This window comes from Anser brachyrhynchus, assembly GCF_964034855.1.
Source record: "Anser brachyrhynchus genome assembly, chromosome: 20".
NCBI classification, from domain to species: domain Eukaryota; kingdom Metazoa; phylum Chordata; class Aves; order Anseriformes; family Anatidae; genus Anser; species Anser brachyrhynchus.
This window is the reverse complement of record NC_137713.1, coordinates 5,014,819-5,970,119: the sequence shown is the minus strand read 5'-3', so window position 1 is coordinate 5,970,119 and position 955,301 is coordinate 5,014,819. Positions and strand designations below refer to the sequence as shown.

At 54.3% G+C, this 955,301-nt stretch overlaps 51 protein-coding genes and 6 long non-coding RNA genes across 171 annotated transcripts; 26 read left to right on the top strand and 31 right to left on the bottom strand.

Annotated features, from left to right (window-relative positions):
- Window positions 1–9,453: 9,453 nt before the first annotated feature.
- On the top strand, window positions 9,454–22,057 carry LOC308180729 (uncharacterized protein). Of its 3 annotated transcripts, none has more exons than XM_080562848.1 (4): window positions 9,454–11,687; window positions 18,069–18,209; window positions 18,634–18,756; window positions 21,171–22,057. In XM_080562848.1, the coding sequence occupies exons 2-4, from the start codon at window positions 18,079–18,081 to the stop codon at window positions 21,916–21,918; spliced, it is 1,002 nt and encodes a 333-aa protein (XP_080418974.1). In that variant the 5' UTR covers window positions 9,454–11,687; window positions 18,069–18,078; the 3' UTR covers window positions 21,919–22,057. The 3 variants fall into 3 exon arrangements, with proteins under 3 accessions (XP_080418974.1, XP_080418972.1, XP_080418973.1); XM_080562846.1 differs by lacking the exon at window positions 9,454–11,687 and adding an exon at window positions 16,828–17,182; XM_080562847.1 differs by lacking the exons at window positions 9,454–11,687; window positions 18,634–18,756 and adding an exon at window positions 17,011–17,182.
- Window positions 22,058–22,223: 166 nt separating this feature from the next.
- RTN4RL1 (reticulon 4 receptor like 1) lies at window positions 22,224–53,769 on the bottom strand. 5 transcript variants are annotated; one of them, XM_080562841.1, is made up of 2 exons: window positions 53,262–53,769; window positions 22,224–24,214 (listed from the first exon to the last, which is right to left on the bottom strand). In XM_080562841.1, exon 2 carries the CDS (start codon window positions 24,120–24,122, stop codon window positions 22,863–22,865), a length of 1,260 nt encoding a protein of 419 aa, XP_080418967.1. In that variant the 5' UTR covers window positions 24,123–24,214; window positions 53,262–53,769; the 3' UTR covers window positions 22,224–22,862. The 5 variants fall into 5 exon arrangements, with proteins under 5 accessions (XP_080418967.1, XP_080418966.1, XP_080418964.1 ...); XM_080562840.1 differs by lacking the exon at window positions 53,262–53,769 and adding an exon at window positions 51,120–51,721; XM_080562838.1 differs by lacking the exon at window positions 53,262–53,769 and adding an exon at window positions 28,027–28,448.
- On the top strand, window positions 30,650–46,882 carry LOC308180738. Its single transcript, XR_013941171.1, has 2 exons — window positions 30,650–31,749; window positions 31,977–46,882. It is a non-coding gene; the product is annotated as an uncharacterized lncRNA (long non-coding RNA).
- DPH1 (diphthamide biosynthesis 1) lies at window positions 52,664–70,257 on the top strand. The gene is made up of 12 exons (XM_080562845.1): window positions 52,664–52,760; window positions 53,777–53,929; window positions 56,448–56,511; window positions 62,980–63,101; window positions 64,464–64,618; window positions 65,178–65,299; window positions 66,473–66,541; window positions 67,256–67,412; window positions 68,164–68,264; window positions 68,629–68,707; window positions 68,800–68,925; window positions 69,078–70,257. The coding sequence occupies exons 1-12, from the start codon at window positions 52,706–52,708 to the stop codon at window positions 69,189–69,191; spliced, it is 1,317 nt and encodes a 438-aa protein (XP_080418971.1). The 5' UTR covers window positions 52,664–52,705; the 3' UTR covers window positions 69,192–70,257.
- On the top strand, window positions 69,100–70,257 carry OVCA2 (OVCA2 serine hydrolase domain containing). Its single transcript, XM_080562850.1, has one exon. It carries the CDS (start codon window positions 69,243–69,245, stop codon window positions 70,212–70,214), a length of 972 nt encoding a protein of 323 aa, XP_080418976.1. The 5' UTR covers window positions 69,100–69,242; the 3' UTR covers window positions 70,215–70,257.
- A 4,339-nt stretch (window positions 70,258–74,596) lies between these two features.
- On the top strand, window positions 74,597–87,696 carry HIC1 (HIC ZBTB transcriptional repressor 1). 2 transcript variants are annotated; one of them, XM_080562817.1, is made up of 2 exons: window positions 74,597–74,618; window positions 83,978–87,696. In XM_080562817.1, exon 2 carries the CDS (start codon window positions 83,998–84,000, stop codon window positions 85,921–85,923), a length of 1,926 nt encoding a protein of 641 aa, XP_080418943.1. In that variant the 5' UTR covers window positions 74,597–74,618; window positions 83,978–83,997; the 3' UTR covers window positions 85,924–87,696. The 2 variants fall into 2 exon arrangements, with proteins under 2 accessions (XP_080418943.1, XP_080418942.1); XM_080562816.1 differs by lacking the exon at window positions 74,597–74,618 and adding an exon at window positions 82,801–83,055.
- A 330-nt stretch (window positions 87,697–88,026) lies between these two features.
- SMG6 (SMG6 nonsense mediated mRNA decay factor) lies at window positions 88,027–197,358 on the bottom strand. Of its 4 annotated transcripts, none has more exons than XM_080562805.1 (19): window positions 197,205–197,357; window positions 194,801–196,568; window positions 192,766–192,958; window positions 191,963–192,073; window positions 191,078–191,184; window positions 189,860–189,938; window positions 188,418–188,528; window positions 187,588–187,800; window positions 172,384–172,445; window positions 168,760–168,905; window positions 145,328–145,444; window positions 144,642–144,810; window positions 135,617–135,818; window positions 105,856–106,032; window positions 102,714–102,863; window positions 95,741–95,894; window positions 92,433–92,644; window positions 92,070–92,151; window positions 88,027–90,251 (listed from the first exon to the last, which is right to left on the bottom strand). In XM_080562805.1, the coding sequence occupies exons 1-19, from the start codon at window positions 197,299–197,301 to the stop codon at window positions 90,121–90,123; spliced, it is 4,281 nt and encodes a 1,426-aa protein (XP_080418931.1). In that variant the 5' UTR covers window positions 197,302–197,357; the 3' UTR covers window positions 88,027–90,120. The 4 variants fall into 4 exon arrangements, with proteins under 4 accessions (XP_080418931.1, XP_080418932.1, XP_080418933.1 ...); XM_080562806.1 differs by having other exon boundaries at window positions 102,714–102,860; XM_080562807.1 differs by lacking the exon at window positions 197,205–197,357.
- Window positions 127,238–142,107, top strand: LOC308180743 (uncharacterized protein; the record flags this gene model as incomplete). Its single annotated transcript, XM_080562864.1, has 3 exons — window positions 127,238–127,293; window positions 127,947–131,055; window positions 137,369–142,107. The coding sequence occupies 2 exons, from the start codon at window positions 127,238–127,240 to the stop codon at window positions 128,893–128,895; spliced, it is 1,005 nt and encodes a 334-aa protein (XP_080418990.1). The 3' UTR covers window positions 128,896–131,055; window positions 137,369–142,107.
- Window positions 197,359–197,702: 344 nt separating the features above from the next.
- Window positions 197,703–199,364, top strand: SRR (serine racemase; the record flags this gene model as incomplete). Its single annotated transcript, XM_080563328.1, is given in 6 exon segments — window positions 197,703–197,750; window positions 198,123–198,163; window positions 198,165–198,274; window positions 198,277–198,317; window positions 198,319–198,327; window positions 198,604–199,364. Coding segments are annotated over 6 exon segments (417 nt in total). The 3' UTR covers window positions 198,772–199,364.
- TSR1 (TSR1 ribosome maturation factor) lies at window positions 199,257–207,717 on the bottom strand. Of its 2 annotated transcripts, none has more exons than XM_080562811.1 (15): window positions 206,217–207,717; window positions 205,548–205,651; window positions 204,714–204,930; window positions 204,500–204,634; window positions 203,553–203,980; window positions 203,048–203,207; window positions 202,641–202,795; window positions 202,182–202,384; window positions 201,484–201,646; window positions 201,135–201,245; window positions 200,863–200,995; window positions 200,354–200,470; window positions 199,920–200,060; window positions 199,722–199,796; window positions 199,257–199,628 (listed from the first exon to the last, which is right to left on the bottom strand). In XM_080562811.1, exons 1-15 carry the CDS (start codon window positions 206,389–206,391, stop codon window positions 199,450–199,452), a joined length of 2,496 nt encoding a protein of 831 aa, XP_080418937.1. In that variant the 5' UTR covers window positions 206,392–207,717; the 3' UTR covers window positions 199,257–199,449. The 2 variants fall into 2 exon arrangements, with proteins under 2 accessions (XP_080418937.1, XP_080418938.1); XM_080562812.1 differs by having other exon boundaries at window positions 205,748–206,357.
- A 143-nt stretch (window positions 207,718–207,860) lies between these two features.
- POLDIP2 (DNA polymerase delta interacting protein 2) lies at window positions 207,861–216,573 on the bottom strand. The gene is made up of 11 exons (XM_080562849.1): window positions 216,342–216,573; window positions 215,250–215,331; window positions 214,468–214,565; window positions 213,500–213,596; window positions 212,932–213,007; window positions 212,184–212,291; window positions 211,812–211,948; window positions 210,781–210,807; window positions 210,470–210,595; window positions 209,932–210,011; window positions 207,861–208,334 (listed from the first exon to the last, which is right to left on the bottom strand). The coding sequence occupies exons 1-11, from the start codon at window positions 216,539–216,541 to the stop codon at window positions 208,220–208,222; spliced, it is 1,146 nt and encodes a 381-aa protein (XP_080418975.1). The 5' UTR covers window positions 216,542–216,573; the 3' UTR covers window positions 207,861–208,219.
- A 72-nt stretch (window positions 216,574–216,645) lies between these two features.
- Window positions 216,646–219,166, top strand: VMA12 (vacuolar ATPase assembly factor VMA12). 4 transcript variants are annotated; one of them, XR_013941168.1, is made up of 7 exons: window positions 216,646–216,859; window positions 216,957–217,030; window positions 217,110–217,199; window positions 218,006–218,090; window positions 218,167–218,209; window positions 218,536–218,648; window positions 218,771–219,166. XR_013941168.1 is itself a non-coding variant. In XM_080562854.1 (6 exons), the coding sequence occupies exons 1-6, from the start codon at window positions 216,688–216,690 to the stop codon at window positions 218,864–218,866; spliced, it is 588 nt and encodes a 195-aa protein (XP_080418980.1). In that variant the 5' UTR covers window positions 216,651–216,687; the 3' UTR covers window positions 218,867–219,166. The 4 variants fall into 4 exon arrangements, 3 of the variants coding, with proteins under 3 accessions (XP_080418980.1, XP_080418979.1, XP_080418978.1); XM_080562854.1 differs by lacking the exon at window positions 218,006–218,090 and having other exon boundaries at window positions 216,651–216,859; XM_080562853.1 differs by lacking the exon at window positions 218,006–218,090 and having other exon boundaries at window positions 216,651–216,859; window positions 218,167–218,356.
- A 147-nt stretch (window positions 219,167–219,313) lies between these two features.
- On the bottom strand, window positions 219,314–221,323 carry SEBOX (SEBOX homeobox; the record flags this gene model as incomplete). Its single annotated transcript, XM_080562851.1, is given in 3 exon segments — window positions 219,314–220,510; window positions 220,594–220,761; window positions 220,763–221,323. Coding segments are annotated over 3 exon segments (963 nt in total). The 3' UTR covers window positions 219,314–220,276.
- Window positions 221,324–221,365: 42 nt separating this feature from the next.
- Window positions 221,366–225,500, top strand: KIF12 (kinesin family member 12; the record flags this gene model as incomplete). The annotated part of the gene is given in 17 exon segments (XM_080562813.1): window positions 221,366–221,479; window positions 221,482–221,570; window positions 221,875–221,940; window positions 222,079–222,157; window positions 222,236–222,357; window positions 222,513–222,588; window positions 222,686–222,820; window positions 222,907–223,042; window positions 223,126–223,217; window positions 223,401–223,536; window positions 223,618–223,736; window positions 223,875–223,979; window positions 224,055–224,344; window positions 224,554–224,874; window positions 224,947–225,050; window positions 225,145–225,363; window positions 225,366–225,500. Coding segments are annotated over 17 exon segments (2,295 nt in total). The 3' UTR covers window positions 225,458–225,500.
- A 149-nt stretch (window positions 225,501–225,649) lies between these two features.
- Window positions 225,650–230,056, bottom strand: VTN (vitronectin). 2 transcript variants are annotated; one of them, XM_080562843.1, is made up of 9 exons: window positions 229,804–230,056; window positions 228,464–228,613; window positions 228,085–228,204; window positions 227,480–227,812; window positions 227,260–227,399; window positions 226,990–227,146; window positions 226,758–226,907; window positions 226,002–226,274; window positions 225,650–225,837 (listed from the first exon to the last, which is right to left on the bottom strand). In XM_080562843.1, the coding sequence occupies exons 2-9, from the start codon at window positions 228,522–228,524 to the stop codon at window positions 225,719–225,721; spliced, it is 1,353 nt and encodes a 450-aa protein (XP_080418969.1). In that variant the 5' UTR covers window positions 228,525–228,613; window positions 229,804–230,056; the 3' UTR covers window positions 225,650–225,718. The 2 variants fall into 2 exon arrangements, with proteins under 2 accessions (XP_080418969.1, XP_080418970.1); XM_080562844.1 differs by lacking the exon at window positions 229,804–230,056 and having other exon boundaries at window positions 228,464–228,623.
- Window positions 230,057–230,086: 30 nt separating this feature from the next.
- SARM1 (sterile alpha and TIR motif containing 1) lies at window positions 230,087–239,160 on the top strand. 2 transcript variants are annotated; one of them, XM_080562814.1, is made up of 10 exons: window positions 230,087–230,752; window positions 230,874–231,124; window positions 232,934–233,552; window positions 233,712–233,924; window positions 234,245–234,336; window positions 234,816–235,051; window positions 235,158–235,251; window positions 235,645–235,834; window positions 235,914–236,035; window positions 236,526–239,160. In XM_080562814.1, the coding sequence occupies exons 1-10, from the start codon at window positions 230,504–230,506 to the stop codon at window positions 236,653–236,655; spliced, it is 2,196 nt and encodes a 731-aa protein (XP_080418940.1). In that variant the 5' UTR covers window positions 230,087–230,503; the 3' UTR covers window positions 236,656–239,160. The 2 variants fall into 2 exon arrangements, with proteins under 2 accessions (XP_080418940.1, XP_080418941.1); XM_080562815.1 differs by having other exon boundaries at window positions 230,541–231,124.
- A 993-nt stretch (window positions 239,161–240,153) lies between these two features.
- Window positions 240,154–244,990, bottom strand: SLC46A1 (solute carrier family 46 member 1). The gene is given in 6 exon segments (XM_080562828.1): window positions 240,154–241,099; window positions 241,101–241,149; window positions 241,712–241,868; window positions 242,808–242,891; window positions 243,300–244,152; window positions 244,267–244,990. Coding segments are annotated over 6 exon segments (1,806 nt in total). The 5' UTR covers window positions 244,813–244,990; the 3' UTR covers window positions 240,154–240,982.
- Window positions 244,991–245,552: 562 nt separating this feature from the next.
- On the top strand, window positions 245,553–259,586 carry SLC13A2 (solute carrier family 13 member 2). The gene is made up of 12 exons (XM_080562829.1): window positions 245,553–247,175; window positions 250,296–250,424; window positions 250,756–250,892; window positions 251,987–252,237; window positions 253,192–253,372; window positions 253,605–253,727; window positions 254,674–254,895; window positions 255,208–255,305; window positions 255,909–256,030; window positions 256,699–256,860; window positions 257,893–258,030; window positions 258,627–259,586. The coding sequence occupies exons 1-12, from the start codon at window positions 247,074–247,076 to the stop codon at window positions 258,753–258,755; spliced, it is 1,794 nt and encodes a 597-aa protein (XP_080418955.1). The 5' UTR covers window positions 245,553–247,073; the 3' UTR covers window positions 258,756–259,586.
- A 15,083-nt stretch (window positions 259,587–274,669) lies between these two features.
- On the top strand, window positions 274,670–316,719 carry FOXN1 (forkhead box N1). 3 transcript variants are annotated; one of them, XM_080562819.1, is made up of 9 exons: window positions 274,670–274,785; window positions 295,278–295,426; window positions 297,287–297,790; window positions 299,728–299,838; window positions 305,758–305,885; window positions 306,692–306,788; window positions 312,670–312,877; window positions 313,417–313,944; window positions 315,741–316,719. In XM_080562819.1, the coding sequence occupies exons 2-9, from the start codon at window positions 295,304–295,306 to the stop codon at window positions 316,007–316,009; spliced, it is 1,968 nt and encodes a 655-aa protein (XP_080418945.1). In that variant the 5' UTR covers window positions 274,670–274,785; window positions 295,278–295,303; the 3' UTR covers window positions 316,010–316,719. The 3 variants fall into 3 exon arrangements, with proteins under 3 accessions (XP_080418945.1, XP_080418946.1, XP_080418944.1); XM_080562820.1 differs by lacking the exon at window positions 274,670–274,785 and adding an exon at window positions 274,840–275,035 and having other exon boundaries at window positions 299,731–299,838; XM_080562818.1 differs by lacking the exon at window positions 274,670–274,785 and adding an exon at window positions 274,840–275,035.
- LOC308180737 lies at window positions 304,801–318,448 on the bottom strand. Its single transcript, XR_013941170.1, has 2 exons — window positions 318,169–318,448; window positions 304,801–305,099 (listed from the first exon to the last, which is right to left on the bottom strand). It is a non-coding gene; the product is annotated as an uncharacterized lncRNA (long non-coding RNA).
- A 7,244-nt stretch (window positions 318,449–325,692) lies between these two features.
- On the bottom strand, window positions 325,693–347,463 carry UNC119 (unc-119 lipid binding chaperone; the record flags this gene model as incomplete). 2 transcript variants are annotated; one of them, XM_080562856.1, is made up of 5 exons in its annotated part: window positions 325,693–331,507; window positions 332,259–332,431; window positions 334,075–334,177; window positions 336,282–336,395; window positions 347,319–347,463. In XM_080562856.1, 5 exons carry the CDS (start codon window positions 347,455–347,457, stop codon window positions 331,395–331,397), a joined length of 642 nt encoding a protein of 213 aa, XP_080418982.1. In that variant the 3' UTR covers window positions 325,693–331,394. The 2 variants fall into 2 exon arrangements, with proteins under 2 accessions (XP_080418982.1, XP_080418981.1); XM_080562855.1 differs by having other exon boundaries at window positions 334,075–334,213; window positions 347,319–347,457.
- A 528-nt stretch (window positions 347,464–347,991) lies between these two features.
- Window positions 347,992–352,545, bottom strand: PIGS (phosphatidylinositol glycan anchor biosynthesis class S). The gene is made up of 12 exons (XM_080563376.1): window positions 352,429–352,545; window positions 352,194–352,333; window positions 351,679–351,790; window positions 351,478–351,567; window positions 351,141–351,232; window positions 350,609–350,807; window positions 350,115–350,257; window positions 349,899–350,013; window positions 349,515–349,660; window positions 349,316–349,416; window positions 348,787–348,997; window positions 347,992–348,605 (listed from the first exon to the last, which is right to left on the bottom strand). Exons 1-12 carry the CDS (start codon window positions 352,463–352,465, stop codon window positions 348,330–348,332), a joined length of 1,662 nt encoding a protein of 553 aa, XP_080419502.1. The 5' UTR covers window positions 352,466–352,545; the 3' UTR covers window positions 347,992–348,329.
- Window positions 352,546–353,303: 758 nt separating this feature from the next.
- On the bottom strand, window positions 353,304–357,341 carry ALDOC (aldolase, fructose-bisphosphate C). The gene is made up of 9 exons (XM_080563206.1): window positions 357,164–357,341; window positions 356,260–356,382; window positions 355,951–356,162; window positions 355,806–355,860; window positions 355,573–355,733; window positions 354,845–354,928; window positions 354,590–354,764; window positions 354,299–354,498; window positions 353,304–353,758 (listed from the first exon to the last, which is right to left on the bottom strand). The coding sequence occupies exons 2-9, from the start codon at window positions 356,369–356,371 to the stop codon at window positions 353,663–353,665; spliced, it is 1,095 nt and encodes a 364-aa protein (XP_080419332.1). The 5' UTR covers window positions 356,372–356,382; window positions 357,164–357,341; the 3' UTR covers window positions 353,304–353,662.
- A 1,361-nt stretch (window positions 357,342–358,702) lies between these two features.
- Window positions 358,703–366,534, bottom strand: SPAG5 (sperm associated antigen 5). The gene is made up of 24 exons (XM_080563198.1): window positions 366,279–366,534; window positions 365,888–365,977; window positions 364,339–365,663; window positions 364,058–364,250; window positions 363,686–363,805; window positions 363,484–363,576; window positions 363,070–363,204; window positions 362,747–362,866; window positions 362,509–362,601; window positions 362,262–362,396; window positions 362,031–362,124; window positions 361,854–361,947; window positions 361,690–361,771; window positions 361,212–361,345; window positions 360,782–360,947; window positions 360,573–360,696; window positions 360,395–360,478; window positions 360,172–360,295; window positions 359,857–359,968; window positions 359,555–359,635; window positions 359,334–359,477; window positions 359,159–359,233; window positions 358,961–359,041; window positions 358,703–358,884 (listed from the first exon to the last, which is right to left on the bottom strand). The coding sequence occupies exons 1-24, from the start codon at window positions 366,300–366,302 to the stop codon at window positions 358,771–358,773; spliced, it is 3,837 nt and encodes a 1,278-aa protein (XP_080419324.1). The 5' UTR covers window positions 366,303–366,534; the 3' UTR covers window positions 358,703–358,770.
- Window positions 366,535–366,675: 141 nt separating this feature from the next.
- RSKR (ribosomal protein S6 kinase related) lies at window positions 366,676–370,166 on the bottom strand. 7 transcript variants are annotated; one of them, XM_080563199.1, is made up of 12 exons: window positions 370,046–370,166; window positions 369,753–369,944; window positions 369,069–369,152; window positions 368,913–368,981; window positions 368,718–368,787; window positions 367,948–368,055; window positions 367,785–367,825; window positions 367,659–367,686; window positions 367,465–367,554; window positions 367,307–367,419; window positions 367,122–367,232; window positions 366,676–367,049 (listed from the first exon to the last, which is right to left on the bottom strand). In XM_080563199.1, exons 1-12 carry the CDS (start codon window positions 370,094–370,096, stop codon window positions 366,816–366,818), a joined length of 1,191 nt encoding a protein of 396 aa, XP_080419325.1. In that variant the 5' UTR covers window positions 370,097–370,166; the 3' UTR covers window positions 366,676–366,815. The 7 variants fall into 7 exon arrangements, with proteins under 7 accessions (XP_080419325.1, XP_080419326.1, XP_080419329.1 ...); XM_080563200.1 differs by having other exon boundaries at window positions 367,307–367,395; XM_080563203.1 differs by lacking the exon at window positions 367,122–367,232.
- A 468-nt stretch (window positions 370,167–370,634) lies between these two features.
- On the bottom strand, window positions 370,635–384,248 carry BLTP2 (bridge-like lipid transfer protein family member 2). The gene is made up of 39 exons (XM_080563048.1): window positions 384,054–384,248; window positions 382,918–383,047; window positions 382,603–382,649; window positions 382,233–382,395; window positions 382,034–382,152; window positions 381,604–381,664; window positions 381,326–381,506; window positions 381,086–381,209; window positions 380,602–380,726; window positions 380,448–380,515; window positions 380,204–380,352; window positions 379,884–380,002; window positions 379,477–379,640; window positions 379,081–379,345; window positions 378,747–378,952; window positions 377,529–378,624; window positions 377,093–377,284; window positions 376,797–376,999; window positions 376,599–376,717; window positions 376,305–376,525; window positions 375,983–376,173; window positions 375,798–375,897; window positions 375,521–375,723; window positions 375,068–375,362; window positions 374,772–374,929; window positions 374,452–374,658; window positions 374,264–374,363; window positions 373,897–374,079; window positions 373,478–373,599; window positions 373,243–373,398; window positions 373,038–373,159; window positions 372,772–372,952; window positions 372,611–372,697; window positions 372,408–372,518; window positions 372,192–372,327; window positions 371,823–371,947; window positions 371,515–371,616; window positions 371,293–371,427; window positions 370,635–371,208 (listed from the first exon to the last, which is right to left on the bottom strand). Exons 1-39 carry the CDS (start codon window positions 384,155–384,157, stop codon window positions 371,026–371,028), a joined length of 6,753 nt encoding a protein of 2,250 aa, XP_080419174.1. The 5' UTR covers window positions 384,158–384,248; the 3' UTR covers window positions 370,635–371,025.
- A 1,514-nt stretch (window positions 384,249–385,762) lies between these two features.
- SDF2 (stromal cell derived factor 2) lies at window positions 385,763–387,586 on the bottom strand. The gene is given in 5 exon segments (XM_080563060.1): window positions 385,763–386,254; window positions 386,923–387,119; window positions 387,231–387,480; window positions 387,483–387,542; window positions 387,545–387,586. Coding segments are annotated over 5 exon segments (822 nt in total). The 5' UTR covers window positions 387,572–387,586; the 3' UTR covers window positions 385,763–385,966.
- SUPT6H (SPT6 homolog, histone chaperone and transcription elongation factor) lies at window positions 387,482–416,149 on the top strand. Of its 2 annotated transcripts, XM_080563050.1 has the most exons (38): window positions 387,535–387,618; window positions 391,760–391,906; window positions 392,909–393,042; window positions 393,521–393,679; window positions 393,866–393,936; window positions 394,323–394,518; window positions 395,221–395,305; window positions 395,693–395,966; window positions 397,244–397,345; window positions 397,828–397,944; window positions 398,489–398,578; window positions 398,927–399,069; window positions 399,335–399,486; window positions 400,008–400,106; window positions 400,269–400,398; window positions 400,504–400,654; window positions 401,056–401,210; window positions 401,797–401,992; window positions 402,332–402,471; window positions 402,550–402,667; window positions 403,309–403,385; window positions 403,577–403,712; window positions 404,106–404,243; window positions 404,595–404,762; window positions 405,292–405,419; window positions 406,506–406,713; window positions 407,192–407,339; window positions 407,600–407,742; window positions 408,517–408,657; window positions 409,744–409,939; window positions 410,074–410,312; window positions 410,569–410,682; window positions 411,212–411,336; window positions 411,586–411,698; window positions 412,097–412,174; window positions 412,261–412,427; window positions 413,759–413,946; window positions 414,135–416,149. In XM_080563050.1, exons 3-38 carry the CDS (start codon window positions 392,934–392,936, stop codon window positions 414,319–414,321), a joined length of 5,181 nt encoding a protein of 1,726 aa, XP_080419176.1. In that variant the 5' UTR covers window positions 387,535–387,618; window positions 391,760–391,906; window positions 392,909–392,933; the 3' UTR covers window positions 414,322–416,149. The 2 variants fall into 2 exon arrangements, with proteins under 2 accessions (XP_080419175.1, XP_080419176.1); XM_080563049.1 differs by lacking the exon at window positions 391,760–391,906 and having other exon boundaries at window positions 387,482–387,618.
- Window positions 416,150–417,395: 1,246 nt separating this feature from the next.
- On the bottom strand, window positions 417,396–419,134 carry PROCA1 (protein interacting with cyclin A1). 2 transcript variants are annotated; one of them, XM_080563059.1, is made up of 5 exons: window positions 419,044–419,134; window positions 418,874–419,001; window positions 418,206–418,338; window positions 417,977–418,111; window positions 417,396–417,896 (listed from the first exon to the last, which is right to left on the bottom strand). In XM_080563059.1, the coding sequence occupies exons 1-5, from the start codon at window positions 419,097–419,099 to the stop codon at window positions 417,470–417,472; spliced, it is 879 nt and encodes a 292-aa protein (XP_080419185.1). In that variant the 5' UTR covers window positions 419,100–419,134; the 3' UTR covers window positions 417,396–417,469. The 2 variants fall into 2 exon arrangements, with proteins under 2 accessions (XP_080419185.1, XP_080419184.1); XM_080563058.1 differs by having other exon boundaries at window positions 419,041–419,102.
- Window positions 419,135–419,162: 28 nt separating this feature from the next.
- LOC308180823 (adenine phosphoribosyltransferase-like) lies at window positions 419,163–421,677 on the top strand (the record flags this gene model as incomplete). 7 transcript variants are annotated; one of them, XM_080563054.1, is made up of 6 exons in its annotated part: window positions 419,163–420,384; window positions 420,532–420,689; window positions 420,804–420,897; window positions 420,976–421,097; window positions 421,212–421,307; window positions 421,382–421,677. In XM_080563054.1, the coding sequence occupies 5 exons, from the start codon at window positions 420,567–420,569 to the stop codon at window positions 421,661–421,663; spliced, it is 717 nt and encodes a 238-aa protein (XP_080419180.1). In that variant the 3' UTR covers window positions 421,664–421,677. The 7 variants fall into 7 exon arrangements, with proteins under 7 accessions (XP_080419180.1, XP_080419178.1, XP_080419179.1 ...); XM_080563052.1 differs by lacking the exon at window positions 420,532–420,689 and having other exon boundaries at window positions 419,163–419,804; XM_080563053.1 differs by having other exon boundaries at window positions 419,165–420,689.
- RAB34 (RAB34, member RAS oncogene family) lies at window positions 421,631–424,697 on the bottom strand. Of its 2 annotated transcripts, none has more exons than XM_080563061.1 (11): window positions 424,559–424,697; window positions 423,646–423,772; window positions 423,462–423,553; window positions 423,054–423,119; window positions 422,844–422,945; window positions 422,692–422,756; window positions 422,561–422,612; window positions 422,347–422,428; window positions 422,171–422,261; window positions 421,974–422,081; window positions 421,631–421,901 (listed from the first exon to the last, which is right to left on the bottom strand). In XM_080563061.1, exons 2-11 carry the CDS (start codon window positions 423,697–423,699, stop codon window positions 421,834–421,836), a joined length of 780 nt encoding a protein of 259 aa, XP_080419187.1. In that variant the 5' UTR covers window positions 423,700–423,772; window positions 424,559–424,697; the 3' UTR covers window positions 421,631–421,833. The 2 variants fall into 2 exon arrangements, with proteins under 2 accessions (XP_080419187.1, XP_080419188.1); XM_080563062.1 differs by lacking the exon at window positions 424,559–424,697 and adding an exon at window positions 424,415–424,434 and having other exon boundaries at window positions 423,646–423,771.
- Window positions 424,698–424,860: 163 nt separating this feature from the next.
- On the top strand, window positions 424,861–427,212 carry RPL23A (ribosomal protein L23a). The gene is made up of 5 exons (XM_080563064.1): window positions 424,861–424,995; window positions 425,346–425,526; window positions 425,816–425,992; window positions 426,399–426,468; window positions 427,150–427,212. Exons 1-5 carry the CDS (start codon window positions 424,971–424,973, stop codon window positions 427,162–427,164), a joined length of 468 nt encoding a protein of 155 aa, XP_080419190.1. The 5' UTR covers window positions 424,861–424,970; the 3' UTR covers window positions 427,165–427,212.
- Window positions 427,213–430,539: 3,327 nt separating this feature from the next.
- Window positions 430,540–432,657, bottom strand: TLCD1 (TLC domain containing 1). Its single transcript, XM_080563063.1, has 4 exons — window positions 432,392–432,657; window positions 432,048–432,130; window positions 431,666–431,748; window positions 430,540–431,252 (listed from the first exon to the last, which is right to left on the bottom strand). Exons 1-4 carry the CDS (start codon window positions 432,586–432,588, stop codon window positions 430,866–430,868), a joined length of 750 nt encoding a protein of 249 aa, XP_080419189.1. The 5' UTR covers window positions 432,589–432,657; the 3' UTR covers window positions 430,540–430,865.
- Window positions 432,658–434,675: 2,018 nt separating this feature from the next.
- On the top strand, window positions 434,676–445,913 carry NEK8 (NIMA related kinase 8). Its single transcript, XM_080563046.1, has 15 exons — window positions 434,676–434,820; window positions 435,164–435,369; window positions 436,408–436,640; window positions 437,367–437,498; window positions 437,688–437,896; window positions 438,270–438,349; window positions 438,807–438,988; window positions 439,197–439,347; window positions 440,399–440,475; window positions 441,661–441,778; window positions 442,077–442,227; window positions 442,442–442,605; window positions 442,824–442,982; window positions 443,149–443,307; window positions 444,741–445,913. Exons 1-15 carry the CDS (start codon window positions 434,774–434,776, stop codon window positions 444,767–444,769), a joined length of 2,097 nt encoding a protein of 698 aa, XP_080419172.1. The 5' UTR covers window positions 434,676–434,773; the 3' UTR covers window positions 444,770–445,913.
- A 139-nt stretch (window positions 445,914–446,052) lies between these two features.
- On the top strand, window positions 446,053–454,350 carry TRAF4 (TNF receptor associated factor 4). The gene is made up of 7 exons (XM_080563047.1): window positions 446,053–449,487; window positions 451,533–451,584; window positions 451,913–452,017; window positions 452,102–452,263; window positions 452,479–452,640; window positions 452,716–452,871; window positions 453,255–454,350. The coding sequence occupies exons 1-7, from the start codon at window positions 449,345–449,347 to the stop codon at window positions 453,885–453,887; spliced, it is 1,413 nt and encodes a 470-aa protein (XP_080419173.1). The 5' UTR covers window positions 446,053–449,344; the 3' UTR covers window positions 453,888–454,350.
- Window positions 454,351–456,301: 1,951 nt separating this feature from the next.
- Window positions 456,302–459,222, top strand: LOC308180739. Its single transcript, XR_013941172.1, has 2 exons — window positions 456,302–457,537; window positions 458,560–459,222. It is a non-coding gene; the product is annotated as an uncharacterized lncRNA (long non-coding RNA).
- Window positions 458,592–495,218, bottom strand: FAM222B (family with sequence similarity 222 member B). Of its 7 annotated transcripts, none has more exons than XR_013941165.1 (4): window positions 495,070–495,218; window positions 469,250–469,377; window positions 459,450–464,017; window positions 458,592–458,722 (listed from the first exon to the last, which is right to left on the bottom strand). XR_013941165.1 is itself a non-coding variant. In XM_080562832.1 (4 exons), exons 3-4 carry the CDS (start codon window positions 469,329–469,331, stop codon window positions 462,432–462,434), a joined length of 1,668 nt encoding a protein of 555 aa, XP_080418958.1. In that variant the 5' UTR covers window positions 469,332–469,377; window positions 470,419–472,568; window positions 473,061–477,714; the 3' UTR covers window positions 458,592–462,431. The 7 variants fall into 7 exon arrangements, 6 of the variants coding, with proteins under 6 accessions (XP_080418958.1, XP_080418956.1, XP_080418959.1 ...); XM_080562832.1 differs by lacking the exon at window positions 495,070–495,218 and adding exons at window positions 470,419–472,568; window positions 473,061–477,714 and having other exon boundaries at window positions 458,592–464,017; XM_080562830.1 differs by having other exon boundaries at window positions 458,592–464,017.
- Window positions 478,672–485,770, top strand: LOC308180736. Its single transcript, XR_013941169.1, has 2 exons — window positions 478,672–478,806; window positions 478,901–485,770. It is a non-coding gene; the product is annotated as an uncharacterized lncRNA (long non-coding RNA).
- Window positions 495,219–495,413: 195 nt separating the features above from the next.
- ERAL1 (Era like 12S mitochondrial rRNA chaperone 1) lies at window positions 495,414–501,872 on the bottom strand. 2 transcript variants are annotated; one of them, XM_080562836.1, is made up of 11 exons: window positions 501,725–501,872; window positions 501,243–501,395; window positions 501,035–501,162; window positions 500,866–500,943; window positions 500,648–500,694; window positions 500,229–500,290; window positions 499,662–499,774; window positions 498,874–499,263; window positions 498,242–498,391; window positions 497,902–497,982; window positions 495,414–497,597 (listed from the first exon to the last, which is right to left on the bottom strand). In XM_080562836.1, exons 1-11 carry the CDS (start codon window positions 501,801–501,803, stop codon window positions 497,475–497,477), a joined length of 1,404 nt encoding a protein of 467 aa, XP_080418962.1. In that variant the 5' UTR covers window positions 501,804–501,872; the 3' UTR covers window positions 495,414–497,474. The 2 variants fall into 2 exon arrangements, with proteins under 2 accessions (XP_080418962.1, XP_080418963.1); XM_080562837.1 differs by having other exon boundaries at window positions 495,414–495,625.
- A 3,783-nt stretch (window positions 501,873–505,655) lies between these two features.
- FLOT2 (flotillin 2) lies at window positions 505,656–528,750 on the bottom strand. 7 transcript variants are annotated; one of them, XM_080562822.1, is made up of 14 exons: window positions 528,593–528,750; window positions 528,394–528,512; window positions 527,335–527,458; window positions 526,919–527,230; window positions 518,231–518,312; window positions 515,849–515,939; window positions 509,966–510,089; window positions 509,401–509,519; window positions 508,914–509,027; window positions 508,700–508,819; window positions 508,067–508,281; window positions 507,699–507,882; window positions 507,419–507,568; window positions 505,656–507,233 (listed from the first exon to the last, which is right to left on the bottom strand). In XM_080562822.1, the coding sequence occupies exons 1-14, from the start codon at window positions 528,717–528,719 to the stop codon at window positions 507,195–507,197; spliced, it is 1,920 nt and encodes a 639-aa protein (XP_080418948.1). In that variant the 5' UTR covers window positions 528,720–528,750; the 3' UTR covers window positions 505,656–507,194. The 7 variants fall into 7 exon arrangements, with proteins under 7 accessions (XP_080418948.1, XP_080418947.1, XP_080418953.1 ...); XM_080562821.1 differs by lacking the exon at window positions 515,849–515,939 and adding an exon at window positions 514,015–514,105; XM_080562827.1 differs by lacking the exons at window positions 526,919–527,230; window positions 527,335–527,458; window positions 528,394–528,512; window positions 528,593–528,750 and adding exons at window positions 514,015–514,105; window positions 524,795–524,944 and having other exon boundaries at window positions 515,871–515,939.
- A 347-nt stretch (window positions 528,751–529,097) lies between these two features.
- On the bottom strand, window positions 529,098–560,473 carry PHF12 (PHD finger protein 12). Of its 2 annotated transcripts, XM_080562809.1 has the most exons (15): window positions 559,955–560,473; window positions 559,389–559,570; window positions 545,594–545,666; window positions 543,667–544,054; window positions 543,010–543,130; window positions 541,714–541,846; window positions 540,853–541,017; window positions 540,022–540,183; window positions 538,136–538,952; window positions 536,042–536,164; window positions 534,517–534,660; window positions 532,842–532,940; window positions 532,247–532,329; window positions 530,528–530,666; window positions 529,098–530,262 (listed from the first exon to the last, which is right to left on the bottom strand). In XM_080562809.1, exons 1-15 carry the CDS (start codon window positions 560,018–560,020, stop codon window positions 529,928–529,930), a joined length of 3,030 nt encoding a protein of 1,009 aa, XP_080418935.1. In that variant the 5' UTR covers window positions 560,021–560,473; the 3' UTR covers window positions 529,098–529,927. The 2 variants fall into 2 exon arrangements, with proteins under 2 accessions (XP_080418935.1, XP_080418936.1); XM_080562810.1 differs by lacking the exon at window positions 536,042–536,164.
- Window positions 560,474–561,184: 711 nt separating this feature from the next.
- Window positions 561,185–575,437, bottom strand: SEZ6 (seizure related 6 homolog). Of its 3 annotated transcripts, XM_080562867.1 has the most exons (18): window positions 575,330–575,437; window positions 567,637–568,200; window positions 567,432–567,565; window positions 566,582–566,774; window positions 566,094–566,279; window positions 565,838–566,006; window positions 565,214–565,380; window positions 564,932–565,126; window positions 564,480–564,618; window positions 564,193–564,389; window positions 563,930–564,124; window positions 563,653–563,844; window positions 563,378–563,575; window positions 563,242–563,280; window positions 562,997–563,117; window positions 562,786–562,888; window positions 561,915–561,981; window positions 561,185–561,254 (listed from the first exon to the last, which is right to left on the bottom strand). In XM_080562867.1, exons 1-17 carry the CDS (start codon window positions 575,391–575,393, stop codon window positions 561,952–561,954), a joined length of 2,886 nt encoding a protein of 961 aa, XP_080418993.1. In that variant the 5' UTR covers window positions 575,394–575,437; the 3' UTR covers window positions 561,185–561,254; window positions 561,915–561,951. The 3 variants fall into 3 exon arrangements, with proteins under 3 accessions (XP_080418993.1, XP_080418991.1, XP_080418992.1); XM_080562865.1 differs by lacking the exon at window positions 561,185–561,254 and having other exon boundaries at window positions 561,815–561,997; XM_080562866.1 differs by lacking the exon at window positions 561,185–561,254 and having other exon boundaries at window positions 561,824–561,981.
- A 3,253-nt stretch (window positions 575,438–578,690) lies between these two features.
- PIPOX (pipecolic acid and sarcosine oxidase) lies at window positions 578,691–582,104 on the top strand. 13 transcript variants are annotated; one of them, XR_013941234.1, is made up of 9 exons: window positions 578,707–578,963; window positions 579,525–579,673; window positions 579,898–580,099; window positions 580,187–580,369; window positions 580,434–580,586; window positions 580,657–580,815; window positions 580,933–581,008; window positions 581,084–581,750; window positions 581,936–582,104. XR_013941234.1 is itself a non-coding variant. In XM_080563321.1 (8 exons), the coding sequence occupies exons 1-8, from the start codon at window positions 578,838–578,840 to the stop codon at window positions 581,212–581,214; spliced, it is 1,179 nt and encodes a 392-aa protein (XP_080419447.1). In that variant the 5' UTR covers window positions 578,700–578,837; the 3' UTR covers window positions 581,215–582,104. The 13 variants fall into 13 exon arrangements, 2 of the variants coding, with proteins under 2 accessions (XP_080419446.1, XP_080419447.1); XR_013941235.1 differs by having other exon boundaries at window positions 581,906–582,104; XR_013941236.1 differs by having other exon boundaries at window positions 581,084–581,780.
- A 598-nt stretch (window positions 582,105–582,702) lies between these two features.
- On the bottom strand, window positions 582,703–615,401 carry MYO18A (myosin XVIIIA; the record flags this gene model as incomplete). Of its 24 annotated transcripts, none has more annotated exons than XM_080563277.1 (49): window positions 582,703–583,409; window positions 586,455–586,577; window positions 588,118–588,162; window positions 588,821–588,960; window positions 589,062–589,247; window positions 590,042–590,179; window positions 590,353–590,436; window positions 590,511–590,627; window positions 590,835–590,948; window positions 591,042–591,188; window positions 591,268–591,372; window positions 591,691–591,801; window positions 592,129–592,329; window positions 592,406–592,529; window positions 593,561–593,715; window positions 593,810–593,937; window positions 594,033–594,144; window positions 594,224–594,343; window positions 594,433–594,522; window positions 595,390–595,533; window positions 596,004–596,132; window positions 596,434–596,499; window positions 596,584–596,693; window positions 597,564–597,804; window positions 597,944–598,130; window positions 598,211–598,370; window positions 598,459–598,600; window positions 599,426–599,512; window positions 599,995–600,187; window positions 600,281–600,371; window positions 600,453–600,626; window positions 601,151–601,162; window positions 602,166–602,186; window positions 602,544–602,688; window positions 602,886–602,949; window positions 603,031–603,131; window positions 603,638–603,780; window positions 603,933–604,143; window positions 604,258–604,434; window positions 604,510–604,619; window positions 604,690–604,777; window positions 605,258–605,314; window positions 606,039–606,179; window positions 606,578–606,655; window positions 606,893–606,958; window positions 607,188–607,856; window positions 608,564–608,622; window positions 609,502–609,567; window positions 610,268–610,904. In XM_080563277.1, the coding sequence occupies 48 exons, from the start codon at window positions 609,536–609,538 to the stop codon at window positions 583,271–583,273; spliced, it is 6,282 nt and encodes a 2,093-aa protein (XP_080419403.1). In that variant the 3' UTR covers window positions 582,703–583,270. The 24 variants fall into 24 exon arrangements, with proteins under 24 accessions (XP_080419403.1, XP_080419404.1, XP_080419409.1 ...); XM_080563278.1 differs by having other exon boundaries at window positions 606,893–606,955; XM_080563283.1 differs by having other exon boundaries at window positions 606,144–606,179; window positions 610,268–610,901.
- Window positions 615,402–616,246: 845 nt separating this feature from the next.
- LOC308180898 lies at window positions 616,247–618,303 on the top strand. The gene is made up of 2 exons (XR_013941238.1): window positions 616,247–616,444; window positions 617,692–618,303. It is a non-coding gene; the product is annotated as an uncharacterized lncRNA (long non-coding RNA).
- A 1,941-nt stretch (window positions 618,304–620,244) lies between these two features.
- Window positions 620,245–636,173, top strand: CRYBA1 (crystallin beta A1). 2 transcript variants are annotated; one of them, XM_080563323.1, is made up of 6 exons: window positions 620,245–623,782; window positions 624,430–624,494; window positions 625,355–625,473; window positions 627,140–627,281; window positions 627,936–628,078; window positions 628,234–636,173. In XM_080563323.1, exons 1-6 carry the CDS (start codon window positions 623,752–623,754, stop codon window positions 628,379–628,381), a joined length of 648 nt encoding a protein of 215 aa, XP_080419449.1. In that variant the 5' UTR covers window positions 620,245–623,751; the 3' UTR covers window positions 628,382–636,173. The 2 variants fall into 2 exon arrangements, with proteins under 2 accessions (XP_080419449.1, XP_080419448.1); XM_080563322.1 differs by lacking the exons at window positions 627,936–628,078; window positions 628,234–636,173 and having other exon boundaries at window positions 620,245–620,687; window positions 623,593–623,782; window positions 627,140–627,923.
- On the bottom strand, window positions 628,884–671,449 carry NUFIP2 (nuclear FMR1 interacting protein 2). Of its 11 annotated transcripts, XM_080563313.1 has the most exons (7): window positions 671,013–671,448; window positions 670,795–670,886; window positions 669,631–669,799; window positions 649,365–661,880; window positions 645,079–646,785; window positions 638,545–638,577; window positions 628,884–637,947 (listed from the first exon to the last, which is right to left on the bottom strand). In XM_080563313.1, the coding sequence occupies exons 4-7, from the start codon at window positions 649,528–649,530 to the stop codon at window positions 637,895–637,897; spliced, it is 1,959 nt and encodes a 652-aa protein (XP_080419439.1). In that variant the 5' UTR covers window positions 649,531–661,880; window positions 669,631–669,799; window positions 670,795–670,886; window positions 671,013–671,448; the 3' UTR covers window positions 628,884–637,894. The 11 variants fall into 11 exon arrangements, with proteins under 11 accessions (XP_080419439.1, XP_080419435.1, XP_080419436.1 ...); XM_080563309.1 differs by having other exon boundaries at window positions 628,884–637,599; window positions 637,893–637,947; window positions 669,631–671,449; XM_080563310.1 differs by having other exon boundaries at window positions 628,884–637,300; window positions 637,893–637,947; window positions 669,631–671,449.
- Window positions 671,450–671,710: 261 nt separating this feature from the next.
- On the top strand, window positions 671,711–744,538 carry TAOK1 (TAO kinase 1). 5 transcript variants are annotated; one of them, XM_080563301.1, is made up of 21 exons: window positions 679,865–680,003; window positions 680,262–680,405; window positions 701,469–701,695; window positions 705,821–705,892; window positions 708,834–708,935; window positions 710,591–710,636; window positions 711,532–711,628; window positions 712,399–712,512; window positions 713,324–713,415; window positions 715,948–716,041; window positions 717,456–717,537; window positions 719,538–719,705; window positions 720,595–720,798; window positions 722,031–722,165; window positions 722,747–722,983; window positions 723,755–723,883; window positions 725,380–725,583; window positions 726,054–726,293; window positions 729,931–730,143; window positions 731,220–731,402; window positions 735,247–744,538. In XM_080563301.1, exons 3-21 carry the CDS (start codon window positions 701,564–701,566, stop codon window positions 735,706–735,708), a joined length of 3,006 nt encoding a protein of 1,001 aa, XP_080419427.1. In that variant the 5' UTR covers window positions 679,865–680,003; window positions 680,262–680,405; window positions 701,469–701,563; the 3' UTR covers window positions 735,709–744,538. The 5 variants fall into 5 exon arrangements, with proteins under 5 accessions (XP_080419425.1, XP_080419429.1, XP_080419427.1 ...); XM_080563299.1 differs by lacking the exons at window positions 679,865–680,003; window positions 680,262–680,405 and adding an exon at window positions 671,711–672,295; XM_080563303.1 differs by lacking the exons at window positions 679,865–680,003; window positions 680,262–680,405 and adding an exon at window positions 672,864–672,882.
- ABHD15 (abhydrolase domain containing 15) lies at window positions 735,898–746,998 on the bottom strand. Its single transcript, XM_080563319.1, has 2 exons — window positions 746,044–746,998; window positions 735,898–745,075 (listed from the first exon to the last, which is right to left on the bottom strand). Exons 1-2 carry the CDS (start codon window positions 746,883–746,885, stop codon window positions 744,598–744,600), a joined length of 1,320 nt encoding a protein of 439 aa, XP_080419445.1. The 5' UTR covers window positions 746,886–746,998; the 3' UTR covers window positions 735,898–744,597.
- A 146-nt stretch (window positions 746,999–747,144) lies between these two features.
- Window positions 747,145–755,920, bottom strand: GIT1 (GIT ArfGAP 1). 4 transcript variants are annotated; one of them, XM_080563304.1, is made up of 21 exons: window positions 755,640–755,920; window positions 752,679–752,812; window positions 752,481–752,593; window positions 752,290–752,395; window positions 752,119–752,205; window positions 751,854–751,984; window positions 751,667–751,761; window positions 751,526–751,568; window positions 751,257–751,283; window positions 750,929–750,977; window positions 750,770–750,842; window positions 749,996–750,093; window positions 749,658–749,897; window positions 749,408–749,560; window positions 749,085–749,312; window positions 748,883–748,936; window positions 748,540–748,626; window positions 748,372–748,445; window positions 748,094–748,276; window positions 747,952–748,015; window positions 747,145–747,876 (listed from the first exon to the last, which is right to left on the bottom strand). In XM_080563304.1, the coding sequence occupies exons 1-21, from the start codon at window positions 755,689–755,691 to the stop codon at window positions 747,664–747,666; spliced, it is 2,304 nt and encodes a 767-aa protein (XP_080419430.1). In that variant the 5' UTR covers window positions 755,692–755,920; the 3' UTR covers window positions 747,145–747,663. The 4 variants fall into 4 exon arrangements, with proteins under 4 accessions (XP_080419430.1, XP_080419432.1, XP_080419431.1 ...); XM_080563306.1 differs by lacking the exon at window positions 748,883–748,936; XM_080563305.1 differs by lacking the exon at window positions 751,257–751,283.
- A 4,021-nt stretch (window positions 755,921–759,941) lies between these two features.
- Window positions 759,942–767,805, top strand: ANKRD13B (ankyrin repeat domain 13B). Of its 6 annotated transcripts, none has more exons than XM_080563262.1 (16): window positions 760,242–760,332; window positions 760,750–760,823; window positions 763,626–763,761; window positions 763,901–764,025; window positions 764,113–764,158; window positions 764,314–764,499; window positions 764,575–764,764; window positions 765,091–765,157; window positions 765,246–765,327; window positions 765,412–765,476; window positions 765,567–765,697; window positions 765,805–765,962; window positions 766,094–766,246; window positions 766,337–766,497; window positions 767,283–767,363; window positions 767,505–767,805. In XM_080563262.1, exons 1-16 carry the CDS (start codon window positions 760,257–760,259, stop codon window positions 767,730–767,732), a joined length of 1,959 nt encoding a protein of 652 aa, XP_080419388.1. In that variant the 5' UTR covers window positions 760,242–760,256; the 3' UTR covers window positions 767,733–767,805. The 6 variants fall into 6 exon arrangements, with proteins under 6 accessions (XP_080419387.1, XP_080419391.1, XP_080419392.1 ...); XM_080563263.1 differs by having other exon boundaries at window positions 767,283–767,359; window positions 767,505–767,802; XM_080563264.1 differs by having other exon boundaries at window positions 764,356–764,499; window positions 767,283–767,359; window positions 767,505–767,801.
- A 1,316-nt stretch (window positions 767,806–769,121) lies between these two features.
- On the bottom strand, window positions 769,122–775,285 carry CORO6 (coronin 6). Of its 4 annotated transcripts, XM_080563270.1 has the most exons (12): window positions 775,058–775,256; window positions 772,850–773,049; window positions 772,115–772,237; window positions 771,536–771,665; window positions 771,253–771,434; window positions 770,976–771,095; window positions 770,614–770,733; window positions 770,162–770,266; window positions 769,933–770,078; window positions 769,789–769,846; window positions 769,471–769,695; window positions 769,122–769,311 (listed from the first exon to the last, which is right to left on the bottom strand). In XM_080563270.1, exons 2-12 carry the CDS (start codon window positions 773,045–773,047, stop codon window positions 769,189–769,191), a joined length of 1,530 nt encoding a protein of 509 aa, XP_080419396.1. In that variant the 5' UTR covers window positions 773,048–773,049; window positions 775,058–775,256; the 3' UTR covers window positions 769,122–769,188. The 4 variants fall into 4 exon arrangements, with proteins under 4 accessions (XP_080419396.1, XP_080419394.1, XP_080419393.1 ...); XM_080563268.1 differs by lacking the exon at window positions 770,976–771,095 and having other exon boundaries at window positions 775,058–775,285; XM_080563267.1 differs by lacking the exon at window positions 770,614–770,733 and having other exon boundaries at window positions 775,058–775,249.
- Window positions 775,286–776,477: 1,192 nt separating this feature from the next.
- On the bottom strand, window positions 776,478–869,266 carry SSH2 (slingshot protein phosphatase 2). Of its 2 annotated transcripts, XM_080563255.1 has the most exons (15): window positions 869,049–869,266; window positions 836,419–836,462; window positions 810,366–810,469; window positions 805,715–805,779; window positions 801,467–801,588; window positions 799,040–799,108; window positions 798,199–798,264; window positions 796,816–797,010; window positions 794,881–794,974; window positions 794,629–794,757; window positions 792,047–792,093; window positions 790,682–790,828; window positions 788,705–788,905; window positions 783,597–784,440; window positions 776,478–782,345 (listed from the first exon to the last, which is right to left on the bottom strand). In XM_080563255.1, exons 1-15 carry the CDS (start codon window positions 869,109–869,111, stop codon window positions 780,393–780,395), a joined length of 4,143 nt encoding a protein of 1,380 aa, XP_080419381.1. In that variant the 5' UTR covers window positions 869,112–869,266; the 3' UTR covers window positions 776,478–780,392. The 2 variants fall into 2 exon arrangements, with proteins under 2 accessions (XP_080419381.1, XP_080419382.1); XM_080563256.1 differs by lacking the exons at window positions 836,419–836,462; window positions 869,049–869,266 and adding an exon at window positions 824,796–824,999.
- On the bottom strand, window positions 815,842–824,789 carry LOC308180890. Its single transcript, XR_013941226.1, has 2 exons — window positions 823,736–824,789; window positions 815,842–823,345 (listed from the first exon to the last, which is right to left on the bottom strand). It is a non-coding gene; the product is annotated as an uncharacterized lncRNA (long non-coding RNA).
- Window positions 869,267–869,339: 73 nt separating the features above from the next.
- Window positions 869,340–917,604, top strand: EFCAB5 (EF-hand calcium binding domain 5). The gene is given in 29 exon segments (XM_080563254.1): window positions 869,340–869,948; window positions 873,790–873,865; window positions 873,944–874,139; window positions 877,171–877,746; window positions 880,819–880,975; window positions 881,593–881,656; window positions 883,504–883,574; window positions 886,924–887,079; window positions 891,011–891,110; window positions 891,763–892,060; window positions 892,062–892,183; window positions 892,186–892,315; window positions 892,317–892,359; window positions 892,362–892,623; window positions 893,813–893,881; window positions 894,023–894,115; window positions 894,541–894,755; window positions 896,018–896,174; window positions 899,487–899,776; window positions 900,645–900,817; window positions 901,549–901,777; window positions 902,535–902,687; window positions 903,952–904,055; window positions 904,866–905,119; window positions 905,937–906,163; window positions 906,791–906,887; window positions 908,196–909,246; window positions 910,011–910,098; window positions 911,261–917,604. Coding segments are annotated over 24 exon segments (4,173 nt in total). The 5' UTR covers window positions 869,340–869,948; window positions 873,790–873,865; window positions 873,944–874,139; window positions 877,171–877,180; the 3' UTR covers window positions 908,339–909,246; window positions 910,011–910,098; window positions 911,261–917,604.
- NSRP1 (nuclear speckle splicing regulatory protein 1) lies at window positions 909,227–924,355 on the top strand (the record flags this gene model as incomplete). The annotated part of the gene is made up of 7 exons (XM_080563327.1): window positions 909,227–909,246; window positions 910,011–910,098; window positions 917,617–917,673; window positions 919,328–919,459; window positions 920,409–920,616; window positions 921,257–921,365; window positions 923,317–924,355. 7 exons carry the CDS (start codon window positions 909,227–909,229, stop codon window positions 924,353–924,355), a joined length of 1,653 nt encoding a protein of 550 aa, XP_080419453.1.
- A 3,126-nt stretch (window positions 924,356–927,481) lies between these two features.
- Window positions 927,482–949,929, bottom strand: SLC6A4 (solute carrier family 6 member 4). 3 transcript variants are annotated; one of them, XM_080563259.1, is made up of 15 exons: window positions 949,630–949,927; window positions 943,183–943,299; window positions 941,732–942,344; window positions 940,906–941,040; window positions 939,917–940,136; window positions 939,352–939,490; window positions 938,842–938,976; window positions 936,845–936,948; window positions 935,989–936,116; window positions 935,786–935,898; window positions 934,887–935,018; window positions 933,661–933,760; window positions 933,190–933,290; window positions 930,661–930,828; window positions 927,482–929,913 (listed from the first exon to the last, which is right to left on the bottom strand). In XM_080563259.1, exons 3-15 carry the CDS (start codon window positions 942,192–942,194, stop codon window positions 929,839–929,841), a joined length of 2,013 nt encoding a protein of 670 aa, XP_080419385.1. In that variant the 5' UTR covers window positions 942,195–942,344; window positions 943,183–943,299; window positions 949,630–949,927; the 3' UTR covers window positions 927,482–929,838. The 3 variants fall into 3 exon arrangements, with proteins under 3 accessions (XP_080419385.1, XP_080419384.1, XP_080419386.1); XM_080563258.1 differs by lacking the exon at window positions 943,183–943,299; XM_080563260.1 differs by lacking the exons at window positions 927,482–929,913; window positions 930,661–930,828; window positions 943,183–943,299 and adding an exon at window positions 930,838–932,622 and having other exon boundaries at window positions 949,630–949,929.
- Between the last annotated feature and the right edge of the window lie 5,372 nt (window positions 949,930–955,301).

Sequence of the window (955,301 nt, the reverse complement as noted above, 5' to 3'; positions counted from 1 at the left end):
AGAGGCCCAGAGACCTTGTCTCGGTTTTCGAGTCTGTTTCTCGTGTTTACATTTTTACGTTTCATTCATACACATCTAAAAAAAAAAAAAAGGTGGTTTGAATCACCAGATGGATCTTCCGTGAGGACTGTTATGCATTTTTCTGTTTATTTTATTTGAATAGTTAGGTGTCTGTGTTTGGGGATGGGGTGTTGTTTGTTTTTAGATTTTTTTTTTCCTGTTTATAGTGCATTGATTTGTTGTTAAATTCAGCCTCTCTGCCATGCCAAAAGCGTGCCTATGGGAGTGTTCCCAGGCTGCTCATAGTACTTCCCTTTTCCCATCCTTGTATATTACTGTTCTTGTGAGTTATTTAAAATAAACTGGATACTTCCAAAGGCATTTTTTTTTTTAAATTCGATGCAAGCTCCTTGCCCTTTAAAGGGACCTATGGGTAGTATTTTAATACAGCTTAAAAAAAATCCTCCTGAATTCTTCCTATTGCCTGATGTTTGGTGCCACAGTGTTCATCTTGGGTGAGCCCGGGGAAAGTCCTTGCTGCTCCGGTACCTTTCAGAAGGATGCTGTTGGCCTGGGATGGTCCTGGTTCGGAAGAGGGCACCAAGAAGGCTGCACTTCAGTACACGACGGGCTGCGGATGTTCCGGGGGGGGTTCTTTGCTCAGAGCTTGCCCTCAGCAAGTTGGCTGAGCAGACCTCGGCTGCCGTGCAGTTCTTGTCTGATCTAGAAAGGACGGACGCGAACATTTGTCATGTCCACTCTGACATCACTGTTGGGCAATTAAGAGAAAGAAATCTAATTTTTTTGGCCATCACTTTCGCTCTTGGAATTCCCTCATGGCTTATCGTACAAAAGGCTGAAAAATAAGAGTAATAATCCGATTTTTGTCCGTTCCCGGTGTTTTATGTTTTCCATTAGAGCCTTGCTGGTATGCTGCACTGACTTTTTGAACTGCAGGATCAAAAAATACTCCTCCCTTTTTTTTGGTGAAGACTGTCTCTGAGAAGGATAAATATTATTGATTGAGGTATTTAATACACTAATGAAACCCACAATTATTGACTATGTAATTAATATACTGTCTAAAAGTAAAGTTTGACAGCGCATATAGAAAAGCTATATTGACTTGCACTTCTTTGGCAATGTGCCTTGCAGGTTTTTATTTATAGAAATTGAAACACGTTCTTCTTCAAGTAATGATTCAATCCCACTTTCTGCTTGCCACAAGCTAGAAGGCTGCTGTTCTTCTTGCTGACTGTAAGGCTTTCATTTATCTGTGGGGAACTAAAATGTTCAGCGTTTAGCTTTTCTGCCTATTGTATTAGGTTTCGGCGCTAAGCCGTGGCGTTAATGTGCGCGGTGCTCTTTCTCACAGCTGGGAAACCAGACTTTTTCCCTTTATTTCCCTTTATTTTTGCAAGTAAAATTACAGGAGGAGCTCCTGACTTGCTAACGGTAGGGAGAGAAGAAAGCGTGGGAAACCCAAGGGCCATCTCAGAGGGTTTTGGGTAACCCATTTGTTTTTAAAGCATCCCTTTGTGAGAAGGGGTGTGCTTGGGGAGCACATATCCTGGTTTAGGCTGCAGGTGATGCCTGGTTTTGTCCTGGGTGGCCCTTCAGGGTTGCAGCAGCAAGGTCTCATCTCCTCTCCGTCCTGCATGGGCACTGCATGCTCCTGTCCCATCCCACTGCATCCTTATCCTCGTGGCCGCCCTCCTCCTGGAGCCTCGGCGCGTCTCCTGCCTCCTGTGCCGTTTAAGTTGCCATAAACCATGTATAAATTGCCAGGAAGCTGGAGATACGTTCATAAACGGCCTGAAGTTGTTCGTGTGCCCTGCGAAATGTTAAACTTCTTAGCGCCAGGTGAAGTTATTTACATCGAACTCAGAAGCCGATAATGAAGGTTTTTTTAGATTTCAAGTGATTTAAAAAAAACTTCCAAATCCCAAGCGTATCAGCTATCTGGTAATTGGAGCTTGTGCTGTCATTAAAAATGACAGCTTTCTCCAATAACATTCTTAGTGCTTGTAAAATGCAGCTAACATAACCTATATTTAACTTGTATTAGCTAGAATTTCCTTCCCATGCTTGCTTACTTTCAGACCTTTGGTGTGCATACCAAGGTCCTTCATGAGCCATGTATTATTTTACCACCTTGGAAGAGTGGAAAGCTTTTAACCAGGGCTGGACAGCCCGGTGGCTCTTTGGTGGCTTCCCCCATAGAAGTCTTCTCCCAGCCAGCCAGGAATCAGAAGCCCTTCTCCTGGTAGAAATGAACCTCGAGCAATAAAATATGCTGCAAGAAAGCCCCGCTTCCCTTTCTGCTAAAGGTTAGAGCCTTGGAGCTCCTGCTCCTTAACCCTGCTGAACAAACAAAGCCCTTTTTTTTCCTCTGCGGTCAGTTAAAAAACATTTGCATGTGGAATCGCCGAGGCGCTGTCCCGTAATTGAGATGCTGGGTGGCAATCTGCTCCCCTCCTCCGCCTGGAAGTGTTCCACGCAGAACCCTCTAATTAAACAGAAAATGGTTTGTCATGTGTAACTGCCTCTTCTGAATGTAACAAACTCATTTCAAGAGATGCCAACACCGTCTTTATAGCTGGTTTAATAATCTTCTCTTGAATCAGAGAGGGCTCTAACCTCGTATTTCACTTCGCCAGCTGTTTATTTCTCCGCATTTTTTCTTCCCCCCTTACGCTGGGAATGTGTAGACGACTTTTGTCTTTTTTCTTTCTTTCTTTTTTTTTTTTTTTTTCCCCCGGTGTGGAAATCCTCATTAGAGTAACGGAGCTGAAGCCTGCGAAATAGTCTGCTCGGGCTGCTTCTCGCAGGCGCTGCTATTTGCAGTGGGAGCACGTGCTGGCTCTTAGCGCCGAGCCCTGTCAATCAGCAGCCTGTCGCACCAGGAGGGAGCTTGGAGAGCCCCGCTGCCAGCCCCGTTTGCTCGGGAACGAAGGTGTTTAGGCAGTTTACAAAGCTCCCATCTATTCTGCAGACAGATGTGCGTGCCACGGCCGCCCTCTGCACATGCCTATAATAGAAGCCATTAGCTTCCCCGTTAGCCGAGCGCCGCAGCGAGTCGCGGAGCTGCAGCGCGTTCCTAATGCATGAAGTGTGGTCTGGGCAGGACACAAATAGTGTCGCGGATTACCAGGTAAAATTGGCTTTTACCTCCCCCCCCATCCTTCTCAGACAGTTTCCTGCCAAACTTCAGCTTTTAAGTCGGTGCTCAAAGAAATTCTCCCCGCGTAAAGGGCCTCTCGCTGCCTTTTAAATTGGCTAATGTTTGGCAGAAAATCCGAGGAGCTGGTGCTGTTATTTAGTGCCTTCATTTCTTGCTGCCTCAAGACTTCATCTGGTATTCTGGGCTTCTGTTTATTCAGGGCCTGCTGGAGTAGCAGTTGTGTCCGCATCTCTCCTGCCCGTATTTCGGGTCCATGGGGCTTGCGGTGGACACTCCCTGCATGGGACGGGTCTATAGCAGGCTTGTTCCTTGGTTAAAACCCATCCCAGTGCAATCCTTGTGTAGTGGCTGCCTGCGTGGTGGAAGACCAGGAGCGGTGTTCCTCCAGCCAGGAATGCTGTTAGCATCCAGCTGGGATGTGAAAATCACTCCTAGGCTTGTATCGCTAAATATTGCCAGCCTGATGCCACCATCTTCAAAAAGGGAAGGAACAGCAAGCTGACTCCTGTCAGTTTGTTACAGCGTATTTATAACTCAAATGCTAATTCCTGCTCTTGACTCATAATAGCTTCTGAATTCTGAATCTTTAAATTCCGGATCTCATGTTTTGAGGTTAATCCATTCAGATAGATCGGGAAGTAGAATTTATAATTTGGAGAAGTAGTGTCAGTCCTCCTTTGCTTCAGCCCGTCATTTCACGTCGGCAGTGGGTCCCACCAGCCCGCCAGTGCTTGACCCCTCTTTATAGACCAGTCAGAACCAACGCGTTCATTTTATCTGACTTGATAGTGCACTTTCCTTCAAACTCTTCTTACCTTGGCCTGTAAGCTTAAGAGTCGCGCTGACTGCCTGTCAGCATACTCGCCCGGCTCTGATTTAACTCATTCAGCTTATTGTGAGCCTTAACCTATTTTCCGCGCTGCCTGCAAGTGTACCACTTCTGTAAAGAGATTAATAAGACCCCCAAAAAAATAAAAATGTATCTTCATTTTCCGATTTCTCCCAAGAAGCACTACGGGCTGGTGGGGTTTGAAGGCAGGAGCGGTGTTAATATATCACCTGTCGGCGGGCACAGCCTTTCAGAGCAGTCCCCGAGCCAGCCCCTGCGTGTCCCGGTGCTCGCGCTGGTGACAAAGCTCCAGGAGCTGCCTTCACCTTGTATGAAGATTTGCTTGACTTGCTCTCATTATGCTTTAGTCCTGTACCAGGCTGTGTGGAGAGCGTGCTCATTACTAAGCGAGACTGAAGAAAAAAAAAGTAACCTGTATCTTGATTAGTACTCTGCCTTTTAATTACCATGGTTGGAAACAATTGCAAAATTATGAAGCGATGGCTGTAAATTTCTCTTTTGAAACTTTAATGCTTCATTTCCTAACTTCTTCCCCGGTTAACTGCTAAAAGATCACAGCGTTTTAATGATGCCTGCTAGTGTCGCTTCCTCCGACTAATGAGGTGTCAGTGGCGTTAGGGACAGGGCCGGGTCCTGAGCAGCAGCCCGTGCCTGTGCCCTGCCTCCGTGTCTGCAGGCGGCTGGAGGAGGTTCGGTGCCCGAGCCAAGGGCCGTGGTGCTCCTCCTGCCCCTGGTGTCCTCCTGGAGGGCTGCTGCTCAAATTCAGCTTTAGACTCCTCATCCAGACCTGCTTGACTATGGTGCTGGGGGCTTCATCCCGCAGAAGTCACCGTGTGCCAGCTGTGCGGCTGCGCCCAGAAATCCCCATTCCAGGAGCTCCGTGCTGTGCGCTTTTTAAGCAGGCTGGTGGCAAACACCTTGCGAGGCACATTCGTTATCCCAGCTTCGCTTAATGCATAAGGCTTGGTGGGGAGGAAGCGGATCCTCTCACCGATTTGTGTTTCTTCAGCTAATCCACCTCCCCGGCTTGGCACGGCTCGCTTTCAGTTGCAATATTGCGTGTCTCAGAGCAGCACTACACACAAGTTTTAATTGCACTACAGAAGTGACTTGCTGCCAATAGTTCATTAGACTTCATGAATGCTCAAACTGAAGAACGGTCTCTCTGGATTAGCATCATCTTCCAAGACACCCTTCTTGTTGGAGCGCTGTCAGATGAATTGATAAAAGAATATTTCTGGATTGAGCAAAAAAATTACTGGCGGGGAGATGGAGCAGTCCTGAGGTTTCCAGACAAATGAGCAAAACCCGGGGAAAGCGGTAATTCTGCATTCAGGACGTCACAGGCATGACAGTAGCTTGGAAAGCCTAGATTAAAAAGGAGCTATTTTTCTGCTGGAAATAGGAGGACGGGATTTGGTGCCAGTCAGGAGCAAAGCCTACCTGATTCAGGCAGGAAGCTCAGTTCACCGAAGCAGTTTCTCCGGGAGGCGGAGTGCAGCGGCGGTGCGGAATCGATAGCCAGCACCCGGCGACGGTGGCAGAAGCATTTCAAACATGCCCGGGATAATTAACTCGGAATTACCAGATGCATATTTTCAAGACTTAAACGGGACTTAGCAAAGGGTTTCGTGCAGCTACGTGTCTGGGCACAGAGTTCTCAGCGGCCCCGGTGTGCAGGGCAGGGCCCTCGGTGCTGCTGCGAGGGCTGGAGGTGATCCAGCGGTGCAGCCACTGGAATAACCTCTGGAAATAGGGTTTAGGCTGTAAACCTCGTCTTCAGCTGGCTCGTAAGTGCTGCTCGTCCTGGGAGATAAGTCATTCCACGCCTGTCCTTAAAAATGACTGGCTCAGCTATTGTCTGCATAAAATCACCTTTGTTTATAGTGCATTCCGTAATGGATCAAGCGGCAGAGTAAAATTTAAATAAGTAATTATTGTGCAGGAGGCACACGCTAAATGGAACAATTTCCCTGGCTGCGGTGCCCTTTTGGCTGCACTCTGAGCACAAGATAACTCCCTGGGGTCTCTCTGTAATCAGGTGGGTTCAAACAGGCAGGTTTTGGCAGCTCGCACACCTTTGCTCTTTGAGCACTGTTGCCGTTCCAGATCTGCCTAAGCAAGCTAAAATATCGGCTAAATTATTAACTCAAAAATAAATAGGTAAGAAGAAGAAAGAGAGAAAGGAAAGAAACAAGCCATGGGCTTAGGTGTTCGTTTTGTTTTTAACTCAGAAAGGCAAGAACTCCAGAAACTGGGCTTGGGTTTTGGTCACAGTAAGTCAGCGCAAGCATTTGGACCTGCTGTCCCTCCCCCCAGAAATGGACTTTCTGAGAGCCATTGGCACTTCTTCCGGAGCCAGCAGGTGGAGCTTTAAGAATAGCATCCCTTACCAGCCCCATTTGTGCTGGAGCCCACCGAGTGGGAGCTATCTGTGCTGAAATTCTGATTGAATAAAAATTGTTCATTATGCACAGTGTCTGGTTCAGTACACAGAGGCAGCCCCCAGGCGCAGACCCCAAGTAGCTGCTTTCTCTTTCCCCAGATTAAAACATATGAACTGCTTTGATGTAATCTTATAACAAAGCCTAATGGAAATTTTATATCCTCTGAAGTTGACTGTCATTTCTCATTGCCCTGCTTCCTCTGTCCTATTAATACTCCAGTCCAGAGAGCCATAGCCGAACTTGTGCTCTTTTCGCTCTCAAACACGGTACGCTTCCCCTTCCATGTTTAAGTTTTTATTTACGTTTAAATACCGTTATATTACATTACAGTATGTTTAATCCCTTGGTTTTTTTTTTCTATAGCTATTTATCATTTTAATGGAATGCTGCAGAATATTACATTGTACAATGTGTTTAAATTGATAAATTGTATTAGAAAAAAATATTGGATAGTATTTTTAATGGTAAGTGGGGCTTTAGTAGATATATTTTCTCATTAGTAGACTAACTGCACACAGACGGCATGAGGCTGGAATGTTAAGGATTTTGGGATAAGCAATATTTATGACTTATTTGACTAATTAAGGCATAATTTTATCACAAAGTTTTTCCCAGACTTTGCTGAGCAGGATGAAGGAGGAAAACTTGCCCAAGTGCAGTTACTCTACAACATCAGTTGCCATAACAACTTCATGCAATACTATATTTTTACTTGAAATTCCTTTTAAGACTCAGTTGCTGTAATAATTTGTTTCAGCTGCTAAAAGGCATGTTTCTCTTTGTGGTGGTTTCAAGGCTCTCATTACAGTAACAAAAAAGTGGCTGTGTTAATATAGACTCTTTTCATTTCAACATATGCAAAAGTTCAATAGACTCCAAAAATAGAATTAAAGGGTGGAGGTGATGAATCTGCTATAAAATCTCTTCCAGTCTTTAGGAAAGAGGAATGGGCTTAGCCGGTGAAGGTGAACTTTATTAACAGCCTTAAGGAGAGATGCTGCTACTGCTCTGTACCCACAATTATTGCACCCGACGGCAAGCTAGGAAAAGCAGCTTCACATTGTATGTCCTGCTGCCTGGCGCCAGCCTGAACCGTGTAATCCAAAAGGGGGGTGAAGGATGTTTCTGCCCCCCGAGAGGGTTGGGGTCAGCCGGCCGCCGTGCCCCCGGTGCTGCTGCTGCTGCTTGGCCAGCGGCTGGCACTGCGTTGGCTCCTCCTGATGTACCTGCTGCTTTAATTCATTAAATAGTCACCTCACACCGACTGTATATTGTCTACTTCTGGCCACAGGCGTACCAGAAGTGTAAAAACAATTTTCAGGCAGCCTGGAATGTAGTCTGATTTCTGATTCCGATGTTAATTCAGCGGAAGGCAAGGAGTGCATGATAAGAAAGGTGCTCGGTTTTGCTTTTAACCCTTTCCCCCGGCTTTTGTGAGTGCTGCTGTCTCCCAGGAACAAGCCGTGCTGTAGCTGCCCTGCCCGTTGAGCCATTCCTGCTCTGTTCTGAGTCCCCCATCTGGCTTTTGGCATCTTGCAGTCGAGGCAGCAGCTCCTCAAACAAGTTCTTGTTCTAGTTCAGCATATGGACCCTGTTTCTACTGGTGCCAGGCAAATAACAAAGTTTTAATCTGTTTGGTTAATTGAGGCAGCCAAAATAGGGCTTCTTTTTCACGGTCGCCAGGCTCCTGGGGTCTGTGGAGCACGATGAGATCTCCTGGTCCTGTACCCAGGCGGTCCTTAACCTGGGGACAAAGCGGAGAGAAGAGGGGACCCGCTGTCTCCAGGTTTGACTGGGGGTCCGAGCTGGTGGCCTAATTTTTGGCACTGCCCACGTGGGTCATGGCTGTTCTGAAAAAGCCCTGGGGGAGCAGGTCCTACCTGGCTTTGGGGTGATGAGCACCTCTCTCCATCCAGCACGGAGCCCGTGCATGTGATTCCTCGAATCAGGGCATGCCGGAGCCCACACGGACCTCTGCTCCTTTGCTGCAGTGGGGAAAAGACATCACACCTCTTAAAATCCTTGTAGGTCCCACCACCCGGTCACTCGGAAGTTATTCTGAGCTCTGGTGTGTCATTTTACAGAATTAAGGTGTCCAGTTGGATCCCAGTCTCCTGACAACATTTCTGATTCTCTGCTTGCTCCTGCATTCCTCCCCCCTCTCCCTTTTCCGATCCCGGTTCTTTATGCTGAATTACGAGGGTTAAACCAGTGGCATTTTGCTTCTGTTCCCTCTGACCAGTTCCGCCCGTGACCCTTGGATTTTTAATAACAGCAGAGATGATGGTCATTTAATGCAGCCCCCTGCCTGCAGCGTAATCTTCATCAAGGTTTTCCTGTAGCCTCCCTCAGGCAGCTTATCTTGTTGCTTAATTGTCTTTATGCTTCCTCACAGCTTCCTATTTTAACCGTATTTCCCTCAAACTGCAGCCGCGTTTTGGTCCTGGCTCAGGAGTGACTGCCTTCCAGCTCGGTGTCTGTCAGCCCTGGCTGTGAAATTTGGGCTGGGCAAATTATTTTGGGTGAGTAGAGATGATAGAAAAGGGCATGTCTCACCACGAAAGATGAATCATTCTTTTGCCTTTTACTCCTTGTTGTAGTAACATTACTCCTGAGGAATTTTTTTGCTATTTATGTGATTGTCACATGCGATTCCATCAGAATTACAAAGGAATTCAGCACGAATTAGTGGCCACTTAACGCTGCAGAAGGCTGCGATGTAAATGTACTCCATGATCTCATCTACAACTCAGTCCTTAGCGGATGCTTCAAGGTAGATTTTTTTTTTTTCCTAAAGTGGCCATAAATTGCAACCAGTCATTGGACTCCTTCCAGTCCTACAGCAATTACTGGGCCAGTTCAGCTGAAGGGTTTGATCAGGTGTTTTACTAGCAGGATTTTATTTCGCTAAATGAACATCTCCTAAAGAACCGGGAATGTAATATTTACACGTTAAAGTGCTGCTGTAATGGCACTGCATTTAACTTCACTAGGAGACCAGGAATCCCGTGGTAAAATGCCTGATAACTGCTGCATTTACCAGGGGAATGAATTTATAGCGGTTGAATTCCTCCAGCAGAACAAAGGGCTGCATTATGAAAGCACCCTCGTCACTCTGACAAAGGTTGGAGCCAGTCTTGATTCTTCCTCCGGCAGAGGAAGGCGTTGCTTTGCGTCGCAGTGGTTGTTGCATTGCCCGGCTGCTGGAAATATTTTGGGTAACGGGGTGGGATGTTGTCCTTCTGTCTTGCCCACCGCGGGCTGCATGTGACTTGGTCTAGCTTGGGAAATCCGGGAGAGGTTCTCCAAGGGAAGAGGTTGATGCAGGTGGGACTGAAATCACCCAGTGCAGCTCCTGTGCCACGGCTGCATGCCCAGATCTGCCCTCATGCCACCCGTCCCCGTGCCCAGATCTCGGGACAGCGCTGTGCCACCTCTGCTGCTCACTCGTATTAGGCACCTCCGTATAAATAACCCGGGGTTAGCCATGCAGCTCCTCTCTCCCTCTATTTTCTTCCGCCGGTATTAATAGTAGCTAATTATTGCTTTTACTATTAGGTCATGTGTTGTAAATACACTAAATGCAGAACGCATCCCGCGCTTGCCGGCTCGTGTGTTAATGCCTATATTCTGCCTCGTAACATCCAGCCTAATTGGCTGCTGGCGCTGCACTGCCTGACACGCCGCTTTTTGGGATAATTGCTCCCAAAGTCTCAGCATTTCAATGCGGTCGGTATTACACGATCTAGCTAAAAATCGTTCCAGACAAACCCAACCTCAGCCCCAGCCCAGCTGGGGCGGTGTCAGAGCTTCCAGGCAGGAGCAGGGGGCTCTGTGCAGCCTCTCCCCCCGCGGCTCGGTGGGTTGGGGTTTTGGGGTGCCCCCGCTGCCATCGGCGCGCTGCCTGCGTCCGTGGGTGGCAGCGGGATGAGTCCCTGCCAGCCCGGTCACCAGTGAAGAATCTTTTTAATTATCCAAGTGGTGGTAAATGCCTGCTCTTATTGGTATGTGCATAAGCTGTAACTTTGCTAATTCTCATCTTTAATCTCTTTGGGCACAGCTGGATGCCTGCGCTCCTCAGCGCTGCCTTTCTCCAGCGCCTGGAGGACGCGGGCTCCCTGCCCTGTGTGCCAGTGTGGATGCACAGTCCCCCAGCAAAAGGGCTTCAGGCTTCTACCCCAAAAGCACTTGCGGGTTGTTTGTGAGCATAATGTCACGCCAGCCTCATGGGATACGTGTGCCCTGTTCGGTTTTCAGCCGCGCAGCGCTGCAAGCCTCCCAGGTGCGACGTTAGTGCTGATTTTGTCTTTTTCTCCACTTCCCATCTGGGAGCTGGAGCAGAGCAGAGCCTGGCTTTGCCATTCGCAAGGAGACTGTCTCCTTTACCCCGTGTGCTGATAGCTCCGGAAGAATCACTCGTGTTCCTCGAGGGACCCCCTTCCCCTCTCAGGCCAGTAGTAGTGCTCCTTTGTGGAGGGAGAGCCCGATGCCCTCAGTTCATCAGCAAGCAGCTGCGGTACCCAGGACGTGCACGCTCGGCTGTGCTGCTGCAGAACAGCGAATCCTCCCTTTCACACTCTTGAGCAGAGCAGAACATATGTGCTGTTACCTCTTAATTCTTCTGTGGAGCATTAGGACTAATAAAACCTTCCAGGGCGTCTGATGGCAGAAGCAGCTGACGTTGCGTGCTAAGGAAACAAAGGCTGGTTGCAAAAAAATAAAAACGACATCCCCAGCACCTACTTCTTCCAGTAACGGTGAAAAAAATGTGTGACCCCCTCCCATGGCAGGTGACATGAGTTGCTTGGCTAATTGCATGGGGCCTGCATACCTGGGTGGTAAGGAGGGACTGGAGCACCGGCATACCCTTTAAATAAGAGAACATTTAAACGTCATTGCTTTCATGTTTGCCTCCTCGCTTCTAATTACTGAAGGCAGCTGACTTTAAAGCATAGGCCATTTCCTCCTCTTCCTGCAGCGGGGTCATAACAGCTTGTTTATAGACTACCGGGCTGGTTTGCTGCAACAGATTGTGACTTTAAATAGAAGGTTGCTAAGAGTGAGGTAAGGGCGGTGAGAGCATCGGGCTCGCTCAAAACAAGTCGCCTGGTATTTGGGGAGATGGGAGCGGCCAACAAAAGAGCATCAAGGGAGCGGCGAGGGAAGAGCAGTTGTCTCCAGCAGTTGCCATAAGACGAGTGCGAAGGTAGGTATGTCCTTTAACGAAGTGTGATGGTGCCAGCTGTGTCCTGGGGAAACCTCTCCCTGTTTTTTTTCCTGGAAGATCTCACGAGACGGCAACGTTACTAGTTATTTGTTCATCCTCAGCAAAATGCCAATAGCTCCTGTTTGGCGTTGGGCTGAATATCAAAAAAGTTGATTCATTGACTTAAAAACAAAACAAAACCTACACTGGACAAATGCTAGAAAACATGTGTTGGTAAAGAGGTGGACTGAGTGATGAACATATTTTCTATCTCTTGTATCTCTGACTCATACGGCCCTAGCTTAGTGCAGATTTTATTATCTTATCAAACAATTAATTACCTACATCCTTTAATTTCATATATATACAGTTGGAGATTGTTGTTTTTGTCTTCAAGTGCCTCTTATCCTCCCCAGTAGACCGTTGCTGCTAAATAGAAGGGATTATTTTCTTGGTGGCCATGCCAGATTTATTTATACTGCTAAGCCTGCTCTAGGAATTGGGGTGAAAAAGACTACCAGACTATCAAATTCAGCTTACCCCCTCGGATTTAGTCCCTGGCAAGGCTTCTGCTGAAGTCTTGGAAGGAAAAAATTCATTAGATGAACCTTAGCATGATTTTTTCCGTGGCTTTGATTTTAATCAAAGTGCAGGCTGGAAATTGTTTTATCATTAGGATCTGTTGACTGAATGTCAATGTGAGGCGGTTACCCCCGCCCGCCCCGACTCGTGTACAGACGCATCCTGTGTGCTTAGGTAAATCCCAGGCTGGGAGTGTGGAACAGCAAAAAGGGCAGAAATTAGCCTCTAAGGCTTGCAAATGCACTGCAGGCTGATGCCTTTCTGCATTTCAAGGACCTAAGTTCAATTGCAGCACTGTTGTTCTGCCTGTCCATAATGGGCTAGCTAATCAATTAAAACGGTCCCTTCTTAAACCGTTGCAGGAGGGAAGCGTGGTGCAGAAAAACTGCCCGCAAGGTCCGCAGGCTGCGGGTTAAACACCGCAGCTTTTTATCCCCAGATCTGCTGAATCAAGCCGGTGTGTTTTACCCAGGTTGCTGGGAGCACAAAGAGGAGAGACGCTGGTGGAGCTCTTTAGTAGGTTACCGAGCGGTGTTTGTGCATACGGCGCCGGAGCTCGTTCCCTCCGAAGACCAATTTACACAAGCCCCAGTGACTGCGGCGAGCCTTTAACTCCCAAACCTCGGGGCTGCAGCTCAGCATCCTTGCAGAAGATGCTGCTGGGACCGCAGGGAGCGCCGGAGGAGGGCTGGCCGCGCACCGGCCCCGCTGCACGGAGGAAGGAGCCTGCCGGTGTCGGAGCCGGCGTGCCTGCGCTTTCTGTAACGCTCGCTGATTAAATCCACCGCGGGTGTACGCGTTTGAATTTTAAAGAGCCTCGCTTTCCAGGTCAGCGCAGCGACTAGCTCAGCCCCAACTTCCTTGTGAATGGGAAATAAAAAGGGAGCGGGAGGCTTTGCGTGTTCGAGGCCGACAGGGTCTTGTGCCTGTGCATCCTCGGGGCGAGCTAGCGGCCACGCGGGCAAACCCCTTCCCGGCGACGCAGGGCCAAAACCCACTGCATGGCAGGCAGAGATTTTCGTTGCTAGCTGGAAGGAGTGGGTCAGCACGCCCTGCTGCCGGGACCAGTATAAACCAAGAGCAATCAGGCTGGAATTGGTGGGGACAGAGGTGTCAGGGGTGGCGTAGGAGCGAGGCGATGCCAGATCCCGATGGCACGATGCCTGCGCGCTGCATCCTGCCTGCAGACCAGCTCTTCGCGCAGCAGAGGAAAGTAGGTCAGCACCAGGTTCCCCGCCTGCCGGCACAGGCGCTGGATTACACGCCCGCATCCCGCAGCGGGAGCGGCTCTGGTGTTTTTCCTCTGGGAAGGCGCACGGAGAAGCAATTCGGCGCGGCGTGGTGCTGGCTGGGGGCCATGCTGCGTTGGCTGCTGCCGCCCCGGTGCTCAGGGGGCTCGGAGCCCTGTCTGCCCCTAAATATCATGGGGGATGCTGCCCCACGCAGCAGGGCGGTGTTTTGGGAGGGTTCCCGGCATGCTCTCGGCCCCTGCCCATCCCCTGAAGGTCCGATCCCGTGCATCTCCGCGCCTCACCACGGCCGTGAAGCTCCAGTTCTACTCGAATGATTACCCGACACGTTAATTGGGACTCCCGCTATGATTAAAAAGAAATTTCAGATTAAGCCCGCCATGCTGTGTAGCTCGGGAAGAAAACATCTCTTTATAAACACAGCAGGAATGCGGGGACTCCATTATTATTGTTTTTTCTAACTTTGAAGAAACCGGCTCTCACCGCCGCTTTGACCACAAGGAGACAAGTGCGGCAGTCACTCGGCTACGGTCGAAGCTAAACGGAAGGGATGCTAGCGGGGAGATAAAATTGCAGGGTGTTTTTCCTTCTTTTTTTTTTTTTTTTTTCTTAAATCCATTATGATTATCACATTATCTCTGCGGACCTCAGATCCTGTCCGCGTGGGTCTCTGCAGACTCAGGCAGAGCTTGGAGGAACCCGCAGGCTGCGGGAGCCACGCGGATGGGCGAGCGTGGTCACGAGCATCCCTGGGGACCGTCCTCATGTCAGTGTCACTCAGGTTTTGGGCCTGAACTGCTGTTTTGATGGGGACGGCGCCGACTGCCAGGTGAAGCGTTGCAAGGCCTCATACACTTTAAAACTATTTGCTCTATTTATTTTCGACGTGGAAGGCTGTAACGGAGCTCACAGTCAAAATCTAACCCTCCTCCACAAAACGCTGCCTTCGGCCGGGGAATATCCTCTACGAAACCACTTATTCCTTCACGCATGAATCTTTTTGCTTTCTTAGATGAATCTTTCTGCACGCAGGGTTTTAGGAGGGACCTGCCACAGACCCCAGGCAGCTGAGCTCGCTGTGAGCCGGGGGCACAGGGAACCTCCTGCATCATGGTGGGAGCTCAGAACCCAGAGCAAGAAACGCGGTGGGTCTGCAGGATCCTTGCCCTGCATTTACTCCGTGCTGGACTTGCTGAATCGCCAGGCAAGGGCAGCGCTGGATTATCCCCCGCGCCCCCTTCTTCCTTATAAACTCCCCTTCTGGTGTTCCAGCCGAAGCAGCATGAGGCGAGTAAAGTCTGCTGCTCAAATGAGAGTGGATAAGCTCAGTTTACTTGCATTTATTCATGACTTCACCACTCCACTGGGGCCTGCAAAATCAGAGCCAAAAGGAACTGCAGCGAAAATTGGCCTACATGTGACGGCTTTAAATAATCTGCCCTTTTGCTCTAGTTCTGTGTTGAGATGTGCTGGAAGCCTGAGGAGCTGGGAGCTGGCGTGGTGTAGGAGCTGCGTTTTGTTTTCTTGCTCCGGTGTTTGAAGCTGCCTTTGGTCTCCTGCACACGGAGGAACTCGGGGAAAGTTACGCAGCTGGGGAAACAAAAATCTATTTAAGAATTCCCGTGTTTAGTGCACGGCTTGAAATTATGGGAATCAGCACAGATAGTGGATTAGCTCTTAATTCCACAGACGTGAAAAATAAGGAAGAAAGCAAACAGAAATAAACTGGCTAGCGCACGTTCCCGATGTTGACACCCAGGACCAGGGTGGTGTGCCGGGCTAGAAAACACTCACTAGGAAGCCGGCAGGAGGACACTTTGCATTAAAAACTGTCTTCTTGTTTGTGCTCGCGTTGTGCAAACAGATGCAACTCCCAGGGGACCCCAGGGATGCCTGCACCAGCCGGAGGGGCCGCGCGAGCCATCGGGGAGCCGGGTGCTGCCGGGCTGAGCGAGGCTTCGCTTCGGCACCCGTGCAGAAACGGGAGCGGATCTGTCTGCAAACCAGGTCACCGCTGCTCGTGCGTGTGTTCTCTTGGGCCTCCTTGAATCACATCATGATTCCTCTTCCCCCCCCAGCTCCCAGCAGCTGGGATTACTTTTCACGTGCTGTGCTCACATAATTGTATCTAATAATTTCTCAACTGCCTTTCCTTCATTCTTGAGTCACGTATGACCGCCTTTTCTTTTTTTTTTTTCTTTTTCCCCTTTATGTGGCTACACAACCCCACCCCAGCCTGCACGAGTGCTCTCCTGCCTGCTTCTCCTGCGCTGTTGCCTCCTGTCTCACTTTTCCACCTTGGTTAGATCCACAGAGGAGGACGGACCCGCAGAGGAGGAGATGCTTTAAAGCAGGGCTGCTGCCCGCGCTTACTATCAGGAGAAAAAAAAAAAACACACAAAACCACCAAAAATCTTGGGGGTTGCTGCAGCCCTGAGCATGCTGGTGGTGCTCGTGGTGCCCCCAAAGGGGCATTTCCCAATTTCACTCTGCAAAAACCCCGTTGCAGCCACGCGATGAACCTGGCGGTCCGGGTGCCACCGCGCCAGCTCGTCGGGTCAGGCTGTTAGCCTCCCGTGGTATATTTAGTTCAGGTTTAGCAGGGGCTCTGCGTGCTTGTGTTCTCCTGTCTCCTTCGCGTTCGACGTGCTAAGTAGATGCAGGAAGGAGCCGAGAAGTCTGCCCGCTGCCGCGAGGACGCAGGAGCGGTGGCAGCCCGCGCTGCGTAGCGATGGGGCTGGGGTTTTTGGTTGCTTGGTCCTCGGGATCCTTTGGCAGCCTACGCACTGAAAGTGTCACTCTGCTTTTCCTTTTTTATTACTATTACGTGTTTTTTTAGAATGAGGTTAATGCATGAGTTAAAAACAACACAGACAGAAAGGGCAGTTATGAGACAGTCGATCTGGAAGCGCTTCCTTAGAGAAGAACAGTGAGAAGCCAAAAACCACGACCCCTGGTAGCTCAGCTGTAGGGTGCGCAGAGGGAGCAACCAGGAAAACTTTTTCCAGGGAGAGCAATCTGCACACAGTATTGAGAAGCCAGGTCTGAGTCTGTGGGAGAAAAAATACCACGAAGTCATGCTGGCAGGCGCGGAGCAGAGGCGTGTGCGGTACCGGTGGAGGTGCGGTGCCCAGCCCTGTGCCTCGGGCATCACAAGGGCTTGCAGATTTGCACAAACAAATCCGTCTCTGGGGATGGCCGTCCTGGCTGGGCGTGGGATCCGCTCCTCTGGAAAATGAAGCATGCAGACCTGAAAATGGAAATCTTTCCGGGTGAGACAGCAAACAGCTGAGAGAGTTTTGTTCTTTGGTAACGGCCTCGGAAACCTGCAGTCTGTCATATGAACAGCTTCATATTTTACTAGAAGAGTGTTTTTCTTTTGACCCCGTGTGGCAGAGCAGCCACAGAAGGCAGGAGGGGAGCTTCCACTCATTTAAATCCTGTTTTGCTTTTTCTCCCTCTGCTAATTTTTTGCCTCCTGGGCAGGACGGGGTGAGCGGCTGCAGCCAGGCAGATGCTGGGCGCGGGCATCCTCCAGCACCACGCTGCCTTCTGCCTCCTCCCAGGGACGAATTTCCCCCTCCAAATGAGATTCGTCAGTTTAAACCCACGATTCCGCTTCGTTCTTCAAATGGAAAACACAGAAGTCAAAGCCTTTGGCAGGTACTGCTGTGCTGGATAGGGCTTTGCAAGCAGGAGACCGCAAACAAGCGGAGAGAAGAGATGGAAAAGAGAAAGGAAATTCTGAGTAATTTTAGGAAGTCTTTCACCAAGCGGATGGCAAACAATGCGTGCCTGACCCTCTGCCTGTCTGCGGTACGAGGGCTCTGACAGCCAGCTTCCTGAGAGTGCAGTAAGCTGTTCATAAATCAAAAGCACCGAGACTATCAAATTTGTTTATTACTCGGGGTTGTGCCGCTCTGCTCAAGTTGAGTAGCTGTTTTGTTTCCTTTCTTCTAGCTGCGTTCCCGAAAAAGATTTGTTGGAACATAGCTGCACAGATCCCTTTATCCTTTTATTTTATTTTTATATTTTTTTTTTCCCCCAGAAGATACAGAGAGCGCCCTGGTAGAGCTGGTGGTGTTAATGTTCTGCAGCAGGAGTGAAATAGCCTGGAGATGTGCAGTGCGACATCAGGGGCGTGTGCCCTAAATAGGAGGGTTAACCAGGGCTTATTCAGAAGGAAGGCAGTAATTGCAGCTTGTGTGAAGCAGTAATATTCTTTTGTGCATTATTTACCCAGGAACATCTGCTAATACATATACATTCTATGGTGCATGTAAACAACCTGCGCGGGAAGAGGATTAGGAGATTTATAAAAAATTAGAAGCAAGTTAAAAGGGCAATTAGAAGAGCAGAAAGAGATATTGAGCAGTGAATTAGAGAGGATATTTTAACACACAATCAGAGCTTCCCGAGACGTATCCAGAGCAGAGAGAAGGTAAAAGAGAAAATTGGTCAATTACGACATGATAGCAGGGAATTGGTGACATGGGAGAAGGTAATGGCTGATTTGTTAAACAGTTATTTTGATTCTGTTTTCACAAAGGAGGAAGAGGATGGAGGGCAGCTCCGGAAAGGACTCGGGCTGTGCAGATGAGGCAGGGAACAAGCCAAGGAGCCTGCAGAGAAACAAAGGCACATTTGCAGAGCGGCTGGGCGTAGGTAGAATTTCACCCCTGTTCACAAGGTGGGGGAAAAAATGGATTTTACTGGTGCTGAGCTGGGTGGCGAGGGGCTGGTGGTGCGGAGCTGGCTTTGGTCCTCTGGCCTGTAGTGATAACCGGCTGCTTTTGAGCAGAGGCCAGGGACCAAGGTGGTCCTGGAGATGAAAGGTCCTTCTGCCTTTGGAGGCTGTTCCTCCAGGAGAGGGGAGGATGGAGAATATTGACAGACAGACAGACAGACGGGAACACAGAGGGGTGCTGCTTGTGGCGCATCTTTTACATGGCTATGGAGGTGGTTGGGCTCTCCAGTGGCGCTAGCGTGACACCTCCCCAAAACCACAGTTATCTGTGTCTTTTTTTTCTTGTTTGTTGTTCTTCATTCCCATCCCATACCCCCAACACGACAAGCAACACAAGCACATCTCTAATCACCGCTCCCATCCGCAGCCTGGTGTCAGCGATCTCATGTTTCACCAGGGCGAAAAGCAGACGGGAGCTCGGGTACGGATGGGCAGGAGACGAGGGCTGGCAGAGAGGAATTGTGTCAGGCTACGAGACCTCAAGGAGACAGTAAGCTATGGAAAAGGGAAATATTCCTGGTTGTGCAATAGAAAACATGATCTTGGGAACTGTTCGTGGGGCTGGGCTTGAAACTGAGACAGGCAAAGCACGATGGAAAGCATCGGCAAAGGGAGAGCCTAGGGGAGGCTGCACCTGATGGACCACAGAAATTGTTACATTGGCTTGAAAGAAATGTGAAGTGATGCTTTTTTTCTGCACTGCCCCTCTGAAAGGGGGAGTGGGTCTCAGAGCTACTTTCTGGGGCAAAGGAAGCAAATTGGGAATGGTGACGTGGGGGCACACGGTAAGGTGTTGTCTGGGCAGCGGTGGAGAAGGTACCAGAAGCTGCAGAGGTGTGATGTCAGCTTAGCCTGGGGCGCCAAACATTTATTCTCAGCATCCGAGAGGTGCTTGGTTTTCATCCTGCCTGGGAGGACAAGAGACGCAGTGTCATGTGCTTTGTGTTTTCAAAGCATGTAGGAAAAGCTCTGTATTAGCAATTACAGGATGAAACTGTGGAAAAGTGGTACAATGGATAGAAAATTGGCTCTGACTCAGGAAACGGGATTCTGCAGCCGTGAGCGAGTTTCCAGAGGCACAGTGTGGGGTCTCTTCTGGGTTCTCTTTCATTTAATTTTTTTTTTTTTTTATGGAAAGGATTTGCATGAACAGCCCAAAGTTAGAGCGTTAAAGCTCACCGACACAGCCAAATAGAAAAGGGGAAGCAGGCACGCTGGGAGGGCCTCATCTTATCCCCAGCACAGCGAACAGAAAGGGAAGCAGTGCCTGACCACAGCTCAACGAGCAGCCTGTCTGCCTGGACCCAGGGAGGGGAATCACTGCCTGGCCAAAGGTGTGCTTGCCTTGGGAATCCCTTCTTTCCCTCTCACAACGAAGGGCTATGTCCAGGGCAGCACGGAGGGAGCTACAAGCAAGGAGGGTTTGGGTTTGTGCCCGAGGAGAAGCGCATCCATCCGCCTCCAGCCCAGCTCTGGCTCTGTGGTTATCCCCATGTCCGAAGGGATGCACGCTTTGGGGTTGCGGGAGCGCTGCTTGGGAGAAAAAGGGATTTCTGCCAGCCTCGGAGCAACGTGCAAAATGCATGAAGACATGCTGTATGAAAGGATCGTGAGGCACGCACGAGAGCCAAGTGGGGCTGTGGTGGAGCCGCACCACGTGGATGGGAAGGTAGCTGTTGAGGCTAAGTGTCAGAGCATGCCATAAAAATTTAGTTTATCCTCAAAGAGCTGCGGTTGTCGAGGAAGAATGGGTGCAGGGAGGGGTGGCGGCAAAGGGAAGGCAGGAGGAACATCAGAAACCTGTAGTCTGTGTCAAGTGACACCTCCTATTTAGCAGTGTATCACGTCTCCCTTCTGGTTTTTAAACAGTAGCCTTTATTGCTAGGAGTTAGAGTGCTTGATTGACAAGGCTTGTAATACACCGTGGAGTTGCCTTTATTTTTCCTACATGTTAAAGGAAAAGATACTAAAAATACAATTATGGTTTTGAGCCAGGCGTAGTCTGTTCTAATATAATTCATCTCAAAGACTATCCATCGTGCCTGCTGCACCCAAATCATTTATAAAACATTAGCATCTCCTGTGCTGACATTTCACTCCTATATTACAGGAGTTATACAGAGACTTAAAAAAAAATTAATAAAGTGCTTCTCCTCTTCATTCTCCCTCTGAGAGCTTTGATTTCCAGAGTATGAAACGAAATAACCAACATAACAACATTCTCCACTTCTAAGGGACAGTGCCAGACTCATTCAGTTGCTATTGGTTATAGAGAGTAGGACGTGAGGGAGCTATTTCGGATCACGGATTATTTGTTCTGGCTGCATTGGACATCCCTTTAGTGGAGGTTTAGAGCCCTGTAGACGGAGAAGTTTGGATAGGAGTTGGAACAGAGAGGGCTTGATGAAGTAACCTCTCCCTTCCTCCTCCCTGAGTCCCTCGTGCTGTTCCCCAGGACCCGTATTCCCACCCGGAGCATCCCACCCGGCCCGGCCCCGCTCGAGGGGTGCTGTGCGAGGAGAGGGGCAGCGACACCGCTCCTCCCCAAGCACCGAGCTGCTCCTAATGAAGGACGGCAGGGAAATTTCCTCTTTTGCTTGGGAGATCCCTCTGCATTTCCAGATCCCCCCAGGAGAGCTGGTGCAGTGTAAATGCCCTCTCCCCACTTGGGATCATTTTAGGGGCGCAGGGAGGGTGGTGTGGGCTTAACCATGCGGCACCCACACTGTAAAATGGGACTCGTGCCTGGAGCCACTGGGAGTTGCATGCTGGAAAAGTGCCCCCCTCCCCAGCTGGGATACCATAACGAAATGAAAAGCAGCCTTTTCTTGTCCAAGATCACTTTTATTTCCCTTGTTTCGTTAACCTCAGTGTCTGTTTTGTCTTGCATATCCACGCTGACAGGGAATTAACACCGACTGCAGAATTCAGGCAGCACCCACGGGCTGCGCTGGGTGCCGCCAGCAGCTCTGCCATGGCCACAAAGCAGACCAGCGAGCGCATCCCAACCACCGAGCGCATCCCGACCACCGAGCGCATCCCGACCACTGAGCGCATCCCGAACACCGAGCGCATCCCGAACACCGAGAACATCCCAACCTGGCATCGGCTGCGGGGCTTAACTCAGGACAAGAGGAATGCGCAGCCCTTCTTCCCATCCTTCAGCTGGCCACGACCCCTTCCCATGGCTTTCTTGGGCCTTTCTCTTTCCCACTGCGGACCAGAAATGCTGGGCACCGTGCTTCTCGCAGGTCCCGCGCTCGCTGCGCTTTCCCGCTTCTCTTGGCTCTCCCCATGGCATGACCCACTCCTTTTAAGAAAAAAAAACCCTGCTCCTGACACTGTCAGGGCCACCTGCAGCCCACAAACCTGCTGCCCGAGTGAAAACCTTAGGCCAGCTATAAAGGTCCTCACACGACCAACACCGCTGGAAGCCCCCAGCCCCTCACCGCCCCGGGGCTCGCAGCACTTTCCCAAGGCAGAGCTCTGTGGCTGTGTGCATTGGGACCGGGCGCTGCTAATCCACCTCCCTCTCCCCCCCTCTTACAAATTAGGACGTAAGGGTGAGCTTTGGCTCTCTGTATATGGACTTTGTTGCATTGCATACTACCCCCCCAGACCCCTCCCAGAGTTTAGTGCTCTAAATTGCTAAGAACATTGGTCCCCCGCGCGCACTGAGGCTGCCGGATGGCTTTCAGCATCTGTAGGCACTGCTGCCGTTTGTGGTCTTGAGAAAAGGATATACTGTTCTGCTATAAATTCAACAATACAATCCTTAGTTCTGAAGATATAGTTTCCATATAGTTTATAAACATTATAAGACATACATATGGATAATTGAGGGGAAGGGGGCCTGTGCATTTGTTGGGTTTGCTTTTCAGATGTGTGAACACGGTTACAAAAAACGCACCTCCTTGCAGGTACTTCATTTCTTTAAGTTTGTTTTCTTTGTGTGTGTGTTTTGTTTTTTTTTTTAATTATTCCACCTCTAACCAGTCTTTCCTTTGGTAGTTGGCTACTCCAAGCCCAGCAGGCAAGCCCTGTTCTGCTGTAATGCCTGAGATATTCAGGGTTTTGAGATTGTCTTCTAAGAGATTTCCAGCCAACTTTCGCCTGTGGGTTTGGAGCCAAAAGGGCTAAAACGTGGGAGAACCAATGTCCTTATTACATGAGAATAAGTGTCCTTGCACTCACTTTCAGAGAAACAGTGTAGGCTTAATTGGTGATCGTTTTTTACAGCAATTATGTTCCTTGCGGTAATTGGCGGGGTCACTCGGCGCACTCTCAAATTAACAGGATTTCACAAGTTTCCAGTTGTCCGGCTGACGTCGCCGGCAGGCTGGCCGCCGTCCCCGTTATCCGGTTGTGTAAGGTTGGCTTTTTTCTCCCGGTGCAGGGCTCGGCTGTTGGTGACACCGCGCGACAACGCCTTTCAACCCGCTCCTGCCGCCCGCGCCCGCTGCCGCCCGCGCCCGCAGGCCGCCGGCCTTCCCTCGGCGGGGCCCCAATTCTCCACGTCCAAAAAAAGAAGAAGAAAAGAAACTCTGGTCCGTTGTAGGTGGGTGGCAGTGCAGATCCGCTCCTCCGCAGCCGGGCTCAGCGCATGACGGCCGCTAGCAGCAGCACAAAAACCAGGCGCGAGGCCTCGAGGCCTGCGCTGCCGGCCGCCTGCTGCACCCCGCTGGGGGCGCGGATGGGCGTCCGCCGGGTGCACTTACCCTTGCGTCTCGGGGGGCCCGTGGGCATCACGCCGAAGCTGAATTTGTGCTGATAGTCGGGCACGTAGTCGTGGACCTCGTGCTCGCTTTTCCGCGGCCCCAGCGACACCGGCTTAAGGGTTCGGTTGCGGCTTTTGTGGCTGGTGCAGTTCTTGCCGGGGCGGCGTGAGCCCGGCCGGGGCGCGGGCTGGCTGCTGTGCAAACCCTTCTCGGCCCCTCGCTCGCTGCCCTTCTCCTTGGAGGAGTGGTGGGGGTGGTGGGCTTTGGAGGCTCCTCTGTCTGTTGCCGAGAAAGTGTGTGTTTTGATCTGGTGGAGCGACTCCGAGCCCGAACAGTTCCTAAAGTCTTCGGCCCTCAGCACCTTTAGGTCCTTGCCGTGCATCCGCTCGGGGGACTCGCAGATGACGCTGGAGCTGGAGCCCCTGAAGCGGTGCAGCCACTCCCAGAGCGAGCGGGCCTTGCAGTCGCAGCTCCAGGGGTTCCCGTTCAGCCTGAGGAACTCCAGGGCTCCCAGGTGGGCCAGGCAGTCCCCCTGCAGCTCCGAGAGGCTGTTGTTGAAGAGGAACAGGGTGGTCAGTCGCCGGAGGTCGTGGAAAGCCCGCCTGTGAACCCACTGCAGCTGATTCTGATGGATGAGCAGCCTATCCAGGTTTATTAGTCCCCTGAACGTGTTCTGATGGAGGCTCCAGAGCTTGTTTCCATGGAGAAAAAGATGGCTGAGGTTAACCAAGTCAACAAAAATATCGTCCTGAAGGAACTCGATGTGGTTGTCTTGCAAGTAAAGGTACTGCAGGTTGTGGAGGCCGCCGAATATCCCGCTGGGGAGGGAGCTGAGCCCGCACTTGTACAGATACAAGGCGTGGAGTTTCACCAGCCCTTGGAAAGTGTCCGCCGCTAAAGCCCTTAGGTAGCGGTTGTCCCCCAGGTCCAGCTCCTCAAGGTTGACGAACCCCTCGAAGGTGTTGGGGTCAATGAAGGTGATGTTGTTGGAGTAGATCCAGAGGGTGACCATGGAGGGGCTGAAGTGGCCCCGCAGCAGCAAGGTGATCTGGTTGTTCTGCAGGAAGATCCTCTCGCTGTCCTCGGGGATGCCCTCGGGGATGGTGACGAAGTTGTGGGCCTGGCAGCTGACGGTCATGGGCGAGGGGTAGCAGACGCAGTCGGTGGGGCAGCCCGCGGTCCCGTGGACCTTCAGCCCCAGCAGCACCAGCAGCAGCTCCGCGAGGGCCCCTGTTCGGAGAGAGGGGAGAGCGGCGTCAGGGGGAGCATCCCTCCTGCCGAAAACCGCGCCCGATTCACGCCGCTCGCGACTGAGCCGCAGAAACGGCTGCGACCGCGATGAGTGGGCTCACCGCACGCGGTGCTTTTTTGGACGGGATCTACGGAGAGCGTCCTCCCTCCTCGCGCCGCCTGCCTGAGTCACGCGCTGCCGGCCGAGCCGGGCAGATGACGCTTTCTCGGGGGAATCGTCGCTGGCAATGCACGCAGCGCAGCCCGTGGCTGCAGGCAGGCGGGGCAGCCGGGGGAAGCGCAGCTGTGCGGAGCGCAAGGGTGCGAAAGCAAGCAGGGACGTGCGGGAGATGCAAACCCACAGAGGTGTGCTCCTCTAATCCTTTTCTCGAATAACCCATGCTTCTGGCACACAGCTGTTGTAATCCCCAGCGAATCACCCCCAAATACATCCGTGCCGTGCACCTGCACGGCGCGCCCCAACCCTCCTGCGGGAGAGGGGCTGCTCTCCGTGCCCTCCCGTAGCCACAGCCGTGCCCCTCGTGGCCCGTTTGGCACCGGCTTGTGCCTCAACCAAGGGGTGATTCGCAGGAGATGTGCTGTCGGCAGCCGGTGGGAAAGGCTGAGCAGAGAGCTCGGTTAGAAGCGGGTGCTCAGACATATTTTAAATAGGTGTCCTGTGGCAAAGCAGATTGCATCTCCTAATGCTACATACAGGATGTGCCCGCGACCAGGGCGTGCTCGCTGCGGAGCACGAGAAGCAAGCAAGGCAGTAATCATCCCCTCCCTCGGCTCTGCTCGGAGCACCGGCTTCGCCGCCCAGTTCCCGGCGCGCTCCCACTCCTCGCACCATGCCTGCTTTCAGGCTATTCCTTCTGCGCGGAGTGGCTTTTCAGACTCGTTGCACCAGCCTGTCATTTCTCATTCAGATTTCCTCCTAGATCTGCTTTTCCTCTTACACACAAAATTTGCTCATGTCTAATGAATTCTGCCTCTGGACTTCACGGGAGAAAGGAGTAAAATGAGAGCGGCGTACAGCTGCCAGTGCCATCCTACCCCAGAGTCCCTGCACTGCGATTTGCTTGTAATAATCTGAAAAACAAGAGTGGAAGTGGAGTTCACCTCTAATTACTCCATGTCGTTACCACCAGATCGGCTGTGGTGCTGGACCCCTTGGGCTTTTACCGTCCCTCTTTTCAAGCGCCTACAGCTGAGTACGAGTGGGAGGCAAAAAGCCTCACTGGTTTTTTATTAACGTTGTTTGAAATATAACTCTCTCGTTGGTGTTGCCTTTTGCCTGGTACGGAGATCTATTACTGGGTAGCTAATAGCAGGTGACCAGTCCATCTGGGTCCATTCTTTCAATGCAAATCTGTCACGTTTTTAGATAAACTGGGTTATTCAGGCTCTCATAAATTACCGCGGAGAGACAGTCGCCTCTGACCATACTGCCGTATTTTATTTTTTTTTTTTCTAAAAAATAGCATTGCCAGCCAAAGTGTTGGACCAAGCCTGTGCTGGGATGGGGATGGGGGCTTCCTGCAGGCTCTGCCCTGCAGCAACGAAGTGCCGGCTGCGGGAGGGATGGCTCATCCCTGCGCCGCTGCCAGAACAGGGCTGGAGCCAGGAGCGCTTAATTCGCGAAAACTCCTACGGCTGTGTAGGGAAAGGAACATTCTCCAAGTCACCGCCGTGCCGTTTTGGCTTCGCTGGCGTGCGTTCGCGATGAGAAAAGGGCCGTGCTGGTGGCTCGGGCCAGATCCTCACGGGGTGCCGGCTGCGGCTGCCCCGCGCTCCCCGCCGAGCAGGAGCCCTCGCCGCAGCTCCCGGCATGCAGCCTCGGGAACAGCAGCCCCCCGGGGATGTTCTGATTACCCGATCCCCAGATAACAATCATTAAGATAAAGCTACAGTCGCAGATAGGTGCAGAAACACTTTCTGCTGTCTATTTTTTTTTTCTTTTTACCCACGGATGTGCTTTGCTGAGGTGGGACAGCTTTATATTCCCCGCTTCACCTCGGTGACACCGAACTACAAAGACTGGTGTAGCTCTTATGTTTATTAGTAAAATCCTGCCAGGCACAAGCACGGTGACGATCTCCCACATGCAGAGTCTGTTATTGCAAATACCAAATCACAAGGGTCTGAATCAATAAACCATCTCCCAGCTATGAGCAGCAGGTTGGAAGATTACATATTGCTTCCAAACGCCGGTTTTATGCGCTGTTCCGTGACACGATAGTTGCCAGGCTAACAGGATTACCGGCAGGAGGAGGAGCCGGGCAGGGATCGCATAGCATCCCAAATTTCACGTCTAGGCGGTGATGACAGGCGGCTGTTAGTGATGCATGGCGATGGACCAAAGTGGCCAGGGTGTAAAACGCCGTTGAAAAGGAGCGTGGAGCTTCTCAGCGCCCGACGGCTCCGGAGGAGAAGGTCAGGGGAAGCTGAGCCCATCTCTTTCATTATCCGGTGATCCTGAGTTAATGGCTGAAGTTCCTCTGGAAAAGGAGCCGACTCCTGCTGTCGGTGGTGGCAGTGGGATGGTCGTTTCGGGTGTGCTGCTGGCTCTGCTCTTCCCAAGAGTATGATGGTGGGGAGAAAAGGCAGGGGTTTCTTTCTGCCTACACACTGCGTCTCGGGGATAAAGAGAATGTAGAAACAGGAAAAGGAAGGATGCTTAGAAAAAGTCATCATTAGGTGAGCAAAGAAAGGAAAGAGGAAACCTCCTTGGTGGATGTGCTCAGGGCACGTGGTCTCATCAAGGATGAGCCTCTCCCAGCCCATAAAATCTGCTGATTGTCTCCTGCCATGAGAAGCTGCTCCGAGATGGCCGGGTTTTGGTCAAAGTTTAGATTTGGGGACGAGACCCCTAGAACCAAAGAGCTGAGCTGGCCCCAGGAGGGCAATGGCCAAGGTGGCTGGGGGTACCTCGGTCTCTGTAGCCACCGTCAATGGGACCATCCCCATGGGGACGATGCCCCTGTCCTCTTTGTGCTTTGCTCCCCCAGAGTCCAATCCCGGCCGACTCACCACGCTCGCTATTGCTGGTGCAAACCTCCTGACTGCATCTTGTAAAGGTTGCGAGGCAAGTGGAGGGGCACCGGCAGGCGCGTCGGCGCTCACCGGGGAGGGAGAGCTTCAAAAGCGGCACGGAAAAATCCTGCAGAAACCTGCCAGCCAAGTGAATAGAAGCAAAGCCCTGCTGACACGGATAAAACCAGCACGGGTGTGTTTATCTCCTAGCGCTCTCCCACTGCCACGCGCTGTGTCACCCGGCTCGCGGTGTCCTTCTGCATCCTCCTGCTCCTGGCTGAGGCTTTAGTGATGGGAATGAATTCATCGAGCTGTCCAAACCATTTCCCATGCAGCATCTCTCTAATTGGGCATTAATTAGGCATTAGTTAATGAATGCTTGAAATAATTTATCTTTGGATGTGTCCAGTTTGCAGTCTTACTTTTAACAGCATTATACTCATTATTAGATTAACATCATTATAAATGTTCTCCATTACCTGCTTGTTTCCATTGTCTTAGCCTTATTACTGAGAGTGAAAATCACTCCTCCCGAATGCATTATTGATGAGTAAGGACTTTCTATATGCAGCGCGGGATTAATTGTTATACAGCGTAATGCATTTAGCGTGAAGCCTCAATTTGTGCAAGAGCTGAAACGGCCAGAAGAATGCAGACGCCCGGAGACAGCGCGCTCGTCCAGACGCAGCAAACCTCCCCGTGCCGCCCAGCCCTGCCCACCTTCCTCCCCACACCGGTGCCAGCGCAGGAGGAGAGGAGAAAGGCTGGGTTGGTACCTGGGATCACGGGGGCAGCTTCCAGTGGCTGCAGCACATCCCTCATCACCACGGGGATGCTGGCCGCGGCTCGGCGCCGCGTACAGCCTGTCCCCACCGCACCGCAGGGCTGTACCTGTGCCGGGCGTTTTCTTGCATTGTAAGTGTTTTAATGCTTTGCCGTGTCTCACAGGGCTGTAGCGGTTTATTTAGAGACGCAATGCTGTGTATTTTCATTAGGAGTCCTCAGCTAGGACCTAGGAGAAGAAGGGATGCTCCGGCCCCAGCGGGGTCACCGGCGCGCATGGAGCCCCCGAGGCGCAGCCCTCGCCCGCTGGCTTTGTTCGCTGCTTTTCTCAGCACCGTGGTCTCGCCTCTCCACCCTGGCAAGTTATGTGGGTCACGGCCCGCCTGGTTCTCCGGCAGGATCTGGTCTCTGGGATGGAGCAGGTTGCTTCTCTCTCAAATCTCTCCTAAAACGCCATCTGCTTGGGGAGCCCTATCTTAGCTCCTGTCTACATGCGACTTGTCCGACTGCTCGCTGTGTCCATTACCAGTTCTGCTCAGGCTGTTAGATTTATAAGCTCTTTAGAGCAAAGCCCTCGTCTTCTGGCTGCTGATTTATGGATCTTTACTGCCATAAAACACTATGTATAGCTGCTACATAATATAAATAATAATACTTAACCAGAGCAAGCTACAAGTGGGGACAAAGCATCTGGCTTCTGCTCGCAGTCTGTGTTATCAAAAAGGCAGGAGCCTGCTCATCACTCACACTCTTCTGAGGCCAAATTCGCACCTGGTGCAACACTGCCCTTAGCTATCAACCAGCTACAGAGAGAGATCTTCCTGCCCCATTCACACCCCGTACCTATCAAAGGAGCCTTTCTAAATCAGCCCCGAGTGAACTCAGGCACACAGACACAGCCGCGACCCCACGGGAAAATACGCTTTGAAACTTGGGAATGAACTTGGAATGGGATGTTCACGCCACGACAGAGAGAAACTGTTGTTTTAGGGAGGAAAAGGAGCCTCGAATGGTCACAATTTCATATGCCAGCTGAAGGACGATGAAAGGCAAGGCCTGAGCAGAGACAGCCACTGGGTGCAAGCCAAGAGCTCAACTTCAGATCTGGGACGGTTTGACAAAGCAGTGTCAGACCCGTGGTTAGGAGCTGCCTTTTTTTTTTTTTTTCCCTCTCTCCCCCTGCTCCCGTTGCGGCACAGAGGCTAAAATAAACAAGCCTGCCCTGACTGTCACGAAGGCCAAATTCCCCAGTGAGCAGCAGTTTGCTTTCAGCTTCTGTGCAAAGCCTTCTTGGTGCTCGCCTCGCGCCCCACACCGCTGGGGCATCCTCGGAGCCCCCGCTCCCTGCAGCACCAGCCGCCGGACACGGCACGAGAGCTGCCTCTCGAGCTGCAACCACCCATCCACCTTCATCACTTTTTTTTATTTTATTTTTTTTCCAAACGGTGTCATAAATAACTGACAGATCCCAGCTGTTTGGAGTTATGGTTTCTGATGGAGTGACAGCTGCTCCCAATCCCCCAGTCATCACCCCGGCAGTTCTGGAACATTTCAGCAACATAAAAATCATTGGAGATAATTTCGGTTTTGCATAATTTGGTTAGGCAAGCTGTGATTTAATGGCAATTATGACCTCCGAGGCAGAAGATGAGCTTGGAGGCTACTGGCTTCACACGACTTTAGCTGGGGGTGCGGCGTCAGGGATATTCCAGCGAGAAGGCACGGCGAGAAGAAACCCTCCCGCAGCAGCTGGAAACTGCGTCCTTGTGCTGGCGAGTGGAGAGGCTGTTCCCAGGGGAAGACTCATGCAAGAAAATTTGGAGGGAATATTGCTAGGGAAAGCTTCGGGAAGGGGCTGCTGCCAGAAGATGCTTTCGGAGGCATCTTTTAAAGCAAAACCAGGGAAAGGCTTTAGTCTGGGGATGCTGCAGCCCTTACACACTCGCTGTAACACCAGTACTTACTGGGCTAGTGGGTGCAAACCTCTGTTAGCCACCCCGACCCCCACTGACAGGGTTCCTCTCGTCCTGTGCTGTGTTCCCTCCCATCCCTGGTGCTTTTTGGCCACCTCGGAGCCCAGTGGTTTTCATTTCTCCAGCAGTGGCCGAGCACAGCAAAGCCTTCATCAGCCTGGCTGCGTTGGGTGGGCGGTGGAGGATGGAGAAGCGTGCTCAGGAGCAATGAGAACATCACGGTGCTTCTGGCCAGGGGGTTCAGGAGGAGAAAGGTGTTGCCTAAGAGCAGAAGCGTTGTCTGGAGCTGAGGAGGTCCAGCTATCGCCACCTCCATCACTGCTGTCAGCCAGCCTGGAGTGTGCTGCGAGCCGAAGCTCAGGGCAGAGCTGGGGGCAGAGGCACCCGAAAATCAAGTCCTTTAGGACGTCGCAGATTTGTTGTACATTTGCTGACCCGGTATCTGGAGCTATTCCCCTTCCTCCACCAAAGTCAAGGCCAAGGTCACCTGGAAGTTTCTGGATCATGGTCATTAACTCCTATTGCAGTTTGAAACCAGACCATAAATTTCATAGTGTAATAATGTAAAAATCAATAACTCTGTTTGAAACAATAGCTTTGTCTTCCATTTCAGCCGGGGCTGATCCCTCCCTGCGGACCGCGTCCCTCTGAATCACGCAGACAAAGAGAGGGACGAGGGTGGCGGGGCGGCTGCTCGCCCGCCAGGTGTGCGGCCCCTGGGCTGCTGCAGATTCAATTAGTTCATTTATCCCTCTCTCGCAGTTAAACCCGAGGATGATTTAAAAGGGAAAAAAAAAAAAAAAAGAAGCTGGTTGCTGAGAAGGGAGCCTTTTATGCTCAGTCTCTTTGACATCCTGTCCGACGCGGCGTCCCTTAGGCTTTCTGTGCCTGCAGAAGAGCTGTACCAGCCAGGGATGCTTGAGCTCGCGCTGCTCTGCTCCCCCTGCCATCCACCATGGGCAGCGGAGCCAAACCAAGGCTCCCGGCAGGGGCTGCAGGAGCTCAAAAAAAAAAAACCAAATGTCCGCTCTTTTCCAGCTCCCGCTTTCCGGGCGAGGGAGGTCTGGCTTCGTTTGCTTTCTTATTTTCTGTTGTTTGCTGTAGCACCAACTCGAAATATACATCGAGAGGCAGGATTGTCTTTCACGTGTTGGTGGATGTGTGATCCTCAAAAACAAATTAGCACCGATTCACTTCTATATAGAGTGCAGCCATCAGGGAATCGCTCCTGAATTCACAGCGAAGGAAAGCAATAATGCTTCCAGCACGCTAATCCTCTCCGAGAGCAGCCCCTGAACTCTCTCCCAGTGCTGGAGGCACCGCTGGAAATTACAATTGCAGTGAAAAATAATAAATAAATACAGAAATTGGCAGGGTTTGTGCAGGTCCAGAGGATTTGTACCCTAATATGGAAGTCCCTGTTTAATTAGCACTCCTCTTGGCGGCTGCATCTCCGCCCCGCTCTGCTCGGGCTGAAGGAAAGGGGGAAGAGCAGAAGCCAGCGGTGGGAGCGGCTGTGGGATTGGAAGCTCGGATCTAAAAACTTGTTTAATTTAAATGCTCACTTCAGGACGGATCTGTGCAGAAGCAGAGGGAATGTAGAGCGTGTTTTCCCCGTGTAATCCGCCCTACTTAACCCCACTTTGCCGTGCTGCTCCCGCTGCAGCAATGCCCCCCGAGCACCGGGAGTGGATTCGGTTCGAGGCTCGGGTGCTACCACCGACCTGGTGTCTCGGCACGGAGGTAAAACCACCACGTTTGTGGGAGGGAGGGTGATTGAAATCCTACTGCTGGAGATCTTTTTGTGCTCCCGTGCCTTGTCCCATCGGGTACGAAGGTCCTGCTTGGATCTTCCCGCTGATGCATGGGAGGGAAGCGGCATCCTTGGGTTTGTGGATGGGTGACAGAGCCGCTGGGTCCTGCTGTGCTTGGAGATGTCACTACAAACCATGATACTTCTGCTCCTCCAGGCCTGAACAGCACAGAGGATGCCACGAGCATCCTGCAGGTACGGCTCCTGCAGGATCTTCGGCCCTGGTGCTGCCACCCCGACACCCTGCAGGATCGGGCCACGGCGGCAGCGCCGGCAGCCAAGAGCCAGGACGGGAATTGGCAGAGGCCAGGGAGCTCTTCAGGTCCTTGAGAAGGGACTGATAATTCCAATTGCCCCCAAGGAGAGAGAAATAGAAGAGGATGACTTAAGCTTAGTGGATTGTCTGAGGCTCTCAGGGGATCATCAGATGCTTCCACTCCCTTTTTGTCCTGAGGTGACAAGTTTCTTTCCCATTCACAGAAATGCAAAATAGTTCATTCACAGGCATAATAAGGACGGTATCCTTTGTAAAACAGCGGCTACCAAGATCTCTGAGGTGCTTTACAGTGAAACAATTGCAGATGAAATGACAAAAACCACCCAAGATTAGCACGAGCCAGCTCAGTATCAAACGCCGAACAAACTAATGCGTGGAGAAAGCAGATTCACCCGCTCCTTCCCCTTGCCAGCAGCTGGCTAGGACCCGCGAAGGCTTTCCTTAGGACTGGAAACGCAGCCAGAAGAGAGCAAACATGAGATCTAGGAGCAAAGCGACAGCTGCCCCGCTTCCAGGCCCTCTCTCTGCTGCCCACTGCCTGCTCCCCATCCCCGGCAGCGGGGCCTTGGGGATGTGCTGGATTTTCTGCAGGGCAGAGCCTCACCTGGATGTCACCAAATGGAGGCACAAAGAGGAGAACAGCCCTTCTGCGGGGTTTTTATGCTGGCATAGCTAATAGGGCGAGCTTCGTCCCTACAAACGCGTGATCCCGACCTCAGCCGCGTCCTGTGCCACCGAGCTCCGCGAGCCAATTACGCACCGCATCGCGGCCACTGCCTTTCATCCCTTTTCAGTCTTTTCTGCATTTCACATTTACTGCGTGTCCTTGCGTTTTGTGGAGAAGAGGGCAAATTGGAGCCCGCGATGCGCCTTCTTCCCCATTCAGCAGCACATAATCCTGCCTGCAGCAGGGGGGAAGGAGACTGGCAGGCGGGCATCAAAGCGGCCAGCTCTGTCACATTTTCTTCCCACAAAAATAAAGCCATTGCGTCATTTGGAGCTGGCCAGCCTCAGGTCTCTCTCTCCCAACCCCTAAAGGGGCGCAACAGCTCCATTCCTGGGCCTTTGGTCCCCCCCACCTCGGGGCGAGGTGCGTGACACCGAAGCCGTCCCCAGGGGAGGTGCGTGGCGGCGCGGGCTGTACGAGACCCCTCCTGCTTCGCGCTCAACTTTTTACCAGCACACAGAAAGCTCGCGAAAAGCAGAGCGATAAAAGCACGGCGGTGTGAATAGCCCCACTGCGCCTCTGCCCAGCATCCGGGCCGGATCCCGGCCTCGCCGCTCCCCCAGCACACGTCACCCCGGGAGCAGGCTCGTTGGAGGTGCTGAGCACTCCCAGCACCACGTGAACGCCCGCTATTGCTGCATTAAAAGCTTCATAAAAATAACTTGTTAACGGGATGCGTCGCCATCGCCGGCGGCTGGTGAGATCGCTGCCGATCTCTGCTCCTTGAACGCAGCAAGGCCGAGCAATTACGGGGTGGGGGCTGCAAGGTCTCGGCGGTCTAATTTCTATTAATTAGAGCCCGCGTGCCATCCTGTCACCGCGGGGAGGAGGGACTGGGGTGACAGTCGGTCCTTGTAGCAGCTGGGAGAGAAACCGCAGCCGCTGAAGGCTGCTGAGAGGTGGCGCATGCTTTGGGGCTGGGTCAGGGAACCGAACGGGGTGGGCGATTTGGGGGCTTTGAAACCAAAGTCCCCTAACGTGCACCGGGGAGCGCTGGCTCTGGTGATTTTGTACCGCCTTAGGACCAAATGGAAAAGCCAAGCTGATGGCTCAGTGTCCCCTGAGCCTGGCGGGGCTCCCGGTGGATGCAGACCAGGACCCTGCTGGCCAGGCAGCGGCGGCTGCTGTGGCTCGGGGGCCCCGCACGCCCCGCACGTGACTTCAGCCCCTTCCCTTCGAGCTAATCAGAGCCTGTTCCTCGGTAAGCCATTACAAATCCCGTTACGATCCCTTCTTTGCTAGGTAATAACGGTTACTGCGAGACATATGGAGAGCTGGGAGCGGCGCAAAGCCATCCGCGGCGGCACGCGTCCGCGCTAGCAATAGGGCATCGTGTGCAAGTCGGGCGTCGGAGCCTCTGCAATCCGTTTCCCCAAAGAGCAGGTGGATGTATCGGGGATGTAATGAAAAAAACCCGCAGCTGCAGCCCAAGAAGGAAGCGGCGGGGAGCGGTGAACATGTGCGTTGGCACGCGTGCACCGTGGTGCCGGTGATACCGGAGCCTCTCCAGGAGCAGCTGTGCCTGCTGGAGACGGGCAGGCTGAGGCAGACAGCCTAAAGCTCGCATTAGGAAGACCGCTGGGGAGAAATATCTCCGTCTGGAGACAAGGGGGCACGGCCGGGCGGTGAGAGCGTGCACCGTGTCTGTGCCGGGGAAGCGGCTGGGGCTGGGTGGGGGTGCTGTGGGTGCAGGGATGCCCGGTTTTCGGAGGTGCTGAGTCAGCAGAAGTGGCAGCGGTGGGGATGCAGGGTGGCCTCGTGTGCTGCTTCGTGTCTGCTTGCAGCGTAATGAAAGGGACATTTCCCTTCCGACAGCTTCCGGAAGCAATCCTGCTCCCCATGAGATGAGCAAACATCCCTTCCTCCCCCTCCCAGTTTGCCAGCATCCTCCTGGGACTGGGCAGGGGGGGAGGCTCAGCCTTCGGGAAATCAGCACTGCTCACTGATGCTCAGCCGCAGCTTTCCTAAAATACACAGCCCTGCCCCCAAGGAGCCTCGCTGCGCTCCCAGGGCTGTCGGGGAGGGCTCAAGGGCTGCAGCCACGCCAGTGCCACCGTCACACCTGGCTGAGGGCTGGCGGTGCTGAGCCTTTCCCAGCGCCACGGGGAGGAATCTGAGGCAGCAAGCGGCACGCCGGGATGCAGCAAGCCTTTTACCCTCAGCTTCCTCCCGTCGTGTTGCTTAAATACACATTTCGCAAAGTTAAAACAAATTGCAAGCAGCAGAAATAGTTTTGTGCTCTTCAAAAAAAAAAAAAGAATAAAAAAAGAAACAGGAAAAAAAAAGGAAAGAAAGGGAAGATCTTGGCACGAGGATAAAGGAAGGCGACTGAGATGCTCATTAAAACTGAGGGGCTCCAATTCCCCGTCCAAGTGGCCACATCTTCTCCAGAGGCTCCCGGAAGCTTTGAAATGCCTTGTCAGGCACAGCCTTTCATCCTACCTGATTCCAGCTAAATTCATGGACCCAGACATTTTCGCTGGAAACGGGAAAGAGGGAGCACCTCCATTCTGACTCCTCACTTCCCATCTGATCGCTGTTGATACAATTTATTCCTGTGACAGCATCTGCTGCTTTCATGCTCTTTTGTTCTGAAGTACAACTCGTCTTTGTTAGTCCCATTTTCGGGCCTTTCATCAGTCGAGGCACAACATAAAAGGCGTTTAAACACCCCTGCTCAGAAGGCAGGCAGGGGGAGCGGGGACCGACAGGTCCCCCTGCCCGGCCCTGCCACGCTGCCCCCACCTCCCGCTGAAATATTCGCAATATTTCACAGCAATGCTATGAAATTCAAGTTTTCCAGGTGCAGCGTTGCGTAGAGCCCTTGGTCTGCATCTCCACCACGAGCTGCTCCCCAAAAACCCTCCCTGTGTGAGCATGGAGAGAGTGGCATTCCCCTGCAAGCAGCACCAGGGGCTGCAGGGTTTGGCCCTGTGATGCTCCCAGCTTGGTACTTGGCTGAGCGCCCTCCTGGCCTGCCCACCCCCCTGCTCCTGCTTCGATTCCCCTGCGATATTTTCCCCTCTGCTAAGTGCTGAGCTCCCGTTCGCCTCGTCCCAGTGAATTTACAAAGAAATTGCTGCAAAATTTTCTCGTGCTGTCGCTCTCCCGGCGAGGGCGCGGAGCAGCCGCTTCTCTGCCAGGTGCCGTGCGGATTGCTGCCGCACGAGATGCCTCTGCCAGCTGCCCAGCACCTCTCCTCCTTCCTTCCATCCCTCCCTTCCTGCACACCTTGCGTGCTCACCAACCTCATCCCCCAGCTCCCAGGAAAGCGATGTCAGCCGCTTTTTTCGGCTTTTATCGGGGTAACCTTTTGGGTTTCATTTAGCGCCTTGCTCTTCCCAGTGAACCTCCTCGTTGCGAGCTCTTTGCAAATTGCGACTTTTAACTCGTCGCTGGTGAGCAAACGTGGAGAACAAACGTGCAGGATGGGGTCCCTCTGCTCCCCAACACATCCCGACTGAAACGAAGGCACAGGGCAACGATGGGTAGCACTGGCTGCAACAAGCACCAAACCCATCGTCGCCCCTATGGCCCTGATGCTGCTCCGAGGTCTCTCCAAGAGCTGAAAACGCTGAATTCCTGCTCTAGGATAAAAAACACCGTGCTCCCGCAGACCCTTCGGAGGGAGCAGAACAGCCAGGCAGGATCCGGGCATCGCCCGAGCGCCCGGGCACAAATCAGCGCATCGCGAGGTGGGGAGAAGGCGAGCGATCCCGACGGCTATCCGAGCGCGCTGCCTGCCTGCTCCTGATTAAATTATGGTGCTCAAGTTCACCATCTGAGCCTCGCGCAGCACGGACCGCAACCGGCAGAGAGGCGGATTACAGCCCCGTAATTCAATCACGGGGCACAGCCGATGTCGCAGGCGGCAAGAAGAGCTGTCGCTATCAATACCGAGCCCTCGGCAGCCTGCCCTGTCGGCTCCTGCCCGGCGATGAACGGAGACAGCTTCATGGGGACTGGGTTTCCTAAAACACCGCCGAACGGCCGTGTGGCTCCGTTAAGGCGTCGGGATGGGATGAAGTTGGTGTTTGCGTGAGGGTTTGGGGCTGGTGCGGCTGTGGTGCCGTGGGGAGCGGGGCAGGGGGGCAGCGAAAACCTGTAGGGATGGGTGGGAAGGGAAGGGGAAGGGGAATTGGAAGGGGAAGGGGAACGGGAAGGGGAAGGGGAAGGGGAAGGGGAAGGGGAAGGGGTGATGCTCCTGGCCCTTGCGCTTTGCTGCTGGAGCGAGAGAGGGAGCAGGCGCCCCATTGTCTCCCAGCCCAGTTTTCCCAGCACAAAGAGAAAATGGACCAGGAAGCTACAATTTAAGAAGAACCCAAGCTGGTTTTACATAAGTCCGAGAAGCAAGGAAGAAGGAGATGGAGTGCCGCTTCCCAACTGACACTGTGAACCAGCGAGCGTGACTAAAACTTGGGGAGGGTTTGCATAATGGGGACGCACTTTTCTGCTCTGCCAAGGTGTTCAGGTACCATGGTGATGCGCGCAGCATAAAAACTTTGACAGACACTCAGGGAGATAAGTGTGGAGGGACACAATCAACTGAGAAAGAAGAGAGACGAGAAATGGGAAGGCACTTGCTGTGCGTGAAAGCATTTACAAGGTCAACAATTAAGCGTGCGCCGCTGCGAGGTTTGGGCTGGGGAAGCGAGGGTGGCCCAGGAGCTGCTGGGGATGCCAGCGGGGATGGGAGCAAGCGTGAGGCTTCAGCTCCAGCCCCGTGGGCTGGGTTAGGTCCCGAGCCCAGCACCAGATCCAGCAGCAGCAGCTCAGGGCAGTGTGGCTGTGCTGGTTTCTGACTCCCCGGCAGTAAATTTGGTGGTGCCAAAGAACAGCGTGCGGAAACGCCGCGATGCAATAAAGTCACCAAGCTTTCACCCAGAGCTGGGCTTTGCAGTGTGGCCTCTTCGGGCAGCCTCACATCTGGAGGCCTTTGCTGCCCGACTGGGGGCTCTTACGGAGCAGCCTTGCGAGGAGCTGGCTGGCCGGGGCTCGCCGCTTTGCCCTTCTCCATCCCTCGCCCCACTGCCGCTGCTCCGAGGGGCCGGGGCTCCTCGCAGACCCGCAGGCGCCCGGGGGCTTCGGCTCCTTCTTGCGGTTCCAGCCTTGAACCCGCCCGACTCGGCGAGTCCTGCTGCGGGTTTCTGAGAAAGAAAGAGATGCTGATTCCTTGAGAAACGAGGAGGCGAAATCCAATTGTGCACTATAGCGCATCTGCGGCTGCCATTAACCTGTCTGTGTACTTCTGCGGCTGTCCATTTCTCTCCGCTGACAGCCGGGACTGCCCCGAGCGCGCTCTGCCCGGACCGTAAAGGGATTTGTTTCTCCGCGCTGCAGTGGCACAGCGCAGAGCTGACAAACTGTGCCGCAGGCGCTTCCCCGGTGCTCTGCCCTGCTTCCGAAGCGGAGCGCGAGCTCATCGCCCGCCCGGCCAGCCGGATAGCCACGGCGTGGCTCAGCGCAGCAGGACGAAGCTCCCACCGCCCCGCTGCCTTCTGGCCCCAAAGCATCCCCAAAACCCAAAACACGAGGCCAGAAAAGAAAATGCTATCAGGGTTTGGGGGCGTCGTGGAGGCAGACACCCAAAGGAGAGGCTGGCTCCTTGGTAGGAGGCTCATGGTGCTGTGTCCATCAGCGGGGCAGAGGCAAGAGCTGATGGAGAGCAGAGCCGGCAACTCATTTTGGGGCTTGGAGAGCTCGCCCGAAGGCAGCACTTGCTGTGGACAGCACGAGAGGGCTGGGGCTGAGGGATCTGCCCCGGTTCTGGGGAGGCAGCATCACAGGGAGGCAGCAGCCGGAGCATCCCCGAGCACACAGAGCATCCCTGTGCTCCCTCCTGGCTCCCCCAGGGGATTAAAAGGAGCTGATGCGACGGGGCAAGGGAGGAAGAGAGAGGGAAGGTGGGGAGCGGGGGGACGCGCAGCCGGTCGCATCGTCTCCCTGCATTCCAGCTTCATTTGCGGATTTATTAAATCGAGAGCCAATTTCAACATCATTTCTTTCAAGCAGCTCCACCTCGCAGGTGTGTGGAATTTATTTGAGATAAAGAAAACCATTACAGAGAGACAGCAATCTTCAAAGACCACCTCAGAGACCTCAGAGAAATAAAAACACTAGCCCGTGCAAATGCGCAATTAAGTTTCAAAATACTTGTGCTCCATGAAAAGCTCCGTCCCTGCAGAGAACAGGCCTTTAAGGCAATTTTCCCAAACCCTATTCAGCATTCACTCAAAAACGCCTTTTAAAAACAACGTGTGATTTTCCCTCTCTGCCTCGTTCCTCCTCCCCCTCGGCTCGCGCTCAGCCAGGTACGAGCGAGGCGGCCCCGCTCTGCGACGCGGTCGCTCTCCGTTTGGAGATGATGGAGAGCACTTGCAGGGCAGCACTGGACCCTGGCAGGGCTCAATTTGGGGCCGGGCTGCTCCATTTGGGAATTATCCGCACCCGAACTGGGGCTGGCAACCCGGGTATTTGGTATTTTGGGGGAGAAAGGTGCTGTGCCTGGGGACTGCTCGCCTCCCGGTCCCAGCTGTTGGAGCCTCGCATCCCTTATTCCCGGGTCACTCTCTGCTGGGTGGTTAATTAAAAATGCGTAATTAACCTGTGGAACGCACCGCCACGAGGTATCAGCGAGGCCAGGAGCTTAGCGGGATTCGGGGGAGGATTATATGTTTAAATGGATAATGAGAGCATCTGCCGCGACGTTAGTGGGGATAAGGCAGATTTAGGGCTCGCAGCCTGCTGTGCTGGGGTGCCGGCCCCAAGCTCCAACGGCTGAGGGTGCAGGAGGGGACCCACGGAGCCAACTCGAGGGGAAAAGCCTCTGGTCCCCCCTGAACGTGACAAAGGGACGAATGTGCCCGTGCATGCCCGCTTTCTGGAAGGCAAGGAGATTTCGGGTGCATTTCCCCATGGAGGACGGGTCCGTGCTTTTGTCTTTTGTGAGGGCTGGATGCGGTGGCGATGCCCACCGTGCCATCAGCCCTCCCTTGAACCCGGGGGCCGGTTGTGTCCCTAGAGCTGTCCCCGATTTTGGAGGACACCCCGTAACCTCCCTGAGTGCTCCCAGCTGCTCCTTGAGATCCAAGAGAGAGCGTCCAGCACATGCAGCACTGTCTTGCAAGCAGAGCCCTGCTTGTGCACACGAAGAGCTTCATCACCCCAAGGTTGTGGCACGCGAGCACAGACCAAGAACGGGATCAAGCCTTGGCAGAGCTGCTGGTGCGGCGTTTGCCCAGCTCTAGGCTGCGCTGCCCATGCACGGGGCTGTTGCTGGAGGTCTCCACTGCTGAAATACGGACTCGCATCCACCCGATTTGGGCTGGGACGCTGGATCTGCTCCCCTTGGGTGTTACACTCACGGTAACTGGATGTGGTGTGCTCCTGTTCGCCCTCTGGGCACCACAGGCACCCTCCCTCCTCGCCCCGCTCTGTAACATGTGGCACAGACCGAGCTGCCTCCAAGAGCGCCTTTAAGCCCTCGCAGACAAGCCAGCGACTGCAGAACAAGCTCAGTGCTGATGGCGGAGTTATTAAATCCCCGTCCGCAATCCCCTCCGGATCCCAACCGCTGCTCTTTTGCACGGCGTTAGCATTAACCAAGGCTTGTGCAGCGCGTGGCACCTCGGGGTGCAGGAGCACCCACGTCTGGGATGCCCAAGGGACATCCTCAGCCCTGCACCCAGCAGGACGGGGCACTGCCAGCTCCAGCTTTGCACCGGCCAGGAGCAAGGATGCTCCCGCTGCCGCTTCGCTGCGTTTTGGATGGCACCGCATCCACAGGACGACTCGAGGCATTTCGGGTGCTCGTCCCCCTCCCCAAGGGCTCGCGCTGCCCCCCGGGACGAGGCGGCCGCAGCGCGGCGTGCTCAGCCTGCCGAGCGCGGCGGGGCTGCGGGGCCGGGGTTAATCTCGTTGTCACACCTTCCCTCCTCTCGCTAACTCGGCGCGCTTTGACCCGCTGTGAAATTGTGGCCAACAGCACTGAATATTTTAAGAGCAGCAATGCAGTCATGGCCGCGCGCGGCGGAGCAGCAAAGCAGGCCGGGAGCTGGGCTGGGCCCCCCGCCTCCCCCCTTCCACCGCCAACCCATTAGCACAGTTCAGGGAAACCTAAAAAATTCAAAAGACACTGAAATATGCAGCATTTTTGCTCTCTCTGGAAAATGACGCGCTTCGCTTCCCAGATGCTCCGGAGCAGGCGGCTGTAAATAAGCGGCTTTATGGCACGGGGGGTGTTGCCGGTGGGGCTGGGGGAGAAGATTTATGTCCCGTTCCCCATCCTGCCCCTATGCTGCCAACGGGATCCTGCCACCGGAGCACCAACAGACCTGTGCCCACCGGTCCCCTTCTCATCAGCATGTTACGGAGGTGCTGGTGGCATTAAGGGACTTTGCCACCTGCTGTCGTGGCTCCGCTGGCTGCTTTCTGTCCCCTCTCCCCCCCGGGACATCCCCGGTGTCCCCTTGTTGTCTCCATCCTCCCCGTGCAGCCAGCGGGGGCGTGGGCGCTGCAGGACCTGGTGCAAACGCCTGGCCTCAGCACTTCTGGTATCTGGGGCGCCACAGAGCAGCAGCGGCGAGGAATTAAAAAATAATAATAACAAGATGTATTTGCATAAACCTCCGGAAAGAGGAGCTGGAGCCAGCCCTGCCCTGACGAAGGGAGACCACAGGTAGCATAGGGGGCGAAGGGAGGAAGAGGAGGAAGAGGAGACCTCGGCGTGCTGTTGGGACCCTGTGCCAAGGGAGAGCGGGCGCACGGCCTCCAGCCCCATGGAGGAGTGACATTGGGACACTTTTGCATTCCGGTCTTAAGAGGGCAGATTAATCGCCATGTGCTGGATCTGTCACACGCGGGGATATATATTCTTCTCGGAATTTACAAGTAGTTCTGTCTGAGAAATAAACAACCTCAGATAAAAATTACATTGTCACCGTGCAGGTGTGATGGATGTCATGGACAAGCCCTCGGTGTGTCGGCGCAGGGAGCTGCCGGCCCCAGGACGGCCGGGAGATGCTGATGGGGCCCAGGGGACTTGGCAGGGAGCACGTCATCGCCCAAAATCACATCAGCCCTGGCTGCTGCGTGGTGCCAAGGGAGCCAGTCCTTGGCACCGAGCCCGTATCCACCTCATCCTGGTCCCAAAGGCCAGGGGAAGGTGTCACAGCCACCCAAGCCGCTCCCAAGAGGGGAAGATGCCCAAACCCTGGGGAAAAGTGATGCTGGTGATGGGCGGCCACGAGGAGCACCCAGAGACCAGCACCGGAAAGGGTGCCCCCTCTTTCTGGGCTCCGTTTTGAGCCCCAGCTCCTCGCCATCATGTCCCTGGAGCCCCCTGGCATGGCCGCGCGCGGCACAGAGCGGGGCAGGCGTCCCCAGCAGCCCCGGGACCTGGTCACAGGGAGGATGAATGCGATTTACACCGGGCCCCTTTCTGATTTCGCCTCTCCTTCACCTTTATCTGCTTCCCGCGGCTGCCTTTGCTTTGGCGAGGCTTGTCGCGGTATCACCGAGCGCATCTCCTGCCTGGGTCACCGCCGCTCCCTGCGCAGGGCTGAACGTTCACTTCTTTGTAGCTTAAATCGAAAGTTGTTTAAATCTGAAAGCGGCAGCAAAGCCACCAGCAGGGATCCTCAGCCATCGCAGCCCGAGGAGCCAGGACCCAAAACTGGCTGGGGACAGCAGGGTCCCCGCGTGGCCACCGCCTCGTCCAGGCTGGGAGCCGCTGCCGCGACTGCCTGCGGTCTGGTAATAAACACGGAGCAGCTGGTGGAGCCTCTGCCGAGCCGGTTCTCGGGATTTATCCACATTGCTCTGCCTTATCAGCCATGCTTTTCACAAGCACTTAAATTCAGGAGGAAAAGGAAAAAGTGAAATCAGATAGAAATGCAGGTCTGTTTGCTGTTTTCTCCAATGAAATGGTTCTGGGTAAACAGCAGACGCCTTTGATGAAATCCCAGCAGGCTTAAACAATAAAGCTGGTTACAAACTCAATCTGGCGCAGATATCAGATCTGAAATTGTTTCAAAAAACATGTCAACATTTTCTAATGCTGCTGCAAAACTTCCTCGGCACCTTGCCACAAGCCCACAACTGTGACGCAGGGTCCGTGCCACCGGCCTGTCCCCAGCCCCTGTCGTCCCCCCCCTAGGTTCCTCTGCTCCCCTTCGCCTGCCCTGGGAGCCCCGGCGGGGAGGAGATGCTGAGCATCACCTCGGAGAGATGATGAGGTCCCCAGGGGAGCGGGGAGCACCTGCCAGCCTGTTTTCCACCTCTGGCCGCTTTGAAATCCAATCAGGGTCCCCAAGCCAGGCGTCTCTGGGGACGATGCTCCTCGTCCAGGAGGACGAGCCTGGCGAGCTGGGCTCCTCGCCGCAGCACCCCGGCTCCATCACCAAGCACGGTTGCCTTTTCCACGGGAAAAACAAACAAAAAACCAATTTGCACAGTGAAGGGGAGGGCAGACAAATGCTCCTCGCGGGGGCTTTGCCTCCAGCGAGGCACGTTTGCGCCCCTGCGGGACCGGAGCCCCAGCTGGAGCAGGTGTGGGCTGTGCCAGGCAGCCCAAGCCCCCGCCCCGCACGTTAATAATCCGAACAGGTCCCCGCTCCGCCGCGCACGGCCGGGCTTCGAAACCACTTAAGGATTCAGCGGGGGAGCGCAGAGCCGTGAGCGTGGCGGGGAGCAGGAGAGGAGCGAAGGGACGAAGGATGGAGCCGCGCCGTGGCGCAGATTTGGGGGTGCCCAGCCAGGGACGCGCGGTGCACGGCCGGGAACTGCCGCTCCTTCTCCCCGCGGCTCCAGATTTGTGGCCCAGGAGCAAGGGGAGCATGGTCCTGGGTGTAAATCACACACTGCGCCTGCCCCCGGCAGCAGCTCGGCAGGAGCCCGTTAGCAAATGTCCCTCAATTGGCTTTGGCACCAGAGCGGCAGCGGGTGCGTGAGCGGAGAGCGCAGAGGGACGAGGCACATCGGTCACTGCTGGGGTCCCTGGGGGTGTCAGGGGACATGGGGCACTGGGGGATCCAGGTGAGGGGTATGGGGCTGCGGAGGTGGGTCTGTGCCCGTCCCAAAGGGCTGCTTCCCCTCCTCTGAGGTTTCAGGGCTCAGGGGATGGACAGGAGCACGGGGGTGAGCCTGGAGCAACCCAAAGGGTGGCGTTGGGCAGCTGAGCGGGACGTCTCTAGGACAGGATGGGATGGGATGGGATGGTTTGGGATGGGCAGAGCATTGCTGCCTGGGGGCACGCACCCACGGGGCAGGCAGCAGTGAGGGTGAGGATGATGAAGAGGAGGCAGCACGCCCGCTCACCCCACCGACACCACAGCACTTCAGCACCATTTAGGAAGCCGGTGCCAGCTCTGGGGGTGCTCGCAGTCCCCCCAGCTCCGTGCCCCCATCCCCAAGGAGCTGCTCCCTGTGTGCTGGCACAGCCGCCAGCTTCCAGCACCAACCCCAGCCCCGTCCTGCACCCCCAAAGAAGCCCCCATCCCACGGCCAATGCCCAGCACCACTCATGCCACGCAGGGCAGGAGGGCGAGGGATGGGCAGCGGAGCCTTCCTCGCTCCGGGGAGCCCGAGAGGACAAACGGGAGAGGAAAAGCAGGGCAAGAGGAGGGCGAGCTGGGGCGGGGGGCGCAGGGGGGGCGAGCCCCGGCTCCGGTGCAGCGTGGGCGGAGGAGGTGGAGGCCTGACCCCTCCGCCGAGGTTGCCTTCGCCATCGATCCCTGCTGCACTCAGGCTCATTACGGCCGGGGAGCTGCTGCGAGCGGCTGGCGGAGGAGACAGACGAGAGGGGGGGGGGGGGGGGGAGAGCGCTCTCCGTGGCTCCCTGGATCGTATTAAATATTTACTTTGTTTTGTTTTGTTTTTTTCCCAGCTATATTGATCAGAGATGGGGAAGGGGGGTGCGCTCAGATGCTGGGAGGGGAAGAGCAGAGGCAATGGCTGGGCTGCTAGACGGGGACGGACCCTGCGGGCGCGCCGCACCCACGGGTGCCATTCCCCATCGCCACCCAAAGCACCCCCAAGCACCCCCAGCTTGGTTCGAGGCCACCACCAGCACCAGGAGGGGCTGCAGTGGGGCAGCTCCCCCCCCCCCCAGCACACCCCAGCCCCATCCCAAGGAGGGGATGCTCGGCTCCATGGGGGTGCCCCCCTTGGACCGGGCCCCCCGCAACCAGGCCGGGTCCAGCGGCCGTGCAGCCAGCGCTGTTTCTATTTCGAGAGGAGCTCTGCTGGAAAAGGAACAAAAGCGGAGGGGAAGCTATAAATAGCCTCCTCCTTCACACCAGCTCGCCTCCTCCGCCCCGCGCCCGCAGCAGCCTTCGGGGCCGCAGCTCCGGGATGGCACCGGGGGGGTCCCCGCAGCCCCCGGCCCCCGCATGCCGGGAGGCGCAACGCGCCCGGCCTCGTGCAAACATCCCCTGGATAAAAAAAAGAGAGAGAGAGAGAAAAAAAAAAGGAATCCCGAGGGAATAAAGCGTCGGGGAAGATGTGCCGCCGAAGCAGAATCGGCTCGAACCTGGCTTTGCCCAAGTTGCCCGGCTCAGCACCGCTCCCCGCCCGGGCTCTGCACCCACGGCCACCCTGCGGGGCCGCATCCAGGCTCCTCTCGCCCCAGCCCTCCCGCGCCCTGGATGCTGCAGCTGGGAGCAGGGGAAAGCGGAGCCGGCTCGGGCAGACCTACTTTCAAGGCTTTAATCCTTTTTGCTTAAAGGATCTTTCTTTTTTTTTTTTTTTTCCCCTTTCTTTCTTTCTTTTTTTTTTTTTCCTCTCCCCGCTCGGCAAAGATGCGGTCTGATCAGAGGAGAGACGCAGGGAGCTGACAAGCTGCGGAGTACGGAGAAAAAGGAGAAAGAAATACATATTTATTACCCTCAATTATTAAAAAATAGATAGCAGCAGATCTTAGGCCCTGGCAGAGGCACTGCGGAGTCATTTGTGCGAGGACTATTTTGTTTTTTAAATTCCATTGAAATTATAATACGCCGGGCTTGTTAGCAAAAACACCCCGGCGCATCCCCGCCGAGGGGGAAGCGCCCCGGCCCCTCTCCCGGCTCCAGGCAGAGGGGCTGCGCGGGGCCGTATCCAGCACCCTGCTGGCTGCTGGATTTGGAAGCAGGGCGGCTCCGGGGGCAGGAGCCAGCAGAGAGGAGCTGGTGGCAGCGGCTGGGCCAGGTGTGGGGATGCTGATGGCATTTGCCTCCCTCTGGCTTTGCACCGAGGGTCACAGCGGGATCTGTCCCCGTGCCAGCGCATCCCCCAGCCGTGCCATGGATTTGCAGCTGGCTGCACGAAGGTCTCGCGGATGAGAGCTCATCTGGGCCACGGTGGGCTCCCTGCAGAGCCAAAAAGCACCGGGGATGGGATGGGAAAAGGGGTTTGCACCCCTCGGCCAGTGCCAGCCAGCGGGAAGCAGCTTGGGGGAGCGAAGCAGTGGGGGGCAGCCCCGGTGCAAAGGCAGCTGGAAATAAAAGCGGCTCCCAAGTGCGGCACGGGGCTGGCGGAGCCGCGCTGGCACCTCCCCTCCGCTTGCAGGGCTGCCTCCGTACGGAGTGCTGACAGCTCAGCAGCCAAACTCGCTCCTGCCTCTCCTCCCTGGTAAACAACCGCGGCAGAGAGCGGGATCCGGCCACCCATGGGTGTTCCCTGCCAGCCTCCCCGTGCACAGCAGCAGTGCCGGGAGCTGGGTGCACGGGGAGCATCCTCGACGTCCTCCGGCTCTGCGCCCACCCCGTGGCACCACCGGGATGGGAGCGACTCGAGCCCGTTGTGCCCTGGGCTCTCCGGGGCCAAAATCCACCACCATCCCATGCAGCCAGCCACGAGCAGAGGAGGAACACAAGCTGCTTTTGGCCCTTGGAGGCTCTGGGATGGCCACAGCCCTAGTGGGATGCATCACAAAACGCCGCTCACCAAAGCCAGGCTGGCTCCGAAACGCTCTGCCGCTGCGGGGAGGGAAGCAGCAGCCGGGCACGTGTGCTATTAAAAAGGAAAAGGAGCTTTCTGCACCAAATGGAGCTTTTTCGGCTTAAGAACCCCACAATCCTAATCTGAGCAAAGAAGATTCCCCCCCTGTATCTGCCTGGCCTGCATCTGCCCCCGGCAGCGCCGCCGCAGGCGCCGGATCGGCGCACGGCACGTGCCAAAGCCCTCGGCTCCGGAAGAGAAAGGGCGGCTGCTCGGGAGGGCAGAGCGATGCCGGGCGCGGGCGTTCCTCCGTCAGCGCCGAGCCTCCATCATTTGTCATCAGCAAAAATAATATTCCTAAAAGTGTCCCCTCTGATTGCAGGGCGGCAGGCGCAGGGCTGCGGGTTTCCATGGAGATGCCGTTAAGCGGGGATGGTACGGGGGATAGTCGCCGCCTGAATTTGGGAAATCGGACCCGGCGTCGGCAGCAGGAGCGGGGACGGCACCAGGGGTGCTGCTGGCGGAGGGACGTCCCCTCTGTCCCCTCCCTTGGGCTCCTCGGGCTGCGTCCCCCAAAGCAGCAGGGGAGGAGCAGCCGTCCTCCGAGGATGCTCCGGCGTCCCAGCGGTGCCCCCATCCCTCGCGCCCGCAGCTCTCCCCCACCGCCCCCCAACTTGTTGCCTCTGCTCCTAAATTAGATGCCAGCCTCCTCGGGTGGGGGCCAGGGGAGGCGCTGGGGTGGCACCTCGTGTGTCCCACCTCGCCACCGCGCCGGGACGGAAAGCGATCGTGACAATCGCTCCGCTGCCGGCGCCTCGCCAGCCCGCTGCCGCCTGCTGCTCCGCCAAAGCACTTTTAAAGACATAATCTGCAGTTAATAACCACAGTTTGCACCGAGCGCCGCTAAGCCCCGCGATCGCGCTTCGCAAACAAAGCCCGCGTTTTGGGCTGCGTGGCGGCGGCTCCTCGAGCCTCCTTCGGGCAGACAGGGGGCGCGGGAGCCGGCGGCATCACCCGTGGGTGCTCCGAGCACGGGGACGCGCGGTGGTGGCCTCGTGGCTCTGTTTAGTTCTTGGGGTTTGCTCCTGGAGGACGCCTGGCTGCAGCGATGCCCTGGCCACATCCAGCCACCGCGTGCCCAGGTCCCTGCGCTTCCCTGCCTGGTTTTCACCTCCAGATGGGGCTTTGCCTCGTGCTGCCAGAACCCGTGAGCAGCAGCCCCGTTCCCTGCCCGGCCCCGGGGTGACCACGTCCTGCTCCCGTCCCCACCCCGCAAACCGCGGGGCCACAGCCCCGAGCGCACCGCGGGGTCATGCCGCCAGCTCCAGCTCCCGCCAGGTGCCTTGGGGAGAGGCGGGTGTGAAATCACACCCCAAAATGCCTATTTTTACATCGCCTCGCCAGGTTCGCTGCTGTTTCTAGGGCAGCACTTTCGAGGCCACCTGGAGCGTTACCCGCGGCCTCGGGCACCCCGGGAGCGGGCGTGGGGACGCAGGGACGTGGCAGATGGGGCCACGGGGACCCTGCGGGGCTCCATCAGAACAGGTCGCCGAGCACCCCGGGCTCTTTTGCCACCCAGGCAGGTCTCGAGCAGCCACGAGCATCGCAGCAGTGCCCGGCTTCGCCCTCCCGAGCCCCCCTGGCCCCCCCCATCCTCACCGCAGGGACAGGCAGGGCCGCGTCCTGAGCGCTTCCCCCGGCCGCCCCCCGCTCCGCCGGGCACAGAGAGCTTGTGGCTTCCTCCCAGCTCTTTATGAAATTAAACTTTTATGAGCAGAAAGGTTTCTGGGCTCTCAGCTCCTCGGCGCAGGAACCGCAGCCCAGCCTGCGCCGTGCCCGGCCCCGCAGGGCGGCTGCTCCTGGGCAAAGCCTCCCTGTGCCTGGGGGTGGGGAGGGGGAAAAAAATATCTCCTTCGCCCCCGCTCCTCGCCAGGGTCTCAGGGGTGGGAGCTGCTGCAGGAAGGCACCGCACAGCCCTGCCCCGTGCCCCCCCAGCCCCTTCCCTCCCACCCAGGGGAGGTTTTTCCGCCGTGGAGCAGCAGCAGCCCAGCAGGACGGGAGCTGAAGGGCCCCAGCCCCGGGGCTGAGACGCGGCTGTCCGTGACCTTGGTGTCATCCTTGGCCTGGAAATCTCCTTCTCCTGCATCTCCCACGGGGCGCTCCTGGCCGTTGCCACCCCTGGCAGGACGCTGGGGCGCAGCTCCGTCCCCGCCGCCACCCTGGCTCGCGCTGGTGCTGCATCCCACGCTCCCACCCCCAGACACCCGCGAGGTCCCGGTGCCAAAACTCACCCCAAAGCCCACTGGCGGCGATGCCGGGGCGGTGTTTTGCACTGTGCCATGCCCAGCACCTCCAGGACGGAGCTCACGTGGGGCAGGAAGCCCAAAATACCCCCGGGTGTCGCAGCCCTGCCCTGGCCGTGCTCCATCAGCGCCTCTGCAAAGCGCACACGGGCACCGGGGCAGCTCGGTGCACACCAGGGCATCCTGCTGGGCCACACCGGAGGGTCCCCGAGCGTCCCCAAAAGGCAGGAGGTGGCAGAGGGGGTGTCACCCCATGAGCAGACACACAGACCTGCTTCCCCCAGGGATGTCACCCGCACAGGGCTCCCGCAGCCCCCAGCTGTGCCACGTCCCCAACCCCTAAGACAAACCCCGGTCCCCAGGAGCAGGATGAGGGTGGCAGGGGCAGCGCCACCTGCTCAGACACCACAAAACCAGACACCTCCGAGCCCCAGCGAGGGGTCTGGCCCCGGCCCCGTGCCCAAATCCCCCACGTGCCCACGCTCCCGAGCAGCTGCCGTCCCCCTGTCCCCATGGCGTCCCCTTCCTTGGCGTGAATGGGGGGGCCCGGGACCCCCACCCAGAGCCCACCAGCCATAGCGGGCAGGGAAGGGAGAGCCTCTCGGCGGGATGGAGGCCTTCCTCTAACTGCCTGTTGAATTATTCAGGACTGGCATTAACTTATAAATGAGTGTGTTTGACTGATTTTGTGGTTGATGTACAGATAAATTCTAATGAAAGACAGCTACAAGATTTTAAATTATTAATTAGACTGCCACTTAACAAAGCCTATTTGGCACTCTATTTCCTTGCTTAACAAGACAAAAACTTTAAGAATAGGGTTTGGATCAGCCCAGAGGCTCTTCATTTGCATTTTGTTTTTCTAGCTCCAGAAATGAAAGCCGTAGATCTTGACCTTAACAGGCTACCCCTGGTGGGATGAAACCTTCCAGCAGCCCCGCCGCCAGCCTGCGCAGGGCTCGGCTCCACCTCGGGCTCCTGCTCCGCGGCCCCAAAACCACAGCTGCTGCTTCGCCTCCCCCCCCCGGTGCTCCGAGCGGGATGCTCGGGGCGGGGGGGGCTCGGGGGGGCTCTCCTCGCCCGCCCCGCTTGGGTTTAGGAGCCGAACAAAGCCAGAGCCGGAGAGGAGAGCCTTCGAGCGCGAGGCCCCGCAGCCGCAAGGTGACATTACCCCAGCAGGGAAAGGGCTCCCCGGGGGGGGGCAGCGAGGGCTGAGCCCCTCCTGGGGTCGGTGCCTTTGGGTACCGGGGGGGGGGGGGCTGCGGGGAGCTCGCACCCCGTGCCACCGCGCCGGAGCCTTGCTGGATATATGGCAGTGCCACGGGGTGGGCCCGGTGCTGTGCCCTCCCCGGGGTGCAGGACGGTGACCGGGGGGTCCTGGGGGGGGGGGGGGTCCCGCCGTACGGCAGCGCTGCCCCCCCCCCCCAACCTCCCCGGGGCTGGCCCAAGCACGGCGGTGCTGGAGAAGCGGGGTCCCCCCGACCCCCCCGGAGGGTCGGCATCTCCCCGCGTATGATGTCAAAAAGCTCCCCTATGATGTCCCGAGTGGTTGCCATGGCAATGGCGTGATGTCACAAATCTCCTCGGGGGGGGGGGGCACAAGAGAACGCGCCCCAACTTCCCCGCCGAGCCCCCGGTGCCCCCACCGAGCCCGGTGTTCCCCTCCCGAGGAACGGAGCCGGGCTTACACCGGACACCGACCCCCCCGGGACACCCCCCCCTCCCCACTCAGCGCTCCGGTCCCCGCCGTGCGCCCCCCCCCTCCCCTCTTCCCCGGTGCATCCCCGCTGTCCCCGGTCCCCCCCCGCGCTCCCGGTGCCCGCCGTAGCCCGGTGCCTGCGGGACCCGCCGCGCTCCCGGTGCCAGCTGCGTGCGCCCCCCCGGTTCCCCGCGCTCCCTCCGGTGCCGCTCCCCGGGGACCCGGGGGGTGCCGGTAGCACGGCGGCAGCGGCGAGTAGCGGGGGGGGGGGGGGGGCGGGGGGGGGTTCGCCCGGCGGCGCGGCCCCAACTTCGTCGAGGAGGCAAACTTCGGGAACGGCCCCGGTGCCCCCGGTGCCCTCCCGGTGCGGCGCTCACCTTGGCGGAGCATCTTGGTGCCGGTGCGGGGCGCGGTCTCCCGGCGCGGCGGTAACGGCGGCGGCGCTCAGAGCCGCGGGCACGGCGACGGCGAGCGGCGGCGGCGGTGGCAGCAGCAGCGGCGGCGGCGGCGGCTGCACCGGGAGCGCGGAGCCGGGGCCCGGGCGAACGGCCCCCGGGGGGGCATGGCGGGGCGAGCCGAGCCGCAGCGGCCCCGGGAGCACCGGGAACACCGGGAGCACCGAGTCCCGGTGCCGGTCCACCGGGAACCCCCGGCCGCGCCTCTGCCCGCCGCGCGTCCCGCCGCCGGTTTTTAGGGGGGGAGCCGCCCCCTCGGGGCTGGGGCCGCCGCCGCCCCCCACCCCCTCGGGCCGAGCCTATAAAGGGGAGCCCGGTGCCGGTGCCGCGGTGCCTGCAGCGGCGGAGCAGGGCTGGGCAGGGCGGGGCGGGGCAGCGACGGGGCGGGCCGGGCTGGGCCGGGCCGGGCTGGGCTGGGCTGGGCGAGCCTGGCCGGGGCCCCCCCTTCCTCCTCCTCCTCCTCCGCCGCCGCCTCTCCCGCCTCCCGTGGACAGTTCGTGAAAGTGCCGCTGCTCCCGGTCCCCGCGCCGCCCCCCCGGTGCCCCCCCCCCCCCCCCCCCCCCCGAGGGCAGAGCCCTCCGTCCCATCGGGTCCCCGCTGTCACCCCCCCGCCCCGTCGCGCTCGCCGCCGGGTGTCACATCGTGTCCCCGCTGTCCCCAAAGCACCCGCCGGGGCCCCGCTGTCCCCAGCCGCCCCATCCTACCCCCCCTCCGACGGGGCCCCCCGCCCCTTAGCGTCGCCCCTCCGCCCTAACAGAGTGCCCGGTATCCCCGCGGGGTCGCTGCCACCCCACCGGGAGCTCCGCTGTCCCCGCTGCCCCCCCCCCCCCCTCCCCCCGGGTCCCCGCTGTCCCCTCCGCCCCGTCCGTGCCGCTCCACCGGGTCCTTCCCCGGTCTTTGCCCCTCCCGGAGCCCTGCCGGCCCCCCGGTCCCCCCCCCACCCCATCGGGGTCCCGATACCGCACGGGGGTCCCGCTGCCCCCGCCGTGCCCCCCGGAGGTCCCCGCTGCCCCTCGGGGCTCCCTCCAGCCCCGTAGCAGCCCCCGTTATCCCACCGGGGACGCTGCTGTCCCCGCTGCCCCTCGGGGGTCGCTGTCACCCCCCCCCCCCCCGTCCCCCTGCCACCCCCGGGACCCCCCGCCCCCTCTCATCCCACGTCTCGCAGCGGGGAGGGACCCCCAGGGCCGTCCCCACGGCCACCCCCCTCCGCGATCCCACAACGGTACCGGGAGCGGGCACCCGGTAGCCCGGGGGCTCAGCCCCAACACCCCCGGAGGAGTTGGGGTAGGGGGCGTGGGGGGGGGGGGGCACAAACCCTTCGGCGTGGTTCCCGGCACGGGCTCGGGGCCGCCGGGCCCCCTTTTTGTCCCGTCCCGTCCCGCCCCGTCGGGGCCCGGCCGTGCGCTCCGCCGGGCTCGATGCGGCGGCCGGCGGCTGCTCTGGCCTGGCCGCGCCGCCCGCTCGGGGCTCGGCTGCCGCCGCCTGCCGCCGCCGCCTGCCCCCGCGCCATGGCGGCCCCGGGGAGCCTCCGGTGCGCGGCCACGAGGCCCGCGGCTGCCGCAGGTGGGACGGGGCCGGACGGGGCCGGACGGGGCCGGACGGGACGGGGGGGACCGGGCACAACCGGGACGGTACCGGCAGCCTCTGCCGGGCCCGGTTACCGGGCGCAGAGCCGGTGCACCGGGGGGGATACCGGGTTGGGGTTGTGCTCTGCCAAAACGGGTCGGAACCGCGGAGCCGCGACGGTTCTGGGCCTCACCTCCCGGTGCCCGGGGGGGGACCGAGCTCAACCGGGACGGTACCGGCAGCCTCTACCGGGCCCGGTTACCGGCCCTCAGAGCCGGTGCTCCGGGGGATACCGGCTTGGGATCGTGCTCTGCGAAAACGGCTCGGAACCGCGGCCCGGTTCAGCCTCCCGGGGCCGCTTCCCCGCCGCACCGTGAGACCGCCCGGCTCCGTACCGGCACACCGGGGCTCATCCCCCGGTCCCCCCCCTCCCCCCGGTATTTTGGGGTATTTTGGGTGCCGGTGGCGGGAGCACACCCCCCCCACACACACACACACCCCTCCCGGGGGCCGTCCCGGCTGTGCCGTGGGCCGTGCGGAGGGGTCGGTGGCTCACGGTGCCGGTGCCGGGTGACGCTCGCCGGGGCTGGCGGCGGTGAATAATCCCGTGCTGTCACTCCCCCGCCGCGCTCTGACTCCGCCGAGCTGCGGGGGCGGCGGCTGCTGCCGGTACCGGCGGGGGGGGGGGGGGGTAGGGGGTGGAAAAAGGGGTGCGGGGGGGGGCTCCCCACAACGGGACGGGTCCGGTTCGGTCGCCGTCGGGTGGCCGGTACCGGGCAGGGGAACCCCCGGTTTGTTTTGGGGTCACGTCAAGGCACGGCGTGGTGCTTTGGGGGCGTAAAACGTGCCCCCCGCCCTAAAACAATTAATATCGTTGACCTGAGCTGAAATCTGGCCGCTAACGGGGGCTCGGACCCAGCCCCGGGGGTGTCACGGGGCAGCCCGGTGCCCCCCCGGGACGTGGTGTCCCCACCCCGGCCACCCCCCGTTGCATGCCCCGTTCCCTCCCGCAGGCCGAGCCGCGGCGCGGCGGGCGGCGACGCAGGTCCCCGAGGAGCTGCTGAGCGACCCCGAGCTGCGGGAGGCGGCGGGGGCCCTGCCTGCGAACTACAACTTCGAGATCCCCAAAACCGTCTGGAGGATCCGGCAGGCGGGGGCCAAGAAGGGTGAGCGGGGATGGGATGGGATGGGACGGGATGGATGGGATGGGACGGGATGGGATGGATGGAAAGGGATGGGTTGGGACGGGATGGGATGGATGGGACAGGTTGGGACAGGACAGGACGGATGAAACGGGATGGGATGGGACAGGATGGTTGGGATGGGATGGAACAGGACGGAACAGGATGGTTGGGATGGGATGGAACAGGACAGGATGGATGGGATGGGATGGGTGGGGTGGGTTGGGACAGGACAGGATGGATGAGATGGGACGGGATGGGACAGGACAGGATGGGTGGGATGGGACAGGATGGGACAGGGCAGGATGGGTGGGATGGGACGGGATGGGATAGACGTGATGGGACAGGACGGGATGGATGAGATGGTTTGGGACAGAACAGGATGGATGAGATGAGATGGGATGGGATGGATGGGACAGGATGGGTTGGGATGGATGGGACCAAGTTGGGATGGGATGGGATGGAACAGGACAGGATGGACAGGATGGGGTGGGACAGGACAGGAGAGGACACCCGCTGGGGACCCACGGTGCTGGGGCAGCCCCCGTGCGCGGGTGCCTCCTGGAGCCGCCCGTGCCCCGGTGCCGGGTTAATAGACCTGTATCGCCGGGCTGGAATCGCATCGAACAGGACAGGTGGAGCTGCGCGGAGCTGTCAGCTCCGCAGACGCGGCTGGGCCGCCGGCCAGCTCTGCGATGCTCTCCCTGCGCCTCCCTGGCACGGCGCTGAGCCCCAGCCTCATCCTCGCTCCCGGATCCCGGGGGGCGGCCGTGGCCCGCGGTGGGTGGGGAGGCTCCGTGGTGGCCCCCGAAGGGGTGCTGGGGGTCCTCCCTCACCCGGTGCCACCTGCATCCCTGATTTTTCAAGCCCCGCGTCCTCTCGGGAGCCTCGCCAGCTGCCACCGAGCTGCTGGGCATCACGGGGGGACACCGCACCCCCGTGTCCCTCGTGGCACGGTGGCCGCGGGCACGTCGCCGTCCCCGCGGCTCCCGGTACGGGGCAGGGCTGCCCGGCCTCGTTGCCACAGCTCCCGCGGCTCCCGCTGCCGCGTTTTGCTGCTTGTTGGCACCTCCTAATTAAATGTAAATATGCGGTTGGGATTTAGTCCGCGGAGCTGGGAGCGGAGCCCATCAGCCAGCCAGCCATGCTGGGATTTTCAAAAGCCGCCTGTGCCGAGCCCAGCCGGGGCCGCGTTGCTGGGGGAACGCGGGGTTGGTGCCAGCCCTGCCCGACGCAGGGCTGGGAGCCACCGTGTCACCCCCTTGTCACCCCCTTGTCACCCCCTTGTCCCCGGCGGGGGCGAAGCTGGTTGAGGAGCTGGGAGCATCCCGGGGTGTGGGGAGGGGAGGGGGGGCTCTGGCCCCGTGGTGGGCTTGTGCCCGGCTGTGGCACCCCAGCAGCATCGCCGTCCCCCGTTCCCACTGTTTTCGGACCTCCAGCACTGCTCCGTAAGGCTCTGCCCTCCAAAAGCTGGTGGTAGTGCGGTGGAGGCAGCCCCAGATGGTCCCAGGTGGGCTGGGGATAGCGGGGGCACCGGGTGCCTGCGCAGCCTCGGACTGGCAGAGCCCCCCCGGAGCTTTCCCAGTGCCCCACAGGTTGGAGCCGGGGTGAGATTAGCCCGATTTGGGGGCAGGGCTTTAAATAGCTCCGTGTTTGCCACCGGGTTTTGGCTCGGCAGCCTGGGGATCTCCGTCGGAAAGGGATTTGCAGAGGCCGTGTGGGTAAATATTGCTGGGATATTAGCCGGATCGGGAGGTGAAACGACGAGGGGATTAATAGGGCCGGGCACCGAAGCGAGAGGCTGAGTTCCTGGCCGGCTTCGCGGCCCCGCGCGAGGCAGAGGGATTGTTCCGAGCCGCGAGGAGAGAACAAAACGGGAAACATCGCCCTGCTATGAATAAACGCGTGCTACGCACAAAGCTGCCTGCGTCGCCGGCCACCCTCTCAAAACGGGGAGCGAGGCAGCGAGGGGAGGTGTGGAGAAGGGCCGCGAGGACGATCAAAGGTTTCGAAGAGCTTCTGTACAATGGGAGATGAAACAGATTTAGATCCTTTAGCTGGAAGAGAGCCGACCGAAGGGGGACATGAGAGAGGGCTGTGGAGTTGTGAGTGGTGCGGGGAGGCTGAATAGGGGATGATTATTCCCTCTTCCTTGCAGCAGGAGAGCCAGGGGCGCACGTTTACATTATTAGGAGCAGGTTTAAAATAAACAGAAGAAAGTACCTTTCCCCGTGCAGCACATAATTAAAACCTCGAGCTCGTTACTGCGGGAAGCCGGGCAGAGCAGAAGTGTCAGCGGGTTCAGAAAGGGACGAGATGCGCTCGCTCAGGATGGGCGCGGGCAGGCAGAGCCAGCACCACGGCCGGGGCCTCGGGGATCTGTGCCACGCCGCCGCTTTCCGCCGTCCTTTTGCCCAATTTCTGTCGGTTTGGGGGAAGCCCAAAGGGGTCGGATCCTGCTCGGGAGCACCGGGGTAACCGCGGGTGTTTGTTTCTCTTGCAGTGGCCCTACAGATGCCGGAGGGGCTCCTCATGTTCGCCTGCACCATCGCAGACATCATCGAGCGGTAAGACCCAGCTGCGCGCCCCGGGGAGGGCGCCGGGGCTCCCACCTCCGCCGCAGCCTCCCGGCACTTTGGGGACGGGGACGGCACGGCCACGCCGCCCTCCCAGCGCCCGCACGGTCCCTTCTGGATTCACACGTCCCCGCCGTCTGCTTGCGGAGCCGCAGGGTGGCGGTGACCTCTGCGGTGCGAGCACGGCCGGGTGCCCTCGCGGGGATGTCCCCTGGATGTGGGTGGCAGGGACCTGTCCCTGTCCCCCGGCAGCTCGGCTCCCTGCGGTGCCGCTGAAGAGGTGACAGCCCAGAGGCCGTGTCCCTACAGGAGGTGACCGCAGGCAGCTCTCGGCCCCAGCCCTCCTGATTTTTTTTTTCCCCTCGGTGGAAGCAGGAGGTGGGAACGAAGGGGGACCGAGGAGCTCGGCGCTGTGGCGGTGGGTTCAGGCACCCGGCAGAAATCGCCCGAAATCTTGTCACCCATCCGGTCCCACCCCTCACCCTGCTGTGGCTGTCCCCCCAAGCCCCTCGCTTTGTCACGGGACATGTCCCAGCTTTGTCACCGTGTCCCCGGGGCGGGGGGGGGGAGCTGCCGCAGCCCCGCGTTAGGGCTGGGCGAGGGAGCAGCGGGAGGGTGGGAGCGGGCAGGAGGCGAGCGTGGGGCGCGGGGGACGGGATGGGCGTGGGGTGCGGGGGGGTGGCTGCGGGGGACCGAAGGGACGCGGGGGGGGCGGGCGGCACCGCGTGGGCCTGTCCCTTTAAGCGGCGCTGCCTCCTCTCCGGCTTTGGCACCCAGCCGCTTTCATGTCTCCGGCTTCAAAGGCGGCGGATTAAGGGGCTCTTTCATCTGAGTGAGACCTTAAGCCCCGCTTCCCGGGGTGCAGCATCCCCAAGGGCCTCGCCTTCGCTGCCGGGGGTGGTCGGATCCTGCCCTTGCTGCTGCCCTGGGGACGCCGCAGCGCCCGGTCCCGTGCTGGGGACGCCGGGTGACAGCCGTCCTCCGGCTCGGGGACACGAGGCCGCGAGGACGCGGGGTCAGGAGCGAGCCCAGCCATGTCCCCGCGCTCCTGGGACCGGGTTAAATTGCTGCGGGTGAGGCGTGGGCCGGCGGGTGGCCTCGTTAGAGCCTGCCTCCGCCCGCTGTTAATATTCATCGCGGGCATTAATGTGGAATCACGGCTGGCCGCTGCGCCCACCGGCCCCTCTCGTTGCCCAGGAGCCGCGTGGCTACGACGTGACGGGAATCGGTGCAGCTCCGGCCGCGGCCGTGGCGAGGCTGGGGACGGGATCTGGGTGCTGCTGGCCCCGGGTGGCATCTAGCATAGCATGGGGACAGCGGTGCCTGTCCCACAGCGCTCCTGCTCAGCCGGAGCCATGCCTGCTGCCGCTCCCCTAATATTTCTCCCGGCTGCTGGAGCTGCTTTTGGCAAAATACACAAATATCTGGGGAGGGATGAGAGCAAGGACAAGTGGGGACAAGGGCAGGGGGCTGTGGGTTGGGGTCCCCAGCCCGTGCCCACCCTGCGCACCCCAGCATCGCGCTGCCTCTCGCCGGGCGCTTGGCTGAAGCCGGAGCCTCGCCGAAAGGCTTCGGGTGCTTAGCGTGGTGCCTTTGAAATAAGGACGCTGACAGCATCGACCGGCGTGAGGCCCCGTTAATTAGCGTTAATAGGGTTGGCGTTACCTCTGAGCGGGATGGGGGGGGGCCGCGGGGTCGGTCGCCAGCCCTCGGCGGGGCGGGGGTCTTGCTGCCGCCCGCGGGCCGCTGAGCTGGCGGGGCCGCGGGCTGCCGGAGCCGCATCACGACGCTCCGGCGGCGACTTCCAAATTGGCTCCGTTTCTGGCAGCTGATGTAATTCGGCGGAGGGGAGCTCGTGCCGGGGGGGTGGGGGGGGGAACGACACACGTGGGGGGCGGCAGGACGGGGGGAGATGCGCGTGGGGAGAGCCTGGACAGCAGCTCGGGAGTTGGGGGCAGCCCCCAGCCCACCATGCCGGGGAGGTGGCAGCAGCGGTGCGCCCCGCGCCGAGGGCTTAGGATTGATGGGGGGGGGTCTGCGGGAGTGGACCCCTTCTCCCCCCGCCCCCCCACCCCCGCCGGGGCTGGAGCAGGCGGATCAGCTGGGCTCTCAGCTGGGCTTTTGATTCCTTGTTAATAAAGTCAGCTGTCAGGTTCCGCAGCTGCTAATCCCTCTGTCTCCCCACCCGGCGGCAGGGCGAGCGGCTCCTGCTAATCGGGGGTGGCGCGGGGCCGGGCGAGCGCTGTTGGCACGGTTCTGACCCCCCCCCACCTCCCTTGCCCTGGGGCCGCATCCTGGCCGGGGTGCCCGGAGCAGCTGGCAGCGCTGGCACGGCTTGAAAGGCCCCGCTGCAGCCGGCGGCAGAGATAGCGAGGACGGAGGAGCCCCTGGGTGCCGCACGTGCCGTCCCCTCCTGGTGGGTGCCAGCATGGGGGCACCGGGTGCCCCGGCCAGGCGGCTCTGCGACGTGGCGCTGAGCGGCGTGACGAAGCCGGTGGCATCGCCAGAAAGCCCCGAAGGAGCCTCTGGGGGTGTCAGCGCGGCGCAGGATCCAGCCTCGGCCGCCCTCTCGTTGCCCTCTCCTCTCTCCCTTCGTCCTTTCAGCAGAAGCGGCGCGGTGCACGGGGGGGATTTAATCACCGTCATTAAGTGCACAGCGGCATCATTAGGGAGAATGGAGTTCTCACTTGAGCGGAGACGTTTAAAGCCTCGCCTGGGCCGTAGGGAGGACGGGGCAGGGGCTGTGCACGGGGCTGCCACCTCCTTGGGGCCAGGCCGTGCCAAAGTCACCCCACCGTGGTGCCCGTCCCGTGTCCCCGTGTCCCCGGGGAGCTGGCACCGAGGGGCGGCCCCATGGCACGGCCACAGGGAAGCTGCCACGGAGGGGACAGGCACCAACGGGGCGCAGGAAACCACGGTGGCCGTGCCACCACCCTGCTCTGGGACCTTGCTTTGTCTCGTTTGGGGTTTTCCCAGCCTCCAGGCCAGCAAAACATGGGGCTGGGGTGCACCTCGGGACGCAGGCTGCCTGGTAGGGCAGGGACCGGCCACGTCCCCAAGTGGGACGGGACCAGGACGGGGACCTGGCCGTCGGGGACCCCGGGGACGCGCACGCCTCGCTGGCCTGACCCACTTGCGGGCGCTCGGCGGGGCCGCGCGCGGGCGGTAATTGCCCAGCTGCAGCGGTGCTCTTCCAGAGCCGTTTGCAGTAAAATTGCAAACTCATTATTTTAATTATGTGCAGCCTTCCCGCGCTAATGAAGTTGGGAGCCTGATAATGCGGCTCGGTGATGGGCTTCTCCGCTAATTAAACGCGTTGTTCCGGGCCGGGGCTGCGCTCCGTGCCCCGGGACGGCGGAGGGCTGAGATGGGAGCCCGCAGGCACGGAGCAGCTCGCTCCGTGTCCCCATCCCCAGCGGGACGCGGGCACCCATGGGTGCTGCAGCGTCTCTATAAGCCCCGAAATGCCAGGACGGGGGGCTCCCAGCCTGGTCCCCTCCATCTCTTTTTCCACCGAGGGCTGCTGGAGCACGGCCGGCGGCCGGGTGAGATGGATGCGCCGTGGCCGGGTCCCCTCCGCCGCGGCGAGGGAGCAGATTGATGGGCTGCGGGTCAGCGCGGCATCGCTCACGCGGTGTCAGGGGGCACCGCGCTGCCGCCGGCAGCAAACGCCCTCATTTATCTGCCGGGGGGCCGGGAGCCAGCAGGCAGCGGGAGGGGATGCTGGGGACCGGCTGCCCCGTGCTGGGGGCTGCTGGGCCCGCGGGCAGGAAAGTTTTGCTGGTAAAAGTGAGGCAGGGTGAAGCCAGGGCTGCTGGCGCCTGGCTGGAGGAGGGGACGGGGTCCCCACGCTTGTCCCTGGGTTGTTGTCACCTCCGTCCTGTGCCAGCCACGGGAGAGCGGGGTCAGGGGGCCGGGCGCGCTCCCATCGCCGCCACGGGGCCGGGACCCGAGCCCGGGCGCGCATCCTGACAGTGCTGAGCGTGGCACTTTATAAATGGGATTTCGGGCGCCATCTGTTTAAAAGAGGAGATAATGAATTAGGGGAGATGAGAAAAATGCTAAGGCCGGGCTGTTTTTCAGAATGAACGGGGTTTGCGGGACGTAAAAGATGAATAACCTCCCCTAGTCTTCAATATTCATGAGCTCCCAGCTGGAGCGAGCGGCTCGGCGCCGGCTGGGGACAGCCCTGTCACCGCGTCCTGACACGCCACCGGGACCCCACGACGGGCGGCGGGGACACGAGGCACCCACGAGGACGCTGCCGCAGCCGCTCGGGTCCGGACCGGTGGGCGAGCGGCTCGCCGGCCCCCGTGGCAGGCAGGTGGCTGCTAATTGACGTTTCCTTCCTCTGTAGTTTGATGAAAGGCTCCGGTGACACCGAACTGATTAAAACATCAAGGGGAGGCCCCCGCGCTCGCCTTTGATTTGTCTCGGGAGATTGCAGCCGCTCCGCTCGAGCGTCCAGCCCAGCCGGCGCGGGTCACCCCGGCGCGTGCTGGCCCCGTGTCCCCCCCAGCACCGCGGTGCTCCCTGCACCCATCCCACCACCCCAGCATCATCCTGCGGTGTCCTGGGTCCATCCCAGGTCCCCGTCCCCTCTCCGAGCTCCTGGAGCATGACAGCTCCCTGCATCGCGTGGGGCTCAGCACCCTCGCCGAGGAGCCACGTGCCGAGCCCAGCGCACCGGGCAGGGGCACCGGGCGCCTCCGCCAGGCTCTGCCCCCTCCCTCCGCTGTTGCTATTTCACTTTCTCGCTCTTCACCCCCAGGGACTTTCTCTGGGGTTCGGGCCAATTTGCATACATTTTAATCTATAAAAAATTAAGCGGCGCTGGCTGCCGCTCTGAGTCAGACCTCCCCGTCCTGAATCTTAAGGAGCTGAATAATTTTCCACTTTTGCTGAGATGTGTGGAGTCTGATTCACGTACGTCTCATCACCTCTCATTAGAGAAGGGGGCTGGGGGCTCGGGGCGGGGTGGGGGGTGGGAGAGCTTTCTCGATGCTTCGCCGGCAGCCCCCAGCCCCGTGGCACCGCCGTAGGGGCAGTGCAGCCATCGTCCTCCCATCCAGGCCGTGCTGGCGGCGAGGGACCGCGGGATTTTGGGTGCTGGCGGGCTCAGGTCCATCCTCCCGCTGTCCCCAGCCCCTGGGGTGCTGGAGGGAGAGCTGGCGGTGCCTGATTCTTGCAGGATTTGAGGGGTGGCAGTGGCTCCGTCCCCTTGGCGGGGATGCTCTCGCTGCCCTGTCCCCCTCCCCGGGGCGCTGACGACGGGCCGGAGCTGTTAATATCCAGCACGCTCCGCCATTTCCCCACCTTCTGCCATCTGCCCAGATCTGCCCACCATTTCTATTCTTGCCGCCGACGTAACGCTCCCTGCCTGGCGCTCGGGGAGGAGCGCGCGCAGGACCCTGGCCCCCAGCCAGCACCCGCAGGGGGGTGACGCTGCGCAGGGGCCCCCACCTCTGCCGGCCCCGAGCCCCGCAGCGGTGGCACCGAGCCCCTGCCGGCACCGGGGTCGCCCTCGTAAGAAGCCACCGAGCAGGAGCCGGGGGTGCCCAGGCCCGAGATACGGCCCGGCCATCGGTGTAAATAAGGAATTAGCATCGGGTTTAAGCGGCCCCTCCAGGCGCGGGGCTTTGTCACTGCGATACCTGCTTTCATAATTAAACCACCACGGCGGCTCCCCGGGAACGCGGCCAAGCTAATAATCCCCTGAAATGGTGCCATAAACTACCCACAAAGGTGGCTCCTTTAAATCACGCGCGAGCCCCGGCTTTATCTCTCGGCACGCGGGTGCCCGGGTGGCTGGGGCGGCGATGCCAGGCACGGGTGACGGGTGACGGTGCCAGCTCGCTCCGTGCCACCCCTCTCCAAGTGCCACCTAAGCACCAGCTGCTCCCCGAGCGCACCTGGCACCCGTCTTTTCCGAGCTGGCACCCACTGGAGATGCAGCCGGGCACGGGATGGGGTGGACCAGCTCGGGCATGGGGTGACGGTGGCTCTGCCAGCCCGCTGCCACCTCTCCCGTGGTGCTGGCACGGCTCGGGGTGCCGGGGTGGCTGCCTGCCCGTCCCGGTGGCTCTGGTCCCCGGAGCGATGACACTGCGCCGCGCCGGGTCTCCCCCTGCTCCTTTCCCTCTCGCTGCATTAGGAAGCTGGCAGCGTCTTATTTGATGAGCGGATAATCCGCTGAATTGCAAACAGCTTTACCCAATTGAAGAGGCGGATTACCGCTCTCCAGTTTAATCATGTTGACATCTCGGAGAGTAGCCAATGCTCGTCCTCGGCGGCGCACGGCGAGGGGCTCCACGGCAGCGCGGGGTCCCCCGGTTGCGCCGCGTGCCCGCGGGGACCAAACCGGGCTGGGGACGGGGACCCTGGCACAGGGAGGGGAGGACGTGGGACGTGCCAGTGCCATCAGGATGCCACCCTCACCGCCGTCGTGCCTCCCCGCAGGTTCACGGAGGCGGAGGCGGTGGTGATGGGCGACGTGACCTACGGCGCGTGCTGCGTGGACGACTACACGGCGCGGGCCCTGGGCGCTGACTTCTTGGTGCACTACGGTCACAGCTGCCTGAGTAGGTGACGTTCGGCCCTGGGGAGCGTGGTGGCTGCGCCCGGTTGTGGTCGAGGCAGTGGGGACAGTGGAGGCTGCGCCACCGCCGGTGCCATCGCGCCTGGCTGAAAGCACGTGCCCACGCCGAGCTGGTGCCCGGCCACGCTCAACGCCAGGCTTGGAGACTCAGCCCGGGGCTCGGATCCCTCTCCAAAGGGATTTCTGTCCTCCGGCCTCCACTGCCTGCGTTGGCCGGGGCCGGGCTGGCTGGGTCGCTGCCCGCCGGCAGGATTTTGGGAGCGGCACGGCGTGCGGAGCCTCTTCCCTCCCGCCGTGCCGCAGCGCCCGGCTCCATCCTGCTTGGCTGCAGCGGTGCCCAAATCGCAGCCCCGTGCCCTGGGCTCGCCCAGGAGCCTCCGATGGGGCCAGGGCCGGGGAAGGGGTCGGGGAAGGGGCCGGGGAAGGCGCCTTCGCGGGTGCAGCGCTGGCTGGAAGGGGAAGGGAGGAGGAGGAGGCTGCGTGCTCCCCAGGCGGACGGTACTCTGGATCCAGTTGCCATGGAAACTGCGCTGCTGTCCCAGATGCTGCTAACTTTGAAGTCCACCCAGGATGGAATCAGCCCAAAAATAACAATAAGACACTCCGGGTTTTAAGGTGGATCGGCGGAATTGCCGTGCCGAGCGGCGGGCTCGGCTCCGCCGCCGCGCTGCCGGCACCTCGCGGCCCTCCCGAGGGCAGGCAGGGGAAGGGGGACGTTTTATGGGGCTGCGCGAAGGGTTTGAAGGATGGCTCCGGGCTCCCTGTGAAATACTGACTTCCCGGTTGAGAGCTGTGTCCCGAAAGCCACGTCGGCGTGAGGGTTTGCGGTGATAAATATCTGCTCTAGGTGCTTTACCACCACTGTAACGGGGAATGTAAAAGGCCCGGTTTTCAGCCCGCTGTTAGTGAATCAACCACGCCAAGGGGCCCCTGTCGGGCTGCCCACGATGCTCTCGGTGCAGCCATCCCCGAGGGAGCCCCGTGGGTCTTTGTGGGGACACATCCGGGTGGCACGGAGCCGCCTTCCCCGTCCCCCCGGGCCCCCGCGGGAGGGAGTAATTTGCACTTAATTGTGATCAGGTGAAGAGCACCCAAATGGGAAGTGAGCGCGGAGCTGCGGATCGATGCGGACTCTGTGTACTTTAATTATTCACTTAATCGCGGTGACACAGGCTTCTTAGCACCGGGGGTAATTAGATTTGTGTTCATTGATCCCCCTGGGCTGCCGTTATCCGGAGAGAAACGAGCGGGTGCTCCCCCAGCCCGGGGTGCCAGCGGTGCAGGGGGCTGGGGAGCCCACCCGGCCCGTCCTCACCGCCCCCCCCCCCCTTCCATCTCTTTCCAGTTCCCATCGACGCCACGCAGGGGCTGAAGATGCTCTACGTGTTCGTGGACATCAAGATCGACACGTCCCATTTCCTCGAGACCCTTCGCTTCAACTTCGCCCCGGGCGCCTCCCTGGCCCTCGTCAGCACCATCCAGTTCGTGTCGGCCGTGCAGGTGAGCTGTGGCTCCGAGCAGCCGCCGTAGCGTTGATCGAGTACTTTATAATAACTCTGATCAATGTTTCATGGCGGCACCCCCTCCCCGGCTCCCCCGGGAGCTGCTCTGTAAATGTCAGGGCAGGCGGTGGAGCACTTGGCATTTTGATGCAGTGCCGGCAGCGGCGGGGGAAGCTCCGGCAGCTCCGTCTGCCTGCTCCTCGGCTGGGCAGGGCGGGCGGAGACGAATGAGCCTCTTGAGCCATGTCTATCCAAACACGGGGCTGTTGAAGCGTTAAGCGTTTTCCCTCGGCTTCTAATTGATATGTTGGCCGAGCCCGGCCGAGCATCTCTGCTCCGCGGGGCCGATACCCTCTCTGAGCTGACCGGCTCCCCTCCGCCGCTGCCGTGTGCCCAAGAACTATTGGCACAGCCCTTGGGGCTGGCACGCTGCTGCTGTTGGGGTTGGGGTGCCCCCAGGGTCCCCAGAAACGTGAGGACCACCAGCCTTGGACACAGTGTGAATTTGGGGTCCATCACCCAGCTCGTCCCCGCTCGCTGACCCCGTGTCTCCGCAGGCGGCCGCGCAGGAGCTGCGCCCGCAGTACCGGGTGTGTGTGCCCCAGTGCAAGCCGCTGTCCCCCGGGGAGATCCTGGGCTGCACCTCGCCCCGGCTGGCGCAGGACACGGATGCCATCGTGTGAGTACCCCGGGTCCCCGAGGATGCCGTCGCGTGAGTACCCGCGGTCCCCGAGGACCCTGCAGCGCTCGCAGCGGGGCAGAGCTCCAGGAGCCGCGCACAGCACCCCCGTGTCCCCATCCCCAATCCCGTCCCCATCCCCACACCTTCCCCAAACCCAGGGGTGCTTTCCCCAGGCTCAGCACTTTTGGGGAGAGCTTGGCCTGGGGCGCTCGTGGGCTGGGCTGGGCCCCTCCGGCTCTCCGTGCGCTGCTCCGAGCGGCGTCTGCTCGTAGCGCGGCCGAAATAATTGAGTCGTATATCAGAATAGATAATAGATGGAAGGGCGGGCGGATAATTGGAAAAGACAAATGGCCGGGGCCCAACATCACAGCAACATTAATTTTATTTAAGGACAGCAAATTAGAGGGAGCACTTCGCTTCCTATCACCTAATTATTTTAGGTAATGGAAATGCTTAATGTACTGTGAATACAGCGCGCCGCGGAATAAATAAATACAAGGACCCCACCCTTGGGGGGAGCCCGGCTGCGGGGGGCGAACCCCATCTCACCCACTGGGTGCAGGGCTCTGGCTTCGCCCCGTGCGGGGACCTGGGGACGAGGCAATGCCTTTCTGCTGTCCCCAAGGTCACCACGAGCGGGCTGGGACCTGCTTTGGCATCGCAGGGCGTGAGCGGGTCCGTCCTGCTGCGGTGGAGCTGCGCCACGGTACCTGCTGCCCGCCCAGGTGCTCGTGGCCGGCGTACCCGCGTCCTCCCCGCGTTTATTATTTTCTTCTTTAGCCCGTCTCTGGGGCTAACTTTTGCAGACAAATTAGCTTTGATCTTCCAAAATGTCATTCTCCAATTAAGGGCAAAATCTAGTCAAGTTTTACGTCTGAATTCATTTTCCGAGCCCTCACTCCATTAGGGCAGCTGAATGAAAGGCTTTGAAATGTAATTGCTGACTTGAAATCCGATTAGAAATGGAAGCAGCAACGTCTATAACCAGCCGGAGAGACGGAGCAGCTCCCGGGCGCTGCTTCTGCTGCTCCGTGCCGGCGTGGGCGCCCCTTTTCGCCCCGCGAGCGGCTCTCCCTGCCCGCCCAGCACCTCCGCACCCCACGGGCTGGGGAATTGCTGGCCTGGTGCTGTCGTCCCCCACCTCCTGCAGCTCTCCCTCCTCTCCTGCAGGTATTTGGGTGACGGCCGCTTCCACCTGGAGTCCATCATGATCGCCAACCCGGGGATACCCGCGTACAGGTAGGGGCACCCCCAGCCTCCATCCCCCTCTGGCAGGGGCACCCCGATCCCCCCAGCACCCAGGGGTGGGCGAGAGGTGGGTGCTGTCCCCGTCGCCCACCCCGGAGACATGGGGCAGAGGAGGTGAGGGGCAGAGGGGAGCCACGCTGGGTGAGATGAACGCCAGCCATTTACTCCGGCTGAATATAAACATTTTGACAAGTACCTGTGAAAGCTCTTTGAGGTGCAGCCATTAAACTCCCCGGCTGCTGCAGGCAGAGGCCATAAAGCGTGATGATGAGGCTGCTGAAAGCAGATGAAATATCAAGAGCGAAAGGCTGGGCCCATTTGGTGAAATCTGAATTTCTTAGTAGGTCGTTTGTTACTAACGGGAGACGCGCGTCAGGTTTATGGCGCTGGGGAAGCTGCCGAAACCCGAGTGGGATTTGATTAAAATTCTCCTCGTCAAACAAAGCAACAAATCAAAGATATCTTCATAATTGATGAGCCAGGTTGGGGGGGGAGCCGAGCGGGGAGCAGAGCCCGGACCGGGTGCTGGGGGCTGCGACGGGAGCGTGGTCCCGGCCCCGTTGTGCCCCTCGTCCCCGTGCTGCGCCCTGACGAGCCAGCCGGGCCCTGCATTGCTTCGGCAGCTAATTAGCGCTAATTAGGAGGGGCAGCGGGGCTGCACGTGAGCCCGTCCAGTTGAGGGCTGAGCGCGGGTGTGCTCCGCAGGTACGATCCCTACAGCAAGGTCTTCTCGCAGGAGCACTACGCCCACGAGCGCATGCGCAGCGCCCGGCAGGACGCCATCCGCACCGCCGCCCGCGCCCGCTGCTGGGGGCTCATCCTGGGCACCCTGGGGCGCCAGGGCTCCCCCCGCATCCTGCAGGTACCCGCGGGGTCCCCTCATCGCCACGCAGGCTCCGTGGGGACACACGGGCACGGTCGGGGCAGGGGAGGGACCGGCTCGACCTCCCTCGCTGCCATCGATCCACCCCGAAGCCGCGCGGGCAGGGCAATTAGCAGCAGACGAGGGAGGCTGACCGAGGGCTCATTAAACGCTCCCCTCGCCGGGGAGAGCTGGCCAGCCGCGGAGACCCCCCTGGATGAGCGGCTTGGCAATTAATTCCCTGGTTTGCTTTTAATTGGATGAACTCCTGAGCGGGTTCACTTGTCCGTGCGGCCCGGCCGGGCGAGGAGAACAAAACCAAAAAGTCGAAGTGTGGGGGGGGTCCTCCGTACAGGCAGGGGGTGGGTTGGGGAAGGCAAAGTGCCCACGGTGGGCAGGGGGCACGGGCAATGGGGCGACGGATGGCGGCTCCGGAGGGTACGGCCGGCATCGCATCCTCCCGCAGCCTTTGGCCCTGCGGCAGGCGGGCGTCCCGGGGCCGGCAGCCGCTAACGAGAACAGATTGTTGTCATTGAGCGGTAATTACTTCATTAGGCTGAGGCACGCGCTGGGGAGAGCCGCGCGGGAGCGAGATGGAGCCGCGGCCCCGTCACACGCAGCCGGGTCCCATGGGGCAGAGCTTTGGGGCTTGTCTGGTTTTCCCGACGCGCTGGGGATTTGGGGTCGTACGAGGCTCTCCTGACCCTTTAAACCTCCCCACCCCCCGGTGCCTTTTTTCCCCCTCCTGCAGCACCTGGAGTCGCGTCTGCGTGCCCTGGGCCGGCCCTTCGTGCGGGTGCTGCTGTCCGAGATCTTCCCCAGCAAGCTGCAGCTCTTCCCCGGCGTGGACGCGTGAGTGCTGCCGGCCTCGGGGGGCCCCCAGCCCGGCCGTGCCCTGTTCCCCTGGGAAGCCCCAAAGCCGCCTTGGTCTTAATTTAGCTCCTGGCCCTTGTTTGCTGTCCCAGAGGGTTCCTCTTGTTGGTGCCCCCAAACCCTGTGGCGTCTCTTGGCCATGGGGCAAGAGGATGTAGGGGAGCAGCTCCCTGCGGTGGGTGTGTGGTAGGAAGCCTGTGAGCTGCCTGCAGCCCCCCTGGGGACCTCGCTCCCGACATGTCCCTGTCCCTCACAGGGTGCTGGGGCTGTGGGGGCTCTATCTTGGATTATTCTCCCCAAAATGTCACTTTTCTCCATCACCTGCCGCGTCCTTGCCCTGCAGGTGGGTGCAGATAGCCTGTCCCCGGCTCTCCATCGACTGGGGGGAAGCCTTCAGCAAGCCGCTGCTGACGCCCTACGAGGTGAGCGACCCCCAGCCCATTTTTTAGGGGGCAGACACCCCCTTCCCCACCCCCCCCACCACCACCACGCTCAGCCCCGTGTCCCCTCGCAGGCGGCGGTGGCACTTGGGGACATCGAGTGGCAGCCGACGTACCCCATGGACTTCTACGCCAGCCAGTCCCTGGGGCCGTGGACGGCGAACCACAGCACCCCGCAGCCCCCCGGCCGGCCGCCCAAGGTGGGCACCCCGCGGGTGGCGGCGTCCCCGCCGTGTCCCCCGGCCGTGGGTGGGTGGCAGGACGGAGGGGACAACGCTGTGCCGCAGGCGCCACCCTGTGGCTTCATCCCTCGTGAGCCCCTCCTCATCCTCACCCCCTTTCTCTCCCACAGGCGAAGCCCCCCACGCCCCTCGTCCCCGGGGATGGCGCCGAGGGGACGCACGGCCCCACCGACCCCGCTGACACTTGTGGGGACGTGGCGGGGGCGCAGCCCTGCAGCGACTGAGCACCAGCGGGGCTGCACCGGCTTGTGGGGAGCATCCCCGGTAGCAGCCCCATGAGGGGCAGGGAAGGGGCTGAGCACGGCCCTCGTCCCCACGGGGCGGCTCCGTGCAGCCCCCGTCGGGGCCGCCCCGTCCATGCCCCCCCCCGCCGCCATTTTGTCTCCCCGGCCTCCCTCCGCCAGGGGGCGCCCGAGGCGGGAGGAGGGGGGCGGGGCTCAGCCCGTAGTCCCGCCCCCTCCGCTTTTAACGCCGCCCAATCAGCTCGCCGCTTTTCGGCGGGAAGCGCGGAGCGGCCGGAAGCTCCCCGTCCCTCTTCCGGCGGGCGGGCGGGCGCCATGTTGGAAGAGCGGCCGCTGCGGCTGCTGGCGCTGCACGGGTACCGGCAGAGCGAGCGCCGCTTCCGCCAGCGCACCGGGGCGCTGCGCAAAGCCCTGAGGGGCCGCGCCGAGCTCGTGGCCTTCGACGCCCCTCACCTCGTGCCAGGCGGCGAGGAAGACGGCGCCGACGACGGCGACGACCCCCCCCGCGGCTGGTGGTTCTCCAGGCCCGGCGCCTTTGAGGCGCGGGAGGCGGCCGAGGAGCCGGCGGGGCTCGACGAGGCGCTGGCGGCCGTGGCGGAGGCGCTGGCGGAGCGCGGGCCTTTCGACGGGCTGCTGGGCTTCAGTCAGGGCGCGGCGCTGGCCGCCATGGTGTGCGCCTTGAGGGCCCGGGGCGACCCCCGCTTCCCCGTGGCCTTCGCCATCCTGGTGGCCGGCTTCGCCAGCCGCGCCCCGGCCCACGGGCACTTCTACCGGGAGCCCATCGCCCTGCCCACGCTGCACGTGGTGGGCGAGGCCGATGCCGTCATCGCCGCCCCCCTCAGCTTGGAGCTGGCGCAGAGCTTCGTGGAGCCCGTCGTCGTCACCCACCCCGGCGGGCACTTCGTCCCCGTGGGTGCGCCGCAGAAGAAAGCCTACCTGGACTTCTTGGAGCGCTTCCGCGCGGGGCGGGGGCAGGCAGAGCCGCCAGGGGCTGGAGCTGTTTGATAACGGCGTCTGTAATAAACGGGGCTCCAGCCGGGTGCATGCAGCTCGCTGTATTTCCCTGCGCTCCAGGGGGGCCGGAGAGGTCCTCACGACCTCCCTGTGCTAATACCGCAAAGGAGCACAGTGTCAACTCTTCGTTACCTCCCTCTTTTGTCGCTCTCTTGGGTACACGGGTATGACAGCACGGAGGTTGTGGACAGGAGGGTGCCCTGGTTGTGTACTGGGGGCTCTCAGAGACAGGAACAGCCGTTCCAAAAACCAGTCTCAGCTCAGCCGAAGGAAATGAATGGTTGCAGAGCACACGGCTCTTGCGGCTTTATATTCCAAACGTTTGTGTTCTTAATATCCCGTGCAAAAGCTATTAAAGCAGCCTTCCAGGTGGTCTGGGTCTAGGAGAAGCTCCTCTCTCTGGCAGTGCCAGGGCTGGTAACCGTTTTCCTTTTAAGAATTAAAGTTCAGTGCTGGTTCAGCCGGTGTGAATTAAGAGCTCTGTTGTATCTTCTGCTATGCAGAATGCCTCGGACGAGAAAAAAACCGCGCCGTTGCTGCATCTCTGGCTTTGCTGTTTTCCAGAAGCACGCAGAAATCTGCTGTTATTGTTGCTCTAATTGTAGGCGTCCTGCTTGGCTGCCGCACCGCTTCAGCGCCGGGGTGAGCCGCTCTGAGCCCGCAGCCCAGCGGCGTTTCTGCAGCGTCGCGCCCAGGGCCGTGCCCGCAGCAGGGCCTCGCTGATGGCTCCTTTCCTCCGTGCTGCGCTGCAACCTGCTCGGCAAAGAGAGGCAGCTGATGGAACGGGTTCGTTTGCCCTCGGGGCTGCCGGGTGGGGGCTGGTCTCCCCTTTTTTTTGCAGGATGGTGGGGCACAGCAGAGCGGGTGCGGTGCTGAGGCGATCCCGCAGCGGGCACCGAGCGCTGGGAGGTGACGGTGTGGGCACAGCGGTGCCGGCTGGGGCAGGAAGGGCCCGCTTGGGTCCGTGGGCTCCTTGCGCTCCCCGGGGCTGGCCGTGGGGAGCGGATCAGTCGACAGAAGCGCTTCCAGCGCTCACCCAGCCGCGAACAGACCTGGGAACCGCCGCGGGTTAAAGCCAACCGAGCAAAACCGAGCAGCTTTTAATTCGTGTGAGGTTTGCCCTCTGGTTTGCTGCCGCTTCGTATGGCAGAGACAGCGGCAGGAGGACGTGGCTGTGTTCCCCCTGCGGCCCAGACCCGGGCTTGCGCTGCCCCAGAGATCTGAAGGGCACGGGGGGGCTCCATGGCTGCCTCGTGGAGCAGTGCAGGGGTATGGGGTGCCCGTCACCCCTTGTCCGCTGCGTCAGGGCTCGTTTGGGGCAGGAGGTTTGCAGCTTTTGGCCCTTGGGGACAGAAGCAGCAGACAGATGGCTGCTGGGAGAGGCAGATGCACGCCTGCTGCCCTCCCGGCCCCTTCCCGAACGGTCGAAGCAGCGCTCGCAGAGCGGCGAGGCCTTTGTCCCCCCGGACCCGATCCGCCACGGAAGGACGGCAGCAGCCAGCGCTCGGCCGGCCCCGGCCGTGAGCCGCTTTAATTAGCGCAGAGCCGCAGCTCGCCGGGGCGGCACGGCACGGAGGAGGCACTGCAGCGGTCTCCTGCTCGCCTCCGATGCGCTGCCCGGCCTGCAGCCCGCACTGCGGCCCCGCAGCCGCTCGCCCAGCGCCTCCCCCGTGGCGCCCGCCCCCGCGGACTGCCCGCAGGAGGCACCGCGCAGCGGCTCGCCGCCGGTTTGGGGGGGGCCGGGGAAGGACCCGAGGGTGCGCGGTGAGTGGGCAGAATGGGTCCCGCGGGGACGCCGAGGGGGGGGGGGGGGGGGTTGGAGAGGGATGGGGGAGGCTTTTTGGGGATGCTCGGGTGCTGCAGCGCCTGCGCCCTGCTCCCGGGGACTGACGAGTATCGTTCTGCCAGGTGTCGGCCGCCGCCGAAGCTCGGAGCAAACAATAAACCCGGATAACCCCGACCCGCCTGCGTGAGGTGCGCGTGACCGGCGCGGGAGGGACCCTCGGCACCTGCCCGCCACGGCAGGAGGGAAGCGGCTCCTGCGGGCGTCCCCGCGGGCGGCAGCCACGCTCCCGGCCGCCCCGCGCCAGGCGGGTGGGTGACGTTTTTCCTCCACGCGGCTCAGCCCCCCCCCAGCCCCCTGCCACGCACCTTGTGCGCCTCGCTGTTGCTCCTGTGCCTGCCCGGGTGCCGCGAGGGGAAGGAGACAAACAGAGAGCTGCGAGCCTGGGGCGGGGGCGCAGAGCTCTTCCCCACCCCATCCTCCCTTCCCCTCTGTAGGGGCACGAAGAGTTGTTTTTTCCCCCAAAACTGCGTGTGGCGCTTGCGAAGGGCGCCGGGGGGCGGGTGATGACAGCACCCTGGGGCACGAGGGAGCGCTGGGGACAACCGGTGCCGTTACCCAGTGGCACGGGGGGCTCGGCAGGGGGACGTTTTCCCCCTTCTGTCCCCTCAAGGAGCTTCCAGGGCCCCCCGCTGCCCCCGCCAGCCCCCGGGGCAGGTGCCCCGCAGCCCCCTCACACATCGCAGCTCCCCCCCCGGGACCCCCCGCCGCCCGGGCGGGATGCAGAGGGGGTGGGAAGAGCCCCCCCCGTCCCATCCCTCCCCGCCTCACCCGCAGAAGCTTCCAGTTGTGGCTGAGTCACTCCCGCCGTGGCTCCTTCCCTCCTTGTTTTCGATGGAAGTTTTCCATGGAAACCCACGCTGGGCCGGGCCGCGGGCTGGGATCAACACGGCTGAATCACAAAGCGCGTTTCGCCAGGCGCTGTCAGATGGTAACAACAGCGTGTGCCGCGCGCGGGCGGCGAGGGGACGGCCGCCGCACTGCCGCTGGGGGGGCAGCGGCACCCCCTCACCCCCTGCGTCCCCCCCACCCCGCCGCCACCCACCCGGCAGCAGGTCACGGGCACGGCCGTCGGCCCGAAACCTTTTTTCTTTTTGGGGGCCGCGCGCTCTCCGCTCATCAATCCCGCCTGGGTACAGCCCGGCGGGGATCCCACCTGCGGCACGGAGGCAGAAAAATCCCAAATCCTCAGCCGTGGGCTCCCTGGGGGCAGCCTTACCCTGTCCACGCCGTGCCCCGGGATGCTCCAAACCACACCGCGGGGGTTGCGTTTCCGCGGTGCCCGCGAGCACCGGCCCGATGTGCGGACAGCGAGCGGCAGCTCGGCCTCCTGGCCGTGCCACCGGCCTCCTCGCCGTGCCACCGGCCTCCTCACCGTGCCACTGGCCTCCTCGCCGTGCCACCGGCCTCCCGGCCGTACCGGGGAGCAGCACGGGAGCCGGGCGGGCTCCAGCCCTCGGAACTGGGCCCGGCCGCTTGGAACCGCGCTGGGGGCCGGCGTCACAAATGGGTGATATTTTTCACGTGCTCTGGAAGAAAAACTTGAGTCCGAGGGGTGAGCGGGGGCGCTCGGCCTTTGGAACAGCAGCAGCGTGTGGCCCCCAGCCTCCGAGGGGCCCCCAGCCTCCGAGGGGCCGCGGTCCCCGTCCCCGGGACGCTGCCCCTCGCCTGGGGACGCGCTGGGGGGGCTTGGGGCCCCGAATTCCGCGGGGCCGTGGACGTGGCGGCGGTGCCCTCGCCACCACGCTCTGCGCCCCGGGCACAGTCACGGAGGGTTTTCCCGGCGGCAAGGGGAGGTTTTGGGCACGCGTGGCACCCCGCTGCGGGAGCTGTGGGTTCCAGGCTGGGGGGGGGGGGGCGCCGAATCCCCCCCCCCCCCCCCAAAATCCCATTCTGGGTGGCAGCGCTGGGTCCCCACCTCGCCCCTTGGGGGTTTTCGGTGGGACTCCCTTGGGGGCCCTCAGCCTGCAGGGCCCTCGTATGGCGGGGCTGTGTCCCCGATCCCACCCCGCACCCACCTGCGGGGGCCCGGCACCTCTCTGCGGGTTGCTGCCCCCCGCTGCCCCCCCTCCCGGGAGCCCCCCCAGCCGCCCCCCCCGGGCTTTGCCCAGCCGGTACCGGCTGCCTCCGGCTGCCCAGGGCCCGGTGCCCGGTGCCGGGGCGGGCCGGGCCGCTCTGACTGCGCCGCTCAGGAATCTCCTGGCCCCGGGAGGGGGGGGGGAAATTGTGCAACCTGTGCCCGCCCCCCCCGGCCCCCCCCCCCCCCCCCCCGGCCGCCTCCCGCCCCGTCGGGCCGCGCTCAGTCCCCGCCGCGCCGGCCCCGAGCCGGGCCGCGCTCCGCTCCCGGGGACCCCCCCCACAACTCCGGGACCCCCCCCCCCCACCTCCAGGACCCCCCCACAACTCCGGGACACCCCCCCCCGGGACCCCCCCTCCATCTCCTTTCCCCCCCCCGGCTCCGGCTCCCGGTGCCGTCGGGGAGACGGTGGATGGCGTGGGGGGGGGGGGGGGACCCGAGCTCCCCGTGGGAGCGGCGGCGGCCGGACGGGCAGGTGAGGGGGAAGGGGGTTGGGGGGGAGGAGGGGGGGGGATTTTTTTGGGGGGGGGGGTCTCCGCTGTTCCCGGTGCCCAGGAGGAGCCGCTCCGCGCCCGCCCCCCCGAACAGTAAGAGTTGATGTGCGGCGAGCTGCACCCTGCATGTGAGCTCCTACTGCCGCGGGGGGCGGGCCGTACCCGACGGGACCCCCCCCCCCCCGCACCCCCCCACCACAGCCCCGACGGGACCCCCGAGCCCCGGGAGGTTGGGAGGGGGGGGTGGGGGTGGTATGGGGTGGGGGGGGGGGGGGGGGTTGGGGTTTGGGGGGGGGCCGCTGCTGCCGCGCTGCGAGTGCGCCGGGCCCGGCGACCATGGCTGTAGACTGTTACCCCCCCAGCAGCACAGTAACAATCTAAAGCCACGGTCGCCCGAGCGACGTCGGGGGGCGTCGTGGGGTCGGGGGGGGGGTTATGGGGTCGGGGGGGGGGTTATGGGATATGGGATTGGGGGGGGGGGTTCAGCCGGAGCCTTGGAGACGGCGACGAGGCGGCCCCGCCACCGCAGCGAGCGCGCGAGGGGGGGGGGGGAGTGAGGGGGGGGGGGGGGCTCTGGGGGTGCGGAGGAAAAAAGTGTGTGTGTGTGGGGGGGGGGGGGTCCTCGGTAGCATCCTTCCCCGCCCCCCCTTCCCTCCCCCTTCCCCAAATTCCCCCAGCCCTCCCGCCGGCCCCCACGCGTGTCCGCCCCGCCGTAGGGACGGCGCCACCCCTACCTGGGCTGCAGCGGGGGGGGGGCGTCCGCCTTGGGGGGGGGGGGGCTCGGTGTCTGCGGGGAGCGGGGGGGGGGAAAGAGAAAGCGGGGGGTCAAGCGGCCTCCTCCCGGCCGGTACCCCCCCCCCCCCCAGAAAACAAAAACAACCACCACCAAACCGCCCTTCCCCATCCCTCGGCGGCGCGGAGCTCCCCGGGCCGCCCCGACGGCTCAGCACTCGGGACAGCTCCCGGCCCCCCCCTACCCCAGCCCCAAAAAACCCACCCCGGGGGGGTAGGGGGGCTTCTCCGGCCGTTTCCCCCCCCCCTTCCCAGTGCCCCGACGGAGGCCGGCGGCGGCGGCGGTGCCGAGGGTCATGCTTCAGTAGCCATGACTGTAGACTGTTACTGGCCCGGCCGTACGCAGCAGTAAGCAGTCTAGAGCCAAGGTGCCGACGCGCTGACTTCGGGCTTTCCTCGACGGCGGCTCCGCGCTCCTCCGACGGCCGGGGTGAAAGCGACCGAGCTGCTGGGGGGGGGCGGGAGCCGACCCCGGGGTGGGGGGGGGACGGGGGACAAGGTGGTGGTGGTGGGGGGGGGTTGGAAGGGGCTGCGGCGCCCCGCTGGAGGGGTTCGGCGGGGGGGCCCCGTCGGGGCGGGATGCGGAGAGAGGGAGGAGGAGGAGGAGGAGGGGGCGGTAAAAAGGAGGGGGGGGCACCCGCAGCACGCGGCGGGGGGGGAGGACGCGCGCACACACACACACACACACGCACGCAGGCACTGCAAAGCTGGACGGGGATGGGGGGGGGGAATGGGGGGGTTAAAGGGGGGGGGGAGAAAGAAGCGGCCGGGCCCCCCCCCGTGCGCCCCCCCGGGGCGGCTCCGCGCACAGCGCCCGCCCCCGCGCCCCGCCCCCGCCGCACGTGGGGCTGCGCCAGGCGGCCCCGCGCTCCCCCCCCCCCCCGCCCGCCGCAGAGCCCCCCCCCCCAGCACCGGACACCCCCCCCCGGACCCTGACACCCCCCCCTCACGACCCCCATCCCTCTCCCCCGCACCCCCCGACGGGCAGGTGCAGCTCCCCGCGCCCCCCCCCTTTCCCTCCGCTTCCCCCCCCCCAACACTCCGAGCTCGGTCCCTGCTTACCTGGGGGGGGGGGGCCCGGCCCTGCCGGTTCCTTACCTCGCCCCCCCCCCTCCTCCCGGAGCATCCCGGCCCGGGTGCCGGTTCCCCGGCGGGGCCCGGTGCCGGTGGCGGTGCTGCGCTGTCCGCAGCGCGCGGGGCTTTTATAGGGTCGGGCTCGTAGTAACGGGGATCTCGGCTCATTCATAGAAAAGCAGCAACCTACACAATGACGTGAGCGCTACGTCAGCGAGGAAATTTAGGGAACGGGAAGACGCTACTATTTATATCGGCCCGGGGGGGGGGGGGGCAGCGGCCCGCAGGTGGGTTGGGGGGGGGGGGGGCTTGGGTCCTATCGGGACCCCCCCCCCAACCCTTCATCCCCGGTTCCCCCCTAGGGTGGCAGCCCCCAGCCCCAGCATCCTTCCTCCTGCGGCCCTTGGGGGGGGGGCCTTGCACCTCTCCGGGGGGGGGTCCGGCACCCTGGTGGGTGTCACCCCCCCCCCCCCCCATCCCCGACCCACCTCCCGGACCCCCCCCGAATGGTGTGTCCCCCCCCCCAGCCCTGCTGCTGGCAACGTGTGGGGCTGCCATTTTGGGGTAAAGGGGGTGCACGAGGCCCCAGGGGTGCCCAGCACCCCCGGAGCAGCCTTGGGGGGGGGTCTGCGGGGGGGGTGGGTGCCCCCAGCCCACCCAAAATAACCCCCTGGCAGCACCCGTCCCACCGTCCTGGCTGCCCCCACCGCGAGCCCCTGCAGGCCTTGGGGGGGCCGTGAGCACCCATGGGTGCCAGCCCCGTGCCCTGCAGGAGGTTGGGGCAGCACAAAGTGAGTGTATTTTTTTTGGGGGGGGGACGTTTAGAGATTCCTCCGCCCCCCCAGCAGCTGCCCTATTGCAGCACGCTGTTACCCTGACCCCCCCCCCCCTCATTCTCCAGCCTTGCAGGGAGCACGGCGCACGTTCCCCCTGGGGCTGAGCACCCCAAAACCATTTTTATTTTTCTGGGGGGGCACGATCGGGCAGGCCGGGGCTTCACATCCCCAATTCCACCCCCCCCATCCTAAACTCCATCCCCCCTGCTTCCCCCAGGCTGAGCCTCCAGCCGGGTGGGACACCGTGGTGGGGCGGTTGGGGGGGGGGGGGGGGCTTTTCCCCGGTGGCTCCCCAGGATGAACCCCCCCGCCCCCCCCCCATCTTGTCCCCCCCCCCCGATTGCTGCCGGAGCCTTCTGACCTCACTGTGCTCCGGCGGAGCATCACAGCGGTCGCCACGGCAACAGCGGCGTTGTCATTGACAGCAGCAGCAGCCGCTGCGCAGGGCCGCGCGCTGCCACGACCCCCCCCCCCAAAAAAAATAAAATAAAATTTAAAAAAATATATATAAAAAAAAAAAACCTCCCCCTCCGCTTACACCCCCAAAACGGACCCCCCCCATCCCGCTCCCTCCCCCCCTCCGCAATCCCTTCAGATGCTCGCCCCCCCCTAAAAAAAAAAAACCTCTTCGCCCTCTCTCCCGTAAAAATTAGGGACCCCCCCCCAAATTACGGCCCCCCCCCTAAATTACGGACCCCCCCCCCAGTGTGTGTGTCCCCGCCTCCCCCCCCCCCTTTTTTTTTTTTAATCCCCCCCCCCCCACCCGCAGTCGGGGAATGGGAGCAGCGGCTCCGCCCGCCCCGTCGGGGCTCTCCGGTTTGGAGGCGCCGCTGCCGCAGCGCTCCCCGCCGCAGCCGTGACTCAGCCCCGGGATTAGTCAGCACCGGGGCCGGCCCACCGGCAACCGGCTGCGCAGCGCCTCCCCCGGAGCACCGCCGCCCCCTCCGGGACTGGGGGGGGGACGCATTTTGCCCCCCCTTTCCCCACACCCGCTCCTTCCCACGGTCCCCGACGCGCACGCAGTGCGCGTCGGGGGACCGTGGGAAGGAGCGGGGTGTGGGATGAAGTCGTGTGTCCCCCCACCCCAAAATGTCCCCGAGGGGGGGTGGTGGTGACGGGGGGGGGGGGGGGGACATCCCGGAGCGCGGCCCGTTGCTGCCATCTCGTGGGCTTTGCAGGCTCTGTTCCCTTTCCCTCCCCCCCCCCCCCCCCATATAACCACCGCGGTCCCGTCGGGGGAGCTCCCTTGGATAGGGGCGCCCGGGGGGGGGGGGGGGGGGGGGGTCCCGCGGTGCGCAGCGCGTGGGTCACGCGTGGGGAGCTGGGGGGGGGGGGGGTGACCCCAAGGTGCGGCATCCTGGTGGAAAAAGGGGGGGGGGGGTAGCACAAGAAGGGGTCCTCACCATCTTGAGCATCGCCCTACAAGGTGTTCCTACTGCCCCATGGAGCATCGCCCCAAAGGGAAGGAATCCCATCACCCCGCTGAGCATCACCCCACAGGGAAGGGGGTCCCATCTCCCTGCCAAGCATCACCCCACAACGTGTCCTATTACCCCATGGAGCATCACCCAAAGGGAAGGGGTCCTATCACCCCGCTGAGCATCACCCCAAAAAGAAGGGGTCCCTTCACCCCACTGAGCATCACCCCACGATGTGTTCTACTGCCCCTCAGAGCATCACCCAAAAGGGTCCCATCACCCACTGAGCATCACCCCAAAAAGAAGGGGATCCTATCACTCCGCTGAACATCACCCCACAATGTGTCCTGCTGCCCTCACAGAGCATTGCCCCAAAGGGGAAGGGGGGTCCCATCACCCACTTGAGCATCATCCCACAATGTGTCCTACTGCTCCACGGAGCGTCACCTCAAATGGACGGGGTCCCATCACCCTGCTCGGGCATCACCCCACAACGTATCCTGCTGCTCCACAGAGCATCACCCCAAAGGGAAGGGGTCCCAGCACCCCGACAAGCATCACCCCAAAGGGAAAGGGTCCCATCGCTCACTTGAGCATCCCACAACATATCCTGCTGCCCCACAGAGCGTCGCCCCGAAGGGAAGGGGGTCCCATCACCCTGCTGAGCATCACCCCACAACGTATCCTGCTGCTCCACAGAGCATCACCCCCAAAGGGAAGGGGGTCCCAGCACCCTGCCAAGCATCACCCCACAGCGAAGGGCTCCTGAGGGTCACCCTGCAGGGCCAGGATCCCACCGCCCCATTTCACAGCACCCCACAAGGAAGGGATCCCCCTGAGCCACAAAACATCGCCTTGCAGGGATGGGGCCCCTTGTTTAGCCGAGCATCACCCCAGAAAAAAGGGGTCCCATCACCCCAACAAGCACCAACCCCCCCCCCAGAAAGGGGTCCCTCTCCCACCCCAGCACCACCCCGCAATTAGGGTGCTGTGTCTCTCTCTGCCCTTCCTGCCCCCAAAATAAAGATCCTGTGGTTTTGGGGGACACCGGGCACATCGGGAGCACCTGGCGGGGCTCAGCTCGGGCACGAGGCAGCCCCAACCCCACGACTCCCCCAGCCGGGAGCCGCTCAGCACCGCCACGAGTTTCATGGCCCGGCGATGCTGGGGGGCGACGCTCAGCCCCCCGCGAGGGCCAGGGCCACGCAGGGGCCACGCGGGGGGCTGCCGTGCCCCCCCACCCCCGGCACCGCCGGGAAAATGAAGTGCGAGCTGCCAGCGGGGGCTCCAGGCTCCTGGCGGTGCCGGATGCGGCCCGGCTGGCCAACGCGCCGTAATCGAACACATGTGTGTGGGCTTCGGGGAGAGGCTGCGCTGGGAAACAGGGCCCTGCGGAGACCGGGGGGCTGTATCCTGTCCAAAAGCCCAGGTCCCACATGAAGCCAGGCATGCGAGCGCGATCCAAACCACAGCTGGATTTGAACCGAATCTCCCAAGCATCTGGGCTAATTTGCTGCGCCGTGATTGATCGTGGGGAGGGGGGCACGGGCGGGAGACGCTCCAGCGCAGACCTCCCAACAGAGCCAATGACTTAACCAGAGCTGTTTCCAATCTGCGCAGCACATTGAGGCGAAAATGCCCCTTTCCTGCGCGCTCCTGGGCGCCCGCGCTGCCTCCTCCCGCAGCCGCTTGCGCAGGATGCGACCGGGGCAGGGGCTTGCCCTGAGCTCCCCAGCCCACCGGGGCTGAGCTCCATCCCCGGGGCTGAGCTCCGTCCCCGGCGCCAGGACCCCCTCAGGGTGGCAGGATGGGACGAGAAGGGTCCTTCGGTGCCCCCCACCGCCCGCCCCAGCCCCTGCCCTCCCCGGGTGACGGGTGAAGAGGTGCAGAGGGTGGAGGGGTTGCAGGTTCCGCGCTCCCTGCCCCGAGTTGCTGCCCCGGGGGCTCAGCATCACTCAGCAGGTAGCTGGGGCAGCCCTGGGTCCCGGCCGGCCCCGGGGAGGGAGCTGTCTGGGAGCCGCTGGCTGCCGTGATTTATGCAGCGCAGCCCCGTAAATTACCCGGACGGAGCCCGCGGGAGCCATCGCTCACAGCGACGTCCAGAGCTCCCTGCCAGAACCTGAAACACTTCCAGCCGTTAATTGAACAGGAGAAAAAAAAATAAAAAAAAAAAGGAAGAAAAAAAAAAAAAAAAGGAGGGAAATTAGTGCCCGGGGAGCTGAGATTAAACCACGGCTCTGCGCCGAGGCTCGCCTTCGTCCCGCTCCCAGGATCCTGATGGGCCCGTGGGTGTGAGCCCAGGATGGGGGCTGGGGACAGGACGGGGAGGGATTTGGGGTGCTGTCCCCTCACCTGGGACGTGCCCCCTGCAGGGTCCCCTCGGGCAGGGCAGCAGCCGTGCCGCCGTGCCCAGGTGCTGGGGTGGTGGCCCCAGCCTGTTTGGGACATCCCGGCTCTGCGGGTGCCCGTGGCCGAGCTCCCGGTGGCGCTGAGCCCCGAGGGCATTTTTGGGGAGCAGCCACACGCGTGGCAGTGCCCATCCCGCCAGCCACAGCACGCCGCAAGCACCCAATTCCAGCTGGGGACGGCGCCAAGGCCACCACTGCGGGTCCCCAGCGCCGGCTCCTGCTCCCCAAGGGCCCAGGGGTGGGTGATGGGGTGAGACCCCCCCCCAAAATCGGGGGGGGGGGGGGTGGCCGATGCTGGGGGCACCCTGCCCTGGCGGTGGGGTGCCAGCAGCCACCCTGGAGGTGCTGTGGAAGCCACGGCCCCGGGCTTGCGCAAGCGGCTGCGGCCGTGAGAAAGGAGAAGCGAAAGAGCGAAGCGAGAGGCAGCGCCTGCGGTCGGGGGCAGCCGGGCTGCGCCCCCCCCGGCCCAGCAGATATTTCGGTGCGGAAGGGGGGGGGGGGGTGACACACGAGGTGAGGGTGTTGCCCCCCCCCCTTCCCGCACCACCGCAGCTCCCCGGCCCACCCCAAGCCGCCACCGCTGCTGCCGCACATCTGGGCGCCAGGGCTGTGCCCCCCCCACTTCGTGCTTCCCCCCCCCCCCCCCCCCCCACCAGCGGCAAATCAGGGCCGGCTGAGCCCCCCCCCCCCCCCCCCCAGCACCCCCCCTCCCCGACGGCTCTTCCTTGCGGGGCACCCTTAAAAAGGCGGAGGCGGCGAGGGGGGGGGGGGGTCACGTCGAGGTATCCCACCGGGGGCCACCCTTCCTTCCAAGGCAGCACCGGAGGTAGCGGGGGGGACACCGGGGGAGCACCCCCCCCCCCCCCGCTTTAATAAAAAAAAAAACCCCACCACCCTCCGACCTCCTCCCCAAAACCCAGCCCCGCCGCCACCACGGGACGCCCCGTCGGGGCGGCCGCGCACCTGCACGGGGAGGAGCCGCGGGTGTTCCCCCCCCCCCCCCCCACCTCCGCGTCCCCTCCTTCCCCTCCCGGCCCCCCCCCCTTCCCGGTCCCCCCGCCCCCCCCCCGGCCCCTTCCGAGCCCCGACGGGGGGGGTTGGGGGGGGGGGGGCGGAGCGCGGCGGGCGCCGCTAGATGGCGCCCCACGAACGGAGCCGGGCCGCGGGCAGGGAGGCGGCGGCGGCGGCGGGGGAGCCGCGGGGTAGGTGCCGTCGGGGCGCTGCGGCCGCGCCGTCGGGGCTCACCTGGTGATGGGAGGGGAAAAGGGGAGCCCGGGAGAGGACCCAGCGAGGGTTAACGGGGGTCGGGAGCACCCCCCCCCCCCCGGGGGGGGGGGTTCACCTCGGTGGGTCCGGGCAAAGCGTGTGTGTGTGTGTGTGTGTGTGTCCCCTCCCTTTGCGCCCCCGAGGAGCGGGAGCCCCGAAGGGGCGGCGGGAGCGGGCGGGAGGCGGCGCCGCCGTTCCTCTCGCTCCCGCCGGGGCGGAGGGGAAAAGAGGGCTCGGAGAAAGGAGGAGGAGGAGGAGGAGAAGAAGGAGGAGGAGGAGGAGGGAGGGGGGGGGGGGGCCCGGCTCTGGCGTGCCCCGCCCGGGGAGGGGAGGAGGAAACCTCCCGCCGTCCCTTTAACAGCCAGCGGCGCTGCGCGGAGTTCAGGCCGGGGTCAGGGGGAGTTCGCAGCCCGGGTTTCACCTCCGAGCTGGCGGCGCCGGGAGCCCCGAGGAGCCGCCGCCGCCGCCGCCGCCCGCTCCGAGGGGCGCACGGGCGGCCGGGAGCGCCGGGCATGGAGCGGCGGCGGCGGGCGGAGGGCAGCGCCCGGCGGCGCCCCCCCCGGGGCTGAGCCATGAGAGTCCACCGAGACCTCGGCTGGTTGGCGGAGGCCACCGGACGCCCAGGTAAAAAAAAAACAAAAAAAAAAAAAAGGCGAACGGCCCCGCTCGGCGGCACCCACCGCGGCGGGGAGAGGAGGGGAGGGGGGGGGGGGGACCGGCACCGGAGGGGAGGCGGGGAGGGGAGGTCCCCTTCTCCCCCCCCCTCACCCTGCATCCCCCCCCCCCCCGCCCCGCGCCCCCCTCTCCTCTCTCCCCGGCCGTCCCCCCGCTCACCTCGGGGCGGGGGGGGGTGGGGGGGGGAAGGAAACGGGGGCGGGGGGCGCCGGGGGCACGGCCGGCCGCCTCCCGGGACCGGGGCGCATAAGAGCCGGGGAGGCGCCGCGGGGAGCCGGGGCAGCGGCGCGGCGCAGGTAACGGCGAGAGGCGGCCCCGGGGGGGCGGCCGGGCCCCGCTCCGCTTCTCCCCGCTGCTCGGGGGCTCCGGGACGGCCCCGTTTTACCCCCCCCCCCGCCCTCACACCTCCCTCCGTACCCCCCGTCCAGCTCCCCCGGTGGGGCCGGCAGGTGGGAGCGGGGAGCCGGGGCGCTGCCGGGGGCGGCGGGGCCGGGGCGCGGCGCGGTGCTGGAAGCTGCCGCGGGTGATGTCACTTTCTCCAAAATGCCTCCGGGGGTTTTAACCCCCCTTCCCCGCCCCCCCGGCCGGCGAGAAGCGAGCCCCGATATAAGCGGTGGCACGGGCGAGGCGGCGCGCAGAGCGCCCGGGACGCGGCGGCGAGAGAGGGGCCGGGGCTGGGGCTGGGGCTGGGGCCGGGGCCGAGCCCCCCCGACCCCCGAGGTGGTGGCCGAGCCCCCCCCCCCTCCACCTCCACGCGTGGGCTGAGCCCCCCGACGTGCTGGCTGAGCTCCCCCCCAAGCCGTGGGCCGTACGCCCGGGCGGGGGCGCGCGGGGCTGGCGGCGGAGAGCTGACGGGGGCCGTGTGTTGCAGGGCGGCGGGCGAGGAGCGCGATGCTGGACGCCATGGAGGTGCCGAGCCACTCGCGGCAGCTGCTGCTGCAGCTGAACACGCAGCGCACCAAGGGCTTCCTGTGCGACGTGATCATCGTGGTGCAGAACGCGCTCTTCCGCGCGCACAAGAACATCCTGGCGGCCAGCAGCGCCTACCTCAAGTCGCTGGTGGTGCACGACAACCTGCTCAACCTGGACCATGAGATGGTGAGCCCCGGCATCTTCCGCCTCATCCTCGACTTCATCTACACCGGCCGCCTGGCCGAGTGCGAGCCGGGCGGCGAGCAGAGCCTGGGCGCCGTGCTGGCCGCCGCCAGCTACCTCCAGATCCCCGGCCTGGTGGCGCTTTGCAAGAAGAAGCTGAAGCGCAGCGGCAAGTACTGCCACCTGCGCGGGGGCTATGCGCCCTACAAGCTGGGCCGGGGGCTGCGCGCCGCCACGCCGGTCATCCAGGCCTGCTACTCGGGGACGCCGCGGCCCGTGGACCTGCCGCCCGTGGAGCCGGCGGCGCCGCTCAACACGCAGTGCGGGGAGCTCTACGCCTCAGCCTCGCAGGGCACCCCCCTGCACCCCCACGGGCTGTGCCCGCCCGAGCGCCACTGCTCGCCGCCCTGCGGCCTCGACCTCTCCAAGAAGAGCCCCACCGGCCCCTCCGCCCAGCTCCTGCCCACCGACCGCCTGCTGCCCGGCGAGCCCCGCGAGCCCTCGCTGCCCCCGCGGCACGACAGCCCCCCGGTCAGCGCCGGCCTCCTGGCCGGCCACCCCGCCTCCTACAAGGACTCCCCGCCGGGCGGAGAGCCGGGGGGGCACCCCCACGCCTCCGACCCCTTCCGCAGCACGCCGCCCTGCGCCGAGCCCCCCCTGCCCCGCGGCGACGGGCGCGAGCTGATGTACCGCTGGATGAAGCACGAGCCCCTGGGCCCCTACCTGGACGAGGGGGAGGCGGAGAAGGAGCTGGAGCGGGAGGAAAAGGCCGAGTCGCCGCCCGCGGCGCCGCAGCCCCGGTACCCCAGCGTGGAGAGCAACGACCTGGAGCCCGATAACAGCACGAGCGAGGACACGGGCAGCAGCGAGGGGCCCTCGCCCGGCGACGCGCTGGACCGCTACTGCAACCACCTGGGCTACGAGCCGGAGAGCCTGGGCGACAACCTGTACGTCTGCATCCCCTGCGGCAAGGGCTTCCCCAGCTCCGAGCAGCTCAACGCCCACGTGGAGGCCCACAACGAAGAGGAGCTGTATCACAAAGCGGCGGCGGAGCAGGCCGTGCCCTTCCTGGACAAGGGTGGCCCGGGGCTGGGCGACATCCTGCGGCCCTACCGCTGCTCGTCCTGCGACAAGTCCTACAAGGACCCGGCCACGCTGCGGCAGCACGAGAAGACGCACTGGCTGACGCGGCCGTACCCCTGCACCATCTGTGGCAAGAAGTTCACGCAGCGCGGCACCATGACCCGCCACATGCGCAGCCACCTCGGCCTCAAGCCCTTCGCCTGTGACGCCTGCGGGATGCGCTTCACGCGCCAGTACCGCCTGACCGAGCACATGCGCATCCACTCGGGCGAGAAGCCCTACGAGTGCCAGGTGTGCGGCGGGAAGTTCGCGCAGCAGCGCAACCTCATCAGCCACATGAAGATGCACGCGGCCGGCCCCGATGGCAAAGCCAAGCTGGACTTCCCCGACAGCGTCTATGCCATGGCCCGGCTCACCGCCGACCAGCTGGGGCTCAAGCAGGAGAAGGCGGCCGAGCTGCTCTCCCACACCTCGCACTTCCTCAGCGACCCCAAGGCCATGGAGAGCCTCTACCCGTTGGCCAAGTTCACGGCCGAGCACCTGGGGCTGAGCCAGGACAAGGCGGCCGAGGTGCTGGCGCAGGCTCCGCACCTCCACGCCGATGCCGCCCGGACCATAGAGCGCTACTCGCCCCCCTAGCGCCCGCCGGGGGCCACACCGGCCCGGCCGGGGGGCCCGTGGGGCTCCTCGTGCCCCTGCCTCCCCGCGCGGAGCTGGGGGGCGGAGGTGGCGGGTGCTCGGCCCCCGGCGCTGCCGCCGGCCCCGGAGAACTCGCTCGTAGCAGAAGGTCCCATGAGAGCTGCCCCGGGCCGGCTGGATGGCGTGTCCTGCGAAGAGCGCCGGGCGCCCCAGCTCGCCTGGGAGCAGCCGATAATTCAGGGACTGCCCTCGTGGCTCGGCCGCCCCCTCGCCGCCGCCGGGCCCCGCGGCGGCTCCCGGGACTGGGGCGGGAGGCGAAGCACAAGCTGTGACGCCGGGCTGAGCCTCGAGGCTTTGGAGGACATGAGCCCGCTCCTTACCTCGCGGCCATCCCCGTCTCTGCCCCCACGGGGTGAGGGGGGACGCCCTCGGCAGCCCCCCGCATCGCCCCGGCCCCGCGGCGGGACCCGCCCGAGCTCGGTTTTGCTGCGACGGGACCCGGACTGTGCCGCCTCGACCGCCGCGGGCCCGTGAGTAGTTCATCCATCGCAGCCGGAGCGATGCCTCCGAGCTGCCGGCGGCCTCCGGGAGCGGCGAGCAAGGCGGGGAGGTGCACGCCGGCCTCCCCCCGGGAGCTCGGGGACGGACTGACGGAGGGGCCCGAAGGGTTTCGCGGGGTGGGAGGGAAGGCGGCCGGGTCCGTGCCGTGGCCGTGGCCGGGCGATGCTCTTCGATCCGGAGCGGCACTGACCTCCTGGCCCCGACCCCGCGGCTCGGCGGGCACCCCGCGTTTTCGGGAGGTGGGGCAGGGCCTGTCACAGACTGAGCCCCTGCGCCCTGCCCCAGCAGGCGCCTCGCCATCAGGGATGCCCGGGGCCCCGTGGGGCTGCGGGACCCGCGGGGGCAGCCGGGGAGCCGCCGTCCTGGGGGGGCTTCGCCCTCGGGCCGAGCCCGGCGGCCGCTCACCTCTTTTTGCCAAAGATCCCCGTTCCCAGCGCAGCTGGGTCGGGTCGGGTTTGGGGGGGAGCCCGGGCCAGGAGTTTATGACAAAGACAAAGCGCTCGGGTTTGTCAGCTACGCGGACGTGGGCAGCGGAGGCGCGGGGCCGCGGGAAGGGGCAGGGGGGGCCGGGAGCTGCATGGGGAGAGCCGAGCGTGGCCCCGGGGAGGGAGGCGTGGAGCTGCCCCGGGCTGGGCTGCACTGACAGGGGGTCGAACCCCCACGGGGCACCCCTGCTGCCCCAGCACCCCTCTTGTGCCTTCCGTTTGGTGCCCCTCCTCCGAGTCCGGACCCCCCCCTACCCCTGGCCCGGGCCACGACCCCTCTGCCTGGGGCTAATGTGAAGCTTCTCCCCCCCCCCCCCCCCCGCGCCCCCTCCTCTCCTTTGCACACGAGGCCCCGGGGCAGTGACCGGCCCCAGCCTCGCAGCCACTGTGCCTTAGCCTGCGCTGGCTGCTCCTGCCCGTGGCGCACCCCTCGCACCCCCCCAGGCCTCTGTTCCCAGCTGGGGACGGGCAGGGGGAGCCTGGTCGGGTCCCTGCCGGGCTGCCCGGGTCCCCCTGGGGCTCGCCAGCACCAGGCTGGAGCTGCCGTGGGGCGCCCGTGCCCCGTTCAGGGGCCAAGCACCGGCAGCAGCTGCACCCGAAGCACAGCTGGAAGCGCCCAGCGGGGCCGCCGGCCGGGTCTGTATCACGTCCGATTTGTACACGGGCTCCTCGCCCTTTTTTCTATAGTCGAAACGGAACGAGCAATAAAGTGACATTAACACGCGAAGCCTCGCGTCCTTCTCTGCCGCGTGGGGCTGGGCTGGGGAGCCGGGACGTGCCCGCGGAGCTGCCCCCCAGCCGGGAGGCGCGGGCTAAGCTGGGGCGGCTGGCGCGGAGCCGCGGCGCTGCGGGAGGGAGGCGAGGGGCTCTGCCGCACGCCTGGTGTGCCCGGAGCCCCCTCGGTTCACGGGGGTGGCCACAGGACAGGACAGGACAGGACAGACGGCCACCACCGTCCTTGCGAGCAGGGACACGTCCCGCTGCCGTCCCCTCCCCGGTGCCCCCCGCCGTCACCCCTGCCCCAAATCTCTGCCGCAACGCGAATGAGACACGAGGCTGCACGGACAAGTGTTTAATACTAAAACTGATTAAAACCAACTTCACAAAATCACCCAAACGCGGCCGCCTCCCCGAGAAACGGGCTCCCCACGGGGAGCGGGGTGGCAGCCCGGCACGGCTGGCCCCCGGCACGCTCGGGCTCTGCTCGCCGTCGCGCTGGCCTCTCCGCGCAGCGTCCCAGGGCACGGGGTGGGCGTCCAGCGGGGCTGCGCGTCCCTCCGAGCTGCTCCTACCTAGGACTGGCCTCGCAGAGTGAAACACTGTTAGAAAAAAAAAACCCTTTCAAACACACTCGGCTTTGAGGAGAAGGCGAAGTCTGCGCGTTGCGCGCCCCAGCACAGCGCTGAGCGCAGGTGTGGGCTGGCCCCACGGCAGAGCCGTCGCCCACGTACATCGAGCGGGGCCGTGGTGCTCGTGTCCGCTGCTGCCCACAAGCACTCCGTGTGCCCTCCTGCAGGCACGAGCGTCTGCGCTGCTCAGGGACCCCGAAGTCCTGCGCAGGATCTGTGCCTGAGCCGAGCCCAGCCTTTGGCAGCTGCTGCCGTGAGCGGCGCATTCGTATGGTACAGGTAACGGAGCACAAATCCTGCTCGCCCGCGGTGCTGCCCCACCAGGACCACGCGCTGCCGAGGCTCTGACCCCCCTTTGGTCCTCGCCACGGGGCCAGGCAGCCGGCACGGGGTGACAGCGGGCTTCCTGCTCGAACGTGCTCTACACCAGGTCCGAGCCACCCACGCAGGAAAGGAAAATGTCGGGCTCGGTCCTGCTGCTTCCTCTGCCACCTTTGACGCTTCCCTCCCACGGCCGTGGTGGCCCTGGGGGGTCAGTCCCACCCTCCGCTGATGGGACCGGGGCTTGACGGAGCCTCAGGGGTGCCAGTTCATGGGAAAACGTTCCCCCGTGGCTTCCGTGTCTGCAGCGCCACGGTGGTGGTGACAACGTGGCTCCGAGGGGGCTCGGCAGCACCCCGATCCACCTGGTGCAATTCGGACCTGCAGGTGCAGAGCCCTGTGACAAGGTGTCCGTGTCCCTCCGGGGCTCGGGGTGACCTGAGAGGGGACCCCACAGGTGGCCTTGGGACCAGGCACTGCCCAGGCTCTTGGGATGGGACCTGCCATGGGACCCGCCACGCAGCCCGTCCTGGGGTCCTCAGGGACTCGGGGGGGTTCGTTGGGCTCGCGCTGAGTCTTAGGCTGAAAATGTGTCTGCAGGGAGCGGTGCGGGGACACGGGGCTCAGGGGAGGGACAGGTAATGGTGGGGTGGGAGGGGAGCAGAACAGAAAGCAGCCGGGGGGGGGATCGGAGGTGTTCAAAGCCCTCCTCCCCGCAAAGCAGGCAGGGCACACACCTGAAACAAACCTACAGGGACGGCTGAAAGCAACTCAAGAAGCAAACCCTTCACCAGAAAGAGGACGAGCACCTCTGCAGGCAGCGTCCCCCTCCGCGGGGTGGGGACAGGGGACCCGGTGCTGCCGGGGACATGCAGGACAAAGAGGTTGGGGCAGGGACGATGGCGAGAGCGGGGCAGCCGGCAGGGGGGGGACCTGCCCTTGAAGTCCGCGGCACCCCCCGAAGGGCGCAGGCAGGCCCGTGGCACCCCGCGGAGCCTCGCTCGTGGGGCTGAGCGAGACCGAGCGATCCCAAAGTCTGCGCCGTCGTGTCCCCCGGTCGCTGCCCTCCAGACCCGAAGAGACACCGACCCACGACTCGAGCTCTCTGCAACCAAGCAAACCAAAGCAAAAGGCTGGCGATCCGGCACGGGCTAACCCCAAGCTTCCCTCGGACGGCAGCAGGGCCCTCCGGCTCTGCTCCAGCACTGCCCGAAAGGCCGGCGGGCAGGACCCTCAGCGTCCCAGCCTCCGCGTGAACCATCCACGGCCGTGACCTTCCCAGCTCGCCTGCCCCCGGGGCGGGGGGGGGCCCTTCGCAGCACGGCCATTCCGGGGTGGGTTGAAGACGTGGCGTTTATTGTTCGTTGTGGGCTGGAAGGCGGCGGTGGCGTGTGGTGGTGAGGGCTGCCTCCGGAGCCGGGCTCCCAGCGCAGCACGCTGCGTTACTCACTCAGGGGGCTCTGGACCCCCCCTCGGCCCCCTCAGCCCTCCTGGGCCCACTTGAGGAAGGTGGGGATGTCCCGCACCGGCACGTTGCGGGTCAGCGCTTTGACTCGCAGGTTCCGATCGTCCGTCAGCAGAACCACTTCGCGGAGCAAACGGATGGGATCGTCTGCGGGGGGGGGGAAAAAGAGAGCGGGGTGAAGCCCGGACCCAATCCTCCCCAGCTTGCACCCACCCCGCGCCACGCTGCCCCCACGCCGCGCCAAAACGGGGCCTGAGCTCCCCAAAAAGCACAGCCGCCCGGCACCCCGGCGGTGCTCCCGGCTCCCCGCCGCCTGCCAAGGCTTCCTGGCATGGCTCAGAGACAGCATTTCATCTCCAAGGCCGCCTTCTCCCCCCTGCTCTGGCTCGGGGCTGATTTGTGGGCTGTGCCCCCAGCCCGCTCCGTGCGGCTGCCCGCGGCGGGGAACGGGAGGTGACCAGGAAGACGGGCTGCGACCCTGGCTCCAGCAGGAAGCTGGTGCTGTTATTCTGGCGATCTCATTACGAGATCTAAACCGAACCCTGATTTTTTCGAGGCGCTTTTCGGAGTAGCCACCGACACCGAGGACGTTTCTGGCGGAGGCTCAGACAGGCAGAAAGAGCTGAAGCCTGAGAAATAACTGGAAGGATCTTGCCCCCAGATGGATGAGCTGCCCCGCACGCAACGCGCCGGGCTGGGGATGTGGGAGCTCCGCTTACGTGTGTGCGAAGCAGGGGAAGCATATGGGGTATGTGTAAGCAGCTGGGTCCTGTGACCAGAGTACTGTTCCTATGAGCACAGGAAACACAGTGCCTCCGAGCCAGGACTGGAATGGAAAAAACAGAGTTTATGGGAGCCCAACATGGGCCCAGATTGGCTGTGCCGGGAGCGGCAGGCCGAGGGGAAGGGAAGGTTCGGGCTGCGACCACGGTGTCGGGGCCGAGGATGGCGGGGAGGTGGTGGGAGGAAGGGGCGTGTGGGCTGGCCGCGGGGAGCAGGGGCTCGGGCGGCCGCGCGGGAGGGCAGGGCTGGAGCCGAGGGCTGCTGAAAGCAGGATTGGGGAGGTTTTGTGCGGACACTTTAAGAAATGTGTAACAATAAACATCCTCTGCTCCGAGCTGGTGACGCGCCTCCTTGTTACAAACCAGAGGCTGTCAGCTTGTCAGGCCCCATTCGCCATAATCCACATGATTTCAAAATTCAGCATCATTTGCACATAAACATTTGGTGACGGTTTCTCTGTGAATCTGACAAGTTAAGCTGCTAAGAATTCGCACTGACAAATGCGGGTTGATTTCTTGGGCAGCTGCTGATCTAATTCCCATCCCCACCGCCCTGGCAGCAGCCCTGGGGCCGTCTGGTCCCAGCACACGCTGCCGATGCCAAGTGGGCGCCAGGAGGAAAACGGCTCGGGCCAGGAGGCACCGGGGCTCGCAGGGAGGAGCCCTCGCCTGCCTCCTGCAGCAGCCCTGCCTCGTGTCCGCCTCGTGTCCCCCTCGCAGCCTCACGGCCCGGGGACCACGCCGCTGGGCACGCCGCCAGTGCGGCACGGGGTGGCAGGAGGTGGCCCTGCACGGGGGCCGCGTCTGCTCTCCTCGCTCTGGGAGAAGGAGGAGAAAGCAAAAGGCGCCTGACAAGTGGTTTAACAGGCCTGATGCACGCTCCGGGGGACTAATGGCTGTGCTGGCCCACTGTAAGCGCTGCCGGCACCGTGAAATGGGCTCTGGGGGTGTTTGGAGGGGGCTCCTCACAGGCTGGGGAGTCCCAGGAGGGGTACCCAGAGGTGGGCGTTTGGAAGTGCAGCAGGAGGGCCGCAGCCTGGGGCCGGGCAGAGGCAGGAGGTGACACCTTGGTGCTGAAAGAGGCAAAAATGCAGGAGGGGTCAGCTCCCGGGGCCACCAGAGAGAAACAAGGAAACTGTGGGCTGCAGCAGAGAGGGACAAAGGGGCTGTGAGGATGTCCTACCTTTGTTAGAGGGCATGAAGTCCTTGGCCTTGTCGTTGCAATAGTGGAGGCAGCAGGACAGAATCAGGTCATCGTTGTTCCCCTGGAAGAAAAGGGCAACGTTACCCCTAGCAGAAAAAAACCTGCAGCCCCGGCACCCTCATTTCCACACCGCCCTGGAGATGGTGTCGCAGGGCTGCTCCGAGCCCTGACACAGCCTGCAAAGGGACAGGGCTGCCCTCTGGCTGCTCAGAGCACGCTAACCCCGGGGACGGGGTCCCTGGTCCCCCCCCGAGGGGGAGGATAACCCTCCAGAGCCCTGCAGCGTGCGCTGGCAGCACTGCCTTGGTGTCCCCATCCCCCTGGGGCCGCGACGCCCCTCACCTGCTGCCCGGTGGTGTCCTCGCTGCGGAAGGAGATGGACTCGAGCTCGTTGCCCCGGCTGGTCAGAGCCCTCAGGCAGTTGTCCCGGCTCTCAAACCTCTCCTCCAGGAACTCGATGGACTTCCTGGCTCTCTCCTGCACTTGGCGGGCATAGCCTGCGGCCCGGTGCTCCATCTCCGGGCCCTTGGCCAGGCCATCCAGCTCGTTTATCACTTCAAACAGGAAGAGGAGGTACAGTTACTAAGGGACAAGGTGCTCTCGTGACCCGCTGCTGAAGCACGCCACTTGCCAAGGCCTCGGGGCCGGGGCACTGGGAGCTGGCTCAGGAAATCTGGGTTCAGCTGCCGCAGCGTCCCCATGCTCCTGGGCTTGGCTGCGGCTCTGGAAAAGCTTTGCTGCCTTCCACCTCCACACATCACCTGCCTCGGCCCCGAGGAGCGCAGGGACCTCTGTGCCCCCCACCCGCTGCTCCCCACCGCCGCGGCGACTGACGGCACCTCCACGCCTGTCTGGGGGTGTCAGGAAATTCCCCGTGCCCCCAGGGGGACCCTGAGCACGGTGCCACCGTGCCTCCTGCCCCGCGGCACGCCGCCTGGCTCCGTGCCTCCTCCTGGCTCCCCTTTCAGGCTCAGAAAGCTGCTGCCCCCCCCTGCAGCACGCGTGAGCGGGGTCACACGTGGGAGCAGGCGGCTCCCACTCAGTCCCTGCTTCCCTGACGAGTCCTGGCCCTATTTTCACACCTGAAGCTGCCGTCCCGGGCCGCTCGCAGGGGAGCCGCTCCCTTCAACGCCTCCCCCATCTGGGTCTGACACAGGGCTCGCACATCTGTCCCGACACATGCTGCCGAAGACGAGCCTGGGATCAGGCAGCTTCCCAACCCCGTTCGGCTTAACCGGAGCCTGCCGAGTCCTGGAGCCTCCTGTCCCGCTGCCAAGCAGCAGGAACACCAGCCTCCCCGGCCCCCCGAGCCCAGCAGAGCCCCGGGGGGACACCGGCAGAGCTCCGGGAGGAAGGCACCCTCCGGAGCTGGGGTTGCTGGAAAGGCTGCCCCATCGCCCGGCGAGCGCACGTGTGTGAGCAGGATGCGGCCGGGCGCGAGGCCGTGCACACAGCGGCGTGTCCAGATGCGCGCACCAGCATCCTCGCACGCGTTCGTGCACGGGGCTGCGTGTGCGCGAGGCCGGGCGCGAGAGAGCTGGTGTGCACGTGTGCGCGAGGGAGCCTCTGTGTGCACAGTGTGTGTGTTTTAGCCATGGCTTCATTTCTGAAGATTGTTTCCGAGCTTGGAGCCAAGTCCTGAGTTCAAGTGGGAACTATGCATTCCTTGGGGGTTCGGGGAGAGAGCTCGGGGTCTGAGGCCTCTCCCCAGTGCTGTGAATCACTGCCCGGGGAGCCTGCGTGATCGCTCTGTTCCATGGTGAGACTGGCACTCACTGTCTGGGTATTCAAATTAAAGCTGCATGGAGCTGCTCCGCTCCTCGCTCTCGGCCGGCTCCTCTTGCTACTGCTTGCAGCGACCTGGTGCTGCCATTTCCACACAATGCACGGCTGGGTTAGGGGTGGGGGGAGCTGTGCAAGAACGGAACATCAAACAGGAAAAGCTGGTATTCCCTCCCGAAATCTGCCTTCCTGCTTCCAAGCTAAACAGGCTTCAAAGGGGAGGCTTGTTTGTGCTTCTGCACCAGGCCTGGCTTCTCCATGGCGGGGTCAGCCTCAAGGAGCACGGAGCAGGTTAAAGAGCAAGAGAAACAAACCGAACGCAAAGCTGCACGCTTAACCCCTTGCTGCACCCCCAGGAAGAGACGGTGCTGAGGGCGAGGGCACGGTTCGGGTCTGGAGGCCAGCGGTGGGACGTGGCACCACGGCCTCTGCCCCCAGTGGCCGCGGGTCCCTGGCTTACCCTAAGCCAGGCTGGGCCGGCCCAGTCCTCACTTTGCAGCTCCAGGGCGGCAGCACCTCGGGCAGGGAGGGCAACGGGGGCTTTCAGCCCTCCCGCAGCCCCTGCTCGCCGCCCGGGGTTCGGCTGAACAAGCCTCACGTGAAGCAGGCGGGAGCACCGGGGAGGCAGGGCCAGGGCTCCGGGGAAGGTGCCAGCATTCCCAGGTGTTAGCACGCTCCGCAGCCCCGGGGGCTGCACGGGATCCGCCGGGGTGGCTGCCTTCCTTCCCTGCAAAACGCCCTGGCACCGCCGTGCCAAGCCACGGAGCCCCTTGACAGCCCCGCTGCCCCCCGCCCAGGGGTCCCGTCCCCAGCCCCAGGAGTCCTTCCCGAGCCAGACCCCGCGGGAAGGGCGGCCGTTCGGTGCTGGCTGTAGGGCAGGCAGGGCTAGGAGGCCAGGAGGAGGCCCCATAAAGGCTCGGAGGGCAGGGGATCAGCAGGGCCGCCTGCCTGCCGGAGCTGCCCACGGGGCAGCGCTGACACCCGGCCCCCCGGGGCTGGGGCTGGGCTGGGGGCTGCGTGTGGGCTGTGCGAGGCTCAGCCCCGCTCCTGCCCCAGCCTCTCCTTCTGCTCCGGCCTCTCCCGTCCCCGAGCTCTCCTTCTGTCCCCGAGCTCCCCTAAAGGCCAGGCTGGCACCGGGGCGCAGCTGGCCGCGGCGCGGCACTGGCCGGAGGAACGCTACCTCGAGCCCAGAGAGCGATCAAACAATCAGAGCAAAGGCATCTCACCAAATCCTCCCGCCACCCTGGGAGACCACCCAGCAGCACAGCCGTTATCTGCCAGGGTGAGTGTTTACCAATAACGGGAACCAGCTTGCTGTTTTACTGCGAGCTTTATAAGGATAAAAAGAAGGGCTGGGCTTGAGCAGCTCTGAGACGCTGGGACACAGGCCGGCCATTTGCTCGGGCTGCCTAAGCCCCAGCTCAGCTGGGATAAGCTATCTGCTTTGATTGTTTAACAATTCCTCCTCCTTGCTCCTTCCAAAACTCCTTCCAAATCCCGTTTAACACCCACATGCCTCTCCCAGCCCCTGGCACCCCTCAACGCACCACGGGGAGCGGAGCCTGGGGAGGGCTGTGGGCAGCAAGCTGGCAGGCAGGGAGCGGCGTGGCACGGGGCGAAGGAGCGCCGGCTGCTGCTGGGATGAGACACAGCTCCAGCAAGCAAATATAAAAGCAGGCAAAAGCAAAGGGCTCGTGCCCAGGCCCCTCACCGACGGCGAGCGCTCGGCTGAGCGCGGCACGAGCCGCCCGGCTGCGGACCACACAGGCTCTGCGGGCACGTGGGGCAGCACAGAGGGAGCTGGCACGGGGGAAAAGCCCTTCCCGGGGGAGAGGGAAGCCCACCCGCCTCGCGCTGGCCGTGCTCACCGATCAGGGGCACCACCAGGATGAATTTCCTGCAGTCCAGCAGCGTCGTCAAGCTGCCGAGGTGGTCGATGAAGCCGTTGGTGTCCGGCACCAGGAAGACGGGTCTGATCTCCAGCTCCATCTGCCTCATTTGACTCTGGTCTTTCAGCACAGCCTGGAGGAGAGGGACAGATGATGAGTAAGAAGGACGTCAGCCCCGTGAGCCACGGCCACCGAGAGCAGAAGACACGCCTGGCTGGCACACGTGCCTCCCACAGCAAGGGTGTTGTGCGCAGGAGGCTGTGTCCGTGCCTCCCGCACACCTCAAGCGCTCCTGCACACGAGTGGGATGGTGAAAGCCACCCCCAGAGCACCCTCCTAGGAAAAGAGCCCTGTCCAGGCACCGGGGCAGGCTGGCTGGACCAGGAATTGTCCCATTTGTAGGACTGGCAGCGGGCAGGGTTATCTGCAACGATGCCAAGAGCCCTGCCTCGACAGTAAGGGAGGCTGGAGGAAGGGGGTGTTTGTACTCCAGATGGAAACAGCTCAAGGTGACGATCGCCAGCGACAACAAACTAATTTGGGACGCGCAAGCCGTGCCAGCAGCATCCTAACACAAGGACCCTGAGCAGGAAAGGTCTGCGGGGAGCATCTCGCTCTGTCCCACCAGGTCCCGCACGTGCTGCGCCTTTTCTGACAACATCCAGCTGGGAAACCAGGTGGGGTCCAGCCCTGAAAACCCGCAGAGCTGTCCTTGACGGAGCCCCACACGCACTCCAGAGACCAGAGGTGCTCACACACGTGGGGAGGGTCTGGTGGGTCTTACCAGCAACCCTCCGGGACTGGACCCGGACCTTTGGATGAGGCCATTTGCCAGGACGGGACCGAAAAGCTCACGTATTCCTCTTGACGCTATCGAAGCACTTGGGCTCTTTAGTAAGTCATGGGCTTAAAAAACTCAGGATGCTATTCTAGTGCTTCCTCCGCTTAAAAATAGCTTCCCTGGACTCGCTGATGTTTGCTGCCTCTAATAGGAACCGCTCACCCATGGAGCACAGCAGCACTGCTGGGGAACAGAACCACCAGGCGAAGCCTTGCGAGACCGGGCTTGCAACCACATGGAGCGCCCCGGGGCTAGGAGGGGAAGCCCAGCCTTACCCAGCCCCTTGTGCTGACCCCGCTGTGCCCAGCGTTACGGGGTTTGGGGTCCGAACCCTCCCGCAGCCATGCCAAAGCCCCAGGGGCACCCTGGAACGAGGAGCTGCAGGGGCCAGCAGCGGCCATGGAAATAAGCGGGATTTAATCCGTTTCCAAGTGCTGTCATCTGGCTTTAAATCAAGATGTCTTGATGCTGCCACCTCCCACAAGTCGAGGCAGCAACCAGAACCTTCCCCACGTGCCTCACGCCCTCCTGGCCACTGCTCCCATCGGCCAGAAAGGCGAAAAGCGAGCAGGGGGCACCGGGGGGCGGCTGGCTCCACGTGCTGGGTGCTGGCTCTGCACGTGCTCTGCCTTTGCCAACCTTGGGCTGGGGAAACGGCGAGGCAGGGAGGTGTTTGCACGCCTGGGTGCCACGGGAGGACGTATGGAGAGGGGACAATGTGACAGCAGCCACGGCACGGGGCTGCCCCCGCATCCTCGCAGCAAGGAGGGTGTCAGGTGGGTTTCTGCCCAACATTAGGGAGCGCAGAGACGAAATGTTTGGCCCTGGGCAGCACCGAGCCCTACTCCATGGGGACGGAGAAGGGCCCTGCTGGCCGACCCACAGCAGCACGTCCCTCGTCAACCACTGAGTTCAACCAGGAAGGCTCCGCAAAGCCACGCGTCCCAGCAGCCGGCCTGCCACGGGCAACGACGACCCAAAAAAGCAAGGGGGGGGACCCTGCGTGCACCCCGACGCAGACCCCAGCCCCACGCAGGCGGCCGGGGGAGCGCGGCCCCGCACGCACGGAGCGGGAAGCTCACCTACCCGGCCGGCCGGGGCCACGCAGGTGACAGCGGCGCCGGGTCCCTCGTGGGTGGCATCTGCCCCGGCGGCTCTCGCGGGCCGTACCCGGCCGATTCCTGGCAGCTGCAAGCGATGCCTGTGCCGGCCGTCACGTCCCATTCCGCTCCCCGGGCCGCCCGGTGAGAGAAGGACACAGGATGCGCCGGGAGTGAAAGAGCGAGGTCGGCGGGGAGCGTGCCAAGTCCCCTCGCACAGCTCCGGGCCGCTCGGGGAGCCAGAGGGAAACTCGCCTTTGCAGGGTTCAGAGGCCGGCAGCGAGATTTATTTTTGTTTGTGTGAGTAAAAGGCTGCAGAAGCCTCTGGCCAAGGGGCTTGGGGGGGGGGGAGGAGAGGAGTGGCCTGTGATTCATACAGGCTCCGGCTGGCCTCGAGCCAGAGATGAAAGGGAGCCCATGTGCAGGACGGGGAGCGAGCGCCGCGTTAACCCTTCCGCTGGCCCGCGGGCACGGCCGCTGCCCCACGGCGAGGGCGAGGGGGCGCGGGGACGGGGTGGGGATGCCCGCATCCGGGCCGGGCTCTGCGCCGCGAGCCGACGGTGCCCATCGACGACACCGGTCCCGTCGTGCCTCGTTGTCCCCCGTGGTAGAAGGGGAGGGTGGCCCGAGTGGCTCGGTGGGTGGTGGGGTCTGGGAGACCCTCGGGGGTTGAGCTGGTGCAGCCTCACCCCAGTGCAAGCACTTTAGGACAGGCAGATTTTAGCTTTATCGGGGCTGAACGCACTCCCTGGCTCCGTGGCAAAGGGACCCTGCGGGGCTGGAGCCCGGCAGGGGACCCCTGGGGCCAGCAGCTCGCTGCTCTTCTCGGGGCTAGCCACTTTTCCTTCTCCTGGCCACCGCAGCCCCCAAATCCGCACCCACCCGCAGCCCCGATCCCGGCCACGGCTCCCTGGTCAGGGGCTTCTCCCAGGAGCTCGGCAGGAGCCGGAGGCAGCTCCCGCAGCTGCCCCAGCTGGTGGCAGCACTGAGATCAGACACTCCTGCGCGCACAGTCCCAAATTCCCAGCTCATCCATCAGCTGGGATCACCTGGGGGATTCCCCGGAAGCCGCTGCCTGGCCGGAGGGATCCCACTTTGGGAAGGGGACAGGTCTTTACGAGGGTCGAGCCGCCAGGCTGCATTTTCTGCTGATGGCACAGCAGACAGATGTCCGCCAGGAGCGCAGCGGTGGGTTCCTGCAGCCCGGCAGAGAAAAGCCAGGAGCCGGAGCCCCGCAGAGCTGCGTGCCCTGCCACCTCCGGGACGGGTCACCGGCGGTGACGCCGCCCTGCCGGGACGGATGGGCTGTCACCATCCTGCTGCCACCCCTTCTGCCCTGACCCTCCGAGAGCCGCCCTCCATCCGCGGGGCACCCCGGTGCCGCTGCCCGCTCCGTCCCCGCACGCTCGGCAACGCGCGCGCGCGGGGTTGGGAGGCGCGTTTTCCAGGGCTGAGAACAATGCCTCCCTCGCCTCTGCTCGAGGGTTTCCTCCTTCCAAGGTTCGTCCGCAGCGTCTTCCTCAGGAGTAAACGTGCCCCGTGCCTGGTAGCAAGCCGGGGCCGCCGCCGTGGCGGAGCCGCCGTGGGTGGGTGTGCGCCTTCCGCAGCCGGCAGGCACCCGCTCCCAGGCAGGTGCGTGTCAGCGCGTGTGCACCCGCGGCATTGTTCCTGCGCCCAGACGAGAGCGTGAATGGGATGCGGCTATATTTAGCCAGTTACTCACACTACCGCCACAAAGGAGCGGCTGCATCTTAAGGGGGCGGCCGTTCCGTGGGCTCAGAAGGGACAGGAGCGCGGCTATTTTGGGAAGACATGTCATAATTGGCCGCCCGGCCGAGCTGCTTCTGTAATGCTGAGCGAAACAATAGCAGCATCCAGAGGAAGAGCCTGTTATGTTTCAGGTGGGATGTTTTCAACCGCTCAGGAAACTCGGCCGCTCCCAGCGCGCGGCGGCGGCACAAAGGACAGGGGGCTCCGAACAGCGCGCACCGAGGGCCGGGCCAAGCGGCGGGGGCGGCCGGGGGCACGGGGCACGGCCCTGCCACCTCCCCGCTCCACCTGCCTGCCCCGAAAATATTCGGGTAGCACTCAGGGAGGTGGCTGGCCCTTCGGCTCGCTGCCGTCACCTGCCCGTGACACGGGGCTCCGTGCCAGCATGGGTGAGGGTAAGGGCAGGATGGAGGCGGCGGAGCCAGGGAGCAGCAGCCACCCCGCAAGCCATGGTCGGGCAGCAAAGGGCTGCCCCTCGCCACCAGGATGCAGCAGACTGCGACCTAAACCCGCTCTGCCCTACCTGGCCCTGCTCAGCGTGATGGTTTTGGGGTCCCGGCTTGTGCAGGGGAACCGAGCCCTCCTGCTCTCCCTGCAGCTGGTGCCAGCAGGGCAACCCCCATTCACTATTTCCTCTGCCTGGACCTGCGCTTCCCCCCCAGCCTGAGCAACAGCCCTGTGCACACCCAAGCCAGGGCAGTGAAGGAAGCACAACGAAGCCCAAATCGCCCTCGAGGCTGGTGTAAGCGTGACCGCAGCGATGGTTGTGGTTGGGAGCTGCAGCACGGAGGAGCGGGGCTGTCCTGCCAGCCGGTGCAGCGCAGGGATCCCGGGACAGGCGTGGAGCGGGTGAGCTCCACCGGCAGCACAGCTGGGCACCGAGAGGCGGGGAGCACGGCGGAGGAAGGAAGGTAGAGCACGAGAACTGCCGGGAGAAGGCAGGGGTTTAGCTGTGAGCAGCACGGCTCTGCGGGGCTCGGGCGAGGCCACGACACCAGGCTCCCCTTGGGCACGTCAAACCCTGCCACGGGACGGGAGCAGGGGAAGCTCATGGATGGGAACGTTGGAACTGAGAAAGAAAACGGTGGCCAAGGGACGAAGGCTTTACCCTGAACCCTGGGTCACTGCCCGTGCTGTCACAGACTGCAAGAGGCAGCCGAGGTGCCCAAGCTTTCCAGGCCCACGTGCCCAGAAGGGCGCAGGCACGGCCACGGGGACGTGCCTGGAGAGCTGAGGCTCTCGGCCCTGCTAGAACAGGAGCTGCAGCTGCTCAGCTCCAGCAAGTACGTGGGGCTGCGCTCGTCCCCGGGGTCACGGGCGGGGGGCTTGGAGAGCAGCCGACGCGTGAACTCGGGAGAGGAGCGGTGAACTGGAGAAACGGGATGAAACCAGAAGGCAGGAGGTCCCAGGACGCACAATATCCCTTGGGAAGACCAGGGACCCGCAGGTCAAGGCAGGGAAATTCGGGGTGGGGGGTTGAGGTGCTGAGCTGGCTGCGGGGTCGGTACCGGGGCCGGCACGCACATGTTCAGCTCCGGGCTGTTCCCAGCCAGCCGGGATGACTTTAGCGAAGCCCCGAGGACTTCTCCTCCGCCCCGCGCGCTCGGGCTCCAAGTGCACCTCAGCTCTCAGCTGTGCAGCCCCCGGAGCTGCCCACACCCTCATTCTGACCTCTCTCCGCCTGCGAGCGCCGGCCCCAGCCCGGCTCAGGAGGAAGGGAGGAGCAGGCCAGGCAGCGAGCCCCCGACGCGCCAGGCAGCCCCCACGCTCCCCGCAGAAGGGGCAGCGGCCGTCCCGGGGGGGCCTTGCCGCAGCTGGGCCGGTGGCCGGGGCTGGGATGTGCGCGGCGCTGCCCTCCCCGAACACCCCGAACACGTGCGGTTCCTCTTGGCCGTGCCTGGACGCGGCGGTGGGAAGCGGGGAATTGACTTACACCTCCCGCTTAACAAGCCGGGGGAGGCCGGGAGGCTTCGGGCAGCTTTTAATTTACAGCCCGTCTCTCCCATCTCGCGCTCGGCTTTCTTCCTCCTCGCATTAAAAGGGAGCCGGGTACCTGCCAACAACGCGGGGACTGCCCTGCGGGCCCCTCCTCCCTCCCGGCGCGATTTCAGACCCTTCGCCTCGACGCGAATTTCTCGAAATTCGAACGAAAAAAAAAAAATGAAAAAGAAAAAGAAAAAGAAAAAGGTTGGGGTGGGTTTGGAAAAGTGAAGCGCAGTGGTTCTGGGCCCGGCGCCAGCAGCCGGAGGGTACACATGTGCGCGCTCTCCCAGTAGGGCCTTCAGCAGCCCTGTTTTACAACCACCTCGGCACACACTGCAGAGTTCACGCATATGGCCAGACAGATGTGTCTGGCTTACGTTCAAGGCTGGAAAATGAAGAATTATGGAAGTGAAGGGCCCTGGGCATTAGAGAGGGCGGAGGTGAGGGGGAGGGGAGCCAGGGAGAATTTTTTCCTCTGCTGAGAAATCCTCATCTGGGCGGCGAGGCTGGAGGAAGAGGGGCTGCGAGCGAGCGAGGAGCCAAGAGCCATGCATGTGAGCTCGCTCTTAAAGCTACAGCAAGCACCGCCAGGCAGCTGCGACCAGTGCGACCAGTTTAATCCGCCGGTTCCCACTGGGAAAAGCGCTGGGAATAGGTCAGGGCCGGGACGGGATCACCTGTGTCCCGTCTGTTTGTCCCCATAACGATGGCAACGCTTCGCTCTGGCCCGGCAGCTGTCCCGCGGGCTGTTTGTCCTGCTGCTGGCTCCCACGTGGGCTCGGCCGTCCACGTCCCACCCTCTCCCTGTGCCCCGCTGCACGGGGCAGCTGCCTTCCGGCACAGCCCCGATGCCACCAAAGCTCTGTCCCAGCCCGGGGACAGCTCGCTGCCCGGCGCGTGCTGCGTCACAGCCACCGGCTCTCCCCCAGGGAGCGCGAGCGGCTCGGTGGAGGAGCGGTGTCCAGCCCCTCGAGGGCTCCCGGAGGCCCCAGCACGTGGCTGTGGAAGGGCAGATCTTACCCTGGGTGGCTCGGCAACGCCAGCTCAGCCCCGTCCTCTGAAGGCAGAGCTGCCTGCGGCTGGGTTTCACGCACAGGGCACCTGCAGCCCAGAAGCTCACGGTGCCGTGAGACATCCCAGGAAGGCACTCTTCCCCGAGCACTGGCACAGTGAGACAGGATCGGCCCCCGCGCAGCAGCAAAGCAGCTCCTCAGCCAGCCCGACGGATCGGGGGCTGCAGCTGCACATCCCAGCCTACCTGAATCTTGTCCTGCCGACGCTGCTGCTCAGCTACTTTCCTGGCCAGCGCCTGCTTCTTGGCTCTGAGCTCCTTGATGTCCAGCTCTCCTCCGCTGCCTTCAGCCTCTGAGTCATCCTCAAATGCCTCAATCCTCACATCATCTTCCTTCTTCCAGGAAACGCAGAAAGACAAAAACAGGCGAGATGTCACTGTCAGGGATGCTGGTGGCGAGGGACTGCTGCTTCCCCCCCCTCCCAGGAGACAGATCCCTGCCCAGCGTGGCTCATCCCCACTTGCTGGTGGGGGACTGCTGCCAAACATTTCAAAGAAACAACCCAAATAAATAAATCGTGAACATGCAGGGGGGTGACAAGGTGAGACACAGCGGAGTGGGGCAGGGATGCCAGCCACAAGGCAGGGCGGGGGCAGCCCTGGGTAAAGCTCTGGGCTGAAATCAAACCGTGCCGAGCCTTGGAAAACTCTTCCCACGGCCCCGGGTGAGTCACTGATGCTTTACAGGCTTCAGTTCTGCAAAACGGGGAGCGTGGCATTTCCCTGCCTCTCTGCTCTGCCGGGCTGTGGAGGCTGCACGTCCCTCCAGAGAAGGCTGTCTGTGCCCACCTGCACCGCGGGCTGCGCGCCGCTGCCCAAAACCTGCCGCCTCATCGCAGGCTACGCATGCACGGCGATCATCTCGGCAGGAAACTCGGAGCACGGGAGACCAAAGAGCCCCTGCCCATCCCCTGGTGTGATCTCAGAACAGGCCAGAGAAATTCCTGCACCCACCCCGAAACTCCCTGGAGCCCGAGCAGATGTTTCAGAGACAGTCCTGGCTTTAAACCCCCGCGTGACGGAGAACCCACTGCGTCTCGGGGTCAGTCGTCGCCACGGTTAATTACTTCCTCCGTTAACGTTTGCATCCTACTCCTCGGTCCGCCTTTGTCGGGCTGCCTCTGGCCAGGAGCCTCGGCTGTGCCGACCCGAGGGGTCGCAGGGTCTGCAGCCTCCTGCCTGTGTGGGCACGTCGAGACCTCGGTGCGCCCTCGCCCTGCCCTGGGCACGCTGCTGTCCCCGCCAGGAGGTCTCCAGAGCTTCCCAGTTTGCCTGCGCTGCTTCAACTGGGGACCCCAGAATGGGCCGTGCTGGGGATCAGCCACGACCCAGCTCCCTCCCAGCCTTGCTGTTCCCCCAAAAAAGGTCCCTGCCTGCACCTCCCTGCCTGTTCCCCACCGCAGGGCCCATCAGCACACACGTGCTGCCCATGAGCCCAGCTCTGCTGCTCACCCGGGCAGCCCCCTCGGGCCCCCAAGCCCCCTTTTTCCCCCGTGCAGCCCCCGTGAGCCTTCCCAAACCCTGCAGTACCAATTTTCCCTGCCCTGCACAAAAATCAATGGGGCTGGGAGGAGCTCCCAGGGCAGCTCTGAGCCCAGAGGGTCTGCAGGGGAAGGACCCTGCCCCGAACGATCCCTCGAAATGCCGAGAGCACCGCGGCACGGGGCAGCAGGACCTGCAGCGCCCCAGGGACGGGGCAGGAGTGCACGGCCTTCATTTAAACAATCCCAGCACTGCCCGGTTGCATTCTCAATCGTTTCACCCGGAGCCACGCAGCCACCTGGCCGCAGAACCAAGCGCTCCTCTCTGCTTGTGACTTCTGAGCCCTGGGAAGGAGGAAGGCAGAGCCCCCGGGCTCACTTCCCTCTCCGGGACAGCCTGGACCACAGAGGACGGGGGATGCTGCGAGAGGGACGGAGCCGTGCCGAGGCCTCGGGAACAGATCCGCTGCGGTGTTTGGGGTCAGGCTCTGCTTGCCCAGGCTCAGGGCTGGCCGCGCTGGCAAGCTGGGAGCCGCCTTGCACCGCGGCCCCGAGGAGGAAGCTCCGGGGTTACGCAAGGAGCACACACGGAGCTTCCCACAGCCGGGTGAGAGGCAGCCCCCCTCCTCCCCGTGGTTACACAGCAGGAATCGGGGGGCCCGAGCCTAAAACGAGAGCGTTCCAGAGAGCAGCACCGTCCTGTCGTGACATGGGTTGGGACCTGAAGATCCCAACATATCACACGGTTAGTGGTGTCAGCCCGAAACCCTCCCCACGACCTCCAGAAGAGGACGGGGGGCTGGGTCTCCCACCTTGCAGAGATGTCTCTTGCCACCCAGGGTGCTGCTTTGACCCCTAGGCAAAAAATAAAAAAACCAACAACCTAAAATCCATCCTGTGCCCAGCCGGAGCCATCCACAGGGACACAGGGAGATGAGGAGGGTGCTGAGCACACTCCTGCTGGGAGCTCCCCCGGCTGCCAGTCCCGGGGGGGGACGCACGGCACGGACCACGGGGATTCAGGGTTGGACCCAATGATCTGGGGCTTGGACCCGATGATCTCTCGAGGTCCCTTCCAACCCCTACAACTCTGCGTTTCTGTGACCACCCAGCGCCGGCAGGGGCGATTCCTCCCCCCCCCCCGCGGCGCCGTGCGGAGGGCGGGGGCGCGGGGAGCCGGGTGGCTCTGCCCCCTCTCCGCTGTTTCCCCGGCCTTTCAAAGTGCGAGATGAAACAGAAAAGCAAAGAGTCAACCTGCAGAGCGGCTGGCAGAGCCCTTAAACACACACACGGAGCCTGGAGCGAAGCGAGGCCTACAGGAACAAGCAAGGGCAGAAAAACAAGAGGCGAATTCCTTAATCACATCAGGATGTGAGAGGCAGGGGAGGGACGGGGCGCCAATGTCAGCTCTTCCTGTACGTGTGCTGGAGGCTGGAGCTCAGGCCTCTGCCACGGCCAGCTCCACGGCTATAAACCCGATCCTGAGGCTGAACCCTGACACCCCCTCGCCCACCACCCTCCCCCCCGGTCCCCGTGCTGCACGGTATTAAACCTCCCCCTGTGTCCGTCCCCGTCTCCCCCCCCCCGAATTAAAAAGCAGCATCTGGAACTCATAGCGCCGTGCGAGATAGAGGCACGTGGGTTGGGCTGGCAGGAAAGGGCACGAGCAAAGCACACTCAGGAGACCGGGGCCGTGCACTATTTGCTCCCCCCCCCCCCCGGCTCCCCCCATAAAACGCACACGCAGCCCCGGCAGCTATAAATAGCGGGAGCTGCAGGGCAGGCAGAGGCTGGGCCCCACAGGGGTGATTCTTCCTTCACCGAGGCGCGCTCTTCCCGCACGGTACCTGATCTTCCAGTTGTTTTCCCTCTTGGCTTCCCATTTCCTTTCCCATGGCGTCTGGGACGGGTGCCACTGACACATATTTTCCACCCTTGAATGCCAGCAAAGGCTCTTCTTGTCCACAAAGGGCTTCCAGGAAATACTTCAGAACTGTGACCCTCTTGCAGTCGGCTGCAATAACCTACGGGGTGAGGGCGAGGGGGTTGGGGAGAGGGAAAGGAAAACAAAGTCAGTGCAAAGGGGAGGCGGGCGGGAGGGAGACGTTCGGGGCTGCAGGGCCCAGCGGCACGCAGGCGGCACCGCGGGGACGTGCGGGGTTCCCCTCTGGCTTTCAAACGGGGATGGAAGGGATTTACCCAGGCCTCCGGCTCAGCGTCCCCAGGGAAAACGAGGCCGGTGAGCTCGAGGTCAGCAGGCCCTGCGCCCGTCGGGTGCTGCCCTGCCCTCTGCATGCGACCTGGAGCCGTGCGTCCGGCTGCTGGGGGGGCACCGGCCCCTGCCCGGCCCCGTTGGGACGGGGAAAGTCCTGGTGCAGCGTGAGGGCTGAGCGATGTGGCTGCTCCGGGCTGTTCGGTGTCGGCTCTGTCGCCAGAATCCCCCCCCGACCCCGAAAGCAGAGGGGCTGGGAGGGATGCAGGTGCGAGTGCAGGCGGCTGGGGGCACGTCACCAAGGCCAGACCCCCATCCCCAGCTCCAGCCCGACCCCGTCCCGCGGGGCCGGTCCCGTGGACCAACTGGGGAGCCCTTGTCAGGGAGGCTGGGATGGATCTGGCCAGAAGGAAACTCAATAGCCCAGGTAATTATCCCTTTATGAGGCTCTCAAATGGAGTTTCCAGAGCGCGGGAGCCCGGTGCCTCCGTGGCCCCTGTCCTGCAGGGCCCCTGCCTGCGCCCCCGGCGGGATCCCGATGGCCGCGGGGCTCCGCACCTGCAGCTTTCCCCTCTGGTGCTTCCCTCCGAGCGGTGTCAGTGACGGGGAGAAGCAGCAACGACACAGAGAAAGCCAGCAAACGGGGGGCTAAAAGCACTACCCGCTCCGGAGACCGAGCCCACGTTCGTGCCCGAGTTCCTCCTGCCCCCCAAACCGCTCCGGTTCCGCTCTGCCCACCCGCGGCAGAGCTCTGAGACCTCACCCCAAAAGGTCCCCGCTGCCTCCTGGGCCGGGAGGGCCAGGACACGGCACGAGGGTGCTCTGCCCCGCGCACACACTGGGTGCTGGCAGCACGGGGCATGGACGGGGGACACGGATGGGGACACGGACGGGGACACGGATGGGGCCGGGTGGCAGTGAGCAGGGGGCTGGCAGCGGCACCCGGCGCGGCCCCGCTGCACCAGGCTGCCGTGAGAGGAAACTTCTGCTCTTCCACAATGCTGCCAGTTTCCTCTCTGCGGGCTAATTTTAACCGCCGTGTCGCTGCAGTGCGTGTCAAAAACCTGACCCTGCTCTGACCTGCAACCTCCCACCCCGGCTACCGCCCGCTCGAGGCACCCTTACGTGAGGGCAGCCGGAGCCGGCGCCGCCTGAGGGTGCCCCCCTCGGGCCCTGAGCACCCCCAAACCTCGCTGATTTGTGGGGGGGAAGGAGAAGCCCCTTCCTCCCGTTGGGAGGCAGGTGCTGCTGCCGAGGGGTGTAGACGCAGGGTGATTGCAGTGCAGGCATATCTCAGAGAGCGAGGGACCCGTAACCGCTGACTCTGCTCCTAAAAAGGGTGCCCTGTAGGATGGAGAGGGGCAAAGAGCAAAGGACGAGGTGATGCGGGCTCAGCAGCCCTGGGAATGGGGCTGGACGTCCCTTCTGGATGGGCCCTTTGATGCTTGGGACGTCCAGCCTGGAGCAAGCCCGGCAAGCGGCCCAGAAGGAACGTTCCCATCCTCCTGGCTCTCCTTTAGGAACGATTCCGCGAAGGGGAAAAGTCAGAAGGAAAGAGAACGAGAGCGGAGTGGGAATGGCTGCCATGGGAAACATCCCCCTGCGAGAGCTGCCGGCCGCAGCGACCCGGGGGAAGTGGTGGAAACCTCCCGGCCTGCTTCACCCGCAGCTCGACGGGCTAACGCCGCCGGGTCCGCGCACAGCGCCCGGCCTGACTCACCCGAGGCAGCTCAGCCCTGGGATTTTCCAGCCCCGGTACGTGCAGTTCCCTTGTGCCCGGGCTGCTGCACGAGCCCTGGAAGCGGGGCAGCCCTCGGGCACCGCGGGCACCGCCGCGGGGACCTGCACGTGGCAGCAGCGGGGCCGCGAGCGGTCCGTGCCCGACAGCAGCAGCAGCAGGGAAGGGGGTGCAGGAGAGGCTGGCTAGGTGGGGAGGAGACGGGCACCCCGTCCTGACACCATCCCCGAGGGATTTCTCCAGAAATAAAAGCAATTGCGTCTGGTTTAGGGCCCAGGAGGTTTTCCCGTAGCACCTACGCCTGCAGGGCCGGGTGCTGACACCGCTGCCCCGCAGCCGTCTCCGCACAGCACAGGCTGAAATCTCGGCTGTCAGAGCCTCCTGGACGGGGAGCCATCAAGAGGATTGCAGAAAAGCCCCCGTCACCCACGGCTGGCTCCGGGGACGAGGGCAGGTGGGTTCGTTTCTTCCTCCCCTGCAAAAGAAAGGACCGGGAAACTCCCGACTGCCTGCCAAGCCGGCGCAGCCCCGCGCTTAAACTCAGCTCATCTGCTGCGGAGAAAAGAGCCCAACCGAAGGCCCATGACATAATGCCACAGTAACTTGTCTCATGAACACATTTTTCCAGCCCACATGAATGAAAAACAGGGAACGAGCTCTGCACATCCCCGTCACGTGCAGCCCGGGGCCTGCGCCCTGCGTGCCTAGGCCGTGCCAGAGGCGTTCCCGGAGCCAGGCTGCCCGCGGCGCGGGGCTGCCCGGCCCCGAGGTGCTGGGAAACAAGTGACCCGTGCCTGGCACCCGGCTCTCAAGAGTGGCAGATCGGAGCCTCGCGTGACACGCGGCAAGCCGCAAGTCAGAAACTTCCCGTTTCGGGGTGGAAACGCGAGTGCCCGCAGCAGCGGCAGCATGCCCGGGGCCGCGGGGACGGCTGCAGAGGCGCCGGTGGCTCACGGGGCCGCTCCTCGCTACCAGCCTGGAGAGGAGAGCAGCAGAGCTGCTGGGGCTCCAGGAGCCGCGCCTGCCCTCCCAAAAGGCAAGGTCGAGTATGAAACCAAATCGTGCCGATGCGTTGGGTGATGCAGCCGCGGACACCCCGGCGTGGCGGGGGAACGGAGCTGCCCCGCGCGCCCTTCCCCCTGCGAGCGTGCAGCGAGACAGCAGGAACCGAAAGCCTGGCTTCGAGTCGTCGCCGGGTATTAAAATAGGCCTGACACGCACGCAGCCGCTCACAAAGGAAAACTGAAACTGAGAATTGCTGAAGTGGTCTGGTGCCCTCGTATGTGACCCGGGCTCAGTTCCCCTGCGGTGCGAGCGACCCAGGCAGCGATCGCGGAGCCCCCGGCTGCCGCGCTGCCTCGCGGGGACGCGTGGGACCTCGCGGGGTGGCTCGGGCTGCAGCAGCCCCGCTTGCGAGCCTTGATCTCATCGGGCCGGGCCCAGAGATGAGAGGTTTCTAATCTGCCCCTAGATCAGACCCGCTAACCACCAGCTCAGCGCCAGCCACCCGCAGAGGGCTGGTGGCTGCGAGGGCACGCCGAGGAGGAGGCTCGTTAGCGCTGCGACTGCCAAGTCCTAGGTCGTACATTAACATCCTAACCATTGCCTGGGACACAGCGGGACACACATTAACACACCCTAACTGCCTGCGAAGACCCACTGGGCTGCACATGAGCTGCACCAGCTGTCGTGTTTTCAGCGCCGCTTTGCGGTTCCGGCGCTATCGGGACGCGCTCGCTGCCGCTTGCGGACCTTGGCGAGGCCGGGACCAGTGTCCCCGGGAGGGCACGGGGCCTCCCCCCGGCTCGGGGGCTGATCTCCTCTATTTTTTTCCCCTATAGGTAAACCACGCTGAAGGGAAAGCCTGCCCCAAGGGCTGCGTGATGCTGTTTAACTAGATGAAGGCAGAGCTGGTGCTGACGCACGGGGTGGCGTGGAGGAGACGCAGCGCGTGTCCTGCTGGGATTCGAGGGGAGGGAAGGGACCCGGTCCCAGCACCGTGCCCAGGGGACGAAAGCACCTGGGGCCGGCAGGGTGACACTGCCACAAACCAGCCCTGCTCTCACTCCAGGTCAGAGGCACGTCGGGGGCTGCCCCGCCACCCCCAGCGCCCGCAGCGGGCGGCCCCGCGGCTCAGCACCTCCCTGCAGCCAGGCGAATCGCTGTCACACCCACGGCCGCCTTCAATCAGCTTTTACAACTTGTTAATTTTACGCAGCGTCCTAAAGAGCAAATAACTGCGAGGCAGGAATGCAGGCTCCTTCGGCTGCTCCGAGGAGCCTGCGGCGGCCGAGCCAGCTGGCCTGGGGAGCCGCGCTCAGCCGGGGGACCCGCCACCTCCAGGAGGGACTGACTCGGTCCACGGAGGGCTGCCCCCGTCCCGCATGCTCTGAGGCATGAGGCACGCCGGCAGCTCTGCTCGGGGAAACTTTGGACTCAAACACACCGGAGGAAGCGGCGCTGGAGAAGGGTTTTTGCTCGGAGGCCGCGCTGCCACCCCCGGCTCGGCACTGCTGTGTGCGAGGGGGAGACACGAGCACGTCCCCACAGCTGGAGTCAGGAGGGGAAAGGGACACGAGGAGCCTGAGTCACAGCACAGAGAGATCCCATCCCGGATTCCGAGCTGGGAATGGGACAGGGCCGGGAGTCAGAGCCAAGCTCAAGCACGACCCAGCGTGGGGATAACGCTGCTTTTTTGCCACATTGCCTTAAACGCGGCTTGGTGGGAGTGAGGCAGCCGCTCTGTGCTTAAACCAAGTGAGCCCCGAACAACCTAAACCACGCAGTGTCTGCACGAGCCAGGTGAAACACCTGCGGTGCCGCTGCTGAACCGCCCCGAGGCCGGGGCTAAATGCTTCCCAACACCCTGAGCCTCCTTCTCCCCCTGAGCCTCCTCCTCCCGTCCCCCGGGAGGCAGCTCGGAGGTGCAGAGGGCAGCAGAGCGAGCTGCAGGAGCTCAAAGGGAAGAGCTGGGTTTGCTGTCATCCCTCCTGGGTTCACAGCTCGCCGTCCCATGCAAAAACTGGGCTGGGTTTAACCCTGGCTTATCCTGGCCCCGCATCTCTGGGCTTGTTCCACTGCCAGGACGTGGCCGAGGAGTCCCTCGCCCTGCCCAGCCCCAGATTCAGGCCACCTGGGTAGGACCAAAGCATCTGCCACGGCTGGGCAGAAGCGCTCACAGCTGGTTCACAACCCTGGTTTCTGCAGCTGAGGGCTGACTTCAGCCACAGCTTCTCTCAGAGACACTTCTGACGTTGCCTAACCCCGCAAGCAGGCTCGGAGGACGCAGCTCCCATGTGCACACCTCGGTGCACGACCTGGGAGCACAGCCACGGCGCTGCCATCCCGCCCCAGCACAGCAGTGAGGCGCTTTGGAAGGTGCCCGGGGAGGATGGAGGAGCTCGGAGGTACTTTTCTGGCTGCTCCTTCCCATCACCGTCGCTGGAGAAGCACTTTCTGCAAAGCAGTGGCTCCTCAAAGAGAAAGCACAGACCACAGCCTGGCCGAATCTCCCTCCCAGCAGCCCTGCCTTGCAGAGCACAGCTCCATCCACTGCGCTCTCCACTGGAGCGCGGTCTCAGGGGAGTCAAGGGAGCAGCTGTGCTCTCAGCCTGGTGAACGCTTCCATCTTTCCAGCCCTGGAAAGCAGCATGGAAAAGGAGCCAAGTGCCCATCATGAGGGTTTGCTGGGCTAAGACCGGCCTTGCTTGTGCCAGGCAGCGATGCAGAGAAGAAGCATGGACGACACAAAGGTGCAAAGCTGGGGAGAAGATAGATCTGGGCTGAGGTATCCAATTTTTGGTGCCAGAGATCAGTTATGGCCAAAGCAGCCCACATAGATTGCTACCATGTCCTCAAACTGCAGCCACATGCTGGTACTTGGCAGCTCTAGGAGATGAAGGAGATAAAGACGACCCACCAGAGACATGGGGAAGCTGTGGGTGCATCTGGGGATTGCAGCCTGCTCTCGACAAGCAGAGGAGGGGAGCCCTGCACGGCTGTGCCAAGCCAGCAGCGCTCCCCAGAGCTGCCCGTCTGCCAAGGGGCTAGCTCTCCCCCTGACTGGCACCTGGTGGTTGTTGGGCAGGAACACAGATTGAATCTGTACTCATCTAGGCCAGAAGAAAGATCAAACTCCAACCAGGACACCCGCACTGCCACAGGTCCCGCTCTGCGCCCCTCAAACCCTTCGTGCGGCGGCACAGCCTGGCACTGCCCTACAGCTCCTCTCCCACCTCCTCTCCAATCTTCCCTCCTTGGTCCCGCCTTGCCACGGGGTTGGGGAAAGCTGTGCACCCCAAAACACACCTGAAGGTACTGCAGGACCTCGCCACCAGCAGTTCCTGCCGGAAAAGTCAGCACCAAAGCAGCTGCTCTGGCTGGAAAGCCACCGTCCAGCCCCGTGCTCCCGTGCCCGGGGTGACCGGAGCGCTGGCAGGGACGGCCGCCGGCACCGGCTGCTGCCCTGAAGCGTGAGGAGCTTCCCAGCTCCTCAGAGGAAAGTTTCTGATGGCTTCCAAACCCAGCTTTTGGCTTTGCCTGACATTTGGAAAGACTCGCCCTGATGTTTTATTCACCTGTTAACGCGCTGAGGAATCGTTTTGTCCGCTCCTCTCTCCAGCTCCTCTCCAGGGAGCAGCGGCGCTCGCGGCACGGGGGATGGCTCCAGGCTGCATCTGACAGCCTGCACCTGGGTGGTGGGCACGCTGAGGGCCACCCCGCCGGCCCGTTCCCACTGGGTGGTGGCAAACTGAGAGAGGAGAACGACTTCAGCATGGGGGAAACGTCCCTGGGAAGACGATGGGGGTACAGGAGGTCTCCGGAGTGATGCAGGGTTTTGTCCGGTTGGCGAGCGTGGCTCCTGGCTGGGATCTCCTTGTGCTCCAGCAGCACAGCGAGGGCTGCGAGCTTCCCTGCATCGCGGGACGCTGCCTCTGGTAGCAGGCTGCAGGGATTTCCATGGCAGAAAGCACTCCTGCAACCTGCAGCCAAGCTGCCCCTGCAGGCCGCCGCTCAGCGCTGGGAAAACAACTTCCCCCAGCTGTGGATCACCTGGGGCATTTTTGCCCTCCTTGAGCACAGGACCACACATTTCAGCTGCCAGGCAGGAGAGCAAGGGACTGAAAAATCCCAGCTTTCAAGCAGGCCTGTGAAAGAGGCGGACGAGTCCAGGAGAAACTGCAAGTGACAGCCAGGGACTCCCTGTTACAGCCAGCACCCCCAGCCCCCAGCACATCCCCCGGCTTCCCAGGGGAAAAGGAGAAAAATTCAAGCAGAGCGATGCCAAGACAAGTCTGAGAGAGCCCACTCTGCTCCTCCCTTGCAGATCCTACAGAAAACACTAATCGGGGAGGCCAAGCCCCTGCAAATCTGCCCCCAAACCATGGTCTCAGACTAGGGAAGGAGGAAGGCGAGACCCATATCCTCGCTGGAGCCAACGTGGCACCAACATCGGCGCTCTCAGGGCAGGGGCTGCTCTCCCTGCTGCAAGAGCCTCCGATCTTTTCCTTTTCAGGGACTGGGGGAATTTATTTCCTCTGCCATTTCGGAGGATGCCTGCCTTGCCAGAGATTGTTTTGCAGAGTTAAGAAAGATAAGAAAGTGGTTAGCAGGCTCTTCGGTGGAGGAAGGGAGGATTGCTTAGTAAGGGAAAGGGGACTGCTCCGCTCCGCGCAGCTGCGCGCTGCCCTTCCTCTGCAGGCTGCGGTCCGTCCCCTCGCCTCTGCCCCTGGTGCTTCCTGGGTACCTCTGCCCGTGGGGCCACGCTGGGACCAGAAGAGCTGCCCCTCACCAGAACCTGAATCCAGCTCTCCTGCCATTTGGGAAACGAGGCTGATGAACACTCAGACCAACATCGAGACCGCACACCTCAACGGCGCTCTCCGAGAGCCCTTCTCCAGGGTACGTGGAAAAACACGTCGTGCACGGCTGAGCGAGGGGAGCTGCTGAAACCTCCCCGCTTCAGAAGGCACCTCCCGAGCCCGGAGGATGCCCTGACATCCCTGCCCCGCAACTGGGATGTCCCGGCACGGGGAGATGCAGCACAGCCCCCCCCAGAGCCCGCAGCCGCCCTCGCTCCTCTCTGCGCGGACGGAGGCGTCGTGCGCCGAGGCGGGACGGAGCAGGCGGTGCGCTCTCGCCGGTACCACGAGCTCTTTCGCAAGGACTTCCCCACGGAGATGACTGCCCCGTGATTTGACCCGCAACTCAGTGATTCCTGTCCCACGGGACAGGACCCCCGTGGCCGGGGGGTAGGAGAGGAGGTGGGAAGTGGGGCGGTGGAAGGGTTACAACAGAGCTCAGGAGCAGGGGCTGTTGTGCAACGAGAGCAAAAAAAAACCACGCCAAGAGACAAACCCTTCCATCGCCCACCTTCCCCATCTGGGCCTCCCACCTCTCACCCCTCCAATGTGCCTACGGGCAGCGAGGAAAACATCCCATTAGCCCGTGTCCCCCAGGGCACAGTGGGTTTCTCCCCAGGGCGGTGCGAAAGCCCCGCACGAACCTGCCGTCTGACCTCGGCGGCGTGAAGGAGAGGCGAGGTGAGAGCTGGAATATTCTGCCTCGTCCTGGCAGAGCTGGCCGGGAAGCCGTTTCTGTGAGTTTACACAGCTTATACGTTCTCCATGCAGTTCCTGGACGCCTTCCACTGCAGATGAGAGTTTTATGTCGAATTTTAAGTTTGACCACAAATATTTAAACTTCCTTGGACCACAAATGCTCTATCTTCTTTGTGGTTTCGTTGGCACCAAAGGAGTATTTACAGATCCCTATATGTCTGTCTGTCATTTAAATATCTCGTGGAGGTGCCAAAGGCTTCAGAAGTGGAGGGGCTCCTCGGGCAGACCCCACAATTCGCCCTCCCTGGCCCCTGGTGCTCGGCACAGGCACGGAGAGGTGCGGAGGCCGAGGGCCCGGGCTGAGCCGTCGCCTGCTTGCACTCCGTTCCCTTTGCTTTTCAGAGAATGTCATCCGAGATCCCACTGCAACTTCCACTGCTCCTTGCCCCGGCTGATATTTGAACCGGGATGAAAGCCTTTGGAATTTTCTCCTCTTCTTTTAGGAAACTCGGGATTTCGGAGCCTGCGGGAGGCCGTTTTAACGAGAACCGCTAAAACCCCCTCGAGCTGCCCAGCTCCCACCTGGCTGCTGCTCGCTGCCTCTCCGCCGGGGTTTTCACTTCCTCAAACGCGAGCAATTCTCAGAGGGTCACGATCCGGACCTGCTGAACTGGGATCCCGCTCTAGGGAAACTGGTCAGAGTGGTTAAGTCTCCGCGGCTGGACGGTGCCGAATAGAGGAAAGGCCGTTCAGCCAAACGCAACCAAAGAAGCACCACGGAGGTCCCTCCCAAGCACCCTGCACCAGGGGAACTCAGCGCTGCCTTTTTTGTGCTGGATGAGGGCGCAGAGGGCTGAAGATGCCCGAGCTCGGAGCCAGGCATGTGGCAGAGCTGGGGGTGAAACAGCCCCGAATCCGCGTTAACGTGCGCACACCGACTTGACCCAGGTCCCCGCGTTACTCCACCAGGTTGCGTGTGTTTCATTTCCTTCAGACTTTTCACGTCTAGGACGCAAATTGGACGCTTGCCTCGCTAATTCTAGGGGAACGTCTGAACGCCTAGCAGCGCGGTACGCGCTGCTCCTGCGAGGCTGCTTGTATCCCCCAGGGGACCCAAGCCGCCACAGCGCTCGGGGGGCTCTCCCCAGCCGTCACACACGTCCTGCCATCCTCCTCTGGGAGCTGCAGGGCAATCGTGTGCCTGGGGCACGTTGGAGGAATCAGCTACCTGAGTCCGAGCAGCGGGACGGGGATGGGAAAGCTCCTCTCCACGAGCCAGGAGCCAGGCGGGACGCTGCCCGCTCCAGGCTGCGCCGCTCGCGTCGCCGTCCCCAGGCACCGCTGGGGAGCTCGGGGCACTCCGGCTCCCCCTGAACAAGAAGCGGCTTTGCCAACTGCAAGAAAAGCGACTTTTTGTTGAAATAACGAGCAGGGGAAAGCCACGGGAAGGGGCAGCTTGCAGGGCCGGGGGCAGGCCGGCGCGCTGCCGCCCGCAGGGAGGAGCTCCTCCGACTGTCGGCTGCTCGGCCGGGCTGCAGCCGAATTCCCTTGAAAAGAGAGAGGGTGGGGAGACGGGAGGCGACGCAGTGACACCAGCACAATGCCACCGCAGCTCGGTCGGCTGCGACACCGCAGCCCCAGCGATGCCGGCAGTGCTGGCACTTCCACCCGCCACAAGAACCGCACTGGCAGCGTGCTCCCAGCGGGCCCGGGCAGGGCGGGGAGCGGCTCGCACCGCTGCCAGCAGCCACTTCAGGGAGGGACAGACGCCTCGGTGTTTCGCTTTACGGAGAAATGCTGCCACTTAGGGGACTCCCGGTGACGTTAGGAGGAGCCGGGTGACCGAGCACCCGCGTCCTCTTTGCCGAGGGGCTGCTCCAAGAGAGCCCACCAGAGGTAACTCCACGCGCGGAGCCGAGCTCCGGCCCTCGTGGATCCTGCGCTACCTCTAAGGACGAGCAGCGAGCCCAGCGCCGCTTCTTATAGCGAACGCTCGGCTCTTTTGGCACGTGATTCGTGGCCGAGGCTCCCGGGCACTCGCTTCCAGCCGGCTGCAAACACACCTAGGGAAGGGAGCGAGGGGTTGGGATCGCGGCTGCGGGAGGGGAACCGTTCGCTGCGTCTTTGTTTTCTCCAGAGCTCCTCCTCCCGGGACTGGGATGCTGAGCGCAGAGCAGGGCCCCTGCCCTGAAACGGAGGAGCTGAACCAGAACAATAGGGTGGGGACTCTGGATGGGCCCCGACGAGTGGGGTGGGCTGGAGCGGGGGCACCGATCCATTCTTTTGACTTCATTCACACTTACAGCTGCGCTAGAGACATTTCCTGAAAGCACAGTAGGAAGAGAGGGGTATTCGCTCACTCCACCCTCCATCTAACGCTGTCCTCGCGATCCAGCCGTGCACAGAGAGCCAATTTTGGCCTTTGGCAGAGCTGCAGGCCAGACATTACAAGCACTGGTGTGAACAGAGCAGGTCCCCACCCGATGAGCAGCGCACAGACTTGGAGAGGAGACGAGGGGTGCTGCTCGGCCAGAAACAAATAACGCAGGGAAACGCCGAGCGCTCCAGCGTGTCCGAGGTAGCCCTAAAGCTCGCGAGGAGGTGTCGGCAGCGGGACCGGAGCGGTCGGCTTCGGGACAAGGAGAGGTGCAGCAGAGGAACAAGGCAGAGCTCCTGCTGCGGGGGCAGCCCTGGGAGCAGCGGGACGCGTGCCACGAGGCTCCCCGCGCGGGACGGCAGCGAGCGAGCCCCGCGCTCCGCGATCCCGCGTGTGGAGCCTGAAAAACAACTTTTTTTTTTTTTTTTTTTTTCTAAAAACCAAAAAGCAGCCGCCCTCCTCCTTCAGATCTGGAGTTACTCAGCCTGGCTCACAGCGGGGCTCTCCTGGCTCTGCCGCAGAGCCGGGACTGCGCGGGAGGCACCGCGCACCTGGAGCCGCGACACCTCCCCGCGTGCCCGCCACGTGAGCTTATGGCAGCCGAGGTAACTATTTGCAGCTCCACGCCTCAAACTCCAACCATTTTTGGTGAATCCCCGAAATAAGAATAATAAAAAAAAAAATATTGGAGGCTATATATTTTTTTTTTTAAATGGGAAAAGTATTTCTTTCATTCTCCCATAACACAAACCCAGCAAACACGAAAAACATGAACCCAAACCAAAGCTCAGACATCACATCTGGGGAGAGACCAAGCATGGAAAATTTTAATCCAAAGGTTAATGTTTGGGAAGCTCCGAGTGTGTGAAAAGAGGGGTTAGATGGGTGCTGCTCCGCGACTCGAACAGTTGTTGCCGCCAAGTGGCGGCTTTCAAACGGTGCCTGCCTGCCCCAGCCCGGGCTCTCGGGGTCGCAAGCTAAAATAGAAAACAACTGAAATCATCGCAAGCAAACAAACAGCGAGTCACATCAGATGCTGGAAAAGCCAAGCGAGGAGGGAGCCAGCAGCACGGAAAGCGGCTGGGGCTCCGCGGCTGGGAACAGGCCCCCGACCTGCCCCGGTGGCTCACACCAAGCCGCGGGGCAGCGGCGTGCCTCTCCTCCCTCCTCCCTTCCCGAGCTCTCCCGCACCACGTCCCCAGCTTCAAGCTGACGAAATGCTTGGCTGTCACCAGCCCTGTGCCACCCCGGCCCCGTGTGTCGCCTCCGTCTCCTCCGCTCACCCTCCCGGGGCTGTCGCATCTCGGGGATTTTTCCCCCCAGCAGCCTGAGCCCTCGCCTTGTCACCCACAACCACCAGCTCCTGTCCAAGCGCGGGGTGCCCTGCTCTTCGTCCACACCCTGCCACCACCGGTGGCTTCTCTGCCACCCCGGGGCATTGTCCCTGCCACCGTCCCGGTCACTTCTGCTGAGCCCCTTGAGCTGCTGGGCTCCCACAGCCCTGCTCTCGCCCGCGGATCTGCCCTCCGCCTCGTCGCCTCGTGCCCTCGTTTTCACCACTTCCTGCCTTCAAAATGCCTTTGTCTTCATCTGCTGCGTTCCACTATGCCCTTTCCAGGCTGCTCCTTCCCACCACCAGAAGCCTCTCCCCCCCGGCTATTACAGAACAGCACCCTGAGCGCCTTTGTTCGGGACGGGGCCCTGCCTGTAGGATCGCCGCGTCCGCTTGCGGGGCCGTATCAGCGCACACAATAGCTTAAAAGCTCCGCGAGTTTCAGCGCCGAGTCCTCCCACACTTAACTAAACACGAAGAGAAGGGACCACATGTCTGCGAGCGCGGCCTCGTCAGGTGGGTGCCGGCTCCCCGGGGGTGGGAAGGGAAGGGAAGGCACGGCACTGCCGGCGTGAGAGCATCCGGCAGAGCAGCGCCGCTCGCTGCGCCCTATTGACAGCATCCACAGGGAGGTTTCCTGGGATCAGCCGGGGCAGAGCTGCTCCCCGAGAGGCTACGGAGAGCCACAGCTCTCCTGCCCGTGGGCTCTTCTCTGCAGCACGTATTTGGCAGGAGAAGAGCTGTGCTCCTTCTCCCGTTGTGTGCCCAGCACCCATTTTTTGCCGCACCCAGCCCCAGTGCATGAGCCCAGCCAGGGCAGCAAGCTGGAGGCTCTCCTGGAACCGTGGGGACGAGCTCCGTGCTGAGCTCCTCCTTGAGCTGAGGCAGAGCGGTGCATCAACAGAGAGAGGTCTGCCCCTGCCAGCATGCCTGGTCACTACAGCTGGCAGCCACCGGCACCTCCTGTAGGTCTCCAGACCTCCAGGCTCGGTCCCGGACAGGCGCTCCTTGCAGCCGCACGAAGGTTTGATTTTCGGTACGATGCTGACGGAGACGTGACAAAAAGGACCGTGTCCTGCTGCAGAGGGAGCAGGGCGACGTGTCCCAGAGCTGGGTGGTGGCGCTGAGCGGAGGCGTGATAAGGGAGGCTCTGGAGGGATGGCGGGGTTTGGCTGCAGTGATGCTAAGAGCGAGAGCTGCTCACGGCGTCAGGCTGCTGGGGCTGCTGGGGAGCACGGCCGGAGGAGGGGAGAGGGAGAACAGGGAGTTGTTAGCAAATAATCTTGGCAAAAGGTGGGAAAAAAACAGAAAATAGCGCAGGAAAATGTAAGTGCTCATTTAACAAACCATTGGATAACCCAGCGCCAGCTCAGTCTGTGTGCGTGCAGAAGCCCTGACACAGGACCCAAGAACCCAGCACCTCTCCTGCAACGCCACGGTAACTCCTCTGCCTGTGAGAAGAGACCTAAACCTGCTCGTTTCTACAGAGATAAAATGGAGAGGAGACAAGAGAAGCGAGGCTGAAAGAAGCTCTCGGGATCGCTGCAGACACCGCACGTTTCTCTACGTTTGCCCAGAAAAATGGCCCTGAGAAGACACCGAAGCACCTCTGCTCGGGTGCGGAGGGGCTCTGGCGGCAGGGCTGATGGCAGCGATGACACCAAAAGGCCCCGAGGGGCCGGGGAAGCGTGGCAGGGTTCCCCTGCGAAGGCAGGGGAGGTGCGGGATGAGAAATGTGAGCAGAATTGGCTGGCAAAGGCAGGGCTCAGCCTGGGCTCCCCCCAGGCTCCCGCTCGCCGCGGCGTGTGCGAGCACGCTGAGCGCAGCCCCAGCGAAGGACAGGCAGCCTGCTCCAGCTGCCCACGGACCACAGCTCCGCGCTCCTCAGCCCTCCAGCCAAGGGGGGAAAAATGTAATCAGAGCAACAATTTCTATTAGCGAGAATATAAAGCCTTGGAACCTCTGGGCTGTCTCTTGACAACTAATTAATTACCAGGTAGCATCCCCTTGAAGCTGCCAGCGCAGCGCGCGCAAGTTCCAGCACGATTTCGGGAGAGCGATGAACTTTGCAACAAACCCGAGAATTTTACTTCATCTCCCGCCACCATCTGAGATCCTGGGGGAACGGGAAGGGGTGGCAGGAGGCAAGCTCCCGGAGCCATCTGGGATCATCATTAACTCGTTCGCTCGTGGCCTCCGCAACAAAATGCCGACCGCGCTGCGAGCCGCGGCTTCGAGGCAGATGGGAGCTGCTCTCGGTCACGGTTCCCCGGGTGCTCGTCTGCCCGTTTCTGCTCCAGGTTGCCCACCTCCTGGCAGCCTGCCCCCCAGGGCTCCTTGCTCTGGCTGTCAGGGCAGCCAGCCTTTGAGTCGATACGAAGAGCAGCGAGCGGATTTCAAACGGCTTTAGGTGACGTGTTCTTCACTGACAGCTACAAGAAGGGTTTGAGCGGAGAAGTACGTGAACAAAGCCGAGAAAAGAAAGAGAGGGGCAAAAGGACAGGGACGGAGCAGCTGCTGCTGACAAAACTCTTACAGGAAACCACAGAAAAACCCCGCAGGGGCAGAAGGTGCCACATCTGAACCCAAGGCACCGAGAGCCCTGGGCTCGAGCTCAGGGACGGCGGCGGCGCGGCGCCACGCAGGGCTGGTGCCTCGCCTCCGTGTGAGCCCCGCTTCTCCCTGTCCTCGCCCCTGCACCCCCTGCAGCTCCCCAGCTGGGCCGGCACAGCACGGTGTGTGAGCATTATATGCACACCGCTGGAGGGACGCGGTCTCCCTGCTTCAGGGAACCAAACTGCCATAAGCCTCGTCCCTCCTCCCCTCCCTGAGCTCGGGACTACGGGCTCAAAACTTCAGACTCTGGCCTCAAAACTCAAAACCGTGGGTCGCTCCCAGCCGGAGGACGCAGGGGGCAGAGGCTCCCCAGGCTGCAGGGGTCACAGCAGCGGACGCCTCTAACCACCGCCGTGCGCCACGCCGTGCCCGCACACCTCACACCAAACAAGATAACATCAAGCGGGCGGGCAGCGAGACGAGGGCCTGTGACCTGCTGGAGGCTGCTGACACCCGGCAGGAGACGACGAAATCAAACGCGAGCCCTGGGGCAGCACCACGAGGTCTGAGAAAGGGGACGAGGCATGAAGCAGTGACGTCTGGGGACAGTCATCCTAAGGAAGTTACGATTTCTCTGGAGACACGAGGAGAGGGAGCTGCTGTTCAGCTTGGCACGCGCTCACCCCGTAGCCCTCGGAGGGGCCACGTCTGTGTGGGACGCGAGGAACCACCAGCAGCACCTGAGCAGCACGTGGGGACGGGGCCGTGTCGCAGGGCTGCCTTCAGGAGGCATTTTTCAAGAGAAAACCCTTCTGCCACCCTGTTCAAGACACCTGCAGGAGCCAGGCTGTGGGTGGGTGGCCGAATCCTGCCCTTGGGGCCGGAGCCCCCCGTGGGATCCTTCCTTAGGCACCAGGACAGCCACAGGTCGTCTCGCTCAGGTGCACACGTTTTAGGCTGAGCCAAAACATTTCTTTTCCTTTTTTTTTTTTTTTTCAGCCTTACTTGATGTAAGTCCAAAAAAACTGAGATGACATCAAAGAGCCCGGTGAGCAGATCCCCTCCAGAAACACGGGGGGACTTCACCTCCCCGGTACAAACGCGGTTCCCCCGCAGACTTCCTGGGAACAGCTGAAGCAGCCCCGCACTTCAAAACCCAGCCCGCACATCACAGGGCTGGGGAGGAGCTCGCTTCTGGCCCAGGTTTGTTGAAAACCAACCTTTTCAAAGGCCAGGCAGGATCGCACACAGAAACGGTCCCGGCCCCGGGGGAACAGAATGATCTTTGTCCCCGGGAGAGGGGCTGCAAAGCGATGGAGGGCAGGAGCTGTCCGGGAGGGCACGCGGCGCCAGGAGGAGGAGAGGGGGAAGGTTCGGGTGATGGAGAGCTTCACCCCTCCTGGAAGTGGCCAGCCTCTTGTTTCCCGTGAGTCACGAAGAGGAAAAGCCCTTCAGGATTTCAGCCAGCGATGGAGGAGCTTGTCTTCTTCCGAGAGGTGGCAGCTGCCAGTTGTGTCCCCGCTGTGGTCCCCAGCGCGGGTCTGCCACCGGCTGGGGCGCGAGGGCAGCTCCCGAGGGACGGAGGGGACCCCCCACGAGCGACCGCTCAGGGGATGCGCTGCTCCCTGCAAAAACCGGGGCCGGCGTGCCGTGACGAGAGGGAAACGTGGGGAGAGGGAGGGTTAAGGAGCGATTAGGCCGGGGCACACTCCGGGAGATACACAATGTTAAGTATGAGGGCAAAGGAAATGAAAGCTGGAAACTCAAACACAGTCAAGAATCCAACCCCAGCCTGGGCAGGAAGTTTACACTCTGCTTCTAAATATACATGTTTTTAAATCAACAAGCCTTCGGGTTCCTCCGCCGCATCGCTGCGCAGGAGAACTAGCGGGATGAAGGCGGTGCCAAGCCCTGCCTAGCGAGGTTTGCCACGACAGGGTGACAAGGTGGGACCCCCGGCACGGCCCGGCACCGTGGCAGGGGCTGCCCGGCCCCGAGGGACCCTCCGGCGATCCCCCAGCACCGTGCCTGGGACCACGAGGAGGAAAGGAAGTGATAACCTGCGAGCACGAGTCGGCCGCGGTGCCTCTTTCCTTCCTGCTCTCCGGCCACCGCGTTCAGGCTCAGCAGTCGGATAGTCACATATTTTTTTAATTTGATATAATTATCTCCTCGAAATTACTGTACACAGCCTCTTGGGATCTAAAGCAATTAAGTGAAGATAAATTTCTTTCATGGAGCAAGCTGTCAAAGGATGAAGCAATTTCATTCCCCATTTGAAGTGGAAGCTTTGGGTCATGCATGGTTTATTTGAAACAATGCCATCACCTAAAGCTGCTGATCTTATCTGTCTCCCTCTGTCTCTCCATTTCAAACTGCTGAAGATGTGCAGCGTGGCACTGCCTGAAGTGATGACATCTGGCGGCAGGCCAGCTGCAGAAACGAGCTGCTCCTCCCCGAGCCCGAGTGCAAGAGGCCAAGCATTCCTATTAAAAAGGGGGAAACCGAGGTGAAAGCTGGGGAGAGCTGCAAAGCGGGACTCCTGCCCGAGGGAACGCGAGACCCCGCGGGCTGCAGCAGGGGAGAGGTGCCCGCGGGAAGGGGCGGCGCTGCCCGAGGATGGCCGGGAGCAGGTAGAGCATCTTGGAGGGGTGACAGCCCACCGGGCTTCCTCTTCGGCGTCGGGGTATCCCGCGGTTACCTAAAAGCAGGCACCGAGGGTTTTAGGTAAATAAGGAACGATTCAGTTTGTGCGAGGAGAGGTTCGTGCACTGGCAGGACAGAAATTATATCCCTGCAGCACACACACGCGCTAAGTCTCTCCGAAGTTCCAGCAAATTCTCTCCTCTCCTCACATTTCACCAGCCCAAGACGTTTTGTTCTGGACAAAAAAACACATAAAACAACTCATCTAAATAAGCCGTTCCCCCAAGCGGTGGGTTTTCATCCTGAAAAGGATGACCAGAGATGGTGTGGAGCTCAGCGTGGCCACCGTGAGGGCTCTGCTGCCTGCACAGACGGAGCACTGCGGATGCTCAGGTCCTGCCATGGGAGGAAGGATGTCCAAACCCCACGGGACACACGCATCCGCCAGGCCAAGCTTTGCATCCTTAAGTAGCCTAGAGGTGCCACCCTGACAGATGAACTACTTTCCCCTACTGGGGACAAAAAGGCCATCACAAAAATGGAACATCACAAAAAATGGAACGAAAGAAGGACATCACAAAAAATGGAGCGAATGGATCCCGAAGTCCACCCAGATCCCTCCTGCAGCCTCCAGAAATGCTGGCCCAGGAGGGACAGTTCCCCGGGCAGAGGTCAGCAGCACGCCGTGACCTCTGGCACCTTCTTCTTTCAGCATTTCCACCTCGCTGCCCACTTCCCTGTTCAACAACCGCTCCGTCCGCACGCCTGCGACGGCACAACGACCCAACGCATCCGCACGGAGATTCGCTCCCGTTCCAACACAGCCAAACCCACCCACACAACCCCTTCCTACACGGATTTCCCCCTCGATCTCACACGACCAGGCCTCCTGCACACTCAGCAGGTGCTACAGCCTGCACCACGCCACCCAAAACGCGCCGCGTCCGTCCCTGCAAGGTGTGATCCCGAGCATCACGCGAGGGCAGCACGGGGAAGGCGGCGAGGATGCTCGTGCCTAAGAGCCTGCAGCTGCGGCTGTGAAAACAAGCAACTTCTGAGCGAAGCAGCTAAGTGCCAATCCCTTTTTTTGGCCATGAGGACGGGTGCTGAACTGAAAAACATTGCTGGGACTAAAGGGAGCTACCGAGATGCGTTGGCAGTGGGTGCGAGCTCGGGAAGCATCTGGATGAGTTATGAGAGGAAGCCCAAGTTCCAGCAGGGACTTCAGCACCCAAAGCGTGGCACGTCCCCGGCGGCTGGTAGCTCAGTTGCAGAAAGGAACGTCGTCACTGCTTGGGGAAGCTCTGCTTGGTGCTCACCTCAAGTGAAACCTCACCCGTGGGCCGGAGCCGAGGTGAAGCGGCAAACTCCTTCTTCTTCGATTCATAGCCATAAATCTTGTTCCTTCAACAACAGCGAGTGCTGTCACAAGCACTGCATCATCTATGCTTAAGATAAATACAAACCAAAACTAACTAAAAACTAAAACCAAACCAAAACTAACTAAAACAAAATGTAACTCCAGCTCAGAAGCTGAGCAGACCAGGCACACGCAATAATTTCAACAAAATAACTAGAAATATATATCGTTGTCTCTATTCACATATAAACTTACCAAATATTTGTTACTTGGCAGATAAAACACTTCGTGTGAAATGCTAGTATGCAAAATGTTAGGGCAAATTTTCTTAATTTCAAAAAATTACGGGCTTCACCTTATTTTAAAGAAATTAAAGGCAAATGCGCTATGGGTATAAAATGATTAAATTATCTGGATTAAATATCCAGCGTTTTTAGTATCCCCCCCCCCACACAGTTAGACCAGCAGCACGCACTTACTAATGTACGGTTGGGAAGAATGGAAGTGCTTCCCCGCGACCCTTCGCTCAGCGCCCCCCTGTCACCCTAGGGGACACGGGTGGCCTGGGGCTGAGGCGCTGGCCCGAAGTTCTGGGTACCGGGGGCTTGTTCCCATCCTGCAGCTAAGGCTTCCTGTGGGACCCGGGTCAGTCCCCCGGCCTCGCGTACCTCTGTTGCCAATCTCTGAGAAGGAAATTGCTTTTCCTTATGGCACAACGCGTTGCGGGGATACGTTCATTAATGTCTGGGAAGCTCCTCGGCCTCAATGACAGCATGGAAAGAAAGCGATAAATGGGAGCGCGGCGACGTCTTCTCCTTCTGGCCGGGGACGGGGCACCACGACGACACCGCGGGGCTGCGGATCCAGCGCGTGGGGGCGTCGGGCTCGCTCGCCATCCTCGCCCAGGCCCGGCCCAGCACCGCGCCACGGCTCCGGCAACTGCAAAAACAACGCGAGGTCCGGCCGCGCGCGGAGCGGTGGCGGGCAGGCTGCGAGCTCAATGACAGAGGTCACCTTCCGTCTCCCGTAGAGACAGAGTAGATCCCCATCTGGTATTTGGGCTGACCGCTCCCTGCATTCCACCCAGTCGGCTGCTCTGGCACGTTTCCCAGGATGCGGATCTTTCTTATTCAGGATAACAATGAGGGGTTATTAATTGGGCCTTTTTTCAGGTTTCCTGAGGTCCTTCCAATGGCCGCGCTGGTGGATACCGCAGCCGTCCTCTTCTTCGTAGGGGAGGTTTTCAGCGTTCCTCTTGGAGAAGACAAAGCAGAAGCAGTGCCACGACACAGGGCCCCCCCCACGAAGCTATGGCACGGGCAGAGCTGAACAATCGTGCTGAGGACTGAGTTTCGTGACCGAGCGCCATGTCAGAGCGGTCCACCAGGCAAAGCACGAGGCAAAAAGGCAACCCCGAGTCCCAGGGCCCTCCGGCACGACCAGAAGTACCAGAAGCACCACATTAAGCCTTGCAGCACCGCAAAGATTGCCTGAGGCGAGGCCACGCTTCATGCCCGGGGAACGGCTTGGCCAGCCGGAGCAGCCTTTCCATTTCCTCAGGGTTTCTCCGGGTAGCAATAAGAGATGGCTCATTGGGAGGAGATCCAGCATTAATGGTGTTTTAATGAGGCCTTTCAATATGCTTACAGACTAATCAGCAAATTCCAAGAGGTCTCAGCTCTAATATGTCATTCTGAGTGCACTACAGGCGCGGTGAGTACCTCTTTTATGGCCGTAGCCACGTGTTGTCTGAGCCCGAAGTCCTGCCAAGCCGTGGCAGGCTCCGTGCCGTCAGGGTGCCCGAAGCGGGGCCAACCTGCCTCAGCACCCGAAGGAACCGAAGGCTGCACGTGGCGTGCGCCCAGCTGGGGCCTCGCGGGCCGGCTCCTGCCAGGAGGTGCCGCCGAGCAGACGCGGTGTCCTGACCCTCTCTTCCCACGTCACTCGGCCACCTCCGTCTGATGCCAGCTCCGGGAACACGTGGTCGGCGAGCTCCTTGAATAGGACATTTCCCGTTTCCCAAGAGCCCACGCCGAACTTCTGGAGGCAGCTCTTAGGACAAAAGGGCCGAACACAAAGAAGTTTTCCATCTCATTACATAAACCTGGCCTGAGGATGACTAAAGCGAGGATGTGCAACAACAAATGTCATCTGATCCGCACGGAAAGATCCAACGCCGACTGAAACCAGCCCTGGGACGAGCCTGATTTATTCTGTCAGCCTGTGCCTTGAACTGCTGATCGCATCGTGCTTCCAGAAAACGCTTTGAAAAAGCCTTTTGCTGACACCGGAGCCAAGCTGTGCGGCCCTGGCAGGGGAAGCACACATGTTGGTACACATGCACGGCTCACACCCAGCCCGCCTGCCTCCCTCCGAGCTCAAAAGCCCCGTGCACGAGGAGCCCGGAGGAGAGGCAGGGCTGGGACTCAGGCTGGGGAAAGGCAGGGATGGAAACACCGTGTGCCACTTGGGCAAACTCCCCGTGGCTTCCCCACACGCCGAGGTATTGCCGGCTCCCTCCGGCGAGAGAAAAGGCGTCTCAGGGGCAGGAAAGGTTGTTTCCAGCAGCTGCCGGTTCTTTCCTTCCCGCTCACCCTGCGAGAGACGGGGCTGCCTGGAAGGCAGCACCTCGTACTTCCCTCTGTGCCCTGTCCAGACCACAAAGCCACTCTCACGCTCGCTAACGGAGACGTTCAGAGAACGTGCCTAGCTGGGTCTTAACACCCTCGGCAGGTGGCTCCTCACCTCGTGGTGAGACTGCAGTTCTCACACTACGGCTCTGGGGGGGGGGGGGGCAAAACAGCAGGAGGGCTCCGGGTCTGCAGAGGGGGCTGGATCAGACGTACCGGTAGGCATCCTGCCCGCCTTGTGTGCTACGGGACCTGTTAATGCTCAGCTCGGGCATTTAATGTCTTCAGCCCCGTTTCCCCAGCCCGGTGCCCAGCAGGCAGCAGTTGTCCTCAGCCTGAGCAGTCTCCACGCCCGGGACGAGAGGCGGCGAAAAGCCCCAGAGACCGCAGTGCACAGGATACAGAGCGGATTAAAATCTGGTCAACAGAGGTCTTAAAATGTCAGCGTAAACACGAGGGCAGTCCTGGCGGGGCCCACGGGGAAGCTCGCTTGGGCTTAACAATAGGCTCGGTGACCTGGACAAAGAAAAACTCTGCTGATAAAGCTGCAGATTAGCCACTGGCTCCCGCTCTCCCCATCTTCGAAGGGCACAATTCACCGACACAGAATACTCAGGCTGCTCGGTCACCTGGCAAGCACCAGGTTTAACACAGCCAAAACCCAACGTGATGCCTCCAGGAGCAGAGGCTGCGGGCTGCAGGTGGGAGCCACACACCGAGGCTGGGCAGCTACAGCTTCGGGGCACCGTGAGAAAGGCTCACGGGACCCCCAACGCGCCCGCAGGTCTCTCGCTGCACCTATTTGCCTTACGGAAGGAGAACGAGAGCAAGGGGGCTTGGGACACGTCCTCGTACGGGGTCAGGGCAGCAGCAGAAGGTGCCCAACCTACGGCACCGTTCGATTAGTGGAAACCGAAACGAAACAACCTCAGAGCGGAAACGACGCACGCGTCCGAGAGCGACTGAAACCAGCTCCTGCGGCAGCTCGATGGGTTCTCGGCCTCCCGAAACCGAGGCCTGGTGCTTTCTGCAAGAGCTGCTCCTGTTCCCTCGGCCAGTTCCCCGTGGTCGCCCGAGGGAGAAGAGGCAGAGATGCTCGGCCAGCAGCTGGGGGCTCTGGGGGCTCTCCTGCTGCCAGCTGGCACCCGGGGCTCTCCGGCGCTGGCTTCCCCGCTCCCAGGGCCGCCGCACGCCACCGTGGGGCTTTCTCTTTGAATTCGGGCTTTCTGACCTGCCCGTTCTCCCCAGGAGCTCCTCGGCGTTCAAAGCACCTCGCTGACAGACAGGCAGGTGTGCCGGTGACAGCGGCCACCTCCCCGAAGCCGGCAGGGGGAGAGCGGCCCCCCAGCCGCAGCCCCAGGCAGGGCACGGGGGAGTACTGCGAGCCCAGCTGCGACATTTCCTTTCACCTCTACCTGTACAGCTGTTTCCTACAGGGCTGCAGCCCTCGAGTGAGATGCGTGAGGCTTCTGTAGGTGCTTGGGAACAAGACGGAACAGAAAACCGCTTCACACCTGGCCCCGAAATTACAGCACGCTGGAGCGGGGCCAGCATCAGCTGGCAGAGTACCAGTTGCAATGGACATCAATTACGGGGCCTGTCATCCTCAGACTGCAGGCTTTGCTTTTTGCAATCTGCATCGCTCCCTAAGCCTTCAGCAGCACCAGCGCTGGAGTTTTCCAGATGGGATCATTTCCCTCAGATTCCACTCGCTAGATTTATTGCAGCCTTGTTTTTTGTTGTTTTTTTGTTTTTTTTTTAACCCCCCCCCCCCCCCCTTTAAGAGCCTGAACTATTATTCCACATTGCACATTTCTCCAGGGCTGTATTCAGTGTCCTCGCGCTTGTTTGCAGCGCGTTCCCTTCACCTTCAGCTGGGGAAAGACAGCTTTAAAAAACAGGCTCAAAACTCTTGCTGCTTAAAGAGCGATCAGCAAGCGAGCCCCAGCGCCAAGTGACCGGATCGTGCCCTGCAGATGCAGCAGCAGTCACCGGGGCAGCACTTTTCTATAAAGGCACGTTTAAAAAACCAATCACCAGCACAACAGGCACCGAAACACCCTCCACTGCCACCCCGGCTCGGTGACACGGACGCTGCTCGGCATCCTCAAGGATGCGGCTCCAGGAAATGCCAGGGATGGACGAGGAGTTCAAGCAGGTGACATTCCTGGCGGCACCGAACCCGGCCTCTCCTCCATCACCCCTTCCAACGCGGCCCCTAATTTAGCCTAATTGCCCTTTACAATCCAAAGGCAGCACGCGCGCAAGGGAAAGCGGAGGCCGGGATGGAGCTCAGATACCGCTCGCGGTGTGAATGTCGCTGACCGTGCTGCCTCGGGGCTGCTCGCCTGGGAGCCGAGGCAGGCAGGAGTGGAAGGAGCTGTTCAAGGATGACTCCTCCTCGGATTCTCCTGCTCGGGGCTCCGGTCTCTGCTCACGGTTTCCCTTTTCCTCTCTGGACCAAGCTCCGGGCTGGAAGCTGTCGCTCTCATGGGCTGAGCGCGTTCTCCTGCCAGCTGGAGGGGAGATGCTCGGAGGCTATGGAATGGGAATATGGAAAGGATGCCGAGCAAACAGCCACATTTGCTCGCTGGGGTTTTCTCTCAGCTTATGAGGAGTTTGTGCTCCGAGTCCTGGTCTTGCTGCCTCTCCTCTTGCCTTGCAGAAAGCCCTCCAAAAACCGTCGCAGAGCAGCCACTCTGACATGCATTGCATCCCTGGCATCCCAGGAGGCGCTCAGCCTCGGAAAGGACAAACCTCCCGGTTTTCAGAGGCAGGACAGAGCCCAGCCGCCCCGATAGCTGCTCGCTCTGGACTTTTAAACCTGGGGCTCCCTTTCCAAGAAGCCTCAGACGTTACTACACATTGCCAAGAGATATCTTAAAGTCTTAAGAAGACTGAAATACTGTAAATAAGTAAGTGAGTAACAAGACAGGGCTAATTTTAGGCCAAGCCTACTAGGAGAGGATCCTAAACAGCTAACTCAAAGGCTGTTAGCTCACCAAACGGTGGGGGAACTGGAGCGAAGGCAAAACGTGGACCATCCACCTGGGCTGGAGGGAACAGGGGAAAGAGATTTGTGTTTTCCGAGGAGAGGAAAGCTTGGCTTTGGGGCCATCTGCACCGACGGGTGAGTAGTGCAAAGAGCAGGAGGCAAGAACTCGTGCAACAAGAACCACACCACGCGTGGAAAGCTGACCGGCTCGCCCTGGAGCTGCCCAGGACCCAGCGCCCAGGGCTGATACAGCACGATACCGCCCGCTTTTTTTCAGAGCCTCCCAATCCAGGGCTCAGGGCTTTGGTTTGCCCGCTGAGACGAGGCAGGGCTCGGGCTAGCAGGGCGGTGAGTGTCTGAGACAGCCCACTCCACACACAAGCGTGCACACGAGGGGGAAAAAAAAAAAAAAAGGGCCTTTCTGTTTCAGAGGAGGGAACCACAGTGACTAGCCCTATAAGCATATGTATTAATCATGCACCGTCTGGTTTTAATCCACACACTGCTGATCCTGCGTCTCACTGTATTGTTATCAGGGGAAGGAGTATTTCTCCTCAATCTTATTCACCAGCCAAAAGCCTGAAAATGCAAAAAACACATTTGTGAAGTGCCTTCCCAAGGACCCTGGGCCCCGGACCTGGTGAGCTGGGGCTGCTGCCTTTTTATTGGCGTTTAAAAACCTTTTATTAACGTGTGTCAGGGCTGGGGGAGGAGAGAGAGGCTCGGATTTCAGGACCCCCCATGCAGAGAGGTTTATTGTGGGAAGGGACATTAACACTTTCTCCTCCGTGTCTCCCTGGCTGGCACACGTGGCAGTGCGTGCCCTGCAGGGTGCGGGGGTGCCTGTGGGCCGGGCAGGTCTCAGGTGGGGATGCCAAGCCCAGGTGGAGCTTGCAGGGATGCACACAAGGAGCACTGACAACAAGGACGAGGACCTCCCTGCTCTGCAGCCCTCTTCCAGCCTCGCCACCAGCTCCACGGGGCAGGATGCTCGTGAGACACCAGCAGGAGAGCTGAGGAAAGCAGGACGTGCCCCAGCTCCCCAGGAACGTGCCAGTTAGGGCAGAAAAACAGACCCCCGCGCATCTCAGATGCACCACCACCAGGATTTGCTTTAACCTCGACGCAACCCGAGTGTTTTCCATTAAGAGCCCCCTTCAGCAGCACCACGCACCGCCTGGTCAACCCCCAGTCGTCACCTTCCCTCTCCCTGCAGCCTCACTCAGCCCCGCCGCCGCTCCCTGCTCTCACCCCGGGTCCGACGCTGGCTGAGCCGGAGGTCTTTTACCCCGGGCTCCCATCCCTGGCAGCGTTTCCTTCGGCTGCGAGGGCTGCAGACGGTCTGACAGCCCAGGCACCAGGCTGCATAGTTTGCCGTTGACTGGTACGTTCGGTGGTGTTCCATCACACAAGCTGCAGTGGCTATCTGCCCAACATACGCCCAGGAAAACATCACCAAGTTATGTTCACCCCGGAGCCAGCTTTTGTTGGTTACAGCTTCAATGACAGTGCAGGAGACGATGGGAAGCTCGAAGCATCACACTGGCTCCAGCAGGAATCCTGACACACAGCTTCATGGCAACGAACGGAGTCAGAACATTTTCACTCAAAATAAGAGCCAGGCCAAACGCTCAGAAACTTGCTGAGAAACTCTGGCTGAATTCTGCACTCCATCTGCTAAATGGGTCACGGAAAACAAAAAGAAGGGGGAAGCGCAGTGTTTGTCCTTTAGAGCTCACAAAACAACCATCCTCTTGGTGGAGCCAATAACCCAACACCATTTTAAGCCCAATGCACTCCAGCTTTGCCTTTAAACAGATTCCCTTCCCCTGAATTTTTCCAAAATCCATTAAGAAACTATAGTTTAAAAGCACGGGGTAACCATTTGGAGCATCAGCACGCAAGGTGAGATATTACCCTTGCTGCAGAGAGTGGACGGGCTCTTCTCAGCCATGCAAGTGATAGGAACGGCATCACAGCGAGCTTCCCAGAGCCACCCTGGTGTACCGAAATCCTCCCCCCAGCTCACGAGAAATTCACAGGGTGTGGTACAAAGAGCAGTGCATAGTCTGTGTGCCTCCAGCAAAGACCTGCCGTGAACATAGGGTTGAAAACTGAGCCAAGCCTGAGACTGGGCGCAGAAGAATAACTTGCTGAACAGCAGGGAAAAATCAATATGGAAAAGAGAGCTCTTGCTGCACAGAAACGCCAGTTCTCACCTCTTGCAGCCCGGTCAGCCAGCAGCCAACAAGGAGCACACAAGTGGGAAGGTTCCTGCAACACGACTGGATGTGGTGTGTGCCGGACGGAGCTGTGCCACCGCAGTGCCTGCTCGCCCCGTGCCACCGTGCTCAGCACGGACACAGCGTCCCTCCGCCGCCAGCAGCACAGGTGCCTCTGCTGGGGAGTCAGATTTGTTGGGCTCTGCGCACCGAAAGGAGAGCAGGGAGCGGAATGGGGGACTAGGGACTGCACTTAAGGATCCTCTGGTTGAGCTGAATTGGGGTTTTCTTTGTAGGAAAAGTGTATGTTGCTCACAGTCACCCGTGAAAGGCGTACTGGTTCACGCCCCAGCCATACCTTCCCGATTCGTTCTGCGCTGCCTTCCACAGCACGCCACTTCTGCACTGGCAAATAATTCACTTCGCTAACACGGCAGAAAGAGAAGATTTGTGGAGCACGGCCGTCATCTGACTGTAATCACCCAGCTGCTGCCACTCCGGGCCCTTCCTGCGGTATTACTGAATCACACAGAACGGGGCAGGGAGGTCCGGAGAGGTCACTTTGTCTCCTTTTCCAAGGCAGTTCGCTCCACCCAAGCTGTACCTAAGAGAGCCGCCCAGCCTGCTTTTAAAAGTCTCTTAATGCTGAAGAGATTCTGCAGAACCACTAAGGAGCCCGCTTTCGAGTGCTTAACTACCCTCAGGTATGAAGCCTTTCCTCGAGCCTAATCTTAATCTATTTTGCTGCAATTTATGCCCATTCCTTCCTACGTTTTTCAGCATGGAGCTGGAGGACAGCTTGTTCTCCTCCTCCTCTCCACGACAGCTTTTTCTGTAGCTGCAAGCTGCCTGCGTTTTCCCCGAATTTCCTCTAGCCTAAAACGCCCCAGCTCTTCCAGTTCCTTCTTGGAAGTCGAGCATCTGAGTTCTCTCTCCCACCGCTCCCCCTTCGTCCCCTCTGATGCCCCTTTGCAGAGTGACTACGCACAGCTGCTGGTCACCAGCCGGATTCCCAGTAAAAACAGTCAGTACTGGACCGAGAAAGGCCCCCACCGAACCTGCCGCTTCTGCTCAGCACGTCCTGGTGGTGCTGGTGGCCTCCTCTCCGCCCGGGTGTGATGTGCGTGGCGCTCAGGCAGCGACCGGCACACAGCGCCACGCACCGAGCGCGCAGAGGGGCTCCAGGACTCGCACAAACAGGAGCTGACACCCCGGCGTGCTGGGTGGGATCGCCGCTCCAAGGTCAGCTACGTTCAAACCAAACACGACCCGCTGGGGAGGCGAAAAAAAAAAAAAAAAGAGCGTAGGGGGGGCACGGACGGGACATCCAAGCCTGGCTCCTTCTCTCTGGGATGTGCGGAGGGAAGGCAGGGCTGAGCTGGCACCAGCACACCCGATAACCCTGCAGGGTGGCTGCTGCTGCGCTGCCACGGACAGCAGCTCGCAGCGGTGCTGCTGCACGGCGTCTGCGTTCAGCACTAGGGTCACAGCGAGCCAAGAGGGTGACAAAGCAGCTCTGCAGCCCAGGTGCGGCTGTAGGACAAAGGTGCTTCCCCTCTTTCTCGCACGTGAGCGCAAGTGCCTGGCAGGGCAGGTAGATGGCACTCCGAATAAACCGGTGTGTGGTTAGAGGAGTCAGGCCGCAGGGAATAACGGCCCCCCTCTGGCATGTTTAGGGCACCAGCCCACATTACGGGGCACCAGCCCACATTACAGGGCACCGGGACCACGTTATGGGGCACCAGACCAGGCTCAGTGCTGGGGAAGGGGTCCCTGCGCGGGGAGCTGGGAAAGGGACCGTCCCCAGCAGAACCCCTCCACGGCCAGCAGCACACACCTGGCAAACGTGCGTGCCTGGGGCACGTTTGTCTATTTTAACCCCTTCAAACAGAGCCTTGAAAATCCTTTTTTTACGCACAGACTCCCTGGACTAAAGTGCTTCCCTGAACTGGGAGAGCTTCCAGCTGTACTGGGTCCCCCCTGCCCTGCCCCGGGCAGCGCTGTGAGCAGGGGCAGGGCGGACAGAGAAGCGAAAGAGAAATCCGCACCTCCCGGGTCCCCGTGTGACAAAGGTCCCCAACTTCTCACAGTCATTTCAGGAAAACGCCAAGAAGAAGTGGCACAGGGGAAGGCGCCGCTGCCCCCGTCACACGCAGGCTCTCCGCGGAGCCCGGTCCCCGCAGCTCCACTTCTCCTCCTGGCGCAGCGCCTGCCCCGCTCAGCACCACTGGTGCTGCTGCGGTTCTGCCTCCGAGCAGGAAACCGTGGAGAGCCGCTCTCATCCTGCCGTGCCTCCGAGGGCGTGCAAAACAAATGCCATTGTGCCTCCTCCATCCCCCCATCAGGTTCAGGCACGTTATCCGAAGGCAGCCCCCGGGTCCCTTCTGGCCAGGTGGTGGCAGGGAGCAGACCCAAAACCCCACATCAACAAGGGAACTGATTTCATTATTCTAAAAACAAACAGCCCAAGGAAAGTTCAGGCTAGAATGGGCTCCTAGAGCAAAGAAAGGAAAATAGAGAGCGGGGCAGTGGGGAATGCTTCATATTCCTAAAAGCCTTTTGTACGTTAACACATGGTGTCTGCTTCTCTCTAGTCACCTATTTATCACTCTCCTCTTTAGAGAAGGAAAAAAGTCCTGGCTGCCTTCCTAAGGCAGAGTTTTGTGGCCGGGGGGAGGGGGAGGGTGCTTTAAGCATGATGCAAACCATTTGGAGTGCACCGAGAGCACTGCCAACACAAGCTGCACTATTTAAACAAGTGAGGAAATGATCGTATATACAACATGCCAGCGAGCACACACACACCAGAGGAAGTCGAGAGGGGTTTTCATGACACAGAGCTGGATGTCAGCGGCTGAAAGGTCGATATTTTCCCTTAACACCCTTCTCAATGACTTAATCGTGTTCCGTTTGCACAGAAAACTTCCCAAGAATAAAAGTCTGGAGGAATCGAGGGGGGATGTTTGGCCTACTGCTGACCTTGTCCGAGGTCCTCTCCACGTAGCAGGGCTCCTGGGGGGCGACCAGCAGGGGAACGAAGCCCGAGAGCAGCCGATCCTCTTCCAGGCTGAGCAGGGCAAGGTCGTCATCTGGGTCCTTGTACAGGGGCACCTCCGACTGATTCACCGTGGTCAGTACGTTGCAGAAGTCAGCCAGCGTCGCCCACACATCTACTGAGACCCTGGGAGAACGAGGAGAGACGTGAGCAATTCGGGGCTGGAATGCGTTGGGAGTTGCCTGCAACGCTGCAGCGAATACCAGAGAGGTGAGATGAGGCAACGCACGCCACCCCGCGCCCCGCGCCGCTGCCGACGTGCCCCGCGGGGAGGGCTCCGGACACAGCTGCACTGGCACCGAACCCGGGAGGGCTTTTAACCCTCACCGCCAGCCAGCCGGAGCCGACCCCGAGCCTCCCAGCTCCCCGGATGGGGAACGGCTCCGGGCAGGATCCGGCCCCGGCCCGCCGCCCTGCCCGGCTCTGCCCGCCGCGGGGCCAGCACGCGCACCCGCGGGGAGCCCCTGCCAGCCCCGGCAGGAACCCGGCTCGTTCCAGATGGGAGAAACGCTGCTCGTTGCTCAATCTCCAGGCAGGCTGGGAAGAGAGGACCTGTTTCCTGCGCTGCTGCGGGGGTGAAGGCAGCGCCCAGGGGGCTGCAGCCCAGCCCAGGCACCCTCTCCTTCGCCCGGCTCTACCTGTTGCCATCGTGTGCCGCAGCCACGCGCTGAAGCACAGGCATTTTTTAGCTGAATCTCAGTCTCGTGGGGCTAGCCCCTGTTTTACTTCTGGCCACGGCTTCGGCACTGGTGGGTGACCTGCACAGCCGCCTCCAGCACCTCACCTGCCTCGGTGGCACCCACGTGCAGGGAGAGGGGCACCAGCACGAGGCCACGGGCAGCCCTGGAGCGCTCTGTGCACATCCCCATCACACATCCCCATGTCTGTGCACATCCCCATGGCACAGCCCCGTGTCTGTGCACATCCCCATCACACATCCCCATGTCTGTGCACATCCCCATGGCACAGCCCCGTGTCTGTGCACATCCCCAGAGCACATCCCCGTGTCTGTGCACATCCCCACGGCACATCCCCGTGTCTGTGCACATCCCCATCACACATCCCCGGGTCTGTGCACATCCCCATGGCACATCCCCGTGTCTGTGCACATCCCCATCACACATCCCCGGGTCTGTGCACGTCCCCAGGGCACAACCCCATGTCTGTGCACATCCCCATGGCACAGCCCCGTGTCTGTGCACATCCCCATGGCACATCCCCATGCCTGTGCACATCCCCATCACACATGCCCGTAACACAGACAACGAGCACATCCCAGGATGGCCCCGAGCACAGAAGAATCATGCAACAAGCACAGGGCACTGCAGCCAGCCGGGCTGCCTCCTACCACACCGCTCACTCCTACTTTTAAAACCACTTATGTAGGGTTTTTTTAGCCTATAAACTGGAAAGAAAGCAGGGAAGAGAGGAAACAGGCTGATCTGCTCCTGGTGTCCGCGAGGAGCTGCCCCTTTGCCCCACGGCTCTGGAGCACGGCGGAGCAGCCAGCAGCACCCGGGGGTGCAGCAGTGACCAGGGCGGCCCGAGGCAGCCGCGGGCTGGAGAGAGGCCCCCTGCTCTTTGAACTGCTCCAGGTGGACAGAGTCTGCGCTCGGTTATTTACGGGAATCAATGTACCAGGAAAGCGCACTGAAATGAAACATCTTGTTTTCAAGAGCGTCCTGGGAGCCAGGCAGAACGAGCGGCCATTAATCAAAGCCCGGCACGTAATCAGCACACATGTAACGCAGAGTCGCCCACGTCCCGAAGCCAGCCCCGGCCAGCACGCTGCAGAGGAGAAGAGGTCCTTCAAAGCCCTCTGCGCACAGACACCGGGAGCTGGGTTCATTCACAAAGCTCCATCGCTTGGCTCAGCCAGGTCTGGCTGTCAGAAATGTTTAAATATGGAAAAAAATAAACAGTTGCAACACGTTTTTTTTTTTTCTTTTTTTCTTTTTTTTTTTTTTTCGGAGGGATCTGTCCGAGGCCCTTTGTGATGTAATGGGAAACGCTGCGTTTGTGCTACCAGCTGGAAAATAAACAGAGCTGCGAGGGTTAAAAGGAACTGAACTTTCCACGACCCCTATCTGCAAAAGAAGAAAATAATAAGAGGAATGATCCACTGCCCCACAGCTCTGATAGTTTATCCTCCGGCCCGGGCTGCAGAGACAAGCACCGGATGCGATAGGGCTGCTCTGGGCCACCTCCAAGGCGAGCTCTGCCCAGGGGAGATGCGCAGGGGCAAGGAGGCTCAGCCGTCCCTCGGCGCCCTGCTGGCAGCGGGGCCGTGCAGCCTGAGCCCGGTCACATCGCGCCAAAGGGGCCCCGAAGGAGCCGCCGAGGCTTCGGGCAGCGCTGGGAGGGAGGGATGGGGAGGAAGGAGCGGCGCCGGGGACGGGCAGCGGTGCTGGGGATGCTCCCAGGTGGCTAAGGGAGCCAGGTGCACGGGGCCGGGATGGAGGAGAAAGGAAAGGAATGAGTTGAAGGAACGGGGGCTGCAGGCAGGGATGGGGAGAAGCAGCGAGGGAGGGAGGCTGAGGGCGGCAGCAGGATGCGGGGCAGGGCAGGGACCCAGAACTGGGCACGCTTCGGGGCCAGGGGTGGTGGCAGGGTGAAGGAACGGCACAAGTAAGGCTCAGGGAGCCCTCTCCTGCCACGGGGCTCGGCACCGGCCACGTGAGCTGCCGCTGCCAGCCCGCAGCCCCCTCGGGCGGCCCCAGCCCCCTGAGCGTGAGAGCGGTCCCTGTCACTTTATCCTCTTCATCCCCGGCTCCCTGCAGCCCCGCGGTGCCTCGCCACATCTGTCATTTGCACTGGACGTGTTAGGTTTCCACCCTGGGCTTCCTTCAGTCAAACCGCAGGCTGCGTGCGCCGGCTCCTCGGGTAGCGAGTTCCTGCTGCTGCCAGCCCCGAGCAGCTCGGCCGCAGCGCTCGGGGGCCGGGCAGCACCCTGGCACGTGCAGCGTCCCGCAGAGCCTTCAAAGAGCCAACATCGCAGGAGGCGTTGGCCTTTCTGCTCTGGTTTTCTCCTATGATTTGGAAGTAACAGAGAGAGCGGGTCCAACAATTTTCTACCTTCCCTTTTGGAGCGGTTCCCCCTCCGCAGCGCACCTCCCGGCACCGCCACGACCACCTCCTGGCTGCCACCCACCGGCGAGGGCTCCCGGTGGGTCTCCTGCTCCTGCTGCAGGTCACCCAGCCCCGGGCAGCCCGGCCAGGAGCCTTTTCCCTGCTGCCCCTTCCTAGGACACCGCGGCCACGGCCAGGCACTTCTGGCTTATGTCACCCAGCCGAACCCCCGCAGGCCCAGCTGCCTGGAAGGGCTCCGTCTGCGCGGTGCCACGGCCTCGGCGTCCCTCCATGGAGGGAGGTGCCGAATTTCTGACACCGAGCCCAGGCACGCAGCTCCCAGGTACACGGCCGGGGCTCCCAGAGCTTTTAACCGAGGAAGCGAGAAGGGGGTGAGCGCGAGGTCTTTCCTCCGAACGGGGGGTTCGCTCGCTTCCCCGCGGACACATTTCCATTTGCTTATTCCACCAGGAGGGGGAAAAAAAAATAAGAGTTAATTTCTTTTTTATTGCCTCAGGATTCCAGGTTTAATGTAGCTGTCAGTGCGAGCGCAGCCCAGCTGCAGGCCGACAGGACGCAGCCCGAGGACGAGGGGAGCCGCACAAGTGCGCGGCCGAGCGCAGGGGACGCAGGGTGGCCGCGCTGACACGGCGTGGGGACAGCTCCCGCCTGGGATAACGGGGGGCATTTGGGGCTGTGGGACACGCACGGAGGTGGGGAGGAGCGGAGGGCGCTGGGGAGATGCACACGGGGGCACGGAGCGAGCCCGGATCCCTGGTGGCCGGGGCTGGTGCTGCGCAGCCCGCGCGCGAGCCACCATCTTCGCTGGGGGAGCGGGCCGCCTGGTGATTAATATCAAGTACAATGACCCCATGTTACAAGCCTGCGGGGGCCTGTGGAGGTGGCCATTTCCTGTGTAATACCAGCTTGTTTAAACACTAACATTCAAAACTCCACAGCTGCAGAACAAACCCGGAAAGAGCGGAGCGAAAGAAGCCCTGCATTGTGTTCCCGAGCCGCCGAGAGCCACGCTGCCGCGCAGATGGCAAACGACTTGGGCTGGCGCGCTCCCGGCGCTCCGCGAGGAGCCAGCCCCAGCGCCGTGCACGGTGCTCTGCGTCCCGCTCCCAGGTTTCCTCTTTCCCACCCCTCTGGCCCGGCCCAGGGGAAGCCGGAGGAAAAGCAGCTCCGCTGGGAAGGACAAAAGGGGGTTCGGGGCGGGAGCTCGTCCCAAAAGCGGTCACCACCCGTGCCCCGCACTTGGATGCGGGGACAGCTTTTGTGGGTGGAGATGGGGCAGGGTCTGAGCCCCTCTGCCCCACGGTGCCAATGATTTCGCCCCTCTCTGCCCTACACGCGGTCCCTTTGGTCACTCGGGTGCCCCACAAACCCATCCCTGCCCCAGGAAGCTGCCCGCAGAGCCGCAGGGACTCTCTCCTCGCCCTCAGGCACGCCGCCTCCCCCCAGCCAGCCTCTGCTTCAAGGCAGAGCCCTTCTCCGAGGAGCCTTTTGGCTCCTACTTCACTCGACTTCACCTTCGTTCTCGGCCAGGTTTACACTACCGAGACACCTCCGAATCCTTGCTTTGATGTCTTGATAGGGAAACTCTGGTGGCCAGCATTACTAACAAGGCTCAAGTCTGCGAAAGGGATTTTCCATTTCGTCTCCCGCAAACTCCAGCAAGCTCTTGGCACCCCCGCCTCCAGCTCTGTCCATCTCCCCCAGTGGGAGCTGCCATCTCGGTGACACTTTTGCACAAGACCGATGTGATGAGAGAGATCTGGCAGATCTCTCCGGGAAGGTAAGCTCTAGAATGTGCTCCGAGCTTTTGGATTTAATTTCGTACTCGGTTTAAATTAACCATTTTTAAATGCTTGCAGACAGGCTCCACAAACCGAGAGGCCCTTCGCTCCAGCGTGGAAGGAGTGCGGATTCTCCGGGGCCGGCCTCGTGGCAGGTTATCTGCCGAGCCACTGGCTTCCCCATCGATTCCTGCCTTTCGTTTAGTTCCAACAGGTTCACTACAGCAACAAAACAGAGCCAGGAGCAGCTCTGCTCTTTGGTGCCCAGCCTTTGCCTGTCTCAGCTCCTCAGCCGCACGTCTCAAGAGGACAGGGATTCACAGCAGCCTCCTTGGAGGCTCACTTTTCACCCCGGCTGCTGCTCATCTCTGTGCCTTAGGAAACGCACTGCTCCCCGCTCCTCCAGACTCCTTTATTTCACCTCCCACCCCTGCACGGCACGCACGGGGCCAGCAGGTCTGCAAGATGCACGCTGATGCACTGCTGCACCAACGGCTCCTGTTCGGACCCCGGTGCGATGCTTGCTGTGTAAGCGTGCTCCAAGGGAAACGCTTTTTAAGACACTGAACCGACAGCTGCGTGCAGCCAGAGGAGCTGGGAGACCTGCAAGCAGCCTGCTCCAGACAAACAACCCCAAAACACAGGGCCCTGCTGCTCCGAGGCAGAGATGTCCACGCTCGGGTTTAGCTCCTGATCCTGAAAACCCAGAGAGAAGAGCACCACGGAAAACCCGCCGAGCCTCTCCTCTCCGAAAGAGGCAGAGGAGGAAGGAAGCACTCTGCCTCCCAACCGCACTCAGTAGCCCAAGACCTCTCCGTGGCCTTGTAGCCTAAACCCATTTCCCCATTTCCCAGGGCATCCCCTGAGCCCCAGCCATTATCCGGGTGGGGCCGAGAGCAGGATCCACGTGCCGGGGCAGGGAGAGCGGGTTGGGGAGAGGTGCAGCTTCTCCCAGCTCGGGAGGGGATGCCTGCCCGGCGCTGGGCCCACTCCCACCTCCCTGCCAAGGCAAGGACCCCAAAACAAAGCCTCCCCGAGCACCCTTTCCTGCCTCGCAAAGCCCACTCCCACGTGGCTCAGCACCACGTTCCGGCGGCGCTCACCCCTCGCACCTTCCCCTCCGTCTCTGTCCAACGGGGAAAGCAGCGAACGGAGGAATTCGGTGCGCCTTTTTTTTTTTTTATTGTAAGGACTCAAATCCAGCAGTGTGATAAATGCATCCGAGCTACAATTAGGAAGATATATAGCATCAGAATGCGAAGGTCTGGGCAGCGTGGTGAAACGCGGGCTCTCCAGAGCCCCAGCTATGTTTCCCATTATGTAACCCTGGTCATGGGCAGACAGCCAGACTCCAAATGAAAAAGAGACTCTGGCTTGGCACCGTTTCTATTTTCCTATCCTCATTCGGGGTCAGCGCAGTGTCATACAGCTGCAGAGAAAGCTCCGGGGATTAAACCTGGGAAAGACTCCAAGACCAGGACCCGGGTTCAAGTACCAGCTGAAAGCAATAAACCAACTGCCACAGCTGGGCTGAGTTTAGGCGTTCTCAAAGTCCCCCAGCTCTCCCGCTTACCGAGAACCGGCGATCACGAACATGGCGAGCGCAGCACGAGCGGAGGCCTCGGGATGTTGAGCCCCAGCAGCCCGGGCCCTGGCGGAGGCTTGACAAGCTGCCCCGCTGGCCCCGAGCCCAGGCCGTCATTCTGGCAGCGCCGCTGGCCCCGGACGAGCTGCACTTTGATGCAAGCTCTGGGCCAGGCCTTTTGCTCCTGGTGGGCTGCCAGGTGGGTACGGGGCCTGTTTTTTTCCAGAAGCTTTAGCACATTCGTGGCATCCTTGCAGGGTGCTTCTGTGCTTAAGTGGTGCTTTTTTTTTTTTAAACTGTCCCTTTTCTGCGCCCACGTCACCCTGAGGGGCACCGAAAGCTGCGGCAGCAGAGCTCTGGGAGGTTTCAGTGCCTCCCACCAGCTTCTCCCTTGGCACTGGTGCAGGAACGGACCTGGGTGGCGCAGCCCCCTCCTGGGAGGCAGGAACACGTGTACAGTAACACAGGCCCCTTACTCACAGCTCTGCAGCTTGGCTTCTGTGCTTGCTCCTTGCGTGCTCGCCCTGCCCACGAGCCTTGGCTTCCTCCAGCAGGCCTGCTGCTCTGCCCTCCGTTTTACTTCTGAACTTTCTGAAGCTGTTCCTATCTGAACCCTTCAGCTTGGCGGCTCCACCTGGTTACTGAGCGGCCCCAGGCCAGGCAGCAGGCGTGTGGCAAGAGAGACCCGAAATACTGAGTGCTCCCCTGCTCCTTTCCTACCTCCAGGGAAAGCACAGCAAGCCCCAGGTCACACCCAAGGGCTGGTTCCCTGCTGTTCCCCACCACCTGCACCTCCAGGGAAGCTCAGCTACTGCTGTCCTGCTGTCCCAGCCCCCCAGCACCTGGGAACACAACGCTGGGCCAGCACAAAAGGCCTGGGTGAAAGAGCAGCAGGTCTCCTCGCCATGGGCAGGGCACGCTGCTGGTAAGCCCAAGGGCCAGGGTGCAAGGAGCTGGGAGCCAACCCCTGGAAGGCTGCCCTGCCCTAAAAGTAAGGGACCGGAGGGGCTGCTCAGCCACCCTACACGCAAGATGCGGGAGCAGCTGGGCCTCCGCGACGATACAAAGACCCTGGGCAAGCCAGCACCTTGCGGAGCAGAGCCCCCAGCCCATGCCCACCGCTCCCCACGTCGACGCGCCGCGGGGGAGGCCGTGCCCGAAGCCTCCTCCCGCCTCGACGGGCGAGCGGGAGCCTGCACCTGCTCCAGCAGCCCGGGGGGACGCAGCCTCGCGCCCCACCGCCGAGGCCCTCGCCCGCAGCCCGCGGCGGGGGGGGGAGGCAGCCGGTCCCTGGAAGGCGCCGAGCGCTGGCTGCGCGAGCCCGATCAGAAATTCCATCTCGAGGCTGCCCGTCGCCAAGGGCTCGGCGGCTCCCTGCGCAGGCAGCGCGAGGGGAAGGGGGGGATTGGTGCCGAGAGGCGCACGTGACGGATCCCAGTTTGAGTTCCTGCCCAAAGATGGGCAGCAGTTCACATGAGCAGGCAGCGGTCCCACACCGAGCAGCCGACAAACAGAAAACAGACTCCATCTCCACAAAATGAGGCCCAGAACTTCCTGTGTGAGATTTCCATTTCCTCAGCCAAATGAAAAAGAACTGGAGTAGAGGCAATAAACTCGGAGAGCAGGACTGGACCTGACGCACGGAGCGGGGACCCATTAATGGTTAAGCCACTTTGCTGGATTACTCTTAATGCGCCTTCCCATCACCCTGGGTTCTGGCTCCTTTGGATTAACAATAAGACGTGATTTCAGGCTCTGGATCCGGAGTACCGGAGGCAGATGGAAAATCCTGCGGGAAAGCAGCTACGGAGCATGCTCAGACACAGTTTCGCATACTCCATACTTGGCCCCTTCGCTCGGTTTTCTGTCCAAAAATATGCAAATTGCCTAGTCCGCATTATGGACTAATGGGCTGGAATCGGCCAGTTTAGAAAATTAACTCTTTTTTGTGTGGCAGGGGGTAGAGCCGAGCCGTTTCTGAAGCAGAAGGGAGGTGAGTTTTGGAGCTCTGGGACAGGTAAGCTGCTCCAGGCCAGCCCAGCCTCACCGAGGTTTGCCTGTTTCAGCCAGGAAAAAGGCAGTAAAACGCTCGTGCTACAAACGGCCTCCCCTCTTCCCACAGGGGACGGGCTAGCAGGGCGCCTAACGGGGACGTATCCCAACCAGAGCACGCAGCCTAAGCGCCAGGTAAAAATCTCGGCCATCTCCTAGCACCCAGAAGCAAAGGACACCTGCCAGACCCCCTCATCGCCACCTCGCCCCCCAACACTCTCAGCGTCCAGAGCTGGACGCCTGTCCTCACCGAGGGAGTCACTGTGTCACCAAAGGTGACAAGCCCCCACCAGGCACCCCTGCACACCGAGCCTCTCCTGGGAGGGAGCCGTGCTCGTGTCGGTGTCACGTCTGGAAGCAAGCGTGAGCGAGGGGAAAAGGGGGCGCAAGGGGCTCAGGGGGGAAGCAGACACCACGAGACAGAGCAGAGGATGCACGTACTGTTTGGGGAGCTCCAGAGAGGTGGGAGGAGGATTCCAGGTGTCCGGGTGGCCAAGCATCCAGTCCGACCAGACCTTCACGCTGGGGAGCAGCTCCTTCAGGTCCTGGGGCAAGGCAGAGACCTTGATGTCATCCTCCTCATCCTCCTGCTCCACCTCCTGTGGCTGGACTGCAAACACAAGATGTGAGAGCTGAGGCAGCTTGCTGCAGCCAGGAGCCAGACTCAGGCAGTCTCTCCATCACAGATAGGAACAGGGAATGAACAACACATCCCAGCATCCCTGAAGGTGCAAGGGAACAGCGAGGGCGAAGACAGAGCTGTTCTCCCTGCGTGGACTGGCCTAGGGGGCGAGCTGGGACGCCTGCAATGTCTTTTACTGAAGGCAGCAGGGTGTCAGTGTGATGGTAACAGAGGTGTGGGATCACCTGAGATCCTGAGATCCCAGTTTGGGGCATTTCCCTATAGCTGGCAGAAAGCATACCCTGTGTCTGTCCCTTTCTTCCAAAGGTTTCTGCCTGCACACCCGGTGTGTCTTCCTGCTGGTAATCCAGCCCTAAGCAGGGCAGAGATTGGGATGCTGAGGGAGAAACCCAGAGCCCCAGCAGAGAGGAAGGAGCGTACAAGAAGCAGGGAACGAGGTCCCAAACCCCACCAGGCTGCCTCAGGGCCTGCCACAGCCCCTTACCTTGCGCCCACTCCCGCAGCAGGTCGGTGCAGCGCCTCACCAGGAGGGAGAACATGGAGAGCCCCAGGGCCGTGGCCTGTTCCTGGATGACAGAGCGGCAGTCCTCGGAGAGGCACTCTGCGGGACAGAGAGAGAGCTCAGACACCCCTCCCCGCTTCACCTTCACCGCCACATAGTACAGGATGAGCAGCTCCTCCGCTCACACCTTCCTTGGTCCCGACTGCTCCACGTACAGGGGAAAAAACGTGGTTATTGGGGCAGCTCTGGCAAAGAGGCTCGGGTCGCACTGCCCACGTCGTGCCCCGAGGTGCCGAGGGCTACCAGCACAGAAGCTGCTGCTCGGAGCCGAGGCCTTCCCCTGAACCAGGAGGATATATTTAAGTGTTAAGAGGGTAATTAGCTGCCTGTTTGATCTCCCTCCCTGCTGGAGCTGTAACCTCAGCAGCTGAGGAGGGGGCTCCTCCCATCAGTTCAGCAGTCACACAACAGCTTGTCAAGAGAGCTTAATTGAAGCTGTTACTCAAGGAGATGCCACACGACCACAGCTCCTCCAAACAGAGCCGCCTCGGAGTGAGAGCAAATCCCCTCGGCACATCTACACCCAGCCAGAAACCACTTCTGAGGCTGCTGCGAGCGGCGGGGCGCTGGCTCGAGGGAGCTGCCTGGAGCTGGGCGTGGGTCGCGTTTAGCGAGGCCCGGAGCACCGCCGGCGTGCCAGGCTGCCCACGCCGGGCCAGAAGGGAGATTTTTGAGCCTCGCGGGCAGCCCCTGCCCTCCGAATCCTCTCTGCCCCCGCTTCGCATCCTCTCCCGAGATGCGGGGGAGCTGCTGGGACGCGCTGCGGGGAGGAGCGGAGCTGCAGTGCAGGGGGACGGGAGGCACCCGCGCTGCCCGAGGGCCTCCTGCCAACCCCTGCTGCTTGCTCGGTGCAGGCTGCAGCACCTTGCTGGCTCGCATGTCACCCGCTGCCAGCTCATGTCACCCGCTGCTGGCTTTGTCACCCACTGCCGGCTCCGTCACCCGCTGCCGACCAGGGTTCCCACCTCTCACCCTGCAGGCAGGGCCGCTACAAGCCAAGGAAGCTTTTCAAGGTTTTCGTACAGCAACCACAATCGTGCAGGGTTGTATGTCGACTGCAAACCGGTGCCCGTGCAAGCAAAGTCCCAGAGCTGGGACGGGGAGAAAGCCCCCAGCAGAGCCCGGCTCCCAGGCACCGCCGCCGCCGAGATGAGCACCAGCGGCGCACAGGTAACAGGGTTCAGGACTCTGAGAGAAGGACAGGAGGATTAAAGCACGAAGGGCAGGAGGATTAAAGCACGGCACCAACCCCGTGCCAGCTGGCGCTAGCAAAACGCCTGAGGCCCGGAGAACAAACACGGGGTTTTAAGTGTAAATTATTTCAGAGCAGTGGGGTGGGGAGGGTTAAAAACCACTAGAAAAAGAAAAAGCACCTAGAAAACACAGGTAAAAAGGGGAGGATCAGCTGCAGACTTCATTTGGCCGGCTCTCAGAGCAGGCAGCGAGCTCAGCACCTGGCAGGGAGACCACCAAGGGTGGCACCGGGAGCCCCCGGCAGCCCAACGAGGGTGCTGTGCTCCTCGGGCCGGGGCTGAGCCGGTGCCGCTGAGCGCCGGTAGGAAGTGCCGTGCTGCGGGGCTGTCAGCTTTTGGAGGAAACATAAAACTGGAGATGTGACCACTCTGGGACAGTAAATCTCTTTCATGAAGCCTTTCCCACAATTAAGAGTGTTAGTCCCAGCGCTCTGGCCACGGTCCAGCTCAAGAAATTGCAGTCGCCTTCCCCGCGCTCCCTCCTCCCGTCACGGTGATGCCGGACTCTCCGCTTCTTCGCCAGGCACGGGGCAAGACCACGGCCACCGCGCTGCCGCCTGAGCGCCGCCAGGTCCCCAGGGCACAGCGTGGGTGCTGTGCTGCCAGGAAAGGCCCAGGCATTTCGGCAGGCAGCGCCCCGGGGACTGCGGGCACCGTGCTCCGGGTGACTCGCCGTCCCCCCCAAAGTGCCCTCCAGCTCAGCCACCTTGTCATCCCATCCCTAAATCAAACAGCTCTGCTGGTCCTGGAAGTTCACTCCCCGGCCAGGCTTGCGAGGCTCATTTCACGGAGGCTCGTGCAGCCCAGGAGCCTCCCCGAGTCCTCGCAGGGCAGGGAAAGGCCCAGGTGAGAGCACGGCGGGTGCTGCTCACCCCCTCCGGACGCGCACCAGCGCTGCAGCTCCCAGCCCTGCCAGCAAAGGCTCCGAAGAGCTTAATTCTAGGACAAAAGAGGAGAGCCCCATAAATCAGGAGACACTTTCTGTGCCTTTTCACCACTTGTCTCGGGAGGCAGGGAGTCGCAGCGCGCGCTGAGCCGGGAGCCGGGAGCGAGGGCTCCCGACCGTGCGACAAGGGGGCTGGGGGGGGCGGCAGACCCCAAACACCCCCGGCTGCCCGTGCAACAGAAATCGCTCAGGGTGAGGGGATGAGCAGAGGGCAGAGCACTCGTGAAACAGTTTGGTTTTTTTGCTGAATGGGGTGTGGGAGCGATGGCTCCCTGCTTTGGAGCCCGGAAAGCATCGTTACCTCTGAGCTGGTCTGTGCTGCTCGTAAAGCACGATGCATTAGGACGTCAACTTGATGAAATGAGATGTTCTCGGAGGCTTTTGTGGTGCTGAGGTGACTCCTGTCCCTGCAGCCGAACAGCACCAGCACAGCCCGGGGGCATCAGCTGCCAGAGAACCAAGTGTAGGCACAGAGATCCTGACTGCTCCGGGCAGGGCACAGCCTGTGACTGCCGGATCTGCTTCCCCAGTTGCCCCAGGATGGTGGCAATGAGGCTGTGCCGTGCCACCAGCAGCCCCAGCAGTGACCCCGTGCAGGAAATCACCGAGCACAGCACCAGGAGTCTCAGCAGGGGCCAATTCCCCCTCCACCTTCCCCCCTGCAGCCAGGCGAACGCTCCCGTTCGGCATCCAACAGCCCCTGCCACCAGGTCACGCCGAGATTAGAAAAACACCCGTGGCCACGCTGCAGTCCCAGCAGGGAGCTGAGCTCCCAAACCCCACCTCCTAGGAGCCTTCTCGAGCTGGACCCGGTTCTCCATCACCTGCAGCACTACGTCAGCTGTGCCAGCAAAACCCTGAAGCACGTGCAAGGCGAGAAGGGAGCAGGCAGCGTTTTAGAGCAGGACCGTCACTGAACACTCGGCAGCCCGAAGCAGCAGCCTGGTATATCTGCGTTATCGCACGCTTCCCAGGCTGAATTTATAAAGATCTGTTTTCTTGCACCAGAAAAATAAGTTACAGCCCTGCAGCCTGCTGCACGTCCACCACGGACGGGAGGGCTCCAGGTGCTGGACGGGGCAGCGGGACCTGAGCTCTGACAGCCGCGCAGGCGGGGTTTCTAGCAGCCTGCCTGACACCAGCCACTCGTAAGACCCTTTTTTTTTTTCCACTTGGCTCAAACTCTAACTATCGGAGCTGAAGTTTCCATGCTGGGTGCCTGTCTCAGCCTGAATTCGTCCGGAAATCTTTAGCCCAAACGGTTGGGCTACTTGTGAGAACGAGGCTAGGAAACAAGATAGTGGCTTACCCCTGCTAGAAAAAAAAAAACGCTTACAACCTTTTCCTTGAGCTCATCTAGCAACTGCAAATCCTGGAAAGGGGATCTGCGATTTTGCTGCAGAATAACCTTTTTAACAGAGAGTTTTCCTGTCCTACTAGAAATCTGTCCACACTTGGCCGGGCTATAAACATCTGAAACACAGCAGTTTTTCCATATTCAATAGGAATTAATTTCGGCAGCTAAAACCTTCTAAGATTTCACCTCCCCGAGCATGCTCCATCTTCCTACTTCGCTTACATCCAACCACCCTCACACCTGACCTGCGTTACGCGCAGCAGAGCAGCTGCCCTGCTCCTGTCCAGCACAGGGGGACCTCCGAAAAACCATCCTCGTACTGCTGATGGCTGTGAGCTGGGGATTCCTCTAAGAAGGACACAGCTCCTCTAAGCGACACCCAGGCTGTCTGCTCTGAAGCAGAGCCCAGGAGCGAGAGGAAGGAGAGGGGACGGGACAGAAAAACTGGGAGCTGATGAGCATCAGGCTGCAAGCACGGAGAAGAAAACGACGGGGAAAAGGGCCAGGCTGTTTTTTTCTGAAGATCGCCAAAACCCCCTGAGCTGCAGAAGAGTCCTCCTGTTCCTCTGCACGTAGGAAAGACGTTTTGTTTTTCTCCAGCTGGGTACCGGTCTGCACGAAGAGCGGTGTTTTGCTACCAGGAGGCAGTTTCCTTTGCAGGGAGCCCGCAGAGCAGAGCAGATGAGGCAGCGCAGCTGCGGCAGCGCCCTCTGCGAGCGCCTACCTGGGCTCTTGGCTCTCGGCTGCGAGCTTTGCTCCGGCTCAGCCGGCAGCAGGATCCGACCCAGGCTCTCTGCAGCCATAAATCTACCTGCTTCGCAGGGGGAAGGGTGCGGGGAGAGGGGGGAGAGAGGCAGAGAGAGCGGGGATTTTTGTAACGGGGAGAAATTTGCGTTTCTCTGAGAACATTATATTCATGGAAAACATAAACCAACTGTCGTCAAAGTCGTCTGAGCTCAGGAAATGGAGCGGCCGGGAGAAGGCTGCCATGTGGCCGGATGTTATGTATTTCTAATTAGTGCTATACATCTTTCAGCAGCGAGTGTCCTTTTGCTGGGAAACACAACGCGCTGCCCTTGTTATTGTAACTGTCAGAGAGTGCTTAAACAGATAATCTCCAGGAAAAGTGATAAACACATCCCCTCTCCCACTAGGGTGTACAAAACAGCAGTGCCAAACCTCTATTAGGGCAACGCGACCAGCCGCAGGAAATGGGAATGGGAAAAGCGCAGGCGATGCGAGGGGCAGCCGCGGCCGAGGAAGGGGATTTGCAGGAGGAAGCTTCTCACAGCCACTCGAGTGCCATGTGCAGAAGGAAATCCTGCGGGGGACGATCAGGGCAGAGCGAGCGCGCACCGCGTGGCCCCGGCCGCAGGGGCGCTCGCGGGGACGGGGCAGGAGGGCTGGAGGCGAGGGCTCCCGGCTGCTCCGCTCCGAGCACGCTGCAGGTAGCGGCGGAGGAAAGCCCCGGCGGCCCCGGAGCTCCCAGGCGGGCAGCAGAGGCAGACACGCTCCCGTCTGCAACCCGGCTAGCACAGAGCGCGAGGAGCGCTGAATCCTTCGCCGTTACACCGAGACCGGCCAACGAGCGCTAGCAGAGTCTCGAAGGAGAACAGATCTCTTTGATTCGGACAATCAGATCCAGCCAAGGGTCAGGAGGACACCAGCGAGACGTTTTCCACGCTGCCCTCCCCGTCCTGCCTAATCTGAGCTGCTGCTCGGGGCCGAGAAGCCTGGAGCAGCGCCGGGCGCAGGCACGGCTGGCAGCAGGGACGCACTCTGAACCCCCAGCTGAACCCACCTGCCCCGGGGACGCTCTAAAGGACCCCACGCGAAGGCAATCGAGCAGCCGAACGGCTCTCCAGACAGTCCTGAGGACGGCGCAACGGGCTGGCTGGGGGGACGCAGGAGGTGGAGGAGCCCGGCGAGCGCGGGGCCGCGGGCGAGCCGTGCCCGAAGCCCGCTGCGTGATGTGTCAGCGGCTCGGCGGCACAGACGGCTGATTCACCAGCCGGCTGCTGCCCTGCGGGGAAGAAGGGAGGCCGGTCAGCGCCGAGCTGACACCACCTGAAGGCGATTTGTTTGCTCTCTTATCGCTCAGCCACGCGGGAGAGTTTTCCCCGTGAGTCACCCTCCGCCAGACGCGGCGCTGGCAGGGCTCCGGGGCTGCCCAGCGGGACGGGGCCGTCTGCAGGAAGCGGGCAAGGACAGCGGTGGAAGGGGAATACAGAAACCAGCAGAACCGCGGGGAGGGATGCTCACGGCTGCAGGGCATTTCCCTGACGCCCCCTCGCCGAGGTCCTGTGAGTCACGGGCACTCCCAGCTCTCTGCTGGGAACGGCGAGTCACACGCGCACTCGTCTGCCCCCAAAAGAGCCTGGGAAGCCAGATGCACTCACCCAGCCCTGGCTAGTGCCACGCAAAGATGCTGGGAACGCCGGGCGGTTTTGCTGGGAAGACGCTCCCCAGCTCTGGATCCGCAGGTGGCAGTCGGGACAGCCAGCCCCAGCCCTGCAGCCAAGCTGCACGCCACCACCTGCACGCAGAGGGCCGAAACCCTCCCAGAGCGACCTTCAGCTTGCAGTCACAACCTGCAAGCCCCCAAATCCATCTCCCCGCGCCGACTTCTCCCCGCAGAGAGGCAGGAAGGCCCCGGGGGGGGGGGGGGGTCTCAGCCACAGCACCCAGACCCGCACGGCACAGGGGTGCTCCCCCGGCAGCCGGAGCCGCCCAGGAGCCCGCGGCTCCCTCTGCTCCGCGCCGAAACCCCAGCTCGTCCAGGGGAGGGAGGCCTACGAGGTGAGGAATGCTGGGGGCCTGGGGAGGATGGAGCAGCTCTCCCTGTGGAAGCCATTAGATATTCAACACTTCATTTGTTTCCAGCCGGCCTGGACTGCAGCGCTGGGCTCGAGGACGGGAGGCTCTTCTCTGACGTAACCAGGAAGCAGCTGCAAAATTAAGGAATCCCTCATGACATCATAAAAAGGGTCGATGGTTTACAGGGGAAGGTATAAAAATTAATGACATATTCCCAACCCGAAGCAGCAAGCCTGCCCGAGAGCCGCAGAGGAAGCCGTGCTGCCCCTGGCACAAAGGGGCTGCCCCGGGCGGCGCGCTGCTGCCGGCCCCCTCCGGCTCACCCCGCAGCCCCGACCGTCCCCGAGCCCCGGAGCCACGCTCGGGGATGGAGCCTGGGGTGTGATAACCACCTGAGGACGTGCTCCCGACCCCCGAAGAGCAGGGCTGTAGGCTCAGCAAGGGAATGGTTTTAGAGGCAGGCTGTCTCGCGTGCGCAGGGCGGCTCAGGAGTCGCTGACAAAGAACGTTGGTTTGAAATGACTCAGGGAGAGGTGGTTATTTGTTTCCACGGGGAAAGCAGGCACATGCGCCGCGTGTGTGCCCCTAAAAAAAACACATTTCTGCAGCTCTGGAGGACCAAGTGGTCCTGCAAGCCCGGGCAGCAGCACGTGGTCCCGCTCCACTGCACAGCCCAGGCTAGGGCAGAGAGAGTGACATTAGCCTTGAGGACAAGCACAGAGCCATTTCCACTTGAAAAGGGAAAAGGATAGTGGTTTAAAATTAACCGCGGCCTTTTCCAGGAAATATCAGTGGAAAGAAGCAGCCATTTTTAGAACTGTTATTCTCAGAAATTTCCTGAAAAGACCCATCAGTCAAAACACCGACTGAAGCCATTTCCACTTGCGCCGAGCCGCACTTCGCAGCTCCCTGCGCTCGGGGGGCCTGACCCCGGCGGCGGGGCCGGGAGCCTGGTCTGCACCCTGCGGCCCCGGCGAGGCTGCAGGATTCGCTTTTGGACACGCACCACGGCATGCAGTGGCACAAACACCCCTGCTAACCGGGGCTGGTGGCGGATCCGTGCTCATGACAGCTTTTGTTAGCTAGGTCCACTCCAAGACGTGCCATTCCCGTGCAGCCAGCTGGGGCTGAAGACACCCACAGCCTCACCCGACTGGCAAAGCCTGGGGAATCACCAGGAAAACGATTGTTTTCCAGCATCGCCTTCAGCAGGGCCGCTCCGAACGGGCGAGCTGACACCAAGACTTAGGGAACGCTCGCCCCGAGGCTCTGCGCAATCCCCGGAGCTGCTGGTCCTGCCTGCCAGCAACCAGCAGCAGGGGTTTGACCCGTCTGGCAGCTAAAAGGCTGCCACGTCCAAATGTACACGGCTCCTGGCTAGCTCCTAAGAAAGCGTGCCCCGCCGAGCTGGCAAGCCAGCTCCTCAGCACGTATATATATAGCTCTGGGCCAGCCCGGCACCAGCTGGCTCTTGCTGCAGAGGGAATATTGCTATAGGATGCACAAGCACAGTGGGGCTGGAGTGGTTTCCAAGGGTAAAGAGCCCGAAGACGAGCAGGGCACGGTACGTGTACAGGACATCCGGACGGAACAGGGCACAAGGCAGGGGTACGCCAAAAGAAGAAAAAACGAGGATGACGGAAACATAAAGAGGCGCACTGCAGCGGGGCAGGATGATGCAAAATGAAAAACATAAATAAAAAAATACCCTGTCCTCAGCCTGCGTGGTCCTCAGGTCCTTCACCCCTTCCCGAACGAGGGAACTCGTGGCCAGCGAGGGAAGCAGGGTGCCCGGCACGCGTGCTGCCCCGGGAGCCCGGCTCGGCGCACGCAGCAGGCACGGCAAGCTGCTACTAGCATCCCACCCAGGAGCTGCGCGCGCCCAGCCATAATTGTGTCAGATGTTATTTACAACGGGGGAGGAGGTGTGAACAGGGCTTCCCGAGAGATTTACTCCAGCCCCGAGTGCAGTTTCACCAGGACAATCGCAGCGAACGCCAGGCAGCCTTTCCGCCCCCCCCGGGTGCTGGAGGTGGGCACGGCTTTTTGGCAGCCGAGGCGAGCAGACAGCCTGCAACTTGCCTTCTCCGGGGCGAGCCTTCGTGAGCGCCTCGTGCCTGGAGCAAAAGCTAAGGAGAGAAAAGTGCCTGCAGACAGGAGCGTTCGCAGCAAGCCGCCTTTGCTGGGGCAGGAGCGGCAAAGCGAGGAGCTTCCGTTTCGACACATTCACTCGCTGCTCTTCTTTTTACAGCTTCCTGCGGGACCCGGGCTCCAGGGTGTCACTTTGCGAAGCAAATGCCAAACGTAAAGCAAAACCCGTGCCTCCTCCATCCCTCCGGGGAGGCAGCAAACCCCAGACCCCTCATCCCATGCCTCCTGCCCTCCTGCAGCAGGACCCCAGCCCGTGCCAGCGCCTGCTCAGCCCCCCCGGCTGGTGACAGTCCCGTGCCGGCACCCCCAGCGCTGCCGCGCTCCTACGAGAGGGGCAGAGCCCTGAGGCCGTGCCTACAGTGAAGCTTACCTAACACTTTCCATTGTAAGACCCTGTTTTTAGTTCCTAACAACTTTGCCAAACTTTAACCATTTAGGCTGCGGTCCCCCATGCCAAAAGCTTTCTTCGAGCTAAATTTATTGGGAAAATTTCATCTAAAAAGGTTCAGCCATTTGCCAGAATGAGGTTAGGGAAAATATATTGTTCTTCTCAAGTTAAAAATTCTTCGACCATTTCAGTGAAATCCCCAGCACCTTCACACTTCGGAGCAGGAACCAGAAGTTTGGCAGGGGACGGCTGCGGGCTTTGGGCGTGCCTTCTGCCACCTCACTCCACCCTTACTTTGCCAAGGGGTGAAAATCGGAGTGTTAGCAGACAGCTCGCACGTGCCAGCTGAGGCAGCGGCCGGTTAATCCGCTGGGACGGCCAACAGGAGGGGAAACCAACGGAGGGAAGACAAAGGAGAGGGAGCAACAGACCGAAAAAGGGTGCTGAAGCAGCAGGAGCGAGACGATGCTGTAGCAGCGGGGCCGTACCCTGCTCTCCAGGACGCCAGCCCCAAACCAACACCCAGACGTAATGCCCTGATGGGGCAGACTCTGCCGTGGTCAATCCAGATTTCGGCGCCCAGCGAGGATCCCAGATGAGGTCAGCCTGGTTCCACGGGGGAGCTCGCTTTTCTGAAGATGATGGGAATTGCATACAAATTACACGCAAAAAAAAAAACCCAAAAACGTTAAACGAACACAAAATGGAGCATTCAGAGGTCAGGAATACGAGACCCAGAGCTGTTCTTGCAACTTCAAGTCAACCCCATCGCACTTACACACTATAAGGTAGCCCTAACGACGTATCATTTTCTTCGGCTTCAAGGTGCCATTTTCAGCTGTCACAAAATGAACGTCCCCCAGAGAAGCCCTTCCTCACGTGCTGAAACACGCGTGTCATCAGTAAGGCTGGGGACTGCAGGGAACAGCCGTGTTTTGGGGACGAAGGTGGCTCAACCAGCTTCTGCCTTCGCCTCGGTCCTGCTCTTCCAGAGGGATCCGGAACCACTTTAACCACGCTCAGCTGATGTGGCTGGGATCTGACCGTCCCTCGCTTGCTGCCTGGCCCCGGTGACACAGAGGGGATCACATTTGCAGACAACGGGCAAACGCAGCCACAACTGCAGCTAATTAGTGCTCTGCTTTGAAAATGAATGACTGCAGCCCAGGAAGGACCATGTATTTAAGGTACCTCCACCTCCTCTGTCTCGAGGTGAGCATCCCAAACCTAGAAAACCCGTTAGTTCCCTAATACCTCAGCTACCCTCTGTGCGGTTTAGAGATATCACGCCGAAAGGCATCCAAAAGGGAGATGCTTTGAGACAGAAGCCAGTGAGCTTCTGCGATCCAGTTATTGGGCCCGAAGTGTCCAGCCCTCCCTATGCTTCATGCAGCACTGAGGATAGCGATAACACTTCATCAGCGACTGCTCTAGAAAACTCCCATGGGCAGGAAAAGGAATTTTACAAGCGAAAGGACCAAAGTAAAACAGAGCATGGGATCTTTTTGCCGCGTTATCATCCCCTCTATCACAGGAGCCCTTATCTGCATCACGGCACGCCACAAGCGAGTGAAGTGCTGCAGGATGCGAGCGCTGAGGCTCGCCCTGCTCGGAGGAGCCCCCTCGCAATGGTGCGCACACGGCCACGGCCAGTCCCTGGTGGTGAACGGGGGCCACGTGCTCCTCCTGTGGAAATCTGGAAAAAAAAAAATCAGCCCAGAGCAGTGCCACGCAAAGGAAGGTTCTCAGGTGTCGAGTGAGCAATTCCCTACTGGAAGGGCTGAAACCACAGGCACAAACCCACAGCACACAGGGAAACTGTTCCAGGAAGTCTAACATCCGAGCCCCAGTATTAGAAAATATGATCTCAGCGCTCCGACGACGCGCACGCGGCCGGAGCCTCAGGTCCCCAACCACCGCGCCGACTGCAGCGCGCGCGCACGGACTATTGAGCCCCCTGCCACCGGGCTCAGCCTGGAGCAACTAAAAAGCGCTAACCTTCTACGGTCGCTAACGAGCGTAAGACGTAACGGTTTGATGCCAAATTCCTCTTTTTTCCCGTGACTTGAGATGGGATTGGCATGACCGTGAAGCTCCCCGCAGCTACCGTTGCTGCGGCGCTCCCGACGCCGCCGTCTGCGGGGAGAAGCAGCCCCGAGCTCGCCGGGCTCTGCCCCGGGCACCCCGGCACCCCCCCCGAGTTCCCGGGCCAGCGCCGCTCCGTTTCCTGCAGAGATTTGAAAACCTGTTGCAGTTCCAAAGCGAGCTTCGATTTCACTGTGACCAGCAGCTCGGAGACTCGTAGTTACTATACAGCCGAATAAAATATTTTTTCATAAATTTAACGCCAGCATGTCTGTGTTTGGAAACTTTGAAAATCCATGTTGTATGGTTTACTGCACTGGAAAAGGTGCCAACAGAGTTTCAAAGGAAGGGAAGTGTATAACTGTTTCCTTTCAAATGCATTTTCCAATGGGATCCATTGAGGGAAAAGGCTGGAACTAACTAAAACATTATTAAAAACTGTTATGAAAAGAGACAGAGAGATGGAAAAAGATAGACAAAAAGTCCAATACACAGCCGAGAGGGAGGGAGGGAGACAGGCAGCGAGAAAGGGGATATGGGCAGAAAGACACTTTGGGTGGGGAAAACGGGGCGAGACGGGGAGTTTTATCTGGCAGTCACCGTTCGTGGTTTCATATTGTTGCAGATCAATTGATCGGGACTTCAAGTGCTGCTGGCCCAGTGGCACAAGGCGAACCACAGAGTTGGCTGCAGGCGCAGCGCTCGCGAACTGCTGACCTTCAGTTTTAAAACCAAAAATATTCTTCGGGAAACAGTCACACCGGGTTCCAGGCCGGGCTGCCAAGCGCAAACAAGCACTACTAACCTGAAGCAACGCCCCGAGCCCTTACCCCGAGCAACAACCAGGACTAGTAACCTGAAGTAACTCCCGGCTCCGGTTCCACCGGCGTTAACCCAGCGTGACATGTGCGCAGGGGCTCGGCTCGGCCGCCCGCACTGAGTGGAGCGGTTCGCTCGCCAATCGCTGACACACGCCGCCGCGAGGAGATGCAGGCATCGTCCCAGACACGCCGCCGACGGGCAGCCCCCGCTCCGCACCGACCCGCTGGCCGCGCTCGAGCCGCTCCGACAAAACCCAGAAATACCCAGACGATCGGGGCCATGCGGCGCCGTCAGCCCGGGTCCCAAACCTCCACCCGAGGTCCAGGCGCAGCCCTGGGTTTGCTGCCCTAAAAGTTAAGGGGGGACCGAAAGGGGCTGGAAATGCACCTTCGGTGGAAGACCCGGTGCCCCCCCGACATCGGGAGGGGGCCGGATCCCTGCGGCCCTGCCAGGCTTCAAAGAGCCAGGCTGGGGCGGGCAGAGCTGGGCGCGAGCCTGCAGAGCTCCAGGCCCGCGGTGCTGTGGGGTGCAGTAACCGTGGGCTGTAGCGCACATGTCGAGGGATGAGGGGAAAAAAATAAACAGACAGACAAAAGAATGAGGACGCTCTGCCAATTCCAATTGTGCAGCTTTTCTTTTAAATGCTTATCAAGCTGAGAAAGAGCAGAGTTCTTGGAAAACAAGGTTTCCTTTCTTCCGATGCCAGTGTCAAACACCCTCAAGGACGGGTACAGCACAGGCGCTCGCTGCCTGCCGCCCTCCCGCAGCCGCCGTCCCGTCCCGTCCCGTCCCGTCCCAGCTGCCCCTGGAAGGGCTCGCGAGCAACGGCCCCGGCGTTTCTGGTAAAAAGATCGCTGTGCTTTTTTTTTTTTTTTTTTTTTTTTTATGAATCTCCAATCTGGCTGGGTTCAAATTATGGCCAATTACCCACCGACACTTCTCGCTAATAAAATAAATTTTTACGGGCCCTAATTACTGCTTTCGCTGAACTGCTCTACAGGAAGCCGGAGCGCTGCGGCTCTCCAGACGGCAGCAGACGGCGAAGCGAGGCACCCGCGAGCGGAGCAGCGAGTGACTCAGAGGAGACGAGAGCTGGAAGGGGGGAGAGCTCGCGCCTGGCCGGAGCTGCACCGGTCCCCAGCGCCCTGCACACAGGGCCCGTTGCGGTGTCCCCCCCGCCCCGAGGCACGGCACCCCGCTACCTGTGACGCAAGGCAGGCCTCGGGGCCGGCACCGTGGGCGCGAACCGGCGGTGAAACTGTATTTGGAAAGGGGATGACATTGTTATTTGGAAACGGGATGAAATTGTTATTTGGAAACGGCTGCACGGGTCGCGTGTGGCAGGGAGCCGTGGCTCCGGGCTGCGCCTCCCCGCGGGGCTGCGTGCCCGGGGGGACCGGCCCCCGCAGCGGGGGGACCCCGAGCAGGGAGGGAGGGAAGGCACCACCCCAGCTCGGCTCCCACCTTCGGCTCTCTGTTACAGCTACGGTTAATTGAAAGAGACAGAAGCCTAGGCCAAACCAGCAGAAATGTACAAAATTCCTCTGCAAAACGTGAAGCGTCCGGGCTCCAAGAGCCCGCTCCCAGCTCCGCGCGCGCTCCCGCTCGCCAGCGCGGCGCGGCCCCGGAGGACTTCCTGAGAATGAAAAACGAGCAGGAACCCCGGAGGTGACTGCAACCCGCAGCCCGGCCCTCCCGGCTCGAGAGCTCGCCGGCGAGCCCCGCCGCTCGGCGAGGCGGCACGGACAGTGGGGCCGCTGCCACCGGGGCCGGGGAACGGCCGGGACGCAGCGGGAGAAGCGCCGGGGCGCAGCGCGCTGCAGCCCCCGCGGCCCCGGGCTGCTGGAGTCTTTCAAAGCAGGGCTGCCACGCAGGTATCCGGGCTCGGCCGGGGAACCGCGGCTCTGCTAGATTGATTAATTTTTTTCTTTCTTAAGCGGGATTACTTTAATTTTCGAGGCCTAATGGAGTCCAGCTGCGACGGGGAGGCGAGGCTGCAGTAGTACAAAGGCAGGCCTCTCCACGCTGGTGCAAACTTGTACAACGGTCGCCGCGCACACGCACGCGCACGCACACACAAAGACCTATAAAAAGGATGCACTGCAGCGGGATATTTTTAGTCCTGACAATACAGCACTAAAAATACGACTTTGCTAATACATCACTACAGAACTATTCCCAGTGTCCATTCAGGAACGGTTTTAAAACATTTATTTTTGTTTCCTTTTGCAATGGTCAGAGAGGAGGGAGAAAATAGAAACTCATTGATAAGAGGAAACGAGAGAGACATGAAAAATTGAAAACTACCTAAAAGCTCATGGAGAGGTTTATTTTATTAGTTCTTAATAAATATCTTGCAGATTTCCTCAGGAAATACACCAGATCACATGTAAAATAGTTTGGTACTGATGTCAACTGTGTCAGCATATGAAATCTATTAGGGTGAAGCCACAGCAGGGTGATCAGCGTGCTGAAAAACTGCACGGCACTGAGGCGAGGGGGGGCGGGGGGAATCTCACGGCCCTTCCAAATTCTTCGAGAGGTAAAAAAGTCAGCCAAGACGCAGAGAGAGAGAAAAAAAGATCCCACATCCTGCTTTGCGCTGCCAGCAATGTGAAGTGCCCAGAGATTAATTCTATGTCTGGCCTGGAAATGTGACTTTAAAGCATGGAGGGAGCGGGGAGGAGGAGGAGGAGGAGGAGGAGAGAGGAACGAGAAGGCCAGGCTAACGGGGACTGGCACCGTGCCACCGACCCCCCCCTCCTCCCCTTCCCCTCCCCGAGCCATGTTTCAACGTAGACAGCAGTAAACCCCAGCAGACAGCAGCTCCGCGCGCGCTGCCAGGGCCTCGCACCAGCTGCAGCGCGTCTCGCGCTCCGCGCGCAGCCCCGGTGCAGATGGGCCCGCGAGCGGCGCTTCCGCCGCGCCTGCCTTGAAAGCCACCAGCACATGTGGCGGCGCTGCGCCGCTGCTCCCCGAGGCGGGCCGGGCACGCCGGGGGCCCCGCTGCCGGCACCGAGCGTGAGGTCTCGGCAGCCCCTCGGCTCCCCGGGCCTCGCTCCGAAGGGTTGGTGCTGTTCCCAACGCGCCTTTGGCAGCCGGCGCCTCCTCTCCGGGGCCGTGCCGTTAGCCGGAGAGCAGGCGCGGCTTACGCAAGCTTCCCCGCGCTGGGGTCCGGCGGAGAAGCGCCAAGAGTTCACGGAGGCTGGGTCAGGAGCTTGGGCGGGGGCTGCACGCCGCCGGGGGTATGGAACGAGGGACCCTAGCACGTGCTGGGGACCCGTGCCAACCGCAGGACGCGTGCCAAGGGCAGGACGGATGGCTACGTGCGCCCTCGGCACGCCGCCTGCCAGCCGGCCCCATGGCCACGTTACCACACGCCGCACCCATGGGTGCCAAACACGGCCCTTTGCTACCTGAAGCACCTCACTTCAGTGCTGTCACCCGCCTGGGGATAAACGTGCCCCACGGGCACACGCGGTCAAGAGCGGGCACTAATTGGGGGAAAATCAAAGGTCTCCGTACATGAGCCTGAGTGGGGATCACCTTCTGGCCTCAGACACACGTATAAGTAGAAACGCAGCCACGGTTGTGCTCGCTACCGACCTCGGCATTAAGGCAAGAAGAGATCCCAGCGAGCCCCTGGGGGTGCTCGCTCCCAGCCGAAGCCCACCCGGTGCCGGTACCCGCTTTGCCGAGGGGCTGTGCCCGCAGGCAGGTGGGGAGGCCAGAGCTGGCACCGACCCCGGAGGGAGAGGCTGGAGAGGAGCCCGCGGCCCCCGCTGGGCGGCCCCGGGGAGGGAGATGAACCTCACCGAGCTGGCAGGTTGCAGCTAAACCCGCGCAGGGCACGGGCACGGGGCAGGCAGCCCTCCTTGCCTACACCTGGCAGGCTATAAAACAGCCCCACAAGCTCAATCAAGAGTTTTACAACTTCACAAAGCACCATAATTAGCCTAATTATCCGACGTTCTCTCGGAGAATTAAATAGAAATACAGTAATTGACTCGGCGTTGCTTAGAAGCGCGAGGAAATCAAAGGCGCAGCGCACATTAAAGAGGCAGAAACATCTCTTTAAAAGTGAGAGGATTTCCTGTCACGGTACGAACATCTGAAGCCTCCCCAAGCCGCTGCACCTGGGGTGACCCCGCTCCCGCTCCCTCGCACCCCTCTCGCCGCACACACCAAAGCAGAGGCGAGGCAGAGCCCCAGGACAGCTGCGTCAGGCACCTCCCTTCTCGCCTCGCAGCAGGAGGACGGACGGACACTGCGTGCCAGCACTCCATTTCCTGCCTCTCCTTTCATACGGCGACGCTGCTTCTTCCCGCTTGCCGAAAAACAGGGGTTGGGTTTCGGCCCAGGCAGAGCGAGCCCGCGCCTCGGTGGCACCGCAGCGTGCGAGCCCCTCGGAGCCGAGCCCACGGGGCAGCGGCCCTGCTCCGACTTGCCGTCGGGCGGCAGGAGCTTGGCTGGGAAGCAGACTCGGGCTTTGTGCTTACGAATCGTTTCCCTCCCTCTGTTGCCCTGAAACGAGAGCCCGGTGTCGCCCTGCCGTTTGGTGGAACCGCTTCGGGGGCGGGCAGGCCGGGCACAAGCCCCCCCCCGGTGCGTCCAGCTGACGCCGCTCCCCGGGGACTTGCGCCGCGCTCGGGCTGGAGGGCAGGACTGGAGAGTCTGACACACGGGCGGGCGCTCGGTTTCGCTGGAAACCTTCCCCTTCCCTGCCACAAAAGCCTCGCTCGATCTCTTGCCTCCGAAGCCGACGGCGAGATTGCAGAAACCTGAACTGCAAGTGGAAATTCCCTGCCGCGCGCTGCGCAGCGCAGCTCCTGCTGGCACTGGTGGCAGGGGGAAAAAACGTCACGTGGGCTCTGCACACACGGCTCGCTGAGGAGTCTTGCATCAGAGGGCAGAAGCCAGCAGCCAGGAAAATAACTCCAATTACGGTAAATAAATCCCCAAATATGTGACAATTTGCCTTTTAAACAGGAAACAGAGGGGAATAAGCAAAGGAAGACTTTGGTCTAAACATTGCTGCCACCAGCCTCAAGAGCCCAAGAGCGAGGCTCTGAAGACACGTCTGGGCCAAAAGCGTTTTACCTGGGCTTTTCTGATGTGTTTCAAAGGCTGAGACAGCTTCCTTCCCCCAAAGGAAAGGCGCCTGCAGTTCCCGGCAGCTGTGCCAACCTCCAGCTCTCCAAGCACTCGGAGGAGCAGCCCTGGAGGGACAGCTACCACCCTCCGGACACGTGCGTGACCCTCGCAGGGCTCCGTGTGAGCGACAGCCCGGCGCGGCACAGGAAACGTGCGCTGCGCGGTCACGCACACCCGCACCACGTCAGCGCTGCTCTCCCGCTCACGTGGCGGAGCCTGGGCACGGCCAGGAACAGCCGTGGGCAGCTGATGGAGTGTAAAAGCCCTGTGCGCACACGCAGAGAGCTCTCCGTACCTGCGTGCTCTCGAGAGCCTCCACGGGAGCACAGGGGAGGCCGACGGAGACCAGGCCCAGGCGCTCCTCCTCCGGGTTTCCTCCTCCCCTGCTTCCACGCTCGGACCTGAGGCAAACGAGAAGAGCAGCGCCACGAAGGGAGGGGAAGGACGAATTTAACGACCGGTTCCTCCAGGCTTAAAGGCCTTGGGAAGCATTATGTCTCAACAACACCTCGCTAAAGCCAGAGCCAGGCACTCTCGCAGGGAAACGGCATGCCGGGGCTGCCAGGTGCACGCTCGTCATCTCGGGACAGACGCTTCAGCCCGCGCTTGCCGCACGACGACCCCTCAGAAAGCCAATTAGAAAACCCCCTTGCACCGAGGGGGCCGCGTTCCCATTACAAAACCCAGGCCCCAGGCAGGCGGAGGGCCCTCGGGCTCCCAACGGCACCCGCAGCGGCAGCTCAGCCCCCCAAGACGCAGCCCCCAGCAGTCCCCCCCCTCCGTGCCGTGCCCCGAACTGCCGCAGCCCACGGAGCTGTCAGCTCCACGGGGCCGGCCGCCCTCCGGTGAAGCGCACGTTTGCCACGCGAGGAGGCAAACTATGAGAAAATGACTCAGTTCTGCTCCCCAGACAGGGGAAGATCAAGTTGCTGCTTCTGCTATCTACAGCCTGAGGTTTATTACGCTTTGTTTTGTGCCTAATTTTAAAACTCCACCAAACCAAGGCAGCCGTCCACAGCACTGCTTTATTTTTAAACGCACTCAGATGCGCTGGACTCCCTTGTGATCGACTCCCAGCACCTTCTGCCTGCTCCAACATGCACGATGTGGTTAGAGCCTCAAGAGAGGCCATTGAGATGTGGCTGCAGCAGCAGAGCGCTGCAGGCTTCCGCCGAGCCTTTTTCTGACGCTGCAGTGAGCTCTGAGCAAAGCTGGGCTCCAGCCATCGGAAACCAAACCAGGACCATGAGGATGGTCAGAGACGAGGCCCGGTTCTGCCGCCGAGGGCAGACACCGCCAGCTTCTGCAGCGTCTCCGGGGATATTTTAAGGGTTTACGCTTTAGCTCGTAAGGCCGAGCAGCTGCGGTCAGCAAAGCGAAACGTGCTCCGCTCCGTGCGCGGCGGCAGGACAGCAGTGGAGCAGCCGCTTGTAAGAAGCACGGGCTGAATTTGGGGGGGTCCTTCGGGGTCGGTGCGTCCCCTGCAGCCAGGCTGGGGTGCTGAACATACGTGGCAGGAGCAGGAAGGGAACCCTGCGCCTGCTAGAAGCTGCAGTTGACGCCCGCCGACCTGGGGATCCTTTTCACGTCTACCAAAAAGACTCGGGCAAGATCAACGTCAGGTTTTCGGCCAAGGAGGGCTGCGCACGGCACCGAACCCTTGCAAAAACTATAGTTAGTGGACGCTCAAACACGTAACGACGGCTCTGCGTTAGGCAGGCAGCGTTTCTGTTCCGCGGGGCCTGTGCGGTGCCGACCTACTCGACACTGCTGCGATGACACCGCAATGAAGCCGTACCGGGGAGCAGCGCACAATCCTCCCTTCCTTCACCAGCCTTTAGAGCTCCCCCGGCCAACCTCGCCTCGGACAGCACAGCAGACCTTGTCCTCCCGCAGAGGCAGCCCCAGCAGGGCTGCAAGCGAAGCCCAACCCGACCCCGGCCGCCTCCACAAACCCTCCTCGCGCCCCCCCCGTGCGCCCCGGCAGCAGGAGTGCCGCCCCAGCCGCAGCTTTCCGTGGCCAGCCTTCGCCGAAACAGCCCCGCTTTGGGCAGCAAGGCCGGCTGCCTGCTCGCTCCTCGGCCAGAACCTCGCCGTGCCTCCGCGCCCCGACTCTGCTCGGCCCCGGGGGACGCGACTTCACTCCCGGCATGTGCTGAGGATGCACATATGGCGTTGTTCCCCCCCCCCCCCCCCGCCCCCCGCCTCTTCCACCTAAGCCCGACCTCCCTAACAAACTCCACGCAGCGCAACGCGACGGGCCCGAGAGTGCCAGAAGGCATCCAGGTGCTGCAGCCTGATGCTTCGCACCCGCGGCCAGGCAAATTTGCCGGGATTTCCGGGAAGTGTCTCTAGGGTGCCCCGCGCTGCGCCCCCACTTTGGTGCGCGCTCGTCAGGAATGCGGGCCCGTCGGGGGCGAGGGGGGGGGTGGAGAGGGGAAGTTATTCTGGTGGTGGCCTATGAATAACATCCAGTGATTTATAGGAAGTATAATCCAATAATACAGTAAAATAAAACAGTGTGTCTGAGATGGGTTTGATTCCAGGAATTATAAAACAAATTATTAAAGAGAGAGAGAAAGAAAAAAAAAAAGAAAAAAAAAAAAGCCTCAGAGAGGCCAGATCGGAGTAAATTGGGCACAGATGGGCTGGGAGGGGGTTTCTCCCTCTCCCCTCACCGAGATGCCCCTGCCGCAAGCACGGCTTCAATTAGTCCTTTCAGAAACCAGAGTTTTATTTCCCCAAATTACAGAATTAAAAAAAAATTAAAATTCTCGGAGTGTTTGTGGTCGGGATAAAGGGATCCAAAGCTTCTCTGCAACTTGATTGTGCAGATGGCTACCAAACTGTTAAAAGGGCCACCCCGTGAAGGGCCCGCCCCAGCTGCAGCCCAGGATAGCCCCAAAACCTCAGGAGTCACCGACCTCCCCCGACAGAGCGCTCTAGCGACCGCACGGCCCTGCCACGCGGAGCACCCACGTCTCTCTGCCTCCTTCCCGTGGCTGGGCATCCTCGCCGCCCAGGGTCAAGGTCCCCAGGCTGCTTTTTCGCACCTCCACCGCTCCTGCCACGAGCGGAGGCAGAGCTTGCCGCGCGTCCCCGCGGACAACGGGGCGGTCGGGCTCACCGGGAGGAACGCGCGGCTCGGTGCCGCACCGCGGGGGGAACGCTTCATGTGGGAAGTCTTCGGCTTCCTCTGTCAGAGAAAACAACAGCCCCGAGCCATCTCCCGGGGTCTTCCCAGCGCTGCCTGGCTGCTCACAGGCAGCCGCGACCGGCTCCAGCGCGCCCGGCTCTGCTCCGGTGGGATGAACGCGGCTCCGGCGCTCACGGAGCCGGCACCTGCATGGGAGGAGGCCGTGAAATGCCACGCGCTGGTCACAGCTGGGTGCGGCTGGCTCTGAAAAGGGTTGAAACACCCCGCTGCGCCCCAACAAGTCAGCCCGTCGGATGAGCAACGGGACATCTTGCAAAGGCAGATTTAGGGAAAGGGTAGCCGCAAGCAACGAGGAGCACGGAGACGTTATTGCAGACACAGTGATGTAGGAAACCAACGCCAGGGCAAAGGAAAATGAGTAAAAGGCAAAGAGCAGATAGAAACCGCTGCCCACAAGTCTCCAAGCTCCTGTGCTGCCTGCTGCTCCACTGAAAAATTGGGACAGGCCGAGCATAATGCGCAGAGAGAACGGGGGAAGCTGATACCAAGAAAGGGGCCGGGTAGGTGTGAGGCATTAAGTCCAAGGAAAAAGAAAAGTGTTTGCTTAAGTGTTTGATTGTTAATGCTTCCTTTTTTTCAATTCCCAAACCAGTGCTCAGAAATGTGTGTCAACTGGCAGGACGTTAAATCACGCCAAAATTCCCCACGCCACGAGCGCCTTGCCCACCCCACCACCCCACGGCTGCTCGCGGCACCCCCGGATCCCAGCACGAGGAACTCATCAGAAAACAGACACGGGGCAAGCCTGCGAGTTTCTCAGGAGCAGCAGCTGTGGCTCCAGAGACCTGGAAATACATGGGAGGAGAGGGAGGGGAGCACATACCCCACGAGATATCTACCCCCGGACAGCAGGGAAAAAAGAGGCTCTCAGACAGACCTCCCTCGCTGGCCCCAAACCCCCAGGATCTCCTCCTGCTACCGCGAGCTCGCAGCTGAAGGTCAGACAGGCACATGCGCTGGGAAGGCCACAGCCACGCTCCGGTCCCAGATTCGCGGGAGGATTTCGGTAGGAGGGGATCTCTGGAGGTCGCTCGGTCCAACTGCAGAGCTCGATCCAGCTCCGCAGAGCTCGGGCGGCCGAGCCCTGAGTGCAGCGAGCGCTGCTCGCGGCTCCCCACCGAGGCTCCCCGGCAGCCGGGACGCAGGCAGGGCAGGGGAGCGCTGCCCCGCGCCCTCCACACGCTGGGGTCGGCCCCCTCGCGCCCGCTGCCGCTGCTGCCCGTGCGGCTGCAGCCCGGCGAGGTGACTCGTGTGCTGGGAAACGGGAGCCCGCACCTTCCCGACAGCCGTGCCTGCTGCCTGCTCCGCTCGGACCCCTGCCCGCAGCAACCCACGCACCGGGGCAGGAGCCAACGCCCTTCCCTCTCCCCCTGTGCTGGGCACTCGGTAATAATTCAGCAAACTTTCCTGCTCGCCTTTTAAACTCCAGGCTCTTTGCTTTCTGCTTTTTTTTTTTTTTCCCTCTTCCGCACCCAGCTCCCAGCACTTCTCAGTATCACGGCGTCGGCACCGAGCCCGAGCTGGGCTCTGCCAGCACTCAGCGCACGAGCGCTCGGAGACCACCAGAGCATTTGCGCTGACAACAGAATTTGCTTTGCCAACAATATTCTTAGCAATGTTTTAGGGTCACCAGAGCAAGGAGCCCTCGGGGAAATCCTTTAAGGGCACGAAGCCTCAGCTGGCAGCCGCCGTGCCATCGGACCTGCAGGCATTTCATGACCACCACCACCTGCTCCGCGCGCGGTCTGCAGGTCCCCAGCAGGAACGAGTTTTGCTTTTCTCTCGAGATCAGAAAGCTGGGAGCAGCTGGCAACTACTCACCCGGGAGGCAGGAAACTCCGAGAATACTTATTTTTCACATGAGATAAAAAGTGCTCCCTTTCTGTCACTCACTCACTCACATCCATGGCTCGGCTGCGGATGGAAGAGCCGAGCCCAGTGGTCTGAGAGCTGGGATCGCTTCCAGCTCTGCCACGGGGGCTTGCTGCACGGCCCAGACAGATTTCTTCCTCTCCTTACCACCCGCTTCTGTCTGCAGCACAGACACGGCTATTAATATACCTACCGGGGGGCTGCGCGGAGGCATTGCTCATAATCGTAAAGCACTTTGCAGCTCAAACATAAACACGCCGTTGCCGGTTGGCACACGGCAGGAAGGAGGGCAAGTCCTCGTACGAGGGCTGCCGGCTCACCCAGGGCTTCCCCCGCCTGAGGAAGGTTCCTGCGAGGCGGGCCGGGCACCCAGCACGGGGATCTGCACGTCCCAGCCCTCCTGCTGCTGCCAGCTCGCTCCATGCGCTGACCTCAGCCCCCGGCCAGCGGTCTGACAAGTGGCCAAGTGGCTCACGAGGGAGAAACCTTCCAGCAGCAGCTCCTTGGGGCTCCGCCGCATCGCCCACGCGCCGGCTTTGACTGAAGGCCATCAGCTGGAGGCTTCCACCTTTGGGATCCAGCCCCTAAGCCGCTGGTGTGCCCGACGCTGCCTCCTCCCAGCCGGGGAGCGCGGCCCCAGCCCTGCTCCCAAACGCGTGGCGCGGGCTGAGCCAGGCACCGGCTGCCGGGCAGGGACGGACACATCCCCTGGAGGCACAATTCCAAGCCCAGTGGAAGGGCTTCTGCTTTGGTGGCATCACAGCACAAACCCAACAACAGCAGGGACCACGCAGAGCCCCCTGGGCGATACTGGACGTGCTTCGTCCTCCGGGTGCCTTACCGTGGGGCGCAGCCTCCAGCCCAGCAGCTCCCATCGCACGGCTCTGCTGCCCGCCTGGATGGACGCAGTGGCAGGCAGCGCCGCTCTCCCAACAGCCAAAACCTCCCAGATCCTCCCAGCCCTCTGGGTGCCAGCGTGGGCACTGAGCAGGGCCCAAGCTAACTGCGGGGAAGGCAGAGCCGAAAAACGGAGCCCTCCGTCTGTGCCTGCTGACTCAGGCTCCAGGGAGGCGCAGCGCCTCCTCACCGCACCGTGTTACACACCTCACCGAGGCCCTTCTGTACAGGCCAGGGCTCTTTCGCTGTCCCTGCACACGCCGACACCCTCAGGCATCCACTCTGCTTCCCCATCAGATGCGTAATTCCCCCCCCACCCTCATCCAGGAGCAGCCTGACCCTACAAAGAGCGGCCGCTCCCCAGGCCCGGGCTCCCTTCGAGCAGCACGTGGTACCTTTGGGCTGGGAGTTGTACACCGCAAACATGTTGATTGCCACGAGCTGGAGCATGCGGGTGCTTCCGATGGGAGGAGGGCTGTGCTGCAGCAGGACCTGGAACTCCCTCAGGACCTCTTCGGCCACCGCAGGGAACGTCTCCATCCTGCAGGGAGAGAGAGAGGCTGGAGAACGCAGGCTATGCCCCGGGGCCGGTGGCACAGCTCCCTTCGTGCCACCTTTCCCCGAGGAACGGGGACCCCTCCAGCTGTCGGGGGGCTGCCTCCCGTCCCAGAGCCGCGGGGAATCACCGCCTCGCAGCGAAGGTGCAGGCGGTGCGAGGGAGACAGCCGAAGCCTTCCTCGGAGAGGGCAGCGAGGGATTGCTCTGTAACTGACAGGCAGCATTCCTTTGGCAGGAAAACGCGGCCTTTATGAGTCATTTCTGACCAACCATTTTTTTCTACTGACTTCTACCAAGCCGGGAGGGGTGCCAAGAGGCTCACTTGGACCAGGAGCAGCCCATGGGACAGAAACCTAGGCTGCAGCGAGCTGCACACACTGGTGCCACATTGCGGATGTGGCAGCTCCAGTGCCTTGAGCTCTGGCCAGAGCACGCTTCCTCCAGTGCCTGTCCCGCTCGCTCGGGACAGGACCCCACAAGAGCCCCAAGCTCCACGCTCCCAGCACGGTGACCGGAGTCCTTAAATCCTCACCGCTCGGAGCCCTGCTTCGCCCAGGGGACAGCAATTTGCAGATGAACACCCAGCCCCGGCTGGCTGCTGCTAACGCCAGTGCCGCAGCTGGGCCCCGCAGCGCTGCGAGCGCTCCTCGGGACACGGCAGTGCCACGGCCGGGGACGGGGTGAGCTTTCAGCGCCGCTCACAAGCGCCCGTGGAAACGTGACACGTTTATCCTGCTCTTCATCTGGCGTCGCCGAGGGAATCGGCTGAGGTTACACAGCAGAGCTGATGGATCCCCAGCAATCCCCCAGATGAACTGGGGTCAAAAACCAAACCGGTTGCAAAGAAGAGCACAGGCGGGCCGCAAAAATCACTGCCACGTGGCTGCCCACAACAGCCCTCCCCCGAGACCTCACCTGGTATCCCACAAAGGCATCTTTATCATCGAGAAGCTGCCAAAGGCTTTGTAAATTAGTGGGGGAGGGAAAAAAAAAAAAAAAGGCTCTCCCATCCCGTTGCCTCTGCTGAGCTTGCTCCAGACCCGCCAGGAACGAACGCTGCTCTGGCAGCAAGTGCCCGCTCCAGCGATCGGCAACACTGAACTCGGGTGCCCCAAAACGGGAGGGAGGGAGCCCAAACCTGCGGCGGGTAAGGCGTCTGGAGCCAGGGCAGGCAACCTCAGGGGCCTCCATAGCAATTTCCTCTGTCTTTCCCCCGAGAGATGCAGATCTTGTGATATCAGCACGCTACAGGCTGGATTAGCGAGCCGCTTCTGGTAAGCCACATGGGCAATTCTGCTGGGCTTCCCCAACAGACTTTCAGGACAGTAATAGGCTCTATTTTTAAAGACAGAAATGGCTTTCTTCTTAACCATATTTCACAGCTGCCTTTCGACAGCCGGTTCTACGTGGCAGCAGGGGTACCCTCTCCCCTGGCACCGTGTGCTGGAGCGGTTCAAGGCCCCCGTGACATCCCCACGAACACGGGTTGTAACGAACTCGTGCTCTGGAGCTGGGCAGGACGGAGCGGCTCCGCCAGCACAGAAGTGCTGCTCCCCCTCGAAGAGGCAACTTCCCTGGGCTTGGGGCGCAGCCAGGCAATTAGAGCAAACCGATCGCTTCGGAAAACTTCCTAATTTTGAGAAATCTCAGCCCCCAGCCAGCACGGCCAGCAACATCCTCCTAGAGCGGACGGGACACCAGGGCCGGAGGAGCCCTTTGCAGGACGGGTTGTTAGCGAGGAGATGAAGGTTAGCGCCACGGAATAACAACCAGAAGAAGTTGTGAGGGCTTCCTCAGCCCCGCCAGCTGTGCTCCGATACCGCCGCACATCTGGAGCGGCACGCGGTAACCCCACTGAGCTCAGAACCGGCAGGTCAAGAACAGAGCGGAAGCTTTTAATAAACTGCTTACCTGTGGTTTTAGGAGCAAAAGAGCCCGATCACTACATCAGCAGCTCTTCCCTACTTTTTACGGATAACTGACTATAGATCCTGCCCAGAGAGGACTCAGCTAGTCCTCACCTTTTACCTATATCGAGCACGGAAGCTATTTAGCAGGGCTGGACGATTTCTCTTCCTGTGTCATGGTATTACTTTCTAGTTCCCTTCTAAGTACTTGAGGGGATATTCTGCCATTAAACATCCTTGGGTTTTCTAAATGACTGTCCTGGGAAGCAACCGCCTCAAAAGCTGCATCTTAATTTCACAAAAGTCTCGGGAGCCAAATGTGCAAGCAATCACTGCAACATCCCCACTAATCCCCCTGCTGGCACGCATTCAGCCCGGAGCTCGGCCGCGAGCGTGGCCCGGCGGAGCCGAGCACCAGCAGCTCCCTGGACGCTCTGCCCTGCAGCACAGACGCGCTGCGATCCCCAAACCTTTCACGGGCTCTCGCAGCTTTCCTCCCGATTTCCCGCGGGCGGGAGGAGGACAACGAGTGCTGCCTCCTCGCTGCAGGCCGGCCTGCTGCCCCCAGGCAGGCAACGAGGGCTGTGCGATTCAGGGAGAGATCCACAGCCAGTGGATCGCTCTCCCCGTCTCCCTCGGCCACTTGGCTCTCCAGCGGGTTGTCCAGCGCTGCCCCCGCTTCGTTGCTTTATGAAGGGTGCAAAGTCAAGGACGTGCCCCCCTGAGGAGCCGTCCCAGGGAGCGCACCGTGTGGAACAAGTGCCACGGCTTTAGGGTGCGCGACGGGGTTGGGGCTGGCGTCCTGCACCCTCTGCTTCCCCTCTCCCAGGAGGGAAGGGGACAGGGCCCCCTCCGACACCTGACTCCGCCTGCGGAGCGGGGACAGCTCCGTGGAAGCCTGCGGGCTGAGCTCTGCTCGCCGGGTCAGAAGGATGTCCCCCGGGCTGGGCCCGCAGCCCAGGCCTGGATCAGGCTCGCTTTGCTTCAAGGAGAGCTCTCAATTATTCGAAACCAGCTTACGACAGGCGCGGCCAAGGGGGCACTTCGTGTAAACCCCTTCCCACAGCTCTCAGCTGCGAGGCTTCCCCCGAAATGGCAGCGAGGAGACGAAGGGCGAAGCCGGTCCCGATGTGCTGCGGACCCTCCTGCACCCTCCTGCCCCCAGAGCCCCCTGCCCGCCAGCTGAGGGTGGCGGCAGTGGGAAACGAGAGGGAAACTCCCGAGATTAACGGGGAGGGAGCACGGTTTGGGGCCAGGAGAGGGAGAAAACAGCCTCCGGTCCCGCCCGTGAGCGGATCCGCTGGCTGAGCTCAGCCTCTGCCAGAGGGTCCTGGTGCACCAGCAGGATCAGGCCTTGAGGTGGGGGAAGAAAAAGCCCCAACAATAACCAGCGTGGACCGGAGGGCGGGTAAGGAGAATAGGAACCAGGAGGCTAGGCCTGCAAGAATTCACACCCTGTGCCCTCAGCTCCAAACACAGCTTAGTTGCTAACAATATTAAATTCCAAAAAGACTTGTAATGTAGGAAAATAAAATAAACATCCTGCACACTTACCCAATCCTGGTAAACAGCTTCCCATGGGCATGGAGAAAACTGAGGATGAACCTTTTGTTCAGCTGCATGGGAAAAAAAAAAAGAGAGAGAGAGAGAGGAGAAAACAATTAAACTCTCTCCGATTTCCTGTGAATTAAGAATGTCCCCAGTGACAGAAGAACCTGGCCTGGATACTGGGGGTGGCACTGGAGATGGGAACCAAATGGACATGCCCGAACTCTTACAAACATCATGCATGCAGGCGAGGGCAAGTGCCAAACAGCTGGATGCGGAGCGGGGAGAGGGCGGTGGAGACACAGCACCCTCTGCCGGGACCTGGGTGCTCGCAGCAGCCCGGCTGGGCTCAGCGCCGCCAGCCCCAGGCACGGCGCAGCTCCGCGCCCTCGCCGGGACCCAGCAGCTTCTGCGAAGGGTGTCCCAGGGCACGGCGCTGCCAGCCGGTGGGGGAAAGAAACAGAAATACGGAAGCGACGCGGTCGGTGCTCAGGTTGGCACAGAGCTGAGGGCAGCCCCCGGTCGGGGCACGGAGGGAAATGCTCACAAAGCTCAGCAGCAGAGCCCGGAGCGCTTCTCTGTGCCGTGCCGGGGCAGCTTTCGGAAGCGAGGGGTTTTGGGGTGATGCTGTGCCCTTGCATTTAGCCCCAGCCTTAGGCAAAGGCAGAGAGGGAGCCTGAGTTTGGATTTATCAGAAAAGCCCCTGCAGCACCGAGCCTGGGGCAGGGCTCATTAGTTCTCTTGTGAGCAGGTGGAGCAGCGTGGAGCTGAGTGGATGCAGGGAAAAGTCCAAAGCACGTGGCATAAAGGCAGCTTCCTGCCCCACTCGGGTCCGATAACACCAAAATCTAACCGAAATAAATGCTTTCCGCCACTCGAAGCCACCTCTGCTAGCTCAGCAGCACTCTGGGCTTTCCCCATCCTTATCTGAACAGCTCTGAAGAAGGCTGGGGGTGGTACAAAGTCACTTTGCTCGGCCCTGGAGGTGGCTGTGTCGCCCTAGGGATGGCCTGGCCTCTCTCTTACCTTCTCCGCCACGAGAAGCTTCCAGCTAGCACCCACCCGCCTGCACGGCCTCACTGCCGTGACAAAAGCCAGGCTCCGAGCCCTGCTGACCGGCAGCGGCCCGGGTCCAAATGCTGCAGCTCCGCTCCCATTCGTGCCAGGATTTGTCACCCTGAACCCCTCTGCTTCCACTTGAGGGGGAATCAGGAGCGCGGAGAGAGGAGCAGGACAGCAGGAAGGGCTTCGGCAGTGCCAGCCACGTGCCGGGACGCTGCCGAGGCTCCAGCAGGCGGCACGGGCTGCCCTTGCCCTGGAGCTCCTCCTGCCTGGGGTGCGGAGCTGCCCAGCTCACGCCGTTACCCACGCGAGCCGCTCCGCGCGGCGCGACTGCTCGCCCCGGTGTAATGAACCCGCGCTGCGCTCCCCGAGGACCCGTGCGGGAGGAGGATGCCCCGCTGCAGAGCCGCTCCTGGGCCATGTGCGAGTTTCAACATAAAGCCTGCCTCATAAAACAAGCCAGACCAATTAAACTGGCCCCCGCAGCAAGGGGTTCTTGCTTGCTCGCTATTTTACTGCTGCCCTAAAGAGCCCTTTCCGCTGGAACCTGACTTTATTTGCCACCATTTTATTAACTCTGCAGATGAAAACCCAAAGAGGCCGGGGAACAGTGGGACGGCAGAGCAAAGCCCTCGCTCGCTTTGCCGGCCAGGTTTGGACGGCTGCTTCTCCACCACCCTCTTTAAGACACCAAGGCAGCTCAGAGCTCGAAACCGTTAACGTTTTCCTTCGGGCGACGCCCCGTGGAGGTGGAAAGCTGGTTCGTGACCGGCTCCGCGGCTCCAGCTGCTATCAGGCACCCCGAGAGCTGCAGCCAGCTCCCAGCCCCGAGCTCAGGTGCAGGAGCCCGGCGGTGAGCAGCGCTCTCCCCCTGCTCTCTTGCAGGCTGCAGGAGCTGCAAGAGGGGCACCGTCAGCTCCGTGCTCCTCGGTGAGGGGATGTGGGAAAGAGACGCTGCCTCCACCAACACCCAGGGCCCCGGCCTGACCCGGGAAAGCCCACGGCAAGGCTGACGGGCAGGTGGCATGCAGGGGAAATAAGAAACAAGGGCAGCAGTTCACCTCCAAGGCCCACGTTCAGCCCACAGCCTCGGGAGCGCTCACCCTGCAATCCCTGCAGCCCTTTACTGGCAGCGGGGGAGTACCAAAACTCCCCACCCTGAATGGAAAGTGACGCCCACGGAGGGACACGCACAGAGGCACCCGGCTCCGGGAGGGCTGGGCAGGACCCGGCTGCACCCAAACCTTCTCGGAGGGAGCTCCAAGCTCGGCTTTTTCACCTGCAATGCCGAGCACTAAGCGGTCACGCAGCACAGGACCCGGTGCTGGGACGTACACTGGTGCATGTAGCGTTTATTTTTTAGGAGGAAGCAGGATACCTGCCTCTGGGAAAGAAGCAGGTTTCGTGCCTCCTGCCAACTTTAGCATGAACCCAGCAAGCCCGGGCCGAGCCCTGTGCGCCCCGGCACCGTGGCATCGTGAGCAGGCACCTTTCGTGCTTCTTTCATCCCTTTTTTCTCTCACAGCCTCGAGGTTTTGATGAGCTCATCGCTTAACTTTGGACCTTTCATCTCCGAGTTCACGCGAGGGCCACGGGCTGCTTTGACTGGGCTTTTTCTCCGAATGACTCGTCCTGGAGTGACTCACCTGCCCCTCAGCCTCCGGGAGCCGAGCGCCGCTTCTCACGGCGAGAGGGAAACGGCGACTTCCACTCAGCGGCGCGGGGCAGGGAGGAGGAAGTCCCGCCGCCCGCCGTTCTGCATTTGGCGGAGAGAAACGCTTCCCCGAAGCCCTGCTGCCACGCTCCTGACCCCGGTACTGGAAGGGGAGACCCGCAACGACCGCCTGGCTTCATCTGAGCTCGGCCCCGTCCAAAAGGCTTCCCAAGAACGGTCCCCGTGTGGATGCCAGGGGAACACAGAGCTCCCCGTGGGCAGCTTTGTTCCCTGGGCCGGGGAAACAAACCTGGCTAGTCCCCGCTGGGCGCTTGGGAAGAGCCCACCAGACCAAGCAAAGCTTACACAACACGAAACGATGTCAGAAAACGGACTCTGTCCCTTCCAGCCGAAGGGCGGGCATCACCGATATGGAAGTTATGAGCATATAGCGAAGGCATTAGTTATAAAAACAAACCAGCTGTCAAGAAGAAGAAGGGGTCCCTGCACACAGTAGTGCCTGAAGCTGAAAACAGCTGTTTCGGCTGTCATGAGTCAGCATGTGCAGACAGACTAAATCCACCTGGGAAGAGGCAACCTCACCAGAGGAAGCAACCCGCTGCTGCTCGGGGAGCATTCACACGCCGCAGCGCCAACCGAACTGGATTTGTTGCCATGGACGAAATCAACAGTGACTAACAAACCGCTCGCCGAGCGGCTCGGAGCACAGACAGCAACGGCCCTGGAACAGGCAAGCTCGAATCCCGGGGAGGCCACGGGGAGTACGTCCTGACAGCACGCAGACCAGAGGCGGTCGGGCAGCTCAAGGAGAGGTTTGGTCGCGGCTCGAGCCAGGGAAGAAGAAAAGCGAGAGCCGACCTCGAGAGACTCCGCGCCGAGCGAAACGGGTCGAAAATGTGTCTCCCACCCCAGTGCAGAAACACAGGAAATGCCAGCGGGGTGCACAGGAAAAGGAGCGCCACGGAGCTGAGCTCCCGTGCTTGAACCCGGCACGGACCCGCTTGGCTCCCCGCGGGGAGCGCGCCGAGCTTTGGCACCTGAGCATCGGTCCCAGCTGCGAAGGAGGCACCAAATAAGGGAAGGATTCTGGAGCCGCGACTCCTGGGGAAAAAACCGTTTCAAGTTAAAAATTGTTACTTCAGGTTTGGAAGTAAATTTCAGGATCTGGTCTTTATCAAGCGAGGCAAACTTTCTTCAACATCAGCAAAGCATCTGCGGAGCAGAAAGCGGTGTCAGAGTCAAAATAGGCTGCAAAAGACAAGTCCATTAATCAAGAGACCAGATGCAGAAGTGCCTGTAACAAACGCGCTGTCTCCACTGGAGTGGAAGGGACTGGAGCACAGCGGGGCGTTCTCCTAAGTCTCGGGGTATCCTCAGTGACAAGGGGTTGGGATACAGACCACAGAGCCACGCAGTTCGGCTCCAAAACACGTACCACACTCGTCCCAAATATTTTCGGGGTTTCTTGGGCAGCCAGGCTTTTCCAGGCACAGCTTCCTAGCTGGGAATGGTGTGAAATAACATCCAGGCACCCAAACCATGCCATATTGTCTCTCCCAGCTCAGGGGCTGGATACGCCACGTTACATACGAAGATTATTTCCCTCTCCCCCTTCCCTGCTACACGCCGACCCAGCCCAAGGGCAGCAGCGGGGCCGTTATCTCCCCCGGAGGCGGCCCTACAAGGAGCCCGAGCCTTTCCCCACGCCGTGCCTAACCTGCACGGTTCTGGCGGAGCTCTCTGGGGCTCCATCTCACTGAATCAGCACCCAGCACGGAGAGCGAGCTTCCCAGACAGCCCAGGATGCTGCAGCGGGCTTCACTGGCAAGGCACCAGGAGGTTTTCACTGCTGCAGGTGCAATTATAACAGCGTGCCGGTGGAAAGCGCGTTGTGCAAACGGCTGTCTACATAAAGGGGCTATCAGGGATGGCTGGCTTCTTTTGCCGGATTTACGAGATAGCTACAGAGCTGTGGGCAAATTCCAGCTGGGCTAATTAGCATAATAATTCCTCTTTGTGCACTACCTGCAGCCACGAATGGATACAGAGCTGCCTTTGCTGCTCCTCGCCACGTGTTCCAGTGCAGGTTTCTGTTCAGCAGTTGCAATGCCCTGCCCTGAACTAGGTTCATTTTTGTAGCGACAGAAGCAATTCCAGGGAGAATCCCCATACTTAACGCGAGACACTGCACGAATGTAAAATCCAATTTACTACGGCATGGAAAAAAGAGGGAATCCTGATGTCTCGTGGCCTCGAGGCTAAAGAAATTCATTTACAGGTAAAGAAAACTTGATGCACTCCTACAGCTTCCTGATCTTGTGGACTGCAGCAACTCCAGGACACATCTCATGGCTGTAAAAGTCACAAGTCAGCATCCCGGCAAGACAAAGAGAGGCATTTGGGAAGCCCTTCATCAAAAGCAGGTGAAATGAGAAACATAAGCAAGAAAAGCGCGCACTTCAGTAATGTAAAATCAAGCAGCGGTGACTTCACCGGCTCTGAAATAAATATCTGGCCTATGCGGACGTTTAACGTGATTTAGTAATGAAGCTATTAGCAGGACTTTCAGTTTAAGGAAAACGGGTCAAATGGAATATTTACACGCATGCGATTTCCTCTTCAGCCACACTTGTAACCTAAGCTGCTTGTAAAGCATTTAAATTAGTAATATGCAGCATTCCTGAAAAAATATTAGACTAAACACCCTACATCAAAATTAAATAAAACCTGATTGAGTTAACATCTTAAAAAGCAGCGGTCTTCAGGGAACCCTCACTGAACCGGGTGGAAGGAGATTGGTGGAGCCTCACTGGCAGCGTTTTTATCGACAAACTGAAAGTAAATTCGATCGTCCGCCCGCCTGAGACACAAAAGGAACGATAAGCAAGGATGGCTGCAGCGCATTCCCACAAGGTTATTACAATCATTTCACAATCTGAGATTTTCCGACATCAAATGCCACGTTACGCATCTGGGGTCATGGAAAGTATGCCTCCAGGAAACTGAGCCCGAGGCAGCTTCTCCATTAAGGCTCGAGGGACTGCAGAGGCTAACCTCCCGGTGCAGCGCCGGCAGAAGGGATAGGGTGCTCAGACGAGCAGACAGCAGGCACCGGGCAGCACATTTCCATCTATACACGGCGCTGGCGAGACCGACGCTGAAATACCGCACCCAGTTCTAGCGCCCTGATTTTAGAAAAAAAGATGCTGAAAAAACTGGAAAAGGTCCAAAAGCCAGCCGTAAAAGTGATTTCAAAGGCTAGAAATAACGCCTTGCAGTGAAAAACAGCTCGATCTGCTTAGCGTATCAAAAAAGCCTGGGAGGTGATTTGGTTGCTTCGTGCAAAGGACCTCCACAGCACTTAAAGGCTCTTTGCACGAGCAGAAAAGCAAAGCAGAAGAACAAACCAGAAACATTCGCTCTGGAAACAAGGTACAAATGTTTCAGAACCAGCTCAATTACCACTGGAACAAACTCCCCAGGAAGAGGGTGGATTCTCGTGGCTGGATGTCTTTCTGGAAGTTTTGCTTTAGCCAAACACAAGTTATTTGGCTTCACGCAGGAGTAGCAGGGTGAAATTTAAGGACCTGTGATATACAGGAGATCAGACTAAATGATCTAATGGTCCCTGCTGGCCATAAACTCCATGAATCTATGCAAACACGCCAAAGAGGGTCCTCAGCTGAGATATCAAGTTCACTTTCAACACTAAATGTTTCACAAGTTGGCTCCGGTGCTGCAGGTCATTTAGGATACAAGCTCAGCTCTTGAAGGCTGCATCTGGTTAAGCACTGAGAGATGACCCGGGCAGGGCCGTGCTTCGTCCAGCAGGTAAGGGGCAGGCTGCATGCTGAAGCCCCAGCAAAAAGCAGCTTATGCTCAAACACGCACAGCGTGCCAGGAGAAACCAGCATCTGCGATAAAAACGTGACACCGAGGGACGCGTGCTGAGCCCTGTTTGTAAGAGATCTTCCCTTAACGTAGCTCGGGGTGTCGTCAGCCTTCTCCGCTATTCCAGAGCAGATCATCTGTGGGGTCAAGCACGAAGGAGGGAGACGACAGGAGAAATTCAGAAAGGTGAGGACAGGAGAGATCTAACCCAAAAAGGCTTAGGAAGGAATGAGGCCGGCAGAGGAGACGTTTGGACAACAGGCTGAGCGGAGGCCGAGCCTTCCAGAAGGCTGACAGCATTATCACAGGCTGCTCTTCGCACTCCTGCTCTCCCAAGCTGCGTCCACCGGCGGGGCAGAGGGCAGCGAGAGGCGGCCAGCGCTCCGCGCGGCTCCCACCGCTGCAGCTGGCTGCCCACGCGCGGGCAGGGCGCTGCCTGGGGAGCTCTTCCGGAGCCTTCGCTCCTACCTGGGTGGTTTCACCCGGGGCACGAAGGCATCTTCGTCTCCGCCGTGCGCCACGCAGCACTGAGGTCTGCTGGGGAGGAAGAGCAGAGCCAAGGACAGAGGAAATGACACAGATTCCAGCAGGTTCCACTCCCTGATCCTCCGGAAGGAAGTTTCTTTCCTAATACCCACCTCCACAGTGGATACGAAGCCTGGCTGGAAGTGGCTCATTCAACAGTGGAAAGAAATAAATATTCCCCGTGGCAGAAATAAAGGGTTTTGGCTGCGGAATACGAGGTGCCATCCCAAAAAGCGTTCAACAGACGGCAGAAAAGGTGGGAGCGGGCCAACTGCAGACAGAGATCAAGGTTAGACCAACAACAAACAACAAAAAAAAAAGCTCAAGAGCAATCACCGTCTGACAGGCTTCGCCCTGCTCTGGGAAATTTCCCAGTCCTGCTGTTAGACGCTTTACTTCCTCTACCAGCGCTGCCAATTCCTGCAGTATTCTCATCTGAAGCGCAAACCCTCCCCTCCCGACAGCGCTCCGCAGCGCCGGGCCCATCGGACCCGCTGCCACGAGCGAGGCCTCACGTGCGGCAGCGGGAGGGGTTTGGTTACACACAAATCCCCGGCTGATCAGCACCAGCAGGAGAGGAAATGAGGAAAAGAGCGAGCGACAGGGGAAGGCGGTTTCTGGATGATTGTACTTGGGTTTAGAGCATGCGAGGCTTGTTGGAACTCGCAGCCTTGCCCCCACCCCGTCCGCAGCCTCTCCGGGAGCGCTGGGATGTAGCGGAGCCCCTCGCACAGGCACGAGGCCCTTGATGTCCTCGTAGCGCTCCCACCTCCGATCCACCAGCACACATTAGCACCAGATGCTCGTTAGCGGAAGGAGACCGATGTCGGTGCTTCTCCCCTTCAAGTAACGTTAGGCCCTGCCTTGTTCTTCGCAGTTAAATAAAACCGCCAACACGGTCTAAAAATAAAATTAAGAAAAATTAAAAAAAAAAAAATAAATTAAAAGTCAACACCAACTTCTGGAAACTCTTACCGAGAGCTTAAGCCTTCGCTTTCTGGGTAGTGACAAAAGGTCAAGCTGTGCTGGAAAGCAACATGTGGGTTCTACACGCCATGCGTGCACGCGCTGCCTCAGCCAGCAGGCTCCCTGAGCTGTACCGAGCTTGGGGAGGCCTCAGCAGAGCGGTGCTGAGCGTCCACGGGGGATCACGAGCCCCAGCAGCGTGCTACAGCGTTTCTGGGCGGATTGCTAGTGCCTGAACTGCAGCTGAGGATTCTTACCGCTGTTTTGAAGTTAAAAAAAAATAAAAAAGAACAGTTTTTTAGAAGTTCAGCGCGAGCAGGGAGGGTGCACAACTGGCAGCAGGCACAAAAGGCAGCGCTAGCTGCATGGCTGAATGTCACGTCTCAAGCCCAGAGAGGCTAGGAGTGTGGTTTTGGTGTTTAACCAGCTTCAACTGCAGCCTGGCACTCTTTTACTTCCTCCGCAGAGGAGGCTTCTCACTGCTGGGGGAAAGAAACCAACCTTACCGCGCGAAACCAAACGGCTAGAGTAAAAATAAAGCCCCGAGGTGGTTTGGTGACCGAGGTCAGATCAGGAGGCGGAGGGTTTGCAGCCTGGGGAAAGCACTCAGAAATACTCACGCTGCCAACCGAGAAAGAGATTACAGAAAAGGAGGCAGGGCAGAGAATTAACGCGAGTCCAGCAGCAAAGAGCCTGAGAAGCCTCTTTCGCACGCTACCAGCTCCCCCGTGCTCAAAACAGTTTGTAAACCGTTTCCTAAACACAAAGGGAAAAAAAAACCCAGACCCAGTCCTGACCTCCATGAATGAGTAACCAAACCAAACTGCTTCCTGCGAGCTTGCGGGGGTGAGGGCAGGAGGCTGCCCGGGCAGGGCAGAGGGAACTCCACGTTTCTCCCTCTCAAGCACCGCTCTGGGCCCGAAAATTAAGGACTCGACAACTCACGCTGCTTTTGCACGTGGGTGGTGGGCAAAGGAGAGGAATGAGGAGGGGCAGCCTTCAGCTGGCTGCCAGCGCTCGCTGTTCTGGCCCCAAAGAGCCTCCCTCTCCTTTTTGTGCCACGGGGGAGGCTCAGCAGAGGGCCGCAGCACGGCAGAGGTACGAGAGCAGAGCGGCAGGCTGGAGGGGAAGCACTGCCTTCCCCTGACGGCCAGGGCAGGCCGCACCGCGCCAGCCCACAGAGAGGATCGCTCGCGTCAAATACTAGAGAGCACCTAAGCGTGGAGGAGACAAACTTCCTCACTTAACAGCAGCCGCCTTCCTGCGGCAAGGCGCCGACGGCAGCCTGCCCCAAGGCCCTCTGCAAGACCTCGTGTCGCTCCTCTGCGCCGGGAGAGGCCGAGGGGGCACTCCCTCGCTTCCCGTGTCCCCCCCCACTTTGGGGACGCACCTACGCCACCGCTCGGGCTCGGCTCAGATGTGGGACAGGCGTGAGAAGCGGCTTCGGCGGGCAGCCCGGCCGCTGGGCATCTCCAGGCACTGCCGGGCTCGTGGCCTCCGTCCCCTCCGCCCTCTGCACGGGAGCACAACGTTGGGTGTAAAATAAAAGCAGGCAAGAGTTAGCACAGGGCTGGGAGCTCCCAGGGCATCAGCAGCAGCCTGAAGGGTGACCCTGCGCGGGAGCAGCAGCGAGGGGAAGGCAGGCAGCGGGTGGCGAGTGCAGAGCCTGCTCCACGGCACCGCCAGGCTTTCGGGCTGCCCAGCTAAAGCAGGAGCACGAACCCCTGGCTGCTCGGACTTGTCTTCCACCCCAGAGGCTCCTAAAATGGCCCTCTGTGAGCGCTCTGCCCACCTGACGCCACGGGCCGCACGCGGAGCCCTGTGCTCCTGCCAGCAGGGATTATTCTTAAGAGCCTACATGGAAAGAGAAAGGAGCAGGCACCATCCTTCACTGTCCCGAGGAGCGCCGCCCGGCAGCGAGGACACAGGCTGCCACCAGCAGACCCGGGGACGGGTGCCTCGGACCAGCGAGCTTCCCGAGAGGCCTCGTGTCCACGTGTACGCGTGGCAGAGCAGCTGCTGTTACAGCACGGCATCAACTCCGCTTTTACCTGTCACTAATTCCTAGTTGGGCGTAACGAAGAAGAGCTACGAGGTGAGAAAAGAGCTGGCAGGGAAGGGTAAATAAACAAACAGGGGTGTTTCTGCGGGTATCTGCCCAGGAAAAGCCGGGCCACGCTCACAGATGCTTGGATCACACCACAACGGCCTCTCGGCAAGCCAAAAGCTCCCAGGGACTGCGGGTATTGGCAGCAGGGAACCCCAGCTCCAAACCCAGGTCCCTGCCACCACCTCGTGTGCCTGGCCCAAGCAGAGGCCAGGCTGATGGGGCAAAACGGCCAAAACCCCCCCGCCAAAACCCCCTAACGGCCTAACAGGAGCTCTGATCCCGCTGCCGCCCTAGAAGCGCTCCCCTCCAGATGCAGAACCCCGAGGAAAAATCGCACAGCCTGAAGCCAGCCGGGAGAAGGAGCCAGCCCAGAGACACCCGAGCGGCTCCTGCCGAAGAGGAACAAGTACACAGAGCAGAAACAACAAACACGGCCAAGGAAAAACGGATGTGAAACATGCAGGAGCTGACCAGGACAGTGACCCTTTTCCCAGCCGAGGACGCACACCCGCCATCAAGGCAGAGGCTCAGGGAGCCCCCAGGACCCCCCAGTGCTCCTGGAGGCACAAGTGCTCCCCAAAATGCCTTCTCCTGTCTTGGACCACGATCCAGCTGCAGAGCTGAAAGCGGACACAGCATCACGGTCCTCAGACACGACGAGCAATGACAGAAATAAAACCGAGCAGGAGAGAAGGACTGAGAAAGACAGAAGGTGAGAATCCTTGCAAACGTCTCATCTCAGAAATAAAATAAAAACAAAAAAGAATCACAGGCAAAGCTATCATGAAGCTAACTCCAACCAGGCACTGCCAGACGGGTTCCCAGTTGGCTGAATCCAGACCTAGAGGGGAAAAAAGCAGCAGGACAAATCCCACAACCTCCCCTGCTGCGAGGAGACAGCGCCTTCATCGGGCCGGAGAGGACCAGAGGACCACCCCCCTGCATGCTTAACACTCGTCTCAATTTCTAGAGCTTGGTGGGTGGAAGGTGATGGTGGGGTCCAGAAGAAACCGGCACCACTCCCCTGAGAGAAAATAAACACACCCCAGGACACGCACTGCTGACAGCTCCACGCACTGCTGCTGTCTCCTGGCACCTGCACCCACCAGCGAGCTCCCACAGAACGGCACGGCATGCAACCACGAGGAAATACAGGAGTAAGGTACGGCGTCCGGCCTGCCGAGAGAACTTTGTTCCCCCCTTTTTTTGGTAGAGCTCCTGGTGAAACTCAATGCCCATCTGTGGAAACCCCGATGTCCGCGTTCCCTGCTGCTGAGAGGAAAGCCTGGGTAAGGACATGGAGGTTAAAACCCGCTCCGAACTTCTGAACTTCAGCAGATCTCTCAGCTTTCCTAGGGGCTTTTTGGGTGGCCCTCCTTTTGGGGTGGCCAAACTCGCGCTGGCTCTACAAGACTGACCTCTCGCTAAGAGTCTAGGAGGCTTAATTCGTTAATGATTCTGAAGCATTCAGACATCTGGAGAGAACTATTATTCAATTACTGTTGTGCCAAGGGAAAACCTCTCTTCCCTAATCCTAGCTGCAGCTATGGAGTAATCTCTGTCGGTGCATGCACACTGCGTGCTAACATAAGGAAGTATCTGCTGCAGAGCGCAGGCAGCAGGCAACTGCAACTGTGGGAACCTTAACTCAGCATTTCCTGACAGGGGTGATTAAAATCTCAAACGTAGTGTAATATTAACACTTTCTCAGGAGACTGACGGCACGTTTGCCCTGTTTACTCTACCAATTCACAGTCTGCGTGGCAAGCTGCAGCCGGTCCTATCAGACCTGAGATCAATACAGACCCAAGGCAAACGAAACCCATGGCAGCGAAGAAATAGGACTTGGCTCTCCAGCTCGCTTCGCTCTATCCAGCTTTTGTTTTTGTTTTTAAAAAAGGGAATACGGCCGCTCATTGGCTCAGTCTCCTTTTTGCTTTTCTCGTAGGAATCCTACACAAAGTGACCTTACGTTGTCGGGTAAGCGGGGCATCGGGGCAGCCCGGATTCTCGTGTCGCTGCACACCTAAGAAGCAAACAACAAACAGGAGACCACAGAGAACGGCCAGAAGGAAAGATTCACAGAACGAAACTCCAGAAGGCTGCAGGCATAACGGACAAAAGCCTAAGCACAAAAAGGACGGGCTTCGACCCAAACGCTTCTTCTGCTGGCTTTGAAACCTCCCCGTGCCCTCCGTGCCAGCAGCGCCGAACCCGGTTACTGAGAAAGGGGCCAAACGAAGCTGCACGGCCCTTGGTGCGGGCACGTGGCACACGCTTCCAGTTCTGCCTCTTCCTAGAAGAAGATGACGTAGCAAAGAGAGGAAGAAGCAGCTGCGCCAAGCCTCTACCTTAAACACACGGTGCCAAGGCAAGCTGCCAGCACCGCACGCTGCCTTTGCCACAGCAATGGCTGCAGCACGAGCTGCCCTTGTGCAGCCCCGCCATCACGCTTCGCTAACTCCACTCGGCTAGCTTCTGACCCTGAAATAAAGTAACGGGGTTTGGGTCTTTGTATAGGGCCACAGAAGGGGGAGGAAAACAAAAAAGCAGCAGGCAGGCATGCACTGAGCAGGCTCTGCTCGCCGAGAGGGCAGCAGGCACAGCAGGAGGTGCTGGGAGGGAAGCGTTCAGCATCTCCCTGCCCAGCTTGCCACCACGCAGCACCGCTACTTAACTGCCTGCACAGCAAAGGAGGCAGCCAGCGAGGATGCAAAACATCCCAAACCCGTTTCACATTATCTACGAAACTGCCAGGCTCCTTTAGCTCGGGCTGGGTTTGGAGCAACGGCCTGTTTGAAGGGCACAAGGAGCCTGCTCCCACCCCCTGCCTGTATGTGCCCAGAGCTGTTAGGGTCTACGTTTGTGTTGTCCCTGCTCCTGAAAGCTCAACACTTTCCCATTTTGAGCCAAAAAATTACCCTCTCTGGGCCAGAAATAGCAAACGGCTGCCGCAAACGCTGCTGTCCGAGGAGCTACCTGCGGAGCACAACTGTCAGCAGGAACGGAAAACCAGCCCCAGCCTTCCCCAGGGCTCACGCTGGCGAGGAAGGCACCGGGAGGCAGTGACACAGTTTCAGGCTCATTTCTCTGAAATGACACGTAAGCACTGGCACACTTCCCCTGGGAGCAGAGCTGTTCCCTTCCGCCCCAGCCCGCGCGGGGAGCGGGCCTGCTGCGATGTGGGGCAGAGGTGCTGCCAGGATGAGGGCTGCTGCCTGCCTCTGGCCCAGGCAGGGCCCTTCCGAGGCCAAACAGTGCCACACAGTGGCAACACGCAGACTCCTCAGCTCCTCTCCAGTCCCCCGAAAGCACCGCCGAGGTGAGGAGGAGGGTAGGAGGCTCCAAGGATTGGAGAAGCGCAGAGCTTCCTCCCAAAGAGCTGCTGTTTTCGTCCGGCCCCCAGCTTCGCAGCATGGGAACTTTGGGAGCGGACACAGATTGCAGATTTCTGCTTCACCTGCTTGTTTTTAATCCACATCGGTTTGTTGACAACGGTTGTGGCGTGGCTCCGTAAGCAGTTGTGCCAGCAAAAGAGGAGCAGAGCAGTGCACTGCAGCCCAAATATTAAAATCTTGGCTGCCAGAGCCAGCAGTGCCCAAATCGGTGCCCTCAGCTCTCCCTGCCCTTCTGCCTTTGGGGTTCTGGCTGTGCAGCCTCTCGGTGTTAGTGGGAGCAGCTTTCCGCAAGCCAACATTTCAAACAGCCGGAGAGACCAAGACTAATAATGGTAGTCATCAGACACAGCCTGTACAGGCGTTGCCAGTGGCCTGCGCTTCAGGCAGTGCAGCCCCCACTGAACAGAGCGAGGGCAAGCTCCAGCAAACGCCGCCGCACTACGAACACTGCAAACATCACGGCCCCCCGCTTCGCTAGCGGTTACACCACCCCACATGGGAGCACTGCAAAAAGAGAAACTCCCAGTGCCTCAAAAACACTCACAGCATCTTACGTCGAAGCACATCCATCAATGATTTATGGAGATGCTACAGCCTGGCACGTTCCTTTCGATGATGCTGAGGAAGCAAAGGTCTCCAGAAGAGAAGGCGAGGAGAGGGAAAACAACTGAGGGCAGTAACATCCAAAAAATGCAGCAGCAGTGTGCCAGAGCTTATCTTTCACAGTTCTAAGGCTTCACCCCAGTTCCACCCAGCTGAAGTCACAAACCAGTTATAAAAGCGCCATCAGAGCTGAGAAGCCCTGGGCCCCACAGTATGCAGAGGAGGCCTTCCCAGCCCTGCCCAGCTCCCATCCTGAACAGCCATTTTAGGACAGGCAGCCCAGAGCTCCCTGGCAAGTCCTCCTGCAGGCCACATGTGCCAAAGCGATGCAAGGATTCCTAGGGGATGAGCTCCCAACCATCACTGCCTTTGCCTGCATTCCTGGGCCCAACAAACAGAGTTCACCCGGGCTCCTTCTGCAAGGTACACAGCTCGAACAGCCCGGTGTGAGATACCAGTAGTCCATTTTTTAATCCTTACAAGAGATTTTTCCTCAGCAGAACGAGTAATGCAAACGCAACACCTACACTGGAAATTGAAAGCACGGTTTTCGCGTTTGTCCCAGCGCCAGGTGATCGGGAGTTTGCGCTGGGACACACGGCACTTCCAGAACAAGCCCTGGAGCTTCCAGGGTCACCGTTAACCCCGGTCCTCAGCATCTGACCTCATTTCCCACCGGCAACCTCACCCAAACCAGAGCCTGCCGCAGAGGCATTTCGCTGCATCTTCTGTTCGTGCCTCTCCTATTCCGTATCAGCCCCACCAGCACGTGCTGCCAAGAAAGGGATGGTAACAACATGCTTTAAACATGAGAGGCACGAGGTCACCAGCTCCTCAGCCTGACCCAAGGCACAGCTCCCATAGGGGAAGCCAAAACACTGGAAAATTTAGCAACAGGAAAGCAAAACAGATCCAGTGTCATTCCACTGCATTCCAAACACATGACACCAAAGCCAACAGCCGCCTCCTGCAGTACTCACGTCGCTGGGGCTGAGGTTCCCAAGACCGTTGTCCTGCTCAGAATCCCTGCCGGACTCGTGGCCCTGGGAGGAGCGGGGGTGGGAGGGATGGATCCAGATCTCCAGCCGCGTGGCGTCGTCCCCAACTTGTCGCAACGTGGACTTCTTGCCCTTCCCCCGGCGGCTGGGGCTCAGCTCCAGCACCTGATGCTTCTTGTGCTCCATCTGCTCCGCCTGCGAGGACGGGACAGGCTCAGGTCATCCAGGGATCAAGGGTCAGGGAAAATATAGTTCATTTACATGGAGAAAGTGGCTTTTGCGCCAGCTTCAAAACGACAGTGACTCACTGACAGGTTCAGAATTTGGTTTCTGACACTACAGGATGGCACAGGTGAGAGGATTTTCAATCTGACTGCACCGGGACAAGAGAAGCTGTGTCCGGTCCTAGCAGCGCTCGGCAGCCAACTCGCTGCATTTTTGATTTGGGGCACAAAGGGACTGCAGCCTCTGCTGCCCACCTCGGTGGGATGAGGCAATAACCCAGCTGCATGCTGAGGCTGTGCTGCAAAACACAGCAACCTCCAGCCCTCGCTGAGCTGGGCTGTTTTACAGTCGGTGACCCAGAAATAAGAGATTCAGCTGACTACACAGACCCAAAAGCAGTCTGCAGACAGGCAGCATCATTCTCTCCCTCTCTCTCTTTTGACTCCCAGTATGGAATTTCTTAGAAGAAGACTGGTGGCGACTCCAAGCCCCAAAGCCACCAGCACCCTTCTCTCCAGACCTCAGCTCTCCAGCTGAGAGCCAGCTCAGGCAGCCGCCGCATCCCGCAGCTCAGCCCCCAAGCTCACCTTGCGTTTTGTCTCTTCGAACAGGCTCATGAGGCTCTCCTTGGCTGTGAGGATGGGGTTGCTGGCAGCCAGGCTGCGCATGTAATAGTAGACAGCATCCAGCTTTCTCCTCTGCAAAAACACAACCAGACCCAGAGCTAGCGCTCATCCTGGGGGGTTCGAGGCCAAGCCCCCACAGAATTCCCCCTCCATATTCAATACCCTTTCCCTCTCCCTCAATACTGCCTGGGACAGACGTTCACGCAGCAAGAGCAGCCCTACAGACGAGCAGGACCTTGACTTCTGCATCCCCGTTCACAGCCACCTACGGGAGCCAGCCCCAGGCTCAAGCACTTTGCTGGGGTCAGGGAGCGCAGGTGCCGCAGCAGCCTGCAGGCTCACCCCCACCAGCCCTGAGGCTGCCGCAGAAGCCGTTAACCCAGAGGCTCACACAAAAAAATCTCTCGGCAGACATCACGGCAAAGGGCAGCAGTACAAGCGCTGAATTTCTGACAGTTCGGGAAATAACTCTCTGCAACATTGCTGTGAATATGGAAATGACTCCACGCGGGTTTTACAAGAGCAGAGGCCCAGGAATACTGGAGGGGTTGCCAGACTCCTGGCAGGGGCGCAGAAGGATGCCCTCCGCACCTCAGCCTGTCCCTGGGCTAATCCCTCCACACGCAAGCAACCTCTCAGCATCTTTCCTCCCACAGGCCAGCACAGGGAACACTGAGAAAGCACCCTCCAAGTCTTTATACTACCAAGACCCGCAGCTATTTAGGGTTTTGCCTGCGTGCTGCTGGCCTTACAAACCACCCCAGCATGGCAGGACACTTTGCTGCTCCAAGCCCCGCACTGGGAGTCAGAAAGGTCATTCCCAGCCCCGAGGGAAGTGCGTTTCTAAACCCTGCAGTTTTGAACTGGTGTTTTAAACCAGCACCTTTCCGCGTTGTAAACGGGCAGATCCCCACCAGTCCCTCTGCCCCATTATCTGCTGCAAAGCTTCCTTGCAACAAGCCTTCCTGCATGGCTGGAGTAGCCAGCAAAACTGAAAGCTAAGGAAGTCGCGTGTGGATGTTGCATAGACTGGTGCTCACTGGCTCACTGAAGACGTGGCAAGCAGGAACAGGATCCTCACAACAGCATGGTCCTGAGCACAAGAATCTCATGCAAAACCTTAAAACGCAACCCACTTTCAAAACGTGAACTCCCAACAGCCTACAGAGCAGTCCCCAGAATGCTAACAGACTTCAACAGCAGTGCGTATCTAACCAAGCTGCCTGAAGCCACAACAGCTGGGATCCACAGAGCACGCCCTGCCACCAGCTTTTTCCTTTCTTTAAAAAAAAACAGCTGGAAGCACTGCCTTAAACAACGTCCTCCTCCACCAGATGGAAACCCCTAACCTTCCCTGAGGCTCTTCCTGTGCTTGCTGCACCCTCGCACGACCAGCACCTTACCGTGTATATGGCCAGGAGTGCCAGCTGGTTGTACGGGCGGCCGTTCTTGGGAGCGATTTGCTGAGCCTTCAGGTACCAGCTGAGAAATAGAAGAAACAGAGAAAAAGTTAGGTTGCCTTCCTCGCTGCTAAGGGCACAGAATTCCCTCCGAAGCACTGGCGGCCCTGCAGGGAACAGGCCCTTTGCACAAGTGCCCTCTGCCTGCGTGAGCGTGCACAGCCAGCAAGCCTGTACCCGGCCTGGAGAGCCAGAGCCAGGGCACAGGACAAGAGGGCGAGGCAGACAGCGGGAGAAAGAAATGTCCTTGGCTCAGCCTGCAGACAAGTATTTAGCCAGATCCAGCGAGCGCTGTCCCCAGTGCAGCCTCAGGCACAGAGAACGGGCTATTAGGAAAACACTTCTCTCTCCATCCCCTTTTCAGCCTTTTTGGCAGCTGGAACCAAACCTTCCTGGTTGCTTAGCTCATTTCCAATATTTTCAAGATATTTAATCATCCCAGAACAAGAGACATCAGTTCAGTGACAGCCCATTCCTCCAACCTCTCTATTCTCCCTCAATCGTGTTATCCAGTTTATAACACGCCACACCGATCTGGCACTCTGTTCAGACACATCACAAACGTAGAACGTTCCTCCCGGCCCCTGAGATACCAGCACACTCCATGATGCCCGCAGGTTCAAACCAGGCAACTTTCCCAGCCCTGTTCTGCAAACCACTACAAGTTTCAGGGCTCCATGCCCCATGACAGGCTCACTTGCCCACCATCAGCCTTTGTTCCAGAAAAATAAATAATAAAAATTAAAAAAATCAGAAAAAATGACAGTATACCAGGCAAAGCAAGAGTGTCAGGAAGCAACAAGCGCCAGTAACTCCTGATGCAGTCGGAGCATACGGACACATACACGGGAACCTCCCCTAGCTGAAAAGCTAGCAGAAAACACGACAGTCATTCTGCCAGCCTCAGCAGCGTAAACCCTCCCTGTCGCGGGATCAGCACGGGACAACTTCCACCCAGGTGGCTGGAGGAAGACAGATCTGCGGGTTGCTGTCTGGGGTAGCGAAGCAGGCTAGGCTACACCTTTCAGCTTCACAGGACCGCAACACAACGAGGAGTCATAAAAAGAGGCTAGAGGCAAGTTAAAGCACGAAATGAGATGCGGCCCTTGTAACCAGATAGAGGAAGAGCTTTCCCCAGCCCTGGGGTGGGGAACACAATACCTGCGTGCCTTTCCGTAGTTGGCTGTATCGTTTGCTTGTTCTCGGTATCGGCAGATGTCCCCTTGGCAAATCATACACCTCTGAGCACTGATCAGCGCGTATTTCACCTGGAAGGAAGAATTCGGGACGTTACGTGGGAGCTGCGCGCCCCAGCTCACCTTAAATCCCAGTGAACATGCAGGGACTGTAGGAGGAGGTCACTGCCAAACCGAAGGTCTCACAGAAGGGCCACAGAATTAAATGACGAGGCTCCAGGGCACTGCTTCAGCATTTGCGACGGCAACCCAATCCCCAAACAGCTACTCCCTTACATCAACGTCCTAGTTCTCGCCCAGAGGAGGTGGGTTTCGGAATCCGTGGCTCATTCAGTCCATGACCAATTTGAGGAGGACAAACTGGTTAACACAAACACATCTCTGGGAACGGAGCTGGACTAAAATATCCTCTTCCAGCTGTCCCTCACACCTGCACTCACAGCTCAGGGCAATCACTGTCAAGTGTCAGAGAGACAGCACAACTGTTCGCTCCCCTTGTTCGTTATTCTGAATTCCACATACAGGAATAAGAGATGTTAAAGAGCTAAGGCAAAGCCAGGGCACCTTTGGACACTTCCTTCCCTTGATTAGCCCTGGTCACAGAACCGATTTTAAAAAGGGAAAAAAAAAGAAAGAAATAAAAGAGAGTTCCTTCTTTGCAAAGGATGCCAAGAAATGTTAATGCACTGGAGTTGGTTCAACAAGTTCTCTAACAGCTGAGGTTCCCTGCAAACACACTGACATCTATTCAGATTGCAGCTGCCTACCTCTTGGCACGGGCAGCACGCTGAGCTCAGCCCACTGCGTGCAGCTCACAGGGTGAGAAGGCTCCAGGAGGAAGCCAACCTACCATTTTCCGCAGGGGCTTACTGCGGATGGCCATCCCGTCCATGTAGTCCTCCAGCTTGAACTGGTACGACACCTGCAGCTTCTGGAGCAAGCCGTCGAAAAACAAAGTGCCCTGCAAAACACACACGTACCTGGATGTTACAAACCTTCCAGGCAAGGCAAAGTCACCACACCGTCCCTTACCACGGGCAAAAAAGGTTCCTCTCCCTGAGGTTTGGGCCGTTTCTCTTCAGAAAGTAACGATGAGGCCACACAACCTCCAGCCTCAGAGGTTTTTAGGACTGGACGGGACAAAGTCAGGGCTGACCTGACTTAGTGCTAGCCACAGTCCTGCTCTGAGCAGGAGGCTGGACTGAAGCCCTCCAGCAGCCCCTCCCTACCAACATAATTCTATAAAACACGTCCTCTCGGATCTGTCAGCCTGCCTTCTACAACGAGTACACTAAGCTGCCCAGTCCAACAGAACGGCCCGTAAGCAAATTTGATAAAGAGGGCCCAAACGCCTCCATGAACGCCTCTGCTTATTTCCACGTAAGGATGTTTATTTCATTTTAGCTTGAACTAATTTCTAATTAAAACAGAACCCACCGAAACAAGCCTGGTTTAAATTACAACAAACATCCGCCTGGACCCAGGGCTGCTGTACTAAATCACCATCCATCTGAGCGTTCTCCCTGCATGGCCTAAGGCACACAGAGAGGTAAGCAGGACCAGGAAGGCTCGTTGTCCAGCTGCACCACCCCAAACACCACCCAATCCCACCCAAAGGTTTCGTGGAGTTTGGGGTTGTTTCTCTCTTCTTACCTCGTCTAGAAGCTGGAGAAGTTTGATCCGAATTTCCTGCGCGTTTTCCCCCAGAGGGTCCTTGAGAAGCTGCCGGAATTTCTCGATCACCTGGTAGAAGGCGTTCTTCCACAGCAGCTGGTCCACGTTCTGCGCGTCCGAGAACTCGATGTCCATCAGGATGCACCGCTCGTACAGCTGCAGCATCTCCAGCCTAGGGTGAAACACAGTCGGTGGTGCGCACAGCCGCCCAGCTGAGCTGCAGGGAACATGTGCTGAGCCATCCGATGCTTTTTGCCTAGCGAGAACGAGGCATCAGCACTTCACCCAGCTCGCAAGCTACGGCAACTGATGCTTCCACACGTTCTAGAGAGAGACGGGAGCTGTTGCAACCACCCTTCTGGCTCCAAGCAGGGCAAATCTGAAAGGACCAGCTCCCTTCTGTGCCTGCCAAAGAGCTAGGAGACCCTGCGACAACTCTGCCACTGGGAAGAGCAAGCCACAACTGCCTCCTGATACAACACGACCAGGCCCTGCTCCTTCTGAGCACAGCCCAGCCCCTACGGGCCAGGAACAAGCGCGCACAGAACCAAAGAGCAGGAGATGCCCTGCCGTTACAGCGATCCGTACCTCCCTTCCATCCACACAAAATACACCGTGGAAACAGAGACCCTATTCCCTCAAAAACGAGCACAGGAAGTTACACCTGAAGGAAATAAGCCTCAGGGTAACAGAAAGCTCATTCCCCTCACCAGCTACCCTCAGCCCAGCCCAGCCCCCGGAGCAGAATTCCTCCTCTCAACTTAATAAAATAGCGACAGGCCAGAAGCAGCTCCACACTATCTGGGGGAAGCTCCCAGCGAAGCAGATCCAAACTTTCCTCCAACACCCCCAGGGACGGTGACTCCACCACCTCCCCGGGCAACCCGTCCCAACGCCTGACGGCTTCTTCCAAGAGGAATTCTTTCCTCATTTCCAACCTGAACCTCCCCTGGCGCAACTCGAGGCCGTTCCCTCTGGTCCTAAATAAGCCCCAGGGATTAAGAAGCCCCTGAAGCCAAGCGCCGAAGTAGCCCCACAGCCGGGCTGACAGCAGGCACCGGGACATGGGCAGGGGGTGCACTGGAACAGACGGGGAAGGGGCCATCTGTCCCGGTGCTCCCAGGGCAGGACAGGAGCGCTGGCCACAGCAGCACTGCACGGCCTGTCCTCGCCCTCCAGGTAACAGCTCCGGGCGCCCTGAACGCCCTGACCCGAAACCTCCAGCGCTGTGTTAATGCAGACACATCGCACCCTGAGGTCTGCGCTGTGAGGCCGCAGATCACAGAGCAAGCCCTGAAACGAGCTTACCTGCCGGACGTGCTGCCAGCTGGCTCTGAAAGTAAGCCCCAGAGAAGCCCCAGAGACACAGAGGTCACAGGCGAACGTGGAAGATGCCAAGCAGAACCTTGCTACAGCCACGTAAACTACCCTCCAGGGCGCCAGTGTCACTTCCCTGTTGCTAGCTGGCCTCGCCAGGCCACCCCTGCTGGAACACTGCACGGCGCGGGGCTGAACGGTGTCAAGAACAAAACCGCCCTGCACTCGGAAAGCGCTGCCACTGCTACGCGGGCATCCAGGCGGCACCCCGAGAGCTCGAGCCAACAGCCGCTGCGCTGAAGCCCACGATGCAAATCAGCCGACAGCCGAGGACAGGTGAGAAAGGAGAAGTACACCAGCAAACGCTGACAGCACTGGAACCAAGAGAGACCAGCTCCAGCAGGGGAAGAAGAACCCGAGAGCTGCAGGGGGCGCGTGCCCTGCAATACACACGCAGCATTCCACAACCGCGAGAAGCCACGGCTTAGCTCCCAGCCTGGGCAAACGAGATCTTCGCCCACACTTTTCCTCCTCATACCAAACACCACTAGCACGTGATGAACAGCCCCAGCACCTCAGAAGCCTGCGAGCTACTGCCCCAGTCTCCCAGACATCAAAATCTCCTTCTACCAGGTCCTCCGGGAGCCCCCGTGCTCTGGATAACCGTGCTGGTAGCAGAAAAGACCCTGCCACTAACCTCAGCTGGGCCATCTTCTCCAGCCCCTCCGGGCTGATGCGGTCTCTGGAAAGCAGATTGCTGAGCTGCTGCTCCTGGTTCCCAGCCTCGCGCAGGAGCTTGCTGAGCTCCTGCTGCTGCATGCTCCGCATCTGCTGCTCCATCTCAGGACTCAGAGGGGCCGGGGGGAGCGGGCCGCACACGTACTGCCCCGCCTGGCCGGGGTACCCCGGGTAGTAGGCTCCTGGGTACACCCCGTTGCTCGGACCCACGGGATACTGCAGGGAGTAGCCGCCGTACGGATACTGCGGGCCTTGCGCGGCGGCCCGGGGGTAGTAGTAGGGGTTGTCGGAGTTCTGGAACTTGTAGTAGGACGTCTGGGCCTGGCGGGCTTCCCCCCAGGAGGTGGGGCTCACTTCGTCGTCCGTGTCTAGGAAGTGGAGCTGAGCGCTCTGGCTCTTCAGGGCGGGTTTTTGGTCCGGGTTGTTGGGGTCCCACAGCCTGCGAGCGGTGCCGCCTCGGCCCCGGCTTCGCGAGCTTTTGGTCCCGGCGCCGGCGAGCAGCAGCCGGGGCCCGGGGTGGCCGGGTTCGGGGGAGCCCGCAGTGCTGGCAGAGAGGTCCGTGTTGGCGGGCAGGAAGAGGATCCCGCGGCCCCTCCCCTGGGGCTCTCTGCTCTGGCTCCTCGCCTCAGAAGCCTCTGAGTCATTGCAAGCGGCAAACGCCTTCGGGGGCTTTTTTTTATCCGCGTCTGCCAGGCTGATATCCCTGCTCATGGTCCTGCTGTCAAACGTGACTCGGAAGGACCCCTTCACCTCCCGGCCGTTGCTGCTCCACTCGCTCTCGCTCCGAGACGCTCGACCCTGCTCTGAACGCTTCTTCTTGTCTGCAAGCCTGCTGGGGACGTACGCTTCTGCCTCGTCGATTCTGTCCTCGTCCAAGGAGTCCGTGGAGGACGCGGAGAGCTGCTTCCTGGCACGTGCCCTTTCCCTGGCACGCTCCTGCCGCCTCTCCACCCCGTCCACGAGCGGGGCCCCGTCCACGCTGTTGTTGCTGCCGGCTGAGCTGGTGCTGCAGGTGCGGTATCGGCTGCGCCGCTTGTCAGAGCGGGAGTAGCGCTTCGTGGAGCCCAGCTTCCCCTGCATCACCTCGTCGTTTGCTCTCCTCAGCCTGTCGCTTCGCTCCGCCCGTCTTCCTTTTTCTCCCCTCGAGGTTTTCCCTCCTTCCCCGGCCTGGCTTCCCTCTCTGTCCTCTTTGCCCGGTTTGGTTTTCCTGGTGTCTTTTCCGCTACCTTTCTCAGCCTCTTTGTCTCCCTCGACTCTCAGCTGCTCCATCTTGGAGGCGACTTCCTCGGCAGCTGAGCGCAGGGCTGGTTCTTTGGCAACCGAATGCAGGCGCTTCCCAGGCTGGTAGATCTGCTGGTCCGGCTTCTTGGCTCTCCTCGTGGTCTTGGGACACCACTCATCCGCAGCGGGCTGTTTGCAAGAGCTCTCCTGGCTCTGACGCCCACCTTTAGCCTCCGTCTCTTCGTTCCCCTGCAAAGGGCCGTTCTGCCCGTGGCTGTCGCCTTTGCCGAAGTCCTCTGCGACCGGAGCCCCTCCTGCCGAAGGGCCCTTCCCAGCAGCGCTCTCCTCCTTGCCCTCCTCGGCCCCGCTCCTCTCCTTCTCGGCGGCCTCGTGCTTCGGCGACACGAGCTTGCCCCTCAGCCGGGAGAGGCCGGGCTTGTAAATCTCCAGGTCCGGGCGCCTGTTGTCTTTGCGGTGCCTCGGCTCCTTCACCTCCGTCATGTTTTCTAGGGAGAGATCGAGAGACCGGAGTTACTCCCACCACGCGCCGGGAGAAAATAACGACGAATATTAAGCAGAAGCAACGAGCCTGACGGCCTGGCGGCTGCTCCCGGAGACCAGACCTGAAATTCTCGGTCGGGGCTCGCAGGAAACGAGGCCCGATCAAGCCGCCCGGCCCCACACACACAAAGCGCAACCCCCGCAGCACCGAGGTGCCGAGGGCGATCCGGACGGGCCCCGGAGGCTGCCTCCAAGCAGCAGCCGCGGCTCGCGGGTTAAAAACTTCCAGCTGAAGCTGAGGGGGGGGGGGCGGGCAGCTCCCTGCCTTCCAGCGGGCTGAGGCGCCCCGCTCAGCCCCGGCCGGTGCCTGCCCCCCTCTCCGGGCTGCTGTAGGGCCGGGGCCGGGCCTGCCCCGCCACGGACACCCGGACGGACAAACGGACGGACAAACGGACGGACGGACAAACGGACGGACGGACAAACGGACGCCCCCCCCCCGCCCCCCGCGTTCTCTCACCACGGCGACGGGCGGCGAGGACGCGGCCCCGCTCCGCGAGCCGCCCCCGCTGCCCTCAGGGCTACGGAACCGGGGATCCCCCAACCCCAAAACCCCACTCCCCGAGCCCCCCGGCCCCCCTCACCTGGCCCCCCCCCGGCGGCGGCGGCGCGGGCCTGTGCCGCCACCATGTCCCGCAGCTCGGCGGCCGAGACGCGGACGCGCTCCAGGCCCTCCGCCATCTTCCCTCGCTCCCGCCCCGCCGCGGGGACGGCGCCGGGGCCTCGGGGAGGGGGGGGGGGGGGGGAACGGGGACGGGCGGAGGGGACGGCGGCCGAGAGGGGCCAAAACGCGCAGCAGCGAAGGCGGAACGGAGCCGGGGGGGGGGGGCTAAGGGGGTTGTGGTGGCCCCGGGGGGGGGTGTGGTGGCCCCGGGGCCTCGCAGGGTTATGGGTCCCGGGCCTCACAGAGGCTCGGCGTGGCTCCCCCCGGCTCGGGGCTTTCTGCCCGGTGAATTTTGTTCCCCCCCCCGCCGCAGGGTGCCAGCGGCACCTACACGGTGCCCCCCTGGTGACAAAGCGAGGGGCAAGCAGAGGCAGCTCCCTGCTCCTGCCTTCAGTCCGGGAGGCAGGAGGAGCCGGGGATGCAGCCCCGAGGGCACGGCCCTGCTGCCCCAAAGGTGCTGGAGGAGGCGAGGGAAAGCACAGGCTGACTGCTCCTCCCTAACAGGTGCAGCTGAGGTGCCACAGCAGCACTCACACTTAATTTCTGTGCAGGTGGCAGAGGTAAAGGCAGCAGTGGACCCCATTGGGGCACAGGAAGGATTGCAGGAAGAGCAGCTGCCATCAAGGTAGGCAACAGCACAGCTGGGAAGCGGTGCCCACAGGGTCAAGGCTCCCCAGGCAGGCAGCAGCTCGTTCCCTTTATACACAGAGAAATCCCACTCTGGGGAAATCTCCGGGCTGCCTGGGGTCTGTGCTGCAGCAGCAGCATGGCACACTCAGCCCCCTACCAGAGGACAGGTACACAGTAGTTTAAACCAGGCAGCTCCTGCTCTTTGCAGGCTCCGAGACCAGGTGTTGAAGTGTTTGCTGCTGAGCCCCGCCGGTGACTGTTACCTGCCCAAGGTAAGAGGGGAACTGACCCTCAACCTACAAACTCCAGGCACCACCACACATGCAGTCAAATCCAGCATTAGAGAAAACGCGTGGCCCATCACAGGCATCTGGTTGATGATGTCCTCACTGTCTCAGAGGAAAAAAATCAAGGTGAGAACTCCCTGGCGGCTTCCCTCTCCCAGCAGACGGCTGCCTCCAGCCACACTCTGCCCCTCCGTTCTCCCCCCTGCACTGGCCCAGGGCAGTACAAACCCTGCACGCAGCAGCAGCTGTGCAAACACCCCCAGCCTCCAGCTGGAGAGGGCTGGCGGAAGCTCTGCGCTCCCTTTCCGAAGCGCTGCGGAGGCAGATGCACGCCCGGTGCCCTCCGCAGCCCCGGAGCAGCACGTACTGGCTGCCGGAGGACAGCTGCTGCTCTCCCAGCAGCGAGCCACGAGGCTGGTGTGGGAAAAGGACGAAGCTGCTGAGCCAACAGCAGGTGGGGGAGGCGTGGCTGCGCTCTCAGAGCAGTTCCAGGCAGTCCCCTGGGGCCTGGAGAATGTTTGCATCGTGCTGTGCAGGGGAAACGTGGACCTGAGCTCCCCGGGGAAGTGAAATGAGACCAGAGCGGTGTCTCCACCAGCGAGAGCCCGACTCCGAATTTGTACGGTCGGGTTTAGATGCGACTGAAAACAGATGGACAGCCCCGAAGGTCTGAAAGCTTCTGTGAAGGGCTAAGGAAGCTGGTGTTGGACTCTACAGCCCTGAATCACTTTGTTACAAAGCAAAGGGTCACTCCTGGGCACTTGGAAGCGAAGCACTGCTTGTTCTCCCCCACACCAGCCCTCCAGCTCTGGAAAAGACCTTCAGTGGGTTGCACTTTGCCACTACCCAGCTGCTACTTCGCCTTTCTTTCCCAGCGTCCTCAACAGCTTCCAACAAACTCCTTCGATAAAGCAAAATCCCCTCACCCACTGCCACGGCAGGGCAAGGACAGGCAAGAGCCCCAGAGGGCGAAGGGGTTCACAAAGAGGAGGGTGCTCGCAGCCTCCCATTCGGCCTCCACAGCCAGCCCCCACCAAGACACAGGGACTTTGACATTTTTAAAAACGGTATTCATTACAATAAATAGCTGTAGCTGGAACCTGAACACCAGCTGTTGAGACAGCTGCCCCAGTACAGAGCCCAGCACCGACACGTCCAGGACATCAGCGCTGTCCTCACCGCGCGCAGGCTGAGGACAGCATGGGGAGAGCTAAGGCACTGGCTGCGTCAGCCGCGCTGCCCGGCGGCTCATTCCATTTCCACCTCCTGCACGGGCAGCGCGCTCTCACTCCTCACCCAGGGCACGGGCTCCGGGACGTAGGGATCGTAAGTCCATTTGGGGAAAACCCGCTTGTAGAGGTTCAGCAGCACGGTGTCCTGGGACTTCAGCTGGCCGTCGAAGTGGCACTTCATGTGCCCGTGGGTACCTAGGCGGAGAGCAGGAGGCTGTTAGCTCGCGCTCCTGCCCAGAAAGGCCACGTCCTGCCCACAACGAGAGAGAAACACAGCGCCCAACCTACCTAACGGCTCCTTGATGTGTCCCCGACGACCCCATTTTGTCCTCAGCTCCACTGGCTTAAACCACGTCACGTCCTCTGGAGATCAGAGCACGGAAGGAGGTAAGGAACAGGCTTTGCTACCCAAACACAGCCGCTCCCGCAGGAGCAGGAGTTCTGCTTCCGCGCCCCTTCTTCCCCCCGCGCAGAGACGGGCCGTACCTCTGTTAAAGAACATGTATCGCACCACAGCCGTCTTGGTAAAGATCTTGAAAGGGTGGCCGCTGAGCACCAGCCGCTTGATGATGATTCTGTCGGGGTCCGCAGCCAGCAGGGAGCCCGTGGCGATGAGGTCGTGCATTCCTGCGAGGCGGACTCATTATCACACCGGGGCAGCACCACCAGACGTGCCTGCATCACCTCCCTCACCACAACCCCCTTCCCCAAATCGTTCCAGGCCCGGAGCAACCCCCCCAGCAGGAACAAAGGTGCCTGTGATAACGAGGAAGGAAATGAGTTAATCTGCTCAAACAGCACGAAGGCCAAGTCCCTTTCGAGCCATACTTTCTGAATACATGCATTCATGAGCAGGACACGCAGAAAGCCTGCGAGCATTTGTTTCCCAGACAGCAGCTCCTCAGCACGTCCCGACTTACCGTTACTTCTCTGTTTAAAAAGAAGCACTGAGGCAGGAGGGAAGGTGATGGGAGCATAGACAGTCACCACCAGGGCAGCATCCGGGCGCAGGAAACGCTCCAGCTTGTGCTTGTCAGCTAGGACAGAACAACAACGATCAAGTTCAGCCCAACGGCAGTCCTCAGAGCGCCGGGAAAGCCCATCAGGCTCTTCCCTGGCAGAAAAAAAAAAACAGGCCCCGTGCAGTGCTTCTCTGCTGGTGCAGAGTATCGGAATGAAAGGGATCCTCTGAGCTCCCAGCTCGCTGCACGGAGCCTGCCACCACCTTGCCGGGACCAGAAAACCACGTTGCCCGAGCCCCCACTACTTAGTGCCTCCCCCGGAAGCCTCAGCGCCTAGGTGGGAGTCTTCAGAAGTTCCTTCAGCCAGGTTCAGACATCGTGGCCAAGACATCACAGGCTTCCTGCCCCAGGAACCCCGGCCCCGCTTCCCGGCACAGCCGCCCTCTCCCCAGCTGTCCCCCACAAACCTGAGGTGTGCTGGGAGAACAGGGGGGATGCTCGGAAGCGCCTGAACCCGCAGTGGAAGACGAGCTCCTCCTTGGCCCTCACCGGCTCGCTGCTGGTTGGATGCCGCCGCACCAGGAAATTCAGCACAGACATCTGCAGGAGAGGCAGCACCGTGAGAGGCTGACGGCAGCGCTGCCAAACAAAGGCCAGAGCACAGAGCAACAAAAACTGCAGCAGTGACAAATTCCCTTGACAAAGGGCTCCCGGAATCAGCGGGACCGTACTCGGTCACCTTTTGCTCGTGAGGAAGCAGGGCAAAGAGGACTAGCGGCTTCCCTGCTCTGAAGCTCTCCATCACCCCGACAGGGACGTTGCAGACGTGAACCGTAACGTACCAGCCAACCTGCCAAGAGAGGATCACTTGTGAGTACTTCTTTCACTAGAAACGGTGTCTGGAGAACCACGGGGTTAGAGAGGGAAGCCAGGAGAACGTCCGCCGTGCTCGTGGCGTCAGGCTAAGAGCCGCCTGGCTGAACAATCCGCGCAGCCACCTCCTGCCAAACCTCTCCTGCTAGGAGAAAGGGAAGGTGGTAGGGGAAGAGATGGAAATGTGACTGGTCAGCGAGAGAAAAGGGAGTTACCAAAGCTCCTTCGGCCTCCTCTTTCTCTATCTGCCTGAAGAGGTGCTTTCTGGTCCGGAAGAAGTCCTGGAACTGGAAAATCCTTGCGTAGTCCCGTGGGAGGTTTTCTTTGGGGTCCCACGGAGAAGTCCTGAAGCTCTTGAGCCCTCTGTACTTCTGGAACCTAAAGGACAGACAACAGGAAATAAAACGCTTCACAAATCCACAAGGACTCACGCTTTCAGAAAGGGCAAAGGGAGCAAAACAAGCGTTAGACGTTTTCACAGAAAAGATCTTAGTGCAGGGAGAGGTAGGCACAGCAGCCAAGTCATGAAACAGCCCCCACAGAAGGCGATCACAGCACTGCAGAAGACAAATCTCTGCGCTCCTCGTGCACTGGGTGCTTGCTGAGAAGAGAAACCGAGCGGCTTCTCCAACCCACGCAACTGCTGAGATGCACACTGCAACCTGCCCTCGCATTCGGGCTCTGCCATCCTCCCTGTCCCAGCTCAGGACAGGTTCTCTCCGCCTCGGGGAGCTGCACGCTGCCCCAACTAATGCCTCCCCTGGAAGCCTCAGAGCCTAAAGGTTCGTCTTCACAAGTTCCTTCAGCCAGGTTCAGACATCACGGCAAAGACATCACAGGCTTCCTGCCCTGCCTCACCACCAGCGGCGGGCCCCCCGCAGCCCCTCTCCCAGCACGGCGCGCGGTTCCTTACCGGACTCTGGCAGGCACATCACGAGGCGTGTCCACCTCGTCCGGGAACATCTCATCCATTCTCTCCTGTTTGAATTTCTCCAGCATCTGCTCATCTTCCTCCACCTTCTCATCGTACTGGTCGTCCCGCACGCACTCGGACACGGTCACGGTCTCACACTCCTCCTCTGCGAGTTCCTCTTCCTCCGCGCTGCTCTCCCCCTCCTGGCACGGGACAGCACAGAGCCCGTGAGTCCGCACAGCCCCCAAACCTCCGTGTGTTTGCGTGAACCACGGCTACAACACAGTCCCTCGTTTTGGTAGCAAACAGGCCAAAGAAGCAACAGGATGCACGTGAGAGGTTTAACGATGGAAAGCCAGGCAAGTCCTAGCTCAGTGCCGTGCCCTTTCCTGGAGAAAGCTGCAAGGACAGGACTGTACCAGGCTATCCTACAGCACCCAGATCAGCTCACAGAAGTACCTGGGAAGCTGCCTCTTCCATCATATCATCATCGATGTCATCATCGACGTCACCATCTTCATCGCTGCCCTCTTCGTCATCCATGATCCACGCAGCCTGGTACTTGGACGTGCCTTTGGGGACCTTCACTTCCCTCCTGCTGGCCTTCTGAGAAGCTGTGGGATCCCCAGCAGCGGTTAGTACAGGAAGAATTCCCCTCTGCCTCAGCAGCACTTATATCACAACAGCCAAGACCACCTCCCGAGCCACCACTTCCCCGCACAGGATTTGTCAGGGCCTGAACAAGGCAGGTAGGATGTGACCCTGGTTTCTCTGCAGCTGCCCTCAGCCACCCCAGCGCCAGAAGGTTTCCAACAGCCCCTTTAACAGGGACAAGGGAAAAGCACGGAAATTCGGCTGCTACTCACCCTCCGCTTCCTGCAGCTCTTCTTCAGTCGGCCACGTCTGCTCCCCTTCCATGGGGTCAGGAACCACTTCTGACTGCAAAGACTCCTGCTTGCTCATATCCGCCTTCATCAGGAGCTTTACATCTTCTTCCATCTCATCGGTACCATTCACAGAGTCCTCCTGAAGGGCAAAGGCGGAGTCCCCCGCTGTGAACAGGTCCAACTGAAGCTAGCCAGCAGTCTGAAACGAAGGCCTAACTCCTCCCACAACCCTCCCTGCCAAAAAATACCCCCGCTCTGACAAATAACAGCAGAAGCTCCCTTGGTTATGCTGTAACCTAACCGTCACTACGTGCTGTGCGCAGGGAAGCCTTAGCTCGCTGGCAGAACCGCACCTACCGGCTCTCTTCACACAACTCCCTCGTTCCCCCGCCCTTGACCACACCCCCCAAGTTGTCTTTTCTGGAGGAAAGTTTCAAGATGTTGTGTTTTAAGGGGCCCGGCAAAGCCCTGAGCTCCCACACACCTGCACATCCATGTCCTGCGTCTTCTTCCGCCCCTTAACCACTCGGGGGTTCAAAGAGAGGGGATCGGGGGGCGCATCCAGCTGGCTCATCTGGAAGTCTCCGTGCCCCACAATATGCACCAGGCCGTTCACGTCCAGGGTCTGTCCCCGGACAAAGCCGGACACCTTCAAGGTCCCGACCTGGTCGCTCTCCTGACTGGGCACGAATTCGGCAGCGTAGGCAAGGAGGTGAGCCCGCCTGTCCCGAAAAGCAAGGTGCCGCTGCTTCTGCGTGGCGAGGTGCCTCAGCAGCAGCGAGGACTCCTGCTCTGTGTTCAGGGAGAAGAGCTTGGCCTCTGGAAACCGCTTCTCGATGACTTTGGAAAGTTTCTTCTTGGCATCTATGCGCTTCTTCGGCGGCAAGTCAGTGCCCCCTGGCACGGCAAGAGCTACGGCACAGAGCAGAGGTCACCGTTAGATTTTTATACCCTTTTCGCCAAGCATTAACAGTCTTGGATGTCTGCAACCCAAATAACCAAACAAGAGATGGACGCTACAAGCTACGAAGGCAGCTTCACCCATTCAAAAGAAAAAACAGGGCATAAAACTTGTCTTTGGATATAAAATTTTAAGATTTTTTAAAAGAGACCATGGAGAGACGGACTCAGGAACTGAACTCAGCAAGAAAGCATCTGAATCCTTTTGCTCTGCGTGGCTGAATAATAACCACTGCACACCTACGGACACCGAGGACGCCCCTTTTATCTCTAGCACTGCCCTACCAGGATAGTGACACAACGAGGCAGCAGAATATCAGCATTTACCTGACCTATACACAGAAACAGAGAAGCTGAAGACCTGGGGTCACCTATTACCATATGGAGTTTTGGCTTACTAAACAGTAAGCCCCCATCGAGCACCCCCTTGGATCTGTAGCCCACTAGAAGCCTCTGATGTTTCTTACTCACCATAACTGGGGAGCCCCTGTGCGAAGAGGCAGGAGAGGCAGTACTCCCCTGCGCTGTCCCAGCCATCCGCAGGATCCAAGATGAACAGGAGGGAGTCGGCAACTTTTGCTAGGTCTAAGACAGCGTGCAGATCCCCTGCGCGCAAAACACCTCCGTTAGCGGGGCTGCCGGGGGTACGGGGCCAAGAACTACCCAGACAGCGATGTTTCCTCACCTGTCTGTGCCGTCACAAACCGCCAGCGCTGCTTGAGCTGGGGGCAGAGGAGCGCGAAGCCCCCAGCCTTCCCCTCGTCCACGCGGAGAACAGCCGAGTCCTGGCTCTGCAGCAAGCGGAGGGCGTCGTGCGCTGCAGCCCTGCTGTGCAGTGGCACCACAACCACGAGGTGCGGGGGCCCATCCCTGCTGCCCAAACTCCGCTTCTCCGCCAGCACCTGTGGGCAGAGCTCCAAGAGTGTGAACCCCAGCGCTAGGAAGCCTTGGTCAGCCCTGTAACGCCTCGCTCGCCTCATTCTTCTCCTGACCCAGCCCCCGTTCTGACCCACAGACCCCAAAAGGCAGTAAAATCACAGACTCATTACAGTTGGAAAAGGCCTTCAAGATCACCTGGTCCAACCACCCCCCTACCACCACCATCACCCACTGAACCATGTCCCAAAGCACCACGTCCAGCCTCTCCTTGAACACCCCCAGGGATAAACCACATCCCTAAGCACCACACCCACCCATTCCTTGAACACCCCGAGGGACGGTGACGCCACCACCTCCCTGGGCAACCCGTCCCAATGCCTGACTACCCTCTCTGAGAAGAAATGTCTCCTCATTTCGAACCTGAACCTCCCCCGGCACAACTTCAGGCCGTTCCCTTTAATCCCAGCACCGGTTACCTGTGAGTTTTTACAGCAGAAAATTCCACTAACCCTGCACAATCCCATTTGAACACGCAAGATTTGGGGAATTTTCCGCTGCACAGCCACGGCTCTGGCGCCCAGCCCAGCCCCCCCCAGCCGCACACCCGGCCCCGCTCCCCGCCCCCCCCCCAGCCCCTCACCGCCTCCTTGCGCTGCCGGCGGAGCTGCAGGGCCTGGTGCCGCCGGTCCGCCCTGCCCAGCTCGCGGCGCTGCCGGCGGCTCTGGGCCTTCACGGGGACTCTGCCTACGGAGGGGGAAAAAAAAAAAAAAAAAGCGGTCAGGAAGCGGCTGAGGCGGCTCCGAGCCCGGCCGGGGCCCTCCCGGAGCCCTCCCGGCTCACCCGCGGCCCCGCGCCGCGCGGCCCGGTGGTGCCTGCCGCCCTTGTGCGCCTTGTTCTGCTGCTTCAGCGGCCCGGCCCGGTGCGCGCCCGCCATGCTGCCGCCCCGCCGCCGCTTCCGCCCGCCCCGCGTCACTTCCGGCGGCGGCCGTGACGTCGAAGGGAGGCAGGGGGAGGGAGGAGGAGGCGGCGCAAAATGGCGGCGCCGAGGGAGGGCGGTAGCGGGGGGGGGGGGGGGCGGCTCCTCCCCGACCCCTCTCCCGGCCCCCACAGCGCAATAAATGAGAGGCAGGAGGCCGGCCGCTCCTTCAGCAGTTTATTGGTGGAGGTTTCCGTACAGATCCCCGCGCCCCGCTGCCTTTTATTTTATTTTATTATTTTTTTTTTGACAGCGATTCTTGACAATCGGTTCTCACTAATAAACTTCTGACAGCCGACTCCTGACAAGCAGTTCTCAACAACCAGTTCTTACCAATCGATTCCCGCCGCTCCTTTCCCAGCCACAAAGCTCTGCTCCCAGCCCCGAGGCCCCAGCAGCACCCGTCCCGCTGGCACGGCGCACCGACCCCCGCGCGTCCCTCACAGCTCCAAGCGTTTCCCTGCCGTGCCCCCAAAATACCGCTGCTGCTGCTCCTTACAGGCACCATCAGGTCCGCAGTACCTCAGGAAGAAGCAGGAGAGCAAGAGGGTTAAACATTTACAACAGCGGCGCGATTGCCAGGAAGGATGAAGTCGGTAACCCAAGGGAGAGGCAGGGCGGCTGTAACGCCGTTCTCGCCTCAGCGACTGCCCAGAAGGGAGAAAGCGGCTCCTACAGGGCCCTCACCCGCCCCAGCACAAAGAAACCATCCCTTTTTTTCCTCCTGCAAAGAAATCGGCCCAGCAGTGGCAGCGTGAGGCTGTCAGCCACGGGCTGTTCTGTACAGATCCTTTTCTAAGATCAAGCTGGCTGCCTGAACCTTTTTAACTCAAAGCAACGTCCTACCTGACAGGGAAGAAGTCACAGAATTAAATAGAATGGTGAAAAACAAGCACTGTTTAAGCAGTAGTAATTAATTCTCCTTATATAGGTGTCTGCTGGCTGCAGGACAGCACACGGTCTCTCCCCGCCCTTGCCGGAGGCCGGCTGCCCAACAGCTGAGACAGCCCGTGGCACTGCCTCCAGAGCCAAAAGCAAAGAGAGCAGGACTCGAGGTAACCAGGACACTTCTGAATGGGGAAAAACAGTCCCACGAGTGATTTATCCCTCACTATTTAAGCAAGGCTAGGGAAAGGAGCAGTTTGAAACTCCTTCTGCCCAGGCTTCCCATCACAAAGCCAACTAAAAGCCTCTGCTCCCTGCAGAGACCAGGCCCGAGACAGCCAGCAACAGCCGTGGAGGCTGACACCTCTCCATCTCTGCAGCCCTTGGAGCTGCTGATCTGCACCATGGACTGGGCCCTCCACGCTTAGAAGCAAAATTCCCGCAAATCCATGCATGGTAAGCTTACAGGCATTTCACTGACCTGTGCCTGCCCAGTTCGGCAGGGCCCGCGGCACACAGGACCAAAAATCACACCCCGCTGAGCTGAGTGAGCAAGAGCAGAAGCCAGGCGCTACCTCGCTGCAGGGGGCTCCTTCAGGTTAAAACAAGCTATCCCTGGCAAAGCACAAACTCCCAAGAAAACAGAGCCACATTTTGTATTCCTAGAGCTCGGCAAGCCCTCGTGGGGCAGGGGGCTCCTCGTCCACACGCCCTTAGCTCCCCTGCACTACCGCAGCGCGCTGTGCTGCGCACAAAGGCACCTGGGTTGGCAGGTGGTGCTGAGCAGCCTGCCACCTCTCCCCCTCCGTGCTCTCTCCTCCAACAAAAAAAAATGAGCTTTGCATCGCCCTAGCGCAGAGCCCAGACAAGCTGCTCTGCCACACGCCAGCTAGATCCCAGAAAGCAGCTGCATTGCAGGAAGGCTGCGCCTCGCGAGGGAAGCCGAGCTGTTCCCATCCCTGCTCCCCAAAAACATCCTCACTGCTGCTTTCTGCTTGGGCCGACTCCGCTTTACACGTGGGCGAGGAGGGAGCGACAAGCCAGGGCAAGCTGGAGGCAAACCCCAGGCCTCGGTTTATAAAGGAAGACTGGTTGCAACTGGAAGGGCCAGTTTATTAGAGAAACCTCACATCGCAGAGAATTCACAACACAGTGGAGAGGGTCCGGGCCCGCTGAGGGGAAATCTTCTGCAGCAGCACAGGCCTACGTCCCCCAGCTCCAACCCCAGCGGGTGCCACGAAGGGAAGGGTTAACTGTAACACAGCTTATGGTTACAAGCAGCCTGAGAGAGCCAGTACTAAAGTCCCCAAAAAAGCCTCCCCGTTAGACAACAGTTAAAACGAAAATGGTTTAAAATGTTTAAAAGCTCCGTGTTCCTGGCTGCAGCACGATGGGGAGGCAAAGGGCTACAACACACGCAGTTCGCTGTGGGTCTCGGCACTCGAGCTGCTCTACCAGTGAAGGCCGGACGGGGGGGTCTTCTCGTCTTTGTTGCTTTCCAGAGAAAAGGGTGGGATTCGGACGTCAAAGTGGGAGCCATCAGGCCTCTCAAATCGAAAAGTACCCCTGCAAAACAACGGCAGAGATCACGCTGAGGCCAGGGAAAACGCAGCCAGTCGTCAGCAGCTAGGAGGTAAGAAACAAGCTCATCCATATCCTGCAGAGGGACTCTGGGGCTGTATTTGCAAGGTCGGTTCAGCAGCGAGAACATCTCTGCCAAGATGACTCATTTATTGGAAGACTCCCGGGCAGTTTACATCACATCTCTAATACGCTTTTCCTGAATAAAGATGTCATGACTGGATCCTCCAGGAGGTAAGCGCACTCCAAGCATCTGCAGCAGTGTTTACCTCACACCCATCCCACAGGAGACAGAACCAACAGCGCTATTTTTACAAACGTGATTACAAATAAATTCAGACGCGTATTTCTTGGCAGAAGCTCCACTAGTCGTCTGTGATAATACGAAATCTCAATACAGATGCAACTTGCAACAGCTGCTACTTTGCATTTCAGAAAAGGGCACTGAAGAACTGAATCTGGCTGTCCCTAAACATGCAAGGGACTTGCCACGTCCCTGGAAGCAGTCTCACTGCCCTGAAACGCAGACCACTGCACTGCAGAACATGGGCAAGAGGGCTGCGGAGAATAACAGGTCTTGCATCACGGAAAGCACACAACAGAAAACAAGACTTCAAGCTGAGCAGCTTCTGAACTTCAGAACCTTTATCTCCTTCCCTTCAGGGTGCATGCAGAGAGAGGGGGCAAAAAAATCAAAACACTACATCTATTTCTATTCCCCAGGACATACGTTCAGGCAATTCAAAATGCGTAACGTGTCAAACACGGGCGTATCTGGTAGACAAAAAGCTGCTCTCACATTTTTCCCAACTCAAAGGTAGTTCCAAGGCAGCTTAACATCTGAAACAATTTACTGAAAGCCAGAGAGACCTGTCGCACAGCAGGCAAGAGGTGGCTGCACATTTCTTCTTCAGAGACAACACTAAATGCGCTAACCCAGCTGAAATGTAAAACGAGGAAATTGCCTTAACCCCCCAGCACAGCAGAGAAACACCTCAGGCTGAGCACTTTCCTACCTGCACTTAGACAGGAGGGGACTTGGGTGCAAATTAAACTGAAGGCCTTAGCTTGAGTAACCCCACACGCTAATTCTCTGTGGTCACAGAACTGCACAGCTTCACTCAGGGACAGAATCAAAGCCCAGCAAAAGGGCAGGCCTCTCCGAAGAGGAGGAATCCTTGTGCACACACCTCTGCTGCCTAGGGAAACGCCAGCGTGAAGCCTCGTCCCTTGCACCAAGCACTGAAAGGGGCAGAAGCTGAGGGTAGCTGAAGATAATGGAGAATTGCTTCATGTCTTTTCAGTCCAGTCCAGCACAGACCAGAGCAGGAGGAGGAGGAGGAGGAGTTAGCCTGGAGCCTCTCTTGGCGCAGAGAACCAAGAGATCACCTTACCACCAGCTGGGATTACTACTACCAAGAAGCCGCTCATACAAAGACCCCTTTTAATTACCACACGCGTCCCGTCCAGTCCGCTTCCGCCCACCTTTAAGCCACAACTCCAGACTGCAAACTCTGCATCGCAGCTCAGCGCTGTGGGGTCCTACACCAAAACAACTACTGCGGTAATAAGTGCTTCTTACCACATGTGGCCACTGGATGCCTGCAGGGAGACGTGACTGCTGTACTGAAACGCTGGCTGCTCTTTCGATAGAACTGGCTCCTGAGAAGACAAGAAGAGACCACTCTACATCAGCAACAGATCTTAAGATTCCTCCACAGAGGGGCATCAGCAGGAAATTTACACAGCGAGAAGAAAAAGAGAATCGCAAATGTTCACACTGGCATTTGGCACCAGTTCCTCTTTTCTGTTTCTTAACATCTCAGCATCGCTCCCAGCTACGTGGCAGACAACCTGCCCGGTGAGTAGCGCAGAATCAGGTATTATTCCAGTTTCCCCATTATCAGTCATTTAGGAGCATTCTGTAATACCCTCCGTGAAGTTTCAGTTCACACAAACTAACAACAGATAAAAAGCTTACGTGATTTTTTTTTTTTTCCCACTGCCTGTTTTCTATTCCACATTTCTTTTGCCTCCTAAGAAATTTACTGGCAAACCAATCCAAGCGAGAGAACTCCAGCAAAGAGCTCGCTTCCCAAAAGAAGCGGCACAATACCTACCCTTCCCACAACACCGCGGCCTCGCACTGTTTCTAAGGTGCCAGACAAGCTAAATATCCTCCAGTGCCGTTCTCGCAGCTGTACCACTTCACTGTCAAGGTTCTCCAAGCGAATACAGTAGCGCCACTGGACGGAAGAAAAATAGTTATTAACAACGAGAATCAGTTGCAAACAGTTGATAACCCACAGCCGATACTGGGAAACAGTTGCCAGGCAAGGGCGACTCTCCCTCAGAGCTTATCACACCGCAACGATGCCACAGCAAATAAACTCCTTCCCTTTAGCTGCTCCGCAAAACAAAAGGCACTTACCCAGTAGACATGGGAATTCTGGGCTTCCTGTCAAGAGAAACAAAAGACTTTAGCAGCTGCCCTTCAACGCTCGGCGCCAAAACCTCTTCAGCTGTCAGCACAGCACAAGCACGGGGGCTCTCGCTCCACGCCAGACTGACGCAGCCAACTCACATGAGCGCAGAGACAGCTGCTCTCCGAAGCGGTCCGGCAGTTACCGCCTGGCACTGGCTCTGCTCTAGACATGTAATCATGAGGTGGGAGGTTTGCAGGGATCTCATGACTAGGGAGGGTTGATCTCCATGTTAATTACGCACTTTCTACAGATCTAGAAACACCCGTTTCCTTGCTTTCAGGCACCTGTTTTTCTGACGAGGTTAGGACAAACGTCAGTTGGGCTCCACAGAAGCTGCAGTGCCACACCAGAACACTCGCCCGTCACAGAGCAGGCTCACAGCAGCTGTACTCAGAAATCAAACTGCTGCTGTAATTCCCAGCCCTCCCGCTCAGAAATCTATCGGAGCCTTATTATTTCGGGTGGCCCACGTGAAGATGCTACGCTATCGAGTGTGCGTGGTTATCAGCTAAATCCAGAGTCTTTAGCCAAACCCTCTAACCTGCATTAGGGATGGGAAACGGGTCAACACCCACAGACCTCACCACTGGGCAGGATAACGGCCTTGTTATCTGGGCAGATGGCCTCGGTGCCACCTTACGCATGTGCCCAGCTGCAACTGAGGCAGTAAAGGACCAGTTTACAAGTCTTGCTAAGTATCTTGCTAACAGCGCTCTGCAGAGAAGCCCAGAGTACTTCCCATCCTACAAACAACAAGAGAAAGCCAATCTGCAGGAGCTGTTCTCCAAAATACTAACGACAAATATTTTCATATTCATACCTCTGCTGGACGTAATGACAACGAAATTACAACTGGGATTAAAATGTACTTTCTCCAGTAAGCAGAAGGTGCCTTCAGCGAGTCAACAGCCCTTAGGAAAACATCCAAGTTAACCAGCCCACAGAACTAACGCAGCAAGATGCAACACACACCTACCCTCATGCCCATATAGAAAGGGATGACTGTGACTCGGATGTTCTCTGTGGTTTCTCGGTGCACGTCGGAGAGCTCCAACCAGGGGTGGTTCTTTTCCTGCCACGCACACAGCGTATCCCGTGCTACAAAAGGTGGAACTGTGGGGAAGGAAAGATCGGAGTTCGTAAGCATGTTGTAGCCAGGGTGCCCCCCACATCCCCAAGCAACTGCCTTCAGAGTTACAATTACTTAAAGGAGGCTTTACTGTGACAAAATCCAAGCCAGACCATGATTTTCACACTGTATCCAAGACAATGGCCTCTGGATAATTGCCACAAAACACCCCAAGCATCTGGCTGGCTCTGGGGATTTACCTCAGAGGACAGAAATTACCTTTTGTTTGGTCGTACATGAGAAACCTCTCAAAGAGCTCATGCTGGATGGGCACCTGATCGGTGGAGCTGTAGGGAAGGATATCTTCATGGCTTACGTAGTCTAAACCTGGAGAAGAAACCCCAAAAGCAGTTGAACTTCCAGCAAAGAGCAGCTCAGAAGTCCCCGACAGAGAAACAGATCCCACTAGCGAGAAGTTAATAAAAGGACTATAAGGACTTGGTAGCAGAAACCAATGTTGATACCATGACTGCAAGCAAGAAGGGAGGAAACCGGCCAGTAATAAACTCGGCAGCGTTCTCCTGGGAGATTTCTCCATAGGATAAATTCTCTGATAAATACAAACTGGCTGCAAAGTCACTGAACAGTCAGTCACAGAAGGACTTTGGGCAGGAAATGCACATGATGAAAGATCTAGCTAGCAGTCCTGGTAATAAATAAAAATAAATAAAGCAGAATAGCTTGTATGCAACAAGGTTTGCATATGGGATTCGTGTATCACTAGCTCAGAGTATCTATGCCTTTGTCTGATCAGAGTCTGCCCAACTTCCATCTCTCCAAAAGGGCCTCACACATTTTAGTAATTCTGTTTTTTTCTAGCAGGGTCCTAAAGCACAGACAGGTCTACTACAGGAATGCCCTAAGTGCACCGCCGCTTCGCTGGTAGGAGTCGACTGCTCACGACTGTTTTGGGCTCACCTCATGACAACCCACATCTCCACAGAGGTTAGAGGCGCTTCTTACTCACCTGGTATGGCATAGAGGGCTCTGCTGTCATCGTGATTTGCCAGGAACGTCACTGCTTCTGTCTGTGATCTCTGAGACTGAGAAAAGAGAGGTTTAAGTCTTTCACAGAACGGATTGTTGAAGGTCAGTTTCCACTTATGCTTCAGTTTACTACTGTTCCTTCTACAGCATATAAGATTTGTTTTATGTAACCAATTCACCTCAGAACATTTCCACTTTCAAGTTCCTCCAGACTAATTTTTCTCTCAAACAAGTGGAAAACATTTTCAGTGCTGCAGCCCACGTTTATAATTACTTACGTGCACCAGAAAAGGAATGCCAACAGGATAAGGCAGTGAGGTTGGAAAGGGTAAACATTATCCAGAAAACAGTCACATGACACTCCAGAATATTTTTCTCAGGGAAATTACGACTTGAAAAACAAATTTGCCCTACAAGTTCCAAACGATCCCAGGACAAAGACCCAAGCTAGCCATCACAACCACTTGGATCTACGGCCAGCGATAGAAAAGCATTCGCATCAGAGAAGATATTTGAGTTTCAATACCACGATGACATTCGTTACTTACTATATGCGGACAATCCCGGGCATCTATGAGCACCTGGTAGTAAGTATGCGTTTTGCCCTTGACCTCCTTGGAACCATGGCCTGCCGCGTTCTCACTCCTGAACGGAAAAGCAGAGCCCTGAGCTCAAGTGCACGCACCCTAACCCCTGCTTCAGCTGGGACTCGGAACGGGAGGGAGCTCACTTCGAGACGGCAGCAAGCCTTTGTTAACAGGACCAAGCACATTCATAAACAACAGTTTCTTAACATGCATTCTGCAGGCTGTAAGCATTCAGTTCTACCCGAATTAAGCTCGCTCATACAACGCTAGATGAGACAAGATGACAACCAGCGGTGTTTCTCACAGCACACCTCTTTTTTCAGACAACTCAGAAGTTCTTTCTGCTCAGCCCCATGTCCTGGCTGGGGCAGGTATTTCTACTGCCCTCTTGTTCTCTCTCTGCTCACTCCTCACCCCTTTCCAAGTCCAAATGCACGCTCACTGGCACACCTCCAAAACAAGCCAGGGGAAAACGAATTGAAGAGAGCAGAGAAGCGAATAGTGACTCAAACAGAAGGATGAGCTTGGCCTAGGGGGCTGAAAGTGGAGGCAGGGGGGAGTTGGAAGGAAGGGAGCTGACAAATCCAACTCACTGGCAACCTATAAAGGAAGCAGCCTGTAATTTTAAACACAGGAGCAAGTTAAACTAAGCAAAGCAAAATTAAGTTTTGCTTTATTAAAAAGATGACGGGATGTTTTTTTCCATTTCTCTCTCTCTCACACACCCACACTCTTCCTTCCTACTTCCATCCAGTCTCTAACAGAAAATTAATGCAACGTCTCTTATTTGAGCACCTCTCTTCCAGTTTATCTTCACACAAAACAGAACTGCACCACTGTCCTCAAAAAGCAGGAAACTTGCTAAGAAATGCAGCAGTATAATATAAATGTAGCAGTATAATAGCAAATAGACATGGAAGAATCCTTACTTTTCTGTGACAGGAGAAGCAACATCTCGATCATAGAGCCTGGCTTGCCAGGGAAACAGAACTATCCCTCGATAGCCAAACACGCTGTGAAGAAAGAGCTGAAAGGAACAAATAATTGCATTTGAATACACAGCTGGCTTCAACCAGCTTAGATACAATAAGAAACATGAACCCAAAAGCCCCTTTTCTGACAATATCTTAAGAAAAAATAAAAATCTGCTAATCGAGCTACCCCCGCTAACAAGAAACACTTACAAAAAACTAAATATGCTAGATGGAAATGCAGGGAGAATGACCATAGCAGAAACAAAGAGGGAACGTAAAGAGTTTGGGATGAGAGAACAAATTCACGTCGTCTCTATCCCATAAAACTGAATGGCTACACCAGTAATAAAGTTCTGGAACATCCCAAGTGCAGAGAGGAGAGCAGGACAGAAGGGACTGCTCAGGAACACAAACAGATCTGCGAGTCGCACACGCACCAACGACAAGTTTAGTTGTTGTGTCTAACATTCAGCAACTGGTTCTTTTACTGCTAAGGGGAGAAAACGCTTAAACAAAACCTGCAGAGCACATTATCTCTGCACGAGCGGCTCTGTCGTGGTGCAGATTCTTATCGACTTGCTACTGTCAGATGACTGACAAACTGCAGACACAGCAGGGACGAGGCACGCTGATCTGTGGAACCTCTGGCCTTCTACTACTACGCTGCGGATCCCCCAGCTACCCGACGGCTGTGGAAGGAGCCTGGAGGGTCAGCGCCGCTCCCCCGGAGCGCTCACCTGGCCCGTCTCGTATTTGCCATGCTGCTTCGGTGCCTCGAACACCCCCACTGTCTCCAGCACTTTGCCCTCGGGACGGTTCCTAGGAGCAGAGAGGCGGCTTGTCCCCAGCACCGCGCTGTGCAGGGCGCACAAAGAGCTGAGCCCCAGCCCCGAGCCTCCCGGAGGGCACTGTGCGCCCCTGCCAGAGCCCAGCTCCCTGGCCCTCCACTCCCAGTACCCCCCCCGAAACCCTCATTTCCCACCTCGCCACGCAGACACCCCCAGATCCCACCTTTCCCACCTGCCCTCCCCTCCAGGACCCTCCTAGATCCCTTCTTTCCCCCCTCACCCCCCAGGCACTGCCAGATCCCCCTTTTCCCACCTCACCCCCCCCCAAGGCCCCTCTTTCCCACCTTGTCCCCACTCAGAGCCCCAAAACCCCTCCTTTCCCACCTCACCCCTCCCAGACTCCCCTTTTCCCACCTCACCCCTACAGCCCCCCCTCAGCACCCCCTCAGCATGCCCTACCCCAGGTCCCCCCCCCATCTACTCCAGGCCCACCTCCCACAGTGACCCAGCACCCCAAAACCCCCTCAGCACCCCCTCAGCATCTCCCAACCCCCCTCAGCACCTCCCCAAACCCCCCCTCAGCACATCCCCAAAACCCTTCAGTACCTCCCAACCCCCTCAGCACCCCCTAACACCCCCTCACAGCCCCCTCAGTGCCCCTCAACCCCCCTCTGCACCCCCCAAAGCCCCCCTCAGTACCCCCTAAACCCCCTCAGCAACCCTCAATCCCCCTCGCAGTCCCCTCAGCACCCCCTCACCCCTGTCAGCGCCCCCCAACCCCCCCATCACCACCCCCAAAACCCCCTCACAGCCCCCTCAGCACCCCCTAACTCCCCCCGGCACCCTCCTAAACCCCCTGACAGCCCCCTCAGCGATCCCCAATCCCCGTCAGCACCCCCAAAACCCCTCACAGCCCCCTCAGCGCTCTCTCACCCCCGTCAGCACCCCCCTAAACCCCCCCTCAGCACCCTCAACAGCACCTCACCCCCCCCCAGCACCCCCAAAACCCCCTCAGCAACGCCCCCCCCGCCAAGGCCTCACCGCGACGACAGGTGCCTCCGCGGCGGCAACGGCGGCAACAGCGGCAGGACGGCGGCGGCCGCCGTCCCTCCCCCGACTCCCAGAGGCGGCGCCCCGCGTCCCGGGAGCCGTTCCCTCAGCGGCTCCCACAGCGGCAGCCCCCGGGCCCGGCACCGGCCCAGCGCCGCCGCCACGTACCGCCGAGCCGCGCCGCCCGACATCCCGCCGCCGGCCCACAATGCACCGCGCGGCCCCCCCCCCGCCGCCGCCGCTCCCCCCTCCCTTCCCTTCCCGCCGAGGGGGCGCTCTAGCCCGCTCCTCTCTATGGTGCCCCGCGTCGCCTAGGTGACGGAGGCCGCGGGCCAAGATGGCGGACGCCGTCAGGGCAGGGCCGCGCCTGAGGAGAGCGGTGGAGGGAGAGGAGCTGGCCGGGCTCCCCGCCGCGCTGCGGGACGAGCTGCGGGACGCTGTGGGGTCTGAGGGTGCCCTGGTGCCCTTTAGCTTGCTGAGGAGGCTGCACGGCGGGCTGCGGGAGGCAGGTGGGCTGTGCCGGGCCTGCTCGGCCGGGCCGCGCCGCCGTTAATGTCCGTTAATGTCCGTTAATGTCCGTTAACCGCCCCCTCGTCCCGCCCGCAGGGTCGCCGCTGTTCCTCTACCAGCTCCTGGAAGGCAGCGAGATCGCCGTGCCCGAGGTGCCGGTGCAGCCGCGGGTAGGTGAGGGGAGTGCCGGGGGCGGGCTGGGGGCCCCCTCGTCCCGCGGCCCTGACGGGAGCTCTGCTCTGCCCCCAGAACCCCGAGCTGGTGGCGCGGCTGGAGCGGATCAAGGCCAGGCTGGCCAACGAGGAGTACCGGCGGATGACCCGCAATGTCACCGGCCAGGTGAGGGGCCTAGACAAGGATAGCTCCCCCACCATGCACCCCGAGAGGTCCGACCCCTCCTGCATTGCCTTCGATGCTCCTGAGGCAAAACCGAGGGGCCAGGAGAATGAAAATCCATCCGTCTTAAAGGCAAAAAAAACATCCTGCCCTGTCACACCCGTGTTGCCCACCAGTTCGTCTTCAAGCTGGTACTGGCGTGAAGAACAGGAGAAGTTTCTTAGCTTTCTAAACCTATGATGCTGTCACGTGTGTCTGTGCATTGCCGACTGCCCCATCGTGACTCATCCTCAAAAGCATGGCCAAAAACAACCCAACAGCCAAATGAATTTTCTTATAGAATGAATGCAGTGCAGAGGGGAGGGGGGCGGGGACCTAAGGAGCGCACGCTGTGAATACCTGGGAACAATAGGTGCGGTGCTGAGGCCAGACAGGCAGGACAGGGTTATGGGGAGTGTGGAATAGAAGGCACTGACTTTTTGGAGCAGCTCATCTTGCCAAAAGTTGTCAGGTTTTGATCTGGGAGACTAAGCGTCTTATGTAAATATTTTACTGTGAGCATTTGTGCTGCCATTTTCTGAACTGTTCTATGTTTGCTATAGTTTTGAAGTGAGGTCATTCGTGTCAAGGTAAAAACAGGGTTGAGTGAGATCTTTGTGAACAGTGACCGTTTTGACAAGCCCACGCTTGTCAGATGACAAGGTGAAATCCTCTAGGGTCTCTTAAAGACAGATCTTCAGACTCCACGTAAGAGATCTCCAAGAAATGCTTTGATTAAAAATTACCCCTTCTTGTTATCACCGAATCAGGCCACAAGCATAAATCCAGAAATCTCTGTGGAGGGCCCCGCGGGAGCTTCCCAAACTTCTGACTGGATCCGAGGGACAGGACAGGGTATTGGTATTGCTTTTATTCTGCAGTTAACGTTAAAATGCAACAGAATACAAGTTGTTTTAATCCCTTCTTTTAGGACATGAACCGAGGTGGGACCCTAGCCGACTTTGGGAGGCAAAGTGAGTGGCTGGCACCTGGCAGCGCGTACCGAGAGGCAGAGAAGTCAGTCAGGAAGCGTCGCGTCGCTAGCAGTTGGCCTCAGGCAGCCGTTCCCTCTCAGAGCAACGGCATCTCGCCGGGAGTTAATGCACAGAAGTGTTCCTCGAGTAAAAGAGCGGCCCATCTTACAAGTATTTCTGGGGGCACAAAGCGTGTGAATTCTCGAGCCTTCCCGTAGCCCAGCGGAGGCAGTCTCAGGCAGATTCACTCAGCAGTTTTACGGCTTGCCCCCCGCCCTGTTCCCCCAGCCTTACCTAAAAGCGATCCTCTTTTCCCTTCTCTCCAGTTCGCTCCGTTAAAGCCGTGGTCATCACCGTCTTCAACTTCATCGTCACCGTGGTAGCCGCGTTTGCCTGCACGTACCTGGGCAGCCAGTACGTCTTCGCGGAGACCGCGGCGGTGAGTGAGCCTGCTCGTGGGGCTCTCTGCACGGCCGGGCAGGAGCAGCAGACGCTCCCTGGCACCAAGCAGCAGCTTCACCATTCACACGTGGTCACTTTTCTCTCTTTTTGCGTCCTCAGCGCGTCCTCTCAGCGGTAATCGTGGCCTCGGTGGTTGGCTTGGCGGAGCTGTATGTCATGGTGCGGACCCTCGAAGGGGACCTTGGGAAGCTGTAGCCACGCGCATCCCCCTGAGCTGTGGTGCTCGTGCTGCGCTGGAGGCTTTGGCCCACCCCAGGAGGCATTTGTTTGGGGCAGGCTCATCTCGGCGTTGGCGTCTGGTGGACCTCGCTTCCCGCTCCTTAACGTTCCCGAAATGAATCATGGATTAAAAATCATGCAGCTGCAGAGCAGAAGAGGGAATGGCTGTGAGCTTTTACCACCCCAACACGGAGAGGAGTGTGAGCTGGTGCTGTTCCAGCTCTGTGAAGCCGCTGTGCTTTCGTTCTGCAAATAAACACCGTTGTGTTCTCAGCCTCCTTCCTGCCATGCGGCTCGCTGACTTGGCGTGTCGAAGCCATCGCAGCCAGCCGCAAACCTTCCCTCTCCCTCCGCACCCCGCGTCGTGCTCTGTCTCCTGCAGGAAGCAGCGCCCTTGCTTTGCCCGGCCTCCCTGCTCCCACCCGCTCCCCCACGTGCTTTAAGGAGCACGTTACTCACTCGTTACTCACTCGTGACCAGCGTGGCAGTACCACATTGGTGACGGGAGCTTTCCCCCCTCCTCGCAGATCTGTTCAGGACGACAGCACCTGGTGTGGCGGCGTTGGGGTTGACGCCCAGCTTGGCCTTGTCCCGAAAAGCTCAGCAAGCAGGCGTCCCCTCCACGTAGCTCGTACCGAGTCCTCACACGGGGAGAGGGACGCCCCGGGGGCTGCCACAGCTCCTGACCCGCAGTCCTGCGGCTGGGGGGGTGCCAAAAGGAGCCTGGAGCCCCTGCAGGGGGGGAAGTACGGGGGGAAGCGGAGCAGCACCGTGCCCCGTGGCGGGGCACCGCAGGCAGACAGGGCAGCGACAGGCCTTTGCTCCATGCCTGACCCACCAAAAGACGCCCGGCTTGTGTGGACGGGGAGGGAAAAAAGCCCCGTGAGGAGCCCGGGGGCTTCTCCGGTGCCGCTGAGCGCGGAGCGGAGCCCAGCGGGTGCCCCCAGGGCCCTGCGGTGAGGAGGGGGGGCACGGCCGGACCCTGGGGGACGCAGACACCTGGCGGGCAGGCACCGAGCCAGGGCGGGACACAGCGATTAATGCTCTGATGGCAGCTAAGCCCCTCTGCGACCACGCTTTAATATCCGATACGGGGAGATCTGCCGGCACCTGCGAACGTGCCCGCGGATTAGGGGCGGCCGCGCCACAATCATCCGCGGATACTGCCTCAGATTAAGGTATTTCTCCAAAAGATTAGGCGGTATTAAGCCGGGGGGGGGGGGAGCTGATGGGGGAGCTGGCCCCGCCACGGCCTCACCGGCATTTAGGATATTGGGTGGCATCGCAGGGACCGTGGGGCCCGGCGGTAATTCCGCACCCTAATGAAATCAGGGCGATAAACCCCCGGTGCCAGGGTAGGGGGGGGGGGGGGGGGCCTCGCCGTGGCTACGGCTCGCCCAGGTTGGTGATGGCCGCGCTGTAGATGAGGTCGGAGATGGAGCCCAGCGAGGTGGGGAGGCCCCGAGCGGGGCTGTGGGGTGCTGGCGGGATGGGGACGGGGCTGGTGCCGTCGGGGGGCACCACGGGCAGATCCCGCTCCCCGCGTGGCGGCGGCGGCGGTGGTGGCGGCTCCGGTTTGGCGCTGCGGATCCTGCGGGCACGGCGGTTCTGGAACCAGACCTGGGGGGAGGCAATGAGACAGCGGGAGGGATGGAAGGAGGTTGGGGACACCCTGCCGGGGGGGGTCCCCCGGCCCCGCTCACCTGGATCTTGGCCTCGGGCAGCTGCGTGAGCTCGGCCAGGCGCTCCCGGGTGGCGATGTCCGGGTAGGGCACGGCGGCGAAGGCCCGCTCCAGCTCCCACAGCTGCCCCCGGCTGAACGTGGTTCGCCGCCGCTTCCGTGGCCCCCCCGGGGGTCCCGGGGACCGGTTCTCCCCCCCCCCCCTCCGCCGCCCCCCGCCCGCCGCCCGGTCCGCCCGCCCCGTCGGGGAAGCGGAGCAGCGGCTGGGGGGCGCGGGGGGTGCCCGGGGCCGCACTCATCCTGCCCGGCTCCCCCCGGCCCCGCCGCCGACCCGCTTTTTTATCCCCTCCCGGGGTGGATGGGGGGGGCTGGGACCGCCCCGAGCGGGCGGTGCTCACCGGGCCCCCCCCCCCCCCCCCCAGCTCCCCTCCCCGGTTCTCTCCCGGGGATGCTTCCCCGGTGGGTGCCCCCCGACGGCAGCACCCCGCGGGGCTCGGGGACGGTGCCCCCAGCACCTCCGGCCCCAGGAACCCCGCCAGCTCCCAGCACTGCCCCCCCACCCCCCCCCCCGACGGCTCCCCCCAAGAGGCAGCACCCAGAGGAACCCAGACCGAGGAGGGGGGCTTGGGGGTCCGGTGCCAGCACGTTGGGGAGCCCAGCTGATAGCGGCCCCCCCCCCGTGCCCCGTCCCCAGGACAAGATGTCTCCGTGCAGCACCCACCGCCTGTCCCCAGCCCCTTCCCCCCCCCCATCCCCGTGTCACCACGGCTGTCCCGCGGGGCTGGCACGGGTCAATGTTTAACCGAGCGGTGGTACCAGTTGTGCGGGGCGGCCCGGGGCCGGCTGGCGGTGGCTCCCAGCGGGGCCAAGCGGGTGCCGCCGCCACCACCACCCCGAGCGAGGGGTGCAGGGGGGGCGAATGGAGGCGGAGGGCGAGCGGGGCTGGGAGCCCCGACAAGGCACGAGGCCCACAACGCTCCCACGGGGCCCGCGGCGACCGTAAGTCCACGGGAGACGGAGGGGACTGAGGCCACCCCGTGCCACAGTGACCAGGGCCTGAGCAGCCAACGTGGCCGCCTGGGTGGCTGGGGGGGGGGGCTGGCACCCCAAAAACGCTGGGGTGGGGGGACAGGGGTGTCCCTGTGCGGGGACGTGGGGGATGCTGCACTCCGTCCCCTGCCAGGCGCTGGGGCGCAGTGGGGACAGGAGGAAAGCACGAGCACGGCATGGCCTCGGGTCCCTCTCCTCGGGGTGCCCCGCACGTGGGGACACCCACCACCCCGCCGCCCCCTGTTCCCCCAAGGAGCCCCGGAGCGGAGCAGGAGGGACCCGCGGTGGGGAAGGAAACGCGCCTGAGGGTGGTGCTGAGGTAAGGGGGACGCGGTGGGCTTGGGGACATGGCAGGGATCGGACGCAGCACCAGCCTCGCCTGGTCCAGGGGCGCAGCGGGGCTCCCCGGGGTCCCCAGGCGGTGACACCTCTGTGTCCCCCCTCACCCCCCGGTTAGGGTCCGGCCGCTGACCTGCACGGAGACACGCCGAGGTGACCGGCGGGTGGTGCACAGCCTGGGCGACGGCACCGTCCACGTAAGTGCCACCTCCCCAGGGGGGCCAGGGGCCGTGGTCCCCCCCCCACCCACCCCGAACCACCGCCACCGTCCCCAGGTGAGCGCGGCCAGGCACGACGCCACCTTCGGGTTCAGCGCCGTCTTCGACGCGGGCGCCTCGCAGGAGGCCGTCTTCGAGGGCAGCGGGATGAGGCAGCTGGTGGAGCTGGCGATAGACGGGTGAGCCCCCCCTTGAGCCCCCCATCCCCACGTCCCCACCACGCGGGAGCCGTGCAGGCCCCACGGGGAGGTCTGCATTGCCGGGACGGGGCCGGGAGGTGGCATCTCTACACCGCAGCCTGGGGCCATGCCTGAGGCTCGGCCTCCTTCCCCAGCTTCTCCTGCACCGTCTTCGCCTTCGGACAGACGGGCTCGGGGAAGACCTACACCCTGATGGGGCCTCTGGGGCAGGTACAGCACCAGCTCCGACGGCAGGATGGGCTCCTCGCGCCCCGTGGTGGGAGCGGGCGGGAGGTGAGGACGCGCTGTGACCGCTCGGCCTCTGCAGAGCGAGGCCCAGCCGGCGGTCCCGGCTGTGCAGGGGCTGATGCAGAGATCCTTCGCCTGCCTCCTGGAGCACAGCCGGAGCCGCAGCCCCAGCCTGGCGCTCAGTGCCTCCTACCTGGAGATCTACAACGAGCAGGTAGGTTCCTGCACGGCCGCCCAGCCCGGCCCTGCTGCCACCCCCTGCCCCGTCCCCGCTGCCTCCCCTCCGCCGTCCCCCCCCAGGTCAGGGACCTGCTGAGCCCGGGGCCGCCGTGCGCCCTGCCCCTGCGCTGGAGCAAAACCCGCGGCTTCTACGCGGAGAACCAGCTCAGCGTGGACTTCGAGAGCCTGGAGGCCATCGTCGACCTGCTCCTGCAAGGTGCCGGGGCAGGGGCCACGTGGGGCACATTCGGGAGGTGCTGCACCCAGCGGTGCCCCCCCTGCAGCTCTCCATCCCGGCAGGTTCCCGGAGGCGCCGGACCTCTGCGCACGCCCTCAACAGGCACTCGAGCCGCAGCCACGCTCTCCTGACCATCCACATCCGCAGCCGAGCCGTGAGCACAAATCCTGCTCCGGGCACACGGGGGAGGGCTGGGGGGGGCCCTGGCTCTGCGGCTGTGTCCTGCTCCCCGAGGATGTTTTTGTGGGGCTGGGCACTGCAGCAGGCAATGGGGAAGGGGCAGGAGGGACGCAGGACCAGAGCATTTATCCCACAGTGTGTGTCGCCCCCCCTCCAGCCCAGCACCAGCCCCAGCAAGCAGGGCACGCTGTGCTTCGTGGACCTGGCCGGCAGCGAGCGGGTGAAGGACACCGGCTCCACCGGGGAGCTCTGCGTGGAGGCCAACAACATCAACCGCAGCCTCCTGGCGCTGGGTAAGAGCTGGGGACCCCCTGCAGCGGCTGCCGGACCCCGTCACAGCCCCGACACACGCTTTGAGGCTCGTCCTCCCGCAGGACACTGCATCTCCCTGCTGGCCAAGCCCCAAGGGAAGCGGACACACATTCCCTACAGGGACAGCAAGCTCACCCGGCTGCTGGCCCGCTCCCTGGGCGGCTGGGGCGTCACGCTGATGGTACGTGCATGGAGGAGGCTGGGCAGGGGGGTTTGGGGTGCACAGAGCCACGGGGTCTTGCCCCACGGAGGGGAAGGCTAGATGGGGATGGGGATCACCCTGGCTGGAGGCTCACCTGCGGGTTCTCCTCGTCGGCAGGTGGCCTGCATCTCCCCGTCCTCGCGCTGCCTCTCGGAGACGCTGAGCACGCTGCACTACGCCAGCCGAGCCTGCAGGGTCACCACCAGACCCGTGGCCAACAGGGTACGGCTGTGGGCAGGGGCAGGATGCTCAGCCCCGCTGCCGGGACCCCTCCGAGCCATCCCCTCATACTCCCAGGTCCCCCGGGAGAAGCTGCTGCAAACCTTGGAGGAAGAGATCTGGGCCCTGCAGCTGGAGAACCTCTCCCTGCGCCAGCAGCTCTGCCTGCCCACGGTGCCGACGAGGAGTGAGGAGGTGCTGGGGACCCCCCCGAGGCCGGGGGCACAGCCAGGCTGGGCGGGCAGGTACGGCCACATGGGGCCGCGCTGCCCCCCACCCGAAGGGCAGCTCCTGTCGGAGGGAGCCCCAGCCTGGCCCAGCCTCTACGGCCTCCTGCGGGACTTCGTGGTGGAGAACGAGCAGCTCAGGTACTGGGGGGGTCCCGCTGGCACATGCAGGACCCACAAACAGGGGCTCCAGGAGCCGGAGGAGCAGCCAGAGCCCCCCAGCCGGGCAGCACTCAGTGCCTGCCTCTCCCAGGGATGTGGATGTTTGCTTCAGGGAGGGTCTGGAGGCAGGGCTCAGAGACTCGCTGGAGGCTGCCCATGCCCTGCCCTGCTCCCTCACTGCTCCCCAGGCAGCCCCACAAGTCCCCAGACCCTGGCGGTGACATCCCAGCCGTCCCATCCTGCAGAGCCCCCCGCAGCTCCTGCGGCAGCCAGGTCCCTCTCCGGAGCACCCACGTCCCGCTCGGCCACCCCACGCAGCTCCGGCAGCCCCACGCGACACCCGCCTCCGGGCACCAGCTGCCGGTGAGCGCGGGGACCCCGGGCATTCCCGTGCAGGCTGCAAGGAGGCTGCACAAACACCCTCTGCTCTCTCCCTCTTGCAGAAACTGCCTCCTGCCTCCAGTTGCCCCCAGTGCTGCCCCGGTCTGCCCGATGCCATCGTGCCCCAGGTACATTTTGTGTCCCTTCCGAGGGGGCAGGCAGGGCGCAGCAGCACCCTGACAGCTCCACTCGGTCCCCAGGTGCTGCCGGGGCTCCCCGTGCCACAGCCGGTCCCCCTCGGCATCCCGCTGCCCGGCCAGGAGGACGCGGCTCTGCCCGGCTCCCGGCCACACCAGGGAAAGCGGTGAGAGATGGGGATGGGGCCGACCCCGGGGCATCATCTCGGGAAAGCCCCGGGGATGTGGAGAGGCGGTAAGTCGGGGTTTTGCTCACGGCAGGAGCCGGGGAAGGAGCCGGAGCTCATCTCGGCGGCACCCGGTGCCACGGGACAGCCGGGAGCCACCGGGCTCCGAGCGCTGGCCCAGCCCCGAGAGAAGGGTTGTGCCTTCGGCCCCACCGTGGCCAGGCCCAGTCCTGTCGGAGCCTGGAGGTGAGCGGGGTGGGACGGGCAGAGCCTCGGGGTCTGGCGTGTGCCCCATGGGGCTGCGGGCCTGATCCTGGGGTGCTGGAGACCTGACCCTGCCGGCTCCCGGCCGCCAGCCGCCGGAGCTGTCCCTCTGCCACAGTGGGAAGAGGCCCCGGGCTGGCTAGCGGAGCAGATCTGAGCTGCCAGAGCCGCACCGGAGCCGGGACCAGCAGGGGGGACCCTGCACCCTGTAACCAGCCCCAGCCTGGCTACAGCTGGGGGCACAACCACAGCCCCCCGGGGCACAACAGAGCACAAGGACCGCGCGGCCCACGGGTGGCCAATTTCGCCCTGACGGACAGACAGACAGACAGACCGACCCTCCAGCCTGCACGGCGCTCGCGGTTTATTTCGGTCTAGCTACGGGCCGTGGTGCTGGGCCCGCTTCAGGTGCTCTCCTCCCCGGGCTGCGGGCAGTCCAGCCAGTACTGGGCGATGGAGCGCGGGTAGCGGGGCTGCACCAGGTCCACGCGCTTGGTGCGCAGGTTGACGCGGTAGTATTTGTCTGGGGGGGGGGGGGGGACAGAGGGGGCTGTCAGCATGGTTTTGGGGCCGCTGCCAGCCCTCGCCGCCAGCCCCACAGCATCCCGGAGCTCGAGGATGGCGCAGAGCCAGAGGAGCCCCCCCAGCCCCAGGGGGGGTCCCCACCCTGCAGCTCCCCAGACTCACCCCCGACGAAGAAGTAGACGCTCTGGAGGGTCTCGCACTGGGATCCCGACAGCCAGTCGCTTTCGGCATCCGTGGAGTCGGAGTCGTTCTGCAGCCAGCCCCAGAACCCCAAATTCAGCGACCGTTGGTTCTTGTACCTCTTGCGCTGGCGACGGGACTTCCTCCGGCGGGGCTGCTGCGACGCCACGTAGATCCTGCCAGCCATGGCAGCGTCCAGCTGGCTCGGGACCCCCCGCCAGTCTCTGCTGATGTACCGCGGGCCGCTCGCCCCGACTGGCAGGGAGGCAGAGGGAGAGTTAGGGGGGAGAAGAGACGTGCAGGAGCCAGCGTCTGCCCCACAGACAGCCCCCAGCGCCTGTCCCATGGCATAAGGGTGCTCCGAAGGGTCCCCACCCGGATGGGACGTGTGACGGGGACACGGGGAGGCAGAGCCTGGATCCAACCCTCGCCAACCCCAAGGCTGGGAACAGCCCCGCTGGTGCTGAGCACCCTCTCCTCTTCTCCTCCTCTCATTTCTCCTGCCTTGTGTTGGGGTTTCCTACAACGTCTTTAGCTCCAGTGGGAATAAACAGCCCCCGAGAGTAACACTGCTTTGTGAGGTGACTGTGACGGGCTCGGCAGCGTGGGACATGAGGGTGGCAGGGGCTGGATGCGGGCTGAGCACAGGGGGTCGGGGCAAGGGGGGGTCCCACACACAGCCTGGCACCGCAGCCCCAGGCACCGTGCTGCGTCCTGGGGTACTCATCCTGCGCGTACTCATCCTGCTGCCGAAGAGGATCTGGAAGATGTCCTCCCAGCTGTCACGGTTCATGAAGGCGTAGTGGTTGAACACGGTGGAGGGCGAGGACTTCTCGCACTCGGCCTGCGTGGGCTGGTGGGCGAAGTCGTAGGACCAGTAGTACTTGTCTGCGGGAAGGACGCGGGGCGGTCAGCGCGGTGCTCGGGCACTCGCAGCCCCTGTGGGCATCGCGGTGGTTTCGTGCCTTACCCTTGAAGAAATAGACTCGCTCATTGCCGTGGAAGCTGTGCGCCGGGAGGGCGAAGGCGGCGTCGATGTTGTTGGGGATGCCTTCGAAGCCGTCGGAGATGTTGCGCGGGTACCCGGGGTCCAGGGCCCCATCGTCGAAGCGCCAGTACTGGCTGCCCTGGGGGTGCAACGGGGACGGGGGGGGGGGGGGCGGTCAGCAAACCGGGGTGGAGTCCCCAGGCACGGGTGCTCTGGGGACAGCCACCGTGTTTGGGGACATCTGGCACCCACCTTGAAGAGGTACGTCTTGCCCTGGCAGTTGATGCGTGTGAAGGCCGCGTCGATGGGGCCCTCGATGCCCCAGACGTCGCTGATGAGCTTGGGGTAGCCGGGCCGCACGCTGCTCTCGTCCAGCTCGTAGAAATACTTCCCTGCAGAGAGAGGGGATGTGGGAGGTGGGAGGTAGGGTTCCAGCTTGGCGGTACGTGCCGGGGAAAGGGCCCCAGGGTACCTCGGAAAGCGTAAAGGGATCCGTTCTTCAGGTCGGTGAAGGCGTTGAAAGGTTTCCTGCTGCACAGCTCCTCGGTTTCATCCTCGGGGCCCTGATCCGTGATCCCGTCGGAGGGGGTAGTGGTGGGCAGCTCCTGCACAGGCTCCTCCGTCTCCACCAGCGGCTCCTCGGTGCCCCACTCGTCCTCCGACACCGTGGGCAGGGACGTGGGGGGTTCCGTGGGAGCTCTTGTGGGCGCTGCTGCCCTGGTGGGCGGCACCGTGCCGGTGTCGATAGGGAGGTCGTAGTCGAGGTAGTCGTCCTCTGGCAAGGCGAAGACATCTCCCCGGGTCACTGCGGGAGGGGACAGGTCAGTCCCAGGGAGCCCTGGGTGTCCCCACGCAGGGTTTGGGTGCTCCCAGACCCGCGGGGCCACACGCTATAGACGGCACTGAGCTGGATGCCGAAAACACCCGGCGCAGCAGCACCCCAGCGCTAAAGCCCAGCCCTGCCATCCCCCCGCGGACACGGGTGTGTGCGGAGCAGGGCCAGAGCTGGTGGCCTGGGACGCTTCCAGGAACCCCGAGGCCGGTGGCAGGGACATGGGGGGGCGGCGGGGCCGGTACCTTTGGCTTTGCAGACGGTGGAGTAGTCGCTGCAGCAGCTCTGGTAGTACACGCAGAGCGTGTCGCACTGGCACTTCTGCATCGCGTTGAAGCCCTCATCGCAGCGACCCTCGCAGGACTCTGCAAGGGACACCAGGCACGGAAGGAGCACCGCGGGGTGAAGGCAAACGTGGTCACATCCAGATTGAGGGGACCCAACATGGACACCCACCCCCGGGGGCTACGGGGACGCCGTTCCCCGCTCCCCCCCCCCCATGCAGCCACAGTCCCCGATTTGTGCAGGACCACGCTGGGGGGGATTCACCCAGGGCTCCCCCGCCGTCACACCGTTCCCCCACACCAGCTGCACCCGCGGGCAGCGAGCGGGGCTGGGGCTCACCTTCAGCAGCACGGGCCGGGGCGAGCAGGGCCAGCGCCAGGACAGGCAGCAGCAGCCTCATGGTGGGCAGCCGGGAGCGCAGCCCTCCTGCGACTGAGCGGGCTGGAGAGTGGCCGCCGCCGGGGCCCCAGCATCCGCTGTTTGCTCAGCCTGCCCCGGCCGGGGAAAACAAACAGGGCAAGGTCAACGCGGAGGGAGAAGGGGCAGAGGCGCTCGCTGCCCCTGCCCGCTCGCCCCCGCAGCCCGAGCAGCCCTCGGAGGGCGAAGGGAAAAGCTCTGGGTTACACTCTCTTAGAACAGCACTGTTTTGGGGAGGATTTGGGGATTTCTGACTTTCTCAACGGCGGCCAGGCTGGAAGCAGAAGTGGGAAGCCCCACGGGAGGCAGGCGCGGGATGGGGCCGCTGCCACCGCTGCGCCCACGGAGCAGGGGCCGGGGGTGAGTGGCCGGGTGGCAGAGGGGAAGCCCCGTGCGTTTTCACTGCGGTAGGCAAACAAAAGGCTGTGTATTTTGCTCCCATCATTCCCTTTCCGACAAATCTTTTCAGTTACTAATTAATGTCGACTCAGCTCTTTCGACAGCTCCTGATAACTCCGGGATGGTTATTTAATCGGGGCAAGGAGCAAACGCGCACGAGGCAACGGCAACACCACCTCCAGCAGGACTCGCTGCACGGCACTGCTGGGCCAGGAGCTCCGCTGGGGTCTGCCCAGCCCGGAGTGGCAGCGTTGCCACGATGGGCTTCAAAAAGTGATGGGTTTTGGGGAGAGAAGACAGCAAGCAGGCTGGCGGTGCCACTGCCCGCTTCTCCACGGGCTTTGCCTCTGCCAAGGGCAGTTCCCGGCACTGGCTGCTCCCACCCTTGCTGGGAAGAGTGCGGCTTGGTGTCGAGAAACGCGCTTCCACCCGCAGGGAGAGCCTTGGAGAGCCACCAGCAGCGGGCTGGTGGGGCAGGGCTTCTCCTGCAGCCCCCCTGACCCCTCCTGCCCCTCGGTCTCAGCTGCGTCACCCCTGGGTGCAAGCCCTGCGAGGCTTTTGGGGTGGCTGGGACGAGAAGGGCTGGGCTTGGAGCTGCTCCTGCTGATCGGCTCGTCCCAAGCTCACCAGCTGCCCTCCGGCCGCTCCCGGCCCCCACCAATCTCCCGGCACATCTCTGCTGCTTGAAATCCCTCCCCAAAAGCAAAAGGAAGCGAAACAAAGCTCTCGGGGCTTGTCAGGGGGAGCCGAAGGGGAACGGTTTGATTTTTGCCCCCTCTGAGGCAGCGAACCCTCCTGCCGTGCCGCACCACCACCCGTATCGCTGCCCGGGACTGATAACAGCTTATCGGGAAATCTCTTACTGTTCTGTGCCGAGGGTCTGCGGCAGTCCTGCGCCGCTCGGGTCGCCTTGTTTACTGTCTGCTGCCGTGAGCTAAGGTCCCTTCCTGCGTCTGTCCCTGTGTATTGGCTTCAGAGAGGATTAAAAGCAGCTCCGTGGCATTAAAACCTCAACTTGAATTTAAGTCCCAGTCTGAGCTGGCAGCAGGCTGCTTTTGGAGCCAAGGATTTAAGCTGCTCCTCCCAGCACTGGCGAGCAGCATCCCAAGCATTTCTGCCCTGAGCACGTCCGGCCTGGAAAAGGAAAATAAAAGGGGCCCAGGCTGCCTCTGCTCTTTCTTTTATCATGCAAATCCCGAGCCCACCCAGAAGAGCTGCTCTGAATTTCCGCCATGGCCAGGGGAGCTGCTCAGCCCACCACAATGATAGAAAATACATCCAAGCCACAGAGCCAAGAGGGCCACGGCCACGCCGTGACCACGGCCACTGCTGTGCCATCGCCCTGCACCCCCTTCCCTGGCTCTGGGTGCGGAGGGTCCCAGGGAGATTGGCCACAAAGGCAACAGGGGGGTCCCTGGGGGTGATGGGGGGACAGCAGGGGCTGCAAGAGGAGGGCTGGGGGTCCGGCAGAGCATCTGCAGCGAGGAGGGGGCTGCTGCGGAGGAGCCCCTCCTCGGAGAGGCGGCGCCTGGCGCGGGTGACATCAGCTGCTGGGGAGCTGGGATGCTGAGCCTGGCCCTGGCGAGGCGGCTGTGCCATCGCTTCCAGCCCCACCCCACACAGCTCAGGGGTCCCGTCCCCCCCCCCCAAAAAAAAAAAAAAAAAGAGCCCGCTGTCCCTGCCTGGGCGGGCCCGGCGGGTGCTGAGGATGCTGCGCTAGGGGCTGCGGATGGTGCTCACCCTGCTCGTCTCCGTCTACAAACTGTGCCGCTTCTTCGCCATGTCGGGCGCGGAGAGGCTGGCGGTGCCCGAGTGCGTGAGCCAGGCGGGGTGCTGGGCCGGTGGTGGCAGCTCCACGGAGCGCCGTGAGGTTTCTCCCGGGGTGAACACGGACGTGCGGGCGGCCCTGGACCGCATCCTGCCCGCCCTGCAGCACTCCATCGCCTGCGCCAAGCAGGCGGCCGGCCCCGCCGAGCTGAGGAAGGCCATCGGCGAGGTTTTCCAGCTGGTGGAGGAGGCCTGGGGGATGCCCACGCTGGGGAGGGACGTGGCCAAAGTGCTGTGCGACGTGATCCGCCTGGAGGGAGGCCTGGACCTGCTGCTCAACCTGCTCTACACGGCGGAGCTGGAGACCAAGTGCCAGGCGGGGAAGCTCCTGGAGCAGATCCTGGTGGCAGAAAACAGGTGAGTCTGCAAAAAGGCTTCCCTGCCTCACGCAGCAGGGATTTCTTCCACCTGCGTCCCCCACATTTCCCTGCTCCGGGCACTCCCAGCTCGCCAAACCCCTCTGCTCCGTGCCGCAGCCCCCCACTTGCACGTGGGGTCCCTGGGCAATGCCCTGACCCGTGGCTGGAGGAGCAGGAGCAGCCCCAGCACAGGGGATGCTGGCGAGGAGCGGGGCATCCTCACGAGCCACCCCCAGCACACGGCCACCCAGGTGTCCCCAAAAAGCCCTCTGTGGGCGAGCTGGGACAGGTTGGCTGGCCCAGAGCATCTGACCCGGAGGGTGAGAGGCACGGCTACCCCTTAGCCATCACCACAGCGGGAGGAGGAGGAGGATGGAGCTGGTGCCCGGAAATTTCCTGCTGCTGACGGGGTGGAGTGGAGGCCGTAAGGAGGGGGCCGGTTGGTGGCCCTGGGAGCCCCCAGCCCGTGGCTCCTCGATCGGAGGCTGGAGATGTACACGCTGCGCCCCGGGACAGGTGAGGGCATGCAGCTGGCTCTGCCAGAGCATCGGCACGGATGGAAGTGTGCGTGTGCGCACGTGTGTGCACGAGGCATGTACAAGCATGCACACGTGGCACCCGGCACGCCTGAGCGCACAGCCACCACCTGAACAGCCCGGGGGTTTCTCTCCATCCCCGTGGTCGCTGCTCATCCCTTTGCCCAAAACCCCAAATCAGCAGATAGCTCCTGAGGCTCCAGTTTTGGGGCTGGGCAGCCAGTTTTGGCGCAGTGCGCCCGAGCCCAGCCTGCCCCAAACCAGCACACTGGGAGCACGCTGAGGAAGCCTGGCCAGAGCTTATGGTCCTGCCCCAGCCTCAGGCACAACGCACCGCGCTGTCGGGTCGTGGACTCGCAGCCTGGCCCCCGGTGAGTGCTGTGGCAGGAAAAAGGAGCAGCGGCTAAATCAGGCAAGTCCATTAGAGTGGAATTAATCCCAGGAAACCGCTGGCATGGCCTGAGCCCAGCACTTATCTTCCTGGCAGGAGACAGCACTGCCGGAGCTGCCGTCTCTGCCCCAGGAGCAGTTTGTAGCCCCCAGCCCCTCACCGCTGACCTGGGGGGCCGTGGCTGCCACCTGCCCCCCAGCCGGGCTGGGAGCCAGCCGCAGGGTGCAGGATTTTTTTTCCAGAGCTCTCCACGACGTTTGCTGCCAAATCTGCCCCAAGGTCAGCCCCAGCCACGCGGGCTGCAGGCTTCCCAGAAACGCCCGTCCTGCCTGCCAGCGTGGGGAGGCTGCGGTGCCCTCGGCCCCAGCATCGCCGGGGGGCGAACACGTCGCTGCCATCAAGGGTTTGGGTTCTGTGGGAACAGCACGGGGCAGCCGTGCTTGCAAACGGAGCAGAGCCACTAAAATCATTCATGTCTAAGGCCAGGAGAGCGCTGCTCCTCACGCAGGGCAGCCAAGTGCCTGCTGTTTCCCCCTTCTTCAGCCCACATCCCAGCAGGTCACAGAGCAGCCAGAGGACAGCGCTGGCTGGGGGCAAACGGGTTTTCAGCCCTGAGCACGAAGCAGCTCACACGCACCCAGGAGAGCTGTCTGAACTGATCTGCCTGGCCTTAGCCCACCCTGCACTGCTGGTTCCTACACGTGTCTTACCCGGAGCTGGAGAGACGGGCACGGTGGTCACCTCCTCCAAGGCCCGTCACATCTCGCTGTGCCACAGCCTGGTGGCACATCTGGCAGCTGTGACCCACGGGGAGACACCTGGCTGTCGTGGGGCGCACACCACCAAGGCCCTCACCCGCCTGCACCTCTCCTTCCTGCAGGGATCGGATCGCTCGGATCGGTCTGGGGGTGATCCTGAATTTAGCCAAGGAGCGGGACATCCCCCCACTGGCGCAGAGCGTCTCCGGGATCCTGGAGCACATGTTCAAGCACACCGAGGAGACCTGCTCCCAGCTCATCTCCGACGGGGGCCTGGATGCCATCCTCTACTGGTGCCGCTGGACGGACCCCGTCGTGCTGCGGCACTGCGCCATGGCCTTGGCCAACTGCGCCATGCACGGCGGGCAGGCCAACCAGCGCCTGATGATCGAGAAGAGGACGGCCGAGTGGCTTTTCCCACTGGTGTTCTCCCGGGACGACGAACTGATCCGCCTGCACGCCTGCCTGGCCATCACGGTGCTGGCCACCAACAAGGAGATCGAGAAGGAGGTGGAGCGCTCGGGGACGCTGGCGCTCGTGGAGCCCTTCATCGCCTCGCTGGACCCAGAGCGCTTCGCGTGCCGCATGCTGGGCAGCAGCGACAACAGCCAGGGCAGGACGGCCGAGGACCTGCAGCGCCTGGTCCCCTTGCTGGACAGCTCGAGGCTGGAGGCACAGTGCATCGCTGCCTTCTACCTCTGCGCCGAGGCTGCCATCAAAACCAGGCAGAAGCAAACGAAGGTAAAAGGGGAGGTTGGCCCTGGGGAAAGAGGTGCCAAAAGGAAAAGGTGCTGCCGCTGCATCTCGGTGTGTTTTGTGTCCCCCTGAGCTCACCCAGCACCCCAGTCCCAGCACGGGGCTGGGGAAGCAAAGCGACACCCCTTCCCTTCGTGTCCGCAGATTTTCAGCGAGATCGGGGCCACGCAGAGCCTGAAGCGGGTGGTGTGCTACTCCACCAGCAGCACCACCTCCTCCCTGGCCAAAAAGGTGCTGCGCATGATAGGGGAGGAGGTTCCTCGGCGCATCCTGCCCACGGTGCCCAACTGGAAGCCCTGCGAGGTGCAGACGTGGCTGCAGCAGATCGGATTCAACAAATACTGCCAGAGCTTCCTGGTAGGGCTGCGTGATGGCGCGGGGGCACCCGCGTGGGTCCTTCTGCCCCATCCCGCAGCAGAGGTGCAAAAATCTCACCCAAGAGTTTTCCCATGCCCAGCTGCCCCCCACGCACATCAGCACTGGGTGGCCCTGCCATCCTCTCCCACACCCCTCTGCATGCACCAAGCAAGGGCTGCTGTCCCAGGGAGAAACTTTAGCCCAAATATTTGGGGACAGGGCTCTCGTGGGTGCCAGGCCTCCACCAGTCCCGTGGGCCTGAGCGTAGTGCCAGCCAGACCCCACAGGTCTGGGTCTCCAGCCCGGATTTCTCTCGGCAGGACCACCAGGTGGATGGGGACATTCTCCTGAGGCTGACGGAGGAGGAGCTGCAGGAGGACCTGGGGATGGCCTCCAGCATCACCCGTAAGAGGTAGGAGCGCTACCAGGGCACGCTGGCCTCACACACAGTCAGCACCATGCCGGCAGAGCCAGGGAGAAGGCGTGTGCCTCTTGCAAGGACAAGAAGAGGAAGTCCCCGAATGGGAAATTTGGACTGCCAGGGCTTTTCCAGAGCAGTATGTGACCCAGAGGATGCGACGTGCAGGCGTGGGGTGGGGAGAGGCCAGCTGTGGCATAGAAACTGAGGTGGGAGGCTGCAGGTTACCCAGAATGGGGTGAACTTACCGAGCCCCTTGTCCCTTAGCTGAGCTCCTCGTGCCTCTGCGCCCTGAGGACCTGCACAACCACAGCCACGCAGACGTTTGTCCCCATTTTGTTCATTCTGCACCGCGGCACGTTGGTGCGCACCCCCTGTCGCAGCTAAAGATGTGCCGCCGAACATCTCCAGGTCCTGCCTGGTCCAGCAGGGGAAGGGGGCCTTCCCCACACGTTTACTTTTTCCTCTGCCAGGTTTTTCCGGGAGCTGACGGAGCTGAAAACCTTCGCCAACTACTCCACCTGCGACCGCAGCAACCTGGCCGACTGGCTGGGCGGCATCGACCCCAAGTTCCGGCAGTACACCTACAACCTGCTGACCTGCGGCATCAACCGCAGCTTCCTGCACCGCGTGACGGAGCAGCAGCTGCAGGACGACTGCCACATCGCCACCGGCTTCCACCGCGTCCGCATCCTCTCCGCCGCAAGGGGTGCGGGTGCCGCCACCGCCGGCTGCGCGGGGACGAGGGTTGGGGGTTTTTTGGGACGAGTGGTCGGGCACTTTTTAATTTTTGGTTGCTGTTTGTTGTGCCTTAGAAATGCTTCACTCCCCTATAACGCTGCAAACTGCGTCGGATGGGACCGACGTGTTTATCAGCTACCGGAGGAGCACCGGCTCGCAGCTGGCCAGGTGGGTGCTGCGGGCGGCGTCACGGCGCTGGGGTAAGGGCACGGAGCCATGAAGGGGAGGGGGGAGCCGCCAAAATCTGCTGTGCAGGCGGGGACAGCAAGCACCAAAAGCTGCACGGCGATCCAGCAAATTCCCAGTCCCATCACTGCCACCCCCCTCTGACACTGACTCACCCTCTTCTTGCACTATGCTGGTGGAGCCGCAGGAGGCGGCAGCAGGGTGCTGGTGTCCTGCTCCTTGTCTTCTGCATGAGCCCAGCCGCCTGTAAGCAGGCTGGGCTGGCAGCTGGCATCTCAAGGCCCATGCCCTCTGCTGCTCCTCGGTCTCACAACGTCTTGGCCGACGTGGTGGGACAGCGCACGAAGCCCGGGCGCCGTCTCCTCTCGCCACCAGCCTGCTGAAGGTCCACCTGCAGCTGCACGGCTTCAGCGTCTTCATCGACGTGGAGAAGCTGGAGGCAGGGAAGTTCGAGGACAAGCTGACCCAGAGCGTCCTGAGCGCCCGCAACTTTGTGCTGGTCCTCTCGCCCAACGCGCTGGATAAGTGCATGGCAGACCCCGAGTGCAAGGACTGGGTGCACAAGGTAGGAGACGCCAACGGGTGGGAGCCCGGTGGTGATGGGCTGGCGCAGGCCATAACCCGAGCACTTGGTGTTCCTGCAGGAGATTGTGACGGCCTTGAACTCTGGAAAGAACATTGTACCCGTTACAGACCATTTTGAGTGGCCTGACCCAGAAACCCTTCCCAAGGACATGAGGGCTGTCCTGAAATTTAATGGCATCAAGTGAGTAGGGAGGAACTGGCACCGCGGGGCTGGTTCCTCGACACGAGCAGAGAGCGGCTTGCATAAGCAGTAGCAAAGAGCACAAGGAAACTGGGGAGAAAGAGATGAGGGAGGTAGAAGAGGCCAAAGGGAAGCTGAGTCACTTCAGATACTCCGGAGCGCCAGGGAGCAAAGGTCCCCACCGCAGTTCTGCTCTGGATCGCAGAGCTGCCACCCCACTGCCGATGGGAGGACGCCCGTCCTTGGGCCCCCGGTCCCCCAGGCAGGAGCACCCCGAGCTGCCCGCAGCCCTCCTGCCCTGCGTTCCCCAGGGGGAAGGGGTTTTGCTGTAGCATCCAGTGTTTCTGCATTTCCCGAGGGGAAAAGGGGTGCTCCCGGAGAGCTGGGGTGGAGGAAGGGGGACTCTGCCTCCCGGCTCACATGCGCTGAGCTGGCTCGTGGCATCTCGCACAACAAAAAAAGGTAACTTCAGTTTTCCTCTCAAACGCAGATGGTCCCACGAGTACCAGGAGGCCACAATCGACAAAATCATCCGCTTTCTCCAGGGCCGGTCCTCCCGGGACTCTTCGGCGGGGTCGGAGAACGGCCTGGACTGTTTGCCGTCTCTCGGGCAGACCTAGGAGCAGCACGGCTGCCTCAGCCCCTCCGGAGACTTTCCAGGTGACCCCTTTTTACGTGGGGCCAAGTTTCTCCCTCTAGATTTTCCCCCATCCTAGTTACCACCCCTACCCTCTCTCCCTCAGGACCTGCCCCACCTCTTGGCTTGAGACCAGGCCGTGGCTCAGGCAGCCATGGGGCGTTAGCCCCCCTCCACCCTCCAAATGCAAGCCCTTGGGGCTAAAAGGCCAGCGCTCCCTCGTAGGGTGCCCGGTGAGCCTCCAGGGCAGCCCCTGGGACAGACAAGCCGTCTTTCAAGCCATCCCTTGGGGCAGCAGGACTTGCAGGCTGAGCCGCCCACAGCACAGGGGGTGCAGGGGGGACCAGGACAGTCCAGCCCCCCGCAGAAGGCTGCAGCTCGCCCCAGAGATGAATCCAAAGAGGAGGCACCTCCCAAGGAGCAAAAGTTGTGGGATTTTCAAGGGGTTCGTTGCAGGAGGACACGGGAGAGAGCAGCTGGGAGGAAACGGTCCATAAGCATCTCATGGCCTCTGCTGGGTGCTGCAGGAACATCGCTGTGCTTAGGTGTGGGTGGGAAAGAGCAAATAAAAGCTAAGCCCTAACAAAATCCCCATGTTTGGGAAAGATAACACACACAGGCCTTCTAAACTGCTCGGCAGAAGCTTTCTCTTCCCCAGCAATATCCCTTTATCACCCGAGCTTGCTCCCTCCTCGAGGACTTTCTCCTCCTAATGCTGCAAAACCACTTTGTGCTCTTAGCTCTGGTGACAGAAGTTTGGCTTTAGATCCCAGGAAGTTTCCAAAGGGTCTTTACAAAAAGTGCTTTTAAAACACCACCTTTCCCTCCAGCCGGTGTCTCAGCTTTACCACTTGATCAGGTGCCTTTATTTATCCGTGAGGCACAGGAGGCTGGATTGCGACTCTGCAAAACGTATATCCACGCAGATAGGAAGATGCTAACTGCTGTACTGTAACTTGTGGAGATGTTTCACACTGGCTGCATTGTATTCTGTTGTCGGTGCTCCACAGCAGATCTCCCACGGTCTGTTCCTTCGAGCAGGGGCTGGCACATCCCTTTGCTGACAAGCACTTACCCCGACAGCCCTGGCTAAGCTCCTCCGGCTCAGGGACGTCCCCACGCTGCTGGATGCAATACCAAATAGCACTTGTTTCCTTCTACCAGCCTCTTCCCAACACCCACCAGATCTTTTGGTAGCTACTCACCATGAAATAGCAGGTAAGAGCCGACGTTGACGCAAAGGGCAGGTGGAGGCTGCTAGGTGTGAGCACAGGCTGAGAGCACCCCGACACGCCTCTGAATTCTGCCCTCCTGGCCTTGTCCTGCTTCTCACACCTGCTCGGAGGGTGATCAGGCTTTCAACAACACGGCATTTTGCAATTAGGACCAGACACCGCAACTCCTACCTGAGTTCTTCTTTTTTGGTGCAGATCAAAGTTAATAACGCAAAAGTCTTCCTCATTCAGGACACGCTCAAGAGCAAGTGCAAGCCATGCCCAGGGAGCACCAGCCTGCCCAGCACTCTGGGGGTCAGGCTGATGCAATAGAAGAAAATTCCTCAGCCTGTCCCTGCTCAGGTTAACCCACCCTTTCCAGGAGGCAATGAGGAGGCACAGCTACATTACAGCCCACGAGCACTCACCTTGGCTCTCCGTGAAGCCTCGCTACCTGCCTTAGCTGGCATGAACATTAACACATTTCCTTTCGGCTTGCATTTATGAGCATATCATAAGAAGAAAAGTAAGTTAAATTCTGGTGCTTAATCAGAGCTTTATGGATAGCTCTTATCAGCTCACCGATAATGGCATCTTTGCTCTCCAGTGAAAGGTTAATAGCTAGGTCTGCCCAGCATTCACCAGAAATAGCATCACCTAATCTTCAGATTAAATACGAGGAAAGCAGCAGATGAGCCCAAAGGTGAATCTGCCAAAGGATAAAAGCAACTTGTGAGCCGCTTCAGGGAAAAATCCTGAGTAATTTACTGAAGGTCAAGGCCTCTGTGGCCATTAAAGGAGTACCACACAAACAGTCCAGAGGATTTTTCTCTCTACAATAATACACAGTAAGATTCTCGTGTCTTGTTTCCCAGGAGCTCTGTAGCATTTAACCTCCTCACCCTCCACTCAATAGACAAGACTTAGTTGTCCTCTACAGCTTCGGTGTCTTACCTGCAATGAGATCACATCCCATGCCCCAGCTGCCCAGACCGTAACTCATCCTGTTTCCCTGTTAGGCGATTATCTTCACCCTGATGAACTCACTGCTCTTGACAAAACATCCCATGCCCGTCCACTTCCAGACAAAGCAGACATCCCCAAAGAGATCATCGAATATCTGAGTTGGAAGGGACCCACTAGGATCATTGAGTCCAACTCCTAAAATAAATGCTTCTGTTCTCACCCTTCCTTATCCCTTTGCCATGCCATGTCAGAAAGTATTTAAAGTTGTTCTATTGGACATTATTAATAAATTTGGTTTATACTCTAAATCCCAGCCTCTTTTATGTTTGTGTCACATGCTTCTCTCCCTGCAGCTTTCTCACATTTGCTCTCTTCCTGTCACGCTCTCTCATCTGCTGACAGGGCAGGGCTTGCTGGCAGCAGAATTCACATTTTCCAGGCACCATTCTCTGCGGGGTTCACACTTCAGGTTCATCTCGCATGGGCTGATGTAGCTCACTGCAACCCCAGGGACTCTCTACCTGCTGCTCACGCTCACAATGCATGGATCATGTACTTGCTTGTAGTTCTTGGAGGAGAGCCTAGAAAAACTTCAATTTTTCTAATAGGGCTTAATAGTTCCTATTGAATTTTGCCTTTGCAAGCACCCTGACACAAACAGCAAAGCAGAGCCAGTACACAAGTTTCACTTCACTGCGCAACATTTAGCAGCTGCTACCATCGGAGTCTGTGGAATCTGTTGGTGGAGAAGAAACTTGCCTCACAACCGACTCAGCTACAAACATCTAATGCAACACTTGCAGCATGCCCTGATCCTGGGGGAGGATAATTCTGGGCTTAGCCCATGAATCAGACAAGTAACTCCTGCCTACGTCCACCGGCACAGCTACACAGACCAAGTGGCATAACAAATAAGGTCTCAGAGTCTTCCTACTTCTCCACCTCCTGCTTCCTTACTCCCGAGTTCCGCTCTTATCACAAACTCCTAACGAACAGGGAACAACGTTGTATAAGCATTTCACATTTACTGCATATTTAAGGACAGGTTACATGCTATGCACTGCTGCAAGCTTTACTCTGGTGTTCAGGAAAAGCAAGTTACGGTTGCTTGCAAGTCCCAAAACTGCATTCTTCCTGATCCAGCTCCCTCACAAGCTCATTCTTCACACAGCAGACAACTTCCTGCTGTGGCTTCTTTACTACAAATTCCTCAGTAAAAGGAGAAGTATGAAAATAATGGAGAGAAGCACAGAGCAAGGCAAGGGCAAATCTCATTAACAGCTGCACAAGAAAAGCTATCCTTTTAGGAGCCACGAAAGAGAATGGAGGTTTTATTCATTCTGGAAGTAACGTGTCTGCTAAGCAATTTCACAGTAAGAACACTATTGCATACATCTGAACACTGTGTGCAATGCAGTGTACACAGAACTGCTGGTTTATGGCAGTTTGAAGAAAATAGGACTGAAACAATACAGCTAATTCTTTGAAAAGAACAATTATCAATACTGTGAACACAGGGGTTTGCTTGCTGGCATCAACATATCCTGAGAAGTGCAGCAGGAGTGACTTACCGACACATAATTGTGTCCCAAAAAAAAACAAAACAAATTTATTTCCAAACACACTAGCCCTCTCCCCTTAACAGCTCACCCCAACAGCACTGACCTGCAATATTCAGGAGACTAATATTCACAACACACCGATTTGGAGCACAGACCCTCCTCCCCAGCAGAACACTGCTGGGCTACCTCTGCTTCAGTCCTGCCCAGCAGGCTTGGGTCTGGGCCTCACCCACACCAACTGTTCTTCTGCTGCACGCTGAAGTACTCAGAGGAGAATGTCTGGCAATTAAACCAGAATTCAGTCCTCTCTCACCACTAAAAGCACAGCACATTATCTATCCCCCCACCTCACAAAACAAACCAAACCACTAACTGGCCTTGCAAATGGCCAACAACAGCTTTTACTCTGGATTGGCTTTCGAGTCCTTTGGGTTTTCTCTGACAGATGAGTCAACACAACAGCAAAGAGGAATTCACATCTGCAAATCAAGTTCCTCCTAGCAGTCAGAGCCATGATTTCCAACTATCTGGCATTTAAAAATCAGCAAGGACAACCATTGCGTCCTTCTCACACTAATCTGTTCTTCAAGGGAAGAACAAAGAGCAGTCTCCAGCGGGACGCTGCCAAGCCGGCCAATTCCTTGTTGCTAAGTTGCTGCTCAGCCATCTGCAGGGGACAGGGAAGCATCTGAGAAGTGACTGTACTCAGGGTTTGAGTCCCAGATTTCTATCCACCTAAGAAAGAAAGAAAGAAAGAACAGTGAGCGCCTCTGAAGGAACACTGGGACTTTGCTGAATGAAGTCAGTTTTAAAGGTTCAAGGAAACAGAACAAAATGATCCTGCCAGGAGCTGCTGCACTTCTACCACAACTCCCAGCACATTCTCTCTCCCAGGACTAAACCAGGGGATTCATTTTCTGTCATGACACAACTTTTGCTTTAATTCATAGAGTAACAACAGGAAAAGAGACTCCTAAGAGAGCTCCATCTCTTCCATAAGGGAGGACTTGAAAATCCAACTCGAGACTCGGGATTCCATTCTGAGGGTGGAGTAAGACTTTGAAGCTGTTTGAGCCTCGGCAGCCACAGCACTCAGGCTGCAGGTTCATCGCTAGGATTCAGCTGCCAGAAGAAATGGGCCCGCATCTCTGCTTATTGGGGCACTAAACACCCTCCCGTAAGCATAACTGAAAATACACCTTTAGAAATGTGAGCCCCTATCCTAAGTCTAAATTGTATTTTTTATATTACACTTCACAGGTCCTACGGCAAAGTTTAGAAATTTGAAGTAAATTACCCGACAATAGCTGCTGGAATAAGAAGAATTATAGCCCCAAAGAGAAAGGGGAATCCCCTCATGAAGTGCAAGCTCAAAGGGTAGAGAGAGTTGAACACTCCTGTGGCCACAAGTGAACACAGCCCTTCCACACAGGCAACAGACGCGAAGAGAGCACCTGCAAAAGATAAACGAGGTTAATGGTGAGAGGGCCCTGCCTGAAAATCACCAACTGAAAGATCTTTACCATGTCAACTCTTTCAGTGGGATTCTGTGAATCTTTCCAAGGGTTTGCACTTCTGACCAGAAAACTGGTGTCTGTGTTGTCAAGCATGATGAGGCAAGAGCTGGGAGCGGAGACTGGGCATGCTGTACTGGCCCAGCAGGCCAAACATGTCGCACTCGGCTTCTCTGTAGGAAATACCAACTCACTGACCTCCAGAACTGGTATCACAGGAGCTGACCAGGGACATTATCTATCAGCTGGATTATAAACCTTTTAGAAATGGCTATCTAAATCTGTTTACTGCCAGGCACATCTTATCACTTGTTAAACATTAAGTACAGAAGAAGACTATATTTTATAGGCTTAGCATCATAAAGCTGGTATCAGCTGTGTGCCGCCTTCATTCTAGCATAAGAAATGGGAATTCAGCAAAGTCACCTTCAGGTCTGTCCCAGCTCACATCCCTCCTCCCCTCTCTCTGCCTGCACAAGTATTCCTATGCAGTCTGTAACAGCAAGTGTAAGCTCTTCAAATGAATTACTGGAAAAAAAGCAAATACACTCCTCCTAGGGGTTATCCATGATCTTTCGCCATGGTCAATGATATAACCCTCTAACAACACTGCATTTCTTCCCACCGTTACTGATCTACAGAGAAGAGTAATGGCCAGAGAAATCAGTAGTTTCTGCATGTTATATAATCCCATTTTAACTCTTGCTCCTCATAGTAGTTTTGGAAACAGATGAGTGGCCTGGGCCCCAGGGTGAATGCACGGGCCCAGGAGTCCAAAGGAGCTAGGGAAGTCCTAATCTCCCAAAGCAGTTTGGTTTCAACGTTCCATGACGACAAATGTTTCAGGACCTAGCTTAAGACTACTAGCTAACTCCTTACCCTGTTCTGTCTCACCAACCAGCTTGGAGAGCTTGGCTCTGATGACTGGAGTAGCTGCCATGGAAAGGAACAGAATTCCATAACCTGTAAGAAAAATACAGCATATTAGGGAAAGCTCAGGTAAAGTTGTATTGACTTAAAATAAAATCTCCAAAGTTGGTCCCAGAAACCTGAAGCTCTGGGCGTTTTCTCCCTGCTACCTTCCAGTCCCATACACCCTCCTGCATTTCACAATGCACTTTCATCTGTGCCTGCAGTGCAATACAGCTACCCGGAAACCTGTTATTCTAGGGACTATATGGTTGCAGTTTCAATTTCAGTGTTTGGCCAGCTTTGCTGTTAGCAAGTCATTGTTTTGTTGGTACATTGGCTGAAATGGAGGCAGCAGTTCCTCCAGCATCTCGAACTCCCAGAAGCACACCGTCTTCCCGCATCTACTGGTACCTCTAAGAAAGGACCCTGAGATATACAGATTTAAGAATCTGGCATCACCTGTAAACATCAGTGGTGTTGTAGTAGCAAGGGAAATCACAACCAGTCCAGAAATATTGGAAATCAATCCTATCTCTGCCACCCAGGTGTCTTCAAGGCACAGCTGCAGCAGCCGCAGCCCTCCCAGGCTGCTCAGGTAAGCCAGGTAACTGGCAGCTGAGCCGTACCCGATGAGATCAGAGGCCCAGCAGAGAGGGGAGCCAAGTTCGTACAAAACAAAAAGGTCCTTGGTTCCAAAATGTACAGTGACAAGAAGAAAGAAAGCCAGGGAGTAAAGGGCGAGCTTCCGCCTGGAGCTCAGGTGCTCTGGGGCCGTATACAGCCTGTAGACAGCCTTGTAGTGGCTGAGAGTCAGCAGCTTGGCCGGCTTCTGCTGCTTCACCGACTCCTGAAGACAGAAAGCAGCGTAGAGAGCAGCAGCGAGGCTGGTGGCGAGCACGAGCCAAAAGGGGTTGATGTACCCCTGTGCTTTGCGCCACTGGCCGCCGCCGATGCTGGCCAGCATGCCCGCGACGCCGAGGCAAGCCTCGAGGACGGCGACGCGAAATGTACGCGCGCGTTTGTCGCTGGTGTCGGCCACGTAGGCGAAGCAGCTGGCCAGGATCAGGTTGTAGTCACCCAGGAGGCCGCTCAGAAGGCGTCCGAGGAGAAAGTAGGCGACGTGCAGCTGCAGGTACATGACGAGGAGGTAGATGGCCGCTTGCACGGCCATGCCCACCGCCGGCAGGACAAGCGCCGGCCGCCGGCCCACGCTGTCGCTCCATGGCCCGAAGAGCGTCACGGAGAAGAGCCCCACGAAGAAGCCCCCGAGGTTGATGTAGAGGTTCCAGCGGGAGACCAGTGCTTCCACCTCCTGCAAAAAAAAACAAAACAACACACGCCTGAGGGCCTGCACCGGGTCTCCCGAAGCCCGGAGCTCCCCAGGGGGGGAACCGGCAGCGCCCCCAGCCCTCCCCGGGGCTCGCACCTGCCGCAGCGGGTCGGGGCCGCCGCTGCCGTTCCCGCAGCCCGCGGGGCTGCTGCCGTTGGGGCCGCTGTAGCCGCGCTCGGCGCCCAGGCGGTCCCAGAGGTACTGGGTGGCCAGCGGGCCCTGCAGGCCGAGGGACAGCGTGGCGAGGAAGAGGAGCGGCTCGGCGGACGGGCGGCAGCGGCGGGCGGGCGGCGGCGGCGGCTGTGGGGCCGCCATGACGGGGGGCTGAGGCGGGGCGGCCATGACGGCGGCGGGCGGAGCAGTGGCACCGTCCGGCCCCGGTCCTGCTCCTAGCCCCGATCCCGATCCCGGCCCCGGCCCCCGCTCCGGTCCCAGTCCCGGTTCCCGTCCCGGCTCCGCCCCGCGGCCGCCCACAGCCCCGTCGCGGCCGGGGGCCGGCCCCGTGAGGGGCTCGGGGCTCGGTGAGGCCCGGGGGAGCCGCCGGGGCCTCGCACCCCGCCGCCGGTTTTCCTCCGGCTGGCCCAGGAGGGAATTCGCCCTCCGTGGGAGGCCCAGCACGGGCTGAGGGGCTTGGGGCTGCATCCCCCCGACACGGTTGGGTCACTGAATGATAATTAAAGGGATTTAAACTTAAAGCCTGGTTTTGTTCCTGTCTCCAATCAACCGTTGAAATACAGCAGAGCCTGGGAAATGGCATAGTTAGCAGTGCAGAATCGATCACATTAGCTTGCAGCACGTTAAAAAATACTTATTTTCCTAAAGGACAAAATAACCTTAAAAAGTGTAACATACAAGAGGCTTTGGCTGTGCTGTTAGGTTTGTTAGGGGTTAGGTCTGCCTCGAAGAGCAGATCTGTAAGCAAAGGCCAAGTTGTTCTTTAAATCCCGAGACAACAATCCAGAGTGTTGGATTAACCAGTTTACACAAACTGGAGTGGTTCCAAATTAATGTAAACTGGCATCACTCCTACCACACCACTGAGGGTATGTTAATGGCTACGGGTGAAGCTCCAAGAATTTCCCCTGAAGCCAAACCCTTCATTTTGCAGTAACAGACTTAGTGAGCGCAGTGTAGCATCTTTGAAAGTAACAGGACGTAACTGGCAGCGGAAACAAAAGGCACAATTTGTTAGCTGAGGTCCTTCTGAGGTCCTTTTGCATAGCTACATCCCTCCCATAGACAGCACTGCAGCTGGAGGCCAGCCTTCATGCTACAGAGACGTGAAAATGAGAGGCTTCATTTCAGCCGTTGATTGCAACCTTAGGACATCGCAGAAAGTAGAAAAAAATGACTTTGCCATTGGTTGATTTTGTCACTGCACCTTTTCAAACACTAATTCAACATTAAGTGGATGCAAAAATGTGGGCAATATAATTCATTTGAAAGATTTTTCTCATTCTTTTTGTACCGAGGGTGAAATGCTAAAGCTCAGGATCAGCAGTTATTTAACATGATGCTGTTTCTTGCGAGCAATGTGCCTGAATCAAGCTGGCAAGAAAGCTGTGAGTTTGCAGCTCTGGCAACTGAAACCCCACTTGTTTTTCAATCATAAGCACATTAACGAAAAGAAACTAACCCCAGCAGAAAAGGGAGGAGAGAGAGGAATAGCAGAAGCTCTTTGTGGAGCTGACATCAGATGACCTAATGTCTTTGCTTCTCCCCTCTCTCTGCTTGACTAAGCTATAAACAGAGCTGTGACAATTAATACCAACAAAATGGAAACATTATCATCATTATCTGAAGCATGCACTTGCATGATCTACCAAATAAAGACATCAGTGTCCCTAACAGGATGCTCCCTTTGGAATTAAAAACTTCAGTTCAGTTCCTGTGTATTTACAAAATCAAATAACCCGCTGCTTGTATCTTGGAAGTTTCTTGCATCTGGTGTAAAAATTGCCAGTAATTTCCCAGGAACCCATTTAAAATATAAAATTTAAAAAAATTACCCTGCAAGCTACTAAAGCTGCGCCTAAAAACATGCCAGATAAGAGATAATAGAGGTGAAAAAAGTATAGCCTGATGTTTGCAAATTTTTGCATTGTAGCCAAACCTTTCCCAATCCATTCAGACACACCAGGCTATGCCAGAAGACGTTATTAGTTTCCCTCTTGGCCCTAAGCATTTCATGTAACTTGCCGGGCTGTCATGTAGCAGGAACTGAGTTCTGACCCGACCTTAGCATTTCCTCTGTTACTCTTTAAACAGAGTAGAAGAAAACTGTCATGAGGCTGGTCCTCAGCCTGTACAGCCGCAGGAACCCCTGCTCACACCTGGTAAGGGCTGCAAGTCCCTTTCTGCAAGGGGACTCGATGTGGCATCTGGTGACAGGAGCTCTGCTCTAGTGGATTTTGCTGCCCAAAGAATTTCTCAGTGGATACAGTGAAGTTTACATGGCATTTTGTCTAGCTGTTTCTAATCTCCATATCTGAGGGTTACATAGGCAGTGCTTTTCAATATTCTACAATATTTTAAAAGTATTTTTAACCTATTGTAGAGGGAATGGTTTATCTTTTTATGGAAGGTATGTATTCCAAGAAGACATTATGGAAGACCAAAACTTTAATATTCTTTAATATTTATGCTTTTAAAAAACAGCTTGGCCCACAAGGAGTTAATTCTCTCCTGGATTTACCAGTTATCAGAAAGGTTGTCTTAAGAAAGTTCCCGATCCGACACTCTTTTGCTCTCCCCTCCCTTCTTTGTTCTCTTCCTTCTTTCTCTGATTACAGTTCCAAAAACAACACCCAGCTGCCAGAGGTCAATGTTTAATATTCTCCAGGGCTTATATAGTCCCCAGGAGCAGAGCTCAGGCCTTTCAGCACTGGGCCAGCTCCAGCACCATGGCTGGCTTCTGGCAGATGACCCTAGCCTGCTGGAAATACCTGATCATAGTGCTAGTGCCCCTTTTGTTTCTGCCTCTGCCTCTGGCTATTGATACCAAGGTAAGAACCTTTTAAATTGAATTTGAGAGTCAAATCCCTCCTTAGAGCTGTTCCTTTTAAGTGACAGAGCTGAAGTGAACATGCAGATTCTTTCTCAGAGGCATTTCCTTCATTTATAGCATGAAGAGCTTCTTGCTCTGAGCAGACGCCATAGACACTGACAGTGGGGGATATAAAAGCAATAGGACCTCGATGGATGAGCAGACGCATCTGTGACTGGATATTCTAGAAGCATGCACAGTGACACGACCTTTTAACTTTTGCTTCCCACCTGACTTATCAAAGCACTTTCTATGCTGAAGCTCATACCCGTGAATCTAATTTACCTCCTAAAGCTCAATTCTAATCCCACTTCTGATTTTCTAAAACTATCCAGTCCACATCCTCTTTTAATGTTTTTTTTTTTTCTCATCATAGTTTCCAGACAGAAGAGACATTTTCTTAGTCAAATGGACAAGGCAATCTGATACATAAGGAAATAATAAAATGTATTTCACTTTTTCTTTAAAAGCATTATTTCTGTAATAATCTTTCCACGCAATGATTTAAAATATAAAATGTCAAGTTTTGGAAGACCAATCACTTAAGATTCCTTCAGAAGAAGTTAACTGTAAAAACCTGTAGTAGTAGGGCAGTATTTCTGAACCATTGATCATTTAAATACAACACCGAGAGCAGGCAGAGTGCCAGCATCCAGATTATTCTTCACTCTGGCTTTTTTCTTCCACTCCCACTCGCTTAATGCAGACAGATCTAATCTCTGCTCTTCAGGTCTCTTATTGCAGCCCGAGTATCATTAAACAGCTAGTCCCGATCGTCTCTCCTGTCACATCTTTGGATGTCAAGTCCTTCCTCTTTCCTCTGATCTCTGCCTGCCCGCCTGTCTCCTGATCCCTCCTCACTCCCAGTTTCTGGTCTCCTTCCCCAGGCTTCATCCTTCACTCCATCTGCTCTTACCTGTCTTTTTGTGCAGCTCCTTCTTCCTCGCAGCTCTTTTTCTCGGTGTTTTCAGAGACTTTCTGGAGCTACGGCCAGAGGACTGCAAGCCAGAACAACAGAGTGGCACTAGCACGGGGTGAAATGTGGTAACTGATCAGGCATGTCCTCCTATTCCCCTGCTATGCAAATAAAACAGCTTAAACTCTCACTTAAAAGCTTACTAAGAAGAAAAACAAACAAAAAGTCTTTTTTTTTTTTCTACTTAACTTTGCATAGGCAAAAGTGCTACTGAAGTTAAAAGAGATGTGGCTCATATATCTTCTAAAGAAGCCGGAAATAGAGGTGTTTTTCCTGAGGCCACCAGTTCATACTTATTTGCTAGAGTCATTGTTATCATACAGTAAGTCATTGGTATTGTCAATCAGTGGAATAACTTGTCAGTCATGATTCAGTTCCCATTTGAAAATGGCTCTGGTTTCTGTGTAGGCAGCTACAACACAAAGGTTTAAATGGTCTGGACACGCTTTTCCCCTTGCAAACTGTAAGAAGCTTTCTGGTGTTAGAACTGTGCGTTGTGGTACTGCTATGGCAGAAAAGCTGGTACTTCAGCGTGCAGAACCATGAATAGATCATTTATTTGATGGGATTTTATATTTTCCTATTCTGTTGAGCTATTAACCTGTACTATAGTGACACAGCACTGGACACTAAACTATTATAAATGACGGGACAATGCTGAAGATTTAATCTAAAGACAGAGGAATGAGAAAGCAGTTTTCCTTATAGGACCACTGGCTTTGTGAACAGCCTTATCCCAGCTTTTACTGCAAGCCTGTTCACAGCACACTGGAAAACAGCACTGTGAACATGATACATGTTCCAAGGCCCTGCTGGAGTCTCTCAAAAGGCTCCAGTTGGTGTCTCTTACTAACAAAAAATAGAGAAAAATAAAAAAAAAGGATCATCAAAACGGGAAGGTTTTTACTACCATGCTGCTCTGTTAATTTGCTACCTAAATACCTCATCTTCTTTCCTCCAGACTGCTCAGCTCGCCTGTTCATCCTTTTTCCTTCACCAGCTCTTTAGCTTCCACGCCACATTCAGAAGTTCTGAACATGTCCTAAAGCATCGCCAGTTTGATCCTCCCTGCCAGCTCCTTGGTTTGATCCTCTGTCATCTAGCCATTGCATTTCCATCTGTTTTTCTTTATTGCTTTCTCAATAAGCATCAGTACACTTGCATTTGTTCCGTCCAGCATACTTTAAGTGGATATTCTTGATCCAAGACCGTGCAACCACTTTTTTCTTCCAAATCTTATGCTCTGGCCAGTGCTGGCACCCACTATCTTGCTAATACCAGAACTAGGAAAGCACTTTATCCTGCAGTGTTAGTTTTCCTTGCCTTTTTTCAACTGTCATGCTATATGCTATGTTATGATATGTTATTTTGAATCCTTCTAGTGTCTGAGACTGAGTTAAATATTTTTATATAAAATTTGGAGTGGTTATCCAAAGCAAAACTAAATCAGTGTTTTCTCAGGAGGAAAAAAAAAAAAAGTACCATGAAATAGGGCATCGTACTTTCTCCAGAGGAATAACTCATATTCAATGGAAGCTCAAACTGATCTGTGAACAGTTCGTCAGTGAGCATTTCAGGGTCTGTACTAAGCTAAAAAGCCAATAAAAAATAGATAAAAATATTTACAGTACAAGGAATCCATGCTGCTGAAGGTAACTGGGGTTCATCTGGACAAGTCCTGAGACACACAGAGAAAAAATGTAGAGAAACCTTGACTGGATCAATGATTATTTCTGCAACTCGAAGACTGGAATAAATAAGAAGAAAATACTAGCACCAGCAAAATTAAGAAATCTGTGCGGGGACTGCCAACCCCTTATCAGAAAGGGTTCAAAGTCATCAATTTTTTTCTTTTCCTAAGTTTGTTCTCTTTCCGCACTGAAGGCCCCAGTCTTTTCCTCGCAGTTCTGACAAGGCTGTTGAATAGTTTGTCATTTGATTAGGATCTGCATAGGTAGGGGGACAGATGGGAGAGGAAGAAAGAAAATAACCTTTTCCCAAATCCCTTTATCAGGCAATGAATATAATTATGGGCTGTTGCTTTCTCAAAGGCTAAGCAAGACGTACAGTCTGTTCTGATTGCGTGTACTCTCCTTCTATCAGGAGGCCCGATGTGGTTACGTTATCATCGTGATGGCACTGCTTTGGTGCACAGAAGCCTTGCCGTTGGCTGTCACAGCACTCTTTCCCGTCCTGCTCTTCCCACTCATGAATATCATGGATTCGACAGCAGTAAGAGATACGGGTCTTGTTTGTTTGTGTGTTTATCGGCCATGTCTTATGTTGGGGTGATTTCCAGAGTGTGGGGCAAAGGGGAGAAAACTGCACTAATGTTACACAGGCAATCAATCACCTGCATCCTTCGTGGAACAGAGCTTGCCTTGTGCCTACCATGAACTCTGGGTGGAGCTGCTAATCTGAAATCAAAGCAAATTCATTGATCAGACACAATTGGTAATTAGTGTTTTAATGTCTGTAGTACAAGGTTCTCCCTCGGAAATCACCTTCTCTCTAAACATTGGCTTCTTATCAATTTTTTTTCCTCCCTTGCTCCATGTTGCAGGTCTGCAGGGAGTATTTGAAGGACACCAATATGCTTTTTATTGGGGGACTGCTGATGGCCATTGCTATCGAGAAGTGGCACCTACACAAGCGCATTGCTCTGCGGGTCTTACTAATCACTGGTGTTAAACCAGCCCTGTGAGTAACAGTCCTGAAAACGAGGTGGGATAAAGGACTTTGTGGCTTTAGTTCCCGTCAGAGTTTCGCTTGAAGTCTCCTATGTGAAGTTGCAAATCATGTCCTAAAAATGCTTTTCTACAGTCCAAGAGAGTTGGATGAGAAAACCCTGCAAATGGGGATCCTTCGATGTGTTACAGACCTGTGCCTCTGTTTTGAATTCCAAATGGCATTAGGTGGGGAAATAGCAATTCTGAAAAGTCAGGGGTGCTACTGGGCTTGGGCAGAAGCACAGCCTTAGACAAGCAGAAGAAGCTATAGCTGAAATGTAGAAAACATGTACTCTCTAAATGTTGTACTGATTGCAAAGAGGAGAGAAAATACGAGGATGCTTGTTTTCAAAACAACAAATGTTTGCCAGACTAGAGCTTTAAGCTATGCAGAATCTACATTGCCTTATTTAATTTGTCCCAGACTATAAGAAGAGGAAATACGGAAGGAAATTACAAAGCAATAGAACAAAAATGCAGACAAGATAAAGCCTTTTTCATCCAATATATAATCTACATCTCATCTAAAGAATAATTTTGAGACAAATAACAGGGTAATACTGAAACAAGGATTAGAATTTTACATGAGTAAGAAGAGACTCTTAAATGATAGAGGTAGGATAAATCTATCCCCCTAAAAAGAGAGATCATTTTCCTTATGATTTAAACTGATTGTCACTTGGGATCAAACTTGGTTTGCAATTCCTCTTCAAAATGTATTATAATAGATTAATATGTGTTATTGAGATGGTATATCTTCCTCTGAAGCACGCAAACTAAGCAGGATACTGGCCAGATAAACTGATGTCAGCTCCTGCTTTCCTAGTTTTACAAATACAAAAGCACAATTGGTGAAAATGCAAACAAATAAATAAATAAATGAAAAAAGAAAAAAGGTTAAATCTTCACTGTATCGTTCACAAAGCAGACTAAGCTAAGAGAAGGTGCTAGATGTGAATTGCTAAGCATTTTCCAAGCCTAGCACTTGTAACCAGCACTTTGCAACAGAAAAGGGCACTGAAACCCTGAGTTTTGAATTGGCTTTTTCAAACCTTTTCATTTCAGACTTCTCATGGGTTTCATGGTTGTGACTGCCTTCCTGTCAATGTGGATCAGCAACACAGCCACCACTGCCATGATGGTGCCGATCGCACAGGCAGTGTTGGATCAGTTGCATGAGTCAGAAATGGAGTCTAAAACAGCTGGCCAAGAGTCTGAGAACATCAATAAAGCCTTTGAACTGCAAGAAGAGCCAACTAAACTAAATAAAGAAGAGCCAACTAAACCAAATAACTCCACAGGAACAGAGCAAAAAGGTGAATGGGTTATGGGCATTTTTCTCTTCAGGGTAATGGAGGATGGCCTCCATTATGCCTTCTTCACTGGCATAACAGCTGCTCCTAAATTCTAAAAGAACGTACCTAAAGCATCCTGACCGTATCATACAGCATTTGTGAGGCTCTTCCACGAATCAGACAAAAAACCAGTAAGATCTACTAGCTTGATTGAAGTTGGAAATAAATTACAAACATAAAGAAATGATAACTAATCAATAGAATGACAAATAAATTCTCCATTAGCTGAAGATTTTACATTAGGTTCGATATTTTCCTGTATATTTATGTTAGTTCAATTATAATCTACCGTGTAGTTTATCAAATAATAGGAAAATCCTGAAGGAAAACTGGCCCATTTCATGCCTGAAGGTTAGAGATTAAAACGATCTTTCTAATTCAAAGATATATAATCACGCAACAATATCTCTTTAGCAGCTCTCTCACCCTCTTCCCATCTTTGAGTTAACTCTAGTGATTCTGCACGTAAACCTCAGTGCCTGTAGTGAGGTGCTGGTACAGAACAAGTTACCTTCAGTCCATCTCTCATGGCTCTGTTGTACCTCCTTGAACTCTTTTCTCTCCCCACTGTGTGCAGTTCAAAGTTCTCAGTTCACTGAGGAATGTCGGCAGCATATTCAGACTTCATCACCGAAAAACTGCTATTTTCACTGACGATCAGTGAAAATGGACAGCACGTCAAAGAGTTAACGATGCCATCCTCCTGATATGAGGCTGGCATCGTTAGCCCTTTGATATATCAAAGTTTTTGATATACCCTCCTAATATATGGCTTTGATATACCTCCTAATATATGGCTCCTTCACCTTTGAGTCCATTGTGTCCCAGCTATCAAGTGCTGAATTTCACAGGCACGAGATACTGTCCTATCCAACCTAGCTTCTGTAACTCTTTTGTTCCTGTTTTGGGACCTAGGTGACAACAACGTTCTGACGATTGAGGAAGACACACAGAGAAATGAAAATCTTCTAGACGAGAAGCACAAGAAGCTCTCCAAGGGATTGTCTCTGTCCATTTGTTACTCAGCCAGCATTGGAGGGATTGCAACTCTGACTGGGACAACACCAAATCTGGTACTGAAAGGACAAGTTGATGAGTAAGTCTGGTTGAATTTGGGACTACATACCCACTAAGCTGCATCTTTCTGCCACAGCTGACTTCTAGCCAATATGGAGAAGGGAAATATCAGTCTGGTAACTTTAGGGTAGTTAGTTTATTTTCCTTAGGGAGCCTCAAAGTACCTTTTTTTTTTTCTTTTTCTGAATTGTTAATTAAATGCAGAGGAGACTCCAGGGTTTTGGATGCTGACAGCCTTCTACATTTTGCAGGCTCTTTCCTGGCAACGGTAACATCATCAACTTTGCCTCTTGGTTCTCTTTTGCTTTTCCCACCTCCCTCGTGTTGCTGGTTTTGGCCTGGATTTGGCTGCAGATATTGTACTTGGGCTTTAAGTAAGTACACTTTACATACTGTAGCCTAGCTGACAGGTCTATTATTAAGTACTCATTACACATTGTACCACAAGTGATTCTTTTAATGATGAGCCTGTGTTTGAAATTTAGCAGTCACAGCCAACAGAGGCTATCACAACAGCTTACTAAGTGTCTGTTAAAATACTGCAACTTTTTCTCCAAAGAACCTGATCAAAACCCTGTTAAATATACACTGTAGATGGAAAAAAAGAGCTATAACTGCATACGACCTGTTCTGCAGCATTGCTTTCGTGCCCTAAAAGAATGCTATGCTTCAAACCAGGAAATTGATTTCTGCATACAGCTGGTATTTACCTTTGTGACAAGAGCTGCCGCAGACCCAGAGGATTAATATTGTGTCAGTTCCCAATGCTAATCACCCCCTGCAACCAGTTTGCATTACCTACCTGTTTTATACTTAGACTTTCACTTTTTTGTTATCCTCAACCTCTTTCCTTTTATTTGGAAAGAGCTTTGTTAACACCTGAAATGGTATTTTTTTCTTCAAATTCTTATTTTTAAATTCTCCTTTCCTGTGATTTTAAAAAAGCTTGGCAACTGTTTACATCCTGATGATCATATAACGTCAGTCGTACTAATATGGTCGTTATTTCCCTGTGTGTCCAGATAGACCCACATTTTGTGTTTACATCATGAGCTTTTAGGGGAAAGAAGGCTCTTTTTGAATCTTGGCAGCACACAATACAATGCAGTTGCTATCTACACCCATGGGTGCTGATGTTGCGATAATTTATATATACATAAATACATATATAATACAATGTGGTTGAATTATAAAATTTTGATTCTTGACTCTTAAGATATCTAGCAAAATAATACAATATGGTTGAGTTATAAAATTTGGATTCTTGACTCTTAAGATAGCTAGCAAATTTCTGTAATATTTCCTATCCACTTTTTCTAGTTTTCAGAAGAATTTTGGTTGTGATAGAAGTCCTTCCGCAAAGGCTAAGGAGGAACAAGCCTACGCGATTATCAAGGAGGAGAACAAGAAACTGGGCTCAATGAAGTTTGCAGAGATAGCAGTTTTGGTCCTCTTCATACTGCTGGTACTGCTCTGGTTTACCAGAGACCCTGGGTTCATACCAGGTTGGGCAACTGTTCTCTTCAACAAAAATAACACAAGGTATCACCACTTTTCCTCCTCACTTTGAACAAAAATAAATCGGGCAACAATAGAATTATAAAGCATAGACTAATTTCTCACTTCCCAAATGATATTTCATGCAGATTCCCTGCTGGGGTTATCCCTGCCTAATTCATGAATTAATCTTACGCTAGCATCACAACAAGTTTAGAAGTAAACTATTCACTTGTTGCGTTATCCAATTCGTTCAGTTCCTCATGCACCTAAAAAAAACAGTAGTTTGCTCACTGAAAAACAATAAAAAAATAAAATAAAATAAGTAAATAAAAATTTCTCACATTTCTATTCTAGCTTTGTCACTGATGCTACAGTTGCCATCTTCATTTCAATTTTGTTGTTCATCATCCCTTCTGAAATTGCTACCAGCACTAAAGACAAAAAACAACCAGGTAAGCTCACTAAAGGCATCAAAAATCAACTCTCAAAATAGGTAGACCAGAAGTTTTACATTTTACATTCACAAAGGAAATCTCAAGCTGCTCTTGCTCCATAGGTACTGTTACATGCTTTAGCCTACTCAAGGCTTTTATTGCATAAAAGTTCTCTATTTCTTATAATTTAAATTCCATAGAAGTTCTCTATTTGTTATAATTTAACTAAGTACAAAACGTAACCCAGCAGTGTTCCAGAAACCAGTATGCACGTATCTAAAAGCTTCTGAAACTGAAGGCTTCTGCAGAGAATACGTGACTTAACAGAAACACATTTCTGTGGATATGTTGCCATACCTCTAACCCACTCTTACCTTTCATCTACTTTGCTATGCTTCTTGGAGCAACTACAGATTATTCATTAGTATTTTTGCAAGTCAATTTTTAAAATCCTTGTTGATGAGACTCCCATCATTTGCTTTAGGAGATAATTCCAGAGTCTAGTTTATCTTGCTGACAGAAAAGTTTCCTCATGTTCAGACTAAACTCACCTCTCGCTCTGACAAGTACTCCTTTCTTTGGAGATTATTCTATGGTTTACAAAGTCTTTCTGGATTTTAGGCAGCAAGCCAAAGGTCCTACCACCCCCAGCTCTCTTGGACTGGACATCAGTTCACCAGAAAATGCCATGGAACATTGTATTTCTGCTGGGAGGTGGTTTTGCCTTAGCCAAAGGCAGCGAGGTAACATTCCTCTGCTTACCTGGTGTTTGTCTTAATGGGTATTTTCTGTCTTACCTTTCACCTATGCTCTCCTGGAACACAAGAGGGCACGCTGGTAGCACCAATGTGCATTTCCTCAGCTAGTGGCAGTGAGAGACTTCACCATCCTCAGGAGACTGAGTCCTGTGATTAGAACAGATCTGTTTTGTTACCCGTGCAACCAGCATGGTACGGCAAATTAGCACAATTAACTGTCTTTCTAGAAAAGTGGATGATTAAGAAAATACCCCAGTACATCAAAGACTATTAAACAAAACTTAATTGATGTGGCAGGCATGAGCAGCTAAGGTGCCCAGGATGGGTCTCCAAATTATTTCAAACATCCAGGTATGAAATAGGGAGGACATGAAGAATATTGTTTATGCACAATTAACAGCCTGAATAGAGAAATAATTATTTGCTATCATTAATGCATTGTAAAGACAGTATCTTCTTCTTTTAAATGCTTTAGAAGGGAAAGCATGTTTATTTTTAGCAAGGCCTCTACATGTTTTTCTACAGAAAGCAGTTTACATGAGAACTTCCATAAGAAGGGAGGGTAGAATTGGTAAGAGAAATGCAATTGGCCTGCGACGTGAGTATTTCTTCTCCAGCCTACTATCTTGACAGGCATCTTTCCTCTCTTACAGGAATCTGGTCTGTCTGCATGGTTAGGCACAAAATTGACTCCTCTGCAGGAAATCCCTCATCCAGCTATTGCTCTCCTGTTGTGTCTCCTTATTGCTACTTTCACTGAGTGCACCAGCAATGTGGCCACTACTACTCTCTTTCTCCCTATTCTGGCTTCAATGGTAAGTTCCAGTGTTTCAAAATGCTCTCATAAGAACAGCTTTCATTCCTGATCCGAGCAGATGTATGCTCAATGATTAAAAAATAAAATAAAATAACTGGCTGACACAGCCAAGCACTGGTCATGTATCTAATCAGGAGACAAGACTTAAAATATACATATATGTACATGCATGCATATATATATACTCACACACACACTATGCGCTTCGTTCAACCTTTCTAAAATCATTGCTGGGGAAAAGCAAAGGGATTAAATTCACTGGCGTATTAGACTTTGCCTCCTGGCCTAAACAACCTCATGAGGTCACTGCCAGCTATACTTGTTTTTTTCCTATTTGTTCTGCATAGAGACAGCAGCAGCAGCATTTGTTTCCCTGCAACATTCCATTACTGTATTTCACTCCGACCACTAGCTTTCCACAAGTCTCTGAAGGCGATAGCATTACTCAGGCTCTATGACCTAATTCAGACTTTTGCATTTCCACAGGAGACTCCTGTTTTGGGGTAGACATAGTTCTGCAGTGTGAAAAGGTGGTTCCAGAGAGAAATTGGAATAAGCTCCACCAAAATCTTTTTGCATAGGCCACAGACTCCAGTTAATCCCTAAAATGACACACTCATCTTCAGAGTTTGGGCTACCCATTTTCCACTGATAACTTAATTTCTTTCTTAATCAGTTTGAAGTCACTTTATACTCTTGCCTGGTCTTAGAGTTGAATGCAAACATCATTATTAATTTATACCACAGCAGGGATTAAGATTCCAGAATCACAAACACAAAGCACTGGCCACAAAAGCAATTCTTGTTTTTGCTGCATAAAGACACGGAGTAAAAGTTTCTAAAGCAGAACCAAAATGCTGTTCCTACAGCATTTGTAAAAATAAATAAATAAATAAATAAATAAATAAATAAATAAATAAATAAATTCTGACATGGACAAATGCAATCAGTATTCTGACAAAAGATTTCTATGCATTTTTGTATATCAAAAAAAAAACAACCATCATCCATGCTCTCCTTTCTTGCATAGGCTCAAAAGATCTGCCTCAATCCACTCTATGTCATGCTGCCCTGTACACTTTCTGCATCACTGGCGTTCATGCTCCCAGTGGCCACTCCCCCTAACGCCATCGTCTTCTCATATGGACACCTCAAGGTTATAGATATGGTGAGCAAAAGCACATTCTTTTCATAACTTTCATCACTAGTTTTGATCTTTCCCTTTCCGAATATTGGTTCTTCTTGAAAAAGTCTTGGAAAACTCACTGTACTCTACTGAATGGAAAGAAGAACATACATATATGAATTATTAAAGAGTCGCTCTTACTAAACTATATTTAACGCCTTACAAAGATGCTACCGAGTTTTTAAAAAACAACCAAGGTCTCTGGAAGATATTCCAACAGGAGCTTGCTATCAATCAGAAATGGCAACACGTAACTGTTTCAAAAGCCCAAATGTAGATCATAGGGATGACAAACAGACCTGTACAATCCTTCTTCAGGGACAAGGGCAAAGCTTAGCACATCTCACCAGGCTGCCCTGATGCCCATTCTCAACACAGACAAGGATGTCATGTCTCTTGACAACTTTTCCAATTCATAACTGATTCAAGAAGAAATCCAAGGTAGCATTAGATACCGATACCAGGTCAGATGAGAAAGTCCTGCACGCCAGAAAAAACGACCATACAAACATTCCTAATCAGCATGGAAGGAAAAAATATGCAATTCAACAAATAACCCCTCTCCTTTATCGTTATAGGCCAAAGCTGGATTTGTACTCAACATCCTGGGAGTCCTGACGATAACTCTAGCCATCAACACCTGGTCTTCATCCTTGTTCAAACTGCACACCTTCCCATCCTGGGCAAACGGGACAGGCTCATGCTAGTAATACAGAGAGACAATGGAAACAACTACTGTATCCGTTAGGACTGCAGTGTGAGCAAGACACAAGTTTTGCTGAGGCAGCAGTTTAGAGATGGGCCTATTCTGTGGAAAAGGACATGCTACCTACAAACAAAATCATTCAGTTGATAGCAGCAATAGAATTGCCTAACAGTGCTGTTCTGGTTGGCAATTTTTTTACCCCAGCAGTAAGACAAGCCAGTAACCTCTGGCTTTTCAACAGTTCCAGGTATCTTTAGATTTTCTGTTTGCACAGGGGTAAATTTTCCCCAACTGCATCGTTTCTCAAGTTCTGTATGTAATGTCCGAAATCTGCAGTGAGTGAGAAAGAAGAGAGGCGTGTATGTAGAAGGAAGAAGGGAGACTGTGTGTACCTGATTTCATGCCTGTATCTGTGTATCACCACAGCTCATATGAATATTCACCTCTATATGAGCATACAGGCCTCTGTGTTCAACACGTACAGAAGATTGTTGTGTACTCTGTGGGCACTCAGCACGGTATGCGTTGCATGATTAGCGGTAAATCACATATTGTCAGCCTATTTTATCACTTTGAAATGTATTTATTTACAAGCCCCCTCTGTTATGAATGTAAAAGGCTTTTTTTCCTAGAACATCTGTCCCATTGTTATTTATGTAAGATTACAGTCTACAAGGTCATGGCAGGAATAGCAATGTTCTCTTGTGAAAGCGTAGAAGCCTTGTGCCCTATAATGTGTATATGATCGAATTAAAGATTTTTTTTTATGTACCCCTTGTGTTATGGAGATTTTTTCTATTACATATGTCACTGTAAATAAACTTCTGTCTCTTCCATCTGTCAACTGTGAGCTTCTTTAAATAACTTGGCATAGGCAGTTAAGTTAGCATAATTGATTTTCTGTTATCATTAAAGTAATAATTAATACTAAGAGTCTAATTTTCTTGGACTCTCAATACCAAGATCTTCCTTTTCAAAGCCCCAATATAGTTAAATGTTTAATCCCTATTCTGCAGGAACCAATTTTCAGTAGCTCATAGGCTCCTAATGACCAAACTGTCCAAGATACTGGACTTTTTGGATGTCTATTAGCATGTACATTTTTCAAAGACAATTTGACGTATCAAGCACTCGATACCAAAAGATGAGGTTGGGTTCTGACCAGTCAGGCAGACTATAAATGCCACTCAACTTTGTGTGAAATGATTTGTTCTGTTATAGCCTGCATAAGTTTTGCAAAGTCTTTTGCATTTCTGAAATCCCTTGAATCATACTGGTTCCCTGAGAGTGGCTGCGAATGATTTTCAGTCTATGCGAGCTCTTCAGAATCTTTCTTCTTTCTTTTACTATGCTAGTTATTGGGAGACTAGGACAATGTGCATTGCACTTTTCATCTGTAAAATGTTAGAATGCACTGACCTGCAGTATTTTCTTTCCAACTGCCAAGACAGTTCTGATACCTGCTGATCACTGGTTCCCTTTGTATCGATAGCTTCCTTGGCCTGACAAGCACAGTTGCTGTGGAAAATCTCAGAAAGCAGAGTCTGCTGTTAACCCATCATTGACTTTGAAAGACAGAATCTGTGTTTCGATTTGATATATGATAGGGATCCAACAAAATATCCATAGCATGAGAAGGAAGGATATTTATTCTCTTTCACTAATGAACTCCTGAGTAATTGATCTCATTTACATAATGACTTGCTCAGGTCACTGCTAATCCATTCACCTTCTTTCCCTTTGCGTTTATCACTGTCAAATAATATCCAAATCTGCCCAAATACTTTCTTTACCCTGATCACAATGTGTGAGTGCCTAACAAAATAACAAACTCAAGCAGACGGCTTGCTGCAAACCTCTCCCTTCCTTGCTCTTTGTCTGCAGCATCAGGGCAGTGTGCATAGCTTTTGTTTGCTTTTTGTTTTCTTTGAAATACTTACACATAGTTTACATGTCCTTCTAAATTACTGCTTAGCTAAGCAGGAAATGTTGAATTCTTATAACATTTCCCATCAGCCTCTCCTCCCAGCTGTTTAAAACGGCTGCGTTATGATTCTTTGAAGTCTTTCCTATGAGTCTACATTATTCAGAGGCTGTGGTGTGCATAAGTACATGCAGGAGCACAGGTGCAATCTTTATGGCAATCTCGAGAAGAAAGAAGAAAGACATGAAGTAGCACCGAGTGTCATGGGGCCAATGCAGTAATGCTGGGTGTTCCATGTGCATTACCATGTATGAGCATATAAAGGCTAGAGACTTACCAGAAAATGGCTGCAGCAAAAGCTACTCAAGGGGTTTCCAAACGCCCAGTTTTCAGAAGAAGCCAGGTGAAAGGATGTAACCTGTACACAGAGAAGAGAAACTAACAATAGTACCGGGACATAAAGAGAACGGACAATTTCATTAATAGTTTCCACCTTGAAGTGATGGCAGCAGCAAGTGCACACTGGGCATTTTATTGCCTTGGGTGTGTCTGAGCGCAGGACTAGTTGAGGTACAGCTAAATATAGCGTGCTTGTGCAAAAACCAGTAGCACTATTAAAAATGTTCATAATTTTCTAAGCAAAGCAGGTAGAAAGTGTTTCTAAGCCCCATTATTACACAGATCACCTTTGAAGGGTGGTTCCCCATTATGTTTCCAGATATTGCCCTCAAGGAGTGGCTCTATTTCCCATTGTGTGATCAAATTTCACAATCTTCTGTGAAACTGCCAGCTCAGCACCTGCTGTAGTGAGGTGTGATTTCCAATGCAGCTCTTCGTTTTGGAGCTGACACTAAGTTTGTTTTACATAAGAGTTGTAAGTGATAAATTTGTTAATGAGAAGGGGACGTCTGCCTCCTTGCCTGCCTTGTCTAAAAAGCAAGTGCACTACAAAACCACAAAATATAGGTTTCCCACAGCATATGCCAGTGAGTAAGTGGGTGACTCGCAGTCACCTCCTCCATTTTCCCTGGAGTTATGGTGCTGTCTTGCCTTGCCTTGCCCAGACACACACACACACACACGTGTACACAAAAGAGAACGTGAAGGACTTATCCTGGTAAACATATACATTTCTACAACACTTGGCCACAACAGAAAGTCAGAAGAATTTTAGGCAGGGTAATGCAACAAAGAAAACAGCTTACTTCTGAGAAAGCACTTCACCCCATAAACATCTCGACAAATTTGTAAAGTGGCATGTAAGTGATGCAGAAGTCACTTAATCAAGCACTGAAATCATAAACAAACTTAAAAGAACAGATGACAATTTTAAAGCCAAAACAGGATTAAGCCAGCATGTCTTTTATCCTGATGTTGGCTTGTAGAGACCAAATATTTGTTCCCAGTCACTTAAAAGCTATTAAAATGAATTTAAAGAAGCCCTTGTTCTATAGCATTGAAATCTTGAAATATATCTAGATCTTTTTTTCTTCTTCTTTAAAAATGCTTTGAAGGAAACCTCATCATATAATGGTGACACTAAAAAAAAAAATCTCAAAAAGATGAAAAATTCTATTTTCAGAAACCAAAACACAAGCCGATAGGACTAGAAAACAGGATAATGAGAACAGAACTGGATAAAGAATACGATACAGGCCTAAGTGATATATTCTAAAATTATATTAAAATATACACAAAAATTCTCAGTGACTTGGATGGAGTGAATGGAGATCTACAACAAAGATGGAACTGAGAATCAAAAACAACAAAGAAAGAGGTGAAGACTGCTGTCCAATACCATTGCAGACTGAAAAATGAAGGTCCTGTGTATTATCCAATAGACATCAGCATATATGTAAACACGGACCTTTCCCCAGGAGCTGTAAGAGCAGTTCCACTCTCATCCCTGGAGGTAATTCCTCCCTCAGATAGCTATGGCATGTTGGCAGCAGCGTGCAGATGAGTGCAAAATTCCAACTCTCTCCATTTAGCATATTTGTTCTAGGAATACAACCCTTTGCTCTCGATTTTCATATTGTTCTCAGCATTTGCAAAAACAGAAATAGAGTTTAAAATTTCTTTAGTGATGAATAACCAAGTAAAGGACAGAAAACATTAATAGGATGGCTTAGGAAATATATAAATTTAAGTCATCAAGGAATTTCACAAACCTCTTTTTTTTTTTTTTTTTTTTAAGCATAGAACCAATAAAACTATTTACAACGTGATTCACTGAACTTTATGATTTAAGTTCGTAATGACCAAGGTGCTAAAGCCTGGAAATGAAGTGGTTTGAATGTACTAATCACGCTGTGTCCAAAATAACAACTGTTTAATAGAACTTAATCACTGTTGTAAATGCTGTGCATTTTCTCCTATTAAAGGCACATTTAATATTATTTATCCTTTAATCATACTAACAGACCCAAAACATCAAGCTGCTGTTCAGGATATAGAGTCTTTTGCAATGTGCCATCTAGTGGCTGCAAACAGCCTGCTAGGGCACGCTCAAAGGTCCTAAATCCAGGCCAAGCACCCAGGCTTGTGTTGATGTTCATCAGAAAGCATCCTTAAATAGCTAAGGGGAAAGTGATAGAGCAAGAGGAACGCTTTTCAAAGGCAGTGCATCACAACATCGCTGCAAAAGTAGAAGCGTATCAATTAATCCAGTTAAATAAAAAAATTAAATTCAAATTATCAAGAGGAAAAAGAAAGCACCTTGAAAATAGAGAAGGAACAGAACGGTTAATTCAAGGGCTCAACCCCCGTATATTGTTATGCAGGATTTAGAGATCAGACCAGATGCAACTGCTTCAAGGCTCAGACACCATATGCCTATGTACAGTATCTATCTTAATAGAGCATTAGTGATGGCTACTTTTAGATGGGACTGTACTTTGAATATTAACATTAGTTATGATCAACATCAAAACTGTATTCCGCTTCAGCTTGATACTACTCAGCCAGCTTCAGAGTAGTATTAAAGTTCTCTTGCCAACTTAGCAGCATTACAGGAGTTTCCTCATTTCCCTTGATCCCTGTCCAGTCTACGAGAAGCAGAGCATTTTTAAATTGTCCCAGTACCTGTTACCAGCTGCCACCTGTAAAAGCTACCCCAAAAATCACTCATATGACCCTCCTGGTCTCCGGAAGGGAACGGAAAGCCCTAGGACACCACATTTCATTAATTCTGCTGATTACAGAGCTTCTCGTTTCTTTCAATCAATCGAAAGGAGAAGTGGTCAGAGTTGCCTGCAAAACCGATGTCCGTATTAATGGGGAATTGCACAACGTCAGGAGGGCAGGTTGAAAGCAGAAGGGGAACACAGCCCGGTACAGTTAGCTGTTACGGCACCAGTTCTCCTGGTTGCCTATCAAGGACATCTCAGGCAGTGAGTAGTGGTTGCTTTGGAGCAGTTTTAAGCGACCGTAAAGGGAAAGTCACATTTCCCTTTTTGCTGTAGGACTATCCTGATGAGACTTGCCAGAAAATTCAAAAGGATCCTCTTTATTTGTAAGACGTCTGTCACCTGAAGCAAGTTCGAGTTTTCCTCCTTATTCTTACCTCTGGCAATATCATTCCTGCTACATGAAACATGCAATCATAAATCATTTGTCTGCATTGTAGATAACATAGCTGTACAATGCAAGCTTCCTCACACCTGTGCTTTTTCTTTTCTCCTTAGACCTAAGCAAGCGGTGTTGTGGTATCCAGAGTTACAGCTGGCACTGAAGAAATAGCCCAGCCTCAGAAGACACTACCTATTCAATCCGAAAAACCCTTTGTAATTCCTCTAGTGTTACAGCTGTATCATCTGAGCTGCAGAGAACATAGGAACAGCACCGGAATTTGTTTGGATGACTTTTAGAGACTGGACTGCTCGATGTAACTTGCAGGCTTAGGAAGGAAGACACAACACTTTTTTCCTCTAATTAGTGGTGAAAACCAACGACAATAGCTGGTCAAAATAGAAAGATCAATGAATGGCCCAGAAAAAGACAAGCTCTCCTTTCACTTTCATACACTACCTCCTAATCTGAGAGGTCCTGAGAGTTGATAGAAAACATGTTGTATGGACAAGATAAAAATCAGTTTTTGAAATATATTCAGAAAAAGAAAAAGAAAAAGAAAAAGAAAAAGAAAAAGAAAAAGAAAAAGAAAAAGAAAAAGAAAAAGAAAAAGAAAAAGAAAAAGAAAAAGAAAAAGAAAAAGAAAAAGAAAAAGAAAAAGAAAAAGAAAAAGAAAAAGAAAAAGAAAAAGAAAAAGAAAAAGAAAAAGAAAAAGAAAAAGAAAAAGAAAAAGAAAAAGAAAAAGAAAAAGAAAAAGAAAAAGAAAAAGAAAAAGGTGCCAGAGGGGCAGGTTCCATGTGCCATCCTGGCTCTAGAAACAAAAGTCTTTCTCCTCAGTGTACATGGGGCATGTGCAAGTGCAAGAGTTCATATTATATGTTTCTGTATTTTGGCAAGGATACTATAAGAAAAAAAGCATGTAGCTTATTAGCCTAGAAGAAAAAGCTTTGGTCTGTTTACGCTGTAACCACACACCTGTATCTCAGAAATATGAGACAACTGATGGGGAAAGGGGAGGGGTCTGACATCTTTAGTTTCCTCTGCACCAGGTGCAGTCAAGTATGCAATATATTTCTAGCCACTATTTTGAATCAGTGCCACTTTTAGCCTACTGTACCTGCTGAACAGCCCCTGCAGGGAATGACTCCAAAACATGCCCATGCTCCCTGCTCCAGCAAGATCAGTTCTTACCTGGAGCCCTGGCGGGTGCATACGTAAGTCAGCCAAATCCTGAAACCATTCTAGCACAGCTGCAGTTCCTTCGAGTCACAGAAAGACAAAAACACTAAATCTTGTACTAAACGACTGTATCCATTCATTTTCCTTACAGGAGGCAATACTTAATTTCCTGTGGCTGCCAGTTTGCGTTCCATTTTTACAGGACATAAATGTGGCACTACGGAAACTTGCTGTCTTGTCACAATGCAGCCGTATCGTGAAACATCAAGGTCAGGGACAGAGATGGACAAAAACACTGTCCTCTCTCCTTAGTTTCTTGAGCTAACACATAGATACTATAAAATCCAGCTGGATTAACTGTAACAATCTAAACATTTGGTTCTCCTGAATCCATTTTTTTTTTTACGTTCCTGAGCAAACAGGAAAGAAGCAAAGATGGTTATACATACAAATAATATTTTTTAAATAAGAACAATTTTCCATCTATTTCTTTGTATCATGAGAATGACAGAAAAACATCCTTTATATTTGTTAAGATAGAAGCCACATGAATAAGAACAAAGCGGCTGCTATTGCAATACTGATTACGAGACCAAACACACTGCTTGCCATGACAATAACAAATTTATGTACTAGCACTATTCCTTTTGAATTTATTTCTTCTTTTTGGTATCAGCACGACATGAAATTATTCAGTATTTGGAGCAGGATAAACAATGTGAAACTGTTTAAGGAAGTACATTTTGCCACACTTGACATGACAAAGCAAAAGCGAGGACACACTCTATCATCTGCTCTGTACAGATAGCGATGTGCTGTGGGCTGGGCTGCTGAAAAGGGATAGCATGGTATTGCATTAGCCCATATTAAAATGCACATATTTCTGTAATTTTTATTTCTTGAATCTGACTGCATGCAAACTACAGAAAGCAAAGTCTCTACATTTAGGAGCTTAGACCTACATTGGGAAAGGAATATTTAGTATTCTTAGGCGGTGATTAACATGAACTCTGAGTTTATAAATATGATGAGTCTTTAATTTACACAACAAGAAGAGTAATAAAGATTAGAGAAAAGAGCTTGAGAGGGAGGGAGAGACACCTCCATATCTACCTTAGGTTGCTAACACACTCTAATTACAATCGGTCTCGCAACAAAATCTTTCAAGAGCCAATACATTTTAGCTTAATGTTCATAAATGGCTGGGTGCTGCATGCACAGTGCACAGAATAAGCAAATGTGCTGTAGCAGAATGCCTGGTTTCCTTTGAATCTTGCTCAGGTTATTTTTTGTCATGAAAGAAGTATCTGCAACTTTGGCAGTTGTAAAACTATCATGCATGGCACCACCTGCCAGACTAATAACAATAATTAGAAATGTAATAAACTGTTCATTGGCAAGGTAACAAATTGTCTTATCCTTTGAAAGTCACACTGGCCCGAGGCAATTCCTCACAGACATTCGCCACTGATGTCACAAGAGCCTGAATGAAAAGCACACTATGCAAAAAGAAAAAAGAAAAAAAAAAGAGAGAGAGAAAAACAAAAAATTAAGAAACAAACAAAAGCCACCAGCAAAGAGACGTTCAAGCAATCTCCAGTACCTGAAGTGGATTCCCATTTTATTGAATAAATCATTAAAACTAAGGACTTCCAAAGTGAGGGTGAACCAATCCAATTACTTCCTATGAAACCTTACAGGCTGGAATATTTGGAGCTCATAATACTTGCTTAAGAAGATGAAACAATTTTTTACTGAATTTAGAATGAAAACATCACTTGCTTGTTATGCTTCTTAATTCTTTTCATCTTTTGTACAATGATCTTCCAAAAAAATAATTTGCACTGGATAGCTTTTATACCGGGTTACTCTAACTCTTGTGTCTCACACATCTAATTTAAAATCTAACAATCTGAGATCAATATTTCTTTCTTACTCAAGTTCCTCTAAGTACTAAAGCAATCTTGGTTCATCTGTCAGACAGGAATTAATGGCTTGTTCGGGTTCTTTACCTCCCATTATTACTTTCCATTTGAACAGAACACGCAATTCCACATTGCTTGTTTTCTAAATGAGCGTTTAAAATCATCCCCAGTGATGAGAACGTGGTTTCATATTTTCATGACCTTACAGTGGTTTTGTCTCCACTTCCACACAGTATGTTTTATCTCTAAAAACCCATTTTTAATTTCTAAAATGTAAAAGCCATCCAGAAATCTGTGGACATAAACATTTGCTTCAGTCCACGTTCTTCCTCATCCACCTTCTGGAATATATGCAGGCATTCAAAGGAAGACTGCTACTGGTTCCATGCTTACAGAGAACTGAAGAGAAGAAAAGCAAGTCATAAACGCTGCATAAGCACTTCTTTCTGAGGCTTCTGATGATTTCACAGTCCCAGTAAGTCATCTAGGAGGGGCCCATGCCAGGCAGCAGCCTGCTTTTGTTCTTTGCTTTGTACTAAGAAGGGAGGGACATTGCTGAGGTACAACACTTTGAGTATTTATATGATTCATTCCTTCTTTCATTGAATCATTTTCTAGTTTCTAAGATAATACCTCTGGGATGATTTCAGCTACTGTTTGCGGAAGCACCAAGTTTTATGTTTTCCATTATTGTGTGTGAAGATAAAGATGAAGGAAGGATTGCCCAAGCAAGATGTGAAAAGGTTTTGGAGAGGGTGGTGGAAACCTCTCTCACACTGTTCTTATTACTGACCCGATGGCTCTAAAGTCTTGCATGCAGGAGCTAGCAAGGTCAGCTCAGCAGCCTGACTAACAGCCAGGTACAGCTCCACAACCTTCCTGCTGTACGTGCTGCATATTTTCCCAAATCCCAGCAAAGCCCTAGAGCACATCAAAGAATTCAACTCAGGCGGCGTTTCAATGTAACTGGTTAGGAAAACCCAACATGCTGGTCCTTAAGAACATTCCGAGGAAACTCTTCCCACTTTTTCTTTCTGTTTCAAAATCGATATAATAATAGCTGGCTGAATTTTGAGATAAAACCTTGGAGTTTTATCATCAACATTAAGCACCTGTCAGCTCTGTCTACAAATCCTACAGGTAAATCTACGCTCTCTCAACGAGCTTGTAAGAAACTCATGCTTCAAGAACCAAATTTGAGTTGTATTCCTAAAACACTTTTCCTGCAATACGACTCTATTAATGCTGTTTATGCATTCATACTTCTCTTATTAATAATGCCAGGGTATTCTGGGATAGATATTCCCCCAAAGTGCGTGGAAGTGGAGAAATGCTGGAAGGGCGTGCATGGGTTGGCACTGGCCGCTTGTGGAGTGCTGCAGTTAGGAACAACCAAGCACACTCCAAGAAAGGAAGGAGACAGACCAGTTGTACTGGTTATTAGGCATGGTTAAGGGGCTTAAAAAAAAAAAAAAAAAAAGAGAGAGAGAGAGAGAGGAAAAAAAAAAAAGAAAACACTTCTGCCAAGCCAGTTATAAGAAGATAATCATGTGCTAGCCTAAGCCTCTGGCAGGAGGAAAGCACTGTTAGCTGTCTTCTAGGTAGCTAAATATTAATCATCCCGTTTAGAACCAATCACTTCACCAACTTAGCGCTTGGTTAAAGGTTGTGGTACAAAGAAGGTGCACTGTTTTATCTCTAGCTGCAATATTCCTAGGCTTCTATAGACAATGTGTTGGGCAAGGCGAACACGAAAGCAATGTTCCAATTGTTAGCAAGTTCGTTAGTTTTTGGACAGGTTTCTCTGCAAGCTGAGAAGCACAGCGTGTTCTGAGAGCTCTCTGCTGTTCCTGAGGGCTACATGAGAGATCCCCAAACAATTCAAAACAGATTCTCTTCAGCTGTTGAAAAAGAACGGCACAAGAATACAACGTGTTTCATCTTGGGTTGCAGGATATGTAAGCACCGTAAATGGCTAACACGCTGCATCTGTACCGCAGAGCGGCATCACATGTCATTCACAAGCAAATGCTGTTTGCAACCTCTGTCACAGCTCCAGAAAGGATGCTGCACGTTCCTGATAGCATGTCAGCAAGGAGGAGCAGACACGAAAATAGCCTGAGAACTAAAAGATGCACTCTGCTCGGGATAGGTGTGGGTTATTCAACAGCCTGAGAAATCATCTTGCAGCTTGAAATAAATGGAAAATAAAAAGAGCAGGCAGCAAGCCTTAGAAGCGATAATACGGAGTGATGTATGAGCGATCATTTCATTGCTTATGCCTTAGCTCTAAGTGGCCAAACCTGCACAGCATATTCAAAATCATGAATGTGACAGGATTGGGTTTGGAAGACTCACGCAGTTCAAAGGCCTCACCTGTAGCTCCACATGTTCTTGAAACTCCCACAGTCCCTCAGGGCCTTAAAAGCAGAACACAAGAGCATTCTCCTTTGAATCTCATGTGGTCTGACCTTTGGAAAGTTCTGCTTAGAGGAGCTGGAGGTGACTAGACAGAGGATCAACCAACTGTTCTTTGCCTTCCAATATCAGCACAAAAGTTTCCAGCGCCATTGTCAGGAGGATTTACAAAATACTGTCAGGATTCAATTACTTGTCTTCTGACACTCTGTTGACTTTGACCGAGCGTGTATTAATTAAATTACTGTGCTCCGAAAACTGATGTAAGGAAGACTTTCTCCTCATTATTGTCACCAAAACTCTCCCAATGGCCCCCCTGCTTTGCTCAACTCTGTGGCGTTATAAAAAGCCTGGCAGGCAAAAACAAAGCCGTAAGGCCAAACAAACAAAGACAGCCCACCAGCCTACCACTTACCCACCAGCTTCAGGCTAGGACAACTTTCTGTTAACCTTGTAACAAAAAAGGGAAGAATATCACAAAAAGACACTTCCTAACATGCAATGTCAACAAAAAAGGGAAAGCCGACAGAATGCTGCCAACTCTTCACAAATTATGTGCTGTGAGAAGAGAATAAAGGTTATTGTACGTTATGGGACATTTCAACCTGATTCTGAGGGTTCAAACTTTACAAATTTACAGGGATCAGCTCCAAGGAGGAACAAAAATTCCTCTCTGAGTTCAGGAAAAAGGAGCTGGAACTATACAGCCATGTCCTGAACATGGCATGTGATACAGAACACTGATAAGGGGCAAATAGCTAAGCACAAGGCAAAATAAATGTGAGAAGAATCAGAGATTATAGCTACGTTAGCCCAATATATCTGTCCTAAGTTAATTGTCTCAATCCTATATTGACAGTTGCATATTGCTGGCAGTCTAGTCAAAAAAGCAAAACAAAACATATTGCTAAATGACACAATGACTTTAACACATGTGTAGATCACCTACCTGAATTTCACCTAGAGCAGAAAGGCAGTCAAGTCTAACACCGTGTCTCCAGTTCATCCTCATTTCTAAAATAACAAAACAATAATAGCTTATAGTGGCTGTCACATTGCTACAGATGCTACGCTTTATAGGCAACCCTAAATCACTGATCAGGAAATGACATTTCATATTTAATAATGGTTCTTTATATTTTAATTTGAGATTAAACAATTAACAAAAAGAAAGCTCTGCAAATGCCAACAAAAGAGCATCCTATGGGAGAGAAAGATTTGGAGGCTACATTTCAGATCTACCAGATCTAGTGAAATTTATCCTTCAGTCTTCCAGCTGAATACTGCAGTGCACAGCTCCTCTAAGCCATAGTAATGATAGGGCAAAAGACAGATACATTTTGTGAAAAGAAGAGGCTCAGAAGGGAAAGAGAATGACATACACTTAAATATACTGAACGCTAAAATTGATGTTCTGTTTACCAATGTGTTTTTCTAGAGACTTTAAACTCCAGATAAATGCATTTGAAATTATTTCTTAGGGACAAAAATGGACTGAAGTGTATGTAGGTTAAACCAAGGTGTGTATTCCCTAGGGATATCTCAGAAGATAAAAAGCAAGCCCTGACTACTATTTAAAGGCAGCACAGCAGACGGTTAAGTTACACCCAGGTGTGTCTTCCCTCGGGTGATCCCAAGGGAGAGATGCTAGGCCACTTTTCCTATTTAATGGTGGCAGAATAGCTGGTTAGATTACGTCTTAAGTCATTTTGTAACCTTATCATCCAAATGCTAGGATATAAAAATTGTAAGCCTACAAAGCTATTTATGATAACAAATGCTGCAGCCATCACTGCATAATAAAATATAAACAATGCATTAAAAATAAGCAATTATCCCACTACTAAATGAAATAAGAATATTTTATCAAAGGAATGAATTTATGCTATGGTTGGGCACAAAATAAAGTAAGTTCATAGGGAGAACTCCTCTCTGACAAATTTCCAGATCAACAAGACCATTCTTGCCAATTTTACATAGCAGGAGGGGTTTATAATGAGGTCAACAGTGGTTTTACATGTAAGAGAAACCAAGAACATGTTATGTTAAAATTGATCAGACGTTCTGAATTGGATGTGAAGTGTCGTGCACACCTCTGAACTCAGGTTACCCATTTCCAGTGCTTTGCCTTGAAAAGCATAAGCTAGTGCAGGGAGACAAGGATCACACTGTGGAAAATAAGGAAGTAATCATATTTTTCCATGTTCTATTACAAGATCACCTCATATACACAAGGTGCCAAAACACGGCCAAAATGCAGCATTATAGGAAGCAGACTGTATAGGATGTTTGCTCCCTAAGCAAGGGAAAGAAACACAGAAGCACATTCTTGAGCCACTCACTCTGGACATCTAACAAAGACATCGTGCCAGCTCAGTTATGCAAGCTGTCATTTCCTTTCGCTATACAGCGCTGCCTGTGCACAAGTACCAAACAGCACTGACACTTCAGCAATCTTCAGTGAGCAGCTGAGCCCTCCTGAAGGTAAACAGGGAGCCATTTCCACCCACCGACATCATTAATTCTAACTACAGTCTCAGTCAGACATCACGGAATTGGTTCCACCGACTTGCATCTTGAATATTTACTTCACAACTTTGACGGCTGCAAATTTATTTTTTTCCCAAAATGAAAGATCAGATACAGGAACAAGTGTTAACAGCTTAGACTAGCTCCCAGTACACCAGATTAACACTTTGGTCTTTGAACAAAAGCTCAGACCAAGAACGAATCTCAAATTGACTCACTACAATGGTCCAGTCTGGATCTGACAAACCTAAGCTTGTTCTGATGTAACCCTCTTGATCTCTTCTGTTCTTTGCTCGTGGCATTTGGCTTCGCCTCTGGAAGACCAAACTGTTTTAGTTTAATAGAGCTCCTCAGGTTCACTATAAGGCCGGTGTGAGGAAAAGTCTTACTGGCTTTACATTCTACACAACTATTTTCTCACTCAAAAAGAGAAACCCCATGAAGCAGCACTGCCAGGTGGGCCGTGCTTTTTACGTCCCCCAAAGAGTACGTTGATACATGGCTGTGCACACACTGTTAAGGAACAGGAAAAGTCCTCAGCAAGCACGGATGCCCCCCTTTCCTCCAGGTATTTCCTCCGATAGCTATCCGAGAAAAGAAGAGATAATGCTTGCCAGTCAGTGGTTCACTTTCATTCAGGATCTTATCTCTGCACTGTAATCGACCTGTGACGCCAGCTCGAGTAAACTCACCCAACAAGCTGGTGTTAAACCAGCTAACTTAGGTACCAGTAACTACATGGCTGCAGCAGCCTGGATCTCAAGGCAGGCTGCAAAACTCACTGCAGAAACTGGGTTAATAATCAGGCCATTAGCCTACTTTGGTTCTGAGCCACTGCAGTTAGTAACTAAGCTACTAATACAAAACCATTTCAGGTTTGTCTATCTCAGCCATCGGAGTTAAGAATTGTAAATTAAAGGTAGCGCAGAATTTGGGAATAACTAAGTAAAGACGTCAAACAAAGCCCCGATCATCTCAGGACCTTTCCTGCCAGATGTAGACATGTAACCCTGAGGGACGTCAAATGGGAAAGCCCTTGGAAGGGACAAGTAATTATCCAGAACTATCTCTGAGATCTCCCAGACAGGAAAGAGCATATCCACCAACAATTCATCCTCACTATCTCCACAAGATCCCACAGATAAATTGACAAAGTCTTGGTTTCTAACATCAAAAGCTCCCGATAGATCTAATAAACTCAAATTGACAAATTCTTGATAGGAAATACACTTAGCAAAGTTAGAATATGTCTTTTCTTCCACAGGTCCCATTATTACGACATGTGGATACCATGGGAGATCTTTTCTGTCACAGATTTGTGTAATGTATTCAGCAACAGGAATCATAAAAACACTTCACGAGTAGCACGAACCTAACACGAACATAATTGTCCTCCATAGCAGAAAGTATGTTTTTATCAAAGTTTCAAGGCCTTATTCAGTATCTTACCATAATCGTGGGAGATAAACATGGGTGTACCTATACAATAACCTGGGGGCCGCAAAGATGTTTCTTCTGTTTTGTGGAATGACGATAATTATATTTAGCACTCATTCAAGGCTTTTCATCTTCAAAGCACTTTACAAACATTAATTAATCCTCACAACACCCTATGAGGTAGGTAAGTATTATTACAGTAGGTGTGATCAGGTTTGTGCAGGGGACTGCAGAGCATGCACAAGCCAGGTAAGGGCAGCAGAAATACATATTCCTGAAATTGCACATTTAAGCTCTTATTCCTCTCTACATACCTGCACACAAAAAACCCAAACCTCTCCACATAAATATATATACACACATGCCCACACAAATGCATACACACCTCCAACTTGGTTCTATTTTTACGACTGTGCTAAAGCACGCAGTTTGGGGGAAAGAACACTACCTTGAGTGTATTTGTCTCGTAGTGTTCACCTTACATTTGAGTGGCACAACATGTTTTGACATTCTATGGTGGAGTCACAATTCTTTTCCACGATGAGAGTTCAGGCTGAACAAACCTAAGAAAGATTCCTATTTCTGGTAGCTGAATGCTTTCTGATAGTATGGCAAAATCCATGCCAGGAAAAGAGTGTTTTTAATAACCGCAGATGGATAATAGGTTTGCAAAACACAGTAACAGATGGGTATTTTAAATCAAAATTAAAACAGAGAGGTTGAGAGGGAGCATTCTCTTTCCAGACAGTTAGAGCTCAATACCTGCCCAACTCCTCTGAAGAATTACCAAGAGAACAAGGAAAAAAAAAAACCTGCAGCTTAGTCATATTTGTATTCTTATTAAATGCAGGATTGCCTGAGGCGAACAAGAGCTGATATCATAATTATTGGCTTGCCTAGCCAGCTGCCTTCTCTCACCTGATGTAAGATCAGATCTTTCCAGCCTTTGGAGACTCTGTACCGCTGAGCCTCCACTCTCTCTGCAGGGCTGTTTGAATGACCTAATCCTGTCCTGGAGCAGCAGCACGCCGTTTTGCTTCAGTAAAAAGGTAAGAGGAAACCTCTGACAACTTCATATAGCTTTTTAGAATTCAGCCGTGAAAGCCAAACGGAAGGGGGAGCAGAACTCTTTTGCCTTGGCTCATCTATTTAATGTGAAGTCCCCGAGGCTGACTTTGAAGAACTTCAGGCTGAGGGAAGGGGAAGGTCAGCACCTACATCCCGTTCCTCAGCAACTCCCATAGGTATTTATCAGCCGCGAGTGAGGAGTATCAAGAGAAGCAGTCAGGAAAACACCAGGTAAGCTCATAGATCCATTGGTCTTTTACTGGGAGAAGTGAAGACTGTAGGCGATTTCCCAAAGGAAAAAAAATAGATCATCTTGTATGGGGTGTATACGAGCTTAAGCTAAGCCACTGTCTGTTTCATAGTTACAAAGAAAGCTGACAGTGTTTACCACTACCTGGAAAAAAAAGAAAAAAGAAAATAGAAAAAAAAAATGAAACTACATAACAGAAAGACAAAACAAGAAAAGTATTTGTAAAAGAAGTCTGAGGTCTCATGCCTCATAAATTCACAACAGATTTATTTCATGTTTTTCCAGTGGTGAATCAAAAACCTGGAAAACTCTACATTTTGAAATTCAGCTTTCTTTTACTATGGCTTGTGTTTTAAATATGCTACTTTTGCCTTGTGTGTTTTGTGGTAGTAGGTGAAAACTTTTTTTGAGCTTACTCTTACATTGAGAGGTGACTGAAGTGACAGCCAGAGAGAAGGTGGGATGTGTTAACTGCAAAGATGACTGAACTGAAGTACAACAAATGGAAACTTGTTTCTTATTTCTTTATGTGCATAGGAAATACATTGCTCTATTTTCATTTATTAGTTTCAGACTGTTAGATTTCCAGCAAGAAAGGAACTGTTCGTTTTATAAACATAATAATTATCAAACCTATAAATAACAACTAGCCATCATTCACCTTGACCCTTGGTCCTTCTGCAAATTTACAGACTAAATCTGAGGGAATTAGACTTTATTCTATAAATGTTTCAGTTTGATTTATCTAAATCACGTGTTTCTAACTTGAATATTGATATGAGCTAGGTTGAACCGGATGAGTTTTAGGCTGAAAATGTATATATTTTGTTTACAAATAATTATGAGCATAGAAGAACAAAAAGCATTTAAATATCTGGTGTGCATATTTCTTAAGGAGTAAAGAAGGATTGTGTACTTTGCTGTCAGCCAGGTGATGCCCTATGTTATATATGCAGCCAAGCACATTGTTTACCCTACATCCAAGTGAGGGGAGATGAACATGGGTAGAAGTGGTATTAATGTAAATGACAAAAGGGACTACGTCTTGGCAACCTGAGCATCCAGACTCTGCCCCAAATGTTAAAGCATGGTGTGAGAAAGTACTAGCTTGTACATGAGCACAGATACTTATATAAAGTTTGCTGTGTTCCTAATAATAAAACTGGAGCCACGTGTTAGTTACTGAGATGGCAGCCAGTTGACTACTCTGGGGAGTAAATGGAAATATCTCTACACCACCATGGTAGGTGTAACACAGGAACCTGCCAGGGACACCTTAAGACATTTGCCATTATTACAAAGCGCTGGTGTGAAGGAGGAAAGCAAAGGAGAGGGACATCTACATGAAGTGACATCTTTCTGATCCAAACAGAAAGCTTTTGTCTTTTTCAGAACAGCTTGCTGCTCAAATGCAGTTTTTGAAGGCGATAATTAGGAAAAAAAATAAAAATAAAAAATTAAAAAATAGAAAGAAACAAAAAATGAAAATGGGCTATGTCATCTTAGAATAACTATTTTGCAAAAGCAAAAAGAAAAAGAGAATTGTTTAGGATTCCTGGAAACTAAACATTAACCACAACAACAACAGTCTGAACTTTTTGGCTGCAAACTGCAGAAATTTAACACAAGCAGTGGTGTTATGCAGAACTTCTTTCAATCACAAAATTGCTCCCATAACCTAGTTTCATAGGCTGTTAAATGACCAAGGACAGGGAGACAGTGATGCAGCCTTGAAAAAAATCTAAAACAAATTTTCAAGTCCTACAAAACATATTGCTAATTGACTCACCCTAGAAACAAAAAGAGCTTTTGAGTAGAGCCCACAGTGACCACAGCTAGATTTGAAGTCAGACATTCTGCAGTTATCTATGCAATAAAATTTAAAAGGCATAAAGATTCAAAAAAAATAAATCAAAACCAACAACATGTATTTAGCCTTTAGAAGGCAGGGAGTCAAAGCAGTGTAGAGTGTGTATAATTTTTACATGTACTTCTCTGTCCTGTTTATAAACCAATTACAGATGCAAAATACTCCAGCAGCTCACTCCTCACTCATGCAGAAACTTTGGAAGCTGGCTCTTTCTGATTGTGCCCATTAGAAAGTAAGGAAAAATGTTGGTTTGGATGTAGCAAAAGTGAAACAGTATTTGGTAGATCGGTGCCTATAAACCAGAGTAAGGCCAATGGAGGTAACTTCCAAGCAGATAGGATTTACTGTTTGTGACCAAGTCCTCTATTGTTACTCAGAAAGGCTGAGCTGTATGATTTGGGTCAAACACACCTCTCTGCTCTCCTGCACCTGGAAAATCATTAGCTTGAAATACAAAGAGATTAATTATGGTGATAATGCAGATTAAGTGAGAGGTACAAATAAAATCCTCCTCTAGTACATCTGTGAGTGTGCCCAGTGCCACATCTTTCTGAGGCCATTCTCCATTCAGTTAAAATTTGAAAGCAAGGTGGCGATTCTCAAAAGCCATGCAAGGCTGAAAGAAGTCGGAATAGCATGGGTAGGAGCACACAAAGAAACCACCACAGAATGGCATCATTCTGCCTGCCCTAGGAAGCAGAGCTGTGAGGTGCTGCTCTTTCTTCTGAGTCACTGCTGAATCAATGCCCTAACATGGCGCTGACAACAGGATGCTGCTCACATTAAGGACTAAAACCTAAGTTGTTGTGGCAAGTTCTATTTATCAAAGACACCCTGTCACTTTTAATAAGATTAGGGGAAAACGAAACATTTTGCCATGTTTTAAATATAAATTCAAGTCATGCCCTCATAGTCATAGCCTGCTGCTCTTCTGCATCACTAACTGGCTCCTCACCCCACAGACTAAAGCCCGAAGATTATTTAGTTTTTTTCTATTATTCAGCTACATCCTGTAAAACAGAGCCCATTTTTGCACCCCTCTTGTGCATCTCAGTCCCCTGGTCATACATGAGACACTAGCAGTGTTTTCTTCACAATGCCCAGAAAGCTCAGACCCCTCGCTACAACGCAGCATGCCATGTTGTCTTGCAAGCAGCCTCTTCCCAAGGACCTATATGTCATTATTCTTTGCCTAGTTGACACTATTCTTCCTTCAAATCAACGCTTACAAGAACCACATACTCTAAGCAAATAGTATAGAATATATTACTATTTGTTTTATTTGCAATGCAAGACCTTCAGGTTGTCCACAGAACAACCTTATCTTCTGCATTATACCAACGAGGTAATAGTGCCTAAGATTGTTATACGTAGTTTACCTAAATTTCCCAACATTTTCAAATAAAACCTGCATTCTTTGTGCCCTGTTAAATGTTGTGTAAGTATTGAAGGGAGCTGCTAAACATGCGGTTAGTAAAGTGATCCCTGTAGAGCCTTTACAAATCTCAACAGTGTCTTTTGAGGCTTAGTTAATATATGTAAAATCATTTTAAGATGTTTGGATGAGACAGGGCTACTGCAATCCAGAGCATTATTATCTTTCTGTTGGTGAAGTGCTCAGAAATGAATGAAGCATATAGGGTGAGGTTCCATCAGTCATGTAATGAAGCTAAACATGCTGTCATTTTAACCCAATTTGTTTCCCTCTGTACTGCTGCCTCACCAGTTTGTTAGAGCCTCTCAAAGGAGCTCATCTAGTGTCAGCTTACAACTTCCACACCTAGCCCGTACTTTACTCCTGGAATGGGTAGGTATCCCTGCCCTGCAAACTCCTAACTGCTGGTTCAACAGACCTGCCAGGACAGGTCCCTGCAACATTCCCCTCTGTGGGCAAATGGTAGGATGCCAGAAATATTAGACAGGAACCTGTTCTCCCAGGAATGTAAGTAATTCATAGAAGGAAATAATTTACTATTTTCCCAGCTGGAATAATTAAACAGCTAGGCACTGTCCTCCCAAGTGCAGAAAAGAATAATAGCAAACCAGAGGGGGAAAAGAGCTGTAATGTCCTTCAGTATGAATTCCCTCCCAGACTAAGCAAGTTTAATTCTGTGCATCTTTCCTCATAGGACACATTTTCTAGGTTCTGACCATTTTTACTCTTTCCTACGGACTCCAGATTGGAGTCCATTCTTTTAAAATGGGGTAACCAAAATTGGACACCAACCTTCAGCTGATGCTTTACCAACACCAAGAGGAGCTAGCATCCTAAATCTCACAGCATGCACTTCTGTAAGCACCTCATACCTGTAAGCATGTCTGCCTTTTATAGCCTTCTACGTTAAAGCATGTTATGGCTGATTTAGGTTCAGCTTGTGACCCATTAAAACCTCAAGATCTTTCTATGCAGAACTGCTACCTAATCACTTGTTCTCATTCGCTTTCTGTGAGGTTTATTTTTCCTGCCTAGATGTTGAACCTAGTTATTATTGAACTGCATTTTACTTGCTTCAGATCATTTTTCATGTCTCCTTCCTCTCCCGTAAATACACATGCAAAGCCTTCTCTCTTCATGCTGTCTCCAGGCTGGATCAGTGTTCCTCTCTAGTCGATCACAGAAGTCATTAGTGAAAACACCAAGTAGCGTCCGACTCCTTTACAAATCCACTCATAACACACTTCCATTCTGACACCAGTTAGTAACTACTCTTAATGCTCTTTTCCACACAGCGTTACCTCCTCACTACTAGAGTTTTCTCTAAAATAACGTTTCTTGGTTCACTTATGAAAATATCATGGAAGACGGTGTAAAAGCCTCAGTAATGTCAGGCTGTATTATGTGTACATCACTGCTTCTTCCTGCAAGGCTAGTATACAGGCAAACTACACTCGTATGACAATTGCTCTTATGGCTTTTACTTTTGTCTTTATTTCCTTAGTTTTGTTGTTGTTGTTTTTTACTTAATTTTATACTTTCTCTGGGAATTGAAGTTAAATCGGCTAGCTATAATCCTCTCATACTTTCTAGTTTCAAGACAGGTGCTGTATGTACCTCCTTTCGCTCTTCTGACATGGCACTCATACTCAGTGAATTCTCAAAGACTTGCAGCTCTGTCATTACTTCAGCCGATTCTCTAAATTCACAAGAATGAAATTAATTAGGTCCACTGAACTTGAAGACGTCAAAAAGCCTCAGCCTTGTCCCCTGGGAGGTGAGAACAGATGTATTCCTCAGTGCATGAGATCAGAGGCAAACACCATTAATATTCCCAAATTTCTCATACTCTGACTTGGCATTGCCCCGTTAGTTTTCCATTGTGCTTTAAGGTCACTAATTAATGTGTGCCCTACTTTTCCACTCAGGAATGGTTTGGGGCTGTTTGTTTTTTTCTTTGAAATGCAGAGTGTCTGGAGAACACCTGAGCTCCCGTATGGGTTTCGGGGTCAACTTTGTGATATCTGAATTTTGCTTTCTTAAGACGCAAGGAATACCATTGTCAAACACTTTTATAAGAACCTTTTAAAGCATGGAAAAGTTACATATTAGGACTAATATTTTCAAGATTAGCCATTAATGCAAAGTACTCTGTTCAGGGTAGCCTGCGCATAGTCTTCTGTGCGATAATGCTACTTATTTAAGACTATGGGAATTTACTGTCCAGAGGTAGATACCAGTTCAGTCTGTAATCATGTGGAAAAATTCTTTGCATCACAAAAATTTCATTCAGTGTTTAAGACTCACTAGAAACCTGGTAATGGCTTCCTGGTTTTCTGTCCAGCCTCACGCAGCGAGAGCACTCTGCGGCCTAGTTTGACGAGCATTGCCTAGCAGTAGTTTTCAGCAGACAAGAGCCAAAAAACAAATAGGGGACAGCTTAATTCAGTCACAACTGTTCTCTTTTCCTCCCTGACCCTGTAAAAATACAACAGGGAACTGTTTTCGACAGGGAAAACAAGCCAAGTTTACCTATGCATATGTAGAGTGACTCAAAAGGACTGCAAAGGGGACTGCAATATTTGGCATAAAGTAATGGTGCTCCTTATCGTTTTAAGTCTCCACAGAAAAAGTCATCTAAAAAAAAATCAACAAAAATAGAAAAAGTTTAAGTACAGGTGAATAGAAGATTTTCCCACATACAAAGACGCTATCAAGCTAAAAGATTTAAGAAAGAATAGCAAAGAAACATTTAAGAGAGAATGAAAATATGCAAATTGGAAATAAACTCATGATGAATCTGAAGGTTGGATGTACCAGCAGTGAACTCCTTGAATTTAACGTTGTGGATAATCAAGTCTTACCATCCTGTAATTCTTAAGAAGTGTACGATGGATCTATCGTACTTGCTTCTACTTTAGATACTACAAAAATCAAAGTTTTACCTTTATTTCATGACTGCAAATGCAAAACCAGACATTCTTGATGAAAATATATATATATATTTGTGATTCCTGTATAATCACTATTTCAGCAGGACTGAGTTTCTCACAAGATGTAAGATATATAAAAATTACAGTAAGAGAAGTGATAAGTGGCAATATTTAACTTGAGAGGAGAGAAAGAAAGGAATGATTTACAGAAAAGCAAATAAAGTAAACCCATATGAGGAATTCTTTTGCCCTAGTTTAGCAAGTCAGAGTCGATGACGCATTCATTAGTGACATTTAAGGTTCAAGCAAATGTTTTTTGTAACAGACACAGGCCCTAGATTTCACTGTCGGAAGAAATTAGGCATGTGCTTTTTATTTTTTTAATCTGTTTTCCTGCTGATATTCTTCTCTCCACTTCATCCCAGCTGACCCTGCTTGGAGCAGGGGGAGTGGGACTCGATGAACTGAGGTCTTTTCCAACCTCAGCTTCCCTGCGCCTCCATGAAGCTTTCCGATAATATCTCTGCTAATCAGATCTTGCTACAGATCGGAAACAACAGCTGTGAAAACGAAACACCTCATAGGAGAAAAATGGTCTTTGACCATAGCATGGATCTGCCGTGGGAAGCTGCGGCCACCACGGGGCAAGGTGACAAAGAAAGCCAGGCACGAGGTTGCTTTCAGTGCTGACTGGCCCCTTCACCAGCAACAAATGACTACGGTTGACAAAAGCTGCTCGTGCAGACTTCGTCTCACACAGCCTCAGATAAAACTAACCTCAAACGCAAATCTTTTCCTTGACTCTAAAACTTGATCCACCATTCATAACCGATAGCTATCGTAACACAAAGCTCTGGGCTCAGTTGGAAGAAATATTACTTCAGAGGGTTTAAATATGGGAAAGCAAACAAAAAAAAGTCTAAAATAAAACACGTTATTTAATTGTATGACATTAATTACTTCGGGAATAAATATCTAAGCAGTCTCCGAGCAGCATGTTCTCTGCTCAGGACCCTATTTTCCCTTCCTGACTTTTTTCCTTCCATTCAGTCTGTACCTCCTCTATGTTCTGTACTTGTATGACTGTTTATAGTCCCCCAAAATACTATATTATCAATTTATTTTAAATCTGCTTAGTTCATCTAAAAAGTTAAAACATCACAATGAGTAAAGAACTGTGTAACACACAGAGGTATTTAAAAGGAAGGAAAATTTTGAGCAGTTGCTGCTATCAATGTCAATACAGATTTGTGGTTCTTTTTTAATATAAAATATAAATATAATTTAGTATCTCAAATCTTTTTTCCTCCTGAAGTTACCATTCTGAGAAAAGAGTTAGCAATAGTATGAAACCATACCTAATGAATATTCTTTATCAACTGTGCTTTAAGCGTTGGAAACAAACACCTATAAAAAGTTTAATTTGCATTATTTTTTATGTATAAGAAAGCAATGTTTTTTTGTAGTATGTTTAGCTTTACATCCTCCTTTAATGTGGTTATCCCCTTAGATCAGCTCATTATCTTTTATGTACCATTGAAATATAATATTTTAAGAGAAGAAACGAGCATAGTTCCAACCTCTTGATATCTAGCTGCTCCCAAAAACATAGGATTCCACTTCAATAGTGGCATTAATTTTTCACACTAAGGAGAGGACAGAGAAGATCTGTTACAGAGCACAAGTGCCTCAGAGCCTCTGTGCTTCCTAAGCTGCTATGATGATATATGCGTCACATGCAACAGAAATACAGGGGGAAAAAGCAGGACATTTATGATTTGTTTAATTTTAGCCTTTTTCTTGTTTCTAGTTGTCATCCCCATTCATAGCTTGATAACAGCATCAAGTATACGTAATTCAACACATTTGCTTAAATGATGCTTCCTCAAAGAAACAGTGACTTTTTACTGCTAAACACAGTTTCTGCACACCAAGTTTTTGGATGTTTGCTCCTTCTGCACAATTTCTTTCCTTTATTCCAAGCGTGCTATTACGCTATGTCTAGTGGTAAGGAAATTTCTATTTTTTAAAGTTACTGGGGTGTTCCTATAAGCGAGATGTAGGGAAGAATGGGCTACCCATTGTGTGACATAACTGAATTTCTCCTACAAAAGCTGTGAACATCAAGCTTTCTAGTTTCCATGTCTTGTTTCATCTAAATTTTATTTATTTATTTATCAAAGAAAATGCTGTGCTGTAAGAGATTTCAGTTAGCCACAGTTTGGGACAAAGAGAAATAAAAATATATGTATAGCATCAGTTATCAATAAAGGATGCTTGCATACCCTGAAGGACAGACACAAACAGAATTAGGAATTTGTAACAAATAGTCGGAAGTAAACATGACATTTTGAATACAAACATAGTTCCTGAAGGACATCCTCTATTGCTTTAGATATTCCTTAAAAAGCTGAAATATTTCAGCATGTAAGAGACTACTGTCATAGCCTCCATTTCTTAGATAAGCTATTGACAGAATACTTTTGAAATATAAACCCTGAAGAGATAAACCTAAGCCCCCGAAGAAGGGTATGCATGCCACAAGTTTGTGTATTTTCAGAGTGTTTTTTGCTGTGCACAATCAGATCATGGCCAAATATATATGTAAATTAGTATAAAAGCACATCACCTTTCACAAGTCAGATAGCCCCCGGTTGAAAAGTTTATCCTAGGTGAACAAATTACATTGTTTTGTCAAAATTTCATATCAAGCATTCAAATCATGCTGGCTTGAACAGTGTGTTTTTAAACGAGCAAGAACGTAGAGAACTGAGGAAAGAAACTTAGCTCTGTTTTGCTCTTCTTTTAGAGGACACACAAAGCTTAAAGAACTTCGCTAAAAGAGTTAAAAAAAGCATAAATGAAGAAAATCAACTTAAAATCAAACAGCTGCTCTCGATACTTTTGCTTTTAACAGTTAAGAAGAAGTGCTTATGAAAGAGAAATAGACTCTAGGAATAAATTAGGGACTGGGAAAACTGGTGGGTGTAGCAGAGGAATGAGTCCTTGGAACGTGGGGAGGGTGAAGTGCAAGAACAAACACCGGTTACTTTACAGTGAGGCAGAGAGAAGGTTAAGTGGGTGAATGAACTTTGGTGCAATTTAGTCTGTCAGATATGGCAATATTTACAGTTTTAGGGACACTTATGCTGTTACCATAACTTCAAATAGCGGTGATTTTAGTTGTGCATATTGTTTTATAACTTTCCTTGTTTTCAGATCTTTTTTTTTTTTCAAATGAACTTCTTTTGTACTCACATTAAAAGAAGAAACTATATTTCCAGAGCTTACAAACAATTGTCATAACCGTTTCTAGGAAGTTTAACACCTTCACGCACAATTTCTTGTTTTGTTCACCATATTAGATTTGCTTTTCCTTCTCCCTCCTCCCCTCTTTTAGCCTTCCTAATTTCAAGTCACTTGCATTTCATGTTGTTCTCAGCAGTTATTCCCTCTTGAAGGATTAGCATATTTGTATGTTACTCATTTTGCAAAACAATGTCAGGCCATATTTCCCCATAAGGTTCTTTAATCTCCGAACTGCCCCTCATTTATATTTCTGTCTGGCAGGCTGTCTTTTGCTCCTTCTGGTATTCCAAAGGGGATGCTTTAAATTACAAAACTCAGTTTTCAACTTGATGCCAGGGTGTGAATGACTTCGTAAGCTGGGGGTCAGGGAAGGAAGGGGTGGGGATAGTCAGGTGTTTGCCTTTTTATTTCTCCAGCCTAAATTCTCTCCCCCTTTTCCCTAACTTTGGGGAAGATATTAAACTAGATTGTTTGCGTCTGCTGGTAGGTAGCTGTGCTTCTCTGAAATACATCACCTTTTACACTGCAGAGAGTTCATGGCATTGAAATGTGTGACATGCATGGTTCTATGAGTTTAAAATAGCGTGCAATGCTGTGCACTTGATACTGAAAAACATCTATCCTGGGTGAAAGCAAAGGCCTACCTAGGTCTGTTTCCAGCAATGAACATGACTCAATGCCTGGAGAAAAGCATGGAAACAGAGCAAAGTTTGCAACTGGAGCTAGTGTCCATATATTTAATAAGCCACAAAGAGTCTCCTTTCTGTGAGCTTGTCCCTTGTCAACCATCCCTTGAATACATGCAATTATTGTTATTATTACTTTCTAACATATATCTACAGTGGCCTGTGGTAGGGGCTTGCACCTATGATTTAATACATCTCTCTCATTTTTTCACCATCACCACCACCAATCATATTTTTTCCAGGCCTAAGCCCGCTTGCACATTCCTGACGTGAAAGTTTTGCAGCCCTTTCCTCAACCTGTCCTCTACAACTGTCTCCTTTTTCCCTAACAATCGTTAGCATTTGACTCCTATTAGCACTGAGCTGATGTTTTCAAGGGGCTATCTGTAACTACTTTTTCTTGAGTTTTAATAGTCAGCTAAATGCATTTTTTTTCCTTAAAAAAGGATCGCTTTTTGGCAAACAATGTTTTTGTGCTTCTCTTTAGGTTTTCCTATAAAGCTAAATGTCCCATCATTGAATCTCATAAGGTCTTTCTGTTGTTCCTCCCACTTAATCTCCACCTTAACTATTCAGAATAACTGTACCATCAGCAAATTTATCCTAGTGCTGCCCATCTCTTTTTGCAGGTTGTCTGTGAATACATTAAACAACAGTCTCAGCAGACCTCCAAAGATCACACCTCCTTCCTTGTGAAAGCTGAACACTCAACTTTCATTTTCTATCTTTCAACCAATTACTTTATCCATGCAAAGACCTCTTCTGCAGGTAGATATCTGGGATATCAGTGGCTATTTAGTTCCCTTAAAACCTTGTGATGAAGTATTTAGCCAAAAGCTTTTTTTTGGTAACCTAAGAGTATTATCACAGCTGAAGTTCCCTAAACCAAGTTTGCTGAGGTCTTAAAACTAAGTTTGTCAGGCATGATTTCCTTTAACAAAAGTCATACTGATTGTTACCATATATATCAAATGGTATTTATTCGTGTGCCCACTATTTCTACCCTTTAGAAGGATTATGTAAGAGACTTAAAATATATATATTCCTCATTTCTACCAAAGGGATCAGTTTAAAAATTTTAAATCATATTTATTAGTTCAGTTTGTGGAGGACACTTTTTTTCTACTTTTTTGTTGTTGTTGTTATTATTAGCATAACGAGAGGATCTTTTATATTCTTTCTAATGTTTTGCTCTATCGGCAAAAATGGAAATATAAATGTACTGGTATGTCTCTTTATAATGATTCCTTTCCAGAAAAAGATCCAGTACACCTGTTTGAAATACTTGAACATGCTACTCAGTATTGACTGCTGCATATATAAAGCCAAAGCTTAAGTTCTATGGACAGAAAGCTATTGCTAGGACTGGAGGGTGGGTTCCCTCCGGAGAAATAATTCCTATTCTCCATTACCTCTTCCTCCATCTTCACTACTTTATACGCAGCATTTTTCATGCATGCCTAGGAATAGGTGTCAGCAGAATACATCACTCCAAATCAGCTGTGCTTCTATGAGCTAGCTGAATTAGTTACTAGTTGCTAGGTGGATGCTGAAAGACCTTTGATCTTAAGAAGACAAAGCAGGAGCCTGAGCCTTTTTTTTGTGTGTGTGTGTGTGTGTTGTTTTTTTTTTCAAAGGTTTCCCCAGAAACTAAATGCTTGAACTAGCGCCGCGTTTCTTCTGGCTGCATGCAATTTCTGTTCTCCTCTGAGAGTTTTAGAGGCCAGCGTATGTTAGACCGCATAACCCAGGCTGAACACGTGAAACAAGTACAAACCACGGTTTGCGCTGATTCAGTTTAATTCAGTGTAAAACTAACAGAAACTGTTACAATGAAAACCGTCACTTACAGACTTAGAGCAGCTCTGCCTGCTGACATCAAGAACTCAAACCAGAGGGTAACAGGTGAAATCCCTCCTTCTATACATAAACAGGCATTTTCAAAGCAAAAACCCCCAAAACACTTCAGTTAAACAGCCCCTGGGCTTGGTTATCTGGCTCTGCTGTTCCCCTACTTAACACATCGCTGCTCAGTGAATCAGTCATTCAAAGCTGGTTTTTTTTCTTTTTGTTTTTTTTTTTTGGTTGTGCCCTTTTTTTTTTTTTTTTTTTTAACATCCTCGGCTTACGACTGTGCAAATAAGATTCCCAAATCCATTCCTCAGATCAAATAAAGGTAATTACAGAGCTTACTGTGGGCGATTCCCAGTGGGAGGGTGGGAGTGGCCACGGGTGGGGCTGCAAGGTGAATACTGTGCATGCACAACAGAGAAAATGGGAATGCACCACGCCCGTCATAAAACATGCTGCCACAGCCAGCAACAGAAACCATTAGGGTGGATCATCATACACACCTTCTCATAAAGACAGAAAGATGGCATGAGATCCCAAGATGAACTCTCAAGTCACAGGGAGATGAGCATGACTCACCGAGAAAAAAGGAACGTAAAATAAGTTGTGAGACTACTGAAGGATCTGTGCTGTGTGTCCCCCACGTTTCCCCCGTGTAATATTTCCAGACAGGATTAATAGGGTACATCGCATTCCATACAGCCCTAAAGCTATCAATAGGTAGTTCAAGGGAACATTTTACTATTAATCATTATTATTACACTAGCACATAAGAAGCAAGGAACAACAGGGCCACAACATGTTATATGTTGTGTACGGAGTACCTGACAGTTCCTGACCCACGTTACTTACTATGCCCCGCGGTGGTTCTCAAATTTTTTGAAACTTTAACCAATCTCATCTCCCAGCATTTGTCTTTAAAGCCAACTGACATTTGTGTTTCAAATAAGATTTAATGGTGAACTCTAGAAATGAGATTTTTAATAGAAAATAGTGTGAATAGCCCGTAGGCTACTTTGGAAACCAGAAACTAGACTAGCCATAGCAGAAGGGGAATGGATATAGAATTTATCAAAAGAACTAATAACGTGATGGAAGAAAGTAAAGTGACGTGGACTTTCATTGCAGGGAGCAGGAAGGAAAGAGGATGGATAAATACCTAGGAGGAGACAAACTACAAAATGATAGGAGAGAGGGACACTGAAGGGAAACGAGGTGATGTGAAACAGGGCTACAGAAAAGGTAAAAGTGAAGCAGAGATGGAGAAACTACGAGGGACAATTGCAGAAAAGGAGAGTGATGATTCCCCAGTATATTCTCCTAGCTTTCAGCAAACTGCAGCTCATGAACTTTTGAGCCAAAGAAAGTATTTGCTTATCTGCGGTTCAATTTTATGTCTATAGCTGCTTTACCTTTGCCTCTTCCTACAGATTTTTATAAATCATTGAACCGATGGCTCTGCTGCCCATGCATCTGTACGCTGCCACTCCCCAGATCTGCTGCAGAGTAAAACTTCGCCCTGAATTCAGTTACATACTTGCTACGATCAGCCCATGAACACTCTTTGCCGTTATCTCTTGTGCTAGTTCTACCTGCCAACCAAGTCGGTTATTCATGAAAGAATCACAGTTTCTGTATCATATTAACTACTTCAGCTCTTGGAATCGAGTCTGACTTCATGCTTAGATGTCTAGTGTAAAGCAATGAAATTTCATACTGCTCATTCAGGAAACAGCACAATCATTCATCCAGAAAATAGGACAGAGTATGCAAAGGATAGGGTTCTGAAAATACCATCAGAGTTGCACAGCTGGTAGGGAGAGCTAACGTGTTTTTTCATTAGGTTAACTGGTGTAGCTGGAAAGATGCATCGGTGTTTCTATGAAGAGCAAAACGGTGTGGGGAAAAACAAGTCCAAATGACAAAGCCATTCACCTTCTTTGCTAAAACTTTCCCATATTTGGCTTCTGTTCCATGAGAAGTTCCCTTTCTGCTGACCAGATTACTTCCCTTTTATTTATTAAGAAAAGCAGAAAAAATAAATCTCATGGGCTCTTTATAAAAAGTATTTTTCAAACAAAGTTACACAGGCAACTTTATAAGCGTGCAAAATCCCTTAACTGGCTTATGTCTGCTCCAGGAAATGCACAGGTTCTGTTGACTAAAGTGGCAAACTCTTACAAAACAACCTGTAAAACCATGTTTTCTCATTCCTTTCTCTGAAGCCTGATTTTGCTTATAAAGCCCCACATGGAATAACTGTTTTTAAATCTGCATCAATGAGATCCAAAGCGGCTTTGTTAAAGACATAAAAAGACAAGAAAACTTATTTTTGTTTCCGCATGGTTATACCTGATGAAGTATAGAAGTTTTTAGATAAAAGTTATTAAAGTGGTAATAACAATGGCTAACTATGAAATATTGGTTTCGATCCCTAAAAAAACTTCCCTTTTTATGGCGAGGAGGGATGCAGCAAGAGCAGGAGGGATGCAGCAAGAGATAATTAAATTGGTTCAACGCCTGTGAGGGACTTTTTCTACATCCAGGGTTTCCCAAGTGATGGGTCTAGCCAGTCTAGAAAAAAAGTGGAATTTCTGACAGTATTCTTATCTCAGTCATACTACATGAATTTCTGCCACGCTTTCTATTTCTGCACAAACGAACAGTTTAGCATAAGAGACAAAATATGTACCCCAAATGAATAGGATATGTAATGCAGCTAAGAAGAAATCCTGTGATCTACTTTTTTTTTTTTTTAATTTATTTTTGTCTGTTGCTGTGCACCTGGAGAAAATCTGTTGTGTAAACACCTTGGTGTGAATACTACACACAGCTTTGGGCCTCCCCATCTCACCAAGGAGTTAGCAGAACTACAAGTTGTTCAGGGAAGGGCTGCAGGTATTATAAAAGGTCTGGCACGGCTGCAGAATGAGAAATGACTAAGTAAGCTTTTGTCTGGAAAAGAGACAATGGTGAGGAGGAAAAATATAATGAAAATCTAGTAAATCACAGAGTCCTTTGCAGGGATGAGCAAGCTCTTCTTTCCTCACGGCGGGTGTCATAAGTAACAGATGGAGGATAAAATATAAACTAAAAAGAAAAGCTAAAATTCTGATGTAAAGATGGGAACCTGGGCTAAGGACCACAGTGACACTGGCTAAATATTTTACTATGTTTAGCCATGCAAAGGAACATCGTGGATCTGCCTCTTAAATTGTTTTTTCTATGCAATAGATTTAGGACAAATGCCTTTTATTTATTTATTTAAGAGTTTTATAAGTGCATTTCTATAGCAGATTAAACACCTGCTGCAAACACTCCACTTTTCTCTCCACCTACCAGAAAGCATCAGTATGTTTTAGAGCTCCTAACTGCTCTCAGCTGAGAGCTTATCTGAACATGGTGGCAATTGCCCTGTGTCTCTGTCCTGTACACGGCGATCATTTCATGCTCAGCATTGTCCGCAGGCAGCCCTTAATGTTTTTAGTGGATGACACTGCAGACCACTACACTGTCTATCCCTGAAACTTCCAAGAGAATTGCTACATCCAGGCTTCCCATATGTGTTTTTTTTCTTTCTTCCCCCATTTGTCATTATATCTTCTTTGTTTCTAGCGCTCAGTCCCCTTCAGTAATATCTATACTAGCTGTTCCCCAACAATCCTAAGTTACTACTACTACACGTGTATGTCATCAGTTGATTTACTTTCTCTCAAATCTCGAATGGAAATAATAAATGACATTAGAGTTAATCCTAAACTCTGAAGTACCCCACTAGACAACTTGCTCTGCTGAAATTTATGGAATTGAGTTGATCATTATTCTAGTCAGCCATCAGTTCACATAATGAAAATCAAACCCAATCTCATAAGACATTATTCCACAACCAGATCTAATTGAGTAGAACCTATGGAGTTCTGTAAATAACTCCCTGCTTGTAAACTCATCCAATAGTGCAGCATTCACATTATTTTCAACACTCCCAGAATAACTATTGTATAGGAATTCATTCATGTGGAGAGAGGTACCATCAGGCAAGCTGTAATACAGCTACAGCCAAACCTTACTCCCTCCCTGAGGGCAGCAAATACACCCCATGTAATATAATGCAGAAAGGGTCCCATGGTTGCAAACTTTCTTCACCCATATTTGAGATTACGGCTGCTACGGCTCCGATGAATCAAGATTATTTTCCAAATACTCCAAATAAACATGAAGAAGTTATTTCAAGAGACAGCAGGCAGTCTGAGTGGGCAGTAACCACTAATTAACCGTGAGAGAATTAAGGGTAGAGCCCTTGAATAAGAAAGCAAAAATAGCACAGTTAAATGAAAACAATTTCCAAACAGATCTAAAGTCAGAAAAGGAGAAAATACAATACTTGAAGCACTGCAAAAGCTATCCAAGTGTCCTATAATCAAGGTCTGATATGTACTAGAAACAGAAGCAAGAAGACGGTAAGAAACTGATGTGGCAAAACCACAGTGCAGTGCTGTGTTGTGTAGATTGAAATTCTGCTCCTGAAAATGTTTTCTAAAAGCAGAGCAAGCCCTAATGACAAGAATGTTACAGATCAGCAAAGGAGTCACAGCTATCACCAACTGTGATCCAGCACAAACTTGAGCGTCAATATATCAGGAATAGGCTTAGAAAGAAGGGCCTGTATTCATTTCAAGCAACAAACAAAAAATCTGATTCTCATTAATAGTAACCTTTTCATCTGAAGAATTTCCATGTAAATAATTACACACAGAAAAATTCCTGTATACTTGGGAATTTTTAGATGCACAACTGTTGTCACTTCTGCAATATTGGGAACTTGGTATTATCGGGGGCAGATTTTTAAGTAAAATCTGAAAAGTGGAATAGTAAAACTTGATGGTTTCTTTCCTCATAAAAGTCAGAAAAAAAAAAAAATCCCAAATAGCTGCTTCTTTCCTGCACTGGAAAGCACCAGTGTGATTTGGAGAGGAAAACGATGATTTACTGCTTTGGGGAGGGGGCAGAGAGGACGAGAAGATCACACAAGCCAGTGTCAAGCGAGGATCAGTACGCTGCCCGAGGCGTGCACGCAGTATGAATTACGAATTGGGGAACATCCAAACTCACCTTCCTCTCGTGAAAACTGATCTCAGCCCCAAGGGGTGGAGAGGGCATTTACAGTAACATACAGCATTTAGAGCAGCTCTGATTGCTTAGACGGCCCAGTGCCGAGCTCTGGTGAAGTGTATCGCCGGCAAAATACCCTCCAATGGCCAGAAAAGACACACAAAAAAGGATTGTTTAAACTATGGATCGGTGCCACCAGACTCCAGCCATGCAGAGCTAATAGATCAGCTGCTGCTGCCTTGCTCATCCAAACGCTCAGCTGAAGTTACAGTTTCTCACTATTTTCTGTTTATGAAGATAGTTATCTTATCATAGGAGCCCAGGATTGTCACGCAACATTTACAAAAGTAAAAATGACATAGGTGTGGGGATAAATGGTTCCAGCTACATCTGGGATAATCAAATTCCCTTTTCCAAATCAAAGCATCATTGTTTTGTTTTACAAGCCCTACATCTAGGCAACCCACAAGTTTCTTAAGTTCTCAGTAGCCCAGTAACAGTTGCATGACTTTATTGCTAACGATTTGTTGTAATCCTGGCTATCGACAACCTCCACTGACCATAATTTCTTCTCTCTCAGAGATTTGTCAGTAAGGGGTCTGAATTCCCTTTTCTAAAACCCATATCAACAATGCAAAGCGTTTTGGATTTTATATATATATTATTTCTGCCGTACAAAGTCAGTTTCGCTAAGGCACATTTTAAAAACAAACCCCCAAAGTTAAAGAAAGACAGCGGCAAAAATTCCTGCAGTACATTAGTTGGGCAGTTTGAACCTATCTATCCCCATAGCCTGCTGTGACACCTATCAGTGAACGTGAAGTCACAAATGGCTTTCAGAGTGAGAAGTTTGGACTCTGAGAAGAAATGAGAAAGAAGTACACATTTTTTTCCCTCGCAGCTAGACATAGCTACAGTTTATCATTCCTATGGTAAGGGTAACTTGGAAAGGCAGTTATTAATGAACTAAGACTGGTGCTGTCTTACTACGAAAACTGAAAACAGCACTGGAATTGTAGACTTTTTTTTCCTCTCATGTTAAATATTCCTCTGAAATGGATTCTCGACAAAAGCATTAAATAATCACCACTAAACACAGGTTATCAGCTTGACACTGTTTTAGTACAAGGCTGCTTTTCATTTATTACTCAGTAAAACACTTTCACTATACAGAGGAGATTTATTGTAATATTTACATGGCAATAAGACCCCTCCTTTCCTATCAGCTTCCCTGAGACAGCGAAATAAAACTCATAAACAGAACCTGGCAAAAGTTTTGGAAGGGAATGACAATAATCATTTGGTTTTCGTGGTCCATATTGTATTAACTATCCAAATAACAAGGATATATTCACTTTGTTTCTGACCTGAATTAGCCCTTTAGCTAATGCTTTTTGCCTGGTTCTGTCACAGATCTTCGTGGTAAATGTAATGGGAACAGAAAAGCTCCAGACATTATTATACTCTGCAATCAAAGCTTTTTGACTTTCCCATTTTCTTATTTTCATTAATCCGATTTTCTTGAAACCAAGCTCCTCCTTTTTCTTTCTTTGTGACCATTTGTCAAATGTTTCTTGCCGTGCAAAAGCCATTAGGCAAGAACTGTAACTGTACAAAAGCTTTTAATGAAATTCTAATGCTTAAGACCACAAATTAGGCAGTTGGATTGAAGAATTGCAATATAAAAGAGAGGTCAGATACAGCTTTATATAACCTGCAGATAAGTTGGAAACCTGCTCCAAGAGAGCAGAAGCGTGGAACATTTACAAATATACACACATAAATATACCCAAGTTGTCAGTTTTCCCACCTGCTCCTTTCAAGATGAGCATCAGTTATAAGCACATCTCGTCAGCCTCCAGTTAAGCTACTGGGAGATGAGCCTGTGCCCAAGACGTTGATGAACTTTCACTAACATCATTTTTTTCCTGATATACTCAAGGTCTCATAGTTGATTTCCAAGCCTCATTGTGCTTTCTCCCCTTGGGCTGTGTAGTCTTACTCATCGTAAATATAGATTTCTCTTTGAACTATAAAGGCAAAATAGATTTTCCACATTTTTAAGTGATGTATCTTTGTTAACCAAACCTAATAAACCCCTTAGTTATTTACCTAACAGCCATTTAAACATGTGGCAAAGACTTTGTAAATTAACTCCTGAAGTGCCTTTTTTTCCCTAATTTATACACCTGAGATCTAAACCACAAACACAAGACATCTTTACAAAAGTACACACTTGGTGTGTGATTACGTGCAAGATATGGAAAAAGGATGCATGTTGTTCCTTTGCACTTTTACTGTAAATTTATGGGGAAAAAAAAAAAGACTAGGAAAAAATATTGGAAAATAAAACTCTAGATGTATAAATTTATTAATCTTAGTCTGAAGAGTACCATCAGATATGTCTGAAATATCCAAAGATTGGGAACTTGAGACGAGACATAACTAACAAAAATAGGTATGGAATGTTGAAGTTATTTACATATCTCAGATACATTAAATCATGCAAAACAGAAGGAAAGTGCTGAACAGATTGGTAGTAATAAAAAAAGAAAAACAGAAGGAAAAATAAAAGTCAATAGTACCCATCAGTCTAGGTAACGATAACAACAAACCCCTTTATTTCACATAGTCCCACTGAAAGCATTGAGAGTTCATTAATTTAACAGTATCCCAATAAAGCAATATTGCTAAATTTGCATAACCCCAAACCAATAAATTTTCATTAATTTATGAACTGGTAGAAAAATATATTTAAAAAATAATATTTTAAAAATTATTTATAAAAATATGAAAAATAATATTTTTAAATAATAATAATCCATACAAGACTATCACATCTTCATCGTAATTACACCTAAACAACACTTCTCTGAGAACTAGAGAAAAAATTTAAATGTATTAGGAATTCTGCAGGTTACGTTATTGTCTAGCTGGATATCTACTACTGTCTAGTTCGGTAACAAGATGGTTTCTTTTACATTTTATGTTTAAGACAATATTTATTGTAATTTGATTTCATTATAACAGGATTTCTATCTGAAGTGGACTTGGTAATGGTTTCACTACTTCAAGATCAATCTAATATTAAATTTTCTGCTTCGGACACTCTGGAAAGGGACCAACAAGAAGACTTCATGAAGACACAGGGGGATTCAATATCCCCAGTTCAGCAAACTGTGAGTAAGATGGCCCAGTTCGGTTCTCTTTCCTCAGAGACACACTCTCGGAATATTTAGTAGCTGCTACACTAAATCCCAGCATACTTAACTGGCAGCAAAGTAAACACCGAAAGTTTTATTTTTGAAGAGTAGAAATCTTATTTAGTGTTCTGAGTTGATTTTAAGCTCCATGGTCCATTTCCCATTTGATCCCTAGTAACTAAAAGTAAACAGATATAACAAAAAGTGTTTTACTCAATTCCTATTACATTTTTTTTAAATACTATTATTTTAAAAACAAAACAAGCAGTCTAGCTAGATATTAATCCAGTGAAAATGCTACACTTAAAGTAACTTTCGTCCTATTTCTACTTAAAATGTAAAAATAATAATAATAATTAAAAAAATACATCAAGACGTTCTGTCCATTCCCTGCCAGTGGAAAATATCTTGCACTACAGAATTCCTTCTGACTCTTTTGGAATCAAGTGATCTCTCTCCTGTTGCCTTTATATTCACCACGTTTACCTTTCATAACAGAGGTACAACTAAGAATGTTGTGCTTTTGCTGCCTTACTCTGACAAATTTATGTAAACCACCCAGTTTATTATTTTTCATCAGACAGCAAAATAACCGAAGTTATGCTTCTATTATGAAAGTTTCAGGTGGAGAATTGACAGCACTGCTTTTCATATAGCTTTATATAACTAAATATAGGTGCTTTTTTAATTCTCATTTAACATGAGAGATCACAAACACACGCACTAGAACTATAGAGATGAGCAAGGAATTTACGAAGTTACAAACTGAGCAAATGCGTGTTGATGTGAGACGCCAGAAAGTGTCACAAGGTCAGGTTTGCTTTCTGCAGGAATCCCTGATAGAACAAAGTTCCTAAATTAATATCTCTGACCCACAGACCCACGTGCGGATGAATGGAAAAGCTCTGCCATGTTCCACTCTGCAGGTTTTATGGGTTTTATGCTAACTTCCCTTTGGGACTTCTTCAAATCGGGTTCTTCCACGAAGGCATATACTCCTTTACCTGTTCTCCCAAAACACTCTAAGAGCAAGTTGGACTTAGAGATGGAAGGGGAAAAGGGGACTATCTGATAACCCAACCTGGCTTATGGTTCATCACAGGGTATTATTACATTTTCCCCTTCATTTCCCCCCCGAACAAAATAACCTGCTCTTGACTTAAGCATGCGTTCTCAAAAGGCATCCGAGTTGTTACTCATCCTTGATGTCAGGAAAAATATGCATAATTTCCGAGCTGAATGTGCTCAGCTTCAGGATCCAGACACTAGTCCTCGTTAAGCCTTTCTCCTCTAGATTAAAGAGCCCTTCAGTAGCTATTATTTTCTTTTTGCTAAAGTGCAAAAGGGAAGGGAGGAGATGAGACAGGAAGAAGGTTAAAATGTCTGCCTAGAGCCTGCATGTCTCAGAGAATGAGTGTGGCTATGTTAATGAAAGGAAGTGATGTAACCAGCAGCATATCTGGCAGCTTGTAACACCATCAGAGAATGAGATCAAGCCTATTTGACTAAACTTGTATAGGACAAGATTTGCACTTATCATATTCCTGTCATTTAATCTTTCATCACTTGATCATACATCATCTTTTCCCTGAAACTGTCAGATCAACTAGTCAAAAGTTGCCTAAGACATCCTGTTTTTCCCAGATAGTTGCACAAATTAGGATTCTCAATTCTTTTATTAATTTACCTTTGAACAGTTTTGGATACCAGGTGACCAAAAAACCTTTTAGACCTTTCAGGGCTTCTCTGTATTTATTGTCAATAATATAATTTTTAATGTACTGGAAAAATACTTGTTCATCGTAATCCTAAATAAATGCCAATAATTCCTTGCAGGATAATCCCAGTTATAACTGCCAAGCATATGAGTCGGACGGCAGGACAGAAAGGAAAAGTTCAGAGTCTTCTCACAGCCCCAGCCCTGCTTCTCCAGCCCAGGATCAAATTCATGGGAGATACCCTACAAGCCAAGGAATCCACTGTGGCAAGAACAAATTTAAAGTCTCCTTCAGCGCTGAGAAATTCAGGCGGTACAGTTACGAGGAAAGTACTGTAGGAAATTATGACAGGTTTCTCAAGAGCAGCAGAAACCCCTTTCACCCTTACAAGAGGCAGATCAGTGAAGATGTCTTCCAGGAAGCACATCAAGCCCTCCCACCAGAAGGTCCACCTTTCAAAAATGCTAGAAGCATTGACTGTTTTGAGGGTCTACCGGGATCTACGGGCCCTGACGAGTCAGAGTCATTTCCAACTCACATTCCTAACATCTCCTCCGAACAACCATGGTGTAACAGTCTCCAGTACAGCACCCCAGGTCAAGATCACAGTTCACAAGTCATGGTCAGTATCTTTTCTACGTTTTTTCTCCTGTTTTCAATGCCAAAATTACGCTTTTGGAATTATTTTCTTATCTCAATGTAACTACACAGACATTTGGTCTCTTTTGAAGTTACAGGCTAGAGTTCAGGATAGACATGTACATTTAATTGTCAAATCTCTCTATTTTACCGACTTTCCCTACTGAAAAAGTCTTCAGAAAGATGCACAGGGGAAAGGATTTTCCAGTAGACATGAATGTTAAAAATTCTAATCCTCCCTGACAACAGGTTTATATCACTGTCAATCAATTAGCGTTCTCAAGGAACAAAAGTCCACAAAACAATGTTTCAAGCACAAGGACACGTGCACCTAAGAATGCATAGATTTGTTACAGCACCTTAGCTGACCTGCGCTTTTCTTGGCATAAATAGAAGAGAAGCTCTAAGACATCAATCCTACTTAAAATTAAATACAAGGTCTGTTTGTGGTATGTAGAGTGTAAAGGTACAAGGGGTAGTTCAGATACTGGATAGAGGCAGTCTGGGGAAGCACAGAGATCCCTGAAGAGAAAGGGAAATCACACTCTAGTATCTCCACAAGCTATCTTTGCTGCAATGCAAAGTGTAAAGCATATCTTTACAATATAGTGCAGATAAAAACCAATGACTACATCTGCCAGGAGAGGGCCCTAACCAATGGCTCTAAACTGGTTGTGACACAAAGAATTCAAGGATTACTGAAAGGAAGAGGGGTTTAAAAAAAATTAAATGGATTAAAACAGTTTACCAGGGGACAGGGAATGTTTTCAGATTACGTACCTGCAGAATGAAACTATTCGAGCTAAGGAGGAAGTTGATCTAAATCTCGTATTTCCTGGATGAATAATGTATCCTCTAGATCAGATGAGTCTAATGCAAAACCTGTAATCAGTTTATGAAATATATATATATACACACCATTTTCTTCCCAAAATCCTGAGCTGCAGGATGCAGAGAATGTAAAGCTAGCACCACAGGTGGCCCTATACAAAGCACCTCTGACTACTCAGGAAAAGGCTAGCTGCTTCTTAATGTCTCCAGCAGTTCAGTTATCGTGCAACTTCAAAGCTCTTAAATAGCTTATAAGCTGCTGGCAAGTTGATATTTCTGGATTAAAAAAAAAAAAACATCTTATGGTCACCAAAATAGCACGGACAATTGTCACTTCTGGATGTGGCATTTGCTTGATGCTAGGATATCAAATTATAGAATCATAGAATATCCCGAGTTGGAAGGGACCCATAAGGATCATCAAGTCCAACTCCTAAGCCCGGTAGGCACCCCTACACTAAACTATACCATAAAATATAATCATTATGGCCCTGCTTTGAAACAGAAGTTTTAGTGCTATGTGTTCCTTGAAATAAAATGCCCATGTGCCCATCTCTCAGAAGAGAATTCCTAGCCACAGTTGTTAAGTTTGGGAGGCAAACTGAAGTCAGTCCCTAGGCCCACGGAGAAGGGCACTACGTAATAAACACCGCGGGGAATGGTGTGTTTAACCACTTACCCTCTTCCTAATCACAGAACTTCAGTGATAGCTTGAGTTACTGACAGCCCGCAAGATAAAATCAAGGAGTGGGGAAAAAAAGGGGAGAGACACGTGCACACTCAGGAATGAAAAGTGGAGCATGCAGTTTGTGTATGTGGGGGAAAAAATAAAACTGCAAGTGACATTTTCTGAATTGTTTTTCTGTATGGAATTTGAACTGGGATTTCCTTTTTAAAATCAGTAATTATATAAATGCAAGAATGTTTCTTCCTGTACTCCACTAGAGTGTAAAACAGATTCTGTGCAAGACTTATTGTGAACAAATCAAATCCAAAGAAGTATGAAGCATAACGTATAAATTGATGGGATTATTTTATTTTAAATTGAGGTGTTTTTTTCTAATAAGGCCTTCCCTAAATATTTTCTAGCAGGATTCAGACATCAAGCTTAGGACATCCCCACTGGAAGGGCAGCCGGGTTTGTATTGCTATCAGCCTCAAGTGCAACAGATGTATTGCCCCTCACATCCTTTCCATCAGGTCAGTACAATATGTAGAAAAGAAATGCTGTATTTCTTGCACTTTAATAGTATAGTACTTACGGTAATAATTCAAAAAAGGTAGATGAAACAATACCTACTAAATTTGTATTTGTGGATTAGTTTGTGTTCATATACAGACATTTTGTTTACGACAATGAGATCTCAAGAGAACCATACCTAAATGCATTTTAAAATGGTCATTCAGAAAAAAAATAATTTGTAAAAATGGAACTTAGTACTGCTTATTTATATTTTCACCATCTTGCTCAAGAAAATTGGCTTTGAAAACAGCTAATTTATTGGCATAGCCATTTACTGCTGTATAACTATTGGCATTTCAGGATCCCAGGGCATTTACTGTGTTCTAACTTCAGAATAAAATATTAAATATGTAACTGTATACTTATAATCTAGATCCAACGTAGAAAAACACTTTTAAAGCAATGATGCTCACTCTCTTTTTGCTTGATGGCACACAAATCTCTTTTGCAATCTTTTGACTGTTACATCATCCCCGGTGAAAGATTATTCAGCTGAAGCATAATTGAGTATAATGCTGATGATGCATGAGAATGCACGATATGAAGGTTGTTCTTCCGTAATGTAACTATATCATTAATACTTCAGATACACAGGAGTAACTGACACAATGCTTTTCTACATGTGTTTGGAAGTCATTTGAATATGTGTCAGTTCTTATTTTCAAAGCAGCATGCATGTAGTATCTTTGTAAAATCATACATACATCTCTTAACCTTAAATGTGATGCTAGTACACATTTATAGAAGTTTGTGAATATAATCTACTGAGCTTTGAAAATTTGACATACAGGGAGGGTATGTATTACAAAAAGTCATCTTCATGACTCTTACATGTCTTTAAGTGTTTCTTTATATGTAAACATAGATGATGTTCCATGCGTTGACATTTTCCTCTTTTGTGCTCAAGTAGTGTACAAAACTTTGTAACTCTGTAATGTACAAAATTTTCAGTAAGAAAGATGTTTGGGGAGATAAAAAATATGCTTGAAACACTCTATTAAAAAAATAGTTAAGGTGAAATTAAGGTAATGACTATTTTTCAGATACAAAGGTAAAAATAACACAACTACCAAAACTCATATATATATATATACAAACACACACACACACCAAACTCATATTTATATATAACATTTGAATATAAAAGCTCACTCTTGAGTTAGGACTCTTGAGATCCCACTGACTGATGACTGATATTGCGGAATCAATTGTTCCATCTCATCCAACTTGTTCAAGAAGCATAAAAAACATGACTAGCAGAGCAGTGATGTAAAACCATAGAAAAACAAAAAGATTACTGTGGGATATTTCATTGGGATTGTTAATTCATATGGTGCGACCAGCCTGAGTCATTGAAATACTAATCATACCATTCATCCCAAGGATTTAGTCCCCAGTGATGAAATATGTATATATATCTGTAAGTTTATTTTTGACATGATTTTCTTTATGAGAAAATTTAAGTAATATCTGTGTATAGATGCTGAATGACTAAAGAACAAGAATGTCCACGTGTAGGAATTTACGACCATTGATAAAAGTAAATTACCCATCACAGATAACTTCTTCAGAATTATATTTGTAAGAGTTTTGTAAAACATTGCTAAGGAAGAATGAAATTACTCCGTACACCTGTAGTGGTATTCCATGTTTTTTAAGCTCTGCGTCTCATGCTTGTAAATCCCCTACCTGTCTACTGAAATGTAAAGGGAGGTGTCTCATTGTTATAAGACATAAACACCAAGAGAGGAAGAGTAAGACTGCGTAACTGTATCAGTCACTGGGAGACCTTCAGGGACTTAAGGCCCTTCTGAACCTCAGAGAGTTCAAGCCATCAGCAGGATGGCATGGCAAAGCAGCTCAGCAAGCCCCCTCAAATCCTACAACTGTTTCTTCCTGCTCCCTCAGCCTTGGACAGCCTCTCTTCACTAAGTGGACCTTGCATTTAAATCAGATTAACTCCGGGGCACAGAGGTTCACTTCAACTACTTGTTTGTACAACGCTTTGCACAAGGGCAGACCAATGTGCACAGGGCATCCAGGTAGTGCTGAAGGCCAAATAGTTTCAATATAAAGGGCTTTTTATATCCACTGCTCTCCTTGGGTAACCTTGCAAAGCTCTGGAAGCGTACAGAAGCTTAAATAGGTGTGGGGAGGCTAGAGAATAACCTCACTTCTGCCTTTTTCCCTTACTCTGGCTTTCCATTAGCCAGAATTTACCTTTTTTTCCCCCCCCCTAACATTTGGCAAAAGCAACTATCTTTAACTATCTTTTAAATTCTTATCAGCACCACCATAATTAATTTACTTTTTTTTTTTTCTTTTCCTTTTTCTGGTTAGCCTAGGACTTTATAGAATTCATAAAACATAATAACGAAATCAAAACAGAATAAAAAGAAAGGTGATGTTACACTACCATCCTAATTTACAAATTGATTGATTTGACTATTACTGTTTTAGAGGAAATGGGTCCCAGATGCAGGATTAACTTGCCACAAAAGCTCTGCTGCAATTATAAACAGCTCCCCGCTGGGACTGCAGCACAGACGTTATGAATGTGCCACAGCACCATACATCTCACAGGCAGTATAAATGTCATTTTTGTGTACATTTTAGCTCCAGTTACCTTGTTAATTCATTCGAATATTTTTAATTCCTTTACTCATTCTGAAACGAGCACCCTCCCCCTGTCACTGCAGTTTTGACACCAGTACTCTTACTGCCCATGGGGGTTAAGCACATCCAAAAAGCCTGCAATGATACAGCTGAAACATCCTCTGGGAGCAAGATACAACAAGCACTACACCAGAGGAAAGTCCTCCGTGCACCTGCAGGTTGGCACTGGGACAGATCTCTCACAAGCAGCAGGTTGCTGTTAGACTTTCCAGTATTTGTGCTTCTTTGTGTTACTATAGTAAAAGCACAGCAACACGCCGTACCACTCAGAGAGGAAAAATGAGAGGTATGAGCTGCCAAAGTCTTAACAGGCAGAACTGCCGTCCATGTGCCATAATCGTAGGAATGAACAGTGATACAAGAGTGAGAAGAAATGGAATAATATATTTTGCATGAAGCTGCTCCACTATTAATGTTTTACATTTCAAATGTGAATGGATCAGAGCGATTTAAATCAGAAGGGAGTGAAGCTCAGGAGAACGGGCCCCCTAGCCCGGAGTGAAGGATGTTCGAACTAAGCCTCGCTTTTCATTAGAGGGATGAGAGAGGTGGACTCCTTCATTAATTTTGTCCAAATGATAAAATGGCCTCACCTTCCCCTTTGCTGGACACAACACAAATGGTGACTCAGATGAAAAATTACTTCTTATTGACCTGAAAGAAATAGCAGACACTCACTGAAGTCACCTACCCACCCACCATAAAACACTGACACCTTTCATGCCAGTTGTGCGACTGTAAAACCAGCTCAAGCCTGTCGTACCAGACCATTCCCCAGCCTCTGCTCCCTCAAAAAGGAGTAATGAATCCAATAAAAGAGAAATAATCCTTAAAACGCCCAGTTCTGGTTTTTGGCGACGACATCACAACCAGCCCCATCTTAGTGTCCTTTCCTTTCAAAGAGCCACTGAAACCAATAAAATCAGAATTATTGCATGAATTGTCCGGTTTTCTACTCCAGTGAAAAATCTGCACACAACGCAACAAAGCAGGCAGCACCGAGCTGCACGTGGTAATTAGGTTGTAGCTGCTCTGGAGCCTGCACTTCTGCCCGGTATGTAGCTTAACGTGGCAGGACATGATTAATTCTGAATGTCTCATTTCTTTCACCCTCTCCACTGTAGCAAACAAATTAGTGTATTCGGTAAGGTTTTCCACATTCCATTTCAGGCAGTTTAATATTAAAAAAGATAAAAGCAATCAGGCAAAAAAACTCAAAATAAAATTACTGAGAAACTGAAATAAATTATTCAGAATCCAGAATAAAGAAATAAACTATGAACATTTTGTAAGCACGTGGTAACCCCTCACGAGCTTTTTGAGGGGACAAAGACCAAGAGCAACAGAAGCTGTTGGTCTGAAAATAGGAATGGCAGTAAGAAACTAAGGATACGTAGAAACTAACTGCCAAGAAAATATTCCTGACAACTCTGGAAAGCTACATTACAGTCTTTCAGAGGAACCATAAAAAAAATCATGACACAGGATTTCTAGAGGTAAGCAGCAAAACACCAGAGCGTGGCTCAGCAACCTTTGAGTACTAGCGAAGGCATGCAAGCAGATTTTTAATAGCGTGTGACATGATTCCTAATTTTGGCCATGCCCTAGCCCTGGCATCTGGAAAGATTCATCTGTAAGAGGCAGAAATTCCTCTCGCACCAAGCTCCGAGTTCAGTGGGAGCCTTTCCCTCACCGAGAGCCAACTGATGGTATCTCCCCTCAGCGGGGCAGTGCTTCTTTGTTCTTGAAAGCTGCTTGCCAGCAAGTTTAAACTCTAATTGGGAAAAGAAAAATACGTGACCAGCTGCGGCGATGGAAAACTGAGAGCAAACCTGCAGAAACTCTGATGCAATCAGGACTATCTATATGGAATATCTGCCCTGTTCTACCTATTTTTTGAATTGCACATATTTCTATCATGGCGATTTTATGTAGGCCAGCCATTGCTTTAGTATGTCTTGAGAGCTGGACATGCTTAGAGATCTCTAGACGAGACAGCTTCGCATTCTGCTGCTCGTCCCTAGGGATGGGGCGAGGGTAGCATAAATGCTATCTCCTTTTAGGTGCCCTGTTCATTCTCTTTAGGTTTCTGACATAGAAAGTGGAGAAGAATAAACTGCGTGAGGTGGTGGTTAACAGCACTTAAGGTCCTGGCCTCTTGGAGAAGCCTGTTTCTTGTCGTTGATCACGAAGGGATCCTACACAGAGTAGCCTCACAGCTTCAGCACAAGTCAGGCAACATGAAAACCTGCCTGGGCTCCCGGAGGCAGGGAAGGAAGAAATGTCTCATAAGCCACTCTCCTGACCCTGGGAATGACATTACTAACTTATTCCATAATACATTCATTTTAATACATATTCTGATGCCATTCATGAACAAAAGCTTTTGTTGTTGTTTGGTGGGTGTTTTTTTTGTTGTTGTTGTTTTGTTTTTTACTGTCTTGCCTGATAGCAGCAAACAGAACAGATGCTTTGGGATGCTGTTCTCTTGGGAGCAGATTTCATACACTTTGGGTTTTTGCCTTGGTGTATCCCTCTTCAGCTAAAAAAAAAAAACAGCACAGAAACAAACAAGACTCAGTCAAAACTTTTCTGCTGCTTCTTACACTTTCAGTGGCTTTACTTAGGTTTATTTTTCTATGATGCACATTGTTCAAAGTAGCTTGTTCTGTCCTTTTTATTTATTTATATAAAGTTACAACATTAATTTATTTGTCCGCATAGTGCAATGTTCTGGGGAGGCTGAGCAGGCTAAGATACTTCAACTAGAAAAGAGATAGCTGAAGGTGGGTATGCTTTAGGTCTATAAAATTATGCATTATCTGGAGACGATAGACAGAGTACAATGACTCCCATTCTTCACAAGAACTCAGGAGCATAACAGGCAGTAATAAAAGCAAGTACTTTTTCTACGCACTTCAACACAAAACGCACTGCAAAAGGACCTGGTAGCAGCCAAAATCTCAGGCAGTTTCTTTTCATACATGCCCTGTTTCTTCCACTTCTTAAGCATTAACTAGTAACATTAATGTTTTTCAATATCATGCTAGAAAGACTTTAGGTCTGCCGTTGCAAAACAGCTATTAAACGTAGATGGAGGACAAGATCCTCAGAATTAAAGTTGAATGTTGTTATTAATACAGAAATATTTTGAGAACTTGTTGCTAAGCCAAGTGACATCTCTTTTCTTGTATCATCAGTATCCCTCTGGAGGCAGCTATCCCGTGACCTACATTACTTCTTCACACTACCCGTACCAAAGAATTGCTCCTCAAAGCAGTCAAGAATCCCAGCAGCCTCTATTTCCCAAACCCATCTACTCCTACAGGTAATAAAATATTTTTTCAAGTCCTAGTGTTACAGGAAATATACTGTTTACCCATGGCATATTTCCAGCATAATTTGCAACAACATGCTTACTCCTATTTGTCTTGTTCCCAGTGTGCTCTGTCCTGTTTGTATGAATCACAAGATGTTCCAGACTCTGGGGCCAAAGCAGAGGGAAATGAAATGCTGCAAAGCATGTGAACAGTCTTGATCACCCACAGAAAAGCTAGACGTTTCTCTAATACAAGATCTTAGGCGTTGCAAATTTCATCAGCGCAAGACTAATCATGCTTAGCTTTAATACAGGTCCTGGAAAATACACCTATTTTTTGCCTGTTTACTAGGGTAAGGAAATGCCTAGAAAACGTATCAGATATGCTAGTTACCACATAGGTTTAGCCCCCAAATGGCAGTCTAGTGAAGCAGATTAGACAAATGTTAATTATACCGTCTGCCATTGTCAGTCTGATACTCAGTGTGTGCCCTGTATCAATTTAAGTATTCAAGCACAACCTTAAAAAAAATGCACCCTGCCAGGATTTAAAGGTTGTTGTCTTGATTCCACTTCCTCTTACTTTATTTGAAACTCAGGTTGGACCTTCTACCTTGACAATTAACTCTAAAAGTTATGCAACGTAAGGAGATTGCTTGTAAACAGCTAAGTGGAAACTTTAAGCATCATCCCTATTCATGCTGTGACAGTGAAAGCCACAGTAATTACAAGCACTGTGAAAAACATTGCCTTTCTTTCTGCTTCTGAACAGGCAAGCAGAACAGGTTTAAATACTTTTCTTTCTCTCCCTAAAGCATCCTGATCTTCATGGCACTCAAGAACAGCAAGACAGGGAGTTTGCCAGTCAGTGAGATTTACAATTTCATGACAGAACACTTTCCTTACTTTAAGGTGAGTTCTGCATTTACAGGGGGGGGCAAGAAAAATCTCTCACTCACTCTCACTGCCTGTAAGCTTCCCTGGTTTCAGGGGGAATAATGGTGGGGATTCAAGATGGAAAAAAACTTAATTTCTTACTAGATGAACATCATAACAACTATACACCTCTACGATCATAAACTACCCAGCATTTTATTCCACGCCTAGGCAGAATATACATAGTATGTGGTAATATTTAACACAAAAAGATACTGAGAACCATTCCAGCTTTGAGCTTGCGTAGATAGCGAGTGGCCATTCCTCACTAACAACTCATAAAAAGGATAAATAATTTCAAAAACAACATCCATCCCTTCCTCTCAGATCTCAAATACAGGCAGAACTGGTCCTGTGGCTTCCTCTGCCATTAATAGCACCTCCGGACTCACGTGGAAGCAGAGGTTCAAGGTTATCTTGCTCTGTTCTGGAACTGGGATATCCATTTTAGGCAACCTCATCACTTGTACAAAGAAAACTATAATACGCGATAAATGGTACTAAGCTCATAATTACACTGTGATGCTGGTGAAGGTATGGGTGTATGGTTTGCACCAGGTGCTATTGAAATTTAAATCCGTGCTCTAAGAGAAAATGGCTTCTTGCACATGGAAGGTGAGTGGAAAGAGATGAGTCAGCACACGATCCCAGAGCAGAAGGATTACAGTTACATTTCTAAAAGAGCTATAATTGAATTGTCGGCTGCTGTTCAACACAGGGCTTTATTCTTGCCGATTCTCCAAAAACACCTCGCTAAGATTCCAGACCAAGTGACCTACAATTGTGAGCAAGACCCAAAACCAAAAATTAACCAACACGAGTCCGTCCGGTTCCCTATTTCTAACAAACATGCAGAAATTCAAATGGATTTAATGCAACTACAGAAAGGCAATTCTATCATTTGTATCAAGAAAAGACTACTAAGAATAATCTGACATTTTTTCAATGGTTTTGGATCTTAACTGAGGATAACGAGTGCCTGCAAAACAAATAAAAGTGAACCTGCCAGTAATCAGAGAACAAGAAAACACATTATCGTGATGGATGAACTGTTAGGTTTCATTACACTTCTGTATTCCCAGAATTCCAGCTTTCCTCCCAAAGGAATCATCACCTACCCTATTACTTATTACAAGCAAGAAAAGAGAACAGAAAAAGAGAGCACTACCATCCTAATTCAAGAAGTATCCCACGACAACACCACTAGTTACAATCCATGGAATAAATCTGAAGCACTCAATATTTTTTTTTTTTTAAGTCACATGGACACAAATGATTTTAGGCTAAACACACACGAAATTAAGTATTGATGACAATGTAAGTGGGGAAAGGAAAATGGGTAGAATGGCGCATGGCAGGAGAGAGATTTTTATTTCAGCCCTAAAATATTAGCTCTGTTTTCCATGCATTTGCCACTAGCTGCAGGAAACACTAATAATACAAAGGAAAATAATTAGAGAATTGTGAAAAAGGTCCTGGACCACCACATTTTGAAACCGGTGTTTTGCAGAACTATGTTTCTTAGCATAAAGCACAAATTATACAATCTAAAGCAAAGTAACACATCCTTGTCTGATTACTTTTTTCTAGAAAGAAAGCATAAATATGTTTCAGGCACACAGGTGGTAATACTAAAAATAAAGTTTTAGAGGCATAACAGCATACCCACATTTATTCATCAGACCAAAATGCAATTAATTCTCCTTTGTCTTACAATACATCTGATTAATAAAATTAATCAGCAGCTTGCAAAGCAAATGCTGCTGCTGCCGATGTGCACAGAGTATACCCGAGACTGTAACTCTGCAAGGTGTCATCTTCCTGGTCCTGAAGTTAAGGGCATTGTGAAACAGTAGAAATATTCGGGAGACATACATCCTTTCCTCAACTACACATTGTGTGCAAGTATCATGTATCATTTATATGGTGATACTTCCAAATATCACGTATATAGGTACGTGTTCATCTGTCTGTGTGTATACATACGCTCATTCGTGCCTTGTGTGTACTTTTCCTACAGCTTTAAATAACTGTTTTATACCTAATCTAAACCTTGCTCTTCTTAATTATCAAGACCTGCCTGTTCCACTGGAAGGGTTCTTTTGCAGATCCTCATGTCTTTTTCTTAAATCATTTAAAAGTCAATGAGAATGAGGTTAGTGCCTTCATATGCACCATAGGAAAAGAATGGTGCAGGGGTTATTACTGGAACATCCAGTATTTTGCAACAGTATTATTTTTGCATTTTACTTACAAATACAGAAGAATGATTGAATAGTTTCATCCCAAACATCCTTAAAATAAGCACAGAAAATATGTCTATAAGGACTAAGCCCTATCTACTTCTGGTCTTTACAACAGCCCGTGGAATTACCAATATATGGCAAAAGCTAATATTCTCTATCCTCCCTCTTTTGGGGAAAGCTCAGAAAGATGAAGTAATGTAAAAATCGGCAAGGGACATTTTGTTGTTTATACTATAACTCACTAAACAGCAGGATTCAACAGGGGGAGGGGAAGCAATTTAAGTAGGAGAGAAACAGAGTACAAGTGTACATCGAATCTTGCTGGGAGACATTAGATGATACAAGCCTAGTCAAATTAACTCGTATTCGCTGCCACAGCAAATTTAGTTTCTATGATGCAACAATCTCATTTCTAGTTGAAACAGAGCAATCCAACTCCTACGTCCTTAAAAAAAAAAAAAATCTACACAGCTGAAGTTGAATTACTCTTTGATGTACCTCTCCCTTCTCTTGAGACCTAGATTTAAAGAGAAAGGGTTTTGCAAGATCACTGAACTCTTTAAACTTCAAGAGGCGGTCAGGATCAATGGGTCTGCACAATAATATTTTTTTACTTGTCATCCTTTTTTTTCTTTGTAGTGATTAGTGAGTCTAACACAAAGCTTTAATCTTGTTAATTGGAGTTATTGCCAGTGGTCCAAGAGGTTAGGGAGGTCTGTGGTCAGACGGACCTACAGCAGCAAGTATTTTCTTGCTCTGTCAAATTCCTTCTTCCCCACTACTCTGAATGTATCAATGGCAAAAAACAAGCTCTAGGAAGGGATCCCAATCGTACGAGAGCAACTTCAGAAGCCGAAGCTCAGTTCATTAACACAGAATCAAATATTAACTTAAAAAAACCGGTGGCAGAGCAGTAACAGGAGCACGCTGCCGTAGCGTTCCTTCAGGGCCCAGCTAGGTAAACAGCTATTTTTCTCTGCTCAGCAATACCACGTTTAACGCAAGAACCTGTTCAACTCTTGGCACTGGTCTCCAGAATAAATCCGTGTACTTTTTGCTTTTACATTTCTAAAACTACCTCACAGTTTACACCCCCACACATTCTGAAAAGCTCTGAGAAACACATGCCGCTCCCGTCTTCTCCGGGGCTTAGCAGAAACACCAATTATCCTGTCTAGATACAGAGGGATCCGTAGACTCGCACACATCAAGAAACATGAATATTCCTTCAGGTTAGCTCATTCAGTACCTAAGTGCACATTTTACCTAGAAAGTTTTATTTACTTTCGGAACTGGCAGAAAATAGTTTGAATATGACCTGCAAGGGAGAAACACTGACGAGCATCTTCGGTGTTACCCTGTGGCAGAAGTGTCGGGTTTGGTATTTTTGTTGGTTTGTTTTTAAAAATTAAATGTAGGTTGTCTCACCTACGGGACGGGCGAACAAAATAGTGAAATGCTGACATCAGGTGGGCCAAAAGGGTAGGAACTTTGCTGTTATGAAAGGAAAATACTTTCTGCTTTAGTTAACATCATGTTTTCAACTCTCACAACCAATCAATACTTTTAATGAAGAAAACATTATACTTGACCCTCAGATTCTTCAGCTGGGCTATTAAATCCTTATTCCATGAGACAGACTTTCACAACAAGCTAGGAAAGACCACTTTTTACTTTTATAAATAAATATAAACAATTATGACATATTTTGCATCCATGAGTATAGATCTATAGTGAGTAGCACTTAGGCAACATCACATGCCTTTGAGAGTTGTTTAATTTCTTTTAATTCACATGACACACATGAGTTGTTGTTTTTTGTTGCTGTTGTTGGTTTTTTTTTGGGGGGGGGAAGAAAAGTATTCAAAATTAGTTATAAAAAACAGAAAAAGAAAAAAAGGCTTCACATACACCTGTACTGAAGATCATTCTTTACAATCTAATGAGTTCTAAAGTCATTCTCACTAGAGTTTTCTTCTCTCATCTCTGCAAATATCATTTGACCGACACAGGAGAAGTTAATTTAAAATAAAAATAAAAATAAAAATAAAAAGAAATCCTGATCTTACAATGACAGGAAGAAGCCTAGCTGAACCAGCAGTTGCATCTGTTACAGCGGAGCTGTGTTTCTCAGATTGATGGATTCCTACCATTATGTGCCAAGTCATTTTTCCTGCTCCCTTCTTTTTTATGATTATGCTGCAGCGGCAGTGAGCTAAGGCGGTTCCGCTCACACGTGCAACCAACAGCATTGTACAGCACCTACCAAAAGAAAAGCAAGGAAGTGACACACCAGGAATTTGCTGTAGGAATCTTTTGATACGAATCAGCACACTAATTTACAGAGCCTAAACACGATGGGCAGTATCTTTTGGCTGCATGACTAAGTAAACAGAAAGGAGTTAAATCAAACAAACAAAAGCTCCATAAAAACTTATATGCAATGAAATAATACAGTGCCATTTCTTCAAGATCGATTTTAACAGGCGTTTCCCACCAGAATCTGAGCATGACTTTCTTCTGAGTGTTTCCCTTATATTCTCTTCAGCAATTCTTATTGCTTGTAAAAGAACTGAAAATAAGTTTAAAGTAAAAATCAAAAACAAACAGGAAAAAATGTAAGCCAATTTATTTAATGACCAAGAGTCTCAAACTTTAAAGTCAGATCAAGAGAAAACTTTTAAAAATGTTATCTTACTGAAAATAGAAAAAAAAAAACCAGAACATTTAAAAGTACATCAACAGATAATTATGAGACAAAACTATTTCCCAATTTGCAGAAACATGCTTTAAAATCTGTCATATATGTATGTACATCTCCGTATAAAACTGAGAAAACGGAGGAAGACTTTTTAGCCCTAAGTTGTCTTCTTTTTTTCCATTTTTGCAGTTGGAGGCAAAACTGCCCTCAGAGTAAGGAGGGAATTTTGTTTACACCTCGTTAATTAGCAAACACCTAAATAAGAATGGAGGAATAATTTTAATGAAGCTTACATGTGCTGTGCAGTTTAAAGAGCCTTCCAGCTTCCACTACTGAGTTAAAAATAAACATAGAGCAAAAGGATCCAGTGATCGGATGTAGAAACCTGTATCTCATCTGTAGGGTTTGCAATTAAACCATTTGGTGGTATAATTGGCTAATATACAATGTTACACTTACAGCAGCAGGCTAAAATTCTTTCGAAATCTGCCTGGACACTTAATTTGAGTCCAAGTAGCATGTAGTCCCTCAATTATGTGTTTGAAGTTTTTCCACCTGTTCCAAAACAGATTTAGAAGGCAGATTTCCTGTTACTGCACAGTTCTAGAACATAGTTCCTTACAGTCTTAATTCCTGTGATTTGCAAATTCACTCTTAAAACTCTAGCAGTCCCTCTGACAAGGCCAACCTTCCTGCTTAGATCGATTGCTATTTTATCAGATTCCTCCCTTCCTGCACAACGTGACTCTAACATTTCTTGTGGCTTCCTTCTAACAAACAAACTTCATATTGTGGAAAGTATAACCTAATCAGCGTTTCTTATAGTCTCACCAGTCAAAGTGGAGAAATATATTTGGGATTTTTTTTTTTTCCTTGAAATTCCATTCTTAGATTGGATTTGTTTTTCCAGACAGCTCCAGATGGCTGGAAGAATTCTGTGCGCCACAACTTATCTTTGAACAAATGCTTTGAGAAAGTTGAAAACAAGACAGGCAATTCTTCTCGGAAAGGCTGTTTGTGGGCTCTGAATCCAGCCAAAATTGATAAGATGCAGGAGGAGCTTCAGAAATGGAAGAGGAAAGACCCCGTTGCTGTAAGGAAGAGTATGGCAAAGCCAGGTCAGTAATGTATTAGTGTGTTAGTTCTCCAACAGCAGTCCCCAGAACTTTTCTTTGCAATGTGCACCAAGCTGTATAGCAGAATTTACACATAATTTAGGAAAACATTTAAGAATTTTTCCATAACATACATTTAAAAAAGCAGAATTAAATAAGACCTGGTTTTGCAGGAGTGCTTCTAAATAGGCCCCAAAAGCACAACTTTATCACTACAATGAGAAAAATTCTCTCTTCATCTTGAAGTTTAGTGAGATGTCAAGACAACCTTGAAATCATTACTACAGAACGAAAATTTAAATTAACTGATAAATACGCAATCCTTGAACAGGGAAACACAATCTACTAAATACGCACTTAGCGCTGACAATTTAGAAAAACATTTCAGGCTTTTGGAGTTCTCATTGCAAGGCCTGCACTTTTGTTTGCCTTTCCACTCATCCATTTCCCACGGAATACTAAAATTCCAGCTGCAAACTGCGAAGATGAAGGCTCTGCTAGGAATTAAATTACGGATTTATTTTTTCCCCCTTGTTTTGCAGAAGAGCTTGACACGCTGATAGGCGACAAAAGCGAGAAGCTGAGATCTTCTATCATGTCCTGCAGCCCAACCGCTGTTGCGAGCTCATCCCTTTCCAGGCAGATGGCAGTCCAACCCCACTCCTTAGGCGAGCCCTCTCTTTCCTCCGGTGTCCCACCGCCTCTCCATCCCATCCACACCCCTGGAGCCCTACACGTCAAGAACCCGGTACCCAGCCTGCTGGGAGGGCAGCAAACCGCCTGCTACACCTCACCACCGGGCTTCCCTCCCATGTCGAGCACTCTAATGCAGCAGACGCCTGAGCACCAGCCGCTGTTTCCTTCTGGGGAGGCTCCCAACGAAGCCAGAAGCCAGCCCGGCATCAGCCAGGACTCCCCGCTGCCAGCACAGACACCCCCGGCGTGTGGCATGAAGGTGCTGGCGGAGCAGAGCGCGGCCAGGACGGTGCACGACCCGCTCCTGCAAGAAGGGGACCTCAGCACCGACATCGATGCTCTCAACCCGTCCCTCACCGACTTCGACCTCCAAGGTGGGCATCCAAGGTACTCCCACGGCCTAGGCTCGCCCCGTCTTCCCCCTTCCTTTTTTAAATGCATCCCACATTAACGCAAACACTAGCAAAAATAAGCTTTACTTGGCTTTTTGAACTCATTGTGCACGCCGCAAGCACCACCTCACTAGGTTACGTTATTCTGTGCAATACGGAATTCCACGTTATGTCTTCAGAAAGTTTCCCAAGACAGCTACAGATTTACATCCAGGGTTTACAAAAAACAACCCTGTTTACTCTTGCCAAAGATTGCTGATATTATGTATTGCAATACGTTTGGAATCTTCTTCATCAATATTGATTCAAAGCCTTCCCATATCTTTGCTCAAAAGAATGCTCTTTACTCCCTCACAGGCTTCCCAGGCACCCACATGTTCTATGCACTGAATAATTATGTTTTCTGAGGTGTTCTTAAATACTTAATCATGCAATGCTGACGCCAAAATTCCCAGTATTAAATAACTGAATCATCTTGAATGGATAGGATTTTGAATATAGCTTTCCATGCAAGAAAAGTAATCAAAAATACCAAGTTTACACATATATATAAACACATAAAATAAAGATTGTGGCCTCCAAACGAGCAGCTCTTGCAGCATCAAAAAGCACGCAAGGTTTGCCTTCCTGCATGGACAAACAGTGTTACACAAAGCAGCCTAAAAGACAGAGTAAAAGATGCAATTTTAATAATCCACAGCACTCAGCAAATGCAATTACCTTGCCATTGTACAGTCACAAATATTCCGCAATCCTGCCATGCCCAGATTGCTTTACCAGGATTAACAACGTAATTTTTTGAATCCTTTGCCACTTCCTCTTTCAGGCAGCCAGGTCTCACATTCCATTCATTTCACTTAATCTCTGCCCATTTTATTCAGTTTAACACGCTCGTTTGTAGTGTGAGTATTCCGCATGCTTCGCTAATATGGTATGATTCCATCTTCCCTCTGTACTTGCCTTTTTCCTTAAGTTATTTACCTTTAGCTAAGCTTTTTTTCTTCCTTTTTTAAAAAAATTATCAAACTCAAATCAGAGGTTCTGGAACTTGAGATAAAGCCTTCTCACTGGGAGGAAAATCATTATGCACACACACAAAATCAAGCTTTTTCAAGCAAAAGTTTTATCCCGTTGGATAGCCTGCAGAAGATGGGCATAGCTTTGGAGCAGCAGTATCCCTGCCAGCACCCTTCAAAGAAACCTTCAGTGAGGGACATGGGAAACGCAGCCCTCCTGCAGCACCTTGTTTGGTGCTGTCACTGAGACAGGCATGTTCAATGGAAAGACAGGAAACGTTTTGGCATAATTCAGGAAAAAAAAAAAGGAATGTTTCAGATCTTTTGATTCCTCAGGTCACTTGCATGTCCGGTAACTTAGTTTGTAATCCAGATAAAGCTGTGCCATAAGCACATGAGAAGCCCAGCTGTATTATTTGCTGATTTGTCTTCAGTAGCTTACAAAGATTACAGAGGTGACTTCCCCTTTCGTGGTGCTTTCTTCAGCTAGAAGTTACACTTCAGTAAGCATATATTTGCGACAGAATCTTGCCAAGTATCAACAGAAATAATTTTCTTAAATTAATCCTTCTAAGATTTAAATTTATAATGGAGACAGACAAATAATAACTAGCTAAACCATCTTCCTCCTTTCTCAATCACAAGTGATTAAGAGTACATAAAGCATACACAACTGCATAATTGCTGATTTCTCACGTGAAACCACGTTTCAAAAAGGCACGAGTAAAGAAAGTTGAATCGATCCTTTTTGTTTTGTCACAGGAAATCTTTGGGAGGAGCTGAAAGATGACAGTCTAGCCGTGGATCCCCTAGTTCTCATTTCATCATCCCCATCGTCTTCCCAGTGTTTCCCTTCTCATTGCCAGATGGAGAACGGCGGCAGCAGCAACATCAACGTGCAAAACGGAACCCCGCACAGCAACTTGCCCGACCTACAGCTCACTACCCTTTACTCTGCCTTTATGGAGTTGGATACAGTGTCTCCTGCCTACTTAAGTAATTCTGGATCCAAACCTATAGCACTAATGTGAACCACACGCCATCCTAGTTGTAATTATTTTTGTCCAGGTACAGCCCTAACCATCACACACACACACAGTTTATGTCAGCTACAAGTGCTGAAACCGTGGCCATTGGAATAAGAGTGATCTTTTTCCAGAACTCACCTGCAGGATATGTAGCTTTACTTTAATAATTTCTACAAACAGATACTAAAAAAAATATATATATAAAATAATTAAAAAAATGGAAAAGAACTATTTAAAGATAATGTTGTTAACCACTGTATTGGTCAACACCATTTTATCAAGCCACTCATCTTCTGCATCTTCCTGAAACAAGTGACTATAAGAAGAAAACTAATGATTTTCCGATATTTTTATGAAAGCTGCTTGCAAATGAACACTGAAGTCAAGGGAAACGATAATCTAACTTATTTCCTGAAGCCAATGATGTCAACAACATCTGCTACAGACCACTACAAAAAAAATAAAAAAAAATAATATTAACAAAAAAATCCACACACTAAAACATTTACAGTCCCCTTGAAAGAATTTCTGGGTTTTGATAAACAAGAACATAACCTGAAAATTCTGCAAGTATTAGAAGATAGAGGACTAGCTGCTGAGAGACTAAAACAAAGCAACAAATATGCTTTAGTGAAAAATCTAAGTTTTACTGTGTTTTAAAAGAAATTTAAAACTGTTTTTTTAATAAAAAAGAACAAAACAATTTAATAGAATTTTTACTTGGCTGCTAATTATTCATATTAATTCCTCTACTTTTACCCAGATAAGCTGAACAGTAAGATGAATTATTCAACCATTAAATCAAGATTATTTTTATATTACTACTATCATTTTTCAAAAAGACAGAGAACAATAATTGTTGCAGCTAGCCAAATCCGGAGAGCATCTCTATTTTAGCATCCAGTTGACATCTGAAACATCCACCAGGGTTTATGATGATGCTGATGAGCCCTTGCTTTAGCATAGCACACTCCTCCTACTGTGAACTAAACCGGGGCTTTTCAGCAGCCATTTTCTCAGGAACACTCTTCTCTCTCAACTTACCATAAAGCTGCTGCTTGTAACCTTACAGAATTGTTTTTTATTGCACAGGAAGACAAAGCAATTTGGAGCAGGAACCTTTAACACTAAGGAATATAGTCTACAAACCAAATAAATATGAAAGTACGCTTTCTTGGATAACATCTCTGTTCATGCATTGTGGAAACACAGGAGAAACTAAGCAGGTTACAATTTGAGTTGGACAAGTTCGCTTACACTGCAGAAAAAAAAGTAGCAAGGAACTGTAATGAAAAAGCACAGACGAGGTAGAAAGAACAGTGAGACAGTACTGATGAAATAAGCGCACATAGGTCTGGCTAGCCTCTCTTCTCAGCAAGGTGGGATTAATGCCACTTGAGACTGCAGCCAAGCTCAGGTTCAAATCTACACCCTCACCTATGCCTACTAGCCCAAGCTTAAAGCAAAAGCAGATTAGGGGCAGACAGGTAGAGAAGACCTCAGAAGAATAGGTGTGATGTAACTTCATAATCCCTTACACAACTATTAAGAAATCCACACTTGATTTGAGCCCCTCTTGCTCTGCATTCCTGCAGCCAGAACATGCAGAGTGGGAAATGTATTCAAGCTTGCCAAGCTCTTCTGTGGAGAAAAACAGCAGGGACACGGCCATACAAACATAAGTTAGGAGCTGGGAGAATCGATTCTTGACATTCACATCACTAGAAACATGCAGATTAAATAACAAGCCTAAAGCATACACTATGTAAAGTTGATGAACATTATATTCAGTATAATTTGAAAGTTACCGAGTCACAAATAAATATGTATCAGGCACAAGCTTAATGAGCGATAATACTATGCTAGATACCTTTTAGGAAAAAAAAAAAGAACCAAACAAATGTATATTCTAATGTAATCATGCACTGAGGGAAAGCAAAACCAAACAGCCCGCCCCACACTCAGGTAGCAGCAGGCTGCTGTACCCCCTGCCGGCTCTGCAACACATAGCTATTACTCCTTGAAATATGCCAGCATCACTCCTAAGCCTTCCAGAAAGGGAGGTGACAGTGTAAAAAAGCAGCACTTGCCTAGACTAAATGAATAAAAGATGTCTGACTGTCCAACTTACAAGGAACCATGGAAAATGTGACAAATCCTACCTATTTCACGAGCTTCATTGGAACCTTGACAACTGTTTTCAACGTCCATTCAGCTCCACAGCTCTTTCCTTGGCAACTTGGGGCTGGAAGCAGAGCCTAGCACTAATAGGAACACATTGAATGCACCTGGTTATGTAAGTGGCCACAGTTTGTGTATCTTTGTCGGAAAAACAGGAGCTAAAGCAACAAATGCATCCTGAATACATAGACCACGATTCCGTAACGGGCAATAAAGTTTTGCAGGATTAAAAATAGACATATATATTTGGTACATAATGTTACCTACGAGTATTAGATTGTTTGGCTTGTGCTGAGAAACTGATTTGCACGACTCTGTGCCCATGTATACTGCCTGCCCGGCTCATTGAGCACAGCCGTGCCAGCACCCTGCACAGCTGGGGTGAAACCACCCGCCACGACCCTCCCCAGCTGCGGAGACACAGCCGCTCAGACTCAGGGAACATCCACACCGATGTCAGTGGGAATTCCAAAAATAGCTACTTACGCCCCTAAGGACTTTTCAGGATAAGACTGTCTCCATTTATAGGTCCTGCACTGCAAACACCGCTAAGGTGGTACGCAGATCAACATTTTCAGAGGCCTAAGGGAGTGAAATATTCAGTTGTTAACTACCTTGTAACACCACATGCATCAAATTCCTGTTAGCCCATATAAAAATCCTTATAAATTTTTGCATACCAAGTACCACAGTGAACCACATGATGTCCAGTGAGATATTACCATACAAAACTAACAATCTTCCCACCAGTTTGTATTTGGCTGAGGAAAATGATGTCAAGAAAATGCATGAGAACATACCAGATGAAAGGCTTTAAAAAGGTCCATCACTCTAAAAGTACAGGAAAATTGTAATGAACTATTTGTGATTAAAAGAAATCCTTGAGACTATGGCACATGAAAAAAAAATCCATTAAAATGGACAGTATGATTCTGGACAGCACTTTACCAAGATGAGCTACATATCTGCTACAGAAACTCAAAATTCATAGATTTTAAATTTGCTTTTAAAAAGCTTTCTTTTTTTTTTTTTTTTTTTTTTTACTGTTAAGGATATAAATTAAGGGGATAGCAATTCATTCATATTTCATAAATTCATGTGGCATTCATATATTTTAAACTCTGCATTTACCAGTCTAGGACATTCTTTCAGATGCGCTAATATATTCTACGTATGTGACCGTAAGGATTATCACAAGCAGGGAAGGGGGGAACAGAAAGAGAGAGAAAAACCTAAGCTTCATAACGTAGTCTATATTTTTCATGGTAATAAGTCTTTGAAGAATGACCAGACGTAAAGAACAAAAAGGTAAATGAACACTCTGACATGTTTTTCTTGTGTTTTTACTTGACTTACTTGACATACTGTATTGACACAAAGGAGGCTTGTCCTCCTTATATAATTATAAGTTATTTATTTTAAGCACCTTAAAGTATTTTTTCCAATGCATTCTATATTTAAGACTGTTGGGCATTTCACAGAAGCTAAAAGCCATTACATATTTTTTCTTATATTAAAAAAAATAACGTTCAAAAAAGGACTGCAAGTTATTAACCAATATAAATCGTCTGGGTTCCCCCCCTCCTCTTCTCCCCCCATTTAGGCTCTTACATCCAGAATTTAATTGCCCTGCTTCAGTTTAGCATTAGTGATTCTGGTACACACATACCAAAAAAAGAAGAAAAAAGAAAACACTGACATATGGGCCCATGAAGAAAGAGTCCTACTATAAACTACAACTCCAGAAAAATATTTTTAAAGTAAAAAACACATTTAACTCCTTTTATTCAAGTTTATTGCTTCCAGAAGAATAACCCTTATCTTGTGTAAGTACTTGTAAAATAATTTTGACACAGTTGTTAATAGCACAGCGAGCATTTTCTTAGAACTTGTAGAACTAGTGACACCTTGTGCTGTACCTACCATGAAACAGGCATTTTGCGTGTTGCAAATCTTTTTAAGGTACATTTGCAGTAAAGCCCATTTTTAGTCATATTGATACAGGGGGAGAAAGGAAGAAAAGAATGAGGTTTTCCCAGTCCAAGTTTAATGATGTTTGCTTAACCAGACTAAATCAAACACATTATGCAAACAGACAAGAAAAAACTCTTAAGTACAATTACCGTAAAAATATCTTATTGCCAAACAGAAGAAAGCATTCACTGTTGCCCTCTCCAGCATATGATTAGGAAAAATTTGCATTCTAAAGTTTAAAATTTATTAGTTTAACTTTTTTGATTGTATGTTTCATTTAAATGTCAGAAAAATTCAAATAATAGCAATTTACATTAGAACTACGTTTTCAAGCTCTTTTTTCATGACATGAGTTCAAATTAAGTGCTACAAGACTTCTGGCTAAAGTAGGCTGTCTCCTATGTTTTTTCTGTTATAAAACCATCACCTCTGAAGGCTCATTTGCTTTTCTTGTTACTGTTCTTTTCAGATATGTTCGTATCTTTGCATAATCTCTCAAAGCCTTGGCACAGCACTGAGCTACTTAAAAACGACAGTGATGAATAGGTATTATGGAACAGAGAAAGTACGAACTAGCACATCAGGGCTTCTTTAGGCCTCTAACTTTCTTCTTTTCACACAGAGATTAAAAAGAAAAGTGCCAGTGACTTATTGGCACTTTCAAGTAACATTAAACTACTGTCTGAAACAAATATTTGGATTCCAGGCCTTAGGTAATCAATGCTGATTTCTCATTTTTACAATACTTCAATCAGCCTTCCATATCTGTATGTAAATATTTGTATTCAGCTTTTGCAGACTTTTAATCCATTTCTAGTCTAATGCAGACAAAACCAAAACATTCACTAGCTGATGAACTATATGGTCCTCATGCATCCCTCCCTACAACAACGTAACTGGAAGTTTTAAACTAGTCTTTCTCATGTGTGGCCAAAGAAAAAATTTACTTGAGAACTACTGATTTGTACTACTAAAATAATGAAGCAATTGAGCTAGTTCATAAAATAAAGTTTAAATCCAGTTCCTTTGAGAAGCTGAAAGTTTTTTGGGTTTTGTCTTTTTTTAGGTCTTGTTCAGACAAAGAACCAAACGTGCACAAATGATACTCATTTGCACATTAGTGAAAATGAACAGCAGAAGGAACAACATTAAGGCGTACCGGATTTATTTCCCCTGGCTGCCTCTCAGTCAGCTAGCATACTGACGAAAAGTCTCGGATACAATACGATTGGTGTAACAAATATCGAACGGGTTGCGAACAGACAAGAGATGGCCACTGACATGGAACCACCACCAAACGAGTGCCTTTGCCGGCGGTGGGAAGCCGGCAGCCGGTGCTATTCAGTGTTTTGTAACAGCGATTCTTCTGTCTTTTGCGAAATCCGTTCCAAGACCTTGTGGGACCCTTTGGTCACAGACTGCTGGGCCTGGGCTCTGAGCAGTAAAGGTGTAGGGTAAGCAGGAAGGCAGCCCCCATTAACCTCCCTGGCTCAGCAAGGGCCTCGGGATGTCCGCAGGGGCTGGAACTCCTCTCCAACAATGACCGAGTTCCCCCCGACCTGGCTGCAAATCATTTTTTCCGCACAGGTAGCGAACTACGAGTCTCAAGGCCGCTAAGTACTGATGAGCGGACTGCAGTCGCTGGCTACTAAGCCTCCCTAATCCGTAGCAGCAAAGCGCTGAAACACGGCACTGCTCAGACGAATTGAAGACTTCCTATTTTAAACCTCTCGATTTTTAACCCGGGCACAGGAGAGGGGCGTAAAACCATTCAAATTTGTATTCCCAACAAAACCACTCAGGCCAAGGCCGTCATTAGGAGCGTTACTCAGGCTTTTTATTCGCACTGCGGTCACCGGAAAATAAATTACGTCAACCGAGGCGCGGTGTGGGCCTCCTCACCGCACGGAGGGGCCGGGGCCGTTGGCAGGGCTCGCCGAGCCCCGCCGCTACCACAGCCCCCGGCAGGCAGGGCCGCGGCTCGCCGCTGCAGGCCGCAGTGCCAGCAAGGGTGCGTTTGGTGCACTTTGAGCCAGTGTGAAAAGCCTGGCAGCAGGCAGGGATGAGCAATGAGCTAAAAACAAGGCAGGTGTGGCCCTGCGAGCGTTTCCTGCAGACTGGGTTTTCCACCCCAGAAAGCAGCGCGGAGGCGGCCGGCAGGGGAGTTCGTGCCGCTAAGGGCTGCCAAGGGCACGCGTTGGCAGCCATAGGCAGGCACAAGGGCTGGAAAGGGCCTTTAGGAAGAGACAGCGTAAGGGACGAGTCCTTTGGTAGGTGCAATTTAAAAACAAAGCACCAGAAGGGTATTTGCACGACTCGGATGAACAAAGAATTTAAGATCTCACTCGCCAACCAGCTACTGAAGAATTTAATTTCAACCACATGAATAAGCCCAGCATGTTTGTGCCTGTCTGAGGCACCAGGCTTAAATGATTGCTTAGGGCATTTATTATACTTACCTTTAACTCCATTACTTCAGAACATCAAAAAGGGAAACAACAACAGAAAAAAAAAACAACTATGGAAACAAAAATATTTTGTACCAAATAGCCAATTAATCAAAGGAGATAAAGAGTTGCTGTAATGCTTTTAGCACAAAGTTTTGCTTTGGGTACAAATAATCTTTCTAATTTTAATGGAAAGAAATTCAAATGTTAGCTGAAATAATAGTCTTAAAAGTTATTGAGGTGGTGACACATGTACTTACATTTCCTGCAAGCATCTCTTGCCAGATAGCCCCAGGAAACTTAGGCATGTATTTTTTGACTGCAAAGAATATTTCTGAACTATTGTTTCAAACCTGGCTTATGACAAATGCCAGCGGATGAACTTCAGCAGGAGGATGGCTTTAAAAGGTACAGGACATCTTGGTTGTAAAGAGACTTGGCATGTCTGGGACAGAAAGTTTTTATTTCCTCTGAACAGCATGCTTATAATGATGCCTCTGTCCACACTTTAATTTTAGGGGACATAGTGTACCCTCTGTTCTCCTGACTTACGAAACCATACAGACATCAAAGCAGGCAGCAGGTTTAATTAGACAGTTAATTATATATAAGGGTGGTAAAGTATGCATTTGGGAAATAATAACATGATTTTCAAAACTAGTTGAATGCCAGTGAACAGAGTAACATTCACATAACTGTGGTATGCTGTACCTTTCACGACATCATTCATAAAGTAATTTATTTTTTTTGTACTAAACTGGGATCTAGATACTTATAGCTCTCAGGTCTAGTGTGTGTAATAAAGTGCACCTTTTATAGCTGAAACTGAGTATACATGCTTGAAGGATGCTTTGTGCACCCATTTCTTTGCTTAGCTGTGTGCATGAGGAAATAAATACATCTTTGAAAAATACAGAGGACTAGCAAGTGAACTGATATATAAATGTAAGAGTCTTATATTTTACTGAAAGCTTTACATACAACTGCAGGACATTACCCAAGCTTTGCTACTGAATTTTGTCTTACTACTGAAAAAACAAAAGCTACTTACACAACCTATAGCCAAGCAAGTAAAAGAGATACAGCTGTGTGTATAACTGTTACAGTAAATACAGCAAATCTGGTGTCTTCCAATAATTCTTGATCTGGAATCATTTTTTGACTCATTATAGATAAACTATAAAGATTATAAATTATCCAGTCTGGAATTCCCCTCTTCTGATTCATTCTGTCTTTCAGCAGGAGAGGAAGAATGAAAGTGTTTAGAACTCTTTTCCTCCATATGTATTAACTTTCTTTCGTAAAATAACTTTCATTATGCATTTTACATATTGCTGTTATAACTTCCCGGCCTGTTTTTATTTCTTTCTACAAATTACTTTCATATGCAAGCTTCATTAACATTGTTTACTCCCTCTACTAGAATAATTAAATTATTACTAAATAAACCAGGCCTTTGTTATTTAAGGTCCTATGTCAGTTTTCAGAATAATGTCTGGGAATCATCCAACTGCAACTGCACTTTACCTAAATTCTCTTTGTAGCTCTAATTAAAATATATTACCCAGTATGATTTCACCTCCTGTTTTAAGTTCTTGTACAGCACTGGTTAAGGAAAAAAAAAAAATCTCTGTAAAGCAATTAATCCTTTTTTTGGACTTAAATAGGTAGAATAAATACCTTTGGTTTATCCTAGCATGCAATGGTAGACCTTTGTAAAATTTTCTTTAATTTTTTTTTTTCTTAAAGGTAAATGTTGGAAAACTTGGAATAGTAAATCAGTGAGAAGTATGCTTATTACCGTTAAGAAATGTTAAGGGAATGCAGGTCACTGGAAGATGAATGTCCTTGAATAATGACAAAAGAATTAGCACCATGGTGTGAACATGTAAGATGTGCCACAATAGCTAAGCAGCTGACAAATACCATAAGAAATAAAAACCTGAGGAGAGGTACAGAACATCTCTGGAATAATTAGGCATACTTAGTCGTAAAATATGAGACACACATACTACCTAAGAAAAAAAAGATGGAAAAGCATTGTTAATGCTTTCTAAGGAACACTAAGACATTTATTTCTGTAGACATTTAACACTGGGAAACTTTTTCTTGATTTTTTTGATGGCTCTCTTCAGCCTCAGAAGTTTTTTAAACAGTTCAGGAAATTATACTAAAGCATCAGAGACTGTTTAACCTGCCTTCAGAGTTATTAGGACTGATTTTGCTATCTCTGCTGTTTAGGTATTCGGTGAAATCAGCATCTACCCATTTCAAGAATTCTAAGAAAACAGACCTTATGCTTCCTGTTGTTCAGGTAATTCCAAGAATACGCTTAATCAGGAGAGAGTGTCTAAACACAGAGAGCCTGTACGGGCAAAACCAGAAACTATCATTTGATTTAGAAGAGTCTGTAAGAGAACTGATGTCAAACTTTTGATTATGTCTTCATCGCAGATTTCAGATGATAGCTGAACAATAGTCATGTTACAAACCTGTGCTCAGGTCATCACCCAATTGCAGAATTCAGTGCAGGTATTTCATGCAGCTCCAAGTAATAGTCCAAAAGTTAAAGCCTTCTCTTAATAAATTTCTTCTGCAAGTTCCAGTACAAAATGATTGTTCTGCTGGATACTGTGTTATTAAGGTGTCCTCTGTAATTCTAACAAATCAAAATCACAGCAGATACTTTCAAACAAAAACATTATACTTTTTTTCCTCTAGGAGTAGGTAAGCTGTTTTGCTTCACAGAAAAATACAGAGGTATTCCCGGGCATGCTGAGAAAAACAGGACTAAAACATCAAAAAAAAAAAAAATCAAGATTGAATTATCCCAATACAATTTGTTTCAGTCTGAGCAGATGTTGTGGTTTTACTCAGTATGGCAGAGACGAGAATTGCAGGTGCCACATTAATTTCAGAAATCAATTCTCCACAGTGCAGCTGGCAGATTTTTAAAAAGCATAACCTCGTGCAAAACTGTGATCTGTGGAACTCCTAAGTTTTTTTAACGTACTTTGAGAATAATTTATTTTAATTATGCCCCAAGATACTCTCACCAATCAGAACGCTGAATCCCATTTCAAACATTTTAATTGTTTTACTTATGTAACTATGCAAACCACTGAAGAGTTTTTACACGTGCATTGTTTAGTTTGCGATCACAGAAGCTGAATCTAGTTACATAAATTTGCACAAAATTTGAGTTAAAATACGGAGGGAAGACAAAAATATTTAAATGTTTTTAATGTACTAAAATAAATATGTAATGTTAAATAAAATAGACAAGAACCCCCATTTCTAGGATCAATAATTTATTTAGTTTTTGTTTTGTTTATTTATTTTTTACATTTTGCAATTTGTTACAGGAGAAGAAACACTTGCTAATGAAGGTGACATGTTTTTAACCATTTTTCCGAGGTAATGGAAAAAGTTAAGCATATTCCCTAGTCTGCACATTTATGCCTAAGCTGCCAATGTTAAATAATTATAAGCAAGTGTACTCCTTATTCAGTCCTTGTGTAGTTTTAGTTCTCTCCTCCTACAGGAAGACTGAATTGTAGCATCTAATTTTCTCACCCTGAATTCTCAATCTTTGTTCTCCCTGCTTATCTATCTGCAAACAAGTCAAACAGACTAGTTACTGAAGCCAAAGCCACAGAAGTGGAATTGGTGCCAAGGTTCCTTTTTCTCCTGGCAACCTACTCAGTTTCTTACTGTCCCAAAAGGAAACAAAAGACTCCCAGTTTTCTGAAAACCAGATTCTCTGCATGACAGTGCATTGCATTGCCACTAAACTGGCCACAGTGGATGTTCTTATAGGAAACAGATCAGGTAACTAACAAGATACAAAGAATTATAAATGAACTTGGTAAAAATGTTTCTAACATTTTCCCAATGGTATATTAACTAGAATCCTACTCTCCTTCCACAAAAAATATATTTTTTTATAAATACACTTTAATACAGACAATTCTGATTCTATGCAAAAAAGTCAATGTCACATTCAAACAGGTTTTCTCAGTGTAGCATTAAGGTACAAGCAGACATCACAGTAGGCATTAACACAGTGATTCTAGGGAGGCAGTTAACTATGTCTTGTGAACAGACACAAACACACAATTTCACCCGCTTACTCAGACTGTCCTGTGATTTAGAAAATAATTGAGCTGCACTTGAGGCCTGGAGTATCACACTCTCCAAATATTTTTCCGTGTTTAAAAAATGATATGAACGGTCAGTGAGATTTAATATCTGATTGGTATTGAAACCTTTGTATAAACAGTGCTTTTGTATAAACAGAGCTTGTGCTAGGCTTATTTAAAAGAACTGCTAACAAAAGCTACCAGCTATTTCAAAACCCAAAAGAAAAAATGTTTACACTTATCATGGCCTTAAAGCTCGTGGGTTCAATCAGCTGAAATTAACATTTTTCCTGTCCTTGTCCCTCTCCCTCATTTTTTTTCCAAAAAATATCTTTCACCACTAGATTGAATGCATGTAAACCTGTCTCATTAACATTTGTACAATGCATACAGTTCTAGTTGCTCTTTCATTTTTTGGTAAACACATCGTTTTCAAAACTAAAGAGACTCTACAGAAAGAGAAATAAAGGAGACTTTAAGAAAAAGAAATCTCTCTGAGTCAGGGAGAGTGGATTAGTCAGTTATTTCATAAATGTCACCAATACAAAGGATATATTCACAGTAACAATTCTGGCTTTTGTCACTGTAATGAGAACAAAACTTCAAAAATTTAAACCATACTTATACTTGGTGTCTTAATCTTGAAAATAAATTGTTCTATTTCTGCCCCTAAAGTTTGTGAATTGTAAGACCATTCAGCGTGGCAGTTAACCACAAATATTTTACTGTTACTTTTCTTTACAAAACCTGAAATGTAAAGGATTTAAGACTGAGAAAGTGAAAGAATGTGTTGAGTTATAATTTCCTTGTTTAAAAAAATAAATAAAAATTACTATTAGTACCTACTTCTTTTTCCAAGATTAATTCATTATGTAAAGTACACATACAATCAACATCTTATGATAGAAAACAACTAGTTATTACTAGCAGATAATCTTGGTTAGCATTTTGATGTTTTCTTTTGCTTTCAGAAAGCCAGATCCCAATTTTCCATACTGGTTCACTGGAACAGACCTATAGTGCTAATTAAAATATTTTTAAAAATGAGAACAGAGAAAAAAATATAAAAAATATTTTTTTCAAAGACAATATTTAGTGATCGTGTAGGTGAGCTTCCAAAGTAAACCCAATAATGATTAATATTAAAATAAAAAATAGTAACTAGCCAGGAAGATTAATACATTCTTCTCTGAACCATGCTGTTAAGATTTTGTTGAGATTTGACTTTGAACTGGTTTTTAATAAGAATCAGCTGCCAATTTAAGGCGAAAAACATGGTTTCATTTTACAATTTGTCTGAGAGCAACCAGCTCGCTTTCAGATGAATGAAAATTGAAATTGTTCAGTGCCTTACAATGCATGGTCTTTAACATTAAATTTTGCACATAGATTTAATGCAAAACAAGGACAGATGCAGCGTTAGAACAGCATCTGTACTGCAAAAGTTTTCAAAGAAACATTATTGTAGCACTATTTATGTGCAAAAATGTAATGTCCCGAGTTGACACTATATGTTACACTGCTGCATAAATAGGTAGAAAAGGAATGGAACCTCTCCCCTGGTCAGTGATTCCCTCATGTTTGTAAATATTTTGAATGTAGATGACCTTGAAAAAAATGCAAACATGTTTCCAAGTGAAACTAAGCGATAACATTGATATCTGTTGCAGTGAGAAGCAAAAAACACCTTCATTACACTTCCCACAGAAAGTTTTCTTATTTGCCTTGGCTTAAGAATAGAAACTTTTTTGTAGGAAATTGTGGGGACTCCTAAAAAAAAAAAAAGGAAAAAAAAAAGTAAAATTCCTCAACCTGAAAAGTTAAAGCAGATTGAAATTAATTTTACTGGAAATGCCTAGCTTTTTCCTGTTTTAAAGTATTCCTAATAATAGAAGACAGTAAATTCACTTCGTAAAATATCTCCTATATGATTCACATTAAATTTTCTATTAGCCTGAAATTACAACTCATGGAATCTGTATTATCAGAACAGAATTCAGGATGGAGATCAGTAGCGGATAGTTCGCCCACTTTCTGTTTAACCTCAGACCTACTGTAAAACACAGAATGTGAGAAAGTCCATTCAACAACATCGTGTACTGCTGGGAACAAGGTAAATTTCTTTAGGGTCTTTTTTTCATAGGGGCATGTTTTAGTTGATTTCAGTAACATTTTTATCAAATTACCTTTGTATTTGAATTCTAAAGTCTTTAAAGGAGGTAGCATAAAAAAATGAGCAGAACATGACTATTCCAGTGCAGCAAACAATGATTTGCTACAATATTCATATACAGAGAGGATACTGAGTATGATAACCCAAGACTGACAAGAGTCTACACCAAAGTACAACAACTGCTCTCGCAGAAATATACTGACATGATATAGCTGTTGGAAATGTAAGACTGGTAATTCTGGCCAAGCACCATTGCTAAAAGTCTCTTAAAAGCCTTACGCACAGAAGTGATTGTTACGAACAGCAGGTAAGAGTTTAAAGATAAAAACAAACAAACAAACAAAAACCTGTATAGGAGGTGCCACTCAGAAACACTCAATCTGTCTTCAAGTCAGTACGTATGCTCATTCAAGAGTTGGAACAAAATTAATCAATATTCAGATTTGCAAAGCATCATTGAATATAAAGGCAGTTTAATAGCCTTAATGGAAAAAAAAGGTGGGTAGGACCTAGACTTTTGAAACTATTTTCACCTTTTGTAATTATTGTGCTATAAAACTTGGTGATCAGTAGCTCATAGCCTAATACAAATAATAAGGAAATTCTTTGCAATCCTCAAACTGGTAAGTCAGCTGTAGGGTAAATTTTATGGTTTTATACATTAGAGACAAAAAATAGCAATAAATACAAGTCTCATTGTGATAATAATTACTGCAAGATACCGTGTAAAATCAGTGAACTCGACATACTTTCGATCTTAAAAAAAAAAAACAAAAAAAAAACTTGTACTGTAATCTAAACTCACTGTATTTCTTAAGAAAATTGAATCCTCCTTCAGAATTAAAGAAAGCCTAAACAGATACAAATGCTAACACATTTGATAGTGATCACAACTCCAATAATAGTACAAAATCTCCCCGTTCTTAGACAGATGGCTACATTTGAAACCATTTGTAGTTCTCCTGTTTGACTTGGACTGTGACTAGAAAGATGTTAATCACAACTGGAAATGCTATTTTATAAAAATTATTACAGTCACACATATCTGAGGCTAACATACAACATTCCACTTAAACTCACAGAAATAGACATGGAGACATCAAGTATTTATAGAAATATCTACAATCTGCAACTGCCTTTTTTTTTTTTCCTTTTTAGGTATCACTGAACTCATCTTTAGAGTAAGGGTTTCATGACAACAGGCTACTTAGGCAAAAATAAAGGATGGAAGCTTTTTACCCCACACAGCCCTCTCAGGTTTTGTTTTGCATGCACTAGTTTACTCTTTTGATGTTCCTACTTCACTGCACTAATATCTTTCTAAGAAGTACAGCCTGAGAAACTTGTGCAAGATTGTTCTTAGACTTCTTATGGAGTCTGAAGATAGAGCTTTTGCTATATTTTTGCTGTAGCTTTAAGGCTACATTGTTAGACTTACTGTTTCGCTTGTATTAATATCCAATGCAAAACATTTTTAACAAAGGGAAAAACATCCTTATAACATTCTTCAGACACAAATGAAAAATTGGATAGTCCACACCTTCTGACTGCCCTAGACAAATAAAAGTGTTGCTCTAGCAAGCATTGCTGAAGCCCTTGTTTTAGTATGAGCAGAGATGAAAGAAAACAGGCATGTATAACATATAGCATGAATAGGATGAATGTTAGCTATGTAAAAGTGTTAAAGCACAACTAAAATCCTTCATTTTTTTCAGATTATTCTAGATTCACTTTGCAAAAAATGAAATTAATGGAGAATGCTTATGAGGGTTTGTATACACTCAACATTATTTTGCTTTCATCTGAAATGCAAACGGACAGTACCTGATTAAAAACAGCTGTCATTGAAATACTGGTCTTCACTGCAAGTTTCATTATTTCCAAGATTAAAAAAAAAAAAAACAAAAAAACAGAAGGAACAAAACAAAAGGATGAGATGCTTATTTAGAGAAATAATCTAAGGACGAAACTTGATTTTGTAAGGTTTTCGACTGGATGTACAAGTTACATTGACCATGCTTTTGAAACATTCACAAAGAGAAAGAAATAAACAAAACTCTGCATTTGCATCCATCCACTCACGTGGTTTCCCAGATTGCATTCTTTGAGAAAGCAATCACGTCCTAAAAATGCTTGAGGGCAAGAACACAAATCCACACAATTAGGGCAAAATCTCCCAGGTCCCACAAGGCCATTTTCAAAGCAGACACCTAAAGAACTTAGGGAAGTGGTATCCAAAGATCATTTAGCATTGTAGAACTGCTTAGGGTTCTGAAGAACTGGGCCTGCTTCAAAGATCGAAAGAGATTAGACTGGCAAATTTAGTCATGAAACTCCTACTGTGGCAGAGTCCTTGGTTTGTGGATTCTTGTCCAGTTGACGTTGTAGGCAACTGAACTGAAGGTGTTGGTGTCCCTGACGGCTTCAAAAGGAAAGCGAAGGCCAGCAAAGGTTGGCTGCCCATCCTGCGCTCAAGGTCCTCCACTGTACGAATAATCCGCCTTGTTGTGCATCACCAGCTTGTTATCTACGAAGTAGAAACTGTCCGACTGTGTCTCATATGGATGAAGGATCATCTCCCGAACTGCAGGGAAAAAGAAAATTAATTGTGTTACACTGAGGCAAATAGTCTGCACTGGGTTTCTTGGAGACTGCGTCTCAGTTATGTTTAATAGCATTACTCAGATAGCAGCAAACACTCAAGTAAAAAATAAATAAATAAAAACAAAAAAAAACTAACCAAACCCTTTGTTTAAAGTTCTAAGGAACTCAAACACAATCCAAACATGTTAAGGCACCATACAAAGTATAAGTGTTCTACCTATCCTCAAAACAGTTCAAAAGAAATTTCTTGTGGTGAGACAGCAGTATACCACTGCATTTTCCACAGACTGTAAGATGAGTACTGACATACATTATCGGGGTTATAAAGAATATAAGGTCACTCAGATTTAGCATTCATGCCTGTTTGTCTTGGGAGAGAGGAGAGAAAATAAAAGTTATGTTCATACTAAAAATAAAACTTCTCAATCAATGTAGCACATCAAATATTAAAATAGAACACAACACTTAAGTTACCTGTTTACTGGACATCTTTTTAGTCCTAGTTTTTCAGTTATTTTTTATACAAATACAATTATCCCAGAAACTGAAGCTTCCCTTCTATGAAGGGGAGAAAAAAAATAAATTTAAAAATTAAGAAAATATATATATAAGAAAATCTTTGTCTGGGGGGTACTTGGAAGTATTCTGCCATAGCCACATTTTATAGACTGTAAGAAAGTGCTTCTTCAAAACACCTGAGATTAACCTCACAGTAATTGAAAAGAGCTTACTGAGATCCTCGGAGAGCTGTGGGAATTCATAGATGTGCTCACAAGTATTTTTACTGCTGGGAATGCAGAACCCAAATTCAAAATCAAAACTCTTAAGCAACTGATCCCGGAAGTAGTGCCTCTCAATCATGCGAAAGTTATTGATGGGTTTGTCCCCTACTGTGAATTCCACCCTGAAAAAAGAAGGATAAGAGTGAAATGAGCTTTCTTTCTTAAGCTAGAGTTTCAACCATTCCTGAAATATAGAATAGAGCTCTTTTAAGAAAAGCCCAAACTAACAAGCACTGGTACTAATCAAAGGATCTTTTCCTCCTTTTCTTAAAAAGTTCACAATGACAAAACACAGAGTATAAGCCATGATTTTTAATGCTATCTTAATTCTTTTTACTAAGAAATAAATAAAAAGAAAGGAAACAAGAAAATTTTACAATCCTAAAATCATCTTCAGTGAAGAAGAGATCCCTCTGAATATACTGGGTACTTCACTAGATCACTCACTAGAAGTTCCTTATTGCATTGCATTCAAGTTACATTGCTATTAAGTTATTTAATTCTTCTGATAGGCATTAAAAAAAACAAAACAGATATACTGATAAATTGTCTTTCATCCTTTTCTGCTTTTTAAATAGTAAAAGGGAAGAAGTTTCAATCAGCTCCAAATTCAAGTTTATCTTACTAGGAAGCATGACCCCTGACAGTAAGGTAGTATTAATTATATATGATACACTAATTATGACTAAACCAGGAATACATTGTTAGCAGTTTAGCACAAATCAAAAGTTGTGTATTTACCATTTTAACAGAATAGCGGTCAAAAAGGTGCTAAATGGTACGAAATTTTATTTTTTCTTCCGAGACAAAATCTAAACGGTGTACTTCTTTAAAATTAGGAGGAAGTGGTTATGTGCAACTTTGCTATGAACACTCTGTCAGCAAATTGTAATTCTTTTTTTATCATAACCAAATTCTGAATTGTAATTTAGCTCTTGGAAATAATTTTTTTTAAGCAAAGCTATGGTACATCAACTCTTGTGAAATACACATTTGCTGCTGATGGGATCTATCAAACTGCAATCCAATGTGATTTTAAATACCTGAAAAAGTAGGTTCGTACTGGAAACTGTAACTGATACACAATTATAGTATTATGGACTTAATGCCATAATAGCAATGGGCATAAAGCTCTTAACTAGATCTAATTTAAACTTAAGTGAATGTAAAGAAAAACAAAGATAACAAAAGAACCTGCCGTATAATGGCCCATATCCTCCTAAAATCTCCAGTAAAGACAAAGAACCCCCCCCACTACTACTTTGGGGGGCCAGAAAAGGAAATACAACCAAAACTTGCATCTCCCCATGCACACTATACAACTACAGATAAATTACTCCTAACTTTTACTAAAGAAATGATACAGCCTTTCACCTGTATTACAGGAGCCATAACTTTGGCCCGGTGCCTTACAGAAAGATCCTTTAGGTGTCACATTTTGGTGTGGTTTATCGGTGGATGCATGCGTACTACTAGACATGTCAAAAATTATTCTGGTGCAAATGAGTTGGAACATCTAGATAGTCTGTCCATCATATTGCCTCTTTTAGCATTAATCTCCTCAACCCCGTGCCTATTCCTGAGGTATATAAACCAGCTGAAGGAATGGAGAAAGCAAAGCACACATTAAATATGTTTGGAGACCATAATAACAAAAGATCCCTATTAACTCAGCTTCCTGAAGGATCAACAAGCAACGGCCACTTTTTATAAGATTCCAGTTGTTCTCTGTACTAGAAAAAGTAGGACAGGAGTAATTACTTACGTGGCTCCCACTTGCCGAAGTCTAAGAAAAGCTGGGGTAAACTGATAGCGTACAAACCGGCCTGCATTTGGGTCAATGTCCTTCTTGTCATTGTGTTCACGTTCTGGAAAAGCGCAAAGCAAAGCTCCATCACTGTCGTCTGAGAAACAGAAATCCAGTGAAAATACCACATTAACTTTCCTCTCCTCCACACCGAGAACCTCTCCGTGTCTTTTTGGAGCCTGCGTGATACGATGAAGCACAGTGAAAAACCTGGGGGACGTTCTGCATCGGAGGCGCCTTTCCCAGGCTCTCCTGCTCACTGACGGGGTTTGCAAATTTATGGCTATATTCACGCAGAGCACAACACACAGACTGCGCTGGGAGAACATTCTTTCTAATATTACCACTGTGAAAAATAGGCGGTATATTCCTCGTTAGGTGATTTATTCCTCAATAAGCACTGATCTCAGCTCCAGTGGCAGTTTTGCTCTCCTTATGTACCCCAGACCGCACCATTTCCTTTGGTTCGGCAGTGCCAGAAATCAATTCTTCTGGACAAAACATACCTAAAGCTCCTTTCTGGCAGAACACTGAATCAACAAAGAGCTATTTTTACAGGGTCTGCACAAGCAGTAAATGGTTGTTTATTTTAACTAAGAAAACGTGCATTATGAGCAAAAAGGTTCACAGATCAAAGCTTCAGGGTTCCTCACCAAACTAAAGGACTATGTCCTATGCATTAGAGGTTCTAATTCTTATTTTCCTTGTTGTTAATAATAGCCACTTAAGTGATCTCATTACACTCAATTCTTTAACGGATTTATTATCCAAGTTCATAAAATAACAGTCACAATGAGATTCACACAAGCATTTCAGAGCCAGTATGGTATGGGGGGGGGCAACTTTGTAAAGAATAAACTTTAAATTGTTATCAAGACAATTTCCTTAAAGGTATTTCATTTAAAAAAATAATTAATTAAAAAAAAAAAAAAGAGAGAGAAGAAGAAGATAAGCAACAAACAAACCAAACTCTTATCTTAACTTAAGTTCCTCTTGGGTTTCACTCACTGACATTGAAAGGGAGGTGAAACTCTGGTTTTTGAAAGAGTATATAAATTGGGAGCTTTAAAACTTAGCTGCTCACTGTCTCTTCTAGTGAAATAATTATAGGACACTTAATGAAGATAGCATGTAATAGATTCAAAGCAAAAGTAGACAGTTTTAGCCATAGCATGTGGTTACGCAGGGAGATTCCTTGCCATAGGTCACTGTAGATGCTAAATTGGTTCAAGAAATTGCTGCATAGATTCAAAAAAATAAAAATAAAAAAATTGAAGGCTATTAAATATGATGACATCATCTGCTCCAAAGGAACTCCTGCGATCATACATTAATATAGGCCAGGAAACTATTCTGAGAATGCTGGACAATGTGCTTACCATCTTCCTATCCTCTCTAAGCCGTCCACTGCTGGTTACTCAGAGGGAGTGTTTGCAAGACACCCCTTTGGTTCAATACACATCTTCTGAAGGGACTTACTGCTCCTACCTCTGACTCAGGATTGCAGTGTGACTCTGAACAAGCCATTTCACCTTAGCATACCTGGTTTGATATCTCTAAGCTACAGAAAACTTCCTCTCACATGCAGGGAAATGAGGAGGGTATAAAACAATGTGTGGTCACGAAAAGAACAGTTGCATTGGTGTTTTGCTTTATCACTGGTAACAGTAACACTTTGATGCTTACAAGTAACACCTAACAAATTAACAGAGGCGAGAGCAGGAGGCAAATTTTCAGTTTGTCTAATTTTCAGTTTGCACATCTGACATAAAGTTTGTCCCTTTTGGAAATACCCTTTTCAAGACTCCTGACCGAAAGCCATTAGGCTAACAGCTAAGCTATGTACAGGAGGACTCTAGCTGATGAACAGCCAGCAAACTAACACGTGCTGACCTCCTCCTTCTTTGCTTCTATTTACAATATCCATCTGTCCTTTCTCACCACAGATGGCAATCACAAGAATACAGTAGCAATGACTTCTGTTCACTATTAGTACAAAGGAATACCTGAATAGGATTTCTGCTGCAAGCTGGGACTCAAACCCTCTTGTAGGTTAAAGCGTCTCCTATTTTTGGGACACACATTGAGTAAAGGGCATGGCAAAAGGAAGCAGGCATGAGCATTTGTTTGTGTTCATGAAAACAGTATTTGGTGTGTGCACTCACCTGATGCTGCTGGTTTGGTGATTTCAAACAACACTGTGCCAGATTCCATGTCCCGGATTTTGAACCTGGTGAAGTCTATCTTGTAAACATTTTCCTCTGGAGTGCACAAATAATCTGCAGAGGAAAGCAAATTAAAGTGAAGGCTTGATGTCTACAAAGACAGTCCCAGTACTGAATGCTCACACCGCCCTGCTTGGACAGAACGGGAAAAAGGCCTCTCTGCCCCATTGCTGAAAGGTCATCGCTTTTTTCCAACTTTGTGCCAGCATCCCCTGGTTCCATTTCTCCTCAGGGTATTGAGAATAGTCAGCACCTCCACCAAATCCTTGCCTTCTCAGTGTAAGAGGCTTTGCCTCTTTTAAAAGCTGCCCTCTGGCAAAATGCAAGCGCTAAGCAGCTTTGTGGGCACTAAGCCGACTGCACTTAGCTGGAACAGGAATTGTCCTCCTGCCTTGTGCCATCTCTGCTATCTCCAGCCCTCTGCAGACAAAGCACAGCCTCTTCTCTCCACCCATGCTTGTCCCATGCAAGGACTTTTTCCTCAGCACTGGAAATGGCGTTGAAGCCTTTCCCAGTACTAGGAACTGGTCTGGGACCAGCCCCTTTCCCTGCTTCCACCAGTGTCGGTGTCTTTGGTAGAAAGTCATCGTTCCAAGCATCAGCCCTGCTGTGCCTTGAAGCAGCCTTCTGGCCTGGATATCGGTCTTCCCTCTGTGGAAAGAGTTCTGGTGCGTCCTGATTGCTTTTCACATTGCTGATAAGCACAGATTGAAAGCAGCTCCAATAATTTGTCCTGGCAAATCTAAACAAATGTGCGTATAAAAGCCAAGAGGGCTGTTGAATGACAATGCATCTGCATGTTCTAGAAGACTTGCTTTAGAAGTTTTAAGGCAGAGGTAATACTTTAACATTCTAATTCTAAGATACTAATGCCAGTTGTTAGTCTGAGTTAATGACTTACTTCTGTTTGCTTTTCCTATTTCTAAATATATTCATCCACCTGGGGCTTATTCATTGAATATGCAAGCCCAAGTCACACTGTAGAGATCACACCTGTCTATTACAACTCCTACGTCAGCACAAGCGCAACGAATCAGGTACCTACATTATGGCTTGGGGTTATGGTTCACATCCTATAGATAAGGAGCAAATAAAAGCTTGCTCTGCTGCAGCGAAAGAACATCCCAAATGCCACACGCTGCAGCTACCAGACAACAAGCTCTCATGCTGGAATCTGTAATTAAAGAAATCAGGCCCCTCTGCAGTGAAAGACAAAGGCAGCCACAGTCAGCATTACGAAAGATTGCTCCTAGCCGCGGCTCAACGTGAATTGCACATCTAGCACCTTTACCTTCCTGGAAGCCTTTTATTCTTTGCAAATCTTCTTAACTTGGAGGACTGTCTGAGCACTCACTGGGACGATGAACACAAGTATTAAACCTACTCTCCGGACGATTTTACTACTCTCCACCATCACCACCAGATGGTGAATGCTCAAAGGAAACGGGCTTTCAGACAGAACTGTGCTTGAAGCATCTCTGGCATTTGGCAGGGAGGATTCCCTTTTCCTGTCAACATGGCACAAATTAAATCTAACACCGGTACCTGCGCTAGCAGGGAGAATAAGATAAAAGCTCAATCTTTTCACTGCCACAAGAAAACAAACGCCTACTCTTAGATGAAATAGCATACAAAGTGCATAACGTTGTCTTTTCTGTCCTTCTTTTAACTCTACCCAGGGCGAGGGGCCAGAAATGTATATCAACCCCTTGCCCTAAGCCCTAAAGTTGAGCGGTCCTCATGCAGATGTCATGCGGTTACACGGTAATTTTAGGATCTCAGACAACAGCGAGCCCAAATTCTTAGCCCATCCTACACCTTCCCACCTCCAAGCAGCTGCCCAAGCGGGCCCAGCTTCCTGCAGCCCCGACTTCACCTCCCACGGCCCACGGGCACGCTCGGCCAGCTGCTCTCTTCCAAGGCAAGGGGCTGTAGGACATGGGCCCGCGGTCGCCTGGGAGCCTGGGACACCTTCCCTAGAGCACGAAGGCAAGCCTGAAGCTGCGCTTGTCTGCAAGTTAATTATTAAGTGTTTTCCTTCTGCAGGATTCCTTCCCATCCAGAACCATGGCAACAGCTTTATCCCCCTCCTTGGCAGCAGTGTTTCTACAGCAACTGGCCCCGACTCATCCGCAGGAGAGGAGAGCGAAGCCGAGCCCCCGGAAGAGGAATAAACCCCAAGCAGAATCCCCATCGGGCTCCTGCTCCTGACGTTGGCACCCCTGCGCTATTTTTTTTCCCCCCAACTCTTTTTGCACGGAAAGTATTTGAAACCCTTTATTTATTTTAATCATCATGCCAGTATCTAACCGGGTGACGTTTGGGAGGATTAGCTACCATAGAGGGAAAGCACCGCAATCCAGTGCTTTTTTTTTTTAAAAAAAAATTTAAAAAAGTGTATATTCCTCTTAGTCTGTATTTAAAAAAAAATCTGTAGCCACGTTCTTCCCAAACATAGTAGAAGCCCGTGGCACACTGGTAGGTCTTATCGGGAGGGTTGTGCTTGGAATTGGCAGAAACTTCTGCTTAGCTGAGCACTGTCAAATTTGCTAATCTCATCTCACACACACTTATTTTTAAATTACTGCAGGGCCCAGTTGCCCACACTTCCATGACGCACTTAAATGCATCATCTGCTTTCATTATCCTAAGTCCCAGTAAGCACAATTTGGGGAATGGAGGCAGCATCCACGTCTGCTTCAGTGAGACATAAGGTTGCTCAAACCTCCATTAAATGAAGTGGATCATTACAAGAAAGGTAGTTTTGGTCGCTCAGGACAGAATATTTTCTTGTTTCTTCTGCTTCCCCCAAAGCAGGCTGTGTCGTTTCCCCGTCAGGAACCAAATAATCACGGTGTCTCCCTGCACAAGCCCTCAGCACTCAGCTGATGCACCACAGATGGAAAGCACCCTCTGAACAGGGAATGAAGGAATGGACGCATCAGCATCATCTTAGAAAACCCAGCAGATTGTCTTTTGTTCTGAGGCATACCCATAGTAAATAGTGCAAAAACAAATCACAAAAGAGGAGCATTTCCTACTCCTTCCTAAAGCACAGAGAATTGCTATATCCCAGACCTCCAAATCCAAAATCCTCCTGGAAGAAGCTCACCAACTTGTGCTCAAAGCACACAGCAAACTCTTGCAAATTGGCCAAGCCTAGTATACCAGCATTTACTTCTCACTCATCACTATTCCTGCTCATGTCTCTTTGGCTTTTTTTTCCCCATAATCTCTGTATCATGCCCCAAAATCTGCAAGTCCCTACTCTTACAGACATTTTCTATCTTAAGACCTACCATGGTTTTGAAGAGGCTGGAAGCACAACTAGCAACACTGTGGCAGTCTCAGGAAGCAGCAGAGGTGGTGGACTTCCCGAGCCAGACACAACGGATTTCTGTATGAATTCTCTTATTCCGTTTGTATAAAATAAGTGCTTTAAAAAAACAACCGAACAAACAAAAATCTGTAGCATGGCATTCATCAAGAGATCTCTAGTTTTGTTATGAGACTCCGTGGATGCTCGTTCCCTGTTTACAGTTCTGAGGTGGTACCTCCACTGTCCTGCAGCCAGCAAAGAGCCAGTTCTGACCCGGGAAACCTTCCTCCCCTCCCAAGAACAACTAAGATTGCAAAAGAAAACCAACAACACAGCCTAGACAATAGCAGCAGGTACTGCCTGTTCTTTTGCGAGCGGTGGTACAGTGTGAACCCTCATTCTTATTTCCAGACGTACATTTTAACAAGCCGATGTTACAAAAGAACACAAAGGTGAGAAATCATACAATGCCTATCCCCAGAAGAGGGAAGCTAATGAAGGCACTTTCTCCTCCTGCCCTCTCCCTGTTACTTCAGTTATCCCGTGGAAGAGATTAGGTGTTTAATCCTCATCAGAGAAAGCTAAAAGTCAGTGCTAAAACTTCAGGTGTCCTTTGCAACCACCTCACCCAGGCACATTTTCTGAAGAGGAGAAGATCACGGGAGTGAGAGGGTTAGCACTGCTTGTCATGCTCCTTTCTAGATCTCTTCTTCTTGTCTGCAACCAAGGGAAAGCACGTGTCCTCTCCAACAGACATCAGAGATATTTCTGTGCTGCTCATCAGAGCATCCAAGCTCAGATTGGGCAGCTCCTATTTTAAGCTTTAATCGCCCAGAGAGGTGAGCGGAGTGTAGCAGGGGTAAGGAAGAACTCAAACTCTGGTAGTGAAGAATGCAAATCAGGAAGATGTCGTACAAGAAATAGATGCAATGGCAGTGACTTGCAATAGGAACACCTCTCCCCAGCACAGGCAATAACAAGAATTGAGGGGATGAGAAGGCTCCTGTTGCCACGCAGGCCTGTTTCTTAACATGCATTAGGCAACAAGGTCAGAAGCTATTTTGAAGACTGCTCCCAAGATGTAAGCCAGGTATAAAGCAAAGACAACTGCAGATGAGTTGCTAGGAGCTGGAGATTAGGAGATTATCAGATTGGAGAGCCTCAGGAGGAAGCGAGCAAAAATAGCACAAACCCAGTCAAGACGCAGAGCGTTGACGCAGGACTGAGTACGAGACCTCAAGGGGAAGGCAGGGCAAGTTTCAGCCAGTACTGATATGTCTGCTCAGACAACCAGAGTTCAATTAACAAAAACACTAAACCATCTCCCCTGCCCTTTGCCTCAGCATTTCAAGTCCTGTAAAGAGGACGGCAGACAAGCAAGCCAAGATCCTGAAGCAGCACGTGGCACCGGAGCACGGCAGAGCTCCCCACGACCGCCTGGCCACGGAGCTCATCACCCCGCTGCACATTTAGCACTGAGATCGGACCCTTTGCTCCCCAGGGGAGCTGCCTCCAGCACCCTGCTGCTCTGGGGAAGCTGCTGAGAGGACAGGCCACGAGGGGAGAGCGATCTCCCCACTCCGTTTCTAAAGTCACGGCTTTTGGACGAGCAAAGGCCGGGGGTAATCGGGGAGGGAGGCACCTGAAGCCCTCCTGCCTAGCTCAGTAATTAGCCTGCTGTGAATGCCCCGGAGAAAGAAGCTCTTGTACTAGGAGGATTCCCACAGGAGCTTTTCTGCAGTGACACATTTGTGCATTAAGCATGGAGTGCATCCAAGCGGGGTCTGAGCCGGGGAGTTTGTGACGGTCCTCGTTACCCATAAGGTGCACCCACACGGCAGCGTGCCTTCCCAAACTACACACCGAGTCCTGCAGCACTGCTCGATAGGCCTCCCAGGCTCTGCTTTTTTACGGCAGCCTGCTTTTTTCCCCTTTTATTTGTTGCTAGGGCTCTCCAAACCTCACCCTCTCACAATTAATTTGACCACAGCTCTCCAGGCCTTGTTAAGGAAGGTAGGAGCTGCCCTTTTCCTCATCCCTAAGGCCTCCAGACACTGCTTCTTGCCCCCTCGTTTATGCTGACCACACACAAAGTCTGAAACAATGCAGAGAACATCAACAAGCGGAGAACATTAACAAAATCAGCTCGCGTTGGTCCTACACAGGGCTAAGCCAAAGCAACCAGGCCCTGCACAGAGCCCCAGGCTGACTCCCCCAGCCCACACCACAGCTTTCCCTTTATCTGTTTATTTAGTTATCTTTGCCATTTCCACCAGGGATGGCCCCAACCAGCAACACTGGCAGAAGGAGAAACCCACTCGGCTGCCAGCTCGGCACCCTGCGCTACACACATGCCATGTGTGCTCCCCTTGGAAATGTAGCAGGCCATATTGTAGCGCGAGACTGCTAACAGAACCCTTCATCTACACAACACTTTAGGATGTGAGTTGTCACAAAGCCTTGAAAAGGTTCTCGACGTATGTTGTGTTGCCTGGGAAAGAAGCCACGGTGACAGCAGCTCGACATAGCCCTGGGATGCCGCTCTGCTATGAGAAATCAGCGTATCAAAACACTTTTACACATCGCAGCCCCGGACAAGTCAGAACGGTGATTCATGAACCTCCTCACAAACACCCCCAGCTAATCACAGCTCCTCGTACAACAAATTTCCTCAATTAATCGGGGAAGGAAAGGAAAGTCATAGTCCAGGAGCGGCTTTGAAGGTTGATTTGCACACATCAGCTTCCTGTTAACGCTACAGCAAATCGGGTAGGAAAGTCGCCCACCAAGGGTCTGCCCTGCCCATTCAGGCAGCCCTCTGCCAAGTTGGCCTTTAGCTAAAGCTGCTGAGAGAAGTCTCAGAGAAATCCTAAATGACAGCTCAAGGAAGAGATTAGTTTCAGAAATGATTAAGTGTGTGTTCCTTTTACTTAGGTTTTGTTTTGTAATTGTTTCCGAGTATGTAATCAATTATTTAACCCTTTGGTTTTCTAAAATAAAATAAGCCTTAGAGTACAGCTTAAAATATAAAGCTTATAAGATCAGCTTTATATTATTAGAGGCAAACTGTACGGGTGCCTGAGACTATTATACACAGGGCAACCTCTTGCCTTTTGTTACGTATCTGACAGCTGGTGCTATCACATGCTGGCAAAAGGGGCTGGTATTGCAAAGGCAGTAATATCATCTTCCTGCTGACCACCAACGGCTCCAACCCCAAAGACAGAGAAAGAAATTAAAGCTCTGCTGGAATTAGCTTTGCCCTGCAGCTAATGTGGGAGTAGCACGGCGTGACCCAGCAAAGCTGCAAGATTCAGCGTGGTCAAAGACACCAGGGACAAGGGACACCAAGGACAAGGGACGCCAGGGACAAGGGACGCCAGGCCCCAGCTTCTCAGCTGGCCCCACAAAGCAGAACGTGGCATTCGCAGACACCGACATCCCAATAACTGCAAGCGGGCTCCTCTGACCCTCTGGCTGCTGCGGTAATTAATCGCAATTTGAAGTGAGCTCTGCCCTGCTCCTTTTGCTAATCCCAAGTTAATCACGTCACAAGGTTTTCCTCTTTGCAAGCACAGTTGTATGAGCAAGTAACAAATCCTGCTAATTGCAAAGGAAATGGTTTGTTTGCCCGACACCTAATCTAGCTGGAGTGGCACCAGATCCAGTCCAACCAAAAGGCCCAGACAGTCTGCGGCAGCACCCCAGATCCGTCAGGCTTTCTAGTGCCCAGAAGTGATCTGGAACTGCTGGAGAGTTTAACATTGAAAGGACACAGCATATGCAGGACAGTTTGCACAATTCCCCCTTTAAGCTTATTAGGAACACATTAAGAGCAGAGCCCAGCTGGCTTTTCTGGCTAGTTACAGAAGGGGTTTCTCTGGTTTAGCAGCGAGTGCACTTTGCCACAGAGCCACATCCTGCTTCTCCTGCGTCCCAGCCCAAGACATTTAACATTTAGTCACTCGTCAGCTGCACCTATCAGAAAGGGAAAGCCCAGCTGTGCTTCCTGGTGCAGAAGCAAGGACTTTCCCCCCACCCAAATACCAGAGCACGGCTAGCAGCCTGCCTGCACCCTGCCTGGCGAGCATGTGGCAACCACAAGCAGCAAATTGGGTTCAGAGACCCCACTCTTCTGGGACGGAGGGGCAAGCAGATCTCCCCAGCATACCAGAAAGGAGCGTATCGAGGAGCTCCACAGCAGGCAGAGCAAGCACAGGACAGCAAACCCTGGCTCCAAAAGAGCTCCTGCAGGATCAGCGTGCCCCAAATGCACAGGGCTGGAAGGGGCCTCCTGGAGGAAGCACAGTGCCCTGCTACCACCGCCAGCCACCCTGTGTGGTCCCTCTCCTAACTGGATCACACACCCACCCCATCTGGAACTTCAAGGGATGCCCAGGGTACCAGGACGTCACTGTTGCAATTCTCATCCCACCACCGACTTCTGCTTCAACTTCAAACTGGCCGGGGCACCGTGACTTTGGGCGTCAGAACCAGGACTGCTGAAATGCAGGTGACCGTGGCCACGAGTCTGGATTACTTGGTGGCGCAAGCACTGAGGTTTTCAAAGGAAAGGAATTAATTAAGAAGAGGGCTGAAGAAAATTTAAAAAAAAAAAAAAAAAGAACAAGAAAGAGAAATTTTAACCATGTACCTCTCCATTCACCATTCTCTGATGGTCCCCTTAATGCACCTCAAAGCCTTTCACTGCTATTAATACCCTTTAAAAGACGTACATGACCAAGGTCAGGATAACAGATACTCCTTACAAGCTTCACTTATTCTCCACATATTAAAACTCAGAGAGGAGAGACTAGTTGCTGGTCTTTCTCCTGGTCTGAGGAGCATTCCCCATATCCCCCAGTTCATATCCTCCTTTCAAATTCAAGCCAGGCACAAGGCACACCCTAAATATTGTCCTAACCCCAGGCACCGAGGGTGCATACGCCGAGCTGCAAGCAGAAAGAATGAGGAAGGAGCTGAATCTGGGTTTATGGCAGTGCTTGAGCCAAAAGTTGAAGAGGAAGAGAGGGAGGTGAGAATGAAGAGCTAGAAGGAGGCTCTCAGGAAGTAAAATCATTTCGGCATCCCCTGCTACACGATCCTTCTCCTCCTCCAGTGCTGGACACTCAGCGAGGACAGACACACACCCCAGACAGGTCCAGCACGCATCCTCGGTGTGGGTACATCCTGTCCTGTATGGTTTCTGTGAGGGGCTAACCCATGGCAAATGGGGAGAAAAGTTTGCCTGTCAGAGGCAGGCAGGGATAAAAATATACAGGGACCTGGCAGGGGGATTTCAAGAGGCCTTTAACTGTACACTGAAGTGTGAACTTGGCCACAGCCCCGCACACGTGTACTTTGGGATCGCAGAAATGCACCAAAAACGTCGTTTCTGCCCCAACTTCACAAGGGACAGGCTGGGGTAGCCGTGAACTTCTCTCCCACAGCCTGGTCCTTCCTCCTCCCTGCAGCACCCTCTGCTTGGAGCACAAGCCTGGAATGGGTTCACGTTGCCAAAAATTCCAGTCTCTTTTTACGAGCTTGCTGTGACCCGTGGAAACGAGTAAAGGCCACAGAATGCCCCAAATAAGCGTTACGTGTTAAGGACTATAAAAATACTTGTTGTGCCTTTGCTCTCTGCGTTAAAGCCACCAGGTGGGAAACACCTTGAGGAGGGGTGCTGCAAAGTATCGACAGGCAATGAGATCCACTCGACATGGATGTGTTGTACACCTGCATCCCTAAACGTGCACTGAGGACTTCAGGTACAGGGAGCATCTGACAGCTGCCACGTGCCCAGCAGGACAGGCAAGCACTCCCCTGGGAAGGCATTAGCCAGGGCTCATTGTGGTGCCTGGTCCTTGTATTTCAGGACCCACCTGCACCCCCTGCGTTACCCTCACACCAGCAAGCCTCCTAACAGGAGGGCAGCGAGGCATTTCCACGCGTTTCCTCTGTCCTTCCTGTGCTCCTGAGGCTGGAAGAGGCAGGAAACCAGCCCCACGCCGGCCACGGTGACGCCACGTGAGGTCTGCACGCCCTGGGAGCCAGGGCAAGGTTTGGACGTGTGTCTGCAGCCCCTCCAGACAACACCACCGAACGCAGGGGCACGCAGGCTACCGTAAAGCAGGCACATGAAGCACTTAACGCAGCCATCGCTGGCTTCACCATCCAACCGCTGCTCCTCCGAGAACGCTGGCAGCACGCTTCAGTGCCTCCTGCACGGCTCCCTCTGCTACAGGCAGCAGGATTTCTGGGCCCGAATCACGCCGCTGCAGCCCACCAGAGCATCTCAGCTGGACCCAAGGACCCCCCCAGATCAGCAGCCCCTCTTCCCAGGAGCCTCCCTGAGCCCTTCCCCGGGGACAGCGCTGAGCCCCCGCAGGGCTTTCCTCCCACCCTTCCTGCCGCTCACCCCGCCGTGCTGCTCACCACGCAGGCCCGCGGGGCTGCCTGCATGCACGACCACATCCTTTCTCTCCAGGGCTTGTCACGCAGCGCAGCACTAACCTGCGACACGAACCCTGCTCCGATGCCACATCGCAGAGGGCTCCAAGGCAAAAGGGAGCACGGCCGGCCACCCAGGTCACCCCCAACTCCCCTCTCCTCTTCCTCTTTTGCTCAGCACGCTGCCCGCAGGGAGACAACCCAGAGAGGCGAGCCAGGAGATGCAATAGGGCCTGGGGGGCAGTAGGACAGTCTGGCAGAGCTACGGCCGGGTTGGCCTGAAGCGCAAGCCTTCTCCCGACCCGCGGTGCTGCAATCCCAGCAGATCCAACGCGAGCGACCACCTGGTCCCAGCCGAGCTGTGCAGCCAAGCACAACAAACCCTCCACCTGCAGGCTCCCCCAGGATGCTCTGAGGACCAGCGGCGCTACACCAGAGAAGGGGAAACCACTGGGGAAGGCTGCAGGATGGGTCTGCGGCAAAGGAGCCCCCATCCTCGCTGGATCCGCGGCCCCCACACCGCTGCAGGGGGCACGGGCTGGGGGTTCAGCTTGGCCCAGCCCCGCACGAAGGGGGTACAGCAGCAGGAGGGGGATGACGGGGAGCATCTCAGCCCTGACCTCCCAGCCCCAACAGTGGGGGGCTGCTCCCTAAGCTGAACATCCCTGAGGGGCAGGAGGGCTGCAGGGGGGCTGCTCCCCGACCTGAGCATCCCTGTGGGGCAGGGGGGAGATGCAGGGGGGCTGCATCCCCAGCCTGAGCATCCCTGCGGGGTAGGAAGCTTGCAGGGGGGCTGCTCCCCGATCCAAGCATCCCTATGGGGCAGGGGGGCTGCGGGGGGGGCTGCTCCCCGACCTGAGCATCCCTGGGGGGCAGGGGAGCTGCTCCCCAACATGAGCATCCCTACAGGGCGGGGGGGCTGCTCCCTGACCTGAGCATCCCTGGAGGGTAGGGGGCTTCAAGGGGGGCTGCTCCCCAATACGAGCATCCCTACGGGGCAGGGGGCTGCAGGGGGGCTGCTCCCTGACCTGAGCACCCCTGGTGGGCAACGGGGGGGGGGGGGGGGGAGCATCCCCAGCCCTGCCGGTGCCGCATCCCCCACCCCCTTCTCCCCCCTTTATTAGGGCCACCGCCTCCCCGCGCACCCCGTTTCCCCCCCCATCCCCCCAATCCCCCCAAATCCCCCCGGTGCCCCCCCCCCCCCGTACCGCTGGTGACCCGCTGCAGCCCCAGCACGTCGTCGGGCCCGATGAGCGCCTTGCGGCCCAGCTCCTCCTCGGTGCGCGCCGCCGCCGCCGCCCCGGCCCCGGCCCCGGTCCCGGCCCCGCCGCTCTTCTTCACCTTCATGGCCCCGCTCCGCCGCTGTGAGCGGCCCCGGCCCCGCTGCGCTGCCGCCGCCGGCCCCGCCGCACCGGGAGGGGCAGCGCCGCCCCGCCCGCCCCCCCGGCCCGCCCCCGGCCCGGCTCCGCCCGGAGCCCCCCCCCCCCGGGGAAAGGGAAACCCCCCCCCCCTCCGGGATAGCCCCCAGAGCATCGGGAGGGAAGCGCCCGTGGGAGACCAAAGGGGGGTTTTGGGGATCCCCCCTGAGGACCCCCTGGGGAGGAGTTGGGCCCCACGGGGGTGTAAGTGCCCCGGGGGGGCTGGGGCTCAGTGCCCTCCAAGACAAGAGGGACCCCAGCAAGTAAGGGCTGCCCCCCTCCCAGCTGAACCCCGTAACGGGCACCAGGAGTGGCTTTGGGCTAAATAGCCCATAGGACAGGACCCCAGAGGTCTTTTAGGATAAATACCCTCTAAGACAGGACCCCAGAGGTGCTTTGGGCTAAATACCCTATAAACCAGGACGCAGACACCCCCCCCCCCAAATAAAGAGCTAGGCAGAGCCCCACGCCAGCCCCCTGCACGCCAGGGGGGTTCTTTATTTGTACATCAGCTCGCTCTGAACACGGCGCAGGACCAGGGGGTGCATGCAGGGAGCCCCCTCTCTCCCCCACCTCCGGTCTCAGGAAGAGGGGTGCAAGCAGCACCCTCGAGTGGAGGGCACAGGGCCCTGACCCAGAGCATCTCCCACCCCAAAAGCAGCCGTTCTTCCCACTCCTGCATCCGGGCCCTCAGTCCTGCCGGGCCAAGGCCTGGCTCTGCGCGCGCCACGGGGCCACGGCAGCGCGCTCCACGAGGTAGGGACAGCCCCAGCCCCGAGGCAGGGCACCGCGGGGTCGGGCTCAGTCCATTTTGGTGGGCTCCTTCTTGCGCTGCCTGGCCTCCCGCAGGATCTTGGCCAGGGAGAGGAGGATGGGAACGGCCATGGGTAAGAAGAGGGGGATGTAGATGGCGAACTTCTGGTCGTCGGGGAAGTAGAGGAGATGGAGGAGGGACGGGTCGAAGAAGGCCCGCTCCGAGGAGGTGACGGCTTCCTTGCTGGCCTGGAAAGCGGAGCGCAGGCGGCCCTCAGCCAGCTCCGCCATGGCGTCCTGCACCGAGGCCACCGCGCGGTATACCTGCGTGGGAGCAGCACAGACGGTCAGTCCCTGGCCCCAGAGGACCAGGACACGAGGCCTGGGACCACAGATAAACATCTGGGGACCTCGGTCAGGCCCCAGGCCCAGGCAGCACCCCACACCTCCACACAGGGACAGCAACTCCTGGCCCCCTCCGCTCCCCGGGGTACCCCAGCCCTACCTCAGAGGCGACGTCGTCTTTGATAACGATGTTACTGATCTGATCCAGCAGCTGGGCCAGCGAGGTCAAGGTGGTGGCCACGGTGGCGATGTTCTCCACCGTGTGGGCCCAGAGCAAGCGGTCCAGCTCCCAGTCGGCCAGCCCCTCGTTGCCTGGGCTCTCTACCTGGAACTCGGGGGGCAGCTCCTCCCGAGATATCCCAAAGAGTAACCTGGGAGCAGAGGGAGAAGGTCCCAGACCGTGTCACGAGCCCGCAATCCTGCCCGCGCTCCCTGCTCTTCCCCCTCTGGTGCATTCAGTCCCGACAGGGCTCAGCCCACACCTGGCGGCCTCCCACAAGACCAACCTCCCACATCAGGAGAGGCAACAGGGAGCAGGGCTGGTCGGTGATCAGCAACAAGGCCACAAAAAGCCATTCTCAGCCCCCCAGACGAGCCGCTGGGCTCTGGCACAGCTTGCTTCGTCCCCACCAATGTGCACGTGGATCAGGAGAGCACAGAGGTCTGGGTGGGGAAGAGCGCATCCTCACCGGAGCTGGGCCAGGAAAACCTCCATCACTCGCACCATGTCCACGTCCACATGCAGCGGGAGGGAGGCTTGGGGGGAAGCGGGGGCTTCAATGTTGTAAATCTGCAGGAAAGCACGTCAGCGAGGCACGCCTGGGGCAGTGCCACCAGCACTTGCTGCAGATGGGGAGCCTGAGCCCTGCCAGAACCAGGGCCCCGTACCATGATGCCGCCCCAGCGGGGGCTGTGGAAGGCATTGGTGGGCACTGGGGCTCCGTCCTTGTCCTGGATGTAGAGCGGGGAGTGGGAGCGCTCCGGCATGTACAGCAAGAAGTTCAGCACGGGGTAGAGCGAGGCAGCGCTGGAGCCTAAAGCGGGACTGAGTCAAAAAACTCCCCTGGCCCACAGGGATGGGTAAGAGAGCCCAGCCCTGCTTCTCCTTAAGCAGCAAGCCCCGAGCAGAGCGCCCAGCCTGGCGGGTCTCAGCCCCACTCCCGTCAGGGCTGGCAGCTCACGGTGCTGCGGGGAGGGAAAGGTGAGGGTGTAGGCACGGCTGCCCCAAACCCAGCAGAGCCCGATCCTGTGAGAGTGGGGCTGGGAGCTCACCCAGCCGGGCCTCCACGGGGTTGATGACGTGCGGGAGGCTGTGAGCACTCAGGAGGAAGCTGGAGGACTCCTTGTCAAAGCGCGGCGTCACCCCGAGCACGGCGTAGTACAGGATCTGCAGGGAGTTGACACAGGTGCTGCTGGCAGAGAAGCGTGTCCCAGGGCACCCGGCAAGGCCGCGGCCGGGCTCTCCCCATCGCCTCTCCCAGCCCTCACCTGCGAATCAACTGAGAAGTTGGCCACCACGCTCAGCTTGTCCAGGACGGGCTGCACGTAGCGGTTGACGGCACCCTCGATGTCCCAGTCCACATCGTGGGACTTGGGGTCAGGGTTCAGCAGGCTGAAGGTGATCTCGTACCCTGCGGAGCACCCAGGCCCCGTGAGGCACCGGCACGGCCACGGCCACCCTTTTGTGATGCCAAAACCAGGCAAGTGGCCACGACGGAGCTCCCAGGAGCCGCAGGACCTGAGCCCCTTCTCCCTGGCCCTCCTCAACATGGGGCCACAGTCTGGTGGCCCAGCACGCAGTGACCACAGCATGGACCCCATCCCCCAGCAACCAGCAAGGGGAAAGGGAAAACCCTGGGGGCCTGTCACCCCAGAAGACATCCCGAGATGCTGCAGGGACACCAAGAACAGCGTCTTCCCCCCCCCCCCCAAGAGCCAGCTGGCCTTCCCAAAGGGCAGGGGGCTGGGGCGCACGTCCGTACCCAGGCTGGATTTCAAGTGCCGCCGGGCGTCGGGGCCGAGCTGGCCATCGGGGACGCGGTCTGCGAGGGCGGCAGCGATGGAGCTGGCCGTGAAGGACATGACCCGCGTGAGCTGCTGGAGGCGGGCACGGAGGGCGGCCAGACCCTGCCCGGCCCTCACCAGGGCGCTGCGGTGCTTCCCCATGTAGACGTTGGTGCCCTGGGGAAGGCGTGGTGGTGAGGGCCGGGAGCGGGGCTGGCTCTGCCAACGCGCCAAAAAGCCCGGTGCCACCCACAACAGCTCGGGGAGGGAGCTCTGCCCCACAGGGCACCTTCAAGGGACACAGCCCCACAAACCTCCCCGATCCCAGCGCTCCCTGTTTCTCCCTGGGGTTTTGCAGGCCTTTTTTGCGAGGTCACCTGCATCTCTGCGTCCCTGTACGGCAGAGAGCGTGGAGAACCAGGGCTTTCCTCCACGCCAACCTGCCCCAGAGCCGCAGCATCCCACAGGGGCAGCAGGAGCACAGGGACGGGCACCGCAGGGTGCTCCTACCTGAGGCAGCAGAGAAGAGCTTTCAGGGACCACGTACACGGTCAGAGAGCCCGGCGAGGCATCCTGCAGCGCGTGCAGAGCGGCATCGGCCTCTGAGGAAGACAGAACCGTTAGCAGGACTGGGAGTTTTGCTCCGTTCCCCATCCCATAGGGCAGCGAAACCATTTTCTGCTAAGCCACCCTCAGAACAAGAAACCTGCTCCTGCACGGGCAGCAGAGCTTGGCTGAGGCCCCCAAAGGACGGAGAAGCACCGTACGTGGTGCTAGGAGCCACGTGCAGCCCCTGATCCCTCACCCCACTACCTCGTGCAGCCCCCCCAATCCCTCACCCCACTACCTCGTGGGGTAGCTGCACCCAGCGCCGCCGCCTCCCTGGCCGTGATGCTGCGGTAGACCTCCTCGTAGCGGGCCGCCACGTCGGTTCTTGCTGTTGGGGAAAAAAATAACCGAAAATGAGGAAAAAAATCGCGTGAACCTCCAGGCCCACAGCGCTCCTGAGAGCCGGGCCGGGGGCAACGCCGGCCGGTGGGGGTCTTACAGCCGACGGGAACCGGCTCCTCCCGCACGTCCCGGTACGGCAGCTGCCTCGGCAGGTCGGCGGGCACCGAGCCCGGGGTGAAGACCACAGAGACGGGGACGGCGAGCTGGAACTGGGCACCGGGTGTCACCGGGGGGGATACCGGGGACCACCGGGGGGATACTGGGGGGGCCACCGGGGACCACCGGGAGGGCTACCGGGGGGGATACCAGGACGAATACCATGGGCCCCAATGGAAGACCACCGGGGGGAACACCGAGAGACACTGGAAGGATACCGGGGACCACCGGGGGGCCACCGAGGGGATACCGGGTACCACCAGGAGGGCTACCGGGGGGGATACCATGAGGAATACCGTGTGCCCCAATGGAGGACCACCGGGAGACACTAGAAGGATACCGGGGACCACCGAGGAGGATACCGGGGGGATACCGAGGACCACCAGGGGCCACCTGGGAATACCGGGGGAGCACCGGGCAGCCTCCCCCCGGGCCCGCACCCGCCCCCCTCCTCACCGGCAGCCGGCCCAGGGCTGCGATCCCCGCGTAGGGCAGCGCGGCCCGGTACGTCTCGGTCGTCCTCCACCAGAGCGGCAGCCCCAGCAGCACGGCGATGGCGGCGAAGCACAGCGCGGCCCGGCGGCCCCGGGAGCGCTCTGCGGGGACAGCGCTCAGAGCCCGAACCGGGCCCCGGGGGGCGGCTCCGGGGGGCTCCGGGCCGCGCCCTGCCCCCGCCCGCCTCTCCCGGTACCTGCTTCGTCCGCCGCCGCCGCCGCGGCCGCCGCCATCTTCTCTGCTCGGTACAACCGGGGGGGCGGGGCCTGAGCCCGGCCCAGCCAGTCAAAGGGCTCACCTCCCTCAAGACAGCCAATAGGCGCGGGGATGAGGCCAGACGGGCGTGCGGCGGAGCCAATCGGCGAGCAAGGAGGCGGGACTCGGGAGCTAGGTGCTGCTTGGGTGGGCCATGGGTGCTGGGGGGGGGCGATGGGTGCTGAGGGGGGGCATGGGTGCTGGGGGGGGAATGGGTGCTGAGGGGGGGCATGGGTGCTGGGGGGGGAATGGGTGCTGAGGGGGAGGTAATGGGTGCTGAGAGGGGGCCATGGGTGCTGAGGGGGGCCATGGGTGCTGAGGGGGGCCATGGGTGCTGAGGGGAGTTATGGGTGCTGGGGGGGGCTACGGGTGCTGAGGGGGGCTATGGGTGCTGAGGGGGGGCAATGGGTGCTGAGGGGGGGCAATGGGTGCTGAGGGAGGGGAATGGGTGCTGGGGGGGCTACAGGTGCTGAAGGGGGGCCATGGGTGCTGAGGGGGCTACAGGTGCTGAAGGGGGGCGATGGGTGCTGAGGGGGGCAATGGGTGCTGAGGGGGAGGTAATGGGTGCTGAGGGGGGGCCATGGGTGCTGAGGGGGGCTATGAGTGCTGAGGGAGGGCAATGGGTGCTGGGGGGGGCTACAGGTGCTGAGGGGGGCGATGCCCACCCATGGGCACCCCCCCTGAGCCGAAACGGGGGAACGGGGCTGGGAACGGGCACATGGTGGCTCCACACCCCCCCCCCACCCCAGCCCCAATCCAGGCTGAGACCGGGCACAGCTCACGGCAGCGATGGCAGCGAGGAGGAGGAGGCGTCGCGGCGCTGTCTCTACCGTTTATTCGTTGTTTAGGCTATTTGGTACACGGGGTGCACACGACAACACGACACACGCGGCCCCGAGGGCGGCACTGCGAAGAAGCTACGGCGGGGCAGGGGCACCCCCAGGCCTCCCCTCCTGCCCCCCCACGCGGCCGGGGGCTCCCCAAACCCTTGGCCTGGCCTGGCCGGAGCCCCCCCCCAAGCCATGGACAGCTGAGCCAGGCCTCCCCTTCATCCGCGTGGGGCCGCCGTCCCCGACCCGCCTGGCGGCTTCCCCTGGGTGGCTGGGGTGGAAGCGGGGTGTGAGCAGTGGCGGGGGGTCCGGGGGCAGGGGGGGCCGGCAGGGCCCGGCGGAGGCTCAGTACGCGTGGTTGGCCACGTAGAGGGACTGCCCGGCGGCCCCCGAGTCGTCCCCGCTGCCCTCGTACTTGCCCAGCGCAGCCAGCCCGTTCACCTGTGGGGAGAGGAAGCGTCAGCCTACGGGGACATGGCCCTCTGTGTGCCCCAATCCCATGGGGACATGGCCCTGCTGTGCCCCATCCCACACAGACATGGCCTTCGTGTGCCCCATCCCACTGGGTACAACCCTCGTGTTCCCCATCACCACATGGGACGCGGCTTTTGGCATCCCCCTTCCCACAGGGAAGGTTCCTGCAGGAACCTGGCTCTTGGCATCCCCCATTCCCCTATGGGGACGCAGCCCTCACTGCCCCCTGTCCCATATGGAGACAGCCATCAGTGTGCCCCTAATGGGGACGTGGTCCTCGGCATCCCCCCTGCTGTGGGGCACAGCCCTCGGTGTCTCCTGTCAGCCTGTGGGACATGGCCCTTGGTGTCCTCCATCACCCTACAGGAACATGACTCTTGGTGTTCCCCATCCCAAGGGCACAGTCATCAGCATCCCCTTCCCATGGGGACATGGCCCTCGGTGTCCCCCACCACCCACAGGGACACAGCTTTTAGGATCCCCTCCCACGGGGGCCGTCCCCATCACCTCTGCGCGCTTGACAAACTCCTCAGTGGCGGCGGTGGCGTTGTCCTTCTGCCCGCGCCAGGCGCTGAGCGCCGACGCCTGCAGCGCCCGCCCGTAGGAGAAGGTGAGGGCCCACGGCCGCACCAGCGGGCACGTGTTGATGGCGTTGAGGTTGATGGAGGCCTCCTCCTCACTCTGCCCCCCGGACAGGAAGGTGACACCTGCAGAGAGCAGGGATATGGCACCAAGGGGACCACACGGCATCCCCCTGCCATGATTTCCACCATTTCCACCACGTGCTGGTGGCGGTACCTGGCACGGCCGGGGGCACGGTGCGGCGCAGGGCGGTGACGGTGGCCATGGCGATCTCCTCGGGGCTGTACTTGGTGGGGCAGGAGTGGCCGGGGGTCACCATGTTGGGCTTCAGCAGGGTCCCCTCCAGGTAGACGTGGTGGTCGCTCAGCGCCTTGTAGACGGCTGCCAGCACCTGGGGACAGGCAGCGGGGAGTCCCACGGCACGGCACGGCGTGGCACGGTGCCCGCCCTGCCGCCCGCCCCGCTGCTCACCTTCTCCGTCACGTACTGGCACCGTTTGAGGTCGTGGTCACCGTCGGGCAGGATCTCCGGCTCCACGATGGGCACGATGCCGTTCTGCAAACACCCGGGAGATGCCATCACGAGGATGCCCTTGGGCATTGCTCCAGCCCCGTGGCAACGTGGGGCAGTGCCTAGACTTGGGGGGTGATGCCCAGCCCCAGGTTCAATGTCCACCCTTACAGGTGATGCCCAGCCCAGTGGGGTTATGCCCAGCCTAGGAGCAACAATTCTTGGCCCCGTGGGCAATGTCCAAGCCTGTGGGGTGATGCCCAGCTCCACGTGGTGATGCCTGGCCCCGTGTGGTGGTGTCTAGCCCCAGAGAGCGATGCCCAGCCCCATGGGTGACACCTGGCCCCACAAGAGATGCCCACCCCCTGGGCTAACGTCTTGTCCTAAATGCCGAGAACCATCCCCATGAGATGTTACCTAGCCTCTGGGTTGATTCCCAGCCCTGAGGGTCAATGCCTGGCTCCATGGGGTGACACCCGCCCCACAGGTCAACAAACAGCCAACAGGGCAATACCCATCCCTACAGGGCAACACCCAGGCCCTGCAGTAACACCGAGCTCCATGGATCCGTGCCCGTTGCTGTGGGGCAATACCTGGCCTCGTGAGTCAGTGCCCATCCCACGGGCCAATGCCTGTCCTGTGGGACGACGGCCAGCCCCGTGGGGCCGTGCCCAGCCGCAACCCCATACCTGCTGGCAGATGCTGGCATAGCGGGCCAGGACGTTGGCGTTCTCCATGATGGCGAGGGCAGAGGGGGTGTTGTCGCTGATTTTCAGCACGCAGCGCCACTTGGCGAAGTCGGCCCCGTCCTTCTTGTACTGGGCACAGCGCTCCGACAGCCCGTCCAGACCTGCCGGGCAGCGTGTCAGCCCCGTGGCCCCCCCCAACCTCGCACCCTCACCCCCCAACCTGCTGCACCTACCCTGCGTGGTGGTCTCCCCATCCGTCCCGGCCAGCGGCACGACGCCTTTGTCCACCTACGGAGGGAAAGGGAAGGTAGGGCTGAGCCCCACCAGCACCCCACAAGTACTCTGAGCACCCCCAAACCCATCGGACGCCCCCCGCACCTTGATGCCCACAACGATGCCCTTATCTTTGATCATCTGGACGAAGGGGGTGCCGTCGTCCGCCTTCTGGTACATGGTCTCGTGGAAGAAGATGACGCCCCCGATGCACTTCTTCACCCGGCTGTCGGCGCTGAAGAGGATCTGGCGGTACAGCCGGCGGTTCTCCTCCGTGTTCTCCACCCCGATCTGGTTGAGGCGCTTCGCCATGCTCCCTGCGGGCACCCGAGGCACCGTCAGCCCCGGCACAGCGGGGACGTGGGGAAGGGACGGATCCCTCCCCACCCTCCCCACCGCCGCCCGTGCACCGACCTACGGACTCATCGGCGGCCAAAATGCCCTTGCCCGGGGCCACGATGCGCAGCGCGATGTCCGACAGCTCCTTCTTCTGCTCGGCCGTCAGCGCGGGGTATTGATGCGTCATGGTGGTGGTGCCTGCCGGCGGACGAGGGCTGAGTCACGCGCCGCCGCCACGGCCCCCCCCCCGGCCGCCACGCGCCAGCACCCTGCGGGGACCGGGGACCTCCCCGGGACCCCCATCCGAGGGGCGTACGGCCCTACCGGTGCCGGGGGAGGCCGCGTGGCGTAAGCGGGACCTCGTGGAGGATGCCGGGGAGCTCCCAGCCATTTTGGTGCCTGCTCGCCCGCCCCCAGCCCAGCCATCTTGAGGGAGAGCAGCTCCGGGGGGGGGCCGGGGCAGGACCCCCGGGGGGGCACCCGGGGATGGAGATACCGCGGGGCTGGGGCTAGCCCGGGCCGGGGGTGCGTGGGGATGGGGCTACCCGGCGGTGGGGGAGCAGGAAAGGCTCCAGACGCTGCGCTGCCCCGGGTGTGGGCTGGGGGCGCCCCGGGATGGGGCCCCCCCGAGACGGGGCTGGCCCCGGGATGGGGACGGGGACACCGCCACCGTGGGAACGGCGAGCAGCCCCCGGGCCGGTCCCCACCGGGCTGCACAGAGGCTGCTCCGGTCCGGGGGGTGCCCCCAGGCTCCCCTCAGCCCCCCCCATACCCATACTCTGCCCCGGAGTCCCCCCCCCACCCCCCCCAAAAAAAAAAAAAACCCTACCCACCCCACGGGCTCCGCGGTCCCGGCGGCTCCGCACGGGGCTGCCGTCGGGGCTGCCGATCCCACCGGCTGCATCCCTTCCAGCCCCCCCCCCCCCCCGGCTCCCCATTTCCCCGTTCCCGGACCCCCCCCCCCCCCCCCAAAGGTTACCGTGCAGGGCCGGTGGCGGCGGCGGGCGCAGACTGCGGGCTGAGCGCTCCGGCCCCGCGGTAAATGGGGCTGCGGTGCCGCAGAGCTACGTGACCGGCGGGGCGGGCCCGGCGGGCGGCACCCGGTAAGACCGGCCCCCAGCAACCCCCCCCCCCAACCCGCCCCGCCTTCCTCCCCCCCCCCCCGCCACCGCAGCCGAGACACCGGAGCCCCCCCCCGCCCCGAACCCCGCTCCCCCCCCCCCCCCCCTCCGGTGCCGCCGCGCGCTGCTGTCGGGGACCCCGCGGTGCCAGCCTGGAGTTGGGGACCCCCCCCGTCTGTGCCGCCCCCTTTGTGCCGGGGGGGGGGAGCCCGCCGCGTGCCCCCCCCCCTTTGGGACGGGGAGCCAGCCGTGCCACCCCCTTGTCACTTCCTGCTGGGTGCGGGGAAGTGACAAAGCACATCACCCAGAGCCAGCCTCTGCTGCTGTTAGGGACCCCTCTGTGCCCCCCCCGGGGGCAGGACCCCCCCCTTGTGCCACTCCAACGAGCCCCCCCTGGGGACCCCAATGTGTCACCCCCCATGTGTTGGGGACCCCCCTGCGCCTCCCCCCCCCAGCATCACCTCCACCCCCATCCCCGCACAGCCTCAGGCCGGAGGGGGGGGGCTCTGCAGGGGAGCAGCCCCCCCGCACCCAGCAGAGCCGCCCGGAGCCGGCGTGGGGACAATAGCGGTGTCCCCGCTCGCCCCACGGGCCCGCTGCCAGGGCTGAGTTCTGCTGAATCCCCGCCGTAAAAGGAGGGCTCAGCAGCCTGGCATGGCCCTAATCCAGAGCGGGCAGCGTGTGCCCCCCCCGCTTCAGCCCCCACCCCACATCTAGGGGGCACATCCAGGCCCCCTGCGAGCGAGGAGGTGTGCGGTGCCACGAGCCACCAAGACAGCCCCAGCAAATAAAGGGATGCAGGGTGGTGGTAGAGGGCAGGGGAAGGTGACCCCTCCGCCCGCGGGAGAAAGGGGCCATTAAAAACCAGAGCACTTGTTAGAGCGCAGCTATTTCGGGCAGCGGTGGCGGAGGGAGGCGCAGGGGGGGCCCTCACAGCGGCAGGGAGCATCCTTGGGGCCGGGAAGGGCCGGAGGGAGATCCCGCAGGAGCTGCCCTAGTAGGGAAGGGGGAGGGAGGGAGAGGAGGCTGGAGCTGCACTGGGAATAGGGGGGGCCCTATAGGAGCCCCCCTTTAAGGCTTCGGGGGGGGGAGAAGTCCTGGCCCCCCGGGATGCTGTATGGGGGAGCTATAGGGCCCCCTCCAACAGATGTGGGGGCACAGCATCCGGCCTCCCATCCCCTCCATGCACACCCCTAAGCTGGGGGGGGAACACACAGAACTTGGGGGGGGAAATCTAGGCCAGGAGGAGGAGCGGGGGGCCCCGGGGAGGGAAGCTGGGTCAGTCCGGGCACGGCAGGGTGCGAGGCTTGGGAACGCGGTGCCTTATTGAGAGCAAGCGCCGGGGGTGGGGAGCGGGAGCCGATTGTCCCAGGCATGGCACAGGGAGGCGGCGGGGTGAAAGCCAACAAAACTTTACTCAATAAATAATTACAGAGTTAAGAACAGGAAGGGTGCGCACCACGGGCTATAGCGGCTCGGTGGCTTCCTTGCTGCCACCGCTCGGCTTCAGGCCCAGGTACCGCAGCAGGCCCGGGAGCTCCTGGCAGCCCGGTGGCACCTCGGGGAGCGACAACAGGACCTGGGGACAGCAGCGGTGTTAGCGGGGGGTGCTGCGCTCGCAGGAGGGACGAGCGCCCTGGCAGGGCTCAGCTCACCTCCTTCACCTTCTCCTGCATCTCCTCGTGGGTCCTCAGAAGCTTCTGGCTGTGACGGAGCCTCAGCTCCAGCCCTCGGACCTGCGGGGGGGTGGGGGGGGAGAGGTGCCATCAGGAGGGATTAAATGGCAGGGAAAGGTGTTGAAGGGTGGGGGAGAGGGGATGGGAGCTGCCACGACCCCTCACGGCTCCCGGTACCTGCTCCAGGTACTTGTCTGAGAGCAGCAAGTTCTCATCCTCCTTCTCCAGGAGCAGCAAGCGCAGTTTGTCCACCTGCGAGGGGAGCGAGGGGGAACGATGTCTCCCCAGGGCCTGAGGCCTCCCCATGGTGGGGACAAGGCCTCTCCTCAGGCCCCGCTCCCCGCGGCCTCACCTCCTGCCGCAGCAGGACCCGCTCCTGGACGTGGGCAGCGTCCACCTTGGGCTCCTGGCCCCGCATCTCCTCCCACAGCACCTTGGCCTCCGTCTCGGCGCGCTGCAGCGAGCGCTTCAGCTGGGAGACCTCCCCCTTCAGCCTCTGCAGAGGGAGGAGATGCTGAGGGGGGGCCCGACGGCCGGCAGGACCCCCCCGGCACCCCCTGGCCCCACACGCACCATCACTTCCCCGCTCTTGTCGATGAGTTGCAGCATCTTCTCTTCCTGCTGTTTCACAACGTCCTGCAGCTCCTTCTCGTTCTGCAGGGGACAAAATGGGGGGAACGGTGTCAGGCCCGGTGTCCCGTTCCCCCCCCGCCCCATGGCACCGGGTTGCTCACATTTGAGGTTATCCGAGCCCGGAGCGCCCACGGGGCAGCACGGTGCCGGTCACCCAGATTCCCGGTGTCCCAGATCCCAGCCCCGTCCCAGTTCGGCTCTGCCCTGGGGTGAGCACTGGCCCAATTTTGGCGGGGGCTCACCTGTAGCTTGCCCCGCAGCGCCTTGTTCAGCTTGGCAATGGTGGCGGCCTGGGCGTCCGTCCTCTCCTGGCTCTCGGCCGTCACCTCCTCCAGCTTGAGCTGCAGGTCGGAGCTGGGGGGGGGGACACACAGCGTGGCTGAGCATTTGGGGGGCACAACCCAAATCTCCTCCTGGTGCCCCCAGCCCATGAGGGCAGAGGCCAGCCAATGCCCACCAGCTCCAGGGAGCCTTTTAGGATGAGTGCTCTGCTCAGAGCCAGGGTGGGAGGCACCCCGGGGTGCTGTCCGTGCCCAGCACCCCCCCCCCAGACTCACATCTCGGCCTGCAGCGCCTTGAACTCGCTCTGCTCCAGCTCCTGAATGCGGGTGCTCAGCAAGGAGAGGTCGGAGACCACAGCCCTCAGCTCCGCCACCCTCTCCATCAGGCCGTCCTCGGGCTCTGCAGGCAGGGTGGGTTTGTCACTGGGGTGGGGGGGACAGGGGACAACAACACGTGGGGCAGCCCCACCGTGATGCACAGGGTGTGACACCGCGGTACCTGCTCGCTTTGGCGTGGAAAAAATTTTATCCTTGGTAGGCTTCATCCTTGGTACGCTCCCAAATCCGACAGCTTCATCGGTATCTGCGGGAGGCGAAGGCAGAGGCGCTGTGCGAGGGGTGGGGGGGACAGGACCAGCCCTCAGCCCCCCCCACCAGGGGGTCCCCGAGGAGCTCACCTCTCCTCGACACCGCTTTCAGGACGCTGCCCACGAAGGAGTCCCCGGCACGGTACGGGGTGCGGCGGGCGGGCGTCCGCGGGGCTGGGGTCCAGGTTCTGCTCCTCGACGGGGCGTCATCGTCCTTCGGGAGGGAGGAGAGCGTGGTGCCGGGGTGCTGCTCCTGCTGCTTGTTCGTCCTCCTGCCCCCCCCCAGGGCCCCGACCTACCTCCTCTTCCAGGGCGGCTCGCAGGCAGTCGGCCAGCTCCTGCAGCCTCAGCTTGCTCTCGGCGATGTCTGCCAGGCACCAGGAGACCTTCTCCCTCTTGAGCTGCAAGTCCAGGAGCTCGGCCTTGGTGCTCTCCAGCTCCTTGAGGAGGGCGGCTCGCTCATCCCTGCATGAGGGGGGTGGCGTGAACAGTGCATCTCCCCCCCTAGGGTGGGACAGGAACATTCTCCAGGGTCCCCCCATAACCCAGGGGGTGCAAACCCCACTGCACTGGGTGCTGGCAGGTCTTGGGCTGCCCTACAACCTCTCCCTCCACTTGGGGAACTGGTTCAGCTGGAGCAGCAGCGACCAGAGCCACACACCCCACCCCGAGGGGCCCCTTTTCCCCAAAACAAGGGGTTCAAGCAGCACTGATAGGCGTGGGCCGTACTGCAGGCACTGGTGGGACTCCTTCAGCTCCTCGTGCTGCAGGCTGCACTCCTGCAGCTCGGCCAGCGTGGACTTGAGCTTGGCCTCCACCTCCATCAGCTGCCTGCGGGACATGCGGTTCTCCTGGTCGAGGAACTGCGGGGGGACACAGCCGGGAGCATATAGTTAGCTGGTGGGTGGGGGGGACACCACTGCAGCCCCCCCGGTGTGGTCCCACCCCGACGAGGGGCAGCTCCGTCCCCCGCAAACAACCCCCAGAGGGGCCAGGGATTTGCACCCTGGGCATGGGACGGGCCCGAGGGAAAGCAAAGCAGCGTGACTGCAGCCGGGGGGAATTATCCCCGGCAGCCGCGCCCCCGCGGGAAGCATCGCCGGGCGAGCGGCCCTACGTGCGGGATGGCAGCGCCGAGGGCTGATCCCGCTCCTGGCCGGCTGCCACCCGGCGGCACGTGACGGCGCAGTCAGCGTCAGGCTCCTACCTCCCGGCACTCCGCCGCCTCCCGCAGCTCCCGGCTCAGCTCGCCGCGCTCCCGCTGCAGGGCGTCCCGCTCCCTCGCCAGCCTGATGGGGATGGGACGGGGGTGAGGGGACCCCACGGGGACATTTTGGGGACAGGGGGAGGACGGAGGGGTGCGGAACCCACCAGGATATCTCCTCCTTCTGGTCCTTGTTCTCCTGCTGGAGCGTGTCCCGCTCCTGCTGCACGCCGGCCAGCTGCTTCATCAGGGTGCCCAGGTCTGCAGGGGCAGAGCTGTGAGCGCGGGGACCGGCTCCAGCCTCCCCCTGGTCCCCATCCTGACACCCCCGTGTGTTCCCCTACCTGCACCAAGGCGTGAATTGGCCACCGTCAGCTGCTCCACCTGAGCCACCGCCTCCTGCAGGGCCACCGAGGTCTCCTCCAGCTGGTGGGACGCCTGCAGGTACACAGGGCTCATCCCTGCTCCTCCAGCACCGCTCCCGGCCCACGCCGAGCCATTTTCATACTCCTTTCCCCATAGAATCCCCCCACATGCCCAGGGAGAACCCCCCGAGAACCACACAGCCCCATTACCTCCTCCTTGGCTCGAAGGGCTTCGTCCGCTCGCTGCTGCACCTCATCCCGCTCCCGCAGGCAGCTCCGCAGCGTGTCGGGTACGCTCTGCAGCGCGGCCGTGCACCGGGACACCAGGGCCCTCACCTGCTCCCGCTGCAAGGGGACAGCCCCGGGGGGAACGGGGTCAGGGCAGGAGGGGATGGTGCTGGCAGCCGGGCTGACCGCGGTACCCGGAGAAGCATCGCCCAGCCAGGACAGCCCTCACCTCGTCGTCCAGCGCCCTCCGTTCCTCCTGCAGGTTTTCAAAGGTGACGTCTACGAACTCACGGAAGGGCTGAGCCTCTGCAGCCAGGGAGGCCTGCGGGAGAGGAGGGTGAAGGAAGAGAACAGAGGGAGGCAAGCGCCAGCCCCAGGCCATGGCAGAGCTGCTCAGAGCATCGTTGCCCAAACCGGGGCTGCGGCTGCACCCGCAGGGACCTGGGGGACCTGCACCCATCCTGTACCTGCTGGTGGATGGCACCTTCCAGCAGCACACCCAGCTCTCGCTGGGACGCCAGGCTCTGGTCCCGGGCGCTGATCTGGGCGCTGGCATGGGAACGGAAAGCCTCCAGAAAGCCATCACACTGCGGAGGGACGGGCACAGCTCGGGGCACGGCCTCACCACGGGGCAGCTCCCACGGTGAGCCATCCTCCTGGGGCAGCTGCTCCTGGCCGCACGTTCCCCCCGTTCCCCATGGACAGATGGACGTGGGACTCCCAAATCAACGGGATGGGACATGGGGGCTGCAGAGGCAGCTCCTGAGCACCCCACGGGCTGCCCCGTTACCTCCTCCTTGGCTCGAAGGGCTTCATCCGCTCGCTGCTGCGCCTCGTCCCGCTCCCGCAGGCAGCTCTGCAGCTTGCCGGGTACGTCCTGCAGCGCGGCCGCGCACCGGGACACCAGGGCCCTCACCTGCTCCCGCTGCGAGAGAAAACAGCCCCGAGAGGAGGCCCTGAGAGGAGGCCAGCACCGGGACGGCCTCCAGCTGCCACGCGCCAGCTCCCTCGCCCATGTCCCCAGGCTGCGTCTGTGGCACAAGCCTGGGCGCAGGAGAAGCCGCTTCCAGCAGCCTCCAGACACGCGCTGGGTGCTTCCAGCTGCCTCCAGCAGCCCCGGAGCCCAAAAAAAAACCAGGTGCCCTGGCTACCTATGCCATGAAGGGCCAGATTTGGGGCGGCCAGCCCAGCTGCGTGCGCTCACCTCCTGAGCCAGGGCTCCCCGATCGTCCCGCAGGCTCTGCAGAGCGCCCTCCGTGAGGCTCCGCAGCAGGAGGCCCTGCCCGGCCCAGGCGTCCTGGGGAAGGGATGAGGACACCGATGCTCAGGACGTGCCAGCACCGGTGGCACCGGGCGCGTAAGGTGCCCGGCTGAGTCCCACGTGCTTGCCACGCGCCCCGACGCACCATCGCCTCCGCCGCCCGCGCCAGCTCCCGCGCCAGGTCCTGCTCGGCGCCCCGCTGCCGCTGCAGAGCCTGGGTCTTCCTCCGCAGCTCCACGTAGAGGCCGTGGTAGATCTGCTCCTCCTAAAGGGGGGCACGGCAGGGCAGGCTCTGCACCCCAACACCCCCCCATCTCCCCGCAAGCGCTGTGCCACCCGCTCCCACAGGACCGGCTCATCCCCTCCCCGTGCGCCTGCCGCAATATTTGACTGCGGGAAGGGCTCAAAAACGGCAAACTCATCGGCGTGGTGGTGCAGCCAGACACGATAACGCGGCTGGAGCAGCACGTGATGGGACACAGCCCCAATTTTCTTCCACCTAGGGCTCCCCGCTTACCCCCCGGGGCCGGGTGACGTCCGTCTGGGTGTGGGCGTCCCGCTGCTCGGCCGGCCCCACGGCGGGGAGCGGCCGCTGGCTCTCCTGCCAGCCGCGCAGCTGCAGCGAGAGCGCCTCGATGATGATGAGGGTGCTCTCCAGCCGCCCCTCCAGCTCCACCCGCGGCAGGGACCTCAGCTGCTCCCGGGGACAGCTGGCGAGACAGAGACAGCGAGCCCCAGGGGTTGGGGAGGGGACGCCGCAGGGGTGCCACTTCCCCGTACTCCCGTGGGGACACGTACTGCCAGAGCAGAGAGTCGGTCTCGGCGGCGCTGTCCTTGGCGCGAGCCGGTGCGGCTGTGCCGGTGCTCCTGTCGTGGCGCTCCCGCGGGGTCATGACAGTGCCGGTGGCCGCGGTGGACACCGGGGTGACGCTGGTGCCCGTGGCCATGGTGGGCACGGGGGTGACGCTGGTGCCAATGGCCATGGTGGGCATGGGGGTGACGCTGGTGCCCGTGGCCACGGGGGTGACGCTGGTGCCCGTGGCCACGGTGGGCACGGGGGTGACGCTGGTGCCCGTGGCCACGGTGGGCACGGGGGTGACGCTGGTGCTGACGTCCCGCCGCGGCACAGACAGGGGGAGGCTGTGCCGCAGGGACTCCAGCAGGGACGAGGCGTGGAGGCTCCTCTCCAGCCACACCAGCGGCAACGCCCAGGATATGGCCCCCGGGGACGGCTCCGACGTGGGGACAGGGCTGGCCGCTGGCTCAGCCGAGGGGATGGGGGTGGCCGCTGGTTCAGACCCCGCGGGCTCCAACTCGGCTGCCTCATTTTGGGGGGGGCTCTGCTCCGGCAGGGCAGGGGTTGGGGGCGTGGCGGTCCCAGGCGTGCTGGGGCAATTGGGGAGACCCGTACCCCCGTCGCTAGACGCGGGCTCGGGTCCCACGGGGCTGCAGGAGAGGTCGGCGGGCGCCGCGCGCCACCCGTGGAAGGCAGCCTCCTGCGGGGTGGAGGTGCCGGGGGGGCCCGGGGCGCAGGAGGAGGCTGGGCTGGGGCTGCCGGGGGGGGTGGGGGGGGGGCTGCCGGGGGTGCGGGGGCTGCAGGGCGCTGAGCTGATGGTGCTGGGTGGGCCTGGGGTGGTGCTGCCAGGGGGGTCAGGGGAGCAGGGCGCTGAGCTGATGAGGCTGGGGGGGCCAGGGGTGAGGGGGAGTGAGGGGTCAGGGGAATAGGGCACCAAGGGGGTGCTGCTGGGGGGGGCAGGGAAGCAGGGTCCTGAAACAAGGCTGCAGGGGGTCCCTGGGGGGGCACTGCAGGGGGTCCCTGGGGGGGTGGCGTCACCTGGGGGGTCCGGGGCATCAGGCCCCAAGGCGGCACTGCTGGGGGGCTCTGGGGGGCCGCTAGGGGACCCCGGTGTGGTATCAGCAGGGGTGGGCTCTGGTGCCTCGGCCCCCAAGGGGACATGGCTGGGGGACCCTGGTGGGGTGGGGGGCCCTGAGGTGGGCTCTGGGGGGGCACCGCTGGGAGGCTCCAGGCTGGGGGGGCGCGGGATAACACTGCCGGGGGGCCCCAGGGTGAGGCGGCTGGGGGGGGGCCGGGTGCAGGACGCCGGGGTGCTGCCGTCATGGTCCTACGGGACACGGGGGGGGGGGGGGCTTCAGGACATTGGGGGGGGCAGGACCACCCTGCCCCTCCCCTCCAGCACCCCCATAGCCACCTCCCCACCCCCCCAGCACCCATACCTGCCCCCCCCATTAATCCCAGCTCTCCCAGCCGCCCCCCACCGAGCTCCCCAGCACCCCCGGTTCCCACCCCCCCTCCCGTTATGATCCCCCCCCCTCCCCCAGCACCGACCTTGAGCCGCAGGCGGCGGAGCAGCGGGGTGAGGCTGGTGCGCTCCGCGCCCGGCTGCAGCCGCAGCTCCTGCAGGGGCCGCCGCTGCGCCTGGGGGGGGGGGGGGGGGAGGAGGGATTACCGGGGGTTTACCGGGGATCGAGGCGGGGGGGGGGGGGTCACCGGCAGCACCACCGGAACCCCCCCCCGGGACCTAACGGAGCCTCCAACCGCCCCCGCGCAACAGCGCACGGGGATTCCTGGAGCACCCCCCGGCAATAAGAACACGGAGGGACCCCCCCTGGGGACCGGGACCGGGACCGGGACCGGGACCGGGACCGGGACCGGGACCGGGACCGGGACCGGGACCGGGACCGGGACCCCCCTCCCCCTCCCGGTGCCCCGCACTCACGGCGGGGACGCGCGCCGCCCGCATGGCCCCGCTCCGCTCCCGCCCGCTCCGCGCCGCCGCCGCCGCCCGTTTGAAAACCCCGCGCGGCTCCGATTGGTCCCGCGCCTCTCGCGTCACCGGGGCGGGGGTGGGCGGGGCCAAACCGCTAAGTGGGCGTGGCTGTGGGCGTGACGCGCCCTATATTAGCATAGTGGGCGTGGCTACGCGCGACGCCCCGCCCATCTGGCGGGAAACAGCCGCGGCGCCCAGCGCGGAGCCGCCACGCGTGGGGCCGGGGGGGGGAACCGGCTCCGTGCCGCCCCCCGCCCCCTTCCCGTTCCCTTCCCGGTCCCCAGCCCCTGCCCGAGCACAAGGGGCCCGGCCCCGCACCGCCACCCCCGGGGAGCATCCGCAGCGGTTCCCGAGGGTGCCGGGTTTATTGCTCCCGTGGGGAGACGCACACAGCGCTGGGGGGCCGCCACCGGGGGCCCAGCCGCTGCCGCGGGGGGGGTTGGGGGGGTCCCTGAGCGATGCGAGGGGTCCGGTGGTGGCAGGAGCTCAGCCGGGCCAGGGCCGGTCCGGGGGGGCTGTGGCGGTGAGGTCGCAGTCGAAGTCGTCGAAGGTGGAGGGGTCGGGGGTGGGAGACGGGGGCTCGGGGGGGCGCGGGGCCACGGCCACGGCCACCGGGTCCTTCTGCAGGAGGTCGGCGTCGAAGGTCACCCCCCGGAAGAAAGGGTGGTCCTGGAAGTGGTGGAGGTAGCGCAGGCGGCGCAGGGGGTTGTGGCACAGCAGCTGGTGGAGAAGAGAGGAGGGTGAGCGGCGGGGACCCCGCTGGGGACCCCCAACCTGGGGGGTGAGGGTTACCTCGGCTAGCAGCCGGGCCAGCGCGGGGCTGAGCGCAGTGGGGCTCGCGTAGCTGCTCCGGTTGACGCGCTCCAGCATGGCCACATGGTCCCCTGCCGGTGCCACCGGGAACTGGGGGGCAAGGAGCAGGTTTAGGGGCTCTGTAGGGTGCCCCTAGCCCCCCCCTTGCACCCCACAGAGCTCACCTCCCCGCTGGCCAGGGCAAAAAGCAGGACTCCCAGGGACCACCAGTCGGCTGCGTGGCTGTAGGGGCCCCCACTCAGCACCTCCGGGGCTGTGGGGATGAGGGGGTGAGCGGCTGGGGTGGATGCGTCCCCACCACCACCCCCTGCCATCCCCTTACCCATGTACTGCAGGGTGCCGCAGATGGTGTGGGCCCGCTCGCCCCACCGCAGGTGCCGGGAGAGGCCGAAGTCAGCGAGTTTGAGGTGCCCTGCGGGGCGAGATGGCGCATGGGGCCCCAACAATGGGGTGTCCCCAACAATGGGGTGTCCCCCTGGATGGGGTGTCCCCACCCTAGTGCCACCAGACCCTTACCTCTCTCATCCAGGAGGATGTTCTCCATCTGAAATAAAACAGGCACTGGGGTGACCAATTTGTGCCAGGGGGTGCAGAGACACCCCCCGCCATCCTCTGTCCCCCCGCAGCCCCACTGTCACCCACCTTCACATCTCTGTGCACGATACCCAGGTCGTGGAGATACACTGGGGACAAGACAAAGCCATCAGAGCTGGGGGTCCCCTCCCCATGCCATGCCCTCTACAACCCCCATGGCACCCAGCGGGCGGCTGCCCCCCCCCCGGGGAGGGCTGAGCCCCCCACTCACCCAGCACCAGCACCAGCTCGGCGGCGAAGAGGCGGACGGTGGCCTCGGCGAAGCACCCGGCGGCGCGCCACAGCGCATGCAGGTCCCCTGTGCTGCAGTAGGTGCACACTGCCAGGACACGTCACCGGCCTTGTGACGGGCACCGAGGTGACACGGGCACCACGGCCACGTGGCCACGAGGGCCGTGCCTTGTGGTGACATGAGTGCTGGGTCTGTATGGGCAGCGAGTGGCACAAGCACCAGGACCTTGCGGGCACCAGGACCGTGTACTATGGTGACGCGGGCTCCAGAGCCACGGGGACACCAAGGTGACACAGGCACCAGGGCCACACAGGCTCTGTGGCCACAAAGGTGGCATGTCCCTGAGCGACGCGAGGGTCCTGGTGGACCCTACAGCACTATAGCTACGTGGGCACAAAGGTGACACAAGCACCGTGTACCAAAGTGACACAGCCCCTGGGGCGCACAGAGCCACCAGGAATGCACCCACGCGGGCACCACGGTGGCACGGCCACCAGAGTGGTGACACAGGAGAAGTGACAGGACAGACCCGGGGGCCAGAGCAGCCCGTTTGTCCCCGCTGCGCTCGTCCCCGTCCCCGCGGTGGCTGCGGGCTGGGAGCTGGCAGCCGAGCGCCTCGGTCCCCGCGGGCAGCGTGCAGAGCGGGGGGAGGACGCGCGTGTGCGGGGACACGTGTGCGGGCAGCGGGGACACGTGCGCGGGCAAGGGGGGGGGGGGCAGGGTGAGCCCGCGGGCAGATGGTCACTCACTGATGAAGAGGTGGCGCTGGCCCTGCCAGCTGTCCCCCAGGCCGTGGACAAACGGGTGCCTGACCTGTCTCTGGGGACACAAAGCAGAGAGGGTGAGCGGCCCCTGGGGTAGGGGGGTTCACGGGGGGGCCCCCACTCATGCCACCCTCCCTCTGCAGCCTGTGGGATTCCCCCCCCAGCTCCGATCCCCCTCACCTGGATGCTGACTTCTTCCTTGCACTGCTTCAGGGTGTCGCGGCGCAGCACCTCCACTTTGGGCATGACCTTGGGGGGGCGATGGGGGTGTCGGGGAAAGGGGGGGGGGGGGGTCGGGGCAGGACGGGCACCCCCGGACCCCAGGGCAGCACCCACCTTGACGGCGCAGACCTTCTCCCGCCCGCAGTCCAGCACTTTCAGGATGGTCCCGAAGGAGCCTTTGGCCACCAAGCCCAGGATCTGGGGGGAGCGGGAGCTGAGCACCCCCACGGAGCCGGGCTGCGGGGTGCCCGGCGTGGGGCAGGCTGCGGGGTGCTTCCACGGGGAGCTGGGTCCTGCGTGGGGTGAGGTGGGGGGTGTTGGGGGGGGGGGGGGCACAAAGCAGGCGGGGGGGGCACACAGGGATCGGGGAGGGCGCGTGGGTACCCCCGTGGGACACACGGGGACCTGGGGAACAGGGGGCGTGGGGTACACGGGTGGACACGGGTGGGGGGAGAAGGGGACCCGGTAGGAGGGTCGGGGGCTCCGGTAGGGTGCACGGGGAGCCGGTACGGAGCGCAAGGAAACCCGGTAAAGACGGGCGGCGACCCCGCGAAGAGGCACGGGATGGCGGCACGGGACGCACGGGGACCCCGGTAGGGCGCACGGGGACCCCGGTAGGGCGCCCGGGACACTCGGGGACCCCGCTGGGAAGCAGAGGGAGCCGTCCCGGGGTGCGAGGGGACCCGGCGGAGGACGCCGTTTAATGCACGGGACCCCCGGCGGGAGGTGCGGGCTCCCCGCTCGGACGCACCGGGCCCCCCGGTAGGTCGGCGGTGGGGGGGGTCCCCGGGCAGGCACCTTGAGCTGCTGCTGGCGGCCGGAGGGGCGAACGGGGAACTCCGGCAGGAAGAGCGAGACGAGCTGCGGCAGCGGCCAACCGGGCAGCGGCGGCTCCTCGGCGGCCAGGGCGAGCCCCGGTACCGGCCCCGGTGCCGGTCCCGACCCGGCGCGGCGCAGCAGCGCCCGTACCCACGGCCCCACGGCGCGGCCCTGCGGACCCGGGGGCAGCCGTCAGCGGGGGGGGAACACCCCGGGGATGGGGAAGGGGAACCGGGGGTGGGAGGGGGCACCCCCGGGGCCACCGCACGCACCTGGGGGGGTCGCACCGGGGCCGGCCCCGGCCCGCTGCTGGCTGCTCCCATCGCGCCGCGCCCCGGGCCCGGTAATCGCCGCCTTACATAACCCCGCCCGGCCCCGCCCCGCCCGCCCCCCGGACCCCCCCTTCTCCGCCCCGGCCGCTCACGACCCCCCCCCCAGCCCCGGGAACGGGCAGCGGGGCTCCCGGTGCGCCCCCCCGCGGTATCCCCCCCTGCCTGCAGCGGGCATGCATTGGGGACCCCCCCTTCTCCCCCACACCCCCTCCTTCTCCCCAGTACCCCCCCTCCACCCCCCCATTTCACAGCAGCCCCCCAGCCCCGCGGCTGCCCCCAGCTTCAGGGGACAAGGGGGTAACGGCATCCCAGGGTCCCTGACCCCCAGGCCCCCAAGGGGCTCCCGGAGGAGATGGATGAGTGCAAGGGCTGAGGGGGGGAGCACTGCCAGGGACCCCCAAAGTGGGGGAACGCGGCCAGGGGGTGAAGCCACGAAGTCAGGGTGCTGTGGTGCTGAGAACAGGGACGGCGCTGACGCCGGCGCCACGCCACGAGGGGCGAGGCGAGCGACAACCCGGGGGAGCGAGGCTGTTCCAAATTAAAAACTCTTATTTAAACTCTCTCCCGTTCCCCTTTCTCCCAGCCTCGAGCGATCCCTGCTGCTTCACCGGGCCCAGGGGCCGGGCCCAGCACCCGCACAGCAGGGAAAGGGGGGGCTCGTGGGAACCCCTGGCAGGGGGGGGGCTTCGTGCACCCCACAAAGCGACCCCAGAGCACGCTGCACCCCGCAGCCCCCCACTGCTGCACCCCTGCCCCGCAGCAAGGGGGCTGCCGAGGGCCCGGGCGCAGCCACCCCCAGCTCGGGCAGCGCCGTGCCGAGCAGCACAGCCCCCCCCTCCCCGCCATAGGGCTGCCCCTCCGCTGTGGGGAGCACAGGGGGGGGGGCCCTAGTCCCTTCCCGGCCTGCCGGGTGCTGCCCTTTATTTGCGCCTGCCGAAGATGGACTTCTTGCTGGGGTTCTTCTCGCCCACGCTCAGCCCGATGAGCAGGCGCGCCTTCTCGTCCTCCTCCTGCTGCTGGATGGGCCCCTCCGATTTGTTCTCCAGCTTCCCCCGGGCCTCAGCGCCCGCTGCCGGCTTCAGGCGCAGCTTCTCTTTGATCACCTGCCCCGGGAAAGGAGGGTCAGGATGATCCTGAGCAGGATATGGGGAAGGGGGGCAGGCTGAGACAGCGCTGTCCCCACCTACCTGCGCCACCAAGGCTTTGCGGCTGTCCCTCTTCACCGCCATGGCGAAGTCCAGCCAGGTCCAGGTGTTGTTGTGGTACTCCAGGCAGGGCAGCACCAGGTTCAGGTCGCCCCAATCGACGCTGTTCTTCTCGCCCTGGGCAGGGGATGGAGCAGAGGGGGTCAGGCGGGGTGGGACGAGGCCCCGGGACACCCCCAGCACACCCCGTCCCCGTCCCCTCACCTTGTAGCTAACGCAGAGCGGCACCTGCGGGATCTTGATGTAGATGAAGGAGTTGTTCATGGCCGCGCGCTCCTTCATCTTGTCGATGTCGTCCACGGGGTGCTGGGGACAGAGCCGGGAGCAGAAGGTGAGGAGAGGGGACGGAGCCAGGAAGCAGCGGGGAAGGGGCAGGCGGGCACCAGGCCATGGCATTGCTTCACCAGGGAAAAACAGGGACAGGAAAGCAGGGCGAGGACAGGGCTGCCCAGCCCAGGAGCTGAGGGGAGACGGGGTTGTCCCAAAGTCCCCCTCAGGGCCGCAGCAGGTACCTCGGGTGCTTTTCGGAACGATCTTCTGACCCCTGACGTCCGATTCAGTCCCTGAGCGACTCCCTTGCCCGGCCCCAGCGCGTCATCGGCCACGATCAGCTGCCGCGGCTTCACCACGGGTATCCCTGCGACAGAGTGGCCGGTGTCCTGGGGAGCAGCCACGACCCCAATCCCCCCCCAGCTTTATTTCCCTCCCCAGCAATTCCCTGCCCACGGGGGAGACCGCCAGTCTCTGTTCCTCAACACGAGGCCCACCAGCAGCTGCCCCCAAACTTGTCCTGGACACGCAGCCAGAGCTGCTCAGTTGTCACTGGGGTGGCCAGGGAGGAGGGTGACCACGCACAGCCACCAGCCTCCCGCCCCACTCACCCGTTGTCACCAGCTTGGACTTGTCTTCCTCATCCCCCACCTCCTCCTCCTCCACGTTGCGGCCGGGGAAGAAGAACCCCATCATCCTGTGGAAGAACTGGTGGGTGAGCTGGATGGTGAGCGGGACCACATTCACCTGGGGGGGAGAGAGAGAGACGTGTCGGGGCTGGGCAAACACATTTTGTGCCCTGCCACCTCCCAGCCCAGCCCTGGCACCTCGAAGTGCTCCTTGATGGAGATGCCCCCCACGGGCGGCCGGACCTTGCTGAAGATCCTCAGTGCCAGCTGCCGGCCAGACTGGCAGGAGCTCTGGGGACGCAGCACCACCTGCAGGGAAGCCAGCGGGTGGCTGGAGTGAGGGACAGCCACCCTGGCCGGGTCACCCAAGGGTCCCCGGGGTGCAGAGCTGCTCCCCTTGCCTTGTACACAGCGTTGGGCAGGAGGTTGTTCATCGTGACCCAGCCCAGCTCCAGCAGATGCTCGGCGGTGTCGTCGGACTTGTTGACCTGCGCACAGAGACCCGTCAGCCCCAGACATTTGGGCCCGGGGTGGCTGTGGGGGCCACGGGACAGCTCGGTACCTTGCTGTAGAGGAAGCGCTGCAGCTCCAGCTCGGCTATGCCCAGCTGCCCGTCCTCCTCCGTCAGGCGCCAGCGCGCCTGGGCGAAGTAGAACTCGGTCCGCCGGGCTACGCTCACGTCCTCCGGCTGCTTCCGCAGCTCCATCTTGTTGGCTCGCTGCAGCTGGAAGTCCTTGAAGCACCTGCAGCAAACAGGGGAGAGCTGGGATGTGGGAGCCCTGGAGGAAGGGGGGAAACAATGCTACGGAAGGCAGAGAGGGCCTGTACCTGATCAGTATGTTCAGCTCCTCGCTCTCCAGCTGCAGGTCAGCCTTCTCCTGGCTCAGCTGCTGCTGCAGCCTGTGGTTGAGGTCGAGCAGGGTCTCGTTTTTGCTGTCATCCTGCAGGGACTGAAGGACAGACAACCCTCAGCACCCTCTGCCCTGAAGCGGGGACCCGAGGGAGCCAGGTCCTGCCTGGGACGCGGGCTCACCTTCACGTTGGAGTACATCTGCTTCTCCAGCTGCCGGATCTGGGCAACGTGCTGCCTCACGGCCTCCTGCAGGTGTAGGATACTGCTGCGCTGCTCCTCAGGGTTGCTGGAGATTTCCAGCTGGAAACGCACCCGCTGCTTCTTCTCACTGTGCTCCTGGACACAAGGATAAGGGACGATAAGGAGTGCCCCGGGCACAAGCAAGCGGCACAGTGACTTGCAGCTTTGTGGGTACCTTGCGTTTGGGCTCCACGTGCAGCAGCAGGTTGTTAACTATGTCAAGGATCATGGCGTACTGGGCAGGGTTTGTGGAGATCTCCAGGTCGTGGTGGATAAGTGTGAACGTGTCCACAGCTCCTGCAGGGACACAAAAAGGACACGTGGGGCCTCTATATGGCCAGAGGTGGTACCTCTCGGGATGCACCTGGGGGCCAGCCAGTGGTGGAGGAACAGGGAACGAGCGGAGGTGGCTACGCTGCCTCTAGCAGGCTCAGAGCGTCCAGCCTCAGGTGGTGTCCGTGGTCCCACAAGGCTGGGGACCCTGCATGCTCCCCTCTGATCTCAGCAGGGACAAGACGGACCGCCCCGGGACCTGGCAGGCACCTGTGGGTCAGCCCAGAGCTCTGCTGAGAGGCGCTGCCAGGATGTACCCACCCTCCTGCTTCTTCAGCAGATCCTCCTTCTCCTGGTTAGCGGGAGTCTCGGGGGGCTTTATCTGCGTGGCCAGCTCGGGGTCGATGTCGTGGCTGTAGCTGATATAGTACATGCGGCAGCTGCAGCGAGAGATGATCCTCTGCACCTGCTGGGTCTGCTGGGCTTCCGAGGGCTGGTTCCAGTCTGGGGACAGGCAGGGGGACCACAGCCTCAGCACCACTCTGGGGACCCCGTGACACGGGGCTCAGAGCAGCAGCCAGCTCCCAGAGCTGCACACGGACGTGCTGAGTGCTCCCAGCTCCACCAGCCTCAGGGTCACCCGCGAGCAGGGCTGGGGCAGCGTGGCGGCCGGCTCCTCGAGCAGTACCTGTCGTGGTGCTGACCATGCCCCCCACGGCCTGCCCGCTCTCCATCAGCTCCTGCACCGAGTCCAGGCTCCGCTGCCGATGTTCCTCGATGTTTTTCACCTAGGGATGCGAGGAGGCATCGGTGGTTACCCTCGCTCTCCCGGCCCTCCATGCAGCTCACCCATCGTGTGCCACCCCAGCGGCTCACCTCCAGCCAGAGCTGCCCGTGCTCCCTCTCGGTGGGGCTGCTTTCCGTGGTGGCAAAGTACTGCATGCCGTCCAGCAAGCAGGTCCACGACGTCTTCTGCTTCAGCGTGTCCCCGTACCACGCAGGGTGGTGCTGGCACTGCAGCAGCTGGGCCTTCGCGGCGGACACAATCACACAGCCCTCTGTCTCCGCGCCTCGCAGCACCATCTGGGGGGAAAAAATAGACCCTGGGGGGTCAGGGGCAGGCACAGCACCTCTTCACCACGAGGCCATGGGGAGCAGAGAGCACGGGGGCCAGCAGGCTGGCCAGGGGCACGGACCTGGCAGTTGACCAGCTCAATGAGGCAGTTGCGGTTGTAGATGTCATCAGTCTGGCAAGCGGCGATGCCACACAGCTGCTCGCTAGCCCCTGATTCCTCCTCTGTGAAGACCACGAACTTGTCCGTCTCCTCAATGAGCTTCTGCAGCATGTAGGCTCCTGGGGAAGGAGAAAAGTCAGTGAAAAGCCGAAGGGGGCTGGCTAGGAGAGAATGGGGTGAAGGCTGGCACAGTTTTGGACTAGCATGCACAGCCAAGCCACTGCTGGGTGCGGGTTTCCACTCCCTGACACACTCACCCCCCGAGGAGGCTCTCTCAGGACGGCCACTGGTGATGGGAGCAGTGACTCTGGCAGGGATGGACTGAGCAGAGAGCGGGCCCCGCTTCAGCTTCTTGGCTTGCAGCTGCGTGTCAATCTTCAGCCCCTTCAGCGCCTCGGTGGACAGGTTGCGCTTGAGCACAGCTGCTTTTTTGTAGCCGTCATAGAGGCCGAAGGCGATGTCCCGGTTTGTGGTGGTCCAGGACGCCCGCAGGTCCACCAGGTGCAGCTGGTGTGTGTGGAAGCCATCGTCCCCATCCCGCAGGGGCAGCTCCTGGGCGCAGAGGGGCAGAACCTCAGCACAACAAAGCCGCCTCCAGCCCGTTCTTCCCCGTTGTACCCAAAGATCAAGGTTCCCTTGTCGTGGGGGACGCCACCGGGGCAGCCCGGGCTGGGTTACCCCTGCTGTGCCCCGGGTGTTTCCTGCGGTACCTCCTCAGCCGTGCGGTTGCTGTGCCGCTGGTAGGTGAGGGAGGACAGGCTCAGCAGGTGGGTTTTCTTCACCAGGGTGTCGAGCCGGTGGTCAGCGTTCTCATCGCAAGTGGAGGCCATGAGGTGCACGGTGACCTGGCTCAGGTCGCTCACCATCTGCGTGATGCTCCACTCCGAGATGAGGCGGCGCATCACCGTGCCAGCTGGGGGACGGGGAGAGGAGTCAGCCGGGATCCTCCCCGGCCTGGAAGCGGGCGCCAGCGGGGCCCCAGCTCACCTTGTGGGATGAGCCGCTGCGTGCCGCGGGTGAAGATGTGCCCCTGGCAGCACTCCACCTGGATCCCCCGCTGCTGGGCAAAGGAGGCCCAGTAATGCACCTACGAAGGAGCAGACAGCAGGGGTTGAGAGATTGGCGCACGGAGAGAGGGGAATTAACCCTGGGAAGCCACCCCCGGGACTTGCCTGCAGCCGGGGGAAGAGCGCAGTGTAGGACAGCTGCTTGTAATGCTGCCCCAGCTTCTTCTTACTGGGTTTCAGGTTGTTGAAGAGCTTCCCACGGCATATAGGGCGCGTCACGCTGGTCCACGTGGCCCAGAAGTTCTGCATCCAGCGGAGGGTGCTGCTGTAGAGCAGGATCCGGGGCTGGGAGTGCTCTGAGAATACACCCGTCATCAGCCGGCACCGCGGGGCAGCGACACGGCGGCACCCAACCCAGGGGCTGGATAAAGGATCGCTAAAACCGGCCCCCTTGCCCCAGAGGGCTCCTCGGGGCACCGTCACCCACCCTCACTGGGCCGCGTCAGGTCCATCCGGATGGAGAGGTTGAGGTTCTCGGAGCGGAAGGCACGGTAGGAGTCGTACTGCTGTCCCACCGGCACCTCGGGCAGGAACTCGGGGGAGCGCAGCACCACGCCGTGGTGGTCGTGGGGGTTCCCATGGCACAGCCACTGCAGGTCCAGCGTCATGCACAGGTCAGGGAGGTGCAGGAAGCAGCAGTCGTCATACCTGGATGGGGAAAGAAGCCCCCGGTAACCCCCCAGCACCAGCAGCAGCCCCACGCTCCCAGCCCCACGCTCACTTGGAGGCTGTCCGGACGTTGATGTCGAGGTTGCCCTTGAAGACGAACTGCCCGGGCTTCCAGTGGAAGGAGAGGTGGCTCCACTCCCAGTGCATGTTCTCCGTGGTGTTGTAGGGGTCCTGCAAGCACAGGCGCGAGGAGAGGCGGGTGTGAGCCAGCCCCACGCCACGCTCCGCTCCCTACCCGTCCGTCTCCCACCTCGGTGGCCAGCTGGTGCAGGTTGGCCTGCTCGATGTCCATGTGCCAGTCCCCGTGGAAGAGAAGGCGGCTCTTGTCCCACCAGGGCAGCGGGGCGCTGGGGTCCTCCGAGGGCTTGGTGAGGAGATCCACGCACTGGCCGATGAGAGTCCAGGCCGGGTCCCAGCAGGGCCCCCACACAATGGTGTACTGGGAGATCTCAGCTGGGGACACGGGGCATGGCTCAGTCCTCTGCCCTGTCCCCACCCCGGCAGAGAGACCCCTCTCCCCCCCTCCCCCCCACCCCCAGCTCTTACAGTGGAAGTCGTGGTAGAACTTGAGGGGAGGCATGTTCCTCTCCACCGTCGCGTCCCCCCAGGGCAGCCCCAGCTTCAGGACCTGGCGGCGCCGGGAGCAGGCCTGGCCGCACTGCTCCGCCCCGATCAGCCGGCCCGAGAGCTGCCAGTTCCGGATCTCGAACAGGTAGCGAGGGTAGTCGCGGATCCGCACTGCGGGGCAGAGCGAGGGCCGATGGAGGTGGCATCAGACTGGCACTGCTCTGATCCCGACACCCTGGGCTGTCTCGGGAGCCACCACCCCGTTGCCTCTCTGCTCCGTTCCCGCTCCCTTGCGCCTCTGAAAATCGTCTCCCCCCGCTCGGCCACGCATCACGCGGTGCCAGTAGGTCCCTGCCTTGAAAGCCCACGCCACGCAGCCACCGCGTTGTCCTCTGAGGACACCGAGACCACTCACCAAAGAAGCTGCCCACGCTGCCCTTCATCATGCGGCACCACTGGGTGACCATCTCCAGCCCCTCGGGGGGGAAGGGGCTGACGCTGTCCATGTCCCTCATCTGCTCCACGACACGCTCCGTGCCGTGGAAGGACTCGTCAGCCATGGCCACCAGCTCCAGGTGGGCCAGGGTCCAGGTGAGGAGAGCCCTCCGCATGGGCGTGTTGGCATAGAGGCGCCGGGAGCGCTGGATGTAGATCTCGATGTTCTTCTTCTCCAGCGAGGCGTAGAGCTCCTCGATCTTGCGGGCAGGCAGCAGCTCCCCGTGCTGCTTGCGCAGCGCGGCCACCTTGGCGTCCAGCAGCTGCAGCCGCTTGGCGCTCTCCTTGCTCTCGTCCTTCATCAGCTCGTAGTTGTCTCGCAGCTTGACCTCGAAGACGTCGTCCAGGAAGACCCAGGAGAAGTGCGTCACTTTGAGCAGGAGGTCGGGGGGCAGGGATGTGCCGGCGGGGCGCCCGCGCCGGTGCAAGCCCTTCAGCCACTTCTGCACGCCCACGGCGGCGTCCAGCGTGCGGGAGAAGTCGTACTGGTAGGGGAACTCGATGCTGACGCTGGCGAAGGAGAAGGCCCAGCCGCGGTTGCGGAGGGTGCGCAGGGTGGGGAAGGCGCAACGGTGCAGGATGACCTCCTCCAGCTCCGGCAGCAGCTTCACCTCCACCTCCTTGAAGCTGAAGATGCTGTGGCCGTCGAAGCCGGCGGCCAGCTCGGGGCAGTAGCTGTGCAGGGCGCCGCCGTGCCAGCTCACCGAGGTCCGTTCAGCAGCCAGGCTGATGTAGTTGGCCTCAGAGACGAAGGCGGTGACCTTGGCAGAGCTCAGCTCCAGCGACAGGGACAGCAGTCTTTTGGGGGGAGCCCCGTCTGGCTGGGGGGGCCCTCCTGCCTCAGTAGGGGTGGCGGCACAGGGCGCCGGGCTCTCCGGGGACAGGGAGGGAGGCGTCCCGCGGCCGAGGGCGCTCCGCAAGGCTTCGTGGCACTGCAGGGTGGCCAGGGTGTGATGGTACAAGTGCATGTGGTCGGGAGGGCTCCACAGCACCGCCAGCCCCTCGCCGCACTGCACCTAGAGCGGAGAGCGAGCACCAGGTCACCGCCACGTCCTCCCCTCCGTCACCTCTCGGTGCCCTCCCGCCACCCCGTCCATCCCAGCACCGGCTAAAGCAGAGCCCCGAGGCCCACACCGACCTCCAGGGAGCGGATGCTGCTGTGGTAGGTAACGGAGAGCATGGAGAGGCTGGCCACGGGGTTGGGGATGGCGGGAGCTTTGCAGCACGGCTGCATCTTCTCCGTGATGCTCTTCACCAAGGCCAGCACCATGCCCTGGACGCTGACCGTGCAGCTCTCGGCGCTCCCCAGGACAGTCAGCGTGTCCAGACGCAGCTCCAGGGCGCCTAGAGGGACAGTACCTCGGTGCTGGAGGCACAGAGAAGGCACCCCACAGCACGCCAGGCTCCCCTGGCCGTGGGGCTGTTCCAGGACAGCCATACGGGGCCAGCCCGGACACCACAACCGCACTTACCCACGACAGCTGAGAGCGTGAAAAGATTTACATCCTCCACCTTCAGATCCACCTTCCAGAGCAGTCCCCAGGGCTCGCTCGGGGCGGAGGGAGGCTGCTCGGCGAGCTCAGCTCCGCTGGGCCGCGGGCAGAAGAGGGGCAGGACCCTGGCCAGGCACTCGGTGCAGGCGTCCGACGACTCCACCTGCAGCCCCCGGATGGTGCAGTCCAGGAAAAGCGTGTCTGACTGGGCGCTGGACATGCCCAGAGGCTGGTTGTAGCTGCCCTGCAGGACGAACTGGCTGATTACTGTCAGGTTGCAGGACGTCCCCGTGCCACCACACATCCCTGTGCTGCTTGCGCGGAGCTGCAGACGGGCAGCCCCCCCCGAGAGCAGCCCCTCAGCTCCCCACTCGCCTGTAGGTTGAAAGAGTCGAGGATGAGGGCTTCTCCCCACACGTGCATGTTGGGCGGGTGGGGGGCACGCTGGATGTGCGAGTCGTTGCCCACACGCCAGCAGAGGTGGTCCACGGCCAGCACCGCCCGCTGGTGCACGCTCTGGGGGCGCAGGTGCTGGTAGTCTGCAGGCAGAGGGGAGGGGAAAGGCAGGCAGGGCTCAGTGCTGCCTGCTCAGCTGCCCCCAAAAAGGGGCAGCTCGGACAAAAGCAGGCAGGGGCCCGCAGCACCTGGCTGGGCGCAGACACAGTAGGGCCTTCCCCGCTCCCATGCCACGGACCCAGGCTGCTGATCACCCCGATGCCTCTCTGAGAGAGCCACCAACCCCACGAGAAGAGCCCAGCAGGCACCCCGGGCCCAACCCCTACCTGCAGAGATGGAGTTGAAGCCCAAGGCGAAGGGCGGCGTGTCCCCCAGCTGCACTGACACGTTGACGTTGGACAGCGAGGCACACAGGATGATAGGCGCTATGATTTGGGGGTAGCTCCTGTGGGGGGACAAGCACGGACCGGCTCTTAGAGGGGCGCTGCATCCCATAGAGCAGCACCAAGGGACACCTTCTGGAGGGTTTCCCAGCTACCACGACACCGGGGGCCGTGCACAGAAGGTGCTGCATGCCCGGGCACCCTGTCAGAGTGGCAGGCAAGAGGAAACGAGCTACAAAAGCAGCGGCTGGGGCTGAGTTTACCTTCCCTTGTGCCCCTGGCTGGGGACAGGCACCGCCCGGCACCTGCGTTCCTGCGCCAACAGGCCCAGCCAGTGCGAAAACTCTTGGTGGCGGTAGTGGATGATGCAGGTGTTGAGCAGCACAGCAGCCGAGAGGTCAATGGCTGTGACCTGGAGCAGGGAGAGCGCGGGGTGGCAGCAAGCTCGTGCCAGGAGCTGAACCAGACCCACCCCGGGGGACAGGAGCGCGCCCAGCGCCCGCTCACCTGCACGCTGGTCTTCAGGGAGTTGAGGCACACGATGCGCTGGCGGCTCTGGGAGAGGAGAAGGCCGTCTGGGGAGGGAGAGGAGCAGAAGTGAGGGCTGGAGGAGGAAAAAGGCCAGCAGCCCTGTCCCGGGGGTGCCCTCCTGGCTACTTGCCCTCCAGCTGGAGGTCTACGCTCATTTGGTCCAGGTCTGAGGCGGGGGTGAAGTTGCGCAGCGGTATCTGCTCCTCTTCACGCCGGTAGAGAAACTGCAGCAGCTTCAGGCTCCAGGTGAGGTGCCTGGGAAAAGCGGGGTGTCGCTGCCAGAGAGGAGCTGCGCCCCCACAGCCGCCGCCTCCTCACCTCACACCCCAGCTGGCTAGCACCCCGGCACGGACAAAGCACAGGCCAGTACGTATCTGCAGCCCAGCCCACCTCCATAACCCCAGCAGCCGAGGATCCCAGCAGCCGTCCTGCTGGAAAAGCAGCTCGCCCGCCTTCCTTCTCCCCCAGGAGCACAGCCCCAGGCCACGCTCGGTGTTTCCCACGGGGTGGGCTCTACGATTTGCTCGCTGCCTTCTGGCTGCGCAGGGGATGAGCGGGGAACGGCGCAGCTGCCCCAGGGCTACCACGACCGCCTCTTCCGCCTGCCCCCTCACCTCTTCTGGCTGTTCATAGACAGCACCACGCTGGTGTTCTCCAGCTTCACCTCCACCCTCCTGGGGACGAGCTGCAGCGTGTCCCTGCTCAGCAGAGACGAGGACTTCAGGGGCTCCTCCGGGCCTGCGGTGGGACACACGAGAGTCACGGGAAGGCTCCCGCCCCGCTCCCTGCAGCAGGAGGCAGTGGCAGCAGAGCCAAATCCCAAATCCAGCCCTCGCCCCGTCCCCGTGCCTGACCTGGGCCGGGCTGTTCGCCCCCAGCCGTGACACGGTGCAGCAGCGGGCTGCAGAAGAGCCCCTCGTGCAGCTCCGCCTGCAGGGTCCGGACGCTCAGCCTGACGCCCACCAGCCGCCGCTTGCTGCTGATCTCCAGCGAGAGAGAGAGCGCCAGGGCCAGCTCCGCCAGGCACGTGTCATCCTGCAGGGGGGGGACAGGCGAGGAACGGGTCCCACGGTGTCCCAGAGAGCCGTGTCCTGGCCCAGAGCACCGAATTTCTCCCCTCCCCAGCACTCACCAGCTGGCCGCTCCGCAGCACCTTGCTGTTCACCTTCGTCAGGCTCACCTCACAGTTCAGGCTGGGGAGAGCGGAGCGGGGCTGCGGGCCCTGTAGCCTCCACACCGAGCGCCTTCCCTCCCTTTCTGGTGGGACACGGAGACCCCGAGTCCCCCCCAAAAGCAGACCAAACCCCAACCCCATGCACAGCACAACAACCCATCTGGAAAACAAACGGCTCCGGCTTCCCATGAAGGAAAAAGGGACCGGGCCAGCCTCGGAGAAGGATGCTGGGTCACATCAGAGCTGGCTGTGATGTGTTGCTGAAGGGGACGGAGCAAGGCAGGGCAGAAGGAGCCTGGCTGGCTGGGGTTGGAGAAGTGCTGCCCCCCGGCCCGGCAGGGAAACGGGGCCATGCTGGAGGAGGGGAGCGGCGTGCGAGCGGCGTTACCTCTTCCCATCCCCAGCGAGGAGGAGCCGTGTCTTGCTGGCCTGGATGTGCCAGAGAGACTCCGACGTGGCCACGTGCAGAACCATGATGTTGACGGAATCCAGGTGGATGGAGAAGAGCTGGTGGGAGGGAAAGCGTTACGGTGAGGGCTGGGCAACGGCAGCAAAGCCCGCAAAACCCCCACAGAAGCAGAGCCTACCTGGCTAAGGAGCCGCAGCAGGGAGGGTTTAAGGGCCACATCTGCTCTGTTCTCACTGCCATCAGCCTCGCCAGGAGCCGCCGGGAAGGAGGGCTGGAAGCCAGGGCCCTTCTGCAGGTCCGTGCGGATTCGCACCTCCCCGAAGCACAGCTCGAAGTAGCGCCTGCAGAACGACAGCACGGGCAACCCTTACACGAGCCTGCGGAGCCCGCTGCCGGGGGGGGGGCCGCTGTGAGACACCCCAAAGGATTTGCAGACCGTGGGGACTGCAAGGCCCCGCAGGAAGGCGGTGCAAAGGCGGTCAGCGGGGCCAGGGGTGAGCCAGACCCCCCCGGGAGAGCAGCTAGGGAGCTGGGGCAGGGGTACGTACGGCAGCTCCCGGCTCAGTTTGCTGGAGATCCAGACGCTGTCGATTTCCTGCAGGGACACAGGGGCAGGCGAGAGAGGAAACTGAGGGATCCGTCCCGCAGTGCTCACCCCCAACCTCCCACCCTGCTCCCAACGCCTGGCATCACGCAGGGAGCCCCCCCAAAACCCCAACTTTGGCCGGGGGACAAGGGCTGAAGCCCCGGGGCCGCGTGCCAGCGGCTGGTTGCAGGGCCCGGCTGCCAGGCCGAAGGGGACCGCGGCCGTCCTGCCCTTGCCCTGCCCCCCCCCCAGTGACCCCCGCTCCAGGGGCACCCACCACCGTCTGCTGCTTCTGCTGGAACTTGAGGCTGATGTTCTGGGCCCAGAAGAAGCCGAAGGAGCCGATCTTCAGCTCCGCCTGCAGCTTCTGGCGGCACCAGGTGACGGCCAGGCGACACACCAGCCACCTGCGGGGACGCGCGAAGGGCCGGGGTCAACCTCTGCTCTTCGGGACCACCTGCACCAACCCCCCCCCGAGGCCCTGAACCGCCACACCCAGCCCTGCGCTCCCCCAGCCCCCCTTGACCTGGCACCTGGCTCTGTGGGACCCCCCAGAAGCCACAAAGCCCCCCCTGCCTGCATGCACACCCCCCCCAGAGCACCCCCCACCCTTGATGTCTCCCTCCAAGCCCTGACACCCCCCACCCCGATCTACAGCCCCCTCTACACCCCAACCTACAGCCCCCCACACCACCAGTACCCTGACCTCTAGTCTCCCTATATCCCTGCCACCCCACACCCCATCCTATAGCCCCCCTACACCACCGACACCCCAACCTGTAGGCCCCCCATGTCCCTACCCCCCCACACCCCAACCTATAGCCCCCCATACCACAGACACCCCAGCCTATAGCCCCCCACGCCCCAGCCTGTAGCCCCCCCATGTTCCTGTCCCCCCATACCCCAACCTATACCCCCCTTACACCCCCACCCCCAGACCTATGAGCCCCCCCACATCCCCCTACCCCCTCCCACCCTCCCAAACCCTACACCCCCCTTACACCCCTCTAACAGCCCAAGACCCCCCCAGAACCAGACAGACCCCCCCCCTCACACCCCTCAGGACCCCCTTCACCCCCCCAAGACCCCTCCCCACCCCCCTGAGGACCCCTCACACCCCTCAGGACCCCCCTCACTCTCCCAGGACACCCCTCACCCACTTCAGGACCCCCTCACACCCTCTCAGGACCCCTCCTCACCCCTCAAGACCCCCCTCATACCCCCAGAACCCCCTCACACCCCCCTCAGGACCCCCCCTCACCCCCTCAGGACCCCCCGCACCCCCTCAGGACCCCTCGCACCCCCTCAGGACCCCCCTCAGGACCCCCCCCCCGCACCCCTCAGGACCCCCTCGACCCCCACCCCCCCCCCTTTTCCCCCTCCCCGTCCCCCCCTTCCCCCCCCAGGCCTGACCGCGCCAGCAGCCCGGCGAGCAGCGCGACGAGGCCGAGGCCGAGCAGGGCGGCGGGGAGCGGGAGCGGCAGGGCCAGGGGCAGCCCCGGGCCCCCCGCGGCCATGGCGCTCCCCCCCCGCCACCCCCGGGGCCCCGCCGCCCTCCGAGCAGCGCCCGCGGAGCCGCCCTGCGGGGCCGACCGGCCTCGCGCCCGGAGTGACGGCCGGGAGGGGCGGGGCGGGGGGAGGAGAGGCGAGGCGAGGCGGCGGGGCCGAGCGGTGCGTTACCCGGAGTGAGCAGCGGCGGCGCACCCCCCCCCCCACGGCCCCACGGCGCGGTGCGCGGCGCTGCCGGTACCCCCCCCGGTTACCCCCGGTTCCCCCCCTTTTCCCCGGTTCCTCCCGGTTCCCCCCCTTCCCCCCGTGCCCCCCTGGCTCCCCCCCTTCCCCCCGTGCCCCCCTGGTTCCCCCGGTTCCTCCCCGGTTCCTCCGGTTTCCCCCCGTTCCTCCCGGTTCCCCCCCTTCCCCCCTGGTTCCCCCGATCTCCCCCGGTTCCCCTCCTTTCTCCCCGGCTCCTCCCCATTCCCCCCCTTTCCTCCGGTTCTCCCCGGTACCCCCCGGTTCCCCCCTTTTCCCCCGGTGCCTCTCGGTTCTTCCCGGTTCCCCCCGGTTCCCTCCCCTTTTCCCCGGTTCCTCCCGATTCCCCTCCTTCCCCCCGTCCCCCCCGGTTCCCCTGATCTCCCCCAGTTCCCCCCCATTTCCCCCCGGTTCCTCCCCATTCCCCCCCTTTCCTCCGGTTCTCCCCGGTACCCCCCGGTTCCTCCCGGTTCCCCCCGCTTCCCTCCCTTTCCTCCAGTTCCCCCGGCTCCCCTCGATACCCCCTGCTTCCCCCCGCTACCCCCCTTTTCCCCCAGTCCCCCCCCCCTTTTTTCCCCCGGTCTTCCCCTTTTTCCCCCGGTTCCTCCCAGTTCCTCCCAGTTCCCCCAGTCCTCCCCGCGCTCAGGAAGCAGCACGCCACGGGCACACAGCTCCTTTCTGGCCCTCGGCCCAGCAGCGGGGCACGGGGAGAGGAATCAGGGGGGCAGAGGAGGGAGCTCGGCTCCAGTGAGGCCGAGAAGTGGGGGTTATAGGGGCAGGGAGCATGGGATGGCCCTGGACGGATTTGGGGTGCTGGGGTACAGTTTGAGTTGGATTTAGGGTGCTGGGATCCAGTCTGAGTCGCATTTGGGGCACCAGAATCCAATTTGAATTGGATTTGGGGCACCAGAATCCGATTTGAATCTGGTTTGGAGCACCAGGATCTGGTTTGAGTCTGGTTTGGGACACCAGGATCCAGTTTGCATCCAATCTGGACTCCGGGAGCTGATCCAAGTTGGATTTGCGGCACTGGGTTCTGTGTTGTGTTTGGGGCACTGGGATCTGATTTGAGCTGGATTTGGGTGTTTTTGATCTGCTTCAGGTTGGATGTGGGCCGCTGGGATCTGCTTCAAGTCAGATTCCAGACACGGAGCTCCGCTTCCCGGAGCTCCGCTTCATGTATGATGCGGACTTTGGGATCTGGACTTCGTGTTGGAACAACTTTGTGTCAAGTTCGTTCAGGACACAGGGATCTGTTTTGTGTTGGATTTGGGATGCTGGGATCAGTTTGGGGCTGGATTTGGGATCTGTTTCACGTTGGGTTCACGCTGCGGGGATCTGCTTTGTAGTGAATGCCAGACACTGAGCTCCGCTTTGCGTTAAATTCAGAGTAACGGAATTTTTAACTGTGTTAAATTCAGAGTAACGGAATTATTAACTGTGTTAAATCCAGAATAATGGAATTATTAACTCTGCGTTGCATTTGGGACGTTGGGCTCCACCTTTTGGTGCGTGCCAGACCCGGGCGGGGACCGGGGGGGCCGTCCCCTGGGCCGAAGGCATCAGTTCTGCGTCCGTCACAGCTCGGCGTGGTACTGCTCCGCTTTGAAAACCTCGGCGGGCTGCACGAAGATGCCCTCCGTCACCTTCCAGTAGTTGTGCTGGCTGGAGGCGGCCATGCCGTGCACCTCCTTCTGCCCGTTGATGGGCCGCCCGTACTGCTCGCCCGTCACCGACAGGAAGACGTCGGTGGAGGCGTGCTGGAAGCGCACCTCGCTGTCCCGCGCCCAGTAGGTCCCGCTGCACACCACCGTCCAGTCGTCCAGGTAGTCACCCTCGCCGTCCTCCCCGAAGGCGCTCACCTCCTGCGGCGGGCGGCAGCAAGGACCCGGTTACGCGGGGAGAGGACGAAGGCGGGGGGAAAGGGAGCTCGTTTTGGGGGGGGCTCGGGGCTTTGTGGCACGGTGGGGAGGGGAATATAGGGGTGCTGGAGGGGGAGCACCTGTGGGGATGGCTCTCCAGGGGTGTGAGGGCTTACGGAGCGTAAGTTTTGGGTGCTGGTTTGTTAGTGCCCCTGTTACCCAGAGCAAAAGCTCGGGTGCCCCAGGGCTCGCAGGGGACACGGCAAGGCTCGGGCGCCCCAGGGGATGCAGCTCGCCGTGGTGGGAACGGCCCTGCTGGGTGGGAGGCTGGTATGAAATGGGGGGCAGAGAATAGGGTTGGGGCTGAGAATGGGGCTGGGGGGATAACGGGGCGAGGGAAAAATGGGGCTGGGGGGACAAGGGGATAATGGGGCTAGGGAAAAATGGAGCTCGGGGGGGACAAGGGGATAACGGGGCGAGGGAAAAATGGGGCTGGGGGGCACAAGGGGGCTTGGCAGGGGCTGGGGGACAATGTGGGGCTGAGAAGGATGGGGCAGCAACACCGGGGAGCCGGTGGGGACCCTATAGGGACCCGGTGGGGTCCGGGGCTGGTCCTAGGGAACGAGAGGGGCCCGGGCAGGGTTAAGGTCCACAAGGGCCGTGCCCGGTACCTGGTTCCCGGAGAGCGGGGAGGCGAAGCGGTGGCTGTGGAGGTTGCGGCCGGTGCCCAGGTGGGTGAGGCGGATGGCCTGCCCGCACCGCACCGGCCGGCCCCGCTCGCACACGGCCGCCGTGCGGCCCCGCACCCGCCAGTAGCTGTTGCCGTCGTCCGCCGCCGCCACGCCGGTCACCGACTGCTGCCCGCTGCCTGCGGAAGACAAAAACAAACGAATAAATGAATAAATAGATGAATAAATAAGTAAATAACGTTCCGCGGGGGAGGGAGGGGGGGGCTCGCGGCCGGTACCGGGGCCATTACCGGAGCCGTAGCGCACGTCGTGCGAGTGCAGGCGCACGTTGTGCCGCACGTTGAGCAGCTTCACCACCGAGCCGCACGTAACGGGGCCCGGCCCGCCGCCGCCTCCTCCTCCTCCGTTAACCGCCGCGCCCAGCGCCAGCACCAGCGCCACGACCGGGAGCGGGACCGACGCCGGGAGCAGGCCCCTATCCCCAGCCGCCGCCGCCACCACCACCTCCGGCCCCATCCCGCCGCCGACCGGAAGCGGAAGTGGCGCCGCTCCGCCCGCCCGGAGGTCGCAACTCGTCTGCTCCGCCCCCCGCCGCCGCCGCTGCCGCCGCCGCCGCCGCCGCGGCCTCCATTTTCCCTCAGCGCCCCGGGGGAGGCCGCGCCGGGCCCAGCGGTGCCGGTGGGTGCGAGGAGGGGCCGGGAGGGGCCCGGACGGCCCCGGGGGGGTTGCGGGGGGCGGGCGGCGGGGCTCGGCAGGGCCTAGGGGTCGGTTGGAGGCCTCTACCGGGGCCTCGGCCCGGGCTGGGCGGCCGCAGGGGGGGGGGTGAGGCCCGGTGGGTCTGTGAGGGAGGGGACGGGGAGGGCCTGGGGGGGGTGGGGAGGCCTCGGGGCCCTCGGGGATCGTGGGCCCGGTTGCGGGGTGAAGGCCGCGGCCGCGGGCTGGGCGCTGGTTTGGGGTGGGGGGCTCGGAGGGGGGGGGGGGCGGCTCCGGTGGTTCCCCGGTGGTGCCCCCGGTGCGGGGGCAGGGGCTGGGCGGCCCCTTCGTGCTGCTCATCCCCACCCCTGGGTGAAGGCCGCAGGGTGTGGGTGTGGTCGGGGGGTGGCACCCCCCTGTGCGCCCCCCCCTCCGTCTCAGGCACCCCCCCCAGCCCAGCTGCTGTGGAGTGGGGGCGGTGGGACCCTCCCACACACACACCCCTGGGCGTCCCCACCCGTGGGGACAGCCACCAGCAGGACAGCAAGGCCCTGTTCCTCCTCGGGGCTGCCATCTGTCCCGGGGAGGGCACCCTGCTGCCGTCCCCTTCCCCGTCATCACGACGTCGAAGCCCCCCCCCCCAGCTCCGCGGGGGTGAGTCCGGGTTTGTAAAACAGCTGCTGAGGCCCCCCCCAAAAGAAATCCTGGGGGGGGCAGCAGCGTGGGCAGGCCCTGTTTGGAGTTCACGATGGATTAAAAAGCAGTATATGAAAGGTGGGAACGAACGGCTGGTGGTCGCAGTGGGGAGAGGTGGTTCGCAGCCACCTCTGTTCTGCTTCCGTCGGTGCTTGTTTTGTTTTTTTTTCTGGGTATGACGATACGGAGAAGGAAAGGAAGCGATGAATTTAGATGCCTAAGTGATTTAAGCTAGCTAAACCCGACCGGGGGAGGACGCAGAGAGCCCGGGTGCTGCTGAGTGCTCGTGTGGTGCGCGAGGGGCGGTGGCAGGGGGTGTAACAGAGGCCCCAACCGCTGCAGCGACTGACTCCGCGTCAACTTTCATTGCTCAGGGAAGAGCTGCTAGAGCCTCAGCACTAACTTCTTCTAAAACGCTGCTTCGACACCCCGTCGTGGTCCAAAATGGGTGGTTTGGAACCGTTTAAAAGCAGAGGACGGAGCAGAAAACATCGTTACGCTGCTGCGTAAACCGGTGGTGAGCCCGACGCGGAGGAGCGGGCTCCAGGCGAGCCCAGCCCGCGGTGCCTCACCCCAGGGGGGGGACGCGTGCCGCCGGAAGATCCCACCCGGGTTGCCTGAAGTCACGGGCAGGTCAGGGAAAGCGAGGAGGGCAGATCCATTTTCTGGTCCTCACAGGAAACTGCGACGCGGCAGGTCTGAAGTAACGAGGCGGAAGCGCTCACCCAGTGCTGTTAAGCCGTGGCGCTCGCTGCCACAGGATGTTCTGCAGCCCCGTAGCATCGGGGGAGGTGGGACCGGCGGGCGGCGTTAGGACTTGTGAATCAGGTACGGGACTGCCTGAGCTGCCGGGGCTCTCGCCGACCTGCCTCTGTCCTGGCATTGCTGGGCTCTGGGCTGAACGCCGCGGATCTGTTCCTTGTTTTTCTCCCGAGCTCCGTTGCACGCCTCCCAGGGAGGAAGGAGGGACGTCTCCTTTAGGTCCCGACTTCAAAAGTTGGTAAAGCAGCTGTGAAACTGGTGCTGTGGTGGGGTGGGCGGGCCCAGCGGAGGTCAGCCCCGCAGGAGTCCCTGCCTGCCCCAAGGAGTGGCTCTCAGGAAGAGCGCATGGCTGAGGAGATGCCTGCAAGGGATCAAATACGGCATTTTTATTTAAAAAAAAAAACTAAAATTGGTTCCTTGTAAGAGCTTGGAGCGGTGACGTTACCTTTGCCCTTGGTTGGGGTTTTTCCTCACAAGCCGTTTGTCACAGTCTTACTCCTGTGGACGTACTTCCACCATGCTAACGTTCATTTCATGAGCGTTTCATTGACAAAATGAATAGATTGGGCTTCCTTAGGCTCTACATTTTAATCGAGTCAAGTTTCCTGGCCTTCGTGTTGTCACAGAGCTTTATGAACCTTCTCCAATTTAGCCGTTTTCTCTTTGAAACGAGAGCTGGACAGGAGTGTTCGGTGACGGCTTTGGCAGAGGTGCTTCCATGGACCTGCGTGATCCCCAGGGAGCTGTGAGCTGAATCGTGAAGTGGCAGAGGCTAAAACAATCTCTGGCCAAAAAAACCAACAACGCAACAGAATTAGCGTGGTCACATAGCTGCTGCCGTGAAGGACAGGGAGCAGTCGGGGTTTTTGCTTCCCCCCAGCACCCCTGCTGTTGCAAAGTGTGCTGCCGCCCCGGCCTGAGCCTCGAGTGGGGAGTTTCTCCTGCTTTCTGCGTTGCCACTGATATTCTGGGACTGCTCCGAGGGACGGGGTCCAGCAGGATCTGCTGAACGTGTCTCCCGGCGAGACGCTAGAGCGGGAGGTGCCTCTGGTTTCCCTCGTCCCGCAGCCGCGTGTGAGGCTCCAGTGGGGTGCCCCCGCGGCCCTGTCCCCGCCCCGCAGGCGCGCTCCGTGCCACGGCTCCCGATGCTCCGCAGCTGCTCGCGGCGTGTTTGGATTCCCAGACTTAACGAGTTTGGATTCCCAGCCGTAACGAGTTACCTTTGGCTGCCCGGGATACGCCGAGAGCCAGCGCTGCGACCTCGCCGTGCCGAGCTGCCAGCGGATATCTGGGTGTGCGGCCGAGGCCTGGCAGGTACGCGAGCACCTGGCTTCCAGCGCGCCCTGCGCCGTCGTCGTCCCCTCGCCGAAGCGGGGAGGTGCCCGCAGCCGCTCGGCACCCGTGGCGCCCAGCCCGATGTGAGCAGGGACCTACGCTCCGCGTGCTGACAGCAGGGAGAGCTGTCTGCTCGGCGTCGCTCCGCTTAAAAGGAGCTCGTGGACTCTGGAAGGTTGCCACCGTGCCCTTGAGCTGAGCAAAGTGCACGCACCCCTGGTGTGGAGCGGAGCTCGGCTAACCGCACGGCCCCGAGCTGCTCTGGCGTGGAGGCAGCGCTTGAGGCGCTGGGCTCGGCATGGAGGCGCCTCCACGTCCCCCCCTGCTGCCCCCACCGTGCCGCCCGCGTCCTTGGCGGTGTCATTTCAGACAAATGCCTCTGCCAAGGGGGAAGGGGGGCGAGGCGCCGTCGGTACGTATCTGCCTGGACGTCTCCGTGGTAAAAGCCACCTTTAATTCCACCCACCGTGCCAAGTGACCCCGTCCTGGGGGGCGTTTCGCCGGAGCCCGAAGCACCCAGCGCTTGTGGGTGGCTGGCTTCAAGGAACCTGCTCGGCTGGCTCCTTAAACGAGGTGGGCTTCCCGAGCCGTTGCCACTCCTCGTGCCCGGACCGATTTCGCTTGACGCGAGCTGAAATCGCCAGGAAGCGGCGGAAGGAGTGGTAAAGAGGAAAGGTGGAGCTGCGAGGGAAACGCTTCGCCGGCAGAGAACACGCGGCGCTGTGGCGGGGGGGTTTCTGTCCTGCTGGACGCTTTGGGTGGCCGTCGCGGGCAGAAGGAAGCGTGTTAGGCTGGGAAATGCTGTGGAAGTCGCTCGCTCCGCAGCTACGTGCGTAATACACCCCGGTGGAGAGAGGAGAACGGGTGAGAAAGCGTGGGACCGACACGGTGCTCGGGCGGAGGCTGGCGAACAAAGCAGCTCCTGTCCTCTGCGGGCCTTTGCTTCAAAATGCGGGGAGACACATTTAACCGGCGCCTGCCTCGCCCTCTGACGCCTCGTTTCGGAGAGGGATGCGTTTGAGGACGGGGATCAGCCCGTACCCGCGGCAGGACAGCGACGTGCTGTCTGGGAGCGGGGCGGCAGCCTTGGCCCGCCGCGATTTGTCCCCGTGTTGAGCGTGGTGAGGAGGTGCTGGCCGCAGCCCCGGCGTCCTCGGCCAGGGAGTATGAGCTGCTACCTGCTCCTGTCTGAACGCTCACAGAGGTTTTCCCTTGTCTTTCTCGTGGGTTTCCTTTAATGAGGCGGGGCCAACGTATTCCTTTGCAGCTATTAATATTTTAAGACAAAATATTCCCCAAGATCTGCCTTTTTCCACTCTTTTTTTTTTTTAAGTGAGAAGCGAGTCCCTGTTTTTCTCCAAGTTGCCGTGTTTGTGCTCCGGCTGCGGGCAGAACAAGAAGCCCTGCACGCGAGATGTGGCACGGCAAAGCCTCGGTCAGGTGGGGAGATGGTTATTGCAGCATTTGGAGGCACGGTCAGGTATCGCTCCCCGTCATGTAGGGTTGTTTTTTTTTTGTCGTGTTGCATCAGAAGTAATTTACCGCGAAGGTTTTGGCTTTAGATCTGATACCTCGGAGCTTTGCTTTGTACCAAAGGCTGCTGCTTCTTCCTGGGCTGCCTTTGTTACCCTCACAGCCGTGTGGGGAATCGGTTAGGTTTTTCTTATAGCCGACTTCGGAAACTTCTATTGTTTTGGCCTGTTTAAAAAGGAACCAAAAAAAAAAAAAACCTTTGAAAATCAGAGCAGACTTACAACCGCAGGAAGTGACAGGCTCGAGGAGACGGAGCTGAAGCCGTGTTAGGAAGGGCAAACACTTTCCTTCGTGCCAGCCCTGGTTTATACTGCTTCCAGAAACCCCACTGGGGGAGAACATCAAACAAAAGGTTCTGGGTATGGAAATGACCCCATTGCTGCAGAATCTCATTCCCTCCTGGTCTCTGCCCCTCGGCACCCGACGTGGGGTGTCCTGGGCCAGCTGTGGCTCCATCCGCACGGTGCTGAGCTGGGCAGCACCCTCCAGGGTGCCGTTTGCTCGGCGGGGCTCCCTGGCTCTTGGCGGAGCCTCACTCAGCACTCAGCCAAGGCCACTTTGGGGATCACCCCGGCTTCATTAAGCGAGCGAGGATTAATCACGTTAAGGTCCTAATTGGTCGGACGGTGCGCCTGACCCGGCGCTGCGTCAGGGGCGGCGGAGGGTCGCTCTCCTGGCCGTGAGGGGATGGACGGGGTGAAGGGCTGTGGCTACGTGCGCTGGTCCAGAGCCCGGCTGTGCGGCGAGCGCGGCTGCGACGGTCGTGTCCTGCTCGCTGAGACGCAGCCTGACAGGAGCCGACAGCGCGGGGCTGCTGGCTTCGCTTGGCTGATCTCTGGTGACAGGGGCGTTCAGGCACAGGGGCGCCTCTGGGCAATTCAGGACCTGGAGAGATGATTTGAAACGCTTTTGCCTTAGCTGACATGATGGATGCGTCCTCTCTCCCCAGCTCCTGCGCGTGAGACGCCGCAGCCATGTCTGACTTCGTAGAAAGTGAGGCAGAGGAGTCGGAGGAGGAGTACAACCAGGACGGGGAGGTCGTTCCCAGAGTAACCAAGAAATTTGTGGAGGAAGATGAGGACGGTGAGTCTTCCTGTCTGCGCCGAGGAGGCTGAATTGTCTGCGTGCCTCGCAGCTCTGTTTTTACGTCTCCTCACTCTGTGGATGCAGCAGTAACCGTGCAGCAATAGCGTGGCCATCTGTAGGCGATGTTCTCAGCTGTTTAAGCGCTTCCGTTCCTCAAAGCGCTAAGATGGCTTTTATATTTGGCAATAGGAAGTACATTTCTTCACCCCCGTGGGATGCGCAGTTTGATAGTAAACAGTAAAAGCACAGGAATTCTCCCGGTGTGACCGCTCCGCCTGTTCCCTCTGCAGAGAGGGCGTGAAAGGAGAAATGGGGCTCCGGCGTGAGCACCTGGCCGGGTTCTGTGTCAGTAAAAGCGTTCAGTAAAGGCTCCCTGCGCAGATAGTGCAAAGGAAAATGTTTGTACAGAGCCGAGCCAAGAGCCTTGGAGATAAGCCTTAGACACTTACGTGGTGGTTATTGTCCTCCACCCTAGATGAGGAAGAGGAGGAGGAAAATCTGGATGATCAAGATGAGCAAGGGAACCTGAAAGGATTCATTAACGATGATGACGATGAGGAGGAGGAAGAGGAGGAAGAAGCCAGTGACTCTGGCGACTCTGAAGACGACGTTGGCCACAAAAAGAGAAAGCGCAGTAAGTGGTGGGATGGTTGTTAGCGGGCTGCGGTGTTAACTCTTGCACTGCCCTGCTGGAGAAGCAGAGCTCTCCCTCTGCCCTCGCTGTCTGCGTGGCCTGGGTGAGCTGTACCCTTCGTACTGCCTTGTCCATTCCCACGTCAGTGAAGGGAGGCTGTAACTCGCCTCTGCTTTCTTCTGTTAGCTTTTGATGACCGCCTGGAGGACGACGATTTCGACCTCATCGAAGAGAACCTGGGCGTTAAAGTCAAACGGGTGAGTTGTTTCCACGCTGCTGCTAACTCTCCTTGCCTCTCTCCTTGCCAAGGCGCTTGTTGCGCTCTCTCCTTGCCAAGGCAACTGGGCACTGGCTCCGAGGGTTTGCCAAACGCTTTGTGCTTGTTTGTAACGTCTGCCGTGCTCCTCCCCTCCCACCTCTGCGACGCAGGTTCGGAAGAGCCCACCTTCCAGTGACTTTTTCCTGTGTGGAAAAGTTACCTGCAGCACAGCTCCTTTGGAGCCAGGGGAGCCTGTGCTGGGCTCCGTCCTGCTCCCCCTCCAGAGGGAGCAGAGGAAGCGCAGTTCTGGCCGGGCAGAGATGGCGCGGAGCGTGAGCGTCCGTGCCAGGAGGTGTGCGCGCTAACAAGACTTCTTGCTTGCAGCAAAAATTCAGGCGCGTGCGGAAAATGTCCGATGATGAGGATGATGAAGAGGAGGACTACGGGAAGGAAGAGCATGAGAAGGAAGCCATTGCTGAAGAAATCTTTCAGGATGGTGAAGGCGAGGAGGGAGGGGAAGCTGTTGAAGCTCCCGTTGCTCCACCAGAAGAAGAGGAGGAGGAGGAGGAAGATGAATCTGGTGAGTATGGATGGCCAATTGCATCTGAAGTTTGTCATAGTGCTAAAGCGCAGGAACCAAGTTAAGATTTCCCCTGAGCTACAGTTAACCAAAAGCTGGAGCCCTGTTGTGGTCAAGCTCTTGTTGGTCTGATTAGTGCTATCTTTAGAATTAAACATTTCTGGGTAGCAGATTTAGTTTGTCTGTTAAACGGCTTTGTCCAGAAGCATGTTGCATACGCTGAGGTGTTGAATGTCTGCTCTAAGCTCCCTTCGACATGAAAACGCTTCAAACAAAGAAAGTGGCGGCACGGTTTAGCACTTAGTAGCACTGTGCATGCCTGCCCTACTTGTGCTCTTGGGCATTAGTCTGGCACCAGCGGTGGTGATGGGCTAAAAGAGTTGCAGAAATTCTTTCTGTCAAGGGTCCAAAGCAAGAAGGCTTTTTTTTCTGAGTGCATTTTCTGTGCGCTGAGCTGCAGATAGCTACCGGACGGCTTTTCCTGGGTTTAAAACTTTGTTCTAGCTTGTAATTGTGGTTCAGGCTCCTGGAATTTCTGAGGCTGGTGAAGGAGATGCTGTGGGTAGCTGTGCAGGCTGGCAGCAGGCAGCAGCCTAAGCCTGTGGCGGAGGCGCACAGCTGCGCTGGCTGAGCTGAGCTTTGCCAGAGGTACTGGCTGAGCGTGTGTGCGCACTGACTGCTAAAATGGTTCTCCGTGTCCAGACATCGATGACTTCATCGTGGATGACGACGGACAACCTCTGAAGAAGCCCAAATGGAGAAAGAAGCTCCCTGGATACACCGATGCGTAAGTATTGATTGGAAATTGGCCTGGAGCCTTAAAAACAGTGCTCAAGTGCTCAGATTACTTGATTCTTGCAACTGCAATGTGATTCAGCTTGTGGTTGGATACTGCTGGTCTCCTTCCCCAAAGGAATGTGGTGAATTTAAACACGGGGCTTTGGGGCAGACATTGAAGAAGTCACAGACTTCTTCCTTTCTTCCCTAGATTTTTTTATGGGAATGCCAAAACCAGTCCCTTAAGAGAAGTATTTGCGTGTAAAGCTCAAATATCTGTGTACCTATCCACAGTTTTTTAGCTTAGATGCAAAACCAAAGGTTAAACTTAGGTGCTGTGGCCAGAACGCTGTTTTTAACTGCATCGTGGGGCTGAAGGATAGTTTTTGCCTTCCAGTGCCTTGCAGGAAGCCCAGGAAATCTTCGGTGTGGACTTCGACTATGATGAGTTTGAGAAGTACAACGAGTATGATGAAGAGATGGAGGAGGAATATGAATACGAGGATGAAGAGGCTGAAGGGGAGACCCGCGTCCGACCCAAAAAGACTGCCAAGAAGCGCGTCAGTCGCCGTAGCATCTTTGAGATGTACGAGCCCAGTGAGCTGGAGAGCAGTCACCTAACAGACCAGGACAACGAGATACGCATGACAGACATGCCTGAGAGGTTCCAGGTGAGGGAAGAGGGGACGGGTGTACAAACAGAAAGCGTTTCAGTGCCCACTGAGGACAGCAGGCCTGGGACCTGCAGGCCAGCTTTCTCACCCGGCTGCTGCCTGGATTTTGGTATCTCCTTTCCCTTTTTGTCTATCCCACCGTAAATGTGCGGGCTGAAGCTCCACATTCCAACATAACAGTGAAACTGAGTTGTTCTGCCTGTGTAAACGCGGAGGGGGTTTAGCACCGGTCATAGTTTCGCTCTGGCCACTGGGTGCCAGTGTTGCTCTCCTGGGTGCGGTGCAGGGCGTGTGCTCTGCTGAGATGCCCTTTCTGTTTGGTGCTGTTAGTAACCCCGTGAGCTGTGCCTCTGTAACGAGAGGATGCTGCAGTGCCAGAGGCTGGCTGGGGCTTTCCACCCTATAGCTGTGCCAGCCGACACAACTGTTCCTTGCAAGGCGTTTCTGTAACCCACTTTAAATAATCTGAGTGGCTGCGATTTATACTGCTGTCCGTGTGGAGTCCCGTTTGTGCTGCTAGGAATCATTCTGTTATCTCATATTTTTCACTTAATTTTGCCTCTTATTCAGGTTTTCCCTGGACAGTCAGTGTCCTTTGATCTCCCTTTAGTGTATGTTAATACAGTTCTGTGCAGAAGCTTGTTACCTGCCTTTGTGAAATGTGATGTCTGAAGCTGCCAATTTTTCAAAGGACCCTTTTTTCCGTGCCAGTGTGTACAGCACGAGGGAGTGCTGTGTGTAATGTCTCCTGGCCATAAGTGGCTCGTTCAGATGTCTTCTCGTAGTCACAGATGTCGGTGATGGTTAGAGCAGGCTCCACCTGAAAGAGAAGTGGCTGGTCTAAATGCCCAGAGAGGGTTTGGAGCTGTTTTGTGTTCTGTTATTCTGTGGCTGCAGCAAGAAAAGTGATAACAAGGTTGGAGCAGGGGCAGACTGGAACAGAGGATGTAACTTCAAGGGACTTGGGAGTCCTGTAGGAAGCACAGATACCCTGAATCCTTTGTCACAGAAGGCTACGCACCTTTGCAGGCTTTTCCACACGTCTTTGACAGACCTGTTGGCTTTTTTACCTACTGGAAAGCTGATGCAGATTTGCTGTGTGCTCAGATGAAGGTGTTGAAGAGCTGTCCTCAGCATAGCCCTGTGGGTGTGGCAGCTACTGAGACCCCAGAGGCAATCTGCAGCTCAAAACAGTCATTTCCAGGCTTCCTAAAAACGCTGCAGTGAGCCCTGGTGCTGTATGTGCCTCTGCTAATCCTGTTGTCTTTTCACAGTTGCGATCCATCCCAGTAAAGAATGCTGAAGATGACGAGCTGGAGGAAGAAGCTGACTGGATTTACAGGAATGCATTTGCAACACCCACCATCTCCTTGCAGGTAAAGGGCTATGCCTGGGACTTCTGTCCTAAGATGGCTGGTGACTTGAAGGTGCTATAGATTTCTAGCCTGGAGACGTTCCAAGAGTTTGCTTAGAGAAACGTCATGCCCAGGATACTTTTCTATTTCTCTGGTTTTGAGTGGGTCACTTAACACACACGTCTTCATTTCCATGTTGATAAAACAGGACAAAAAGCAGCACAGAGACGTTGAGAGAATAATTGTCATAAAAGACTGAAAGATCTCTGAGCCACTGTGCACTTAGGGATAAACTAATATTAGCTGCGATCTACTTTTAACGATGGGTTACATTGGCCAGATGCTGCTTCTGTGTTTTCTTTTAAGCCAGTCGTGCTTTTCTGTGGTCTAAAATCGCAGCATGTAGCTAAGCCTGTATTTCCAGCTAACAGAGGGATCACCATTTTCCAGCCTTAGCTTGGACTGCTCTTTTAAGCACCATAATGTGTTGTTTATCCTTTTAGGAAAGTTCTGACTACCTTGATCGTGGACAAGCCGCCAGCAGCTTCAGCCGCAAGGGGCCCAGCACCATCCAGAAGATTAAAGAAGCCCTGAATTTCATGAGAAATCAACACTTTGAGGTACCTCATAACTCAGCTTCGTTTTCGAGGCAAAGCCTGAGTCACCGTCTCCTTATCCAGGCAGGATTAGTCAAGGGGCTGCTGGAGGTATTTAGGGTAACAAAGTAGTCAGGTCTAAGGTGCCATACCTGGTTGCCTGTCTTGTGACAAAATGGTGCTTCTCTGCAAGGTGCAGCTCATCTCGTGTGAGATGGGACAGCAGAGGTTTTAAGGCCTGTTTGATGGGGCTGCTATTGCCCTGTTTGCCTGATCCTGGACAAATTGATAAATGAGGTGGAGGAATTCCAGAGTCTCTTGAACCTTGCATGGTCCATTCGGCCTGTTATCTCAGGTGCTGCCTGATGTCACAGAAGCTCTCTGGTGTATGTGATGCATTCTTTGGTGGAACAGTCTCGAGTTGTGTTGCGACTCGGTACATCTCCCACATCGCTGCCCCATCAGCTTGTTCTCCGCCGTGGGACAGGAGCGATCTCTGGACTCCTGGCTGCCAGAAGCAGCGCACTCTCCTTTTGCTTGGTGTTGACGAGTCTCGTTTCTGACCTAGGTCCCCTTCATCGCCTTCTACAGAAAGGAGTACGTAGAGCCAGAGCTGCACATCAACGACCTGTGGAGAGTCTGGCAGTGGGATGAGAAGGTGAGGGGTGTTTTCATTGGTAATTATCCCATCAGCATTTATTTTATCTTCCCACCTAGCTGGAGACCTTCTGTGCTTTTTTTTTTTACTCATTTTGCATCTCTGCTATCATGTGGTGTTAAAGGATTATCTGACAAAAGAGGGTGCAAAAAATAGTCCTTTCCCTTCACCAAGATCCTTTTGTGTAGTGACCTTTCCTGCAAGGAGTGCAAGTTCCTTTTCTGCTGTAGAGAAAATATCCTGAGATCCTGGGAGTGCCTCTCTAGGAGCCCCTGTTTGGGAAGGGAGGAGATAAACGTGGCGCACAGCTACAGTGCATTTCACTGGAGATTTCTGTTTTCTTGTTAGTGGACCCAGCTGAAGATCCGCAAGCAGAACCTGACACGTCTGTTTGAGAAGATGCAAGCCTACCAGTATGAGCAAATATCTGCTGACCCAGACAAGCCTTTGGCTGATGGAATAAGGGCCCTTGATACTACTGACATGGAGAGGTATGGTGCCATGACGTTTTTGAATTCATTCCAAAATGACTGAAAATGTGTACCAACCTATCTGTACAACACTGACCCTCTGGCCATTGCATGACATTGATTTTAGCCTCACCACAAAGCCAGCAAAGAGAAATATTTAAAACTCCTTCAGAAGATGAGCCCAAGCACTCCTTCTGCCTGACCTGTCCCAGAGCAGGTTCCGTGAGCGCTCTGCCCACAGCTCTGCTGTGAGCAGGATGTAACATGCTGGCTTTGCATGTCCTAGGCTGAAGGATGTGCAGTCCATGGACGAGCTGAAGGACGTGTATAATCACTTCCTGCTGTACTATGGGCGAGACATCCCCAAGATGCAGAATGCTGCAAAGGCTGCTCGAAAGAAGCAAAAGCGTATCCGAGAGGATGGTGAAGAGGAAGAAGGTTTGTCCCCAAACTTGATAAGTCTCCTAATCCCGGGCTGGTTCAAAGTCCTGGTTCAAAAGAGTAGTAAGAAAGTTTGTTGAAAAGCCTTTGTGTGTGCACAGACCATCTCTGCGGTTCCCTTCCGTCTCAGGTTAGTCCCAGGTCTTCCAGACATCTCTAAAAATGCTTAAAATCTGTCATACAGGATGTTATTTTTCCAAGGGACAGAATATCGCCCCTTGTGATGGGGTAAAAGCAAAGATCCAACTACCCTGATCTGTGTTTTAGCATACAACCCAGAGACACTGCTGTTAAAATCAGGCAAAAGAGAGAAATTGAAGAAAAGCTAGCATTTTCAGGGTGTTTGTCTGACGCTGAATAATTGTAAGGCTACTGTGACCTTTCAGTTGTGTTCATGGGATTTAGGGGCTGTGTTGCACAGTGTAGATTGTGTTTGTCCCCTTTGCTGTGCTGCTGACACACTGCAGCTGACAGTGTGCCTCTGTAAAGAGGCCTTGCTAAGCATACACTTCCCGCAGGTGAAGGAGAGGATGCTGAAGATGATGAGCAGAAAGGGCCTGAGCTGAAGCAGGCTTCCCGTCGGGATATGTACACCATCTGTCAAACAGCTGGGCTGGGTAAGGGCTCTGCTCTGTCACGCTGAGCTCGTAGTGTGTTGTGGCCTAGCCTGCATGCTTTTCTGGGCTGTGTGGCTTACTTGGAGGACTGGTAATTTTGCTCAGTATAGTCTACAGTATCCTTCTCATCATTTTTTGTGATTTTTTTTGTTTCCCCCCCAGACAGCCTGGCTAAAAAGTTTGGTCTGACACCCGAGCAGTTCGGAGAGAATCTCCGAGACAGTTACCAGCGGCACGAGACAGAGCAGTTCCCTGCAGAGCCCCTGGAGCTGGCCAAGGACTACGTGTGTAGGTCAGTGTGTGGGGATCCTTGCTGAGGGCCTGCGGGTGAAGCAGGAGAGAGGATCTTGGCATGTTCTCAAGTCTCAGTGCTTAATGTTGCTTTTTTTCCTTTTAGTCAGTTCCCAAGTCCAGAAGCTGTGCTGGAAGGAGCCCGGTACATGGTGGCTTTGCAGATAGCCAGAGAGCCTTTGGTCAGGCAGGTCCTGAGACAGACTTTCCAAGAAAGAGCTAAAATCAACATTTCACCAACCAAAAAGGGGAAGAAGGTAAGGAAGGAAGCTCTGACTCTGTGGGTCAATTTGGTGAAGGATCTAAATAAAACACAAATGTTTGTTTTGCATCTGGAAACTTCTCCCGTGTCAGTGGCAACTCTGAATAAATCTTAGAGCAGTGTGTGAGCTGGGCTGTTGGAGAGGCCAGCTCAGCAGCATGCTGCATTTTTAGTTAAGCATTTCATCAGACCTGATTCTTACTGTTGAGATGTTGCCTTCAGTTGCTGGAACAGTCTGTTTCTCGAGCTGGGAACAGATTCCACTGCATCGTGCTGGGGAAGGAAACTTAAACTGGCAGGCATAGGGGTGACGGGGTATTTGATGAAAACCAGTGTACAGTAGGGTCACTCCTTGTGAATGCCCTGCCTGCATACTGACTCTCTCCTCTCTCCCAGGATATCGATGAAGCCCACTATGCCTATTCCTTTAAATACTTGAAGAACAAGCCTGTGAAGGAGCTGCGAGATGACCAGTTCCTGAAAATGAGCCTGGCGGAGGATGAGGCGCTGCTGACTATAGACATCAGCATTGACATGAAAGGAGTGGAGGGGTGAGTCCTCGCTGGTTGTGCCTTGGCAGAGCTCGTTCATCCAGTGCTGCTGTGCTGTTAGAGCTCCTCTGTAACCCAGACTGCTCCTGGAGGTCGTGGTCTGGTGGTTTCCTGTGCCTTAATGATAAGCCGCCTCAGGGGGCTCGCTTTTATCATCACCTTACTGAAAACTCTAGAAGACATCTGGCTTATTCATTTGAAAGCAAATTCTAAAGCCTTTAGGCTTTTTGTGAAAGGCAGTGTTTGTTTCCAAATCACCCTTGCTGTGTGGCTCCTTGGTTTCTTCCCTGCACATCTGAGCAGCCGCACTGTGCAATAAGGTAAGGATGTGCTGCAGTGGCTGTGGGCTCCCCTGTGTCAGTCCTCTCTGTGCTGCCAGCAGAACGTTCAGCTGTGGTCTGTCTAGCAGCATAGCTCTTGCACCTAAAGGAGTCTTGGATGGGAGGATTGGCTCTTCTCTGTACTTACCAGGTAGCTTCCTGAATCGGGTGCTACTGTCACATCCCCGTGCAGGAATCTGATAGTGGTGGCATCAATGCAGGCGTTTGGAGCCTGTCTCTATCTCCCCCTCTCGTTTTTTTTGCAGTTACGGTAGCGACCAGACATACTTTGAGGAAATCAAACAGTTCTACTATCGGGATGAGTTCAGCCACCAGGTGCAGGAGTGGAATCGGCAGCGTACAATGGCCATTGAGCGGTCCCTCAACCAGTTCCTCTACGTGCAGATGGCTAAAGAGTTGAAGAACAAGCTGTTGGTGGAGGCCAAGGAGTACGTCCTCAAGGTGAGGTGGGGGAGAGATGGGTTCGAGTCAGAGCTGGGATTAACAAATGCTAAAAGTCCTGCAGCCTGCTGAGGATGGCTGCTCACAGGCCATATACAGGCACTTGGGAAGGAGGAGGGGACAGTGGGAGGTCTGAGTCAGGTTCTAAAGACAGAGAGTGAAGCAGATGTTTCAGTGGGAGGAAAAATGGGCTTTGTGTGTCTGGAGACCTGGTCCTAATCCTGGCAGACTCTTCTGTCCTGCTGCCCTGAGCAGCCCCTGACCTTCCCTCTGGAGAAGGGCTATACCAGGGCACCTGCAGTGGATTTTCTCACTCGTGTCTCTCCTCCGTTCTGCTAGGCTTGCAGCCGCAAGCTGTACAACTGGCTAAAAGTAGCTTCATACCGTCCTGATCAGCAAGTGGAGGAAGATGATGATTTCATGGACGAAAACCAAGGGAAGGGGATTCGGGTGCTAGGCATTGCCTTCTCCTCAGCCAGGTAGGAGGAGAGGAATTGGCTCTGGATCTGTGTTCAGCTTTAGCAGTCCTCTGTGTCTGAGTGATCTTTGTTTTGCAGGGACCACCCCGTGTTCTGCGCCCTTGTTAATGGAGAGGGCGAGGTTACAGACTTCCTCCGATTGCCACATTTCACAAAGAGAAGGAATGCCTGGCGTGAGGAAGAGAGAGAGAAGAAGGTGAGCCTTGGCGCAGCTCATGTCTTGAGACTAGTGCCTTCAGGTGGCTTTTGGTACTGGGTGATGCTGTGGGCTGGTGAGGAATAACCAGTCTGAAGACAGCGCAGGCTTTGTCACTCCTGCATGCAAGAATTCTGCCTTTTTTTTTCCACCCTGTAATTATCCTGCTGGAGAGGCTTTCAGTTAGATTCCAGTTCGCTCCTGCTGCTCCTCCTACAGGGAGTGACAGGACCTTGCCATTCCTGAGTTCTGTCGGTTGCGGTTTGTGAGCTTCTGTGGTTACACAGCTACGGCAATCTTCTCCCCTTTCCCTGGTCACGCTGTAATAGTGAAAGGCTGCAGGACCTACTGGAGCTTGGGACAGGCTTTTAACTTCCATTCCCTGCTTGTACTGCTATTCTGAAACACAGAAGCATGACAGCATCACTCTCTCCTCTGCACAGCTTTCATGTTTGTCCTTGCAGTTGTCTGCAGGGCCTCTGGAGAAGGTATTTATCTAGATCCATGTCGTGGTGGCAGATCAAGGTAGCAGTGAGGGAGGATTTTCCCTGTGAAATAGGAACCCAAGACTAGTAGCTAATTCAATGCAGAAACTCTCCACAGCTTTTCTGCTCTGAACTGTCTCTCCTTTTTCTTTCCAGGCACAGGATATTGAAACCTTGAAAAAATTTCTTTTGAACAAGAAGCCTCACGTGGTGACAATCGCAGGCGAGAACAGGTCAGAGCAAGTGTCTTTGTGTTCCTTCCACTTCCAGGTCTCTTTGCAGTCCTTTCCTTGTGCTCCTTCACGTGTCATTGTTTGTACAGTTAGCAGGAGGAGGAGCAGGCAGCCCCCAAAACAGTTTTTGAGTATGTAGCAAAGTGCAGTCTTGCATTCTCCCCTCAATACCCTTGGCCATCTCTCCCTAGGGATGCTCAGATGCTGATGGAGGATGTAAAGAGAATTGTTCATGAGCTGGATCAGGGGCAGCAGCTGTCCTCTATAGGAGTGGAGCTGGTGGACAATGAACTGGCCATCCTCTACATGAACAGCAAGAAGTCTGAGGTGAGCCTTCTGTTATTCTAGACACTTCTTAGTCTTACTCAGGCTGTCTTGGCCTCTGTTTATTGTGCTGGCCCAGCCTTGTGTCATCCACTGCCTCATGCGATCCATCTAGAAAGTGACATGCTGATCCCTGGGTCAAGGCAAAGCATCTTGTTTAGGTTTCCCTGAAGAAATTGGCACCAGCAGATGTACAAAGTAGATGTTGGTGCATTCTGAAATCAATTTTGTTCGGCTGAGTGGATGGGTTTGTTTCATTCCTTGTTACAGCATCATTCCTGTGGGTCTTTAATCTCGGTTCTCTTTGCCTGAGCACCAAATGCTTCCTGTGTTCCAGTTCTTGTCTGACGTCTTGGCATGTTGTGCTACAAAATGTGATTCTCTGGCCTCTTGCAGAATGAGTTCCGGGATTACCCACCTCTGCTGCGTCAAGCAGTCTCCCTTGCTCGTCGCATTCAGGATCCTCTCATAGAGTTTGCCCAGGTCTGCAGCTCTGATGAGGATATTCTCTGCCTGAAACTCCACCCTCTGCAGGTAAGGTTTTCTTGTAGGATCCTTGGCTAGGGGGGATCCATCTCTGGGAGGGGAAAATAAATAAATAAATAAAGTGGCCTGGGAGACCTGGGACTGTTTTCTGTCAAGGAAAAGTATCCCAAGCTGAACCGGTGCAAGTTCTGCCTGTTCTGTGCCACGTTCAGGCTACACAGCACCTTTTTTTCTGCCTTCTTTAGCTCATCTGCCTCCTGCCTTTAGGCTGTTCCCAGGGGTAACTCTGAGGTGCGGTACAGCACCTGAGAGCCAGTCTACTGCGTTTGGCCCTGCTTGCTTTATGGCAAAGCGTTGCACACATCCCCTTGCGAGGCTAATGCCTCTCCCTTCTGTCAGGAGCACGTGGTGAAGGAGGAACTGCTGAATGCCCTCTACTGCGAATTCATAAACCGTGTGAACGAGGTGGGAGTGGATGTCAATCGGGCAATTGCTCACCCTCACAGCCAGGCTTTGCTGCAGTATGTGTGTGGCCTGGGACCACGCAAAGGCACTCATCTGCTAAAGGTAAGGAGGCTTGTGTCACTGCCTACAAAAACAAAGCAGCCCGAACTGTGTGCGAGTTGGCCTGATGGCAGTGCTGCGACGAGCTGAGTCAGAGTTCTGCGTGCCAGATGCAGCTGACAGCTCCGTCGGCGGGTTTTCATATGTGTTACCTCACTGCGCCTAACCCCGAAGCTGTTTGTGGACTTGTGTCCTTCACAGACCCACGCAACTCAGCAGATCTGTCAGTACGAGCTAGCTCCTGAACTCACAGGAGCGGATGCACTGTCACAGTATCAGGACGCCTCCATACTGCAGAAAACACGAGGCAAAAAGCCAACGCTTTTCCTGCGAGCTGGAGCTGTTCCACGGGGAGTCATCTCCCTTCGTGCAGTGTTGAGACACAGGCAGAGGGCAACAGTTAATGATTTGTGATGGTCTCGGTTATGTCAGATGCTTTGAATACCGCACTGTCCAGCGTGAATCCTCTGCTTTTCCTGGTAAATCCTTGGGTTTGAACAGTAAAACTTAATGCTGCTTCCTCTTTCTCCAGATCTTAAAACAGAACAACACACGCCTGGAGAACAGGACCCAGCTGGTTACGATGTGTCACATGGGACCCAAGGTGTTTATCAACTGTGCTGGCTTCATCAAAATTGACACAGCGTCGCTGGGCGATAGGTGGGTGTTGGGTTGTGTTCAGTGCTGCACAGGCTGTGAAGTTAAATGTGTCACAGGCTGAAACAGTCTCCTTCTGTGGAGTCCATGTTCCTAGGAGTTTCTGTGTGGCCCCTCTGATCTCCGGCCAAGTTCAGGTATTGCTAGTTATTAATCTGATTCTTAAGGGTAGCTAAAAACGTGTCCAGCAATGTGAGCTGCGGAACATTAATTATATAGCTTGCTATGGTGTGAAAGACCCTTTGTGGTCAAGAGGAACTAGACTAAAACCAGTTGTTCCTTAACTTTCCGTAGTCCTTGTGCATGTCCGTCAGTGACCCGTATGCACTTCTGTTTGGTTTCTGCCTAGTCCTACCAACAGTATTTTATTTTTCTGAAGTTTGAGAATAGAGGCATAAATCAGCAATTCAACTTCCTCATAGCAGTACTGGTCAATTTGTAGAGCATTAGGTTACTGGTAATTGAACGAGAGATGTGTGTTTGGAGGACAGTGATAACCCATTTTCTAAGTCTTCAGCTGCCAGCTTTGCGCAGAAGGGTCACTTGTTGGGAACGTGCTTTTTCTAGGGCTGCCACAGTGGTTTTTTTGCCTTTGAAAAGCAGTCTGAGCAAGGACACCTGGCTGAATCCTTACGCTGAGTGATCCAGCCCTACCAGCTGCTTGGATCTTGCAGGACGCAAGTCCCGGAGGTGCAAGGGCAAAGCAAAGACTTCTCCAAACTGGATGCAGGTGGCTGCACCACCAGTTGGCAGTGTTTAACTTGTATAAGGAAGGAAACTTACGGAGCTATGCGCTCGTACCGCACCTATAGCAAACTGAGTCATCAAGCCTACGTAGCATCCCAAAGCCTGGCTATGACCTTGAGGCGCAGGAGCTGCGGTCTGGAATTTGCCTTGGGTCCTACTGATTTATCAAGGAAGAATTCTTTGTGTCCTGTTTAAAGTAGTTTGTTCCTTTGGGGTCAGTGGTGGCAAAGCAGCCGCGCGGCCAACAGTGATGGTCAATAACGTGATTCGTGTTAGGCTGAAGGAGCTGACTCTGGAACCCTGCAGAGTCCTTATCTGAACACGTCTCTGGTTTTATTTCAGTACTGATTCCTACATCGAAGTCCTAGATGGTTCCAGAGTCCATCCCGAAACCTACGAATGGGCAAGAAAAATGGCAGTAGATGCCTTAGAATATGATGAGTCAGCTGAGGATGCTAATCCTGCAGGAGCTCTAGAGGAGATCTTAGAAAACCCCGAGCGACTGAAAGACCTGGATCTTGATGCCTTTGCTGAAGAACTGGAAAGACAGGTGTGCTGGGGATTCCTGGTGCTGAGAAACAGGGGGAGCTGTGCTGTCCAGCTCAGTTTCTTAGGTTTTGTAGCTGGTGACCTTTGTCCTTTTTAGGAGATGAGCATTTATCTGTTGCCACTTTAAAATTTATAAACAGCTATAACAAGTATTTGGTGTCTGACAATGGCGTGTAGTAAGTGCTTACAGAAAGTATGCCTGGGGAAGGGAAGATAGAGTAATTAGGCTGGTTTTGTCCCCACTGAACTTATTTTTTTTCTGAATTAAGTAATAATTTTGACCTCCTCAACATACTGTGACTAAGTCCTGCAGTTTGATGATGTCCACTTTTTTTTTGGACTGTGGTCCACTTTTCTGTTGTTGTTTTTTTTAATTTGGTGTTTGATAACTTCTGTGAATTCTTTCGTAACTTATACTGGATTCCCTTTTCACCTCCTTCCTGCCACTTACGGCTTTATAACCCTTGAATACCACACAGGGCTACGGTGACAAGCATATCACTTTGTATGACATTCGAGCTGAACTGAGCTGCAGGTACAAGGACCTGAGAACACCATACCGTTCTCCAAACACAGAAGAGGTCTTCAACATGCTGACCAAAGAAACTCCAGAGACTTTTTATATAGGTGCGTCCACGTTCACTAAGAGGGCTCTGATGATTGTTGCCATCCGAAGTTGATTTAAGATGTGTAGAGGTGGGGCAAAGGGATGTTGCTGAGGGTGACATCAGGACAATGCTGAGGTTACATGTGTGTGAAGCAGCTTTTCGTGTACCTGGGAAGTCTCCTAACACCTTCGTACGCATCTGCCTTAGATCAAAGTCACTGTCTGGCCCTGCAGTTGGCTTTCAGTTCTTCATTCTCTCTTTTCTCTCATCACACCACAGGTAAAATGATCATCTGCAACGTGACCGGGATAGCCCACAGGCGACCGCAAGGAGAAAGCTACGACCAGGCAATACGGAACGATGAAACTGGCCTTTGGCAGTGTCCTTTCTGTCAGCAGGATAACTTTCCAGAGCTCAGTGAGGTAGGGCTGCTTCTCTCGCTGGCCCTGCCTTTGACAGGAGCGCCTCAGCAGACTTGAGCATTTTGTAGGGATGCAGTAGCCAAGGGCTCTTGAGAAACAAGGTAACAGAGCCAAGATTATGTCTGCAGTGCCCCAGGACCCCAACCTGAATGTGACCTTTGATTGCAAATATAAAATGTTCCAGTTTTGACTAATTGCCTCAGTATGGATTTGACAGGTCCTTTATGGATTTTAGTGAACTGAACTAGGAGTGAAATGGATTTGGGGATAAGCTGGCCAGTTCTTTGCAAATACATAAAGCAGGCTTGTTTGTGGTCTAGGATTGTGTTTTACGCAGAGAAGCTGCCAGTGACACGGAGAACAGAAGTTTGTTCTGCCACCTTCACAATTTTAAGAACTTATCTGGACTCCCTGCTGCTTAATGCAGCTGTACTTTAGGTCTCTCTTCCAAACATTTGAATTCCAGCATTGGTAATCAGTGACTTTAAAGTCCTATAGCGTTCGTTAGAAACCAGCCCTAGCTGCAGGCTTCTGTTCAGGGTCTAAAAATGTTCTGGCCTTCCTGGTTGCAAAGTCCCATCAGTTCTGCTCAGTTTAAGCAGGAAGACCGTGTTACTGGGTAGCTTTCATTGAAGTCTTCTGTCCTCTGCCCTTCCACACGTCTGTGCTGGCTGTGCCTGTTTGCTGACACAGCTTTTAGACTTGTTTGAGTGTGAGCTGCCTGGGTTATTGTGTTTCCATGCTGCCTGACTTTTTATCTTTGCCTTGCTCCAGGTTTGGAACCACTTTGACAGCGGTTCCTGCCCAGGTCAGGCCATTGGAGTGAAGACACGTCTGGATAATGGCGTTGCTGGCTTCATCCCAACAAAATTTCTTAGTGATAAGGTGGTCAAACGGCCAGAAGAAAGGGTGAAGGTATGAAAGCAGTGAATTTTCACGTACGCTGCAAGAACTAGAAGAGTGTGGAGTCAGTGGCAATAATTCAGAGTTCGGTTAATGCTGTTCCCTAAATGGTTTCTCAAACCTTACTTTTCACTGAAGGACTTTAAATCAGCAGCAAGTTCAGGTTCTGGTTAGCGTCCCTGTCCCACAGTGCAAATCTCTCTTGGCAGCTGGTAGAAACCATGTTAATCAGTTAACATGTTGTACTGTGGGAGAATTTATTATAGTCTGGGTTTGGGAGACCAGAAGGCATTCTAATGCAGAGCTGCCCTTTGTTTCTGGCTTTCCAAAGAGTTCACAGAACTGCTGTTAGTTAGATATGCGGGGTCTGTTTCCCTCTCTCGTAACTTTTTCTTCTTTTGCAATTCATTTGTGGAGGTCGTCAGAGTTACTGGTCTTGTTCAGGACAGGGACTGGGGTTCTGAAAGAAACAGAATCACGTATTTCTATCACATGATAAAATAGAGGTTTAACATCTTTGCCATCTTCTTGGACCCCCTGACAGTCCATGCAGGTGATGTATAATCCTGTAAGCACAGAGGTCTCTTAGCAGCTTTTTAAAGAGCCATTGTTGACTTCAGCACGGTTAACTGGACTAAGACATTGCAGTTTTTGTGGCGGGATTTTCCATTTCCCATTTAAGTAGAGTAGTCTTTTGGGTGTCTTCCAGTCTGTTTCTGAACAGACATAACTGCTTTCTTGTGCATCATGAAGTCCAGTTTTGCTGCTCCCATAGTTAAAGACACCTGAAATACCAAAATTCATTGTCCTCAGCTTCCAGACATGCAGTGTTCAGTGTGACATGGGGTGTAGATATTAGGTGCTAGAGAGCTGCCAGCAAAAAATGTCTTTAATCTCTTTTGATTCTAGTCGTCTTGGGGATCAGGTGATTTTCAATTCATATTGAAGGATCACTTTTAAAGGTGGTATCAGTGTGAAATATGTGAGGTGACTTGTACTTCATTGGCAGCACGACCCCGCACAGACTGCTCTGTAACGCAGGGTGCCTGGCATATCAGCCACGCCTGCTGACCAGCTGTGCATGACCCTCTCCTGCAGGTGGGAATGACTGTTCACTGCAGGATTATGAAGATCGACATTGAGAAGTTCAGTGCAGATCTGACCTGCAGGACTTCTGACTTGGTGGATAAGAACAACGAGTGGAAACTGCCTAAAGACACCTACTATGACTTTGACTCTGAGGCAGCAGATCACAAACAGGAAGAAGACCTGAAAAGAAAGCAGCAGCGAACAAGTGAGTCTGTCCTTTTTCTCTCCCCTGTGACACCAGTCTTCCCAGGCTGCTTTAGGAGAATAAGCACAATTAGATGTGCGCTTGGAATAAAGCAGTTCCTCTTGGAAGCCTAAATACTCCTCTTTGTCCCCTAGCGTACATCAAGAGAGTAATTGCTCACCCGTCATTCCACAACATTAGCTTCAAGCAAGCTGAGAAGATGATGGAGACCATGGACCAAGGGGACGTGATTATTCGGCCAAGCAGCAAAGGGGAGAACCACCTTACTGTCACCTGGAAGGTGAACGATGGGATTTACCAGCACGTCGATGTCCGAGAAGAGGGCAAGGAGAACGCTTTCAGTCTGGGCTCCACGCTTTGGATTAACACAGAGGTAAGAGCCCTGCAGAGCATGCCTGGGAAGGATTTGGTGTGAAACAAGTACCACCTCCTTGGCAGGAACAGGTTGGCACAGCCTTTCTGTCCTTGCAGCTGTGTTCAGGCTATTGCAATGGACGTTACTCTCCTCCTTAGACTCTTTTCACTCAAAGCATGCAGCCTTGCTGTGCAGGATGACCAATAGCTGTATACTAGGATCAGAGTTCCTCATCATGCACCCTAAATACCTCTTTAAATGTGTTTGTCCAAAGGAGTTTGAAGACCTGGATGAAATTGTCGCTCGCTATGTCCAGCCTATGGCTTCTTTTGCCAGAGACCTGTTGAATCACAAATACTATCAGGATTGCAACGGTGGAGACAAGAAGGTGAGCCTGTCCCAGGCTGCGGTAGCTTGTGTGGGAGATAAATAGGTTTCTTTGTCCCAGGGCAGATCTTAAACTCTTTGAGTCTAGCATGAGCTGCTGGTCTGAGCTCTGATCTTCCTTGTCGCTTGGGGCTTGGCAGTCACTTTCCAGCTGCAGGTTTCAGGGGGATTGTCTAGGAGCAATGGAGTCAGGATGGGTTCCTGCACTGGGAGTGTGGAGGAACACCTACAGTGCTGTGCCAGAGCCCAGCCAGTAAATGTCACTGGAGAGAGTGCTTCTCTCTGCAGACTTGTGATCAGAACCAGTAATATGCATTGCCTGGGCTAAGCCTCCCAGGCTGTGGTCTGTCTGCTCACAGAACCCTGCTCAGAAACAGTGCTGTTAGTGGTCCTTGTCGGATCGCTGGCATCAGGGCTGGGGAGAAAACGGGCTGAAAACAGCGTGGAGGGAGATATCTGCAGGTTCTCTATGTTGCTAAAAATGTAGGCTCTCCTTGAGCATTTCTTTTTCTCTTTCTTTCTCTAATTAGAAGCTGGAAGAGCTGCTGATAAAGACCAAGAAAGAGAAGCCAACATTTATTCCCTACTTTATCAGTGCCTGTAAAGATCTACCTGGCAAATTCCTCTTGGGATATCAGCCTCGAGGCAAACCAAGGTAAATGAGAGGCAAGCCCAGCAGCTGGAGCCGAGTACTGCCAGTACCACACCTGGCCTTAGTGCTGCCAGTTTCTCTTACAGTTCTGTCAGTCTCACTGTAAGTCAGCCTTCACCCGAGTTTGTGGGCCTTGCCTGTCATGCCTGTTCCTATTGTTGCCTGTTAGCATGAGGGTGCTGTGTGGAGGCAGGTATCTGAAGCAGCCTGTGATCTCTTGTGCTCTCCTGCATTCACTGCTCCTCCTCACAGGATAGAGTATGTGACAGTCACACCAGAAGGATTCCGCTACCGGGGCCAGATCTTCCCTACCGTGAACGGACTCTTCCGATGGTTTAAGGATCATTATCAGGACCCTGTTCCAGGTGAGCATCCCAAAACCTGTGTCTCAGCTTTCTGTTTCGTGGGTGTCACGTCACAGGGGCAATTCTGTGTTCTTTGTCCCTGAAATGTGTTCTAGGATTTTCTATACCTGGAAGGTTTCAAAGTGCTCAAGTTTTTGTGTTCCATGGACCTGTTAAGAGCTCTCCTAAAAATTAATCTTTTGCCCATGTGGGCCATGCAGCAAGGGCTGGGATTGCCTCTTTCCCCTCCCTTAGCCTCTCCCACCATACAGTCCTGCACACGCCATGTCCCGGTAAAAGTGCACCTTGCCAATACAAGTGTTTCCAACGATTTTTTTTTTTTCAAATCCTGAATTTCAGACCAGTAGCTGCTCTTCTGGGAGAACTAACCCATCCCCCTTGGCTTCTGTTTTACACAGGTATTACCCCCAGCAGTAGCAGTCGGACCAGGACTCCAGCCTCCATTAACGCTACTCCAGCTAACATTAACCTGGCAGGTCAGTGCAGGCCTTTCCTGGTGGAACTGGGGTGCAAGGTCCTCCTCCAGGCTCTGCGTTGTCTAACACGATGGTCCTTCTTGCAGACCTGACCCGTGCAGTGAACGCCCTCCCGCAGAACATGACCTCCCAGATGTTCAGTGCCATCGCTGCCGTGACGGGCCAGGGGCAGAACCCAAATGCCACCCCTGCACAGTGGGCATCCAGTCAGTATGGCTACGGGGGCAGCGGAGGTGGCAGCAGCGCGTACCATGTAGGTGTCACTTCTAAGCCTTGGGGACGAGGTGCTGCGTGGCTTCTTCCCACCGCTAGAAACCATCCCATGGGGATTCTGCTGGGCTGAGGGGTTGCTCCTTGCCAGAGATCCTAGCTGCACCCGTACTGCTGCAGAGGGGAGCCTGGCAGGGTTCTTGGACCAGGTTTCTTCTTGCCTCCCTCCCGTGGCTGAGGAAATGAGGCGTGTAACCCAGTCCTGCTCTGGAGAGAGTTGAAACAAATAGCAAACTGGCCAGGCCCCCAAGGAATGTGGCAGGGTAGAGAGAAGGGATCCAGCGGTGAAGGCACACAACCTTGTGATTGTGCCCCTGAATCGCCAACGTGAGCTGCCAGAGGAAGAGATTAGCTGGGAAACTATGCGCTGAGTTTGCAGGGCTTTTCAGCTCAGCGTGCTAATCTCCGAGCTGCACCGGCAGGCGAACACCTCAGCCTGACCGAATACCCAGGGGCTTTGCAGGGAGTTGAACAGTTTCAGCTCGTGCTGAAGCCTTTCCTCACGCACGCTGGTGCCTGCCTCCCCCCGGCACACGCTGCCAGCTCCCTGGCTGACCCTGAGGCTAAATCCAGCTGCAGAAGGACTGAGTTGTCTGGGTACAAGAAACACGCCCTGCCATTAGATCTGATGAAGAGGTGCTGCAAGACGAGGCTTGCAGGGAGGAGAGATTCTCTTTTGGACCACCTTGGGAGGCTTCCATGGAGTTTTGCAAAACAAGTGTTGAGCTGGGGATAGGCAGGGATTGTGGATAACCCGATGTGTTAAGCACCAAGACAATCTGAAGGAAAAAGGAGATGAACAGGCAAAAAGACTAAGCAAACAGTGAGCCAGCCAGCTTGGGATCTGGGAGGGAGCCATCTCGGGAGCTGCCTTCTCTGCAACCCACTAGGGCAGAAAAACAAGGGCAAATTCATCTGTTCTTCATGTCCACCGTAGGATCTTGTTTCTGGATCTCTTGCACCCATCTCTCTTGTGGTCCTTACCTTTGTTTGCTTTGAACATCTCCCCTTGCACCCTGTGTGGGATGAACAAGGAAGGGCGACTATTTTATGGCTGGAGGCTCTTGGGGGAAAGGAGCAGGACCCAGAAATGTCCTGTGCTCAGCAGGGTGCTGCTCCTTCTGCCCTGCAGCCCCCCATTCCCTAGGCTGTGATCTCTGTGAACCTCTTGTTGTTCAGATGAGGGGCTCCAGCAGGCCTGGGAGCGTGCAGCAGCCTCCCTGGCGAGCGGGGCAGTGCAGAGCACGCCAAGCCTCCGCCTCGCAGCCTAGCAGGGTTTACCCGCTGTCCTCTAACAGCCTCTGCTTCCTGCAGGTCTTCACGACTCCAGCACAGCAACCGGTGGCCACCCCTCTGATGACCCCCAGTTACTCCTACACTACCCCCAGCCAGCCGATCACGACACCCCAGTACCAGCTGCAGGCCAACACCACACCCCAGTCCACCCAGTCCCAGACACAGTCGCAGCCATCGTCCAGCTCCAGGCAGAGGCAGCAGCCAAAGTGAGTGGCGCCAGGGGCACGCATCTGCCTGTGTCACCTGCTGGTTGCTTTTGTGGATTTCCATGGAAGCAGCACGGTGGGGTTGTCACAATTCCTCCCGCATGGGATCTTTTGGAGAGGGAGGGCAGGGACATATGCTCTGGGCTTGCTTTTCTGGCATGTCACACCTCCCGATTCTGTCGTTGCAGGACCAACAGCCACGCTGCGATCGACTGGGGGAAGATGGCCGAGCAGTGGCTCCAGGAGAAGGAGGCTGAACGGAGGAAACAGAAGCAGAGGCTGACTCCTCGCCCGTCCCCCAGCCCCATGATCGAGAGCACGCCCATGTCCATCGCTGGGGACGCCACGCCGCTGCTCGACGAGATGGACCGATAGGCTGTGCTGGACCTGCTCCGTGACCTCCGCTCCCTTCTCTCGGAAAGGGAAGGGAGAGCAAACAGTTGAAAACAACTTCCCTTCCCTTAGCCACGTAACTCCTGTTTTATACGTCATGAGATGGTGGGAAATGACTCTTGGTGATGTGCACCTGAGCGAACAAATAGACTTGGCAGGGCTGGTCTAAATATATATATACTATATATATATATAAATATATCATAGGAAAGGACAACTGCAGTGGCCTCTGCGTTCCAGGTCCCTGCTTCACCACTTGGAAGCTCGGCAGAGCAGTTACAAGGTCAAATGAGTCCATCCTTTTACGCGCACAGCGGTCTGCTTTCACAGCGAAGACCAGGAAGCAAACGTAGCTGAAACTGCAGACCGCTGGCCTGGAGCGAGCCTGTTTGCTTTGGATTCTCCCAAACCCTGACTGTCGGCTCTCCTCGTCCAGAGAGCGCGAAGCAAAGTCACCGGGGGTGTGACAAGCTAACCAGAGTTCTCAAAAGGTTTCTGTCGTTTGTTCGCTCCGTGGTTTCACGTGTAACAGGCTCTGCGAAGTCTGTGCCAACCCCCAGGCGTGTTCGTAGGGGTCTCGCGCGGCAGCTCTGGGGGTAGGGGTCTTGCCGGAGAGAAACGCAGCTGTTGTACCAAAAGCTTGCTCTCCTCTGGCTTCTTTTGGATCAATATTTATTTAGTTTTTTTTGGGTTTTTGTTTTGTTTTGTTTTTAAATCAGACTGCGAAGCGAAACCCCAGGCACCGGCAGCTTTCCCAAGCATGGGCCAGACACTCGGGCTGAAACGCCGCGAGAGCAGCCGCTCGTATGGCAGGGGGGACGTAAAGCAGCTGAGCGCATGGCATCCTCCTCCGTGTCTGCTTAACCCTGCCCACTTGTAACCGAAAGGGGTGAATAAATAGTGTTTCTACTGAACACTACTCGAGAGGTTTTCTGTCTGCACCCCGCGCTGCCTGCCTGCCCTCTCCTCTTAGCCCTGGGTTGGCTGCAGGAGCAGAGTTCAGCGCTGAAAGCCGCTGCTCCTTCTTCCTTTGTTGCTTGGAGTTGCCTTCTGTGTGCCGAAACTTTCACGGAGAAGCTGATTTCTGTTGAGCTGATAAAAAAATGTTTTGTTTTGGATGCATTGTATAGAGACATCATGCACACGTACCGGCACCTCGCAAGGCCCACACGTCTCTCACTGGCTGGGAGAGGTACCGGGGGCCTGGGAGGGGGCAGATGATGCGGATAACTCCTGTTATAACTTCTGTCACGTCAGGAACTGCCAGCGCTGAGAGGCATTTCTGAACTGGAAAGTTTCTGCTGCACACACTTTCCCCTCTCCTCCTTTGTTCGTAGGGATTTTCTATGGAAGCAGGGTCTTTGTTCCTCCAAGTGCTCCTGGTTAGCCTCCTCTTCGCTAGGAAATGAGCAGGAACAGCAGCTCCGGATAAACAAAGGTCTTTTTTGCATGTAAATGCTCCTGAAGAATGGCAGCAACGCAGGAGAACAAAGCAAAGCAGTTTCCAGAGAGAAATGCAGGTCCTGGCTTCCGCGCCGTCTCCTCTGGGGTGCTGGGGGCTGACACAGCCATGTCCCTCCTGCAGCCGCAGGCCGGGATGGGGCCGTGCTGGGATGGCTTGCAGGTGTACTAACCTTGTGCTATTTTTTTATTTTATTAAATGCTACCATGGGAATTTGACTGGGGGGAGCAGCTCTTTACCAAGGATGTCTCTGACCCGTACCGGGGGGGCTAGTTGTGCATTGTCGGCTCCTTTTCAGCTTTGTTTTTAGTTTCCCCATACCGTCAATAAAAATTCTACTTTTGGGAAGCTGCCTGTGAGCTGTCTGTGTTTCAGCACCGATGCTGCGCTTGCCCCAAGGGCTCGGCACCCCTGAGCGGTGCTGCTCGAGGGCGCGATGACTTGGTGCAGCCTCAGTGTTTCCTCCGTGGGCTCTGGTGCTCCTTTCAGTTCAGGGACGCGGGATCGCATCCGCTCCTCGGGCACCTCTCTGGGAGCAGCGGGGTTTGTGCGGGGCAGCGCTGCCCTCCTGCTGGACTCGTGTCCTGTCCCCGAGCACTGCCCTCAATTCAGGCACCCCGTTACCATCAGGGGAGCAAGTTGGGCTGCCCGAGCAGCCTGTGGTTGCTGCCGACCGCCAGGCACAGAGGCTGTGCCTCTGCCTTTGTCCCGGGGCTGGAAAAGCTTCTATTGTCCCACACCCCAGAGCTCCTGCAGTGTGTGAAGTCTCTGGGGAAGGACGGGGGCCCCTCTCCTCCCCGAGCAGCCCACCCCGGCTCCAGCTCCCCGTGCAGCGATGCTGCGAGCTGGCCACTGCTTTGCCTCCCTAGTGGGGCGGCAGAGGTGGCATCCTCTGCGCTGAGCACGTCTGCCCCTGGTCCCCTTGTTGTGTTTTGGGGTGGGAGAGGGGCTGCTCGGCCCCGTGCAGCTGCTTTCAGCCCCACAGCTGGCTGTGGTGTGTGTGACCAGCATCGCCTACGAGCCGCCCTGCTCCCGGAGGCAGGGGCCGAGCCGGCGGTGTGTGGGGTGAGCTGTTGGTGGGGCTGGAAAAGGAGGTGCTGGTGCTGAGCACCTCGCTCCCAGCCTGGGAAAGGGGGGGGGTCAGAGCCGGGGCGGTGCAGTTCGGTCATCGCTGCTCCCGGGAAATAACACCCCGGGGAGCTGGAGCTCAACCAGCGGTAGCAGGGATCCCAAACCCCAGCCCTGCAAAACGGGCGCTGTGCCCTGTGCTGAAATGGGGACAGGAGCTGGTGTCCTCCCTCACCAGGGACGTGACTTCACCATGCTCAGGAACATGAAATGAGCCTCCACGAGTGCTGGGGAGTACCTCAAGCCCCTTCAGACCTTTTCTTCTTTGCACAACCCCGCAAACCCTCAGGTTTTCCCTTTCTCAGGAGCCCTGCGGGGCTGTGCACGGGGACCAGCCAAGTGCCCGCAGGTAGGTCGGGCAGCAAGACCCCATTCCCACCCTCCCCAGCCCATCAGCGGGCTTAACCCAAAGCTTTCCCCTGCGGCACTGCCCCCAGCGTGCTCCTTCCTCCCTGCTCCACACGGCTCCATCTGCTCGACGCCCTACTTTATTAACACAGCGAGGACCCGCGCGGGGAGCCGGGTCCGCGGCAGCGGGGCTCACGCAGCCTCCGGCTCAGCTTTGCTTTTCAGCCTCTTCTTTCTGTTTCTCTCCTTCCTCCTCCTCCTCTTCCTGCTGCCGCCGGCCGCTTCCCCCCGGTCCGGCAGCGGGTCCTGCGTCCCCGAGCCCGGCTGCGCACCGGGAGGAGCGTGGGTGGCGGGCGCATCGTGGCTCAGCTCCCCGAATTCGGCAGGGCTTTTCTTCTTCAGCCCCTTCCCCTTCTTTTTCTTATCCTTCATCCCTTTCCTCTCTTTGGCGGCGGGCAGCAGGCGGGCATGGCGCTGCGCCGGGACCTCTCCTCCTCCCCAAGGGGGGCTCAGGGCATCCCCCCCCAGCCACGCCGCCCTGTCGATGAGCTCCCCGCCGAACTCGTACAGCACCGGCTCCCTGGGCACCGCCACGGCCACCGTGTTGTACGCCTTGCACCTGCGGGGAGCGGGGACGGCGCGGGTCAGGGGTGGGGGCAGCAGCAGCGGGGCCGGACCCGGGGTGGGGGGGACGCTCACCAGACGTAGAGGTAGGGCTCCACGCACTCCTCCTTGTAGGCGAACTCAAAGCAGGGCACCCGGATGACGTTGAAGAAAGCCTGGCCCACCACGCGCGAGGCCGTGTCGTTCACCTGCTGCAGGCACTCCTTCAACCTGCGGGACGGAACCGGGGTGAGGGGGGGGTGGCCGGGCTGGGACCCCCTCCCCAAATACACACACACACCCCTGGGGACCCGGGGGTGTTCACCTGCGGTCGCAGTCGCAGTGGCTGATGGTGTGCCAGCGCAGGTTGCGGTAGCCGTAGCGGGCGGTGAAGGGGTGGATGACGTGCTGGCAGTGGTCATGGTCCCGGCAGCACCGGTCGGTGTCCCGGTGCTCCCCTGCGGGCATGGCACGGGGTGCAGGCAGGGCCGCGGGCAGCGTGGTGGGGGGGCATCTGGGTGCAGCTGGGGTGGGGCTGGGTCGGGTTGGGATCGGGGCTGGGGTGAGGATTGGGATGGGAACTGGGAGGGACAGGGCTGGGACTGGGCTGGGACTGGGACGGGGATTGGGGCTGGACCGGCACCACAGTGGGGATGAGATTGGGAGCAGGATGGACTGGGTTGGACTGGGACCAGTCTGGGGATCAGGACGGGATGAGCACCAGGATGGGGACCGGAGGAGGGCCTGGGTATGGACCGTGTTGGACCAGCACTGGGACGGGGATGGGACCAGCACTTGGGGACCAGAATGGCAGCGGGATGGACCAGGATGGACTGGGACCATGCTGGGGGGGTGGATCAGGCCACTGGGATGGGGACTGGGATGGAGCAGCCCTGGGATGGGGCAAACTGGTGGACCAGGACCAGCCCTGGGATGGGGACAGGCAGGGTGCAGACGAGCTGAGGGACAGGGACGGGCTCCTTCGCTCCTTACCCAGCTGCTCGTAGGCATCCGCGTTGCTCCCAGCTCCGCACCACAGCGTCCCGGGGTAGGTGAGCCCGCGGCGGGCTCGGGGTCGCCCCGGGGGGGCCGCTCCGGGGCTCGGGGCTGCTCCGGGGGCGGCGACCACCACCGCGACCACCACCACCACCACCACCACCACCACCACCACCACCAGCAGGAGGAGGAGGGGGCGGAGGAGCGGCCGCGGGGCGCACATGGCACCGCGGGGCCGGCACCGCGGAGGGGCCGCCTTATAGCGGGGCTCGGCACGGCACGGCCCGCCCACCGCGGGGCGGCACGGCTCGGCACGGCACGGCTCGGATCGGCTCGGCACGGCTCGGCACGGCTTGGCATGGCATGGTGCAGCTCGGCATGGCATTGCTTGGCACAGCTTGGCGTGGCGTGGCGTGGCGTGGCGTGGCATGGCACGGCATGGCATGGCTCGGCACGGCTTGGATCGGCACGGCTCGGCACGGTGTGGTATGGCAAGGTGCAGCTCGGCACAGCATTGCTTGGCGCAGCTTGGTGTGGCACGGCACGGCACAGCATGGCACGGCATGGTGCAGCTCAGCATGGCATGGCACAGCTCGGCATGGCATGGCATGGTGGAGCTCGATAGGGCATTTCTTGGCACAGCATGGCACAGCATGGCATGGCACAGCATGTCATGGTGCAGCTCAGCATGGCACAGCTCAGCATGGCATGGCATGGCTCGGCATGGCACGGCATTGCATGCCCCAGTTGGCACGGCACAACTCGGCTCCGCGCGGTGCAGCCCGTGCCAGTACAGCCAGTGGGGCGATGCTCTGGTCCTAACTCACAAGGTGCCGGCGCTCGCAGCCCCAGCCACGCTCCCCCGGGGCCACGACGGACGCGAGGAGCTGCGGCACCCACTGGGGCCGTGCCGTGGGACAGGACGCAGGTGGGGGCGATGCAGCTCCCAGCTGCCCCGCGGAGCTTTCCCTGGGGTCCGTGCTCAGCCAGGGCCAGCAGCTCGCAGCCAGGCTGCCAGGGCTCGTCGCCCCTCGCAGGCTCCCCTTTGCCAAAGCCCATTTGCAGTCAGGACGCGGAGCCTGGCCGGTGGAGCCAGCGCTTGGCAGGGCAGGACGGTGCCCGAGGCCCCAGTGGGGACGTGCGCGGCCTCGAAAATTCCCCACGCTGGCCGAGACCCCCAAAGGCTGCACCCTGAGCACGGCTCTGCCGTGTCCAAACCTAACAAACACTCACGGGTTGCTTTGCACACCCGCACCCATCCCTGGCACCTCTGGGTGCTGGGGACATGCTCGCAGGGGTGTGCCCCCCCCTGGTGCTCCCTGCCACCCCCGGTGGGGGCACGTCACCGCCATGGCTCCTGCCTGGCACCAGCCCAGGTCCCCGCTGGCCGAGGGTGCTGGCAGGGGGCCCAGCACCACGGGGCTGCCCCCGCTCAGCTGTCGCTGTCTGTGACTGTACTGGGTCCCCATGACAGTCCCGCTCCGCTCGGCCTCGCCGCCGGCACCCAGGTACGGAGCCCGGCGCAGGGCCGCGGGGTGTGCACGGGGAAATTGGGGTGTGCACAGGGAAGTTGGGGTGTGCACGGGGAAGTTGGGGTGCCCTGAGCCATGGAGTTCCCTGAGGGGTCTGGGTCTCACCCCCTTGCACGCCCGCAGCCCCCCCGTGCTTGCAGCGCCTGCGGTCCCCGTGCATGGACCTGAGCCACGTCCCTGCTGCCCGCGAGAAGGGCTGGTACCTGGCGCTGATGGCCCCCAACACCAAAGGTCCCAACTACGCCTGGCTGGACCCGTCCCGGCTCTACTGCCACCCGCAAGTACCCAGCGCCCGGGCAGGGGGCACCCGGAGGGGGGTTGGCACCCGGGTGGGCTGCAGGTCTGGGGGCTGTGAGCACCCTTAGGGGCACCCAGCACCTCCGCTGTCTCCCCAGGGCTTGCAGGACTGCGTGGCCGACCTGCTGCAGCCCTTCCAGGGGGACCCCATCGACCTGGTGGCCGGCATCGATGCCATGGGCTTCATCCTGGGTGAGGGGGGATGCGGGTGAGCCCGGGGTCCCCAAACCTTGTCCCCACGGGGGCTGACAGCGCCGCGGCCGCCCCCAGGTGCCGCCGTGGCCACCGCGCTGCGCAAGGGCTTCCTGGCCATCCGTAAAGCCGGGCACCTCTGCGTGGAGACGTTGTCGGAGCCCTACACCGACTACTCAGGCCGAGAGAAGGTGATGGAGGTCCGCACCGACACCATCTCGCCGGGTGAGCCCACGGGGCGCTCCCGCCACGGCAGGCTGCCGGCGCGGGCACCGGGCACCGTGCGCTCGGACGCAGCCTCTGCCCCTCCCTAGGTCTGCGCGTCCTCCTCGTGGACCAGTGGGTGGAAACCGGGGGCACCATGCGAGCGGCCATCCGGCTGGTGGAGCGGCTGGGGGGGGTCGTGGCAGGTAGGAGGGGGCACCCCGGGGTGCGCCCGCGGGGGCGGCGGCGGCCGGCGCTGAGCCCCCACCGTGTCCCGCAGGCGTCGCGGCCGTCTGCATCGAGGACAGCGAGGGCGCGCGGTGGATCCGGGAGCGCTACAAGTGCGCCCACTGCGTGCCCCCCCGCCTGCAGCCACGCTTCGACCACCACCAGACGGGCTGGGAATGATGCTGGGTCCGGCACCGTGCACCCCAGGTTTGGGGCGTTTTCTGCCCGGTTTGGGTTTTGGCGTAACAACTCCTCCAGCACCGTGCCGCTGGCTCTGCCTCCTGCCCGCCAGCCCGACGCCTTTTTTAAAAAGCATAAAAAAACGTTTTATTAAAACAAACGGGAGGCTGGGGGCGTCTCCCCCTGAGTGGGTTTGCATAGCTAAGGGGGGCCGCGGGTGCCCCTGCCCAGCCCCGGCCGCAGGGACGGCTCCTCGGGGCGGCCGGGGCCGCTGCTCTTTGGTACGGAGACGCGGGCGTTATGGGGGGGCACGGGGCTGCCCCCTCACTGGCAGCACTTGGGCTTCTTGCGGGGCGCCGACTGGTACAGGTCGCTCTCGTTGTTGCTGATGCCTGGAGGGAAAAAGGGTGGGTGGGGGGTGGCGGGGGGCACCCTGGGGGAGGGGGGCAGCCGGGGGTACTCACGCACGGTGTCGCCGATCCTGCGGGCACTGCCGCGCTCCAGCTCTGCCAGCACGCTGCTCTCGAAGGTCAGCGCCGCCACGCGGAAGAAGAAATCCCGCACGTTCTCCCCTGCCCCACGGGATAAGACCCCTGAGCACCTCGCCCTGCCGGGGGGGGGGGGAGGCACCTGAACCCCCACCCCCTTGGCCGGGACCCACCGGTGAGCGAGGACACGGCCCAGAACTCCGCCTGCATCTCCTGGGCCACCTTGAGAGCATCCTTCTCCATCAGGCTGTACTGTGCCGGCGTCTGCCAAAAGAGGGGTGGGGGGTGCTGGGGACGGCCCCCGCGCAGCGGGGAGGGCCTATGGGGTGTGGGGGGGGGGGCCACTCACGCTCAGGTCCTTCTTGGAGCCCACCAGGAAGAGGATGACGTTGGATGGGTCGTTCTCCTTCAGGGCGTCAGCCAGCCACTGCCTGCGGGGCCACCGTCACCGGCCGAGCGCTGCCCTCTCGCTCGCGCGCTGGGGGTCGTGACGGCCCCGTGCCCCCCCCTTCCAGCCCCTCCCCTCCCACATGTCCCCATCCCCTTGGCCGGGTGTCACCTACCGCGTGTGCTCCAGGGACGCCACGTCGTTAACGTCGAAGACGATGACAATGGCTGGGGGGGGGGAGAAGTGAGATGGGGACGGGGACGGCCGGCGGGGACGGGACACGGGGGGGGGGGGGGGGGGTCTCACCTTGCGCTCCCCGGTAGTAGGTGGAGGCGATGCACTTGAAGCGCTCCTGGCCGGCTGTGTCCCAGCTGGAGGGGGGGGGGGGGGGGGGCAGGAGGTCAGGGGGGGCAGCGGGAGCCTCGGGGGGGGGGGGCACGGGGCTGGCACCAACTCACAGCTGCAGGCTGAAGGGCACCCCCAGCACCTCGAAGCGCTCCATCTCGAAATCCACCCCGATGGTCGCCTTGTAGTTCTTGTCGAAGGTGTCCTTGCAGAAGCTTGGGGGAGGCAGGAGACGAGTGTCAGCCCCCCGGGGGGGGGGGGGGGGCTCTTCCCACTGTGCCCACCCCCCCAGAAGCGCCTCCTGCGGGGCGGGGGCCGGTTACCGGTTGATCAGGCAGGTCTTCCCCACCGACAGGTCCCCCACCACGATGATCTTGGAGATCTTGAACCTGCGGGGCAGAGGGGAGCACGGCCACTGCGGGGGGGCACCCAGTACCGCCCCCACCCCCCCGCCAGCCATTTTGGGAACCCCTCGCACCCCCCGGCAGCACCGTGCCCCCCGTGCCCCCATAGCCCCCGTTCCCCCCCCCCCCCACTTCCCACCACCACCAGCAGCCGCAGCTCAGCCCGGACCCCCGCACCCCCCCCCCCCCGGCTGCATTCCTGCGCCGTGACGCAGCCGAGCAGCGCCGGCAGCCACGCGGCGCCTTCCCGCTGTGGGGACACGCCAGGGACCCCCCCAGTTTGGGGGGGGGACACCCCCGTGCCCCCCTCCCAGGGGGGGTCCTCACCCCACGGTGCCCGTCCGCTGCTCCTGGCAGGCGCTGGCCACGCTGGGGTGGAAAGCGGGGCGGGCGTGCAGGGCGGCCTCCTTCCGAAAACACTGCCACGGGGGGGGGGGGGACAAAGGGGACCCCGGTGAGGTTGCGGGGTTCATGGAGGCCACCCCCGGGCCGCTGTCCCCTCCCCGGTCACCTGCGGCAGGTCGGCGATGACCCTGTCCCTGCGGACGGGGGCCAGCACGTTCATGGTCCCCTGGGGCCACCGGGATGGGTTCGGCGGCCGGACGGAGCGGGGACGGGCTGAGGGCCGCCGAGAGGCCTGGGGAGAGACGGAGCAGGGGGCGGCGCTGCGCCCGTGTCCCCAGACTGTTTTCCTCGTGTCCCCAAGTCCCGATTTCCCGGGGTCCCCACGTCATCCTGTCCCCAAGTCCCCAAGTCCCACCGTCCCTGCGTCCCCAACTCCTGCTGTCCCCATGTCCCCAGGTCCCGTTTTCCCGGGGTCCCCACGTCATCCTGTCCCCAAGTCCCCAGGCCCTGCCATCACTGCGTCCCCAAGTCCTGCTGTCCCCAAGTCCTCAACGCCTGCTGTCCCCATGTCCCCAAGTCTCACTTGTCCCCCAGTCCCTCATGTCCCCAAGTCCCCCATTCCCCCGCCTCATGTCCCCATGTCCCCCGGTCCCCCTGTCCCCATGCCCCCCGGTCCCGATATCCCCCACTCCCCAAGTCCCACTGTCCCCATGTCCCCCCTGTCCCCCGGTCCCCATGTCCCCGTGCCCCGGTCCCGCTGCCCGTGCATCCCTCGGGCATCCTCAGTCCCCGTGTCCCCGTGTCCCCACCCGAAGCACCCCGGCACCGCCCGTCCCCGTGTCCCTTGGTCCCGGTCACCCCCCCGTCCCCCCGGTGCCCCCCCCCCCCCGCTGTCCCCATGTCCCCGTGTCCCCCCCCCCCCGGTGTCCCCTCACCCCGGGGTGCCACCACCTCCGTCCCCGTGTCCCCGGTGCCTGGCTGTCCCCGTGTCCCCGCCACCCCCACAGAGCCGTGTCCCCCCCCCGGTGCCGCCCCCCCCCCCCCGGTGTCCCCTCCCGGTGCTCCCCTCCCCGTTACCCCGTTACCGCGCCCCTCCCGCCGCCGCTCGCGGTGCTCGGCGCTGCACCCTCGGCGCCCTGGCCCCTCCCTCGGGCCTTTCGGGGCGGGGAGGGGCCGGCACTGCGGTTCCTGCCGGGCCGGGCCCTGCCGCCGCCGCCCGCACCCCCGGGACCCCCGGGATCCCCCCCCAGAGGGGCGCACCCCGGCCCCCCCCCCCTCGGTGACAACGGGGAGGGGAGCGGGACTACAACCCCCATGATGCCCCGCGGGGCGACGGGGCGATCTACGCATGCGCTCAAGAGTCAGCCCTCTGAGACTACACTTCCCGGCGAGCCTCGCGGCGAGAGGGGGCAGGGAGATCTCGCGCGATTTGGGGCTATAAGCCCGTGCGGCGCGGGGCGGGTGGCCCCTTTCTGCTTCCGGCCGCCGAAGATGGCGCCCAAGGCCAAGAAGGAGGGTGAGGGCGGGCGGCCATGAGGGGCGGGCGGCGTCAGCGCGGCGTGTCCGGCCCCCCGCCGGGTGTGGGGGGTGCCCGGGGCTCGGCCCCAGGGGGCTGCGGGGTTCCGGGGGGCCGCGGTGCGGTGCCGGGCCGCGGGCACGTGGAGGGGGTGGGAGCGGCCTGCAGCGGGAGGCCTGGGCCTGAGGGGAGCTGAGCCCCGTTGGGGGTGTGGGGGAGGCGCTGGGGGCTTGAGGGAGCCCCTCGGAGGAGCTCTGCTGGTGGGGGTGCCCCTCAGGGAGGTCACGGCCCCTCCGGGAGCCTCCTGGGCCTGCAGGCCCTTCTTTATGCTGACTGAGGTGTTGTCACAGCCGTGCCTCCGAAGACAGAGGCGAAAGCCAAGGCGCTGAAGGCCAAGAAGGCCGTCCTGAAGGGGGTCCACAGCCACAAGAAGAAGAAGATCCGCACGTCGCCCACCTTCCGGAGGCCCAAGACCCTGCGCCTGAGGCGGCAGCCCAAGTATCCGCGGAAGAGTGCCCCGCGGAGAAACAAGTACGTGTGGGGTGCAGCTGCCACAGCGGCTGCGGGGTGGGGACGGTCCCTTCTGTGGGAGCCTGGGCCCCACTGGGGTCTGAGGGTGGGACTTGGCCACAGTGCTGCCCTTTGGGCTGAGCCCTGTGTTGGAGTGCAGGTGATGATTTCAAGCGACCAAAGCCTGAGAGTTTGTGATTAGAACTTTTTTTGGTAACTGATGCACCCCAAACTTGGCGTTTGAAAGCCTCTGAAGCATAGGTACAGGTTGTGACATCCTATTGTTAACCCAAGGGCCTTTCTCCTGCAGGCTTGACCATTATGCCATTATCAAGTTCCCTTTGACAACAGAATCGGCGATGAAGAAAATAGAGGACAACAACACTCTGGTTTTCATCGTTGACGTCAAGGCAAACAAGCACCAGATCAAGCAGGCAGTGAAGAAGCTGTACGACATCGACGTGGCCAAGGTCAACACCTTGATCAGGTAAGAGGGGGAGATCCAGTCACTGGTGGGTGTCTGGTACTTCAGGTGCTCCGTGTGGCTTTCAGCAGAAAGCTGGGACACGTGTGAGTTTCAGCAGTGCTGCGGGGGCTCTCAGGGAGCGTGGAATTAAGTTCAGTAGCGCTTTCAGTGCTGAAATGTTGATAAAAGCAACTTTTGACTGAGCGCATCTTGGCGGAGGTGTGAAATGGTGCTAGGCCAGGAAGCTGGCTTTGGCAGGGAGATCTTCTAACGCTGAGGGAGTTCTGTGCAGATGATGTTAACGTGTTTTACCCCTGAGTGAAGTGATGTTTCCAAAGGAACCACTGATGCACACGCCCTAGTGAGAGCACGGAGTAGGGGCGAGGGGCGGCGTGCCTCTGTGCTGATGTCTCCTTTTCCACTCTAGGCCTGACGGGGAGAAAAAGGCTTATGTCCGGCTGGCTCCAGATTACGATGCGCTGGATGTCGCCAACAAGGTGAGAAGTCTTGGAAACTGTCAAGCTTCCTTATACTCTCTATTTTCTACACGTGGTTCTTCTTCTGGTGTACACGAGATACTTCTGCCTGAAGCATGCTGGTGCTACTGCAGCCTCCTTGTAGTTAAGCAGGATCTGAGAGTGTTTGTAAGCAAGAACACTTAATATTTTGTCATAAAACTCTTGAGTTCTGTGGGGAAGTTACTGAGAGCTGCAGTTCTTGCCCTCCTCCAGGGAGCGGCTCCACTCCACAAGTCTGCAGGAGCTCTGAAGTGTGGGAGGGGACGCGGGAAGCGTGTTGGAAGTGGCGTTTGTCTCGACGGTGTTCTCAGCCAGCAGCGCGGGCAGCTCCCTCGGGGGGAAAACGGTGCCAAAGGCGCTGCTGGGGCCTGGCTGAAAGGGATTTCACTGTGCAGGCGGCTGTCCTGCTGGAAAGGGCTGGGGGGGTTGTCCTTGATAGGGCTGCGGGGAGCAGGAGGGGTTGGTGGGGAGTAGCACGGGGATCCTAGCGAGGCAGATGTGTGTAGGTGTGTGTAATGGTGATGTGAGGCACTTGGGCAAGTCTGGGAAGGAAAAACCCATCCTTGGAGAGCAGGAATCCTGGGGAGATACGTGGTGGCGGTGTCTGGTGGAGGCTCTGTCTATTTGCCATCTGTTTTAACCCGTTTTGCTTCTTTGCAGATTGGAATCATCTAAACTGCATCAAGGACTGTACAGACAGGACAATAAACCTTGTAAAACCACCGAGGGACTCCTGTGTTTTGTGACTGCGCAGCCCGCGCCAAAGAGCCTGCAGGAAGCTTCTGGGGCTCCGTTTTTAGCAAAGGGGTTTCCTTCATTCCTTCCTTCCTGCCTGCTGTAGCCTGGCAGCAGCCAGCTGCCCTGTGAGAGGCTCTCGGGGGGCGCGGTGCTGTCCCACGTCTGGCACCTCGCTGCTGGGGTGTCCGGCGTGGCTGACCTGGTCTCTCTCTGGGTAAACAACAGTGAGGTGATGCTCTCCTGATGCAGATACCCGTCTACACGAGGTTTTGTCGCACTGTTATTAGTAAATGTTTGTGGTGGCTGTTCCCAGTGTCCTACATAACTTCTGTGTGGGGTGTACCACCAGCTAAGGAGCACCAGGAGGCCGGTACTAACAGCAGCAAAAACGTCCTCATGGCTCAGGTCTGGTACGAGCTGGGTGCCGTGCCATTTTCCACCTCTTACAACTATTTGTTTAGGCTGCAGGCTTTGATGAAGCCCTCAAGCTAACACAATAGCAGGCACTCTCTTTTTTTTCTGGCACTGTCCACCCTCCCCTCGTTGCAGCATGGGAGTTGTAGCCTGCTTTCCCTGATGCTGCTCCTGTTGCCCCCCGGTCTGTGATCCTCACCAGGGCTGTTTCCAAACTCCAGCTGCCGTTGTAATTTGGGTGGTCCCGTTTCCACAACTTTTTGGATGAAACCAGCTTTTTGGAGTGCTTGGAGAGCCCTGAGAATGCGGAGCACTCGGTGAGCAGGAAATGGAGGTGGAGTACCGATAAGCCCTTAGGATAATTGGCACTAAGTGCAGTGCGCGTTGCTGAGAGAAGTGGTGAAGGCTGTGGCCAAATATTGATCGGAGCAATCGAGCTCAGGCGGTGGGACACCGAGTTCCCTTCGAGCCTCTTGCAGGGGGTGCTGGGGTCCTGAGGGCACACGTAAAAAAGGCGGCGAGTGGGGAGGGGGAGCTCTCAATTGCTGCTGCTGCTTTTGGGCTGTGGGTAAGGATTTTTGTGGTTTGAGCTTCTGTTGGCTCGAGATTCCCTTCACAAGGTGCGAGGCTTCGGACCGCCACGAGCTCCCCTGCTGTGGGATGGCTCCAAGTACTGGGGGAGAGCCTGCGGGGTAGCTATGAGCTTCCACCGGCTGCAGGACACTTCACGAGGGCAGCGTGGAGGTTCTGTAGGGTGGTCCGGGGAGGGTGGGAGGCTGAGGCAGTGCCGTGGGAGAGGCCGGAGGCAATCTTTGGGTTGAGGGAGGCGGGCGGTGATGCTCCCTGCCTGCAGCACGAGCACCAGGTGTGGGTGAGAAACCTCGAGGGCAGAGCGCTGCTTCCCTCTGTGCCGCTCCCTTCCGCGGGCACTGCGGGGCTGCTCTGCCGCCCTTGGTGCAGGCCAGAAACAGCCTCCAGCCCCTCAGCCTGCCCAGGCCCAGGTCAGGGGCTCAAAATCGAGCGCAGGGGCTGTTGGCAAGGCGTGAGGAGCTGGGTGAGGCTGAACAGGGATCGGAGCAGCAGCCTTCCCTGTGACATCCGCTGCTGGGAGCCTGGTGATGCAGGGACCCGGGACAGACCTGGGACAAACCTGCTCTCTCCTGCAGCTGCACCTGATGCTTGTGAGGACGAGGGCACCTCACCAAACCTTCCCTTGGCTCTGGAGCACTCTGGGAAGGGAATGAGCAGCAGCGAGGGCTCTGGGGGTATTCACCAAGCCCCGTGCCCTGTTCTTAACTGAGCTGCGGCCACCCCGAAAACGATTTGGGGATGGAGGAGCTCCTCTCCTCGCCAAGCCCCCGCCGCTGGGAGAGCCCTGATGCGGAGCGAGGAGCAGGTACGTGCCGCAGCCCTCCCCGGCGACGTGGAGGCTGGGCTGGGAAGGGATTTCACATCAGCATGACTTGCAGTCTGCCCTGACCCTGCCTTCAACTTCTCCCGATGGCTGCTGCAGGCTGGCACTCGGCGTGCGCCTTCCCTGTGCCTGCCTCCTGCTCCGGGCTGGCAGCCGGCCCGACCTGCGGCTGCTGGGAGGTGCTGCGGGGTGGAAACTGGGCCCTGCTGGGGTAACTGGGTTGATGCCTGACCCCTCCGCGATGTAGGAGGGTGGTGGGAGCACGGCCTGGTCCCCCGGGGCTGCGTGTGCTCCGTGCTGGGAAAGGAGAGACCGGGGGAGAGGTGATGGGGAGGAGGGAAAATGGAGTTTGGGGACTGATTGTGTGGGGTATTGGCAGGTGGAGGTGGTGCTGAGGCCGTGAGGCTTCAGCTGCAGCTGGGAGGATGCGGGGTAACATCAGGGCAGCTCCTGGCGGTAAGGCTGGGGCCTGCTGGGGCAGGAGGAGAGCCGGCGGCTCGGCTCGGGGGCTGCTTGCTGCTGCCCTGGCACCGAGCGAGGAGGGGGCGAGGCGGCTGCTGCGGGGCTGGAGGAGATCCCTGCCCACACACGGCCCCGAGTGTTGCGTCTCCATCTCAACTTCTGCCAACGCGCGGCCCCCTGCGCCAGCTGTGGGGTCGGGGCGCCCCGGCAGGATCCAGCACCGCAGGCGAGCTGCTTCCCCTCGATCCTCATTCGACCTGCAGCCCCGTGTCTGCCTGAGCTGCTGTTTTAGGACCGATCCTGCCCCGGAGCAGGGGCTGGGCAGGAATCCCTCTAAACCCCACTGCTCGTAGCCAGTGTGGGGTGATCCCGGAGCTGTCACGTCAGCGGCATTTGCCTTCCCACCGCTCCCGTGCCCCACAGCACCGGCTGGGCCAGCTCCGGCCCCGTTCCCCCCCCTCCCTGGGGGAGCTGCACCCCGGATCTGAGGGGGGGCTGCTGGAGGCAGCGGGGCTGGAGCCGCGCGGTGCTGGCGGAGGCAGCCCCGGGGGGATCGAGCAGGCAGCGATGTTCCAGGAAGAGCCCGTGGCCTCACTCGGCCTTCCCATGCCAGCTCCGCTTCACGTGGCTGCCGGGTGAGTCACGGCGCCGTGCCGCCAGGCCCAGGCGGGTCAGGGACCGCAGCAGGGCTCAGCCCCTCTCCTGCCGCCTTCCCCCCCATCCCTGCGCAGCCCTTGGGGTGCGGGAGCTCACGCACGGGGGGGGGGGTCTGTGGAGGGGGAGAAAGAAAAAAAAAACACGAGTGGAAGGCGAGGGAGAGCTGGAGCCTTGCTCCGTCAGCACCGTGCTGGGACCCGGCGGGCTGGATGCATCCCCCTGGGGGGTCCCTGGCACGGCGCGAGCTGCGGGATGGTGCCGGCTCCCTGCCCTCCCCTGGGAGCAGGGGGGGCACATCCTTTCCCATGCCCTCATCCCTCCTCCTCCTACCGCCACAGAAAAAGCCAGCCCGGGCACGCCGCGGCAGCGGTGAACAGACCGATTTAATGCACAGAGCACCCAGCACCACGGCGGGAGGGCCGCGGCCCTTCCCTCCCAGCCCTCTCTCAGGCCATCAGCTGCGCCACGCAGCCGCCCCTGGCCGCGCTGGCGCCGAAGCCAGCTCGGGCTGCTCCTCCCCAGGCTGCGCCCCCGGCTTCGGCGGCATCCCCACGGCTCGGCGAGGCTGTCGGGCTGGTCCAGCAGGGTAGCAGCGGCTTGCAGGCAGCAGAGCGGGTGAACGCAGGGCCCGTGGCCGGGGGAGCGAGCCCTAAGGCACATCAAGAGCAGGTACGGAGAGAGCCCGGGGTTCTCAGTCTATGAGGAACTTCTCCCCGTCCACATCCCTCCCCTTGCGCAGGGAAGGGCAGAAGTCGGAGCGCAGGAGGCGGGAGAAGTACATGAGGATCATGGCGTCGAGCAGCAGCAGGTTGGCCGTCAGGAAGGCGCCCTGGCCCTGCACCTCCACGTGGCGTAGGAAGTACCAGGTGAGGTAGGCCTGGGGCGCCAGGCGGAAGGCGAAGTACATCACCAGGTTGACGTACTTGTTGGCCTGGTAGAGCGCCGGCGAAGGCACGTTGCTCATCTTGAGCAGCATGCGGGCGGTGAGGAAGATGTTGCTCACCTCCACGAGCAGCAGCAGCATCGCCGCCACCAGGAAGCGGCCCGTGATGATGAGCGAGATGAAGGCAGAGATGGCCTGGGAGAAGGGGACGGGGATCAGCTCCCAGCCTGGGCACAGCCCCACTCCCCCACCAGGCTTTGGGCGTACCCTAGGTGGGAGCACTCAGCACCGCTCCCCTTTAGCAGATCCCCTCCTGGAGACCCTGAAACCCCGCGGGCGCCCGATCCAAGGGTGGATCTCGGTCCCCAGTGCCAGCTTCCCCAGGACCAAGCCGTGCCCCTCTGCCAGGGAGCAGCAGCCTGTCTGGCTCCCGGCGCCGGGAGCCGCCGCTGGCAGCCGTCCTGCCCCGCCGGGCGCCCTGGCCTCCTGGATGCGCAACCTACCTGGCAGCCAGGGCGAGGCGCAGGGAAGGGCTGCGGCTCGCCTCGCCGCACAGCCCCAGGGGCACGGCAGCCCCCCGAGGTGGTTCATCCCCTCCCCGTGCTCACCATGGCGTGGTGCACCAGGTACTCCCAGGACGAGCGGGACTGGTGGTTGAAGATGATGTCGAGGCTGTCGTGGATGAAGTAGCCTGCGGAACGAGGGAGAGCATGGGGGGGGGTCCAGCTTGCGTGCCGTCACCCCGCTGCAGGAAAGGGGGTGCTGGAGAGGCTTGGGGTGCCCAGCAGTGGGGACGGGGAGGGCGCCGTGCCTGTGCTCTGGGTAGGGAGCCCCGTGGTGGAGCCGTGCCCTGGGGCGCTGGCGCCATGCAGGCGGCTTGCTGCTGACGAAGCGGGAGGTGGGGGGTCCCCGAGCTGGGTGGGTGCAGTCCCACGGGACGGCCGTGTCCCGGCCACGTCCCAAATGTGTCCTGGCCATGCGGCCGCTTACCTGAGGAGAAGCAGACGAGCAGGTGCCCTGAGACGCTGTAGCCGTCCTGGATGTCGGAGAGCAGCTCCGGGGACTGCCACAGGCTGGGGGGGGGAGCGGAGAAACGGGGAGAAACGGGGTGAGCGCGGCGGGTACAGCCCCGGGACCCCAAACCTGCCCCGGTGCCAGGATGAACCGGGGCTTCCCGTGCTCGGGGGGGTCCAGCTACCGAAGGGAAACCTACTTGAGGGCGGGCAGGCGAGAAAACGAGGTTTCTCCACCGCACAGCCGGCCGTGCCCCCCACCCCACCACCACCACCACCACCACCCCCGGTACCCCCCCCCCCACCTTCCCCTCCCGGTACCTAAACAGGGCCCAGAGCCCGGCCAGCACGGAGTGCGCGAAGGAGACGAGGAGGTTCCCCCAGCGCCAGACCCTGCCGGGGCGGCTCCGCACGGCTGCGGGCCGGGGCAGGGCCAGGGCGGCCCTGCGCAGCCCCCCGAACAGCGCCACGCTGCCGCCCACCAGCGCCGCCGACGGCGCCCGCCACCCGGGGCCCATCGCGCTCCGCTCCCGCGCCGCGGGGCGCGCGCTGGCGCGGGCTGCCGCCGGGGGCGGGGCCGGGGGGGCGGGGCCTCGGGGGGGGGGGGCGGGGCTTTCCCCGAACGGCCACGCCCCTCGCCCCGCCCTGGCGCCAGCTCGTGGCGGGAAGTGCGGCTGCGCTGGAGGGGGGGGGTGGGTCGGGGGTTGGGCGGTGCGTGGCCGTGCTGGGCGTTGCACGGCTATGCTGGGCATCGCACACGTGTGTGCATGCGTCAGCCATTGCACAGCCATGCTGGGCGTCGCACGTCCGTGCTGGGCATTGCACGTGTGTGTGTGTGCATGTATTGGGCGTTGCACGTCTGTGCTGGGCATTGCACATCTGTGCTGGGCATTGCACACGTGTCTGTGCATCGGCTATTGCATGTCCGTGCCAGGCATTGCACGTGTGTGCATGCATTGCCCGTTGCATGTCTATGCTGGGCATTGCACACGTGTCTGTGCATTGGTTATTGCATGTCTGTGCCAAACATTGCACACGTGTGTGCATGCATCGGCCATTGCACATCCATGCTGGGCATTGCACATCCATGCTAAGCATTGCACGTGTGTGTGTGTGCATGTATTGGGCATTGCATGTCCATGCTGGGATTGCACATCTGTGCCAAACATTGCACACGTGTGTGCATGCATCAGCCATTGCACATCTATGCTGCGCATTGCACGTGTGTGTGCATACATTGGCCATTGCATGTTCACGTTGTGCATTGCGTGTATGTGTGCACTTCAGCCATTCCATGTCTGTGCTGGGCATTGCACATGTGTGTGTGTGCATCAGCCATTGCATGTCTCTGCAAGCATTGCACGTCCATGCTGGGCATTGCACGTGCGTGTGCATGCATCAGCCATTCTTTGTCCCTGCTGGGCATTGCATGTATTGCATGTGTGCATGCATGTATTGGCCATTGCACGTCCATGTTGTGCATTGCACATGTGTGTGCATCAGCCATTGCACATCCATGCTGGGTATTCTGTGTGTGTGCATCAGCCTTTCCATGACCATGCTGGGCATTGCACATTTGTGTACATTGGCCTTTGCATGCTGGGTATTGCACATGTCTGTGTGTGTGCATTGGCCTTTCCATGTCCCATATCCATGCTGTGCATTGCACATGTGTGTGCGTGTATCAGCCATTCTGTGTCCGTGCTGGGCATTGCATGTGTGTGTGTGTGTGTGTGTGTGCATCAGCCATTAAATGTCTGATGAAGAGAAGGCTCCAGGGAGACCTCATTGCAGCCTTTCAATACCTAAAGAGGTCTTATAAAAAAGATGGACGAGGACTCTTTACTCAGGTAGATGATGACAGGGCAAGGGAATGGCGTTAAACTCAACGAGAACAGATTCAAGCTAGCCATTAGGAGGAAACTCGTCACGGTGAGGGCGGCGAGGCCTGGTGCAGGCTGCCCAGAGGAGCTGTGGCTGCCCCATCCCTGAGGTGCCCAAGGCCAGGCCGGACGGGACCTTGGGCACCCTGATGTGGTGGGGGGCACCCTGCCCATGGCGGGGGCTGGGGCTGGGGGGGCTTTGAGGCCCCTTCCGTGTGCACCAGGCGTTGCCCACCCACAGGGCGTTACACATCTGTGCCAGGCATTGTGTGCGTGTCCCAGAGCCCCCCCCCCCCCCCCCGGTGTCCCAGCGCTGCCACCTCGCCCCCCACCACCCCTGGCCTCTTCAGGGGGGCTCTGGGGTCCCCCCCCCCCCCCGTCTCGCCGTGCTGGGTGTCGCTAGATGGCAGCACGGCCACACGGCATGGCCGGGGGGGGGGGGGGGCAGTGCCACCGCTGTCCCTGTGCCCCTCTTTGGGGCAGGGGCGGCCCCCCCTGGCTGCAGGGCGAGGACCCCCCCCCCCGGTGCCAGAGACCCCCCCCCAGGGCCGGCCGAGGGGGGTCCCAAGGGGGGCAAAGCTGGCTTGGGGCGGCGGCAGGGAGGGGATGGGGGCACCGGACAGCCGGGAGGGGGCACCCCGGTGGGGTGGGGAGCGGTGAGGAGCCGCCGGGGGGATTCCGTGGCCATATAACGGCCCTACAACGGGGGGGGGGGGGGGACGGGCGCGGTCCGGGGAGTTTTGTCCGTCTGCGGCCACCGTAGGGGAACCCGGAAGTGTCTCCATGGAAACGGGAGGGGCCTGGGCCTGCAGGGGGAGCGATGGAGAAATACGAACGGATCCGGGTGGTGGGGAGAGGGGCCTTCGGGTGAGGGGGGACGGCTGGCGGCTGAGGGGGGCTCCGGGCGGAGCGGGGGGCTCTGGGGGTGGGGGGCGGAGGGGGCGGCAGGCCGCTGGCACCGCGGGGTGGTAGGCCGCAGGCCTCGTTACCATGGCAACAAGGCTCCGGGCCACTTTGCCATGGCAACGCGGGGTGAGTGTGGCACCCGGGGGGGGGCTGACCCTGGCTGTTTCCATGGTAACGGGAGGGGGGGACGTGGCACCCCCCCCCGGGATGGGGAAGGGGTTGCCATGCAGTCCCCGTTGCCACGGCAACGCGGCAGCCCCCAGGCCCTGTCACCCAAGGGCGCCCTGTCCCTGTGTCCCCGCAGCATCGTCCACCTGTGCCTGCGCAAGGCCGACCAGAAGCTGGTCATCCTGAAGCAGATCCCCGTGGAGCAGATGAGCAAGGACGAGCGGCTGGCGGCGCAGAACGAGTGCCAGGTGCTCAAGCTGCTCAGCCACCCCAACGTCATCGAGTACTACGAGAACTTCCTGGAGGACAAGGCCCTCATGATCGCCATGGAGTACGCCCCAGGTGGGCCCCGCTCGCCCCTCGAGCAGCTCCAGGGGACGCCGAGCATTCAGCTCGCCTTGGGTCCGTCTGCTGTGGCCTCACGTTGTCCTCCAGAACCCCCCCAGGACTGCAAACGAGGCCTTCTAGAGCAGATACGGCTGTTATATATTTTTCCTGAGAAGCATCTGTGGGTCCTGGTGGGCGCCAAGCTGACCAAGAGCCAAGTGGCTGAGCGCTGGCATTGGTTGCCCAGGGAGGTGCCGGAGTCGCCCTCCCTGGAGATCCTTGGAAGCCATCTGGTTGTGGGCCTGGGCAATCGTCTCTAGCTGGCCCTGCCTGAGCAGGGGGTGGACATGAGGACCTCCGTAGGTCCCTGCCAACCCCCAGCCACTCTGTGTTTCTGTGCTTACACGCCTTATGCCTGCTACTCCTAACAGATACAAAGAGATTTCTGACACCCCTGCCGATGATAAGTGTTCCACCATCTGCCCTGGGTTTGGGTTTCACTTATGCTTCCCTTTGTCAGCTCTTGGCCACACTGTTGGTCCCACCGATCTGTGTGGGAAGATGTGATTTCTAACGAGACTTGCCGTGGAGCGTAAGATTAACTCAACGTTTGCATGAGTTTGTTAAAGGTTTCGCAGGAAACCTGAATCGAGACCTCCCCTTCTTGATAGGGGCCTCTCAGTGCCACGTGGCCTCTTGGACTGCAAGAATTTTCGTCTGCAGAACAGGCTTATCTTGTTCTGCCATCGAGGTTTGTGTCCTGACAGGGCTCCAGGAGCTGTAATTTTCGCGTTCCTTTTTCCTGCTGCCTTTGACAAGATGTCAACAGCGACTTCTCTCCCGCTGTTTCTTCATCCCACCAACTGTGCTGCCACTGTTCTCCGCACGGTCTCGGGAGCACGGAGAGAACGTGCCACATGTCCCACCAGGACGCGTTCTTTCCCATGCGCTTGCCTCGTTAAGATGCTGTGCCTAAATCCCCCGATTTTTAGGCTGGGCTCGTGCTGCCCTGTGCGGCCACCCTTGCTGACAGCCCTTGGTTGTTCTTTGCAGGGGGCACGCTGGCGGAGTTTATTCACAAGCGCTGCAACTCCTTGCTGGATGAGGACACCATCCTGCACTTCTTCGTGCAGATCCTTCTGGCTCTTCACCACGTGCACACCAAGCAGATCCTGCACCGCGACCTGAAGACGCAGAACATCCTCTTGGACAAGCACCGCATGATTGTCAAGATCGGGGACTTCGGCATCTCCAAAATCCTGAGCAGCAAGAGCAAAGCCTACACGGTGGGTGGCCTGGCCTCGCAGGGGAGCTGCTTACCGCCATGGCAGCAGGCTGGAAACGCTGGGCTTGGCTCGCGATGGTCTTTGGGAAGCTGCTGTAGGAGTAAGGTTGGAGGCAGGATACTTGCAGTAGGTCACACAACTCCTTGGAGTTTGTACAGGCTGATAGCTTTGTGCCCGAATTTGTTGTGGTTCTGTAGGCTGCAGAAAAGTGAGAAAGAGCTGCCTGCCTGAGCCTGGGAGAGGAGAGGATGGGGTGTCTGAGCCTGCTGGTGAGGGTCAGTTGAGCTTCTCCTGTTGCCGCCCGAAGGGATGGTGTTTGCAGGCTCATCAGACACACACCTGGCAACTGAATTCCTGCCAGTGCCCCTCTGTCCTGCCTTGCCTTAATCTCCTCTCTGTGTTTGAGATTTTGGTATCGTTCCCTACCTGGTCAAACCTGGCTGGGCGTTTATATCATGCTCATTGCTCTGGGCTTCGATTCTCTCAGGTGAATAGGAGCAAAATTAGAAGTAATCTCTGTATGTGCAAGGGAGGCCTCCAGGAAGGCAAATCCTCATATTTTTTTACTGAGATTGTCAGCCAGACATTGACACCAGGGAACAAACACCCAGCTCCCCTCAGCTTTGGTGCTCTGGCCAGTCAGTGCCCTGGGCTGCAAATCAAGCTGTTCTCTTTCCGCCTTCCTGCCTTTCCCAGCATCGCTGTAGATTTCTCCATCCCTTTCAGGTTGTGGGAACTCCGTGCTACATCTCCCCAGAGCTCTGCGAAGGGAAGCCTTACAACCAGAAGAGCGATATCTGGGCTTTGGGCTGTGTGCTGTACGAACTTGCCAGCCTCAAGAGAGCGTTTGAAGCTGCGGTAAGACAGATACGGTTCACGTGCGGTGCGGGGAGCCGTGGTCTCTTACAGAGGTGAAAATGCGTGCTTGGTTCGCTCTCCTCACTGCGCCTGGCGGTGTGAAGGCAGAGGGCAGTGCTGAGAGCATCTTCCGCCTTGGCCTCGCCTCTGCCTGCCCAGCCACTGTACGTCTCTCTTGTTTTCTCTCAGAATCTCCCTGCCTTAGTGTTGAAGATCATGAGCGGGACGTTTGCCCCAATATCGGATAGGTACAGCCCCGACCTGCGCCAGCTCATCCTCAGCATGCTGAACCTGGACCCTTCCAAGCGGCCCCAGCTGAACGAGATCATGGCCCAGGCCATCTGCATTCGCCCCCTCCTCAACCTCTACACCGACGTGGGCAGCGTTAAGATGAGAAGGCGAGTGGTCCTGCCACGTCTGCGTCCCTCGGGAGGGGCAGCCACAGCTCACAACACGTCAGACCAGCTCACTGCCTATGTTACAAGCTCCACAGAGAGCTGTCCCCATGCCGTTCTGCTGCGGTACCCAACGTGCAGCTGCTGCAGGCCCTGTGGCTTGTGGCCGCAGCAGGTGTGGGCTCGTCGTGGCGGTAGCAGAGAGCTGGGAGCTCGGGGGGAGGCACATTGACACTGACTTCCCTTTCTCAGGTGGCTTAAAGCACCTGCCGAGGCAGTTCTGTGAGCTAGTCAGCTGTGGTGTCTGCTGTAGGTCTGCCCAGAATTCGCGTGGTGGCACTGAGCTGGCGGTAAGGACTGGGTTTTGGTTTGGCAGGCCTGAAAAGCCCTTGGCTCCGGTTCCAACAGTGACCCACAGCCGGACGGGGGGACGAATGAGCAGCGCCAGGCCGAGGGGTGAGTCCTGGCATGGGGCTTTCAAAAAAACCCTCTTCTTTGGATGTCGGGGGGTCAGAGAGGCACTCGAACCTCAGGAGAGAGGACAGTAAGAAACATCACCTCCCCTGAGCCCTGATTCAAGTTCCTGCAGCTCCTGCTGTAAAGGCTGGACCCAGCCATGGGGGTGCTAAGGGAGGAAGTCCCGACACGGGGCAGCGCAGCAGGCACTGGCAACAATTAGCGAGAGCTGTCGTGCTGCTGCTTCCCTCGTTTCTGGGATAAAACACAAGGAGCTGTTCCCCTCTGTTTCCTCAGCCCTGGCAGCGAGCTCCTTGCCAGCGCTGGACCGAAGCACTGAGCTGCTCTGGTGCTGCTGGCAGGCAGCTGTGGGGGCACCGAGGCTGGCCGGGGTACTTCTCCTCCTGTGGGAGGAGAGGAAGGAGCCTTAACTCGATGGTTTCTGTTTGACCCGCAGGCGTTCGAGGTGGCTCAGCCAGGACGGGAATCCCCCCTCCCCTGTCGTCCATCTACACCTGGGGGAGCGGCATCACCACCCCGCTCCGCCTGCCCATGCTCAACACCGAAGTGGTGCAGGTGTCTGCTGGCAGGACGCAGAAGGCCGGGGTCACCAAATCGGGGCGCCTCATCATGTGGGAGGTGAGCCGCGGGGAACCTGGGGCGGGCGGTGGCCGCGGAGGGCTCGGAGGTGCGGTTTCTGAGGAGGAGAAACTTCCCCTCACCGCACAGATCCTGGCCCTGCGTCCCCCAGACCACAGTCTAGTGCAGGACGTGGATGTCACCGTGGGAAGGGGCCCATCTCGGTTCTCCTACCCATCTCGTGGTGCACGTGGCTTCTCCTCTCCAGGCTCCCCCCATGGGCACTGCAGGAGGCCCCTCTCTGCCGGGAGCCACCGAGCAGCTGCAGCCTCAGTTTGTGTCCCGTTTTCTGGAGGGCCAGTCTGGCGTGACCATCAAACACGTGTCCTGCGGCGATCTCTTCACTGCCTGTCTCACAGGTGAGCTGCTGCCGCGCGCCTTTGCCTGGATGAGTGCCAGGACTGCCTGGTTTGGTGCCTGGATGAGTCCCAGATGAGTCCCAGCCTGGTTTGGTGCTGGCTTACAAACGCAGGGTGACAGCCTGGGCTACCTGCTCAGAGCGGAACCGGGAGATGCACTGGGCTGGGATGAAATGAAGGGCTCTGTGGCATGCCGTGTAGCATCAGGTGGGGTCAGGCATGAATCACAGGACCTCACGTGATGTGACGCTAGTCCCAAAGGTCCGTCTGGTATGGGGAAGGCAATAAATGCATTCAGTTTGTCGTCCTGCCTGCAGCGGTGTCACCTGAAGCCAGAAATGGCCCGAGCAGTGGGGCCTGGAGCGTGAGGAATGTCTGGGAAGTTCATTCTCTGTCACGTACTGTGCGAGTGTGACACGGACACAGGCAGTGACTGGCACTGCAACAACAAGTCAGCACGAAGGGTTCCTGTGAGCTCCTGAGGGGCTGATTGTCCTCAGCTGCAGGAAGGCAGGGTCTGACGCCCTGTAAAAGCGGGCCACAAGGCTTTCTGGTTGGGAGGAGAGCATGAGCACCAGCCTGAGGCCATGCCTGGGGAGCAAAGCCCTCCCCGGGGGTCCTTTGGGAGCCCCGTTTGCCCTTCTGCTGGGGATCAGGGCAGTAGATGACAGATATGCAGCTGGCAAACTCCGTAAGCATGTGTTTGTCCTCCCTCCCCGTGGCGTTTTCCTGCCACCGCTCTGCTGGGCGGCTGCTTGGCGAGCAGCTCTGTGTATTTAACACCTCGACAGGCTGTGGAGCTAGCAGCTCCTGCGTACACAGCTGCAATAATGTTATCTCGGTGCTCCCCTATCCTCTGATGTTTGCTTTTCGAGCTGCTGCAGCGCATCGAGGCCGCTGCTCCCTGGAAGCTTGCTGAAGGCCGCGGGGGGCCCCCCCAGCACGTTGTGAGTCACAGCGGGTCCGAGCAGAGCCAGTCCCCCGCGGGCTGCGTGTGCGCCTCGCGGGGCGTCACGCGTACCGCTCACACCACTTCTTTCTGCCTTCCCAGACCGGGGGATAATCATGACTTTCGGCAGCGGCAGCAACGGCTGTTTGGGGCACGGAAGCTTCACGGACGTCAGCCAGGTTCGTTGCGGAGGCGCCGGGCCCGCTGCTCCCCCAGGGCAGGGGACGGATTGCACTTTCTCCGCCACGTGAGATGCGCGGGGCTCATCCCAGCTCCAGGGGCGTGCATCCCAGGCGTGCTCTGGCATCCGCAACCCTCCCCCTCCTCTCCTCGTCGCTGCGGGTTTTAAAAGGCCCAACCTGCCTCTCTCTTTCTCTCCAGCCACCCCCCCACACACACAATGATCCCTTTGAGCGCGGGGGAAGTCAAGAGCTGCCTTGTGGTTGCTGTTGGCAGGCGCCCAGCTTGGAGCCTGCCTCCAATCACACACCTGCCTGCTTCACTCTTGGCCTGCAGCTGCCAGGGTTCACTGAGAAAAGTTATTTTTCAAAAGAGCCAGTATTTAAAGAAGAGCTGTGTGTTTCCGATTGGCTCCGAGCGCCGGGGCTGAGGGGCTCTTGTTCCCTTCCAGCTTCTTCCTTGCCTGCCCTCGGATGTGGCAGCAGCCGATGGCTTCCAGCCGAGCCCGGGGACTGGTGCCATTTGTCTCTCTGGTCAGCTGGCTCATTTGTGCCTCGCTCCGTCCGGAGCTGAGCTGCTCGGTGTTTATTGCTGGGGGGAGACCAAGTGGGAGCAGCGGCCAGCTCCCAGCAAATGGCGCTTTTCACTTTGGGCACATAATGAGAACGAGGCTTGCTGCGGCGAGGTGTCAGATCTAACAGCAGGTCACAGCAGGGGCTGGACGAACCGTGGAGATCCCGGTCTCCCCACGCCCTAACGAATACGTGGCGATGGCTCACGGCTCCTCTGCACGAGAGCCTTTCAGCCAACGCATCCTGCACCAAGCCCCTGCCTGCTCAGAGCGTGCGTTAACAGCCCCTGGCACTCCCCGCACGGGCAGGGGGGCGAATCCCAGCCCTTCGGCTGAACCTCTTCCCTCTCCAAACCGTTGTGCTGGCTGCTTTCTTCCGCCCCAGAGATGTTTGCATTATCTTCTGCGCTGCGTGCACGTAGTCTCTTAAAACCCTTTGAAGGCTGTTTGGAACCAAAAAAAAAAAAAAAGAAATTCTCCGGTGTTTGTGTTGGATGAAAACTGGGATGCTGCCAGCGCTGCGCTGGGGCTGGGGGGGGCAGGGTGGGAGGGATGGGAGCAGCCGGGCGGGCTGGGAGGTCTCGGCTGACGGCTGCTGCTCTTCCCTTGCCAGCCCAAGATCGTGGAGGCCCTGCTGGGCTACGAGATGGTGCAGGTGGCCTGTGGCGCGTCCCACGTCCTGGCAGTTTCCAACGAACGGGAAGTGTTTGCCTGGGGCAGGGGGGATAATGGTAAGAAGAGCTCTGCTGAGCCAAACGGGGCTCGTGCTTCCCGTTGCCTGCTCCCACTCCCCTCGCTGGCCCTGCTCGCCTGCGGTCCGCTCCAGATGTGCCGGGCGAGGTGGGTGTGGACGAGTCGCAGCTGCTTCACTGCACACCAGGGCCCCCGTGCTCGGGGTTTCGCTGCCTTTCGTGGTGATGGGTCCCCGGCTGGGCTCTTGCGGGCAGCCCTGTCGATGCGGTGGCTCGTGGGGGTGTGCTCAGTTAGTGCGTTGCTGTCAGCTGTGTCCTGCTTTGTTCCTCCTGCCAGGTCGGCTTGGGCTGGGCACCCTGGAGTGCCATAACTCCCCCCAGCAGGTAGCAGTCCCACCAGAGCATGAGGCTCAGCGGGTTATCTGTGGCATCGATTCCTCCATGGTCCTCACAGTGAAGAACCAGATTCTTGCTTGCGGGAGCAACAGGTAGGGGAAGCGAGGGTCTGAGAGACCTCAGGGCCTGCCTTACAGCTTCCTCAGGCCCTTGTTGCGTCCATCACAAAGGTGGAGCAAGGGCATCCAGAAGACATCTCCGTGTGATGCTGCTCCCCGGCGTCTCGCTGCTGGGGGGTGCAGTTATGCTAGGGCAGGATTTGACGCTGGATTCAGCCAGCTCTGAGCTGCCCTTTCCTCTTCGCAGGTGTAACAAGCTGGGCCTAGACCAGATCAGATCGGCGGAAGAACCTTCCCCAGAGGACCAGGTGGAAGAGGCCACCGTGTTCACGTGTGCCCAGTCAGCCCCCTTGAACCAAGAGCCAATTGTGTGCGCTGACATCGGTACAGCGCACTCCGCTGCGGTCACAGGTGAGGCGCGTGTGCCCAGACCCCGGAGAGGGGGCTGCGTTTCCTCTCTCTTCCTCCTGCCTCCCTTTCTTGTAGATAAAAGCCTAAAAGAGGCTCAAGAGACACCCTGCTCCCAGTGCTGGAGCTCTGCGGAGTAGGATGCTCAGCGTGGTAGAGAGCAAAGGGGTTCTGTGCATCCTCGGGTGACTCCCGTTTGTTTCTCCTGTCTCTGTCGTCAGCTTCTGGCCAGTGTTACACCTTTGGGAGCAACCAGCACGGGCAGCTGGGCACCAACTCCTGCCGCAACAGTCGCGTGCCCCACCTGGTCGTGGGGCTCCAGGCCATGAAGATCACCGTGGTGGCTTGTGGGGACGCCTTCACCGTGGCCATCGGAGCAGGTGAGGCTGAAGCCCCCGCGTGCTGGGCTGCAGCAGGCCCTGACTTTCCAGTGCCTGGAGTCCACGTTGCCGGTCGAGGCAGGAAAAAGCTCCAGGTGGACGGGAGGCTGTTCCCTGGTGAAGGCCACCGGGAGCCCTGCGTGCAGCCAGGTCTGTCCCTCTGCAGACGGCGAGGTGTGCACCTGGGGGAAAGGAGCCAGGGGACGCTTGGGCAGGAAGGACGAGGAGACAGGAGCGCCGAGGCCTGTGCAGCTGGAGGAGACGCATCCGTACCTGGTGACCTCCGTAGCCTGCTGCCACGGGAACACGCTGCTGGCCGTAAAGCGTGAGTAGAGGCTTTGCTGCTGAGATTCCTGCCGTGAGGGCCCAGCCAGACACAATGCTTTGTGCCCAGAGCTCTACCGAGCAACCCTGGCACATAGCTATGTATTATTCCTGTCCCTCTAGAGGAACAGAAATAACGCAAAGTGCAGAAATATTCCCCTTCTGCCCCACCACCCTGTGACACTGCTGCTTCCCCCGGACTGGGGGAGCAGGGGGGTGGCGGAGGCTGTCTCACGCGCTCCCAGACAGGTGGGCTGGCCAGGCTGCAGCTGGTGGGGAGCCGGCGTGCCGGCGGTCCCCCGGGTATCCAAAAAGAGCAGCTCTCTAATTGCTGCTGCTGAAATAAGAAGCTGAGATTTGAGGCGTCGTTTTGGCTGCTGGCTCTCCGTTGTGGTTTGGAAAAGATAGCGATGGTTTTGTGGTTGCTCTCTGCTGAGGCCAAAGGCGGCATCGCTGCGTGGTTAAAACGTGCCCATGGCATCACCCTGCCCTTCCGTTGCCTGGGCGTACGATGGGAGCCTGGCCCAGACTGCTGGAGGGGGCCTTTCTTCCTCCTCTGCCGGGCTGATTATGGCCTCGGCGCTGGGCTGAGGGATCCCAGCCCCAGCCCACTTCAAGGAGGCTAATTACACCCCCGAGGGGAGGAGGCCCGCTGGCTGCCCCGGCGCAGCGGAATCGGTCCCGTTCCTGCGATGAGTGCCGAGCTCTCACGTGATGCGTGCTGCCGTGAAGGGGACGGGGGACAGCCAAGTCCCCGGGCTCAGGAACAAGCAGGGAATTTGCCGTGGGAGCAAAATGCTACAAGCTGCACCCCCCTTCCCGTGCTGGAGTCACGCTGCGCTCCGGGCAGCTGGGTTGTGGGCTCCCACCTGCAGCACGGCAGGGGCTGAGCACGTAGAGGCACAGGCTCAGCTGCAAGATTCAGCACCAGGGCTTAAGTTCTCACTTCGGGCTTTCACGCAGCTCAGTCCCTTGGAAACCTCTCCAGAGGGAGCCCGAGCTGGTGACACTTTTGATGTTACAGCCACTTTCAGGTCTGGCCGTGAGCAGGGAGGGGTGCTGGCACTGGCGAGCCGCGCTCCACCTTTGGGGCGGCAGTTGTGCACCGCTCTGCGGTTTCCTCCCATGTGGCCAGCGCTGTTTTTGACTGGCTTGGACTCATGCCCGCTTTATTGTGAGACTGCTGCTGCACCCTTTTCTCAATCCCACTGCAAACACAGGCCTGGAATAGCTGGGAGAAGCCAGGCGTGCTGGAGAGGAGGAGGAAGGCGTGAGCCTCAAGATATTTCCTCCTGCTCGGGCTCTGCCACTGCCACTTCCAGGGGCAGCAGGGCAGGGTTTGCATTGCTCATCTGTTGCTGCAGGACACTGCTTGCTGCAGCTTCATCGAGTGGTGGCTTAGGGCTTATTCACGGTGCTGCTTTTGTGTTTCAGCTGCCGTGGAAGAGTCACCTCCTCAGTGAGCTGGAGGCGAGCGGGGCAGCACCCAGCCTCGCCGTGCGGGTGCAGGGGCTCCATGTAGCATGCCTGTCCTCTCGCTGGACCCGTGTCCCTGCGCCCAGAAGGGAGCAGCAACAACAGGGAGCTCCTGACGACGGTTCCCACAGAACCGGAGCTGGTCTCGCATCGCGTCGACGAGGGTCGTTGTGAACCTGAAGCGCCTGAGAGCCGCGGCACTGGACCTGCCGTGGGGCAGACGTCCCCAGTGCTGGCGCTGCGTTCGGTGGGTCACACTGGGGCTCTTCTCCACCCTGCTGGAAGCGCCTGTGGAAGTAGAAGGGCTCTCCTCTGCTGCTGGTGAGCACGGAGGTTGTTTTCCCCTGTGGAAGCTGTCTCTGGTTACAAAGCCCAGGCTGACAGCTTGGTGTCTGAGAGAACTGTCAGCCTTTGCACAGCAGTGTCTGGAGTTACAGCCCCAGGCACTACACTGGGTGACTAAGTGCAAACCTCTTTTCTAATTAGAGAAGTCTGGCCTTTCCCATCCCCCCCTGAAAGCGTTTTGCCCGTTGGTTGAGCTGTTCAGCACGCTTTCAAGGGTCCTGGCCTGCATGGCTGGCCGAACCCGGCGCGAGCAGCGTCACGCCTGTGTGGTGCAGCGCGGCCGCTCTCCCGAAGTGCCGCCCGGAGCTCTCCGATTACAGCCTCCCGTGGCCCCAGGAGCTCAGCTGAGGATCCTCCAGCTGATGTTTGTCCTCAGGCCCCTAAATCCTGCTGCTGACCAGCTCGCTGGCTCCCAGCCGAGCTAGTGGAAGGCAGCAAAACACAGCGAGTGATTGTCTCTAATGGAAGTTTTTTAACCCAGATCTCTAGAGGGAGATGATGAATTTTCAGCAGGGATCCTTTCTGCAGGCAGGAGGGGGGCACATCACCATGTCACAGACAGGAGTTACGGTTTTTATCTCCAGAAGGGTTGTTTCCTTTCCTTTCCTTTCCTTCTTTTTTTTTTTTTCCTTTTCTTTTTTTAACTCATATCTGCCCTGGGCCATTTTTTGATGAGCTTCTGTCTCTGATCTGTCTGACATTGCAAATGCTCTTGCTTTTCACATCCATCTTTGTGCTGTTGCCAATCTGTTGTGTATAAAGTCGGTGCTTTCATAAGCTGGCTGAGATGGAATCTCTCTAATTATTTTTTGTGATTCTCTCCCGTCTTCAATGAGGGAAACCTCGCCGGGCTCTGCTAGGAGCCGACTGATCCCTCTGTCATGTGAAAGGTAATGAATTTCTGCAGGTCTCCTGCTCTTCCCTCCTTCGCCTCGCAGGCTCTGGCTGGGGAAGGGAGCAGGTCCTGTCCAGCCGGGAGAGGTGTGTGCAGTCCTGGCTGCAGACGCGGCCTCCCTCTTTGGCTCCTGGCAGGGTGGGTGAATGGGTTTTTCCCCTGCCGTTTTGTTTCTTGTGGAGCTGCCTTTTCAGGCGGTTACACCCTGCTATCCCAGGAAGCTGACTTGTGTTCAAAGGCTCTGCCGGTGCCTTGGCACTCGCCTCGTGCTGCAGGTTACGGGGACAGCTCTGGCAGCCCTGCTGTCGGCGGAGGGGAAGGTGTAGCTGCTCCCAGACCAACCTGAGCACCAGGATAATTGCAGGGCTGGGGAAAATCACCTCGGAGCCCCTCTGGGCTGTTGTCTTCCCTCCCTGCGCTGAGCTGTGGGCACCACCAGCTCCTACAGCAAGATTCCTCATGGCTGTGCGGTGCTTGCCCTCCACCCACACAGCCCCCTTCTTGGGGCTCCCCTCAGCCCACACCGCATCCAAACACACCCCATGAGGAAGGATCCCTGCTCCAGCCTCACCAGGGCTGCTGGCTAGTGGGGACAGAAGTCTCTGCCACCCTTTGCCTCGCCAACAGTGACACCAAAATGCTTCTGCCCCAGGGCCACATGGAGCCCTGAGAGCCAGGCTCCTTGTTCCAGCATGCTGCTGGCAGCCCCCTCTGCCCTGCTGGCGTTAGGTGGGTTGTTTTATGGCTTAACGAGGGGCTTCACACAGCAGTGCTGGTTCTGGGGGTGTCACCAGCTCGAATATTGGGACTTTTCCCCCCCAGGCAGGGAGGGACCGGTGCCGCCCGGCGGGCTTGGTGCTGGGCTGGGGGTTGGCCGCCGAGGTCCGGAGCCCTGGGGATTTCGCAGCCTGCTCGCTCTGTTCAGCTGTGAAGCCCGGCGAGATGATTTGAATAATTTAATACCGGGCTGTGACCAAGCCTGGAGAAAGGGTAAAGGAAACAAAGAGGCCCCCAGCCCCGAGCAACAATAGCTCTTGAAACGACAAGCCGAGGCACGTCCGTGTGCCGGAGGCAGAGAGCAGCCCCGGCAAATAGGCCAGTTGCATTCCTCACGTCTGCTGCTTTGTTTCCCCACAGAAGCTCCCGGTGAAAACTGCAGGTCTCAGGGCTTCTGCCTTGATCCTCGCTTTGTCCCTGCGCCCCGGTGCTGGAAACGGCTGGAAGAGCTCGGCTCGGCCGCCCAGGGGCTGAGCACATCCCGGGGCCGTGAGGAGCGGGCTGGGGAGGCAGCGTGATGGGACGAGGGCTCCCGGTCCCGGGTGGTGCATCCCCGTCAGTGCCAACCTCACCTGGGTGACCGGGTCTGTTAATGTACACCGAGGTCTGTTTGTCTGCACCAAGGTCTGTTCATTTTCACCGAGGTCTGTTTGTTTGCACCGAGGTCTGTTCGTTTGCACCAGGGAAAAGCTGCCCGCAGGGAGGGACGGACACGAGGAGCCGCGGGCGGGCAGGCTCCGAGGGATGCTCGTTCCCATGCCTGCCGAGATCACACGTCCCACTGACCTCGGCCCCTTGCTGTCAGCAAGGGAAGGGCCAAAACCCGCCTGCTGCTCCCTGAGCTGCTCTGGGTTGGTTCTGGCACCTGTCCTGGTCACAGCCCTGTTCCCACGAGGCTTCGCAGCCACCCTCTGTCCGTCCAGCACCTCACCTTCTGCGGGCACCGGTCCCCAGGAACAGGGAGCGGGCTCTCCCCACTCCTTCCCCCGGGGCAAAAGGCGCCGCCTTGACTTCGTTAGAAGCCAGAGCGTCGGCTTTCTGTCCCTAAACGCGAGGCAGAGGGAAGGAAGGAGGAGAAGGAAACCTCCCCGAGCCCAGATGGGTCCGGGGCCTGACCTGCCAGCGGGGCCGGGAACATATCCCCTCTCCAAAGGCGGTTGCCCTGCCTGGAGGTTGAGTGTCGCCTTTGTGCGAGACAAATGCCTCGCTGTAATGTGGAGTGCGGGGAGGGCTTTCATTAGGGAGAGGGGGAAAGGAGGGGATCTTTGTTTGCAGGGTCTGACACCTCCGGAGCCATCCTGCCGGCACAGCCAGCGCCTTCTGATGGCTTTGTCAGCTCCGGGCTAATTAGCAGAGATGGCTCTTCAGCGAGGTTAGAAACGAAAAATTTGGGAACATCAAAGAGATGGAGTTAATAGTGATAAAACTCTGCCTGCTCCATGCCTGCCATCGGAGGTGGGGGCTCTCTGGGCTCACGGGGAGCAGCTCAGGGGGGAGCCCCCCGGGATGCTGGCACAGGGGCTGCAGGACCCTCCTGGCCATCACCCGGCCCCACGGGGATGGTTTTGGGATGGGGCCGTGTCTCAGGGAGCTGGGATGGGTGTCGGGCAGCGGCTGTGGTTGCTGTGTGCTTGGCTCCGGGGTGTGCTGTGACTTGGTGGCAGAACCAAAGGGACCCGGGGCTGCTGCTGGGTCCTGCCCCGGGGGCTCCTGGCTCCGAGCAAACCCCACCAGGAGAAGCCAAATTTGAGCAGCCCAAACCCCCCGTGACAGCTGGCTGGTGGCACCGCTACCAGCTCCCCGTGCTCACCCGCCTGTCGTCCTTTTTTTTTTTTTTTTTAAATTTAATTTTTACTTTTTGCACGTTGCGTTTCCAGGCTCTGTGCGAGATGGTTCAAGTTCAGCTCGCTGCTCCCCACCGGCTCATCGCAGCCCTCGGGGAAGCCCCTGGGGTGGCTGCCGCGCCAGCCTGAGCTGAGTTTTTCGTGCTCAGCACCCATCGGGGCAGGATTCGCCCATGGCCGAGCCCAAACCCAGCCGTGGGGCGGCCCTGCTCCTGGCCACCCGGTGCCGGGGACGGGGGGGGTCATTTTAAGCAGGAGGAAGAAGAGAAGCGTGAGTGACAAGGGACACAGCCTGGCTGGCCCAGCGGGACCCCCAGCCCCCCCCCCCTCCTCTGCTAACTGGGAACCGCTGCCGGGGGGGGGGGCTGGAACCAGTGACCCTGGCTGCTGGGAACGAAGCCCCCCCAGCCGCTGCCCTAACCCCTGGGGCGAGGAACAAGCTCTCCGCGGTGCCCCACAGCCAGCCCTCCATCCCCAACACCCCCTAAACCCCCCCCAAATCCACCCAAAACCCCGTCGGGGGGGCGGGCAGCGGGGCTGGGGGCGGCGTGGCTCCGCTTTTGTCGCCGCCCCGGGGAGGAGCCGGGTGCTGGGAGCCGGGAGCCGGGGCTCGGGCAGGAGGAGGAGGAGGAGGAGGAGGAAGGCGAGCGGGGCCGGGAGCCGGCTGCGGGGCCGTGGGGGGGGGGGGGCGGGGGGGGGCGATGCCGGGCTACGACTACAAGCTGCTGGAGCGGCCGCGGCGCCGGGTGCTGTGCCCGCTGTGCGGGAAGCCCATGCGGGAGCCCGTCCGCGTCTCCACCTGCGGCCACCGCTTCTGCGACACCTGCCTGCAGGAGTTCCTCAGGTGAGGACCCCCCTCCCCCCCCCCCAAACTCCCAAACTCCCCCCCCCCTTTTAACCCCGCCGGGATATCACGCAGGGTCCCCCCCCCCCCCCCCACCTCACCCACCCAAGGGTGCGGGCGCGCCGGATGGGTGCTGCTGGGGTTCGGGGAGGGGGCTGCAGGGCAAGGGGGGGGGGTGCGGGGCGCCCCCCCACGCGTGACAGCGGGCCGGGGGGGGGGGGGGGGGTGAGGAGGAAGAGGAGGAGGAGGAGGAGGAAGAGGAGGAGGAGGAAGGCCAGGCGAAGCGCCGCGCTCCCAGCACCCTCCAACATCCTGCCCCGGCCGCGCAGGAAGGAAGCAGCACCCACCCCGGCACCCCGGAGACCCCCCCCAAACCCCCCTAGTTCCCCCCCCCCCCCCCTTTTTCCCCGTCCCCCTCCATCCCCGGGGGAGCCCCGGGGGCGTGCGGCGGAGCCCGGCTGCGCCCCCCCCCCCCCCGGCCCCGCGTTCCGCCCGCCGCCGCCCCCGGCTCAGCCTCGCCCCGCTCCGGCGACCTTTGCACGGTCCCCGGGGGGGGGGCACGGGGCTGCCCGAGGCCGGTTTCTACGAAACCGGGCGTTCCCGGGGCCGGTGCCAGGCTGCGCCTCCGCTCCCGCACCCACCCGGGGCCGTGGGGCTCAGCTCCGGACACGGGGGGGGGGATCCGTGCGCCCCCCCCCCCCCCAAAACCCCTTCTGTTTGGGTCTGGGGGGGTCCTGCCCCTTCGCCCCGGCTCGCCACGAAGGTCAGAGGCAAGGACGGTGCCCCCGGTGCTGCCTCAGCACATTCCCTGCCCGGCCGAGCGTGAGGAATGGGGAGGCTTTGTCGGGGATTCGCGCCCCAGACCCCCGCCCCGGTGGGGATTACGGCCCCCGCACCCCGATACCGGGCAGGGCCGGTGCTGCCACCCCGCTGCGTCCCCTCCCAAAGGCCTCGGGGCGATGCCGCCTCCCGAAAAGGGGCCTGGGGCTGCTGGTGGTGGTGGTGGTGGTCCCGCGGGAACGCCCGTGCAAACACAGTGGGCACGTGGCAGAGCGGGGCTGGACGTGGCTGTGCCCCGAGGGCTCGCACCCCGCTGCTGTCCCCATTATCCCTTGGTCCCCAGCACCGGGACACAGTGGCCATGAGCTGATCCCAGTGACATCCCAGGCCAGCACGCGCTGGTGGCACTGCTGGGATGGCCACAACATCTCGCGTCCCCTTGGCAGCCCCGGCCACCCCAGTGCTTGCCAAGGGCACACGGAGCGATCGGGGGCACGGGGTGTCCTCGTCCCCTTCACATCCCCGGGGATGCCAGAGCTTGGGTCCCTGCGTGTCCCTGCTGCTGTCCCCACGGGCAGCGCCCAAAGCTTCCCACCCCGGGCACGGTGCCATGGGGTGACGGTGGCTCCCGGCCAGCCGTGCCCCGTGCCAGGCTCCCCGTTGGGCTCCGTCCCCGTCCTGCGCCCCGCGACGCCTGGGGCTGCGCCGTACCCACCGGGGGCGCCCCCAGGGCCGGCTTTTGGCAGGAGCACCCCATCCTGCTGGGGTGCAGCCAGGTGGGGACCCGGTGTGCTGGGGACCCCGCTCCGTGCACGCAGCAGCTGCAGGTCCCGTGTCCCCCCACCCCGTTCCCACCTCGCCGGGGTGGCTGGCGGGGCCATTTCCTGGCGAGGGGCAGCCCCCGGGGGCCGTGCATCCGGGCTGCACATCTGGAGCCCAGCTGCTGGCCCCGGCACCCGGGGCTGCCCGCAGCCCCGCCGGCCCCTGCCTCCATCCTTGGGGGGTGCGAGGGGGCTCCAGATGGTGTCAGCCCCCCCCCCCAACAGCAGGGGGGCAGCCCGGGGGGCGTCTGGCGGGGGCATTTCCCAGCTCTGACAGATGGAGCGGCTGCCGCTGGGATTAGGGCTCCCCAAGGGCTGGATTTGGCATGCCGGGCGGGCAGCGCGGATGGCCTGGGCTGGGGGCTGGGGGCTTGGGGGGGGTCCTGTGGGACGTGTCACTGCCGTGCCCCAGCCCTGCCTGATCCCGACCCCTTTCTCTTGCAGCGAAGGCGTCTTCAAGTGCCCCGAGGACCAGCTGCCCCTGGACTACGCCAAGGTGAGTCTGGAGCTGCAGGCACAGCCGGGCACGCGGCCAGGGCACCCCGCTGGCAGGGGAACGTCCCCGTGTCCCCAGCGAGGGTCTCTGTGCCCCCGCCTGGCACAGCCCCGGCGCCTGGCACGGGTGCCCGCGCGGAAGCAAGAGCCCTTTGTGCCACCACGCTGGGAAACGGAAACCCGCTGCCGACAAAGGGCGCTTGTTCGCGTGCCGGCGGGGGGATCCGGCCCCGGGCACCGTGCCCACGGCTCCCCGCTGGGCTGGGGGGGGGGATGGAGGGGGCTGGTGAGGGATGCTGACATCCCGGTGCTGTCCTGTTCCCCAACAGATCTACCCCGACCCCGAGCTGGAGGCGCAAGTGTTGAGCCTGGCCATCCGCTGCATCCACAGCGAGGAGGGCTGCCGCTGGAGCGGGCTCATCAAACACCTCCAGGTAGGAGCTGGTGGGCAGGAGAGGAGCAGGGCTGCACCCTGGGGTGCCCCGGACCCCCCCCCCTAACCATCCCTGTGCCCCCAGGCCCACCTTGGCACCTGCGCCTTCAACGTCATCCCCTGCCCCAACCGGTGCAGCGCCAAGCTGAGCCGCCGCGACCTGCCCGAGCACGTGCAGCACGGCTGCCCCAAGCGCCGGGTCAAGTGCGAGTTCTGCGCCAGCGACTTCACCGGGGAGGCCTTTGAGGTGGGCACCGGGGGGGGGGGACACGCCGTGCCTGGGGGGGTGTGACACAGCTGGCAGGGGTGGCATGGGGGGGCACAGCCTGGCTGGGGGCGTAGCCAGGACGGGGGGTGCAGGGTGGCCATGGGGGACGTGGATGGGGGACACCGTGGGGACACAGCCTGGCCGTGGGGACAGATCCTGGCCGTGGCTGGTGACGCTGCTGCTGCGGTCCCCAGGGCCACCAGGGCACGTGTCCCCAGGAGAGCGTGTACTGCGAGAACAAGTGCGGGGCCCGCATGATGCGGCGCCTGCTGGCCCAGCACACCCTGGCCGAGTGCCCCAAGCGCACGCAGCCCTGCACCTACTGCGCCAAGGAGTTCGTCTTCGACACCATCCAGGTGAGACGGGGCCCGTGGGGACGGGGCCGCCCCGCCGGCTCTCAGCGCCACCTGACCGCCATCCTCTGTCCCCAGAACCACCAGTACCAGTGTCCTCGGTACCCCGTGCCCTGCCCCAACCAGTGCGGGACGCCCAGCATCGCCCGGGAGGACGTGCCCAGCCACCTGAAGGAGAGCTGCAACACTGCCATGCTGCTGTGTCCCTTCAAGGAGGCTGGCTGCAAGCACCGGGTAAGCGTGGCCCCAGCCCCGTGCCAGCGTCCCTGTCCCCATCCCACCCCGGTGTCCTTATGCCTTCACGTGCCCCGCAGCATCCTCACAGCTCTCCTGCCCTGACATCTGTCCAGTCCCTCGTGGGGTTCCCATTCTGCTCTGCCCCATCCCTGTGGCCACTTGGTGTCCCCATCCTGTCCTGCGTCACTTTGCCACCCTGGTGTCCTCCCCGTGCCATCCCAGCCAGGTGTCCCTGTGCCACCCCTCTCCCGTCCCACCCCTTTGTCCCCGTGCAGCCCTGCGCCACCCCGCTCCACCACCCCCATTCCCCAACGCCATCCCCGTGGCCTCCTCCTCCCACCCCATCCCACCCCCTGCTGACGTCCGCGCCATCCCCGCAGTGCCCCAAGCTGGCCATGGGCCGGCACCTGGAGGAGAGCACCAAGGCTCACCTGGGCATGGTGTGCGCCCTGGTGAGCCGGCAGCGGCAGGAGATCCTGGAGCTGCGGCGCGACGTGGAGGAGCTGTCGGTGAGCAGCGACGGGATCCTCATCTGGAAGATCGCCGACTACGCCCGCAAGCTGCAGGAGGCCAAAGCCCGCAGCAACTACGAGTTCTTCAGCCCCCCCTTCTACACCCACAAGTACGGCTACAAGCTGCAGGTCTCAGCCTTCCTCAACGGCAACGGGAGCGGCGAGAGCAGCCACCTCTCCGTCTACATCCGCGTGCTGCCGGGCGAGTACGACAACCTGCTGGAGTGGCCCTTCTCCTACCGCGTCACCTTCTCCCTGCTGGACCAGAGCGACCCCTCGCTCTCCAAGCCCCAGCACATCACCGAGACCTTCCACCCCGACCCCAACTGGAAAAACTTCCAGAAGCCGGGGGCCTCGCGCGGGTCCCTGGACGAGAGCACCCTGGGCTTCGGCTACCCCAAGTTCATCTCCCACGAGGACATCAAGAAGCGCAACTACGTGCGGGACAACGCCATCTTCATCAAGGCCTCGGTGGAGATCCCCCAAAAGATCCTCGCCTGAGACCCAAGTTCGGGGAGGGGGGTGGACGGGGGACAGGGGCCGTGAGCTGTGCGCCCAGCCCGGGCTGACCCCGATGGTGCTGAGCCCCCCGCCCCGGGGCTGGGGACCTCGCGGTGGCCGCGCCGGCGGCTCTCAGGGAGGCGGTGGGGGGGCTGCCCCCGTGCCCCCCGCTGGGGCTGGGACCCCGCTGTGCTCGGTGCTCAGCCCCTTCTCAGGTGCCCGGGGGTGCCGGGGGGCTGGGCCCCCCCCAACTTCCTTGCTGGGGTGCCCGGTGGCCCCTGCCAGCCTTGCTGGGGACCCAGCGGGTCCCCGCTGCCCAGAGCCATATTTTGTAAGCCGGTGCCCTCCGGGAGCACGTTTGTTATTTATTACCCTGGGCCGGGGCCCGATGCCCCCTCCCCTGCCTCTTTTTTGTTTTTTTTTTTTCAATAAACTCTTCTTGTATTTATTACGGCCGCCTGAAGCTCCTTCCTGTGTCCCCCCCACCCCAGGCAGGGGACACGGCTGGGCGCCACATCCCGGGACAGCACGGGGGGGGGGGTCCACATCCCCAGTGCCTGCCCATTGGGGGGGGCAAGGAAAACGGGGCTGGGGGGCACGGCGCGGGTAATCCCTGACCCACATCCCTGTGGCAGACGGGTGCAGACGGTTAATTCGGTAATCACCGGCGGTGGGGGGGGCGCCAGGCCCCAGGGTGCTGATATCTTGCAGCCCCCCTCTGCCTGAGACCCCCCCAGCCCTTTGTTAGGCAATCAGGGCTCCAGGGGAGGCAATAATTCGGGGCAAATGGGGGGCAGCGGGTGGCAGTGGGGGTGTTGGGGTGGTTTGGGGGCTCAGCTGGATCAGGCCCCATGGGACCCCCCCCTCCCCCCAGTCACCCCAGTACGATGGGGGGGGCGCTGCCCCCAGGCTGATCCCATGGCTGGGTTAGTGCTGCCCGGCTGGATGCAGCCCCCCCCCACCCTGATCCCAGCTGGGCTGGGGGGGACACGGGGCAGCCCGTCCCACCCCAGCCCCACCGGACTGTCCCAGTGCCACACTGGTGCCCAGTGCCAGCTGTACTGGTGCCCAGTGGCCACTCAGACTGGTGCCCAGTGCCAGCTGTACTGGGGCCAAAAGCCAGCGCTGTGCTGGTCAATGCCAGCGACGACTGGTGCCCAGCCTCAGCCCGTGTTGGTGCCCAGTGCCAGCCCACACTGGTGCCCAGTAACAGCCTCTACTGGTGCCTGACATAACCCCATACTGGTGCCCAGTGACAGTCTGTACTGGCCTCTGGTGTGATCGCACATGCGACTGGTCTTTGTCTGTATTGGTGCCCCACCAGTCCCTTACTGGTGCCCAGTATCAGCCCATACTGGTGCCCCCCCCCCCCCCGGTCCCTCCGGTGCTCGCTGCCGCCGCCGCGCGGTGCCGGGGCTCGGGGCCGGGGCACGGCCGGGGCTGGGGCCCCCCCTCCCGGCCGGCCGCGGTCCCTTCCCCACGGGTCCTCCCGGACCGGAGGGCCGAGCACAAACCGAGTTTTTCCCTGCGGAGCCCAAACCCGCATTTCTCTTTATTTTTTTGTGGCTCAGCGGCCGCAGCACGCTCAGGGTGCCAGCACGGAGCCGGGCTGCCCCCCCCCCCCCCCCCCGCAGCCTTTTGCTGAGCCTTGCACCAAACAACAACCCAGCCAGTTATGAAATCCGATTTATGAAATGAGCTGAAAGCCGCAGCTCTCACACCAAAAGGCTGGCAGCCACGGACCCGTGCTGCCGGTGTGCGGCGCGGTGCCCAAGAACTGGTGGAACCCACCCCAAAAACGACCACGACCCCGAGCCGCCTCTTCCCCTTATTTTCACCCCCCATTTTTTTTTTCTCCTTTCTCCTTCCAATCTTTGGTGTGAATTTGCCCTAAGGTGCTGCACGGCTTCACCGCGTACCCCGGCACCGAGCCCGCTCCCCGGGCACCTCTCGCCCTTCAGGTCTCCGCGGGATCCGTTCGGAGACGGGGCGGGCAAATCCCCGGCAAGAACCGGGTTGAGAAGCAGGAGATGCTCCTGTTATTCACGGGGGAGATGGGGACGAATCGATGCGCTGCTAAATTTAGACTCAAGGAGCGAGTTTAAAAATAAACTTCCTGGAAAGTTGTGGGAAGTTTGTTGCAAAGGCCCCCAATCTGCCGAACGCGTATCGAGGCGCCTTGCTCGCTGCTCCAGCCCCGTTTTTGACCCTGGCTGGCTCCCACCAGCACAGAAGGTCTTACAAATAACCCCCATCACCAGGAAGCCCCCAGCCCCAACAACAGGGGCCAGCCCCTGCCCCACAGCACACCCACAGCCGAAGACCCCCACTGGGGGGGGGAACCTAACCCCTCTCAAACCCTACAAACCCTTTGGGTTGTAGGCAAGCGAGGTTTCGAGCCTGACGCGGGCGTTTGCGCCGTTCATGGGCGCACCTTTAGCTAAGGTGTCTGAACCAGGCATTAATATTTCATAAGGGTTAAAAACAAACAACAACAACAACAAAAACCACAAAGACAAAAGTGCTTTTTGCGGCCTTTATTAAAAACCTGCCTGGGCTCCCCCGCCTCCCCCCAGACCTTCCCAGGAACGCATGGTTTGAGCACCAGGGCAGCAAGGGAGAGGGTTTACTGGGGGGGAGCAATGAAACCCCCGGTGCGATTTCACCTCTTCAATTTTAACACGTCTCCCAGGCCAGCAGCCCTCCCGGCTGAAGCAACGGCTTGTACCCAATTGCCTCGAAATTAGCTTAAACTAATTAGATAAAATACTCCAGTAATTTTATTACAATTTGGCCTTGTCGAGCACTGGACGAGTGTCAGAAGCGCCGCAGCTGCGCCACGACCCCACCAGCAGCCCAAGAGCCCGGCCAGGCCTCCGCATGCACCCAGGGCCCCTGCGCTGCGTGGGGCTGGATGGTAAATCTGGGGCCGAAAGCAAAGAATTAAACCCGGTTTTGTGGCATCGGCCAGGCTGGAGCGGAGCAGAGGCACCGGGCAGGAACCACCTCCTGCCCTTGCATCATCCCCAATCCCCCTCCGTTCAGCTGGGGGGAAATTTGGGGACATGGCATGGCATTTTAAATTGGGTGAATTTAAGTTCAGTGCTGTCCCGTTCCCAGCCTGGTGTTGGTTTATTCGCTACAGCTTCCCATGTGCTGATTTTCTACACCTCCCATAGCGCATTGCCTACCTTGGACCCAAATCAATTTTGGCAACGTGAGCCCAGCACAGGGGGAAAAGACCAAACACAGCAGTTGAACTGTCGAAAGAAACCCACGCTCGACCTAAAGAGGAAGTTTCCACGGGTTGAACCTACTCTGCCTTCCACCAGAGGCTGGGTTAGTTGTGCCTGCACCTAACTCCTCGGCGGTGGCAGCAGCTGCTCGTGCTGAGGTCCCCACTGGCCCAATATCCCCACGCTGATAACCAGAGCTAGCTGATGTAAGAGGCTTTGGAAGAGGCTCTGCAGAACGGATTCCTCCTTGTGGAGACTGATGGAGACCGAAGTGGTTCCGGCAACCCCACAAAAGATGTTCGTTTGTCATTAGAGAAATTTAGATGCCCATGTCTTTCGAGCGAGTGCAGAGGGGTTTGGAAAAAAATCAGTGGTTGTTCTGTTGTTCTCTCTTCTTGCAGAGGAAAACACACAGTCAGTCCCGTAAAGGAGCTACATGACCGCTGGGAATGGAGGGAACCCCCTTGGCTCCCGTCTTCTGGAAGAGGTCTGTGAACGTTATGATCCCCTTTAAAAATCTTTATTTAGTTCTATGCTAAGAACCCAAACTGGGAATTTATTGCACACGCTGTTGGTGTCAAGGCTTCAGAGGGCATCGCTGGGAGCAGCCCCGAACACCCCGAGCCCTTCTCCCACCCCGGAGGAGCAGCCCCGTACGGGCAGGGCGAGGGACGGACCTGGCCTCAGCATTTCTCTACAGCATCTCTCTACAGTTACCTGAAAGGAGGCTGTAGAGAGGTGGGGGTTGGTCTATTCTCCCACGTGCCTGGTGACAGGACGAGGGGGAATGGGCTAAAGTTGCGACAGGGGAGTTTTAGGTTGGATGTTAGGAAGTACTTCTTTACCGAAAGGGTTATTAAGCATTGGAACGGGCTGCCCAGGGAGGTGGTGGAGTCACCATCCCTGGAGGTCTTTAAAAGACGTTTAGATGTAGAGCTTAGGGATATGGTTTAGTGGAGTACTTAGTGTTAGGTCGGAGGTTGGACTCGATGATCTTGAGGTCTCTTCCAACCTAGAGAAATCTGTGAATCTGTGAATTTGTTCCACCTGGGCAGGACGTCAGACTCCTCTCCCACTGACGTTGTGAGCAATTCTTTCAGCACTTCCCTGCCTCTGACACTCTGCATCGCTTCTGTTCCTCCCGGCCTCCTCGGTGCTCTTAGGGGAGAAGGGCAGCCAGCTCCTACCCCACGCACTGTGCCCACGAACCCTGAGCCCCCTCCCCAAATTCCCTTTAGGATGTGTCCAACCCCAACCACATCAAGCACCCGCTGGGTATTTCTCTACCCCCCCCCCACGGGCCAACCTGCCTCACGCACTCGCCCTGCACACAAACAGCACAAGGGGCAGAGGGACCAGGGCTCTCTTTCTCTCTCTCTTTTTTTTTTTCTGCTTTACTTTTTTATTTTTCCTGCAGACAAAAAAAAAAAATCTAGTTCATACCCGTAGCACATAAGAAGCAGCGTATATAATCAGTATGTGGTTTAATCAAATACAGCAGCAATTCCCCTTTGTCTCCACCGTGAGCCCCAGCAAACGTTTCTGTTTGGTTTCTACGGGAGTGGCCAAGTCCCACGGAGACGTCTTTCACAGCGTAAGCTTAAAGAAAGGAAATTCACAAGTGTCTTTATAAAACGTTAACTTTGGGCTGTAACAAACTGGGCTTGAGATTTAACAGCTTCAAAGCTTCTGCTCAAAAGAAAAGACACGGAGATGGAAGCTTCCTCCTGGAAGGTTTTACACCACTTTCCTGTTTATCCCTTCTAGAAGCTATTTCATGCCAACCTTCGGCTGGCCGGGGAGGTGCTAGAAACCACCAGGATAAGATTCTGCTAAACCAGCATGGTACTGTACAGGGGACAGGGTTCGGTGCTGACAACACAGCATAAATAGTTCAGAAAAACATCTGCAAATACCCTGCTCTTTCCTCAAAGAGCAGAATTGCCACCTGCGGGTACCCAGGCTCCGTGTACGAGCACGGAACCAGAAATCTGGTGCTCGTGCTTCCTACGCTGGAGGTCACGAAGCGACTGAGCCGCGAAGAAAAAAAAAAAAAAAAAAGGCAAAAAGGAAAGAAGGCAAGCGCTGCGGTGGGAGCAGCGGTGTGAACTCCTGGAAGGCAGCCGCCTGCCTTGGCATCCCCAGGAGCCAAGGGGTGCTGGTCCCTGCGCCGCTGCTGCCACCGCGTTCGGCGCCATGAGCGGCACCGGCCTCTGGGCTGTCCTTCAGCGAGGAAAGGCCCAGCGCGGAGCGGAGCGTGAAATAAACGGCACAGAAACACCTCCTACCGCACCGCGGTGCCACTGGCCTCGGGCTTAAGCCTCACCCGCTCCTCCCTTCGCCACCCGGCTGGGCAGCGGTGCCACGCGGGGCCGCCCTGCAGGCTGCGGCTGGGCTCCCTGCGCCTAGGAAGGAGGCAGGTCGGCGGTTGTATTTTCTCTGTGCAGACCTGATGGGGAAGGAGGAGAAAGGAGAAGCTATTAGCTGCTGCGCAAAGGCGAACGGTCGCGGTTAAAAAAAAGCCCTCGCTCCTAGAACAAAAAGAAAAAAAAGGAAGTGTTTTAGTACGTTTTAATAGGAGAGCGATGCCTATTTTTTCAAGCAGGCACCTGGCAACGTCCCACCTGGATGAGGCTTGGGAATATTTTTGCTTCCCAGTCCTGCTGCGCCAGGGAAAAGTCTCAGAGGTCGTGGCTCTCTGCAGAGCAAGTCACGGCGGTTCCCAGCGTACATCCATCGCTAACAGCCACATTTAACGCCAGGCATCAAAACCACTTCAGCAAAGAGCACGACACGGGGCTCTGCTCAAGGCTCTCTCTTAGGAGAAGAGCAGGAAGGAAAAAAAAAATAGTTTTAAATAAGAGTCTGGGGTCAGATTTGTAGCAGGCTAACGAAGAGAGGAGATGCCAATATTTTATTTAGTAAAAAGGTACGTATTCAGGTAGCAGAACACCTTACAGTAACTAACTTAGCAGGAAATGTTAAAGTCATAGCACAGCCCTAGATCGATTTGGGGGAGCGGGAGAGGGGAGACGACAGGGAGACTGTAAGGGAAGCAGCTTCAGACTCGAGCCGTGGCTTCCAATATAATGTATTCAGAAAAATATTGCATGAAAAGCCTCAGGATTTTAGTTCTTTCATAGATGTATATTTACCAGTTTTCACAAAGACTGCAGGAATACGATTATAAACAATAAATTAGGACTTCATGTTGCTATCATTTGGCATAACACAATCAGGCAATTTTTCCTTTTTAAATATAAGGCAACACAAGCCAACACATAATTTAATCCGTCTTTAGTCAAATTGCTTAACTTTGCTAAAGAGTTATCACTAAAGAACGGCTTATAGTACACTTAAAGGAATTTAAATAATGACATAAGTGTACTAACTTACGCAAGGAGTCAGAAAACGTACTCTGCTAAGCTTTGAAACCTAAATATTTGTTACAGCCCAGGACTACACATCTAAATTAAAAAAATACAAATAAATGTTTTCTAATTTTTCCATTTACGAAAAAACTTTAAGAATCTCTAGCCAACTATGACGTCACTTCAAAACTTGTAAGGTTTTTTTTTTGTGTTTTTTTTTTTTTTTTAATTTTTGTATGATGTCTTAAGATTTTAAACCATGCTCGTTAAGGAAAGTTCAAGGAGCAAATACTTAAGGCTTTGTTTTTCAAAGGGCTGTGAGGGAGGCCAGTGGATGGCAGAGGCCAGTGGGTTCACCCATACACAATGCTACTCAAACCCACACTACCAGGCGACATTCATACAGAAATATTACACTTAAAAGTTACAGTGTAGAGCAATAGTTTTTTTTTTTTTTTAGCCAGTGTACATATAAAGAATCAATGCATTTATTTTATTATTTTTTTTTTAATTTCCAAACTTGATTGTGATCATTATGTTCAAGTATTAGCCTCGTTGACAGAGATGAGGAATTTTCTACTTACAACAAATTCGGCTCTCAAAAAGGAAAGGTTATGTTTCAAGACACGGAAGAGAACAAGACGCTGAGGTTACCAATAGTTAGTGTCCTACCGGTCACTGACTCGACTAGCTGCTGCGAGTGACTTGGGGAAGGAACAGAAGTAGTTAGGCACCGAGACTCCGGGAAGAAGGTACGTTATTAACAGCTCCGCTAATTCCCAGAGAGGAGAATCGTTCCATTAAATCAGCTGGGGCGTTTGGCCGTAGGATACGGGACTCTAAAGTCCCCCGGTGTCTCGTGGCCGGAGCTTCGCTTCGGATCCACCGCCTCCCGCTCCACCAGAACCGCTGCTGGAATGTGAGAACATCGAGAACGTGGCTCCGCGCCTCCGTTCATCGCACCGGAGACGAGCTGGAGTTACGTCTCCTCGCCCTGAAATTCATTCTAGCTACCGGAGAAAGCGGCTGAACCCTTTTTGGAGTTGTCAGTGGGTCTGGATTCCCCGAGGCGAGCCGCAGCGCAGCCCATCGCCTGGGGACGGCCAGACTCCTAGCAGCGAGGGGTTCAGACGACGTTAGCTGGCGAAAGAGGAGCGGGGAAGGGAAATGTGATGCAGAAAAAGGCAGCTACCGACGGCAGCCAGGCTGCCTGGGCCCTAAAACCGCCAATCCCCCTCCCCACACCCTGTCCACAAAAAAAAAAAGTGTCGGAAAAAAAAAAATATCTGTCGGAGACTTTTGACTTTGGACAAAGTCTAAACGATAAACGCCGGCATCTCCGCAAGAAACGGCTGGAAAGCTTCTTCCTATATTAATGCCTAAATACGTACCCCTAGCTAGCTCTTTTCAAACGTAGGCTCCTTTTTCAATTAAATAGGCCTCTAGACAGTGCAAATGGTCAATGTTTAATGCATTAATGAAATGGGCTTTCGAGTCGAAAATAAGCCCTGCTTCCTGACAAATTCTGTTGCTCTTAATCTTCAGAGGAAATTGAGATGGAAATTTAAGCGGCTACACTACCTGGCTCTTCAAGGAGCTGGCGAACAGATGCAACTGTGAAACCCTGCAGCAACTCAACATCAGTCCAGCACGTAGTTACTAAGCAGAAGGCAAAAGCAGCACAAAGGGGATTCTGCGGTGAGGAAACAGCTGTGGCGTGAAGTAGTGTAATGAAATTCTTTGAAACAAAAGGCATGTTAAATATTTGATGCATAAAGGAGAGAGAGATAACATGTAAGCAAAGCTTTTAAATATACAGTATGTCTTCTTCCAACGGTTACTATAATGATCACACAAGTTTGCAAGTTAAAAATGCCTTGCTTATTAATTAAAATTAAGACTAAACCTCTAATTCTGTCTGTGAAAGTGACTGCAGCCTATCTATACCCTGGGTGTTGAATATGAAGATTTCGACTATCGGTTGGTTCAGGTGCTCGGTTCATGGGGGGCCGATGGACTTTTCCCAGCACGGCCATGCTCTGATCTCTGAAGCAAGACTGCTGGAAGTCCCCGCTTAGGTAATCCATGGTCTGCATCACATTATTCTGGCTGGATGGACCAGCTCCAGCTCTGTAATGAGTTCCTCCCGCACAATCTAGCGGCGCTCCTGCCGGCTGTCCCCCGTGGAAAGGCATGGCGAGGTCCTGGGACCCGGAGCTGTCGCTGTTGGGCGTGGGCAGGATGTTATTCCACATGGGCTGGAAATAGTGCCCGTTGGTGTACGGCAAGGGTCCCTGCAGGCCGTTCACAGGCGGAGAGGGCGTGGGCTTCTCGAGGGGGGGCTTCAAGCTGAACGACTGGCCCATGCACAGTTCTTGAGGGTAGCTGGACGTTTTTCCGGGGAAGCTCTGCCCTGCCATCTCTCTCTGAGGGTGCTTCCCCGCGAGTCCAGCGGGCCCAGCAGCGTCCCCGCACATTTGCTGCAGATGTGCAAGCTGGTGCTGGTTCCACGCGACCGATTTGATTTCGTTCTGGTACGCAGGCGGCACCCTGTTAATATTCACCATGGGCACGTTAACGGAGGCAGAAGGAATAGCAGCAGCAGCATGGTCTACAGGGTTTACTACACAGGAAGGCATGGGCGTAGGGACATTGTGAGTAGATACCCTGGTACTTGCATTGATAAGCAGGTTGCGACTTATGGGGCTGGGGTTGGCGATCTGTCCCTCACAGACTGAGGTAGTGCTAATGCCAGCTCTGGCCTGGCAGAACTGGTTGATCTGGTGCACGATGCTGCTCAGGTCCGGTGGCTGGTTCTGCTGCAGGGTGGCAGCCATAGAGAGGGGAATGGTTGAGGTAGACACGGTCACATTCGGCGGCGCGTCTGCATCCGGCATCTTTCTGCTTCCATGTAAACCCGGCTGCAGCAAAGGGTTCGGGGGGTGCTGCAGAGTCTGGTGTGCCATGGGCTGAGGATGCTGCAAGCCCTGCGGCTGCTGCATATTCTGAGGGTGCGGCAGCGCCTGCGGCTGCGGTATCCCCTGAGGGTGCGGTAAGCTTTGTGGCTGTGGTATACCCTGAGGGTGCTGCAAAGTCTGTGGCTGCGGGATGCTCTGGGGGTGCGGCAAAGTCTGTGCATGCTGGAGAGCCTGCTGGCGAGCAAGCGCCTGGGGGTGGGTTAAAGTGCTAGGTGCAACGTAGGGGGTGGAAGGGGGATTCATCATCGCTTCCGGCAGCAGACGTGTGCGTGTCCCGTCAAAGTCCTTGATAATTCCTTTCGCTGGAGATTTGACTATGGCCAGGAGGCCCGTTTTCGTGGTGGCCTGAGACGGGTAAGGACTGTACCTCTGGCCCGAAGTATCAAGTCCGTTCACAGTACGGCGTATGTGTTTCCTCTGGGGAACCTTGACACTGTTTGGAAAAATCTTTATAGTCAGTGGATTGTTGGCGACCTTCTTAGCATAAGCATCCAATTCTGCTGGGGTAGGATACTGTGCAGATCTCATTTTCTGTGTAGTGTCCCCTGCGGAGAAAGGAAATTCATCAATACTGACTTTGGCAAGCAAGGGACCAACCCCAGGACACGACAACCACGCAGCAAGGGGAGGAAATCTCCGGGGAACCGAGAGGCACCAACTTCATCTTCCCACACCAGCGGATCGTCTACCAGATCCCTCGTTCCCTTTATTACCTGGAGACCAACAGAACCCCAGTTCAACTTCAGGCAAAAACTGCCTAGAGGAGCAAAACCAAACCAGGGTTTCGATCAGAGTACGTTTACAGCTGGACAAAACCAGGTAACGTGCTTTAAGCATTGGAGCCTGCAGTACTTATTGTGGCTGGTGGTGGTGGGCCAGTCTTTCGTCTCTTAATTTAAGGCTGCCTCCCCGTGACCCTTCGAGCCATTCTCAAAATCTTTAGCGTGTAATTCAGAAATCAGAAAGTTATGAATTAAACATTAAACTCACGGAACGCCGAGGTGGGAGCCTTACAAAGCACTTCGGCTCAAGCCTCCATTTAAATCTGAGCTCTTTCCTAGATGCTGCCATCTGAAAGCACTCTGAGTGTCTTTTTGTCCATTAGGAAGTCCTTGTCAGTCCAAGTTCAGCAAATGGAAGCAGGCTACGCGTACGTTATTTTACGGCTGGCAATTATTCCTTCAGCTGAATTTTCCGCCTGGCACCTTGCTAGGGACAGCAGCCCGGTCGGTATCAAACAGCAGAACTGTGTGATTACCTCACAAGATTAAAACCATGCTGCTCCGCAGACGCAGACAAAAGACTTCTGGAGACAGAGGTGTGGTTTCACTTGTGCTGATTTACCAGATACCTACCTTGCCTACCAGCTTGAAGTGCTTTTGGAAAGAACTTCAGAAATCTGGGGAAGTGCTTGTGCCTCCCGTTGCAATCTCACTCCAAGCAGAGACTTGGGCCCTTTCCCTACCACGAAACTCCTACTTCAGAAGTCATTTTGTAATCTTCAAATAATGACTCACAGCTTTTACAATCCGACTTTGCTTTTGCCTTTTTTATAATCCCCACCTTGCAAACAGCAAAAAACGCCCATCCTTTTTGCTCAACTTTTCAGCATCCCCGTGCCTGAAAGGAGGTGAAACACAGGAGCCAGCTCCTCCAGAGCCCAAGAGCATCCCAGCCCTGCATCTGGCTCTCTGACCCGCGGAAATCGAAGTGCTTGATGCTCTCAGGCAAGCAGCCTTTCCTTTTGAAAGTCCATCTCTGATTCTTCTAAGCAAATTGCCTCCAAAAGGCTCCCGAATGCAGCTGAAGCCCGAGGAGCAGCCGGCTCGCACTCGCTGTCTGCGCCCTGCGGCTTCCAGCCTTCCCGAGCGAGGAGATCAGTGCCGCTCTAAGAGCACTCACCGTCAGAAAGTAAGGGCCAGAAAACGGAAAATAGGATGAATACCGAAAGGAAGGATAATTATAGAAGTATTAAAAATACCTTTTGTGAAACGAGAAGCCCTGCAAGCGGGCTGCCGTGGGTCCCTAGCACAGCACGCACCGCGCTGCCGTTTATACTCGTCCCTCTGCGTGCTGTCCAAACACTGGCACACAGCACCCTTCTTCTTAATCAAAGCACTCATTTGATATTAACCTGAATATCCTCTCTGTTCCTAGCCCCGTATCTTCCGCTGCAGGCAGGCGGTTTCTGTCTGTCCTTTTGAGAGCTGCTGTGTCCCTAACGGGGAGCAGAACCTCTGAATCGCGTTCATCAGAGGCCAAGGCCTCCGTGAGCTTCCCAACCTTTATTTTTAGCAATGTTCCAAACTCACCAAGTTCTGTTTCTTCCCCCCGGGACGACCCCTTGCAACATGCCACGAATCAGAGAAGAGCCATCAGCAAGGGACAAAGGAGCCCACACCTTTCTGTATCATGGTTTAAGTTACGGTCGTGGCCATTTTCACACAAAGCTTTCATTTCCAGGTGAAAAATTCAGTAGATACTTTATGACATCTTTCTCATCAAAATTTCCCTGCCTGCTTGAAACTTCTATAGGCACACCAGCAAATTAGGTGGTAAACATTAACGCTGGATGGATACACTAGGTATTCTTTTCCTCAAGCATCCGTCCTGTTACGCAGCAACTGCAAGGGAAGCTTTTAGGAAGGAACTGACTTTGTTTGGCCAGGCTGCATCTGCCGGTTACAGCGTACCTGCAGTCCTGAATCTGGATGGATTCCTTCCTCCGAGGGGTGAAAACAACCCCTCAGTCAGGCTTAAACAACGCATGAACGTCACGTTTGGTATCCTACGAAATGGTAAACCATCTTGTAAATCCCTTGGACGGGATCTTCCGGAACCAACCATCTCCAACAGATCTCTTTTTTCATACGGCTAACATTATGATTACTCTTACTGTGAACTACCTCACCTATTCTACTTAGGCCTGACCGAGATGATGGGTCCCAACGTCCTGCTTAAAACGTTGTGTTTTGCTGGTAGTTCCACAGGCAAGATCCGATGATTGGAATAATTAAGGCAACAACAAGTATCATGAGAAAGGAGAAACACATTACAGGGTGATCAAGAGTCTGAATAGCTGACCAAAATACCCTATAAACCAGTAAAGAAGGATTAGGTCTTGTAACTGAGGGAATGGAAAACCAGCTAGAATAAACTGAAAGAAAATGTTGGTATTAGGAAGAACGCATGCGTGATCTGTGGGCAAGTGCCAGAACTCTGTACCAGGCCACAAAGGTTCCATGAAGAAAGCAACAGGACGGTGAATGCAAGGCAGAATACTTCTTGTTGAAAAGCAATTATTTCATGTTTACTACAGGGTAAAGCCGTGCATACGAGCAATTACCCCCATAAACCGATCGCGCTAACGCCGAGGCAAGCGGCTCACCTGCTTGCATCCTTGCAGGCGTCGCACCACGCCGGAGCTATTTTTGTCAGATGAGATACACTCCTCTGCCTCACCTCAGCACTAATGCAACATCTTTCAAGTGCACTTCACATTAAGCCTTTAAACCCCACAGCTTTTAGAATTGCCTATGGTTAAATTTTCATTAACGTTAAATAAAACACAACCGGGCCTTCAGGATTCCTGCCCTGTTGAGAGCGTCTGCACCGGGACGAGCGAAAAGCAGCCGTGCTCGCCTTCTGCACAGAGGTCTCGGCCGCAGAAGACTTTACAGAAGGAGCCTCAGCTCCCAGATCGGAGGTGATTTTGGCTGAGGATGCTGCCTTCGGCCTCAGCTGCCCGCACCGCCTGTCCTGTGATGCTGTCATAGGTTGGGATTCGAAGGAAAATAGGAAATCTGAAGTCCCTTACTGGTTCAGTTTCAAAAGGAAGAAATAGGTGTGATCAATCCACAAAGATCCTACTCCATGGACCATCTTTAAGAAAAATGCCTCTTATTTGAAATTAAGAAAAAAAAAGATAATTGAGCCAGTGTGGAATTTTAAGCGTGAATAAAAGTCTGATCCAGAAAACGACACTTAAATCGTTAATACAAACACGGTAAGTCTGAATAAAGGTTATCAGGCGGAGTTCTGTGCCTTTTGCTAAAGCAACAGCACCATTATTAAAGCCCTATCCCACCCCCCATCAAAAGTCACGAGTCACTGTTCATTAAAAATACTCATTAACTCAGCTTTCCCTTGGCCAGGGGCTAGACTGCTCGTGCATATACAGTATGTAGAGAAATGCACCAATTAATCTTACACACATCTGCAGCAGGGGTGAGCGAGGTCTGTACAAGCAGTTTCCTCCTCCATATAAATCAGAACAAACTGGAAGAGCTGAGCATTACCACCGCCAGCCTGTGCCTGCCAGCTACTTTTGTCCTAAATTCTCTTAAATGCAGTGCCCCGAACACTTCACTAAGCAGCACGCAGCGACGCTTTCAGCACGGGGATACGTCGTTCTCCGGAACAGCACCGGGTACCATCAGGTTAAAACGCTGCCCCCACACCAGCACACTGCCTTGTAAGCTGTGTAATTAGCAAACACCTGAATTATGCACAGCTACCCTCGCACGAACCTAAGTGATTTGCTTTCAGGGCTGAGCTTTCCAATCCGCCAAAGACACTTCTCGTAATGCCAGAGCCGAGGCACGGCCTCACCACGGCAGCCTGCCTTTTGGATAAGCACATTTTAGTCAGCAAAATTCAGACTGGAAATGGAAAGGGAGAAGGGGAAAGCCTAGCTTTGCACCTTCTGATGAAGTCCTTTTGTGAGTAAGGATTTTTACAATCGCCACAAGTGTCATTACAGGCACCAAGCCTGTGGAGTCGGCATAAATGCTCCCTAAGAGGTGCTGGGGAGCACCCGTGTACGTGAACAATGTCACGCACCACCGGCAGGACTGGTACTTTGAGAATGTCACCCTTAACTGCAAAATTAGCTTACCTATTTTCAGCAGCATCTTACCATGTTAACAATTTAGCTCTAACCGGAGTGTTAATTACTTGGTTTTAAAGAGCAACGAGTCCACGAGCAGACCGAGGGTACCAAGATCTCCCAGTGCACGTTTCGAATGCAAGACACATCCCTGTGAGCCAAGTACACAGCTCTTATGTAGAAACCTTCTGTAATTTCAGCTGAACAATCAGGGTACAAAAATAAAGAGCAGAGACAGAGCCAGATTTTAAAAACCTCTAGCCAATAACCTTGCATTCCCAAGTGTAAGTTCTCCTGAAAATACCACTTCGACTATCAAAAGGAACACTGAAGTTATCAGGCATGAATTATCACAGTACTCTGCAGACAGATTTTGAGAGGCACCAAAGAGACATCAGAAAGAAGACGGAAACTTTGAACTTCAGTAATTTGGGCTGGATCACTAATATTTGCAGCATATGCCCCAGGTGTGTAGAACAACAGAGCTGACCTCAACAGGTTTGCATTAGCCCGATCTAGCTTTTATGGGTGTCTACGAGTAATTAAACGAATCAAAATGAAAGAGTCGGGAAAAAGTTGTGTTAAGAAGCAAGTCAACCGGCACACTTTTAGCACAACATGTTTCCAGCAGAGGCATGAATCTCACAGAACCCTTGCCTGCATTTTGTCTCGTGGTGGTTAAAATTAACCTCTGGAAAGCCCTGCTGCACGCACGTGAACCTCCACAGCGCTTTCTCGTAGCCATTATTGAGGGATGCCTTGAAGGCACAACAAAACGAGGCCTCTAACATTAAACGGTTTTTCCACTGTACCCTAAATGTTTATTTCACAGCTGTACCAGAGCCAGATTTAACAGTTAACCACATCCTGCAGACAAAACGTCACTCACATTTCTGAAGTCCAGTGTTCATCTGCGTGTAAGAAAGAAGCTGAAAGGAGAGGTCACCTGGTCCTGGCAGACAGGCCAGCATGGCAGACAGGCACTAACACAACATGGGGCATTCACTCCTCTGCACACTGCAACAACAGAGAGACAATTCAAAGTTATAATACACGGAGGAACACGGAAAAGAAAGAGGCAGAGAGCCGTCCCTGGGTGAAGGCCTGACCAAGCACAGATGCACGACCACTGGCCCGTACCGAATCTCGTGGCAGCAGTGGAAACGCTTCGAGAAGTGGGTCAGCTACTTGCTTACACCAAAATACCTCTGCTGTCTGACACGCAGAGGGGGATCCTTAACTCTCTCTTGGATTTCAAAGACGGTTGTTACGGATGGCAAAGAAACCACCCTCGTCCATTTGACTATACAGTGAGAGGCGCTGGCTACCTACCAGCTACAGCCAAAGCAAGTCCTCTGCAATAATCCTGTCGACAGCCCTTTTACATTGCATAAAAAGGCAGGGCACGCACAAATTGGAGGCGAGGTATGCGGCCCTCTGCCTCGGGGCGAGACGAAGCTGCGCGCCACAGCCTGTGATTCCTGCGGGGCGTGAGGCTGGACGAGGAAGGGCTCCAACCTCCTGCACCTCGCCCCTCCGGCCGTGTCCCCCGGGAAGCACGGCGGTGCTGCCGTCCTGCTCTGCACGGGCTCCGAGTGTCTGGCCCCAAACCCTCAAACCAAAGCACGGAGCACCAAAGCCATTTACATGCAAGCTCTGCACAGCTACACTCGAACCCCACCATCGCTCTGTGAATACATGGTGGGGTCCAGCAACAAAGCCAGCTCAGGATTCAAGTCCCCCAACGTCACCAGGGCTGGGGAGAGAATTTTTGGCTGGAACAAGGTCTCTAGAGGCCACCTGGCCAAGCCCCTGCTGCAATCCCCCCTACAACAGCGGGACACACCACTGACAGCCAGCCACGAGCGCTTCGCAAAGCTCTGGAAAACGAGGCGGCTGAGCCAAGCTGGAGAAACCCGCCCAATTTTCTCCTCGCCCAGATCTCCGCAAGCACCAGCGCTGCTCTGCAAGCGGTAGACCACGCACACTACCAGAAATGGAAGATGTGCAGCTGTAAAACCTTGCAAAACCAACTCCACACCTGGATTTTCTGCTCACCCTCTGCAGCAGGTGGAGTTCTCAGACTTCCCCGAGGTGTTCAGACACGAACACCCGTCACATCCACGACTTAGAGGAACTTCAGCAACTGAGAAGTTGCTTGCCGTCCACAGATGAGATTTCTTCATGACTCTAAGTACGCAATATTCAGGGAAAACTTCACAGACATCCTGTGGGCAGCAATTTCTTGCCTCAAATTACACCCGGCAAGACCAAAAGAAAAAATAAGATTCCAGCTCCTTTTAATCAGGAGACGAAACCACCGCACATTGCCTGAGCTTCACCTGCGTAAGCAACAGAAATGCTCGGAGTCAGCAAGAAAAAAATTGTATTTTTTCTCCTCATTTCATCAAGTTTGTAAGACTGTAAAAAACAAGAGCTATTTCTTAGTGGAAAGCAGGCAACAAAATTAAGAACCTTCACCGCAGCCACCAGATCACATCACGATCACATCCACCTAACTTTTACTCTAGTAAGGTCTGATGCCAGTCCGGGATTACTTCTTAACTGCATGGCCAAGAGAGCTCAGTGTCTGAACCATCACTGACGGCAAGTTTGTGTGCAGCCCCGAAAGAGAGAGAAGCCTGCTGCAGCGCAGCACAGCACCCGGACTGAGGGAGCAGCAATTCCTCCGGCGAGACAGGGGCAGGGTCTGCTCACCATCAGCATCCGCGTCCATGACAGCCCCAGCACCGAGAGACATGGACTTTAATATTTTAGAGCGGGCTATAAAGGCAAGCTGCTCCTGCAGATAGATAATCACTTCGGGCAATGCCAAAGGTTCATAAAAGATTGGGGTGGCAATAATAATTTTGAAGGAAATATCTGACTTAAAAAAAATCATTTTAAGTGGAAGCATGAAATCATTCTCTTAGCCTGATTTGCAATAACCAAATTGATGCCATCTAGGTCACTGCTGAGCATTAAAAAAAGGAATTCAGACTTAGACAGAAGTGCTGACCATAACTCCATTACTGAATTCCATATTATAATTAAAATCCTGCTCCAGTTTTTGTTCTCTATGAAATTAATATTTTTACAAAACTGGTACCTCGGTACTTGACAACAAACGCATTTGAAATATCTTTACAAACAAATGCATTATTTTTTTTTTGTTAGAAATTAACTGACATTTATTCCTCATGAGATTTCTCCTACTGACCTTCGACACGAGCTGGTGCAGACAGGTCGAGCAGACCACGGGGCTGAAACAAACTGAAATCTGCTGCACGACCTGAAATCTGCTGCATGTCAGGGTTACGGTGAGCATCCCCGGCTGCCTCGCACCGTCGTTACGCCTCAGGTCAGCAGCTCGGGGTCCTGACGCGGGGGCTGCAGGGCCCATCGCCCCCTCTTGTGCTCGGCTTTATTGCCTCTAATTAGTCCAGAGCAGGAGATAAACTGAACTTGGCACGGCAACAATTCCTACCAGCAGCCTTGGCTCCACGGCTGCAACTTGTGCGGGCACCAGCACCTGCGAAGCTCCCCACGCTGCCTCGGTCCTGCGAGCACGGGAGCTGTGTTACTGGGGGAACTGGAAGGGACACAGCTGGTCTAAGTGTTTTGAGCTGTGCCAGGCTCGGCGACGCCGTCCTCTAAACTGGTCAAACTGGGCAGCAGGCTGACCGGTAGGCTCTGGCAGCCAGCAGCGGAGGGCAGCTGTAAAACCCTTACCTTCAGAGTTTTTCAATTGCATTTTAAAGTGGTTCTGTGCGTCACCAAACACAGCTGAGCGAGCTCTGTCTTGAGAATGTATATAAAAAGATAACGTACGGTTCTAGAGAAAAACAATCACTAGATTAAGTAAATAAATACCCTTCTTTGAAGTGATTTTAATCTAATCTGGCTGCAGGATATAATCCTAACAGCACACGGACTGCAGTATGCTCTAGGAAATAGTTAGCAGGTTTAGACACATGAATAGATTTTTTTTTCTCCTAAGATGCATTAGTAATTAAAACTTGTTAAGCTTAACAAGGATTTACCGTGCTTGGGATTTCAGAGTAACTCTAACGTCGCCACAACGACTGTTACAGCCAGCCTTACCTTCGTTTTTTGGTCTAGGCAGCGCAGCGCATCCTGCGGAGGGCAAGCCAGGCTTCAGGGCACGACAGGGAAACTCACCTCTAGCCACTGCCAGGGACACCACCCTGCACAGCCAAGGGTCAGCTTCAGTAAAACTTACCAAAATACTGCCTTTCTGGACTGAATACATTGCAAAAAAATATATACGTAATTTTCTGGCTGGTATTCAAAGTGTACCATTGCCTCGGCCAGACCCCACGCCAGGGGGAACTTTTACAAGGTGGAGTAAAACCTAGGTGTAAAGCGACTCAGCACTAGTAGGAAATTTCTAATACTCCAACGCAGTTTTATCGTTACATAAACAGACCCCACACACGGAGTTATTGCCAGGATTTTACATACGAGTGCCTGAAGCTCTCGAGAGGCCTTCCAGGGTAAGCACACAAAGGAAACACTCCCCGTAAACCACCCCCGGGCAGTGAAATATGGGAAACCGAGCTGCTTTAGACGAAAGCAAGCTGGTGAAGTCTAAAGTTAGGCTCATGAAAGTAAACACGCATGTTTGAAATTCCAAGATTAACTGCGGGCGCGGGGCGGGAGGAAGCAGGAGCATCTACCCGCACAAAAGAAAAGCTCCAAACCGTTCCAAGTTTCCAGCACCCCGGGGTCCCGTAAGCTGTTAGTTAAGCACTCGTGGCTGAGCGACACGCTTCACTTCTCCTCGTTGTTCACAAGGTGGCCGCGTGAAATTCCCTGGCTATCAGCAGGATTTATGGAGCACCCCGAACACGGGCTGCACAGTCTGAATTCACCATATATATATGCATATATATATATATATATATATATATAAATGCTGCAAAGGAAACCAAAAATGAAGGCGGGTTGTGCAGTTTCTTGGGTCCCAACGTTTGCAGGCGCTTGCCAGGGAAGATAATTGAATCCGGGCCAATCTTCCTGCTCCAAGGGAACCTTGGTGTCTCATTTACCCCCAGCAGGCTGCTCGGGACCGAATGAGACTCACTCCTTTTCCTTCTCCTGAAGTAACCTAAATGTAAAGGGGGTTAAAAATTTGTTTCCATTAACTGCACATGGTGAAGCCCCTGCCAACCTCGGTGCTCAGGATGGTTTCTTGCAGCCTGCCGGGTCTCGCTCGGCGGCCCCGGTGGTCCTGCGGCTCCCTGCCTCTCTCCAGCCCTGCACAGCCCTCTCTGCCCGGCCACTTACCGCACCCTCCGCTCGCTCGGGGCTGCTGAAAAGCCGGAGGGAGATCTTACCTTTTCCTGGAGAGAAATTAACAACCGAGCACCGCGCTGGCGGCCGGCTGGTAGCTCATCCCCTTAACGTTTTCTAAATGGAAAAGTGCAAAATAAGGTGCGGAGAGGCGGTCTTTTGAAACGGCGCTAAATCACGACAGCATCAGGAGTGTTTCGGGGTAAATAAATAGGAGCACTGAACAATAGGAAGGCGCCTTTTATAACTAGTGGAGTGCTCCGTCAGCGCCTGCCTGTATGGGACCTCTTGGCTTCACGCGCTCGGGTGGACCTTTTGCAGAGCCCTGCAACAGTTTCCATCAAAATCAATTCCTGCTCCTCGCGGTTTAATTACCTCTGATTTGGCTTGTAAACTGTTTCACCTTTCAGGCTGACCTCCATTTACGACGTTACTCAGGCAACAAAATTAAAGAGTTTGGAGTGGGAAGCAGGGAGAATTTAAACGTACGGGGCGTGCTTTGGGAAAGGGCAGGCACCTGCTGCAGCACAGCTCCGCTCCCTCCCCGAGCCAGGAGGGCAACGCTCGGCGCGGAAGAAAAAGCAGAAGCTTTTGGGTAAGAGCACTTAAATGGGACGCTGCTCGTATCACACTCCTCGTGCCACGCGTGACATCAGTTCCATCAAATCCCCTCCTCGGCTGAAGCAGCAGCGAGCTCAAGGTTATGCTCTTGGAGTTTAAAAAGCTGTTTTTAGGTCGGTCCCAAGAGATTATTTTAAAACACGGTACGAGGCATCTGCTGGAGAGTAGAAGAGTTGGCTTTAATTGTACGAGGGGGTTTTACATAGCTTCTGACCTTTCATCTAATTGAGGCCTAAAGAAGAAAAAAAAAAGAGGAAAAGCTACACGTCACTTCGGTTATTAAAATCCATCAGGCTCAGACTTTAGCCCTGGGATAACCGCAGCCAAAAAATTGACTCGCAAGTAATTATCACTGCTATCTGCAATAAAAGTTAATTGGACATAATTGAACTAAAGCCCTAATCTGAATGAAGCTGTTGCTGGCAAGAAGCCTGCTCCTGCCTGCACTTTGCAAATGAAACTGCTAAGCAGGGAAATGGACAAACACGGGGCCGCTCCCACAGCCTGCAAAGCGCCGGGCAAGTCTGCAAGCAGCTCGTTAGCTGCGCCAGGATAAAGCCATTAGCGGGGCCTGTCCTCACCGAAAGTGCCTTCTGATGATACCCAAGCGCGACAGAGGTAGGGAGTTTCCAAAGCAAGTTTCAGTTTTACGGACCTCAAAATGATATCGACCGAAACCTCGTATTTGTCAAAAAATGCTAGTTTGGTGCATCCCCCGACGCTGTAAATATCGGTACAAATAACGCGCTTTTGGAGTGTGCGGAGATGCTAACACCAAAAGGTTTCCAGTGTCGATAATTCACCGCCTTCGTGCAGTTCGAGAGCCTTTCCTGAGCTAGGACGAGCTGCTCTCATCTCCTCTGGGCAGCAGACAGTTAGCTGCACAGCGCAGGTGGCTGGGGGCAGCGGGTGTTGAACGAAATTCTCGCCGATTTGCCCATTCTGGTTTGCATTTTTGTTAACTAACAGACCAGAAAACGGCAGCCGTCTCCCGTACTGCTGTAGAACTTCCTTCCAATTTTAATTATTAACACCCTGCCCTTCACCAAAGCGTATCAAAGCACTTTACAAACATTACCGAACCCGCATAACCACTCCGAGACGGGCAAAAATTGCACACGACTCATTTTACAGAGGCTTAAGGGTTTTTTTTGACCAGATTTATATTACAAGACGGGTCTCATGATTATGGAGCTAGCCTATGATAGGAGAGACGGAGGGATGTAGCTGGCTCACTGCGGATCCCTGACGTAATTTTGGATGAAGCATTTAATCACCCCGTGCCACGGCTGCTCCTTTTTGAAAGGATAGTAGCGGGTGACAGTTTTCCACCACGGGAGAATGCTGGGAAGACAAATTAAACTGCAGAGCATCCAATACCCCCTTGACGTATCACTTACAAGGTCAAAATCCGGGAAGGAACTGGAATCAGACCACACTTCGTACTCCTCAACTCCATTTACTCACCGCTGCTCCTCTTCATTTTCATTTGTCAGGACAGAGGAGAATTTTAGCTCACGAAAGCTGGAACAGAGAACTAGTGATATAAATTCCCTTTCATGACCTAAATCAGTGGCTTATTTTACTTTACTCAAAGCCTATCACCTCTTTTTAAGCCTATTTTTAGATTTAACTCCACATTTTGCAATGTGGCAGGAGCTGATAGACAACACAGCCCTAAGTAGGTCTTGCCAGGTGTTGCAGGTCTCTTCTAAGGCTAAGGGAAGATGTAAAAAAGACAAGTCTGAACGTTTGCAGGGCCTGGCCACAGCTTCAAAGGAGGATTTCTGGCTGTGCTTGAAACACAGATGCTAGCGGTCAGCTATGAGACAGATGAGATACTGCCCTCGCCATGGGAACTCGAGCAAGAAATAGGAAAATCAGCCCATACTCAAAAGGGATTTGAATAACTTTGGATCTGCCTCCTCTGAATTTTTCACTAGACGAAAGCACTCTGACCTTTAATTAATTTTCCTTCTCCTTTTAAATGGTAACTTCCAGCTCCGAGGCTTTTAACGCTGTGTTGGCGGGTGACGGGGGTGCAGGAGCAGTCTGGGGTGTACCCGAGCTATGTTGGGCAGCGCATAAATCTGCACGGTCATTTAGGAGAGAGAGCACAGGGTGCTGCAACAGCTGAACTGCAGCAGTTAATATCAGGGACCAGGTAAATAAAGCCTTGTCGTCGATGTCAGGACTTGCCCAGGGTATTAGGCTTCGATTCTTATTTTCAGAAGACAAAAAGCTCTCTACCAGTCGCTGTAAAGGCTTCGATTCTTATTTTCGGAAGACAAAAAGCTTAACTTTCACCGAAAATACCACTTTTTTCAACGAGGTACTAAGAGGAGCAAAGAAACATTCCTTCCTCAAAAGCATCCATTACCTTCGGGGCAAACTAAAGCCACGTTCCTCCTACGTCCTTGAGCACCACCTCTACTGTAACAGGGAGAACAGACTCAGGAATCCTACACGCCGGTATTTAGGGGTATTTAGGTTAGCCCCCATGACGTGCACATGAAGCACACCCCAAACAGCCAGCCTACAGGGTGCTGCTCACGCACAGCCCAGCGGAGGCACGTTTCACCGACAGACGTTCTCCCTTCTCGTGCACGACTTCCTTCTGCCTTCAAGCGATAAGAAACCCAGCTGCAGGCTGACCCTCTTCCCAGAGCAGAGGGCTCGCCGTTATAACCTCAGCAGCAGCACGCGTGTGCCCTGTGCCTGTTATGTGCCCCCTTTCCCACACATTAAGGTGGCCGGGAGAAGCAGGAGGCTGTAATTTTGGGGTTTATTTTACCACGAAGGACACGCATGAGCTGTGTGCTTCCTTGTGCACGCTCAGGCAGCATCCGGAGCGCCTCCCTCGCGATTTCTCCTGCACCAGCGCTGGACCACATGCCTTAGCCTAGCTGAAAAGGAAGCTTTGCTTAAGCACAGCAGACAGCCACCGAAGGGGAAAGGAAACGTGAAATACTTCCCTCTCCAAGTGGCTGCCTCGCACAGTTCTCCATTATCTTCAGCTTCTCTCATTCCACACTTTATCCTATAACAGCCCAGAATTAAAGTCTTAATGGGGACTTACAGAAGTACTTATGGCTGCACAGGACAGAAGAACGACAGTTTGCCCCTTAAAAAAATCATCAGAAGTTAGAGATTCTGACAGTTCCCCGAGCAGGAAAGTAGCTCTCCTCCTCCGTTTCGTACAAGCTGATTATTTAATATTTTTTCAGAGCTATCTTTGAACAAATTTCACCTATACGCAACACACAAAGAGCAAGCCAGATGTGTTAGATATTGAAGACCCCGTTTCGAGTCCCGTTTTAAAAATAGACTCACTTGAAAACGAGAAAATATTTGCAAATAAGATGAGGCAGAATGAGTTGCACTTCATGCAAAACCCAAAACGGAACTCGTGCTAAGAACAAAAAAAGTGACTCACTCGCTGAGCAGGTGTCGGGGTGTGGGGTGGACACGGCAGCCAGTCGCACGTGGGCTCCGGGTTCCGCTTTGCGCTGGCCATGCACGTGTGCCTTTCTGCCCTGTGCACTCGCGCTGCGAGCTGCTCGCCTTAGGGCTCAGCTGTTTGGCTGCCGAGCTAAGGTCCCACCTATGGTGCAATGGCAGCGACCCGTTGACAAAGCAGAGGCGTGTACAGGCGATTTTTGAGATAGAGGATTGGAGATGTGCATCTAACCCGTCACGGTGCCGGGGCTTCCTGCCGGACCCCGGCCGGATCAGCTCGTAGATAGATCCACGACCGTTTGCAAGCGCGAGATAAGACCTTCTTTAGCTGGAGATGGCGTGCAGCCCTGCTCTAAGGATGACAAGCGTTCCAAGAACTCGAACAGAAGCCGCCACACAAGCACACAGCACTCACCAGCAGCCAACACCAGCCGCCAGAGGCACACGAAGGGGATGGACAGATGCTGCCATGTTCTCCTACCGACTTCCAGACAAGGTACCACTGCCCCGATGGCTCGTACTGACACAGACCTACCGTCCTTACCAACCTGCCACGAAATTCGAAGGCCACCTCCTAACTCAACAGAAAAAAGGACAAGAAATGCGTTCTTTGTGAGGCACCGTACAACAGCCCGTGCTCTGCTCGGTGCCTTTCCAAGAAGGGTGAGAAGTGGCCAGCGGCGCTGCTGACAGTTCATAACAGCCACAGGGAAAGCAACACGAGCGTGCAAGGCACTTTCAAAGGCTCTGCACTGCACAAGAACCAGAGATTTTTGTCTGCAGGCCCCACAGAACAGCTCCGAGCGATCTCACCTACTTCTTTGAGCAGCCACAAACACATCACCGTGAACAAAAGCTTACCCTCAAAGGGATTTCTTTTCCCACAGCCAGGTTTACTGACTGCAGGTGAGCAGGAGCCTTTTGTTTGCTTGTGCGTCCTTCCCCCTTTGCACTTGCCTTTTTATATATATAAAAAAGAAAGAGATGATGATAAAGAAAGTGCACGGACGGGCCACAGATGCAGCTGTAACCGCGACATCCCTTGGCAGGGTAAGCACAACCTGGCTGCAGGGGGGAGAGCCTGGCCGAGCGCGTACCCCGGAACGTCACCGAGGCAATCCCCCAACACTTGCTTCATTTCCAGGCAATCCCTCTTCCCTACCGTGGAGTAACCAAGCTAGCTGCGGTCAATGAATTCTAAAAGGTAAATTTTCCTACCTTCAATTAACTGCATTAGTACTGTTTATAACTGTGTGATTGATAAACGCTCTGCAGAAGCTGTAATTAATGTATTTTTTGTCTTGGAACACATAGCGAACCCCTTGGCACTCAGACACTAAATGAAAAGCAATTTATCAACCTGCTTTGAATAGCTCGATCCGACTCCTTAATGCAAAGAGAAGCGCGCTTTGCTTAAGGCGCTGCAGCCCTGTAAAAGCAACGCGTGCCGCAGAATCACAAATGCCATCAGACACAGTTTGGATTTCGATAGGGATGACGCCGACCAGGACACTCATCGTGCTGAGGAACGGGGTACGTCAGTAGGATCTGGGGCTTAGCTGGGATCCTCACCCTGGGTACAGCCTAGCAGCAGGTTGGCAGATGTGGTTTTCCAGGACTGAGGTTAGGAGGGTGTGTTTAGGACGTCGGACGAAGCTCTGGATTCTCCTCCCGTGCCTCACGGCCAAGCAGCGCTGACCCGCACGGGGACGCAGCATCTCGGTGTTATTTCAGTCCAGACGTGTGCTCGGCTGCTCACACGGCAGACAAAAATAAAGTGCTTACGGAGCGTTTGAATGCTAATTTCTCAAATTCGGTGTTGCTTTGTACGTTTGACATACGCAAAAAATAAAACAACTCCAAGAACAACAAAAAAACAGCGTTTATAGAGGGAAAGGCTTGTCATCACAGAATTTTATGTCGGTATTAGCTGCTGGGGGGATTAACCAGCCTTCAAAGCCTAAAATCTAAACTCACATTTCTGGAAGCACGGGCTCCACATATTCAGTAAAGAAATCGGTCTGTCCTCCATATGGCAGCCTGAATGTAAGGCTTACATATTTCCATTGCACATGTGAGTCCGCTCCCCGTTCCTGCAGTGTCTTGCCCTCTTCCATTTGTCTTTTGATTCAGATAAAAGCCAGCGCAGATCCTAACTGCTGATACGGAGAAAGGCACAAGACGCAGTGTGACTTTGGATGAAGGAAGAAAAAAAAAAAAAAAAGGACTCAGGTCCAGACTGCTAGAGCATGTCAAGAGATTGTCTTTGAAACTACAGAACCAGAAATGAAAGCGCTGCTTTTTTATTTGATTTGATCAAAGCAACCGGGGATGGGGCGGGGGGGGGGGGGGGGGGGGGAAGAAATCACATCCTACAGATGCAGGCTAAATTTTAACTACTTCACACATAATGCGGGACCAGCTGATCCCATACAGGCATAAATAAAGAGAGAAAACAAAGAGGTAAAGTCACCCTAGCTCTGAATGCGCTCCTTCCACAGATCGCTGCTTCAGGGTCTGCCAAAGAGCAACAGGAACCCATTTCAAAGCAAGAAAGGCACAGGAAGCATGTACCCAGCACTCTCGCCAGGGGCACACGCTTTAAGTCTCCAGTGAGGAGCAGAGGAGCAAGCTCCTGACAAATCAGAAAAAACGCTCACAATGCAATGGCTATTTGGATAAATAACCTGCTCCTCCCTCCGCGACTCTGCTCCCCAGATCCGACTGCGAGGTAGCAGTGGTGTGAGACAACCCTCCGCAGGCAGGCTTTGTGCTGCTCGCTGAGAATGACCAGGAGGTAATTCCTTCTCCTCGCCCAGAGCATCCGCTCCGATCCACGCTGGGCACAGGAGAACCAGGCTTTGTGGAGTGCGAATCAGAGCACAGGTTCCTGCAGGCCCCGAACGGCGGCAGAGGAGAACCAGACAGCCACAGCAGCCACCCTCCCTGATAGGAAGGGTTACAAATACCTGCCGGGTCGGCTGTGTGCTTGTGGAAATTACCGGCTGCAGAAGGTGAGCCGTTTCCTCTGGGCTAGCACGATCGAGCTCTTTGGCTTTCGCTAAAAATGAAGCAGAAGTCATTTTAACACGTGAGGCAGACAACAGTCGCGCGTAGGGGATCAAATAGCTCTCCAGATGTTTATTTTAAATGAAATTCAGAAGCCAGCATAAACCAGATTTTAAACGCTGAATAATCCGCACCATAATTTGCATGAGAAAACTAGGAAAAAAGGGATAAAGGTTCCATCCTACCGCTCTGAAACTCTCCAGGAACACGCAGGGTCAGAAAGGACGTCCTGATGAGAAGGGCAGGGATCAGTGACCACAAAACTGAGAAGCAGATCTGTTCCTAGGCTCTTCAGCTGACACCTCGAAGTATGAACAGCCCCACACTGAAAACTGATGGCACTTCCCCCCCCGATGGATGCTCCACGCACACATCCTAGGGCATCTCACGTGAAGAAAGTCTTTGACCTTCCTCACCAAGACTATTCACAATCACGGGCTGAAAAGCGTCTAAAAATCGCAGCCCTACATCTTTAAACCCCTTCCCACCTTGCTCCTTTAGTGAATGCCTCCTGATTGTGCGAAAGCAAGAATATTCAGACCTCAATCTAGTAGCTTGGGTGTTATGCTGACAATGTCTCTGGAGAGCGGAAGAGAAGCGAGGACAGATTTCCAATAGCTCAGACGCTGCTCTGTAAGAAAAGCTGCTACACGGCAAGAGAGATAAATAAAGAGGGAAAGGAACACGCCGGAGAACTTCTCCCAAGGTCACCTCAGGATGCCGAACGCTACCCATCTGCAGGGGGAGGTTTAGACGCCCGGTTTAACCACGTCCATCCATTTGCTTGCTGGCAGCCACAGTCCTCATTAAACCAAACTGGTTCTGGGCATGAAAGGAGGACTTAGGGAAGATGGTGTTAGCTAATAAATACAAAGGGAAAGGCAACAGAGGCGGCCCCGGACGGGTGCTCTTTGCAGGAAAACGCAGCCACGCAACAGGCAGAGCCTGTGTGAAGCCAGCGCGAGGCTCAGCGACACGGCGCATCCCCAGCGGAGCCTCCAAGCAAGGCTCGTGGCTCCTGAGGATGAAATTTTGCACCGTTCAGGCACGAGCAGCACCGGGATGCCAGCAGGAACTGGAGCTTTTACGACTCTGCTGCTACGCAGGGTCACCCGCCCGTCCCAGTTCCTCACTGCTTCGAAATAAAGGCTGGCGACACGTGGCAGATCACCGAGGACAGAGCGTGCCGTGAAGGAAAAGCCATGCCCCAAATATTATACCAGTTACTGCTGCGTGCCCTCCTAACAAGAGTGCTTCTCGCCCATCTCAGCGGTCTGAAAGACACGCTGGGCAGAATTTCAAGCTCCGGCAAAGTGATCTTATCACTTCTGCGCCGCGCTCGCTACACAAGCCCCTGATTCAGCAGCATGTAAAAAAAAAAATCTTCATTTGCATGAAAAGCACTCGCTGATCACAAAGTCTTCTGTTCAGCGCTCCCCTTCCCACCGGCGGCAGCAAGATGCGAGAGCACTGCTGTCATTCTGCTGGCGACCGAGGTGGAATATTCTGCGTGTGCCCCCCACATTTTCATGCGATCTTTCCCTAAAATTTTAATAGTGTTTCGGAGTAACACAAAAGCTGCACACATCCAGTGCCAAGGCCCTCGTGTGCGATGCTTTCACTGGCACTTTTAATAACCGTGCTGCACAAAGGACGTTTCATATCAACGCGCAGCCACCACAAACACCTCCAAAATGTCTCAGACAAGTCCAGTCTTTCCCAGTCTGCGTTTACAGCACTCGGTGCCACGACGCAGAGCTTAAAGAGGATGTACTGCAATCAAGAGGAAGGTGTAGTCATGCGGAGAACAACGTTCTGGTTGCAGTGAGATTAATCTCTGTCGTGGGAAACCCAATAAAACACGTAGTTTGTTATCTTTCATGACAAAGAGGCTGTTAAAGCTTAACTACGTTACCAAAGTTTTGCCTTTGGACTAACCCATGAGCCTGTAGTATGAAGGTAAAGCATGCCGGCAGATGCAATTACTCGGTTCTCTCCTGATTCGGAGGGAGAAAGTCCACGGTTTCAGCAGCTGAAGACTTTATGCAACAGTCCCGTGCCCTTTCCCAATCACGGGTGGGTCACTGAGGCCAGTCCCAGCCTCCAGGCAGCAAACACCAGCTCTCACCTCCAGCTATTTGCCGGAGTTCGTCGCGTCCCACGCACACACCCCGAAATCACACGGGGCCCTGAGCTAATTCAACATAAATACCTTCCGTCCGGGCGGCGACGCGGTCCCCGTTTGGGAACATCTCCTTTCATGTCAATCCAGCGCCGACGAGTTCGGATCCGATCCCAAAAAGGTGCCGGGGCTGCCGCTGCTTCCTCCCGTGCGTCGCCGAGCATCTCGGCCGGCGCGTGGCCGCAAAGGGACGGCCCTACGACGGCTGCTGCTTGGAACCGGGCCGCTCGGCATCCCGTGTACGCTGCATTTTTGAGCACGCTGCTCTAAGCTGCTTTGCTAGCAATTTCTGGCCCGCGCGGCGTGCAAGAGCACAGCCCCGGCCTCACAAAGAGCAGACCTGTAAATGACATCTCGAGGATTAAACTGATTGAGATGCAATTTGCCTAGCAACCATTCATTAAGCAGAGTTCACAAACAGGCCAGCAATCTATTCCACCTCCTTATCCGAGCAGTAAACAGATAGCAGTCTCTGCTGTGTCCTCTCTCCGGCAGCTCAGACACATTGTAAACAGATTTTTCAGAAGTTTCGACTCCTACGGTAAATGGCGGAGAACAATCCTGCCCTCCGAGCGCCAGGGATTCGGTTCCAGCCAGCGCCTCGCCAGCCTCGAGCAGCTCCAGAAGGATGACAACGCAAATCAGAAGGCGAATGGTAAAACATCTCCCCGGTATTTTCCCACCTCGAGCACTAAGAGCCTAGCCCAGTCTTTCAAGAAAAACCTTCATCACACGAGCATTTGGCATTGCTATTCCGATCGCTGAAAAAAAAAAATCAATGAAAATCTTATTCCCCTCCTTCGTCTTCTGAAAAGAGTCGGTAGGCACTTCCAAAGCCTTTGATAAAGCTTTCCCCCTTCAGAGAAGGAAATAAAAGTCGCGTTCTCCCTCCCGTTAAGCGTTTTTCCTCATAAAAGAAGCAAGACAACGGAAGTGCCATCAGCAAAACTCAAGCCAGCTATTTCAACTTCAAGAACTTAGCTGAAAAGATTAAGCGAAATCGTGATTCTGCATCATTGTTTCCCCACAAGAAACATCCGATACTAACCCATTCTGCTCCAAAATTAAACAACAAAGCTGAGCTCGGACACATTTAAGGCTATATACCTGTACCTGCATGGTTTTCCTTTTTTCTTCTGGGAAATCACTGTGACATCTAGCACGCTCTTACAATTAAATATGCAAGAACGAAGAATTAAACTGGCTATGAATAATTAACCTCACATAATACCACTTCGTAAGGGAAGTCTGGCTGAATATTCTCACGGAGGAGACGTCCCCAAATACAAGGCGCATCACGATCGGTGGCTTTCCTTTTGTGATAGGGTCTGAAGCCCCGGGTAACTTCACGGCTGCTGCTCGGTTCTGGAGAAGGTTCTTCCCGGCCGTGCCTCCCTTCTCCTCCTTCCCTGCCCATCGGGGTTCAGGAAAGCTTGAAGAAACGTGCGAGTGTTGCGAGAGCTGTTGCGCTGCTCATCTGCACTTCGGAGCTCGCAGGCTACCCAAACGCTACCCATTAAAAAGTAGAAAGCAATTATCTCACTTCCCAGTGGAGGATAAAGCAAGCATGATGCAACAATTACTTACAAGATAGTATCAGGCTAAGGTTGGGAGAAAAAAAAAACAATTAAAAAAGGTTTGCAAGAGCTAAGGAATGCAGCTTGCTCTCCCAGAATCTATCTCGACGAGAACGATACCATCAGCTCGCAGAGCAGACCTTCCTGTTTCGGGTTTGCTGTTTTGGAGGCTACGGGACATAAACTGCAGCAAAGTTACAGCCCCAGCCCTCACGCGGCTCTGCCTCACTAGCTTCTAGAGAAAAAAGCAATTGAAAATAGGCTTTTAATAGAAACCCTGAATCGTTTCACCTAATATTTACTGAAGTCCCCATAAAACTGGGATTCGGCCCTCGGCACTGTCCACTAGACACCCGCGGGGTCAGCTCCATGCTAATCATCGCACGATGCACTTGTTCCACAAGGAAATCCCCAGCTCCCCTACGTTTATCCGAGCAGCGCGGCGTACAAACAGCCTCCTGCTGCAGAGCTCGACTTTTAGAGACAAGTGTTTGAAATCCAGCCGCGCTCGGTGATGGTTAAAGCAGAGCTGGGCGCTGCCGACGGTGACAGCCCTTCGGTTGAAGCCCCGCCGGAGGATTCGGCGCTCTTCTCCAATGCAAACACGACTCGGGGGTCCTTCTCCATGCAGGCAAAGACACGTTGGAAGTGCGTTAGTTAAATATCAATTTTCTACTAGAAATGAAGAAGATGAAATGAAACCTTTGAGCTGGAAGGTGCCATGAGCGTTGCTTCACTGCCTCACTCGCTGCCCGGAGGAGGCGAGGCAAGGGCTGGAGGAGCCTCCTCTGGCTGCCCCGCAGGGAGCCCGGGGGAGCAGAACCCCCTCTCCAGGTGCTTTTGGGGTTGCTGCTACCAGCCAGGAGGAGCTGGACTGAAGGTGGAGCCCGTAAACACATCATCCCGCTGAAAATCCCAGCGCCTTCTCTCCTGAGATCCAGTCTTCTGGGTACCGGCGCCGATCTTCGCCCGTTTGCGAGCACGTCCCTTTCTCCCTGCCAGAATTAATCACCTTGCCAGCAAGCATCCTGCAAATACCCGGAGTTTACATAAGACGAGTTTAACCTTCAGTCCCTATTAATGTTAACAGAATAGAAAAAATTAACCACGGTGCGACAACAAAACGAAAAAGTCTGTATCTGCATTTCTAATTATACAGCAAATCACACCACGCGGCGATGTTTCCGAGCACCTTGCTGGTGATAAAACAGCAAATGGACCACAGCTTCCATTTTGAGGAGCGGATGCAAAGGCGAACGGAGCTGAGGCTGTCTGCAACGAGGAACGAGGGTGGGAGAATTAAAGGGAATAAAGCGTCATACTTAAGTGATGGTAAAAATGTTAATGATTTGAAAAACAGTCACCTTAAACATTTTAAATTTCACCATCTCTCATACTTTCCGTGGCTTAGCCTACTTTCCCCAACTTAATTTGCATCAGCCAAATAGGCCTCCTGCTGGGAGGCACTAAAATGGCAGCCCCCCATGGAGACGGGCTCCCTTCACCAAGCGAGTCTGAAGGTCTAATAAGTATTCCTAAAACATTTTAAAGCCATTAATGGTGTTTAGTAAACATTTATTTAGAATTAGTGCCACCGTTAGAAGCTGCCTTAATGTGCTCTACTACAGCATCTTAGGAAAAGGTCGGGCAGAGCAGGAGGCACCCCCCGAACGCCTGCCCTGAGCCCAAAATCCGAGGGCTCTCGTGCTCTTGCCCCGCGCCACCCCACTGATTTGCCATCCCCGACCCCAAAGCCCCTCTCTCTGGGTATCAATGTATGATTCCCAAGACCTCGTGGCCGGGGTTTGCAGGGGGAAATTCGGGTTCCTCTGACCGCCGTGGCTGGAGGTGGGCGCTCGGTGCCACGACTGGTTCCCAGCAGGGAGCTGTGCAGGATCATCGTGTGTTTTGTGGTGTTTGGGTGGCTGAAGGACAAATTCGCTCCACGTTTGGCAATTAATTCCACCAGCTGAAGGAAGAGCCCGGTACGACAGTAGTATCCACCTCGGTGTTACCGATGCATCGAGGATTCGGGCTCTGGTACAAACACACGGTGCTTTACACGAAAGGCTGGGCGATGCCTTATCTGTTCGGTGCCATCTGCACAAAACCAGGTAGGGTTTTATCGAAGCTCTGGAAACCAGAATAAATCATTTTCTCCGTATCTGTGATCCTGACAGAGACAGATGCCGCAAATCCGCGAGCCGGCGAGTGCGGGCTTGTCTGGTTAGCAGAAATAAAATTGTATCCGCACCCTATCTGATTTATTTTTAATAAAAAAGAAGGCAAACCAGACCTTTAATATTGAAACAGTCTCAGCCAGCACCTCCCCGGCCCACAGGAGACATCATATATAATGTAAAATGGTGAAAATAAAACCACGATGGGCAGTGTCATTTCTCCTAGGAAGAACCATCACAGTCGAGACGCATTTTAATTGTCACATGTAATGAAAAGCACCCGATTCCTTCTCCATTTGCTGTCGTTATTGCCAACAACACAGGGCCGTAAGGCTCCACGGGGCGTTTTCGGACACCACCAGCGTTGCCGTGCCCCATCAGGGGATCAGGAGCGAGCCCGGTGGCCACCACCACGCGGTAAATAGCGCAGCCCCTCGCAGCAAGGTCCCTACCAGGCTCCCGGCACCGTTCCCCAAAGCACCTCCGCCTGAACACCCCGTGGAAGCGGGGAAACTCACAGCACACTGGCACTGGAAACTCACCGAGGAGGAATGCTGATGCCTTGGGACATCACGGCCACAGCTTGAAAACCGCCTCTCCCCGAAGAAACCTCGTCTCTACCTCTGAAAGCTACCAGAGGGTAGTAAATAAATTACATTCTCCAAAAGCGCTGCGAACAAGAGAAACTCCTTTACCCTCGCTGAATTCAGTCCTCAGCCAGCAGCCGCGTCTGAGGGTCCACACGGGATCACCGGGATCTGTGTTTTATTCCCCGACATCCTCGGAGTAACTTCTAACATCCGAACTCACCGCTGCCGTGGGTTTTACAGGGTGAGCCGAGCGCTCTAACACGTGGATTATGAAAAAAGAACCACGCAACATTTTAGATCTGACTTTCCTCCACAGACAGAGGTTTCTGTGCTTTCATGGGCAATGCTGCCTCAGAATAAAATCAGATGTAATTGGCTCTTAAACGACTGAGCAACCGCTTTAATTTTATTTCAGCGGCAATAATTCATAAATCAAGCGGCTCAACCTCCAGCACGGGATGACGAGCAAACAGGGCGGCAAATAGGACAAGCAAAAACGGACATCACGAAGCTACCTGGAGCCAAAATCTGTCAGCCCTGGGGGGCCACACAGTCCCTCAGCACCAACCGATTAACCAAGACCAGCAAACGATACGATCTTTGCTAAAGAGGAACCGCTACAACGGCTGGGATTTTAACCGTAGGTGCAATTTCCCTCGTGCACGCTAGATGGAAGTATGGAAAACCTTAATTCTCTCCTGCCTTGGCTGAATTTTAAGTGGCTGAAATGTATAGCACGCTGTCACATTTGGAGAAGCCTTTCTGTCCTTCATCTGCAACTTGGCTAATTGACACGCTGTTAAGTAAGAGGATGCCCGGAACTATTAAGCTAAGCTGTGCTGGAAATGAGTAGTAAATAAGAGAGAATATACATCAGAAATATTAACCATAGTATTCAGACTACTTTTTAAAGCACACGTATTCCATTTCCAGAGCATTTAAATAACCAGCACCGACGAGATCCATCACAGGAATTGAATTTAGGTTTTAGAAACGTTTGGCTTATTTTCACAAAGCAATAATTCTATAAATACCAGCTTGTTCATAAAGAGAAACGAGAGATGGGAAGGTACAAGAGGCTTCAGGAATGTTGTGGGAGCTTTGACTGGGAAACAAACAAACGAAATTCTGGAAGATACTGGGGGAAGTATGGGGAGAAACTGCACCCCGAAGTCTTGCAAAAGGATCTAAACACAGATGAGAGCAGCAGAGCATCGAATCCCCCTGGGATTACATTACACATAAATCTCCAGGAAAGTATCTTAAAAGTCACTTGTTTCGAAACCAAGCCATTTCTAAATTTAACCACCGAGAGAAGAACTCGACTCAGACAATGGCACCACCAAGAAAAAAGGCACTGGGGAGAGCTGCTCTCCCTTGCCCGCTTTGGCCTTTTCACTTACTGATTTTCCTCCATGTTCATTCACAAACACTCAGCACAGTTGTGAACAACCTGACGTCGAGGGATGCACAAATTACCAGCTCTAGGAACACATCGCCCATTCCAGGCAAAAGCTGACGGCTCTCCTGGAAGCACAGAATAGGCTGGGGAGCGGATAAAGGGCAGCCAGCAAATGCCCACGGTTCCCTTCCAGAACGAAGCCAAAGCATCCTCCGTTATCCCCTAAATGTCTCTTTGCTCCCCAAAACCATCAGGCTTCGTCCTCGGGGTCCTCGTTTACCTCCTGAAACTCAAGGAATAGGAATAAACTCGAGGAAAATGGGGCTGGTTACCGCTGCTACAAGCCAGCCCCGCTCGCCTCGCAGAGGGTCCCGGCGTTACCCGCAGGGCCGTGGGGAATGGCACGCCGAGACAAGGTGGCTCCATCTCTGCCCCAAAGCAAAAGCAACGAGAAATGGTGACAGAATCAAAGGAAGAATCAAGACGAATGACTTTGCTGGAGAGTGGAATAATAAACTGGGCGCAGGGCTCCCCTTCCCAGGTGTTTTGGTTTTTTTTCCCATTCCATACTAAAAAAAATAGGTCAGCAGAGGAAGAAGTTACTTTGGGGAGTGGGGAGCTTCCATTTTTTTGGAAAAGGCTGACACGACGCCCTTTCCATCCAATGGAATCTAAACTATACATATTTATGGGATTGGCTCGAGATGGCAATCGTAAGACACTTTTCAAAGCGTTCTGCGCGCAGGAGCTGCCTACGGAGAGGAACAAAACGAGCGGCGAGACAACAGCCACAGGAAAGGGCAGGGCTGCGAGACGCGAGTCCTCTGAAAGGCACGCTGGAAGTTTTTGAGCAAGCTGACAGCAAGAAGAGGGATCGCAGGATACAGCCAAGGATGCAGGGGGGGGGTCAGGAAACGAACAAAACCCCCGGCGCTCGGTACTGACTTCTGCAGACAAGAGCAAACAAAACCACGTACCATGTCTTCTTCCGCTGCCCTGCGCTCTCCCTAAAGCCCCAGGTGATTTTTCTCTGCCTCCATCCACCCGAGAGGGCGGAATTAGGGGGGGAGGCAGAGCCTGGCTCCCATCCTAGCTGCGGAGCACAGGACGGGGAGACCGCCCGAGTCCGAGAGGCGAAATTGCAGAGAAGAAGTGAATACGAGACGGGCTCCGAGCAGCAAAGCGCGTCACCTCACCTATTTCCACTCGCTCTCACGTGGTTCCCGAATTAGAAACAATCAGAATCCTGCTGGAAACAATATACAGCTCCGTAATTGGGTTGTCTGCGCTACAGACGTCAGCAGCGTATCGCCTGGTGGATCGCTTTTTGAGCGTGTGTTGTTTTTTTTTTTAAATACTAAAAATAGCTTCGCTTGCCTGGTTCACCTTCGCTTCATCGCATCACTACAGGCGGCACAAGAAACTCCAAATCCTCCCTCACCGCACGCCGGCTGCGAGCTGGGGGTGTTCAGGATCCGCTCCCTCCGGAGGCAGGATCCGGCGCCTGGCTCCGTTCAACAAAAGCTCCCTGCGAGCCCCGTCTCAGATGCGCTGTGTTTACAGAAATCCCGATTTCTAACGCATTTCCCTGTAGTATGCCCATCAACGCATCCCGTTAGAAGCCTGGAGCAGCTCAGCTACCTCCAGACAAATAAATGAGCCAGCAGCTCGGTTCAGCTGCTCTGTGTACCCACGGTAGGATGCTGCCCTGCATGATTCGAAAACTTTAAAGCTTCGCCCCACCAAATGACACTCCTGTGAGATTATCCCGGTAACAAAATATCACCGCTTTCTTCACAAAGCCTGGAAACTCCAATCGTCGAGCACAGCATCGACAAGTTACGTGCTGGGAATCCACAAACTGAGCGTCGTTCCCGAGCACTACAGGAGAAAATCCTAACAATACGCCACAGAAAACACCAAGGGGGGAGGCGTGATGGCAGACAGACTGCACTGGAAAGGGGTCTGCAGAGCCTATAAAGCTGGATCAGCCGTGTGCCACCGCCACTGCTTTTATAAAATGCCCAATTTAAATCAAAAGCCTAAAGCGTGGAAAGAGGCAGAAAGAACCCGCCAGCCTCTGCCAGTCCCAAACTGAACCAGGCTCAGGTTGACTGAGGCCAAGCTCCTCCTGTTTCGGGTAGGAAGTTTAGCTTTTGAAGAACGCAATCCACGGGAAAATATCTTCGGGCACGTTTAAAAACGACCTGCGAGGATCCCAATCGGCAGGACACCTTTTTAGTACCTCTGTTCCTTGGTAGCTGACTCAGTATTTGGAAAACAATTTCTTTATAGAAAGAAAAAAGATGAACAGTGTGACAAACTCCTTCGAGCGTTCATATTCAAACTGACGATGTGCAATTAAAAATTGCTCACAAAGCCCATTACGATTAAGATTTTAACACGAGTCACAAAATACAACGGGAAAATGGCACATCGCACAAGCAACGCGGTGAAAGTCTTCGCCTTCCGGTCGGAAAAAAGTTTCAAATGCTGAGCGCTGAACGCGGTGGGGCGATGCAGTCACTTACCAGCTTCACAAGACTCTGAAACCTGCCCTCACCTCCAGCAGCATCTCACCCCAAAACCAACCCCAGGGGCTCCAGCGGGCCGAGGGACCGGCAGCCTGCTACTCAGCCGGTGGCTGCAGCGTCTCAGCGAGCTGCTACGTGCTCCTAAGGCAGTTATTTAAAAGTTCCAGCCGTCTGCTAAATAAATCAGGCAAGGCGAGCTTTGGCTATGCTCTCAGTGGGGTGGTTAGTAATTCCATAAATCCTGGAATCCTGGAAATTACCAGGCTTTAGAGAAACGCGAAATGGACATGACTTCATCGCCCATCTTCATAAATCAGCACCTCCCCTCGCTAACAAAGCTCGCGTGCTGCAGATGAGGGTGCTGAGCAGCACGGATGCGGGACGTTCCTGCTAGGGGCTCTGGGGGACAAGAGGCTTTGGGGTGGCAGGAGCGTGCCTCTGCCCTCTCCATCCCCGTGGGCCAGCCAGGAACGAGTCAAGGGCAAAAACAGGGAAGAATAAACGTGAATGGACGTGAAGGGAAAAGCGAAGTGTGCTCAGGAGGAAAGTTTCCATCCCACGTCCCGGTGTTTCGGTGCGCGCAGCTGGGAACGCAAGCTAAAGCTTGCATACATCTTAAAGCAGTCTGCATTTCTGGAAAATACAGATACCTCACTCCCCGACAGAATCCTTACTTCTCCTCTTCATCTTCGGTAACAGTTCCCAGAAGCAAACGTAGATAAAGCAGTGTATCTGTCAGAGGACAGCTTGAAACAAATACAAATAAGACCGAAATTACGGCAGATAGCCAAGTTACAAAGAACAAAAGGGGTTTTTAATTTTATGTTTGGAGAGAAAGACGATCCTACGTGGACATTCTCCAACGTACTTTTGATGTTATTAACAGCAAGAGCACCTCAGGCTGTGCTGAAGCAGAAAAAGCGTGAATCTGTTTGCAAAGTGAATTGAAAGGGGGGATCAAAATTACCATCTTATTAAACGGTATTCGTTTGGTGTTAAGTGCATTATTTATTCACTTGAGAAATTCCCCAAATGAGAGCGGGTGCCCTAAGTAAGGTCACTGCTTAATGTCAATTCCAAAGCAGAACTGCGCCCTGTGAGGATTTAAGCACATGCCTGCTCTTTCATCTCGGCGCAAAACGAGATCTATTTTTTTTTTTTACACTTCAAAAGCCACGTAAGGCAACAAATAAAACACACGCCGAGCATGACGGCCCAGAAAACATGCCAGCACCTTTCAGCAGTCATCTTTCCCGTGTCATCCATTATGTCAGATTTATCTGGTTTTGCTTAATTCTGGTTCCACTGATAGGCATCTTTCCTCTCCAGACCATCAGGCCAGGTAGACTTGAACTCGATGTGGCTTCTTAAAATAGCAGAGAAAAACTACAGCCTATTCATCAACTGATCTCCCAGCTCCAGCTCTGCTTCTGACTCTCCCCGAAGAGGGTCAATCTCTGATTTCCTCACCTCAGAAATTCTACCCAACCGCACCATGTAAATAGCGCTTGAAAAACAGATCAAGCCTTTCTTTTCTGGAAGCTTTTCCCCCTGAAAGCTGTATTTATTGCAGAACAATCCTATATTTATTGTAAATCCCACTCTCCTTTTGTCCTGACTCATACTTGTTTCTGATCCAAAACCTCCTCTACCAAAACCTACCGAACAGTCAATTCTCCCCTGCTCGCTTTCCGTTGCTGCTGCTTTTTTCTCCCCTTTTCAGACCCCCCTGGACTTGCTTTGCACGGCTCCAGACCCACCTGCCTGCTGCTTCTGCATCCTCCGCTCCTCAGGCTGCTGCAGGCGGTGAGACCTTGTTCTCTTCATCTCTAATATCCGTAATATGTTTCAACAATGTCTTCCCCGCTGCCTTATAAATCTACTTAAATGAATGCACTTCCTAGCTAAGGCAGCTCCGCTCCTCCTCACGTTTTTAAACCTCTTTCAGCATCAGCCCTTTCCACTTTCATCGAGTCAAGGAGCCTCACGTGAGGATCCGGCCCCTGCGACAGCATGATCCTGTAATCTGTGCCCGCAAGAACGGCTTTCACGTGTATTTTCAGAAGAGAAAAGAATGAAACGTCTACTGAATTTAGTCCATGATGGCTTTTCCCTCTACGGACTGCTTTCTAAGTTTATTTTTGATGAAAAATTGCAAGTGCTTTTCTGCTGCTTCCCATACGCGTGAAATGACTAACGCTGGACTCTAACAAGTTCAGATTTAGGTGGAAAAGACCCGCTCAGAAACACGTGTGCTGGGAGGAAAAAGCAACCATCACGACTCCGCTCCCCTCCTGCCAAGGCAGCAGCAGTCACAGGACTGAATCAGACAAAGTTCCTACAGCACGCACACAAAACCCACGAAGCCCGGCAGAGCCAGGAGGAGTTATTCAAAGTCATCTCCACTGCTCCAGCACAAACGACGTCGCTCGGGAACCCTGCCTCCTCCGCTGCACGAGGGTGCTGCTCTCTTACAGCTACCCCGAAAACAAAGCACCGCGTCTCTGCAGCAAAGAGGTAAAAGTATTACGGGAAAAAGTTTTCTAAGCGAGCTTACGTTTTCTTGCGACTTCAGTTGCGATAAAAATAAACGATGATGATTAGGACCGTCACAAAAAGTGAGTGTGAAGCGTTCCTGAACTAGTCAATGCCGGAACCAGGCTGCACGTGGAATTTATCCTACAACCGGTACCGGGCCACGAGAGGCAATGTCAGCGAGGGCAGCACACCTCCGCCAGCCCACACGGGGCTCACGCGCTGCACAGCCAAGAGCTTTTAAGTACTTTGCTCGCCGAGAGGGCTGGAACCAGACCGGTGCACCTCCGCGAGACGTGTTTTTGTGTGTTTTTGCATTATTTATTTTTTTTTTTTCCCCTTTCACGCTTCGGCGTTCGGCGCCGTTTCCCGTTCAGGTGCTCCAGAAAGGGCTGGCAGGAAATCAGAGGGACCAGGGCGGCGTTAACAATAGCTCTTGCAAAACCGCGCTGGCGAGAAGCCGCTCTCGCTCGCTCGCTTCCCCCCCGGTGCCTGCCGGCCTCGGGAACGATGGCACAAAGGAATCGCTGCGAGCTCCCCGGGCACCGACGGCGTGGGGAGAACCGGGGAGGGCCCGGGGCTGGGGCCCCCCCCCTTGGAACCGAGCCCCGTGGGGGAGCTCCCGGCCTTGGAACCGAGCCTCAGGGCCGTGCCCCCACCGTGGCACCGGGCCTCAGGGCCGTGGCCCCCCCCTGGAACCGGGCCCCGGGGGGTGCCCGCCCCTGGAACCGGGCCCCGGAGGGTGCCCCCCCCCCTCCGTTGGAACCGAGCCCCGGGGCCGTGCCCTCCTCCTCCCCCCCCCTCCCGGAACCGAGCCCCGGGGCCTCCCGCTGGGGCCGGGCCGCTCCGTGCGGGCCCTTCCCGAGGCGGGTACCGGGCTTGGGGGGGGGGGGCTCAGCCCCGTGGGGCCGGCCCCGCTGAGCCCCCCCCGGGCGGTACCGGCGGGCAGGGCCCGTTCGGTTCGGTTCAGCCAGGCCGCGGCCCTCAGTCCCCGTACACCCCCACCCCCCCCCACTAAACCTCAGGGCTCAGCCCCCTGAACACCTTTTGTCCCGCGCGCGCTGTCGCGACACTCCCCCTGTCGCGACAGGCGGCTGAGGGGCGGCGCCGACCGGCGTGAGGGGGAGGGGACCCCGGGAAGGACAATGAGGAAAAGAGGCGATGGGGGGGGGGGAGGGGAGGGAGTAAAGCCCCAAGACGCCGCTTCCCGCCACCCCCCTCCGCCCCCGAGGCCCCGCACTTACTCTCGGTGCCCCTGCCCGGGCCTCATGGCGCCGCCGCCGCTGTGCCCGTGCCGGCCCCGCCGCTCCCCTCCGCCGCCGCCGCCGCCGCCCGCCCCGGCCGTGGTGGCTGCGCCAGCCGCTGCCGCGCATGCGCCCCGCCCGCCAACGGCCCCCGCCGCCCCGCCCCGCCGCCATTACAGCGCCACCCCCCCCGCCATGGCCCCGCCGCCATTACAGCGCCACCGCGCGGCCGCCATCGAGGGGGGAGGGCACGGGCTGAGGGGCCGGGGGGGGGGGTTATGCGTTCGTCACGGGTACGGGATAAAATAAGGAATAAAACGTGTGAATTGTGACAGAAATGTGGCTCGCTGTTCATTTTTTTTTTTAATAAAAATTAAGGAAATGTAGTACAGAAGGCAGGTGGAAGCATTCAGGGAAGGGCGGAGGGGTGAGGAGGAATCCAGCCAGGCAGCGCGTTGGCTCGCTGAGGGCTTCTTCAGGTGGCTGACGGCTGTGGCGGCCTGGGGTGGGTCAGGCGCAGGCTGGCGGCAGTGCTGGTGAAGTAAAGCAGAGCTCCCTGCGGGGGGACGGGGACGGAGGTCTTGTGGTGACAGAGTGGAATCACAGAATCATAAAATCATTAGGGTTGGAACAGGTGATCTTGGAGGTCCTTTCCAACCATCACCCTACCACCAATGTCACCTCCATGGGTTTGGGTTCCAGGCAGGAACCCCCAGAAGACCCTTCCAGATCTCTTCCTTCAGCCCAGAGGTGTTGGTTTGTAACAGTACACGGGATTTCACCCCAATTTCCGGAAAGAAGCTATTCAGCACTTCAAACTTGAGACTGAACTCGAGTGCACAGACACCAGCCCCACACACAAAGTGGCACACAGCACCACTAAGCTACCCCAGCCCCTCTCGCTCAGCCTGCGAAAGCCTTGCCCACACCCTGACCCATGCCAGCCACTCTCCATCCTCAACAACCTACCCAGCCTGAGCTGCTGCCCCAAATTTGGCCTTTTCTTTCGCTCTGATGGTCTCTTAACTTCCAGTCTGCAACCCTGGTGCATAAAGTAATGACTCCGTAGTAATGTTCCTGTAATAAACTATTCGAGTCCCTAAGAAAAGGGTTGCCATCTGTTTTTGCATGGCTAACTAGCCCTTCTGAAGTAAGCACCTACACAGTGCTGCTAGAGGCATCTTCACACCAAATCCCTCAACATTCATTCATTAGCCAAACATCCAAATGGGTGTAAAGCCAGGACACCACTGGGCACCGAAACCAAGATGTGTCAAGGCAGGAAGACACCTGTTTCCTGCTCTACGTGCCCTTCTTACAAATATGCTCCAGCAAATGCTTGTGCATCCAGCAAGCCTTTCTCTGACCTCTCTGCTCCCTTCACCAGTATCAGGGAAGCAGCTCGCATACACGCCAACAGATCACAGTCCAGGCTCCATTTCTCTGCTTCTTCAATAATCCACTCAGAAGAGGGTGTCACCAGACCCATCCCTCCTGAGTGAGCACCACCTGCCAGGAGCAGTGAACTGCCTAGGAAACTGAAGGGAAGGATGCCAGGGTAAGGAGAAAGAACACATTTTTACTAACTAAAACACAGAAAAGGTCAAAATGAAAGAAGTAGCTGGCAGTCATCTAAGAGGAAGGTGCATACATGCCTGTGGCAAGAGCTCCAACACAGGAGCTGGAAACCACTGGCCTTTATGATTTATAGAGTTTCAGAGCTCTCTGCCACACCCTGTTATTAGAGTGTTTCTGCTAGCCAGCAAACTCTTCCAACTCAAGCTCCCTGGGCAATACTGACTCCCTATGCAGCTCTACTCACAACCATGAACAGGGTGCAGGGCAAGGAGCGTGACAGAAATGAGAACACCACGTGGACTGGGGATAGCCTCTTCCTCCTGCATTACCACGGGTGGCATCACTCAGCCTTCAGGAGAGATGATAAATGTACGCTAACAATCCTTCACTGCAGCCCTTTGTCTGCTAAAAGACAGGAGGAGATGTTCCCCCACACTTTGAAGAATCACAATATTCACCCTTCCCTTTTTGAGCCAGACCCTTGACGCAAGTCATCCTGAACTTCCAGCCACAGACACTTGGCAGCAAGGATGTGGGACACAGCCCACAAGTAGATGACAGCTCTGCAAATGTGGTTCTAGAATGCACCGGGTTCTCTGATGTGCGTCCCGTTTCCATATGATAAGGCCTTGTAGAAGATCTGAAGAGTTTATTTCCGTTTGGGCCATTCCCCAAAGAATAATATATTCTACTTCAGCCCGCTATCTTGACTCCATCCTCCTGTTTCTGGATTGAGCAAAGGTGTTAAGATACCTGCAGCAGAACTTGGGACCGGTTTCTCTGCATGACCACAGAGCTCAACGGCTGTCAAAGCCTACTCAAAGAGTTCAACTCTTCACCTCCACCTTCAGCTTCAAGCGGATATCACAGAGGAAAACGTTCATCAGGTCCTGGCCAGCCTCCTGAGCGATCCTGCTGATAACCGTACCTCTTTTTCCAATCAACATCATCTGTATTAAAACCCAGAGAGAACACCATCACTCTCACTCTCCCTGTGGGGAGGAGTCACCTAAGAAAACAACTGCGCAGGTACAGAAGAGTATAGAATATAGCAGCCAGAGATGTCCTAAGACCAAACCACGGGCAACTGATTGCCTCAGAAAGGTGCAAGTTGTTACTGAACGGCCTGTGACTGTCACAGACCTGGCTCTTCCCAACCCACAGCTGAGGGAGGTGTCCAACACGGCAAGGGCGCACAAGGGCAGGAGCTAAGCAGCCTCATCTCACGCTCCCCAGCTCTCTCCTCTTACTCACCATATGAGACTTTCTTGGGACCAAGAGGTTCTGCACAATGACGAGCTCTCCGCTTGGCCCTTCCTCCCATAGCTCTGTCACCTGCAACAGCAAGCACAAACCCAGCAGGTCAGCACAGGATCTCAGGAGCCACAAATGTGACTTTCACAGACAACAGCTCAGCTCCCTGGCACACGCACTTAAAACATGCAAAGGGTCTCATTGCCCGACATGCAAGTCCCAAGCCATTTCACGTGGCCTGTGAAGGGTCTGGCAGATTGCACAAACTCAAAAAGAGGAATTTTCATCACGCTGCCAACACAACAGCTTGAAGGCAAGTCCGCTTGCGCACGCTTCCCACCTGAGTCACACCATAGGGCACCTCCAGGGGCAGGTACTCCAGTATCTTCTCCCTGATGATATTGTCACAGATCTCTTGAGGTGACTGGCTGGTCAGGACCCCGCTGTGAAACTCCCAAGGGCCTGGCTTGGCTTGCATCAGGAGGTAGCGCTGTCAGCACAAAACACCCATAACACCCGTTAGCTGCCACGTACCATCCTTGCAGTACCACAAACCTCTGTGCTCTTCTCGAAGCGACTCGCTATGAGGATGCTCCTGCTAGCCAGACACCAGGGCAGTAGTTCAGTATTTTTGGCACGGAATGGAGAAAGGGAAGCTTCTGAAACTCAAACGCTGCCAAAGGTCACATCTCCCCAAGTCATTTGGATGAGCTACAAAAGCCTATAGTACTACTTGCAGCTGAATAATACCGCATCGGGCATCCATCATTATGAACAGGCTGCTATTTGGGGAGCCTCACATAAGACAGAAAACTCTGAAGACGTCAAAAGAGAACTCTTCCCCCAGCACGGGCCCACCCCAGGCCAAGGACAGCAGCTCTGCTGGCTCCTCTCAGGAGGAGCAGCTCAGTACGAAGCACTAGGGTACCACAAGGTGTTTCAAAGCCTAACAGCAATTCCGACTGCAGTTACCTTCAGCGTATCCACCTCCTCTCCAGTGAGAGCTGCCAGCATGAAGATCTCCTGGAAGCGTGGCCAACCTTTCCTGTCTTTTAGATCTCTGCATTCATGGGGCTTTGGCCCTTGTGATTCTGTGACAAGGCCGGACTCAGAAGCCTTCGTGTCACTGCTGCTATCCAAGCTAGAGCCTTCTTGGGCTTTAACTGCTTCCTGCAGACAAGGAGACTCGTGGGCCCTGTTCTCAGGTGGAGAAGCCTGAGTGATTTTAAGAACAGTTTTTGCTGAAGAACTCAAATTATGTTTAAATGGAGACCTCACTTCCAGCTTCTTTCCATTTACAATTCCCTCCGTTAGCTCAGTTACGAGTTCCAGCAGGACGTACTTCTTCTTTAGCAGATCCACCTGGTATGAGAGAGATGTGTCACAGATTTGTCCTAAATGAGGCTGGCATCTGGGCACTGGCTCTGGAGGAGCTGGAAGAATCCCACCAGGGCCAGCAGCTGCACCAGGACAAGGCATCTGCAGCTGAACCAGACAGCTGGCCAGCTTCGCTGTTGGACCAGCTATTGTCTCCAGGCTGATTTAAACTCTGTCTTGCAGCATACAGCTTCAGGGACATGTGTGCGTGCAACACAGACACATAAACACGCAAATATTCTGCAGTGGAGAGAAAAACCAGTGTCCTTTGACATACCCCGTCTCACTGACCCAAAAACACACCGTTGCTGATGCTGGGTACTGTCTGAAGACACCGGTGTGACCTACTGCTGGAAGGCAGGACAAACAAGCTCCTCCTTTACCTTGTTCAGAACCAGGACGCTGGGGATGTGGGGAAACTGAAAAAGACACTTCAGCACCTCTTGGCTCAGACAGTTCCGCGTCCAGTGATCCGACACGTCCACCAAAACCAGAACTGCCAGGAAAGAGTGAGGGAAAGGTAACGAACCTGTATTTTCCAAAACCTTAGCTGTAAGTTTCTTTACAGCCTGTGGTTAAATCGTTTCCCTCCTGCTGCTACTCCTCCCTCTTCTACAGGACAGCAAGCAGATGGAACCAAAAAGGAGTGTTTCAATTGATAAAAAGTCCAATTTGTACTTGCTGTCCTGAAGACATCACATGTTCTAGAACGCAACATCCACGTCCAAATATTAATTCAAGCTTCAGACCTTGGCATTAGGCAACGTTAATCCCCTCCCTTGGTGAAATAATTCAATTTTTTTCAATGCCCTTCCCTCCTCCCTCCTAGTTCATACTCCCAGGACTGCCCTTACTGCCCAGTAACGCACCCAGATGCCACAGTTAGAGGGCTGTAAGTTTCTGTGGCAGATAAAGGGTTTGACTTGATGCAAAGGAACTCGAGTGCCCACCTAAATCTGCGTGTTTCATGCTGTCCCATGGGTCTGTCAGCATGGCCTCTTCTAGTTTATGCCTGAAAGACAAATGCAGACAGGTAAGCCAGACATGAGCTGGACGACAACCATCTTCCTTCCCCCTGGAGGGGAGGAAGCAGCACTTTCCGTCGTCCCAGCTCATGCAGAGCTGCCTTGCTGGCTACAACAGCCCTCACTGCACACACACACACGGAATCAAACACAACAGGGCTCAAGGGATTCTACAGGCTCTGTGTGCTACCAAAATAGCAACGATAAAACAGTGAAAAACCAAAACAAGGCTAAAACCAGAAGTTCCTGCCCTTTCTGTCTTACAGACTTGCACAGTGGAAATCACTTTCTGCTCTATCAAGCCTCGGCTAGAACCCCATCGCTCCCTGCAGCAGCAGCGATACCTTTTGGCTTTTAAGGGACTAGTGAGGCCAGGCGTGTCCAGAATGACCTAGAAAGAGGAAAAACAGATCCTGTCAGTCTGCCTGCAGCTAGCGGCAAAACTAGAACTTTTATCTATGCGATTAACTGCGTAAGAGATACAAATGAGAAAATCCTTCGCTATCTGGCTAACACTCCCTGCTGCCTCAGGCACATCATTTCAGCAGCGCTGGAAACTCACCAGCTGCGTGTCCTCATACGTGACGACACCCTGGGCTTTGCATCGGGTTGTGTGCACTTTTTTCGAGACAGGGAAAACCTGTAAGCAGTTAAAAGCATTACGCATCCAGAACATGTGAAAAAAGCGATGTAGCAGCCTGAATTTGGCTCAGTAACACAGCGTTCACTACCTTTCTGCCCAAGAGCTGATTAGAGAGCGTGGACTTCCCGGCATTCGGCGCTCCAATGATGGCAATTCTTAAAACCTTGGGGTTCTGGGGCTGGTCAGGCCGGTCCCTTAACAGCCGTTTTTGCTCCTCTGGGGGGGAAGAAGGAACCCGAATGTTGCTAAAGCCCCAGTGACCGCCCCAGGGACGGCACCGGGCCGGTACCGCTCACCTTTGCTGGTGGCCACTGGCGGCGGGTGCTGGCCGAGGGTGCAGGCCGGCTTTTCAGCGGGGATGCCCAGGATGCTGCCGAGCGCGGAGCTGCTTCCGCTGCAACGGGCACCGAGCAGGGCGGCCCAGAGGGCGCGGCTCTCCGGGAGACGAGCTGAAAAAGCAGCAAACACTCCAAATCGTACCGAAAACGCCCCAAAACCGAGGAGGACCGTTCCCCTGAACCCCAGCCGGCCCTGGCAGCGCTGCTCCCTCACAGAAGGCCGCTGGGCCGGACACGGAGCACCGCCTGCGGCCTGCCCCCGCCTCACACACACGGGACCGGCCCCGGTCACCCCCGGTGGCTCCGGTCCCGGTCCCCAGCTCCAAGGCCCCGGCCCCAGGTCCCCGGCCCCGGCCCCAGGTCCCCAGGTCCCCAGCCCCGGTTCCGGCCCCTAGCCCCGGTCCCGGTCCCGGTCCCGGTTCCCGGTTCCCGGCCCCCACCTGCCCCCCTGGGACGCGCCCCCGCCGCCGCGGCCCTCAGGGCCCTGCCCGCCGCCGCCACAGCGCCGGGCGCCGCCATCTTGCCCCGCCGCGGGGCAGGGCGGGAGCGCCGCAGCCGCCCGCCCCCATTGGCTGAGAGGGGACGGGGAGCATAGAGACGGGGAGGAGCGGGCCAGAGCGCCGCGCTGCGCCGCCAGGGGTTGTGGGAAGGAAGCGGGAGGCTGGGGGAGGGGGCGGGGCTTTAGGAGTGGGAGGGGCTTGATGTGGGCGGGGCTTAGAGCGAGTGGGCGGGGCGTGTGGTGGAGCGCCCCCTGCCGGCCCCGCCGCGCGTTGCAGGCCCAGTGCTCCCAGTGCTCCCAGTGCCCCAGTACCCCCAGTGCTCCCAGTGCTCCCAGTGCTCTCAGTGCATCCCAGTACCCTCAGTGCTCCCAGTGCTCCCAGTGCCCCCAGTGTTCCCAGTGTGCCCAGTGTCCCCTGCCACACATCCCAGTGCATCCCAATGTGCTCTGCGTCTTCTACAATGCAGTCCCATGACCTTTGCTGAAACCCCCAGTCCAACCCAGTGCACCCCACTCCTTCCCGGTGCCCTCTGCTGCACTCCCCAGTCCACCCCAGTGCACCCCAGTCCAGCCCAGTGCCCCATGCAGCACTCCTCAGTCCATCTCAGTGCATCCCAGAATGCCCAGTACCCCCTGCAACACTCCCCAGTCCATCCCAGTACCCCTTCCGGCCCAGCCCATACCCCTCTGTGCTCCCCAGCGAACCCTACTGCTCCCAATTCCCCCCTGCAACACACCCCAGTGCCCCACTGCACCCCAGAGTGCACCCCGCAACGCACCCTAGTACACCCCACGTCTCCCGCAACACACCCCAGTGCCTCCCAGTGCTCCCCAGTGCCCCCTGAAGTGCACCCTAGTGCTCCCCAGTACCCCCTGTGGTGCGCCCCAGTGCTCCCCAGTGCCCCCTGCGGTGCCTCCCAGTGCTCCCAGCACCCCGCCCGCACCCCCTGCACCCAAATTCCCCGCAGGGTTCCCTGTCCCGCCCAGCACCCCGGAGCCCCACCGGACTCCCAGCACCCTGGGGCGACGCGAGGGGAAGAAGAACCAGAGCCGCGGTGCCGTGAGCGCCTTTATTGCCCCCAAACCCGCTCCCGGGGGGGCTCCATCTGCAGATCCGCGCCGAGCCGTGCCGCGTGCCCGGCCGTCGGCAGAACCATTACCATTACTAAACTCAGTAATGGTAACGGTTTCCCCGCCGGCCGCGGGTCCCTGGCTCCATCCAGCGCTGCCCACACCTCGGGGTGCCCCCGACGTCCCTAAATCCCCCCCCCCGACATCCCTAAATCCCCCCACCCCAACTCCCCGTCCCCTCCGTGCCCCGCGTCGCGGTCCCACGTGGCGGCTCTCGGCGCGGTGGCGGGGTGCAGCCCGGGGGAGTACATCATCTATACTGTAGTGTCTCATAGCGAACTTACAGTATACGATGATATCCAGCCCGGGGCGGCGGGCGGCGAGGGGAGCAGCGCCTGGAGGAGAGGAGAGCACGGTCCGCGTCCCCACCTTGTCACCTTGTCCCCCCCCCTCCCCACCGAGCCCCTGTATGCAGCACAGAGGGTCCCCCCGCTGCTGGCACCCACCCGGCGGGGTGCTGCCGGGCCCCCCACCCCGCTGGCTCTGCGGGGTGCCGGCTCTGCACCCGCTTTATAGGAGCTGCCGGGGCTCATCTGCATATCTCGCATCTGCAGGGCACAGCGGGGGCGGCCCCGTAACCACTTCGGCCCCGGGGGGGGGGCTCAGCCCCCCCCAGCAGCTCCGTGCCAGCCTGGTGAAGCTTTGACAAGTTGGGGACACGAGGACAGGAGGCTCACGGGGGTCACCCTTGTGCTGGAGGCAGGGGGGTTGTCCCCATGAGCCACCCCCCGTCCTCCATCCTTGGCTTGTGCACCCCTGAACTGGGAGCTACTGGTTGCAAAGTGGTGCCCAGTGGGTGGGCTATGGGTGTTGGGGGCGGCAGCCCCATGGGGACAGGGGTGCTAGGCCACCCCCCAGCCATGCATGGCCTGACAAGAGCTGTGTCCCCGTGTCACATACGGTTCCCCGAGGGACGGGTCCCCTGGCCACGTGTCCCCAAGAGGGCTGCGTCACCTCACTGTGCAGGACTGTGGCCGTACGTGTCCCCTGGCCATGCGTGTCCCCAAATCCCGCCTGTGCGTGGCTCTGGTCATACATGTCCCCCGGCCACGCGTGTCCCCAGCCCCGTGTGTCCCCACAGGGCCGCATCCTGCAGCCAGCACTGTGCTGCCGTGCCCGGGTGTTTGTGCCAGTGATGGCATTCCTGGAAGCCACCTGTGGGGACGCGATAAGTCCCCGCCTGCGTGGGCACCCCGATAAGCAGCCGTGGCTGGCTGCTGGGGACCCTGCCCTGGGGCGTGAGGTGTCCCCCAGACCTGCTGTCCCCCCTGTGTGGTGACAGGAACGGGGGCAGCATCACCTATGCTGCCCCCAGCATGGCCAGGCCTTGGCTGGAGGTGGCACAGGGTGCCAGCACCGGCCTGTCCCCTGGCAGCACGAGGACACCAGGACTTGGGGACAACAAGGGACTGTCCCCTGCTCTCTTTGCCCCTCGCTGCGACCCAGGGGTCCTGGGGGGGGGGGGCTGTAGGGCTCCCCAGACCGTGGCACAGGCACCCCAGCACCCAGAGCTTCACCAAAGTGTCCCCAAGCGTCCCCATCCCTGCCAGCCCCGCTGCTCGCTCAGCACCCGTGGCACTTGGGGACAGCCCTGCCCCACGTCCCTGCTCCCCGCAGCACCAAGCGGGGCCAGGGGGTCCCGAGCAGCCCCCAGGCCGACACTGTGGAGCTGATGAGGGGACCCCGGGTGCCACAGCCCCCCCCCCCCCCCCCCCCACGCCGCCGTGGTGCTCAGGGCAGCGCCTGGCTGCAGATAAGGAGCCACCGAGCCGTCCCCACCCGCCCTATCGGCAGAGCCACCCCGATGGGGGGTGTGGGACGGGGGCCAGCCCACGCCCCTGCCCAGCCCCTGGGGGGACACAGAGGGGCTGGGGGCGTGAGGGGGCTGCGGTTGCCCCACAGGAGGCAGCAGGACAGAGCCCCCGTTGCTGGCTGTCACTGTCCCCATCGGCGTGCTGAAGAGGACAGAGCCACCCCGCTGTCCCCCAGCACAGCGGGTGCCACGGGACAGAGAATCACAGAATATTTTGGGTCAGGAGGGACACTTGAAGGCCACCGGGTCCAAGGCCCGTGCCATGGGCAGGGACAAGGACACCATTCACTCAGCCATGTTCCTCCAAGACCTGTCTAACCAGGCCTCGAGCACTTCCAGGGACAGGGCACCAACATCTCTGAGGGTCCTGTCCCTGTCACTCACCACCAAAAATAGTTTCCTTACATCCCATCAAATCTGCCCTGATGCAGCTTAAAACCATTGTCCCTTGTCCCCTCCCTACAGGCCCTGGTGAAAATTTTTCTCCATTTTCCTCACAAGGCCCCATGGGCAAGGCCTGGCTGGGCCTGGGCTGCTCAGGGACACTGTGGTGGGAGCTGCTGGGGACAGAGGGGGCCTTGTGGTGTCCCCACAGCGCTCAGCTCCACGGGGTAATGATGGTGATGTGGATGGAGCGGTGCGGGAGCAGGACGAGGCCCAAGGCCCATCTAGAGCAGCTCTGGGGATGGGACAAGGAGGCCGTGGGGACACAGTGATGGCGGAGAGGCCCCGAGCTCCGCAGGAGCACCGTGAATTGGGACCACGATCCCCGATATGAGCGGGAACACCCTGACTGAGCAGGGTCCCGCAGCACCCGAGCAGCCCACACCGGCTGCCAGGAGGGTGAAGCCTCCCGTGTTGCCCCAGGCCCAGGGACGTGGCAGCAGGGGGACGGGGACAGGAGACGCAAGCCGAGAGCCAGGGCACGTGGTGACAAGGCTTTTATTATCGTACAGCAGTGACACGTCGCAGGCATGCACACGCACATGCAGATAGGGCGCCCTGCCCGGCACGCCCGCCGGCGAGTGCCAGATCTGGGCCGGCGGCCCCGCGGCGCCAGCACGAGCCGGGGGCTGATAAGGCTGAGCCCCCCCGTCCCAGGGACAGGGAGGGGACAGGGTGCTGCTGGCCCTGCAGCACCCCCAGCCCCGCAGCAGGTCACCCCCAGGAAAGGGACTGGCCAGTGCCTGTGGCACCGCTGGGACAGGGGTCCCCGCACCCCACAGCCACCCTGCCATAAATCGGGGTGTCACCGAGCCGCGGGGGAAGCAGTCTGTGCAGGGACAGATGGGATTTTATGGACACTTTTGTCTGCTACAACCACACCGAGCACAGGCGGCGAGACGGATGGGGAGGGGGCACGGGGCAGTGGCAGGCCTCAGGGGGCTGGCACTATGGGGACACGCAGGGAGCAGCCTTTTTCACACTGTCACCAGGGACAGCAAAGCCACTGGCCGTGAGACACCAGGGGACAGAGCTTTTGGGGACAAGGGGTTTTGCAGGAGCACTGGTCCCCAGGCCAGCTGCAGGGGCTGTGGTGCCAGAGGGGGCATGTCCTCACTGCAGTGCACGAGATACAGGGTGGCACTTGGGGACAGCCGCCTGAGCAGTTCTGCCTCCCTTTCAGGATGGAGCAGCTTTGGCACCACGCTACTTTTTGGGATTCTTGCAGGGCTGGGAGGGGATTCAGACCACCCCCAGCCTGCCTGGCCCTGCAGCACGGCCACCCTGCAGGGGTCCCTGAGCTGGGGAACCTTTGTGTCCCCTGCTGGGGAAGGGGCACGGCCGCTGAGGGAGCTGGCTCAGGGCTGAGCAAGATCCCAGGAGGAAAATCCCTGAGGGAAGGCAGGGGGGGAGCGGGCACCGTCCCCTGGCAGTGCCCCAGTGCCACCCTATCCGGGGTGTGACTGCCACCTCCGGGGAGCCCTGCCCAGGCAGGACATGGCATGCTGGGCCGGGCTGCTGGCACAGCAGAGCCCCCGCGGGCGAGACAAACAAAGCTAGCCATAAAAACAGCTCGTGGGCAGCAGCAGGGGTCGGGGCAGTGCCCGGGAGGGTCGCTGTGGGAGGGCAGGGAGCCCAGGGGAGGGCCTGGCTGTTCTCTTCCTACAGCTCCAGACGTCCTGCCGAGCCTCCGCTGCGAGCTCGGGGTGGCCGCCCGAGGACAGAGAACAGCGAGGCAGCACCGGGACTGCAGCACCAGACAAGCTGCCAGGAGTAACTGCGGGTCGGGGCCAAACGCCGGCCAGATACAATACACAGTTAGTTACAAAATAAATCTCCTCCCACCCTTTGTAAGAAAAAAAGAGTGGCTGACTGAGCATGCATCCTTCTGGCCCTACAAAATAAGGCACCAGAGCTTAAAAACGAAAACTCCGATTGTCTTTGATATAAAAGGAATTCCCGAGTGTTGAAGGCAGTTGATGTCGAGTGCATAACGGGGAGGGGTCTTCACTAGCTTTGGGTCTCATGCCTGGGCCCCGGTGGCTTTCTGGATCAGGGGAATCTGTAGGAGGGGAAGAGAGAAGCTGTTAGGGCTGGTGGAGAGGAGGCAGGGAGCTGCCTGCACAGCCTGCGTGCTGCAGCTGAGCAGGACTGGGGCAAGAGGCTCCTCAGAAGCCTAAACAATTTAGGGCGAGTCCCAGCACCCCAAGAGCCGCAGGGTTTGCCAGCTGCTGGTGCCTGGCTCACCTTTGTGAGGTCCACACCGGTGATGGCACGCACGGAGGCGGGGATCTCGGCGAGCAGGCGGTTCACCTCGGATGTCACGTTGCCGCTCTCCCCGCTGAGAACAACGATCTCGTCCACTTTGGAGAGGGGAGCAGCCACTTTGGCCGCAATCTGGGGAAGGAAGGAGCGTGTGATGAGCACGGAGCCAAGGAGCCACAGGGCGAGGACCCTGCGTGCATGTTCCCAGCCCGGGAACTCGCCACCTCTCGCCCGGAGCAGGGGAGAGCCGCCCCCTCCTCACCTCAGGCAGCGCGTCCAGCACCAGCGCCAGCTGGGCGGCCTCCCCGTAGCGCTGGAGAGCTTCGGCCTTCAGCTTCATCCTCTCGGCTTCTGCCATCCCGATGGCCTCAATCACAAAGGCCTCCGCTTCTCCCATCTTGCGGATCTTTTCTGCCTCTGCCTGAGCCATGAGGACTTGCCTCACCCTGCAGAGGGAAAGCCAAGCCCTCCAGCAGCCGAGACCCCAAAATCCCACCCAGCTGCCCTCCCTCCGTTAGCGCTGTGCCTCCCCTCCAGAAGCAGCCTCAGCGCTTTGCTCCCACCCCACCCTGACCCAGCACCCAGCTGGGGACAGGATCAGACCCTCCGACCAGGTCGGGGCTCACTCACTTCTCTCCCTCGGCGATCTGCTGGATGCGGTAGGCTTCGGCCTCGGCCGGCCGCTTCACGGTGGCGATCAGCTCCTTCTCCTTCCGGATGATCTCTTTCTCTTCGACGTCAATCTGCTTCTTGCGCTGCACCACCTCGATCTCAATTTCCTCCTGGCGGATCTTCTGCTGCTCCCGGGCGCTCTGGAGCTCGTAGGCCAGCTGGGCCTCCGCAGTCTGCAGGCAGGAGAGGGGAGAAAAGGGGTCTTGGCCGTGATCTCCTGGGTGCAGACGTAAGGAGCCTTGGCAGGCTCTGAAACCAGACGAGGATCCTGCTGTGGACCAGGCCTCCACCCAGGGAGGATGTCCCAGTCCCCAGTGCTGCACTCGGGGTCCTTCTCTCTGTGCTATTATTTGAGCACAGCCAGCTCTGGGTTCAGCTTGGGTGACCCTCCCCATCCTTCCACCTCCTCCTAGTCCCACCTAACCATTGCAAACATGGCAGGAGAGGAATCTGCTGCAAGGAGCACACACAGAAACATGCGCTCTCCATCTCTACCTCTGCTAACACACGGGGGAGGAAGCTGGAAAGCCCCAGAGCTACCAAGGCCACCACAAACCAGGGAACAGCAGCGGGCCGTCGGATACCTCTCACCTTAATGTTGACCTCCTCGGTGAAGGCAGCTTTCTGCAATTCAAAAGCACGCCTGGAATCTGCTATTTTGGTATCTGCCATGAACTTGACATCCAGCATTTCCTTCTTGCACTCTGCCTCCTGCGGAGAGCAAACAGAGAGCAGAGCTCAAGAGCGTGCAGCTGGACTGAAACAGGCAGCTCCGGGGAAGCTCAGCACGTCTCTCTGGACTCACCCGAATGCCAGCGTCTCGCTCGGCTTCTGCCACCCCGATGTCGGCATCCCTTCGGACAGCCGCGGTCTGAGTCTTCCCCAGGGAGCTCAGGTAATCCACTTTATCGTAGACATCCTGGAGAGGGGGAGGTAAGCCACGGTCACTTCACACGAGCCGCTCCATCTCGCTCCCTTCCTGCTGGAGCTCACGGCAATCATTTGTTAGGGTAAGGTCGGAAAGGGCCGTGTCAGCCTGCTGTCGGCCAGACTCAGGTGTGACAGGGAGAGGGGGGCTCTCCCGACATCTCTCTGGCTCCTGGGAGGCTCGGCTATCATTGAGCAACCTCCACCAGCCCTGTTTGGGGCTCGCAGGACAGGAGCTGTCACGGACAGCCCCGGAGGGCTGGGGCAGGCTGTCACATACAGCAGGGGAGCCAGGGCCAGGCTCTGCTCCTGCTTCACAGCACGGCTGGCTGCACCCCAGCCCCGTGCCCCTCGCCTGGGCATACCTTGATGGTAAAGCTCAGGATCTCGATACCCATGCGACCCACGTCTGGAGCTGCCACCTCCCGCACCAGCTTGGCAAACTGGTCCCTGTCCTGGTAGATCTGCTCCACCGTCAGGGTTCCTGCAGAGGGAAGGCAGGAAAAACACTTTATTAGGAAAAAAAAAAGCTGCACATAGCAGCATGGGGCTAAGCTCAGCAACATCCTCACTGCCCAGAACCTCTCCAACACTGAGGTCAGGCCTGGGCACAAGGGTGCGACCCTCTGCCCAGCCCCGGCAGCGCACGCCGACATCTCAGAAGTGCAGCCACCACGCGCAGGCTACCTGTGACCCCCGGGGACTCGGACATCTCTTACTGCAGGCACTGAAAACTCATTTATCACGACACCCAGCAGCACAGCAGGAGCTGCTGTAAGGGAGGAACCATCTAAGCCGTCACATCTGCAGGCGGCAGAGGAAGCACCCGCTGTGGCCTGCCGCGGGGGCAGCGATACTGCTGGCACGGGCCAGCACGGCAGGGGGAAAGCTGCTCGAGGTGCCTTCGAGACTGCGGGAGCCCGTCCGCACCTAGGATGGAGCGCAGATGCCCCTCCAGCGTCTGAAGGACCACGTTCTTCACATCCTGCACGTTCTTCCCCAAGAACTGCTCGCAGGCCACAGCCAGGAGCTCCTTCTCGGTCATTATCTTCACCTGGAGACGGGAGACAAAAACCGAACGGGCTGAATGCGCCTCTCCGCGGCGGGACGCGCACCCAACAGCAGCAGCAGCAGCAGAAGCAGCAGTACCACCACCACCACCACCACCAGGCTGCCAGGCCCCCGTGCCACCGATGCTCCGAGGACCAAGCCGAGCAGTCACCATGTTGAGCCAGGTCACCGGCCCCACGGGTGGGCTCCTGCTCCCCGCTGCTGGGGACAGCCCTGCGGGTACACCTGAGCCCTCCTGAGCCAAGGCTGCAGCGACGGCGGCCGGGGCAGGCACCTCTCCAAACCCTGACCGTGGCTCAGCACGGAGAGGTGCTCCCTGAGGCCATCCATCCTGCAGCAGCCACAGCAGGTGGCTCTCCTGGGCCCTACGAGCCCCATCTGAAAACAACCCCACCAAAGGGCCCCAAACTACCAGTTCAGCCCCTGCGCCAAAACCAGACCTAGGAGGAGAGCGCTTTCTATCGCTACCCCCGGCCAAAAGCCATTTTATTACCTTTCTCTTCCTCCTCCTTCACTAGAATTACTCTTTGTGGCACAGGAAAGGCAGAGAACAAGGAAGAGCGTGGCATGCCCAGGGAACACCTTGGGAACAGGGGCTCTGCTCGGTGTTCCCTGCAAGGAGAGGGGACGAGATGGCCGCAGCACACCAGGTATGGCCTGCCCATGCCTGGGAGCTCCCAGCCACATTTCGTGTGACCCCCTTCGTGCACGGTGGCCAGCACCCACCTGTCCCTCTCCCTGCAATCTGTTAACGGTCCCCAGAGGTGGGCACAGCCACCGCTGCCGTGCTGTCACCTCCCATTCAGCACCAGCTGTGACAGCATCCCCAGGCTGAGATGAGCCAGGGTCTTCGGAAGGTCCTGCCGGTCCTTTTTAAAAAGCAAACTGGGTTAAAAATCCCTATGGGTTTTTAAATCTCCACGCTAGGCCGTGGAGATGCAGCACAAGCCTCCGGCTCACGTTCGGAGCCCTACGGGTGCCAGCCACGGGGAGCTGCAGCCCCGCAGGGTGGCAGCTCCTGGCAGCCAGGCCCTATTGACACCAGGACGCCCGTGCGTCTGGCAGCAGGGCCCTGCCCGGCGCGCAGCACCGCGGGGTGCTGAGCGAGTCCCACAGCACCCTCTCATGGAGACATCTGGGCTGGGCGCTGCCTGCTGGCAGGGAGAAGCCCTGGCCCAGGAGATCCCGGAGGCACGCTATGTCCTGCCCCACGGACTGCTGCTGCCCGGCATCGCCCTGGCTTGGAGACCTCCAAAAGGGACCCCCCGAGGGTCTCACCGTGAGCTCTTGATGGGTTCGCGATCTGCAGACCTCACCCTGCCACCTGCGAGTCCCAACCCCTCGGGTCTCGCAGCCAAAACGCCGAACGGCCTCAGCGAGCGCGGCACTTCGGTCCTGCTCTGTCCCTGAGACCTCTGGGCTCCCCCCGGGGCCCCGTCCCTGCACCACTTGGCATTTTCCACGCAAGGGGGAGCTGGGAGAGCCGCCCACCGGCTGCACCCAGGTGCTTGGGCCACGCACGAGGCTCAGCTCTCAGCAAACCTCCCGCTGCTCACAGGAGGGTTTCTAGACACCGAAACCGATGACACTCAGCAGCAATGGTTACGGTGCGTGTCTGCCAGCAGCCCCACCTCTCCCAACAACCCCACCTTTCGGGAGCGACAGAGGAGACAGAGAGCGGAGCGGGCACAAGGGGAGCAGGGAAGGGTCCTGCCTCGGGAACAAACCCACGCAGCGGGTTTATTTGGGTGCTGCTACACCCTGCTCAGCCCGAAGCAGCCTGGAGTCAGCTCGACACCAGGCAAACCAAAACGGGGCCGAGCAATTCGTGCTCAGCTCATTTCCAGCGCGCTCATTTCCCACTGCAACGGTCGGTGCGTCTTCAAACGTCTCCAAATCAGAGTTTGGCTGGCATGGCAGCAGTGCCTCTACAAAACAACCCCACCTGCAGGACCAATACTGCCGCGCCCAGCTCCAAGCAGCCCCGTTCTCCACAAGGGGTGAGCAGAAATAATTCAATGAGCCCAAGGCTCAGAAAAATGAGGCAGAAGACAGAGCTCTGCTGGCCTGAGGCAGTGTCCCCTGCACCCCAAGCGCCCAGCCAACAGGGGAAGGAGGCCACTGGAGTGCTCCTCACTTCTGGCTTTAAAAAAGATCATCCTTGGGAACATTCTGCACTTCTGTTATTGCAGCAAACGTTTAAAAAGATGTTTCTCTAGTAGTAATTCGTTTGCTTTTTTTGTTTTTTTTTTTTTGCACAAGCCCTTAAAAGAAAAATGTTTGCCTCAAAACTTCTCCCCAGAATTCTCTGCAGAATTAAGAAAAATTCTGCCCCGTACCTCCCAAACCCAACTGCCTCCAGCATGCTTTCAGCATGGTAATTCCCCACATCTCTCAATCCTAAACCTTATAGGGTCTTTAAAATGAATGAACTGACAGCAGAAAAAAAAATAAGCAAACAGTGGGAAGAAAGAATAACCTAAATGAGATGAATTTGGGGCTGCAGTTTTAATCAAGGCACCTGGTGGTCCAGCCTTCTGCCAGCATGAGCTGCCTACTTTTTGTAGGCAATGGAAGAATGCCCCAAAACTAAGCTAAAAAGGGAATGCTGCCTTCACAGAGATACCTTCCATGTATGTCACCAAATACAGGACAGAAAGGACTACAGAGTTAAGAAATGTGGGTGATGGAGCCATGGGTACATGCATTTTGCCAAGCATGCAAAGACCACTGAGGTTAGGTGACACATTCATACCTAAATGGTTAGAAAGAGCTGAAAAAATGAAAACAAGGATGCTGGTTCACGCTGGCCACCAGCGAGGAAATGCCCTCAGCCCCTGGAATTGCCCGAGCTGTGCTGCTCCTGTCTCAGAGGCTCCAGCAAGAGCCACCCTTGGGGCCAGGAGGAGCCCAAAGAGCTCCCGTGCTGAGGCTCCTGGCCACGGCCACATTCCCAACAGCAGCACAGCGACGGAAAGCTGATGAGCCACAGACGTGCCTGGCCCTTCTGCCTCGTGCAAGAATCCAAAAACTACTCCTGGCTGAGTTTACATCTTCAGCTATGCACCCAGGCAACACACAATTACTCCGCAGCGTCAGCTCAGAGCAAACCGACGAGCCTCGGGAGGACTCTGGTGCCCTACAAAGCGCTGGGTGAATTCTTTTCGACGCTCCCAAGGGCTGCAGCAGCCACTGCGCTCTTCCCGGGGGAGCCTCTTGACGCACGTGCCATTTTGGGTACGTCACTGCAACATTCTCCTGCCAGCATCCTGCCCCAGGCACAGGGACAAGCTGTGTCGGGGCAGCACACCCCCAAGTCTGGGAAATGCAGGTGTTTAAATCATCAGCAGCACGAGCTGGGTTTCACGTGTGGAGAAGGCTTGAAAGAACCAAAATTCATTTCAAGCCGGAAATTTTATATACAAATTTTATTGCCCAGAGGGACCGAGCTCTTTCTTTAAGCTTTAACTCACCGTGAAGAATTACAAGATCCACGTGCTGATGGTAACAATAACAACCCAAAAGCAACGCAACGCTCGACGCCATCTCAGGAGGGAATGGCTCGGTCCTGCGGTGTCACGCAGAGCTCTGAGGGCCCCGTGGCACACCAGCATTTCACAAAGAGATCAGTCACCACCACACACCTCGTTTGCCACGTGGACAAACGAGACACCAGAAAAAGAGGGATGATTTTGGGGAGAAGAGAGGTCACAACGCCTTTACAACACGGGCATGCGGTGGTGTGCTGGAACCAACGAGGACAGCGTGGTGTTTTTTTTTTTTTTACAAACATTTCTTTCAAAGCAGTTGGCTTCTGTTCCTGGACAACAGCAACCTTTTAAGGGGGAAAAACCAGACGTAAGTTAGAGACATGCAATTCCTAAAAGGATGGTTTGGAGTTACTGTACCTGTGCCACACCTGTGACAGTTAAAGCTACCCCCTCCGCCGTCTCTACGTCCTCACACCTGGGCTGTAACGTCATTATCTCTAGGGAAATCCTGCCAAAAAACGTAAAATATTTGCACGTTTCCAGGTAACACACGCTCAGCTCTCCCCTCGCGTCTCCTGCCCCAGGCCACCTGCAGCACTCGTCGCAGGTAATGTCAGACAGGCACGGGAGGCAGCGAGCGGCCGCGTCTGTCCCTGGAGGCAGACGAGACGCTTTGGCCAATAAAAGATTTCCAAATAACGCTTCCAGGTGATTTAGCAGCAGGGAAAGGCTGGGAGCCAGGCCGGCGATGGGACCGTGACCCCACAGAAACGTGGCCAGGAGCTCGCAGCTCCGGGACCCCGAAGGGCCGCCCGTGGGAGGCTGGTGTCACAGGTTTAAGAGCACAGCACGGACCCCGGGTGCGCCCACCCAGCACCACCACCCCCAGGGTAACCTTGTGCACACCCTGCTTGGCAAAACCCGCTGCTGCGAGAAGCCTCTGCCCCTGCTGGGTTGGTATTAACACAGACCTGCTTCCTCAGCCGCCTCACCCTCCCTATTTTTCCCGTCCCGTTACCCGAAGACGGGCGGGAGAAGCGAGTCTCCAGCTCCTTGGGGCTGTGCCTGCACAGCATCGGGCACCCTGAAGCTCATGTTGCAGCTCCAGAGCTTGCTCAGCCCCTCGAGGCGGCCCTTTGGCCGAGCCAGGCAATCTGGGGGTCACGATGTGGTAGAGCAGGAGCTGTGCCTGGCCGCAGCGGGTTCTGTTTTGGGAAGCTCAGCCCACCCATCGGGGCTGACACGCCAGCTGCAACCAGCCAGGAGCACAGGCAGGGAGCCCCGGGGCACAGCACCCGTGTCGGCGAGCGTTAGGTCAGGCACCCGGACCACAAATCCGAGCTGGGAGGCACCAAACCCAAATCAGAGCTGGGTGCACGCCGCGGAGCCGCTCGGCTGCGCGTGCTCACCCAAACCCCTGCAGGTCTGAGCCTGCCCTGGCCGCGGTCCTAATTAAACTGGAAAACGAGCTGGGAGCTGATCAAACACATCGCACCGTCCAGGCATTTTCTGCCAGATGCTTCAGTCAGCTGGTAGAGGATCTGAGCCTTCTGAAGGCCTAACCCATACCTTGATTTAATTTAAATGCTGTGCAAGTCCCAGGGAGGTCCGGTATCAGCGTTACACTGGTTTGTAGCTGCTCGGTGCTGAGCAAACACTCGTCCTCTGTGTTGCAACAACTCACCCAAGGTCTCCGTGCTGTACTGTTAAACGTGACGACATCCACAGCGGGCTCTGCCTCCACGTGGGGGAAGAAGGGCTCAGTGGAAACCCACAACCAAAACTAGAGAGCCGGCTACCGCTGCCGTTTCCCCACGGGTGCACAGATTTCCTTTTGAAGCGGCACAAATCCTGGCTTCCCACCTTCCCCAGAGGCTGTGCAGAGCCCAGCCTGGCCCGGCCGCGGCTCCGTGGACAAGCAGATGCCCTTCTGCCCTCCACCAGGCACCAGATGTGATCAGCGCTGCCCAGGGGAGGGTTACAGCCGGGGCAAACCTCTGCAGCGCTGTCAGGAGGAGCTGAATTTGGAATTTGCCAAGCGTGCGTCTGTCTGCATTACCCACAGACCGAGGGGCGCGCCCCGGAGCAAGTGCCGGAGAAGGGGAAGGAGAGGAGGGTACTGAGATTTGCACTCCCCCGTAAGAAAACCATTCGTCTAGGTTATCCTGCTGCTGCTGCTGCTGCTGTTGCTGCTGCTCAAACCAGAGGCGGAAGGGTTAGACGCGATGTTAGGAAGCCGGTGGGTTATTACCTGTGCGACCCCCGTTACGTACAGTGGGACGCCCTCCGACGTCTCAATGTTCTCGCAGCGACAGAGGATGGTCATAACCTCCAAAGACAGTCTGAGCAGCGAGGAACAAGGGCAGGACAGCAAATACACAAAGCGGTTACCAGACAGTCAGACACTCGTTGCGAAGGACAGGCGGGACTTTTGGGTCTCAGCTTTTCCCTGTCCTGTTTGCGTTTCTCCCACTGCCCGCTCCCAGGGCTGCGCAATGCTGGCCCAGACCAGCCTCCCTCACGCTGCAGGCAGCTTAAAAAGCACAGCTAGATGCTGTAATGAGGCTGGACGGGGTCTCATCGCCCCCCAAATCCCAGGTGAAGCTGAGCCACGGATCCCACCCACACTGCCACCCTGAAATCAGCTGGAATTTTCTCTCACAGTGCTTTCCACAGACAGAAAATTCCTTTTTGTAACAGTTTAGATGCTTCTATGCCAACACGTAAGATATGCTAGAAAAATAAAAGCACAAGGGATCTGGCTACACCTCCCTGGCTAAGGCATTGATGAGAGAAGGTGCTTCCAAGTGCTGTCCTGAGACGCTGAATAATACCGCTTGGTTCCCTGAGAGGCACGCCAGCAGGCACTGCCTCTCGGGCTTTTATTGCTGACCCCTAAACAGGGACAGGATTTTTTATTTTTTTTCCCAATCCTCAAGGTTGCAGCAGGGTAAGAGCCCAGCTCCCTGCCAGCTCTAACCGTTCCTTTTGTTCCCAGGTCAGTGCTACCTGGCGGGATGCCGCTGACGGCGACACAACCGCCGCTGTCTCCTCGCTTGCAGCGCCGGCAGCTCCAGAAAAGCTGTCCTAATTTCGGAGGAGGAAATCAGCCTCAGCTCTTCGCGTTAATGCGGCAGGCTCCGTTTGTGGAGCACAGCTTATGGTATTTGGGAAAGACTCTGGTTTCCAAAGGAGAATTAAGCCCCACATCCCATGGCATGAACTGGGGGCAAAGATTTTAAAGTAAAAGATCTGTTTGGACGCTGGCAGTGCTCTCCGAGCCCCATTTGCTGGGCGATGCACGGACCTCCAGCACATGGCAGCTCGCTCCTGGCAGGCAGTTCTTTGCCCTGGACTCACCCCTTGCTGAACTTAGTAAGTCAGCCTCCTGAATACGTCTGCACCTTCTGCAAACGGCAGGCCAGCGTCCTGCACTGCTCTCTGGGCTTCTCTCACCACGAGACGAGCAGGAACAGAAACCAAAATTTGAGGATGAAGCTAGATCGAATGCACTCCTCGAGCACTGTGCCAGAGCGCCGGGCCTTTCCTTCCCCTCCCACCTTACACAAGCATCGCTAGAGACCCCGGGCCGAAGCAGGGGGTGTTAGCTGGGGTCTCTTCATGCAGCCAGCGAGCTGTCATAGCCCTCGCAGCAATCCCTCGTAGCAGCCACCCGGGAGAGGACCTAGAGGCGTCGTGAGCCCGTCGCCAGCAGCAGCCAGGGCTCCCTGGAACAACGCAAGCTGGGTGACCGCGAGTGAACAGCGCCTGCGGGAGGGCATCGTCTGCAGAGCAAGGGCAGCAGCATGCTAGCTTTGTCTGCTGGTGGTGACGCGGGAACAGGGAGAAGAGACGGCAAGGGCAGGCGGTAAAGGTTAACTGCAACCGCTGGCCTTCGCGTAGTGCAGAACCCCAAAAGTCATGTCTTTAGGTTTTTCCCTATTTATTTTTTTACACAGAGAGACAAAACCTGCATCCATGGAGCGAGGGAGGTGTTAGGACAGAGGCACAGTTAGGAACATTCCCACAGGCCCTAAGGCCGAGGAGCTACGCCGGCAGGACAGCAGCAATAACAGCACGTTAATTCAGAGCGGTAACAAGCAGCAAGCAAAATCCACGACTGAGGAAAGGGAGAGAAAGGAAATCCCGTGGTTTTAAACAGGAACGCGGTCCGCTCTTGTGGCAACAGCAGTCAGCACACCTTTAGAAAACCAGGCTAGGGCAGCAGGAGGGGGGCAAGGGCCCGTTTGCTGCGGGGTGAGGGTTGGGGCCACCCTGGGCAGAGCGCGGCAAACCCTCACGGTGCTCAGGGACGCACAGCACCACTGCCCTGGGCAAGCTCAGCGCCCACAGCAGAGGAGGGCCAGAAGCTGTGCGGCTGTGGGCGACCCTCTGTTCACCACGGGCATGAGACAGGGCCCACGCTGCTCCTGCCACAACTGTACACAGGGAGGCCTTCTTCTGAAGGGCCCGGAGGCAGCTGCAGATGAAGGCAGAGGGCTGGGCTGATGCTCAGCCATGGTTTCTCAGGTACTGGCCGGCCCTGTGCTCCTAAAGATCCTGCTGACAGCCCTGCTGGAATGGCTCTGCCTAGCCTGTACCCCAAACCCTCGAATAACTGAGGCCTGCTTACCTTTGGGTGTCGGTGATGCACCACCATGCCCAGGCCCAGCCTCCGTACACGTACTGCTTCACATCAGAGCCACAGCAGCCACCTGCAGCACAAAGCACAGAGATTGAGGGATTATATACACGTGCCAAGGAAAAACCCGCACCCTAACAGGGTGAGGTGCAAGCTGAACAACCTCATAGCACCGAGAAACGGGTCACCAGCTGTCCCAGCCCCTCGGGGCAGGGAGAGTACCTTGGATCGGCTGCCCTACAGCAGTGGGTGCTGCGAGGCCACCCTCCACATCACCCCGGTGAATCCCGGCACGCTTGTGGCGTCTGATAAATAATGAACGCAGAAAACTCTTCCCAGGGCCCGCAGGGAAGGGATGAGACTGTCCTGGCATGGCCCCTGTAGGCAGCCCTGGAGCTGGAGCTCCCTTGCGGCGGACACGGGGAGCCCTGCGCTCTCCTCCCCTCCGCAGCCCTTCCTTCACACAGCAGTTTCCCAAAGGCAACCTTTTTGTAACTGGCTGACAAATCCAGAAAACAGTATTTGCAATAAATGAGAATGACAAAGAGCAACACACAGAAAGCTGCTGGATTTCACACCAGGCTTTATTTTAGTTTTGTAAGGCAGTGTTAGCAAGCAGAACCACCGTAAGCTGTGACGCACCAGCCCTGGCATGGAAGGCCACATAAGAAATCCATCTCCTTTCCCTCACCGGTCACCTACACTGCAAACCGACCACCCTGAAACCTCCCAAAAAGCCAGCAGGTCAGTCGGAGGCAGGGAGAACCCTCAAGCTACCCTGCAAACACCTCCTGGTTCTGGCTCGCCCAAGTACTGCGGTGCGCGAGGCTTTGACGGTCCATCACGGAGCTGACCGTGCACAGAGCCTGGGCAGCCCCCACATCTCCTACAAGAGGCATTTCCCACCCTGCAGGGCTCCGAGCAGGTAAGACAGAGCCAGCGTGGGGGTCTCTCGTGCTCCGCAGCACCGAGGAATATTCCCCCATCATCTCTTGCAAGCTTCTTCTGTGGCTGGAGGGCTACGTCAGACGGGCAGGGTTACAGGAGCTGGTGCCACAGCCCCGCGAGGCAGTACCTGCAGGGCCTTCTAACGTTTCTTGGCGGACGTGAGGCCGGCCAGCTCGGCCGCCCAGCCAGGCCCTTGTTTTCCAGGAACAGGAAGGGAGGTGTTGCTGCAGCTCCGCGTGGAAAGGCGTTTGGGTCTGCGGGATCGACGTGGTCCGCTGCTACACCGCTGGGAATTGTTTCATAATAATGTCCTGAGAAAACTCCGCGCCCTCAAGCCACCGCTGTTACAAGGAAGGAACATGCCTCTGCAGACAGGTTTGGTTTTTTTTTCTTCTGCTGCAGGCAGCGCAAGGAAATGCCTCGTTTAGGATCACACCCAAAGCCAGCCCCATGCTTGCAAATCAGAGGAGCCGAGCGCTGATTCCCCATTGCAGCTCTGCAGCCTCACTTCCCAAGTCTCAGAGATCAAGTGAAGAAAAGGAACCAACAAAGCGAAACCCTTGCAAGGCTGAAGAACAAACCCTCTTGCACAATGAGATGTGGCAGGGGAGTTGCCTTTTCCAGCTATAATACGGCCGCTGTTCGAGCAGCCTGGGCCCCCCAGCTACTTGGCCATCACTTCCACGAGCAGCCACCGCACCTCTTCTGGGGGCAGCGTGCTACAAACGGAGGATTCACGGCCTCTGCCCACATGAAGGGGTCCCGTGTTCGCGCAAGAATCCCCAGAGCCAAGAGAAAGCACGTTGTCTGTTTTTTTTTTTTATGAAATCAGATTAACCATTTGAGATAAATGGAGTTCTCTGGCAAATGCAGGAAACCTGCCCTAATGGACAGCACGCAAGGAGGAACACAAGGCCCGAGGGTTAAGGGAACACAGGGCTCAAAGCATCGAGGCCAGCCTTGCAAGACAATTTAAACTCGTGAACAATCTCTGTGTCCTTTGATCTCCCCAGGTAACCTGAGGCTTGTAACGTGGCAGGAAGCGGTGAGCGTTCAGGAAAGCAAACCATCACAGCGGGCCGCTCGGGTGGCTGTGCTCCTTCCCGGCGGCTGCCAAATGCCTAACACAGGATCAGAGAGCGATGCCGCTGCCTTCACGTGCACGAGAGCTTCCTTCTCACAACCCAGTTCAGGGCAATCTGGCACTGGAATCACCTCCTGGAGGTGGAATCAAACCGTTTGACCAAGTCGGACGGACGACGCCGGGTCGGCTGGAGCATCGGGCTTGTGCTGGGGAATGTCACGGGGTGCTAACAGCCAGGTGCAGAAAGACAAGGCCCAAATTGGTAATTGGGAACAGTTGCTGGAAAAAGGCACAAAGTAGAGGAGAGAAAAAGGCAAAGGCATATATAAGGCATCTCGTGTAATAAAGCAGTGTCTAGACCGAAATCAGCGTCTGGTTCCTAGGTCCTACCGTGAATATAAATTAGGCTTTGTCCCATTGCAGAAGTGGTGCAAGGTTAACAAGAACTTATTTAAACAGATGCAGCATTCTGAGCTGATCCATTCAATCCTTTGAGGGTCACTACAGCAGGTGAAAGCAGGTTGTGCTGGTTAGCTTGTTTTGGAGATAAACTGAATCAAAATCACTCTTTTAAACTACGAGCATCAATGTTACAGAGTGGGTTTAAAAACCACACCTTCAGTTTCACTGATCTTGTAAACAGAAACCCAGAAGACTGAAACCACACTGGGGTCACACAACAAAACCACTGAGATGCTACCCCAGAATTCCTCCTGGAAACAAAAAGGAAAGTCCGGAGGCTGTTCTGTCCGTCTCTTTTCCTGCCATCCTCTCTGAAAAGCCTCGAGGATTTAGCAAGCATCTGACAAGGGAAAGCTGGAGCTCCAACACCTGCAAGAAGCTGAAGAATTAGCTCCCGAGAAGGAAGTCGGTGTCTCCTCGGGGGCCACAGAAACCTCTGTAGGGTTTTTGTGCTTGTGCAATCGATTGTCCTCACCTAAGCGCCGCTCTTTCACTTCGCCAAACCGCATCATGTTTCTTTCGGGCCATTTGGGCAATCTGTTGAGTTCATTTTGAGCCTAATCCTGCTCTCCAAAGCTCTCAAATCCATTCCCAGCTCGCTGCCATCTGCAAACTCAATCAGCACATTCTCAATTCCAGTATCCAAGCCAAAACAAGGAGCTTGATAAATCCTTTCAGCTGAACAGTGAGCCACTGTTATGTTCCCTGGCAATGGTTTTCCAGTCACTCTCATATCAATTTTGTAAGATCTGAGAGCTCAGTTCCTCCTCACGCTGCAGGCCTCCTGCAGGACCGGAAGGGTTTGCAGAACTTCCAGAAGCCTTTATTTCAGGCTTTCAAAACTCATGAAAGCGCCTGTTCTCTTTTTATGGTACACTGGCTCAAAATCATGACCTCTTGCGGAAATAAGAGGGATGTGAGTGCTCAGAAAGGGTTAATTATCCCCGAGTGCTGGGGCCTGGCATGAAATGTTTACACAAACTAGCAATAAAATGCCAGCTCTTCTTTGACTTTGAAAGAGATCAAAGAGCCCCAGAGGGACTTAACTTAAAAGTTTGAGAAACTGAGCTGGATGCTATTTCTCGAGCTGACTTCTGAGAAATCACAAGCCAGCGTAAGAAGCCTCAGTAAAGGCAAGGTGTGCCACAGCTGCTGCTCTTCCTGAGACTTACCTCACCTGAGGGGGAAGGCAGATGAGCTGTATGTGGTTTATATTCATCAAATATGTGTTGGGTGTTTTCTTCTGAGCATTTCCGAGCAAGATTTGTTTTGGTGTTCTCCTAGGAAATAAAGCTAGACTGACTGGGCTGTCACTTCCTGGCTTTTTTTTTCCTCCTCCTTTCACATCACGAACTTCAGCTGAAGCAGCCGTCTGTCCAGCCCCAAAAATGCTGTGGTCTGCACCGACTGCCCCCGTAACACGCCTGCAGATGTCCAGCTCGAAGGTGCCACCCTGCAGCCCTCGCCAGCCAGGATGGAAAATGGCCAAGCTGCAGAGATGTGGGCAACGCTGCCTGCCCACGGGAGCTGCAAGATGAGCACAGCCATTAAATATTGCATCTCCTCATTATGAGGCTGTGCAGAAACGTTAGTGTCGTCTTTCAAAACGAGCAGATTGATCGTGAGCCGCAAAAGCTGCTTTCACCCAGGCTGTAACCCAAAACCAGTGTCACGGATTGGAGAGAATCTATTTATCTAGTGGGAAGAGCCTGACGTCAGGATGAGCAGATATTTTCTGCTTCCCCGAACTCTCGGCTGGCTCCAGCCGTGCTCAGAGCAGTCAGGACGGGGCCGGGCGCCCGGCAAAGGCTCCCCAGGGCTTGCACCGAGCCTCACCGGCAGCTGCCAGCACCACTGCTCTTTGGCAACGCCAGAGCCTCGTCCCAGAGGGACCATAATCACCTACATATGGCTCCATGGAGCATCCCTGCCACGCCTGGCCTCTGCATTTCACAAACGGATTGCCTGAGAGCAGTTTCTTAGAAGGAGAGGAGCGTTGCTCAAGAGGGGCAGGACGCGAGAGCCAGCAGGCAGCGCTGGCCCATGCCTGGGAGGCAGCTTCCCAAATAATGCCGCGAGGCTCCTGCATGCACACAGTTCCCAAGGCACAGCCGACTGCTCCTGCGGTCCTGGAGGAGCTGAGATGTGCCACAAGGAAGTGAAAAGAAAGAACACCGCTCCTCAGGAACAAAAAAAAAAAATACATGCCAGAGGAGGCACGTGACAAAACTTCCTTCAGCAGGCCCAGCTAAGTTTACAAGAAGGAAAACTTTCCACTTTGCTTCATGATTTCGAGGTGCCTTCCTGCAAAGTGAAGCTTTGCAGATAACAGTCGTACGATAATTCAACACCGCAAGCCAAAAGCCTCCTGTTAACATTATGTGCTGTTGGGTTATTCTTCCCTTCCCTCCTCCCGCCCCAAACCTGACCTAACGCCATCCAAATAAGCGCTGGGCCAAGAGGTCCTCTGTGTTTTTCCCCAGGGACCGCCCGAGTTCCTGGAACCAGAGCTGCCCGGGGCTGCACCCTCCTGCCCCTGCCCTGGCACTCGCTCTGCACGTGGGTGCTGAGGAGCCGTGGGGCGGCTGCAGGGCTCTGCAGGGCTCTGCCACCTCCGGGCCGGTGCTCTCAGCGGACAGCAAGTGCTCACAGGCCACAGCGGAGGGCCGCCAGGTCTGGTGGCAGCACCAAACCCAGCTCCGACTCCCAGGGCCTGCCATGATTTGTGTTTTCTTCCCAAAACGCAACTGTGTGTTGAGGAGCATCCTCGGCTCGCCGGCCACAGGAGAATGCAAGCAGATGCCACAAATTCCTGCCGGCCCATCCTGCAAGCTGTGCTTTGTAAACTTCAGAAAGGAACAGGGGTTAAACCAAGATGTTAAAACTGAATGCCATCCTGGCACGGCCCCTCAGTTCCTCCCGCTGGATGCGGCATTTCACCAAGCTGCACTGGTTTTGGAGGGGTCTCTTCGGAGGGAGGCACAGCACCAGGTCTAGATCCATGATCCCAGCTGGAAGCACAAAATTTCTTGAAGGTTTTCGTGTTTTTTTTCCCAGCTTTGGGACTACAGACGTGCAGCAGCTGCTCACAGACCAGGAAAGCTGCAGGAAACGCCGCTGCTCCAGCCAGCTGGCGGGTGCGGTTTGTGACCCCTCAGAAGCGGCGGTCAGAGGGCACGTTTGTTTCCAAAACTGCAGCCTGCTCCTGCCATCTCTTCAGAAATTCCCATAATTATCTGAGAGACGAACTGACAACAGACCAGCCGGGCTGCGGCCTGCCGGGTTTTTTGGTCCAAAAGCATGACGATGTGGTTTCACCGCAGAGCTGCGACCACAGCACCCCCTCAGCTGTCACCCGCATCTCCAGGTGAGTTTGGGTTTGAGCATCACAGCTCCCGCCTCAAAGCCAGCCCAGCGGTGACAAAAAGGACGTAACGTGACCGAGGGCACACGAAGTGACACCAGCCCGGACCTAACCCCATTATTTCCTTGCACGTGGCCCCACAACAGCGGGGTACGCAGCCCTCCCAGCAAGCCCTAACACCACCTTACAAGTCCCGCCCGCAGCCTGTCCCACGCCAAAGCACGGACGTGGGGGATTTTATGGCTGGTTTAATTAATACCAGCCTAATTAACCGGCTCACCTGGTGGGCTTACAGCCTCAGCACCCCTGAGCAGCGCTGACGCCCAGGGTGCCGGTGGCTCCTTGGCCACCCAAACCGAAGGCTGCCAGCCCCAGTCGCCACGCTGCGTCCCCACCTGCTGTCACCCGCGGCGGGGGGCACCGCTGCGGCCCCTGTGACAGTGCCCCCGTCATGTCCTCCCTCGTGGGGCACCCCAAAACGCACCTCGTCCTCCCCTTGCACAGCCTCCCACCCCCTCAGGGACCCCCTACCCCCCCAGGACAGGACCACCCCCCTCACACCACCTCCCCGCTGCCCCCCCACAGCCCCCCGTGGCAGGGTCCCCCCTCACAGCCCCCTCGGGACGGGACCCCCGCAGCCGCACAGACTCCCCCAAAACCCCCTCGCGGGCTCCCCTAGGACCCCCCCAACCCGTACCTGACACCACCAGCGCCTCGTTGGGCCCCACCGTGTGGCAGTTGCCCATGGCGCCGCCGCCGGCCCCGCCGCCCGCTCCCGCAGCGCCCCGCGCCGCCCCGCCCCGCCCCGCCTCGCGGCCGCCATCTTGGGAAGGTCGGGGCCCGGCGGGGGGGGGCGGGGCCGGGAGCGCGGACCCGCCGCCATCTTGGGGGCAGCGGGCGTGGGGGGGGCACGGGGGGGGGGGGGGCGTTAGCGAGGGGCGTGCAAGGCTGGGTGTGCAAGGCTGGGCGTGCAAGGCTGGGCGTGCAAGCTGCAGTATGTGTGTGCACGGCAGGGCAGGCGTTATATGGGGTGTGCAGGGCTGGGTGTGCAAGGCAGGCGTTATATGGGGTGTGCAGGGCTGGGTGTGCAAGGTGGGTTGTGCAAGGCAGGCGTTATTTTATGGTGTGCAAGGCTGGGTGTGCAAGGTGGGTTGTGCAAAGCAGGCGTTATTTTATGGTGTGCAAGGCTGGCTGTGCAATGCTGGGTGTGCACGGTCGGGCAGGCTTTATTGCAGGGTGTGCAAGGCAAGGCGTGCACACTTGAAGTATTTGTATGTGTGTGCACGGCAGGGCATGCTTTATTGCACGGTATGCATGGCAGGGCAGGCTTTATTGCAGGGTGTGTTTTATTGCAGGGTGTGCGCACTGCAGTATTTGCAGGCGGGTACGCAGCAGGGCATGTTTTATTGCAGGGTGTGCACAGCAGGGTGTGCTTTATTGCAGGGTGTGCACGCTGCAGTATGTGCATGCATGTGCACAGCAGGGCATGCTTTCTTGCAGGGTGTGCAAGGCAGGGCATGCACACTGCAGCATTTGCATGCGTGTGCAAGATGGTGTGTGCGCTGCAGAAGGGGCACATGCAAGCAAAGCAGGGCACGCACTGTGAGGTGCAGCACGTGCATGTCTGTGCACGTGCGTGCAAGGCAGAGCGTTCTGTATTGCAGCACATGCCCATCTCTGCAAGGCTAGGTGTGCTGTTTCACTGCAAGTGCAAGGCGGTGGGATCTGTGTTAGTGTGCACAGATGTTGTGCTGCACTGCATGGCGTGCACGCTGCACGGCAGCCGCCGGAGAGCAGCTCAGGGCGCTGCAGCCCGTGGTGCCCAGCCACGCTGCCGGAGCAGGAAACCAGCCTGCAGTGCGCGCACGGCCACCACCTCCCCGAACCGAGGGCACCTCCTCCCTCCTCCACGTTGCAATATCCCAACCCCACTCGCAGGTGACGCCGTTTTAGGACGCTCACTTTTACTGCACCGGGGACACGGGGGGACAGCAGGGAGGGGGTCACGGCGCCAGCCCCACCAGCCTCTCGCTGGCCTCCCACAGCTCCCGGGCCATGGCGTCGTCGCGGGCCTGTGGCCACGGCTCCTGCAGGCGGCAGTCGGCGAAGTAGCGGCCGCTGAAGCGCTCGAGGCCCTCCTGCGTGGCACAGAACAGCGAGGTCTCGGCGCCCTCGGCAGCGTCGCGGAAGAAGAGCCAGGCCAAGGGCACGAAGATCGGCTTCAGCCAGAGCGGGAGGTGGCGGAACAGCTCCGTGTTGACGAAGCCTGGAGCGAGGGGAAGGGGCCGTGTCGCAGCTGGAGCCCGGTGGGGAAGGGACCCCCCCTGGGGTGCTGTTTGCCCGGGGTGCTGCCCGCGCCTGAGCCTGGCCCGGCTCTGCAGAGCAGCCAGCGGTGCATGGCTGTGCAGTGCACGGTGCTCTGTGCGACAAGGATGCTCTGTGCAAGGAGCGCACCGTGCAAAGGGATGCACCATGCAAAAGGTGAGCTGTGCAGAGGGGTGCTCCATGCAAAAGGACGGTCCACACAAAGGGATGCAAAAGGACACACCATGCAGGGGGACGTGCCATGCAAAGCATGCACTGCACCAAGGATGTTCCATGCAAAGGGTGCGCCGTGCAAAAAAAAACGCATCATGCAAAGGGATGCTCTGTGCAAAGGGATGCTCTGTGCAAAGGGATGCTCTGTGCAAAGGACTTCCCTGTGCAAAGACTGCACCATGCACAAAGCGAAAAGGCCGCGCTCTGCATAGGTGCACCGCACGCACCGCACAAAGGAAGCACTGCGCCCGTCCCCACCCCGCTGCGCCCAGCGGGGCCCTACCTGGGTGCACGGCGTAGGAGGTCACCTGGGTGCCCTGCAGGCGCGTGGCCAGCTCGCGGGCGTGCAGCACGTTGGCCAGCTTGCTGTCGCAGTAGCCCTGGAAGGTGGGCAGGGGGCCGGGGGGCGCGCGGCCCAGCGCGGCGGGGCGCAGGCGGCCGGCGCGGTGCGCAGCGGAGGCGACGATGACCACGCGGCTGGGCGCGCTGCTCTGCAGCCGCTCCAGGAGCAGCTGGGTGAGCAGAAAGTGGCCCAGGTGGTTCACCTGGAAGGTGAGGCTGAAGCCGTCCTCCGTCGTCCCCCCGGCGCTCACCCCTGCGGAGGCAGCGGGCGGTGGGGATGGTGCTGGAAGGGTGGGGGGTGGGGGGTGGGGGGAATTTGGGGATGTGGGGGGCGTTCCCGTGCACCCCGGGGCTCACCGGCGTTGTTGACCAGGAGGTGCAGGTGGGGCTCCTGGCGCAGGAAGGCGCTGGCGAAGGCGCGTACCGAGCGCAGGCTGGCCAGGTCCAGGGGCATGAAGAGCACCTCCGGGTTCCCCGTCTCCTGCAGGAGCAGCAGGGGGGGGTGCCGGGGGTGGTTGTGCTTGGGGGTGTCCCACGGGGGTGTTTGGGGGGTGTACTGGGGGTGTATAGGGTGGTACTGGGGTGTATGGGGGATACTGGGGGTACTTGGGAAGGTACTGGGGGTGTATGGGGGGTACTGTGGGTACTTGGGAGGGTACTGGGGGTGTATAGGGGAGTACTGGGGTGTATGGGGGGTACTGGAGGTGCTTGGGGGGATACTGGGGGTGTATGGGGGCATACTGGGAGTACATGGGGGGTACTGGGGCCTATAGGGGGGGACTGGGAGTACTTAGGGGGGTACTGGGGAGTGTATGGGGAAGGGTACTGTGAGTGTTTGGGGGGGGTATGCTGTGGATGTGCTGTCGGGGTGTCCAGGGAATGTCCTAGGGGTGCCCAGGGATGTCCCATGGGGGTGTCCGAGGGGTGCTGGGGAGGTGTACTGGGGATTTTGGAGGTGTTGGGGTACACTGGGGGTGTTGGGGGGGGGGGTTACACTGGGGATGTCCCAAGGGAGGGGGTCACCAGGAAAGCCTGGGGGGTGCATTGGAGGTATCCAGGGGGTGCTGGGGTGGGGGGTACAGCGGGTTGTCCCAGGGGGTGTCCAGGGGGTGCAACTGGAGTGTATGGAGGGCACTGGGGGGGGTGCACTGGGGTTGTATTAGGGGCACTGGGGGGGTGCACTGGGGTTGTATTAGGGGCACTGGGGTTGTATTAGGGGCACTGGGGGGGTGCACTGGAGGTGCATGAGGGGTACCGGGAGGGTGCACTGGGGGTGTATGGGGGGGGGCACAGTGGGGAGAGGGTGCAGGGGGGACATCCGTGGGGGCGCAGAGGGACATCCCCCCGTGGGGGGGGGGGTGTATTGATGGGGTTTGGGGGTGTGTGTGTGTGCGGGGGGGGTGGGGGTGCTCTCACCGTGCGGATGCGGCTCGCCGCCGCCTCCCCGCGCCGCGCACAGCGCGCCGCCAGCACCACGCGCGCCCCGCAGCGCGCCAGGCCCCGCGCCGTGGCCTCGCCGATGCCGCCGCTTCCCCCTGCAAAGCACGAGGAGGGAGGGGGGGGTGAGCCTTTGGGGGGGAAGGGGGGCCGTACCGGGCCGTACCGTGCCGCTCACCCGTGACGACGGCCGTGCGGCCCCGCAGATCGGGCCGGGAGCGGTAGGGCGCGGGGGGGCGCAGGCGGTGGCGCAGGAGCGCGCCCAGCGCCAGCAGCAGCCCCGCGCCCAGCAGCGCCCACCCCATGCCCGGCCCCGCTTCCTCCCTTCCCCGGCCCTGCGCCGCCTCCCGGCCCGGCCCCGGCCTCCCGGCAGCCCCGGCGGGAGGAGGAGGAGGAGGAGGAGGAGGAGGAGGAGGAGGAAGAGGAGGGCACGGGGTAGGGGGGGGTGGGGGGGTGCTGCGCTGCTCGCACCCGCAGCTGGAGCTCGCCCCCCGGGGCGATGCAAGCTGCAGGGGGGCTTTCGGTGGTTGCAGCAGGATGGGTGGAAAAGAGGGTAAAACGGTAAAAAAAAAAAGCAGGGCTGGAGGTGTGCAGTGCCCCGCGCTTGAGATGGGGCAAACGAGATCCCCCCCACCCCCCCGGGTGGTGGGCACAGAGTGAAGACAGACAGGCAGAGAACGGGATGTGAAGTATTTGTTTTTATATACAGAATACAGGAAAGTTTCTGTAAAGTCTAAAACGTTACAATTACTATGTACAGTGGAGCTAGCTGTTCTGCGGGGGGGGGGTGGGGGGTGGCGGCTTATAAACAAAAGAGACAGACAGGTTACGACAAACGAGCTGCTACAATAGACAATTTGAGGAACGTCATACCACATGTAGCACTGTACACAGCTTTAAAACATTGAAAATGCCATCACTGATGTATTTACACAGAATCCAACACTTTTCCTTATTCGAAATAAAAAATAGGATGGACACCAGGAAAAGAACTCATTTCTCACTGCCCATAATACACAGTAGCTACTTGTAGTGCAACCATAGCAGGGAGGGATGGGAAAAATAACTGTGGGAAGAAGAGCGCTTCTTTACATTAAATAAAACAATGATATTGTATAGATTTGCTGTATGAAAACTGTATTTCTCTTTTAATATAAAACTATTGTCACTGGCACAAAATAGAACAAGTTTCTGATTATTTTACAACTGCATGGGAACTATCTGTCAGAGAGAGTCCTCGAGTCAGACAGCGGTCGCCCCTCGCTCTGACGCGTCCTGCTCTCGCTGCAGTTTTCCTTTTAAAATGAAATGTATAGTACAAATATATGTGCAAATGCCCCTAAAACTTGAGCAAAAAAGAAAAATTAAAAAAAGTTAAACGTTCTTCATTTCATGCAAACGGCGTGTGAACAGTCTCTGGGCCGACATAGAAAATCCCACCTCGGTTTGTACATTTTTGCATTGCAAGAGTCTGAGGGCGTTTCCTTGCTCCAAAGCTCTCTTCCTACAATTCCTAGGGAACAGAGTTGGACCGCAGCACGGGCACCTGGTGGGGTTTCAGAGAAAGCTTCTCCTCCAAGTCCATGTCTTGTACTAAGGCAGTGTCCCCCTTGGGCTGTTTGGTCGCAAATTCGGTAATGCTGAACACAAACTGCAGGCAGCCCAGCTTGATGTAACTGCCGTGGTGGAGCAGGGCCGTGCCCTCCCAGCCGGCCCCGCTGCCCCCTATCAAGCTGGAGCTGCTGGCTTTGCAGTTGCAGGGTTTCCGATGCTGCCCTTGCGCCTGCGAATTCATCACAGTGGCTTCTTCATGCGGCTCCTCTTCCTGCTTCCTGCTTTTATGTCGCTCTGGAAAAAGACAAACCGACGTCAGGTTCAGGCTGGACGGAGCCAGGGGTTTGTTTTAATCAACGGGGGCTGCTGCTGGGGTGCCTCGGGAGCCAAAACCCTGCAGCCGTGAGGCATTTCAGCAGCAAAGGGCTGACCCCAGGGCTGCAGAGGAAAGGAGAGACCCCCGAGAGGTGCAGCAGCCCCGAGGAGGAGCGACGTGCACCCGCTCCCGTCCCCCTCCAGCAGCTCCCCCACGTGGGGCTGGCCCCATCTCAACACTCACTTATCACGCTCTGCACTTTGGCAACAATACTGCTGGGAGGAGTGGGCGCCATCTTCTCCGAGAAGTCACACGAATAGAGAACGTTGTCCACGGTCGTCCCATGCTCACTGTAGTTCAACAGCTCGTAATGTTTCGTATTCTGAAATGGGGAAGAGGAGGAATCGAGACACCAGGTCAGAAAGGCTTCTGCCCGTGTACCCACTGGGAGCGCTGAAACACGAACCCCTCCCTCCCTACAGCTGTTGACGGTAAAATAAGAGCACTCAAATTATGTTCTGACTTCGGAGAGCAGCAACCCCAAGCCGGTACACGGCTCACGCTCACAGCACAGCTGCTTTCCAGCGAGGGCTGCAGCCCACGATGCTTCCCAGCAGGCAAACAGGGCCGGGCAGCTTTGAAGAGGAGCGGCTTTTACCTGCTGCGCTTGAACCAACAGATCTTTTGGAAATGGATTCAAGCTGATTTGTGCGCAGCAAGCACACTGTTTTAACAGGCTAAGTTTGTGCCTAGTGTGGCTTAGTCCTGTGCCTGGCAGGAAAGAGGCGTGCTTTGGAAAGCAGGCACAAGATGACGAGAGGGGTACTGGTGTGCAGCAGCAGCCACAGGGTAGAGTGGCCTGGATTTACAGGGCTTCCATGAATACTGAAATGCCAGGAGACGTTACGGTGACATACAGCATGACACAAGCAGTGTTACACCCAGCTGAACTCTGCAGAGGATGTCAACAGCGTAGAAGAAATTCCAGGTTAGCTCACAGGAATCATCCGACAGCAAGAGCTTGTCCTCACAGGGCTAGGAACTTCAATCAAGTTACAAAAACTTGCCACACAAGGGAAGTTTTCAAGTAACCTGCTAGACTGCAAACACCAAGGCCAGAAGCAGAAACTGCAGACAGAGCTAAGCAGGGGAGCTCTGCCTCTTTTTAGAGCAACCACAACCATGGGAAGCTTTCCAGAGTACAGAACAAGTTCAGTGATTCCTTCGGATCAACCGCTGTGAGGAGATGCTTCGGCTCAGATGTAAGATCTGGATCCCATTACCACTCGTGCTCTGTAGCTTGTAGCGCACCGGAGGAGCAGCTAAAGCAGTTTGTGGGTTAATCCTGGATCCTGCACAGCAGCTGGTTGAGAAATCGTGACAGAAAAGACTACCTTGCTTCAAAAACTGTTGCCATGCTAAGAGCCATCTCCTGTGGCACTTTTATTGGCAGACCAGTCTGTTCACTTCAAGAACAAACTCATCTCTGGCCTGTAGTTAAGAGGCAACCGTAGACCTCTGTTTACACTGAGCTTAACTAAAACTTTAGTTAAATAAGAGGCATGAAGCAGCTCCCTGTTTTGTTCCCGTCGAGGTTCTACGTAGGCAAGTAAAGCTTAGCTTTTATTAGCACAGCTGCATCAAAAGTATCGAACCATTTCCATGATTTTTTTTTTTTCTTCCCCTAGATGCCAGCAGTGACAGTGCTTACTTGTGGTCAGTCTTTGTCCACGAGCAGTTAGCTCAGAGAAATCATGCTGGCAGGGCTCTGTGCTTCAGAAAAGGGTTTGACAGAAAATGCTGACGCAGCCTTCACTGGAGTGAAACCATTCACAGCTCTGGCTCTTACTTTGTAGCCCACAAAGGAGCACCACACAAAGACAACCTGCTGCCTGCATCGCCAGCTCCCACTGCCATGCATGCCAAATGAAAAAAAAATAAAATAAAGACTCAGGCTCTCACCTCATCGTAGAATATGCAGGCATGTTTGCCGGACACGTAGTTACAGTGACCATAGCTTGTAAGGCACACATCCATATCAGCTCCTGTCAATGGGGAGGACAAAAACGCTGGGTTTATTTCAGGGAAAAAAAAAAAACCTGTCAGGCAGCAGAGAACAACAGACAGAATTAAACTTCAATTAGCAAAACAACAGGGGAGCAACTGCCTTTGTCCGCACTCCCAGGACCGCATGAATAATGCTGCGATAAGCCACGAACAAAGTTTCAGTGGGGGAAGGGAGGGTTAGCTGCTACATGAGGCAGGAAGGCTGCAGAGTATTCTGATGTTGCTGGGCCATTCTGGAGTGCCAAAAGAATCTAAGCAGAGAAATAAAACCCACAAGCAAACCTTAACTCTCCTCTCCATCAGCCGGTTAACCTCTAGGAGCCATCCTGCTGTTACAAAGGTGGAAGATTCAAGTGGATGGGGAGTTTCCACCATTCTCGTTAGCAAAACGGGTCCCTTTTCTTCAACGCCCGCTTGGCAAACAAACAGGGAGGGCCGGGGAGAACCACCCTGAATCTTAAAAGGTCACGCTGGGGAAAAAGCTACTCACCTGTCCCGATGTAGAGGGTTCGATAGCACATATTGACTGCACCCCCCAAGCCCATCAGAGGATAGAACACAGCCCGGGCTTGCACTTCCTTTCTTTGCGCTGCAAGATAAAGAGAAAGGACTTGAACAATCTTATCAGCTACACAGGCTGCTGGATGCCAGGCTCTCCAGAAAGCACAGATCCTAAGAGGGACGCAGGCAGCTTTGGCCTAAAGGTTTCCCAACCCTCTAGGAATGCGTGTGGATTAAACATCTTTGTCATCACGGAAAATTGTTCTTCCCAGTAACCCACACAAGCCGTGCAATCGTGGAGCGAGCACAACGGAGCCGTGCTGGGGAGAAGACAAGCTTCCTACCACTAGCTTCTTTCTTAATCTCTCCCACTTTGGGTAATCAAAGACCTGCCTCTTGCTGTAAAAGCACCGCTTTAAAAAAAAATATTGGTGCTGGTGAACGTCCCCAACTGAACAGCTGAGATTTCCCCCTTCCAGCAAAGCTGCAGGAAAACCACACGGGTTGAGCAGGGTCCAGGACCGAGTCTCCAGAGCAGCTCCCTGGCAGCAAAGTTCAAATCACACCTTCTCCCACGCCCGTTAACTGGGCAGAAAATCGTCTTCTGTGGAAGAGAGATCACGCTCCCGACCCCACAGGCCTGCCAGGATTTCGGCAGCTGCCTTTTGGAGATAAGCCCCTTACGCACGCAGAGCCTCTCCTGATCGCACATCTGGGTGGTAGTTTTGCAGCAAGAGCGCGGTATCAAAAACCAGAACATGAGGATTACAAGAGATTGTTCGCAGAGTCACCTATGTCAAGAACAGTGGTGTTGGACGTGCAGAGCTTAGTACAGCTGAAACACGCGGCCTCCCATCTCTGCACGGCTGCCCTGCACGAGCCCTTTCAGCTGCCCGGCTCTGCTGACTCAACAGGGCTCACTAGAGGTTTTAGATCTAATTTTTAGTTCATCAGCAACGCCAAACAGTCAGCTGGATGCATCATCCTGTCCGGAAAGGGCCAGGGGTTAAGACAGCACCAAGCTGCCTTTTGGGAGGCAGGCTGCAAGAATTTCCAGGGCAGCACAGGAAAGCAGCTCGAATCACAGCCTGGTGCTGCGCCCTACAGCAGCCTTCAAAAAGACTGACAAAGCGTTTAGAGAATGCTGCGATGCTACAGCAGGCAAGCGCAGAGTTTCAGAAGAAGGTTACTGATACCAGCAGGCTTCCCAAGACCTTATCTTGGATATTTAGCCCCAGGCCCATAGCAAAGGGGGAGCAGGCAACTGCTCCTGCACCAAGGCTGGCCGGTTAGTGCTTGAGAGCAGATTAAACTGACTGCATGCAGAGGAACAGGAAGACACGATCCCTGTCCAGATTTAGGTGTTAATAATGCCCACACTGTAAACCAAGTGACCATAAACAAAGCTAATGCCAAACTCAGGCCCGTGGAGATTGTTTTTATTGCTATAATTTGTAAAAAAATAAAAAATAAAAAAATTACACAGAGGGACCTGTAGGAACTTCTGGCCAGTGGATAGCCAGAGCAGGAAATGCAGAGAAAGCAGCCTGAGAGGCGGCACCAGCCAGATACCAAAAGAAGAGGGAAGATCTTCAACGAACAGGCAAGGGAATGCCAGAAAGCTACGGCTCAACCCAAACCGACTGTTCTAGGGCTGCTCTTACCTTCAATGTGGTTTGCCACAGGAGATTGCTGATGGGCACTGACACTGCTTGCCAGAGACTGAGCTTTGGAAGGGAAAAGCTGATGTATTCTCTGCAAGGCCAGAAACTTGATCAGCTGCTCATCCAGCATATTTATCTCAATCTCTGTTAATAAACAGAAAGCAATTAGTCAAGTTATTCACAGACAGGGTGCCATCTGAGCCGCGGTGGATTTAACCGTCCCGTTTCCAAGCTTGCCATTTGCTTCACCAGCAAAGGCTGCCAAATCCTGCAACACAAGAACGTTACGTACAGGCGGTCTGTGCCTTCGTACCAGCATCTCACGTGAGCAGCACGTGAGGAGAGCGTCAGCTCCGTCTAGAAAGCTGCAATTCAGGCAGCAAGCACAAGTTCAGGGCAACGAGGACTGATAAACTGAAAATCTGCTGTTTCAGCTCAGAATCAACGAGTCTGCAGAGGTGGACATTGCCCCTTTTGGCAGCAGCTTGGGTCCTTCTCGGGAAGCTTCATTTCCTAGCCACAAAGGCTGACCCTGTGCTGCAGAGGAAAGCAGTAACCACTTCGAAGCAGCTACATGCTCCTTCTTGAGTCACGCGCTTTCAGAGCGGGGTCAATTAACCAAAACAAGGTAATTCAGACAAGACTTTTAACCAGCTTTAAGGCAGATCTGCTGCTGATAGCTGCGAAGCGTTCCTGTTTGTGAAGCCCCATGGAGATCTGCCTTCTGGTAGCAAAAGCAGGCTGGCCGACCTCTTCTTCACGTCAGCACCAGTTCGAACAGCAGGCAGAAGCAGAGCCACAACGGCCTTTCCCGAGAGCACAGAGGCAGCCCGGCCGAGGGGAGCAGTCGGGGTTCACCCAAGAAAAGAGGGTGACCACGCCAGAAAGGCTCTTGTTCAGAAGCAGGCGCTGCCGACAGCCTGCCGCGTTGTGCTGGGTACCAATCTCCTCCTCCTCGAGTCGCTCCGCTAAGACTTGGCATTTCTCGCCAAGTGCAACAAAAGGAAAATAAAAAAACCATTATGCCAGTCTAGGAGAAGACTGACAGAAGCAAAAATCAATCGGAAAATTAACGGAGCCAGTAAAGCCTCATGACCCGGGTGACTGCTCGACTGCAAGATGGAGAGCTGTGGGCTTCCTGCGCACAGGGGCTTGGACCCGATGATCTTTCGAGGTCCCTTCCAACCCCTGCAATTCTGTGATTCTGTGATCAGGAACCCCTGTGGGGTGCAGGCAGCACCACGGCACGGCAGGGCTGCAGGTTTCTGCATGCGGATCCCACCTGGAAAGCAGCCCGTGGTGATTGTTCCCCAGAAAAGCTTCAGGCAGAAACACTTCATCGGCCTCGCTGCCTTGGCAACACTACGAGCAGGGAAGCGCGTGGTATTTAAGGAAAGGTATATCCAGCCCCTCCCTCACCTGACTGCAACCCTTTCATCTCAGAGCTTCTCCTGAAGCAGAGCCTGGACGCTCGGGAAGCAAACAGGCAGGGCTAGCAGAGACTGAGAACGAACTAAATACTCACCGCCGTCCACAAACGCTTTCAGGGAACTGGTGAGGTCCAGCATAGCTGCGGAGTTTGAAGTGAGTGATGAGGGCAGAGTTAAAGCGCTTCCTATGGATAAGGTGCTGGGACTGACCTTACCATCTACAGAGAAAGATGGTGCAGAGAAGATATGTCACTGTGACGTTCGTGAGACATGCACCCAGCCCTCAGGCTGCTCGCAGCTTCCAAGCTGCTCAGAATGACTAATTCTGCTCAGAGGCACGCTTTGAAAAAGGCCTGAGCTACAGGCCGTGGGCTTTCGTCCCCTCGCAGAAGGATTAGCGCGCGCCTCGAACGCAGGATCAGCTCTCGGGCTCTGCACCTAAATATTTAAGGCTCTGCTCCCCCGTTTGAAGGGGCAGCGATGAGAGGCTGCAAGCGATGTCATGCTACAGAGACCGGGAAGACGAGCACCGAGCCCCCAGCAGCTCCAAGAGCTGGCTAAACCTTTGCCAAGTAGCTGGTCTAGGCCTGAACATGCAGAAAAAAAAGCACATTTGCTGCATCCTTTTGGTTTCTGGACGATTATCGACTGTGGGGTGCAGTGCGCTGTCTGGTAGGAACGTGACAGTCGTTTGCAGAATTTATTATCCACCAAATAAAATCCCACTGCCTTGGCAGTGACCGCGCAGCCGAAAGAGGCGATGGCAAATGCCAGAAAGCAAAATCCCTTCAATGCATGGTCGATACCACTTCTTCTCAAGTTGGTCTGCTTAGAGCTATGGTAAGCCTGAAGCTTATGAAAAAAAAAGGGGTTACGAATCACTGGGATTTTTGTAAATTTGCACCCGCTCCGCAGACCACCATTTAAGATGTAAGTCCACATGCGTCGTGTTAGACGTAGTCTATCTGAACACATTTACGTCTTTCCCAAGAGAAACTGCATCGAAATGACGATTTAATGGGCATTTTGTAGAACCCAAACTTCACGCTAGAAGAAATTTAACATCTTAAGTAGCTGCAAAATGATGGAGGGTTTGGTTTGCCGTGCTTTTCGAGCCACGAGCAAGAAGCTTCCTACAGCACAGCCCCTCTTCCTCCACCTAAAGGCCCCCCAGCCTCGCACGTCTAAGCAGGGCACAAATTAGCAGCCCTAGGGTGAACTCAGTTTGTTCGGCAATAAGCAAGGAGGCCAAGTGCTCCGGGAACTCCTTCCGAACAGGAGATAAAACCCAGAAGCCGCCCATAAGAAATCTTTAAGAGAACAATAAAAAGACGCTGCCTGCGTTGCCTGGATCGCTCCACCCAAGCCTGCCACTGAGCAAGGAGGACTGCAGAAGTGACGGACAGCTCTGGCGCGTCCTTTCCAGCCACTGCTTCCAACCCAGCCTGCCCAAGGGGGCTAACAGCTTGAGGCTAGAGCTGCTGGGGCGAAGGGAGGAGGAGAAGGCTTTAAGTGAAAGCTTATTCCAGCAAAATTTATGAATTATGGGCAGTCACCCCCGCCCTCACCTATCAACGTCTTTGGCTTGATGGCTTTATACTGATGAATGGGTGCACGCACTTCAGCAGCAAGGTTTTGGGGGTGTAACTCGGGACAGCAGCAGCACATCCAGCCCGTAACTGCCCCACGTGAGCAGACTGGCAGGCACTGAACACACCGCAACGTCCAAGCCCACATTTGTCAAGCACCGAGGCTGCGCAGCTGAAGACTTCCAATACCTCCATACGAGAGGACGCAACCATCACCAGAACAGAGACCAGAGGTGCAGGACGGCCGTTCCGTGAAGGCCTGCCTTGCAACCAGCCAGTCCTTTAGAGCAAACGGGTGGTTTCAGAGCAGCAGCAGAGCAGCCAGCTGTTGAGATGGTGAGACAGCAGGATTTACACCCACTGCTGCTCTCCAGAACCAACTGGATCTATCACCTTGCCTCCTAGGACGGAGTTCCCCGCTCAGATACGTGCATCCCATGGCTCCCATAAAGGGACCTAGGACGGAGGAGACCTAAACTTCCCCCTGCTCTCTACAGAAAGCCATATTCCCCATTAAGCAAGGACATGCTGCTAGAGCCTCGAGGTTAGCTCGAACGCCTTCTCAGCCCTGGGGGCCAGGATCAGCCCTTGGGCCCTTACCTGAAGGTGGTGCTGGTGAACAGAATCTGTTTGTGGACCCAACAGCTGAGATCCCATCTCCTGCAGCCTGGGGAGCGGTGAGAGCCCTGGTGGCAGTCAGAGGGGAGCCCACGGATCGCAGGTCTGCTGTCAGCGGCGGTCCTATCTGCGTCTGCACATTCTTTCTTTGCAAAGTGCTGGTGGTGTCCAGGCTGGCACAGGAGCTCGATATGGAAGTAGGTATACTCGTGACCGGCACAGAACCCCTTTGTGCACAAGAAACGGGTCCTGCGACGTTCTCCGTTTTGACAACGGTTCCAATCGTGTGATTCAGAAGTCCACACGTCGCTGGGGGCGTGAGGGGCCTAGGCCACGTTTGCCGGTGAGACAAAACAGGTATTGTGTTACCAGATCCGATCAGCCTCGGGGAGTCAGTCAACTGGGCCGCAGGCTCGGACGAAACGCCGTAGAAATGAGGACCGTTGACTTTCACGTCAGAGGCTGTCGGCCCGTTAGAAGTCCCGCAAGAAGACACCTTCTTGGATTTGTCTATACAAGAGCTGCAGTTGACATCTTCCTGTGACAAAGTCTGCTGGGGTTGCGAGGAGCTCAAGGAATTTTGAGTGGTAATCCCTGAGGTGCAGGATGACATGGAATAGAGGGAAGGTGTGGGTGCCTTGTCAGCTGCCTGGTAAGGGTTGGCGAGTGCGCCGTCTGCCACGATAACAGGCTTAATATCAGCCTTCTCTGTTTGTTCAGAGTCCCAAAGCGAAGTCATCTGCTTAGCAGATAAATGTTTCAATATGCTGCACTGGAGCGCAACAACACTACAGAGCCACTGGGAGGAAGAAAAAAAAACAAAAAGCACGTTAGCTCCACAGGCAGACGGTGCTCCAAGCCTCAGCCACCCCATCGCCCGCCCAGCCCGCAGAAATTCAGCTGCCTGACTGCTGCAGACCGCTCAGCATCTGTTCTGGTGCTCATCTAGCACCAGGAGAAGACTTGGTTCAGACGTACACGACTACATCCAAAATTAGGTGGTGTTTATCTCCGTGCTGGGGACAGTACACCGAGGAGCTGAGATTACAGGAGAGGGAAGGTGGCAGGCAACTGCTCCCTCCCAGACATTCCCCTCTTCACATTTAAAGCGTTGCAAACTTTTCAGCTAGTTACGTACGTATTTTCCACTGACACGGGCTTCTCTCCAAACAAAACCCTCTAGCTTACTGTTTCGCGCTGGAAAGAAACGCTGATCTACCTCACGCCATTGGGAGCCACCTGCCAAAGCAGGGATGGAGAGCACCTCTTCTTTTACACCAGGTAGAGGACAACCAAAATACTTAAAGTTTTGAGCTTCACAGTGAATGTGCCCACACCATATATAAGAACCCTGCCCGAGCTAACAGGAATCAGACCACAGCACTGATTGCAAAGCAACGTGCCTCCACATTGCTGAACCCAGCAAGAAATTTCATGCAAGACTTGAACGCTCACTCGACCTTGATTTGAAAATCTAAGGCTATCGGCAATAAAAAGCGGCCCAGAAATGTGACGTTAACATACGAAAGTGTCAGAGAGCAGCCTTACATCATCGAAGAGGAAAGTATTTCCCCTCAGCCAGGAAATAAAACTGACATCTAGACAGAAAGCCCTCAACTCCACCGTTCAGACCAGAAGATTACCTCACCACTTTCCTGAAGTGTCAAACGAGGAGCTTTACATTTCAGCTGCAAAGCCAAAATGAAGTTTTAATGGGCAAAAGTGTCAGACCCAAGACAAGCTATCACCTTCAGACGTACGATTTTGAGACCGGTTTCCTAGACAACTGCTCTGATCACAACTGAAATGGAAGAGGACCGTTGTACCGAAGCGACTACAGACAGTCCAAGCATTTTGACTTCATTTACCTCCTGTTGTTCTGTCTGGCTGGCTAAGTGCTCAGTGTTCAAAAGGTGCTTCTGCAAGGGTTCCTCGGGGATCCCGTTACAGATCAGCTCGCCGTCTCTAATTGCTGCAGGCGCAAGTAACGGGGGCGGAAGCCGGTATTGGGACTTTATAGCATCAGGAACCTACATTGTAGAGAAAGAAGATGACACATGAGAACAATTACTCAAGAATGACTAGTTAAATGAAGTGCCTAACCAGCACTGTGCTTCGTGTTTGCAGCTTTGTGACCCAAAGGAACCCTGCAGACAATACATTAGAAGTTTCAAGTGCCGAGTACTTTAATTTAATGCAACTATGCTGAAATTAATAGGTTTCATTCCCTTAGGTCAGGCATGACTTCAGCACAACGTGGTGGCTCCAGCATAAAGAAAGTCATGCAAAGAAAAGGCGAGGTAAGAAGGGAAACGTTTAAAATACCTATATGGCATTTTTCAGGCATTCTGGCAGAAAATGCTTTCTGTGGTTTAACAGGGAACATGCGGCAGCCCAGATTCTGACTCTGGTGCCACCTTCAATAGGTTTGTGTTGTACTTCTCATGCCTGTGTTAGATTTACAGGCTTGCTTCTAAGAGCTGAGCGTTACGGTTGCTGGAAAAAGAGCTTCTTAAATCCTACACGTAGCGAAAACTGCTCTGACTGCCGACTTCCAGACCTCTCACCGCACATTTATTCAGACCCCACCTTCTTCCTCCTGCCCCAACAAGGCGATCCCTATGGGGCACGCTGGATTCCCTTCCAGACTAAAACACGTGCTTGGGGAATTCTGCCAGTACCTACTTGTTTACACTCACCTTCAAACCCTTTCTCTTCACTGACTGAAGAACTCTGCGATTCGGAGGATGTTTCTTATGGATTCGGTTTAAGAAATCCACTTTGACAACATGCTGAGATATGGTATCCTGGAACCGGTCAAATACTCGGCACCGATTACTCAGGGTCAAGTTCTTCTGGTTCAGCTGGGTGATCAGATAATGCCACAGAAGTTAGGGATCTGCAGGTCACTAAGGCACCCTAAGACTCTCATAACGCCTCGTAGCACTGGCAGTACAGCATCAGCTCAGCTTTAGACTATTTGCTTCCTGCGGCACTAACCCTTTCTGTTAAAGGGCACATTGCTGGAGGTGAATACAAAAGCACTTAGAGGCCTCCGAAGTAGCATCAATGCTCTCAGAAGCAGTTTCTCTGGGCACAAGCCCTTTGTTCCAGCCCCCTGTTTCCTGAGTATTTAGTCTCAAGTACAATGCTCTTCCACAAATGAAAGCTCCCGCTTGGAATGAACGCTTTTTGGGTTAAGCATGCAAAGAATTACTTCCCCTATTTGTAGCACTGTGCTGCTTTGTGTCACAGTTCTGGAAGCTCATCTAGATCTTAAGGAGTCCAGTCTGAAAACTAGACAAGCTGCCAGTGAGTCACAATCTGAGCTGTCAGCTTCAGTTACAGGAAGGAGTTCCCCCATCTTTATATTTTATTGCAGCGAGCAGCATCATATTCCTTTGGAGAGCGTGTTGCTTGCAGCAGGAGCTTTACAAGCGTTACAGGGAGCAATAAGAGCTCAGAAGCTGTTTTACATTTGTTGTACTTTGTCCTTTAATGGACCTGCCAGGTTCCACTCCAGCATCCGGTTACCATACTGCAATCATAGTCCTGCTTACCACCACGTGCTCTATGTGATTTGGGCACATCCATCTACCCAGAGGCATGGCAGTAAGAGGTGGCTCCAGACAATCCATGTGGAACAGGAGTGGGCAATAATCACACTGAATGAGAGGTGCCACTCTGCAACTCCTGCAAAGAGAGAGCCATATCTTATTTCCCACGCAGAAAGCAGAGTATTAACTGAACGTGCAGGCAAGCTCGGCTGACCACTTCAGCTTATCTTTCCCCACCAACTCCCCTACGCCGTGTTACTTGCATCTAAAATTAGGCTTCAGAATTGTAACTCGATCGATATGGACCTTCTGCAAGACCCGCTCGAGGCAAAAGGACCTGCCCATACAGGAGGGTTTCTTGGTTCAAAAGAAGTCCTCTGGCAGGAAGAGATCCCATTGCTGGAAAGCTGCAAGAACCCGTCCGAGTCACATAAGCAACTTCTCAAGCTGACCTTGTGCGTTAGTTCTGAATGGCTTCATTTAGAGCAAAATTCAGAGATCCGAAGGATATCTCAGATTATCACAATTTTCCTCAGACAAATCTTGTGTGAAGCTGGGACATTTACTTCAATAAGCCTGAGATGTTCTCAGAACAAACCTCAAACTCCAGAAAGCTACTACACCCACTGCTCTGGATTCTAAGAAGTCTCTATAGAGAAGAGACTTCTCTCTAAGAAGTCGCTCTATGACAAAGCCATCAGCTGTTCCCCACAAAAGCCCACCTGAGTCTCCAGCTTAATTCCAGAAACTCACCCTGACTGGGTTCCTGAAATAAAGTTTTTTGGTTCTGCTGACGTTTTGAGTCAGGATTTATCGGCGCATTTATTTCTGCAGTTATAAAAGAGCACAGCAGTATTTTATACTAGTTTTAAGATTTACTATTTCAGCACAATACTCCTGTTTGCCTTGGGCTTGTATCTCTCTGTAGATTTCTATTTCCAAAAGGTCACCTCCTCACATATCTCCTCCACGAACCATAAACAAACATCTCAGTTGTCTAAACAACCATCACTAGAATTCTTCCTTGTAGAAAAATACCGAAGGCAAGACGGCTCGCTCTTTTCGGGCTACACTTCAAAACCTTTACAGCCATGCAGGACTGCAGAAGCCACACCTATACTTGTCACTAAGCATTTGTTATTTAGCAAAGACAATTATTCCCCCGTTTGTTTAGAGGACTGTAAGCAAGTACTGAAGAGGAATGGAAAAGGTAACAAGCAGTTTGCTTTTTTCAGCAGGAACTTTGTTCCCATGAAGGGTGCAGCTGCACCAAGGAGCTTCCCTGGAAGAGTTACATACCTGTTGCATGTGAAGCAGACTTTGACCGGCAAGGGAACCAAACCATTGTGGTCTAACTCGTGTTGTGCTTTCTTGACATTCTTTCCTGTGGTTTCTTCCTTTCTCCTCCTCTTGCTAGTACCTGAAAGTAAATTTTAAAAGGCTTTGGGTTACCCACATAGCAGAGATTCGCTTCCTGGCAGATACATATAATCTTCTCAGGCAGAGGCAAACAGAAAAGGCAGGAAAGAACTGCTTAAGGAGCCCTTATCAACCACTAAATCTAGAGTCAAGTGACAGAAATGGGCTTTAAAGGTAGACATACTTTAAGCTTAATGTACATGATGTCACTGAAACAATTACGTTGTGACTTGACTAAGCTATCGTACCATGAGTCAAAATCAAGTGTTTGGACAACTGGAAACTTTTTCTTCAGATCGATGATCTGAATACAGGCTGAATACAGAAAGCATCTGTTTCAAGGAGGTGGAGCTCCCAGCAGCGTCCGCACGGCTTACATCCTGGGGAAGCCACGGGGCCACGTGCTGTTGTATGAGGACCAGGGGCACTGTTTTCACCAGAGAGCATCACCAAAACCACAACTACCAAGGAACAGAAAGGGGGGAAAAGGCAAGTTGGCAGCAGGATGCAACTGCAGACACCTTTATCAATGCTCACCTGGAAGTGCTGTGGTGCAGGTCAGTTCATTCGGCAACTGGAACTGCGTTGGGTTCCTTTCCATGGCAGCAGCAATAAGAAGCTCAAAGGGTCGCTTCAGCTGGGGCTGCCCACAGTCCATTTCTGCAATGGCAGAGTCATCATCCACGTCAATTATGTCCTCATCGACATCATTCTGTTCCGAGTTGGGGGTCTCGGTGCTGGCATTGGATGTGGGAGTGCCAGGCCGGCTCGCTCTCCTTTCCAAGATCCTGGCATGCGCATTAGCCCTGATGCTGCTGCTAGACCTGTCCAAGAGGTCTGCGTCACTGGTTGGGGAGGTGGTCCTTTTCCCAGATTTGTCCACCAATCCATTTACCTGCCCCAGCTCTTTCTTCTGTTCTCGCTTCTGCACGACATGAATAGGCAGGCTTATCATGGAGGCCACAAACAAAGCACATCAACCTCGACAAATAAGCAATCGAAGACAAACAGCATCTGAAAAGGCTTCAGCCACTTACTACGACTTCCCCCGTGAAGTCGCCATAAAGCCTTGACCTAGCAAAAACAATTTGCTTGCAGCTAACACACAGATGACAAACCAGCTGAAGGGAACCAAGCATAGGGAAGAAAATTAGCATGTCTCTCCTTTCAGGACAGCCGTATTCGAGTCCACGTCAGGACAATGTTTCACAGCCTCTAGTCCTAAACACTTGACAGATCAGACAACTCTGTTTACTTTGCTAGCCAACACTGAGAAACTCCATGGTAGACCATTCATTGTCGACGCAGTCTATTAACCCTGGCAGTGCATCCGAACCCATTACAGAACAAGGAGGTCAGCTTGAGAACACAAGCACAACGTAAAACCAACACACTCTCTCTTGACGCCAGGACTCTTGAACAAGGTGGGCAGAGAGGACTGCAGCAGAGGAAAACAATACATTGCAATCACTGAGAGATCCATTTTGCAAGAGAAGGGGGCAGCTGCATGGCCTGGTACGGGCAGCTGAACTGCTCCAGTGCCAGCATCACCAATCTACAAAATCACTATGAAATGGTCTGTAAAAGGAGAAAAGCGTTATCAGAATTTTTAATACAGAAAATTCTTTTCGTTGGTGGTGTTGTTTATTTGTTTTTAAATTTGTGACCTTCCTCTTTGCTGTTAGCAGATGACTGAACAGTACCCTGGAAACAGAACAAGGAAATAGCTTCGGGAACAAAAGACTTAGTTCAGAGTTTTCTTCACATCTGTTTTGGGTGTCACTTCAAGAGAACAGTTGCTAGTTGGTTGGTACAGTTTCTAAACCCTCTGTTACGCAGTCTTACGTACTCACAGCAATAAGATGTTTACATTGTGCAAGACAGCTTCCTGGAGAAAGAGTATCAAGAAAAAAAAGACAAGCCACAATCTTGCCCAGTCATCTCCTCCCCATCCTGTTCAACAGCCCAGGAAATCACAACTCACTGTGATTTCACCCTCTGCTGATGTGCAACTGCTGTGAAGTCACACTTCTGAAAAACACACATTAACCAGAATCACAGCCCTGATGCCAAAGCTACATTATCAGGCCACCTGTTTGACTTAACACAGCTCACCTCCTCCAGCATGAGAGCCCTCTCCTCTGTGCCTCAGTTCTCCCTCCCTTCCAGGATGGGAGAAAAGGAAAGCAGGTTAAAAGGCACAGCTTGACACAAACAGAGCAGGCACTTCGGTTCTGTGGTTCTTCGTAGCAATGTCAAAAATACCTGGACAGTCTCATCAAGACACCTTGGCTTTCTTGCAGCCTGTTCCTAAGAAAGCCCCCGTTACAACTCTAACCACAAAGAGCAACTCTGGTGGTGTGGATGTTCACATTAAGGGGAGACGAAATTATAAAATAAAGGGTTCACATTTCAGATGGACAGTCGGAAGGGCAGGGAGAACGGCTGTTACAAGAGACTTTACCTTTCGGCGCACAGTGCAGCGGTGACACATCCACTCCCCTGGAGGCAGCATTTCCTCACTGAGCGGAGGGTTGCTAGAAGAGAAATAAAAAGCAAAGCTTTACTGTTATTTCTGGAACATCTCGTTTACACGTAGCCCGAGTCAGGGCAGCTCTGTCACCAGTGACGTTAGTCTTCCATGACACCCGTCTCATCTCCACGATGCAGCGTGCTCCATGTTTTTAGAGGACAGTCTTAGAATTGAACAGCAAAGATACACGGACAATTCATTTGTGTGCCATGCAAACACCTCCCCCTAACACTAAATCCACCTTAAATAACTTGATTACTTGATGTAGCACTACATAAATTCCTGTGCAGCAAGCACAGTCATATAGTGAGGCATTTCTAGCCCTTGAATCTGCAGTGCGAGTGCAACTGAACAAGCTGCCATGAAGCCTACCCACTGCTTCTCATGTACTCCACCCCTGGGCACACTAACTTCATGGTGGAAACCACCTTCTATCTTAAGACAACCCAAATACTCTTAAAAGTGTCACCATATACAGCTTGCCTTGGCTATGAAGCACAAGATGCATCCTACTCATATGGATTTGCACTTACTATAAAGGCTGTATCGCATCAAAATGACATTCTCATTTTGATTCTAGAAATAAACCAGAGTAAATTAGACGAAGGAGCAAGGAAGACTATTTTGAGAAACATTTTTTCCTCGGTTAAAGGCAGAGCAGCATATGTTAGACGATACACTTCCCTTACAAATCCTACTACTAGCTCGAGTACTTTCCAACACCCCTTTATCATTAAGTTTTGTTATTTCAGCAAACTGCTGACTCTCGCAGGAAAAACATCCACGCTGTCAGATAAACAGCTAGTTACCACGCAGCATGGCTTTAAGATGTGCTTGAAAGAGTCCTGCCTATTGATGCTAGAGATAATTGCACAGGAACTCCGCAAAGCGAGTCCTGTGCTGTGTGCTCAGCGGATGCACCATCACCAGAAGGACATGGAGGCTCCTTTCCCCACGCCAGCAGCATCACCTCGGCTACGGCAGGCCTGACAGGGTTACAAGATGACCGCTGCAAGGCCACACCAGCAAGGAGCTCGCAAGGCCTGCCCAGGAAGCCGTGTGGGCAGCCAGACTGCAGCCCGCTCCAGGAGACTTGTTCCTAGCACATGGAAATCGCACGGGGTCCCCGGCCGGGCTCCCACGCTTGAGCTATAAAAACAAACACGTTTCCTTTGTTTAGGCACAGCCCCGGCAAGCCTTGCCCCGGGCGCGCCGTCGGTCTGACAAAGCCACCTCAGGTGCCACAGCCGCTGAGGGCTGTGCTCAACCTTGAGCCACTTTGCCCGGAGGACCGAGGGAAGAACAGAGCGAGAACCAAACCGGTATCAGCCGCGGCGTTTCTGGTGTCAGGCCCCGGGGAATTCAGTAGAGCCAACACATCTGGCAGCCATTTTGAGGAGCAGCGCAGGGTTTCGGAGGCCTCAGTGTTCCAGGCGGCTCCAGAAACGCCGCGCTCTGCCCGTGCACAGAAACATACCTGCAGCTTCTGTTTCTCATTTCCTGGAGGGCTTGGATGAACAAGAGATCAGGCTCTAGACAACAGCACCAAAGCCTCAACCACCGCCTGCTTTACACGAAGCCTCAGGTGTTTGGCTGAAGCAGCGACTCCCCCCCCCGGCCCACGCTAATCTCCTGCTAACAGAAGTGTGGAAAGGGGGGTGGAAGGCGCGGAGAGGAACGAATGATCCCCATGTGCTTGCTGCAATGGGAATCCAGGCTCGGCCCCAAAGTTTGGCCCTGAAACAACTCGGTTTTACCCCTGCTGGCAGCAGGGCTCGTAAGCCTGCAGCCACAGTCGGTACGCATCGCCCGGCCCACCTCCGCCTCCCCTCCCAGCACCCCGGGGAGGAAAAAACCCACAGCCTTTTGACTCGTTCGCGGTGGATCTGAGCCCTCTGAAGCTGCCGCCGAGCGTGCCCCAACTCCTGGAAACACGTCTGCCCCATTCCAACGCACGCGCGGCCTGCCAGGCGTCCACGCGCTGCCAGGTGCCTCCGGGCATCTGTTTTACCTGCTACCTCCATCTGACGCGTCTTACAATGAAACAATTAATACCGCAAGGAATCCTGAGAGGTGCCTAGAAGAGTCAGAACAGGTTTCTTGTTAAACGCGTGCATTATCGTCCTGTTTTGTTTAACGTTTGAACTATCTGCTCGACAGCCGCGGGACCCTGTGTACACAGAACCCTTACGGGACGGCTCACCCAGAAGGATTTACAGGAATGCTTCTTCCCAAAAGGCCTGGGAAGGAGGGGAAAAGACGAGCCTCAGAGCAGCAGCGAGGTTTTGGCTCTCAGACTAGCCTCCTGAGGTTTTTTTTTTTTTTTTTTTTTTTTGCTCGCTGTCAAGGCCTAACTGCTCCAGCAAGTGTATTAAAAGACTGATTCTGCTTCTCCTGGTTAATGAACTGTTCATCAAGGCAGCTCGCTGCACTAACAAAGACTGATGAATGCTGTTCCTGGACTGCTGGCCTCTCCGCACGGAAAGAGCATTTCCTGGGTCTTAACATAAAGCCAAGGAAGTGCTAAAGAATGCTACTTTAATTGACTAGTTATGACCGCATTCTTCAACCTTTTACTGTAAGCATAAGAGAAACTCATTTTTAAATCCGACCAAGACGCTTGATCTTCATAACCAAGGTAAGAATTAGCACTTTGGCAGGAACACCACGGCCGCTTTCTCCCTATCTTTCATGCATTCATTAGCATGCAGATCTCCAGCCGTCAGTGTTTGCTGCCAACATGACCTGTAACTGCACAGCACCAACTTTATCCTCACTTCCAGCACATCTCCTTTGAGCCACACACCACTGTTGTGCTGCTCTGCAAAATTTTGGCAAACCTTCGCTTCAGAAAGGTCCCCCCCTTTTGTCATCACAGGCAGGAGCAACGACCGGGGCTATTTTACCTGCAGGGTTTGGTCTGACCTGAATCAAATCTGCTCAGAGGACGAACACATTTCTGAATTCAAGACAAAGACAGGTCCAAAAAACAGAGTCTGACTTTCAAAGTTAACATCCACACAGACACCTGGAAGAACAACTCATACGTAGCCTCTGAAAATTACAGGAGATGTTCATCACTGCCTATTCAAAAGCCACTACACTGATACCAAATCACTTTACATAATACTAGTCTAATAGCTTTTTTTTTTTTTTTTTTTTTGAAAAAAGCCAAGTAGCATCTCTTGAAATTCACACCAGATTTATGTTTTCAAGACTTGCTTTTGCAAACTTTTGGACTAGCTCCCATGATCTCGGTATTATGCAGAGCCCCACTTAAATAAAATTTAAATAGCTACGATGAAATCAAAAATCTTCAAGAGTCATCTGTGTGTTAGGAGTTTTTAATCAAGCAAACAATAGCACGAAGCCACTCAGCTTTTCAATTTCACACTCTGGAGCTCTCATACATCAGATGCCTGATGTTCGTCTAAATCCCATAATTACTCTTCACTTTGCTGACCTCAATAAATAAGTAAACACGCTCAAAGAACGGCACCTTTCTCAATGCTAGCCGGGCCACAGCTCTCAGAGGGAGCATTACAGGCAGACCCGCGGTTATTTACACACGGCGTGCCTGGTGGCCATCTTGCGTCAGAGGCACGTTGACGCCGCGGAGAACGCGCCCCGGACCCACCAGGCTGCAGGCGTCTGCTTTCAGGCTTGGGTAATGGTGGCAGGAAAACAACCTGGCGTCCGGAGGAGCTTTCTGCAACAACTTGCCTTTGATTTCAGTTGTTTTCAGCAATTGGGCTTAGTATTTTTGTTGTGCAGTGGGAAATGGTAACCCTGTGAAAAAATCTAGGTAAGATTTCTAGGTTTTCTGTCCTCAGAAAACTTCCAATTACCTTAGCAAGGCTCAATGACAGGCCCGTGATGAAGGATGCCGCTTACGGCTGCCAGTAAGGCAGAGGAAGAAGCGTTCGGCTCTTCTATCGGGCTCCTATTTATCCTAATGATGGATAGAGGTACAGCTGTTCTACCGGCTTCATAAAGAACAAGGCTCCCTGGCTTCCTACGGCTGGGCCTCAATGGCAGCCCGAGCTAAAACAAACCAGGAAACCAACCACGCTGTCTGCGCATTACAAGCGCCCCATTGAGAAACGGCGAAGGTTGCATCACTGACACATTCAGCCCTCTGAAGCAGTTTTACTGAGCCCAAGTTACACGCTTCTGCTCACAGCTGCTCCCAAACCCTGCAGGAGGACACCTGGGACACAGCGCTTGCAGCCCCTGCCGAACCCATAAAACCCCACAAAACGAGGCAGCAGCTGCAGCTTGGTTTACGTTCTTCCCTGCTGCAGCTCCCTTACCTTCCTACTGCAAGTCTTGGAGCACAGAGGAGTTTACTATTTTCTGTGAAGAACGAAGTGAGGCTTCATTACCTTAAGATAATTATTGGGAATACTGTCAGCTCTCCTCTCTATTCCAGCAGCATCTAATCAGCGGAGGTCTACAAGAAGTTCTTCAAACTCCATCTGCTTGGTAAGATGAATGAAGTCCTGACGCTCAGGAGTGCAAGAAAATCCTCCTGATGAACACAACTGATTTCTCAAGCACCAAAGCAGAGACCAGCAGACTTCAGACAAGCTCAGCACAATTTCCGTTCTTCACAGACCCCTAAGCATGACCCAATCATGTTAAAACCAACAGAGTTTTAGGAACTTTCTGATCTTGAATAGGCTCGCATATTGTATACATTATACCTACTTAAGGCCGGCAGTGCAATTCACATTAACTGCAGAGCATCAGCTGCTACACTTCTGTATCTGTGGTACAGATTCCCTTCCCCTGAGGGAACGAGTGGAAAAAAAGCTTAATAGCAGCCAGCCTACGTTTGTTTACATTGAGGTGAAAGTACTGAGCATGTATATAAAAAGCAAGGAGAGGTGTGTACATCAGCAAGGAGACCCGGGCATCACTGGGCAAGTCAGTAAATGATTATTTGGGCTGCCACTAGGCAAGGAAGGGAACAGAAGTGACCATTTCACGTGACACCAATTACACTGTTACAGGGCCACACGTAGGGCAACCATACATGCAAGGAAAGATGAAGGTACCCTAACAATCTGTCCATGTGCCAGGACAAAAACAGAGCAAGACCTGAACCCTTAGAGCTTAGGACATAAATACTGCCAGGGATGCTATGTCCCAAACAGTCATTCACTGCGTGCTTCTAGCAGCCTTCCTTACACCACTCCTGCCAGCCTGGTGCTGGCAAGAGAGCACCAAGTACCACCTCGTGGAAGCCTGTGTTACCTGCCTTACTTTGCCTCCCCTCCTCTTCATCACCAGTGCTCCAGCCCCTCCATGTGCACGTGGGCACCCCTTAGGCTCACGGAAAAATCGGTAAAGTTCTCTCCAACACAACGTCTTGGGCCTGACAATCGGGAGCATCCAACAGAGCGGTTAGGCTGCATGTAGAAATGTGACCGCCTGATGCCATGGGTTACTTCTATTCATAGAAAGAACCTGGCCTAGAGACCATTCCCCAGACAACCCATTAGTTATTATCCTCATTAACAGCTGGAAAAAAAAAAACAACTTCTTCCTTTAATTTAAGGTGTTGGATTTCCATATATAAAAATAAGCACGTATCTGTACAAGTAGTATACATATTTTTTCATTCATACCTATCACATGCACCCTCTAAGTACTTTTTTTGTTTTTAAATTAGTTTGGCTGGTTTTGAACTCTGATATTTGGGACATACTTGCTAGCGAACTGTCTGGCTTTGTATTTTTAACCAGGAATCAGAGAAGTCGAGAGGAAGACTTGTTGACTTTGGAAAATTTGGGTCATACCCTGAAATTCAGACATTTTGCACATCCCATTTCTTTCCTGGGCATCACTCCTTACGCCTGTACCGCAGACAATAGTAACAATAGCCCGGATTCAATGGCCAGATTCATTATTAAGTGTTCAGATCTTTACAGCACCATCTTCTTAACAGATTAGAAGTCATCTTCTCAAAGCAAGATGACACATAGGGCAGCAACGGGGAGAAGAAAGAGGGCTGAGGAACAGCACAGCTCTAGGGAGAATCAGTTCACCCGATTGTGTCTCTAAAGAACAATAAATGAAGAGACAGCTCTGGGGGGAAAAAAAAAATCAAAACAGGTTGGAGAGGTTTCTGAAAGGTGAACGCATTCAGCCCTTGCGATACTGAATGTGTTCAAAGGAGACGGGGCTAAAAGGACGGAAGCAATAAGGTGGCAAAGGGAGACCAAAAGAAGGGAAAGCAGAACATCAGAAGAGGCTGAAACGCAGACCCATAAAAGCGAGAATACGAATTAGCTTTCACACGGTCAAGTGCAGCATAATTCTGACACCTACACGGGGGCTAGGTTTTCCCGAGAACACTGGGGAGGAGAGGGAAATGAAGAGCAATAAAAGTAGTCCCCCAGCCCCAACAAAAAGAACACAAACCAAAAAGCAACCTTACGCCGGGGCATAAATCCTTTTCTGCCTTTTCCCGATCACCTTCATATCCTGCTCCTGTTGCTATTCTAGACTGAGATCACCGGGAGCTTCACATGACGCCCTGCCCCAAGTCAGAGGCTGTACAGGCAGGTGTTTCACACCAATCACTGCCGCTTGCCAGAAATTCAGCATGGGGTTTTCAGCCTGCCAAATTGCATCCTCAGGCCACTGCTTTCTGCGGGGTTCAAAGTCAGTAATCTCCAGCTCCATCTAGTTTACTTCAAGTGACTCGTGCAGAGCAGACGTCAGCAGAAACGGGTTAGAGTTGGGTTCAGGCGCTAGATTTCCCCCAGCTGGCTCAGACGCTTTTTGTACTTGAGATCTGATGCACCAACTGGAAGAACAATTTACAGGGTTTTTCCTTCCTCATTTCTGACTACGGGAAGTGTTTGCTCCATACCCTAAACGAAAATGTAATCGCATTACTACCGATGCTTCATTAAAGAGAAGGTGCAGCACTATTGTTGCGCAGCTTACAGACGCCAGACCCCGTAGCATTCCTCTGAGAAGCTGGGCAGACATCTAGCGTGCTGTGGAGCTGCAGGCAGCGTAAGAAAAAGCCGGCTCCGACAATCTGACTGCGTCGTAAAATCCCAAGTTTAGCCAGTAACTCGACGTGGCAAGATGCTTTTTGCTTACACTCACTTCTTTCGAATCCAGCACTTCGCACTCCTAGAACAAAGCCATATTATGTTCTGAGATACATTAGCATTTTCAGAACTCCGAGCTTACTTCCTGACTGGTTAAAAAAACAGGTAGCCAAGCCATTCTCACATGTGATTTATATTGCAACAGGCAGCATTCCCTAAACGTTCAGGCTTTGCAAGGCTTGCTTTCAGGAAGATACACACCTCTTTCCTGCTCTGCACGGAGCTGCTTGCTTTCTTTACAGCAGATTCCTGCCACTTGCTACTCACAGGGGCTCCAGAGCACAGGGCAAGCTCAGGAACCTCACAAACCACCGAGTCAGACCAGAAACAAAACCAGTTTAACATCCACGTGCACTCCACACGGGTGTTCTTCACACCACCGCAACAGCAGGTACAAACCAAGCCATAAAGGTCACTTTCAGGGGGCAAGATGCATTATTTGGCCCTTACTCTTCCTACAAATATAAAGCTTGTGGTTAAAAATCCGTAGCTGACAAGAGCATGGGAGCACTCCCCACACACCAGCCCTACCAGAAGTACAGCAGGAGGTTAGACATGCTCCCCATTTACTATCCCCACCTAAAGCAACTTCGGGAAATGGAGAGAGGGGAGAATTATCAGAGCGTTACGCCACTTGGTGCACTCACACGGTGGTCCGTCTCCCATTCCCAGCCTTAAGATCTGCAGGCAGCTGCATTACCTTAACAGCACTGAGCTTGCAAGCCATAAACAGGCACAAGGCAAGCTAAATTAAGGTGAATATATTTACAAGATAGCGCTAAGATCTCCATAACAAACAGTCATTAGCAGATTAGTATTCTGAATCTAATCCAATTAAGAATTTCCTTTGCAAATGCCTGGAGGAGATGGAATTCCTCCGGGAAGACCTTTCCACGTTTTGAAATGCTCCCGTGAGTCACGCCTGCAGGTCCCACGTACCAGGAAAGACCAGCTCCGGAGCAGCTAACGAAGCCACGCGCGCCACTTCGTCCGAGAGAACTCCGCCAGGCTCAGAAACCAGCTCCACGACAGCACGAAACGCATTCTCAGCTCCACGAGTCTCAGTCCAGGTAAAGCTGGCACCTTCCCAAGCAAAGGGACGAAACGGCCGAGAACCTTCCTTATTAACAGCCTCGCGCCGTGCCCTTTTACGGGATCACTGTGGATGTTTGACACAGAGCTGGTCTACGCACGAGACGCCTGAAGACAAAGCCTAAGTTAAGCCGTTAAACATCCCCCTTGTTGATTTCGACAGGATCCCAAGGGCTTGCGAGTCTCGCCGCTTCACGCCGACGGTGGCGATTCGCGGCTTGCTCCCCACACACCAGGCTCGGGCCGGCTCTTGCCCACGCTGCAGAATCTGCTCACGCTCAGTTGAACGCGAGCACGCACACGCTGCCGAGAGCTGGGATTTGCCAGTCCCCAAATTAGATCAGTTCGTGAAGCTCTCCTTATCGGTGGTTTTCTGGTGCCCTCGGCTTAAGGTCACAGATTCAGGTTGACCTTATCTGGTTTTGCACCGAGAGATTGAGGACGAAAATAAGGGGAGAGAAAAGATTTCATTGGTACGAGTGCTTCAGAGAACTGCCAGGACCGATCATGTTACCACATCTGCAGACACATGCGCAGTGACCCCGCGCTGGGAAACCAGGCCAGTGCAACTGCTTCCTTCTGGTTTGGGAGCTAGACCACGCTGGCCCCAACAGCACCGGAATGCCAGAACCGGAGATGCACGGGAAGAAAAGCTGCCTGCCTCTTTTTGCCCTTCTCTTTCCGAAAGGTGTGCTGTTCTAACAAACTTCATCAGTTCGGACTGATAAGAGTTCAATCAATGTTTTGAGCAGAACTGCCTGGCCTTCAAAACGCACTCGTACAGACGCTAGAGCAGGCTTTTGCCAGGCATTTAATGTAAAAACCAAACCAAACCAGAAAACCTCAAAATAAAAAACCTTTGCCGAGTTAAACTACAAGCTTTTTGAAACTGTCAGAAGCACCGACGCATACGAATCGCACCGACGTTTAATTAATTCAGCGTACAGAAGCGCGTTCCCCTCCTCAGGTCGGTTACTGAGATAAGCTTCCCGGACACCCCGCCGCTCCTGGCAGGGGCAGACGCTTTGGGTCCTTTCAAAGTTTCACCTGAAAGCCGGAGGCAGCCGAGGAGGCACCTTCAGGGCAGGATCAGCAAAGACAATAGCCGGGCTGATGCTCCCCTCCCCTCACCCCCTCCTAAGAATGGGGATTTATGCAAAACCGAAGCTAGACCGAATGCCGAGATAAGGCGGGCCATTTTAGACCTGAATGAGGCACGGAAAGAGTTACCGATGTCCTACCAGTTAAACCCAACTTTTTTTTTTTTTTTTCCATTCCATGAGCAAAGCGTTTAACCGACGTGACTCAGAGAACATACGCAAAGCTCAGCTCCCCTCCACTTCTCTTTGCAGCTCCGTTACTCCAGTTCTTCGACAACAGCGCTTGGGAGAAGGCTGCCAAATCGGAGAGGAAACGGAGCCAAACGCTCCAAATATAAACACGGCGAGAGGCAGGCGCTGCAAAAAGTCTGATGGAACTCGCGGGCCCCGCTCGGGATTTGGCGTGCTTCTCCCGGCACGGCCGCGGGGGGATGCAGCCCGCAGGGGAAGCCGTTTTGCCGGGCAGCGTCCCGGCATCAGCAGCACCGTCTGCTTACGGTTAAGGGGCAGCCAGCGGGATTTAGGCAGCTCGGGTCGCTCTGCCACGCTAGCAGCAAAGCTCCCAAGCCAGGTTTTAAGAAGGACTCGAATGGCAGCGCCCGGCGAGGTGAGCGATTTTGAAGAGGGCTCCTCCAAGCAGGAACTCGCAGCGAGACTTGAAAAGAAACACAAAACCGGGCTGTGTTAGCTCTCCCTCCCGTCGGCGCTCCCCTCCCCCAGCTCGCTAACGAAACTTTTCCTCTCGCAGGGATCTCTCTAATCCTCCGCTGACGCTGTAACGAATTTGCAACACCGCTCGCCTTGCGAACCAGCTTCAATGCGAACTCTTGTTTACCGACAGCTTAAGAAAATACAGGGAGTTCTGGCAACCACACACCAGGAGGGGGATATCAATGGGAAGAATAGCAGAAGTGCTGGGAAATAAAATTGTTTTTCAATTGCGCGAAGGCAGGGCACACACACACCACTGCAAGGGGCCTGAGTTAGCACAGAACATCAGGACAAAATGCTTCCTGCACCACGGCCCGAGCCCAGGTTACAAAGAGCATGGGCTTGGGAGCTAGGAGCCGTATGCTCTGCTTCCAAGAAGTCCCAAGGTGAGAAAAAAGCCCCTCTGGAAGTTCAAACCTGAAGACAGCCACCTGACTGCGATATTAATCCAAGCGTGTCAAAACTAAGTATCTGCAAGGGATTGTACGCTTCCCTGCGTGCCTCCAACCACGGCAGGTTACCTGCGACCTCCTCGCAGCAGCCCCCGGAGGAGTCCTTACACCCAGCGAGCGATTCGGAGCTGGCGCTGTGAGAAGAGCCGAAACCCCAGCAGACGAACCGGGGAGGCGCTTCCACCCCCAGAAACGCAGCCGTTCCCCCGGTGCGTCGCCAGCACTTGGTATTTACCCGCAGAGACGCGCAACGCCGCCAGACGCGGCAAGTTGTCAGCGCTTTGGCCGAGCGCGTTCTGGTTTCCGCAGAAGATGACGGGCTCGGGGACCAAGTCGCTTGTTCTTATTTATGCTTATCCTCATTTCCAACTAGCGCTCGGTGGAACAACTGCAAAGCGTGCCAGGACCACGCTTGGTGCCCCCCGAACCCCAGCACGGCGGCACCGGGCGACCCGTGCAGCTCCTTTTTCAAGGAGAGGCAAGCTTGTGACCCAGAAACTTCTTCGCTAAAGAACCGACGCGCTCACTGCAGGTGTGTACGACACGACGCCGAGGAGCCTTTCCTACACAGAAAGAAATGACTCTGGCTTACGGGCCAGGCTTGTCTCCAGCCCACTGCGTTAACCCGGGCTGATCACACCTCGCCGTTCGTTTCCCACCATGGTATGGCCTCTCCTGTACGGGACCGATCACAATTCCTTGGCCTATTAAGAGCTTTTTGTTTCCTATATTGATAATAAATGCAACCTGGTGCTAAAGCTTACAATAAATATTTAAAGAACAGTTAAGCTGTTGACACAATTCAGCTACCATGCTACAGCAGCATATTGAAACTGCTGTTCTAATTACTTAAAGCAAGCATTGCATTACAGCTGCTGTTCTTTAAATAAAAAAAAAAAAAGAAAAGAAAGGAGGCAGAAAGGAAGTTGCAAGTGCAGCCTTTATGCCTAAGTTTATATCCAGAACGGAAGTTTACTTTAAGCAAGATGTAGGAGGTAAGGGGAAGAAAACATGGAAATAAAACCCCAGCATCCCTCTGACACAACCTGGTCTGCTCGGAGGCCTCAGCGGCGCGGCAGAGAGAGGCCGAGGAGCAGGAAGGCAGGATGGGGCCCGAGGCCCTCAGGAGAAGCACGCAGCAGGCTTTGGGCTTCTGCTGGTCACCCGAACGCTCACCCAGGAGATGTCCCAAGGAAGGTGAGAAACGCGGGAACGAACAATCAGAACCGTACCTTCTGGTCCTGTCCTGAAGGGCGACTAGCTAGCCAAAGGATTTTTGTGACTATAATGCAAACCAACTCAACCCAGGCACAGCCAAAGCTCCCCGGCTGTCTGGTTTACGCGGCCATTTCCCACTGACCAGCTGCAAGAAACCTGCCAGATTAAGTCATGGAATTTAGCCAGATGTGGCCCCGCAGGGAGCGGACTCGTTTAAGGCTGAGGTTAACTAGGATTCAGAGCCAAGCGAGAAACTTTGCAGCATTAGTTGACAGGTCTCCCGTCTCAAAATCTGACGTCCTAGCCACTGCTCCGGCCTCAGCAAGAGAAAGCTCAGGACGTGCTCGAGAGCACCTGAAAGCAAATGCTGCCTTTTAACCAAATACACCCAAAATGAAGAGGAAAAAAAACCTTAAATTAGAGCCCGCCGAGAAGGCTGGACGAGAAAACACTGGTGTCATTCTAGCAAGCGCGGAGGATGTGCGCTACCACCAGCGGCACTTCCCCGGGGCAGCAGGGATGATGTCATGGCTGCACGCTACAGCATTGTCGGGTTGGCCCGGCCGCGCGCTGCTAACGGGACACTCCCTGCACGACTGCGACCGCACGCTCAGCCTTCCCGGTATCAGCCATCGGTTTAATAAGCGCTCAGAGACCTGCAATTAGCGCGTGAACACGGCATAACCGCCGAGCGAAAGGAAAAAAAAAAAATTAAAAAAAAAGGAAAAAAAAAAGGAGACAGCTGTAACAGGGCAGCAAACAAAGCTCCAAAGCATGAAAGAGAGAAAGGAATGCGGTTAAAAAATCTCCCCTAAGGAAGAATACTCTTCCTTAGGGGAATACTCTTTCCCCCGCCGCACCTGGGCTCTCCCCGCGCGGGAGAGGAGGAAACTTCGGGGCTGGGAAAAGTTCAGGTGCTTTTCCTTCGCCCAGCGGCTTTTGTGCCGTGCTGCGAGCTGGGGGAAGCACCGAGGAGGCGAGGACCCAGAGCCCTCCTCCCCGCTGCAGCCTCGCAAACCGCCTCCGCGCGCGCACCTCCGTGCCACGGCCCCGAGATTTGCATGCAAAGAAAAAAAAAAGAAAAAAAAAAAGCTCTGCCTTTTTTTTTTTTTTTATCAACAAAGCCGCACCAACTCTGGGCAAAGAGAGGAGCCGGCCACCCCGAAAATTCACAGCGCACAGGGATGAGATAAGCAGGTCTCCGGAGTCAGGAGGAAGGAAAAAAAAAAAAAAAGGAGGGAAAGGAATAAGCCGGGCCAATTTTAAACTCCGGAGGCCCGGATTTCCACGGGGGAAGGTATTTGCACGACCGAGATACTCGGGGAGGGCCGCGAGGGTTTGGGAGTCATATAGGCAGCCAAAATGGCGCTGAGAATAAAAATATAATTTAAAGGAAGGTCGCCATATTGTAAACAGTGAGGCAGGGAGGCACAGAGACAGCAACCTCCATTATTCCCAGCAGCTGCAGCAGCACGGAAGCGCCGGGAACGTCAGGCCCTGCGCGGGGGGGGGGGACGACAACGCGGCCGCGGCTTCCCCCCAGGGTTGGAGACCCCCCAGGAGACCCCCCCCCGGGGGGCGTCCCCTCACCAAGGGGCGAGGAGGGGAAGCCGAAGGCCCCGGGGGCAGGGGGGGGAGGCGGCAGGCCTGCTGCAGGCAGGAGCAGCGAAGCGGCCAGGCCGCGGCCTCGCCTCTCCTCGGGGCCTCTCGGCACAAAAAGAAAGGAGGCTGGAGGCACCCGGGGGGGGGGGTCGCGGTGCGTGCCCCCAAAACGGTGGGGTGCCGCCTTCGCGCCGCGGCAGGCCTCGCGGAGGGGGGTTCGCGCCTCCTTTATTTATTTATTTATTTTTTTAATTTTGGCCTCCCGGCCCCCCTCGGCCCTCCTGGATCTAACGGGGAGCGGGAGGTGCCGGAGGAGGACGGGGAGGGAAGGAATCGAGCCGGACCCGGAGGGAGACGGGGGGGGGGGGGGGGGGGGGGGAGAGCCGGGGGAAGCCAGAAGCGAGGCCGGGAGCCTTACCAGCACTGGAGGTGGAAGGCGGCGGGGCAGTGGTCGCAGCAGAGCAGGTCCCCTCCTTCCTTGCAGCTATCGCAGCTGTCGTGGTTGGTGGCCCTGCCGCTCCGCCGGGGCTCCTTCTCGGGCCTCCTGCTCTTCTTCTCCCCATCCTCGCTCTTGGGGGGAGCCAGCAGGGCCTGGATTTGCTGCGGCACGCACACACACACCCGGCGGGGCTCTGAGGGGCTGCTCCGGAGCCCAACCCCACGACCCCCGGTGCCCTTCTCCTCCCCCCCCCCCCCCCCCCCCCCCCCTCCGGGCCTGCCCCGGGGTTGGGGTTGGGGGGGGGGTGATGGCGGCGGCCGGGCCCGCCCCGCGCCCTGCAGGGGCCTCTCCCGGGGATTGGGCGAGCCGCCGCCTTCCCTCCACACTTCCTTCTATGGCCACGGGGCTTTTTTTTTTTTTTTTGGGGGGGGGGGAGACCGGAGAAAAAAGGGGGGGGGGGTCCCCGTGTGTGCCCACCCCCCCGGCGGCTGGAACCGGGACCCGGTGTCTGTGCCCCCCCCCCACCTCCCGCGGCCGGGCCTCACCTCCATCAGCCCCCCGGAGGTGTCCAGGTCGTAGACGATCGTCTTGGTCTCCATCTTCTCCCACATTCATCCAGCCCCGGGAGCGGCCCCGGGAGCCCCCCCCCCGACCCCACACACACACACACGGCGGGCGGCGGGGAGGGAGCGAGCGAGAGCTGGGCGGCGGAGGAGGAGGAGGAGGAGGAGGAGGAGGAGGAGGAGGGGGACGGGACGAGCTACCGGAGGGTACGGGGGCTGCACCGGGAGGGCACCGAGGAGCCCCCCCCGCCCCCTCCCGCTCCTGGCCGAGCGGCTCAGGCCCTAACCCACGGGCCGCTGCGCTTTGCCCTCCGCCGCCGTTCTCCTCCTCCTCGCCGTCCAGCCGGGCCCGGGGGCGGCTGCGGGGGGCCCGACGCCCGCTGCCATCACCGTGTTACCGGAGAGGTGGGGGGGGAGCGGCCCCCGCCCCGCACCGCCCCGCTGCGCTCCGCACCCGCCCGGGCCCCGCCGCCGCCGCCGCCGCCGCCCCCCGCGCACGCGCAGCCCGCGCCCCGCCGCCCCCCCCCTCACTGCGCATGCGCGGCCCGCGCCGCCGCCGCCGCCGGCGCCCCTCCCCCGCCTCCCGCTCTCTCGGCGGAGGGGAGGGGAGGGGGAGCCCGCGGGGGGGGGGAGTGCGCACGCGCGCCGCTGGCACCGCCTCCCGCCCACCCGGCTCGCCCCGCCCCTTTTCCCGCGCAGGCGCGGCGCAGGCGCGGAGGAGGAGGGCGTGCGCGCAGGCGCGTGGCCGCCGTCACGTTCCGGGGACGGGGGGGGGTGGGGGGGTGGGGTTAGAGCAGCGCGGTGACGTCACGGCGCGGGGCGCTGGTTTTGGCGCGCCGGCAGAGGGCGCACGGAGAGCGCGCCTGACGTCACCGCGGCGGGGGCCACGCCTCTTAAAGGTGCAGTGCACCCGGAAAACGGCGGGGCGAATTGCGGGGGGCACCCAGGGGGTGGGTGCTGGGGGGGGGGGGGGGGGTAGAGTGGGGAGCACCCAGAGGTGCTGCAGGGAGCACCCTTGGGTGGGGGGCGCGGTGCCCAGCCCGGGGGGGGGTTACAGAGTGGTATGGGGGGGTTACAGGGCAGTAGGTGCCCCCACCCCCACCCCAGGGACCCCCCCGTTACCCCAAGGACCCCCCCCCATTACCCCCGGGACCCCCCCCACAACCCCCCGGGCGCCCCCCTCCCCCCCCCCCGCTCAGCACCACGCCGGGATTTCTTCTAAAACACCGCTTTTTTATTAATGAACCGACCAAAAGATTGGGGGGGGGGGGGCACACACCCCCTGTGTGACACCCCCAGCCCCAGCCGGGGGTGGGGGGACACACAGGGACACAGCCGTGCCCGGTGCCCCCCTGCCCACCCTGGCACCCCGGGGCTGGGGGGGGCCTGGATCCGGCCCCCGTAGGGTGCCAGGACGTGCGGGTTTTTTTTTTTGGGGGGGGGGGACACGGGGACACCCCCATAGGTGCCCCCCATCCCTCGGGAGGGTGAAGCAAGCAGGGGGGGGACACCGGGGGGGGCAGCATGCTGGGGGCACTGGGGTCAGGAGGGGGATGGGGGTGGGTTGGGGGCACCCCGAGCCCCCCCTCGTGTGTCCCCCCCCCCCCAAGGACACCCCATTACCTTGCTGGCTGCCCCCCCCCCACGCCCCCCCTGGCACCTTCAGGCTGCCCCCCGGGGAGCCCTGCCCTTCCCTGGGGGCTCCCCGCAGCCTCGTGCCCCCCCCTGCCCCATTTGGGGGGTGCCCTCCATCGCTGGGGCTGGGGGGGGGGGGACTCAGCACCCCCTGCCCACCCAGAGCAGGGGGGTCAGGGGGGGCGGGGGGAGACCCCACGGGGGTCTTGGGGGGGGTTGGGGTGGCGGGGAGGGGGGGGGGGGGCTCCCGCTGGGGGCTCCTTGCGAGAGGTGTGCCTGGCCCCCGGGGGGGGGGGGGGCAGCAGGCGCGGGGGGGGCTCAGGAGGGGGCTGCGGCACCCTCGCCTAGATGGACACCTCGTACTCCCTCGTCTCCTGCAAAGGAAACAGACTGCGAGGGGTTGGACACCCCCTGGTGCTGCGGGGTGCCCGGGGCGGGGGTGAGCCACCTCCCACCCCCTGTGGTTTCGGGGGGGAGGGTGGGTGGGGGGGCACGTCCCATCCCACGCATGGTCCCCGGGTGGGCGCCTCGTCCTACAGATCCCAGGGATGGTGCTGCATCCCGTGTGCGGGGCGTTGGAGGGCTGTCCCACCCCGTCACAGCGCCGGGATGGGTGTCCCACCCCGTACAGGGTCCCCGAGGTGGACGTCCCATTTAATGGATGGCCCCGGGGATAAAAATCCCATCCCATACGTGATCCCCGAGGTGTATGTCCTATCCAATAGATGGCCCCGGGGATAAAAATCCCATCCCATACACGGTCCCATCCCATACACGGTCCCGGGGACGCACATCCCATCCCATACGCAGTCCCCAAGATGAACGTCCCATGTAATAAACAGCCCCAGGGATGAATATCCCATCCCATACGCGGTCCCCGAGATGTACGTCCCATCCTCTGGGTGGCCCCAAGGGTGCACGTCCCACCCCATACAGGGTCCCCGAGACCTATATCCCATCCTATAGATGGCCCAGGGGACGCGCGTCCCATCCCGTACACGCTCCCCGAGACCCATATCCCATCCCACTCATTCCCCACGGGGTGCACGGGCTCCTGGCTGCACACCCCCAACACGCAACCCCCGGGGGCACACAGCCCAGGTCCCTGGTGTGGTCCCGGGGGGGGTGTCCACACCCCCGGCTGTAGGGGCGGGGGGCTGGGGGGGGCCGGTGCTTACTCCGGTCTCGTAGGTGGGGTTGTCGAACGCCGACTCCACGGTGATGTGGTCGTAGGGGTGCGAGCCGGCGAGGGGCAGCTGCAGGGCCGGCTTCCCCTGGAGCCTGCGGGGAGACGGAGCCGGGGGGCGGCAGTGGTGGGGGTCGGGGCCGGGGGTGGGGGGGGTGGGGGGCCCGGCTGGGTGCAGGGGACCCCCCCCAGCGGGCACTCACTTGGAGAAGTAGAGGTAAACGCCTCCGATGAGCAGGGCCACCACCAGCACGGGCAGGAAGACGGCGATGGCCACGTTGGTGCCCTCCAGCGCCGGCCCCGAGGGCACAGCCTTGGCCACGGCTGCCCCGGGGGGGAGCAGGGGGGGCTCAACGGGGGGGCACCCAGCAGCGGCTGCACCCCCGGGTGCCCACTGCGCCCTGGCACCCAAGGGTGCCCCAGCAAGCCCTCAACCGATTTCCCTTACCATCCAGGTTGCGATTGCTGTAAAACTCATCGTAGGAGGCTGGGGAGAGAAAGGAGCCGGCATCAGCGGGGAGCAGCGGGGGGGGGGTCCGCAGGGGTGCCGGGGCGGGGGGTGGGGGGGGTGGGCGTCCGCTCACCCGCCTTGCAGATGGGAGGAGAGCCGCTCCAGCGCGAGGGGTGCCCGGGCAGGCAGCGCAGGCTGCCCTCGCCCAGCAGCGCCCGGCCGGCGGCGCAGGAGAAGCGCAGCGTGGCCCCCGCCGGGTACAGCCGCCGCTCGGGGCTCTGCCGCCCGCCCGCGGGCACGCCGGGGTTGTGGCAGGGCTCGTACGCCTCCGCTGCGGGCGAGGGCACGGCCTGGTCAGCACCCGGCTCGTCCCCAGGGTGCCACCAGCCCCCGGGGCGCCCGACTCACGAATGCACTTGGGCAGGCGGTCGCTCCACTTGGGTCCCCCCGAGGCGCGGTCGTGGCAGGTGAGGAGCCCGGCGCCCGCCAGGACGTAGCCCTTGTCGCAGACGAAGCGCACGGTGGCCCCCACCGGGAATTTGGGGCTGGAGACCACCCTGCGGCTGTGCTCGGCGTCCCCGGGGTCCCGGCAGGTGGTGACTGCGGGAGGGACGGGGCGGTGAGGGCGGCCGCGGGACGGGGTGGCAGGAGGGGATGGGGTGGGGGGGCGCGTGTCCCCGCTCACCCCGCTCGCAGGAGGGCAGGTCGCCGCTCCACGTCAGGTCCCAGTGGCACATGAGCAGGTCGGTGCCGGCCAGCTCGAAGCCGGGGTAGCAGTGGAAGGTGACAACGGTGCCGTGCAGCAGCTCGGGCTGCGAGGCCGTCTTCCAGCCGTTGGCGATGTCAGGCAGCTCGGGGCACGTGTCGTTGCGGGGCACCTCTGCGGGGACAGCGGGGTGAGAAGGGGACGCGGGGAACGCCAACACCCGTCCCCGCCGCGGGGCTCACCGGAGAAGTGGATGACGAAGCCCTGCCGGTAGGCGAAGACGCCGGCGCCGGGGTCGGACTGGAACTGGATGGTGACATCGGCGCTGGAGGCGAAGAGCTTGAAGCGGCCGCGGGCGCCCGTGTACTGGCCCAGGATGCGCGCCGTCAGGTCGTCCCCGTCGTAGAAGGTGAGCACGTCCCCGGCGCCCAGCCGCAGCCTGGGGAGCACACAGAGCACGAGGGCAGGGGATGCGTGGGTGTCCCCCCCACCCCATCCCCGTGCCGCAGACCCCCCCCCCCGCACTCACACGCGGACGTCCAGCATGACGCGCTTGTCCTCCTCCACGTGCAGCCCCCAGATGCAGTCCTGGCCCTTGCCGTACGCCTCCGGCCAGTTGGGCGACAGCACCACGCCGGCCGCGTCCGTCAGCTCCCCGCTGCACACCGCTGCAGGCGCATGCCGGGCTCGGCACCACCGTGGGGGCACTCGCCACAGCACCCACCATGGGTGCCCACCACGGCATCCCAGTTCCAGCACCCACCATGCCCCCCCCCCCCAGCTCCAGCACCCGCTTTGGCGCCCCAAATCTAGCACCCAGCATCGTGGCACTTACCTCCAGCACGTGCCATGCCATGGTGGCTCCACCATCCCTGGTGACCCATCCCCATCTCCAGCACCCACCAGCTCCAGCACCCACTGCACCCCCAGCTCCATCCCCCCCAGCTCCAGCACCCACAGCCCCCCGTCTCCGGTGCCCACCGCGGCATGCCGGCTCCGTCTCGTTCCACTGCGGGTCGCTGGGGTCGACGCACTCGATGATGGTGGAGCCTTGCTCCAGCGTGTAGCCAGGGTCACAGCTGAACTCCACCGTGGTGCCCACGGGGTACCGGGGGTCACTGGCCGTGAAGTTCCCATACTTGACGAAGGGCTCGTAGCAATGCCCCTGCTCGAAGGCTGTGGGCACACGTGCAGAGGTCTGTGGGGTCCTGGGGGGGGCGTGGGGATGCCCCAGTGCCTCCCCCCTGTGACCCGACCCCGTACCCTCGTAGCGCAGCGCCATGCCTGCGGCGGCCCCGCTGCTGTCGGTGGTGAGCTCCACGAAGAAGTGGCGCCCGGTGCTGAGCAGCCCCTCGATGGGCAGGTACTCCACCTCATAGGAGTCGTACACCGGAGGTGCCTCCACGTTGTTCCCGTTGCGGATGATGAGCCTGCCGAGGCGCCGCAGGGTCAGGGTGCTGCACCAGCCCTGGCCAACAGCACCCATCCTTGGGCATGGCCAACAGCACCCATCTCTGATCATGGCCAATGACACCTGTCCTTGGATATGGCCAAGGGCACCGACCCTAGGACATGGCCAACGGTGCCCATCCCTGATCATGGCCAACGGCACCCAGCCTTGAGTGTGCCCAGTGGTCTCCATCCCCCGGTATGGCCAACGGTACCTTTGAATATGGCCAACAGCACCCATCATTGAACACGGCCAACGGCACCCATCCTTGGATACGGCCAACAGCACCCATCCTTGAACATGGCCACCGCCTCTCCTTGAGCACAGCCAACATCACCCCTCCTTCGGCATGGCCAACACCTTCCATCCCCTCGCATGGCGTGGGGCTGTCCCGAGGTGCCCCCTCTCCCCCACTCCCACCCCGTGCGGACCCAAACCTGTCATCATCCTCGGCCAGCGAGACCTTCTCGAAGTGGAGGTGCAGGCGGTGGCCGGCGGGCGCCTCCAGCAGCCAGTGGCAGGTCAGGTTGTTGCTGTAGTTCCCGGGGAAGCCGGGGGAGACGATGCGTCCCACCGTGGCGTTACGGACCGCCCCGCCGCACGCCGCTGCGGGACGGGCAGGGATGGTCAACGGGTGCTTGGGTGGCACCGGCCGCGTCCCCGCGGGAGGCTCACCCACGCACTGGGGCTCACCCATGCACTGGGGCTCGCGGGCGCTCCAGAAGGGCCGGGTGGCGTTGCGGCAGGTGAGCAGGCGGGCGCCCTGCAGCTGGTAGCCCGCGGCGCAGCGGAACCGGGCGTCCCCGCCGGGGTGCAGGCTGCTGACCGAGACGTCGCCGAAGGCAGGCCGTGATGGGAAGGGGCAGCTCAGCAGGTAGGCTGGGGGCGGGTGGCGGTGTCATGGGGCAGGACGGACCCCTCCAGACCACAGGATGGGGGTCCCGCACCCAGCCCCCATCCCCAGCCCCCTGCATATCGGTAATATTGCTGATGGTGCCCACTGAGAGCGTAATTTTTCGTGCTAATTATCTCTCCATTAGCGTACCTCACCGGTCAGTGCCTGCTTAACCCGGCGGCGGCACGGCTCGCCGTGCTGTGGATTGGTGCCACAACAACGGGGGCACCCCCCGGGGACAGGGAGCACCCCGCAGGGTGTCAGCCGTGCCGGCAGCGCCCCGTACCTTGGTAGTGGAAGCGGTAGGAGCCGGGGCTGGTGGGCTGGGGGCTCTGGAAGCGCAGGGTGAGCAGGTTGGCGGGGCTGCGGATGACCTGGCCCCGCAGCAGGAAGGACTCGTTGGCCAGCACCGCGGGCTCCAGACCCGCCGCGCTCTCCACCGTCAGCGTCTCGCCCTCGGCCAGGCTGATGTTGTGCACCTGGGGGGGGGGGGGGACGGGGGGGCTGTCACCGCGCTCCCCGGCAGCGGGATCTCCCGCGGTCGATAGCGCGCCGGAGCTTGTCCGCGCGGGGCAGCGCCTTTCAAACACGGTTAGCACCGCCGTAAATCTCCCCGTGGCACATGGAGCAGCAAGAGCCCAGCCGCCGGTTGTGCCGGAGCCCTGTGGCATGGCCGGGCCCGCGGCAGCCAGGCGTGTGCTCCAGCACTCCGGAGCAATTTGCTGTTAATGATGTTAATTAAGCAGCGCTGCGCGGTGATGAACGGCGGCACCAGCGAGCGCTGCTCTGCGAGCTGGGGCTGAGCGTGGAGCAGCAACCCCGTGCTGCTGCCTGCTGCTTGCAGGCGGCTTTTGGCGATGCCAGATTGGGTCAGTGCCGTCGTTAATTAAATCCTATATTGCTTCTTCATCAACAGGTGCCAGCCGTGGCAGCCGACAGCCACGGGGCATCGCGCCAGCCCCGAGCACCCACGTCTCTGCTCTGGAGCCCGAGGGTGGGAGATGCCCTGAGCTGTTTCTCCTGGGACAGTGGCACAGGGATGGGGACAAGGACAGGGACGGGGCCATCTGCTCTCTGCGCCCTGCAGGGCCATGCGTGGAGTCAGGGATTCGTGCCCCGTGCCACCCGCAGCTCACCTTGATCTCCACGCCATAGCCAGGGTAGACGGAGATGGTGTAGGTGCAGTCCAGGCTGCTGTCATACGGGGCACCGGCCGGCTCTGGGGACACCAGCCAGCCCTCGGGGCCCGCCAGCGTCCGGTTGCACGGGGCTGGTGGCAAGGAGACCCCCGCGTCAGCCCCGTGTCTTTCTGGCCCCCCCCATCTCCCTCCCGGCGCTCACCTGGCCCCTGCAGCGTGGTGACGGTGGTGGTGGTAATGGTGGAGGTGGTGGTGGTCCCCTCCTCGTCCCCAGAGACCCCAGTGCCCCCCGGGGACGTGCCGGGGGTGGTGGGCACCCGGCTGGGGGCTGCGGGGCTCGATCCTGACCCCGCAGTGGGTGACGGCGAGGGGTCTGCGCCCGGCGTGATCCCCCACGGCTCCCCCCACGGCCCCGGGCGCTCGGCTGGCGTGGTCAGGGGGGCGGTGGGGAAGGCGGCACGGGGCAAGGCGGGGGCACGAGGAGGAGACCGGGGGGCCGGGGGGCCAGGGGCCGGTCGCAGGGCATCAGCAGGCAGTATGGGGCCGGGAAGGGCGGGCGGGAAGGGTGCCTGGGCCAGGTAATCCTTCTTCAGGAAGGCCTCGTGCAGCAGGTCCTCCAGCAGCGGGTGGTGGTTGAGCAGCTTCAGGGTGGGCGCCGTGCTGACGAAGCGCGCCTCGGCCTCCCGCTCGGCCGGCGTGGGCAGCGCCGTGGGGTCCCCCTCGGCCTCCGAGCTCTCCCCGGCCTTCCCCTGCAGCCCATTGAAGCCTGGGGGAGGAGAGAGCGAGGGGTGGTGGGGACATGTGCTGCACCACGGGCTGGTGCTGCACCACGGAGGGCACCTGCACCACGCAGGGCTGATGCCACACACGGTGACACTACGGTGCCACCCGGACCTTTCGGCCATGCTCCCAGCACAGCGGTGCTGTGCCACGGGGAAGAAAGCGAAGGCACGGGGACCGAGGGCTGTCAATAAAGCTGATCGCTTTCTCCAGACGCGTTCCCGGGTAAGCAGGGCCTGAGCCACGGCAGCAAGCGAGCGCATCACCCGCACACAGCAGGGCTCTGCCGCACCTCGCCCCAGTGTGCTCTTCACCGGGGCAGTGTGGGCAATTAAGGCTTGGCTAATTAACGCACAGCTCTGTCACGCTGCACGTTAAGGGGTGCCCTCCTATCCTCTGAAATCAGCCCTGCTGGGGGCAGCCCAGGCCTCAGCTTGTCCTCTCCATGGCAGGGAGCCCTCAGGACCCCCATCCCCATGGCGCAGACGTGCAGGGGGCTGCCACGGGGCCGTCACCGGAGCCCCAACGCTGGGACCGTGCCCCACCAGCACCCCAAAAAATGACAAACCGAGCCCCCTCTCTGCTGCCACCCACAGCCCTGGGGACCCCCCCGTGCCACCTCCCAGCCCCCTGCGCCTCAACGCCCGGCTCTGCAAACACCCCAATTAATCCAAACGAGAACAGGATTTCATCAGCCCTAACGAGCCACTGAGCCACCGTGGGGTCTGGGGGGGGGGGGGGGCTCAGCCCTCAGCCTGGCCGTGCTGTGGTGCCGGGGGGGTGACGGTGACGCTCAGCACCCCGACGTGGCACGGAGCAGGGCGCATGGGCACATCTCGCCGCGCGGCGCCGCGCACTGGCGCTGATGACACGATACTGCCAATTACCGGGTAATTATACTGAGCCGTAGCAGGGCAGGGCCCCGCAAAGATTAATTACTCTGCGACTGCCACTTTTAAGGGACTATTAAGAGACATTAGCTTCGGAGAGCAGCGTGGGGGGAGCCGCTGGGTGCTGCAGCTGTCCCCGCCGTCCTGTCACCCTGTCCCCGCGTGTCCCCCCCGCTGCCGCCACCCCCCCAGTAGTCCCCCCGCTGCCCAGGGGGTGAGCGCCCAGCCACAACGCCTCCACGAGGTTAACCTGCCCCCCGGCACCGCCAGAATTATTTTCTAATAGGATCCATTTATTAGAACATAAAAGTTAATGAGTTTATATTGAAGGGCGCCAAAAAGCTCTTTTAGGCTTTTATAGCAGATCGGTGCCCCGGGCCTGGTCCTGCGCCGCTCGCGAGCTGTCCCACGCAGCAAACGGGGGTGCTGGGGCAGAGATGTCCCCCCCCCCGGCCCCTCACACCCCCTGCCCACAGCATCTCGCCTGCTCAGGGCGTTGGGGGCACGGCGGCACGCATCCGAGCTGTGTGGATGGGGCAGGGCTCCTAAAGCATCCTTAGGTTGGACACCACGGTGCCCTGGGTGCCACGGGATGCTCGCGGTGCCACGAGGGTGTTTTGTGTGCCACAAGGGTGCTCCAGCTACGTGGGGATGCTCTGGGTACCAGGGGATGATTTTGGGTAGCAGGGGATGCTCGGGGACTGGGGATGCTCCTGACCCGCGGGGGACACGGGGTGCTGGGGGCACCGCAGAAAACCAGAGCGTGCCCAGATGCCACCACCATGCCCCTCAAGCACCGCGGGGATTACAACCTCCACCTCCACAGACGTCTCTAAGCAGCTTATCTCCAGTGACCGTGCCATGGCTGTGCCCCTCCTGGGTCCCTAAGGTGGGTGGGGGCTGGTGACAGAGGACCCCTGCTACCCAGCACCCTGGGGCCTGGTGCTCTCAGGGGGGGGGGGGGCAGAGACCCTTCCAAAGGGGTCGTTCCGTCCCCTTAGGTGCCCTCTTGGCATGCGGGGCACGTGGCTGCGGCCGGGCCGGGGTCCTAATCCGTCACATCGGCTTTGCCGAGCGGGAGTCTATTAACGGCGGCTGCGAGCCGGAGAGATGCTGGAGACTAATCCGTCTGCGGCGGGCGGCCGCCCCCCCGGCAGAAATCAATCGCGGCTGGTGTCGCAAATAAATAAATAAGCAGGCACGCAGCCGCCCGGGGAGCGCCGATCAATACGGCCGGCAAATAAAGCAATAACACAGCGCCCGGCAAAGCAGCCGGGACGGGGCGAGACGCTCGGCTGCCCCAGGCACCGGCCCTGCGCCGTGCCTCAGTTTCCCCATCCTGGGGGTGGTGGCACGCAGCCGGGGTGCAGGATCGGTGCAGGGAGCTGGGTCCCCTTCCCGGAGCGAGGGCAGGGGCCATGGACATGCAGGAGCCGAGGTTTATTTTCCAATTTAAAACCAATCTGGCTTTGCCCCCGTGGCCAGGGCTGGCAGCTGTGATGAATGAGCTGTCAGGCAGCCGGCGCCACGCTCAGCACCCCGCGGTCCCCAGCCACCATCCCCCAGTCCCCAGCCACCCTCCCGTGGTCCCCAGCCACCACGGGCACGTGCGGTGCCACCAGACTGAGCATCACGAGCCGCGGGGACGTGCCTGAATGATGGCAGCTCCCCATCTCTGCCACCTGCCTCGGTGTCCCCAGGGATGGGGACGTGGCGCGGGGACTGGGACACCCTCCTGGGTGCCCAGGAGCAGGCAGGGAGCGTGGGTGGGAGCAGGCAGGGACGGGCACCCGTGGGTGGGCGCAGGCAGCACGCGCAGGCAGCACCAGGATGCAGGTGGGTGGCGCACGAGCACGGATGGGGGTGGGTGGGCACATGCAGACTGCACGTGGGTGCAGGTGGGCACCACCCTGGTGCCTCCACGGCCAAACCGGGGCTGCTGTCCCCTCTCCAGGGAGGTGACAAGCAGGGACAGGACCCAGTCCAGCAGCAGGAGACACACGAGGGGCTGCCCCCGGGGACACCGTGGGCGAGCGCGGCTTCCAGCCCCGGCAGCTCGCGGCACAGCCCGGCTTTAATATTCATGGTGGCGCTCGCAGGGAGGCGTTTGACCTTGTATGTTTTGCGATTCTCCTTGAATTGAACAGTCATTTACCCGCTGACACATGTCACATGTCGCCGCAGTCGGTTCCCCGGAGCATCGCGGCCGAGCCGCCAGCTGACATCCAACTGCGCCGCCGGCACGCGCCGCGACGCACCGGCACCGAGCCCCTGGCACCCAGCACCGCCGGCACCGAGAAGGGAGCCTGGGGGCTCTGGGGGGGGTCAGCCTGTCCCCTTCCTCCCTTGGTGACCCCAGACTGGGGCCACCGATGGGTTGGGGCCCCGGGGAGGCTGGTGCCCCGGGGTCACGGTGTCCCCATCCCCTCTGTGCCGCCCCTGCTCCCGGCGGCGCTAATGCATTTGTACGGCGATTTCCATGAGCAGCGGCGATGATAAATTGCATGTCTGCTGCTATTTCGGACCTGATCGCTGTCGCCACGCACGCCGGCGGAGCCAGCCAGCCTCACGGCGGCGTTTCCCCCCTCCCCACGCGCACAGCGCCCGGAGCGGCCCCCCCCCCGACCCCCCCAGCCGTGTGCCAAAATCCCCCACAACAGCCCCCCCCGTACCACTCTGGGGTGCCAGCCCCATCCCCTGGCTGCCAGGCTGAGCTCGGGGCTGCACGGAGCAGCCTCAGTGCTGTGCATGGGTGACGTTTTTGCCCCAGTTTTTGTGTTCCTCCCCCCCCACCCCCCACCCCCCGGCTCCCCATCCCTGCTCCTGCTGCCAGCGACCAGAACCGAAAGGCGGCGGCGCTCGGCGCACGAAATCCGCTCGTCGGGCTCCGCATTCGGCTGCTCGGCCCCGACAGCCTCCCCGCAGGCAAAACCCAGCCCCAGCAGGCGCCGAGCTGCACGGGGACGCTTCTGGGGGTGCCAAACCGCTCCCCTATTCCCCCCACCAGCCCTTCAGGATCATTCCCCCCCCCGGCATAAAGCCCTGCACCCTTCCCAGCGCCCCATCACCGCTCTGTTTGCGTAGGGCCTACACTAACAGCAGAGCCACCCAGCTCGGCCTGGAAGCCACCGAGGGCGGACGCTACGGCCCCCCCCAGGGGACCACGGCAGCTGGGGACAGCCAGACCCCCCCCTCTGCCCGGGGACAGCCCCCGCGCAGCGCCGGCTGATCTGGCATTTCGAGCACCTCTCTCCATTTTTCACGGGGTCACAGCGGCGCTCGCGCGGCTGATTAATATTTGATCCCTTCAGAGCAGCTCGTTACTGCATTTAAATTATATCCGTAATAACCCCCAGCGGCACGGCGAGCGGGCTGAGGGCTGGACGTGTCCCCAGCACCAGGACGCTGTGCCACGGTCACCGCCACCGCGGGGAGCACGGGGCCAGGTCCCGGCAGGGGCCAGGGCCAGCAGGGAGCTGGGGACACCCCCGGCCCCCTCCAGGAGCCCTTTAGGGAGCAGAACCCCAGCACGAGGAAGGGCTGCTGCCGCTCCCGAGCCGCCGCCGCCTGTTACTGGAGAGAATCCATTACCTCCCTGGTTATAGGCAGCTTTCAGAGGCAATCTTTCAATTGCGCGCATTTAAAGAATTGATTGGAAGCTAAATTATCCTCTCCTGCCGGATCCACCGGAGACACAACTTCATCCACCTCCCCGGGGCAGCCGCCTGCGCCCCCAAAGCCCCCAGCCCACCCCGGGCACCGCACAGCACCCGACGGCCCCGGCGAGCCCCGTGCCAGCCCGGGGGTCCCCAAAACAGCCCGGGAGGGTGGTCCCCATGCCCCACAGCCGGCCCCGCTGCCCTTGCCGTGCCCTTCGCAGCGCACAGCCTCCTGGCACCCCACGGCAGCAGCACCATGCCCGGCGCGGAGCCCAGCGCCGGATCCATCCCCGGTGAGTTTCCCAGGCGAGGGGTTGCCAGTGGCCCAGCCGCGCTCGCCGTCCCCGTGGGGCACCCCTGCCCTGCTTAAGAGCATTATCCAGATAATCCCGGCCTGGCAGCTCGGCAGCGTGGCGGCGATGCACTCCTCCAAGGCACGCAGGGGACGAGCGCGCGCTCGGTTAATTACCGAAGCAGATGCTCGCTCGCTTCCTTCCCCGGCCGCCTCCTTGCACGCAGAGCCCCTCGGGGGGGCACAAAGACCCCCAGCCAGCACGCACACAGACCTCAGGCCCCCAAAACACATTGGTGCCGTGGGCACGGTGCGCCTCGCTGAGGATGGATGGAGCAGCAGAGCTGGGGGGGCACTGCCAGGCCCTGCGCCCCCCAGCCTCGATCCACGCCGCCTGCCTTCGCTCCTAGGACCCCTCATCACAAGCCAGACCCTTCAGCGTGGCAAAGACCCTCCAAAATCCAGGCTGCCGGGGTTTGAGAGCTCGGGTGCCGTGGGGAAGGCGGGATGGAGCCGTGCCCTGGTACCGCAGCCGCTCGCTGCGGCAGCGCCACGGAGCTGCCCCGGTGGGCACCGGGGAGGGGGGAGCCAGAGCTGCCCCCCAGGCGGGGACAGCCCCCAGGGCACAGCACGGGGGGGCTGGCAGGAGAGGGACAGGGTCAGGCCCTTCCTTACCACCACCTGAGGACGTTTCCAATCCCCTGGCCTGGCCGAGGGCTCCGAGTCCCCGTCCCCATGCCACGTCCCCACCACACACCGGCCCCCGATGCCGAGCCAAGGCCACGCTGAGCATGGCAGTGCCGCAAATGTCCGTGCCAGGCTGGGACCCCCACCTTACGGGGAGGTGGGGGTGGGCTGACCCCACAGGCAGCCCCAGGCCCTGACACCACATCGGGGGGGGGCACAGGGCGGACGGGACCCCACCGCTCCCAGCACCTGGAAGAGCTCAGCACCTCCCAGGGCATCCCTACCTCTACCGCTCGGGGAAATACACATGCGGAGTTTAATTAACTTTATTGATATTCAGAAATTAGGGGACTGACTAGAGGTAATTGCTCATTAGAAATCATTAAACTGACACGGCAAGCACCAGCCTCCCTCCGGGGAATCCTGCCCTGCCCAGGGCCCCTCTCCCAGGCCAGAACCACCCCAAACGGAGCCAGGGACGCGACCCCCCCCCTGCATCCCCACCGCCCCCCCAGCAGAACAGGGCTCACCGCAGCCTCACCCCAAATTTTCACCCCAAGGTGGGGGGGGTCCCATACATCCCCCCCGGGGAATAGGGCCAGGCCAGCGGCCCCAGGGTGGCGGGGCGAGCCGGGAATAGCAGCGGGCACGGGGCCACGGCGTCCTTCCCGGCTGGGCTCGGCGGCCAGATGGGAGTTTATGTAACTCCCCGCACGGCTGCTCCCTGCGGCTGGCTCCGCCGCGCAGCCTGCGCCCCACGGGGACGGACCCCCCCACGGGGACGGACCCCCCCCCACCAGACCCCCATCGCTTGCGCCACGGCAGATCGGGGCGCCCCAAACCTTGCCAGGTCCCCTGATTTTGATTTTTTTGGGGTGGGGGGCGGCCGAGCCGCACGGCGGTGACGGTGCCTGTACCCATGGGTGGTTTTAGGGCCGGCGAGGTGGGGAGTGGGGGGGGGGAGGATGCGGGCGGTGGTCCTCCCCCTGGGAAAAGCCACCCCCTGCCCTTCCCCACGCCTCCCCACCACCCTCCCCGCACCTCGGGGTCACCCCAAGCGTCGCAGCGGCCAAAAAGCCCCCCCCCAACCCACCCCCCCCCCATCCCCCATCCTCCCCCAGCCCCACAGCGGGGGCTGCACGGAGGGAGCAGACCCCAATGGGGCGTAGCCTGCCCGGGGGGATGGGGGAGGGCTGCGAGGGGCTGGGGGGGAGCGGGTCCCCCCGGGCGGTGCCGAGCCGTGCTCCGTGTACCCCCCTGTGCCCCCCCCCCCCCACTTTTCACATCCCGGTAAAGACCCCGGTAAAGGGGGCTCTCTCCCCGGAGCCCCCCGGGGGCAGCGTCGCAGGCTGCAAAGCCCCCAAAAAAAATATTTTTTTTTTTGGGGGGGGATGCCAAGATTATCGCTTGTTGGAGGGGGGGGGGGGGGGCAAGGAGAGGGGTGACCCCACCGCACCAGGAGGCTGGAGAGGAGGTGGGGGGGGCTCAAGTTGGCAAAGTTTGGAGCGGGGCCACCTGCACGGGGGGGTGTCGGATGGGTACGGGGTGGGGGGGGGGTTGTAAAATATTGGGGGGGGTGTCTCTTACCGTGCGCGGGGGCGCGGAGCAGCGCGGCGAGCAGCGGCGGCAGCAGCAGCAGCAGCGCGCCCATGGCCGGCGGCGGCAGCACCGCGGACAGCTCCGCGCTGCGGGCGGGGCGGGGGGGGGGGGGGGGGACACACAACGGGAACCTCCCCCCCCCCCCCCAACACCACCGCCCGTCCCCTCCCCTCCCAACGCCCCGAGTGCGGCGCCCGCCAATCCTGCGGGCTGCAAACGGGGGGGCTCCTCCCTGCGCCCCCCCCTCCGCCTCCGCGCCTCCGCCGCCGCCTCCTCCCCGCCCAGCGCCGTAACGCCGAGATGCTGGGAGAGGGAGGCTGGGGGAGGGGGGCACCCCCCCCCCAAAATATATATAATAATAAAGCCCAGTGACCCCCCCCCTACGTTGGTGAGGGGGGGCTGGGGTGGAGCTATGGAGGGCTGTGGATGGGGAAAGGCAAAGCTGCGCATCGCATCCTGCGCTTTTTCTTCCCCCCCCCCCCTCAGGGACCCCCATCCCATCCCAACCTTGCAGACCCCCCCCCAATCCTCCCCCATCCCTAAATAGCCCCAATTAGGGCCGGGCTCATCACGCCCAAGCAGCGAAACCTGGGGCAACAGCAGCTCGCGCAGCTGGGCATCACCCCCCTCCCCATCCCTCCCACCCCCATTTTATTCCCCAGCACCACCACCACCGGGGGCCGAATCCTGCCCCCCCCCCCAGCACCCCTCCCTCGGGCTGCAGCCCCCCCCCCCGGCAGCACGGCCCCGGGGGGCTCAGCAGTGGGGGAAGCCATCCTTGCAGCAGGCAGATGGCGTTGGCACCAGCGCAGAGCTGCTCCGCGCTGGCTGCTGGACGGCTCCTGCGTGTGTTAAAAATAATAATAATAAAAAAAAAAAAAAGAGAGAGAGAAAAGAAGAAAAAAAAAAGAAAAAAAGGGCTCTTTGTTTAATAAACCGCCCCCCCGCCCCCCACGTCTCCGTGAAAGCCCAGATGGCTTCGCCTCGCCGCGCTGACGCCACGCAACGCAGAGCCCCCGCAGCCCAAAAGGATGGGGCTGGGGGCAAACGCGGCCCTCGTGGCGTCCTGGGGGGGGTTCGATCCCACCCACGGCACTGGGGGGGATTCTGCGCCCACCGTGGGGACCCGCGGCCAGGCTCGGTGCGGGGGGGGTCCGTCGGCAATGCCGTGCGGGGAGCCGGCACACCTGCGACGCGCCGAACCCGAGCGTTTGATCCGCCGGTGGCTCCATCAATGTTTCATGCGCTGAACCCCGGCAGGGCTGGGAAGACGTGCGTTTTGAGGCCAAACCGAAGTTTCTAACGCTCCCTTATTCAAATAATTTTAATCTGCCCGATGCTTCCCCAGGCACGTACCTGGACTGCTAATGAGGGGCTGCCTTAAACGGCTGTTGGTTTTGAGACAAAGCAAACAAGCGACGCGCAGATGCCTTCAGAGCCTCGCGGGTGGCGTGGGACGGGGAGGCAAAGGAGGGCGAGTGCAGCCCGAGCCCTGTATGCCTCAGCTCCTGGAGCTCCTCGGGGAGCTTCCCCGGGGCTTTTGTAAGGGCTGGCTGGGTGCTGAGGGCGGCACAGCCCAGCAGGGAGCGTTGCACGGGTGATCGTGGCCCTTGGGAAACTCCAGCGTGCAGTGGGCGCGGTGGGTGCAATGGGCGCAATGGGTGCAGTGGGTGCAGTGCATGCAGCGGGTGCAGTGCATGCAGCGGGTGCAGTGCATGCAGTGCATTCAGTGGGTGCAGCAAGCCAGTGCTGAGCCGCACCAGGCCCTGGCTGCAGCTCCTCATTCCCAGTCCCTCCAGCCCTGATCCAGGCAGTTTCTGCAGCCCGGCGGGGAATATTTCATTCTTACCCTGCGGCCTGGCACCGATCTCCTGACCTGCGCTGGCTCCTTTAGGGAGCCGATTTCTTGCTGCTGCGAGCATTGCCTGCGGTTAAGTCAAACCCAGGTCAAGAGGACGGCGGTGGGGCACGGAAAGGCACGCTCTGCCCTCTCCAGCCACGTTTTGCTGCCGCAGAGCCGGCACCGGCGCGGGGCTGAGGCTGGAGGTGTAGGGGGGTCCCCAGAAGCATGGCAAGATGTGGCTGTTTCGGGGTACAGACATCCCCTGAAGACCTGGTTGTGCTCGGCCATGCAAGGAAAGCAACGGCTGGAGCCTGCCCCACCGAGGGCCCCACCTGGAGGGGACAGCCGTGCCCTGGCGGGTGTCCCCGGCTGTCCCCACGGCCGTGGTGGCCTCCCCGGGCTTTTCCAGCGCGATCCATTAACGCGCCGTTAGTGGGAGAGGAGTTCATTTTTGCCATTTAACATTTCATGGATAATTAATTATTCTTCATGTTCCCAGCGAAAAGCAGAAGCAGGTATGGGCTGTTCAAAGGCTGGGTGCCGGCGGAAAAGCGAGCTGAAACCCTGGGAAATTGGTGAATTTATTCGCAGCATCAAAGGCGAGGGCGGTGGCGCCGCCGTAATGGGGCCCCGTGCTGCGCACAGCCCCGGGCACCCGCGTGGTGCTGAGCCCACCACGGTGCTGAGCCCGCCGTGTGCTCACCAGTGGTGAGCGGGCGGGCAGCAAAATAGATAGCGGCATTTAACATTTCCTAATAATGACAGCTAGCTGGTAAATAATGTCTTTTATACCATGGGAGACGGAGTAAATTAATTCCCCGGGTTAGCAGGCAGGCAGCACAAGCTGGGGGGGGGCACAGCACAGCCCCTGCCCGCGTTATCCCTCCCCCCATGATGCCCCCCCGTGTGTCCCCACATCCCAAATCGCACCCCAAATCTGCACGCTTGCAAAACGCACCGCGGCCAGCGGGGCGATGCGGGTGCCTGGCCGCGTACCCACCGCCCGGCGGGCCCTAAATCACTGCTATCTGCTGGCAGAGGGGGAGAAAAAAAACACCACGAGGATGGCAACCCAGTAGTTTATGGATATAATAAATTGCGCCGGAGGAAAAAAAAATGTTTCCCCTGGAACAAACGGCGCGGTCTGCAATCTGCACACAAACGGCCCCTGGGCGCGCGGGAGGGCTATGGCCAGCCCCTCGTCCCGAGAGCAGGCACGAACCAGTGGGGAGGGAGCGGGGGGCTTATGGAAAACAAATTTCCATCGCGTTTATGCCGCCCGCTCACTCCGGTCTCTCCTGGCTGCTGCCGGGGCACCCCGCAGCACCCTTGGGTGCAGGTCTGGCAGGGGGTGACGGGTGCCTGCGGTGTCACCGGGTGGCAGCAGGGTGGCAGTGGTGTAGGGGTGGCATGGGGGGCAGGGGGCTGTGCTGGTGTCGGTGGGGAATGGGGGGGCTCTGAGGATGGGGAGAGGCAGGATCTGGCCCCAGCGTGTCCCCACGTGCTCCCGCTGCAGGCACGGGGGCTGGAGGGTGGCCAAGGCTCCGCCGCCAGCTCCACCCGGCCGGACTCTGCCCCGTCCCTCCCCTTGGCTCAGCTCCTGGCGGCGCGAGGGGAACGGGGACGGGGACAGGGACGGGGACGAGGACGGACATGGCTGCCCGGAGCCAGCCCCGCCAGGCGTCCTATGACGCCATCGTCATCGGGGCTGGCATCCAGGGCTCCTTCGCCGCCTACCACCTGGCGCAGCGTCACAGGGACACACTCCTGCTGGAGCAGGTACCGGCGTCCCCAGCCCCACCACGTCCCCAGCCCCGCCGTGTCCCCAGATCCGCTGCACGGGGACAGGGACCTGGCTGCACTGTGCCCGGCCCCATGCCATGTGCATGGCACAGAGCCCGGGTGCCCTGGTGGCAGGACCCCTGTGTCCCCAGTACCAGGACCCTGATGTCCCCAGTGCCAGGACCCCCATATCCCCAGTGCGAGAACCCCCGTTTGCCCAGTAACAGGCCCCCAAGTGTCCCCAGTAACAGGCCCCCAGTGTCCCCAGTGCCAGGACCCCCATATCCCCAGTGCCAGAACCCCTGTTTCCCCAGTAACAGGCCCCCAAGTGTCCCCAGTAACAGGCCCGCAGTGTCCCCAGTGCCAGGACCCCCATATCCCCAGTGCCATGACCCCCATATCCCCAGTGCCAGGCCCCCCGTGTCCCCAGTGCCGCCCCCCCCAGCCCCGCTGTTTCCCAGAGCAGTGTCCCTCAGGGTGGGCTGCGTACCCAGCTACCCACTGGGGCTCGGGGACACCCTTCAGCCGTGGTCACCCCGATGTCCCCGTGCCCCACAGTTCGTCCTGCCCCACTCGCGGGGCAGCTCGCACGGGCAGAGCCGCATCACCCGCAGCGCCTACCCGCAGGCACACTACGCCCGCATGATGCCCGACAGCTTCTACCTCTGGCAGAGGCTGGAGGCCGAGGCCGGCACCAGTCTCTACAGGTGACGGGGACGAGGACCGAGCCCCCGTGCCGGGCACTGTCCCCTCCCCGGGGAACCGGGCTGGGGGTGGCGAGGGGCTGCAGCGCTGGGTGGGGAGGCAGCCTGCGGCTCCGGCTAATTTATGGGGCTCCCTAAAGGAGGAGCCATTAAGGAAATAAGCGGCTAACGGTGCCATCCATTGTCCCCAATGTCACCCCAATGTCACCGTGGTGGTGGGGACGCAGGCAGACGGGGCTGGTGGTGCTGGGGCCGGTGGGCGACCCGGAGCTGGAGGGCTGCCGGCGCAGCATGGGGCCCGGTGACACCCTCGACACCGCGGCGCTGGCACGGCGCTTCCCCGGCCTCCGGCCCCGTGCCGGGGATGTGGCCCTGTGGGATGGCAGCGGCGGGGTGCTCCGGGCGGACCGGGCGCTGCGGGCAGTGCAGGTGGGTGCCACCGTGGGGACGGGGACCAGGACAGGGTGGGTGTCCCCATCCCCATCCCCGCAGCCACCTCCCGCTGTCCGCACCCAGGACGTGTTTCGCCGGCATGGGGGCACCCTGCGTGACGGGGAGAAGGTGCTGCGCATCCAGCCTGGTGCTGTGCTCACCGTCACCACCACCGCCGGGGTGTACCGAGCCCCCCGGCTCATCATCGCGGCTGGAGCCTGGACCAGTGCCGTGCTGGCACCGCTGGGCCTCCGCCTGCCGCTGCAGGTAAGGGTTGGTGGCTCCGCGGGGCGGCGCGGCCGTGGGCACGGCTGACCCGGTGCCCCCCCAGCCCCTGCGCATCGACGTGTGCTACTGGAGGGAGAAGGAGCCTGGCAGCCACGGCGCGGGCACAGCCACCCCCTGCTTCATGATGCTGGGGCTGCCCGAGGCTCCCCATGGCATCTACGGGCTGCCCGCCCTCGAGTACCCCGGGCTGGTCAAGGTGAGCCGGGCACGGTGGTGGGGGCACGGCGTTTTCCCCCCGGCTGGCCCCGCTGAGCGGCTGTCCCCAGGTGTGCTACCACCACGGCAGCCCCGTTGACCCCGAGGAGAGGGACCGGGCCCCCCCGGGCACCCCCAGCCCCAACGTCGCCCTCCTGAGCAGCTTCATCAGCAGCCACCTGCCCGGGCTGGAGCCGCAGCCGGCCGTGCTGGAGACCTGCCTGTACACGGTGAGACCTCACCGCCCCCTCTGTCCCCAGCCACGGGGCCAGGAGAGGCCCCCCCATGTCCCAGCTGTGTGTGGGGTGCAGCCCCCAGCCCCGCTTGCTCACCCCGTGACCCCACAGAACACCCCAGATGGAGACTTCATCCTGGACCGGCACCCCAAGCACAGCAACATCGTCATCGGGGCCGGCTTCTCGGGTATGCGAGGGCACCCGGCCCCCCCGTGGCACCCTGGGCACGGCCGTGTCCCCCCCCAACTTCTCCTCCCCGCAGGCCACGGGTTCAAGCTGGCACCGGTGGTGGGGAAGCTGCTGTGCGAGCTGAGCCTGGGCGAGGAGCCGTCCCACAGCACGGCCCCCTTCGCCATCGGCCGCTTCCCCGGCGTGCTCCGGGCTGCGCTGTAGGTGCTTACACCCCGGTGTGTGTACCCCTGCATCCCAAAGTGCCGACACCTCCGGCTCCCTGCATCCTGGCATCCCCACAGCCTGGTATCCCGATACCCTGCATCCCCACGTCCCCATACCCCACCGCCCAGCACCCCAGCACCTGGCACCCCTCCATCCCAGCAGCCCCATACCCCAGCTTTCTGGTCCTCTGCACCCCGGTGACCCTATATCCTGGTCCCCTGCATCCCAGCATCACTATATGCTGTTCCCTGCCTCCCAGTGTCCCTATATCCTGGTCTCCTGCCTCCCAGTGTCCCTATATCCTGGTCCCTGCACCCCAGTGTCCCTATATCTTGGTCCCCTGCATCCCAGTGTCCCTATATCCTAGTCCCTGCCTCCCAGTGTCCCTATATCCTGGTCCCCTGCATCCCAGTGTCCCTATATCCTAGTCCCTGCCTCCCAGTGTCCCTATATCTTGGTCCCCTGCATCCCAGTGTCCCTATATCCTAGTCCCTGCCTCCCAGTGTCCCTATATCCTGGTCCCCTGCATCCCAGTGTCCCTATATCCTAGTCCCTGCCTCCCAGTGTCCCTATATCTTGGTCCCCTGCATCCCAGTGTCCCTATATCCTAGCTCCCTGCATCCCAGTGTCCCTGTATCCTGGTCCCCTGCACCCCATTGTCGCTATATCTTGGTCCCCTGCATCCCAGTGTCCCTATATCCTAGTCCCTGCCTCCCAGTGTCCCTATATCCTGGTCCCTGCCTCCCCGCACCCCCCACGCCACGCGTGCCAGCCCAGCTCTGCCAAGCACCCGTTCCCCGGAAGCTTTGTCAGCCTCACGGAGCTGGAAGAGCGCGGCGAGACACACTCACTTAGGAGTCAAGTTAAATGTTTTAATGTTAAATGTGCCATTTTATTATCATTAGATCGCTCCCACTTAATGAAAGCGCATTAGCGCAGCGTGGCTGTAACGGCAGCGAGCGCCGAGCTCGGCCCATTTGTTTCGAAGAGATGCTGGGGGGGGGGATCGGAACGGGATAGTTGGTGGGGGTCCCGGGGGTGCCAGGGTTCCCTGGGGCTGTGAGGGGTCCCCAGGGGTCCCCAGGGCGCAGGGAGCTCCTGGGGTGGGGGGCTTTGGGGGGGCAGCACCCGGTGGGTGCCTGAGCCGAAGCCCAGCGCAGGCGGCCAGCGGCGCACATCGTCATCTCCTCCACATTAAATAATTAACGGCGGCAGGCGGAGGGCTCCCATCTCCGCCGCTCATCTGCATATTAATGAAGATTGATAAACGATTCGGCGCCCGGCACCCATCTCCCACCTCCCCTTCCCCAGCACCCGTGGGTGCGGCGGGCTCTGGGAAGGCGCTGGGCTCATCCCTGCCGTGCACCCCATATCCTCAGCGAGCAGGAGGTGTCCCGCTGCACCCCACAAACCCATCCTCACCCCCCCCCCCCCAAAAAAAAAAGGGGTGACCCCCCCGGCACGCAGAGCAGGCAGCAGCCGGCGTCACCAGCCAGAAATGATGTTTATTTTCATACAGAAAGGAAGGGGAGGAGAAGGGACGCACAGCTGGGCTAGTGCAAACCAAAAGAGGCGGAGTGGGGGGGCCGGTGAGGTGGGGGGACACACAGCCCGGGGGGGGGGGGGCGCACGGGACCCCGTCCCCACGTCCCCTTCCCGGCTGGGGGGCGGCTGCTCCCGGGAGCCCGGCCGGAGACGTCTTTGGCTCAACTAAACGGGGATGGGGAGCATGGGGAGTGCCCGAGGGGGGGGCTGCTGGAGGTGTTTGGGGGGGGGGGGTATTTTAAGTTACAAAATAAGGAGACAGCAGGCACTGAGGAAGAGACCGAGAGGCGCGGAGCCGCCGGGGACAGACGGGGTGGGAGGCTCGGGGGGGGCATGGGGGCTGCAGCCAGCGAGCCGGCCGGGCTGCTCCCCCCATGGCGAGAGCCGGGACCCCCCCCGCGTCCTCCCCCCTCACCGTGCAAAAAAAGAAATACCGGCTGCCCGGGGGGGCCCCGAGGAGCCCGTGGGGCCCAGTATTTCGGGGCCGTGAGGGGAAGGGCAGCGGGGGCTACGCGGGGGTCTCGGCGGCCCGGCTCTCCGTCTCGCCGTCACTGGTGGGGCTGCGGGACGAGCGCTCAGCACCTTCCGCGGCGTCCAGGTCCTCGTCCCATCGGTCGTAGGTGAAGGATCTCCGGCAGCCCGTGGGGCTGGGGGGGAGAAACAGGGGGTTAGGGGGGGGGGCCAGGGCAGCTGCCAGACCACCGCCCCCCTGCAACGGGGCTGCTTTGGTCTCTTTTTTGGTATTTCTGAGAGATCTGGGCACTGCCATCGCCCGCTCGCCGGGCTGAGCCGTGTGCTCTGCGCGCCCGGCTGCTGCGACCCCACGTGCACAATCCCGTGTCCTGAAAACACCGGGTTTGGGCTCAAACGGGTGCTTGGCTGCACCCGCCGACTGCTGGAGCTGTGCCCCCAGCCCCTGGGGACAGCCCCGGGCAGCGTGACAGCCTGGACGGCGATCCAAGAACTTTCTAAAGGCTTTCTGTCCTCCTCCTCCAGCCCTTCTCGTGTCCGAGCCGTAGGAAAGGATTGAACCCGCTCAAAACTTGCCGCTGGGCTGGCTGGTGAGCCCCCGGCACTGCACACACGCACCCTTCCCTTGGGTGCAGCACCCCAGGGTGCCACCAAGGTGGCTCAGCACCCCAGGGTGAGGCCAATTGCACCTCCCTGCTCCGGGGCGGACAGGGTGCAGGATACGGCCCCGGAGGGACCAAACACACCCAAGGCGCAGCCGCCCACCCCGGCTATTCACCCGCGTCCCCCCCCACATCCACACGCTGCAGCGGGTGCGTGTTAGTACCCGGGCATCGGGGGGGGGGGGCTGCGACCCCCACCTGCCCGCCCCGAATTTCCTGGAGAACTCCCCGCGGCCGCATCCCGAGCGGTCGGCGGGGAGCCGGCAGGGGATTTAGGGCTTCCCGGCGTAATCCCGGTGCGTCGGCTGAACACGAGGCGGGTCCCAGCAGGGATGCTGCTTCGGGGGCCCCCAGGGCCATCCGGGGCCGGGCGAGGGTTAGGGACGGGCGGTTAGTGGCACACGGGGAGGTTCATGCTGCACTGCACACACCGCTCCCACCTCCTGCCTCAGTCGCTCTCGGGGCGGTACAGGTACTTCATCATCAGGCTGTCCACCTGCTTCTTGCGCTGCTTCTCCTCCTTCTTGCCCCGGCTGGGGCGCGCCGGCTCCTCGCCCCCCGCCGCCCGCGGGCCCTTCTTGACGCTGGATGTGCTCCGGTAGGAGCCGGAGGAGGAGGAATCGGAGGAGGAATCGGAGGAGGAGCCCGATTCAGAGGACGACTTCTTCTTCTTCTTCTTGGATTTCTTCTTGGACTTCTTGGCGCGCTTCTTGGAGCTCTTCTTCTTCCGCTCCTCCTCTTCCTCCGAGGAGGAGGACTCCGAGGAAGAGCTGCTCCGGCGCCGGCTGGCGTGCCGGGACGACCGGGAGACTTCGAGGGCGGAGGCGGAGCGGCGGAGGCTGCCAGGGTTTCGGTCGGCGGCGCCCAGGGGGGCCGCGCTTTTCACGCTGCGCACGCTGCGGCCGTCATCCCCCGAGTCGGCCTCGGGGCTGGAATAGCCCCCGGCCCGCGGCGGGCGGTAGCTCAGCACCTCCTGGATGGCGGCCTCCAGGTCGGGGTCGAGGTAGGAGCGGTGCCCCACCGGGCGGGCGTCCCCGGGGGGCCCATCCTCGGAGGCGGCGCTGCGGGGCCGGGGGGGCACGGAGAAGCTGCGCCCCAGCGGGGGCTGCCCCCGGCACACCTCGTCCGCCTCGTCCAGGCGGCTGCGTGCGAGGGAAAGCCGCGACTCGGGGCGTCCCTCCACCCCCCCGCGGCGGCTCCGCAGGCTGCCGGGGCTGGAGAGGGCGAAGCTCAGCACCGAGCATCCCTCGTCCCCCTCGTCCCCGTCCTCCGGCCCGCGCCAGGAGGCCGAGGAGGCCCGGCTCACCGGGGCGGAGGCGACGGAGGCTTTATCGCCCTCGGTGTTGGCCGAGAGGGACCAACGCTTGCCCAGCCCTTGCCGAGCCCGGCCGCTGGCGTCGGCGAAGGCGCGGGCGATGACGGCCGCCCGGTCCTCGTGCTCCGCGCCGCGGGCCGCCCTGCGGGCAGCGCGCTCGGGGGACTCGGGCCGCTCGCTCAGCGCGCTGAAAAGGGTCTGCTCGTCCCCGCGGCCGCCTATGGAGTCCTTGAGGCTGGGCCGCTTCCTATAGCTGAGGCAGCTCGCCACCGACACCGGCCGCTCCTCGCCCTCCGGGCCGTCCGCGGGGGCCGACCTGGGCAGGGGGGGCACCGGGGCGCGCGCCGGGGAGGCAAGAGAGAGAGGAGGTGAGCTGGGGGGGGGGGGGGCAGGCAGCACGCCACGAGGCAGGCTAAATAATTTGCGTCAGCGGAAAACAGCTTCATGGAAAATGCCATGCAAATTAGGGTATTGTTCTAGCCCGTCACTTTGATTCCCCTTTAAAGTGTTTCGTTCAATTTATTTCATTGTCAGCTACCTGGAGCCGCCGCGTTTGATTCCCGACTTCAGAAAAGGTGGAATTATCTCCAATAACAAAATGTTTTACATCTGCACCGCTGAATAAATTAAACCAATTAAGAAAAACTGGCTCAGATCTTTTCCCCCCTGCTCGGCAGAAGGAGGGGGGGGAGCCCCCCGGGACTCCCGAAGCCCTGCCAGGAAATTGGGTTTGGATGAAAGCAATCTGCACTCATCAGGCGAGCGCGCTCCCCGGGGATCGGCCCTGACCGCCGCAGCCGGGGGACGTGAGCGGGGCCACGTGTCCCCCCCTTGGGGACATCTGGGGGGCGTGAGGCCGGCTGACGTGCCGGGGAGGGGTGCGTGACGGAGGGACGTGGTGGAGCTGCGAACGAGGGGAGGATTGGGAGGGGATGCGGGGGCAGGAGCCCACCACGGGTACCTGCACGGGGAGGCAGGGGAGGGGGCTGCGGCTGCCTGTGCAGGTGGGATGCTGGGGGACCAGGGAGGTCCCCGAGGGTGTGGGGAGCTGGGGACGTGCCAGCACCTGGGCACGTGTGTCCCCAGCGGAGACCGAGCCTCTCACCAGCGTTTGCCTTTCCCCAGAAAACCACACAAGCATCATGCAGCACCGCAGCACACGGGGTGATGTCCATCCCTCGCCCCGGCCCCCCCTTGGCCATCCCCGTGCTCTCCCAGGTGCTGACACCCTGACCCGCACCCACCTGCTGCTCTTCAGGCTGCCGTCATCCGAGAGCGCTTTGGAGGAGCCTTTGTTCTTGGAGAGCCACGACTTGACCCCGTCCACACGATCCTCCAGCTCCGAGTCCACGTCCGAGTCGCCGTCGCTGGCAGAGGGAGAAACCCAGCGATGAGCAGCGGGGCACCGGGCGCCGCGGAGGTGCCACCGTGCCACCGCGCGCCCGGCGTGGCCACCTCCCGGCGCCCATCCCTCCATCCTGCTCCGTCTCGGGGGCACAAACCTGCATGCTCCGGGCTCCCCGAGCCACAGCCACGCGACCAACCCCCTACGCCCACTACAAGCCCCCCCCCCAAGACGATGCGAGGCCACCGGGCAGGAGGGGGCTCAGCACAAGCCTGCCGGCTGCCCCGGGCACACGGCGCGTCTCGCTGCGGCGGCAGGAGAGCCCTGGATGTGCACAGCAACGTGGCTAGAAAAATACCAACGAGGCGCAGGGGGGGCGAGAGGAACCACGCGGGGCACGGCTCCAGAAACGTGTGGGGGGTGGATTTCGAGCTCGCCGAGAGCACGGGGCCGGGGAGAAAATAAGTGGGTTCGTTTTATAGGCCGCCGTCAAGTGCAGAATTACAGCGGGGAAGAGCCATGTTGACGTCTCTGGGTAAACAGGAGTTTAGCAGGCAGAGCCGAAATGACTCCGGCAAGGCGGGTGCACGAGCGCGGCGGGCAGATTTATGGCCCCGCCGTGACGGAGAACCCCTGATTTACACCCAGGCATAAAAAAAGCCCTATCTGGCTTAAAACATCTAATTTATAATGGCCGTTCATAACCATATTGATTGCCTTTAGAAAGAAGGTGCCGTGCGCGTTGCAAAAATCCATTGCTCCGCGTTAAAAGCATCCCTGCATAAATCTCCGCTAATGCCTAACTGCTTACTGCTTTCATTAGGGTTATCGCGGTGCCCGTAAGGAAATCGAAGCCTCGTGTCCCCCCCCGACCCCGCCGGGCTCCCTGCTGCCGGCCGGCACGGGGCAAGGGATGGCTAATTTCATCCTAAATGGACGCTTTATCCACATGGCCTTGGGCTCAGTCCCTGCCCAGGGACCGGCACGGGGGGGGGACAGGCTATTATAGACCCTGCGTATGAATCCTCCTCGTTACATTCAAAGCAACGAGCTGCACTTCATCACACGCCGCTCCCTCCCCTGCAATATATCCAGGCAACGCTCGGCTTTAAAAAAAAAAAAAGAAGAAAGAAAAAAAAAAAAAAAAAAAAACAAGCCCCATAAACAAACTCAGGGGGCAGCCGAGGTTTTAAATCGGCGGAATTAAACTCCCCGTCAAACGCAATTTATGTCCGGATGAGAGTGCCATTAGTTAACCGGGACCCGCGTCGCGGGGGAGCGCGCGAGGCAGCCCGGGCGGCGCGGGACATTAATTGCGGGTGACAGCGGGGCTCCGGCGGCCTCCGGAGCTGCTCCGCGCCCTCCCGGTGCCCGGCGGCGTGGCAGGATCCGGCCCCGGCCCCGCGGAGGCGGTTAGGGGCAGCGGTGCGGCCGCGGGTGCTGTTAGCTGCATGCGGAGCTGGGCCAGCGGCATGCGGGGGCCCCGGCCCCGGGGGGGTGAGCGGGGGTTAGGGGATGATGGGGGGGGGGAGGTGGGGGAGAAGGAAAGAGGAGGTCCTCACAGTTTACTCTTTCTTTTCTGATACTTTGCCACCATGTCCTGCAAACTGGGAGGGGGTGGGGAGGGAGAAACATAACAGAATGAACTCGAACGAAATTTAAAATAATAATAAAAAAATTAAAACCAAGTGGAGGGGGGATGAATAGGGGAGCAAATCAAAGGGTGGGGATGGGATTGGGGTGGAGGGGGGGGGGCGGGGGGGGAGTTTGGCTGCTCTGACCCCTTCTGCGGGGCTGGGCTGGGCTGGATCCCAGCGCCCTGAGCCCCCCGTGCCCTGGGAGTCCCGGGGCTGTCCCCAGGCGTTGTGGCCGGGGGCGCTCCATAACGCCCACGGCTGCGCTTCGGGCACCTCCGCAAGCTGCAGGGGAGCTGGGGGTGGAGGGGGGGACGGCCGGGTGCACGGGTGCGTGGGGGGATGCATGGGTGCTCGGATGGATGGATGGATGGGTGGATGGATGGATGGATGGATGGATGGATGGATGGATGGATGGATGGATGCACGGGTGGCCAGATGCACGCGTGCAGCGATGCACGGATGGATGGACGGACAGATGGACGGACAGATGGACGGACAGCACCCTGCCATGGCCGGGCAGAGCCGAGGGCCCCCCCCCCCCCCCCCGTGGCGTTTCAGAAGTGGCGAGGAGAAGCGGTGAGCCCGGGTGAGGTGCCCCATGCGGGAGCCAGGCCCGGGGCGCGCTCACCTGTTGATGAGGTCCTCGTTGCTGTCGCTCTCCATCTCGTCCTCGATGGCAGCCTGCAGGTCCCCGATGCGCTTGAAGGCCAGCTTCAGGTCCGACTGCAGGCTCTGGTTGGCGGCTTCCAGGCTCTCCAGGTCCATCTCCTGCGGGGGGACGGTGCGGGGTGAGCATCGGGGGCGCGGGGCGCAGGGACCCCACTGGGCTCGCAGCCCCTTCGGGGGGTGCTCCGGAGCGACGCCCTCACCAGCTCGTGCTTCTTGCGGCTGGCCTCCGCCTCCTTCTTGGCCAGCTCGCCCATCTCCTCCTTGACGTCGCGGAGCTGCCGCTGCAGCCGCTTGTTCTGCTCCTTCTCCCGGTTCTCGGCGGCTGCCCGCTGGTCCCGCTCCTCTGTCAGCTTCTCCATGTTCTCCTTGAGCCGCGTGGCCAGGCTCTGCGGGGCATCCGCGCGGGTTCGGGGGCAGCTGCAGCATCCTCCCTTGCACCCCGATGCCCTGCCCCCCCCCGGGTACCCCCAAATTGCAGCAATACCCACCCACCAGCTGCGGTTACGGCGGCTCAGCACGGGTGCTGTGCCACCCTCCCCGAGGGCTCGCACGAGGACGGATCCCGTCCCCATGAATTTACATGAGGGGATGGGAAGGAGGCGGGAGGAAGAGCGGCATCTCCGGGAGAAACCCCCCCCCCCCAGGCCAGGGAAGGGGTAGAACAACTGCAAGGGCTTTGGTGAATTGGAAAAATAGATTTAACTTTGTGTGAAGTAATTACAGCATGTAACGTAGGGAAAAAATAGCTTCCATTCTCCACCAGCCGCTGAGCCAGCCGCTGCATATTTATGGCCCCGGCAGAGAGAGCGGGAAGGGAAATAACAGCTAGGAAAATATTAAGAGGAGAGCTAAGCTGCTCAGCTCCCTCGGCAGAGAGCTGCAGAGGCAGAATATAAAGCAGGCTGCGTTTAGCAGGGCCGGGAGAGTCTATAATTTCACTTAGTCGATGCAGGGAAATAGCAGCACTTTGCCAGGCCGGGTGGCGGATTACGGTTATCAGCGCCCGCGGGAGCTTCCCTGGTGGGGCCGGCAGCACCGCGGCGGCGTGGGGGGTCCGGGGATGTCCCCAGGGGACCCCCGGGGTTTCTTCGTGCCTTGGTTCCATCGCCGTGGCGGCTCCGTGGGGACTGGGGATGTGTCGGACCCAGCCTGTGCCTGTTAAGGGGGTGCCTGTGCCTACCTCCAGGCGCTTGACTTGCGTCCGCTCAAACTCCAGCCTGGTCTCCAGCTCGCGGATCTTGGCCTCCTGCCGGCTCACCAGCGACTTGTCCACCATGGACTGCTCGAGGAACTCCAGCTGGCTCTGCAGCGCTTGCAGCTGCGGGCAGGCAGCCTCAGTGCCAGCTCCCTGCCTCCCCCTGTGCCTTCCCCCCCCTGCCATCCCCGCGGAGAGCTCCGGGGACCCCCTGGGAAAGCCCCTGGGATGCTGGGGGGACCCACAGGGCAAGCAGAGGGTTTCTGGATCCCCCCACCCCCAGCTTCGCTCCGCACCTTCTCCTGCAGCTCCTGCTTCTCCTTGTTGACCTCCTCCAGCTGTGCCTGGAGGTCGTTCATCTGCGCCAGGTCCCGGGATGCCTGCGGGACGAGCCAGGCCGTTAGTGGGGCCGGCAGGGGACCGGCGTTACGGGGGCGCGGGGCTTCCCCCTCACCTGGGCCACCGCCGCCTTGTGCTTCTTCATCAGCTCGTTCATGTCCTCCTGGTCCTCCTCCAGGCGACTCTGCACCTCGTTCTTCTCCCGCTGCAGCCGGCTCAGCTGCTCTTCCAGCTGGGGGGAAAAACAGCATCTCCTGCCGTGCCTCCTGCCCTCCTACACCTGGCCGAGCCCCTGGGGAGGGGGCACCCACCCTGGCGTGCAGCAGGGACTCCCCAAAAAAAGCCCCAGAGGGTGCAGGCTCACCCCGCTGGCACGGGGAAGGGGTCTCCCCCCGGGGCACGTCCCCAGCACGGCACGGCGCACCCCGGAATCACTTACGGCTGCCTTGGCTTTGGAGAGGTCATCGATCTGAAGGTGGAGGTCTTCAATCTCCACCTCCATGGACTTGCGGGCCTTGACGGCGGCCGCGCAGGTGAACTCGGACTCCTCGAGCTGCGGGGACACGGCTCAGCGCCCGGCCGGGGGCACGGGGACACCCCCAGCCCCTCGGGGGCCGCGCTGTGGGGGCGGCCAGCCTGGACGCACCTGGTTCTTGAGCTGGGCGATCTCCCTCTTGCTGGGCGCGTTGTTCTTCAGGTGGTCCAGCATGATCTGCGCGTCGGCCAGCAGCGCCTTCGTCCTCTTCAGGTCGCGGCGCAGGCGCTTCTCCGTCTCAAAGTCCCTCTGGTTGGCCTGCAGGGGGAGGGAAAGCCGTGCCAGGCACCGTGCTGCGGCGACCCCCCCGCGACACCTCGGTGTCCCCGTGCCCTACCTGGTCGCTGACGGCCGATAATTTGCTCTCCAGCTCCCGCTTCTCTCTCAGCACCTTCTGCTTGTCCTCGTACTCCTCCTCCAGCTGCACCTCCATCTGCTTCAGCTGCGGAGAGCCCGGGGAGCCCGGTCAGGGGGGATGAGGACGGGGACACCCCCCCCCCACGTGTGCCACGTGCCCTGGGGACACGGGGTGACCCCCTTGGGCCGGACACGGCGAGCACCCGTTTGCGCAATGGGCGGCGTGATGCCCGGCGTGCGAGCGGGACCGGTCGGACCTGCCAAGCCTGCCGGAGCTGGGCAGCGGGCGCGTGGGAGCCGGGTGTTGTGTGATGGTGTCCCCAGCGCCTCCCCGGCACCCAGCCGGGGCACGGGACGCATCCCGGCCTCCCCCTTGGGCAGCAGGGCCGTGGCCAAGCCCTACCTTCTTCTGGCACGACTGCCGAATCTCCTCCACCTCCTCGTCGCGGCTCTCCACCTCCTTGGCGTGGGTCTGCCGCAGCCGCTCCATCTCCATCTCGAGCCGCAGCTTGGCCTGGAAAAAAGGGGGGAGGGGGGGGGCGGTAAGAGCCAAGGGGACACGGGGACGCCCCCACGCCGCTGCCCTGCTCACCCAGTAAGCCCCCTGCTCCTCGGCTGACCGCGCCGCCCGCCCCGCGGTGACCTGCCGTGCCATGGTGGCGGCGCCAAGGGCCGGGAGCTGCGTCCGCAGCCGTAGCCTGGCCTGACGCCGGGGTGAGGGCGGTCGCCTCCGCTCACCGGGCAAGCCCGGCCCAGGTAATGACAGCCCTGCACGAAACCACCCCGCCCAGAAACCCACGCGCACGCGGGGCGGCCGAGCCCTCGCCCCTCCCCGCCGTACCTGCTCCAGCATCTGGATGGTGCCAGCCTGCTCGTCCAGTTCCTCCTCCTGGTCCTTCGCCTTGGCCTCCAGGTCCCGCAGCTGCTTCTTCACCTTGGCGAGGGACGCCTCGTCCTTCGACTCCTGGCAGGAGATGTCCTGCAGCTCGGCCTCCAGCGCCTCCGCCCGCTGTGTCAGCCCGGCGATGTCCGAGTCCTTATCCTGCGGGGACGGGGAGCGGCGGTGAGCCCGGGGGGTGCCCGGCGCGGCGAGCGGCGAGGTGCCGGGCGCCTCTCACCTCCAGCAGCTGCTTGAGGCCGAAGACCTCGGCCACCAGCACGTCCTTCTCGCGGCTCAGCTTCTCCCGCTGCAGCCTCTCCCGCTGCGCCTCCTCGTGCGCCTGCGAGAGCTCGCCGTCGAATCTGCGCGGTGAGAGCGCGGCGTGCTCAGCACCCCATGCCCCTGCCGGCCCCGCTCCACCTGGCATCGCTGCCAGCCGTGCTGGTTACGAGCCCTTTCGTTTCCAGCACGCACAGAGCGGGGAGATGCTCGGAGCAAATCCTCCCAGCACCTTCACCCAACGGCTCATGGGGAGCGCGGGGCTTGCGGTGTGCACCCGAGCAGCCTCAGCAGCCTCCCCACAGGGCTGGCGCGTGCCGGTGGGACCGTGGCTGCTGGTGGTGGGGGCTTGGCTACACGGGGACGGGCTGCTTGAAGCAGGACGCAGAGGGGCTACAATGCACAGGGGTCTCCAGCAGAGAGGGGTTCTTGCAGTGTCTCGGCTCCCTGGTCCCACCCCCGGGTAGCCGCAGGGACGTGAGCCCCCGGCGTGGCAGCGCTCAGCCCCTCCCAGAGCCCCCAAAAGAGGATCAGAGGGGTTTGCTCTGAAATCGCTGCCTCTGGGGCTTGGAAAATAACCCTGCACTCGGGTTTGTGACCTGTGTTACACACCCCGGCAGCTAATCCCCATTTTTCTTCGCGCTGGGTAATAAACAGCTGCATTAACACAGACTCCAATCCGCGGAAATTGAAATTAATTAGATTGGATTCTCTCGCTGTATTTGTGTGTGTGATCATTACCATAATGAGATGAAAGCGTCCCTGCTGCTTAATAACGTTAGCAAACTTTGGGGCTGGGAGAGGAGATGGGAAGAGAGCGGGCGCCGAGCAGAGCCTCAGGGCACAGCCCCACTTGGGGGCTCGCTCAGCCCCGGACCCCCGGGGGGCAGCAGGGTCCCCCACGTGGGGAAGGGGCTCCCCAGCCCTCAGCATCCCCCACACCGCATCCCGGGGAAAAGGGAGCCTCATCTTCCCCGTGCAAAGCGCCTCGCCCAAGCAGGAGCTGGTGAAGTGCCCAAATCCCTGCTAAAATGGTAAAACCGCGCTGCGAGAGGCTCCGAGAGCCGCCCGGCGGGGGTGCCAGCACCCCGTCGCCGTCCCCGCGCCACCCCACCTCCGCTGCTTCTTCTCCAGGTCGTGGTTGCGTCCCTGCTGGCCCTCGAGGTGCAGCTTGGTGTCCTGCAGCTCGGACGCCAGGCGCTGGCACTTCTTCTTCAGCTGCTGCAGCGCCCGCTGGCCCTCCTCGCTGTCCGCCTGCAGGTCCGCCAGCTGCGGGCAGGGGCAGGCAGGGTGCTCAGGGCCGTGGGGTGGGCAGGGGGGGGTGTGAAAACTGGGGGGGGTCCCGGGTCAGAGCCCCACTCACCCTCCTCTCCAGCTGCCTCTTGCCCTGCTGCTCCACCTCCAGCTTGTCCTCCAGCTCCTGCTGCAGCCGCTTCTTGGTGAAGTCGATCTCCCGCACCGCCCGCTCGTATTTCAGCCGCCACTCGCCTCCTGTGCGGGGGTCACCGGGGGGCTGCGGCGGGCGACGCTCCACGGGGCACCCCGGGGTGCACCCGCGGCTTTGGGTGCCCGCGGTGCGACGGTACCTGAATCGTCGTCGTCCAGCTCCCCGTTGAGCTCGGCTGCCCGGATGAGCCGAGCTTCCATCACCTCCATCTCCATGGACTCCATCTGCTTCTTCAGGGCATCGTACTTGGCCTGCCAGGGGACACGGCCCCGCTGAGCCCCGCGGGGACCGGGAGGCGCCGCGGGGCCGGGCAGAGGCGCGGTTGGTTACCTGCAGGTCCTTCATCTCCTTCTCGGCCCGGAGCCTCTCGGCCGTCTCGGCGTCCAGCAGCTGGGAGGCCGACTCGCCCGTGTTTCGCTCGTCCGTCAGCTCCGACGTCAGCTCCGTGATCTGGGGGCAGCGGGGACGTGGCGGGGGGGAGGGACAGGCAGCAGGGCTTGGGGACGCTCTGCGCCCACCCAGGGCCGGCTGGGACCTACCCTGCTCTCCAGGCGGTCGCTGTTGAGCCGCAGCTCGTTGCGCTCCTTCTCCACCTTCTCAAGCTTGCTCTTGAGCTGCTGGATCTCTTCCTGCAACACAGCGGCGGGCGGTGAGGGAGGGGGCAGGCGCCGCGGGAAGGGGCTGGCAGGCACGATGCTCTGCACCCCCAGCCCCCCCCCGGCACGGGGAGGGCCGGGTGGGGGCTCCCCAGGGCTGGGAGGCGCTGGCGGTGCGGGGGCTCTCCCCTGCCAAGGGCTGGGCAGGGACTTTCCCCAGCCTGCGCTGGCTCCGCCAGCCAACTCCAACCCCATAAATGGTGCCGAAACACCCGGAGGCCACGCAAAGCCGGCCTCCGGCAGAGAGGGGGGTCCCTGCACCCCCCCGGGAAAAGGGGTGGGAGCAAACAAAGCCGCTCTCCTCCTCCTCCCCCAGCACCCAAAGGGTTTGGGGCACCCAGCCCAGGCGAGGAGGGAGGGGATCCTGGGGGGATGCCCAATCAGCACGGGGCTCCGTGCCCGTGCCGCCTGCCAGCTGCGAGCGCATCGCTCTCTCCCATCCCCTGGTGCCAGCAGGCAGGCTGGGGGGACAGGAGGGGACCTCAGAGCCCCCACCCCGGGCACCCGGCCTCGGCAGGTCGAGGTGAAAGCTGAGCCGGCAGCGGCTCCGTGCCAGGCGGGGGGGGCACGGTGTCTGGTTGCCCGCGCCGCGCGGAGGCCCCCGCACACGGTGCCCGGTTTCGTTTCCATTCTCCACGCCTTGTAACCGGGCTCTCCGACAGCCGCCTCTGGGGATGCTAACGACGTGCTGCTTCGCAGATTAGGGAGCAATTCGTGCTGGGGGGCACGGCGCAGCGGTGGCCCTGCAGCCCACCCCACTGAGGGTCCCTGCCCGTCTCCAAGGCGCACCCGGACCCATCCTGCCCCATCCCCGCCCCCCCCCGGCGCAGCGGTACCCACGTCTTTGCCACGGATCTGGTCCTCGGTGAGCTGCACCTCGATGAGGGGCCGCACGGTGGTGAAGAGCTTCCACCAGGGCCAGTCTTTCACCCCCTTGTTCTTCTTGATGTTCTTCTGCACGCAGCGGATGGCCAAATCCTGGATCTGCGCGGGGGGCACACGGCGTCGGCACGGCTGCTGCGGGGCGCCACCGGCCGAGCAGGACGCGCGGGTGCTCAGCACCCCCACCGCCACCCCAGCGCACTCCCCTTCGTTAGCATGTGGGCTAATTGCTCCTGGCTTATCTGCTGTCCGATTACCTCCGGCACCCACACGAGCTAACCTCGCCGCGGGCGAGGCGCCGCCGCGGTGCCTATTTTACGCGCTCTTTAATAATAAAAAGCAGGAGCTGGCACGGCCGCTTCATCCCGGCACGGCACGGCAGCCCGGCGGGGCAGGACGGAGCCGACGGCCCCGGGGCTGGCCCCACGGCTCCCCACGGCTCCCCACGGCTCCCGGGGAGGGGGGGAGAGGCGGGAGGAGGAGGCGCTGGGCCAGGCGGCGGCAGAAAAGCTGCGCTGCCCATTTTAGGCGAAATTGTGCAGCGGAGCGGGGAGGGGAGAGGCGCCACGAACCTTCCTCTTCTTGAAGAGCTGCCGTGCCAGGAAGCCCCTGCACGCCGCCTGGAACAGGGTGATGTTCCTGCTCGTCTGCGCGTCCCGCTGCTCCTCCAGCCTGGCCAGCGAGCCCGCCCGGAAAAACACCTGCGGGGGGGGGGAAAAAAAAAAAAAAAAAAGGGGGGGAGAGATGCGGTGCCACCGTCCCGCTGCGCCGGCCGGTGGGGATGTGCCACTTGTGTCCCCTTGTCCCTGCCACGTCCTCGCCCTTCCCCAGCCCCGCGGCCCCGTCCTGTGTGGGGTTTTTATTCGGGGTTTTTATTCCCAAGGCGCGAGGAATGGCGTGGGTGGGAGCGCACACTGCTGCCCTTGTGCCGCTGCGCCCACCCTGCCCTCAGCCAGACCCCAAAGCCTGCAGCGGGCAGGGACGTCCCCGGCGGGGTCCTACCCGGCTCAAGCCCATGTGGTAGCTGCTCTTCTCCAGGTCCAGAGACTCCAGGAGCTCCTCCACCGCCTGCGGGGAGGAAGGGGGGGGGGGTCAGGAACAGGGTGCAAGACCCCAGGGCGTGGGACCGCAAGGGGAGCCTGGCACGCGTACCCGCTTCTCGTCCACCACGATGTAGTTGCGCCCGTGCTTCTTGGTCAGGTGCGGGGCCAGGACATCGAAGCGCCGCCTGAACTCGGCGAACACCATGTGGTCGGGGTAGCCTGGGGGGGGAAGCACAGGAGAGGGGGGCCGTGGGGCAGCCAAGACACCCGGGGGATGGCCGGGAACAGCCCCGTGCCCCCGCACGCACGCTGCCCCCTGCCCTGTCCTTTGGGAGAATCGATGGGGCCACCCTGCGCGGAGCGAGCCCTCCCCGGGACGGCTGCTGGAGGTTTTCCTTGGCCTTGTCGTTCAGTAATTTCGGCCAAGATGTGGGGTGAAAGCGGCCAGATTCCTGCCCCAGGGGAGAGCAGGGACACGTGTGTCACCCGTGCAAGCAGACGGGCCCCGCTACGGGTCCGGCCTGAGCCGCGGTTTAATTGCTGAGCCTGCACATCTTAATTAACGAGGGGGGTGCTGATGAAGAGGTTGACCCTGCCACAACCAGGGGGGGGGTCACGGACATCGCTGCAGGGAGGTGTGCGCCCAGCATCGATTTCCAACGGCTGCAGGAAGGGTCCGGCCCCGAGGCACTAAACCCGGGCTCGGCGGCCGCACCCCCACCCCTTGGCTGAGCGCGACCCGGCGCCCCCCTCCCCGTCGGGACCGGGGGCCGGCTGCCAGCGGGACCGCTGCCAGCAGCCGGGCAGCACCGGCGCAGACACCCAAGTAAGGCCATGCCTGTCCCCGGCACCGAGCCCCGATGTGACAACAGCCCCGCGGGGGGAGCGGGGCCAGCCCCGCCGGGACGGGGAAAAGCTGGCAGCAGCCGGGCTCTGCGCGAGGACGCGTGCCAAAGGGGTTCCCCGCGGGGCCCCGCGCTGCAGACGGGGGGATTTGCTCCCCCCCCTTGCCACGCTCTCCGCAGCCGGGATGCCTGTGGGTGGCAGGATTGGGCCCGAATTGAGGACGGGGGCGTGGGGGGGGCTCACCTTGGCGGTACATGCGGAGGGCGTCCAGCAGGCGGGAGCCGCGGAGCTGGGCGCGCAGGAGGGGCACGTCGAGCTGCATCAGCCCCGCGGCCTCGCAGTGCTCGGCCGGCAGCTCCAGCTCGCTGCCGCTCACCCGCCGGCACGGCAGCCCCCGGGGGTCCCCGCCGCCCCCCGCCGCCTTGGGCAGGAAGCAGTGCACGAAGTGCACCTTGGATTTCTTGATGCTGTCGATGAGGGCATCCTGCGGGGATGGGAGAGAGGTGACAAGGGACAGTGCCCCAGCCGGACCCGGGGACCCCACACCCGTGCCGTCGAGCCGCTGCTGGTGGCCAAAGCAGGGTGCTGGGACCCCCCCACATCCCGAGGGCCCCCCCACTCACCACTTGCAGCTTGATCTGGATGCACAGCGACTTCTTTTTGACGGCGGCCACGCCGGTGGTGAAGGTCTTGCGCATGCTGGTGGCCCGGCGCAGGGCCAGCTGCGAGCCCCCCTCCAGCCCCGCCACCGAGCCCGACAGCACCAGCGCCGACCCGCCCCGGCCCGCGAACAGGCTGCTGATGACCTTCCTGCGGGGCACGGAGGGGACGTCACCCCCAAAATCACCCCTTCCCCTGCTCCGTCCCCAAGCCCGGGGGACCCCACTCACTTCTGCGACTCCTGCAGCAGGACGGAGGCGTTTTGGGCGGCCGGGTTGTGCTTGACGTGGTTGAGCCAGCCCGTGGCGTCGTACTCCACCCAGTTGGTCCCCGAGCTGTGGCCCAGGAAGAAGTGCCGGGGCTTGTCGCTGGGGAGCAGCGGGTCGTGCCCTGCGGGGAGACACGGCGCCGCTGGGCACAGGCGCTGCAGCTGGGTCGGCCGGCGCAGCCACGCGGTGCCGGTCGCCCCCCCCCAGACCTTTCTTGCCCCCCTCCTGGGGACCGTAGTAGGCAAAGAGCCGCTCCAGCAAGGTGTCCTCGCTGCCGCCCGGCTGCAGCGCCTCCTCCTCCAGCAGCCACAGCAGCCCCCGCGCCTCGTCGGTGCGGGCCAGCGAGCGGACCTGCGGGTGACACCGCGTTGGTACCGGGACCGGAGGCGGGCAGGGACTGGGGGGGGGACCAGGGGAGAGGTGGGGAGCATGCAACCTCCTCTGCTGTGAGCAGCAAGGCAAAGCGGCGCCGCGCGAAACGGCCCCTGCTTAAGGGGTACCTGGCAGGGAAAGAGTCAAACGTAACGCGCCAAGCTCGGTGGCGAGCAAAACGCTGCGCTCTGGCACCCCTGGGATCAAACCCAGCGCGGGGCCAACGCCAGCAACCTCTGCAGCCTCATCCAGCAGGGAACGGAGCACCCCAGGGACCAGGGCACCCCAAGGATGGGTGCACCCTGCAGAGCGGAGCACCCCAGGGATCAAAGCACCCCGGGGATCAAAGCACACCAGGGATCAAAGCACCCTGGGGACCGGAGCATGCCAGGGATTGCCCCAGGGCCATCCTGCCCGCATCCTCCCCTCCTGGGAGTGCCGGGGAGCACGGTGCCGGGGATGCACCAGGGACGCCCGCTGCTCGCACGCTCAGTCACGCTCTCACTGCCAAGCACTTAGGAAATCACCTTTCCTTCCCATAATTACCGCTAAAAGGACAGCAAAGCAGCACGGCCGATGCTATCGCCGCGCCTAATGCTCAATAACCCGCCGTAATGGATGGCGGCGCGCGCGGGGCCGCCAGCAGCCGCTCCGTTACGAAGAGGAGCAGCAGCGGCCGCCTCCAGCCCCGCTGTCCCGGCCCTTGTCCGTGCTGCGGGAGCGGGTTTTGGGGACGGAGGTGGCCGCAGAGAAGCTGGGTCACGGCCGGGACGGAGGCCGCGGGGAAGCGCCGTGGGTGCTTACCAGTGCCTGGTGTGAGGGCTGGTCTACAGTGGCTACAGAGCCCCAGGTAGCGGGCTCTGTGTCAGCCAGTGCAAGCTCTATGTTTTCCTGGAGAGGACGGACAGAGGAGCGATTAGTGCCTGTGTGACTGGAGATCAGCGTTAGGGCCCCCGCGGGCCGGTCAGTACGTTAGTCTCAATCGGATCTAGACAGGAGACAGGGGTTTCCCGGGCGTCCCACCGCCCCGCTGCTCCGGCACATCACGGGAGAGGTACTGGGGGGAGCCAGGACACCAAAAAGGGTCCCCGTGGGCACCGAGGTGGTGCCGAGGTGGAGCAGCGGCCACCATCGCCCTCCCACCACCCACAGCAGCCCCCCCCAGGGCACGTTTGCCGGCACCATTGGCGGTGGGAACCCCACCCCTGGAGACCCATGAAGCAGAGAGCACGGTGTCAGAGCTGATTCGGTTGGACCCGGTCCCGAGCGACCACTGGTTAAGAAATTTGGGGAGCAGGGGGGGTGTCACAGGAGATGCTGGAGCAGAAAGGAGAGAGGAGAGGGTCACGGCACCCCCGGGGCGTCCCCGCTACCTCCTTGTAGCGCTCCAGCTCCTGGGCGAAGGTGCGCTGGTGGAAGAGGAGCTGCAGGCGCTCCTGGGCGTAGTTGTGGCACAGCTCCTCGAAGGTGGCCCCGCGGCTCTGCCCCGCCACCTCGGGGTTCTGGGCCCCGGGGGTGTCCACCACCGTCACCGAGCACACCGAGTGCTGGCTCGACTTGAGCGCCCTGCGGGGGACAGGGGGGCGAAACGAGCCGGGTGGGTGGGTGGGTGCTGCCGGACCTCCCCCGACACCCCCCACCCCAAATCCCGTCGTGTACCTGTTGAGGAGGGAGATGAGGAGGGTGAAGAGCTCCGAGTACAAGCCCGCGGCCATGCCCTCCAGGCACTCCAGCGCCGTCAGCTTGGGACCTGGCGGAGGGGACGGCTGCGCCCTGAGTGTCCCCAGCCACGCGTCCCCCCGGGGGCCACCCACACCTCCCCGTGCCCTACCTGTGCCGTCGCCCAGGCCCTGCTCCTCGGGGCCCTGTCGGAAGGAGGTGGAGCGCTGCAGCGTGCCCTTGGGCTGGTGCTTGAAGATGGAGGAGGAGAGCTCCTCCAGGCTGCAGCCCAGCAGGTAGGCGGCTTTCTGAGCCCACTCGTGCCGCGCAAACTGCTTCCTCCCGGCTGAGGGGGGAAAAAGGAGGCTCAGCGCCGGCTGCCCCATGTGCGAGGCTCTCCTGGCGCACCCTGGATGGTCACAGGGTCCCCCACGGTGGGATGGGGACGGGGGTGGCACACAAAAGCCAACCCCGAGGCGGGGATGCTGTGCACGGCCGGCGCAGTGGGAGCTCGGGGCTTGCACGCGGCCAGCACCAAGAGGAGAACTTTGGGGCTCAATTCGAGGAGATGGGGAGTAAGTGGCTTTGCCCCTCTGGAAGGCAAAGCCGTGCTGGGGAGATGGGGACACCCCTCTCCATCGCTGCCACCCGCAGGGCCCTGCGGTGACATGGGGCTCTGAGCCACCCCGGTGCAGGGACACGTCCCTGCTCGGCCACCACGGCGCAGCGGGACAGACCGCGGCTGCCAGACACAGACACAGGGACACGGGGTGGGGAAGGGAGGTGGGAGCGGGTTAATGGGGACACGGGGGGGACGCGACGGTGGGATGGGGCAGGGAAGCCAGAGACGCGCGGAGAACAGGACTTTACCTTCGTCGGCGTCTGCATTGCAAAAGGGCAGCATGCACCATGCGAACAGAGACAGGGGTTAGCAACAACGGCGCGCAGCAGCGCGGGCACGCGACGCGGGGACACCCTCCTGCCAAAACCTGCATGCACCGAGCCTGGTTCCTTCCCCCCCCCCTGCCCCGAGCACCGCCACGGTGAGATGCCGCAACCCGGTGCGGGGCCTGCCCCTGCACCACGGCAAGCCCCAACTGCACCGCAGGCACCCGCTGCCCAGATCCAGCCCAAGGAAAAGGGGGCTGGTGCAGCTGAGCTGGTGCTGAGCGTCCCCAGGGCCCACGAGATGCAGGGAAGGCACCGGGAGCACGAGTTGGGCTGGGATGCTCCCCGTGACCAGGATTTGGGGATGCTCCCCGTGACCAGGACCTGGGGATGCTCCCCGTGACCAGGACCTGGGGATGCTCCCCGTGACCAGGATTTGGGGATGCCCCCAGCCCCTCGCAGAGGCTCCCGCACCACCCGTGCGTCCCCGCAGCGGTGCTGCAGCGGGGCCCTGCTGCCCTCTAGTGCCTCGAAGCGCCCCTGGGACAACGCTGTGCCCGCTGAGCACCCAAAACCCTCTCCAAAACGCGGCACAAATGGGGCTCTCCACCCATTCCCATCTCAATTTCCCCCCACAAGCTGCTAACCCTTCGATCCAAGCCCTCCTGCGCGCATGCAGACGAGCCCAGGGCAGGCAGCAAAGGGGGCTTCCAGCACCTCGGGGGTAACACAAGACCCCCAGCGGGGAGAAGAGCAGCTGCAGAGGCACCCCGAGACCCCCAAGCCAAATTCACCCCCCCCCAGCAATGGAGAGGTGAACTGGTGCCGTCTGGGCAAGCCTACGGTGCACTCCCATGCTGGGGTGCCAAGAGGTAACCCCAGGGCTACCAGACCCCAGCCCGGGGCTGCTCCCAGCACACCAGCAGCACCCCAAGCCCCTTTTTAGCCCCAAAACCACCACCAAGCCCGGAGCAGAGCCCTGCACGGCTCTGATTACCGGCTCCGTCTGCCAGTGGTTCTGTGGGGAGGACAGGGGAGGGAGCAGTGTTAGGTGGGGGGGGGACACGCGTGCACCCCCCACGGTCCCTCGTCCCCAGCCCCACGACTCCCCGATGTGATGGGGCCAGGCCAGGGACTCGCTCTGGTGGTGCCCGGGGTGTTTGATCCCTGGTGGCTGGGAGCTACCCCTCTCACCCCAACTGAGGGGACAAATCCAGGTGTCATGGAGCACCCAGAGCACTGCCCGGCAGCTTGCACAACCCCAAAACACCTCCCCGGAGCCCGTCTGCAAGGTGCAGAGGTGCCAGCATCAATCTGCACCCCGACCAGCCGGCAGACCTGAGCTCAGCTCATTAACGCATCCCAGCCCCGTTACCTTTGGTGGCTCCGGCGGCCCCCAGGTGACAAATGGCCCCCAGGACGAGCCAGAAGGCTTTCTGCTCATCGCCGGAGATGCCCATCACCTTCATGGCGGCCTGCAGCTTGTTGAACTGCTGGGCTGCCTTCTGCTTCTCCTCGGGCTGCAGAGAGCGACGGGAGCCATCGGCACAGGGTGGCAGTTCCCAGTGCCGCTGGCCAGGCCACGAGCACCCGGAGGGGCTGGGGACCAGCAGATGCCCCCCTGCCCGCGGGGACAGGGCCACCCTGTCTCTCCCATCTCCTTCCCCGTGCCCCCACCCCGCTGCAGCCCCCTGCCCAGCCCCACAGCAGGCAGGACCTTGGCGAGGGGCACGATGCCGAAGACGTTGTTCTCCGCCAGGTGGTTGAAGTGGAGCTCGGTGCTGTTGGGAGAAACACCACCCAGGTTGGTCCCCGCGGTGCCAGGAGACCCCCAGAGACCCCCGTGCCGGGGCCACGCTCACCGCAGGGCGCTGTCAGGGCAGGCCAGCAGGTAGTAGAAGACGTTGAAGGTGGCCTCGTTGGCCGGGCGCCGGGCGACACGGAGCTTCTCCAGCAGCAGCGTCTGGGAGAGGTCAGGAGGGTTGGGAACCGTCCCCGAGGGCCACGCTCCCACCAAGACCCCCCGCCCCAGCCTCGTCCTTGCTGCCGGCCCAGGACCCCCTTTTCCCTGGGTTCCCAAGGAGACGTGGAGGTCTCCTGGCCCTGCTGCAGGACGTTGCCGTAACGCAAACCCTGAGCATCTCCCCGGGGGCGCTGGGCTCGATCGGCAGGTGCACTGGAGCACCAAGTGGCTCTGTTGCATTTTAAGGGCTGCTGTTATCACCCCTGGAGAAAGGCAGTGTGCGAGCAGGGCTCATTCAGCAAGGAGAGGGAGCTGATCTCATCTGCGCTCCGCTCCCCGACTGGCTGCAAACAAAGCCACGAGCTCGACGCTTGGCTGCGGACACGGCCGGGCTGGCGGGAGCGGGGCTGCGGCAGAGCTCGCGGGTTAGAAAGGAGAGCTCGCGGGAGAAAACGCCCGCGGGACGGACCGGCTCCTGCGCCGAGGGGGCCGCCCCGGCCCCTCACCTGTACGGAGGCGGACGCCACCTGCCCAGCCTGGTCGAAGTCCAGGGAGATGATCTGGGAGAAGCGCGTGGCGTTGCCGTTCATGCTGGTGCTACTATTGCCAAAAGCCTCCAGGACGGTGTAGAGAGCCTGCCACTTCTCCGCTGCGAGGAAACAAGCGGGGCGGTGGGGTGCGCGTGGCCGGCGGCGTGCACGCGGCGAGGGCGCCGGCGGTGAGACAAGTGAGAGAGCAGCACCGTGACCGCGAAGCGAAGGCGTGCGGAGGTGGCGGGGGGGCCCCGCGGCGCGCACTCACCGGAGAAGACCTTGCCGGTGCTGCCGGCGATGGTGGCGAGGTACTGGACGAGGTGCTGGCAGTTGGTGGTCTTGCCGCTGCCGCTGGCGCCCAGCAGCACGACCGCCTGGTCCTGGCGGCTCATCAGCATGCTGCGGTAGGCAGCCTGGGCCACGGCGTAGATGTGCGGGGACGTGTCCTCCCTGCGGCACCCCTTGAACATGTGCATGACCTGGGGGGGGAAGCGGGGGACGCTCGGCACCCTGCGGCCCTGCAGGAGCACCTCTGAAGGGTGACACAGCTCCAGCGCCACCGGCACACGCCACCGGCCCCCCCCCGGCGTCACCTTCTCGGAGTACATGGAGGGGGAGCTCAGCGGGTTGATGACGACCATGGTGGGGCCGGCGTAGGTGTGGATGAGGTTGCCGCCGTAGCGCTGCCGCAGCGTGTGCAGGACGCTGGACTCGTTGAGGTAGAGGAGGCTGGCCAGGTCCTCCACGCGGTCGCAGGACGGGGGGTTCGCCTGGGAGCGAGGCCGGGGGTCAGGCGGGGAACGGGGGTCCCCACCGCCCCGCGGCCCCCCATCCCGCAGCCCTACCTTCTCCACGTCGTCCTCCTCCACCTCCAGGACGGCTCCGTCGTGGTCCAGCTTCACCTTCACCTTGCCCTCGGGCAGGGCGCTGGGCTCCTCCGGGCGCAGCTGGCTGCCTGCGAGGGCACGCAGGGCTCAGCGGGGCCGTGCCGGGCACCCCTGCACCCTGGCCTGACCCCAACTCACCCAAGGAGAAGCCATCCTTGTGCACCAGCCACACCTTGTCGGTCTCATACCAAGCCTCCTCGGCAGCGATCTGCTCCTCCGTCTTGGCCTGCGAGACAGGGGGACGTGAGGCTGGAGGGAGCGTGGCGCCGGGCCGCCTTCCATGAGCCCCGAGCCCTCCCGACACGTGTCCCCGGCTTGTCCGCTGCCCCGGGGACCCCAATGGGTTTGGGGCTGCTGAGACCCCCTGTCCCTGCCACAGCTGGGGGTAGACACAAAGCCACAACGACCCTGGGATGCAGTCATCACAGACAGCCCCGGTAAGCCTGGAGGGGCTGCGCTCCCAAACTGCAGCCCCGGCACCCACGGCAGCCCCGTGCCACTCACGTGGCATGCTGTGGGGACGCAGGACATGCTGCAGGGACACGGGGCAGGGACACAGGACATGCTGCGGGGACATGACGCAGGGACACAGGGCACAGCACAGCGGTGGCACAGTCCCACGGGGGTAGGTAAGGTCGGGCTGGCACAGCTGGCACGTGGGGGACGTCCCCGCTACCCGCGAGCAGGGCGAGCCCCGAAGCCAAACCTGAGCTGCAGCAGGGACGGGGCCAAAGGGGGCTGCCAGGACATCGTCCGCTTGTCCCTATCGAGGCCAAGAGACGGGGCGTGAGGGCGAGAAGGGTCACGCTCTGCCCCGCAGTGAGCACGGCAAGCGGCGGGGGGAAGCGAGCGGAGGCGTGCGGCGAAGTGCAGCCACCCCGGAGCCCCCGGCCACGCGGGCGCTGCCGGAGCCGCAGCTGGGACGACTGCAGAGCAGCAGGTCCAGCACGGTGCAGAACATGCACAGAGCTGGGAAGGTGGCCACGAGGCCGGGTGGCCAAAGCCAGCACCCAGCGCAGGCTGGGGGTGAGTGCACAGCACCCGGGGCTGGAGGCGGCCCCGCTGCGCCGCATGCCCAGGATGCTCTGGTGCATGGCCAGCGAGGGCCGGCACAAGGACACGCGGGGAACCAGGGCGCTGCCCCCACTCCTGCACCTCTCACCAGCCCTTCTGCCTGGCTCTGCCCCTTCCCTCCCCGCTGTAAGCCCCTGCCCTCCCCAGCCAGGCTGAGAGACACCGTCACCCCGCTGCCTCCACCGACAGCACCCTCCCGGTGAGCCTGGGGTGCCTGCCTCTCTGCCACGTGCCCCGGCACGGCCACGGGGAGCCCGGAGCTGCAACCACCCTGCAACAAGTGAGCCCGGGGAGAGGCACCCAGCCCCGGCCGTGCCCTGCCGGCTCGGCTTGCTGCGGCCGAGGGAGCGCGATGGAGACACGGGGCCACCCTGGCCGCTCTCTGCAGCAGCCCTGGGTGGGGAAAGCCTTACGCTCCAGCACGAGGCGCGGGCGCAGACGCCAGCCCAGCGGCAGACAGAGGACAGCGGGAGGTTGCCAGCGGAGGCAGAGAGCTCCTGAGGACAGGGGTACGGTACCTGGCTGGGTGCCGGGGCGGAGGCCGCGGGGTCCAGCTGACGGCAGCGAAGGAGGAGGAGAGAAAGAAAAGAGGGGTGAGAGGCAGAGAGCAGCAACGGCACCGCGACGCCCCACGGGGCCCCGGCACGGCCAAAACCCCCAAGACATCACCCCAGCTGGGGCAGCCGTGCCCAGGGTGCAGTGGAGACACCGACACAGGGACGCGGCACGGCGCTGCCGGGCACTGCAGCTCCCCACGGCCACGCACGTTGCTTGGGGCAGCAATCACCAAACCCACCAGCCGGCAGCACCCAGAGCGGGGCCACGGGGCTGGCGGCCACAACCGGCGGTGCAAACACCAAGGGAGAGCACGCGGTGCGGACGGGGCAGCGTCCCCATCCAACACCAGGCACCGGGCCACGCACAATCACCAAACTCCCCCCCCCCGAATTACAGAAGCCATGAAGATCCTCTCCAGCCGGCGCTGCGCCTCCTCCGACGGGCTCAGCTGGGGAGCGGGGCCGGGGGCAGCCTGGAGGCAGAGCACTGTTAGCAGCGGGCTGGCTGGCACCGGCACATCGCCGGCACGGGGGACATCACGGGTGCTTTTTTTGGCCCTGAAGCCCACCGACACCACGCAGGGCAGCTACCTTGCGCAGACCTACAGCGCCCTGCCCACCTGCACCCATGCTGGGGCACCCACAGGCACCCTGGACAACCCCTGGCAGGCGCCTGGCACCCCAAATCCCGGGTCCCTGCTCCCACGCACCTGCTGGGGGGGTCCCGGGGCGGTTTTCGCGGGGGTCTGTCGCTTCTCGCTGGGCTGCTGCTTCTTCTCCACACGAGCAGGGTGGGGAGACAAGGGGCAGCGTGATGTGGTGGCCGCAGCGTACCCGGCCGCACCAAAAAGTGACCCCCGCCCGGCACCGCACACCCCCGCCCGCCCCAAAACCACTGCAAACCATGCTGGTGAGCTCACACCATGCTCTGCCGCGCGGGACGAGGCGTCCCTGCGGGTCGTGCCGCACACCCACGCCGGGTTAGAGCCGTGCACACACCGGTACCTTGTGCCTCTCCAGGGCGGTGGGTTTCGGGGCGGATGCCTTTGGCGGCTCCGCTTTCCCTCCCGAAGGCTGCGCCAGAGGCTCTGGCTTGGCTTTGGCGCCCGGGGACACGGACGGCTTTGTGTCCCCCGCAGCAGGCGGGGAGCCCGGCGTGGCGGCTCCTTTACCCCCGGAGGGCTCGGGGGACTTCTCCTCTCGCCTGTCTCCCGGCCGGAGCCGCGGGCGGTGCTCTTTGGTTTTGCCCTTGGCCATGAGGGTTTTGAGCCCCGCTGAGATCTCATCTTTGGGCTCCGGCTTGGCGGGGGCGGCCGGCACAGCGGGGGGCAGCGGTGGGGGCGCGGGGGGGGCCGGCTCCTCTTTTCTGGGGGGCGGCACGGGCTCGGGAGACTTGACGTCTCGCGCCGGCTCCCTGGCACCGCCGGCGTCCTCCCCCGGCAGGACTTTGCGCACCACCTTGCGCACCACCCGCACCACCCTGCGGCGGGACAGGCCCTGCCCGTCGTCCCCCTGCGCCTCGGTGCCCGCCGCGGGACCCTCGGGCCCGTTGGCGGCCCCGTTCAGCACCGGCTCCGGGCTCTTCCCTCTCCCCGGGGGCGGCTCGGGGCTCTTCGGGGGCTCGGGTTTTGGGGGTGCGGGTGCCACGTCCTTCGCGGCGCTGGGGCTCTCTGGCTGCAGCCACAAAGATAGGTGTGGGTTAGAGGAGGTCTGACGGTGCCGGGCCCGCCGCTGTGAACCCCTGTGCCACGGGATGTGGCTGTGCTGGGCAGCTTGGGCTGGTGCCGGGGGTCCCAGAACAGCTCCCGGCCAGATTTCAGGCGCCACAGGACGTGTGTCTGAGGCATCCAGCCCCCTCCCTGAACCATCCTACAGCTCCCCACCAGGCTCAGGGAAAGGGGCGACGCCGACCTCCCCGGCCCCGTGCCCAGGAGCCCGTCAACCCTCAGGCCATGGGAAGAGGGGGGGGAATTCAGAGCACTCAGCCCACTTGGGGTGCTGGCAGACCGGCTGCAAGGCACGGGGCAATCTGCAAGATTTCCCCCCCTCCGACAGCTCCAGCAGGCAGCGCGGGAAGCGCCGCTGCTGCAGTAACTCAGAGCAAGCGCCGAGCCTCCGTCCTGCCGGGCTCTGCAGGGCAGGGACGAGCCCTGGTGAGGCAGAGGGGCAAAAATTGCTGTGACCTACAGCCGGGCACCCCTGCGGCCAGGCGCCAGCTCCCACCACCACCAAAACCGCCCGCACCCCGCACGCTGCCCTGCGTCAGCTGCAGGAGGGGGACGCTGAGCCCACGACCCCCCTAGGAGGTGTCGCCGTGCCCCAGCCAAGGGCGAGCCCCATCCCGGCACAAAGCCCCCCTCCCCGTGCCCTGCAGCACTTACAGCCCCGTCCTCCTTCCCGGGTCTTTTCACAGCTAAAGATTTGTCCTCGTCCTTAACCTGAGGGTCAGACAAACAAGAGGGGCGCGTTTCAGCCGCCGCGGGGGGAGGCGGCGACCCGGTGGGCTCGGTGCCGGCCGCCCGCTCCGGCAGCACCATGGGGAAAAAGGCACGCAGCCCGTCGCTCTCCGTGCTTCGGGGGGGAGGAAGCCTTTGTGTGAGCAGGTGAAACAGCCCAGATTTGCAGCCTGCTGCTGAGCGCGAGGCCTCGGTCCGGCCCGAGGAAAGCACCGTGGGGTCCAGCCGAGCTGAGAAAAGGGGGCGAAGCTCCGAGGCGCGCCCTGCAAAACCCCAAAGCGTGGCGCAGCCCCGCTCCCCGCTGCAGGAGGGGCTGCGTTGGCAGCTGGTGAGCGGGCTGGTAAATAAAGCCCCTTCGCTCCTCCCCACGCGGGCTTCTGGCTTTTCGCACGTTGCTCAACTTAGCTCTGACAGCTGAGCTAAACACAGCGCTGAGCAAGAGGCAAGGTGCGTGGGGGGGAAAAGCGATCCCGCCCGCCGCCAGCCCGGCGGCACAGCGCGTGGAGGTGGCACCGGCTCGGCTCTGCGGGCTCAGCCTTGCCACTTCGGGGCGTCCCGGGCGGCGATGCCGAGCCCGGGGGGGGTTCACACCATGTTAGGGGAGGCACCGGCCACGCGTGAAGCGGTGGTTAGTGTGTTAGTGGGTGCATTTGTGGCCGCAGCCGTGCAGCGGCGGGGTGCGGGGCGGCCGCCTGTTTGCTCAGCGTGGCACGAGGGCAGCTCGAGGGCCACTTGCTGAGGCTCCGTGCCGGGGGGAATTTTGGCCCCGGGAGCGCTGCTCCGGATGCGGCACACGTGCTGGGCAAACTGGGGGGAGCTGGTGGGCACCGTGGGGTGCGAGCAAACGCGAGCAAGACTTCCCTTTTGCTCCCAGAACGCAAAGCGGGATGAGAAGGCCATGGCGATGTCTCATGGAGCCGCAGCCCTGGCTGGGGGAGAGACGGAGAGGTGAGCGGGAGGGCTCTGGGGCCTCGGGACCCTGAGCTGACCCAGCCCCGCGCAGCGTCCGAGCAGACAGAGCCCGTAGGAACCGCTCGGGGACAGGCACAGAACTCATTGTGCAAAAAAAGCCCCTTTGCTCATAGGGCAGCACCGTGCCCAATTTTCCCCCCGTGCCGGGCCAGCCCGCTGCAGTAAGCAGCTGCGGGGTGAGGGAAGGGATATTTTCTGCCCTGGGCACGCACTCGGCACGCCGGGGGGGCTATTCTGAGCCTGACCCCGTGCCAGCAGCCGGGCAGCCCAAGCAGGGACCCAGAGGGGTCTCCGAAACCCAGCGGGGCCGATCCGGGGCTGCCCATGGGGGGTCCACAAAGCACCACCCCTGCCAGCACAGGGCACAGAGGGGCACCCAAACCACCCGTTTGGGGTCACAGCACCCTGTTCCCCCCATCCCCAGCTCCCAGGCCCCCTCCAACCCACCCAGGCACAGGGGTCTGGGCACAAACCTGCCCGCAGAGCCCCCAAATCCTCTGCCCCCAGTGCCCTCCCCTCCATGCCGCACGGCACCAGCAACAGGGTCCCCTCCAGAAGCAGCCCTCGGCCGCCACGGCGGCCCCCGTCCCGCCGAGTGGGTGGCCCCCACGCGTCCCCCTCGGGGTCCCCCCGGCCGTGTCAGGGTCCCCACCTTACCGCGGGGCCGGCAGCGGGGTTCCCGGTGGGACGAGCACGGCACAGGGTGGTGGGAGAGGCGTGCGGCAGCGCGGGGACAGCTGGGCTGATAGGGCCACCCTAAAAATAGCCGAGGAATGCGAGGGCCCCGGCGGCGCGCGCAGCAGGCGGAGGGCGCACGGGGGGGAAGCTCGGGCAGCGGGGGCCTCTTCGCCGCCGGAGGAAGTGATGTGGGCCCGCGGCAGGCTGGCGCCGCGGGGGGGAAGCGTCCGGCCCCCCCCTGTCCCACTGCCCGCCCCTGTGGAGCAGGAGCCGGGGAGGGAGCCATGTGCCGAGGAGCGGGGCCGGGTGCTCCCGCACCCCCTCTATGGCCCCGCCGCTGCTTGCTGGAGGGGAGCGGGGTGTCGATTTGCTTTGCCAAGAGCGTGGCAGCCCCCCGAAATGCTACCGGGGGTGGAAAGCCCTATGCCCCGTGGGGGGTGGCACAGGGGGGCTGTCCCCGTGCCGGTGGGACAGGGATGAGGGTCGGCACCGCAGTTACACCACGCCAGTCCGGCCGCCCCCAGCACGGCCCCCCGGTACGGCCGCATCCACAGCAAAGCTCCCTCCGAGCACCGAGGTCTCCCCGGAGGCACGGGACCGGCACCGAGGGAGAGTGAGGCCGGGGCCTCCCCACGCGGTGCGTGCCGGGAAGGGGCCGGCAGCAGGGAGCGAAGCGCAGCGGCGGCACCACAGAAACTGCCCCAAACCACGAGGAGACGCGCGGCGGGGGCAGCGAGCACGGGGCATGGGCACGGCGGGGATCCCGGGCGGTGTTTGAGCAGGTCCCTGCTCGCCCTGGGGACACACACACACACACACACACACACACACGTCCCTGCCTGAGGCCACATCCCTTCTGGCCCCGCACGGCAGCCCCAAACCCTCGCCACTCGCCTCTCCCAGGGCACCGGGGCCAGGTGACAGGAACGCCCTTGGCAGGGCTGCCGTGACGTGGCGGAGGGTGCCGGCGGTGACACCGGTGTCCCCAGGGAGCGCCGGCAGCAGCCACGGCGTTAGTTGCAAAGGGGTCACGGTGACAGCCGTGACAGCAGGAATCGCCCCGACCGGAGGCACGTGGCTTCGCCTGGAAGTCGGCGCCCGTGGGCTCCAAGGGGCACGGACACCTCCCCGGTGAGCCCAGCGCACACGGAGCCCTGTGATGAGACCCGAGGGGTCCCGAGCATCCCGGCCACAGAGCTGGGAAGGGCCCGGTGCCCATGGGCTGCCTCCACAGGGACGCGCAGCCCGGGTGTAAGGGGATGACGCACCAGCCCCATGGCCAAGCCCACTGGGCACCGCAACCCTTGGGGCTGGCTCCCTGTGCTGGGGCCACCCTGCCAGCACTGTCCCCACGGCAGAAGAAAGGACAAATTAAGAGCTTCCCACAGAGAACACATGTAAAGAAGGAGGAAGCACATCGGGGGCACTGCAAATCCCACAGCCCCCACCCCACAGCCCCCAACGCCTCCCCAACACCCCGGTTCGGGGACCACGCGTGTCCCACCACCACGCGCACCCACGTCCCAGCACCCCGGCGGGACGCTGGGCGCAGCAAGGAGCTGGCAGCCAGCCGCGCCGCGGCACGTCGGCCGTGCGCCCCGGGTGCCGGCGGGCGAGCGAAGGCCGGCGCGGGCAGCCAGGGCACGCGGGGCGCGCCGGCACGGCTGCCGGATGCCTGTGGTCTGGCTGAAGCGCTGGAGCGGTCGGGCGCGTTTCTGGAATATTTCTGCCCCACCAGAGCCGGACTGCGCATGCCTAGGCCCTGCCCGAGGAATTTCGACGGTAAATAAATAAATAGGAGCGTGGAGCCCAGCCAGACCGGCTGCCCAGCGCCGGGAGCACGGCTGGGACACGGTGGGGCTTTCCTCCGGTCCCCACCAGCCGTGCCGTGCCACCAGCCAGCCCCCATGAACCCCACAGCGTGGTTGGGGCTGCCCAGAGCACCCCAAGCATCGCACCCTCTGCCTCCCGGCCCTGCCTGGCTCCAGCACGTGTCCCCACCTTGGGGACAGGCAGAGGGATGAGGGCAGCTCGGTGGGGCCCCTCCGGAGAGGGGTTAAACCCCGGCACCTTCCCTGCTCCAGCCGGGGAAGGGCTCCCAGAGCAACAGCCCAAAATATGTCTATAATTTCCTGTTTCAAAAAGGATCATTTTTATTTAAATTAGGACCAGAAACATTCCAGGGAGCTTAGCTGGGCCTGGGGGAGAGCCGGGCCTCCCCGCACGCGCCGGCACCTTGCACAGCCCCCGGCTGCGCCCACTGCCCGCCCCAGCTCCCCGGCGCGGCTGGTGGCACCAGCTCCACCTGCAAAGCCACAGCGTGTCCCTCCGTGTCCCTGCTGAGGGTCAAGGGTCCCCAGCAAAGACGCAGGACGAGCTCACATGGAGAGGTGCCCCTGCCCCGAGCCGGAGGAAACGGCCGGGGAACACGGGGAATGACCGCGAGCCCACGGGGCTGGGGACGGTGGTGGGGAGCTGGCTGCAGCCCAGGCGCCCGCCCCGTTACGCTGCGTATCCTGAAGATAAGCAGCGGTCTGTGGTCAGCGCACGGGACGGCTCCTTTCCAGGAACTGTTCCTGCCATGATTTATGATTTGTGCTTTAACCCCCTGCAGGCACTGACCCCGCAGCGCTGGGCTTGGCTTCGTCGCAGCACAAAGGGAGCGGCACCGCTGTTACCGAGCACAAGGCGCCCACCGCAAAGCCCCGACAGCCTCCCCTCGGCTTTCTGGTGGCTTTTTGGAAAAGTAAAAGCCGGAGAGGCATGGGGGAGGCAGAGGGAGGGCAGGCAGAGAGCTCTCCTTGTGCTCTCCATGCACGGTGGGAGCAGATAGCTGCTGCCCGCACACGCTGGCCGTGCCAGCGCCCGCTACGAGGCCGTATGCTGCGGCTTCTCCCCCACAGCCCCGGCTGCTCCAAGGGCACCGGCATTTCCTCCTTCCCCTCCCCAGCCCCAGCACTGTGCTTTTGGTGGCACAAGCACCACGCCAGTCCCTGTGTGCTCACATCAAACGTGCACCTGCACCCACTGCAGCACGCTGCGGCAAGAGTGGCAGCCACAGGCAGGCAGCCGTGCCCCTCAGCCCTCAGCCCCTCGGGGCTGTCCCCTCAGCAGTGCCCTGAGCAGCTCCCCAGGGCCGGCCACGCCGTGGGGCTCCAAGGAGGAGCTGCTGGAAAGCCAGCACCCAGATTCGGCGCAGGCTCCACCCCGCAGCGCTGGCACCTGCTCGGGGAGCGCAAGGAGCCCCCCGGCAGCCTCCCCGCACCACGGTCACCAGCGACACGGCGGGGACAGGCCCAGCTCTGCAGGGTCCCAGCATCCAGGGAAACAGCTGGAAGCCGGCCGTGGTGATGGTTAGCCCGCGGCAGGGTCAGCGGAGCCAGCGGCACACGCGGAAGATGTGGGTCACGCAGCCGTTAGGTTTCTATTTATACAGCACCAGCCGCGCACGTCGGGGCTCTGCAAATTTTCCGCGGCTCCCCATCGCACAGCGCACCGCGCCGCCCCCGCGGTGCCCAGGGGGCCGCAGCCAGGAGGGGCTCTCGGCACTCCCCTCCTGCAAAGCTTCACACCTTTCCCCCCGAGCTCCCTTCCCTGCCAGACCCCGCTTCTCCCTGGGAGGAGAGGCAGGGGGAGGTGGGCACGGGGGGCTCCAGCGCTCCAGCCGTTGGGGCCGGTAGGCACCGTGCTGCATCTCAGCGCTGGCACGGATGCTTTGCCTTCGCTGCCTACACCCGGGTCAATGCGCAGGCTTTCCAAAGGTGATTCAGAGCTCAGCTCTCCCAGTGCCCTAGCAGCAGGAGAAAGACCAAAACCAGCCTCACGCCGAGCATTTCGGGGCCAAAATCCACCAGTACCAGCTCACGAGCCAGCTGCAGACTCCTTCCTCTGCAGCGTCCTGCCTCCCGGAGCGCGGCAGGCATCGCCCCCCCATCCCCGCCGCGGCCGCCCGCTCCTCCCTGTGCTTGCTACAGCCGGGAGCAGCTGCAACGCCCGATGCTTCCCACGACCTGTGCCAACCCAAACGCCCGCTGCGAGGACGGTGGCGGCCGGCAGAAACCCAGGGCACCAGCCCGGTGGCAGGGACGCCGTTACTCACATCCCAGGTGGCGCGGCGCGTCCCCTCGCCGCCCCGCAGCCAGCAGCGGCTCAGCTCGCTCAGCTCCAGGATGGGCTGCACCTTCAGCTGAACCGTCTCCCCCGACTGCCGAATCATCTCCACGATCTCATCCCGGGATTTGCTCTCCACGTTGCGCCCGTTGATCTCCACCAGCCGATCGCCCGGCACCAACCCCAGCGCCAAGTCCTTGGTGCCGGCGCCGGGTTCGGCGAAGTGCACGACGCGCCGGTACACCTGCCCGTCGGGCGCGCGGTCCAGCATGGTGGTGCGGCGCAGGGAGAAGCCGAAATCGCCGGTGTTGCGCCTCTGCAGCTCCAGCTGCCGCGGCACGGGGGGCTGCGGGGGCACCAGGGCGGGCAGCCGCAGGTCCGCGGGGAACCGCTTGCCCACCAGCTCCGGCACCCTGGCTCGGAAGGAGGCGGCAGGGGGGGTACGGGGGTGTCCCGGGGGCGTCCCGTGCTTGGCGAGCTGAGCCTCCAGGGCGCGCACCTCCACCTGCGGGGAGGGTGCTGCCGAGTGCTCGGAGGGGGTGGAGGTCTCCGAGGCGCTCTCGTCCCGGCTCTTCTGCGAGAAGGAGAAGCGCTTGACGATCATCTGCGAGTTCTGCTTGGCCAGCGAGCCGAACTTGGCCGCCCGCTGCAGCACCGAGCCCTTGAAGTTGGCGTCGTCCACCTTGAGGTCGTCGCTGGAGCTGGCCGTGCTCAGGTGGCCCGAGTCCAAGATGACGCTGCCCCGGTTGCTGTCGGAGTCGATGTCGGTGAGGTGCAGGTCGGAGCCGCTGGCCACCTTGATGGGGATGGGGTTGGAGATCTCCAGGCGCGCCTTGGAGTCCCGCTTGGAGGCGCGGTTGAGGTTGAAGAAGCCCCTGCGCATGCTCATCTCCTCCAGGCTCTTGAGCTCGGCCGCCGACATCCGCTCCTTCTTCTCCTTCTTTTCCTTCTTCTCCTTCCGGGCCCCATCCTTCTCTTTGTCCTTCTTCATCAGGTTGAACATGGTGGAGGGGGGCTCGGGGCGCGCTCGCCCCCGCGGCAGGGTGCTGGTGGGGGCGCTGCTCACGGCACGGCCGCCTGCCTGCAGAACGACACACGGACACGGTCAGACCATGGCCAACACTGCGACCCCGCGTCCCCCCCCAGGGTCACCTGCACTGCCACCCCCAGCCTGGGCCACGTCTGGGATGCCCCAAAATGAGACCAGAGCCCGGGCAAGACCCCCATGGACCCCTCGGGCATGGGGCAGTTTGGGAGCCACGCGGGCAGGCAGGGGAGGGAGGTTTCCCGAGGGCCCATTATGTTTGCAGCGGTTTCTGGTGGTGTGGATGTTTCCCCAGGCAGTAAAGCCTGTGGCACTGCGGACACCTCGCCTGCTGGCTCAAAAGCCCCTTGTTGAAGACACAGAAGCCTCTCTGGGGCTGGCCCCAGCCTCGGCCACCGCAAAGCCAGCAGGGACACGGGGAACAGCAGCGCAGCGTCCCCACCCAGGGGGGACAGGGGGGAGGGAGCCCCCAAAACACAGCCCTGGCCGAGTACCCCCCTAACAAACAGGAACCTGTAAAATCGCATCCCTCCGAAACGCTGATAAACGCCTAATTTTAGCCGGGACGACGCAGAACTCGTGACGCTGCGGCGACCTCCAGGAACAGTCGCTCTTTCATTAGGGCATCCCGCGCAGGGGGAGGGCCCCAGCCTGCAGCAAAGCCATGGCACGGCCGGCCCCGGGCCCCACCGCACAGCCTGCCCCCCCCCCCCCCAAACCCCACACACGGCCCCGGGGCACCCCCAGCCTTGGCCCCGGGGCAAGCGCTGCCTCCCTGCGCGGCCGCCAGCCACCCACCGACCTCCATTGTGCGCCCGGGCTGCGGATAAACAACTCAAAAATCAAACAGCTGGGTGGAAAAGCAGCGAGGGACGGACTGACAGCTATATATAAACAGAGCAGGAAGCCGCGCCGCGCAGGAACTGAACCTCGGCACAAAGGACAACAGGAAAAGTCCCCACGTTCCAAGCATCTGCGCTGGAGCTCTCCGGCGGGGAAAGGTTTGTGCGACCCATGGGGACGGGCACGCTCCCCACGCCAGCACTGTGGGCTCCGTGGGCACCCAGCATGACCGTGCGCCATGCCGTGCCATGCCGTGCCATGCCGTGCCGTACCGTGCCGTGCCGTGCCCGCAGAGCCTTGCTTCAGCTCCAGCACAGCATCCCCACCACCTGGGCCACCTCCCTGCAGGGCCACGTGCCCCCAGATGCACCCAGCAGGACACAGGGTGCAAAGGGCCCCGTGTCCGAGCCCTCCCCATGCTGGGGGCGAGGGCAGTGCCGCCATGGCCTCGGCGCCGGCAATGGCAGTGAGGGAACCACCTGCACCCCTCCCGGTGACACGTTGCACCGGTGACCCCACCTGCTTGGGCATCCCCAGAGCAGCACGGTTTGGCCAGGGCAGTGCCAGGCACCCCCAGCTCACCATGGGGCACCGCGGGGGCTGGGGGCTGCCGGGACCCTCCCCGGGTACTGGGGGGGAGCCCCGCGGGCAGAGCGGCCGGCACAGAGCGCCAGGCAGGTGCTGCTGGGGGACGAGGCGCTTCAGAGCCCGGCGGCCAGCACCGCTCTTTGTCCTCAGCAGTTCCTCTCCCCCGCACACATGCTCCCTCCGGGCCTTTGTATGCTCGACAAAAAGGGGGAACGAGCGTTACGAGCTGCATCGCTAATGAGCCAGCAGCGCCAACCAGCCAGCAGCGCCCGCCCGCAGCACCGCCACGTGCGCCCCACGCAAGGCCACTGTGCATGGGGGGCACGAGCTTTGGAAACCACGAGCCCCCCCCATCACGGCCAAGCGCAGACCCCCGGCCTCCCCCCAGCTCTTGTGGGCTCGCTGCCTGTCCCCGAGGAAGCCCCGTGCTCCTTGAGGCCACCGGTGGGACGCAGGCGCCGAGAAGCCGGGCGCAGGCGGGTGCTGCGAGCCGGGGGTGGCCGCTGAGCGTTGCCCTGCTCCTGAATCACCCTGCGCACCCTCCCCGGCTCAGCCCGGGCTCGCTCCGGGATTATCCAGCTCCAGGCGTGTTCGGGTGGCAGCATGCATGAGCCATCACACGGGTGGGAGAGGCGGCCGCGGGCGCCGGCTTCGCCCGCGCGTTGCACGCAAGGTGCTTGCTGCGACACGCGGGCTGTCAGGGCAGGGAGGACATCACCCGCAAGGTCACAGCCATAGGGGAACCGACCACAAAGCCCCCACCACGAGACCCCCAAAGGGCTTCCCCGCTGCGGTGCTGAGCCCCGTGGCCCCGCAGCTTCCCGGCAGGGAGGAAGGCGTTCACGGAAACTCGGGGCCACTCCTTCCCTCCCCACGACGCAATCTCATCCGACGCGCTCCCGACACGGGGACCTGAAGCGCAAGTTTGCCGGCCGCCTGCCTGCCCCGCGGTGCCGGCAGTGGGAGACGGGGGCTGGAACCCAGCCCCTTGGGGACCTCTGCGCCCCGGCTGGGCCCCCGGGTTTGGGGACAGCCCTGGGGACCAGGGCGCTGCCGGCAGCGATGTCCAGCGGTTCCCATGCTGACCTGTGCCACAGCTCCTCGCCTCCTCGCCGGACGCCGGCACAAGATTTCCGCAGAAGATTTAGGGGGTTTCCAAAGCTCTCCACGCTGCCTGCCCTTACGGACAACGCCGGGGTGCGTCAGGAGGAGAACAACCCCTTCCAGCACCACCAGGCTCTGCCCAAAGCTGGATTTCGGGTCCTCCCGTGCAGGAACCCGGCAGCAGAGGATGCGGCTGGCTGGCAAACGCGTCCCCGTGCCGGGAGAGCTTCAGCGCGTCACCCTGGGCCGTAGGGTGTGTGTGCCCGGCGCGCCCCAGCGCCCGCCTCGCCCCAAACCGGGGCAATAAAACCCGAGCGTTACAAAACACCCGCTGCAGAGCACTGACCCCGCTGGGCTCCGCGCCGGGAACGGGGGCGATTCAGCAGCCACCCGGGGGGGGAAAGAGAAGTCCCCCGCTGCAGGACACCCCCTGCAAGGGGGCTTCACCCTGCTGCCCGCGTGAGGGGTCACCGGCAGCCACCCGCCTGCCCTGCCATGCCTTTTGGGCCCCCGGTTTGCAGCGTGACCCCCAGCAGGGCCCAGCCCACGGCAACGGGCTGAGCCACAGCTCGTCAGCGGGCAAAGTCCAGGGCCGGCGCAGGCGCCGCGGGGATGCTTGGCTCTGCCCAGGGCTGGGTGCAAGGGCTGGGGGTCCCCCGGCTCCAAGGGACCCCCCGAGGCGAGGGAACGGGGGCCGCCGCTCGCCCGGCGTGCCGTGGGACCACGCTTTTCAGCATCTGCCCTAAGTTTAGCTCCAACGCTCGTTGACCAAGCGATTTGCATCTCAGAGGCCGGCTGGAAACCACGCTATTTCTGGACACGCGTCCCGGCCCTCGCCGCTCCGTATATTGCTCCCCTGGGCAAATTAACGCACGGGCAGGCGCCGCGGCACCCAGGGGCTTTGCCAGCCCCCCCACCTTTGCTGTAAGACCACCCCTTTGGGCACCCCACGGCACCCCCAGCAAGGTGACCCAGGGGCCAGGGGACCACCGGTTAGGGGCGAGCGGCTTCGGGTGCGACTCCCTGGCAGCACGGGGGGGGGGTCCCAGACCAGCATTTTCACCCTGCTGACACCCCTGCGTGCAGGAGCAGGCTGACTGCCCCAAAAGACCCCCCCCCAAAAAAAAAAAGGGACACGGCACCCTCCCCCCCCACCCCCAATTGCTCTCCCATGGGGGGGGGCGCGCACAGCTCCTGGTACGGGGTGGGGGCACCCCGGGGGTGCTGCGGCACGGCTCGGCACGGGGGGGGGGCACCCCCGGGGGGCAGCGCACAGCGTGGGGGGGTCAGGAAAGAAGAAGGGGGGGGGAGGATGCACAGACACGGGCCCCGTGCGCGTGCACGCCGGCGGGGGGGGGGGGGGTGCACGCGCGCGCGCACGCACACCGGCGCGGCCCGTACCGGGGGAGGGAAGGGAAGGGAAAGGGGGGGGGGGGGCGCTGCAGGAGCCGCAGCCCCGTCCCGGTGCCGGTGCCGGTGCCGGTGCCGGGCGCTCGCTCACTCACCCGGCGGCGCGGCGGGGCCCGGCGCTGGAGGAGGCGGTGGCGGCGGCGGCGGGGCCGGGCCCCGGTGGCGGCGGCGGCGGCGGCGCGGGGCGGGGCGGGGCGGGGCGGGGCGGGGGGGGGCGGCTCCGTACCGGGGCGGGCACTGCCGGCTCTGCGCGCGCCGCCCCCCCCCCCGCCGGGCGCGGCCCGGGACGGGACGGAGAGGGCAGGAGGGGGCGAGGGGCGGCGGGGGGGCGCGGTTCCCCCCCCCCCGGGAGGGTGCGAGGGATGCGGTGCTGCCCCCGGTGCGCGTGCACCCCCGTGCGCGCACACGCGCGGTGCGCGCACGCACAGGGGTTGCACGCGCCCGCAGCGCACACGCAGCGCACACACGCCCTGGTGTTTGCACACCCCCCCCCAGTGCACACACACACCCCCTGGTGCAGGCACGCCCCCAGTGCACACACACACACACCCTGGTGCATGCACACCCCCAGTGCACACCCCCAGTGCACACACATATTGGTGCAGGCACACCCCCAGTGCACACACACAGTACACACACACACACCCTAGTGCATGCACACCCCCACTGCACACACACACACACCCTGGTGCAGGCACACCCCCAGTGCACACGCACACACCCTGGTGCTTGCACACACACCCCCAGTGCACACACACACCCCCCAGTGCACTTACAGCCCGTTGCACCCTGCAACACACCCACCTGGCCATAAGCTGGGTTGGAAACCCACCCCCCCCCCAACACCCCCAGCACACAGAGGGACGCACGCACACTTTTGCACAGCCTGGTGCACGCTACTGCGTGCACACAGAGTAGGCTCGCACCCCCCCTGGAAGTGCAGCACAACACGATCCTATGGCACACCCCTGTAACACCCCGACACACGCAGTCCCCACCCCGTGGCACATCACACCCCGCGATGCAAGCTGGAAAGCACTCGCGTGCTGTCAGGAATCCGAGCAGCTTCTGGGGACAGCCTGCACGGTGCCCGCAGCTGGCACAGGGTGCTGCTTTGGGGGTGTGGGAGCAATGAGGCCGTTTGTGCTGCTGGGGGTCCCCCTTTTTTGGAAGGATCCAACCAAGGGCAGTCCTCCTGGCAAGGGGAGGGTTTCCGGCTGATCCCCGCACGCACTGGTGTGGGCTGAGCTGGAGAACGCAAGGCCAGAGGTGGAGGAGCCCCCGCGAAATCATTTCACGGCCAGTGCTTCTCCCCACGCTGCCTGTCCCCAGGAGGGCTGGGTGCAGGGAGCTGATCGCTCTGGAGAACGCCCGCTGCCTCGGACGGGAGGCAGCACGTGGTCAGCAACCAGCACCGAGAGCCGCAGTGCCTTCGTTATGCCCCTTCCACTCGTGTCCAGCTCCGGGCAGTGTGTCTGGGAGGTTAGGCACAGCCCAAGCCCACAAATGCTGCAGACCCCCTGTGGGCCACCCCGGCATGCACGGTAAGGGCTGGCAGCCTGGGGAAGCCGGAGAGAGCTTAGGGAATGGGGACCCCACAGTCAGGCAGCCACAAGCTCTTCCCAAAATCACTATTCAGAGCATTCATTTCTGCCCCAAAGCCCTGCATGGACACTGGGACCTATGGGACTGGGATCTGCCCCCAGCGCCTTCCCCAGGCCCGGAGCCCAGTGGCGGATGAGGCACAGCCCTTGCAGCGATGGAGGACAGCAGCCGTGAGCGCAGCTGCCTGCTGCTTTTGTGGTGCTTTCCTTTTGTCCTGGGCACGTGGCGCTGAGCGCAGGGAGCTGCGGCCAGCTGGAGAGTGGCAAGGGGGACGGGCGAGACGGAGGGTCGGTGGCTGCGGTGGCTTATCCTGCTACGAGGGGATGCATCCTGCAACTGTACCTTGGTGCCCTGCCTCCCGGCAAGCAGCCCGGCCGACAGTTAGAGCCTGCGGCAGCTCCTGCTCCCTTATCGCAGCGGGCAGGCGGCAGCGGGGCTGACGTCGGTTGGGGCTGACGTCGGTTGGGGCCGCCGAGCCGCCGGGCAGCACCGAGGGGCTCATGGAGCCTCGTGCACCTCCCCGGGGGTGAACACCTCCGCGCACATGGCAAAATGCCCAGCACACGTCTGCGGGATCCTGTCTGACCCCACCAGCCCTGCCCTGAGCAGCTCTCCCTCAGCACGGAGCTGTGCGGGGCTTTACCGGCCCTCAGCAAAACCCACACCCAACAAACTCCCCGCGCTGTGCACAGCTCTATGGGGGGCAGCGGGTGCTGGCAGCATTTTGGAGTGCCCGCGTCAGGCGCAGACGTCTGGCCACAGCAGCGAGGGCCCCGCGTTGGGCTGGGAGGGGAGGCATCTGTTTCGCAGCGCCACGGGGTTTGCTAAATAGGTCACTGCTTTTTTATAGTCTCCAGGATCTAGAAAAACCAGTTGTTCCTGACAGCCCGCGGACCCGACAGCACTGTGGCAGCAGCGGTGGCTCCCCAGGCTCTCGCTCCCGTCCTCCCATGTCCTCGGCGGGGGGATCTGCCCCCAGGAGGGGCTCGGTGCGAGCTGCAGGGGGACCTGCAGCACCCCTGGGTGCTACGCTCTGGCCATGCCCGAGATGGGGTGCACAAGGGGGGGGTTCTCCCCCACCCTGCTTGTGGCCGGTGCTGGCTGCCAGCTCCAGGCTTTGCCCAAGGAGCATTTGCAGCATTTTCTGTTCGCAGAGGGCACCAAGGCCGGCTGTGTGTGGGTGTAGGGGGTGTGCGGTGCCGTACACCCCCTGCACACTGCTGCGCGCCCGCATGCGCCAGCTGCAGCGCTGCCTGACCGGGGTGAGCTCTCCCTCTAGCGGCACCAAGCTCCTGGCAAAGCCTCCATGCCCACAGGGCGGCCGGAGCCGTGCCCAGGGCATGCCCAGGGGGCTGGGGGGCGTTGGGGACGTGCTCCAGCCCACATGCCCCTCTGGCAGTGTCCCCAGAAGGCAGGCTGGAGGATGTGTGTGAGCAGAGCAGGGTGCGCACGCTGCTGGGGTGGGTGCCCCAATTCATCCGGGGACACTTTGAAGGCTGTTTCAATGGCTGGCAAGAGGGCAGCCGCCCCCCACCCTGAATTTGCTGGGATGTAGCAACAAAATGAGCCACTGTGTCAGTGTCAGACCTCAGCAGCACTCTGCTTCCCCCCACTTCACCACCCCGACCCCCGTAATTCGGGGGGTCCCCATCCCTATCCCCAAGGACGACCCCAAAGCAGGGGTGCCCCATCTCCCCGCACACACCATCCCGGCCACGCAGCCCTGCTGGGGTCCCCGCAGGCCACGCGCCAGGCCGGGCCGCAGGCCGCGCTGACGGGGCGCTTTGTTTTGTGCTGCGAGGACAAAAGGGGCAGTCAGACGCGGGCGGCGCTTTGTGCCGGCAGCCATGCGCTGAGGCAGCAGCCCGCGCCGCCACGCTCGCCTCCTGACCCCCGGCGGCTCGGCCTACGCCCGCCACGGCCCCCACAGCCTGCATCCCCCATGGCACTGCAGCCTGTATCCCCCATGGCACCCTCAGCCTGCGCCACCCGCCCCGCCATGGCCCTGAGGGAGCCCTGCGGGGAAGGGGGAGCAGGACCTGGTTGCCATGGTTACTGTGAGGCTTAAGGCCTAGGTGCACCAGGTTGCCATGGCTACCGCGAGGCCTATAACGCCGCCCAGGCCCATGGCGGCCCTGCCACCCCCACGGGCTCAGCACCAAGGCCATGGCGGCGCTGTGTGAGCTCAGGGAGCAAGCACCGCACCGAGGGCCTGGTGTGGCTCTGGGGCTGCGTGGGCAGGGGGCCCCGCAGCTCCCACCATGTTGGAAGGAGCAGCCTCACAGCCCCCTTGCTGCCACGGGGCTTGTGGCTGCCCCACAGCCCCTGCGCCGCCCCACGGCACGCGGAATGGAGGCAGGGACCCGCTGTGGCCGGTGGAGCGAGGCTCACCGAGACGCTGCCACGCTGTCCCCCCGTGCTCACCTGCACCCGGGCCAGGCCAGCCCTGTGATGGCGCAGTGCATTGCTCCTGGAAAATGCCAGAAGAGTCAAAATGTTGAGTCATTCATGCCCAAGATTATCTGTGCAAACAGCCACCCCGATTATTTTTGTTATGATCAATTTTTTTTTTCCTTTATTTTTTTTTTTTTTCCCCAAGAATGCGGCCGGGACCATGGGGATGAGCTGCTGAAATCTCTGGGGATCAGCAGAACAATGCCAGCGAGAGCATTGTGCTGACGGCTCCGCAAATGCTGGCAGCAGCTCCTGGCCGGCAGCGCCCTATAAAAGCCGAGCCGCTGAAGTAGGCAGACATGACATGGGCGAAGCAGCAGTACCGCCTGAGCTAGGTGAGTCCTGGGGCCGGCCCGCTCCACCCCAGCCCCTCTCGCCCTGCTGCCGCTGTGCGGATGCTCCTCTCCGGTGGCAGGAGAGGAGCGAGAGGTATCTGGAGGGCCCACACGTCCCTGCTGGCAGCTCGGGCATGGCGGGTGGCAGAGAGCCCCCGCGGTGTGAGGTATCTCCGTGCCCGGCACCTGCCTGGCTGGGGCACAGCACCCCGGTTGGCACCTCGGGCTGTTAGCCATGGCTGTCCCGATATGAGGAAGGAGTGCCCAAGGGAGGCATAACAAGGGTAGGGATGGGAGCGGAGGGTCTCTTGGACCTCTCCAGTAATAGGGCAGAGTCTGCTCCCCAGAATGGCTCAGGGGGTTTCCTCGCCATGGCTGGGGGAAGAAGTGGACCGAGAACTGCATCCCGGCGTGACACGGGTGCATGGGCTCCGTGCCACGGCCGGGAGGAGGGAAGGGGCCCCGTGGTGGTGGTGGGCAGGCTGTGGGCAGGAGGGGGACCCCACTTTGTCTGTGTCTCGGAGCCACCTGCTGTGCCCCCCACACCGTCCTGCAGCTGGCGAGGGTCTCATTGAGAGACCCGTGAGCGGGCAGGGGGATGCGTGGCAGTGCTCTGCAACACCCATTGCTTTTCCTTCCTTCTCCAGATACCTTTCCAGCAGCAAAGATGGCTCAGACAAACCCTCTGCCTGTCCCCATGGGCCCCTGGAAGGTATGTCCTTGCACCCGCTGCCTCTCAGGTGTGGAGGTGGGAGACAGGGAGGGGGCAAAGCCAGTCCTCCCCAGCCAGAAAAGCTGCACCGCAGGGAGCGAGGCCGAGGGAGCCAAGAAAAAAAGTCACAGGAGCATGCCTCCTGCCTGCTCAAACACCCCCGGGGGGTTTCATAAGCCTCTTTGCAGCACCCTGGCCTGGCTGTGCCCTGCTGTGACAACTTGTGCTGTGCCAGGCAGCTACCGCAGTCCCCCAAAGCCACACTCTCTTATTTGCCCTCCCCTGTGGGTGAGGGCAGGCTGGCAGGGTGGGCAGGGGACAGCAGGGCACAGGGGCTGCAAAGGGGGCAGTGGGCATGGCAGGGCAAGGTGGAGAGCAGCCCTGAGGGCACCAGGGATGGTGACAGCACTGGGGACAAAGCCAGTTCACAGAGGGAACCGAGAGGGAAAGGAGAAGCACGTGTGCAAGCAGGGCAAAATCCTGCCAAAGCATGGAGAGGACAGCGTCAGCCGCAGCCCCCAGGGAGTTCCCCCTCACCCTTTCCCCGTTAATCCTCTTTGCCCTAGAGTGTTCAGAGCAGAGGCCGGGAGAAATGCCAGCCACAGCTCTGCCACCCGCCCGTCCCAGAACGGCTCCGGACGGCACTGCTGCCCTGGGGACTGATCTCCGCAGGGGTGAGCAGGAGAGCGGAGCAGGGGCCGGCGTGCGGCTCCCCCAGCACCAGGCAGGGCACTGCAGGGCCAGGGATGCCAGCCGGCTCTTCCCCAAATGGAGCATGACCCTCTGTCTTGAAAAGGTGCTGGTTCTCTCGGGGCCACTGCCAGGCAGTTCGCAGCTTGGCAGCTCGTTCTCTGTTCCAGATCACCGTATACGACCAAGAAAATTTCCAGGGCAAGAGGATGGAGTTCACCTCGGCCTGTCCAAACATCATGGAGTGTGGTTTCGACAACATCCGCTCCCTAAAGGTGGAGTGTGGCGCGTGAGTACCCGGCTGCCCGTGGCGTGGATGCTTTCCCAGGTGGGGGGCTGGCGGGGCAAGGGGTGCCTGAGCACGTGCAGGGCCGGCGAGTCTCACCCCACTGAGCTGGAGCCAAGCACTGCAGCCAGGGGAAGCCAGGTACGGGGATCCCACCCTGCCAGGGTAGAGCAGCGAGCTCTGGGCAGCACCAGCATGGACGCTAGACACACAGGGCCAGGGGACAGCAGCAACACCTTTGGCCTCATCTAAAACTGCCTCTTGCATCTGGGAGCAGCCAGGTTGGAGCTCCCCAGTGCTCAGCATGAATGATGCCTGAGGATGCAGCAAAGACCAGTGCTCAGTGAGGGGCTCTTGGCTCACGAGCTCAGCCTGGTGCCCATTCACCCGTGTAACCCCATGAAGCACCATGCCTAAGAACCCCATTTCTCATCCCAGGGCCCAGCCCTGCTCATCAGGGCCAGACCAGAGCCTGCCTGCAGCCTGCGCTGAGCTGCCCCAGTCACTGTTAGGGTATGGAGCAGAGCCAGGGTTCTCCCTGCGCATGGGAACCTTCCTGTAACAGGCGAGACAGCTCTCGAGCTGCTCTGAGACGCTGTGCGTAAGGAGCAGTCCCCATGGCAAACATCCCGCTGGGGCCGGGGAAGCAGACAAGATAGATTTGCACTGCTATATTTAGGATTTGTAATGCTAATGGGATTACCGCAGCATGCGTGCTCGCGCCGTAATCAGCTCACTGCTCCACTTGACGTGTTCCCAGCCAGGCTGTTCACCTTGCTTACTAGGAGGCTGACTGCAGGGCATGGGATCAGGGCTGAGTTTTGGTCAGTGGCAAGACCTAAAAACCCTGCACTCAGCGTGCCCCTCAGCATCCCCTGTACCCCATAAGCAGGACCACGGGCCGTACAGCGGTGTGCCTCCCTCCTTCCAGCCCCCAGCCCAGTCTCTGCCTCCCCGCTTCCCTCAGCTGTGGATGTCCCGTCCCTGGTCCCTGTACAGGGAAGTGCCCAGGAAGGGTCTGCACCCCGTGGGGTGCCCGGGCTGGGGGCAGGTGCTGGGCAGGCTCTCGTGGGTGTGCAAACTGCGTCCTGTGGGGTGGAGGCGTCCCTCTCACCTCCTTGTTGTTTTCAGCAGAGAGGGACCCAAAAAGGGAACAGGCAACAGCTCCCAGGCCTGCCCAGAGCCAGGTTGGTTCTGCCTAGTTTGGGCATGAGGAATTCAGGTCTTTCCAGCTGTGCCAGGCTGTAATTAGGAAACAAGTCAGAAATGAGGTGTTTGGGAGAGGACACCCTGCTGGAGATGTCCTTTGGCACCCTGACATGATGCCAATCCATGCAGATAGCCACCGAGCTCTGCTGGGGAAGCGAACCACCACCAAGGTTTGCAGGTTGGGCCCCTTGAGGGTGGGATCCCACCCCCACTGCAGCCAGGGGATGCTGGTGTTGCCATGCTGAACGCTTCTCAGGCACCAGCCAGGCTGTTACACCCTCTCCGGGTGCTCTGCCCACATCCAGCACCGTTTCCTTTCCTCCCAAGCAACCGGGCTTGCGGGCGGAGGCCAGACCTCAACCTCCTCCTTGCACCTACATCCACGTACCGGTGCCAGCCCCGAGCAGGATGCCCAGAGCTGCTGCAGGAAGCCCTGGCAGCCCTTGCTCTGTTTTTGCAGCTGGGTCGGTTACGAGCACACCGGCTTCTGCGGGCAGCAGTTCATCCTGGAGAGGGGAGAGTACCCGCGCTGGGACGCCTGGAGCGGCAGCAACGCCTACCACATCGAGCGCCTGATGTCCTTCCGCCCCGTCTGCTCTGCTGTGAGTGCCCCCACTCCTGGGCTGGCTGCAGCCTCCTGTCCCAGCAGCAGAGGCACAGGCAGGGCAGGAATTGCCCCAATCAGGGCAGGAATTGCCCCGGGCAGGGCAGGAGCTGCCCCCAGGTGTCTGCGCTGCAGCATCCTCTGTTGCCCCAGCACAGAGCCGGGCAGGGGGTTGGAGGCAGCACCGGGCTGCACAACAGCTCCCAGCTCGCACGTCTCTGAGCCCAGGCAGAGCAAAGGCTCCCAGGCAGCACCCTCAGACCAAGGGAGTGGGGCTAGGAAGGGCAAAACTGCTATGCCAGGGGCTTTGCAGGTAGCGGAGGCTCTTAGAGTGGGCTCAACTCTTCCCCTAGTGCCCAGCAGGATTTGCTGTAGCTTTCCTGTTTTATAAGGCTTTAAAGGGAATTTCTGTGTCTGCTGTACATGAGCAGAGCTGTTGCTGACACCTCCCAGGACAGGCCCTGACCCTGCCCCAGCACCTTCACACCAGCCCTGGGGGCTCTGAACGCTTCCATCCCTTGGGCTGCACACACAGCCCGCAGGAAACCCTCCAAACCGGGCTGCACGGCGGGGCAGCCTTTGTGCCACTGCCCCAGCCCGTGGCTGGGGAGGGAGCACTGCCTCCCCCTCACCCGCTGCTCTTCCGTCCCAGAATCACAAGGAATCCAAGATCACCGTCTTCGAGAAAGACAACTTCATCGGCCGCCAGTGGGAGATAAGCGACGACTACCCCTCGCTGCAGGCCATGGGCTGGGCCAACAACGAAGTGGGCTCCATGAAGATCCCCTGCGGCGCGTAAGTGACGGGCAAAGGGCCACAAAGCACGGACGTGCCTGGGCTTAGCAGCGGGGACAAAGCACGGCCATCACAGCCGGAGGGGGGACGCCCCGTAACTCCCTTGCTTACCTCTCGTTCCCCTTACGGCCGCCTGACGACTCCGTTTCTTCCAGCTGGGTTTGCTACCAGTATCCCGGGTACCGCGGCTACCAGTACGTCCTGGAGGCCGACCACCACGGGGGAGACTACAAGCACTGGAGAGAGTGGGGATCACACGCCCAGACCTCCCAGATCCAGTCCATCAGGCGCATCCAGCAGTAGCTGCCCGACGCCCGGCCCCCACTCTCGAGCATATCTTTGCAAGGTTTCTAAAGCTCACCGGCTCCCTTTTGGTGCTAATACCCCCCTCCTGAAATAACAACCCCTTCTTGTACCGCAACTGCTTATGGAACAACACTCCTAAACGGTACCAGCTGCCACAACTGCCAATAAATGTGACTGAAAGAAAAAGATAAAACCAGCTCGGTGGGTGTTTGCTGTTGTGCGCTTGGAATCGAAATCCCACTTCCCCATCCCAGAATGCGGCCCCTAAAGGGCTCCCTTCCTCCTCCCAGCCCTCCCCTTGCCCGTGAAGGCACGGGACACCTCGCTCCAACCCCCACGAGGCCAAGCCGTGCCCAGCACCGGCCACTCACATAGGCACAGCCCCAACCACGCGTGTGCTCCGTGGTCAGCGCTGCCCGGCCAGCAGCCGCGCAGCATCCCCAGGGCCAGGGGGATGCTCCGTAAGAGCGCAAAAAAAAAAGTCACACCGACGCCGACAAACTTTAAAATTTTTATTCAACAATTTACATCACTTATTGTCTGTCTTAACGTATTCGATCTACACAAATTTCTTTTTTTTTTTTTTCCTGATAAAATAATAAAATTTGGATAAATTTTGAAGACCTGTTGGTGCAGAATAAACAAAATTCAGGTAACTTTTTTTTTTTTTTCTTAAACATTTAGTGTGAAGTATGACATCATTGGTAAAGATACATCATGCCATTACAGCTCATGGACATTACCTATCCTTACAGTCCGTGACATCACCCATACCAGCGCAGCGGGCTGCGCCAGACACAGCTACAGCAGGTATTACACTAACTCTTCTAGCCACCCTCTCACGACCGGGAAAACGCCTACTTTTTCAGCTGGGCACACAGAGTGCATTAACCTATTCAAAAATACCAGGAAGGGGAGAAGAAAACAAAACCGACCTTTCCTGTTTCGTGTGGTTGCACACTACAACATCGACGACAAAGAGGGGCTGCCCCTCTCCGCAGGTCAGAGGTAATTCAGCTCCTGAGCAGGTAGAGCACAACCCCTCGCGGCGATTTTAATACACACCAGGGAACTGAAGGAAATGAGAACTATCGGCAGGGCAGGAGGAGAGGGTTCCTGCCCGGGAGAGCCGTGCCCTGCTCCTGCGGGTCTGCCTGGAGAGAGCTCTCCAGCCCAGTGCGGAGTCGAAGCGTGCGGTGGTGTTTCGCACCGCTACTAACACTGAAGTATTCGGGGAGGGGGAGAGAGGGGCATCCGTCCCCCGAGTAAACAAGTCGAGGACCTTCGGAGGCTTGCGAGCCACTGAAGGTGTGTAAGTACACGTGTGATGGTAGATAGAAAAGCAGCCCTGTTCTGTATGAAAAAAAAAGCTGTCAAGTTAGTACAAATTTCTGCCATGGTGAAGGGAACACGGGGAGAAAGCTGTCGGGGTCCTTCTCCCGTCACAAAATCCAGACGCCTCTGCACAAAGGCTCTGGGCTATGCAACAAGTTTTCAAAGGGGGCACCTGCAACCCAACGCACATAACTCATGAAAACAAAGCCGAAATAAAGCTCTCACCCCGCAGACCGGAGGGAGCCCCTGCTCCGCTCCAGCTGCTACAAACCGCACGCACCCCGCGCACACACACCCGCAGCGGGACAGCGAGGAAGCCCGTCCCTCTCGCTCACAGTGGGAATACAAAACGGTAGGGTTTCTCTTCGGTTATTTTGCCGTTAGAAGCCTCAAGTTTGCCCGTGCCACCAGCCTGCCCAGCGGCGAACGCGGCGGGCAGATCTCCATCCCCTCCTCCAAGCTGCTTCGCGTGGCACGAGAGCACGGCCGGCGCGGGTACGGCCACCGCGCTCCCGACCAGAGAAAAAAGGGCACTCGTTCATCCAACAGCACAAAGTGTATCCGAAACAAGCCAGCTCACCCCTCTCCCTCCAATTACTAAAGTAGGCTCTTTAAAATAAAAAAATAATATATATATTTATATAGATATACAGAGAGAGAGAGAGAGAGACAGAAAGCAAAGGAGTGAGAGGCTACTAAAAAATCAAGAAGCGCCAGTTTTCTGCTACAGCTGTCAGCAAAGAACTGTCACCTTACATCATACCCTCCGAGATGGTGAAGATAATGTAGGCAATGACAGCACAGGAATGCAAAAGAGGGCAGATAAGTCACTTCTGGTAATGAGACACAAATTAAACTTTCAAAACATGTGCATAGCTTTATTCATCTGCTTCAAACTAACCTTTTCACGGAGCTTCAGCGAAACCCGAGTGTGCAAAATGCATTTCTAAAAAATAATGCAAGCAAGCTTTCACATTTACAGTGGCAGAAGTACGGAAAGACTAACAGAAATCACACGGACGGGCGAGGAGAGAGAGAGAGATGAAGAAACAAGAATTGCACAGCTTCATATTCTGAGTCACTGACTGCAAACATAAGCATTTCTACTTCGTTAACTGTAAGCAAGGCATGTTTACTTTTCCTTTACAAAAAAAAAAAAAAAAAAAGAAAAAACCCACAGTAACAAGAACCACAGCCTGGAAGGGAATAAATCCCCTGGGCAATGGGAATCCCGGCTGCTGCAGAGAACCCCCAGTTCCAGAGTGGCGCTGGCTCTGGACCTTCACCTGGTTTTGCTCTGCAGGCAAAGCACTGCAACGCTTATTTCTGTCTGCAGGAGAACAGCAAAGCAGATTCTTTCTCTCACCCCCACTCCCCTCAAAAGTCGCAGAAAACAGGTCATGTTAGGAAAGGAAAGGTGCCATCCCATAGGACATTTTCCCCAAACTGTAAGACAGCCACTATCCAGACTGGCTTCGAAGCCTCGTTTCGACCGCAGACCCGATGGGCCACAGGGACAAGGACCGCTCCCCGACCGGAGATGGGGCTTGGTTATGGGAGATGGGGCTTGGTTATGGGGCATGGTTCTGGGAGATGGGGTTTGGCTAGGGGAGATGGGGCACAGTTAGGGGACTGGCGAGCCAGCAGCCCGGCTCTCCGACGCAGCGCCCTGCGGCAGCTCGCGAGCCACTGCAAGGTCTGTTTAGACAGACCGAGCACACACGCAAGGCACGTTCAGGATATGGACACACACGCACGTGTGTAAAAGAGCAAACGCTGGCCAAAAGATGATGCTGGATAAACTAATTAAGCAGGCGGGGAATTGTGGTCTACGGCATTTATACACTATTTTCCAGGCAGTTGTAATCCCAAAGCATTCTTCCTACACAACTTTAGACCTTCCCTCACTTTACTAAGATTTTTTTTTAGAGGATTTTCTATAGATAGTCAGTTCTCTCTACCTTCTCCAGCAAACTCTTTCTCCGTGGTGTGCAAACCTCCCTGCCAGCCCTGGTGGCCTGGGTGTCGCCTACGGGGAAGAAGAGGTCCTGGAGCCACCTACACCCCGTGGCAGCGCCCCAGGGCCCTTCCTCTCGTGCCACATGCCTTCGGGCTGCAGCAGGGGAGGACGCGGGACACGGCGCCAGCCTCGGGGAGGCAGCCAGGCAGGAAGGAGGCCGTGCGATTTTTAATACTGCTGGTTAACTTCACATTGAGATAAAGTATTAATTTTTTTTTCTTTTTTTTTTTTTTTCCAGAGATGAGCAATTTCCTTCCAAAGATCTATTCAAACAGAAAACAAAATATTCAAAGCGGAGACGAGACAATAGCTCATTGAGATTTTTGACCTCACAAATACCCAGGCATCTTTCCCGCACCGCCAGCCATCGAGGAAGGAGAAGGTGGAAACCTCGGGGATTTGCACTGCCCTTCCAATAGCAGCTCGAGAAAAGGAAGGAGAGAAAAAAAAAAAAAAGCACAGTGTTCTTTCAAGTTAAGAGTTCTCCTTTTGCTTGCGTTTGCATAGAAATTCCCGTAGGTCAGCACCAGGATCAGGTACAGCCCTCTCCGACACCCCAGCTCCCAGCTCCCCGCAGTTAGTGGCTGTGTTACAGGAGGGTTCAACTATCCTCAGAGGAACTACATGGTCACGTAAAAAAGTGCATCACACATTCTTGATTTTCAGGGTTACTTATAGCAGCAGCAGCATTAATCCAAGACACGAACAGTTGTAGATTCATTCTTAAATGCAGCAACACTCAATGAAATGTCTTCGAGGAAGGTCACAAGAGGGTCCTTCTCAAAAGGATAAAATGAAAATTAGACTATTTAATATAGACAAAAAGGAGATAAAACAAAAAAATTAAAGACGCATAATCTTATTTACATTAAAAAAAACATTCTTGTTAAAATATCTTTACAACACCTAAGCAAAAAAATATGTATTTTAAGAATAAAGCAGAAACTCCTAAAGCAGTATCCATTTTTGGAACCCTTATTTAGCACCTGAGGAAAGACTGTATGGAAAGCAGACAGTTTTTTTTGTTGTTTTTTTTTTTGTTTGTTTTTTAAGAAAACTGTAAGTTGTATTTTTGCTAAACGTTCATATGTTCGCAGTACACGAGTTTCATACCACAGAAAGAAATGAAGTAGTTTTTTTTTTTTCTTTTTCTTTTAAAGATACTCTACTCGTTAATAAGGCTGTAGAAAAGGGACACTGCTATCTTACAAAATGGCTTTAGAGCTCTGGACATGCCGTAATGAAGCTTTCTGATTAACAGTCAAGATTAATACAGGTCGGCATCCCCTGGCGAAAGCACGGGTAACGACTTTTGCTCCCGGAGCAGACCGAGGGGCGGCCGCGCGCAGCGCTCCCGCGTCTCCTGGCACCGCGCTGCCGAGCGATGCCACTCGCGAGGACCTCCAGCAGGATACAAGGAAGCCAGCCTTACCCTGTGGTGTGATACGAATTGTGCAAATTTCTAAAGCTCTGTAAGCTCCGGACGGCGGCGCAGCCGGCAGAGGAGACCGAGATCTTCCGCTCCTGCGCGCCGAGTCCAGACTCGCGGCTCTCGGCTGCCTGCGCTGGGGCTTTTTCACAAGGAAAGGCAGGAACACACCTCGTCCTCGTGGTGGCCGAAGCCAGAATTACCCTCGCTCCTTCCTCACGCCAGCCGTCTCCCAGCCTCAGACCTCCTCTGCCTTCTGCACCCGGGCGAAATTTTGTAGCAGCTTTAAATTACGGTTAGCCTCGTTCCCTCCCCTCTTGACCTTAATCATCTCCCTTGTAAACAGCCTCTGCACGGAAAACAAATCACTACACACACACATACAGAATGATCTTCTAGGGACAAGACTCCTGAAAGCTCCGGACACCTTGGCAATTCACTGAAAATGCTGAATCAAGAGCAAAAACTGGATGCAGGGGAAAGCTACCGGCTGCGTAACAGCAGTCCCGAAATCAGCCCGAGGTGCTCCCGCAGTCACCCGCCAGCCTCTTCTGGAAAGGATGCTGTCGTGCTGAGGTGATGCCCTCTTTTAAGGTGAAAAGCACTCATTACACACACAGCTCAGAGGACAAATTCCATCTCTAAATTTTGTTCCGAGCAGGAAGTGATTTCCCTTCTGATTTAGCTAGCCGGCTCTCCCTGTTACCGACCCCTGGCCGTCAAACAGCTGGCATGCTCGCAACCCGGAGAGAATTTTCTTTTAAAAGAAAATTCACATTTAAAAGAAGTTCACGGCAGCGAGGGAAGGCAAACAGCGGGGCTGGCGGTTCAGAAAGGGCAACGGGTTGAAGCGGGTGAGCACCAGAAAGCACACACTGGAGCTACCCACGTTATCGGAGAGATTTCGGAAATGGGTTTTGCAGATGGGCTTCGAACAAAACCAAAACGCAACCAGACCTTGAAAGCTGAAGACCTGGCAAACAGGCCCAGAAGAGGGGACTGAGGGGCTTGGAGGACCTTCCTCTGCACAACCACTGCTGGAGGAGGAGAGCACGGAGCAGCTTCTGGAAGCAGACCAAGCGCTCCCCGACCCGCCAAGAAAGCACGTGCCCGAGCCTCGGGTACACGAGACCCCAAAAGACACCCTACAGGACCTGCCGGGGAGGCAGGAGAGGTGGGGAAAGACCAAGCCTCCGTCCAGAGGAGAAAGCAGTGCCGCAGGGATGCCCACGCACCCGCACGTCCCCTGCCTCGGGCAGGAATCACTACTCAAATAAATAAGAAGCCAAAAAAAAGGGGAACCGGGCGGAAAGGGACGCGTAGAGCCTCCACCGAGAACAGAAAGGTGAAAGAAGCCTTAACCTGAATTAGTTTGTAGCCATTACAAAAATAGGTCGTGATTTCACCCTTAAGAGCCGCTTCCCAGCGCCACACACATTCAAGGGGTTTTGTTTTGAACTTCCTCAGCTCAGCGTAACGAAAGCAATGGCACCATGAACGCACGCTCCTTCTCCTCGCGCCGCGGACGCCCCCGCGCCCAGCCCCGGGGAGGGGGCTGCGCACCCCCTGCGGGCTGTTTTTGGTTTATGCTACAGTACTAATACTCTGAGTCCAACAAACAAACCACGAGACCGATCAGGAACACCTTAGCATTAATTCAACGCGCTAAAATTAGTCACAGCTCAATTTTAACTTTTTTTTTTGTTTTTTTTTTTATAAGTTTACACAAAAATAATCAGAAAACGGATTAAATCTTAAGATATTTTTAATAAGTGCTCAGTAAGGAATTGTGTGAGGACTTGGGGAGGACTGCAGACGGACAGGGCGAGTTACACAAAGCACAGAGAAAGCTTCTTCCACGGTCCTGCCTGGCTCCGGGCACTACCTAACCAAACCTGCCCTGCCTTCGGCGGCGGGCTGCAACCGCGAGAGCTCGGAAAGAGGGTTTCCTAACCACGTAGTGCTGAGCACGTGCCGAGGAGCTCGTGCAGACAGACAGACAGACGGGTGTTTGAAGAGGGGATGCTCACAGACACAGCGGAGGAGGCGCCTCTACGCGGGTACGGCCAGCATGGGGCCACGCGGCCGCGAGACAGAGCAGCGGGGACGGACGTCGGGGACCAGCGAACCCACCCATCGTGTGTGCACCGTGCTTCCTTCAGAGCTCCTAGCCGGGGCAGGGCACCAGGACAGCTCAGACCCCCAGGGGAGCAAAACAGGTCTTGGTTTTGTCTTTTTTTTCTTTTTTTTCTTTTTTTTTTTTTTTTTGTAATGGAACCCAGCCCTTAAGGCGACAAGTGACTACACAAGGCAAATAAATACACAGCAGAGCCTTAAAGCCAGGAAAACAAACTGGAACCTTTGCTATCAGCCTTCAACGCTTTTTTTTCATTTTGAAAATAATAATAATAAAAAAAGATTTCTTCTCCCTCACCCCTCCCACCAGCCCCGTTGTCCAGTTTGTTCAACACCTTAAAGCTCAGGAACGCCCCAGCTCTTTCGCGGCGGAGCGGGAGGCGATTCCGACTTTTGGCAAGCAGTTGGGAGACTCGACAGAAGTAAAAATAGGAACGTAGGAGGACTAGATGTAGGGCACATCTGTAAACATGTTGTACATCTGCAAGTTACACACACCTGCAAGGGTGATACAGTTTATAGGTGAAACAGAACTATCAGCGACTGGCCAACCACAAATTTCTGAGCTTGGACTGATACAATACATCGCTACTATATAGTATCATACGAGGGTATTATACTATATAGCACTTAATACATAAAATGGAGTAGGCAATCCATAGTCAAACTTTTAAAACTAAGCATTGCGGAAAGCTAGCAATCTTACAAAAGGTACAGAATTAAGTTTCGTTGTCCCACCGTGAACCTAAGCGCTTCATCCAGGAACAATCTCATTAAAAGAACAAAAACAATTAAAAACGCATGCTACATACTCGTCGTTAACACAAAAAAAAAAAAAAAAAGAAAGTGGATAAACCTAAGCACGAGGGGTAGGCAAAAGGTTTGGGCTTCTCTGCTTCCTGTAATGCCCCATAGGATCCAGCCTCATCGGAGGATTCAGCACCTCTGCCGAGCTGGGTGCCCAGGCACACGCGAGCTGGCGCTGAGCTCGGAGGGGCCGGAAACCCCTCGGGGTTGCTTTCATTTCAGGATTATTCTCTGCTGGCTCTCGCGTTGGACCCTGCGGTCCTCCCACCGGGAGCCCCCCCCCGAGAACCACGCAGCCCCCAGACGGTTTGGACGTGCCACACACAAGCTGCAACGGGACAGAGCGGGTTACACAGCTGGAGCCCGCAGGCTGAGCAGCCTTCTCTACCACTGCCAGAAAGCTCTCCTTTCTTTCGGATTTTTTTATTTTTTTTTTTAATTATTATTATTTTCATTCCTAAGCCCTCCATTTTTGTAATAAAATATATTTTTATTAAGAGATAATTAGAAGCAGAGCCCGGAAATACACAGACTGCGTTAAAATATAAAAGAGCGTTTCCAACGGGCAGGTGCGGGGAGCCCAGCCATCGGTGATCTACGGACAAATTGAAAAGGATTCAAGTTCCCATTTTTCTTTTTCTCTTTTTTTTTCTCTTTTTAAAATTTTTGTGGTTTTTTTCCTCCTTTTTTTTTTTTTTCAATTTTTTAAGAGAAAAAATAATTAAAGAAGGGTGAGCGTTAGCAGAACTCAATTCCACTTCAGTTTTTCAATGAAAATGGGAAAAAAAATCCAGCACACGTAGTGTTAGGAGACAGACAGAGCAAGTATGAAGCACCTACGTTGAAAGCAAGAGATTTTTTTTTTTGTTTTTGCTCCCAGTAATACAATGGCATTAACCTGTGGGAACAGTGGTGTTTGCTGTTTTTTTTTTTGTTTTGTATTTTTTTTAAACCATATTAAATGCCTAAACCAATTATTTAAGTTTTCCATGTTGTCTTTTAAAACGAAACAACTCTTCAGTTGCAATAGTCCAACGTGTAACCGGAGCCAGGTCAACTGTGTGACTTCACCATGCATCCTAGGACTGCAGTATTACCATCTTTCCCCCAGAAGAACGATGCTTTAAGACAATTTTCCCAAAATAGGACTGGCTGCTTTACTCCTGGCAAAAACCTGTGTTATAATTCTCTGGAAAAAAAAAAAAAAAAAAACTCTGCAAACTTCAAGGTGTTTCTCCAGCATTCAATGGAAAACAAAACAGGAAAAAAAAGGGGGGGAGGTGGAAGGGAAAGGGGAGATGAAGGATGGTGAATCATCCTGATTTCCCTGTGATTAGTGTGTCACTACAGTCACAGAACAAGAAACAGAAACCTTGTCAAGTGGAAATGCCTCTCCAGTGGGTTGCTGTTGCCCATGTAGACGACAGCAGGAACTTTAGAACTGGGCTTGTAAATCGAGTCTGTGTTTGTTAATCACTTGCATTCACTCTTTAAACAAAAACAAAACGAAAAAAAAGAAAAAAAATCTATTCAGTACCGGAGATTAAATAATCACGTGTGTAGTCTCGTTGAAATAAATTTTCAGATTCCTTAAGAAGTCTAATTACTTTCAGTCGCCATTTTTAAATAACTATATTATATATTTGTATATATTATCCTGTGATTCTAGTTATGGTTCCTCTGCTGCACTGAAGATTTAGAAGGAGCATAAAAGCCTTTTGTCCCCCACGAACAGCACGAGTGCTGCAGAAAGGTTATAACAGGCAGTCTTGTCTTGCTACCTTCATTGATCCGGGTGATCCATGGCTTCATCGTAGGTGATTATCCTTTTGGGATCTGGAAAAGAAAGCAAAATCCTAAGTTTTCGGCAAGCTACTTTCAGAACCCGTGGCTTCCCAACAGACCTGCAAGATCCTCAGCTGTAACCAAAAGCCTCCCACCCCCAAAAGAGGCACAATTTAAGGCAGGTCACCAGCTCCGTGCAGATCTGCACTTGCTCCCCTCGTTGCATAACCGTGCAGCAACACCATGGGCAGCACAAGGCCCCCTGTAATGCTCTCCCCACACTGTGGTCACAGACGAAATAGGGGGGAGGTACCCAAATCTAAAGCTTAATCTTGGGTGTGACGCCCAGCACCAGACAAATAAAACGATTATGACATGCACATGTGCAAGACTCATGAAATCTAGACTGGCCCTGTTTTTCTTTCTTTCAGGTGCTCTGCTTCACTCGGAGCCTCCCACAGCCACGGTACAGCTTGCTGTCCTGGCTTTCAGAGATCCCAGCACAGATAAACCCAAGGAGATGCAAACAGCAAACGCCCAAAATCTCGAGCATCTCCAGACACCGGCACGGCCAGCTCTCAAGACCCGTCCCGGAGGTCAGAGCAGGACAGAGCGACCGGGTTTGTTTGTTATTCCCAACATCCTTACCTTGCTTCTGCAAATTCCAAATCATTTCCATTTCTGTGAAGACAAAATGAGAAGACCATTGTTACTAGGTGCATCTAGGTGGTACCTAGAGACAACCCCAAACAGGCTTTAGTTTCTGGAGTGTGGTGCGACACCACCACCGCTGCGCTGGGGCTGTTGGACAAAACCCACCCCGCACAGCCCAGCCCCAGCAGGACTGCAGGGATCTGGCGATGAAAGGCATCGAGACAGCTGTACCACGGCTGGAGGTATCGGGCGACCGAACCCTGAGTTAGAGATGTCACCACCAGCCCCTATTCCTACAGATCGCAGCCTAACTCCAGGATTTACAGCTCTGCCTCCAGCGCTGCTTTACGCCTTGCAGCCTCAACGAGGAGCCTGCAGAGATGGTTTTCACGAGCCGACGCGTTACATGCATGATACAAGAAGTGCTGGACAAAGCAAGTTCTTCGTGGCTCACAGCATGCTCCCGTCAAAGCCCTCGGTGCCGAAACTGCTCCACGGCCACTGCCACACAGCACCGGCACAGACCGCGGAGCGATGCTCCAGGGGCGCGTGGCTCTTTCCTCAGTTTCCCTCCATGGCACACGTGGCACAAAAACCAACCCAACCATCCCAGACCTCACTGGAAGAGCACGTGCCTTCCTTTGTTTACCTAAGGAATAACAGGAAAGTTAAACGTTCTCCTCGTTCACATTAAGAAACGACAGAAGGCTGCTCCGTTTAAATTAAGCCCCTAAAAAATTAAGTCACAGCAGGTCTTCAGAGACCTATTCAAAATAACTATAGCTAGCCGCTCTCAGGTTGCATTTATGAGCTAGAATATTTATGAAGACGCTAACTGTACCCTGCGCCCAAGATTAAGAGGCATCATTATGGAAGAGAGCAACGAGGAGGAGCACGCGCGGCAGTAGCGATCTTTAAAGCCTCCCTTCTGCCAGAGGGGAGCACGGCTGCAACAGGTGGGAGCAGAGATGGCAACAGGTTACTGAACAACACAACGCGCTGTGTGGCTGCAACGCAAGCAACAGGTAAACCACACAAGGGAAAGAAGCTGAGAAAAGCCAACAAAACCCCTGGCCCCAGCACGACGTGTGCCCAGCGTCGACTTGCGTCCCTTTGGCTTTTGTTCCCTACAACCTCGAGCTCCCCGGGGCAGGAAATTGCATGCAAATAAATATGACCTGTCCTCTCTGCACAATTAAGCCTTTTGTAAGGAAGGCCCCGACCGACCGAACGTTACAAGGTCTGTTATTTTTGCCTCACAATAGCGGCAGTGCTTTACTTTCACCGAGGAACCCGAAACACTTTGGGGAAAGCAACAGCCCCTAACAGGGACACGAGCTCCCGCACCCCGAGGGGTGAGTCCCCAGAAATAAAGCAAACCAGCTACTAAAATCCCCTCCAGCAGAATGGGTTTTCCATTCACCGTGAAGTTAGATGCATCATTTGAAGACCATCAATTTTTTGAAGACCAAAAAAATAAGAGTAACCCTTTTCAGACTCCAAACAACCTTCCTTTACTTCTTTGGAAGGAGCAGTAGGGGAGAAGGTGGTGCGAAGCACCCTGTGCATCCTAAACACGTGGATGCAGCTGCTGGCAGGTGCTCAGCCTGACCCACCTACCAAGCCAAGCACCCCCAGCGAGCTGTCCATGACATCCACTGCTCCCGACGCTCCTGGTACCTCCTGCCGTCAGACGAGGCCAGCAGCACGAGCCGGAGGTAAATAACTGCCATCCACAAACCCTTGCACAACCTGGCTTCAAAGCCGGCCCTGCTCCGAGCCAGGGGCCGAATGAGGTCACCTCCAAAGCCGTGTCCAACCTCTCCTTCTCCGCGGCTTTCACAATCCGCGAGGCTCCACCACGGCCTGGCCTCTCCAGCCCGGAGCCAGCAGGCGCAGAGCAGCCCCTGGGCATCCACGTACGGAGCTGCGGGTAAAGGAGCCGCTCGTGGGCGCTGCCACTGGAGCACAGGGGCTGCGGGGAAGGCTTTGATGTCAGGACCGGACCAAGGCACCCTGGTGAATTGCACTGAGATTCCTCATGGGCCAATAAACTTTACAGCAGGATCGGTACGTAACCGTGGAGGGGAAAGGAGTCTTTATGTGGTGTCTCGTTAAGATGGGCACTTTTATATACGTTCTCCTTGCTAGAGAGAATGCCCCTGCAAACAAACGTCTCTGCACTGTGCAATGTTCTTTGCTCTTATAAACCTAACACAAACTGACAATCGTCCCTAAATTGAACAGCTAAAAAAGAAAATAACACAGAAGGACCATCCGTGCTTGACTTCTCCGCAGGACACAACGATTATGTTAAGGGATCGTCCAGGAAATAAAGCAAAAATTAAAAACTTGATGCTGCAGAGACTCATCATTATACCACTGGGCAGCAGTTCCTGCCAAGTGGAAAAAGCAGAGATTTGTATAATTAAATCAGCTTCTGCCCAGCAGCCCATAGGCAACCGACTGAGCCCTAGCCCCTTCCCGCCGAGGGAGAGGGAGAACCACGGCTTTTCTCCCTCCTCCTGATGCAAAGGAGGGGAACTGCTGAATTCACAGCTCTGCTGTTTCTTCTGACCCAGTTCACCAGCCCGGCGAACGCCACTCCTTGCTGGCCCACGCTGCCTCGCTCTATTTTCCACGCCGCTCTTCTGCTTCTTCATGCGAGCAGAGACGTGGCGCAGCCGAGACGCCGCGAAGGAACAAAGCGGCAGCGCAGGCAGGAACTCAGGGGCAAGGCAGCAGAGGAAAACTGCTGCAGATTCCTCTCTCCTCCACCTACGTGGTCTTTGCTACCACGAGACCTCGCGTACCCTCTGCTCAGCTCGCCAGGAGGATGCTAGTGAGCACCCCAGCACAAGAGCTGCCGTACAGAGCCCGCTCCGAGCCACGGGCACCCTCAGCCTGGGAGATCACAGCTGCCCCGAGAGAGTGAAATTCTGCAAAGCCTTGGCAAGAATTGTGGAACGAAACGTTTCATCCAGCTGTCTTTAAAAGGAGGAGTAAAGCAAGGGGAAGATGTTGATTTCAGTGGAAATAAAGCTGAGATACTCCCAGGCTCCTCTTCTCAAGGAGAGGACCAAACCACCTGCGAGGAGCAGACCCAGCCTCAAAGAGACGAGGGTTTTGGCAATGCCACGCCAGGATGAAGGTTCGGTTCCGACCCAGGGGGGAGTGAAGCCCCTGAGCGAGAGCATCCCTCCTTCCTGGTCCTCGCAGCCTCCCCCACAAAGCTCACGTCCCCGGCTCCAACCAGACGGCGTAACCCACCGGCGCGTAACTAACTCAGCTCCACCTTGCTACATCAGACGCGGCAGCAGCGGGTGGCAGGCACTGCCACGAACGCCGAGCGGCAGGCGCTGCCAACCGAGGCAGCCACGCTGGGGACCGGGTCTTACACTCAAGCGGGTCGGATGACCAGGGGAGCCTCTCCGCCCGTACAAAAAAAATAAAAGGGAAGCACGGAGTGGGAGCGTACAGGAAGCAACATGAAAAGCATCCAAGGACAGGAGCATGCACCAGCGGCCCTGCCAGAACATTCCCAGCACCCCGACCTGCGGGGAAAAGGCAACCCGGGCGCGTGAAGGAGCTCAACTTCCTCGGCCAGGACCTCGCTGCCGGCACACACTTCTGGCGGTCAGGCAGGAGGGTCACTGTACTCGCTGGACAAACCGTGCACAGGAAGGCCGGTTTGCTGGAGGTCACCTCGAGGCTTTCCCGTAACCGATGTCCAGCCCGAGGCGAGGATCCGCACGACCCGATCGCAGCCACTGCCACCAGCAGCACCACGGGCACAAGTTTACGGCGGGCAGACGGAGGCACTGCAGCTGCTATCTCCCTGCCTCACCCTTTCTCCACGTGCTGCCCGCGCTGGATTTACCGCTCGTGGAGCTCGGGGCAGGGAACGCACCAGGGCAGGTGCTCCGAGCTCGTCCCTGTCCTTGCCCCGCAATCGTGTCTCTGTGGCCATAACCCCGGAGGCAGGGCAGATCCGGAGATCAATGGAGACTTTGCTCAAAGACAAACAGATTGATCCGAAGAGGGAGGAGTTCACCGGCCTCTCTACCTCCAAACCAAACAAGCCGAGGACCCAGCTACCCACGACACCCTAACGCCTGCCCGGGCATGGAGCCGCTCCTTTCCTCCCACAGAGGGACTGGCTGGTCCCGGCTGGGACCCCAGGAAAATAACCCAGAATAAATGGAGAACCACGTGGGAATTAACCGCTGCTGCCCCACAAACTGCTCCCCGGCAGCTCAATTTGCCAAATACTTTCCGATCTGGTGTGACAGAGGAGGGCACGCACACGGTCTCACTGCAGGACCGTGGCACCAGGGTTTTCCATCGTGCACAGGGCAGGGAAAACGATGTTCCTCCAATACCACTTACACTAAACTCACCACAACAGCCTCCAGCAAACACCAAACCACAACGTCCAGCATCACCGCAGAAAACGTACTAAAACCTAGACTGATCTCTGCTTGGTACACCCGCGATAGCACCTGGAGACGAAGGAGAAAGACGAGCTCAGGCTGCTCGGAGCGCCCTGCCACCGCACTAATGGCACACCCGTGATCCTGTACCCCTAAATAACACCCCGAAGCCGGCACAGACACAGCCTGCAAAATAATTAGGCACAGAGGAGTGGCAGGGCAGGAGCCCCATCTTCCCAAGGCATCTTAGCACCAGGGGTGCTCATTTTGGCTGCCCAGAGCTCGGCCCACGTGGGGATGCCTGCAGGAGGAGAGGAAGGAGCAGAAAGCAGAGCTTTAAGAAGCTATTTAGGTGTCTGCTCTTGCCACTGAATGTAATTAACCTCAGCGGTCACAAGGACTGAACTCAGCCAGACTTTGAAGTTAACACCTCCTTAAGAGGACATGGGAAGGGAGTGGTCTTTATTTTCCTGTTGGTACTATTGTTTTACTGGGGTCTGTCTTTCACGCAGCTGGTGAGAAAGGGAGAGCCGATGAGCCTTGCTGAGGCTGCACAACGTTGCTTTTGTACAAGAAAGTCCAGGCTGACAAAGGGAGACAAATTTAAGCGTTAGAAACGTTTGCAACCTTAAGAGGATTTGCCCAGGACCTCCCTTCTACACCACGCTAGGCTTGTGGTACCCCATTTCTGATGAGAAACTGAAATTTAGGCTGCGGGCAGACAAGAAATGAGTACAGAAAGCTTGCACTAAAGCTGGAATAGACTGAGCAGAGGGTAGAGGAATAAGACAGACAAAAATCAATCGAATGCTACTAGAACTTAAAATGTTAACACTGTGAGAGTATGATGCCCTGGAAAAAATATAATTATTGTTTTTAAATGCCTGGGCTTACTATTACTAAAGGAAGCTATCTAAGATTCTGTGTCTTAGACAAGGAGTTTATAAAGAGGTAAATTCACAGCTTTGTGGTGGGTCAAAACACAACAAGTTTGCCAAAGCCAGCCAAACATCAACCCCTCTGCAGAGGGGCTGAGACACTACCCACGTGGAAGTGCCCCCACAAAATGGGTGATTGCCTTCTTCACCCTCGCGGCAGGGGGATTCAGGGAGAGGCAAAGTGGAGGAGAACAAAAAAGGTCCCTGCGTTTGCCACAGGGAGTCAAAACACCGTGCCGAAAGGGAACCTCGGCTCCTGCTAACACCAAGCCAGGCCCAGCAGAGACCTCTGAGCTTTTGGGGCCGAGACCAGAGGTAAAGCAGAGAGCAAGCTGTCCTACAGGCTTTGCTCTGCTCACTCCCAGTTCCGTGCACCCGTATCGCGCTTCAGTCATTTCAGGTTTTAATAAAAAAAAGAGCCAGACTACAAAGGACTCCATGAAAGCAATAAAATCATCTGAAAGATTTGGCCTACAAAGAGAAAAGGAAAATTCAATCTGCAGCTTGCAGAAGAGATGATACGCAGAGATTTGTCTGGTTGTTGCCATAATACTTAAGAAGGATAGAGAAAAGTGTAGGGGTGGGTGCTGAAAAATACAAATTAAAAAAATTAAAATAAAAAAAATCACACCATGAGAAAAGCCAGAGATGCATAGGAATCATTTTCCTTCCTTTAAAGCCACGATTTCATGGCCGGATCTGCCCAGGGGAGAAGCTGCAACACTTTGGTGGAAGAGGTGCGAGCACAGACCATGAAGTCCTCTCGGTAACAGAAAAGCTGGTAAAGCTGAAAAAGGGGAGGTGAACCTACACATTGAACTCCTTCCAGTGCCAAGAAGGACAGGAAGACCTGCTTGTTCCACATGGATTAAAATGCAAAACATGCTAATAGCTAGCCATCATCCTTAGCGACATCACTTAGGCTTGTCCATTGGAATAGAGGAAGGAGCACCTCTTAACAGAAGCTAAATAGCTTTTAAAGGAATTTTCCCAAACCGTTATTGCCATTAGACATATGCAAGCAAAAAGCCCATTTCTAAAACAATCAGAACTGCTGTAAGAAATACATCACGTTATAATATTGCATTTCACTTCAAAGGAAGAAAAAAGGAAAAAAAGAACAGAGAATGCCCTTAGGCAGCGAGTTAAGCCATTACCTTTAGTGTGATATTTAACAGCAGCACTCAGGTCAAAAGAACCCCAGCTATCTTTCCTTTCTAGGCCTCTCTGGTACCCCTGTTCTTTGGCGGAGGCTAACAAATTGTTCGTGGGAGAGGCCAGAGGATTCTCTACTTCATAGTCTTTTGAAAGAAACACTAAAGCACCTTGGCTACCGGTGTCTGCCTTTTGCAGGTCACCGGCGTGATGCGACTCCAAAGCTACACCACCCTCGACAGCAGTCCCAGGCTTAAGAATAGCGCTAAGAATTGGAGGGCTAGTCCGTTTATCCAGCTCGTAAGCCTTAGGAAACACAGGTTGTTCAGTTCCTGAGGGAATGATTTCAGCACACTGTGAAACCAAAGTGGCAGGATATTCCCCTTGAAATGTCACTTCCATTAACTGATTATCCGCAGATTTCCCCACAACAGTTTCGGGGCCAGCGCTGGGCTCGTTTATGAACGACAAGCCCCACTGGTTCTGGAAGATATCTCCCAGGTTCTGCTGATTTGTCTGCGATGGGAAGTCGACTTGCGCTGTACCCAGAAGCACAGTTTGCATATTTGAAGGGTAGATAAAAAGGCTAGATTTCTTTTGTTCGAGAGCTGTCGAAACTGTACTTATGTCCTGGGGTACTGACTCAGAAGAGGTTGATGTTACAGTACTAGCAGCAGTTGTGAGCAGTGGCTGGGTCCCTGGAGAATATACATTTCCATCAGTCCCTGCTAAAATTGGCCCGTTTGAAAAGCTAGCAGAAGTAACAGATTTCATAGCAGACATGGGGACCTGGGACAGTCGACTTGATGTTTGGGCCTGAGTTTCCCCGGCAGATGACGAAGACGACGACGATGACGTGGATGGGGTTTGAGCCGCTTTGTTGAGGTTTTCTTTAACTTTACTTGCATAACTTATTTTGGGAACAATTTTAGCACTGCTATTGTCCACTGGAAAAACTGGGGGTGGCTTAAATAAGGTCCATGAGTCCTCTTTAGACGTAGCTGATGAAGCATGCTTCCCTTTGGGCCGGTCATCAAACTTCTTGCTGCTAATCCCAGGTTTGGCATCAGAGTTTTTTCGCTGTACATCCCCAAGCCCAGGCTTTCCTCGGCCTGCTCCACCAGCCCCAGCCTCGTATTTCCAAACGGGCTTAGTATTTTCAATTCGGTTCCCCTTTTGTTCACTATAATCAGGCTTGAAACTCTCCAGTTCCTGTTTTAAGGTTGGCGTACTGACCTCCTGTTGCATTATTTTGTCCTGTACTAGATTCAAGTTCTCACAACCCTTGGCACTGTTGCGCCTGCCTTTCCGTTTCTTAGGCGTAGTATATCCACTCTCAGAGCCGCTACCATCGTTATCGGCCCCTTTGCCTACGTAGCCATTAGTGATGTAGCTAGAGTTACTGGTTACCACGCCGTTTGGGACAGACACTCCCTCTGGCTTGTCTGAGGACTGACTTTCTCTAAGCTTGTTTTCGTAGGACTTCTCATTCTTTTTGTCCATGCTATTTTTCTGAATGAAGTTCTTGGTTTTGATTCCGGCTTTCCCCAAAGCACCGGCCTTAACGGTCTGCTTTGGGGTCACATTAGTGTCTACGAGTTGCTGGCTGCCATTGGGTACCCTGGATCCTGGGTTGGTGGTTTCATCAGAGCACAGGCCCTTCAGCGACACTTCTCGTTCCCCTGCGTTGCCATTTAGCTCTCCATAGCCTAGAAGAAAGCCAAAAACAACAAAAAGCAAGGATTAGAGTGGGAAACGTTAAACTTCTGATTGCAAAAAGCTGTAACCAGCCCCAAACATATACAGTTCCACCGAGCAGCTGTTTTAAAATGGGAAAACTTTGTCTGCTCTCCGATACGTGAAAACACATCCTTATTTGCTGGGAGCCAAGGAAGGGTTCAGCAGAAAGCACCAGCAGCTATCGGCTCTCACGCAACAGCAGCGCGGCGTTTAACACGGGTAACAAAATAAAGCAAAGAGACACCTGAACGTTACGTAAGGAAAATACACCGTACTGAAACCCCTTGCAACCTGGTGAGCTATTTCATCAGCTACCATTTCCAGGTCGCACAGAGGAAATTCCCAGGATGCTTCAAGAGAGAGGGACCTGCTGCCTTTCCTCCAGGATTCCTTGAAATTCAGCATCTACTTTGTGAGCCAGGGCCAGCTCCATTGCCTCCGTCCTCTCACAGGCCTGTGACACCAGCAACCCTCCCTCCCACCTTCCTCCAAGCACCACCTCTGGAAAAGAAAACAAGCCGCTTTCCGAAGGACACGTGCGAGTCCGGCTGGCAGTCGAAGGGAAGACAAGGTGGCAGCATTTCCTCGTGTCATTTCCAACCAGCACCTCCCTACACGTGCTCCGAGCAGGCGAGGGAACCGGGAAGCACCACATCCCCCGAGCACCGCCGCCGGCCCCCTGCCCACCGAGACCCATCCCAAGGAGCACTCGTGAGGGCTCCAAGCCCACAAAAGCAGGGCACCGTGCTGCTATCTCAGCTCGCCTTTTTGCCTCTGGAGTTCATTTTTGGGCCCAATGGCTCTCAAGTTCTTGAGATCATGATTTAAGTGGAGCAGAAAGCCCAGACCGAACCACCCTGTCTTCCTCGAGCCAGTGCAGCACACCCCGCATCCCCCAGGCCCAAGAGCGGGCAGGACTCCAGCTTGGAAAAGAATGTTTTTGTTGTCGCCGATGCTGCTGAATTAAGCGGCTATACTAAAAAATCATTGTTATCCTCACATCCTGGAGCCTCAGATGCGCGGCAGATGTAACTGCTCAAGTTCTGCGCGACTCGGGAACACAAGAATCCTTGTAGGGATCTTTACAGAAATTCCACAGCCCCGTTTGCCGAGAGGGATCAAAAAGGGTTTTACTGCGCTCGAGTATCTCTAACCACCACAACTTCCACTGCAACTTCCAAACGCGCTGCTTGGAATATGACCCACAAATACTTCATCCCAGGGAAAACGAGCAGGGCGGGACTCTCAGCTGAGTCGACAGCTAAAAATTAAATATTCCCGAGCACCGCGCGGAGGAAGCCTGCTCAGGAGTAACGTGTTGCAGCTGACCTTGCGCGACTCGGGACTCCTGACATCACCAGCTAACGAAACAAAACAATACGAGCGGTCATAAGACCACTGCGGATGAGGAGCGAAAGAATAAAATGAAGAACAAAATCCATTTCAGTAAGTCAGCGTGTCAGCAGTTTCAAGTTCCAATTTTCAAGCCGTCCCAGCTCGGCTGAGTTTTCCCCAAATCAACGTTTGGGGCAGCTGGCTCCGGCCTGGAGCCGGGGGGGGGGCAGCGGCCCAAATTTAGGGGGGTGAGGAGGATGTGGGGAGGAGGTGAGGAGCGTGGGGCAGACCTGGGTGGAAGGGGAGTGGGGGGCAGCATGTGGGGAGCCCCCTGATATCCATGGGGCTCCTGGGCAGGAGGGAGCTGCCCAGGGCCTCCACACGGCCCCGCGGCCTCCCCGCTGATGGAAGTGAAGATTTTAAGGAGCATGTGTGTGGGGGGGGGGACATAAAAAAACCATAAAAACCCCACAAAAAAAAAAATCAAACCAAACCAGAAATCCCCACGCACATGGCACCGCGACTCCTCTTCCCACCCCGCGCTGGCTCCCGACCCGCCGCAGCCCAGTCGGTTTTATTTTTATTTATTTATTTGTGGAACGGGCGGTGTATGTGTGTGTGGGGGGGGGGGGTCGTGTTTTAACGGGAGGAGGCCTCCCCCCGAGGGGGGGGAGGAGGGGGGGGGTTCCCCCAACATCGCGGCGGGGCCTCGGGCTCCTCACGGGGCTGCGGCTGGAGGAGGCCGGGGAAGGAGGCTGAGGAGGGAGGCCGGGGAAGGACGGAGGGAGGGAGGGAGGGAGGCCGCCGCCCTGCGCTTTCCGTGACTCATTGATTTGCACGCTCATCACTTTTCCACACGGGGCGGCCTCCCCCTTCTTCCCCTTCCTCCCCTCCCAACCCACCGCCTCGCTCCCCCCTTTTCCTCCCTTCCCCTCCCCACACGGCCCCGGGGCCGGCCCCACACGTGCCCGGCGGTGCCGGCGGCCCCGCGGCTCCCCCAGCCGCGCCGGCTCCAACATGGCGGACAGGAAGCGGCCCCAGCGCGGCGGAGAAGCTTCCAGCCGGGCCGGGGGAGGAGGAGGAGGAGGAGAAGGAGAAGGAGGAGGACGAGGAGGAGGAAGGCCCCGCCGCCACCACCCCGCGAAGGTCACCGGCCCCGTCCCGCTCCTTCCCCCCCCCCCACCTCACGGCCACCCCAGCCCCAGCCCCGGACCTGTTCTCCGCTTCGGCGCCTCCTGGTGCTGCGGGTGCTTGTGGAGCGGCGGCTTGGGCTGGGCTCGGCCGTCGGGCGGCGGCAGGTAGGGGCTCTGCGGGCGGTGGTGGCTGTAGTAGTAGTAATGGTGGTGGTGGTGGTGGTGGGGAGGGGGCTGCTCCTCCATGGGGAGGGGGGTGGCTCAGCTCGCTGCCGGCGCTGCTTGGGGGGCCGGGCCGGGCCGGGCCGGGGCTTTTTTTTTTTTTTCTCGCTGTGCTTCTTTTTTTTTTTTTTCTCGAGGCCGTGCAGGCTCCGGCGGCTGGGACGCGGCTGGCGCGGGGGAGGCGGCGGAGGACTGGCAGCGCCCGCCCTGCGCTCGGCCGGCCGCGACCGCCCCCCGCCCCGCCCCGCCCCGACCGGCGGAAAGGGAAGAGCCGGGGGGAGCCCGGCCCCGCGGGCACGCTGCTGGGGGCGGCCCGGAGCGGCTCGGAGCGGCCCTGCCCTGCCTCCCCCGGGGCCTCCGGGCCGCTCGGTGCCTGCCTTCCGCGTGTGGGAAGCCGGGAGGAGGAGGAGGAGGAGGAGGAGGAAGGCGCCCAGAGGCCCAGCTCGCAGCCCGGCTGCCCCCGGGCCGGTCCCGGCCCCTCCGCCTCAGCGCGGCTCCGCCCGCCGCGGGTCGAGCACAGGCGGGGTGCCGGGTCCCGGCTGGGCGGGGATCGGGGATCGGAGATCTGGGATCGGGTGGGGATCGGCCCCCAGGGCCCGGGATCGGAGCGGGGCGAGCAAGGAGGGGAAACGGGCTCCCCCACCGGCCTGCCTGCCGCCTTCCGAGGGCTGCGCCGAGGAGCTTGAGGGGGAGGAGGGGGAGGCGGCCTGGAGCTTGTCGGCGTTTGCCGGGGGTTTGCCGGGGGTTCCAAGCTCGCAGGTCCCGCTGGAGTGTCCTCGGTGCGGGGCAGGCCCGCAGGGCTCGGTTCTGCTTCGGCAGCGTGTGAACGGAGCCCCCCCCGGATGGCAGCGGGGGGATCGGGCTGCAGGGCGGCGAGGGACCGAGGCACGGGTTCCTTAGGGGGTAGGGAGAGGGATGGGGAACAGCACTGAAATGTATTGGCCGGGGTCAGAGCCCTGTGTGGGGCTGCTCAGGGTGATTAAATACCTCCGGATACTGGTGGTGTGCCCTACAGCAACCGGGGGGAGAGTGACAAGAAACAATCGTGTAATTAAAGACCTGTCATAGCCACAAAATGAATAAACAGGCTGCATATCCTATCCTTAAAATAGGATTGCGTAGCTTCTCAGGGCTTGTCCTTGTAGCCTTAATACCAACGTATTATTTTAATAAATTAAAAAAATAAATTAATAAAGCTTCCGTGTCCAGAAAGCCCTATCAGGCTTTATCTCTGTTCTGCAGGGCATCACACAAAACACAGAGCCCTTCCTCTACGGTTTTATTTCAGCAGAATACCGTTGAAAGTTTATGCCTCCAGCACAGCTTCCCCCTCCCCATTCTTTAATACGTACAAAGTAAAACTGTTCCTAGCACAAATCCAACTTGTACATCAACACCAAGGGTTCTTTTTCAAGGTTTGAGGTGCCTGACGTAGGAGTTCTGTGCCCAACCGGCCCTACAGTTTGCATTTCTTCCAGCACACTGCAAAGTAATTTAAGATGCAGTGAAAGCATTTAAACAATGACTGTGAACTGGAGGCTCTGCCCGCGCTCCCAGGAGTAACGGTCCTGGCAGCCGCTGACTCAGAGCGACCTCACGGCGCTTAGGAGACAACTCTCGAACCGAGGAGTCAGGCTTTAATCACAGTTGACATTTTATTGGTGGCTTGGAAGAATTTATTTTTAATATAAGGAACTGGCTTGAAGACAAGCTTCAAAAGACTCCGAAGAAAGCAAACAATTACGGACAAATCAGCTCCACGCACACAGACACCAGAAATCTAAATACAAAGGGCAGCGGGTTGTACGTACATGAAAGATGAAGCAACTCTTCTGTTTCTTAGAAGCGTCATGTTGTCAGTTTTACATTAACCATCTAAAGCTGGAAAAAAAATAAAAATAAAAATAAAAAAAAAAAACACAAGATAATGTAGCCTGGGGCCCACCAAGCCCCGGAACACACCTGGCAAAGGAAGCACGGGCACCCCCCACACCCCGCTTAGTACCGAGGTGCCTTTCCATACACTACAAGTTCCAGCATGCAGCGCTGCTCCGTGCCCTGACGTCTGCGTGCCCTGCTGGGACACGTAGTCCTTAGACGCTGCGCTTTCTATTAAGGGCAGACACAAATTTCTCACTGTTGGGCTATTTCATGCTCTCTTTTCAAGCCGACTTTGTTCCGAGTGACACCAAGCACTCTCCCCTCGCTAGCGCAGCGTTGCACCAGCTATATAACGCATGCTGACATTCAGCAGTTGGGTGGGATGCATTCTCTGGAGCTGTGGAAGAGGGAAAGAGGAGACTTCCACGCTTCCTCATCTGCAGCGGTTTCCCTCCTTGCCTCTCACTGAGTTTGGCAAGTCAGCAGGGTCTCTTGCGAAGGAAAGAGGTAATTTTCCTTGGAATTCCACACCCATTGCCAAGCATTCCCACATCCAGGCACAACGCTGGGCAGAGCCAGCATAATTTCTAGCTCTAACTCAGAAGGCTATTTTATAAAGCTTTGAAGTGTATGGCTTTTCAGAGAGCCTGCCATTTAAAGCTGCAAAATGAAGGCAGCAAGGAATGAATCAACTGCTACAGAGCTCATGAGAAAGTTTTCCTGGAGAGACCTGAGGTGATTTTTGAATTCATAGGAAGACGCAGTTAAGCTTAAAAGCTGCTCCAATGATTTCCTAAGAATAAATGATTTCCTCTCAGAGGCAACCCTCTTTAAGAGGCTACATTTAATTTCCATTAAATGCTTAGGGTAAGTTGAAACCTTGAAACTATAAAGTTCATCCATGAAAAGAAAAACACTGGCGTTGTAACAGTTGTAATCAGTCTGTCTCCTGTTTAAAACTCAAAACTGGGAAACATCAAAATGACTGTATGTATAGATACTGGGAAGGGCTCTTATACAAAGCACGTTCAGCTTTTTTTTTGCCATAATGTTTTCATTTCTAGCAAGGATCCAAACTTGCCAAGAGCCCTATATTCTAATACACCCCACCTAGCAAAGCAAAGGAGCAGATGCTTCGTTCCAGGTATGTTTATAATGATACCATTCAAATCAGTACAGTGTGGTCACAATTCACCAGTTGATATTTAAATGCTGAAGGAAGACTCGGATCTAGAAATAGAGGTTATTTAGGATGGATCATGGGGGTGACAGTGCTCCTTGCAGCTTCTGCTTGGCCAGGGGTACAGCTGTCCTCACCGAGCTCAGAACACTGTCATTGACAACTGCATCCAGGTAGGGGGGGCCTTTCCTTGACTCCATTTTTGTACCTCGCTGTGTACATTATTTATATACAAAGAAGGTCTCTTTAAAGACTTTACCCTCTAGACACAGTTTGACAGTAGGCTTTGGCTTTGAGGTCTTAAAAGGCAATGAAAAAAGAAGCATTTAGCCCTTAGCAGAATTGTAGGGATGGACACTGCGGACACTTATCTTTCCTATCCCTAATAATTTACACATTTCTACATAATAACACATGCTGAAGTCGATTTAAAATGAAAAAAAAAAACCTACAACAGAACTTACAAATGCCGTAAGCACGCACTGTTAATCTCTCAAGAAAATTAAGGCAGCCCAGCACCCAAAATATCCACAGGGCATAGTTTTGTGAGACAGCAAACCTGACGTAACGGCTAACTGCTCCCAGAAGGGAAGGTCATCCCTCCCTCTGCCTGCCCTCGCAGCAGCACTGGAGCTTCTCTGATCCTGGGTGAGGCCATCTGAGAAATTAAACAAACAGAATTCCTTAGATGAAAAAGTGTACATTTTTCTTCTGGTTAAACTTCCTGGCCTGTTTCACTGAGGAGCCAGACAAACATTAATGCCCTTAAGAGCGGGCTGCAGCTCCAGCAACTTCGGAGTTGCCTTGCACAGCCAGCCCTGCAGCAGGGATGACCCCTTCTGGGAATTGGGCAGTGGGGACACAGCTGGGGATGCAGCCACTTCAGCCAGCTAATTTTATTTTGCTCGTATTTGTGAGTCAATCCCCTCGAGCACCCGAAGAGGGATGGTGTGACCACCCTTCAAAGTGTTTGGAGCAGGCTGCAACAGAAGGGCTTTAACCAGTGGGACTTCATTCTGGTGGCCACATCCATTGTTTAATAGGACTGGATCTGAGGAATGTCCCCTGTTGTAAACACATTCAAGCGTTCACACAGGCATGAGTAACATCTGCTGCCCATATCTGCATGAAAAATTGTTTACTAGAGTGCAATCGTATAAACTGGAGGCTGCTTCCTGGACACGTATAAAAGGAGCACAAGAGGCAGGCTAGCAGGTCGGCCTCAGCCAAGCCTCACAACATTACTTGTCCTGGATTTCAAAGAATCCTGGTTCTGGGGTTTCAGACAGTTCTGGATCTCCTCCTACTCCCTAGGATCATCACAGGGACCACAGAAATCAGCACAAGCTTCCCAAGGTGCTCCTGCAAAAACTGCCCTGCTGTCAGCAGGTTGCTCTTCCAGGACCTGAGCGCACGGGCGGCCCTGCCTGACTTCAGCTGGGGATTGTGTCAGTCACTGCTTGCGGTAGACTTTGACCTCTGGAAGACAAATGGAAAAAGCTCAATCCACAAATTCCAAGCGCTTTTTATCTTGTTATACAACACAACAGTCACAAGGGCACTAGTCATTCATATTTCATTTTCATTGCATTTGGATACCAAGCACTTATTTCGAAACAGGGACTTTTTTTTTTTTTTTTTAAATATGCATGGGGTATATAAGCATCTGGCACCCAGAGACTTAAATACCTGTGTTTGGACTCAAGGTCTCCAACCTAAAAACGCCTGGCACTGGCAGAACACTGAATCTGGATGGGTTATTATATGAGTTATTATTGCAATTGCTGTTTCGTCATGTGATACAGGGCAACAGTGGTTGACTACAAGATTAGGGATTGAGAAGAGCCCTTGTCAGAAGGAAAATTAAAAAGACCAGGACCATTCACCTCTGAGGAAGTGAATCAAAAAGTCCACAGTGAAGGTATTACAGAAGACGTAGCCTAGAGATAGCAGTTTGAGAACTTTTGTTCACCTTATCTCAAATTATTGGAACACGGGAACATGAAGGGGGAAAAAACCAGCAAATTAAAAGATAAGCAGCCACCTTTTAAAGGCTTGCATAAAATACAGAGAGAATTCACCGACATGCAACATTGTGAAGAGCAAGGCATTATTAGTATTCTCAAAGGATGGGCATAATTCAGCTAAAAGTAAATATTAACATCTAAAATTGAGCTTTTAGAAGGATTATTATCTATTACTCTCTCAGGCACAAGTGAGAGTCTACCCCTTATGATTTAAGAGGAGATTTCTGCCAGGTATCTAGCACCTGGAGAGCTCAAAAGAAGCGGGGGGCAGTATTTACTCATTATAAAGCCATCTACTCAGAAGACCTGATGAACTGAACACAAACAAGACAGCTGGTGGCTCTACCTAGACCGGGAGGAAAACAGGAGGCAGCAGAGAGGAGTAACGACTTGCAAGCCAAGCAATGGTCACTGCACAGCAGATGCCTGTTAGTATTTTCCACAGAGAAAGTATTTTCTTGCATCCTCTACTTAATGGATCTATGTTCCAATTTACCCAAGACAGGTATTCTGGTTACTGTGTGACAACACTGCACAAGGCATAGTTAAAGGCTACTCTCACTTCATCATCTTTTGCCCTAGTTCCTTATCTTGGAATCTGGTCCGCAGCGCCACACTTGTTCTCCGAGACAATTTCCTTTACTTCACTCCTTACCTACTTGTGAGGACTGAATTACAGGACAAGGCTACTGTACACAGCAAAGGGTTTGTGGAACAGTTTTTCTGGCACAGCTCCCCAGGTGGAGATGTGGTTCATATAGGCAAAAGTACTCCCTCAACTATCTCCTTAAAAGGCAAACTATACCATCAGAATAAATCATCTCTACTTTGCTTTTTGCATGCCATCATTGCTGCAGGGTTGAGTCTGGTACATTCCAGCCTGCGTTAAGTATTCCGGCAAAACTAGTAGTTCTTTGACCAGGAAGACAAGATGCACCAGGAAGCGAAGAGTGATTTTTGTATTGTTTGTATTGTTTTCTTAAGAAATGGCTTCTTTTTGGTACTTACTAAGAGAGGAGAATGAATGAGCCATGAGTACTCACTCCGTTAACAACGGGATGGGGAACTGCATCCAGAAGTCACCTCTGGGGTGGCAAATGGCAGCTGAACAAAACAACACTGTGAGAGTTCATTTATTATATGCATGAAAAAAGATTATTATGTCCTAATGAAGCTACGGTGAGCCCTAAGTAAAATCTAAAGACCTAACAGAACTTACACATCTGGAGTTGAACCAGAATCCTAGATGTAAGACCCCTACTCTACTGGAAAGTAGCCTAGGACTTTATACACCAAGTCCAATTAGTAATATTCTTCATTATCATCTTTAGACTGCAATAGACCTCATGTCTGCCCCAGGAAAGGATGTGAGTCAATCCTTGACTAACTGACTCTGATTCACTAAGGAACCAACATATATAAAGTCACCCTAAAGATAAAAAAATGCTAAGGTTTGCTTCGCTGATAATGTATCTAATGGCTGCTGAGATTGGAGTAATAGAAGAGAGATGAGAGAGAACAGCACTACATTGCTATGGAAACCAGAATTTTCAAAATAAATACCTTTGCAGAACTGAGGTTGCAGATCTAAAATAATCCATACTGTTTTTGACATTTCCTCCCTTTACCATGAGATTCAGCCAGGCTGACCGGCCAGGCATGGGCGGCAAGCTCGCATGCACAGAGATCAGCCTGCAGTGACACAAGATCCCCCATGGCTCACGTTCCTTATTCCAGGGCAGGTCTGGGCCCTGAAGAGAAACATCAGGGTTTGGTTTGTTACCTGTACAATTTTGGGGGCCTTCCTTCCAGACTAGACAAGCCAGTGTAAAATGAGTCTATAACCACTTGAGGGGGAAAGTGCTATTTTTATCCCAGTAAACTGGGATATAATCTTTTTTTTCTTTTTTTTTTTCTGCCAGTCTTTTTCTTAAGTGAACTGCGACAACACAATGTATTAAGCAAACCTTCTTTATGAGGTTCTGATTCCCTTACTAGGAAACTCCTTACCGTACAGATGACTCCTCTGCAATTACCATTCAGGGTACCTACCCAGTACGTGCTTCCCGTTAGTCCCATTTCAGAAATACAACCGGTAACTTCCTTGATTGCATTTGGGCAAAAGGTTGCTCATTTTAGACACATACGTACCTCCACACCTTACATACCTGGTACCATCCCACCGACTGCTGCTATAAACACGTCCAAGCTCTAGAAATGCTGACTCACAGGGCTAAGACTATGGAAAAAAAAATTAGACTTGCTAACGTGGAGCCTGGCAGGTTTCCTGCCCCTCCTTATCTGCGAGCCCCTTGCCACGACAGGCTGTAACGAAGGACCTTGTTTCCTGAGAGGAGGCAAGGAGTAGGTACTCGTTTCTTAAAGATAGCCCAGATTCCTTTCGACTCTCAGCTGCGAAGAAAACCCCCAGCGCTTACATCTGAGGAGAAATTAATGGCTTCAGGGTGGGCTCTCTTGCTTAACGCAGCATTGCCCACTTCAGTGCATTCCTGGGATGTAGTCAAATTTCTTGAAAACGCCCTGCTACATACCACAGAACGTACCCTTCGCCCATAGTCTTCGCTGGCCGGGGTTAGTTCGATTCCTGCCTTCAGCAGAGCTGAGTCAGTGCAGACAGGCAAAAATCACTATTTGCTTTGGGAGGGTTTGCCACACGTCGAGACGCAGGCGAGCGGCGCTGGGTGCAAACTGTGGTTTGGTGCAGGCATGCCAGCACAGGCGAGGACAGGGACCCAAGCTCACGCTGCACTGTGGGGACAGCGGAGAGCGGCGCGGGGAGATCCGTGCTATCTAGATGGGAGCCAGGCCGGGTGCGTTCTGCCTGCGTGAGCACGCCGCTGTGCCCAAGCTAATCAGCTCTGGACTGGATCCAAGCGACAAGCTGACTGCCCACCACATCAACAGCTTGTCTTCCTCCCTGGGAAATGACCTCCTGTTTGCAAAAGGCTGAGCATTTAGGGAAACAACAAAGTTTTATGCCCACGCTATTCATGTGGCAAACGACTTCAGAAAACCTAAGCAGCGAGGAGCCTTCAGGACTGGATGGGATGGGCAGGCTGCTGAGCTGCCTCCTCCTCCCAGTACCTACGCAACTCATTTGCGAAGAAGCAGAGGCTGACGAGCCACATTTGCAAGCTGGGCAGGGCAAGCCAGGGAGCAACTCTGGCTGAAGGTAAGGAGCGGCAGGCTGTGGTGAGAGGTGTATTGCAGCGAGCGCTCGGAAACGACTGTGCTAAAGGTCTGGATAATGACCGGGTAGATGAGGTGCTTCAGCTCCCACAACGACGCAGAAACAACCTGGCAACACAAGTTCTCTCTCCACTGCTCTCTCGTCTTCCTAGGCAGGTGAAAATAAATCTTCACGGTGGAGCCCAATGCCAGCTCCTGAGGAGCTCTGTCTAGAAGGGCGAGTAAGAGTTAGGGTGAAGACCTCTGAATATCCCCTCAGCTCTTTTCTATCAGCTGGAACCTGATTTCGAGAAGTTCCTTGGCTGAGTTCATGCCCTTAGATTACACTAAAAAAAGCCAAAGTCCTTTCTGCACCTTGGGGACACCTAGTGCTGGAGTAGAAGAATGTAGAGTGCAACGCGCAGTCACTGTAGAGCTGGGCGTGCTCAAAGTGACGCTGGAAATGTCCTGATGAGCCCAGATATTGGGGCAGCAAGACAAAGGGTGATATATTTCAGTATCTGTTAGGCATGAAGCAAGAGATCACATGCTATACCAAGCGTCCACAACCTCAACTCCCAATTCAAACTGGTTTTGATATAAAATACCACTTACCAAACCAGTGTCCCCTAACAGGTTCATCATACCGGGCATTACTGTATGCCTTACCCCGGCCTCCCTAACTCAGAGGAGAGATTCCAAGCTGGGCAGAGGCAGCAGACCCAGCTGTGTCACTTGGCCACTGTGTGACCAAAAGCACAGCTATTGTGCCTCTCTCCCTATCACAAATGTATTTTATAACGTAGGGAGAGCAAAGAGCTCCCATAAAAACAAGGCAGCTGAAATCAGGAGCAGCCTGTTTGGCTTGCAAACGGCACCTGCTAGGAGGTGACGGCTGCACAGAGGCTTCGGAAGGAGCGAGAAGGTCCCCCCAGGACAGGTGAACTAAGAGGTTATGGAACTATTAGGTCATGCCACACACATAGCAAGTAGCTTATCATCATGAGGAAGCAGTCTTTGTTTTTAAATTAATCACTTAGAGGACTCTGGCTTCCATCTTGTGCTCCCTTTTTATTAGCTTGTTTCATTTTAAAAAGCTATAAACCTTCAAAGCCGATGCAGAGGTGGGAACACAGCTACAGAAAACTGCAACCAGACCACCACTTCTGCAGATCCACAGGGCATAAATTGAGGCCACAGCCCAAAACAGCACTGCAAAAAAAAAAAAAAGCAGCCAGCACAGCCTCCCACTCCCTTTGTGTGCGCATGCTGTACCTGTATTCGATATATTAACTCCATGCTGCAAAGCCTGGGAGAAGCCCATCAGAACTGTGACGTGCCAGACCAGGCTGCCAAGCAAAGCACTCACGTGTCAGTGAAAAACATTTTACCCCTGGAGGCACGGGGACTTCTTTAATACCTAGACGGGTGGTGAATGCAGGGCACCGTGTAGCGCACTGCAAATTACAGCCACAGCAATCCTGTAGCAGGCTTTTCTGCTGTTTCTGGCTAGCTAGCAGCAGATGAGAGGGACTCTGTAAGTATCCCTCGCCAGGCCCACACTAAACACACCGTACAGGCAAAACGGTACTGTTGTAATACAATCACAAAAAATCAGGAAAAAAAATACAGGAGGGGCTTTTTTTTGCTGCTTTGGCTCACTTCAGACACCAAGAACAAACCTACCCAACATCCATCTCTTATCAGACGTTGTCCTGTTGCTGCAGTGGAGCCCTCTCCAGTGGGAGGCGTACACTCCCAGCTGAGTGGTGCTAATTCCCTGAGTTCGGAAAAGCTGCCAGCAGGCTGCTGGGGCCGCTGTGCTGAGCAGCTGCAGACAACCACTACACCTCCAGGCTGGACGGGCCTCCAGAGCAGCCAGGCAGCGCTGCTGCGATGGTTCAGATGGCTCCAGCAACTCCGCAGCAAATACCTGCTTTCAAGAATGGTTAGAACAGAGCATAAAAATATCCTCTCGCATAAAATATGGATTGCTTGCTCCGATTTCACAGGCCTGTGTGAAATTTCAAACAGATTAATGAGAAACAGTCTTGAACTGGTTAGATGAGCTTAAAAAAAAACTTGGGACTTCTTTCTCCAGGCCTTCTGCTTGACATTAACTAACTGGTTAGCATTCAGGATCACAGTTATATTTGTGGAAGCATCTGTACACTGCTGGCGCCAAGGTGAACTGGTCAGACACAAGTCATGAGTTGTACTGAATTGATTTTATCCGTAACCTGTTCTAAGCACAGTCTGCAATCAACATGGCCTGTAGCTTCAAAATGCGCTAGATACACACACCTCGGGATGCAGAACTGCCTTTTTTATTGGCAGCTTACTGCTCTCAGACTAGTGAGAGAGAGAAAGTAACTATCATGCTTTTGCCCTGTTTATAAAGCTTACTCAAAGCAAATCCGAGGACCTGTCCTCCATCTCACATAGCTGCTGTTGCAATGACAGCGGCTCAGTGTGAAGACAGCCCTGTATGAAGGCAAGATCAGATCATAAATGCAGAACAGCTGCTTAAGCAGAACGTACGAAAAAGCAGCAAGGATGTTGCTGGGCAGAGAAAAGCATTGCAAGAGCTTACAGATAGCCTCCTTTCTCCAGAGGCACATGCGCACTGCTACCATTCAGTCTCATTTCTCTCGAGCTTCCTGGTAGCAGCATCAGCAGGCGCGTTCCGTCACATCTGACTGGCTACAGGACTCTGTCCTCGTCTGGCAGGAATGACCCGGCCTCGATTTTTCACCGTTTTGTCACCTCCTTCCTCCCTTTCGGCACCGTAAAAATCACCAGGCACGAAACCTGCAGCACAAAGGAAATTCTAGCCCAGCCTGCTGCAGCATGCTTCCCTCCGCAGCGCAGACTGCAGGCGCGGCGAGCCTCCCGTAACCTACATTAGGTTCCCGTAACAGGTCAGATCAGGCGCCTAACTTCCAAACCTGAGACTTCTCTCCACGGCCAGACTTAGCACGCACAGCAGAGATCAAACCTCTGAGGACCACGGCGAGCAGCTCTGCTCCTTCAGTAAAATGGAGTGCTTTACAAAAGCAAGTAGCTCAGCCCCACAAACCAGCCTTTTTTGGCCCCAGAACAAATACTGAAGTCCCTCTAGAACTAAGGGCCGTCCAGCTTTCCCCCCACACAAATTGCACCTCGAGGGACACCAACTCTGACTGAACAGCTACAGCAAAGCATGCTTGATGCTGCCGTGGCCATGGGCCCTGATCTGCCGCTGGCCAGGGGTGATGCCATGGGCTGATGTGTTCGCAGTCTGAAAATGAGGTGAGGAACACGCTGCTGTTGGCCAGCTTGCCAGTCCAGTGACACATCCTGACACGGGCACTGAGACAGAAACGGGCAGCCTGCTGCTGCCTCTTAAACATCAGGGAACTAAAACCCAAGGGAGAAGTTGGTGCATTAGCACGCTATCTTGGCCAGTGCCAAAGGGTGTGCCCAAGCCTTTGATCCTCTTGTCCTTCTCTTGCTGCACTCCTGGGCCCTCTCCCACTGCTCAGCACCTCTCTTTCCTCAAGGCTGCTTAGCTAATTAACTGCTGCTCTTCCCCTTGCTTTACCCAGCTCTACCTGCACGGAACGGCAGCGAGAGCTTCTCCTATGTCATCACTACCTTTAAGAAAGGAGCTGACCCGCAAGCTATTTTTAGTGGCATTGTAAAGTTGTGGAGCTATTTTGGTCACATCCCTGTGCCGTAAGCTGCAGGACGCTGACAGGCTCTGTGCCTGCCTAGGGCAACGGGGCTCTGACTGTGAACAAGAACGGCGCGTGACTCCGCACTACGGCCTCCCTGCCCTTCCCGTGCTGTAAGACTCTCTACACCAAGGTTTTATTTCTAATCATTTTAAGAAACGAGCAACACATCTTCCTGAATCCTGCGGGGGATGGCAGAGGCTCTGCGGGGCCTTCGTGGTGGTGTCCTCCAGCCTGCACTGCCTGTGGGCCTGCAGAAAGTGCTCTTCATTCTGTGGGCTCCCTCGCTCCCATTTGCTTTACTCACCGGGAGGCGAAAGGTGCAATTAGGAGCCCGCAAAGGCACCCGACGAGATTTTATCCATCTTTTGCATCAGACCTCTGCAAGAGATCAATAAACATTAGGCTGGTATCTGCTGAGAAGTTGGGGGCACGTAATTCTGTGGGGGCAGAAGGGAGACCAGAGAGGAACCACTCACGCAGCAACACGCTGTTCTGACTGCAGACAGTGCCAGGGAGCTCGGGGTACATCCAGGACACCAGGCAGGAGGTGCCTGGTCTAGACAGTTGTTTTCTCTACAGTGCCTAAGGCTTGCTTGCCAAGTTTGCTGGGGCTGTGGCAGGTGCAAAGCACAGGCAAGAACACAGGCCAAAGCAACTGGATTTAACAGAATTAAATCCCTAGATACAAAAGGAAGCTTGAAGGATGGGAAATGTGAGGTAAATGAAGGGAGATAAAAGAGAATGCTGAACTGGTGTGTTCAGACAGGGATGGGTGAGTCAGATGTATAAAGGAGGAGCAAGTGAGTAAACGTATATACAAGTTATTAAACGGCTGTCAGCTGTCCCTCCCTAGAAAACCCCTCTTAGGACTGCGGCTGCCTTCAGCTATGGTGCGTGTCTTCCCAAGACACTCCAGATAGATGCACGACTGTTAATACCCCTGTCCCGTTCGGTGCGAGCCCGTCATGTAGTAAAGAGGAACCACAATGCCCTCAACTCAGACTTCAAAGTCCACCTTGCATTCCCCTCTCCCTGTCTTCTAGATTCTCCTCAAGAGCCCTGTTCTCTCACTAAAACCCACAGCCCGCTCCTAAGGCGAGCCACTCACCCTAACCGAGGCAAGGAGCACCTGCTTTCACGAGTCAGCACAGCCCACATCTCTCCTCCGCTGCAGGATCACCCCCCGCTAACAGGGGGTCCCGTCCCAGGCAGAGTGTTGCAAACAAAGACCTGATTTATTTCACTGGCCGTTTTGGCTTGCTGGAGGAGGAGCTCCTTTAACTCACCCGTTCCCAGGGAAGCATTAAGCTGTTATGTATGCTACAGCCTTCAGGCCAGTGAAATCAGCTGGCCATTAACTAATAAGATTTTACCGCATGTAAATTAAAACTAGTTCAGTAAGGAATTGACTTTTTGGTCAATACGTGGAAAAGGTGCAGACAGAATAATAAAGTTTAATATATTGTTATTTTTTTTTTTTCGGGACACGGCGGAGCTGCAGCTCAGTTCAGACACAGATGTGTCCAGCAACAATATGTCAAGGCCTGTTGGATCAGAGGGCTCAGTGAAATGTTCCGTGTCTCAGCTTCCCCCAGAGCCATGCACAAGAGTAGCAGTAAGCATTACATAGTGAAAACACTTGTGTGAGATGGAGTAACACAGTTACATGTTGCATTCTTTCCCTGCTGAGCTTCAGCAGCCTTGCTTTGGGACACTGCACAAGCAGGATACCAAACGCAGCACGACACAGAACCAACAACCTGCACGGTGTGCCCATGTTGCTGCTAGCAGAGCTGTGCCAGGGTAGGGAGTTACCAGCTTGCCTTTCATCACCTGTCTGTGTCCTTAATGCTTCATTCATTTGCACGCAATTTAATCTCACTTTTAGAGCATTACTAGGATCATCACCTGTCTCCAACAATTATTTAATGAGGACATCATATTGCCATCTTCACAACGCAGATATTTGGCTGGTAAATATAACGAAAACGCATTTAAAATGTTGCTACACCTGTTCCATTTTCTGCCATGGAAACACCAGACGTACAGTAACAAATCACAGGCGGCTCACCCCATAGACGTAGTCAGAGGTTGTCCACCAATTGTGCGACTCGGGCAAGAGCACCCAATTCGCTTCAGCTGGCAACTGCAATTGTTCCAAGTCTCCTCTAGGGAGTGCAGTCGTAAAGGAAGAAATGAAACTGCAGCACAGATGCCAGCTGGTAATCTGTGACTCAGGATATTCAGGCAGTCACAAATGGTGCCTGCCCATTTCCAACTGCACACGGGGAGCAGCAACGAGGTTTGAGCTTGAGGGAAGAACACGAGGCTCCTGGAACCCTGGGTATGCTTAATACGTGAAAGAAATGTCTCCCAAGTAAACAAAAAAAGTAATCAATAACTGAATCAAGCAATAGAACTTCAAATACTGAACCAATCAGTTAAACCAACATGCCCATGGGTGAATGCAGCATGGACAACATTGCAATGGGCTCTCCATCTCCTGCCCACAAGTAAATCATGCTGCATATCCATCAGATCATCCAGGGAAGGAATGCTCAGCCTCAAAACATCATTCAGTCCTTGGCCTCTGTGCAAAGAACAGCAAATAGATTCACTTCTAGAGCTAGCTGTGTTTTCTAGTGCATGCACATCTTGGTACTAGAAAGCGGACAGAGACATCAAGTTATTTCACTCTAGAATCACAAAGCAGCTGGGCAGGCAGCTGTAGTACCTGGCTGATCCTGGTGGTAAGGAATCACGGGTCCAAAGGCATAAGGTTGCCTATTTCTCCCCTATAAATTCCATCCATGCATCAAGTCTTAAGTTCTTCTATGCCTTCCTTAAAGAAGTACCAGAACATGAAACGAATCCTCTCAGGACACAATCTTTGCCAAGAGAATCCATGTTCCCAGTCTCAAGAAAGAAATTTAGGGACTGCAGAAATAATACTACCATCCACCTGAGGCAAAGGGTAAGAGAACAAACATACTGGTAAAAATCTGGATGGAAAGATCTGTGGAACTACATTCAGACAAGTGCCAGGGTCTATCCCACAGCACAGCAAATGACACAGTGTTTTCTGAAGTTATTCACCAGTTTGTGACAAAGCAGCTCCATGGCACTTTTGAAGTGGAAGATCCCTTAGTGTTGCCAGGACAGCACAGCTTTAGAAGCAGAGCATCTTTCTGACCTGCCATACCACAGACAATATTTTACTTTCCTAAGTAAATGCTACATAAGAAGCACTGCCGTCACAATAATTAGGGGGTTACACGGTGACCCACTGAAACAAAGGTCTTTCTGCAAGATTCTTGCTCTCTCACAGGGTGCCAGGCTCTGGGTTCCTTGTCAGATCCTGTGGGGAGCAGCAGCATTGAGGGGATTGGGAGGCCAAGAGGCAACAACTCTTGCAACGTATGGATAAAGTACCCAGCTAGCACAGAGAACTTCGCCACAAACAGAAACCAGCCACAGCAAAACAGGAACAGGAACGAATGCACGAAGGACAACGGGACCAGGGACTTCACTTTCAGCCAGATGCTCAGGTGGCAGCAGAGCTGTGGGACGATGTCAGCCTTGTGCTTTTAGAGACCGAAAGTCCCCTTTGCAGCAGGCAAGAGGATGGTAGCTTCTGCTGTGTCTGTTACTAGATGTGGGTTCTGCAATCCAAATGCCAGCAGCTGGCTCCGTGTAGACTGAGGAGCATTGCTAGTATCTGCTGGTGTGTAACGGCCCCTGGGAAGGAGGCAGAGACACCAAGCACAAGCTCCGTGTTTACTCAGCAAGCACCAGCTGAAGAGAACCATCTGATTTCTAAACTTCTGCTGCCTCCCACTTTTTGTCTCATCGCTGCACTACCTTTCTAAGCTACAAGCATAGGGTGCCACAAGCTAATTCACTCACATTCTCCCTTTATTATACGCCCTCTTGCTATTTTCTCACCTGTCTCCTCAACCAGCCTGCTGGAAACCCTGTGTACTGACACAGAAAAAAAATAAGGAGTCAGAAGAAGCCACAGCAAATAAAAAGGAACCATCAGCTCGCCCTTGCAAATAAAGGAGCATCTCCTCCCTGTCCCATCTACCCCTACATTTCCCCATCAGCACTAGTTTCTATTGCTGCCTTGAATAGTTACAGGTGCTTTTTAATAGAGGCAAAGGAAAGGCAGCCTTCGCATTTAAAGATCCTCAGGAACATGCAAGGTTTTTAATGGCAATTTCTGGTGAGGGCACATCTGATTTCTAAGGAGAATGTTCATGATGTATGCACTGCCACAGTCTCTCCACCTATTTAGGATTCCCACACTGGATTACAACCTACCTTCACATATAAGATGTTGAAGCTTTCAATGAGGTCACACCAGACACTGACAAGCACTGATGGGTGAGTCATGCTGCAGTAGCCAGAGATACTAGCAACAGATTTGTTAATCTGTATGCAGTCTAACCCTTTTTCTGGTCTAGAATCTTATTCAAGAGTGAAACACGGTACCTCAGAGATGAGTGAATGCAGAATTGTTGAGGCACAGGGCCGTATTTTTGCAACTGTTTTACAGATGATGAGGAGAGGAGAATCAGTTCCTAGGAGTACGTTTACAGCAACACCTAATGTGTTGTTTTACTTGTAAAATATTAGATCAAGGTCCAGATCGGGTCAATGGGGGAGCCATTCATTGCAGTTCACTGGAAAAACAGGCATGCTAATTAGGAATGTAAGGGTTCTCCTGGGAAAGCTCCACACACACTTGCTCCAGCAGTTTAAATCATCACCTCCAGCAAGCTGCTCTTCTGGAGGATACTGCCCTGTACCAGGGTCAGCAGGTGTAACGGCATGCCTGTACACCAGCCACTCCAGCACAAAGCCCGGAGTAGGATTTGGATAGGATTTGCCCTAACATAAAGGGCAAAGTAAATCTAGAAGATATTGTGGAGAGGGAGAAGAAAGAAAGAACGTGGTGCTATGGTCTCACTGCTATGACGCTAACTTAAAACTTCCCTCCTAAAGGAAATAGTTGTTAAACACTTCTCTTCAGAGGACAGTGTGAGCAGCAGCTGCCAGTGGGACAACTAACACAAGATGTCTTCTTACAGGGAAAGACAACCACTTGTAGATTGCGTAACTATAATGAGTTTCTTCCTAGTTTCACATTATTAGTCACCTTTCACCCTTCTCTGCCAAAGGCCTCTTCATATCCATCCAAACCAGAAACAGGGCAGAATCTCTTCCTGTGCTGCTGCTTTCAATCACTCTTCAAGGTCAAGGCCTCCATAGTAGTGAGGCTTATGGCCCATCCCAGCCATCTTGAAATAACTCCGGAGTAACACCCCCTCCAGCCTTACTGTTGGGAAAGGACCTGAACAGACTCTTCTTATGCCCTTTTTTTTTTTCCTAAGACCATAAAAAAGTCTTAAAAGCCAAATCAAAATGTTTTGGTCCGAAAAGTGAGACAGGAATATTATTACCTTCAGCTGTGTTTAAGACATGCCCCCAAACCCTACTTATCTTTAAGCATCTGATCAGATTTATCCAAGTGCAACACATCTCGTGGGCTCTGTCAATCACAGTAAAGCTGTACTGGTATTCTGGAAGTACCTCCTAGCACGAGTGTTTCAAAACAGGGCAATTATAGATGCCTACCAACACAGCACACAGGTGCATGATACAGAGAAGCACAAGCACATCAGTGCTTCTCAGATGAAGCTGCAAGGCCTCACCCTGTTCCTGCTAAAAAGATGTGGACACAACCAACAATGCTGGAACATCAGCTGGCTACAGAAAACGAATGCGTGCCTTTAAATCGGGGCAATTCTCACTTCTTACTGTGGGGGCACTGTGTGGAACAGGCCGAAGTGACCAAACTTGATGTTATTTGGGCAAATCAAATCCTCTTGCTACTCAATTAACTTCCAGAAAAGCTGTCTCCCAGTTTTAGCCCAGAGAACGAGTCCTGATCACATTTTTTCAAGTCCTGAAACTAAACCATTGCAAAGATCCATCAAGAACCCTTCTCCAACAGAAGACATGCCTACCTAGAGTTTCTTGGAAACCTGACACAGGTACAAATGACATACTGGCAGTTATTTGTAGTTGCCCAGCTTGCCAATTGCTGAGGAAGGAAGAGCTGCTGAGTCACACTGCAAGCCACTTTTCCACTTTTGCCTGGTTGCCCAGAGGGCAGAGTGGGACAGTCAGAAGGCTGAGATTCTGTTTATGCCTCTGACATTGATTTCCCATGTGGCAGTAGTAAGTACTTGTGCCTCTGTTTCCCCGCTTCTTAATGGACACCTCAACTCCCTCGACCCATGGGACAGGGATAAGTGCACAGCAAAGAACAATTCTGTTTGTCTAACAGAAAGCAGGAGAAGAGTGAAGTAGTATTGTTTTTGTGTAATACAAACGTGGTTATGTAACAGTGTCAGTATTGCTTCATTTTTGTCATTATGGCATAACAAACTGTCAGAAGGATACTGCTTGACACGGTATCTTCATCCCAGTGAATGTACTGAGCTATTTAACCTGGTGATACAAAACCGGATCGTAACAGTCTCAAGACTACCTCGTTTATTTTGACCAACCTTACTCCAGAACATGTTTTTCCTGTATAACCTCGTAACCCATAATAATGGCCTAAACTACACTATAGGAATGATGTCATGTTTCATGAGCTAGTAAAAGCAAAACAATTCCTCACTTGTGCATTTCGTAACGAGTAACACACTAAAACACACAACCGCTTATCTTTACAAGCAGAGAACAAGGTGAAAGTTGGTTTCTAAATCAGCGTATAATAGATTTGTAATAGCTTTATGAAAGAATCTAAAAAAAATTGGCTCAATTACATTCACTTATTTGACAAGTTTCCTACAACAGAAGCAGTGACAAATGCAGTTCGTAACCACAATTATAATTAATAACTAAATTGAATTAATTCAGGTTCCATGGTTTATTCTGAAAATTATATTTGTTTGCTTAAAAAAAAGGTCAGACTAAAGCAGCGTGTGGACTGAAGACTAAGGAAGGTATGCCTGTGATTACAGCGGCTGAAACTGCCCTAATCACACTCTTATCGTTCCTTATCTACTGATAGTATTTATATAGCAATGATTACTGAAGTAGGCCCCATCACTCCACTGAGTTACTTCTGCACCAGCACCTTCGTGTTGTAAGAAGTTTATACTGCTAGAGGTGTTGTCATTCTGCTGAGACAGAAAGCCAAGCTTCTCATCACTTAAAGTCATTAAAAAAATAAACTATGACACTTCTGAAGAAGTAGGGGTGTTAACCCCAATGTCCTGGCCAAATTCCCAGCTTGAGTAATTACAATGTGCCTTGAATAAATTCTTGCCACAGCTTCCGTTGGACATAGCATTGTTCTCTGCTTCCTCTCCTACAGTATTATGTAGTGCTGATGCATGCTCTTAAAGGTCCTGTCTACAGGGGAACGTCGTAAGGGTCTACCCCCAGCCCAGCTCCGCAGCAGAACGCTGGGAACACCACACTGAAACCAGTTCTGCCTGTCAGCTGAACCGTTAGGCAATTTGTAATTTTTATTTATTGATGTTCTGGCACCTCCTTCAGATGGAATTAACTTTGTGTATTGCCATCTGATAGATGAACTGGTGCAAATCCCAGATGCAGACATATATGAAATTGTTTAGTTTTTCTTTAAATGAGCTAGATTTGCATTAATACGCTAGCAAGATAAGCTAAAGCAATTTAAGCTTTCTAGAAGCCTACTATGGTCAGCAGGAAAGGCAACAAAATCATACCTAATACAACAGGCCTAGAAAACCATGTTAAATATGTCTAGTTCAGCTAGCAACAATAAACATTGTAATTTTTATAGCGCCTGTTCCTTAACAATTTCAGTCGACTTTTTCTAAACGGGTGGTCCACAGCTGATACTGTTTACTTCTGAAGCAGTCACTGAAGACTTATCAAATGCATATCTAGCATTCTAAATAAACTACTTGACAATTAATAGCGAAGCATTACTCATGTTTTTCAGCAGCCACCATTAGACTCTACAGCTTTTTACCTAGAGATATTATCTTTTTATGTGTGTAATACAAAGAGCTGAGGCCTAGACTCTCTGCTGGTGTTTTGCTGGGTTAGCTCTCTGTACCTCACTAACTGAAGCTTTTATTCTCACATAATTCATGAGCTTTAAGGGCAACTTGTCTGCAGGAAGAAGTACAAGACCAAGATTTGGAAGAACCTGATCCTTAATTCCATCTTATGACCCCACAGGCAGGCAGATAGCTCCCTCTTACTGCTCCATTTACTTCTCCCATCTGCAAAAAGTAAACGATACCCACTAATGTGACAAAACAAGTACAAGAAAAAAAATATTTATAGGCCATGCTGAACAGATTTGTGTTAAATACTATTGTTCCAACATTTGCAAATACAAATATTTACCTTTCCTCGTAGGCCCTTAATTTCCCTAGAAGCATGTATCCAAAACCATATTATTTTTAAAAGACAGAAACTGTAGTTTCAGAAAGTGGATGGTTTTATTTTTGTGCCATTACAAAAATGCCTTTTAACTTGTCAAATGATACACTACAAATATCTTTGGCAGATGAATGAAACCAAGTTTCCTGTCATAGCTGCCAACTTCAAGGTTGAGATAATCAGATAAACCTTTAGTTTGCCTTTCCCAATACTTACAACAACATATGTTTGAAGTGATCCACATTTGTCTTACTTTTCCTACTGGGATTTGAAAAGGCAAAGTATCAGACCACTATGTGACACGTTTGCAAAACACTAGATGTGGTCCACAACTATTACAGTCAACCTCTGTTCTCAACATTCCTTAGGTTTCCTCTACCCCAGGTTAAATAATCCCCAGTAGTTCTGTCTGCTTGTTTAGAAGTAAATGTGAAGTTTAGATAAATAGTCTCCAGTACCATCTTCAACATCTGCTGGATACAAAGCCTTCTTACAGTACAAAATCTCTATTTATAGGAAAACAGGAACGAAGTTTGCTTGATTTTAGTGGTATCAGTAATATAGGGGCTTACAGAATTGTACTATTTTATACTGGGGACACCTCAGAACTCTTAGTGTTTGCAGGGCACCTTATAACCTGAGAACATTTACTTCGTATATAATCCTGAATTTAAGAGTGAAAGCAACGCCTGCAAGAACACCTCTTCCAAGCTTTGTCCCTTATGTAATTATCAATTTATTATCAGGACATCAGTATAAATTGTTATTTTGATGATTCCTTGCCCCCATACTTCTGAAAGGGAAAGCAACTATAAACACAAGGGCGACTGACCTCAGTGATTTCCTCTGTTCAGACAGGAGCACAATGCACTTAAACACCATGACAAGGAGACTTGAATTGTTTAGAATTCCTCCAGCTGTAATCTATGGTAAAAACAAATAAACAAATATGTGACTACAAGACACGATAATTAATCCCTGCACGAAGCCAACTGTTATCTCTAGCTCGTAGACGGAGATACCAAAGCACACAGAGGTTCAACAACCTACCAAGTTCAAAACCCACCGCTGAGAGCCAAGACTACCGCTCAGGAGGCCATGTGCTCGCTCTGTGAGATATTTTTTTCCCCTCTTCTGGCCCTAAGCCAGAGACAGTTGGGGCAGGCGGCCTGAAACACGCCAGTGTGGTCAGGCCAGGGGCACTGCAGACCCCTGTACCAGCAGACCCTCAGGGTTAGTGTTCGTGGCTGAACTGCTCCGGGGCAGCCCTGTTGGGTCTCACACTTCTTCTTCATCCCCTCACCTGCTCCTAATCCCCACCTTCCCCATCCCCAAGCCCTCGTTTTCTCCACACCTCCCCAGGGCCCCCGTGGGCGCTTCCTCAACCCCTTCCTCAGTTTCCCCTTCACTCCTGCAGCCCCACAATGCTGTTACGCCCTCAGCTCCCCTAACCTGAAGCAGAACCCTCTCATCCTCCCCTCAAGCCCCCTCATTTCCCTCCCACCCCTCAAGCCCCCCCAGACCCCTTCGCCCACCCTCCCACCCCTCACCTCCCTCCTCTTCCTCAGCCACCCCCTCACCACCAGCGCCCCTCGCGGCCTCCTCACACACCCGCCCCCCCCCCCGGGCCCCATCTCCCCCCCACACAAACCGCCCCCCTCGCCCCGTCACAACTGCCCCCGGCCCCGCCTCGCCTCGCCTCCCTCCTCGCCCCCTTCCTTCCCTCCCTCCCACAGAAGGGGGGGACGAAGAAGAAGGAGGAGGAGGAGGAGGGCGGCGAAGTCTCGCGAGAGGGGCGGGCGGGGGCCGCTGGCTGCGGGCAGCGCGGAGCAGCAGCGGCGGCGAAGGAGCAGCCGGAGCCCGGGCGGCGCTGAGGGGAGGCGGCAGGCGGGGCGGGCGGCCATCGCGGCCCGGCCCGGCCGAGGGAACCCCGCTCCGCCGCGGGCGGGCAGGCACGGCCGGAGCCGCCCGCCCGCCCTCCCTCCCACACGCCGTGAGGCCTGGCCGCGGCTCGGCGAGCGGGGCCCTGGTGGTGGTGGCGGTGGAGAAGGAGGAGGAGGAGGCGGTGGTGGTGGTGGTGCTGCTGCCGGTGGTGGCGGCTCGGCGCCCCGCCGCGCCCGCCCTGCCATCTTAGGTGCCGTGCCCCGCCGCCTTTGTGCCCGCCGCGCCCGGGCACCCGGGGGGGGCCGGGCCCGACGCCCCTCCGGGGGCGCCTCCCCCCGCGGGGCCGCCGCCCCTTGCCCCGCTCCTCCTCCTTCTCCTTCTTCTCCTCCTCCTCCTCCTCCTCCTCCGCGGGGGGCCGACCGGCGCTCCCAGCCCGGCTGCGGCGGAGGGTAAGGCGGGCATCGCCGCGGGGGGCTCGGCCGGGGCGGCTCGGGGGGCACCCGGGGAGGAGGAGGAGGAGGAGGAAGAGGAAGGAGATGGCGGAGGGGGGGGGGGGTGCGAATAGAGATGGAGGGGAGAGGCGAGGCGGAGGGGGGGGGGGGCGGAGGGGAAGGCGGTGGGGCCGGCGCCTCCCCCGCCGCGCTCTGCGGCACTGCCGCAGGACCCGGGGCCGCTTCCCCGGCCTCCGGGCTCCGGGGCTCGGGGCGGCGGTGGCGGCGGGGAGGGAGCGGTAATGGCGCTGCCCGCCGAGGGGCGGCCGCCGCCGGGGTGTTCCCCGCGCCCCGCCGCTGTCACGGCCGGCTGAGGCCTAAGGGCTGCGGCCCGGCCCCCCCGGGGAGGGGAAGGGAACGAAGCGGGGGGGGGGGGGGGTCCCGATGGGCCCCGCTCGGTACGCGGTAACCACCCCCCCCCCCCGGTGTTCCCGCAGATATTACCGTGGATCCTTTTTTTTTTATATATATATATATATATTATTTTTTTATTTTTAAATTTTTCCAGAGCTCTTTTTCCCTACCCCCTCGCTCCTCCCCGAGCGGTGAGTTTTCGGTGTAAATACCATTTTGTGCGGCACTGGGGTGGGATTGGGAGGAAAGTGACCTATTTTGAAGGCCTTTTTATTGCTTCCCCTCCGACAGGCATGTGTCGGCTGATTCCGTTAGCCAAATAGCGTTTCCCAACCATTTTAATTTGCCAGATTAAAATATCTCGCCGAGGCTAGGCTCCTGCAACTCGCGTGTGGGTATGCCTTTAGAAATCTCGCTCAGTCGCCTTTGCTGCAAGCATCTCGGGAGCCTCGGAGTTCACCTTTGTCACTGTGGGAGCCAAAAAAAAAAAATAAATATAATAGAGAGAGATGCCTGGCTGCCTGTAACGTGCAGTTGTACCATTGTGCTGGGCGCGGTAGGAGAAACGAGGGGGGGGGGGGGGGAAGGAAAAAAAAAAACCAAGGATTAAAATGGTTGTTGTCAAACGTAAGATCTTTACGTGTCTCGGGAAGAAAACGACAGAACGGCGTTAGCCTCGAGGACTTTCATTTATTTTGTGAGGAAAAACGCTCGGTGTTGATCGTGCTCGCCTCTCCTGCCTGTCATGGTGTGGAGTGTTTCGCTGGCTAGCTTTCTGGTGGCTGAGGCGGTTAAATAGCAGTTGCGTTAACTAGTTGAACAAATCGTGTCCTTCACCTTTGCCTGTCGCGTTTGGAGAGCCCTTACGGCAGTGTGTCCGTGCATGGCGAGGACAGATTAATAAGATGGTACCTAAAGGTTTGGCTGCTATTGATTCCTTACTATTAATGCTATTTATAGAGCGTGTGACATGGCTCTTGTTTTATGTATTTGGATAGAGGTTATCGGCTTGGAATGCTTCAAATGAGATGTTCCCAAAATACCACCCCTAATGCTTCATATATTGTTGAATGGTATAGCTCAGATCCCCAGAGTCTGAAAAATAGCTTTGGTGGACAGCACGTCATAATAGTGCAAATATTGTGGAAAACCGTGGTATATTTTGACACCGGTGAAGGCTTGTTTTCACTTTTCAGGATTACAGAACACCAACTTTTGTTGCAATAAATGCAATTTTAGATACGTGATCCTTGAAACGACTCCGAGTCTACATTTTTGTTTCTATTGCCCCTGCTCCTAGTGAGCGCGTCGTAGTTTCTGCTACTTGTGTCCAAGGACAAACCTAATCAACGACTGGTTCGAGCCTTCACGTTAGGTTCTCCACAACATTGGCCTAGTTCTGGCTGGTGCCTTTGCCATTTTTAGGACTCCTCTTCCTTTTATCTGTTGACTCAAATACATTGATAAACTTGAACCTCCATTTATCCTTTGAACTTGAGAGAATGTTTTTCTCCTCTGTTAAGAATGTCTCGCTGAAGAGAAAGGGATTCTGGCAGAACAGCTTAAATTAAATTTAATCTTGTTAAAAACTGTCTGAAGTAAAAACTCCTTGGGTAGTTTGATTTTTTTTAGTTTTTTTATTTCTTTAACTAGGCTGAAATTAAGTGCTGCATGTAGAGGAGCAGATGTTGGAGTCAAAATTATGTACAGATAAGGTGACTTAGGCCTCAAGTTAGACTACTGGAAAAAGTTATCTGTCATGTCCTTCCATTGAATTCTGCTGAAAGCTAAGTTGGAGAATTTTAAATCTTTACTTCCATCTAAATAACATTTCCATTTGTGCAGCTTTCATCTGTGCCTTATCCATTATAATTCATCAGGTTTTGTCACTAGAGTAAGGTATTTTTAATGTGTTGTAAGGTAGCCCCAGTTTTTACGCTTGGTGAAATGTATCAGAAGAGAAGCAAATATCACACCAATAATTACATCTTCAGATGTATCCTAGTAGTGAATTTCCTGTAATGGGGATGTTTTGTGGAGAACAATAGGTATGGCAAAGGATTCAGAGATTTGTTTTAAAGATGTCGTAGGTAGCTGACTCCGCAGCAGAGTTCCCCCTGGACGCAACCTGTGCGTTCCCACCCGTTACCCCAGGTGGTTCCCAGGTACTTCGTCTTTGTGCTAGTTCTTTTCCAGCAAAGAAAGACTGGATGTGCTGCTTCTGTTTGCTCTGTCTCCTGGCTCCTTTGCAAGGATATGCTTCTCTAACTTTGTAGAGATTACAGAATGTTTGCAAAATATTCCTCATGTACGTTTATTGGACAGTATATGTGTTTGTCAAATAAGAAAATATTTAGGGTTGATCTGGGCCTCTGTGATCCAGAAGCGGTAAAGAAGCTGTGATAAATATCTCTTCTCCTATTCCACTCTCAATGTATTTTGGAGAACGCTTGCATAATTAATAAGATCCTATCTTAGAAGAATTTTCTCTTCGTATTAAAATCCCTTTAACTATGTAACATTACGTTGAAGCGCACACCAGAAACTCTGAGGACCTCTGGCTGCTGGTGTTAGCAGTGGTGACCCCGGCTCATGTCTTCTGAACCACGATGGTGGTGGCCATTGTGTGTTCCCTGCCCAAGTACACTGTGGAGTCTGAAGGTTTTTTCGTTGTATTTCCTTACACAAACCTGGACAAAGGGGAGAGCTTTAGCTCTGGACCAGAGTCATGCCTGCGCCTGGCAGCAGGATCGAGCTGTGGATAACGTAGGTGCCCTCCCTCAGTCAGCCAGGTCTGAGACATTTGTTGTAGTGATATGGAGAGGAATATTTCACGCCCTATGAGGTTGTTGGCCATCCTTCCTTTTACATCTCATGAGCGTGTCCTACTCCTCTGCACAAAATGCTCGTTCTTGGCCGAATGGTGCAGAACGAATCCCCCGTCTGTGCCGTCCTGCGCTCTCCGTTGAGTTCCTGAAACGCTAAAAGCCGGTTTAGTTGTGTGGTGCCATCTCCCACCTGCTTTTCCGCGAGTGTCACGCCAGCGACTCTGCTCTTTGATCCTGAGCTGAGCCCCTTCAGCCGCACCAGCAGAAGGCTGACCTTGGGAGAAATCCGAATGGTTTGGTGCTGGCTTGGTGAGCTGGGCCGGCTCAGCGCGCTGCCGGTGAGCGCGGGGACAACTGCGGGCGCTGGGCTGCACGAGAGCCAGCAGCTGGATGGAGCTTGTGCTGCCTGCCACCACGGCAGGACCCAGGAGGAGCACTCAGACATAGGTGCTCGGTGGCACCTTCTCCAAAACATGTAGTAGCTAGGCTTGGGGATTCTTTGTTTTTATTGTTCTGTGATGGGCAGAGGAGGTGATCATCCCACATTGATTTCTGCGTGGAGAAGAGACTGGAAAAAAATCCACTGGATAAAGGGTCAGAAAACAACTAATCCCCTCGTGTGAAGCTCCGGAGGGAGCTCAGCTGTGCAGAGCTGCAACATAAAGAGTGAAAACAGAACCTAAAATGTAAAAAGGTGAAATGAGAGGTGAAGTGCAAAGTATCTGAGGGGGAAAAGTGTGCACAATACAGGAGGGAAGGATGGGGAGCTGTTTGAAGCACGGGTGGCTTTTAACACCATATTCCTCCCTCCTTATCTAAGTGCTCATTTACAGCACAAAACATGGAGGCAGAAAGACTTTCTGAAGGTCCTTAGACATTAGGCAGCATAATGGGTGCTCCAAACATGGTTTCTTAAAGCATTTTTTTTTAATATTTGATGATCGCTGGAATGTCAGTCTTTTTTATTATTATTTTTTGAAATTACCAAAGGGAAGCCATCAAAAAGTTTTAATACTTTGTTAGAAATAATTACACTGGACACTCTTGACAACTTTTTTTTTTTTTTTTTTGACATCCTGCTAAATCTTCCTGGTTTCTTTGGCAGAAGAAAAGGCAAAGTGGCCACTGTAAACATACCACAAAATTGCCAAAGCAGCAAGAAGTTTTCTTAAAACAGAAAAGTTTCACCAGTTTAATCAGTGTGCTGAGCCCAGATACGCAGATTTGGTTAGGCACCTACCTGCTAGCTTGGAGACAGGGTTTCTTTCCCTTCTCTTAGGGGTACGGTGAGGACAGCCCAGCAGACTTTGTTAATACGAGGTGACGGCTTCTTAATAGGAGTGGACAGGAGGTGATCGCTCTGCCTGTTGTATTGCTTGGCTGGAAACCCTTTTGATTTTTCTCTAGGGGTCAGGATGGGGTGACAGCACAAGTTCTGCTATTAGGTTTTGTCCTTAGAGTGGAAGAGGCTAAAAGTGTTTTGTTTTGGGGGAAAACTTAGATCTTGGGGGAAAAAAGGAAAAATCACAGAACTTTAAAGCTTGGCTCTCCTGTTTTCTGTGCCTTTGATCTTCTGCTGACCCTTAGTGCAGTCCTGGGTACAGCCATGCAAATGTTTTATCAGGGTGAGATGTAACTCTATAAGAACAGTTTTTTCCTGTGGTCATCAAGAGTAGGGTGCTTCCAGGGCAGGCTGCTGTCAGAGTGTGGGTGAGCGGTGTCGGAATTTGGTTAGAAGCCTTTGCTGTGTGTCGGGGATGCCAAGCCATATTTAAAAAGTGAATTGGGATGTTTAATGTTAATCGCAGAGATTTTTGCTGGTAGCTTTTGGACTGAAAGCCAACGTGTGTTTTACTCGCTTTCTTAAAATGCAAATAAAGCTGGTTTCCGTCTTCCTCTTAGTTCAGCTAAACCTAGAACCCCTTTTCCTTCCCTTTAGTCCGCTGCTGTTCACCGGGTCTCCGAGTGGCAGCATCCTTCAGGATGAGCACCTCTCCTTGTGCTGCCGGTTCAGCTTCAGCTCGTTCTGCTCTGGGCTGACTTCTAACCCGAGGAAAGCCTTGGGGTCCAGGACCTTGGGAAAGGGGAATATGCGGATGCACGTATATAGAAAGGATAGGGAGCAATTCTTCTAACAGTTTTGGGCTTGTTCCCCATCCATGTTTTCAGCCTGTTGTCCAAGCATCCACAAATCCTTCCTTTTCCCTGCCATGCCACTGCTCAAAGGCCGTAACAGACCCACGGGCCCGTTCCCAGGGAGCTGTTGCACTGGGATTTCTTGGAAAGACTCGCATGTGGCACTGCACATGTTCGCTATTTTGGTTTCCCTCCCCCTTCTTAATATGCAATTGTTCCTTCCCGCCTCGGTCCCCTTTTAATCGTTGCCTGTTCCTCCCTGCCCCAGCCAAGGAGACGAGAGGAGAGGTTATTTTTGCCAGCGCTGTTTCTCAAATAGGCCACGAGCGTGTGCAGTAAGTAGCGCGGTGACTTTCTCCGTGGGAAACCGTCGGTGACTGGGATTTCTCAAGCCGTGTCCCCCTGGCAGCGCGAGATGTTTCCTCGGTCGCAGCCTGCAGTTGTCACTGCGCTGCCCGAGCTCCTCCCAGTCCCCACTTCCTTGTAACCCAATCTGCAGAGAGATCATGGGATTTGAATGCGCCTCGCTTCTCCCCTGCTCCGGGTGTTTGGGTTGTCCCTGCGCTCCTCGCGGAGCGAACTCTGTGCCGCGATCTCCATTCCTCTGGCTTTGCCTGTTCCAAAAAGCAGTTGACAGTTGTTAAAATCAGTTCTGGGCCAGCCACGATTTGATGCAATTAAACTGTGTTAAATGCGTTCCAGAACTGTTTCTTGGCCTAGATAGCAAACTAGTTAAACCCTGGGTTTGAAATCTATTTCGGTAGGATTTGACCCTGTACCCTGGGTAAGCTCGCTCTCTACCTTTGTAGATCTCAAATACAGCACAGGGTCTTCTGCCTTCCCGTGTCTCCTGGGGCCTTTTTGTTACTCTTTGCTTATCCAAGCCTTGCCTTGAGAATTACACGCTGGTCTGACCCTAATAATCTCACCCCACCACCCATAAAGACTAAATGTGTCGCAGCGATGGGATTTTCCCCGGCACCAGCTGAACCGATACAAACCCCACTTCATACCTCCTCGGTACACCCTTGTATGGAGGCAGGCTCTGCGATGGAGGTTTTTGTGAACATTTGCCATTTTAATTAGAAAAGAAGGTAACCTAGGCCTCGGCAGAACCTCCTGCTGGCTTCTAGAAGTGCATATCAAAGTTGGGAAGGAAATAATGACGCGTTTCAGAGGCAGTGCCTTACTGAGAATGCCAAGCTCCATTTTTCTTATAGGTTAATTGCCATACAGGCAAACCCTGAACTCTTACCTGGGTTTTTGGCTTGATTTTCCTTCTTCCCTTTCCACGCAAAACCCCTCTAACTCCTGCTTTGAAGTATTTAGAACTGGGTTAGTCGCTGGCTGGAGGTGTGTGGTAGAACCTCGTGTTAATTCTTGCCGGGACCTGCCCGTTTTGCAGCAAGAATGCAGGCAAACCCATCTGAATGCTGATCATCTGTCCTTTGAGGAGAACGGGAGATTATTTTTCCTTCGGTGAACACGCTATGTGGGCAGACAAACCCTAGAGCATCGCCATTCCACAAGCCTCGGGTCCCCGAGTCGTGCCCTTGGAGATGGGGGAAGGCTTTGTCAGGATGCTCGGGGCTGAGCTCCGTCGACCTGGGGACGGTCACCGCAGTTATTTCCCTGCCCCGGGACCAGAAGGTGCTGCTGGAAGCTGCTAGCTGAGGAAAACGGCCTAGGCTTAAGAAGAGGTCTCTGCGTGAGCTTTGTGTTCCAAGCGAAATACCTCGTGGAAGAAGCAAGTCCTCACCCAGGCTGTTACTTTGGTTTGCGTTGCAATACACGTTTTAAATTGATTTGCAGAACCAAGACTGGACAAAAGATTTATTCCTGACTTGACAATAACAAGCAGAGAGCTTTGGGTACTAGAATAACATGACAATTGTTTACTTAGAAAGGACATGATTTATATTCACTAGCTTGTAATTAGTCAGGAAAGCTTAAAAAATAATTAAAGAATGATTTGTAGTTTATTAAAGAAATGTTTTGACAGTCAGTTTTTGATGTATATATCAGTGGTTCTTTTTTTTTTTCCCCCATATTTTGGAAAAGCCCCTACATTTTTCAAATTTTTTTATTTAGTTGGCAGGTGTTTTTTCTTAAATAGCCCCTATCTCCTAAAATAAAGTGTGAATTAATAGAATTAATATTTTCAACTGCCTTGTATTTTCCCCTGTTGCAGGACTCGATGGCTGTGGGCCAGCACAGCCAGGCTGGTCCAGCACCAGGGTGCGTGTCCTCCTGCCCGTAGTCTTTCACAGTCTTCCCATTGCTCTCTCTGGTATCGAAGGCTAATAACTGTAGTGGCTATAAACTGGCATAATCACTGCGTTTTGCAGGTATCGCAAATATTTTTATGTTTAACTAGAAATAGATATCGTTAATATTAATATGGGGAGAAATGAAATATTAATACACAAATAGAAATTTAAGTAACCTGTAATACAGAAAGATTGTCTTAAATATGCGATGCTTTTATACTTTGCTCTGAGCTGGCAGGGTGATAATGGTAATCCCCAGTTCTTAATTTCATCCTTAAAGCTCAAGGTATATGAAATGAGCGTTGAATACATATTTGTTTCACGTTTATACGGCAGGGACAGGGAGGTACAGGTGGAGCAATGAGTGATTTGCCCAGCATTGCTGGTGACAGAGGAAGAAGGATTTGTCCCCTTGGCTCCCGGTTAACATCTGACCAGCCAGACCTGCAGGACCTCTAGGCTGTAAAGCAGAAGCCCAAGGTTAGGAGATGCTGGGGTGCTGGCTTGGGCTCTGCTCCGTGGGGTGTGGTGGAACAGCTCAAGCCTCAGGTTCACACCGGTGTCCCGGATCTTCCTCAAGTGCCTGACCTGCTCGTAGCGCAGCCTGCAAGGGGATTTTTGTTTCTACACATACTCACTATAGATTTTTCTTATCACAATGGTCATTTAATGTTGCTCATGAATGAGCTGGATAAATGTTGAAATTTGTAATATGGTACGTTACTATGATGGGACTCATTGCCTGATTCGTGCTTTTTTTTGTACGTAAGTGTGAAAAGGGCCTTAAATATGCCATCGATCAGTCCTTAAACTTGATGAACAGCAAACTCGATCTTTTTGTTCAGGGAGCCAGTCACACCCAGGGATAACTGCGGACTGCTCACCTAAGTAAAAATATTCCTGTGTGTGTACAGTTGCAAGAAGTGGAGGTTGTCTGGACATCTTCATGGAGATCTGCGGGGGCAGAGTGTATCCTTTTATCCTCTCTGTGCAGCCCCTACCACAGCTGTATCTCAAATCTCCGTAAGGGTCTAGATGTTGTGCAGTGCAATTACGTGCTGATGTTTTCGGTAAAAGAGCCGAAAGCATTCTCACCTGATGTGCTAGGAAGAAAGAAGAGCTTCGAGCCCCTGTGCCTGCCAGGAGTCTGTAAGCGTTGGGCTCAGTTCTTCGCAAGAAACTTTTCATCTGTTCTGGATTCTGCTTTAGCGGTCTCCGCAGAGAAGTTTACAGCATTGGTATTCATTTAAAACATATCTGCGCAGTAAAATTGCTGTGGCTTATTTGGAAATAATCAAGCTAAGGATTGTATTGCTTCAGTTCTATTATTTTAAAACTCGAGTAACCAAAGCAGCATAAAGGCCTTGAAATTTGAGCCCGTGTGTGGAAGTGCTCAGTGTGCAGGACCTTGGTTTTCTGAGGGATTTCTGTTTGGTGTTGCCACAGCCATGGAGTATACAATTTAGTGAGTTCTTCTTTGTGAAGATCTGCTTTTAGCTTTGGAACTAATACCACCTGTGCTAGTTTGAAATTGTTCCTACCTATTTAGCGTGTGCATTGCAAAATCTACCTACCTATTTACATAGGGGCTGGAGAAACGAGGGTGGTACGGCCCCGCATGAGTGGAAGGGGAGTATCGTGTGAGTTGTGATCCTACTTGTCTGCTTATGGTCTGGTTTGGAGGCATCGAGCACCTGCTGATTTAGGGGTTTTCTATATGTGATTTCATGCCCGTGATTAGCATTTCTAAGGACATGACACATAGGGCCTCACCACTGAAGTATGTTCTGTAAATACATAAACAGAATTACAGCGATGGTCATTGTCAGTCTGTCCTGACTGGTTTCCAGAGGTAACCCAACAGGACACAGCATGCTTCGCTGGGTCCGTGTGATATAACAGGTCTCAGGCTTGAAACTTCTGAGTAAAATTCCTTCCCTTGAATAGAGTTCCCACCTCCTTTCGATGCTTCCTCAATGGCAGTTGGTTGTCTTTTGTTTTTAATGATTAGGGCAGGATATTGCAGTATTTAGGTAGCGTATCCCAGTGTCTTACCATTTTATTGTTCAGAGACTTGAAGTCAAACTCCGCAGAACGCTTCAGCTGCTTCACAGAAATCTGTGGTTGCATTTATCTGAAACCAACCATTTGCTTTGCCGGGATTTCTCAAGGTAGAAGATGACTGGTAATAATAGGACTTGTAAGTTCTGGGAGGTGTGAGAGGTGTGGTATGATGGCATCTTTAAAAAGCTTTTTCTGGACAACATCTGAGAGCAGTCCCTGGTTAGCTGATGTTATCATTGCAGCGTTGTCCCTAAGTTAACAGCAAGGCCGTGTTTGTTTTGCTGTTTGGAGAAACTATTAGTATTCTGCCTGAATTGAGCAGGCTGCTAATAATACTGATTAGCTTCTGCATAAGGTGGAGATGGCAATCTCATTAATTTCGTATTTAATTACCAAAAAATCAAAGCAAAGAGCTCTGGAATGATTTGTAACCATTGTGCTGTTCAGTAGCTGTCAGTGGAGCCATGTGACCTCCACGTATTCAATATTTAATTCTATAATTTTCCTGTTTCTTTTTGCTTTGCTGGATTTTTTTTCTTCCTTTGTGTGTGTGTATTTTTGTTTAAAATTAAGTCATAAATTGTTAAGAGCAAGGAAGATGGTTGTGTAGCATCTGGTTTGGTGCCTTGAATCTCCACGAAGCATCTTGAAGATTTTCTTCAAAGATTTTGAAGATATTTCTCACTTCAAGCCTGTTATTTCTGAGCCTGCCAGCCATGTCGGTCTGTTGAGCTCAGGTTTGACTTGAAGGATAAATCTGCTGGTGACGTGGGGCAGTCAGCTCACGGGCTTCTAGCACGGACCTCTCCTGAGCTTTAATAAACATGGACAAGGTATGAATGTCTCTTCTCGGCAGGAAGCAGGGCTTTCCTGCTGCAGATGCTGCTTTCTGCATGCATGCACATCTCGACATTCCCCCGTCTCTGGTGTAGTGTATTGTACTTGCTCTGCAAGAGAGCTGCTTCTTAGAACGCTTACCTCATGTGGAAGAAATAATTTTATCAAGCTTTGAAGTAAGAGCAGTTTCAAATTTACAGCGACTTAGACGTGCTGCGCTCTGCTTTGTTCCGTTGTGGTAGAAGCCACTTGCCTGTGTAACTTGATAACAATAATAAAACAGGCATAAACAAACATAAAACAAGGTAGCATTCGAGGTATCTTTATAGCGAGCAGTAACTAAACACCTTTCACTTTATTCTGCCTGGCCTGGAAAGCATCAGGGTTGTCGCCATCCGCTTTGGAATGGCTGCTCTCATGGGCAGGAGCTCCGAAGGGGAAATTCTTCTGCACGGACATGTGGAGTTGTGAGTTGTCCAAACGTTAACAACTGCAGGCAGCCCGAAAGTTTAAGCTTTTATTTGCCAGAGAGCTCCTTTGCTCTTGTTTGGGTTTTGCTTTTTTTTTTTTTTTTTTTTTGGACGTGTGATGTCATCATTCTGCGAGGTCCGCGCTCCGGCGTCCTCCAGGAAAACAAAACAGGGGACGAGACCGGAATTTCAAATGCGAGAAAACAAGCAGATCTGATTCTTCCTCTCCTCCCGCCCCCTTTTTCTTTGAAAGGAGCTTTCAAGCTGACTTTTTACAGCAGGAATTAGTTTCATAGAAAAAAGAGCGTTAGGAAGCACGGCTATTTCTCTTCAGTTCTTACTATCAAGTTCTCCAAAATAAACTTTCCTTCCTGCCTTGCGTGCTGTAGGTAGTGAAGGATGCGATGCCTCTTGTGCGCCAGATGCAAGTAGATGGCTATTTTATAAATAGCCAAGGCCTTTAAATATCCACGTCCTTGCCTCAGGAATCTTTTTGTCTTTTACTATAACTTTTCTTTGTTTTTCACTATTTGGGAGACATGGAAGCAAGCACGGTGTAGTGGCTTGTTGCCACGCTTCTGTTAGTTCCTCCCAGAGAACTATCCCATGGAGTTTTTAGGAAATCATGGTACTGCCAGCAGCCTTCCACCGAGGTTACTGCCAGCCCTGGCCGGGGTCAGGGGAGCAGCCAAACCCGGTGGTGTGACTGCTGCAACCAGGCTGGAGTTGGAGGTGTCCCCCAGTTCTTCTTGCTTTTCGGGAGCCCTTCAGTGGCCGAGCAGCCACCGCCTTCCACGTACTGAGCCATGCAGCCCACGTAAGCACCAACACACTGTTCTTTTCCAGGCTAGGGCTCAGTCATAATGACTTTGCAAAATAATGTGCAGAGAGGTGTTTTTCGGTATTTGGAGGATGTAAACTCTGAGTATTGGTCTTCAGAGGTAGGTTGGGGTCTCCAAAAAGCTGTCCAGATGCAGTAAGAACTTCGGGTAGCGAGCAGGGCTGGAGCTGATGCTCTTTGCCCTGGTGTGTTCAGGAACCTTAATGAGTTCTTGGTTGCTCTTCATAGCTCGCGTCCCAAAAGTAAATACTGTCTTCTGGCATGGCGTGTTGGGTTCTCGGTAACTCCCTGTGCAGCTGGGCTGCATGCGATGTGAGCGAGCAGCTCTCGCGTTTTGCTGGCCGGTTGTGAGGACAGTATCTGCCCGAGGTATCGGGGCTTGTCCTACTTTCCCTGCTCAAAATACAAGATCCTTAGCATGTGTAAAATGGACACCTGACTTCCCCTTGGTTTATTAGCCAACAGGAGCAGTCAGCAAATAGATCTTCCTTTTAAATATTGAAACTTGGCTGTTTTTTTTTCCCTAATTTGTCTGTTCCTCCTGACAAACAAAAAGCATAATCCATCATTCCAAACTGCTGAAAAAGAGGCCTCAAATTGCCAGGTATGAAATTATGCTGCTTGTTCACTTACCAGTAGGAAACGGCGTGCCAGATGTTTTAGAACCTACAAAGAAGAAAGTTCTTTGTACGCGTGATGTTAGCATTCACAAAAGGTGTCAGATTGACAGCCTTGGAGATTGTGGGGATTGGAATGTTATTTATCCCTAGAATAGGTGCAGTGCAGACTGCAATAGTGCAAAAATTTCTTACCTTATTCTGCTGTTACACCCTACTAGTGCCCTTCAGAGACAGCCTCCAGGGGTGAGGAACACTTTCTCTGTGCCCGTTTAGGTAGTTGGCTGCTTTGATGAAACTGCCAAAAGGATATGAAGGTGGTGGTGGTGTTTATTTTTGTGATGTGGGTGCTTGTCTCTTGAAATCCAAATAATGAGAAAGGAATTCACTAACATCTGCCTCTAAACAGCTCCTGCAGCAGAGGCAACCTTCAGCCACCATGTTCTCTGGTCGTATACAGGCTGCCGGGCTCAGGTGAAAAGATGCTAGCCATCCTAATTCTGTTGTTCAGTGAGTTATCCATTCTTCTGCAAAGCTGTAGCACAGAATCAGGTAAATAATGCTGTTCCTTGTTTTAATAAGCTGGGCACTGGATGAAACTTGGAAAAAAAGCAAACAAAACAGCCCAGACCTTGTTCATTTAACAGTTGGCATAAGGAACTGGACATCAGGCCTTTCTGTTTTTGCTGTGACCTTGTGTGATCGTAGGTCACCTCTTATTCACATAGTTTACATCTTGTTTGTAAGCTAAGAATGTTTATTGCAACTCTGCTAAGCACCCGGCAAATATCAGGTGCTTTTTAAGTGTCTGTAATGAAAGTCTTATTCTGATGTTCCATTGCAATTTTGCCAGTTGAATAATACCTCCTTAGGATAAAGTGCTGAAAAATAAAAGAACAGGAGAAGGAGCACCGTGTTCTGACCTTGCCACACTTCTCCAGACCCACTGTAAGAGAATAAATGCCAAAGACCTGTGAATGGAGATACCGTAGGTGTGGTCTTACCCATCCTGCTGCGCTGACACGGTTGGTTGATGTTAGTCATGCAAAGCCATCTTCCTCATTCTGCAGGCTGCGAAACAATAGATCTGGGTTGTGATCTGCTTGCTTCAAGCTGTGGTGATGGTATGTTTGAATACCATCGGCTAATAACGTTTCAGCTTCAGAATGAATCGTCTTTATTTCAGAGATATGGCTTTATTTTACTTTGAACCAACAATTAAAAACCGTCAACCGCAGTGCAAACCGTCATTTCCATCCCAAAAGGCAAACCTCTTTGTTAAAGCTTTCAGTGTTCAGCAGGACAAAATTTCTAATATTGCTTCTCAGGATAAAATATCTGTTATGATAAAATTTAAATATGGATAGCTATCATTAATTAAGCTGGACTTTAGGTAACAGCTGGTCTTCTCTAGCAAAATTCCATTAATTCCATCACAGCATTTTTCACTTACTTTTTAAGAAAATTAGATTTTTCTGCCTCAGAATAAGGACTAGTTCATTGCTGTCAGAGCTGACTGTAAGGCAGATCCTTTGGTACTCTAGGAATGAGGAGCATCATAAGGAACCTGGACAGAAACGGTGACAGTATTGAACTCTAGCGCAGCCAACTTTTCTTGTTTTGTAGAAGTGTTCGCCAAACCCTCCAGGAAAATAGGAGGGTCTCTGGGAGGTGTCGTGAGAAAAGCGTAGTGTTTTGTGTGAATTTGGGCCCATCTGCTAAAACAAAAGCGGAGAAAGAATGCAAAGACCTGGTTCTAGGAAAAAAAAAAACCAACAAAAAACTAAACCACAGCAGGCAATGTCTTTTTGAAAACTTCTAACATCCCCCAGCAAGGTCTGTCCCACTGCTCTCCTGGGGCTGTTCCCAGGCTGCCCTTGTCCCTTGATGGCTTACTTCTTCCATATCTTGCCAGACCCAGACCCTTACGTGGCGTATCGGTGGACAGTCACAAGGAAGCCCTTCCGACCACACAGCTTAATCCCACTCAAGCTGCACGGAGCAGTTACAGCTCTGGGCAGTGGCTCCTTTGTCGTCATCAGCCTCCGTACTTCACGCGATGGTGTGATTGTGTCTCTGAGTTGCACCGCTCAGCTTTGGCCAAGCCACTGCCTCAAGACCAAAGACTCTTCGCAAGAGCCACAACTGCCAGCCAGCAAAGCGCAGGCTTCGAGCTCGGTCCTGCCAGTACCGAGTGCTTAAGGAGGGGTATGAGATTATTTTAATTGGCTTTTCCTTTGCAGTGCTGTTCCTTTACTGCATCTCTCAAAGGTCAGTCTCGGAAAAGTCACCTGTTGGCAGCTCCCTGCTCACGCAAAAGCTGAGGCCGGAGTCCTTGAAGCAGGCAGGACAACCTTGTTCCAGAGAGCCAACGTGAGAGCAGGGTCCACCATATCTCAATTAGCCTTTTATTTAAAGGCACAGAAAATAGTCTTCTCCATTGACTGAAGCAATCAAATTTTGTTCACCTCAACTAAAGGGGAGGAGCGGAAGTGGTCGCTGATTTTTTTTTTTTTTCATTCATTTGCTTTCGTGAATGATTGCTGAGAACAGCTGGATTAAGCAGCGTTGTGTGCGAGCGCACGAAGAACCTGTGAAATGTAAAAGTGTTTGGATCTGTGCTGCTGGAATAGACCGATTTCTGATTACAGCTTTCTGTCAAATTTAGGATGGATGTGTTCCTACTGTAGCTGAAATTGCCTTTTCAGCCTTAAAATACTTTAATGCGTACTAGGTACATGCAAGGAACTTAAGCGCTTTCTTTCTCGCTTCAGTCCAGAAGAAAGTGCAGCTTGGGAAGAAATCTTGCTTGGGAGCAGAAGAGTTGCTGTACAGGAGGAACATTTTTGGAAGTATTTCCAGTCAGGGCCAACCTGCATAGAATGGAGCTTGGCCATTAAAACCTGCTCTGTGGACCTTGCTTCCGAGTTGTTCCAAGTATTTCCTTCAGGTGCAAATGTTCCCCTACCTCTTTCGTGCCTTATATTCAGGGCAGTTAGTAATGCTGCCAAAACAAGGAAAGAGCCAGCTAGCTTTTTGAAAGCAGGCTTTTGGAGAAAAGATGTCCTCGTTTACCTTCAGCGTGTGCACAATGATGACTGAACCTGTCTTTCTGGTGGAGAGGCAGTTAGGCAACTGGGTGCCTAAGTCCATGGGTTGATGGACGTTTTAGTAAACCCTCTGTGAGGCGAGTTCTGGTGGATTTCCTGGGCATATTTTGCTGGAAGTCATTCCTCTCCTCAGTTTTACAGAGCCTGCAGGTACTGGGATTGAACAGACCCACAGCACTTGGGCACTCCATGGATGTATCTCCTTCCTGGTGGCACACAGAGATCACAGTAATACAGGCTGGTAAAACGCACAGCTTAATTTTTATATAAGCTCATCAGCACAGAGATTCCTTGCATTTGCAAACCAGCTGCTGCTTAGCGGGGCCCACGGGGCGCTCCCGGAGCACGCGGTGCGGTGGCAGCAGCGGTGCAAAGCAGCACCGGGCGCTGCGTGGGCAGTTTGGAGCTGCTGGTGCTGGCCAGGCCCAGGGCTGCAGGGCTCAGGAGGACTTTTCCCTGCTGTAGAGGCTCTCGTTTCCGTTTCCTAGACTGTCGGGAATCTCTGTCCTGTGCGCGGTGAATCATTCCTGGATAGCACCCAGGCAGCGTGGAGGAGGAAGGTGCCTGGTGTGAATGCAGGGAGGTATAAAAGTCAGATGAGAGAGGGGAAATAAGAAGAGTAGTGAGATGGGGACTGCAGAGGGATCGGAGACGGAGGAACTACGGCTGACGGAGAAATGGAGCCGGAGGTTTGCAGAAGAGGTGACTGGGGAGGTGGGGAGGGAGGCAGCGAGCGGAGGTCGGTTGGCAAGGGGGGTGGCAGGCTCAGTTCTGACACCTTCTAATTCTGGAGCGCTTGCCTTTGTAACCTTAATCATTTTGTTCTAATACACTAGATAGAAAAATTACATTATATGTTCTGAGGAATTTGGTTACTATGGTAATGGGTATATAAGTACATAAGAGATAAGATGTCAGCAATCAGAACAGCTGTAATTTAGCACACAAACCCGTGACTGCCTGAATTTGGGGAAGCAGGCCGGTACAAACTTCTCCTGCTTCGATCTCATGTTTTACTGCCGGCACGTCTGTTCCTGTGTGAAAGTGACGTCAGAGCTCCTGCAATAAATCTTCCAGTTTTATGGAATTTCGGCAGACGTGCCCGAAATTTCTGGGTAAACAAACCACATACCTCCCTCTGTGCCAGGGGAGCGAGGTCTCTGTATTCCCACCCGGCCTCTGCACGTGCAGACCCGGGGACAAGTTAAAAGGGGTGGCTGTCCCCATGTGTGGAAACGTAAATGGGACTGTACAAAGTGCACGGTCATCCAGTAACAAGAAACGTCCTATATAAAACTGGTTTATCAGTTAGAAATGGAAGGATGTGAAAGATTTGAGTATATCCATTGATAACATGGTGATTGTAAAACTGAATGCTGTGTGGCCGGGAAATGTGCAGATGTGGAGAATTTTGATGTTAAAAAAAAATGCTTAGTTTGGGGCAGATGTGTGGAAGGACTGCTGGGATGGTCTGGGAAGTGAATGTGTTGTAAAGGGAGGCAGAACTGGCCCGCTTTTTTGAGCAAAGGAGACACAGCACATGTCTGTACTTGCCCTTATCCCTCAGTATTGATAAGGGAAGAGAGTTAACTGTTTAAGCTTTAAAGACAGTGCAGGAAAAAGAGTGAATCAGTGTAAACTGGCACATAATAAAGACAAACTGTAAATCACTCCTAATCAGTTATTAAATCGATTCCTAATCAAATAGGAATGGGGTTCTGGAGCAGCCTTGTAGTCAGGGTCATGGCTTTAAGAAGTCCTCAGGGAGCTAGCCATTAGCTGATAACTGGATTCTGTTGTATAGTCGCTTAAAATAGCAGGTACAGGACTTGACAAGACCTTCAGTCCTCTGATCCTAACTATCCAATGGAGTCATATTCTGTGTCGGAGCCACTGGCACCCAAATCGTTGTGTGTAGTAGTTAAGAAAAACATTTTCCCCCATGAAACCAAATAAAACTCACCAAATGTATGAGGGTGTGCTTGTTATCTTAATAGGCACTGAAAGCTACTTCTTTGTTAGTGGAAGAGAAGTAATCTAGGCCTTGCAGAACTTGCAGGAGAAGCATTGCCTCAACTAGGTAAAATCTTGAAAAAGATGTTCTTTGTTGGTGTTTTATTTCGGTTTTAGGTTGTTTGACTAATCCTCTTGCTGTGTGCTATTTAAAAAGTTTTCCTGCTCAGTCATGTGAGGACAGGAAGAATAAATACTCGGCTTGAGCTGGAGAAAAACGGGACCGGTTGCCATTACCCTGGGGGATTCCAGCAGGAACGGAGGTGTTGGGCTCCGGGTGCGTGCTGCTCAGCAAAGGTTCTCCACTGGGTGCAGAGGATGTGGCAGAACAAATTGCACGGCTGCAGGAGTTTCAAACTGTTCTGATGCTGAAATACGTTCTACCTTTTTGAACCTGCTTTAAGTTGCAAAGTGGAGTAAGAAGCTTAGATATGCGTTTATGTGTTATATATGCATATGTGTGTTCCTTATACATATATCCTTGCTGAACTCCTAATGCCCTGGAAGTGTGCTCTGTTAGATTGCTCACTCCTTCATAAGGAGCAGAATGGCCTTTCGCTGGTAATCTGTTTTTTAAACAGCTTTGCAGCATGTATTAAGTAATGAAGATCCATCGTGTCCATGCGTGTTACTAGAACCTGGTGAGATACTTTCTCATTATTAGTGTGCGGCCTTTCGTTAAACCTCTTCTCTGGATGTGATGGTAGCAGTATGTTTTATAACCTCCCGTGTTAAACAAAATTGACCTTTTTCATAACAAAGTGTGTTGATGAAATGTTTGTGTCTCGTCCTGCCTTCTGTCTCTGGCAGTGGGTAACGATTAGGTGCATCAGCAGAGCCAGGAGCATTCAGAAATACCTTACCTGACCTGTCTGTGGATGCTCTTACGCGTGTAAATGTCTAGTTTAAAAAACAGTGTTTATAGCTCTTGGACTCAGTACCTTTGCAGTATTTTCTGCTGGTTAATTTTAGGCTTTATAGCTTGGTTGGTTGAATTCCTTCACCGTTATAAATATGCCGCTCTTACATTTTATGGACTGTCCCCTTGCTCTTGAAGTGAGAGCACTTTACATGACTTTCTTATGTGTCGTTTTTAACTCTTACACCTTTTCTCATGGAGTTTAGTTTGTCTTCTTGGACATTTATGATTTCGTACTTATGAAGCCTTATTGTACTGTACTTTGATTTTATTGCTAGTAGATTTGAGTGGGGAATAATAGCCAGGAGCAGACCATGGCAGAGATTTTCTTAATTTTTTTTTCAGAAATTCTATATTATTTTCCTAATTGATTCTTCTTCTTCTTTTTCTTTTTCCCTTCTTTCTTTTATTTTTTTTTTAATTTGACATTGTGTTCATGTAATCGTGCAATTATTTTCATTGAGTTGTCTGCCCAAGGCTCATTTCTTGTGAGTTATGTTTAGTTTGGGAGTAGGGGTGTGTTTGATCACTCATTACTTTGGGAACTTTCATCTCTTGTCTTGTTGCTCATTCGCGTTATTTTTTATGGTTCTTGTATCATTTTTGGTACTGTCAACTGCCCTAAATATAACTTATGTTCTTTTCCCTCTCTGATTTGAGATCTTACCTGCAAATATTTTGCAGGTTCTGCACTGTACCTGTGGTTGCTCAGGGGCTGCAAGGCCCTTTTCCCTTGAAGCGTTTCATCATCTATCTGATCTCTTGCTTTTTTCAGAGCTTTGCATCGGTATTTCAGCTCTCAGTCCAGAGGTGGTTTGGTTTCTACCTACGACAAACCAATACTCAGAATAATTTTGTGTACCAGACCTTGCTCAGTACTTCTTGAAGATCCTTCTCTGTTCTGTTATTTTAATGACAAATAGTCTAGCGCCTAACTGCTTGGCTTGTTAGTTCTCGGGGTCACCAAGTGATTAGGATGTTATTTCCCCCATATATTAGCTCAGTCAGTTCTGTTCAGTTCGGTGTGTGCTTCCCTGGAGCAGGACCTGTTGCAAGGAGCCGATGTCGTTCTGGAGTTACTTCAAGCTTCTGGGACAGTTGCTCATCTTCGTAGCTCAGTGATGTTTAATTTACAGATTAATTGAAGGACCAGCTTTCCTGATGCATGATCTGTGATACCTGCTCTTCTCACAGAGCCAAGTCACCACGTTTGTGCGAGTAATTTGGCTTCCTCGCTCTCCCCTCGCCCTGCAGCCCAGCAGCAGAGCAGATGGGCGGCCGCCCAAGGCCCCTGGCTGCCACGGGTTTGGTTGTGTTGTTCTGTTCGCTGGATTGCTTTCTTTTTTTACAAGACTGTTCCCACAGACTCTTCCAGTTCTCTCTTGGATTTCTCAGTTGGATTTAATTTCTATCCCAGATCCCTGCTGCTGGCTTCGGTGTCCCCACGTTTGCTTGCTCAGGGAGAACCTGGAGCTGTGTCCCATGTGTCCCACCGAATTCAATCGCATGCACCATTTATTTTAATTTATTAATTTATTTATTTAAATGTTTTCCTGTACTTACTGGTCAGAAAGACTTCGAATTGCTTCCTTTCAGGCCTCCTTTCCAAAACTGGGTATGATACTGCTACTTTTTAATTACTTCTTTTCTCAAGGGTAATTGCCTATATTGTGGGCTTTAGTGGCTTAGTTCTGAATCTGAGTCCAAAACAGCTAATTTGCTTGTTTACTATACTTGTTGTTCTGGGGCAGAATTGGTTAGGGGTCAAGAAAAGGTTTCCTTAAACTCTAGTCCCGTTAGGACATCTGGCAGTAGTTTTTTTTATGGGCAGCTGGAGTTTCCCAGTATTTTTGCCTCTGGAATCGATGGACTCCCATCAGCTGGCTGCTCACCAACCTTCTCCCGGCCGGTGAGCTGCCAGCAGCATCTCCGGCACTGCAGCCATCAAACCTCACGCTCCTCAGTCATTGCAGTGCCAGCTGAGAGACGTGGGCACGAGCTGTCTGCAGGTGATTCAGTGCAGAACACGTTTTGGTGCGATGCTTCCCCGAGTAAAGGTAAGTAGCTGGCGACTACTGAGAACTTAATGAACCGCTAAGGAAGGCGGCAGAAGATTTTGTTTTTTCCAGTTGTCTTCCTCATAGCTTTGCTAGCCTAAGGAATTGCTAAATTTAGAGCTGACCTTCATAATAAATATACCAGAACTATCACAAGCAAAAGGATTCGGGAGATGTTAGTGCTGGCTATGCCAGGGTATGGTTAGCGCTTCCTGGGCTTTCCTGACATTGGTCCTTGAGAAACAAACACTGGCCATTCTTCGGCTGTTGTGTAGGTCTAACTTTTGATCCAGTGGGATGTTTTTGCTTTAATAAGGAGAAAAAACACAGGATGCTTTTTGGTATTAATGTTTCTTTCAACTGCATCAATAAGGTGTTTTATTTGTGTTGTTTAAGCAGTAAGATCAGTGACAGATTCTGTGTTTCTCAGGTGAGTGACGCTGCAGAAATTGCCAGTTAACAAAAGTAATATTTCCAAGATTGCCGACAGTGTTAGGTGTACTCTTGTTTGTTTATAACTGGTATGTGTAACTGTTGTGAAAATAGATTAAGTTTCTTCAGAGTATCTGTCTTTAGCACGGGAACAGGCTTACCTAGATAGTTATCTTTTCTGACTATTTTAAGTAGTAGAAATACAGAACCCAAAACAAAATGGAAAGCACAGGGTAATTAATTGTTGCTTTGGTAATCACTGCTGGCTTACTGCCGGTGCAGATCATCCTAATAAACACTTGCACCCAAACCAGAAGCACGGATCCTGGGCTCGTCAGCTGAGCTATGGGAAACTTAACATTCTGACTTTTGCTAGTGACATTCCTGGAAAGTAAACATCCAAGCAGAACAGCTCAACTGGATCAGAAAGTGTGCTGGGGTAAGTAATTCAGGGAGTTATGATGGACATTTTAGTGTCAGAATCTTGAGAGGAAATCAAAGTAAGCCGCACAGTGTACAAGTGCATGTATAAGGGAAATGCAAGCAGTACTCTAAGATAAAAGTATATTCCTGAGGCTATTCTGTGAAGAAGTATAATACAAGAAAAAAATACAGGTAGCGAAGCAGAGAAAGAAAGGAAAAAAAAATCTGCAAAGAGGTTTTTCCAGGAGAGAACCGTTCCTCAAAAATCTTTTCTTAAAGTAGAAAAAGGAATCTTACAGGAGTGATAGGCTTGCTTTGTCAGAAGAAGAAAAATTTATCGTGTTGGGGAAGAAAAGGCTGTTTGAACGTAGCTGCTCACACAGACAAAAAGCTGCCAGAACTCACCACAATACCCAGCTACAAATTCTTCTTACCCTTATAATCTTTTCCTTCTACAAATACATACAGATGGGAATGAGAAAGGTATAAAGGGGACAGCATTTTATGGCAGTTCTTTGCTGTAAACTTCTGCAAAGGAGGACCTTGGATCATTTGCAGTAAGCAGCACTTGTCTTACCCAGGTACATGGGGGGTTGTAGAGCTTTGTGGAGGCTGTGAGATCTCACCTGCTTCGGCCTTTCGCAGACACAGGCTCTCTTTTCTTTCCCCTTCTTCAGTATGTATTCTCAAGTACAAGCTCGAGACTCACATGCCAATGTAGAGGAGAATAATGTTCCAGTGGGGCTTTCCATGGTCCACAGTTACCGTCTGCATTCCTGTTTCATCAGCCCATTCCCAGGTGTCTTTGTTTTGCCTGTGGTTGGCACAGTTTTCAGGGTGGTTCCTTTTTCATTCTGTTCAGTGACAGCATTTTGGATGTTTTTTCCCTGAATGTTGACCGCCTTCCTAACAGTCTCTGGTACAGCACCGTCCATCTGCACCTCCCATTTTCCTTAATGGCAGGTGGTCCTGGTGGAGAACAAGCATTCCAAAAACAATTGATTTTAGGATCATGGATGAGAAGGGCAAGTTCATGACATTGTCAGCATTTTTTCTTCTCAGCAGCAGCTCACTACTAAACAGCAGAAGGCAGCCAGCAGGATCCCAAGGAAGATGTTCCTCAGTGCCTCTTGCCCCTCTTCCAGGGCACCGGAGAAGCAAATGCCACTTGCTGCATCTCCAGGTTTTTCTTGTTTCATTTCTGGGATTTTTTTTTTCCCTTAATTACCACTCTAGGAAGACTTCCAAATTGCAGAACTAGAAGGAGAAGCATGTTGTTAGCTTGATGGGAAAGGCTTACCCAAGTACGCAAGCAGTCTGCGGTGTGTGGTTTCACATGAATCGAGTGCTAAAATCAGTCCGTTTTGTGAGGCTTGAAGATGCTGATAGGCTTTCCGCTGTGAGAGTCACCTAGAATGCACCTGTTTTGATACCATCTGCCACAGTGTAATTGAGCATGGACAGGAAACTGATTTTTAGCTGCTCAAGGAAACGGTCTTTTTCTGCTGTGAGCAGAGGACAACTTGTTTTCCATGCGTGCAGTACACATTGAGCCACTGGAGAGGTTCTCTGCTTTTATCAAAACGGGAAAAAAGAGTAGACTGGGTGGGCCAGAGCCTGTGTTGAGAGATGTTTTAAGGAACATTTACAGCACTTGGTGGGTTGGCAGGACTTTTTATTTTATTTTATTTTATTTTTTTAATCAGGTAACAGGTATATATATAGTTTGGGCAAGCTTGCTGGAAGGAGGAATTGGGCACAGTGATCAAGAATGTACTTTCAGAGTGGTAAACCCAATGGATGAATGTCCCTGTGTGTGCTGAGACCTGCAGAAGGATGAATAAATGCTTTGCATTTCCAGTTGAAGGAACTCCGTTCATGGAATTCATCAGGCTAAAGTTTTAAAGGCTGATACCCAGGGAAGAGCTTATATAAAGGTCACAAAATAAGTCCCAGGTAGCAGCGTCATTCCAAAAGTCGCAATATCTCAGCACTGTCTGGTGTGAGGAGGGCACGATGTGTTCATTTCTTCTGATGGTGGACCTTCAGCTTATTTTGTGGAAGGCCCCCAAGCTGCGTTGCCCTTCCACTTCTGCCACCAGGCTGGACTCAAATCGCCACACTAGCGTCCCCGTGTCTTGGAGGGGTGGGTGTAGCAACGTAGTGCTTTTGCCTAAAGAGAGCGCATTTCAAAGCAGCACAAACCATTTTTATGTCTTGACACAGACGCTACATATGCCGTTCATCGCGCTGCCTTCTCTTTGCATGCACTGTGGCCTCGTTTTGTGGTGCTGTAGATGGGTATTTTGCTGTCGGCCTTCTAACAGCTCGAGCTCAGCCTCCTGGGCTCGATAGTGGAGTCTTGCTCAAGTGATGGAGTGCCCGGGCTACGTAGTTGTGAGCTGGGAGAGCCTCTTTGGCAGCTCAAGTGGGAGTCAGAGAAGAAACTTCCTCTACCTGCTGGGCAACTTCTTTCTGCAAAGTCCAGCCGAGGTTTGCCCTGCGCGGCGTGTGAGCAGACAGCTCCCACGTGCTGTGTATCTGGTTGGGATGCTGCGGGGTTCTTGTTTAGGAAGTTGTCTGAAAATGCAAAAATAGTGACAGCTTCACGTTTTGTGTACAATCAGCATCTTGCTTTCTATAATGTAGCTTATTTTTTTACCTTATGTGTTTCTGTTCAGACTGTATTTAACAATGTTTTGTCTGCTACTTTAAAAAATATACAGGGATTGTAAGTCAAGCCTTCAGTGCTGTACTGAAATCAAACAAATTTCTGAGTTGGTATTTTAAGCATTCTTACCATCTAACTCTTGTTTTAGGATAAATTCTAAGTAAAAGAAAAAAAAAATCAAAGTCAGTTCTTTCAATAGTTCCAGTTTACCATATTTATGAAAGTGGTGGAAATTTTTCGTGTCAGCTGGAAGCCATTCAGGAAAATTTTAATAGTGTGTTGAGAGGATAATTTAATCTCAGCTTCATACACTCCCTGGATCTGACCCATATGCAAGTGAGAAGATCCTTTTTCCCTCTTTTGACAGTGGCATGATGCACTCGTTGCCCATCTATTTGACGCTTTTGCATTAGGTCCTAGCAGAGGAAATGACTCCAAAATTTAGCAAGTGTTTGCACTGCATGCAATGGAGATGCTTAAAGAAATAAAAACTAAATACCAGTTTCCAAATGATGATGGTGGTGGGTTGTGTTGTTGTTTGTTACCCCAGTGCCACAGCTTTAGTTGAGGAGGATGTCAAAGACTGGAGTGTTTCTGTGCTGGATATTCTCCGTGTTGCCTCTGCCAGTAGAGTGCAGCCCTAAAAATCAGAGGTGCTGTAAGCGGCCTCCTGAGCAGCTCTTTAAGCCCGATGCACATATTATCAGGGAGACATATCTAGTGTACCTACATTTGATATTAAAGGTAAGTTTTTATTAGTTTTGCTGTACTAAGTGTATCGCGTGGCAGATGACTATAACGTGAAGCAAGATTTACATCTCAAACGGCAAATATTTGCTTGTTTATAGGTCAGTAATGAAGGAAAGCATTCCTCTTGTCCTCGTTAGCCATCGCCGGAGCCCTTGCAGTGTGCCCCTTGGTACCCAGCGAAATGGAGAGAGAGAGGGTGGTGGGCTGCTTTGCCGTGCATAAATCTGCTCGCTGCTTCCATTTCGAGCTCCCGTGATGTTTCTTTAACTCCGGTTATAATATTCCTACTTAGAGAAGCTGAAGGATGTTGAATATGTTGGTTCTTTGAAACTTCATTTGTATGGACAGCGTGCGCTGCTTTTTAATGCTAATAACCTACAAGCCAGCCTATGCATTAGCTGTCACGTTTGGGTTTCTACGAACTTTTGAACCATCTTAAGGAACTGGAAGTGCTTTCAGGCACTTGTGCTTCGTGTAGCCTGATGCCTGTAGTCATCATCATGACTGGGTTTGGATGTGAGACCGAGGAATAATACGGCAGGTAGGTGGAAGTCTTGGTGAGTAGGCTTGCTTCTCGTTAGCAGCACAGACCCAGCACCTTGCTTTATTAATGGGAACAGCTCCTGTGTTGCTGGCAGTCGGGTGTTTGGATGCAGCGTGGACAGGGGGAGCCCGACCAGCCTTGCTAAACGTGCACCCAGCATTATTTCTCTTAATTTCTCTAGAGTTTCTGTAGCGTAAGGCTTCAATAGGCACATAAATACAGCAGAGCTGTGCTCGTGCTCTGCAGGATCCCGGGGGAACTTAGTCACAGGGCTGGGTCCGGCTCGAGCAGGGGATGGCCCGGCAGGCGGGAGGCAGAGCTCCCAAGGGAACAGGTCTTACCCCTTCCGCACCTTCCAGCTTCCTTAGGGCCGCGGGTCAAGGTGTGCGCGTGTGCTTTTAGCATGGCCACGATTACAGGGAACGCGACGTCTTACTTATTCATGGACTTCTGTGGATGCGTGCACGCAGTTTCTGCTAATTGGCGGTTGTTCAGATGAAAGTAATTTGATAAAAGTATTTTGGCCTGTAATCAGTGCCATTTACACTAGTAATGGTAGCCACCTAGTAAATCTAGTTCGGCCCAATATGTGAAAATAGAGTTGGTCCGGAGCTGTGCTTTGCTCGAGCCCTGGTTTATTTTGAATCCTTTTTGCCTCGGCTGGTTACGAGTGGAACCGATCGAAGTAGGGATCGTAGTGTTGCACACCACGAGATGTCTTTTCCGTTCCTTTGTTTGGGTGCGAGAACCAACTGGGCAGAGCAGTGGCCTTCACCTCGCTGCAGCGTGCGCACCAAATGCCCCCGGCCGGCAGGGAGCGGTGCCGGCACCCAGGGGACCCGTCTGTCGGCCTCAGCACGAGGCCGGCCTCCGGACCTCCGCCACCGACATGAGGCGACCGGTCCCGTCCGCTGGAAGCAACTGCGGGTAACGGGAGGGCTGCGCCAACCCCGGAGCTGCAGCAAAGAGACAGCCCGGGTGGAAGAATGTGAAATATGTAATTGCGACTTGACTGTCATTTAGCAAACCAGCTGCTTGCTGGTCTGTAATTTAATTTTCGGTGCAGTTTAGTTGCAGTTTCGTTGTTTTTTTTTTTTTCTTAAGGCTCATCTGTATTTTTGATACGTTTACAATAATGTGATAGCCACATCGCACGGTCCTTGTCCTAACTTCCATTCCCCAAAGTGTTCGGGCATCGTTTCTGTACGAGGGGGCCGAGCGTGTCGGCTGCTGGACTGGCCGGGCTTTGGCAAGCCGGGCGTGTTGTCTGGGCAAAATGACCGAGGGGATTTGGTGTTCTCGCATCCTTAAAAAAATGGGAGTGCTTCACTAAGTGAAACAGCGGGCAGCTTTCTTAAGGACGGACTTCACACCGATGCATTTTATCGGTCCGTGTGAGCAGGTAGAGCGACGAGCATAGCGCCACACACCCGGCTGGGCCTACTCTCTTAAAGTTTTTAATACCCGGTGGTTTTACCCTCGCACGTCTCGAAGCAGCGGTTATTTCCCAGAACAACGATGACAACATCCGCCTTGATGCTCGCAGGACTTGGAGGCGCACCTCGGCGAGCCCAGCGGCCTGGGAGGCGTTAGCGGTGGGGAGGCCTGGCCCGGCCTGCCCCGTGGGTGCCGTCTCGGAGGCAGGCCGAGCGGAGGCCGGAGGCTGGCTGGGCGTGAGGGAGGCCGATGGGGGGGAGGAGGGAGGCCGTGCTGGGTCTGGGCTGTGTGTGTGCAGGGCTTTCTCCTCCGCTGGCTCGCTCGCACGCGCGCGCTCGAGGGGCCATGTGACTGCTGGCCATATTAGCAGGTTTATCCAAGCCTAGCCCCTCTGACTAACAGATGTAGGGAAAAGGGCATTCTGGGATCGCAGCAGTTGCTTTTGAACAACAATGTCCTTTTTGTAAGAATCTGATGCTTCTTAAAAGATGGAACATGACATCATTACCGTCGATCCAAGAAGCATTCCTTCAATAACACTGAGTGTGCTCTGGTTATCAGCTCCCTTCCCCCAGCCCCTTTCTCTCCCTCCTCTGACTGATGCTTTTTGTCTATTGTTTCGTCCGGGGCTGTAAATGCGAAACAGTTGTCTTTCAGTGTTATGTGCTTGTTAGGACTGGAATCAAGTGGAATATTGTTGGCTTCTTTGAAAGAAAGGACGAAAAACGACAACAAAAACCAACTTTCCTTGCAGTCTGCAGAAATGTAGCGTGCTTCAGGTAGGGGCTGAGTGGCAGCTAACGATTTCCCTTCCCACACCGCGTGAGTTACTGCCTTATGTAAGGGAAGGTGGGGAGATGGCAGCCCTGTTCCCGTGAGCCCAGCCCCGCTCCATCGGCAGTCGGATGTGTCCTGTGCTAATGGTCTGAAGGCTCCTGCAACGATGCTGGTACCGATACGAAATGCGCCTGTGCACGCTCGTGAGAGGGGTACGGCAGAGCTGTGAACAGCTGCGTGGCTTCTGCATGGATTTTGTACTTGCTCCACCACTGGGATTTCAATCCCGTTTTTTTCCTCAGCCCCCGAGGGTGGGCTATCGTGGAAACATGTCCAGGGTTACGTTATAAATCTTGTTGAATCTGCTTGGAGGAAAGCTATGAAAATGCTGGATTTTGCTTCCCTGCTCTGCCTTCTCTTTCCCACGCGTGTCTTCATGAGAAAAACTGGAGAACCTTGCAGACATTACAACTAGGTACGTCTTGGCTGTCTCTCGCACAACCGTGCTCTCCTTGTAGCGGTGCTGGCAGTTGTTTGAACTAACAAGGAGCAGGCAGTCTTTGGCACTTCCACATGCTGCAACTGTCTAGAGGAGAGTACCACTGAGCATAAACATGCAGGAGTATGTCTTTTTCCATCCTTGTCGGAATTGCTCCGCAGGGAGGGGAAAACAAATGATTCATTGATGGTCTGGAGGCTTGGAGAAAGGTGGAGCTCTTACTGTCCTGGAAAGGAGGAAAAACGGACCGCGATAGATAGGGCCTTCTGATAGATTGATTAAACTCAGACTTAGTGCCTTTTTTCCATCATAACGATATAAAACTTAAAGGGCAGATTTGAGGTGTAAAATACGAATCAAAAGAAGTACAAGTCTTGACCAGATAAGGGTTGTGTGAGGGAAGTGGGCTGTGTGAGTAGCTGTTTGCCAGTGACACAGGATTTGTTTTGTTGGTGACAATTTGTGGGGAACCCAGAGGAAATCCCAGTACTTAGGCTCTTCCCTTAGCATGAGAAAACATGCATTTTACTCGCGATGGCTGTGTGACTTTTACCTGAAGATTTTTCACAGGAAGATTTGAGCACAACCTTATGATGTATTATGAAATGGTCGGGCTCCAAGACGCGTTTTCATTAAATGAAAGCAAATGCATGGTGTAAATAGGAGAGGTTCCGTGCATCCCTAACGGGGTCTGAACGTGCGGTTGTGGTCCACTTCAAGAAGTGCAGCCAGTAATTTAATGGCATGTGTAACTCTTCAGGGAGGGGATATTGGAGTAATACGGGCTCGCTAGTGACAAACTGGTTATCACCGTGATTCTGCTGACCCCCGTGCAGGGGACTGAGCAGGTGCTGGAGCAGTAATGCGCCTCATTTTGTGCTTTGATTTCAAATTGTGTTCTGTAGAAATAAATACCTGAGTGGTGCCTCGGTGGGACTTTGACATCCCGGCAGATAGGTTGCGCTGCTTCGTGTAAGAGGCTTGCTTGCTCTGGAAGAAGTGGAGGCTGCTCCTCCGCTGCTTTGTTTCCGTGTCTTTGAGCAGAGGATAACCAGTGAAGGCTTGCAATCTTTTTCTTGCAGTGATCCATGCTGAAGAGGCTCCATTCATACAGATGAGCCAAGGGTTGAGGCAGCACTTTAAACCCAGATAGTCGGTCGGCTAACTGCCCAGCAGGATGCCATCAACCAGCCGAGCGGGCAGCCTGAAGGACCCCGAAATTGCAGAGCTCTTCTTCAAAGAAGATCCAGAAAAGCTCTTCACAGATCTCCGAGAGATTGGCCATGGAAGCTTCGGAGCAGTTTATTTTGTAAGTAGCCTCGTGGCTTGTGAATTGTAGCTGTGTTTCCTTTTGTCTTCAAACTGTGGGCACAGACTTCTTTTGAAATTGTTGAGGAAAAGAAACTATGTGAACCTTTGTATGATGCTTGGGGAAGAAGTATTTTATATCTGTACGGTCTGCCTGTTCACAGACTGACAGTATCTTTAAGGGGTTTGCATTCAAACGGAAAGAAAAAACGGGAAACGTGGCCCTTGTCCAGTGCTTTTAGGTTATGTTGCAAGTAGGGATTTTTCTGCAAATTAAAAAACGTACTTTGGCTCCATCATTTCTGATTGGCAATGCACTTCTTTTGATTTGATTGTCTCCTTATCATCTCCAGTCCCTTGAGAGAAAGAGTTCTCTCCCTTCTTGCATACCCCACAGGCTCCCTTAAAGACATTCTTCGTATTTGACACCTGAATGTTGGTGCTTTTGTTACCCTTGGGCCTGTCACATCCTCCTTCCCTACTGCAGGCAAGAATCTCAGTATTCATCTGTATAAAACTTCCTCGACGTGAGCGTCTGGACAGCAGTTTTTCCCAGGCTGCTTGTAGAGCTCGACTGGAGGTGGGGTATTTCGTCGTAACCTCATTTGCAGGTTGCCGTATGTTAACCCAAGTGCACACTGTGAGACCTTCATTAAAAAAACATTTTCCTCAGAAAACCTTTTCACATTTATAATTATAGGAGGTGTGGCCAAACCTGCCAATGTTCCTTCAGAAAGCCATTTGTGTCAGTATTTTATGAGGTGCCTATTCATTGTTAATAATTGCAGCAGACCATGTTGGGAACCTTCCAGCACAAATCTAATGCAGCACAGATGAACTAATTAGGAAAAGCTTCTTAATTTTGTTCCCTGCTTAAAACTAGGAGCTGCCAGTGTCTGGGAACAGATCTGGAGGAGGAAGTGTTTTCGAATGGAGCAGTACTCACCTGTGGCCTTTATTTCACTCATTTGCTTAAAGCGTGGATACGAAAGGAAGGGACAGAAAATCTGTCTTCCTGCTAAGTGGAAATATTATTGAAGTTTTTCAGGAATACTGTAACTTGTAAAGGAATGCATGCACCACATGAGTATGCAAAGCCAGCATTCAGCTGGAGATAACCTGCAAACTCTGTGCTAATGGCGTTCCCAAATGCCAACAGGATGCTGCCATCAGGTCATCTGCAGAGTGACCTTTGTAGCAGTGGTAAGGGATGGTTGCCCATTACCAGCTCCTTCTACAAGGAGATAGCAAGCAAGAGGTCATTAATGTACAGGCCTATCTTTTTCTTTCTTTTCCCTCAGTATTTTAGACTAACAGTTCATTATAGGATGGTATTTATTCACTAAAGAGTGGGATTACTTTATGCCATTCAGGTTGTACTTTAACAGAAATTAAGTGTAATTTGGCACTTGCAAAAAGGTAACGTAAGCATTCCATCCACACTACTCCAGTCTGTTGGGGGGACTCTGCATTTTTGCTAAATAAGGGAGTGTTTCCAGCAAAGAAGGTAAACTGTTGTTATTTGTGTGCTACAAAGTTTTAACCTATACCAATATTGTATTATGATTTTTTTTTGTTGCCAGTAGTTCTCAGATGTGGAATCTGAAGCTGTTCCATATGATGATACTTGGTATCTCAAGCAGAAACCCAAAAGGTGGTAGGATGGGCTGCATGGGGGGAGAAATTCAGTTTAGGTGAAATAAGCGTAAAGAAAAGAGGTAGGGGGTGTATGTTTTGTGTCCTTTATTCTGTATAGCTGGGGAAAAATAAAAAATCAAGTTTCTTTAGCAGTATTTTGATTCTGCTAATGTAAACTATTAAACTTTATCTAATCAGTGTGATATTGGATTACAGTTAATAACTGCTTAAAAGCATATTACCAAAGTTGATGACATACTTCACCTTTTGTTTGCTCATGCCTGTCTTGTGTCGCTGCTGAAGTTACTCAGGGCACCAGAGTTTGAACCTTTGTATGAAGTTTTCAGAGGATATATGCCCCGAAATGTCTGTCATAAAGCAAGCCTGGTTTGGTTGAAATCAGCTGGCTTTCTAATGACTTTATGGCTTTTGTCTAGGACCCGCCTTTTTTCCAATTTTTCAAGATCACAAGGAAATTTAAAAAAGCAAGCAAAACTATGATTTTAACATTCACTGGGGTGTCAGCTGTGGGGTTGTCGCTTTTCAGTCCCCCTATGGCAAAGAGGGGCTCCAGGAGTTATGCAAACACAGCCGGTGGTGGCTTGCTTGGGTTTTCTAATGTTTAGCACCCCACCACCAGGCTGCTTTCATTGCATACATCCTGGGCCCAAAATGTTGATGATAAATAGATGTGGGAGTAATTAACAAGTAGAAAAATCCAGATAATCCTGAAATCCTCCCCACCTTTTTTTTTAAATGCAGTGTAGTCTTTAGTTTTTTACCTACCTGTCTTTCCTTTTAGTAGTGATCCCCGGAAGGGGGTGATATGTTTATCTTACATGATAATTGGCTAAGTTAACACATAAGATAAACTGTTCTTTTTTTCTTCTTTGTTTCCGTCGCATTAAACATCCTGCAATAGTGCAACAACAACAACAAAAGTTTATTTTATAATTAACATGAATTTTGCTGGTTCACCTCATGGTTTTAGTTTCTTAGAAACTGCAAGTCTGGCACCTCTGAATCATTTTGGTATTGTCCTCACCCTACTCCATGTTCTGCAATGTAATAATAGCTTTCATTTGACACAGGAAACCTACTACACGGGAACACTGCAGATGGAGCAGAAGAATAACCCACTCTCTTTTGTTAGCGCTGTGCTCCTTCTGCTCCACCGTAGTATTTTGCTTGCCTGCTTTATTGCAGCTCTTCACTGGCTTGAATGTCTCAGAGATTGCCTATAATTAGCAAAGGTCTAGGAGTTAAAATTTTATTCTTCTCTGCTTAAAAAAAAAAAAAAACACAAAAACAGACCCCCCCCCCCCCCCCCCAACCTTAAAATATTGCAATATCAGCAGGGCTGGAGGGAGTGTCCTCTCAGACAGAAAGAAAACTAAAAATAGTATTGGTTCCAGCATCTCAGAGCTGGCTGAAATCGAGACTGACAGGGAATTCTGGGAGCCTTTTTTTAATGAATGACAGAATTAAAATATGACTGAAAACCCTTTTTACAAAAGGCAGAGTCCTCATGCTTCATTAACCCCTGTCCTGATAGGCTGTGCTTGGTAGGACCGATATATTAAAAATCAGCGTTTTCATCAGTCATCAGCGAGTTCGGCCATGCACATCAGTTTGGTTTATATCATTTGGCTTCGTATCCAAGCTGATTTTGCTTATCGGAGATGCTCAGAGTTTCCCCCCAGCGCTGTGCCACCCAAACCCTTCAGGAGTGCAGGCCGGGGTCAGGGTTGGCACCGACATCCCCGCGGGGTGAAGCGGTGCTGGGCCCTTCCCTGTAAGGGCGCCTGGGCCACCGCTTTGGAGCTGAATTGAACAAAACTTGTCTTACCTTGCATTGTTGGTGTGTGAAAAACCACGTGCATTTATTCTGCAGTATAAACAATAACGTTATTAGACTGAGAAAATGAAAGTCAGAGCTGGAGCCTGAAGATGGGTCCCTTAGAGTGCTGCCATCCTTGTAGGATCTTTCTTCCCTCAAGATGTGATAGCTTATTTGTGAGCACTGGGAAGAAAGTTGCTGCTGGCTAGAGCAGGTATCTCCTGTGCATCCTGTGCCATCTTTGCTTATGTTTGAGATGGAATAAGGGGGCTGAGCTTCGCTTCTGTTTTGTCTGGAATCTACCTGGGATGGGAGAGAAGCTGGTTTAGAGAGGATCTGTTCTTCTGGAATCGCAGCTGCTTTTGTAAGCACTGATTTTTAGTTTAGGAGTGATGGCATTCAGCTCCTGCAGAGACTTGCTGAATGCTGAACACAGAAAATTGTTGCACCTTGTCTCACAGATTTCTGATAGATGCAGCAGTCACACCCCTTAGAAGACATTTTAGTTTTTACTCCCTATAAAAGTTAAAAAACGGATAGAGATTTTTCTTTGCTTCTGCCGGAGTTAACTCCCTGTGTGTGTTTGTTTTACATCCTATGGGAAATGATGACCTCAAGAAACTGATGCCTCATGTTTTTGTGTTACAGGCACGTGATGTGCGCACCAACGAAGTGGTGGCCATCAAGAAAATGTCATATAGTGGGAAGCAGTCCAATGAGGTATGTAGAATATCCTACGTATTAAATCTTGACCTCTGCAAATGCTTATTATGTGGGATGATTTTAATTAGCTTCAGCTACAGCAAGAGAGATCTTCCCTGTAACTGTAAAGGTGAATGAGGATACTGTGTAAACAAAACAAATTTGTTTACTGTTCGCAGTGTATATCTGTCTAATCTGCTCCTGGGAAACGTCAGTAGGGCTCACTGCTTCCAGACATGAAGTGCACATTTGCAGGGCCACATAGTATGTTTGTTATGTTTGTATTCGGTCTTCAAAAAAGGAGTTGTCGTTTTGCCCTTAGACCTTCAATTCTGAATTCCTTCTTTCCTTACTATTACCATTTTACTTACTGTACAAAAATTTATTAGGAATTAGAGCAATGGATGCAGCAGTGAAAGATTTAGAGAGAATTTTGCATTATACAAAGTGGTAAGGCAGAATGCACCCTTCCCTGAAATGACTCTTGAGGAGGAGCTAAAACCAAAGCAAAAAAAACCCAACAGTGAATGAATGAGTGTGAAAATCTGAACGGCAGCACAATCAGGGAAGAACTGTCAGAGCCGGGGATTAAGGTAGCCTTTGCAGAGTGATCTCTAAAAGTAGGCCTCTGAGATTTAAATGTTAAATGTTTTCTTGGCCACCCTGGATGTGTGTTTTTTCTTAAGACGCTTAACAGAGATAATTGATTTTATACTTGAAACGTTTAAGTGCTAATACAGATTCTTGAAAAGCCCAACAAGACGTGAACAGCTGATTTGGTATTATTTCTGGTAATGACATCTATTAAGTTAGGGTGCCATTTTTTCAGCAGAAGTATTTATTGCAAGCATATTGCTCGAGGCATTTATAGTTTCCTCCCTCCATTCTCTCTATCCCAGTCTTAGAAGCAGTCTAACTGATGAGTTTGACTAACAACTCGTTGCTTTCTGTGCTGCCTTTTGTGCATTGATCATCTGCGCTACAAGGAACTGAAGTATTGCCTCCTTTCTGTGTGTGTCTGTATGTATATGTGTAGGAGGTAGAGGTGGCAGTGTCTCCAGCACTCCTAAATTCTAGCTTCACAGTTAATTTTGCTATGCATGTTTCTATTTTGTCACTGCAGTGACTTGTTTAACTGTGTACTGATGAAAGAATAATTTGTACTTACTACTTGTCCTACTGTTTTAATTACTGTGAGCTATAAATACTCTATTCACATGAATGAAACAAACTGTGCATGCTTCAGAAATAGCTTTTGTTTGTCTTCAATACGTATGTTTCTTTATTTTGAAGAAAGTAATAAGACCAGGATTAAAACACTTTATATTTTACTTCTATATTTATTTGTTGTATTCAGAAGTTTGCGAAAGTTATGATCTAGTCTGTGTAAAGAGAATTCATTAAGGGCATTCTGGTATCGTTTATATTTACTTGGTTTTCTTAATAAGATTTTATAATTGGTGGGATAAATCACTCCTTAAAATAAGCACATTTCGTTTTTAAAACAAGTTTAAAACCTTTGAAATATGTAGCACTGCGCTCTTAATGTGATCTCAGAGCTTTTTTTGCTCAGGAAATCATGAATAAGTCTTGACTAATATATCGCCTCTCTCATCCCAATATAGAAGAAGTTCGAGTGGCGCTTCCTCGGTTTGGCTTTTAGTGCTTAGTACCTCAAAGGCAACCAGGTCATCCTAGTGCCGGAATGAGAGCGGCAGTGAGAAAGTTTATATCAGTGTAGCTGCACGAATGTCCTTCTCATAAAACTCCTGGTATTGAGAAACGCTTAGTCAGTGAGTTGCCTCCAGTATGGCTGCCCTGCTCCCTCATTTCATTTGTGCCTCTGACCTCAACATTTGTATTGGGGAAGACTGGGGGCTTGTACATGTTTTCCAAAGCATTTGAGTCTCTGGACCCTCTGTCCATCGATGACTGCAAGCCACGCACACAAGAGGAATCGAGATAAACAGGGCCTGGAAGACAACTTTTGACCCTTTTGGTTATTGAGTGAGGTTTCTCTGCTTCTGATTAACTTCAGAACTGATATTCTTTCTCAAAAACATTTTCAGTGTCAACACTGTCATGTTGACATCTGCATACTTAAGTGGTTTCAGCTACTGCATTTGTTTTTGAACATCTTTTCCAGTAGTTCTTGTTTTTACCGTTGCACTTTCCAGCTTTTGCTTTTCTTGCCTGAGGATGGGTGGATGTGCTGCAAATGGAAGGACTTGCCAATTTTCTCCAAGGGAGCAATGAAAGTGTCTAAGCACATATTGGAAAACGACATTTTGGCCTCTTCTGTACTTTTAAGTTGTACTGGCAAAGTTCCTCTTATCGTACACCTGAATTTTGTTTTATCTGTTTATTCTTTTACTCCTGCAAAACTGTTCCCTTATTGAAAGATAACTCATGTTAAATTGTTCCTTGTAAGGACTAAACTAGTAATGGAGGAGTGTTACCAAGAACATAGATATTTGACAGCTGATAAATGGAGCATCATCCAGTGCAGTGTACTTACTGGTAGGGATAAGTCTTTATATTTATAAGAGTTAAATGAGAGATAGCTCATCCTGCCAAAGGACACTTATCCACACCTTTTTCAGGTTGGGATGTATGTTTGATTTGACAGCAGAAATGGTATCCCTTAAAAAAGGATTGCTTCTTTTTCAGGACTTCCTCAGGTATCATGTGTTTACCAGTATATCCTACACATACCTATAAACACAAAACATTACATCGAAGAGAGATCCTTCCCCTACATTTTAATTGATCAACTTCTTATTGTGTAGGTCAGTTGAGGAGTTAAGTACTGAGTGTCATGGTGTTGATATAAACTTTTTTGATTTGGAATTTAAGGATGATTTCTGCCTTTTAAAATAAATAAATGACATACTAACATGATCAAAAAAAATAAGCCAACAGTTTCATGAAGTCTTTCTGTTCCTTTTTTTTCCTACAGAAATGGCAGGATATTATTAAGGAAGTCAAGTTCCTCCAAAGAATAAAACACCCCAACAGTATAGAATACAAAGGCTGCTATTTGCGGGAACATACAGCATGGGTAAGCATCTGCTGCACTCTGCACTTCTTTCGCCTTGGTTAAGGGTGCTTTAAAATATCTCCAGCTGGCTCTCAAGAGGCACCTGAACATTTACATTGCACAGATGCAGATAAGCGTAGCCAAGGACCTTGGGGATGCTCAGCAAAACTGAACGTAGTTTTTGGAAACAAGATTTAGAAAGTTTTCCCTTTAATTTTCAGAGTCAGGTGACTGTGCTGTTATTCTAATGTGTTTAGCTTGGTGGACTGAGTATTTAAAATATAAATAAAAACTGGAGAAAAAAATATCTCCGTCACTTTTCTCACTTTAAGGAAAAGTGAGAATTTCACTGGTACTGCCTGGGAGACGAGTATGTCAGGTTTATTGGATATTTGAGATCCCTGAACAAAACATTTGGTATGCCCCTGAGTGTTAGTGGTTCAGTACTTTACAGGTTGACTGAATGTATTCCAGAAGTAAGTGTTCAATTGTATTTTAATGGAATAGGCTTGAGTCCCTACTGATAATTGTAAACACAGTATGTTTTGAGTTGTTAGTATTTCTGCTATCTAACTAAATGCTTCTGTTGTATATTGTTTACTTCTGCTGTTTTGTTGTTGGTGGTGGTTTTTTTCTGCATGTGTTTTAGTGACAAAACCAACTAGCTGTTTTTATCTCCGGCAGTCATCTCCTAACCAATTTCAGGCATTTGATTTAAACAAACAAAAAAACAAACCATCAAACTAAATGTGGTTTATTGGAATTTGTTTGCATAAAACTGTGTGTAGGAATAGATGCATTTGGTCATGCAGAGGAAGCATCTTGTCAAACTAAATGTGATTTAGCACCTTTTATTGACAAGGTCTTTCTACTATTATGTACTAAAGAAATCAAATCACTGCAGCAATGATTTAAATTGTAAGTAGAGTTCATGTATCAGCTTCAATAAATCTGTAGGACAAAGTTTTAGTTTTTTTTTTTTTTTTGAAATCTGGCTGGAACAAAATCCTGAAGTAAATCTCTAAATAGCCCCTTAATACTCTGACAAGCTTGTTAAGTGCAATTTAACATTAGTTTTAGGTACATGCATATAGAATAAGGTATGTAATGCAATACATAACAGGCTCTGAAAATGTTCTTGCCTTCCTTAAAAGTGTTGTTGCTTGGTGTCTTACACAAGAAGGCAGTGCTAATTCCAGTAAGAGCTGCTCTTGTGTGAGGGGTCAGTGCTAGTATGGGGCTTATGTTATAAGCAATACTTGCATTGTTGTAGCTGAGCACTGTTGATTCCCAGCTAAGTTTAGCATACAATCCGTGCGAGGATTTTTGCTGGTCACTCTAAATGCCATTTTATTGTTGTTTATTATAGGTTTGTTTTGCAGTACAGTAATTTGCTTCTTCTCATGGACACAATATATTCTGGAATATTTTTTCACCCGCCTTTCTTTCTTACATAAAAGCTATGGAGTTCTAAGCACATGGAGTTTATTAAAGGGCAGTCTGTTTTTATAAAATGTCAAGCTCCTTCTCCTCCTTGCTGGACATGGGGCAGACCAGCAATCTAGGCTGTATTTTATGCACCAGTAATTATTTCTAGATTTCTGTGGGAAAATCTAGAAAATATGCGTTTGCTATCAGAGATTTTCTAACAACTATTCTGATTTCTTCCCATACAGCTTGTTATGGAATATTGTTTAGGATCAGCATCAGACTTACTAGAAGGTATGTCACACATGCTTACTTGAAAAAAATCAGTAGTACAGAGGTAGGATGTTATAGAATCATGGAATGGTCCCTGGGTATATGGTTTTATCTGGGAGAAGAGTATGTGTAGACAGTTTGGGAAATTCTTATGTGAATGTGGTGCTTTTCTGTAGAATATCAATTTTCCTGGATAAGCCCAGTTTTTCTTTAGTTCATATTATTTTTAAGTAAGTTGTCAGTCATCTCCTTATTTTCTTTTGAGTTTGAGATTCTCATGTCACGGCAGTTCAAGATTCATTTCTGAAAACCCTTGCTGTTGATCCTAATGCTTACTAACAACTGTAGGCCTATTGACCAAAATAGCACCGCAGCGGTATTAGGGTTTTACTTGATGAGATCTTTTGTTAAACGGTCGCTTTTCTGTCAGGCTTCTTGAAGTGAACTTTCTTGGAAGAAATATGTGTGTTCAGTAAGTTGCTTATCTCCTACCCTTGCCAGAAGCATTTCAGGACAAAAGGCTGAGCTGTCTGGGAGTCACCTTTATTGCTGCAGTTTGTTTATTTGTGTCTGAATTGTCATAAAGTTCTAGGGTTTGGGAACTTAGATGGAAAATTGAGTTTCAAACATATCTGGGAGAATTGTCACCGAACTGACAAGAATGTAGTTTTCAGTTGCAAAGTAGTCTCTTGATAGTAAATAGCTGCTGTTTTACAGTGAAAGATTACATCTGATTATAAAATGTATTTTATGCTGTGAACTACTTTTAAATTGCACATTTGCTTCTCATGCTGGACCTAGTAAAATTAAGTTTTAGTATTTTCTCTGTGTTTACATTGTTAACAGTACTCACTTGCATGCTGCAAACTACATTGTTTTCTTTAATATTGAATTTCAAATAAATTCTTTCCTGAAGTTCATAAAAAGCCATTGCAAGAAGTGGAAATAGCAGCAATTACCCATGGTGCTCTCCAGGGATTAGCATACTTGCATTCTCACAATATGATCCATAGGTAAGTGGTTATACTTTTGCTGTCTCATGCACTTATAGATAATTTACCTTGTTGATTGTATCCTCTTCATCCCAAATTTAATATTCGTAAGCAGATATTTTCTTTTTGCAGTGACCATAGGCTCCCAAACTAGTAATTCATAATAAAAAAAATCCTAGCAAGCTATGTATTTCTGTATGCGCTGTCTCTGGCGTTCATAATTTCTGCACAAGGGCAGAATTTGCTAAGCTTTTCAGCGCTTGGTATGGTGCTGATTGTTCCCTGAAGCAGTGAATAACAAGGTAGACTGAGTTCACCTAAACAGCTTGCAGCAGCTTCAGTAGAGACATTGTTGGGAAGAGGAGAATGCTAATATTAAAAAAAAAAAAAAAAAGTGTTGAGAAATACACAGCAAGGATAGGATGCAAAAGGCTCTTTTATTTAAAGTACCAGCTACATTTTAGTAGGACGAGCGATTAGAATAATTGCACTGTTAGGACTTTCTGAAAAACATTTATAAATGTTGGTTAAGACGTTATTGCTGAACTGTGTACGAAGCTTATCTAGGTGTGCCATTAGAAGTAGCTGAAATTTTAAGTTGATTTTTAAGACAAGCTAGATTCAAAGATCAAGGGTAACGTTAAGCTATTAGCCCAAAGATTAAAGGTTTTGTCTTTGGAGGAAATGCGGGTATTTTGCAGATTGAACGTGTGAATGCATACTTGTCATGTCCTATAGAAGGTTTTCTTTTTTGGAGAGGAATAATCCTGACATTTGTATTCTATAACCAGAGATATCAAGGCAGGAAACATCCTGCTGACAGAGCCAGGACAGGTGAAACTTGCTGACTTTGGATCTGCTTCCATAGCATCTCCTGCCAACTCATTTGTGGGGACGCCATATTGGTAAGCCAAGTGTTTTAAGCCTTTCTGGCTATGTGAAGTGAAAGGATCATTTACTGGGTATTTAATGTATTTGGACTTCACTGGAGCTAGCCTTGTAATCCTCTAGTTGTGGTAGTGATAAAATGTACTTTGCAAGAGAGATTAAATCGTAATTAGGTTCTGACTCCGAGAAATTGTGACTCCTTGTACTTGTAGTTCACAAAAAGTAATAAAAGTACTTTGTTGTTCTATTTACCCTGACTTTAAGTGGTGGGGGTGGGATTTAATAATCTGTAGTATATTTTAATCCCTCCCCCCAGTGGTTTTAACAATTCGTATGTTCTTACCGCATCTGGCTGTTGAAATAACTGAAGTGTTTTTTCTTTCATAGGAAAGGCCAGGTTCATTGAACAAAACCCTTTGCAGATCCCTTGTATGCTTTTGATCTCTTACACCGAATCTGTGGTGTTTACACAACTGCATGCTATAATTATTTCACCAGAGTTGGCCAGCCAGCTAAACTATTGGAAATGTGGGAGGGCGAGATGGTGGCGATACTCATAAATGGAGAGCTGGGCAAAGCACAAGGAAACATTATGCAGCCTCCTTAGGGGGTTGTACTAGCATGGGTGCCCAGCCGAGTGGCATTCTAAGCTCCATCCACATACGAACTGATCCTTGTTTCCAGTATCCCATGTTCATGCCTGGTATCTTGGGGAATTATGTGTTCGTGGTAGCTGAAATCGGTGAAGCAGTCTGTTTCATTGAAACACTGGTGATGATAATGTGTTCTGTTGCACACAATTTTATGAGCGCTGATTTACTATTTTAGGATGGCCCCAGAAGTGATTTTAGCCATGGATGAAGGGCAGTATGATGGCAAAGTAGATGTTTGGTCTCTTGGAATTACCTGTATTGAGTTAGGTAAGTTATTTTCTTTGCAAAAATTATAAGACAGAACTGTTTAATACATAGAACTTTTCAGCTGAATTACAGTGCTGGAGACATATGTTTGCATCCTTGCCCTGCTTTTCTCAGGGGCTTGAATTTTAGAGAAAAGGACTAAATGTGCTCTACAGAATTAAAGACCAAGTCTCCAACTTGATGTTAATTGAGCTGGTGTTTTCAGTACCCAAAGAAAGAGTTACATAAACAAAGAAAATAGCTAAGCTATATCACTAAAGGTGTTCACGTTCTGTGAGAGAGGTAATTAACTTTTGAACTGAAAAACAGTCTACTTGCTGAACAGGTTTATAAACGAGCCATTGAAAATACCGATGTTAAAATATATTTAGTGGTATAAACTGATGTTTGCCTGGAACTTTAGGATATATGAATGAGTCCTGCAATGATGGGAAGTTTGGGATAAGTGAACAGTTTCAAAGCTATATTCAGTGTACATTGTCATTTGTGAATAGATGTGGCTAGAAAATCTCTTTTACCAAAAGAAAAAAAAAGGAATAATCCAATTTGAAGTGTTAACTTATAAATCAAAACCAGAAGAAATTATGCTACTGCCATTTGAACAGACTTCCTAAAGCTGAACATCAATTGAAAAGGACTACGTTAGTATGGCATTCTATTTAAAAGTACTGCGTGATATTTTCTAGGAACAAAAATACACTCATGGAAGCACAACACAGCACTACTTAGATGTTAGTCAGGACCCAGCTCTTTAGGAGCACGTAGCTGTAAGTTCCAGGGATGGTGAGGTTTATTCCTGCTCGTTGTACCTGAGGCTGCCCTGCCATCCTTGTCAGGTCTCATCGCTTGTGCTCCAAAGCGACCACGCAGGAGGAGCAGCCTGGTGGGGCAGCAGGAGCTCTCAGGAAAACGCTAATCCATGTGAACTGCACAGTTGAGCTAAAAATGCTGTCTGGCATTCCAAACCGTCAACTTCATTTTCTTCCAGGACGCAAAATAGATTCTTTCTTCAGAGCAGAGATTTTTTGTTGCCAATATAAAGCAAGTTCAAGGGGTGTGACTGCCATGACAGAATCCTGCTCTGAGTGGACCGAGGAGATTTGGCTGGCTGCAGTGCTCCAGGAATGCAGTTAGCTCATGGCCACCACACCCCCGGGTGCCTTACTGCACGCTGCATTTTTGCAATACGAAGCGTTAGGCTTTGTGTATGGCTTCTAACTTGGTGGGAGGCGAGGCCAGGTCAAGATGGTAGAGTATTATAGGCTGGATCGGTGTGGTTATCTCATGTGTGTTGGTTTGATTAAGCACGGGAAGGAGGCAAGAAAATGAGACATCTCACAGTCTTCTCAAACTATTGCTTAGTCTTAGAAATGGCCCTCACTGAGGTCTCAGTTTCACTGTTTCCTGAAGATTTGTACTTTATCCAGGTGAGTTAGGAGAAAAAAGATAGGGAGAACGGCCAGTTAAAATAGTTTAATGGATCATCAGTCTGATCCTGAGTAGAGACAACTGGTTATCTGACAGCTTAGAGAAGGTAAATTGCTGCATCTGAGGCTTAATTCCTCAATTTACCAGTTGTCAGGAATTCATAGGGCTTAGTCTGTTCCCTGACAGCAACGAATAGCTGTGATCTCTGATACATAGGTCACTGCTACTATTCGAGTTAAAGAGCAGAATAAAAAATTATTTTTAATCCTTTTTTTTTTCCCAGGAAGGAAAGCTTTCTGTTGCATTTTCACTGGTGCAGGAATGTCCTCATGGCCTGACCAGCTTCTCTGGAATGTTTATAGTGAGGCTGAGCTTTATAGGTTTACCCTATAAACATTCTGATGAAGCTTCAATTTTGTTGTTACAGTGAGATCATCTCCTTCCTCATTAAGTTTTCATGCTGTGTCAGTCTATAAGAGTAACACAAGCTTGAAAGAGAGAAGAGCCAAAGAGAATGCAACTCTCAAAATAGTATGAAGAGTTAGCCTGTTACTGACTTCCTGCCCGGGTGCTTAGTCAGTTCAGTGTGATTCGATGGCTGTTGTAACCAGCTTTTTCTACATCACTGCCGTGATGTCCTGATAAAATTAAAAATTTATTAGCTTTTTAGCAACTCTAGTGTTGTGCTGTTTTGTTTGAAAACAAAACAAACAAACAAAAGCAGAAGGGTGACACCAAACCAAGGATGTTAGTGGCTAAACACTGAGTATAGATCTTACTGTTAACTTACTCCTATTTTAGTGCGTTTAAATGAGTCAGAGAACTCAACTATGATAAACCACGTAATTTAGAAACTTGAGAGGACGAGGCATTTGATCTTCAAAGTGCTTTCATCTTCTGCAGTGGAGAAACTGATGGTATAGGACATATGCCAACATATCTGTCTGATTGCAGGGTAGGGTTGGTTTGGGGTTCCGTGTTCAGGCAACAGTGATTCTGCTGATGTGGTTTTCTTGTTAAAGGGATGTAAACTAAAAAATATAAAAGAGCAAAAAAAACCTGAGACTATCTCCCTATATAAAAATTATTTTCTTTTGTGTGTAGCGGAAAGGAAGCCTCCTTTGTTTAATATGAACGCAATGAGTGCCTTATATCACATAGCGCAGAATGAATCCCCTACACTACAGTCTAATGAATGGTGAGTATTACTGAGGGAGGAATGTTGTAGGGAATTGCTGTAAATGGAGTGCTTTGTCATGCTGAGTTCTTGAAATGGCTGGATTCCTGTTGGGAAGATGTGAGCTGGAAGGTTCTTATTAGGTTTGCTGTACACTATACACAAAATTGACCAATTACTAAATATGCATTTTAGGGTCTAGAATGTAGTAGAAACAGGACGAGCTGCTGGAAGAATGCAAGATCCTGTAATAAATAAAATACATGGGTCAGTAAACTTTTGAGGCTCAGAGGCTAGCCAAAAATGTGGGGTTTAGTGTTTTTCCTTCTTTTTTTTTTTTTTTTTAAATCACAAACCACACTGTCAATTCCTAAACCTTGTTTTGCTGAAGTATTGCTCTGGAAGATGAAGACACTGCTTGTATGTGGCAAGTGTCTGTTGCATAAACTTCAGAAGAGTAAATCACAGTAGCAACATTTTATGCCTCCCAGACTCAAATGACTGTCTTTTTTGAAGCAGTAAACTGATTTCAAAAGTTAAAAACTTCCTAATTATGTTTTTCTGAGCTGTAGTCCTAGGCCCCTAACATAATACATTGTACCTTATTTTTAGATTTTTTTTTTCTACTTCAGAGATTTTCTGGTTAGGCTATTTCACACCCTGGTGCTTGACAAAACATTCAACTCATTTTCTGCATTTTTGTGACCAAAAGATGCAAGAACTTAATTTACTGAAAAATTGCGGTAGCAAAACCCGACATTGCGTGATGGGGAGGCGGGGTGGGATGGAAAAAGAAAGAAAACCTGTACAGCCGATGTACCGCTATTGTCAGTGTTTAATCATGCTCTTCTGGAAACTTGTGTTCAGGGGAAAAAAAGACGAAATAGGGAATTTTAGCTTATGGGGGAAGAGGTGGTGTTACTAAACAAATCATGGCCTTAAGCCTTCCTTGTGACAGATTGCACAACAGGGTGGAAGTCGGGTCTGAAGGCATTTCAGGAATGGTGTGTTGATACAGTCTGAGGATGGAACACACCTGCACACGGCGGGCAGAGCAGGCCAGAAGCTCTGCTTAGGCCTTGAAGAGTTTGTGCAACACAGAATTTGACAAGTTAGATGCTCACATGGAAATAAGTGGGTGTCTACTTTTATACAAAACTTCTGTTGCTCTTGAATTGCCACGTGTTTTTTAAGTTCTTGAGCTGAAACGTTCTCTGGAAGCTGAGAATCAGGAATCTGCCCACTGGTAGCTGTGAGCTTTGGCTTGGTTAGGGACGTCAGAGGCTGTGGTAGGAGGTGGTGGGTCTGTTTGATTTCTCCCCACTCTTCTTACTAGCAGCACCCAGATGTGAATGTCTTGATGCCTTAATGAGCTTTCAAAATTAACTGGGTAGTTAATTCAGATGGATTTTTTTTTCCCCTTTCCTTGCCACAGGTCTGATTATTTTCGAAACTTCGTAGATTCTTGCCTCCAGAAGATTCCTCAAGACAGGCCCACATCAGAGGAGCTTCTGAAGGTTGGCTTGCTTGTCCTTTTTGTTTTCCACGTGGTAGTAAGAACGTCATGGGGCACAGCCCCGTTCTCTGTCTCACCTATAGTACTAGGTTACAGTTAACAATGCTCTGCCTGCTAGCCTTCATATCTGTGAGCTACGGGGTCTGGGGAGTGTAATCAGCTGGCATTCCTAGCTGTGCTGACCCTTTGCAGCATCTTGGGCAGTTCCCCAGGTGATTCTCCATGCCAGCCTTGTTCTCATGATGAGAACACGCAAGTGACACTGACTGACCGTCAACATGTCGAGGGTTTCGGTTGCTTAAGCTCAGTTTATCCTTCCAGTGATTATAATTAATCCTGACAGAGCTGCCATGCATTAGTTAACAAATGCCTTTCTTTACTTCCCTCTTTATTCTATGCTATATATACCCCTAAAGGCTTTTTATCCTCTCCCATCACCTATGTGCTTTACACGTAGGACTGAGATCGGCTGTTCTAATGGTATCTCTGGGGGGAAGGGGGCAGAGAAAGGCAGATTTTCTTCCCCATGCTTTACCTGGACATGAATATGCCTCAACCATCTGCAAATTATCTCCTGCTTTATTTCTTAGGGTTTTGGTTTTTTGTTTTTCCTTCATTTTTCCTCCAGTATGCTGCAGATACTGGATACCAACGTGGTAGATGGTTGCAAAACGCTGACGTGTTCCCTGAGCGAACACAGCTCGCACAGAACCTAGGTGTTACAGCTGCTTTATTATAAGTGTGACTTTGATGGATTTCCTCTGTGGCATCAGGTGGCATTCAGAATTTTGCTAGCTTGTCATTCTCTTTGCAGTGCTCGTGACATTGTTTTGGGGGATTTTTTATCCCTGCCATGTTTCTGCTAAACAGCCATTTTCCAAAATATTGCATTAACTGAAAATGGATGCTATTTATGAAGGTTTTATCATCACCTTCTTGCATGTTTTTACTTAGATGGTTCTGAGGACTTTTGCCTCTTTAAAAATGGTGCATTCAGAAAGTAAAATGCAATTACCCAGTAAAGGTTTTGGTGTGGGTGTGTAGTCCTGCCATTTCAGAATTCTGCAGATTGGTTTTATTTTGAGCAATGCACTGCAATTAAAGAGAACATTGATGGAAATTAAACGTTTGCGAATGTATTCCTTCCATATCTATAGTCTGAAACAGCTGCATGCCACTTTAGAGGGACAGGTAGGGAATGTGACATGTTGGAAATGGCAATACAGCCCTCCAAAGGAACAAAATGAAACTAGTGGTGATGTTAATAATGACTCATGCTTGCACAGCACATTTCATTTAGAGACTGGAAAAACTGCTTCTGACATACATAGGGAAGACTTGTTTTACCTATTAGCAAAATGTGGCTACCTTTGCAGTGAAATGCAGTGAGTATCTCTCAAAAAGAAGAAAAAAAAAAAAGCATAAAAAAAGCTTTTAGGACTGAGCGTGCAGTTCACAGCCTATTTTATGACTGAGCTATATGCTTGAATATTTGATTCTCAAGCTTTATTAAACTAAGAAAATGGTTTTATAGCAAGAGTTAGCTGATATGTTATTCAACATTTGGTTAGAGATGTTAACCAATATAAGACTTTTAGCACTTATTTATTTATTATTTAATTTATTAGTTATTAGCTATTTGCTGCTCTTCCCCCACTGAGACACAGCTAGATAATGTCTCCAAATACCCAACACCCAAAGAAGTCTAATTTTAAACTGAGCCTGTTTTCATACTACATGCAATACCACTTCTGTTTTTTTTTTCCCTGTTTTGTTTCACATCGTTATTTTTTGGTGGTTGTCTCCCATCAGAAAACAATCATTCAGAAATCTGTCTGGATCATGAAATCTGAACATAGTGGCAATGTAAGCTGTCAAGGTATTCTCCTCCTGTGTAGAAAAGAGGTCTAACAAAACCAGCAAGATTTCCTAACTGTTACATCCTCAAAGTATGTGCACTGGAGGCATGAGAGGTCCCTCACCTATTTGTGTGTTCTGCAGCACATGTTTGTTCTTCGGGAGCGGCCTGAAACAGTGTTAATAGACTTGATTCAGAGAACAAAGGATGCAGTGAGAGAACTGGACAACCTGCAGTATCGTAAAATGAAGAAGCTCCTCTTCCAGGAGGCACACAATGGCCCTGCAGTTGAAACACAGGAGGAGGAGGAGGTGAGAGAAACTTTGGATGTCATCACTGAACCAGAGAAAGATGATGTCATTTAAATAACTGTAGCTCAGATATTGCTAAAATGAATGGATGCTGTTTACACACCTGGCTATAAACTGTCTTCCTGTCTGTACTTGGAATAAAGCCTACCTCAAGGCACATACAAGGACAAACAAGGTAGATGGCTAGTACTGTGAAGAAGCTGTGCCATTTGTCCATGCCTGAACAGTTAACTTCCAGTTATGCAAATCTTACCTTCTTTTGCCCATTTATAGAGCTTTATTAGGACTTTTTCATAACTGTAGCTAGTCCCTATTTTGACTGTGTGTAACAGGCTCTTGGTAGTCTTCTGGATACACTCAGAGAATGTTCTTCTGAGGCTTAAGACAGAGAAATTTGTACTTGATTTAAAAAAAAAAAAAAAGGCACAGGAAATCATTTGTCTTTTTTTGGGTTGCCTGCTGCAGTCACCACATGGAAATTCAGACTCCCTGAATTGCAGAGAGTCCAATGCTCTCATCTACAGAAAGGAACTGTGCAAGGTGCGGGGTCCCAGCTGAACACTTACTTAGATGATGCTGGTGTCAGAACAGTTTCTGGTGACACGCTGGTGCTGATTCAAGATAGAGTTCAGCTTGTTAACAGGCTCGCTGTTGAAAAGAATCTGACATCAGCCAGTTAATCTTGACAAGGTTGCTTCTTTCTCTCCCCAGCATCCCACAAGAGAAATGTTTCACGACAATGCCTGGAGGGTGGGAACTGCCATGACATGGCAGGCAGATACCTATATAAAGGAAGGGAATGAACATATAATTTGGTAATGTCCATAGATAGAGCTGTAATGGATTTGAGTTTTCTTGTTTTGTTTTTCTAATAATTCCTTTCTCCTAGGAACAAGATCATGGTGTCGGCAGGACAGGAACAGTGAACAGCGTCGGAAGTAATCAGTCCATTCCTAGTATGTCTATCAGTGCCAGTAGCCAAAGCAGTAGTGTTAACAGTCTTCCAGATGCCTCAGATGATAAGAGTGAGCTGGATATGATGGAAGGGGACCACACGGTGATGTCAAATAGCTCTGTCATTCATTTAAAGCCGGTAAGCATTGAATTTTTGGCTGGATAACTTTGAAAATATAAAATGGGAGTGGGTTTGTATTGATACAATGATAAAAAGCCATTGAGTGCTTCCTATTCTAAATCACTATTGGCAGTTCGTAATGTTGTGTCCCAAATACATTAATGTGCATTGGGAACTTTGGAAGGTAGCTGTAAAAATCATTTCTATTAATTCAGTAATAATTATTTTAGTAATGGAATTGTTTCAAAATTGTTTGCTTGATCATGAGGACTTGGAATGGCAGGTTGTGAACACATCCGTTTAGTGAATGCCCTTACCTTGCAGAGCACTGCTTCATGGCACAAAAGGATGCGAGAGCTCCCCTGTTTTTCCTCCTAGTTAATGAATTCTTAAATTTAAGACCCACACTAGTGGTTGAAATCTGTTCCTGGTGCCCCCAACTTCCCAGTACTTGATTTGAATATTTGGTTAATGAGCAAAGAGGCACAGAAAAAGAAATGCAGCACTGTGGCCATGGCAAGCTGTGAAATCCCTTTGAGTGCCTTACCCCTCTGTATGATGAAGGATAACTGCAGAGTGTCGCTCTGAACCGTGCTGCTCTTGCTACGGAGGGGTTATCATACATTTTCTCAAACCAGTAACGTTTCCCTAGCTAATGATAGGTGTGGTTAGAATGTTTTGTTCTTTGCCCAGATATGCAACAAAGACACAGGTATTTCCTCAGGGAGTTAATTAGTATATCATATCTAACTACTAATCGCTCTGTGATGAATGACAAACTCAAAATAAGAATGTGGAATACACCATGACAAATTTTAAATTTTGCTTTGAGGTATTCCTGTAGTGGGTGTAATGAAAATCATCCTCTGTCTTTCAGGGTTACAAAGATGTTGTTTTTGTCTCTCTGACTTGATATAATCTACTTTATAGCTTTTATGCTTTGCTGAAGTAAACTATTTAACTCAGTTTTCAGTTTTCCATTTATTTTTCTCATTTACAGCAGTAATTAGTAATTTTCCTCCTAGTAATAAAATTGCACAATGAAATTTCCAAATTAAACATCCTAGATCACAGCTCCCATTGCGATATATTCCTTGGTCCAACCTATTGGCAGGAGGATCCCTCAGAGCTGATGAATGTAAAAAGGGTTTACTTTCTTTTCTTTTAAATGTTTTTTGTATCAAACCAAAATAAAAATATTTAGTAACGGTGATTCTTTTTATTCTCTCATGTTAATATTTGCTGATAAGGAGGAAGAAAACTACAGAGAGGAATCAGATCCTCGAACAAGGGCATCAGAACCCCAGTCTCCTCCCCAAGTATCTCGCCACAAGTCTCATTATCGCAATCGAGAGCACTTTGCTACTATACGCACAGCATCGCTGGTACGTTAAGCTTTTTATTTTGATGAAGTTGTAGAGGAAGGGATGCCTTTGAACACGGCACTATTAAACTACTTAGAGCTTTTATGATTTCATGAGAATATGAGCTATCTTCATTGACTGAGATATTATCACTGAAATAGCTTAATGTGAGTTAATAAAAGCTTAAATGAGACACCTGGACAAACGTAATTTGTGTATATTAGATATTTATAAAACCAATAGGCTTAGTAGAATGCAGGAAATAGCTTATAATAATAAGCTGGCTTTTATTTTCATATGTATATTATGTACATTTGTGTATGCATGTACATATGCACACTCATATTACATCGGGCTAAAGAGACATTATTTAGCACCAGCTTTATAACAATTGTACAGTTTTTCTGCTGGATCCCATGTGAGCTTATCATCTACAGCAGAATTCAGTTTTTAATCTGCTCTACTGCCATGAGGAGGTGTGCTTTTCTTTACAACAAAATTACATTTCTTTACTGAATAGTTTTCTTTTGTGGTCTGAAGACTGCTGAAAAGCAGATGAAGCAGCATTAACTTACTCTGCCCCGATGTGGTTATCTTCCTAGGTGACAAGGCAAATGCAGGAACATGAACAAGACTCTGAACTCCGAGAGCAGATGTCTGGCTATAAACGTATGAGACGGCAACACCAGAAACAACTGATGGCATTAGAGAATAAACTGAAGGCAGAGATGGACGAGCATCGCCTCAGGTTGGACAAAGATCTTGAAACACAGCGTAACAATTTTGCTGCAGAAATGGAAAAGCTAATTAAAAAGCACCAAGCAGCCATGGAGAAGGAGGTAGGAGATTACAGTTTAACGGACTAGTCTGTATTTGTTAATTACATTGAATTGTCCACTTCCCCTCACTGATGAACAGATGACATTGTAGTCTCTTACATGTCTGTTTTCAGGAGCCAAGCAAATTGCTAATTAGAAAAAGGCTAATACAGCACCTCCTTACACTAAGGGGTTTATGTAACTAGAGGAAAGGTATGTCCTTCATCACAGTGCGTTATACTAAATGTTAGTATGCTGACCCCAGAAAAACTACTGTAAGGGTTTTCCTTTCTTTTGCCTTGTATATGCTGTCAATAACTGACTGCCATTGAGTGTTATGGAGGCAGATGAGCCTGCAGAGAAATGTGCCAGCTGTGCTTAAAGGCTCACTGTCTAGTTGCTTGTGGATATGGGGGTTTTTATGCTTTTAAATAATTTATAATGAAGTGGTGCCACCTACAGAGATTATTATTGATTATTTGTTCATCTTAGATCTCTTGGTGGAGGGCTAAGGATATAGCTGGTCGTAAAGTGTTGACTTTGTTAGGAAAGAATAGCTGAACAGTAGGATTGAGAAAATGAAGCGCTGAAAAAGGACTCCTGCTGGTGCATTGTTGGGGTGGGGGGGAATAAGAAGAGGTTGAGGGCAAACTCCTCAGGCTTGTGCTTTTTCAGAGTCATGGTGAGTATTGTTGTTGTTGTACCATGAGTTCCAGGTCTTGGGGCTAAAATGGAACATAAGCTACAATTGATTAGGCCTCAGAAACTGATCTGCTTCTGGATTTGCTGTAGGCTAAAGTGATGGCCAACGAAGAAAAAAAGTTTCAACAGCATATTCAGGCCCAACAGAAAAAAGAATTGAACAGTTTCCTGGAGTCCCAGAAGAGAGAATACAAACTCCGTAAGGAGCAGCTGAAAGAGGTAACCCATCTGTAATGAGGAATGTGAACCAATAGTACAGTGTATGATACAGTGTGAGAGTGGTGAGTGGTTGGAAATAAGAGTGCCAATGTGAGCAAGAAATCTTTTGGTGGACTGCAGCAAGTTCTGCATTTCATGGACAAAGTCTTGTATGTACCGTATTTGTCTCATGTCTTTGACCTTAGAGTAAGAGGGTTGAAAAAACAAAGTTTAAGAAAGGTTATGAGCATTTTTCTCATACCTGGTTGCTGCAGATATTGAATGTGCACTGCAGCAGTTAGTGAAGTTTTCATCACTAAAATGATATTTCTGCAGCATGAAGAAAACAGAGCAGTAAAGGTGACCTGCAGATTATGTTTAAAGGCAAATATCTGTGAAAACACTTAATTTTAATGGAGAAAGCAGTCTAATAGTTCAGTAATCGCTGTATTGTCGTGAAAACCATGACCTTTGTGAAATGCAGAGAAACTGTAGAATCAAACTTCCTGATTCTTTTTATGGAGTGGCTGAAAGTGTAAGCACTATAAATAATTTTTTTGAAAGAACCATTTAGAGCTCAACCATCAACTTGTGTGACGCAGCCTTGGAACTTTCCCCAAAGGAGAATATTCCCAAACATAGACATTTCCTGGGAGAAAAAGGCCAAAGAGCAGTAAAGCCATGAAAGATTTAACAAAACTATAGTAGCATGGGCTTTTTATAAAAACACGGAATCTTCTCCTGGGCAGGCAGTAGATCACAGTGTAGCAAAACCCACTGATATACAGAGGAATTCTGTCTCATGCTTAAGGTGAAATGTATCACAACTCTAGTTACTGTATGGTACCTCTAGCATGCAGTTCAAGTAAGCAGATTCTTTTGTGACAGATGCCTCATGCTGTATATCTATTACAAATGTGGAAACTGTGGCCTTAAGTTTCACCTGTGCACTTCTTTTTATTGTTTTTGTAAGTTATGGAATCTTAGTGAGTGGTCCCGCCATAATGAGTTCCTTACAAAACGTGTATGTTTTTTGACCAAGGAAGGTGCAAGAATTTTCTGTTGTGCTTCGTGTGACTGGAGATCGGTGCGAGCAGTGTTTGTAAATGAGATAGGGTGACAACAGTTTTCTTCTCATCTCACTCCTTTGGGACCGTGTAGAAACGTGTCAAGCATCAGGCACTATGGCAGGACCTCCAAGTGCCTTTATTTTCCATGGCAAGCCATCATTTTTATGTTTTGAGGTAATATATATGTCTGGGAACTGTGGATATGAACCCGATTTTGGCTCATTAAAAGGGCCAATGCAAAAACAAAACAAAAGGCAGCTATGAATTGTCTCCTGGTGTTCCTTTGGATATGCGATATGATGCGTTTTGCAGAGGCTTAGATCATAATGAACGTGAGAAGACCATGTGGAATGGCTTTGTCTGCAGCATGGTTTATTAGGCAGGTCCACCCAGCTGTTCAAGGCCGAAGAGCTACTATTCCACAATTAATTACCTTACTCTTATCAGGAGCTGAATGAAAACCAGAGCACTCCAAAGAAGGAGAAGCAGGAGTGGCTCTCCAAGCAGAAGGAAAACATCCAGCATTTCCAGGCAGAGGAAGAAGCCAACTTACTGAGGCGTCAGAGACAGTACTTGGAGCTGGAGTGTCGCCGTTTTAAGAGACGGATGCTCCTCGGCCGCCATAATCTGGAGCAGGACCTGGTTCGGGAGGTAAGGGAATAGGCAGAGATGGGGCTCTGGAACCATCTGTATGAAATGCATCTCTCAGAGTACCTGCCATCCAACTGCAGTCTCACCGAAGTATTAATTTACCAATCTAAAATATTGTAGTAAAATAATGGTTTGGTATTTTTTCAAATCATTAAGAGTCAAATGTTCAGATTAGTCTCCTATTTCGAGAGAATTGTTAGGTCCAAAAAGTCGCAGATGCAACAATTAAGGTCCTTTCTAGAAAGTGCTTACTGTGAAACCTGTTTTGCATCTAGAACAGGAAGAAGAAAAGTGAAATGAGGAAGGAAAAATTACCGGTAGTGTACTTCTGATAAGATGTAGAAACCCTGCTTTGTCCTCAAATGTCTTGGAAGGAGAGAAATGCCCTTGTGAACAGAGTGAAATGTCATGTTGTACTTTGAGATTTACATTCTCAAAGAAGCTAATAATTCCCTTTGTCGTCCTGGTAGGAGTTAAACAAAAGGCAGACCCAGAAGGACCTGGAGCACGCCATGCTGCTGCGTCAGCACGAGTCCATGCAGGAGCTGGAGTTCCGCCATCTCAGCACCATCCAGAAGATGCGCTGTGAGCTGATCCGACTCCAGCACCAGACCGAGCTCACCAACCAGCTGGAGTACAACAAGCGCCGGGAGCGGGAGCTGAGGCGTAAGCACGTCATGGAGGTCCGGCAGCAGCCCAAGAGCCTGAAGGTACGACGCGGTGTAGGGCTGCTGGGCGTCAGCTGCGGGAATGGGCTGGTGGTGGTGGAGAAGTGGTACGTTGCAGCTCGCTTCTCGTTCGCAGTGTATGTGAGCCCAGGGTATTTTGAAGCTTGTTAATTTGAAGAGGTGTCTAATTTGACAGTGAATATCTTGTTATAAAAGTACCTTGTTTGTCAAGTTGTGTGACCGCACCAGGTGTCTGCAAGCACCATACGTACGAACCATAGCAATGGTGACCAGGGTTGCAGTGCGTTGTAGGCAGGCTGTAACAGCACTGTTCCCTCGTTTTGTTTGAAAAGCTGTTATTCCCAGCAAAGAGTCTTCCTTTTTGTGGTAGGTTAAAATCTGTTTAATCTTTTCAGTGCCATTTCCCCCCCCCCTTCTTCCTACGCTGTGTTCTGATCCTCTTCTCCTCGCATACACAAGAAGAGAATCTACTTTTCTGTAATGAAGCTGTGTCATTTAAAAAAAAAAGTGAAATGCACTATCAGTCTTGGCTTGCACACCTTGTTGATGTCTTTTATATTGAAGCTGGTATGTTAGCAAGTGTGGGGAAGAGAGAAAGATACCGGCCAACTGCAGTGTCCTCAGGAAGCTCCTAGCACTGACCTTTGCCATGATGTGCTCTCATGGGTTTCTTGTAACTGCAGTGGCTGACCAAAACTATAGGGCCTCTGTAACTGAGGCTCTTGTTTTCATTGCAAACCCTCACTTCATCCAAAGAAGTCCAGTGGTTTATTCTGAAGCGTCTAAGAATGGAGTGTAAGGCTTCCACATAGCTGCCTGGTACATTTCCTTTGAGGAGGCAGACTGCTCTCCACCCAGTGTTCAGCTGTGCCAGTGACAAAATGAGTGATGGCATACTGAACATGAGATCTTTGTTGTTCTGGGTCTTCCTGCTTTGTGATATTTCACATCTGACTTAGTTTGCACCAACTGCAAGTCATCTTCTTGCAGAGAAGAAAACAAAACAGCTTGAAATGAGAACTTCAGCAAGAAAAAGAATGTTATTTGTCAATATTAGAATAATATTTAATAGTGAAAACCTAGCTTGTGAGTACAAGGGACCATCTGATCACTGTTGAGAATCTCCAAGGATATAAAGTATAAATAGCTGATGACTTCACAGGGAAGCTGCGCCGCACTCTGAGCTGAATAAAACTGAAGCAGCTGCATTAGGTTGATCCTTCGGAGATTAGCATGAATGAGTTCTGCCTCCCCAAGGTGATGCGGCGCAAACACGAGTGGGCAGCACGTCCCTTTGCGCTCCTTGCTGGCAGTGGGGACAGCAGAATCGGAGGTCTGTAGAGGCTTAGCTGCCCTCTCACCTCTGCAGACCACCCAACCCCGTCCCTTCTGCAGTGAGGACAGGGCTGGAGCGTTTTGGCAGCGGGCACGGAAAGCTTGCACTGTGCCTTGCATGGCTGTTCTGCGATTAGTGAAGGATTTCAGGCTTGAGCTGTCAATCCAGCACCTTTGCATGCACACAGCGCTAATAACGCAGCCTGCTGGACAATTGTTCGGTTTGTAGTACAATCCCCCATTTATTGAGGCTGTTTCCTAGAATTAACTCATTCTCTTGCTTCTAATGCAGGCGAGTATTCTTATTTGCCTAGATAATTTGACTGTTTGTTCAGTTTCTCTCTCCAGCCATGTTTTCCCTGGAGGGCACATCTCAGGCTTTCCCTTTGTTATTTCGTGAAGGCTTTTGTCCTGAAAACAGTTTTTTTTAACGGTCAGTGTCTGTCGCTGCTGTTACGGCACCAGAAGGACTGGTAACTAGAATTCAGTAGAAACTGCTCTGTTATTATTTTGAGCGTTTTAATTGTGATGCAAATAGCCTCTTGCTGGTGTTTCACAATACTAGGTCAAAATGATCTTGTCAGAAGTCTGACTGGAAACCTTACCCCTCCCTTCTGTTTCCTGTTGTTGAAGACCTCGGGTTGGAAGGCAGTAAACAGGCTGGTGTCCAAGTGAAACTTCGCAGAAAGTGAGGGCAAAATAGATTGCTGATGGTCTGCTGGGACCAGGTCCTTGATGGGAACGTGTAACCTGCAGACGTTTCTCTTAGGGGCAGGGAGAAACCACCTTACGAGGTTTCCTGGTGGGAAATAACGTACTGTGAATTTAGAATTGGTAAAAGCGATGTCTTCCTCTCCGTGATCGATTTGTTTGAATAAAACCCATCTCTGTCCTGTTTTCTGCATCAGGTTGGCAAGGTGGAATTGTTGGTTTATGCAACAAAACTTGCTGATGGCTAAATTGGGCTGGATGCATTGTCTGATCCCACCGGGTCTTTGTAGGTAGCTCCAAGTGCTGTGCTCATCGCCTGCCCTGCTGAGCCTGGAGCTAGTGCCAGGAGCAGTCAGCGGAGGAGCTGACGGGAGACATGCGCATATATCTGCATTGCTGGTTAGGTCCCAGGGCTCTCCCAACTTATTCCAGGGACAGAAATCCACTCCTATGCTCTATTCCTGCCCCAAGTGCATCAGGATGTGACCATGGTGGCTGACGGTGTGAATGGACCAGACTGTATTGACTGTGCTGGTGTGGTTTGTTCTGTTTTGTTTCATTGTTTGGTTTTGTGTGTTGTTCTCCATGGTAAGAAAAAACCCAACTTGACTGTCTGTCAGTTAACCGCTGTCACTCATCACTTCTGGATTTGGTCGGGTTTTGTTATAAGTATCCCAGCCAGTCCTCCCGTAAAAAGGTTCCACAACACCTTCCTTTTCAGGGCCTTAAAACATTTGGCAGGTGTTATCCCTTACAAGCTGCTCTGGAGGCAGGTAAGGGAGGTGAAAGAAAGAAATAATTTATCCAAGGTCATACAGCAAAGTCGGGCCCAGATACCTTTTCCGAGATTGATGTCTCCCGGCCCTGTGTGCAATACCAAAGTTATGTCTCTGCACAGTACTGAGATGCAGCAAGTGCAAAAAGAAAACTCGATCTCCAGTAAGCCTCTGTTGGGACTGGGGAATTGTTTTGTTTGCTAGACTGGCACCATACCAGTGTTGCTTGTGGTATTCATCTTCAAGTGTCAAACCTTTCCCAACCATTTTTGCTTATCTTTATGAAAACCAGACTCTTAAAGTTAAGAGTTAAACATATCTTACCTTCATCAAACCCTCAACGGAAAAAGTGTTGCTCTTTTTCCCTGTCCCTTCCCATGCACCAGATCTGCTTCTTCTCATAACATTAAGTGCTGTTCATATATATGTGCCATACAAGCACGGTCATGTGCAAGTATGGCTTTTGGTGCTAATTAATATTAGTCCTGTCCCTCAAGAACTCTTCTTGAAAAGCAACACCCAGCACTGGATCCAGTCCAGTGACAAATGTGAGGCTCTTTGTGCGGAGACAGCTGTATTTAGGCTGGAGCTTTGTTATAAAAGTGTCTCTATTGTAATTGTTTTGCACAGTGGCAGTGTCAAAGCAGCTGCAGCAGTAGTCATTGCCTCTTGTATATTTTGCTTCCCTCCTTGCACTGTAGATGTTAATATACATTTGTGTATTCTTGAACTCATATCCTTAATGTAATCCTAAATATCCATTTGAATGGATATTTCTCCCATTTGAAACACGCTGTTTTTTTTTTCTTTTGTTTGTGTCCCCTCCATCTTTCCAGTCAAAAGAACTACAGATAAAGAAGCAGTTTCAGGATACATGCAAGATCCAAACCAGACAGTACAAAGCACTGAGAAACCATCTGCTGGAGACCACGCCAAAGAGTGAACATAAAGCTGTCCTCAAACGGCTCAAGGAGGAGCAGACCCGGAAGCTGGCTATCCTGGCTGAGCAGTATGATCACAGCATTAATGAAATGCTCTCTACACAAGCTGTGAGTCGCCTCCGAGGGACCCACGGTTCCTCAGCCAAAGAGGGATGTTTGCATTTTAACCGATCTGTATCCTGACAGCAGGCTATCTGCTTCCTTGCTACACATGCCATACCCTGCGCAGTCGTTCCTCTGTATTTAAAAAGCTGAATTCAAATACAGAGGAAAGAGGTATTACTGCCATCAGACAGGTTGGAGCTGAAGCTGCTCTTGCAGAGATGCAAAGTGATGCATCCGTGTGGCTAAAGGTCTGCTTTTGCATGAAGTCTGACAGCGTGAATGTCTCTGTTAGAGCATCATTAAATCATGTGCAGCTTGCTGTCATGAGTCGTTTAGGTTTTGATTTGTCGGTGATACCAGCCAAAGCATGTCCCACTGGTGGAAGATGCTCAGTGAGTCATGGAGGAGTGCAGAGGTTTGACTTTAAACCTGAAAAAAAGTGTTAAAAGTGTTTAAGAAGGGTTTACAGAACCTTCACAAGAATGACCACCTGAGCAACTCTTTGAGTCCTTGCTACAACTGAATGTGCAGTTTTCTTTGCACTTCTTGCATATTGCATCCTGCTTATCACTCTGCACAAATTTGACACTGTGAGGCAGGGTAGCTGGCCTAATTTATGTATCAGAAGTGAAAAGTTCAGTATTGTATTGCTTTTAGGTTTGTGTCATTTTATTCTTTTGCCCTAAGTCATGAATTGACAGGGATATGAACTTAAGTCTCCTGCTCACGGGAAATTGGTTAATCCAGTTGAACAGAGCAGGAGACCTTTTCTTTGCCTCTAGCAAAAAGGACAGCTGTGGATATTAGCACCTCCAGCAGTCTGCTCTCTGCAGCATGGATCGTGGTTCCTGAGGCGCCACTGCTCATCAGCGTCACTTGCATCAGCACTGTGGGCTCACAGTCACCAGTCTTTGTCACTATAGGTTCTCTGTTCAGTTAAACTAAGTACAATAAAGACCAATTGTATTGCTAAGAAAACAAAGTCCCATCCCATTCTCTCCCTCTCCCCGCAGTCCTCCCCGAGAGTGTCATGAGTGGTTACCCCATAGTGAAACATCTCTATTGTCTGCCTTTCCCAGCTGCGTTTGGATGAAGCACAGGAAGCAGAGTGCCAGGTTTTGAAGATGCAGCTGCAGCAAGAATTGGAGCTGCTGAATGCATATCAGAGTAAAATCAAGATGCAGGCAGAAGCCCAGCATGATCGGGAGCTGCGTGATCTTGAACAGAGGGTATCCCTCCGTCGGGCCCTCCTTGAGCAGAAGGTAAAACGGGCATGCGAGCATCATTAGCACACTCCATATTTCAGATCTTAAATTGCGCTGTACCAATATAGAGAGAAATTGCTTTTACCTTGCTGTATACAGTAACATAGATCATTTGGATATTCGCCTTTCTGGGATGGTAGCTCAGTGACACGCAGGCTAAACTTTGCCAGCTCAGCCATCCTATGTAAGCAGCTTCTGGCTGGGATAGAACTGCTTGAAGCATGCCAGAGCCAGAGGCAGTCACGCCTCTCTGCACAGAAAGGAAAGCAAACTCTTCATTCTGTCTCTGAGCTGCAAATTAATGTCCCCAATTCGTAAGAGAACAGATAAAACAACCTAACACGAAGTTTTTTGGTTTTGCCTTGAAGTTTGCATGGTACAAGCAATTTAGGGGGGCAAAAAGGTGGCAGGGGGACGGGTTAAAATGTATTAGATGGACTTGGGATTTGAGACTCTGTGTTTTATGGTAATATGTTTGTTTATTTTGCTGTAGCTCTGCTCCATTTGTCAGTGTGTGGAGACCCAGCTGCAGTTCCCTATGAAATGACACTTGTTACAGAAATACTGCTGTCAGCAGTGTTGCCCTTAGCAAACTGCAGTAGCCAGAGCCACAAGCATGGGCAAACTGCTGCTCCCTAGGTTTCAACTTGAATTGGCTGTTATATGTGTTAAGGGAGTCCTTGTTGAAGCATGATTTTCTGTGCAGTGCCAGAAACATGGTGTTTATAGAAATGTGTGCGAGGGGCCTATGCAAACCAGAAGGGTAGTTAGTGCAGCAGTCAGTGAAAGGAAATGCACAGCCTTCCTCCTGCAGTTTTTTTCCGTTTTTGATTTGCTCTGTGGGTGCCAGCTGTCACCATTCACACAGCAGTTCCAAACTTTGCTGCTGCTCGGCGATTATTAAATTACAGCAATTACTCTGTGGCCTCGAGGTTCTTCACACTTCTCCCAGAGGCTAACAGATGGATGCTTGGCTGGTAGAGGGCCCTCGTTGGAATAAAACTGCTCCACCTCATGGCCAGCAGAGGAAGCATGTCCAAGAGCACAGCATGGGCCTGCTGTGCTTTGGTCTCCTGCAAGTTGTTGAATCTCTGGAAGTAACTGAATTTGTGAAAGCAGAGTTCCCGTGTGGCACCCACGTGTGGAATAGCTGTCTTTAAATTCCATCGCTAGTCCTTCTGCTCCCATCCAGCTCCTGTCACAGCCCTGCACTTAAGTGTGTAACCAGGCTGGGTGTGCATTGCCCTCTGGCGGTGTGACCTGACAGGAGCTCTGGGAAGAAGTGTGACATAGCAAGCCTGCTGCTGGTCATCGCTCTTTGTGTGGGGGATCAGCAGATATTGCACTGCGCATAATGTTACGCCAAAAGCTGAACGGAGGCCAGTGACTTATGGAAAGGCACAGCAACCAATACTAATGTTGTACAAGCCTTTCAGTGTGGATGAGGATCAAAGTCTGTGCATAGAAGGCCCATGCAAATCATTTGGCATTGGTAATGGGGATAGGAAGCTTAGTAATGTTATAGTATAGAGAAGAAAAGGAAACAATAGCAATAAGTTCTAAGATAATTTTTCCTTTTTTATGTGCCCTGTATGTCCCTGTGTGACTACTACCTTAAAATAGCAAAAAAATAAAAATAAAAAATAAAATAAGATGGTCCATCAACTTCCATAGGAGGGAGCCTTTATTTAGCAATATATGCAATGACAATGCATTGCTGTACGCGAAGTTGTGGACCGATGGTGAGACTTTCTTGCTGGGATTGCAATTACTTACTGGCAGCTCAAGGAAAAACACCTGGGTGCAAAGGTAGACGCACCCTCCTTTTGCAGGAATATTCCTTACACTGAGGGGTGGTCTGACTTTGTAGGAGTTGTGAGTGTTCTGGTGTGGGTTGCTCAGCAGTGTCACCTGGGATTTGTGTGCATGTGCTAACTGAGGCTGTCTGGCAGCCAGGGAGAGGGCAGGTATGTGCACAAGTCGAATGTCTGAATTCACGTGCACAATTACATACCTAGCCTGTGGCAAAGTCAGTCCCTGATGTTCAACAATAAACCAGGTTCCAGAAGTTGGCATGTGCATAGGGTTCTGCTTCCTTCTCAGCGCAGTGCTCTCTGGTTTTGGTGGTGCCCATCACCACAGTAACTCAACAGAGCGTAAATGTCTGACTCAGGCTAAGGGGAAGGTAGCCAGCCCCATCCATGCGCAGTCTGTAAGTGCCAGTGACTGAGGTGTGATGTTGTTTGTATTGCACCAGGAACAAGCGTGGCCCGAGAGTGTCTTTAAAAGACTTTAGATTTACTCATTTCCTTCACACGTGCCTCAAACACCTCATCTTCAGTCCTGCAGTCGTTTCTAAGTGATGTCATTTTAATGCGGTGCGTTGGGCACGCAAAGTTTGATTGCACAAAGTCCTGTGTGTTTTTTTTTTTTCACTGTCACAAAAAATGTGCAGCTAGACATGCCAAGGATGCTGTAGTTCTGAAAAAAAAGGGGATTCTGTTTAGATAGTGGCACTGGAAGAAATAAGTGCAGCATTTTGAAGAGCTATCATCAGAGAAGGCGCCTTCTTCCTCTTGCCATTTGCAAGCCAGCTGACCGCTGCACGGCTCTCAGCAAGAGTAAGGAAGGCTGCTCCATGGAGTCAGTGTCACTCACCTAGCTCTAAGAAACAGGCAAGTGGATAAGGCTGTTTCTTAGAGCCCAGAATGGCTCAGGAGATGACTCACATGGGATCAGATTGTTTCCTAAATTCCAGATGAAGTCACTTTGAGTATTCCCTGACTAAGGCAAGAGAATGCTTACAGTGCTCTGCCTGGTACCTTCAGCACAGACCAAGATAACTCCTCTTGACCACATTGCTGCTGATGCTAGTGAGCCCTGCTTAAAAGCCTTGGCTACTGCTTTTTACCCTTTTGGCCTTTTTCACTGAGGCCAAAAGTAGCTTTTTCAGTGCTGCCAAGAAGATTCTTTGGTTCTCCACCTGACCGCAAAGATTTCAATGGGAAAGGCTTTCATCCCTCTCTGATCGGTGTCAGGAGGCCGTAGCCCCATGTTATCTGCGCTGAAGAGAGCTGATCCCAGCGCCCCTACCAAAGTACAACTGGAAACTGGTTTGGAACAGTGTTACAGGGAAGACATTGGAGTTGCCAGCTTGCATGTCATCTAGCTAATAATCTGCCACATGGTGCAAACATCACTGCCTACTTTCTTAAGTCGCACACACTGGAGGAAGTATCAGGGTAACACAACCAATTTAGGAAATGGATAGATAAGAGGTGATAAACATGAGCTAAGAAAAGCTGGCTGATGAACATTGGAGAGGAAATTGAATGTGGGCTAGTACACTGAATCCTGGAGAAAAGAACAGCTGTCATCATCGGATTCAGCTATGAACAGTGGAGGTCACATTAAGCTGTGTTGGCAGGTATTTGGCTGTATAGATACTGTGCTTGGCTCTGTCTAAAGGTGCTTTTCCAGTAGGTTACTATGGCAGCTGTAGGCTTTGCTGCATCTTAAAAGATTTATCGGTGTCAAATTGTTAGTATCATTGCAGACTTGGGATTCACATCCCTGAAAGGCTCTGTATTCATGAGGGAGCAGGCACCAAGACCCTCCAGCTAGTACTTGCTGAGCTTTGCCATGCACGGGACTGAGGCTTATCCTTTTGCATTCAGAACAGACTGTGTGCTGGGGACATCGGAGCTAGATCCAGTCTCCTGTAGAAGTACGGGGAGAAGGTTTTGCATTAGTTTGCTGTTTCAGGTCCTTCAGAGACTTGAGGCCGTGCCCGTGAAGGAGCCCTGCTGCTACAGACTCTCTCTTCTTTTTTTCTTCCCAGATTGAGGAGGAGATGCTGGCATTACAGAATGAGCGTACCGAACGGATACGAAGCCTGCTGGAGCGTCAAGCTCGCGAGATCGAAGCCTTTGACTCAGAAAGCATGAGGCTAGGTTTTAGTAATATGGTTCTTTCTAATCTCTCCCCCGAGGCGTTCAGCCACAGCTACCCGGGAGCTTCTGGCTGGTCCCACAATCCTACTGGGGGTGCAGGACCTCACTGGGGTCATCCCATGGGTGGCCCACCGCAAGCTTGGGGCCATCCAATGCAAGGTGGACCCCAGCCATGGGGTCACCCCTCGGGGCCCATGCAAGGGGTACCTCGAGGTAGTGCTATAGGGGTCCGCAACAGCCCCCAGGCTCTGAGGCGGACAGCTTCTGGGGGACGGACGGAACAGGGCATGAGCAGGAGCACAAGTGTTACTTCACAAATATCCAATGGTTCACACATGTCTTATACATAACTTAAACAATAACTGAGGGTGGCAATTCCACTGGAGCTGTCTGCCAACAGAAACTGCCTACAGACACCAGCCCAGCAGCCTCCTCAGTGCGGTGCTGACGTGTGGAAGCTGGGTGCACATGGAATATTGTATTCATTTTGTAAAGCATTACGTTTTGTGTTTACTAACTGGGATGTCATAGTATTTGGCTGCAGGGTTTGGGGGGGTGGTTTTTTGTTGTGTTTTTTGTTGTTTGTTTTTTTTTTTTTTACTTTTTGGAGGGGTCTTGGGAGGGCGTCTGAGAAATATATGCAATTAGTCAGAAAAGTTGGCTGGTGGTCATCACACTGACAGGACAGAAGGGCCTCAGACTGCCCTCGTCACACCATCCGTAGTAAGTCTGAGGGAGAATGGAGACCTCCTCCCATGTCCATAAATTTCGAACTGCCACCCTGCAAAAACCAGGCAAGCTGCCTTTTAAACCAACATCCAGGGGAGGAACAGCTGGATCTTCTGTTCCGTTTTTATTTGTCATTAAAGTGGAAACATTTCTAGGGTATTGCCTCTTCTAGGCATTTTCAAAGACTTGTAGGTGAGGAAGAAGGGTCAGAAGAGAGGCCAGGAGACACCAGGGCTCAGCAGGGCCCTTCTACCCAAGTGCCCGCTCCGTGTTGTGTAAGAAGTGAAGTTCTCTCAGATGGCACTGGTCAGCTTCCCGAGAACTGTGTAGGTAAACCTGTTTGGAGGGAACAGGCTAGAAATGTTAAAAAAATATATATATAAAAATAAAAAAATTGTATTCCTGCTTTAGCACTCCCTGACTGTGCTGCTGGTAGCTCAGACGAGGTTGGGCAGAGGAGCGTAAGTAATGCACTTGTACAGCTAATACTGTGACATCTCATTTTAGCTAAGCATCAGAATAATTCTTGGAGCCCAGCGTAGTCCTTTTTGCTCCGTTCAGAAATGTTAGATTTTTCAGCCAATCAGTCTCAAATGCCAGAGGTATTTTGAAGGATGCCATAGTCACAAAATGCCATTGATCGGGTTTTTCATTATTACACTACATCCACCAATTTATTACCTTTTTGGCTTGTTGCAATTTCCTGTTTACATGTAGAGTGTAGCCAACTGTTTAAATGTTTAGTTGCCACAGTGTACCAGGAGGAGCTGAGCCAATGACTCTTCCCAGTTGATGACTAACCCACATCACCACTGTAGATCTTGCTGCATGTGAGGCTCCTTTTTATTATTTTTGTTGCTGCAATACTTTACAACCTTTACAGTCCCTTGAGATGCTGTGATTGTTTGGCAGCATATCACACCACGCAAGAAGGCACTACTTCCAGAGGCTCCTCGGAGCTGCTGTACTACTGAAAGGAAGCAAAGGAGGTTGTGAAATCAATACAGTGATAAAAGGGCAGGGAGTCGAATTAACCGAGGGACTTTGTGGCATAGTGTCATCCCTTAGTGCTGGGAACTGGAGATGCCGCCATGCTCTTGTGTCAGTGCCCGAGCGGTCTGGGTCAGCCAGCGCTGTGGGGTTAGGAGAGGTGCAGGTAGACGGAGTTTGGCTTGAGGCAAAGATTTCTGTCTTGGGGACTGACCAGCCAGGGTTCTTTGTAAATGTTTTTCCTTGCACACTAATCATCTTGAAGAAAACACTAGCTGCTAACTCTAGGATTTGCCTTTAATATGTTTATAGGGCTCAAAAGCAAGGTTTTCCGAATGTGTTTGTCCACGTGACATATTTATAGTGTGAATACTCTAGTGTCTCGCTGCTGTTCGGAACTCTCAACAGGGCGACGTTCTTTCGTTAGCTAAATTAACATCCACTCCCAATCCTTAACACTCTGCCAGTGTCCAGTGAATCCAACTGGGAATTTTAGCATCTTGACGTAGCATATCACTCTAAGGAAATACGGAAACTACCAAAATATGTTTGAGCAGCCCCTTAGTAAAGAGCTTTGTAGTGCTAACAGGTCACGGAAGCTTGGGACGAGGCAGTGGTCCCAAGGCAGTGACTGGTTGCCCCCTGCGGACAGTGGTGACTATGAATTGTCCTGTCCCTTCCTCTGCTTTGTTTTTATGTGGATGTTTTGGGGTCACTCCTTTGCATCGCAATATTGTTAAAATGCAGTGAAACTGATTTAGGAAAGGTACCTGTATTTTCCTGGGTTTGGAAAAGAAAGACAAAAGAAATGAATCGAAAGGCCAAAACCCCCCAAACTGTATTGGCATTTACCATGTGAGTGTGGAGTGTGTGTCCAGAGCATGGTGCTAACACGAGGTTTTGAAGTTCAGCTCCTCTATCGCGAGCAGCAGCAGCGACAGTGGGGACAGGCTGTACCCGCGAGTTCAGCGGGTTCATTCTTTTGCTTCTGTTATGGTTTGAATTTGGTCAAAGTCTCTGGCTTAAATTGAGCTACTTCAACAGAATTCTCTCAACCCATCTCTTTGTGTAATGTCAAGCATGACTGAATGCTGAATCCAAATGATGGCTATCCCATATTGGCTTTTTTTGTATTCAAAAAGAATTGTGTAGTAACCATTTTTACATGTATATCATGTGCAGACCTGGACTATTCCAACAAGTTAATATTTTAATTAAAATAGTTTGCAAAAACTGATTCAGATCAACTGGTCTAAGTGTGTGTGTCCCTGTGTGTGCCTGGGGGAAGGAGAGCTGTCCTAAACAAGCCTGATCTCGAGAGGAAACACCCCGTTACACAGGTGTAGCCCGAGGGACGCAGTCAGGTTGTGCATTGGAGGTGTATGAGGAGGTCGTTGGTGTTGGGAATTTGATTGCATCTCGGATGTATTTCTGAGATACCTGAACAACTCTAAATTACGCTAGAGCGACGCAAACGCTTTCTGAATCAGTTTGCAAACTCTGTTTTTAAAAGCAAGACCAATTGCTCCCTATTGTACTTGTTGCAGTCATGCCCTAACCTTGGCTTTTAAAATACTGTAATCTCTAAATTGTAGAAACTGCTCCAGTACCTCAGCAAAGATGTTTTTACATCTTTTATGCTTGTATTTAACACTGGGGAAACTCTGCTGTGTGGACTACTTTGCAAATTTTATTGCAGTATTCTCAAATCACCAGCTTGACACCTAAAATCTGTTTTTCTGTGGTTATTTTCTTTTTCCCTGTGCAAAGACCTGAAGTTCTGATGTAGTTTAGCTCAGAGATGGAAAAAACAGTGGAGCCAGCATTTTCACCTCGTTATCTGATTTCAATTTCTTTTGATTTTATTTAAGTAAAATCAGTGAAAGGGACCACATTTTTCTTGTTCTCCATGGTCGCAGGGAGTCAGCAGCCACGTCTCCCATCCATGTTGAGCGTTTCGTGCTTTCTTCCTGGGATGCAGTGCTGAAATGGAGGCCGGCTCTATTTCACCTGCATTCGCTCCGAGCCTGTGAGCTTCAAAGGGGTTGAAGAAATCAATGTGGTACGATACCAAGCTTCCCACAGAAAATTCCCTGCAGCCATTCCTCGCCTGGCTTGGGGGCAGGCTGGCGTTGCTCTGCATCCCGTTCGGCCCTCACGCTTCAGAAGAAATGTGCACTGCACGTGAGCTGTAACCTGCGCAGAGTGCACCGTGGTAGATCCTGGAATAATGCTGTTTATTAACCCCCCAGGGAAAAGGGCCCGTTGCACTTCCAGCTGCCCTGCCCCGCTCACCCTGTCCATGTGCCATTTCTTGAGGCAATAAATCGTATTGTACCACTGTCTACCATTACTCTGTTGAATACGCACATCTCTCTGGATATATATATGGTCTCTCGTGTATATATTTATATACTCTGTGGAAGTGTGTGTGGGTATGCGTGCACACACGAGTCATGCTGTGCATTTCTGTCAGGGCACTTCAGTTCTGCTGTTCTTTAGCACTCCCTCCCTTCGTGAGCTAGCTCAGCCCGTGCAGCGGGGCTCTCTTAGGACGAGGGCACGTACATCTGAACAAACCGTGCTGGGGCTGAACGCCGTCAACAGCCCTTGCTTAAACGCTGCCCTGTTAATTGTAGCTTTCTTTTTCTGGGGAGCAGGAGGGTAGGGTAGCTGCTGGCGGTGTGCTATAAAGCAGAGACGAGAGCTCCCAGAGGGTACCAGAAAGTCAGAAGACTGCAGAGAAGAAAACAAGATGGCATAGCGGTAGGAAAGCGGTTCAGGCGATGCACCGAGCTGCTGGAGGGGCGCTGAGTGGGCAGGTGAGGTGCTCAGCAGGCTGAGCTCAGAGTCCCCAGCTGTGCCTCGCCACGGAAGATCACGAGCCCAGCGTGGTCCTGGCACGCCGCGCAGGCACCAACTTTTGGCATTCCCCGGTTTAAGCTGCCACTGACTCCGAACACGATGTCTGCCTTTGTTCGTGGCTAATAGCTAGAGCAGGTTATGTGGAGGATGAAAAGAGAAGTTAAATGGGAAAATTTCTTACATATATGTGTGTGTGTGTATACACGTACGTATATACATACGCTTCTGGTGCGTTCTTTATTCCGCTAGGCACGTGTGCTTTGTTACTCAAGTCCTGCGAACAGAGGACAGCCTTGTTCTTCCCCTGGGTGCCTGCTGTGGGTTTCTGGTGAATCTGGCTGCGGTCTTGTCTCGTAGCAGAGGGGCGAGAGCCATGCTGGCCAAATGGCTGCCCTCAAACACGAGCTCCTCAAGCTGTGAAGACCCTTTCTTCTAACCTCCTCCTTTGTCCTCTAAAGACCCCAGCATCTTAGTGAGACAGTTGGCACGTTGGGGGGTAAAAATGGTTCTTTTGTGCGTCAGGTCGTTCATCCAGCCTCGATCTTTACGCCACGGGGCAGAGCAGCCCTGAAGCCCGGCCAGCTCAGCAGCACGCCAAACGCGGGCTCTCTTCTTCGTGCTACCAGAGAATTCGGAGTCAATTTTCTTTCCCCCCCCTTTCGAAAGGTCTCCTGCAAGCTTTTTAGGAGAGGCTTGGGTTTGGTTGTGGCATCCAGGAGCTGAGCTCCTGCCCCTGGGACCGTCCTGTGCCAGGGGCGAGGAGCGTTGGGTGCCCGGGCAGGGATGCTGCTGCGTGTCCCTCTGCTGTGGTTGTTTCAGTTTGCACTTTTAAGAGTCGATTGAGCCGGAGTCTGTTGAGAAATGTACCTGAGGCACTTCAGAGGGTTGTGGGTAGCTGTTTATAGCCAAAAGAAAAGAAAAAAAAAAAGCTGATAGATCTGGCGGTTGTAGTAAACATCACCCCACCGGGGAAAGATGGCAGCAGATAACCCCGATTCCTGTTGTGCAACGCAGCTCAGCCAGCTGCGCCTGTGCCGTCGCCTCGCCGCATCCCTCCCCTGCCCGGCCCCGCTCTGCTGGGGAAGGAAAGGCCTTTGTCAGCGAGAGAGAGGGACTTAGTGAATGAGATCTGCCGGCAAACAAGCACCTTAACCACTGAGCCGTGGGTCTCTGAATACTTGCACTTCACCCGCAGGCTCCTCGGGGGGTGGAGGAAGGCAGTTTGGCACAGCACCGTTTGCTTTGCACCTACCCGGTGGCCTCGAAACATCCCGAAGCCATGTCCTAGAACAACCCGGCGCCGGTTCCCTCTCCGCTTGCTTTCTCCCGAGTGCACACACCGAGTCCGGACACCCGGGGTAACCCGGCCAGGAGCGGCGGGCGCTGCCACCGCTGACGTGAACGAAGCCGGGGTGCCCGCCACCCCGCCTCACCCCTCTGCTCCCCTGCTCCCCACCCCTGAGTACGGGTACCTCAGAACATGCACAGTTTGAATTTTTCACTGACAATTAGTTTAATTATTGTGAGTGAAAACAATTGTAATTATCTGTAAATATGTAGTTAACAAATTGACCTAGTTTCTGTATTTTTTAAGTTTTTGTACTAAAATTTATAGATACAGTATGTGCCAGCTAGCAGAAAGCTACTGTAATTGCCAGTCGTAGTTCAGCATGCGTCTAATCCCTGAGACTTGTCGAAGTGACACTGTAAGGATTTGTGCTTAAATATTGCGAGCTGGGGGGGCGGGAGCTGCGGCCGCAGCCGCCGAGCGGGCCGAAGGACTTCTTCCGAAGCTCAGCCGCGCCTGGCAGCTTCACGAGGTCAGTGGGGTTCCCTGCTCTTACTGCTCGTCTCCTTCCCCTCCGTGTTCTGTGCAGGTGCTGTAATGTAGGCAGTCCGAGGGACGGCAGCGGTGGCTTGGAGCTTTTTTCTGGGGCTGAACTCCATGGGAACCGAGTTCAGTTTCTTTGCTGCGGTTTTAATATCGTCTTCTTAACTATATTTTTCAGCCTCTGTAGAAATGATACGTTTTTTTTCCCCCCCTTCTAAACGCTGTTGTCTTAAGCCCGAGCTCATCTAAACTGGAGAAAAAAAAAAAAAAGAAAAAGAAAAAAAAAAAAAGAATTTCGCTTAAGATCATTGCCTGCTTTTAGCGCCAGGATCGCGCATTTCTATGGCAACTCTGAGCTCGGCAGAGCTCAGGCACCAGCGCAGTTGTCGAGGAGCTGAAGGACGCGGCTGCTGCTTCTGCATGGCTCGGCCGCAGCCGCGATGGGCGAGCGTCTCGGCGAGACACGGGCGCCCGCGCGGGGGCTCGCAGCCGCCGGTGTCCCTCGGCGGCACGCGGTCGTCGAGCCCTGGTCGTCCCCAAAGACCTGTCGCCAAGTGAGGGGTGGGTTCCCCCCGCCGCGCTGCCGCAGGGTGCCGCCGCGACCCGTCCCGCCTCCGCTCCTCGCCTCGTGGCAGAGGCAAGTCTGCAAGTGGAGGCTGGCTTTGCCGCGTGTCCTGGGAAGCTACGAGCAGAGGAGGGCGGAGCGCGGGCGAGGCCGTGCTCCCGAGGGCTGGTTTTCCAGTCGCCCCCATCGGTCCTTGGGGACGGGAGCTTTTTAAGGACTCGAGCGGCATCAGAGAAGGAGAAGGCATCCTCGCGCGTACGGGTTTGGCTTCTGGCAAGCAAACCACCTGCTTCCTTTCTTCGGCTTTCCTTTCCTCCTAACCCCTCGCAGCTCTTCCCCTTGCTTGCTTGGAACAGGAACATTTTTACCTGCCTAGGAACAGCTAACCGTGGGGGCAGACCCGATGTAAATACTTAACCGTTACAAAGTGAAGTGTGTATAACATAAAAGGCTACAGCCATTTTGGTGACTTGTGAATGCTTGAGAAGGTCGTGTTAACGCGTGGGTTGCTCGGTCCTGCTTGTGGTGCCGCCGACACCATCGAGCCATCGACACCGCGAGGCGAACAGTTCGGGCGAGGATGGACTACCTTGCGTAAGTTAGCCGTGAGACCCCCTTGGTTTAGTGTACGAGAGGGTAGCGTAACGTGTGTAATAAGGGTAGGAGAAGCTGTGTGAGGTGTGTATAGTGTATATTTTTTAAAAAAAATAGCTTGCTTGTATTGTGAAGATTTTAAAGACAAACTTGAGAATTCTAGCCTAACTATTAACACAAGTTTAACATCAGTTACCCCACTGGGTTCAGAGCCTCTTGAATGTATATTCCTTTTTGTAACCTAAATGACCTATTCTTCTACCAGTCAGCCAGACATCCTATTTATATTTTTAATTTTATATATTACTTTCCATTTGTTTTCATTATTTCCAGCATGTTCCTGGTTTTGGTTTTTGTTTGTTTGGGGTTTTGTTTTGTTTCTTTTTGCACAAGCATTGTGTGAAGTCAACGAAATGTTAACTCGAACCTGGTATTTTCCAACCTGTTTCCCCACCCCTTCCTCTCCTCCACCCCTGTTTTTTTTTTTCCTCCACCATCCGTTTGGGTTTTTCTGGGATGGGATGCAGCGGGTGGGAGGAGGGGATGGCTATTTTCCATTTGCAGCTTCTGTGCAAATGCCAGGTCTTTTGCCGGTCAACTAAAAACGCTTCACTTGCTGGTTGCTTTAAAGAAAAAAATAAAAAAAAAATAAAACAAAAATGTAACCTTATCAGTGGAAGTAGACCATGGCGGGAGGAGGGGAAGTGCACACCTGTAGCGACACCAGTCTAGCTTTGGCTGCGAAACAAAAGCAAACCCTTTCTGGCGAGGCCTCAAGGCTGCTTCCAGCCCCTCGGGCATCCCGTGCCCCGCGGGGGCCAAGGTTTTGCCGGGCTGGGACGGGGCCGGCGGAGCGATGTGCCCTGGGCTTGCTCCTACCCCCCCGGTGCCTGCGCGTTGGAGTGCACGGAGCCCAGAGCTGCCTGCTGACGGCAGCGAGGCCGTGGCTGCTTTCCCCATCCTCCTCCCCCTCCTCTTCTTCCTCCTCTCCCCCATCAGGACGTCCAGCTCCCCACCAAGAGCTCGCCCAGCGCCGCGGGGTTTCATCCAGGTACAGCAACGCGGCTTCGGCAAAGCCAGGCTGCCGCGGGGGCCTGGGAAAGGCACCCGCCGTCGTGGTTCTGTGCTGCAGAGCGTCAGGTAGAAAAACACACACATATCTGCTGTTTTACTATGAACACTGGTCTGAGGGTCCCAGGCCCAGCGCCGGCGGTGGTGGGCTGCGAAGGATTTAAATAGGGGAATTGAACGCCTTCCTGCTTCCGTGTCTGGTAGCACCAGCTGGTATGAGTGAATCTACAGGTGTGCGTTTTCCTTCTGGTAGAAAATGCCACGAGCACTAACTGGTAAGGCTTAATGTACAGTATATTGTCAGTATTCTGGTATTCTTCTGGTTCAACATACATTATAGCTCATATATAACCTGTATTAATTGTATAGATTGTGCATTTAAAGCTGTTACCAAGTTGTCAGAAAATAAGAGAAGAGAAAAAAAAAAAAATAAGGTCATATGTAATATTTTGTTTGTAAGTATCCTTTGTATCATAGCAAAGGAAATGTTAAAAAAAAAAAAAAATCAACTGTAATAAAGTAATTTTAGTACACGGAGTGTCTGCCTGCGTTCCTGAGCCGGTGATGGGGTGGTGGGTGGTGGGGTGGGGGGGGCTACCTGGTGTAGGACCGCTGCCAGGTGAAGGCGGGGGGCTCGGGGAGGGGACCCCCCCATCGACGGGGCTGCGGCACCCCGGTCCTCCGCTCCTCCGCCCGCAGGAACTCGCCGATGGCCCTGAAGTACTCCAGCACGGCCTCGTGGCCCCAGCATCGCCCTGGGCCGCGCTGGGGGAAGCCGCAGTGGCCCCCGCGCGGGGTGAGCAGCAGGAAGAAGTAGGGGCTGCTGCGGAACAGCTCCACGGGCAGCGTGCGGGCAGGGGGCCCGCGGACGGGGTCGTCGGCGCTGCAGACGCACAGCACGGGCACGGCCACCTCGTCGGCGTCGCGCAGGGGCTCGTTGCGCTCCCAGTAGGCTTCCCAGCTGGCGGGGCGGCTCTCGGTCCCGCAGAAGAGGGCTTCCTCCAGCTCCCGCAGCGAGCGGCTGCCCAGCAGCTTGGCCACGTCCACCGCCTCGGCCAGGGCGCCCGCGTACCTGCGGGGACGGCGCGGGCTGGGCTGGGTGGGGGGCGCTGGGGACGGTGCCGTGGATGGGGTCGTGCGCCCCGGCGGCCCTAACGCAGGGTTGGGGGTTCCCCTCCCCGTGTGCTGCTGTGGGGTGGGGGTGTCCCTGCAGCATCCCAGGAGCCATGGTGACGGGAGGCAGCCGGCGCCGTTGCCGTGACAGCGCCGGTTGCAAGGGGTAGGGGGAGATGGGGGGGGGGGGCCCAGACTCCCCCCCCCCCCGCTGCCCCCAGGCCAGCCCTAGGGTCCCCGTTTCAAACCCCCAAATCCCCAGCCCGCATTATACACAGCCTCACGGCACCCACCCAGGCTCTGCAGAGGCTTAGGGCTGCCATGTTTTGTTTCTTTTCCCGTCCCCAATCAGTTTCGGGGTTGATTATTATTTTTTTTTAATTATTATTTGTTTATATTGACCCTCATTCCCTCCCCCTATTAAGCCCCTTTTTCCCCCAAAGCTCTCAGCACCACCCCTGGAGGTGACGCTTGCTCAAGGCCCCCGTCACCCAGCCCAGCCCATGCTGGCACTCGGGTGACACCGGGTAACAGGGACACGGTTGGGGGGGGGCTGCAGCCACAGGTGGGTGCTCAGGGCCCCCCCACCCAACAGAGGAGCCCCCCAGGGTGCTGGGGACAAGCAGTGCAGCGGCCGGCCCCGCTCAGCACCCCGTGCTCTAGTGCTGGGGGCGGGGGGGAGAGGCTCAATAAGGCACCCAGCGCTGCTGTGGGGGGCAAGGGGGGGGGATGTTTTCCTACGGGGAGAACCCCAAATGGCTGCCGCAACCCCGCAGCGTGTTGCTGATGAGCCCAACCCCGCAGCCGCTGCCAGCTCCCGGGGCTGGTGTTCATTAACCAGCGCGTTTTGCTGCCCTCAGCACCTCCGCTCACACCGGGACTCCCGGCGCAGGGACACCCCCATCCCCGTCCCCGGTCCCCACTGACCTGCTGAGTCCCCGCTTGAGGTGCAGCAGCAGCGGCCACTCGTAGAGCCGGGGCAGGGGGGCCTCGAACCAGTCCCGGGCACGGAAGACGGGCGAGAGGCAGGCGGCGGCGGCCAGGCGGCTGGAGGAGCCGCTCTCGCCCAGGTAGGCCAGCAGCAGCCCCGAGCCCGAGCCCTCGCTGACGGCCAGCAGCGGGGCGGCGGGGTGCCGGCAGCACACGTAGGCCACGGCCTCACGCAGGTCCCCGGGGTCCCCGAAGGGCTGGAGCCGGGGGGTGGCCAGGGGGCAGCCGTTGTGTCCCCGCCGGTTGAAGACGACGGGGACGTAGCCGAGCTCCAGCGCCCGGCGGCCCAGCTGCAGGAGCCCCCCCGGCACCTTGCCGGCGGCGTTGGGGATGAGCAGCAGCACCGGGCTGGGGGGGCCCCCGCTGCCCCGCCGCCGGCCCCCGGCCCCCCGCGGCCCCACCAGCCAGTCCAGGGCCACCAGGCCGCCGTCGGGGACCTGCAGGTGCTCCCGGACCACCGCCGGCGCCGGCTGGGGGGGCGGCAGGAGCTGCTGCAGCAGACGGAGACGAGGCCAGCGAGGCCACGGCCAGGGCCCCCCCCTCAACGCCGCCGAGCGCCCCAAGCTCCGCTCCAGGTGCTGGGCCAGCGCCGAGGGCTTGCACAGCAGCCGGCAGCACCCCACGCCGTCCTCAGTGAGGATGGGGGTCCCCTCCTCTTCCTCCTCTTCATCCTCCAGGCCTCCGGGCACCTCCGGCCTCCCACACAGAAGGTGCCACGCCAGGTAGCCCAGGCAGGTGACCACGGCGGCCACGGCCACCAAACCCTCAGGGGACAGCATGAGGGCCCCGGCCGGCAGCCCCGGTGCTCTGAGGGTGCGCGGAGAGGCGGCGGGGCCCTGCCGGGAAGGCCCAGCCCCGGGGCTGGGCGAGCAGCGGGGGCCGTGCCGGGGACGGCGTGACCGGCCGCCAGCCGGGGCCAAGGGGACTGGGTGAAACGTGAGCGTGGCGCCGGGCTCCCTGCAGCCCTCGCTATGGTGGGGACGGGATAGGGTCACCCCCGCGTCGCCCCAAAGCCCCCCCAGCTGTAGGAGCCGGGGGTCCGTGCAATGCTCACATCTTTATTGATACAAATGTACAAGAACACATCTTACAGTAGGGAGCGCGGCCCCGGCGTGGGGCAGGACGCCCGGGGAGGGGGGGGGGGGGCCGCGGGCATCCCGGTCCAGTGTAACGCTGCCGGCGGCCCCGGGGGTACCGGCCGCCCGGCGAGGAATGAGGAGGGGAGGGGGGGACATCGCCGCCGCCAACACGGGCAGCTCCACACGCTATGTACAGGATAAGTTAGGCGCATGCCCCAGGGGGGGCTGTGCGGGGCAGGCAGGGGTCTGTACAGGGGGACGCAGGCACCTACCCCACAGCTGAGCACCAGCTCCGCGGCGGCGCCGGGGGGGTGGGGGGGATGCGGGGGCTCGCCCCGCGCCCTGGCCCCGCAAGGGCTAAGGCCACTTGCACCCCCGCGTGCCAAACGCCGCCAGAAAGGAAGGAGGAGGAGATGGGGGGAGAGGAGAGGAGAGGAGAGGAGAGGCCGGGGAGGTGCAGGAGGGCGCGGGCCGGCGCTCACTGCTTCTTCTCGCGGGTGGTGATGGTGACCAGCTGCTTGGCGGCCTTGGCGATGTCGTAGGCACACTGGATGACCTGCTGCGTCAGGAGCTGGTAGTCCACGGCGGCGCCCGGCTCGGGGGGCACGGTCTTGCGGCACTCGCTCTGCAGCCGGTAGGCGCTGGCGTTGAGCAGCCGCAGCGAGCTCCGCACCGTCTCCAGCGCCGGCTTCTGCGGGGGGGGGACAGCGTCAGGGCACGGGCCGGGGACGATGTGGGGAGATTGGGGCCACCCCAACCCTCCTACCTTGGGGAAGAGCGATGCCATCTCCGTCACGGCCAAGTGGATCTTCTCCGAGCAGGGCACAAAGCTGGGGGACAGGAGAGGGGTTAGGGGTGGGGGGGCACACGACGGCTCCTGGCCCCCCAGGGCCGCGGCGCAGCCCTACCTGTCGTGCTTGGACTCCTGGGCAGCCCGCAGCAGCTCCTGGATGTTCTTGGTGACCTGCTCGGTTTTGAGGATGACGTCCTCCGTGCTGGGCAGCCCGGGATCCAGCTCCCCGTCCAGCGGGTCCAGCTCGTGGGGGAAGTCCTCGTCCTTGCTCAGCTCCACGAAACGCTTCCCCTCCACGCTGCGGGGACCAAAACGCCCGCAGGTCAGCGCCAGCCCCACGTCCCCAGGTCCCCAAAGCGGGGTGGCAGCGCAGTCCCCAGCCCCGTTACTCACCCAAGCAGGATCTCGCCCGCCTGGGTGTTGTCGTAGTCGCTGTCGGTGCCGCTGCCGTGCCGGTCCAGTTTGCTCTGTAGGGCAGAGGAGCGGCGTCAAAGCCTTGCCCAGCCCCAATCCTGCACGGGGACAGGGTCCCCCCACCCCAAATCCACCCCAGTACGTCACCATGTGCCGGGCACCATCAGGCGGGCAGGAGAGCAGCGGGGAGGACGGGGGAAAGGGCATGGAGGAGGCCGACGGACCTTTCCGCATCTGGAGGGGGAAGAAAGGGGGGAGACGGCGCTGAAGGGGGCGCGCAGGACCCCGCGGAACCGACCCCGGGCACGCGCAGGGGAGGACGAGCAGAGGGGACACGGCCGCCCTGCATGCGGGAACCTCCCGGGGGGGGGTGTCCCGGCCGTGCAGGGGAGGGGGGGACACATCCCAGGAAGACGTGGAGGGCTGGCACTCGGGAGGACGATGGCCACCACGTCCCATGCAGGAGCCGCCCCCGCCGCGGCCCCCTTACCCGGTACACGCTGGCCGGGATGTGCATGGAGTACAGAGCCTCGTCCTCCGCCTCCTGGCGACACACGAAAGGGTAAGGCCCCGCCGCCCCCGGCCCCCCAGGGAAGGAACCCAGCTCTGCATCGCCACCAACCCCTTGGGGTGCCCTCAGCTGCCCCCCAGACCCCCCAAACCCCCCCGTCCCCCTCCTCTGGAGCACTCACGCTGCTGCCGAAGGGCTGCAGCCTGGTCACAAGCTCCTCCACCGGCTGCCCGAAAGGTTTCAGAGCCGAGCCGGGCTCGTACATGGAGAAGGCCTGGCGGTCCCGGCGGTGCGGGGGGGCCGTGCCGGGGGGGTGCCCGTGCTCCGGGCGCTCGCTGGGGGCCGGGGCCGGGTGCGGGGGCCCCGTCTGCTGCCGGATCTGCGTGTTTTCCGACTGCAGCTTGTGGATCTGCAGCAAGGCGAAGGAAAAATTAGGAGGGGGGGGGCGGGGATAGGCAGGGATAAGGGGGTGTACGATGGGGGTCCCGGCGGCCCCGCACCCACCTCGCGCTGCAGCCGGCGCAGCTCGTCGCTCAGGCTGTTGTTCACCTTCATCAGCTGCTGCACCTTGGCCTCCGAGGCGGCCAGGGCCTTCTTCACCTCCAGGTACTCCTGCAGCGTGATGGGGCCATCCGACAGGTCCGAGGAGTCCATGCTCTGCGGGGAGAGGGGCTCAGCGCCAGGATCCGACCCCGGCAGGGGGGCGCTGAGCGGCGGGGAGGAGGAGGGGGGGGGGGGCGCGCACGGGGCTCACCCGGGCACGGTTGTTGCGGGAGGCGTTGCGCAGCAGCTCCTGGTCCGTGTCCTCGTCGGAGGCGACGCTGTCGTAGTCGTGCTGGTCGTCCAGGTCGCTCTGGCTCCGCAGGGAGAAGTCGAGGTCGCCCGTGGGGCTCAGCAGGCTCTTCCCTTGCTGCCGGCGCTTGGCCTCCCCGAGGATGTCGATGAGCAGCGTGGCGAACTCCCTGGCGTTGAACCTGGCCAACTTCTGCCGGCCCTGGGAGGTGAAGGGGGGGGGGCGGGGGGGTTAGAAAAGGGGTGAGGGGGGGGGCTCCGGGGCTTGGGAGGGGGCACGAGGGGCCCGGCGGGGCTCACCTGGTTGCGGGTGGCCGAGTACTCGGGGTTGACGGGCAGGAAGGGGACGGCGCTGCGCTCCGTCACCAGCGTGCTGTGGTTCTGCGTCGTCAGCCACACTGCGGGCAGGGACCCGGCGTCACGGGGGGCTCCGACCCCACACCGGGGGGCAGCCGAGGCCGGGGGGTGGGGGGGGATCCCAGGGGTGCTGTCCCCACCCCCGGCAGGCCGCGGGGCCGGCAGGACGCAGGCGCGGGCTCGGGGCCAGCGTGCTGGGGCTGGGAGCGGAGCCCAGCTGTGCTGACGGGAATCGCCTCCCCCAGCCACCCCATCTGCCCCGGGGGGGGGCTCCCCACACCCGGGACCCCCAGATCCCTTTGGGGCACAGCCCCGTGGCCGCCCCCAGCCAAGGGTGGAGCAATTTTGGCATGCACATCGCTGCCTGCCCTTCCCTGGAAAAGGATCCCCCCCCCCGCACCCTTCCCTGAGGACCCAGAGCACCCCACAAAAGCAGACCAGGGCTTGTCCCCCCCAGCCCCGGGGCTCGGGGGGGGGGGGGCCCAGCACCCACCTCCAGCACCCCCACGTCCCGTCGCGTGGCAGCAGCCCGTTGCGTGGAGGAAACGGCCCCCGGCCCCGGCCGGAGGAATGAGGAAGGAGGGGCCTGTGGTGCCGGATCGCTCCCCCCCCCAGCTGCCTGCTCCTGCTCCTCCCCGAGCCGGGACGCCCGCCAGCACCGAGCGGGGGGGGGACACCCTGCGGCCACCCCCGGCTGCTCCCTGTGGCCCCGCTCACCCGCGTCGTTCTCCCGGCGATCCACCTCGTCGTACACGTCCATGGCCAGCTCCTCGAAGAGGCGGTTGCTGAGCTGCAGCAGGACGGGGGGGGGACACAAATGTCAGGCCATGGGGGGTGGCAGGCGCTGAGCCCCCCCCGGCCCCGCTCCCCACTCACCGCCTGCAGCTTCTTCTTCGCCGCCTTGGCCAGCTCGGAGAGGTCCAGGCTGCGGGGTGCATGGAGGGGGGGGGGACACACACAAATTGGGGGTTATTCCTGTTTTTTCCCCACCAAAACGCTCCCCAGATGCACCCCAGATGCCCCCGGGCTTGGGGGGGGGCTTCGCTGAGCAGGGAGAAGGGCTGGCGGGCAGGCACGGGGCCGGGGGGCGAGGTGGCACGGGGCGAGCGGGACCCCCCCACCCGGGTGCCCCCCGCCGGGCTGCGCTGAGCGCCGGGGGCTGCAGCGGGGGGGCCCCCGGTGCCGAGAGCCGAGCGGACAATACCTCTGTGCCATGCACTTTGGGCGCACCCTGCGCTCCGGAGAAGGCAGCGGAGGGAAGAACAGGATAAAGGAGGACGTTAAACGCGCACGCACGGCCCCCCAGCCACGCTACACGGGCCCCCCCACCCCATCCCACACACACACACACCCCCCCCCGCCAAAAGATGCTCCAACGCCGGTCACGGGCAGGCGGCCGCGGTCCCCCCCTCGGCCCAGCGGGGACGCCGGGGGGGACGGGGCGTGTCGGCGGCGTGGCCGCGGGGCGCTCACCTGTCTGCCATCTGCGGGATGATGTAGTGCCCGTTCTTGTGGTCTGCGCAAAGACAGGGGTGGTGAGAGCGGCCCCCCCTTTTTACCCGCCCCCCCCCCCCCCGCCAAGGGCTGAGCCCCGGCGCCGAGCCCGGCACTCACCCGGCTTCCTGCCGCAGAGGTAGAAGGCCAGCCGGTCGGTCAGCTCGTACTGGCACTCCACCAGCCGCTCCGCCAGCTCGTGCTGGGCCGCCTGCCTGTGGGGGGCACGGGCGGCGGTGATGCCGGCCCCGGGGTGCTGGTGAACCCCCCCTCATTATCCTCCCACCCCCCCCGCCCCCACACTCACCTGGCGTAGTCGATGGGGGTCCGGCCGTTCACGTCGGGCGCCCCAGGGTCGGCGCCGTAGACCACCAGCAGCTCTGCCTGCAGGATCTGCCCGGCCTTGGCCGCCACGTGCAGCGGCGTGGTGCCCTTCTCCTGCGGGCACGGCGGGCATCAGCCTCCAGGGCCGGGCAGGAGCACACCCCGGGGGGGCTCCGAGACCCCCCAGGGCCCCACAGCCAGCCCCCATAGCTGACCCCGCAGCCAGCCCCACGGCACGGGGTGCTCACCGGGTGGAAGAAGTTGGCCTGAGCCCCCAGCGAGAGCAGGCGCAGGCAGGTCTCCAGGTTGCCCGTCCGCACGCTGGAGTGCAATTGCTGTGGGAGGAGAGGCGGGGGGGGGGGTAAATGCTGGGTTTGTCCCCCCACCACCACGGGGGGGGGTGGTCCCCGCGCCCCCACCTTGCTGAGGTCCTTGGCGGTGACGCCGTCGTCGTCCCGGCAGGGCAGCTTGTGGACGAAGGCCAGCATCTGGTACTTGGCGCGGATGAACTCCGACTTGGTGGGGCTGGTGGGGAGGCGGCGGGGGGCAGGCGGTGAGGTGGGGGGGGGCACCCGGCCGCCGCAGCCCCCTCCCCGCGGCCCGCACTTACTGCACTTTGTCCTGCGGGTTGGCCTTGCGGCGCCCGCTCTGCACCTGGGCCGGATCCAGCAGCGAGTGCTCCCAGATGGAGTTGGCCCCGTTGCTGGCCAAGGTGTGCACCATCTGCGGGGCAGAGGCACGGCGGTGGGCGCCGGGACCCCCCCCCCCGCCCCCCCCAAGGCCCCCTCCCCAAGGCCGGGGCACCCACCTGGAGCAGGGTGGCGGGCCAGGGGCTGTGGCGCAGGTGCTTGACGATGGAGATGTGGCGGCCCAGGCTGCGGTGCACGCTGCAGCACTCGTCGCAGATGAGGACGCCGCGGTTGATGGAGGCCCAGCCGGGGTCTGCGGGGGGCACGGGGCGTTATGGGGGGGGGTCCCCCCCTTCCATCCAACACCCGAATTTTGGAGGGGGGGGTGGTGTTGCCGCAGCAACGCGGCGGTTTCCCAGGCGATGGCGAGGGGCTCATCCCACCGCCGGGGAAACCCAAAGGTTTCCATTGGCAACCAGGCACCGGCTGGGGGGGGGGGGGGGGAAGGATTCGGCCTCCCCCAGCACGAGGGCGGCTGGCAGCAGGGGCAACGCCAGCCCCACGCAGCGAGCGGGGGCACCCCGACCTGGGGGGGCCGTGCACCCCCTGAGCTCCGGGCTGGGCACGGGGAGGGGAAGGGGGGGGGTCTCCGGCTGGGCGCAGCGCACCCCCCAAAAGGGTGGGCACCCACGCACGCAGCCGTCGCTGGTTTTGCAGCCCCCCCAGATTTGGGGAGCTGATGCTGTGCCCCCCGCCTCCAGCACCGTGCCCCCTCCCCAGCCCCAGTTGCTGCCCCCCCTCCCGGCCCGGCCGGACTGGAGCCCTTTGTGTCCCCATGAGAACAAAGGGACGTTTGAGCGGCCGCGCCGCTGGCACCGGCCCCGCTCCGGCCACGGCACCCACGGGGGCCTCGCTGCTGGCCCGGGGGGGGCAGCTCCCCCCAACCAGCACCCCAAACAGGTCCTGGCCCCCACCCTGCATGGGTGGAAAGGGCAGGGGACAGATGGGGCAGGGGGCATCACCCTCCTGCACGCAGGTTGTCCCCGACGGCCCCTCCGCTGTGACAGAGCCGTGCCAGCCTCTGCCCAGCCCCACAGCCGGCACTTCCACCCTTGTTTCTGTAGGGCCTACACAAACACCCCGCTGTGCCACGGGAGGAAGGGACGCACGCAGGGGCACACAGCCCGGGGGGGGGGGGTGGCGGCCCTTGCTGCCCACCCTGTCCCCAAATGGTGCCTTGTCCCCGCGACCCCGCGGAGGAAGGCAGGCGAGCAGCCAGGCTCCGGCGCTTCCTTCCTGCCTGCGGGGTCCCGGCCCCCTCCCCAAGACCCCACTGGTGGTCCCACAGTGTGACGGGCAGCCCTGAGGACCCCATTTTGGGGGGTGCACCCAGCACCGGCCCCCCAGCCCACCCCCCCCCCAGCCTGGCAGCGCTGCCCGGGCAGATGGCAGCGCCTTGGCAGCCGGCGCGGCTGCATCTGCGCCTCCGCGCCCGCGGCCCACGGGGCGCTGCCGGGAACAGGACGCTGCGTGCAGGGCCGGGGTGGGGGGGGGGTGGGGGGGGACACCGTGACACCAGCCCGGCTTCTGCAGCCCCAGCACCCTATAGATTTGGGGTCCCACGGTGTGTCACCCCTTCTGCACCAGCAGGACCCGGAGGGATGCGTGGGGGCATCGGGGTGGCTTGGAGAGCCTTGGCACGGAGGGACCCCGCACCCCGAGGCAGCGCCGTCCCCGCGCTGGGATGTGTGTAACGGGGTGGGGGGGGGGGCTGATGCAGAAGCCCCCCCAGCCCCAGCGAGGGGAGGGTTGGGGCCAGCTGGCACCCCCACCTGGGGACAGCAGGGCGGGTTTGGGGCTGAGCAGGGCAGGCAGCGAGGCCGGGGCACCCCGGGCACCCCTCGGGGCACCCACGTGGGGCCGCGCATCCCCGGCACGGGCGCTCCCAGCGCGGTAGGAAGCGGCCTCTGGACTTTATAACTCATTTCCTCACATGGCTGCCGGGCGATAAGAGATTGGAAGAAACTGGTTTCCATTTCCACCCCCGTGCTGGGAGCCTCGGCACCGCCAGGCTCGCGGCGCCCCGCGGAGAGCCCCGGGTACCCCCCCGCTGCCCCCGCTCGCCCACCACCGGCCGGGGCAGCCCCGCGCCCACGCGTGCCGCCGGCTCTCCTGGCAGGATCCGGCCCTTGGCACGTGGCCGGAATAATTTCGGCACAGCCTTCGCTCGCGGGCAGCTTTCCGGGGCCGGCTGCGAGGCCAGCCTCGACGCTCGGGCCCCGTTCATTCATCGCCTCGGCGCCGCGGGGCCGGCCGCCGGCACGGGTTTTGGGGAGCGGCCCCCGGCACGACGCCCGCGGGCTGGCACCCGGCGCCGGGGCTGCGGGCACCGGCACCGCCGCGGATGGGAACCGTCATGCCCAGGCTCAGGCTGCGGCTTGCAGCCCTGCTCTGCCCGCCCAGGAGCCAGCCGGCGTGGGCGCTGGGGGGGCCATGGGGAGGGTCCCCCCCCCCCCAAACCCTGCCCTCAGCCGGGTCCCCCAGGCGGCACCGGGAGCGCCCGCGCCGAGGGGCGCGGAGGCTGTGGTGGTGCACTGGGGTCACAGTTGGGGTGCTGCAGGAGATTCCTTGGGCTGGGGGGGGTACAAGGGGGGGGGTGCTCGGTGTGGGGGGGGGTATTTGGGCGCAGGGCTGCTGGGGGGATGCAGGGTTCCCAAGGGGCGCGGTGCGGGGTGCGAAGGGGGCTCGCTGTGGGGTGCGGATGCAGCCCTTGGCACCGCTTTTAGCGGGGGGGGGGGGGGCGCACAGAGGGGGGGTGCAGGGTTTGGGGGGGGGGAAATGGGGGTGCTGCGGGCGTACCGGGGGGGCACAGCGCTTGGTGTACCATGGGGGGCTCACCGGGGGGGCTACGAGCCAGCTCCTGGGGGGCTACGGGGGTGCGACTGCAACCGGGGGGGGGGGGCACAGACAGACGGGGGGGGGCGGGCACCGGCAAGGTGCAACCGGAGCCGCAACCGGAGCCCACCGGAGCTGGGGGGGTGGGGGGGGGGGCAACGGAGACTCCGGGGGCTGCAGCCGCTGGACGGGGAAGGGGGGGCCCGGGGGGGGCGGGGGCTGGGAGGGGGGGGGTCAGCCCTTACCTGGGGCGCTGCAGTCGGCGCACACCTCGGCCCGCTGCGCCTTCCGGGACATCCTCAGCGGCGAGGCGGGCCCGGGCCCGGGCCTCTGCGCCAGCGTGGGGGGGGCGGCGGCGGCGCGGTCCGGGCCCGCCGGGGGCACCGGGCCGGGCGGGGGGGGGGGGGGGGAGGAGGAGGAGGAGGAGGAAGAGGAGGAGGAGGAGGAAGGGGAAGGGGGGGGGACAGACGGCGAGGGGCCCCCCGGCCGGGGCTGCCGGCTGCTCCCAGCGCCCGGCGGCTCCGCAGGAAGCGGCGCAGGCCCGGCCCCGGCGGAGGAGGGGCCCCGCCGCCGCCCCCGCCCCGCGCCCCGGCCGCCGCCGCACCGGTACCGGCACCGCCCGCACCGCCCGCACCGGTACCGGCACCTCCTGCACCGCACAGCCCCGGTACCGGCACCGCCCCGGTACCGGCACCGCCCCGATACCGATACCGGCACAGCCCGGTTCCGGAACCGCACCGCCCCGCTACCGGCACACCCAGCCCGTGGGCACCCGCTGCGGGGCGGGAGGCACCGGTGATGGAGCAGCCCCCGTCTGCAGCCCGGTCCTGGTTCTGGGCACCCCCTGGTTCTGGTCCTGAGCTTAGTCCTGATCATGGTCCTGGTACAACGCATCTCCTGGTCCTGGTCCTGGTCCTGATCTTGGTCCTGGGCATTCCCTGGTCCTGGTCCTGGTCCTAGTCCAGGGCATCTCCTGGTCCTGGCCATCCCCTGGTCCTAGTCCTGGTCCTGATCCTAGTCCTAGTCCTAGTCCTGGTCCTAGTCCTGGTCCTGGTCCTGGTCCTGGTTCTGGTCCTAGTCATCTCCTGATCCTGGTCCTGATCTTGCTCCTAGTCCTGGTCTTGGTCCTAGTCCTAGTCCTGCTCCTAGTCCTGGTCTTGGTCCAGTGCATCTAATGGTCCTGGGCATCCCCTGGTGCTGGTCCTGGTCCTGGCCCTGGGCATCTCCTGGTCCTGATCCTGATCCTGGTCCTAGTCCTGGTCCTGGTACAATGCATCTCCCGGACCTGGTCACCTCCTGGTCCTGGTCCTGGTCCTGGTCCTGGTCCTAGTCCTGGTCTTGATCCTAGTCCTAGTCCTGGTCCTAGTCCTAGTCCTAGTCCTAGTCCTAGTCCTAGTCCTAGTCCTAGTCCTGGACCTGGGCATCTCCTGGTCCTGGGCATCTCCTGGTCCTGATCCTGGTCCTGGTACAACGCGTCTCCCGGACCTAGTCATCTCCTGGTCCTGGTCCTGGTCCTGGTCCTGGTCATCTCCTGATCCTGGTCCTGATCTTGCTCCTAGTCCTGGTCTTGGTCCTAGTCCTAGTCCTGCTCCTAGTCCTGGTCTTGGTCCAGTGCATCTCATGGTCCTGGGCATCCCCTGGTGCTGGTCCTGGTCCTGGTCCTGGCCCTGGGCATCTCCTGGTCCTGGTCCTGATCCTGGTCCTAGTCCTGATCCTGGTACAATGCGTTTCCCGGACCTGGTCATCTCCTGGTCCTGGTCCTGGTCCTGATCCTAGTCCTGGACCAGGACATCTCCTGGTCCTGGTCCTAGTCCTGGTCCTGGTCCTAGTCCTGGACCAGGGCGTCTCCTGGTCCTGGGCATCTCCTGGTCCTGATCCTGGTCCTGGTACAATGCGTCTCCCGGACCTAGTCATCTCCTGGTCCTAGTCCTGGTCCTGGTCCTGGTCCTGGTCATCTCCTGATCCTGGTCCTGATCTTGCTCCTAGTCCTGGTCTTGGTCCTAGTCCAAGTCCTGCTCCTAGTCCTGGTCTTGGTCCAGTGCATCTCATGGTCCTGGGCATCCCCTGGTGCTGGTCCTGGTCCTGGTCCTGGCCCTGGCCCTGGGCATCTCCTGGTCCTGATCCTGATCCTGGTCCTAGTCCTGGTCCTGGTCCTGGTCCTGGTCCTGGTCCTGGTCCTGGTCCTGGTCCTGGTCCTGGACCAGGGCATCTCCTGGTCCTGGGCATCTCCTGGTCCTGATCCTGGTCCTGGTACAATGCGTCTCCTGGTCCTGGTCCTGGTCCTGGTCCTGGTCCTGGTCCTAGTCCTAGTCCTGGTCCTAGTCCTGGTCCTGGTCCTACTCCTGGACCAGGGCATCTCCCCAACCTGGTCATCTCCTGGTCCTGGTCCTGGTCCTGGTCCTGGTCCTGGTCATCTCCTGATCCTAGTCCAGATCTTGCTTCTAGTCCTGGTCTTGGTCCAGTGCATCTCGTAGTCCTGGGCATCCCCTGGTGCTGGTCCTGGTCCTGGCCCTGGACATCTCCTGGTCCTGGTCCTGATCCTGATCCTAGTCCTGGTCCTGATCCTGGTCCTGATCCTAGTCCTGGTCCTGGTCCATGGCATCTCCTGTTCCCGGGCATCATCTGGTCCTGGTCTTGGTTTTGCTCCTAGTACTGGTGTTCGTCCAGCTTCTCTCTTGGTCCTGGGCATCCCCTGGTCCTGGTCCTTGTCCTGATCCTGATCCTGTTCCTGGTCCTCGTCCTGATCCTGGTCCTGGTCCTGGTCCTGGTCCTGGTCCTGGTCCTGGTCCTGGTCCTGGTCCTGGTCCTGATTCTAGTCCTGGTCCTCGTCCTGATCCTGATCCTGATCCTGATCCTGGTCCTAGTCCTGGTCCTGGTCCAGGGCATCTCCTGTTCCTGGGCATCATCTGGTCCTGGTCTTGGTCCTGCTCCTGGTCCTGGTCTTGGCCCAGCTTCTCTCTTGGTCCTGGGCATCCCCTGGTCCTGGTCCTGGTCCTGATCCTGATCCTGGTCCTGGTCCTTGTCCTGATCCTGATCCTGTTCCTGGTCCTTGTCCTGATCCTGATCCTGTTCCTGGTCCTGGTCCTGGTCCTGTTCCTGATCCTAGTCCTGGTCCTTGTTCTGACCCTGATCCTGATCCTGATCCTGGTCCTAGTCCTGGTCCTGGTCCTGTTCCTGATCCTAGTCCTGGTCCTCGTTCTGACCCTGGTCCTGTTCCTATTCCTGATCCTAGTCCTGGTCCTGGTCCTGCTCCTGCTCCTGGCCCTGGGCATCTCCCGCTCCTGGTCCTGATCCTGCCCCAGCCCCCCCAGCCCATGGCGCTGCTCCACTCTGCCCCCAGCCCTGCACCCCCAGGTCCCCGAGCACCCCTGGTCCTGCCCGGTGCCCCCCGAGCCCCGCGCCCCCACTGCCCCAGTCCCGGCCACAGCGTGGGGTCACTGCGGGCAGCCTGGGCCGGGCGGGGGGGCACAGGGACCCCTGCCAACCCCCCCCAGGGGCAGTCAGGGGGTCCCCACCTGTGGACCCCCCATGATGGATGAACCCCCCCACCACGTAGGGGAGGTGCAGAGGGGGGGACAAGGCCAAGGGGGATTGGGGTGAGGACGGTTTAGGGTCCCTCTGGGGGGGGGGTCCCACTGGGGACCCTCCGGTGTCACCATTGGGACCCAAGGACACCAAAGGGGGGGGGGGGTCCGGATCCTGCCCCCCCCCCCCCCGGGCCTGGCAGCGCTGTGACCTCACCGCTGGTTGCCATGGGGATGGCCTATGACGTCATAGGGCAGCGGGGTGCGGGGAGATGGGGGGGGTCCTGGGGGGGGGGGTCCTGGGAGGGGTCCTGGGAGGGGGGGGGGGGGGGCTTGGGGAGGGGGGGGTCCCGGCCACCGGCTGCCTCCGGGGCCCGGCGGGGCGGGGAAAGGCAGCGCTGGGGGGGGGGGGGGCACCCCGCGGCACCGGGGGGCTGGGGGGGTACGGGGGGGTCCTGGGGGGGTCCGGGGGGGTCCGGGGAGGGGGGGGGGCATCGGGAGCGTGGCGCCGGCGGGGAGGCCGGGCCGGGCAGCGGAGGCCCAGCCTCGCATTGTTCTCGGGAGGCCGCCGGAAAAGGCAGAAACGCAGGAGGAAAAGGGAAATGGGGGGGGGGGGGGGGAAGCTGCTGCTGATGGGGGGGGGGGGTCGGGACACCACGGCCCCCCCCCGGCGGTGTCCTGCTGTGAGCCCGGGGGGGAGAATCACCCACCTTGGGGGGGGGGCAAATCAGGCTGGGGTGGGAGGGGGGGGAATATGGGGGGGTGGGGGGTGGAATTGGGGGAGGTGAATATGGGGGGGGGGACACAGGGGTGTCCCTTGTCAGCCCCCCCCCCCCGCCCCATGCACACACACGGCGGGGGGGGGGGGGTTGGCTGGGGGTGCGGGGCGGAGGAGGAGGAGGAGGAGGAGGAGGAAGGGGGCGATGCCCGGTGACTACAAGTCCCATGAGGCCGGGCGGTGCGGAGGAGGTGGGGGGGGGGACCGCGGGGAGTGTGTGTGTGGGGGGGGGGATGTGTGTGTGTGTTGGGGGGGGGGGGGGGCAGCCCCGGCCGGGAGGTGCCCGCCCCGCTCCGCTCCGCTCGGCTCCGCGCCCCGCGCCCCGCTCCGCCCCGCTCCGCGCCCGCCGCTCCAGCATGCACGGAGGATGCTCGCGTCTTGCTCGGGCAGGAAGGGGCCGGAGGGCAGGTACCCGCTGCACTACCTCGTCTGGCACAACCGGGCCCGGGACCTGGACCGGGAGCTCAGCGCCAAGCAGGTGGGGGAGGCGGGGGGGGGGGGGGGGGGGGGGGCATCCCCGGCACGGCTCGGCTCGGAACGGAACGGCCCGGGCTGATGCAATGCTGCCCGCACGGGCTGGGGCCGGTGAGGATGAGGATGGTGAGGATGAGGATGGTGGTGGTGAGGATGAGGATGGTGAGGATGAGGATGGTGAGGATGCTGGTGGTGGTGCCGGTGAGGGTGCCGGTGATGAGGGTGGCGGTGAGGATGCGGATGGAGACAGGGACGGGGACGGGGATGGAGGTGGGGTTGGGGTCCCCCCCCTCCACAACGCCAGCAGGGCTCAGGGTCCCCCCCCCGTGCCCCCCCCCCCCCCCCCCCCCGGGCACGGCAGGGCTGTGACAGCCGCCGCCAGCTCTGGCACACAGCGGTGCCCCCCCCCATACACGTGCCCCCAGCTCCCTCTTAGGCCTCTGAGCCCCCCCCCAGACACAGGGTGCTGAGGGCCCAGCGGGGGGTGCGCCCCCAGCTCCCCACCCTTTAGGGCAGGGCGAGGCAGGGCCCCCACCCCCAGGAGGCCAAGCATCCTCCTTGTGCCCCCCCCGGGCCTAGTGACCCCCCCCCAGCTCTCCGATGACCGCGGGCGCGTTCCCAGCCTCCATCTCCCCGCTGCCGTTGCAATCCAGGTAATTAAAACCCAACCCTGAAGACGCAGGAAAACCGCAGGCGCTGGCGGAGGCCGGCGGCCAGGCTGTGCCTCCCCCCCCTCCCCCCAGCCCCCCCCCAGCCTTGGCTACAGCTGCTCGCCCCCCCCCCCCCCCAGCACCCTCCCAGCACCCTAGGGTGCTGCGTGGCCCGAGCCCTGTGCCGGATGGGTGCGGGCAGGGGGTCCCCGCGGTGCCGCGATGCCCCCGCCACACCCGCCTCCATTGTGGGGGCTGGCTGGGGGGGGGGGGGCTGCATGCCGGCATCGCCCCCCCTCATCCCCATCCCCATCACCGCTGGGTTTATTTCCACTGTATTTTGGGGTCGTTTTGTGGTTTTTTTTTTTGTTAGTTTTTTTTTTTCCCCAGGAGCGGCAGAGATCAAAGCAGGGCGTGGGGAGATGCGGGGGCTGCGAGCGGGGGTTTTCTAAGCGAGCCCCCCCCCTGCCCTAGTCCTAGTGTGGGGGGAGCTCCTCCTGGGGCCCCCACCGTGCCCCTGTGGCTGGGGGGGGAGAGCAAAGCCAGCCCCGTGTGCACCCAGGGGTGCACTGGGACGGGGGGGTATGGGTGCTGCAGGCCAGACCGCAGGGCAGGAAGGGTTTGGGGGGGGGGGGGCAGCCTGGCCTGAGCCCCCCCGTCCCCACCCGGGGCATTTGGGGACACGGCTCGGCCCTCTGCAGCCCCGAGCAGCCGGCCCGTGGTGGTGCTGGGGGCTGCCTGTCCCCTGCCTGGGCACCCTGCTCTCCTGCCACCCCGGGGACCCCCACGGGGGCAGTGTCACCCCATGGGACCCCCCCCTCCGCATGCAGGTGCACGGGGCTGGGAGCGCTGGGGCAGCTCGCGGTGCTGCTCCTCCCTGTGCCTCTCGCAGGGCCACACGTGGGTCACCCCTGAACGTCACCGCCGGTCCCCAGGCTGTGCTCGTCCCCACCTGGGGACCACGACCTGGGGGGTCCCCGTGGCGGGGGCAGCGTGGGGACGCGGCCGGCAGTGACACAGCCCCGCAGTGCCAGGACACCCCCATGCCGCCGCCTGCCCCATCTCGCACGGCAGTAATTGGGGTCACCCCGCTGCCCCCTGGGGCTGCGCGGGGACAGCAGCGCCCAGCACCGCCACCCCGCGCTGGTCCCTGTCCTCCCCCCCCCCCGCTGCCACCCGGGCACAGGCGCTGGGGTCCGTGCCCACGCTGAGGTCCCCCCCCACCCTGGGGACAACCCGCAGGGTTTGGGGCGAGGAGCGGCCGTGCTGCGGTCTCACGTGGCACCGCCACCGCCCCAAACACGTCCCCAGCGGGTGTCACAGCCCCAGGACAGGCAGCTGTGCCCCCCCCGGCCCGGGGCTGTCCCACGATCTGCACGGTGGAAACTGGGTCACGCCGTGTCCCCCGGGGCTGGCTCGGGCGCCGTGTCCCCAAATCGGTGGCCCTGGACCCCCCCCCCCCCCCCGCCCCGTGGCGCTGGGGCACGGCTGCGGCTGGGGAGCCCCGCGGAGCCTGCAGCGCCTGTCCCCCAGCTGGGGGGCGATTGCTTTAATTAGAGTCATTTCATTAGCGCAATTAAAAAGCAGCAGTCGCCTGGAGAGCGTTGGAGCAGCACGCGGGTTCCTGGGGAGATGGGGGGGGGGGGGGGTTGTTTGGTTTGGGCGGTGGGGGAAGCCTGGGGGGGTCCCCCTGCCTGGGGAGCCCCCAGGGATGTGGACATGGGGGCACTCATGGCCCTGGGGACATCCCCAGGCCATCGCTGCGATGAGCAGGGGGACACAAGTGATGAGTGGGGGGACTTGCTGGGGGGGGGGGTGAGAGCCCTGTCCCCAGCAGCACGAGCCCCCACTCCACCCCTGCCCGTCCCCAAACCCTGCTGGGGTGCCAGGTCCCCGCCGGCACCTTTGGGTGGCACCTTTGGGTCCTGCAGCTGCCACCTCCTGCCCTGGCAGCATCCGAGTGCCCCCCTCTGGGTACCGCCTGGCCGCTGGAGTGTGGGGAGGATGCTGAGGCTGGGGGGGCTTCCACACAGCTCCATCAGACCCCCAGCTGCACCCCCAGCCCCGGGCACTGGAGGGGGTGACTGCAGCTGCCAACCCCCCCCCGGCAGGACCGCTGCGCAGGGTGCTGGGTGCGCCACCGCCGCTGCTGCCGTCGGGGAGAGCCGGAGCTGGGGGGGGGGATTCCTCGGGGCTGGCTCGGCGCCAGCCTCCAGGCTTGGCACAAACAATCGCAGCCCCGCCGCGGCTCCCCGGGGCTGGGGATGCTCGGAGCAGCCGCTCGCTCCGCTCACGCAGCGCCGCCCGCCCCCGGCTCCGGCGGGGAACACGTGCGCCCGCCGCAGCACCAAGCGTCGCCCGCCGTGCCGCGGAGGGGGCTGCCGGCAGCTGCTGCCTGGCAACTGGGCAGAAACCCCCCCCCAAACCTCCCCAGATCCTCAGAGGTGGGGGCTTTTCACAGCTTTTCACATCCTGAAGCTGCATTGGGTGGCGTGGAGCCCCGTGCACCGGGCTGGGCGGTGACCCTGCTCCATGCCCGTGTCATGGGTGCAGCCCTGCCTGGCCGCGCCGAGCCGTGCTGGGTGCTGGCAGTGACTCCGTGGGGCTGGGGGGAGCAGGAAAACCTTTGGGACAGCATTTTTGGGGCGCGGTGCACATGCACCTGCTCAGGGGGATGGGGATGCTCATGGAGATAGCGGCAAACGGCTGCTTTCCCTGGCCACGAGCCTCACGTCCGTGGGAGGGCACGGGCGGGGGGTCCCGGCCATCCTGGTGCCCCCTGAACCCTGCTGCCCCCCCCCGCAGGCCGACATCGAGCAGCTGGACCCCCGAGGACGCACCCCGCTGCACCTGGCCACCACGCTGGGCCACCTCGAGTGTGCCAGGGTGCTGCTGAAGCATGGAGCTGACGTGGGCAAGGAGAACCGCAGCGGCTGGACGGGTGAGCAGGGGCTCGGGCACGGGCACGGGCATGCTCGCCCTGGTGCCCCAGCTCCCCGGGGGGCTGCTTGCTTGGCGCTACATGCGTGTGGCACCGTGCCGTGCCGTGCCGTGCCACGCTGCCCCTCTCGGCCCCGCAGTGCTGCAGGAGGCCGTGAGCACCCGCGACCTGGAGCTGGTGCAGCTGGTCCTGCGCTACCGCGACTACCAGCGAGCCATCAAGCGCCTGGCCGGGATCCCCATCCTGCTGGAGAAGCTGCGCAAGGTACCTGCCCCAGATGGGGCTGGGGGGCTGTGGGGGGGGGCGCACCACGGCCGGGCTCCTGCCCACCCTGTGTGCTCCCACCGGCAGGCCCAGGACTTCTACGTGGAGATGAAGTGGGAGTTCACCAGCTGGGGTAAGCTTGGGCGGAGTGGGAGCTTCCCAACGCGTCCTCCCCCACCTCCCTTCCCCGTGCCCCCCCCAGGCTTGCCCCTACCCCCCCCCCCATCGGAGGCGCTGGGTGCGTTCCCCCGCCCCGCTCAGCGCTCGCAGCCCACCCGGGGGACGCAGGGTGGCCCCGTCCCCGGCTGGGCTATCGCCGTCTCCCCCCAGTGCCGCTGGTGTCCAAGATCTGCCCCAGCGACACGTACAAGGTGTGGAAGAGTGGCCAGAACCTGCGGGTGGACACCACGCTGCTGGGCTTCGACCATATGACCTGGCAGCGGGGCAACCGCAGCTTCGTCTTCCGCGGGCAGGGTGAGACGGGGGCCGGGGGGGGGGCACGGGGAGGGCACGGGGGCTGTCCCCGCACCGACCGCCCGCTCCCCGCAGACACCAGCGCTGTGGTGATGGAGATCGACCACGACCGGCGGGTGGTCTACTCGGAGACGCTGGCCCTGGCCAGCCACGACCAGGAGGTGCTGCTGGCTGCTGTGCAGCCCACGGAGGAGCAGGTGATGGGGCGGCTCACGGCCCCCGTCGTCACCACCCAGCTCGACACCAAGAACATCGCCTTCGAGAGGTGGGCACGGGCGGTGCTGACCCCCCGGGTGTCTGCATCCTGTCCATCCAAGAGCGATGTCCCATCCCATCCCATCCATCCCGTCCCATCCCATCTTTCCCTTCCCTTCCCATCCCATCCCATCTATCCCGTCCCATCCCGTCCCATCCCATCCCATCTTTCCCTTCCCATCCCATCCATCCCGTCCCATCCCATCTTTCCTTTCCCATCCCATCCCATCCCATCCCATCCCATCCCATCCCATCCCATCCCATCCCATCCCATCCCATCCCTTCCCGTCCCATCCCATCCCACCCATCCCTGACAGCGCCCCGCATCACCCCCAGGAACAAGTCCGGGATCCTGGGCTGGCGGAGCGAGAAGACGGAGATGGTGAACGGGTACGAGGCCAAGGTGAGGGGCAAGGGGCCGAGCCGTGGCGGGGGTACGGCCGGTTTTTGGGGGACACCCACCACCTCTGGCACTCCCCTCCCTCGGACAGGTCTACGGGGCGTCCAACGTGGAGCTGATCACGCGGACGCGGACCGAGCACCTCTCGGACCAGCACAAGGGCAAGAGCAAAGGTGGGGCGAGGGGCTGCGGTGGGCAGGGGGCTGCGGTGGGCAGGGGGGCTTCACCGGCCCCCATCCTCACGCCGTGTCCCGCAGGCAGTAAGACCCCCCTGCAGTCCTTCCTGGGCATCGCCGAGCAGCACGTGGGGCCCAACAACGGGGTGAGTGTGCGGGGCCGGGGTGGGGAGGGAGGGGGGTCTCCGTGGCCACGCTGCCCCCACGCGGTGCCACCATCGGGGCCGTCCCCGCAGACGCTGATCACGCAGACGCTGAGCCACGCCAACCCCACCGCCATCACCCCGGAGGAGTACTTCAACCCCAACTTCGAGCTGGGCAACCGGGACATGGGGCGGCCCATGGAGCTCACCACCAAGACGCAGAAGTGAGGGGGCGAGCGGGGAGGAGGGGACCCCCGCCGTCCCCCCCCTGCCATCGCGGGGCCCCCGGGGTCCCCAGCCCGGCGCCTGTGTCCCCCCCGCGCCCCCGCAGGTTCAAGGCGAAGCTGTGGCTGTGCGAGGACCACCCGCTGTCCCTCTGCGAGCAGGTCGCCCCCATCATCGACCTGATGGCGATCAGCAACGCGCTCTTCGCCAAGCTGCGGGACTTCATCACCCTGCGCCTCCCGCCCGGCTTCCCCGTCAAAATCGGTACTGGGAGGGGGGCACCCAAGCACCCATGGGTGCAGGGAGGGGGCCCTTTGCCGCCAGCACAGCCCATGCAGCCAGCTTCCCTCCCTGCCCTTTATAATTTAATTTATTATTTTTATTATTTGCGGCAGAAATCCCCATCTTCCACATCCTCAACGCCCGCATCACCTTCGGGAACCTCAACGGGTGCGACGAGCCCGTCAGCTCCCTGCGGCACAGCCCCAGCAGCGAGGCGCCCTCGCCCAGCAGCGACTCCTCCAGCGTCAGCAGCTCCAGCTCGCTCAGTAGGTGGCGGGGGGGGCCAGGGGAGGGGGTCCCGGCGGGGGTCCCGGGCAGCGGGGTGCCCAGCCACGCCGGCACCTGTCTCCCCGCAGCGTCGTGCCGGGTGTGCGAGATGGACCCGGCGCTCTTCGAGGTGCCCCGGGGGTACAGCGTGGTGGGCACCCACCAGGACACCCTGCGGGAGGACGAGGACGACCTGCTGCAGTTCGCCATCCAGCAGAGCCTGCTGGAGGCGGGCAGCGAGTACGACCAGGTGGGCTCCGCGGGGAGGCGCCTTCCTCGGCCTCACCCACCGTCCTCCTCCTCGTCCAACATCCCCGGCCTCGTCCTCATCCAACATCCTCAGCCTTGTCCTCCACGTCCAACATCCCCGGCCTCATCCAACATTTTTCTCATCCACCATGCTGATCCTCCTCCTCCAACATCCTCCTCATCCTCCTCCCCCTCCTCCTCATCCAATATCTTCCTTCTCCTCCTCATCCTCATTCAACATCCTCCTTCTCCTCATCCTTATCCTCATCCAACATCCTCCTCATTCTCATCCAACATCCCCAGCCTCATCCAACATCCTCAGCCTTGTTCTCCACATCCAACATCCCCGGCCTCATCCAACATTTTTCTCACCCACCATGCTGATCCTCCTCATCCAACATCCTCCTCCTCATCCTCATCCAAAATCCTCCTTCTCCTCATCCTTATCCTCATCCAACACTCTCCTCCTCCTCCACAGCCTCGTCCAACTTCCTCAGCCTCCTCATTCAACGTTTTCCTCATCCACCATCCGCCTCATCCTCTATCCTCACCCAACCTCCTTCTTCAACCTCACCCAACCTCCTTCTTCATCCTCACCCACTATGCTCGTCCTCCTCATCCGCCGCCCTCCTCATCCTCACCCACCACCCTCCTCACCCTCCCCTGGGCCCAGGGACCCCACGGGGGCCACCCACCCCGCTCCCCGCACCTCTCCCCATCCCCGCACGCCTCGGCGGGGCTCAATTTCCCCTCTGAGCCCCCCCCCAGCCCCTTCTCCGCCCACAGGTCACCATCTGGGAGGCGCTGACCAACAGCAAGCCGGGCACCCACCCCATGTCCCACGAGGGCCGCCGGGGAGACAGGTTGGTAAGGTCCGGCCAGCGTCCCCCCCCCCTCGGGGGGGGTGGTGAGGAGAGGGGCAGGGGGCAATCGCCAGCGGGCACCGACCCCCCAGCTTGTCGTGGGGGTCCCCGGGGATCCCGGCTGAGGCCGTGCCGCCTCCCCCAGGACTCCCCAGCACACGGCAGCCCCCCGTCCCCCGGGCAGCCCGTCCCCGGGGGGGGGCGGGGGTCCCGGGGCGCTGCTCCCCAGCTACGCGGAGCAGCTGCGGCTGGCCATGGCGCTGTCGGCGCGGGAGCAGGAGGAGGCCGAGCGGCGGACGCGGCAGGAGGAAGAGGAGCTGCAGCGCATCCTGCAGCTCTCGCTGACCGAGAAGTGACCCCGCGCCCCCGCTGAGCCCCCCCCGGCCCCGGGGACGGGGAGAACGCGCGGATGGGGCACGGATGGGGGGGGGTAGGGGGGGGGAGCGGGGGGGTTGTGTGTGTGTGTGTGTGTGTGTGAGTGAGTGTGTAAGGGGGGGGCACGCAGAGGACAAATGGGGGGGGCACGATGGTCCCCATAGCTGGGGGGTGGGTGCCTGGGGGGGTGCTGCGGGGGGGTGGCAGGGAGCAGGGGGTGTCCCACAGCCCTATCCCCCCCCCACCCAGCCACCCCCCTGGGGTGCTGCCCGGCCCCTCGCCCTGGGGAGGTGGTGGGGGGCACCCCAGATGGGGTGGGGGGGGGTGGGGGGGCTGTCCCGGGGCACCCCCAGAGCCGTGGGGCTCCAGGCACCCCCTGCTGCCCCCCCCTTGGCCCCACTGCCCAGGCGCTACCAAGTGCACTTACCCGGGAGCTGCTCTGCCTGCCAACGGGGGGGGGGGGGCTCAGCCCCACTGCACCCCCAGCCCACATGGGGCAGCCAAGGGGGTGCCCACAAAGGGATGCCCGGTCTCACTGCCCCCCCTTTTCACCCCCTGCTCGCACCCCCTCATTTCCCTGCTCGGCTGCCCCCCCCCCCCCCCAAGACCCCCATCCTGGCAGCGCTGCACCCCCCCCCCCATCCCGGGCACTGCCCCCCCAGCCCCAAGAGAAACCTTACATCAAATGGTGCTAACCCCCGGGCCCCCACCTCCCCGCCCCGGGCTGCTCCTTCTTTGCACACGGGGGGGCTGCGGGGGCCCCCGGCCTCGCTCCCGCGGGACTTTTCGTAGCGGCCCCCCCGCCACGCACCCCACAAGCGACGTCTGGGCCAGGGCCGGGGGAGCCCCGAGCAGCTCCGACCGCGGCCGACACCAATAAATGCTCTTGAACGGGCGCCTCTCGGCCTCTCTCTGCCCCCCGCCGGGGCCGTGCGGGCAGGGGGGGCGCAGGGCAGGGCCCCCCCATACGGCCCCCGGTCCCTGCCCCACAGCCACGGGAGGCCGAGCCCTTTATTGGAGGGGGGACCCCAGGAGCACCCGTAAATAGGAGCTGTGGGGTCGGGGGGGGGGGGGTAGCACCGTACCCCAGCGTGTGGCTGGGTGGGATGGGGGGGCACGACCCCCCCCCCCAGTCCTGGGAGGATGCTGGTTCCTGGCTCGCAGGTCCCCAGGGAGGGATGCTCCGGGCACCGAGGTGGGACCCCCCCGTCCCCTGGGTGCCGACGTCCCCGGACGCCTTTTGGCACCCGGGGAGCAGGGTGGGAGCGATGCCCCTGGGGAGAGGGGTGCAGGGGGGGGGGTGGGGGGTGTGGGGGGGCAAAGTTTGGCCCCCTTCCCTGCGGCCTCGGCTCCTGGGGAAAGAACATGGCTCTGGCCTCCTGCCCGCTGCGGGGACTCGGCTTTAATGCCTGCCTCGGGCGGGCGCAGTCCTCGCCCTGCCCGCGGCCACGGCGCTAGTCCGTGCCGTTGGTGAACTGGCAGAGTTTGTGCTCCAGGTCGGAGATGCGCTTCTCCTGCACCTGCACCATCTCCTTCAGGGCACGGATCTCCTCCAGCACCTCTTCCAGGGTGGGCGACTGCGGGGGGGGGGACACACACACGTATATGGGGTCATCGCCCTGCCTCCATCACGGCCAGCAGCCCCCAGGAGAAGGGGACAGCCCCGGTGCCACGTCCCCGAGGGGTGGCACGGCCCCCTGGGGTGCCCAGGAGAAGGAAGCGGGGGGGACACTCACGGAGATGTCGGCATTGGAGTGGCTGCGGCGGGGGCCCGGGGGGGGCCTGTTGTCCAGGATGTTCTTCTTGACCACCTTCAGCTCCCGGTTCTTGACGGGGACGTAGCCGTCCCGCAGCGAGATGAGGATGGGCTCCGCGTCCTTCCCCGACAGCCACTCGTCCGCCTCCAGGGCCGGCTCGGGGCCCGGGGTGTCGGGGTACAGGTCGTCCTGGAAGAGGTCTGACTGCGGGGACGAGGGGGTGGCAGTGAGACGAGGTGTCCCCCACCCCCAAAAAAAAAAAAAATCCCGTCCCCATCAGGGTGCCCAGGGGCTCACCTTGCGCGGCACCGTCATGACGATGGGCTCGCACTTGCGCTCGTGCAGCTTGAAGAACCTGCGTGGGGTGGGGATGGTCAGGGTCTGGCTGCGCCCCCCCCCCCCACACCCCCCAGCCCCCCCCCAGCCCTTCTGGGCCCCCACCTGGCGATCTCGCACTTGCTGACGTCCAGCCCGCGCTTGGGCATGAAGCCCATGCCCCGCTGCGGCTCCTTGCTGCTGTAGGTGTTCAGGTAGTGCACGTAGGGCGCCTCGTCCGTGATCTCGAAGTACCGGATGCTGCTGTCCCCCTACGGGGACGGGGGGGGACAACATCAGCCACCCGTGTCCCCAGGGGTGGGGGGACAGCGAGGGGGGGGCAGCCCGGGGTTACCTTTCCGCACAGGTAGACGATGCTGGAGTCGGCGTCGTAGAAGGGCAGCAGGACCCCGTTGCTGGTGTCCATCTCCTGCAGGGCGATGGGCTCCTCGAAGTTACTCTGCGGGGTCGCAGCGACGGGGGGGGTGAGCAGCAGCCCCGCTCCCCCCCCAGCTCAGTCACAACACGCCTTGGCCACAGCACACTGCGGGGACGGGGACGTCCCCCCCAGGACCCACTGCTCGGCATGCCCCTGCCCCACGCCTGCTTACCTGCACCGGCCCCATTCCTCTTCTGGGGGAGCCCCCCAGCCACCCCAGACACTCCCCACACCCAGGCACAGCACAGCACACACGGGAACTTGGCATGGTTATTTTTTTTGGGGGGGGGGGGGGGCGGGATTCAGGATTGGGGTGGGGACCAGGGGAGCCACGTTCCCGGGAGCATCACTCCATGCGGCCTCGTTACCGGGTCCCACAAGCCCAGCTCCCGCTGGCTCATCCTGGTGAAGCCCGTGGTAAAGATGTGTCCTTCCCGCGTGAAGATGGCCCGCACGGGCCTCAGCCCTTCGTGGGGGGCAAACCTCTCCTGGGGGGGCGGAGGGGGGGGCACAGAGTCAGCAGAGGGCAAGGGGAGGGGGGCGAGGGGAGTCCGGATCCATTCCTGAAACAGCCGCTGGGTCCTGGTCGTGGTGGGCACGCGGTGGGCACGCGGGGGTCCTGGGGGGCGCACGAGGTCCCGGGGAGGGGGGCCCCGCTCGGCACGGCTCGGCACGGCTCGGCACGGCGGGGTCCCCAGCACGGCGCTGGCCGAGCGCCGCCGTCTCGTACCAGGTCCCAGAGGCCCAGCTGCCGCTCGCTCATCTTGCTGAAGCCGGTGGTGAAGATCTTGCCATCGGCCATGAAGATGGCGCGGATGGGGCGGGCGCCGTCGTGCGGTTTGTCTTTCTCCTGCGCCGGCCGTTAGCGGGTTAAAGGCAAACACAGAGACGCGCGGGGGCGCGGGCGGTTAGTAGGGTCGGGCCGTTAGCGGGGCCGCGGGGAGGTGGGTGGCCAGGCGGGGCGGGGGGGAACACGGACACGGGGCCGGGGGGGGGGGGACACTCACCGCCACGATCTGCTGCTTGCGGGGGTCGATGACGCGGACCTTCTTGTCCTTGCAGGTGGTGACCAGGAGGCTGCCGTTGCGGTTCCAGCCCACGTTGTAGATGAGGTCGGTGTGCATGTCCTCCAGCGCCAGCAGCATCTCCCCCGTGCCCACGTTCCAGAGGATCACCAGGTTGTCGCAGCCTGACGAGGACACATGGACGGGTGGACGGACAGACAGACGGAGGCCGTCACCCCGTGGCCGCATCCAGCCGCCCCCGGGGAGCGCGGGGCCAGCGCCTTACCTGCGCTCAGCAGGACGTTGCGCGCCGTGGGGTGCCACGAGATGATGCCCACCCGCTTGGAGTGCCCCTCCAGCGTCACCACCGGCTCCGTGATGCTGCGCACGGGCACGTAGTCGGGGATCTGCCACACCTGGGGGGCACGGAGAGCACAGCGCGGGGGTGGCGACGTCCCCCCGGTGAGCGCTGAGGGCGCCGGAGCCAATTAACATCATCATTAATTGCAGCTCAAGCCACGGGGACGGCAGCGGCGCCTCCATCCCTGGCACCGGCTGCAGCGCACGGGGTGCTCCTGAGCCCGGGGGGGGGGGGGGGACACAAGACGCCATCCTGCCCGGTGCAGTGCACAGCCCCTGGCCCCCCCCCGGCTATTCCTGGGTGCTGAGTCGCCGGGGCGGGTATATTTAGCACAAAGTGCTGCATCATGGAGAGAGCAGCCACCGCCAGCGCGAACGCATGGCACCGGGGCTAAAAATAGGCCGGTGACACTTCGCAGGCTGCGAAGCACAGGAAGGGGGGGGGTCAGGGCCCCCGTCAGCCCCCCCCATGCCCCACCCCACCCCGGGGGGCCGGGCCCCTCACCATGACGGTGGTGTCCTCGGAGGCGCTGGCGATGACGTTGTCGTTGTGGGGGCACCAGTCGATGTCCAGCACGGGCGCCGTGTGCCCCGTCACCAGCGGGTGGTTCTTGTCCACGCGCCCCGTCTGCAAGGCCCGGGGCTCGGCGTCAGTCCCCGGGGGATGGGGAGGGAGAGAAAGGGGGGGGGGGGGCACACGCCGGGACCACCCCCCCGGACCCCAGCACGGCTGCGCTGTAGGGGCTGTGGCACAGAGGGGGGGGACACACGGGGGATGCTGACCACGGGCAGAGCTTTGCACCTGCCTGGGGGAAACTGAGGCACGAGGCCCTGCAGGGAGGTGGAGGGGAGCGACGTGCCTTGGACCAGGCTGCTTTGTGTCCCCTCTGATGGTGGGGGGGGGGCTAAAAGGGGGGGTCCTCAGCCCCTCTGCTGGGGTGGGCAGGGCAGACCCCACCCCACTGTGGTGCCCCCTGGGTGTCGCACGCAGAGGGGGAATTTGGGCAGGGGAAAAAGCAGCCGGGGGGGGGGGGGTCCCACATCACCTCGGTTGCCCCCAGGCCACCAGCCATCATGGGTGCCAACGCCACCCCAGGGTGCCTCTGCCCGGAGCCCCCACATGGGGACGGGGATTTTGGGGCAAAGCTGAGCAGAGCAGAGCCCGTCACCATGCCCTGCATCCCCCCTGCATCCCGGGGCGGGGGGGGGGGCTGTGTCCCAGTGCCCCCCCCCAACTCACCTTGGCGAGGGGCAGGACGATGAAGGCCCCCCCGCCGCCAGACTCCACGATGATGGCCAAGAACTTGGGGTTGACGGCGCAGAAGGAGCTGTCCCACGTCACCTTGGAGACGCGGATGTCCTCGTACATCTGGTCGGCCTTCACCGGCTGCCCGAAGACGTGCCGGAACTTGCTCTGGCGCACCACGCGGCGGCTCATGGCTGGGGGGCGCGGGGTCAGGCCGCGGGCCACCCCCCCCAAATGGCACAGGGGTGTTTCGGCCCCCCCCAGACCCGGCTCTCCAAGGGACCCCTCCATGACCCGGGTACGGGAGGGAGCCCGGGGACATGGCGACGGTGGGGATGGGGGCATGGAGGGGGGCACGGGATGGAGCCTGATGTGCCCCCGGCCCTGTAACAGGGACCTGGGGCAGCCCTGGTGCATTTGGGCGGGTGCTGCAGGGTGCAGGGCACGGGCATCCTGGGGCATGATGCTGTCTGCCCGCTCCATGCCCCATGGCCACGTCATGCCCCATGGCTGCGCCGTGCCCCCCGGCCGTGCTGTACCCCGTGGCCATGGCCGGGGTTGGCACGGGAGCAGCTGCAGTGGAGGAGCGGGGCTGAAAGGAGAAGCCCCGAGGGGACACGGAGGTGCCACGCACCAGCTCACAGCTTGTCCCCTCGTGTCCCATCCCGCAGCAGTGGCCTGAGGTCACCTGGCTTGGTTGTGCCTCCGGTGGTGCCTCCAGCGTCGCCCCCACCCAGGGCTCCCCGCGACCCCCCACTCTGCGCCCCCCCCGCCTGCCCAGCACCGCAGGACCCCGGGCGAGGGCTGGATCCAGCACAGGGTCTGCTGCCGGCACAGCCACACGGCCCCACGTGCACACGGGGTGCAGAGAGGAGCCCCCGGTGCTCGGCACAGCCCTGGGGGGCTCCAGCCCCAGTCACGACCACGCATGCGGTGCCCCCATCACCCCCTCCCCTCCTGAGCCTGCGCTGCTCCCGACACCTGCCTGGGGGCATCGAGCCCCCCGGGCACCCCAAAACCCCCCAAGCTGGGGCTCTGCAGCACCCATGAGCTGCTGACCCCCCCCCGGGGGCACCCCCACATCCTTCTGGGGGCGCAGCCACTGCCGGGGCCATGTCCGGCTTCCGAAGCATGGCCTGTGGGGCAGAGGCAGGAGCACCTCAGCTCTCGGCGTCCCGGCCGGGTGGCTTTCGGCCAGGCCACGTGCAGCACTGAGCTGAGCCGCCTCTGCCGGCTCCCCGTAGGTCCCCAAGGGTCCGTGGCCCTTCAGCATCGCCCCAGTGAGCACAAGAGCCAGGGGTGGGGGTCCCGGAGCTGGCACTGCTGGTGCCCCCTCCCCACTGCCCCAGGACAGGGTCCCCAGCGCAGGGGGACAGCGAGGGGGCTCCGTTGGGGGACACCCTGCGGGTGCTGCGCAGAACCCAGTGGGAGCGTGGCTTGGGGTGCAGATGGGGACAGGGAGGGGGGGGACGGCCCGGCTGGTGGGGCAGGGTGCAGGTGGGGTGCGTGCGGGGCGTAGGTGGGGCGTGCACGGGGGGTGTGCGCGGGGTGTGTGCAGGAGGGGTGCAGGCAGGCAGACGGGGTGCGGATGGGCGCGGGCTGGGTGCAGGCGGGTGCAGGCAGGGAGCAGGCAGGTGCACGTTGGGTGCAGGAGGGTGCCGGTGGGGTGCCGGTGGGTGCAGGCAGGGAGCAGGCGGGTGCAGGCTGGGTGCAGGCTGGGTGCTGGTGGGTGCGGGCTGGGTGCAGGCGGGGTGCCATCGGGGTGCCAGCAGGTGCAGGCTGGGTGCAGGCTGGGTGCACGCTGGGTGCAGGCGGGTACAGACAGGGTACAGGCGGGTGCAGGAGGGTGCAGGAGGGTGCAGGAGGGTGCAGGAGGGTGCCGGCTGGGTGCGGGTGGGTCCGGGCGGGGTGCCGGCGGGGTGCAGGTTGGGTGCCGGCGGGGTGCGGCGGGCCAGCCCCCCTCCCGGCCGTGCCATTACGTTGCCACAATTGAATCCGCAGCGGCTGCCCGGCCGCCCGGAGGTCACTTTCCATTTATAGCCATCTCCCGCCGGGCGCGGGCGGGCGGGCGAGGGGCCGGGGGCCCGGCACCCCGCACCCTGCTCCGGCCGCCCCCTCCCCCGGGGCTCCCCGGCTCCCTCCCCTCGCCCCCCGCAGCCCGGCTCGGCTCGGCCCCGGCCCGGCCCGGCCCCCGTTTCCCACCTGCGCTCCGCGGCTCCTGCGCGCTGCGCCCCGCTCGGCTCCGCCCGGGCTCGGCCCCGTTCCCGTAGCCCCGGCCCCGGCCCCGGCCCCGGCCCCGGCCCCGGCCCCGCTCCGCCCGGCTCGGCTCGGCTCGGCTCGGCGCGGCTGGGCTGGGCGCGCAGTGCCGCTGCCGCAGGGAACAGCTGAGCCGAGCCGGGAGCCGGGGCCGGCACGGCCCCCCCGCGGCGGGCACCGGGAGGAGGCGGAGGGGTAGCGGGGAGGGGGGGGGGGGGGGGGCCGGCCCCGCCTGCCCCGCTCCGGCCCCTGCCCGCCCCCACCCCTCTCTCGAGCCCTGCCCCACGAGCCCCAAATCGGGACGGGGATGGGGAGGGGGTGCCCGAAGCCCCCCGCACGCTGGGAGGGAGCTGGGGAGGGGGGGTGCAGGGAGAAGCCCCCCCACCTTGTCCCCTTCCCACCCCGCAGCATCCTCCCCGCAGCGCAGAGCCCCTCCCGGGCCCCCCCCCCCGTCCGCAAGGTGCTCGGCCCCAGCACAGCCCGGAGACCCCAACCCCAAACCCCCTCGGGGATCACGGCCGTGGGATGGCTCCGGGGGGGGGGTCCAGCACCCCCGCACCCCCCCCCCCCCAAGGGTGCTGCAGCCCGGGGGGTGAGCCCCCACGCCAGGCTTTGGGATGGTTGCGGGGACGCTCGCGGGCTGCCTTTAGGATTCAGCAGAGCCCGGCCCCGCAGGGATGCCCTGGCCCAAGGGGATTAAGGGATTGTAGGGCTGGGGGAGCTGGGGGGGGGCAGCCCTGGTTCCTGGAAAGGCAGCGAGCGCTGGACCCTACAAGGGCACCGAGCGGAGCCGGGCCCAGCATTGGCTGAGGCGGGCAGGAGGGGGCAGCTGGCGGAAAGGCAGGGAGAGGTGACAGCCTGGGCCGGCCTGCCAAAGGGGTGGCGGGGCGGGAGGGGGCTGCAGGGGCGCCCCCACACACCTCGTCCCACCATGGTCCCAGCTCGCTGCGTGCTTGGGGCTGGGGCACGGAGTGAGCCCCGCATCCCGTGTCCCCAGCACCTCATCCCTGGCAAGTTGGGAGAGGCCCCAGGAAGCCTTTTCCCAAGGGGTGCTGGGGGAGCGAGGTGGGACGGGGCACCCCAAACCCCCCCAAACCCCACAGCGATGGCCCCCACACCCCAGCCCCTTGTCTTGGGCCTGGATTCGGCTCCCACCACAGCCCCGTGGCACAGGGAGCCCACAGGAGAGCAGCTGGGGCTGGGCTCCTGGGTCCCCACGCAGGCCCCTTGTGGCAGGGGAGGCCATTTACCCCTCCGGCGGGGGCCACAAGCGAACCCCAGAGCCCCCCTCCTGTCCCCACTCCGCCAGCAGCAGGGATCACCCCCCCCGTACCCAGTCCCAAGCAGGAGGCAGCGCGCGGACGTCGTCGTCAAAATAAAACTTTATTCATTCGGTAACAAGAACATTGAATCTGCACATCAGTGCACGAGTTCACATTTAAAAACAGCTGAGCACATCGGTCGTAGGTCTGTAGGGGAAGGGGACGATCCCAGCCACTGCGGGAGGTCCGGGGGGGGCCGACAGAAGCGCTCCGCTCCCCTCCCTGGTTTGCAGCCCCGGGGGGGCTCGTGCTGCCCCACGGCCGTCCCGACAAACCCCCGCACGGACATCGCATCTCCAGGAAGGAAAAGACAAGGCACCGGCACTCGCATTCGTGCCAAGGGAGATGTCTGCAGCGCGGCCGGGCTGGGGGCACCGCTCGTGGCACTGCCAGAAGGTGGCCGAGCCCCTGCCCAGCCCGACCCCGGCTCCCAGCTCTGCCCGCACCAGCAGGGGCTCGGGGCTCCGGCCCCTTCGCGCAGAGCTGGGATGGGATTAAGGCAGGAGGCACCGTGCTGGGAGCAGGGACCCGCTGCAGGTGTGGCTTCCTTGTCCCAGCAGGGCTGCGGGGCAGCAAGGGCGAGCGGCACCGCGGTGCCCACACCGAGTCCGAGCGGTGCCGGGTGCCACTGGGCTCCTTTCCCCGGGGCCCTTTCCAGCAGGGGGACACGACCCAAAATCCTCGCCCGGCTTCGAGCCCAAGGGAGCCCGAAGCGGCGTCACCTCCTGCCACCCGCTGGGACCGTGCCCCCCGGAGAGGGCCGAAGGGGAGAGATCTGTACAGGTGGCGACTTCTCAGCAGACCGGACGCACGCGCACACACACACACACACCATCGAGTGCAACAGAACGCAGTGTAAAAACCAGTTTCACGCACACACTATCCGTTTGTGCAAGGCTCACACGTTACAGTACAGCCGGAGATCAGGCGGGCAAGGGGGGAGGCAATGGCTGAGATATTGTACAGGAGTCAATGTAAACAACAAAGCGTCCTCCGAGAGGGCTTCGCGAGAGACCAGAACAGCTGCTTTGTACAGAAATGCCCTTAAAACAACGCGTTCCTCCTAGCCCCCCCCCCGTCAGCGAGGCTCGTCAGCTGCCGAGCGCTCTGGAGATGCTGCTCCTTCCCTCGGGGAAGGCGCTGCTCCTCGCCAGGCTCAGCGGGGCGCAGGAAGCACTGGGGTGGCCGCGGGGACCAGGGGCGAGCCTGCGGCACGGAGAGGGGACAACTGTCCCCGGGCAGGGACCTCTGAGCCCAGGCACTCGCCAAGGACCTGGGAGCTGCGTGCGCTGCCCCCCTCCAGCCCGCTCCCCTTCTGCCATCGAGTTCAGAGCCTCCAGCCCCCAAGGCCTTCATCACTCTGCAGGAGAGGGACCTGCCCTGCCTGTCCCCAGAGCCGCGGACAAGGGTACGGCACGGCACGGCTCCCCCCGGCTGGAGCACCCGGAGAGGAGCGGAGTACTGGGAGTACCAGCGCTGCTGGTCTGCAAAAAGCAGGCATCGGATCAAGCCGGGCAAAAAGAAAACCCCAAACCGTCACCTTCCTGATCCTCGCTCTGAAGGGACAAATTACACCCGGGACTTTCCCCCCCCAGCAGATTCTCACCCTCTGGAGCACCCTGTCCTTCTGCCCCTGTGGGCAGCAGGGTCTGCGGAGGGTGGTGGGGGAGGCGAGGGCTGAAATTGCCCTTCGCCAGGTGACACGAGGCCCTTGGCCTTTCCTCACTGCCCGCCCGGCTCCAAAGCCAGCTGGAGCTGGCTGGGAGAAGCCAAACGTCTCCCGGTGCCCCAGAGGAGGAGGTGGCCTCCCAGCTCAGGGCCTTGGGTGACTCGCAGCGAGTTGGCCCAGGACGCCGTGCTACCTGACCCCCGCGGGGCCCTGCTGGGCCACCTCGGGCTGCGCTCCAGCCCGGGCTGTGCGCACGCGGGGTGCGAGCACAGTCCAGGCAAGGAAGCAGATGGTGCCTCGGATCTAGAGGAGGGCAGGGAGGTGGGATCCTGCCCCAGGCTCACCTCACCTTGCACACTGCTAGGATCTGCCCTGACACGGGACACTGGGGAGCTGCAGGGCTCCAGCTGCCCCTCTCCTGGGGGGACGGGTGCTGCTTCCCAATACTCTGCCACGCTCCGGGGCCATGAGCTCCTCTGCGGCTGGAGCTGAGCTCGTCTCTGCAAGGCTCTGCAGCATCGGTGCTGCTTTCTAGGCACGGCCTTGTCCGCTGCTCCTCCCACCCCATGTCCTCTCCGTGCCGGGCTTTCAGCAGCTGGAGCCATTCTGCATCTTCTCGCTGCTGCGCTCCTCCTGGGAGCAGGCCTGGGCCGGCGCCAAGCACCAGCTCAGACACGCCGTGCGTGCCCTGCCATAGCCCTGCCACGGGACTGCAGACAGGACCCAGAGCTCCCCTGCAGCCCTCAAGTGCCTTTTTCTCTGCTCCCGACAGCAGCCGGATAATTTGTGGATATGCACGGCTGGAAAGGAGGAGTTTGGATTTAGCCAAACTGCTGGGGAACCGTAAATAACGAGCTGAAATTTGGAGCAGGCGCTGCGTGCGCGCAGCGGCACGGCTCTCGGGGGAGGCAAGAACCTGCAGAATGGCTCGGAGCGGGCGTGGGGACGGCCGTCCACGTCCCGCTGGCACTTCTGAAACCCAGCTTCAGGCAGGGGGAGATGGGCAGAGGCGCAGCCCCCCTCCTGCCGCAGGGTGACAGGGGTGAACGCAGGACCGGAGGGGAGGGGACACATTTGGCAAAAGCCAGCATCGAGGCTCACTTGTGGAACGGGAAGACGGCTTAGAAAGTAAAATCCACTCCGTTTCTGTGCAGATTACAACGAAGAGCACTGAGTGCGAGTTAGGTGGTTTTGTTTTCCAGTTTACAGAATGCAGTCTTGCCCTTTAAAAAAAATAGAAACAACAACAAAAATCTATATAAATACCATATGTACAACAATTCAGGCAAAAAAAAAAGAGAAAAAAAAAGACTTCCAGAAAAGATCTTCCCTCCGGGTTGAGTGGTAGGAGTGACAGCAGAGAGGACAAAGCTTTGCATTCAGGAGGGGAATACATCGTGTAACAATTTTAACAGCCTCTAGGTCGGGAAGCGAACAGAAGTGCCTGTGAGCAGGGCGGGGGGAGAGGAAAACTCAGGCAGCACGAGACCAGACCAGGGTTCGGGTGGAGGGGAGGCAGCAGGAGGGCAGAGGACAGATGATATGGCCATGAACTTGGAAGGCCCACAGCAGTATTCAAGTAATGGAAGGGTTCACACCCTAACGAGGCGTTTGTTTTAGAAGAACACCCTGGTTTTGTGGGCTCTGGCTGGGGTAACAGAGGATGGGGCAGCTGGCGGAGGAGCTGTGCCCCCACAAAAGGGGGGCTGAGATGTGCCGGGGGGCTCGGAGCCCACCCCGCGCACTCCTCGCCAGCAGAACCGAGCCTGGGGGCTGGTCCTGGAGCAGCTCCGTACGAGACCTGCCAGCACCGCGCAGTTCCAGTCTGCAGAAAGAAAAGAAAGGCCGAACAAAGGGGTCTTGGCACAGCCTTCACAGTTACGTGGGCTCTCGAGCCCAGCTGCCCAGCACCATTTCGTGGCACGGGGAAAATTCAAGTCAGAGACTAGGACCTGGTTCTAAGCCACATTCCACCTTGCCGAAGCGAGCCGATAGCAGGTTTTGCTGGATAAGGGTGTTCTTTTAAAACAAACTAACAAAAAAAAAGAACATTTGAGGTTATCTGAGTTAATAAAATTTAAAAAAAAAAACAAAAACAAAACCAAACAGTCCTGCAGTCAGAGTCACACACAGAAGAACCAACCCACACCTACATGCGCCAGGAACAGTCAAATGACAATATATATATAAAATTAACCCATAAAGTGCATGATCCTTATATTACACCTGCCCCTTGCGTGAACGCAACCACGCGGGTTCTCTGTACGAAATGGCAGCCGAGGGCTCGGGATCACATAGTATTATAGAGGGGATTGGTTGTCCGCTTTTTATCATTGGTCTTTTTGAGTCTCCTCAAGGGGTGAGTTCTACCGTGCTGCTGCCGGGGGGCGACAGCCGGGCCCCGCGCTGCCGACAAGGAGTCCAGGAGCAGCGGAGGACCCTCCGAGGAGGTAGTCCACGTCGGAGCCGTGCCGGGAGCCAAGCTCTGCTGGCTGGAGCCACAGTCTTTGGCGTACTGAGCCAGCGGTCGCTCCACCGGCTTGCTCTGGGCAATGCACTCGGCTGTTCTGAGCTGCTCTACGAAATGCTGAGCAGGTTGGGGATCCCGGAGGGCGGGCGGGGAGGAGAGGCGGTGCTTCCCCCACGGGCTCTCCAAGCCCTCCTCCAGCCTCCCCCCGCTGAAACCTCGACCCAGGGCGACGCAGGTGAGAAGCACGGGGTTGGCGTTGGAGGAGGCCGACTCCCTCTGGGATAAGTCATCCTTGGAGAGGTCCAGGCAGTCCAGTTTGGCCAAGGATGCGGAGCGTTTCATGTGGGAAGGCGTGGTGAGCCCCGCGTGCCGGATCCGTGCTTCTATTTCCTTTGCCCGCTGCTTGACCAGTCCGGGGCTGTTGCTGCGCTCCTCCACGCTGTGGCTGCTGGAGCTGTGGGGGAGGCCGTAGCAGAGGAAGGAGATGTCCAGCAGGTTCATGTTTTCGGCGTGGTGGCTGGATAAGTCCTCGCCGCTCAGCTGCCTCGAGGAGCCAGCACTGCCCCGGCACGGAGGCTGGCTGCTGTCCCTGAACGGGAGATCTGCATCTCCCTCAGCGCCACACGGCGCCACTGGCTCGTTGTCTGTACTCGTGCTCTGCTCGGTGACGCCTTCCAGGTGAACTAAGCACGGGTACGACGAGCGATCGGGGCTGGCCGAAGGCGTACTGGCCACCTGGGCAGAGGGGGAAGCAGCACCGAGGTGAAGAGAGAGCCCACCACCTTCCTCGCTGGGGCTGCCCCGGGCGGAGGTGGCTTGCTTTTGTACCGCGTGCTCTGGCAGTGACAGATTTACCAGCGTCGGAGCTCCGGGACAGGTCGGTGCCTTCTCAGAGCACAACGAAGGGTTCAAGTTTTCATCTAGCGGAGGGACGGCCGCGGCCAGCTCGCCGCCCGCGTCGGCAGCCCTGACCGTGGGAGTGTACTCGATGATTTCGATTCTTTTGGGGAGGAGCGAAGGCAGCGCCGGCTCTTCCGTGCCATCAAACGAGACCACCGTCCTGCGCTCTTGCACCGGCACCTCCTGCCCCGGGCTGGGCTCTGCGGGCAGCGGGTCCCGCGCAGGGTTGGCGCGGGGCACGGGCGGGTGCCTGCCTGCAGGCTGCTCTGCCCCCGGGGGCAGCAGCTCCTCGCTCCGTGCCCTGTCCTCCTCTGGAGCCAGCTCCAGGGGCGGCTCCTCCGTCTTCCCCCGCGGCAGGAGCTCGGCAGCAGCGGAGTCATTCCTGGAGTTCTTGCGGGTCGGTAAGACACAGACCGGAGGCACGTGCTGGTGCTCCTGCTCCTGCCTCAAGCGCTCCTCGAACTCCAAGGTGGCTCGCCGGACGGAGCCGGGGCACCACTTGGGCTCCGTGTTGGCGCTCTGCTGCTCCCCCGCAGGGCTGCTCTCCTCCAGGTCAGACTTACAAGAAGAGAGCTGCGGCGAGGGGGCAGCGTCTCGCTCAGCTTGCAGAGGGTCCCTCTCCTTCTCCTGGTGTCCAGCGCAGGCTCCCTCGCTCTGTTCCACCTTTTCCGACGCCCAAACCGCCTCCACCGGCAGGTCGTGCACCGTGTTCCTCTTTGGTGTCTGGGTGGCGTTGGCTGAAGCCTCCTTCTGCTGGGCAGGTGCTGCTCCCTGGTTGATGGACTCGATCTCCGTGATGATTTCCTTCACAGAAATCGCGTTTTCTGAGTGGGACTGCGTGAGATGGCCCGCGCCAGGCAGCTCGGGGACCTCCTGCAAGGCACAAACAGGGGAATTACAAACGGGTCGGCTGTGCTGACACACAGCAAACTGCCTAAAGGCAATGGGGGAGCACCCCCCTAAAGGAACAGAAAGCACAAGTGCTAATGTGCAAGTGCACAGAGGTTACCAACACAGAAACAATATTGTCTCTGGGACTGCGCTTAACATATTCCGGGCTGGATTTCCACCTGGGCTGAGATTTAGGAATTGTTATTTCATTGCCATGAATTCCAAAGGAATTTTTTTTCCCTAAATAAAGTTTGGTTAACAAAAAAAAAAATCCAGACACTGCTAAAAGTGCAGTTTTGAACTGAAAACGTGAAAGATTCTGCTCACGCAGGGGAGTGAACAAAAAAAGAATAGCCAAGCACTGAAACACTCCCCGAGGAAAACGGCCAGAGAGGCTCCCCCAGCAGCACAGACGCTCCTTCTGCCAAATCGCAGGAGAGAGCGCCGGCCTCTTGTGTTTGGAAGAGCCTTATTGCCTCACATGGAGATGGAAAAGATTCAAGCAATGCAGGGTGGAATTTAAATAAGAGAGGCTCCTAGAAAAGGATGGCCCTGGACACCATCAATCCCTGTGGGAGCCCTGCAGGGTGGAAAGCGATTAGGAGAGAAAGGTACCTAAATTCAGAGGTTGCTAAGTTCTGTCAAATCTCTCTCTGCCCCAGGAGAGAAGCCAACCACAACGTGCCCCACTCCATCACCCTGGGCCCAAACAGACTCATTTTATTCCATCAGTGGAAGCTCTACACCTGCCCCAATTTACTGTCTCAGTGCTGGTGCTTTCCAACCAGGGAAAGACGCCAGCTTTGTCCCATTATTTGGTGGATTCCTCAAGTCAGATGAATAGCCGCGCAGATTCAGGATGCTGGCTGGCCTCGACTGTTCAGGGTTCAGCTGCATTAATGGGTCAAGTCCCACCTATCCGCTCTCCCGATGTGAAACTCAAAAATAAGTTTCTCATGAGAACAGCAGACCAGGTCAGGGCAGGGCTGACTCAGCCAGTGCCCTGCCACGGCCAGTAAACAGATGTTTAAGGAAAAAAAATGCAGAAAATGGCAAGTATCTAAACACAAAAGAAAAGGGTAAGTTATCTAGCAACCCCACCCCCGAGGGCCGCCCTGTTCACTGATGGCTAGACCTAGAAAATCCCCTGCCCGCAGCAAGCTCCCAGCAGGAGAACTACCCGCAGACACGTTTGAGCAGTACTTCCTAAAAAAACAAGCGAGTTATTTTAACCTTTTGTTGCTCTTCATCTGTGGAAGAGTCATCGGATGCCTGAGGGGAATTTCCAGAGCTGTTCCTCCGAGCATCTGCACCCACGTCTGCAGCTGGGGGAACTTCCAGCGCGGGCACCCTGGAGACCCCGTTCCTTCCACTCCCTTGCTCCTCTGTCCTGGAGTGGGAGCACGTGCGTGACCTGCTCTCCTGAGAAAGCTCCACGAATTTCTCTAAAGCGCTGAAGAAATCAATCCTGTCTGTGCTGAGGTCTGTCACTTCGGGCTGGGCGTTCTGCTGGGGACTGAGGGAATTCTGGTTTGGGGACTGGGGGAAGTCTTTTAAGCACGAAGTGAATTCTTCCATGGGAACCAAGTGCACGTTCATATCAGGTTTAAGGGCATCTTTTTCTAGGTCGTCCACCGTCAAATCCGGGAACTCTGTTATTTCCAAGGGGCGCTGGAGCTGCATTAAGGCCTCGGAAGCATGGCAGTTATCAGTGGGGACAGAATCTACACAGCACCCTGCCGTACAGCCATTGATGTTGTTCAGGTTCAGCTTGTCCTCCATCTGCTCAGCGTGGAAGTCTCTACACGTGAACTCCAGGTGGATCCTCCTCTCCTTCACGCACGTCTCCTCGATCATGTTCGCATCCTCAGGGAGCTGCTGCTCCCTGTCCAGCTCGGCCGAGTAGATGGGAGACATCGGCTGCTGGTTGTCGTTGGTCTTGGCCTCCGAGATCTGGTCAGCCGAGCTGGTGATCTCCTTTTTGTTCAGCTCCAGCCCGGACTTGCAGATGGGCTCGTGATGGTCTGAGAGGTCGCTGTCCGAGTGCGAGCGCCACAGTTTGTTATGCCGCTGTTTGCTGTGGGAAAGAGGAGCAGAGGAAACACTGAGCTGTGTTTTCACATACCAGGGCCAGACCCACCTTGTTCTAAGAGGATGCAGCCTACATGAAAAGCCGTGACAAATACCAGAGTCATCGACCACAACTGCAGCTTAACCTAAACATTTCAGGGCCAAACCTGCTGCTGGAGAGGTTGATCCAACACCAAGCCACTTTCCAGCCCCTAAATTCCACTGCACTGTTCTGCTCCACACACACGTACTCCCCAGCAGTATTTTATCACTCTACTCAATCAATTGCAGCATTTAATTGACTACAGAATCTGGTTCTTTCTCAGCCAACACACACTTTTCCATCTGCTAGCACGTAAGCACTGGCCAGAAGGGACAGGGTCCCTGGTCCTGGATGGTGGCACTGAAGTCCCATTCCTTGTGGCTCTTTCTTTGAATAACTTCAGTGGTCAATACCCAGGTCCCGGTAACCAAAAAGGGCTCTGTGCGAGTGTACATGTGTGAGCGAGACGGGAAAACACAGAAGACATCCTCTACAGTCAACAAGCAGCCCCAAACACCACCTGCTTTTCCACAGGAAGGAAGGTCAAAAGTTCTCCAGCTCTTGGAAAGCCCCTTTAGAAAGGTCTGAGCAGTCACAAAGCTAAGCAGTGCCAGCAACACTGCACCACCTTCATTATTTCCACCTGCCAAAAAAAAAAACCAGCCCATGTTCTGGGCTTACAGAGAGCAAAGGAGGCAACTTCTCGCCGTGAAACCACACCAGCTGGCCACATCTGCCAGGGCTTTGCGGAGTGACCACGGCCACAGGGCTGTGCTTCCACCGCTTGCCCCTAGGAGGAGAGCAGATACCACAAAAAGTCCTCGAACCTGCAGGAGACTTGGCCCAAGCTCCCTCGTCCCCTGCTAAGTGTGAGCAGGCGCTCCCAGACACATCCACTGGCTGCAGTAAGTTAATTAACAGATGCTATTGAACTAATTATAATGCAGCAATTTAGTTGTGGGTGCCCAACAGCTAAGGAAAACAATCCATCGTGGATTTAGCTTCCTAGCCCCATAAACCAGCTGCAGCCTTCGCGTGTGGCACGGGGCAGACCCGGGTCCTTTCAGAGGAGAGGAAGAGGAAGGTCAAGACTGGATGCTGCAAGGCACTGCTGCGGGGTGCACGAGCTCCATCCCTAACGGGGTTTGGAGCAAAGCAGGACACCGGCACCAGAACCAGGCCTGTCCGTGAGGGAGGCTCCTGCTGAGGCTCCATACAGGATGCCAAGGATTGCCCGTGTCTCTGCTTGGGAGACCTGGGGAGAATTGCTGATGTTTTCTGAGCATCAGCGGTGCTTCAAGCCCTTCCTAACACCCTCCTCAAGCTGTCCACCAGAGCTACCCCAGCTCCCCGCACGGGTCCAGTCCTGCCCGTGGCTCAGCACCTCTTGCTGGGGCACTTCCAGCCCTGCTGCTTCAGTGCTGTGCTGTGCCTGCGATCTGAAAGTCAAAATTGCCTCTGTGCACGGACAAACCAAACGTGCTTAGCACAGCCTTGACCTGCGAATCAAAGCAGATGTCAGCCACCCCGTGGAGGTGCATCGCATCCGGTTAGCTTGTCATCTCACGCTTCCTCCAGCCTTACAACCTGCGAGAGGTGCTAAAAACTGGCCTAAGAACAGGAGCCCACGGCCCTTCCTGGAGCCCACAGGCACCTCTTGACCTTCTCGGGATGGGGAGAACAGCTCATGGCCATGCTAGCACTGGACCTGGAGCCCCTCACGGCACCCCTAAGCTGCAGCCAGGTCTCCAGGCTCCCATGTAAAGCCACTGCTGCTGGGTCACAAACTGCACAAGGACAGGCGATGCCAAGCACTCTTTTGCTGCAACTTATCCATAACTAATAGAAGAAACGGAGCTAGCTCAGCCCCTCTGTCACTATCACCGGAGGGAGGGGATGGTTTAACCAGCCCCAGGAAGTACAGTCGTTCCAAAGCCCAGCACACGTGTTGTTGTGCAGGCAGGGGGTTTTCGTTTTACAGCTGGAAAACATATCCCAGTTGCTGTAAGCCCAGCACAGAACTGTAACTAGATAGTGCGAGCACATGGCTGCCCTCCCAGACCTTCCCTCTGAAATCTGAGCAGTCACATGAGCGTGAATCCGACGGTTTCTTGTTTTTTGTTTTTACCTGGCCTGGAATACCACGGGAATAAACAAGGCAGCCAGAGGGCAACGCTAAATAACAGCCAAGAAAGGGGAGAAAAAGCAGTTAGAGCCCAGGAAGGAACCACATAAAGGAGGGCCGTTTCTGCAGCACAGAGGCTATTCCTTGCTTCAGTGAAGCTTCCTTTACTGCAGGCTTTTTAGCCCTCCACGCACAGATGTAATGCACTGTTCTTGCATTTTTTAAAGCCTCACGAGTAATTGTGTTCGTATGGGGACTTGCAGAGTAGGTCAGGAGCTGTGGTGTGCTCAAGTGGGAGGGGAGCCACACACCATGCAAATGTTGGCAGCAAGAAAGATTTACCTCCCGAGGAAAAAAATACTGAAAGAGACGGGGGGGAAAAAAAAACATCCTTAACCAGAATGTTTGTACAGGGTGGCTTTGTACGCGTGCCACCAGCCAGCAGGCTGACAGATTCCCTGAAGCGATTGCAGTGCTGAGGGCTGGAAGATGTGCTACACCGGCTGCTACCAGCCTAGGGCTCTTCGCAGGTGTTCAGCAACCTGTGAAGGTTGCACAGGATGTCGGTGTGCTTTTCCCATCTGAAAAGCTTCTTTTTTGTCCATCCAGTTCACCCCAGAGAGATCTAATTTCCTAGCCTGCCAGCACTATGTAGCACACCACTGCGGTCAGGTCACCTCTAGCTCAGGGTTAAGCACTGACCTTTATTTACTGGTACCAGCAGTGGCATCACATGAGGCAGCCAAGGCAGGTGTGGTATCTGTCTCAAATGGTTTCCTCAGTGCAGGAGAGCACAATTTCTTAAAATATCTATTTGACTATGACCTATCCTGATAATCCTGCTTTTTCAAGTAGGAAGAGTCACTGCTGCAGCCAACGTTTGTGGAACAGGGAAGAGGTGGAGGACAAAGATCCCGTGGGTGCACCTGAACAGGGAATAAATGAGCTGGGAAGAACCCTCAGGTTGCTCGTCTGTGCTGACAGGGAAAGAGGAAGCATACTTCAGTGACAGGAGGAACTCACACCAGGGGTTTGGTGTAAAAAACAGGAATCCAGACCTGGCCCAGCAGCAGAGATGACAAGAGTGCTGGAAGCAGGTGGACAGAGAAATCCTGAGCACAGAAAGGGAAGGGAGGTCTTTGCAAGTGGATAGGAATGACCACAGGGACGAAATAAGATGAGGACAGAGACGAGAGATGGAGCCCTGGGTGCCCTGAAGATAGCACACGAGTACCTGAACTGTTGTGAAGAACAGCAAAGGGCAGGCACGTTTCAACCGCACTAAGAAGCTGTGAAATACTTGGGTCAAAACATGCTAAGAGCCACCTCCCGTGGCAGGAGGGGCACAGCTTGGGTAAGTTCTGCTTGAAATTGCTCCCCTGCAAGGCACACCAGGATCCCAAACAAAATACCGTAATCTGGTGAAACACAGAGTATCACTACCTCCTTCCAGCTGATCACGTGGAAGCATTGCTTAACAGAGCTTACAAGCAGATTTCTCAGAAACTTGCAATATTTATGTCTTTTTGCTAATCAGGTGATAGGTTTGGGGTTACAACACCCTTGCCCATACCCAGGCCCAGCTCCAGACCAGCCTCAGGACTCCATGCAGGAATAAACACTGCTGTTGCAATGCACAGAACATCCTGTCCCCTCCCCTAACACCAACACTCACCAAAGGGATCTAAATAAAACCGCACCAGCTGCTGAGGAGGGGCATGTTCAACGGGGAACTGCAAGGCTGAGATGGAGACAAAGCGACTTCCCTGCCAAGTGATGTTACAAGCAATGGGGACATCATTTATCTCTGCTGGAGCCTGCACAGATCTGAATGCTGCACTCAGATAGCAGTTCACGGGATGCTACTCTCCAAAAATAAAAACCAACCAACAACCCTAGAAGCCAAACAGGCTCCTGAAAGCTCTTTATTACACCTATTTTCCCAAGCTCAGCTGAGATAACCCAGGCAAACAGAGCACTATCTTTCCCCAGATAATCATGACCTTACATAATGCAGCGATGGAAGTTCTAATTAAAATAACAGTCAATCATTTAAGTGCTACGACTTAAAATGGGTAAATCCAGGTCACTCCTTCCACTCACCTGGCCAGCAGGATCCCTTGGTATTCCTCCAGCTGCCGCATGAAGCTGGGGTTGGGCTTGGTGACGGTGCGCCGCTCCTTCACGTAGTCGTAGGCCCTGTCCAGGTTCCAGCCGTACTCCTTCATGGCGTAGGCGATGACCGTGGATGCCGAGCGGCTCACTCCCATCTTGCAGTGCACCAGGCACTTCGAACCATTTTTCCTGAAGCAGGAGAAAGGCAAAGGGAGTCATGAAGCAGAAAACACAGCCGCTGAGAAGCTTAAGAAAATAGCAACTTATCTCCCTGAGCATTATCAAACACATTTTCAACACTGTGGCCTCGCTTGTTGTCTCTTGGATGCGATCTGGTAATCCAATTTACAAACTGAAGCAGGACACACAAAAAGTGAAGAACAAGATCTTAATATTCTGAACAGGCTTTGTTACAAGAGCTCTTCCAAAGCTTTTATCACAAAAGTGGACAAACATCAGCTGTTACGAAGACTGCTGAAGACTAATATGGCATCCTTGCACTACTGACAACATATTGGGTTTGGCCACTGGCTAGACAAAACCAACACCGCCTTGGTCTGGTGTTAGAAACCCTGCCTAGCCCCCTCCCAGAGCTCTCTCCCTATTGAGAGGGATTTTTCTCATTGAAAGGAAAGCAAACAGAGCCTTTGAACACGATGAGCAGCCACTCTGCCTGGGGAAGGCTGGTCCAGGCAGCGCCCAAAAGGGCAGCCAGCACTCGGCTCCAAGGAATTCAGAAGTGTTTCTTGGCCATGAAATAGGAGGAGGGAGGCAAGCGGGCCCTTATCTGTCTGCTCCGTGCACTGGGCAGCACTGGTGCAGAGCAGGATGAGAAGATTTTGATTTGGCACCTAGAATTTTCTCCACTAAGCGCCAGGTTTCCCGACTGCCAGCCATGTGAAGTTCCCACAGGACAACCTGGGACGCCACACTCCTGGTGACCAACAAAAACCCCCAGACCTCTGACTAACAAGCAGACAGTGCAAAGAAAGGGGTACGGTAATTGGTCCGACCTGGAAGATTAACAACTTCCATCACCTCACACACAGAGCTGAGGCCCAATCATTCAAGCCCCAGTGGAAAATATTCTGGGCAGAAGAATACTTGTGAGGATGACAACACTTCAAAGTCAATACTGAAGGGAAAACAGTGAAGTCTTTTGAAGAAACCATCTTAAATAAAATAAATCTCTGTAACTTGCTCAAGAGAGCCATACTCAAACAAGTCAGCTTTTAAAGTCTATGAGAGATTGCCAGCACCAGCTGTGGTTAAGAGAAGACAGACTGCTCTAATGGAAATAATACTTTAAAGGCAACATATGCCAATCTGCTTTCTGACCAGTTTTCCCTGAAGGAGGCTGCTGAATTTGCTGGAGGCAGCTCGTATAACTGGGATGCAGTTCTTTGCAGCAAAAAAGGACTACTTCCAACATCCACTATCAGATTACTCAGTGTAACTGACAGCTTGGAGACCTATCCAGGCATTTATCCTGTAAAAGGGACGAATTTGCTCTACATCACACAAGAACCCGCTTCCAGACTGGGGACTTCACAGTACAAGCTAACAAAGCAGGGAACAGCTTATGTTTGTGTTCGGTTTATAAGGTTTTACTTCTTCCTTTTGATAAACCCTACTCGATTTGTTATTGCCTTTCCCTCCCACCAGCACACCACAGATCCACTGTGCTCCTTAAGCAGCAGGTAAACTGTTAGATCTTCGCTACAGATCTCCTCCACAATTTGCCTGGGCTGCAGCTGGGCAGAAACCACTCATCAGTCCTGCTTGTTCCTTTTACAAGCATCTGTAAGAATGACGATGTGTGGAAGGCAACTCTAAACACTTAGAAAGACTACAAAATGAATATGCAGGCAAGGAAGAAAAGCAGTCGAGAAAATCAGTAGGAAAATAATAAATAGTTAGTAATACATCTTCTAAATGGGTTTGTTCTGTTCTGAAAAGACTTACTTTGCCTTGGAGATGAATTTGTAGGTGTCATTCCAGTAAGCCAAAAGATCTGTTGCTTCTTCATCATACACCCGAATATTATGGTACTCAAATAGGCCTGGGAAGAAGTTATCTATTTCTCGAGTCACATTCAAAATATACCGCACCCTGCATGGAAACAGACAGCAGATAAGGATGCAGAGTGTGCAGAGCACGGTGAGTTCAGAGACACATCACGGCTGCTAGATAACAGCTTCGCCTTGCTTTGTGATTGGCAAAACTCAAAGCCTTAGAAGCTGCAGTTCTGAACATACCTCCTTGGAAATGAGGACTTAGTGCAAGGAAGCATTGGCTAACACAGGCAAAAGGTTTTTCTGAGCAATTCAGAGCTTAGCCCCTGATTTAGAGCTTAGCCTCTTCCTGCACGGTCCATCAGGTTGTTCCGCTTGCCCCCTCCACCTCTCTGTTTTAAGTGTTAGCACCACCTGTGCCACAGGAGCTCCTGCCCAGACTGTTCAGTTGGTGTTTGGATGCTTTCCTGAAGGCCCTTTGTGAATCTTTGCTCCTGCTGCAGCAGTAACACAAAAGAGCACTGTGAGGGAGTGACATCCCTTTTCCCTAGCAGGTATGAGATCATTAGCAGTCAAATGGGACCTGCTTGACCAAGGAAACTGCAGCAGACCCTAAGCTGAGTAAGGGGGATCAGCTTTGAAACACTGATTCTCCATGGAGCAGAAGTAATTAATGCAGTTCAGCAGAGTGTTTAATTTATTTTTTTTCCCCCTCACTGGATTGGCATAAATAAGCCAAACCTGTCATTAATGGTTTAACTGTGCAATCCTGGTGCTCAGACCCAGCTGGTCTAGAGACAGGACACTAACCTCAGGTCTGAAAGAGAGGAAAGGCAGAAAGCAGAGGAGCCCACCTAAGCCCAGGAGCAACAGGACTTTGCTTCCTCCGGGCCCCCCTCGAAGGAACAAACGCTCTGACACGTTTTCCTTCCTGCCACAGCCCGGAGGTCCAGACTCCAGAACGCCTCTGTAATTGCGAGGCCTCAGTCCAGAGCACCAGGCTGGAGCAAAGGGCACGGGGCCAGCTACGCAGCGTCCAGCTAAGTAACTGCAGCTTTCTGCTGCTTACAGCTGTGAGATCGCTGGCTTCCTTCGTTTGCCAAGGGGATGTCAGTCAAGGTCAGGGAACAGGATTCTTTTATTTCAGGGTGCCTGTTTGTGGGACACAGATTTTGGAGGAAGCGCAAGCTTGTTCAGATCTGCAAACCCTTTAATGAGACTCAGGTTACACAGCAGGTAAAGGATAGAGTTTGTTGCATAGGCAAGTGTTGAGGCCAAGCTCTCGCTTTTAAGCTGATGGCCTGGAGCTACTTACCCTCTGTTCTGCAAGTCTTCCAAGTTGGAGGCGTTCCATTCAGAGCCCTGCAGGGAAAACACACACACGGACACATCAGCCAGCAGGAAGGCATGGCCAGACAACCGATGGAGGGAAGGACTGTTACCAGTGAACCTGAGGAAGCTTGCAAGCCGAGCGTTGGGGAGTAGGTGTCTTTTGAGTAGAGGAGCACACAGAAGGGTGGTAGCCTGGCTGACGTTCAGCCCCTTATCTCACCCCATCAACCAGAACCATCCTGAAGCAGCGGGCAGCTCTGCAAAGCAGGAGCCCAGCACCATACCCTGGCACTTCTTGCAAACCGCTGAGAAATCGACCTCAAAGATGAGACCGCTCCACCCTTTCCCTGGAGGCTGCTGACAGCTCTGCCCCACAGAAGAGAGGCTGCTGGTGTTTCAAGCTATCCAGGTGCTCTTTATACATGAAACACCCATCTCGCACATCAAAGGCAGCAACACTGTAAGCTCGCTCGATATACACATCGCCTCCCCATACTCAAAGCCTGTGTGAGCAGAGGAACAAGCAGGCTTTACCCTGGCGAGCTAATTCTCTTCCCCGCAGCACACTCAGGGCCTCCAAGCCGCTTGCTTCCTGCCCAAACACAAAGAGCTCAGCTGAGGACAAGGCCACTCAGACAACAGCTTCCTTCAAAACTTACGGTGTGCAGGCTATCTGCTTCAGAGGCATGCTCCTGCATCCATTACAGAGCTCGCAGAGAAGCCCTGAGCACAGGCAGCCCGCATTTAGAGGTAGGCACACACCCAGGGAGGGCCGTGTTACCGTTCTGGTAGCGACCGAGGACAAGCCTGTTGTCTTAATGACACAATAAACAACATGTCTTATCCTGACGCGACAAACAAAATGTGGCTGGTTCTTCCCGAGCTGAACTACTTCCCAAGAGAAATCTTCATAATGAGGGCATCGCTCACGGGTTCAGCACAGATGGGACTCTGAATTTCAAGCAAGACAAAGGGGCAAACATTTCATGCCTTGATGGCCCAGATTTCAGCAGAATCTGCCTGTGGCCACAGATCAGGTCAATCCCAAAGTCCAGAGCTGCGCACAACCTGAAGGAGGACCACGGGGCTCTGTGGTTTGCTATTCAGAACCTGCCAACAGATGTATTGTGGTCCTTGGTGTACCACACTAGCCCCCAGACTTGGTTTCATGTTGTCTCCTTCTGGCCAAGGAAGGGTCATTTAATTCAGACCCGGGAAGCACCGGTTTCCACAGGTATGGAGAACAATGCTGCGGCGGGTAAAGCCTTTTCTCCTGTCCTTTGATCCACAACCAGCAACACCACCAGGTCTCCCATTTCCTGCTGTGTTATTTTAGCACTCCCTCAGTAGGATCCCACAGGGCTCTTGCCTCCACCCGGTAGGAAGCAGCTCTGTGCCTCCCAAAGACCTCACTGCACAGCTCTGCCCTGCAGTACACACGCTGCTGAATTAAGCTGCTGCCCAGCCCCAGCTCCTCACTGCAGGGCCTGCTTGCAAACATTTCCATCCCACACGTTAGCCACAGCCCTCCTCCTTGGTGTTGCCTGCAAACCTTTTTTTTTTTTAATGGTCTTGTTCCCATTAAACGTACTCAGAGCCAAGACTCCGAGCTCTGCTTTGGACTGAGCTGTCTGCGTTGCCTTTGACTAGCACTGTAATCCTGTAACAAGTCTCTCCTGGGAACACCTAGTCCACAAAAACACATTACATTGTAGGTACTTGAAGTTTCCTGGCTCCACCCCACCGCAGTTTCTTGGGAGCACTCACATTAACATACCCCATCCCTTCCGAGCCACGGCATTAAGCTTCAGGAGGCTGGGAGAGGCCGTCTCCGTTTGGCCAGACCAGCTGGTCCAAGAGGAACGGCTTTGTTTAAAGCTGAGCCAAGCTCGCAGGCTAGGCAGCCCAACCAAACCTGCGTCCGTTCCTCCAGGGCTGGGAAATCCAGCGGAGTGCTGACTCACCAGAAGGAGGTGCAGTAATTAGACAGGCCCCAGCAGCAATGAAAGGCAACTAAGCAAGCAAAACATTAAAAGGCGAAATATTTATGTTTCCTTAAGCGACTGATCTCCAGGATTCTTGGTTAAACTCCTCCGCTCCCCCTGGATCGCATGAACTCAGAACTTTCCATGCTGTAAAAGTGTCGTTCCACCTGAATTTTACACAGCCTGTGCCAACTGCTCCCCTCCCTCTTTGCTGTAGCTGTGTCCTTCCCAAGATCTTGACGTGTGGGTACCCTGGCCAGTCGAAGCTACAAAATTAGTCTTACGTCAGTGGAAACAGCGCTGAGAAGAAATTAAAACTGAAGACCTTTTTTTTCCATTTCACCCTCTAGTGACAGGGACTACAGGTTGGCTAGTATTTGGTAAAACTTAGCACAGCCAAGCAGTGTTCAACAGCCCTAGTGTTTTGTGTCTTGCTTAACAGTACGTGACCTCAGGACCAGCCAACCTCTCCTTCAGAGATCCCTTAAGTTCCTCCAAAGCCCCGTTTCAACCACGACACAGTGAGAAGGGTTAGGTGTGTTCACAGCTGGAACTCTGTGGAACTTGCTGTTAGACTTACCAAAAAGACATGATCAAATATCTGAGTGGGGCTGTCCATCTGCCCGAGGATCACTATCATTTCATTGTCTATGAACTCTTTGAACTCCCGCAGGTTGCACACCATCTGCATCTCCAGCTCAGTGCGTATCTGGGTGGAGAGGAAGAACACAAGGAAACCACGTGAAATTTTCTCTTTTGGTCTTTCCTCACGGCCCAAAGAGCTCTCTGCTTTGCGCAACAGTGCCTCCGGTGCTGCTCCCTCACCACTCACCTCTTTTGATGTGATGTTCTCCAAATCTTTCTGCATCATGATCTCCCTTAACTTGGTCTTTATTAGCCGTTCCGTGCGTTCCCGCTCAGTTGGGCTATCACAAGAGAGCAACAGAGTCACTGGGAGGGGAAATAAACCAGACTTATGGCACTTTTTAAACTGGTGTTGTTCAGCCTGGATACCCCGCAGGGTCTCAGATACCCTTGCTGCTTTCCCCAAGCACATCCTCAGCTGAAAGGAATTCAGGTGACTGTAAAGCCCGGTTTACATTCCCAGTTGTATATGAAAGAGACCAACTGAATGCTCCTAATCCATTGTAGTCATCCAGAGAACCTCTGGTATTTGGTAAAATTTAAATTGGGAAGGCTGCATTATACTCTCTGGAGCAATATCTGAGCCTCTCCCTACCTTTCTTGGAAAGGTAACAGCTCCAAAGTTCCTTACATGGAGAGAAGAGGGCAGCTAAGCCTCTGTGCATTCCTCCAGCCTCTGCTGCCAGGGGCCTTATCACCAGCTGCAAAAATAGCCTGACTAACACCAGGGGAAGTTGCAACAGAGCAGCAGCACAGAGCTGCCTGACCCATCACCATCTCAGAAGGGGCCCAGCAGTAACATCTCCCACCACCTTTCTGTTCCTCTGGAAGGCTGCCAGGACGGCGACTGCACGGACACTTCTGCTTTACAAGCGCCCAACTGGTGGGTCACAAATAAAAACCATCAAAGTTCCCAGTCCCTTTAACCTCAAGCATTATTGCAGGAATCGATTAGGAGAATGCTGTCCAGGTGTCCCCAGGAGATGATTCAATTGCTGCCACCAGGGAAAGGGTGGGCTACCCAAAATTTATATATATATGAAAAGCTACAAGAGAGTATTAATCTGACACCCTGCCAAAACTTTCCAGCCGCCCTCCTCATACATTAAAAAACAATCAAGTGTGAAGACCTGTTCACAGCTGAATAACTGCGTTAGCATTATTATTCACTCACTGAACTCCAACAAAATGAAATCTCTGAGAGCATAAATCAGCCAATGGCACCGTTACACTGGGAAAGCAGCTGGGGCTTGTGAAGTCATTTCTTCTTCTACAAACCAGGCAACTAAGCCCTCATGCTTGGCAACACATCTGGACACACAGTACTTTGAGGTTAAATGGTATCGGTACCATCAGCAATTACTAATTACAGAAGTTGTAACCCTTGAATATTGACAGCCTATAAATTCTGCCTTTCCGAACTGACTACGCATCTACGTCAGCCACTGTTTTAGACCATACATCACCAGACACCCAAACATTTAGCTGGAGACAGCTTGGGACCTACAGCCAGCCCTGTTCTGCACTTACAGAGCTCCTCAGAGCCAAGAGGACTGGCATTACTTTGTCCTCATTCTCTAGTGTATCAGATGGATGCCTAAGAGGATGCTCCCGAGCTCACAGACTCACAAGTCCTTACCTAAAGACTTCACACCAAAATGAACTGCGTAAGGAAAAAAGACCATGTTGTTCCAAACATGTGCTGAGACACGCTCAGCGTAAGAGCAAAGTCCAGAGAAACCTGTTCCTTCCAGACAGCACCGGGCCTGGAAACCAGAGGACAAAACTAGCAAACAGGAAGGCCCAGGCAGCAGATTGCACCACACCTCTCTCTCACTACAGTAACACAGCACTTACCTTGCAAAGATATGAGAGCTTAAAGCCCAAGGTGAACAAACAAAATAAAAACAGAGACTGGAGGAGATGCAAGGGAGCCCCAAGAGGGCAAAGCTTCCAGCACCGGTGTTTACCTAACCAGGGGTCCGTTTATTACCTCGAACAGGAAATCTCCCCTCATTAGTACCTAATTAAGAGCAAAGTCTGTGGAACCAGGCCTCCTCTTCGGGAGCCTGCACTGCTCAAAGGCCAATCACCTCCGCTCAGCAGAGCGGGACCAACTTACACATCTGTGAAGAGGGCGGGCGAGTCGGGCCGGTGGGACTGCACATCTTGCATAGCATTCCACTCGTTGACCGACGACTGGTCGGAGTTGATGTGGCTCTCATAGTAACTGACCCACGTGAGGAAGAGGCTCCCCGGGTAGTAATTGTTGCTTCGCGCCACTTCGCAAGCCTTATGTAAACTCTGCAGAGCAGACCTAGGAAAGGGAAAAATACTTGCAGGATTACCATCCCTTCCTCAGGCTGGTACTGAGCACAAAGCAGCTGCCAAATCCAGGGTGCTGCTCGCGACCCAGTGGGTACAAAGTCCGGTGCTACACACAGCAACCCCCGGTGCTACCTGGGCAGGGGCTGTCCTGCAGGGGTGTGGATCATCACACTGCAAGAGCCTGCTGTCTTAACTGAAATACACCGAGACACACTCCTCTTGCCCGGAGTTCAGCAGAGATGCCCAAAATTCAGACAGAGGCACCTGCGTCACTGGCTTCAAAACCTGCTACAACTGTGTAAGCTGTGAGTAAGAGGCACAGCATTTGTGTCCCCTATGGGTGCTCTGACAGATCCTGCTGTGCCATCGCCTCTCCACGTGCAGGGCAGGGACATCCAGGAATGAGACACAGAGAGCTGCGCACCCGAGGGTTTAGGGCTTGACTTTACTGAGGTGTTTAGGTGTCTGCCCTCCCTCACTGCATGAGGGATGTTACAAGTTTCTTCAGCTGCTGCTGGGAAACAAATCCCTCTCCTATTTTTAGCTTGTTTTAAATCTTTGACTGTGATCAGAAGAATCCAGGTCAAAATCACTGGGGTGACACAGTAGCATGACACCCTGACAGGGGATGTATTTCTGCAATGCAAAGAAGCTTGAGCCAGAAATACTTTAATGGCCACTACATTCTTACATGAACCACCCTAAAAGGAAAGAAAAATGCAGGCAGCTTCTCTTTCCTTCTTGCTATCACAATGTACATGTCTCACCGAAAACAGGGACTCCTAAAGTATGTACAGCGTGTATTTCCTTATTTATGACGAATAAACTATTTCAAACGCATGCTCATATTAATAGCAAAGTCCGCTTTGGAGAGATTCAAAGCAGCAGCCCTTTGCAAAGAAAATTGCCCTATTCCCTCCTGCCCCCAGCTGCGACGAAGGCGCGGCTCCAGCAATGTTATAAGCTCGCTGCTGCCTACCAGCACTTGCAGGCCTTTTTTTTTTTTTTTTTTCCCCTTTGGCATCAAACTTCCTTCCCTGTCTCTGAAGGAGGCTGCTGGCTGTTGAGTAGGTCTCAGGATACCCGTAACGCAAAGCAGCACCTGCTTTTTAAGAGCCCAAGAAGCCAAAACACCTTGGAAAAAGGATCACTGGGACAGATTACAGGAAGTGCTTACCACATCGCCTGTACAGACACTGGCTTGAATATGTGAACCCTGTTATCCGTTGATACGCTGAACCCACTGGAGAGAAGAAAAAAGGCACAGTAAAAATATGTTCCAAAAGTAGCTTTTCAGTTAACAACGGAGTTTGTAGCACGCTAGAACAGCAAAGGACTAGCCCTATGCGCACACTGCTGAGTTCAGCTAGCAAACAGATCAAAATAGCAGGCTAAAAGCTCTAAGGTGACTTTTTTTTAAGCGGCTGCTGTTCAGGAACAAAACTAAGACAGGGGGACAGTGCTGGGCTGTGCTGATTACCTTGGCAACACAAATTCAGTGCCACAGCTGGGAGCAACAGAGTGCAGCTAAAGTGATCCTGGGGCAGCTACCAAGGAAAGAAAAGTCATTCCAAGCGCTGCGCCGGACAGCCTTTGTGACTGGCACAAACAGGAGCCTGCAAGTCAGGCGTCTGCTTGGCAGAGACACATCATTCTTACTTTATGTTCAGCAGAGCGCTGCCTGCTGCAAGCGCGGTGGAGGAACACATAATAGGATCCCTTTAAGAAGCTTTCACTACACACCCACTCACCAGCAAAAGCTCCTTTACTCCAGCTTAAACACACACACGAACCACTGTCTCGGTGCGTGTTTGTTCACAGAGAAGTCAGTTATGGGTGTTCCCTGTGACAGCCGCTGTGATTTAGGGCCTTTAAGTCTACCAACCTGGGACAGGTCAGCAGCAGGAGGCCTGCTGGACCTGCTCGGGCCCCAACATCATTTGAGGCCTCCTCCATACCCCATACTGCATGCACTAAGACCCTCTGCTATCGGGCTGGAAGGTACAAAGGACACTCACCCGTCCCCATCCAGGTGGATCAAGGTGTCACTCCACAGCGGCAGCACCAAACCCATTGTACAAGTGCTACTGCAATGAGAGAGAGAAGGTCAGGGCATCTACGACAGCACCATGCAGTTATCCTAATCTCACAGCAATGGTTGCAGACGTTTGTATTCATTCGGAAAAAATAAATAAAATAGATCCCACTGTTGCTTTGGGAACAAACAGAGTCAGTGTTGTTTTCTACAGGTGTCTGGCAGGGATTATCAACCAGATACAAGGTACAGCAGTACTCTTTCAACCAAGCTTAAGGGGTTAACATAAACCCAGGGGAAAAGCAAACAGGATTCAGAAGCAGCAAGCTCCACACAGGTCAGAGGGGGCTCTGAGTCGTGGGTCAGTTCAAGGCTTTCTTTACAGATTAATTCAGCTCAGGCTCAAGTGGTTTGGTTCTAGCTCTGATTTTGCAATCCCCAGCTTTGTTTTCTTGTTTGTCCCTCGGCCACAGGTGCTGGGAACTGGGACCAGTGTAGTGTAGTGGTAGGGTGACTCCCTCCCACACCTACAGGCTGAGCACAGCCACCACTCGGTGATCCCACTCCTCTCTCGGCTGCTTTGACCTCTTTGCCCTCACGGTTACCTGCTTTCTGCAAGGCTGAGCTAAAGGCCAACTTCAAAGCAGAAGTCAAGCGATGGAAAAAGGCATGGGCAGAGGAACCCCAACACAACGTGCAGCAGTTTGTCAAACAAAAAAAGCTCAGTCTCCTAAAGCTGTAAAATTGGTCCATAATTGAGGCAGCATCTTGGAGAAGTCAGAGCCACTCGCCTCCTGTTCTCATGCTTTGCTCCAGCCGCTCTCAGATTTCCACCAGCCCTAACAGCCCCCATCGGCCCCTGCAGCTCAGGAAAAGTAGGGGAAGAGGGCAAGACGTGAGGCTTCGGAGGGTCAGCAGGCACAAAGCCCTGTAAACGCGCACGCCTCGGAGCGACCGGTGCCCAGCACAAGGAGACACTGCGGCACGCAGCTATTTCTGTTGACAACATGAGATGAGCTCATGGAAAGATGTGTTTTTAAAAGGCTTCCCAAGGTGGCCGGGGTATTTTTAGTGATACTGTTCAGCAACCGCTTATCAGAGACCATAGCAACAAGTCTATATTGAGTTATAAATACCGAGTGGGCTAGGGGAGGGAGGATCAGACTGACCATCCACAACCTAAGTAACTCTAGGAGAAAGCTGAAACAACCCCGCTATGTTATTAAAGCCTGAATGCCAGTGAGCTCTCAGCTATCAAAGGTGGCTGTGCTGGTGTATCACAGCCAACAGCAGGTTCCAAGCTCACGGCAACCTGTGCAAGGACAAGTTATTCTTACACTACCACGAGAGCATCTCTGAGCTGCAGCTGTGTACACACGCACAGGCAGGGACCCAGGAGCCAGCGGCAGCATCAGGCTGTTCCCCCTTTTCAGCGGGCATCCCTTGAGCTGAGCATCCCAATCAAGCCACTCGAAATTAAGCATGGTGGCTATCATGCTCAGCAGCTCAGAAGGTCATTTCATGGCCAAATAGTTCCAAAAGGTTTTCTAGTGACCCTGCTAATTGCCTGAAAGTAATTTCTACTACTGAGGTCATCAGCAAGGTTCACTTCCATGTCTAAAATCAGAGCTAGAAAAAAGCACTTGAACAAAAACTTCCAAAACAGTTTGAATATCCTTTTTTTACTTTTCTTTTCTTATGTAGACCAAGATTTACTTAAATTTTTTTAAAAGATCCATGTTCCCCCGTGCTCTCTCCAAAGAGTCCCCCTCTAAACTTGAAGCTGCCAGGGATGCTGCCTCGTGGTTTGCAGTCACTCCTGCAGCAAAAGCTGCTCCCAGCCATGTTCTCCAGCCCTTGGAGAGGTGAGCAGCAGTTAAAATCGATGAAGCTTTTGCTACAGCGATGACACACTAATGGCTAGGGAGAATACACGTTGTGTGAGATGTGCCATCGGCAACCCTGACATTCCCATTGGGCCCTTTGTGCCTTGACCTTGGCAAAGCGCTGCCTGGCAGTCGATTTCTTAAGTGCTCTCCTGAACCCTGATGTCCAGCTTCTCAAATCACAGCATTGCTTCTTTGCATCCAAGTCCTCCCCCTGTCTCGCGTGCAGATACAAGGCTTAGGGACCTCGCCTTTCAGAGACCACTTAGGGCTCTTAATGTACTCACACAGGGCTGAGACTTGGAGGAAATGCTGACCGATGCTGTTTCCCTCCCATTTTTTTAAATTTTTATTTATATTTATTTAACTCCTTACAAAAAACAAAAGGGGAATTCTGGTTCTGAAGAAAGGCGTTAGGCTGGAAAACCTGAAGTCTCCAGAAAGTGGATACCAGACAGGGGTTTCTGCACTTGGCTCAACATGTGGTGAACACAAGGCCTTGCCCACCCGGACAGCACACGTACCTGTCGTTAGAAGAGAAATCCATCCCTAGGACGATGCTCTCCTCTGTGTCTTGCCTGCCGTTGGTAGACACTACCACCATGTAGCGTGTGCGGTTCTGGTACGTGCTTTCCAGTCTTACAGCCTAAGGAAACGAAGGAGAGACGTGAGCAGTGCAGGCAGCAGGACACACAGCACTACCTTCACGAGCCACCTTTTCATGCTGAGTGGCAGGCGCGGAAGCGGTGACACAGCTTGCACGGGTGCGATGGCCCGTACAGGGAACCAGCAGAGCAGGGAGAAGCAACTTGTTCTTACACACAAAGCTCTCCTCGACAGCTGGGGTGCTCCCGGGGCCTCCTGCACACCTTGCTGTGGGCCTGCTGCGTCCCACCAAGGCTGTGTTGGAGCAGCAGCCTACACGGCCCCGCTCTAGGTACCCTCACGGAGCATTACACCTTCAGCAAGGCTGCTGAATATGCTCTTCACCCTCACAGGACGTTGTTCACAGAGCTAGGGCTTGCCTTTACTGTGTGCTACAGCAGACTCCTTCCCCCAGCTTCCCAGACAGCTGTGCAGGCAGCTGGGACCTAACTGGTATGTGGTTTGCTGCTGGCCCTCAGAATTTTGCTAGCAGCTTCCCCAGCACAGGGCGGCCCTACCGCCGCACAGCTGGCAGGAAGAGGTTCCTGCAGCACTACGCCGTGCTCGTGGCTGGGCGCAGATTGCTCAGAGGGTGAAGGTCACGGTGCCTCACTGCTGCTATCACAACCACATGCACCCCGCGGACGAAGAGACCTAGCAGGACTGGAGAACGCCTGGATGTTCCCCCAGACCAAGTAGCACTAACAGCGTTCAGAAAGCAGCCGTGCAGCTAAGTCGTGAGCGTCAGACCAACAAGGAAGTTCCTGAAAGCCTGCACCAAAGCGTAACGCTCCTCCAGGAGCCAAAAGGAAGCAAGAACCCAGGTGACTCGAGCAAATCCTACAGCTGGACTGCCGTTTTGCAAGGAGCCCAGGGAAGGGAGCTCAGCTTTGTGAGCTTCGCCTATCCCTATCTGCAGCAGACAACTTTTTACTTGCAACACTTTTTGGACTCCTCACCCCTCGCCTATCCACCAGCCAGTAGTTCTCAGCCACGAGATACGGCCAAACCTACAACAAAGGTTAAAACAGCACATGGCAGTCAGATCAGAGCTCACTGTTTCTCTGTGGAAGGAGACAATGCTGAGAGCAGCAGGAAAAGCTTCCCAGTGTTGCGGGGAGCAGCAGCTCTGGTGCTGGGGGTGGAAGAGCAAGTGCAGGCAGAAGAAGTGTTCACTGCGCTTTCTGGAGTCGTCCTATTAGACTGAGACTAACAGAAAGTACCAAAGGCTGATGCCAGCGGACAGACGTGCTCTGTATAGCAAGACTGTGCCCCACCCCGTCTCTTTAGGATAAGTCATGCTAAAACCAGCCTTATTTTCCTCCTTGCGCCTCAAGTCACTGGGGTTCCTTTGGGAAGACGGCGAATCAAAGCGGGCAGGCCTTCGAGGTGTGAGTTCTGCCAAAGGAGGCTGTTTCTACAACTAACCACTTGCAGCAAGACAGAAAGGGCGCTCTTCAACCTAGAAGAGCAAGCAGTCACCGAGGCCTCGGTGGTTAGAGTCAGCACCGACATTAGGATCCAACCTCAAAGAGCAACAAAGATTTGCCTAAAACAGACGCAGGCAGCCAAGAGCTGCCGCGTCCTGGGCATCCACACACGAGTGCTGTTTGCTGCCTGAGGACAGTGCAGCAGCAAGAGGATTACCATAATCTAACTTTGCTAAACCAATTTAGCTAGCAGCAATTAGAAGTGTGGTTTTAATGCGAGACCCTTTAGCAGGGGACTGGCCGAACAGCGACCCAACGTCACGCAGCTCCAAGTCACCGGGGGAGGATTTTCGGAGGACCAATTAAGAGGAACAGGGCACGGCTTGTTGTGGCTCTCCAGATCCAACACTTCCATCCTTCCCTCAAAGCAAAGAACCATCAATGGAGCAGATAATGCATTCTGCTAAATTTGCCGGAATAATAAGAGTGAGCTTCACGTTCTAAACCAGCCAAGCTCAAAAGTTACTATTAGAGGTTCAACATGCCCAGCAAATTGATGTCTAATCTCTTCATTAAGCACTACGTTCGTACGCTTACCCAACAGTACGAGTGCACCAAGTAACTAAATGGTCTGCTGCCTTTTAAATTAAGATATTTGAAATCCCAGTCAATCTATGGAGGATGGCCTAGCTTCAGAGACTGCGATGACATGGGAAGGTTTCTCTACAGCTCGTCTGCACAGAGATGGCCTTCTCCTCAGTTTGACATTATTTGTAGTCTGTTCATGAACAAGAAATCCTCTACATCCTTCCATGACCAGCAATATTTTTCTTAGTTTTAGGCTCACCTAAACACAAGCCAACTTTAGCTTCTGTTGCGTTCCTGTTTCATCAGAAGCGTCGAGTATTTTACCAGCCCTTACGAACAGCACCTTCCAAAATGTAAGTTCATACTGACCTTTCATCTTTTTGATGCTACAGGATAGCAGGGGTTTCATACGGGATCATAGTTCTCACTGAGACATTTGATTTGAAGGCAAAAAGCAGTGCTCGAGTCTTCTGAAGTCGTCTTTTATTATTAAATGCATGTAAGTGAACAACTCCCCGCTCCGCTGAGCTCCAGGAATACTTTACATCAGTTTGTACCCTTTCAACTCCTTTTCCTCCTTCCTACTGATCTTACACTCACACCATTCCTCTGATTCTGCTCATTTAGAGCTGAAAGCTCTGCCGGTAGCTCCAACAGAAACAAGAGTTGTTCCAGAATTTAAGTGTAGATTTATAGAGGATTAGATTCCTCCGCTGCCCTCTGAGCTGTGAGGCCTGCCCTCTGAGTGACAGCAGCCAACACAAGAAGACAAGAATGCATTTCTCTCGGTACTGTTTATATTTCAAATCTCATTTGTATCTACTATTTTATGAGAGAGTCTATTGCAGCTCTGCACACCCTTCGTTCGTCAAGAATCAATTAAATTCAAGTAGACTATCGAACTTAACCTCATGCAAGATTTCAGCGTTCCAAATGTAGCTCTGAACAAAAGGGTTTATGTCTCGGCCCACAAAGTCCTCATTCAGCTGTTAAGGCTAATTTGTCCCAAATCACACAATGTAGCCAGTGATATCGCCGAACAATGCCTTGTTCAATAGCTTCCAATGTTCTAACCCCGGCTCAGATTTTGAAAAACACTGAGAACCCCCCAGTCCCATCACTTTCACTGAAATATTCATGACAGCAAGGTGTGCCTGACAAATTCTGGGAGTAGGTCCTTCAGTTTGCTTACAAAGATTGCTTAAGACAAATTATTTTGCGGTCATTTTTAGAGTTAAAGCACTCTGTAGTAACTTGGTCTGTTTTACAACTATACTCCTAAGACCAGTCCAGCTCCAGCACAGCTCAGGAGGATTCAACAAAACAGAGGTGCCAGAATAACACTTCTGAGGCTGGCAATCCTGCTTTGGGCACACGTTGCTAAGATGCACCAAGACAACACGGGAAAGGAACTTCAGGCTATGAAGTGATGAGAGATGCAGAGACACTGCAGTCACGCCTGACCTTGTAGAGCACTTCGACATGTCCTAGACAAATTCCTCACTGCTCTTCTTCAGCTTCTGGAGGTCTCTAATACAGCCTATCAACGCTATAAACGGCAGCACTTAGTTTTCATCCTGTCATTATAGGATGCAACAACCCAAAAAAAGCAGAAAGACAGGAATCAACATGGGTACGTAGCTACAAGGGGATCTTGTACGCTCCTTCCTGATAAGCCTCAGCCTTTTGGGATGCAACCAGTTAGGAGAGCAGAGCGAGGAATACAGCTGAGCTAACAGGGAAAGGCAGGTCTTCGTGCTGGTCAGACCTAAGTCACCTACACTTGATATTTTAATAGGACACCAAGCTAATTTACCCAGCTTCTCTGGCAACCGTTACAGTCCTTTCTGAGCACATAACTACTCAGTACTTGGTTCAGACAAAGGCAGTCTGCTAGCCGTACAATTTGTCTCCCTGAACAAGCAGGCGTTTTGTAATTTAGCTGCTTTTTTCTCCTCGTGGCTGCAGAGAGGACTCCCCACACCTGACGATGAAACCACTGGCGCGCACACACACACACCACTGCTTTCACGAGTTACACAGGTGTATTTGTCCAGTGGAACTTAACCTTTATATTCCTAGCAGCAGATAAGCAAAAAGCCAGCCTACCAGTCTGATGTTGTCTTCTGGGCGGAGCAGTATGAACATGGCCTGCAGGTGTTGCTGGAGATCCCCTGGAAGAAAGAGGAAAAGGTGAACACTCAAAAATAGCTTTAAATCACATGCAAGCTCCTGGCTGTCCAGCCAGCGCAAACGTCCACCAGGAAACCTGACACGTCACAGTGAGTGTCGCCACTTCCACCCACCCCAAGATGACAAAACTCCAGCTCTTAATCAGCTGCTCTTTGCTCCGTGTGCTCACCTGTTCCCGTCTCACCGCGCTCTCTCCTGCTAAATCCTGTTATCTTTTCAACAGAAGTAAAAAAAAAAAAGTTTCAGTACTCTTTGTTCCTTTAAAAGGCAAAGCAAGCCAAGCAGAAATGGACCCTACCTCGTGGTTCAATATCTCATCTACCGCGTGGCTCACATCAGGAGTCTGCCATTCCTTTTCCACCAACTTATTGCTCAGAGCAAAACTCTCACCTAGACAAAAAGAGTGCCCTTCGAGTTGATGTATGGTCCCATCTTACAGCACCATGTGCCCCTACACACTTATGTCCCAACCTCATCCAAGAGTATACAAGAATTACCACCTGAAAACTGAACAACCATAATTTCTCCTAGAAAATGCTTGCTACTCCTTTACTGGTGAGGCTGAGAAAAGCTGAAAGAATAAAATAGCAGTCACACAGTAACTGTGAAGTCTTCTTAAAAGGCCTGAGTGGCACAGGATCCTAAAGCAGCAGACATCCGACAGACACGGGAGGTGCTTTCCATCACTACTCCTGCGCCAACGTCTCTGCTCCACTCCCTGGCCCGCAGGGAGCCACGAGCTTTCTGCTCAGTGCATCGCCCGCCGGGCACCAGCGAGCAACAGCACCTCCAGCAACGAGCTGCTTTTTTGATCGTTACCTGGAAATTTCACCTGCGTTCCCAGAAAGGAGAGGGCCAGGCTGCCAGGCGGCACACATCGTCGAGAGGAGCCTTTCCTCTTCTGCCCTCTGCCACCCCTACGCAGCGGGGAAGCTAAGTTGAGGCAGTGCTGCTGGGAAGAGCACGAGTGCTGGAGCATTCGGCACAAAGTTTCAGGGACTCGCAGAAATAAGGAAAGCTCGGGCATGGGGCAGCACCCAGAAGTGCCACATAGGAGTAGGGAAAGAAACCAAACGCAAGGAGAGCACTGTAACCACTTTTATCGCTGCTGCAGCCCCTCTCCTGGTGGGAGGAAGATAAGCTCGTGTGGAGCGGGCTACACAGGACACAGCATGCACTGCTCTCCCCTTCCTTCCTCCTTTAGACACGTTTCAGCATATGGAGAATGAGTCAATGAGAGCATTTTAACTGGGGGGTGGGAAATCGAGGCAAGCAGCCGTGCTAGAAAAGTCCCACACAAAGCAGCAGAGGTGACAGGCACCCGAAGCCGCTTCCTGCCCCAGGACATTGTTCTCGGCGCTGGAGCTGCTGGCACCCGCTTCCCTAAACAGCGATTATTTAGGGAGACAGTTAACGTAGGAAAGGCCAGCTCATCCATCGGATGCTTCTCCTCCCAGGGGTGCAGTGGGAGACAGGATTTCCCCGTGTCAACACCAGTGCAAGAGCCCTGCTCGGTTCCACCAAGCCCCAGCTGCAGCAGGGACCAGGAGAGCAGCGGGCTCGGCAGGCAGCGCTCCCTCTGCTGCAGGTGCCAGCAAGCGCCCGGCTTGGGGTATCCACGTGTCTGAAGCAATGTGAAACAAAAGATGCTTCATTTTAGGTTTTGGGGAGGGAAAAACCAACAGTTTCCACCTGTTGCTGCCGCTAACTCAACATCAGGAACCAGTTTAGGAGCTGAAGTTCCCAGAGATGAATGATGCTTTAGGAAGAAAGGAAGTTTCTAAGAAAACCTTTTCTGCAAGGCTCAGGCAAGGAGCTCCACTAACCCTCATCCTCAGAGGGTTTGTTCCCTGCTGACCACCAGCCTGCCCCGCCAGCCTTGGAAGCCGCAGGGCTGGAGACCAAAGCATCGCTTCCTCGGCCAGCTTCAACGTGCAGCACTTTCAGCCCCAAACACACAAGGCATTCTGTAAGCTTGCTGGATGGAGAAAAAGCAAAGGGAAGGTTTTAGCATGCCAGAATCAGCACAAAGATACCACATCCTGCCCTGCGAAGAGCTGCCGGCTTTGCTGGCATTCACGGCACGACTGCTGCTTCCTATCACATTGTCCAGCAGCAAGCAGATGCTTTTGTTTCCTCCGAGCTGGCAGGCTAGGTGCAAAGCATTACAGCTCCGATGGGATCTTAAAACCGATTTACAGTATCCCAGAGATGGCAAAAGCCCCAGGGAATTTGCACCCTTTTCTGGCCTTCTCCAGCACCATCAGAGCATGAAAGCAAGCCCCCAGCCCCCAGGATCCGGGTGGCACGGCACGCAGGACCACCCGGGGAGAGGGGCGGACAGCTGGTACCTTATCTAGTCCGTCTGCCAGCGAGAGATTTCCATTTCTGAAGGTGATACAATTAAAGAAATGGGTGTGAGCATTAATTATTTCCTGTTACGCATTTACTCTTCACGCTGGATTCTAGCACCCCGATGAATTACGGAGGGAGGTCTGGGAGGTCAAGGAGCCTTCCCAGAACACGCTCCCGCGGCCACTTGAAGCACGACTGCATCCAAAGGCACGATGCCGTACGGGGAAGTTACGTCCGCTCCCCAGCCCCCTTCTGACTTTGCGTGCCAGAGATAAGCCACGACACGGGCGGGATGGAAGCAGAGCACGGATTATCAGAGGCCGAGGAAGGAGGCTGCTTCCTGCGCTGCACACCGAGCTCACCGCCTGCGGCCGGTTCCCCTCTCTGAACCACCCTCTCTGTGCCGCTGGTTTAATTCTGGCGGCACAGATGTTTTGCTCAGGAAGGAGACACCCGGATCCCTCGGTGCCTTGGTGTGCTGGCACATACTGCACGTCAGGAAGGTCCACAGAAGAGATGAATGGGGCGCGCTCATTCAAAGGACACTTTGCAGTGAAATCTCCGAGTGCCTTATAAAAATGCCACAGCATTAACATCACTCGACAAGCTGGGAAGCTGAGGAAAGGACAAGCACTGATGCCCTGGAACACTCACCCCCTAAGTGAAGTCTTCTAAGAACAGAAATCCCACCCCTTAGGCAAGCCAGCCTCTTACATACAGAGCACCTTGCCGTAAGCAGTTACAACACACCGGATTTGCTTTCTTGGCAGCCCGGCTTCCAAAATCTCTGTGCTGATTAGCCGAGCACCACTGTTTTCCACCAAGCTCTCCAGACCTCACGCAGGTCAGCTGCAGCAAGTAGAACGTGAGCAGCAAGAGAGACCCAAAGCCGTCTGAGATACCTCGCACGGGCTCACAAGGAAACCCGTCCAGCTTTCAGCTGGGCTCCTCTGCAAGGTAAAGCCAAGGCAGCAACGGTCAGGAGGAGACCTGGGCTTCAGCTACACAGAGGACTTAGAGAGAAAAAACCCAACAAGACGGGTCTTTTATCTTATAAACTTTTAAACAGCTGCTGGCTCTACCTGCACACTGAACACCACTCCATTTCACTTCAGCTCCAACCAGAAGGGCCAGTTTTAATTAACATCAGAACAATTTATTTTCCTTTGAAAATTGGCAATTAATGCATCTCAATCAGAGCAATCTGGGTACTGCTTACGCTGAGGATAATGGAGTAGATGTGTGTAATTAATTGCCTTTTGACTTAAAGTCTTTCTATAAAGATGTTTGTGAACAAACTTTGAGGTGGACCAGACATCAGCCGGGTAACTGCCGGATGGAGAGCTGGGTGATGTTCTGGCGGTATCAGAGCACAAAGAAACCTGCACCTGGAACCAAACCAAATCACTTTTGGGGGTCATTTTTTGGCAAAGACAAACGGCTCCAGCCTCTCTGCTTCTGCCTTGCCCCATAGGCAAAAGCCCGAAGGTCTGCACGTTGTTTTTTTCCTGCTGATTGTTTAATGGCAGGGAAAAACCCCACACTATCTGATCCCTGTAACACACTGTCAGTGAATAAGCACCGCGCACACAACGAAAAACAACCAACCCCGAAATGTTTGAGTTTCATTATTCAGACTGACTTTCCAAACAAAGAGTCAAAGCAAAAAAACAAATCTAACGTTCAGGTGATAAAGGGGGCGGAATTCTGCCTGCCTCCACATTATTCACGCTGCTGATACGTCTGCGAAGTCACACCGACGTTGCTCAGAAGTTTCCTCCCCACCACGCAGAGGTAAGCAGCCTCCCTCTCCTCCATCGTAAGTTACTTTCAGATCAGGAAGGGCGATTACTCATCTCTTATCTAACCTCAAGTTTTCCAGAACAACACAGGAGGCTTTGAGTACGACCCTCCTTCACACAGAAGGTACAGCAGGATCTTTTTTGGGGGGTGGCAGTTCTTAACCCCCCACGATGCCATGATTGCTGCCCCAAAGTCACTTGTCTGTTTGATTTTGCTGGATTAGCAAGAGTACTGAAACTTTTTTTCCTACCAGTATAAAATCTCACGGTCCTGAGGCTGGAAGGTCTAGCTTTAAGGCACACCTGGCACAAAACAGAAATGTGTGCCATCTGCTGAGAACGAACTCGAGAAAGGTGGACTGGGAAACAGGAGAGCAGAGGAGCCTCAGTCTCTTGCTGCACCCTGGTACCTGCATGCTTGTTGCGCCTGTGGCTGATCCTGGGAGTGGAGGAGCCGTTCCCTCGGGGCAGGAAGAGCGCCGCTCCTTTCACCGTGAGGAAGCTTTCGCTGATGCTGCGAGGGAAGAGACAGAAACAGTGAGCGAGGGAATCATTTTATTTTCTTTAGAAGGAGAAAAGCAACAAAACAAGAGAGGTTGGATTCATGGAACGAATGCTCCATTCTTTTGCATGAAATGGATTTAGTTCAAATTATTTTGTTGGTAGAGAACTGCCCCCCATAAGTACTTCAAACATCAGAAACGCAGAAACCTCGAAAAGCAGAACATGTGTCTGGTGCTGTTCTGCCCACAGAGGTGGAACCTGAGCAGGCAGAGGGGATTAACCTATGGCTATATTTTCGACTTGAAAGCCAAGACAAGAGATCCACATTTCTAAATGGTGATTAATACGGCAAGCCCACGCACCGCTGCAATTATGGATCCTGTTAACTCCGTGCTTTGTGGTTCGGGCACAGCTGATGCCCTGTAGAAACAAACGTCTTCCTTCAGCAATCAGCCAAAAGAAAATTAGTGTATGCAACAGATTAAGAAGCCATGAAAATACTGTGAGTTGTGTGATATTTTACTCAAAGACTGATAAATTAAAAGCAGAAGTGTAATGCTATTCAATTCAGACATCACTTGCTGGCCCGATTTTGCCCTTTAAGGAGTCAAATGAGGATAGAGGTTTGTGGGAAGGAGCAATATCGGGAGTCCTCAAGCTCCGTGGTACAGCTGAGAGTTTAAGCACATCTTCCAGTAGCTTTCTCTAAGATGCTGCGGCACGCGGAAAAACCAGAGCTCTCTACAGATGTTGCAATTACGCCATCCTGTTGCACAGTTCAGGGTTCCTGCGTTTCTCAGAATTGATGAGATAGTCGTACACGCTTTGAAGAAAGCCAAAAACAATCCTACAGTCAACAGGATGGTTGATGAGTATGATAAGACAGGATGGGAGAGTCCCTGGCATCATGCACCGCAGCAGCTCCATGCCCTCAAAAAGAAGTCGGTGTGTCCTCGTCAACTACAGAAGAGACTAGGAACTTCTCAGTTCCTTTCTCCGCTTAAGCAAATAACAGAAATGATTATTTATTCCCTTCCCTTAAGAGCCAAGGGCCAGGGAATAACAATAGGGCAAAAAGCCCCGCCATATATTTGAAGAACCTCTGCGTACAGATGGCGGGCGAGCGCTGCACTGTGCCAGGTCACCGCCTGCCCGGCCGCGTCCCCGCTGCTGCCGCCCCAGGGACACTTTTTGGTGGCTCCTCGGGGCAGGCCGGTGCCTAAGCACAACCAAAGACAACAGCATCACAGAGAAGTCATGCGTGACCGAGATCCAGCAGCCAGCGTGGCACGAGCTGGCTTCCCGCTTTGAGGCTGACCGCCGCAACCCCAGGCTTCGCCTGCTGGGTTCGTGTACCGGGGAGTTACAAACCCCGCGTCGCAGCTGGATTTCCCCGTAACCTCAGGCACACGTCCGGGTACCTCTCCGTTTTCCCGGTGGGGATATCAAACAATCAAATTCCCGGAGCCCCAGCAAGGCAGACGCTCACACGGGAAGCCCCTTTCTGAAGCCGCAGCACACCCTGCGGCGCAGGCTGCACCCCGGCACCCTCCTTGCCGACAAGTTTTCTCCCAAGGCTATTTTCTAGAATTATAGCAGACGTCAAAACATGCACTGGATGTTTCAGCAAGACAGAATTTTAAAAAGGAAAAAAAAAAATCACTCTTCGCAAATTAAAATTGATCAGAGATCCTTATCTGTGCCAAAGAAATACAAATAATTGGGCACACAGTGCACAGCCGTTTCCCCAGACCCTTCTCAGATCAGGAATTTTGACTGAGCCTTCCTTGCTGCTGCTGACACACAGTTCCTCTGAAAGCCCTCAAGCTGCAGTTTCTTAAAGCCTGCATACTAGAGAAACAAGGAGCGATCCTAAAGCCGCTCGCTTTACAGAGAAATCTCTCCCTCCCTTAGCTCTAACATGCGTCCATTCAGCAGCGCCCCGATGTCCTTTCCGACGAGCACCCACAGGCAAGAGCGGGGTGAGAGGGTGCACAGTGCTGCGCAGAGCCTCTTCAGGACAGGAGACCAGACTCCGAAGACTTCTCACCTTTTCTTCCTCCCTTTACCACCTCACCCCAGAGGCAAATGTGTGTCAGGGAGGAGAAGGAATCCGGCAATCGCAGCCCCTTCTCACGTAGTTTTATCAGCCAAGCCAAGGAGCAGCGTTAGCAGCCCTTCAGCCTGTGCCTGAGGTTTCGCCCTAAGGCGGAATTAACCACGACTTTTAGAGGGTAGCAGCGTGTAGGTAGGGAGCTGCGGGTTAGGTCTCTTCTCATTCCCGTCACACGTTGGGAACGGGACGCACGGTGCCGAGGTCCGTGCTGAAGCGGGCGGGAGCTGGCTCTTCCCTTCCTCCACACTGAGGCAGGGGGCACAGCATCGCCTGCTGTGTGCCCACTCGCCCACGAGGGACGAAGCCCCAGTTCCTCAAGCAGCAGACCCAGCCCAGGGTGGTCAGCACAGCCGGGATCCCAGGGCCCTTCTCCATCAAAGCACTGGGCGAGAGCATCACCAGCTCCGGCACCCCCGCACAGAGCGGCGCCCAACTCCTTTGGCTCACCCGCGCGTCGGTTTTCATCCTCCCTCTCTCCCTTGCCTGTTCTTTAAAGCACTTGGTTCTAATTATTGCCTAGGACAACTGTATTTGTGACTTATATAGAGGAGGGCGATGCTCAGCTTCCAGTTTAAGCCCTGCAGAACGATGGAGCCTGGTGAAACGACGAACGGTTTAAGTCCGGTGAACAGCGACGGCAGCCGGTTATCCCCACGCACAGGCCAGATCTCAGGACTGGGAAAAGCAAAGCAGCACCCGTCACTAACAAAAAAACCCGCAACAACAAGCGGGAGATGGAAAAGGCAAGAAAAAACCTCAGGACCGCTCTGCGCTGCCGTTTGTGTTACCAGGGTCAGCTGGCAGCACGCACGGCCACGGCTGGGCCTCTCTCACATTCAAAAACAGAAACGAGCCCAGCGCAGAGCAAAACAAGGGCCACGACTTCCCGAAAAGGGCTCTGCGGTGCTGTCAACAGAGGTGACAGCGCTGAGGGCAAGGAGAGAAAGGGGAAGTGGTTCCCCAGCCAGGCAGCCTCTCGCCACTCGGCACTTCTGCAACCTCAGAACCGGCCCAAGGAGGAAAACAAACAGAGCGTGGGAACCCGCTCCATCTCCAGCGCCTGACGCACGCTGAGTTTTTAGCAACATCTGCATTTGTGACTTTTTTTTTTCCCCCTTAAAGGGCTGTCTGCAGGCATTTCCTCTGCTCCAAGGTGGGGCTCCCTGGAGAGAGAGCTCGGCTGCGATCGCCCAGACACACGGAACCACGGCGAGGTCTGCGATGCCAGCGGGAACTCGTCTGTGCTGACCTACCCACCGAGCCCTCCTCACCTCAGCCAAGCCATCCTCTCCCTTGCTTTGGTCCCCAAGACGGGCAAACGCTGGGGCTGAGCTGAGAGCCAGGACAAGGTACTGTTTGCATAAGATACCCAAAGGTGGGGCGATGGATGTGAGCCTGAACTGTAAAGGCATCGCAAATCCAATGGCATTCCCTCTGCTTGCTCCAAGCGAGGAGAGTTTATGGCACACGCAGAGCGGGTACAAGCCTCGCAGAAGGGAGCACTGGTGAGCCCGGCTGTGTTTGCAAGCGAAGAGCAGCCACCTGAGCTGCACACACCAAGCAGCTCACAGGCAGTATCAGGGAGAGGATCTCAGCAGCCCCGGGTCACCCAGCGCAGCTGCAGGGAGCTTCGACACCCACTCAGCACCCCACCGAGCTAACAGCCCGCAAGTCTGGCCGCTGCTGGAAAAAAAAACATCGTGCTCACGTGTCATCGGTGCTCCTCTGCCACCAGGTGCGTTTGAATTGAACCCCAGAAACCCTCCTGCAGCCTCCGGAGTGGGAGCAGCCGGGGCAGCCTGGGCACGCCGGCAGAGCCCCCACCTCCAGCAGGGCATCACGCTCAGCTCTCCTGCTTCAGGCCATCACAGCAGCCAGAGCTCGAGTCCTTGGGGGAAAGCAGGCGTCCTCCTGGTTCTCTTGCTCTGACCACGCCGCAGGGCATCCCCCTTCGAAACCCCACGCGTTGTGTGGGACAGAAACATCGAGTGGCAGCATCCCTTGGAGATGGCACCAAAGACAGGGGCTCTGGGCACAGAAACTCACCCCAGCCAGCCAGGGCAGCAGTGACAGCGGCTGTCCGCAGCTGAAGTGTTTGGCCCCTGCGGCTGCAGGGGGTCCTCTGCACCGTGGCCCCCGCGACCACAGCCACCTGCAGCATCCCCCTGGCCCCGGCAGCCCCTGGACACCAACCAGATGTGCTCCCTCGCGGGCAGGGGGACTGCCCTGTTTGCAGCAGGGAAGCAGGCCGGGCTGTAAGGCAGACTCTAGAAGAAGTTCCCGGAGTCGTTTTATCATTCATCAGCTGCTGCAGATGTCAAAGCCTGCGTGAGTTCCCCGGTAGCCTCAAGTCCTCAGCTGTGGGGCTGCTGCCCGGCCCCAGGGGATCCACCCGGAGGGCAAGAAAAGTCCCCCAAAGCAAGAGAACGACGAGTTGTGCAAGCAGGGCTCTGACGTGCTCTGGAATGCAGGGCAGCAGAGGAGCACAAATCATTTTTCCTCCAGCAACACAGAGCTCACGCACCAGAAACAGGCGGCTAGCACAACTAGGATGCTTACTGCGAAATCCGGGCACTCGGTGGTCACAGCAGAAATCCCACCCTGTGCACTGGGCTTTAAGCAAGAGACTGGGGCCGGAAGCGAGGCTGCGAAAGGAATTTGCTTCACACGATAGTCCCCGAGGGCTTCCACCAGGTCTCCGAGTCAAAACGTTCCCAGATGGAGCCCCACACGCTGCCCGAGCACCCACAGACTCGGCGTGCACCGGCAGCGCACTGCCTTGCGCCCCGTGCTGCCGTCCTGCCAGCTCCTCCCGCCCACAGCACCCACCGCACGCCTTCAGAAACACATTCTTTAAAAAAACTCTTTAATAGGCATGAGAAAACCTCGTAAGGAGAACCTACCACGTCAAGGATCAAAGGAAGAAAAATAGTGTTTTGATGAGTTATCTCCAGAAAAGCACCCTCTGGTTGACACGTGCTGATCTTTTCTCCCCCCCCCCCCCCCCCCAAATTATCTCAGTGCTTGCCGATCACCCTCACCCCACACCGCCTCTGCCACCGGAGGCTGGAAGCGGTGCTTTCACTCGCAGCACCTTTCTTTTCCAACCACGACGGCAGCCGGCACACCCCCGGCAGCTGGCTAACACCGCATCTAACCACGTTCAGCTCCCTAACTTTTCCCCGGACCTCTCCGCACGCGTGGTGGCACCACTCCCAGCTGCCACGGACCCACCCATGAGCCCACCACCCCCAGGAGGACCCCGCTGCTTTAAATACTGCCTTAACCAAAGGCAGACGAGACACGCTAAGGTCACCGCGCCGTCCCGCACCGCCCAGGGCCGGGGGCAGCTATATTTAGGCCAAGCACGCTCAGCACTTCGGGGATGGAGAGCCTGACTCGTCGCCGCCCCAAGAAGGAGACAGCCCAAGCAGCAAGCAAGCAGCACCCTGGCACCCAAACTGCATCCCTGATGTCCGCATCCCCAGTGGGCACGAAGCCATCCCCAGCTGGCCACGGGCAGCCCCAGCTCAGGCCCGAGGAGGAAGACGTGGCTCCGAGGGGTCGCTGCTGCTCTGGCCGGCTTTGGAGAGGGTCCAGCCCCACGAGCACTGGTCCTAGGGGCTCCTGGAGGAGCTCGGCTCCGTGACCACCCAGAATGGAGGAGTTGTGCTGGGGGAACTGCCCAGCTCTGGTCACAGCCTCGCTGCCTGCACATTAATGGACCCCTGCAAGCAGAGCACCAAAACAAGGATGGCTCTGTCTGCACGCACAGAAATCAATGCCTAATAATAAGCCTTTCCTCTGTGCTAAAAAGAAGCAGATGCTTGATTACCCAAAAGCATCACAAATCTTCAAGAGGCTGTTGGACTTCGCTCGTATAACACAAGGAAGTTATTTGTTCGGTATTTTAACTTCTGCAGTACTCAGCACTTTCAATTTTCTCCCGTTCTCCTCGCATCCTCCCCATACTTGATCCCTAAATGACAGCTTCCAGCAGGAAGAACAAAACCAGCTCGGAGCTGGCTGCCCCTTTCGGCTGGCACAGAGGGCAGCGAGCGGCGAGCAGCTCCGGAGGGACGGGAACCTGGCGGGTGGCTGTTCAGGGGGTGCCGATGGGAACTGGAAGGCGCTCAGAGCTCCACCTGCTGCGCCGAGGCGGCCCATAGCCAGGCCGTTGATCTGCTCGCCCACCTAGGTGGTGGACAGATTCCCAAATACATCAGTGACTTCGTGTTAGGGAATGGTACGGCCACAATTGAGGGGGGACGAAGTTTAACAGGGCTGTAAACATCAGCCTGAAGTTTGGGTTAGTTAGCAGTGAGTGAACATCATAGCCAGACTCAGAAACAATTTGAAGTTTAAATAGTTTCACGCATTCTGCGCCTTTTCTTCAAGGCAATTCTAAGCGGAAGGAGAATCCTTAACATAAGCAAGGCCAACACAAACTTCGGATTTGTTTTAAAGCTGCAAACCGAAGAGGAAATGCAGCATCACTTTGGGCTCCCTGGCCCCGCAGCACTGCGGAGCGGGGCAGCCCGGCCTTTGGAGAACGCGCCCCAGCAGAAGGGAAGGCAACCAGTGCAGAAGAGCACTCCGACGTTCTGCTGGCGTAAGTGACGATCCGGAGACAGCAGGAGAAGCTCTCCGAATTAGACCCTGAGATACAATTATGACGCATTTCAACATGCAGACTCAGCACTGCTTTCCAGTCCAACTCTTTCCCCCCGCGGATGCGGCGAGTTCTTCCTGGAGACGATACCCCTTGTGACTCTGCTTTTCTTTTGGCTCTCTCAATAGGGATCGGCTTACCAGGAGGCCTTTATTCCTGAAATAATTTCCATTAATCACTCACCATACACCACTTTAAACAGAAGCTGACAGACTGGGGGATGTCCAACAGCACCACTGCATCTGCGAGCCTAAAGAAAGGCTGAAACGAAGGGCGGGCCGAGAAGCGAAAGGAGCTGGAACGTTTCTACAGAGCAGACAAGTGAACTTCTTCAAACCACCCAACGGCACCGCAAGGTGTTTATACAGACTCTTGCAAATCTGAAATAACAGCAGGGAAGCAGCAGCACTTGAGCCATGCACACTTTGTGCTATCTGCCCATAGAACAGGGAAATAAAGGCAACGCACCGGCACGCATCGCTCCGAAGCACGGCCCTGCAGCAGTTTCGCATTTGAGATTCCTCAGCGCAGCTGCGAATTAACTTACTCTTTTAATATCTTCCTGTGACTTCCAGCTAAAGGAGATGTCAGCACTCCTCTTTTCAACGTGTTTTAAGGCGTTTTTAACTCAACACGAGAACCCTGCGAAGTTTAGCTGACTAGGTCTCAGGCTGGAAACCCATTAAATAGTTTTATTTTACAAGAGCTTGAACTCAAAGAGCAAAGATTCCAGATGTGTTTATCCCTGCGAAATCAGGTGCTAAATTTCACTAGAATTAGCACTTTCAGCAGTTTGGCAGCCAATTTTCAGTAGTTCTTAACGCAGGTCCTCGTATTTCCTAAAAGCACACGAACCCATTTAAAAACCACACGTGGAAGCAGCGAGATCAATGCAACACCAAGTGCGGACCCGGAGAAGGCTCTAGGAACAGAGCGTACTTTAGGGAAAAGGCTCTTAAACAGCTTTTAAAAGCCTCTAAGATAGATATTTGCTTAATTTCGAGTGTGAACAACTACCACAAAGCATTTCATGGCGTACTTAAAGGAACCGAGGACAAAGCAGGACCACTGCTGTTGTGTTGGGGTTTTGCACCACGCTGAGCACCGCGGTCAGAGCCTGCCCCATCTCCCGACCCGCCCTGCTTTTTGACAGAGGGACCTGCTTTCGAAAACCTCTCGAAAACACCCACCTCTGGGCCCGTCCAACAGCCCTGACATTCGGAGGCAGGGCTCAGCAACCCGCAGCTCCCTGCACACGCCGAACATGTCACGGCCCGGCCCGCAGCTGGATGTTTCTCCTGCACTCAGCACCCCGCCTGCTAACAAGGCACGTCCCCGTTCCTCAGTTTGCTTTCCTGCAACTTTCTCGCCGTGGTAAAGCAACAGGGGGGCTAGGGATGGCGCTGACAAATTATTTGTTTTTATTTAGACTAACTGGCTTTCCGTCCTTGCGACACACGGAGGAATGCAGCTGTGCCGCTTTCCGTTTGGGTTTGGATTTCTCCTCCTCTTTTTCAAAGCAAATAATGGGAAAACCACCAATAAACTGCCATCATCGTCATCCCGGCCAGTGACGAACTCTTCGCACGCCGCCACACAATGAGCTTTAAAAAAAATAAAATAAAAGGGTGTGGGCACAACTCTGAGCTCATTTTAATCCAGCATCGAGTTAAAGAAAGCAAGACACCAACAGACCAAGTTTTAGAGGACAAAGGTGAAACCGATGATAGCTTCTCTTATCTGTAGCTGTGTGCAACCGAAGGTTCCCCTTAAATTATGGCTTGGCAGAGTCGGTTATCGTTGGGTAATCAGAATAACACCGCTGCAGTCCCACCTGCCACTGGGAGCCTCTCACCAGCCCCGGGACATCAGCAACACGCCCCAGGACATCAGGAAAGCCGGCCGGCGTCTCGCTGAGCTGAACGTGCCCGAGTGAAGATACCGCTGGCCACGACGCGACCTGCTGGGCGGCCCGAGGGCTGAGGCTGCGGGGCAACCAGAGGCCTGGATGAGCAAATCCGTTCTCTTCATGCTGGAGAAGGGAGGTGCAAGGAGATAGGAGACACCCCGGAGCTCACCAGACATGGCAAGGTGGCGATTTCTAAATGCAGAAGGTAAATGTGGAGCAAACGACAGCTCCTACCTAAGCCGCCTGCACGTTGGTGTCAGGGTGCTTCATTCCAAGCTCAGCTCGCCCAAATTAATTCCAAGCTCACCCAAGTTTATTCAAACTCAGCTCGCCCCAGCAGTCCTCTGTAAGGCCAGGTCCCTGCCCACCCACAGAGCCAGGGCGCTTCGAGGCAGCGCTGGACCGAAGGACAAACGTACCCCGGCTCATCTCTGGGACTGCACAGAGCCAGAACCCAGCTGTGACAAACCCGCACCTCTCCAGGGAGAAGCCCGGAGTTTCCCCATGTAAACCCAACGCTGGAGTCACGCCGACCCCAGGCCCAGGGAAGCACACGCTGGGGGACGACACGGACCTCATTAAGCCCTTGTGGGAAGTGTGCGAGCAAACTAAGGGCTTCACTACCAAGTGACAAAGATCGTTTGTTTACAGAAAGGGCTAAATCATTTCTGGTTCAGCAGCCTGTGGGTTTAGCCTACTTGTAACAAAGGTGTTTTGAGAAAAAGCACGCTTCTTAAAAGGCTTATTACAAATACACCGAGAGACTCCAAAGGGCTGAGCACAATGCTGAGGGCGGCCAGATAAGTACAGGATAAACAAAACAAATGCTCTAAACGAGGAGCCTGTGGCCTTAATATCCCCAAAAATGCCCAAACGTGAAAAGCTGCCAAACTCCAAGAGGGGCCAACCCTACCCTCACAGGCTGGACCGCTCCAGTACCCTCAGCCCCAGCCGACACCGGGGTATGGACGAGGTTTGGATTCACCCCTACGGCCTTGCCTCCTCCCCAGCTGTGACTGCTTGGTGTCCTTGAACCAGAAGGCTTCTCCCTGTCCCAAAGCACTTGGATAATCCCCCACAGCAGTCACAAGTGGCTGCAGAGCCACCACTCCCGGTCTCCTGTTACTTCCAAGCTGCTAAATTAAAGCCACGGCCCGCACGCGTAGGCAAAGCAGAGGGCTGACTGCTGAACACATCACCAAAAGCACAACCGTGCAGGTTTCAGGACAGCGGGGAATTTCTCCCTTTGCATTTGGGGAATTAGGAGCCTTCAGCTAGCTGCTCCGCGGCTGGAAACTCAAGCTGCAGAGTTGCTCTGGACACATTACATCCGTTACACTGGAGAAAAAATATTTGCTGAACTAGTTTCAGGCCCATACGGGCTGATAATTTAGATGCTGTTTGCCAGACCGATGCAGAGGAGACGGCAGCTCTCTGCAGCCTGTGACGCAGCGGGATACAGGGTTTTAAACTCTCTCTGACCCTGCAAACACTGGTCGGGAGCAACGTTTCAAGAAAGTTTGCCTGAAGTTGTTTAAAAAACAATGAAGCAATATTTTAGCCAGGGGCTCTCTGATAAAGGTACAAGGAAGTAGAGTCCTGTGGAAAACTCCCAGCCAGCCTACTAACCAGCCCCAAAAGGTCCTTTTCTGCTGATAATCTCGCCCCGGGTCCTTCTGCTTCGCAATCCTTCAAAAAATCCCAAGCATTTCCAGAGACAAGGAGCATCTGCAGAAGTGCCAGGACGATGGGGAGTCCATCTCAGAGGCAACCTCTGCCCCTCGCAGCCTGTCCGGCAGGAGCTGGGCAGCCCTGCGTGGGCTTCCCCAATAAAACATCCCGCTTCAGAGCTGCTGGGCGGTGTGGGGAACCCTCATTTGCTGCTCAAGTTTTGCTTTTACATCCCATAATCTCTCCCATCCCTCAGCCTCATCCCACAACCTCATCCCGTCCCTCTCCCTGCCCCCCACCAGGAAGGCTCAGCGAGACAAATGCCCGTCGCTTCCAGGGGAATAAAAGGAAAAGCCAAACAGGAAAAGTAGTTATGAACAATAGGGCCCTGGCTGGGTTAATGATCAGCCCGGAGCAGGCAGCACGCTGCTTTTACCCAATTACTGCAGCTTATTTGCATGGCTTTTAGTAATCGGCGCGTAGCAAGGGACCTTTTACACGTCGTATTTGTTATCGAGGTGAGAATAAGGAAGATGAGAGAAGGCTGGCAGCCCTGCGGGGCAGCGGGAAGCCCAGCACGAGGTGCTGTGCCTGGGGGCAAGGGGCCAGGTCGGACCCCTGGGGGCTGCCCCGTGCCCCTTCTGGGCTTGGGGCCGTCCTCTGGAGCCGCACAAACCGGCTTTCCGAGCATCACCTCTTCAAACCTGAAATATCGCCGATTCCCAGCACAATGCTGAAGTACTTCAGAAGGTACAGAGGCAATTAAAGATTTCCAATAGCACGCTGCTCCGAGGACGGCGGTCTAATTGCTGAGCGATCAGAGGTTTTGACAGCAGGAACGTCGTGAGCAGAGAAAAAGTAAGGCTTCCCGTGCAGCGATAAATAAATAAAGAGCTCTCCAAATAGCAGCACCAGCAAGGATCCTGACGGGGCACGTGGCACAGCTTCAAGCGAGGCGCCCTCAGGACTTCACAGCACCGAGGCCCCGGCCGCAGGGCTTTGAAGACGAAGGTGAACGGCAGGGTGGAGAAGGACGAGGGGCCGGGCACAAGGACACGGTGCGGTGAGGTGGCGGCGATACAACGGGTCCGTATCACCCGGTGATGCAGCCCGCAATCACCTGCAGCTTCCTCTTACGGCGTCACGCCGTTTCTTCACGCCCCAACGGCGGGCTGCCGCTTACGGGAAGAGTGATTCTGGGGGACAGCAAGCCTGCAGGAACATTTTGTGGCTACCTTTAACCCTCTGCTGAAAAGCATTCTGATTAACTTCTGGGTTTTACTTCTCTTTTTTTTTTTTTTTAAGAGCTCCAAGCCATACCCGTGACACTGTGAATAAACTACCCATGCTGCTTCAATTTGTTCCCCAAGGTTTAAAATACTCGTTGTAAAAACTATCAGTTAACATCTTATAACAGGAAACAGGCTGGGATGAAGCAAGCAGGAGAAGCATGGAAAGCAGCAAGCGTGCTCACATTTTCAGATCCATCTGGCTCCAGGAGCGCCGGGGGATGAAGTAGTAAACACTATCGGAGCGCTCCAGCACGTGCTCGGCGTGGGCCTGGGGAGGGCTCCCAGCGCTGCTTCAAGGCGCAGGGTGCACCCCAAAATGCACGGAAACACCAGGGGATAGGGGCACTACAGCGACGTGGTGGGGTTTAAAAGCAAAGGCAGGCACCCACCGACATCCTCGGGCATTGCTCGCAGGCTGATGGCTCTCCTGATGAGACCTGGCCGTGGCTGGACTGGGAGCGAGAGCCCAAATCCCCAGCGAGCGCCCTGCGCACCGGGTAACCCTTCCCTGCCACCACGATAAGAGGAAAACCGAGCGGCAGAGGAACCTGGCAGCAAAGAGCAGCACTATCGCAGGGCCACGGAAAAAACACTTCAGGGGCACCAGCAGCGAGTTAGATACCTAAAACTTGGCACGAGAAAAAGGAAGCGATTGCAGACAGGAAGAAGTGATCTGCGGCAATCTCTCCAGGCTTCTTCTGCTAAAAATTCTCTGGTATTCGCAGGATGTCTGAAGTTTTGCTTTTTTCCCCTTCTATCTCTCCATCAGCTGCTTTAGGGTTTCATTAGACCAAAGCGAATTTTGAATCCCACACAAAAATAAAGCCAGGAAATCGGCAGAAGTCCCACAAGGTTCACCGAGAGTAGCAAGACTTTCTGGAACAAGTTACAACCATAAATCCTGAGCGTTTGGAGACACCCAAGTCCCTCGGACACGGATTTGAATCCTTGTGAACCTGAAATGCATCAGACCCAGAGCAGCTGACCACGTTACCGGCTAAAAGCGTCAACACAGGAGCAATTTCTGCTGATCTCTGAAAGCCAGAGCTGATCAGCCAAATACATCTGCTAAAGAGTACACTGAAACACAAGTTCCCGATAACATTTGGGTCACCGATGTCCTCCTCATTCCGCAGAGGATAAGTTTCAAAATGAACAAAATCTGGATTTTTAGGTCTTGCCCACAAGGAAATAAGGACATCTGATATTACCCAGCCTTTATCAACCTGTAATTAGAGCAGTGTAAATTTAAAAACAGGTCCTTCTTGTGCCAGCCCCGGACACTGTCCTGATTGAGACCGCTATCAAAATATTAATGCGGCGCTCAGCCTTGTGCAGACACCTATGCGTGGGCTAAAAGCTCCGTCACTCTCATGCTTTTTAATCTTTCCTTCCAGGAGGCAAAGGAGGGCGCGAGCCCCCCGATAACCCAGTTATCTCCCAAGCCAGAAGAGGGACGGGTGCGCCCTGCGCCCAGGTGGGAGCTGGGGCTGCCCCGGGGCTGCCAGCGCCCCGTTTCCCCTCTCCTTCCGTCCCTTTCCGGACGGCTTCAAACCCTGCGTTAAGTGTTTGAGCAGCGCGTACAGCAAACATCTTAAAAGCACTGAAATTGTTACCTGGCTACCTGACAGAGCTTGGTAAACCCCACCAACGCGTAAGGCAGCGCTTCAGCCTATAGCGGGTTCGCTGGGTTTTTGGGTTTTCTCCCCACAATCGCAGAAGTATTTTGATTTCCCAAAGCCCAGGGCACATCCAATTTGCATTCCTGCTTCTACAGAGCAGCTCAGGTAAATCACTGTTAAACCTTCATTATCAGCAACCGCAGGGAAAGCTGTAACGTTTACAGGCACCGCCACGAGCCGGGGGGGGGGAAAAAAAAAAAAGACCAATTACAAGCATTTTGGGTCAGGTATGAAAGGCTCAGAGAGACTTAGCTGATTACCAAATGCAGCAGTGATTGCTTGCGCTCCAAAAAGAGGCCACAGAGTCCTGGGACGCGTTTCCACGCCGAGCACAAGCACGGGTCCCTACCGGCGAGCTGGGCAGCGCCGGGCAGCTCGGGTCCTCGCCGGGGCTCCTGGATAGAGGCACGCAGCCCCCGGTGGGACCCCGGGCACCTCGGTGGGACCCCCCGGGCGCTTCGTCCCGCTACCTTTACACCTTTCGTGCTGCCTCCAGGGAACAAACCAGCGGTCGGCTGTTACCGAAACATCAGGCGGGATCCGACCGTGCTGTCTCCCTCCCTAAAACCTCACCCACCGCCCCCGAAGCGCCCCCCCCCAACCCTGTACCGAGCCAAAGTGCCCGGACCACCGGGCAGCCCACGGAGCAAAGGAGGCGATTTGGGGCCGGGCACGAAGGGGCTGTTCCAGCCAGCCGACACCGGGGACAGGCTGCTGCTCAGCACCCCCCGGGGCTCAGCACCCCCCGGGGCTCAGCACCCCCCGGGGCTCAGCACCCCCCGGGGCTCAGCCCGTGCCTGCGGGCACCGAGCGGGGGCGGTGGGAAAGCCCCGGGACGAGCCGCGGCTGCCGGAAAGGGAAAAGTTTGCTCGGAGGGACGGGGAGCGGCGGGGACTGGCATGGGGGGGGGGGGGGGGGGACGGACAGAGAGGGGACAAAACCGGGACACGAGAAGGGAACGGGCACCGGGGACCCCCCCCCGGGCGCTACTCACAGCTGGGCGATGGCTCCCTGCGAGATGACGGCGTTGTCCGAGAAGTAGGGGATCATCGCGGCGCCACAAGCGGGCCGGCGGCGGCCGCCCTGCGCTGCTCTGCCCGGCCCCGCGGCATGGGGGGGGGGGGGGAGCCGGGAGCCGCTGCCGCCGCCGCTGCCCCCGCGCCGCGCCGCGCCGCTCCCCGCCGCACTGCGCAGGTGCGGCCACGCCCCCCGCCTGGCCCCGCCCCTAGCCCCGCCCCCGTCCCGGTGGCCACGCCCCCCGAGCGGTTCCTCCTGAATAAACCACGCCCCTGGCCCCGCCCCCTGCTGGTGGCCACGCCCCCGCCCGCACGTGGCAGGGGGCTGCGGGGGGCTGCGGGGGGCGGTGGTTTTGGGGGGGGGGTTTGGGGTTTTTTCCTCCCCGCTTCAGCCAGGTTGAGGCCGGAACACCCTCGTTTGAGGTTGTGGGGGTCCCACCCCGGGGTGCCCAAGGCCGGGTTGGGTGGGCAACGTGGGCCGGTGGGTGGTGTCACTGCGGGGCCGGGGCTGGGGGGGCTTTAGGGTGCCCTGCAGCCCCCCTTACATCACCCAATGGGGTGTGCAGAGGGCAGGCGGTGGATCGGCCTCAATTCCTCGCCCGCAGGAGGCAGGGCAAGGCGGCGGTGGCTGTGACCATCGTGCTCAGGGACCTGCCAGCCAGGAAGACCCGCAGCCACCCCCCAGCGCCATTTAACGCCCAGCTCCATCGCCCCTCGGGAGGAAAGGCAGAAAGGAGGCTCCTGCCCACGGACCTCAGCCACTGCCCGGGATTCTTCCACCAGCTCCACGCAGTTTCCCACCAGGAGCCCCACGCAGCCCCGCACACGCCAGCCCAAAAGCAGACGCTGCCCGGCCCTGCTGCGTCCTGCACCCCCCCAGCCTGCGGAGTGGAGGAAAACAACGGAGACGGGCTGGAGGCTCGCTCGGCCTTCCCTTTCCCATGGGAACGCAGGCTGTCCCAGCCCAAGGGGACACGCACCCAAGATGCTATTCCTGGGTGGCGCACGTGCTCAGGGCTGGTAACGAGGCACCAGCGGGGCCGGCATTACAAGGAGCGAGTTTAAACGCGGTGAAGATGGAAGGCAGCTGGGTTTGGAGCGCAGTGTTAGCCCTAACACCTACCCAATGGGAAAAAAAAAACACAGTATTATTGCCAGGGCATTCACTGCAGAGCTGCCCACACGGCCAGAGAGCAGAACTAGAGGCCAAAAGACAGCTTCAGCTAGGGACTGTTTCCAACTAAAACTTCCAAAGGGCAGAGGAGCTCTAAAAGTGACACATGCGATGGCAACTGCCCCAGGTCCCACTGGAGCTTACAGGAACGAGGCAACCACTGAAAGGCCCCCAGCAGCCCCGCTCCCAGCAGTCCCAGGGGAAGACGAAGCGGCAGAATTCGTGATTCTGCAAGTTTTGCTAGGATATGGTTGGGCCGCATTAATTTAAGCAACGTCATCTCGTATAGCCAAGAGCACATCTCTGGTAACGGCTCCTGGCAGCTGTAAAGAAAACGCCGTGCCAGCTCGCTGCGGTGCCAAAAAAAGTCATTTTGTTAGACAGAAATGAAGCGGGCCGCAAGAAGCGATGGAAAAATCAGAGCATTAGAGAAATGGAGGGTAACTCAATCCTTCCAGAGGTCAAGAGACTGGCAGGATCCTCCCGTCGGTAGTAACGCATACCACACGTTCATAGACTGAAAAACAAGCCCAGAACTTCTCCTCCGTTCTAATTAACAACTGAAGGGCTCTATTCAAGCATTGTGGAAAAATAACTGCGTTTAAATAGAGTCCAGAGAGATGTCAGGCTTGTTACCTGCAACTACCATCACAAAGGCAAGCCCTCAAAACTGCAAAAAACAAGCGCGGTGATTAACTCTACCTCTTCTTACCTGGAAGTACTCTTAGCTCAGCTAACACCCGGATAACAGATCTGCAAATGAACGAGCCGGGATTAACACAGACACGAGCACTGCGTCTCCATATGCTAGGAGACCAGATGAAGACAGGAATATCCCAGCTCTGTTCTTTTAGAAACTTCAGAAAGCGGGAGTGAGAAACGCTCAGAAAGTCCACATATTGAAATCCACCCCAGTAAAAGGGATTTCAGTCTGGTTTTGTCGCCACAAAGACTGGAGCACTAGCCTGAGACTGGCCCTGCCGTCAGGCAGCGCTACTCAGATCGGTGCCTTGGTTCCCGGTGCCCATTTACGCGTTATTTTCATGTTCTGCTTTTTACATCGGACATCAGGAACGACCCCGTTTCGCTACGGCTGTCGCGTCCTGCGCTTAGCGAAGAGCTCGAGCGCCAGCCCACCGGCGTGCGGGAGGAGCAGGGGCAGGCACAGCGAAGGGGCTTCGAGGGGACGGGCGACGAGACGGAGCCGAGGGCAGCAGGGCCCGAGAGCTGAGGAACCGCTCGGGGCTGTAAGCGGCTGCACTCTGCTGGGGTGAATGCATGCGGAGCCTGAAGCGCACAAAATCGCAGTGTTGACAGGTAAGAGTCTCAATCACGGCCACACCGCAGCAGGGCATGTGAGCCCAGCCATTAATCACGGCGTGACAAGATGTAAATAAGTCCGTCTGGGGTCTCAGGCGCTTCCCAGCCCGCTGCACGAAATTACATTTTGCTGCGGGGGGAAAGGGCACCGCGTGGCCGAGTTGTGGGTCGGCATTTACGCTCCCCGGGAGGCCACGGGATCAGCGCCGCCACGCCTGCCGCAGGGACGGGCAGTAAACAACCCACGGCCTGCGATTTCGGCCCCGCACCGCGCTCGCCGGGCAGCAAGGATTCCGTTTAACCTTTGAACACCACGCAGACTCATCAGCTCCAGCTAGACGCATGGAGCGAGGCACACACCATAAAAGGACCCATCCGCGGACCTTTGGAAAGCCAACAACCGGCTGCGCGGGCAGCCAGAGCCAGGTACGGAGCGCCACGATAAAAAATGAGGATGCTGAGCGCTGAGGATGCCAGGACGGCCAGGCACTTTGGAAGGAGGGACCGGAGAACTGCCTCTAGAGAGATGTTTAAGGAGCTGGAGGGAGAAAACCTACATTTAAGTCTCTTGTCCTGGCTGTTAGTGTTCTGTTCAGCAGACAGCAGGGCTGAAAATATGCAGTTTATTCATAAAACCATCGTTATCCCCAGTGTCTGCACCGTAAAGCCACAGTCACAGCAGTGTACACCAACCTGCCTTACCTTCCTCGCGCATTTTCACCTGCTTTGATCTTGCAGTGATCTAACAGAGTACTTCCACGTCCCGCACGGGGTTGGCAGCTTCCAAATGGGATCATCCTCGGACAGCTGAGGCCTGGCTACACGAGCGAACAGTAAAACTGCACGAAGCTCTCTGGTCAGGCTCTGCATTAGCATGCGCAGATTAGACAGTTGCAGAAGCAAGTTGCAGGACACGGTGTCCTCAGCACAGCGTCCACATGCAAAGAGGGCGTTAATGGAGCTGATGATGCCATCCAAGATCAACAGTTTAAGGCTGAATTGCTGCTTCTGGTCAGACCACCCAGAGGTGTGGGTGTCACCATAACCCACCCACCTATCTCACAGGGGTTTGCTGGGCGTCTGCTCGCAGGAGGATGATTGAAGTGGGAGCAGGGATTGTCTTATCAGGCGTGTTTGGTTCGCAACGCAGACCCACACTGGGGCCCAGCCACCTCTCTGCATTTCGGTTTGTGTGCCAGCAAGACTCTGCTGCTCCCAGTTCCCTCATTCAGAAAAGCCCCAATGAACATGATCTCTTATCATCATGTCTCTACAAACTTGTGTCAGTGGCTAAGAAGGGTTAGGCATTATTTTAAGTCTGCTTGGCCCAAAGTCCAGGTACTCTGCAAAAGCGAGGAACGTTCTTCTCTTCCTCCAGCACAGCAGGGTGAGCCTACGGAAGGGGCTGCAGCTGTAAGGTTAGCCTTGTTCAAGGTAAAAGGGACAGTGGGAGGTTATCAGGCATGGAATTCAGACCTACATCTATTAGCACCAGTGTAATAGGCAAGGCAACGCAGAGCCTGGACCCACGTTTTCAGGTTATGGAAAAAACTCTGAGGCTGCTGTGTTAGACAAACACCCCCCCCATCACATCCTCCCTCCTCTGGGAAGTGCCCGGCTGCAGTGCCCGCGCGGCCACCTTCACTGCACGTACGGAAAGTTTGCTCCGTCCTGCCGGGCAGCTGTTTCCGCTGTCGTTGTGAGAAGTCGGAGTTTCAAAACAACACGTCACTGCCCGCAGATGAGCACGAGAGCCCTGCACAGGCACAGCCGCAGAGATCAGAGGTAGCGAGTTCATTTCCGTGTGCGCAGGCGGGGCGCAGCGCTTTGTTTTCTCACCGGCAGCTACACTCGATCTTTCCCCACACAGGCAGCTGTCTCAGCATCAGGCCTGGTGGGGAAAAGAGGGTCTGAAGAGGCAGATTTTAAGAACGGGGTGCTAGACTCCAGCTGTTCAGGAGTCAAAGGCTGTGATGTCCCTCCTCTCCCAGCGAGAGGTCAGCTAACTCATCCTACGGCTCGGAGGACGCGGAGCTCCCGGCAGTGAGCAGTCCGAGCTGAGACTGAGTGGATTAGGAGCACAAAGAGATGACTTATCTGGGGAGAGCCTTAAATCACTGCAGCCAGCCTGTAAGCAGGCAGAGACTGAACCTCTGATAGCAGCACCTCCTGCGCGGGTCTCCTAGCGCTGCCCCGGTGTGCTGCTTCGGAGGGAGAAGTGCATCATCTGTGAGAAGTCGTCTTGTAGCACAAGAGCCAGAGACAACTGTGTTATCTCGTTTCATTTATCAGCAGAACATGAAGCCATTTCGGTAGCAGTGGTCATAAATAAGCCAACGCACGCAGGGCAGGAGGAGATACTGTGTAAAGAAACAAAACTTTCCCAGCGCTAAGAGGCATGCCACCCACCAAGGCAACACTTGCACGTTAGGCACAGTAAGGGAAATACAGCAAAGTAATTAGAAAGGAGCCTGTATCTGGTTTGGAGAAAAAAAAAAAAAAGAAAAAAAAAAGGAGGGGGGAGGCAGGAACTGGGAAAGCATGCAAAACTATACCTGAATCCTGAAGAACCAGTCAGAACAGGAAGCCACACTCTAAATTTGGTTATTTAAGCTGTCAAAGAGTATTTCTGTTTTCAGTTCTTGTGCAAAGAATCAGACAGGAGCAGAGGTACGGCGATAAGCATCACAGACAGAACAAAACCACGCTTTTAGAGCCCGTTTGGTCAGCTGCCCATCACGATCGATGATTAGGCTTCTCAGCTGAGAATTCAACACCTATTTTGCAATATTATCACTTCATTAAACCCTTCCCTCACAAAACCCACACCCAATCTTTGTACAGTTTACTTATCATTAAATCTTAGAGGGTCTGACACAAAGAGGTCAAGGCTCAATTACACCCGTTTTACAGCTGCAGAAGCACGGGGAGCTGCAGGGAGCGGAGCGCAGGGGGCAGCGCAAGGGACACGAGCAGCCACAGCTGAAGGTCTGGTACCAAGGCTGATGTTGGACACTGCAAGGTACGGAGAGACTTTTGCTGAAGTGTCTTTCCTCACAGCCGCCTTCTCCTGCTCCCAGCAATGACGTTTAACATGGTGAGCTTCCTGGAGAGCTGCTTTCCACGTGCACTCAAGCGATTTCCAGAGCAGCCCTGAAGAAAAGTGGCTCTTTGGATACGAAACTGCAAAGCATCCTGTTTATGCAGCAAGCCGCCCTCCGTGCAAACATCTATGCTGCTTCTGAAAAGCTAATCCAGACCCTTGCAAACCACTACAGCGCTACTCTGAGTCCAGCAAAGAAGAAATGCCAAACTGACATGGCTGAGATGATGAAACAAGTAATGTGCTATTTCAGTGACCTATAGAAAAGAAACAGGTAAATCCGCTCAAGTGTCAAGCACAACCTGATTTTTAAACTAATTTTAGAAAGGAATGTGTTTGATGCAAAAATACCAAAGCACTGAATGGCAGTAGGTCCAGAAACCCTTGCCGGATTCTCACAATACATTTAAGTGCCTGAAATCCACGCAGAGCTGAAAACAAAGGATTGCTGTGTAACTTTCAAGCCTTGCCAAGGTACCCTACCAGGAAAGGGACCAGAGCTGCTATTTTGGAGTCTCCCTTTCTATTTACAACTGGAATCTTTCATCAGCTTAGACTCCTCTGGCCCAGAGAACCTGGTTCATGCTCAGCAGGAGACACAAGAACGTCTGGAATCCCCGTCAGCCCCTCCTTTGCTAGCCTCGGAAAGAGGAGCACAAGTGCATGGGGGCAGCTGCTCCGGGCTTGCTGAGCGCTGAGCAGACCCTCGTGGTAGCTGAAGGATCTGACCCACCTTCATTCCTCTTACTTCCAAGTCTGTCCTTGCCTTGTTCCTCATTCTCTTCTGTTCACACGCTTGGAATGACAAATTAACAGACTTTTCGTAAGCCTCCATATTTTGAACAAGCTCCCTGCCATATCATCACCTGTTTACCTAGTAATTTGGCAATGCAACAACTCATACGGCCTTGCTTGATCCGTCAGCTACGAGGATCGAGTCTCAAGCCTTCTTCTTGCTTATTGTGAACCACGGGTATGTGATCGGACTGGACTGAACACCCTGCAACCACAGAAAACCTGCAGTAAACTAGCCCTGCAGGTATCTGTTACCAATCTAATAAACCTGATTTTACTACAATTGCTATACCTTTGCTCACAGTTTAGTGATGAAACACCTGGCACTCAAAACGAAGGCTCTCAGGAATCGTGCTGCGTGGCCCGCAGAACTTTTCCCAGCGGTCAGCAGAGCTGGCAGATTAACAGAGCAGTTCTTTATCTTGGTATTAAATTCTCTACAAGCAGCTGTAGTAAGTGCTACGGAGAGACTAAGCTGTCACCGAAAGGAAGGACAGAAAGATGGATTCAGGAAATGCATTCTAAAGATAAGGTTCGTGCTACAGGAGCTTAGTAATCTCCGGCATGGATAAACACAAGCTCTTCTGCACACCACACACGCAATTCCCTCTTACTCAAGACGTGGAGTTAACAAAGTGCCTTGCAGACCCACCAGAAGATCCAGCTGCAGCTCAAGTACTGACAAAATGATAGTTTGGCAGCTGCAGCAGCAAGCAAAGAAGCACAAGGAAGGCTGAGTTGCCAGAACGGGCAGCGCATGGTTTTCGAAGTCTCTTGTAACGTGAGAGATGTGCTCTAAGGATAACCAGAGGTGTCAGGAGCCTGCCACAGGAGCACCAAATGGCAGCGATACCCATCTCCCAAAGTCACAACAGACACAGGATGGAGAAGAGTCACGCATCTCGAGGTGGATGGTGAGAGCCCTTTGAAGTGCAGTCAGTGTGGAGTCACCCGGTCCCTCCTCTCCTCCCAGGGACCAGCGCACATCTGCTGTGACCCTTGGGTAGTGAGGAGCCCGCAGGGAGTCCCAGCTTAAAAATCAAAGAAGCTGGCTTACAATCCAGCGAGCTGTCACCTCGCACAAGGAAACCCATGCACCAGTTCCACTTAGTATCAAGGTAGTTGAAAACAACTTTTGTGCGGTAATTAACCGTAAGCTTCTGCATTAGATTGTCTTCCACTCCTAAAACAAAAGGTGTTTACTCACAGCTTGAAACCTTGAGGCACCTTGGCACATCCAACTGTTATCACAGCAATAATCTGATTTGTTTTCCTTCCCAGTTCACTCCTGGAAGGAACTATTTTGACTAAAGAAAAAAAAAACAAAGCAGAAGGTAAGCACACGTGGGCTGCAAAAGTAACGCAGCGCGCCTCCCCCTGAGGTGGGGCAGGAAAGCGCTTTTGGGGAACATTTTTGGGTAGCAAGCCCCAGATTCAGAGCAGGACCCGATCACTTCCTGTGGCACTCCCAGGGAACATCAGGCTCCGTGGCTTCACCCATGCAAACGGACTTTAGCCTGACCCAGCAGCAGGCCATAAAAGTTCAAAGATTTCCTCGGAAGTCCCGGCAGCCTGGCCGGGGAGCACTGCACGCCCGGTTTTATTCGCAGCAGCTACTGTGCGGCCTCAAAGGCTGCATTTCGGCAGCGAGTCCTGCTCCAAGGCGTGCCGAGTGGCGAGCGCACAGCTCGCGGGGAAGCGGAGGCACCGTTTCAAACAAAGGCAAACTGCAACCGAGCGGTTCTGGCAGCGAAGCCAGCACAGACTGCAGCCCGCTGCTGCCCCGGGGATGTCGTTTGTCAGCAAAACAAAGATGCTGAATCCCTGCAACCCTGGCACGGGGCACACAAAAAGTGGACGTTAGTAAGCCGGTTGGTGTAAGCACAACTCAAAGCTCCACGCTCTTGCGTTTCAGGTTAGCTTTAACGACGCTGGGATGACGCAGAGCTTGTTAACGCCGGGGCTTCGTTAAGTCAGTTCCGTGTGGCAGCAACAAGACCGGGGACAGGAGAGAGGAGCAGGGCAGCTCACTGTACAGCTTCCAGATAGCTAATAAAAACGTCTAGAAGGTAGTTATGAGGGTAATAAACGTAACAAATAGGTCGTTGGGTACACCTGCTTGTGCAGTAGCTCTGTCTTAGTCTCATTAGCCAAGAATTAGGTGACGAGGACTGGCTCAGTCAGGGGCTCCGGAGCAAGAACATGGACTCGTGCTAAGGATTTGGGGGTTTCACCCATAAATGACAAGAGCGATGTCAGCTACGGCAGGGTGCAGTGACCCTCCTGGGCTTCCCTTGGAGCAGGGCTAAGGGGTTTTGGAAAAATCCTGAAAATTTTGAAGAGCAGGGAAGCCAAACTGGTTTTCACCTACTGTCCTAGCGTCAGGTATTTGCAGTAATACTTTGCTGCAATTTTCAGTAACAGAGTGAAGTCTCTGTAAAAATTAGGTGAAATAAAAACTATCCCCTAGCATTTCCCTCAAGTACGAAAAGAAACCACTTCTTTTTGCATCAGTACAAAATAGTTTGCCAGAGAGTACAAAAAGTTTGCCAGTGGCAGAGCACACACAAGCTCTTTCTAATATTTAACATCTCTCAGGGACAAGCTTTAAGCAGATTCTAACTCAGAGCAGAAAACCCCTCACCCTGTCTGTGATGGTGCTTTTAAGAGCATCCTAAAGGAAGGAGCAGAGCTCCCAGGCGAGCAGACGTCGAGGGCAGGCGCCGCTAGGGAAGAGGACGGGCTGAGCTGTGTGCTGATGCTCCCTTCGTGCCGGCAAACCCCAACGAAGAGGCAAGTGCAGACTTGTCACGTCATCCGACTGCTCCCTGGAGCAGGTTTAAGCTCAAACAACGTTTTCACACACTTCCTTTCCCTTCTGTCAGGCTCGAGTCTATGCAATCACAGCCTCTGGGGTGTGAGACCTCAAAGAGCACAAACGGGTCGGCACCTGGATAAATTAACTGCTGCAGGTTTTCTTGATGGACCTACCTGCAAGTTTAAGCTCATGTTTGAAACACATTTCTCTGCCGCTTTGGAGGATATTTTAGATCGGTTGCTGGATTTTTAACAGCTACTACTTGCTACCTTCCCTCGAAAACTGGGGATTCGATAAATTCACTCGAGCTGTTTACAGACATCTGTTGCTCCTCCACAGCAGGACTTCAGGTTGATGACTTACCATGTTTGACCCTTATTTTTATCCCACTGTAATCAAACACACTTCACCCCCATCCACATGTTTTCCTTGTGAAGGATCTTGGCTTTGGTTAGCTTTCTGACCCCAGCCGCAGAGTCACAGAGTTCAGATCATCACATAACAGCAGGTTGTCATTTCCTACCCTAGGAAGTCACTTCAAGTATATTACAAAAAGAAACGTTTGTTTCAAACCTAACCTACCATTGTTGCTAAGTGCCCACAACAATGAAACACCTCCCATCCCCTCCAATACATGATGTATACTGAGATCAGGTCATGAGTTGATCTTGTGACCGCTGGAAAGCTAAGAGAGAAATTAAAATCAAGAGATTAGCTGCGTTCAGTTCGAGCCTTTGGGAATTGCGTTTTCCAGCTTTCCTAACAGTCATGAAAGCTGTAAAATGAAGAAACAGCGATTCTTAAATCATCATTTAAGGGCCGAAGCCTGGAGGGAACACAACAGTCACCTTCCCCGAGCCAAGCAATTGCAGGACTACGGTGAAGTCATGGGAATGTGCAACCACGACTGCTTTTTCTTGTGCAGATTCATCCAAGTTGGTCCCAAAACCAAAGCCCGCATCTTGTTGAAGCCTTTTAAATACTAAAAATGACAGCTTCCGTAGTTACCTACCCACACAAACGGCATTAAGCAAAGAACTGTAACAGCCAAAGAGCTCACGAAGGGAGAACTACTTCACCTTCACTTCTCCTTTACTCCCCCTGGAGGGAATCTCACTCCTTTCACAAAATTTGGCTGCAACATTTTAAGCTATGAAAGTGCTCCCGCTGCTGGACAAGTCACCTAGTTATATACTGAGTTTGCTTATTTTAAGTTTAGACGAAATAATTCTTTTGATGGCTTAGAGGGTAGGAGAAAATGCTTTTAAGGTTTCACGAGGTCTACTGTTGAGACTACGACTACATTAGAAAAACACCACTGATACCCGTCACCATTAATACTTGTCACCATGCAAGCAGATGACTTCCAGTATTTGTTTGGGTTTCAGATATAAGCATTAAATCAAAACAAGTTCTTCCTGAAGCAACTGAAACCGGCACATACAAGAATGAACATCTCCATACAGAACAATCCCAATTAAAATGAAAACAGTAGCAACTTCTGTCAATTGCAGTGTTCTCCTATCTGTGCAGAACGCAAGTATCTGATGCTTGACCACCTCCATCAGCAGCAAATACCTACACACCTACTGAATATGCTATTTGAGGCAGCAGGAGCCCTTACGACACGGAGTCACCCCGTAGTTTAACTTTCAGAAATGCAGCTTTTCACAGATCCCAAAGACATAAGCAGGGGCATAACCAGGAGGTGAAGAAACACAGCTGGGGATGCCTCGTTGCTGCAGTGCCTCCCGCGATACTCCTGCTAACTCACAGAACCCAGCTCAGCTCTTGAGGGCTACAGGGACTTTTTAAAACCAGAGAACATAGTGTTTATGAATGCGGTCATCCTCAGAATATTCTGATGATGGGCCAGCCCCTAAGATACAACACACAACGTCAGCGGGAGATAAGGAGAACACAACCAGGACTTGGTCCCACAACACAAGTAAGGTCTCCACGTACACCAAGTGCAGCATCACCGTCTTATTCAGAACTTGGCTATAGGCAACACATCATCCCTTGGATGCAAACAGCCATTTGGAGAATCTACTCGCTGGTATCTTTGTGAACTGATCCCAGTGTATATTTTTTAGTATATAACCAGATTTTTTTCCCCATTTCCTGCTGCAGTAACCCCTTTACTGAGGGTATCATTTAGGTCATAGTTAAATGTAAATATATACATATATATTTTGTAGTAAGGTACCCATGAGACAGTTACACAAGATTAGCAATAGACAGAAAGTTATGGATGTTTAGGTGGGTAAAAAACAAAAAATCCAGAATAAAACAAGCAGAACAAAACAAAATTAAACTAAAACACTGGGGAACACTTCACGAAGAACAGCATCCTCGAAGACTCCCACAAGCCCCAAGTGAGAATCTTACCTTCTGGGCTGGGACCGGCATTCTTCTTCCCCACTGTCTGCCTCCTGCATACATAGGAGAGGAAGGAAAAAAAAAAAAAAAGGTTAATATGCTTTAACGTATGCAGAATCCAAATACTTGCATTTTGCTGGTTTGACTGTAGAAGGCAAAGGAAATCCACACTGCTTCTGCATGTAGCTGTCACTACCCAGGAACTCATTTTCTGCTCGGTTGTCACTTGATGTTCACTCACAACCCTTTTAAAAGTCAACCTACATGAATTTTTGCAACTGAAGGATTTAGCAGGCTTTCGCATTTCCTTCCAATGACCCCTGCCAAACGTGGCAGGCCAAGGGCCAAACACATGGCTTAATTCTGGGCAAAAACATTATGTTTTTTAATTATCTTTACATATATCGTATTAATTCGTATTCCAGTGTCAGCAATCAAGTTTAAGAGCCCACAAAACCAGAAAGTAATAAACCTGCCAACTAGGAGCTGGTGAGCACAGATAGGCTAGGAAGTGGCAATATGAAATACGACGCTGCTTTAGATGCAAAATTAATACACACAATCTCCAGTACACTGGGGAATTTTACTAGGCATACCTACTAAAGCCCAAAGCAATACCCCAGAAGAGATCTCAGCAATTAATTCCTCGTCACAGGACATTTAAGCATCTATTGCCAGGCACCGGCTAAAGATGCAGTACAGGATCTGCTTTAAATCAGTGAAAACTTACTGTGTTTATGTGGGCCTGCGGAAAGGAACGTATTTTAAAGCATTCCAAGCATTCGGTCGTGCAGGGGCATCCCAAGAAAACCAGAGCTCGGCACAGGGTGCCAAAGGAAGCAAAATGATGGTTTTGTGTCCGGCTAGACATAAGCAGATGGGTGCAAGAGCCCTCAGCCACTCTGACAGCAGGGGTGCTAACCAGGCCAGCCCTGCTCTCCCATCGACACGCCACGTGGGACCGCACGGTCCCCTCCAAGGGGAAGCAGCATTTTCTTCCCCTTCAGCTTTCTTTGGGGCAGCAGCGTTGAAGATGCACGTCCTGCTTTCTGTTTTACAGACCACAGCACGCGGATGGAGACAGAGAGAAGGCACGTAAGGGATCTGGGCTAGGGGAAGCATCTGCTTTCCACGGAGTCAGCAGAGAAGAGGACGAGGAGCTGCACATCCCAGGCCTCTCGCTCAGCCCCACCAGCGCGGGCATGCAGCTGCCTGCTGCCGGGGCAGGAGAGCCGGTGAAACAACGGGAGAGGGAGCGACTCCAGAACAGACACTACCAAAACACACAGGAACTAACAGGTTTAAGCATCAGGCTCAGAAAAGGGGGGGAGTGGACTAAGTAAAGTTTCTGTAAGAGAACTGTACGAACAGATGCTTTTTCCTGAAAATCTTTTCAGCTACATTCTTGTGCTTACTGCATGCAAAGCTTGAATTGAGTTCCTCTATTCTTCTATTGTTTGCAAAGCTTGTGTTGAGTCCTATTCTTCTATTTCGAAGAACAGAACTAGAACAAGACCATGAAGGAGTTCACTGGGAACCACCTGCAACCACAAACTCAAGCTAAAACCCGCAGACCATCTACAACAAGCAGGAGCTGGCACAAATACCTTTTACTCATCATACCTTAGAATTAGCTCAGCATTTCAGTAACTTGATAAGGAAGCTGGCATGCCCATCTCCTTTAAAAACGAGAACCCAAATGCATTCCACAGTCAACACAAAACAAGCCATAGCGTCATTCAGAAAGGTGCAAAAGCACGGGTGAAGAGCAGCCCCCGGGGAGCAGCAGCAGAGCTGCACTGCGGGGAGCCAAGCCCTCCTTTCTGCGATGGGGTGTCAGCATCCATCGAGCTGCGTTCAGGGGCTGGCAGGACACTCCTGGATGCTCTCTGGGCTACAGACCCGAGGCTGGCCTTGCAAAAGAAGAAATCCAACGGCATAAAGTCACTTTCCATTATTCAAGCTTTTGCAATAACCACACTGGCTCAGGACCTATCTGCCTGACTGTTGTCCACGGCTCCAGACACTGGACAGCTGTCCTGGCAATCCGCGCTCCCAGGGCGGCCAAAGCCTCTGTGCACTTCAACTGCGTTGCTTAACACCTTAGGGGCAGTGGTTATCCCATGGACCATGCTACTCACTCTGCGCTTTGGTGTATTTTGTCTTGACGGGTGTTAATAGCAGCATTTTAAGTCTGCAGAAGCAAGGTATTGAGTACTTCTAAGAAGCTGGCTCGTGCTTAACTAGCACAAAAGCAGCAAGTATTTGCATTTCTAGAGCAAGCAAAGAAAGTCTAAGTCAGTCCTAAATACTTCACATACCTGCTTTCCTTGCCCTCTTCCCCTAAACTTGTTATCCTAACCACCAGCACTTCCCAGGAGAGTGCATATTTTATTTCTCACCCCAGCACCGGAAAGTGCAGGCGCTTCCCAGTGGTTTGGAGCGGAAAATCCGATGGTGAAAAGGGCAGCTCTGATGGCTGAGACCGCATGCTCGGTCAGGCTGCCAGCATCGTCACAGAAGCCACAGAGGCCACCTCCTCGGTGCCACACACCAGTTATGGCAAACTGGAACGATACGCAGAGCTAAACTCACCTCGGGCTGTGCCGGAGCAGACAACTATCTGTATGGTGATATCCAGGTTTGAAAACAAAGGTCCCTCCAGATTACCTTGAGCAGACTCTGCACTAGCTTCTGGAGACCTGCCTGCAGAAACAGGGATGTTTCTCTACACTCCTCGTTGTGTTCCTCTACACTCCTCGTTGCTGAGTCTTGCAAGAACTTATGCAGCTTGTGAGGCTCTGTTGAGAAGGCCACTTATTAGAAGTTCTTGCAGAAGTTTAAAAAACAAAACAAAACCGAAAGATGCACACAAGATTTGCAGGATAAGGATTTGCATTTTCAGAGGACCAGTCACCCAAGTAGCAGCAGCAGCAGAGCCTCATGAGCTGACAAAGACAGCAGCACCACAGTTGTCTTCACAGGCTTTGACCAGCTCCAGGAGTTGGACTCGATGATCCTCGTGGGTCCCTTTCAACTTGTGATATTCTATGGTTCTATTCACCAAACCCCAGCCCCACGCCGTTATTTGGGAGGCAGGACTTGATGCAACGACCTCACAGCACTAGGATGGCGATATCAGATGTGGATGACAAACTCGAGCGTAAGGAAGACACTGGAACCAGATGCCTTGCATCCAGGAGGCTGCACCACCTTGGGGCCTTGGCGTGTCAAGTGTCCCAGACAAGATCAGCAAGACAAGAAACTGGGAGCCAGTGCCAGCTGTACAGTTAAATTCCTTTGAACAAATCTATTATCTATCTCACATCCTTCCGAAAGCACCACTAGCTGTTGTGGGTGTGTGTTACTGCTGGAACTTCTCAGATCCTGCCAGAGCATAGACTCTGATGAATTCCCCGTGGGCTGGTGAAAAAGTTGATGAGGGGTACGGAGGGGACATGGAGAGACAGACAAGGGGAAGAGGTCAGAGGGAGGGGAAGAGGTTTCATACATGCAGGATAGCTGAAGACTTTTTTTTATTTTTTATTTTTTGAGTAAGCCAAAACAGCTCAAGAACATGTATTTGTCTAGAGAACAAAAACAATTGAAAGAGCACTTGCAATCTCTACTGTGCTGTTCAGGAACCCCAGCTATGCAAACATTTTCAGTATGATAATGATAACGAATGGCCATTTCCACATGCCAAAAAAAAATAATCAGGTCACAGCAACTGGCAAGCCTGGTACGCCATAACCAGAAGTCCCACAAATGACAGGAGAAGATCCTGAAATATGCAGATCGTTAACATGGCTCCACTCAAAATTCAGCCCTCAAGAGCTCGATGTGGAGGAAGCTAGACACAGCTCAGTCAACTACCATCTGTCTCTGCCGAAGCTCTTACAAGATCTCTTTAATATTAGACATAAATGTAGCAGATTTGTGTCAGAAGCACATCCATACAGAATATAGCTGACTGTCTATGGAAAAAAGAACTGTAGACAAGTGTGATTTGAGCAAGAGATCCATCGCCTGGGATGCTATCTGGAGCAGAACTAACCTTCACTTTGAGGATGTCACGAGGCGCTTCTGCCCTCCTCCTTGGCAACAACAGCCATCCCGGTCTGCAAAACACTCCTTCCCTGCATGCCCCTTGTGTCCCGATATTTACAGGGTGCTGAGATTTGGGTAGCTGAATGCTAACAGATCCCTCTAACCACCTTACCCTACTGACCGCCTCCTTTGCAAATGTAACATCTCATGGACAGAAGGCTTTGGGGATGCAAGAAGATACCTCCAGTGCTCCCGTGCCGCACGTACCTAACTGCTGCTATTTCTCCTCTCCCACACCAGCACCCCGTTATGCCGCAGCTGGGCCCTGCTCACCCCGCAGTTCTGCGGCTGCAGGAGACACAAACCCCAAACTGTCCGGCGAGGCGGAGCTGCAGCGACGAGCCGCCCCACTAGAGGGGGAGGCAGGACAGAGCAGGCGATGCCAACCCATGGCCGAGCGCAGCCTTTGCTGGAGGAAGCGACTCCGACTGACATGTCTGCTAAAACAAGCACGCTCACAGTCACCTGCCCGTGTCAGAAGGCCACGTTGCTGCCAGTGCCCTGCTGCACCAGGGCATGGATCACGGCCTGCGGTGGATCACGGCCTGTGGTGGATCCCGGCCTGCGGTGGATCATGGCCTGCGGTGGATCATGGCCTGTGGTGGATCATGGCCTGTGGTGGATCACGGCCTGCGGTGGATCACGGCCTGCAGTGGATCACAGCCTGTGGTGGATCACAGCCTGTGGTGGATCGCGGCCTGCGGTGGATCACGGCCTGTGGTGGATCATGGCCTGTGGTGGATCACGGCCTGTGGTGGATCACGGCCTGCGGTGGATCACAGCCTGCGGTGGATCACAGCCTGTGGTGGATCGCGGCCTGTGGTGGATCACGGCCTGTGGTGGATCACGGCCTGCGGTGGATGACGGCCTGTGGTGGATCCCGGCCTGCGGTGGATCACGGCCTGTGGTGGATCACGGCCTGTGGTGGATCACGGCCTGCGGTGGATCACGGCCTGCAGGCGCCCCTTTCTGGGGACAGCTCTGAGGAGCAGCTTGCTCGTTGTGGGGAGCTGGGGTCGGCCTCTTCTCACACATAACTAGTGACAGGACCAGAGGGAACGGCCTCAAGTTGTGCCCTGGGAGGTTCAGGTTGGAAATGAGGAGACATTTCTTCTCAGAAAGAGCAGTCAGGCGTTGGGACGGGTTGCCCAGGGAGGTGGTGGCGTCACCGTCCCTGGGGGTGTTCAAGGAGAGGTTGGACGTGGTGCTTAGGGACATGGTTTAGTGGGTGATACTGGGGATGGTTGGACCAGATGATCTTGGAGCTCTTTTTCAACCTAATTGATTAGAGAATCATTATGATCCTGTGCTTGGGCAGCAACCTCAGACCCTGCAGTGAGCCAGCTGGAGGTGTGACCTGTGGCAGCGCCCCGCTTCACTTCTGCAGCCACCATCCCACACGCGGTGGTGGCGGCGAGAGCCTCAGCTCCTCTCCCAACCTGGGCTGCCCACACCCTGCGGCACCCATGTTGTAACCAGAGCGACGGGTGCGGGAGATTGTGGCATCCACACAGGCAACGAGGAGCTCCCCGATGTGGGACTGCTCCAGCCCCGCAGCAGCCTCCAGCCCCGGCCTGCACAGAGGAGGAAGCTGAGCAGCACTGAAGGGCTCCAGAGGGAGTCGTGCCCTGCTTTCCTTGACCAGAAACACAGGCCTCGGGGGAAACGGAAGGAATGAGTCGCATAGCTCTAAACTAGGCCACATATTAAATGCAGTTTAAAGTGGAAGATGAAAAAATTCCGTCTCTGCTCCTTTCAGGCCATGTAGGACAGAATATGCAAAACATTAATCCTGTTTGTGCTTTGATCCGCTGCCAACTATCTGTCATCAAAAGGGTAAGGGAGAAGAGAGAAATTTTTGAGCATTATTCTGTTCTATACAATGGGAGTCACTCCATGTCACGCAAACAGTTCTGCTCTTAGAAATCTCCTTTCTGCAGACTGATGCAACGATAAACGAGATTCAGTCTGCGTTATGGACAGGGACTGGAGCTGTCTGCCCGTATTTAACACTGGGAACATCAGAGCAGCTTCTTTTGTTGTAAGAGATAGGATTATTAGCATAAGGCATGCATCTAACATTCACAACACTTTTAGTAACCGGGGAACATTTCACACAGACTATTCTTCACACAGACTACACCCTGAAAACACATCTTGCAAACCTTGAAAGTGATTCCAATGTAATAACTGCTTGCTGCACATGATTTTATGCCAACATACCTGACTGCATAGGCAATGCCTGGGAAGTGTTTTTATCAGGAGCATGAGCACGCCACAGCCATCCATATCAAGAAAGCACTGACACCCCAGGCTGGACAAGGATTACAGTTTCTGTCACCCCACAAGCCTCAACATTTTGCTAATAGTTGTAAAGTGCACACTTCAGACATTGCAGAACTTCTCTCCCCTTCTCCATTTTCTAAATCTTGGCTAGGTGTTGCTTTTTGCGTGAGCAACTTCATTATTTTCCATCGTTTGGTATGCTTTTAAAGAAACCCTCTGCACAGCAACGAACACCAGTAGTGAGTGATCCCAAATTCCCTACAGGAAGGCAGACCAAGAACTGGATGTCAAGCTATTCTCATTTCTTGAAGCTGCTGAATTTCAAAGTCATAGTATTCTTTTTAAAAATGATCCTTACTAAATCAGCTGAGGTCTTGTGCAAGAGTAAGAGTACAGAAGCTCATTTAAAATGCTGTGAGACAGCCAATTTGAAGCTTTTTCACCTCTCTTAGCGAAGGGCAACTGGCAGTTTCTTATTTATACAACAGAAACTGAGTTAACAAGGATCCCCCAAACCCACAGCAAGATGTAGCCATGCCGTCAGAGAGGCTTTTCACTGATCACTGTCAGGCCACCGTCATGTGAACAGCTCTGGACTCAGTCTCAAAGGAGGTAGAAAAGATTTATAATTAAAGAGCGACCTCCTAGTTCCCTGCCTACCCTTCCCTTGGCTAGGTCCCATCCAGTTGTTCAAACATACACGAAGTGCCTCTGAGCCGAACGTGACTTTCGCTGGGAAGAAGGCAGCTGCTTGAGTCAAATCGGAGGTTGCCAGGCGGGCACCGATCCAGTCGTTAAACCGTGCAAATATGCCTCTGCACAGCACCCACCGACCTCCCCGGGCATCTCCGTGCTACACTGCACCAGGCCTTGGAAACTCCTCCATACAGGAGCTCTTCTTGGGTGTCAGCAAGTATTAAGCAAGCCAGTCCAAAAAAAAAAAAAAAATCATCCTCTGTCCTCAAGTATTACCCAACACATGGATAAATAACCCAGTCTGGTTGAGTATTGCAGAGAGCGTGCCATTACTGCAGCCACAGCCTTTCTCCTAATGCAATACAAGTCACCAGAGATGTGAGCGTCCACTGCACGTTTGGATTCCTTAGGGCTCAGTTCAGCTGCTGACACAGACACAGTGACATTACAGCTACCCTGGGGTACCCGAGGTCTGCACAGTTCTGGCATGAGATGCCCAAAGAAGTGACTGAACAGAGGCTGAACAAGGGGACCACGATCCATGGACATCACGCAGAAACAAAGCTCAACACCTTCCGAGATGAAATAAAGACTCAAAAGATGTCTATTTAGCAGTGTGCCCTGCGTAAGGCTGGTCCTATCAATAACCTCAAATCATCTGCTGGAAGAAAACAGGACAAATGGTTGAGTCAGACTGCCAAATATCTATTACATATTTCTGTAGCAGAGACTTCCACAGAGTTGTATCAACCTCTTAAATAAACTGTGTTAGCATAAAGCCCACACATGCTGCATTTGCAGCAAGGCTGAAGTGCCAGCAACAACACTCTGGCTGGTAAAAAAGAAACAAGGGCTGACTTGAAACGCTGGGTCGAGGAGAGGTTCCCTTTTTCTCAAAAAAGCTGAAGAATGCCCCCAAATTCACCAGCGAGAGCTTCCGGGGCAGGAGGGGGAAGCCAGCTGAACTACAACGGTTTCTGTTTCCAGCCTGACTTCATCTTGGGAGCAGTCATTTGGTGCTAAACAGGGAGATTTGACCACAAAAAATAAATGGACAGAGTTCACAAGTTCCCCAGCTGTGCAGCGAGAACAAAGACAAGCAGAACCCGCAGCGGTCTGGGTGAAGTGACTCAAAGAGAGCAGATCACGGAGAGCATCGCCCCGGCAGCAGCGTGCGAGCACTCACGGGCACAGGACAGGTCTCAAGGCTGGATTTAAAACCAGTTCACTTCAGAATCCCTCAGTCTCCGGAGAAGGTTAACCTCAGCCATTATTAAAAATTATGAAGCTAATTAATAAAGTCCCTGAGTATGCTCTAGAGAACTAGCTCATGGCCACCTTTGGAAATACTTACATTTGCCATCAAACACTTCTCAAAAATAGAAGCTGCTACCAGGAAGCCTTCAAGTTTGACGTAAAAGTTCTTCAGAAAGCTAAGCGGAGCAAACGAGGCCCCAAAGGGGAAGGGGAGAACTACGCGGTGCTTTGCACGGTGTTTTTACCTCTCCAAAGCCGCAGCGCCAGGGGTAACCAAGCAGCTTTCCCCAGCAGTTTCTCCCTCACCCATCACTATTTGCATGAAATAGTTTGAATGAAGACCTTTTCCTCCTCGCATTTCTTCTGTGCATTATGTTCTACGTAAGCAGCAGCTTTCTGCAGCCAAGCTTTCATTCAGAGGTTGACATTCCTTCCAGACTGTTTTCTGCATCACTTTGCTGTGTCAGTAACCGGTATATTTAGGTCAAAGACATTGTGCTCTCGCTCTAGAAGAAAAATAAAAAGTTCCTTATCAAAGCTTTCATCTTTCCACTGCAGCTAAGGGATTTATGCAAACTTTGTTTAGATTGGACCTCACTGAAAACTGCAGAAATAAAACTCAAAACATTTGAGCACTAGAAGCCTCCAACTGGAACAACAAGAGGCAGGATGAGAAATCCAGTGTGACACAGCCTGCTACGCTGCCCTACAAGAGCAGATTAAAAAGGAGATTACGGTCAATTTCTGCAGTGAAATAAGCTCGCCCGATGGGGAGTACAACAGCTTCTGCTTTAATCAGAGAGGCGCACCCAAGGGAAAAAAATAACCCAAACGCTATATATCCACATTAAAAACCCCTACACAGAAGCAACGTTACACGACTTCTCTCTAAAAACTGCAGTGGCGTATCAGTCGGCACCATCTAGAGAGTTACAGACACTAAGAAACAAAATCTGTCGTCTCCCCAAACAGACCTTTCCTCTAACTTTAGGGGGCCTTTCAACACAGTGCAAGTATGACAGTACAGACTGATATTTAACATAATTATGATTCTCTGCTAAATGCAATGCTTCCCAGAACCTTGAAGGTATCTGCTTACTCTCCTTTCAGGCAAAGATAATGAAATCGTCCATTGGAAATCTTTAAATCTTCAGGCATTCATTTCCCCACAGCAGTAACAACTGCTTACGGTGATGGGACGAGCGTGAGAAAACTCATTTGCTGTATAAACACGGGCACTAAAACTCCAGTTTTCATACCAGGAATTGCTGCTGATGTCAGAGGTGTAGTTTGGTTAAGACCAAGTCACAAATACGCACACATACACTGGTGAATCCCAAGTGGGACTTCGAGACATCCCCGACATCTCCGAGGTCTTGGCCTCAGGGCTCCTTTCCTGCTGGGAGAGGCAAAGACAGCGAGAACAAAACAGGGCTGAGGAAGCCGGGGAAGCAAACCCGCCAGTAAAGAGCCATACGAGGAGAAGCTGGAGGCCTGGGACTGCAGCCGAAAATCTTTTATAATTCATGAGCAATACTCTCGCATGTTACAAGGGCTAAGGATGTGGAGCAGACGTAGCTGATGCACACCACCAGCTTCTGGTTTAAGCCACCAAAGTTAAGTTTCCCATTGAAAGGGACAAACCTGAAATGTGCTTTCATAAAAAGGGAAATATTTGGGTTTTGCTCCTAAATCCAAAGGGCTATTTTAAGAGGAGGAGGAGGGTGGAAGGAAGGGAGGTACACTGCAAAGGGAAGGGTCTTTGTCTTGCAATCAGCCATCTTCCTGTTGGCATCAAGTTTACGAATAAAAATAAGTTTGGGTTGTTTTCTTTTTTTTTTTTTTCCTCTTTTTGCACATGGGTGCACGCTCACAACAGCCTCATCTGCATCCCCACTGCAGTTACCTACACTAAAAACCAGGGAGCTATTCCAGGGCTCTAGGCAGGCGCAGTTCAGCTCCAGAGCTTTAACTCTTGCCATAGTCACAGGGTCACCAAAGCACTGCTGATCCACCTGCATCATACGAAATACCGCGTTATTCCCGTACCGGGACAGGAGGGGAGCTATCTGGATACCGCTGCCATTTGTGCCCTGTGCCCACCCTGTGCAGCTGTGCCAGCACAGCTCCGACTCCTGGGCGGCAGCACAACCAGGTACAGGCCTTTCATTTCCACTGCTTGCCACACGGACAGAAGCACATGTGGCCATCTCTGAAACAGGTTTAAGTTGAATCTTCACCCCATAAAACCTCAGGAGTACAGTCCTAAACCCGAGTGGTGGCTGTAACGCGTGCACATCTCTCTCCCTGCCAGCAGGCAGAGAGCCTCTCACCCACTCGGCTCCTGCGAGATCCAATCCCTCCCAGCTGCGGCCAAATCCCCCCTTGACGTAAGGAACATACGACGCACGGGATGAATTGGGAGCAGCGCAGATATCTTCATGACCTACCCGAACTATGAGGCCCTGGGCCTACTGCATCAAGCATTAGGAGATGATTTTTCGGATGAAAAGAATTCTCCAAGTGGGAAGTTATTTAAGACTTAAGAAGCAGAGCAACACCCAATCTTTCTAATTCTATGATGCTCGACCTCTAAAAAGCAATATGGACTGGGGGGGGTCAGGAGGTCATCCCTATTTGAAACTGTCAGCTCTTAGCAGTGCTTGATCTGAAACTGTGCTCAGCGGTGCGATTACAAGCTGTAGATTGTTACCTAGCATTTGTGAGAAGCAAAAAAACAAAGCAGAAACAGGGGTATCCAAGCAAGAACATCGCACGGCGTGCCTGGATGCAGCAGCATCTGCGCGGCCTCTCGCAGACGGCCGTGGCATACCGTGGGATTGGAGCAGAGCACAGCGGGGACTCTGCTCCGCTGCAGCGATGGAGCAGGAGCAGGAGGCTGGCAGAGGTTTCCCAGCAGGAGGTTAGGCTCCGTACCAGAGGAGGAATCGGCAGGAAAGTCTCTTCAGCCCTAGACTCGGCTTGGGTAAGGAAAAAAAGCAGGTCTTTCAGGCAAAACTTTAAAAGGAATCGCAGGGACGGCTTTCTGTATGTGTAGGACTCAAAGCAGAGCCTTTGGAGGGCAGGCAAGGGCTGCAGATCCCCCCTGGCACAACGCTGCGGAGGCACGGGGGACAAAGCACACCCCTCGCTCACATCCGTCAGCCCCCGGGAGCAGAACAGCCCCCAGCTGCCCACTCCTACGAGACCACCGCTGCTAAAAGCGGCACACAGCAGCTACAAAATACCCAGAATCGGTTATTTAAAAAGAAAAAAGAAAAAAAAAACACACGCCCAGGTATTAGTGTCATGCTGTTGGAACCCGAGCCAACACGCTGAGCCATTTTATTGCCTGACAGAAGCTGGTTTGTGCACTCTCGTGGGGCATTTCCCCACAGCACGGCCCTGCCTACGCTCGGCCAGCCCCATGTGCCTTCCCGACTGGTGGGGGGACCAAAACCAAGGCAGCAAATACAACAGCACTTCCTCCAGCAGGGGTGGAAGGAAAAAGAGAAAGGAGAATGAAGCTGGGGAGTGAGAGAAGGTTTTCTGGAGTAGTCAGATACGAGCAGAGCTGAGTTGCGTAACGACGGCCCCTTGACTTTTGTTATTTCTCCCAGCCAGCTCCTCCAAAAATCTATTTGTTATTGTTTATTTGGGTACCAGTCCAAATTGCTGTGGGAGGAAAGAGATTTAAAAAAAAAGGAAATGCTGTCCAGCCATTAATTCTGGCACTGCAGCCATCTAGTACTCTCCGTCTGTTAACGAATCAGTGCCCTGTTTGTTGCAACACTCGTCCGCAGAGCCTGGAGGTTAAACACGAGCAAAACAGATCGTAATGAGACCCCAGCAGAGCAGCTCTGGCTGTGTTTCTCCTCGGGCAGGATGAATGTGCCCCTGCTGATTTACCCACGGCTCAGTCCAGACCCGCAGTTTTGCCCCACATCTCCCCCCAGGGAGCAGGCAGCAGCACGCAGCCGGCAGCAGCGCTCCTGGAACGTAAGCCTCTGCGAAACCTTATCTTGCCATAAAGGCCGGGCTGTGTCAAAAGCTGGGAGCAGCCCCGTCCTCCCAGCCTCCCAGGATGGAGAAGAAGTCACGTTCCTCCGTGTGCACACCGGTAACAGGAGAAAGCCCTTTCTGACCCGGAAAGCAGCGCTCTGTTCGGTTATTTCCCCCCCCCCCCGGGCCGTAAATGTCACTGCCAGTGGGTACAGTCCGGCCTTTGTGGGTACAGTCCGACCTTTTTGCCAGGTTCTTGTTTTCACACGGCCATACCTCCCTGTCCCCGGAGCACGAAGGGCTCAGCCAGAGGCCAGAAGCGCTGGGCCAAAGGCAAAGAAGCGCGTTAGCCTTGGCACATACCCGGCTTTGCCCGACCCCTGAAGTTCACAGCCCTGTCAGCCCTGTGGCCCTGCGGTGCTCGTCTGCGTAATCCCAGCTCCTTCATACCATCTGTTCCCCCCTCGGCAGCCCGGCCATCAGGGACGATGCTACAGCTCGTGTCTCCCTAGTAACAGGGTTTTGTCGATCCTTCCCCGTCTTCCTACCAATCCTGCCATCTACCAGGATTTTCCCTGCAGGAGATGTAGAACAGCACTGGTGGAAAAAATACAGGGGATGACAAACACTTCAGGACAGGCATAGAGGGTGTAAGAGTAGTGCATGGGGTTAGGAGAGCTAAAAGCCTCCTGAAACCAGATGCTCTTGTTTCATTAGAGTAAGCCACCAACACATCTTCTGTGAGCCAGGTCTGGTATCCCACCTGAGCACTCCGTGCTTCCACGGCTCCTCTTACAAAGGTGCCAACTGTGAACAGCCTCGAATCGATACACAAGTCTTAAGAAAAACACCCTACACATCCCCTGCATCCCCAAGACCACCTTCTCTAACACCTCCAAGGCTAAAAACGCCACCACTCACACCATGCGGGTGAGGAAGGGCTGTATCTCCAGTCTAGGGACTGGCTCTCTCACTGCAGGTTTTCGGTCGGTGACTGCTGGCTGCCTTTGGTTCCCTAATCCTTAAATCCCCACGCTCTCTTCTTGAGGTTAATCCAGTTAAAGCTATCCCCTCCCTTTGGCCGGGGCTCTGCAGAAACGACCACCTGAAGGGCAGAGCTGCCAAAGCCAATGCTCGGGGTACGGCACCTCCCAGAACTTGGTTCTGCTGCAGGAGACAGCGCAGGATAAGTGCTTATTGCTGGTGCCTGACAAAGAAACGAAGATCAGGTAGGTGAGGGCAAAAGGCACTCCTCAGGGATCGGTTAAGCCAGCAGGAGTCAATCATCCAGCCCGACCCAAATCCCCCAGCCGCTTTCTGCCTTAAGATAACTAGAAACAGGTTTATGCTGTACTAGGATAACGCAGCCTTAAACCAGCGTAAGCCCCTGTGAAAATCCCTGGTTTGGGGAGTAGAACTTGCCTTTGAGGTCGTCTCTAAATAAGATGGTTACATGGCATTGCTGTGTCTGGAAAAGCAACCACAATCAGCAATAGCAAATCACTTCTTCAGGCAGGCCACGTGGATCCAGCCCCAGTGCCCACACTGTGCATCTTCTTCTCCTTGTGAAGCTGGCCCAGAGGCCGTGGAGCAGTGTGTGTAGCTGAGGAGCTGTCGGAGAAAACCGCCGCACATGGGCTCCCCGGTGCTTGCCAAGCTCTTCAGGCTATGCACTAGAGCCAGGACGGGGACCATAAGCTCTTTGTGTCCCTGGTCATTCACAACCCAGAGAAACACAAGCCTGGTTTCGAGGACTGTTTATCAGCCTCGTCCTTCCCAGATCCTCGGTCTCGGGGCGGTGGGGATGAGCAAGCCCTGCAGCGCGGCTGCCTGCCGGGGAGCCAGCAGGAGCCGTGTTCTGCTCCCCGGAGGGGAAGCAGCTACCCGGAGACAGGCAGGTGCAGGGAAAGGGGACGAAGCGAGGGGCAAGCCTCCCGTGCGGCCCAGATCCGTAGCACATTGCTAACTCCACTCACCCAGATACGGAGAGCCGCTGCTCGGTCTCTGGTGCATATTTAAACGCTCCTTCTGAATGGCCGATTGGTCAGAAGTGGAATGTTTCTGCATTCATGGGAGAGCTATTTTAGGACTACATTATGCGCTCTGCTTCCATTAATAGGTACACTTAGAAAAAAAAATCCGAGGCGCTACACCCAGCGATGCGCTCGCCTCAGCAGCCTCGAGTGCTGCAAGCACAAACACCCCGAGCAGGCAGAGGAGAGCCGGGTCCTGCTACTGACAGACCACATTTTTCTTCACCCTTCCACAGATCACCTGCTCATTAGGCGTGCCAAATCCTCGTGGAACAAGCCAAATCGCAGTGTTCACCAGCCACCCCCTTTACAGACTTGTCAGCCTGCATCTTGCGGAGATGTCACGCCGCCGTAGCGCCTCCAGCTGAAGGAAGTTAACCAGACCAGGGCAGCATCTCACGTGTCCCAGGGCTCCGCTGGTGGCTGATCCAAACGCTCTTGTTCCAGGCTCCGGTTGCCCTGCCAGTGTAACCCACGCTCGCCAGCACTGCTGGGGCTCACCTGTACCCCACCGGGCCCCCTTCCTCGAGTGCCACGGTTATTTGTCAAGCCGAAACTCACTGCAAGTTGTTTTGGAGCGAGTCAAGAACTCTCAGGTTTCTTCAGCTAGCAAAGCTCAAATTATTGATTGCTGCCAAGGGTTTATGAAAGCCAAAGCCTGGCGATTTTCAGGAAAATACACGCTTGTGTTTGGCCAAGAAGAGCTGTGCGATGCAGAACGATCAGATCGAAACAGTTCGGTCAAAAACCAACCAACCAACCAACCACAACAACAAAACAAACCCAACCCCCCAAACAACCGCACCCTTTGTTTCTTAAAAAAGCTTAAAAACGTGTAGGTGTATATATGGTGGTGGTCAACAGATGTAGAGACCAACAGAGCTGCGACTTCTCTTCCAGTGCTCACAGCCACATCTGTACCACACATGCAAGTTTGGATCTAAGGCAAAAAGATTCAGCAACCTGCTGCTAACACACTCTACCCCTACGCATATATGCTAACAGCCCTTCAAACCCCCCAGTATTCTCTCCTACATGTATTGGGATTGCAGCCGTATCTATAAAGTCGCACGCAATGACCTGTCAGCTGCGACGCCCGGATTTCGTCCATCCTCTCACACGTGAGCTGCAATATCAGCGTTAGATCCATGTGGGAACTGGGGAGGAGCTAAGGAAGGAAGCACGAACGCAAGCACTTGGCAAACCACAGACAAGTTGCATGCCAATGGCACAAATGATGTTATTCTAATTAAAAAAAAAAAAATCAATAATCTCAACACGGGGCAGGTTCAGGATGAAGACCAGCTTTCTGTTAGTCTTGCTTCTGCTGGCAGATTTATACGGAGGGGTTTGAAGACCAAAGGCAGTAGAATCCAAAAGGTACACATATAATAAATCTCATTAAAGCCAGAACAGGTTAGCCCTCTGATGAACTTAAGCTGTAGATCCTTCTAATGCGCTTGAAGAAAGCTTGGCTGACCGGCCAAATGAGGAGGATTCCCTCAGCTCACACATCCACGTCCTCTGAGCCAAGTGGAAACGCCGTGAGCTGTGCAGAATGAACGGAGTTCTGGTGGCTTTTTTTTTTTAAATGTAAGCGTGAAGAACAAACAAAAATCCTGAAGTGTGATGCAACAGGTACTAGAGGCAGAGCTGAAAATAAGATCCAACCCAGAGGAAAAAAGGTGACACAGAACCACTGCATCAAAACCAATGTCACTCTGGTGCTGAATTCAGATCTAAAGAAGCGCATTAGCCCATGCAGACATAAAAATACATAAAAGGCAAATAGTCCGGGAACTCAGAGCACAGACTGTCTGCTGAAAAACGCGCCCCGTAAAGACGGTCAGCCTTACTGCCGAGATCTGGGACACCGAAGGCTTGAGGAGACATTCATCTCCTCCGCAAAGCCTCGACTCCGGGAGTTGGGGGCAGCCATCTGCATCCAGCAGCAGCTGCACCACCAAGGGTGGGGGCAACACGCCGAACCCGACAGCGGCCGCAGCACATACAGCATCACAGCATCACAGAACGAAGTAGATCATTCGCAGCTTTCTCACTTAAAGCATGCTCCCCAAAATTTAGGAGCTCTCTGAACGAGATGTCAAGACACTTATTTTTACCAAAGCATGCTTCTTTTTTTTTTTTTTTTTTTAAATAAAGAGGATGGGGGGAGTGAAGCAACACAACTTCCAACGCACAAAAAATTTCTGTGAAAATACAGAAGAGTTAGGTTAATGTAATCCAGGATTCTCTAGTGAACAAAGTCACAAATTAAGCAGTCTGAGAATTTCTAGTAGCTTGGCCATGACACAGCCATCCCCCCCTTCACTACTTAGCTCAAAATGCAGGAGCAACAAGAACACATGATGCAGCCTGCGCTGGTACGGGCAAATACATGGCTGGAGTCACAGGGGCACATTCTTTGGGGCTCATGAACCATCACATGACGGGTATCACAAGAAGCCAATTTACTAAATACAATTTAAACTTGTGGAAGTTACAAATAATAATAAAAGCCATTATGGAATTCCCTTGGGAAGGGGGGAGCTGCACTTGAAAAGAAAGCAGCAAACAGCAAAATAACAGTCGGTTCTCATGCTGTCAGAAACTTTTGATTTATAATGCTAAACACGTAAGCTAATATTGGTTAAAAGACCCTAATACATACTTCTAGTTACACAACTTACAGCCAGTAAAAAGCCTACCAGCCGTCACTGAAGACCTTAGCAATGAGCCTCCCAAGCACGTACAAACATTTGTATTAAGCTGTAGAGTCCTGAGCCCGAACGTTTGTGACTGCGTGTGTCTGCAAGCCAGCAGACTGTTCGTTTGCTATAAAGCTGAGTGACTTTTTTTAATAACGAAAACCAAGAGGACGTGCAACGCACAGTCCTTCAACTGCCAAGACGCACTGACAACTATTCAGAATATACTCACTGCTTCTAACTCCAACCGCATAAATGAAAATAAAAGCAGAACTGCCTCTCAAGAAGAAGACACTATACAAATCGATTTTCACACTTGCACTATTTGTATTGATTTCTGTACCAGGAGAAAGGAACCTGCCTTTTATTTCGTAAGAGCCACCTCCCTATGAAAGCTTAAAGCTGTGTTAACATTTTATCTTGCCGTTTTTATTAAGGATTGGCCCAGTCCCAGAGCAGTGCTCCACATTCAGGGATCCCAAAGGCTCCTGACTGTATAAAAGGTTCCGATGATCCACAGGGCCACTATCAAACAGATCACTTCAGACTCATCCTCGGGATTAAGTCATCTCTATTTATGAGCCCTGATGCGATGATCTGTCTATTACAGAGCCTAAGTGCTACATGAAAGCCTCTTCAAGGCCTTCGCCATCTGTGAATTACATTATTAACAATGGCACGGACTTCCTAAGAGCATCTGGTTCTCTCCCCACCCCCCCAAACCGCTGGAAAATTGCCCTTCAGCATCCAAACAGGCTCGGGCTCCAATCACGGAGGGAGGACGGGGCTCAGCTCCCCGCTCCCACGCCCTCCGCGTACTCTGAACGACTCCTGCTGCTGTTAAGTTAAAGAGAAACTAAAACAACCCAGACACGCATGCCACAGGCACTTGATTGGGCAATGCCCGGGTTTATTTCGTCATTTTGCAGAGTCCTAAGGGTGATCCTGGCCGCTGCAGAAGGCAGCCCTGCGGCTCGGGGCGCTATCAGGAACCGGCAGCAGCCAGCACGCCACTAAGAACGGCCACTGCTGGAGGTAACCTGCGAGATGTGAATAAGCGTGTTGTCATCCCAAACCTCTGCCCCACCAAGGATGTTTCAGCAGCTGGTTCTGAAAACACGCCAGCTTCTCGTAAACAAGGGAGGAAGAGACCGTACCGCCCAGGGCATCGGGACGCGCTCTCCGCGGAGCTTTGCAGCGTCCCCGTCCCATCGCCAGCATCCTTGGCTCCTCGGCAGCACCACTTACCCTCACAGGACCAGAGGTCTTCCCACCCCACTTGCCAGTGCTTACTCTTCCAACCTAGCTTCTGTTCCTGCTCTGTACCTAAGGTTTGTAAGAGCTTCTTGTCACCTCAACTTTCTATATACAACACCAGCAGCTTTTCCAGCCCTTCCTCGTGGTTTAATTCTTCACTTGCGTTACAGATCACAGCGCAGGCAGCCTTGTTAGAGCCCTGGGAGATACACTATCTTCCTCTGTCTCAACTTCACAGCAGTATTTCTTGCAAGAGCCCAGCAACATTATGGGCAGCTCAATAAAGACTTCTATTCAGCAGGGAACAGCATCCAGAACAAGCAGTCCTGTAACACGCAATAACAGGCAGAAAACACTGGGTGGGGGGAGAAAAGATGACAATGTTTTGGGACAAATTCACGAGAACCCTTCTGCTGACACACTGGCTCTTCGATTCCCATCTTTATAAAATAAATAAAAATGAAACCGGGTGTGCATTGAGCTGCTCAGGCACTAGCGACTGAGGCATACTCGTGCTATGACTACAGGTAAGCACTTAATTTGTTCAAGTGTCCAAAATAATGGAGAAGTATGTTTATCCGGGGTCACCATCATTACACCGTGCTGCCTGAGCTCACGCTCTGTGCAGCTCGTAAGAGGAAGTGTGCAATTACTGGTGACCTCAAGCTAGAGGAGATGAGGAAGCTGGAAGCACACGGCAGCTAGCCTCCAGGATGGTCTTGCCAGGGTTTAATTTCGTTTCGGCCACGACTAGTCCCTGCAGTTTGGACGGCAGGTTGGAACCACGACCCAGGCTCCCGGGAAGGGACATTCCTGTGTTTTTATTCAGCCATTTAAACAAGAGAGCCAAAGGAAAAGCAAGCAAGTTTTATGACTGCCTTCCGAAGGCCTGCCTAATAACAGAGTCCCAAACTCTTATTTCCATGTAACTTATTGGGAGGGGTGCGGGGAGAAGAAAAGTAAAGGAACGTGGCAAGACCTGCAGCACGTCCGTGGCTATCAGGGATGGGCTCTGCCAAGCCCAGCTCCCGACACAGCAGGAGCAGGGCATCCTGTCCCCAGCGCCTGAGGGTTACGACACTAGTACTCCAACAGCAGCAACTAGAATTGGAATGAAGTCCCATCCCTCAAACAGTAAGTGCAGGTGATCATGTAATCAAATTAGCTAACATTATGCTAAATCAGTGCATTGAATATCACCCAGTGAGCTCATTTCTGGAGGCAGTTCAACGCCTCACTTCTAGGACTGATGTCAGTGTCACATGCCTGGAGAGGATCAGTCTGCAGCTGGATGTTTTAAAGCCTTCTATTAGGAGCGCAGAAAAGTCAGCGGATTTCAACAGCATCAACTAATGAATTTGTGTTTTATCATAACAGTTTAGTCACCAGACCCAGCTGGCAATAGCTGAGAGAGTATCAGGCCATTGCAGAGGTTCCCCTTGCCTCCTCGTTCAGCCACTAGGCAGAAACTGAGGAGTGGGGCAACACACTTGTTTCAGCAGAGAAAGTTGTATTTCAACAGAAAAGGAAATCAACAGAAAGACAAGGAAACAGGAAACTCTTGCTGATTCTGAATGATTAACTGTTGAGAAACTACGCTCAGTACTTGTAAATAAATCACAGCAGAGCCAAAGGTGCTGAGCATGGGGAGCACAAACGCTTCACACTGCAACATTCAACCCTGCATTCAAACCCCGTTCAACTCACAGATCAACCGTGAAGCCGTATTTCATTGTGACATAATAGAGGGACGCCTGAAGTTCAGTGGCAAGTGTTCATGCAGTATCTGTGAAGTCTCCCGCACCCTGACACTCGCTGCTTGCACTCCCCCAGCGGCTAGGAATAGATCTGCATTACACAAATAAGCAGTGTCTTCATTGTGCAACTGCATGCGACTTTTTTGGGGAAAAACAATGCTCGAATACAAGGAGTGTTGTGTGCATCAGGCTGCAGAGTGGGTGGTAGTGGTGTTGTCAGAAAGCACTCAGCGCTGCTTACCTCCACGCCCATTGACTTCAGTGGAAGAAGGCTATTTAGGAAAAGTCTCTGAAGATGAAGCTGAAGTGTTCCCTAACCCATGGTGCTGTCCATATGCTATACTCAAGAGACAAAAAAAAAAAAAAAGAAAACCACAGAGGTGAAGAAGCATGAAATCGCAGGGCCCCCATCTCTTCTTTCCTCGCAGGCTCTCGCAGTCCCCATTCCGCTCAGAAACCAGGCTGCACACCCATCAGCTCCGAGCAAGCCCTTCACCGCGCTCCCCGAGCCTTTTACATCTCCAGAACGTAGGATGAGAACTACGCTAATCATTTACTGCATGCTCACATCGCTCCCAGAAGACCTTAGATGAAGATGCCTTAAAGCTTCATATTCTGCTTCAACTATTCGATTGTTCAGCGAGACTATCTAGCTCAGTCAGGGGCTGCACAAAAACACCCTGCCCTCGCGGAGTACAGCGCAGGGACCATTTGAAAAGATTCCCAGGAGCTTCTCTCAAAGAAGCTCACAAGCCCTGAATCTGTTTCAAGGGCGATTCAGTTTGCCCCCATCCCTGTTTCAAGTTTCACTTGTAATAGCTTTAGGAGGAGAGCCAGAGGCAAGGAGCACCACGCTGCCACGAGCGCGAAGCCCCACGCACAGGGCTGCCGGAGCAGCCAGCAGCTCGGTGCCGCCGGAGGAGCTGGCAGGAAGACCGGGCACTCGGATGTTGGGGTGTGTGACAGGCACTCTGCTCACCCCATGTGAACCTACGGGTGAATAAATGCGTGTGCAGACCGCAGCTGGGGTCAGGGAGGGTTACTGCACAGCTACCTCTCTAGTAGCACCAGTAGTAGCTCCCCGAGGCTTACCACTCCTTTCCAGCCTGCACTTTTCATCCTGGGTATTCAGTCAAAGAAAGAAGAGACTAAAGGAAACGAGATCCTTACATGTACAAGTTCTTATTTTGCTGCTTGCGGTTCAGTAAGACATGCCCCTCATTTCAAGATGAGGTTTATAAGTTCAATGTACCTCCAAGGTTTTATTAAAGGGAGCAGAACGCAGCCTTAACTCCAAACTATCCCATTTTCAGCCCAATTCCTCCATACAGAGCTCCAGTTTTTCAAAGGTTTGAAGCTATTTGGCAGTTGTACGCAGCCCAGACCAGCCTGTACTTTTTTTTTTTTTTAATTTTAGACTTAATGTAGCATGTACTCTCAGAAAGGTTTACAATGCAGCCTTTTGTAGTTAACTTGCTCCAAGCTGGGCCACTGCCAGGTTGTTATCAATGACATTTTAAAGCAGATGAATGAAGTTCTTATGTACAGTGACAAGCAGAATTGTGATATGGCACATGCATACCCTGAAAGAAGAGAGCTTGCTATTAGTTTGTCAGGTTAATAAATAAATAGTGATTTCAGGAATAAAAGCCTTTTATTAGGAAACAAAAGAACAAAATTAATATTTATAAAGCTCCAGTGGTTAAGAGCACTCTTTAAAACAAGATTATTCCATTTCAGTCGGAGCCACCATCGCAGACCGGAGATCCTCGACCGTAGCTTCCCCTCCCAACACCCCACTGGTGCTGTGCCGGGCAGGGGATGAGGCTCAGCTCCCTGCTCCTTCATGGCCAGGCTGCTCCCAGTGCACCAGGCACCTCTGGAAGCCCACGACACTGCCACAGCTTTGGGGCTGCGGCTTGCTAGAGGGGCTGCCTGCAGGTTTGGGACCTCAGCAGGGAGCCCGGGTGCTTGCTGAGAGCAAACCCAACCGGGATGGGTGAGGCTGCGCCTTGGCAAGGCTGCCTGCGAGCAGGAGGCAGCTGGCGAGCGGCTTCCCCTCCTCTCCGCTCACAGCCTGTTGATACAGCTCGACTGCTTTGGGGTTTCTCAGTGTTTCCCACAGCACATGCAAACCCGCCTTGGCATCAAAGCAAGGTTGAAGAAGAGTCAAACGTGTCCAGGATGTCCTATTTCACAGCGACCTGGTGATATCCTGACAAAAGCAGGCTGCTTCTCCCCCCACGCTGCCTTCACACTAACCCCCCTCAGCTCAAGAGGATCTGTGCTCATCTGTCCTAAAACCAGACCTGTAACCTTAAACTTAACAATAAAATCTTGGCTTGTTTTACTACTTTTTAGATGAGGTGCACCTCAAGCTTAGATTCAAGACACGAGCACTTACTCAAGCTTAATTTATTTTGCGTCAAGCCACCTTCAGCCCAAATTCCAACAGACATCAGGCTTCCCTCCTTCTCTAGAGAAAATCAAGTTGGACTTCCTCCCGGCATAAGAAAACGAGGCAGAAGCCGCCCCAAAATAACCGTCCCAGCCATCCACACCCACAGTAACAGCTCTCAGTTAAACAGAGCTTCCTCCAGACTACAGCAGTTTCTGGTGTACGGGTAAGAGCAGAATTCCACTTCAAAGCCCCGAAGTGTGGGCTGCAGAAGGCTGTGGCACAGTTGATATCTTTGCAAGCGCAGGTTGAGATCAGGGATCTGCAGAGCATGCGACAAACACTCCTTTCACCCACTGAGACTGTGCAAACTCGACTCCAGCCGTACTATAAGCGTTAACTGATAACGTCTCCCTTGCCTGCCAGTTTATATAACTGTGCCCAACTTTGGGGAAGGCGTCTGAAAATACGCTGCGTTCGTGTTGCTTTGCCCCTACAGCTGCTTATTCAAGCCTTGGGAGCGGAGCAGAAGGCGCCCAGATGAGGGTAAAGGATTTCCAGCGCAGAGCAGGCACCCGCAGCACGTGCCGAGGCGGCAGCAGCAGGCGGACAGGAGCTGCGAGACAGCCCGAATGTTTCCTTTCCACGTGTGATTGTGCTGAGAAGGTTCTGCAATATCAGACCTGACCCTCGCTACGGGGGAAGCAGCCGTCTGGAGATTCGCTGTAGAGCTGAGGTTTGGGCTTCCACGTTCTAATAACTGCTGTGAGATCAGAATATCACCGAGAAATGTCAAAAAAAAACAACAACAAAAAGCAGGTTGTCCTGTTTCACTTCACTTTTTGAAGTCACAAGCTCGCTACCCCACCTGAGCACAACTCAGCTGAAACCAAAAACAGAGGAAACTCCCACTAACAAAGCTCATGAGATGTTACATAAGAAAAACACTTGTTCAATACACGAATTAAGTCTTTGTTAACCGTGCTGCAATTTTAAAAGGTAAAGGAGAACTCTGCCATTTCAAGGCTTATGCTGCACCCCGGAAGACAAGAATATGGCAGCTAGTTAACTGCTTAACGCCACCTTTCGAAGCGCTATGTTTAAGTGTGAAGCATCAGCTGAAGAGCATGCTCAGATCTGCGTCCTTTGGCTATTTTACACCACGCAGGAGGACTGTAGAGAGGAAAGCAAACAAAAAAAAACCTGAAATGAACACAACAACAAAAAGAATCAAACTGTATTCCAGAAATGGAATACCTTGTCCCCTAGCATTTCCTCCTGCAATTAGGTTTAGCTCCTGCCTGCGGGTCAGAGAGCCGAGCCGCTTCCCTGCCCCGTGCTGCCCTGCGCCGAGCTCCCAGCGTGACCCCCGGTCCCTAGCAGGGTGCTCCCCAGCTCAGCACCGCTGCAGACAAACAGCAGACTCAAAAGGATGCCCGCTGCTGAACAAGTCGTGAGCCACCTCCCGGAGAGCTGCTCACCCTCTGCTCCTAAGCATCAACAGCCACATCCAGAAGGAGCCCTGGTTTTTAATTCCTGGCCGAGCAACGTTTACTCCAAGTAAAGGTCCGGGGCTTTTGGATTTGGATGTCTGGATGATGGCACTCAGCACTCCTAGTAGTATTCCGCAGCTTCAGAAATTTGCAGCAAACTCCAGCTGCAGATGGGTTAACACAAAGGGCTGGTCCTGCCTCGCGCAGAGATTCAGACTACCTCTGAGTACCAAAGCCCTCCTTTGGAAAGCAAAGCGTTTTACACATGCATGGCATATGCCTTATCCCTCCCTCTCATCATCACACCAAAAGGTACAGAGATGAAAAGCCTAAAGTGTTTTTTTTTTTTTCCTTAAGGATCCTAATATACGCGTTTCTCAGATGTTGGCTACTGAAGCTAAACCAAGCCAGCTGAACAAGTCTTAAAAGTTTTCACATTAATGGTAAACGTGATAATTCTGTACATCAAAACAGAAGGGACGTGGTAGCAGCCAGCTGGAGTAACTGGACAACTGCATTCCTTGTGACAGGGCCAGCTTTCCACGCTAAGGATCCACCTCTCAGATATTTAATCCAGTTACAGGCAGAAGACAAAGGGGCTCAGCTCAGCAGCTTCTGCATTTTTGCTAAGGAGGCTTTGAAATCTAAGAAGTAAAAGCAGCGTCCCTCAGCAAGAGCCTTCCTGTGCCATTCTTCCCTATTTCTTTTGTTTCTTACTGAGAGAGGAAAGAAAGGTAAACTCTTGTGTCTGGAACCTGCCCTGACCTGCCTTTGGGGTATCCCGACTCGTACGAGCTAGATGCAGGCCAACGAGCAGAAAACATCACGTACCGGCTGATGCTGCAGGCTGACCCAAGCCGACTGGGGAGAGAAAACGCGACTTGATGGGACAGAGGAGCCAGGTCAGGGTCTTCTGCCTTTCGGATCCTGCTTTATCTCATCTCAGACTGGTTTCTGGCTCACCTCGCCAGGGTGTGGGCCCTGCAGCAAGCAGCTGGCATCACAATGCCGAGACGACGCCTTGGAACCTACTCCCTGTGCCACTGCTGAGCAGAGGGAAGCGCGGGCACCAAGCTGTCCCCTGAGCTCTGGTACGAGCACAGCGCAGGGACGGGGTGATCTGTGTTAGTTTGAAATAGGCCAGAAGAAACGTCCCGTGTTGGAGTAATCACAGAATATTTAAGTCGTGGCCTTGAGCGCCCCACCAATTTCACCCTGAAACAGCCCACGCCAATGCTGTACCGCCGCTGTTTCATTGAAGCCCGAGCTGAGGGGCCCCTTGGGAGAAGGAGGGCTGGCCCAGCCAAACGCAGGGAGCAGCCGCAAGCAAAATGCATTTCAGCAAGTGCCACGGGCGCTTCATTTACCAAGGCCATAAGAAGTTCACGTCACAGGGCATTTGCCAGGAGTTTCGTGCTTGCTGGCATACACACGGAGGGCGCGCCTCACCATGGAAGCAGCGAGCTGCTGAGCTGGGTGACTCATCCGAGGGCAACGCTTTCTGCCTTCCGACAGGAGAGCAGCCTGCAGTGAGCAACGCTGATAAGACGCATACTCAGAGCAATTCTATTTGGGCAAAAAGCTACTGACACATCCGAAGCTGCAGGTACAGGAGCCTGCCCAAATGGTAACCGGAACACGCACGGACACCGCGGCATTACACTACCGCACTAAGGCATTTTGCAGGGGGTTCCCAGTGACCCAGTAAATCCATAAAGCCCAATTCAGAAATGCAGAGGTGGTTTGACCCTTCATACCTCTTTTATCCCTTTAAACAGAGCCCTCCAGGGGAACAGCTTCCAGCCAGAATACGAGAAATTGTCTCTCCCTTGTCTATATCACTCACTACCTCCGGCAGGTATCACCCATTTCTTCCTTTGCTTCCAAAATACCTTCATACAAGACATGAGCTTCTCTGCTGCTGTCCAATAAACCAATTCAAAGCATGCTCTGCCAAATTAATGAAATGGAGAGGAGACTCTTCTTAATTCACAGGCTGAACCCAACAGCTCAGAGCCTTGGAGCAGGCAGACAAGGAGGCTGCTTTCACGGTGCCAGGCCAGTGCACGCAGAGCAAGCAGCAGTCACAGAAGCCTCAAGCTTTAGCACGTACTTCCTCCTAACGGCATCAGCAAGACTCTGATGTGAAGACAGTAAAAGCTTCGAGTCAGCTGAACTCCAGGAATACAAGAGCATTTCTGAAGTCTGCTGTCCAGGCCATCCTTGCAAGGACAGCAGGAGCTTCCAGCACACGGGTCCTGAGAATTGGGCTGCAAAAACTGCCCTCCCCCATCAGCAGGGGGGAGCTGCGCTGCCATACCAGGAGGATGTGGTTTGTTGTGGCTGCAGAATGAAACCTGGAGCTGCAGGCTGTGAGCAGGGGGCAGCTACCCAGAGCTACGCTGCCCAAAGGCTAGCCTCTTTTTTTTTTTTTAATTTCCCAAGACAGAAGAGTTGCAGCTATGGACCTTTCAGGATTTTATTCCAAGTGAGTTGAAATCCTCCATCATTGCCCCTGCGTGAAGGCAGTCCTCTCAGGTTAAACTTCTTCCAGCAGACTGGTTTTTGAATGGCAGCCTTCATTCAGAGAGCACTCTTCTCTTAAGTAAATGTTTCATTGACTCGGAATAACTGGAGATAGCACGCAGCACCCCGACCCTTTCACCCTTCTTTCATGGCTTTAGCAGCAAGGATCAATAGCAGTCAGATGAGGACTCAGCATTGCAGCCCGTTTGCATTTTCAAGTGACAAATTCCTTGTCAAACAAGAATTTAAGTACAGCTGCAACTCAGGAGGCAACAACTTCAGTGTACTTCCACTCCCTCTGTTTCCACGTAACTTCATATTTTGAAAGATGCAACTGAGCTGTGTAGCAGTTTTGTACAAAGTGCCACAAATGGCACCACGTTCAGTACATTAAGAAAAGGCAAAAGGGGTGCAAGGACAAAATTTCCCTCAACCTAAAAAATGGCCCATTTTGGATCAACACTGAAGAACGTTGACAAAGTACTACAAGAAGCCTGACTTTTCTGTTAAAAGCAGGTTTCAGTTTCTAGGCAAACTCCCATAGCTTCTGGCTGGACTTCCCTGGTCACGCCAAAAATACTCCAAAGCTGACAACTTGTAAAGCAATGTTCCAGTAAATAAAAACATGGAGAATAGAGGAGAAGGGGCTGCCAACTTTGCAAAAATGTTCCTACGATCCTCACTGAGATTCCAGTTCAGCTTTCCTCATCCTCCTCAACTCCAAATGCTGTCCTCAAGCTAAAAGAGGACCTTGCATTTCACGCAGACCTCCAGGAGAGCCTGCTGTGTGTGTACACGCTAGGCAACAAACCTTCAGGAGAAGGGCTGGCCTGTTGACACCAGAAGTTTGTCTAAAGCAGGCAGCAGCACATCCTCCAGAGCTGCTGCCTTTGAGAACTTCAGGTATTGCCATAGCTCATTGCAAAGACTGAAAAACATCAGCTGATGAAAAACAGCAAATAAGAGATGACAGCAGCTTTAAATACAAGGCATTTCTAGATTTATTAAATGGTTCATAAGAAACTACTGTTCTCCTAGCTACGCGGGAGTCCCCTCCAAAACGCAGCTCTCCACAACCTTATACAGGCAGAAGTTATCAAGATCTTAACTGAAAAAAAACTTGTACAAGATAGAGACTAGACCTGTCAATGATCAAGTGAGCTCACAATTATCACATTGTTTAACAGCAATCGCAGGACCAGAGGTAGAGAAGCGTTATATTTAGCTTCCCCATAAATAAGTGGGAAAATATTTCCTGCGTGTTCCACCAGCACGGAGCTTTCAGACAAAACACGACAGAGACTCCCAACCACATTTGCAGGACTCTGCTTCCTGCTCAAGCTGTTCCCCTGGGATTAAGGAGGGGAAGTCAAACGGTTTATATTTTCATCTGCTTTAAAAACTTTTTTTTTAAACCCTGCATTTTAGAACAATATATGCAGCGTAGCCTCTCTTTCTGGGTCAGTCGCTCCCTTCCATAAAAGCATATTGTGTCCCTGAGGGTAGGGGAGACGAGTGAACTGCGAGAGGCAGACTGCCTGCCCAGCTTCTTCACTTCCAGAAAGATAAGTGTTAGGCAGAGGAAAGACAGCACTTAAAAGGAATTACAGCTTTTGTTCTGTGCATAAAATTAATTTATAAAGGCAAGTTTCAATCTATTATTCCCTGTTCCACATAATTATCAGAGGTCTTTTGGAAAGCTACAAAGAGCTCAAGAGCCGTTTTTCACTGCTTGCATCACCACGATGACACAGATTTGATGCTAGCCTGGTGACTGACGTTACCCAACAACATCCAGGGCCTTAGATAACAAGGCTCACAAAGGATTCTGAGGCAGGCATCTTTTACCAGCCGTTCTCTGCTTTAGCCAGGCTGCTTTCATGCTGCTCGTCCTTAGAGCCGACGATGAGACTGCTGCGCCCACCCTTAGCGACGCAGCGAGCAATAGAGATACCCCGGGTTTGTCAGGGTAAGACTTCTGCAGTTTAACAGCAAGCTATGGTCAGAGATGGTTCATTGCTTAGAGATACAAACAGCCAAATTAACTTAAAACTGACACGTAAACAAGTATCAACAGCTGCCTTGCACAACAATGCACACGCACCACCTGTCCCAGCAAAACAGCCTATTCCCTTTTAAAAGGTTACATTTTACTTAACAATGGTGAGCAATTTTTTTCTGGTTTAAATTTCCAAGCAAAGGTTATATCAAGTTAGACCCACCGTCACTTGACTTCTTCTTGTCCACTATCGTAAGAGTTGCCAAGAGAGCACCCAGACAAAATACGTTTCCATTCTTTGCCACTGAAATGAGAACGCTAGAAGGGACGAACGGGAAAACCCCACCACTTGCACGGCAGGAAATACGGCACAGACACCGGGAGCAGAGTCAGAGAATCTCAGGCGTGGGGAGGACACAGAGGGGCCAGTTTCTTCAGATCACCCTAGCAGAGCTCTGACTGCAAGCCTGAGGGGCACTTGTGAACGAGGCGTTTTTATTCCCCTGCTTTTGTTGATAAGGAGACCACCGTGCCCATCTGCTGTAACCCAGCTGCGTGCTCCCAGGGCCCTTCTTCTCTTGGACACAAGTCCTCCTTCTCGCAGACAGACGGGAGATCTCCCCTCCCACCTAAAACCGAAACCAGGCAAACAAAAAACACACTACAGACAGAGGAGGAAAAAAAGAAGAAATCTTTTTTTGCAATACAGGATAAACAAAGGGTGCTGACCTGCACCAAGTGGCCTCTCTCTGGCCCCTGGTACCCGCACTTGCAGGAGCGCAGCAGCCCTGTCTTCCACCCCCTTCTGCCCCCACGGTGCTTTGAAGGACAACTGCTCTGCTCTAGAGAGGAAGGTGAAGGCTGCTGTCTTGTGTCTCCAAAGTGGCTGCATAACCAAAGGCCAAAACAAACAGCTAACAGACAGCTGGACTGACAATTAAGGGAATTTCATAAGTCATCAAGTGACCAGAGAGCTGTAAATCTACAGACGGCACCGCATGAACTGTATCTGTCCTGAAATGAATGCCCACGAGATGCTCTACGGCAATGAGAACAGGATAAAGACCTATAAATAAAAGCCATCCAATTTCAGAGCGATTCAGATCAGCTATTCCCCTGAATCCATAAAAGCCAATTATAACTGTTTATAGGGCACGCTTAATGCAAAAATACAGTTTGAGGACATCAATTTCATCCTTCTCCTTGTCGGAGAAGTTCATCTCTAAAGAACAAAAAATAAAAACCAAGCAATTCAAACGAGAATCCATTTCTGTCTTCAAAATTCTTAGTAACCTGGAAACTGACTTAGACAGAGCCATATGCTTGCACACTTACATACGTCTTGCTTGCCCACAAGCCAGAACAGCAAGCTTCCCACAGCCACCAGACAATCTTTCTCCACAGGGTTTCAGGCAGCAAACACTGCTCATCGAAATTATTTAGCAAGATGAACTTCCTTTCAAAGAGATAACTTGGAGATAAGAGTTATCAGCCCGTATAGAAGGAAGCTATCGTCAACGGCTTACAAGAAACTGGTTGAAATAATTTAATATTGAAAGAATCAAGCTCCCATCAATGCGCTCGTCAACAGCGATCCATAAGAACGACGAGCATGGCAAGCTTGCAGGACCAAAGCCTTCACAAGGATTAAAAAGGCAACTGCCCTGTTCACAAGACCTTCGCTGTCTAGGAAGGGCCATCGTCTGAAATGTTACTGCCATTAAGAAACAACTCAGTGAGAGGAAGATTACACGGAACAGAAGGATGGAGAAACAGCCAGCCCCAGCTATCTAACAAGAGGCTAAAAGGGCAGCCAAACCCCTAACGTGTGGTTAGGAAGTTGTGACAGGAAATGCAGAAGCTGCGAAGTATGCTCAATAGCTGTTGAGGGCAGAATATGATGAATTGCATTTCCACCTTAGACTGCAAAAAAAGAGTCTGAGAAAGAAGAAGTAATTTTGAGAAGCAAAACCAGGCCATGGAAGCAGTCACACACACTTTTGCATTGGGCACTAAGGACTTGGGAAGACCAGCGGCAGAGATTATATCTTAGCACTCTGAGACTGAGGAAGAGACTATAGATAAATGCACTGAAACCTGCATTCGCTGGACTTGTCAGGAGGGAGTTGTTTGTATGTTTAAGAACTACATAGAACTCAAAAATTGGGACAGATTATTAAGAAAGAAGAAAAAATGTTTTCCTATTATACTGAGTGACTGTAATCAAAAGAAGCATGCGTGGTATCCTGGTCAGGAAATAGACTGGCAGTTCCAGATGGGAAATCCTTACAGAATGCTGCTAATTGCTCCCGTATATCAAATATCTAACACAGAAAAGGGTTATGCATCCAAGTGGAAGAACGAAGGACACCAAGAGAGACCTATTCTCACAACAAGATGGCTTAAATGCAAGAAGTTCATCGAAAAGGAAGAGCAGCGAAGGTAAAGAAGTCAAAAGGAGGAAGCAACCTCTGAAGTAATGTAGCACATTAGTCTACAGCAGAGAAATGCAAGTGGAAATTAATGTGTTGCTAAATAAACATATCTAAGGAGAGACATGGGAGTGAAATAGAAAAAAAAAGAAAGTGTTCTGACAGCTAAAATGCTGTTGGGGCAGGCAGGACCTGTCAAGTAGTTGATCTAGTTTCAGCAGAGATTACCTAACACAACAAGAAATATTTTCAGAGTAGTTGGCTTTTTTAATCCCCACATGATGGAAGCAACTGGGATTTCACACCCTGTGTCCCCCCCCAACACTTCCAAACCTGACATAACATCAGTGGGATAATGTATGAGGTTTTTTAAGGAGAAAAGCCAACAGAGAATTAAGCATACAGAAAGTGAAAGCGAGCTTACTATTTTCATTCCCATCCTCAGTTATAATATTAGAAACAAGCTGTGCAGTCGGTAGGCAGCAGCCCAAGGGGTTAACATGCCGGACTGTACAACACAGAGGCACTAAAACAACAGCCTGTCCCAAATTTAAAGAGCATGTAAAGCAAGGAGCCCTCGGAGTCGCCTGCCTCGCTTCCTGATTCAGGGCACTGCTGGGAACATCTCCTGCGTGTATCACCCAGAGATGTAAAATCTGGTGTTCTGTGCCAGCCTCGGGCTTCACCCAGCCTCTTGAAAATTATATGCAAGATGAAAAAAAAAAATAGAAAGGAAAAAAAAAGAGATATAGAAGTCGCCAAGGGAAGGGCCGCATACTGGAGATACCCAGAGGGTGCTGTCGGATTGAATCACCTCACAGCACCCGTGCCCGACGGTGCCAGCTCGCTGCCCCTCACATATACACACAAAATCAGAATTCAGCCAGGCTGCTTTATTCGGCCAGGCAGAAGGGGGGACAGCACCAACCCAGGGTCCCACCACTCAGGGGGACAGCACCCACCCTCCCTGGGGACAGCTTGTCCAGGCTGAGGGGGGGGGGACAGGGGTGACCCAGGCCTCTCCCCTCGCTTGTCACCAGACCACAGCGACCCAAAGGAGGGGGGACCTGAGGAGGATGACAGGGGCCTGAGGGGGCTGACGGGGGGCTTGAGGGGGCGACAGGAGGCCTGAGGAGGGTGACAGGGGCCTGTGGGGGATGATGAGGGAGCCTGAGGGGAGTGACAGGGGGCTTGAGGGGGGTGACGGGGGGCTAAGGGGGGCGACAGGGGCCTGAGGAGTGTGACGGGGGGGCTGATGGAGGTGACGGGGGGCTGAGGGGGGCGACTGAGGAGGGTGACGGGAGGCTGAGGGGGATGATGAGGGACCCTGAGGGGAGTGACAGGGGGCTTGAGGGGGGCGACCAAGGAGGGTGAAGGGGGCCTGAGGGGGGCGACGAGGGCCTGAGAAGGGTGACAGGGGGCTGAGGAGGGTGAGAGAGGGCTGATGGAGACGACGGGGCGCTGAGGGGGGCGACTGAGGAGGGTGACGGGGGGCTGAGGGGGTCGGGGGGCGCTGCCCCCGCGGAGCTGTCAGGGCCGGGGGAGGCGGGGGGGGGGGGGAGCGCTGAGGTGAGGGGAGGGGGGGGGGGAGCGCGATCGGTCCGTGCGCATGCGCACCGCCGCCGGCCCCTAACGGCCACCAACGGCCGCGCCGCCCTCAGCGCCCGGCGGGCGGTCGGACTCACCGAGGCGCAGGGGCTGGAGGTGGCGCTGGGGGTTGGCGAGCGCTGCACCGTGACCAGAGCCATCGAGGCGCGGCGGGGCTCCCCGTCCGGCCGGCGGGGGCCTTACTCCATGGCGAGGCGGAGGGAGGGAGGGAGGGAGGGAGGGCGGGGAGGGGAAGGGAAGGGAGCGGAGGTGGCCGCAGGGGGCAGCAGCTCCGCACCCGCCGACGGCCCGCGGCCGACTGAGGCGCTCCGGGGCTGGGCCGGCCGGGCACAATGCGGCGGCACGGCGCATGCGCCACCTGTCAGCGCGGCACCGCCCCCGGGCCGCGGCGGAGGTTTAACCCGTGCCGTGCCGGCGCGTGAGGGCGGCCTTGTCCCGGCCCCGGGCAGCTGAGGGGAGCCGCAGCTCCGCCTGGCGGCTGCCTCGGCTGGCTTGGGGGAGCCGAGGGAGCTCTGTCAGGGACGGAAGGAGCCTGGAGTTCTTTTTTGTACGTCAGTGGACAACCGCAAGTACCGCAAAGCTAGTCCGATAAGCGTACGTGAGGTTTTAAGCATGAAAATGTCCCCAGAATGAGGCGGTGCCTGGCGGTTTGGGCCCTGAGACAAAGGGCCGAACGCTATCAATGCCATCGATTTAGTTTCAGTCTGGTGCTACCAAATTTGTGGGGAGGTTGGCACGGAGGATCGCGACTGCGATCGAGAATTTCCATGGGCATCTAACAGAAACACTACCTCCGACAAACAGAAGCCATTCTGAATACAAAACAGCACAAATTCTTCGTCAGAAATGTGTATTAGCCCATTATTAGCCCATTTGAAGCACTTGGTTCATCTTATTCTCATTTGCTCCTCAGGTTGACAGGACCGTAGGGGACTCAGACTCATTACCCCAGTATATCTACACACCACAAGACCCACGTAAGTAGCTCTTTAGGCTCTTCCCCCAGTGCCCTGCAGTCAAAATAATTAGCTGGGAGGCTCTGTGCACCCTGGAAGCTGGGCTTTTGCCACAATGAAAAAGTCAGGCTGGCTAATGAGGCATTTTGCCTCCTAGTGGACAAGAGAGGATGGAGGGCAGGCTCAGTAAGCGGGACTAAAATTGAGCATAGAGAGTGAATTGCACAGCAAGCCAGAATCCTCGATGTGAAAGAGTCCAAAAGGACCCCAACTGGGACTCCAGCACATGGGGAGAATAAGCAAAAAGCATAGGTAAACAACGAGTCATTGTCCTGCCTCATACAACCATCATGTTTTTATTTTGAAACACAATATTTATGGAAAGTGTGCTAGCAGTGAACTCTGATTTATGGCACAAAGGTCAAGAAAATGCCTTCCGGATCCCTTTTAAGTTAATATCCCCCATGTTCTAAATATTCCACAACCTCCCAATAAAGCAAGATCTTTTTCTAAGCAGCCTTGTTTGGTCCCTCCCTCGCATTTATTTATTAAACACCTTATCTTTTCTGTGGGGAAACGTGCCAGGCAGATGTGTCTTTGGTGTGTCTATACAGTAGAAATGGATTGGCAAAGGCTATTCCAAAGACGGACATCCTTTTGCGTTTGTAGATAAAGGATCTTCTCTGTAAGTTTTGGGAGCAGAAGGACCGCTCTGAGAGTTGCACATACGTGATGAAAGTGTGTATGATTTTTTTCACGTTTTCAAATAATATAGCTAGACCAGTAAGACATACACTCACATACAGTCATGGTTCTCCTAGCTATGTTTTTCTGTCTGATTTATTTTCTCTGAAACTGAAAAAGTGCTTTGTCCCCTGGCACAGCACTTCTTCCTTTCAGTTAAAAAAGATCCTGCATCACTTTGTAGGCCCTTTGCAGAAGGTTTGGGGAACATACGAGGTACAAGATTTTTCTTCTCAATCATATGACAAGAATCTTAATGCTATTCACCTTCCTCTAAAGAATGATACCTACTTTATTGGTTTGTTCCCAGCAAATGGATTCCTGCAAATACAGGGCTGCTTCAAGGCACGTAGCTCGTGTTCTGTTCGGATATGTCTGCGTTGGTACACAGGGTAGGTGGAGGACTACAAGTTGCCAGAGTATTCATGCAAATCCCTCACCTGGGACTGGCGTTTCATTCTGGATTTTGAGAAATAGTAATGTAGGGATTACTATCAAGAAATGATTATTTAAACCAGCTTCCAAATTAGACTCTAGTGTAATATTCAGATATCCTGTAGCTTTTCCAGGTATTTGAACAGTGAACACTTCTAAAATATATTTACCACAAGTAAATAATGGAGTTACTATCTACAGTTAGCTAAAGGTTGAACATATCAGTTGTTAACTACAATAATCACAGATCGCAATGGTTCTTTGAGCTATTAGAAAGGTATAATTTGTATGTGCAATGTTTTGTAGCAGCAGAATTTAAATGTGAAGGAGGCGGCTGGCTACAAGCAGATGCATTCTGATTGACAAGAGCGATTAGAGGGCAGCCTGTGGTCACAGCATCATGGCTGGTACATAAAGGAGACTGGAAGCCTGTGGCCAAATTCTCCCCTGTGCTGAAAGCACTGTGGTCAGCACCTGGACCTCTAGCCCAGCGTATCATCTGAAGGATGTGAAGCTACACACTGTCTGTTTTTGTATGCATTTCTGAAACTGTCTATTTTCTTTCTTTAATGTACTGCAAACATTTCTCTGGCTAACGCAACTTATTATTACTACGTGTCAGGGCTTTTATTGCATAATCTTGGCATCAGCTGCAACAGGCAACAGAATGCTTCCAAAATGTATCTTAAACAGAAAAACAGAAAAAAAAAAGATAGAAGAGGCAATTCCAGCAAAACATCTGTGATGACATACTCAGTCCATTATTTTGTCAACAGTGCAAGTATTTGATGGCATAATAAAAGGATACACTTTGCTTAGCAAAAACATTAAGAGATAGCAGCCAAGTTAAATAAGGTGCGATTAAGGGTTTGCTTAACCCACAGGATTCCATTTCCAGAAAAATAAAAACAGAACCACTCAGATCCCTCTTTGCAAATTCTATTTGCATTCTCTTGTCTGGAGGTTAGAAAAAATCACTGTAGAAAAGGGAGAGTATTTTTTAATAGATGTTCCATACCTTCCCCCCCAGGAAAAGAGAGACATGTAGGTTGATCATAATAGCAACAAAATTCTGAACTGCAAAGGGGGAAAGTCAAGCCCACCTAAGAGAAGAGATAACAGGACTTAATCACATGCAACCTGAAAAAAAAATAGAAAAAAAATGCACAGTTTTTTTAGAAAAAAAAAGTGCACAGTTCAATTTAAAGCTTCATTTTAAATTATTCCTGTGCATCAATTTTCTGCTTCATTTTATTGACATAATCAATGCTATATTTGAATGCACCTTGGAAATACACTGCAATAAGCATATTTCCTTCTTTTGTTCAAATCTTAATAGCAGAAGAATTATATTACAGTATTTTCCACGCTAAATTTGATTTTTTTTTGTGCTTTGTTTCCTCTCTGCAAGCAAATACTGAATTCAAAAATCAAGTCAGTGTTGTAGTGTCCGCAGTTGCAGGCTTGGCAGTCCAGTGATATTTGAGAGTGTCCAGAAGAAACATTTTTTCAGTGGGATGCTTATCACAGATGGCCAAAGGTGTCTATAGAAGTTACAGCCATACAAATGTTTCTGAAATACGCACAGGTGGATAAAGGAAAATAAATGTTGCTGAGTACAAACACCAGGAATTTCTATAATGGAAAAGAAAGTATAAAAAGAAAATAAAAATTGAGGCTTTTGACTGTTCTCTAAAGTACAATTGTTATTGTCATTTCTGAGCAAATTCCCTCCTGTGTAAAGAGTCTGTACACAGTGTGTGTACTTTCTAACTTCCATGGCAGGTTTTAGGAACAAAACTAAGTGTATTTCTTTTTAAGTGCAGCTTAGATATTTTACTAAGTTCATGTTGGGACGCTGGGTGCGTGTCACTTACAGCTATTTCCAATTCCAGAGGGTTTTACAAATTAAATAACATTTACTTTAGTATTGTGGGTTCTGTATCAAGTAACGAGTGACTTGATGAAAATAAAAGAGCGAATGACATTTTTGGTTCTGAAATTAAAACTCTAGTTCCCAAACTGGACAAGAAATGTGACTCTGACAGTAACTGCACCAGATTTTGGGAAAAAAAAATCTGTTATTTATATTAAAGCTCCTCGTTATGTTTTGTAACATGTTCAGCTGCCCCATAAAATGGAGACTAATACTCTTACTAGAGGATAGGGACCAGTGCAGCTGTTCCAATGACGATACCATGAAGTCACAGTTCAGAGTTTTCATGCTGGTAGATAATCCAAAGATCAAGCTTCTTCCAATGTAAAATACAGCAAAAGAAATAGCATTAGATAAACCTCATTTCCTGGCAGAAATTGCCGTAAATTTCTCTGTTGGAAATCCTGCATAACACGAATGAAATCACTGAACAGACACCTGATTACGTGGGTATATACAAACGAGTGCAGAATGGCTGTTCCTAGACGTTATTTTCTCTTCCTTTCTCCTTCCCCTGTGTTGCATATTCTTCATGAATATAAAAGAAATTATTAAAGGTGATTCATTAAATCCCTTTAGATTCTGGTTTAAAGGCGGTCTAACAAAATGGCATTATAAATTTCTCCCTTTTTAGTGCTGTACATGACTTTCCCACTAGGCTGCTTCAAAGTGGTACAAAAGGAGAACCTGAAAATGTCTTTAAATTGAGTTTGTAATTCATGTGTGTTTTGGTTTTTTTTCTTTTAGATTCTCCTGTCTGGTTAATACCGTCCTCAGTTTAGCTCGTAAGGGACTTTCAACAGGTTTGGACTTGAACCTGGAGGTAAACCTTCTATCACTGGGCACCTGTGGTTTCCCTCTGACTATTGGTGCTCTTAATATTGCCTGTTGCTATTCTTAGTCTTTATTTTATTTTATTTTCAGTCACGTGACACAACGAGCTAAGTTCAGTACAGAAGAGTGTGCTGGCCTGCCGAAGCCAAAAGACAACCTACGGCAATTCCAAGTTGTGGATGAGACATAGCAACCTTTGGGATTATTGCTTAGCAACTGCAAACACAGAGAGGAGTAAAACTCACAGCCCGGCTCCGCAGCAGGTCTGAGAAATCCCTAATTCACTTTAAGATTTTTAATGCCTGAGAACAGATGGGCATATATTAAATTCCTATTCATTTGCAAAGCCACTCTGAAACCAGGAGGAATAAAATCTATTTTGATACCTGCTCCAAAGGTAAGAAAACCAGTTCTTTAGAGCGTCAGAAAGCAAAAGAGAAAGTCTTTGTTTAATTTTAATTTTAATTGAAAAGAAAATCGGATGTGAAAAGGGTATCAGGCTCCTTGTGATTGGTGAGGTAAACATGCTCTACGAAGAACTTTAGGGAAAGGCAAAACTATTCCTGAGCAATAGAGGGTCAAAGAGTTTGGAGTCTGTTTTTGAAAGGACTTTGGAACTCCAACATCTCCAAAATATTTTCCTAGACAAATTTTAGTCTTACCTGGCCCTATCCCACCCATCAAAATGCTCTAACAGAATAACAATGAAACCATAAAAATCTTATTTATGAGCAGATTTGTTTTTTTGTACAGAAGACGGAGAGAGAATCATTTTGTACCTGCAGGGTTTACAGCAAGAATATTTCTCTCATAGAAAAGGAGCCAGGAAAGTGGCATCCTACTAAATAATGAAAAGCTCATCTTGCCTTCAGCTTGAACAAAGACTTACAGGAAACCTAATATCACATTTCAAATTTCATGGGTGTTCCTAAAGCTTGTGTCTCTGCACTGTGCTTACTTTTATTTGGACAATCGAGCCTCCACTTGGGAACGTCATAGAACTTGTGAGCTCTATATATTATGGGCCAAATTCTCAACAGATGTAAATCAGCATTGAAATTTATGAGCCGAAGTTGTGTTACACAAACTGGAGGTTTGTCCCTGCTATCACTGATAAATTCCAAGTTTTAGGGCCTGATTCTAGCACCCGTTTGTTGTTTATTTTAACAGTTACGTGCTGTGTGTATGCTCTTCCACACCCTCGTAGCCTGATTTATCTGCTGTACATGAAAGTAGTCGTCATAGTTCTGTGTGCCCTGCTTCCACTCTTGGAGATATGCCAATCCTGTGGAATTAAGATAGAGCAGTAGCATTTAGGTTTTTCTGTTGTTGTTCAGAAACAGAGGCACTTCATAAACATACGCTAATCCTCAAAATCTTCCTAACAAATAGTTCAGAGTAGTGTAGAAAATATGTTCATCGTCATTCAGAATAAGCCACCTCCTAAAGCAGAGTGCAATTGTCACTTTAACGTTGCACAGAAACTGCAGAAAGGTTTCATAAAGGATGTTCAAAAATAACATGAGTATTTGAATCTGCAAGAATAGTTTATTTTGGCACAAAAAAAAAAAAAGTTTGATTTGGAATGTGACCAGAATGTTTGTTTAACAGCCTGCTTTGAACCAGAAAGAGGCTGGTTTTAAAGCTTATTGAAAGAAAGTCACCTAAGCAAGGAACAATTTGACAGGGTTGACAGGTTTCCTTTTCTGCCATTATAAATCTAAACTGTACAGTTCATGTCCTTCAGTGCAAAACCAGCCACCATTCTTCCAATACTATTTGAGTCACGCAGGCAGCTTGATCCATAAATCTATCTCACTTCCCAACAGGTAATGCTTATTACAAACAAATTACCAGAAGATGCCAACAATCCCATCTAGAAAACAGACAGAGAAATTTAATGCTGTAAAGCATCCTACGTATCCGAGCAATATTTGGATTCAAACAATGGTTATGAACCAGAAGGTCATCGTATTAGCAATTACATTTGTGTTCCTGGAGGGCTTTAGTTCACATTTACGCAGTCTCTAGAAGGCTAAGCTCTCTTCAGAACAGCTACAAATGCTTAAATATGAATAGCAGAACATAGCGAAAGCAATGTTATTTCTATGGATACCGGGAGGCCTTAGTGAAAAGTACTTTTAAATAAGAGCTGGAAAAGAATAGTGTGGCAGCAAGTTCAGAGCAGAGTTTCATCTTTGATTTGGAAGGGCCTTAGTCAGGCTCTCTATTAATGTCACCGTTCCCTTGCTGTTGTTTAGCACTGAGCTGCTTTTTTTTCACAGCATGCTGGTGATTTTTCATGCAGTAAATCAAGCGGGTTCTGCTCACATTCTGCTCCATTACATCTGTGTAAGTTCCATTGTAGATGCAGACAGTTATGTATGGAGACGTATAGCAAGAGTTTTTAAATTGTGCCTTGTGAGCAATTCCATTTCTGCCTGGTATTTCACAGTATTAACATTTTGAGAAGAAAACAGTGTAGAGTGGGAAACTAAAGGGAGATCTCAGCAACTCTCAGTAGGTCTTTTACAAAATGATCTACAAATTATGTGTTTGTGAACAGTTTAGTTTCAGAGTTCATAGTGTAGTTTCCCTTTCTGTAGAAACTCTGCTGACCCATATATTTGTGTCCTGGTACATTAACAAAATGTCCAGAAGAAAAGCAGTTGCAAAAGTTGAAATTGAGTAGCCTATGGTACAGGCTTCCTCAGGATTTCTCACAGCTGCGGAAACCATGAAGAGTAAGTGGTAATTGAGGAGAGCAGAAGGTGGTGTGGAGATAGAGAAATCTTGCTCCTAGGTATCTGTTTTCCATGGCTTGCTTCCTCTGTCTCATATCCACTGGAGCTCCTCGCAGCATGTGAAGGGCCCTAAACAGAGATAATGATATTAGGGGTAAGAGGAATCCGCTGGTGTGAACTGGGGGGCAAGACTTCTGAGCACTGTTCACCACTTGGTTTCTGACTCTCTAAGTGACCTGGAATTAATCACTTCTCTACCGTGTCTCTGTTTTTTTTTTCTCCCATAAAAGAGGATCACAGTTATGTAGTTGCTCTGTCCCCAAGGCGTGTTGTGGTACATAATTAATCTTTATAAATCATTTACTAATCTTTGAAGTAAAGGGGCTGTACTTGTTTAAGAGTACAAAGCAGCAGTAAGAGAATAAAATAGGCACGTAGGAAAAGAATATTGGTTAATTCCTAGCTATAAGCTTTCTTCCTGTGTCATCTGCTAGGCCACTGCTGTATCTTTTGGCATTATATAACATACTTCTTTTGTTCTTTGTCACAGTCACTGACAAATGGCTGCTCAGCCGGAAGAAGCAGCCCAAACTGCAGGTCTAAAACATCCCAGACTTGTAAGTAAGGATATGACTGCCACAGAAACGAAGAGAAATCAAGGGAGTGATGAGCTGCCATGTCGTAGTAATTGTGCTTCGTGGAAAGAGTGCTTTTATGAAAAGGTACAGCAGAGGTCTCTGAATCTGCAGGAGAAAAAGGTGAAGATGATTCAGGCACAAAAGGCAAAAGAAGAAAAGGTAAAAAGGAGAGAAGCCTGTGACTGGCTGTGCAGAGAGTGGTTCAGTGATGAGAAGGAGTCACTGGATACTCGCACCTATTTGCTTGACAAACTCCTACCTACGTTAATCCCAGGAGTGGAAAAGCTGTTAATGCAAGTGGAAAGAAAGAATGTGCTTGTACCAGACAAAGAACCGACCAAATTTGACCCCATTACATTTCTTGGAGAATATCTGATGAGACATAACCCTCAGTATGATATTTCTACAAAGCCAGGCCCCTACCTGAGAGGAATGAAGATGGTCACAGAGGAGCTGAAAACTGAAATGGCAGACACAGCACCAGAGAGGTGAGAGAGTTGAAAGTGTGGCTGGTCACAAGATTAGAGCTGGGTCCTGGTCTCTGTTTTACAAAAGGCATGGCATGGCTGCAGTCTGGTTGGCAAAGTGTCAAACAAAATGAACTTTGTGCAGTACAGTGCCAGAGATGGTAATTGCCTCCTTCTTAAAACTTGAGAAGCAGGGCAATCACCAGAACGCCACACACAATGAAGCAGTAGTCATTCTTGTTTAAGGCTATATTCTGCCCTTCGTGACTGTGTAATTCCAATTCAGACCCTATCTTAATGACATATGTGAAATGCAAACTACTTGCAAACCAGTCTGGGTTAGCAACAGGAGCTCTTTAGGTGTGGTGTTGGTATCAAAGGTCTAAGGACTCTTCACACTGTTTCCTCCATGTTCTTCCAAACTTAATAAAAGGTGACCTCTTTTTCTCCTTCAAGATGATTTTGCTCAACCAAACCAAGAGCAATGTTGTCACATGGCATAGTAGCTGGCACATGATAGAAACTCTTTTCTCATAAGGTTTTTACTTTAGGTTTTCATTTCAGATCCTTTTTTCCCTTTAAAGTAGAAAGTGTTTTGTATTTTATTACGTTGCTTACTTGTGGGGTGTAGTCTAGGCTGCTTGGTTTAGTACAATATTAATGGATATTGGAAGAGGGTTGTATGGCATCTTACAATATGCTCACGTCAAAATGTGAGTGCATCAGGTGAGCAATAATGCGGTCATTTTAATTGCTTTATTCAGAAAAATATAGAAGTGAACATTTGTATTTGTAGATGACCCAGAGATGATTGTAAATGATATCAAAGTCACTCGTTACTACTAGGTCACTCTCTAGCTGTGTCTGTACTGTAATGACTGCAATGACTCCTATACAAATGGCTGTCTCATCTATTTGCATGAATGCTACATACAGCTTGAAAATTGGTTTCAGGGTTTCAGTGTGAGGAATTAGGGAAGTAAAATGTTGATGTGACTTATTCATAGACTCTAAATGAAGATAATTGATGTTCCCAGTATTATAATGAATCACAGAATCGTTCAGGTTGGAAAAGGCCTCCAAGATCATCTGGTCCAACCTTTAACCTAGTACTGACAAATCCACCACTAAGCCATGCTACTAAGTTCTACATCTGCACATTTCTTGAAGACCTCCAGGGATGGTGACTCAACCACTTTCCTAGGCAGCCTATTCCAATGCCTCACAACCCTTTCAGTAAAGAAATTTCTACTAATATCCAACCTAAACCTCCCCTGGAGCAACCTGAGGCCATTTCCCCTCATCTTATCCCACAGGTTATAAAAGAATATGTTAAATATCTCTCTCTACCTCTGAGTCTGTCTCCCTACATTTCTAGTCCACATCAATTATAGCTCTTAGGAATATGCCCTGTATGAATTCAGCTAAAGCAGTATAGTAAGTGAATTTTGTGCAGTCACTTACCCCCTTTTTCCCCACAGATAGAAATAAATATAACTGACTGATCATGGTCAGTGTGAGATAGCCCAGCTTTTTGTCTTTTCTTCATAAACAGACCTACGACAGCATAACCAGAGCTGGTAAAAGATTTTCAAAAGTTTTTTTTTGTTTGTTTGTTTGTTTTTCATTGTGAATCAGAGCTTATTTCTGGAGAGGTTAGATTTTCCTGTAGAATAAAAAGTGTTGGCTGCCCATGACATGTCTTGGCTTATCTTGTTAGGTTCGTGTTGGCATTTGGAGACAGGTTCTCTGTAGCTATGGAAGCTCCAGAACTGCTGCACAGGAAGTGTCTTTCAAGGGCTGTAGAAATCAGTCTCTTCGCAGGCAGTGCTGCCAAGGGGGTTTATGTAGCCATAGCTGTAGCAGGGTTGGCATATCGGCTGGTAGTAGCATCGTGGGATTTGCATTCTCAGTAGCTCAGGATTTACACGTTTGTGATGGCTGTGTTGTGGAATTTGCATAGGATTTTCAAACGACAGCAGCACAGAGGATTTTACTGACTCCATGTAGCACTGAGACTCCTAACGAGAGTCACTGGCTTTCCAAGCAGGAAGAAAACGTTAAAAGAGAAATGCCAGTCTGGGCTCAAAATCTCTCACATAAGCACCAGAAAAATGAAGAGGGAAATTCTGTCCCCAGTGAAACTCCTGGAAGCCTTGGCATTACCTTCAGCAAAGGCAGGATTTCACCACAGATTCGTATTTAAAGCTTACCAATCCTTTCTCAGGCTTCCTCTAGCCTCTCCTTAACTACAACCTGAGTGGGAGACAAGGAATGAGGGAGAACAGATGGGAGAAACTCCTGATCTAAATAGATTGATACCTGAAGCAGAGACTTTATTTTGTCCGGGGCTGGTAGTCCTTCAGTCTGAGTCACTCATCCTTGTGTGGGAGTTAGGCGGCTGTCTTCCTGAAGGAACATGTTTCGTTCTGCGGTGAGAAGTTACCCTCGCTGCAGAAATTTCGTTGAACATTGTTCTCTGCCAGTGAAGTGCTTGTGTGAAACGCTACTTAGGCACTGAGACAAACGCATGCTGATGCAATTTTGTTGGTAAATGAAGTGAGGCAAAATTAGGCACCTCTGTTCCTGCTAAAATTGAAAGAAAATTGAAAGACATCTATACAATGTATGATTAATGCCGTTATAAATGTCTGCAAGCACTGATGGTAAAATTTATCACTGTTGAAGCTACATAAACTAGAAGAGCTGTACAGATCATTTTCCCCTAAATGTCAACTGTGTACTCTACGAGGGGCTTTTTCTACAAGCACGTATCTGATACTCAGAAGTTATTTCTTCAGATTCATAGTTACACTAGATTTCAGGAGATTATATATGTCAGGATATAAATATTTTCATCTCAGAGCTGCCCTCTGAAAACACAGATCACTAGCCTCTAGTTCAGTAACAACACTAGTAATTTTGTGCCCCAAATATCAAGTACAGCTTTGGAGAAAAGTGTGCTTTTGCTAAAAGGACAAGAGTTTCAGTAAGATATTTCCTTTCTTTTTGTTCTTCAGGAGAGGCTTGATCTAGCTTACTAAAGCTGGTTTATGTTGGTATTGTTCTAAGTCATATGCCTATGTCCTACAGGCTGGCCAGGATGAAGGCTGAGGCAAAGACCAAACGTAAGGAAAGGAAACAGGTGGAAAATATGGAGTCTGAGCAGAAAGAGATGAGGAAGGAGGCGCTGGCAATTCAGTTCAAAGAGTGGACAGTGGATATCAGTGGCAGAATACCAGTTGCACTGGTAACTAGGGTTGATCCTTGTTAACACTGCTGTGGTTGTTCCAGACAGGAGGAAAAGGAAATCTGGGCAGTCTGCCCTGGAATGGCAGCAGTGGAGCAGAAGGGTGGGTAACGGCTCTGACATCCCCTGAAATCAGGGTGCAGGTCAGTGTCTACCACAGCTTCACCAAGCTGATTCCTCCTGAGCACGTGGAAGGCTTGCAATGTGTTCTCCACAGAGGTCCTGGATAAATGGATGGTGAGGTACTTGGACACTCCCGAGGTTGCTGGATACATAACTTTATCTCTGGATGTCCCTCTGTGCAGCTGGTTATCCTTCAGAATCCCCTTAAAAGATCTGGTGCAGCCAGTTTTGCTCACCTTTGGCCCCAATTAAATCTTCTTTCTAGCCCCAAGACTCACAGAAATTGACAGTGCATCTTTCTTAAAAGTCACACAAGTCCCCTAGGAATTGTCCGATGGTTACATAGAGCATGACATAGACAAAGTCTACATTTAACAGGACCTACTTGTTTGTGGTAAGAAGTGTGATTGTCCCACATGACTGGTTATTCAGCACGATTTACTTTAGTATTTGTCTGCATGAAACAGGCCTTTGACTGTTACCTTGATTTGTAGATTCAGAGTGCACTGAGGTCTTTCCTGGATGTCGTTGCTTCTGCTCCCATGGATGTGAGAGAAGGTAAATTTTTGATGTGTCTTTCTTCTTTAGTTTTATTTCTGTGGCCTGAATTCTAATGCAAACTGAGCAAACAATGAATGAATTTGATAATTGACAAAGAATCTGTAAGGGTAGTTACACCAGGTAGTATATTAATCAAAAATCTTGAGACAGATTGGAAAGAGACTGACCCACCACGTGGTTCATTAATGTGATCTTGAAAAGTACAAGAGAAGTTAAAAAAATTCGAAAGAGATAGAAAGATCACCTACAGGCCCTTTCCACTTATATCCTGCATGAGCCAGACATTGCCATGTGCTTATCACTATTTTTGAGAATCAGTGTAACAACCTCCTTCAGCTGCCCTGTCCCATGGTGTACCCTGGCTCATGGGAGGTCTTGGAAATCCGATGGACAGCTTGGCATACCGGGAGGTCAGGAGGAAAGGTAAGATCAAAGAAATCAGTCTGACAGAGTTGTTACCTTGTATGGTTAAAAGGAAACAGATGAAATTTGCCTAGCATTCCACTAAACAGCACATCTTGTCTAGCCATTCCCTTTGCCAGTCCCAGGCATGCCAGTCACAGCACAAGGGCCTCTATATCAAAGCGCTCAGCGCAGAAGGGATTTCCATTATTCCTGTCCACTTTATAGCTCACACTTGACCTCTTTGAATAATGATAATTGGATGGATAGAGCCAGGAACAGTGAAGTGGCAACATTCAACCTGCTGCCAGCCCTTTACATAGATAGCATGTAATGATCATCAATAATAACAAATCTGCCTTTGCTGGGAGATGGGATAATAATCAGGGCACCTCCAGAGGGTATTTCTGCTTGCTGCTGAAGTAACCTCTGTGTAGAGCTTGCCCTTGCTCAGACCTTTCTGTATTACAGATTTGTCCCTCCGAGTAATCATCCTGTGTTGGTAGCACATCGTGTGAATGCCAAACACAGCCTCTACACTCCTGGTGTGGTGGCTGTGGTTCTGGAGTGCTTGAGTATGAACAGTTCCTGGGATGTGAAACTCGTATGGAAGTTTCTGTCTGGGTGCTTGCTCCACAGATTCTGGAGATGCTTCATGTCAGATTTCACTAATACGCTGCTCCATTTCTCAGTGAATTTAATTTAGTAGCATTCAATATATATTAATGGAACATTAAGCTTTGTTTTATAGTTTAGTAGAGATATTGTACAGTTTAGGAATGTCTTAAGCAATGAGATAAGTGCATTCTATGGGGAATGTTCTCATTATTCCTGAGGTATTGCAGAATAAAGAACAGAAAAATGATCCCAACAGAAATAGCATGTTTGTGCTCAAAGACCTTATTAAGAAATCTGTGCAGACATTTGGTGTATCTTTACAGTAGTCAAGAAGCTGACCAACAGGTAGCTCTGAATAGCATAATCAGTAAAATGTTTCCTACAGAGTTTCTTGGAAAAATTACTGTGATTTTCAGATTCCACTCTTGCAAGGCAGAATTGATGTCCCCAGAATTTTCAGGCAGTTTTATCTGTTAAATTGAAAATACTTTCTTCCCTCACATAATTAGTGGTAGCTGCTGTTAAAATCATTGCTGTTTTCACCAGTATATATCAAGAATAAATATGACCATACAGTTCTGAATAGGTAAGTGCGAATTCTCAACAAGAGAAATATTCTCAGTAAGAATCAGATTTAGATAGCCTTTATACAGCCAGGTGCCTGAGATCCTTGTAATTTTCAGCTATTGTGTAGGATAGCCTCAAATAAATGTAATCCAACATGAAAAGAAAGTAAATGTAACATAAAACATGCAAGAAAAAATGTATGCAATATGCTAAACCATGGCTGCTTGCCTTCTAAACCAATATCCATTTTTTACTAGCCATCTATGACAGGAAGCTGGAAATCGTAGACACATTGGAAAAAAAAGTAAACATTGAGGAATTCACAGAGGTGAGAAATGAAATAAGAGTATCTGATTCAGAAGGTGATACTTGTCACAAAGTAGTACCATTTCCCTGTGGACAGCCAAGATGAGTAAGTGAAGGGCTTCTGTTTTCTCCAGCACCCCAGGTAACTGGTCGTATTAGGACATTTCATATTCTGTATCCATTCTCCACTGTCACAATGCTTTCATTTTTGCCCTGAACTGTTACTGGCATGAACCACAACCAGACAGTAAGAAATGTCAAAAATGTCTGTAAAGAGCAACCAGGATGAAAAATACGCAGTTTTAAAATTAAAAGCTGTCAATGAGAAACATCAGAAGTGTGTTTCTAACTCACCAAAATCAAGAAAAGCAATTGGAAGTTTCACCTCATTACTCTTCATCAATTTGAAAACAACCATATCAGTTCAAACTAAATTACTGGAAAGCTCTCCAGGCCAGGACTTTGCCATCCATTTCTACCTATGACAGAGCTAAATTTTATGGCTAGGTTATTAAACCTGTGAAAAGGGATGTTTGGAATAGAAATAATGACAGACCCTCAACTGCAGCGGTATAGTGGGTGCAGTTACAATAATTAAAAACAGAGAATAAAGCAGCCGTGCGGAGACTTAATTTCAAGCAGCCGTGTGCGATTTTTGTGCCTTCTTCACTCTCAGGAGACTCACATGTTCAGTATTTTGCACAAAGATGCATTTTTATAATAACTTGTTGAAGGCTTTTTTAAGCATGAAATGAGTTTTTTTTAAATTTTAACCTCAGAATAACAGCATTTAATTAAGGAAATTGTTGTGGATAATGGGAGCCCAGAGAATTGCTGTAGTCACTGAAATGAAGCATCAATCCATAACTCTATGGTACGTGTATAAGCACAGAATGAATTCATAATACATTAACATTAGAAAAAATGTTTTGAAATATATTTTGTGCATTCTTTATTTTAACTCAATTAAAAATGTGAGAACAGAGATCAGAAATATGAAAGACATGGACTGTCATGCTGTCTGATTTACCAGCCAGTGCAACATTGTTCTCAGAATATATTCTCTGATGCTTTTTCCAGCCTGGTTTTAATTGAATCGAATGATGAGGCTTTCATCACTTCCCTTGGGAAACGCTTCCATAATCACAGACCTCATTCTGAGGACAGCGTTGTTTCTAATCCTCAGCTATAATTTACCTTTGGTCATCAGTTTGCATCATACACCAAAACCAGAAAAAGAGATGATCTTTCTCCACACTGGTCTAGGGCTTTTCACATGTAGAAAGAATTGTTTTTTAATGTACCTTAAAATTAAATGGCTTTTTTTTTTCCTTCCTTGAATTCAATGCAGCTTTTGGTTACTTAAAGGCTCTTAGAATCTCAGTAGAGAGACCTCACACTGGTGCACACCTGTGGCTTTTTTGTTTTGTTTTGTTTTGTTTTTCTGGACATGCTCAGTGGCTGGTCCTTGTATTTTTGCCTCCTTGCTGATGAGCTGGTCAGGTCTTTTATATTAAAAAACATTTAGATCCCAGAGACCAGTCCTTAACGGTTTATTTCACAGGTTTTGTACTATAACGTGGAACTTCCAGCAGTCTGACACAAAGCTTTTGATACCAAGGGAAATACTTACATTGGTAGGGTCCAAATCAGGCTTTACAGGTGAGGTGGTTTTCCATTAGTGCATGTGGCTTACTCAATTTCTAGTGAGATCAGTAGGAACAAAAAGCAAAGACTAGCCGATCCTTTGTTATTGATGATTATGTGTTTCCAAGCTACCTTGAGGTCTCACACTGGATAGCATTAAGGAGGTGTCCCAGCTTTCTTCTGATAGGTGTCAAAATCTCTTGGTTAAGATAAATAAATGTATGTTTATTGTGTGTACAGCACTTTACACTCTAGAGTGCTTTACACATATCAGCTAAGAAAAGCTTATAACTCTACGGTAGTTCCTCCTGCCCACATAGCTGAACATACGCTTCTAAAAAATGTTCCGTGGAGCTGTTAGACAGCAGTATTAATATACAAGCCTTTATATGTGTCATCAAGATGACATAGAAAATAGCAAGCTGCTTGTCCAACCTGCCTCCTCCCAGCTGCTGTCATCTTCAAGGTTCATCTGTCACAGGGCTCCAGGCTGCAATAGCTCTGAAAAGCTAGTAGATTCATGTAGCCCCAGATCTGCCACCTTCTCTCTAACCCACCTACATCCTTTCTTTTTATGCTGAAATGCAGAAAAAACACACTTTGCATTAGGAGTTGTTCTTTCCCACCAGCCACTCTTCAGGCCATTGGCTGCTGCTTTTCTGCTCTTCCTCTCATCTCCACTTGTCCCATATATTTGGAAATTATGCAATACAGACTTGAATAATAACAAGTATATTAATATTTCAGTTTGTTAATGCCTGTGTGGCATTTCAACAAGTTCAGGATGCTCTAGCACTTATGTCAGGTATCCATACTCTAAAAATGGGATAATGGGGAACATTCTCTGTTTTGCAAATTCTTCCTGTTAACTGTATAGGCTCCCTATTACTGTGGCTGGCTCCAGAAACCTGCTGTAATAATTCAGCACAGGCTTTGGGATTGTGGTTTGTTCTGATGGACATTATTATTTATGTCATGCACACCGCATTTTTAGAACCATATTGCTTGTGCTCATAAAAACCACATGGCTATAAATCCAAAGTGTTAAAAGTGTCTCCAAGGCTAGAATTTAAAATAAATCTCAAGTCAGTAGTATTCCCAGTGTCAGAGGCCTTAGGTGACAGCAGGCTCACATTTGAAAAGTTCTTTCCTTTTTTTATTGTATCCAGAGTGGTTCTCTAAACACTGGAATTGTGGGCAGTGGTCATTTTATGACATTAGAGAGCTAAGTGTCAGTTCTGCAAAAACTAATGTCTCAAAAGGCCTCCTTGGGAGTAAAGTCAGGAATACTAAACGTTGCAGAAAACCATGGAGAACTTGTATCCTGCCTGAGATAACCTGCCTTAGGCATTGTTGGAGAGATTCTGATCCAGCATCTCTGATCCACTGAAAGTGGGAAGTGGTCTCTGGGCCAGGAAGGGAACTGTTTAATATGCATTTGTGCAGTGCCTAGCGCAGCAGCAGCATCCCAGGCTTGTGTGGAGAATACTGCTGCTTCTGAAGGAAATAACGAAGTAAGCAGTGTAGCACCCATGCACCAAGTTTGTATCACATTAGCAGACTGACCCACAAAACAATCTACTTTATATTTCATTACGTGGTAGATTTGATCCACAAAACAATTTCCTTTATATTTCATTACGTAATAGATTTTTAAGAGTTCAAATTGCAGTGAAAATACTCAAAGAAAGCTAATGATTTATGCTACTGCTTTCTCTCCATAGTATGTCCGTTCCTACACTGAATATTTTTCAAATGACATGTTCCAAGAAATCCTGAAGCATCTCCGTCAGTGTGCTCTTGACTTCCAAAAAGCCATAAGGTGTGATACGTGGAGGCAAATGTTTACTGATCTCTTCCTAGATTGTGATTATGGAAAGGTAAGCAAAGCAGTTCTCAGCCTAAGTTCAATATGATGATGCTTCTACTTCGGTATTTCTCAGGGTCACTGCCTTCTTTTTATTCTTTATGACTCCAGATACTCTTTGCACTTACTTAGCATTATTTCAGAGGGCAATAGCTGTTGTGTTGTCTTCAAATTCATAGTTCTTACTTAGACACAGAAATGCCAATAGCCTATAAGCTGATGGCCAACTAGAGACTAAATGACCTTACATGATAACTGCCTGGTGTTTGGTGATTCTGGAGAAGAAATTAACCGCAGACTTTAGTACTGGTCGTTACCTGTTCCTATAGCACTAGAATGTTTTGGTGCTAATTTGTCTATTCAGCTATATTTCAGCAAAGATAACCTGATATAGATTGACCTTAACAAATGTGTACATTACTACAGTAGTTGCATATATTGTATTGCATTAATTGTGGTGCATTAATTTATACATCTTCAGGCCTTCTATCAAAAAATCTCATGAAAGTATAAAGTTAAAATGCAAAATAATCTATCTGTACCGCCTTTCTGAGTACGTAGTACGAACTTCAGCTGCAGTTTATAGACAGGAAATTAAAATACAATGAGTCAGTTACAGAACTGGAAATGGAATTCAAAAGCCATAATTTGGTTTTCAACAGCTCTTATCTCTATCTGTCATCCCCTGAATACACCTGCACCCCCATTTTTAAAAAGCTAGACTTACTAGAAAACTAGCAAATAGTAGAAGCTGAAGAATCAATGGCATAAGCTATTGCTAAAAACTTGGGCTTTGTGCAAAAAGTATGGTACTTAATTTGAGTAGCCTCAGCTAGCCAGCTGCTGGCTACTACACTGTAAACAGTTGCCATGATCTTGCAGGTTTCTCCTCTACATATATTATATATTCCATTCAGCACTCCTCCAGTGGTCTTTACATCACGCCTACTCAGAATGAATGAACTGTGCTCTACAATGTCATGCTAATAATGTCATTAGCTCCAAGAGAATGGAATTACAGAGCACATTTCAACACCAATGACATGTTTTAGAGGATGGTGGCGAGCTGCTATTTCAGGGATGAGGAAAGAAATGTGTCTACTTCTCAGTCAGAAGACATTTCATTTTCCTATTGCTCTGTCAAGCAAGAAGAGCTATGGTGGATTCTCCTGGGCAGAGTAGTATATAAAGCTGCATCCTATTTTTGCTATGCATTTTGAAAGGTTCCCTTCTTTCCCTTTCATGTTTTAATGTGACTTTCTTCCTACTATTTTGGTGGCAGTAATCACTATCTCCATGCAACTAGTCCCAGTGGAATCTCAGCTGCAAAGAGCCAGAAATGCTAGTACAAGATAACAAGACTGAGCAGCTCTCAGCACAGACTCCATCGCTGCACAGAAAAAATTGATCACAGCACAAACTTGGTTGCTCTTTCTAGCCTCTGAGGTAGACTTGCTCTCCAAATTGAGTGTGCTAAACTGTAGCGTGGGCCATGCAGTTCTTTTAAACCTGACCTGGTTTCTTTTGTATAGCGCTAATAAGTCCTGCTGTACTGTACCCACAGGCGAGATAAAAAATGCAAACTAACCCAAGGACTTCTACCATTTTGAATGTGATCCATTACCTGTAGTACTCATTCTGCAAAGCACAGCAGAGCAGTTGTTTCAGTTCCTAATTTACATTTGTTTGGCAGCAGGCAGTTATTCCAGTCTGCATGGTGAGTGTGGCTGGCTGTCTCAGTGAGTTGCAATTAGGGCCAGGGAGCTGAGAAAGCAGTGTTTAAATTACAGTCAAATTAGAAGGTATCCACATGATCATTATTATGATTTCAAATGCATGCATCCAGAAGGATGGCAGCTCAGCCAGAACAGCCTGGACTGTGTAGTGAAGCAGTAACTTTCCAAGGCAGTTGAATCACTGCTCCAATGCCCAAAAAGGAAATGGCTCTTTGAATTTTAAGCTTATGGCGTCTCTGTGCTCACGTGTGTCAAGTATAATTTCTCTTGACGTTGTAACAGAATCTGTATTAATTTTCAGGGACATTTTAAGCCCAAGACCTTTAAATGTAACTGATTCTAATCAGAGATTAGTTTTCAAACTAATGCAGTTTGAGACACTTGTGATTACCTTCCTCGCAGTACGACAACAAAGTCTGCTTTCTCATGACCTTTCATGAGTGTCTATTCCCATCTTACTCACTAACAAGCATATTGTGGTGGTGAAGATACGCATATTATGTTTCCAGAAGAACAATCAAGCAGTTAAATACTGACCTATCATTGATTAAATGGCAAGTCTGGTTTAGTCTGTGTTGATAAAGGAATTGCTCATAGATCACAGAGCATTGCTGAAAACAACTGTGGATCATCACCTGCCAACATTTAGGTGACAAGGAAATTAGGTCAACATGTTTCAACTCTCCAGCCTCTGCAGTTGGCACTAGTTAAAAGTGGAGGCAAATTTTGGGCAGTTGTACAAACACAGATGGCCTGCTGTTATTTATAGTGGATGCTGTACCTATCCTACTGATAAACAAGAGTTAGTACAAAGGGCTGATACGCAGGAATCTTTAATCAGCTTCCCCAGTCATACATGAAGTGCAAAGAAATGTGACCTTTTTCTAATAAATTTAGGAAGCCAGGGAGATGAAAGTATGAAGTATGAAAGACTAAAACTAGGCTGAATGGCTGATTACACTTCTGGTTTGTTCCTTTCCTCAGAATTTGCAAAAATCTTTCAATTTGCTTTGGAGGAAAGGTGTCACAGTAATAGAAAATGTGATGTATTTACTTACTTTTCAGAATTAGCCTACTTGGGAGGCACTTCACCAGTATATTCTGGGTATCTCCATTGTTTTCAAATGCTCTGATCCTTATATTGATGCCACTACTTATAGTTTTGGATTATAAACATCGCAGTTATCTTGACCTCATTTCCAGAAAAGAGCAGCAAACTTCTTCTTTTATTTCTTCAAGTTAAGGACAGGAAGAGTTTCCACATCATTAAAAGTGTGGTGAATTTTACATTTTACAGTTTTTACTCTAAGAGAAAAAGAAAAAAGGAAATCAATAATACAAAAGAAAAGGTACTTGCCACAAATAAACTTAAGTAAATCTGTTCTCTAATTAACTACCTTATTCCATTAATGGGAGGGAGATTACAAAGAAAATGGGACTGAAATAATGACAACAAGAATTCATTGTAAAATGGAAAACTTGCAATCGTTTAGATTTGCTTTACTTTTTAAGCTCACAATTTCCTGATTGGAAATGACCCATTTCATTGTCTTTTCCTGGTTTTATTGTCTGTACATACTCACACTGAGCAACAAGAATTTAATAAACTCTCTGCTAGCCTCTGCACTGGAACTGCTGATGCCTCTCTCACCTCTGCGGTCATCTGTGTATGAATTTTTAAAGGAAATCAGGGAAGTTGTAATAATAGCTTAGATTTTTGGACTAATTATTTTCCCATACATAATGCTTCAATGAAAATGATGGGGCACAAAACCAAACTACAATGTGCAGCTACTATCATAATACAGCACAGCCCACAATAAGTGAAAATCTTCCATAGTCCTGTCAGGCAATCAATGCTTATTTTGAAAGTATAAAATGTTGGTTCTTTGATCTTTATATGCAGAACTCATTTGGCAGAAGTAGTCACAACCATCTAACTGCAATTTCTCAAGAATATGCAAGAGAATGTGCTTGCAAATTAATATGTGTGAGGGGTCCTAGCTAAGCCCAGAGAAGAAAATTTTGTCCTTATAAAATAAATGGACTTCTTTGAAATTTGTTCTGATGTTCTGCTAATGGATAATTTTTAGTCCCATGTAATTCTTAGCTAATATGTGGTGCCTTTGTAGTGCTACAAAGGTTGATTCAAGTCCCAAGAACTAGAGAAAAAAATTCAGAATCAGTAATTGTAATCTTTTTGTCTAGGTTGGTCTCTTAGACAGACAAAAAATACTTGCCCTGCTGGAAGAATTCTATGACAGAAGCCCCGTGAGTGCTAAGAAGAGATTTTGTAACCCAAGACAGTGTAAGCATATGGGATGTTTCAGTTGTAGTTGAAACATTAGGTCACATGAATTTGTCTAGCTAAGATATGTTTTATGGACAAAATGGACCTAAATGGATGCTGTGACCTATGCACCATAATTTGCAAATGCTTTGCAAACTGTGATGCAACGATCAGAAATACTTCAGCATCCCGAACCTTTCCTTCCTACGAGATTCTGTTGTACTTTCCCGAAAGAATTCTTTCTTACTGTGCATTATTAGAAGTTAATTTCCTGTTTACACTAAAATTTCTCTGGAACTTGGAATAATAAAGAAAAAGCACAGAGAATCATCTACATGAAAGTGAAGTATTTTTAAGATATTGGTTATTAATTAATTGCTGGGATCAAATGTAAGGCAAATTACGGCTTTCCGTTTTAGTATGGAGAATTATGAAAACTACTTCAAAAGAAACACGGTGTGATAGACAATAAAGAGCAGTTCTCTGCAGGCAAAGATACTATTCTGAAGTTTTGTTTTTCTGGGATGCATGTTTGCAGCAGGTACTTTCTTGTAATTTCTATTTGCTGGGGAATACCTTTTTTATTTATTATTATTTTTTAATTTCTTTTGTAATAATAGAGGACAAAACCCAAGCAAACTATGAACTTACCTGTTTTTTTCTACATTAGGGCCAATAATTGAGCTGCAAGAGATTGAGCTTGCAGATTTATGGGGAGTCCTTCATGACGAGGAAGTTTGTGAGGAACTCAATGAAAATTTAGTCTTGTCTCAAGCAGAGATTTCCAAGAGAGAGATTTTACCATGTGAACCTGTAGGTGATAATAGCCAAGGCAGTTACGAAATGAGCACTAGTGTCAGTGAAGGTCTTCTTGAGCAAATGGACATGAGTGAAGCTGAGACTGGAGGAATTTCTAAGGAAGAAAAACAAGCAGCAGAATCAAAGGTGAGAAAGGAAGGTGAAGAAACTATCAGTGGTGAAAAGCACTGATCTTGAATGTAGTGATTTGAATGGAGATATAATACATAGTGAGAACACCAGTTTCCATGAAGACACCAAAACTGAGAGGCAAACTGAGTCTGCAAGTGCAGACAGGAGGAACCCTTGCTAGGATCAGCCTCTGCTGATTATAATCTCAGTAGAGATGAACCTGGATCTGAAAAACAGACAGAGGAAGAATTTAGCCTGGGTAGCGAGCCTGCTACAGAAATAAATAGGGAAAAAATATCATATATCGAGCAGAGAACCTGTCTTAGAAGGGAGGTTAGTGGGGAGGGGGACAAATGGATTGCAGAGGCCACCAACATGCTTTCAGGACCAACACCTGAAGCTATGAATGTGACGTCTGAAGACAGAGTTGTGGCAGACATGGATGTCATTGCTTCAAAACAGGATGCTCCAGTTGCAGAGGCTGTGAAAGAAACTGCTGCAAGGAAAGAGAGTTTTCTTAGTGAGCACAGCGGCCAATTTGGACAGCACACAAGCTCAGAGACAAGACTGCAAGACAAGGACCTGCAAGACCAGAGTAAAGGTAAAGAGTTCTTTATTGTGGCAGACCTTAGTCTTTTTAAACATACACCTTTTGATTGGTTTAACTGTAGGTGTGTTTTTAATCCATCTCAAAACCAGTGCAATCATGTGAGTGATTTCTGAATAGACAAGACTAAAAGCTTTGGTACTTTCAAGACTAAAAGCTTTGGTATCTTTTCAGTATGGTGTTTTCTGTCGGGGTTTCAGTGTTCCTCCCACAGGACAGCAGGTGAGGCACTGTGCTGGTGATCTGTATTCAAGGCACTGAGCAGACATTTTAATTCAAGTAAGGACTTTCTGAAGCATCAGCATTTTTGTAGTAAGGAGAAATTACATTCTGTTTCACTCTGTAATACTACCATAACAAGACAAGAGCCTAAGAATATTAAATATGAAATGATTTTAATAATCTTTAGAATGCGATTGCCCATAGGGAGATACATTATCGGATCATGCAGCAGGAACCTTTTATTTTAATCTCTCAGTGTGTCTCCAAAGGAATACCATACTTCTCAAGTGTATACAGAGGCCTGTTCTAGGAAGGCTGTTGTTGGGCAACTGTGGATTTCATAATAGGTGCTTTCTTAAACATACTTCAAGGAGCAACTTCCTTGCTAGTGCTGTGTTAATACACTCTTGCATCTCACAGTTTAAAACTGCAAGAACTGGGTCTACATTGCCAGAGCAGCCTAATTACAGACTTCTTACATAAGGGACTGTCAAGCTGATAGCACAGCCCCCTAGAACCTACAGCTTTCCGTGGTTAACTTCCAGTGCACAGCACTGGCCTGTCATTCAGCCAGTCCCTGGATGCACACATCCTGCACTGTTTGGGGCAGGCAGTACTTCCATCTTAAGAGCAGATACCCACTCTGTTCTCACAGAAATGATGGGGTGATGGTAGGATGCTCTTTGAGAGAAAGATAGAAATAAGAAGTCTGAATATCATTTTGCATCTGCATTGGAAAAGAAGCTATCTAATTGCTCTTGTTAAGATAGATATTTGTAGCTGGGCTTAAGAATTGTAATAGTCACCAGGTGAATTTCAGAACACAGTGTTTCCAGGCAGTAAATAGCTACTGATAACAAGGGTAGCTCCAGAGACACAGTGGTATATTTTACATGTTAGTCAGCAGGCTGGTCAGATTATTAAGCTCTGGTTGACAGAAGATTCCTCTTTAAAACTGCAGGTCTAGCTTATTCAGACAGACAGGATTCTCAGGCTGAAGCTGGCCAGGAGTTTGAACTGCCATGGTCAGGTGAGTACTCATGTCAGATCTTTTCACCTGCTTTAGAAGCTATAGCTTGTGTGTATGTATTTAACAGCTTTTAGAAAATCTGTATCTTATGCTTTTTAAAAAAAAGCTGATGTCATTACATGCTCTATTTTGTCTCATCAGGTGACCTTCTCACCTTTGACCTAAGCTTCAAGTATAGCAGCTATGGAGAGAGAATTCCAGAGGAGTGGATCTGTGAGAACATCAGATTTGCAGGTATTTGGTTACAAAATTGTATTTTCACTTGGCACATAGAGATTGGCAGGGTCTGTAGACATGTTGTGAGCTGAGTTTTGTCCAGAATACAAACATTGATTCCTGAGGCTGGCTTCTAGATAAGAGAGCAGTGTAGTCATAGTCTCAACAGCCTACTTTCTCCATAACAATAATTTCGGCTCACCTGTATTCAGTGATTTGACCTCACAGCATGATTGTATCCATGCTAGACTGGAACAAAAATCTGAAGAGAGCACATTAAAAAGTACAAACAGATTAAGGCCTTTAGTCAGCATGGAATCAGTCTGTATTCAGCCATACTTTTGCTGGCTAGGAAGCACAGGATTCAGGACTTCCACTGTCACATGGCTGGCTTAAGGGCAGCATTTGGCTACCTGCGACACACTGTGCTTTCTGCCTTTCAGACTTACGTCCCATCATGGCAGACATTCAGAACCGTTGTACTTCTCGTGTTAGGAGTGCCTTTGATGAAAACTGCCTCAACCTGCCACAATTTGTTCAACTCATGGAGACATTTGTTGGTCAAGACATTTCTCTGCCTACTGTGAAGAGTCTTATTGAATTTATCAAAGAAGAATACAAACAGACAGAAGAATCAAAAATTGAACAACTAGAAAAAGTAAATATTGATTTGCTGATCCCAAGTCCAAACTAAATAAAAAACCAAACAAGCAAACAACTAGGAACAATTACAAACTCAGCTTTTAATCTGATGCTGGCAGAGCTTTTCACTTGTAGCCTTGCATTCTGTATTTCTTCCAGAGATGTTCTGCCCCTTTGTTTTCATATGGATTCACCATCCCTAGCCCTTAGCTCTAGCAGTGATGACAGACTCATCCTGTAGGAGGTTGTCTGTCTGTTCTATGTCTGGATCCAGTGAGACAGCAGGTTGATAGTTAGCCGTGAAAGAACTCAAAACATTCTGTTCTGCTTATTCACCTATGTAATAGCCAAGAACCTGATGTCTGACCTACTATGCTGGCATGTACATATGAGGTTGTGGATGTTTTGGGGGAGGGCTTTAAAACAACCCTTCAACGTGCTGCTTTTTGCATATGTGCACGGGTATATGCGAATGTGCACATTTCTTTGAGTTTAAGGAACGAGGTGTTCTTGCTATGTGTTTGGAAAAAATATATTCCCCTTCAGCAACAGTCTCATGCACAGCATCAGGCTGGCCCGTATCACTTCAGAATATATGTGTATATATATGTATTTCATGGGGGGGTCTGTCCATAGTAGCCTCTCTAGCTGCATTTTCCTCAGACCTCTTTCTAGTTTCCCTCTGCGCTGCTGACCTAATTTGGATGAGATATTGGATCTGACGGCTCTACTGTCCTCATGCTCAACACAGCACACTGCCAGTATTTTGGCCTTTGAGACAATTCCACTCCTAGCCATTTATCACTGTATGCTGTGCAGGGACTGGTTTTAAAGGACAACTTGCACATGCGTTTCCTCGGAGCCCACACACTTCAGGGCAGCGCCAGCAAAAGTGATGTATGGAAATAAAAACTGTGAAATCTTTGGGTATTACTAACAAGCCTCTGGTTAGTTCTTGCTGTGAAGACATTTGTATTCTGGGAAACTTCCGCTTACCTGAGTTGATCTCGCCTCAGATCCATCATGGGTTTCATTCATTTACTGGGAAATGCCCTCTGCGGCGCTGATTCTGCCTGATAAAATTGTCAGCGGTGTTTAGTGTTTTTAAATATCTCCCAGGTTTACTGATTCATCTCCAGGTCTGAGCTATGTTTTTACATAGACTTGGCCTGGCCCACAGGGGCTGTAATCAGCCTGCTACTGCAGTCTCCATATTTGTGTACACATTGAGCCTCAGTGTCCAGGAGTTCTCAAAGACCAGCTCTTTCTCTGTTGTAGGCTCGCCGCACCTCTCGCTTGGCCCAGCGAAAACTGCTTTTGGAAGCACTTTTTGAAAAGTGGGACAAGAATGCATCTGGGTTTCTGGACCTGAAAGAGGTGGATGCTGTTCTAAGCATGTTCAAGGAAGGAATGGAAAAAGAGGCCTTGAGGAAGGGTAAGGAAACAGCTCTGCTCTGAGAGAAGTACAATGTTAACACAGTAGGCCTTAAACCATTCGAGGACAGTGCTAATGAAATTGTTGGCGAGCACCAGTATTTTTTTGTTTTTGCAAGCAGTCATAAGCATACAAGGCATGATGTACAAAATGAAAAGGAACAGTTATCCTGACCTACTTGTTAATACAGAGCTCCACCCCCTCCTCCACTGCAAGACGCTCCAGAGAGAGCAATTCCTAGGCAGAGAGAAGCCCAGTGCTTTCATGACATAGTGATGTGTTGAAAAATTATTTCAACTGTAACATGCAATATCTACTTGTGATATGGCAGAGAAAAAAAAGCTAAAGCCTGAGGACAGGTTTCACACTTTTAATCTAGCCTGTGTTATCCAGCTACATTTTACTACAGAGTGTATCTCATAGCAGAGAACACCAGCTTTCTTTATTGGGCTCAGATGACCTTTAGCAATCCCACACTGTTGCACAGCTCTCATGAATTAGATAGCAGCTTTGAGTCTCTCTTCACTATTGGTTCATTTCTCTGAATAAACTTAGCAGTTTTGGTCCTTGACAGAATAGGCTTGGGTCAGACAGAAGTGCAGCAGGTTCACCTGGACCTGTCTGGCAGCCTCATACATATTAACACATGGGCATCAGGTGCTCTGAAATACTGTATTAGCAATTAAGAACATGTCTGTATGTGTGCTTGGGTGGAGAGGACAGGTTTATTCATCTGCATGAACATCTGCATGTGGCTCACTCTGCCAGGCATTACCGAAAATGGCTCATTTTGGCAACCAACAAATTCTATTCTTTAGCTCGTTTGAGGGAGCTGGTGGGATGGGGAGTGCACCAGCATGCTGCAGTTAGTTGTCCCCAGGCTGCACAGCCACAGAAGAAACTGTCAGTTTATAGCTCTGCTATATTCGAAGTGTGCCAGAACATACTACAGAAATATGGAAGGACATAGTCTCTTCTTTGAAAGGCTTATAAACTAAAGGACAAATAAATAGAAAGATAGTATAGCAAAATCAATACCACCTACAAGCAACATAAAACTATTTCTAACAGCTTCAACAAAATCTCAACATCATGGAACAAGCCAGATTGGAGGAGAGGCTCACAGACATTGCACTTTCCTGGATGAAAGCACAGACTGAAAAGTGGGTAGAATTATTTGATTTTCCTTATAAGTGGAAAGTGTAATGTTATAGATATAATGGGAAAAATAATTTATTATGCCGTGGCTCACTAAAGAAAAAACTGATCATGTCATGCTCAGCTTCTTGTGTCTTTCTTCATCTCTTTCTTCAAAGAGAGGAGAAGGTGAAGGTCAAAATCCAAACATTTTTATACCATCAAAAAATTCTTCATCCTAGTTTTGTCAGAAAGCAAAAATCACATGAAAAAATACTGAATACTCTTTAGATATGGGCAGGATACCACAGCATTAACAATCAGCTCCACCATGATTGAGGCCTGTTAGTATTTGCTACTGCTATAGGTAAAACTAGTGATAAAATGCCCACTGGCTTCTGCAGGGGAAGGAGGAGGCTCTCAGCCCCCATAAACATCCCTGTCGTCAGTGTGCTGAGAGGCAGCCAGGGTAGCTTCCTGCCTGTTCTTGTGTATCATTAATCAAAGCATTTTCTGCTGCTCTGGTCTTTATAGACCACTGTATATATTGATCGCAAAATACTCCCTGCCTAACAGCACAGTTCATGCTTCTTCTACCTGTGTATCTTCGCTTGGTTAGTTTGCTAGTAGGGTGTGGCGTGATGAATAGCTATCTGTCGTTTTCTTTACTTCTTCGGGTCCAACAGGATTTGAAATCAGGATGCAGAAAAAATGATGAAAGCGTTAGTCACTGCAGTGCTGAGGAGAGGCACTGCCCGGAGCGTGAGCAGACAAGCACGGCTCTGGGCACAGCACCCGGTGAACCCCAGGTTTCCGAGGCAAGGAACCACCCTGCAGCTCTGAAAGGTTGTGCAAGAGCACCCCCGTGAGTCTGGAGCTGTAGCACGGGGAAGAGCAGCACTGGGTCTTGGAACAGTTGGGACAGGGGTTGAACGCTTCAGAAAATCTCATTTTAGACTGGCTGCCGATTTAACTAACGCTTAAATAGAAACTGATGTGGTAAATTTACACTTCCGTGCTCAGTCTGTTAGGATTAGGGGGAGACCCATTTGTCTTAGGACCTCTGAGCAAACTGGAAATTTGTGAACTGGAGTAAGTTGGTAGAGGAAAGTGATTCTTTAGAATTTGACCCTTATTGCAGTCCTCCTCCTCCAAGCAAAAACTCTGCCAGACATCTACTGCAGATTGTCGGCCTGTATTTGGGCCAGCTCAGCTGCAATCCCTGGGACATGAGGAAGGGGACAGGGCAAGGCTACACTCCTCAGCCTTGAACAAGATAGGAAAAAGCAGCCTCCACATGGTGATCTTTATTCCTTCAATCCCTGGCAGCTAATAGGCAGCAGCTCTTCTCTGTTCAGGCGTTTTTCATGCTAATTTAGTCTTCTAAACCCAGGAAGATTGCTCTTGTTCTTTTGCACTACACCTACATCTGCTGGTGCAGTGCAGGTGACTCCAGAGCACTGTTGTCCCATCCTCTGCATGACTTCAAGGAGGCTTTAGTTTTCTTTGATCTTCATTTATAAGTTTTAGCACAATACAAATGTTATTTCAATAATTCATCAAAGGCACCTAAAGAAGGGTAATTAAGAATGACTGATAGTTACTTTGGAAGGCCTCGAAAGAAAAATATGATGACTGAAAGCATGGTATGTAATAGAAATTGCGGGTATATGAGTGATCTGTGAAATCATCTGTAAAATCTGCCCTTCAAATGTTTAATGGGAGAGGTGAGTAATTTTCCTGTAAGGTCTCAACTCCTATTACTGTTTGCAGCAAGCCTACCTGCACCCCAGTCCCACCAGAAACCCACGTGTCCATGAAATTTGGTTCTGATGCGCATATACCTCAGATTGTTCCTATTTTTCATTGACCTTCATTGCTTAGGTATCTTGTAGAGGTGCAAAAGGAGCAAAGGTGCAATGTTGTGTGGGTTTCTTAGTAGGTGAGACTGCAGGCATCTAAAAGAAAAGGTACAGCCAGTCCTGAAGCTGGAGATTACCTCTCATGATGACAGCCTACTTGTAGGCGATAGCTGGAAGAAACCCAGAATGACGGGCTAGGCAGAAGCACTTCATCCAAAAACAGTTTAAGGCTTGATTCATAGTTTGCACAGGAAATGCAAAACATATTATTCACACAGATTGTCCCTGTCTTATTTTCTGTTTCTTCTATTAGCAAAAAGCCACTTCAGCTTACGTTACCCACAGTCTAGCAGAGTGGAGAAGCTAACCCAAAAGGCATTCCAGACTTTCCTTGAGCTAGTGGCTTCTGAGTTCACTGGGGATGAAGATGAAGTTATTGATAACATTGTGGAATTTTTGACTACAAGCGTGGAACGAAGCTGGATGGAGTGCCTGCAAAGCTTGACCAGGAGGAAATGGCTGCACAACATCCAGCAAGCAGCTGAGACAAGCGGAGCAAGCATGGAACCAGTTTACAAAGCGGTGTTTAAGGCCCTCTCCCAGGTGTGCATCCCAGGGAGTGTGAGAGTCTTTTGTGTAAGGGTTGTGCCACTGACTTCAGACCCTGGTGCTTCGAGTGGAACTCACAGGTAGCATGAGAAGCTGGCCTACGGCTCTTTTCCTTGTGCTTTCTGCTCTTAGCTGATGTTCAAGAGAGCCAATGGTTATGCACAGAAAGAGTCACAGGTCAGATCTGTGATACAAGAATTCTTGTTCATGCCAACACAGAATGCCTTTCGTGGATAATTACATCTCAAATTTTGAAGAGCTGACTAGGATCAAATTTGGAAATCCATCCACAGTTCTGGAGTTTCTGGAATTAAACACACCAGACTCAGTTTGGGATGCAGATAGTTAATTTGTAGTGGAAATGGTTTCATTTTTAATTTGCAGATGCAAGTTTGGATGTTTGTCCTGAACATTAAAGTCTTCCCCACAGAAACACTTCCTTCATAGTGGCTCAAATGTTTTTACAAAGTTGTCTAGATTTGTAAATGTAGTAACCCTGGCACTTGTTTGATTGTTCCAAAGGAATCTCCTGTTGGAGATGAAATTCACAGCAGTTCTGTTAGGCCCAGCTTATAATTAGCCTTTAGTTTAAGATAAACTGCTCCCTGTTAGCAGCAGGAAAAAAAGAAATCCATTCTCTCTAACAATCCAAATACGAAGTGGTTTTGCTTGTAACAGAGCATACCAGTCAGACACAATCACAGCATGCACACGTATAAGTCACACAGTTGGTGCCTGACATACAAAATCAGTGACCCAGAAGAGCACGTCAGCATAAGTGAGACGAGTGATAAGTACATGAAATAAGCGTAATGGCCAGTGGCTAATATACATAATGTAATGGGAACCATTTGGTTGCTAGGATGCAGAAGCCCACGGGGATAACAAGCAGATCAGTGCATATATTGCCCTTTTGGAAGAGAACCAGCTCTCACCAGAGCGGGGACAGATTCTCTTACACTATGTGGCGTGTACCGCAGATGATGCTCCATATGTTCTCAACCAGATACTGTACAAAGACATGAAAGGAGTAAGGTAAGAAAAGCTACAAATAACTGTTCCTTCTTCTCAGAAGTATCTGGAATGCAGGGGTACCTGGAAGTGCTTTGGGGTGCACTGAAAACAGAGGTTGGTAGTACTCCAGAGAGGAACTTCCCTCAGGGACCATTGTGGATGTTGCGTTATCATACAGATATCCTTATGCTTTGCATGCTCTACTTAGAACTGCTCTGTTTGGGATTTTGCTCCTTTCCTTGGGGAGATTAGCTCACAGTCTAATAAATCTCATCCCTTAGCAAATGTCTTGTATTGGGCCTACATTTTCTACTTTTAAAATTAATGTCCTTACAGCAGTTACATCCACTGGATATTTTTTGAGAACAATGCCTTCCCTTCCTTAATGTTTACAGTAAAAACAGCCTTCATGCCTCTTTACTTCTTATTTCCATAAGATAAACATATTTCATTAAATATTACTTCTTCTGACCTATAAAACGTAACAGCTGCTCCCTTCTGAATTCCTCTTCATTACATTCATTAGTTGATGTTTTTACAATGTCTTAAGGATAAAAAGTGCCTTATTTATTACCACTGTCTTTGGGATGCAAGTGGTAAATGTGGTATTTCTAGGTGTGGTTGGAATAAGGAGCTAAAACCTTCCTTCTCTGATGCCTAAAAGCAGGGAGAGTACAAAGCTGCAATATTTATTGTTTTGCTAATGGTTTTCTGCTACTCATATCAAACCTGCTCATACGTTTATTTTTTAGCTTTGCAGCTGTTGAAGAGGGAAAACCAATCCATGTTCCAAGAGTTCAGCTTCACGGAAATATCCACTTCTGGAACTATGACCGTCCAGTTGAGGAGAGAAGAGGTTCACTCCTGGTACTGCCATTACAAGATGCTCACTGGAGAGTCTTTGGCATTCTAGGACTTGATACTCTTCGGGACCAGAGTGAGAAAACCATCTTTCTGACCCATGAGATCAGTTTCTGCCAGGTGGGCACTACCAGAAAGCAGTGTGTTAGCCTGCACTTCAAAAAACTGGGTAGGGACCATTTGAATTTTGTAGGTTTGCTCTGCATAGACGTAAGATGTACAACCCAGAAAAGAACTGATGTGATTTTACTGTATATGGTAAAACTGGTGTGAGCAGAGCAGCTTGTCAGTATCTTACTGATTAGCATCTTGTTTGTAATTGATTATCAGGTATCACCTCATCAGTATTTTATTTAAACTCCTCCTGCAGACCTGACTAGTAAATCATTTGCAGATTCATGCAAAGCCCAAAGATAGTAGCTTTTAGTTACTGAAGCTCTAAACCTCATATTTGTTTTTGTTTCTGGAAAGTGGTGTGAAACCTCACTTTGTACATGGTGGGTTAATTGTAAGCAACAGCAGTCCATATTTCTTTGAGATGCTGGTATGCAGTGCTTTTTAGAATCAGCCTCATTGTGTATGCATCATCTGGGCAGCAGGGAGCGCAGCAAGCCAACATTATCAGTGTATTTGACTATCAATCACCACTAAAACCAATTTTGACTAGTGTAGTACTCAGCTGTCACCTGGGTGCTCTGCAGTCTTAAGGCCTTATTTGATAAGGGAGATATCACAGTCACTTTTCACCTTTACAAGTTGCAATTAAAGTAACTTACTACAACCATTTTGCTTCATTTTGCCACATGAATGTTTCCCCAGCTTTTTCCCCAGATCATATACAATGGTCTGGCTCATTTGGAGCATTCTGTTTTCACAGGGAGTTTCCCTTGCATTCAGCAAAGCCTACCATCATGTGCGCACACTAGAAAATGTTCTGCAAATGACCCTCACTGCGCTGGACTGGTTGTATCCCAGAGTGCCCAGCATTCACACTGTTATTACATACCTGGTGGAGCCTGGCAAAGATCAGGTACGTAGTTTACTGATTATGCAGCTTATGCTAATTGCAGGGATGCAGGGCTGACAGGACTGCTTTAGTGGGGGGACATGCTATTTCTAGCTGTGTATGATTTCCCAGTGCTTGTATTGTTAAAACTGAAGGCTGCCTGAGATTCTTGTGCCTGCCTGTGCATCAAAAGGTTCCCTCTGTAAAGGAGGCCACTCTTTGTTCTTTTCAGCCTTTCATGTAAAACAATTCACAACAGCACTGCTAGCATATCTCCTTTCTCCACCAGACAAGGAAATATTCTCCTACTTCAGTGCTCACAGGTGCATAGCAACCAATAGAGCAAACCCCCACACCCACCCACCCACCCACCCACCCACCCATCCATCCATCCATCCATCCATCCATCCATCCATCCATCCAGGTGTAGATTAGCCTGCAACCCCTGCTAAAGCTCAGCTATTTGAAACCTCCACAAAGGGAGCTGCTCTTATGTGGTGATACCGTGCATGTTAAAATTGTGGTGTGGAAAAAAAGAACGCCCTAGCTGACGTATTAGCTCTTCATTCTGAACTAATGTCAGGAGCCAAGATTTACATTTGACTCACGAAATGGCTGCTCCCAGTTAACTAGCCTGTAAAGGCAGCCCACGTCCCTGCAGATCATAGTCCAGTTGTTCAGCAGGCAGTCAGACCCTGGGAACCTTGTCAGTCCACAAGTCTACAAGTGAGTTAAGGAGAAGGAAAGTGTATGCAATATTAAGAACTGATCCCATGCCACCACAAAGTCTGTATGACATCAACTGAAGCCATAATTCATCTGTTTCCTCTGATAAGTATAGTTTATGCTGGCAGCCTTCTGTTGTCATTCCAGGCTCTGCACTGTCCCCTTGTTAACTGCCTGATAGCCAGGTCGTTTGCTCCCCTCTGTGCTTTTCATGTTTCAGGGCATGCTGACACAAACATGGCATAAGAAAGGGGGCTGTAATAGGACATGGAAAAGAAGGGAAACCTCTTCATTGGCCTCTGGGTGTTCCTCAGTGTAGAGCCTGGGGATGGATTAAACAGTCAGTCTGAGGGAGGTCCAGGGCACATTCTTCATGCATCTTGAGCAACACACTTTGGGAATAAAACCAGACATTGTTGGGAGATGTCTTTAAACCATCCCATTTCACCTGAATGTACATGGGAGTTTTTCTTTGAGAAATAAACACTTTTCTCCCTCTCCAAGCTTCAAAATGGCTGTTCTTTTCCTGGATGCAGGTAAATGTCCCTTTTCTCTCTAACAGACATGTGACTATGCTCTACGTAAAATGATTACTACAGATAATACAGGACAAAAAGAAATTCATACTTCTGCTGTTCTTTTCCTCAGAAAAGAAAACCTTTTAAGGTAGGCTCTGGAACATGCAACCTAGCCAGTTACCTGTGGTCCTAGATTCTAGTCTGCATGATATACATTGTGTAAAGCCCATTGTAATGCAGCCCTACAACAGTGTCTGTAGTTGTCTCACTGTTGAGGCTTCTGTTGTAGATGCTTGTGATACTGAATTATGAAGGGGTAAGGTGAATTTTCTCTTTAATTTTAGGCCTGCGAAAACTTAACTTCCAACTTAATGCTTACCAGATGAGCTGCCAAGCAAGCTCTGCATCTGTTGCAAAGGATCAGAGCCTCTAGTGAAGCATTTCGCTCTTTACAGTCATTTTTTTTTTCCTGGCTATGTGTCTCATTTCCTTCAACTATCTGTTTCCTTCAACTGCCAAGATCCTCACAGACTTGTCTTTTAAGTATATCATCCTTGTCGTCAAAGTTGGTTGAACAGTAATTTGCTGTTCCAGCACATTTTTTTTCTTTTTATAAAACTCTATAGAACAAATGTCAACATGGTTATAATGGGAATCTGTTTTTAAGGCAAGAATACAAACTAGTGTGGGTCTGTTAAATTCTTATGATTTTCAGCAATTGCCTTGGGTAAGCAATATTGTGTTCCAAAACACTATTTTCTCCTTTCTGTATGTGGTTTGAATGATACTGAAGTATGTTCATATTTCAGTTCAAGGAATAAATGGTGATTGTAATATAATACCTTTGTTTTAACAACACGAGATGAATGGTCTTTAACTAAAATATGCTAAATGAAGTACCAAAAGAGACTGGAATGGTAAAGCTTAGGACATTTTCCTCTCTTTACTCTCATTTCAGAGATTACCTGTTTAAGTGCATAGACACTTCAGAAGTCGTTCGCACTTCTGTCTGTGGAGAATACCACATTGCAGTACCTCTCCGTGACCTATCGAGACAAGCTCTTGGGTTATTTGATATCAGCATCGGACACCACCAGAAATTACCTCCTCATGAACGTAAAGACCTGCAGAAAATGTTGAAGGTGGCCCAAGCTGCCTGCTGTGAGATACTGAAGACACCTTCAGAGGAAACAAAACCAACCTATGTACTAGGTATTGTGCACGCCAGGATACATTTTTAGGAGTAGAAATAGGAATGTCAGTAAAACCACATCTGAAGTATCATTCATACAAGTATAGAAAGACAAATACAAAGCTTTGGTACACATGAATTACTCACGAGCAAGTCTACGTGCTGAGCAGAGTACAGTTAAACAGAATGTTCAGATTTTGGCTCTGGTTCACAGGATACTTTTGTGCCCAAGTCCCGCTAAAATCAAAGGTGCTTTGTTGCCTTCAGGGATCTATCACGTTCTACTCAGAACTGCCCCACCTAAGATTAAGAGAGTTTTAGTGTCAAAGTTCCAGAATTAAGTGCGTGCCCAGACCCTTCACCTGGACCCTAACCAAGGCAAGCACAGTGCCAAACCTGCTTATAAGTCAGGGTGCCCATGTCAGGTCTCCAGGCCAGGGTGCAATCTTGATACCATTTGTGTTTTCTGTTTGTCTGGACTCTGGAACCAGAATGAGCCACTATCTCTCCCAGAGGAGGTTGTGTTAATTACTCTCCCTCAGTGGCTCCTGTTCCCCCAGGAGCATAGTAACATTTATGGCATCTATCTAATCCCCTTAGGATGTTCAGCAGTCTCAGCATACCACACTTACATTACAGCAAGTTTTGTCTCCTTCTCAAGCACATATCCATTTTGAAATGTTTCATAGGATACTTGGGCTGTATACAAATGAATCACTTAGTCAAGGAGAAAAAAAGGTTAATCATATAGAATGCAGAGGCTTTCAGTCAATAAAATAAGTTTTGAGTAGCATTATGTTTCTGATAACTTCTTGAAAGGTTGGTTTTTGATTCCAGAGGCAGAACACGTGAATTTGAGGCATGCAGGAATTCTTTTCCACCGGTTCATGCTGCAGGACCTACGTGAGTGTGTCCAGAAACTCAATGCTGAGAGCTTTGCTGAAATGAAGAGCTATGAAGAACCACCAGCTCTACTACATAACATAGTTAAGGCTGTGCTGTTGCTTTTCAATCCAAAGTGGAAGGGCTCAGAGAAGATTGAGAGCTGGAGTCAGTGTGTACTGGTGAGCCATTTTTTTCCGTTATTCTTCCACCAAGAAGATACAGTGGAATTTACCAAGGGTGAATTGGTAGTGAAATAATTCCATGCACATTACATGAAAGGGGCTGCCCAGTTTAATAAACCAGATTTGTTTTTAAGAGAACAGGAAACGGATAAGTGGGCACTGGAGATATGTTCATGTAAAAGCAATGACCAGACAGAACTATTTAAAAATCGCTTTGTAAATACAGTTGCAGATGTGGAAATGTAACAGAATTGGATGGTTGAACTTGGAGTGATTACAGTCATTAAGACAGTGACAGGGAGATGTTATATACAGTAAATGTCTATATACTGACTAAATGCAAAATGAAGAGTATGACTTGTAATTATTTTTAAAACATTGGAAGGATATCCTCCAACTTAAGAATATCTGAAAGACTGCGTGCTCCTTTGTTTCTCAGGTACTCACTCACCTTCCTGTATTTTTACTTTTCAGTTTCTCCATCCTTGCAGACATCTTCCTTTCAATCTCCACTTCTTTACTTACCATTTTTAGATTTCCTATATACTTAAGTTACCCTTCTTTAGTTCTGTAACCCTCTCTTACATTTTTCACTGCCATCTGACTCTGTTCTCTGCATTGCAGAATCTTGATGACAATTTGATTCAGGAGATTTATTGCTTTGATCCAACTGCTTCATCTGTGCAAGTTCAAGGAGAGCTGCTGCTGGACTGTATTGGTGGTAAATACCATAAAGTAATTGTGAGATTACCAGACACAGCTCAGTAATGAAACTCTGTCAGCTGCAACATTCAGCTGCATGCTTTTAAAGTCTTTATTTCTGAAACTAACTTTGATTTCCCAGTGTATTAAACAGCTGATAAAGTGTCCTAAATATCTGCAGTCTTTTTTGGTCAATAAAAGTCAACCTGTTCAATTTATTATCAGAATTCACTGCCTTAAGGAAAGGGGAGCAAATCAGCTTTGAAATCTACCAGAACAGGTGATCTCATTGTGAACCTGCAGGTAACATGCTAAGAATGATGACTTTTTTGGCAAGTAACCTGTTCTGTGTACCAGAGCAGTCAAGAGGATGTTACTATTTGTAATATCTCTGCAGAAGAAATGACTGCTGTTCTTGTTGATGTCTTTCACTTGATTTAATGCCAGACCGAGGCCTGTTAAAATCAAGTATGGACGAGACTTACTAATTTAGCTGGGGATACTTATTGACAGTGTCCAGCCTACTGATGAACAGTAAACACCTAATGCAGTCTGAGTTCGTGGGGTTTTTTTGTTTGTCTTCCTCATATATATTAAACTAATACCAAAGAGAATGAAACAGGCCTAGAGCATCCAGTCCTCCTTCACTAAGAACCTAGATTTAACTAGAAAGGGTACAGCTTTGACAAACTACTGCTGTGTGCTACAAAAGGCTTGTTTTCCAGGCTGGAACTTACTGTGAGACAGTGGTGTGAGATTAGCGGTGTGAATACCAGTATGATTCACAATTACAGGAATTCCTTTTAAATGAATATCAGTGTTCACACATGGTGTATGTTGGACAATACCCTTATGTTCTATATACGTGCCCTGTAATACGGAACAAAGCACTAATAACCTATGCTCTACTCACAGAGCAACCTTGGGAGGTGACTGTATGGTGACCTCTAACAGCATATAATAAAAGATTACTCTTAAATAAAGATTACTCTTTAAATAAATTACTCTTAAATCAAATCTGAGCTTGGAAAAAAAGCACTTTTCTCACTACATTTTTAATTATCAAATGTTTAGCATTAAATAGAGCACTTTATACAACAGGGGACCTACGACAATGCGAAATAAATTATAATAAAAATGAAGCATTCATGTGCTTGACCATTCACTATCATAAAACACCATTTCAAAGCATCGCAATTTTCCAGGGTGGAATTATTGGACTTGGGGAAAACTCCGCTGATGGGATGACCTTCTCTATGCAGTCCTACACAACACTGGCCACAGTTTTGACTTGACCTGTTGCAGTTACAGCTCTTCTTTGTTTCAGGTGTACCTCGAGCAGAGGTGTGGCAGCAGGGCTCAGTTCCAGCCGAGTACCTGTACAACTGGGTGCACACCTGCTTGTCACTGATGGAGATGACGAAGAGCCTACAGAATAAAAAAGCTCCAGCTTTCACCAGCAAAGTCTAGCGTGCCTTCAGCTGAAGCACTAATTCCTTATCTAACCCTAGAGGTTCTGGTATTTGACATCTTTTATTTAATACACTGGTGCTTTATATTTTGGTCTGTTATAATGGTCTGTTGTGTGTTATTAAGAAAAATAAAAACATTAAAGGAGACAATTTTGTTGTTATATCTAGTAAATTTAAAAGCTTATTTAACCTTTTTTTTAAAAAAAATAATTCCAATGAGAAAGAAAGAAGCAGGGAAGAGTTTATGTCTACCAAGCTACAGCGCTCATAAATGATACAGAAAAAAAATTCAAGACTCACTGTCCTTAAAGTACTTTTAAGAAATAATTTTACCTAAAGGTTGTTAATCAGCATTTTTTTTAAGTTCTTCTGAATGTTACAGAAAAGCACAATCATTTTAATATAGAAAGAGAAAAAGCTCTCTTATTGGGACAAAGCCTGAGATTACAGCAAACTTGACTGTCTGCAGCAAGATTTCATCTTTGCAATAACGTTTCTTAGCGGCAGAACCGCTTCTTTAATAAAATTTGATAAAATTTGGGGAAATTAAACTCCACTTTCTTTGCTCGGCCACAAGCGACGCCACCAGGGGACCGGCGGGCACAGGCCCGCTGCCCCCCCCTCAGCCCGCCGCTGAGGGCGCCTCAGGGCGGCGCGGGCCGGCCGCCTCCCCGCTCGGCACTTTCGCCACTCGTCAAAAAAGGCCTTAAAAAAAATCTCTCCAGCCGCCCCCGTCCCCTCCCGGCCCGCTCCCCGCTTCTCCACAGGAGCGGGGCCGGGTGGCGGCAGGGCGGTGAGGCGCCGGGGTGTGGCTCGGGGGCTCGGAGCCGCGAGGAATCTGCGGCCGCCGAACGGCGGCGGCGACTGTGACGGAGCGCGGCCCAAGATGGCGGCGGCCGGCAGGCAGTGAGTGCGGGCGGGCCGCGGGGGGCTCGGGGGGCCCTGCCTCGGGCCGGGGCGAGCCCCGCACAGCCCCGGGGGGGGGCTCCTTCGTCCCGGCCGCGGGGCAGCTCCCGCAGCCCTGCCGTGCTGCTCCGTGAGGCGATGTTTATGGCGCCGCGCTCTGTGGAGAGCCCTTTGCTCTGTGGGGGGCCCAGGGGGAGGCTGAGGGGAGAGGCAGGCCTGGCCTGCCACGACTGCAGGGAGTGTTTCTGAGCGCAAAAACGGGCCGTGTCCGCACCAGGGCCAGTCCTGTGCAGTTAAATGGTGCCTGGGCGGTGTGAGCGGGCTGCAGGCCGCATCCCCTGCTGCTGCCGCCTCAGGGGGCCCGAGCTGCAGGCTGGTGGCACACCGGGTGGGTTCACGGCACCTGCAAAGGCAGCTACAGAGCGGTGTGTGAGGGGTTAAAGCGGCAGGTTGGGCAGCTGGAATTCCTTACTGCTCTGCGGAGGGGAAAAACAAAACATCACATGGAGAACTCAGGGCAAGAGGGGTTTGTGGCCTGATTTAGGAAGGTAATTTTAGTCAGGAATATGGGAAAAGACAGCAGTAGCCATAGGAGAAGCTGGCAAGCTGAGTGCGCTGCTGGAAATGCTGCTCAGATCTGTACTCAAAACATTACACTGATGCTGATCTTTGTTTCTAAAATTGTAAGGAGTAGGTTTTTGATTTGGAACCTACATATTTTGCTGCAAATAATGTTAAAGGTAACTTTTTATATTTTTCCTTAGATATGGGCTTATTATGCCCAAGAAAATGCAGCAGAAGAATCTCGTTTCCAGCAAACTCTCGGTGTTCGCAGATGACTCTGATGAAGAGGTCAGTTCAACAGTTTTCTTTTGAAATATGCCCCATTTTCTGCAAACAGTTTGTTTACAACCATAATGCCTGCATCAGGTTATAGCAGCATTGTTAAGATGTTTATTATCACTTTGAATTTGGGTGTGAAATATGATCTGTGTTTTCTTTAGTTCAACTTCAATGGAAGTAATCATTAATCTCTGCCATCTCTTCCAAAAGCTCATCATATTCGTTTGCAAGAGTTAACGGCATCTAGCCCATAGATTTGTTGGTTACCTAGGTGACCGTGTCTACAAACAGAACAGCCAGTAGTAATCAACGGTTGTTTCTCAAATATTAACTGTATAGTTGTTAAGTGTATTGTATCCTTTAGATTATTGCACGCAGTTTCAATATAATTGATTTATTGTTGGTACTCACTTTAAGCAAAAGCAGAGCTGTACGAACTAAAAGTTTTAAAGAAAAAAAAAGGCAAGTAATAGGAATTGTAATTATCAAAGTACGCACAATCCCTGCAATAATATATCAAAAAATATACAGCTTTCCAGTGACCGCAGAGTTTATTGATAATCTGTGATGTATGGCTACATTGCAGGATGTTGATAGTATTCTTTTATATAGCTGTCTTTATTTTATTAAGTATTACTTTAAGAATATTAGCTTTCTACCTGATCCAGTAGATGGTGCTGCCCACTATAAAAATTACACTTCTGGATGTACTGCTCTACACATGGGGCGCATCCAAGGACTGGCTCGGTGTGTACGCTGGTTTGAACGCTTACAGATACTCAGCTTCTTAAACAGAATTTTTGAAGACTTCAGAGCCAGTAGTTTCATAGCTTACAGGAAAAGGATAGAATTGTGGAGATGAACTCCCTACACAGATGAGAGATACGGTTAACATTTCTTTCTCTGTTTCTGGAGATAAAGTTACAGTTTGCTGGGTATTACCAAGCAGCAATTACCTGTGATGATTTAATCGTAAGGTATCGTGTAATCATAATACAAGAATATTAATCTTTTTTTTCCCCAAAAACCAGAAAATGCTCTTTCTATTGTGTAGTTGAAAAAACAATGCTAATAAAGCATCAAGTAAGCTTTGTTGGTCTCTGACTCCTAGTATAAAAACACTTTTTAATAAACTAGCAGTTGTTTTTTTTTGTCATATTTCTGTGACAAGTTGAGCAATTCCCATCCTCTGTGAGAGGTCAAATCCAGAGTGCCGCTGCTGAAGATGTCTGAATTCCCTCTGCACAGTGCATGAGAGGACTGAGGAGCTTCTTAGTAATATCCACTCAACCCCAAACATGAAACTGCAGCTTACGGGAGGCACAGAGGACAGGAACGTGTCTGAAATCCCATCCCTTTCCTCACTTGACTGCTTTCCTCAGCGCTGTGGGGAGGTGTGTCCCTCTGACTGAGCTCACAGCTGGCACCAGGGCTCTAAAGAGAGGCTTTCCTTCAAACACAGCTGATGGACGTGACGGGGATCCACTGTCCTCCGTGGCAGGAGCCCTTTCCCTTTCTGTGGCAGTATGGGATTTGGTATCCTTCTCTGCACCAAGGGACTGACCCCACATTTTCCAGATCCCAAGGATTGAATTAATCTGTTGTCGTTAAACATTAAATGGTAGGACTGGGAACCCTCAGTGGGTGAGGGGTGACTTGCATTTTTTCTATTTCTGCATTTTCTCTTTTTAATATCTCAACATGAAAGTAAACTAATGCTAATAATAATACTAGTAATAATAACAACGTGTGTTGATGTCAGCTAACTTGTAGCTTAACAGATCAAGTATCATTCCTTTCAGAAGAGCTGACATTTGCTGCCAGGCTGCTCTAAAGACTATTTAAAGTTGTCATGCACATCAGTATGGTACATACCCAGCAAAAAGTAATAATCTCATAACTGCCTTTATCAAAAAGGATCATTTTTAAAAAAGCAAAATTACTTTATTAGTTCAATAATAATTCCAGAGCTTTTCAAGATAAGGAGCAGCATTTGGGAGGGGTTTCATTTCCTGTCTGCTGCCTTATCAGTCAGAACTACATCTCAAATGTCTGGAGATTATGTATTTTTAACTGAACTCTAATAAAGTTTGTGCTGGGAAATCTGCACCCCTGACTTGGTCTGTGATTATATATTAGATACCAAACTTTCAGTCCTTTTTTTTTTTTTTAAATGCTACTATGCATATTTCATTAAGATTTTGCCTGTACCCTTGCTGAAAGAATTCAAAATGTGATCATTTTTACTGTGACTAAGTACATTAATGGATGTTAGTCGCTGATGAAGATGCTCTTTGGGTTAGTTCACAACAATAGAACATCTTGGATAGAAATTTTCTTAGAATAAATTTTCCCAGCGTTGAGTGGCATAAAGTAAATCAGGTGCTTACAGTTATTTCTAGTCAACATAGTCTTGAATTACTTGCCTTCAAAATGAGGAGTTGTTACTGTTTTTAAAAACTGGGGGGAAGGTTGTTATCCCTAGGAATGGCTGTTGTAGAGAACAGAAGTTACATCAGCAAACTACGAGACGTCAGAAATAAACTTCCATTCTGGCATACCGTTACTTGTTGTATATCCATTTTCTCCCAAAATATTATCCCTTTATTCATGCATTGTGATTTCAGAGGTGGCTTGTCAGTATTCCTAGTGGACTGTTCTGTTTTGTTTTGGAATTTAGTTGAAAGTATCTCTCTGTAAATTGAGACTCATTTTGCAGCATGTAAAATTTCTGTGTTAGTGTATCAGAATTACCCAGCATACGTTTTCATGTCTTACCAAGCAACTTTTCAAAGCTGATTTTTTTCTTCAGGATGTCAAGTGTAGGTAAAATATAACCTGTGCGTAGACCACAATAGGTGCTAAATTCACGAGGGAGATCATGGAGTCAGTGTGGATAGTTCTGCCAGTGTATCAGCCTGGTGAGGTCTTTTTCTGTTTGTTTTTTAAGTGACCATCCAAAAGAAAAGTAAAAGGAGTATTTTAAGCAAGCACAAAGAAAGTTGTTTTTTTTTTTTGCTTGAAAATGAGCAGGAAACTATGTCACATGTAGACTCAAATTTTTATTTTTGCTTTAGGTTCCTTTCAAAAAGGACACTGTGACTGATAAAAAGAGTGGAGAACTAATGATAACGACTGGAGTTTATGTGAGAGTTTGCATGCAGAATAAGACTACATAGACTGAGGGGCTCTTAGGTCACTGACAGAAAGGAAGTGGAGAGGAATAACTCCCCAGGAAACGTGTAAAATCAAAAATGATTCAGAGAAAGCAAAGTGATTTTGCTGTTTCTCATAACATGAGCAGTAGGAGATCTCAAGGAATGACCAAGTAGCTGGTTTCATCTAAACACAAGGAAGTTGTTTTTCTCCACACAATGTCTAATTAAGTTGTGGAACTCACTGCCACAGGATATTGTGGCATGGCCAAAGCTATAAATGGGTTCAGGAATGGATTCGTCAAATCAGGGGATGCCGCTGGTGTCAAACAATGGTCCAGGTGCATCCTCCGCTTCAGGAAGTCCCCAGACTTCTAGTTGCTGGAAGCTGGGAGGGTATGTCAAGGAAAGCTAATTCTGTACGGGAGTTGTTTTACACGTTCTTTCTCTTCTCCTTGTACCAGTCACCATGGCTTGTACAGTGTATGAACCGAGGTGAATCTGTTGTGAGTTCTTTTTTTTTTTTTTTCATAGAGGCCTGAGCCTCTTGTACACGTAGTGATTGTGTCCCTGTGCAGGATCTAGTTAGATCATACAGGTCTCTATGAGAGCAAGACCTAAAGATGGTCTCTCTGATGAGACCAGAGCTCTCTAACTGCAGGACCAAGACCCCATTAATGCCCTGATGAGGGGAAAGACAAGAAGGCCCCAACCCTCCTCCATTCCCTTTGGTTGGCCTGGGGCCTGAGGGCTGCCTCGCCAAGGTGAGATGGGAGGAAGCAGAAAATACAGAGAGGAAGCGAAGAGCTGCAGATGAGACCCGAGATGTGGGAAGATGGGGATGTTGTGGCAGGAAGGTAGAGAAAACATGTGGAATCCCACTTTTTAGATGTTGGATTTTTGAAGTTTGAATTGTACTTTTTGTATGAAGCTGTAAATGGTGTGCGGTGCTCTGTTAGAATTGGAACACACCTGAGTCGAGCTAAAAGCATTGGTCAGTAGTTTCAATGTCTAACAGTAAAAATTCTTAATTTGCACGGGTTCTATGTGACTTCAAAGGATAGGGTTAAACCATCTTTTCCTTCTAGAAAATATTAAACTACAAGCTTTGTGCTTCTGAAGAATAGCTTGACTTCAGGGAAAGAGACAGATTTGCTGAGCTTCTGGGGCCTTTAATAAATGGGCAGTTGATAAGTAAAAACAATACAAAAGAACGGGAAGTTCTCATCTATCAGAGCTCATAGCACAACAGGAAATTGTCAACCATAAACCATTAGGGAAGGTGTTTGTTTTCTATAAACTTGCCGCCGTTCTAGGCAAACATATCACAGGTGGACTTCTTTACAATTACATGTACAATAATGAGGATTATATATTACTTTTGTGTTTGTGTAATCTTCGTAGATCAACACATTCATTTCATGTAGGCAGACAAGGAAAACATTCTGAGCAGCGTCTGAAATATTTCGGTGGAATAAAGCTCGCTTTGTAAATAGGGCCGCAGGGTCTGTTCTGTCTGTTAGTGAGCCTTTGCTTTCTGCCGTAATGCGGAGGAGACTCCTCGGTGTTCAGGCACCTTTCAGGAAAGCCAGTGTAAGAGTGTCTGACGGAGGAATCCTTCAGTGGTGACTCTTAATATGTCAAGCAGAGGGACATCATCTTCCCCGAGAGCCAGGAGGAAATCTGGAAATCCAGGTCTTACATTAAATGTTTGTATGTGTTCCGCTGCCAAGTTAAAATAGTCATCTATGTGAAGATCACACTGTTCATATATAGCATTTTTAGAAGAAAGCACGACATAAAAATTACGTACAATATTGTAAATGTTTCTCAACAAGTTCTGCAATCCTGAAAGCTAGAGGGAAATACTGAGGGCTGAAGACAGGATTCTTGTAGGGTGTTATAACCAAATAATGCACTATCCAGCATTCAGTGGATGCAGGCAGGTGGTACCGTACGTACATCTCCCAGTACTGACAGCGTTGCCTTAGCACCATTTTTTTTTTCCTCTTGCTGAGCTTGGAATTGCTTGGTACTGCTCTGACAAAGCACCTTTCAGGATAGTTTTTTAGACGTGGCTACACAGAAGCTTGCAAGTCTCGTTATTATTTGTGGTTTGCCTAGCAGAAAAAAGCCGTGTAGAGGTGATCCCTCTGTGTACCCGTTAGTCCCCCCGCTAACAATCCTAACTATGCTACGTAGGTGGCAGAGGTCCCGAAAACACTCTTCCTGTGTTTTTTTGTGAAATTTGGCATCTGAGTAAAGGACAGACAGCTGAGAATTTGTGATTCTAATTTTTCTCTGCCTGAAGAAGGAATAATTGAGGGACTGCTCAGCACAGGGGTAGCTGTGGATCACACAGAGTGTTGCCCCCCTGACAAATCAGGCAGGTAGGGTGTTTGAGGGGATGATAATGGGAATAAAGAGACAGAGGGCACAAAGGCGCATAAAATGAAAGTCCATTAATTCCGCTGCTTATGGCACAACTTGTTCTGTTTCTGAAATTAACCAGTGACAAAGATTTCAACTGTTTACAGTCTGTCATGTAGAAAATTGTGGAAAAGCACTTAGGTGTCTTTCCTTGTTGACCCATGTGTTGAAACTTCAATAGCATAAGAAAAAGAGGTCATGACACGTTATTACTTGTAAGCATCAGAGGAAATTCAGAGCCCTCTCGTTTAGGGAATCTGTTTGATTTTGCGTTGTGCTAGTTCTGTTTGATTTCAGAAGATCCTAGTTGCTGTTTCAGGGTCCCTGCTAGTTGGTTTTCTGCTTAATTTTATTAGAGCTGATTACACAATCTCTTCTCTTTTTAGAAAGAGATAGAGAGCGTGTACTCCGAGGTGGTGGGGCACTGGAACGGGCTGCCCAGAGAAGCTGTGGATGCCCCAGCCCTGGGGCAGGTTGGATGGGGCTTTGGGCAACCTGGTGTGGTGGGAGGTGGCAGGGGCTTGGGACTGAGTGGGCTTTAAGGTCTCTTCCACCCCAAACTGTTCCGTGTTTCTGTGAATCTATGCACTAGTCAAAGCCGCAAAGCTTGGGAAGCTGCCAAAACACAAGAGGATTTTTTCCTTCCTATTTCTGCTTTTTAAGATGAAGCGATATCTAATTACATAAACAAGGACAGGAGTCCTGACATTTATAGTGCGTCTGTTTAATAAACAGTATTATCTCTTGGTTCAGAAAAGATAGAAATTAAAAGACAAAACTAAATAAAACTCAGTCGTGTTTTTTGTTTGTTCGTTTGAGTTATTTGTTTTTAGAAAGTATGCAGATTAGGAAATGCTTTCAGTAGTGGATACTCTTTTTTCTTGGGGAAGATTAGTATTGCTGCTTTCTAGCTTACTTATCTTGGAATATTAACCATTAATGCCTGAAGTACATGCTGTTCAAATTAGCAGCATTCTTGTTTTTAAAAAAACAGAACTAATGATACCGATCAAACTTGAAATATTGCCAAATCTTTTTGGATATTTCTATGAAAGCAGTTCTCCCATGGCGTTGTCAGTAAGAATGTCTGCTCGGCGCTGTCACTTCTCTGTTGAAATTTACACATGGGAAGCAATATGTTATTCTGAACAGCACCTATTTCACAGAGTATTAGAAGTATAATTCAAAAACCATTGAGAATATTTATCCTTCTGTATTCTTAAGTACACAGTTTGCAAGAACATTCAGATGGTTTTGATACATAAATTGATAGGAAGATATCATTCCAATTTCTGATGATTTGGGGTGGTCTGTGTTTTGTTTTGTTTTTTTTTTTTTTTTTTTCTCCTAGCAACAACTGAAAGTTTAGTGGTTGTAAGAGTGCACAGGTGTATCACAGGCATTATCTCTTAGGAATATGTTTCGGTTTTCACCTTAGATACCCTTTGCTAGGTGTTTTGACTGCTGATGTGCTAGCTTCATGTACCAACAGACTGACCCTCGCTGCAGTGGAGGGATATGGCTTTTCTACGAGTTTTTTGGCAGCGGTTGGAAAAAGGCATTGAGACAAAACAATTTCCACAGACCTCCTCATGTCTCTGAGCGTTTCTTGAGCAGAGAGTGCTTGGTTTGTGAAATAGCACGAAATTGTTTGTAGCTTTTGAGGTACACTGTAAAATTGTGTTCTTAAACTCATCACCGTTTTTATAAAAGACATACATATGTTGAGGTAGGGCAGTATTTTGCTCACAGAAAAGGCTGATTCGTTGTACACTTACGAATGAACTTTTAGTTTTTCTTGCTTATGGAAAAATGCTGTTGAAATGAGAGACTGCCTAATGCAAGGAGGCTGTTTAGATAACTGTTCATTAGAATGGCAGAAAAATAATATGAGCTGTGTCAATGTAATTAATTTTATTTCTGCAATGTTTTTTTCTTACAGCCATCTGTTGGTGAAAGTCTTCAGAAAGAAGCATTGAAAAAACAAGTGATGAAACAGGTAAGGTGCAGTGGAGACTCTTCATGCCCGTGACAAATTTGGAAATGAGTGCATTTACTATCCACAGAGAAATGGGAGTTTTAACGTGTATTTGGTTATTTGTCTTCAGGCAAGCAGCCAGTTCAGCACAGCTGCAGTTACACACGTTTTATTTGCTGGCAAAGGTGCCAGAAATTCCAGCTAAGAATAAGAAATTCTTGCTCCTGTCCTTTTACTCTTGCACCTTTGTGTTGGAATAGTGGCTTATGAACCTGTGCTGCTACTGAGACCTGTGAAATAAGCAGCCTGACAGTGCAGACCTAAAAGCAGGGCTGTGGACAGAGGAGTAAATGGGACACAGGGAAGACAAAAAAAACCTCGATGGAGTGAGTGAAGCTGAGGAGCTTTCTAATCTGGCTTTGCCAGTGACATCAGTGTATGTGGATGTGCATTTTTATCTGGTTTCTGCTGTATTGATAAAATGTATTCCCTTCCTAAACTTCCTCCATAAATTGTTTGCCAGTGTGTTCGTTTTTTTTCAGTTCTTTATGTGATAATGTATCCCAAAATGCATTGCCGTATATCCTGCTGATTCTGCACATCCTGCAGGCAGTGTGCTTCCCAATTTTTCTGAAGTATACTTGAAAAGACAAAGGAAGTGAGAAAGTCCTTTACTAGCTTTTGGCCTCCTGTCTTGACTGAATGAAAATATAACTCAAATTATATGGTTTGTGTTTAAGTGTGATCAAAATCATGGAATCAAATAGAATGTGATTCTATTTTTTACTGCAGTTACAGAATGAAATTTACTATTCCTAATTCTAGGCTTCCACACAGATGTCTTTCAAAGATAAGACTTGTTGTAATCAAGATGGTCTTTTTGTTACTCTGGTCAACAGATTAAGGATGTTATAAAATGCGTGGATTTTTTTAAACTTTACCAGTAGGCAAATGCTCATGATTATTTTCCAGAAGCATTATAATTGGAATCTAAAGTATTCTAAATACGGAAAGATAAAATTGTAACCAATTACACTTCCCATTTTATTAAATAATTGCAGAAACATAATTGTGTATTTTCAGAGTTAGAGTTACCCTTTTAAAAATTCCTCATGGTTCTATAATTTTGTGCATTTCTCTTTGCAGCATAAAATTTCTTTAAACATGAAATTCTCAAAGCCTTTCCTCTAGCAAAGATTTTCTTTCACTTTTGTGGGCACGATTGTTCTTTTTTTGGGTTCTTCTTGCTATAACCAGAGTAGCTGTAGAACTGCCTAATGAAAGGTCTACGACTGAGGTTTAACACAGAACCGGTCGTAACTTAAAACAGTAAAAATTTAAGTTTAATCAATACAAATCAAAGCTTGTATTGTGGCATAAAATGCATTGATATTTTCAGTTTCTCAAACTGTTTTGTTTGTAGAATGTAATGTTACAAAGTATTGTTGTTGTGTTGGTTTTTTTTAATATTTAAATATATGCCAACAGTGGGCCTGTGACTGTTATTGAGGAGTAAGTTATACAGAAGAAACATGAGTTTTACTTTTAAAAAAAGCTCCAGACCTATTGAAGACATAGTATGAAGGAAAAAGATATTTATGCTCCATTCATTTAACATATTCGTGCTTCATTCCTTTATCTTTTCTTCCCCACACTTGTGTTTTGTTTGTTTTAGACTAAATTGGAAATTCAGAAGGCTTTGTCAGAAGATGCTACAGTGTATGAGTATGACAGTATTTATGATGAAATGCAGCAGAAGAAGAAAGAAAATAATGCCAGAATGTTATCAGGAAACGATGAGAAAAAGGTTGATACTTGAAAATGTATGCTGTCTGTCTTATCTCTGTATGCTTGGAATAACTACAATCGCTTAACTTCTAAGCTTTGCCAAAATTGTTCTCTAATGGGGCATGCAAGGTTGTACTCAAATTCTGTTACCTAAGGTAGTAATTTGCAAAAATGTTGGTAGAACTACAAGTTCATCAGATACTGCAGAGCCCTGATCCTGTGGTACTCAGGAGTGCAGCAGACTGCAAGTTTCCCACCCAACTTAGGATGTCTAGCATATCTTTCTCTATTTGTTAAGAGACTTTTATAGTGGGATAATGGGGTTAGAGGCAATGGGCCCTGCAGCAATATGACTTCTGATAATAAAGGAAATTGAACATAAATTGTCCCTTCTCACTCACTGGTGTGCTCACAGGAAACCTGTCAGAAGACTAAAGTAATTACCTTTCGTTGGTGAAATGTGAGCCAGTTTTCACAGCCCAATGCCTGATTTCAAAACATTGCAGGATTATCCTGACAAATGATATTTTTGTATTTACTTATTCTATTTCGTTTGAACGCGCTTGTCAGGTTATGTGGATATAAAAGAAAGCTTTCTTCTCCCTTACATCAATAGAAAGGCAAGACTTTACAAGACAGAAGACAGGGTTGAGAAGTAGAAAAAAAAGATTTAGTTTCACTCACAGAAAAAGTCATCCTAGTCAAAGTTGGGCTGAATGTTTTCACTGAATACAGCAACCTGTGTTGTTATTGGGAAGCATGCCACAATAGTGACCTAAAGGGATGATAGTTTAACATTGCTGTTGGTGTGAGAATGTGTTAAATTAGCTTCTGTCATTTTTTTTCCTATTACTTCTATTTTTCTATTATTTCTATTCTGTCAACATCTCCAGCAGTCCCAATTTGTGTTTTCTTAGCCACCTTAATTATCTCTCATCATTAAACTTTTTTTTTCCTTCCTATTTTAGCCTAGATACATCCACAATATCCTCAAAGCAGCTGAGATTAGAAAGAAGGAACAAGAAAAAAGAATGGAAAGAAAAATTCAGAAAGAGCGTGAAATGGAAGGAGGAGAGTTTGATCACAAAGAGGCTTTTGTGACTTCGGCCTATAAGAAGAAGCTGCAAGAGAGAGCTGAGGAGGAGGAAAGAGAAAGAAGACAGGCCGCTCTGGAGGGTGAGATTAACACTGAACCAGCATACCTCTTAAAAAGAAGTATGGCCTTGTACATGTTTACAGCATTGTCATCTGGTCTTTCTGTAAGGCTTGATATAGTTTCAATATCAAAAAGGAGCAGATAACAGACACTGAATCAGATCCCGCTTTCCGTCTGTTATTTTCCCTTGTACAGGTTACTGAAGGAACAGGGGAAGCTCCTCCATTTGTGTGTCAGTACTATTTGGGCTTTAATTTTTGAGGAAGTGTCAGTTACTGAAGGAGGACTTCTAAGCCTGGAGTACAATTATGCTTGCGCTCCCTAACCAGATATTCTGTAGTGTCACAGAAATAGGCATAAAAATTAGAACTATAAATAGATGTTAGAATAACAAACAAGATATATTGGACAGACATGTAATCTCCTGCATTTTTTAGCATCTTGAATGAGGTAATTCTGGTCTAGTGGACCTCTGTCTGTTTCAGCCTTCTTAAAACATGGCCTGCTATGAGGTTGGATTGGCTTGCTCAGAGCTTTTTGCACTCCAGGCTTGAAAACCTCCAGGGTGGAGATGGCACTCTTGGTGTCTTTACCAATTGTGAATTGTGTCTGATGAGTATTTATAACACGCTAAATCCAACCTTGCTTTTTTTCCCTTAGCATACTTGGATGTGACCAAACAGAAGGATCTCAGTGGATTTTACAGACATCTTTTAAACCAGAGGGTAGGGGAAGAAGAGATGCCGAAATGCAGCTTCCGTGAAGCCAGGTACGATGCAATTCCAGAAAGCTTTCACGTATAAAACAGCTGCTGGTTGATTGTGGTTCCAGATTTAATGGAATACCACAAGAAATAGGGAATAGTATATCACACAGGTAGGGGTAACCTGATCACTTCAGAATCACAGAATGCTTTATACATACCTCTAGTTAACAAAATTATTTGGAAAATGTCCAGTGATCATCAATGGTATAGACTATAAGACAGCAACAAGGAAGACAGGGATATGGTTAAAAAGTGTCAGAGAACAGTCATACTTGTAACAGTACTTTATATTATTCTACCTATGTTTACTTCGGTTTACATAGTATTTTGCAATCTGCATTAAGTTAAATATTTTGAACCACGAAGGAGGCAAAAAGTAAAATAAAATAATGGGCATATAGAGGTAAGTCATAGGAAATGTTGATATGAATTTCTTGAAAAAAATGTCGAACTCTAACATTGTACTTATTGTACTAGATTACGTGTTTGGTATAAAGATATGCCACCTGTTGGAATTAATAGGAAAAGGTAGTGTAAAAGAAATAGGAAGTAAGAAATACAACTGGAAGAAGAGCAGAACAGCTTCCTGAATTTAAGCAAAAAATGTGAAATTTGCAGCCACAGTTTCATCATTTGAGACTTAAAGTATTAGTATACCTACATGTTTGGAAAAACATCCTGGCTTCCACCAGAGAGAAAAACCTGCATGATTTCAGTGGCTTACAAAGATTGCTACTGAGGTGGTTAAATGAATTTTGCTTTTTATGGTTTCTTCTTTTTTTTATTGATGAAATCATTATTATTCTCTTGAATCTGTGTAAAACAGTAGCAATAGTGTTTCTAGTGTAAGTAAACAGCCCACATAGTTTTCTATTTGCTTTAATAGGTCTTTCAAAGCCTCTTCAGTAAAATGTGGTTTTTTACTGCGTAGAGATCATCTGAAATGGTGGTTTCTTAATCTTGCATATTAAGGAAGTGTTTCTTCTGCGAGTTGTATATAAAGTTAATTTGTGGGAAAGCAAATAGTACTTTAGATGGTGCTCCCAAAAAACCTTTCGTGTGAGCTCCAGCTTATATTTTAATCTTTCTTAGGGTGGTACTGTAGAAAACAGAGAGAACACAGCTTGACTTTCAGATCTCAGAATTTGCCGTACATTAATTTTAGTTAATTGGGTTAATAAAGTAGATTATTGGATTTTCCAACTTAATTTTTTAGTCATTGTTGAAAGACTTGAAAGCATGCATCAAACAATCTAATTGGATGGCGTGCTGATTCATAAGAATTTACCGCAGCCTGTAACTGCAGCTGTATGATTAGGAAGAGGAGACATATGGCTTGTGTGTGATTAAACATGCATTTCCATCAGTCAGAAAAGAATGATGAAGCATAACTTCTTCTGCCCAGTTCCCAAATTTGTCCTTCATGGATCGTCTTTTTTGTTTAAGAATCTATGAACTGTTAAAAAGTTATATTTAGTCACAAGAACGAGAACTTCAGAAATACTGGAGTAAAAATCTACTACTTCTAATGGAAGCTATGCTCCCACTTCTGTGAACAAAAACATACAACGTGCTTCTTCTTTGGACAATTATTTGGTATGAATAGAAGAATGAACACATAGGAAAAAACATGTAGCTTGCCAGAAAGCTTACACAAGAACACAAATCTCTGTTCTGTTCTTTAGAAGGAGACTGCAGATACTTAACCATACTCATTGTTTTAGATAAATTCATCAGCTTTCATTCACCAGTGAACCATATGCAGATTTTTCATAGAAATCATTTATGCTGGATTCCTGGAACCTGAGCTACAGATAGATTTGCTTTCTTAGACTTCTCAGCAGCATCTTTTGTTTACAGTCTTGCTTAAGACCTGACCAGAAGTCAGTGTGTAGAAAAGTCTGAGACTTCAGGCCGTGTAATGTTTTTTTTCTTTTTTAACATAAAAATGTAGGATAAAGGAAGAAAAACCTAACGCTAGTTATGATGAATCCGACCAAAGGAACAAAGGCCCACACGAAAGGCAAAGACTCAAGCCCCCTGCTAAGGAAGAGGATAATCCAGATGCTGATACCGACATAGGAAGTGATAGTAACGATGATGATAAGAGAAACAAGAATAGTAAAGTAAATTTGAAAAGGAAGAAAAGGAGAGACAGCTTTGTGAGCAGTGAAGAGGAGGCTAAACATCACAAGCACCAGAGGCATTCCAGGTCACCAAGTTCATCCAGTGTGGAGGAAGAGCTGCGCACAAAAGCCCAGACAAATCATCAGACAAAGAGGGGAGAGAGCAGATCAGACAGAAGGGGAAATGACGAACAATACAGGGAAAAAGATTACGAGAGAAGTAGGACCCATGAAAAGGATCACCACAGGGAAAAGGAAGAGCGACATAGACATGGGGATCATGCTACTAAAGATAATTACAGAAGGAGAGAAGAACAAGATGATAAACAAAGGAGGAAGGAAAGAAAAGAGAGGGAGGGACATGCAAGAGAATGGAGGAAGGCAAAAGAGAGAGAGGAGAAGTGTTCAGAAAAGGAACGAGAAAAAGAAAGAATAAGAAGTGGTAAAGATAGGTCCAGTGATAGAGAGAAGGAGAGAGGAGAGAAATGCAGAGAAAAGGAAGATCATGTAAAGGATAGGAGAGAAAAATATGGTAGTGATGAAAAACACAGAGACGGGAGGGAAAACAGTCCCGCATCTTTAGAAAAAGATGGAGAGACTGATTTGGAAATGGAGAGGAAGGGAAAAGAGAGAGAGGTGGATGAGAAGAGAAGCTCCAGCTCTAGACATTTGTCTGAGCAGAAGCGTAAAGCTGGAGAAGAAGGGGAGAAAGAGGAGAAAGAACAAACACACAAAGCGTCTGAGAGCATGAGCAAATTTGCCAAACGGAGCAATGAAGAGACAGTCATGTCAGCAAGGGACCGCTATTTGGCAAGGCAAATGGCACGTGTCAGTGCCAAACCTTACATTGAGAAAGAAGAAGATTAACGCTGCTGTGGTGGACGAAAACACTTGGTCTCTCAACCAAGAGGAAAATCCACTGCTGCATGGACTCGTGTACAGAAGTAAAAGTGTACCTTAGCTATTTATTCTTGGCTTTCATTTAAAAAAATTCTGTGTTCTATAACAGAAGAACATCTTTTGAAATGGATTAATGGATCAGTTGATACACACCCTTAGTCAGTTTATACAGTCAAAGTATTAAATTTGTTTGAATCAATCCACCCTTGCCTGCAGTATCCTATCCCTGTTGTGTTTTATTTTTCATCTGAAGATTCTGGGAAGTTCTAGGAATGTTAAACAGCCTAAAGTGAAAATTCCTGCCCCAGGCAGCCCCTACTCCTCTCACCAGCTGAAGCAGAATGAGCTCTTTAAACTCATAATGCTTTAAGGCTCTCAGGCCTTACCAAGAGTTATCAGTGCCCAGAGATGCTCCCAAAAATAAGAAACATACCTGTAAAAGAGGAAGAAAGGCCAGCAAAACAGCCCGAACAACAATCCAGGAGATGTCTGTATGTAGTATGATGTTCGGGAAGTTAAATGCATATTGACATACGGAATTTGTATATATGTGTGGGCTTTGGTTTTAGGGACCTGATGTACAGAAATACTTAAATAAAGTGTAAGATAAGTACTACATGTAATGTGTGGGTCTTTTTGAATGCTTGAGTTATTTTACTGGAAATAGCTTCATCTTTTTTTGTATGTGAAGTAAGATAAATGCATCCTTTTTCATGTATTGCAGTCATATTTGCTTGTTCTGATGGAGGTACTACTTTAGATTTGTCAGTCTGTCTGTTCAGACAATCTATCACTTTTGTCTCATAATAACATGAACTAAAAATAATAAGTTTTTATAAGTGCCACAAAGATGATTTTGAACACTTAGATAATCAAAGTCGTTTTAAAGCAGTCCTAGTTTCAGAACAAAACCTATGACAATCAAATGTTTGTATGGGAAATAATAACCCTTGTTCCTGGCCAAGATTTTAAAATGTTGGACTGCTATCTTTTTCTTTCCAGATTCCTTGAAATTATTTATTTTCAAAAAAACCCTTTTGATTTTCTAATTCTCTTACTTCAAAAAACTTCTGTGGTGCTTTCTCAAATATGACTTTCATAGCCCAGGTCTTGTGAGCTGATCATTTGCTGCTAAGACTGGGGAAACTTGAAATGTGTCATTTTAAGAAACTCATCAGGAAGGGCACACGGTATGATTCACTTAACTGCAGTAGTTTGTAGTAGGAAGAACAGCTGAGTCATTTGTGTTTTTGTGTCCTAGTTTTAGTAAATGCTGCCAAAACCTTTGGGCTCCTTTTTGACATGTTATAAAATAACGTATCTCAGAATAGAACCAATTGGAGTTTTGTTTGATCTGTATTTTCCCTTTTCCTTATGATACGCTTATGTTTTCTTTGGTGGGGAAATATGTTAGGCTTATAAATAGGAAACATATAAGTAGAAATGTTTGTGTTTGACTAATCCTCTTTACAATTTTTTATTTAATTTTTCCCAGATGAAGCTCAAAAAAAAAATTTTGGTTTTACCTTGCCTTCTTACTTAAATCAAGTAGCTAAGCATTTATTCCAAGTGTGGATCGGTTTGGTTTTGATGTTCTGTCTAAACAAATGTCATGCACATTGTTTTTTTCTGTTGGAATAGAATGAAAGTGGAGTATTTAGCAGTGGAAAAGGTTCAGACAGCAAACGAAATACTCTGCTTTTTGTCAAAGAGGCCTTATTGGTGTAGTAAACTGGACTGCTTTTTCTTGGAATTGTTTTATCTTTGCTTTAAAAAACTGGGATCTGTTGTAGGCCAGCTTGAAACTCCCCATAAGAGAGAGGCACAAGAGACATCTACATTTGGATTATGAATATTAAATTTATTACAATAACAGTTTACAGTACAAGGCACATACTGATGACTTACAGTCAGCTTGCAACACTTGTAACTAAACAGCCGCATGAATTAATACAGATGCATCCGTGTACAAGGTGGAGGGAATGCCTAGTTCTGTACAGCTAAAACTCCAGCCTAATTCTCTGCTTGAAAGGCAAACGTGTTCCTAATTTACCAGTTTCAGTAACTCCTTTTTCACCATTCAGTGTAGAGGGTGGGATATACTGGTGTGGTTGACAAGCAGAAGGTGAGTTGAAGAATTTGTTTGCCTCAAACAGTCTGAATTGCAGTGCAGCCCATATAGTATCAAAATGGGCTACCTGATAAATATTGGTTACTGCAAATGGTTTCAGGTGGATATGTAAAAGGAAGAAAAATCAATGATAAATATAAATGAAATCAAAATTGAGGGAAACCTTGCAAAATCATTTTTTTTTAGAATGAAAACATACATGTTTTTTATCTTTGTATTACTCATGAAAAGAAAGGCCTTTTAAATCTACTTCTTGAGGGCTTCCTTACCCCCCATTGGTTTATCCTGGTGAAAAAAGAATAAAAATGTAACATTACTAGTGATCTTCTGGATTGCCTACTTCTGAAAATATTTTCTCCTGTGACTTTACACGTCTGCTTTGCTTTTTGTATCTCTCTTCAAATATTTTTATAAGCTTTCATCTCTCACGGTACAGCTGTAGTCACAGTGCATTATTCTGATTTTTTCAACTGAGAAATTCATGCTGAGAGAACTCGCCCAGTTTTACACTGTGACTGTAACAGGACTCTATATTAAGATCGGGGCTTTTTGGCTGAGTTCTAATCCACTAGAAAAAACTGGCATTTCTTGGGATGTTGCTCAGCATTCTGTGCTAAATCCACCCAGAAATTCAATGGCTGTTGTATTTTGGTGTCTTAATATGAACTAAAGATGCGTCTTTTGCCATTTCAAATGCTGTTATAAAGGACATGTCAGTAGTATTGGACACTAAATAGCAGTGATTTCTGCAGTTACTATCCTGCAAATTATTCCATAATGTTCCCAATTTCAGTTTGTTTGCAAGGACTGAAAGAGAAACTTTGTCTTTCATGCAAATAATGCTTGTATTTAACTCAACCATTTCTGCTATACCATCACCTTTCTTAATAGAAGGTAGCAGAATGCCTGTTAAAAGAGACTTTTGCAAGTGGGCATACAAAAATGACTAAAAATTGGAACTGTAAGAGTTTAAAATATGTATTTATTTATGAGCCTAGCATGGAACAGAGTATCAATTCTGGCAAGAAATACATCTGTAAGATATATCTATTGAAAATTCCCATTTAGGAGGTAAGATACCTAGTATTAGTTGAACACCAGTCTAAAGAATGGAGAAGCTGGGTGGGGTTTTCTCCTTTATTTCCCACACTTGATACATATGAGTACATCGTTCATTTTACATTGACATTTCATATGTATTTTTTCAATGGATGAACTCAAAACAGAAATGTTTATTTAAAAAAACAGTAATTTTCTGATTGGCAACTTGAAATCCAAATGCATTTTTATTATTAAACAGATTCTCAACCGTTTGTCTTTTCCTCACAATGAAGTCAGCTTTGGAAGTAGTTTTCAAATAGTCTTGAGGAGTACGCTTCAGAACTAGCCTGTGTGAGTAACCATCCAGTAAGACAGATTTATTATGTTTTTCTGGTGGCAATGCAAGAACCTACTCCCTTTTTTAAAATAGTGCAGGAGACTTATGTTTGTAGTTTGGAAAGAACCGTCATTGTCACTTTAAGTTATTTCCTGATTGGAAGTCGGGCTCGAGACCTAAAGGTAAGTGAAGTCAATAGCTGAGGTGTAGGAGGCATTCCTCCACGAGGTGTCTGCACACCTAAGCAGAAAAACACAACAGAAGCAAGAAAAATGGTTTCAAAAGGCAATTGCACCCTTGCTGCTTTCCTCTGACCAGGTAAGTTCTTTGTACTGATGTGAACTCTCCAGTGGGTTTCTTAATGCCTGCTGCTCTGAACATGTACATGACATTGTTCCTTCTAGCAGTATGTTGCCTAAGTAGACCATGAAATACAAAAGAGACTTTTACGCTCTATTTTATTTTACTTCTCACAGATTGTTATAATCTATGCAGTAGAGTAAAAATACAATGTCTTTACATAAATGATGACTACTTAGGTTTCTCTAAATTTCCACGTAACTGCAGCAAAACTGTTGTCCTCCAGCTGACTGCAGTCAGTCTAAAGGGCAGTTCCTGTTGGAAGGCGTATGTACATACCTAATAGGAAGAGATCAGTATGTGCATGGAAGTTAATTTGTGTATCAGTGCCTCAAAATTTAGTACAAATAGTTCTGATCAGAACCTATCCTGCTGAACGTCTTGTTAAAAAAAAATGATCTCCTCTTCTTCTTCGGGGTGAAAGCTAAATGTAATTCACACAAGAACAGGAGCTAGTAAATCCTCAGAGTAGGCTTGCGTAGTTTGTTAAACGTACTTTTGTCAGCCAGCCAAAAGGGTTGTTCTAAACTTTAGTTCTCTACTAGGAAACAATAGAAAAAGCTGCAGGCTCCAGCCAATTTTAGCTGTGGAATTGACTTTAAAAAATAAACAGATCTTTGAGAGTCCACTTTTTGGCATCTGAACCCCAAATAATTCATTGTTGGTATATAGTTTCCTTGGGAATAAACATTAGGTCTGTCAGTGCAATGATTTTTGCGAATATCTAGCTTATTTATGAAAACTTTAGAGTAAGTGCTAGCAACTTAAATACTGGCGAGGTAACCCGTGATATATTCTGCTTGATTGTGTCTCAAGGAAAGTGAAGCCTACATTGCAAAAATGGATTTTGTAGAATGTATTAAGCAAGAAACAATTAATAGAAACTGTTAAAATCTATGAAATGTGGGAAATGAAAAGGAGGATAAACGTTACCAAATGTGTGTGCTAACTCGTGCGGAGTGCTATATAGTGCTGCTCGGGATTGTTTCCTCGTCATCTCACGACTCCCCTACAAACCTAGGGTTTGCAGAATTTACTAATATATTTTAGTTTATAAAACCCTGTGTTACTTGAGTAATATATGGCTATCGGAAATACTTTTGTATTTTTCACTGTAGTTTAAGCAATTAGAACCTTAGAAGCGAATACAACATTGCCCAGTACGAACGATCACATTGAGGAAAATACAGGGGTACTGCCACACACTTGCGATTCTAAGCCTAATCCCACCCGCTGACGCTCGTCCCACAGAGGCTTTGGCAGTCACGCAGGCTTTCAACCAGCCCCAGTGCCCACGCGTGGAGCAGTGGTATTCTCATGCACACAGACGTCCTTGCGTTTCCAGAACGAATTGGTCCCAGTCGGTTCAGTCTGGTTAGAAGTGCTCGGCAGATTTCATCGGATTGCTTGGATAAATGTGCTGGAGGCATCACGTTTCCAAATGCCCATTGTCAGTGACAGAGCCTCCACTGAAAGCTCCTCCAGTTGTTATCTCAGCTGGAAACGTAATTCTTTGGGTGGGGAAGAGTATGGGGAAAGTTAGGTTTTCTGCTCCACCTCTCCCCCAGAACACAGGTTAGCTTAAACTGCATTCATGCGGATGTCTCCAATAGGAATTTCTGTAGCTGTTTCTGGAGTGATGCTTTTCAGAATACGCTGTTGCAAAGAAATCAGTATTAGAAGATGTTTTCATTTTATAGGTAATAAATAACACTAGCACCATTTGAAAAGGGATTTGTAATAAAAATTTGACTCTGGTTTGAGTTATGCCTCATCAGGTACAAGAAAAGGATGTTTCAGGGTTATGTTATCCTAGCACTATAAAACCATAAGGGGCTATAGAAATGCACAGTATTATTTATTAATTATTTGTAACAGATACAATTAAATCAGTTTGATAGCTGTCATGTTAATGCTTTAGGACTTCGATGTTTACGTGGGTACCGTGAGCTAGTTGAACATACTCTCTCAGAACTGGTATTTACATGAACTTATGAGAAATCCCCAAAACGTCATCACAGACTGTCATGGATTTATGGCAAAGAAATCTTACTAAGTGTGGGAGAGAAAAAGAAACTTGTTCTTGTAAGCACACCCAGGGGAACTGGTCTTCCACTGGCTCATGCACACATACGGTGCTGTGTCATGTGTGATCTCTAGGGAAAGCCTCCAGTTCACCAGAGCTTAAAAAAAAATTAATTGATATGAATACGTATCTTAACCCCCTCAGTGAGACCTGGGAGACTTGTAAATCACTCAGAATGGGCAAAAGACAATTAGCTGTCAGCAGCCCAGGAACAAAACAGCCCAGGGCATCAAATCCTAGAAAAATTAACGTATAATGCTTATAGATATCACCTCCTTCCTAACAGTCAAATAGAAACAACAGAGCCTACTGGATACCTCCTTCAGTGCGCCTGGAGTGACGATCAGCCGATAAACCATGTAGATCGGAATGCAGATGACAGAAGAGGTTCCTATGCAGTAACCCAACACTGTGGTCCAGTAGGGGTAATTATAATCAAAAAGTCGTAGCTCAGGAGGGTTGGACAGAAAGCTGCAAGTGACAAACTGAAAAAGAAACAGGAAACCACAAAAGAAACCACGCTTGTATACTTAAAGGGAAAAAAAAGAGAGAGATTGATACCAGTTTGTAGAATTTCATGCAGTTATCCTTGTATTGAGCCCTACAGCTTGGTTCCTGCTAAAAGATCCCTTCCAGAAAGGCATCACGTGGATGTTAAGCCACCAGAAATGAAAACTGTGCTGTTTCCTTTAGCTACTTGCCTCGTATTTAACCATTATCAGTGTCAGTTCTGGTTTGCCTGAATTTAACCTGCAGCCCCTGTATTGTTTTCCTTACGCCATTCTTCGCTGGGTTCGAGACCCTGCTCATGCTCTCTCAAATACCGTTAAAGTACTTATATATGGTAATCACAGCAGCCTCCCATTTCCTCTGTGATGGGCTATTTTTTTTCCCATTTTTTTCTGTTACTTACTTTCTACAAACTTAGCATATTTTCTGTGATATTCATCCATACAATTTTAGTTCTTCAGTAGCTTTTGCAAATGCTAATACTGGTTTGGATATGGTATTCTGCTGTCACCTGTACAAATGCTGTTAGATGGCTTTCCTTCATGTAGTTTATGAATCCAAAGATCACAGCAGCCCTGACATGTACAGCTAGCCTGGAAATGAGGTCTGAAATTTCAGCTCTGAACATTGTTTTTATTTGCTCATTCAGTTGAATTCTACAATTATTGCAAGTGTCTACTCTGAAACAAGTGGGATGAGAAGTAATCCCTATTGTAGCAATTCAACAACTACGTGGGAACAGGAAAAAAAAGTTAGGACTCATTTTAATTATTCCAACTGTGTTGTTCCTGTTGCTCTGCCCTCTTCCCTGCTTAAGACAGTTTAAGAATGATGCATTAAGATACGCTTCCCAACAGTTCATAACTCTTTCATATCCTCTGTGGTCATTTCCTTATTCTATAATCTGAGTGTGCTTTTTATTTTTATGTATAATCAAAATAAATGAGTGGATTTTTAAAGTTAAACAAACACTACAACTTCCGCAGATAGTGGTGTGCCTACACCCATTTTATTTTTGTCATTTTCATCAACGAGCAACTTTCTTATGGGTTTAGGTCCCTAAGGAGGAATTTAGGGAGTAAATCACTGTTGTGTGATTCTGGGATTGCCTGTCTTGAGCGAGGTTGTACTGCTTCAGGCTTCCTACAAAACGTGCCTGTTTTTTGGTGCTGCACTTAGGTCTTCCTCATCCCGTGTGTTCCCAGGCGGAAAAAAATAGATAGCTAAGTCTTACTCAGAATTTGATTCGTCATCTTCACTCTGCACATCCTTCATGACTGAGAATGTTCTTGTGAAACAACAAATACTTTGTAGCTGAACACTACGTGAATAATATTGGGACTGCCCTTGGAAGGATCTCTGACTCGGTTTTTCCAGATTATTATTAGAAGATAAGGATTCTGTCCTTAAAATTTCCATTAAAATTTCCATAGAGAAATAACATGCTGCCTTCTGGGCTTTCCTTAGTTTGGTTTAGTTTCCGCAGCGAGGACAAATAGCTCTGCCTAGTAACCACATCACCAAAGCTGTTTGCTTCTGTTTATTTTACTGTTTTAGGATCACAAAGAGGACAGTAGTATAAAAATTATTTGTGGTGTAACGCTTTTATTTATAGTCTTTTTTTTCCTTCTTTTTCTATGGGTAATAAAATGAAAATCTGTTAAACATGCATTGATCATTACAACAGTGTTTTGAATTTGTTCTGTAGGTCTTAAATCTACGTTCGGTGCTCATAAACTCCATCTTGACCCGCTCTGCTCCCGCTAAGGCTAGTGACAATAAAAGATAGCACGAACTAATTTTGGATCAGGAAATGAACACTTGATGTTAAAATGTTATCAATAATCCTGCCAGGTCAAACATTGGGACAGTATTTCCAATTCTGAAATGTAGATTTAGAAAGGCTGCAATTAACTGCTGTAAATGTTATATGGAGTACTCTAAGTGTCAGTCAGCAGTTACTGGGACAGTGTATTTACCTACCTTGGTTTTGCTCCCCAGACAGTATGTTTCCTCATCATTTTTATTTGCTGAGGCAAATATAAAGCAACAAAACAAAGTAATGTTTGTTCATGAGGGGGAAAGAAGAATTATTTATAACCTAGTCTTGTTTACCCAGCTCATCTACAAAAATCCTTAAAATTGTGGTTTAGTAGCAAGACCTTGCAGCATTGTATTAGGTTCTTCGCTAATTGGGCATTTTGGGCTTAACAAAAATTGTTAATAAAGAACTTCACAAGCAAATTGTGTAAACTTTTAGAATTTTAAGGAACTGCATTGTTCAGTGATAATTTTCTTGTGCTGGATCCAAAAGAAGAGCTATAAAGAAAACTCACCAAAAGGAAGATGGGGCTAATTGCTACCCAGCAAACTCGCCAGTACCAGCCTGGGGCAAAGCCGAGCATTTCCTTCACATCGTTGCAAAACTGGGTGATGCCTGTGGAGACAAGCAGCAGGAGTCGTGACAGCAGAAACATGTTTTTCCAAGTAGATGCATGCACAGCAAATCAATTCAGAACCCATCTTGAAATACTGTTTTGTTCCTGTAAGTCTTAACTACATTATTATTAATCCTTAATTATTCTGAATGATATCTCTTACTGTTTTTAGATGTCAGTATACATCTGTCAGAGACCAATCAGTAACAGTTCTCACAGATTTGGTAACTAGAGGGTCTGTGGGAGGTAAAAAAAGGCAAACTTTTCCCTGAGATGACAGCGATCTTGCCTGCAGACCCAGGAAACGCCGCTCCGCAGGAGCTCAGGAGTGCTCGTTAGCATTGTTTTGCCCCGTGGCAGCGGACGTACCGTAGAACCAGGCCACAGCAACTGCTTCCAGGAACACCACTGTCAGGACAGCTGGGCCGGTGGCGTACTCTTCAAACAGCTTCACCACATATGCGCCTCCCTGCGAAGGAGATCATATTAGCAGTGAACCAGAGATCCAGTGACGGGAATCCTGGAACACTATTTTTTATTATTGTCTTCACCTGGACCAAAATATTCACAGATGTGTAAGTTCTGCTGCGGTGTGACCTGTGAAATCCCTGGCTGTGCTGCTGGTCTGTTCTGGCTCTGTGTGAACATACTCCACCAGTGCCATGCAGAAGAGCTAGAAAGCTAAAAATTTGCTGGCTGTTCTAGTTGGATTTTAATGCACAAATGAGGTTTATTGGGGTGTGATGGAGTGGTTTTTTGCATGCCCTCTGTGTCTTCTTTCTCCAACCTGAGTCATAGTTACAGAACAGGAAACAACTAGGGTGTTGCTTTGCTTTCCTTCCATTTGGGATGCCTAGAATCGGATGAAGGAGGAGGACACTGCGTCCCAGAGAGGAACTACGTCTGCCTTTACTGTAAAATGCTTTGAATGAGAAGAGAGTTGTTAATGAGCAAGGGGAGTGAAGTGCGACAGGAAAGCCAAGTATTTTTTCCTTGTCCCTTATGATCATTGCATTCACAATTCAAAATTTAACTTGTTGTGAAAACAAATCCCACAGGCGATGAAGGGGTAATTAAGGTGTGACTGATGATGCTTTCCAGCTTGATTTGATGAGGAAGATCTGGGACATTCATTGGCAGAAATTTCTGGAGAGCGGTCCAGCAATAGTTACAGCAATCTCTAACATATTTTTTTAATCGTTCTTTTAAAAATATTTTTCAAACATTGGATAAATGAAAGTAACAAATCACAATATTTTTAAACATGGAGGTTTGGAGAGTGAGAAGTAGACCATGTATGCAACGTGGATGCATCTCTGCTTGCTGATTTAGCAGTTGGGGCAGCAGCTGCATCATTTGTGACTTGTGGCACGTTAGGGTTTTGCTGAATTGCAATACAATTGTTTCACAACACATTTCCTAGTGAGAGATACTGTTCACATTCATTACAAATACAGGTTTCTAACACGTAAAGAAAACAGGCGAGAGATTTAATCTGACTTCCTAAATCTGTTTTAAAAAAAATACTCTCTCTCCAAGTCGTCATTTGCAGAAAACTGCCAGTAAGGAAAGCTGAGGAGGGGTAAAATACTTACAAATGTCAGGGTTGCTAATGAGCCCAAAAAGCAAATGATGATCAGACCAAGGACAAACAATTCCCTGCGTTTGCTCCAGACATGAGGGAATTCATCCAGTACTCCAGTAATCACTCCTTCTAGTCCTGCAAACTGAAAAATCAATGGAAAATAGCGGACAGTTTTACCAGGAAGAGGAGTTTTAGATGATTGAAACACTGGTGCTTTATCCTGCCTGTAGAGTTGGTACAACTGCTGTTCAGACAGACTTTCTTCAGAATTTTTTAACTCTTTAGGGCGGGGATTTAGTCTTCCCTCATCAGTAAGAAGTGCCTGTCACCCAGAGGAAGCACTACAAGGAATAAGCTACTGATAAGACTGCGACCAAGACAGTGCAGCCTACCGAGTTCAGCCTTCCTGGAAGGTGCTGATTCACAATCTGTAAAACCAGGCTTACATAGCAAATTTTTAGAACATCCTTTTTGTAGTGCTGTTGAGAAGGCCTTCACTAGTTCCCACCTTTTAAATCCAGTTAGCATGGAAAATAAATCCAGAATTTACTAATTGACTTATAAATTTACAAGTACAGAAGAGAAGGAACCTGTAAGGCTGCGTTCAACCAGGAGCTTGTGAATCAAGTGCTTCAGCCCTGTTCCCAGGTCTCTCACTATTTATCACAGTGACTTTGACAAATCATTTAATTTTATTTTGGCCTCAGTTTCTCCAACATCGAAATTGGAGGAAGAGCTGCTGTCTCACAGAAAGTGCGTGGAGATGCCGGTCTTGCTTTAGAGCCCTTTGGTGACAGCACCGTGGTTGTAATTCTGCTTCTTCTGGTGTTTGGTGGGGTAAGGCCATCATACACCCAATGCCATTCATCCACCTCTTCAAATCTGCTCTCTTAGATCTTGTCTACTCACCGTGCTGTCTAATCCCAGCGTGAGTAGCATCAGGAAAAATATGATGGCAAAGAAAGTTGAAGCAGGCATGTTTGCAATGGCCTCGGCGTAGGTAATGAAGAGCAGACTGGGTCCTGGTGTAGGAATTAGAGGTAAGTGTTAGCACGGTGCAAATACATTCTCTTAGAAGAAGTTGGAGAAATCTGTACAAAAAGTTAGCCTACCAGTGTCTTTGGCAACTTCTGATACATCTTCATTCCTCATCTCAGCCATGTATCCCAGCACAGTGAAAATGACAAATCCAGACACAAAACTAGTCATGCAGTTCACGGTACTGGTAACCAGAGCGTCTCTGCAACAGAAGACCTAACTCATGTCAGGGAATCGGCGTCTGATGGGAAGGGTAATTTACTACCAGATGGGGTGCGTTACTCATCTGAACAGAGTCCTACAGAAACTAGGGGAATGCGGTGAAAAGAACTATGAGTGCATTTTGGAAAACAAACAAACAGCAACAAAGCTACTTCTCAGTGCTTTTCCTAAGGAAGAACTTCGAACAGGTTATAACATTAGTCTGGCACAGGATTAAATGCTGGATTTATGCTTGCAGAAATACCGGACTTCTAAAAGGATTGGAATTACTATAGGAATATTAAAGAGTGGAGGAGGAATGTATTTAATTGTATAAATAGCAGTTTTTAAGAAAACAAGGAAACAACTACAAATCGCCTTTCAGCTCAAGACTTAAAGTCATATCCATACCGACTGCTGGGAATAAGTAATTGTAATCTGATTGTTTGTCAGAGGACTGTGCCATTTTCTTTTGGCACATTTCTACATCTAAGCTTCCTTGCTCTAATTGATAGAGATTCTCTCTTTTGGGGTAGGCAAACAGAGAGAAAACTGTTTTAGATTACAGAATCTTTGAATAAGGACTTTTGTTCTGTTACAGCACTGTCTGATTTATGTGTACACAGGTTTGGCAATTCAGTGTCTTTCACCAGCACCGTGTTTCTTTTTCATTAATACAAGCATATATGTATATATTTAATTTTACATACACAATAAGTTAGAACTCACTGGTAGCAGTTGTTATGGAACTTGTTGTAGCTGGCATAAGCCAATAAGACCCCAAAACCTGGACCAAGGGAGAAAAAAATCTGAGCTGCTGCATCCACCCAAACCTGAAAAACAGTAAAGTCAAGAAGAAATGACGTGAAACAGACTGAATGAGTTTGGCAGATTCACAATATCACTTAGCCATACAAAATTGTGTTTCACTACTCTGACTGTATTCTAGTCCTGATCCAACAAGCATTTTGTTAAAAGAGTATGTTGGAATATGAATTGTTTTTTAGATTTGAGACAGGTACTAACATCCACTATAGTTTTCATGCCTTTGCTATGCTTGTGTTCATTGGTGATGTAATTAGGATTTATTTCAAGGAATTTACCATGGATAAAATGTTACTGTATTTCTTTATACGCTGTTTTAAGTACTCATTTCTGACAGTATCTTAGATTAATTCACAGTGGTTTGCCTGTAATCAGATTAACGTAGCTTTTGGAATGTATAAAAAACTCTCTGTCCATGATTTCATGGTGGGCTTGGCCACCTTTCTTCCTCCAAATCTCGTGTGCTGTGGAGCAGTCTGGGGTTTGGCTGTGAGTCCTCTGGGATAAGCAGTAGATGATCGCTGCCTATATTTTTCCTCGACACATTAAAATACATGTGACAGTGTGGGTGCAGTTCTAGTTCGAAGGACTCAATACAGCTTTGTTGTAGCCATGACAGATGCAAGTGTGATGATCTTGTTATGAAAAGCCTGTTGTACTTGAAAAGTGGCCACAGCCTTAGCGAGTAGTGTTCCTAAAGTACTAATATCAGCTCTCTTTCTGAAGGTGAAAGCCCGCATTCGTCTCTCCTCTTTTGATTGAAGGCTGGAGTTCATTACAACTCATTTCTCATACTCTCTTCCATCGCGTGAGGCCATCCCGTATCAGCCACAGACAGAACTCTGTCATCGTCCAGCACACACAGATTGCGATCTGCTGTCCTCACTTCAGATACATCCAATACAATATCAGTGCCCTTTATTGCTTTTTCAGAAGATGTGGTCCCTTATTGGAGATGCTGCTTTATCAGAGACTGGTGTCTTTTCATTTCCTCTTCATTCAAAACTCTCCATATCAGCTGGGCAGTGGCAGACTTGCAAACATTGGAATTTTTTATCTTTGTATTTGTAGTATTTATTGCTTTGGGGGTTTTCCCTCACCCTCCCCACTAGAGACTTTCATAAGCAGCGGAGTGAGCGCAGCCTTGAGCCTGATGGACTGCTTGTCATCCCCTGAGCTCAAAGCTAAATCAGATACTGGAAGGGGTTTTTGTGGTTAGCTCAGTATTGTCCTCATCCCTCCTTTCTTTCAGAACTTTGGGTGTGTACGCAGGCCTAACTGACCTCTTCCTTCTCCAGAGCACTCGCACGTATCCACTGATCACTGAGTCGTGTGTTAGCTGGCAGCTGGAGACTCCTTGGGCTTTTCTGCCAGCGGCTGTCACCGGTTGGAGATCTTAAGTTTCAGCTCTGGTAACTGCACTTTAAGTACGGGTAATTGGAGCCACTGCTGGGCGGGGGAAGTCTGCCAGTTTCTCCCCTCCCGGGCAGAAAACCTGTGGCTAATCCAGATGTTAGGGTTTAGTAAAATTAGTTTGCTCAGTGTGACTGCTGTAGGTAAAGGACTGTGTTGCAGTGTAGCAGGGATCATAACAGCTTCTTGCTCGATGCCAGGCTGCTCACCATTCCCTAAGAGCTCGAGCTAAACTGATGATGGGTTTAAGTAGCAGAATAGAACCAGGAAACCTGTCTAATCTTAAAAACAAAACAAAAAGCCACTATATAATTATGGAAAGAATAGCATGACTGTTTAAACAAAAGCATGAAGTCAGGCTTTTGAGTCCAAACTAAGACGTGTGTGTAATCATGCTCAATGCTGGGAGTAGGCACTAAAGTTTATACATGCTGATATCCATGCTGCGTGGCTAAAAGTGAATCCCTGCCCTTTTATAATGCTTTTACCTCAGTGGCCAGGAGTTTCTGCCAGTCAGGTTTCAGGTAGTAGAGGACACCTCTCCAGGCTCCAGGCAGAGTTGCACCTCTCACTAGCAGGATGAAGAGGATGATGTATGGGAATGTGGCAGTCACCCACACCACCTGCGAGGGGAACATGAAGGTAGCGTTTGCCATGGGTAGAAAATTAACAGATGGTAAGAAGTTAAACAATTGATAACTCTTAGCATTTGTAGCATCTTCATGTGAACTTCTCAAAAGTTCTGTGAATGGGCAGTTGGCACATAAATACCCATGCTTTCTCTGGGCAGGGTTGCTCTTGTCCACAGAAAGGTGGCGTAATTACTTGATGGTGTATTACTTGGGTAACAGTTGCAGTCACTGCGGTAAGAGCTTCCCGAATACACGAGGCCATAACCCCTGCCGTGAAGGCAGTCTGGGATAACGTGTCAATTGGCTCCTTTAGAACTGCTGCTAGGCTATACTGTACCAAGTGATTTGTCTTGCTTTTGCATTCACCTTGCCAGATGTTTTGACCCCTTTCCAGATGCTGAAGTATACAATGGTGAAGATTAACAATAAACAGAGGGTCAATTGCCAGCTAATGCCCCCCAGGTCATCCAGCCCATTGGACCTATGCACCTGTAGAACTTGGCGGCTGAAAGAGGAAAGAAAAACACAGTGTAGATATTTTTGTAACAAATACTTATGTTCAGTATGCTTTGAGCAGTCCCATACTGTGGTCTGAGCATTACAGGTAGTCCTGAGGCCTTGATAAGTAGCCTTCAGAGTTATATCATTTGGGATTTTTTTAATTACAAGCTTGACATTTGTGGTAAACCACTGATGATAAATGATAAGTGTTGACAGCTGATAAAGGCCAGAAAATTGCGAACCTCTGATCTAAAATACAGAGCACCCTCCCACACACCCTAAGCATACATACCCCTACAAGTATTTGATTATCTGAATACTTTAGAAAAGAATACTCTTGCTAAACACCCCTGCTCCCCCTCCAAAGAAAACCTTGCTACGTGTTCCACCGTTCTGTCTGATATTACTGTCCTCACTTACATGCACTTACGTATAAAATTCTTCTGCAGGAGAGATGGAGTACAGGGTCCAGCTGACATTGTCCTTGCTGAAGTAGTTCGTGCAGTTGCCTGTGTTCCAGGCGTTTGTGCAGCTGGTCCACGGCAGCTCCGTCGTGAAGGAGGACACGAGGTAGTAAAAGGCCCACGCCATAATGGTGTTGTAGTAGGAGGCCACGTAAAGATCAATTATACAGATGGCAAAGCCGATTCCTAGTAAGGTAGGAAATAATTCCAGGAAGCGAGTGAGTTTTGGGCCACAGAAAAGAAGGAATTGTTTATTCACATCAACTACAGTTAGTAATTGCCTAAGGCAGTTCTGCAGGAGGCACACATACCCTGTCCTGTGTCTACCACACTGGAATTTCTTGTGGCTTCGGAAACACTCAGGCTCTGATTCTAAAAAAGCATTCTTAGTCAAGACAAAATACGCTTAAATAGTTTGTTTCATCTGCTCTTAAAATGTGGAATTTAGAAACTGCCATCTTGTACTCCCAGAGGGGAAAAAAAAAAAGACCAGAGCTCTAGCAAGAGTAACAAGCATGTAGAATAGGTCTTTCTATTCTAAAAGACTGCAAACAGGGACTCATTTCCTTGTATCTTTGAAACAGAAGTAGTGGATCTTTCTTCTTTCTTGTTTTTAATTTTGGGTTCAGTAATATTATAATTATTTTAGTAACTAATTTTTTGCTTGTTTGTTTGTTTTGTTTTTTTCAAGCTTGGGTCAGACAAAATGGACTGGCCTCTCTGTAGTCAATCAGAGAGTTGCACGTCACGTGTATGTGAGAGCACAGGCACACACCTACAGATATGTACATAAAGTCTTATGAAAGCTTTCTTTGTAAAGCCAGAATCTTGTGTTGAACTAGCCTTACTTTGCTCTATGTGATTTTCAGATTTTTTTCTCAGAAACGTCATCTTTATAGAAAAATCTTTCAGTTATTCAGAAAGTTCCTAGTAATTTTCCATTTCCCTTCATTACCTTTGAAAATGGGACATATTTTTCTCCAGATTGAGATGCACCCGTTCCTGTGGTACTGTCCTAACGCTAGTTCCATATAGAAGAGAGGAATACCTCCAAAGATGGCCATGATTGTGTACGGAATGAGGAATGCTCCTGCAAGAAAGCAAGCAGATGGTTACAGTTCTTCATAGGACTTCCCGTCCACCAGTACCAACACTCCATAAACAGAGTTCTTCCTATCCCCCAGGGACAATGCATATCCCCTCCCTAGCCAGTGTGCCATGCTGAATTACCCTGGGATTTCTCAGCAGGGTAACTGCGCAGCAGTGTGAATGCGAAGCAGCACTCAGGCCAGGCTTCTCACATTTTTGTAGCGAGTATAGGTGGGGTTCACAAAGACCTTACTGCTTCTGTGATGGATACAATTGTGAGATATAGACAAAAATAATTAAGTTCAGTAGAATGCCTGCGTACATCAGGGAGGCAAAAGTCCTTCCTGTCCTAGCTCTCCGTGATTAGATTTGTGTTTTGGCTGAAATGTCGGTGAGTCTGTCCTAGTGTTCCTGGTGAGTGTTTTGACACATCTGTTTATGTGGTTGTAGATAGCCCTTGGGCAGGGCTTGGGTGTCTTCTCCTGCAAGGTTGTTCTGCACCTAACCAGCTTTCAGTTTCTAGTTGTACTGATTTTTTATATCCTACCCTATCCCGTTGCTTAGGTTTTTCCGTCTGCTTGAAAAGTATTTTCCCCTTACTCATTTGTCGTGTATGGTATTAAAATGAGCCACTAAACTCATTCATTTCTAAGCAAGGATGTTAAAAACAACATATAGAACCGGTCACTGACCTCCTCCGTTTTGATAGCATATGTAAGGAAATCTCCACACGTTTCCCAGATCCACTGCATACCCGATGACAGAGAGTAGAAAGTCAATTTTTTTGCTCCAGGTCTCTCTGTCTTCCAGCTCCATCAGCTGCTGCTGGCCCTCAGCTCTGCAGGTGGCGGAGGTGGTGGTCGTGGTGGTGGTCGTGGCTGCGGGGGCAGTGCACTGGGCATCTTCCACCCCTCCCATCCCATTGCAAGGACCAGAGCTCTGAACCCCTGAGTAGCCATTTGAGATCGGAGCTGCCTCCTCCTTATCTCCCTGGCTGGGATGGACTTTGTTCCCATCCTCCACTAGCCGCAGGGCAGATTTAGGGTTCCTGATCAGAAGTTCGTTCTCTCTGCAGTCTTCTTCTTCATTGCAGCCTGAGACATCTTTCTTGGAAGTCAGCAGCTGAGTCTCATTGCTCGTTGCCTTTTTTTCCATTTTTCCAAGCTTTGTCCTGCTCAGTTGCAGAGGGACAGCAGCACGGCCGCGTGGCTTCTTTTCCCACGCTTTTGTTTCCACTGTATTCCCAATGCTCTTAGAATTCCCCCTCCATTTTTAAATCCATCAGACTGAAGGCACGGACACCATCTAAGAAATGAAAAATAGTTTTAAAAAATCTGTTACTGGGCTTACTGATGCTGGTAATTTCATGTTACCAGCACTTGTAACAGGTTCTGAGATTAAATTACTTTTGGAAATAATTAACCACCACAGCACGCAATGTGATATTTAGCAGATAATCCATTCAGGATGTACCAGCAAAACTCTCAGCTGTGTACGGAGAAAGGAAAGAAGCAATCATCCTCTCCTACAGCTGCAGGTGGTGTACCTGGCTTATAACAGATCTAGCAGATCTGTTATATCCAGCAGATTTGCTGGATTTTATGCATTGTGGGGCAACTCGCAGGCAGTCACAGTCCTGCTGTCTTCTGGTACCGAGTTGTCCCTCCGAGCACTGGTTTCACACACCAGGAGGTTATGGGACTCCCATTTTGCACACATCAGGGCGGAGTGTACTGTTTGGTTTGTGTTTGCTTTTTCGTAAGTTCATACTGTGATTTCTACCATTAATTTTTAGATTCATCCAGTATTAAGAGAGCAGAATTAATTAAACAAATACTTAGATAACAATGGATATACAAGTTACATTTTATGACCGTATTTCTTTAGAAATCCCACTGTGTCTGCCACGTTTAGAAGCAGATCCGGAAGGCTTAAATGAAAGTTTAGAAAAGTATTTAAATGCCAGTGCTTTTGCATCAGCTAACTTTTAACGTTCAGTCAGTTCTAATAACGAGGGAAAAAAAGACCGGGAGTCTTCAGTCTGATTGTTTTGAGTCAGTAAGAACTAGCATTGGGGTCTACATAGGACAAAATTTGTCTCCCATTTTATTTAACTCCTCACAGAAATAAAGGCATCTCTCACTCTCTTCGGGTCTGCTCACGCCGTGGTTCCAGCCCTGGGAAGGGCACCGGGTGCTGCTCCTGAGAGACTGCCTGCTGCCAGCAAAAACCCAGGCACTGAGCAAATCCCTGGCTTTACCTGAGGAATGCAGGGGAAACCAGTCATTCAGAAATGAAAAAGAAATCAATTAACTTTTCTTTGAAAATATAAAAAGAACAGAAAAAGGACCGTGATTCCTCTGGTCATGTTCAGTTTTCTGCTCGTTTGTTAGGTAGTGTGAATGCCCAGCTGCCCTTAATGAAATGTCGGAATAGGAGCTGAGCCTTGGTGCTGCACATGCGCTAACCTTGCTCTATGGCTAGGAAAGTGTCAAACAAGCCGTGATACCCCCACATACTAAATGATGATAATTACAACTCATTTTCCCTTTTCGAAGCATTTTGTACCGCAGTAAATATCAGTGCAACATCCTGAGCACAAGGATAAGCATTATTTCACTTTCAACTGCTGGAAAAACTAGAGCAGCAAGGGTATAATATTTGCTCATCGCTAGAGGTTGCTCACTGCCAGAGCTATTAAAACTCACGTCTTTTGCCAGCGTTCAGTTTTGTAAAAAGACAGTTTGCTAAGGCTCTTCCTAAACAAGCAAGCAGAAGGAAAGTTATCCGGTTGCAGGGGATGTTCTCCAGCGAGAAGTCCCTCGAAGGTATTTTTGTAACTTCCAGAAACCTCTCGTTTGTTCCCGCTTACTTTCTGTGCTCACCGTGATAATGTTCTTTTCATCACACAGCAAGCAGTGTATAACAGTGCATAATTCCTACAATTGCAGCACTTTGCTACTATTAGTTAATCATCCACAAAGACCGAAACATCTTCAGGGTTCCAGAGAAAAATACTACGGCAAAGAAGAGTAATTTCTGTTTTACCTGCAAGACTATAAAACCTGAGTGTCTTTGGAGTCCGAAACCTTCCACATGTCCCGAAAGAGCTTGTGCTGCCACTGGTAGCAACATGAAAATCCTAGGAAAAGCCACAGCCAATCCTTCTCTCCATCGTGGACAGAGCATGTTAAGTGTAAGATAGGGATATGGAAAAGTAACCTGAGCCCTTCTGGACTTTATACCTCTTACTCATAAGTGGGAAAGCAGTAAAGGATGTTGATTTAACTTCATTATCTTGTGAGACTGAATTTTCCACACCTGAGAATTAAGCATTTACTGTATTTATAAAACATTTTGCTTCCGCACATAGACACTTCTTGGCACATTCCTGCCGAGGAAAGATTGTTGAAGATATTGTTGGTTTCCTGGATCTGTGACAAGGTCGTTGTCTTACCCAAATCTAAGCTCCTTTTGCAGACCACAGGAGAGGAATATCACATCACTTTACATAGCTAGGTAGAATTTTCAGTAGTTTGAGCCTCAAGTTTGCAAAACGACTTGTGCGCTTTGAGGGGCTTTAGCTGGAATTTGAACTATTTCTGTCTGAAAGTGAATTACAGCTCGTCAGCTACCATGGGAAATCTCTGCAGTGAGACTCCAGAGCTATGCAGTAGTGTTCACAGAAGCAGAGTTGGCACATGAAAACAGACCCATAAGGTTTCATTATCCAGTTAAAAAAAAAAAAAAAAGCAGGAGAATGTAGAATGTAATTTATTATTTTATTTTTTTCTTGCAACTGCTACAAACAGTGGCGACAGTGGCAGAAGTAGAGCCCTTGGAGTTGAGAAGTACTCTAGGATTATTAGGGACAATCGCCAGGAGAAAATTATGCTATTAGTGAAGGATTTTGCCCAGCCCAGCCTCCATTTAATTACACGTGCCCATCTCCCTGCAGGACCTAGTGTTACACGCCTTTAGAGTGAATGATGTAAGGAATGGCAATTTAGTACGGATTTTTGATCTGAGCTGTTGCAAAGGTTGTGCTTACATAAATTCATCTTGGCTTCTTATCACCAACCTAGTTAGCTGAAGATAAAAAGAAATAAGTCAAAAAAAAGAAAGAAAGCTGTGCCTTTTTTGTTTTGTAAGTGTGACTTTGCTCTTTTTGGCTGTGCCTTTTTTCTTTTGTTTTGCAAGTGTGACCTTGCTCTTTTGGAGACCCTTCGTGCCTGAGGCTTTTCTCCCTCTGGTGCCCCTGCTGTCCTGTGGGCAGCCGTCCCTGTGCTGGCAGCTGTCCTGTCCCCTCCTTGTGCCAGGAGATCCAGGGAGAGAGCCACAGCTCTGCCCTGGGCTCCCAGCTCTGCCTCACCCGATGGGAGCGCTAGGATGGAGAACCCAAGCCGTGTGCTTCTTGGGGCTTGGCTGCAGCCACCAACGCACTTCACATAGGGCAAATATGAAAAATTATAATTTTTGGTTACTCCTACACAGAGCTGAATTTCAGCCAGCCCTGTAGCTGCACAAACCCAACTCCTTTGCCTCTACCAGAGCAGTCCTAGAGGAGCATCCCTGGCCTGGGGTCCGGTTCCTTTCCGAGCAGGGAGCTTCGGAGTTGTCTCATTGCCTTGTTTTATTTCTGGAGGCATGCAGTGACCTCTCGTGGCAATGTGGGAATCCCTTTCCTTTAATGCGCTGCCATGCAAGGGAATAAATCTTCCCAGCACTTCGATACAAAATGATTTTCCCATCCTCTGTATATTTAAAGGACAAACTTGATTTTCATGTGCCGAGGGAACTAAAACAATCAGGCTGAGGTGCAGCAAATACCCGATGCTCCAAGGGAGGCAAAACTTGATGTCGCCTGGTGAACACTTTGGTGGCGGCAGCACCAGGCTTCTTCAGGCGTGTTCCTGTTGTGCGCCACTGCAGCAATCGTTACTGGCCTCCCAGTGATCAAATACATTGTGATTCGCACAGTTGCAAATGTATATTTGCATACATTTCGCTTTGAACAAATTATTTTCCTTTTTAATGGGCTATTTTTTTTTAAAGCAGCGCTCGCCGAGTACCAGCCACCGCCTGGGTTGCAGCTGCGCTCCCGTGGTGAAGCTCCCCCTCTTGCCACCAGTGCCAGCGCTCCAGCTGCACTGTTTCTGGCCGGTTTCATGCTAGCACCTGCAAAAAATTAAACGGCTCGGAACTCTTAAGACAAAAAGTTAATCTGTGCTGTTGGCAAACAGCATTGAACGTTGAGATGATTTCTGCTAACCTGACCTACATCTCACTGCCGTCAGCCAGTACTGACGAGCGTTGCGATCGTGCAGCTGCTGCAGTGCACGTTACGCCCTGCAACGAAGTCGCAGGTCACACAGGCAGTCGCATATAGATGGAAAGAGCCCAAGGAAACCCTTTTGTCTAGAAGATGACACAAGAGGTTTGTGTGGCAAGAGAGAAGTCAGGTATCCCCCCAGAAAAAGGCTGTCTTGTTTGCCGCTGGTCCTACTCTGCCTTTTCGCATGGGGGAGGTTTGTGACTGGGATGGCAGGGGAAACCTTGTAAAAACTGATCCTTTTCCTGTGCTCTTGGGGGTCAGGGAGTCAGGGAGTGCCTGTTTGGCTGCCATGTGGTGTGGAGGAGTATAGAGGCTTCAAATTTATCCTGATTTTGCACAGGCCGGGAGTAACCCTTTAATCAAATTATTACGGGATAGCCTAGATGCTCCTGTACTGTAGGGAGCTGTTAGAAAATAAAAAAGTAAGAAAAAAAAAAAGAAAATATCAGCCATTTAAATGTTGAAACTAGACTGCACTACATTGCAATGAATTTTACCTGGTTTGTCATTGATGAGTCTCATTTAGAGTTCATAACTCAAAAAAATAGTAACTTATGCTTTTGAATACGTTCACATGTACTTATTTCATCAAAAATAAAGGAGTACCAAGAACATCCTTTTCTATTAACTTGTTTCCGTGAGGTGAGCTGATCAGAAGTGTGACAGATTGTATTTCAGGTTTAAAAAACTGATATTCATTAATACATAACAAGATGATACATTGGTGTTATGTGCAAAGCAGATCTAAGCCCATGTGTAAAGCACAACAACTGAGAAATGAGCTCTTCAGGTGCTTTTTTTTTTTTTTTTTGATTTGCTTCTCCAGTCTGTTTTAAAAGAATCAAAACTGGTTTGGGATAAGGAGTGATCAAAACATGCTGAAATTAATGGATCCGGTGAATTTTTTCCATACATTGCAGGTCTTGCACTTCTGCACATCACTGTGATGTTTATTTTAGAAGAAATTTACAGTATGTAGGTAGCAAACTGGGCCTGTATATGAACACTTGCACTCCTCCAAGGGCTGGCTCCCATTCTCATTAAAGGAGAGTAGAACTGTACTCGACCAGCAGTCCCCCTGAGACAATGACCCTTCTGGGGGAATAAAAGGCTGCTTAGGCAGGAGCAGCCCAAGGAGTGAGCTCTCCAGTTAACTTGTGTGTGCCCAGATAAGGCTTAGTATAGGTAAGATGTGGAAATCGTTCTGGAAACAACAGTTCTGGGGGAGTATCGACTTGTACTGTGAGGCTTACGGCATCACCTTGCCCATGTTTCGGTCTGAAATTCAAGAGTCAGCAGAAAAGAAAGATTTTACCTGGAGAAATGTGTGGAGAAGAGAGGTGCGGTATAGGAGTGGGAATGCTGCCAAGCTGAGGACAGTTATTTAAAGAGCAGAGAGAGGGGAGGAAAATGCATTTTTATTGGCTTGAGAGTGTCCACATGGAGTGCAAGGAAACAGATAAGCTTGGAGGGAATGATATTCCTTTTGTAGTCTTCCTCGAATTATTTATATCAGCTTGGAGGAAGGGCTGTAAAACAGCAAATGTCACCAAAGGAACAGGGCACTGCTCCGTGATATAACTGCATAGGCACGTTAGTCTGCACAGTGCTTCAAGTAAAAGACCCGTTTGCACACTCGGAAGTCACAGACTGGCTGCACGTATATGCCAGCATACACACACACAGCGTTGGAATGGTTTTGTCTGAAGAAAGCAAAGAAACAGCCACCAGATGATGCTTCACTGAAGGACGCTTGCTAATGGCTGTCTCCAAGACACAGCCCCTTTATTCAGGCTCCCAGCTCTACCTAAGTGCTTTGTGAAACACTCATCCCGTGGACGGCTCCCTTATGTCGTGTCAGTTCTAAAAGCCACGAACTGCCAGCTCAACAGAGCTGCAGGAACTCAGTTTTGGAAAAGAGCTAAAATGTTAGCATGAGAGGGGACCCCGGGATTCAGAGTGAACGTTTCTTTCAGCTTCTAATGCTGTTTCTAATGAAAAGTCAGCAGTTTATAGTTCCTTGGACGGAAACAGGAAAGAGCTTAAATACACTGCACATTTCCATGTGTGGGAATAGCTTAGGGTTTTTATTAAATTTCCAGTTTGGAGTCAGTTCTTGTTAATTTGTAGAACCATTTGAAATTCACCACCCCGTTCGGTTACCAAACAGTCCCACAGCGGTCACTTGCCAACTTCCCGAAGTACTCTCCAGGACAATTATGATCAATTCACTCATCAAAAGCACAGAAGATGACGCCTAGCTGCGTGAGAGCCTTCCTGTTAAAATGCCTGACAGCCAACAGCCCACATTTACAAAATGTCACAAACCTCCAGAGCATCCAGAGGCATTAAATGCACTGTCCTTTCCTTCCCAGGCTCTCTTGACACAACAAAAGTGACTATTTATATGGCCAGTTACACTGCATTCCTCACTTCAACTTCTGTCTTACTTGGACTGACCCAGCAAGCCAGTTTCAGCAGTAAACATGATTGACTGTACATATATTTATGTACAGATTTATTACTTATAATAAACCTGTCCCATTGAGCTAGATAATTTACTGTGCTGGCACAGTTTGCCTTTTAAAATACAATTTAATTTGGTTAATAAAATTTACCATTTTAAAGTAAATGATTTGCAATGATTTTTTGCTTCAGTTTCTGCTTCTTTTCTCCATTTTTCATTATAGTTCATTTTAATTTTGGTAAACTTTATATAAACCCTGCTTTAATAATGCAATTATGCGGACTGCCAAGACTCTAAGATTTCAGACTGTCACAACATGTTCAGCTACAGGCATTTGACTCCCAACATTCGTAATTGCTGGACAAGTGCCTGAACGAGACAGAGAAAGGCATATAACAGCAGGAAAGCAAACAAAAGCATAAAAATAAATAAATAAATAAATAAAAGACAAAGTAAACTTTCACCAAAAATTAATACATCATTGTGTTTTTGTTTCCCATAGCTTTGCTAGATGTCCTTTTTCCCCAGTGTTTTAGAAATCACTCTAAGACCTTAAAAGTTAACTTTAAAATGAAGCAATTAGTACATTCATAGGACTGAAAGTGTCATCAGCATTTCAGGCTTTACAGCCAAAGTTGAAAGAGGCAAGGAGAAGTTAAGGAACCTCTGGTGTCTGCTTGCTTCGGAAGGTAGGCTCTGCTGACAGCCTTCCAGGAGTCCGTCCGAATTTCACAAAGTACTTTAGGTAGCTGCGTGTGAAAAAACAAAATCGTAAAGTCTTTTGTTACCTGTCTTTCGGCCGGGTTTGAAGTGCTTTCCCTGGAGTTATCCAAGCTGGAGGAACCTTCACCCACATTTACTGCAGCGGCTCGGGAACGCAGCCTGTGGGCAACTCAGCATCTTGGGGAGGTTTTTGTACACCAGTCCCCCTCACATGGTCTGATTTCCAGATAATCTGCTGCCAAAGAGCTCTTTAAGAATTTTTGCGTCACTTTAGTCAAATAAACTTTATGTTTCACCAGGGCTGCAGCTCAGTTTTTCTCCTAGAGGTGGGTGGCTACATTTGTGTGTTCCGATCGCTTCAAAAGAACAGGATCCAATGAAGGCAGAGGGAGAGTGAGGGAGGCTTTTCTGGTAAGGGCCAGCTTTGCTGCCTGTTATTACAGCTATAAATAACAGGACGGTGATGATGAAGGGGCTGACAAATGGGACTGAAGTTTTGAGGGAGTCATTAAATTACAAGTTTGCAGGTGGCTCTGCAGATTGTATATCGATAGGGATATTAGCACAGCAAAGGGGTTTGGAAAGAGTAATGTTATCTCTGAGCATTTACATTTTTTTAAGGAAGAAATATGTTTGGTTTTGTTGTAAAACGTTAAGCAGAAATTCTTTAAAAAGCATTTAGCTACTTCAGTAAAATCAACAAGTAATTTCCTTTCTTCCTACTGCTCCTTGGAATACCTCACCTCTCACACATGCTTTTTCACCTGCTTCTTTCACCGAGGATTTCTTCATTCCGAAACTTCACAATTTGTTTACAAAAAGCCACGAATAGCAGGTCAATGAAATACTGCCGTACTTTAGGTGGCAGATTTGAAAAAGAAAGTGGAAAAACAGAATGGGGGCAAGTAAGAGTAGCTGATTGTTAGAGCAACGGCAGCTTTGCTACAAGTGGTTGCCGGTTTTCAGGGACTTGTTCCAGACAATTAAGTGGAAAAAAAAATAAAAAAAGAACCCATTAAAAATGAAAATCATAGGGTTATAATTAGCGTATTCCTTTTTTTTTTTTTCCTTCTGGTCCCTTAATGATAGCAGCAATCAGCCAGCAGCGTGCCATTTGCACCATCTCAAGGATAACTCAGGTATTGCAATTCCAAACAGATGTGTATCAAAATCGACTTTTACTTTCCCATTAATTCTTGTGGCAGTACCTTAAAAATGTTTTGTCAGTTAAGTTTCTTCCTGTAAATAGTAGTAGAGATGTATTGGTTTTTGGTGAAAATAGCAACATCTAATTTGTCTTCTCGCTGTACTCCACTCTTGCACTCCCCCTTTCCAAAATAAACAGCTTTGGTCGTGTTAATCTCTGCTTAGCTGCAGACAGGAAAAAAAGCCCAGCAGGTTAGTGTTCTGGCATATTGCAATCGTTCACGGTCTGAAGAGGACAAACACCACCGTGCCTCACCCCCTAAACCTTTCTTGAAATCAGAGCACAGTATTTTAATGCATGAGCGTCCAGCTGGGGATGAGTCCCTGTGGTTTGGACAGGAGGCTCTGGGAGGTGGGAGGACAGACGGCAGGAGGAATCTGCGCCTTCCTTTGCATACAGGGGTGGTTTCCAGTTCACCGCTGCTGGGACACTGGAACGGATCACTTATCCTACCCTCTTACGTGAAATAAAAGCTCTGCGTCTGCTTTGTTTCTCTCTGCTCTCTGCAAAATTATACCTTTTTTAAAGTCTTAGCATCACGACCTTTGTCTGAGGTTATCCTCTGTCTCAGGCTCTGCTTAGAGTAGGTTCTTTGACCAAGTTCTGCAACACTATGGCACACCATTCATCAGCTAAATTGCTTTCATCTGGGCTTATTGGTGGCCCCCAATATCAGCATTTGATTATTTTTGTAGGGTAAACAAAGCTGCAATGTGAAAAACAGCATATGAAGAACACAAAACCACCTTTCATGACTTATCCTGGCCTTTTTGTTCCTTTTTTTTTTCTTCCATTAATGTCTTCTGCAGCAGCATGGTTTTTGTTGTTGTTGTTTTAATTTCTTGCCAAACAGTCTGGAGCCTTTGGGGCGTAATATAAATAACAGACTTAAGATTTCAGGCTGGCCCCTCAGCATTAGGACACTCATTTAACCCATACGTAAAAACTTTTGGGTGCTGTACAGAGTCTGTTCCAGAATTCCAGTGAATCTTCCGTACATCAGTGGGCAAAATCCTAATGATTTAGGGAAAGTACAGAAAAACAAGAGAAAATGAACCAGACCTCCCACGAGACATACGTTCAGACGCTTCCACAGTTCTCCACAGAGAAAGCAGCCGTAGATTCCAGCCACCAATGCCAGCACAGGAATGGGAAGCACCAGCAAAATTACCTACTAACAGTAGTACCAGCTGTACCGAGGGATTAATAGTAATTCTGCAAGCATGTTTCTGATTCACTGCCAATAAGAGGATAGGAGCAATCTTGAGAATAACATAAACAAATCCTAAAATATTTGTTTGTTGCTCTCTTTTGCTTAATTAGGAATCAGATTACATGTAGAAGCTATTAAGATTGGCTTTGGGATAAAAGAAGAAACCCTGATTGTCCTTCCCTGCTGTTCTCTACGCTGACCACGCTGGGATATACAGCTGGCAGGTAGATGGATTTGGAGATGTTTTGTTGTTTCCACCAGAGCATCGATGGAAGAACGCGATTCTGAGAACCTACAGACTGCCCCTGGATGTAACCTCACCTCCTGCCTCTTCCTTTCCTTAGTTAGCGGTGCTCATTATTTTCTGACTTCTGACTGAAACTGAGGAAGAGGACTTGTATAACATTATCTGTCAATATTTTCCAACTGTCCGAGTAACTTTGAGTTGTCACATGAAAACTACATGGCTTTATTGACAGAAACTGGAAAAGGAAACTAGGAAACTGTTAGTTGGCTGGTTCCTCAAAAATCCAAAGGTCTTCTTAAGAGCATGCAAAAGATTCAAACTAAACAAACAGCACAAACACAGACATGAATAATTGTTTTTCATTTTTTATTCTAACCTAATAACCTTATCAGCTTTATTTATTTATTTACTTTTGTGACCTGGGTTTACAGCTCATAAGGCATAGAGCTGTCTTTGCCAAGAGACTACACCTGTAGCAAGCTGGGCTTATTCCCAAATGATTTCCATTCCTGCCGTTGAAGAGAGTTTAATTTTTGATCTTTTCTGGACCATTTCCTGAGGACCGGAGCTAAGCAGTCTGCTTCTCATTTACGCACTCCCCCACTGCTCTGTGCCGGAGGGGTGCTGGGCCAAGTCAGCTCCTTCCATCATCTCCGGGCTGTGAACTTCCACCAACACAAAGAGGCCGAGGTTCCCCGCATCCCATGGTGCCTCGTGCTGCACGGCACGCAGACACCTTTCTCTGCCTCCCTACGGAGCACGCAGCCTCTCCATCACCTACTCAGCTGTCCTGATTCTCGATCCCCCAGTTGAGGGGTGCTGATCACAGCCCCTTCGCCCTGCCAGCACAAAAGGGCGGTGTGGTCCGGCAAACCATTGTGTCTTCTCTGAGGCAGCAACTGAAGGGCGGTTTCCCATCATCTCTTCACCAGAAAAATTAAGGACATGAAAATACACTGCAAGGAACTTTGATTCTGGATTTTTTAACACTTAATATAAATAAGATGTTGTGCTAGCTAGCAGCACCCAAAGTTCATTAGACCTGGATACTAACACAAAAATAAGTGAAAACTAAATAGAAAAGGAGGCAGTTATAGCTAATTACTTTGTCATTTTGGTTTTCTTTTATTGTGCAAAAAGAATTTCTTCTGCTTTAGAACATCTCTCAGAAGACTGTGGATGTTTTTATTTTTAATTCTTTGCAGCCATACCCACACAAATACTACAAATCTAGGTGAAACCCAGAGCGTTTTCAGAAACTTTTCTGCCTTAAACTAGATATGATATCAACAGGAGCTGTTAATGGAACATCAGTTTATACATACTGATTGTGTGTTTCAAACTACAATTTACAAACAAGCTCACTTGCTAGTAAGATACAAGCGTGCCTTATGGATAACAAGGATAGCTACGTAGCAAGACTGCAGCTAGTGATTCCTTCGAAAATCACAGGACTGGTTTTTGTGGATTATCATCACCTAGGCAGCAAAACAGAAAGTATCCTACCTAATTATTGCACCAGCCTTAAATTACAGATAGTCATTATCGTGAACCTTGGAACTGTTTGTTCAACTGCCCTTGGAGTTCTCGCAGCAGAAACACAGCTTTCACTTTGACAAACGTATTTCCCCTCCTTTTCCCCACTCCTAAAGAATGTATAAAATTGCTGGGCATAAATGCAAAACTGCTTCTGCCAGATTGGCTTCATTTCCTATTCTGTGTTTTAGCCATGTGGATTTTCTGTGCTTATTTAAAGGAAAGGAAAAAAAAACCACACTGTTGTTAAAGCTGTACTGGGAAATATCTGGGCAAGTACTCCAGAGATAAGCACAACACCGGACAATACTTTTAAACACTCAAATTAACAAAAACTGGCTTGGAAACAGTTCTTGATTTACCAAACTTAATCATCAGAGCTGCCACATGCAACAAAAATGTTAGCCAGTTAAACTCCAGAGAAAAAGTTAATTGTCCTTGGCTGCTATAGTCCTCTGGTAGAAAGCGTAGAGGGAATAGAACTAGCGTAATGTCACAAGTAGAAAGATTTTGAAAAACTAAAATGCTGACCTTTTGGCTGAAAAAAAGCACCAAAAAACACATGCATTAGTCATAATGAAAATATTGTGCATAACACAGCTTCCCCAGAGATTTGGCTTTGTTTCAGAGCCACCAGGGTTCTGCATCAAGTACAGGGCTGTTTACTCGCCTTGGTGCAAGTAACAGCACGAGGCAGAAACTGTGCATCACATACCCACAAGGGCAGAAGGGACCTCAAAGGATCATCCGGCCCATCCCTTTGCCAAAAGGATCAGCTCTGTCAATGTCACTTCTGAAATGTTTTTCTGTAACCTTCAACTGAAGATCTTTCTTCTGAAATGTTTTTCTGTAACCTTCAACTGAAGATCTTTAACAATGGAGGGAGGCATCACATCCTCAGGCAATCCATTTTTTTCTATTTCTTATCACTAGAAAGCTTTTCTTAATTTCACTGACCCTTGTAGTTGAAACCCATGACTTTTTGATCCATTTATCATGAGCAGTGGTAAGGAACAATTCCTTATCTATGTATGAATTCAAAGAATGTGATATCTCCCCTTTTCTGAGTCAACACCATGGTTCTTCCAGCCTTTTACCACTCACATTTCCACAACCTCCACTCTTCCCACTCTAGAAGGGAAACCAAATTATAGCATCACTGTACTCCCAAGATGCATTCTGAGTCTTCATCTCCAGAACAGCTTTGTTACCTTTGCCGGAAATACTGCGGAGGACAGATTCTTAAACAGCATCATTCAAGTGGAATACGAAACCGCCCTGCTGCTGTTCCACACCAAATTGTTTTCCATCTAGGCAGCACTCCCACCCAATTCGAGAAGTGTTAACTGCAGCAAGTTTAATCAGCTTGAGTGACTCCTAGCTAAACCCTCATCTGGATTTCATTTAGCAAGCAACATGCAGGCTTGCTTTAGCTTGGCATTTAATATACATATATACACATACATATGTATCTTACACTAGATATACAAATGTATAATTTGCTTCCACAATCATGTAACTGTCTACCTCTGTA

Coding starts and splice junctions, on each gene's coding strand:
- PIGS (XM_080563376.1), bottom strand. CDS start 352,465: ATGGCGGCGGCCGCGGCGGCGGCGGCGGACGAAGCAG. Junction 352,334..352,428: donor GGCGGCGGCGGACGAAGCAG/GTACCGGGAGAG, acceptor CTGTCCCCGCAG/AGCGCTCCCGGGGCCGCCGG. Junction 351,568..351,678: donor GGAGCCGGTTCCCGTCGGCT/GTAAGACCCCCA, acceptor TTTCCCCAACAG/CAAGAACCGACGTGGCGGCC.
- RSKR (XM_080563199.1), bottom strand. CDS start 370,096: ATGGGAGCAGCCAGCAGCGGGCCGGGGCCGGCCCCGGTGCGACCCCCC. Junction 367,687..367,784: donor TCGTGCACAGAGATGTGAAG/GTGGGTGACAGT, acceptor GTTTTATTTCAG/ATGGAGAACATCCTCCTGGA. Junction 367,233..367,306: donor TTGCCCTGGCCAGCGGGGAG/GTGAGCTCTGTG, acceptor CTTGCCCCCCAG/TTCCCGGTGGCACCGGCAGG.
- FAM222B (XM_080562835.1), bottom strand. CDS start 464,543: ATGGCAGCATCTAGGAAAGAGCTCAGATTTAAATGGAGGCTTGAGCCG. Junction 464,018..464,458: donor CCCACCTCGGCGTTCCGTGA/GTTTAATGTTTA, acceptor CTTTCTCCGCAG/GGGACACTACACAGAAAATG.
- HIC1 (XM_080562816.1), top strand. CDS start 83,004: ATGAGAGTCCACCGAGACCTCGGCTGGTTGGCGGAGGCCACCGGACGC. Junction 83,056..83,977: donor GGAGGCCACCGGACGCCCAG/GTAAAAAAAAAA, acceptor CGTGTGTTGCAG/GGCGGCGGGCGAGGAGCGCG.
- PROCA1 (XM_080563058.1), bottom strand. CDS start 419,099: ATGTGCGCCCCGCGGCCGCTCCTCCGCCCCCTCCTCCTCCTGCTGGTG. Junction 419,002..419,040: donor CTGCTGGTGGTGGTGGTGGT/GGTGGTGGTGGT, acceptor GGTGGTGGTCGC/CGCCCCCGGAGCAGCCCCGA. Junction 417,897..417,976: donor GAGCCCTACCTCTACGTCTG/GTGAGCGTCCCC, acceptor CGCTCCCCGCAG/GTGCAAGGCGTACAACACGG.
- NEK8 (XM_080563046.1), top strand. CDS start 434,774: ATGGAGAAATACGAACGGATCCGGGTGGTGGGGAGAGGGGCCTTCGG. Junction 437,897..438,269: donor GGCAGCGTTAAGATGAGAAG/GCGAGTGGTCCT, acceptor TTGGTTTGGCAG/GCCTGAAAAGCCCTTGGCTC. Junction 441,779..442,076: donor CTGGGGCAGGGGGGATAATG/GTAAGAAGAGCT, acceptor TCCTCCTGCCAG/GTCGGCTTGGGCTGGGCACC.
- FLOT2 (XM_080562822.1), bottom strand. CDS start 528,719: ATGGGGTGGGCGCTGCTGGGCGCGGGGCTGCTGCTGGCGCTGGGCGCG. Junction 527,231..527,334: donor CCTCCTGGTCAACAACGCCG/GTGAGCCCCGGG, acceptor CTGCCTCCGCAG/GGGTGAGCGCCGGGGGGACG. Junction 508,282..508,699: donor CCGAGGAGGTCAACATTAAG/GTGAGAGGTATC, acceptor TCCTGCCTGCAG/ACTGCGGAGGCCCAGCTGGC.
- ANKRD13B (XM_080563261.1), top strand. CDS start 760,064: ATGCTCGCGTCTTGCTCGGGCAGGAAGGGGCCGGAGGGCAGGTACCCG. Junction 764,159..764,355: donor GTGGGAGTTCACCAGCTGGG/GTAAGCTTGGGC, acceptor GTCTCCCCCCAG/TGCCGCTGGTGTCCAAGATC. Junction 765,698..765,804: donor CTCACCACCAAGACGCAGAA/GTGAGGGGGCGA, acceptor GCGCCCCCGCAG/GTTCAAGGCGAAGCTGTGGC.
- DPH1 (XM_080562845.1), top strand. CDS start 52,706: ATGGCGGCCCCGGGGAGCCTCCGGTGCGCGGCCACGAGGCCCGCGGCT. Junction 52,761..53,776: donor GAGGCCCGCGGCTGCCGCAG/GTGGGACGGGGC, acceptor TCCCTCCCGCAG/GCCGAGCCGCGGCGCGGCGG. Junction 53,930..56,447: donor GCAGGCGGGGGCCAAGAAGG/GTGAGCGGGGAT, acceptor TTTCTCTTGCAG/TGGCCCTACAGATGCCGGAG.
- SSH2 (XM_080563255.1), bottom strand. CDS start 869,111: ATGGCTCTGGTCACGGTGCAGCGCTCGCCAACCCCCAGCGCCACCTCC. Junction 836,463..869,048: donor CCTCCAGCCCCTGCGCCTCG/GTGAGTCCGACC, acceptor CTATGTATGCAG/GAGGCAGACAGTGGGGAAGA. Junction 792,094..794,628: donor TATTTGATCATGTCTTTTTG/GTAAGTCTAACA, acceptor TTTTCCCTGCAG/GGCTCTGAATGGAACGCCTC.
- NUFIP2 (XM_080563309.1), bottom strand. CDS start 649,530: ATGGAGGAGCAGCCCCCTCCCCACCACCACCACCACCACCATTACTAC. Junction 646,786..649,364: donor GGCGCCGAAGCGGAGAACAG/GTCCGGGGCTGG, acceptor GCTTTCTTCTAG/GCTATGGAGAGCTAAATGGC. Junction 638,578..645,078: donor TGTTAAATATCACACTAAAG/GTAATGGCTTAA, acceptor TTGTCTTCACAG/AAATGGAAATGATTTGGAAT.
- VTN (XM_080562843.1), bottom strand. CDS start 228,524: ATGAGGCTGCTGCTGCCTGTCCTGGCGCTGGCCCTGCTCGCCCCGGCC. Junction 227,813..228,084: donor CACCGTCTGCAAAGCCAAAG/GTACCGGCCCCG, acceptor CCCCTCCCGCAG/TGACCCGGGGAGATGTCTTC. Junction 225,838..226,001: donor CGTCTACTTCTTCGTCGGGG/GTGAGTCTGGGG, acceptor CCCCCCCCCCAG/ACAAATACTACCGCGTCAAC.
- RTN4RL1 (XM_080562838.1), bottom strand. CDS start 28,072: ATGAGGGATGTGCTGCAGCCACTGGAAGCTGCCCCCGTGATCCCAG. Junction 24,215..28,026: donor AGCTGCCCCCGTGATCCCAG/GTACCAACCCAG, acceptor CTCTCCGAACAG/GGGCCCTCGCGGAGCTGCTG.
- OVCA2 (XM_080562850.1), top strand. CDS start 69,243: ATGAGGGGCAGGGAAGGGGCTGAGCACGGCCCTCGTCCCCACGGGGCG.
- SEZ6 (XM_080562865.1), bottom strand. CDS start 575,393: ATGGGCGCGCTGCTGCTGCTGCTGCCGCCGCTGCTCGCCGCGCTGCTC. Junction 564,390..564,479: donor GTCATGCTGGACGTCCGCGT/GTGAGTGCGGGG, acceptor TGTGCTCCCCAG/GCTGCGGCTGGGCGCCGGGG. Junction 563,118..563,241: donor CAGCAATCGCAACCTGGATG/GTAAGGGAAATC, acceptor CCCCCGGGGCAG/CCGTGGCCAAGGCTGTGCCC.
- RAB34 (XM_080563061.1), bottom strand. CDS start 423,699: ATGAACGTGCTGGCCCCCGTCCGCAGGGACAGGGTCATCGCCGACCTG. Junction 423,554..423,645: donor TCATCGCCGACCTGCCGCAG/GTGACCGGGGAG, acceptor CCCCCGTGGCAG/TGTTTTCGGAAGGAGGCCGC. Junction 422,757..422,843: donor GTGCCCTTCAGCCTGCAGCT/GTGAGTTGGTGC, acceptor CCCCCCCTCCAG/CTGGGACACAGCCGGCCAGG.
- BLTP2 (XM_080563048.1), bottom strand. CDS start 384,157: ATGGCCGCGGGGGGCCCGGGGCTGCCCCTGGCCCTGCCGCTCCCGCTC. Junction 382,650..382,917: donor AGCAGAAGCAGCAGACGGTG/GTGGGTGCCCCT, acceptor GTGTCCCTGCAG/GAAATCGACAGCGTCTGGAT. Junction 380,516..380,601: donor CGTAGACCTCCAGCTGGAGG/GCAAGTAGCCAG, acceptor CTCCCTCCCCAG/ACGGCCTTCTCCTCTCCCAG.
- ABHD15 (XM_080563319.1), bottom strand. CDS start 746,885: ATGCTGTCCCCTGAGGGTTTGGTGGCCGTGGCCGCCGTGGTCACCTGC. Junction 745,076..746,043: donor CTCAAGCGGGGACTCAGCAG/GTCAGTGGGGAC, acceptor CCGTCCCCGCAG/GTACGCGGGCGCCCTGGCCG.
- TLCD1 (XM_080563063.1), bottom strand. CDS start 432,588: ATGGGCCCCGGGTGGCGGGCGCCGTCGGCGGCGCTGGTGGGCGGCAGC. Junction 432,131..432,391: donor GGGCTCTGGGCCCTGTTTAG/GTACCGGGAGGG, acceptor TCCCCCCCCCAG/CCTGTGGCAGTCCCCGGAGC. Junction 431,253..431,665: donor ACCTGGTGCACCACGCCATG/GTGAGCACGGGG, acceptor CCCTTCTCCCAG/GCCATCTCTGCCTTCATCTC.
- ALDOC (XM_080563206.1), bottom strand. CDS start 356,371: ATGACGCATCAATACCCCGCGCTGACGGCCGAGCAGAAGAAGGAGCTG. Junction 356,163..356,259: donor GGCCGCCGATGAGTCCGTAG/GTCGGTGCACGG, acceptor GGGTGCCCGCAG/GGAGCATGGCGAAGCGCCTC. Junction 355,861..355,950: donor GCATCGTTGTGGGCATCAAG/GTGCGGGGGGCG, acceptor TTCCCTCCGTAG/GTGGACAAAGGCGTCGTGCC.
- TRAF4 (XM_080563047.1), top strand. CDS start 449,345: ATGCCGGGCTACGACTACAAGCTGCTGGAGCGGCCGCGGCGCCGGGTG. Junction 452,018..452,101: donor GGCTCATCAAACACCTCCAG/GTAGGAGCTGGT, acceptor CTGTGCCCCCAG/GCCCACCTTGGCACCTGCGC. Junction 452,641..452,715: donor TCGTCTTCGACACCATCCAG/GTGAGACGGGGC, acceptor CTCTGTCCCCAG/AACCACCAGTACCAGTGTCC.
- TAOK1 (XM_080563299.1), top strand. CDS start 701,564: ATGCCATCAACCAGCCGAGCGGGCAGCCTGAAGGACCCCGAAATTGCA. Junction 711,629..712,398: donor TCTCACAATATGATCCATAG/GTAAGTGGTTAT, acceptor TTCTATAACCAG/AGATATCAAGGCAGGAAACA. Junction 730,144..731,219: donor AAATGCTCTCTACACAAGCT/GTGAGTCGCCTC, acceptor TGCCTTTCCCAG/CTGCGTTTGGATGAAGCACA.
- VMA12 (XM_080562852.1), top strand. CDS start 216,688: ATGGCGGACGCCGTCAGGGCAGGGCCGCGCCTGAGGAGAGCGGTGGAG. Junction 216,860..216,956: donor CGGCGGGCTGCGGGAGGCAG/GTGGGCTGTGCC, acceptor TCCCGCCCGCAG/GGTCGCCGCTGTTCCTCTAC. Junction 217,031..217,109: donor AGGTGCCGGTGCAGCCGCGG/GTAGGTGAGGGG, acceptor CTCTGCCCCCAG/AACCCCGAGCTGGTGGCGCG.
- CRYBA1 (XM_080563322.1), top strand. CDS start 623,752: ATGGGCGAAGCAGCAGTACCGCCTGAGCTAG. Junction 624,495..625,354: donor TCCCCATGGGCCCCTGGAAG/GTATGTCCTTGC, acceptor TCTCTGTTCCAG/ATCACCGTATACGACCAAGA. Junction 625,474..627,139: donor CTAAAGGTGGAGTGTGGCGC/GTGAGTACCCGG, acceptor CTGTTTTTGCAG/CTGGGTCGGTTACGAGCACA.
- SLC6A4 (XM_080563259.1), bottom strand. CDS start 942,194: ATGGAAAAAAAGGCAACGAGCAATGAGACTCAGCTGCTGACTTCCAAG. Junction 938,977..939,351: donor GGGTCAAAACATCTGGCAAG/GTGAATGCAAAA, acceptor TTCCCCTCGCAG/GTGGTGTGGGTGACTGCCAC. Junction 935,899..935,988: donor AGAAGTTGCCAAAGACACTG/GTAGGCTAACTT, acceptor TTCCTACACCAG/GACCCAGTCTGCTCTTCATT.
- LOC308180729 (XM_080562846.1), top strand. CDS start 17,034: ATGCTGGGCGCGGGCATCCTCCAGCACCACGCTGCCTTCTGCCTCCTC. Junction 17,183..18,068: donor GAAGTCAAAGCCTTTGGCAG/GTACTGCTGTGC, acceptor GTTTTCACAAAG/GAGGAAGAGGATGGAGGGCA. Junction 18,210..18,633: donor ATTTCACCCCTGTTCACAAG/GTGGGGGAAAAA, acceptor TCCCATCCGCAG/CCTGGTGTCAGCGATCTCAT.
- SUPT6H (XM_080563049.1), top strand. CDS start 392,934: ATGTCTGACTTCGTAGAAAGTGAGGCAGAGGAGTCGGAGGAGGAGTAC. Junction 393,043..393,520: donor TGTGGAGGAAGATGAGGACG/GTGAGTCTTCCT, acceptor CCTCCACCCTAG/ATGAGGAAGAGGAGGAGGAA. Junction 404,244..404,594: donor TGAAACTCCACCCTCTGCAG/GTAAGGTTTTCT, acceptor CCCTTCTGTCAG/GAGCACGTGGTGAAGGAGGA.
- GIT1 (XM_080563304.1), bottom strand. CDS start 755,691: ATGTCCCGGAAGGCGCAGCGGGCCGAGGTGTGCGCCGACTGCAGCGCC. Junction 751,569..751,666: donor CCTCTGCGGCAGGAAGCCGG/GTGAGTGCCGGG, acceptor GTCTTTGCGCAG/ACCACAAGAACGGGCACTAC. Junction 748,937..749,084: donor TGCAGCCCTTCGGCAGCAGC/GTGAGTGCTCCA, acceptor GTGTGTCGCCAG/GAGGCGGAGGACGAGGCTCT.
- ERAL1 (XM_080562836.1), bottom strand. CDS start 501,803: ATGGCGGCGCCCGGCGCTGTGGCGGCGGCGGGCAGGGCCCTGAGGGCC. Junction 500,291..500,647: donor AGTCCCTTAAAAGCCAAAAG/GTATCGCTGCTG, acceptor TTTGTCTTTCAG/GCATAAACTAGAAGAGGCCA. Junction 499,775..500,228: donor CATGAAACACGCAGATTTAG/GTGGGCACTCGA, acceptor CTTTCCTGGCAG/TTCTGGTTTTGGTGGACGTG.
- PHF12 (XM_080562809.1), bottom strand. CDS start 560,020: ATGTGGGAGAAGATGGAGACCAAGACGATCGTCTACGACCTGGACACC. Junction 536,165..538,135: donor TTCACCAGCACCACCTTCAG/GTAAGGGCCCAA, acceptor CTTTCTCTGTAG/ATGGTAAGGTCAGTCCCAGC. Junction 530,667..532,246: donor CCTGCATATTCTACGATGAG/GTGAGAGCCTGA, acceptor TCCCCATTTCAG/AATACGAAACATTACGAGCT.
- SLC13A2 (XM_080562829.1), top strand. CDS start 247,074: ATGGCTGGCTTCTGGCAGATGACCCTAGCCTGCTGGAAATACCTGATC. Junction 250,893..251,986: donor ACTGGTGTTAAACCAGCCCT/GTGAGTAACAGT, acceptor TTTTCATTTCAG/ACTTCTCATGGGTTTCATGG. Junction 252,238..253,191: donor CACAGGAACAGAGCAAAAAG/GTGAATGGGTTA, acceptor TTTGGGACCTAG/GTGACAACAACGTTCTGACG.
- SARM1 (XM_080562814.1), top strand. CDS start 230,504: ATGCTGAGCCTGGCCCTGGCGAGGCGGCTGTGCCATCGCTTCCAGCCC. Junction 233,553..233,711: donor CCAGGCAGAAGCAAACGAAG/GTAAAAGGGGAG, acceptor TCGTGTCCGCAG/ATTTTCAGCGAGATCGGGGC. Junction 236,036..236,525: donor CTGAAATTTAATGGCATCAA/GTGAGTAGGGAG, acceptor TCTCAAACGCAG/ATGGTCCCACGAGTACCAGG.
- SPAG5 (XM_080563198.1), bottom strand. CDS start 366,302: ATGCGGGCGGCGCGCGTCCCCGCC. Junction 363,205..363,483: donor GGGGAGCCCTGGCTCAGGAG/GTGAGCGCACGC, acceptor TTTCTCTCGCAG/CGGGAGCAGGTGAGGGCCCT. Junction 358,885..358,960: donor TGCAGGAGAAGGTGAAGGAG/GTGAGCTGAGCC, acceptor TGCTGTCCCCAG/GTCCTGTTGTCGCTCCCCGA.
- RPL23A (XM_080563064.1), top strand. CDS start 424,971: ATGGCGCCCAAGGCCAAGAAGGAGG. Junction 424,996..425,345: donor GCCCAAGGCCAAGAAGGAGG/GTGAGGGCGGGC, acceptor GTGTTGTCACAG/CCGTGCCTCCGAAGACAGAG. Junction 425,993..426,398: donor AAGGTCAACACCTTGATCAG/GTAAGAGGGGGA, acceptor TTTCCACTCTAG/GCCTGACGGGGAGAAAAAGG.
- CORO6 (XM_080563270.1), bottom strand. CDS start 773,047: ATGAGCCGCCGCGTGGTGCGCCAGAGCAAGTTCCGGCACGTCTTCGGG. Junction 772,238..772,849: donor TCGTCCTGCCCCTCGCCAAG/GTGAGTTGGGGG, acceptor CGGGCCTTGCAG/ACGGGGCGCGTGGACAAGAA. Junction 769,847..769,932: donor AGCAAGTGCGAGATCGCCAG/GTGGGGGCCCAG, acceptor CACCCCACGCAG/GTTCTTCAAGCTGCACGAGC.
- SMG6 (XM_080562805.1), bottom strand. CDS start 197,301: ATGGCGGAGGGCCTGGAGCGCGTCCGCGTCTCGGCCGCCGAGCTGCGG. Junction 145,445..168,759: donor GTACAACTCCCAGCCCAAAG/GTACCACGTGCT, acceptor TCTGTCCCGCAG/AGTGCCTCTCCGAGGACTGC. Junction 135,819..144,641: donor TCTCTGGAGCTCCCCAAACA/GTACGTGCATCC, acceptor TCGTTCTCCCAG/GGTCTCAGTAGATGTGTGGG.
- TSR1 (XM_080562811.1), bottom strand. CDS start 206,391: ATGGTGCCTGTAAGGAGCAGCAGCAGCGGTATTTTGGGGGCACGGCAG. Junction 203,981..204,499: donor ACAGGGGCTCCCCAGTTATG/GTGAGTAAGAAA, acceptor TCTGTGCCGTAG/CTCTTGCCGTGCCAGGGGGC. Junction 199,797..199,919: donor ATACATGTTCTTTAACAGAG/GTACGGCCCGTC, acceptor TCTGATCTCCAG/AGGACGTGACGTGGTTTAAG.
- POLDIP2 (XM_080562849.1), bottom strand. CDS start 216,541: ATGTCGGGCGGCGCGGCTCGGCGGTACGTGGCGGCGGCGCTGGGCCGG. Junction 213,008..213,499: donor CCCGGGATTGTCCGCATATA/GTAAGTAACGAA, acceptor CTCTTTTCTCAG/TCTCAGAGATCACAGACAGA. Junction 212,292..212,931: donor AGCCCTCTATGCCATACCAG/GTGAGTAAGAAG, acceptor TTTCTTCTCCAG/GTTTAGACTACGTAAGCCAT.
- FOXN1 (XM_080562819.1), top strand. CDS start 295,304: ATGGTTTCACTACTTCAAGATCAATCTAATATTAAATTTTCTGCTTCG. Junction 306,789..312,669: donor AACACTTTCCTTACTTTAAG/GTGAGTTCTGCA, acceptor TTGTTTTTCCAG/ACAGCTCCAGATGGCTGGAA. Junction 312,878..313,416: donor GAAGAGTATGGCAAAGCCAG/GTCAGTAATGTA, acceptor CTTGTTTTGCAG/AAGAGCTTGACACGCTGATA.
- PIPOX (XM_080563320.1), top strand. CDS start 578,838: ATGGCTGCCCGGAGCCAGCCCCGCCAGGCGTCCTATGACGCCATCGTC. Junction 579,674..579,897: donor GCCGGCACCAGTCTCTACAG/GTGACGGGGACG, acceptor GTGGGGACGCAG/GCAGACGGGGCTGGTGGTGC. Junction 580,587..580,656: donor AGTACCCCGGGCTGGTCAAG/GTGAGCCGGGCA, acceptor GGCTGTCCCCAG/GTGTGCTACCACCACGGCAG.